Consider the following 1,112,715-nt stretch of genomic DNA (forward strand, 5'->3'; position numbering starts at 1 on the left):
TGGTGGGAGAGACTCATAGGAGGTCTGGCAGGGGCACACTTACACCCCTGTCTCTCCGACGCTGATTAAGAGGGGTGGTTATCTGCTTCTGTGGGCCTATATACAGGAGTAGTCCAATGTGCTAGGATTATCTATGTGGGAGGGCTCAGGATACAGTCCAATCCTATGCATGACCAAAGCCAGTTACACGTCCAATTCCTAAATGGCACATCTGCTTGCTCTGCATGATACAGTGCCTGATCCTTTGTGAATATCCAGCAGGCTTAGATGCCCCTCCTAAATGGGAGTCACTCAAATCCTCACTGCTGTGATTTATCTCTGTGCAATAATTTAAGGCCTCGATTTGCATGGAAGAGCTTGCTTGGAGCATTCTCTTCTCTCGCTCCCAACAGTTATAACTCTCCCTGCCTGTCACGCACTCCCTTGAGGGACTCTAGGGCTGACAATGATGCTCCACTGCGATGGCAGCCAAGACTCATCAAACATGCCTGCCTGAAGCAAAAAATGATGGGGCACGGAGTGGCTCTAGAGGGGAGGAGCAACAGTCCTTCCTTCCCTTCTCCCTCCCTCTCCTGTTGCAGAACTTAAGGGCCAGAAGCAGGAGACACACTTGACATGCAATGGGTGTTGAGGCAGGGGTTTTTGTTGTTGTTCACAACAGTTTAGGAACCAAAGGCAATTGATTCACCAGCTTCATTCGTTACTCTTCACTGGGATTTGTTTTTAACTTCTCTCTAGTAGGCCTTCTCTGTCCTTTTATCTCATGGAATCAAGGTGCTTGTCAAATGCATTTCTAAAAATTATTATTACAGGCTTAACTTTGCCTTGCATTTGTGTGGTTATTAAGCATCATCTCCTTGGGATATCGTCTTCTTTCTGAGCCTTTCAGAACTGATGAGCATAGTCACAGCTTTATATAGTCACACAGCCTTTTTAAACACCAATAATCAGAGAAGCACACAAATGGCCTCTCCAAATTCTACACTCTGTTTATAGGCAGAGAAATTGGTGCAGGTGAGGGAGATTTCACTGAATTTGGAAGGGCTGTGGCTTTGCATGCAGAAGGTCCCAGGTTCAAACACTGGTATCTCAAGGTACGTCTGGGAGAGAACCCCGTCTGAAATCCCAGAAAGCGGATGCCAATAATTATGTAGTTGAACTCTGGAATTCGCTCCCACAAAATGGAGGCTTTCCATGAAATGCAAATGGAAGCTTAAGAGAAGGCATTTTTGGTGGGAAGTGGGCAGGGAAAGAGTTAATGTCCTCCCTATCTCACCATGGTTTTGAGGGTTTGTGCCTATATAACAATGTTTATTGACAAGTGTACATACTGAGCACCTCGGTTATTAATTATTATTATATCAACTTACTGATATTTGCATACTGATCTGGGAGCCTTTGGGGGCTGCAGAGAGGTAAAAAATCATTTAGATAAATACCAAGGGTGCAGAAACAGGCACAGGCATTTAAATGCCTATTAGTGTCCATTACTCTCTCACATCAGTAGCCAAGCCTAGCGTAGTTATATCTATGCCTGACACATCCATCTACAACTGCATCATTTATAAAAGGGGGAGTTATCCCACCTTTCTCTTTCCGACTTAAAGTCAGTTAATGAACTAGCTAGAGCACTAGAAGCACAACCCACAAAATACCCCAAACAGCTCCCGCAAACAGCAATCAAGAGCAGGATATCTAAATTGAGGCACTCTAAAACCCCTGCCTAAATTAACCTTACATAGCCCTGGAATCGTCCTACACATTGTAGAAGTCTGCAAACCCTTCTAGGTCTCATTCTCATCATCTGGAAGATAAACCATCAGGCACGGCATGTGAAAATGCAGGTAACAAGACACCAGGCATAAGAATAGCCCCTCCAGTTCAGGCCAGAGGCCGATTTAGTCCACCATCCTGTTCTCTACAGTGGCCAACCAGATGCCTCTGGGAAGCCCACAAACAGGACGAACATGAGCACAATAGTCATCTCCCACCAGCCAGTGTTTGGAAACCGGGAAAAGAAAAGCAAGGTGCTATGTAGTGCCTGGAACCCGGGTTGTGGGGCGCTGGAACACCATTTCTAGTCGCCTTTGTGCCACGGTGCCCAGCACATCCCCCCAGCTCATGCAACACCAAAGGAGGCATATCTACGGCTGCTCCTAGCAGCGCCAGGGGACAGCGGGATGCGAGGGGTGCTGTGGAGCCAGGGGGCGGGGAAGAAGCTTTGCTGAGGAGAGAGAGGGGCGAGGCTTCGCTTCCCCACCTGGCCAGCTTCACCTGGCAGAGGGAGGGGACTAGGAGGAGGAGAAGGAAGAGTCAGCAGGATTGCTCCTGCTGCTGATGGTGCACACACAAAATCAACCATACCCAAAGCAATTATCTTGAAAATAATATTTGAGAGAATTTGCCCCCACCTCCATTTTCTCATGTTACCAAAGTCTGTCCCTGCTCCTGCTGTTGTACTCCAGAAGCTGGAGGTAGAATATAGTCATCAGACCTGGTCACTGGTAGCCTGTTCTTCCATCCCTCTCTTAAGGCCATCTACGTTGGTGGCAGTCATCACACCTTGTAGTAGTGAATTCTATAGCTTTACTAACTACCTATGCACTTTGTAAAGAAGGACATAAGCATCAGGCCTATCTAGTCCAGCATCCTGTTCTCTCAGCAGCCCACCAGATGTTTATGGGAAGCCTACAAGCCGTAACTGAGTGCATCAGCTTCCTCCCCCCTCAGCACCTGGTATATACAGGCCTGCTTCCTTCTGCCTTTCCAAATTCAGCTTCCATACCCTCCAACTTTACTCTTGACGAAAATCAGGACTTTCCTACCTACTCAGCTCAAGTAATTTGTACTTTACTGTTGCTTACATTTAATAAATATGATCTAGCCTTTCTTTTTTTGTGTGGAGTTAAAAACCTCACATTGCGTGTGTGTTTTGCACCCTCTTCTCATTAATAAGATTATTAAAAGGAGTCTGCTCAAATATGAATTCAAGCCTTAAACATGTTTTTAAAAGGAGAAGAAATAAGCCTCCGGTCGTTATCCCTCCTTTTAGAACAGAATTCATGAATTTTAACCAAATATTGCCATGTTGAGTATTAATATACAATTATGCAAAACCACTGTTATGTCTCTGACAAAAATTAGATTCCATTGCCCTTGCTATAATCAGTGATGGCATATTTGTTGTGGATATATATATATATATATAAAACGACTCATGACCTAAGATTTCTGTTGCTATGGCAATAGGACTGTTAAGGAGGAAGAAGCTAAAGGTAAGTATGAGCATGCATGTGGATCAAAGGGAGTGGGTGGGTGTTGGCTGCCTATCACGATTCCCTGGTGCAGTCCTCTCTCCTCTGCCTATTAGCAAACAATACGAACCTCCACTTTCCAGGACTGAAAGAATCCACACTCACAACCTGCTTCTGTATGGGAACGTAACAACACTGGCGAAAGGTGCCAAACTGACACCACCAGAAAACAAGGTACTACTCCACAAAGCACTTCTACAGAGGAGCAGTGTAAAAACTGAAAATGCCCGGCGTCACATTGGACATGATCACACACCTGTCTATTTCGCAGGAGAGAAAGCGAGACAGAGTCACATTTGATTAGCTAGAGATGGGCTTCATGCTTGTTCCCGCACATACATTTCTTGCAAAGTCTGACGTGGTCCTTCCACCTTTGATTTATTCACAGAACAAATTATTTGTCGTTCCCCTCATTGGGGCCAAAACCAACTGGTGGGAGGAGGATTTGAAGACTCCAAACATTTTCCATGCTGGACTGCCCCCTTGGAGCCAGCAGCCTATGAGTTGGCACCTATGTGTGCGAGTGTGATTGTTTCTATTGTCGCCCTGCTGTCCTGTATATACAATTCTCTGGGATTTGTTTTTGTCTTCATCATGCACCAACAGAGAAACTATTCATATAAAACTGGTCACGAAGTGTGTGTGTGTGTGTGTGTGTGTGTGTGTGTGTGTGTGTGTGTGTAAGTAAAAGAGAGGGAGGGAGGGAGAGAACAAATGACTGAGCTGGCCAAGTTAAATGCCAGCTTCCTGCAGTTCTATTGGCATTTCTTTCTGAGAAAACCACCCATAAACAAAAAATTGACCCTCAAAATGGGACAGTTCTATGAGTCATAGATGGATGCTCTCTACATGGTTTTTGATCCAGAAGAACAACTAACAAACTGGTGGTAGGTATAGTAGCGTAATGGGCTGGGCTGGGGGTTAAAGCCAGTTGTGAAATTGCATTAAAGTGGCAGAACAGATGGATTACACAAAAAGGCTATATGCTTTCTGGAACGGCACTCACAGAATCACTGCCACCAGCTAATTGAAGAAAGCAAATCCTAGTAGATAATTCCCTGTTAAGGCCAGAAGCTCGTGTCTGGCTATCAAACTGCCTGCCTCACCTGCTCATCCACTAACTATTCCGTCTTTCCTTTATAGATCATGAATATAATGGAAGGGTGAGACAGAAAGCAGCCTAGTTTGATCCTCCCATCCACCCCCAGCCCTCCGGTTCCTGCAGAGCCCTTTCCCCAATTATATTCTCCAGCACTTTGAACAGCCTACGGAGCCTGAGCTCTGTGGATTGCCCTAATTCCCCTTGAGGACTATTCTGTCACATTAGCAAATGCTTCCTGATCTATCTCCAGCCACATTTTCTCTTTGATTAATTTTGCCCACACCTCCTTCATGCCCATTATGCCCAAAAGGATGCTTCCCCTTGAGGTTTTTCATTGGTTTGTTTAGATTTCTAAACAAACCGTGCTTTTTATTTCAGGAGGTGTTTTTTTCCACACTGCCACAAAGGTTTAAATCCTTTTGGCTCAGGTGAGGAATGAATATTTGACAATTGCTTAACCCTGTTTTTTTATATGGGAGTGGGGGGAGAGAGAGAGAGAGAGAGAGAAACTAGGCAAGAATGTCATCTGAATCATTACTGTCTGGGCTCTATCCCAAAGGATCCATAAGAGAGGTAGGCCACAGGCTGTTTGCTGCCCTTAGCCTTACTGAATGCCTCCCCATCTCCTGTTCCTTCCCTTATTGAGGAAAGAGCAATTTAGCTGCCACCACTGACACAAGGAGAACCTCTCCAGCCGTTCTGGCTCATGTAACACATACCCTTCAACATTCTTCAGATGAAAATAGAGACGTTGCTCACTCCCCTCAAAACTGACCCTCCTCAACCCCCCATTTTTGGTGTCCCCCTCTCACAGAGCAATTCCTATCAGAAGAAAGGCGAGTGTCGCCACTACCACACAAATGGGACACAGCATACATGGCCTCCACTATCCTGAGAAAGTCCCTTAATCCTGATTTCATTTAACTCTATTCTTTGGTAGATTTACAAAAGGAACACCACACACCAATTAATAAATGTTTTAATGGGGCAAGATTGGATGTGGATGCACAAACCTTTTTATAAACAAGCAAAAAATAAATAAATATTCCTTGTGCTCCACTCTGCTCCCCCTTTTCTTTGTCCGCGGGGCTGCCCTGACCTCTGCCTGCCCCCCTCCCCCCAATAGTTTATTCAGGTTGGCACCTTTGGAGACAGGAGGATTCCTTTCCCCTTGTCCATAGGTAAAATTAACCCCCTCACAGCCCACACTATATATCAACCTGAACCACCAGTGCTGCTCCTCCTATCCTGCCTGGTTTGGCCCCGGCTGTCTCGGGAAAGAGGGAGTCTCAAAATTGTGTTATCACAATTGACATCTTCTTGCAGAAGATTTCTTGCTGGATTGTGAGGAAAAAATGCCCTTGGCTATGCTCATCCTTTATCACAGGAGCAATAGCGAGAGTTCAGGTTTCCCAAGTGAACTGTGCTTTCTTTGGCCCTCCCGACTGCAGCTGCGGAGACAAACGGCCAAGGGAAGGGCAATTTGTTTTGGAAACCCAATTTGTTCCTTCCCTTCGCAATGAAAGGATACAAGTTGCCACGGGGGGAATCTTCAACAAGAAATATGCAGTGAGAAAGGAACGTGGTATCTGGATTTTTTTGTTTGTACTAGAAGCAGCTAAGCAGAAGGCCATGCTGGTGCCCAGACTATTAATTCAGGTCTGTCATTTTCATTTGTGTTTTATGTGTGCAATTATACCACTCTTCCTTCTGCTATCAGCTCATGCTAACATTCATCCCAAAGGTCTTTCCATATATTTGATCTGATTCAGTCCTTAGTAGTAAATGTGCCCTAACTAATCCAGCACCAGTGTGCTAACTTTTGGGGAAGGCTTGTATCTCAGCAGGACAGAATCTGCTCTGCATGCAGAATGCCCCGTGTTCAGTCCCCAGAGACTCTAGGTCAAGCTGGGAGAGAACCCTGCTTGAAACCCGGTGTATGCAGTTTTGCTGCCATTTGAACCAGGGCTAGATGAGCCGCTCTTTAAATAGTGCTGGGTGAGCACAGGAGCATTGGAGCAGCACCGCAGGGATGCGTTACTGTGATCGTAATTGAAAACAAACCAGGCAGCTGTGTAAAGGAATAAGACTGTCACCACCAACCTGCTGCCCTCCAGCTCTGCTGGCTGAGGCTAAGGGGAGTTGAAACCCAAAACAGCTGGAGAACACCAGGTTGACACAGCCTGGCGTAGTGCATTGAAAAAACGCCAGACTGAAATGAATATAAAATGGTAAAGGGACCCCTGACCGTTAGGTCCAGTCGTGACCGACTCTGGGGTTGCGGTGCTCATCTCGCTTTACTGGCCGAGGGAGCCGGCGTACAGCTTCCGGGTCATGTGGCCAGCATGACTAAGCCGCTTCTGGTGAACCAGAGCAGCGCACAGAAAAGCCATTTACCTTCCCGCTGGAGCAGTACCTATTTATCTACTTGCAGTTTGACGTGCTTTTGAACTGCTAGGTGAGGAGAAGGGACCGAGCTAGGTGAGGAGAAGGGACCGAACAACGGGAGCTCACCCCGTCGCGGGGATTCGAACCGCCGACCTTCTGATCAGCAAGTCCTAGGCTCTGTGGTATATAGGTCCTTTTAAATTTGTTGGATAAAGCAGTCTCTTCTAGTGGCTGAAACTTACACTTTTATTGAACTGGGGGCGGCTCTATCTTTTTAAATTTATGTTTACCTTAAGTGGCTAGAAGTGGAATGATCTTATGTGAACAAAGAGGTTTACAACAACTCAAAGTATACATACCTTCTGCATGAAGTGGAAAATGAACACTGCACAAATGTAGCTAACCAATTAAAAAAACACACACACTGAAGAACCATGTTTCCCCTTCAAGAACAATAAAATAGAAAGTATGAGCCCACGTTTCCCATAATCTCAATGACTCAGACTTAATTATGCAATACTAATAATAAATCATGTTGTCCCAGTCTTAAATTCTGAAGAAGCACATTTCTGTACCACAACTTGATTGGACAAAGCTGTATATTTTTTAGTACCAAAGAAAATTTAAATCTACAATGCTAGTTTACTCAGCCTTCAAAGTCCTACAAAACTTGCTAGATCTGGTACCAAGGCAAGAAAGTTGTTATTCTACAAGCCAATTGGACAGAGAATAAGAGGTTAGCTGAAAGACCAATATTTTTAGGGACATCAATTATACAATGGTCTGCAATCCTACTGGTGCTGCACAATGCCACAGGAATTCATGCTTGAATGTTTGGTTTATTTGGTTTTGTTTCTTTCTAGCATTGCTACCTAAGCTGTTAACAAAATAACCAAGCTGACAGTACAATATATTCAGCCAGCCTTGATTCCAGGATATACTCCGCTACTACCTACAAATCCAATGTACACCAAGTGAAAAAGTTGGCATTATGATAATCATTTATTCTCATGTTAATCATGCTGTTCCAAACGTGCCTTTTATATTTGACTGCCTTTAGTAACATTTTCATTTTACATGTTTAAGTTTCTTGCAACCCAGACAGACAGGCAGGGTATAAATAAAAAATATTACCGTAATTATTAATTATTATTATTAACTTTGCTGCATTAAATGTGCATTCTGTTGTTGACCTCATTTGTAATGTTTCATTCCAAAATCTTTAAGATAATATTTTAGTTTCCTGTTAATACTGTTGCTTTGAATGTATACTTGACTTTCTACAGCAATGTTTTATTCTGGATTGTTTTATTTGATGTAAACCACTTTGAGGTTTTTTCTTAAGAATATAAAGTAACATAGAAAAGAAATGAATAATGATAATAATGATAATTATAGACGGTGTGTACAGCCAGCAGTTTCCCCTTTTTTAAAAAGGGGTCCTGTAGGTATTGTCATCCAACCTCCCTACCCCCTTACTGCCAGTCTTGCATGGTGTAACATTTGCAGTAGTCCCAAGTTACATCAATGGATAATAAGCATGTGCTGGGACACCCCACATACCAGGGATAGGGAACATGGATGACATACAGTGACCCAGCCAACATGTCCTGAACCCCTGGCCTACCTTGCCGCAAGTCAGGATGTCAAGTCCAAAGTTCAAAGACCAGGAGTCAATTCACACATCCAAAGTCCAGGAAACCCAGTCCAGAGTCAAAACCAAAGCACAGTCCCATAGAGGTCCAGGAACATCCAAGCCACAGTCCACCAACATGAGCAGTTCAGCAAACACAGCCCCTCTGCTCTGCTGCCCTTTTGTGCTTTGCCTGCTGATTGCAGCATCAGGGCTTGACGAGGTATATGACCCTCACCTGCTGCAAACCTCCTCCAGCTGAGGAAACACATACCTCTTCCCAGAGCTAACAAGACCCACCTGGCCAGCTAGGGAGCTGGGCTGTGGGCCCTTGCTTACCTCAGCCTTCTGGAGTGCCCAGCCTGCTGCTCACTACACCTCAGAGTCCTCTGTGTTCATGAAGAGAAGGGTGATGGGTCCTGCTGCTCCAGTGGTTCCTGTGCACTGACCTCCATCCTCTTGCCACCCTCCATCAACCTGTGAGTACTTCCTTCCCCATCCTCTGCTTGCCCCAGTGTGTCTCAGTCCTGGCTACACCCCTTGCTGGGGTCCTCTTCCTCCTCTTCCTCCTTCCTGTTGTCCTGCCAGTTCATAACAGAGCACTGGATTTAGGGCAGTTCCACCACACAGTGTGCTGTGCTGAGGGGGCACAAAATAACACCATCACCAACAACCTATATTTGCATAGGTACCTACTGATAAGATCCATAAAAGAGCAACTGTACCAAAAGGAATTATTGTGAAAATAAGAAATATTTGGGGGGACACCACATTTTGTCACCGGTCAGGGTGCTCTATTACCAAAGTCCACCCCTGCCCCAGCTCCCAAAATTGAGAGTGGCCTTTGAAGGAGTGCATATGTAGGGATTGTCACTTGCTCGTAGGCATTCTCCAGAGTCAGTTTATGACTGGGTCACAATGTGCCTCAGATCTTTAGGTCTGTGGGTGATGCTGCACTAATGAAAGTGGCAAGCCCCAGTTGCAATGCTAATGAAAAGCAAAGAGGATGTAGCCCACTGCAGTATGACTGGTCTTTGTGTGCTGCTTTCATTTAATTTCTAAATAGTGACTGGCGGTCAGTTGAACTGGCATTTGAGATTTACAATGTGTTCAGCTAATGAGGATTTTCTGATTGAACATTGCTTGGCTATATGAAATACAGCTTTCATCTATCAAACTGTGTGTGTGTGTGTGTGTGTGTGTGTGTGTGTGTGTACACGTGTATGTGTGTACATGCACCTTCTTTCCCCAGAATGCTCACTGTGCTCACACCAAATATTGTACAACTACAACATTGGGGAGACCTGCATTCCTACCATGTCAACAACGTGAGGAACTAATGTTTTATTGCCAAGTGTTCTGTGCCTTTCATACTCTCTTTTTTCACACTTGAAAGCAGGGTCAGGATAAAGAATAACCTCTACTCATGTTTAAACGTTTGGGAGAAAGTTTTCACTTCTAAATAAAATCTCTCGCTGCAAAAGGAAGAAAGGAAATTATGATCCATTTCCTGGGAAAGTTCTGCTTCTTCTGTGATTGGGTTCTAGTGACCCCTAATGGGCAACTTAAAACAGCAAGGCAAGTCTGCAGTGGGAATATGCCTGCCCTGACTCTGGCTGCCAATTAGATTTTGTGATGTGTGTGGGGACAAGCTAAGCCTTACAGTATCAGCCAATGTTTGAGATCAACAGATCATCTGAATGCATGTGAGCCCTCAGGTAACCTGGTTGGTTAATTCAGAGTTGGGGACAATCTTAAGTCACATTCCATCCCATTGTCTTATGGAAACTGGAGCATGCATGGGAAGGAGCTTACAGCAACTCAGTCTAAATAAGACATAATAAGGCTCAGTGGCAGGGAGAGGGCTAATGGCTCATGCCATTGTTATACTTCAGATCAAGAGTATAGCAACCCCACAAGCTACAGCCCTATTTCTCAGAGACCCACTCTTCTCTCTTCCAAACACAGGAGGGCATTTTCCCAACCCACCACCAGTTTCCCAGTTTCTTAGCGGTAGACCCTGCAGTTGGGCCCTCTCCAGGCCCAGAGTCCAGTGAATCTTATAATGTTTAATAGTAAGCAATGGGAATCATGGATTTTTATTTGTGACACTTCTTACCCGCCATTTGCCATAAGGACCCAGGGCAGATTGCAACAATATGTTAATTCGATGCTAGAAACAAGTAAAGCAATTCCAGACAAATGCAGCACAGTACACTGTAGGTTAAACAAAACTGAAGTGGCTGCTTCCCACTCAAATACCTTTGCTGTCCACGGCCAGGTTCAATAATCCTGTCTTCAGCGTATGGCAGAAGCTATGCAGCAGCAAAAGTGCTATTGTATGTATGTGTTGTTTGCCCATATTTTGGAAAGGGGTGTTTGCCCTTGCTGTCTATCATCTCGTTTGTATCCTGCCTTTCCTGCAAGGAGCTGCATGTGGACTTGCCTCATTTTAACAGCAGGTTAATGCATTTACAGTAGCGTAGCTACAGGCACATAAGTATATAGCACAGCTCTTTTTAATCATGAATTTCAAAAAAAGGTGTTTAGAAATACTCAGCATGGTTTAGTCAAGAGCAAGTCCTCATCCAGATTGCAGCGGGGGCTGCTATTTACTTTGAATACATCTCTTCTTTGACCCTCATTTGGCTGTACGCCAACAGGAGTCACGGAATCATCTGCCTTGGAGGTTTCGAACCAGAAAAAGGACAGACATCTTTCCTGGGGCCTTGAGGTCATCTTGTCTTAGGAAACTAAGACAAGAACAGATATCCTACTGCTCCCCTTCAATCTCTATGGATCTGTGATGGTGCGCAAGACAAGAGGGACAAGCCAGCATGCTCCCAGCCAATCCTGGAAATCACTATGAGGGAGAAGGAGAGATGAGGAAGGTTGTAGGACCAGGAGCTAGAGCAGTGAAAGAACAGTCCCTTAAATTGCATGTTATTTTTATTTGTTATGTTCTACTGCCTCTGTTAATACACTCGGATTTTGCTGGAGGGACAGTGCCTGTGAAGGTGGGCATGGTATAATCTGGAAACAAACGTGTTTCCACACATTTCCACACATGGTATAATCTGGAAACAAATGCTACAGAGGGATTTCTGTAGCAAAGCCTCATGGAATTATACAAGACAGACTCTGCCAGCATTTTCTTTTTATTTCATTATATTTATATCCTGTCTTTCCTCCAAGATAGCTTACATGTTTTTCTTCCTCCCAGTTTGATCAAATTAAGAGATCATGAATAGCCCTAGGTCACCTAGTCACCATCATGGTTGAGTAGAGGATATGAATCGCAGTCTCCCATGGCCTAGCCCAACCCTTTAATGGTACATTGCAGTACATTTGCTACCAGTTCCCTTTACCAGCCACAGAATATTCTGAAATCAAGTAATCCACACCTTTAATTCCATGGTACTATGGAATGGAAGGACCCACTGCTTTAAGACACATGTTGTGGAAACTAACATTCTGACTGCCTGATGATCAAACCCTGTAGAATCGCAGCTTCAGCCCCAGAGTGAGGGATGCTCAGCTGATACCTCGCATGACCTCTTCCCTCGGCTTTGTTTTCCAAATTCAAAGCCAAATCTTGCTGTTTACATGCTCCTTGCTGTTTTCCTCCTTTCCTATCTAACATTGTCAGTCACATCCATGGGAAGATTAAGTGAAACGGAAGGTCGATTGATCCAGGGCACAATTTAAGACTTTCCTGTTCCAGAAGAATAAGCTGCTGACAAGATAAACAGGGCCTGTCATGTTCAAACTGGGAACTCCTGTTTGCTCATTTGTCTGCCCCCCTGTTCTGAGTACTGGAAACATAGAAAACAGCGGGGGGTAGAGGCCATGGGGGGGGGGTTGCTGTTGTTTTTTAATCTCTGAGGCGGCAGGGCTTGCTAACTGCTAGTTGTTTGGGTGCTTCCTCAGTGAATCCTAAGTGCAATGGTGCAAGCTACTAGTATGCTCCACAGGATACCCAGAAAACAACAGAGATAGATCCATTAATTGCTTGTGCTTCTCTAGGCCCACTGGATCAAGTTTGGTTTATAGGAGAAGCATAACATGTATGAAACAATACACCAGTCATTCAAAATACTGAAACCTTGTAAGCTACAGGTTCTTCATCAGGTTCTCCTGCTCACAGTCTTTCTCACTATGGTGAGATGTATTTCTATTCAAATTTTAGTAATCATTTCCGAATTTGCATGTGCACATATCTGTGTTCTCTTTCGGTGATGCGTTTCCTCTTTTTGGTAGCCATTCCCATACTGTGTGTGGAACTCTTTACAGACCCATATAACCTGTACAGTCCTCATAGCAATGTGAGCTTGCCTGTTTGCTTTACAGGACTGAGTCAGGAGTACAAGGGTCAGTCTAGTGTGATCTGTGATGCATCCTCCAGCTGTGTCGTCCTCTGATTTTTCAGCAGCAGGAGAGACTAGACTAAACCTTGGTAAACAGGCTGCAATGACTCCACCATTTTTTCTTATTTTTCTTTTTTCTTTGTAAAAAAGCAAAGCCTTTTGTTCAGATCATCTGAGATAGAAAGGGCTCCTAGTACCTGCTTAATACCTTTTCCCTTCCTTTAATTGGCAAGGACCTATTATCTCTAGATCAGCTCCGCAAAGCAATGACTGGGGATTTATACTCTTTGATCCCAGTTGCTTTGATTCTAACAGCTTTTAACTTACCTTATTTATTCTGTAAAAGTGAATTCAAGCCAACATTATCTGCCCTGGGTTAAATCATAGCAAATGTGGAAATACTATATTTAAGAAAGCAAAAAGCAGGTGCAAAAACACAAAATGAGAAATAATGTGTTTGAGTGGCAGTTGGGGTGTGGCTGTATAATGTATTTTATAGCTTTATAAGATGCCACATATATATATATAGCAGTGGAAAAAAGGCTACTAAAAATAAATTAAAACCCCTATCATAATTAAAATTACAAAGTATACAAAAAAGTAATAAACAAAATGCTGTAAAAGACCAATAACATTATTATTATTATTTTATTATTATTTATTGAATTTATCTCTCACTCTTCCTCCCAAAGAAGTCCGGGGCATTTTTGTTTTAAACAAAACCAATGCAATAAAGTGGTCTACAAACAACAACAGCTAAAAGCATTCTAAAAGTGGTTAAAGCTAAAAACATTCCATCTAGTGATCTTGAGGTTCCTATGAACAGCCATTGAATTCCTGAGTAAACACAGATGTTTCAAAGCCCTCCTGAAAGTTAGTAATAATGGAGACAGATGCACTAGGCCATTTCACAACTAGACAGCTACCACTGAAAAGTCCCTGTCCTGGCTCAGTGCCAGCCAGGGAACCCGCAGAGTTGGCACCACAAATAAGACCTCACCTGCCAAAAGTAGGGTCCAAAATGGTTGTTACTGGGGAAGCTGCCCTTTTAGGTACTTGGGCCCCAGGCCCTTTATAGGTAAAGGTAAAGGGACCCCTGACCATTAGGTCCAGTCGTGACCGACTCTGGGGTTGCGGTGCTCATCTTGCTTTATTGGCCGAGGGAGCTGGCGTTTGTCTGCAGACAGCTTCCGGGTCATGTGGCCAGCATGACTAAGCCACTTCTGGCGAACCAGAGCAGCGCACGGAAACGCCGTTTACCTTCCCGCCGGAGCAGTACCTATTTATCTACTTTGATGTGCTTTCAAACTGCTAGGTTGGCAGGAGCCAGGCCCTTTATAGGCTGGTCCTAAATTGAAAAACACCCTAAACTGAGCCATGAAAGTAACATAATGAAACCCTAAGCCTAATGGTGGGGAAACTTAGTCCCTGTGGCCCGATGAGGCTCTCCAGGCCTCTCTCTGGCCCTCAGAATCATCCCCAGGCTACACCTCTTACAGGCCTGGCTTGGTAGCCATATGCACCTCAACCGTCCTGATTTGACTGGGACATCGTGAAATTACAGAAGCCATCTTGGCTTCTGACTGGATCCTGGGATGTCCCATTTTGGCTTCCGCAAGATCACAGCCCCAAAAGATGCCCATTTTGTGGGTGGGGGCAAGATCGTAGCCTCCAAAGACGCATATTTTGGGGGCACTCATAGAGGCAGTGTGGCAGCATAGGCACGGGGGGGGGGTAGCCCTTGACACCCTCTTTGTCCCCCCAGCCCTCATCCTTGGCCGTGGAGAGACAATAGTGTTTGAAAACCAGTTCATGTGGTCCCTGTGCTGCAGGCGTCTACATTATATTGTTTTTCATCTGCTGCTTCTTTCTGTATTGTGTTAAACTGTTTTTAGCTGTTATTATTGCATTTTGTACATTGCCTTGAGACATGCGTGGAAGTTAATTAATTAATTAATTACTAGCTTAACGATGTTGTTGCTGATGATGGCAGCAGCAGCAGCAGCAGCAGGAAAGGTGTGTCATTTCAACCAGGGAGCAGTGACATTCAAAATTATGCTCACGTGGTACATAAATTTCATCAAAAAGTGCACAGCTTTAAGATTATTTTGAAAATAGGTTATCTTCGAGCAAGCTTGTCTCTAGCATATGAGTAATTATTTCAATTGTCTGTTTTCACATGCCGTGGATTAAATGTCCTCTAGAAACATAGGGCAGTTGTCGCAGAAAGTATTATTTTCCCCTCAGTGAATTCCAGATCATTTTCAAATGCTATTTAACAGCAGCCTGGTGACTTTATGTCTCCACACCTGCTTGAATCAGGCATTTAGAGCACAGATTCAAAAAGTTTGGCTTTTCCGTGTTAATTGCATTTTATATTTTATTTCTCCCTTTTGGAATGTTGCACATCTCAGATGCCAGAGGCAAGGAAACATATTAAGCTAAAGGTCAAAGAACTGAATTTGTAACTCAACAAAAACGCAACAAAACATTTGGCCACGTTCCATCGCACTCTTTACTGTTGACATGACTCAAGGGCTTTGCAGATGCATGTTTGTGTGATTTAAAAGTGAGGCACTTTTTCATTTTCAAAGAAACATTTTGAATATACTTCACAGCACTTCAGAGACTCAGACTCAAAATCAGAAACATACTTGATGGTTTCGTGGGGAGGATTTTTCACTTTTTTAAATTTAGAGGTTCCAAGAAAAAGGTAGTTAAAGCTGCAGTTCTATGCTTCTTAACAGAGCGCCCCAACGGCCATAGGATTCCTCACATTTCCCTCTCTAAGGATGGGTGTGTTGTGCTTGGGCCATGTCTGGGCAGCATGATGTTTGAGCCATTCTCTTTGATCACCTGCTGCCAGATACTCACAAATTGCATTTCAAAACCCTGAGAATATACTCTGTCAATGACCAGATCAGTTATAAGATTACAAGTTGACTTTGGTCATCAACCTGGGTGCTTCTGACTGCCATTTTATCTCCACAGTCTAAAGATGAAACATGAGGGGAAAGGTTTTGAAGCAGAAATGACCCACAACCCAGCCCATGCCAAAGCCAGCTGTTTGGCATGTTTATCAAACTTTTTAAAAGAGTCAGTTGTGGTTGTGGCGGAATAAATCATTTGTTGTCAATACAGTATTTTCAAGGTGTTCAACAAAGCAGTGAAGGCTGATTCCTACATGTGTCCAAGGCTTTTGTCATCATTTTGGGGTCAGAATCAAACCGTGTTGCCTGGCTGATTCTCATACAGACAAGCAATGCTGATTAATTATTTGAGTCTGTTGGTGACCAACCAGAGTCATAGCAAGAAGAATCCATATTTGCTTTGGTTCAGTTCACTAAATGAAAGTGAACTTAGTTTCTGGCTGGGAACAAGTGGGCTAGTGTTGAGTGTTGGATCTTCATGAATTGGTATTATCTGCCCCATCTTAACCCGATGACAAGATGATGATGCACCAAGCAACCATGTGGTTTTGGGAGATGTGCAGCAATGTGAGGAGTGGCAATCAGGGTGTGCGGAGGAACAATCAAATTACCACTTTACATGTGATGTACAGCACTTGCTACTTCCTCAGCAACACACATGGCCACTGCACTGTGATGATGTAAATTAATCCTGAACATCTTTTGGAACATTTCCTTAGACCTTTGGGTGTCTACCAGCTTGCAATGTGGATGAGGTTAAGATCAGGTTCCCAGGAAGCCAAATCTTGCATTAGATTATGCAATGCAAAACAAGTCTGCGGATGTGAGCACTGAATGCTAATAACCGTGACAATTGTTATTTATTCAGCTTCAGAATTTATAAGCCACTCTGTATTTAATGAATATCTTAAATAAATTTACAGAGATAATTCCTGCAACCTGCTTCTAGAAAAAGGAGATGTTTACTAATGCCGTTTTGAAGTAGAAATGGATGTAGTCTCTCTTGTCCCTTTAGCCTACTTTCTCTGCATTGAGTAGAGTGAACAATTCTGCTTCATAACACAGTCTGCACATGTCCCCTTCTATAATGGCTTTACCTTTATAGGGAAATTGCTGAGCATTCTCGATGGATTCTCCCCACTTCCAGGGTCGCTTCTGGCAACCACCATTAGGGAGCTGTTTTCAAAGCTCAATTAGTCTAGCTGTTTGCCTCAAGACGTAAGTGGTAGTTGTTTGACATGCATGCTCAAGTGAGTTCAAGATAGGTAGGTAGGTAGGTAGGTAGGTAGATAGATAGATAGATAGATAGATAGATAGATAGATAGATAGACAGACATAATAATCTTCTCCCTTTCATGTCCGCAGTAAGAGGAAGAACAAGCAAGTGGTAGGTCCTCTGCATGGGGAACATGGAAAAATGCTATTGGATGACAGAGAAAAGGTGGAACTATTCAACACCTGGGATGTGGATGGTGCTGTGGGTTAAACCACAGAGCCTAGGACTTGCCGATCAGAAGGTCGACAGTTCAAATCCCCGTGACGGGGTGAGCTCCCGTTGCTCAGTCCCTGCTCCTGCCAACCTAGCAGTTTGAAAGCACGTCAAAGTGCAAGTAGATAAATAGGTACTGCTCCGATGGGAAAGTAAACGGCGTTTCCGTGCGCTGCTCTGGTTCACCAGAAGCGGCTTAGTCATGCTGGCCTCATGACCCGGAAGCTGTACGCAGGCTCCCTTGGCCAATAAAGTGAGATGAGCGCCGCAACCCCAGAGTCGGTCACGACCGGACCTAATGGTCAGGGGTCCCTTTACCTTACTCAACACCTACTTTGCCTCTGCCTTCACCCAAAAGGAAAGCAATGCCCAACCTGGTGATAACAGAATAAATGATGTAAGGAGGGAGCTGCAGCCCAAGATAGGAAAAGAGGTCTTAAGGGAACACCTAGCTACTTTAAATGAATTCAAATCTCCAGGGTCTGGTGAGCTGCATCCAAGGGTACCAAAGGAGCTCTCTTTTTAAACAGAGGTTGGATGGCCATCTGCCATGTTTTATCTAGTTGAGATTCCTGCATTGCACAGGGTTGAACTAGATGCATTGCACAGGGTTGACCCCCTTGGGGTCACTTCCAACTCTAGGATTCTATTATCCCTGTGACACCAGGAAAAGCTCCACTTTGTGTGCTTTCGGTTCTCCTTAGTCCAAAAGTAGATCACCAAATAAACACTTTAGAGCATGTGGGGAGAGGGTAGCTGGGGATTTTCTCACTATCTGTCACTAAATTAACCACACATGCAAGCAATTGCCAAATATCTTCCAGTTACTAGTACAATTCATCACACACTTTGTACTGCCTCTAAAACATTAATGAGAAGCCATGTTGTACACGCTGGAGGCAGATCTGCTGACTCAGGAGTTCTCTTTCTTAGGATATCCTTTTTCAAACCTAATGTTGCATTCAAAACTTTACAGGTTGTTTTTGTTGTTGTTGTTGTTTTGTTTTTTAGTACAGTAAGTGCACAATTTGTCCCCATATGCAGTATATCTACAAGTGCTCGGGAATTATTATAGCCCTGACCTGTTTTCTTAAGCTCTTGGGAGAAACAGACACAGAGATACACAATTTATTTCAACTTAAGGATGAAAGTTATTTCTTTCATCTTATCAAGTTGGCTCTTGCCTGCAAAAACATACATCACAATCAATGCATTGGTCTTTGATTCCACACGGGAAAAACCTATAGTCCTGCAGAGTTGTTCTATAAGGGCAACATGGAGATGAGGAAAGAGAAAACAAGAGAGCCATTGGTCTGGTTGTAAGGCGCATGTCAGACCAGGCTTGGCGGGGCAGCACCATCCTCCATTGATGATCAGGTGGGGTGGGGTCTGATGTGGCATTGCTTCTTGTAGAGCATTTTGTCAATGGAGCTGGGCTTTCAAGTCTCAATGAAAAATGGCATGCTTTTATACCATGTTTAATGTTGGAGCAGCTTTCTTGTAAAAGCACGTTTCGGTGCTTCTGCAATTTTAAATCTGTGCTATAGAATATAAATCCAAGAGCTGGGAGCTCAGGCTAGCATCTTGACATTTAATAGGCAACAAAACAGTTCTAACATTGTCGTAAATAATAATAGCAATAGCGTTACCATCAGAAAAATGCTAAATGAAAAGTTTTAAAATGCTATGCTCTGGCAGGGTTTCAGATTCTCAGCAGAAGTTTTTGAATGGCGCTAGGCGAAATAATTGAATGGGGGGAGGGGTTACCTACCTTTCAGGGGATCTGCCCACCCCAATAATTTACAACATAATAAATATGCTTTAAGAAAATCAAGTGATTAAAATAACAGTAAAGCATCATTAAAAATAGAAGCAGCAGTTGAAATAACTATTAAAACGCAGCACAATAATTAAGTTATTAACGGATGCAAAGGAAAGAGGAGGCTTTGCACTGCCGGACTTGAAACTATACTACGAAGCACCATGTCTTTGCTGGTTGAAAGAATGGATAAAATTAGAGAATAAGGAGTTATTAGATTTAGAAGGATTTGATAACAGATTTGGATGGCACGCGTATTTATGGTGTGAAAAGAATAAAATTCATAAAGGTTTTGGGAACCACATATTTCGGAGCTCATTAATAGAAATATGGGATAGGTACAAAAACCTATTAGAACCCAGAGTTCCACACTGGTTGTCTCCATTAGAGGTTATGAGTGTAAAGAAAATAAATATGAGAGGTAACTGGATTACATATGGTCAATTGATAATCAAAGAAGGAGGAAAATGGAAACTAAAGCCATACGAACAAGTTAGAGAACATGTTTATGACTGGTTGCATTACTTTCAGGTCAATGAAATGTTTAAAAAAGATATCAAAGAAAAGGGTTATGTAGAAAAAGATTCAAAGTTCCAGACAGAAGTGATAAATAATGATTCTAAAATTCTGTCAAAAATGTACAAAATATTGTTGGAATGGAATCTGAAAGATGAGGAAGTTAAATCGGTAATGGTACAATGGGCCAAAGATTTTGGTTATAATATAGAGTTTGAGGATTGGGAAAAACTGTGGAAGGAGAACTTAAGATTCAGTGCTTGTATGACACTAAAAGAAAATGTTATGAAAATGTTTTACAGATGGTATATCACACCGGTAAAATTAGCAAAAATGTATAAGATGTGTAATAAATGTTGGAAATGTGAAGGGATTTTGGGAGATGATATACAATGAAATGAAAAAGATGTTAAAATGTACATTTGCAAAGAAACCAGAGATGTTTCTTTTAGGGATTACAGGAAAGGAAATAAGAAGAAAGGACTTTAAACTTTTCCAGTAGGCAGTTACAGCAGCAAGAATCCTATTGGCCCAGAAATGGAAACAAGAGGAAATACCGACGGTAGAAGAATGGAGACTGAAGCTGACAGACTATGCAGAACTGGACAGACTAACTGGGAAAATCAGATATCTTCGAGACCAAAAGTTCATCGAGGACTGGGGGAAATTTGTTGAATATCTGAAAAGAACGTGTGATGTGCAAACAATGCTAGTGGGGTTCCAAGAAGCACTGTGAAAGTTGAGATATATTGTTTGAACAGAAACAGAAGTGGGAGGGAAGGTTAATGGCAATATAAACAGAAGAAATGTGTAACTGGGAGGCAAATATGGATGATTGTCAGAGAAGCTGAAGGAAGTCCAAAAAGAGTTAAATTTGTGGAAATTCTGATATGATTGTTTGTGTTGGAAAATTAATAAAAATTATTATGAAAAAAATAAATAAAACGCAGCACAATAAAAATCAAGGAAATGTCAACTGGAAGGCCAACACAGAGAACAACATATATGGGGGTGGGGTGCAGTGTAATTCAAATTGCAATGCGGCTACCACAGAGAACACCCTGTTCCTGGTCTTCTCTCCAACCTCTCTCCAGTGGACAGGCTGTGATTACCCCTGCCTGTGTTTTCTAGTAGGTCAGGCATGGGGAACCTTGGCCCACCTGATGTTGCTGAACTACAACTCCAATCATTCCTCGTTATTGGTCATGTTTTCTGGGGCTGAGGGGAGTTGTAGTTCAGCAACATCTGAAGGGTCAAAGGCATTGTTGCACACCATCCCAATCTCTAAGTGGTATCTTTAGGATACATGGTTTATTTACACATATATACAACCTAAGCCTATGATGGAGGTGCTCACAGCATTAACACCTCAAGTGTGTCTTGCTTCTCCCATAGCCACAGCCTTGGACCCCAGCAGAAATCAGCCAGTTGCTGCCTGCTTCTTTTGATGGAGTTGCTGCTGGATCATTTGCTTAAGCTGCTCCATCTGTTGCTTTGGAGCTTCTCATTCCTGGCTCATGCACATACACAATTTCTAACTCTGGCCTTTGTCTTTCTAACTAACATGCACAAAGCCACTTCCTTTGTTACCTTAATGGTCCATACTTCAGAAGCCATTATCAATAAACTTGCCTGGCTGTTCCAGCAATGTGAATCACTGCTGGATCCAGGAATTGGAAGGGACTCAAACATTAGTGCCTACCACCCCACCCCAAACCCCTCACAACAGTATCATGTTCACTTTATGACACCACATGATCTCTTCTGGGAAAATGTCACTTGTCTCTTATTGTTCCATAGGGTATTTATCAGACGGCATATACTGTACACTATTCATTGTAATCAGATGGTTTGACTTTCTTACTGGCATTTCCATTACTGTTTCCCATTGCAGGAACCTTTAAATCAATGAACATGGGTTACATTTTGTGCATTTTTGTCCTGTGGCCTTAAGAGCCGCCAGGTAGTTTTAATGAACTTGTGTTTGGCCCAAAGGGGTCCTGTGTGCACTGATCTATTGAGTACTTATTGCAAATATTGGTGACCTCCATTTTCATGTTTCATGGGTGGTATGGAATTTTAGGTATGCAGAGGCACTGAGGAATAAAGGGAAATATGGTCAGCATTTTCAGATAGTTACCTAACTGCTCTTTATTTCTGGGGCTAATGCTTTGTTTTTAGTGCTTAACTCAGATACGTTGGTTTCAAATATTCAATAAATCAAGCTGCAATTTTAAATAATGAAAATATTAACCACATTTAAAATACAAAGATGTAAACAACAATTTATTTTTCATAACAAGAATAACAGGTACACATTTGTGTGTGCACATATATAAAAACATCTCTTTAAATTAAAACATTACTTCAGCTCTAAACTATGAGATCTAGCGAATTATGTAAAGCTGATGAGTAAGGCAAGATACATAACAGATCCAAGGTTCCTTAATTAAGTTGCCGTTGTGAGTGCCAGGGTCAGCTTCAGCAGTCTGGGGGAGCTGCCAAGATTTTGCTCATATTTTGCATGGAAGCCACCATATTTGTCAACTCACTACTGATAGTATGCAGCTCCTTTGCCATACTGCAGAAGTCCCCTCTGAGTCCACAAACGGCGTTTTTAATCTCTTCCAAAAGGGTCATGGCTTTTTGTTCAGTGTTTGTACAAAGGAAGTGTGTACCAGGCAGATCAGCAGCAGGAGACTCAATTGCGGCAGCCGCAGGAGGTGTATCATGCACCACATTGTCTTCCCAGTTCTCAGAATAAGCGCGGCAAGTTCTACGCCTACAACTATCAATGTTTTTGACTGGACATTTTGAATTATCTGGAAGAAGACTTAAGATGTTAGCATTTTCAAATACATCAGGCCCTTGGCAGGGTGAAAAGGAATTTGCAATCCTTTCTTTGAGATCGTTAAAGAAAAGAGAAGGCAGTCCAGGTGGTGGTGTGAGCAAATAAGAAGGTCCACGGGAAGGAAAACAATGAGGCTGTGGGGTGTTGTTTGGAACGGCTGACTCAGGGGATGACATTGAGAAAGTGGAAAAGGAGGATGTTGTTCCCATTGAGCCGGCAGAGTCTGAAATGTACATGAAAGAAAAGTACGTAATGTTATACATTATTTGCCAAAGGTAGATATTCATTTTTAAGACCCCCTGGACCGTGCTAGCATCTTACTGAAAATAAATGGAAGTATCTTAACTTACAATGTGCCATGTTTAAAGAAACAACAAACAAACTGAAAGCAAAACATGGCATTCAATACACAATGGAATCTGGAGCTTAAGATAGTGAGATTTATTTATTTATTACCTGGATCAGCTGTTCATCCAGATGGGGCTTGTCCATTTACATTATTGGATATGCAAGTTCAAGGAACAGGTCTTAGGAACTTCCCCTGAAACAGCAGAATGCTGGCAATGGATATGCCTTAAAGTGATCAGGCCTTTTATCCCCATCTAATCAATACATGGAATGAGAGAAGGGCATTTATTCTTTCGCCTCAGGCAATATTACAGCTCCTGAATGGCAACACTCCACACAGCCAGACTGCATTTGTACTGTGTCCAGTGCGAGGGTCTGCTCAATAGTGTGGAACTTATGGCAACGGACACAAGAGGTGTTCCATGTGACTGATGTGGGAAGCCAGATCATTTGCAAGAGAAAGACTAGATTCAGTAATGCAGTGAAGTTTGTAGAGAGGTCTGTTGCGATGGCATTGGGTATGCTCTGGCCGCCTCCTGTGTTCCCCTGCCTCTTTCTCTCCCCAATCCCTTTTCATTTCTCCCCATAATCTCAGCATTCCTTTCTTCTTCATATCTCTTTAATCTCCTTTTCCTCACACTAAAGAAGTCGATTTTGTATTTTATTTTCAAGACTCATGAACAGGGCTGGTCCAATACAAATTGCTGCCTGAGGTGAAGGACAAAATGCCTCCCCTTCCTGTTCCATATAAAGAAGCTAAGAGGGGTAGCAGGTGAAACTTGCTTCAACACTGACTGCATACACTGTACTTTAAAAGCACATTCCCTCCACCCACCCCAAGAATCCTGAAAACTGTAGTTTGTAAGAATGTCAGGAATTGTAGCTCTATGAGAGGTGAACTACAATTCCCAGGATTCATGGGGAGTACTTGAAATGTATGGTGTGTATGCAGCCACTGGTGATGATGGGACAGTGTACTCCACTGTATCTGAGGGCAACAGAGCAGGTCATGTGGCACACACAATTCTGTCATCCAATACCTTGCCTCTGCTACTCACCCCCCCCACACACACAAATTACCACCTAAGGCGCCCCCCCCCCCAGTCTTCCCAACGGTAGAGCCAGCTCTGCCCATGAACACAAAATGCTTTGTGCATAACAATTCAGCTTTTTTCATGGCTTGACACCTGGAACTCCCAAATGTTTCAGTGAGTGAGGATGGCGGGGAAATGCTGGAAAACTTTAATTCCTTAGTTCTGACTCTTCATTTTGGGATATTCAGTAACTGTCACATATCTGAACAGACTATTACTGACATGTAGCATTTTCTGTATAGAATTTTACTCACGTGCAAAGAAAATAAATGGATACAATCTGTTCACGTGTCACAATTTTTAAAACTGTATGGTATAAAGGTCAGCATGTTAAAAGACTGGGGAAATTGATATGGTATTGCAAAAGATGACCACTAGTTTCAAATAAATAATAGTTTGGGCATAATTGTGCATGCAGTTAACATGCCTTGTTTTTATATAAAAATAATGGAAGGGAGAAATCATGACCCCATAGAGAGGGAGGGATGTTAAACCCTTCCCCCATATCATGATCACTGTGAAAGTTGTTGGGCCAGATCAGACAATATGGTAGTTTTAGAGGGGTGATTTTCACCCAAATAGCAGTGCAAGTGGAAAATGTTGCCCTGTTCCCTCTTTGCTGCATTCCCATTCTTGATAGGGTACCCTGCAACTGCTGTTATCAAAGTAAAAAACAAGACATGTTAAATGCATATGCACATTTCATGCATTGGCCCAAAATTTGTCCATCATCTTGCAAGCCAGCTATCCTTGACCTGTTTGAATTCAGTATGCGGGAATGGACTAGTTATACAAGTTCTTACAACAGCACTAAATTCATTAAGTTTCACCTTGGCTTCTGTTATTTAATATTTACTATGAAGCTTCAAAAAGGTGCCACTAAGGCTTTGTACACATTAGCAGCTTAAAATGCAGCAAGGTCGTTTTCTCCACTGCATTTCAAGTCTCATTTTTACAATGCTGTACACAGCAAAGAGGGGGTGCTGTTGTACTCAACCAAAGGCATCAAACAGCCGAATTTCTCAAGAAACTAAAGCCTACATATAGATTGTGGCTAATAGCATGTGTATTCAGCTTCAGACACCACTGGTGGTAGTCAGGGTTGGCTCACCCACGGGGCAAAGTGAGACAGGATCCACAGGGCCAGCAGATCTCACCTCCAAGAAGTGGAATCCTGTGGTGCAATCTTTGGAGACCAGAGCACACCTCTACAGTGGCCTCTTGGCAAACAGGAGGACTTGCTGGTCTCCTCCCAGCCCTAGGGAGGAAACCCCTTCTATTGTGACAGCCTTTGATTCCCACTTCAACCATCAGGTAAGGTTGGTTTGATTCCCCACCTCCTCTTGCTCCCAATCTAGATCTTTATCCCCCTGTTGTTCTTGATGTAAATCTTCACTCATCCCTTCTTCCTGGGGCGGGTTAGAGAGTGCAATTTTGTGGTGCACCTCAGGTGCCAAAATGTATTAGGCTGGCCTTCGTGGTAGTGCACTGGGCCCGGATGAGACAGTAATATGTATGCAGCCATGACCACTTCAAAATAATGTCCACTTGATGCCGCTTTTAAATATAATAAGAGTTTTATCTGCTGTGTAAAGAGAATGCTATAAAAGCAATTACTAGCATTATAGACATTCACTAACAGTGTCTTAACATCTAGAATCAATGGAACCCAACCCCCTGGGTATTTATTATTCACAAAAATAGTACAGTTTTGCAAAAACTATAGAAAAAGAATTTGGATGGTGAAGCAACAGGCATGTTTCTATGATGGACATGGAAGCCACAAGCTCACCTGGCCTTGGGGTTGGTTGGCTGCCTAAGCTGGCTGGCTGTACTGTGCTTGCCCTCAAGAAGCAGAAATTTTTCAGGCTAGATTCACTAGGTTCAAATAGTTGCTGAGAAGAAGCTGGAGTTGTGGTTTTCGTTATGCTGTTTCCCAAAGAATCAAATGTTTGAAAAGTTGGAGATTGGTAGAGGGTCTCAACAGAGGCTTCAGTCTGACAGCAAACAAAATCTGGTTTGGTGTTTTGTCTGTTGGTAGTGATAAACTCTTCTGGGCCCAATGACCAAAGATCAAGCAAAGTTTCTGCAACTTTGTGGCTGTATACACTGGACTGTGTCTTCGGAGGAGATTTAAGCATAGCTTTGGAAGTAATAGAACTCTTTGATTTCCTGCCTGAATCCCATTTTGGAAAAGTTAAAGGATTTCTTTCTGATGGATTCAAATAAGTACCTGCAAGGTAACAAAAGTTATGTCACAAAAAATAACATTATTTTTTGAATGGAAGTATATAGTTTCATTAGTATATTATATCTTACATTATTGCCAAGTGGCTTCAAGGTGAATACAGCTAAAAAGCAGAAATATAACAACAGAAAACTACAGTATAAAAGATCATACAAGCAGCAGATAAAAGCTGTAAGACCAGCAGATAAAATCCAGATAAAACATCAATAAAACAGCAGGGTATCCAGTACTGTTAAAACTCCTAATAGGGCAAGTACATTAAATATATAGAGGGAATGTAAGGGGGGAAGTATAATGCCTAGATAGTGTGCTATTATTTTTTCTTTATTATTCTTTATTAAATTTGTATAACACCCTCCATCCATAGATCTCAACACTTCACAACATTAAAATATCAAAAGTTTTTTTAAAAAAAACCCCACAAAATACACAACAGCACATACACTGCCACACCTCCAGATGTAAAGGAGAAGTAGAGCTGTGTGTCATCAGCATATTGCTGACAACATACCAGTACTCCAAACCTCTGGATAATCTGACTCAGTGGTTTCATGTAGATGTTAAATAGCATAGGGGATACAACTGAACCCTAAGGAATCCCACACTGAAGGCTCCACGGGGCCAAAGAACACTCCCCAAGCATCACCCTCTGGAAATGTCCATCCCTATTTCAAATGTTTGAAAGAGGGATGGACATTTCCTTATTTGAAATAGGGAATTCAAATAAGGAAATGTCCATCCCTCTTTCAAATATCAGCCATAAAACTATATTATGACTTGAATATGACCTGATGAAACCTTGTTATTTCAAGCCTGGTTTCATGTAGCTAATCTATGTTACTGCACTTAAATATCTGTAATTATGAGCTATAATAATATTGTATTCAAATTTGTCTTGCTCAAGCTGAATGCTGATTTAGTGACTATAATACAGCCCTTAATGGCTATGTGTCCTATTTAAATGCTAATCATCTAGAAGTAGTTTTCTTCCTAGGAATCTCCATACCAATTTTATTCAATTGCCTATTATACTGTACAAATTTCAGTAAGGCAAATGAATGATCAAGAGTGATAAGGAACTAGGCTATATGCAAGCACAGCAGGGAGGGGAGGACCAAGCGCTGGAAGTGCCTGACATTAAAGATCCATAAACCTGACCTCCCACCTGAACATCAAGTTCAGGAGAATGCTTCAAGCCAAGCATTTCATATGGGAGGCAAACAAGGGAGCCAGTAAAAGACTTGCGTCAAAAGGAAACCTGGTCATTCCCCACCAGATTCCTGACTCTGAGATAAGGAGAAAAATGCATGCACACTATTTGAATAGCAATGCCCATCAACTTTGGGGGGAGCCTGGCCCCCTCATATATTTTATGGGGGCCCTAGGAGTTGGCTTCTATACCTTTCAGTGAAAACCTCATATTCAGTCTTCACTGAGGCATTCTGCCTCAACATGACAAGCAGTGGGGAGTTTGCAGAGCTTGTAAAGCTTTCCCCTTTCTCAGTGTTCGGTACTGAAATCCACACTCATCAGCTCCTCTGACTTTCCTGAAGACTCCCAGGTGAAAGTAAAGACACTATGCTAATTTCATGTGTGCAAAATGGAAAGCTAATTTTCTGAGTGGGGGAGAAAAAGAGAACGAGTCAAGAATTATTGTTTCTGAGAAACTTGCTGGAATTCTCTGCTGTCCTAATCCATCCCACTTTCCTGCACAGATTAGCTGTTGATTATTTTATAGAATTATGTGCATCCCTATTTTCCTATGTGGCAAGTACTCTTTGGTGAGAGAACCCTAGCAAAGATTTAAAATCACAAAATACGCAGCAAAGTAAAATGTGGAAATATAGGCTTGAAAGCATTCCCTTCCAAGTTGCTGCCAAGTTTTCCTCTTCCCTTAGCATAAAAAGAGAAACCACATGTTTTACTTACAAATTCTTCAGAGGTAAAATTCATGTGCTTTTCCATACAGCAGTAAGAAAACACAGACAATAAAACTTATATTCCAAAGTAGGAAATGTTTTTAAATTATTTGTATAGAAACACAAAATTGGGCTTGTGTAAACCGTGCAGTCTGAGTCTTTTATTTCTAAAAATAAAACAAGTTACTCAACCTTAACTCCCCAGATGTTGTTAGACTACAATTCCCATACATCCCACCTTATTTGTACTCTTGCAATAAATATGCAACTTCATAGAAATTACTAGTTGCAAGGGTTCAGACTGGCATGAGAACAAAATGTTGTTCATTTCATTGTTTAAAAAAATCAGCAGATGGATAGTGGTTTGTGCTTACTACAATCTGCACTTACTCTACTCTTTATCCCTCTGTTCTACTATCTTTGTCAGTCTGCTTAACCTTTCAAAAAGATATTCCTGCTGACAAAATCAAGGATGTTTTCACAGTTTGAAACATAATGAATCTGAAAGTCTCTAGAGAGAAAGCTGATGACCCTCTTTGGAAAAATCAAATGTCATAAACTATTAGTATTATCTGACTTGTGCACATTATTTGTGGAAAGAAGCCACGTAAGGAATGAAAAGCCAGGGAAGTACTTTAGATTAAATCCAAGGCATTTTAATAACATAAAACTGTACCACTAGCATTAAGAGAAGGCAAGAGTACGTTCTCAGCAAAACAAATTAATTGAGATTTGACAGATTTGGATGTAACCCATGTTCAATTTTGTCAAATTTGTCTTTAGGAAGTCTATTCTTCAAAGTGAATCCCAACCCCTAAATTAGCTTTGGTGAAAATGGAATACAGTGGTACCTTTGGTTGTAAACCAAAACAGGTTGTAACCCAAGGCGTGCTTTCGCCAATGGGGCCTCCCCCAAAAAAGGGTTGTAATAAAAAAAATTGGGTTGTGATCCAAAAAAATGGGACACGCACTTCCAGGTTTGACGTGGTTTAATCCAAAACGGTAGCAAACCAAGGTACCACTGTATTTCACTATTATTATTATTTTAATAATTAATTCTTAAATTGAAATTAACTTAATTTTGAGTGGCTCTATTCCTCCAAATATCCCAACTTTATTTCAGTTTACAAGATGGCAAGGGATTATTATTTTCTGGCAAAATACAGAAAAAGAAGCACTTAAGACACTTCATTGTTACTGTAGGATACATTGACACTGTGTGTGTGTGTGTGTGTGTGTGTGTGTGTGTGTGTGTGTGTGTGTCTGTGTGGTTGTGTGCATTTCCCCCACCTACATAGTTTTAAAAGCAGAAATAGGTATGTTATGGAACACAATAATGAAAATTTGTGAGATCTTCCACAGCACAGTCGGCACCCCACCAAGGAGACAAGGCCCAGCATGAAAATAGAATCCTGGTTTCTTGAGTCCACCAGCTCCCACTGCTTACTTTTCTATCAATAATATCTAGCACCTGAGACCCTTTCTGTGTTCTTGTATGACATTGTTTGTCTCTATGGCAACAGTTTGTGAGGTTATAGAGAATGCACTAAACTGTGTTAGTCACAACATGTCATGGCAGTAAATTCTATTGTTAATTTATGTTCTGTAAAATACTTTATTTTGCCAGTCATGAACCAGCCGCCAACCCATGTACTTAGTTCATCTGAAGTTCTAGTACTGGGCCGTGAGGCAAAGGGATGTGACAGCCTCAGGCAGCAGAATCCACAGGGGCAGCAGATCTCAGCTCCCATGAACACAGGTGCTGCTGCCATAGTTGTAGCAATGTGCTCCTTGGAGCCATGGGTGTAGCCAGGGTTTATGTTAGTGGGGGCAAGACTTTGTGGGGGGAGAGGACTTTTGTTGGGGTGGCAGAACCGACGTGATTTGTTAGTTAAGTATTTCTATTGTTTTACGTGATCGGGTGGGGCAGCTGCCCCCCCTTGGCTACGCCCATGCTTGGAGCCCAAATCTGCCACCTGCTTGGTAGCCCCCCAGATGCCACCCCTACAGTGGCCTTTGGGTGAATAGGAGGTGCTGCTGGTCTTCTACCCCAGGGAGGAAATAGTGAGGGCCACCCTCTGGGATCTCCTGGGCTCTGCATCCACCTAGCATGAATCAAATTAGATGCCTCCCCCCCTGCCCCCCACACTCCAGCCTTTGATTCCCACTTCAACCATTGGGTAAGGTTGATTTGATTCCCCCCTTTGTTCCCAATGTAGATCTTCTCTCACTCCTTCTTCGCTGGTGGGAAGGGGTGGAGACACCATTTTGTGGTTTGTCTCAGGTGCCAGAATGTATTGGGCCAGGCCTGGAAAGAAGTGTACAATGGTTTAAGAATTTTTGTGACTAGAATTGAGACTCTTTTAAAAATAACACATTGTAAACTGCTCACATCTCTTTCTTTAGAAGAAGCAACTGCAGGGCCCCCCAATCTGGATTGGAGGGTTTTGGGTTTTTTAATCCCTTTCCATTCCTACACCATCTTCCTGATGAAAACTGCCTTTTCTCCCAGTTGCTGCTTCCTTCTGAAGGTGCAATTGAATGCAAATTCTGCCTTTGCTTTTAACCTACTTGCCTTCTACTTATTGTTTCCTACTTACTCGAATTCCAGGAGTTCCCAGCCGTTATCTTTGTATCTGTTGCCAATTCCTCTACAGTGACCTTAGTTGGAAATGTTGGTTGCACATCAGTAGTTGAGGACTCGTCATCACTAAAGATTATCAAGTCCTGACACACAAGAAAAACATGAAGCAATCAAGCAGAAACAGTTAATTATAAGCTACATTAAGAAAAATATTGTGTGGCATTTAACATCACAGGCAGCCAATGACAGGTGATCGATCCGCCATCGTCCCTCCACTGGCATAAGAAGAGGAGTGCGGGGGGAGCGTACCGCCCTGTTCCAGCAGCACGATCCTGGTGGGGTGCCATTGCGGCTGCTCCCCTGCCCGCGCTGGGCGCCATGACCCTGCAGGCAGCATGCCACGCCCCCAGGACGCGCGCCAGCCCCGCCTGCTCTCTGCCCCCAGTGCCAAAGCATGAAGCTCCACCACGGCGTCCCTCCCCCAGCTTCAAAGAGATTTTCTAATCACCCAGGCCTTTTACCTAACTCATGTGGTCTAGACTTCGCAGTTTTTAAACCAGTGGTTTAACTTGGGGGGTTCAGTGAGTTTTTGTATTTATATAGGATTTGATTTTTATGGTTTTATATATTATTGACATTTATGTTTTTGTTGTAATTTTCTCTCCTCAGAAATAAAAACATTTATAATTATATATCAGCTACTGAAAGATTACATTTTTTTTAAAAAAGAATTATTTTAAATAAAAATAACCATTATGGAATTAGGTTCACTTTAATTGAGACAATCATGCCAAACCATGATCATTTGAATAGTTTCCAGTTATCTGTAGCCTCCTTTATGTATTCTTTATAAGCAGTTCATAATTATTCACAAACAATAACTTCAGGTCCTCTGATAAATATATTATGAGACACTTAACTGTTTTTCAGAACATTTTAACCTATGTTTAGCTTAAAAAAAAAAAATCCAGCTTGGCTATTCCACCAAAGTGCAGACCAATTAATTCTAATTTGTTTCTATTAATTTTATATCCAGATACTGCACCAATTTGCTGAATAACCTCAGACAGTTCCCCCAACGATTTCACAGGGTTTTGACAGCTAATCATTATACCATCTGCATCTAGTTTGATCTTAATTTTGCTGCCTCCAATTCTCTCAGCAGTTTGGCTGCTGGAAGTAAATGTGAGGAGACTATACATCCCAAGGCTGTCAATAATTTAATTTATTTACATTACTTGAAGGTATCCGTGACCAATTATATTATGGCCATAGGCGCTAGTGGAGGAACAGGAGTGCGGAGGGAGCGGACCGCCCCCGGCACCACTATTCCGGTAGGGTGCCATTGCAACACCCCCTCCCTGGACACACGCCACGCACCCCCACACGCACCGGGCCCCACGGCCCCACAAGTGGCACATCACGCCCCCAGAACGCGTGCCATGCCCCTGCGGGTGGCATGCCAAACCCTCGTGGGTGGCATACCACGCCCCCGGGTGGCGCATCACACTCACGGGGGGGGGGGGGGTGCCATCCACGTCCCCTCATGCTCTCCACCCCCGGTAGCAGAGCATGCAGCTTCGCCACTGGCCATAGGCTCATCCATACCAGCTTCGGTTGGTAAGACAGATATGGCCATTCCTGGATCAGGATAGCTCGAATACAGTTGTCTATGCATTGGTAATCACATGGTTGAATTAAAATTCTGGCTTTAAAAAGCCATCTCTCTTAATCATAAACTGTGTCGTATTACAATATTTGCTGTGTTTCTGATGAGGTCTCTCACACACAAGTGCTAAAATTTAGAGATGATTTATTTTTTATTTTTTATTTTATTTATCTTTTTATTTTTATTTGGGGCTGGCCTTATCTGAGATACTTTCTAATATTGGTAGGAAAGCTTTAAAACCATGGAAGCTTAATGAACATAGTGCTGGAAGCGAACTCAACCTTTTCTACAACAGAAAAACAACTAAGCAGGTGTCAAGTGAAGTGCTAAAACTGGTACAGAAAACACTGTAACCACAGGTGTAGCTAACTGTATTCAGCACTGTTTAAACCACAGCTTTTGAAGCAATCCTAAGCATTGCTTGTTTTTGTTTTTGCCTGCAGTTAAATCAACCTGTTGCCAATGGTGTGTTTTTTAAAGGTATTTAATTCAAGTATTGTCACTTAAATTGTAGCTTGAATTTTTAAAGTAGTCCTGCTACTTTTGTTGTGTAAAATAATGCACAGGAGATTGGCATCACTTTTGATGCAGGTATAATTTTGATTTGACATATTGATGTCGATACTGAGTCAAAATGAAATACAAGTATATTATCTTCCAGGGCGTGTTTGAAGATGATTAATTTGGACACAAGGAAGTAGGACAGCATTTCACAAGAGAAAGCGAATGGAAGTTAAGAGCTGAAAGCCATAGAACCCAAAAACATGCGTGTAACTAACTCCTCTTAGAGGAACATTTCAAAGCTCTTCTTAGGATATGCTGACATATTTTATTATACCCATCATACAGCATTCACATATGTATTAAGTTCCAACCTTTACCAAAAGGTACACCCATTATTTTATATCAGGCCGTGCAACTCTGCTATGATTGTGACAGAATGTGTTTTGTTATTTTTAAAATTATTTTTATTAATTTTCCAAATTATTACAAATCAAGCCAAATTAAATTAATTTAATACAATTTCTTAAAATCAGGTTTCCCGCTCCAGTTCTGAACATATGAGCATCATCATTGCCTCACATTGCCACAGTTGACATCCTTCACTTGCCGCCAAACATTCTTCCAGCACCTCCGATACATCTTATAAATGAGTAATCCGTTCCACGTGTGTAGTCCTTCATATACGTTGCTATTCCAGACCCGGTGTGCTGGGAGAGTTAATTATTATCTTCCATTGTTCAGTTCTTTGCAGTGTTCATCTGGATGGTAAAAGGTCACATTCCATTCCTTCCGCTGTTTACCGACTAGCGCACAAGCTGCGGCCATAAATAACTCGCTGAGCGCATACCTAGTCTCCCGTCACTAAAATTCCGCTCTGTAATCCTTCCTTGGCACACAGTTGAAAACTAGATATTTTCTCAATTTCAGCCTCTTTGCCAGATCTGTTCAGCAGCCTTTCATTCTTTTATCACTGCACCAACAGCACTCCTAGTCCAGTCCAGGAATAATTGTAAATAAAGTCCATTCAACCTTGGTCGAGGTGCGAGGGCATAGTAAAACCTTGATAAATTCCTTGCTGAGCATCAACCAAAAGCCTCCCCCCTCTTTTCCAAGGTAACAAACAGAATAACATAACACTAGCTACACACATCTCTTTCATTTTGCAGGGGTGGACAAGAAGAAAGGAGGCCATTTGAAAACTATATGAAAGCACAAAGCACCTTGTGTCCCCCCCCCCCTCCTTCCCCGGCTGTGTAAGGATTCTCAAGCTTCAAAAAAACCATTCAAGTACCTTCAAAGAGCCAAGCCCAGTCCTTTCGGTAGCTGGCTGATTGCAGCCCTTTAGCACATGTCGGTCCAGGGGCGCCTCTTGATTAATACCAATTGTCCAAATTATGGAGGAACCAAATCATGCCAGAGACGGAGACTCATCCATGGCAGGGACACACTCCCAGGTCGCACCCGCTCTGCCTTTCAAGTTGGCAGACATGGGCTTGAGCGGCACAGCGGGATGCAGTGAGCTCCCCAGACCCCACTGGGGAACATTGCCAGGATTTTTGCCTCATGAATCCTGGCTTTCCCCTGCCTGAACTTCCTCGCTGACCACAGAGGGCAGTGAGGAATGACCACCATTGACTCATGACGAAGCCGGACACCAGAACCAAGTGTTTGTTAAAACTTTTCAGCAGAATCAGCTCAAACCAGCCTAAGAAAAATTAATTAGCCAATATGATGATGACTAGCTTTAACAAACATGGAAGGTAAATTATATTATGGTGTCATCAATAAGGAAACTAACCATTTCCAAATGAGCTGATAAATTAAGTTTCCTTTGAACAGCAATTGAATTGGAGCCTCACTTGCCAAGAAGTCTTGCTTGCATAATTATATAGTTCTAAGTTACACTTGTACTGCCTGTTCTGGAATTCTATTCCATGGAGCCTTGCTTAGATTCATGCAGCATTAAAATTTAATGCAACCATAACTTCAATAGCTTCTTTTTATCAAATGTGAATACTGCTGCAGAGTAGGTATAATATTGACAGGAAATACAGTATAATGAGCAATAAAAAGGAGACTAAAGTTTATAAAATGTATCTTACAGTGATATCAGCTTTCTTTTAAACAGTCCCGTGGAAGCCTTGTGAAATGACTAGGGAAAAGTAGTAAGTGTTCTAACAGAGAGTAGTGCTGAGTTGTTATTGTGCAAGATGTGTTCCTTTCTGTTTTATACCACTACATTAGTCTCCTGCTTTGACTTTCTTATCTTTTAGAATTTTCCCCTCTTCTTCTAGCATGAAGAAAGTATAGATAGATACAGAGATTTGGAACAATTATATATCTTCCTTGTTGTATGTTTGTGAACTCCCAGCTTATAAGTCACTTTTCACTTCTGTGAATCCAGTCTATCAGTCTCTACAACAAATTCTTCTGTCCCCATTCAAAATGATGGGAAACCAGGCTTTCCTGATATATAAATGAGCCCTGGTGAGCCTCAGACTCTTAGGCTTCCATCTCTCCACTCCGCTTCTTTTCAATTACCCGAGGGGAGAGGATTGGAAACATCTTCTTCCACTTTTGAACTAACAGAGTTTTCTACACTGCCTGAACTTGGAGAAGCATGGTTTGCTTAGGTCACAGAGCCTTTGGGGCCTGTGAGGGCATTTGCAAAGCGGAAAAACTGTTTGGGGTAGCATATGCACAACACAACCATGCACACATATGGGTATGACAACCAGAACCTCACAAACATCGCAACCACATGCACACACACCCAAACCTAATTATTTTGGGATGAGAGGGAATCTTCCTGAAGACTGAGTGCAGCTGGGGAGGCAACAGTTCCTTCCTTTCCCATCTGCAGTCTCCAGGAAGCCGCCCCCCTCCCCTGCTAAAAAAAGAAAAGGCTTGAAATAAGACATCTACTGAAGCCCAACTGCAGCATATTTGGGAGGGAGGCCACAGCTGGGGAAGAAAGGGGTAATCCTCCCTCAAAATCACTCCCTCCCCCCCCAAAAAAATGGACTGGGGAAAAAACCTATTATAGCCAATGGAGGGATTCTTGGAAGCCTAATTGTGTCACAGGAGGGAATCACAGTTGAGTAAAGGGAGGTTGATTCTTTCCTCCCAGTTTGTAAACCCACTCCATAACCCTACACCCTGGCTACAATAGAAGGCTTATTTCAAGCTTAATTTGAAGGGAGGAGGAATATGAGGAGACTGGACCCTGTGCAGAGCTGACCCACCAATAAGGTGGGGTGAAGAACCCGCCTCAGGTGGTGGAAGCCCCACCACTTTTGCTGCCTTGTGGAACACTCCTCCCCTCGCCAAGTTTGGAGAAAGGGGGGCAGGGGACACGCTCCCCTTTTGCCTTAGGTGGCAACACGGGATGAGCCACCCCTGGCCCTGTAAGTGCTCATGAAGCCTTCTGAAAGTGCATGTATGCCCACGGGTGCCACACTGCCAATCCATGGTTTAAACTATGGTTAGTGAGAGCAAGTCAGGATCAAACGATGGTAACAAAGCCTGCCTTGTTGTGAAACCACCTTTTGAACAAACCAACCAGAGTTCCCCAAGTTCAGAAATCACAGGGAACTATGGTTTGTTTAAATTTGGAAAGGAAAGCCTTGGTTTGCCTCCATGCAAGCACAAAAGAGAAGGAGAGAGGAGAGAGCACATATGAGCCCAAGGCTTGCTAGGGCTCAGTCACAGGGTGTAAAACTAAGATTTCCCATTACATTTGAACAGCGCCTTTAAAATGCAAGTAGTCCTAGATTAGTAGTGATTGGAAAGAAAGGTTAAGAAACGAATCAGAGTTAACTCTAGCAATAACACATTTTACACTTGAACAAAATACAATAAAAGTTGAGAATAATAAGTATAGTTACTTTCTCATTAGGTTAGAAGTAGTAGGAATACATTTACAAGGGGAAATTCATTTTTTGACAGAATATTAAAGTTTCCAGGTATTAGTATGGAGATTGGAAGATCAACACTGTGAAATTTGACTAGAGGGCTAGAGTTTTTGGAGGACCAACTTATTAGATTTAAGGGAAAACAAGGATTAACAGTGATAGATTCACTAGACTGAGAGAAGTATGTTTGGTATTTCACAGCAGATGGAATAAGAAAAGCAATTTTCTTCCCACCAGCATGACTTTGTTATTTATGCATCATGATGCCAGAAATTATTCCTAAAACCTGTTACTGAGTAATTCCTCAATAAAATATACTTTTGCATATAGGTAAGAAATTAAGGCTGCAGTGCTACATCCACTTACCTGAGAGCAGGCCCAACTGAGCTCAATGGGACTTAGTTTTGAGTAGACCTGTGCAGGATTGCACTGCCAATGACCTTTAATAGAAGGATAAATTCCTTCACAATACATGATTTCCTAATTTTCTGACTGAAGCTTCTATTAGGGTTTGAACTGTTCCCACAAAACAAAGAGAATCAATTACAGCCATGCGGAGAGGAATCAAAGACAGAAAAGATAGCTAGCTACCCAACTGGATTTGGTTACCAACATGTTTTGAGGAGGCTCTTTATCAAGGGGAATTTTTTTTACACTCAATGAAAACTGTTTGTGACCATTTTTACGCTGCAACACACCAAGGCAGACATCTATGAAGCAAGTGCATGCAGTTAGGCAGATAGAGATCTGTCCCAGCTCTCCTTTTTTAAATCCAAATTAGGTCTTTCTTTGTTCTCTCTGCCGCCAGGGATGATGACTGAAGCTGGATAAGACTGATGAAAGAATGTTCAGTAGATTTTCCAGTACTTGTTTCTACTAATGTTGTTAAGATTGACCAAAATTTTGGATTCAACATCAGATTGTGGTTAATTGAAATTGGAAACCACACAAGAGGAGGAGGATAGCTAAAGCAGTACAGTAGTCCAAGGCTTGTGCATGTAGCAGTAACCCATTTTTTCATAACGTTCAGACCAAACCACTGTGTTAATTCCTTATTTTTAAAACAGGAAATAAATGCATTTTCTCAAGCATCATGACACAGTACAATATCTGGGTCAATATTGACATAAATGGTGATTGAAGTGATCCTTAATTAGACGGCAGCAGTGACTTGAAACTGTGAGGCACTTCATACAAGTAAGAAGTATGATTAATTATGAACATTGAAAAGGGAGGAAAGAGCATAATGCTCAGAAATGAAATCTCTATTATGTGCATGGAAAACAAAACAAATTCAATTTGTTTATCTCTAGTTTTTCAAATTATAATATTGGCAGGCTTTGCCTATGCCAATTTTTGCAACATAGAGATTATATCTTTTCAACTCCCCAATGGGGCGCTATTATTTTCTTTGTCACATATCCAAGTCTCTTTCCAAAGCAGTCGCCATTTACAATAAAAAGTGTAAGATGAGAAAGTATTATACAGCAGCCATGTGTACTAATGCTTTAATGGGATTGTTTTATTATGGATGTTTTATATTTTTATATTTGTGTAACTTTTTATACTTTGTAAACCACTTAAAAGCCTATTTTCACACTGGGGTGTTGGCATCTGTCTGTCTCAAGAGACAATGGAGTGCCCCTCTGGGGGTGAAATCAAACCGCTGTGTTAGCAGCACAGAACTGACCTCCCTGGAGCAAAGTGTACCAGGTGCCATCCAAGCATCGTAGGGACTCCACTCCAAATTTGTGTAGGGTTTACTCCTTAGCCTTTTATTCTCCTGAAGATGTCCCACAAGGCAGCGGAGGTTTAGGATCAGAGTTTTCCTGATCTTAGATGGGCTACCTTCACAGGCTGAGGAGCCCCATCTGCCCCTCACTTCCCTTGAAAGCATGTGCAGGACCTGCCTTATTAACCGTTTCGTCTGCTCAAGCCACCAGAGCCTGCCTTTGCATGCAGGGCAAGTACCTAACCCACCATGGGTCTGAGACCTACTGGCTACCTTTACTTGGTTTAGCCAGCCAGTTGAAGCCATTTTCTGGAATTTGGCTGCTGTCATATAGTGACAGCTTATAGGAGCCACAGGGAAGAGCTGAATGCAGGGTGGAGACCAAAGGCAGACAGACCACCCCTGAAGGAGCATGGCATGGTATGTCCACCACCAGAAGTACTACCCCTTCTCTAACACCTCATACACTTCAACTTTCAGTAGTATATTAATTATTAATTCAAATAAATCATTTGGTGGTTGGAAGACAGAGTTGCATGCAACACAACCCATGTACCATTCCTTTTCCCCTGTGTGCTCCCCAAATCGTCTCTGCTCTAGAAAGTTCCCCAACTCTCAGGAGCAGATTTTGAGGGTGCGCAGGCAGTTGCAGAAGAGAGATGGGGAAGTTGCATTGTTCAGGTAGAGGCGGTCCTTGAGGTATTGCAGCCCTGAGCTGTTTAAGGCTGTATAGGTCAAAGCCAGCACTTTGAATTGGGCCTGGAAACTAACTGGCAACCAGTACAGTTGGACCAGAATCGGTATAATGTGCTCAGTCTTGCCCTGGTGAGCAGCCTTGCCACCGAATTCTGCACCAACTGAAGTTAACTACCATGGCTAACTGCCACTAACAAACCTATCCCTCCACAGCATTTCCTAACCCCTCATTTAAAGCCATCTGTGCTGCTGGCCTTCCAAACATCCCATGGCAGCATATTTCATGTTAATTTTTCTCTGTGTATACAAGTACTACCTTTGGACTGTTCTGAATGATTTCCAATTTTATTGGCTGATCCTGAGTTGTTTCATTATGACATGGGGGGGGGGCGGATGGACGGGATGGACTTCTCACTCTCTTCATAGCAATCACAATGTTTTAAACCATAAGAAAAACTTGCTGAGGGTCTATGTTAAGAAAAGAGCCACAGGTTGCTTCATAGAATGCAGTAAATCAACCCATTGACCTGTGGTCCTCTAGATGCTGTTTGACTCTATCACCTCTGACCATTAGCCACTCTGACTGAGGCTCATGGGGGTTCGAGTCCAACAAAATATGGAGGACCACAGGTCCGTCCCCCCTGCATTAAGTAATCATACACAGACTGTAAGGCTGCATGCAGGGATTTGTTGCCTTTTAATTACTTTTATATGGTACAGAGCTTTGCAGGTGTTTTTAAGCACTGAAGAAATAATAAATACTATTATGATAGTAACTTCAAGAGCTTCAGTTATGAGGCAGTCTATAATTTCAATCAATCAGCCAACCAACTAACTAAATATTAGCCATTCAAGAGACTGAGCTGTAGATATTAATAATTTAAACAAGAAGCAGGCAAAGGTAATTAGATTCTGGAATAATTACTAAGGAGCTTGGCAATTACCAACTACAATCAGGATCCCAAAATGCTGGAACTTGTGATATTGTAATTTGCATTCTTTAAATTTATTTTGTAATAAAATTAATGAAGGAATAATATTATTAAACAAAACTCTTGCTATTTCAGCTAGGCTACGACTACCTTTGCTTAGGAAAACACCACACTTTTTCACAGATGCAAATCCACAGATTGCTTATGTACTATAAACAGAAGTTAGGAATTAAATAATATTTATTGGACTTTCTTATTAGGATTTTGAGCCATAGTAAACTAAAGAACAGTTCGGCACTGACCTGAAATAGTTTTGCATAATGAGAGAAAGTCTATAGCCACTTCATTATCCATCTGTAATTAAGGACTTCACATTTTCCTATCTTGTCCTGTTTCTGAATCGAAACTGAATGGCTTGGCTGCCCATTCTAGTTTGTTCATATATGACTATTAACTATTAACTTCACGCTACCCAAAGCTTTAATACTCATTTCCTACACTGGTTTGATTGACTCCCAATTCAGTAGTTCAAGGCCACATGTCGATCTAGATTGTGCTATGATTTCTAAATTATATCTGTAAATTTAGAACTGCTCAGTGCCAGTGCACTTTATCTAAATTTAGGTAATGAAATTCACAAGTAATAACCTGTGTCTAGGAAAATCTACCATGGAAAGATGCCCCAGCACTCCCCAATCCCCATTTTTTCTTTATGCAGGCCTGGCACACAGGCACAAATTCCTGAGCAATATACTATAAGTCTCACAATCGTGGCCACAGTCAACATTACCACCAGCAGCAGGTAATGAAATTCCAGTTAAATGACTGCTTTTGACTTCAATCTGAACCTCATTTACCTGGCAGTAAGGCCTATTGGCTTCAGGCCCATTGGCAGATAAGCTCTGCATTACAAAGATGTCTGCAAACATGACATGAAGGCTGCCAACATCAACTCCGCCATGTGGGAACCCTTTGCAGATGACCACAATGGGCCTGGAGACAGACAGTCAGGTCATGTACCCATAGCAGTGATCAGAGGACTACTGGGAGGAACGCAGAGAGAAAAAAACTTCATGGTACATCTGGAGCAGCACAACCGGACATCTTCATCTGCCCCAGCTGCAACAACACATGTCTCTCTCCATGTCAGCCACAGCATGCGCTGAAACCTTCCAACAGTTTGACTTTATCCCCAAAGGCACATTCCTCCATTGTCTCCCAAGACAGATGGATGCCAACAACAACAAACTGTTGTTTTAGATTATATGTTTGTAATGTTCATATGTCACTACAATATGTTCTTTTTTAACAGGACCACAATTCATAAATCTTATATTTAAACAGTAATGTTCATTAGAAGTACACTTGTTGCAAGTGTTAATTGACCTGGGATTGCACAGAACAGTGGAGGTGGGGGGGGGTTGATATAGGAACTTAGTCTATATGGATAGACTAATGGACCCTGGGGTTGCTGACTTCCTTCCCAAGTTACATTATATAGAATTACCACCTAATGTTGCAATTCTGTACACACAGGAGTAAGCCCAACTGAATGTTGGAATTGGACTTGGCTCTTAGTTAACATCCATAGGATAGCTTTGTGAATTGCAACAGGAATGAAATACATCATAGGCACATTTGATTAAATGCCATATTCAACTATGCCTTCCCTTCAAATGCAGTGCATGATTTACCTCTGACAATACCTTGGCAACAGCATTAAGTGCTGTTGTATCTTGGACTATCTCTGCTTTGCCAGATGCCTGAACTGCCTGGCATAGTGCTCCTGCAGATGCCTTAGGGGGAACATCTGTCAAAGAAAAGTACTGTTTTAAAACATATTTTGGTAAAAAGAAAAAAAATAGACAGATGTTAAATTTCACAAAGTTAATTGGGCAAAAAAAAAAAAAGCCTCTCAAGTCTTGTTCAGTCCATTAGCTACAACACTGCCTGCCAGTGGTTGGATCGGAATGCTAAAAGCTTTTATAATTTTCCCCGATAAGCAACTAACCCAGACAGAATCCTGTTTACCTGCTAACTCTGCTTATATCCTCAGTGCGTGAAACATGTCTCATTTTTTTTCAAGAGGGACAAATTAACATAAAGAACAAACTGTTCTGGTTGTTTATGTGAAAATTATATGGAAGAAACTAGAAAATTAGGGCCAGTATCATCCCTTTCTCCCACCAAATATTCCAATTAGTATTTAAAAGGAGCATTATTACTGCAGCATGGCAAGCATGTGTTTCACATTATGAGAAGCTAGAAAGGGATTTAGAGACCATTTGAAAGATAATGGAAAAGTTTAAAGGCTGCAGTCCTACAGCAGGGATATTTTACGTGGAAACAAATGAAAATGGATAGCAATAAATGAATTGATGCTGCAGTTTCTGCATTAACTGCTGTTTCACGTTTAAGAGTTCTCTTGTACTCTATATCTTTTAATGGTTAACAAAGAATTGTTTAATATGATACATTTATCTGCTTGCCTAATGCTGCAGGTCCCTAGAAATTACTGTACTACAGAAGGCCATTTACATGTTACAGCTCAGCTCACATCTACCTCAGAGAGAGACATAGCTACTGTTATTCTTGCATTGCTCTGTTTTGCTTCCATCTTTGTACAAAGATGTGACTCATATGTATGTGCACATTGTTAGAAAGTAACATGAAGCAGCAGTAAGTAAAAAGATGTCTTCAAACCTGGCTCAGCAACATAGAGAAGCTCCCTTCTCAGGATCAGTTATGGTGTTTGGCTGACTGGCTTCATCTGTACATTCATTAATGACAATATGCAAACAGCATTGACTCTCACAGTAAAGAATCAGCTCCTTCCATGCCGTGTGTTTTAGGCAGAGTTGCCATTTTTTGTTCACTCCATTTTTACACAGAATCCTGATGATGTTGCCAGATTGCTGCATTTCAGTATTTTCTGGGTTGTATTCCCTTCTTTTTTTTAGACCTGGTTCATGGTGATTTTTAATTCTTGGCCATAGTGTAATTACATTTCCTGTCTAGTGTGAACTAGCAAAACACCACTAAAGCTTTTTAAGAGATATTGCCCCTTTAATTATAACTGTCTGGTGGTTTTTCTTTAATTAATTGCTTCCTGTTTCCTCATGGGTCAAGACATACCTGAACTCATTCATCATTAGACAGCTCCTGGTTCTTTGCTAGGGAGTTTAATTCCCACTTTCCACTTTGAACCAGAAACTGCTCATTATTTTTATTTTTATTTTATTTTTTATTAGCACAATTTTAGTTCTGCAATTGTGGTTGCGGGGGGAAACCCTATGAATTATAAATAATGTGCAACTGTTCTGGCTGCAAAGAGGGCAGAAAGAGACTTTAGCAGGTCAGAGAGATCAGGTTTGATGGGCTGAGTTGCAAGGGGAGACGTAATGTCAACTTGGATGGTGAAGGAGTTTATAGGAATCAGGGAGCTCACAAGTGAAGGTGGGGAGCTATGTGCTGGGTGGCTTAGCAATCGCTTAGCAGGTTCCCTCTGCAGTGCCCTCAGCTTCCAAACCAGCTACACGTCTGCTCTAAGGCTCCTCTGGACTGTGCCTGCCTGTGCTTGATAAGCCACAAAAATGACTGGAATTTGATGGAAGCAGCAAGAAGCCTCCCATCATTTGGGAACCACAGGAACTCCCCTTGCTCTAGATCTGTGGCAATTGTTGCCTCATCCAGCAAGTGCTTCTGCGCATCTTTGTGCAGAATAGAGGCATCTCTGGTCACAGCATCTCTGCAGTGAGACTACAATCCTAGGTTACCATTACCATGGTATAGGGACAGGTACTGTGGGATGTTAAGGAGCATATAGGGGAATATTAAGTGCCGTGTAGAACCATTATTATAATTGCATTTCCAGCTGATTGTAGAAGAGCCATGTTTCTGCAGTGCTAAAGGGTTCTAGCATGGAAAGGGCTATTACTGGCTTTGTGCAGCATTTTACTGAATGTGGTGGTAATAATGATAATAATAATAATCCTTATCAGGAGACACAATAAATTAAGAGTATAAAAGAGCCCCGTGGGATCAAACCAAAGAGCCAGCTCCCTCAGCATTCAGTTTCCCATGGCAAGCAGATGCCTCCTTGCTAAATCACCCAGTTGTTGGTTGGTTTGTGAAAGATGCTAACTGAGGCTAGGAGACAGGGATTTAACCAAGAATACCAAGTGGCTCTGAGGTCATGCTGGAATTTCAGTCACTAAAGCTCTGAAATGCAAATACTTGCTTTGCAATTTAAAGTAGTGCTGCTTACGTTGGATGTTCTCTGAAGGAGGGAATTCTGACACAGGATCCGAGATAGGCATTGATGGAAAGTAAGCTTTTTCAGTAACCGTTGTGGGGGAAAGCATTGCATAGGAAGTGCGCCGCCTAGTCCGACGTGCAATTTCACGTTCATTGTACAACAGTTGATCATCTTTTAATAAAACAAGGACTTGCTTAGCCTTCTCCCTCACATGATAACCTGTTGAAAAAGATTAAAGAAATGATTATTTTTTTAATGTACAGTTTAGTGTAATGCTGACTAGCTCTGTTGTAGAACTCTATAGATACAGAAGATGCTGAAATTTGTAATGATGGCATGAAGCTCTTGATACCTAGGATAATGAGCTGGACAAATATTCAACAGTTGGTACATATGTCTATATATTGTAAGTATTGTTTAAACTAAGACATTCTTCATGATCATATCAGAGCCCTTGTCCTCATTCAGAAAAAATAGAAATATATTTTCAATGAAACAATTGTTTTAATATCTGTTTGTTTGTTTTTAACCATCTATTATTTTAAATTGGCCATGCATGTGGAAATAAATACCAAAACATATATGCAAAATCACTTTACAGTACAAGCCTGGGTACATCTACTCATAAGGACGTCCCACTTTGTTGAATGGAATTTAGTCCCATATAGGGAATTTAGTCCCATATAGGGGTGGTAACCAACTAAGTTGTCCTCAGAGTAGGTCTATTGAAATGAATGAGCATGACTGTCTATTCTGAGTAAAACGTAGTTGAATACTACCCTATGTTTGCATCTTCAGTTCCCCATGTGGGAGAAAAAGTTTGATGCTATTCTGGCTCCCATCCGAAAACAGGCAAGTGGAGGACATTACTTGTAAGAAAGAGTTATTTATTCAGGCAAATAATGTTACAGGCTCATCAGCAAACATAAGACCCAGAAGTCATTGTTCAGGAGTTCGAGAACAGGGCAAGAAGTTCAGAATTAGACGGAAGCAACAAATATGTCCCAACAAGTTTTCACACCCTGCCCAAGCTTTTAAAGATGAGGTGTAACATGCTTGTTCATAAGACTTGCTCTTCTTGCAGTAATGTCTGGATTGTAAATACATGCTCCTTCAGGTTGGGTGTGCTCCTGTTTGCAAAGGTAGTGCCTAGTTCTAGACAACAAGACTGCACCTTCCTGTTCAGTTGGCGCTGCCTCTAATTCCACCTCCAAGCCCTCCGCATCCCAGCTCCACCACCCAGTGCAGCAGAAGTCAGAGTGGAGAGGGGAAATTCCCCTTCCTCGAACCCAGCTTCCCAATATTCAGCCCCCCACCCAGCCTTTATTCCTCTTCCTGAGTCTGTGTCTGGCAATCCAAGCCCAATCTTGACTGCTCCAGGGCTCGCGACAGATGCCATTACAGCTCAAGCAGACCTGCTTCTGCTGACTTGGCATGGTGCTTGCAGTCCAGAGGGGATGCAAACTTGACACATGATAGCCTATATATTGCATCCATTGTATATGGCTGTCCAAATATTGCAGATTATATTTTAGCCAATTTGTGGATATACTTTACCACAGTTTATGACTTTACCTACTGCATAGATTTATATAATTTAAACTCTGCTGCAAAGAAAGATTGTTTTTTAGTTGAAATAGCTATACACTAGGTATCACTGACATCGTGATTTATGTATCAGTTCCAAGTGTTATCAATCTGAAGCTAAACAGCCATTGTGTCTTGCAAAATAATGAAATTATTTATTATCAAGTCGCTCTGTCACTCATGTAAATAGGTGATGAAACAATACAATAACTTTGCTTCAGTATTTCAAAAGCCATGCTGCAATTCTCCTTCAATATACGATTTTCTCATCCTGGAGAACACATAAATAAAAATACTTGGCACATCTAAATCATTAAAGCACAAATTAGGTTTGTCACAGTTGGAATTTGTTTACATGCATCATATAGGGTTGTAATTCATCTGACAGCAGATATTCATAGAAAGACTCAGAGTTGATGGACTGTTTGCTTCATCTACCAGCTGCTGATATTCTCAGCAATTGCTGTTAATAATTTAATACATTTACTAGTGCAATACATTAATTATTCATGGCACTAACAGTTTTTCTAGCATTACTGGATTCATATATGAATTTACATAATTTTCTTTTAATCCAACATGTCACCTATTTAATCCATCCTGCTTGATGCCTGGCAAAAAAAAATGTTAGCATCTATATTCTTTTTCAAGCAATGGATGCTTTAATAATATTTATCCTTATATCACATTTTGTACAAAGGGCCTCATAATCCTTATTTGACTCATATCATCTAGGATCTCAGCTCTTTGCAGGGTATGAGATATTCAGCCACTTGCTCCTCCATGAGTCCGTTTTGATCTCCTATTGCAACTTTTGGTAATGTTCAAGCAGATTTTACTGCGCAATATGCAATGTCATTTCCGATCTCTTATTACCCTGTGCTTCAAATGGAGATGAGTGAATGTGAATCAGCAGTGTGTGCTGGTACTGAGCTATGGCCTCTGCCCATGTCTAAAGCGTCATAGCTTTTTAATCCCTCAGCAATTTGATAAATATGTAAATCATTTGGAGACCTTCAAATACAAGACAACACATAAGGTCATAATAAAACATAATAGTACCTTCTATGTTCCTAACCGCCAACACACACACACACACACACACACACACACACACACACACACTCACACAGACCACAACTTTATTTTAAGGGAATTCTGAAAGTACTTGGATATTTTTACCTTGATCCTTTCCTGCTTCATCTAAATGATGGAAGTCCTTCAACACCTGGATATTAAAGAAGGCCTCTTGACAATTCTGAATGACTTTCTTTGATCCATTCTTGAGGAGATAATCCAAAAGTGTGAGAGACTTGTACACATGCCTCCAGTTCTTTCCATGGTCGTTTAACCTATGCCATATCATGCTCATAATCTCAGAAAGAGAGACGGCATTAAAAGTCAAGTCACTTATCTCTAACATCAGAGAACTGGAGGGGCCCCAGGGGTCATTAGATGTTGCTTCTCTGACTTTTACCTCGGCTTCAGAATAATTCTTCACAAAGTTCTTTACATGCCTCCTGAGTGCCATGAATGCAGCGAATGGTTCCTTGGTTTAAAAAAAGGATGAGAAATGCTGGGAGTTTTTTCCTGTGATGTCACTCTCTTTCTCCATTCTCCTATCGAGTAAACTACTAAGATTCTGAAAAAACAGAAGAGCAGGAAGGAGATTGTATGAGAACATGCAAGTGTTTTGAGAGGAAATGAGTAGGTACAAAGAACTCAGAGCTGCCACTTCCTTAAAGAGACACTCTGCCAGAGCTGACCCAGAATATTTTGCTGCTTGATTATTATTATTATTTGAATTTATATACCACCCTATACCCGGAGGTCTCAGGGTGGTTCACAGAATAAAATCAAAATATAAAACCACAAAATACATAATCAAAATAAAAACAACAACCTGATAACCCCCCACAAACAAACAAAAACATTTTAAAAGGGCATAGGATGTCAATCAAATCAACCAAAGGCCTGTTAAAAAGGAACGTTTTTGCCTAATGCCTAAAGGTGTATAACGAAGGCGCCAAGCGAACTTCCCTGGGGAGACCATTCCACAGACAGGGAGCCACTGCAGAGAAGGCCCGTTCTCATGTTGCCACCCTCCAGACCTCTCCAGGAGGAGGCACATGAAAAAGGGCCCCAGCAGCAGAGGTGTAGGAAGGGGTGCAGTTCGCCCCAGGTGTCATCCAAGAGGGGGATGACAAAATCTCCCCGGGTGGATCGGCACCATGCCAATCACTCACCTGGGTGGATCGCCATGCCCCTGGGTGCACAGCATGTGTGCCACTCCAGGTGCCCGAGCGACTAGCTCCGCCACTGCCCAGAAGATGATCTCAGGCTCCAGGTAGGTTCATATGGAAAGAGGCGGTCCTTGAGGTATTGCAGTCCTGAGCCGTTTAAGGCTTTATAGGTCAAAACCAGCACTTTGAATAGGGTCCAGAAACTAATTGGTAACCAGTGCAGTCGCACCAGGATCAGTGCAATACGCTCAAACCGCCTTGCTCCGATGAGCAGCCTTGCCACTGAATTCTGCACTAGCTGAAGTTTCTGAACTGTCTTCAGAGGCAGCCCTATGTATAACGCATTGCAGTAATCTAACCTTGAGGTTACCAGAGCATAGACAACAGTAGTTAGGCTATCCCCATCCAGATAGGGACGTAGTTGGACCACCAGCCAAAGCTGATGGAAGGCACTCAGGGGCACTGAGGCCACTTGAGCCTCGAGCGAGAGCAAAGGATCCAAGAGAACCCCCAAGCTATGAACCTGCTCCTTCAGAGGAAGTGTAACCCCATCGACAGCAGGCAATCTCCCACCCATCCAGTCTAGGGAACCACCCACTAACAGCGCCTCAGTCTTATCTGGATTGAGATGTAGCAGCAAATGACACTCAGGCTGTGCTCCCAGTTGTGGTGCATAATCCCCAAGGCTGGTCAGGTTATTTTGCCACCCAAGGCAGAAAATCCCACAAGTGCCTTCCCCCCACCCTAACAGTAAAAATACAACAACAGTAAAGTAAATAGCCAACCATTTTTTGCTCTTTTGTGACATTCTAAATCAGCTATCTGAGGCAGCTGCTTCAGCCTCCCTTACAGTAGGGCTAATCCTGGGACCTGAAAGACAGACAGAAATACAGGTAGAGAAAGCAGCCTGTGGATTATTTTGTCTACTGTGCAGCAGTAAAAGACAAATAGCATCTCTCAAGAAAAAAGTGCTAATACAGAATAGGCTACTTACTGTAGATGAGGTTGATAGACTAGATAATACAAAATAATTATATCATTTCTCAGTAATCAGAAATTACCAATACTGTGATTATATTTGAAAACTTGAGGAAAACAATAATGAATATCTTTAGTAATCTGTAAAAGGGAAAGACACTACTGGAATGATATAATAATAATTTATTATTTATACCTTGCCCATCTAGCTGGGATGATGCTAATTCTAGTTCCAACTAGGATTCCTTGACACTAATTTAATAATCTTGGTCTATCAGAACAAAACCTTTATGTTGCTTTTTGTTCCCATCTGTATGTTAATAATAAATGCTTACCTTCTGAGCAAAGAACTGTGTGAACTAAAGTTGTGCAAATTTAAAATAATATTACAGCTTGTATTATTTAGTTTGGATAAGAGAGCACCCAAAACAGAAAGGCTCCATTAAAACTTTGCTTTTCCTGATCCTACAAACCACAGGATTATGGACATGCTCCTTCCTCCCCTCTTTCTCATAGACTTGCTCCTCCTTTTCCGAGACTTTGCCGCAACAACCAAAATATGGGTTAGCACTAGTCAGGATCGGCTCCAAATACTGGTTTGCAAACCTATTTCAAATCATGGTTTTGGAGACAATTCATGATTAACACTCACCCACAGGTGAGGATTCTGACACCAAAGGAAAACAGGAAAGGTGCATCAAGCATATTCATTGTGCAGCTTTCATCATATACTAAAGACAGATCTCTTTACCCTGGACTTTGACAGTTAAAGTATTTTGTTTTGTGGGAGGAGGGAGCATGCAACTTTGTAGCACATTCTCAATGGTTTGGCAGATCAGAATAATCATGTCTGAAATAAAACAAGAGAGTGCAAACAACTCTGCTCTATGTTAGGCAAATTATTAATCTGCACAGTAGGTTCTGCGGCATCAGAATAATTCATGGGTGCTGCTCTGGCTCTATGTAAGCAAGAGAGAGAGAGAGAGAGAGAGAGAGAGAGAGAGAGAGAGAGAGAGAACATTTAAGATCTAGGGCATGGCCAAACTTGGCCTTCCAGATGTTTTTGGGACTACAACTCCCATCAACACTAGCTAACAGGACCAGTGATCAGGGATGATGGGAGTTGTAGTCCCAAAACATCTGGAGGGCCAAGTTTGGCCATGCCAGCTAGGCGTTCTGTTGATCCTGATCTCACATCACCAAAGCAGAAATGTAGGAGCTTTTTATGCATCTGCAGAAAATGAACTAATCATTTCTTGTCATCTAACATCCTGAGTGACTCTAAAATTAAGAGGAAATGAAAAAAGGAAAGCCAAAGCCCATTGCCTTTGCTAAACTGTGGAACAGTGTTTCTGTGTACTGATTAGCTTGACTCTGTTGGGTTTCACAGCTGGCACTAGCAACTAGGAGTGCATTTAGGTTGCTGCAGTGAGGGCATAAAAAGAGTATGCAGCCTCCAAAGAGTATAAATCCTTGTGAATTGCTAGTTCACAGCTTTTATGAAATGTTCCTCCATCTCCCTTCCCTTCTTTTCATTAGTTGGCATCAGGGTGGGTAGGTCTCTGTGCAATTCCTGACTGAGTCACCAGAAAATATTGTCACAAACATGTATCAAATTGATTTCAAGCTCTGACATGCGCCCAGCCTCAGCCAGAGATACAATCTATAATCACATTTTACATGCGCAAATGGCAAAATATTAAAATTCATGACAAATGTGTTGTTTGTTTTTCATCTCGCATACAAGTGTATCCTAACAGCATTGTCCTTTCTGACCACTATTATAAGTTTCAATTAAGTGTGTTACCTGACCACTATTATAAGTTTCAATCCAAGGCTAAGTAGGATTTTGAAGTAAAAATGTTACCTTATTAATTTTCAAAAAAATACACAATGATAATTATCCTTTTGATCACAGAATACACAACCTCAAGTAAGCTAGACGGAAAATGTAGTGTTTTAATTAAGATTTGTTGGAAACAAAAAACAAAGATGCTAAGACACAGGAGAGAAAGGAATCTTTATTAGATGGGTACTATACATTCTACCACTTTCTCCTTGTTTGCACTTCAAATGTAGCCGATTTTATCTGCATTGCTCATGCAGAGAAAATTTTCATTTTATAATGTGTTTCAACGAATCTATTAAAAATTTCAATCAAAGGATTTGTTCTTTGGTTTGTATGTGTCACTCTTTCCTTTCAGGCAGAGATGCACTGTGACATTGGTTATCCAGCAGCAAATATTGATCTGTTTTTTCACAAGCCAAAGATAACTCTGTTGGAATCATAACTTGCTACAAAGGAACAGTTGACCCTACTGCTTTTTTGTGAGTCAATCCCAGCCTGTTTTGATTTTTATGAGACTACTTCTATAATTTGTTTTTACAGTGCTCTCCTGACCAACAAACGTAAGTCAATATATAGCATAATATTGTAACACAGTTGTTTGGCAACAGCATTCCAGGAGGCAGTAAAATTCAACCAATACACTACAATAAAATAAAATAAAAATAAAAAGAAGCATAAATAACAGTTGCAAATCCACAAGAAATTATCTGGGGGAAATTTTACCTTTCCCCCAAATACTTGCCAGCACATTATAATCTTAACTGAGCTCATGAAAACCAAAATCAAGTAAGTTTGCCTAACCTCTCTAGAAACAAAGCTTCATAAACTGGTTCACTTTGTAGAAAGGCCCTCTATGCATGCTCTGAGGCACACTACTCAAGGCGTCAACATATTAGAAAATAGGAGATGGCAATCCTTTTAACATCCCACACTCCTGGGTATATTTTTTCACATGACAAAAAATAAAACCTAGTACACGCAGAACGGTTTTATAGTTTCAATCCTCAGTATATAAAAACATATTTGTTATATTATCACATGGGTTATCTTATGCTACTTATATTAGATATTATATTAGTCTTATTGCCGATTTTTGTTTCAGCTGGGTGGAGTAAAAATGCTATAAATCCAACATAAATAAGACAGTTCGTTTTCAGTAGGCCACACAGTATATAGGGACACACCAAAAAAGAGAGTACAAATTGGGTTCCAAAAGGGAACTATTCCACCCTCTGCTGAGCTTTCTCCAAACTACCAATCACAGCCCATTCAGAGTATTTTTGCTCCACAAATTTTGTCCTACCTGGCAAAACAACTCAGCTGTGACAGTTAAGACATTTCCCCCATGTATTTGAAACTGCCATCAGTCATTTGCAGAGCCCACCCACTCCTACTCACCTTCCAATCAGAACGTTGATTCTAAAGCCCCTCCCATTTCCTTGTTTGCCATTTAGAGATTGGTTGGTCCACAGCTTCTGTCACTTGTCCTAGGCCCTACCTTCTACAATTCCCAATATCTGACAGATAGCATTTCCAGCAGCAGTCACCCAGTTCCGCAAGAACTGAGCAGTTTCCTTCCCAGGCTGAAAATAAGGAACAACTTGTGTGCAGAATTGTGCAGCCTGCTAATCACTGGCTAGCCTTGATAACAAGTGTACTGTGCTGATTTTTAAAATGAAAGATTGTTTGACCTAGGCCAGAACTACGTAGGTGTCTAGTTCACTCCTCTGGTTTGAGATTTGGTGTGAACTGACAAATGTATTTGCATGAGTGTTTCCTACTAACAAAGATTAAACTGCATCTAAATTTTTAGGATGGGAGATTGATATCTGCAGTACTGGGTAAAGATTTGGTTTTGATTCTATCATTTGGGAATTGAAACTGTGGTGCTGTTTGCCGTTCTCCACCTGGATGGTCACAGCTGGCCAAGTTTGGGCCAGATGGTAGATCTGTACATGACATAACAAATATGAATCTAACCACATGTCAGTTACTAGAAACATGGGAATATGCATATCTAGTACAGTATGTGAAACGCCCTATCTAGGATTCCTTGTAGGCTTTTAGCTACTAGTCCAAGTCAGCCCTGTGATGGAAATCTCCTGATTAGCTTCACCTTGTTGCTTCTGAAATGATTAATATTGATGCTACAAAGATTATGCTGATATGATTGACTCTACTAGGATTAATGCTGCTGCTGATTAGCCTTTGTAGAGTGTTTTTTAAATAATTTTAGTGTGTTGTTATATGATATATATAACTTTGATCTTAGTTGAAAGACAGATTTTAAATAAAGAAATGTGAGGAGTAGCTGAGAAGCTGCATAACTAGCAACCAGATGCAATCATGCATCTGCCTTGACATTGTCCATTGTTTGCACTGATAAATATGTGTACACAACTTTCCCAGCAGTACTGTGATTTATTAATCAGAACGTCAAATCACAACCTAGAGAGACGTTCCTTTTCGTGATTCTGACAGCTCCATCTCGTACTATCTGCTTTTCCACATTTAGGTTGACTTTCCTACCATGCTCCCACCAGAAGGTGGGATTGTTTGCTATGAAACACATATCACATTGACAAACATGTAAACAGAGATATTCTTTCAAAAGTATGAAAGCTATGGTGATTTTTTAAGGCAATGTTATGATAATCTGTCAAATTACCAGTGTGTGTGGATGCAGCCTTAATTTTAAGCATCCAGTATATAGCTCAGAAAATAAATCTAGAGGCCACAATTCAGCAGAAATTTAGGTTCTCAAACATTGTGATTTCATGTTTTTAGATATGTTGTAAGCTGCACAAAGTGGCTGGGGAAACCCAGCCAGAGGGGTGGAGTATAAATAACAAAATTATTATTATCATCATCATCATCATCATCATCAAGAACATAAGAAGATCCCTGGTGGATCAAATTGAGGGTCCATCTAGTATAATATTCTGTGCACAGTGGCCCATGGGAAGCCCATAAGTAGGGTGTGAGCGCTACAGAACTTTCCTCACTTATATTCCTAAACAAAGTTGGTGGCCATTACTAAAACTCACGGTAGCAAATTCTATCATTTTAGTGTGGGTTGCCAAATTAAGCATGACACTATATTGCATTAATGTGATTAATGTGTCTAGGTTTTGAGCCTTTGGGAGGCCTAACCCTTTCCTCACATGTTTCAATCCCAATGAAGATCATCCCTCATCCTATCCTTTCCAGTGAAGTGGCTATTATTCATTGGAGGGAAATGCAATGCTATTGCCAATTCAGTGTAGCAAATAGCATTCTTCAGTCCCTATAGAACAAACTAGATATTACACAGGAGATGCACAAATAGTTTCCCAACACTGGTGATTGCCGGCAGTAACAACCAGTGGCTTCGATTTGGAACAAATGGCCTTCCAAATGGTATTGGACTACTGTTCCCATGACCCTGACCGTTGGAATGCTGGCTGGGGCTAATGGGAATTGTGGTGTGACAACAGCTGGTGGGTCCCTGGCTTAGACAGAGATCATATATATTCATGTCAGATAGATTTTTTCAAGAGCTTTTAGCCATGATAGCTAAATGGAACTTCTGTGTTCAAAGGCAATGTGTTTCTTAATATTAGGGGTTCCCCCCCACACACAAGCAAGGAGCTCACCCACCACTCGTCCCCCCCCCCCATTTCTGAACTCTTGTCATGAATATATGCTGTTCTTCTTCACCCACCTAGAAAGATACTTTGCCCCTCTGTTCCCCACCACACCGCCCAAATTTCCCCGTTATGCCACTGATCATTTCCCATGCTCTGTGACGTTGTAAAATAAGAGGAAATCCAAATATACCAGAGATGTGGCAACCCCATGCACAGGGAAATTTCTGAGCTTCACGGAACTGCAAAACCATACATCACTTGACAGTGAGAAAAAATAATGAGAACCACAGCAGTTAACTAGCTCTTAGCCAACACCCAGCTTTCCGAGTTGTCACATCTGAGTTCCTCCATGGCTTGTGATTGTGGTTTCCTTCTTAATTGTGTGATTGGCTGAACCTCCTTGCAAGTGGGTAAAGGAGGGGGGAGTCGTAAGTGGTGAAAGCCTAGTGTGACAGTGAATGTCTTTGAAAAAAAATTACTTTGCAAGGGTCTAGTCTGAAGGAGAGAGTAAGGCTGGTCATGTGTCATGGAACTCCATCATAGTTTTACTTCGTAAATTCTGCAAGGACGAGATCTAGTAAAGAGGAGCAAGTCACCTCTTTTTTCCAGCCCAATCTGCTACCAGAGGTATGTGGTTAATGCTTGATTATGATTAATGAACATTAGGCAGAATGGGTAAGACCTGCAATAAAGGGCTGCAATACACCGTGATCCTGCCGAGTGCTCTAGCCAGTGGGAATGGGGGATAGATTCAAAATAGTTAGCATAACCTATATAATTCACACTTTCCAAAATAATATGTGGACCAAAACATCCTTAAAAATTTGCACTTTTCTGAATTTTGCACTGCTGTTCTCCAGTCAAGCAACAGGTACAAAATGCATATACTAGGGAAAATTGCATACAAATGCGTAAGTTAGGCTACATTCATGTTAAAATGCTGGTGAATCTTCATGCAGTCTTAAAAAAAAAATACAGATGTGGAAATGTGGAGAATTGAACTTAAGATTGGACAAATGAGAAACCGCTAGATATTGAAATTGACAGATTTGTCCATCTCTACTAGCCAGCCATGTTTTATTTCAGGATATTCCATTCCATTCTGCCTCTCCCACCAAAGTTTTCTATTTCTTTCTCCCCCACCCCCTGCATTCCCTGGGTGCTGAACATGCTCAGTCCTCACTGGGATGGTTTTTTGGGGGGAGGGGGTCCCCCTGGGTTTACATTTCCAAACAATTCCTGCCCCCACTTCTGCAAACCTTGGGGTTTGCATGTTGATAGCTGCCTGTTGTGTCCATTTTGGCAACATTCCTGTCATAATTCCACATCTGAGCGCACTGTTAGGGTCGAAGCAGATGTGATACTTGTCACATAGCTTATCGCTGCAAAGTTAGCTTTTATTTAACAAATAGCTGGTCTTAGGACAGGGTGAGGTTTGTGTGTGTTTGTGTGTGCACCATGACCCAGACCAGGACTATGAGTTGAGAGATGGGGGGGTGTAACTCTTTGTCGCTTCCACAGTCGTAATCAGAATCCTCCCCCCTCCCCCCCAGCAGCTGCTATGCTGCAAATGAGAGCTTCCACTTGTTGCAGATGACAGGTGCAATGGCTCCTGATTCAGAGTGAGACTATGGTGGCGCAAGGGTTAAAACGCTACTCCCCGCACAGTCTCAATCTGACACCCACCACTACTGCCAGCTGAACCTAAAAGCTAAGCCAGCAGCTTGTCCTTGTGCTGCAGTTTTGTTAAATAAAATAAAGCGAGACAGCAGCACAAGGACAAGCTACTGGTTCAGCCCTTAGGGTATAGGCAGGAAAATACATAGAAGAAAGTTAGGCAATGTAGAAGAGAATCCAGCTTCGAACCAGCACAAAGTAGCCTTAGCCCTGGAAAGCTTTTCAGCTGTACATGTGGGGATAGTTCGGTCTGGGTCATAAATTGACCAAATGACTTTGTATTTGCAGTTAGGGCAAAGGGAAGAGAAATGGGCTGTTGAGACTTGGTCCCCAAACAAACATAATCAGTTCTTTGAAAGTCATTCTTATGAGTCTTCTCAAATTTCAAAGGACATTATACCAAAGGGAGGCAACTGCACCAGGATGTGGCATGGTGTGAAAGTAGGTCAGGGGTGGCTCACCTGTGGCTCTCCAGGTGTTGTTGAACCCCAGTTCCCATCAGATCCAGCCAACATAGCCAATGGTCAGGGGTGACGGGGTGTGTGGTGTAGTTCAGCAATATCTGGAAGGCACAGGTTAGCCACTGCTGTAGCAGAGTATCTGCCGTGCAGAAACTTCATTCTAACCCCACCCCCTCGCCACCCTGCTGTATTCTGCTGGTTTTGCACAGTATGAGAAGGTGGGTTGGTTTTTTTTTATCTCCCCTTGTACAACAAACTGTTGCTCTTTCAATGGGAGAGCTATTCAAAGCAGATGAGGGGATCACTGTTACGTTTATAGTTCATCCCTTCTTGTTGTTGTACTTTGAACGGCTTTTTTCAACTTCTTGAATTGTCTGGAATGATTGCTGCATTGCATGGGGTTGGACTAGATTCCCCTTTGGGGTACCTTCCTTTTCTATGATTCTAAGTGAGATGAAAGATGCTGCACATACAATGTCATTTTTACACTAGTGTGATATTCCCAATATTATTGGGAGTGGAAATAACAGTTTGTGTTGGATTAGAGCGCCTTCAAATGGCCCACCTTCCTGCCTACATTCTCTTCACTCTTTATTTTTTTAAAAAGAAAAAAAAATCGGGGAGTGTGATTTTATTTTCCTGTGTATTTTTTATTTTTGCTGCTCTTCTAATTTAACTTCTTGAATCACCGGGTGGATCACTCTGTTACTTGTGTTCCATCTCTCTCCCCCCCCCCCCCGCCCCAATCTCCATTATCTTCAATTGGTTCAATTTACAGTTCTGGGTTATTACTATTTTTTGACAGAGTAAATTTAATCCTCTCCCATTCAGACCATTTTCTCCTTGTGGCAATGGGGCCATCCTAGAAATTAGCTAGCTGACTTAAGAGGCAGCAGAGTGCCATCAAACACAGGAAGCTGTAGCCAAAGCCCCATGATCCACCTGGAACAAAAAGGTCTGACGCAGTGTCAACTGCATGAGATTCCCATTCAGGCATTAATTTTCTCTTACTACCTTCAAAAATGCAATTTCCGGTGTAGGTAATTGCTGAAAGATGGCCTCGGTAATGCCAAGAGCTTTGGCTGTTCACTATTATTAGCTCTCATCAAATCTGCAGGGCACTAAGTTGTTACACCTGTTGTGATTATTGCTACTTCTCACCTTCCCCCTTCTGGGCTTCCTTTCAGTTTAAAATGCCCCCCCCCCCTTGTAGTAACCCAACTTTGACTGTCAATGCAGGTCATTGTCTGTCAATTCACCTGACTAGATGCCAACAAATGAGCTCACAGATGGCTTAAAGTCAGGAGTCCCCCAGCCTTTTGGGGCCTGCCAGGCACATTTGGAAATTGGTTGAGGGAATCGTGAAATACAGTGGTACTTCGGGTTACATACGCTTCAGGTTACAGACTCCGCTAACCCAGAAATAGTACCTCGGGTTAAGAACTTTGCTTCAGGATGAGAACAGAAATCATGCTCTGGCAGCGCAGCAGCAGCAGCAGGCCCCATTAGCTAAAGTGGTGTTTCAGGTTAAGAACAGTTTCAGGTTAAGTACAGACCTCCGGAACGAATTAAGTACTTAACCCGAGGTACCACTGTACCTTTTTTGCAGAAGAAAATCAAGCAATACTCAGAACACCCACACACACCCAAAGAAACAGACAAAACAACTATTGGCCCCAACAATTAAAACACAGACAAAAGCAGACAGCATCCCCCCCCAAAAGGCACACCCATCAAATAACAAAAAAAAACCTATTTAATTTTAAAAATGGGATGGCAGGTGCTAAGTGGGGGGGGGGTGCTTAAGGGCACTGTTGTTGTTGTTGTTTGAATTTATATACTGCCCTCTACCTGAAGGTTCACAGCACAAAATCAAAATATAAAACCACAAAATAAATAATGCACACAGGTGCCACATTGGGGACCCCAACCTTAAATGCCTGCCTCTTCCAGTCACTCAACAACACACACACTTTTATTTAGCATTTTTTCAAAGCCATTTAGAATTTAAATTACTTTTAAAAATGATACAAAATCAGAACAATAAAGGAAGACTTTTTAAAACATTCCTTGTGATTTGGTGTACTTTTCAGGATCACCCTTGCTTGGTCTTCTCTTCCCTAGTAATAGTTCACATAATTCCAGCAAAGGGAAGGAGGAAGCCTTTATTACTTCTGCTTTAATTGTCCATGAGCCCTGTAAACTTGCATTCTCATTATCATGATCCATTAGCCTGGGTGGATTAGAATGAATAAATAAGATGAATGTTGTTATTCTTCAGATGCGCATGTTGAGGCATTATTAAGAAGTGATATGACAGGGTCGTACAGCAGTGGTTCTCAAACGTTTTTCTCTGAGCCACACTTCCCAAATAAAAATTTCCTCCCTCAACACCCAATTTTTTATTGATAAATACATCGGAAAACAAAAAGAAACAACTCCAGCAATGCTTGATTTATAACATAGAACACAGCTACTTTATAATATGATCAGGGGACAGCCAGAAAGTATAAAACAATGTAGCTACGTAAGTACATGATTCATTTCCAAAATATAATTATAAACAAGCCTTTTACATACTATATGTGCTTTAAGTATTATACAAACTCAGTGAGAGGTGTGAGCTTGCTTTGCTGGGTAATCTCATTTATATTAGGTCTAATTTGAGAAAAAATCATCTCCTCAATAACACAAAGAAGCCTTTCTCTTTTCTGATCTTGAAAATCCCTGTTCACAACAATATGTCATTAAGAAATGTAGAAGTAGACAGTACTCTTGAAAAGAGGCATGGATACTGTTTCTGCTTGTATATCCAAAATGAGTTTCGTCACTAGGGCAGGCTTCCTCAACCTCGGCCCTCCAGATGTTTTTGGCCTACAACTCCCATGATCGCTAGCTAGCAGGACCAGTGTTCAGGGATGATGGGAATTGTAGTCTCAAAAACATCTGGAGGGCTGAGGCTGAGGAAGCCTGCACTAGAGGCTTAAACTGGGCTGCAATTGACTTCAAGCTGTTGTGGCCATTGGTTGATGAAGATCAGCTATTATTCCATATTCTGCAAATAAAATAAAAAAATATTATACTATACTATACTACAGTGAAATGTTTAAATATTTCTTTGGTTGACCTTGAATCTTCCTGTCACGCTTGTCATCCTCTCCTGCCACACCCTTTGAGAACCAGTGTCGTTCAGCAAAAAGGCTTGAGCATAAATTCCAGTCGATTTCAATCTGCCAGATAGTGCTGCTGTTGCTGTTTATGCATGTGCTACATATGTTGGCATCTTTCAAAACCAATCTGATATTATATGACCTTCTGACTTGACGAAGGATGGGGAAACTTTGGCCTCTTGAATGAGGTTGTTGGGGGAGTGGTGCTGCCCAGAAGACTTGCAATCTGCTCCCAGCCTCGTTTGTGGCTTCTTCCCCCTGGGATCCTGCTCTCACTTAGCATGCCCTCAAAATAAATGTAAAATTTTTTAAAAATGTCCAGTATCACCTTAGAGACCAACTAAGTTTGTTCTGGGTATAAGCTTTTGTGTGCATGCACACTTCTTCACAAAAGCTTATACCCAGAACTAACTTAGTTGGTCCCTAAAGTGCTACTGGACAATTTTTTATTTTTTAAATTAGTTTTATTTATTTATTTCGACTGCGTCAGGCGAACACGGCTACCTACCTGAATCTTTGCATGCCCTGCCCTTTTAATCTGCTCTCCCATCTTCCACACCGTAGCCATGACTGGGTCCTCTGATAACAAGGAGGCGTTTTGCCCCTCCACGCCCATCAGATCTGATGGGACTCTTGCTAGTTTGAAATAAAAGCATACAAACATAGGAAACTCTCTTATACTGAATCTGGCCACTAGTCCATATAGCTCAGTATCATCCATGCTGACATGCAGTGGCTCACCAGGGCTTCAGGCGAGGGATTCCTCATCCTTCCTGGAGATGCATCAGATTGGATCTGGGATCTTCTGTATGCAAGACAGTTTCTCTACCTCTGAGCTACATCCCTTCCCCAAACTGTACAGTGAAGTACAGTACAACACTGGTTGAAACTAGATAATAAAATAGTTGCAGTGGTTAATGGCTTTCAGCCTTCAGGATATTATCCCTGCAGTATAGGAAAGGATGTTATAGTGACTGTGTGGCCTTATTCAAATTCTTCCAGCATTGACTTCTGGCTAGATGAGCTACATGGAGCCTGCTAATTAAAGCAGCCATGGTTTTGTCCTTGTCATGGGAAAATGATCATTATCATCAAAGCTAGAGTCAGTGGAATACTGTTCTCCTGCAAAAAAAAAAAGTCAAATCTCTAAAGAAGCCATTGCCTTTGCATTTGAGCCCTCTTTGAAAATGTAATTGTTATCATCAGATTAGGCAGGCCTTTTCAGAACTATTTAAATATAGCAGCAGAAGAGATTAACTTCAGAGGCTTGTTGAGAAATATACATTATTACGCCTATGAGATCACAGGTCAGCTATACAGAAATAAGAAAACAGAGAGTATGTTAGCAGCCTGCCTCAATTCCAAAGCTAGCATTGGTGGTGTGAACAGGGAAACACCATTTATTCTCTTAGTGGCAAGCACACATTATTTGCAAATAACCTTTAACCTTTAACATTGCAGAAATGCTAACACCTAATAGTAAGACTAATAGCTGGATGCCACCTATTTCCCCACCTTTCCTGCTCTTGTTTCACAGTTGTCTAAATGTATTTACCGCCACAGCTTCATTTAAAATAAGACACAAGCAACTTGTCTTTGTTTTCAAATATACTTTGAATTCATTACCATTGTAGCAAAGTGTTCTTCCCGTAATTGTCAAACAGAAAAAGCAGAAGTTTAACAAGTGCAGCAGGAGACAAATTTGTTAATGCTGCCTGTATAAATCCTAACATACTTTGAGCAAATTGCTCATCGGGGGAATCCAATGGTTTTATACTTGTAAACACATTTTTCCTTGGAAGCATGTGCATGGTGTCTTCCAAAATCAGTATGCAATTGTTTTCCTGTGGAACTATCAACTGGTATTAGGCTTCAAGAAAAGAAAAGAAAAGAAAAGAAAAGAAAAGAAAAGAAAAGAAAAGAAAAGAAAAGAAAAGAAAAGAAAAGAAAAGAAAAGAAAAGAAAAGAAAAGAAAAGCTAAATGTCAAAACAGAACTCACAAATACCCTCTAGCTATTCAAAATTATATCTGTAAACAGCTTAGGTGTCTATCTTGGTATTAAGCAGTATATAGAATTATTATTACTATTAGTAGTAGTGTTGGTAGTAGTATCTTAAATTACCTGCCACAAAAAGTGTCACTATGCTACTTACTCCTACTGTGGTAACTACCCTTGATATTAACAAATGTGTCCTTTGTGCTTGAATTTCTGTGTTTTGGGTTTCCCTCGTACTTTGGTGCTGCTGCTATTATGGTGTGCTTTGTTGCATTTTTATTAAGGCCAGCATGAGCACTTGGCATTCTAGCGCAGCTGCCAGGCCCCAGGTCTATGGCACAGTCTAGCGCTAATACTTTCCCTGAGATCACCTTTAAAACAACATTTCCAGCTCCCACCCACTATTTTGATTTTCCTAAATGCCCTGAAATGGCCCTAGTGGTGGCTAGACTTGGCTGATTTGCACTGCCTTTCCTTCCTAGCACTTCCTGCCAATGTAGTAGTAGTAATAATAATAATAATAATAATAATAATAATAATAATAATAATAATAATTTATTATTTGTACCCCGCCCATCTGGCTGGGTTTCCCCAGCCACTCTGGGCGGCTTCCATAGAAACCAAAAATACAGTAAAATATCACAAATTAAAAACTTCCCTGAACAGGGCTGCCTTAAGATGTCTTCTAAATGTCAGGTAGTTATTTATCGCTTTGACATCTGATGGGAGGGCGTTCCACAGGGCAGGCGCCACTACCGAGAAGGCCCTCTGCCTGGTTCCCTGTAGCTTTGCTTCTCGCAATGAGGGAACAGCCAGAAGGCCCTCGGCGCTGGACCTCAGCGTCCGGGCAGAACGATGGGGGTGGAGACGCTCCTTCAGGTATACTGGGCCGAGGCCGTTTAGGGCTTTAAAGGTCAACACCAGCACTTTGAATTGTGCTCGGAAACGTACTGGGAGCCAATGTAGGTCTTTCAAGACCGGTGTTATGTGGTCTCGGCGGCCGCCCCCAGTCACCAGTCTAGCTGCCGCATTCTGGATTAGTTGTAGTTTCCGAGTCACCTTCAAAGGTAGCCCCACGTAGAGCGCATTGCAGTAGTCCAAGCGGGAGATAACTAGAGCATGCACCACTCTGGCGAGACAGTCCGCGGGCAGGTAGGGTCTCAGCCTGCGTACCAGGTGGAGTTGGTAGACAGCTGCCCTGGATACAGAATTGACCTGCGCCTCCATGGACAGCTGTGAGTCCAAAATGACTCCCAGGCTGCGCACCTGGTCCTTCAGGGGCACAGTTACCCTATTCAGGACCAATGAGTCCTCCACATCAGCCCGCCCCCTGTCCCCCAAAAACAGTACTTCTGTCTTGTCAGGATTCAACTTCAATCCATTAGCCGCCATCCATCCTCCAACCGCCTCCAGGCACTCACACAGGACCTTCACCGCCTTCACTGGTTCTGATTTGAAAGAGAGGTAGAGCTGGGTATCATCTGCATATTGATGGACACCCAGTCCAAACCCCCTGATGATCTCTCCCAGCGGCTTCATATAGATGTTAAATAGCATGGGGGAGAGGACAGAACCCTGAGGCACCCCACAAGTGAGTGCCCAGGGGTCTGAACACTCATCCCCCACCACCACTTTCTGAACACGGCTCAGGAGGAAGGAGCGAAACCACTGTATAACAGTGCCCCCAGCTCCCAGCCCCTCTAGACGGTCCAGAAGGATGTTATGGTTGATTGTATCAAAGGCCACTGAGAGATCCAGCAGAACCAGGAAACACCTCTCACCTTTGTCCCTAGCTCGCCCGGAGATCATCAACCAGCGCGACCAAGGCAGTTTCAGTCCCATGGTGAGGCCTGAATCCCGATTGGAAGGGATCCAAATGGTCCACATCCTCCAGGCGTGCCTGGAGTTGTTGAGCAACCACGCGCTCAATCACCTTGCCCAAGAATGGAAGATTTGAGACTGGGCAATAGTTGGCCATACTGGCCGGGTCGAAAGATGGTTTTTTAAGAAGCGGTTTAATGACTGCCTCTTTCAGCGAATCTGGGAATGTTCCCTCACAGAGGGAAGCATTCACCACCCCTCAGAGCCCATCGCCCAGCCCTTCCCGGCTTGCTTTTATTAGCCAGGATGGGCAAGGATCAAGGAGACAGGTAGTTGGTTTCACGCGTCCAAGCAGCCTGTCCACATCCTCGGGGGTAACGGATTGAAATTGATTCCGTGCAACTTGACCAGACAGAGCTCTAGCACTCTCCCGCCCCGGCCCTGCTCCCACGGTGGTGTCTAGCTCCTTCCGAATATGAGTGATTTTATCTGCAAAAAACTTAGCAAAATCATTGCAGGAGATCTTGGGGTCTTTACAAGGCCCCGGTGGTAAAGGTGGTTCCGTTAAATTGCGAACCACCTGAAAGAGTCTCCTGCTACTATTTTCTGCAGATGCAATAGAGGCGGTGAAGAAAGTCTTCTTCGCCGCCGCTATCGCCACTTGGTAGGCTCGACGCTGAGCTCTAACCTGTGTCCGGTCAGATTCGGAGTGAGTTTTCTGCCACCGACGCTCTAGCCATCTCAGCAATTGTTTCAGCACCCTCAGCTCCGAAGAAAACCACAGGGCTGTCCGGGCTCCATGCAATCGGAGAGGGCGCTTCGGAGCCAGACAGTCGATAGCCCTGGTTAACTCTGCATTCCAGCGGGCCACCAGGGAATCAGCTGAAAGGCCATCAACATGGGCTAAAGCATCCCCTACCACTCTCTGGAAACCATTTGGATCCATTAAGTGGCGGGGGCGGACCATCCGAATTGGTCCCACCTCCCTCCCTTCCTGGGAAGGACAGTGTGGTTGCTGATACCTTGTCTAGGATGTACCAATCTGTTAAGTGAAGTATTGATATGTATTTTGCCTGAATCCTCAGCTGGAAGGGTGCCAAGGTAAGGAAGGGTGTGGCAAGGTATCTTGCTTTATCCTTCTCTATGTCAGCTCCGATACCTTTGTAACTACTTATCATCACTTTACAGGTAACCAGCCAATGGCTTGTGAGGCAGTTCTCTGGAGGGTTGCCAGCATCCCCAGCTGAATGCCACTGTGTGGTGGAGGGTACCTAGCACTCCACCACATTGCAAAGCGCCATTTGAAGCACTATTGAATGTGTTCATCTTTCAAAGGATTAAATATGCCCATGCAAAACTTTGGGCGTTGTAGTTGTTTAACTTTTCCCCAAGACTGAATAACAGGGGGGGCACGGGGGGAGCTGCAGCCCTGCCAGCTGCTGAAGCTCAGGAGGGAACAATATTCCCACCAATATTCTCTGCACCAGCTTGTGCAGTTCAGGGGTTCACATTGGGCCCCTTTCTGGGAAAGAAGCAAGCTTTGGATTCAAAGTCTGCATCATCAACCCCCCTCTTCCCTTGTGACACCTCATTTTGGGGTCTTATAATTGTTCATTAGCACCAGAAGTGTGCCCCCCATTGCACTTTCAGCAGGCAGAGTAGGGATTTCTGCAGAGCGTGGCCAAGCATGGCAGAAGGAGCAGCAGCAGCATTGATCTGAGGTTGCAATTGTTCTGCTGTTTATTATACTGCTGTTTGGCATGAAGGGTTGATTGGATACTTACAAGGTGTTTATTTTGCAATGTTGTCCAGTTTCATTTTACATTTGCTGTCTTTTCTTTAGTATAGTGAGATTTTTCTACTATCCCCCCCCACACACCTTTTCAAAATGAATTCAGTACCCAGGCACTTTCTATACCTTATTATGGTTGCACATTATGTGAGCATGGAGGTTTTATATATTGTTGACATCATTACATCAAGTAATTTTAGGGATTCATTAATTTATTGGCCCGGATGAAGAGCACGTTGTTTAGTGTTTTGCAGCGGCACCTGCAGCTTTCACGTTCCTCTGTCAAATATGGCTAATGCATAAATTACCTTAGAAATTAGCGCTTGTTTTGATTACAACTTAGAAAGTTACTGTGGTGTGTGTGTCGGGTGTGGTGGTCCTTTTGAAAGCTTGGCCCACTTTTGTATCATAAAAAGGCTGCCTTCCCAAAAATATCTCAGCTGACAAAGAAAGTCAGAAGGGATTCATCTCTTCCCCAAAGTACAAGAGAAACAGAATGATAAAGGCTCGAAAAAATGACAGTGGGTTGAGAATAGCTAGGAGACCAATGAAGCAGCTACACCTTATTAGATGAAGCTTGTAGGTAATAATATAAAATATTTCAGAATGTTGAGGAGAAGGCAAAGTTCATCCAGGTTATTAGTTCCTGAGAGGGCAAGTCGCTCCCTAATTGGATGTGGAAAATGACTTGCATTTTAGATATTGGACTTCCAAGTCAGCCAAAAGGAAGGACAGCAGAAGTCCCCCAATTTTTCCATTTTCTGATATGAAAAGCCTGAAGAAAGAGATACCATCAGATGGAAACTGAATCTGAACCTTGTCCAAGTTCAGTGCCTAATCTTCTGTATCATTATTCTCTCTGTGTCCTATTAAGGACTATACTTTTCCAGGAAGCATAATTATTCTGCAGAATAGAAGCCCGGGCTGACATTATAGCCTTTTGTATTGCATAAGGCAGCACATTCCTCATAAGCTTTTATTGCACACACCTATACGAAAATCTAGCTTCTTCATTCAGTGCACGGGGGTTATGAAATCCACCATGTATTGGACCCTTTCAGAAAACCAGATCACCCTTGATTCCATTCACCCAATGACTGGGAATGCCAACATACAAAAAGGAAATTGTTGTCTTCCAGGCAAAGAATGAAAAGTGCCGGTGGAAAGCTTGGTTCCACTCCAGCAGTTTATTCTGGAATTGGCATTCCTTCCCGCCCCCCTCAGTTTTAGCAGAAAATCTAGATGACGTGCAGTCGCAGCACTAGCCTTACAGTGTCGACTGGCAAGGTGCTAATGAGACTTTCCTGGACAGAAAGTGTTTGTAGGATGTTGTACCTACCTGTTGTAAGATACTGTCCTCGTGGTTTTAAAAAATAATTGGCCCTCTGCTGCTGCTGAATATGGGCCACTGTTGGTCTCACAATAAATTATCTCAGCCTGGAAATGGCTGCCAGACCAAGTCAGATGTTAGCCCAGCCTTTGCCAGTTTGGCTCCTTCCAGATATTTTAGACAACTTCGCTGACTGGGACTGATGGGAGTTGAAGCCCAAAACATCTGGAGGGTGCCAGGTTGTCAATGACTCTGTTAGTCCTTCAGTGGGCAGGGCTTCCTCGCCAGGACTGATGTCCCCTGCAGCTCCTGGCTCCTTGGCGCAGACATAAGAAGCGCTGAGGGCAAAGGTGCTTACTTTATACTGATCTCAGTTGTTTCATTGCCCCCCCTGGTGTAAATACAGGGACAAATCATGCACATCCACCCACCACCATTTCCTTAAAGAGTCCTGCCTTCATATCTTATTACTGCTGACCAAGAAGCTGTTTTACATTATGCTGCATCTGAAAATAGTAAATGGTCGTCTGTTTTAAAATGATTTTTAAAAGTAGTTAAGCTTTTACCTATTATTCCAAAGCATTTCATATTGCATTAATAAAAGTAATTTTCATGGTAAGCCACACAGCTGGATCCTTTCTAATTAGTACTAGCTATGTAGCAAAGCAGAAAATGTACCTAGGGTGTGTGTGTGTGTTCTCCAAGATTCTGTATTGGGACTGCCATTATTTAATGCATTGATGAGCAATGTGAGCAGGAAGGTGAACTGCAAGCCAGTAACACTTGTAGGGTTTGCAAAATTAATGAAATAGTCAAGTCAGAAGCAGAGTATCATGAATTACTAGAGGGTTTTGCAAAACTAGGTGAGTGGGCAATAAAATGATGAAATTCAGTGTTGATGAGTGTAAAGTAATTTACATTAGGAAAAAGTAACTATACATATAAAATGCTGAGTCCTCAGTTTGCTGTTACCATCAAGCAAGAAACTGTAGGCCTCATTATAAATTGTTCACTGAAAATGTCAGCTCAGTGCACAGTGACATTAATGAAATAAGAGCAGGGAATGAACAGTATTAGGGAGTACTACAAAGTTGGCTGGAAAATATTACAACAAAAAATAACAGTGCTAATGCATCCACCCACCATGTACACATATTTGTAATACAATTCAGAATTCAACATTTTAACTTAGGATTTTGCCATTCAGATTTCCACATGAATAGTTTAATTTGGGAACAATGTCCAGGTGTCATCCATAGTGTGTGTAAAAATATATATAATTCCTCAAGCCTACGCCTTGTTCTTATCTTTTTATATGTCACGATGGTTCCCTGGTGTGTGTTCACTTTCATGACACCATTCGTGATCTTATTTTACTTCTTTTTCTCCAAGGACATCCCAACCACCATATTAAGGCAGACTGAGAGACAGTAATCTGACCATAGACACCTAGTGGCCTTCATAGCTGTGATAGGATCTGAAGCCTGGCTTCTCGTGTGCAAACCCCTAATAATCCAGCCAATGCATGGCAATTAGTCTCTTATATGTTCTAGCAAGTTCAGCAAGGGCACGTGTCATGTGTTCCATATGAAATCTGTAAAAGAGGGATCTGTCTATTCTCAGCCGAAACAATTAGGGCCATCTAAAGATGTTCTGCCATCCTATGTGGGATGCAGCACAAGGACATCCTTATGCAAACTGACACTGCAATGCTATGCACACTTATTGAGAGTAAATCCAGTTGAACTAAGTAGACGTGGATAGGCTTGCATTGTGAATGTGTCTGGTAACCATTGTGAATGCTTTAGGCACACCTACCCCGTACTGCATTTGTGTACACTCCCACAAATTACAAAAATGGCAGGAAATCAACTGGTATATGGCTATGTTCATATACTATGTTTGCAACCTGGTGCCCTCATAAGCTTTGGGTGACATCTCCCAGCATTCCCAGCAGCACAGCTATGCTGGCTGGGGTTTATGGGAGTTGTAATCCAAACTCATGCTGGCTGGAGATGATGGGAGTTGTAGTCCAAAACATCTGAAAGCCACCAGGTTGGCAAAGGTTGTCATAGGCAACATGAAGCCAGTGTGGCATAGTGGTTAGGGTGCTGGAGTCAAATCCTACTCCAGGGTTCAAATCCCTGCTCAGCCATGAAGCTAAGTCATTGCCTCTCAGCCTAACATACCTCACAGGGTTGTTGTTGTGTGGATAATAGGGAGAGCAGGAGAGCCATGGGCACTACCTTGAGTTCCTCGGAGGAAAAGTGGGATGTAAAAGCAAATAAATGAATGAATAGGGCCAAGTATCTGTATGCTCATTCTTACTGCTGCAGAGAAATGACCTGGTTAATTTTGACACCCTCACTCAAAATACATGCATGCAGGGCTGGCCCACACATTGAACAAACTGAGCATCTGTCCTTGGTATCAGCCATGGAGGGGACGCTTTTGGTTGTCCTTCACATGCTTCTTAGCAATCTATTATAACTCTGCGGTGGCACTTGAAAGCTAGCTGCGTAAAATTCTGCTTCTTATACCTTTGTGCTACTGCTACTACTACTACTACTACTACTACTACTACTACTACTACTACTTCTCCTCCTAACATCTATGTAACTAGTAACATATGAAGAGGAGGGTTGCTACTTATCCCTCCCCTTCTTTGGTCCTGGGGCTGAAGTGACAGCAGCTGGTCTAAGGTGGGATAGTGAGACAATAGGAGGGGCACAGAGTCACAGGGGAGGAAAGGAAGGGAAGATATGTAGAGACAAATCCTCATCCAGACCAGTTCAAGGTCTAGAGCTTGTCCTTTATGCTTGCAAGCACTTGCTCCCACATGTGCATAGCATCATGCTTTAACTAGCATCTCCTTGAATTTTTGCATCAATGCAGCAGGCAGAATAATTTCTTCCTACCGGCTGAAGGTATAAGCGTGGATAGTGTATTGAGATTAGAATTAAAGGTAACCACTGTCTCCAGTCAAGCTGAAAATGTCAGATGACTCATCATGCACTTTGCACAAAGTTCCAATTTTTGCCACACACATTCTAACAAAGAGGCTTGAAGACCTTGTGGTTCCCTGCTGCAGATCCTCATCAGATAAGATCGCAGAGAAGTGGTAGATTGCTGATTACTTTTGCAACGTGTGCCTTGGCTGCACAGTGAGGCTGCAGCTAACCTAAGCTGGTGAACAGGCTGCAACATCATTGTCTTCACTGTTGTCATGGGAATGAAAAACATGCCATGAATACTAAGAAAAGGGCATTTATGCTTATCTTCTTGGCTAACAAGAAACTGGGTAATTCATTGATTTTGTGGTTATGGCCACAATCTGTCATAAGCTAGTGGGTAGGGCTGCCATACATCCGGATTTCCCAGACATTACTGGGATTTCAAAGGCAGAAAGGGGAATTTCTGGAAGGCAGCAGTTTGCCCTGGATCTTCAGCAAGTAAACCAAAAAATTGCACTGCACTTTTGCTCTCATTCACCTTTCTGCGACTAGAAGCTGCTCTGAGAAACCTAACTGGGATTATCATGCAGAATTACAGGCTTTTAGGCACCAGTTACACCAAAAAATTCATGGGGTTTTTGGCATTATTGGGGTCTTCTTTTAAAAAAGCTCAACAGTTTTCAGGGTGTCCTCATTTTTACTTTTTGAAACAAGGCAACCCTATTAGTGGGTGACCTGGAGAGGAGCCCGCTGCTGTTCATACCACTGGTCCATTACCTAGCTATAGATTAAAAGCCGTGGTGCAGTTAAAGGAAAAGGAAAGAAGATACTCTCAATGGCAGGCATAAGAAACAGAAGTAGCAAACCAGATGACTGGATGTCTTTCTGAACAGAGTCAGTTGGAATCTAAGAGCATAGCAACAAGACTTCATGAGATGAAACCAAACAATGGAGCTAAACTCCTGCAAAGCCTGTTTTCATCCTGTATCACTGGATAGCTTTTGCAGTTCCTATACTTACCGTACTTCCCTGCTTTGCTCATCTGGATTTAAGGCCCAGAAACCATTACTCTTGCTCCAGAAACAATTAATTTAATATTGATAAAATTGCTTAGTCAGTAGATATTAAATCTCAGTGCATCTCCTCTGCCCAGAAGCTACTTTCACTAAGCTAGTTTAATTTGTTTTGGCACTAGAGTTCATTTAGGAAAAGAAAAAGTCCCCAAAGAGGGTCACGTTGTAGGCTTTCTATGATAACTGAAACAGCTACCCTACTTCCCTTTCCCCCCACCCACTCCCCCATCCTGCTAGCCGCTCAAGGCTCACCCAATGCCACTGCCGGCTGCAATCTGCACCGCTGCCCTGTTAAGCCTATGCACACACCCTCTGCTTCTGACTCCCAGCAGTGCCCTGGCAAATGACATCATCAAGCTGTGCCACCAAGTTTGGAGTTGGCCACCATGCTGCATAAAGCAGAGAGGCAGGATCCACAGCCAAGGTGGCCCTGGGGGGCGGAGACAAAACCTCAAAATCAGAACACCCCACTTTCAGATCAGCAACTGCGGTGGCTTTATCAATTCAGGGACTGTCCTGGCAGAATCAAGGCAGTTGAGGGGTAGTTTAAAGGAAGAAAAGAAAGACATTTTAAGCACATTTCTTATTTCAAATGATGCATTTTTCAGTTGCTGACTTTTAAGTAGCAAGTGTGAAGCAGAGTGGGGTCCACTACATAACAAATAGTTAATGTGAGGGAGCGTATTAACTCTGCACTCCACATAATAGATAAAAGGTTAATCTCAGTAATGCCAGAACCCAGATCATGGTAGATTAGTGGTGTATTGTTTGTCTTATGAAGAACATTAGAATAGATTTATCATGATTAATGCCACATGAGAGACAGAGATCAGCAGGTGGGGAGGGAAAAGGAATATCATCCTTTTCTGGTGCAAAGATGAAGGCTTAGCAGACACCACAGTCACAGACCACTCATCAGAGGGATAATTTACATTCTGGAAAAGAATGTTTGGTTGAGTGAATCAGGCTAGAATTGCAGAGCAGTAGCGAAAAGTCTCTCTATCTCCCTCCCTCTCCTGCCGACTAGCAGAAAAGAAAATCAGCCACCCATGCAGCACATTTTAATTTTGTTCTGGTGACTATGCTACCCCTGCTCAGTTTAACAACAGCTCAAACTGTTATCAGGGAATACTGAGAAGGCAGGATCGACCATTATCATTGTTGCTCAGGTCTATGGACCTGCCAGTGATAGGAATATCATGATTATTTTCATCTGCAAGCATTGATTTCCCCCTCACCTTGCAGCTGAATTTTCCTGTTTGTGAACATTTTCCTCCACCCTGTCCTGCAAAGAGAGTGATGCATGACTGACGGGTGGCCAGTTGTGTTACATTCCTTCTCTACTATCCATCCACTACTGGAATTTGGAATTTTATGTGCAATCCTTACTAAAGTCATCATACAATCCATATATAAATTCATGAAAGATCATTCTGTCAACAGCTATAAGCCACAATAGTTAAATGATACCTCCTTGCTCAGAGGCGATATAACTCTTATTACCACTAGTGATGGCCACCAACTTGGATGAGACGAATTCATGGAGATGGCTACTAGCTATGATGGCTGTGCTTTGACTCCACAGTGGGAGGCAGTAGTGCTTCAGAATACCAGTTGCTGGAAACCACAGGAGGAGAGAATATTCTTGTGCTCAGGTTCTGCTTGAGGGTTTCCCACAGGGGAAACAGACTAAAGGGGCCACTGGCTTGATCCAGAAGATGCTTCTTATGTTCTTAAGTTCTTACCAGTTGCTGGAGTGCAGGAGTGGGAAAATGGAAGAAAAGGCCTTTGTCTTCATGCCCTGCCTGTGGGCTTCCCTGAAGTACATGAAAACCAGCATACAGGCCATAGTTCCAAATAAACTCTTAATAAAGACTTGGATTGATGACTTTCTAAACCCCATAATAACCATAGCAATATTATCAACGCAGAAAGCACACAGTGCAAATAGATAAATAGGTACCACTCCAGCGGGAAGGTAAATGGCATTTCCATGCGCTGCTCTGGTTCACCAGAAGCGGCTTAGTCATGCTGGCCCCATGACCCGGAAGCTGTACGCCAGCTCCCTCGGCCAGTAAAGCAGGATGAGCACCGCAACCCCAGAGTCGTCCACAACTGGACCTAATGGTCAGGGGTCCCTTTACCCTTTACCTTTAATCCCATTTAATGATTTTAATACATAGTCACTCAGGGAGAAAGCTAAGTGTTCCTCTTGAGTAACAATCACCTAAGATCTGTAGCAGCAGCAGCAGCAACAACAACAACAACAACAACAACAACAACAACAACAACAACAACAACAACAATTTTATTATTTATATGCTGCCCATCTGACTAGGTTGCCTCAACCACTCTGGGTGGCTTCCAACAAAATATAAAAACACAACAAAATATCAAACATTAAAAACTTCCTTATACAGGGAAAATAAGAAGAAGAAGAAGAAGAAGAAGAAGAAGAAGAAGAAGAAGAAGAAGAAGAAGATAAATTCCATTCTTTATATACGAGAGGACTCCCCCACCACCTCCCTAAACGATTCCAATATTTCTATGGGGTTAAGGTCATTATTCTTTGAATTTTACAGAGGAGAAATTGAAGTGCATGAGCCAGCAATTAAATTAGCAGTCTGTATTTGGAGTGGGGTGGGCTAGGGTTAATAAGAAGCAGCCCATGGTGGAATCTGCTTACAGGTTTGCAATGAAGTGACTGGCACAAATGAATCCATTAGACCAGATGCGAGTAGGGCAGCCGAAGCATCACATTCCAAGATTTGAGGGCAGAATCCAGAAAGCAGGCGTTGCAGCCGGCCTTGACAAAGATATATTGGTAATGCTCTGCACAGACACACATGCCTGCCCTGTGTACTTGATCCTTCTCTGAAGCAATAACTGCCCATTAATGACTTGCCATTACACACGTCCTAAACCAGCTGTCCTTTGTCAGAGATGCTACAAGGAAGAGGATGAATTGCTGTATGTGGGACATATCTGAGTGTGGGACAGGAATAGATGGAAGATGAAGAAAAGCTGGACAGCTCCCATTCATAACCCTCCACTAGTTGTGAATTTGCAGTCCAACACTCTTTAATCCGTTGGCTGATGAATTGTATCTCGCTACAAAACATGACAACTGAAAATCCTCCCAGTTCCAAGATCGCACCTTCTCAGGCTTTGCCTCCTCACTTCTTGACAGTATTACTTTCCTGAGCCAAACTAATTAAGAAATGGCTGGGCCAGTTTAGATGTTAAAAAGAGAGCCTGAGGGCCAAATTCCAATTAACCTCAAATGTTAACTAAAGCAACCTGAGCTGGGGAAAACTTACACTCTTGTTCCTCTCAAAATTTACTTTATTTTTTTTATAGCTATTTTACATTTCAAGACAGAAAACCAAAAGGGTTAAAAAGATACACAAACAAACAAATGACTTTACCTCCTGACACAAAGAATTTGTCAAGAAATCAAAGACGGTAGAATCGTTACTCTGAAAGTGCTGCCTTAGTGAGATATTTCTATTCCTATTTTGTATATAATATTATTTTCTTTAAAAAAGAAACCCAGTTGTATAACGGGAGTCTCAACCATTTCAAAATGACGTGTGTGTGTGTGTTGAACTGACAGGATGGCAGGAAGGAGGAAGAGAAATCCTGCTAAAGGGTATAGCTGGGACTGGGACAACTGGGGCAAGCTGGGGATGGGGGAGGAGAGATTGGTGTAGGAAGTGCTCATAGGGTGACAGAGGGTGGTGAGGGGATGGGGGTCAATGCACAGGAACCAGAGCAGCTGGACCCAGAGCCAGAGGGGCCCCTGTCTCCACAAACATGATTGGTTCTGAGGCATAGAGAGCAGCAGGAGGGGCATTCTTGAAGCAGGCAAGGGCCTAGAGCCCAGTTCCCTAGCTAGCCAGGTGGGGCTTGTTAGCTTTGGGTGAAGGTATGCGATTCCTCAGCTGAAGTAGGCTCGGAACAGGTGAGGGTCACATACCTCGTCAAGCCCAGGTGTTGCAATCAGCAGGCAAAGTACAAAAGGGAAGCCCAGCAGAGGGGCTGTGCTTGCTCAACTGCCCAGGTTGATTGGACCATGGCTTGGCTGTTCCAGAGAGCTGTTTGGGGCTGTGTGTGTGCAGACCTGACCTCCAGGTGCCTAACCCTTGGATCATAGTTGTAGAGATGGGAATTTACCTGCTGGGGCTTTGGACCTGTTCGTCTGCAGGACTGTGTGCTACCATCTGCTATAGAATTGTGCACTCCAGCGGGACTTGCTGCCAGGTACCCTGTGGTTCAGGATGGTGTGTGTGTGTTGGAGTTCTGATTTCTGGGGATCTGAGCCAGCATTATGCTGTATTGGTAACAATCATCTGTGCAAGTCCTCTTTATCAGACTCAAGTCTGGATCTCATCTCCAAACATCTTTGGGTCTGTTTGTTTTTTAAAGTATAATCACGAAATGAAAGGCCTTGTAAATACTCATACATGTCTACTGGTTTAATTGTTTAATTTTGTTTGTTGAAATTCATCTGAGTAAGCCACTCTTAAATTCAAAAGTGTATGGCCATCCCTTGTTCTCAGTCGCATAAGTGTAAATTTGCTCCCCTTGTTAAACGAAAGTAGCTCAAGCACTAATTGGATGTGATGGTGGCAGATTCTGTACTAGGAGGCAGGTTGCTGGTGAATTTCTATAAAATCGGAAGGGTGTTAATACTTAATGCTGGAAGAAAGAGGGTACAGAATTCTTTCTCTGCCCTCACTTTCCCTTTGAAATCTCTTCCCCCATATGTTTTTTCTCCAGTGGGTTTCTGAGACTAGTAATCTAAGAGAAAGTAGACTTGGGGGGAGGTAGTTTGGGAGGAAAAGTACGGGTGCCTGTTGCATATTTGCTTTCAAACCCTCCCACCCTTAGGTTATAGAATTTCAACACAACCTAGATACTGACACGTTGTGCCACCATAAAGTGTAGCGAGTAATATAGTTGCAGGTGTGGTATAAAACTAATTTCTTACAACTGCACAAACCAATATGAAAGGTGAACTTAAAAATAATTTAAAAAATAGTGGGGGTTTGCCCACAATGCATTACTAGTTGTTTTCATTTGTATATATGAAACAGAAATCAATTTTGCTTCATGGATTGAATAAAGGGGGCTTTGTCATGAGATGGTGCTTGCAGTTGTATAGGAAATTATCCAGCTTATTACATTGCCAGATGGCTGGGCTAATGGGCAGTTCACAGTACCTCTCTCATTGAAATGCTCAGTAGGCAATAGATCCAATCACTGGAACCATACAGTAAAGAGCTCGTTTGGGTCTGGTAGGAGATGCTCTATTCCAGATAATTCCCAGGTCATGAAAATTAATGTAGCTTCAGACTGATAATACATTGAGAACATGTATCAAATTGACCTGGCAAAACGATGGTGCTTTTAATGATGTATAGAACAGCCCCTGACATGGCCTTTTGCTCTGTGCAATAGACTGGCTGGCATGGATGTCGGTTAACCGGATATGCAAGTATTTGGTGGTGCTATCTCTCAATTGACCTTTAAGACTCTGCTCCTTTTAATAAAACTTGGAATTTGTTTGGTTGCAACATATAGAATTTTGGGAAAGGTTGGACTCAGCCATGCAAAACATGGTTGCTCCCTCAGCTGGTGTAAAGCTACTGCTTTGTGGGAGGGGGGGGCAACAATTGCTTCATCAGTAGACCTTTACCTTGATATTGGACATTAGTATCACATCCTCCCATACATTTATGCCATAGCTGCCTTGCCAATACGCTTGTCCAGCTCAGTGTTGATGGAGAGGTTTGCTGGTTATGGTGGAGCCCAGGTAGACAAAATTGCCTACTACCTCAGGAGTGTGGGTCACCAATGCTGATGCATGGAGTACTGGTGATGTCCTGACCAAGGATGTTGGTCTTCATCAGGCTGATGGTAAGAACCAACTCCTTGGAATGTGGTGTCAAGGCTTCATCATCTGCAAGCAACATCTCTCAGATAAGGACCCACCACGCTTTTGTACAGGTATGGAGATGGCTAGATTGAACAGACCACCATCACTTCTTGGAAGACACTCTCTTCAATTGAGCTGAAGGCATAGAAGAGCAACAGGGAGGAGACTATGCCAAGGGGAATTAGGGTGAGAACATAGCCCTGTTTCACACCACTCTTTATAGGGAAGCCATCCAAGGATGACCTGTCATACTGGACAGCGCTAGGCATGTCCTCATGGAAGGACACTATCTTGTGGAGCTGAGGTGGGCATCCTATTTTATTGAGAATAATCCTTTTTGGCTGACAAGGTCAAAGGTCTTTGTCAGGTCTGTGAAGGGAATGTACAAGGGGCATATCAGCATTTCTCCTGCAGCTGGCACAGTGAGAAAATCATGTCAACTGTTGATCTCTGAGCTCTAAAGCCTCATTGTGACTCGGGATACACTGTCAGCGAGTGACTGTAATCTGTTGAGAACTACACAGGCAAAGGCTTTCCCCACAGTACTCAGCAGGGAGATAGGTAACTGACTATTGTAAACTATGGCTGGGTGTGTATAATAATAACAGCTTCCTTTACAGAGCTATATATTGCATAGAATTAAACAGTTAACTTTGATAGGTTGCAGAAATGTATGTGAGACTTAGCATAGGAAAAGGCAGGATTTCATTCACAGTGTGAAAGGGTCTTTGATACCGCCTTGGATAAAAGGTCCTTGAGGAACATAAGTAAAGACAAAAGCAAGCGGAAAGGAAACCTCACAAATGTCAGGGTGGAACTCTGTTGCATATGCAAAGAGAAGAACAAACCATTAGCCGGGGGGGGGGGGGTGTCAAAAAGAATCCAGTACTGCTCTTTGAGATCCACAAGGAAATATTTAGGGGTTGCTTTAAGTTCATTTGATGAAAAGTGTTATGCAGGTTTCAAAGGCAAAATTACTAGTCAGGAGCAGTGAAGTAAGCTGAAGAAGAGCTTTAGGTGCTGGTATTAGCACAATTTTTCCAGGTCAAGCTGAATAGCATATATGATATTTCAGCCACTTGTAAATCCAGTCCCTGGCAATAAAAAATAACAGCAACCACATTTAATCCATCTGTTCGGTTGTTTCAAGAGGGCTCTGTCTCAGTCTCTCACTGAAGCTGGAATCGGTGAAAATGAAAACAAGCAAGAATCGTCCTTTTACGCTTCCTAAATGCTGCTCCTTTTAAGGGATCCTGCCTCAGCTATCATTAGTATCTTTTGGGAGGTTGGAGTTTTAAACCATCTTTCCAAAATGCATCTTTAAAACCTGTAATCCCAATTGGGAGTTATTTTTCCAAACTTATTTTTATTCAAGAAGGGTTAGTTACTGCCACTAGGCTCTGCAAATAAAAGATTCTGCTTATGCTAATGCTGTGTTTTCATAGAATTGTAGAGTTGGAAGGGACCAACAAGGGTCATCTAGTCCAACCCCCCTGCAAGGCAAGAATCTTTCGCCCAAAGTGGGGCTGGAACCCCTGGCCCTGAGATTAAGAGTCTCATGCTGTTCACATTAATAACAGCTAGGTCATTCTTGTTCTCAATTGAAGGTGGTTTGGAAGAAAGCACATAAAAACACATTATTTTGCAAGAAATTGCAGGAAAGATGTGGATTGTGGCTAATGTTGCATGTAATGGCTTAAAATGCAGGAGGATGACTGCTCTTCCCCACTGTTTCAAGTCTTATCTGCAGTTGCTGTACACACCAGAGAGTGAGTGGGGATGTCTTCACCCAATGCACATTATCTGTTTGGTTTCTCTGCACCTGCAAACCCCCTCCCCCGCAAACCCGTATTCATGAAGCTGTCATCTGTGCATGTGCAATGGCTATCTCAAATGTACACACCTCAGCTTAACAGCAGCATATGTTTTCAAATCAAATGGAAATCGCTCTGAAGAAAGATCCATTGGCTAATATCATATGAGCAGGGCTTCAACCAACTTAGTGGGAGCACACACTGGAACGGGAAGGATTGTTAATGCATACATAGTTTTAGTTAAAGCCAGTCATCAGTACTTTTGCAATGTTACTGTCTCTGTCACAATGACCACCTTTCAAGCAAACAACTCATCCATGGGTATATATGCGCCTCATCTTCCCCTTGATCACTCGGAGAACGCTGCACATGATTTCATACACTCACATACACACATGCAAACAGAGTGTCCCAGTGCACCTGAAGAGCCAGTCATGATCAAAGAAATCACTAGACCAGGCATAGACAAACTCCGGCCCTCCAGATGTTTGGAACAACAGGGATGATGGGAATTGTAGTCCCAAATATCTGGAAGGCTGGAGTTTGCCTATGCCTGCACTAGACAATGGTGTTCTTGACTCATTCATCAGCCAGCAAGCCAACACACGCCTATCCTGAGAACTGCCTTTTCAACAAGCCTGCAAATGGTTTTTGAATATATAGCCAGCTCCTCAAGATGTAATAAAAATCCTTTCTTTCTGACTGTGTAATTGTCTTAAACTATAAGCCGTTGCACCGTTTTACAGGCAAGAGATGAAGAGGAAGGATAAATTACCAGAGAATTATTACTGACACATATCTTCATGGGAGTTTCCCATGTGCCTGTTTTGATGCCTTAGCACAACTTTCCTCCACCAGGCACCTTCCAGATGATTTGGACTATAACTCCCATCAGGTGTTGTAGTCCAATGCAACGGGAGACCCCCAGGATAGGGAAGGCTATCTTGGTATATTAGCTTCTTGATAGATAATGATTGATGTGACATGAGAAAGCCAGACAAGGGTGTTGCTTCTTCAAGCATATAGGTCTGTGGCCCATACATGCCCCCATCATCTCCTGTACCTGTGGTGCAAATATAGCCTCCAAGTGTCCCTATTTTCCTGGGACGTTCCTAATTTAGACAAGCCATCCCAGTTTCTGATTTGATCCTGAAATGTCCCGCTTTTCCTTAGGAGGTCCCTATTTTCATCTGAGAAATGTTGGAGGGTATGTAAATAGGAGGGCAGAGGCTGTAACCGTGCAGGGATAAACTTGTCTGCAGTGCAGTTTGCAGGGACCAGTAACATAACCATATATACAAGCACATGTGCATGAGCTACTGGTTTATAATTAGGCACAGAAAATAAGTATTGTACACAAAAAGTGCAGTTGTAGCAAGAAGGGGGGATGTAGATTTATATTCATACATTATTCGTTTCATTTAAGATACATCCATGCAAAGAGATTTCTCATAAAGCTGTAAATTTCCAATATGCTTTCTCTCTCATTAGGAATGTTACGAGCTTATGTGAAGATTCTCTAGCATTTTATTTATTCACCCCAGCAGGGAATTTAAGACCAGGATTTGGGGCTATCAGAAACCAGGATAGCCCATACCTATAAGAGATGCAGCATAAAGACAGTTAGCTATTTAGGGAGCCATCCAGCTCCCAAGGGGGACGAGGGTGGCACTGTGGTCTAAACCACAGAGCCTAGGGCTTGCCAATCAGAAGGTCGGCAGTTCGAATCCCCACGACGGGTTGAGCTCCCGTTGCTCGGTCCGTGCTCCTGCCAACCTAGCAGTTCGAAAGCACATCAAAATGCAAGTAGATAAATAGATACCACTCCGGCAGGAAGGTAAACGGCGTTTCCGTGCACTGCTCTGGTTCGCCAGAAGCAGCTTAGTCATGCTGGCCACACGACCAGGAAGCTGTCTGCGGCCAAACGCCATCTCCCTCGGCCAGTAAAGTGAGATGAGCGGCGCAGCCCCAGAGTCGTCCGCAACTGGATTTAACCGTCAGGGGCCCCTTTACCTTTACCTTTACCAAACCCCCATAGCCCAATGGGGCTTCACAGAGCAGGCAGGGCCACCACCACATCTGTGGGCCTGCTGGGCACAGTGGCTGAGGTGGAAGATTAGGGGGGCGGGCAAATTGATGCCAAACTGGAGCTGGCACAATGATTGAGCTTGGATTGTTCCTGATGCTGTCGTGTGATCACATCAGGGTTAGCTTGGGGTCCAGTGTATCCCAGGCCAGCTCAGACTTCTGCCTGATGTACGTGTGGTGGGCAGAAGGGAACTCTGTACCAATGCAGTGAACTGCACCCCTCTGAGGGAGACCAGCAGGGTCTTAGGGAGGCTAGAAGGGGCTGGGTGAAGGATACAAAAGCAGGTTGAATTGCTCCATTAATACTGTAGTGTCCAAAGGGCCGTCTTTAGCATATGCACTGCCAGGGTGCAAAGATCAGCCCAGTGCCTCCAAATTTAGTTTAGCCGCCCTCAGATTTTTTAGGGGAGGCAAACTCAAAGTTGTTGACATTTGGGGGAGGAGAATTGCTCACCTGTAACAACGACGCAGCGGAAATAACTGCTTTTGTTTCCTGACTCGGCGGGAATATTTGACGCATCAGAGTAACAGAATGACAGAAGAGGAGGGTGGGGACTTTCGCTCCATTGCTTTTCACTGCCGCGGATCAAAAGGGACCAGTTTACAGTAGGTATACATTTGGCGCCCCTCCCCCCGAATTTGGCGCCCAGGTGCACCACAGCCCTTGCACCCCCGGGTAAAGAAAGCCCTGAGTGTCCAACATGAAATTGTGGGATTATAATTTATCAGGAAGTTCAACTATGCAGCTATATACAGGGTGAGTCTTTTAAAAGAGGCCCTGTAGAACATGTGTACTCTGTATCTTCACCCTGTATTACTGTTTTCATGCTGCTGCAAGGCATTTTTGCCACACCAGATTAACACAGCTACTCTTCTGGAAATTGTTATTTAATGGAGAAAACTCTTAATGGTGGATTGTGGTAAGATACATCATTGCCAATTGTAAGCTATGTTTACATTTTCTGTACAAAATAAGTAAGTGTACTGGCATCCATGATGATATAAAAGTTTCCAGAATGATATAAAAACAGGTCCTATGCGTGGTATGATTCTAATCATTGACAGAATTTAATAAATCTCCATTTTGCGGATATAAAGTTTTAAAACTCCCAACCCTCCAAGCTTGTTGCCGCTTCTGTGTACAGTACTTCTTTTATTTGACTGATCGTAAATCAACATCTGTAACTACTTTATTCTGCATAGCTCTTAGCTTTCGAAGGCTCTCTCCAGTCTGCACTCTTTGCTGGCAGCGTTGGATTTCATGGGCTAATCGGGGAGGTAGCGAGGAAACTGGCAGTGACAGATGAAGCACTGGATTGAGCTAAATGGCCTCCCAACTCTCTGGATCTGCCTTACTGGCAAATTCTTAAGAGGCTGCAGGAGCTACTGCCACTCAAGGCAGACCAAGCTGTAAGGCTGTACAGTAACACGGCATGTACTTCCCAGGAACTGCAGCCTAAACAGAATGCTGGACAACAAGGTCACATTGTGCCAGCTAATCTGGGTGTCGGCTGCCAGACGGCTGGCCTCCATTCTGCCTGTCTCGTGTTCAGTCACATGAATTCAAATTCATCTAAAATAAGCAACAAGGAAACAGAAAGTGCCGAAAGACACCCAGGAGGAAGTGTGCGAAGAAGATCCTTTTTCTATTTAGGAATGACAGGTGATAACTCTCAGTGATGCGTCTCCAGTGGACCATTACCTTAAAAGTGATGAGGTCACCCCCCCCTTTCACATAACACTTGTGCCTTCCTCACTAGCATATTTTACTTCTGCTGTGAGAGGAACTTGTTGCCATGGGAGTAGCCAGCATTTATTGGCGGGGGGGGCAGGACACCTACCTGTCCTGTTCCAGAACCTGCGACGTGATAGGTCAGCTTGCGGAAGCCATGCCTGTCACTCAGTTGCGTTGTGTCACTAGAATGCACCACAACACCATCCAAGTGACCTCAGCAAGCATTTCAGTTTCAAATATTCTGATTGTTTCTACTTTTAGTTAAGTCTTTTTATTTATTTACTTAGGGGGGTGCAGCTGCCCCCCCTGGCTACGCCCTCACTTCTTGCTAAGGGACTTTGGGCTGGTTCATAAATGGCTTTGACATGTATCTTCTACATGTGGTAGAGCACAGGAGTATGCCTTTGACTCACGCATGGGGATGTGTCAGTGCACACACACAAATGCACACAAAGCAACTTTAATATGCTTTGAGGTCTACGAGTCCCACCCACTGACACCCTTTCTTCTCCGCAGATAGATCTCGTGAGTTGGGTTTATGGTGTTCATGTAATTTAGCAGCAGTTGGAGGGGGGCGCTCCTTGAGGTTTCTTTACTGTAAAAACAAAACTTCAAGGCAACTTATACGATGAAATAAGTAAAAAGCAAACAACCAGCAAGATGGGAGCAGAGCAGGAAGATAAAACAATGTAAGCCGAAGACAGAAGGATAAAAACAGCAGCTAATCCTAATGCAGTTTTCGCCATGTGTACTCAGAAGTAAGACCCATTGAGTTCAATGGGACTCACTCCAGGTAAGCATATATAGGACTGCACACTTAAAGGTGTTTTTGTTTTTGCAAATGTCATTTTATTGAAGTTTCCAGTAAATTGCATAATAAATATTCATCAAGCTACAACAGAACAAATACTGAGGTTCCTGTATGGTGCTCTCATCCTAGGTGAGTGTTCTGTTTTAATTCTAGTAAATATCTCCAGAATGGATGTCTTGGAGGCCCAGTATTTTCCATTCTTCTATTATGAATCACAAAAATGGGCACCAAACTTCTTCAAAATTGTCATGCCTCATCACACATGCACCTCACCTCACAAGCCTGCTATGGTGTTTTGTCTCATGCATGTTGGTTCTTATAATTTACAGCACATTATAAATGGCTGTCGACCCCTTCCAGTGTTCCCATATTTAGGTATGAGTCATGTATCCTAAGGCAAGCTGGTTCATCTGTATGTAAATTTTCCATGCTCTATCATGTTTAGAACCTACACAAGGGGGGTTGCACAGAGGAGTCAGATGGCAGAAAATGAACAAATGAATCCATGAATGATTTCCAGACTCTAATTATTCTCCTTCTGTAGATGATGTACAGGACTGGAAGTTGGGTGTAAAATTGTCAAGTTTGTGGCATATCAGTTACAATTTTATGCATTTGATAAGACTGTTTTAGAGCAGGGATGGCTAACATTTGTTCCTGTTCTTCTAATTATTTTATTTATTAATTGCTTTGCAAGAGGCATCCCAAAGCAATTTACAATATTTTTGGAATATTCTAACTTTATGGAAATGCTGTGTTTTTGGAATATGGTTTTTGGAAAATTTATATTACCCGGATCATTGGCCATTGTGACTCAGGCTGTTCAGAGTTGTAATCCAACATTTGGAGAATGAACACAATGCGCCAGTCATGTGTTCTTTCATTTCTTCTGACGGTACTCGTATATCTGTAGCATCATAAATATCTGGAAAACCAGCTTTATTATTTCTTCTTGTCAATGTAACATACCACGCCAACCTTGGCTTGGTTCGTTTTAGTTTTTATGTGTTTGTTTCATGAAGTTCTATTTTTAAAAAAGACAAAGTATGAGCACAATGCAATAACAAAGAATTATGGGTAATGAAGCATATTCTGTAGATTTTTGCAAGGGCTGTGTTACCTATTTCTCTGCTGCTGTTCATGGTACAGCCTCTTGCATGCACTATAAAGTGAGCCACTTCCTGCCTTGCTCTTGGCAGCTTGAGCAGGGAAGAGCAGCAGATTGAGGTAAAGGGACTGTTACATCGATAGTCCTTTCAGATCATATCACAACCCTGCTAGCAGGAAATGGTAAGAGGAGCTTTCCTGTCCTTTATCCTAGCATCATCACTTGCAAACGTAAAAACAAGCCTTTTTGTCTGCAGCACAATCAGACCCCAGTGCATTCATCTGAGGTACGTTCAAGTTCTGTATATTTGATCCATCTGAACGCAATATTAGAAGACAGAAACACAATGGTGTACAGTGATACCTTGGTTCTCAAATGCCTTGGTACTCAAACAACTTGGAACCCAAACACTGCAAACCCAGAAGTAAGTGTTCTGGTTTGCGAACTTTTTTCGGAAGCAGAACGTTCTCCATTTTGAGTGTTACGCTGACGATTTGAGTGTTAAGCTGACGATTTGAGTGCCACGCTTCCGTTTTGAGTGTTATGCTGAGGTCTGTCTGTTTTTGCTATTTATTTAGCATTTTTGTTTTTGAGGCTCTTTTTTGTGACTGTGTGGAACCCAGTTCAGCTACTGATGGATTGATTGTGTAACTGCAGTACATTGTTTATTGCTTTCATCTTATGGATTCAATGGTCTTGTTAGGTAGTAAAATTCATGTTGGATTGCTGATTTAGGGGTTGTTTTTAAAAGTCTGGAATGGATTAATCCATTTTGCATTACTTTCTATGGGAAAGCGCACCTTGGTTTTGGAACGCTTTGGTTTTGGAACAGACTTACAGAACGGATTAAGTTTGAGAACCAAGGTACCACTGTATTCATAATGGTGTCTTCTTCCACAGTGGAAACTCTGGGGAACTTCTGACCAGTCAGATATTGTTAGACACCAATTTCCATCTTTCCCAGTCAGCATTGTCAATGATCAGAGCTGATGGGAGATTGAGTCCAGCAACATCTGGAGCTCCACAGGTTCAACACCATTGCACTATGTAAATATCTCTATTTGGTGCCAAAATGGAGTTCTTGTAGAGCTCATGTGCACCTGCAGGTATTTTGACATCACTGCAGCAGGGATGGGAAACCTGTGATTCTCCAGACGTCATTGAACTATCATTCCTGACCATTGGCCATGCTGGCTGTGGAGGGTGGGAGTTGTAGTACAACATCATCTGCAGGGTCATAGGCTTTTCCATCTCTGATTCTGACATTTGTGAGAATTGATAACCTGCCCCTTGTCTTTATTTATATTTCTCAACAATTTTTTTAATCCCAGAGGATATCGAAGCCATTTTCACACTGTGGTCTGGGCTGCCTCTTTCTGGTTCAGCTGAAACCCCAGCTGATCCTTCTCTTGGAGACATGTGTTTTAAGCATGTACGGGCAACTTCACAACTAACCTATTGTAATGCATGGTTCAGAAAGCTGCTGCCCTTGAAGGCCATTCGTAAACTGCATCCTGCGCATTCTTATGGAAATTCTCGTGTGGAGGCACTGCTCCTTCAGCAAGCCTTAAACCCTCCTTTTGAGAAGCATATGGTTTCTACATATGCAACACTATGTACATAAGGAAGCACTGGTGTCTCTTTCTGGCCACTTGTTTGTGCATCTTGCAGAGGGTGTGTGTATTTGTATACTAGGCTGGAAGACGTAAATGGAATTATCTAGCCATTGGTGCATGTTGACTGATAGTGCCTTTCCTGCAGGGATGATGATGCCGTCCAAGATAATGATTGATTTTATGATGGGGAGGGCTGTGGGAATGTATTTTACTGTGACGATGCTTAGCTTTTCTGACTTTGGCCAATTGTACTATTGACCCTGTTGCAGGTTGAGTTGAATTTAGGATTGTAACTCGATTATGCTGGTGTCCGTAGTAGCATAACAGTCTAGTGAGACCTGTCCAAGTGGGGAAATACTTATGGAACAAGCTTGTCCAAAGATCCCCTGAGTAAAAGGGCCATAATAAGCTTTCCTGTGTTCAGTACAGTTCCACAAAACAGATATTAATACTATACTAAGCTTTACCATCGATCCCTTCACAGGAGGCAGTATGGAAGCTACGGCAAAATTTGACTTCAATGCAACAGGAGAGGATGAACTGAGTTTCCGGGCTGGGGATGTTCTGAAGGTAAGTGCAAACCAAGGTTTCACCCAAGTATTTTCTCTTTTAACACTGTAAGTTCTGCTCAATGCTTATGTGCTTGTATTAACCATCCATCCCATAAGCCAGCAAACCCACAACTGGCACCGGTAGATTAGTGGTTCACTGATAATTCCCAGGTTGCATAGTAAAAAGTAAATCCTTCTTAGTCCAAAATTTAATTCTGCATTTCAAAGATGAACAGGAAGAACAAAGACTCAAAGTAGCACCTTCTACAAGGTCATTAAGCAATCACAAACAATGGAAGAGTTATGCACAAGGAAATCATTTGGGACAATGTGGGTAGGGGGGGTATTGTTTACCAATGTTCTTCAAATCCTATGACTGCCTCCCCCAACCTGATGCCCTCCAAATGTTTTGTACTACAATTCCCATCCCCTCTGACCATTGCCAATGCTGGTTGGGGCTAATGGGATATATAATCCAACCAGGTTGTGGGAAGGCTGTCCTCCGGAACAGCAACCTAACTGTGAAGTATCTCTCTTTCACACAACATGTGCATACCAAGTATCAGGCTGTTTTTGAAAAGTGATATGGGTCATAGCCCTGATGTGGAGAAGATGAAAGAGGCAGGAAGTGTGAGGCCCACTGACAGGAGGAAACCTATCTCCTTACTTCAACCCCTTCTTTAGAAAATGATCAGAAGCCAGCCCTCCATGCACCAGGGAAATTGATTGCTCCAGATACCTCTTTCCAGGAAAGTAAGCATTAGACAGAGGTCGCCTTTAGTATTTTTACCATTTGAGCATTGGCCCATGGGAAGATAAACAGCTGCATTTATTTTAAGTGATATTTAGTTCAGCCCCTGGCATAGCTAATCTAGCTGGTTCCTAGCCACACATATTTTTGGTAGCTTGGCATGAGGTGCCATCACTAAGGTTCACCAGATGATTAGGTTGTGGTTATTTCTGTGAAGAGAAAAAATAAAGCGAGATTTTCTACAATGAATGCAGATATATTCATTTACTTATTTACAAAAAAATCTAGCCTGCTTAATGGTTCAAAAGTCTTTATGTGGTGTACACTATGTACAGTGCAGCACAACATAACAGGAATTATCCTCTGTTGTGTTCTACTGTCTAGGCATTTATACCCGTGTGTGTAAGGAAGTCAAAGTGCTACCAAATTCAGAAAAGGATTGATGCATGAAGAGGTATAGCCAAAACACAATGGCCACAATTCAATACAGACATTTAGACATTGAAATCAATGGACTTTAGTGCATTTCTCTACATTGACTTGAGCTTGGTAAATCCATGGGCAGTGGAAAACATTAAGGACATGTTTCTATTGCCTATAGTGGGCACAAGTTTACAATTCTTTGAATTCTTGTTGGTCTAACCAGCCTTTGGGACTTTTTTGCTTCCATGCCTCAGCTGCTTTAGTGCAAGGTCAGCACAAGTAAAGCTGCAATCTTGCACACACTTAACTTGGGGAGTAAGTCCCATTTAAGTCTGTGGGACGTCCTTCCACATAAACATCTATAGGATCTAATGCAAGCATTGCTCTATGGATCAGGGGGCTTTTTTGGGCCGCTCTCCACCCTGTTAGTTAAATGGAAGGATTTGTATTTTCCTCGTGCAGACCACTAAAAGCAAAGCAACCCATTAAAAAAACTCCCACACAGTTCCTTAAGCCCCCTGTAAGATCTTCAAAGCAGAACTCTTTCATCACAGACATATTAGAAATACACATCCAGATCCCTCCACCATCTGAACAAGGCTGCAGGAATTTGGGCAAAACTAACGAGCACTTCCTCTAATACCTCTGTGTCCTCCTCCTAGTTTTACTTCTTCCAAATGCATGTTTTGCTCCCACAGTGGCTGCTTTTCTGCAAGAGCCCTTGATACCTATCCGGTCTATGATTGTCCTTTCAAATTACTTGCTTTGTTTCCTTTTTTCTTGCGACTGCATTGCCTACCTTTGAAGTCTGGTTCATTTGCTACAGGGATGGATTAATTATTATGCTAACTACATTGCAGAGCAGGATACTACTTGCCAAGTGGGCGCCTTTGCAAAGTGGTTTTGCAGTGTGAGAAATGAACCTATGCTGCTGCGCTCTCTCTCTTTTATGCTTCCCTGCAGGCAGCAGCCAGTGACTAGGGAGTAGCTGTCCCCGCCCATCCACACACCTTCGTGGCAGCCTTAAAATCCCTGGGCCTGCACCACTTGCGGATCAGAAAATTCTGTCTGCTGTACTTTAGTGTGAAATTACCACTTCAGAACAGAGGAGGGTCGCTTGTCTCTGTGGCTGAGTGACCATATCTATGTGCAAGCTGAAAAAGCTGTGTTATCAGGCAAGACTGAAGTACCACTGTAATTAGTCACTAACAAACAGCAGCAACTGTTAAACAAGGAAACCAATTTACTGAGATAGCAAAGTCCAGAGCAGCTGATGAGTCTTGCAGAAGTCTTCCACGCTGGCCAAGTATCTGTTTGTGTTTGTGTGTTTGACTCCTGAAGATGTCTGTATTCTCCCAAGGCAAAGCATCGTTAAGGCATCAAATGAAGCATAAACTGAAAGTCCTACAAGTCTAAGACCCTATACATACCACTTTAAGGAGAGGGGTTATCGCCCCTTGAACCATTTTTTCAGCAATTAACCAATCAGTGTCTGGGAAAGGTTTCACAGCCTGTTTCCTAATTTGGATAGGTTCCAGCTAGGACATGTTTTGAGGACATGTCCTCAACAACCCTACTCTGCCTTTATTTGGGGCACCTTGCTTCTATTACTGGAGTTGCATCCTTGTATCTTGTGAGCACTTCAGCACCCTTCATACATTTTATTGTGTTGTACAAGGGGCAGCAGGGTTACACCATTGCTGCCACCACCATCCATGGACATCTGCAAGAGCAGAGCCTGAGCATTTATACCTCTACATGGGTAGGTTCCTGCAGGAGCCGGAATCCTGTGCAGTCAGGGTTCCATCTCCTAGGGAAGCCCAGGCATGTAGAGATCCAAGTGCATGGGCTTTCCACCTGCAGACATTCACACCAAATGTGTAAACACTGAGGATGGGAGATGTCATGCATCCTCTGCAGCAGGGACAATAGTGCATCTCCACTGTCCCTTGACTGCGTAGAGCACCCTTCACATGCAAACTGCATGAACTGGGCTCTCAGTTAGGCACAGTGGCTTTGCCATATCATTTCTATAAGGCAGGTATGGGGAACCTTTTGGTCCTTGGGTGCTGCTGAACTACAACTTCCATCAGCCTCAGCAAGCATAGCCATGAATGGTGTGAGTCGTAGTTCAGCAACACCTGGAGGGCCAGTTTCCCCACACCTGCTCTAAGGAGAGAAAATTGAGGTTTTCCCCATAGAACTGCTGAAGCTTGGTTCAGAACTGTTGACAAATGCCTAACAGTGGGGGGGGGTGCCAGGAGGGGGGTCATGGGACATTTAAAACCTGGGTAGAATAAGACCTATATGTCCTTTAAAGTAATACTGACTCTCCTTTTGGTGCACAGATTTTAAGCTCTAAGGAAGAGTGGTACAAGGCTGAGCTGAATGGTTATGAAGGATATGTCCCAAAGAATTTCATAGATTTTCACAGTCCCAGGTAAGTATGTCAACTCTTCTAGGTGTTTAACTGGAGCATGTCCTTGTACACTGCGGTCCTGATGAAAGTCAGGGGTGAGTGTGTTCCTAGAATTAACATTTTGAAATCTCCTGCTAGACACGCAATTAAAGCGATGTTTATTTTGATCTTCAGCCCTGTGCACCTGCTCCATTGTAAAAAGAGAATTTATTGTATGCATGAGGCAGAGAGGGACATCTCAGTCATTTGTTAAGTGCAGGATCCTGCTTTAGCAGTCCTTAAGTAAATCATGGTTTGCACCAAAGCTGCTAATTAAACCACGTTCACAGTGCCCAGGCATAAAGTTCTCAGCCTCTTGTGCTCATATGCTGTGGTACCATATGCAAGTTTATTATCCTTCTCTGCAGATTTAAAGACAACAGCGACAATCAAACTACTTTGCATCCTTTTTATATAAAAAGCTTTTTTCCCTTAAAGTACTGTGTTGTAGCAGAGAGTACACCTGGTGGCTTGACTTCAGTAGACTACATGCGTGGCAGTGCAGACTTCTAAATAATTACTGGCATATTATTAACCTGGAGCAGGTGTGTGAGGAACAATGTTTGTAGGCTCTGGGGGATTGTCATTGGCTTGTATGTGTTGCACCACTGGCCCCTGCTGGATGGAACCAAAAGGACCTTTTTGTATAGAGCAGTTTCATCAGCTGGCAGCTGCAGGGTGAGAACTCAAAAAACAAAATGCAGGCCTATATTTTATTTCATTTTTAGACAAAATTCATCCATTTTTCTCTTGCAAGTACCTGTGCCTTGGGTTGTACATTAGGTGATATAAGCTCAGTTCTATGAGCCTTCTGAACTGTGAGTCTCTACACATGAACCTAAGGTTCTGATATAGAGGGACATCCTACATATAGTCATGACATTAAACAATAGGAATGGCATACTTCCACTTTCTGAGCTTTGAAACACTGTGAATGTTGAAACCCTTGAATTAATGCCCCCCTTCCCCCTCTTTGGATGGTCATGTGTATAGCATATGCCAGCCCCACAACATGCAGGGGCCCACCTGCTCATTCTGGTGAGTGGGGCCCTGGACTTCTGCCCCCATGGCCTGGCCTGGTGTCATCACCACTTGAAAGAGGCTTTCTTGATCTTTGTGAAAGCAGCACATGCTGGAGTTTGGGGTTTCCAAAAGAGGGGTGCATTTACTTATTTTTACTCCGTTTTTCCTTTAGCAAATAGCTGGGTTGTTCTATTTCAGAATGAGTCATGTGGCATTTTCTACCATTGTACCCTCTTTTCTTTACCTGGCTCACTGTAAATTTTCTCTCCATTTTTTTCCCTTTATCACTTCTTTCTTTCTCTCTCTCTTTTTCACCACCTACATTCATCTCCATGAATGCAATCTGTTGTACTTTTCAGCTGGTTCCATGAAGACGTATCCCGCCACAAGGCAGAGAATATGCTCAGGGGCAACAAAGTGGGCTCCTTCATCGTCCGAGGTACTCAGAACCGTCCAGGTGACTTCTCCATCTCCGTCAGGTACTTGTGCTTTGTAGCCTTCTTACCTACCTTTTAGGAAAGACTGGTGTTTGGGACTCCGGCTGACATTTTTAAACAGGCCTGCTTTCGGTTTCTCTGTATGAAGAAGTTCTGTTTAATTACAAATCTGTTATCCTGCTATCTGCTTCCAACAAGGCCTGACAGAATAGCTTACAATATAAAAACACCAGCCAATAAAATATATAAACGATGCAATCCTATACTTTAGTATGTATTACATATTCAGAGAGCCAACCAGGGAGTCAGGCGACTAGTCTGGAGACCTCCAGTCCTGTGACTGAAATGTCTAGGTCCGAAGGTGTATCGGGGTCACTGGCAGTATGGTCTTCTGTTGGGGGTCCTGCTTCTTCTCTTCCTCTTCCTCCAAGGTAGCCCTGTTTCCAGACCTGAGAAGGACTGAACCACGACATGCAGCTGCCCACTGTAGCTCTAGTGCTCAAGCAGAGCTCAACCTATACCAGACCCACCCCTTATTTCCCCTCCTATTTTTGTAGCTGTTCTTACTTTTATGTTCACACAATGGCATCGGCATCAAAACAGCGGCTTGTATTCCCCACCCCCTTTAATACAGATTTACACTTTGCAGGGGAAATCCAGCAAATTAAAACTCCCGCTGCTAATGTTTGCGGAAATGAACCATTTGCAATATTACGACTTGATGGGGAAGTATCCTATATTTCTGAGAGAACTTAGTTGGATGGAGAAGGAGGCTCTCATGCTGGCTGCAAGTCATCTGTAGTTTGCTAAGGATGGTAGTAATTGCAGCTTAATGAGGGGTAAACTTTCCTTATTTTTACTATTGTTTAGTAAACTTGTATACTACCCTTCACCTGAAGATCACAGGGCAGTTCGCAAAATAAAATTACAAAATGAGAGCGCAGAATACACAATAAAGCATAAAACAAACAAACCACCACTGCAAGGCCATCTTGCCCTGAGAGGGAGAGAAGCTACAACAGCCTGGAGAGCTCTCCACCATCTAGCTCTCAGTAGTTTACCTGAGGTGGCCTCTCCCCCCCCCCCCAGGATTACCACAAAGCTGTCCAAGGAACCATCTTGCCCTAGGAGAAAGAGAGGTTTTGTGTTGGTTTGTTTTTCAAAAAAAAAAGAGCCCACCACAGCTCCCCAAGACACTTTGCCTTGGCTGTTTATATAGCTTTGAGTGATGCTTACTGTTTTACCTGTTCTACATAAACTGCTTTGTGAGATTTGCCTGCAAAGCAATATATAAATAAATGATAAATCAAAAAAGATCAGCAGCCTTCTTGCCCAGTATGGCCCTTATAGTCCTGGCTTGCATGCTGAAATGTTTTTTTCTCTCAGCCTCCCTCCCTCCTTCCCCACTCCACCACAGCCATCCTTTTGTAATTGAAAACAGAGCACAGCATCTCTCAAAAGTGGCTGTGTGATGCTTCCTCTTTCCCAGGTAGACCATTATTCCATCTTTTCAAATGTTTATGAGTTGCCTCTTTGCCAAAGCACACAACATGACTTCCAACAATAAAACCAAAACGAAATGAAACATAAAACAATAACAGGTAAATAGCAACCATCTCTACAGTAGCAGCACGAAGCCCTCTTTGAAATAACAGCCAATCAATCAAGCTAACGACATACAGGCTGAAATAAACGTAATGTTATTTCAGCCTGTACAACATACAAATATATAACAAGCTGGGACATGGAGCAGAACCACCCCATTAAATCAGAGGTGGGAACCTTGAGTCCCTCCAGACATTGTTGGGGTATGTACACATTACCATTTATTTTGGCTCCAGTGGGCTCCCACTGCCAGTGTGTGAAGCCGAGGCATGTGACACTAGCCCCAAGCCATCTGTAGATTTTTGAGAAATACAGTTCATTGTATCAAATGATCACTCTGAAAAAGAAGACTCCCATAGCCGTTGCCTTTGGACAAATTATTTTAGTTATTGTTTTACTGCATTTATTCATTTGTTCAAGGAGCTTAAGGCATCATGCTCCTCCATATGATGTTCACAGCAGCCTGTACGAAGTAGAGCCTGGATAGCTCAGTTGGTTAGAGCGTGGTGCTGATAACGCCAAGGTTGCAGGTTTGATCCCTGGATGGGACAGCTACATATTCTTGCATTGCAGGGGGTTGGACTAGATGGTCCTCAGAATCCCTTCTATGATATTTCTATGATTAAGTTGAGATATGGTGACTGACCCAAGGTCACCCACAAAGATTCATGGCTTAGAGGAGATTTAAACCCTGGTCTCCCGGATCCTAGTCCAGCACTCTTAACCATACTGGCTCAGACACTGTCAGGCAGCAACTTACAAGAGAAAGAAAGTGATGTGGGTGGGAACCTGACTTTGCCTGCTGACTTGCTGGAGGCAGGTAAACAAGCACAAGACAAAACTGGCAGCAATTCAAATGATAGGGAGCAGTTCAGTTGCTCCACTCACTCTTAGGCTACTCCTTCAGCTGCTTTAGCAACAGGCATTGAGAGAAGCTTAAAACAGGGAGGAGCCCAGAGTGGCGTCCCACTAACAGCAAAGTATGGGTAGCCGGTGGGTGGTCCTGCCCCGGGCACTTTCAAGCTGGGTTTGGCCTAACCTGCATGTGCTCTGCCACTGAGCTATGGTTCCTCCAAGTGACCCACCTTATTCTCAAATATGACCTAACCAAGGTAAGAGCAGGGACTTTCCTTCCTGTATTTGGCAATGCAGCAACCATGAAGATAGATTCCTTCTGCCCTGACCTTTTATAACAGGGGTGGGGAAGCTCCTCCCACCTCAAGGCCGCATTTGCTTCTGGACAACCTTCTGAGGGTCACATGCCAATGAGGAGGAGCACCAGAAGCATGAGTGGTTGAAGCAGCAAATGGAAAGTTTAGCTTTGTACAGTCAGCTAGTTTGTACATGCACACACTCTATCTCTATCCTCCATCCCAACAAGCAAGAGGCATTATCAGAGTTCAAGGAGACATTCCAGGCAGGCAAAAGCACTCAAGGAGGATATGAAGTAGGGGCCAGTGAAGGGTGTGGCCTGGGGGGAGAGTCCTGAGGGCCAAACAAATAGGGTGCAAGGCTGCATTATCCACTGAGCCTGAAGTTCCCCATCCCTGTTTAGCGAGTACCCTTACACAAAAAGGCTGTGGTTTATCCTTCATCCTTCTCTGTTGGGCCAGGTATCATACATGCTATTCATGGGAGCACTGATGCTTGTGTTAGTGGGCTTCATATTGGCCATTGGTTTAGACTGATTTGTATTACATTGGTTTAGCTATATTAGAACAACAGGTGCCTAGGAAGTTACTGCTCCGTCATGTCTCCTCTGGTGAGGGGTGTTAATTCAAAATTGCCTTGATGATTTGTGTGATTAAATATTTAGTAAGAGGGCCTGACTGACCATTTTCATTAATACAGCACCATTGCTCTTCATAAAGGCCTTTCACAGGACTCTAAATGCTAAGGATTTTAAGCATAGCTTTAGTGCTCTATCCCATGCTGGTTTCTGCCAGCGCTGGAAACATTTTCACAACTGCTCCAAAAACTGCTTTTCATCCAAAATGTTTCCTTTCTGAATGTCATCAACGTAGGATACAAAGCAAAACAAAACTATTCAAAAATTAAATGAGTGGGAATCCCAGACTGTTGTCAAATGTTTTGTTTTCTCCCTTTGGTACCCAGACATGAAGAGAACGTACAACACTTTAAAGTGATGAGGGACCCAAAGGGCAACTACTTTTTGTGGAGCGAAAAGTTCCTGTCGCTAAATAAACTTGTGGAATTCTACAAGACTTCTTCCATCTCCAGACACGCACAGATCTTCCTGCGGGATGAGACCCAGAAAGAACAGCAGGTATATCTCAAGGAGCTCTGTTTTTACCAAGCCAGGGTGAATGAGTACGTACATATGAAGCAGAAGCATGTACCGTAATTAGGACTTTTTCCATGAGACAAAATTGTGCCCAATCCCACCTTTTTTTTTCTTTGCTTTTTTTTTGGTTAGCTTTAATGTTATAAAAATCAGTTGATTTTTATGGAGACATTTATAAGTGAACCAGGAAGCGACCTTTCCAGACCAAGCAATGTAGTAAAATTCATGAAATTTGACAATGAGCATGACTGGGAATTGCCCCTCTGGGACGGCTTACCTAAAAATAAAGGTCTTCAATGGAATAGAAGGTGGGGGCTATGGTGGAACTATGGGAAGAGCATTCATGCTGGTTCATTGAAAGGATACACTTTTTGTTGAAGCTGAAAATCTCATTTCACTGCCGTCTTCTGTTTTGATTTATTTTACTCCTAACAGCAATCTACACAGAATGCAAAGGAGGCCTTGAGGTCGGAGACAAGAGGCATGGTTTAAGCATAGTGATAAAAAAAACAAACCCAGAATGAATGGAGCACTGAAAGGGGGAGAGAAATGTCACATCCACACCACACATTGAATCACACTTATACCACCTTAATAATCAAGGAGAATCCTAGTAACTAGTTTGCTAAGGGTGCTTAAAATGTATGGTGTGGGTGTGACCAGAGCGCAAAAGGTAACCCTGGGATGTAGGTAGATCCCACGTTGCTGGCAGCTTGTTTCAGTCTGTGCCAGAAGAACAAAGAAACGACAGGTCGCAGGTTGTAAACCATTACTCACAGTGCAGTACTGAGAAGGAGGAGGTACGGTAACTACAGTAACCAGAGAGCCCTGCTTAACCAGGATGTGGACTCTGATATTAAATTACCAGGATGTGAATGCTGAGGCAAAGCAGAAAATAGATTGTGCCCACAATAGCAAGGAAGTTTTGTAACCCACATTGTGCAAGGAGGAGCACTTCCTTATCCGCTTCAAAGAGAAGCAATGACATACCTGGCAGAGAGGATCATGTTGCCGACCTCTTTCCAGCCAGTTATATCCATTTTTAAAACACTGTCTTGGAAAGTAAAGAAGTGTGTTTGTGTGAAAGGACGGGTAAATGGCTTCAAGTATTTGCATCAGGGATTATTCAATTAGAAAAGAAGCATGAAAGCATCTGACTGTCTAAGTCAAGGATCTTCTTTGGCAATCACTCGTCAATGAGTAAGATTGTCTTCCATAAACACGGTTTTAACAATGAGTCTGTAAGTGACTGTGGAGGCCATCTCTGGATCTACATATCCTTCCACAGTGGGAACATTGGTTTCCAGGTGGGAGTTGATCATGGTGTGGATTTGCCAAGTGTGCCTCTTAGCACGTTTCTCCCTTGCGTCCTGAGTTTGAATGTCGGGACTCATCCCAGACCACACCCTGCACCTGCCCTGCTTTGCAGTCTCCTCAAGTGTCTTTGCTTGGCTAGAATACATCCTTGAACTTTGAGAATGCTTCTTATTTGCCAGGATGGAGGACAGCAAGGGGTGTGTGAGCGGAAACAATCCTGGTGTACAATCCTAGCTCTACCTCTCTTTTAAATCAGAACCAGTGAAGGTGGTGAATGTGCTGTGTGAGTGTATGGAGGCAGTTGGAGGATGGATGGCAGCGAACAGAGTGAGGTTGAATCCTGACAAGACAGAAGTACTGTTTTTGAAGGACAGGGGGCGGGCAGGTGTGGAGGACTCCCTGGTCCTGAATGGGGTAACTGTGCCCCCTGAATGACTAGGTGCACAGCCTGGGAGTCATTTTGGACTCACAGCTGTCCATGGAGGCACAGGTCGATTCTTTGTCCAGGGCAGCTATCTACCAGCTCCACCTGGTACACTGGCTGTGACCCTACCTGCCCGCAGACTGTCTCGCCAGAGTGGTGCATGCTCTGGTTAACTCCTGCTTGGACTACTGCAACACACTCTACATGGGGCTACCTTTGAAGGTGACTCAGAAACTACAATTAATCCAGAATGCGGCAGCTAGACTGGTAGACTGGGAATGTCCACCAAGACCATATAACACCATTTCTGAAAGACCTACATTGGCTCCCAGTACGTTTCTGAGCACAATTCAAAGTGTTGGTGCTGACCTTTAAAGCCCTAAACGGCCTCAGTCCAGTATACCTGAGGGAGTGTCTCCACCCCCATGATTTGGCCCGGACACTGAGGTCCTGCTCTGAGGGTCTTCTAGCGGTTCCCTCACTGCAAGAAGTGAGGTTACAGGAAACGAGGAAGAGGGCCTTCTCGGTAGCAGTGCCCGCCCTGTGGAACACCCTCCCATCAGATTTCAAGGAAATAAACAACTATCTGAGGTTTAAAAGACATCTGAAGGCAATCCTGTTTAGATAAATTTTTAATGTTTGATGTTTTATCGTGTTTTTAATATAATGTTGGGAGCAGCCCAGAGTACCTGGGCAAATCCAGCCAGATGAGCAGTGTATAAATAAATTGTTGTTGTTGTTATTTTGTTTGTTTGTTTGTTTGTTTTTAAAGGTAAAACTAACATTCATTGCTCTTCCCAGCACTGGCATGTGGCCCTCAGAAGGCTGGCCAGAAAGGAATATGGCCCTTGCTTACCCAGCTCTACATATAGCCAGTAAGAGACAGTGTTGGGGCTGAGGGATTTTTTCATACCAAGAATACTCTAAAATGGAAAGGGTATGAAAAAATCTTGATTGAGGGAGGGAAAAGTGTAGGAATACAGTGATTTGGGAGAGAATGTCATATGGACAACACAGGAAGCTTACTATCCACATTAGAGGATCTCTGTGCCTCCTTTTAGTACCTGGCAATCCCTCCTCTGCATTTGCCTTAAACCATTTTTGCTTCCTTCATTTTGTATTGCAAATAAAAAGCCTATGTGAATCTGAACTGCCAATTTGCATTACAAAAGCATCTTTATCCACTATCTCTTCTGCATTGGCAAGGATCCCTGGCTAGCAATAAGCAGAGCAAGAGAGGCTCAAAGGTGATTTAAACCTCAAGTGTGAAAACACCAGGAAGCAAAGCTGACAGCTGGCACAACCAACATATACATAAATTAAAGGATAGGGGTCTTTCTTTCTGACTCCCCTGTTGTATATGCTTGTTAGGATTGCAGGAGCTGTAGAAATATTGGCAGATCCAGTTGCAAAGACAAATTAAGCCTAAAAAGCTTAATTTTAAAACACAGTCAAATCACTAATGATTAAGATTAGACATTCCTGAAGCTCTCTCTGTGTGATTAAACCCTATGAAAAATGCTGGAGTTTTCCAAAGAGTTAAATATGCCACAACTTGCAAAAAAAAAAAAAGTTGAGTGCAAAAACTATTATTAAAAAATTAAATCTAACAATTGACCATGGCTTTGTGGTGAATTTCTGCCATGTCTTTAGAGAAATGAGTCTCCTTCGCACATGTTTATTACATAAACTGCCTGCCATGTAAAATATTAAGTTTTATATATACACACACATAAACATACATATACATATATGTTCATTGTATGTGTGTAGATTATTGGGGTTCTCCATCCAAGTTGCTGATCAGGTCTCCACCTCCTTAGCTTTAGTAAAGCAGTATTACCTATTGTTTCTAGTATCAAGGGGGCAGTAAAGGGTCTGAACATGTCAGATTTCTCCGCAAAAGGTCTCAGATAAGATGCAGCTATGAATGTTTTTGGACACTGTCTCATGCTCTAGACATGACTATAAATAAGGTGAGGGACAAAAACAACAGCAGCAGAATGAATACATTCCTTTGAGTGGTGCCCAGTGGTGTCAATAGTAACTGTCAGGATAGCGATGAATATCCATGCCTTAAGAAAATGGAATGTGTAGAAGCTAAGGTGCCAATCATGCGCAAAGGGGATGGGAATGGTTCTGAGTTATCCCTTTGTGATATGAAGCCCTTGTCTGGAAGCACTCTGGGAAAGAATACATAGAAGGACGAACAAAACGTAACCCTCTTTCTTTCCAGGAAGCCGCTGTATGGAACCTGGCCAAAAAGACACAGGAAGTGCTTCACCTGAATGGAGGACATGGCAAAGAAGCAGGAGCATCAGGGCATAACAAAGATGTGGATCAATCAGCATCTTGGCAGCATAAGCAGGTAACAGAAAGAGATGGACCTGAGTTGCTCTGTCCTGCTTGCAGACTTCCCATAGACATCTGGCTAGGCACTCCAAGGCTGCATATGCACCGTAACTTTCAAACATTCAAAACATATCCCCACTTCACAAACTAACCTGGGAACTGCAGTTTACCCATCACAGAACTACAACTCCCAGCACCCTTTAACAAATGACAGCTCCCATTATTCTTTTTTGGAGGGGAAATGCACTTCTTAAGTGCTTTAAAGCTATAGTGTTTACATAGCCTGAAAACAAGATGCTAGACTAAGCTAGACCTTTGGTCTGATCCAACAGGATTATTCTTATTTTATTGCATGTCTTCCTGTATGATCTTAAGATTACACTCGGTCGTGCTGAGGTGTGGTGGGAACTGATACACCTAGCCTCAAAATAAATTCCTTGCCAATCTTTTAGGCATAACTGTGCAGCTCAGAACATATAAAATATATTAAATAGTGTGTTTTCCCCCTGGCTCTTCTCCAGGTTGTCCATGTGGCAGCAATTAGGAGGATGCATGTAAAAGAAATATCTGAGAATCCTATCTGATCTGCGGGGAGGGGAGGAAAGTCACGTACTGGAGAAAGCTGGAAATACTGCAACTTAGAATGTTCCAAGGAAAGGGTGTTCTTATAACAGAGTAAACATGCCCTAAACTACGCTATGTGTACACAAGGCAAGAGTGGCCTCTATTAAAGGATGGAGGCTATATCTCATCAAAAACAACCGTGCTAACTATATATGAGTCATATGTCTGACATCAAGCAGAAACGTGAACTACACACACACACACCTGGTTTAAAGTCAAACTGATTTTGACTCACTCTTAACATCTCTAGTGGGGAACAATTGACATACATATCTGCACTGAGTCGCACTGACCTTTTGTGCTGGCTGACAGGCAGGTAAGACACCTTCAGGGGCAGTTTGAAATGTTACATTTAGTAAGAGGAAATTGGAAAATACTTCCAGTGCTACAAACAATAATCTTCGCAGTTCTAAAGGGCAGTAGTTATTTTATGGACAATAGAGCTTGCCTGCCTGCCTGCATGCCTGCCTTCAGTACAGCTTTCATCCACCTGGAGCCCCCCAGTTGTTTGGGGCTACAACTCCCATCAGCCACAGCCCAGCATAGTTGTGCTGGCTAGGGCTGATGGGAGTTATAGTCAAAAACATGTGGAAGGTGCTGGGTTGGTAAAAGCTGTTTCAGTGGATAGGTGTAAACAACAAACCTTCCTGGCAAAAGCTTTACTCCAAATTGGCCAATACATTTGACACAGTAATGGATTGTGCCACACCTCTGTTTGCCTCCCACACAGTGCAATAGTACAGGCATCTAATAAGTGGCATTTGATAAGGCTGATGTAAGACACTGCTCAGTCCTGGCCCATGACATTTTTCTGCCTAAGGCAAAAGCAAATTGCAGTGAACTGCAGTGTAGACAAGCATTTTGCACAGAGGTGGAAGTGTTTGCAGCCTCAAAGAAAAATAGGAACAGGATTTCCAGTTGTCCAGTTTAAAAATAAAATAAAATAACCAGGCACAAAAACTCAATGCCAGTCACTACATATATATTCCATTATGTGACAGAAATTGTAATAAATGCCTTGTACACATCACTGGTTACTCCAGTGCCCTCCCACTGCTGGTGTTTGAAGCTGAGTATGCATGACATTACGCATGACAGTGCGCATGACATTGGCCACAATTCATACGTACACTACAGTCTCTTGAGAAATTCTCCTGCTTCCATCCAATCTGAAAACACAAGACACATTCACTTTGAAATTAAGCTGAGGTGTGTACATTTGAGACAGCCATAGCACATGTGCAGATGACAGCTTCACAAAAGGAGTACATGGTGGGGGTAGGCAGTTGCAGATGCAGGGAAACCAAACAGGTAATGCACATTGGCTAAGGACTTCCTTTCCCTCTCTCTGGTGTGTGCAAAAAAGTGCTAATATGACTTGCAAAACAGCAGGAGGAAACAATCTCGCTGTGTTTTAAGCCACCAGTGTGTACATAGCCAAAGTGTTTCCTGTTCAGCAGGTAACTATGAAAGTATCAGATCCCCAATAGAACAGATTCATCATTATCTTATTCTCTTCACATTCTAGGACCGACGTGGCAGGAGTCTGGACATTAAAGATACGTCTCAGAGCCAAAGACACCATGGAGAAGGGAGTGGGCCATCTGTGTTCCGGAGACACACCGATCCAGCACAGCAACCACAGGTATGGCAGGTACCTGTCTTTCTTGAGAGGCAGAGTCTAGATCTAGGGGAATGTGAGGCACATTTCTATTCAAAGAGCAACACTACATGTATTATTCTGCATATGCCACTTCAAAATAAAAGTTATGCTAAACTTTTATGCAAGTTCAGGAACTTGGTTCTCTTGTTAGATCCTTGGTGGGAAAGGAGTAGTAACATCACTTTATTTTTAGATATAGCTGTGACATTTTAAATAGTTTACACTGTACAAAGTTCCTTACATTTTTTTTATTTTTATTTTTGTAAAAAGACGGTCTGAATCCATGGTCAACCAAGAAAAAAGGGGGAAACCATAAGAAATACAAAGGTATCGGGGAACTGATGGCTATCTAGGACAAGTGTCTTATTTTCCCCAAAACAAAATATTTCATTTGCTGGGTATGTCTATGCAACAGATGTGCAACCTTGAAAGAAGATGTGCACTCTGTTCAACAAATGAGACTCAACCACTCCCATACTTATTGTGCAAATATAGCTAGTTAGAAAGGCCATCAGTGGCTTGGTGGGGCATGTTATTCTACAGCTGACACTTTCTTTTTTCTTCCTCTGTTATTAGCGAACACAATGGGTCCGTGCCTTGTATGACTTTGAGGCAGTGGAGCAAGATGAGCTAGGTTTCTACGCTGGAGATGTCATTGAAGTCCTGGACAACTCTGATGCCTTCTGGTGGAAAGGCTCTTTACATGGAAAATCGGGTCTCTTTCCTGCCAACTATGTAGGGCCAATGTCCTGGTAAATTTACCTGGTTTGTGACTGTCTCTGTTTTAATGAGAATGCACCATCTTATCAATACCTTTCATGCGCAATCCTAGCACCAAATATTCAGCACTCAATATTAAAAGAGCTTATGCTCTTTTAATTTTTACTCTTAATGGTAGCAAGAGCCTTAGGTTGTCTAAAAGAGCTCACTTAACTTCCTATGAACTGTGTCTCATTTCACAGATCTAAGTTAACATGCATCTTTCTTTCAGTGGCTATTTCTTAGGCAATTCTTCAGAGAAAGTTTTGGTTTCACCTCAAGTACCCTCTGCGCCATCCCAACTTCATAGCTGTTTGACTGCCACAGCGGAAGTATGAAACTTGACATCAATTGGGTACAGTTCTATCTTCTAAGAATGCATACAGATGTACATAATTTGAGCTTTCTGTGTCACCATCTTGAGTTCAGAGACCAGTCAAACTTGTGTGTTTCATATGGAAAGTGTATCATGTACAACTCGGATTGTATCCTCCTTCGAACAGCTCTTCAGCTATTTTATAATTTATTGTTTGCTTTTAATCTTTAAAAAGTGGATGAAGGTATGTTTAACTGTATAAGTGTACATACAGTGCTTGAATTTTATTTAATTTTTTAACTTCAGACTGCTCACCTGAAACACAGGGAGAGGCCAGGCAAAAGGCTGAATTGGTGTTCAGTTCACAGATCAGTACACCTGTCATTTGCATTTCAAACTCAGGAAAAGGCATGCCCAGTGGGGGGAAATGCAGTGCAACTCCTGTTTTTGTTTTGTTCTGGGTATGTATTTACATACCCTGATTCCCCTTTATTGTAAGATTATAGAATTCCCAAGTAAGAAATTTTTGCATTATTGTTCTCTAGTTTGGTTGCCCTTTCAGACTGTTGCAAAGGTGTATATGCATGCTTACTTTCTTCAGCAATTCATCATCTGAGAACACTGCAGTTGTGTTGTCTTGGACTGGACTTGTGATTTGCTGTTGCTGTTTTGTGTTTAATTTGGATTGGGCTTGGGCAACCCTAGTACTAGCTAGAGAGCCAAAAAAAGCTCTTCTTCACAGAGCTCTTCTGCCGCAGTCAGCAGCAGGAGCCCCGTTTCTGTAGAGCAATTTGCATTGCGGCCATTTGGTTTAAGGCCACTTGATATACCACCATCATTGTGTGTGTCTAGTCTCAATAACCATGTGGAGCCACATAAAGACATAGGGCCATTCCATATGGCAAACATGTATCGGTTTTCTACCAAATGGTGGTGGCTTGATCCATTAGGGCTTCTCTTGGTTCATTTGTCATGCTAAGCCAAACCATGGTATGGTGCAAGCATGAGGGCTATGGGACATGATACTGTGGTTGCTTTGCTCTTGCCCAGAGATAAACCACAGCTTGGTTTTGCATGTTGTCCAAATCCATGTTTGTAGTTTAGTTCTCTCCAGACTAATCATGAGTTCTGACAAAGGTTTTTCTTTTCTGGGAGGACTCATGCCCATGGCTGTTTGGGTTAGAATGCTGTACAAGCAAGGCCATTGTCTTTAGCTGTTGCCTGTTAGGTGGGGTTGCCGTATTTTGAGGAGCAAAAAAGAGGATGCTATGATGGCCATTCAAAGCAAATAAATGCAATTCGTCTTGAATTTTACCCCTGAAAAAGAGGGTGTGTCCTGGAAAAAGAGGACACATGGCAACCCTACTTAGGTGACAATAATCCAACTACATCCCAGCATCCATAGCCCTGACTTTTTTTGTGAAGACAAACTATGTACTTGCTGTCAAAAAAGATTTTACTGCTATATTATTTCTATCTGTTGGAGTGCTCCAGAAGGGGCTACTCCGTAATCCTGAGAATGTATAAAGTTATACTCATTAAAAATACTGTATATTGTTTCTATTACTTTGAATAAAGATGGTTATTTAGCAGTATTGAAACAATGAGGCAAATATACAACCAAAGGGCAACTTGGGTTGTCATAAGTACAATAAAAAAAGAAGTTTAAAAATCCTAAAACCTGAAGTACAGTAATTGTGCATCTTAGCTGAAATTTAGCTAATTGTGTTCACCCAATCATATCATTCAGTTCAGGAAGTAATAATTAAGTGTTAAGCTATTATTTCATTTGGAATTAAAAAATCAGCTAGCAAAACCATGCCAGTTCCTAATGAAATTGACATACCCATTGTCAGTCTAAGCAAACAGAAGTAAAATCAGGTGATTCCCACCCCACACCCAGCACTCACAACTAAAGCTTAAATACATACTGCTATGGTCAGATTTGTAATGTGGCTTACCCTTCAGCAGCAAACATGAAAGAAATGTTTTGTTTAGAGAACTTTCCTCCAACAGCAATGACAGTATGTGAGCTATATAAAGTAGATATCTTCAACCTCATTATCCACGAGACTGAAGACCCACTTTAAACCCAAACATGCATTTCTGGACCTATTTCTCCATCTTTTACTTTATATTTACATGGTTGCAACCCACCTTGGCTCAGGCCAGACTCACTAGTGAGTCACAACCCACCAATTGAAGACCAGTGACACACAACATATAAGAGCTGAGGGAGTACATGGGAATGAAAGGGAAATTTCCTCACAGGAACAAGATGACAAAAGCTAGTAAGAAAGTGCTAATTCTTTTAATAGTAAGTGAAGGTTTGGTTAAAGCACAGGTTGTTAAGTATTGCTCTCAGCTGGCTTGTTCTTGAGACTACCTTTTTGCCCTTGGAATGATAGAAATCCATACTTTCATTTACAGGGTCCCTGTGGTTAATAAAAAGGAATTAAATGAAAGCTTTAATGTTAAAGGAGACTCCAACGCTATTGTGTGCTGTCAGTAGAGTAATACTTCTCTCACAGTCGGGCACAGGGGGGAAATGGAGTCCGTCTGCAGCTTGCTTGCGCTGCTACAGAGCCACAATGCAGGAATGCCAATTTAAATATAAAATATTGGGAGAGGGGAAGGTAGTGCCTTTTTTCTTTAAAAAAAATGTTTAGGGATTCTCTCATTTTGACTCAAGAAAATCACCATTTTATAGTTCAAATCGGGGGGAATAAAAACAGTAAATGGACAAAAGTACAAAGATTCACAAAATGTTTAGGGGTATGCGTACCCCTGCATCCCCCCCAGAAAAAAGCACTGGAGGTAGGTATGCCCTATCCCATATAAACAATTACAGGACACGGTGCACACATACACCAGTTGAATGGTAATGCCCATCAACTTTGGGGGGGGGGCAGCAGGCCCCCTCAAATACTTTATGGGGGTGGTGAGGGAACCTCAGCCCCTAGGAGTTGGCTCCTATGCCACAAACTTGGGTCCTGTGTGCACTATATATTTAAAGCAGTATCATCACGCTTTAAATAGTTATGGCTTCTCCCAAAGAATCCTGGTGCTGAGGGTTATTAGAAGGCCCCCATCACCCTTTACGGAGCTACAGTTCCCTGGGGAGAGGGATTGGTTGTAAAGAACTCTGAGAATGGAAGCTCTGTGAGGGGAATAGGGGTCCCCTAACAACTCTCAGCACCCTTAACAAACTACAGTTCCCAAGATTCTTTGGGGGAAGAAGCCATGACTGTTTAGAATGGGATAGTGCTGCTTTAAATGTGTAGTACAGATGGGGCCTAGGGCATGCCAGTTGTCTCTTCGTTCTGGGAGCTTTTCAATCTGAAGGACCTCATTACCTCAGGGGGGCAGAGATTATGGTGGGCAGGGTTGGAGCTAAACATGGATGGTTGCACATCTTTCTCTTACAGCCCCACCCTTTCTTGTTCTGCTACCCCTCCCCCCTCACACACACACACACCTGCTCACTTGGGGCTGAGGCTAAGGAGAAACATCTGGGCTAGTGAGAGGATCTTGTGTGCCACATGGGAATTCCTCCATGGGCCTCATCTGTCCTATAGTCCAGCAGTTCTCCCCCCACCTCTATGAAAGAACCTCTGGGCCCTTCCCGTTCCTCCTTGCTTCCTTGCTTACTTGCTCTGAGTAACTGAACCATGAGAGAAATTTACAGAAGGAGCAGTAACTGTAACATAACTTGTCCTATCTGTCTGGAAACTGGTGCAGTTTTGCACTTTTGCCCCAGAGGAATAATTAAGTGAAAGGGCAACGGCAACAGTGTTGGTGAGGAGCTCTCACTCAGAGAAGGTGGTGACCATCTTAACCAAGCCCCAGCCCCCCAATCTAACTTGGAACCAGCACACAATAGCGTGCTTGATTATTTACTACAAATACACATTTGTTGTGCCAGAAACTGTGTGTTTGCTCTGTATTGCCTGAATCCTTCCACCTATAATTCATTTTGCACAGATGTTCTGTGTTTCACCTGTGGCCCTCCATATTTTTGCAAAAGGAAACAGGTAGGGTATCACCATGTTATACAATATTTGTCAGAGTGGCAGAGCATTGCCAGCTACTTTCGCTTTCAGAGGAGTCTTTAATGTGACATTTTTTGTGAAGTGGGTTAATTTGCATGAAACATGAAAGATGCCATTTACAGAAATAGAACTGACAACCGGAAAGGGCTGTATATGTAGCTGTCAGCTACTAGTCTGTGGGAAATAGACAAGTGAAGCAATAACTCATGATGAACCCAGTGCAAAGGAAATGTTCAAAGCACATTGTATGTATTAGTGAGAAATCAAAGCCACAAATCTGACAAATAATGTACTAGAAAAGACGCATAAAGTATTGCAAAAGACAAGTCATGACAACTCTCTGCCTAGTAAACCTTCTATGGTGCCCATCTAAAAGAAAGGTGGAATTTTGCCAATATGAGACAAAAGAAGTGGAAGGAACAGGAGCTCTGATCCAGATATACCAGTGTTTTTTAAACACTGAGCAACCTCTTCTGAATTTATTCTACCTGTTGCTTCCTTCCAACCCAAGACCAACGGATGATTTTGAGAAGATTCTCATGAGCCGCTGTACACAGACAGATCTGCTATATGCAAGGATTTGTGGACTGAGGTACTACAAATCCAGTGTTTAAGGCCTAGTTGTTGGGGGGAGGTTGACACCATCTATCCGAGAATCTTTGTTGTTGTTTAGTCGTGTTCGACTCTTCGTGACCACATGGACCAGAGCACGCCAGGCACTCCTGTCTTCCACTGCCTCCCCGCAGTTTCGTCAAATTCATGTTGGTAGTTTCGAGAACATTGTCCAACCATCTCGTCCTCTGTCGCCCCTTCTCCTTGTGCCCTCCATCTTCCCCAACATCAGGGTCTTTTCCAGGGAGTCTTCTCTTCTCATGAGGTGGCCAAAGTATTGGAGCCTCAGCTTCACGATCTGTCCTTCCAATGAGCACTCAGGGCTGATTTCCTTAAGAATGGAGAGGTTTGATTTTCTTGCAGTCCATGGGACTCTCAAGAGTCTCCTCCAGCCCCATAATTCAAAAGCATCAATTCTTCAGCAATCAGCCTTCTTTATGGTCCAGCCGAGGATCTTACCCTTCCCTTAAACTCCCCCCCCCCTTCTTGTGCCCTGCTTGCATGCCACAAAGCAGGAGGGTGCTGCTCCATAGTTTGACAATTGCTTTTTTTTAAAAAAAAATTATTGGTTTTACAGATTTTTTAAACATAAACAAACACATAAAAACAAACAAACACGTATAATTTCATAACATTTTTTCATAAACTTCTTTTCCGGGACTCCCCCATACCCCCCCTTTCTGCATCCCAATGTCCAAAGTATTTTTTAGCAACTTCTAAGTATACCTTTCCAACCTCTGTCATCTTAGTTATCTCTATAATCTGACCTTATATCACTGTATCCTTTTGTTCCTGAAAACCACAACACTCTAACATTCATTAAGTTTATAATAGTCCTTAAGATAACTTTTGAATTTTCTCCATTCTTCTTCCACCGTCTCTTTTCCTTGGTCACGGATTCTGCCTGTCATAGTTTGACAATTGCTATGCTCTGTGTGCATATATGTGTGAAGCCATTATTCTGCCGGATCTGTGTGAAATATTATGCTTACTGTTGCAGTAAAGATAATAAACTGAATGCCAGCAACCTGTACATCCTGATGATTGGATACTGACAAGCTGGAATTAGTTTGAACTAATCCCATGATCGTGCAGTTAGCGGAATTTAGAAGGAACCATCAGGAAATGAGGGTATATGGTGCTGTGGGAGAGATGTTATCAGAGCCGTAGCTAGGTGATCTTGCGCCCCTGCAGAACCATCCAGACTGCGCACCCTAGCCACGAACAAATTAGCGCTTCTTTCCGCCTCTCCTCCAACCCCCCAACCCCCTGCACCCATTCAATTCACCCTCTATAACCATTCCTAATAAGGCAATAACTGATATTTATATTTATGGACATATTTTTAGCTGATTTTGCACCACCCCTATTGCCTGCACCCCTGATGGGGACCCACCTCACCACTCCGTAGCTACGGCCCTGGACATTATGGGGATAATGTTTGGGGGGCATTAGCACCAGGTGGCTTGGGGTTCTGCTAGAATATCAACTGAACCTGTGGCCTTTGTTTCATATTGTAGGGAGGCGTCTTTCGCACAGTTGTTTACAAAGACATTTATCCATATATCACATATCTCATGTAACAATTATAGCATTTAACTAAGCAGTAGCAAAAGTAGCACAAAATTAGAATAATCATTAATTATTTTTAGCAGTAAATGTCATCAATTATTTTTAGTAAGAAAAGGAGGTGGAAGGAACCTTGCATGAAGAGGAGGAGGCATAAAAAGTGGGGAAAGACAAAGGAAGAGTTAAGTGAGAACAATCTAACACAATTAGCTTCTGTGGTTTTGGTTTAAAATGAAGTAGAGAAGAAGAAGAGTTTTGGATTTGATATCCCGCCTTTCACTCCCCTTCAGGAGTCTCAAAGCGGCTAACAATCTCCTTTCCCTTCCTCCCCCACAACAAACACTCTGTGAGGTGAGTGGGGCTGAGAGACTTCAGAGAAGCATGACTAGCCCAAGGTCACCCAGCAGCTGCATGTGGAGGAGCGGAGATGCGAACCTGGTTCCCCAGATTACGAGACTACCGCTCTTAACCACTACACCACACTGGCTCTGTGATACTAATGACACCAAAAATAAACCACCCTTGATTCCAGTGTCATCTGTCTGTCCTATGGGGTGAGGTCTTTCCTGGTCTGACCAGAAGAGGTCTAGTCCTACCTGCCTCTCTCCCAACTGTCCAAACACTGCATTCAGCAGCAGAGGCCCTTTTGGTGGTGCTACTGGCTTCATGCACACCATACTTCAAAAGCACATGATGTCTCCCAAAGAATCCTATGAACTGTAGCTTGTTAAAGGAATTGTAGCTCCATAGGAGGGGTAAACTACACTTCCCATAATTATTTGGGGGGAAGTAATGTGTTCATATTATTTTTCAGCTAACGTGACCTTCACATAGCCCATTATTCTAGTTGCAGGTAGGTAGCCATGCTGGTCTGCCGTAGTCCAAACAAAATAAAAAAAAATCCTTCCAGTAGCACCTTAGAGACCAACTAAGTTTGTTATTGGTATGAGCTTTCGTGTGCATGCACACTTCTTCAGACACTTCTTTAGGTAACACACTCTCAGCATGGAGAAGGAAGATCCCTGCCTTCCCCTTCCCCTGGCCTATGCATTCTCTCCACCAGTGAACAGGGGAGGGGGATTGGCTGGTGCTATGTGCCTCCCCTCCACCTGCAAAATACCCCACCTAGAAATGTGGCTGCCCCATTTCTGATTGATCTACATAATAAAGAAGGCTGGCTACAGGGCTGGACCCCTGGATCAACCCAGTTAAAGCTTGCATCCTATTTAAAACAGAAAATCATCCGAGATTTGGGAGAAGAAACAATTGAGGAGGACTGGAAAAAATTTAAGGACTATTTGCAAAAAATTTATAAATTATATGAACTATAAAAATTCGCACGATTTGGAATGGTTAGCCCCAGCAACGAGAGTGGATGATATATGAAATTAGTTGGTTAATAAGTAATTTAAATTTAAAACGTAATGATTTGAAAGTACAAAAGAAACACATGAAACAAGGCTATAATTTGCTGATAAATTTATTGTTGAGAATGCATTGTGTGGGAGATCTGGGGAAGTCCGATAGAAGACTGAAATAAGCTCGGAAACAATTCTTTTTTCTTTTTTTTCTTTTTCTTTCTTGCTGTTCTTGTTTATTTGTATATCTGACTGGTTATCTTTATCTGGAAAAAGTGCAATAAAAATTTATTTAAAAAAAATAAAATAAAACAGAAAATCAATTGAAGTCCTTTCATTACATAAAATATGATTGCACTTGGAATCTAAAATGTATAGCTTCTGCATCTCCGTACCCTCCAAATTCAGTTTGCCCAAAAGGTTGCTTGTTTGGGGGTGGGAGAGGGAATTAACAAATGCTCATTAAGATTTTCTGATTGTGCTCCAAACTAGTTCAACCAGAAAGTCTTGTTGCTGATACCCTTTTGGGTTGGGCGCAGCAGCTATCTCTCCTGCTGATCAGTCGGCTAAACCCTCCAATGCTTACGCATCAAAGTCTTGAACATAGCATGAGCAGAATTGTAGCCGGAGCCTATCATCTGGAATCTGCATAGTTTTCATTATTCTAAAAGCATTGTTACAACAATGTTCTAATGCTGACTATGAACGTTTCACTATCACTTCTGATGTTAGGCCTCAAAAAACAAGTTGTCAGCTATGGCTGCTTTCTGTTTAGATAAACCATTGGCTCTTATGGGACAAGAAGTGAACACTTTCTACTTGAACTAGGAAAAAAGAGGCGGAGGGAATTAATCTGATGAAAGCAAGTAACTGCTGGCCTAGGAAGTAGGCACTTGAGCATTGTGCAAAAGCATTTTGTAGCATAAACTGATTTTATATATGTTCCTGCATTTCTATTGTTGATTATATAGTATTCACTTAATTGTGAGTGCATATGGGGAAGTGGGTGTGTTCAAAGAATTATTCAGTTGTGCCCTTGTACATTCCCCATCTGTTTAAAAAAAGTGGGATAATGATACTCAATTACCTTCCTTGCAGGGATGTTACACTGGCAAATTAATGATTTGCAGATGAAGAAGATTCGGTATAATACTGTGTAAATACTGTGGTGGGAAAGTTGTCTTGATTTCACTCTCTCAACATTTGAAATGTAGCCACTTGTCCAAAAGGGCTAGTGGCTCTTGAGAAACACACACACACACACACACCCCTAGTCCAATGTAAATAAAGACCGAGGGCGAGGGAATATCTGCTTGTTGGAAGAACAAGTTCTCCAACAGGTGCTGAGAAGATAATAGAGATTGCACCCATCTGATATGCAGTGAGAGGGTGTTCCAAAGGACATGTAGACAAGGGACAAAAGATGCCACACTACTCCAGGTGATGAGCCATAATCTCAATATGGGTCAAACACTTCAGGTGTGTCAACTGACAAGAACTATATTAACTCATGCTCAGCAAGTGTTCTCTGTTTCCCTGTTATGGTTATGCCATCAACCACATGCAGCAAAACCACATGCAGACCAATCCTGAACACCTAAAATGAGCATTTGTGTGTTTTAAAACCATTTGGAGTACAGTGGTCACACAGGGATGCATAGTGACTGACTCGTTTCACAAAAGTTGCTAAGAAGGGTACCTGCACATTTTGCTTAATAACTTTTTTTTAGGTGGGCTAGATGATTTGTTTATTTTTATTTTTTAAAGAAAGTTTATGGGGCCTGTGGCAACCTATACATTCTGTTGCTGATGCCTTTGTTGATAATTTGCTTTGGGATGTTTCATGGGAAGTGATTCAGAAAACAAATGCCTAGTTGTTCCACATGTAAGGAGCACAATTAGCATTGTTAGCTTAGGTCATGGTACGCCACAGCAAGAAGTGGTATTTCCTGGAGGGAGGATTAACAACAGGAAAGTCGCCTAGAGTTTGGATGGCATGCCAAGTCAAAGCTTTTGGTTTGGTTACAGCTCATGGTTAGTAAGGACAGAGCATAACCACAAATGCATATTGTTTTCCAGACAGGGTAGTCATTGATTGTTCTTTTGTGTTTTCCCCTCTTCCTCTACACACACACACACACACACACACACACACAACCTATTCGTTTGTGGGATTTTTTTTTTTTTTAGTTATTGTTCAGACTTAGGGTTGCCATATTTCAAAAAGTAAAAACCAGGACACCCCAAAATTGTTGAGCTTTTTTTATGAAAAAAGATCCAGGACAAACTGCCACATTCTGAAAATCCCCCCCTCCCAGACATCAGTTCCGCCTTTGAAATCCCAGTAATGTATGACAGCCCTAGACAACATGCTAATCAAAATCTTAGGTTAGTCCAGTGCAGTGTAGCACAAAGCATCAGTGAAGATCAAAGTGGATCTTCTCCAGAAGCCTTCGTATTTGCACAATTTGGCTCAGTATCTTGTATAAACCAGATCACCAGATCGGAATATAGAGTCCTCAAATACATGGTTTATTATATGAATATGTAAACAAAACACATGTGAAGCTAGACTGGCAATGAATGAATCAAAATCATAGAGGAAGCCTATGCCTTGGCAGACCAGGCAGGAGCAAATAACAGATGGGAAGTATATGAGATCAGGGCTTTCCTAGAGAAAATTGTCTTTTATTGAGAAAAATACAACGAATCAGCAATGAAACAGCTAACAAGGCAGCTTTTCAGATGGAGAGAAGGGTTGTTCCACAGGATGACCTTAGGCTACCAAGGAGTTGAAACAGAGAAAAGGGAGATTGCAGCATAAGTGGGGGGAAGAGGGCAAATGTAAGGTATGCATTTTTCAGTTAAATATATGGCACATGGCCAGGCTGCAGAGGTTGGTTGCTATTTGATGCGTGGTGCAGGCTTATAGGCTTCATACGAAATAAAAGAATGTTGTTTAGTCACTAGCTCAGCTCAGACAATGGAGCAGTGAATCAAGATGCAGGTACCAACTGCAATGCCAAAGTGTGTCCTCCCTAAAAGAGGGCACGTGTTGTGGTGAAACCTGGAGACCGACCTCCTGGTTGTGGGTGGGTCTATTGGATAGCCACAACACCCAAATTGGTAGCTCCCTCGTTGCTGGGTGTAATCTGACCATTGGGGTGAAGCCTAAACGATTCAAGGGACCTATTTAATCCCTTGCATGTGACCCAGAGATTCTCTTTTGGCTCGTGCAAACAGAACACCCGCCCACCTCTCCCTATATTTAGGGTATTTTGCAATTGACCTTGCTATGCCATTGTGTGTCGTCCTGTCATTGGGATAGGGGCACGGCAGGAATTTTCCCCACTTGGCTGGTTGGCTGTTGCCATTTGGGTTTCGCCTGCCGCGTAGCAAATCGTCACAACTTGTAAGGCTGCGGATAGGCACTGGTTCAGGTGATAGGGATGGGAGAACGGTCCCACCATCCCTATGTGGAGGGTATTCAACTTGGTTTGGTCAACCCCGAGAGGGGGTTGTGCCTGTGCCTGAGTCCAGGGAGCATCTGGGGGAGTGGACAGAGTCTGTCCCCTGGCTTTCCACCTACCTCAGGTGTTCACCCTTGCCTGACCTATGCTGGTACCCTGGGTCAGCGCTACCTGCAACTGTGTAGGGAGCTAGTCGAACCAGAGCCTATGCAACCACTCACTATTCTGTAATCAATAGAGTTGTGGCCTAAATTCTCCAAAAAACCAAAACTAAAATTTGAGTTAAATGTGTTTTTATTTAGGGGGGAGGTCTCTGGGTCTGAACATGCAAACAGGTCTGCTAGGAAAACTAACTTGTGGAGGCTGAAGAGAGACACAGGCGTGGAAGGAAACCCAATGGAGAGTATGAGGCAAGAATGGTGTTTCCATTCCAGGCGCACACATGCAACAGAGAGAGTTGTTCTCAGAATGACTGACAAGCTGGTGAGTGGCAGGTGGTTTTTTCCCCTTATCTTTTATTTGACAATGGCCTGTTTTTAGGGTGAGGCTTTTCCTCGTACAAACTAAAAGTGAAAGGAATGTAGATGACAGTGGTGAAATTTCCCTCTGCAGGCAATGAGTACAGAGTGCAAGAGGAGGTTGTGTGTACCTTTTGGGTGGAGTCTCCAAACCTGAATGGGTGTAAGTTCTTTTAATAGAAGCTGCCAGACAACTTGTTTATTGAGCATTTATTGTGACTGGTTTTCAGGGAGGCTACCTGACATTTATTTATTTCACAAAATTTATGTACCACTTGATGGCAATGAAATCTCAAAGTTGCTTACAAAGAAAACCACTTAACAATAAAATTATCAACAGAAAGTTTAAAAACAATAAAGTATTCAAAACATAATTTAAATCCACAATAAACTAAAAACCAGATTAAAACGTGTGTGTTTTTCTACTGGAGAGCTTCAATAGCACATTTCAATCCTATAAATGCTACTCCCTCCACATGCATACAATGTGGCTAGCATGTTTAAACAAAACAAGCAAAAGCCTTATGCTCTGGATTGCTGAAATAGCATCCACTGATTCTGAAAGAAAGAAAAACAGCACTGTGTACTACTATGTGTGACACATTCCTAGTATAATCATCATGCTATATTTGTTCTGCAGTTTATTCCTTAATAAAATGCTGGCTCATTCAGGTACTGGTGCCATTTGTTCCAATTTGCCTGTTGCACAAATGTAATTTGCTCTGTAAGCAATTCTGATTGAGGTCAAATAAAAGCCATGTGGCCTATTTAGTTCCCCAACAAATAAAGAGCTTAGGGGAAGAGGGCAAGGCATGCCACATGACTTCCTGAGGTTGAACACTGCATGAAACCCTGGTCCAGCAGGGCCAGGCCACCCAGGGGGCAAGGTGATCCCAGTGTTTATCTTTATCTCCCACCACCACCACCTTGTTCCTGATGTAGAATATGTACGGTGTTGGGATTGTACAGTTAAAGATATGCTGTATCCAGTTGATTAGAGGAGCAGACTTTAATCAGTGTTGCTGAGAGTTCATGTTATTTTGCTTCTGGGAAGTTAGAGCAATAGAAAATGAGAAAGGAAATGTTAATTAATGTGCATTTCCTCTGTCAGTGAGTGGTAGCTTTCCCTTACTAAATTATAAATCAACCTCATCCTTCAGTATCATAGAAGAGTACCCATATTGAGCTTTTTGATAAATCAGGGCAAATTAATTTAAATTTAATTGATTACAGCAATTAAAATGGCCATGAATGCATTATATGGGTGAAGAATTAGATTTTCCAGGTATAAGATAGTGAACTTTAATTGCTATGGAGACTGGGGAAGAGGATGAGGAAATCAAATATCTCTACTATAATAATTCCATCAACAGCAAGCCCTACAGGGTTGAGACATAACTAGCAGCTATAATCTACAAAAGTAAAATAACTGCTTTGCCCCTAAGGGACAATGGCACCATCTGTAGTATACATTTAAAGCAGTATCATACCACTTTAAAGAGTCATGGCGTCCCTCAAATAATTCCTGGAACTGTAGTTTAAGAGTGCCAAGAGTTGTTAGGTAACTCCTCTTCAGCTCATGGAGCAACAATTCTCAGAGAGATTGACTGTTAAACCACTCGGGAAGTTGTAAATCTGGGAGGGGAATAGGAGTCCCCTAACAACTTTCAGGGACGCGGGTGGCGCTGTGGGTTAAACCACAGAGCCTAGGACTTGCCAATCAGAAGGTGGGCGGTTTGAATCCCCATGACAGGGTTGCTCGGTCCCTGCTCCTGCCAACCTAGCAGTTTGAAAGCACGTCAAAGTGCAAGTAGATAAATAGGGAAGGTAAACAGCGTTCATCAGAAGCGGCTTAGTCATGCTGGCCACATGACCCGGAAGCTGTACGCCTGCTCCCTCGGTCAATAAAGTGAGATGAGCGCCGTAACCCCAGAGTCGGTCACGACTGGACCTAATGGTCAGGGGTCCCTTTACCTTTACCTAACAACTTTCAGCCCTCTGAACAAACTACAGTTCCCAGGATTCTTTGGAGGAAGCCATTATTATTTAAAGTTGTGTGATACTGCTCTAAATGTATAGCACACATGGGACCCCTGCCAGCATTTCTAAACTGTATAGTGCCAGTGTGTAGAGAGCCAGTGTGGTGTAGTGGTTAAGAGCAGTAGTCTCGTAATCTGGGGAACCAGGTTCGCGTCTCCGCTCCTCCACATGCAGCTGCTGGGTGACCTTGGGCCAGTCATACTTCTCTGAAGTCTCTCAGCCCCACTCACCTAACAGAGTGTTTGTTGTGGGGAAGGGAAAGGAGAATGTTAGCCGCTTTGAGACTCCTTAAAGGGAGTGAAAGGCGGGATATCAAATCCAAACTCTTCTTCTTCTTCTCCAACCAGGTGCCCTCCAGATGTTTTGGATTACAAATCTTATTAGCCCCAGGCATGTTAAGAAACATTCCCAAATGCCAACAGCTGATATATCTCACAGTTTAACAACAACTGAAACACTGCCATGAGGAAAATAATGAAGACTTTGTGAAATAAATGAAAAACAAATGTGAATTTAGTTATTAGTGCCATAAAGTAACAGTGATGCCCAGAGAAAAAAAGATCTTACCTTAATTACCTATACTGAAAATGCTAGAAGAACAAGCAAAAGACCACATACATTCAGACTTATTCCCTGTGGGCACTATCTCCAATTTAAGAACCTCCAAAAAAACATTTGGCTTGAAAGCCTTTTTTGTTCTTTCTTGTTCCCTTGTAGAGGACTCCCCAGTCGGATCCACAACTCACCCCTTTGCATAGGAACAGGAGGTGAAGAAAGGGATGAAAAACCTGGTTTTCCTGGGTCATAGACAGAAAGAGAGAGGTCATGTGAATACAGTGTGACTCAACTAGAGCAATTTTCCAAATCAGCAGTTTGCTTTTTCTGCCAGAGGCTGAACAGCAAGACAGGTAGAAAAACATCTGACACTTTTTCTTCCTTCAGTTAAGAACCTGTCAGCCTCTAGCTGTCTTGCCACATAACTATATCCCCTCCCCTTTTTGTTTAGATTAGACCTAGGAGTCTTGAGCTGGGGTGGTAGAACCTCAGGCTTGGTGAGGACTGAATATGGCCCTCCAAACCACTCTATCTGCCTTAGGGACTCTAGCCATGCTTCCTCCCCAGGCCACACCTCCTGCACATCCTCCTGGAGGGCTGTTGTCTGGCTGGGATGTTTTTATGCCTCTTACTTGCCTGAATGAAGGATAGAAGACTATAAAAGGAAACATTCTACTCATGTAAAAACACACTGATTCCTGGACTGTCCGCAGACCAGATATAGAAGGCGATTGGGCCACATCCAGCCCCCAGGCCTTAGGTTGCCTACCTTTGCTCAAAGATAAGGGCTCTGATATTACATCCACAAGCTCCTTTGGTACCCTTGGATGCAGCTCATCAGGCCCTGGAGATTTAAATTCATTTAAAGTAGGTGGTGTTCCCTTAAGCCCTCTTTTCCTATCTTGCACTGCAGCTCCCTCCTTACATCATTTATTCTGTTATCACCAAGTTGGGCATCACTTTCCTTTTGGGTGAAGGCAGAGGCAAAGTAGGTGTTGAGTAGTTCCGCTTTCTCTGTGTCACCCAATAGCATTTCCCCGACTTCTCCACACAGAGGACCTACCGCTTGTTTGTTCTCCCTCTTGCTTTGGACATAGCTGAAGACACATTTGGAATGGGATGTTAAAGCACAATTTCATCTATTAATGATTATATACAAGTTCTCTCATTTCATTGAGGGATTTGCTTTTAAAAACACTGCAGGCTATTGTGTAAACAGCTGTGAAACTTCACTAAATACTGCTGTAAATGTGCTGACTTTTCAGCTCTTGCATATGGAAAATCTTCTTAAGAGGCAGCTGCCATACAACCAGTTTAATATATAAGCATCTTTTCACTTTTGGACATAGCTAAGCACTTCAGTCTCTGTTGACCATTTAGCAGATCAAAGGCTTCATGCTGTAATAGGAATACCAACTAAGACTCAGTAATGTCTCCACTTATTGGTAATTGCATGCCTGATCCAAAAATTAGACCCGCAAACACCTGCCAGACAGTAATAAAATGGAGTTTCCCTAGGACCAACCAGGCAACAGACTTCCAATGCTCTTAGTTTTCAGCTTGTGCAATAAAATTGAAAATGTAGGAAAAGGGAGCAAAGTGAGTATCATGAGAAAAATACTGGCACCTTTGGTTCCCAAGACACACATTTTTAAATCTCTCAGTATACTAGAACAAGGGAACATAGAAGCAAAGCCATATAATAGCTATGTGTATTTTACATTCCTGACATAGGGTTGGTTGTGTATTAACATAATTAGTCTGTATAACCTAGGTTTAAGCTTTGCCATTATACTGGCAGCTCCCACATTGCAGAGTGAGCTATCAATTTCCCACCCCTCTTAATTAGTATAAACAAAATGTACAAAATTGCACTAGTGTGCTGACATGCATTCTTTCATCATTGACATGCAAAATAAAAGGGAGCTAAACAGCCGAAAACTATGGCTTTCTGCAATTCTTTGGTGGCTAAACTGAACATTCTGACATCTGATTTTGGGGAGCTGGATCTTGTGGTTGGCAACTGTGGGGAAACATGATGCAAAATTAGACAGGCTTCCCACAAATAATCATGAGAACTTCTTGACACTAAATCAACTACATGTTGATGCCTTTCAAGCAGGGCAGATTCTTTTTATGGTCTCTCAAGGTTAAATTAAACGTGTATAGGGTTGGCAGCAGTGCGTCAACTAATAGCTCCTTCATGGGCAGTTCATTTCCTCCCATCCACCTCACCTCACATGGAAGAAAATGACAAACCTTTTCCTTTGTTGTTCCAAGTTTGGCACAAGAAACTATAACATCCTTTCTTTCTCCTGTCATCTCTCTCCCTTTTTATCCATCATTTTAAGTGCCTGACAAGTGCACTTTGAATGTCATAATGCACAAAGTGGTCTGTCTTACTTGTGAGTCTGTCTCACTTGCAGGAGGCGAGATTAATGTTTGAGGGCAGTGGGTGGGGTCTGTTTAGGTTCAAGGCTGCTGTGGTTATGGGAGAAAGCAGAACCTCTTGGGGTATGAATGCTGTGGACCCCATCATTATAGGCTCAGGTTGCTTATGTGTGAATAAACCATTTATCATAAAGACACCACAGTCTTCGCTGTGCCTCATTTTCCAAAGGAAGCAGACCCTGGTTGGTAAGGCGCACTATGAACTCCCTGGAATCTCAAACCACTTGGAGACTGGGGGTGGCAGGTAACAATACTCTGTTGTTGCTTGAAGGGGTCAAACAATGCTGTCCGTTGGCAGAGCTTAAATGAGACGGGGACTTATTGGCAACTCTGATGGACTTGTCTAGACCCTTTGGGAAACAGGTGGTGAAAGAAATTGGGGAAAACTTGATATTGGTCCCCATGTAATGTTTGTTGTTGGTGTTTGAGAGGAAGAATGTATATTGTGAAGAAAGAGCTAGTAATTTAACTGTTGCAGCTCAATTGGTCATTTCACAGAGCTGGAAAGATTCCTCATAAGTTACTTTGAATACAGGGTATTCAAAGGCATGGTTATTGCCATTTTGGAAATGCTAACCCATCATTTAAAGACTCTCAGAGGCCAGGCACCCCCAGAGGATTTTGGAACAATTTGGTGTTTCCACACATGAACAAACAACCATTTTGGATTTTCATTCAATTAAAGTATGAGTTTATCTGGCCACTTTTGCCTGTCCTTCTTATCCTTGCCTCTGTTAGCTCAGTGGATACCCCTGTTATTATCAGATATACTGGAAGTATTTATTATGACAATTGTTTGGGTCACTCTCTATATATTTATCATATGCACATGCCTTTCTTTCGAAATTAAAAGGGAATAAAGAAAAGAAATATTTTTAAAAATAACATTTTTGAAATGAAATGAAACGAATGAAATGACAATTAAACATACAAAGAAAAAAGGAGCTACACACTGAGGTTGTTGATTGCATTCACAGTCCGTGGGAAGAATAATTATTATTGGTACTGGAGGGTAATAACAGTTTTTAAAAAGTGTTTGTTGTCAACCACATGGCAAACCATTATTATATATATATATGATGACAACAATGTTCAAATGCCTCTGGTGAAATATGCTACTATTTGGAATTCTTAGTAATTCTCCAGCTTCAAAGAGATGATATCACAAGACCTCAAGGGCAATACTGTGATACTCACAAAAAGCAGGGCTCTTATGTTCTTAACCACAACCAAACATCTGACCATAAACTTTTGGGTTACTGCCAAAACATGAGACCAAAGGTATGAACCTCACTGATCTTCAAGGTTTGCTAGAGATTTGTATCTCATCCTAATCACTATTCACTTTCCTTCTCAAAGCTCGCTTTTATTTGGCATATTGCACTAGTTGTTTTTAGCATGGAAACTGTTTATTGGTGCATTTGAAGTGGAGCGGGGAGCTAGCTGTTAAAGTGAAAAGGCAGCAAATGAGGATTTTGCATTTGAAGAACTGGGTATCAAAAGTTTTATAGCAAGAGTTTGTGACGGAAATTGCTACAAGGAGGAAAAGAAAAGCACCATTAGGGAATTTAACTAAGAATACATCATGAGGCAGGCTATTTAGGGACTAAAATTACACAGGAGAGACTGGCAAGGGACACATACACTAAAGACAAACACAGCTACAATTAAATGTTAAATATAAGGTGTCACGTCTTTTATCTAGTAGTACACAACCTGCAAGCCTCTGTAAAGTGAAGTAATTAGGGCCAAGTAACCAGAATATACGTGGGAGGCATTTGGCAGAGGAAGGTTCAAAGCTAAGTAATGAGAAGATTTCAATGAGAGGCCATATTTCTTGAAAGGACATTTTAGTAGCTTTGGGAAATTATCTGGAACCAGGCCAGGAACATAAGCATACAGCCAATAAGATTTGCCTGAGAGAAAACCAGCACATATAAAGGCATGAAATAGGCCTTCTTTTCTATTATTTACTCCATACATCTCCTGATCCCATTCCTGTTAAAGCCAATGTGATAAAAAGTAGATGGCATGTAAAGAAATGGATCCAATAAAAAATGTAGTAGGAGGGAACAGAATACATTATTTTGCACTTTTCGCATCTTCAGGTTTATTGCCTGCTGAAAAATAAGGTTTAGCTCCATCCCTGTACTGTATTAGATAACTCAGAACAGATGGGTAGAGCCTTCCACTGAACAGAGGGTAAAGTGGAATTGGAAGCATTTTTGCCCGTAAGACTTTAATGGCCACTTCGGAGCCTCTCTCTCACTACTTATGTGCAGCTTTTATTTATGTTAACATGGAATGGAGAGCAGAAGAGACATTTATAACTTACACGTGCATTCTTTTCCATGTATGTTTTACATTCAGATTACAAACTGATTTAGGCAAAAAAATGTTGAAGTCTCGTCCGTAAATGTTGAAGCGTAAAAAGCCTTGTGCCATGGGAACAGCTCTTCTTTCTTCTTGCCACAGCGTTGTTTGGTGGGACTTGGCAAGTTTCATTCACAAAGACCCCGTAAGTCCCAGACTGATTACTGAGATCATATATAGCTGTCTCCCATTAGAAATCAGGCAGGCACTATGGTTTTTCATGCGTGGTTAAAACAATTTTATTTCAGGAGGCTTTGGCACTATGAATGGTTTAATATTTTTATTTCCTGATATTTTGAACTACCGTATGTTGCAAATTTTGTATGCCCTGTATTTTTTTCTTGTAAGCCTCTTTGAGACTGTAGTCCTGTACAGTATGGCTCATGGGGAAATTGGGGATCAGAGACAGGCTTCCAATCATCCACAGCTCAGTAGGGAAGCACATGCTGCACATGCAGACGGTTTCCGTTTCAATCCCCGGCAACTCTGGTTGGAGTACCAGGGCTGGGGAAAACACCTGTCTCAAACCAGACATATAATACTGGACTAGACAGTCCAATGCAGCTTTAATATATGTTCAAGCTGCCACACATCTGAAGCTTAATGGGAATACTTTTACAAGAAGTGGGAACAGGACAGGTTTTGGCCTTCTGTCTCATTATTTGCATACAATTAATTTATGTGAACAATCCCTCTTAAGTCACTGGGTCTAATTACGTGCAGGCGGTGAAGCACACCTGTATGGAAGACAGAAGCTCAAGGTTTCTGTGAACTTCAAACAACAAAATAGTTAAATTAGTATTGTTACTCAGTCAGAAGGCTGCCATTTTGGTTGATCTCCATTTATTTTTGTTTTAAATTATTAGGGCTTAACCAGATGACTCATTTAAAACATGCTTCTGTGGCATCTTTATGGCCTTTATGGACAGTCCAGCAATCCTATATTACAGGGTGAGGTGCAATGTAGGGAGCAAGAAGCAGAGTGTGTTGAAATGCTAGAAAAGGGGAGGAGGAAAAGGCCTATAAAACTAAGCACGGGGAAATCATGGTGTATTGAAGGGTAGCTTCTCTGGTTTAGGCAATGGTACAGCAGTCATCCTCTAAAATTTAACAGGAAAACATAGGAAATAGACTATATAACTCACAAAATGTCATTAGACTTGGAGACAGGAAGAGTTGCATAGTTCATCACTAGTGACAGAGCAGGCATTAGCCAACCAGTGACCTGATACTTGTGCAACTACATTCCACAATGTATTCACAATCCAAACAAAATATATTTCCGTCACAAATGGGAAAGGGGGAAATGCATTTTAACAATGAGTTAAACAATGAGTCTGCCTTGGTTTAATTATTGGAAAAATGAGATTTCTGTTGTATGGAAGCCCCTAAGTCACCAAGGGTTTGAAGATTCATTGGCTACCCTCACCTGGTTTAGCTGGCAAGTCAAAGCTGTTTCCTGGGGTGTGGCCACTGTCGCACGTGTACAGCTTCTAGGAGCCACAGGTGAGAGCTGAGTGGAGGGTGGACAAAGGTGGACCCCTGGAGCACAGTATGTCCCCCACCAGAGGTACCACCCCTCATCTAACACCCCATCCAACACCACAATACATTATATTTCAAGTAGATGACAACACAAATGTTTGTTTCTTATTGGACAGTATAAAAGAAACTAGAACCATAAGAACAGTTAAAAGCAGCAGTTTTAAAGGCCTGGAGCACAAAAGTAAGGAACAAGATATTGATCTCACTGGCTTTAGTAGAAGCAAAAGCTGTTTAAATGCATGCCCCCCCCCCACCCTGTAGGTCCAATCCAGCATGGTTAAATTTGGAATTTCCCTTTTGTATTGGTACAGTCACATCTATTTTCTTTTAAAAGGCAGACATACAAAGTGATGCACTCTAGCGATCTTGCCATAAAAGTAGACTGTTAAGAGATGGCCTAAGTGTACAATGAATGCACACTGCAAATAAGCACACTGATGCACTAGTGCCACAGCAAACATATTTGACAAAGTACAAATCTGTACTATAAATTGATTTATCAAGCACATTTGCCGCCTTACCAACCTTTGCCATGCAATTCATCTACCTCTCGATTTTTCCTCTCTACTGAGCAGCCTGTCAGACAGCCCAGCCATCTAGGTTGTTAAAAATAAAACAAATAAATCCTGCAAGCCAAAATGTTTGCTATTTTCCTCTCTCAATTTTTCATCATCTTTTCCCAAGAAATATTACTTGTCCAACACATGCAATGAGCAGTTCAGCTCAGACTCCAGTCTGACATGATACTATCCCATCAGAGCATTTTACACTGTAAGATAAAGATAGAATACCTTTTACCCACCCATAGAGGGCAATTCCTCCCACTTCTAGCAACTGTAGTGCCATTAAAAATCACAGAGCACTTGGGGGGGGCAGAGTGCAATCCATCAGGAACTGAGCTCTCCCACACAGCAATACATGCATGGCACTGCTGTACCAGGCGGTACTATTGACACAAGTGACCAAATTGTTCCCTTGTAACTGCAGTGAGACTTACATAGAGAATCCTATAGAATGGCTGCCATAAAAATAACAGGGCAGACATTGATCTATTGGACTGGAGTACTTTTAATAGTAGTTTCTGCTGTTACGCATTTCTTTAAAGAAGTCATTAAAGGATGGAATCATAAACAAGAAAAGTGTAATAAATAGTAATTATATAGGAGGCGTTATTGTTTTCATTTGTTGTTACGGTATGTATTTTTGTGTTTTTATATTTTAAACCGCCCTGTGATCTTCGGATGAAGGGCACTATAGAAATGTAATAAATAAATAAATAAATAAATAATAAAATAAAGATACGCTTCTACACATGTCTACTCACAAATTACTTCAAATGATTGGGACTTACTCTTGGGTAGGTGGGTACAGGATTGCAGACTAAAGCAAACGCCAGAATATCACCGGCAAAAAGAATTTAAGTTGGGCCCTGGATTTGCTTTTCTCCCCTCCACATCCTTTTTTTCTTTCGTGCTGTGTCCTTTTGACTGCACTAACCCTGCAGGAAGGGACTGTCTTTGTTTAACGGATTGTATGCCAGTTGCTCTGGGTGCCTTTCTGGCTGGCAAGCAGGTTAAAAACACTCTCGGGTCGACAAGTAAATAAAAAAATATGAACTGCTTTCATGCATAACACACCCACCCACCTACCCACCCCACCTCTTAGGACAGAGCTCTCCTAAATTGGCTTAACACAGAACACGTACAAAAATAAAGTACAACTTCACATTACAAGAAAATCCTTTAAGAGAGCAGTAAAAGTAACAGGCCAGATAACAATTGAATATATGAATTAAATTTGGGTGGTGTGTGGATGTCAGCGTCCCTCTAGTCTTGGCCAAAATAAGAAGTCAGAAGGGGCGAAGTCAGGCTAAAAAAAGCCCTGGAGCGCAGCGGGGCGCGCTTGGCTTCTCCTTCCCTTTTTGGGTCTTCCCACGCGGAGCAGGAGACGCGCGCCTCAACCCGCGGCCCTTTGCTGACTTCGCAGCTCCCGCGCAGCGCGTTGCTGGAGGCGAGCGCCGGCCCAGGTGAGGCGAGGCGGGACATGCCGGCTCCTCCCCTCCTCGCCGGACTCCAGGTGTCGTTGGCAGCTCGGCAGTTGAAGGAGCCGTGGCTGCGGCGGCGGGGCGGCGGGAGAATGGCGGACTCTCAGCTGCTGTGCCTGGACGACGCTCACGTGAACGAGCGGGTCAGCGAGCACCACCCGCGCTACTACTACAGCGAGGAGCAGCGGAGGGCGCTGGAAGTCCTGCTGGCCAAGGGGGAGAAGGCGTACAAGGAGCGCCTGAAGAAGGACCAGCTGCGAGACTTCCTCTCCAGCCGGGAGCTGCAGGCCTTGCGGGGCGGTTGGCGCGCCTACGATGCCCACCTCGAGGGGGGCAAGCCGGTGGTCGGCCCTTCGGGGAAGCCCCTGTCCTTGGCTTACTGGCCCGAGAGGTCCGACACCGAGATCCCACCGCTGGACATGGGCTGGACCAACACTTTCTACCGGGGAGTCAGCCGCCTCGGGCTGTATACGCACCCGCGCAAGGAAGACAACGCGCCTCACGTCAAGCAAGTGGCGCGCGAAATGATCCAGCAGGCGCAGAAGGTGGGTATCTCGCCTGGGAGACCCTCGGAGGCCGCGAGGGGAAGGCGCGCCTCTTCGGAGGCCTCGACAGCCGCCTGCTTCGTGCCTTTAGAAGCGCGGATTAAGGGGGCCGCGTCACGTCTGAGTGTTTTTAGGTGAAAGGGGACTGAGGCGTCAAGAGGAAACTTCTTACTTAGGGCAACGTTCGTTTTCAGCTCCTCAGGGCCCAAGGCCGCTTCTCCTTCCGTAACAAACAAGCACTTGCGCCTTTCTTCTGCTAACAGGCAACTTTTTAGTTTATTTTAAAGGGTTGCCTTTCTCATAGAATTGTAGAGTTGGAAGGAACCCTGAGGGTCGTCTGGTCCAAGCCCCTGCAAGGCAACGCAGCCCAAGGGACCTCATAGATATGTCTTATTATGGAACGACCCAACTCCACAGGACAAGCCCCAACATGGTTTTGTAGTGTCCTGTATTTTGAGTTTTTCATCCAAGAAGTTCCTCCATTATGCAATGTGGATTTCTCCTGCAGAATATATGCTGCAATCACATGCCCTCTTCAGAGGAAGGGCACTTGATAATCATAAATCTACAATCTGTTGTGCTCTCCTCTTCAGGTCACGTTGAAATGAATTACAGGTGTACAAGTACTAACCAGTAGTAGATAGGTAGCCGTGTTGGTCTGCCATAGTCAAAAAAAAAAAAAAAAAATCCTTCCAGTAGCACCTTAAAGACCAACTAAGTTAGTTCTTGGTATGAGCTTTCGTGTGTATCTGAAGAAGTGTGCATGCACACGAAAGCTCATACCAAGAACTAACTTAGTTGGTCTTTAAGGTGCTACTGGAAGGAATTTTTTTTTATTATTATTTTAAGTACTAACCAGCCATTGTTGTGCCCTTCCTGCTTACTTTGTTTTATGGCACTTTTATCCCTTACTTCCTCTAATGGGTTTTCCCCATTTCCTTAATACCTCACAACACTTTGTTAGGGTGGGCCTAGAAGTGGCGAGTGGTTGAAGATTATTCAGTGCTCCTGGCTGCGTAGAGACTTGATATTAGGTCTTCTAAGTCCTCACATCCTCACCATACATTTAAAACACTCTTGACTATCAGACTATCACACAGTCATAGCTTTCCTGCAAAGAATCCTGGGAACTGTAGTTTATGGGTGCTGTGAAGTGTAGCTCTGTGAGGGGTAAAATATAGCTCCCAGGATTCTTTGGGGGAGAAACTGGATTATTTCGAGTAAATGATACACCAGCCAATACACCAAGGACTGCTGGGAAAAAGAAACAAATATTGGGTGAAAAAAATTGAAAATATAAAATCCAGCAGCTACTCACACATATCTCCACTGCTTTCTCTGTGTTTTAGGATTGTGGTGCATGTATGTCAAGGACTGCATACTTACTTGTTAGTCTTCTATTGGGCCACAGTCTTAGACACACTTAGGGTAAATAAACTGAGTTTAGTGGACTTTATTTTCTTGTAAATAGGCCTAGCCATGAGCAGACTAAGTCATAAGACATTGGTCATAAAAGGCATTTTTTTATATAGGGAAAATCCTGGAAGTTTTGAAGAGCACTGAAGTAAAAGACAGTCTGAGGAAGTGTGAAATATAAAATAGGTTCTAGACAGGAAAACTGGCTGAAACGTCCTCTTTAATAGAGGGCAACTACCAACTTTAAGGGCACCCTGCAAATTACTCAGAAGTAAATATTCCTAGACAATTTGCTTATAGTATGTTTAAGAACTTCCTAAAATTATAATAACTGGTACTTAGAGGAGCCAATTTTAATCATTATGACTTCATTTGAAGGCTCTAGATTCTGTTTTGACTTGTACGGCGTTAAAATACCACAAATGAACTTATTATTTCTACTACATTTGTAGTGGTGTTGTTGTTGTTGTTCAAAGTGTCATATGTGGTTCTCCCCACCACCTGATACTCTCACAAGAATCCCATGAACTCCACTAGACTGAGAGAGTAAGTCGGCAACCCTGTGCACACTTACTTCAGTAGATGCTGTTGAATACGATAACACATACTTCCTTCCCTAGAGACACCTGAGTAGAGACTACTGCATTCTGTCAGAGATACTGTACAGTAGTTGCAATATTCCTTCATTAAGCAAGGAATTGAACTTTCTGATCTCCAAGGTCCTTCTATTTATTACAATTCTATTCTAAACACAGGGGCGGGGTGGCGCTGTGGGTTAAACCACAGAGCCTAGGACTTGCCAATCAGAAGGTCGGCAGTTCGAATCCCCGCAACGGGGTGAGCTCCCGTTGCTCGGTCCCTGCTCCTGCCAACCTAGCAGTTCAAAAGCACATCCAAGTGCAAGTAGATAAATAGGTACCGCTCCAGCGGGAAGGTAAACGGCGTTTCCGTGCGTTGCTCTGATTCGCCAGAAGCGGCTTAGTCATGCTGGCCACATGACCCGGAAGCTGTACGCCGGCTCCCTTGGCCAAAAAAGCGAGATGAGCGCCGCAACCCCAGAGTTGGCCACGACTGGACCTAATGGTCAGGGGTCCCTTTACCTTTACCTTTTTATTCTAAACACATGAGTGGATTGCACTGGCCCAGGGTCACCCGTTGACATTGATGAGTCTGAGCAGGCATTCAAGTCCTGACCTTCTTGATACTAGGAACATAGGAAGCTGCCTTATACCAAGTCAGAACCATTGGACCATTTAGCCTGTACAGTATTGTCTATACTCACTGGCAGCTCCTCTGCCAAGATTTCAGGCAGGAGTCCTTCCAGCCCTACCTGGAGATGCCAGAGATTGAACCTGGGATGTTTTGTATGCAAGGCAGAGGTCTACCACTGAGCTAACCCAATATTCTAACCACTACACTACATTTGTGCTACTCATATAGTTAAAATTAAACTGTATTCCATAAAAGTATGAGTACTCTGATGTATGTGTTTTGTGGATAGCAGTCTTAGGCCTAAATACTGAGCATGCATTGCTTACTCAGCTTCACATAAGACAGAATAGTAACACCTCAGACATCCTTTTCCTGGAGACTGTCAGGATTGTGTAGTAAGTATTCTATTCTAATTACACAATTGTTAGTATAGAGTTCTAGATTAATTAATTCATATGAATTTTAAAGGTGTGATCCAATATGCAAGTGTATGTACAGTACATGAAAATTACTATTGTATCCACCCTTGGATGTGTAATCTTGTTTTAATTGGTTGGTAGCCAAGCCATATTCAGAGTAGACCCACTGAAATTAATGGACTCAATTTAATATAATTCCATTCCATTAATCTAATTCCATAACACAATAAGCAATGGAAGGAGAGAGTTGCAGCCCAAGATAGGAAAAGAGGTGGTAAGGAAACACCTAAGTACTTTAAAGGAATTCAAATCTCCAGGGCCTGATGGGCTGTACCCAAAGGTACTAAAGGAGCTTGCAGGTGTAATCTCAGAGCTTTTGTCTTTGAGAATTCTTGGAGAATTGGTAAGGTCCCTGCAGACTGGAGGCAGGCACATGTTGTTCCTATCTTCAAAAAGGAGAAAAGATTCCCTTTAGAAATATGTTCAAATGAAAGTATTATTCACCTGTGAGCTCCATCATTATTGAGAGTAAAGGTTCTATAAAGTCTTAGATGAGCTATACTTTTGCAGTCATTCAACCTCCAGCCTTTAGATACTTTTAGCTGATGTCAGGGAGGGCAATTTGCCAAACCTTCGAGTACCAACAATCCAAATGGGTAAGACTGGAGGTCTTACAGTATTTGGCAGTGGAGCCCCAGGCTTAAGAGATAACTTATTTGCTTTTCAAATCCTGCTGTTTCCATACACAGGTTCAAAAGTGCCAGGTGGAAAGATGGAGCAATAATTTGTTTAGTTATCAAAGAGATCTCAGCAAACACCTTATTCCAAAAATCAGCCAGCCCACATGTGCTTATATGTGCCAACTGCACAGCAGCCCCTCCAACACTATGAATATGTACCTGGGTGCACAAAGGAGAGCTGTCATTGAGTAAGGTACTAACCATGTACCAACCTGAAAGAGGGCTATTGAGTTTGAGACTACAAACTTCTGTATGTCCCAACTGGATTCCCACCATAACTTTTGACTCTGGGCCCCAAAAGAGACATTATTAAGGAATTTTATAAGTACAATATAGAGACCAATGCCTGTGTCATGTCTTTAACAGATTGTTCAAAAGGAGTTCATTACCTAGTGTCATCTCTTTTAGTAGTGGGACTGATGAGAAAGGACCTCAGTTGACAGCCCAGTAGCCAGGGAAAGGTTTTATCACCTCTGTATGGTTTCATATCAGCTATGATATGAAAGGGAACTGTTTCTGTAGAATAACTCGTTAAGCAACATAGTTTACAGGATTTCCATGACACAATATCCTATGATATCCCTTTGTTCCTAAAGACTTGATGATACTGTAGTGGTTTAAGCAAGGACAAGCCTGGTGCTAATTAATATCATTGCCCATTTAATCCAAACCTGAAAGGTCATTAGAGAAAACATGCTGGTTACCCATGTCAGGATCTAAATTTGTACAAACCTGGCAATGGATATACTATGATCATGACTACAGTGTATTATTAACTAATTAACTAAGGCCAAAGTGGTGGGACCACCATTGCATCTGCAGTCGTGCTGCTCATTGTGGCCATGGCAGAGGGTGGGGTCGGGACCCAATTGATGCACCAGCTCCTGGCTGGTGTGTGATGAGGCCTGGTGCCATTGAGTGGCAGCAGTAAGACAGTCTCAGGATCTAACAAACCCAAAGCCGGCTTAGCCCTGCCCCCTCCTCACTCTTGGAACATGACAGGGAGAACAGGGCTGGGAATTCTTAGTACCTTTCTCTCTGCCTCCTGATTATTTTGATCCTTATTCAATTTTCCTGGCTTCCTTCTCAAGTGTTGTTGGAGGCATTTCCAGAGAGCTTTCATTGTCAGGACCTGAGAGTATTGTTCCATACTTGTTTAGACAAGTGAGGTGCTTTTAACTCTTGCTTGTCTCTGCTGGGTCCATACAGTGGACTGGGGTCATTGTAGGCTGTGCCAGACATACTTTGGTTTCTCATGGGCCAGGAGAGTGGAGTTACTTTGCCTTTCCCTAGGACCCTGCATGCTTCCAGGGACCTTCTCTGATCTTATAATTGAGACTGAGTTCCGCTCTGAATGGAAATTCATTTATTGCAGCTAATGCAAAAATAAACAGTACGCCTCAGAAATTTTCAGAAGCCAGTAAATGCAAAGTAAAGTTCATGGAATGAGTTCTTTTCCATTAACTGTGCACTGATGAAGTTTAGTGTTATTAAACGGGTGCTCAGTGAAGCCTCTGTGTATCTCTTGCCACTCGAGATGCCTTACCATGTCACGTAAGTGGTCTATCTGGCTCAGTTTCCTCTGCACTGATTGGTAGTAGCTCTCCAGGGTTTGAGACCAGAAACTTTCCCTCCCCAACCCAGAAGTGCCAGGAGTTGAAGGTGGGACCTCATACATGCAAATCATGTACTTTACCACTGACATATTTCCCTTCATTGAACTCTGCCATTGCATCTTAAAAATCTGCTTTGTAGCCATAGATACATATATACATATACACTGCACATTGAGATCTTAATCAGAGGATTTCTTGGTGTGTCTGCTTTCGAGGTCTGTGAGGTGGGCATTCACAAGAGATAGGGCCTTTTTCAGGGCTGGCCCACCCATGAGGCAATGTGAGGCGACCACCTCAGGCAGCTGCATCCACAGGGGCAGCAGGCATAGCCTCCAATTGCCCGTTCCAGCTGCTGGTTGGATCTGTCATCTGTTCAGTAGCGCCCCCCCCCCCCATGCTGCCTCTACAGTGGCCTGTTGGTCAATAGGAGGTGCTGCTGGTCTTCTTCCATCCTTGTTCCTGATGTAGAACTTCACTTACTCCTTTTTCCCTGACTGAGAGGAGGTGGAACCACTTTGTGATTTGCTTCAGGTGCCAAAATGTCTTGGGCTGGCTCTGCCTTTTCTGCACTGGCTGCGTGCCTTTGGAACTCCCTTTCAGTAGAACTGCAGTGGGCAGCTATACTTCAGGTTTTAGGGGAGGCCTTAAAGACTCATGTGTTATCATAAGTAAACCCCACCTGCGATCACTGGATGGAGACTGGAATATTATGTCTGAGTCTGTTTCCACCTTCTGTGAATGCTGTTTTATTGTTGGCTTTAGTAAGAGTTTTTATATAGATGCTATGGAATTTTAAAATGGAACACATTAACTCTCAGTATACTCAAAGGTTTCCTCTTCAGATTTTTCAGTCTCAGGTCTGCTCATCTGATGCATGACCTTTTGGCTACACAAGTCTCCTGGGAAGCAGACCAGTGGCGAAAAAATGTATAGGATGTATACATGTATGTTACATGAATGTCAGGTGCAGCTAAATTTTTCATGGCTTTAAGAATGGATGATTTGTAGATTACAGTCTTAGTGAAGTACTTGCAAAGCATTGGGGAATTGCCTAGAGTCAACTTGGATACCAGGAAAGGCTGCATCCTTCCTTCAACTCTATAATTTTTCCAACTCTTCTCAATTTGCCTTCTGTTGGAAATGGGGCTTAATATTTTCCTCTGAATATACCCTGTCATTTGAAAACCAAGCCCTCTTTCCATCCCCATATTGTTTCTGTCTCTTTCTACCGCCTGCTCTCCCAGTGCTATATAATATCTACCACTGGAGTAATCATTCTTGCTTGAGCCATAGCAATGCTTTGCAAGACTGTATATTTCAGCCACTGATACACTGGTTTACAGTGTGTTCATTTTAATAATGTCAATATTTTTTGCTGGCTTTAAAAAACGGGAAACTCTCCACCCAGAAGTCTGAAGGTGGTTGCGTTTAAGAGAGTAATCGGCTTTCTTATTAGATTGGCATCTGTCTGTCTCGTGAGACAATGGAAGAGTGCGCCTTCAGAAGTGAGGTCAAGCTGTTGGAGAGTTACAGCGCCTGCTCTGGCTGTAGAGACTAATACAGAAGAGACCTGTTTTGTTACAGCTGGGGCAGATGAAGGCATCCAGTTGTGCTGATGCAGGAGTACTATGGCATTTCCTCTTTCTGCGCTCCTCCCAGCGTTTAAGAGAGCAATCAGCTTTTGTAATAACTGCTCATGTTACCACATCCTAAGGCTCTTCTTTACTCCTATAGAAGCGTTGAGATGTTCGCTGCCATTATCTGTGTTAAAGCGCGAGTCCTATGAGGAAAGTTTGGAGGAGTTGGGTGTGTTTAGCCTGGAGAAGAGATAATTAAGAGGTGATATGGTAGCTTTCTTCAAATTCATTTTCTGTTGCTCCAGAGGGTAGGAGCCAGCAGGTTCAAATTACAAGGGAATTTTAACTCAACATTAGGAAGAACTTCCTTAACAGTTTGAGCTGCCCTTTAGTGGAACAGATTGCCATAGAGAGAGGTGTTCTCTCCCTCGTTAGGGAATTTTAAACAGAGGTGTTGTAGCATTGAATTTCCTTCATTGGCAGGGGGTTATGCTAGATAACTTGTGAATCTCTTCTACCTCAATGGGTTGTAGCCAGTTCTGTGCAAGGGCATACAGAGTTTCACCAACCCCCTTGAGCTGATTTTGAGGAAGCGGGGAGGGGTTGGAGAGGATAGGACAGTAGTCTGTTTTGCATTGTTGGAATACAGTCCTATGATTATCTTAAGTACAAATGTTACATCACAGAGTTTGTGGAGATAAAATAACTTGGTCTACACTTGTAGGCATATGCAAGTAATTTTTAATCTGAGCTGTTTTTGGGAATTGAGGTATGTTAAGGAATACCATAACATCTGAATATCCTAAAAGAAAGCCTTGTTTTTACCTGCTGCCTTAAACTCACCACAAAAAGTCAGGCAGGTGAGACAGAGACCTCCATTCAGATAACCTTCAAAATAATGTTTTGGAGAATTGGGATTCCATTCCCTCTGATATAGTGCTAACATGCTGCAGAAGGGTACAGTTCTGCAGTGAAGAGGAAGCTGAGAGAGGGAGTGTTGGATTATTTTCATTTGAAATTTGTCTTCCTCCATTTGCTTTTGTTGATTTATCTTCCAGATTATCTGCCATCCTGTTAAACATACTGATTCTATTATACCTCTTATGAGAGGCATCACCTTTACAAAATGTGTGCTGTTCCACCACCAAGCTCTAGTTAGAGTTGCACATAATCTAGAAAGGCTAAGTAATTTAGCTATGGATGCAGAATAGTACATTGTTTCTCAGTCCTACGCCCAAATACATAAAAAGAGGTGGTGGCCTTTGTTGTAAGAATCCAGTGATGCAGGGTACATCAAAACCCCCAGAGCAAAGAAAGAGGGATCCTATTTAATAAGCAGTGTCTGGGCTCTATGACGCTTCCAAGTTCCAAGGTAATGCATTTCCTCAACAGGTAATGTATGTAGCAGTGCAGATTGGCCTCTAGGTCTGTAGAGCACCTCCCTGTTTCTCACTTGTTCTTGCTGGCCCTCTAGTCTGCTTGTATAGTCCTGTCTTCATTAAGGGGAGTATTTAACAAGTTCCAACCTTTCTGAAACCCAGTTGACCTCCATCAGGATTGGCAGCCCTGCAAGATTTGCACAGGCAAGACTTCCAAAGAAAATGCCTCTAATTTAGAAGGAGAACGCAGCTAATGGCAATCTGCCCCAAAGCAGGACTAATAAGTAGTGTTGCTAGTATTTGAGTTCAAACAGTTTTTGTAACACAAACCTGAACAATGTATTTTAGATATTAAGGATGGGCCAATATAGCAAAATAGATGCTCATTCAAATAAGTATTACTAATCCAAAAATAGTGTGGTCTGTCTGAAAAACAAGTGAGCTCATGTGCACTACACTTGGGTATAAGTCACACTGAATTCCACGGGACCTATGCACACTTGTATAAGAATCCTCTTAATGTTACGTATCACTATCCAAAGATAGGAAAGAAGCAATTTAAAAACCCTGGGGGGGGGGCATACTTTAAAATCTCTTTCCACTGCAATATGGAACCAGTGGTATTCATTTTTGAGGCCTCCACAGGAAGTTCAGACTATCTGTCCATCTAGCCCAGTATTGTTTGCTTTGATGAGTAGTGGCTCTCAGTCCAAGTTCTTTTGCATTACATACTACCTAATCCTAGAAATTGAACTTGGGATCTTCTACATGCCCAAGCATGTGCTCTACCACTCAGTTATGAACACCTGCATTGGTGGAGCTCATTATTACCATTAACTGCTAAAATGATCAATTGTAACATTCCACCTCATTGAGAGGGTGAGGACTGTTAAAAGGGGGGGGGGATATTTTGATTAAATCCTGCATTGGGGGTTGACTATGATTCCTATCAGGTGGATGAATACTAGATTGGGTTTTTGGGAGTGGGTGGTTACGTCACTTCTAGAAAACTGGTCAAATCATTGTGAGAAGTCAGGTCATGCAGTTTAGATGAGAGCAAATAGTGTTTTTCAGGCACTACTCAACATGGAACACTCAATGAAAACCCTAGGGTGGCTCTGAACAAGAACTAACAAGCTTGCTTGTCTGTTCAGGCTGTAAAAACCACGCTGTCAAATAATGTACTCCTGAATATGTTGAAGCATATGTTTTTCATAGCGTGTAGCGTGTCATGGGTGTATGTGATAAGCCCTGGTGGCATAAGGACAGAAATCTCTGCCTTATTGCAGTATTGCTTTTTAAAATAACTGCTTGTTCTCTTTCTGTTCATGGCCAGATCATTGCAGTAGTCATGGACCAGTTCACTGACAGGGACATCTTCCGGGATATCGTAGATGCATCATACAAGCGTCGGATCCCCGTTTATATAATCTTGGACGAAGAAGGCTCTAAATTTTTCCTGGAAATGTGCAAAGGCATGGAGCTGAGTGATTTCTATATCCGGGTGAGCTGATGATGTGCACTGTGATTAATGAGAATCCTAGCTGAGAGGTATCAAAGCACAGTTTTAATATAAATTTTGAGTAGTTTGAAGAATTATTGTATTGATAGAGGACTTGATTCTTTCTTCACCTTCTGTTGCCACTGATCACCTAGCCAGATGTCCCCTCCATCTTCTCTTTGTGCAGTTGGTTCTTCCTGTCTTAAGTGTAAAACCTTGCATTTGTCACTATTGGGATTCATTATTAGTTTCTCCAACTGTTAAGGTCATATTGAATCCCAATTCTGCCTTCTGTGGAATTAGCCATCCCTCCCAGTTTGGTGTCATCGGCAAATTGGATGAGCATCCCTTCAATTCCTTCATCCGAGTCATTTATAAAGATGCTCAATAACAACGGGCCCAGGACAGAAGCCTGTACTTCCCCACGTGTCACTTTTCCATGATGATGAGGAACTATTAATGAGCAATCTTTTTGTGTGGTTGTTTCACATTTCATGACTTTATGTACATCTTGTTGTTCATGAATTATTATTATTTATTATGGAATCAGTCAGTGATTTATTGTATGGTCACCCATTAAAATTATTATAAAATTGTTACGTGACTTACATTGTAAGCAGGGTTGAGCAAAAGTCACTTCTCCACCTTCGCTGGAACCTTTGTCCTCCAGTGAAGACGCAGGGTGAATTGCTGTAATCTTAATGGGACTCGAGCAAAGGTTGCAACGTTTTCAGATAGTGGAGTACCACTTTATGAGGCAGCCTTTCCACCTTTTCCTTTCCTTTTTAACATGAAAGAAAGGCAAGCTTCTATACTCAGCAGCAGCTGCCAGTTGCTTCTAAAATTGTTTCAGAATAGCACTGGGAACATTGCTAGATGATGGCAGAGTGTGGTTCCCAGCAATTTTGTATGAAAAGAAAGATGGAGGTCCATATGTGCATCAGGATTTATTATCACTGGCCCTTGCTTCTGAATAATTTTCCTCAGCATTGCTGCCTTAGCTGCAGTGCTCTGTAATGCTCTGGTATTTGCTTCATTCTCTCTGCAAAAAAAAGGGGTGCGGATTCTTTCTTTCTTCAGTTTAAACATTCTCTGTAGATTCCCACAAGTTTTATTGCATGAAGAGGTGCTCTTGCTTTCTTCTAAGACTGAATAGCATATTTGTTCACAGACTTTCACCTTTATAGATCTGGTCAGCCTTTTGCAATGCATGGTCTCTGATCCTCTGTTCCCCCCCAACTGTTACATTTGACTGTCCATTGTCTACTTTTGCAGAGCTGTTCAGAGGAATGAAGTAAGAACTGTCAAGCACTTTTTATATTCAGCATACTATGGAAATTATTATTGTTGATAATCATCACCACTTTTTTTCAGGTACAAAGAACCTTCCCTAAATTAGGGTGTTCCTAATCATGAAGGTTCTCATTCTTCACCAGACAACTACTTTTCAAGGCTCAAATAAGTTTACCTTTCTTTCTTTCTTTCTGAAGACGGTTAAGAAACTTCAGCTGGTGCAGAATTTGGCAGCCAGGTTGTTCACTGTTTGGCAAGATTGTTTGAGCATATTATACCAATCCTGGCCCAATTGCACTGGCTGCCAATTAGTTTCTGGGCCCAATTCAAAGTGCTGGTTTTGATCTATAAAACCTTAAAGGGCTCAGGACCAAAACACTCCAAGGGGCAGCTCTCGGCATATGAACCTACCCAGACCCTGAAATCATCATCTGAGTCCCTTCTTTGTGTGGCTCCTCCACAAAGAGCAGAGAGTGGCAACACATGAACAGGCTTTTTCTGCAGTGGCTCCCTTGTTGTGGAATGTGACTTCATAAAATATCTTTAGGCTCCAGGCAAAAACATTTATCTGTAACCAGGCCTTTGGCTGATTAACATTCTATGACCTTTTACATGTGTTTGTGGGAGGGGAGGTTATTGGTTTATTTTAATTTTATTATATATTTTGGGTTCTCATTTTGTCTTTGTGTGTTGTGAACTGCTCTGTGATCTTCAGATGAAGGGTACTATATAATAATAATACTAATAATACTGTGCTTTTTCTTTCTGTCAGAATATCCGTGTGCGTTGTGTGACTGGAGCTGGGTTCTACATGCCATCAGGGAAGATCCAAGGCAACTTGGCTACACGCTTCCTGATGGTGGATGGTGAAAAAGTTCTTACTGGATCATATAGGTCAGTTGCTAATTCAGGGTGGGCGTTCCTTTTACATATATAGCTACGCGTGTAACTTTCCCTCTGATAACTGGGACACAAAACGTGTCCTAATCGTTTTGTAACTTAGCTTAATCATTTGTTCCTAGTTTCACACATGAAGTCAGACCTTTGGTTCATCTAGCCCAGAATTGTTCTCATGTTGCCTATGTTTCTAAGTAGAAATGCACAAGATTGGGAAGAATGACGGCAAAGCGGGATGTAGAAGGAATAAGAAACACAGAACAAAGGTAGAAAGGAAGAGAAGTATGTGAGCAATATGAAGCAGGATTAAGAGGGGAAGAAGGGACGTAAGAGAAACGATATACACAGAAATGACAAAAATGTTTGACTGTCACCTGTTTATCTTCCCAGTACTTTCTCTGCTATGTGTGTCTACAAATTAACAAATGTACTTGGATAATAAATATGCTTCCTGATTACTACGACATGTTTTCCTAGATGTGAGAGGGTAACTGTTTCTGATTGCAGTGCTTTAACAACAATATCTCTTGTTTGATAGTTTCACATGGACCTCATCCCACATAGACAGAAACATGGTCTTGTACTTGAGCGGGCAGCATGTGGAGATGTTTGATATCGAATTCCGTGAACTCTATGCTATTTCGGAGGAGGTCAACCTCTACAAGGAGCTGAACCTTCCATGCCCTTTCCGCCAAGGTGTCGGGAGAATGGGATTTTCCTCCTCTACAGTGGCCCGGAAGGCCATCAGCCCAAAGTATGGACTGGTAGTGGCGGTTCCCCCAGGGGAAATGATGCGCTGGGCCTCCCGCCAGAGGCATGAGTCACAAGGGACTCAAGAAGCACAGGAAGAAGAAAGTGAGTCCAATAGGCGACTGCAAACTTTTCTGAATGACCTTATCACGGTGGAGCAAGTGCTGCCAGATATTGAGCCTCCACTTGAGGACCTGAACAGAGGAAACCGGAGTCCTCAGAAACTATTTTCCCTATTAAAATCCAAATCCAAATCCAGGGAGTCCATCCGTGACCTCAGGAAGGATGATGTAGCCAATGGGGAAGCTGGTTCCAAACCAGTCAAGAGGTTTGGCAGTGGATTTTTCAGACGGGCCAAGCGGCCACCACCCTTCAATGCTGATGCCAGTTCTATTGCCAGTGATATTGCTGAAGACTTTGTGGTTGTGAAGACAGGAAAGGAAAGCCAGGCTAGCCCTCGCCCTGTCAGCGTCCGTAGTAGTGGGGCTAATTCAGGTAAATAATCCTGGGGAAGACTCTTTATTTTTTGTTTTTACCAACAAAATAGTTACTCTTTCAGGATTTTTTTTTCAGAAAAGCTTGCCCTTCTCTATTCTGCTTTCAGATCCCCAAACTTCTATACTGGGTGACAGACCAGTCAGTGTATGGGCAGAGTAAAAGGAGGGCAGCTATATCAAGTATTAGTATAATCCTGAAGTCTGACACTAACCGCATCTGATAGCTTTGTTTCTAGATGAGTTTAATTTAGGGGGCTAATGGGATAAATTCACATTTCTCTCTCTTTCATAAATTAGGTTTGTGAATCAGGTATTTTGATTCCAAGAAGGAAGCAGATTGTCATTCTGTGTTGCGTGAGTGTAATGTAGGTTTATTAGCAAAACTGAGGTGCCTCATGCCACTTACCTTTATATGACTGGGAAGAAAGTTGCTGTGACAATCATGGAAGGTATTTGTATTCAAAATGCGCCCCTGGATGCACCAGCTGAGGCTTAAATAGACTCCTCTTATGTTGTTTGACTCTTTTATGAGACGCCTTGGTACATTTAATCTGCTTTCTTACACTCTGCAAGGCTGAAGGGTGAAATTCTGACGTCTTTGTTTTGTTAATAGCAAAATATTTTATCATGGGGTTAGGAATGAGACATGTCAGAGCAGACAGATCCACTCAGCATCTACCCCGTGTGTGTGTGTGTGTGTGTGTGTGTGTGTGTGTGTGTCCCCATGTGTCCCTATCCTCTGATGAACAGAACCCCAGTAGAACACACTTCCCTTCCCTGGAGCTCTCATTTGCAGTGTGGTTTGGAGAAGGAAACAAGTGTTAAAATGAGACTCCAGGTGGTGTTTTTTTCTGCATTTTTCATAACCTCGCATAAATGAGGCAGTATCCTGCCTGTCCCCTAAGCCCGCTGTGCATTCTAGAGGGGGGAATGCTAGCAACAACCATTAAAAGGGTCTCTTGTAATAAGCTAAGCCAGCATTTGTGGAATCTTTATATGAGGCCTTTTGGAATTCCCTTACAACAATTCTTTCTTGTTTATAATTACTGGCTACAGTATGGCTTGCAGGTGTTTAGTCTTCTTAACTTTGGGGGGGAGGGAACTAACCTGTGGCCCTTCAGATGTTGATGGACTCCGGTTCCCATCCGCTCCAACCAATAAGGCCCAATGGTCAGAGATGGTGGAAGTTGCAGTGCAACAATTTGACTGATGGTCAGTTTTGTAGCTTTTAATGACCGAAGTCCTGTAGCTATTAACTACTTCCTCTAAAACAGACATGGCTAGCCCATGGGCAGCATCTGTCCCTCAATACATTCTTGTGAGTCTCCTACTACCCCCGCTCCCCATCGTATGCCTGTTTGGGGATGGAACTGATTAGTCAAGTTTAAACAACAGCCTTGCTGTGTGTGCCAAGTTGATCAGGCTTGACCTGAAACACTCAGTTTGGGAATCTTTTTTTGCACAAGGAATGCAAGGATACCCAGTTGAACAAAACCCCACAACCTGGCCTATTCCTTTGCAACGGAATACAAAAACAAATAACCAGACAAAAAAAATTTCAAAGCTTTTATTGCCTAAAATCAGTACTATGCAGCTTGGGACATTTCTTCCCCTGTGAAGAAAATGTCTGGGAAGTGGAGGACTAGAGATTGAAGTGAATGAATTACCCTATTTTAATACACAAAGGAGGAGAAAAATATGTACACAAAAAGAGGATCCTGGCTAGGGAGCCTCAAAAATAGGAAAAACAGGAACGGTAGGAAAACAAAATGCCACCATCACATGTTGTCTTTTGAAATCACTGCTATTCAATACTTTCCCAATTTGTAATCCTTTTGTGAATTGGTTAATCTCTGCCTTGGCATTGGGGGCTTATCCACACTTACCGTATTTTTGCCCTGGTTTTTCCAGGCACATGTCTGCACTTTAAAGCTCTGTGTCCCAGGACCCCCCCTTCCTCCCCCACCCCACCCTGGAGCCTTCCCCATAATTTGGGTTTTCTGCAGATTGCTTTTTGCTCCAATTCAGCTTTGAAGAATGAATTTTTGCAGGGAAGGCTCTGGAGCAATAAAAAGTGTGCTGGAGCTTTAAAATGTGCACTGTGCTTGGAAAGCGCATAGCAAAAGTAAGTGTGGATAAAGCCATAAAAGTAAGATATTCTGTAGTCATATATCTCGAGAAGCAAAAGTTCTGTCCCATAGAATCCAGAAATTTGATTGGCTTGTGAAAACATTCTTCTCTGCAAAGATTCAGGTATGAATTGTCTCAGTAATGTTCTCTCCACATGCATGGGAACATCCTCCATTTGCGTGGGTACAAAAATTTCTCATAGTAAAATAGCAAAAGTCTGCTTTTTGCCACCTTGCATCACAGGCCCAACTTGATGGTCTTCATGCTTCCTGTTAGCAAAACCCATTTACACACAAACTTGATGCATGCCTGTGGTTTCCAAGCAACTACTAAAGCTTGTCTATTGTTCTTGAGAAGTAACTACAGCTTTAAGGCTGAACATCTTACAAAAGCTAAGCTTCAAACTAGGTTACAAACACAGCTTTGCTGATAATGAAAAGATAGCATTGAATTTGAGAGGTTTTACACATTTTAAAAAAGTATTATATGTAATAAAGAAAGAATATATCATAAGCATAAATGTCTAACCAGCATTAACTTCCTTGGTTACCAAATACACAAGTTGGCCCTAGTGCATCTGCTTGTTAGGGTTGCCAAGTTACTAAAACCATGTTTCAAGATGCATTTTAATCATGACACTCCTAATGAGTCATTTGTTTTTTAAGAAATGAGTTTAAAATTATTGTTGACTCCAGGGGGGTCTCCTGCTGTGATGGCATGATACCAGAAGGTTTTTTTGTGGGGGGCCCATATCCCCCTGAAATTTCCATTAAAATTAAATAATAGTCTTTTTAAATTAAATAAAAGATTTTCTGCCTGCTTCCATATAGTCTCCACAGGTGCTGCTTTGTTGAGTAAAATAATTTTTTTTTACTGAATATAGAACAATGAATGGTGATGAAATGATTTCAAATAATGTAGAATGGCTGATGGTAGTGCTTGGGAAGGCAGTTTTTGCCACGGCTATTTTGACCCTGGGTCAGTGTGGCCCTCATTCCAAAAAAGATTAGCTACCCCTGCTCTGAAGTTAAATCTGTTCACTGTCTAGCCTATCCTCTTAACAGTGGCTGTGTAGGATGAAATAGAAGGAGCTGCAGAACCAGCACAAACTGTGGAAGAGGGGAGAGCTGTGCAGTAGTCAGAAGTTTCTATACACGCCCCCCTCCACATCTCACAATCTTTCCAGGCAAACAAGAGGCACAGTCACAGTTCAAGTACCCATTCCAGCCACACTTGCCCTCCAGGCCTGAGCTTTCCTACCCCTGGATTAGAGACTTTGGTTTAATATTTGTATTCTGCTTTTCCAACAACAAATGTTGAGCTCAAAGCAGCTCACAATATTCACAGTAGCACTTAAAAAACAAGCATTGCAATCACTAACACCGCAGTATATAAATAAAGCAAACAACAAATTCATCAGAGCAATACAATTCAATAATTGGAATCCCAGAGGTGATACAGTATGTGAAGTTGTCTCAAAATACAATATACACTAAGCCGAACAATTTCAGATACTTCAGTAGGAAGGAACCCACTTAAGGCTGTCGAAACTACTAATCACCACAGTTCAGAATTTGCTCCACTTGCCTTTGCATAAATGTTTTATACTTGCAGCCAGTGCAAGAAAGCACTTTGTGTTTCACTACCAATGAAGTAATCTATGGCAGCCTGAGAGACCTATGGCATATAGCAAGCTATAGTGAGGAGCCAGCCACATATCATGTATAAAACATTAAGCTGGCCACCAGACCTGGATGGTATTTGAGAAGATGGGAAATTGGGTAACAGGGCATAAGCTGTGCTAATAGTTCTAGGTATTCAGGTACTGTCTTTTAACATCGAATTGTTATCACTCACAGTAACTAGAGTTTCCCCAACTGGAATATGCTTGGGGAGGTTCCCAGCTGTTGAGGAAAGGAAATAGGAAGATGAGGAAACTCTGGTTGGATATCTTGAGGTTTCTGTCATTTTAGCGTGGAAGCGATGGTCAGAAGCACCCCCCCCTTTTTTTTTTTTACTGGAGTATGAATTGTAACACAGAAAGTTTATTTACATTTCAGCTTAATACATTTTGAGACCCTTCTTGGAGATGGGCAGTCTGTTTCTTTTGCGTTGAAATCTACATAACACAAGACATGCACAGATTCGAACATTGTGTTTTAATTCACAGCAGAGAAAAAAATCATTTATCATTTGTAACATTTTATTAAAGTTGACCAGAGGGCATGCAGCAACCCCTAGTGATAAAACTAGAAAATAACAGAGGCCTGTATAGGTATATAATCCAAAGTGAAGGTTATTAAAGCTTTCTGTATGTTGAATTTTTTCATTCTGTGTTATGCAGTGAAAAAAGTTTTAGATTGTAGCAATTAGAGCACAAAAAGAACAGCTCAACTCAGGTGCCAAATGGGCAGGTTGATATAGTGTGTATGGAGGACCAGGGCTGAATCTAAAGCTTAAGTTTTGAACGTGGACCAGTGTCCTGGTACCTATCAACTAGTAATTTTACAGCAGACTATTCAAGTAAATAATGTCTAAATATAAGTCACATGAACAAAGTGGTACATGTGTGCGCATGCAATGCCTGGAGGAGAGCACTTCCTGGACTGGTTGCCTTTCTGCCTACTCACCCAGTTAGGGGATTCTCACTGGTATTGTCTGTGGCACACGGGGAGACGGACGGACGGACGGACTGGGGACTGCTTTTCCAGGGCACTAGCTAAAGAGGATGAGAATGGCAGGGGGAAGCTAGGTGGGAAAGCCAAGAGAGGCTACTTTCACCCTTAGCATCTGCTGCCTGAGGTGATTACCTCATTCTTCTTAACTACCCTTAGTGTAGTTTGCAATTATCTAAGTAATTTTACTTTGAAGAAGATGCATTTAAAAAAAGGTTTTGTTAATGTTGCGTTTAATAATCCTGAAAAAATGAATTGGCCTTTTCAATGGCCTTCATTTGATAACTGTATATATAATATGATGCTTAAATACTGAAGTTCTGCTTTATTTACAAGAACTGTTCAAATGCATACAAGTCTATAAAAGTATTAGTAATTAAACATGGTGCCTTGATGGTATCTGCACCTCTGTTAATAAGCTGAAAAGACCATATTTTGTGCCATAACAAAATTTGTAAATTAATTGGGAATAAACAATCGAAATAGTTTGAAAAATGCCTTCACTATGGAAACATTTCTGGAATATGTTTCCTGGGGCTGTAGGTGGGGATCATGAGTTGCAGAAGGGAAAAGGAAAAGTGAGAAGGTATGCCTGAATGTGTTGATTTTCTTTTTAAAAAGCACACTTGAAATCTTTTAATTAGAAACATTTGGTTCATTTTGTTTTTCTGATACAGAAAGAATGAGACCAAGCTCCCCTTCAGGGGACAGAGCCAAACAGTCCAACTGTGTGGTGTCATGATCTGAGGAGAACAGCGACGGGAAAACTGAGAACCCAAAGAGACAAGTGTGGCTGTGGAATATACAGCTGTGGGCTGATTTCAAACCTACAGTCCCAAGTTCCTCACAATGGTCTGTATCAACACTCTACTGTCAAGGTCGGAGCTGGTACATCCAGCTAAAGTGCACATGCAGAGTAAAACACATGACATGGAAGATTCCTATGTGGAGAGGTAGCAGCATGAATTAAATAACAGTGATAAGTGGAGTTTGGAGTTTAAATCTGTGCTGACATACATGTAGGGGTGCTTTCTATTTCTGTGTGTTGCTTCTTAAATTTGGTTACAGACTTAAGAAGAACACGGTTACATTGTTGATAATTATACCGTACTGCTGTTGATTTTGTGAGTCAGAAACACAAATCAGAGTTAAAAGGTAGAATCCAGAGAAGATGGTCAAAGCTGGGGATTTTGTATGTCTGAGGCAGCATTTCTCAAACATCCGAACATCTCCAATCATCTGCACACCTTTAACATTTACTAGATCTTCTGCACCTCCCATAACCTTTTCTGTAATCCTGATGCATGGATAGCCACCATGTGGCACCGGTGCTGGCAGTGACAAAGACAAGAAGGGGCTGTGGAATTGCTAGAGAAGGTCTGGGGGGCTCATGCTCCCGGCTATGGCACAGAGTTGGGCCTATGCTCCTGCTTCCTTTGGCTGAGCTGCACAACTCCCTACCTGGACTAAAACAGTTGTGCTAAGGACCCGGGAGCTGCATGTATATTGTACAGTGGCACTAGTTCAGAACCTCAGGTTCATGGCCCATATGCAACCCTTCAGGCCTCTCCATCTGGGCCAGACCCCTTCACCAGCCACACACCCTGCCAGACCTGCTTTGCCCCCTCCTTGAGTGTTTTTGTCTGGTTGGAATGATGTGTCATTGAAGCCTGCTGTAACAATCATAAAATTAACATTCATTGCTGAGCCCACCAGTGACATGTGGCCTCTGGAAAGTTGCCCAGGAGGTAACGTGTCCCCCTGCCCATCATTAATCTAATGGGACTTGCACACTTATAAAAATGCACTAAATTATATGGGCTGCCCCCACTTTCTCTGATGACTCCTGATTTCCATTGGGGGAGGGGTGGCCTAAGGATTTCTGTACGTGTTTGTTGCTCCTCTTCAGAAATCTATTGAGATTCCTCTAGGCAATGCAGAAAGAGTCAGTGAAATTGATATCCAATTCCTCTTCATTCCATATAGAACTTGACATTTAAGCAAATTTTATGCCCTGTAATGGTTATTTGGATGAAAGCATGGGTCATAATGTCAGGTGATGCTTATTAAGGTGTGCAGGTGAGATTCTACATGATCTCTATTAAAAAAAACACAACTTAAAAGATGCACTGATAAGAGTAGCAGGTGGAAAAACAATGCAAGATTGGTATAAATGAAATCATTTAATCTTCCCTTGCATCTCGTTACTTTTGTCCAGATTTATAATGACAAATGATTAAAAGTACCTAATTCAGTTCCTTATTCCAGCGCTTAAAAAGTCAAGGTTGTCAGTGCAGAGTCACACTACTTTATACAAGCCCAGTGGATTAATTCAATATACGGACATTTGTTTTCCAGACAGCTGTCCTATAGTCATTCTGTGGCTTTATGCTGCCTGAAACAGTAGCTTTCAAGCCCTACCAGAGGCTGTCTGCCTTTTTGTATCCAGCCTGTCTGTTACAGAATACTAATCAGCAGAGAGTGAGGTGCAGAGTTTGCCTTGTTTAACACACATGCTAGCTCTGTTTGAGAATGTTCAGTAAGAAATACATCCAAGAGAAAATGTCACACACACTGTGCTGTCGAATTGCCTGCTGTGTCAGCTTTTATAGCAAGGGGTCTTCTAGAAATTGGATTACATTTGGATGGCTGAGGGGTTACGGGTGGGGGAGCTCATGCCTAGCCAACCATCTATTTATTAGTGCTATTTAACATTGATTTAATGGTATGCGGGGCATGTGCTGTACTCTGCCTGGAAGCTGTTCATTACAGCGATTTCCCTTCCTCTGTACACATGGCTAGTTAAACTGGATTCCATGGAGATGAACGGTGTATTAAAACCGCAATGGTATTCACCCACTTCTCCATCTATATTCAGATGGCCAACTTTCAGCCAGACGTGGTATATGCACGCAATACATTTAACTTCCAAGTGGGATGATTGTACTTCAAAAATATATCAATGCAACCATTGTTGTAATAGTCACAGCCTCCGCCTTCACTCTGCTGAACATAAGCAGTTCACTTGTGTCAAAACTGCCTTGAATCCCTTGAAAAAGGTAGTCTGTTTTGATTTGGAGTAGCTCCAATTGAAAAATATGTACATATTAAAACATCCGGGAAAATTAATATTTAAAAGGTAATTTATTTTTAAAAACTAATTCTATATTTTAATTCCATGTGCACTTGCAAGTTTTTACAGGGCTTAATCATGCATTCCAATAACTATAAATCCAAGCAGGCTTTGTTTTTGTTTTTAGAACAAGTCCCATGAATTGTTTCCATCTATCCCCAGATACTTTTTTTGTGGCTCTTGTATTTGTTCATGATCTTAAAAAGCCACTTGATTTCAAAAGTGTTTCATGATTGTGGGTATGTGATGATACTTTTGTTGTTGTTGAAATGCAGAAACCACAAAATGAAATGAAACTAAATCTTGAACATCATGTTTTTCTAAAGCCACAGATAATTTGAAGGGACTGAATGATGTGTCTGAATGTTTTAACACCCAAATGAAATTAGAATTGATGTGGTACTGGAATTGTACTTTAGAATGATAGTAATGCCCATTGCATTGCAAAGCAATTCAAAATATGCTTAGGTGCATACAGATGTGCATGCAAACAAGGCCTGAATTGTTTCTATTTGACTGCTGAAGCCCAGTTTCCCCTATTTGAAATCAATTTCTGATCTAATAGTCCAGCGTTAGTCAACCCAGTGCCCTTCAAATGTTGGATTCCCCTCCCAGCATCACTGATTAGACATGTTGGCTGGAGCTGGTGGGAGTTGGAATCCAACATCAACTGTGAACCACCTTGTGATCTTATGATGAAGGGTGGTATATAAATCTAATAAACCATCTGGTTGGCACTACATAGCTACCGCTTCAATAGTCAGATCTTGGTTCCCATGTCCACCATTTTAAAATGTACATTTTTAAACTTTGAAATTGCTGCATGTACATGATCAATGTGTGTGTAAACATTGGCAAATTGTTTTGGGGGAGGGGGAGATGAGTTAGTGATGATACCTGTTTAGGGCCAATTAGTACTGTGCTTTTGCTGCAAACGCTAATGGTTTCCTCTGAACTTGACCCAGAAGATAAGTTAGTATATTTTAATAAAAACATGAGTGTGTTTTGATGATGGGTTTACCACTCAGGTTATGTTCATATGTGCACACCCTTCTTTATGGAAAGCTTCAACTGCAATTAAATTCTCCGACAATCAGATCTACACAAGGGGTTTGCACTTTGACAGCGGTATTGGGAACTAGAACTTTCATGAGGATGATGTACAAGCACATATTGCACAAAAAACCCCAATGCTACACAAATTGCATTTTGGGATCTGTACAGATAACCATTTCAGAACACATTCTACCAGAGATGTGTAGCAAAGTTCTCCTTAACACTAAGTCAACTAAACTATGCCTGGGGTGAACAAAGTAGCCTGTCATCAGGTATTCTTTTCTAGGGTGGTTTAGTTGGGTCACTCTGCCCGAGTCATAACACCCACCATGAACTTTTGGGAAGGGATTGTGACATGGTGTTGGGCTTTTGCACCCAGAAGGTCTCAGTTTCATTCCCTGGCATCACCAGTTAAAAGGATCTTCGGTAGCAAGTGATGAGATAGACCTCTGCCTGAGAAATTGTGGAGGTGCTGTCAGTCAGAGTGGACAATGCTTGGCTAGAGGAACAAATAGTGTGACTTCATGGAGCAATTTTCTCTGTGTGAGAGAGAGGGAAGGAGGGTCTGGCTGACTTGGTGACAGCACAGAACATCTACTTACTGAAGTTTTTAATGACATCTGAAGCTGATCTATATTATGCTAGCAAGCAGACCTTGTCATTGCTGAGGCTTTGATATATGCAGGTTATAAATCTACACGTAATAATACGCACCTAAGTTCCATTTAGGTTGGTGTGATTTAAGAGGGCATAAAAGAGATCAAGATTTCAGTGTGAGTTTGCAATTAATTGATGATCATCTTATAAACATTTTAGGACCCATTCGTTCTAGTCTCTCCCTGTAATCGTAGCATAGTGGAACTGAATGTTTAGTTATTTTATTTCTGCAGTATACTTCTTCTGTAGCTTATGCTAAAAGTGTTGTGTATATTTGGAATTTATTTCATTACATTGCACAGGATTGAAGATAAGTGGATCTGGTCATAATTCTAAAATAATGTCTTTGAAAATTCACCACTTTTCTTCAGTCCCTTGAAACTTTCTGTTTCTCCATGATGAACAGATTTTGATTAAAAACTGATCTCAGGAGTTTATTAGAAGATTCATCTCATAGCCTGTCGACTTATTGTATACCCATCTTCTGAGTAATTTTCATCAATATTTTTAAAGGTCTTCAATACTTCCTAGTTATCCAGAAATTATTTGCTGCATATTTCCCATTAAGGCTAGGCTTAAAAGGAAATCTTTCAGCTGACTTTCAGCTATTTAATTTAACCCTGTGCTCACATATAAAATTACTGAGTGCTTCCCTGATTATAAAACCTATTGGTCCACTTCATATACAGCATGAAAAAAGAATATGGATTATCAGATGCCTTTCTATGGGGGGGGGGACTAGTGCAGCCAATACCTATGGAGGGACACTTCTAATTAATTGGATATAGACATAGGTGGATCAATAGTTTGACGGTATAAAGCAGATTTGTAAGTTAATTTCAGAGGTGCAGTGTGGTCTGTTATGAAAGCACAAACCTGCACACATTGCTTACAAGCCTCAGTAAAATAGTTGCGCTGCAGCCTAGGTTCACCTTTTTCTTACACTGAGATTATCTACATGAAGGAAAAATATCATGTGGAAAGAGGACTGTACACTAGAGCAATTCCAACTGTGCAGATTTAACATGAAAATATGCTTTACTAGTCCTCCCCTCCCCCCCACTTCAGAATCTGCTCTTGAACCTCTTCCTAGAATGGATCCTTAGTGGATCTTGAAATTGGTTTCTCTGTGCCTAAGCTGCAGCATTTAATCTCAGATCTTATTACAGAGTGTTTAGCTTTTTAACATTCCTTTCTACACTTTATGGATTTTGTTTAACTTTCGCGACACTTGCTCTCTTATGCTCCAGTCATCTTTAATGCCAATTTTCTGCTTTGACAGCATCAGCTGAAACTTTTTTTGCTCGTGTTGAAAGCTTGGATTTACTTTTGACTTTCTAGTGTGAAGTTCAGGTCTTTGGAGCGTGTAGAAATTTATTGACACATTAAAATGGTGCTGGCAGCTTCCCTGAGACCAGGGATGGGCAACGGTGGTGGTGATGGAAATAATTATGATTTATTTTGGCCAGTGCCATTTATCGTGTATTAGCACTTGAGAAATAATGTGGCAATGGATGTATGGGGCATCTCCCATGCTAGCAAAGTACGGGAAAGGAAAACGTAAGCCTCAGGGTACATCAGGTCTGCACAGAACACTTGTGATGCTTCTTCCTGTGGGACTGTAGCACCAGGTTGGAGGCATGAAAAACAAGCATGGTATGGCACAAGCAAGCCCTCAGCCTGCTCAGATCATGGCAACTTCACATCCTCTGCTGGCTCTGGAAGCACTTTTCTGCAGTGCAAATAAGTGTGTATGTGGTGGTAGAGGAACATTCCAGGCTTGAAACTTTGATATATGTGACGGTCTGGTGTACATGACTCCTCAAAAGAAGCCCACCATGATGCAACATGTTGCATTCCCAGCATTAACTTGTTGAGTTGTGGCTTTTGCTCAGGGAAACTGTTTGAAGTGCCATTGGATAACAGTCCCTCCCCCCTTCTTCTTATATGCTTCCTTGGTGGAATAGACTGAGCACATTGCAAAGCAGCAATGTTGTTGACTTTCCATGGGCTAAGGAAGGGATCTGTAGTTCGTTAACCTCTTTCCCTTTTTTGGGCTCGCAGTGCCTGAGTTGATCATGCCTTGTAGCTATACAGACTAGAATAGTCTACACTGGCTGTTGCTGGCAACAGCAGACCCAGGTTTGGTGGGCAGCCTTTTGACAATATGCCATATTGTTGTGCGTAAACATACTTGTTTGGTGTGTACATGTGCCTTATTGTCATAACAAATGCATTTTATACAACAAATAAATTCAAAACTGTTTTAAGTAGCCTCGTGTTTATTGGCATGGTGTCATCTAACTGAATGTGACCAATTCTCTCTCTTTGATTTTGTAATGGATTACGGCCGAACAAGTGGGGCACCTCTTGAAAGATAGGTATTTTGGTGAGCGATACACAGCTCTGCTTACAAAGAAATCAAGGAAGGGCATCAGCCCTCGAGGGAAGCTCTCGAGAGGCCAGGCAGTGGCTGGGGATTAGCAACTGATTAAACTGACTAAAGTTAAGTATCCATACTTCATTATACATAATACTAATTGACACGGCACATTTCTACGAAAGAAAAAACCAAAACCAAAATAATTATATAACTACCACATATGTCAAGATTATTGTATATTATAATTTAATAAGATTTTTGAGTTTGGGAGGAGGCCTCAAGATTGTGGGCCCTCATGCACCACACCCCATATGACTGCCATTGTGGACAATAGTAAGGCTGCTCTGCACTGACTTTTTTTTTTACCATCAACCTTTAATCACAAGGAAAACAAAACTAAGATACAGGGGGAGATAATAAAGGGAATTTCACATTACTAAGGAAGTACATATTATAGAAAGGTGACCTTACTACTTGTTTAGCCTGCCTTAATTGCCAGGATAATTTTTAGCGCTGTTTTATCTTTCTGCTTTTCAGAGAAGAGGATGTAAAATGAGAGTGCAACATAGAGGTTATTTAAAATAAAAGAAATGGCCATTGAAGACCACCACCCTCTCTAAGGAAGTAATCTGCACATGCCCAAAGGCATTCATTATTAGTATTAGTATTTAGACCTATATACTTCTTATCCGAAGATCTCCAGGCAAAATACAACAATTTTTACAGCACTGGGACCTCCTGAAATTGTCCTAGGCGCAGGGGTCAGCAAACCTTTTCATCAGGGGGCCGGTCCACTGTCCCTCAGACCTTTTGGGGGGCCGGACTATATTTTTGGGGGGGGAATGAATGAATTCCTATGCCCCACAAATAACCCAGAGATGAATTTTAAATAAAAGCACACATTCTACTCATGTAAAAACACCAGGCAGGGCCCACAAATAACCCAGAGATGCATTTTAAATAAAAGGACACATTCTATTCATGTAAAAACCTCTGATTCCCAGACCGTCCACGGGCCGGATTTAGAAGGTGAGTAGGCTGCATCCGGCCCATGGGCCTTAGGTTGCCTACCCATGTCCTAGGGCTACCATCAAAAAGGATAGGCAACCTTTTGTGGGGGGAGAGACTTATTTGAGGCTTTCTACATGAATAGAGATTTTTATCTTCATGGAGGGAATATGTACTTTCCTATACGTTTGACAAGAAAATTGCCCAGTCTTCAAAAAATATTGGCTTAGCTGTTAAAATATTTGACACGCTCTTGAATTCAAGAGAAACAAGCACTTTGTTATCTCTAACCTGCCAGGAACTCTCTCCATCTGCCAACAATACTTGCACTGAGCACTTGCAATTGAAAGGCAGAGGTTTGGGGGGGGGGGAGAGCAAGTCTTAAAATGTGATCACTCTTAGCTGTCTTGCTAAGTATGCTGCATTTGTACAGAAAGATCAGTTCTGATTCAGCATGGACATTGTCGACATTGTACTGCTGCTTGAAAGAATGGGAAGATGGCTGTGCCTTAGTGCGCTGAGGGATAACTGCAACAATCATAGCAGAGGGGGAAAGCATGGAGGTCATCTTGTCCATTACTTTTCCCCAGTGCCATTATTCTCCTCAGTACATTTTCTGCCAATCTGTAAATGATTCAACCATTTGTATTTCTTAAAAGTCTGTTCCCGCTCTCTTGCCCTGTCAGAAAGTTACAAATAACATTGACTGAATTACTCGGTATGTAGAAGCTCTGATAGCTGAAGCAGTGAAAGAAAATGACTATTTCCCTCCTTCAGCTTACCAAAGTGTCTGCTTTTTATGTCTTCAAGATAGGAGCACACTAATAAATGCAGAGCAAGGGAAATGAATCCAGGCTAAGGAGCACTTCAACAAATCACAGGATTTCTAGGAAGAAAGGCTGGATATTTTTTCCTGGACTTTTCCAAACTTTAAATGGCGAAGTTTGGCCAAAATATATTCTTGCTTTCTATTTTTAAATGGACTTACATAAAGTTCTTGAATAAAGATAACATGCAGTTGCATACATGGGAGCATGGGAGCATATTTTCTCTCTCATACAAAAGGTACATGCATTTTCTTGTTGCAGGGGCCATAACTTGGAACAGGGCTCAAATTTGTATATAAATAACACTCTCTGATAGGGAAGCATCTTTTCCCCTGCATTCTTATCACTGATGTTTAGGAACTCTATAGCATAGTTAATTAGTAGTGAGATGAATTTATTTATTTAGGGTATTAATATCCCACCCTTCAATTAATTCTTCTGAGACAGGGAGCAGAGGAGGCGTTAGCTCCACAAGGAAAGAGATCCATAGGTAGGTCTGAGACCTCAACCCCCCCATGCCAATTTATCCTAAGAGCCGCTGGCATGTAGATATTCCCCCATCTCATTGCCCCTCATTTCTGTCTTTCAGCAGTCTTTGAATCCTTCAGCCATTACAGCTTGTGGTATGAGAATGATTTTTCTGTCTTTCCCAAAGCATGGAATTTAAAGACATGCCACTGTGTGGATGATGCCAATTTATGGATGTATTACTTGTATGTCTAGCCAACTTTTCACCAAAAGGTCCCAGGGAGAGTTATAAAAAAAACAAAATTAAAAAACAAATACAAATTACATTAAAATAACAACACACACACACCCCAACAGTAGCGGAAACCTCTTTGTTCCCTCTGAATCGGAAGAGGCGGCTGAGGTGCGAGACCAGTGTTTGCAGGCAGCGGTGGGCTGGATGTGGGACAAGAAACTGAAACTGAATCCTGAAAAGAGGTGGGAAACTGAAACATTATCCTTTAATTGTGGACTTTGTTTGACTTGTGTCCATTCTTCTTTTGTACGGAATTACTTGTTTGTCTTACGTAGACTGAAGAATGGCATTGTTGACAGGTGCTGTAAGAAATTATTTTTAAAATACTAAGCAGTTTAGAAAATGAATGTTCAAAATCTTAAGTGGTTTTTAAATGCTAGTAAATAAATAAAATGAGCACACTGAACAGACTCATGGTGCAGTCTTGGACATGTCTACTTATAAGTAATCTCCAGTGAATTCAGTAGTAATTAGTTGCCTAATGGAACAACTATCTACAGTACTAGTATAATAGTGACACACAGTGGCTAAAGGAGGCAATGCATTTTCTTCACTTTTAACTAAAAGTAACAGCAAATGGGACGCGGGTGGCGCTGTGGGTTAAACCACTGTGCCACATGGGCTTGTGATAGTCATGCTGGCCACATGACCCGGAAAAACTGTCTGCGGAAGCGGACAAACACCGGCTTCCTCGGCATTTAAAGCGAGATGAGCTCCGCAACCCCAGAGTCGTTCGCGACTGGACTTAATTGTCAGGGGTCCCTTTACCTTTAACAGCAAAGTTAATGAAACAACATTGGGAGTGGGGACATGTTCAGACTTACATAGGCAATTAAGAATACATCTTTCCACAATAATTACCTGATTTCTGATTTAAACTTTAAATATGATTTCAAGGGCAGACTTTGGTCTTTCAAATTTTAGCGGTGCCCTGTGCAAAGCCAAAATTTGTCATGCCCCTCACCTTCTATTCTCCTCAATTCACTACATCATAAATGAGACATCCTACGGCACCCCCTAAGCTCTGCGCCTAGTGTGGCAGAATCAATTGGCTGCCCTAAATCTGCCTCTGGTTATTTTTAATTTATGGTTTTATGTACAACTGTTGTAAACCACTCTGAATTTTTTAATGATTTGGAGATATATAAATATTTTCTATAAATAAACTACCACATGACTTCAGCTTATGACAAAATTATATTTCTCCTTCCTTTTTTGAAGATTTCTGTAGATATTTTTAAAAAATGTGAGCCTCAAATCTATTCATACCTTAATCAGTAGGAAGACCATATTTTTATTTTTCTTCCGTTGGATAGTGCACTAAACTCTCATATGTGAAATCGGAAATCATCAAAGTTGAGCAGTATACACCTCTGTTCCATTGCACTGAACAGTATTCAAATATTGCAATGGGTTGTGATCTGAGAAACTGGCTTGTACTGCACATGGGTATGGTTAGGGTGTTTCAGAATAGAGGAAAAGCAGGCACAATTAACACTAGCACCACAGAAGTTTTAAAAATAAAGTTACTATAAATGAACCAATACATAGGTTGCCAATGTGGCTACACATACACCCACAGAGGCCTTCCCTGGTGACTTCAGGTCACCTTCCTTTGCAGGTATTATGCTTGAACGAAGCACTCTGTTTTAGCCCATATAATTGGTTGTTGGCTATGTGTGGTGCCCACAACAGTTTCTCCCTAACCCAGTGGTTTTCAACTAGTGTGCTGTGGCACCCTGGGGTGCCTTGAATTATGGTCAGGGGTGCCACAGGCAACACTGGCCTCCACCCCTCTTTCCTTCCCTCCTTCTTCTGATGCCCTCTTGCGTTTCTGCCTCCCAAAGGCTTGCATAACTGTTTTTGGCAGCAGCCCTGGTTACAAGCTCCCCAAGCAAATGGTACCTCTGGGGCTGGCCAGGCTCCCATTTCTACCATGTAGGCCCATGGCGCCCACTGCTGCCTCCCAAGGTGAGTAACATGGTGGCGTCAGGTTCACCTTCGGCCAGTCTCCTTCGGGTTGCTAAGGCTGGGGCATCCTCTTCCAAGCCCTCTGTGGGACGGCATGAGGAAGCAGTTATTGGGGGGTTTCAGGGACTAGGGGTGGCTATGGCGGCTCCCTGGAGGGCTCCCAAGGAGAGGGGAGAGAAGAGGAAGCTGTGGGAACACAGGGAGGAGTGGGGCTGCCAGCTCTGCAGGCAAGGGGTAACATAACTGGGCTTCTGAGGCTTGGAGCGTGTTTTTCCACAGTGGGGGCTATAGAATGTGGTGGTCAAGGGAGCCATGGACTCAAAAAGGTTGAAAACCTCTGCCCTAATGCTTTGCTTTTCTCAGAGCATTTTTCTTACAAACTAGAGCCAAGCTGATGAGTCCAGCCTAATTCTTCCTGCCACTGTGAATGTATCTGACCCTCAGAACTCTCTCCAGCCCCCACCTCTCTCTCTTTCTCTCTCTCTCTCTCTCTCTCTCTCTCTCTCTCACACACACACACACACATACAAACTCCCCAGATCTCCCTCCTCACTGGCCCTGCTTCACATAAGTGCTTTAGCCTGCCTGGACTATGTCCTTCAACTCTGATAATGCTCCTTGCTTGTCTGTCTGGAGGATAGGAGAGGTGTGTGTGTACACATTAGTCTACTGTAAGAAGGTAAACTGTGCATTCATTGCTCTGCCCATTTTTGCCTCTAGCCTCTCCTACCATGGGTACATGTTGCTGTGAATGTTGCCCAGAAGTGGATGCAGCACAATCCACATCCCCGAACCATAACATCAGGGGGATAGGGTGGTCCACCCTTGAACAACTCCACCAGCTTTTGCTCACAGAGCTGTTGACACATAGCTTCCTGTTCGACCCACTGAAAGTGTGTGTGGAGAGAAGTATCACCTGTGGAACTGCCCCTTGCAGTATTATTATTATTTATTTAATGATTTGGTGATGAGCTTTCTTTCTTTCTTTCTTTCTTTCTTTCTTTCTTTCTTTCTTTCTTTCTTGGGACAAAAATACAGATAAAACCATTGTGAATGAACAGTGAAATGCACCTAAGCATACAGTTGGTGGAATATACAAATACCGTAATGTATAAGGTACAACATTTATTACAAAATTGTGAAGGGGGAAAATAACTATGACACATAATACAATAATAATAATTTATTATTTGCACCCCATCCACCTGGCTGGGTTTCCCCAGCCACTCTGGGCAGCTTCCAACAAAGATTAAAAATACATAAAAATCTCACACATTAAAAACTTCCCTGAACAGGGCTGCCTTCAGATGTCTTCTGAATGTCAGGTAGTTGTTTATTGCTTTGACATCTGCTGGAAGGGCGTTCCACAGGGCGGGCGCCACTACCGAGAAGGCCCTCTGCCTGGTTCCCTGTAGCTTTGCTTCTCGCAATGAGGGAACCGCCAGAAGGCCCTCGGCGCTGGACCTCAGTGTCTGGGCTGAACAATGGGGGTGGAGATGCTCCTTCAGGTATACTGGGCCGAGGCCGTAATATTAAAATGTATGCATGATTGTTTATTAAAAACATGGAAATAAATAAACCTATACAACCAGGGACTTTTTACAGCATGGGTAGGCAAACTAAGGCCTGGGGACTGGATCCGGCCCAGTTGTCTTCTATATCCGGCCCACGGACGGTCCGGGAATCAGCGTGTTTTTATGTGAGTAGAATGTGTCCTTTTATTTAAAATGCATTTCTGGGTTATTTATGGGGCATAAGAATTCGTTCATTCCCCCCCCCCAAAAAAATATAGTCTGGCCCCCCTCAAGGTCTGAGGGACAGTGGACCCGCTCCCTGCTGAAAAAGTTTGCTGACCCCTGTTTTACAGCATGTTAGATACAAATTGGCAAATGCCTGCCACCAACAATGAAAAGGAAAATGTCATTGGTATTTAACAGGTCCTTTAGCAGAGCGAATGAATGATACATTAATTAATAAGTGCCAACAATGTTCAATAGGACCTCAAAAGGGAAAAGAAATCTCCAGCTCTACTGGTATCTAGTAATTACCCTGTGTTTTGTTTATTCTCCAGGTGTTCGTTATGACAATTCAGCTGGCATCCCCTGAGTGCCCTATGCATGCTTTCAAACATTTCTTTGTTCCAGAAATATATTTGAATAAATCTGAAGCCCCATAGCTCCCCTCCAAGTGAACTTCATTCAGTTTTAGGGCAGGAGGGATGCTATACAATAATCAAGAGGACCTCTTTTTCTTATCTTTTTTTCCATGGTAGTACCATGAAGCACTGGAGCTGTGACGTTTAGATCAGGAGTGGGCAGAATATAAATCTGGGTTGGGTTTTCAGAAGTTTGGTTGATTTTCAGAAGATTAAACCAGTGGTTTAATAATAAAAGCAAGAAATGACATGCACCCCCCTTTAATAACACTGCTAAAGTAAAGAATGCTTGGGGGTAACCATGGATAGATTTTAATGTGGCAGCACTTGAAGCTCCATTCACTTCTGATATTTAAAAAGATATTCATGGGAATTCTTTTATTCTAATTTATGAGTTTAGCCTCTGGTTGGCGGAACTTGGGGGTTCTAGTAAAACAAGCACACACATGAAGTAGATCCTGCAAATCTGAAGTCTGCTCACCCAAATTAAATTGTGAGCCCACTGGGAAGAGAAATTGTTATTGTAAGGAGCCACTGGCCATGGGTGGGGATTGCCCCCACAACCACAACGCCCAGCTTTTTAAAGAGGAAGTTTCTTGCATTTGAAGCACTTGACATATGAACAAAACATACAGGCACTATTCTATTCTCAGAGAAAATAGCATGCTTCCTTTCGGTGCTTTACTGCCCTTTCAGAAAAAAACAACCCAACTTTATGGCAGCACTCCTGCCTGTCGTCTTGGTTCTCCATAAAGTGTCACATACTTTGATTGTTAATAAAATAATAATATACAAGCAAGTGTGCAGTGGTTTGTGTGTCGAACTAAGATTGGAGTGATTTATTGAGAGTCATAACCGATTAGTGGAACCTTCCTCCCAGGTTGCTACCAGGATAAAAAAATGAGGGAAGAACCACACGTGGCCTTCAGCTAACTTGAGGAAAGGCAAGATAAAAATGTAGTTAATAAACCAGGCCGGTTTTGGACACTGAGGTGTGATCCATCGTATATTTGGCTGGTTTATGTAAAACCACATTAGAGTTGTTTAGTGACAAATGTTGAATAAATAATTACAAATTAAAATATCACGAGGAATTTTACTTCCTCTCCCATCATCGTTCAGCATTCTTAATTGTTGTCGCTGCAGGTTATGTGCTAGTTTGGCAGGACTAAGTACTGTACTGCACTAAGTGAGGCTGTCCTATGGAGAGGGTGACCGGCACGTAGCTAGTCATCCGCGTGCCAAGGGAGAGCTCCACGGTTGGATACGGGGATTGAAAGGACCAAGCGGGCTGAGGCGCCTCAGAGATCCGCAGAAAGGCAGCGCGTCACCGTCACCCAAATGGTCGCCGGCTGTCACCGTCACGTGGAGGCAGCCCAAGGCCACGTGCGAACACCAGCCTCAAGGACTCACGTGGTACTCCAACTGCGCACAGCGCCGGGCACTGCGGCTGCGCAAACCTGGCTTGTTATTACAGTATTTGCCTCTAACCCCCCCCCCCAATTTATAAGAAGGCGGGGGCTGTTCTTGGCAATCTGAGGGACCGTGGCCTATTACCCAATCGCATGTCGCCTTCTGAGAAATTAGCCCCACCTCCGTCAAGCTGGTCACTAGGCGACCAATGACGTTTCCAGTCTTGAGGCCAGAGAGGTACGCGACTCGGCTGTACCGAAGGCTTCGCGATCTGCGATTAGCCGGTTTAAGATTGATTGACATCTTCAGGAGCGAAGACCAAGCGCACGCGCTTTGAAATATTTATTATTATTTTCGGCTCCGTTTTTACGGCGATGCGAATTCAGTGGCCATGATTGGCCGGCTGTAATGACGAAATATGTAGCCAATAGCCTTGCAGTAAGGAACAATATGGGTGGGACAAATACGTGACTTGACCAGACGAGCTGTGGTTTTGTCCAATTGGAAAAAAGCTAGGGCGGAGAAAGCAGAGGAGTGCAAGTTAAAACAGCATAGGTAGCTGGTTTCACCAATAAGGAGTCGGGTGGCTTTCACGCTGTCCAATTATTATCATAAACTTATGAGGCGGAGCTTTGCTTGATATGCAGCCACTGTGACTAATGCATCTTGAGATGGTTGAAGAGTCGCCCAATGGGAAATGAGGAGGGGGGATGGAAAAGGGGGCAGGTCGCCTTGAGACGGCCAGGTAACTTCGCCAATCAGTGTTAACATTATTGCGGAGCTAGCCAATGGGCGGCCATTGAGGGCGGGTCCCGATGTGTTTGGGTTCGTGCTCCTCCAGGGAGTGAGACGGCGGCGACGAGGAAAGTTTATTTTTTGGTGGCGGTTGACCCCCCCCTCCCCCCGCCATTTGTTTTGATCTCTGTATCTGGCGGCTGGATTTCCCCGGCGGGTAAAACGGGCGGGAAAAGCGGCTCCCGCAGCAGCGCCCGTGGAAAGGAGGTGGGCTCTCCGTGTGCACCGCTGCGGGCGAAGAGGCGACGGCTGCGGCTCCTCGTAGGTGAGTGGCGAGGCAGGCCTCGGGGGCCCGCTGCGCGCTTCTGCGAGGCTGTTGGAGCGGGTGAACGGCGAGGCCTCTTCGCTCTCCTCTCAGAAGACGCTGCAAATCCTCTCAGAGGGTCGAACGGCTCCTTCGGGCCCCTCCAGCTGTCTCTCAGCTCCGAGGGTGTCATTGTTGTTAGTATTATTATCATAATAACATGTGTGTTGAGGTAATGATGGTTCCTGGGGATACCTCTCTCGTTCCAGTTCGCGGCTGTAGCTGCAGGAGCTCCGTTGGGTAAATGAATTTGGGGCTGTTTAGGATCGGGGCGCCGGTGGGGGGGGCGGCGGGAGGAGAGGGTTTTCCATCGCTTTCACTTGCGCCTGCGCAGTGGCGCTTCCTTCTCTGAGGGCATCGGCGGTAGAGGAGCAGAAGGGGAGTTTAGTATACAGTATTTGGAGTGGGACGTGAAACTCGCTCCTCGGATAATGACGACCTGAAAGGGTAACGGGGCTTCAGAGTTTTTCTTTCTCTCCGACCCCAACCCGAGCTAATGGTGAGATTCTTCTCTCTCTTTTCTCTCCCCTCACACCGTCCAATAACTCGGGATGGAAACTCAGGTTCTGTGGTGGAACCAGTCACCAGTCAAGATCGGGTGGAAACAGCCAAGTACCCCGAGTGTTGCCGTAAAGGCTTATTTATAGCAGCGCTGGTTGTAGCAGGCCCAGCTCTACCCATGCAGGATGAAAAATGATCCTAAAAGATATAAATAAACACAGCCGACTGGCGGCCTCTTGCTTTCTGCTCTCCTTTGCTTCCGTGAGTGGGGCTCTCTTCCACCCAAGGGGCGATGACCACCTCGAGCGTAACTCGTTTGGCATAATAATATTTGAAGCGGATAAGAAATGTTAGAACTGTTGACTTGCGGTGTTGCCTAGGGTACAGTGGCGTAGCGTGGGTTGTCAGCACCCGAGGCAAGGCAAGTAATTTGCGCCCCCTAACCCGTGGATTTGCGCCCCCTAACCCGTGGATTTGCGCCCCCTAACCCTAACCCCCAGATGTTGCGCCCAGTGCGGCCGGCCCCCCCTGCACCCCCCACGCTACGCCACTGCTGGGGTGCCCACTCCTTAGCAGGGTCAGAGCCTTTTAATTGAGAGAGGCCCGTGGAAATAGTTTAACATACAAGGTACTATCAAGCTACATATTCTGAATTAACACTAGTGTGTAAATAGGTGGCAAGAGAAGGGGGTAGCAGAATCAGAAATGTTTGGGGGGTTTTGGTACTAAGTGTTGTGAGGACAGCTCTTTCTAAAGATGAAGGAACAGCTGATGTGATGCGCCTCTGAGAACCTCATTTCTGGTGCATAACATTTTGCTGTGTGTTTTGTGTTATGTACTGATCAGGACTGAATTGGAGCTACAGTGGTACCTCGGGTTACATACGCTTCAGGTTACAGATGCTTCAGGTTACAGACTCCGCTAAACCAGAAATAGTGCTTCAGGTTAAGAACTTTGCTTCAGAATGAGAACAGAAATCGGGCTCCGGCGGAGCGGCAGCAGCAGGAGGCCACATTAGCTAAAGCTGTGCTTCAGGTTAAGAACAGTTTCAGGTTAAGAAGGGACCTCCGGAACGAATTAAGTACTTAACCCGATGTACCACTGTACAAGGTACTGTGAAGCTACATATTCTGGATTAACACTAGTGTGTAAATAGGTGGCAAGAGAAGGGGATGGCAGAGTCAGAAATGGTGGTGGGTTTTGGGGGGGGGGTTGGTACTAAGTGTTGTGAGGACAGCTCTTTCTAAAGATGAAGGAACAGCTGGTGTAATGCACCTCTGAGAACCCCATTTCTGGTGCATAACATTTTGCTGTGTCTGTTGTGTTGTGTACTGATCAGGACTGAATTGGAGCTACTGGAAACTTGGAGGCAATGATCTGCTCTTGCCATACCTCACCTGCCTTTCCAATGCCATGGGTAGTAGAGTAAAACTGACATTTATTTGCTCTTGTGAAATAACATCAGTGATGGAACTTTGTTTCAAATCCACATTTCAGGGTAAAATCAGGCCATAACCTTTATTCAGTGAAGTTATCTAAACTCTTAAGAACATGTTGCTGTGGGCACAGAGTGGTATGGTAGTCTTATTCTCTGATTACCCCAAAGTAATGCTAATTATTTACATTGAGCTTTGTTAGATTCTGTGCAGCACTCTTGTCTTTCAGCTACTATATATTATTTCAAAAGTACTGTAGTGTTAAAAGGAAATGCCTATCCTAGTGTAATTGGTTTTCCTGCTCAATTTCCTTCAGAGTCCATATAGTTGCATACCCTTGGTGGGATCTTATTTTTTTTAATTAGGTGACCTAGGGATTTTATTATGAAGTAAAACCTTTTTATTTTTCTGTTCTGAATTGGGATAATACATTTGGGGTATTTTTTCTGAATATAAGGAGAGTTTTCTGCAGCATTTGTGCCTGCAATCCAAGTTTAACTTTATAAATAGTGCTTTCATCATGTTAAAAGGTAAAGGGACCCCTGACCATTAGGTCCAGTCGTGACCGACTCTGGGGTTGCGCTCTCATCTTGCTCTATAGGCCGAGGAAGCCGGCGTTTGTCCGCAGTTTCCGGGTCATGTGGCCAGCATGACTGAGCTGCTTCTGGCGAACCACACGAAAACGCCGTTTACCTTCCTGCCGGAGCGGTCCCTATTTATCTACTTGCACATGACATGCTTTCGAAATGCTAGGTTGGCAGGAGTTCATCATGTTACTTGTGCTCTAAAAATGACATTTCTACTATATGGAAACAAAATATATCATAGTTATTCATTTTAAAATTGTAATACAGTATTTATTACTTTGGTATATTATCAGCTACTTTGTAGACAATTTCCTCTAAGTGGAGTATAAATCCAATAATTTTTCTTTTTCACTTTTATATGTGTCATAATGCTACCAAAAAATCTTATTAGTTCAATTTTTTTTATTTGGATTGCTTGCAATGTACACTATAGGTTAGCCAAGAGCAGTGTCTTCTCTCACCCTGCTAATTCTGATATGGGGTGGGGAGTGGCAGAATTAGTGGAGGCTGGAAAGGTGTTAATATACCCCCAAACCTTCAGAATTTTCTTCTCCTGCATGTCCATAAAGGCCAGACCAGAATTTTGTGGCTAAGTAATATGGAGTTGATTAGTAAGTTGCTTTTTTCAGATAGTGATGTTGATGTTATCAAGTTCTCTTAATCACGGAATTCTTTTTTGTGAACAAACCACTTTCATTGCCTAGCATAAGTAGAGCATTGACTAACAACAATGCTGTGCCTGTCCATTCACAATGGAAGTGGGTTAGCCTCCTTAGTGTGAGGGTTAGCATCATATGTAAGGGGACGCAATTTGCACTGAGGATAGCTCATAGCATTCAGACGGGTCCTGTGAAATCAACATTGGTTAGTGTTAACCATGGTTACAATCTGTACCAAAACATTCCTTAATCATGGTAAAAGTTGGGGATGGACTTCTAGTTGACCTAAGTGCTTCATATTGCAGGTGGTAGGCTGGAGAAAGAGAAAAGATTGGATGTTCTTCATGTATCCACTTCTGGTGAGTGCACATAACCTCAGCTAAAAGCTGGTGTGGTATAGTAGTTAAAGTTCTAGATTAGGACTGGGAGACCAAGGTTGAGAACACCATAAAGCTCATTTGGGTGACCTTGGGCCAGTAACAAGGTTGCTGTGAAGATAAAAGGGAGAGGAAGTGAATCTTGAATGCTACATTGAGCCATTTGGAGAAAGGTAGGATATACAGTATAAATAAATACAGGATAAAACTAGCATGTGGATAATGCATAGCCCATAGGCCTCCATACTGTATGACTTTGTAAGAAAGGTGGTTGCCCGGTAGCCATTATATAGTACAGTACTTGATTCCCTGAACCAAAGTTCAGACTGATCAATTTGTCTGGGTTTGGATATAATGATAGAATCATAGAACTGTAGAGTTGGAAGGGATCCCAAGGGTCTTCTAGTTCAGCCCCCGGCAATGCAGGAATCTTCTGCCCAATGTGGGGCTCAAATCCACAACCCTGAGATTAAGAGTCTCACACTCTAGTGACTCAACTGTCCTTTCAACATAAACTGTGGTTAGTTTAAAAGCTTCCAATTTCCCTGTGACACTACCAGAGGAGAAGAGATAGTACTTGAGCCTGAGCTAATCAGACATTGTGGCTTCTACTCCAATTTCCCCTAATTGCTGGGGGGGGGGGAGTGAAAAGGTGACTGCAAGCCAGATGGGGTAGTCCTACCTATCAAATCAACCAGCAGACAAAGGATTCCCCACCACTTTTTAAAAAATATAATTTGACTTACTCAGGGGAGAGTGCATGATTTTTCATTTCTGGTGAGCATACCTAGTACTTCATATGGGGGTGAAAATACTCACCTTAGCTTATCTGTGTGGATTTGCTGAAGAGGAGACTCAGAAGGATGGTGTGTGTGTGTGTGTGGAAGGGGAGTAATGGTGTGTGATTGTTTTTGTCTGGCCTCATCATATGCTGAAATGCCGCTCCCAACACCTTTACAACATGGAAATGTAACTTTGGGTCTGAAAAAAGTTCCCCATCTTTGGTTTAAGTTTTAACCCCCTGTTACTTTGTATAAAAATAGTGGCTACCATGAGAGAGAGAGTACCATTTTTTGTCATCAGCTCCAGTTATTTTGCTGTTTTTAGAGCAGTCATTCCCAGCCTCTGTGTAAGTTCCTTAGGAAATGCAAAATTTGTTTTTAAATATGCAAATACTTATTTGCATGTATGTTAGTTGATAGAAGGCATTTTGCTGTTCTGAAACAAGTTGTCACCTTGGAAAATATAGTGGCATATACCATAAAATTGATTCTGCATTCATCTGTGGTAGTGACTACCTGTACAGGCTTGAAAACACTGGACAGTGCTGCAAGCACTCTAGTTGCCTTCACTTATCTTTATGCTCCAGTGGCCAGAGGCGTAGGAAGGGGTGTGTGGTGGGTGTGGTCCGCCCCAGGTGTCATGACAGGGGGGTGACAAAATGGCAGGTGAGTGGGCAGCACACCTTGTGCCCGGCGGCGGCAGCCCTCCTCAGCCATGGCGAGGCACACCCGGCGGCAGCAGCTCTGTTGCCAGGTCATGTTTGACCCAGCTGCAGAGAGCAGGAGGAGAGTGAGCAGCAGCTTCCCAGCCCCTCTCCTACCCTGAACTGTGGCACATGGGAGGGCACCTGCTGCGCCCCCTCAGGTATATGCTTTGCCACTGCCAGTGACTAACAAAATGCTGCTGTTGCATTGCATTAGGCAAGAGTATTTGTTTTCCAAACTTTTCTGCAATCATTATAGCTGAACAATTTGCTGTTCTTCGAAAATTAAAATGTTTTAACTCATATGCTATGTTAACATATACCACATGTGCTTGATATTAGTGTGAATCTCATAAAGAAACTATTGCTAGTATGTAATAATGTTAATCTATGTCTGAGCATAATATACAGGTGAGAACATTCACCTTGAAATAGATCTCCATTTTCATTTCATATTTAAAATCAGAAATCAAGCCACCCAAACCAGCACTGTGGTAGTATGCCTGCATTCTTTTTAATATGGGTTTAACTACACAGAAAGCTTGATTGATGGAAAATCTGAAATGCTTGTCAGCAGTAATCTGCAGCATCTTTGGTGTAGAGGTTTGAAGTGAGGTCTCTGAATATATATATTCTTTCCCCTGAAACATGTTAACGTTCTTTAATTTGTCATTTCCCTTAACTACAAGCTAACATGTTCCCTTATGCAAATATGTATTTAGTGCCAGTCCTCTTTGGAATCAAATGTATGTCAAGGTAACTTTTTGGGAAGAAAAATTTAAACTTACAACTTGATTGATGCTTTCCATTCATGTCAGGCTGCAGAACTGCATGTTAGTGGTTCCTACTATGACTTTCTGGTTACCATCTTTTGGTGATTAGGTGCTGCAGAGTATGATTTAGTACACTACTATGTGGAAATGTTTGATCTTAACAGCCACAATGCATTTTAGCCAGTTCCATTATTATACAAATTTGTAAGACAGTGTTGGAATGCAATATTTCTTTTCGATTATCAAGTCTAACTACAGACTTTGAATTTCCTGTCATCTTTACCAGGTGTAAAAAAATACCAACTGCAAAAAAAGCAACCAGGATTGCTTATGTTGCTTTGTTTCTTGAGAGGAATTTTTGTATGTCATGCTTATGTGCTTTGAATAATAGTATTTTTTTTTTTTTTTGCAGTGGTTTGACTTTTGCACTGAATGTAGCTGGGATGGGTCCTTTCGGGCTTCAGCAGCCCTGAGAAGCTGTCGAGGTAACTTCTGTTTAAAATACAAGTGTACTGTTAGTAGAAGGCAGAGGTGGGTAGAGAAGGTAAAGGTGTACAGAACAGTTGTTTGATCTTTGGACATACCATAAGTCATGAAATTGAGGGAATACACTCTCTCTTTTGCAGGGAATTATGATACATTGATTATGGTCTAGAGAAGTCACACAGAATGCCTATTATTAGAGAAGTGTTTTATGTTGTCCTGTTTCATGTGAAGTTTTGTATGTACAGTTTAAGCATGTCATGTTAAGATAAAAAAATTTTTTTATTTACTGCCAGTATAAACATGCTTTCAGTAATACAGTCATTGAGACTTCTGATAATTTTTTGTTCAGCTGAAAAGCTGTGGCATAACTGAATACTGGAGAGAGTTGTATGCATTTGGAGACTTCAGCACAGTAGGCATTAGAGATGGGCTCCTTATTCTCTAGTTCAGGGGTCTGCAACCCGCGGCTCCGGAGCCGCATGTGGCTCTTTTACATCTTTGCTGCGGCTCCGGGGTGGATACTAGCGAGGGGAGGAGGCGCATTGTGCGCCCCAACACTCCTCACTGTGGCGGGCGCTGTACTGGCTGTGATGTCGCATGGGGGCGGTGCGTGCATTAGTCACGCACCGTCCCGACGTCACCTTCCCGCCTGCTGTCAGATAGTGGCTCCGGAGATATATTTGTTTTAAATGTCGCAATGGTTTTGCGGCTCCCAGTTGTTGTTTTTTCTTCGGAAATGGGTCCAAGTGGCTCTTTTTGTCTTAAAGGTTGCAGACCCCTGCTCTAGTTCATGGATTGGCACTCTCCAGCATGGGGGCCTAGTTAGGCCTGGCATGAGTCCTAATTTGGCCTTTGAGGACATTTCCCCCAAACCTTGGCTACCTGTTCTTTCTTAAAACTATTTAATCTGAAATAGCCATATGATTGGCAGATGAGTGAATAACTACTAGCCTTTCCAAAGACTACATCTACCAACTCCAAACTACTTTTATGTGTGTGTTTCTCCCCACTTGCCTGTCTGGGCCCCTTGTGCCTTTACTCCTGAGACCTGATTGCAATCTGGGTGATATTTTTTTTTAATGGCCTAAGAATCCTCAGTATTTACAATGTGCAGTATTACTCATAAAATTTCAGATTCCAACTATTTTATTATAACATCCTTAATTTTATTTATTTTTAGGCAGAATTTCGTGTTTCAGCAGAGTTTTGCACAGATTCTGTTCCCATGCAAACTGATGAGGGAGAAATTTTGTCGGAAGCTGGTTCCAAGGTCAGTGAATTCACAGAATGAGACTAGGGTAAATGTTAATACGATTAACTATTACTGTGAATATGTAGGTTTGAAACATGTACATGGTATTTCCAGATATAATTCATTGTAATGATAAAGATTAAATACATACAAAGTCTTATTTTAGTCCAGTGCTGATATTAACAATACCATAAAATGTGGCAATTAATACAAGAATATTGTTTCCATGGGAATATTTATATCTTGGAGTCTTTCCTCATCTTTATGCAGCAATTATTCCTGATCAATATACACATTTCAAATGGGGATGTAAATAGTCACTCACCTGGTTGCTTGTGACAAGAAAATGTTGCCTTTAGGCAATTGGGCAGGGAAGATTTTGTAAACTGGAAAGAGCTGAGTGTTCCTTCTAGACCACTGATGAACTGTAAATACTATAGGGCTGTATAGACTAAACATATTTTATTGGTTAGTAATTTCTGTGGACTGGCTTAAATCAACCTTTTAAGAAGCTTATCTACTGAAGAAGTGTATACTGTATAACTCATTTGAACCAATTCATGTAACACTTAGGGTAACATAAAATATCTTTAGTTTAGCTAGTTTTAGCTAAGTTGCAAATGTCACAAATTATTACTGTTTTGTTGAACAAGTACTTGATGGAAAGTGTGTAAAACTCATTCATTACAGCTACTATTTGAATTGGTAACTGTAGCCCATCTTGAAAACGCAGCAGCATAAATCTGTATTCTGAATAAGCCTTTTCAGTCTAGATAAAGGTTGAAGAACAGTTCATATTAGGCTACCAACACAATCACAAAACACTGTTCCCTGATAATTAACAGTAAGTGTTATACTCCTGCTTACAAATTTTGCAGTGTTCACCTATGCTTCTCTGATAGCCCACTTGTTACCTGTGATTTGAAATTAAGTGTTGTGTGATAGTAGTTTTATTTAAGACTAGAGGAGGTGGAGCCTTCACACATTCTTCAGAGGTTTAAAGGCCAGAACACTGAGACCTGTTAGTGCAGCTGTCATGGTGCTGGTTCCCAGCTTGGCAAGCATAGTGCTCTGCTTGCAGCCTAGGCATGTGCAATTTGTTTGTGGTATTTACAAGTAATCCTTCTGCTCAAGAGTGTGAGGTGATATGCAAGCATTTATGTATGTGTACATAGCCACTTATCTGAGGATAACTGCTACTTGCTACAGATATCTAGCAAATTGCTTGGCTAAAATTAATATTGGAAGTATGGTATTGGCACTAAACATATGAATCTGCTTTTTATGGAGTCTGAGCACTCTTCCATTTGGGCCAGTACCATCCATTCTTGCTTTTACAGCTTTGTTACTTGATCTTATAACTGGAAGTGTTTGAGTACTGTAATTTGTGCAGTGTGTGTGCTATCACTGAGCTATGGCCTTTCCCACAATCAGATAAACACATTACTACCTTAATTTGGATAACACTGAATGGATTGTGGTACTGAAAGAGCGCAGTGATGGGATGTAGATACTACAGGAGCTAAGGAGTATGCACATGCAAACTCGTTCATCATCCAACCTTGTCCCTACTGTTTTTATATCTGAACAGGTACTTTTGCATTTCAGTACGCTTTGGAGCTTTACCTGAGTAATTGCTAATACTTGCTACAGAGACCCAGAGCAGTCAATTATGTTGAATGATTTTAGTATCAGTTGTGCACTCTAAATTATTGCTCAGCAATTTTCTTCAGATTCTTAGGCAAATTACATTGTGCCCCAGTAAAAGGTAAATTTTTATAATTGGTTATTGAGATGAATGAGGCATAGTTGTACACAGTACTGTTTTTTTAGAAAAAGCGGTGCCGGAACTCATCTCCCTTGTTCTCTTAGAATGGCAACGGTGCCCACATGAGAGGTGCCGGAACTTGTTCCGGTGAGTTCCTGCTGAAAAGAAGCCCTGGTTGTACAACATTTGTTAAAGTAAAAGTGTTGTAGTAATATTTGTTTGAAGTGATCCAATCCAGTTCTTATTTGATTTTATTTGATATACAGTGGTACCTTGGGTTACATACACTTCAGGTTACAGACTCCACTAACCCAGAAATAATACCTCGGGTCAAGAACTTTGCTTCAGGATGAGAACAGAAATCGTGCTCCAGCGGTGCGGCGGCAGCAGGAGGCCCCATTAGCTAAAGTGGTCTTCAGGTTAAGAACAGTTTCAGGTTAAAAACGGACCTTTGGAACGAATTAAGTACTTAACCCAAGGTACCACTGTATTCCAAGCTAGCTAACCTCTTGGAATCAGTTTTCAAGCTGGCCACTTTACGTTTGGGCTTTGTTTCCTCTGGGCTCACAAGGATGAGTTGTCTTGTGCTTCTTTTGCTCATGCTGGAAATTTTTTTTGTTTCTGTTAGTCTTGTGTTTGTAATGGGAGAAAAAGACAAACACTTTTATGAAACCCTTTAGCTATTAATGCTATTGTGGCTGGTGGAAAGGAAAGAAACTAGGTTGTAAATCCTCTCATTGTTAAAGCATCTCCAAAGATACTGACCAGAGTACATAGGAAACTGCTTTGCTTCACAACTTGGTTCACATTAACATGCTCCCCCCCAGAACTTTTATAACAGCTATCCCCCAAATTGGTCCCTCCAGATGTTTTGGGACCCAAAACATCTGGAGGGCTGAGTTTGGGGATGCCTGTTTTATAAGATCTGTTCTTATCAAACATAAAAAAAGACTTGGAGGATGCAGGTTCAAATCTCCAGTTGGCCATGAATCTCACTAGAGTGACCTTTGGCTAATGACACATGCACACACAGAGCTATTGTGAGGATAAAATGGATGGAGGGGAATGGAGAGGGAAGGGGGCCATGTGAACTACACTGAACTTGGGGAAAGGGTATGATAAAAACATAAACTAAAATATTGTAGGGTGATGATCTCACTATGTACTTGATAAAGCCTAGAGCAAAACATTTTAATTGTTTTAAAATGTTTTTATATTGCTGCACACAAGCAATTTATGAGAGGCTGATATATAAATATTTTTATAACGTAATAAATATAATTTCCTGCTCTTGGGGAAACCATTCTTATGTTATTTCTCTGCCAAATGTGTTGGAGTGGCTCTGTGACAAATCTGAAGCTCATTTTATGGCATACCCTTGGTTTGTATGATGTACTGGCCAGGCCTATTGTGCTTAGCAGTTGCCCCTGGACAAAGTGAGTGCACTGTTGAACTTGCCTAATATGCCCCCCCCCCCCACGTAATTGCATATTGGTAATAGTAAGCAAATTGCCCAGAAGCTATTCACCTATTATAGTCGTTCCTTGGAATTCGAACGGAATCCATTCCAGAAGTCCATTTGACTTCCACAATGTTCATGAACCAAGCTGCAACGGACATTCAGGTTTCAAAGAATGTTCGCAAACCGGAACAATCACTTTTGGGTTTGCGGCATTTGGGAGCCAAAACATTTGTCTCGCAAGGCGTTTGACTTCCGAGTTACGACTGTACTAATTTTCTCAGGAACCCTAGGCCTTTCTACCCCAATAGTCCACCTGAGACAAGTGAAAACGGGTATTTTTGGAAGGGAAGGAAAAGGTATAAGTTGTCTGTGAAAGAAGAATGGGAGAACAAATTATAAAAGATGGGTTGAGAGGCGTGTGGTTGTGGAAAGGGAAAATCTGCAAGAGCCTCTGGATCAGCATGTTTTGCCTAATATTTTGTCACAATACCTCCAGAGAAATGTTATGCTTAGCTTGAGTAAAGGTGAGCAGTGGAATTCCTTTCCATGAGGAAATGTGGCAAATAACTTTAGCAATTTCTAAAGATGGGCTAGATAGCAGGAGAAAGTGATGATGTTGGCGCCCTCCCATCAGATGTCAAGGAGATAAGGTTAGAAGACATCTGAAGGCAGCCCTGTATAGGGAAGTTTTTTTTTTTAATGTTGAATGTTTTATTATGTTTTTATATGTGTTGGAAGCCACTCAGAGTAGCTGGGACAACCCAGTCAGGTGGGCGGGATACTTACCACCACTACTACCACTACTATTAGTATTATTATTCCAAATTTTAACTCCATCCTTTTTGTGACTAGCAGCCTCTGACATTTTTTTCATTCCTCTTCCCTGGTTCTTTTACATTCACTTCTTCCTCCCATCATAGCTTTCCTCTTTTAACTCCCTTCCATTGTAGTTCCAGTTTGTTTTCTTATTTATTATTACATGTCAATGTTTATCTTATTTTCTTATTTCCTTTAACACCTCCTCTTTCCTTTTCCCCTCAGAGGAGGGATACCTTCCTTCCTTCCTTCCTTCCATCCCTCTCTCTGCCGGAACCTCTCTGTTTTCTGGTCACCAGCATGCAAGGACCTGCAGGCGGTGGCATTAGTCTGACTGTGGCAGAGCTAGGGGGCACTGAGCAGGCTATGACACTGAAGCCCACCTGAAAATGACCCAAGTTCTATTGTTCAAGAAACACTGGCCTAGGATGTCTCGAAAGATGGTAGTAACTAAATAAGACACATGCTTATTTGTGGGATTACATAACCATTGCTTAGGTTTTAAGTAGGACCAGTGGAATATCCTCATGGAACATTGTGGTCAAAAGTGGAGTCTCCTACAGTGGTCTGTGTAGATGTGCACATTCCTGAAGTAAATGAATACTATTCGTTGGATAGGAAAATTGAGTGAATACTGTACTTGCCCATGGCCTGTCATCTGATGCGTAGAGACTTTTAAAACTTGGTTGCACTTTATGGTTCTTTTCACATGTAAGGGAAGCCATAATTTCTGCCACTTAGTTGCCCAAGTGTTGGGTTTGTGCACTGTATCCTCTTGTGAGGGGGCAACCTAAGTACACATCTTTGCATAAATCATTGTATCTTAAACTGGGAAGACAATTTAACTGCAAACAGAACTGGAAGCCATAGTTTGAATGTAGATAAACTATGGCTTGCAGAACTCAAAACTTTGCCTGTTTCTACAAAGAAGTAAGTGAGTGAATTGAAGAATGCAAGGTGGGAGAAGAGTAATTAGCCAGACCATTTGCCATTAAAAGCATAAAGCAATGCAGTACTGGTGTACACAAAATAATTTATACCCATTTAAGTGAAGGGAAGTAGCCCATTTTGAAATTTTAGACTTCTTACTCTTTGGTGTTCAAAGCAACTTACACAGAAAATTAAAATACTTTTTAAAAGAAAAAGCTGATATGGTGTATTTCATATGCTGCATTACCCCTTGTGATAATAGTCATACAGCCACATTTGTACTCTTAATTTATTCTTTGACCTATGGCAGATTTCTTTCATCTTTATAATAAGTTTTTAAAGTGAATTCAGATAAATTGGATTCTAACATTTGTAAAGCAGCAAGTAATGACAGTCTTCCTATTGGTTATGCAAGACAGGAGTTTAAAATTGGCCATCTCATGTTGCACAACCAAACAGTGGATGTCTGGAGATGATAAGAGCTTATCTCTAAAGCCCAGCAAGGTGTTAGGCTCATACTTAAAGCAGAGGCTCCTGAGTTGTAAGAATTCTGGCAATGCCATTGGGCTGAAGCGGTTAGAGAAATATGGAGAGTAAATAGTTGGTGAAATTTTAAAAGGTAAGGGATTTGTAGAATTTATTAGTCTACTTGGATCAGAAAAGGAAGTGCCTATTATGAATCATGTATGGCTTGAAGACCAAGAAATGTTGTTAACCCTTATTTCCAGTAATTCTTTAGTTTTATTCTTTAATTGTATGCCCTCATGTACCCCATAACTGGTGACTTTTTTACCATGTATGTCTTAATTATAGAATCATAGAATTGTAGAGGTGGTAGGAACCCTGAGGGTCATTTAGTTCAACCCCCTGCAATGCAAGAATATTTTGCCCAATGTGGGGCTTGAACCCTGTGATTAAGAGTCAACTAAAGCATCCAAGACAGATGGCCATCCAACCTCTGCTTACAAACCTCCAAGGAAGGAGAGTCCACCACATTCCACTGTTGAACAGATCTTACTGTCAGAAAATTCTTCCTGATGTTATGTAGGAATCTCCTTTCTTGTACCTTGAAGCCATTGGTTTGCATTGTGCCCTCAGTAGCAGGAGAAAACAAGCTTGCTCTATCTTCCTGTGATATCCCTTTATATATTTGAAGATGGCCATCATACCTCCTTCTTTTTAAAAAAGTAATTCTGTAGCCTTCCTAGAAAGCAAGTTATGGGTAAAGTGATTTATTTGAAATGAGAGAGGTGTAGCTACCTTGTATATTTTTCCTGGTACTGAGTAATGCTCCCTGTTGTTATGCAGCAGCAGCATCTCTGTGTGTGTGTTCGTTCTCAGTATTCAGAACCAGCAGGACATGGAATAAAATTGTCAGGGATGGTTGTTTCTGTAATTTTGTGTTATAATATGCTCCCCATTGCAACCATTATGTGAATGGTCCCCCAACCCTCTAAAAATTCAGTGTACGCACTAGTGCAAAACATTTGGTGACCTCAAGAGTAAGAGTTTTTTCCCATTTGAAAGTCAGCCTAAATTTGCATCTAAGCATATAAATTAGCATAATACTTTATGCACATGAGTCATGGACCTGTACCCTTAGTCTTTTAAGTATCTGGCAACACCACTGTTAAGGTACTTCTGGACAGGGTAAAAAGCTGAAATATATGGCTCGGTTTGCTAGAGAACTGAATTTTGGAATTCTAATAACTTGTACAGGTGTATTGGACATCATACTACCCAGCCCTAGAGGCGGCACATGTAAATAGCTTCAGAAACAACCAAGAAGAAAAACACTTTAAATCTTTTAAGTCACTGGAGTAGCCAACATGATGCCCTCCAGATGTTGATGAGTACAATTTGTATCATACCATGCTGACTGGGGCTAATGGGAGTTGGAAGTCAAACAACATCTGCAGGACACCTCTTTGCCTATCCCTGCATCATGTCTATTCTGAAAGCAGACCCTATCAAATACTTAAGCACACAGTTACAAATCTGTGAACAAATACATGGTCCGGTGCAAGCGTAATGCTGCATAATCTCTTGTCCATAACCAGATGCACTGAAGCCAGTGCTAGTCATGATTAGTTGGAAGCCAGAGTTTACAATCTTAATTCTATTCATACTTAATAAGATTGCAGAACATGTAGCACTAACTGTGGAGGGTGAAAACATTGTGGGATGGAGACTCGGAATCAGAATTGGAAGGGACCTAGAGTCATCTAGGTTTCCTAACGGTTAAATTGAAACATTGTTTCTTAACCTGCAAAAACAAACTGATAGTCACACTCAAGTGATTGGTAATGTTCCAGTTTTTTTAGCTGCTGTACTGTATTTCAGCCATTTTTCATCTAATCTCTGGAATTTGGGTAGTATACACTCATCACCAAAGAGATGCTCCATGATTTAAAAAAAATAGTGATGTGACCAATCTCAGTTTTCATAAGGGAAAGATTTGGTAGTTTGCTAGAAAATGTGAAATGCCTTAATTATGCAGCTACTCCTGTAGCTCTATATAATGTTAGTGCTAAGGTTTCTAGCTAGTTTCTTACCCACAGGAAATTTTCTTTGTTTGGAGAAGCATTCAGTTATTTGAGTCTTTATTTGCAGTCTGAAGTGATGTACACCAGACACAGGTTTGCCATCTCAGTGAGAACTAGACATTGGATGCCAGGGCAGGATGTGGCCTTCAGCCACATCATAAGTTGTGGAAGTTCTGCGAATTATTTGCAAAAATAGTTTCAAAAATTCACGCTTTCACAAGAGAGCATTTCCACGTCCATATTTTTCTTTCCCCACTAGCTTCTCCTCACACTGTTGCCCAGCCTCTGCTTTCCCATATGTTTTCAGTCTCTGCCTGTGTCCCCAAATCAAGGTTTGTTAAACCCTCACTATTCATATTTGAGCATCTTCCTAATCTATGTATGAGGGGAGGGAATGACAGCAACATTTTAATCTCTCCTGGGGTGACACAGTACCTTGGCCATATCAGTGTGAATCAAATTTCCCGACCCCCACTGCTCCACCCATAATGACTGTTGCCACCGAGCATGCGTAATATAGATGTATAGAATGGGAGATGGAAAGTCCACAGCGGACTTTAAATTCTAAATGAAAGGCAAGCCTCAATAACACATTTAAAGTTTTGAAAGCATCAATCGCTTGGGCAGATGTTAAAGCCTTCTTAAAAGAAGATGGGTTATTCCTACAGGAAAGAATCCTTCTGTCCCCAACGTTTAAATGATACTCATCTGGCTATTGTGTCCAATTAAGTTTGGGAAATTCAGACTTTTCACTGAGGAGAATTCTCTATACCAAATTTAGAATGGTCGGACAAATGTTGATTTTTAATGAAGAAAAACGCATCTCATTGTATATAATCAACTTATACAACTTATGCAGAATAAAAATATGGAAGCCCTTATATGAAAAAGTAAAGAATCTAGGTCCCATATTTACTCATTTCATGTTTCAACATATAAAACTTTCTTCTTCATGTTTTGGCTTATTGTAACTATGAATGCTAACCATGATAGTGGCAATATGACCGTGGGGTGTGCATTTGTTAAACTTCAAATGGCAGTCTCTTGGTTAGAGCTAACAATGGAAACTGGTGATAAATTCTGATAGGGAAAAGGGCCACTTTGGACAAAATGTATTTTGCTCCATCAATGCTGACCTGCAATGCTTGCCTTCGCAGATGGAACATGAGGATTTTGTAATGGAAGGGCATGGCAAGACTCCACCTCCTGGTGAAGAAAACAAACAGTGAGTCATGTTTATTTAAAAAGGGCCTTAATCAGTAAATTATACAAAACATGCAGGATAAATGTGTCTGAAGCATTGCTTCATTTTTAACATATTCACAGTTTTGTTGTTTTACGATTAAATCTTAAGCACCTAAAATAAGGGTTGTAATCCTAAACACACTTACTAGGGAGTAAGCCCAATTGAACATAGTGTGCCAGGTTCAACTAATGAGCCACACTCATGGAAACCCAGACAAGGACCTGCTAGGGCAGTGTATATCCTCCTGCCCCCCCCCCATTGGCTTTGGTGTGTGTGTTGAAAGAACCCCCAGAATAGCACAGGGAAGAGAGGAGAAGAGGGATCGTTCTGTCTGGCAAGCTGAAATGCTTGGGCTGATGGAATGATTGTCATAGTGCTACATTAAATACCTCCCAGTAGAACTTACTTTTGAATTGACATGTGTAGGGTGGCCTTTCCTGGGGAACATAACATATTGCCAGTGGTGTGTGCAATCACTTTGTGGTGTACATCACTTTGCTAGAGAAATCACAGCAGTATGCAAGGTAGGGCCTCCCTATTAAGTTTATGATGTTTATCTTAGAAAGTATCCTTTTTCAAATGTGGGCCTTACCTTTCAAAGGTAAATTTGGATTTTTCACTTCTAATATGCCCAGACATTAACATGTATGGTAGCATAGTGAATTATTTTTGGCAGTGCGCTCTGATTTTACAGTTTCTGCAGGAGAAAATTGTTTACATGCTCAGTACCACAAGAAGGTATGTGGTTGCATTGATGGATGCATTAGCCTTTTATTCCTCCACCCATTGTTCTTCTGTCGCCTTCCAGCTACTCAACTTCTGTACCCTGTCTTCTTTTTCCTCCCTCGTAGGCATGCACATTGAACTTCCTATCCCTCAACCCTTTGAGCTGTCCTTGTCTCTGCACTCTACCCCTCCCAACAGTGCACAGCTGCCCTTTTCCCTCTCAGTGTTCCCCCCCCCTTCTTGTATGATATTTACTGTTCTATCTCTGTTCTATCCCTCCTCTACCACACTTTGAATGTTGTTCAGTATTACTGGTTCTCACCCCAAAAGAGAAGGTGTGTTTACAGGTAATAAACATATTCTTTTATATGCTTATGGATGGGTAACCTGTTCCAGTCAGAGGCCACATTCCCTCATGGACAACATCTCTAGGGCTTTGTGCCAGCAGTGAGGTGGGTCTGGCTCACGGATAAGGGAACCTGTTGGGCTCCAACTCCCGCCAGCACTAGCAGGCATGGGCAGTGGAAAAGGTTATCTCTATCTCACCAGCTCTATTTAATGATTAAAATGTATTCAGTTCATTTAAACCTTTTAAAAAGAATATCCTCTTCTCTCATGGTAATACGACTGAAACCTATGATTTCCTACACACTGCTGAAATTGAAACCAGACTCAATACAATATTTGCTTCTTGTGGTGTTACAGTTTTCTGATACATTTCCAAACAATGCTATCTGCAGTTCTACTTTTTCCCTCTATTTTCCAGCACCTTGAGTAAAATACATGCTGCTATTCATGGTGATATGATATGATATGATATGATATATTATATTATATTATATTATATTATATTATATTATATTATATTATATTATATTATATTATATTATATTATATTATATTATATTATATTATATTATATTATACACACACAATTTCACTAGTTAAGAACTGTGTGGGTACTGGAAAAAGAGCTGGGTATGAAAGCGTTGAATCCATACTCCTGATTTGCTTAAGACTTCTGTATCTCCTGCATTTTTATTTTTTTGTTTTAAGAGAACTCTGTTTTGGGCTACTTCTACTCGTGACAAAAAAAAAAAAATCTACTGGTGCCAGGGAAGGAAGAATCTGTGGTAGAAGATAATCCAAAGGCCTACTGATATTTGGCTAGCACAGACGTTGTGGGAAGATGGAGGGAAGACAAGGACACCAACCAGCTTTAGGACTGGCATTCTTTTCCATCCCAGGGGTGTGTTGGGGAATGGGAGGGCTTCCCATACAGACACCCTTTCCCTTTTACTGCTGTTGTGTGCTGGCTGCAGAGTTTCCACAGTCTCACTAAGAGACTCCCAAGAGTGGTCCTCCAAGAGTGGTCCTCCTCGGTGCAATACAATATCCTATGGCTCCCAGAGGCTATGGAATTGCACTCTCAGAAACCCTTGGGCTTTGAAATTGAGGATATTTTATAATAGACAAAACTTCAACTAGTATGTGTAACTTTATCTTTTAAGGTCTCCTACTTTTTGCTGATAGCGGTGGTGTTTTTTTACTATTTGCCATTAAGGTATGACAGTTGTTCTGTTTTTTTGGATAAAGTCTAAGGAGCAGGAACTTCTGGATGGGACATAAAGCACTCATTACAAATTTGGCAGAAAATAGTAAAATACACGCCTGTTTAAAAATGCCCTTAAATTTGATTGGTTGTCTGCAGTGGATTCCACTCTTACGTTGCAGCAGTCTAAAGTTGTGCAGGAATAACACAAATGTGCTTTTTTAAGGTTTCAGGAGAGTTAATAAATGTAATTCTTAGGATGTACATGACTATCTAACGTAGCCTTTTATAATTTTCTATCTCTCCTGCTTTCATAGTCATACTTTAAAATAGCACCTGGAATAATGAGGCAATGCGGAGGCTTGAGTACGCATGGCCTCCATCAGCCTTTCCCCATCCTTGTGCTCTTCATATGTTTTAGACTACAGCTCCTATCATCCATGACCATTGGCCATGCTGGCTTTGTCTGGTAGGAGTTGGGCGTCGTACCACTTGAAAGGCATCAGATTGGGAGAAAGCTGGTTATGTCATTAGTTTTGAACTGGAGGATTTCTCACCATTTCTGAGTCTTGGTGACTGAATTAAGTTGCATCAGCAGTTGCATTACTATTTTTGTTTCCTCAATTCCTACTCCTCCTTCTTGCAAAAAGAAAAAAAAGAACATGAGCAAAGATGACAGCCCTAAATCAAGATTTTTTACTTTTATTCTTAAAATTAAAAGGATATATATATATTGCATTGGAAGATGGGTTTTAAGTTTGGATTAGGAGAAGCTGGGGTCTGCACTGTTAATCATTTCTATAAGACTGGTTTATTTTGTATAATGAACTCTTTAATGACAGTGAAATTAACAAAACAAAAAAATTCCTTCCAGTAGCACCTTAAAGACCAACTAAGTTAGTTCTTGGTATGAGCTTTCGTGTGCAAGCACACTTCTTCAGATACACAGTGTATCTGAAGAAGTGTGCTTGCACACGAAAGCTCATACCAAGAACTAACTTAGTTGGTCTTTAAGGTGCTACTGGAAGGAATTTTTTTGTTTTGACTATGGCAGACCAACACGGCTACCTATCTGTAAGTGAAATTAACAATCCTTTTACATAAATTAGGCCACAGAATAAGTCTGTTTAGATGTTTGTTTTCCTCTGCTGGGGAAACAATGGTTTCAGTTTTCAGGGTTAGGAGTGACCTCTGTCCAATGGCTATGGTTTTGATGTTCACTTCTACATGTTGTGAGGGAACTGAGTGAGGAAGCATGTGAACTGCATGCATGTGTGGGGAGTAGCATCCAGCAACATCTTACTAACTTGCTCAAAGCTGTCATGTGAGTTATATGGTTAGACCAATTAGTACCTAGGACTTCCTTGTCCCACAGCTGAAGTGATACAGTGCAGGAAAATGTTGAGGTCATCACATGCTGACCCATGATTTGTCTCTGTGTGGAACTGCATTCTGTATCATACTGAGCTTTGAGGTAAGTAGAATAACAGCTCAGCATGGACGTAGTCTTTGTGCGCAATTATTGGACTGATTTCTCTTGGTATTTTTTAAAAGAATGAAAGACAATAATAATAATAATAATTTATTTGTACCCTGGGTGGCTTCCAACATACTGGGTTGACTGGGTTACTCTGGGTGGCTTCCAACATATGTTGTTGTTGTTTAGTCGTTTAGTCGTGTCCGACTCCTCGTGACCCCATGGACCAGAGCACGCCAGGCACTCCTGTCCTCCACTGCCTCCCGCAGTTTGATCAAGCTCATGCTAGTAGCTTCAAGAACACCATCCAACCATCTCATTCTCTGTCGTCCCCTTCTCCTTGTGCCTTCCATCTTTCCCAACATCAGGGTCTTTTCCAGGGAGTCTTCTCTTCTCATGAGGTGGCCAAAGTATTGGAGCCTCAGCTTCACGATCTGTCCTTCCAGTGAGCACTCAGGGCTGATTTCCTTCAGAATGGAGAGGTTTGATCTTCTTGCACTCCATGGGACTCTCAAGAGTCTCCTCCAGCACCATAATTCAAAAGCATCAATTCTTCGGCGATCAGCCTTCTTTATGGTCCAGCTCTCACTTCCATACATCACTACTGGGAAAACCATGGCTTTTACTATACGGACCTTTGTTGGCAAGGTGATGTCTCTGCTTTTTAAGATGTTGTCTAGGTTTGCCATCGCCTTTCTCCCAAGGAGCAGGCGTCTTTTAATTTCGTGACTGCTGTCACCATCTGCACTGATCATGGAGCCCAAGAAAGTAAAATCTCTCACTGCCTCCATTTCTTCCCCATCTATTTGCCAGGAGGTGATGGGCCCAGTGGCCATGATCTTCGTTTTTTTGATGTTGAGCTTCAGACCATATTTTGCGCTCTCCTCTTTCACCCTCATTAAAAGGTTCTTTAATTCCTCTTCACTTTCTGCCATCAAGGTTGTGTCATCTGCATATCTGAGGTTGTTGATATTTCTTCCGGCAATCTTAATTCCGGCTTGGGATTCATCCAGCCCAGCCTTTCGCATGATGAATTCTGCATATAAGTTAAATAAGCAGGGAGACAATATACAGCCTTGCCGTACTCCTTTCCCAATTTGGAACCAATCAGTTGTTCCATATCCAGTTCTAACTGTAGCTTCTTGTCCCACATAGAGATTTCGCAGGAGACAGATGAGGTGATCAGGCACTCCCATTGCTTTAAGAACTTGCCATAGTTTGCTGTGGTCAACACAGTCAAAGGCTTTTGCATAGTCAATGAAGCAGAAGTAGATGTCTTTCTGGAACTCTCTAGCTTTCTCCATAATCCAGCGCATGTTTGCAATTTGGTCTCTGGTTCCTCTGCCTCTTCTAAATCCAGCTTGCACTTCTGGGAGTTCTCGGTCCACATACTGCTTGAGCCTTCCTTGTAGAATTTTAAGCATAACCTTGCTAGCATGTGAAATGAGTGAAATTGTGCGGTAGTTGGAGCATTCTTTGGCACTGCCTTTCTTTGGGATTGGAATGTAGACTGATCTTCTCCAATCCTCTGGCCACTGCTGAGTTTTCCAAACTTGCTGGCATATTGAGTGTAGCACCTTAGCAGCAGCATCTTTTAAAATTTTAAACAGTTCAGCTGGAATACCATCACTTCCACTGGCCTTGTTATTTGCAGTGCTTTCTAAGGCCCATTTGACTTCACTCTCCAACATATATAAAAGCATAATAAAACATTGAACCTTAAAAAGCTTCCCTATGCAGGGCTCCCTTCAGATACTGGGGAAACCCAGCCAGATGGGTGGGGTATATTACTATTGCTATTACTATTACTGTTACTGTTACTGTTGTTGTTGTTAATACTGCTTTTGAGCTTTTCCATGTCATGCAGAAAGAGTACTGTATTTTACCTGAAATTCCATTTCCCATCAAAGCATTTGCTTTTGAAGTAAATGTGCAAATACAAGCTCTTGATTGTGACTGTACAAATGAAGTAGGCATTCAAATGATAGCCCCTTTATTTAGAAGCGGCAAAAGTCATTTACTAAAATAGTCCCTTCATGAGCTTTTGAAGCAGAAGAAAAAATAGGATTCATGATGTCCAGACCTTTTTATATAAGTTCACACAGGTGGTTATTCCTTCTGTCTCAATGGAGGCAAGAGATACATCACATAAACAGTAACTATTATAAGGAAGCTCATTAATCAGCTGTGATACCTCAGTACACTGTCAAGTGACCTGGTAACTGCCATGCCACACTAGTAAGAATCTGTGTGTAAATGTCTGGTTATTTAGAAGGCTAGTGTAGCTAAAGCAAATGAAAACAAAATTGGGGGCTTGCAATGGTATCTTGTGAAAACAATTAATGTAGCACACCCATGCATTGCTTTTATCATGTCCTTGAATTTAATACTAAAATGTTTTTTGTTCAAAACATGATAACGTCCATGCTGCACAGAACTCCTAATTAATTCTTGTTATCCCTTTTTGGGGGAGGGGTAATGTGTGTTGTTGATATAATGAGTGAAAGAGCCAAGGGTTTGGATGATGATGGTGTAGATGTAGATGTAGTCTGGTTAGAATGTTCTAATGGAAGAGGAATGGTTTAGTTTGGCTGGCACTGATGTGATGTACTTCCCTCAACTTACCAAAGTTCACTCATGCCCATACTTTCATTCTCACTTCTCTGGTGTAGTGCTTACTAAGGCATTACAGTGGTACCTTGGGTTACATACGCTTCAGGTTACAGACTCCACTAACCCAGAAATAGTACCTCGGGTTAAGAACTTTGCTTCAGGATGAGAACAGAAATTGCGCTCCGGCGGCAGCAGGAGGCCCCATTAGCTAAAGTGGTGCTTCAGGTTAAGAACAGCTTCAGGTTAAGAACGGACCTCCGGAACGAATTAAGTACTTAACCCGAGGTACCACTGTAGACATATTGAGCTGCAATGTGCTTTTCCTTTTGAGTCATATATGGCTAACAAAATCAGAAGTGCTGCAGGAAAGAGCCTTGGATTTTCCCCAGTTGTTGTTGTTGTTTAGTCGTTTCATCGTGTCCTACTAAAATAGGTAGTTCTGTTCTGTTTTTAGCCATTCTATTCCTCTCTGACCCTTATTCATTCTGTTCCTCTATGTACCATACTCTTGAGTTGGTTACTGCCAGCTGATGACCACTAGATAATTGCCTCGTATTTGGAATCAAAGCTTCATGCAATGAGTCATCAGTTCAAGAGGTTTAGGATGAATAGTTTCCAAGATGTATGCAGTTGTTTCACTTAATTAAAAATTGGTCTTCAGGTAGTAGTTGCTGTTTTGAGGTGGGTGGGGGTAGATCTAAGAACTTCCAAATGGCTACAAAATGATTCCAATCCCAATGCTAGGAAGGATTGTGTGTTGAAACTTGAAAAGAGGCTCTAGTTTTTAAGAAATAACTTTTTTTGTAAAATTTAAGCTCCCATTGTTTGGAGCCATCAGTGGTTTACAGCGGTAAAATACCATACATTCTTAGCTTCCATATATAATTTATTTCTGATAAAGTTCAGAGCTTGCATATACAAATTGATAAGAATTGGTTTATCGTTATTAGTTTTTTTGTTTATAGTTATTACAGATGATAAACCAGATTTAATGTCCCTAGTTATCTAAACTTGCAGTGGTGTTTGCTATACCTGGGACATGTACTGTTTGTTTTTATGGTATTTTTAATAAGGATTCCCAAAATAGTGGTTAGCGTAGAAGGAAGGCATCCCTCTCTCTATCTCACTTTCATTGATTAGAATGTGAAGGTTTGTCGGCATGAACTAAGTACCACAGTACTTTTTCATAATCTAAATCTGAATATCCATTGATTGAATTTTGACTGTTTAGGGCACCTGTAATGATCTTCAAACTTGCTAAGTTTGACATTGCTCCGATACAGTGGCGTAGCGTGGGGGGTGCAGGGGGGGCCGGCCACACCGGGCGCAACATCTGGGGGTTAGGGTTAGGGGGCGCAAATCCACGGGTTAGGGGGCGCAAATTACTTGCCTTGCCCCGGGTGCTGACAACCCATGCTACGCCACTGCTCCGATACTCATAACCAATAGTTTAGTTGCAAAGCTCCTCTGGCTCAGTTGCTTTAGGCCTGCTCAGGATTCTAATTAGACTTTCTAGAAGGAGCAGATAATAATACACAAACTAAAACAGATGCTTTATTTGCATAGCCACTTTCATCACAGAGCTGCCTTTTTTTGTGTGAAAGCAAATATCATGCAACTATTGTAGTTCTTGTAGTGGACAAGTGTTCCTTTTTGTCCTGAAATGCGGAATTGTGTGTGAACAACCCACAGTGTAAGTGCATCCTATAAATGATGAGGCAGAGTTTAGTTGTAAAGGTCTGCATACCGTACTGTTTACTCATAAGTAGCAAGCTTGGCCTACACAGTTACAACCCAAGCCAAAATCCATGGAAACTGACTCATAGAGGAGCATTCTGTGTTTATATGCTGCCCACACCAACCAATAACTAAACATTTGTTTTCAGTTTCTGTAAAAATGTGATGGTTTCATCTTTCCTTTGCTGTTCCTTGTCTCCTCCCTCCCCTGCCATTCTCACATTGGTGATAAGCTAATTGCCAGCTACAATTTAATTTAAACTGTTTCTTGTAACAGTACCCACACTTTGGAGATCCCTTCATAGATATATTTACTTTATTTTATTTTGGGTCACAACCTTTGAAATCTTCTCTTGTATTCTGATATGTTTCTTCAAGATTCTGTGGCTGTTCTAGTATTGTATTTATTGGTGCCTTATTTATTGGTGCCTAGACCATTGTTGTGTATTTTGTGTATTTTCACTTTGTAGGTTGCTTTTGGTACGTACATACATACATGCATACATACATACATATATACATACATAGAGAGAAAGAAAGATGTGGGAGAGGGAAGAATTTTAAGAGGGTGAAAATGCATTTATTTCTCTAAAGTTGGAGGAACTAAAATTTGAAAAGTGAAATGGTCCCTGTTAAAAACATATAGTGAAAGAAAGCTCCAAAGCAGCAACACTTATAGTTTCCCATGCTGGGCTGACACCACAGTGATCCCTGCCCATCCTGCTGGTGGTGCTGTGGCAGTTAGCCACCGTTTCTTATTTAGCTTTTGCAGTTTAGGGTTGGGTGTATATATCTGTAGGAATCACTCTGTGGCCCTAATTAGTGGTGAGACCTTTCTTTTTGGTCTAGCCAGGTTCAGATTTTTATGTGCCTCTTGACTGGGCTGAGCTAGATTACTACTGTATTTTATGTTTTTAATATATAAAAGCTATTTAATAGCCTTCTCTACAAATAGCCTGTAGTCTTTTGGGGTGTTGTAGTACAACAGATGCAGATCCATATTTAATCTATATGCTTCATCTTTGTAGCCTTATCTCAAAGTAGCCTCAACCAGCATAGAGATCATGGGGACTGTAGTGCAAAGCATTTGGAGGAACAGGCTTCTTCAGATTGATAATGATATGCTGCATATTTTTGCTTTGGAGCCTGTTGAAGGTTCAGATGACATAGAACTTGACAATAGACCTGCTAACTGTGATACGTTGCTGGAAACATATTAATACATTTCTAGTTGTCCTGGCACATTTCAAAGTGCTGGCTTTGATCTTTAATGCCCTAAGCTCCTGGGGTAGAAAGTATCTTGCAACAACTTCCTCCCCTGCATCTCCTACAAGTTTAATTTAGTACATTGAGCTGATTTTTAAATGACAAGTAACAATTATCTTTAATTTATACAGCCTGAAAAAGAGTTCTGATGAAGTGGAAAGCTTGCTCACTGCTTATTTAAATTGGTTCTAATGTTGCATTTGTATTTTTCCCAATTGGTCTTCAAACAGACCAACCACTATTTTGGAGTAAGGGGAGTGGAAAGCATTTCCTGAAGGTAGGTTTTAAAAAACAATACAGAAAATGTGTTATCCTTCTGGAGCTAAGAAAGGGTTTTTTTATGGAACAGGATTGTTAATGAACTATTTCACACTTTGAAGTAGTTGTCAATTTGTGGATATGGTACAAATTTAGAAGCATTTGCAGATATGTGTGGTGCATTGGGGGCATTTGGAAGAGTGAGAGCTGTTGGCCTAATAAGGAATTGAGCACTTACAAATGAGCATCTCCTACTCTTAAGTACTGTGTTCCTACCACTGTTAACTGTTGCACCTCTCTAGAAGATATTATATGTGAATAATTATTAGAATCAATGTTAAGTTCAGCTGAATAAATTATATTAGAAATAATAATAATAATAATAATAATAATAATAATAATAATAATTAATAATAGATTTTATTTATATCCCGCCCTCCCCAGCCGAAGCCAGGCTCAGAGCGGTTAACAACAGTAAAATGATAAAACATTCTAAAATCATTTCATTACAAATTCCAATCAGATTAATGGCAACCATTGGGCTAGAGTGTTGTGAGGATTGCCAGTCAGGCAGTGCCCTGGCCAAAGGCCTGGTGGAATAGCTCTGTCTTGCAGGCCCTTCGGAAAGACTATAATTGTATTGCATTTCCCACTTCCTCAGAAGGACTCGGACTACGTTTTGCTATTTACTAATAGAGCTTTCACACATACCATACAAAAGTCCTGTGGAATGGAATAGGCTTCAGATACTATCTGAAAGAGATAGGGAGGAGACCTTCAGGAGCACAGGTAAAAATGTGTTAGGGCAAATGTATTTCATAATAATTCTCAACTTTTTCTGTAAACCATTGTTGCAGCTTGCATTATTGTGGCAACAGTGGTTTACAAACTAGGTTGATAACTGTTATTCAGGAGTGCCTCCAAAGCAAGGTTTATGCTTAAACTTTTGGGGCTTATTGCTTTCCTGTGCACGTGGAAGGCTCCTCCTTATTTCTTCCTGTTGTTAGTTCCTTCCTGTTTGTCATAGGGCCAGGGGGAGAGGTAGTCCTGAGTTTCATGGCTGAAAAGGGATTTGAAGCTAAATCTTCTAGCCCATGTTCATTTGGTCCACCATATCATGGAGAGACGATAGCCTTCGTGGCTATTGAATTTTTATTCCATAAATTTGTCTAACCCTCTTTTAAAGCCATCCAAGTTGATGGCTTTCACTGCCTCCTGTAGATGCAAGTTCCATAGTTTAACTCAAGGGTCAGCAAACTTTTTCAGCAGGGGGCCGGTCCACTGGCCCTCAGAACTTGTGGGGGGCCAGACTATATTTTTTTTGGGGGGGGGGAATAAACGAATTCCTATGCCCTACAAATAACCCAGAGATGCATTTTAAACAAAAGCACACATTCTACTCATGTAAAAACACCAGGCAGCCCCCCCCCAATAACTCAGAAATGCATGTTAAATAAAAAGATACATTCTACTCATGTAAAAACACGCGGATTCCCGGACCATCCGTGGGCCGGATTTAGAAGGTGAATAGGCCGGATCCAGCCTCCGGGCCTTAGTTTGCATATGCATGGTAACTATATGCTGCATGAAGAAGTTCTTTCACCTTTCCTGAATCTTCCAATGTTCAGTGTTATTGATGTCCCTCATTTCTAGTGTCAGAGGGAGAAAACTCTTCTCTGTTTCTTTCATGCAATGCATAATTTTATAAACTTCTGTCATATCACATTTTCTCTAAATTAAAAGTCCCAAACACTGCAGCCTGTACTGATATGGGAGTTGCTGCATCCCCTTGATCATTTTTGTTACCCTTTTCCAGCTCTGAATATCCTTTTTGAGGCAAGGTGGCTGGACCTGCACACAGCATTCCAGATGCAGTCACACCAAAAATTTGTATACTGGCATTGTCATCTTGGCAATTGCATCTTCTATTCCTTTCCTAAACATGGGACAGGACCTTCACATTTGAGATCCTCTGCTTGTAGTTCTGTACTCTTATCTCTGAATACTACTTGCTGGAAATTGCAATGGGTGGAAGGACTGCTGTTACCCTCAAGACATGCATGCAGTCTTCCTGTAGGCATCTGGCTGTGCACTGGGAACAAAGTGCTGAACTAGAGGGGCCTTTGGCCTGATCCAGCAGGGCTCTTCTTATGCTCTTTCCCCCCAGGGAAGCTTGCTGGACACCCACTCTGTCATTTGAGTGTCTGATTAAAGATTCACATTTTCCCAGGCTTCTAACTTTTGAGATAGTTTAAGTTTGATTTTATATTTTGTATTATGACTTCACAGTTTTCATTTTTAATTTTGTAAACCACTCTTGAAATATTTATCCTGAAGGCTGGGTTCCATTAATTATCTCATGTTGTAAATGGAGAGCTTGCTTTTGACTTGAAACATAGACTCACTCCACCATGCAGCTCACTAGTGGCTTCTGGAAAGTCACTATATTTCAGCCTAGCCTATCACAGGGGAGTTGTGATGACTAATGAGCATTTCAAAAAAGTATTTTGTGCACTGAAATGGACTATAGAATATTCAGCCTTTATGGTTGGTAATAGCAATAAGTGTAAAGGCTACTGAACAATGGATAAAATGTATGTCCATTCATGTATATGCCACTTCCTTGCCAAAATGTCTTCTTAGACTATATTAGTAAAGGACACAATTTAAGTCATTTTGTGCAGCACTGTATAAAATTTTGCAGTATAGTGTGCCTTAATATATAAGTAGTTACTGAATATGCTGAATTATAAAAATACATATGAGTAAGGACTACATGGAGTAATATTGCAGTCACAGCGATTTGTATCGCAGTGCCATAAAGTATCTGATCCCTTTTTCCACACATTTGGAATCTGAAAATTGAATAGTGATTTTGATAAAAGTGTTGGTAATTTTAAATTGCAAAGAGTAACTTTGAGTTTGTTTGAAAAGCTGGATTTTTAGTCATTAACCACGCAGTTTGTTGCCTTTATTGATTGAGCAGCTGACAGAAATGATGGGGTACAAATTATAACAGTAACAATGTTATTTGGGGTGGTATTGCTGTTACCAGTTAATTGTATCGTGTGGATTTTTATATTTTTGGGTGTTGGTAAGCATTGGTGAGAAATGCAAAGTGAAATTGAGAAGCTTAAAATGATGTCTGTCTATCCATCCTCCGATGTGTTCTAGATGGCGGACGACAACGACTGCAGCTTTTTACGGGATTGTTATTTTAGAATGTGTAATACTGTTGATTATACACTTGAGGAATAGTAGAAAACGTGCGCTGTTGCAGCTTTCGCAAACGGGAGCGCGCGAGAGAATGAAAGAACTGCGTTTCCTTTAAGATGCTAGCTTTCCACCCTCCTTCCTGATTGACAGCGTGCGCGAGTCACATGGCCTGCCTCTATTTGAAGGTCACAAAAAGCTGCTTCCTTTATAGAGACGGAGGGGGAGAGCGAGGAAGAGGGAGTGTGTTGTGTGCGCGCGCGCGCGAGCGAGGGAGAGAGGGAGTTCAAGCCAAGATGGCCGACGGAGTCTCTGCTGGCTTTTGAACATTTCAAATTGAAATCATAGAAATATAGCAAAATCATTTTTGAGATCTCTTAACTTCCATTTTTACCCTGTATGCCTCAACTTGCTGGATTTAAGCACTGTTGCACTTTATGAGGTTAGTAGTAGTTCTATCTTTCTTTGTCGCGTATTGGTTTTTTCTTTTTTAGGGGGTGCGTTTAGTTTGACGGTTTCGTCTGATAATTGCAGCACGACGTTTGTCTCGCGTAAGCGTCTGTGAATCGCTTTGATCTTAGATCAAGTGCAGTTGCCAGGATTTAAAGAAAAATCTAAAAGAAATACGTGGCATATTTTGGGAGGTTTTAAATGCGTTTAAAATACCTTTGCATAGAAACCAGCTTTATGTGTTAAATCTTTCTTTTCATAAGGTTCTCAGAGTGCCGTCTACACACACTTGAGGCTTGTAAATCTGCTGCAAAAATTAGCATAAATTAAATTGTCTTGCATTCTTGTTGCTAGGATTGGCATATTATATAAACCTATAGTTCTTAAGAGATTCAGAGGGCAAAAATAATACAGCAATGTTTGCACGTTTCTTTAAAACACAGCTTTCGAATTAGTATTGAAGCAGTTTGAGATTTTTGAAGATGCCTACGTTCAAAATCTACCATGCATAATGTATAGGAGTGCACATTCTCTTGCGTGCGGGTGCACCCCCTCCCCCAGTGTGACTGCATCCCCTCCCCCTTTTCCGTTGCAACCAGATGCATTTTATTTGGATTGCAATTGGAACTAGATGGTCGCGCTCTGTAAACATAGCATGTAGAGTTCAGAAGAGGCAATCTTACTAGTTAATGTCAGTTGAGAAAATGGTCTCCTGCTTTAGAATCCTTTCCTTTAGCGGCTTTCCCCTCTTCTTTCTGGAAGTTTTAAATCTGGCAATATTGGCACCAATATTTTTTAAAAAACAACAGTGGAATGTGAAATAAGTACTTTGATTTTACATATTTAATGTGTTTGAAATGAGAACTCATGAGAAGAATAAAGATGATACAGTATCTTACATGGATTTAAAATTCTTTCCCTTTAAAACTAAGCCCTGTGTTTCACATCTCTCCAAAGGAAGCAGTTCAGCAATGGGGGATCATTGTAAATCTTGCTTTCTGTGGGCAAGCCCTTCCCCCTGCATTGTGTGAATGTGATGTAATGCACCTCTCTGTGGGGTAGAATTGAATAGGACAATGTGAAATTTGATTGTCATGTATTTTCTCCCTCTTTCTGAAAGGCCTTGTGTTCTGTTTGTATTATGTTTATTTCTATAGCAAGAGGATGGAGCTAGTCTGAATTTCAGTTCTTTAATTGATAAATTACAATAACATTTAGCTGACTTTATGGCCCTCGCTGACTTAATATGTTTCTTGCAGCACACAGCACAAGTCAAGTAAAACTTGAAGCATCTCAACAGTTTTTTAACCAGTTTACACAGCTTAATGACACAATTATCAGTATTTTAAGCAATGTTGTTTCAAGCCTAGTTCCATTGAGAGTCTGTTCCCTCCTTGAGCTTGTTATGTACTTGTGTGTGCGTGCACACATGTATGCAAGTGGGTGACCTACTTAAGACAAAGTAACCTTGGCTCAGTTTTGAGGGTTAACTTGATTAAGTATGCAATGCAGCTGGCATGCTTCTGTGTCACATATTTCTGTATCATGTAGAGAAGGGCATAGAATTAAACATTTAAAAAGAAAAAGAAACACTGTTTGTCTTTAGCAAAGATGTCAGCAAAGATGATGGATACTGTTTGAACCATGAAGGCCATCATACAGACTTGGTTAATATGAACTGTTTCCTGGGAGAGGGGTGCAGAAAGCTATGGCTAAGGTGACTGAATTTAAATCATCTAGAAGACTCTACCATTTTGAAATTCACATTTTCTAAACAAATGCTGGTTGCTATTACAAGTAAATTGCAAGAAAACAAAGACTTTATACAGTCTAAGAGCACAATCTAAAATCTCTGGTCATGCAGCCACATGCAGTGAGAATGATGTTTGCTTAGGAAATAAGGACTGGTATCTTTGTGTGGATCACTTCCTTGGATAGAAGCAGCAAACATATGGACATGGAATTCTGAATAAACATGTGTAAGGCCCTAGGTGTTTAGAACATTCCACATGCAATGGCTAGTGCTTACTGGGCAATGTATTTCTTAATGAGATGGAAGGTTAGATGTACATGCTATCTGGTTAATGGTAAATATTCATATCGTAGTTCTTGTAGTGAAGGGCAGAAAACAGGAGTACAGAATAAGAACATAGCCCTGCTTATTCAGTCCAGAAGCCTGTCTAGTCTAATGCATTGGGAAGACCATAAACATGGCGTTAAAGCAATAGCTCTCCTGCTGTCACCTACCCCCACAATTGGCATTCTGTTATGTACTGCCGCTGAACATGGGAGATAAAGGACCCCTGACCATTAGGTCCAGTCGTGGCCGACTCTGGGGTTGCACGCTCATTTTTGAGTCCACGGCTCCCTTAACCAACTACATCTTTCTGTGGAGCCCAGTTATGTCACCGCTTGCCTGCAAAGCTGGCAGTCTCTCACCCTTTTTTTTTTTTTTGAACCTACTCCCTTGTGGAGTGTTCCCCCAGCCTCCTCTCCCCTCTCCTTGGGAGTCCTCTGGCAGCCACTGCTGCTGCCCTGGTCTCGGAGCTGCCCCCCCCCCTGCCCCAAAGAGAGATGCCTCCCAGAGGCACCATTCACCTGTGGAGGTTATGGCCAGGGCTGCTGCAATAAACAGCTGTGCAAGCCTTTGGAGGCAGAGACGCAAGCGGGCATCGGAGGAGGGAGGTAAGGAAAGAGGGACAGTGGCCAGTGTTGCCCGCAGAACCCCTAACCATCAGTATTCAAAATTAGCAGGGCGCCAGGCACATTTTTGCACTTAAAGATTCTCCAAGCACCTCAGAAAGTCTGGGTGCCATTAATTCATGCTTATCAAAATAATAAATAAAAAGTGTTGCCTCCTCTCCCTTCCCCTCCCCTCCCGTGGTGACTAGACATTCTGTTTTGGCGCCCACAACCCAGGTCCCAGAAGTCATTTGGCTCCTAGCTGTTCTATCCCAGCTTCTAACACTGCTGACCATCATTCAAGGCACCCCAGAGTGCCACGGCACACTGGTTGAAAACCATTGGCCTATAGTGTAAAGCAACCTGTAACTGAGTTTTAAGAGGCTATAGCCCAAATCCTTGTGTTATTAGACTGTGGACAAATGTGCCCACATTCTCCTGCCTTTGCTTTGTGATCTGTAATGGGACTTTGGGGTTAGTTAAGCCATACTTTCCCATTGCTTAGGAAGTGGGAACCTGAATTAATCTTGAACTACAAATGGGGTCTGGTTTTAGAGCTTGGTTTGAAGTCCAAGTTTAAAATACAGTTTCCTGGTTCATATGTAATGAGAGAGAGAGGTTTACTAAACCACAGAAGTATTTTATTATGTTTTGTCAGAGAGCAGAATTTAGATCTTAATCAGTGTATAGGCTTTAACATATTTTGCTTTATATTGAATTGAGATTTCATTGCTCACCTGGTTTATTTTTAAATTTAAATGCATTTTAAAGTTTAGTCTCAATTAAAACTGTCCATCTTTATTTATAGCAGACAATGTATTCATTGGTCTTTGACTTCCCCTCATCCTATTAGTTCATCTCCTCGTTTTCACCTGGGTTGATTGGATGCAACTTTCCAACATGAAAAAGGATACGAAATTGAAAACTTCATTCTGTACTCCCACTGGAATGTACCCTGTAGAAATGTATAATGGGAGTAGTATTCAACATTAAGCAATTGAAATATAAACTGGTGTGTGTTTTGGTGCTATATTGAGTAATACTATGAATCCTGTTGGAAGAGTTGGTTAATAACCATTAAACGATCATCCTTGGGAGAATTGGCTTTTCTTTTTCTTTTTGCTCTGATGGCTGTTCCATTGAGAGTACATAATTGAAGGTGAACTGGATTTAGCTTTATGTGCTAAATAGTGAAAATGCTCTGTTACCTTTTCATGACTGGCATCATGCTCTTTGACACAAAAATTTGGAAGAACAAAGGTGTGTGGATTCTCCACAACTACTGCTTTTCATAGTACACCAGATCTCTTGGTTTTGTCCTTTACTATCATGGCTTTAAAATCTTCCTATCCCTGACATTTCATAATCTAGTCTGTGCCTTCTGTTTCTACTAAATGATGATGTTTCTATAGAGCAATTTATTGCTACTTTCCCTGCAGCATTCAATACTCCCTAAGGACTAGGCACATTTTGCAACTTGCTATGGTCCTATTGTGACCTATTTTAGATGTATGGGCACATGTATTGTGTCTAGGCGCTTTCCCTGCTTGGCGTACAAGCGCTGTCCTCCAAGCTCCTAGCAGCGTTGGAAATTAGCCAGTTGCCAGTCACATTTTGCAACTGGTAACCAGCCTTTTGTGTCTGGATGCAGGTGTCCAGGTGCCACCCTTGGCACCTAGCATCTCCACTGGTTGCAGTCAGCTGGTCTGCCAGGCACAGCAGCAGCAAAAGACATGCAACTTTTTCTGTAGTGCTACCCCCACCAAATGCCTTATTTGCCCAGCAACACAGTAGCAAAAGACACATCTCCACCCCCCCGCTGCGCTGCTGGTTGAATCAGGTGTTTGGTGGGGTAGAACATATCAAAAGACACGTCTTTTACTGTTGCGTTACCCTGCAGACCCCCTGGTCTGCCACCAGCAAAATAAAACAAAATTAAAAAATTTGCTCCTACGTTGGCTGGGTGAATCAGGTGTTTGGGTAGCAAAAGCCACTTTTTCCTACCACTCTATCCTTCAATGTAAGAGTGAATTGGTCAGACTATGAGTGTAATTCTATGCATGCAGTCTTAAAAAGGTAAAGGTACCCCTGCCCGTACGGGCCAGTCGTGTCCAACTCTAGGGTTGTGCGCCCATCTCACTTAAGAGGCCGGGGGCCAGCGCTGTCCGGAGACACTTCTGGGTCACGTGGCCAGCGTGATGAAGCTGCTCTGGCGAGCCAGCACCAGCGCAGCACACGGAAACACCGTTTACCTTCCCGCTATAAAGCGGTCCCTATTTATCTACTTGCACCCGGAGGTGCTTTCGAACTGCTAGGTGGGCAGGAGCTGAGACCGAAAGACGGGAGCTCACCCCGCCGCGGGGATGCATGCAGTCTTACTCAGCAGGAAATCCCGTTGAGCTCAGGTAAAACTTATTTTGAGGTGTGTTGCAAGATTATGGCCAAAACTACATTAAGTGTGAGTTGTTGTTGTTGTTGTTGTTGTTGTTGTTGCTACTGTTGTTAAATTTGTATATCCCCCTTCATCCAAAGATCCAATGGCAGTTTCATCATATTTTACAGTCTTGACTACTTTTGACTAAGAAAACATGTTAGATGTTTATACAGTGGTACCTCGCAAGACGAAAATAATCCGTTCCGCGAGTCTCTTCGTCTAGCGGTTTTTTCGTCTTGCGAAGCAACCCTATTAGCGCGTTTAGCGGTTTAGCGGCTATTAAAGGTTTAGCGGCTAAAAGGCTATTAGCAGCTTAGTGGCTTAGAAAACAGGGGGAGGGAGCGAAAAAAATCGCAAGACTCGCAAGACATTTTCGTCTTGCGAAGCAAGCCCATAGGGAAATTCGTCTTGCGAAGCGCATCAAAAAATGGAAAACCCTTTCGTCTAGCGGGTTTTTCGTCTTGCGAGGCATTCGTCTTGCAGGGCACCACTGTAGAGCATAAAAATTGCTACGTACCTTTTGTTCACTAAACATAAGGCAAATAAATATTCCAGGTCAGATTCTAAATTTGTTTAAAGCTTTGGGATACTTTTTTATGAATTCTGAAATTTTCTGCTCTTCATTTTTTAAAATGCTGCTTTCTGGATTTTTTAAGAATTGCTTCTTTTTCACTCCTATGACTAAACCAGACTAAGGCAACCTTGGGTGAACTGTAAATCCCAACAGTATGAGGGAACCTTTTTCCATTGTTCAATTGCTATAGTTAAAAATAACTTACATATGCTTTCTCTTTCATTGAATAGTTGTTCTCAAGCTCAGTGATGAGAGGGGTGTGGTTTCAAATGTTCTTAATAGCAACCATTGAAATTCTATCCTATCCTCCTCCTAGTCCCACTGCTCTACCTGCATGGGTGGTTGCTACGGAGGCGATAGTAGAATCAATCCTCATTCTCAAATGGGACTTAATAGGCATCTTTAAGATATGCTGCTGCCATATTCATAAATACCGGGACCCTATATCCTCTCCTGGTATAGTCTCCTTATTCATGGATGTCATGTTGCTGCTCTGTTTAAGGCATGAAACATTGGTTTGATAATCAAGTCCTCTTTCCCTTGTTTTCCAGATTGAGTCTGCTACTCTTGTCAAGAGAATAATATTTTTTTTTTCAGAATGGAGTGGTAATATGTGCAGGGCTAAAAGCATGGCCCTGGCTCTCCGTCAATACTGTTATGCCCTGCATGTGGGGTACACATGAGTACATCATAGTCTTCTAATAAATCTTTCTGTGTAATAATAAGGAATTTACTTAGTGCTTTCTGTTTTGAAATGTACAAAGTTCTTACAAATAGGGCACATGCAAATGGGTGCAGGAAATCTCCTATGCCAGCTCACACATTAATCTTCATAGCAGATTATAGGGTTAATATTGCAGGAAAGGGTCGACCTGCTATATTAAACTGCTTGTGACCTCTGTCTGTCTGCTTTATCTCTGCAGATTAGATGACCATTTCATAGAATAGTCAGGGACTTAACTATCCTGTCTGTTAGCTAAAGTACACTTCCTTCAGTGCCTTTAAAGAGCCCTACCATGTTTATTTACAAATTGCAAAATGACTGTGGTGATGAGTAGAAAGATTATGTTGCTTTCGGAAATTGTGGCCATAAGCGTTTCCAGCTAAGATGTAGTGAATGCATTTAGTCTGGCGATTTTTAACTTGCAATTTAGCAAAGAAGATCCTTAAAGTGGCTTACAAACAGATAACATCAGTAGGAAATGCATTCTAGATTAGAATAACAAAGCTAACTAATAGCAGTCAACATAGTCTATCACATGTCACCCCTCTCACTGCAGGACTGAGGAGGTGTTCAGAAGCTTGAGCTTTTGGTTAACTGAAGCTTCTTGTGTTGTCCGGACACAGAACTATTTTTTACATAAAATTAACCTTCAGTCAACAATAAGTCAACTTCAGAAACTGACAGTTTTGAAATAAATGCAATTTGTTGGCCTTGAGGCAAATGCTTCTCAGTCAGGGTGGGGTGGGGATGGAGAGTGTAAAGGGAGGGAACAGTAATATTTTATCAGATAATCCCTGCTAATAGTTTTTAAATTTAAAAAGTGGGGAGCGGGGTATTCTTTGGCAGGCTGTAAAATGACAACAAAGCAGATAAAATGCCAAGGGAGCATATTTCATAATTGGAGCACTATCACGGAGAAGACCCTTTCCTCGGTAGCCAGCTACAAAAGACAAAAGGCACCTAGTAGAAAGATCTTAATGTACAAGTGACACAGACAGACAGCCCTTTAAGTACCATGGTCATAAGCTGTAAACAACTAATTCAAGATCATCAGTGGGGAACTAATTAGGCCAACCAGCCCTCCTTATTTGGCCCATGAGGCTATTTTGGGCCAAGCCACAGCTACCTGCCCTGCACTTGATTCCATTTATGATGTCAGATGTGGAGCAGGAAAAGTCATGTTTTTGTAAAAAGGGTTTGCAGGCACCACTGTTAGCATCTGCAAAATGCTGTGCATAATGCCATGTGCACCTCTTTGCTAGTTCAGTGATCTGTTGATTGCTGATGTTTTGAAGCCCAGATTATCAGCTGATAGTTGGACACTGGAAAGGGCTCCCATTGTCTTGGCTTGCAGAGTAACACTTGAAGGTACAGCTTCAAAGCACTGTGCAGGCTTGTCTGCAAGCATTGATTAGCAGCTGATCATTAGAGCTGTCAGGGACCTTAACAAGCATTTTGTTGCCCTCACAATCAGGTGATAAGGCTTTAAAGTGCTGCTTTGAACTCCTGTAAGCACTGACAGTCAGCTGGTTATTGGAGGTTTAAAGCACCCCATACACAGGCCATTGTGATGTCTGGTGTTTGACAGTTTTGCCTACCTATCAAACTTGGCTCATGAGGAGATTGTTTAATGGCTATCAAATGCAAGCTAGATATTTTTTTTAAGAGGGCAGAAAACTGGGTGAGAGGAAGAATAGAGGGGCTAGAACATTTTGTTGGAGATCTCACTTTCTATACTCATAATGCCCAGTCCTATTTCGTAATCTAGCTGCTGCACTCACAACTAATTGCAGTTTTAAAACAATTTTGAAAGGCAGCTTCATGTAGAGCAGAGCTTTCCAAACTGTGTTGTGACATTATTTGTGTATCGCAACAGGTTGGTGTTTTGGCTGCAGTGTGTAGGTGTGTTGTATAAATGCTTTCCACGCTTCTCTTGGGGCTGAGAAGGAGTTTATTTAACCTTTGGTTTGCTAGTAAAACTGAATTACTGCGTTGCAAAATGATGCATGTCTTAAAAGTGTATCACCAGAATGAAAAGTTTGGAAAGCTCTGGTGCAGAGTATATTACAGTAGTCTAATGTGAAAATTAGAGCATGGATTAAATGAGTGGAATTAATAAGATGAGATTTTTTAGGGTTATTGTTTTGTTCACTTTCTTTGGAAAAGATGTGTTATATTAGCTTTTGAAACAAATCCATATAAATCTATGTGAAGGAACAAACAATAGGGACCTTGCTTGGTTATGCAGAAGCAAGCGCTAGTCAAGATGTTTGGTCTAGTGTTTCCCTGGAAACAAGAATAGACATTGAGCTTACATCCTCTGCTGTGCAATGGTTCAAATAGAAAAGCTGTTGGGACATGTTGACGAAACTAACTTCCTAACTGGCAGGATGCAGTGAATACTTAACTTTCTCCTTTGAGAGAAGTAGCGTCTCTACATATCGCTCATGCAGGCATAAGATTAACAAATAAGTGAATTTTTATTATTTTAGAATAAACCAATAACTTTCAGTGGGAAAACTATAATGATATTATGTTCTTGATATGCATGTTATTAGTCCCTGTAATTTTAATTGATCATACACTTGCTGCTTTTTAAGACTAATATGCACTTTTATGTTTAATGCATATTGTACAGTGCTTACCCTGAATTAACACACAATATATTTCCAGTGATCTTGTTTTGGAATGCTATTCAAGCTATAACAAATAAACAACTACTTGCTTTTTTTCTTTGTAAATGTTTCGTATATTGAAATTAATTTTTGAATTACTTTCTCAGGAAAACTGCTTCCCAGTGTTAGAAAAATTATACCCCCAAAAAACTGAATGGAAAGAAGATGTTCTAAGGTACAGCTCAATGATTAGATGCTAGACTCTGGAAGAAACACTGATAAATACCTTTACTACAAAGGACCTGAAAGGTTTAAATGGGGACTATGTTTATTGGATCGCAAATTGTCTGATCTTGCTGGATGAATAAAGTTCTTGTCAATCCTCTATTTCTTGTTTTGGAAGAGTAGAAGAAAGATCAATGGCCAAATAACACCCTTCCATTTTAGTTGTTGTCCCAGTTCTTAAGAAGTACTTGATTCATGTCTTGAATGTAGCTGACCACCAAATTGCAAGGAAAATATATTGTCATTGCATGTACAGTGGTACCTTGGGTTGCAGACGCCTCAGGTTACAGACGCTTCAGGTTACAGACTCCGCTAACCCAGAAATAGTACCTCAGGTTAAGAACTTTGCTTCAGGATGAGAACAGAAATTGCACAGCAGCAGCGCAGCCGCAGCAGGAGACCCCATTAGCTAACGTGGTGCTTCAGGTTAAGAACAGTTTCAGGTTAAGAACGGACCTCCAGAACGAATTAAGTTCTTAACCCGAGGTACCACTGTATCCTGAAAGAAAATACATGGATTCAAAAGTGGAACATCAAAACATTCCAGTAGGGAGCTGCAACTGTTGCAGTAGCACCCCATCCCTAAACAGCTGTAACATACATGGCCCTTTAGAGAAGTTAATAAAAGAACATAAATGGAAATGTTAAGGTCTGAGAAAGTACTTCTTCACACAGCACATATTTTAATACAGTCTGCGGATTTCGCTCCTACAGGAGGTAGTGATGGCCACCAACTTTGAGCGCTTTGAAAGAGGATCAGATAATTGTGGTGATTAAGGCTATTGGCTACTACTAGCCACAATATCTGTGTTTTTCCTCCACTGTCTGAGGCAGTATACCTCCGAATGCCTGTTGCTGGGAATCACCAGTGGGAAGAGTGGTGTTGCACTCTGGTTATGCTTGTAGGATTCCACTGGACATCTGGTTGGCCACTTTGAAAAAAGGATGCTGGACTAGATACTGGCCTAATCCAGAAAGGCACTTTGTGCTATCTTGTTGTGTTGAGTAGAACTTACTTTGTAGTTGAAGCATTAACACTAAAAGGTGGTATTCTCTTTCCCTGAGAACAAGAGCAGACCCACAGAACCACAATATTTAAATTCAAGAGACATTTGATAAGACTATACATACTAGCTGGCTACTGTAACAATTAAATACATCTTGTTTTGCCACTCAGATATCTAAGAAGAGATGGATTTCAGTTTGATTCTGTCCATGGAATAATACTAAGTAGGATCATTTACTTGAAGGCCGCTCATAACTGCTGATGATGTGTGCCTGGATCTAGTAGAAAACTTGTATAATAAATGCAGCACATAAATTAAACCATTGGTTTGCATTTGGTTTACAGCAGTGTTCAAAAGCTGAAACATGCCTGAGTAAGGCATGTGCATATCCCCAGTGACCTGTGGTTTAGTTGCTAATGCATGATACTGAAATAATAGGTGCTGCCCTCCTCCCTTGCTACTGGAAACCCCCCCAAACAAACCACGAGTGGTAAAACAAAGAACAAAATTTGGCTTCTGCTTAGGGTTTATTGTTTTCTCCACACAGTGAGCCCAACATGAGAAGCCAGACCATAGCCTTTCCCCCATCTGGACAGGGAGAGGAATGAAGTGCTTATTAGTCCAGCCACATTTATTAGCACATTACACCATAGTATACTTGAAGGCCACTCATAACTGCTGTTCTCATAACTCATAACGGTGTGTTCTGGTCCATGGGGTCACGAAGAGTCAGAAACGACTAAACGACTAAACAACAACAACCATAGTAATAAACTATAAAATATAGTTTAATACGATATGAGAACCAGGTCAGGGTGTCAATCAACCTCAGGCAGATATCCACCTTTAGCCTAATCTGTTTGGATGGCCATTATTCTGTTTTAAGTTAATACATGCAGACCTTACTATTGCCTGTATATAAATTTAGGTTTTATTTTAAACCAAGTTATTTTAAGAAACATTAATATAACTCTGATGGCAGAAGACAACCTGTTTTGTTGTTTCTTGATCACTGAGATTACTTCCCCATGAAAAAAGCAAACCTTTTGGATTAAGATATGTTCAAGAATTCAGACCCAATCCATCACTGTTAATTGCCTGACAGTAGTGCAGGCAACAGGAGGGTTCTTCAACCTTTGTGCCCAAGACGTTGTTGAACTTCAACTACCATAATCCCTAGCCTGCTTATCTGATGGTTGGGGATGATGGGAGTTGTAGTCCAACATCTGGGTACTGAAGTCTGAAGACAGCTGCATTAAAGGAATACAAGCATTCTGATTTGGGAGTGTAAGATTCCTTCCTGACCCTAATGTTGATGGCTTGAGACTAATAGAATTTGTCCACTAAGTCTTCCTGGGGAAACAAAGTCTGTATTTGTTTACATAAAGTTTTTTAGTGGGTTATTAAATCCTATCATATATATTTTTGCTCTTTGCTAGTTAGAGCTCTAAGGGAATGCTGTTTTTAAAAAGCTAAGCAAGGCTTAGCATGTCAGGTTGGGAGCAAGATCAGACTCTTACCTTAAAATATTTTGTTTTTTGTTTTTGAGAATGTCTGTGATTATTCCTGCTGACACTTTTGAAGAGAGATAGTATTGCAGCAAAAACAATGAAGAGTTTTGTGGTACATGTATAGGTAAGAGCCAGGTTCAGCAGCTGCAGTTCATCATATGCATCACCTAAGTACACATACACAACCTGAGTAAAAAGAAGAGGGAACATTCTCTTCTTTTCAAAATGAGACCAGGAGGTCAGGCTGTGTAAGAGATAGCAATAGTTGTGACAATACTATGCAAAGAATAAATTACTGTGGAATCCAATTCACATGGGTGTGATCAGCTAGTCAGAAATGGGCCACTGCCATATGTATGGGATCTTTCATTCATTTGATTGCATTTTCATTGTGTTGTTACACAAGGTACTATTGATATTGAACTACAGTGGTACCTCGGGTTAAGTACTTAATTTGTTCTGGAGGTCCATTCTTAACCTGAAACTGTTCTTAACCTGAAGCACCACTTTAGTTAATGGGGCCTCCTGCTTCCGCTGCGCCTCCAGAGCATGATTTCTGTTCTCATCCTGCAGCAAAGTTCTTAACCTGAGGTACTACTTCTGGGTTAGCGGAGTCTGTAATCTGAAGCGTATGTAACCTGAAGCGTATGTAACCCGAGGTACCACTGTATTGATATTTAATGATCCAAGGAATCATATATTTAGTTCTGTATGCGCAAGTTGGTTTTGAGCTTGTTTTTCTTTAGTAGCTTCCCATTCTGCATAGTGAACACCTTTAGAAATGGAGGGTTGCTTCTAAAGCAGCTGGTGTTGGGTGATATATAAAGGTTTGTTGCTCAATGAGGAAAGTCAGAAGTCCTGTGGGGTATGTCCCAAATGCTTGACTACACATAAAGTAGCTCTTTGCAGTCTATCTAGCATGTATGTAATATAACAGAAGACATCACCGAATCCTGTGATATTATTATTTCTTTTCTATTGAGAAAAGAGATGAGACAAAATTTTCACTGACCGAGAGTGGACATAATTACAGGGATAGAAAAGCTTTTCACAATTTTCCTGTGTATTTTTCATAAAGAGAATGTCCTTCTTGAGCACAAGGTGAAAATATTGGGAATCACAAAGTATTTCTCAAGGGAGAAATAACTGAAGTAAGAATATGCTCTTGCACATAAACTACATTTAGAGAGTTTTGGTGGTAGAAAAGATACACTCATGTTTTGCATAGCGCCTGAAATATTAGGTTAGTCCAGGGAGTGGTAAAGTCACATTTTACGAGCCACTTTGAAATGTGTGGTGGTGCTTCACCTCCTCAAGGGGTGCTCCCTGGATCCTGAGGTTTTGAGCAATTATCACCCAGTTGCCTGTATTCCTCTTTGGACAAGGTACTTGAGGGAGTTGTGGCCAGGCACTTTGGAGACACTTTGATGAAGCAGATTTCCTTGACCCGTTTCAATACAGCTTCAGGGCTTGGTTTGGCACTGAAATGGCTTTGGTCGTTGTGGTTGGTGATGTGTTTTTGAAGAGACACATCAGTGGTTCCCTGTGGTCACTCATTAATCTGTTAGCAGATTTGATCCTATTAACCATAGTATACATCTAGAGCAGCTGTATGGGTTGGTGACATGATGATACAGTGGTTCTGTTCCTGCTTGCAGGGCTGTTTTCAGAGAACCATAGAGTGACATGCTTGGATCTGTGGCAACTGTGCTGCAGGGTTCAATTCTGTCCCCAGTGCTATTTAACATCTACAGGCCACTGGGTGGAATCACTGGGAGTTTGGGACTGAGTTTTATTAACATAATATTCAGTGTTATGTTGATGTTGAGCTGGTGTTTAGCGGCAGTATTGGGCTGGATGAGAGCTAGTGAACAGAAGCTTAATTCGGACAAGACAGAGACATTGTTGGGTAGTTCTTGTGTTTGACCTGCTACAGATGGAGTAGCACTCCGCCTGAAAGAACAAGTTCATAGTCTGGAGATTCTCCTGGATCCATCTCTGCACTGTAGGCTTAGGTGGTTTCTGTGGCTAGGAGAGCCTAGTTCTAGCTATTGGCTGTTCTTCGACACAGATGGGTGATAGTTTAGAACACTCTGATAACCTTCTGTCTCAATTATTATAGTGTGTGCTATGCAGGGTTGCCCTTGAAGATGGTCCAGAAATTGTAGCTTGTGCAGAAAGCAGGTGCTAGAGCAGGGGTCAGCAACCTTTTTCAGCCGTGGGCCGGTCCACCGTCCCTCAGAGCATGTGGTGGGCCGGACTATATTTTTTTTGGGGGGGGGGGATGAACGAATTGCTATGTGCCATAAATAACTCAGATGCATTTTAAATAAAAGCACACATTCTACTCATTTAAAAACACCAGGCAGGCCCCACAAATAACCCAGAGATGCATTTTTAATAAAAGGACACATTCTACTCATGTAAAAACACGCTGATTCCCAGACCGTCCGCAGGCCAGATTGAGAAGGCGATTGGGCCCGAACCAGCCCCCGGGACTACCCATGTGCTAGAGTACTGGTAGTACTTAGGTGTTGCATAGCATCTCTCCATTCTTGCGGAACCTATTCTGCCTGCCTGTGCCCAGTGTTCAAAACTAACCAGGCACCAGACATGTTTTGCAATTTGTGTGGGTCTAATCGCGACCACGTGGAGATCTCCAGAGGCCAGGTTGGCAGTTGACGTCTTCATCTGACTGGCCCCTCCATCTTTCTTAAGCAGAATAGCTTATTTATTGCATTTATATCCCAACTTTTCTTCCAAGAAATATATGGTTTACCCCCACTTCACTTAATTCCTACAACGAACCTGTGAGGGTAGGTTCAGAGGCTGTGACTTGCCCAAGGTTACTCAGTGAGCTCATGACTGAGTGGGGATTTGAACCCTGGTTTCCCAGGTCCTAGTCCAACACTCTAACCGCTACACCACACTGGCTTCCTAGAGTACTTCTGCTATGGGGCAGCAGTATAAATAAAGTAGGTAAATAAATAAGGGGGAAGCAGGGAAAGATTATGCGTGCTCCACCGATGCGCAAGGTGACCCGGAATGTAACCCCCACACTGTTTGGGGGTTGCCTGTATATTTATTTTATTATTATAAATTTATATACTGTCCCTCATCCAAAGATATCGGGGCGGTTCACAAGATAAAAAGATACAGGACAAAAGCGTGCTGATGAAAAGTACGGGTACGTGAGTGCCTTGGCAGAGGGTGTGCTTTAATCTGTTGTAACCGTTGTAAGCTGAGAGAGATTCTCTATTTGTGGTTTCAAAGGAAATATTTAACTGCCGTAAGATATTAACTCATTCATTTTGGGTAAACAGAGTATTCTAGAGTATTCATTGTGGTGAAGTTTTCCATCTACATGGACATAATGGCAAGCTTGAGGACTTTTGGTGGCTGCAAATCCTTTCACCTCCTCCTCTTCATTATAAGGTAGCCATGCCGCCCCCACCCTTAAAAAAGTGCATAGAGCTGAAGGAAGAGTGGTGTGTTCACACCATTTTCTTTCAGATCTACAGGCTATTTCTAATTGTGTCACTCAGCTGGTGGTAAAGCTTCATTCAACAGAATGAGACGGAAGCACTGGATCTGTGAAGTGATTTTATATCTTCAGTCTATCCAATATTGGCTTTAATTTTCTGGTGGTACTGGGGCAACTCTTATGTAAAGTCATGAAAATTTAGGGGACTCTATTATTCTACTGGATCTGATTTTTACCCTTATCTCATGGGAAAGCTGTGTGTGTCTGTCTGTCTGCGTGTAGGGGCATGTGCATGCACTAGCACATTTTCTTTCTGTCTTTGGGGTGTGTGTGAAGCAGTTAGAGAGCATGATGCCAAGGGCACTCTCTCAAAATCCCAAATACACTCATTGATCCAAAGAGATTGGTGATCTCTCATTTGTATGTTGCATGCTATTGGGTTTTCTTGCCTAAACAATACCTGCATGGTGAACTTTGTGAATAACTAGGGAAAAAGAATGAAGCTTATATTAAAACTGGAGCTACCGCCTACAAAGTATGTTTAGAAATGTGTATTGTTTGGGGCTTCACTATTTACAAAGGGCTTTTTTCTAATTGTGCCACCCAGCAGGTGGTAAGGATTGATTCAGAAGAATGAGGGGAAAGCAGTGGTCACCTCTTCCCCTCTGCACCCCTGTATTCTGCTCTGGAGTCCCCCAACACTTCGGAACAGATTGCCAAAAATGGCATCCCTCCCAATTGTGCTGAAGGAAACCTTGTCATCTGACTGGTACCATTGGATACAAACCAGAGGGTTTTAAGTAGATGGAAATTCAGTACTTTATTTTTAACTATTGTGTTCTATATAAAATACTTAAAATGGATGTGAGTACTCTTTTTGACTCTTTAGGCACCACTGCGCTCACAGTAAAAATAAAAGTAAATCTCTCTTCCTTTTCTTTTTTAAAGACTAAGGTTCCAATCCTAAACATAGCACTTAGGATTTCACCACAGTGAGGCTTAGTTCTGAGTAAACAACATATGTTGAATTATGCTGTAAATGTACCTCCTTTTAGCCAAGAAGCTACCAGTATTTTTGTCACCGGAGGATAATGTGGAGCATGTTCTTTAATTAAAGTTTATTTTTAAAATTCCACAAGTCCTCAAAAGTCCCATTTTAATATTGTCTGGAATTGATTTTAGATTAAGAAATTTCTGATTTTACGTTCACCCAGTACTTTGGTTAGGAACAGTCTTATGGTTAGGAAAGAAGTTACTGAAGAATTCAGAAAGTTGCATTATCTATTGAAGACCTTAAGTGATTCTGACTTGTCAGGTCCTACTTTTTAAAATGAATTATAACATTCACAGATCATTTATTGCTCAAATTATGTTTATTTTAATCTTATGGAAACAAATTTTGTTCATACATACACCTCTAACAGTGAATATCCATTCCCTTAAACATCTATATTTATCCTAAGCATGGATGTTCAAGCCATTTGAGTAAACAAAGACAGCATTGTTGCATTAGTTAACTGCTTTTAAATGCATGGTGTTTTACTAAGAGTGCCATATCAGTTGTTCTAGATACACTATATAAAGAAGGCAGACTCCTTGCTGTGATGCTACTTCGGATTTCTGCCAAGAAACAACAAGCATTGCTTGTTGGTGAACAAATCTCTGCCTCTTAGAGTGATTGTTTTAAATTAGTTGGCAGTCCTGATTTAAACATAGCTCTGAAGGATCTTAATTTTCCCTTTGTACACTCTCTGTTACATCTCAGATTGCTTCTCAAATCTCAGAACTCTCATAACCTTAGGGAATTTTTAGCCGCAGAGTAGTGTTCATTTCATGTCTATCTCTCTTTACCCTGCAACACAAAGAACTAGGGAAGTATAAAGGGAGATGACCTATTTTAAAAGTATTTGTTTGCCATTATATTTTAGGGCCCCTGCTGTAATACATAGATCCCAAAGGGGCAGTTAGGGAGCTTTTTAGACGTTGAGGAATTCCAAGGAAAAACCCTGTGCGAAACATTAAAGTTATAAATCCTGGCCCTCCATAATTTTGATGTTCTTCAACAGTAGGTGAGATAAGTGAAGACTATGTGGAGAACTGACTGACAAGAGAGACGCAAGTTAAGTAGTTCCTAGCTCTGGAGGACTTATAGTGGTTGCCTTTTTTAAAAGGCTTAGTAATTGGCTCTTTATACAAAATCTTATCTTTAAACCATTACAGTATACAATTTTGTTGTTGTTAATGCTGAAACATTGTTTATTTTGTGGAGGTTATTTTTCAATCCATTATAGTTTCTCTCAAATCTATACATATTTGGTCTTTACCATATTGCACTATGAAATGGCATAACATTACCTTGTGCTTATGTAACATGAGAAATTGTCAACATAGATTCAGCTCATAAACCTTACATTCAGACTTTAGACTTCTTCCTTGCTCATCTAAAGTGTTGATCGTAGCAAAATGCACATAATGACTTGTATTATAGGAATTAATCATGGGAATTAAGCAATAAACAGTTTATTCCACAGTTTATTGTCTTATTGGAGGCAGTTCTTCTTTCCCATGTTGCTAGTTGAATATTTGTTTTATTTGTTTACTTAGGTCTAATGCCTCAGTTGTACCAGTGTATCTGGAAATTTGGTTATGTAGCTACTGTTGGTTAAAAGTGAAATGAGGTTATTCAGTTTTTGCACAGTAAACACAGGAGGGAGAATGGAGTAGAAATGCACAAGGATCTTTTAGCTCCATTTTAGGTGTTGGTTCACACAGTCATATTCATCACTAAGTGTACCTGCAGCATCAGTAGTCTGTTTGCCTGTGCGAATGAGTCATCTGATAGTGAAGTGAATGGCCCAGTGCTGACTAGTATGGCAATGAAATAGGCCTTTTCAAAGAGAAGTGGGTAGTTTCTGCATGCCCATAAAACAATCTGGGTATGCAGAAAAACAGTTAGAAAAAACAGAAGGTGGGAAGACTGATGACTCTGCATGCATGTATATTGCAAGCCATTTGTGTGCCCTGTGGCCATTAGGCCAAAGGAAAACACATGGCTTTCCAGTTTCCATTAAGAGCAGTGCAGGGGACATGATGGGCATCTGGCATTCTGCATATCAAAGTCATGAGGTAGAATAGTAGCTTCTCAGTACCAGTTTCTGGGAATGATCTTGGATCATTATTACTATGAGAGCATTAACAGCCAGAGGATTGTATGTGTGTACATGGTGGAGAACCATGCATATGGAATTTTCCTTTGAATTTTTGCCTGAGCAAAGAGGTAAACCAACTGTTAAGTTTAAAGATCAATTTGTATTTTGACTATCAGTAATGGTGAGGTGTAAGCTTAAAGGAAATCTGAAGTTCTGCAAATTCTCCTTCCAGTTTGCTTACAGTTTTTTGGATTTATGCTGGTATATTAAATAATTTGTGTGGGAATCTAACTCAAAAATTGGATCAAGCTTTGACTTTAGACCCAAAGCGGACAGCCTGCAATTGATGATCAGGATTTTTTATTGCATTCATTTAATGCAGTCTACAAAATGTCTGTAAGCAACTTACAAATATATAAAATGCTGAATAGCTTTGTCAGTAATTTAAAACCAAATATATAGAATAAAATACAATAGAACAAAAATGTATAAAGTTTTTTATTTAACAAGAATAAAAATGACATATCCTACCCCACCCCACTGAAAGAAGAACATCATGGATATAAATCATGCTACACTATGCTCAAAGACCAAAAGCCTGAGTGAGCAGGAAAGCAGACATTGTTGGTGTGATGTGTGTTTCCCTGGGGAGAATTTCCCACAAATGCGGAGCCTTTCTCTTTTTGCTACCCTCCATACCCTCCAGTGACAGGCTTCTGGTTGATTTATATGGGAGGGCTGACTCTTCAAGTTAGGTATTATATGGTGTTTTACACAGTATAGAGGTAGCCAGCATCTCTTTGCTATTGCAGAGGATTTGGCTTTTTTTGTATAAAGCATATATTTAGGAATAACTTTTTAATTTTAAACTTTTAACAGAGAGAAGGAGCAAGAAAAGGAAGAACAGTTAATGGAAGACAAGAGAAGAAAGAAAGAGGATAAGAAAAAGAAGGAATCTACTCAGAAGGTAAGCCAGGTATTTGTTTGATCATACTTTGTAAGGTCATCCATTTATAATAGTTGACCAGTGAGCATCAGGCACTATGATTACTGCAACTACTGTATTCTCACTCACCCACCCCAGCAATGCTGCATGTACATCTCAGCTCATCTTCTGTATTTTCTAGTTAGAATCCTTTTCCTTTAAAGCTAGAAGAGGATTTATCTTGAGGTTTGCATGCAGTCAGCCATGCCATATTAAACATAGATCAGCGTTGATCAAGCTGTAAAAGCAGCTGGTTTCCTCTGTGTCGTTTATAACTTGGGTGCTTGTCTGGCAACGATTGCTGCTTTCTCAGACATGCAGGTGAGTAGCAAATTATAAGATTGCTTTAAAGAAATCTATTTATGGATCCAAGAAGTGTTCCTAGGATGTATTTTACATCGGTAAGTGCGAGACCCTTTGTGCTTCTCTTAGCTTTCTTACTTGAGCACATGAATTGAAACTGCTTGGAGTGGTTCCCAAACTCCAGTGGCTGAGGTCCTGGGATTATTGACTCATACATTGCCTTCATTAAAGCACATGCAGAAACAGTGTTTTGTCTACAGCTCATGTTGGGGGGGTATTATTTTAATTTTTACACTTGTACCCCACATTTAAGAACATAGGAAGAGCCTTCTGGATCAGACTAGTGGTCCATATAGACCAGCATCCTTTTCTCACAGTGGACAAATCAATGCCTGTGGGTCCAGTGACATTCTCCCCCCCCCCCTTATGCTGCCCAAAACTGGTAGTCAGGTTTGCTGCCACCAGCAGTGGAGACAAAACATAATGGTCATCTTGGCTAGTAGCTTTTTATAGCTGTGTCCTCCAGGAATTTATCTAATCCTTTTTTTAAAGCCATCCAAGTTGGTGATCATCACTGCCTCCTATGGGAGCAGATTCCATGGCTTAACTATGCACTTGTGAACAAGTGCTGTCTTATTTTTGTTCCAAGTCTTCCAGCATTTGACTCCAATGGATGTTCACAAGTTCTAGTGTTATGAGAGAGAGAGAGAGAATTTTTTCCCCTATACTTTCTCTGCACCATGTATAATTTTATATACCTTTAAACAAAAAAACCCAAAATGCTGTCACCTTTCTTTATAGTAGAGGTGCCCTTTCCTGAACCATTTCCAACTCTATAATACCCTTTTGAGGTAAAATGACCCAGAATGGTACACAGTCCAGTGGTACCTCGGGTTACAAATGCTTCAGGTTTCAAACACTTTGGGTTATAAACTCTGCTAACCTGGAAGTAAGTACTTTGGATTGAGAATTTTGCCCCAGGATGAGAACGGAAAGCACGCGCCGGCAGCAGCAGGAGGCCCCATTAGCGAAAGCACACCTCAGGTTAAGAATGGTTTCGGGTTAAGAATGGACCTCCGGAACGAATTAAGTTCATAACCCGAGGTACCACTGTATTCGAAATGCAGTCACACTATAGAGTTGGATAATGATATTATGATATTGGCACTTTTGTTTTCAACCACTTTTCTGATGATTCCTAGCATAGAATTAACCATTTTCACAGCTGACACACACAGAATTAGCTTCTTTATCAAATTCTTCATTATGACCCATAGGTCTTGTTTCTGATCAGTCACCAACACTGCATGAACATACATGTGAAATTCATAATTTTTTTGCCCCAATATGCATCACTTTACACTTGCTTACATTGGAACGTATTTGCCATTTTACTGCCCATTCACCCATAACTTTTGGAGATCTTCACAATCCTTTTTGTTTTAATCACCTTCAACAATTTAGTATTACCAGCAAAAATGATTACCTCACTGCTTGTCCCTAGCTGTAGACTATGATCAAGTTAAATAACACATGTTTCAGTACTTATCCTTGGAGGACTCAATTTTCCACATTTCCATCTTTCTGCTTCATGTTTCTTGTCAGTTATTGATCCATAAGAGGACCTTGCTTCTCGTTCATGATTGCTAAACGTACCTGAAAGTATTTGTGAAGTACTTTGTCAAAAGCCTTTTGAAAGTCAAAGTTCATAATGTCAGCTGGATCACCTCTATCTATATACTAGTTAACAGTCTCAAATAACTATAAAAGGTTAGCGTGATGGAAGTTAACTTTGCATAAGCAGTTTCGGAAAGATTCTAGGGCACTTTCTTCCAAGAAGCTCAAGGCGGCATACACACTCTGCCGCCCCGCCCCCGCCTTAATTTTATCCTTACATTAACTCTGTGGGGTAAGTTAGGCTGGCCCAACATAATTTAGTGAATTTCATGGATGAGTGGTGATTTGAACACTCTCGTCACTCCCCCATGCTGTATTATTACTATTACTGTTTAAATTTGTATAGTATACGGTCCTTTATCTGAAGATCACAGGGTGCTTCATAACATAAAAATGCAAAATGAGAACACAAAATACATAAAAACCAAACAAACCAATAATTCCAAAGACACATTTAAAAGGCCATAGAATGTTTAATCAGCCAGAGGGCTGGTTTTAGAGAAACATTTCCACCTGGCGCCTAAAGATTTGTAATGAAGGTACCAGGTGAGTTTCCTTGGGGAACATATTCCACAAATGGGAAGCCACCCTAGAAAAGACCCATTCTTGTGCTGCTACCCTCCAGACCTCTTCTGGAGGGGGCACACAAAAAATGGGCCTTAGATGATTTATCTCTTCAAGCAGCAGCATCTAAAAATTGTTGAGGCTTTTTCTCCTCTTGTTGGTCTACTTCCCCAGGACCTGATATGTCAGAACAATAGAATCTTCAGCCTTAGAAAAGCACTCATAAAGATTTGTTGTGGCTAATGATGTATATTTGAACAGGGCCTCTTAAGTTCTGATGAGCAAAGACCTTTAAAGTAAAAATTGACGGCATTTTTACATCTTTTTATGTTGCTCTTTCTGGTTTACTGTACAAAAAACTAGCTCTTAATTCCTTAGACCTATTAAATGTGAAGTTTGACGTAGGCAGGAATATTCAATACTGCCTGAAAAACCACCCATCTTTTTGATCTAGATCTTCTTGATGAGCCAGGAGAGACAGAACATCGATTTAGCACCAACCCATTCTCTTTGAGATGACTGCAGAGACAGGAGGTGATTTCTAAGCACTGTCACCTGGAGGCACAGGCGGGGCAGGGTATTCCCATTATAGTGTAATAACAAACCATCTTTTTTGCTGCTCACTGGCCTTCTACATCAGTGCTTTATACTGTGGCTCTTTACAGATGTTAGCTTGCTGGTCCATAGGTACAGTACTCCATGTATGCAGTGTTGAAAATGGGCTATAGAAGCTTCATACCATTATTGCGTATTTATCGCGTGGTACCTTAAGTCTTCAGAGATAACAGATCGGAATCAGAGCTTCCATTATGGCAGCTGTCAAAGGCACCTTAAGTCATAGAAGTAATAGAAACTTTTCAGTAACTTAGTCACTTTCCTGAGTGTCTTGGTGCTACTGGATCATTCCCCCCAGCCCTACTCCCAATCCTATGAAAATACAACACAGAGGATACAGGTACTGATTCTGTTGTCAGCCTTGGGAAATGGCATCTTGATTCTTTATGTTGGATCTTCTTCACCAACCAAGTTTGCGCAGCTACTGGGGCGATGGAATAAAAGCTTTCCCACAATATCTTTGCTTATATTTATTTTTAAATAATAATCAAACAGCTTCAAAACACCCCTTCTCACCACCTTTCCTCAACAGTCCTTAACAGTATTCTATAACAGTATTCCTTAACAGTACACACTACACCATTTGATCAACTTAAATACAGGCTTCCCTCCTTCACCCCGCCCCCAAAAAACTGATTTTCAGGGTCATGACTGATAGCTTCCATATAATTTTCCTCTAGAAAGGGATTAGACAAATGCATGAAGACATCTAAGCCACTGGCCATCTCTACGTATTATGACAGTGAATTCCATGTAACCTGTACTTTGTGTAAAGCCCTTCTTATTGTCTGCCCATAATCTATTCCCAGTCAGTGGTAAGTAACCTCCCAAAATTAGTGTTATAAGAAAGATGACATTCTTTCCATTTTTCACTGTCTAGTTAATAATTTTATGAATGACAGTCATGTCCCCCCTTAGTCTCCCACCCTCCTTTTAAACCAACACCCCGTGGAATTGACGGGGGGATGGACAGGACAGTAGTGAGAGTCTTAACTCAGTAGTGGGGGGGGGGACCCTTGCCCCTTGTGCCTCCTGAGCCACTATGCCCTCAACCCAGGTTAAGAATCTGAACAAATCATACTCCCCTGGTAAGAACATGGCCACAGGATCAGGGTTAGCAGTGTTTGCCTGCCTACTCTTATCTGGGGTCTCCCTCTCTTCTGAAGTCCTCCCTCCTGAGTGAGTAGATGCCCTTACAGCCATCGTAATGTGAGCTTGCAGTCCCTCCTGCCTTGGGTAGGAAAGTGCAGGGAGGGTGCTGCTTGCCTGCATCCTCTTTAGGACAATTTCTCCCACTATTGGAGAGGAAAATGTGTTGGCTTCTCAGTTGGATTGGCACACTCTGCCCCAACCACTCTCCTGTGACTCTGTTAAATTAAAACAACAACAACATGCCAGCGTCTAGGGCAGGCACACACCAGTTACTGCTGCACAATTTCTTCCCACTGCTCTTGTCGCTCTCCTGATGTTACTGAGTTTTTCTCTTGACTGCTTGGCCCCTTAGGCCCTGTCTTGACTGAGGCCTTCCCACCCCCACTTTCCCGTTAAGCAAACACAGTTGGTGGGTTGGAGTTGGGGCAGCACAAAGATGTGAATGGGTTTCCAGTAAAAATAAATAAAATAAAAGCAAAAATAAAATACAGATTTATGCATCTGCCAAAACTGAGCGCTTTGTGAGCTCAGGAGAACCACGATTGTTCACTTGTGAGACAGGGCCAGTCTGGGGAGATCAGGATTGTTCCTCCTCCAGGGAGCATCTTAAAGCATCCTGCTTAACCCACCAGAGGGGAGGAGCCTTTGTCTTGAGCTATTTGAGGAGCGGTGACTGGAACCTGTGTGTTCTCTTCAATACTTGTGCTCAAATTGGCCTCTCAAAGGGTTTTTATTTCTGGATTTGGAGCTCATGTCTGCTTGCAGCCTTTTAGGGCCTGCTTCTTGAATGGTAAATAAACAGGAAGCACTCGTTAAAAAACGGGGTCCTATAGCCGTGATCTTTTGCTAACTCTTTTAAACCCCATTACTAACATAAATCAGGCAGAGTTGTTTGTGGGCAGTCCTGTATCAAATAATAAGGTGAATTATACTGTGTTTTTCTCAATTGGATTGATGGACATGAGAAAAGAGGTATTTTGCATGCACTGGTGGAGGAAGAGGGATGCGGGGGGAGCGCACTGCCCTGGCAGCCAGATCCTAGTGGGGTGCCACCCCAGCTCCCCCCCCCCCCCGCATACACATGCTGGGCACCACGCCCCCGCAGGCGGCACACCACACCTCGCGGGACGTGCACCAACCACCCCCCCACCTGCTCTCCACCCCCGATGCCGGAGCATGAAGCTCCGCCACTGTTTGCTTGTGTGCTTATTTTACAAGAGAGATTTGGCTAGGTTGGTGCAAACAATAAACTCGCATTGACCATTTTAATATTTGTATGCCTAAACAGGTTACGTTTAGGCATATACTGCAACACTGCACCAACCACAATTATTTTAAGAAGAGATAGTTAAAACTCAACGATTTTTTTTTTTACTTTGTTGTGTAAAGTGTTCTTTACCAAAAGGTTTGAAGTTTATAATAACACAGAGTTTAAGGAAACTTCCTAGTCGTAGAAATCTTGAATAATTGTATTCAGAGTCTTGTTTTCTAAGCATTTTATTCACATTGGTTTGACGTACTGAAAAGCTTTTAGTGGCATTGTGTTTACCCTAGTGAGACTTTCAGCACAGTTTGTCCCTGCAACATTTGTTGAGTTGTTAGAAATCTAATAGTGCTAGAATTCCAATGTTTTTTCACTTGTGACCATTCAGTGTTGGAAAGCCGTGGCGTATATGCTGCATTGAGGTAGCCCCTTCAGGTGTTATGTTGCCTTGTATAAGAATCTGTATCCTTGCTCATGTTTACTTACTTGAAATTTGTTAAAGCAGTGGTTCAGATAATCTATTACTGGGAAGAAAATAGGCTTGTGCTTTAAGATGCTCTGTTTCTTAGAATGGGGGAGGTGGGTGGAGCTGTGATCTAAACCACTGAGTCTCTTGGATTTGCCAATTGGGAAGTCGGCTCTTCGAATCCGCGTGTTGGGGTGAGCTTTGTCCCAGCTTCTGCCAACCTAGTAGTTCGAAAGCACACCAGTGCAAGTAGATAAATAGGTACCGCTGTGGAAGGAGGTAAATGGCGTTTCCGTGTGCCTTGGCTTCCGTCACTGTGTTCCGTTGCGCCAGAAGCGGTTTAGTAATGATGGCCACATGACCCGGAAAGCTGTCTGTGGACAAACACCCACTTCCTCGGCCTGAAGTGAGATGAGCGCCGCACTCCATAGTTGCCTTTGACTGGACTTAACCATCCAGGGGTCCTTTACCTTTACCCTTAGCTATTTCTTACAGTCCTGTTGAGCAAACACTTCAGTTGTTAGACAAAGTAAATTTTCTTGCCTATCTTGTGTCAAATATTCCTGTTATCTGGGTCTAGTACATACATTAGTATCAGTTTTCTTTTATCTGCTTACTTGCAAAATGAAAGAAATGCCTAGATATTTGAAAAGGAGGAAGAATCTTTTGCTAAACAAAATGTATAAATACTGAAAACAACAAGTTGTTTGACCATTTTAATATTTGTATGCCTAAACAGGTTACGTTTAGGCATATACAAATATGCCTAAACATAACACAGGCTTACCTTTACACAGGCTTAACTTAGTTAAGGTTAATAAGGCTATTTTTATTTATTCTTCTCATTTCACTTACAGGTCACAGATCAAAAAACCAAAGGTAAAAGACTTTTAATTTTTTCTAAAATTTACAATAAGTTTTTTTGGTCTTTGAGCAGATCATTTTCCACTTCTTTCTTAAAACAAAGTTCTTCTACCCATATTAGCTTCATAGGATCAGGGCATGAAGTATATTTTAATACTAAAAATGTTTTTTCATAAATAATTTTAAATATAGCCTTTCATATTGTTCAGCTTGCAAAACAATTCAGAACACCAATTTACATGTTTTGTTGTAGTGCCCGAAGCGACGAAACCAAGTTTAAGCCAACCAGTGACCGCCAGCCCAATTGGCAGCTCTCCATCGCCACCAGTCAATGGTGGCAACAATGCCAAAAGGGTGGCAGTGCCGAACGGTCAACCGCCAAGCGCCGCCCGCTACATGCCTCGGGAGGTGCCGCCGCGATTCCGTTGCCAGCAGGACCACAAAGTGTTACTGAAACGTGGGCAGCCCCCTCCGCCATCTTGTATGCTCCTTGGGAGTGGAGTAGGGCCACCTCCTTCTCCAGCACCTGGAGTAAATCCAAACAACGCACAACTAGTAACAACAGGAGTGCTGCTGCCATGTGACAGTGGGACTGCAACAGGTAGGAAAGCTTTTGTTATTTCCCTTTGGCTTTGAGTTCGACGTTACGTGATCCTAAACCTCTATTTTCTTGCCAAATATCTTCAAGAAAAGGCTAAGGAGTAAACCCTACACAAATCCAGAGTGGAGTTCCTAAGACTGTTGGGTGGTAAGCCTCCTGGCAACTCCAGCAGCCAAGCTGCTTTCCTTTAGACCACATCAGCAAGGCTGAGGGTGGGGGGTCTTGTTGTCTGGGCAGCCCAGGACCTCCATACACACTGCCCAGGCTTGCGCCCCGGGGAGGTCACTTCAGTGCTGATAACCCCCAGAGGCACACTCCATTGTCTGTTGAGATAGCCGGGTGCCAACAACAACAACATCCTCCTGAATTGTTTCAAGGCAGTTTTTGATTGTGTAGATAGGGAGGTAGCCCATCTTAAAAAGTGATGTTGTAGGAATAGAAAAAGGGAAATTAAAATCCTTAAACTCTGGGTACCTTCCTTATATGTGGATAGTCTAATGAATTTGGAGTCTAATGAAGACAAGTGTTACAATTTTTGACAAAACGATGAACGGTGACAAATATGTATAAAGTAATTTTTCTTTAATTATAATAGAAGTTTGTTTCTCCTGATTAAAATTGGTTTACCAGAACATTTAGGTCTGACAAAAGGAGGTACTTCAAAATAGAACATGCAATTAATTAGCATGGAATTCACAACTACAAGATGCTAGGTTCATAGCGTTCAGGTCTCAACAGGTGGTAGCCATGATAGCAAAAAGAAAAAGAAAAACATGTTCACAGTCTGCCTTAAATATCTTTTTATAATAGTTTGTTTAAAAAGCATTAGTAAAATTAAAATATATACACATTAAAGATCACATACAATAAAAACATCACAGCACTAGCCCTTTCCTTAAAAGTAAGTGGCACTAATAAAGAAGAAAGTTCCAAAGTGCAGATTGCAGCAAGATGCTGATTCTGAAGGTTGATCCTATCTGTACTTAAAAACAGTCATAAAAACAGGAAGAATAAAATTACAAGATAAAAAAAAATAGAAAGTCTAAAATAATGAATTACATAAATATATCTTCCGTATTTTTACCAAGCATATCAAATATTCATGAATGCTGCGAAATAAATGTGGTGCGACTGTGTCAACCATTAGGTTGTTTAGTCATATAAATCACAAACGGCCCCCAAGCAGAAGCAGTTTTTTCAGAAATGCACATGGCTTTTAAAATAATATGATGCACTCTTCCACCTTAAATATTGGATACTAGGAATAAACAAGGAAAGAGCAACATGTTTGCCCTTTGCTTCCCAGAGATAACTAGCTAATTCTAAAGGCACAGAAAGCTGGATGAGATGGATATTGGTTCTAGAAGGCAGTTACTGTACTGCTTTCAGATATGTATGGTAAACCTGGTTTTTCATTGCCGTTTTACCTGGAGAGAGGCTTGCATGCTCAAGACTTGAGAGGGCTGAAATTTCTCCCCAGAAGGTACCAAGTGAACAGATCCTCAGTGTGTTTAAAGGGTAACTGAAAATGTAAATGTTTTAAGGATTATTATTTTTATCTGCAAAAGATGTTATCTTTGGGGAACTCTAAACTAGTACTTTTATTTTGTTTTTTTTATCTAATTTGCACATCTCTCACAAGCTAACCTTAAAAGTTAATTGGTACAATTGATGATGGCCCAGTTATCAATTTGCAGGACTAGGAGGTATTTTGTTTGGCCTGATATGGTACTCTTCCTTACTGAGTATGGCACATAATGCATACAAAATTAAATGTGACATTGTTAAGAACATTAAAGTAGCCCTTCTTGATCAAGCCAAGGTCCATCTAGTTCAGCATTGGACTAGCTCCATGCCTCTGGAAAGCCTATAAGCAGGCCTGAAGACTGAAGCCTTCCCATTGTCTGTCCCTATCGATTGGAATTCAAAGCCATACTGCCTCTGAACATCCAGGTGCCATTTAGGCCATGGATTTGTTAAATTCTTTTAAAAAGTCATCTCAGTTAGATTTTGTGATTGTGAATGTCATACTTTAAAGTATAAATGATGGCTTGTAAATACTTTAAAATTCAGAATAATGCAAATAACTGGTATGTGCTGTTTATCGTTCTCCATGTGTTTATGTATAATTGTGAATAAGTTTCATTCTTTTAGATTCAACAACTGGAGGTGGTGCTTCTTCAAATTATGCAAATTCCACTTGGGGTCCTGGAGCCTCCTCCAACAGCACCAATGCCAACCCAACTCACGTCTGGGACGCGGTGATTGTAGACAGGTCTGACATGGAAGAGTGGCCTTGTATTGCCAGCAAAGATACTGAGTCTTCTTCCGAGAACACCACAGACAACAACAGTGCCTCGAACCCTGGCTTGGAGAAGAGCACTCTGCCAGGAAGCACCACTAGTAACAAAGGAAAAGGAAAAAACCAGTGCCAGTCTGGAAGCTCTGGTAACGAATGTAATCTTGGGGCCTGGAAATCTGACCCTAAAGCTAAATCTGTTCAATCTTCCAATCCTGCAGCAGAGAGTAATAGTGGTCTAGCAAGCTGGAGGAACTTGAGTGGGCAGGACAGAATTGGCCCCAGTTCTGGCTTCAGCAATTTCAACCCAAATAGCAACCCATCTGCTTGGCCAGCACTAATTCAGGAGGGCAATTCAAGGAAAGGGAATTCAGAATCTGATAATGGTGGCTCCAATGCACAGATTAGTACAGCAGGTCAGACATCTAGGGAACAGCAGTCAAAGATGGAAAATGCGGGTGTTAACTTTGTCTCTGGCAGAGAACAGGCTCAAATTCACAACACTGATGGACCAAAAAATGGAAACACTAACTCCTTGAACTTAAGTTCACCAAACCCAATGGAGAATAAGGGAATGTCCTTTGAAATGGGCTTTGGGAACCCCTCCAGGAACACTGATGCCCCTTCACAAAGCACTGGAGAGAGAAAGACTGGGAGTGTTGGGTCTTGGGGTACAGTTAGGGGGCCTTCTGGAATGGACAGTGTTTCTGGTCAAAGCAATTCTGGAAATCATGGGAACAATGGAAAGGATAGGGAGGACTCGTGGAAGGGAGCTTCTGTTCAAAAATCGAATGGGTCACGAAACGATTCTTGGGATAACAGTAACAGGTCTACGGGTGATGGGTCTTGGACCATTGGCCCTCAACACTCTAGTGAAAACAAATGGAGTGAAGGGAACAAAATGACATCAGGGGTGTCTCAGGGAGAATGGAAACAGCCGTCTGGGTCTGATGAATTGAAGATTGGAGAATGGAGTGGTCCAAACCAACCAAATTCTAGCACTGGAGCATGGGACAATCAAAAGGGCCACCCCCTTCCTGAAAACCAAGGCAATTCCCAGGCTCCCTGTTGGGGTAGATCTTCCAGCTCTACAGGAAGTGAGGTTGGAGGTCAAAGCACTGGAAGCAACCATAAAGCAGGAAGTAGTGACAGTCACAATTCTGGACGTCGATCCTATAGGCCTACACATCCTGATTGCCAAGCAGTCTTGCAAACTTTGTTGAGCAGGACTGATTTGGATCCCCGAGTGCTTTCAAATACTGGCTGGGGTCAAACTCAAATCAAGCAAGATACTGTTTGGGACATAGAAGAGATGCCAAGGGCAGAGGGAAAGACTGATAAAGGAACTGAGGGGTGGGAGAGTTCTGCCATTCAGACAAAGAGCTCAGGGGGCTGGGGAGATGCACCCAGCCAAAGCAATCAAATCAAGTCTGGATGGGGTGAACTCTCTACTCCGACAGAGTGGAAAGAGCCCAAAAACACTGGAGGATGGAATGATTTCAAGAACAATTGTTCTAATTGGGGAGGAGGAAGACAAGAAGAAAAGGTGACAACATCTTGGAATGAGAATTCCAACAAAGACCCAGGGTGGAATGGACGGCCACCTAATCAAGGGTGGTCTTCTGGAAAGAATGGCTGGGGAGAGGAAGTTGACCAAACAAAAAATAGTAACTGGGAAAGTTCAGGAAACAAGTCGATGTCAGGCTGGGGTGAAGCTGGTCAAAATGAGATTGGGACTTGGGGTAATGGTGCAAATACAAACTGTTCCTCAAAAGGAGGGTGGGATAATAATAAAAGAACTCCAGCATGGAATGATTCTGGTAGACAAGCCAATTCCTGGAATAATCAGCAACAGCAGCACCATCCGCAGTCAGAAGCACCTGGCTCCTGGGGCCCACCACCACCACAGCCTCCAGGAAATGGGAGGTCACCCAATCCTAACTGGAACAGTGGGCCACAGCCAACTGCCTCAAAGGATGAGGAACCCAGTGGCTGGGAAGAACCATCCCCCCAATCAATTAGTCGAAAAATGGATATTGATGATGGCACCTCAGCGTGGGGAGATCCCAGCAGTTACAACTACAAGAATGTGAACCTGTGGGACAAGAACCTACAAGGTGGACAAGCTTCACGAGAACAGAATCTGCCAACTCCAAGGCCCAGCAAAGTAGCACCCTCAGGTATTCCTTTTATTTGCCTTCTTCATTGTAATGCAAACTAGTAAATGCAGATCTAAATATGGTGAGAGGGTACCTGCATTCTGTAGCTAGGTCTGTGTCATTTGAAATTTTGGAGACACGACTTCATATATCAAAGACACGACTTCATATATCAAAGAGGTATCTGTTTAATTATGGCTTCATGTGAAATGTTCACTGTTCACAAGTAAGGCTGTTTGCTGTGTCAGGGAACTGGGAGAGGGGAGCCCCAATGTGTTTAACTTGGGAAAGGGGGAATAGTGTTAACACAGAACAATCTGCAGCCAGTGGTGCTTGAAACTTCATCTGTATGTCACCACAAGGATCCCATCCATGTGCAGTCTAGATCCTATTGCAAGCTGAATGTATGTGTATATGTGCAAATACACCTGCTGAAGCTATGCCCTAAAAGGGTGTTTTTGCAAGCTACCAGCTTATTGTCACTAAAATTTTGAATTAAGACATCCACTTGTGACTACCAAGGGGATCTGTGAACAGTAGAAGGCTTCTACAAGGTGAGTCCTTTAAAAGAGGACCTGTGGATACAGAGTACACAAGTTCCACAGGGCCTCTTGTAAAAGACTCAACCTGTATATGTGTATTTGCTGCTGAACCAGGAACTTTGTGCATGATTCCCATAGCTGGATCCCATTGTTTAACCTCCAGGACCACATGTACTATTTTAGTGCTGAATTGGGGCCTCATCCTGATCACTGTCTTGGGGAATGGTGGTGAAGGGTCTGTGGGTATTGAATTCAGCTCTCTTATCCAGCTGGTGATTGGTGCTTTCAAAGCTGACTGGTATATGCAGTCTGTTGCTGTACACTATTATCTTTGGATTGTGGGTAAGGGGACTCGTCTCTCAAGATGCATCATTACCAGTAATGGTGGTTTTTGTGAGTCAGTTTGCATCCTTGTTTCTTCAGTAGAAATATATAGCTTCATCTACAGGCAGCATTGGGCCAGCAGTTAATTTACGGTAGGGGTAGGGAATCTTTGGCCCGCATGCCAAATTTGACTTGCCCTATCTCTCCATTTGGCCCACCAGGATGGTTTACCCAAGCCATACCCAACTACCCCACCAGTGGGGCAGATAATTATGGGACTTTGTCAGAGGGGGCTGTTGCAAAGTGCTTGGGAAGCGGTGAACACAGACATTGCAAAACTCTTCACATAGCACTTCCAAAATATTCAATGATCACCTGGTTATGACATCAGATGATTTACCAGTGGATGGTCTTGCTTACCTGTCAAAGTTGGAATTGAGGGAGATCAAGATTTGGCCTGCCAGGGCAAACATATTCCCTACCTCTGTTTTAAAGTAACAAATAGGATTAGTTAATGATTCAAATTATCCAATTTTTCTTGAATTACTTTGCTTTCCCTAGAAGTGACAATGTAATTCAGCAGCATTATGTAAAAAGCCATTTTTTTGTTGAATGTTCAACTGAAGTTAGGTGCAGCAAAGCACCCAGACCCCCTTCTGTGTTGGGAAGGGTGATGTGCATCGAAAAAAGGGAGTGCTTATCCTTCCTTGCCAGTCACCTCCCCTCACCCAGTTTCTCTTACTTTCAACTACTGCAGACCCTAGCAAACTGCAGATGTCTGCATATGCAGTTTGTCACATTACAATGTAACATGATTTTCCTCTTATATTATCATTTTTCTGACCTCATTCAGGTATATTTTAAAAACATTTGCTTAAAGTCTTTGCCTTCGCATATAGAACATCTAATTATTGACAGAGCTTGTTTTGCGGATAGGATCAGACTCTCATTTTAGTACAATAATACTACATTATCACACTGTTTGTGTGCTTTTCTTTTACACTAAGAATCATGTGGTGTAAGAGTCAGAACAAACACTAAAGTATGACAGAATGGGGTCAGCAGTATAGAAATATGTAGATTTTTCTCAGTTGATGCTGTGCTAAATGTCAGAAAGCAACTTCAATTCATTAAAAGTGCATAATGAAAACTCTTTCTATATGAAGTCTGGAACAAAAGCACACCTCCTGCTCCAGATAATGGTACAGCTGCTTGGGGTGAACCAAATGAAACCAGCCCTGGATGGGGTGAAGCTGATGATACAGGGGCTTCTACAGGTTGGGGAAATGGACCCTCCACTGCACCAAATGCCATAAAACCTAGTGAGTACTTGCCAGTTGCCATTTCTGTAACAATTTTATGTACTTTTAGATAAAAAAAACAAATAGGTTTCTGAATGAGGGTATGGTGCTTCGCCCATGTCTGGTGTTTATTTCAGCCCTAGCATGGTAATAGAGGAAATTTTTACACACCTGATTGAATTAGTACTATATCTTGGGCAAAGATGGCATGGTAGGCAAGGAAGCAATGGAGGACCCCCCCCCCTTGTCAATCTAACACAAGGTAATTAGTCACTAATTGAAACTCCCTGGTCCCTTGTAAGGTAGATAACAGAGGTAAGGTAAAATATCAGTATTCATCAGAGTGGACTAGGCTGTTTGCGTCATTAAATGGTCAAGAAGCATGTAGTGCAGGGGTGGGAATCTCTGGACCTCCAGATTTCAGTTAGACTCCCATCAGCCCCAGCCATCATGATGACTAACATGTAGGTATTTTGATTAGTCCGTGACGTGCTAATTGATTTACTATCGGCAATTAGCTCTTTATGGCAGCTTCGGCAGGTCCGGCACACTTCCTCTGCGCGATTCTGCTCCTTCTTCTCCGTCACGCCCAGCAGAGTAAAACACAGCAGCAACTTGTCACTTAGTTTCCCACAAACACACAGAGCACAGTAATGTCCATTTACAGCTCTTTTATTGCATCATTTTCTCAGATATTTCCAGGACTTCTCGCAGCCATGGCAAACTCCCTCTCTCTCTCAACGATCGGAGAGGAACAGACAGGAAAGCTCCTCCCAGCTTCTAAAACTGACGTCAGAATGCTGAGGCATCATGGGAACAACTTAACCTCTTAAGTTCCAACTCCCATACCCCCTCTGCCACACATTCTGACAATACCTGTGGAACATCCACGTAACTCTCAGGTTCACACTGTGCGAAACTTACCAACGCACCTGTGGCTTGGTATCTTTCCGGTGGAACACCCTTCGTTGTGCGACTGGATCGCCTGGGCACAAACTCAGATGTTACCTCTGACTCACTGCCACCAGGAACTGTGTCCTCAGCATCATGGGATTCCCCCTCTGACTTAAAGCGTTTTCGAATCCTCTCCATTACACTCACAGGAGAACTGGGCTCACTCTTGGCCTCCCTTTTAACAACTTGTGGAGATGCCCCACCCTGCTCCAGACCTTGATCAGTGACCTGATCGTCATCAGCAGACTCAGCCGCTTCTTCCTCCCCCTCAGAACCTTCCTGTTCTGAATCAGAGAGACACTCTGAGAGAACATCACGCTTGACAGCAGCCTTTGACTTTTCATCCTGCTCATAGAACTCAGCGTGTTTGCTGATCAGCAGTTTACTCTGATCACCTGATGGGAACGCAAACCTCCATGCATGCGCTGCTGGCTCATACCCACAGAAGATCATTTTCCGGAACTTGGATCCATCTGGCCCCTGCAAAACTTTAGTCACTGGCACAGATGCTTCCGACCCAAACTTGCGCAAAAAATGAATCTGGGGTTTCCTGCCATGCAACAGGCCAAACGGTGTGTCACCTACCACTGAATTGTAGGTCCGATTCCAGGTGAAGCTCACATACCTGATTGCCTCCAGCCAAAACTTTGGTGGCAACCCAGACTCCTTCAGCAACACCTTTGCAGTCTGGACCAGAGCCTCACATCGGAGCTCTGCCTCCCCCCTCTGATTGGGTGAAGTCACTGTGTGACGTATCCCTTTCTTGTGAAAGAACCTCTGCAAAGCAGAACCTGTAAATTGAGCACCTCTGTCACTTGTGACAGCTTGCACTTTGGTGACAAACCTTTGTTCCACCTCCTCAATCCACCTTTTGATCAGCTGTGCTGCATCATCCCTGGATTTGAGACCATGGGTCCAGGAATTCTGCGTAAAATTATCCTGCATCGAGAGCAGAAACCTTGACCCTCCCAGACTTGGTTCCTTCACAGGACCCAACAGATCTATGTGTACTAGCTCAAAAGGTTTTTCGGTTACCCTATCCACTTTTGGGTAACTGCACCCTTTCACCTTTGCATGTCTGCATGCTTCGCAATCCATCGCACATCCACATTCTACAATGTGGCAACCGTTAGCGACCTCGGGTAGCGTCTGTAGTTCTTCTACAGAGCCATGAGCTGTCCTAGCATGCCAAGCGTGTACACATGCATCATGATTGGGAATTGTAGCACGCAGTGCTTGTGCTTTCTCAACCTTCCCCTCACCCTCCAGAGACGTTTCAAGAATGAAAAGATCATTCTGCCCCTTTTTAACCTTGGCAAGCATCCTCCCTCCTTTGGAGATTGTGCACACATCACCCTGAAAACAAACCGTAAATCCCATTTTCAGTAGATAAGGCACAGATAAAAGACAGTGGTTCATCCCAGGAACGGTACAACACTCCAGCGTTTCCTGTAAAATACGAAAATGCAGATTTACAACGTTAGTCAAATTTCCTTTCTGTCCATTTGCAAACAGTACAGATTTCCCGGCAGGAATTGCCTTGCAATTCCACCCCTCGACAGCAGGGGTCTCTGGAATCAAGTTGCGATTAGCTGCAGAGTCAATAACGAAACGAAACTTTGAGCCTTTCTCACAGTTGTTTTCAAACAACGCCAGACTCGCCGTGATCTCATACGTCTCTTCCTGGCACCTGGCACGTCCACTAGCCTCAGTCCCACGCCTGGTTGTTTTCCCAGACTTGTTGCCATGGAAACCCGACTGATTCCCATGAGAGTTGTCCTTGAAAACATCCTGCCTTGCCTCTCTGCTCCGGTGGGGGCAATTTCGACGCACGTGGTCAGCTGACTTGCAAATGTAGCAACGACGAACTTCAGTGGAAAAACACTGCCTGGGGCTCCTTTCAGCTGGCCTGGCCCTCCTTCTTCCGGAAAAGCACTCCTTGCCAGATCCGCCCCCTCTGAAATCCACTCCAGCAGGCACAGTGGAAAACTTTTCAAACTTGCCTTTGGAACTTTCCGCCCCCCCGACTTGCTCACTAGCACTCCTTGAGGCTAAATCATCAGGAACAGGGGCTCCAGCCATCTCTAGGCTTTCAGCTTTCATCTGCCCTTGGCCTCCTGCTGAGTCTTCACACAGACGTTTCAGCACTCGCCAAGCCTCACACGCAGATTTAACGCTTTCCAGGTGATGTTGCAATTTTGCATGCACACCTGCTCTCAACATGCAGATCTCAGCTCTCTCAGCTTTCTCTCTCTGCATCTTCTCCTCCAGAGAAACAGATTGCAGCTTCTCTGCATCTCTGTCCACCAGCCCTGCACTTTCAGCAGCAGCCGCTTCGCTTGTGGACGGCTCTTTCTTGCTTACGTCCCACAAGCCAGTTGCCCAAAACCAGGCTCCCACCCTTCTGACCCAGATTTCCCACGACTGGGTGGTGAGTTCTTCAAGCTGTTCAAACGGAGCTTGAAACACCTCCTGGCCATCTGCCATGATTTCCTGTTCTCCCCAGGGGCCCCCAAGCTGTACTCACAAAAACACCAGCTCTTCCGGCTCCTGCTGCATGGAGAAACGATTTCCGCTGTTCTCAGCTCTTGGCTCCACAGCACAGGCAAACCTTTGCGTCTTTCAGCTAGCTGCTTGCCTCAAATACAGACCTCCGCTTTCGCTAACTCCACTGCCATCCGAACGCAACTTCAAAGCATTCCAGCAGCCTCTAGTGACAAGTTTACAAGCGGTAATTTATGGTCCATAACCTGTAGGTATTTTGATTAGTCCGTGACGTGCTAATTGATTTACTATCGGCAATTAGCTCTTTATGGCAGCTTCGGCAGGTCCGGCACACTTCCTCTGCGCGATTCTGCTCCTTCTTCTCCGTCACGCCCAGCAGAGTAAAACACAGCAGCAACTTGTCACTTAGTTTCCCACAAACACACAGAGCACAGTAATGTCCATTTACAGCTCTTTTATTGCATCATTTTCTCAGATATTTCCAGGACTTCTCGCAGCCATGGCAAACTCCCTCTCTCTCTCAACGATCGGAGAGGAACAGACAGGAAAGCTCCTCCCAGCTTCTAAAACTGACGTCAGAATGCTGAGGCATCATGGGAACAACTTAACCTCTTAAGTTCCAACTCCCATATAACAGTCATTGATGATGGGAGTTGTAGTCTAGCAGTATCTGGAGGATCACAGATTCCCCATCTCTGATGTAGGCACTCTATTCTTCTGCTGTGAATCTTACATGTGTTTGATAATAATTACCATTCCGATATAACAAAGTCTAATATACTTACTCCATGTTAATGCTTCTATCTGCCTGGTCAGGTTATTGAAAATAGCACAGTAATAATTCTGTTGGAGGGTTATGTGGTTAGGAATTGGAAAATGGCAGTAATCCAGGTGTATCTCTAAACCAAAGCAACTACTTCGGATTACCATATTGGCCTGAATATAAGCCTCACTTTCCGCCCAAATTCTGACCGTGAAAAGTTAAATTGTGGCTTATATTCTCAACCTTATGGTATGCAGCCAGGAGCATGGGGCACCCAGCACCAGGGGCGCAGCAAAGCAGCATCCGCCCCGTGCATAGTCCCCTGTCCTCTCCCCCAAGGCTGGGAAGGGAGAGAGCAAGGAAGGGGAAGGGCCACCAGGAACGCAGCATAGCTCCCCCCCCCCCAAGTATGCAACCAGGAGAAGTGAGGAATGGAGCAGCTTATATTTGGCTATCCCCCCCCCCCCAATTATAAAGATGTGGCTTATTTTGGGTGCGGCTTATATTCAGACCAATACAGTAGTTATTAATATAGGTGGCCTCACTCCTACTAATTTATAGTGTACAGGTATAAAATTATTTACTACGTTAGAATTACTGGATTGAATTCAACGTAGCACTAAGGATATGGTTTCATTAACACAATCATTTTTGCCTGCCTGAAGGAACTGTCTCCCCTCCATGCTCAATGTTCTGGGGATTCGCCCAACCCTCCAGAGGCGGAATTGAAGGAGGCATGGGGAGGAGATGGGGGGGAAAGACCCTTTGCACTAGCAAGAGTCCTTGTGCTGGCTTCTGCTAGCATGGTGGGATAGTTGAAACCTATCATTCTAATGCACTTTGTTAGTGACCTTAGTGTACCAGCATTAGGGAAGGGGTAAAAAATATTTAGATCATTTCATTAGCAAACCAGTTGCAGAAAACGCATTTGGTTTAGAGTTGATACATTTACTTACCAGGAGGAGTGTTTGCATGTTTTTTACTATCTTAGATAAAAGTTCTACCTGGACAGTGGTAGGTCAGATTGAAACATGATTGACTATCTTCTTCCTTCAGTTCTAAAACTCCATCCTCTTCAACAACTAAAACTACAATCTTAACCCCAGGGAGAAACCCCTGTTGAATTAAATGGGACTTTTAGGCAACTAGAATTGCCGCCTAAATATGCTTTTCTACAAAATAGATAAACAGGAAGTCATATTGGTTGATAAAACAAAGTTTTCAACAAAATACAGATCTCGCTAAAACAGAGTCTAAAGGCTATATTGTATACTGTGTATCTGAAGAAGTGTGCATGCACACGAAAGCTCATACCAAGAACTAACTTAGTTGGTCTTTAAGGTGCTACTGGAAGGAATTTTTTTATTTTGGCTATATTGTTAAATGTGAGAAAGTGAGGGGAGCATGACAGCTACCCCTTTATGGTTTCTTGAAAAGTAATGCCCTTGGTGGTCAGAAGTTACAAATTTTATTTTGTGCATATATATAGGTGAGTTTTTCCAACTCTAGGAAGCTGAACTTTTAGTGTTACGTATCAGCTTAGTGTTGTATTTCAAGTATGCTGTTAAAGGGCATCTTACAGAATTTTGAATCCACATTAGTGCATTAAATGTAACACAAAAGTTTAAGCTTTAAGACAAGTGTAGTATAAAAGAAATCTCTAGTGGATGAAATTATTAATACAGTAATACTATTGGGGGCTTTTAAAAGTTACAGTGCCAGTATCGTACCCCTGTACTTGCATGACATTAAGCAGAATTAGACTGCAAATTAGCCATTACCTTGATACCTAGTCACTAGTAGTAAGGGCAGTTTTCTAGTGCAGATGCAGGCAACATGGTGCTGTTCAGATATTATTGGACTTCCCAGCAGTATCTGGAGGGAACCATGTTGTTCACCCCTGTTCTAGGGTTTCTATGTGGCTACTTGCCAGCTTCTGACCATTCTCCTTTCATGTAGTATTATAGGAATATTTTACTTGAAAAAAACAGCACAGTTTTTATAATTGCTGCTGTAGAATATGAACTGAAAACTATTTCTGTTCATTAACACCCAAACCTATGTCTTGTGATATTTGGTGTCTTTTTGTTCGTCTCCTTCATTCCAAATCAGAAAACATTAAGGCTATTACCCTATGCACATATCTTTGAATTAACTCGTTGAATACAAGGAGACTTAACTTCTCAGCAAATACTGAAGTAGGGGGAATAACTTTGCTGTCTCCATTGTGGCTCCCATGGGCTCACTAAGGCTGCCTGCCCTTCACAATCTTCTGATTTTTTTTGCCTTTTTTGAGGGCATTGCCTGTACGTTCATGTTTTGTTTTGTTTTGTGGTGTGTAGGTGTTCTTCCTATTTGGGGAGTAAGGTTCTGACCATTGTCATTTCTTCTTCTATAACATAGGCATTTTTTTGTGTTGACAGCAGTTTCTTAAACTTGCAGATGTGCCCCAGGGCCATAAAGGTTGAGGTTGTTTGCTGTAACCCCTTGATTTTGCCATGTGGTATAATAAAGTCAAGCGAGTTAATAATTGTGATTAGCTTTTGACAATGTTTTCCTCCCCATCGAAGGTTCCAAACCACCTCAAGATGGTTGGGGGGATAATGATGGGCCAGTATCAGGAACAAGGCATTCCAGCTGGGAAGAAGAGGAGGAAGGAGGAGTCTGGAACACAGCAGGCTCTCAGGGAAGCAGTTCCTCCCATAATTCAACAAGCTGGGGACAAGGAGGAAAGAAACCACAGATTAAGGTGAGAAAATGCTTATATGGTGCAATATTTCACTAGATACATGAAACATCAAACCTTTTAGCGTAACCGCTAGCAATAAATAATCTTAATTATGTGCATCTGTTGGTATTGAATGATGGCACGTGTAATGACTGCTTAACTTAAGAATAGCGCTGCTGAATCAAGTCATCTAGTTCAGCATCCTCTTCTCACAGTGGCTAAGCAGATGCTCTTGGGAAGCCCATAAGCAGGCTTTACTACTGAATGCAGTTTCACTGGTTTTACTGTTGAATACAACACATCATTGTTTGTATCTTTTGGGGTTTGCAAAAGTCTTCAGGCATGGATACTTTTCAATCAGTGAGCGCATTTTGGCAGAAAATGCCCTATGTTGTTTATTTCACTTGCTGACATCAGTCATGCAGCCATTTTTTTATTTTTTATTACCAAGGAAGGTGAAGTATATCTGGAGTAAGATGGGGAGTTAAGTTTGTTGACATCCTTAATGGGTTGCCCAACTAAAAACTGGTTTCGGTGCAGTACAGCCTTCTCTAGTCTAATACCTTCAGATGCTTGGAACTGCACCTCCCATCAGTGTCAACCACAAAGCCAGTGGTAAGGGGAATAGAGTTACAGTCCAAAGGATCTGGATGGCATCATGTTGGGGAAGGCTGGTATAGTATTAATTACATGCATCACCTGGGAACATTTGTTTCTTCGGCTGTAAGTAACTGAAAGCTTAAAATCAGAGATAATTTTAGTGGCAAAAACACTTTTATCACTTTTTAGCAAAAGCATAAAACAATGGACATATCAAGGACAAAAACTAGCCCAATTCTCCCCTGCATGTCTTAGTTCACTTTCAGAAGGTACGAGAAATAGACACCTACAAAGCTGAAAGAGTTACCTAACAACTTTTTAAAGTAAGAAAATATTGAAATTGTAGCTTTTTAAAGAAGATAAGCTGAATTTATTTTGAGTTTCTTCAAATGTGATGAATTTCCTACGTTAGGAAACATGTGGAAATTGCTGTAGGTAACTCTCCCTTTTTTTACTGCATGGAGATTGGAGATTGCAGTTGTTTCACTACACAAGTTAATACCCCAGGGCATGATCTGAGGGCACATTTTGCAGCCAGCTTGCTGAAACTTAAGCAGCTCTGTGTTTGGTCAGCTACTGAACCCCTTGTACACTGTATTCAGTTCCATGATGGTAGAAAGGCAGGATAAGTGTACTAAATAAATAAATCTATACATAAGAAATTTTATGTTGTTAGACAGATCTGTTCATCTTTGAATATGAGGGGTTGGATCCAATGCTGCAGCTCTACTTACGCCACAGACTTCTGTGTGCACAATTGTGCTTCTTTTTCCTCTCCTGTCCCTTCAGCCCCTCATGTGACCTCAAAATCAGCTCTGTAGGCTTGGGGGACCCTCAGTAGATTTTGATGATGTTGAAGAGAGGAAGCAGAAGTCCTGTTGTATGGGTGGAGTTGTGCTTGCACAGCATTGGATACAACCCTAAGTGTACTGTTCAGCTGATAGATGGTTTATGGGCCTGGCTAGTGTGATATTCTGTGTTTCAGTCCTAAAGGAATCATGGCCAACCAGTAAATGCAGGGATTGCTGTCTTTTTGTTTCCTTCCTTGGGGTTTTAAATTGTTCTAATCCTTTAAGTTTGTATTTCATGGAGTTATTTCTTAGTGAATTACTTCAAATAATGGGTTCGGATATTTCTTTGGCTCTGCTGACATTATGTTAACAGAATAAACCTGTTAAAGAGATTGAAGAGCTTGCAGCAATTTGTCATCTGCTCCATTTCCTAAATTATGTATACCTTAAGTTTCAAAGGAATAATAGTAACAGTATTTGGTAAATCTGCTTAGTATTTCAATAAACCTTCCTAACCAGCCCCCACTGTAAGGTAGGGTCTTGCACTAAAGAAAAGAGAACCAAGGCTTGAGCAGCATGTCTGAAGCTTAACTGGGTTTATTTATGACATTTGATACTTGAACCAGGGAATTGCTTTTTTAAGCTTTCATTCTTAGTCACTATATGGTGAAATAAAGTGATAAATTGTTTCTTTGCTTTAGTGTTCGTTAAAAGGAGGAAGCAGTGATTCGTGGATGAATTCTTTATCTGATCAGATGTCAAATATGGGATTGCTAGTAAGGCTTTTAAAATGTCATAATTATGTTTTACATAAACTGTTTACTAACCCGTATTTAACAGACTACAAACAGCTATCTGTCCTAGGCATCTCCATGAATAAGTATTGTCTACAGGTGACCAAGCTGGGAAGCTTTTGCCTTCTGGATGAGATACAGGGTGGAATTCAATAAAACACTAAGGAGATAGTTCTGTTGGGCAAGCAGAAATGCTTGCACTGATGGAGCAATATCTTTTCTCCACCTATGGGCTTCTCTGGGACATTGCCCAACTCTCCAGAAAGGATTTGTGGGAACCTTTGCACTGGCTTCCGCTAGTGAAAGCGGATAGTTAAATTTGGCCCGAGATCCTCAATTATTTATTTAGTTATTTAGATAGTGTTTTATAGGTGCAATCCAGTTGAAAGCAGTGTGTAATATAAATTTAGCTCAAACACTGAGTGTATTATGTATACATTCTAAACTACTGTAAGTGTCTGAGGAGAGCACAGTCAAGTTTCTGTGCTGGACTTTATGGGCGGGGGGGGAATTAGAGAACACACTGCTTGGCATATGGCATATTTTTTTTAATAGCCAATTAGGGGGGAAGCTATTGTAGTGCTGTGATAATGCTTACGTTACTCCTGAGAGTCACCCAGGGTTTGGTAGCAAATACCATGTCAATCCAAACTCCAGCTCACTGGGTTAAATAGTTGCACCTTTCCAGCGTTACGGGAACATCCTGTCCCATACTGCCAACACAAGAATTACTTGGCAGCACATTTTAAGACTAGATGCATCTTGAGGATGAAGTAACATTCTGGCTGCTGTTCTCAGAATATAATCCCTTGACCACAGAAATGTCAGGATAGAGAGGTTTGTGTCGAGAGCAGCTGTCCAGCTATTTTTCTCTCTGTTTTTCTGTGCTATTGGTTCATACATTTCTGGCTGTATTTTTGGACACACATCACCATCAGCATTTAGAAAAGGCTATGCTCAAGGTTAGTTCAGTATGCTATTTTTAAGCCTGCCAATTCACCTCTTTAATTTATAAAATGCATGCCCCACCCCAAAAAAATACTGAATTTTATATTGAACAACATAATACTTTCTAGTGTTTTTTCTCTTTCTTTTCCAGAATCAAACTGAAGACACTCCGGGCAGTAAAATGGACTTATCAGTAGGTGTGTACCTAATATGGCAATAAGAAAAACTGATTTGGTTCATGAGGCTGAAATGCTTGGCTTTGAAAACAGTATAATAAAGCAGTATGTGGCCTTTTGCAAAATGATTTTAGAACAGCTTAAGGACCTTTTATATAATTTGGTGTGTAGCTGATGACAATGAAAGAATGAAAGTTTGAGCTAGGATAATGGGAAGGGTCTAAGTCTGGTTACTGAGTGCATTAATAAACAGACCGTCCTTGCACAAAGTCCGTTTGTGATAACTGGGTTTCATTTTGTTGAATAGTACATAATGATTCATGGACTTCTAGAGAAAATGTCAAAGACCTACTGTGGAGAGAGAAAAACTGATTTGCTTAGTGGTAGTATGAAGGGAGGTTTTTTGGTGTGTGGTTTTTTTACAGTATTTATAGCCCACTCTTCATTGAATGTTTTCATTACCAGAGTGGTAAGCAAATGAAAATAAACAGAAAAACAATAAAAACAATTTGTATATAAATGGGACCCATAAACAACTAAAAAACTCTTATCTTAAGGTAAACAAGCAAAATTACAACAACATAAATTAATATTTCCCATTTAACAAATACAAGCCTCACAGTCAGCTGGGCTGTAAGGCAGTGATGTGCAGTTGGGTTTGCTGGCCTCCCCCATCTACCTTCTCTATACTAGCTAGCACAGACGGTATTCAGGGTCCTCCAGGGTCTTGGGAAGAGGGTCTGTGGCCTGAAAGGCAGTCAGTAAACCACAGCTGATGTTTCTCTCCTGCTGAGTACCAGCCTCAAGATCAGCAGGACTGCCAGGTAGTGATGCTTTTAGGATGTTGCTTGTGTGACTGGGTGGAATCATTGTCTTCTTTCTGTCAACAGCTAAACTAAATGAAGCTTCCCCTTCTTAGAGAAGATTGTCATGACAGAGCTCTGTAAAATTATAACCACTTGAAGGAGAAACAGACTGATAACTTACCTAAATTGTCAGAACTCATTCTAGAAAGTAGTTATGGAGGACTTATGCATAGCCCCATGCAGGCATTGGGGTCCTGCAAAGTTCCATCTTGTCCCTCATGTGCTTTAATGTCTATTTGTAGCCACTGGGGGACGTATTCAGAAAATGATGTTTCCCAGCATGATTGCAGTGTCAGCAGTATGCTGATGATATCCAGCTCTGTTTCTCATTATCATTTCAAGTCAGGTGAGGCTATGTGCTAGACCAGTGTCTAGAGGCAGCAATAGGGGAAAATAAAAGAAGGCTGAATCCTGACAAGATAGAAGCCCTGGTTCTTGGGTCTGGGAATTGGGTAGGTGAACGCACCTACAAACAGCAGGTACGTAGTTAGGTGTATGTGTATGTCAGGATTCAGGCTTCTTTTATTTGCCCCCATTGCTACTGGTCTAGTACATTTTGTTCCCCTCAAGTCCTTGGGCCTCCAGTGTGCGAGTGCCTTTTTTTACTCTTGCTGGTTTGCCAGCTATGTCTGTTTCTGGACAGATATCCTACCAGGGTTACCCACCCCTAGTAATATTCCATTTAGATTCTAATACGCTGTACATGGGCACACCTTTGAAGATGGTCTGGAAGTGACAGTAATGCAGAATACATTCTGTCAGAATGTTAGCTCATATCACATAAACTCTGATTCTGAAAGATCTGCATTGGCTGCCTGTATGCTTCCAGGTGGAATTTAAGGTACCATTATTCACCTACAAAGCCCTAAATGACTTGAGACCCAAATATCTGAAATGCCGTATTTACTTGATTCTAATAGCCATTGAATCTAATGTGCACCTCAATTTTCAAAACCTTGAAACCAAAAAAAGGATTTTCTGGCAAATGTAAATGTTCCATCAAATCTAATGTGCACCTTAATTATTGCAACGTAATTTGGCCAAAAAAAGTGAGCATTAGATTCGAGTAAATACAGTAATCATTGTCCCTTTATCTAGGAACTAGTTCCTCCCTGCACATCCCACCATCAGGACAAGTATATTCTTTGGGCCCGGCCCCCCCCCCCCGCCCCCGGTTATGGAATGCCATTGCCTTGGAAGTATAACTGGCACCAATATGTCTGGTGTTTCAGCAGCAGGTAAAGGCCTACTTGTTTGCCTGGGTCTTTGCAAAGACATAATCTGTGCTTACCTGCTCCTTTGATTTTATAGGAATTCTTATAGCTGAACATTAGATCATATGATGAAGGGTAGGCTAAAATGTATTTAATACATTTATAATAAGGCTGCTAAGGAATTTTTGTATTTATTGTAGTATATGAGTATAAGTGGAAAATACTTCATTTAGTAATTTATGAAGTATTGCTTCAAACTTGTAACAGCCACTCGTATGAATGCTTCCACTTTCCACTTTTTCCTTTCAGGTGGTCTCCAAGATAAGAAATTTGATGTGGATAAACGAGGGATGAATCTCGGGGATTTTAATGACATTATGAGAAAAAGTCGGCCAGGTTTTCGTCCTCCTAATTCCAAAGACATGGGAGCCCCAGATAGTGGGCCTTACTTTGAAAAGGTGAGACACATTTTGCTTGTAAAAATCTGCCGCTTATTCCAGATGCAATTTTAACATCCCATCAGATTTCAGCATTGCAACTTAAAGACATTGTTTTATTATGAGACTTTGAGGAGAAAAAAATGCTTGTTTGGGGCAAATGAGAAGAAATGGGGTGAACTGAACACATGGGTAATCTTTGGAGTAATTATTACTGTTCTGGAAAACCACTTCAGGAGATTCCTCACTCATGTGTTTGTATGAAAAAAACATTATTTTTTTATTCTGAATGTATCGTACATTTCCAACATTTGCCCCTAAAAGTTACTGGATGGTTTTGCTAAGACTTGAGTGCCAAATTAAAAAGTACAACCATGATGAGACAATACTTTTAATACACGCAAGAGCCCTTTCCTCAAAAAATAGTTGGTTCCCAAAGGCCTGTTGAAATAGAACTGTCTTCACCTGCCAGCAGAAGGACAGCAAGGGGGAAGTCAGCCTCACTTCTCTAGGAAGGGAGCTCAGGAGTCTGGGATAAGCGACTGAGAAGGCCCTTTCCTTCATTCCCACAAAGCATGCTTGTGAGGGTGACACGGGGCTGAAATCTTAATGGCGAGCCCCATCAAGTTCATATGAGGGAATATGGTCTTTCAGATAGCCTGAACCTAAGCTGCCAAACACTGAGTCAACCTCTTCATCCTGCTATCCACTATGATCCTAAGGTCTCATTCCTAGCCAGTCATTCCCATTTCAGACCCCAAGGGTGTGTATGTGAAATTAAGGTTTTCACCCAACATGCATCACTTTATACTTGTTAACACAGAATTGCATTTGCTTTTTTTACAATCCGTTCACTCAGCTCGTAGAGGTCCTTTTTGTCTTTTTAATGACCCTGAACAATTTAGTATCTTCTGCCAATGTGGCCACACCATTGATTACCCCTAACTCTAGATCATTTATGAACAGGGCAAAAAGCACAGGTCCCAATACTGATCCACTTCCTGCATTTCTTAATTTGAAGAACTGTCCATTTATTCCCATTCTGCTTCCTGCTACTTAAACAATTCCTGATCCAAATGAGGACCTCTCTTATTCCATGACTGCTAAGCTTAGGAGTCTTAGATGAGGTACCTTTTCGGGGTGAAATTGAAAGTCCAAGTTCACGGTCAGCTGGATCACCTCTGTCTATATGTTTGTTGACATGCTCAAAAAATTCTAATAGTTTTGTGAGAAAGGACTTGGCGTTCCAGAAACTATGCTTATTCAACTTCAACAAGACTTATTATTCCATATTCTTGATTATTTTATGTTTAACAATTCTTTCCACCAGTTTTTCTGGGACATAGTTAAGATAACTGGCCTGTAATTTCCAGGATTGGTGTTAAATTAGTTACTTTCCAGTCCTCTGGTATGAAAACTTATCTGAGGAATAAGTTACATATTTTTGTTAGAAGATCTGCAATTTCCCATTTGAGTTATTTGAGAACTCTCAGGTGGATGCCATGTGGACCCAGTGATTTGTCAGTTTTTATTTTGTCTATTAGGCCTACAATTTCATCTCTCATCACCACTATCTGCCTAAGTTCCTCAGACTTTCCTCCTGCAAAAGTTAGTTGCAGCACTGGACTCTGTCCTGTATCTTGCATTGTGAAGACAGATGCAAATAATTCATTTAACTTTGCCACAATATTCTCATCCTGCTTTTGCACACATTTGACTCTCTTGTCATCCAGGGGGCCAACCATCTCTTTAGATGATCTCCTGCTACTAATGTATTTAAAGAACTTATTGTTGTTTGTCTTTGTACTTTTAACATTGTGCTCCTCAAATTCTTTTTTACCATCTCTTTACTGTCTGTTTGCCAAAGTTTGTGTTCCTTTTTGTTCTCTACTTTTGGGTAAGACCTCCATTTTTTGAAGGCAGTCTTATCTTCTATAGTTCATGTTATGAGGAAGCAGATTCCACAGGACACATAAATCAGTAATCTGAAGATGATGGAGACAGCAGGTCAGGTAGAGTCCCAACCTGTGATCAAGATCTAAGAGCATAAACATTGGGAGGTAAAAGGCACTACAAGGCAGGCATTAAGCATACATGTAGATCAACAATAACAGCAATAAGATGCAGAGTTGTCAGGATCCTGCTCAAGTCACTGAGAGCTGATCGCTTGTTCTCATGGAGTCTCAGTTTTAACCAAGCCCTCACATATATATCCTGGCCCTGATTACCCCTCCCATGCACTACCTACTTGGCAGAGGACTGGAGAGCCTTATAGAGGCAGCCCTTGAGCGAAGCACCCCATCACCCCTCCATATGCTCCCATCAGATGTTCTGCTTGTGTTGGTCTGAAAGACTGGTTTTCAAACAGTGCGCCGTGGCACCCTGGGATGCCTCAAATGATGGTCAGGGGTGCCACGGGCAACACAGGCTTCTGTCCCTCTTTCCTTCCTTCCCTCCCTCCCTCCCTCCCTCCCTCTGAAGCCCTCTTGCATCTCTGCCTCCCAAAGGCTTGCACAGCTGTTTGTTGCAGCAGCCCTGGCTACAAGCATCCCAGGCAAATGGTGCCGCTGGGTTGGCCAGGGGGTGCTGGTTACCAGGAGCTGAAGTGCCTCACAGACCAGGGGTGGCTGCGGCTACCTGGAGGATTCCCAAGAAGAATGGAGAGCAGAGGAAGCTAAGAGAACACTCCACAAAGGAGGGTGTTTGAAAAAGGGTGAGAGGCTGCCAGCTCTTCAGGCAAGGGGTGACATAACTGCGTTCCTGAGCCCTATAGGGGTGACGCAGAAAGAATGTAGTTGGTCAAGGGAGCTGTAGACTCAAAAAGGTTGAAAACCTCTGGACTAAGGAGAATGAGTCAGGCCCTGGTTCCTCTGGGGACTGCAGCTTGGGGCTGCTCTTTCCATTTCCAGCTCAAGGACCTTGTATTCCAGAGTTTCCTGGCTGTCAGATTCAGGCTTGCCATTGAGATTTCAGCTCATTTCCTGTGCCACTAGTTTGCTCAACCTGGCTGGTACCTTTTATCTCTGTCAGAATTCTGACTGCTGTTCCAGGTCTAGGCCATGACCTCAACTATGGTTCCTTTGTCTGTTTTTACCCTGTTGGAATTCACAATGCAGTATACGCCTATTTCCTGGGACCCTGAACTTACTGAATTAGAGGAGAAACATATTCTCAAAGAAGTTCCATCCAAATTTCAGCTTCATTTTGGTGACAGATTTGAGGATCAGACACTCATTGCTACAACCATACCCTCAGTGTACAGTGGGTTAGAAAAAACACAGTATGGATTTATTTGGAACCTGGACTGCTGGTCAATATATTCCCCTAAAGATTCATTAGAATCATAGAATTGTAGAGTTGGAAGGGACCACAAGGGTCATCTAATCCAGCCTCCTGCAATGCAGGAATATTTTGCCCAACTTGGGGCTGAACCCATGACCCTATAAGAGTCTCACACTCTACAAACTGAGCCATCTCATACTGGGACAGAGTTAAACTTTAAAAAAGTCCTGCTTCCAATTCCTCTGAACTAAGACATGTGTCATTTGGAATCAAGAAACATACTTCTAGTCAACACAAGTAAGAAACTTCAGAGCCATCAAATTATTTCAGAACTTGGTTATTTTTGTAACCATTTGCAATGGACCCCCTCCACCCAAGGTATCTGCTCTGCTTTTTAATGCCAGAAGATGTATCTCATTTACTTAACACTTAATCACTTATGGGAGTGATTTCAAATTGGGTCATTTCTTAACACTACAAGAAATAATAAACCCAGCATTGTAATACACTTTTTACCAGTGCCAGATCCTCAAGTTGAGATGGTACCTAGTGTTGTTCTTTTCTGGCTTCTGGTAGGTTTGGTCCTGACATAACAAAACGATAATGTCCTCTGTTTAATTACTTAAAAGAAGAGAAGATCTCAGACCTCTGTTTCTTTGACATCACCTAAAGCTAGGAATTTACCCACAGAAAGAAGGTACCTGATCCATTTCCTTTTGATAGGATTCCAACCAAAATTGCAGTTGCCATAGAACCAAGTGTATCAGGTTATTAATGCTGAAGGACCCTTCAAAATTCTATCCCTATACAATCTTACACAAAATAAATTTGCTCAGAGTCATCCCTAAAGTCTTCTAGTGTGAGCAGGCAAGAATTTCAGTGTTCAAGTATTGCATTAGGTATACAACTTTAAAAACTTTGAGCACCCTTGTAGACTACTTTTCTTGGTTTTTGTCTGCTGTTTGGCCTGGTCTATGGCTGTTGAAATAGTGGGGGTTTTTTCTGTACCTAGCCGTGCTTGTAAAGAACACAGCCAAATTCAGAAGCCCTGTTTGTCACCACTAAGTTTCTGTATTATTTGTTTTTTGGAGAATGACAAAGCCAATGGCTATTATAGAGGTAGCTGAAGCAGAATATCTCAGAAATATAATTTCTAGAAATGAGGAGCATTCAGGGGACCCCCAGAGTTAGGTCTCAAAGAGGGGACTTTGATGGCTATTTCATATTTTTGCATTTACATAAATAGCACTTCCATGAAACAGAAGCTAAGTTAGCCCTAAGCTGTCTTAAATATGGCTTGATTCTCACATAGGCAGTAGCGAATTGTATTGTCCAGAGTAGCCAGTGTCAACCTCAAGCTGAAAACGACAGCGCTTCACCAAAACTGCCTCTATCTTCCTGGGCTGTCAGTCTTTCTCTTCTGATCAGGGAGTGAGGAATTTCAGCATTCTACACTGACCTTGCTGGCTGACACTGTGCACCAGAGACAGATAAGGACGTTAACCTGAGAAAATGAATCAGTCAGTGTTTATTTTTTGTGTTTGGTTCTAAAGAGCTTTTGGTAACAAAATACTCCATGCGAGGATGTTCATTCTCTTGCTTTGTAAGAAAGATGGACATACTAGTGTCAGTCGAGTAGTGCTTATAATAATGTACTGGATGGAAGATCTTTAAATTGCCCAAGAACCGAGATATTATTCTGATGAGATTTCTTTATTCTTCACCTGCCTGAATTCTTCTGCTTGCCTCATCTGCTCTAGGTGTTACTCAGTTGTAGATCTCCTGAAAAGAAATAAAATTTTGTCAGCAAATATAAATATTGCATCTCTTTTATTGAAGATTATCACTTCTACAAGCAGGGCAGCATTAGCTATGGGTAAAGGTTTTTAAGTATTGAATTGATTGTTCTGACTTGTCTCCTTTTAGTCCATATTTCCAAAGTAAGTAGTGTACTTTGTTGGAACATATCCTTTTAATGGTTAAAATCATACTAATTTTGCATAATCTTGGTCATTCATGGTCACTCTCTCTCTCTTCTTGCATTCTGTTGCTTCACTAACCAACTCCTGCTGATTGGCTACTTATTTCTTCAGCTGACTTTGCCTTTCTCCAATCAAGATGGGTGCCTTGGGGATGAGGCTCCCTGCTCTCCCTTCTCCCCTTCTCCCAACTACAAGCTTTCTCCCTCTGGTTCCACACTACCCATCTGCCTTGGGGCAATCGGATCAGGGCTCAACCCCCAAAACTTCGCTGCTAGACAAGTAAGGAGGTCACATTCTTGGTTATATTACTTCTTGGCTGCATCCTATAGTTAATCCTTGTCAGCTTGGTTTTTGCACCCATTTTTTAAATGTTTTTTTCATGGAAAATGTAGTAAGATAAATCTCAAATTCAGGAACCCACCAGTCTTTATTGTTTCCTTCCAGACATTCAATATGTTGCTTATGTCTGTTACTTTGATCCCTTACTAATACCTCACAACAGTCTGTGAGTTTACTTTCTCAAAGAAAGTAATTAAAAGTCGGGGAATAAACATTTTGGAACCCAGTGCAAGAATAAACACTTTCCCCCCTTGTTCTAAAAAACAAATTTGGCACTAAAACTTCATACTACATTTATGCAGTAGTTACTCTGTTTAAATTTGTATGTGTGTTTGCTCTTAACTTACCCTAGAGCAGTTTTGAAACCGAAGAAGAGACTAACAAGTCTATCCGTTTGGAAATCTCTAGGAATAACAACACAAGCTATAACCACATCTACAAATGTTTTTCTAAGGTTAATATGTATTGTGAATGTATCCCTGCAAAGGGACTAGGTCACTTCTACTGGAATTTGTTTTCAAATTGAATATGCAAGAGACACCTGGCACAAAATGTTGCAGTGTGCTGTGTTCCCTGTTCTGAATTCCAGACACCAGTCCACCCCACGCCTGTTTTAGAGTCGATTCCCCACACCTCCAAACAGTCTGCATTACACGGCCTCTGAGCATGCTCAGATCCCATTGGACTGTTTTGGGGTTTCCCTTCCCCTGAGTCTGCTGATACCTCTCTGTGATACCACAGTTTTGACTGTGTAAGCAGTGGCGCGTTCTCTCTTAGAATATTGGAATTGCTTTACTGTGTATGATTAAAGGCAGTTTGAGGACTGCTTAAGACCTTTGAGTAACTTTCCATATTAAATAAAGAAGCAGCTAAAAACAATGAAGTCCATCATATTAGGTAGTTCTTAATATTTTCTTCTGCTATATGTAATAAGTAATAAATACAGTGGTACCTCGCAAGACGAACGCCTCGCAAGACGGAAAACCCGCTAGACGAAAGGGTTTTCCGTTTTGGAGGCGCTTCGCAAGACAAATTTTCCTATGGGCTTGCTTCGCAAGACGACAGCCCATAGGGAAATCTCCGGGACAGCGGGGAAGCGCAGCGCGTCTTCCCCACTGTCCTCGGACCTCCTCCGAAGCCGGGCGGTGGGGCGGGAACACCTCCTCCCGCCGTCGCCGGGCTTCGGAACGATACTCCGAAGCCGGGCGGCGGGGAGGGAACACCTGCCCCCGCCGCCCGGCTTCGGAGCATCGTTCCGAAGCCGGGCGGTGGGGAGGGAACACCTTCTGAAGGCGGGCGGGGGGCGAAAGTCTTTGTTCCCCCCTGCCTGCCTTCCCGGGAGAGCGGAGAAACACAGCGCGTTTCTCCGCTGTCCCGGAGGGCTTTTGAAGGCAGGCGGGGGGGAGCAAAGACTTTCGCCCCCCACCCGCCTTCAGAAGAGGTCCTGGACCTCTTCTGAAGGCGGCCGGGGGGGGGGCGAAAGTCTTTGCTCCCCCCTGCCTGCCTGTCCCGGAGGGCTTTTGAAGGCAGGCGGGGGGGAGCAAAGACTTTCGCCCCCCGCCCGCCTTCAGAAGAGGTCCAGGACCTCTTCTGAAGGCTGGCGGGGGGCAAAAGTCTTTGTCCCCCCTGCCTGCCTTCCCAGGGGCTTTTAAATCGCCCCGGACAGCGGAGAAGTCCTCCGCTGTCCCGGGGCGATTTTAAAATGCCACCCGCCAGCATTTTAAGATCGCCCGGACAGCGGAGAAGTCCTCCGCTGTCCCGGGGTTTTTTAAAATGCTGGGGGTGGGAAGAAAAGCCCTTGCCCCCCCCCCCAGCCTTCAGAAGAGGTCCGGGGACAGACTGTCCCCGGACCTGGTCTGAAGGCGGTTTCCCTAGGAACGCATTAATTGATTTTCAATGCATTCCTATGGGAAACCGTGCATCGCAAGACGAAAAACTCGCAAGACGAAGAGACTTGCGGAACGAATTAATTTCGTCTTGCGAGGCACCACTGTACTGCTATCTACAGTATTCGAACACAAAAGACAAATCCCTTTAAATATAAACATTGCTTATCTTTTCTCTGCACCTTCTTTTCTCCTCTTTAAAATGTGTATGGCATACAATCAAACCTCTTAGAAGGGAATGTGTTTGAAAAAAATGCCAGGCAAATGACTCAAGATGAAATAAGGATGACTATCATTGGCATGTTACAAATTCTCATAGTTATATTAACCCCAGGCTCCAGCTAACATATATAAACAACTATACTCAACAACCTGATTTGACTTTCTTTCATTCATTCATTTTTAGGGTGGCAATCAAGGTCTGTTTGGAAACAGCACAGCACAATCGAGAGGAATGCACCCACCAGTGCAACCGCTAAACCCTTCACCTAATATCCGGGCACAAGTGCCTCCCCAGTTTCTTTCTCCCCAGGTAAACAATTTTTAAAATTTTCTTTGTAGATGGTTTGTTATAGTCTCTTCTGTTGTTCCACATATGGAGTTGGATTTGAGGACATCTGGTGGAGGGAAGAGGCTTTAGTCCGTTTCCCAAAGCTACATATTTTGTATGGCTCATCAGGAGCTAAAGAGCAGGTACAGTGTCTTTTTGCAGTCATCTTTCTAATAGCATAAGCTTTTTCTTCATCTGCATTCGTTGTTTTCTGCTGTTGACTTTTTGATGTTAGAAGTATTTGGTTTCAGTTTGAAACTTGTGACAAGGGAATCCAGATGTGCCATACAAGAGTGAAAGTGCCACCCACTTCCAGTTTGTTTTAATTGGTCTTTATGAGAGTGCAGTGGGGGCATGAGATTGATGGGTGCTCTTTGATGAGAGGGAGAAGTCCTTGTAGAGGGGATGTGTGACTTTGAACCTAAGTAAGGGAGAGCCTAGTTGGGTGTGGATTGCTATCTTAGAAAGTTTTCTAATAGGAGGGTAGGTGAGCTTTGTTTAATTATGGCTTTACACAAACAAGCAGTGTGCTGGTGCATGCTTCTCAAAGGTCTCTGCTTAGCTCCTCTCCTGCTTCATGTTGGGAGCAACAAACTATGATTGGTAGCCAAGATTTGGTTTTGGGGTACCACTTATAGTTCCCTTGAAGAAAACAAACCATGAGCCCAAGTCTGCATAACAACAAGCCAAAACATGCATTTTGTTATTTCTGATGCTGCTAATTCATGTTAAATCCATAGGTAAACATCAACTGTGTTTTAACATTATGTATACTGAACCAATGGTGCCCCCACTCCTTAGTTCATCCTAAAGTGTAAAAAGGATGTAGCTGAGGAGAAGAGGGGCTAGCAAGAACCTCACTCTGTCAGAGCTCTATATCATGTTGTTGCACATTCAGAAAAAGCTCATCTTCCTCAGAGGAACAAGTTGCTCCTTCCTCCTCCTCCTCCTTTGTGCATTGCAGTCTCTTCTCCTTGCACCCCATTTCAAATGGTGTGGGTGTGTGTGTACATATACATGCACACATTTCTGTATGATATACTGTTAAAGCTACTCATCCACCAGGGCCCTGCCACAAACTGAAATAGAATATGTTAACTCCAGAATCATGTTCCATATGTTCAAGCTCTTTTCTTTAAATGTACAAAATGTTTGTGCATTGTTCAAAATTTCAGCCAAACAAAAGCTAGCCAACTCAAGTAATTGATTCCTTTCTGTACTCACATATTGCTATATGTGTTTGTACCATATTCTTTATGTTCACTTTTCCTTTGTTGCATTCTTTGTTGATGTTCAATTTCATTATGATTAAGATCACACACTTTCTGTTTTCAACAGAGACATCTTGCTTTTGCACACAGACCTGCTACAAATGTCTTTGTTGTTCTGTCAGTTTCTGGTTTGACTTGTGTATGCCTTTGCACTTTTTATTAAGGTTTCTGCCTCCATGCTCAAGCAATTTCCTAACAGTGGTCTGAACCCAGGTCTTTTCAACATGAATCCCCAGCTTTCTCCTCAACAGATTGCTATGTTGAGCCAACTTCCGCAGATCCCCCAATTTCAGCTTGTAAGTAACTATCCTACTACAGTAGCTGACTGAATTTTGCATACCCCTGTGACTGTTTTTGCAGCTTTAATCTTTTTGGGAAAATGTTGTACTTCAGATCTGTGGAAATATATATTTAGTTGTTGAAAAGGCACATATAAGTCATATGCAGTTGTGGGGAGGGGACACTTTCTAGCAATGACTTGTACCTTTACAGTAAATCAAGCTTCATACTAGAAGTACTGGGCAGAGGCACGCCATACATTTAAACCACATGACTTTCCCAAAGTATCCTGGGAACTGTCATTTGTTTAGGGTGCTGGGGATCATAGCTCTGTGAGGGGAAAACTGCAGTTCCCAGGACTCTTTTGGCAGGTGAGTCATATGCATTAAATGTGCATTAGATGTCCTTTAAGTGCTTGGTGTGGATCATCCCACTATTTCTAATTAGATGTAAAAGGGAAGGCACTGCGCTCATCCATAGGCTAAAACGTTCATGGTAAGTTTCTTTTATTATAAAAAACTTACAGTGCTAGTCATATCTGCTGAACAGTGCTCATTTGCCAGCAGTTAATGCCTATAAATAAAGTCCTTCATTACCTCCTCTACTTGCCTTCCAGGCTTGTCAACTCATCCTCCAGCAACAGCAGCAGCAGCAACAACAACAACAGCAACAACTGTTACAGAGTCAAAGAAAGATTTCCCAAGTAGTACGACAGCAGCAAGAACAGCAGGTACAATATTTAATCAGCAATGTATGCATGAGGTGTACAATAAAGCCTAGCAATATACCAAGAAGATGTTATTAAAGCTTTATTATTGCTTGAAACTAATGCACTGTTCAAAATATAATCACTTGTTTGTACTACGATAAACAAATTCTTTTTTATTTCATTAACTGCAGATTGCCCGTATGGTGAATGCCTTTCAGCCACAACAGAGGCAGCCTGGCATGAAACATTCTCCATCCCATCCAGTTGGGCCTAAACATTTAGACAGCATAGTACCTGGTGGTCTGAATGTGAGTCTCTCAGATATACCAACCAAAGGGCAAATTCCTGGATATAGTTCAGGTAAGTACTGTAAATAGCTAAACCCTGTGATCTGCTTTGATTTCTTAAGCGCTAAGAATCTGTGTACCAAACGCAAAGACTGGATTTGTTGTTTGTGTCAGTTGAATTGCTGAATCAGTCTTGCTACATAGAACTCTAGCTTCCGTTCTTCTCTGCAGAGTGTACTTCAGCGTTATGTTGACTCACTAGCTTTATTTTCAAACAGCCTTGCTTATTGCAGGATATCATGTTACAAAAAGTATTTGTGCAAAAGCATAAGACAGCCTTGTAGTGATGAGCATGGTTTAAAAACATAATTATAAAATTAGCTTAAAGGAGGGGTGGGAAATCCTTGGCCCTCAAGTTGTCATTGGTTTTTCACAGGTTTTGGTTCGAGTGGCATGGATTATGGCATGGTAGGAGGGAAAGAAACTGGAACAGAATCTCGCTTTAAACAATGGACTTCTATGATGGATGGATTGCCATCTGTAGCTTCCCAAGATGCCAATATGCACAAAAATGGTGAGAGATTCCAGCTTACGTTGTCAAAAATGATTTTACAGGGTATATTTATATTGCCACTTTTTGCCTCTAGTGAAACACTAGGACAGCAGCTTCTCCTGCATTGTTGTTTTGCTGTGAGATTGTTGTATTTTAATTGTTCTAAGCCACTGTTAGCAATGCAAATGCCTTTGGAAAGGTAATATATAAATCTGAACAAATCATAATGAGTTTTTTGTTTTGGTAACCTTTTTTTAAAAAAAGGCCTCTAATTTTGTATCTTGTTTTTCTTACATTATATATATGCTATTTTCTCTCTTACTCTAGTGCAGGGGTTGCCAGTGTGGTGCCCTTGGGCACCAGTTTTCCCTTCAGTATTTCCTGTAGCACCCATGAAAGGTCTTGGTAAATATCCCCTCCAAATTCCACAATGCATGAGAGACTGTTCACTCAGTTCCTGTTTGCACTGGTGTGTCCTCCTATATGCCTCCATGGCAGCCATTTTGTCTTATGCCACACCTCCATAGCAGTCATTTTGTGACTGCCATCCACAACACTTTCACAAAATTCCAAACGTGCCCACTGGCCCTCAAAAGTTGGTGACTCTTGCTCTAGTGGCTTTATTGTTACAGTGAAACTGGTATGAATTGCCATTCTGCTTTTATATTAAGGTTTGAGCCCTGTTTCAGCTGCTACCATGATGTCCTTTTGTCAAAATAATATTTTTCCTCTTCTTTCCAGGGACGATTGTGCCCCCTGGAAAAGTACGAGGGGCATCGCCCTATAACCAATTTGATATAATCCCTGGCGACCCACTGGGCAGCCACACAGGTCCTGCTGGAGATAGTTGGTTACCTGCCAAATCTCCACCAACAAGTAAGATTGGAAGCAAATCCAGCAATGCCAGTTGGCCTCCAGGTAATTTCAGTGTCCTTGAAAACTGTTCATAAATGTTACATCCCAGCTTATAAAATAATATTTGTTACTGCTATCAATGTGTCACCGCTGTCAGTGGCTTTCCAAGCACAGCAGACTGGTGCTGTGCAAACATGCATTGTAAGATTTGTAAGATGCATTTCAGATTTTGGACCATTTGCCTGTATGAGGTTGTGTAAAACTTGTTTCAGAGGTGTAAACTCCATTTTAAAGAAACCAAACTTCTTTGGTCTGTATAAATGACATGAACTAAGCACTTTTTTATTTTGTGTAATTTATTTCTTGGGAAGGTTTAGGGTTAGGATAAAGTTGCTACACTGAACAGTAATGCCCTACTCTTGACCACTGGGAATGTTATACAGTAATACCTCTTATGAACGTCCGCCTTGTCTAGTGTCCATTCCGGCGAACGTCTGCGGCAAACCTGGAAGTACCGGAATGGGTTACTTCCAGGTTTGCCGCATGCGCAGAGGCGCAAACCGCTCCATACGCAGACGCAGCGCTTTGCCCTGTGTCCTTTCTGGCTAGCAGCCGGGGGTCTGGAATGGATCCCGGCTGCAAAACAATGTACGACTATACGGCAGTTTATTTATTTCTGAGACTTCACCAAGCATTGTCTCTCTCCCATTATTATTATTATTATTATTATTATTATTATCACCATCACCACCACCACCCTGAATTTTGAAAATAGGTGTGTTTTAAGCCTACTCTTGAATTGGCATCTTTATTTTTTGTGATTTATATTGTAATGGCAATTGGCTACAGACAATAAAAATGTGACTGATTGACTACATACACACATATAGTAGCAATATTAATTTGTATGCTTTTCAATCAGAATGTAGAATAACATTTTAATTACTATTTTTAAAAAGGTAGGAAGGAATGGAAGAGCTAATAAGGAACTAGGAAACAAATGTATGCCTTTACATTTGTAATTAGATTCCTCTAATAACATTATCTGCGCTCTCAAACTGATCTCCCAAGACCGCAGAACTAGAAACTTGGCACCACACATTCTTGGACACCTCATATTTGTTGGAAGAATTTAACAACTTTAAGTCTTGAATATTTCATTTGAAATACTGTATGATTATTGTTATGTTTCAGAGTTTCAGCCAGGAGTGCCATGGAAAGGTATTCCAAACATTGACCCTGAATCTGATCCCTATGTGACCCCAGGAAGTGTGCTGGGGGGTACAGCCACATCCCCCATTGTAGATACTGATCACCAACTTCTGCGGGACAACACCACAGGTTTATTTATTACATAATACAATTTCTGTTTACCTTGCAACTATTATAACTGGAATAACAAGTTGGATCAGCAAATACATGTTTGCTGATTATAAGTTGGGGCAGGGATACATTTGCAGGGGAGAATCAGTAAAATTGAGGGTAGTTAATCTCTCTACACAGCCAATTATTTTTCCTTATAACCTCTTCTGCCAGGCCCCTTTCCCCCCCAGCCAGTCTTAGTCGCAGTTTTAGACTTAGCTAGAGGGGAAAATGGGAAAATATCTATCTGGAGGGTAAGCATTGGTGAACCAAGAGAATGAATTAAAACCCTGTTTGCACTTAGCAATTTCCCCGTGGAAATGCCCCTGTCGTGTATTAATGGCAGTAGGCAAATAGAAACAACCGTATTCTGCTCTGTATTCTATTCTAAAGTTTGATGATGCAGATGTTACTATGGTTTAATTTATGTTAAGACTAAATACATGGATCTGCAATAGGTTTCTGTCATTCATTGTCATTGCTAGAAATGTCAGTTGTCACGTAAATTCTTTATTAATCTATAATATTTTTCTTTACCTTTCCTTATTATGCCATAGGGTCTAATTCTTCCCTCAACACCTCGCTGCCTTCACCTGGTGCCTGGCCCTACAGTGCCTCTGACAATTCCTTCACAAATGTTCATAGCACTTCAGGTATCTGGTTTCCATTCTCAATGCACCTATCTCACATTTTATATTGTAGATGGAAAACATTGAGCTATTTAAGCATATTTAGCAATGCTTTGTACAATAGATAGTTGCCTGGGTTTTTTCCTCAGTGTAACTTTTTTTTACGTATTAAATAACTCCCTGGTGAAGTTTTTTCAGATCCGTGTACTATATTGTCGCAAAAGCATGTAGCCTGGATCACATGCAAATATACTTCGACAGACTAAAATTATGATGATCTGTGTTATGTGTATTAACTTTCACTAATTTATTGCCTTTTCCTTTCCTCTGTTGTAGCAAAGTTCAGTGATTACAAATCAACATGGTCCCCAGATCCCATAGGACCCAATCCCCCTCATCTCTCCAACAAGTGGAGAAACAATATTTCCTCAAGAAACACTACAGGGCTACCCCGCCCACCTCCTGGTCTGAGTAATCCAAAACCATCCTCTCCCTGGAGCAGCACAGCACCCCGCTCACTCAGGGGGTGGGGGGCACAGGATTCAAGGCTTGCCTCTGGTGAGTAGAATTTCCTAGCATTCTTATTGCTTTGCCCATGAACAAGTTCCACAGCATTACTAGTCTGGATATGATAAGACCTTTAGGGGAGAGAATGTTATAATTGCTCAGTGAGAGAAAAGAGAATATTCTATTTCTCTCTCTTAAAAGGGCTATGGGCTGTTTGTCAGAAACTGCTGAGGAAACAGAGGGAAATACAGCTAGACCCTTCCTGTCAGAAGAGGTCCTTGAAAGTTGACAAGGAACATGTATTGAATAGTTTGTGGGTGGGGTCTCAAGAAGATACAGTTCTTCATGTTGTCTGTGCAGATCCACAGACTTCATCCTCACAAAGTAGCATCTAGCACTTTCTTGAAGGGGTTTAGGTGGAAAGCTAACCCCCCAACCCCAAGTGTGCACACTCAAAAAAGGTCCGTGTGGCTCCCATTTTTTCTGATCACTGCAGCAAGAGAAACTTTCACTTACCCCTGAGAGAGCATATGAGCTAGGCCCTTCTTTTCCTTCACTTCATCTTTTTCACCTTTTTTTCTCTACAGTGGATTTTAAAAAACAACAACAAATAACCTTTGTGCTAATTCTGCAACAGTGCATGCCTCACTCTCAAGCGGGTGCTTGTGGTGCGGTGCAACTGGCACTTTTTAAGAGGTGTTCAGTTTGTGGCAGCAGACTACCTCCTTAACTTGGTGAGGGACCTGTAATGCATATGGTTCCAGCTGTCTATGTTTCACTAGGCAGACACACAAAATCACTTGTTTCAGGCACAGGGAATGTTGTTAGAGCAGGCTGTCTTTGCCTTCAGTGCCAAGGTCAAAGTCTCCAGAGCAGCACAAGCTACACAACTTTGTTCCACTTCAGTTCTGCTCATGTTGTTGATGGCAGGGACGGTATCCTTGAACCGATAGGTCACTTGTGCTATGGAGGTCTTCCATAGCTTGCTTACTACACTGTCCTCTATGGGAACTGAATTGCCCTTTACATTGACCATGGCTGTTAACCTCTCCAGCCTTCACTTCTGCCTCTGATTCTGGACTGCTCTCTGCCACTCTTTCTTGCTCACTAAGCCCTGTTTCCTCTTCAGCTTCTGACACCTCCTTCCTGTCTGCTCCCTCTGACCACTCATCATCATCCCACCACCAATCCCTGGGCTCTGAGTCTTGGAGGCTCCCCAGCTGGTTCCTCCCAGTCCATGACACCCAAATGTGTTTTTCTTTTCTAAACTTCAGTCCCTTCTTTTAGAGGAAAATACTAAAATCATCCTCTGAAAAGAGATAAACTGGTACTCAGTACCTTGTGCATTTAGCATTTTTTTAAGCATTTCGCTATCCCCCAGAAGACTGAGGTCTTTGGCCACTTCTGGACCTTCAGGATGTGTCATAAGTCCAAAGACATGCAGGATGGTAACCCTTGTCAAATTCTTTTAAGGGAAAGCAAGCATCTTTCATGTCAGAGCTTGGTCCACATCCACAGATTTGGAAGATGCTTAGCCTTTCAGCCAAAACTTTGCTGTTTGCCCCACTTTGCTCTGAGTGACTGCAGCTTCTCTATAGGATTGCAAAGTTTTAGAGCTATTTAGAACTGTCATCATTGCACACTTCTGTCAGTAAGGGATTTTGATCTTCCCATAGATAGATGACTGCCTACTTATTGCATCCACTCAGACCAAGTTGCTTTTACACTTTGCGTTCACAGCATTGGGCTTCTGTATCAAAGTGGCAAAGTTTCCAATACATCACCCCATGTGCTCTTTTTGATTCTGGTAGAAGTTTATGAATCTCCTGTCCTCTGGCTGAGCTTGAAACCTTATTGCAGGATTGAGGCACCTCAGCCCCAGGGGTTGAATTCTGCACTCCAGGCCTTTCTGTCTTTCCCTTGGAACTTTCCCCAGGCAGTAACCTTCACTGGTTGTGCTTAACACCCCAAATGTTTTTGCCAGGCTGCAATGTGTCCTTGAACTCTGCTAATGTCACTTGAATTTCTGGAGGGAGGATAGACAGAATTGTGTGAGTGTGTGTAGAAACTAGCTCACTGTACAAAAGCTAAAAATTTGCATTTGTTGCTTCATCCACTTTTGCCTCTGGCTTCACCCCCACTGTCATGTGGCCCTTGGAAGATTTCAGAGAAGGAAATGTCCTCCTTTGACTGAAAAAGGTTCTCCACTCCTGCCTTATTTGGGTGGCTGCTGACACAGCAGTTCAACCTAGATTCTGGGGCCAATGGCCTTGAGAACTGTCATCCACCCATCTGAGAATGTGTCCTCTTTAGTGTTGATTTCTGTATGTGTTCCAGCCAGGAGTCAACTCCCAGGCAAAACGTCTCATCTTGTCTTCTCAGTTATGCATTCCTGTCATGGTTCGATCCTCAGCAGCTATAGTTCCACCTGATACTGTAACTGCAAATGTCATTTTGACCTGCTCTCCGTCTCATGTTTCTTTATATAGCTGCCGCAACAGGAAATTGTTGGGAAGGTAGAAGCCATATTCCTTTGAGTGTGCTCTTATCTTTTGAAAGTTCTGAATGTTACTTTGTGCAACTGCAGAATCCATATGTGTAGCTGCACCAGTGACCACTTGAACAACCCTGTCTTTCATGTTAAATGTGACAAGTGAAATGGTTTCTATAAAGCACAGAATTCATTCTGGTTTTCTGTTTAAGATCAATTTTGAAGTAGGTCTCATCCAAATGTATCCTGCTTACTGTTTAATCATTTGCAGCCTCTACCTGGAGTGATGGTGGATCTGTTCGTCCTAGCTACTGGCTGGTTCTTCACAATCTCACTCCGCAGGTATTTCTGTCTTCTGCTTCCTTTTTATTACTGAAACAAGACTATTCTGAATTGTTGATTGTTTTAAATAAATATTGTATTTATGTAGCAACACAAGCTAACTGGTATGACAGTGTGTTTAGGACATGAGAGACCTACTGTAAACCACATTTTCAGCTTTTTTTTTATTGGATTGTGAATTAATTGCAGTGCTTGTTTTGGTTAGTTAGTTAGTTAGTTAGTTAGTTAGTTAGTTAGGTAAGTAAGCAATTTTGTGAATGCAAAACATAGTGTTGTCGTTTTTTTACAAAACTCCCAGTCTTCAGGATGCTAGGCAGAATGGCTAGTTTTCTCTCTTATGTTTTCATAGCGAAACCACAGAATGTTTCCAGCACTGCTGCCAAAAACAAAGGCCTGTAAGGTTCCTTCAGCTTTTGTTTGTGTCTGCTGAGACACCATGCTTTCTCAGTACAGTCATACTTTGTGTTGCATTAGGTTCATGTTGCGTCTTTTCAGTTTGCGAACGCGGTAAACCCAGAAGCGTATACTTCTGGGTTTTGCCCCGCACGCGTGCACAGAAGCGTTCTGCACACTTAGTACATGTGCAGAAGCGGCGCTCTAGTTACAGACTTTTCAGGGTGTGAACGGCACCCCGGACCAGATCGAGTCCGTAACTAGAGGTACCACTGTATTTTGAGCTTAGTTTCTTTCTCTTGTGGCATTTACAGTAATTACCTGATATTTTTGGTTTGTATATTAACCATACTATTTCAGGTATATTTACAAATGAAAATACTTACCTCCCCCCCATAAACCTGCTGTTTGTCTTTGTTCTTCCAATCTGTTCTTCACAAGATCGATGGGTCAACTTTGAGGACCATCTGCATGCAGCATGGTCCACTGCTGACATTCCATCTCAACCTGACCCAAGGCACCGCCCTTATCCGATACAGCACCAAGCAGGAGGCAGCCAAGGCCCAGACTGCACTGCACATGTGAGTTACACCAACAACCTTTCCTGACCATTTGCAACCTCATTTTGTCAGTAGATGGAAGTCTTGTGTGCAAGAGGTAGCCCACCAATGTGTTTTGTTTGCCTAGTGCCCAGATTTGAAATGGCATTAAAGAGTTTTTTCCCCCAGGGGCTCCTGGAAGGGCAGCATTTACACTGGGATGGCTCCTCCCATCTGGCTGGACAGGCAGGGTCAGTTAAGGATCCTTGGCTGGGGGAGGCGCCATCCCCACTTTCACCAGACCTGCCTTGCCTCTTACGTTGGTCAGACAGGTCTCTAGTGCTGCAAGGCTCCTGACCCAGCACATTTTTCCATTCTCATTTATTTACTTTTAACTTACATTTTTCCATTTCATATTTAATTTCTTTTTCCTTGTAATTTTCGTTCTTTTAATGCCCTTCCCTCCTCTCTTTTTGCCTCCCTGGCCAAGGAGGCAGACTCGGCCAGCTCTGAGGAAGAGCTCTGTATTTTTCACTAGAAGGGTCTCTCCCAGAGCCCACAGGAAGGCACCCAGGCGGCTTCTGCTGCCCCAAAGAGCTCAGACGCTCTATGCAGTGAAATAGAACCTGGACAACTGATTTGCGCAGTAGTGCAACAGCAACAGTTCCCTGTTTCACAGTTGACTTGTGCCGCAGCAAAAGGAGCTTGTGTGTACCATTTCTGGCTGGCACTGGAGTTTCTCCTTTAGTCTTCACCTTTCCCTGGACAGGGGAGCCCAGGGGAGAAGCACGGACACCAAGTATGCTAGACTAGACGGTCCGTTCACTGATCCAACAGGGCTCTTACGCAGTATCTAGAAGGTAGAGGCATATTCTGTTATCTGGCTGAACTGTTCTCACCTCCAGGCAAAGTCCATTTTGTGGCCTTCCACTAGATTGAGAAACTAAAAAAGCAAACAAAAATATTTCAGGTAATGGTGTGCTAAATTAGTATTCTCTTTAAAAGCTTTTGAAATATTTCTGTTAACTTAAAATATTTTAATATGGATCTCAAAAGGATGTTCAATTATTATTCTCATTACTGTATCCAATTACATTTCAGTTTGGTTAACTATTTGAGTGAGAATAGAGAAGAGATTAGATAAGTCAAAGCTTTGATTATGACCTGATTGAGGCATGGCAAAGCATAGTTTGTTGTTACTTACTTGAACTACAGCAAGCCTCAGATTTATATGCTCCCTCTGCTCTTCCTTCTCTCTACTTTGAATGGGAAGGGGCAAGGGAAATTTAAAGCTCTGTCACTTTTTGCAAAAACTGCAGCTTCCTTTTTCATCTGAATACAGGAAATTGGTTTATTTAACCGTAGTTAATTAATTAATAAACTAGTATATCAAAGCACCATTTGATCCTGGTTTGATAAAATCAAATCTTAGTTTCCCATATGTAAATAAAAAGGGAAGCATTTGGAAGAGGCATGGTTGTAGTTTAGTTCAGTTACCCCAGGTGGATGAGATCTGGCTATACACCTCTGAAGTTTCACGTTTGCACTTCATCTATTCTGGGCAGACATGTTCTTTACTAGCTTTTCCTTGTCTTCTGTACTCTTTTGCCCTGTGCTCATGAATTTCAGCTTAATTTGTTTCTTCTCCCCTCACTCTGGGGAAGAGGGCTGTCTGCTGGGGTAGGGGCCACCACTGGCAGCTGGATGGTAACAGCTCAACAGGATGCTTGCGCTGCCTCTCCCCTCAGGGAGTTTTGAAGGATTATGTGAGAAGCATGAAATTTATGTTTCTTGCCTGTAAGTGGCTTTCTTAACCAAAAATTGTGGATGGTATATCCATGCTTGTATTCATCCTGAAAGAAGAAATATTTTTGGTGCATGTTTCATGACAGCATTTACATTTCCAGTTTTTTTTGTACACGAAGAACATGCAAATTTTGTTGCTGCCATAAGTTTGTGGGCTCTTGGGGAAAGCAGTGGACTTGCACATTTGTGAGGTGACCATGACTCTGCTTGCAATGGGCTACAAACTGGGTCTTACTTGCCTTGCAAAAGTACGCTAATATTTGGACAAATGTTAGGGCCCCAGTATGAATATTTGCGACTCTTACCACTATTCTCAGAAATCTCGTTTGTATATCAGCTTCCAAATTTGGAAAAACTTTTGCAAAAATATGCATACATGCTTAAACAATTTTTTTTCCTTTTAAAGTAAAAGAAAACAATATTAATTCTGGAAAACAAATGTAGTAAGGATGAGGGCACTATATAAATATTGTTCTGCCGCTCATACTAATTTTCTTTGTTGAACTGTATATTCTTTGCAATGTTAAACTGTGGATTTGGCTCATGTTTCTGGGATATATTTTCCTGTTAACTTTTGTTTCTGTTCATTCTACCCTATTTTTTTAGGTGTGTTTTGGGAAACACTACCATCTTGGCTGAGTTTGCCACAGACGAGGAGGTTAGTCGCTTTCTGGCACAAGCTCAGCCTTCTACACCTGCAGCAACACCCAGCACATCTGCAGCAGGCTGGCAGTCTCTAGAGACAGGACAGAATCAGACAGATCCAGTGGGACCTGCTTTGAATCTTTTTGGTGGGTCAACAGGGCTTGGGCAGTGGAGCAGCGGTGGCGGCAGCAGCAGTGGGGGTGACCTCGCTGGTGCTTCATTATGGGCCTCCCCAAATTACTCTTCAAGCTTGTGGGGGGTTCAGAGTGTAGAAGATCCTCACAGGATGGGAAGCCCTGCTCCCTTACTACCTGGAGACCTTCTAGGCGGAGGGTCGGATTCAATCTGAACTTAAAACTTTCAACTCTGACCTCGTGACCTTTTTTGGAACAGCAGCAGCACTAACTTGACCTTTTCTTTTTTTTCAACTTGCAATAAATACATTTTAAAAGGAAAAAAGAAAATGGAGAGAGAAAAAAAGGTGGGTCATTGACAGGACTGTCTGAGCACATAGTTGCCTCCCTTATAACTTCAGTTTTTTCGTTTGGAATATGAATCCAAAAAGAGAACATATCACTCTTGAAATACTTGAATCATGAACGCCAACTTAGAAAGACAATGTGAAGCAAGTACACATACCATTCAAATCTAAACACAAAAATTTAAAAAAATTAGTTTCTAGTTTTTCACTTTTTCATGTTATACGGAAGTTGTTGCTACGAAACATATATACTGAAAAATAGCTTTTTAACTTTGTTTGCACTGGGTGTGTTTCCGTCCTTAGGTCTACTATGTCGGGAAGGGGCAGGGTTCAAAAGAATTGGGGGTGGGGTGGGAGGGGAAGACTTGACGGAGCCTCACTTTAAAAAACAAAAAAAGGAAAAAAAAACACTTTGTGATTGGCTGGTTGATATATACCAGTATGTTCTGGCACATGTAACTGCCCCGTGTGTGTGTGTGTGTTTCTGTGAGAGCGTGTATGTGAGCATGATTGTGTGCGTGTGTGCGCATTTTTGTCTTGGAAAGCTGCATTGCTGTTGGTCAGCAACCTACCTGGCTAGACTCTTAAACTGAATAATGATGGTGCCTGTGACTGGTGCAAAATCAAATTGACCTGTGTTAAAATCTGTCGGTGGTATTTTTATTTTAGCAGGGTATTCAGCGCAGTACAGATCTTGTTCTGACCCTGTCATAGAGCAAAACACTGCCATATCCTAAGGATTTGGTGAGAGGGGTGCCAGTGTGGGAGTTCAGGGTTTTGAGGGTGGGGAGGGGGGTGATCTGTTTTGCCTAGAAGTGTATTTGTGTCTCTAATGAGACTTTTTGAGTGAACCCAAGCTTACTTTTTATGACAAGGCCTTTCACCTTTTGGGGGACACCAGGGGGTAATGGGCATCACATTTCTTTGTGACAAAGACCTATGTAATAGTTGAAGCTTCTGCAGTCCTTAAGAACCAAATCCTGTAGCTATTCCTCAAGTCTGCATACTAAGGTTCTTATCCTTTCATGGAAAATCCACCAAAATTCAGGCCTAACTGTATTTTCTTAAGTGGTCTGCTGTTTGTGACAAAACTAAAATGTCAGTAGTTTGCTGGCCTATCTTGTATTGTGAAAGCACATGCAGCAACTTTTGTTCTCCTTTCTCCACAGTGAGCGTTACCTGTGCCAGGCCTAGGTGTATTACAGCACCAGACCATCACTGACAGAAACGTTTACTTACGAATGTTCTTAAACCAGTGTGTACTTTGAGCATTTTTTCTCTGTGTATTTCCTGTGTATGTCTTGCTTAGGCTTTGCTTAGGCAGGCATATAACTAGCAAAGACTTCTTTTGTTTATAAAGTATTGCACCTTTATTATTTTTACTTTTCCCTGTACTGTTGCTTTTTATTGTCGGTATTTAAAGAAAGGTTGTATGTTGTTGATGTTGTTGTTGATGTTGTTGTTGTTTTATTTTTTTAAACAACAGTGTAGTAGTACTCTGGGCAGGATAGGGGAGACCTATACTTAATTCAGAAGATAGCCAGTGTGTGCACTGGGACAGAATTGCTTGTTGTGAAGAAAGCCGTAGCAAACATTGCCTTTTCACAAAGCAATTTTGAAGATGGGCAGACAGGATAAGAACAAGGAGAAGGAGGCATTATTCTTTGAAGTGCTAGAACTTAGCTCTGGATTTTTGCTAGCTCTGCATTATACTGAATAACAAAAGTGCTGCAATATTCTGTACCAGCAAATACCTACATAACTCCGGTACTTGGAAGTAGCAGATCATAATGTACAGGATCACAACAGAAGATTCTTTCTCCTTCAGCAGTTTCATTTTTTTTAAAAAAAAATCAGTGGTGTCTGCTATATAAGTATTGATAGCAAAATTAAAGCAAAAAATTTCCTCACATTTATGTAGAAAAGGAGGAGTTGTGAATTCTGTACATGAACTCGGTTTCACAGGAAGACTAAATAAGGGGATTACTGCATTTACATCTGCCTGTTATTTTGCTGTGAAGTTGCGTGGTAAACATAGACAGGTGTTGCGTATTTAACCTTCAGAATCTGCAGCATATGTGGATCTTTTAAGTGTTTCCCTATTTCTCCCTTTGTCATTGTATCTTGTAAGTTGAAGCAAAATGTTTCCCCCATTCCTGCCAGTTAAGTTTCCCTTGCAGCCCCTACACATGCCTGCTCCTAAAACAGCTGTATTTGTCTTTGGGGCCTCAGTGTTGAAAGCATGCAGGACAAACTATAATAAAAAAAAGCTCTGAGCTGGGAGGACATCGGAATACTGCACCTCATGGCCTAGAAAACAGCTATGTGCTCCAATATGTGACTTGACACACAAGCAGGTTCACTACTGTGTTATCACTCTCTCCCAACCTGCCCTACGGTCCCTTTGCCTGCACTTTGGATTTGTTGAGTTCATTACGATACTACGGTGAAAGCCGGGTGCTAGAGCCCCTCTTGTTTACAAGACATAATGAGGGATATGACATATTTAAAAAAATGAAAAGCTAAAATGTTCTTCCATCACAAGCTTAAAGGGAAAAAATTAAAAACTTTTTAAAAAAAGACCAAAAAGTGCGTGTGCATATATAAATATATATATATATATATATATAAGATGAAGACTAACTCTGGGAGCATTTAACAGTGTTTTTGTGTTTTAACATTTATTTTCCTGCTTTAAATTTGCAAGCATTCTCAGGAATTCTAGGGTAGGAAGCCAGTTTTCGAAGATGGTTTATTTAACCTTTACCTTATCCTAGATAGATGGTTGTTTCTTTCGTAAACTTTTACAAGTTCCTGAATCTTCAAAAAGTTTAAAAGTTTTTTTCTTTACAAAAAGCAAAAAATTTGAAAAACAAAATCTAACTAATACAAACTCCAATTGTCAGAACTGGGGATCAAAAAAATTTTAAAGTACAAATTGATTACAAAAGAATTCTCAGTAGCAGCAACACAAATTCATTGTATTCTTAAAAGTCCAAGTTGTGAAAAGATTTATACTTTTAGAGCTTAGTCTCAAGTGGAAGTGCGTGTGCAGATGAGTGGGGGAGAGGATTGCGTATGAATGAAAGTATAATCATCTACTTGTTTCACAGTGAACATAAAATCTTCCTCCAAGCACCTTTTTAAAATAAACAGTTAAAAAAGAGTAAAAAAATGCATTTTGATTTGACTAAATCCGTCAACCACAGTTAAGAAGAATTGCTGGGAGTACAGGATGGTGCTTCTTGAAACCACTTTTAGATTGACAGTGCTTCAGAGAAGCAGAATCTTTATTGTGACCCAGTAATGGAGCTGTTTTAACTTTTACTAATTTTAAAACAGAAAATAGGGAAAGAAGAATGTTGGAGAAATCAGTGAAGTGTACCTGGGAAAAATGGCTTGGTGTATTTTAATCATTTTGAAGATTTTTTTTTGTTTGCTTTTTCCATTTATCAACCAGAGATGTGTAAGTGAGAAATTTTGGGAAGTGGGTTGGAGGTAAGATATATTAACTGCTGCTGCCAGCTACTGGGACTCCCATTCTTAAGAACCAGTTTACTGCAGCTTTTTCCTGGGATGGATAGCTCAGAGCTTCCAGCACAAAGAGAGAAGGACTTAATGTGCTTGAAGCATTTTTGTTAGAATGAAAATAACAAGCCGCTTTAGTGCCTTTGTAATACATCCTTGCATCCTACAAAAAGACATATGCAGTCTAGTCACTCCAAGGAAACAAATGAACCCATTTTTCTAAAACAAAAAGCATTTCTCTGAGCATGCTGAATAGAAGCCTCAAAGGCCTGCCGTGCAAAGAGTTACATATAAAATAACGTACATGTAAACATTTTTCTTTGAAATCTAAGGGCAATTTTCATGCATTACTACTTTCTTGTTTTGAACTACTCTTCAAATAGAAGTGTGAAGTAATGCCTGGTTTCCTGTGACATCAGTTGTGTGTTCTCTAGTTGTGTGTTGCATTGTTTCCCAAATTGCACCTTGAAAAAAAATGCATCAACTGATTCCTAGTGTGATAGGCCAGTGAGAGGAGCCCCCTTTTGTTTTTTTAAAGGAAGTTATTTATCTGAACATTTTATCAGAGGCTTTGACTTATTTCCCCCTATAATTTTTTTTAAGTCGAAAATTACAAAAGCCTGTTACTCGGCTGACAACTGCTGAAGAAGGTAGAAAGGTAAATGTGTAACTCTGTCATATTTAAAGCATCCTTTACCTCTCAACATTTCAACCTATGCATATTGAAGTTTGTCATATTTTTGAAGAAGTAAACTAAAATATCAATCTTGGCAACCTTCCATCCCTGATGAATACCTGGAATGTTTAATCAGCCCTTTGGACCATAGCAATACAGGTTTCCAAACACCTTTTATGTTTTGAATCTGCTATGTTCTCTGGCCAGTGAGGATGATACTTTTGGGAACTAAGCACTAAACTATACTTGAGAAAATGTTTTCTGCAGCTGTTTTGTGGGTGGTGTTACTATATTTTCATGTATGTTCTACACACACACAAAGGCAATAGGTCTCATGGGGTGTTGGAGACCTCTTCAGATTGCCAGAGCACCCTGTGCAGTGTGAAGCCACGTGTCAATTTTTTTGTTTTCTCTTATAAAGTTGCTCCCTCCATGAAAAGGAGAAACAGTCCATATCAATGTTTTGTCCTCCTTTTTAGTTGTATATTTTAAATGCACATGCCCAACTTAAAAAATAGCCCTATTTTGGTTCTATTCACTCTTTTAATATATGGCCTATATGAACCTACTGCCAGAACCAGCATCTAATTGGATGGGTCTTGCGATAACACCTTTCCTATAATAGTACTATTCCCAGAAAGCTGCTTATTATGCCATGCTGAACCATTCTGGGAAGGTTACAGTCTTTTCCAGTGCACCCGTATAAAGTGGATAGAGTGAGCTTTTCCTTCACTCTTGGGTTCCCTTTGTAAAGGAATATGTTAAAAGCATGTTTTTACTCTGCCACTTAGCCAAAGCAAAACTCTTCACCTTACCTTTGAAAATTTTAAAAATAAATTAGTGAATATAAACAGACAGACATTTCCTGTTTGATTTTCAGTGCAGGCATTTGAACTGGCAAGTGTAACAAGTATTAACACCTCTTTCTATTCTGTCCTCCACTGCCATGGCAAATGTTACCCAATCTTCACTGTCATCCAAATAGTAGTGTTCAAATCACTCACCTTTATTTTTTTTTTATAGTATTGGCTAATTGAGATACTCTGTTCTCCCCTGAGATGGTTCTGTTTAGTTCAGCTGTATTGTTCCTTCATTATAAATATGCAACAGCAAAAACACTCTGCATATAATACAAATGCTACCCAAAATGCAGTTAAAATGATGCATTCTGAAATGAATACATGCTTTCCAAGGCATGCATTGATTGGAGCGATACTGACTGAAGGAAGATGGATAAAATCTATATTACTGGTTTCCCTAGTTTTCCACAAAGCTACAGCTGTTCATTTGAATGCTGATTAGTCTCCATGTTATGATATGCTAATGATATTGGGAGCATTATGTAGATGGATGATTTGGTAGTAACAGTTACACCTGTTGAATACAAGGCTTAATCAGCAAAGATGTAATGTTGTTTATTCTTTATTCCAATAATATTTTGCAGATTTTCCTACTGTAGCAATCCCTCTCAAAGGTTTAAAACTTTGCTGATTTTTTAAAAGTATATATTGACTCTGATCCATACAATTTGGTCATACAGTTTTGATCTGTTATGAATTAGTAAATTTGTAAGAAAATTCTGTAGTGCTCTTAAGGATGGGTGAAAGGAGTAAAATAAACAAATTTTGTGCTGAAGATAGCTTTTATCCTCCTTCAGAACATTGCTAAAATGTATACAAACAGTCGCCAAATTAAAAGGATTATTCCCCTCTTATGCTACAATAGGGAACAAAATTCTAACCTGATCTTCTGGCTGTCAGGCCTCATCAGATGCTAGCAGTTGTCAGACCAACCTAAGTGCCCTTTAACTGTTCTCCATGGCCATGTCAGATACAGATAAGCAGTTTCACATGGCTGAGAGGATATTTAACAGGCACCATAGACATTACCAAATGTGTGATATGGAACAGTGTCAACATACCTGCTTCTTAAGTTTGTGCAGTATGGCATATATTTACAAATTTCTCAGAGACATGGGCCATAGAAGGATCAAAAGAATCAACCTCAACTAAGAGCCAGTTTCTTCGTGTACTTGGCAGTGGTGATAGCTAGAGTTATATATACCCTTGTCTTTTTAAAAAATGCATTTTTTTTAGCCATAGAGTTTGAATGTGTTTTTACTTGAGCCTGACAACCATCCATTTAAACACAAATCCAGGTTATTGAAGTTAAAGCATTGTGCCAGGCAGCCTGTGGGTATATTTTGACATATGATTAGCTGTCCATGGAGCAAAATAAAATAAGAATAATGAGAAATGTTCCATGGATAAACAACACAGTTGGACAGTGTCGAGCAAGAAGTGTGTTTTTTTAAGCGCTTAGTGCCTCATCTTAGGTAATAGTATGCCAGTTAATGCATTCAAAGAACTAAAGTTCCTCATTTCTTACCATGTTTTAATCAGAGAAAATAAATGCATATTGTCTTTCTGTATTAGAAAATGCAGCGGTTAATTGAGTCCTCCTTATAAAGATTGCTTTGCTTGCTGGATAATAATTTTTGTGGCATGGTTGTGAATATCAAGTGCTTTTCTTCTCCTTCCTTATCCCAGCCAGACTGGCTCACCCTCCTTTTATATTAAGTGCTGAGTGCTTTGAAGTTTGGGTGGGAAGGGGCAGGGCATAAAGGAAATAAAGGGAGCCAAGTTAGAGCAGCCTTACTTTAGGGAGTAGCCTTACAACAGAGCTTTATAGTGAAGGTGTGCTGTATTCCAAATTGTGTAAGCCAAAAATGAAAAAAAAAACATTTATGCAAAAAGAGGCGTTAACTTCTTAACATAATATGTACCTTCTGAAGGTAGAATAGGGTCTCATGAAGTGATACATTGTGATGCTTCTTGCTGGGTCAGTAGGTATGGGATTTGGGATATAAGCGCTTAACATTCCCTTGTGGGGGTTTTTAGGGTTGTGTTTTGTTTTTAGTTTTGAACAAGCAGTAAGTTAAATGTGGTATCTCTGAATGTGCCTTTGTGAGTATGTGACTGTCAGTCCGAGAAGACTACTTGGGCTTGACAGGGGGAGATGATAGTCAGTTTATTCTCTCTAAAGGTCAAATGCAAAGATTCCAGCCTGCTGGTACCTTTTGACAAACAGTGTCTTTTGGGGCTGGTCTCTAAGCTGCGCAGTATGCAGTTGTGTGTGGCAGATGCATCCAGGTGTGGATGGGTTGTAATTCACATGTTGACATTTTTAGGCTAGTGCTCCGTTGCTGGTTGAATTCGTATATGTATTATGTACCTATTACATTTGTGTATGTGGCTTGCTTTAACTTTTTTTTTTTTTAAGCACTGGAAAATGAAACGCAGTGATGTTTGAGACACATTTATGCATGTAGAGAAGAAGGTATTTTGTAGCTTCTGCCATTCTTGGGTGTAGGCACACTTTTGCCCTCTATCAGTGTCCTGATAATAGAAAAAAAGAAATCTACCCTATAACTTCTAGCACACTTATTGTTGCCATTTAAATGAACAGGGTATTACACAAGAAAATAAGATGTTTTTGAAATGGTGAGGAAGAAGTGTTGTTTTTTAATCAAAAAGTAATTCTTTGTTTCTTTGAAGCTGTTTGTAGCTAAACATGGGAATCTGCAGTGTCTACTTTCATTTGTTGTTTTTTTCATATATATTCCACCTCTTCTTCTCCCCACCTCAAATGCAAGGTGTACAAAATCAAGAGCTGCTGTAGCACCTCTCAGCAACCTTCCCAAATGAAAGCTCTAGCAGGCTCTCTTCATCTCCATTCAGGAAGACAAAGGGAGGAGAGATGCTGCAGCTTTCTTGCTTCGCTCTCATTCCTCTCTAATGGCCTTGAAATGTATTATTATGCAAATGTGAATTTTGATACTGAACTTTAAGAAGAGGTTGTTTCTTTTTCAAACAAAAAAAGGTCCCATATGTGGTCAGCATTGCTTCTTTTTCTTGTAAGTGAATTGTAAACTATGCATTCAGCAAGAGATGGTTTGGGGGAGGAAAAGAGAGTCCTGCGAAACTGTTGAAAATGTTTCTGTGTCCATTGAATTCCAACACTGATGTAGGAGGAAAGAGGTTCATGTCATGGGAGGACTTAATGGAACCCATCTCTTCTGAGAAGTTGACTTATTTGATTGCCAGGCAGATTTGTTTTTGGAGGGAATTAAAATCAACTTCAGAAATGAAGTAATGTCTGCCTGTTTCACAGGACTGTGCTTTCTTGCCATGCAGTGTTAGACCAGGATCAGCAGCATGACACAAAACAGCCCAAGGAGAGAATTTATCTACATAGCACCTCCTCCATTTGTTCAACCTCAGGAAATGGCACCTCATGCACTGTCTTTAAGGATTTACTCTGCAACTTGTTCTCCTTTACAACTGCCCTTGTTCCTCAGGAGAATTACAATGTGGCTTTTCGTTGCATGCATTTCCAAAAACTCTGTCCTAAAAGTTTCTACCAATTCCCATCACAGATGAAACATAAAATAGCAATGCCAGCTTGGAACTGCTGTAGAATATATACTGCACTGGCATTAGTCAATTCCTTGTCTTCTAATGTTCATCAGAACTGTTCAAGGAAGACGGCATGCTAGTCACCATCTGTGACTTCTTTGAGCTAATACTACCACTAATAAAATGGAGGCGAGTGATAGAGACTAGAAGAGGAAATTTATATGGATTCTTTTGCTGGCAAGAAGCTTCTTTGAAAGGAGAAAGATTTCACTTCCTTTCCGAATGTAGAGGCCGCTTCCCATGTTAATGGAGGTGTGTTTCCTTTACAAGTCTCCCTTGGGTATTGTGAACTGTGGTATCTGCCTCATTTCACCTTGGCATCATCATAGCCAAGAAATTCTCCTACCTATAATTCAGTGTTTTTTTCTCACACAGCAATTTTTTGTTGGTGTTCACAGTACTGTAATGAATAATAAATAGCCTTGACCGTTCATTCTCACATGCATACTTGCCTTGCAGATGTGATCTTATCAGGATTCTTATCTGGTAGATTGCCTTTTTTGTTGTTGTTTGTTGAAGGGGAAAAGTTTCCAGCTCTTTGTCTCAGAATACCTCGTGGTGCATATTTACCTTTAGTGTAACTGGCCTTGTATATTCTCTTTCATACTTCGTGAGATTATACCGTTCCTACATTTGTCCTAGTGGTTTGAAGACTGGATCATGAGGCTGAAACTCCTGAGTTCTAATCCTGGCCTTTACTCTTCCCTCTTTTTGCCTTAGGCAAGAGTCATTTAACCTTTGCCTCAGTTTCCCCATCTGTAAAATGGGGATAATAATACTTACCTACCTCACAGGGGTTTTGTGAGGATTGACTACAGGTTTTTGTGAAGTGCTTCAAAGAAAAAGTACTTTTTATAAGTATTATTATATGGAGGTGTAACTAGCAGGCTACCTCCTTTCCCAGTCTTAGACGTACATCTCAGGGATGTGCAAAGAGGAAATAGGAGAGGAAACAGTGTATTTTATTTTTTACTTGTTAAGCCATCAAATACTTTAAACTACTTTTAACAAGAAGGAAGGAACTAAAGAGCTGAACTATTCACAAATCTCCCTTGAGTTCCACATATTGCATACAGAAAAGCCAGTCTTTTAACAGACACATTTTAAAAATGAAGTACACTTCCTCTTGAATTGGAATATGTAAAGTTTGCCATCTTTTGTATGTCCCCCTTTTAATTAGACATGGACTTCTTTGTTAGATTAACAATGGCAGCACATCTGCTGCATTTGGGAAAGGAGACATTGCTGTGTAGTTTATATGAGTTCTGTAAAATGACAATATTTGTCAAGTAGTTGGCTTAAAGATGGGGACACTATCCAAACTTGCTTTCCTGTTTGTGTGTTAAACATATGCTGCCTCATTCCCAATATACACAAGCCATTGTATGCCAATAAAACATGGAAACACAGTAATGTTCATTAATAAGAGCTGCTTGTGAATATGCCTTACAGCCTTCTCAAAATCTTTGGGAGCAGGGGTGGAATAAGAGGTTTGGGGTAAATTCCATAGTTAGGGAGTCTTTGCTGCTTCCTCCCTTTTCTGATCTATTATGGACACCATTCTCTCTTCAATCTTAGACGTGCATCTCAGGGATGTGCATATTGAGCCCAGCATTCGGATCTTGGAAAACCTAAGATTTGGTTCCATTCTATATTTGAAGTCTCCATATTGGACACTCCCTTAATCCTTTTCATCCTTTACTCCCCAAGGAGCAGCTCTGTCCACAACTGTTAGGTGATTAAAAGTTCTACAGTGATCAAATTCAACATGATGCAGGTGTATTTGTATCTGTAGCTCTCTGGTTTTTTTTGTGTGTAGATACATGCATACATATACGAATGCTCACTCACGATTCCACCTTCCACTAGTTGGGGCAAGAAAACTGAAGTGCAGATCACCTAACAAAAGCAAACAGCAGCTTTGCTCTGCTAATACATATGCACTGCTTCCTTTAAAACAACTTTTCTTTTTTTTCCTTTTTTTTTTTTTTTTTTTTTTTGAGGGAGGGATGAAAAAAGCAGTGGAGTTTAAAACTACTTTAGCATCCACTGGTTAGACAGAGACTTGAAATGCTGCTTTAATTTCAGAGCTCCTATGGGGCTATGTTTACAAAGAACTGATCAGGAAAATGACCAATTGTGGATATCCAACTTAGTGAATTATGCTTCATTTCTGGTGAGCAAGCCATGTAGTGGAAAATGTCTTAATGGAAAATGAAAGAAGTTTAACTCCACCTAGCCTTATTTGTGAAGTAAACAATATTTTATGTCCAAAACATCTTGATTAGAAAAGGCAGCTTTTCTACTTTGCACATAAATAGGTAATACGAAGGTACAGCTGAAATGCTATTGCCTGAAACACTGTCCCTTCCCCCAAGCAGGCATAATAGTGGATACATGTGTTGAGGCTCTTTGCAAAGATACCTATTAGTATTTTTCCTTATACTTGAAATAACGTACCCATCTCTATTTGTCAGTTGGGCATCCAAGAAGGGTGGAATAGTGGAAAATAGGAAAAGGCACAATGTGTTTTCATGCTAGAGTTTGCTTAGTTCTCTCCCCTCCCCCATAGTGCTTTTATTTCAGCTTACTTTCTATCCTAGGAATTCACATGGACACAGAAACACAGCACTTTATGTGCTCTTGCATGGCATGCTGCCCTCCCCTTCTCCCTCTCTTCTCTATTTTTATTTTAGTATAGTGGTACTTAAAATCACTGTTTCACTTAAAAAGACAATAAAATGTTTAAACTCTACTAATGTACAAATAAGCTGAAATGTTGCATTTATGTGTATTTTGCCATAGCAGGTACTGTATTTCTCATGCTGGATTTCAAACCAACAAAAGGGTGATGTTTTATTGGAGTGTGACAAGTTGAGAGTAATAAGGAATTAAGTCGTCGTCATTTCATTGAAATTGAGAGATGGTGTAATACATATTACGTTTTCTGAAGGTTTTTGTTTTTTTTGCTTTTAAGCAGCTTTTGTTTTTATTTTGTTTTTGTTTTTTAAGATATGATTGTATTATGTGCAACTCAGTTGCTTACATTATAACTACAAAATATTTTTGGGTTCCTGGAAAAAGAAAGACTAATAAATGTGTTTGGCTGCTAAGCATTTAATCCTGTGACTCCTTGTCAATTTATTTTTGTTTGTTGATTTGGTCTATAAAATGCAGTTGTTAACTATAATTTCTTGGCTGTGCATTTTCCCTTCAGGAATTCATACTCACTATTTACACAGTCTTGCAGCAATAAACTATTGATAGTTTATTATTTTTATCTTTAGTATCTCTTCAGTCATGTAAATAATTGTGCACACACATTTTTCCTAGGTTTGGAGGCAGCTATTTTTATTGAGAAATGGCATCTTGGCTTATCACAATAGCACATTGTTATTCTGGTATCAGAGAACATTCAAGGGTTCTAGAATCTGATTGAGCTTTACTGGTTACCAAGGAAACCAGACAGATGGACAGTTGTCAAACCTACTTGTCAACTCTCAGATATCTGTGCAGGCTGGGCAAACTACAAGCATTATTTAGCAGAAAGATGTGAATCCCTTGATACCTTTGTGTGTTATACATTGGAGGAGGAAAGCTCAAATCCATACTGGAATCCAAATGAACTGGGAATTCAGCAACGCCCAAAATAACTTACTTTAGCTATGTGAGAGTTCCCAAGGTGGCTAGGAAAGTCCCTTCTCCCCCTGTCCATGCCACCCACACTGAAGATATTTTTCTTGATGGTACATTATAGTATATTCAGGGTAGCATATGGGTTATCATCTTCCTTGTTCTTCAACACAATACACGTTGAACACGACAATGCTTGTTTCTTCTAACAAAGGGTTTGTATTTCAAAACACTGCTCCAAGCAAGCTATTATTCACCAGTGGGGGAAAGTATGCAAAGCTAGTGTGATGTAGTTGCTAGAGTCCAATATAAACCTGCACTCTGATGTGACACTCATTAGGTACTCCTGAGCAAGTCAGATCTGTGACAGCAAAAAATGTTGCTTTAATCTCCTTGGAGAAACAAAAGGTTACAAATCTGTTATGATGAATCTGCTGTTGACATAACAAGGTCATATAAGTGATGTCAGTTGTCAAGGAATGGCCACATCAGAAGACAAGTTATGAACAGCACACTTTCATAGCTCTGGAAACAAAATTACCTAAGATTCAGAATCCTAGATACTGTACTGAACTTGCTGAATCCTTGAAAATAACTGCCGTATAAAATCACTGGAATCAAAAGTGCAACAGATTTGCAAAGAGACTGATACACGATAATTATTTTCCTGCATCAGACAAAGGTCTGACTTGTCTGGGATTTGGTTTCCAGCAGCGACCAACCAGCTGCTTCTGGAAGCTTCCAAGCAAAGCGGGTGATGGGTCATATTTTGTATCTTGTACTCAGAAGTGTAGTGTGACCACTTACAGATACTTTCTGTATAGCTATAATGGCAAATAACTGATTTCACCTACACACAAATTGTCTCATTCTGCTCTTAAGCCATCTAAGCTAGTAAAGGTAAAGGACCCCTGACAGTTAAGTCCAGTCGCGGACAACTCTGGGGTTGCGGCGCTCATCTCGCTTTACTGGCCGAGGGACCCAATGTTTGTCCACAGACAGTTTTTCCGGGTCATGTGGCCAGCATGACTAAGCCGCTTCTGGCGAAACCAGAGCAGCGCATGGAAATGCCATTTACCTTCCTGCTGGAGCAGTACCCATTTATCTACTTGCACTTTGAGGTGCTTTCGAACTGCTAGGTTGACAGGAGCTGGGACTGAGCAACGGGATCTCACCCCATTGTTGGGATTCAAACCACCGACCTTCCGATCAGCAAGCCCTAGGCTCAGTGGTTTAGACCACTGCCCCCCGCGTCCCATCTAAGCTAGTAGTCCTCACCATAACTCATGGCAGTAAACTCCACAAGTTTATTTTGCTATGTGAAGTACTTCCTTTGGCCTTCTGTGAATTTAATGCAAATCTGTTCCTGCAAAGGAATGTCCAAGTTCTACTGTAACGACATTTCTGTTATCAGTCCGTCCACACTACATATGTTAATAAACATATGCAAAGGCAGCTCATACAGATACTACTTAAAATCTAATCTCTCGGGCCTTCGCTTACATGGAAGATTCTCTTATCTCTTGCTGATTTTAGCTACCCCCTTATAAATTATTATTTATTTGCAAATGTAACAAGGAAAGGAAAAAAAGATAAAAGCAAACAAGGTAAATTAAAGTTGAAGAAAGAAGAAGGAAAAAATAGTATACAAATAATACTAAAATCAACGGTAGATCACCATTGGTACACAAATCTTAAACATGCAAGTTAATACATAAGTGCTCCAGATATCCACACAAAGTTGGGGCAGTGAGATCTTAAGACCATTTTGTAATAGACCCATGTCTAATTCTTCCAACTCCATCATAAACTGGGGCAAGCAATATTCAAAGCAGGGCCACACCATACTTTATATTTTCTTTTAAAAAATATGGAAATGCCAGGCGTTCCCCACTAGCTTATATAAAGGAATCGATGCGTTCATTATTCCCAACCATCCCTAACACGGAATATGCGTCCCCTAACCCCACGGCAACAATGGAAGCTATTTTCAGTAAGAATTTTGCCGAGACCCCTCAAAACTTTTTCGGAGTTGCAGCCAATAGAGACAATAGTATACGTGGAGAGTTAAATCTGAGGGGAGCGAGGGCTGCAATGCAGCCTCCCAAGCAGCAGGGGCCGCTGCGACCCCGACCTTGCCCTAGTCCAGTCACGGGCGAATCGGAAGGGGGCAGGGGACGCCGGAGGTGAGGTTGAGTTGGGGGCGGGCCTGAGGGCGGGACATCTCCGCTCCCTTTATTACGGTCCTGAGGCAAGTGCCTCCCTTTCGCCTGCGGGTTGCAGCTGCTTCTCTCGAGGGTGTCGCTTCCCTGCGCGGGACCACGATGGCCGAGGAGGATCCTTTCTGCCGCTACCGCTCCCCTCTCGTCTCGCGCTACGCCAGCCCCGACATGGCTTTTAACTTCAGCGAGAGGAAGAAGTTCAGCACCTGGCGGCGCCTCTGGCTTTACTTGGCCAAGGCTGAGAAGGTGGGCGCGCGGGGGTTCGTGGCTGTGCCAGACAAGCCCATTAAGTGGAGAGGCCCCTGTCCACCCGCCACAATGCAATGGGGGTTGTGGCATTTGCAGTTTTACTGACCCTGCCACACACACACAGAGCTAACAGACCTCCTTCTGCGCAACAGGTGAAGGGGCAACATGCCTGTTCTGTTTGACGCCACTGTTTGCATACCCACATGTCCTTTATACTTCTCTCTCTCTGTGTGTGTGCACATCTGCCCAGTTTTGTTAATAATGCACTAGAACTGGAGAGTCATCCACTGAAGCTGAATGGTAGGCAGCCAAAATTAATCCCCACCCCCTGCCCCTACTCAGTACAGTGGCACCTTGGGTTACAGACGCTTCGGGTTACAGACTCCGCTAACTCAGAAGTAGTACCTCGGGTTAAGAACTTTGCTTCAGAATGAGAACAGAAATTGTGCTCTGGCGGGGTGGCGGCAGCGGGAGGCCCCATTAGCTAAAGTGGTACCTCAGGTTAAGAAAAGTCCTCCAGAACGAATTAAGTTCTTTACCCGAGGTAACCACTGTACTAGGGAATTTGCTGCCACAAGAAGGTAGTGATGGCTGCCACTTTAGGCGGCTTTAAAAGGGGGTTTTACCCATTGTTGAGTTTTACCCATTTACCCAGACATGGCTGTCTGTATATTCAGGTGATATTGGACGTATTGTGGCCTGAAGGATCCGATCAGATATAGCACAGCTTCGAATATTGATCCCCAGGAAACGAGAGTAAATGTGTTGTTATGCTCGCATCTTGTTTGTAGGCATCCCAAAGACATCAGGTTGGCTTCTCCAAATTGTCGTGTTTTGTTAATAACGCTTTATGTAAGTTTTTGATACTGTTGCACAGTTGTAAGGCTATATTGTGCTTAGCAGCAACAGTTGCTCAGAAGCAAAATAAAGGGAGCATCACCACTTAGAGAGAACTGTGATCAAGCAGTATACAAATTGCAGAAGTAAAATCGTTGCACTCGACTTCTAAATTTAATTTTTTTTTTTTACTTTTGTGCAACACTGTAATGTGTGGTACTTATGTCTAGTAAATGTGCTGTGGTTCTTCATTTCTCATCAGATTCTAGGATCCTATTCACCTGGAAAAGGTATTTGGCTGAGAATTCCAATGTAACTTTTTCATAGGCGTTTGCTCATATTGCAAGTGTCCATTGTTGCATCAGGATCCTTATGCAGAGTTACATTTTTGCTATTCTCATCTGATTACAACAATATGACAATGGACATTTGCTAAAATGGTTTCTAGAAATGTACTCAGAAACATACTGTCTCTGATCATGGAGGCAGAACATATTCATTGAGGCTAGCAGCTATTGATAGCCTTTACCTCTATGAATTTGTCTAATCCTCTTTTTAAAGCCACCAAAAGACTCTTCTCTTCTGATTACCATTCTCGAGGTCACTGCAGAGGTGGTATGTTGTAAGTGTGTGCATTTCAATGCAGTTTATCAGTCACCAAGGGGATGGAAGCAATATTCCGAACATGTTGGTTGCACAAACCTCTGTACGTCACTCTAAACCATACAGAAGATACAAGGTTGTTTGCTTAGCCGTAGGTAACATTTCATATGCCCCATCAGCCCAGAGGGGATTGACCCTGACTATCAAGCAATAGCACTTTATCTCATGTGTATTATACCTCACAAAGTGATTTTGTCAATCAAGAATAAACAAAGTGGATTTTAGCTTCTGATCCAAATGTTAAACTATTACAACTCTTAGTGGGATTCACTTACCCTCAAAAAATCTTTAAATGGTACCATGTGGTCCTTAAAGTATCCTGGATCCAAGTTTTTCGGAACTTTCTAGATTTTTTAAAATTTTTATTTATTTCTGACAACCCAAAAGAATTAGTAGCAGGGTGCTACATTGTACCATAAAGAAACAAACAAAGAACAGGAAATTGTAACACACCAGTATACATTGAGGCATCCATGTTTCCCAGGCTAGCATGGGTGGTGACTATTGCATGTACGTTCAAAGCATAAGAAATAAAATCCTGCCAAATGATGCAGAAGTGTTCTGGGTTCTCGCATTACTCTGGAGACACACAATAACCAAAAGTCCATAAGTTCTTATACCACAAAGACCAATGTAGATTTTTTCTAAGTTTTCTATAGCTAGATTATTGAAATCCTAGCACCAGCTAGGATCCATGTCAAAAATTCTTTAGTGTGACAAGCTTTCCTATTATCAGTCCACAAATTATTTAGTGACAGTTGTGGATAAGCCTGAGCAGATGATTTAATTATTTTAAGTATTTCTTTATAAACTTGGGATCAGAATTATGAGAGCAGAGGGCATTCCTGCCAAAGACAGAAAAATATTCCCCGGAGCCCACAGGCCTGCCAGCAATCCTGTATTGATTGCGGTATAATATGAGACATCTGCACAGGTGTACTATTCCATCTGTGCACAACCTTGAGCATTCCTTCACATATGATGGAACAGATTTGTGAGGCTTAGCTGACCACAGTGATTTCCATTCAAATTCCTCTTTTTGAACATTTAGATCTTTCTCCTAGTAAAGTATAAAGCGAACCAAGGGACAAGTGGTGTGCTCTGAAAGTTCTGCATAAATAATAGAGACCAATTCTTTATCTCTGATAATAGAGACCAGGACTTGTGTTGATATATAATCAGCACAATAACTTTGAACCTGGCCCAGGAACATGTGGGAAGCCAGTGCAGATGTTTTAACAAAGGTTGTCACTTGCTGAAGTACAAGATATAGTAGCTATGAAGTTAGGCCATATAAAGTTTTAGAGTGTGTGATTTACAACAAAGGGCTCATCTATGCTTCTCTCCACTTTTCTATTATTATTATTTTTTTAAATTATTAATTTTGTATACCACCCTTCATCTGTAGATCTCAGGATAGTTCACAACATAAATTATAATATAAAAGACACAAAATACATAATAAAAATAAGAACAAACCCCCCCCCAATATTCTTCCTTGCACAAAAAGAGCATTGGATTTCAAGGCAAAGTTCTCTTTCCAAGCGCTCCTCCCCCCATGCCACTTTCTCTGTGAAAACCAAATATTTATCGCTACATAAGAGCAAACGGCAAATGGGTGAGGGTCTCTAGATCCTTCATCTTATGATTATTTTATTATTTAGCAGTGTACATATTGCTTTACCAAGTCACATAAGCAAAAGATAGTTCTCCTATCTAAACAGAACCATGTTTTCGGAAGGCATGGCAGATGTTGTTGTAACATATCTTGTGCTTTAATGTGAGTTGGGGAGCCTGTTATTTTTATCCTTATGTTCACATTCCTGAGGAGTTACAACTCTGGCCTTGATCTTCATGTGGAAACGGAGAGACAGACACACAGCACCTGTTCGTTTCAACAGGGTTCTGTCAAACTGCTACTAACAATCCCCAATAGATCTCCCTTCAGTCCGACATGGGATGTGATTAGATTTATAGTTGTAGGGGATACAGTGTAGTGAAGAGTGTGTAACATTTATGTGTTGTTTGCCTTTGTTTTTATATAAGCAACATTCGTGCTTGTTTTTTAATTTAAATTGCATTCACTGGGAACAGCAGCAGAAGGTAAACGAGGCACCTAAGATTCTGCAGGCGGGTTAGGATAATAGATGTGATGCTACATACAATCATGGAAAGGCAAAGCACAACTTTATTTTTCCTCTGAAAAATTGAAAAAGGTGTTAAAAGACGGTTATGGAGACTTTAGTCAATTACAGTAAATTCTGGGTAGTGCTTTCAGAAAGTCTAGCAGAGTCAAGTACAATGGCTTCCTTTAGAACTCTAAAAAAATCCTTCATACTGTAGAGCATTGTAGTGCCTTTTCATACAACTGGGTTGACATTCAAGTTTGAGGCAACTCCAGTCTTTTTAGTCTGCTGTCTCTTTCCGTTTTTAAAGCTATTTGGGACACTTACTGTCAGAGACAAAACTGAAGTAACTGCTTGAATATAGAAAGTAGAAAATGAAATAAACTCTATAGTAAATCAGCCAAATTCAAAAAGAGAAATTACACACTTCTTTTACGTTTTTATTTAAATCAAATTGTTGTGATCTATAAGAATAACATATTTTCTAATATTAATTGCAATGAAGTGTTCCTTTTAAAATTAACTCATTCAGAACAGTAATAACCTTGGGACTTTGGATTTTAACCTCAGTAGTTAAAAGCTAATCTTGCATAAACTGGGCTTTGTGTCACCCTTCCCTGATTCTGAAAATTGCATAAGAATAAGATCCCAGTCGATTGTGTAAATTCAGTAATCTTACTAGTGGGGAGGTCCTTGAATAGGGGGTCATGTGTTGGTTAACTTCAGGTTTTTCCCTCCTTGTAGTCACTGGGTCTACCCATCACAGATGAGCAAATACAGGAAATGGAAGCAAAACTGGACAGCATAGATTTCAAGATGGCAGCTGCGGAGGAGAAGCGGTTACGTCATGATGTAATGGCCCATGTGCATACATTTGCCCACTGTTGTCCAAAGGCTGCAGGAATAATTCACCTTGGAGCAACTTCCTGCTACGTGGGAGATAATACGGTAAAACAGTGTTATGAAATTGTTCTCCATAAGCTGGACTAAATCACTATACAGTGGTACCTCGAGTTACAAACGCCTCAGGTTACAAATGCTTCAGGTTACAAACTCCGCTAACCTGGAAGAATTACCTCGAGTTGAGAATTTTGCCCCAGGATGAGAACAGAAATCGTGTGCCAGCATCAGAGCAGTAGCAAGAGACCCCATTTGCAAAAGCACAATTCTAGTTAAGAACAGTTTCAGGTTAAGAATGGACCTCCGGAACAAATTAAGTTCGTAACTAGAGGTACCACTGTAATGGTTCTTTTCTATCCCTGCATTAGTATCTGAAATACCAAGCCTCTAAAGTATTAGCAATTTTTTCTTTATTAAAAAGACGAAGATAACTATTGTATAGCTAAAAATTCAAAACCCAGTGAAGTTCTGAGTGAGATAACCACCCCCTCTCGTCTCTTCATTTTCACCCTCTTGGGTGGCACAGAAGTAATGCTGATCCCTTGAGGCACAAGTGAATTTTTGAGTGACCAAAATAAATGCTTGTGCACAGTAGACTACTTGATTCCTTGGTACACAAAGAGAATATTAGTTATACCCATTTGTCTTTATGGAAATTGCAAATTACCCTGAAAGGAGAGTGTAGATAAGCATGTGAGTGTTGAATAAAATTGTGACTGACTGATTGACTGTTTTATTCCTTTTTCTGTTAGGACTTGATAGTTCTCCGGGATGGATTCAACCTGCTTCTTCCCAAGGTAAGACACACAGTTTTTAAGAGGTGGGTGCTATTGATTCCAAGTGGATGTCTGCCAGAGTTAACTAGAAACAATTAGGAGCTGCCAAGACACTGAGAAAAAAGTAGTTATTTTACAAGGCACCTGATCAGTATTGGATTCCAGTTGTGTTCATACAGAGTTAATAATATAACATGAATTGATTTTATGTACTGTATATGCTGTTGTTTTAAACTTATATATATATATATTTAATTGTTTTCATGTATTCAGTTGTTCTAACTGTTTTATATATGCTCTGTTATAAACCCCTCACTCTGCAAGGGTCACACCTAAATGAAATAACTAATACTAGTAGCAGCAGCAGTAGTAGTAATAATATAGAGGCATCATATTAAGTTATATATTTTTCTCTCCAAGCATTTTACAATTCTTCTTGGAGAATGATTCAGACTTGACTGTCAGATTCTCTCTCTCTATGGAATAAAGAACCTTGTATTCTGCCCTACCCTTCTTGAAAGGAAAATTGGATAAAAATGTAAATAATTATTTTGTGACTTCCCTCGTGTTTTCCTTCTTTCATTCAATCTTGCTAGCTTGCCAGGGTGATCAGCCGTCTTGCAGACTTTGCTGAGAAGTATGCTGACTTGCCCACCTTGGGCTTCACTCACTACCAGTAAGTAATTCATACAAATACTCATTTAATTCTGTGGATGCTGCTCCCATTTCTACCCCATTTCTTTTATTCACCCTCAGATCAGCGGCCTTTAATTGCTACTGTGCAAGATTAAACTCCAGAAAACTAAATGAATCACGGCTATAAGATTCTGAAAGAAACTGTGATAGAAATGCTTGCAAAGCATCAAGTGCAAACACTGTATAGTAACATGAATGAAGCTGTACAGGCTTCTTCTTGAGTCATATTCTGTGTTCTTTCAGGCCTGCCCAGCTGACTACTGTGGGTAAACGCTGTTGTCTGTGGATCCAAGATCTCTGCATGGACCTCCACAATCTTGAGCGGGCACGAGATGAGTTGAGATTTCGTGGTGTGAAAGGCACCACTGGTACACAGGCCAGCTTCTTGCAGCTCTTTGAAGGAGATCATGATAAAGTACGTATCCCCAGCAAGTGTCAGTTTTGAATTGCAGTTAGTTTGGGAACACTTGACTGTTGTATTATGTAGTGGTAATCACAGGCTGCCATTCAACATAAACTTCCTGAGCAGTAGTGGAATAAACTATTGAAACAGCATCTAAAAACAACAAAATTCCACAGCAAAACCAGTAAAAAAATAGTTCTAGATCAGCAGTCAGAAAATACATATGGTGCACCTTATGCCCCAATCAAGAAATGAGCAAAGTTGCTTCCTGGGACATTTCACTCTAGGGCTTTTGCCAATATTAAATTTGCATGAGACCTACGGAAGAATTTTTATTTCTGTGGGAAGCAGACAGCAGATTGAGCATAGGGCAATATAGTGATTGCATCAGCAAAACACCTATAGTGCTCAGAATAGTGCAAGAGGCACAATCATTCCCACTTCAGCCACTGCATTCTGAGTGAGGTTCCTATCATATTTTTCCCCTGAGGTGGAGGAGCTGGACAGGCTGGTGACTGCAATGGCGGGATTTAAGCGGTATGTAAAAAAACAAAAAACCCTCTCCTTCCTTGCCTTTACTGCTTTAAGAACACAGAAATCTGCCTTTATACTGAGTCAGACCATTGGTGTTGTCTTACACTTAGTACTGTCATATCTGGACTAACTGACTGGCAGCATGGTTTTCCAGAGCTTCCTGTCTTACTTGGAGATATCATTGATTGAAGCTGTGATCTTATATGTGCAAAGCCTGCGATTAAACTGTGGCCCTTCCGCGTTCTTAAGATGAGCACCTCTGGACCTATGTATAAATTTGGATTCTGCTCTGCAATTAACATTCCCGCTGTTGCTGCTAACTGCTAGGACCTATTAGGGGAAAGGTTGTGCTTACATAATCTACTCCATGATGTAGGTTTGTAATGGAACTTCCTCCCATCTTAGTCCTTTGCAGTTTTGCTCTTCTCCATGTGAATGCGTGTCCCCCCTTTTTTTTTGTTGCTACCCTACTGCATGTTAAACTGAATCGTACAGTCACACAAAGAATTTCTCTAGATTGTTTCAAATGAATACTGTACCTTCACTGGATCAGGAAGCAGATATAAAATGAGGGACAAGGAACCAGTTGATGTTGTGTGATATTCATTCCTTGTTGCATGCTCTCTCAATCTCATTTATAGGCTCTGTTAAACTTCATGATGCTTTATCTTTGTGTTTGGTTTCAGCGCTTATATCGTCACAGGGCAGACATACAGTCGCAAAGTGGATATTGAAGTTCTTTCTGTTCTGGCCAGTCTAGGGGCATCTGTACATAAGGTAAGAACTACTTCAAATTCTATATTCAAAGGCACGATTGAGAATCGGGGCTCAATTGGATGCCTTCTTGAATTGCACAGCCACATAAATTATTTCTTTAGAGGTTTCAAGCTTTTAGAAACTGTGGTCACATTCTGATGTTTTGCTTTTCTCCTGTGTTTAACACAGATTTCTGTAGTATACCGGATATCTAGGAGATATCCTAGATCTATTGAATTATAGATGGCTGAAAAAGTGAAAGCGAGCCAGTCTACCATTCCTGCTACTGCGCCTGCACTTCCTTGCCTCTCTCTGCCAGTAAGCAGAAGCAATGCACAGTGTTCGGAAGTTGGGAGAGTGACTCAGGGGGGCAGACACCTGGGGAAAAAGACTTTGGCAATCCCACCCACCAGTGAACCCAATGTGTTTTCACTACATGTGATTTTGGCTTTATGCGCTATCCCCAGAATATAACCCCAGCATAAGTTGAGTGTCACTTGTATAATAGGCTTGAATTCAAATCTGTATGTTTTAGGCTGGGGAATATGTTTATATTCAGAATTTCTCCTATGTCCTTTAAAATAAGATGATGAATTTTTTTATACTATTTCTTTGTATCATAGACTCAGTGCTAATTATGAAATCTTGCATGTAGTAAGTCTGTGTCTGCATCTGAAATGAATTAATCTCTTTTTCTCCCCAGTGGTTAGTAAAATGAACCAGCTCCAAGATTTCTGATGGATACTAATGCTGCCCAGAAATAGTGTCTGAACTAATTAGAGTTGTTTTTCTCCAGATATGTACTGATATTCGCCTTCTGGCCAACCTCAAAGAATTAGAGGAACCTTTTGAGAAAGACCAGATTGGTAAGCAATGGCTGTAGAAACAGAATTTTGTTGTTTTTAAATTAACTTGTATTGATCACCCTTTTGAAGTTGAATGATTGAAATTAGAATAAAAATGGAGTATGTGTAAACATGTCTCAGAGTGGATCAGCTGGTACATTTACATCCCATTTTTATTTAAAAGACAGTTAAGGAGTACGTGCACGCATACAGTCTCCAGCAAATTAAATTTCTGAAGCTACTGCTTTGCTAGCTATCCAACAAGTTGCTGTAAGAAGTCTGAAACTGTGACTCCTCTGAGAAAGTGAGATAATGGGCTGCTTTAGATGTAATTCCAAACCATGCCCTAATGCTATGAAACTGAACAGTCGAGGAACCTTGGCCTCAAACACTACTCTCTGTCTTTGCATGCAGTGATTCCTCACTGCCTGTTCTGAGGCAAAGTGGAAATCTATATTTTACACTTGTGTTGCAAACAAATAATTAAAACCATAGTTTGATCCTGGTTTCCAGTCATGGTTTGCAGGCAAAGTACAAGCCACAGTTTGTCTCAAGACTTGCTCTCTGGAGGGCCCCAGACTGAAATACTAAGGTCTTTTCAATCCCTTACTGACTTTTCTTTTGCTTCCAATACAGCTTTTTTTTAAAAAAATGTGATTAATTTATGTAATATATGGTATAACTGATATATTTTTTCCCACTGGTTACCAGTGGCGTAGCGTGGGTTGTCAGCACCCGGGGCAAGGCAAGTAATTTGCGTCCCCTAACCCGTGGATTTGCGCCCCCTAACCCATGGATTTGCGCCCCCTAACCCCCAGATGTTGCACCCAGTGCGGCTGGCCCCCCCTGCACCCCCCACGCTACGCCACTGCTGGTTACTTTCAGTCTCCATCATGATTCTATCTAGTTTGACTGTGCTTTATTGCTTAATTTTTGCCTTGTTCTTGGTACTATTTTGTATCACTTTAATAAAAATCCCAATAAAAATTATTGCAACCTCCTCCCAGAAACTACTACTATTATTTTATTGAATTTATATACTGTCCTATACCTGGAGGTCTCAGGGTGGAAACTGGTTTATTCAAACCAAAATCAGTGTCAACAAGTCAGATTCAAATGATAGTTTCAGATCCCAATTTGCTTGTTAACCTTGGGTTGAACAAACCACATATAATGTGAAACCCTGGTTTGTTTTAAAGCGAGAGCGTACGTTTTCACTCTTTTCCCTTCTGTGCAAGAGGGGGTAGTGTGCAGGCCAAAAGCTCACTGCAACCTGTTCCCAGTCTAAATTGGGGTAGGGAACCTCTGGGCCCCATGATGTTGGTGGATTTCCATCTCCCACCACCCTTGGCCATGCTTAGGTTGATGGGAGTTGCCCAAAACATCTGGAGGACCATAGGCTCCCCATGCCTAGTCTTAAGGATAGTAATTTTGGTAGAAAAACAGCTGCTAAATTTAACTAAGCTTTAGAAGTAGCCTAGCTAAGTTGTGCTCTGCCCAACTCACCCCATGGGCCACTAACAGGTGGGAGGCCACCCCTTTTGTCATCTGATGTCACCATGAAGTTAGCCAACCTATTTTCCTTTGAACACCCGAATCTATACATTTTTGTGTGCAAGGTCTGCTATCTATTCAAAATTATTGTATACAGTGGTACCTCGGGTTACGAACTTAATTCGTTCCGGAAGTCCGTTCTTAACCCAAATCCGTTCTTAACCTGAGGCACGCTTTTGCTAATGGGGCCTCCCACTGCTGCTGCACCACCGGCATGCGATTTCCGTTCTCATCCTGGGGTAAAGTTACTACTTCTGGGTTAGCAGAGTTTGTAACCCGAAGTGTTTGTAACCCAAAGCGTTTGTAACCCGAGGTACCACTGTATCGTTGAGGATTATGTTTGCTGATAACCGGAGCAACTTTTGTAGACGGTGAGAGAACTTTAGAAAGGCACACTATGTTTAACATTCTTGTTTTTTATTCTTTCTCCTTCTCATTTGCACACTCTTCCTTCTCCTGTTGCCCATTGCTCTCCCCGCTCCCATTGTACAGGTTCAAGCGCTATGGCTTATAAACGGAATCCCATGCGTTCGGAGCGATGTTGCAGTTTAGCTCGTCATCTTATGATTCTGATCCAGGACCCCCTTCAGACAGCATCTGTGCAGTGGTTTGAGCGCACTTTAGATGATAGTGCAAACAGGTACATTCCTGATCTTGAAGCAGAGAGATTATTTCTTTGTTTTCAAAATACATTTAGAAACCAACAGATCTTTCTATGATATTGTGAATTGCACCCAAAATATTAAACATACTTACTTGGAAGTGAACTTCTGATTTCAGTGGAACCTAGTATAAAATGTACAAGGCCACCACTGAAGGATGTACCGTATTTTTTGCACCATAACACTCACTTTTTTCCTCCTAAAAAGTAAGGGGAAATGTCTGTGCGTGTTATGGAGGGAATGCCTACGGGTGGCATGCCTACGGATTTTCCTCCTCTAAAAACTACGTGCGTGTTATGGTCAGGTGCGTGTTATAGAGCGAAAAATACGGTAATTTCTGAAAGCTAAGCTGGAGGTGCAGATGATTCTTGCTCATTTTGCCCCCATTGGATTCATGTGTGTCTCAGAACTTTGATTTGTGGATTAAGACACATAATCAATGAACAAATCCATGCCTGCTTCTGTACTGTGCTTAGGAGTTTTAAAGTTTCTTTAAAACTTGACCAGCTACTTAGAGCAGCCAATATCTCCTCCAAGGCTACACAGTAAAGAATCTGTTTTAAAACGCTCCCAGAAAGCACCTGTATATCACAACATGCAGAATTGTACAAAGAAAAAGATGGCTGTTCCCATGCAATGGAGGAAGTGTTTGGTTCCCCAAGTAGCTGTAAAATGTTGACAAAAGGGGCAGCCCTTGGACCATCTCATAAGCAGTTCTTTCAGTAAAACAGGGCAGATTTTTTTAAAATTTAAAACATCTATCCATAAACTGGATGGCATGGAGTTAGTTTTGTGAATACACAAAACTGACACAGGACAGAACTGGGATGATCCATCCACCCCAGCAAAATGTTCCTTAAAACACTGCCTAGTGTGGAAAATAGGAAGAGTAAGCAAATTAATGAGGAAAGAAAAAATAGTACTGAACTGTTTAAAAAGTCCTTTCTGTGGGAATGCTGCAACTTCTCCCTCCCTCCAATTCTGGTACTCTTGTGACTTTTTCCACAGGCGCGTGTGTTTACCTGAAGCCTTCCTCACTGCTGACATAATACTTAGCACCCTGCAAAATATCTCTGAGGGTCTTGTGGTATATCCCAAGGTAAGAAGACTCAGAGGAAGTGAGCGGTCTCTTTCTCCTGTATTGGTGGTTTTCAGACTGTTTTCTGGGAAAAGCCTAGGGTCCCTTGGAAGCTTTTCAGGGTGTTGTCACCTGAAACACAGCTTGCTTCCTGTTATCAGTCTTCCCTTCACAGCCACTGTGAGTTGAATATGTATTTTTAATGCACACTCGGTTAACACAGGAGTGCTGACATGGACCAACAACCCTAGCCACAACTCCACACAACTAAGCATAGACACACACACACACACACACACACACACACAGCAGGACTTCCTTCGCAGACATGAGATTAGTACTTCAAGAACAGAAAATTTCAAAAACTCTGCCATAAATCAGCACCCACTTCCAGCCCTGGGCATGTATAAGGAAGGAAATAGCTCAGCTGGTAGAGCATGAGACTCATCTTAGGGTCGTGGGTTCGAGCCCCACGTTGGGCAAAAGTTTCCTGCATTGCAGGGGGTTGGACTCAATGGCCCTTGTGTTCCTTCCAATTCTACAGTTCTATGATTCTAAGCTTTTAAAAACAATCTGATTCATGTCAACTGTTAAATTCCATTTAGCTGCATAGTGGAGGTTTTACAGATGGGTAGGGCACAGTCACTACGAAGCAGATACCCAGTGCAGGTCCAATCTAATGAATGCTGGGCACAGTTAAGTATGGGAACCTCTATCCAAGGGATTAAGATAGCAGTTTCAGGAGTCTGCAGCAGGTTTCAACTGTGCACAGTTCCAGTGGACTAGCTTATATAAGAAGAACCCATCCCCTGAATAGTTTTTACTTCTCTTGTAATATTGAAGAAAAAAATCATTTAACACATAACTGTTTAAATTAATAAATGCATGCGTGGCATTTTAAAAAGTAAGAGCAGGCATACAGCTCCCTGAAGTATGGTGGTGAGACAAAACTGACAACTTGAAGCATTTTTTAAATTCATTCATTACTATGTTATTTTTACTGTGAACAAGAGAGGTAGCTGGCTTGCTCCACAGGAGTGCAGCGAAGTTGTTTAGACTTCCTGTTTTAACATTAAATCTGTGTAAGGAGGCAGTATTTTTTCTTCTTCAGTTTCAATTAGGAATGAGCTATTATTATTCATGAGGTGTAGCAGAGTCTGGAATGATATAAAATTTGAGGCTAATGAAGGACATGCCATCTAGCAGTAGAAACTGCTTTCTAAATGCTGAATCTATTTGTCCTTGTATCCCAGTCTTATCTCTTCTGACTGGCAACAAACAGTTCTTCAGGGACTTGGGCAGAGGTCCTTCTAACGTTCTACTAATCTGGGGCCTTCTCTATTCAAAGCATGTACTTTTATTGCCGAGCTGTTATCTCTCCCCTGAATAAATAAAATAATGACGAGTAACATAGAAACTGGATTTTCCAGTCCATTTTGTAAATACTGTACTTATATTTGATGTTTGATTTAGGTTATTGCGAGACGTATTCAGCAAGAGTTGCCTTTCATGTGTACAGAAAATATTATCATGGCTATGGTGAAAGCTGGGGGCAATCGCCAGGTATGTACCTAACTAGGCTCTCATTTACAGGCCCTTAAGGGGACTTTTCATGCCAGGAAGTAGAGGGGTTGGAAGAAAGTTGTGACACCAGTATCTTGAACTCTTTGCTGTTTCACAATCTAGCCCTGTTGTTATGCACATCCTCTTTCTCTCATCATGTTGCATATTTCTAAATTTTACAAGTTCAGCTACCAGGGAAGGCATTAGTTTTGTTTTATCACCAGTTTTAGTGTCACTATATTAGTATTTTAAGCAGAGATGGAACATTGCAATGTGCCTATCTTTTTCAAATTAATTATTATAATACTGAATGAGGATGCTTTTGGAAATAACTTATAAAATTCAGCACTAAGGTTGTTTAAACTGTGGTTCAGCACTAACTCATTCACTTCTTTACCCAAGATCCCTGCTGCCTCTAGATTTGTTTTCTTAGTATCATATGAATGTTAGCGATTAGACAAATTGTCACCCTACACATTTTTTTAAAGAGAAGTCTGAAATAATTTTTGTTTGTTGCATTGTTTGCTGCTACTTTTATCTTATTTCTGTACTTGTTATGCTCCCTTGATGCATCTAGAACTGAGAAGTTATTGAGACAATATTCTGCAGTGATCGGCTACACAAAATACTGAAAGTTTCAGAAGAGGATGGAATTTTGCTATTTCTTATTGCAGTTTGTGTGTAATTAAAAAGAGAACTATTATGAATGGACTGAATGATAAAAAGACCCACTGAAGAGAGAATTCAGGCATTGCAACAATTCTGTCACACACAGTTCAAATGTTGTTCATTTCCAGGTAGTCTAGCTCAGCCTCTTTTTGATGAGTTCCTGCACTCCATCTTAGGACCAAGACCAATTCAGATTTACTATGGCTTAAATACTAAGCCACTTCCCCCACTACACTCTTTTCCCTTTTCCTTCCTGACTATATTCTGACATTTTGGTTGGCCTAATAGATACAGCCCTACAATGGATTTTGGATTTTTTTATCGTGAGCCACAACTACATTAGCTTTTTGTAAATCCTGTATATGATACTTAGGATGTTTACCGTGTTTGCTGATGGTTTGTAATGTGATGTTGACTTCTTTTTCATAGGATTGTCATGAGAAGATAAGGGTTCTGTCCCAGCAGGCAGCTGCTGTTGTGAAGCAAGAAGGGGGTGATAATGACCTCATTGAGCGTATTCGTGCAGATCCTTATTTCAGCCCTATTCATGGAGAACTGGAATCTCTTTTGGAGCCCAAGTCCTTTACTGGACGTGCTTCCCAGCAGGTAAGAACAAGAAAGTTCTTATGAGGTTGCCGTGGACTCTAGTCCACCTAAAGCTTTATATTCTCTACCTGTGACTGTTTCTTTCTTTGTCTTTCTTTGTAACCTTTCTCACTCCATTTGAAAAAAATTCATCTATTACCCCTTGTTTTTGTTTCTTCTGCCATAAGCTCCCCTGTGAATGAACCACTTTCCCCCTCCTTATTCTATTTAGACATTCCCTTCATCCATTGCTACCCAACCTTCCTCTAACTACATATTCCTGCCTTTTTATTTAATTGCCTGCCCCACCCTGACTTACTGGTTCAGTGCAGATTGTAGTCCAGTAGCCTGTATCAGCCAGTTCTTCATTTACCAGTTAAGCAAAGCTAGGCTTTAACAGGAGCGGTTTGAGAAAGATTCTTGACATATCTCCCATATCTGGAAGAATTCACTTTCTGTACTTCTAACATTTCCTTTTCATTGTTAATGGTGTGCTTTGGGTGGGGACAAATCTAGTCTTTGCCTTATCCGGTTCCTGCATGTTCTGAGTTACAGGGAAGTGTGCAGAATAGAGTAATTGGTTAATATGCTAAGGCTAAACGAGTAGTTATTCTTTTAATGCCTTTTTCCTCCCTTCTTCCATAACAGGTAGCAAGATTCCTAAAAGAAGAGGTCCACCCCGTGCTTACCCCTTATAAGAGCAAGATGGATGTGACAATGGAGCTGTCTCTTTGAATTAGTATTCAATTAGTATTTCATTAGGGTATTTGTGGGGAAGATAATAAAATATATTTCAAAACAGACGTGATATGTGAACTGAGTCTTAGAGGTTTTTGTGGCAAGTCTAGGAAATCTTAAGGACACGTAACATTTCTGGGAGAAGGATATGCAGTTGAATTAAAGCTAAAACTTGTATTGCAATTGTCATGGGGTGTGGAGCTGGAATTTGCAAAAGCAATTGTTGGTTGAAGTGGGAGATCTGAAGGATAAAGTGTAGTGCTTCTGGGTGTACAGTGTCTTCAGCTTCCTGGCTATAAAACGGGAGTGGCTGACATACAAAGAGATGAAGCTATTTTATGGTTAGACCGAGCTGCTCTGAAATTATAGAGGTTGGTGCAACTTCAAAGAGTTCATGCACACAAACAAATATTGGACTCTTGTTATAAATCACTCATTTCATTCATGGTTGTTACATCGTTCCTGAGGCAGAAATGTTAGAAATTGTTTTAAGCACAGGGTTGGAATCAGAAAGCAAGGGGGCATTTTACTCCTAGGGTTGCATTGTTTAGTAGAAGAGGAATGAATGCCTCTTCTCTCTCAGATAGAAAGGAATTCCTGCTAGGATGTGCTATATGGTTCCCATCTCTCAAAGCAAGAAATAATTCATTTCCCCATGAGAACTGTTATTCATATAGGATTTTACACAGATTTAATCAATTGATCAGTTAAAAGTCACACAATTATGTATTTTACTGAGTTGGTTTTATAAGGGCCTGCAAGGGGCGCCAGAGTAGCCGGGAACTGCTGTAGGGAAAGGAACGTAGAAGAATGGAGGTGCAGAAAAGTAAATATAGTCTGTAACATTCTTTGTCAGCAAAGTATGAGAGTAACACGAGAGACTTATAGGAAGCTTAGAGAAAGAAACTAGTCACACTGCACAGCTGGTCTTGTTTATTTCCCTCTTTCTCCTTCATTTTACGCTTTTGGAGGAATAAAAGTATGTCACATTTTCCGGAGAGTCACGAGGTGTCTGTATTCATTTGAGCTCCGGCACTGGGCTTGGAAGGAGGTGGGGCCGAGGGCTCGGTTTAACCAGATTTAAGAACATAAAGAGAGCCCTGCTGGTTCAGACCAAAGACTTCTTTGGAACAGCATCATGCTTCCCTCACTGGCTGAGTAGTTGCCCCTGGGAAGCCCACAAGCAGGACATGAGCACAATAGTCCTCTTTCCTGCTCATGAGCCCCAGCAATTGGCAGGCAGACTAGATTCCTGCATTGTAAACAGATCCCCTCATCTTCAGATCCCATCACATGACACGAGAACTAAAGTTGTGGGAAACACTAGTATGCAATCTTGGACTATACAGGGCGTGGCTACATTGCAGGGCTGTTGTAAATCAGCAGGTCAGCCTCAGCTCCACCTCCAACTTGCTATTTTATGAGCATGCTGCATAACAGGGTGTGCTATGCCTCAGTTGCTGAGCTGCCCCAATTTGCAGCATGAGGATAAACAATAGTAGATCACATTGCAAGGGATGTGGAGAGCCACCCTCTCTCAGCAACCCACTTGCAATATAGGGATTTGCATTTTCAGCCCAGTCTTTTTTTAATCATAATAAAAAAGTTTAACACTGTTGTTGCTATTTATTTTTGAAATGCCTTTCATACGTGTGCATTTTACAACCATAAAGTAAAACAACTAAAATAGGTTTAATAACAATACAAATATCAACCTAAAGAAAAATTAACCCAGCTGGGAAAGCTTCTCCAACCAAGGGTGTCTTCCGTTGTTTCAGAAAACGAAAAGTAGCAGGCATGCTGCTACTTAGGGATGCTGTTTCAACAAGATGGGCAGCCGCACTCAAAAGCCCTGCTTTGGGGTGCAATGGAGCAGGCTTATAATTTAGGAAATCCAGGGAGAAGCAATAGCTGCTGTATTATTTTATCATATTAATTTCGGACAAAATAAGAACAGAATTGGAAAACAAAATGAACGCCGTTCTTGATTATATATTTTCTCCCTTTGGGTGGAGGGCACCGGACAGAATGAGCTGCACAGTCACAGTTTAAACGCTGATAGTTCTTTAAGGGCAGTCGTCACTTTTACTCCGCTGACAAGTAGTCCCGTTTTTAAAACAATAAAATCGGCTGCAATCCTAACCGCCTCTTCTCTGAACTAAATCCTGCTAAATCCAAGGAGTTGCTCCCAGGCAAGTGGGGCCAGGGTCAGGATTGCAGGCGGCAGCAGCAGCCTTCGTCCCCTTTGAATACCGATGCTTAGAGTCGAAGATTCTAGCGACTACGGTTCCCGTGATGCTCTGCGGCGTTGGCGTCACGGTCGCGGTGGGGCTTTGGTTGCTGCGCATGCGTCGTGGGTTCGGTAGGCGCTGACGGGAACTAGATGCGGGGAAGAAGTGGAGGAAGGCTGAAGCCGTGGACGAAGGTGAGCGCCTGGAGTCCGTATGGATGGGCGGGCGGGCGGGCAGGCAAGAGGGACGGGTTGCTGGTGGGTGGAGACAAGAGGGGAGCAGGCAAGGGGGTTTGTGTAGAGAGAGGAGGAGGAGGAAGCAGCAGCAGGCGGGGACCCCCGAGAACAGGCGTCCTGTTTGCGTGTGTGGATGGACGGAGTGGCTGAGGGTCAGGCCCCCCCCCGATGTGGGTGGCCGACTGAGGGCCGGAGCCTTAAAAGAATTGCCCCCCCCCCACGCCCAGGTGAAGGCAGGTGGAAGAGAGGTGGCCATAAATCAGGTGGGGGGGGCGCTGAAAGGGTCACATGACGTAGATCTGGTTTGGGGAGACGGTTAGGAATCCCCGCACCTTTCGCCTTTCCTCCCCCCCCCCCCTGCGAAATTAAGGTCTTGTTCTCGGGCTGGCCGTGAGGGAAACGCTGCCACTGTAGTAGGAGAGGCACTGTTTCGGTGAAGCAAAGCTGTTATGCCTGATAGCAGACCATCTGGTGTAAATGGAAGCCGGCAGAGAGGGTGTCAGCGTTGTATCTGCTTCTTCCTCTCCCAAAACTCAACAGGCTAAGAAGGTGGACACCAAGGTCTGGACTAGTTTATCCTTTATTGATGAGGCTCACATGTCTTGTCATGCCCTTGCGATGGCCAACTAAAATTCACAAAGTAGCCAGCAAGCTTTTGCATTCTCCAGAAAAAGTGTTCTTCAGGCTAGCTTTTACCCAAAGTGGACAAGGAAAACGGTGTGTGTGGGGGGGGGGGAGAGGTATTATTTTAAAAGCCCCCAAATCTGCAGTTTGTAAGATGGAGGGTCAGGAAGGGTTATGCATGTTTAATTAGATTAGAATGTGTTTTTCAGCTAGTATTTTCTAATCTAATTAAAGTCTGAATAATGTTATTAAACTACAATGGATTTTGGATTCCCCCTCCACAGATCAACAGAGCAATCCATAGGTAAGGGGTGGGGGGAAAGACAGTTGAATGTATGACCAGCTATAAATAGGTAACCCAATTTTCCTACCATTGACTTCTTATGTTATCAGTGTATTATACATGCTTCTCTTTTGCCTTGCTCCTTTAAATAAGTGTGTGCTAACTAGTTTGTATTATTGAGAATATTATGTAGAGGAGACTAGAGTGATATTTTGTATGGGATGCCTTTAAACAGAAATTGATTTTTAGCATTTCATAAGGGAAATATCTGCTGTTGTAAGAAGGGCACGTGTAACCTAGAATAATTCTATTGCATTCACACATGTCCCACTTGATGGCACTGTCAGGTGTCGCTTGACATAGAACATCCTGTGCAATGCTTTTCTCTTTCCTCTAATTATCTCTCCCCTGTTTCTGAAGCTTTTGTGTCCCTCTATTAATACTTTCCTTTTCTAACATGTTTATATCCTATCCAATTTTTCTAGAAGGGTGTATGGAGAAACAAGGTTTCAATGAATACAACAGTCCATAAAGCAAAATCTTCTATTCCTTTAGCACTGTACTGTGCGCAGGACTGTCCCAAATGCATATGGGGGTCAGTGTGTACTGGTGCTGTGAGGCAGGTTTGGTTTTGTCTGCCCCTCTCCCAACCAAATTCCTGTTTGTACATAACCACTTTGCTTGCCTAGGCTTTCCTCCCTTTTTGTGCCCTCCATTCACTATAATGACACTCTGGGATATCGCTAATCCTATTACAAGTATGTAGCTTGAGGTTTAGAACTTGCCAGAATTGTACCCACATTATGAATTCTAATCAGTCTACTGGAAGAAAAATAATCCAGATCAAGGATATTGAATCTCAGAAGCTATTGCTTCATCTGAGTTTCATTATCTTAAGTTACACTGATTACCTAAACTAATGCCAGGTGCTGTTGTAGATGGCAGTTTCATTTTATAAAAAGGGCATGCTCCATCTGGAGTGATACCAGTATTTTTTAATATTTCATTGAAAGATTAATTGTTGTGCTTTGATGACTCACAGGACCACACTGCAGTTTTCTGACTCATTTCCCCCTTCCCCCAAAGCATTCATGATTTGTTTGTTTGTTTCCTTGCATGTTCCCTGTTCATTTTTTGTTTCCCTTTCTTTCAACTTTTCTAGTTCTCAGTCCTGTAATGTGATCTGTTTTCTCCTTTGAAGTAGCTGATTGCTTGCAAGTGACCAAATCATGTGATCTTTCCGTTCTAACAGACCGACCCTATGCCTGTTTATCCAGTAATAAGTCCTAGTGAGTTCAGCTGGAGTTGCTGTTAAATTAACTGTATCATAACAGCTGTTCTTTATTCTGTGTGACTTACTTCCAAGTAAATGTAGACTTGCTATGCTACATGCAGTTAGGCTGCAGTCCTAATCCCACTTAAATGGGAGTGTGCCCTACTAAATTCAATTGTACTTACTTCTGAGTAGACCTGGTTAGGTTTGGGACTAAGCTCATAGAACCCAATAGGATTTATTTTTGAGTAACCATGCGTGGAAGTGTTCTGTGTTGATGTATTCCTTGCCTTAAGTGCTGCTTACGATAGAATCTAGTGTTGTGCACTCTCACAATGCAACTTGCCCGTCTTCTTTTCTCCACTGCGCCCCCTACACTAAACTGCTCTGGAGGGTTAGGGGATGCTCTTAAGCAGATTTGGAACTCATAGTGGACTGCAGGGGCAATGGGAGGAAGGGGAGGTGTCTCTTGGCACAAGTGAAGTTTGTTCCACTTGTAAATGCACACCATTGGGCTCAACTCTGTGCCTTGGATAAGGGTCAATTTCAGGGGTTCCTAGAATTAGAATAAACAAAGGCTTTTATAAAGGTCCTTAAGTAAGAAAACTAGAGAAGTGAAAATGCATTGGAGTCCGAGGGACACAAATGTCTGAGTTTATGTGAGAAAGTTCTTCTGAAGTGGTGTATTTTTGGTATTTCCAAAATACCAAGGGTAGTTGATTTTCAGCAATTGCTGTATTTTGATTACAGAATTACAGCTTTCTGTTTAATTATCCCATGTTTTGCTTTGCAACAGTCTATTGTAGTGATGTGTGAGGCAATATATTATTGTCCAGGTAACAAGGCAAAAAGTAATGTAATGTTTGGGACTGAACATCCGTGAGTCATTGAAGGTGCCAAAAGTCTCTCTGCAGGAGTTAGGGATGTTTGACTTTAAGCATTTCTCACTTGGGGACATGTTACACGTGGGATTCTGTAGAGTTAAATATGAAAACATGTTCAGCAATCCACATTGGTTGTGTCCCTTTAAAACTTCATACAAAATCCCTTATGCACTGTAAGTAGCATATTGCTTTAATAAACCCTCAGGAAAAAATATTCATTTAACAAATCAAACCACAACAGATATTCTCCTGATCCTACCCTTGCCTCTCTTATCTGTTACTGCCCTGTTGCAGGTGTGTATGCTTTACCTAGAATTGGCATTAATTCTTCAAGTTAATATTTGATTTCTGAATGGGGAGGAGCTCTTCTTAGCTTTACTAAACAATAGAGAAGTAGACATTCATGACAGATGGGATAAGAATAGGTGTAAGGAGTGGCCTTAACACTTCTTTCAGTTGACATAACCTTCCCTTTTTCACCATGCTACGTAGCTTGAGTTTTTACAAATTCCACGTGTCATGTTGAACAACTTTTATTGTTTGCATGGGCCTAGCTCACTCTAGGAAACGCCTAAAGACTGAGGGCTATTAAAATGTTACTCTATAGTGAATCAGTTGCTTGCCTCTCATGTCTATATTTTAATACCTTTTTAATATCTATTTTAAAGGAAATATTTCATTTTTTAAAAAAAGAAACTTACTATCCTTAAATCATCTTCTAAAAAACTAACTGGAAAATTACATAAAATGGCTACAAAATTTAAACAACCACCAGCTTTATAACATCAATAGTTTCTGCTTTCACAAGCATTGTTCCTGTTTTGGTATCCCTGGCATCAGCAAATCAGCTGTGACTTTATTTCTGTATTTATTCCTCTATTACTAATGTGTTTTAGTTGTTTGTCTTGGCCATTCTTTCACTAACATTTTTTGGTTACATTTACAAATGTTTGCAAGAATTTTGGATTCTGCTAATAAATTGTCAAGCGTTGCTCTTTAAAAAAAATAAAATTTCTTCAATTCTTCAGCAAAATAACCTCTATAGTGAACTCCAAAACATCTTATACATTCCTTGATAACTCCTGGAGGATATTTCCAATATATTGTATTACTTTGTCACCAAATATATAAGAATTCTGCATTGCTAGTATGCAGCACTAATTTTGTTGCCTTCCAGGATCTCCCCTCCCGCATTCTGAAAGTGTAGCAAGAATGAAAGAACTTAATATTTGGTAAGGTAAAGGTAAAGGTACCCCTGCCCGTACGGGCCAGTCTTGACAGACTCTAGGGTTGTGCGCCCATCTCACTTAAGAGGCCGGGGGCCAGCGCTGTCCGGAGACACTTCCGGGTCACGTGGCCAGCGTGACAAAGCTGCATCTGGGGAGCCAGCTCAGCACACGGAAACGCCGTTTACTTTCCCGCCAGTAAGCGGTCCCTATTTATCTACTTGCACCCAGGGGTGCTTTTGAACTGCTAGGTTGGCAGGCGCTGGGACTGAGCAACGGGAGCGCACCCCGCCGCGGGGATTCGAACCGCCGACCTTTCGATCGGCAAGCCCTAGGTGCTGAGGCTTTTACCCACAGCGTCACCCGCGTCCCTAATATTTGGTACTCTTTGCTTAAAATGTGTCTCAAAGTTCTCTTGATTGAAAGGTACTCATCACATGACAGGGCCTTGTCAGCAGTCTCTGTAGGCAGAGTCCTTGCTGGAGCTCTTATTATTCTTGTTATTCTTTGTTTAATAAACAAAGTTGGTTTACCTTGGGTTTACCTCTTGGTTAAATAATATGTTTATAGCAGTACTGCAGACTATGCTGCCAAACTATTTCAGATAATTATTAGTTGCCCTGGGCTCTTGTTCACCTGAATAAAATGTCATTGCAGAAGTGCATTTAGGTATGTGATGGCGCTTAAATAAGTAGGAACACATTAGGTAATAAATAACCAACTAAGTCATATTTAGGTAGACCTAAACTGAGTGATTATCACTAACATTGGATATCACCTGTTGACATTAATGTCCAGCTATGTGAAGGATTTTTAATGGAGTGACCTGATATTTATCTTTGTAGAGAGTTGAGATAGCATTAATGTTGTTCCCTTGTTTTTTCAGCTCTGAAAAGCAGCACTAAATATTTAATAGACTTATGAAAACCATCAATATTTTTTTTTACAGGTAGAAGCTTAATAGAACAGCTCTGCTTGAGAAAGGAGTTTAGTATAAGACTGACACCTTTATTCTATAAACCCTAGATGTCTGGCTTGGTTCCCATAACTTAGTGTCCTCCTTCCTTGCATCCCAATTTATGGCCCCTTTCTGGTCACCAGGTGTGATTCATCCATCCTCTTTTGCAACTTTCCTTTAGCAGTGCTGTGTTTGTCTGCATCTCTTCCTCTTTGTCAGGTCTTGAAAGCAGTTGCTAAGGAATGCTCCATAGCAACCAAAGGCAGGAAAAACCTGCCCACCTAGTTCAGTTTATTTAATATTCAGCTATTTATGAATAAGTTTAGTGAGCTGTGCAGGGGTGGGAGGGAATAGGTAGGAGGAGTGGGCTGGTGATCACGCAACGCATTAGACATGGCTGCCTATTATTTGAGAGGAGAAAGAAATTCTCATATAACTGCCTTTATTACTTTAGTCTGAAAAGGACCTTGACAATATGACTTTCTCCGATACATATTGTCTTTCACATTCCATATTGGAGTACTCTGATGGAGTACTCTTGTCTGTGACAATGGATTTGTTAGTCTGCAATCCTAACCCCACAAACCTGGGAGTAAGCCTCATTGAATTCTGTAAGACTTACTTCTGAGTAGACATCTGAGTATTGTATCTATTTAGATACACTATCCTTTGCAAAAGTCACAGGGCAGTTTATAACAGGCAAATTGATAACGCAATGCATAAAATCCATAAAATAAAACAATCCATATAAGCACATAACAAATCACTGTAGTGCAATTGCTAATAGCAGCAGCAATCAGGTCCTTCCCTCTTCAGGCACCTGCTAAAAAAGGTGCAGCTGAACTATCTGCCAAAGGTGAGGCCAAATGCACCTTGATAGGGAGGGAGCTCAACATAAAAGGAGCTGCCACTGCAAATGCCTTTTTCCACATACCTCATCCTGAGAAGAGAGCACCATGAGGACTCATCTGCTGATCTTGAAACATGGGCAAGCTATTATTCAAGAAGGCATTCTTGCAGATATCTGTGTCCCAAGCTGTTTAGAGCTTGCCTGGTGCCCTCATTACATATCTTTAGGTGCCAGGCGAAAACATTTCTCTATAACCAGGCCGTTGGCTGATTAACATTCCATGGCCTTTTAAATGTGTGTGTGGGATGGGGATTATGGATTTGTTGTTTGGTTTTTGTTTTATTATGTATTTTGCGCTCTCATTTTGTATTTCTATGCTATGATCTTCAGATGAAAGGCAGTAAACAAATTTTAGTAATAATGATGATAATAGATCTTCATAGGAGTGAAAAAGTGTCTCTGTATATGAATTAGGACTGAGCCAAAAATGTCCATCCAACATTGGTTTAATTTTCTGCAGGTTTTTAAAAAAACTTTTCAAATGATGTTTCCGACAGTCACCTCAAAACTTTAGATAGTTTTCTTCCATGTTGTAGATACTGCTGAGGAGCCAGGCAGGCAGCCCCAAAATGCAACAGAGCCAGGGATTAGTAGAATGCTGCAAAATTGATTTATGAACATGATAGTCTAGGCAGCCTTGGACTACCATATTATTTATAATAATTTATGTAGTTCTTTGAACATATAGGGTTCTCTAGAATTTTTTTCTCATTCTTTCCTTGGAATAGTTCCTTGAGATTTCCTGGTCTGAAAAATGGAAATCAAGCCCAAGAGTAACTAGGCCACCATACAAATCCCTTAGTGACCAAGAGGTCTTCCAGTGTAACAACATTTTGATAATGTATTCAAGTTGTGAGGAAATGCAACTTCTCAAGAAAGTTGTTTTCACTTCTTGCTGCTACTCAGAGTGAAAGTGACAGGTGAGAAAACTGTATCGAGAAAGTGTGTTCAAATATCAAGAAACTTGAACAGGTTTTCAAATTTAGAAACAAAAGAATTGTCACTGCTCATCTTTGTGAACGTCTGTTTGACTTGTTTCTTGCAGTAGCCTCCAACGTGGAGATTCTGAACCATTTCAGTCCCGGCAATGTCTGCTTTTGCTTGGGAAAAGCAACAGGCAGTGAACCTCTGAGGCCTACTGTGTCAGGTTTGTATTCATATTTGATAGTAAACACCAGTAATGGGGAACTGTTGGCCCCCCAGGTGATATAGGACTGCACCTCCCATAATTCCTAGCCATTGGTTGCAACTGTTGGGCGCTGAAGTCCAGCAGTGTATGGAGGGCCACAGGTTTCCACCCCTGGCATATACCAACTACTAGCTGTCAAGGGAAACCTGTGTAGGGAACACCATATATTATTTTTACAGAGACAGTCAATGGTGTTAACATTTCTCTGGAAAGGTTGGAGTTGAAAATCTGAAGTCTAATGTTTTACATTGTTTGTGTGCTGTAAGCTGCCCAGAATGGCTGGGGAGACCCAGACAGATGGGCCGGGTATAATGATGATGATGATGATGATGAAATGGACATAAAGTGTCATGATGACTCCCTTAGCTAGACTTGTGTAACTGAATCGTTAAATTAAATGCTACCATATCCTGCTTGTCAATACTTCCATCTTCATGCTTTAATTATAGGAAGCTATACTCATTCTGTTACTTTTAATTTAAAGCTTAACATTTAGACCTGCCCCATAATGCTGGAAAACTACACCAGCGGCAGTTTAAGTGCTAGGACAAACATAATGCAAGAGCAGACAAAATGTGTGCTAGGACAAACATATACATGCAGGCCTTGCTATCTGTACACTTACTATCTTAAAATTCACTTATCTACATATAAAGAATTATGCCCAAACTTCATTATATGCACTGCAGATTCAGATATCCGAACATTTGGTTTCCTTATTTCCTTGTTTGTGCTTTGCTGTCTGGAGGCAGCCGTTTTCAGACAGAAACAATGGACAGAGGGAGATGGGAGCAGGAGAGATTGGATAAATTTGTTTGTTTTTATTTGTCTCTCTTTTGCTGATGGACTGCAGCCATTTCAGGAAGAAACCATGGAGAAATGGGGAAAGGAGATCAGACACATCCTGCATTAGAAATATTTCCAAAAGAAATAATGTAAATCGTGGACTTGTTATGTGAACTCTCGCCTAACAAACGGTTTCCCGGGAACACATTGCCTTTGATAAGTAGGGCCTGCATGTATATATTACACTAACCAAGATGTAAACATACCCAGGGTTATTCTGTAAAGATAGCTGGGCAGACATTTGAAGTCCAATACTTCATCTCCTACACTTGAATGGATTCCTTTATGCGTTGACTTCTGACATAGAGTTACTCTTGGAACATAGAAATAAGTTTATTTGGTAGGGATTGATTTAACTAGTGTTGGTTCTGATTAGAGAGCAGCTAACTGTGAATAAACTATACTTGTTATGCATAGTTTGTTGGTCCCAAGATTAATTGCTTTATTCTTTCTGTGTTATGCCTGCATCTATGTTGTAACAGGGCAGTGACCTTCTGAAGAGTAAAATAGCCACCATTGCCCACGTTCCACTGCCACCATGTCAGGTAAGCCCTTAATCAATTATTAGTAATTTTGATACTTTATCAAAATCCTTCCAGTTTTAAGAAAAGACCAAGCCAACCATACCAGTGTTGTTAACTTTATTCCAGTTAGCTACATGTGTCATGTAGTGTTTTGAAACTTCAGAGAGGCTGCTCATCAGATTGGACACACAGAATCACAGGCATCTTTTCACTTACTTTTCTCTAGCTCTCAGACAGAAAACTCAGTTAACACTACCATATTTACAAGAACAGAATATGTAAATCACTGACTTGATCCAGATTTTTGAGTGGAAGGCCATTTGTTCCCACCTTTCCCTCCCTATTGCAGTCCCTTTTGCCCCCCAAAGCTGCTAAGGAGGGATGGAGTATGGGAGATTGCAGTAGATGGGGGAATGCACAATGAGGAAGAAGCTTGAATGTGTCAGTGGTTGGATTCTTGCAGTTTCTCCCCTCCCGCTGTGTTCTGTACTCCCTCCTGTGCCATTCTAAAGGTATCCCTAACCCTCCCAAGCAACTTTTGGGGATGGGTCGGAAAAGAAAGGGGAACAAAGGCCCCATAGTATGAGTAGCTTTTCTGCTTGCAGAAAGTCTGGGTCTGAGTAAAGATCTCTAGCAAGGCCATGACTGGTTTACAATGCCCCTAACTAATACATTAGGAATACTTTCCTGGTTGCCAATAAAAGAAGACAGTAAGAAGCTGTGCTGAAATAAGTGTATTTAGAATTTAGCACTTCAAAGGTTTGAGAAGAATTGGGCTTCACATGGTATATTCAGAGGAATTTTCCATCTGTTCCCCCCACCCCTTCTAGAACAATAGTTATTCCCATGCTTGTGAAAAATGAATTTAATCCTACATACATATCTGAGTTACTTGGGCTATCCTGCATAATTCAGTTGCTTTTCCATGTTTCCATGTGTCCACAGTTTGCTTATGGTGATTTCTGGACTTTTAATAGCACAAAACTGGGGACAGAGTCTCGTGAAGTGTTTTAGGACTGGCTAATCACAGAAGTGTTAGTGTGACTTTCCTGTCCCTTGTGTTCCATTGTTGTGTATGTTTGTAATGTTTTTACATATAGGAAGCTGTACCCCTACTGCTGGTGGGCCCTTCTCTGCTCTCACACCCAGCATATGGCCTCAGGAGATCTTGGCAAAATATGCCCAGGTACTACTATAAGACAAAGTGAAATAATAAATATTGCACCTAATTTCTCTTTCATTGTTGAATAGTAAATAGTAGTGTACATTATGAATGTTTGTATGTGTCTTCAAGTACCCTTCTAGGCATTTGTGGCAATTAATTGCTGGTTCAGCAGCTGCATTCATTCTAGCATGAATGGAGCTCCCAGGTAAATTGGCACTGCTGGCAAAATCTGATATAGAGACTGACTCTAATAGTTTATTAGCTGGTAACCTAAACACAAATTATGTCTGATCTTGCATTATGTCTTACATTTGGGTAAAGAAGCCAGGGTATAAAATACTTCTGGTGGCTGTGTATACCCTTTTAAAAAGACTGGGTAGTGGAAGCCACGCTCTTGAGACCTTGCCAAAGGTTTCACACATGAATAGCCTATAAATTTAATTAGAAGTGCATGTGCCTGGCACAACATATAAAATGAAAAATCAGCTGTGAAACATAGAGTCCATTGGGATAAAGGCTGCCAGGAAGGAACCCTTACACTGATAAAATAAATAAGACTCCAGCTGAGCAGCTGCTTGCATGATAGGCACTGTTATATGTACAACTGCTTGGTGATGCTCAAAACTCGTATTCAAAGGCAACAGGGTTAGGCTGACAAATGCTTTCTGGGGCCATCTGGATTAACAGCAATCCCCAGGTTGAATCAGGAATTCTGTGGTAGATCTTTACATCCAAAAGAAACTGGGACAGCTTTGGTACTAATCTTAGCATGTTAGACTTTGGGACAATATTGTGCTTAAGTGGTTTAAACAGTATAGAATTCGAAGTATTAATTGTGTCTAGACTATAAGAGTAGTTGTGAGAAGCATTGCTAAGGATGCACACACATGGAGAAGCATAAATGGGAGCAGTATTTCCTGTGCATACAGTATATGTACACATAGAATAATATGTAGACTGAGCCAATGAGTGACCAAATCATCAGTCTGTAGGATTTTGATGCCTTTTAAATAATGAGAAGGGGTTAAGGTTGGGAGAAGCAAGGCAAAAAATCTCCAGTGGAAGTTATTTATATAGGCTATAAGAGTACAGCACAAATGCATAGAGTGCTCCCATTTTTATTTTGGATGCCTGCAGTGTGTAAAAGTGTTGTACCACCTAGTGGCAAAGAATGGAAAGCAATTCTTTTCTTCGGTTTTCCAGAAAGAAGAATCTGTTGAACAGCCAGAGTTCCGGTATGATGAATTTGGTTTCCGAGTAGACAAAGAAGGCAAGGCCTTTTATTTCTGTGGTGTAACTTGTGACAAGATCTCCCTGGGGCTCTGCTTCAGAAGTCACTTATTCCCAGCAGTCCCTTTCCAACTCTTGATTCTGGTGGTGCTTTGAAAGCAGTTGACCTCTAAAGAAATTAACTTCAGGCTTTACTAACATGATAACATTCTTGGTAACGTGTCATTTAGGAACAGTGCACATGTATGTAAACAGCAGCTTTTCCTTCTTGAAAAGACATGGAGGTGACAACCAGGATAGGATCAGGGTGTTGCTCATATGTATTTTAAAGCTGTAATCCATCTACATGTTTGTCTGGGCTCAAGTTCTTGAAACCAGCAGAGTCTGAAACCCTGGACAGCTGCTGGAAGCCGCCCAGAGTAACTGGGGAAGCACAGCCAGATGGGCGGGGTATCAATAATAAAATTATTATTTGTGTACATTGTTTTCAGAAGATTTAGTGGTATAGAAATCTATATGCAGATAATAAATTTTAGGACAGCGAGCCACTTTAGGCATTTCATATGAGCCAGAATACAAATGTTCAAATGGAAAAGTAAACACCTTCATTTCCCTGTTTGAATTTCAACTGGCTGGTGCCCACATACCTCATAAGGGACTGTCAGAGTGGATTTTTCAACATCACCAACGGTGGTGGTCTGTGCATGCTTTGGGATCAGAATTGGAACTTGGTTATACACTTGCCCAAGCATGCACAACTGAATTCTTGACTCTCTAGATTGTAAAGTCCAGCTTTTCAAGGAATTATTATTTTTCAGATTTAGAAGGCTACTTGCTACTTTCTTCTCCACACCTAAAGCTGGTGTTCTTTGCTACAGATGGCGCGGAGCCAAACTCTAGCAAGCTCTTGGGGATCCCACTGGTTGAAGAGCCACAGCACAGGCTGAAATGGCAGGCCCACTTGGAATTCACACACAACCATGACGTGGGGGACCTCACCTGGGACAAGATAGAAGTCACACTTCCACGTTCCGACAAGCTGCGATCATTGGTGTTGGCTGGCATTCCTCATAGCATGAGGCCACAGGTGAAGCATTCCTGGTTAATCATGAAGGGGAGGAGAGCTTGCTGGTGAGGTTTCCTGTCTTAATTATAAAACCCTTTCTTTCCTTCCTTCCTTCATTCATTTCACCCAGCTGTGGATGAGACTGTCAGGTGCTCTGCAGAAGAAGCGAAATTCTGAAATGTCGTATCGGGAAATTGTGAAAAACAGCTCAAATGATGAAACCATTGCTGCCAAACAAGTGGGTACTTTGGTTAGTTCTTGGGGCTCAAGAAAGGGCACTCTTATCAGGTGGGTGGAAGAAAGGGAAGATTAAGAGCAGCGATTGAGAGGAGGGGGTTACCCACTCAGTTTCTCGGAGTTGGTAGTTCTCTTCTAGTGCTGAAAATGAGCTTAGAGGGATTGGCACACAACGTTCCTCCTGATATTGGCCAAGAAAGGATTTACTACCACACATCACCTCTGTGGATTTAAAGTTTATGTAGAACAAAGAGGGGTGGGAGTGTTGCACACTTGCTGCCATCATGCTAAAAGGAAAAGAATAAAATCTTCAATCGTTAGAAAGTAGGAAGTTTTGAGGTCTAGGTACAGAACTTTGTAAACCTCTCTCTCAGCCAGCACAAATCTTCTTGCCACTCAGCAGCAGCTAATTACCCTTTAGGTATAGAGTTTGCATAAAATATTATTCTGTTGATGCACTAACATGTATTCATGAGGCGCTTTGCTCAGACTCTTGCTATTGGATATAAACACTGAACAAAATGTGAAGAAGTAGTCTGGAGATTACTATACATGGTTGTGTGTCTTAAGCTCCAAATAGCACCACTGAGTCCTAACTTTTAATCCTCAGACTCTTAGGGCAGATTCACACCATACATTTAAAGTACATCCAACACGCATTTAATGCACATGACTTTCCCCAAAGAATCCTGCAAAGTGTAGTTTCCCCCTCATAGAGGCACGATTTCCAGCATCCCTAACAAACTATAGTTCCCATGAATGTTTGGGAAAAGCCATGTGTTTTAAACATGCATTAGATGTGCTTTAAATATATGAGGTCCATCTGCCCTTAGATTAATGAGTGATTCTCAGCCCATTAAGGACAAACACCAACAACCTAATGAAGGGGACAGGACTTTGTAAAACTAGTAGGGAAGACGAGGCAACTTTATAAATAAAGCAAAATGGGAGATGCCATTTATAGCGCTGTGAGTGCCTCCTTCAGATCTCATCATACCTTTTGCAAGGTGCATATAGGCCACTAAAGTTGAGCCTTCCTCCCCCCCCCCATTGTAACTAATTCTGTCACCAGTCGTTGGAAGGTACCGTATTTTTCGTCCCATAGGATGCTCCGTCCCATAGGACGCACCTAGTTTTTTGGGGGGGGGGGGATAAAGGTAAAATTTTTTCCCTTTATTTCCCCCCCAAAAGCAGGTCGAGGAAACAGAACCAGGTCAAGGAACAGCGGGATGGCGGCGCTGCGCCTCCCTGCTGTCCCCTGAGCTTGTGGGGGTGGCCGATGTCTACCTTGCGCGAGGAGCGCTCTGCATCAGGGCGCCCCCCCTGCGGGGCGGCAGGCTGCTATCCGCAGCATGGGGAGCCTTGCGGGGAACTCCTGCAAGGCTCCCCATGCTGCGGATGTCTGCCTGGTGCGGGGGCGCTCTGCTTCAGGGCGCCCCTCGCGCTGGGCAGCAGGCTGCTATCCGCAGCCTAGACATCCCTGCCGGACCTCCCGTAGGGCTGCCTAGGCTGCGGATGTGTTCCTGAAGCCTGGAGAGCGAGAGGGGTCGGAGCGCACCGACCCCTCTCGCTCTCCAAGCTTCAGCAAAAGCCTGCATTTGCCCCATAGGACGCACCCAGATTTCCCCTTCATTTTTGGAGGGGGAAAAATGCGTCCTATAGGGCGAAAAATACGGTAAATATTTTTTTGCTTCAAGTAGACAGGAAGAAAAAGAAGCATAGAGTAGAGGCATCCAAGACAGACTTTGGAACTTGGCAAGGCTTCTGAAGCAAAAGTCAACCCTTAAAGCAGGCTTTGGTAGCCTGGCATCGTCCAGATGTTTTGGACTGCAGCTCCTATCATCTCTAGCCATTCTGCTGGGAGCCGAAGTCCGATAACATCAGGAGAGCACCAGGTTGAGGAAGCCTGCTAATAGGCCCTCTCACAATGGCACCATTGATACTGTTTGTGGAAGTCAGGGTCTCATCCAGGCTGCTTTGGCGGGGGGACTGCTAGAATGTGCATTGGCACATAAAACCCAGTACTATTTGGTACATTTTTATCTTGAGCGTGCAGTAAGAGATGTGCTGCTTACTCACTTTGAGCAGTTCACTTCAGGTTGCAGGTGAGGCCTTATACTGAATGGATGGAAGTTTGCATGCTCTTTGTGAGGCTTCCATTCTGAGGTGAAATGGAAGCCTCAGACTACAGGCCTACTTTGTGAGGGTGCAAAGAATGTAAGGACAGCCCAGGGGACTAGAGAAAGAAAAAAGAAGATGGGGAAGATAATTGCTAACTGAGTCTAGAATGCTAATCTGTGATACTTGATTTCTGTTAGATTGAGAAAGATTTGCTCCGCACCATGCCCAGCAATGCCTGCTTTTCCAACATGAATAGTATTGGAGTGCCGCGACTACGCAGAATTCTCCGGGGCCTGGCATGGCTGTATCCCGAAATAGGCTATTGTCAAGGCACTGGCATGGTAAATAAACCTCTCCTATTGTTGTTATATGTGAGCTGTTATTGTTTCCCTTGGGAATCTGCTCACAGCAGGTGAGAGGAATTCACAGGTACCTGTACAGGCAGCAACATACTTTTTTTTATCCAGTAGAAATAATAAAATAAGTTTACTGCAGAGGTGATGACACCACTAAACATAATATATTACTCCGGCCAGGAGTAGGATGACCATGGTGAGTTTTTGCTAACACTCAGCTGTAAGCCATAAAGTAGCCTGTTTCAGGTATAGCCACTGTAACTTGGAGAACCTCCACATCCTCAGAAACAGCCACCAAGAATTGGAAGTAGGGAAATGGAGATTCCTGCAGTCATCTGTGCAGTTAGATATCCTATATGTTTCAGCAGGGGGAATGTGCCATTTTCAGCAACACCCCCCCTTTGCCCATGTAATATTCACTGCAGCTCGAGGTCTTTGTGATGGGGAGAAATGAAGGCCGTTTGAGTGGCAGGGCTCACCAAAGGCTCTTGAGCTACCTCTGACTAGCAAAGTTATTAGCACCATAGGTTAGAATCAAAGTTACTTTATGAACTTATGCTACATTGCTCCCTATTCATAACTCTGTTTAGAATTTATTTAAATCATATGTAAGCCAGCCTGCAGCACAAGCTCCCACCTTGGCTCACATTGAGAGAGTGGCCCACAGTTATGCAGTGGAAAACTGGCGGACAAGTCAGTCTACAGATACTAACCCTTTAGGAAGTGCAAGTAAGGGTGAACTGGAGGCGGTATCACTCTGTACACCTGAGGACATCCATTCCAACAAGCTAGAAATATCAAAAGCAGCAGACTGCTCTACAGAATTACCAGGCCCAAGGGTAATTTAATTCTGGGGATGCGTGATTGCCTGCCTGACAAAAATGCTCTGGTTGTTTAGGAGATGGAGAATTAAATCAAAAGCTGCATCCAATGAGGAAATGTAGTTACGAGTGACTTCAGTTATCCTCGCATAGGTTGAATCAGTGTGTGTTCCTGTAACAACAAAAAAGTACAATTACTAGATAGACTAAATGACTGTTCCCTCGAGCGGATGGTCATGGAGATGACCCTGCACTTAATTTTAAGTAGTATTCAGGGCCTGTTGTGACATATAAGTGTCGTTAAACTGCACTATAAAATTCAGCATATATATTCGGATGGACAATCGCCAAAAAAGTTTAGCACAGTCATGTTTGATTTTGTAGAGAAAACTTAGGGGCGGGGAATATAAGACTTCCTTCAGAAAATGGAAGTTTCGTATAAATGAGAACAAAATAAGCACAAACTTGGAAAAAGAAATGATAAGGGCAGCATTCCCTTCTGATCAACCTTCCAGGGGTGAAATGTCAATAGTGGACAACCAACTGTGCAGAGCAACGAATGTGCACTGTTCCTTTGTGTGGTAAGCTGCTTCCTAGACACACCCCTCTCTACCCAGGCAGGCAAGTATCATAGTTCAGGGACACATTCCAACCAAGCAAAGGGACTTGAGGAGGGTGCAAAGCAGGGCTGGTAGGGATGTGGTCTGGGGATTGGAGGGCCACAGTTGACCCTGAGCCCAAGGATCCTTCTCCCTCCTATAGAAGAACTTTGGCAATTACAGTGGTGCCCCGCAAGACAAACGCCTCGGAAGACGAAAAACTCACTAGACGAAGGAGTTTTTCGTTTTCTTAGCCGCTTCACAAGACGCATTTCCCCATGGGCTTGCTTCGCAAAACGAAGCTTGCCCCGCAAGCTCCGGGGATAGCGGGGAAGCGCAGCGTGTCTTCCCCGCTGTCCCCGGACCTCTTTTGAAGCAAGGGGCAGCGGGGAGAAGATTGCTTCTCCCCGTTGCCAGCCCCGCAATCTCCGGGGACAGAGGGGAAGGCGCGCGCGCCTTCCCCTCTCTCCCCGACCCCTTTTGAACCAAGGGGCGGCAACGGGGAGAAGCAATTCTCCCCGCTGCCCCTTCCCTTGCTTTAAAACAGGTCCGGGGACAGAGGGGAATGCACGCGCACCTTCCCCTTTGTCCCCGGAGATTGTGGGGCAGGCAACGGGGAGAAGCAATCTTCTCCCCTCCGCCCCTTGCTTCAAAAGAGGGGACAAGGGGAAGGCACACACGCGCCTTCCCCTCTCTCCCCGGACCCCTTTTGAACCAAGGGGCGGCAACGGGGAGAAGCAATTCTCCCCGCTGCCCCTTCCCTTGCTTTAAAACAGGTCCGGGGACAGAGGGGAATGCACGTGCACCTTCCCCTTTGTCCCCGGAGATTGTGGGGCAGGCAACGGGGAGAAGACCGCCCCTTGCTTTAAACAGGTCCGGGGACAGAGGGGAAGGCACGCGGCGCTTCCCCTCTGTCCCCGGACGGTCTCCATAGGAACGCATTGATTGATTTTCAATGCATTCCTATGGGAAACCATGCTTCGCAAGACGAAAAACTCGCAAGAAGAAAAAACTTGCGGAACGAATTAATTTCGTCTTGCGAGGCACCACTGTAAGCAGTATATTAATAGCTCAAATAAATAAGTTTTCCTGGAGTCACAGAGGTTTCCATTATCCCATTATTAACCTTTTACTGAAACTATGAGGCTGCTTTGCATCCTCCTCCTCATCTAATATCCTGTTCTCACCATGGCTAATTACTTTCTATCCCTAAAATTCTGCTGCTGTGAGGGAGGGCACCAGTAGGCTGTTATAGATGCTTTTCAGCTTATCTCCATGTTTTCCTCCCCTTCTAGGTAGTCGCTTCCTTACTTCTTTTCTTAGAAGAGGAAGATGCCTTCTGGATGATGTGTGCTATCATTGAGGACCTGGTGCCCGCCTCCTACTTCAACACTACTCTGATGGGCGTCCAGACTGACCAGCGCGTCTTGCGGCATCTCATTGTGCAGTACTTGCCACAGCTGGACAAACTACTCCAGGAGCATGACATTGGTGAGAGCCTCCCTTGGGCAGCTGAAGGTTTTGAGCTTCAGGGTCCAACTCTCTTCTGTGAGCCATATTGTTAACACACTGTGCATGTGGCTGCTAAGGGAATTTAGTAGTGCAAATGAGTCAAACATGCTTTTGAGCATGAGTCACTTTAGCTTGGTATTTGGGTTGAAATGGAAGGAAATATATGCTTGTGTGCACATAATCTCTTGTGCTATTTGAAAATTCTTGTTTCAAGCAGAAATATTATCAGGGGCCTCATTTGCTTGTTATTTGCTTGTTATGGTAAGCTATAGTTAATGGCTTGCTGTGAATGTGCCTATTTGGGCCATTTTCCTGCATACTAGTAGCAAGCAAACCACAGTCCTTTGCTTAGTATTCTGTCTGAACTAGGAACTAGGTTGTTTTGCTCCAAGCAAACCACAATCTGTAGGCAAGTTTCATCCTTGGTTTACTGATCATTGTTTATTTGGCTCTGGCTTGACATAGAGAAAAGGACTGAGAAGGGAGCTGTAATTGCCTGCACTGACATGGGTAGATTATTTGGAATAGATGTGAGTGTTCTCTGTTTTATGTTGGAAGTGGAAAGTGATTCTATGGAGGGCAGGAGTAGGATGGATTCTTCCTCGTGTGGGTGACTGGTAAGCTAGAATGATACACCTTCTTTACTGTCTCCATTCACAGAGCTCTCCTTGATCACCCTGCACTGGTTCCTCACATCATTTGCTAGTGTTGTGCATATCAAGCTGTTGCTACGAATTTGGGACCTCTTTTTCTACCAGGGCTCCATAGTTCTCTTCCAGGTCACACTGGGCATGCTCAGCATGAAGGTAACCAACACTCCTCCGCTTTCCCCTCATGGAATGAGTTTTTATATACAGGGACTGCTCTCCCGATTCCCCACCCCCACCCCACCCCCATCTTAGGTATTTGGGGAATCCTTTATGAGAGGTGTGTGTAAGGAAAGAAAAACAAAAAATGCCATATATCGTTCTTTCGAAATCTGGGTGTGCAGTAGCTCCTTTTGCCACTCGCTGTTGCCTTTGCTGCGTTTTTGTCTTCTGAATAATGTCAGCAAACTACTATATAGACTGGGATTGTTGACAATGATCTGTTTCAAGAAACACTTTGAGAAATAACCTCTGCTCTTCTGGTTCTGTGTTGGGCAAATTGATGTGTGGCTGAAATTCAGTGTAGCATTAAGGAATTCCTTTATAGGAAAATAATTGGGTGCAAAGGGAGATTAACGGAAGCATGCACTGATTGTTGTCCTGCATTCACCGTGCAAACTTTCATCATGGGAATAGAGTTAGATGCAGATAATGGGGCAGTGAGAATTGCAAGGGTATTCCAGAGCATAACATGCAGAACGCCTTGTTCCCATTAACGCAGGAAGATGAGTTGATTCAGTCAGAGAACTCTGCCTCCATCTTCAACACACTCTCGGACATCCCCTCTCAAATTGAAGATCCAGACGTGCTCCTGCAGGAAGCCATGCGTGTCGCTGGTTCCCTGACGGACGTGGCTGTGGAGACTCAGCGGTGCAAGCACCTGGCTTACCTCATTGCGGACCAAGGGCAGCTGCTCAATGCAGGGGCTTCTGTCAACTTATCAAAGGTTTGTTTCTAAAGCTCTTGGGAAGCACAAATTAAAAAAATATTTCCTTTCTCAGGCTTGGCTTCTGTTGCCTTTGTTGTTCATAGGTAATGGTAGTGATGTTGAGTCAGTCTTGGATGTATTATTGAAGACGTGCTGCCAGACTTCCTGCTACGTCCAGGATAGCTTTTCTGATCCCCCATACATCTCTTTTTCTATCCTCCTTGGGCTGGCATGTTGTTTGAGGGGGAGGTTGTTGCTGTTGGCTGTTTGTATCTTTATTTTAGATCTTGTTATTTATGTAGAAATTGTTCCGTTTGGTTGCGTATTCTTTGATGTTTTATTTATTGTTTATGACTACTTTCATTATGTTGCAGCTATGTATTATTTTTGTGTTGTAAGCTGCCTTGAGCATGATTTGAACTGTGGGAAGGTGGCATAGAAATAAAAATATGTATGTATGTACGTACGTATGTATATATGTACCGTATTTTTCGCCCCATAGGACGCACCGCCCCATAGGACGCACCTAATTTTTTGGGGGGGGGGGGGAATAAAGAAATTTTTTTTTCTCCCCAGGCATGGGGCAGGCGCGGGGGAAGCCCGAGCTTCCCCCGACCCCAGCCCCCAGAACAGCCTGCTATCTGCAAGCCTAGGGAGCCGCGCCGGTCTCCCCAGGCTTGCGGAGAGGTGCGCGAAGCCCGGGGGCGCTCTTCAGCTCGCAGCAGGCTTCGGAATGCAGGCAGCTCTGCGCTACCCTCCGGAGCCCCGCGTGGCTTCGCGCCAGGATCCAGAGGGTGGCGCAGAGCTGCAAGAAGCCCTGGAGCGCAGGCAGCTCCGCGCCACCCTCCGGAGCCCCGCGCGGCTTCGCGTCAGGATTGGGAGGGTGGCGCAGAGCTGCAGGAAGCCCGGGAAAGCCTGCATTCGCCCCATAGGACGCACACACATTTCCCCTTCATTTTTGGAGGGGAAAAAGTGCGTCCTATAAGGCGAAAAATACGGTATGTATGTTTGATGTAAGTGACCCACAGGATCTGTTTTACCATACTGAACATAATGTCACTATAGCGTTTTTACTATATTCTCTCTTTAATGAGTCTTGGTCTTCTGTCTCTCTCAGATTGTGCGACGCAGGACACAGCGCAGGAAGTCTGGCATCACCTCTCTGCTTTTTGGTAAGGAGAAATGCATGAGCATATTATTGTTGCCCTGCACAGGTTGGAACAATTGAAAGAGCAAACATGGTAAATGTAGAGGGCAAAACATAGTGGGTGTCTGCAAGATTGGCTGTGTGTTGGCACTTCACACTCAACCATATTTTTTTTATTTTTGGATGTGTAATGGAATGAGCCAAATAAATCCTCAAGCTTCCTTCCTCCCCACCCCCCACCCCGATGCAGAATAAGTGGCTGAGGGTGGGAAAAGGAGCACATGAGTCAGAGGCACATTCAGGTTCGTTCCAGCTTGTGCACATTGTGCTAAATTATGATTTAGTGCAAACATGGCCATAGATTGTCCTTGCGCTATTGTACACTGTACTAAGCACTCTGTCTGCCTTCAGGGTAAGTAAGGAGACACTTCTGTCTGCTGCCTAGATTCATCTTTTTAAAAATTAACCTCTTGGGAGTCGTGCACAAGCTGTTTATTCTGCTGTACGCAGGAGGGTTCCTCTTCAGTGGTTGTGTTGGAACCCCAGGTGAAGCCCGTGCTCTTTGTCCTCTTTAAAGGTCCAGAGAAAGAAAGTAATATGAGACACACAAGTAGTATTTACGAGGAGATAACTGTCCTCCTTACTTATTGATCATTTCTGAAAGGCTGCACTACTTTAGAAACTATTCACTAATAAAGGTCTGTCCCTGGGCAATCCGCTCTGCAGAAACAAACCTGTTTTTTAATCTGTGTAACTGTGCCATGAGGTTTATAAGCCTTTAAATCCCTCAATGAAGTTGCTTTGTAGGGAGCTCAAGGCAGTTAACTTAGTTTTAAGTTTACACTGTAGGTGTGCCCTTATTTTATTCTAGCTTAAGCACACTCTTAGGTTTTTTATGTAGCTTTTGAGGAGGCCTGAGAAACTGAACTAGGCTTCAGTCTCTCTCTTTTCTGCCAAGAGGCTGGTTATAAAACATATTTATGGGGCTTTGAGATGGGGCATAAGGCACATCTCCAGTCTTTCTCATTTCATGTCTTCATGTGGAACACAGAATGGATTTTTTAAAAGAGCTGTTGTAGTTAACATCAGTTCAGGAATAGAGCGGCACTAAAAAGTAAAAGGAAAAACACAATTGTTAGGAACTAGGTATGGGTGAAAATAAAGCAGCAAGTATTACATTGCCCATAACTCCTTGGAACACCCTTATGTAGAATAGTGTGTAGAGTTCTGTTGTCCTATCTTAAAAGAAATATCGTGCAGAAAGGCAACTAAAAGTATAAGACTTTAGGGAGGAAATATGACTAGTGGGAAAGTGGATATGATTGAGACATAAAATGATGGAAGAAATTCATCCTCTCTCGTTATATTAGAAGGGCAATAGCAATGGTCTTATTTGCTCCTTTGTTTAAACCAAGGATTTCTAACCTGTGGTAGCATGACCAGTGGCTAGGGAGTATGGGCTTTGTAGTCCAAACATCAGCATTGGACACAGGTTGGCCAACTTTAGACAATTGAATAGAAGGGAAGTCTGTTTTTTGCTATGAGAACAAAATGAAAACTCAGTGTGCAGAAGCAGTATGTTTCCAAATAGCAGATGCTTCAGATGAAGAGGGGAAGACTAAGAGAATGATGATGATGCTTTACTTCTTATACCCCACCCATCTGACTGGGTTGCCGCCTTGCTCTGTTTGAGTGATTTCCTTATCCTTCCTTTGTTTCTGCCTTCCTTCCAGGGGAAGATGACATGGAGGCACTGAAGGCCAAGAACATTAAGCAGACGGAGCTGGTTGCAGAGTTGCGTGAGGCCATCCTGCAAGTGGCACGGCATTTTCAGTGTGTGGATCCCAAGAGCTGCAGCATAGTGAGTAGGGGATCTCCCACAAGAAAACCTATGCTTTCTGCTACTCAGATGGTTACCACTGTACCCAATTTACTGAAGGAGGGGGCTTGTGCAGTGTTGGGTGAGAACTTGTCTCATGAGGGAATATGGGAAGATACAAAACTGGAAGAATGTCCTCATCCCTTGTTAATCTCTGCCTTCTGCTTGGCATGAATTCAGATTACTCTTGTTTGTCCCCCAACCAGGATTTGACTCCTGATTACACCATGGAAAGCCACCAGCGGGACCATGAAAGCTATGTGGCTTGTTGCCGGAACCATCGGCGACGGGCCAAGGCATTGCTGGATTTTGAGCGCCATGATGATGATGAACTGGGCTTCCGTAAGAATGATATCATCACGGTACGATGGTCGGGACCAACAGAATGGTAGCATCATGTAGGGGGGGTGGAGAAATCAGACATTATATGAATAAGGAACAACAAACAGAGTGAAGTTTGGTTTTTTCTGCAGTATACACTAAAAATAATTGGGGGCAACTTCCACTACGTGGGCATCTCAGCTCAGATTCCATATTTGCTCCCATACATTGCTTGCTGCTCCTCTTTTTCCTCCGTATGATCAAATCTCTTTCCCTCCTTTCAATTGCTGCAGATCATCTCTCAGAAGGATGAGCACTGTTGGGTGGGAGAGCTGAATGGCCTGAGAGGTAAGTGCAAATGGGATTTGTGAGGCGGGAATCTCTGCCCACCCCCAAACAATAATATTAAATCTATTGGGGGGGGAGGCTACCTTCACAGCCTGTGCCACAAATACTGTTTGCTTATATACAGGCTGATACCAAGACTAGATTCCTATCCTGATATTTCCCTGCTCTTTATAGGTTGGTTTCCTGCAAAGTTTGTGGAAGTTCTGGATGAACGGAGCAAAGAGGTAAAGTTTCCATATTAAATTTATGGTCCTGCTTCCTGCCATTAGTGTCTACTGTTCTCTGGATCCTTGTAAAGGACATGGTGGGGAAACAGACGCTGAGAAGCAGAGTTTGGGTCTGGGTGAGTGGGAATCACATGCTGGAAAAGTGCATATCTCTTAGTCACCCAATGACAATCTGAGTTACCGGAAGACAAAACCATTAAATATAATCTCATTCTGTGCAAGCTTTGTGCACTGTATGTTTCAGATTTGGGAAATAGGAGATACCGTTATTCCCCTACCCCAGTGGGAGAGGTAGAACATATAGGAATAAGGTGACAAATCCAAGCTGACTCAATAAATCCGTGGCAAAGCCAATAATTTATATTTGGGACGACTGAAGATAAAACCAGATTTGCCAGCAACCAGTTGGGAGGGGCAGTGAAAAGTTTAGCAAAGGGGATAGTCTAACAGCTTCATTCATATACTTGCTAGCCAGGTGACTGGAGGAGCTTGGTAATGCCAACTGTGAGCTTATTAAACTATTTTGTCATATGGACTTTGCGGTTGCCTGGGCATCCTCCTATGAAATAGCGGGGCGGGCATATGAAACAGCATTCACAAATAGTATCGTAAAGATCTACCATATGTGCCTTTCTGTTTGCTGTGGCTTCTCATCCATTAATGGAGGCTGTGCTCTTGTTTCTCCAAGTATTCCATTGCTGGAGATGACTCTGTCACTGAAGGTGTGACGGACTTGGTTCGAGGGACACTCTGCCCAGCCCTCAAAGCCATATTTGAACATGGGCTGAAGAGGCCATCTCTGCTGGGGGGCCCCTGCCACCCCTGGCTCTTCATTGAAGAGGTAAGAGAGGCACTTGGTGTCTGCAGGGTCTTTAGAAATAGTATGGCAAGTAAATGAGACCTCTGTGCAGCTGGCAAGTACAGAGGCTTCTGGGAGAGTGTAGGAATTGCGGGGGGGGGGGGACACACGTGTCGGTCTGTCACAATAAGAGACAGCCGTATCAATAACTGTGCTTGTGTGCTCTTCTCTATCTAGGCTGCTGGGCGAGAAGTGGAGCGTGACTTTGACTCTGTGTATTCTCGTCTTGTGCTCTGCAAGACCTACAGGTAAATGTTTCTCTCATCAGTCTAGTGAATTAGATGTTCCCTGTCCGTCATGTACCCTTCCTTCTGATACTTATTTTTCTTGTAATGTTTTCACATACTGCCTTGTCAAACAGATAAACAACTGTTTGACATTTAGAAGACCTAAGGTTCAGGGAAGTTTTCCACAGTCAATGTTTTATTGTGTTTTTATTATTTTGTTGGGAGCCACCCAGAGTGACTGAGGCAACCCAGTCAGATGGGTGGCATATAAATAATTCAATGGTGGTGGTTATAGGCCAGGTTATTGATGTAGGGTGGGCTAGCCAGTGTCTGCTGCAGAGATTACTTGCCAAATGAGGCTTTCTTCAGAGGGCTACAAGCTTTTAGTGGTGTAAGTTCCTAGCCAAGTGGCCTGTGTTGAAATTTGCAAGGACTACTGAGAACCTTCTTTGAAAGGAACTGTTGCTTCTATCCTGTGTGTGGCACTGGGTAGGGCAAACGTCTGACCCTCGCTTGTTTGGTATCAGCTGGATCTGTTAATTTACTGTTCTAGGTTGGATGAAGATGGGAAAGTGCTAACTCCAGAGGAGCTGCTTTATCGGGTAAGATGTTCTAGTGTTTTAATTGGCTGTGGTGATGTCATGAAGGTGTCTTTATGATGGGACAGTCTGTTTTCAGGGTCTAATGATGGGAACCTGTGATGAGCCCAGAGGGCTGTGTCTTCCAGCAGGTGGCAATCTAGAGTCCTTTCACTCTCATTGCCTCTAAGGCCCAAATGCTTTGGTTAGAATACAGTGGTGCCCCGCAAGACGAATGCCTCACAAGACGGAGCTAGACGAAAGAGTTTCCGTTTTGGAGGTGCTTGGCTTGCTTCGCAAGATGACAATGCCTTGCGAGTTCCTGCGGGGGTTTTTTCCCCTCCCCCACCCCTTTTTCTAAGCCGCTAAGCTGCTTATCAGCTCATCCGATCAGCAGATAAGCCGCTAAAAGCGCTAATAGCGCTAATCCGTCAATGGGCTTGCTTCGCAAGACGAAAAAACCGCTAGACGAAGAGAATCACAGAACGGATTCTTTTCATCTTGTGAGGCACCACTGTACCTTCTGCATGCAGTTTGAGCTTTTTGGCTCCCAGGAGAGAAAGGCTGCCGAGTAAGAATCCATATAACTCCCTTTTCCCCCTTTGCAGGCGGTGCAGTCTGTCAACATGTCCCATGATGCAGTACATGCCCAGATGGATGTGAAGCTTCGTTCTCTTATCTGCATTGGACTGAAGTGAGTCTTCCACTTCTTTTTCATACAAGGCTGCTTTTGCTAGCAGAGAACAGGAGCCTAATGGGTGGCTTAGATTGGGCTTCATCAGCAGGGGCTGTGAGCTGTCAGCCTAAGGTGTGATCTGCTCTACTGCTTCCGAGCCACAAGGTCTTCCACCTTTTATTTTCCCTGAGTTTCCTTATGCAGTGGCAATGGAACATGTGTGTGTGTGTGCTAGTAACTTTCCCTGTGCCTTGTTTTTCAGTGAGCAGGTGCTGCATTTGTGGCTTGAGGTGTTGTGCTCTAGCCTGCAGACTGTGGAGAAATGGTTCCATCTCTGGTCATTCTTGCGCAGTCCTGGCTGGGTGCAGATCAAGTGTGAGCTCAGGTGGGTGGAACCTCCTTTTCCCCACTTTATTTTACTGCCCAACTCCACCTCCTGGTAGCTGCAGCCTTATGTAAGTGAATGAAATCATACTTGGCTATGTCATACAGGGAGAGAGGGTATGCTAATTGCTTTCATTGCCCAATCTTAGCCTCCTTGGGAGGAATAGGTCTTTATGAGCAAGGTTAATGGGGGTACATTGTGATAAGCTCATCAGTCATTATCCTAGCAGAATAGGATTTGATCCCCCCCCCCGCCCTTGCCATCATACACCACCAAACCTCCTTGGTTGCCACAGCCAGCATCTCCAGAAAAATAGAAAATAACCAGTTGTCACAGCTCACATGAAGATGCATCAGCCAGGCTGGCTCATGGAAGAGTAAAATAAGGGCTCATCCACCCTTCTGCTTGCCCCGACACTTTCCCAATCCCTGTTTGCTGCTGGATTGGGTCAATCTGCTGAAAACCTGATGTTCCATTTCAGCGGCAAATGCGATTTTCCCAGGGGAAATCAGTGGGGCAAGCAGAAGTGTGGACAACTACTAAGAGGAAACTGCTCAGAGTTTCTACATTGGGAAGGCTTTTTGCCTTAGATGATCATGAATGAGAAGACATAAACACAGGGGAACGGGTACACTTGCACTTCAGCTGTAGTAGAGCCGAGTAGAAAGCAAACTACAAAGGAGTTAGTCTGTGTGCAGCAAAACTAGGAGAAAACGTATTGATTACTGAAGTACCTGAGTTTTGTATTTCATAAGGACAGTTAGACCTGGAAGCATGCTTATTCGGTTAGGTAAATCATACAACTTGTCTCCTATGTTCTTACACAGCCGTCAATTGTGACCGTGGCACTGCCAAGTGCTCTAAGTAAGGATGCTGGGAATCCTTTTTAAAGTGAAGTATTGTCTCTTAAATAGATGTGGCAGTATATGTTTCACATCAGCTGTGTTAAACAGTTCAGGTCTAGATTTTTCTCAAGTGTTTTTTAAAGAGCCACTTTTAAAAAACACCACCAAGCACCCACGCCTGTTTTCTTTCTTGCTTCTTCACTTCTTTAGAATGTCAAATGATTTGAAGACTTGATTTGTGGCAGTAGACAGATACAATGTTTTGCAGTTCTTGCACAATTTTTAACTGTAAGAACAGAATGAAATAAATGTGTCAGAACTTAATGTGGGTTTCAGTTTGATTACTTTGCCTATAGTGTTTGCATAGCCCTCCTTTTAAGCTCTCTTAATGGTTGATATGTTCTGTTGCAGAGTCCTCAGTAAATTTGCATTCAGCCTTTCTCAGGATTGGGAACTCCCTGTAAAAAGAGAGGTAAGCATGTGTCCCTTTAGTCAATCAACAGCCCATGCATTTGCATCAACCCCAGTTTAGGGTTAGACTGTGTTCTCTCTTATATTTGCATAGGGGGCTGAGGTACAGCAGGCTAATCTTTGCCCCAGCCTGGACCCTTTTGTTTTCCGGGATGGTATGGTGGTGGGCCCTGAAGCACACACACACACAGTACATACATATTAGCGACAATGTATGTGAAAAAACCCTTTGCCTTCCTTTTTTAGGAGAAGAAGAAACCACTGAAGGAAGGAGTCCAGGACATGCTTGTGAAGCACCATCTCTTTAGCTGGGACATAGATGGGTGATTCTTTGGCCTCAGTTTGGACTTCTCGGATGACATCAAACCATTGGCATATTCTCCTCCCTCGCAGCCTGTTCCCCCTTCAGTCTGTCCCTCTCACCAACAGTCTTTGCTTGTCAAGAGTTCTCTTGTGGACTGGAATCAGTTTGCTTAACAGGTGGGCAGTAGCATATTGAAGAGAGCAGGGGTTGTGCTGCATTGTTTGAAACTGTGGCTGTCTAGCTTCCCTCTCCCATGGTGTCACTAACTTGATTGTGCAGAGCATGTGCATATTATGGAAGTAATGTACCACTCAGGAGTCTGTGCCCCTTGGATACCAAGCCTGTTCAAGGCCTGCTGGTCTGGGCAAGAGGGAAGACAGTAATGTTAGACAGAAAGTTGTCTAGGTGTGGTGTACAGCAAGAGGGGATTCCCCCAAGGTTAACCAGTCTAGCTGTTAAGATTCATTTATGGCAGGGAGAGGAGACCAACAGATTCCAAGTTCCTCCAAGGCTCACTTTATTCATGATGGTTATTTTCTTACATACACTAACATGTGAAACACCCCTTATTAGTGTGTGTCTGAAAGAGAAACTGTGATTCATGACTAGTTTTCCCAGGTGCTACAGTGTATGAATGGCTGGGCTACTGCCACAAAGTGCCTAAAATGGCTAGCTGGTTTAAAACTGCCTTGGGTGGAGCAGCAGGAGCCTAGCCTTTAATTCTGGCTCTTAGCTGAACAGCATCAGTTCATTTTAGCCTGGAACTTTGTAAAAAGAGAGAGAGATTACCAAAAGATGTAAAATGTATCCAGAAATCTCTGTATATTTTGATGTAGCTTAGCAGGAAATGGATTCAGGACCGAGATGGCTCAGGGAGTCAACTGCAACCTACACTGATGATGATGGTAGAGGCTGCAAGACAGGAGCACAATCACTTGTCATTTTGGTTTCTAAGTAACTTGCACATCTTGTGACTAAGACAGTAATAGGGAAGTAGGACTGCTTTTCAGATGCCTTTAGCCTTATTTCTGTTCTCCTGAGTTATGTGGAAGTATTAGTAGTTGGAAGGAAAAATTGACACTTCTGCGAATGATTCTAGGATTTGAATGTTAAGTAAATCAGCCTTGAAATATTGTGTTTCTTATTCAGTGAATAGTACTGTTGCAGTCTGGTCAGCTAGAATATACTGACTGTGACCTGGATGAGAATAGATTGCAAGCCCCTTTCCCCATAGTTGCATTCTGTTCTACTACTGGATAATTTGCCACACTTCTTTCAAGGTGCTGTTTCTAGGAAGGAGAAACTGTCACAATAGTGTGAAATGGCTCTTCATCCCTCCACAAATGTTGAATGCCTTTGCTGTCTTTTCACCATGGCACGTATCAGTATCCATTATGCCATGACCAAAGATGAGATGTACAAAGATGTTACAACACAATTTTTTTTAATAAAATGGATTTTTCAAATAACTGAAAAAATAATTTGATTTATCCATAATATTCATTCCATACCCTTTTCCAGTTGCATGTTCACTCCAGGTCCAATACTATAGCACTGCTTAAGCCTCTTGCGGGTGCTGATAACCCCTTTCATTGATGCATAGTGGAATAAGTGTGCGTGCTAATCAAATACAAGCAGTGGTTATCAGCAGAAGAGTGCGTACATTCAAACCAAAGGAAGACCCTTAGACTCTTGTTTTACTTTGGGGATATAAAAGGAGAATTTAGGGAACTTATTTTATAAGCCATGTGTTTTTAGACACTGGCAAAAAAGCCCATCTTAATACCAGTCACTTTCTCGTTCCACAAAAGAGTAGTATTCCTAAAATGGGCTTAACCCATAGCACTTTTCTTCATAATTTTACACTAGACATGTTTACCCTTTCAAAACCAGGCAGCTGTTGGGGATAGCACTTTCAGCAAAAACCCACTGCTGCTGCTAAAGCAGCCCTGATCTGGCCAACAAGTACTTTCCAGTCTAAACTCATTAACTGCTCTTATTCTGAAAACAGGTAAGATGATACTACTGAACCAGATCCTCTCCCCACAATAAGTTGGCTTATTCTGCTTTTCTATACTGTGAACAATCCCAAGTCTAGATCCAACCTTCCCAATCAGTGATAGACTGAGTGACAATATTAGTAGTACGTCTTGAAGAGTATACAAGAAATACGCCACCTTCAGCAGCCATTAATCTAATTTCCAAAACAGTCATATTTTACTGAATGAAATAAGACTCACGTGCAGTTGGCAATTTCAGGATAATGGCTAATCACATAACTAATATTCTCTTCCATTCCATTCATCATAAAAGGGGGTGTTTACGATATGTTATGTAGACTTGATAAAATATAAGAGAAACAGAAGGGGCTCCTGGATCCTGTCAAATGACAGGACCCTCCTTCCTTCTGCTTTGGGGTGAAAGGCAGTGCCAGCAGACACATTTAACTACGTATTTTCTATGGGAGGGAAAGAGACTAATAGAAATACAATTTCCTTTGAGTGACATGTGCAATAAGGCTAAAGCTGGTAGTCTAAGGACCAAATCCTCTTTCCCACCAAACCACAGGCTAAAATACCAGCTCCCCAACAGTTTACCACACAGTAGGAGCTAAAGGGAAGTAACTACCCCCTAACCAGGTAGATAACTTCATCTGCTTTCCAAAAACAAAACAAGTTTTATAACGGCTATATACAGAAATTTTACCAGCTATAAATGAAACCAGGTATCAAGAGGCAAGACTGTGGTTTCTAACCATTATCTTAACCACACAGCAGCAGGGACTATGGCTACAGGAAAGTTCCTCTGTGCAATGAAAGACATGCAACTCCTTAGGCAAGCAGCACCAAAAACACTTGCCTCAGAGAGGAGGTTAGTGCTCATGCTCTCGGAGATCAGCTGAACTCTCCAAACGGAAGTGGAGCCACAACCCTTAACCTACAGCCAAGACCAGACATCCCCATGACACCAACCTCCACATCAGAGAAAGCTACACTTCATATGCAGGAAAACCCTTGGGATGAGTAGCTGAAATGAAACCCATGAACAGCATAAGCACTAAGAACAGGAGCATAGTGCAGCTCATCTGCTCCAGTGCTTATGTTTCCCAAAGGCCCAAACTTCACAGAGCGCCACCACTTTGAACAAGTAAGTTCTAGCCAACTAGGTTTCCTAGGCAGGGTTATTAAGAGGAGGTGGCAGAGCTATTAAAGGGGGCTAGGAGTATCATCCCCGATGCAGCTGTCTTGAATCATAACCAAATGAGTACCTGAGACAACAATGTCAGGTGAGATACAACAGCTAGGGCATACAGCCGCCTCTTAAGTTTTAGTGGAACAAGGGCTACATGCAGGAATTAGCAGGCCAAAGGAAGATGGCTATTATCTAAGCTGTGGCACATAACTTGGGCTTGGCTTTCTTGCCAGGCAGAAAGCACCTATACTATGGCATTGTTAGGGAAATGCTCTTGGAACAGGATCCTCATCCATATAAGCAGAAACCTCATTAGTCCTATACTCATCCTCCCACCTCCTCATCTCCAAAGATGGCCAAATTAACTTTTGCCAAGTTTTAAAAAAGCACAATTGCTTTCTAACAAGGCAGACTGAAGGTCAGGAAGAAAGCCTGGTTTCTCCAGTAAGTTCTTCCAAACTGCTTTTGATTCTTGGCTTCGAACTAAATCCTCAACCCCACCCAGAGGCAGCATTCCATTCTGAAAACCTCCAACAAGTCATACAACTGGTACGACCACTGAACATTTGAGGAAAGGACCATGCCTTAGTCCACCAATAGCTATGAGAAGTGTGGTAGCTTGCCTGAGGTTGAATCAGAAGACATCACTGGTACGTGCCCTTGGCTCTAGCTTCATGAAAGCTGGTCAAAATGCAGGGCTCTTAAGAAAGAGGCGACTTTCACTTAAGATCCCATCCATGTCCTACAACCCAGCTGTACTGCTCCCCTGAAGTCTGCATGCTCAGAGAGCTATAAGCAAGAATCCCAGTGCAGCTGTAAATCATGTCCATCAAGGAAATCTGTGGAGAAGAGGCTAGGTGTTGCAGTACTGAGGGGGGTGAGGCTCATCACTGGCCCTCCTGACAGCTCCAACCAATCCATACTGTCCAAGTTAGCCTCTCCCAGGTCCAAGCTTGGTTCCCCAGTAGACTCAGGGGCAAAGTGCAATTCTGATGTGTCCATAGGTGAAGATGGGTGGTCCAGGATAGCTGAACTGCTTAGCATCTCGCTGTAGAGGTCAATTAGGGACAGAGGCTCAGGTCCATCAGGGCCAGCTGTCAGCAAGGGGAGGCCAGTGCTGCTTACCAAGAAGTCTTCCAGCCTGCCTGCTGGGGTGGGATTAATAGAGCTGGTGTGGCTCATGGGCACTTGCAGGGGGAGCTCTGAGGAATGGTGGCTGTTGGACGGAGAAGGGCATCCTGGGGAAATAGTGGCGCCTTTCCTTCCTGGGGAAGATTGCTCCTTGAACTGAGCTGAAATCTCTGAGAGAGAAAAAAAGCACTTAAATCCATGGATGCTTGCAATATTTTTGCTGCTCCTAAACATGGCCACAAGTCTTAGGGCTGTGCAAGTGCTGCAAAGAACCCATGAGCACTGCTGCAGATTAAGCTGCTACATCCTTTTGAAATCTGCTAAGTGGCACAAATGTCTCTTTCAGCACCAAGTGTACACACAAACCTACAAAGGAAATTTGCCCCTTAAACTGGCTTCAAACAAAGGCTCATTAGTGTTCTCTTTCAGATGGCGAGCCTCACTGCTGCAGAAGCCACAGAAGTCCCTAACATAAATCCAAATTGTCTACTTACCTCCATGCTCAATTAAGATGTCAAACAGGTCATCCATTTGCTGACTGGAACACCCATTTTCCTGAAAAAGAAGGAACGGGTGCTTATTTAGACATTGCATTCACCAGCTATGCAGCAACACTTATCTTCCAATGATCTTCTGGCCAAACTGCACATTCACCAGACTGTCAGTGTCACTTAGCAAAAATGGCACAACCACAGCCTTGGTATGAAGGGTGGACACTTGCAATCTGTGTCCTACCGCAAATAAATGGAAGATGGCTCTAACCCTAGGGAGGCTGTTGCATATTTGATTCCTGAGAATTTCAGGACTGACAGACAAAGCGTGCACTATTTTTGCAAAACAGCACCAACACCAACATGCTTCTGATTTGTCAACACAAAGGAGCTACTCGCACCTCAAGGGGCTTTGGCTGCTGCTTCACGGCCTCTTCATAACCTGGTGGTTCTTTCATCAACACGGAAGAGGCAGGGAGAGGCAAAGGTGGTGGAGTACCAAAGAAGGATGAGTTCTGCTGCTCAAGATCCATTTGGGGTGGAGATGGAGGAGATGGAGATCCTGGCTGCGAGAGAAGCTGTGAAGAAAGAAGAAGAAAAGCAATGAACAATATTCCCAGATGGGCCATTTGCACGCATCCTCAGCATACAAACCTCCCTTCTCAGATAATTCACAGTGGAGCCTCTGATGTTACCTTTCCTGCTTCCCTCTTCATAGGCATCATAGCTACTTGCACCACGGTCAAGGGTATACAATGCATGACCTCATCTGATTCAACATTGACTTGCCTGGCTCAGGAAGTACTGCATTTCTGCAACACAGCAATTTTCCTGCAGGCCAGATCCAAGTCCTACATTTTGCAGAGCACAAAGTTTCTCATGAAACGTTCCCCACCAATCCACCCCTGCTTCAGTTCTGCCATTATTTGTCGGTTATGGGAGCAGGAGAGGTCAGGTCCCAGTGCCCAGGACAAGCAAGTACATGTATACATTTCCAAATACCTCCCCTAAACAAAAAGAGAATGTTGGAATGTTGGAAGCAGCATCATTTCAGTAGGACACACATTTCTAGAGGCCTGGCCTATGACATCTATTGCCTCATGTTCCCCAACATATTCATCTGAACTGGAGTGGGGCTTGTTGGCAGGGTACCTTTTGGGGCATGCTGGACTGGCCAGTTTTACCACTTGTTTTCATGGGTCCTTTGTGAAAGCCATTCACGAAGAAGGGCTGCAAGTTGGGGGGCGAAGAAAAAGACAAGACTGTTTGAGGCAGCTGCCCTGTGACCATCTGCAGGCCTGGCTTCTGAACCTATGGAGAGGCACAAGGGATAGGAAACAGAAGGGAAAAGTCAGACTCAGGCTGGTCCAAAGAGTAGTACCACATGCCAAGTGTATTCCCAAAGCACCCAGGCAAAGCTGGGCATAATCCTCAGCAAACATGAAGAAAAAAGATTCTATGCTAAAAGAAACATTCCAGATGAGAAGCATGGCATTAAGAGTCCCTCTGAAGGAGAAGGTACATAGCTTGGGGGTATGTCTGGACCCATTACTGTCATTTGAGGCTCAACTGGCATCAGGGGTACTGAGTGTCCTCTATCAGCTTCAACTGGAGGCTCAGCTATGTCCCTGACTTGTATTGTCTATGCTCTGGTAGCCTCTGGCTGGACTACTGCAGTGCACTATAAGTGGAGCTGCCTTTGAAGACAGCTTAGGTTATTTACCAAGGTGGGATGGTGTTTGTTTACGACATTTATATACCATCCTGATCTTTCAATGCAGCTCAAAGAGGTGTACATGGTTCTCCTCCCCATTTCATCCTCACAACAACTCTGCAAGGTAGGCTAGGCTAAGAGATGGTGACTGGCCCAAAATCACCCAATGAGCTTCATTATTTATTATATTATTTATAGAAATTATATACCGCCCTATACATGGAGGTCTCAGGGCAGCTCACAGAACAAAATTCATGGCTGAGTGGGGATTCAAACCCTGTTCTCCCAGGTCCTAGTCCAGCACTCTAATATATAACACCACTTCTGGCACAACTGCGCCGGATACTAATTAGTTTCCAGGCACAATTCAAAGTGCTACTTGCCCTAAAATGCAAGATGTTAGCTGACCACCTGTTTTGTTCCCTACCTTCTTAATGGGCTCCACTGGCGGTGGCTGCAGAGGCGACTGGGAGCTGCTTACAGGTTGTTGGATAGATGTTTTCACAGGTGGTGAGGACACTCTCTGAGAGAGAAGGATACACAACATTTTAGAGTTTTTTAACACACCCCACACCTGAAAAGTCAATCTTTAGATCTAGTTGCTGGAGACGCAAATTAAATATGAAATGACATTGTTGACAGAAGTCATGCGCAGGAGTGGAATTGTGAGTTCGGTTCCAGACCACTGCAATAAATTGAGTATTACAATAAAGCAAGTTACTTTTTTCTTTTAGTTTCTTAGTGCACATAAAAGTTAAGTTTACACTGTACTGTAGTCCAGCCTGCCTGCAGGGAGGGCCGGAGGGGGAAAAACCTGGCTCTAGCCTGTGGCCAGAAGAGGGATGGCAGTGGTGGGGGGCTTCCTTCAGGCAACTCAGTAATTGTAATCAACCGATCAATACATTGATGCTACTCCCAAAGAGAATTCCCAGCCATTCTTTGTAGAGATCATTTTGTGCTGACATGCCACTTCCATAATTACAAGCACAACTACAGGAATTAAGACTATTCAATTCTAAAGCAATGTGATTTGAGTCTGTTCATTGTTTGAAAGCCCTCCTCTGGTTAGATAGACAGCCTTCATTCAAGAATCATCACTGTATGTATACCTACCCTCAATGGCAAGGGACAGCTCCCCGCTTTTTCCTGAGGCGAGAGGCCCTGCCTCTCAGCATTCTGATTGGTCACGGTGAGAACTATGTGAGTGCCAGTGGAATCTGTGATGAGGGTGGGGGGAGGGGCTCCTTTGATGAGGTTACTGAAGCCTGCACCTTGCTGGCCAATGAAGAAGCTTGAGGTCTGGCTTGGCGGCTCAGTTTCGGCAGCTGGCACCTCTTGCTTCACCATCACTGCTTTCTTTGGCACTGAACTTTCATCTGAGGTGTCCATTTGGCTAGTGGTCTGTGTGGGTTTTGATTGGTCGGTTTGGCAGTTGGGCTGCCCTGAAGATTGGCAACTCAGAAAGCCCTTTTCACTCTTGACACGGATGCCAAAAGTCAGCGGCTCGGGGACTGTGGCTGTGCCCTCTTCTCCAACAGAGGTGGCAGGCAGGAGCTGCTGAGACCGCTTTTCTTTCTCCAGCTGCAGCTTCAGCATCTCCACCAGCTGCTGCTTCTGTTTCAACATGCGGGTGAGCTCCTCAATCTGCTTATCTTTCTCCTGCAACATCTGGTCTTTATCCTGGACCTCCATGTCTTGCTGACTGTTGTTGCAGCAGAGCTCTGCCTTGGATGATGAATTAAAGCTGCAAGTGGTGCCTTTGGAGCTCTCTTCCTTCACCAGAAATTGCACGGGAGATGCTTGCAAGGTAAGCTGAGTCAGGGGAGAGGTCACCATCTCCCCAAAGGCATCCCCACTGGTCGAATTCTCATCCCCGGCACTCATCAGGGAGCGCTCTGAGGGGGTGGGCGACACAGGAGGAGTCGAGCCTGTGCTACCAAACTTCATCACACCATTGCCAGTGACTGTGGCCACAACAACTTCGGCTGAAGTAATGCCAGCGCTGACCAGGGCAGGCCCTGTGCTCAGCCTGGCAGCTGGGAAGGCCACCACCACATCTGCAGCCTTGGGGAGAATTGCTGTATTGGGTTTTGGAGCGGCAGCTGCTCGGCCAGCTGCACCGTTCTGCTCCTGATAAGCCTTGAGCCGCTCAATTAGATCCATCTTGGTGCCTGACACAGGCAGCGCTCTTAGCTTCAACTCTTGCTTCAGCTCTGCCACCTAACATAAAACAGTTTGCAGTCAATCAAAAGCCATATCGGCTAGAACAATCTCGTTTACAACACCTACTTCAATTCGTATGCAGCAATGTATACAGTTCCAAAAGAATCTAAAATACTGTAAGAACAATACAAAATAGTAATTAAAATAACTAGCTCATCTTTTAAAAATTTAAATAACTGAATAGGCCTCAATAGGCATAATCATCCTATATTTAGCACAAAGATGGTGAACCTCTGGCCCTCCAGATGTTGAATTCCAGCTGCCATCATTCATGACTAAGGTGACCAATGCTCAGGGTTAACACAAGGAGGAGTTCAAGGATATCTTGAGGGTTACAGGTTCTCCATCTTTCATTTACCACTTGCTGCCAGGTCCACAACTATCAGTCCAAGAGTTTCATCACAAAAGCAGGAAGGCCACTTACTTATTCAACCATCTGGTCTGAATACCAATACTGACCATCAAGTTCAGTGCTAATAGCAGCAACAGCACTTATTTTAACAAATTTATATCCTACCTTTCTAAAAGAAAATATGTGCTCACTCTTTCTTGTAACATTTATACCCCCACTTTCTTCATCAACCACCAAGCTGGCCAATAGACGCTTTGTTTACCTTCATGTCATCGAGATTAACAGGGAGAGCTCCTGGTTTGCCCACTGGAGTGTTGCTGTTTTGCCGCATCAGTCCATTAGAACTGGAAGAAACAGAAGAGGTGCTGCTGACAGCAGTGGAGAGACTACGCATGGGTGGGGCACTACTGCTGCTCTGCTGCTCTCCTGGAGGCCTGAAGGGAGAGGAAAGCGGGAGCTGAACACTGGGCAGCGGAACTGATCACAACACTCTGTTCTTTGCTGCTACTACTGGGACATCCTTATGATCTCTTGAGAAGGTGGTCAATAGTCTGCCCTCAAGATACAGCGCTACATAAATGACCCTTCCTAGCTCCATGGTTGCTTGGAAATTCTATTTTGGCAGCCTCCGCGTGTGCTTGCCAACTGTTATTGACTGCCCTTTTTATTCTAATACAGCAGACATATCAGATATCTTGCTTCATTGCCTATATTCTGCTTGTTGTGAAAACAGCCAGATATACTTGCAAAATGAAACAACGGTGTATACTGAATTCATATCAAATAAATACTGGTGATCTGATACCGAGTCAATTCTATGCACAAGCTTCCATTTCAAGTTAGAGGTGATGGACAGGACTTAAAAGAACCTTACAAAGTCATACTGCCAACCACACCTGAAATGCTTATCTAAATGCTTTAAACACACTAAACTCTTGAAGAACTTCACAGCTTCTTGACTGTCCCAAGCACCTCTGCCACATGCACACAGCAAGCTAGTTCTGAAAGCTGCAAGCACTAACATGTTTGCAATACCTACATAGGCAAGCTACTCTGAGCATGAGGGGACAGTGGATGGTGTACAACTCCCGTTCTTGGGTGGGATTGTTTGGATGGAGAGACAGATGGATACTGCTAAAAGAGGACCGCCCATGATATGGGGGGGGGGGGAATAATAGCATGAAGCAACCCATACTTTGGTGGAGCTGGCAGAATGGTTTGATAGTTGTAGTGCTGCTGCTGCTGTTGATTAAGGATCTGAAGCTGCAAGAAAAGCTGTTGTTGCTGCAGGATTTTGGCATAAGATGAATCCATGGGAGGAGCTCCTTTGTCCTGTTTTTGGTCCGGCGGGATGTATTGGTGATATTTCAACTTCTTGACTTTCGGTTTCGGTTCCTTGGATTTTTTGCTGCGCTGAGACTTTTCGCATGAGGACTTGGACTGGCTTTGCTATTCAGAGTGAAAATACAGGTGAATCAAAGGGCAGGGCAGTAAGAATAAAGAGTGCAAATACAGAAACAGTTATTAGTATTTGCTGTCATGTTCCATATGGCTGGTTCAAGCTACCGGCCCTTTCCAGAATATGTAGAGCTACAAGCCACAGAAGGGGACACACAGTTAGCTTTTGCTGAATTAACTACAAATTCTTCGGGGGGGTGGGGCAGGGGCGGAATACATGCCCATTATGTAACAATACAACAGCAAATGGGAGGCTAAATCCCAACATGTGGGATAGGGCAGGGGTGCATTTATGGGCACAGCAGTTGGAAAGGACTTTTCTTTAAAAAGGTTCCCTGCTAGCAGTTTAGCATTACAGAAGAACAAGGCCAACAATTCCCACCCAATCTTAAGCACGCCCACAACCCATCAATTTAACCCCTTTATAGAAAGGTACCTTTATAAGGGTTGGGAGTGGTTTGGCAGCAGGAGCAACAACACCATTGGTGAGATTAGGAGGCACTGGAGGCGGCAGGGGTGGCAGGGGAGTTGGTGGCTGCTCAGACAGAAAAGGGGTCTCACTGGAATCTGCACTGATTTTCAACTGACACACGACCTGCAACAGTAAATCCAAGTATGAGATGCACATGCCCATATCTACACCTGAGCGCTTCCCGTTCCAAGATATGGAAGCAACTTATGGAGTCGAAATGTGTTGATTACATGCCACTCCCAGAGGAAAGGCAGACAAATTCCATTTTTGCAGATTTGTTGCTTCTCACTTGCAGCTGCATACAAAGAAACAGTACTGTGAATGGGCTCAATTCAGAGGAAGAGCTATAGCTCAGTAATATAGCATCTGTTTTGCACGCAGAAGGTCCCAAGTTCAATCCCTGGCATCTCCCAGGTAGGGCTGGGAATGTCTCTTCTGAAACCACTGCCAGTCAGTCTGGACAATACTGAATGAGATGGACCATTGGTCAGCTTCAGTGTAAGGCAATTTCCTATGCTCCCAGTATCAGCCCCACTGTAGAGCAAGGCCAGGGCCTTATTCCTCCCCCAAACAGGACACCCCTTTGGGTTCACATTCAACTATTTTCAGCCCTAAGTAAAGGAATATAGAAGCTTTCGTTAGCATAATTTCAGTATTCAGGTGTTTCTGCTCTAATCCACAAATGACTCCTTTGGAATCCACACCTTGCAGAGGACTTTTTTGTATCCTCCAGGAAAAGGCACCTATGTGACTGGTGCAGGCACCAAGGCACACAAGAGCCAAGGCTATGATAATCTCACCTGAGCAGGGGATGCTGTTGTGGGGGTGGGAAGTGACTCGCAAACTCGAGCTTCCATTGGGGATGGCACGGATCCCTGGGATTCATGGCTAGCTGGCTGTTCTGGAGACAGGGCATCACTGCTGTCCTCATCAAAGGAGGAGCTGTCTGCTACTATTGGGTAGTTCACTTGACCTACTGAAAATAATAAATTTACATTTATTCACTAAACAAATGGAAAGGGGTCAAGAATGATTAGCAGAAGATGGTTCCGGACATCACAAGAAATATGAGACAGTGAAAAACCAAACAAGCTTTGGACAATTTTTAAAAAAAATCAATGTCACAACCTGAGAAGAAATAGTTAACACCAGGATTAACAAGAATATCGTCTTCTGCCTCTCTGCAGAGACAGGTGTAAGGACAACTGGAGCAAGCTTTGTGTCATATCCTGCCTGCAGGTTGGAATGAACAGTTGAGATTATGAAAGCAAAAAGGAGCACTGGAGATAGATATTTTGCCAGTTGTCTTTTTTTTTTTTTTTTTTAAAGAGCATTAGAAGGAATAATCTGTGAGGCCTAACTGCTATAGACACTTGTGTTTATTTACGGTTTATATCCTTCACAAAAAATATTCCTGTATTTCTTAACAAGATTTTTTCTGTGAAAGGAGGTTGGGAGAAGAGAACCAAAAGCCCATTTTTATGGGTAGAACATGAGAAAAAGGAGAGTTATAAGACTGTATGACGGAGGAGAAAGGCAATCCAAACCTCTAGAGTTGCTTTATGTCAGGCTTATTTCTGCTACTCCCTAACACTTCCCAGAAGATTAACGTTTTCTCATTCAAAACTATTTCCCTTTTCTTCTCTGAAGGATGCTACAGCAAAATAGTCTACCTAAACTAACGATGAAGAGACCATACAATGGCGATTCCTCTGGCCAGAGGATGGCACTAGCAGACCACACAGCTGTTCATACTTGTTTTTAAGAAGACCAAACCTTCCAGCTTTCTCTTTTTCTCTTCTCAGCCCTCTCGCTTACCAAAGCAGGACCACTCAAATGAATGGCTGTAAACAAGTAGATAGTTTTTTAGGAAGAAAAGCAGAATGTGCAAGCTAAGAGAAGACAACCATCCTTCAGCAGCTTTTATAGGCATGGAGATCAACTAATGTTTTTAATACACTGGGGTTCTGCTTCAAGTCTGCCACATGCACTGGATAAGGTAACATGTGTACACTGCTTTCCTTGGTCCTGTGGCACAGTGAGAGGTGCTAGCAAACTGCCACAGGACCCAACACATACATGCAGGCCTCCACCTACCCCACCAACCTTACCAATGAGAGCTTCCTTCAGGCTTGATTCTACAGGCAGAATGTTCTTCTCCACCAATTCCATGGGACCTGGCCGCTGGGCAATCTTCTCATTGAGGTCATCGGCCAGTCTGGCCCGCTTCAACTTCAGCTGCTTGGCCTGAAGGGAAGGTTCAGCAGAGGTCTCTGCTCAGGGGAACAGCAAAAAATATGATCACCTCTCAAGTACATGACCTCGGTACAAAGTTGGCAGTTCACCGTCTGCATGGATACATGCCCTCCACTAAGAGCAGTTCTATTTGTTGGCAGCACACCCCCCTCCATCAAGAGCAAGCTGAATACAATGGAAGTTATGTTTGGTCTGCTCTTTTACTGTCAGGAGATTTATTTTTTTAAGTTAGTAGCTCACAGTAAATTCTCTATTTTTTTCTCAGAAAGAGCTCGAATTGGCCTGTAAAAAATCTAGCCCCCATTTATTGCAAGTCTCAAGCCCCCCACCAAAAGAAACCTGGGCAAATGATGCACAACGGTCAGTGATGTGTAAACAAAATACCTAAGTACGTTCTAATAATCCTGTTCCTGTGATTTATATTACCTGTTCTTAATTATGAATTTAGAATTTTTGTGACTTGCCCTGGGACCCATTGGTGAAGGGCAGGTATCAATGATGATGATGACAACAACAAACTGCCCAATCCTGTTCCAACAGCACACTAAACTTCTACTGCCATCCCTTAAAACATTTAGAAATAATTCTCTGGAGAATTTGCTAACCTGCCACCCATCACTTTTCCTTACTCACAACCATTTCTGTACATCCACATTCACTCAGGATTCCCCCCCCCCAAATAAAAGGTATCTTAAATGATATGCAGGGGTTGCACCATGCTCATAGATGCAATGGTGTCCTTGAAGTCTTCCCCTGGTGCCTATGATGTATCTGAGGCCCCAACCCTGCCCAAGTCACAAGGTGAGGAGGATGGTTAGCTTTTTCTTCCTTGAGAAGTACATGGGGCTCAAGGAGGAAGCTGGGACCCACAGCACTTGTTCAAAAACCTACAGCAATTCAAGAATACAGACAGTGTGCCTGGAGGACCTTGAGATCAAAGTACTTTGCTCAACGTTAAAGCACTGACCCACACCAACAGTACTGGCCCAACCCGCCAGCCAACCACCCCCAGCTGAGTAAGATTAACATACAAGAGCCATGAATGTAAAGTTGTATCTATAAAGGGTGAAAATTTACAAGCGAAGACTGCACGCCAAGAATCATACCTTCCAGAATGTGCATCCTCACTAACTCTGATCTCTCTGGCCGGGACCGGATCTTCCGTTTCAGGTAGTCCTCTGTCTGCAAAAAATATATATGGAAAACAGCATGCTGAAGCCAAGTAGGAAGACAGGACTGAGGCAAATAACGTGCATGATTTTTTAACAGGGAAATTATCTTGGATTTTTAAGCATATGACGAGGTATAACATTCCCACAGGTTTTTACTACCCCTGCCATTGCAGCAGGCTAATGATTCCAGAACATTTAAGCAGTATCAGAGAACCTCAAGCAGAATGGGTCACAGAACTTAAAGCACTAAGCACTTTGAGAGTCTTATGTTGTGGTATGTTAAATTCTCAGGTTGCTTGGGTATAGGGAGAAACACATCTATTGATCAGGAAACTTGGGGAAAGTCAGTTACTTATCTTGAATCATCAGTCACCTTACAAACTGTATAGCAAATCTGGAGTGATTTTACCCAGGCTCTAATTCTATTAACTTTAAACAAATGTTAAAGGAGAAAGAGGAAGAGAAGATAACAATTCAGCAGCCAGTGCATTCACTTCTCATCCAGCTAACAAGAGGCTCTTTTTGGGAATGAACTGAAATACGCCCAAAATGAGACACGGTGCCTGCATTCAGTTTCCTTATTTTTCAGTTTCCCACTTAGCTTCTGTATTATCAAGCTCTCAGCTAGAGAGAAAATCAAGCAAAGTCCAAGGTACCTGAAAGGTGCAGACATGTTTATAATTAAGAGAAACTATCACAGGTGGTGTGCAGAATGGAAACATGCAAGATGCTCAACAGAGAAGCACTTAGAAGAATATGCAAACAGTTTTGAAAATACATCACAAACACAGTAACTCTCTTGAAGCTAACTTGTGGCTTACCCTGGCCCGTTCCAAGCTCCTTCTCTGTTCATGAAATGCAGCTGGACTTTTCAGAGCTGTTGGAAAGATAACAATGAAGGAATTACAAGAGTTGGTCTCACACATTTCTAAACATGACCATGCTACTTAAGTGTCACCCAATTCAAAGTACAGGTGTTACAATTAAATAATACAAGATGCAGTTTCAACATGGATTTACTGTGTTGGCAACCACAATAAATCAGAAGCATCAGGGCCAATTTGACAACCGAGTCAGTCAATGCTTGTTAGAGAAATATATGCTTAGGATATATTCATTCTTTATTATATATAATGATTTCAAAACAGGTATCAAACTTCTTAATTCTGTTCAAGCCTTTCATAAAGTCAAGAGTCTAAAAATTTAGCATAATAAAGCCTTGGAGTTCCATTAGCAATAACCTTGGAGATAACTGTTCAAGTCTTAGCCATGTTCTTAGCAACCACATACCAGAAAAAGGTGTGTGTGTGTGTGTGTGTGTGTGTGTGTGTTTTGTTTATGGAGGCTAAGAACAAAGAAGCAGGGTTAAGACTAGAAGATGTGAGGTGTGACGATCAAGTTGGAATCATGATGCATGCAGTCTGGACTTTTGCTACTTACTCTTGGGCTATGTAATAAATATTCCTGTGCATGTGAAGAGGACAATATTGAGACAAACCAGGATTTTGGCAATGGGTGTGGGTTGCAATGCAACCTTATGACATTCTGGTTCCTGTGCAATGAGACTTGGTTTTCCATTGTATATAAAGACAGCTCTGTCTCAGTGCCAATTCAGAGAAGGCTACACAGCAAACCCCCAAAGAAGAAACACTTTGTCTGCAGGCATCTCCTTCCTGGACTTTTTCAGCATATGGACCAGATCTTCTATCAATTTAGGATGGTTTGAATCCACACAATGGAGTAAGCTCCCATCGCTCTGTCCTAGCTTCTGCCAACCTAGCAGTTCGAAAGCATCCCAGTGTGAGTAGATAAATAGGTACTGCTGCGACGGGAAGGTTAATGGCGTTTCTGTGCACACTGGTTTCTGTCACGTTGTTCTGCTGCGCCAGAAGTGGTTTAGTCATGCTGGCCACATGACCCAGAAGAGTGCCAAAAACCCCATAGTAGCCTTTGACTGGCCTTAACCATTCAGGGGTCCTTTACCTCTGTCATTTTAAATTCACACCCTGGTTGGTATGCTGTCAACCTAAGCCAGCTGAGGAAGTAGCCATTTTTACAAATTGCTTAGAGGCACTCTAGGTTTATATAAATCACTTAGATAAATGCAACCCCACACTGTTCGTCACAGAAGGCACACGGACAAGAAAGACTTAATGAAGGGATAATATGACTTCACCAAAGAAGTCTCAGTGTAGCTGAAAACTTCGGCACAAGTAGAACTGAGCATGCAAGATGCATGAAGTCTGACATGTCAACACCAACATTACACACAGCCTCATACATTAGGATCTGATCATTTACAGCAGGTCTGCGTGCAGACAGCAGCCAGGGAGACAGGTCAAGCACACTTGTCTACCAATCCAAAAGTGGTAGAGAATCTAAGGAGTAACATAAAGAATGAACACCTTCCCTGTCTTTTCTCACCACTGAAGAACTGCCAAGAGAGACCCTATTTTAGGACACTGATCAACTGCTGCTGAGCACTGTACAAGCCTTGGAAGAATCCTTTGGCAGGGCTTTTTCTCTGCCAGATTCCAGTAAGCTCATATTGGCTAGGACTAATAGGACTGCTGTCTGCCAACAAATCTTTTCTCAGCACATTGTGGTAGAGTGCTGGTTGCCAGCTGAGTACTTGTAATGTGGAATGGTAGCTTCAGTTGCATAGAATCCATGGGTCTATTACAGTGAGCAGAAAAATCTGGGACTTAGGTCCTCCAATCTACCACCAGAAGCCATTCAGCTCCAGGTTAGTGGTCATGCAAGAACCAATCACAGAAAATGATACCACACCATATCAATACTGCCTAAATAATGCATCTGTTAAAGGTGTGGTCCTTAATAGCTGTAATTTTCTGGCATTTTGGAGCTTGAGTGGTCATGGGAAGTCCTTAACACAACATGTCAAACCAAAAGGGTTTTTGTTAATTGAATTCTGTTCTTAAGGTGGTCCCTCTATTCTGATTTTGTGTGTGTGTACACACATGGAAGACTAAATAACTTTGTGTGGAGCACAGCAGACCTCTAGTAAAAACATTGTCAGCAAATGTAGACGCAGGATGCTTTTTACAGCACACACATCTTTGAGAGGCTTCTTAATAGTGCTGCAGCTAAGGATAGGGTAACTGAGAAAAGCTCCTAGAATCATAGAATCATAGAGTTGGAAGAGACCACAAGGGCCATCGAGTCCAACCCCCTGCCAAGCAGGAAACACCATCAGAGCACTCCTGACATATGGTTGTCAAGCCTCTGCTTAAAGACCTCCAAAGTAGGAGACTCCACCACACTCCTTGGCAGCAAATTCCACTGTCGAACAGCTCTTCCTGAAAGAATGCTTTCCACTATGTGCTCCCTCAGTCTCAAAGGTATTCAGAAATACAAGGTATAAGGGTAATTTGGTGGTGGCAACAGCAACCTGTTTAAAGAAAAGTCCGATCACCTACAGTAGAGTAGTAACCAGTGCCAAGATGCCTATGATACCTTTGTGATCCATAGCAAGACAACCAGTAAGAGGAGTTTTCCTGCTATTTATCTAGAAGTAGGTAAAGGGACCCCTTACCATTAGGTCCAGTTGTGGCCAACTCTGGGGTTGCGGCGCTCATCTTGCTTTATTGGCCAAGGGAACTGGCGTACAGCTTCTGGGTCATGTGACCAGCATGACTAAGCCGCTTCTGGTGAACCAGAACAGCACATGGAAACGCCGTTTACCTTCCCGCTGGAGTGGTACCTATTTATCTACTTGCACTCTGATGTGCTTTCGAACTGCTAGGTGGGCAGGAGCAGGGACCGAACAACGGGCGCTCACCCCGTCGCGGGGATTCGAACCGCCGACCTTCGAACCGCCGATCGGCAAGTCCTAGGCTCTGTGGTTTAACCCACAGCGCCACACCCCAACAAAAGTCTTTTTTAGTATTCTGAGTGATGAAATTCTATTGTTTATTATTATTGTTGTTGTTATTGTTATTATTATTATGAAAAGGAGTAACTAAGAAGCCTGTTATCTTTCAACTGAATCCCCCCAAAGGGAAATTCTCATTCTCACAGGTATTCTATGAAAAACACTTGGCTTGTGCTTCATCCCAATGCTGGCAGTAATGCAAAGAAAATAATTCCATTCTTGACCTCTGAAAATGCTGAAAGGAACAAGTCTCTACTTCTCCCACAAGATTCTCTTGGAAGAAACCAAAGATCACTGGTATAGTATGTATTATCAGACTCCATCCAAACTAACCAAACAGTGTACATTTTTCTTGGCTACATAAAAAGTACATAACAAATGGCCCAGAACTGTCAAACAACTCTACCATGTCAGTTAGGAGATCGACCTTTTCTAGCATGGCCTTAATATATTGTGTAGCTATAAGTAGCCAAGTTTATGAACTGCAGTAACCCACACTTTAGAGAAATAGACTGTCATTTTCAGCTTTTCATTTTTAAAAGACTTCCATCCCTCAGGATTGTGAAAAACATGGAAACATAAAAGAAATCATTGCTGAAAGCCGTAAGACTAATATCAAGATATGGTCCACAAGACAGCCTTTGCAGATCCAATTCAAAGCCCACCATTGTTCCAGGTTTATTCCATTCCACCCTACCTAATTCAATGCTTTGGGGTGGTATTCAACTACTACAGCTCATCAGTGCAAGGATTTCTGCTTGTACAACAGAATTTCCCCCTCTCCCACCCAAATCTGCTCCAGAGGGTTGCATGAACTCATGAAAAAGATATTTTGGTAGGGGGAGCGCACAGGGAAGGTGAAGAGGAGAACATTCCATGCTACATTGCTGAGAGAATGTTTACATAAACAGTACATTGAACACAACCCTTTATTTCCCAATATGGAGGAGAGAATCTGCCCCAAAATTATCAAAGCTTCATAAAAATAAGAGCAAGGGATATAGTACTGCCAATTAGGTAGACTATACATATTAAATGTGTGTGCACCCAGCTGTTCACTTCTTCTAGCCACTATCAAGGAGGAATGGAGCAAGACAGCACCCAGTCCCTCATGGACTGCAATGTAGAAAGAAAGCATTTAAAGAGGTTGCATAGCCCCCTCTGCAAACCCCTAGGTTCCATGTAACAATCTGTATATAGCCAGTCTTAGATGCGTAACTGCACAAGCACTGGGAACCTCACTCACTCCAACCTCTATGCATCAGCAACATGACACAGAAAAGTAGCCAAAGGCCAATATTCCTTTCCATACCCTACCTTTGCTATATTTTGAAGATTTCAAAGATCCTTAAAGGACATCCATTAAGGTGCTGGCAAGCAAACAGTCTGAAAATTGATTGTAACCCAGAGTAGTTGCCAAACCTAACCATACTATCACACTTATTGATAACCAAGATAATTAAAAACTTACTTGAAAAGGAACAGATTCTAACAGTAGGACTTAAAGTGGGGCCCTTTCAAGGAACATTGGTGCCATCACAAATGTATCCCTGTTTGATCTGATGAAGTGAGAAGGAGGTACAGTAGTACCTCTGATTACGTAAACTTCAGGATGCAAAAGCGGCAAACACGGAAGTATTTGATCGGGTTTCACCGCACGCACGTGCAGAAGCGGTCCTCAGGTTGCGGAAACCTTGGGATCCAACTGGACCTCTGGAACAGATCCCATTCGCAACCGGAGGTACCACTGTAGGCTCATGGCCCAGGCTGTGTTTTCAGAGGCAGTATGCCTCCAAATATCAGCTGCTGGGAATTGCAAGTGGGGAGAGTACTGTTGCCCTCTGATCCTGACTGTGGTCTTCCCATAGGTTGGCCACTGTGACAACAGGATGATGAACTAGATGGGCCACTAATCTGATCCAGCAGGGCTCTTCTGATATTCTATAGGGGGGAAACCCAAGATTTTTAGCTACACCTTAATTTAAGCCCAGTGTTAACAGCAGCAATTAAGACTATTCTCATTTAGAAACTGAAACACAACCAGGGCCACTACAGGTAAACCAACTCAGTTCCACTAGCTTTTACAAAGGAAGATGCTGGAAAGATAATCAGAATTATCTGCTCTTTTTAGGAGCTAAATCGGAAGAGATTTCATTCCTTGAGTATTATTATTTTAGCACTAGCTGAGAAACAATTCAAAGCCATGAAGCAAGTTGTATGTTTCTATTATGTTCTCTTTTCTTAAAAGATCCAGATGTCAGTATATTCAAGTGTTGTTCTAGGTAAAACAACAAGAATGAGACACACTAACCTCATAAGTTGAATATTTTAAAGAAACTTAATGGTATCACTACTCATGTAGATAAAAGCCCATCTATAGGAGCTTACAACAGCTTACAATGTGTTGCCCTGTAGATGTTGTTGAACTTCAACTCCCATCATCCCTAACCATTGGCCATGCTGGCTGGAGCTGATGGGATTTTTTGTTCAACCTTGGGGTTTCCCCCCACAAGTGTTTGGGTTCTCCCAAGTCTGCTGAAACCTTCCTCTTGTGCAATGGATGATGTCATTTTGTCTACAAAAGGATTGGTAGCCAGAACTGAGATCACTGTAAGTATACAATATGATAATGCTGTAAGGTTGCCATAGCCCTGTAGCCCCAGGCGACAGAGAGGGTTTACACTTGATTTATGGTAGGGTAAACGCACATGCTCATAAATCCAAAAATACTCTTACTGCTAAGCAGTTGGGCTGTATCTGAATAACAGACTCAGAACATTGTTTATTTTTCTAATAGAAAAGCTTTAGCTGCAAAAGAGTTTGTTTTTTCTTGTCATCAAGAGTTCCATTTCATTTTGCTTTGAGGAATATACACCATTTCTGAAAGCATGTTTAGCTTTAGTGTCATATGCAAATCTGTCCTCAGACAGCACACTGGATCCCAAACAATCAATGCCTTCCAAGGAGAAAATAAACATAGATCACTTTACTCAGCGCTTTGAAAACAGTGTGCATATACCTGTTTTGCAGCAAAGCATGGGAAATGCAGCATGGGAAATATTCCTCTGGAGACTCCTTGATGTAGGTGAAGATCTGCACTACAGTGAAACCAATCAAAGAGGCTGTCCATGAGCATGGGACAGGCTTGAAGAGTAAGTATTTGCCATAAAATGAACAGTAAATTATATTAAACACTGTAGATATTATAGTAGCTTGCCAGTATCCCCAGACCTGTGCCTTCTCTGTTTTTAAAATTAGGAGTGTTAGCTACAATCCAGAGAGTCGGTAAAATAAAGGCTTGCGTATACAGTATATCTCATAGCTTCTATTTGTGATGCACCATAAGGGCATGACATTGAAGTAACAACTTTTGAAGCTCTCCCAAATGTGCTTTAGATTTGCAACCTCTGAGTGAGAGAAGAGAGTAGATCAATTTATCTTAATGATGCTTTATAACTTCCCTTCCTTCCTCTGTATCCTTGTTCTTGCAGCACTCTCAGTCATCACAAATATGAAACTAACTCCCTGCAACTGTTGGCACATGCAACCCTGAGACATGGTGACTGAACCTGGAAGTACCATAGCTCAGTGGATGCAGAAGGTCCCAGGGTTCAATCCCCAATATCTCTAGGTAGGGCTGGGAATGTCTTCTGTTGGAAACACTAGAAAGATGCTGTCAGTTGGTGTAAACAATGTGGACCTAGATGGACCAATGGTCTGACTCCATAGAAGGCAGCTTCCTGTTCCACCAGAGCAAACTTGTATTAAAACAAATGTCTCTCTTTGCCAAAGATCCTGAAGTTCCCTGTATGTCAGGAACACATAGTTCATTAAGTCTGGCATAATTTGTTATGCAGGGTAGCTTTGTAGTTCACATTTAAAGTAAACTACAGTATCTTTCCCATCTAGTTCAAATGGTGAGGAAATGAAGCAGGGCAGAGAAATGTTCCTTTTTAGCAGATTAAAATTATGAGAAAAGGCAAAGCCATTTAGATAGCATTTCCTCATTTTTGCTACTTATTAACTGCTCTTGAAACACACACAGAACTTAGCTGAAAGCATGACCAACTAAATACCAGGAGCCATGGGAACAAATGGATTAGTTTATACATGAAATGTAGATAATACACTTCCAGAAAAAGTTAAAGCTGTTGATAGCTCTGTTTTGTGTTCTGCAAGGGTTTGGTTAAAGCGGACTACTGCATTCTGAACATAGCACCACTTTAAAAAAGCTTCATACAACCACAGAACACTTAATTCAACTGAATGCTGTATATTGCTGGTTCAGATTGTTCATCTTATTGACCACTATATTGGTTGCAAAAACAAGAAGTCATTTGCAATCATTCTAGCATCATGGACCAGAAAGTCAGCTTCAACTAGACTACAGCAATGTACCATTTACTCTCTCTCTCTCCAGTATATTTACTCTGAGCTCCCTTGACCTACCAGTCGATAACATTAACTAGTTGTAATCCTCTTTAAAATATGTTTTAAGTACTTGTACAATAGTTTTTCATAGTTATTAACTAATCCCAAAATAGAAACATTCCTTCCTATGTTAGACTTCTTACTAATCCCACAAATCAGAAGGAATTCTACTGAGCAAGCTTAATGATTAAAATACAAACTGGCTGCATTCAGGCAGAATACTTTTGCTTCCATTTTAGACTGACCACAGCTTGCCATTTCATTTCAGACCCAACAAACTTACCCGTAATTCTTAATTACAGATCTTAATTACAGTTTCTTAAAACAAGACATCTTCATAGTTTAAGAAGCTGGGTTTTTTCAACAAACCATAGTTAAGGGTTCAGACATAATGCTGAACTGTGGTTAATCTAACATGGAAGCTTCTGATCTCTTCCTTGTGGAAGGAGGGGAGAACACATGAGGCAAAGGTTTGCCGCAGTTCATCCTCATAATGATATATCATTGTTTGGTTTAATGTTACATGTGAATTGGGTCAGTGTATCTAGGTTTGGACATTGCAACAATCTGTGGTTAATTTAAAGGGAACCAAAAGCTTTCTACACTCTTCATCATGGCTCCTGAGAAGTGGTGAGAACTCACTGCAGCTCATTGCTATAACTCTGAACCATGATTTAGGATCATGTATGAAAGACAAGTCTATTATTTCTGCAATACCCCAAGCTGGTAACTTGAAAAAATATTGTCATTTGATGCCAGGGACAAATGTGAGTAAAGTTAAAAGATAGGTAATCTTTATAGATAGGTTACAAATAGGTGACAGCAGTCACGAAATTAAAAGACACCTGCTCCTTGGGAGAAAGGCGATGGCAAGCCTAGATAGGATCATTAAAAGCAGAGACATCACCTTACCAACAAAGGTCCATGTAGTTAAAGCCATGGTTTTCCCAGTAGTGATGTATGGAAGTGAGAGCTGGACCATAAAGAAGGCTGATCGCCGAAGAATTGATGCTATTGAATTATGGTGCTGGAGGAGACTCTTGAGAGTCCCATGGACTGCAAGAAGATCAAACGTATCCATTCTTAAGGAAATCAGCCCTGAGTGCTCAACTGGAAGGACAGAGCGTGAAGCTGAGGCTCCAATACTTTGGCCACCTCATGAGAAGAGAAGACTCCCTGGAAAAGACCCTGATGCTGGGAAAGATGGAGGGCACAAGGAGAAGGGGATGACAGAGGACAAGATGGTTGGACGGTGTTCTCGAAGCTACCAGCATGAGTTTGACCAATATGCGGTAGGTAGTGGAAGACAGGAGTGCCTGGCATGCTCTGGTCCATGGGGTCACAAAGAGTCGGACACGACTAAAACGACTAAACAACAACAACAAATCTTTATAGTCTTTTCAAATTCTTGTTGACAGGGTTCCATCAATGTCATTCCTACACTGATCACAAAGGGGCACTACAGAGCAGCACAAGGAGTCAAGGATCGGGTTCCTGCAGCAATGCCCTCTCCATCCTGCTTGTCTCACAACAAGGAGAGAGAGGCAGAGGTCTATGTAAAGCACTAACCACAAGACCACTGTGCTTGCAAGGCTATATTTTCACAATCAATTTCTGTGGATTTCCTTCCTGCTTGGTGGTTTGGAAGTGTTGACAGTATCCAACAACCTGCAAAATGCATAATGGAAGGCACAGGGCAGATGTCTCCTGTGGTTTCACCACATAATTTTATTAAACATGCGCTACAATATGGACATTTCTGTCTTGGAAGATAACTGCACTTGAAACATGTCCGGAGACTAGTAGTCTTTTTTTAGCCTTATATATAAAACTGTTGTGGAGGCCACTACACCTAATGTTTTTTGTAGAGGAGGCAGTGCTAGTCGTGGACACACAATTAAAGTATGGTACAATTCTAGTGATGGTTCTTCTCTGTATGGGTTCTGGGTGTCTTTTTCTCAACACTTAGGTAAGCCTCACAATTAGGGCATCAAGGTAAAACATAGTGCATGAAGTGGTAACCAGGGCAGGGGTGGAGAACTGAATCCAGCCAGCAGGCCAGATTCATATCCCTCCACTCTTGTGTGCCATGTAACAGGTGGGCAAGACCACACACACCACTCAATCCCCTAACATCACAATAGTACCAGGTGACCCATGTGGTACACAACATTTTGAAACATTGCAACGTCTTTCCAGATGGCGTCTGTGTGCAAACCCCTTTTTCAAGTCTAGGGACATGCCTGGTGTCATTCATTCATTTATTCATTCATTCATTCATTCATTTTCTATGCGGCCCTTCATCAGAGAGGATCACAAGGCGTTTTACAATATAAAAACGCAAAAATACATAAAAAGCCAAAGACTGTTTAATTAGCCAAAGGCCTAATTAATATGAGGGCAAGTGGATATGCCTTGCGGGCCAAATGATAAGGTCTGGAAGGCCTAACTGGGCCTTAGGGACAGATATTTCCCACTCCTGAGCTAGTGTTTAAAAGAAAAATGTATCAAGACAATGTTCCCACTGGAAAAAATTCTGGTATCTGCTCTATTCTACATTTAAAAGCATGAAGTGGCTAATAATGGTGTTGCAAAGTTTCTGTTTTGTAGCGTATATGCTATACTATTTTTTATTCCTCAAAAAACAACCCCAAACCCTTCTCAATGTGAGTTGTCAGCTAATTCTCACAACAACCCTATGAAGTAGGGTTGGGCTAAGAGACAGTGACTAGTCCAGTAAGCTACATTGCTGAATGGGGATTTGAACCCAGATTGGTCTGGTCTCATTAACTACTACATGACACTAGTTCTCTACCAAATGCATGTGAAAATTTCAAAATATGAAAGTAGGATGCCCAACAGTATCTAATATTTCTCTCTCAGCCTCCCTTTTTGCTGTCATTGGGAGCAGCTAGAAAACAGCTGTACCCTCTTGCACTTGTTCACATTCAAACTTCAGTGCAAATAAGTCTCTTTTCCACTTGCCAGAAGGCTCAAGGGAAAGGCTGATCTTCTTTCACTTCCTTTTAAGTCAGAGATTGTGAAGGAGTAGAGAAAGACTCCTATGGTTCCTCATTGTTCCCAAAATACCACAAAGGATGAGAATCCTGCCTTTCCCTCAAGCTCTCTTCAAGTATCAAGACTCAAGGGAAAGGCAAGGTCTACTCTAGTTTGACCAGGTGTTTGGATAATAGAAGTGTGGAAGAGGCCCCTCCCATTTCTTACTTTCTTCATAATGCAGCACAAATTAGAGAAACCCTTGTCTCTCCCACAAGCCTCCTTGTGCATGCCAGATAACTTAGAGGAGGAGATTGGCAGCAAGCACCAGCAGAAATTGGCCAGTAAACCTCAATGCAGATACAACAAATATAAAACTCTGTCGTACACTGATCAATCTATTCAGTATCTGTCTACAATTGGAAGGGGGGAGGAGAATCAGAACCAAGGGACCACTGTAACCCCCCTGATCTCTCTAGCCAATCCTTGAGACTCACCCTAGGACCCATCTCTTACCAGCCCAGTAGACACCTCTGATTTTCATGTAGCTGGAATGTAGACTGTCATGCTGTACAAATGGAAAAGTCCCAATTTTGCCCATGAAAACAGTGCAGCCCTTGGGCTGAAAAGGGTTTCCCATCCTTGAACTACAATGGCTGGTGGTAGAGGCTCTCCAGCATTTCAGACACAGCTTTTTCCAAGCCCTACATGGAGGTATTGGGAATAAGCCTGGGTGCCTGCATATAAAACACGTACCACTGAGCTATGGTTTTATCCTTGATATTCTAGTTGAGTTGTGTGTGGCATATACAGTGGTACCTCGGGTTACAGACGCTTCAGGTTACAGACGCTTCAGGTTACAGACTCCGCTAACCCAGAAATAGTACCTCGGGTTAAGAACTTTGCTTCAGGATGGGAAGAGAAATCACGCCGCCACAGTGCGGTGGCAGCAGGAGGCTCTACTAGCTAAAGTGGTACCTCAGGTTAAGAACAGTTTCAGGTTAAGAACGGACCTTCAGAACGAATTACGTTCTTAACCCGAGGTACCACTGTATGCTGGCCTTCAAGAAATGAAAATGTTAACTTCATCCAGAAATGGTGCTTTTAAGTTAGCTGCTTGAGATAGCCACAATGCATTAGGAAATGCTCAACTGTAGAGTATATGCAGGTTTACTAGCTCCCAGTCTGACAAAGCCCATCACGTTTTACAAGTTTACTCAGGGCAAAATAATATTTCACTATTAGCATACCAAGAAAGTTAATGAAGGCACACAATGTGGTTTTAATTCCACTAGTTTAAAAAGTATAAGAAGTAAAAGTACAGCCAACAGCTTGCATTATTCTAAAAGGAGATGGGTTGTTTTGAATGGGTATTTAAGCAAGCTTAAGTGTACTTGAGAAAAATAAATGTAAAAGCTTCCTATTTTTTTCTGCTCCAACCTCAAATGCAGATCTGTTTTGGAACAAACTGCTCTGACCTCAAATCTGTTCTAGGAAGAATGCCCAAAAATGCAAAGATAGGACCCATTTAAGTGAGTAAAATGGGACCTAGAAGGTCCTTGACTGCAATCCCTCTCCTCCCTAGGCATTTCACAAGTTGAGTAAGTTCATAAATGAACTATATATCTAGAATATGCAGCCCTCAGCCTTGCCTTAGACATACTGAACTGTTTAAATTAAGGAAGTTTAACAAAATACTCATATAATCTGAATGAATGGGATTGGAGGACACAACAAGCAGAAGCGTCTCGTCTTTTGTGGTTTCTCTAATTTGCAACACTGCCAAGTTAAAATGAACAACTTCTAGAATCTCTCTGAACTGCACACTGGCATTATGGTCAGGCCATACTATTAATAAGGCAAGATACCAGATCTCATAATGTAAATTCAGTCCTCTTCCTTCTCACTCTTGTGATTAAAGCCTTTATTGCTTGTTTATCATGTGCTTGTTTTATGTAAACAATTTTTGGAAGAGAAACCCAGAAGGATCAAGCATGGCTTCCCTCAAAAGCAAGGTCAAGGAGTGTCATTATAACATACCTGAATATACTTACACTGAACGTGCACAGAGGCAAGGATGGAGGACAATTTATGCATTTCTATTATTATGGCAGCCACTATTCTATACTAGTATCAGCAAAGGTGCCTTGATTCTAAATTTCTATTAAGATTAGCAATAGTCAATCTCTACGGTTTTATCACACCAAGATGCAGAATCAGGGCTGAACTATGCAAACATGGGCTAGTTCAGTTCTCCAATGCTTTCATTAGAACAAAGTATGTATGCATATATTTAAGCTATTTATATACCACTTAATCACTGAAGTTTCTAATCTGGTTTCACTCTGGAACATAACGGGGGGTAGGGGATAAAACCTGAACCTCATCCCTGTCACTGGAATCACTGTGACACTGGAACAAGCCAGGCCTCCATCTCAACTACCTCCTTGTGCCCCTATACTTTATCCCAAAATGGTTTCCAAAAATAAAGCACTGCACCAGGGGCCTAAACCAACCTGCTAACCATAACAACAGGAGGACTGGCCTCCATTAACAAGGCCCTCTGTATTATCAGAGTGATGGGCATTTAACTAATAATAGATTAAAAGTACAGTATGAAGTGTTTTATAGTTTGAATCACAGCATACTACACAGAATGCTTACTCTGTGTATCTACAACAATAATTGGAAAAATGTACACACACACACACACACACCCCAAAGAAAAATTATGGGGAATGACGGGAGTAGTAGTCCAACATCTGGAGGGCCACAAGGCCCCCCATTCCTGATCTATGCTACAGGTAAACCCTAGCAGCCAAGAGACCTGTGCCTGATAAAGTGTAGTCACAAAAGAATGCAAATAAGTAGGACTGAAATAAGAACTAACTAATGAACCCAAGTAGTCAATCAAAGTTTTTAATCAACCTCCACTCAACCATAAAGCTCACTGCATGACTGTGAGCCAGTTACACTTTCTCAGCCTATCCTACCTCAAAGGGTTGTGGTGAAGATAAATTTATGTATGTTGCTTTGAGCTCACTGAAGGAATGGTGGGATAAAATATAATTATTTTGAATGGATATGGCACTTCATTGATCTAGCAATGACTACATATCATAGGAAGGGTTGACAAGGGTTGTGTGGACTCCTGGCAGAGATCTAAAGCCAAGGTTTTGCTTGCTGTCATCAAGGTGGAAGGCACTGGTGATACTGCTGCCTGCTCCTCCAGTCAAAAGCCTGGCCAACCAGTAGGGAAGACCGGGTTGGGGGTGGGAGGCAGAAAAGGATGGGTACTGGGTTCCTAGAAGCCCCTCTTGCTGCTTCTCACTGAAGCACAATAGTCTGGGGAAGGGCAGGCGGGCAGGCTGTGGGACCCCAACAGCTCCACCCACTGCTAGAAAGGGAAATCCCCAGCACTTTGGAGTTGCTTCCTCACAGACATGGCCTGGGTCACCTTCATCTCTCAAATTTCAATATACAAAAAATAGCTGCACACTGACATTTAAAATGAAAATTAGATATATCTTATTAAAACACTATGAACTGAAACCTACTTCTTTTCTTCCACATCCCCTCTCTTCCATTTAAACACACACACACCTGATGCAACAATATAATTATTTGGTCTAGAACAAATATTTCTTCTGATCTATCCAATGTATCAGAGTTGTATGTGTTTTCCTTTTTTTAAAAAAAAAGAAATCCTGGAGAGTATGCCTGAACATTTAAAAGTGTCCATTAACATTCTAAATCTAGAATTTATTCATGTGCAAGCTTAACTTATCAATAAATAAAGTAAAACTGATGGTTAATTGACTGGAAGTGTTTTAAAATTGAATGGCAGGCCCACAAATGAGACATGAGGATGGCAGTAAAGAAAGCGAAAGGTGAGCTAACCCTAGTTCTGAAATAATACATTTTCAACTAATGGTATTCTATTTGCTATCAATCTATCCTTGACAAGTTTTTTAGACTCTCTCTGCACTAGAGGAATAACATTCACCAATCGGCTTGCCAAATATGTCTGTTTATACTGAAAAGATCAAGTTTTATATTAGTTTTCTGCTTATAATACACCTATTCAAAACACCTGATTGCTCTTAAATTTGTTTACATCTAGTGCCATTGCCCACAAAGCAAGCCAGCATGCATACAGAACCCAGACTCCTGCCTATTGGAATTACAGAGGCAGCAACGGAAATAGCCCAATTAGCTGCTGTAACACTTCAAAAGTATCCGAAAACTTATCAAATCCATTATAAAGAAAGTCACTTGGAAAACAGTCATTCAACATGCAATTGTTGCTGCACATTTTACTACGGTTGTCAATACTGAAATTAAAGATGCTGAACAGGTCAGCATGAGGCACTGGGGAGTCTGTTAGAGTCCCCTTACACTGGGTTCTGTTTGAAACCCCTTTGCTCACAAAAGGCACAAAGCAAGCAGAGAATCATGGAACATTTTTTTTAGAATTTGACAATTTTTATAAACATGCCAACTAAAATCATATGTCTCAACATGAAGAACAGAAACCAAAAGTGAACGGAATAATTTACTAGTATCGAGATATAGGAAAATATATGTGCAAGAAAGGACCCTCCAAACTCCTCTTTATTTGCTTTTCAGCTTTTAGAGAGCCAGGAACTTCCCCCAGAAACAACTGTGTACTTCCAACTAATCAACAGACAAAAATGTTTACAGGCCAGCTTCACATAAAGTCCCAGTTGTTATTGCAACAGCTAGGACTTGCAAAATAAAATGTTGATATATCTGGATGCTGCTTATAACAGAAACAAAGAAAATCCTTCTAACCCAAAATGAGTCGTCTAGTACTCTTGTAGCAAAACAGCAACATGATATTGGTACACTGAGCCGATGCTTGCACAATTCTTAGCAGAGCCAACACCTTTGTAAAGGCTTCAAGGCAAATACACTACAGAGCATGCAAAAATAATTCAACTGCTTTTCTACCAGCCCTCATGTTACTTCTCCTGATGTCTATTTGATCATAACTTTTCATACACTAAAAAGTTATTTTCAAAGCGTTCCTTAGCCCTGCATATATTTGTTTCATCACTGACTTGAGCCACGCCTAATGAACAAGCTATTGCAGCACTTGTCACCATGCAACAAAACCTGCTGTCTAAAGGTTACAGTGTAATTCTAAACAGTAGCAAATGCAGAAAAAAATCTTTGTTGCATGAACATTTTATAGCCAGGGTACTACTAAGCATGTGTGCAGCCACACTCCTAGCTCAATGGCAGGAAGCATGCTAAGAAAATGACTACCATGCACCCAGTGTTTCACATGTTTCTAGCATGGCAACATCTTCCCGTAAGTCCTTCTTTATCAAGTAATACAGTCACATCTTACTCTGTGCAGCAACCAACTTCCAGAAAATAGATGCTAGGGTACCAGTCCTAGAAATTAAAAATGGCACAAGGCTCCACACACCGTACATGGGGACTGAAGTGGAATGGATCTTGGAAGGGCAGATGTTTCAAAGATCTTTCTCATCTCAAAAAAAGTCATTGTATATTCAAAGAGAAAGAAGAAGTTTAAACAAGTTATACTTACGAGGCATGATCCCTTGGCTAACCAGCTCCTCACGTGTTCGTCGCTGCTGGAGCTTCAACTGTAGCACTGCAATGAGGCAGACAAAGAATTAAGTGCGGAACAGGTTACTGTGACATGCCACAATGCAGAGCATATTTTTCTCTTCATTTTCCTTTTTTTTAGCTCCAGAACATTAGTGTGTAGGAGAGAAGCCCTGTCATCCCCACCCAATTCTTAACTCTTGCAATTGCAGAAGTGGCCTCAGGCAGCAAGGTTTCCGTATTCTGCTGTAGACAGCGGGGAGAGGAAGTTACAATGCATTTTAGCAGGTTGATAAAAAAATCCACAGAGTATGAAAACAGGGCCTGTTGCTCAACAACTCCTGCAGCACCACAGTCCTTTGCAAATAATGAAAGCATAAAAACATGGGGACCACACAAACAGACTCTGATCCAGTAAAATGCAGAAATTCACATTTACCGACGTTTTCATTCACATACACCTAAATTTATCACTAACAACTATACTGTCAGTTGCATGGCTTGTCCCTATTTCTCACAACCAACAGATTGTACCAACACTGCTTCCAAAAAATGAGATTCCAAGAAAAAATCCTTTTAAGGATTTGAAGAATTCAGTGTAAACCGTTTATACTGAACACGTTTATACTGAACACGTTTATACGGAACACGTTTATACTGAACACGTTTATACTGAACACGTTTATACTGAAGTGCACATAACATGGATCAGTTTCTTCTGAATCTGAATGTACTTTAATTACCCTCACAATCCATAGAGTTAGTGACACAAGGTATATTTTACATACTCTCTCGATGTATGCTTACAAATCATAGTGTGGTATTAAAATATACTAGAAATTGTGAGAACAAAACAGAAATAAATTCTGAGTAGCATATCTGCAGGAAAAGGTATTATGTTATGTGTATCTTTAGACATTTTTCTATGGGGACAATGATAATGAAGCTGAGTATACCCATAGCTATGCATACACACAATATGAATATGATATATATGCAAATCATGTTGCAATTATGTGCTTATAGAAGGTGCTGATACAAGTTAGCTGCCCCATTTAGCTGAAAAATTATTCTTGATCTGGTCCTCCACGCTGTGTTAAGAGGCACCAACTAAAGCTGTTTGGGCTGTTAGGGTTTGAAATTAGCAGGGCACCAGGAACATTTTGCGCCTTAAGATTCTCCATTCATGAGCACCTTAAAAAGCCTGGGTGCCATTTTTTGCGTCTGGTTGACACTCAAGGATTAGTGAAACGTATGTGCTTTGAAGCCTCAAAGTATATGTTAAGAATAGACAATATGTTAAGGAGTTTAACAATAAATAGTGTTTTGAAAACACCAATTTAAACATGTAAAATGTTTAAAGTGTGATATCAACAATGTGTCACTTACATGAATTGCACATTAATTAAAGCTTATCAAAATAATAAAAAGTGTTTCTGACCCTCCACCCCCCCAGTGGTGACTACATTCTTTTGGCACCCACAACCCAGGTCCCAGAAGCCATTTGGCTTCTAGTTTTTCTATCCCAGTTTCTAACAGTGGTTAAGGTAATATAAAACCCAACTTTTGTGTAGCCTTTTTATGATTGTGAAAGTTTTGATTTCCTAAAGATTGAAAAAAGTGGAAGATAGAACTTTTTAAAAATTGCTTTCATAACTACAAGGCAATCATTTGTTAACTATTCAAGTGACACCAGTATTACACAAGTAAACTTAAAGTAATTCTGCAAGATGACAACATACAAGCATGTTTGTATCATATCCTGAGCACCAAAGTTTGCAAAAAGTTACAATATAAACTGGGATCAAGTCGCTTTAGAAGATGTTCAAACAACTTTGAACATCACAGACACATTCAGAAATAATTTCCAGAGAGGCAAGTTGTTTTAGTGTGTTGCAGAAAAAACAAAAGAATCTTCTGGTACTATGAAGATTAACACATTTATTATGGCATTAGCTTGTCTGGACTAGTCTACAAGTATATATCTTTGAGGTATTAAGTACACATTTCTATATTGCCTTCATTTTAGAAAAGCATTAAAAATAATCTTACTGCCAGAACAGTGCAGCAATCAAATGAAGCCACTGAAGGGTGGGTCAAATTAGTACTGCATGAACCGTTTGAATCGGAAGTGAAAACACCCATTGTAACCAGATGAAAGTATGCGAGAGGAACTTAAGGTATGCTGAAAGTAGTTACTCAAGAAGCCTGCTAGAATGTAATGCTGAAAGGCTGCTGTCAAGTATCATAGCTTTCATGTCGAAGAGAATGTAACAACTCATCTAAAATCGTTAAAGCTGAAACGAGTCTAATGCTAGCTTCCCAAAACCCACTTTCTTTTAAAACATTGTTTTAAAATATTTGCATTGTTGAAGTTTATAAACACTGCCCCAACTCAAAATTCTGTTTGTGCTCTGATATGTGTGTAAGCTGGTATGGGGCTACCAGTTCCTGCTACTTTAAGCTTCTAGGTAACAATCCATCTTGCATCCGGCCCACATCCCCACTTCCCACTCTTTCCAATCGCCTGCATCACCACCAGGCCACACAAGAGTTTATATCCTGCGCTGAGTGCTTTTGCATCTGATAGCAGGTCTGAACCATTTCCCTTTCACATCCTTTTCGGCAGCTAACTGAAAGCGTTTCTAAACTAAGCCTATAACCCCCGCCCCCACTTGGAACTCTCTCTATGTTTGATTAAGGTAGGCAGTGTCACTTCAGGCTTGTGGGGTGAACCTCAGAGTGAACCCTCTGGCCACCACTGCAGTGGGCGACCCCAACTCCTCTCTCCTGCTCTAAGGAAGCGTCAGTGGGCCTCTCCACAAATGACAGCAGAGAGGACGAGGAGGTGGCAGCCAAGGCAAATGCAGAGGAGGAGGAAGGAGCAGCAGCAGCAGCAGCACAAAGCAAGAAGCGACCCTCAGCATGTTAAATTAAGTAGGCACTGCCCTTTCGTGATCAAATTCTATTAAGGCTACAGTATTACCCATTCTGTTTATACACTGTGCAATTGTGATAATTTTATTTATGTTTTGTAAATTTGTAACATGTAAAATATAATAAATAAATGCAATGTTATTTCACCTCAAGAGGTAGCTGGGGCTCATCAAGCTGGGAAGGAAGCCCATCTAGGAGAAGAAAAACTGATCCTAAACCTCCACTGTTTTTCAGGAGAAGAAAAAGCTAAGGAGGAAACCCTACACAAATCCAGACTGGAGTCCCTAAGACAATTGGATGGTGCCTTATATGCTTCCTTATGGCAACTCCTGCAGCCAAGCTGGTGCCAAACATATTGCTCTGCTTTCTTTTGGACCACCATCAGCGAGGGCGGGGGGGGGGGTCTTGTTGTCTGGGCAGCCCAGGACCCCCATACACACTGCCCAGGCTTGCTCCCTAAGGTGGTCACTTGCTGCTGCTAACACAATGGTTTGACTTCACCCCCAGAGGCACACTCCATTATTTCTCAAGACAGATGGATGCTAACATCAATTTCAAATCAGCACTAACTGCTAAGCTACCAATGCAAATAAGCCATTTGAAGAGCTCAAAACCACCCTCCCATCCCCAATTAATCTGAACTTTATTTGAAAAGGTTATATTCCTTTCTTGCTATGGTGACCCTGACAGCTAGCAACCAACTCATATGAAATGTTCATATTCCCTTCTGAATCATGAGTGCTCACAAAACATACTCAGCATAGAAGGTGTTTGGTTCCAAGTGTGAGACCATTAAGAAATAAAAATTAAGGAGCTTACAGTGAAATTGCTGAAAGCTCAAAGTGCTAACCAGCTTTTAAATGGATTCATGAAATATCATTTGCCAGGTCCAAAAAGAGTAGAATGCGGCAGAGATCCAGAGTTATGCACTAAAACAACAACAATTTATTTATATGTCACTCATCTGACTGCCCCAGCCACTCTTGGCAGCTTCCACAAAAAACAGTAAAAACACAATACAACATCACACATTAAAAACTTCCCTGAATGCCAATGCTTTCTTGTAGCAAACATATGAGCTTCGATCTTAGATTGGAGGTGCTCACAAGCTTATTTAGAGCAGGCTTTTGCCTTGTACATGAAACATGATGCCATTCTAGAGAATAATACTTTAATCCACTGAAGGCTGAGGGGGAATGTGAACTGTCTATGCACTTTGGCAGATTATATAGTTCATAAACATTTAAGTGAAGCAGATTGTACACACCACCTAAAGAGTCATGGCTGTGTATTCCATCAGCGGGAAGAAGATCAGCAATAATTTGTATTACAGTGTATCAACTGGAATAAGGGGAAAGAACTGGCACTCATTTCAATTTTACAATGTATATTGCTCCTATGATGTGTATGAACTCTTGAAGAGCTCATCAATCTTAAGCATAGGACAAAACTTAGAGAAAACTGTTTGCTTTACTACATCTCACACTCCATTCCTGCTTTTACTTGAGTGCAGGGACAACTACTGCTGCAAAATGCCAGGCGTTTCTTTACAGCTTCCTTGGCAACCACAGTAAGAGGAGAACTTGCTGATTTACTCTGTAATATCTTTAGGAGACACTCGGGGCAAGACACCCTATTTATATTCATGTCAAGGGATTATACCAATGCAAAAATGCTGAGAAAAAATGAACTACTTCCCGTTGGGCTATAAAGGGGTGGCTTACAAAAGCAGATATGAAATGTAGAAAACAGAATCAGTTCCTTTAACTGCATTTTACTCAGTTCCAGTTGGTGGAAGGAAATCTTCTCCACCTCAAACCACGGTGATTTAATATTTGCATTTCCAAGCTCCCAGAAATCTTCCTAAGAAACAAAACAGTTTTTACTTCTGAAAGATTGCTAAGACAGCTGCCAGTAAGCAGACCAGGCATCTGTTCACATTCTTACAGTGCTGCTGAATACAACCACAGTCCCTTGCAAATAGACAAGAGACACACGCTTCAAAAGCATCAAGGAAAACAGATGCAGTTCAACAGCCTTCATACCAGATCCTTCTCCCCAATAACTTTTAGAATTTGAGAAAAATCTTGAATATATTTTCATCCATTTCCAACAGCCTATTTTGCGCTTTCCCTTGAAGCCGATCTAGTGATAAGGAACCCTTTTACTAAAGGTAAAACAAAAAAGATTCTAAAGAGGAGAACCTGGGAGAAAGTTCCCTAAAACTCAAGTTTTTGATCCTTATTATGTAGTCAAAACCATACTATCCACAAAAAAGAGGGGGATATCATCAAGCTTGAGTGAAAGTGCAAAAATACAAAAAGGTATTCTATTTTTTTAAAAAAATGTGGGTCCCACTTGCCTTATTCTATCTCCAAAGAAAATTATTCCCTTTGAAAGGGGAAAGGAATTCCAAAACTCAAGTCATTGGTGTGACTAATGAGTTATATGATCTTGTTGACTGTGTCATACTGAGTTTTAAAATGATAGATCAGGAATTATCAAGCTTTTTACCCTCAAGGCAAAACCTGAGATGGCTGGAAATTCCTGAGGTGCATCATCACACAATGGAAGAAGACTTTGGTACAATCAGCTGGCCGTTACTGACATCATGCTATCTAATCCATCTCTGGATATTGCTAAATTCTTTGCCGTGGCACTTTCCTTGTAGCAAGGAGTTCTATAGCTCAGCTTTCCTTAAGCTCAGAACAGACATCTGCCCTGGAGATAAGGTACAACCTCTACATTTGGGGCAAAGTTTGCCAATCCAAAGTCTGATTCAGAGTAGGAGAATGCTTTTTCTTTTGTCCCCCCCCCATCCCTACGTGCATCTCAAAGTATTTTACCCATCTCCTACAATTTCTTCTCCCATTCTCCTTTCAGACTCAACTTGTACCGTAACCCTACCCCCCCAAAAATTATCTGTTTGTTTCATCCAGTGGCACTGAGACCCACTGGCTGATCCTGGTCAACTGTTTCAGAAACACTGTTCTGGGTAATCCGTAGATTCTTCAGAACTTTATTTAGCACTGTGGTCTAGGATATTTGTTTATGCCAAGGGTAGGGAACCTTTTCCATTCAAAGGGCCACATTATGGCAAACATTCCAAGGGCCATGTGCCAGTGGTAGGCATGGCCACACACAAACATCAGTCTCCATCCTGGCCAGAAAGAGTTGTTTTCTCAGTTCAATGACACTTCCAGCAAAGAAAAATCACTAGAGGAGGGTGCGGAGAAGGACCAATGAGGGTGTTTGGCTAGGGTAGAGTCCCAAGAGCCAAGTCAAGAGGGATGCATTTGGCCCCTGGGCCCAAGATTCCATACACCTGAACTATACTGCTGCTAATATGGTTAAGTGGGTAAAATTCTGGACTAAGACTAGAAGTTAAGATTCAAATGCCCACTCGATCATGAAGCCTGTTGTAGGCCAGCTGCTCTCTCTCTCAGCCAAACCTACCTCACACAATTGTGAGGGAAAAAGTGGAGAGGGAAAAGAAGACCTTGCATGCCACCTTCAGCTCCTTGGGGAAAAGGCAGAATATAAATGTAAAACATGTAAGTTGGTTTTAGCTAAATGTACACTACCCCAAAATAAATAATACCTCTGTCTTGAAGAAATGCTTTGATCTATTTGAACTGACACTAATTAGTATAGCAAGAACACACTCAGTAGTTCAGCAACTTCAAGAGACATACAGTTCCTTTTGTTTTAATTTTGCAAGCCACCCAGAGGACACTGTCCTGGGGGTGCCCTAGAAATCTTTTTAAATAAATTAATATTTTTCTGCTGATCATTTGCATTTGATGTTGCTGCAATAACAGAATATGACAAAGCTTGAGGAAGTTAATAAATCTATTGTGAATGAAACAGAAACCTTACTTTTATACAAGGTTAGGCTTCAAGGTATCACTCTGAGCAGCAACTGTGAATCCTTAATTTGGGATTGCACACTTCTCAAATCATCAAGTCAAAGCTCAATGGTGTGCGCCTGCACCACATCATGTAATCAATTATGGGGGGGCGAAACTTACCTGCCCCTCCCTATTTTATTCAAGTTAGCTGACTGAAATGAAAAAAGCACTTATAATGAAATCTTTTCTAGTTTGACCTCTCCATCTGAAATGAATGCAATATTGCCAATACACACACACACACACACACACACACGCCTTGAACATCCCCATTAATACTGGGCCACTACACTGTAATCATGGTCAAGCATCCAAGAACATTCTCAGACACATTAATTGTTTTCTTGGTATGGAAGCAATAAAAGTGCAATAAAAGCACAATGGGCTATAATCAATGTTAGTCATATTCCTGAGTAGGCCTATTGATATTAACGGGCAAGACCTAAGTTAGTCTATAATTTTTAAATGGCTCTACTAAGAGAAGACAACTCCATTTGGCTGCCAAATTTCTAAATCTATAAATTCAATGACTATTTTAGAAAACAAACTTAGATCACAGTATGCAAAGCAAGTGTGCCTCAGACAGTTGCCACTAGGTCTAAGGCAGGCATGGCCAAACTTGGCCCTCCAGCTGTTTTGGGACTACAACTCCCATCATCCCTAGCTAACAGGACCAGTGGTCAGGGATGATGGGAATTATAGTCCCAAAACAGCTGGAAAGCCAAGTTTGGCCATGTCTGGTCTAAGGCAACAGCTGTGGCTCATAGGAGCAGTCTGGTAAACTAGGAGAGCAAACATGTAAAATGTATCCAAAAAGTCTGAACAGAAAGCAGCTGCTTCAGGTATCTATACTCTTCCAAACTTCCTTATCACCTAATTTCTTGTAACATCCTAAATCTACTATTCAGATGGAGCCTTTCTTCCTGTAATTCCACATCCAGCCCTTACGTGTTCATTAGTTTCAGTTTTCCTGTTTTAATATTTGGTATATTTATGGAATATGCTTTTAAACTGTGTCATAATGACCCTCATTTATAAAAGCTGAAATGTGCCATCTTTACTAAGGGCAAGGCAGACAACAAGAAAAGAAAACCACCTGATTAGTGCATGGTGCTTACTAGCTGAATGTATGTTCAAAATGAGCACACAGTGGCAGTGCCTTTCAGTCTGGCAGGGACCAGTAACCTGGGACTATACACTACAGAACAATAGTTACTTTCCTCTGAAAATCAGAATATTAGAGAAATTCTGAACAAAGCCCTTATACCTAGACATAATGCAACAGTAACAATTTGAAGTATGATACGCATCATAGCACAAATGGACCACTATGAAAGTAGCTCAGTGCTTGGGACTGGCCCTAAGAGTGCAGTAGAGGTTAGCAAATTATTCTAATTAATCAGAACCTATAAAGAAGAAGAAAAGGGTTCATTCAAGTTGTGGCCTCCACTATACATGGTAGCGATAACGGAATAATTATTTGCTTAGCTTCATCAGACAACACTTTCCCATTAAACCAAAATCTGAAATTTTGGTTTGAAATGAGTTTCCATTTCTGGGTTGGCGGGCAAGCACTAACCATTGTTTGCCATTTCAGCTGTCACAGCAAGACTAGAATGCTGACAAAATTCACAAACAAAAAGGCTTGCAATAGAGGTATTACAGTATGCAGGAGAGCTAGACTAAATCCTAACCACTAATATAGAATTCCACATGGCAGAAACCTAGATAGTGGGTGAGTCAGCTTCAAATAAAAAAAGGTAAGCTTAACTTTTAGATCAAACTCAATGTACGTAGATTTCAGTTTATATTAAATGAATTACACTTCATAGGTTAAAAAAAGGACCCAGCTGAAAGTTTCAGCCTTCAGTGAGAAGGATATCCCCGACAGCAGGCATGTCCAACCGGTCGATCGCGGGGGGGGGGGTGTCCCTGGTCGATCGCCATAGTGTTCCTACACACAACAAACATCTGGCAATGAGAATGGGTAGATCACAGCAAGTCTTTTTATAGTGTGAGCAGATCGCATTCTTGGGAGTTAGACATGCCTGTCCTAGAGGGAATACTAATAGTGGCTGGTTTGACAATTGGGGGCATGCATAGCTGGGTGTGTGATGCGTGTGCAGACTGCAGGCTGCCTTGTTCGCCCAACACAAAAAATGTGGGTGCTGCATACTGTCTAGATAGCCTGATAGTTTGTGGGAGGAGTTAGTGGCTGTGACACCAATGAAGTGAGGAAATGTAAACATGAGGTCCTGGAAGTGAAATTTAGGCTGTTAGGTAGGATGTTGAAAGCAAGGACCTTCTGTTTTCTCTGAAATGCTACTCATTCCAAGTGTAAGGCCAGCAAGACAGGCAGGCACAGGATGAGAGTCAGAAGGGGCACGTTATAGCAGTACAGAGAGGCTAAAGCATGATAGGCTAAAACACAAACACCAAATACATCTGAATAGAGGCACTATATGGAAGTGTTAATGCTAGAAGTCTATGAGCCAAGGTGGGCAAGCTGGAGGGCTTGGTCTTAGAGCATAGACATAGTAGCAGTAACTGCTAGAGCAGCATTTCCCAACCTTGGGCCTCCAGCTGTTTTTGGACTACAACTCCCATAATCCTCAGCTAGCAAGACCAGTGGTCAGGGATGATGGGAATTGTAGTTCGAAAACAGCTGGAGGCCCAAGGTTGGGAAACACTGTGCTAGAGTGCAGTGCAATGCATTTCCACAGAGCTCACAGCATCTGCCTTTGCAAATACATTACACAAGCACAGCTGGTATAATGGGATTGCAAGTTAAAACAAATAAGTCAAATGGCGTTGCAGCTGGACCATACTGGGCTTGAATAAATTCCAGAGTATATGCCTTGTCTGGGAGCTATCCAGAATTGGAGTGTAAGCTCAGGCAGGAATCCCACCCCATAAGGTCAGTCTTTCATGCTGATTCTTCAAAAACCTGACTGCAAGCTGCACTTCCACTTGCAATACCTCTTTTTTAGCTTCCTCTCCCCCCACCCCACCCCCCTGAGCCTTGCATTAGAGAAGGTTACTGGCTGCTGCTCAAGCCTGTTTCTGTGTGAATACTTTACTTTGTCAAAAGTATCCCAACTGCCTGTTACGGCTGAACCCTGCCTTTTGTCATGTCCAGCATCCTTCTGAGTATCCTAGAATTTTGGAACACTACACAAAAAGCAAATGACCCCATCAACAAATATTCAAAAAACATACTTGCTTTTACTTCCTTCAAGAACCAGTCACAACCTGATACCACACTTCTGCTACATATTTGCTCTCTGCAACTTGAACACAAATTCCAGCTCCCATTCCTGTTATGGTCTTTTCCCAAATCTTCTGCTTGCATCTCAAGGGGCTGGTAACTCACTGATTGCCTTGGCTGGCAATGTTTTGAATTTACCTACATGTCTCCAACAGATCCTGGCAATGTATACTTGCTTTATAGAAAGGATTCTGGACTTACATGTTTCCAAAAGAAGCAGCTTCACCAAACAGTAAGCATCTTTACACCCCTTTGTGCGGGAGTTGGGGGAAGTAAAAGATGCACTTACCCAACAAATCTGAATGACAGTTTCAAATGACAGTTTCACTTTGGAGAACAGTTAAGAGAGATGATTGGCAAAAATGTAAGCAGGCAGCCTTTTATCAGGTGGATTCAGATTATAAACTTAAGGTGTTGGTTGGTTCCAATCCATAAATCACCACAGGGATGTGTTCTAAGTCCCTACCTGTATTCATTGTATACATATGATTGTGTATCATCTGACCCATCTACTGCAATTATTAAGTTTGCAGATGACACCACCATAATGGGTTTAATAACAGGTGGAGACGAATCAGCGTATAGAGGGGAAGTCCAAAAAATATCTACATGGTGCCTAAGGAATAACTTGCACCTTAATATCAATCAGCAAGACAAAGGAGATGGTGTTGGACTTTCGGAGGAAGAGAGGAGAACTAGCCCCGCTGTACATCGGGCAGGGCTGTGTGGAGAGAGTCTCTTCCTTTAAATTCCTAGGAGTTTATGTCAGTGAAGACCTTACTTGAAAAATAAATACAACCCAGGTGATTAAGAAAGCCCAACAGAGACTCCATCTCCTCAGAGTATCGCAAAAGAATGATGTCAATCAACATTTGATGATCTCCTTCTACCGGTCAACAATAGAAAGTGTCCTTTCATACTGCATCACGGTGTGGTATGCTGGTTTGACATCAACTGATAGGAAGTGCCTACAGAAGGTGGTGAATACAGCACAATATTATGGGCTGTCCCATGAATCCGCTGGATGAAATAGTGGAAGAACGTTGCCTCAGGAGAGTGAGGAAAATTCTCAGGGATGATTCACACCCTGGCCAGCAATTTATTGATCTCCTGCCCTCAGGCAGAAGATATAGAAGCATGATTAGCCGCACCAACAGGGTAAAGAATAGCTTCTATCCGTGGGCTGTTAGGCTGCTGAATGAAAAGATAACAACAGGGCAACTGACTTTCGGGTTTGGTGGATGTGCGTCAGTAAACGAGGGGAATTAAGACTAAGAGAGCTGTGCTCATGTAATCTCACTGTGTACAAGTTGTACAAGTGACAATCAAATATTTCAATTCAATAAATGCCTGCACCAACTCAGAGGCATGTACATTTTTAAAAAATCTCTAGTTTACAACTGCCATGTGTGAAACATGTTCTCATTCATCTTGCTAGAGAAGATACACAATGCTCAGAGAAAGCAGACTTCCTTAAAGAAACTGATGCTCATTTTACATTTCAATTAGGTATTTTTTTCTAAGAACAAGCTCATATTTTAACATATGTGGTAAAGTAGTCTAAAATGATACCGGAAAATACCTAGTTTATAGTTTTTAAACTTTTGTGAATGTTGGAGATGCTTAAAGTACTGTTTCCTCATCTTAAACACAATTTCCTTATTCCAGGGCAGCAAATATGGTATTCTCCAGATGTTGTTGGAATTTCTCTTCTGTCGATCCCAGCCAGCACAGCCAATGGTCAGGGACCATGGGAGTTTTAATCCAACAACTGGAGGGGACTTCATTGGTTACACCTGCCCATAAATTCACCTTCAGCCTTTCCATATAATGGCATGCTAGACTTTATTACAGACACCTTCATTATTTCTGCTAACAGGAACCCTTCTGCTGACTGCCTCAATTTCCTCACATCTCCTTCCCTGCCCCAATACTGTCTGTTCTTCAAACAAATCTACAATCCCCCTGCTTACAATAATATTCATTTCTTGGATGTCTCATACCTTAATTCCCCCTGCCCAAATACCTGTTCAAGAACATGGATCAAATATTGATACTGCACTACATGAATATTCATAACCAATTTATATCCTTTTTCTGTCCCTCATAAGCACTCTGTACCACAACTACATGTGCTACTGAGGCCTGCTGAAGACTAAAGTCTCCCACATTTGCTGTAAAAACCAATTAAATTTCTAACAGAATGATTCATACCCTTGCTTACAAGAAACCTTCATAAAATGGAACAAGCAGCAGCTTCCAAGAGAAGCTGAAACACATCCAAGTAAGTAACACTACCAGCACAAACTAATTCATTGGAAAGATCTATGATATACTGGAAGACCATAAGAGATTCAATATGCAAACCATTAAGAACGGTCACAGGAAAATAGGAAAAGAGAAAGAGCTTACGAACCTTCCCGCAGGCTGTGGTAAGAATCCTGACTCAAGCTTACATTCTTTTGTTCCTTTGACACAATCTCTGCAAATGGCACAATCCCACCATAAGCAGGCTGGAGGGTTTTGGTTTTGTCCAACATGCTGAAGAAAATCCCAAGACCAAAATGTCCCTCAGGCCTCTGGAGAGCTGTATAATCCTCAGGAAGGGACTTGTCAGAATAGGTCGCACAAAGACGCTTGTGTAGCCTTACTCTCAGCTACCAGCCAGTTTCATTAACACTGGATTCAAAAAGAAAAAGGCCTACACTCCCCCAAGAAGGGGTGTATGTACATACACATTGTAAGGAGCTAGGGAGTACTGAGCCTCACTCACGGCTGTGCACATTGACAGATGGATGGATTCCTTCATGAAGCTGCTTGCAGCAACAGCTAACCTCATTCACCCAAAATAGTAAAGCAGTTGGTTTCTCTACTCAGACCTCAAACATTTGTCAGGCAAGCATCATCATGTAATTTAGTTCCTGCCCTCTCCTCCTCATCTCCACCGCTGAAGCTTAACTGCTGTGCTCACAAAGATATTTTTTTTGGAGGGGCGGGGATCTCTGGATCAGTAGGCACTGAGGCATCCATTTAACCACTACTCAATTATAGTATACACAGAAAAGGTGCTGATTAACACAAGAGAGAATTCTCTGTGCATTAAAGACCAAAATACAGTCATACCTCAGGTTGAAGTAGCTTCAGGATAAGTATTTTCGGGTTGCGCGCTGCGGCGACCCGGAAGTAACGGAGCGCATTACTTCCGGGTTTCGCCACTCGCACATGTGCAGATGGTCAAAATGACATCATGCGCATGCGCAGACGCGGCGAATCACGACCCGCGCAGACGCGGGTTGCGTTCGCTTCTGGATGCGAACGGGGCTCCAGAACGGATCCCGTTCGCAACCAGAGGTACCACTGTAACTGTATCACAAGGAGTGGTTTAGTTTAACCTGTCTGCTCCATTTCTGAAATGTCAGAATAAGGGCAAGACCTTATTCTGGTTTTCAATGGTTAACAACTGTTAAATACTACAGTACAGTGGAGCATTGTGTCAGAAAAACATTAAGAGAAAGCATCTCCATTTTATAAAAGACTATCATGAACCTCCAGCTGCTTGCTACCATTCACTGCAGAACTAGAACTTGCAATAATGAAGGAGAAAATATTTTTCAACTCTTAGCACTTCTTGATCAATTTGATTCTGCTTTCCTCAAGGAGGCGAGTATGTCCCCCCTAGGAACATTGAAGGCTTTCTTATACAGAGTCAGACACTGGTTCATCTAGTTATTTCTCTACGCTGGTTAGCAGAAGGTATCCAGGGTTTCAGACAGGAATCTCTACCTGGTTATGCTAGGACCTGAACCTAGCCTTTTTGCATGCAAAGCAAGTATTCTGCCATTGAGCCACAGCCCTTCCCCTCCCTCTTGCCACAGCTAGTGAAATCTGGCACAAGTTGAAAGAGAGCCATAGGGTCAGTTAAGTTAATTCTTGCTCTAATACTAGATACCCTAGATCTAAAGGACATATAATAATGCATCTTCTTGTCTTGAAAATATTCAAGGAAGATCCCTTCTCTTGGTTAGGTCTGATACAAAAACATTTCAATTTCTTTGCAAAGAAATGTTGCAACGAATAATTATTGCCTTATAGGGCAAAAACAGCTTAATATTTAAAATATTTCACAGATAAAAACATTACAACATGCAGTCCCACAGGAAAGAAAACTGGAATAGCACTCCTAGTCCTACTCCCTGTAGTGAAAGAATTGCACAATTTTCATCCTAGGAATTAAGAAGTCTCTTGGATGTTATTGCTGAGCAAGGACAAAGCTTCAAAAATCTAGAATGAAGTCCACAGAGAAATTCAAGACTTCTCCAAATGATTGCACCAAGATTACTATGGAACACAAAAGGGATTATAAATTCAAAGGCTTCACTCTAAATCTACCTTTACAGGGATTACATGATAGTTTAGAACAATTTGGTACACAGACAACCTAAACAAGGGGTGTTCCCAAGAAGCCACTTTGTGGCGACAATTACTTTCAGAGCGATTGAGCAAAACTTCAAAGTATGCAGCACATTGTACATGCTGCCCAGAGCGTAGAGCTTATCCTTCCAGGCAACTGGCTGCAGCTGCTCAAGCAGCTCAGGAGCTTCCTAGCCATGATGGACAGAGAAACTTCAGTTGCAGTTTCTCTCAGGCGCAGGGAGTCAGCCAGCCTGGGAATCTGGATCCCTGCCCAGCTGCTGAAAGGCCCCAAGGCAGTCCCTGCCCCCACAGTGGACCTGCATACACACAGGATATACTGCCACCCTCACTTTTGACAGAGTTTTAAAATAACATGAACTGTAGATGCAGCAGGAATAGCCGCTGCATGCTGGAAAACCTATCAGATGACGTCAAAGCACATTCTGAGCTCTTTCCACACCTCCAGACCTCCCCACTTCCTTTTCCATATCAGTCTCTCATTAACTCACAAATCCGAGGGCACTGCACTTTAAATATTTCAACTGCCAAACGGTACTCTAAGCACCAAGAACCAGATTACCATTCCCTTTCAACAAACATGAAAACGCATCCAAGATTTAGCTCTGCCTCTGTGGCAAAGTACATGTACTACATTTTTATGTTCCAAGTGTGTGTGCCAAGGCAACAAAACCCTTAGCAGATATAAAGACACAAACGTAATTTGAATGCTTCATTTACACAGAAGCAGAGACTACCCTCTTGCCTCCCCGGAGCCTCAATTGACTTATTTCTATAGAAGCCCAATACACACTCTGAACTATGCCAACGGTCTTGATTTAGCTATAAATTCAATACCCTCAAGAGAGGGGCTAAAAGGCCAGTTCAAAATTAGGCCCCACGTGGTGGTGCTGAAAAACCATTTCGGTATTGTAGCACAGGCCTTGTAGCATTTGAACTCTGTGGCTATGTGGCAGCCTGTCCATATGGAAACTGTCCATGTGGCAGCTCTATGAATTCCCAACAGTTGCTATCACCTGGAGAGTCACGTGGTTTTTTTAAAAATGATTTCAAAGTTACAGCTGCAGCAGCCATGCAGATGCCACATTTGGGGAGGGGGGGAAACATATCAGCCTTCACGTGAATCGACCCTAGCATTAGGGAGACGGTAAACGACTAAACAATAACAAATCTCCTGTTTAAAAATATATCACAAAACATGGAGTAAAGAGCTCTACCAATTTCAAAAGGAAATTTGTCCTCCCTCCCAAATTGCAGTAGAACACGGACAGGCGACCCTTTGGGGATCAAGTGCTACATTCTCCAGGGGTCTGCAACCCGCGGCTCCGGAGCCGCATGTGGCTCTTTTACACCTTTGCCGCGGCTCCTGGGTGGATACTAGCGAGGGGAGGAGGCGCATTGTGCGCCCTGACACTCCCCACTGTGGCGGGCGCTGTACTGGCTGTGACGTCGCATGGGGGCGGTGCGTGCGTTAGTCACGCACCGTCCCGACGTCACGTTCCTGCCCGCTGTCAGATCGCGGCTCCGGAGATATATTTGTTTTAAATGTCGCAATGGTTTTGCGGCTCCCAGGTTTTTTTTCTTCGGAAACGGGTCCAAGTGGCTCTTTTTGTCTTAAAGGTTGCAGACCCCTGCTGTAGTAGAAAGCAGTCTGGGACTGCATACTAGCAGCAGGTGGAGCTGGAGTCAAAGTGTGTGCGTTTTCTCTCTCTCTCTCTCTCTCTCACTCTCACTCTCTCTGTCACACACACACACACACACACACACTCCGTAATCAAGACCGCCCAGCACCCTCTCATTACCTTGTTCCCATCTGGCCTCCACTGAGCCCCAAACCTGCCCAGCCCTGTTTCTTCCATCCTGCCACTGAAAAGGAGGGAGATTGTTTCCTGCTAACATCAATGGGCTTCGGGCTTACAAATTCTCTTCCTTCTATTTCACATGTCAAAAGATGACCAAAACTTTGGCTTTGAATTTAAACCAACCATAGTTTTCTGTGACATCAATTTAAGAAACTGAAATTTGTTTAAACTACAGTTAATGGGAACAGTCCAGGTATCAAACTGTGGTTTCCATTCTTGTAGAAACAAACCACCATTTCTGAGTTTGGTTTGTTTAAAATCAAAAGCAGCAACTTTAGATAGCTTCCTCCTGTATGCAAAACTGGAGAAGGAGCACACAAGCTCCTTGCAGACTTGTTCATGTAGTGGGAAACCATGGATTTTCTTTACATATGAACCAGGCCAGCAGATTCATCTAAGAAAGCCATAATGACCCAGACTGGGCAGGAACTGAACCACAAATTGTACCAGAAATTGTTACCCACACATAGTGATGCTCTTTATGAAAGCATCATAAAGAAAATAAGCTTGACAAAAGAGAATTCCAGCATCAGACTCCATCTTTACTGAATTTACTGCTTTCAGGAAAGTTATAAAAGGTGGCAGTTGCATACAATAAATGTTTAAAACTAGTGGGCCAGTTTTAAGGATTTTGTGAAGTACCAACATTTTCTGGAGTACCACCAACATTTCACAGGCCTACAACATGGAACAAAGTAAACTATTTTGCCTCTGTCACTCAATGTCAATAGAAATTTCATCCAGCTAAGCTCCTGTTGATACAAGGACCTTAAAGAGCAGCCAAAGGATGAGGCATCTACAGATCACTGTGACAAGTTTAGTTTGTACTGTTCTACACTGATGAAATCATTCAAATATGATTCATCTTGAAAACTACGATTACTACTGCAGCCACACCAGAGGTATTAGAAGCAGCCAACTGTCATAGCAACTTGGATCAATTTAGTATTGTTTCTCTCAAGGATGTGGAAATAGTATTTGGGATTGTGAAAGATACTGTATGTTCTTTCAGATCCATGCCCATTACAACTTAAAAAGTAAGAGTGAGCTGCACAGAACTTCAGTTAAAGCTAACTTTGCTTTGTTGAATGAGAGAAGTTATTTACTGGGATGAGATAAGGCACTGCTGTGCTCTAGTTGGACTTTCAGACACGCTACTGAGAAGGTTGCCATATAGATAAAGAACATCTTCAGTGTTCAAGCCAATACCCAATATCTTAAACTGCTTTACTTTATACAACATTTTAAGTTGCACATCTTCCTCTACAGAATGTTCTATATCCTCCTTCGCTGTATTTCCCTTTTCTTCAAGAATGTTCTTCACTGCATAGTTCCGTAATCTTCAGCTTGATTCTCCTTTGGGTATTACCCACAAGTTTCCTAATTTTATATACCAATACACTTTCTCATTATGTATAGTGCCTTCTGCGGGAGCTCACTCCTTTGTGTGGATTCAAACCACCGACTTTCCGATTAGCAAGCCCAAGAGGCTCAGTGGTTTAGACCACAGCACCACCCACACTCTGTCCCAGCTTCTGCCAACCTAGCTGTTCAAAAGCATACTAGTGCAAGTAGAAAAATAGGTACCACTCCGGCAGGAAGGTAAACGGCATTTCCGTGTGCTCTGGCACTCATCAGAGTGTCCTGTTGCTCCAGAAGCAATATAGTCATGCTGGCCACATGACCCGGAAAGCTTTCTGTGGACAAACGCTGGCTCCCTCGGCCTGAAAAGTTAATGAGCACCACGCCCCATAGTTGCCTTTGACTGGACTTAACCATCCAGGGGTCCTTTACCATTACCTTACCTAGTGACTTCTGCATCTACTAGAGAAGCAGCTCAAGCTACTTGAATTTGAAAGAGATGACAAAACACGGATAACCAATATTGAGCAAATTCTTCCCTTAGTAGTAGCACTCTTCTTCAAATTAATTTTATGTTCCATGTGTAAATGTCTCTAAGTTGTTAGTCTTCAGAATCTTAACCATTTGGGCAACAGAGACCCCCACACAACATGCAGTGATCTGTCCACATCACCAGTATCAATCTTCTTCTACTATGCCATCACTGCAGTGGTACAAAACCAGGCTGAAGCCAGGTCTGTGTGCTAAAAAGGCTTGGTAGCAAGTTTTATTTGGTCTGTCACATTTTTACATCCTCCCACCAGTTACCTCACAGCTCAGTTGGAGTTACACAACGGATATTATTTTTATTTACTGAATTTGTTAGTCGTTTCATCTTGCCCAGGGCAACCCAAAACAAAACTGACAAAAAGTCCCACATAGAAACATTAAAACCAAGAGGGGGGGGGGAAACACCCTGGGCACTTCTAAAAGGTCTTGTCAGAGAGGAAAGTTTTTGCCTGGCACCTAAAGATTTATAATGCTAGGTGAGCTTTCTTGGAGAGAGCATTCCACAAATGGGAGCCACCACAGAAAAGGCTCCTCATGTTGCCACCCTCCAGACTTCTCATGGATACATGAACATGTTAAATAAGGGGTCCAAGAAAGCACAAAATAAAAAGACTGCCACTTCCCTACACATCTCTCCCACCTCCCTTAAAACATCCTCCCGAATCCATAGTCTTATCAATAGTCTTCTCACATAACCTGCAGCTGCCCCAACAGGTGGTAAAAAATGCCAAGATTCCCACTGAGGCCCTTTCATATTCAAACTAAAGGGTAAGTAGGCCAGCTTGACTAAGGAATGCTTTTAGACTGACTTGATTTCTAGCTTCACTACAAGGCCAAAAAGTCAAATGTTTCTCAGTGACGCAGGCTCCTTCTCCAAGAATCCCAAAGATTCTTCCAAGACTCTAAATCAAAGCATGAGGAAAACAAAAGTCACTACAAAAGATGGGGAGGAGTTTTACAGTGTTTCAGCTAGCAAATATCTGTGCATGAGAGTTAAAGTTTGAAAGGGAAGGAGTGTAAAAAGCTTAAACGCAACATTTTAGCTAAGAAATAAGCTTCTGCGGGAACAGCAAGGAGGGGGTTATTTAGGGCAAACCATTTTCCATTTAAGTGAAACATAATGCACTCGTTTTAACTTTAGGCCTCCGATGGATGAACAGTTGTGTTGCATGAAGACAGTCCTAGATTCAATCCTGGCATCTCTAAGCAGGGTTGGGAATATGCTCTGTCAAACCCTGGAGAGCCACTCCCAGTGAATGCAGGCAAAACTTCAGCTAGATGGACCAAAGGTCTGACTCAGTATAAAGGCATCTGCCCATGTTTCTTTTTCTAAACAGATGCTGCATTTTATGAAATGGTGATTATGCTGAAGCCAAGCAACCCTGAATGGCAACAAAGGTAAGGACTCCATCGGCTATCTAAATATCACTGGATATATTAGACATGGGGAACCTGCAGTCCCCAGATCAAATCAGACCCGTCAGGGGCCATTTTCTTTCAGTCAAGTCCACGTGTCCCAAACTTTTAATGTTGGTGACACACTTTTTAGATATAAATCATTTCATGACACAGTAATTCAGTTTTACTAGCAAACTGGAAGTTAAACTAACCCCTTTCCAGCCTTGGGAGGAGCACAGGGAGCGTTCACACGACATACTTACACACTGTCGCGACACAGAGTTTGGAAAGCTGTGCCATACATGATGTCATACGACATCAGGGATGAGGCAGGTAACATCAAAGCTCCTAAAGAACCACTGGAGCTCACTTCTTTTAAAATTTCACGTCAAATGCAAGCCTCACTGGAATTGGTTCCACATGGAAAATTGCATTCACCAGGAATCTTTGAAGCCATGGCATGAATTCAAGCAAGGGTTGCAAAGGAATAAAGAATTGAGAGCCTAAAGAGAAAGCAATTGCTTAGCCTACTATGATCCCACCGGAGAGATAAAAGAAATGCTCCTTGAGCAGGCAGAGGCTTATCTCATCACAGAACTAAGATCAGAGAAAAGTCTCTGCCTGCAGTCTTTTAACGAGTAAGCAGAGGTTTATTGCTGATCTTAAGATGTTAGTGCTGTGGTGCTTAGTGCCAAGACTGAAGATAAGAGATCAGTTGTCTGTTATCCTAGCACTCAGCTCAGATATCTCCATGTCCAATGAAATTTAAAGTCAGGTGACTTAACAGGTGAGCATGGCTGGTCTAAATTCAATTGTCTGCCTGGTTCCCCACCCATGGACTCAAGCGCTAAGGACATTTGAGTTCAAGTCTATACTCGGCCTTCGGCAAGTCACTGTCAGCTTTTTAAAAATGAGGTTTATTTGGGTATAAATGGGCTAAACCCGAGTACAATCTACTAAACTCCTTTGACAAAACATGGGATATAGCCAAGTTTAATGTTAGTAAACAATCAAATTTGTTTGTGCAAACATGGATTTCTAGACACTTCTAGATTTGTTCCAGGCATATCCTAAAAAGCAAGACAAACCTTACTATGGAAAAGACACACAGTACATTTGGCACAAATGACACTTTTAATAAAATAACATTAGAACAGCAGAGGGTGCTGTAGATCCAAGAGATTTGTATCAATGTAGCACCAGAAGTGTCAGGTAAGGCTATTCCTGACAAACTGATGGTTGTAAGGAGAGTTGCTACAGGGCAGAACTATAACCATCTCTTGGAAACTGGAAAAGTCAACCTAGTAGCTACCTCTGCTTTCAACAAATGGCTATTGTGAGACAAAACTGAGGGCTTGTGTGCTACCGGGTTAAATCAAAGTTATTAAGCCTATTAATGACTGATGCAGAAGGAGAAAGCTCTGACAAACCTATAGAGCCTTAGTCCCAGGTGAGAATCCTAAAGCTGCTTTTTTATTTAAAAGGTCAAAGATTGTAATGTGTATGGGTTGCTCGTGCGTAAGTTGCCGCCTCTCCAGTCTTTGTTGCCTTGCTAAACCTTTCAGTCTGGGCAACCCTTCACTTCGTGGCTGCCTCAGTCGCTAGCAGAATCCGTCAGTGGGCGTTTCTTAAATCTTTTCCAACATAAAAGTTGTTTGACACCCAGTCTCCTCCTACTCTCTCTGCGCGGAAGTCTTTTGCGCAGGGTGGGCGTGGGTAGCGGAGGACCCGTGCTCTCCCCGCTGGTGTCCGGTGAAGAGTCCTGGAGCCCTCTCGCCGATTCCCCCATCAGCCCCTCTATATCCCTGGTGTTGTGCTGATTTGCTTCCCCATCTGCGGAGCTGCCTCTCTCCCTGCTGGGCCCTTCTCCAGCATCATTCGAGAGCCTTCCCTCCACCTCTAGCTCTGATGTCAGTTCCCTGACAAAGATAAAATACTTCCCTTGATATTTTGAGCTTTTGGAAACAAAGCATTTTCAATTATTTTTATTGTACTGAAATAATTTATGAGTCTCCTCCTTTTCATTCATGATCCTGTGTAAGGTTAAGGAGCAGACTTACAAGGAAGCAACACCTCACACAGGAAATGTAAAAAAAATAATAATCCTGAAAATGGTAGGTTAACCAGTGGCTGCAAATGGCTTGTGAAACAAACTGGCTGCAAAAACTGTAAAGCAGGAGATGGGAACCTCAGGCTCTAGGCTCTCTCTATTTAGCTCCTACATCACTTTCCCCACCCTCCTGGAGTGTTTTTGCCTAGCTGGGCTATATTACTGAACTGTGATAATGGGCAATATCCAACTAAGCTATACTGAGAATAGACCTTCTGATTTATTATACAAAATCATTTTTCCTATCTGAATTTCTCCATCTTAGTTAGAGCCACTACACAGTACTAAAAGCCTAACATACTCCTGCATTATACTGAACTTGAAAAGAAGATGTGCAAAGTCAAATATTTTAGTGCCACTGATGCTAAACAGTGTTTGAAGGCTGTAGAGAAAATCTGCTCATATTGCACCCTGTTTTCCCTCTCCGAAGAAAATACAAAGGATGATAAAGGTTTGATGTAGATGACTCTCTCACACCGATATGGCACTCTAATATTCCTAAAAATAAATCTGATAGGCAATGGATGGAAATCTAATAAAGTTGTCAAAAACATAAATTTCACTGTTCAAGTACACTGTGTCCTGTGAAAATATCAGGCATTCAGTCAATAAGGACAGTTACTATACATTACAATAGCTCCAGATTCTTCCAAGAACATTTGGCAACATAAATGCTTACTAAGTAAAAGACACAAAAATATATGTGAAAGGGTAATTAAGATTGACCTTTATTTTAAAAAGCTTTACTTTAACGCTTTCTAAAAGAGTTTGGGGTAGTTTTGATCTGGGGATCTTCCACTTTGTCCAGTTAAGGTGGTATATACCTTAAGAGCAAAATGCAAAACCACACCCACAAAACAACTGGTAGCATGGTCGTCTACAAAAAATTAAGTTGTTATTATTAGTGTGCTATTCATTATTCTTGACAACCTGTTTCCTTTTAGACAGTTTTTTATCTCTTGGGGGTGAAGTAGAATGGAATACAAGCTTGCACATGTTCAAGTAACATATCCTCAAAAGTGCATCTAAGTGCCAAGAGAATTGCCTCCTACACATCAACTCACTAGATGGCTTCCAGCAAGCCTTGCTTCTCAGCCACATACACAACTAGGCACAACTAGGCAAATGGAAGGGTGGGAAAACTCTACCCTTGTGGGGAGGAGGAAAGTTAATCACCCCTCAAGGTACCACACTTAAGAACATAAAGAAGCCCTGCTGCATCAAACCAAAAGCTCACTTAATACAGCGCCCTGTTCTCACAGTGGCCAACCAGATACAAGTGGGAATTCCACAAGCAGGACTTCAGTGCAAAAGCATTCACCTTCTACTTGTTCATTCCCAGCAACTGGTATACAGAAGCATAGCGCCTCGAACAGTGAAGGCAGAACATAGTCATTGAGGCTAATAACTATTAATAGACATCCTTCATAAAAACTGGCCCTGGCAAGACACAAGATCTACCCACCAGGGAAGAATGGCAGATGAAGCTGATGGATTACATGGAATTGGCAGAAATGACTGGCAGAATCCGAGACCAGGGAGAAGAGTCGGTGGAAGAAGATTGGGAAAAATTTAAAGCATATTTACAAAAATATAGCAAAATTAATGAATGTTAGAAGGATGCTGGAATGAAGTTACATGGCTTTAGCAGAAATGTTATAAAGAATTAAGTAAAAATGGATTGTTAATGGGCCAAAGTGTAAAATTTAAGGTCAGATTAGGTTAAGGTAAATCATAGAACAAAAATTGAGTAAGATGGAAAGGATTTGCTGAAATAGCTAAATTGAATTAGAATACAAAAAAGGGAGGTGTGAGGAGGTCGATGAAACAAGTAAATGAAAGGTAAAGATATGGAATATTGGATGTGTGTTTTAGTGTTTTTGTTTCTTTTTGCTGTATTGTTGTATTGTCTTTTTATGTTTTTCTTTTTATGTATTGTAATGTATGTTCTGTTAATTTCTTTATTGTTGTCCTTTTTTCTTTTTTCTGTCATCTTTAAACTTTTAATAAATATAATTATTTAAAAAAATGGCCCTGGCTATGTTTTGTCAATGTGCATTTATTTCCCTTAACTGCCAATAAATAATAATAATAATAATAATAATAATAATAATAATAATAATAATAAATAATAATAATAATAATACCCCACCCATCTGGCTGGGCTTCCCCAGCCACTCTGGGTGGCTTCCAACAAAATACTAAAATACAGTAATCCATCAAACATTAAAAGCTTCCCTAAACAGTAAATACTTCCAATCAGCATGCTCACTTCCCACCATAGCTGCCTACTTTTCAGTCTCTCCAATAAAGAATTTGAGGGGGGCCAGCCCCCCCACCAAATTGATGGGCGTTACCATTCAAATGCTCTGCATGTGCTGCATCTTGTAATCAATTATGGAGGGTGGGGCTTACCTCCCCCCCCCCAAAAAAAAATATTTTATTCAAGTTGGCACCCCTGCTGACAGTACAGAGTACAGTGGTACCTCGGGTTACATACGCTTCAGGATACAGACTCCGCTAACCCAGAAATAGTGCTTCAGGTTAAGAACTTTGCTTCAGGATGAAAACAGAAATCGTGCTCCGGCAGCGCAGCAGCAGCAGGAGGCCCCATTAGCTAAAGTGGTGCTTCAGGTTAAGAACAGTTTCAAGTTAAGAATCGACCTCCGGAACGAATTAAGCACTTAACCCGAGGTACCACTGTACTCTATTCCAAACTTAAAAATGGAAAGTGTAATGCTCGTGGTCAACAAAAGTGGTTTAAAGACTCTCTCAAGGCAAATCTAAAATAAGGTAGGAAACACTAGGAAACACTGGCCTGCAATCGCTCCAATTAGAGAACAGCCTTTACCAAAGGTGTTGTGGACTTTGAAGACACTCGAACTCAGGACGAAAGGGAGAAAACATGCTAAGAGGAAGGCACGTTTGGCAAACCCTCACTGTGATCAACTCCCACCCGGGAACCTATGTCCCCACTGACTGTGGAAGGACGTGTGGATCCAGAACTGGCCTCTAGAGTCACTTACGGACTCACTGTTAAGACCGTGTTCAGGGAAGACAATCTTACTCTGCTACAAGTGATCGCCAAAGAAGAATAGGTGGGTAGCCCTGACCACTTGTCAAAGTGGCCCATGGGGTGTGGGAAACATCAGAATCCGGCCCGCCAGCCCGATCCAGTTCCCCACACCTGTTTTAAGCCATAACTCATATTGTGATTTTATGCCTATATAAACGCACACACTTCTTTTTTTAAGCAGCAGTGGCCTCATAAGCTACAATGGATGTTGAGTGTGCATCCCACACATCCTATTTTAGAATGCCATGGAAATCCCTCTTCACTATCAGCATTTGCTTTAATCTAAGACAGCTGGAACTGGTTTATGACATCAGCCAAACAGAGTTTGAAAGACAAATCTTAAGTAGTTCTTTTTCTGGGAACCAAGATACTTTAAAAAATAGATGCATCCCAAACACTGGACATGCTGGGAATGTTTTGAAGGGGGAAAACCTCAATTCCAGTTTATCTGCAGAGGAAGCTGCAAACTAGGACAGCACACTCACAAAATGAAAGGAAGTGAACTTAAGAAAAATCCGTGTGTGTGTGTGTGTAGAAGAATCTATTTAAATAACTGGAACTGGTTTCTTTAAAATAGAAAAAAGGAACCTGACACATATGATCACATGCAACAAGGTTTACGGATACTTATCTACTCATATAAACCGAACACTGACAGAGCTACAGCACTCAAGTTGTTTTTAGTAAAGGATTTTTTTAAAAAAAGCAAGTAGCTTTCAGCAAATATTTAATGCCAAATAATTTCATAAATTGTGTTTCATACACCATCCTATAATAGTGTGCATTAGACTTCAGTGCATTTCCAGTGGAAATGGTTGAGAGAGAGGAGGGCCAGATTCAAAAATTACTTTATATTCTTTTTAAAAATCACTAGTGTTACAGAATTTAAACACACATAGCTTCAAACTATAACTGTATGGCTCTCTTCAGGTTAATGAACCCTGATCAGACACTTGATTGCAAGCAGGAATTAAGCCATAGTTTCCTGGCTCAGGTTGGCCTAGTTAACACATCAAGCTAAGCCAAATTGTGCCTTATTACAATGTGTTAGCATGTGGTCATTTGAGAAGGGGATCACAGCCCCTTCATTCCATCATTCTGTTAAGCTGTCATTGCTTGGTGTGTCCAACAAACTGCAATTCATTGTTTACTTCTCTCCAGACTAGCCACAAGCCATATCCAATGTTGGTTCTTGGTTTACAGTTTTTGGTTATTCTGGAGTGAGCTAAACCATGAGGATAGGTTTGGACAACATGTTCAGACAAGCCACGGCTTAGTTTGGGATTGCCAGTGCACCCTCCAGTACATCCTGTGGCACATACAAAAGGTCTTGTTAAAAAATCCTTTAAAAATCCACAATGAATGACAGACTCTTTGCTATTCCTGCTCCAATCCCTCTCCTACATGCCCCAACAGGAGCCATCAATCCCAACACAGATCATCACAGTATATCACTCTCTAAAAATTGTCCTTTTGTTCCAAATTTCACTTCCTGTGTTTTAATACTGATCCATAAACATCTAGAAGGACTAGCCTGGCTGCAGACCCTAACAACTTTTTAGAAAGAACGAAGTAAAGAAAGCAATTCCCCACCCTACCCCGAGCAACTGGGACTTTTATAGTATTTCCACTCTCATCTTTTTTAAAAAAAAGAAAGTAGGAATTGTCCAGTTTGCAAGGGATAACAGCTTTCTTAAGGAGTTATCTGAACAAAACATTCCACTAGCACAGAGAGTTGATTCTCTGGACCTCTTGTAAACATGAGAAGACTGCATTGCCATTAGACAACACATTAGACAATCCCTAACTTTAAGAGGGCATGCACTCAATTTCCACTGCAAGTGTTTTTATAGGAGGAAGGTACTGTATATGTACATCCTTACTTTGTAAAGGTATCAAATCTCTTCATTTCACACAGTTTAATCATATGAGAGTGGATCTTTACAAGAATTTTTACTAACCATGCTGTCATACAATGAAGATAAGCGGAATTTGAAACGTAAGCAAAAAAACAATTTTTGTAGAAGCAAAATTCGATAAAAAGCAGAAGCAAATTCCCAAAGATTAGTCCAAGTGCTCCCTGCAGAACTCCTCAAAAGTTAAAACCTGTAGCCTGCATGCTCACAGCCAGTAATCAGGAGAGAAGTCTTTCCCAGTCAAATTTACTTCATTAAAGAACCTAAGGTTTGGCAGCTATTTGCTTGAAATTCAGAGAAGTGATCTCATTGTTCAAACATTTGAATTTATGGGGGAGGAAATCTCCAAGTTGAAATACATACAACCTTTTTTATTTTTTTTAAAAAACCCACCTCTGCATTCTATTCCACTCCCCAGATCCTGGTACTGCTTGCACATTAACATTGTTTAACTAAAGGGAAGTTACCTGATTGAACTGCCATTAATATTGTTTCTGGTTCCAGCAGAATCATACCAAATCCTTTTCTCAAGGGAAACTATGAAAATACAGGAAGGATTGCAGATTCAGACTCATCCGAGACTTTCTTTCTAAAAGCAAATCCTTATAGACTGTCACTAAGAAGTGATATTTTTCTGTGCATTTCCAAGGTTATCCACTCTACCGGTACAATGCAAAATCAAGCTACAGAAACTCCAAAAGATCCGAGCCGCAGCAAGCAAGGATCCCTTCAGAACTCCCTTCTGTGAACAGCTTCCTTGCACAATCCCTCTTGTTTGAGAAAGGAAGAGGAGGTTGCATGTGAACTCTTAAATTCCCCAGAGGACTATACCAATGAGGGAGTTCTCTTCCAGGAATTAGTACACCCACATGACCCTCTACACTGAAACATTCACATAGCTTGAAAATTGCAGCCCACAAGAAGTACAATAACTCTGACACATGTTGCATCCAACAATATTTACAGATGAGACAATCAGGCTGAGAAATGTAGTAATGGATTTCACTCCCATTTTACCTGGTCATTATTTCTTGTCTCCAGGATGAAATTTATTTTAAGTTTATTACAACAGCTAATTTAAACATTTAGTATAAAATAAATGTATTAAGGCAACTGCCCCCCCCCCTAGTTCTCCTAGACAAAGAAAGTTATGAACTTAGTAGGTTATAGTATAATACTAACTTTTTAAATGTGCTTTCTTTCTGGAGGAATTTATATCTCATGAATTTAATTTCTTGAAACCATGGATTGCTTTTTTAAAACGACACAAAAACCAAAGAGACATTTGAAACATTTCTAGCATTATGAATGCGTCTCAGAATATTCTGTGCTGTGCACAGCACTTAAAAGAATGCTGTTTTTCAAATAGTGTAGTTGTGATTACTCGATTGCTTTTGTTCCAAGATTCCCCCTCCTCAAACTGACTCTAATATAGACTGTTACTCTTTGCTAAAGTTAAATACAGAAATAATTTTAGCATAAATGTAATTCTAAAGCTATTACTACCTTCAGAATTGGGGGGCACTAACCAGAACAAACCAAAGAGATCCTGGAATAAATTTGCTATCACACAAGTGACTGCTGCACAATGATACACAGTATCTTGAAAAGGAATTATTGACACTGCACTTATTTATATCACATTTTTAGTTTGTTGCACATTTCATAACATTTGTATTCACCCTTATACAAATCTAACTTGCAAGCTGATATTACACCCATTTTAAATATAACAAATTGAGGCCAAGAGGTTGCAACTGGATCAAAAGCTGGCACAAGCACAGAAGCCAAGATGGGACTTGAGGCCAAGTTTCTCAGATACAAGGTTGAGTGCACCGGGACCAAAATAAGAGCCTCTTAATGGGTCTTCTTCTACACAGAGTGTGTATATTGTCATGGGAGAGCATGAAGCAAGTGTATTTTAACATAAATATAGATATCCAGAAGATACCTTATATTATTGTAGTATCACTTAATGAATCTAAAAGTCAATTAGGCATCAGTCAGATGAAGTTTTATTAAAAATTTGACCACTTAAAAATCTCTACAAAGTTTACATTAAAAATAAAACATTCAACAAATTTTCCTTTGAAACAAGATCAACAGAAAATGCAACTGTATTTCACAAATAACGCTGAGCAGCGCACACAAAAAAAGATTATTATGCCATTACTGTCTTCCTCTCATGAATTATTCAAAGCGGGCATTCCACGTTGGTCATGGAATGATGAGCAGGAGCTTCTCAGATCTTAAAAGATTGGCTTTGGCTGCACCAGGGAGAGGCAGTCTGCTAGGCTATCCTTTCTCATGGTGGAAACCAAACAAATGCTACCACAGAAGAGCTGCATTTCCTTCCAGTTCTGAAATCAACATGCTCCAGTTGCCCATTTGTTTATTCAAATATACAAACTAAATTTTGCTCAAGTTCTTATGCTTCTATGCACCCAGTGCTTTTTTTCTGGGGGGTACGAATACACCTAAACCTTTTGTGAATCTAAGTTTGGCCTCACTGAGGGGTAGTATTTCAATATGCGTAGGAAAATGAGAGTACCCCTAAACATTTTTAAAGAAAGAAAGCACAGTATATACCTCTGGATAGACCTCCAAATCTTTGTCAAATGTATTCATTGTCATTCTACCAGCACATTGTTTCATTTGCATAATGTGTCTGGGAAAGGCTGCATGGGCACAAAAAATGCAGGGCAAAGCTATGATCTAATTTCCTTTGGTCTGAACTGAAATGAGAGAGAAAAAACTTGATTTAGATCTGTTGACTTTTGGTGGTGCTGTGGCACAATTATCTGATGATTCAAGCTGAATCAAGGCAACTTCATTATTTGTCAGGCTTCCACAAAGATCCTTGTGGGTTTTTCCAGCATTAAATGCATACTGTTCACATCTGCAAGCAACATTCATCATGGATCTCTTGAAAACGAATAGCCTGGGGATCAAAGGCTGAAAAAACTATTAGGTATACTAAACACTGACCCTGCACTAGCTATGACAAGTTCCAGTTCCAGAACAATATGTCCAGAATTTCACAGCGTGTTTGAAAGAGCCCCAAACATTGTATAGCTGAGTGGAAACTCTCCATTACCTGAGGCATTAAGTTCATTTCATGAAGTGTCTCAAGACTGAAATTCCGTACATTCCCAACAGCTGAGTTTCTCCAGAATGGGCTCCTTTTCTACACAGTGAAAACTCCTAAGCTATGCATGTCAATGCAGATTAACAAGCTACTGCAAGTTCTACCCAGTCTCTTCTGATCAGTTATGTGACTAACAATGCACAATCTGGAGAGCCGAACAGCCAGGAATGTGAAAGAACCAACACAGACCCAGACTGATACAATCGCAAGCTTTATGGCCTCAGGACATATGAAAGATTACAACTTCTGTTGACTACGGCTATACAAGTGATGAAGCACAGGGAAATGGTGATGTGATCATTTGATTGCAAGTGAAAGCCAAAATTACGAAATAAAAAAATAGCATACAAGAATTATTTTTGAGAGCTGCATGAAAACATATTGCTACCAGGAAGCAAAATCGTTAAGGCTGCAGTCCAAACCAAGTCTACCTGAATTCAGCTGGATTAAAGCTCATTCATAGATGGCTTTCGACTTTGGTCCTGCCGAGTTATATAAATCAGAACCATTCTTTTATGTGTTAGAGAGGCTGCAAGGACAAAGGCACCTTATATCACTTATGGTGGACTTGTCCTAAGGTGGAAGGTTATTGCAGTGTTTCCCAACCTTTTTTGGGCAAAGGCACACTTGTTTCATGAAAAAAATCTCGAGGCACACCACCATGCCAGATGGGGAAAGGTCACTTTTTACTTATGTAAAAAAAATAAAAAAATAGTAACAGCATAGAAGGTAGAGAAGGTAGGACTCGAACCAGTGGATTCACGTTACAATAAAGATTTTGACTAAACATGGGAAAGAACTTTCTGCTGGTAAGGGCTGTTCAACAGGGGAATGGTCTCCCTCGGGAGGTTTTTCCCTTCTTGGAGGTTTTTAAGCAGAGGTGGGATGTCTGTCTGCCATGGATGCTATGGCTGAGATTCCTGCACTGCAGGGGTTGTACAGTACTGGATAGCCCTGGGGATCCCTTCCAACTCTACGATTCTATTAGGATCCCTTTTATAAAAGAGAGAACTTTAATGGCACGGCCATTATTTATTTCGGCTTCTCCCAACGGGGCCACGAAGGATCAGAAAAGCTGAAGAAGAGACCCTTCCTCAGAGGAGGCGGGAGACCACCGGACCCGCCGAGGAGGGGAATCCGGCCGCCTTTCCCTCCAGAGCTTCGCCTTTTGCCCCGGCCAAGTTGCGCCGAGGGCGCCTTGCGGGCTCTGCGTGGCTTCAGGCGGAGCCTAGGAGCCACTTCCCAGCCTGGAGGGCAGGCTGTGCGCGGACCCCGCCACTCTCGGGGCGCAACCCAGACCCGGCTGCCTTCCACGGCCAGCAGAGGTAGGCCGCCGGCTTCTAACCCGGCGGAACTGGGGCGTCCCGGGCGCAGCGCCGCGCTCCCCGCTCCTCCCGCCCCGCCCCCTTCTCCCGGGTGCCCCCTCCCTCCTTTGTTCTCCGGAGCCCCGCCTCCCCCTCTGCCCCAGCTCGCCTATTGGCTCACGCAGCCGCCACTCAGGTGGGGGCCCGCTTTGGCCCCGCTCCCCGGCCGCCGAGAGAGAGTGGGAGCGTGCGGGGCTGGGCTGGGCGGCCGGGCGTCTCCTTCCCTGCGCTGCTTCGGCCGCGTCTGCAGCCGCCGCGGGACCAGGCGGGAGGCCAGTCATGCCCAGACACTGCCAGCCGCTCGGAAGGAGCCGTTGCTCCGCCGGGCAGCGCCTGCCTGCGCGCCCCTCGCTCCCTGCGCCGAGGATGGCGGGGGCGCCGGGCGCAAGGCAGCGCCGGGGCTGCTGGGCAAGCGGCAGATGCTGATGCAGTTTGGGGAATTCCTGTCACAGGGAGCAAGGCAGAAGCGGATGACGGGGCACGTTCCCCGGGGGAGCGGGGCCGGAGGATTAGCCCGACTCGCCAGCCTCCCTCCCACGGCACACTAGGCAACGTCCGGCGGCACACTAGTGTGCCGCGGAACACCAGTTGGGAAACACTGGGTTATTGGGCATTGATTTTTACACATATTAAATTGTACAACAATCCTTAACAGGTGACCCTCTGCTTGCTTTCCTTGCTAATGATCCCTGGCATAGAATTTGTCTTTTTCAAAGCTACTGCATACAGGTTTGACATCTTCATTGAGCTATACAGTACTGACATTCCTGGAGCACAGCTTTCTTTTAGTAACCAAATATATTTTTGCCAATTTTGTTTGTAACACAGAGTTTTGAAATTATATGGTATTTATTCTCATTAACATATTGTATGTTTCCAGTCTTGAGGTATTGAACTTACAGCAATATATGATCATACTAGGTAACTAAGAAAATGGAGTTCATACATATTTGTGGAGCCAAGATTGTTCTTCAATTTGCAGAACTACCAGGCACATCAACATTACAAGGAGAACCACATTACAGACAAATGCAAATGTAATCATTTCAGACTTTGAGGTTGAAATGTATGCATTTCCTAGTAAAAGATTGTGTAAATACATTTTTTCTATAAAAACGTGTGCAATGTAAGGCACACTGAGGGTTAACCTCCTGGGAGGCTACTCAGCACATTAAGTAAACTCAATTCTGACTCAGCAGACTGTGTCTGGAGTTGAGAACAGAAGAATCCTTCAGAAGAATCCTTAACAACAATAACAGTTAACTTTTTCTGCCCCTTGTAATGACTACCTCATGCCACTGCTAGCATATCCTTTCCATTGCCCAGCATAAGAATTAGTCATACATTCAGCACCAGGTTTACTCCAGAGCCAATTTGATAAGGCTAGGCGTGTTTAAACAATGAACTGCAGCCCACTTACACTGCACTATCAGAGTTACAACTATGGTCAAAATGAGGAGGAAATGATCACACCTAGACAGCAAACATTCATGGCTAAACCTGTGTATGATGTGGCAAATTAAACATTTACCTGTACCTATGCTACTTTGCACATTCTGGTTTAAGAATTCAATAGGGAATTGTAATATAAAAGCACTAATTATCTATTCCTAATTATATAATTTCAGTAAAAATACACTGCTAATTATATATTCCTAAATCTGTAAAGCCAAATGCTTTTTTTAAAAGTAGTATTACATACAGCAGTTTTCATGCTAACTTTGTAACTACATTTTATTTTTATCATACATCCCAAATTACCTGTTGTACAACTGAAGATGAAGACAGATGTAAACTCTGGATATATTATCAGGTCAGTTTTCCCCAAACCAATAATGGCACAGGTGGGCAAACTACAGCCCTCAGGAGCTCTATGTGGCCCATAAAATTCATTTCTAAAGTTACTGCAAAATTGCTCCAGATACTAGGTTTCTAAAGATGTGCTTGTGAGATCACCTTCTGGGGTGGACCAACCCAATGGATCCCAACCTTGCAGGGGGAGTCAGTCACAGCCAAGCCAAATCTCACCAGATCATGATCCATTTATGAAAATCATGTGACACTCACCCCTTCAAACACTTGTTTACTTCCAATCTATTCTGTAGCAAAAACCAGATCTGCAAATACGCTGAGCCCATGATGTATTCAGACAGCCCACTCTATTCTAATGGCAAAGAAGTCCTGAGCCAGACTAGACAAGGCTGACCAAAGCTGGACATTCAAGTCCACCAGAACCCATTGTTCTTGTTCTCCAATACTACACCAAGACTGCCTCTACCAACTGAGAAAGGGAGGCAGCTGGGCAGCAAGTGGGTAAACACCCACAAGATCCCTATTTGTCTCTCTGACCCAACACCAGATACAAACCCTCACATCTGGCTGAGGTGGGTTGGTTCCTCTGTGAGGGAGAGGAATGGAATCCCTTGTCCCCAAACCCTTGAACCTATGCTGTTGCTGCACTGAGTACCAAGACAGGCAAGTAGAGCATGCCCACCCAAGACTGACCCCAGGTCAGTCACCTCCTCCACAATCATATTATGGTTGAGAAGTGTTTGATTTAGACTGACCAGATGTTCAGCAGCAGCAGCAGCAGCAGCAGCAAGTGAGAAGGCAAGTTGACATGGCTACTCAAGATCTGCTGACTGAATGGCAGCCCAGAGAGGGAAACAGCATGCAAATGATTCTTAGCTTTTCTCTTGGGATAACATGGTCCAGCCCTCACACTAAATAACCCTAATAATATTTGGCTTTTCTATAGCGCTTTGAATACTCCACCACGGCAACAACCCTGCCTTCGCAATAACAAAGCTCAGTGTTAGTACTAATGGCACTGGGTTTTATATCCCCATCAGATATGGATCTCCAATTACACAACTGCACATCAAAACTACTTGGAGAACTGCCACCATATGCAATTTTATGTTCCTTTGGGGTGAACTATGGAAGGCATTCCCAGTCAGGTTACTTCCAATCCCAATCAACTGCAGCTTGCAGAAAACTGCTGAGTGTAATACATATTACTAGTTTAAGAACTACCCTCTACTGCCCATTGAATAATTTATACAATTTATAGGCAAATTTGACTGTGATTCTTTTGCAGTGGTAAGAATTTAAGCTGCATCACTTCCAAAACCTGTACAAAAACAGCCTGCTTCAATATTTGTAAGACTGTCAGGGACGAAGCACAAAGCATGAACTGTTACTGTTCCACTTACCATTCTTCCTCTCACTTAGTGGAGGAAGGTTAGGGTTCCGGCCAGGATGGAGACCTAGGGTCAGCTCAGGCTGCAGGGACAGCTCCTGCAGCTCATTGGCAACAGCTTCACTCTGGGGGCTTGGTGCCGCCGAAAGAGACACCAACACTGCTTCATCTTCATTCTCGCCGGCCCCTCCTCCGTCCAGCCCATTTGCAGCAGCGACGGAAGGGGGCAGGCACAGCACTCCGGAGAAATCCACTTTGGCTTTCGTGATGGCAACCTGAAGACAGAACATATAAGAGTTGAACAATGGCATATATATATATTATTCTACCTTCCAAGAAGTAGGCCTCTTCTCTAGCTGTAGCTCTTTTGCAGGGTCCCCCACGTTGTTTCAAGTTCAAAATAAATAGGCACAAACAATCTGCATACAAAACCTATGAGCATCTACAGCTCAAAGCAGCTAGAAATGTCTTCCTTCTTCCATTTCATACCTCAGAAAAGTCACATTCATAAGAGTAATCTGGATACATTAACTTTGTTTAAAGGTGTAATATAATCAAATAAGCCTATATACACAACAAAAGAGGAAACAAGCTACTATTAACAACTAGGAACTGAATGAACTGCTGAGTTTGGCTCTGGAAAGGCTCAGCATATCCTGAAACAAGCTAATTTTGCCCTGCCGAAACTCCATGGCAAATTGCAAAATCCTTATAGAAAACTTTCAAGAGCTCAGAATAGCCTTCAGGCATGCATTACAAGACCTAGTGTAGCTGTGCTGGGCCTCTTCTTACAAACACAGCAGTCTCTGATGTACCGCAGGATCAATGACAATGTTGACCAACTGAGCACTAAAATTGCAAAGCAAGTCCCATCATAGCAGCCCTTACAGCTTAGGTTATTTCTAGACTGGAACCAGAGTCCACCAGCACTGGACAAGTGCTAGGTGACTGGGGTGAATTTTGGTACTATTCTTACTGGTTATCAATTTTATAATTCTAATTTATTAGTTTAATAGGGCTAATAAATTCCCTCAAAAAGCACTAGGAAACAGCCTGCACAAGACCAGGAAACAGCCCACTCTGGTCCCCTTCCCCCACGCCCACCAATTTACAAGATTAATGCTATTTCAGTGCTTTCTCAAACGTTATCACAATAATACTTCCTTTATGCCCATTTATCAGCTTGTATGGTCCCACAGCGAGATGTACGAGCAGGTAGTTCTTACTCGCATGTACTGTTCAGGTAGAAAGTCCCTTCCCTGCCTTGTTCATTGTTTCCTCCATCTCAGAGTTTGTACTAATGGCTCGTGGGTCTTTGCCAGGCTGAGCTTACTGCACTTTTGACTGCATGAGGGAAAAAGACAAATACAAAGATTTTCTTTCCTCTTTCTCTTGGAGCTGGGAGCAAAAGGGAAATGAGTGGAATGAGAGTTGAAGTCTAACTAATTTGGGGCTGAATCTGGGTGGGAATGAACTTGGAGAAAATTGATCTGGGGTGTTATGCATTACTGGCTATGATATTCAGTACCCATTACCCCTCTGTTCTTCATTTCAGATGTCCTCACACTTAGCAGCAATGCTTATAAGGCTATGGGGACACAGAGCAAGCCTATAATCATATGGCATGTTCTGTAATTTTCTATAAAGCTGAACTCTACACGTGTGTTTCTTACATTTTAAATACATTTCTAACAGGGACTATGCATGAAGAGTAATAACACTCCTGTGATTACTTGTCAGTAATAACTCCAGCTAATTTCAAGGTTTTATCTACAGGAATTAAAAAAGCATCCGCCCACAATGATGCCTTGAAACAGTGGAAAAACTAAGGCTGTCAACTGATGAAAAGAATTTTTCTTCATTAATCAGTTTATGCATTATAAAAATTAGAATATGGATATTCTTTGGAAACAATGAATCATAACATAGCTTGAATTAAGTTGTAAGATATCACTCATCTTTTGGGAGGGGATATATTTGATATTGTTTTGCTCAGTCAACGTAATAGGGACATGCTAGAACAAAAAAAAAAGCCTTTAAAATGTTGAATTCATAGCCCCCCATTTAAAACTGGATCACTGATTAAGGTTTGTGACCCCCATATAAACTGCATAATACTTTACAAGTCTGAGGATGCAGTTGCATTATAAAGCATACTGTCATTCTCCACATATCCCCAGCAATCAAAGTTTCTGTTGTTAGCAAATTATTTTAAGACAGAAAGGTGGGGAAGTAATTCCATTAGCAAACTTGCTATGGACGTTTCTCTCTATTCTTCGTTCCTTTAAGTCAGTTTCTATTTAGGAGTGGTTACCAGGGTAATGGCAATTTCCTACTCATTTAAGAATTGCTAAGCAACCTGCATCAACTAGCAGCAGCAGGTGGCATGCAGAAGTAGGCTATTTTGGGAAGCAGTAACTACTTTTCTTGCATTTAAAAAAAGCCATCTGTTACATGTCTCTGGCAACTGTGATCAGGAGGCCAAAAGAAAATCTAAAGTAATCTTTAGGCAGAGTGGTGTTAAGTGGATCAAGTTTTAAGCTAAACAGAGAAGGAAGAAGCAGTGGTGTTATAGCTGAGGACAACATTCTTTCTAGACAATCCTAATTCAGAAAAGTAGGAAACTGCACCATGTTGTTGATAGTCTACTAATAAGCAGAAAACAATCACCTAAAACTGGGTATTAGAAATATCAGTGCTCCAATCAGTTCTTCAGAGGTTCAGGCTCAAGTCTTTCCTTATCCCTGTTACTAATGACACTACACTTGGAAATTCTTAGGATTAAATCTAGGAACAAAATACATTAAAAAATATGCACTGCCTAGAGCCATGACAGGTCTTTCAGATAACTGAAAAATAAGGCCAGGAAAGTCCAATCAACATAGTTTTCTTTTATTCATTCATTCATTCATTCAATTCCATCTATCCTGCCCTTACTCCCAAAGGAACCCAGATGCATACTATAGACTGTGATCTGCATATTTAGGGAAGTTCTATTTTATAGAGGGACATCCACCCTGCTACCTGCTATGCTCTTTCTTGAATCTTCTCTATGCAGACAACTACCTGATTGTGGTCTTTTGAATGATTCTCCAAGTAAGGAACTAAAGTGTGCACTCATTTTCAGTGTACAAAGTGAATGGTATAAGAAGCCACTGCTTTCCCTATTATCCTGTCCCTCCCCAGCGGTGCAAGGAGGGAAACAGTACATCCAGTACTTCTACTGACAGTGCTGAAAATCAATGGTACAAGCACCTGTTTCACAAGGAACTTCTGCATCCCTATGGTTCTTTCCTTGTCAGATTAGATTAGAAATGCCACAGGGACAATAACTTGTCATTCCCCAACCAAGAGCAAACAGCACCAGTCTTAAGGCAAATTCATACCAACTATATTTAAGCACACTAATGTTTTATGTGGTTATGCAATGAAGTCATCTATCATATCTCCATCATATACACAGCACAAACAAAAAATGGGTTCCATACAACATAACTGAACAGTTCACAGAATTACTTGATTACAGCTACTTTACACCTATTTTGCCTTGTGGAAAGCTGTACATGCACTGGATTTCCTGCAGGGAAGGGCTAAATTTTGATTGTAGAACATAGAAACCTGCCAAACTCAACTGGGAAGGCTTCAAGGAAGTTGAGGTAAGTCCCAGTCTACAGAAAATTCAGCGCCTGTTCAGTCTTTAGGTACACACGGATACATAAAAATATGTATTTTAACTTAACAAGGCTTTCCTAGAAACTCTGGTTTAGTCTAACCACAGGTCCAGAGGATGGCACTATCTAGTCAATCAAGTACCAACAATGCAATCAAATATTGCTAATATTAAAGTTGTATAGCATACTAGCATAGCTAGATTGTATGACTGGTAATAATTATACTGTTGCTAGCATAGCTACTGTAGATTGTATGACTGGTAATAATTATACAGTTGCTCTTTAAAGTGCACAGTCCAGTAACAGAAGCAGAAGGCAAAAAGAAAATTTTTGTGTCTCTAAGTAACGCCTCCTTTATAGCATATTCAGTAAGTTAGGGGAGAGATAGCACAGAAATGTGGACACCTTGAAACTCCTTTTTCCGAGTTGCACAAATTTCCACTCCCAAGTTCTAAAAGCATGTGATCACAGAAATAATGTTAAGTGGAAATTGCAACACTGATGTTATTTTATCAGTCCTATAGCTTCTGTTTGTTGTAAGAAGCAACAGATGTTAACTATATATCCATTGATTGAGGAAGTATTCTGCAGGCCCTTGATTGAGAAAGACCAAAACAAGTTTTGCAATCCATGTAGACAGAGGAGCAAGTGTGATAAGGATTTGACAGATGGCATGCTGATGCAGGAAGGGGGTCTGCAACACTGGACCTTGCCTCTTCATTATTTTCAAAAGGAATAAATAAACAATATGCAATGATCACCTGAAATATCATTGCTGTAATAGGAAAGGATGAAGTAATAAAACAAGTTGTGCCCCTGCAAGAAAATCTGAAAAGGCTGTGATCCTATAAACACTTAAGCTTCATTTAAATGACTCGGATTTGGGTTCACCTGCACATATTAACAGTATTTATGTCAGCCTACTGTACCAAGTATGTGGACACATACCCAGGAGGGAGGAAATGCATTTATAACTGGAAGCACATTTCCAGATACCATTCCACTAAAAAGCAGTGGTTCCCACAATGGCCAGCCAGATCTCTACAGGAAACCCAAATGCAGGACATAATGACAATGGCCCTCTACAGATGGATCACATGGGTGTGGCTTCAGTGAGAAGTCCATGCAGCCACAGCAATTAGAGCTTCCAAAATTACCAGTGGTGCTTTTTTCCTTAAGCCCAATATAAAATGCTTTTTCTATACCCAGTCCAACCAAATCATAGGTCAGCATTTAGCAAATGATGTTCAGGCATCACTTGCTCAGCACTGATCCACGCCCTTCAGGAGCACAGCCAGCACAAAGCTGTTTGACTCACCACTGTATTTCAACAGGAAGTCTATTAACCTGTCATACTCAACCATCCAAAACTCTCCAACCTGCACACAGACTTGGATCTATGAATGAGTATTTTTTAAACATTTAAGGTTGTTCCCCCCCAAATTGTGGTAATTTGCTTATTAAGCAAAGGGGGGTGGGGTGGGAGAGACTTTAAAAAGATTTCCCAAGCTCTTAACAATCAACTCTTTCAGAATCTTGCTTAGCTTATCAACCCTCCCCTCCACAAAAAAAATATTCTTCTCCATACATCCTACTCCTCTTAAACTGCCATCTGTAGAAACACAGATGTTTTGTCATCTCCATAGGCAAGCTCACACTTTGTGCAGAAATGTTTGCTGACTCATGCTTTGCCATATACACATATAAAGTGTTAGGGACAAACGGGCATCTAACATTTTAACATGGAGCAGACGTGCACCAGGAAGCCATTTCTAATCAAGTACTTACTGCAGGTCCCAATGGGGTGATTTATTTAGAGCAGGGTTCGGGGACCTCTGGCTGACAGGTCAAATTGGGACCACAAGCTACAGATTTCCCAAACCTCACTCATCTGCCTTTCACCTGATATTATATGTGACATCAGGTGTGGCACAGAGATGCAGGGGGTTTGGCTACGCAACAGTTCCCTAAGGGGAACTTGATCACATATCCAATCCCTGAAGAAAGCAGCTTTGCCAACACTTTACTTGGCACTATGAAGCACTTCCCACATGCCAGCTGGCTGTAAGGCATTTGGGAAGCACTTTGCTTAAAAGATTTGCAAGACTTGTGCTCAGAGTTTCCCTAGTACTGAAGATAAGGCTTCCAAAGCTCCTTGCACTGAGGTTCCCAAGTGCCTGCCAACTAGGTCACTGTTGGGTGCCTGGAAAGTGCTGCACAAACGACTTTGACAGGTGAGTTGGCCTGCCCACCTGTTTAAGTTGGCCTGTGGGCTATAAAGATTCCCCACCCCGATCTACAGCTTAATGTGAACCTTTGGGCAGGTGGATGATTATGAGAACATGGAGCCCCTGAACTTGAGTTTTCTGGATTATCAGCATCAGTGCCTTTGTCAGGTGAGGCATGCATGTCTGTGATTCTTTCAAATCATGAGAGGTAGCAACTTAACAAACATATCAGTGATGTGGGATGAAGAATTTTCCACAGCTATGTTTTTCCATGGACCCAAGTCCATTTCTAAAGATGAGTTGTTCTGGGGAAGTATTAGTTTGAACACTATAATTAATTATGCAAAAAAAAAATCTAAGGCACAAAGAAATTTTCCAAAAAAATGTTTTCCTTAAAAAACTTTCTGATTCAAAATTTTCCAGGAAGTTCACATTGCCCATGAAAACCATGGGTTCTGAAATAGCTACCAGATTTTGTGTTTGGTATAAAAATACACAATAGTAATTAATTTTTTACACACAGATCCAAAAAGCTAGTATCAATAAGGTTCCCCTCAACCCCTCTCAAGTATAATATGTCAAAGCCAATCTCCTTTGCAGGAGGGCATGGTTGCGGGCTGGCCTCACACTTTCCCGCACTTAGTGGTGGCGTTTCGAGTCCCCCGCATCATCAGGGAGTCGTAGCCCGTGTCACGCCCGCAGCCAGCCAATCCAAGCTGGGAGCTCTTCCTTCTGCTTCCTGCTTCAGCGGATCTCCCGCCCTTTCTTCTTGCATTCGACAACTTAACCTTGCTATGGACCTTGGTTGGTCGCCTGTTGAAGGGGCCTGGTAGGAATTTTTCCACTTGGCAGATTGGCACCAGCCACTTGGTTTTCACCTACCTCGTAGCAAATTGTCACAACTTTGTAAGGTTTGGTGGTTAGGCATTGGAAAAGTTTGGTTGATGGGAGGAGAAGTTGTGGCCATCACCTGCCCCTCTCCCCTTTAAGGGTATTCCGTTAAAAGAATCCAGGGGTCGTGGTTCCTGTCCAAAGCCCAGGGAGAGGCTAGGGCCACGGTACGACCACACCGGTGACCCTGAGGGGAGATCCGAGTTGATGTACATCAACGGTGCTCCCCCTACTGGTGGTTAACCCTTGTGAGACTCCCTGCATGGCAGGCAGGAGCCAGATATAGTCGGTTTGGGTCCAATGCCTAAGCCAATACCATTCACATTCTGTAACCAATAATGTTGTGGCCTTTATTAGCCCATTAACCTAAGAGACTGGTGTCCACGTGTCTTATTCATCAAATGGGGGGGGTACAGGGCCTTGGCATGCAATTAATTTTAAAAGGAAGCAATGCAACTGGAAGATTACAAACCTTATAGTTCCCACAAATCAATCCAGTTCTGTTCCATGTCAGGTGCTCCAATCACTACAAAAGAAACAGAAATCACACAAATCAAATCTCTTCTACAAGGCTTAAGCCATGTTACCTACAGATAAAAAACAAAGCAGCTCCCATCTTGTTGCCACCAAATTTAAGTTGTTTGGCATCCCCTCTAAAGCAATGTCAGGATTCAGACAGTATTTGAAGGCTACATTCAGATGACATCTCCTCTGCCTGTGGTTTGGAGAATCACGAACAATACTCCTCCCTTCACAAGCACAATTTAATAAATTATTTCTTGGTTTAATCCAGTCCTGGTTTGTTTGCATATGCGGATCAAATCCCAGTTGAGACAATCTGTGATTCTTTTAACATCTTACTGGTTAATTTTGAGTGTACAATGTATACAGAAACAGTCTTTATTTACAAATAAAGTTTTTGTAAATTACAAAGTCTTTATTTACAAATACAGTAAATGATGCAGCATACTAAATGCAGCCTAAGCAAGTCTTAAGTGACACAAAGCAGCAACAGTTTTAGATGGGAGTATATACTTGAATATGTCTATGCAATAATGGGACTATCAGATTATCAGATTCTGCTAAGTGGCTACTGCAGCAACATATGGAGTAGTGCACAAATTTAGAATAGCAGTGCACTCTCCACATGCCTTATGCATGAGGAATTACAGTGGTACCTCGGGTTACATACGCTTCAGGTTACAGACTCCGCTAACCCAGAAATAGTGCTTCAGGTTAAGAACTTTGCTTCAGGATGAAAACAGAAATCGTGCTCCAGCGGCGCGGCAGCAATGGGAGGCCCCCATTAGCTAAAGTGGTGCTTCAGGTTAAGAACAGTTTCAGGTTAAGTACGGACCTCCGAAACGAATTAAGTACTTAACCTGAGGTACCACTGTACAATACAAGCCGCTTCATCTGAAAAAAGTATTACCAAAGAGAACTATACCTAAATTTCCTTAACCCTAGACATATCCCACTTTGAACATACCAATAGTGCACCAAATATAGATCATGAGCCAAGCCAGTCATACTCAGGAGTAGATTTGTTTAAATGAATGGCCTTTAGTAACTTAGGTATATTAATTTCAATCTACTCTGAGTAAAACCCCTGAGTAAAGGGACCCCTGACCATAAGGTCCAGCCACGGACGACTCTGGGGTTGCAGCACTCATCTCGCTTTACTGGCAGTGGGAGCCGGCGTACAGCTTCTGGGTCATGTGGCCAGCATGACTAAGCCACTTCTAGCGAACCAGAGCAGCACACGGAAACACCATTTACCTTGCCGCCGGAGCAGTACCTATTTATCTACTTGCACTTTGATGTGCTTTCAAACTGCTAGGTTGGCAGAAGAAGGGCCCGAGAAATGGGAGCTCACCCTATCACGGGGATTCGAACCACCAACCTTCTTTTTAAATTTTTTTTTAATTTTTCAATTTCTGTACCGCTTTATATTTTTAATAAAAACCTCAAAGTAGTGTATAGCGTATTAAATCAATAAAACAATGGCAGGCCGATGTTCCTCTGACCTCTTGAGGAGCTTCTTCAGTAGGGCTGGTTGAGTCTGGGCCTCGCCCCCTAGGCCAGGTGGAAAGGTTGTAAATATACAACCCCATATTTATCCTGTTAGCATTTATCTTTTCCAACCTCCATCATGTGGCAGCATTGGTACTCAGGTGACAGCCCAGGTTTTCATGAAAAATAAGGGTTTAAACTACTGTAAAGTTGGTAGAACCTGATGGTAATCACCACCAGAACATTTCAGTTTGAAATTTTCATTACATTAAGAATGCTTTAATCTTTGAAGAGCAAGAGCAAGAGCTCTCAACTGGAAGAAGCTGCCTGGGACATAATAATAGACTAAGTTTTACTTGCTTCTACAAGTGTGCATTAGCTACAAATCACAAGAATGATAAATTTAATGTGATTTTTGCTTCTGCATCTTCATATTCTAGAGCCAGAACTGAACAAATGAGAAAACACATTAAAAGAAAAAAGTATTTAAAGAATAGGTCTAACATTGAATTTTAATGCACACAACTGGATGTGGTCCCTGTACTTTGGTAACATTTTACCACATTTTAGCCTAAATGCCAGTAGCAATCTAAAATGACATGCTTTTTGAGCACCATTCCCTCCTGCCTCTTAACACAACTTAGTTTCTTTCAATAGCTCTAAGCAGTCACAAAAGGTGAAATAGAATCAAAGAATCGTAGAGCTGGAAGGGAGCCTGAGGATCATCTAGTTCAACCCCAATGCAATGCAGGAATATGCAGCTGCCCGTTACAAAGATCGTGCCTGCACTATGCTCTACCCAACTGAGCTATCTAACTTCTCACAATCTTCCAGACAAGGGCGTGCAGTGTACTGCCTCAACCATCAGATTTAATTGACTTCCCTACTGCCAAAGATCACTCAGTCAACTACCATGGAAGTTCCCAGGAATATCCAGAAAGGTGAGGGGTTATGACTACACTACGTACAACCACTTCCTTTATGCCTGTTGGGTAGTCCCACAACAGATAATTAGCAAGCCAGTTTGCCAAGAGGTGGACGTTAAAGGCCTCATGAGAAGATATGCTAAAGCACTTCTTTCCCAATACCTGCTTCTTTTCTGGCATAGACATCTATGCAGTAATACTTAGCAAGTCAATGGCATGCTGCAGCTTTAAAAATCTAGCTTGGGACTCTAACAGAAGGCAATGTAGGAGACACTTTACTGCAGTGAAGGCTTAGCCATTAGTCTTAGCTGCTAAGATAGCCCTTCTGTAAAGCATTTACCGGTATATAAAAGCTCCGTTTCCTTAACTCTCTTCTCCAAAATATGAGGGTCTTGAAATATTGTAAATAGAAATGAGAAATAAAAAAAGAAAAGGTAAAGCCCTCTAGACCACTTGGGCATACAATGGAAATGAGTAACAACTTAAGTTCCAAATTCCAACAGATCCCAACATATTTTCTGCTTCACCCCAGCTTACATGATTAGTCAATAAACATATGTAAGAAAGCAATTTTTAATCATCTCATGTATTTTATTTTTCTTAATAGTGCCATGTTATGTCCACAGCTCAACTACACAGCTGGTAACACTATGAAGTTTCCCCCCACCTCTTTTCCAGCTGTGTGGTATGACTGTACTGTAATAAAATAACTTTCACAAGTCCCCTTCCCTCCGAGAAAATAACGTCAACTGTAAGAGATGCAGAAGTCTTGTCTTGCTCATAAACTTATAATTCAGTGGAAAAGTTTATACACCATTGTTTACATGTTCCAGCTAAGCTGTTGGTATTCTAGCAATTACAATGGGTTATCTGCCTTTGCTAGTGGTGACTCAGAGTTTAGTAGTTGAACAACATGGAAATTCTCCAACTGGCATTAAGAAAGAGCCTCTGATCTGAATGCCACAACAGGGGTTTAATTTTCATATCCCTCTTTCTCCCACCAGTTACATATTTAAAAGCTCAAGTAGCTCTCCCTACAACCATCAAGAGTCTAGGATCCTTCATCTAAACTTAACAATCCCAAGTTTCTAATTATGATTTCTGTTGTCTATGTGGAAGGAAGGAAGAGTCCCTCCCTCTATTCCCCATTATGAAAACCACAAAGCAAAGTTATGAATTCCTGTACAGCAAGAATAATGAACCTCTAGTCCATAAGGCCTCCTTTTCCATCTCAAAGTCTCTGCTCTTGACCCCACCCCTACACTCCCACACTTTTTAAAAAAAGCCTGTCACATGGTAGGAACAGCTGGAAAGAAGTTAGCTTTCCCCTCCTAGTTAGGCAAGACACACACAGCAAGTAGGGCTTTTTGAAAGCTTCCAGGCACCCAAGTACTGTTTAACAAGGATTCTTTATTTAACAAGGATTCTTTATTTTCTCCAGTACTTGAGGAGCAAGCAAGAGGAAACATATTAGAAGTTATACTGCTATTTAAAATCAACACAACTTTCAGTACCACAAATGTGCGATGCAATCCTAGGTATGTCTACTCAGAAGTTATACTGAGCTGAATTGCTTTATTCCTAGGCAAGGCTGCAACCCAAAACAGTGAGTTAAAATATAAAGACAGTTCCAACTTATACATACAGCAAAACTAAGAACAAAGGTTGAATTCATCCCTATATTTTCATGTGATTTCTAAAGAGTGGAGATAAGGAAGAAGCAAAGAACAGATGTGATTAAAAGCCTAGGCAGGAAGACACAGCAAAGGACAGATAGCTGTTTGCATACTGACCCCTATGACCAAGTCCTTGTGCATGCAGAATGCTGTACTCACCAATATCAAATTCTGTATCATTCTGACATCTTGCACACAAGCACAGAAACACTATGGGAGGAATTCAACATTTTGCTAAAACAACTGTTTTGGCAGGGAAGCATTTGGGCTTGCCAGACCAAACCAAAGGATCCCCAACCGTCCCAGAGCCAATTTTGAGGAAGTGGATGGAGGAGAAAGGAAAAAGACCCATTGCACGCAGTAGTCCTTGTGCAGGGCTTCCACTGACTGGACTTAGTTGAATCCCGACCATTATGGTCTGGAATTGGCTGGTGTGTGCAGAGTATTCCTTTACTTAATTTCCCCATCCTCTTCCAATCTGCATGCTATTTCTATTTTAGTTAAAAACACATGTAAAAACAAAATATTCAGATGTAGAATGTCTCACTGAAATTCAAGCAATCTGGTTTTAACAGAATGATGAATTGAAAGAAACTGTAATATTCAACGATCATGAAATGCCAGTAGGACCTCACCAACACAAAGGAATTAAAGTTTCACTTTAAGTAAATTACAAAAATAGAGAAAAGGGAAATTTAAAAAATCAGTAATATCCCTCCGCATTTCTTCATAAGAAGTTTGAATATTTAGGTTAAAAAATATGTTCATGTCTGAGGCTCAATTTGATAAAGGTTTACAAAACTACTAACAGCAAGGAGAGGCAAATAAAAATTCTCAGTACAATTCAGCCAAGAGAACTTAAAGACAACAAACTTGTGGACCATGATGAGAAAATCCTTCACATAATGTAATAAAATTTATGGATTTCTTTGTCACAGGTTGTTGTGATGACCACTAGCAGACACAGATTTTTAAAACAATTCATCAAATTCAAAAAAGACAGTTTTTTACAGCAGCTGATGGTGGGCCAAGCAACAAAGGGCATTATCGCTACCATGCTTCACTTGAGAGTTGTGTGCATATCTGGACTTCACTGGTCTTTCCAAATTCCCAGCTATACGTAGGGCTATAAGTTCAGTGTTAGAGCATCTGCCTCACTTGCAGGTTCAATTCCCAGCTTCTCCAGGAAGGGCTGTAAAAAGCTCCTGTCAGAAGCCTTGGAAAGCTCTGCCAGTCAGTGTAATCAATACTGAGCTAGATGACTAAAGGTCTGACTCAGTACAGTGGTACCTCAGGTTAAGTACTTAATTTGTTCTGGAGGTCTGTTCTTAACCTGAAGTACCACTTTAGTTAATGGGGCCTCCTGCTGCCGCCGCGCCGCCAGAACACGATTTCTGTTCTCATTCTGAAGTAAAAATTCTTAACTCAAGGTAATATTTCTGGGTTAGCGGAGTCTAACCTGAAGCGTATGTAACCTGAAGCATATGTAACCCGAGGTACCACTGTATAAGGCAATTTACTAGATTCCTAGCACTACTATTAGTATTCAACATACTGCTAGCATAGCATGTGCTTACAATCTACCACCACCTTAGCTTCCATTTCTCCCTTTTAAGCTTTCATCATACATTGTATTAACTATTCTACCAACATGAAGGATTTCTTTAAGTGTCCCAATAGACCAAAAACCTGATGATTCATAAGGATAGATGTAAGAACTATCGACTTCAAACTCAACTAAAAATGAAACTCCCAAGTTATTCAGCTTTCATAATAACAACAGATGGGCAGTGCAAACTTCCAATAAGCAATATCCCTAAAAAAAATCATTCTGCAACCACTTCCTAGGCAACCACTTTAATTAGCAGAGCAAGTTTTTGCTAAACATATTTCTGTCATGTATGAAGTCAGCTATCCACAGAAAGCAGGAAACAGGCCTGGAAGCAATGTCATCAGTGAAATTTTATTTATTACACCAGTTCTACGCTACTTAATATATTTAAAAAAATCTATGCAGCATACAGAAAACTGAAACACTAAATATTACAAAAAAGTTAACATATAAAAATATTACAGTAATACAAATAAGCCGCCTCTCCACTCAGTTCTTTCTCCAGCCTCTGCTGGAGAAAGCTTCACTGTCCCATGATCAGGGCTTGCTTTTATGGGCAGGCACCAAAGTGGATGGAGCTTCGTCAGGCTGCCCACACACCTGTGTTCCATTAAGCCACTGTTGCTCAAACTTGTTCCCCAGCTGTAGTTGAACTACAATTCCCATAATCCGAAGCTAACAGGACCAGTGGTGAGGGATGATGTGAGGTGTAGTTCAACAACAGTTGGGGACCCAAGTTTGAGAAACACTACATTAAGCAGTCAGGTGCACTCTCCACACCCAGCACCAGGTGCAATATGCTTGGTGAGTTTCCCAGGGTATCCCAATGATAGAAAAAGGGCACCCTGCTGATCACAGTTCTTTCTCCATCCTCCAACCGCAAAAGGGCTTCAACTTTATGATCAGAAGCAAATGAAGAGTACAGTTTGCTATGTATCCATTAAAGAACTACTTCAGAGCATATTTTGTACCTAGAAGTTATTCATCCTTATATTCTATCTGTATACAATGACACCAAAACTGACATTCATTGGTTTTATATTGCATTTTTGTTTTAATTATATTGTTTGTTTCATACTGCACACCATTTAGAGCAATTTTTAAAATATCAAGCTGTTTATAAATGATTTTAATTAAAATCAATATTTATACACATACCAACTATTTTTCTACACACCTGAAATATCAATCTTCACTTTCTTTTCTGTGTGCCTTAAATAGAGATGCAAACTATGGAATGCAGTGGAAATTTTGGTGTAATTATTTCATCTTTGGATTAAAAATGCCTACCAAATCTTGATGGCTCATGCATTTTCTGCCCACCTATACTCACATACTGTACTTTTCATTTCACCAAGTTACACAATCCCATGCCATAATTTCATAACTACCATTTTCCCATACTATACTCCTCAAAGCTGGTGAACTGCACTCTTGAGATACTACCCTGGGAAACAAAAAGGGAGGCTCCTGCTCAAGACCTTCACTAGGTCAACAAGTATGCAAATCCCTTGCTACAGAATTAGCTAGGGCAATAAAGACTTACTAACACGGGACTGATCTGACAAGTCACTCCAGTGTTTGAAAACAAGAAGTGTACAAGAAAGCTTATGCCATAATAAACGTTTTCAGCCTAAGGGCCACAATGCCTTGCAGGCAACCTTCTAGATCTCGCCTACCAGACACGGCAACACCAGAGGGGAAAAAGTGGGCAAAGCAACAGATGCAATGCTTACATTTGTACATTCAAGCCACACAAAAACCAGAGGTTTCTCAACATTCAAACACACACCCCTCTTCATCCAGGCAAACAAGCATTACTACAGTTCAAGAACAAATTCTTGCCAAGCAAAGGCACTCAAGGAAGGCAAATGGCTGATAAGAGGTGTGGCTTGGGCAGAGCCCCAAGGACTGGCTAGAGAGGCCTAAAAGGATGCATTTGGAAACCACCACCACCCCAGGGCCTGAGGTTCCCTACCCCTGCCTTAAGGTATCATAAGCCTGCTTTTATTGCAACCAGTGAATACGCTCACTCTTCTGCAAGTTGCTACCATGTGATGTCCAGATGCTTTCAAAGTGGGAAACCCAAGAGGAGTCCCATGTCTTTATGCTGTTAAAGAGGATGCATCCTTGACTATGGATGAACTATAAGTGCCAGTGTGATTCTATTCACAAGCTCAGATCGTCGGATGTTAAGCAGCAGGGAAAGTACTAGCCAAGGATATTCTTGCTGGCCTCCAGCCCACAATGAGCCAGCCGCATTCAACCACCCTCCAGCACAGGATTATGGGAAGCATCAAATGATAATTCATCCTGAATCTATATGCTCAACGCAGATTCCTACATGTGCCAGTGGGTGGGTGTGATCAGCTCAGCCCATATTCTCAAAACAGTCTTCCACACAGATTGCAGATTGCAATTCTGAAACTGAATCAGGGACAATCTTGCATTCTTGAAATTACATAGAGAAGATCCAGTACATTTACATTTCCTTTGCAATTAAAATTTTCTGGGAGGAAAAGAGTCTCAAAGACACACAAACAAAAAAAACAACCCCAAGAATTTTTTGGTGGTGGTGGTGGTGATCCTGGAGGTTTATTCTTGTCGTCCAATAAAAACCCAATAGTTGAAAACAGTGGAAAGGGAGGGATGATAAATCCGTTCGGAAAACGGTGAATGACACAGCGGAGGGGGGGCGTTACGGGGAAAAGCAGAAGCCTGGCTGGCGGCCGATGGAGAAAAAGGATACCTTCGGTGGCTCTTAATTATTTGGGGGCTGGGGAGGCGGAACATTCGCCGTTTTACTCACGAGCGCATAGCAAAGGGGCGGGAGGGCCACGCCAGAGTCACGTAGCCCGAAGGAAAGGCCCGGTCGTGGGAAGGGGGCGCTGCAAAGAAGAACGGCGTGGGGCGACGGGGGGGGGGCTGCGTGGTTCGTGTGGGACGGGAGAAGGAGGGCGCGGTTCTCCCGCCAGCCTCCGCCGTGGGGCAAAGGAGGAGCGTGAGGCGAGCCAAGGCCAGGCTCTCCCAGCAACCGGGGCAGCCCCGCTTCGTGCTTCCCAGAGGGGCGGTTCCCTGCCCCATACATGGAGGGACATTCCCCCCCCCTCATCGGGCGGGCGGGGCGAGGAGTTGCCGGCACGCTCCCTCCCGAAGCCTCCCTCACACTCACCTGGTCACGACTCCATCCCAGCTGCCCGCACTTGGCCGCCTTCCCCTTCCGCAGCCTCCCACAGAAAACTTCCCCGAGCGCGCAAAAAAAAAGAACCCCGGCCCTCACCGCCGCCGGCTCAGCTCCTCTCAGCCGCGGAAGCTCCCGCCCACCAGAACGCAGAGCTACGGGACGAGCAGGCGGCGCGACCAATCCGAAGGCGCGGAGGCGACTGAATGACGCCAGCGCCCGTCAACGGGTGTCGAGTAACTCCGGGTGCTAACGGGCGAGAGGCGGGGTGGGGAAAGGGGCAGGCGGGGCAGAGAAAGGTGACTGAAGAAGGAAGCAGCCAATTAGAGGATAGGAATTATGTCATCGGCAGAAGGTGAGGCTGGCGTGCTCGAGCGCCGCGGAGGAGCCGCGAGGAAGGAGGGGGAGGAGCCCTTAAAGGGACAGTGCGCCAGCCTAGGCACGTAGCGGGCTGCTGCTCCTTTGCAGAGGCTTAAAATATCTGCCTCCCACCCCCACATAGGCCCGCCTGTCTCTGACCGTTAATAAATAAATCTTTCACAGGAGCATCCGAAGCACGTTGCTGAAAAGACAGAAATAAAGCATTCCCACCCACATTTACTTAGGAAGGAGCCCCTATTAAACTCAGGGGACTTCCTTCCAAATAAACATGCAAATCGTATATTTAAACACGAATTAACTTGCCAGTAAAAGGTTTGGAGGGGGGGGACCGGAAGCATTTTTAAAAACAAGTTCTATCAAGCATGCAAAATTTCTGAAACTTCTACCGCTGCTCAGTAGTAGGCCAGGTGCTTTCGCAGGTAAAAGGCCACAGGGTTCCATCCCTGCCTGACACCTCCAGACGGGGCTGGGGCAAACTCGATCCAGGAATGCCAAAAGGACTGAACAAGGTGGGGCCGAACTGACTTGATGTAAGACAGCTTCCCATGTTGAGGAGGAATCTAGCAAAAGGAACAGTTTCTACAGCTGCAAAGAAAACGTTTTGTGTGTTTTAAGTGCAATATGCAATGTGACACTAGATGGAAATGGTGAGCCTTATGGAAAATTCAATGTATTTTTAAAAAAACTTTTTTTTTAAAGGCATTTTCAGAACGGATTTTATATGTGTGTATCTACAACAAGATTAATTTTCCACCAGCTAAAGAGACAGTTTGCTTTTTGTGGACTATGTATTTCCCAACTCCTAGAAGAAACTACCTAATTTGGCTTTGGTTTTTTTTAACCTACTAGTACATCACCTAAAACTGATATTCAGCTTTGCTAATATAAAAAATATCTATGTTGTTGTTTACTTCTGCTCTGACCTGGAATTTAAGGCCGATCTGAGTAACTACAGGACTTTCATCCCCCCTGTTGCACTTACAAAATCCAACTCTACTTTTGACTTAAAACATTTGAATTTTATTTTAATGCTGAGATAACATCTCCTACCATACCTTGAGGTAGCATGCTAACTTAAGGGGTGCAGATCAGGTTAGGTTAGGAGGAGCAGTTGGTGGCTCTTGCCACCTCCAATATCTGCTGCCTACATCAAATGCAGGGGCAGACCTGGCTGCAGCATTAAGCCAATATGTTCTTGCTTCACCTTCTCCCTAAACTCTGGCTGTATGTAACATCCAGCCTGATGTTCAGAAAAACTCAAAAGCTTGCTCACTATTTTGTGGTACCTTGGTTAGTCCAAATAAATGTATTGCATAACTGTAGATTGCCAAAGGCAGCTTGTAACAGCCCCTCTATTCCCCAATACTAATACTACTTCAACTATCTAGCATCAGAGATTACTAAATAAAATTAGGGTGAATTCAGGACAGCCTATTGCTAAAAATATAAGCATTCATGTTAAGGGGCTGTAGAAACAGAGGTGCTGCCTGCTGTTTTCTCTCAGTTTGTAGTTCCAAAACAAATTATACTTCAAGGAATATGGTTCTCCAAGTGGTCTTCTTCCTGCTTTTCCAAATGGCTGAGGCCCCTTGTACAGTATAAAGAATTTTTACAGTGGAATTAAGGACATCTTTAGAAGAGGGTCGATTAGTTTTGATGCTTTCCCTAAGTGTCACAAGCTTGATCTGTCTCCCACATTTTGTAATTATTAAGGCATTTTGTTTAAGCTTTAGATACACCACATATTGTTGATCAATGGTACTAGAATGCTTCAGTGATATTCTGCTATTCAATATCTATATTATTTGGTTCCCTAGTTTCCTCTTGTGTAGACAAGATACTTACTCCATGCTTTATTTGCTTTTCCCGGTCTTAGGAAGTCTTCAACATTTTCTCTTTTTTTGACTCACTAATGCTACATAAAGCACAGATTAACACCCTTGTGCTCTATTTTTACTAATCCAAAATAACCACAATCCTGCAATAATGTTTTATCAATCATTGCCTAGTGCATAAGATTCCTTTTAATTCCCCAATCATTTGAAAGAATGGAAAAGTTCCCCACTTAACAATACTTTCTGTTTAAGGCCAACAGAGGTTAAACAGTGTAAGGAATAACACGCTTTCCATTAAATTATTGTAAGTATGCAGCCTAAGACCTACATTGAACACTTAAAATACCTAAGACTGCACATAGCATAATGTATTTCCTGGCATCCTATGACCTCTAGTGGCTGTACCATATAATAGCATTTCTATGTTAAACTTCTGTATACAGATCACTGGAACAAGTTACAGCAGTGGGAAATTGTTTTTAGATATGACTATAATTAACACCATTTGAATATTAAACTCTTTGCAATTTTATTCTGCCAGAATGTGGTGTGTGTTTACAATAGACTACGAACATAACAAAAATTTCCAACTGCATTTAAAGCAGAACGAATCTAGTGGCATAACTAGTTTATTGTAACACAGATAATCTTATTGGAATTGACACCAATTTAAAAAGCAAGTTTCTGATCTTACTAATAAATATACTAGTTTTCAGAAGCTTTAAAGCTCAATTAAAAACTCATTCTTGCCTCCCTTGTGTTGCTGCCCATGGTCCCAACACAATTAGCATCTGTGCATCTATTCTGGTACTTGGAGAGCACCTTGAAAACAACCAACTCTGCTGGATGCAGAGCTGAAATGTGAAAGATACTCTTCACACAACTTTTGCCTTATTGAAATCAATTGCTAAGTGCCATTATGCAGCTGAAAAACTGGGTGTCTGAAACCACTGCAACTCTATTAGCCAGTTATAGGTAGATTGTCTCGGTCAGTACCAACTGAGATGCGGAGGATGAACAATTGATTTCTCAAAAATGTTGCAGTAAGTTAAGTTGTAAGAAATAAAGACCAAGTCTGTGACCTGACAGTTATCACTTAACCTTTTCACACCTTTGTTCAATTATGAATGGTCAACTTGAAGCTGACAAGGACTCAGAATCAACACAAAGCATAATAGGGTTATAAATAACAGGAAATATGTTTGTGGAAAGTTATGGCAGACAAGGGGATAATGCAGAAAAAGACCCATTACTCTTTAAGTGTTTTTGCTGGTGGCAGCTAGGCTAGGGTTTCAAAACAGGAAAGTACGCAATGAGATTTCTCTGGACTCATGGTACCTCATGGTATGGAATGTCGCTCAGCTGGAAAAACTGGTGAACCAAGTCCACACACACAAAAGGACAAATGGACTCATGTAATGTAGCAAAGTTTTATTACCTACCTCAGCAAGGAAGATCCAGAGAAATGGCCTGCACAGATGCAGGGACAGATTTGGAAAGATAAGCTTGGTTGATGCGAGATATGTAATGAATCTGTAGTTAATAGCTTTCTGATGTGTGTTATGCAGGCCACAAGTTGGCTGAGATAAGTGGCCCAAATCTGAATTGAGCGGCTACCTTCCTTTTAATATAAATTTGTTTAAATAAAATAAAATGAAAGATAGATGTAGGTACTGGGTAGGATTAGGGAACATAATCTGTTTGAGGAGAAAGGGATTACCGTAATAGCAAAAGGTATTTGCCCCCCTTAATTGCATTGCCACATCTTTAGATCACTTCTGCCAAGCAAAACACCCACACAGTTTGAAGTTCTCACAGTTCAACCCAACATAACCAAAGACAAAAGGGTGTCATCATAAGCAGAAAGCTGGGATGAAGAAAGCATATGCGGATCAAACCATACCAAATAATGCAATCAATTGAGCCACATCACAGGCCAAATGAAACACACGTATATGTTCAGTACATTATTACAAAATACATTATTACAAAATAAAGCATTTACATATAGCATCTGTCCCATTTTATTGCTGAAGAATACAGAGGCAGTGTGAGATAACTGACTCTCACACACAGAAGTTGGTCTGCCCATTGCAGGCGTTCATAAAGTCTACCAATCTGGGCATATGTTTATAGCACAAGGTAATGGCTTTGGCTGGCTAGTTAAGTAGAGTGATTTCGAATATCCCAATAAGTTGTTCTGTGCCATAGAACAAATGGGTGGGCCCTTCACTTGCTCCACTTACTTAGCTGGTACATAGGAGAACAATAACCAGATGTGAAAGGTTGGAAGTGGCTGACAGAGACACATGTCTTGCCTGGTGCTGAGCCTAAGCTGGACCTTAGGGCTTCTCTGGAAACGTAGAGGTAGCAGACTCTATGGGGTTTTTTAAATGCTGTGAGCTCCCTCATTCTCAGATTGTATACTGGGAAAGTGTTTGGAACCCCTGGGATCTCTTTCTGCTCGGAGACTGGGGTAGCACACAACACAGGTGTAAGAAGTGGGATTTGGGTTTACTAGAGGAGGAACTTGAGTGAGGTGTGCTTGAGTTAGGAGAAATGGAGGAACAGCAGAACTCCAAAACAGATGAAGCTGATGTTCCAGCAGCAGACCCAACGGTCTGAAAAGGAATCGCAGCAGCTGCTGGCAGAAATACCAAAAAGCACTACTGCGTACTTTCCAGTTTTGCACTGCTTTGAATACAACAAGAGACTGCCAAATTACAAGCTACAGTAATATGGTTGGCGCTTGGTTTTTGTTTCGTCCAACTTTTCTCCTTCAAAATTCAGTTGCAGTTTTAAGTCTGTGTCATATTTACACTTATTAAGAAACAAAGCCAATTTCAGCCTAACAGTATACCATTGTTTGTCATGGAAGAATAAAGCATTGGCTCATGCGTTCCATTAACCTCTTCAGCAGCTTTCACTTTACATCTGAACCTTAAATTGTGGTGAAACTTAACTATGGTCTGTTAAAACAAGTCAGCTTCACTATTCTGCAGTGTGAAGTTAGCTTATTTCAAACAAACAACTATTGAGATTGTTTATTGGGGTGGTTTGTTGGCTTCAGATGAAACCAGCTACAGTTAGCGAAAAATGGAAGTAAATGTTGCTGCTCTCCTCGTGGCTCCACCTGCAAGAGAGGGAGGGGGAAATGTGAAAGCCCAAGGCTGAACATTACCTGTTCCTGTGTTATCAGGAAGCTTGAACCAGCTCACATAGTAATAATAATACCGAGTTGAAGCTGTCATATCCAAGATGGCCTTTCTGGTGGGTTGGAGGTAAGAAAGGGATAATCCACTCTATTTGATACTGACAGAAACTAGGTTTTAGCCAATGATTCATATTTTCAGAACCTCAGGTAAAGCATTTTTGAGACTCATGAAAACAAACTAGAGTACTAGGATATGAATCAGATGGTTTTGCAGTCTTCAGATTACTACCTGTATAAACTCCCAATTTTCCATTTCAGATTGATTATGTCACAGTGCAGAAGAGAATATAAGGAACTTTTCAATTTCTTAAACTTAAGGAATCTGAATCCGATAAGACCAGTTCTAGCAGGAATCTGATAGACTTTCATCACTGGTGTATGCTGAGCAGGTGAAACAACTGCCCCATGGGCCAGAATTAGCCTGCAAGGACCTTCTGTTTGCCCTGAAAGACACCTGCCATATTTGCTGTTGGAATTGGTGGTGGCAGCACTGATGAAACAAGTGGCTCCACTGCTAAACAAAATGAACAATGCAGCTGTGGGGTGAGAATAGTAATGGCAGTGGATGTTAGGATATAGTTCCGTTCCACCTTAAAAGGGAACAGGCTGTGTGTCACATGCCTGTTTACTTCCAGCACTCGCTGGGAACTTCCGTTGTATGTAGCTTTTGTGTTACTGCTGTTTTGCGGGACACGAAGGCAAGCAGACATGTTTTCCTTTGTTCCTAAGCTATGCTGAATAAAATGCTGTACATTTTTGCTTGCACACCTCTCTGTTCGCCTCTTCTGCTGTGAGGTGATTTACACACTCTGCTGACAGAGCGTGCACGGGTCTCTAAACGTATCTGAGGCTCGTGTCGCTGACTTGATGCTGTTCCACGGGAGACTGGTGATCGTCCGGAGCCAGCTGGGGTTCCTCTCACAACTTGAAAAATATAATCTTGGGAAGTGAGCTATTTGCATAGGAGCTGTTGGGCCACTGAACACTCCTAATGCCCCAATGGGAAATGTGAGAGGCAATGAGGAAGGTGATCTTCTAGTGATTCTGCTGGTGAAGTGCAAATGTGATTCTCTCGGCAAAAAGGTTACCAATTCTTGATATATATTAATAATTTTTACCACAATGGATGAGACAATGGGATACTAAACAAAGTTGAGCTTAAAGCAATGTATTTGCATAGACCTTAGTCTACTGTAGGCAGAAGACTCTACAGGACAGTTCTTTTAGGTCAACTGTGCAAATTAAAAGAAAGCTTATACTAAAAGAATAGTTATTTAATGAAGTCTTTTAATGGGCCAATAATCGATGAGGTTATACAATATCAAACCCGTGAAAAACACTGACAGCAAATGGAGAATGAATTATACACAGTGAGTAACTAAAGCTCTCCAATGAGTTTAGTAGGCTCCCTTTTCTCAATAGTGAAATTTTATTTTCCAGTTTGCTTCCTAATCAAAATAGCTGCAGAGAAAGATGGTCAAGCCATCATACGGTGACTGACAGTGCAGAGTTCCAGATTACTCTTCAAGCTTCCCCTTCAGGTACATTCTGAAACTCTGAGAGCAAGAACACAGCGGAAGAGTCCTGTAGCCTTTGAGAGGAAGCTTCCATGGCACCCAGTTGTGTCCCAGCTATTTGTGTCTTTCTTTCCCCGAGTTTAATGTGTTGTGGAGGCCCAGACTTCAGTTCCTAAGTGAACGTTTTAATCCCATGACTGTGAAAGTAGCAGCAGTAATTTTTTCATAGACCAGGAACATCAGTGCAGCAGTGAGGACTGTTTGGAGCAGCTTTGCTTCAAGGCCCTTGTAGAGACCTACTAATCCAAAACGCCTATCGAAAAAGCAGATTTAGCATATGGTAAGAAAGTACTTTCCAAATGTAGCAAAACGGCATACAATGCCAGGACATCATAAAGTATGTCTGTTCTTGCCTGCACCACCAATTGTTAAAGCTACCTAGGATTGAAACGTTCTCCCTCCAGGTGCTACTGCTCCTTTTTTCAAAAAGAGTGCCAGCGGGGGGAGCATGATTTTCAGGAGAAAAGTGTCTGGCAGAAGAATGCTTAACCCTTCTCTCATCTGCTGCTTGCCCCCAAATCTCAAACTACTGGTAAGTGAAAAGCCTGTTTATTTGTTTAAATTATTTATGTACTATCCCTCCTCAAAGCTTCTAGGGTGTTTTATATACCAGTATAATACATTTTATATACCAATATAATACAGTATCAGGTGAGCCTTTCTGTTGAAGGAATTCCACCAACAGGGGGCCACCAATGAGAAGCTCTATCTGTACCTCGGATGGTAAAATAGTCTCCAAAATGACCTCTGCTCTGGGTGAACTTCCCAAACAAATTTAGCGGGCCTGCTGGTGGGGGGGAGGCCTGTTGTGCAACTGGAAATCACTCTGCTCTTACAAGGATTTTCCTAGCACTACAATGAATACCCATCAACTTGATTTCATCATAAGGCTGCTCCAAGTTACATTGTAGTTTTATCATTATAAGCTGCCTAACATGCCTGTTGAGTGCAAATGCAGAGTAGGGGGAAATAGATAAATTAAGTGGTAAACTTAGCAGTGACTATTATATTTGGAAAATAATGACCCGGCTTGCTTAATATTTCCATCACACTAGATCAAAAAGTCTTCATAAAGAGGATTATTGATCTCGTATGACCCTTTTAGTGTTTTAAAGGTCAACGTTTTATTGAATAAAAATTATACAGCTATTTAGGGCAGATTATCAGGATGCTGATACAGTAGAGGACAATATTAAGATATATATGGATAAAGTAAAGACAAAGCTTACTTTATTCTCTGTCGAAGAAGGTAGATAACATTCTTAAGGCTGCCTAGTCTCCTGTTTTCTGGGTTCAGATGGTGACGTCCAAACTGAAAAGGAGACAATATGAATCAATGAGCAACTTTTCCTGCCTTATTTTCTTCTAATTTCTATTTACTATGCCTGATCTGAAATAAATGATCCAGCCCTATATTCAAATCATTCTCCCATATCCAGTTGTTCAGTGCTAAATACTACATTTCTTGCTCAGGTCAGAGCAGCTTGCAGTCTCCCCTCACCCCAAAATATGTTAAATATTGACCAAACAAAGCCATACGCATCAAAGTTATGCATTTTCATTATGGCTGGAGTGGTAGCAGTGGTATAATAAAGATGCCCTCTAAGCAAAAGAATATGGGGTTGTCAGACTCTTCCCACAGCTTAACAACACACGATGTCTATGTAGAGAGCCAACTGGGAAATCTAGCCCAAGTGCTAAGTAGTTATGTATTCTAAGAAGTAGGAAAAGTTGCCCAGAGCATCCAATATGGAGAGCATATGCTATGCAGTTAGAACACAAGACACTAAAACAGTTACAGTGGTACCTCGGGTTAAGTACTTAATTCGTTCCGGAGGTCCGTTCTTAACCTGAAACTGTTCTTAACCTGAAGCGCCACTTTAGCTAATGGGGCCTCCTGCTGCTGCTGCGCCGCTGGAGCACAATTTCTGTTCTCATTCTGAAGCACTATTTCTGAGTTAGCGGAGTCTGTAACCTGAAGCATATGTAACCTGAAGCGTATGTAACCCAAGGCACCACTGTACTCATTTCCCCCGAAAGAAATATACTTTTGTTTACAATCAGACGTGTAACCTCACATTTGTTGCAGTTTCTTGCCCATTCAGTTAGAGTGATTATGACTCAAGGAGCTTTCTAGACTTAGTTAAGAGAAGGTGTGCTCTTCAACCACAGCAACAAATTAAGATGGAATAGATGTTTGTCAATTTGAGTTCTGGAATACTGGCCAAAGGCAACTGTATAAAGAAACAGTAAAATGAAAGTGATCTGGTGCAATGGATACCCACCCGTAAGATGGACTGTACTGTCTGCATAGGGTAAGTGAGGGTAGTAGCGATCGCTTTGGCTATTGCTCCAATAACAAATGCATCTAGCGAAGAAAGCTGCAAGTGTAAATAAAGAAAAGGTTATATGACTGCAGAAAGAAATCTAGCAATATAGGAATTTAACAAAGTGAATAAAGGAAAAGGTTTCATTGGACCAACGTTTAAAGTCAGAGTTTAACTGAATTCTTTGCAGGCCTTGGAATCTCACCTGCAGTTGCCTCCTCAGAATCTTCCTCTTAAGTCCTTCATAGAACATGAACTGTATGGCAGGATTGAATACCAGGAGCAGCGAAGGAAAAGTACCATTCCACAAAGCTGAGATTCCTTCATCTCTTATTATCTGATGAAAGGCATCTAATGGGAAGGATAAAGAAGCAGCAGGAATCTTTTAAGAATATTTAAGATACAGGAATCTTAAATATTCAACAACAGTTTGCGCGCAGAGGAAGAAACAAATTGCATATTTTGCCTATCAACTTGTAACCCAGGGATGAGGAATATTTTTCTTCTCTTTTCTATTGGTCTCATTTATGTACCGGGGGGGGGGGGATCCATCAGGACCAAGATCTGACTATAACAAGGTCCTTTTGGGCAGTTTCTTCCCTGCCTTCCTTCCTCTGGGCTTCTCATCTCTTCCCCCCACAGGTCCTGCCAAAGCTTCACCATCTAGTGCCTGCAACAGTTATCCAATTCATTGTTACCTCTCTCTTCCCACTCTTCTCATACACGTATGTACAAGAAGGTAACACAGCTTGTCCTTTGGCACAAACCACCTGAAGAAAACACACATACACAGTCCATGTGCATTTAAATGCACTGCCTGCCTGGAGAGCCAAGAGTGGGTTCACTTCAAAAAAACTGTTTATATTTTGTTGTTTTTTACAACTATCTTGGTACAAAAAGCAAAGGATGTCCAATATAGTAAAGCAAATAAATATATCAAGCCACATGCACTGGACACTTACTTGGGTAAGTTCTGTTTTAATTAATTGTGACTTACATCAGAGTAAACGTGGTATTCTCTCTTCCCAATCACTTTCTGTACCAGAAGCTTGCAGCTGAACCCAATCTTGCAGCCTAAGCTATGTCATTTCACATATTCTGCTCGTCCTCTTAATCCATCCCAGTCCCCAAGATGTTGCTCTAATGTATTCTCACACAGTTATGGGGACTAAGTGAAATGATAGGATACTATGGTGAGCATTCTTATCACATGCAGCAATCACTTAGTTCACACAGAACATGTTTTGTAATGGAACGTGTTTTGTAATGTAATCATGGCAACCATACCTTCAAAAACTCTGAACACAACAACAGGTAATCTAGGAGTCCTGATTCCAATACTGACTGGCAGTTTCCCCACCAATAAAATACCACCAAGAAACCTCCCTCCCATTTCTAAGCTGTTTTGCAATTTAAACTATCAGGGTTGTATCCCGATTGCCCAGTTAGCACAAGGGCTTCTGCCTGTGCTAAAGGAAAGTCCACTCCCTCTCCTCTCCCCACACTCCTCCCCAAATCTTCTCCAGCAAGTTGGGGGAAACCCCAGGACTTATTTGGGGGCCTTAGACTGCATACACAGAGAAGATGAAGTCATTGTGCTACTGGGATCACATTGTTGGAAACCCACCCCATTTCATTTTTTAAAAAAAGTTGGGGACAGATGACTATTAAATGTATTAATATTCATGTGGCATTTTCTGATTTCATTTTTCAAAGGGGAGAGACTGGATTGAGCATAGGAGAACAGAAAAGAGTGATGGCTGAGTCAGTGTTGGATATGCTGGAACATGTTTAATTTCAGTTACTGTTAGACTCATCCCATCTCAGAGTAATACACTATAAACTTTCTTACTGTTATATGTATTTCCTGATTATCTAATACCTCACTGTTTTAAAAGGGGTTGAATCTACAAACTGAACAGCAAAAGAGCTGCCCATAGCATCCATTCTGTAAATGAAAGCCTTCAGTCCACAAATCTACTAAAAAGCAACAATGCAAACTAACAGAAATGACAACAAATGCCTACCTGCAACGCCTTTGTAGTTAGTCGGCACAATGTCTTCATTTCTGAATTTGGCCCCCTGGAGTTTCAGACGTGTATTCACTACCCAGAGTGGAGTAGTCAACAATACATTCACAATACCTAAGACAACACAAACAAAAAGTTGAGTAAAAAGAGCCCTAACATTTTAAAAAGCAGGTTGAATCTTCATGTACAAAAATGATCCAATGTACAAAATAATTAAGATATATAGAAAAGTACAATGCCCCACCACCCCCCAAAAAACCCCAGAAGACACACATTCTCAAATCTTATACTGAGGATTTTGCTATAATTTCTGCACCATACTAATAGCTGGCAGAATGCCTTGTGAGGATACACACAAATTGCTTAAGCAAGCAGGAAAAGCAAGTTTATTTTCATAACAGGTACACACCTTAGTGCTCACAAATAACTTCCCTGGATTGATGCAAGCCTCCCACATTCATCTAGGTCATGGAATCATGTACTTCTTAATGAAGATCAGAAATGCCGAATTATTTTTTAAAAGTAATGCTTCAAGAGGCTGTGCGTCAGGTTTAGATTTTACCTATGTTTTTCTATCCACTACAAGTTACATGCATTTGAGTAATATAAATTATAATAATAAGGTAGCATAGGTAGCATAAAAAGTGCATGCATGGAATGTAATAAACTGGTTCAACGCCTTGAAATCTTAGCAGATTTGTAGCACAACTGATAGGATTCTATTACCTGCAACCACCCCAAGAATCAAGTCTTTTCCTGTGGTTGAATGATGTCCTTTGACCCAAACAGCTTTTAAACTGTTAAATGTATAGAAATAGACGAAGTTGGAACAACAAAGGCTGGAGATGACAGGAAACCACCCTCGATACGGTGCCAGGCTAAGGAACAAGCAATAAAAGCAAAAAGTAACTATCATGAAATCACCAAATAAGCAAGAAATAAAGCAACAGCATCTGCAGCCTAATCCAGAACCTGGGAAGTCATAGTGTATGCCTACAAAATAAAATAAGTATTTATAAGCAGGTACAACGAAGTATATTTTAACAATCAGAATCCCACACAAACTTACTTGGGAATAACTCTAAATGAATTCAGTGCTACTTACTTCTGAATAAATGTGCAAATAACTAGAGACGTTTTACTGATGGACAGGATGGGAAGAAACAACAGTACCAGTGTCCCAAGGTTCCCTAGCAGAAATAGTTCCTTGTCATATTATGCATGCTTCTTAAACTGACAGTTACGACAACTGTTCCTTATAATAAATAAGAAGATTATCCAGTTCACACTGAGGGCCTTAAAGATGCCTGTATGTGTCTAGAAGCATCAGGCTGGTTGGGGGAACTGGTTCTGACAGGTGTTTCAGCCCTTTCCAAAGGATGGAACGGTATTGCAGAAGTATTTCCTACAACGGGAATAGTCGATCCCTTGTTTTTACAGTGTTTTGAATTACAATACAAATATGACATCAACTTGCTTGTACTGTACTTTCTAAGTAATTCCCATTTTTCAACCAGTCATTTTTATTAGATCACAAAAGGACAAGGACTGGACTCCCTCCTCCCACTTCCAAATTACAATCTGTGGCACCAAGTTTCTAATTAGTATTTGAAAGGACTGGTTTTCAAAAGCATGCCCTTGGTTTCTACACATTTTATGTGCAACAAGAGTTACAGAGGCTATAGAAAGGCCTGCTATTAATCACTGGACTCTCCCCTTTCTAATGAAGGAGTTTGCCTTAAGATGACCCAAAAAGACTTAAGCCTTTGTGACTAAAAAAGACTGCACTCTGTTTTTTTAAAGCTTCGTTGCAAACGAGCTCATGCATTTTAGTGTGAAACTCAATACCCCTCAAATATTGGGCAAATTAAGAAACTACAATATGTGAAGTAGAGGGACAAAGACGTGATGAATGCTCAACATTTGTGAATATTCACATATTGCTTGTTACAAGGTTCTATACTTACATGCCCTCTTCTTTTATTATCTCCAAGAGAACTTTGTGAGTTCTTTTAGATTTGCGTTTTTCATCAACTGGAAGACAATAATTATACACAAAGGGTAAACATAACATATATTTGAATATTAGGGCAATACATTGATTAGTGCAAGCAGAACATCACAAAATAGTGTGCAAACTTTTGAGTTCCTCAGAACTTTGTATCAGCAGATTGGCACTGAAAGTGCATCCTCAAAGGAGCTTGTTGCAATAGTAATCCATAATCCACTGACTGGCAATTACAGTAACCTCCTTGGAACTTTGACAGTGATGTCACCTGACATCATTATGCTCCCACCCACCCATCAAAAGGTGGCATGTATGGGGTGGGGAAGATCCAACTGTTCATCACTGGGTTAGATAGTCAATAGAGCACATGCGAGAGGGCAAACAAAGTTGGTTGTTGGTGAAGTCAAGGAGGATGCATCTGGTCAGTCTCAAGACGCTTTGAAGGTGCAATCTGAAACCTGCAGAGAACCTATCAGAGCTTCATCTGACTATCTGGTTTCTCATCCTACACATCATTTCAAGACTGACCAGACATAGATTCTATAAGCCAACTTCATTAGCTCCCTCCACTCCACTTTTACTATCTAGCCTGGTTAAAAGTTCTGAAGAAAAATTCCACACTATTATTGTTGACCTAATGAAGGCATTGTCCGAATATGGATTTTGACATTTTCTTATGGGCCCAGATGAATATCTTTACTTCTTAGATTACTTAGTACATCTTTGCTTACCTTGAAGTCTTAGTCTGGCTGTATCCAGGGGGAAAAACACAGTCATTGCAGTCATGCTACCCTAAAAAGTTTAAAAATAAAATTAACTTTACTGCACCACATGGTTTTGTTTTTTTACAAATCTGTAATAAAGCTAAGACAATGATTAACAAATATCAGAGCCTTGAAGTTTTTCTGTATTTGAATGAACTTCTTGTTAAAAACGCAGGTTTTTGCAAGATAAACAGTTGAAGTCTTTAAAAATTGACAAGGAAAAGAAAATTCCATTTGATAACTATGAGTTTTACTTTCACTTTGAATTACAATTCTCATCATCCCTGACCACTGGTCATGCTGGCCTGGAGTTGAATGGAGCCCAAAACATCTGGAGGGCACAGCCGGCTTTTCCCTGCACTTGGTTCTGAAAGTACCAGTAGCCTTAATGCAGGCAGTGGGACACATTTGTAAATGTGTTTTCTTTATTTGTTTAGGTTAGGCTCCATATGCATGTTATGACACCCCCAAGTTATATTCTTCAAAAATTCAGGCGCTTCTCATGTGGAAAGGACTTAGGGGCAGCCCCACCCCAACTAAGCAACACCAATTTGCATTTAACACATATCTAAGCAGCAGCTATTTGGAGCAGAAAGTACCCTAATTTCTTTATGAATTATCAAGACTTCTCAGACATGGTTAGGGAAGGGCTTGAAATTTGTGTTTTAAATCCTACAAAGTCTTTAAAGAAATTAAAATGTTGCTCTGAAAGCCTCATCAGTGGGCAAATAGAACAGCTCAACTTCACTCCAATTGCTGCTCCACCTTTACAAGTCTGAACAATGTATTAGTGGGATGGGTAGAGGAAGACTAGTAATGATTGACTGCACCTTCAACAAGTTACACAAACTAATTGATCCTCTCAGTACTAAGGCTGCAGGTATCAATGTAAAAGTATTAAGCTGTATATTGAGAGCAAGTCGTCCCACAAAGTTTATTATTTACAAATGTATCCTAACCCAGTGATAACAGAATGTTATGGACAAAGTACAGGGGGGAAATCTGCACAGTTCCAAGAACTACAGTATCTGGTTTTCAATAAAGAATCTGGTGTCTGCTAGAATCCTGAGGATCACATTTCTCAAAGAATGTATAGCCTTTGTGGCTGTGAAGATAATTTCAAGACAAGTAGCAATTTCTGCGAGAGACTTTTTAATCGGTTAAGTAGGAAGCAGCATGCAGGAATAAATTGCCAGTTCTCACAATGGAAAGATGTAAGAAATGGGGTCCCCCATCATGGGCGTAGCCAGGATTTATGGGGGGGGCAGGTTTTACGTTGGGGACAGGATTCAAAATTAGCAGGGTGCCAGGTGCATTTTGTGCCTAAAGAGTCTCCATTTGTGAGCACCTCAAGAAGTCTAGGTGCCATTTTTTTGTGCCTGGCTTACACTCAAGGATCACTGAAATGTATGTGTTTTGAAGCCACGAAGTATATGTTCAGGATAGACAATATGTTAAGGTGTTTAACAAGAGTAGAGTGCTTTGAAAACTGAAGTTTGGTACCAATATTTTTATTGTAAACACCAAATTAAACATGTATTAACAATTTCTGTTAAAAATGTGATATTAACAATGTGTCACTAATGTGAACTGTGTATTAGTTCATGCTTATCAAAATAATAAATAAAAAGTGTGGCCAACCCCCTCCACCCAAAATGGTGACTAGACATTCTGTTTTGGTGCCCTTAACCCAGGTCCCAAGAGCCATTTGGCTCCTAGCTTTTCTATCCCAGTTTCTAACATTGGTTGGGGAGCAGATCCAAGCTATCTGTGATGCAATTAGTCAGTTGGTTAAGTATTCTTATTTATTTACTTGATTGCAGGGCCAGCTGCCCCCCTGCCGTGCCCATGTCCCTCTTGTATCTGTATTGGGACCATTGCTTTATAACTTGTTTATATTTATGAATCTGTGATTTTTGTATCTTCTCTATCCTCCCCCCAAAGAGCACAGGACAGCAAACATAAAGCAGTGTGCCTACAAGCTGGATAAAGCCTGCTGCTGAGTGCGCCAACAATGCTGACCAAGGGGCTATCAGGCTGGGAGTGGGGGGATGTTTACATCTATCCCCAGCTTAGGCTCTAAGCACCATTCACTGAGAAGGTGACCTTGCATTGAGAGATGTGAGGGAGTGCAACCCTGCTCTTTTTTATTGGGCTTGGTGGCTTGCAACACCATTAATGACGGTGTTCTTTTGAAGTGGCTCAAGAAGGTGGGGGTGGGGGCTGGGGCACTGTACTTCAGTGATTCTGCCTCTATCTCCAGGCTATTTGCAGAAAGCAGTTGTGGGGGAATAACTTATGGAAGCTTTCTTGTGGTGTGCCCCAGGATCACATATTTTCCCCCATTCTATTTAACATTTATATGAACTGTCTTCAATAGTTTTGGAGTGAAATGTTACCCATATGCAGATGACACCCAGTTCTATCTCCTTGTTAACTCTGAATCAGTAGAGGTGGCCAAGGTACTAGATGGGTGTTTGGGGGCAGTGATGGGCTGAATGTGGGCCAACAAATCAACATTGACTCCAGAAAAAACAGAGGTATTATGTGTTTCAATTCTTAAGTCCAGGAGGTGAAAAGATGACCTGCTCTTGACAGGGTTGCACTCCTACGGAAGGAGGTTTGTAACCTGGGGGTACTCCTGGATTGTCAGTTGAGACCCAGGTGGCTAGGTGTGTCTACTTCCAGCTCCATCTTGTTTGCCAGCTATGGTCCCTTTTGAACAGAGATCACTTGGTCATGGCACTCCACACTCTGGCAACTTCCGCATGTGATTACTGGAATGCACTCTTTGTGGAGCAGTTTTTGGCAAATGTTAAAGGCACACCTTTTTACCTTGGGCTTTGTTACCAGAAGTGTATGTTTTCAGGACCCAACCTATTATTGCGTCAATATGGATAGATACAAAACAGACTATGAAATAACATGTAGCTGGAAATGTGGACAATAAGACCCATGAAGGGGATGGGAGGAAGTTGTGAGATTCAGAGAATTCTCATTTTATGGATATGTATTTGTAAAAAATTTTCATTTGTTTTATCTGTTTTTAATATTGAATTTTAAATTGTTGTAACCTGCCCTGATCTTGTATGAGAGATCTGTGCAGTTGACCTGAGTCAGGTTTGCCGGCTGCATCCAACAGCACTCCAGCCTCAAAGTCACTAGTATCAAAGAAAATATTTACCATTTACACAGTTGTGAAACAAGAAGCTGAAAAAGCAGGGAAGATAGAGGGAAAAAAGGATAATCCTGGCATCCCAATACAGCACAGAGTGATTGGGTATAAGCAACCTATTTCTAGGTTACTACAAATATTGATCTTGTAGCTGAGACTGAAACATAAAGGACAATTCCCCAACCCTTTTACACTTTCTGAACTACTGTCCCTCTTTGATTTTGCTTCTGCAGCTCAACAGCAAGTTCGGACACTTGATTGTCCCCAGACAGGTATTTTAATCCCAGGCAGAAAATCCTGGCAGGCGAGTATAGGCAATCAAAGTGATAGCTTAACAACAGAACGTGCACCCGATAGGACAGTTCACCTGTAGCATCTTATTCCAGGGGCGAGGAGAATTACCCCATAACCACACCATAACAGTAACGATCATAGCAATACACCCACCACAAAAACCGCGAGGGAGAGGAATACAGAAGCGGTAAAACCCTCCCAATCCTCATTTAGCAGGGCACCACCGACGACGACTATACTAACTGGGGGCAAGCAAAATCATACAGTGGCCGTTTGTATTCACTTGGAGCGGCATGGACTAGTTGAGAGGCACCCACTAAGAAAGAAACTGGTGCGAGTCGGGGGGGTCTCTGCCCCGAATACTCATCCCCAGGCGACCAGGTGCAGTTTAGCACCTAGCCTAGTATTGCGCGAGAGGCGAGTGAGCCCTGGAGCCCCCACTACCGCACCACCTCCGCTGCAGCAGTCAAACTCACCACAGCCCCCGCCACAGCGTGGACCAAGCTCTCGTAAGAGAACACCACGGCCATGGCTGAACCTCCGGCGCCGCGAGAGCCAAGGAAGCGCTGGGCAAAGAAGAGCGGGCGTCTCCGTCACCGCCCCACTCCATGACACTCGGCGTCACGTGGCTCCAGCGCCGCCGCGACGTTTCTGCCAGCTCCGCACCTATCAGGCGGCGGCTCGTAATACCTCCGCGCAGGTGGGAGGGCTCGCCCGTCAGGAGGAGCGCTATTCGCCGGCTGCCGCCCATCTCCACCCCCCCCCGCCGCAAGGCAGAAAGGGGCGTGTCCTCTTTACTCCCGGCTCAGGCGCGCGGGTTTCGGCTGACGGGGGTTACGGCTGTTTCGGTTGGCTGAAAACGGTTCTTCCGTCAACGGCTGGCGCGCAATGAGTGAGAGGGCGGGGAATACGTGAGAGGGGCAGAGCAGCTCGAAGCAGGCTGGTTTGCGGAGGGGCAGGCGCAGCCGCGTCAAAAGGGTGTACAGTGGTACCTCGGGTTACATACGCTTCAGGTTACAGACTCCGCTAACCCAGAAATAGTGCTTCAGGTTAAGAACTTTGCTTCAGGATGAGAACAGAAATCGGGCTCTGGCAGTGCGGCAGCAGCAGGAGGTCCCATTAGCTGAAGTGGTGCTTCAGGTTAAGAACAGTTTCAGGTTAAGAACGGACCTCCGGAACGAATTAAATACTTAACCTGAGGTACCACTGTACAGTGAGGGCGAGGGCAGGCAGTAAAACTGTGCCCAGCAAGTCCTGTCAGGCCCGCAGGAGAGAGTGAGCACCCGCAGAAAAGAAGCCTTGGCAGGGAAAGGCAAAAACCGAGGGCGCCGCAGTTTGGCCTTTATCTATTTTAAACTTCTGTGAGATGGCCTTGGGTGTGGCTGCTCGGCCGCTTCGATTGGCACACCTACAAGTGCCACACAATACCCAATCTGCATTTGTAGGAACAAGTGGGGAAAGTTGCGCTCAAGCGTCCCATGCTTTCAGGCTTCCCATGAGCCACTTATGTGAAAACTGGACGTTGGACCAGATGGGCCTTTGGGCTCATTCAGCAGGCTCTTGTATTCTGATTTACCTTAAATTTCCCCTCATTGACAGGATTCTAGACTGCTTCTAGACTGGTGAGATTGTAACTGCTGAGATAACTTAAAAAGAAGCTGCAGAATGAGAAGAATCTTTATTTGCATCAGCTACTAGCCATAGCACTAAAGGGATGACTCACGCCCTGGCCAGCACTTCTTTAATCTCCTACCTTCGGGCAGGAGATACAGAAGTATAGTCAGACGCACTAACAGGTTAAAGAACAGTTTTTATCTGTTGGCTGCTTCCGACAAGCACACAGAGTGCGAACAAGACTGAGTGTATGGGGGGGGGGGCTCGTTTGATTTCACTGCACACAGGTAGTGTGGTGACAATAAAGGTTTGTTGTTGTTATTATTATTACTACTGAAGATAGAGGTAAAAACTTAACTATAGAAAATACATTTTGGGGGGTTTACATCTTATTCTAATTGCCTCCGCTAAAAACATTGCAGTTTTTGCTGTCACCTGATCATCTTGATCTGCTAAAAGAAAAGACACAGTAGCAATGGTTGAGCAACCCAGCATGGACAATAATAGAGGGGTAATAACCCCTCCAACTTAAAATCTGGAATAGCTACCCATGAATTTGTTTTAAGGCATATATGAGCACCACTTATGCAATAATTAACAAAAAATATTATTCAAAACCAGTCTTTATTGTTTTTAAAGGCAACTAGAAGTAGTTTCAGAACTAATTCTTAAGCAAAAATGGATTCATATTTTTTCATTCAATGAGATTATTATTGTATGAAGAAGAAAAAAAACTTTCTGGAGTTTATTTTTAGAAGTGAGTTCCTAAATCTGTTCAGATTTAAACAAACAGAAAGCATACATCACTTATGGGTTTAGACAAAATTACAAGAGCACAGAACAGGAAACATTCAAAAGCCCTAGAAGAGACCAAGACGTAATTATAACAAGGTTTCCAACATTAAGAGCAGGAATCAAAATTTTAGTAGAGAGAAAATAACAGATTTAATTGTATTAGTTATCAATGAACATTTCAGCAAAGTGTCCAATGAATACACATGCTGTAATTATACTGAAGATTTGCCATTCCAACAAAGATCTTCCTTCTTTTCCTTTCAACTGAAGCTCCACAAGTATCAATGTGATAGTATGACAAACAACCCCCCACCCTATAAAAATCAGTATTTGATACTCTAACTAGGTTATATGGAAATAGGGAAGTACTCAGCTGCAAAAGATATGTAAGGTTCTGGCAAAAGATATGTAAGTTCATTAGAGCTTCCATGAAATGAGAATCCAGAACTTCACCAATCTTAAGATCTATGCTGTATATATTCATTCTGAATTATTTAAAGAATGAATACAACCAATTTGTTTTCCTCCTACAATATTAGGAAATTAAACCAAGAATAATGTTCAATAGTTACAGAAAGGCTCCTACCTTTTCAAGTTATTCAGCTGACTAATGTTAATAAAAACATTTGCCCCCTACACAACTTGACAGAGCCAATTAACAAGTTAATTGGCTCAACATTGATTGTATAAGTAGTCCAGCCTCAACAGCATTTGTACCAACATATTAAAAGCCTAACCCACTGCTGCAGGGATCTGATCTGTGAAGAATCTGATTGCAACCATTTAAGTCACCCTTGTGAATATATAAAAAAGAATATTAATTGTGTATTATTTCTTCCAGTTAAAATAAAAAATACTGATCCTCACTTATGTTAGAACTTAAGAATTGTTACAAGCTCTCACAAAGGAGTTCAGTTACTGGGAAGCAGAAACCCAATACTATTACTTAAAATAAAATAAAAACCACACGCCCCTCCGAAAATAGCCCCCCCCAACACATTTTGGTACAATCTACTGGAAGATTACAATTAATAAAAATTTAAAAGAAACGGCACTACTGTTGAGTAAGACAAACTCCTGGGCAAAGGTGCTGAGAGGGGGAAATGTATTTTTTTGAAATAAAACCTGAATACAATCAAAGTGACTGCCATTTCTGAAGCACGGAGGGAGGAGGAAAAGGGATTCTACCCAGAGCACCCTAATTCTCTTCTGAGAATTATAGGTACAATGGTTTGTGTTATTGCAACATCCCCCACCTCTTGCAATGGAAGGGGATTTTAGGGTTGATTTCCAAATTTGGCTGATAGTTTGCCAATGAGATTCATGACTTTGGGGTTATTCTGGTACTTTGACATGTTTGCTGGGTTCTGTGCAACATCCTGGAAAGCTGCCATGACTTCTGGATCCTGTAAAACAAAAAGGGGGGAAATGGCTTGTACTGTTGTATGAAATTAAGTGGGCTTTCATATCCATGTTAAGGCCACAATACAATATAAAATCAACTATATGCTAGTTGTTGTTGGCATCCATCTGTCTTGAGAGACAATGGAGTGCATCTCTGGGGGTGAAGTCAAACCTCTGTGTTAGCAGCACTGAAGTGACCTCACCGGGATGCAAACCTCAGCAGTGTATATGGAGGTCCTGGGCTGACAAGACCCCCTATCGGCCTTGAGAACAATTATATAATTATATAAAATTGTAAAAATATATATAAAATTAATATAAAATATTAAAACAATTATATAAAAATTAATATAAAATATATATAAATTGTATTCATAGGCTGTTTAGCCACATCAAGTGGTATTTCTTGCAGTTAAGATTCCTCTTGTTAAGAGGTGTCATTTGTTACAAAGGCCACATGTTACCCTGAGGGCATTTTTAAAGCAGAATAAAAATGACTGAAAATAAATGAATGTTGGAATAATCAACTATTTGGGGGAAGGTCCTTAGAGAACAAGCACAACTCATATGAATAATCAGGGCTCCATAAATCTCTCAATCATCATTATTTTACTTGTTCTATGTTCTCACCTGCATGGCTGCAAGAACTTCAGGGTCACTGAGAATTTCATTGAGACCAGGCATACCCCCCATTCCGGGCATGCCACCAGGCATGCCGCCAGGCATGCCACCAGGAAAATTACCTGAAAATGTAAAGCATAGACTTGGAGCAGAGATCAACAATCTTTCTGGACCAGAGGGCACATTTTGAGAAAGTGTTATGGATGCTAGTCACAAAATGGCTACCATAGGGCGTGTGGCATAATGCAAAATGGTTGTCATGAGGGGTGTAGCATAACAAAAAAAATTAGAGTGAGTTACAGTCATTGCTGCTTTCTCCCCAACCCCCTGGACAATCTCATGCTTACCATGGGAAGTCAGCTATGTCCTGCTAGATCTGATTGCACACTATACTGAATACCCATGCACAAACCAGTGATGTTGCTGTCTAGTAACGGGGAGCATTCCGCAGTTCGAGGAAAAATATACAAAGTGGTCACATCACACACACTTTTATGCACGTGCATGCACAGAGCACCCAAATAGACCACATATACACATAAATCTCTCTCATACACACATATGCCACGTACTCCCACTCAAACACAATTCTCTCCCTCTCTCTCTGTCCAAGTGCATCCATTCCTCTTTCTGAGACCACACATTCGTACTTCCTGCCCTCCCACCCTTACAGACTGCACCACATACATACCTCTGCTTCCTTCTCTGTCACACATACCTCTTCTCCATCTCCAAAGTGCATCTTAATCACACACACAGATGGAGCCCCTACATGGGGTGAACAAGCAACAAGTACCTGCTGCCAGTTCCACATAGCTGGTGGGCAACAAGCAAACAGGATGGGCCATCCCTGCCACTTCCTAACCCGCCACTCAAACATCCTGCCAAACCAAAGGAAGCAGCCTTTCCAGCTGAAGCAACTGCTCTGCCATTAAAAATCCTCTACAACCCGCCCCCCTGCCCCAATATCAAGGGAAACCAACCCAGCTCTCACAGGCAGCATGATGCCTGCAGGTGCCAATGAAGGCCTTTGGGGGCTCCTTGGCACCTGTGGGTACAAACCCTGCAGCAAAGCATACCCTGCTTTCATATGTGTGTTACATCCTTGCATATTACAATTCTTTGGAAGCCTCCTATAGCCAGGAGAGCAAAAGAACTAAAACTTTTCTTGAACAAAGGTCAAGACTTTATCCTGTGTTCCAATACCCACTCCAATACCCACTTAGTCTTCCGGGACCAAATATGGTAGCTTTCAGCTGGAGGCTACCTGTGAAATAGTTATGCTACCTCAAGGCTTTGTCTTATCATAAACAGAGGAATGTATTATCATGGCCTCTTTAGCAAATTGTATGTGAAGGATTACTGCAGCACAGCAAGTTGTACATACTCTGTACGATCTTACCAATAAAGCAAAACACAAGAGAGGAGGCTGTATGGGCAAGCAATTATGCAGTGTATGTGATTTCTAAGATTTGCTGTTAGGAAGTTTGTTTATCTACCACCCTTCATTAGATTTGGTTCCAGGGCGGTTCATAAAATTGAAGGATTAAGAAACAATCAACCACATAAAAAACAACCAGCAGTTTAAACACAGCAAGCAGTTAAGACTGTAAAATGCCTAAAATACAAAAAGAATAAAAAGAGGTTCTCTGGTCCCTAAAAGCAGTGAGGTGAGCCTTTCTGGGGATGTGCCTACAGATGGCTGCCATGTGCTTACAGATGGCATGCCATGTCCAGAAAGGCTTTCTCTTTGGTTGCAAAGAAGTGAGAGAGTGTGGGTGCAGGACGATATGGGTGAGGCTCTTCAGGTCTCAATAACATCTCCCTCTTTACCAGCCCCCAAGTCACTTTCATGATCTCCTAGGCTACTACAGAGAGTGTTTGTTCCTATGAGTAGTTATGTGTTCCCTTCACATACAGATATTCCCTTCCAACAGCTAAACAACTTTCCCTCTTGATTAGAAAAACCAAACTTACATAAGTACAGCTTTTCTTTTGCCCCAATAGCAAGTTAAACAAAATGCTATGACCCAGATCCATTAAGTTACCATCTCTCTGTTGCTATTCATGCTTTGAAATGAACACATACCTGGGAAGCCACCTGGGAAGCCACTAAACTGAGGTCCTCCCGTTTGTCGTCGAGCCTCTTCCTCCTGCAATCAAGAAATCATGAGAAAACTTCACATGCTCTGCAGCTAATCAATATTATATATAGAAAGCTGAGAAGGCTGTTACAACTGGATCCAAAGCCTACTATATAGACCCTACATGCTCTTAGGTTCTGCAATACTGCTTCACTCCAGGATAATACTGAATTTCTAGGCCCCTGGAAGAGTGAGTTTTGAAAAGAAAATAGTTGTGATATTTATTTTAATGCTCAAGTTTGTTGCTGCTCCCTCAGTGTTTATAGCACTGGGCTTCAAACTACAGGTAACTCGCATCTTACACAGCAGGGGTTATGTTCTCGGCCACTGCACATATAAGCAGCACAAAGCCAGAACGACCCCTAGAAAACTGTAAAAATAAATAAATCACTGCACTCATCAGTGGGTGACAAATAAGGCTCTTAGTCTTCCTCCTCTTCCTTGCTAAATGATGCTTTAGGGGATGATATGAGGTGTTGCCAGATAGCCAGAAGAAGTGCTTGGCTGTGGGGTGGATTGCATGGGCACAATTGCCACTATTGTCTCTTGAACTCATCAAACATTTCCTTGCATGGCCTCAGTGTCTGTAATCCCATGGATGATCTTGAGGCTGCGTTCCATGAAGGGGTTAAACTCTGCAATCAGATAAATTGTGTGCTCTATGACTTGGAAGATTTGAGAAAATTTCTGCAGGTTCCAACTTGCTCTCCATCCTCATCCTCACATTCTAAACTTGATCTGACCAGTTCCTCTCTAGCTATTGGCCCTCAATTAGTTCTTCTACTTCTTCCTGGATGAGGCCAACAAAGTCATCATCACCACCTACCTGCCTGGCCATCTGCACAATGCCCTCCACCTCAGTGACAGGGCTTGAAAATCTCTTGAAATTGTGCACACAACGCTGAAGGACATCCAGCATACCATGGAGTCAAGAGATGGATCAGCATCCATTGCATTGATAATCCAGGTGATGAGCTTCATGTGAGTAGTCTTGGAGTAGTGGAACACACCTTGATGCAGAGGCTGGATGAGGGATGTCCTATGCGGGGGGGGGGGGGGGGCGACATCTACCTTGCTGTGTGCGAAGCAAAGTCCTTCAATGCCCAGCATTGTCCATAAGCAGCATCATTTTAAACCACAGTTGTTTCTATCTGAGGAACTGCCTCACCTCTAGAAAGAAGCAGTTATGGAAGCAATCTAGAAATGATGATGTCACCCAGGCCTTTTCATTGGATTACCAAAATACAGGAAGTAGATTCTTCTCCTTGCCTTTTGCACAGCGGTTTTGAGACCTGTACAGCAAGCATGGCTGTATTAAGTGTCCAGCCACATAGCTACAGAGCAGCACAGCTACTCTATCCTTTCCAGCTTTGAAGCCAGGGGTTTGCTTTTCAGCTTTGGCAATGCAAGTCTGCTCAGGCATTTTCTTCCAGAGAAGTCCTGTCTCGTCTAAAGTGAAGACTTGCTCTGGAAGACAGGACTTGTCCAGCAGCTACTTTGTGCAGGGTATGTTTTCACAGTCTCTTTGTCTGCCGATGAAGCCTTCCCTATTGCCTGGACATTCTTCAGGTTGAAACAGATCTTAAAGCTCTTAAGGCAACCTGAGTTGGCTTTAAATTCCTTGCTGATTCCCAACTGCAGTGGAAAGTTTAAGTGGTCACAGAGGCTGAGAGATTTGTGGCACGAGAAGCTGCCATCCATAGCAACATGTTTCTGGTTCTTGTCTTCCAGCCACAAGCTCAGTGCCTTCTTTGTCTTCACCAAAGCCACGTCTTGCACTTGGCTGGTCACCTTTGCAGCCAGGGATGCACTTACTGCCACTTCTCCATGGACCTCATTTTCATGCACCTTGATGGCATGGATGCTGTACTCATTCTGGCCATATTTGTGTGCCAAAGTGCACACAGACATGCCAGGTCTCAAGCAGCTCAGCACAGCCAACTTCTTTTCCAGTGTGGGAACCATCCTTTACTACTTCTTTGGTTTCTCAGCAGCTGATGATAATGAGGATGCCTTGTGGCCACTCTGCAGCTCTCTCTAACCACCTCATCCACAATCCAGTCTCCTCCAATGTCTCTCCAAGCCCCTCCACAAGTCCTTCAGACCTCTTCCAACCTCCTCTTCCAAACTCCTGTGATATCTCTCCGACCTCCTTCAATCTCCCTCTCCAACTGCTTCCACACTCCAACCTCCCCCAATGTCTCTCCAAACTTTTCCACAAGTCTCTTTGGTCTCCACCAATCACCCACTCCAACTCTCTGCTACCTCCACTGCCTTCTCTTCACACTCTGCAGACTCTTCAACCAAACTCAAACGCTTTCACAAAGACTACTGGGATTGTTTGCAGTTTCTTCCTGCTCAGCCACCCCTGTCCACCCCGTGCACCACATTTTCATGGTATCTTTTTAAAAAAATTAAAAAGAAAACTGGTGGTGTGCATAAAGCTGTGATCATGTTAAGTATGTATAATAAGTGTAAGATGTGAGTTACCTGTACAAAAAATAGTTATCATTTTGAAGTTCTCTGCAACTAAATACAGACTCAGTTAAAGACAGACATTCTAAAATATAGGTTAGCATTTGAAACTGTAGAAGTGCCCCCTTTTTAGCCTATTTCCATGCACATTTTTTGGATAGAGTTATGCTGGGTTATTTTCCTGTTGTACATGCTTTATTAAGCTCTCACCCTTTGAGCTCTCTCATGTTCCTCTCGAGCTTTCTTTACTCTTTCCATCCTTTCCCTGATTTCTTTTTCTTCACGCTTTCGTTCATATTTTCTTCTGTGTTCCGCAATCTTCTGAGCCTGAGCACAGAGGGTGGGTAATGGTCATATGAATCCAGAGCATCTTTAAAATGTCATCTTAGCACTTTACCTACCTCAACTAGTTTTAATTGTTTTTGTACTCTGCCAATTCTTTTCTAGTACTGAAAATTATATATTTAAGACACATACACTCTCTTCAACAGGCAACTTAAGATTCAATATGTAGCTGGGTCCCACGGGATATGAAGTCAATATTTCACAAGAGGGCAAAACTTGCAGCCTGAAGCTGCTGATAGTATGAGTGAACATAGTGAAAACAATTATCCAGGCTTTAAAAGTCTGGAAACCTATCTAGGAGTTTATACTACAACTCATGTGTAAAAATCTTTTGAGAGGATTGCTTATAGTGTTCTGGCCAAGCCAAGCTAAAGGATGAAGACTGCCACTTAAAAAGTCTTAATCAATAATGGAGTGTCTTAACATTTTTCAGCCTCAGTGCCACATTGGGTTAGGATCCTCTCCTAACCCAGCATTGCGGTGGAAAGAATTGACCAACCTTCCTCTTTCTGCAGTGCTTGACCCCTTAGCAATAGAACCATGTTAACTGGTGAACAGGCACTCCTGTGGATGGAGGAGATAAGTCAATTTCCCCAAGGGGTGGTAGGTCACCAGAAATGGCTTGGCAGGCCAAGGCTAGCCTGCAAATTTGCCACCCTTGATCTAGACAACATAGCATATTTAGAAGCCAGAAATGCTAAAACCAATGTTCAAAATGTAAAATACCAGGGAGTATACGACACACTTGGCATACAAAACTTTAGGCTCTCGGGATATCACATTTTGGGTCAGTGGTATCAACTAGGCTTCTCAAAACATGATGTATTGAAAAAAAACATGCCTTCAGTTGTCATCAGTATTTGGCAGCAAAAGCTCCTAGTATCCATAACACTGCTACTTAAAGAAGCCATTACACTATTTTTCATAGGTTTCAGCTTCCAGATGCTTCTCCAGATATTATAAAGGACGCCTTTCTGCATCTTTTATCAAAAACTTTAAAGAGACTTTCAGTAGTAGGCTCCCAACTAGGTCAAGTCTCAACTATAGCCTAGTCAGCAGAGAATGAGACTCTTAATCTCAGGATCATGGGTTCAAGCCTGACTTTGGGCAAATGAGTCCTGCATTGAAGGCGGTTGGACTAGATGACCCTCGTGCTTCTAACTCTACAATTCTAGGATTCTAAGTCTGCCCTGGCTCAGCAGTGCTAGAAACTGAGATAGAAAAGCTAGGAGCCAAATTTTGGCAACACACTTTAGTTATTATTTTGATACACATGAACTAATACACAAATCACATAAGTGACACATTGTTAATATCACATTTTAACAGAAATTGTTAATACATGTTTCATTTGGTGCTTACAACAAAAATATTGGTACACCACACCCTACTCTTTACTGCTAAACTCCTTATTAACATTTTGGCTATCCCTGACATACCCTTCGAGGCTTCAAAGCATATACATTTCAGAAATCCTTGAGTATCAGCCAGGCACAAAAAATGGCACTTAGACCTTTTGAGCTTTTTGCAAATGGAGAATCTTTGGGCGTGAAATGCGCCTGGCACCCTGCTAATTTCAATCCCTGTGGCTGAGACTAGCCTATCTTACTTGGTCCTCTGTCTTGTGAAATTATACTGTTTCAATTAGTTGCTCATGTTTTTATTATCATTCTCTGTGCTGCAGTTTCAATGAGTGGGAGGAGGGAACTGCCCTAAGGCGCCTTCACAGGAGTTGGTCCTGCCCACCTAGCAACAACAGACATTTCCTAAACATCCCCACTCCTCTTCATGTGGCAAACAATAAAGCAATAGACATGGAGACTGTAACAATGAGTATGGACAGAGCAGAGGCGTTTCCTACAACTCTGAAATGCCTTCTCTTCTTTTCATCCATAAAAGCCATGGAAAAGGGGAGACATATGCCAGTCTTTAGGAGTTGTCAATGAAGTAAAAAGAGTATGTGGAAGACTCAGGCTTGTTGAATCAAATTTTCATTCTATCTGTGCGAAATAATACAGTGGAAAGAGCAGTTCCAGATACACAGTGGCAGGGAGAGGAAGCAGAAGCCAGGCTGTCACATCAAAGCTTCAGAAATGTTCAATTATACACATGATTATGAGATATCAAAATTTATGACCTACTTGATGGGTCTTCCTTTTGTACAAGGTTAAGATTTATCCTTTGCTAATGTCAATCCTAAACTTACAGTAGGAAGGTCAAACATTTGGCCCTATGGACACTGCTGAACTAAAACTTCCTTCACCCCTAGCAAGAATGGCCAATGGTCAGGAAGATGGGAGTTTAGTTCAAGATCTGGAGGGCCAAAGGTCTCCACATATGATCTACAGAATACCAGACCAGATGAAACAGTACAGTTAAATAAATATTCAAAAATATTCTTTGAATATATAGGCCAGCTTGCAAAAACAAGGAGTGATTCTCTAGAGACAAGGCTGAAGTTAAGAATTTTTTGAACTGCTTGTAACCACAGCTGACAGCACTCCCATGCGGCAATGCTGCAAATCAGTAAAATAATGAGTTCTAGCCAATACACTGATCTCGAATGATCCACATTTTATGCAGCAGATGTATCTACAGTTTTCCCACTGTTCCTTTCCCACAAATATTGGGAACACATGCCCATATCATACGCACATTTCCCCTTCAGATGTTATAGGAGCTTACTCAGAGACATGCAGTGGACACATGGCAAACTTGTCTACTTTCAGCAATCGTCTGGAAGCTAGAGGATGGAACCACAGCATCCTTAGTTTTGAACTATGAGGCCACGCATAATTCCAACAGACACCAATTTCTGAAATAAGTTCTGCCTAACACCACAGAAGACAAACCATGAACAAGGCAATAAATTATTGATGTCTCAAGGTACAGCCTGAAGGCACGTGAAGCCACCACTCTGTTCAAGCTAAGGAGCTCTGGGGAATCACATATACACTGTATTCAGGTCCACGAAAAAAGAAAGCCAGGATAGAAAATGTAAGAAAATATGTATTCCTGTTGTCACTCACTCTGGGCTGCACTTCCTTCAGCATGGCACTAGCATCTTCATCATAATCCAGTTTACAGGCTAATGCCAGGTCATGTGCAGACTCCTCCCAGTGACCCAACAGCCTGGCAATGACAAGATTCAAGACATTTTAAAATCAGATTTAACCCATGGCATAAAATAGGGGTGGGCATCCTTTAGTCCAACAACTTCTGAAAACCATAAATCCCACCATCCCTGAACACTGATCATGCTGGCTGGGGATTATGGGAGTTTTGAGTCCAAAAACATCCAGAATGTTCGTCATTCTTGGGCTAAAAGAAAACCCATAGATATGCACAGCTTGAAAACAGAAACTTTCCAATTCATTATTATGGTACAGTCATACCTCGGGTTAAAGTCGCTTCGGGTTAAATCTTTTCAGGTTGCGTCCTGCGGCGACCCGGAAATAACGGAATGGGTTACTTTCGGGGTTTGCCGCTCACGCATGCGCAAACGCTCAAAATGACGTGACGCACATGCGCAGAAGCGGCGAATCGCGACTCGCGCAGACACGGGTTGTGTTCTGCTCAGGATGCGAACACGGCTCCGGAACAGATCCCGTTCGCATCCAGAGGTACCACTGTACTTGTATTTTTGCAAATCCAAACTGTCCCTTAATTCCAAGTTTTACATTGAAGAAGCAAAGGAGAATTTACAGTGGTAACAGAACAGTACAAAAATGTGCATTTATATATGGTTCAGATTATCTTACCTGTCCTTCATAATAAGGTCTTGGGGCAGGTTGCAACAATTTACAATTATAAAAACAGACACTCACAAGTTAAATCAATTTAAGAAAAAATACCAGCTACACAACTGGATTATGTTTAACAGCAAACCAGACCGGAAAGTTTGTATCTTCATTAATCAGAGGAGTACAATGTAAAGAGAAATTAGTTTCTTTACCTGTGGGCTTTCCCTCGCCATTTGTAAGGCTGTGCTGAATCAGGGTTAATCTGAATGGCTCTATCACAATCTCTGATGGCAGCATTTGGCTTCTGCATTTTCACAAAGACACTGTCGACAACAAGGAAATCAAATATGTTTAAGGAACTATCAGCTGCACATTTTTGGGTACTCAGAATGGAGTCTAGAGATGCTACAAGTTACATGACAGTCATGCTGCCTAATCATATTTTTTCCCCTTCAACTGTCCCAAAAACTGCAAGCTGCTTCAGTAATTTGTATACATCCTCTTCTAACACGTATGCTGAGGTTTTAATGCTCATTTTAAAAATTTCAATAATAATGTTGTTTAATGGTTTATACACTTTTCTTTTTCTAAGATTGGTATTAATGGCATCAACCACCTACTGCTTCAATTTTTATCTGACAGAGACTTCTATGAAGCAACATTAAGCAGAATCTCAACCTCCAATTTAATTTAGCTAAGTCCTTTAATAAATGCACATACTTATTCTGCCTTACTCAAGACAAAAATCAAAATTAGGAATATGACATCTAAATTATGTCCGAGCGTGCTAAGAAAAATAAAAATGCTTGCTTTTTCATAAAGTCATTCTGTAATCTGATTTTATGTATACAGGTATGGTAGCATTAAGGACAAGGGAAAGAGAAGAGGTATATGGGAAGGAGAACATGGAACAGGGTCATTAGAAGAAAAGACAACCATGAGCACGTAGCAATTTAGAAAACTGACATTTACACTTATTATTCTACAGACCATCTGGTAAATATTTCCACAACCACCAACAGGACTTTTCAGGTGAATAACAGCACCTCAAAATGTCAAAGACTGTATGTTGGCTTGCAAAGGAGCTAATCAAAATAGATTTAACAAAGAAGCACAAGAAAATTAACAGTTTTTTTGCAGCCAGGTCAAGACATATTGTCACATTTTGTACAATATGTACATTTTACTAACAATTCATTTAGCAAGAGAATTCTGGAGTTAATTGGTCTAGACTAAGCTGTGTTTGGGTACACGTAGTTTGGCATCCTCTAATGCACTTGTTTTCAAATTTAAAGTCTCACCTGGCTCGTTTGGCATACAAGATAGCCAGTTGTGGATTCAACTTGATGGCTTCTGTGAACAAATCAATGGCTTTCTGAAGTTCACCTGGAAATATAAATAAAGCTTCAATTCTACCCCCAAAGAAGACATCTACATTATATACTTGTCTTAATTAGGAGTACTGGACATATGGAATAAAGGGAATGGTACATAGGGCCATCAGTCTTGTCTCATTGGCAAGTTGCAGACATCCTCTTTTGGGACAAGGCACTCAAGGCACTGCTGTGCAACCCCAAATATTTGTAGGGTTTTCTAGACAAATTTAACTTGGTTCCAAGTCCTGTTTTGTTGTAGAAACCACACTGGTCACCCTATGTGATAGCCAGTGCCAAGAGAAGAGGAATACAACCCTTTTGATATCCCTAGCTCTCTCAGCATCTTTTGATACTATCAACTGTGGTATCTCCATGGAATGACTATGTGAAATGTATATGGATTGCATTTAGGCAACGGAGCCCAACAACATGCACTTGTGTGTGAGAGTGAGGCAGACACACAGACACACCTTGGTAGGACCTGCATGGGAGGGGAGCCTGATGAGTGAGAGGCAATTTGCCTGGCCCTCCATTTTTTTTTTACCTGCAAGTCAGTGGCCCATAACATAAAGAAGATTTCTCTTTAACCTTGCTTTAAAGCCTTTTACAGTTTGAAACACTGGTCCCTTAAGGACTACTACTTCTCTGTCAACCTACATGGGAGCTGAGATCTTCCCATGCAGGTTGACAGAGAAGCCTTTCTCAGAGTTTCACCACCATGAGCAATCAAGTGGTAGGCAATGCTTCTGACATCCTGGTTACTGAATTCCTCTCCCCAGAAAGCTTGTCTAGTCAGCAGGGGTCAGCAAACTTTTTCAGCAGGGGGCCGGTCCACCGTCCCTCAGTCCTTATGTGGGGCCAGACTATATTTTGAAGGGGGGGGGATGAACGAATTCCTATACCCCACAAATAACCCAGAGATGCATTTTAAATAAAAGGACACATTCTACTCATGTAAAAACACGCTGATTCCCGGACCATCTGCGGGTGGAATTTAGAAGGCAATTGAGCCGGATCTGGCCCCCAGGCCTTAGTTTGCCTACCCATAGTCTAGTGGCTATAACATCATATTTTAGGTGTCAAGACAAGATGTTTAGTCTCAAGCATTTTAAATAAAATTATTCTTTTTCTGGATCAGATGGGAAATGAAATTACAGTGGTACCTCAGGTTACATACGCTTCAGGTTACAGACTCCGCTAACCCAGAAATAGTACCTTGGGTTAAGAACTTTGCTTCAGGATGAGAACAGAAATCGTACTCCAGCAGCACGGCGGCAGCAGGAGGTCCCATTAGCTAAAGTGGTGCTTCAGGTTAAGAACAGTTTCAGGTTAAGAACGGACCTCAGAACAAATTAAGTACTTAACCCGAGGTACCACTGTATTTTAAAGACAGTCATTCACTGCACTGTCTGAATCGAAGTTATGGTGAATTTTAACATACTTTTGTTTGAATTATGTACTTATTGAAAAGACCCAACTTCTGAATACTGTTCTCTTAACACTGTGGGAATTAAGAAACTCACAATCCACCCTATAAAATAGAAGTATACTAGATTACATACTTTGTTTACCCCTAAAAAGCTTGTCAGGCAATTAATTTTCCTTATAAAGAACTCACCTTCACCTAGTGCATTAATAGCTTCCATCTTTTTTTCATTCGCCTGGTCCATCATCTCTTCCGTTACCTAAAGGAGAGAGAAACAAAGTGACTCAAATTCACACGAAGTATTTGGAAAGCATTCTTAATTCTAGAAATTTTAAAAGGTCTAGAGCAGGGGTAGGCAACCTAAGGCCCATGGGCCAGATGCCGCCCAATCGCCTTCTCAATCCGGCCTGCGGACGGTCCGAGAATCAGTGTTTTTTTACATGAGTAGATTGTGTCCTTTTATTTAAAATGCATCTCTGGGTTTTTTGTGGGGCATAGAAATTTGTTCATTTTTTTTCTTCCGAAATATAGTCTGGCCCACCACATGGTCTGAGGGACTGTGGACCAGCCCACGGCTGAAAAGGGTTGCTGACCCCTGGTCTAGAGTATCAATATACGACTCAACCGAATCTCAGCAGAGGGATATGTGTTTCAAAACTACTTAAAGGCAATTAGGAAAATATCTATCAACAATAAATTTCTTCTTTTTAAAAAGCCACACAGAGTATGAAGGAGAGTTGAAATTGTCTTAACGTTTTATTTATTTTTCCATCCTTTAGATCAGTGACTATTTAGTTATGGTAGAACACATCTGGTGCACTGGCAGTCTGCTGGTCTGATCCAGCTCAGCAAGCTCTTCCTGCTAGCCCACTAGCTCCCTGTCTCCATTTCGCAAGCAACAGGACTGCTTTATTTCTTCTGCCTGGCGTATTGCACATGTATGTGATACAGAAGTGTATGTGCAGACATGAGATGGCCAGATCCACCTTTGTTTTGGCCACAACAATCTTTCTAAGATATCAGTTATTTTTCTTAACATTAAAAGGGTAATTTGAAATCCACGTTCTGCATTGGTTTCCTATATATTAGTACAGATTGCATCATGATGGATTTGTTTAGATAGCTCTTAAATATTGTAAAGCAATTTTCATGCTGTGCAATCCAGAAATGTTGATTGATTGATTGATTGATTGATCGAAAAAGCTACATGAGGTTTTACAAAGAGAGACAGTTCGAATCTCAATTAAGCTTATTACCTCAAGACTTTCATCTCCCATTTCTTGAGGTTCATCACTGTCTGGTTCAATCACTCCTTCATTATCAATTTCTGCAAACAAAACCACCACTAATTAGAAGAATCCTAGTTATTCCACATAAGAGGCTAAATAGGAAAAATGAAGCCAAAACGTTGCATCTACAACACAGAAACCATGCAATATAGTACTGAATAACTCACCCACATCACTCTCTTCACTCACAGGTTCTGATGGCTTTGGCGGTTCCTCTGGCTTCTTTTCTTCTGCTTTCGCCTAATGAAAAGGATATCAAATTATTGGCATGCTCATTTAAAGCTTTGCTTAGGGTGGTATTGTAGGATGTTCAGACAATTCTAGAATAAATTATTTTCAGGGACTGAATTGGAGAATTGTTGCACTGTTTTTCCAGCTGGAAAGTTTTAAATTTAAAAGGTGAATATCTCAAAAATGTAATTATGATATTTTGGTTATTTAAATTCTGCTTGCTACAGACTACTGGAAAATCTAGACTTTCTACTGTTCTACAATTCACCTGGGAATATCTGGAAACATATATAAGTAACACTGAAACATAGGGCAAGGGGCCCCATCAGAAAAGGAGCATATCTGACCAACGAAGTATTTGTTAGCAGAGTCTGACAGCAATCATCACCACCACTACTGCCAGTTGTCAGGATTCAAAGAACTATGCAACTACACACCCAAGGGAACTTTAGACTTCTGCTTTCCAAAGAACAGAAGCCTTTGCCACATGACAAACCACTTTGGAAGGCATAAAGACCTTTAAAAAGCCAACAAACATAATGGGGTGACCTCCTGTTTGGGGGATAGTTACTCCCAAAAAAGTAATGTGTATGACATGTGCAGGCTCTCCTGCTCTTACCCTTTCCTCTATGTTGGCTGACCCACAACTAGGGCTGGGCGATATCTGGTTTTCAACATCATAATATATCAGCAGCTAAATATCGTGATATAATGATTTATCATGGTGTCTGAAATGTATCTCAGCTGCTGACAGAGATTTATATAGAGCTTTTGTCCATAAATTGTTCAATTTATCTTCTTCAATGTTCATATCCCTGTTTAATTCCCAAATTTTGTTGCGGGTAAAATTGGTTTTCAACAAGGGTTTCGTATAAAAGGGAAATTAAACTCATAATCATTATACTATATCTTCCCAAATGATTTTTCTGTATTGGCTAATGGCCCTTTATGTACAGAAGCCTCAAAAAATGATAATCATTGAATCAACAAAGGATGTGGTATCCAACACGCATCTTTAGGTATGCGCAAAGAAAGCCTGAGTAATTACTAATAATCTTGTTGACACATGAAGGAGAGACGCACACTTGTGTCCAGGGCAGATGTCTATCAGCTCCATCTGGTAAGCCAGCTGAGACCCTACCTGCATGTACTATGTCTTGCCAGAGCAGTACATGCTCTGGTTATCTCCCACTTGGACTACAGGCAACTCCCCATTTGTGATTTATAAGACAGCATCCATACTATTGCACAAAGTTGAGATGCAGGTCAAATTGCACCCTACATTAGGAATTGTATGTACAAACATAAAAGCCATAATCCTAACAAGCGCCTCTCTCTTACCTCATGTGTTCCTTCTGCAGCTCCTTCTGCAGCTCCTTCCTCAGAAGTGTTGCATGGAGCTGGTGGTATTTTACCTCCCATACTTTTCAAAAAAAGAAAAAGATTGGTGAGATACAGAGTTTGACAACATTTGGTTTAAGATAAATGAAAAGTATAAACCACTAAGTAACAGTTGTCAATGAATATTTATTCATGACTAAAGAATAACTGAACAGAAGTTCTGTTACCTTAAAATTAGTCCCATTTGCTTTTCTGAATTGCTACTCAGGAATGCTTCAGCACAATTTTGTGTTATTAGGGTAGAACAACTGAAACCCCTTTAAGCATAGCAATGTCAATTAACTAGCATTTGCTGCCTTCTAATCCAGGAAATTTGGAAAGAAAGAAAAAGCTGTGGAAGGTTAAGCATTTCTAGATTTAACTTGTACTTCCACATGCCGCAGTATGATTCCACAACACTAAGGAAATTACCCTGAACAAAACACTCCATTTTTACCCATACTTTCAAGTCAGAACTGTGATTATGTACAAAGGTTACAAGCAATAACATTAGAAAAAGTATATCTGTAAAGAGGTGGAATGTAGATTATCCCCAGCAACTTTCCTAGAGCAAGGGGTGCAGGTGCTCAGGTTGTTCTACATTGTTCTGTACCTCTGATTCCCAAAGCATGTGCTTTGCACCACAACTGATTTCCCTAAAACTGGTTGATCCAACACATGACTTGAGGGCTACAAGGAGCCTTTGAGACCTTTTATGAGGGCCCACAACATCATCTTGGTACACCCCCCCTCCTTGCACTGCTTTCCCAAAACTGGGTAAACAAGGTGTGAGGCTTTGGGAAGGAGGCGTCAGGGCTGGGAAGGGCTCAAATTTTGGCCTCCCCCCACGGCAGGGTGTGGCCTGTGGGTTCCGTGTCAAGTACTCTTGCAGCCCACTTGGTCTGAAAGGTTGGACCTCCCTGCCCTAGAATGTACAGCAAAAGGTAGTGGTGGAAATCACACTTCCTGTTTCAATAAATTAATGGTGTGCTTTCCAGAAACATTTACAGCATCTGTCAAACACTTCTGAGATGAAAGGAGCATCTCTGACACACTCCTCTAGGAATAATATTAAATGTTAAATCTAACTGAAATAAAATTAACCCAGAAGAGTAACCACCAAATAAGAACTACTAATATTCTCTGGCCACCCTATCTGATTTACAGTTTCACTGCTCACTTTGTTAGGAAGACTTTACCATTCAAAAACTAACTGATACTTTTATAGCCCAATCGTAGTATGAGTTAGGCATACCTGAGTCCACTGATTACAATGCAAGCAAAGCCTCCTAATGCTACAAGACTGTGTTATTAAACAACTATTTGATTCAAAATAAAAACCATTTCACACACAAAGAGATTTCAAATGAACAAGCTCTACCACTACAGCAGAAAACCTGAACTCTTACTACCCAATAGATAGAGCTACAGGTTACCTTAGAGTAAACACAGCCATGTTTGTTTCTACACTCCTCCAAATCATAGCTCTTTCAGCCACAACTCTTTCTACACCCCTCCCTCCACAGCATGAAATGCAAGCTTTTGCACTGTCATGGAACAATACTTTAAGGTCTGCAGAAGCCAAAGCTAGACTGCTTTTCCTCACAGAATCATCAACATTATTACTTGAGGGTTTTTTCCTGGGCTATGAAACAGGACTCCATAATGGTTTTTAATTCATTTAGCTAGAATGTGGTTGGCTGCATAAATGGCACTCTTGGCAATGTAACACTGATTGCTTTCAAGCAGGATCTGAAATCATGGAGGGGATATTAGAGAACCATCTGGAAAATTTTAACAGCCAATTTTACTATTGTACAGATTTCAATAAGTAATCCAGTTAAATGTTTTTAACCATGCTTACAACAATATGAAAGCAGCTCTGTCTACCTTAGTTTTACATAAATTGAATACTAAATCTAAAAACAGTTACATATTGCTATGAGTTGGTGGGGAGAAAGTAGGCTCTATGTGGGATCCTTCTAATCTAACCCCTGGATCTAGCAAGTGTTAAAATATAAGCTAGGCTAGCTTCCTGTGTTGAGGTGAAAGTCTGGGTGATGAGGCATTAAGAGAAGGGGTTCTGTGTGAGAAGGCAAACGGCTGGGGGGGTGCCCCTCCCCCAGCTCTGTTAGTTAAAAGGACAAAACTGGAGTTTAGAGCTGAGTTGCAATGATGTGACCTAGAAGTAAAGCTGCAAGCTGGTGAGAGAGTCAGAGCACGGTTTGATTTCTGTTTGCATCCCCTCCATTGTAGGTTTAGGTTGCATATATGTGTAAACAAACCATATATCATAAAAACATATAAAAAATTGTCCAGTAGCACCTTAGAGACCAACTAAGTTTGTTCTTGGTCTAAGCTTTCGTGTGCATGCACACTTCTTCAGATGCATGCACATGAAAGCTTACACCAAGAACAAACTTAGTTGGTCTCTAAGGTGCTACTGGACCTTATATGTTTCGACTGTCAGACCAACACAGCTACCTGCCTGAATCATATATCATAAAGACACTAAAGTATCAGCTGTGCTTCATTCCAGAAGGAAACAAAACCCTGGGTAAGCGCTTGGAACCCCTGGAATCCCGCCCTGCTCCAAGATTGGAGTGGCATGCAACAATATATTTGCACAATCCAAGGTGCATTGTGGCTTGTGTTACACACACTTCCACAAAAAGTCGTTTGATAAATAGTCTTTTTTTCTAAAAGATGAAATAACAATCCTAAGCAACTCAGTTTAAGGCTACTCCAAAATGCATGCTTTTTTCAACAAAAAAGGAACTTCCAGGTGGAAAGAAAAGCATAGGCAAAAATGTGCTTGGCATGTAGATTATGATGTTTGTTTTTCACTAAATGTGCTCTGGTACAGTAAGTGGGGACAATATTCCAGCATCAAAATACATATAAGACGAATAAAGAAAGTGCAACACCTGAGTAATTATCATAATGATCTGAAAGCTTTCTCTTAACCTTTCCTCAGGCACGAAACGTTTTCTGTGCAGCAGAAATGTTCGTACACCGAGAGAGGATTAAAGAGCACATGTTAATTGTAACAGCCTGAAACCCTTTCCTTGCCGAGAAAGGTGGGGGATGGGGGGGAGTGGAGTAACTGGACGTGAGAAGAACAGGTTTCCAATGACACGGCTAGGCCTTCCGTCCACAAATCCGGCCATCCGTCCCTCAAACAGCCTCGGATTCCAGGGAAAGGACTGAAGAATCAAACCAAAGCAGGCACCTTTCGCAAGGCAAATAAATTATTCCGAAGAATTCCCCACCTTCCCAGCCCCATACAAGTCCCTGCAACTACTCCAGCTCCGCGCTTTTCAAGCCCGACCTCTCTCTTATTATCGAGGCCTGATCCAAGGTTCGCCGCCCACCAAACACCCCCCTCCCGCCAAAAACAAAAACCCAGCAGCAGCCCCCCCAAGCCCTACCGTCCGAAAACTGAGCACACTTTCATCACCTGAAAACGGGGGTGAGGGGGAGAGAGAGTAGAAGAAACGGGGATACGGAGGACCCCACTCCACCCCCACCCCCTGCTCCCCCTCCTCCAACGCCGCCCCATGAGGGGCTTCCCCCCCCCCCCCACTTACCCCTCCACCCAGTCGCGGAAGAAGCGCAGGTCGTCGCTGTGCAGGATGGCCGGGTTCTCCTTGCAGAGTTTGACGAAGGCCCGCAGCTCGCTCACCTTCCGCAGGTCCATGGCTCGCTCGCTTCCCTCCCGCGCGTCCCCCTCGCTGCTACTGCGGTGGTTGCCGCTGCCGCCGCTTGAGCTTCCCTCCAAGCGGAGTAACGAAAGTTCCCAGCCTCCCTCTTCTCTTCCCTCCCCTCCCGCTCGCTCGGGGGCCCCGCTGCCTGTCACGCGCAATTCAGTTCGGCGCCACGCGCACGCGCTCCCCGCCCCTCCTGCCCCGCCCCCCTGTCAGCTTTCCCTCGCTCGCTCGAGGCTGCCGCTGGCCGCCTTCCCCCTTTGCCCACGCCCGAGAGGCTCCTCCCACTGTGCCCTCGCGGACCCACCCGCCGTGGCCCTTCGAGCGACGCTCGCGCGGGGCGGACCGGAATTTTCCAGAAATGAAACCCGAGTCGCCCTAGGCGTTTGCCTCTTTTCGTTGTCCCCGCCCGCCCCCGCCATTCCCACTTGGAGAGCAACACCGAGTTATTTTACTCGCTAGAGGGCAATAGCTAAACCTAAACGGGCTCTCTACGCGCGAGTATGGGTCTCCCCGTGTTTGTTTTTACAAGCAGGCGTTTTACTTAGTCGCCTAAATAAAAAAAATCCCTAGTGAGCACCCGGAAGGAAGGAAGTGGGATGCAATCTCCGGTCGAAATGGGCGTAATGACGCCATCAAGCTTCGACTCAAAGCAGAGAAGACCCTCTCAACGTGCCTGTAGTCTATTTGAGCTTAGTTTAGGCTGGCATGCTAGGGAGTGGGGACTTGGGAAAGAGAGGAAGAGGGACGCCGGTTTCCCCTCAGAGATCGCCCTGTAGTGGTGGGTGCTGTCCTTGCAGGTTCAGCCATGGTGTTGTTCCTAGCACAGAGACTTATGCAGCCTGTAAGGGGCATGTGCAGCTTTTCAGGTCAGAGACTTTCTTTCCTTATAAAGATGAGCTTCCTTCGTTCTGGGGAGGGTGGAAGTTTCTTATGCTAGGCACTCGGTTCCACTGTGTGTGCACTTTAGTTTCCACTATGGACAACGGAAACCAGTTTATGTAACTGGGTTATTAATCCAGTTAAAATACATTTCTATGATGAGACACAAAATCTTCAGAAGGTCATATTAGGTTAATCGGAATACTTCATATAAAGACAAAAGACAAAGGTTCTCGGGTGTTTAGGGTCGCTAAAACTACACCAACTTATGAATTCAGAACTGAGGTCGTAAAAAGAGCATGGTTTTCAAACAATGAAGTTCATTAAAATCTCAAGATAGGACCAAAATATTATGTAGTAGAAATTCTCATTTAATTTGAAATTCGTTACCTTAATTCATTTCTGGCCATGAATTAGCTGAGTTATATACTCATTTAAGTCTCATTGTTCTTAGCTGGAGAAATGTGTTTTAACTCTTCCACACAGAGATTAGTGGACTTGTGTTTTGAAGTATGGCTGGATTTTAGTTTTATGTCTTTTGTGTAGTTTGTGAAACTACCTGGTATAGTTTCTCTTATACTTGCATTTGTTCAAAGCTCTTTATTTTGGCCCTTCTATTTGTACATTTCTGATATATTTGTGCAATTCTATAAAAGCAAATAAAAATATCCATTGTTTCAAAGTCTTTTGTTTATCTTACTAATTTTGAATTGTTGAACTGGAAAAAAAATAATAAGGTTAAGCTTCCTTGTCCACCTTTGAAACAATCTGTTACACGCTACAGATTAAAAGGACATACATTAAAGGTTTTTAACTGAGAAACTGAATGCTAAAGGTAACCTAGTTCTTTTATATTTTTCATATTATACTGTATGTCACCTTCCAAAATGTGTACAAAATGAAGATTTATATGATAGGAAAACCTTTATGATCACACTGAGTTTTAAAGAAAACTCAAAGGAAAATTAAATTTATTTTTAAAAACTTGTTATGCTTGAATTGCTAGTTTATGGTGTAAAATAGAGAGTCCAAACTCTCTGGGTAGCTGGATTCTATGCAATACAAGGTACACTTAACTTTATTGCCATCAGCAGGCTTAGGCATGCCCAACTCTGCATAAGATCAGGCTGCAATCCTCTGCAAACACTTATGGGAGAATTAAGTTCCATTGAATTCAGTGGGACCTCTGAGAATGCAATGACTGGATTGGGTGTTAAGTTTGTAGTCCTGAGCACCCTTTCTAGGAAGAAAGTTCTACGGAGCTCAGTAGTATTTGCACCTGGGGATGCTGCTGCAAAATGCAAGCGGTGAGGGAGGTTGTATTCCTCTGCATGTTTACCTGATGGTAGACCCTTTAAATTCTGTTAGATTTATTTCTACATGAAAATGTGGGCAGCCTATTCATACAGTACTTATATTGGAATACGTACTATTGCATTTCTGAGTAAACATGCAAAGTATAAAGCTGAAAAGTTGCATTCCTGAGCAGATTTATGAGGGGTAATAATTGGGTAATTCCTTCTAGTAGACAGCCATCACTCTAGTTTCCATTTACTTCAGTGAGTATATAGTCCAATCTCATGCATATTTACTTGGAAGCACCTATTGTGTGCAACTGGGCTTGCTCCTAAGGAAGTGTGTATAGGAGACCCTGAACCTATGCAGAGACTGGGTTCCACAGCTGCAGCCCTATGCAGAGTTTGGCACCCCCAACCCAACTTAATTCAATGGTTTTTATGCACAGGATTTCAACCTCAGCTACTACTGATTTTCTCTAGATTGTATTCTTGGTCTGTAATGACGTCTATTAGCAATTTTTATGTACCCACCTAGTTGCCCACTCTTGTGAATGTTAGCACTTTATTCAAATATAGTATTTTGGCACTTGAATGAAATACTTTGATACCCTCCCCTCTCAAATAAGTCTGATTCTCAATATTTTCAGTATATTCCAAGTGCATATGAATAAAATCTATATTGATAAGAGTGCATTAATAATTGGACAGGTGGTAAAATGTTTTTGTGTCATGTGGTAGTCCCTACTCAGTTCCAAGGAAGAGAAACATAAGCATTACAAGGTCTACCAGGGCAGAGGAGAGTTAGGACAGTGTCCTTACAAAACAAATACTGCTAAAAATACTGTGTTACACAGGAAGAGATAAAAGGAATACCAGAATGTAACTTGCAGTACAGTCACATTCTTACACACACACACACACACACACACACACACACACACACTTTAATCTCATTGTATAGTTTTGGAAGGATGGTTAGTTAATAGAAACATCACTACAATATTTTAGTTATATTGTAGAACGGGGCAAATTCATGCGGGTTCCAATGCATGTGCGTCTCTGCCCTTGTATGTCTAATAAGGTAGAATCTGTCACACACATTCTTCTATTTTGCGAATTTTATAGTGAAGAACGAGTTCAACTTATTTTACCGCTTCTATCAAAATTTATACCCCTTCAATATTATTTGGAATCCTCCCCTGAAATTCTTCGAAAATACCTCCTGGAAGATTCCTCAAGCTCAATATCATATGAGGTGGCTAAATTTTGCACTTTAGTAATTAGGAAGCGTAAATCTCTTCTGTTGAATGGCACACTGCGAAGTTTCCTTGTGTAACCTTTTTTCTTTTCTGAGGTTGTTGCTGATTTCTTGTTGTCTGATCTTGTGGTGTTTAGTGTCACTGGCTTTGGCCGCAATAAAACTTGACTTGACTTGATTGTAGAACAGGTGTGGGGAACCTGTGCCCTCCCTAGAAGTCATTGGATTGCAGCTCCCAGCATCCTTGATCATGGACCATACAGACTTGGGCTGATGGTAGCTAGAGAGCACCAATGTTTGGATAATCACAGGTTTCCTACCCCTCTAGTAGAAGAGTATCAGTTAACCTTACCCTGGTAAAAGGAGGGTAAGCGCCATGGCTAAGGTATTTGCAGCCTTTGAGATGGAAATAAATACTGAGGACAAACAAAAATCTTAAAAGTGATGTCCTTTCTGAAAGTTAAAGAGAATTTGTGCAATTCTGTTCTGTCACATTTGTAAGTAAATTGAAGATTTAAATCTTTTTGAATCTCCCATCCATAGCTACTTTTTGGAGTAAGTACTTGTGAATTCAGTGGGGCTTACATCTGAGTAGACATAGGCTTGCACTGCAGGTTATTCCATGTGGATTTGCCTTAGAAGAAAGGTGAAAAGAACAGTGCTTAAGAATGGCAAGCGTGTGACTTGACTGTATTACACCTAGAAAGGTCTTTCAGCTTGACACAATGCAGCTGTTTTCTTTTAGACTGCAAGTTCTGTTTCTTTCGGAATTTGTCCATCCAGCCTGTTGAGCAAAGGAAGATTCCAAACCGGTACCTAGGTCAACCTAGCCCTTTCACACATCCACATCTTCTGAAACCAGGTAAGGATCATTTCAGTACAGTCCTAAGCATATTTACTCAGCGGTAAGAAACACTGTATTCAGTGGGACTTACTCCCTGCCATGTTTGCATAGGATAGCATCCACGGACACTAGTTTCTAAGCTGTGTCATTAGATTCTTTTTATTTTGCATGAAGAGGAGGAAAATTGTACATCCTTAGTGGAATTCACATTCAGAAAGTATTTCCTAAAATTCCAAAGAGGTATCATCCCAGTGTGTGCATTTCTCAATCAGTTCAGAATCATTGCTTAAAATAATAGAGCATCCCAATATGAAATAAAACTTGAGATAAATACAGCAAAAGTTTTAAGTATAGAACAGTGAAATGGGAGAATGGAAAGTGTACATGTGTGAGCAAAGGCAACATGTAAACCAAGCAGGTATGGCAAACATATTTCCATGAGAGCAGCAGCAGGAAAAAAATTACACATACAGTGGTACCTCGGGTTACAGTCGCTTCAGGTTACAGACTCTGCTAACCCAGAAATAGTACCTCGGGTTAAGAACTTTGCTTCAGGATGAGAACAGAAATCATGTTCCGGTGGTGTGGCAGCAGCAGGAGGCCCCATTAGCTAAAGTGCTACCTCAGGTTAAGAACAGTTTCAGGTTAAGAACGGATCTCCGGAACAAATTAAGTTCTTACCCAAGGTACTACTGTAGTTCTTATGATTGACAGAACTTACCTCCTTCCCTAAGAACTTTTCTTAACACCAGTTCCATATTTTCCTACCTTCAGAGTTGCAGCAGGTGGGCAGAATGTCAGGTCCTTATCATAGCACTGAAAATCTGGAATACCTTCCCATGTCAGTCTGGGCCCATATTTATGGGTCTTCAAGTGGACAGGGAAGACAGTTTTGTTTCCAATAGGCCTTTAGGTCATTTTACTGATGTGCTTCTGACAGAAGAGTGGAATAAAAAAGTTTGTAAATAAAAAAAAAACCTCTGTCTGCCTGATTGACATTTGTAAAATTTAATTGTACAGTCATACCTTGGAAGTCGAACAGAATCCATTCTGGAAGTCCATTCGACTTCCAAAACGTTCAAAAGCAAAGTGCGGTTTCAGAAGCTGTGGGAGCCCCAACGGACGTTTGGCTTCCAAAAATCATTCAAAAACCGGAACACTCACTTCCAGGTTTCAATCGTTGGGGAGCCGATTTGTTCGGGAGCCAAGGCGTTCGAGATCCAAGGTACGACTGTATAGCTAGCAATCAATGTACCAGAAAAGGAATCATTCACCCACACTTGAAACTCATGGTTATTCAACCATGCTTTCTTCCAAAAGTGACAATCCTTTTCCTTTATCTCAAACACCTTTATTTTCCATTTGTATTCAATGATTTGCCCCTCTCTCTCCAAACATGTATCCTGTTGTCATGCATGTTTAAGTCCCACTGAGTTCAATCAAATTAGTATCGGAATGCACTTTGTGGTTATTTGTGTATTATTTTATACCCTGCCTTTCTACTAGTAAGTTAAAATTACATTACTATGGGCTGGTTCACGTGTCATTTTAAGTATGGTTTAAAGGTGAGCATATTCTTGCATGTGACTAAAATAACAACCAGTTTATTCCTTCTGCTCCACTCTTGCTGCTGCTGCTGCACTGCCAGAATCTAAGCTAGGCTTTGGCTTTGCATTATGTCTGAACCCAGGCTCATGCTGTGTATGGAAAGAGACAAACCATAAACCCAGGTTCAGATATGATGTGAAGCCAAAGCATGGCTTAGCTCCAAGTAGCATGGCAGTGGCCATGGTGAGGAAGGAGCGAAGCGTCCACAGTTATGGTCCCATATTTAGCACGTTGCAAGTATACTAAAGCTTAATTGTGGTTTCAAGTGATCTGCAAACTGGGACAAAATATTACTGGATTACTATAAAACTGAACCCTTATTCTTCCATTCCAATATAAGAGAGGCCCTAACGGAACATGTAGTCCAGCAATATGCTTCCCACAGCAACTGTCCAAATGTTTACAGGAAGCCTCCAAACACAACATGAAGAAAACAACCCTTCCCTACTGTTTTCCTACAGCAACTGGAATTCACTGGCATGTTGTCTCTGAGTGTACTTTTCAGCCTGCCCTTTACTTTCTTCATTATGGGTTTGATCCAGTGGAGGCACCTGTTAGTGGAAGTGGGAGGCATAATTTTCACCAGTTCTACCTCTTGCCTGCACCACCTCCCATGCTATTCCGGAGGGTCCTTCAGCAGAGGTGCAAAGGCTGGAACGAGCAGAGGTTGCCTCCACCCCCTTTCATTAGCAGGTGTTGGGAGTGACCTTTCTAGGAGTAGAATGCCACTCATGGGATCATTAGAGGCAACCCAGACTATTGTAAAGGAAAAAATTCTGAATGCAAGGTAGCCATATGAAACAGGTAGCATAAACATCTAGGCAAAGACCCAGCCTTTCTCAACCTGTGGGTCCCCAGATGTTGTTGAACTACAACTCCCATCACCCCTAGCTAGCAAGGCCAGAGCTCAGGGATGATGGGAGTTGTAGTCCAACAACATCTGGGAACCCACAGGTTGAGAACCTCATATAACTGCTTGCAGCATTAGCCGCCTATCAATTTCACTGCGACTTCCTTCCATGTAAGCTTGCTTAGGGATTGTAGCCTAAGGGTGCAGTTCTCACATAAAACGTCCCACTTAACTTCATTAACATGTACGAGTGCAGGATTGTGGTCATAGATTATGCCAAGAGTGTACCTCATTTGCAATCAGCAGCTCTTGTTTCCTCAGTCCAGTTGTGTTAAAAAGACTCTGTACTTTGCATTCTTTGCAGATAAAATGTGGTTGACAGATTAAATCTGCAGTTCCGAGAGAGAGAATTTTTCCTTGGAGCTATTAGGTACATAGCTTATAATACTAAAAATAGTCCAATGATTGTTCACTGTTAGAAACTTGATAATTTTTGGAGAAATTTTCGCTGGGCAATCTAATATCTCTTCTGACTTCACCTGAAAGGTTGCACTCAGCACTACCATTGCCTGTTCAATATCCAGAAGCTGAAAAAGTGTAGTATTTCAATTGGGTTAAAGTGCACCTATTTTCTTCCTCCATCATCACCTATTCTCCAATCTAAAAATTAATATCCTTATGTTAGTTTGTGGAATGCCTTGAGAATTAATGTTAGTTAATTTCAAATGGAGCTTTTTTTCCTTACACATGACTGTGAAATACGCTGAGAATGTTTACAGATTGGAGCAGGGCAGGGGTAGCCAACCTGTAGCCCTCCAGATGTTGCTGGACTGTAATTCCCATCACCCCAGCCATTGGTTAATCTGGCTGATGCTGATGGGAGCTGGAGTCCAGCAAGTTTCCCACCTTGGAGTAGGGAAAAGAATAGGGATGAGGAGAAAAGGGGGTGTGAGGTGGAAAGGAGAGTCAATTGAGAGGAGCAATGACATGCTAGAGGAGGAGAATTTGCTGCTTAGCAGCATAGCGCAGGAAATTAACAGCATGAAGAGGTGTTTTTGAAACAAGAATAGCTATTTTGATTTCTGTTCACAGGAGAAGTCACACCGGGGTTGTCGCAAGTGGAGTATGCTCTCCGTAGGCACAAGTTGATGGCTCAGATACACAGCGAGGTGCCAGGCATGGACCACACAGTGATTCTGCTATCCAATCCTACCTACTACATGAGCAATGATATTCCATACACCTTCCACCAGGACACTAACTTCCTGTATTTGTGCGGGTTCCAGGAGCCTGACAGCATCTTGGTGCTACAGACTGTGCCTGGCAAACCTTTGCCATCCCACAAAGCTCTATTGTTTGTCCCACGGCGGGATCCAAGCAGGGAGCTATGGGATGGACCACGGTCTGGTACAGATGGGGCAGTGGCTCTCACGGGCGTGGATGAAGCATATACCATAGAAGAGTTTAGGCACCTGGTGGCTAAATTGAAAGGTAAGAAGAAGAAGAAACATATAGGAGATGTGGATTGGTAGGAGTTTCGGCAGGGTGTACAAAGCCTTTGGGCAGGTTGCTCACAGGTGGAGAGCATAGTGGAAACATGCAAAGGAATTTTGTGCTCCCAGCTACCTGGTTGTAATTCCTTTAAAAATATTTGAGAAAAATTACATAATTAACATTTTAGATTCTCCTGCGGTTGTTGGATGGCCTGTGGCTCAGGGATCTTTACTAATATAGTAGAAAAATCACAGAAGTCTTCAGTACCGTGGCAAACATTTGCATTGTCCCTTCAGGATCCCTTTATTTGAACAATGACTATTAGGGAAGAATAATGTGTCTACTTGACAGGCTTGCTTCTTTCTGACATAAATCATCCAAAGGCCTGGTTTTCCATAAGATTAGATGACATATTTACATTGAGGGAAGTGGATATCCTATTTACACAGACAATTTTCTGCTGTGAAATATCTATAATTGTATCCTGCATTTTAGATCCTACATTGAGCCGGGGTGTGTGTGTGTGTGATGACCTCCAAGGTACCTTCCAACTCTGATTTTCTCAGCTTATAGTTAGCTGGAAGCCTCATACCCAGCATTGCTCAGGAATTATAAGTATTAAAATCAGTGCAGGTTTGAAAGGTTCAGTCTGCTACCTTGATTCAAAATTGTATTCAAACAGAGATGAAAACCTGCTGTTTGATCCCAGGAACCATCATGTAAAGCTTGGTGAAGGTACCTTAAGTGATGTCCTCAGATGCATGGAGAACAGGCAAACTTTCCAAAATATATAGTCGTACAGTTTTGTTTCTAAGTGGATGGTGCATTAGAATAAAAAGAATAGTTTCAGCAATAGTTCTTGCTAATTCCTTTCAGGCAGATTTTCAAAGTACTGATTTCCCCCAAGATATATATGGCTAATTAAACTAACATGTGTTTATATTCTGTTTCACAGATGAATCTAGCATGGTTTGGTATGATTTTGCTAAACCTGTGCATCCACAACTCCATTCTGATTACTTGCTACACCTGGCAGAAGTCAAAGCTAGAAGCAAGAATCGTATCCGAGCAATCAGGCACTTAGTGCAAAACCTACGACTGGTTAAATCTGCTGCAGAGATTGAGAGGATGAAGATTGCTGGCAAGGTGACATCACAGGTACGGGACAAGACAGTTGTGCCTAACAGGATGTTAACAGAAAATCTGGCATGGTGCAGAAACACTTTTCAAAGGGGAGATGGGATGTGGGGTTGCTTCTGGCTGGATGGTTCTGGGGACTGTTCTTTTATAAATGGGTAATCCCAAGGAAGATACATTCTTCAATTTTATGGGAAGGCATTTGTATACTAAGCTTTCCAATATGGCAGCACAACAATTTATTGGCTAACACAACAATTAATTTCTTACAAAGTAATTCAACAAAACACCAATCAGGTGGGAACCAAATGTACTTGATCTTCTTCGTTATTACTTAGTTTCACAATCTGAGCCAATTCCATCTTGGGTTGTGTATCTAATGACATCCCGTGGTTGGTCTTAGAATGCAGTGTTTTGAAATAAACTTTGAGGGGCATTTTTAAGAAGCAGAACTGGCCTTTACAAATCCATAATAATCCATTATGGAAATGATTTCTGATCTTGTGGGATAAGATCAATTTCAAATTAAATTTGAAAACATGCTGTTTGACTATAGATTTTTATAATGATATATTTAATGATAGTAATTCCTGGTCCGCCTTTTCCAAATAGGACTATTACTAAGAATAAAAAAGAGCCTTTTGGGATCAGACCAAAAGCCCATCAATTCTAGCACCCTGTTTGCACAGTTGCCAGTCAGGTGCCTATAGGAAGCATTCAAAGAGGATATCAATGCAACAGTCCTCCGACTTTTGTTTACCTAGCAACTAGTATTCAGAGGCATGGCACCTCAGACACTGCAGGTGGTACACAGCCAGCACAGCTATCAGCCATTGGTCATGTTATTCTCCATGAATTCTTTTAACCCCTTTTAAAGCTATCCAAATTGGTGTTCATAATTATGTATTGTAGTGGTGCATTCCATTTCTCTGTCCAGAATCTTCCAACATTCAGATTTCTTCTCTAGAACAGTGTTCACCAGCCTATGGGCTGGGACCCACAAGTGGGTACCAAAGCCTGTGAAAGTGGATCAGGGGCTTTATAAGTAAATCCAACACGATTATTGCTCTTAATCTTACAACTTTTTGTTTTGTTGGCATATACTGTGTTGCTGTGTTGACACTTGTTACCATAAATATTCATGTTGCTTTAGATAAGCTTTGCAACTTTATTTACTCATTAAGGACATTATTTTATTGCATTGTAAAAGAAAACAATGGTTTGGTGTCAAGTGACTGAGGATACAGGCTTAATTTGGGCATCACATTAAGCCATGATTACGTAAGATTAATGAAGGTTAAGCATGAATTTTCAAGTAAAGAATCACTACTTTAGATTAGAAAGCAAATCAGTATCAGAAACCATGGCTTGTGCTAACTGTGGCTTGGTTTGAATTGAATTGAGTAGTTATGGCTCTGCTTCCAGAGGCTGCTGTACCATAAAGGCAGAAATGACTGGTCTGGACAGATTGCCTTGAGATCTGTGTCTGGACAGATTGCCTTGAGATCTTGGTGCATGCAATGTGTTTTTCTCCCATGTTTGGCTACCTTGTTTAACTGGGTGTTAGATGTGGAGGACATACCTGACTAATGGTGGTTTTCCCAAAGCCAAGAAGAGATCCCAAGCATTTGGAATCTTGCCACCATATTTCTCTCCTCACCAGGATTAGAATGTATTTACAGCAGTCCTGGCAGATATACATCCAGACCCAGGTGGGCTTTATACCATGGAGGCAAGCTAACAACTGTGTGAGAAACTGAAAGATGCTGTACATAATTGACCAGGCTTTGTTTCAGACTTTCATGAACAAACCTCTGTCAGCTTTTGAGGGTAATGACAGAAACAGGTGTATGGTTTTGAAAATTTTTACAATCCTAATACAATGGTACCTCAGGTTACATACGCTTCAGGTTACAGTCTCTGCTAACCCAGAAATAGTGCTTCAGGTTAAGAACTTTGCTTCAGGATGAGAACAGAAATCGTGCTCCGGCGGCGCAGCGGCAGCAGGAGGCCCCATTAGCTAAAGTGGTGCTTCAGGTTAAGAACAGTTTCAGGTTAAGAACGGACCTCCAGAACGAATTAAGTACTTAACCCGAGGTACCACTGTACAAATATCTCCCTCTTTTGTGGTGCAAAAGCTAGCATGGGAAATGGGTGTGGGGATTTGGGGTCAGGTCATTGTCATAAAATGTGGCATGTGAAGTCTCTTACCTGCAGTCTCTGCTGATATTTAGGACAACTTTCTTAAGCTCGTACATTGGTGGTTTTATGTACCAGTTCAAGTGGCCATATTCAGAGTAGTGGTAATGCTCCGTGTTGGCTGTGAAATGCTGTGAAAGAGGCTATGAAATGCCTCTTTCACAGCAGTAAAAGCCTTCTGGGAAGAGCTGTAGAGATGAATGTCATCACAGGCCATAGATCGGTTTTGGGTCCTAAATTATGCTTATTCTATATTTGACTTTTTGACAGGCGTTTGTTGAGACAATGTTTGCAAGCAAATCTCCAGTGGATGAAGCATTTCTGTATGCTAAGGTATGTGCTTTGTAGTATCCGAGAAAGCATCATAATTCTTCATGCAGTTGGGATTGATTGATTGATTGATTGATTGATTGATTGAATTTATATACTGCCCTTCATAAGACCTCAGGGTTGTTCACAAGATAAAAATACAGGATAAAAGCACAGATAAATAGAACAAAAACAAAACAATAATATGCCCCCTCTTAGTATTGCATTGACCTCTTAGGCAGCAGTTCTATGCACACATACTTCATAGGGGACACTGCTGGCGCTGTGGTCTCATCTACTGAGCCTCTTGGGCTTGCCGATCAGAAGGTTGGTGGTTCAAATCTGTGCGGCGGGGTGAGCTCCTGTTACTCTATCCCAGCTTCTGCCAACCTAGCAGTTCGAAAGCATGCCAGTATGAGTAGATAAATAGTTACCACTGTGGCGGGAAGGTAAGCGGCATTTCTGTGCACTCTGGTTTCCATCTTGGTGTTCTGTTGTGCCAAAAGCAGTTTAGACATGCTTGGCCACATGACCCAGAAAGCTGTCTGCGGACAAATTTATGCTCCCTCGGCCTGAAACGAAAAGAGCGCCTCACCCCTTTGACTGGACTTAACTGTCCAGGGGTCCTTTACCTTACCTTATACTTCAGAATAAGTCCTATTGGCCTCACTAGAACTTGCTTCTGAGTAGACATGTGGAGGATTGCACTGTTAGTTTTCCTTCTAAAACAACAATGCGAGCTTAATATAGGCCTTTGCTCTGCCACAACTCATTATGCATCTTTCCCTAAACTTAATTCCTTTCAAAAGGATAACAGACATGGGAGTGAGGCTTCAGAGAAGTTTAGGAAAAACCTGACAAACCTTAAGAGGTGTTTACAATTTTGCATTTGTTAGTCAAACAACAAACATTTTTATTTCATATGCACTCATATGAGGGTTTTATACCTTCATATCCAAGAATGTGTATTTCTTTCACACGAGCATAATGACTTGAATATTTCTATATTGTGCATTGTACTGAGCTATAAGTCTTTCTTCCCTGCATAAGAAATGAATTGGCTAGGATATGGATTGAGCCTCCCACAGAGAATGTGCTTAATGGAATTAGAAGTGCCTCCTGGTTTTCCACATTTCTTTCAATCAGTTCATCCAATGAGCCCAAATCAGAAGCATCAAGAAGATAAATACAACAAATGGGAGAATTGTCTGAGGCAAAGGGAGTTGGGTAAATCTGTAATTGATTTAGCTACTTAAAAACTACCAGTGAATTCAAGCCCAGCATTGTATCCTCTACACCTCATTGGTTTGTTGTCTGATGCACAAACAGAAAAGGGCTCGGATGTGTACTGTGCAATCCTGAGCCAGAATTAATGGGTTTTCTTATTTCCAACTTAATTATTCCAGTTTGAATTTGAGTGCCGGGCTCGTGGTGCTGATATTTTGGCTTATCCTCCTGTGGTTGCAGGTGGCAACAGATCCAACACCTTGCATTATGTGAAAAACAACCAGCTCATCAAGGTAACCAAACGGATTCTGACACTTCTTACTGCAACCTACTGATAACTTCATCTCTCTGTAGCCTTGCAAAACTATTTGGAGTTTTATTCTGACCCATGTCTGCTGTTTTGTGCACCCCTCAGAGTTGTGGCCTCTGCTTCCTGGGTGTGTGTCCACGCCATCTCTTACCATAGTTAGCTTAACATGGAGGAGAGGGTGTGGTCAGGAGTATGCCTCAGCAAAGCCTGAGCTATGGAGTGACTCTGCAGTGCTTTTTCCTTGTTAGGTTTGCATATCTGACTTGAATCCGAGAAGCTGTAACATTTATCTTGGGTGTTGTCCTCACAGAGTTCACGTGGACTGGTTCCAAAACTACTGTTGTTTGGCAAATCTTCCCATTAAGATCTTCGGTTTCACAACTGAACCTTCACTGTTCAATGATAGTAATTGCCTTCAGAGGGTGTCTGCACATAAAGCGTTCTGAGTGTGTGTGTGTGTGTTTGTCTTAGTAAAGGAGGCTTGCATTCTGCAAGCAAAGAAAGGAGTGATGAAATCTCAGAAGTTGCCAAAACAAGATTTATTTGGCCCAATACCTTTTGAAATGTGCTGAACAGCAAGTCAGTCAGAAGCACTCCAAATTTAGTGTGCTTAATGAGCAAATAGTGTTTAGGTCAAATAAGCCTTGTTTCATAAGCCAATACAATATTTCATTCCCTGTCTTTTTTCTGTTAATTGTGATTTCTCTCCAATTTTTTTGCATTCAGCAAGCATCAGTTTTACCTGCTTGCTACTGGAAGCACCCCTTTCCCAAATGCAAATATTTGAAGAGACAGTGGAACTCCTGGTGCCCAACATTCAACCCCATGTACAGATTGGCTTATCCTGTGTTGGCATGTCTGGTCACTTTTATGCTTTAAACTTCATGTCTCAAGTTTTAACCGTTAAGAGGCAAATATGTCAGGTTTTCACACTTCAAAAATTGCTACGTGCTGAATTTTGATATGGTGGCTGAGTGATTTATTTAAGCTGAAGAGTGATTTATAAACAGCTCCATGTATGACAGGAGTGGGGCATCTGTGGCCCAACAGATGTTGCAGGGCTACATACAACTCTCATCAGCCGGTCCAGTCCATCAGGGGTGATGGCAGCTGTAATGTAGCATCTTCTCAAAAGCCAAAGATTTCCCTTCCCTGCTATATGACTACCTGTGTACTAAACTTAACCTTTCTTGCTAGTGTGGGAGCACATTGATTTTGGAGGTACAATTTGAGTCCCCCATTCTGAATGAGACCTATACAAACATCACCATTTCAGATTTTTCTAGTAATCAGCACACCGTGGAAGTGTCCTGCGAATCCAATGTGCCTATACTGTTCTAGAGTCTAGCTACAGCCTAACTGTCAGGGAACTGACATCAGAGCAAGAGGCGAAGGGGAGACTCCCAGATGATGCTGGTGAAGGACCCAGTAGCAGGGGGAGAAACAGCTCAGTAGAGGGGGAAGCCAATCAGCGCAACACCAGGGATAAAGGGGGGCAGACGGGGAAATTGGAGAGAGGGCTCCAGGACTCTTCACTGGACATCAGTGAGGAGAGCCCAGGTCCTCCGCTACCCACGCCTTCCCTGCGCAGAAGACTCGCGCGCAGTGAGAGGAGGAGGAGACTGGGTGTCAAACAACTTATATGTTGGAAGAGGTTCAAGAAACGCCCACTGACGGATTCTGCTAGCGACTGAGGCAGCCACGATGAGAAGGGGCTGTGCAGTCAGAAAGGTTTAACAAGGGAAATTAGCTGAGAAAGGCACCAGTTTACGCACGAGTAACTCATAGCCATTACACTAACCCATCCAGATGTTGTTGGACTGCAACTCTCATCATCCATGACCATTGACCTTGCTAGGTGAGGCTGATGGGAGTTGTAGCCCAAAACGCTTGCAGGGCATCTGGTTAAGGGAAGGTTGTTACATTATTTCCTACTGTGTACCAGTGTCATTGGTTGATTTGTGAAGGGTAGAAGAAAGATGCTGGAGGCAACGAAAATGTGTTTGAAGGCAAAGAGAGTCCTCCAGGGAGCAGAGCCAATTTCCAAGTCAGTGTAGAAAATATCTACCTTAGAGAATATTTTCAAACAGTCATCTTCTGTATCACCCTTTCTTCAACTCTGGTAATTGACTAGATACCTATTCGGATGTCATAAGCTTGGGAGGGTCCCATGTTTGCTGTAAGTTATTGTGGCTCGTATTGCATGAATCAACCCGACTGAATGGTCTGGCTGATGCCATCAACCATCAGGGTTGCTGGCATAGAAATAATCACACTGTCTGGCCCAGTTACACGGCTATTACTTGTATATATTAACCACCATGATGCCAAAGCCTCAAACTCAAGTGGTTTTGCAGCAGCGCCTGTCCTTGAGGGGCGTGTGATCATTGGCCCATTGAAGAGAGCAGTGAAGAAAGAGCAGGACTAAGACATCTTAAAAAGAAGACTACACAGTCCTGTTCCTGAATGGTTTATTGAGATACACATTACTAAAGTAAAACCAGCTCTACTCTGTCCCAGGGTACTTCTGCCTACCCTGTATCTAGAGACAGGGACTCCCTCTCGAGAAAGCCAAGCAAAGAACTTCTGGGACCTTCTCACACATCTAGATCAAATATGATGCTCCTTGTGGGGGGAATAATAAGGGACTATATTTCTGCACACAAAAACTGAACAGATGTAATGCATGTTCTCGTATCTGGATGGTCCCCGCAGAATTCCCCTAACACTGTTTCCCCCTTCTTAGTTTGAATGCAGTGTCACAGAGTCCAGGTCTTGATTATTCAGTCATTTAAGAAAAGTATTTCTTCAGAAGTAGATGTTCTCTTCCTTCCTTTCCTTACAAAGAAACTGGTGAATGGGGCCACATGATGCCTGCCAGTTCCCAATATTATGATGCTTTTTAACAGGTGACTAATAATTGCTGGGGGGAAGGGAGGCTTTGGCCTAAGGAAGGGATTTCACTGTTCTGATTACTTGGAGGGAGATTGTGGGGATATAGGAATGATAATGAACAGCTGAAGCGCCCAAGCACAGGGAGGCCCTCTTGTCGCAGGGCAGCAGGTGGACTCTTTCTAGAGTAGCATATTACTGGTGAGACTCAGTTCTTAAAACGAGGTCTTTTATCTCCACCGTTCCCTTCTGGAACTTAAGAACACTGATCACAGCTGCCCTGAAATGGATTTCGAGGTTTATCAGAACAACAGAATCTTTTGTACGCATTCCATCCAGTTGAGCTGAACTGTCACAGAGATCACAATAAGGTTTTAATATGCTTCCAGCATGTTATAAAATAATATTATATCAATCCTATTAAAATAAGTTAATGGTGTGGTTTTTTAAAGACAATGAGTGTGATGATTACGTCTGTCCCATTCAAGTCTCAGCAGTCAGGCCTCATACTGCAAGCGGTCTGTGATTTTAATAAGAACCCATCAAAATAGGGTGACCATTTACATTTAGAGGGACTTACATAAGGTAGAGAGCATGAAGTCGGCATCTATGACAAAGATTTTAGTTACTTCAGCTAAATCATGGGCAAGCAAAACATTTCAAACATATTCATTTACTGTTAGGTCACAGATGGGGAACCTGTGGCCCTCCATGTATGGTTCAACTGTCGCTCCCATAATCTCCAGATAGCATGGCCAATGCTCAAAGGAAGGTCACAGGTCTGCGTTCCTGCATTACCTGCAGTTGGCTTCATGGGTCATTGGAACAATCTGTAATTGTGCATAAACAGCTTTTCCTCTTTTATATAGCTAAGAATCACCCATCTGTTTAATCTGTTGGCTGGTAGAGTTCTGTGCAACTCAGAACTTTTCTTTAAAGCACTGCACTAGGAGAAGCTGATCTGATTAGAAGATGCTTATTTTGTATCTCATACTGTCTTGAGCAAACATGGCACCAACTTTTAAAAATTGCTTTGGTCTAACCTAGGCAGACAGGATGTTCAGGAAAGGGCAGGACTACAGCTGGAAAACAGCTTCCAACACCCTGGTCTTCTGTCTGATGAAAAAGTAGTAGTAGTTTATCCCACCCAGTATTATGCATAAATTCAAGTTCAAAGAGTTCTCTCTTATTTTCTGCCTCTGGTTGCGTGAATTGCTTTTTCTTCTGCCCCAGGATGGAGAAATGGTTTTACTGGATGGGGGATGCGAATACTCTGGTTATGTAAGCGACATCACCCGCACTTGGCCCATCAATGGCAGGTAGGTTCTGTTCCCAGCAGGAGAATAGCGCACTGTTTTTGAGGTCACGAGAGAGCTGCAGCTTGCAGCCTCCTGAGCATGCCTGCATCTTATCTGTTGGGGAGTTTTGGGAGGGTGTTGGGGAAATGAATCCAGGTACAATTTCAATAAACCTGTGGTAGCTTTGCTCTGCTGAGCTTCCTGAAAAGTGTCTCTGCTTCACCACTGTCCTTTCTCTAGTTGGTTGTGCTTCAGGGGATTTTCTGCCCTGCTTATACTTTCATGTTCTTGCTCAGTACACAACCATCAGCCTGCTTCACAAACTTCAGCATGAGGGTAATGGCTTATGGTTGTGGTGATGCAGAACTACTCTACTCCTTCAGATATTTCGCATGGTTCTGTTCCACTTCAGAATGCAGGTGGGGCTTCTGTTTGGATAGTTAGTTTGTATTCATATTTTGTGCATACTTTGTATGTTCTATCTGGAAAACACAGTAAAGGTTACTTTTAAAAAAGACCACAGACAGGGCACTCATTCCCCTTCCTGTGTGGAAAGCCAGCATTTTAAGCCTTGTCTTCTCCTTAACATACCAGATTTTGATGCTTAGAGCGTATTTAATAAGAGGCGAGTTTTTGAACGTGCACTTCTCCACCTGCATTCTGATGTGGAACAGTTTCGGTAGGGTCACCTCACATCATTATTTTGTAGCCTGGACAGGCTTTCCTTCCTGTTCAAACCCTGCTTGAAGTGGTTTGCATTTGTCTCTCATTCTCAGGTTCACCAGTCCCCAAGCAGAATTGTACCAGGCTGTACTGGAAGTCCAGAAGTCCTGCCTGAGGCTGTGTTCTCCAGGCGTGAGCCTAGAGAACATTTACAGTCTCATGCTGACCCTCACTGGACAGAAGCTAAAAGATTTGGGGATCCTACAGAAAAGCACCACTGAGAACCACCTCTTCAAGGTACTTTGAGTAGATAATGATGGAAGGAAGCAATCTGCTGCCTTTCTCCCTTTAAAAAAAAAAAGCAAACAGGCACTTCAAAACTGGCCATTGCAATTTTGAAGTGCCAACTTCCTGCCAATGTGGGCGTTTCTGGGATTTCTGGTATTGTTGCAGGTCCAGAAAGGATGTGTCTTGTAAAACCAAGGGTTGGTAGCAGTACCTTTCTCGTGCAGCAGATGGCAGAACATTCAGCTAAGTCAGGCATGCAATAGTTTAATTCCTGACAAGTGTCAGTTGAGTAGGGTGGGACTGTTCTAACTTGTCTGTGATATCATTAAACAGAACTGCCACAGGGGGCAGACGAGGAGAGGGAAATGCTTCATTTTGTGGCGGTGATGAGAGTTACGGGAGGTATGCTCACAGAGGGATTTTGTTCTCATAAAAAGTAGGAATCTGACCATTCTGGAAGTGTCTATTAACGAGTCACTTTGATTCTGCTTCGCTGGGTAATGCTGCACACAACAGGTGTGTTTTTCTTGCTTTGTTCTTTGATGGACAGATACAAGCACAAATAGTATTTCAGCATAGGTTATTTCCCTATTTTGATTGCCACTCCCTGGAATTATCTGAGGGAGATCAGATGTTCACCTCTATAGGAAGCTTTTAAAAAAAGTAAAATTCAATTCCCTTTCTATGATACATTGAAAGATGTTGCAAATTAGAGAGACCCTGTTCAAAGTACAAGCCAATCCTGTGACTTGGATCAGGCTGAATATATCCTTTTATAAATGCACACAGAGGATGAGCCATAAGTCAGCTGCATTCACATACTCCCTGGTTCAATCCCTGACATTGCCAGGTAGAAAAGAACCTGGAGAGTCACTGCAGCTCAGTGACAACAATACTGAGCTAGCACTGCTTTCAGTTTATGAAGGTGAGGCTGAGAATTTGATGTATTAAGAACTTCTTGATATTTCTTTTTTGTGGCAGCCAAACACATTGTACCTAGACATTGGAGGTACATTAAATTCCTTTGACAAATGGTAAAAACAGATTAGACCCTAGCCTTGATGGAGAAGTTAACAGAAAAATGTAAAGCGCTTAGAACTCAAACCACTAGTGAAGACCTTTATTCCACATGGCATTCTTTTTTATTTACTGTGCAAAACAATTATTGTCAGCCACCTGAGAACACGTTTATCGTGGAGGAAGATTTAGTGTTGGGGGGGAGGAATTACAGTATTTTATTTTTAAAAATTTATATTCCACTTGATTGTAACAAAATCTCTTAAGTGGTGTAAAAGAGATATTAAAACTAAATAAAAACAAGTAATGAAAGACATTTAAAAACAATGAAATGCAAATGAAAAAGAGATTTAAATGCATCAACATCTACATGTCTGGATTGGCTTGGCTAAACAAAAATGTTCTAAACTGGTGGCAAATAGAGTACAGTGGTACCTTGGGTTACAGACACTTCAGGTTACAGACGCTTCAGGTTACAGATTCCGCTAACCCAGAAATAGTATCTCTGGTTAAGAACTTTGCTTCAGGATGAGAACAGAAATCGCGAGGCGGCCGTGGGAGGCCCCATTAGCTAAAGTTGTACCTCAGGTTAAGAACAGTTTCAGGTTAAGAATGGACCTCCAGAATGAATTAAGTTCTTGACCTGAGGTACCACTGTACAGTGAAAGTGCTTGCGTGATATCAGTGTGCGGAGAGTTCCAAAGTATACGTGCTACAGTTTGGTTGGAAATCAGACATAGCAACTTTGTGGCAATACTTCTGAATTTGTCCTAGTTTTCTTCTGTTTATATGAAAAAGCAATTAAAATGTACAAAAACAAATAAACCAAAAAAATGCAGAATGCACTCCCCACACGCAACAAAAACAAACCCTGGGGACAACCTGCTAGAGAAAGGCACTTGTCTGCTCAAGATGGACAGCAGTCGCTTTGTGTCCCCTTATTCCCCTTCACTGGGAGAAGGCAAGTACTAGGAGCAATTCCAACCACTGCCCATGTTGGCTAGTGGAAGAAGGTGAAGATCCTGATTCTACACATTGCCCAGTTAAAAAGAGCATTTTGTGAATTAGCTGTTGGAAAATCTGAATTATTGTGGTGAGACAGACAAGTGATCCTTTTAGCTGCAGTACTCCTACCTTCCAGTGGTAGTCAGGGAGATGTTTCAGGGAGCTTCATGAGCACAGTTTAAGTGCACCTAAGAGGTCAGAGAAAAACTGTATCTCAAAATGGAGGTTGCATTTTTGGCTATTGAAGCTGATTCCTACTGATAGGTCTGCAATTTAATGCAAAACATTTGAAGGTCACTGAGCTAGTTGTAGTCACAACAATAAGTTCCTTATATTGTTTGTGTTAGAGGCTTCCTTTTTATCTTCAACCAGCTGCCTGTGAATTTGAACATTGGGACCAAAACATTTTTGTTTTGTGTGAGAGGCTCAGGAACAAGAAGGCAAATGAGAGGGATCAAATGATGCTAGTTGTACAGAAGCAAGAACTATGAATTAGTTGCATACTTCCCTTTCAATGTATGTTTCCACTCTCAGCGCTGAAGGAATGTGTGCATCCCTTCACATTTTGCTTGCTTTAGGAACATGACCTTGTCTTGTAGGCTGTTCGGAAATACTGCCCTCATCATGTAGGACATTATCTGGGAATGGATGTTCACGACACCCCCGATGTATCTCGATCGATCCCCCTCCAGCCAGGCATGGTGATCACCATTGAGCCAGGTAAAAATACACCTTCTCAACAATGCTGGAATAAAGTTTGCAGGACTGTGTGTGCATGTATAGACACTTGTGTATACAAATGCCTACACCTATAAACATGGGTTCACAGAACTGCCATTCGGTTGGCATATATGGTATTTTCTCCTAACTTGCCATCCTGAAAATCCTAGTTCTCACGTTTCTAAAGTTCTTACATTTCTAGCTTTTACAGCAACGATGAAAAGCTAGGAGACGTGTAGGCAGCATCTGGTAAAACCTAGGACAATAACCTGAAGGCTGAGCAAAACTTGAGAAAAGCTATTTCTCACAATCTTCTTGCTTGTTTAGAGTCCTTTCTCCAGTGCGAGCCCACATAGCCTTCCTCAGTCCTGTCATATATTTGTATCAGGGTTGAAGATGAGTGCAATTGCATTTCTTTATTAATACCAGAGAGGACTGGACAGTTGATTCCTTAATCTAAGAAAATGAAGCCTTTACAGTCATACCTTGGAAGTCAAACGGAATCCATTCTGGAAGTCCGTTCGACTTCAAAACATTTGGAAACCAAGGCGCTGCTTCCAATTGGTTTCTGATTGCACAGGCGTACTGGAAACAATAGCAGAAGCCACGCCGGATGTTCAGCTTCCAAAAAACCATTTGGAAATCTGAACACTCACTTCCAGTTTTCGTTTGACTCCCGAGGTGTTCAAGAGCTGAGGTACGACTGTATTCATGTATCCTGCCTTCTAAATTGTGTTAGTTTTTTGAAATATTAAGTGGTTTATAAATGTTTTAAAATAAATCATTAGTGACATGCTGCATATTTGTGACGTAGTTTTTAACCCAGGCCCTTTAGTTTTGGATTGCCACATTTATTTCCAGGCATCTACATCCCCGAGGATGATGTGAGTGCCCCTGAAAGATTTCGTGGCATTGGTATACGCATAGAAGATGATGTTGTAGTGACAGAGAACACACCATTAATCCTGTCTGCAGACTGCCCAAAGGAGATCTATGACATTGAGCAGGTTTGTGACTGCCGCCCTTGACTGTCCTTCACTGCCTTTGACACCTTGCTCAGGTACAGATCAAGAAATACGCTCTCCCAAACATTATGTAGTCCTTTATAGACTTTATAGTGTATTTATAGGATTTTTAGAGTGGTGCCGCTGGAAAAATGTTACCTGCAGGGAAATGTGTGTAAATATTCTTGGACAGCGTGAACAAAGTATTTAAGTGGGGAAAATGTAGTTCCATGACAAGTCGTTGACTTTGATGCAAATGTTAAAGCAAATCAGGCACAGAAGCTGGATTTCACATCCCACCATCTAGACTATTTATTGCCCCTGTGCAAATATTGTTTGTCACTTACAGTGATATATTGAATTGTGGCATGGTTGTTCCTTAGTTTCTCAGATTGGGTTGTGGGGGCAGAGCTGGATTTCGGCTTCTGATGAGATTGCCCTTAGTTTTAATTTCAAAAGCAGGAAAAGTGTGTTCTTTCCTTTTTCTCCCTTGCAAAAGGTGGTCTTTTGAAGGCAGCAGCGCAAATGCTCCAGCTGATGAATAAAAAACCGAGAGACAAAACATTTAAGTAACATTTCTTTCTTTGAAGGCAAAAGAAGAGCTTTAGCTTTAGGAAGTGGTGTCAAAGTCATTCTGTGAATAACAACTCACAACCCAATCCTATGAAAATGTGGTGTGCCTAAGAGCATTGATATAGTGAGCTTAAGCAGACCTAACTTTTAAATCAGTCAATACAAGGCATACAAATGAGAGTTTTAGGTGTATAAGCTAGTTTGGTGGGCTTGCATGTAGTTTCACTGAGGAAGCTTGCCATGGGGTTTGGGTTACTTTTTTCTATATGTTTTCTGCCTCTTTTTCCTTGGTTCTTTGAAGAGTCACTGGCAAGGACATTCTGGAACTGTTTGTATTTAGGGGTAGATAACCAAGTACATAATATGTGCATTTTGCATTCAGTATCTTAGAACCTTACTTTCCTTCCCTGAAAAGGGCAGAATTCATTCATGTTCACAGAATGAGATTTTCTGACTCCTTCTATTTATAGCCCACTGAATCCTCCAAAAATCTTCTCTTTAGGGTTGTGGGACTATTGGGAATGTTGTGGGTCATGATGCAGAGAGCTGCATTGGGAGTGGGGAATTTGCGGAAATCTCATCACCACCTTTAGAATATAAACCATGTCTAAGTTTCCTTGGCCAAATACAGAGAGATGGTGACCAGGCAATGATAAATTCTCCACTTCCATATTTTTTCCCTGAGAAATGCAGCAATTTAAATGTGACTGCATCATTCTGAACTAATGCAAGGTATCAGTATTTTGTATGTGGGTATTCATACCCAATGTAAGGCAGGATGCGATCCTTAGATAAATGTGATTTTTTTTTAAAGTTGTCTTGCCTGCACAGGATCAAAAAATGAAAACTAATGTGAATGAGATTAAAGCAAAGTTTTGTTTTAGTTAGATCAACAGAAATCTTTTACATTTGAATGTAAAGGAGAAAATGTTACAGAATTATCCAGCAACCAGACTTTGTCTGTGTAGCACTTTTTGGATCTCTGAATGAGATATTTTATATTTGTAAAGAGTATTATTATAATATATATATTTATATATAATGTACAGAATATTTTATTCTGATATGAACCAAAAAAAATTCTCTATCAGTAAAAGGTGTCGTTTAAAAACATTGCTTTAAAACTCTGATTATGTGATTGCCAGTCAGAAGGCATTGTGCCCATCAGTGCTCATCTTCTTGTGATAGCACTACTGAAATTGGGACTTTCTAGTTTTCTACCAATACCAGAAGGTATGTCCTCCTTTTTTAAATATTCTAGACTTAAATGACTATGTACAGCTATGTATTATTTTTTGAAAAGGACAACAGCATCTAAATTTAAGCATTAGGTTTTGTAAAAGAAAGGACTTAGGATGTACAATTTTTAGCTGCTCCTCTGTGAGGCTGCAGCACAGAAGACACATGCAAGAAGGCACACTTCAGGAATCTTATATGCTTCTGTTCCAGCCCCTGATGCTAGGCTGATCCTCCCTTAGGTAAAGGCAGCTCATGTTCCTTTTGCCATGATGACTTGTTCAACACCTGCCTGCCGACATGTTTACATTTCACTGGTTGCTGTCCACCTGTAGTGGGTGTGGGGCAGGTAGCAGTGAGGGGAAAAGTGAGCTTTACCCTCCTTTGAGAACTGGTGGTATAAAGAACTTGTAAAGAAGGTTGCTTGGCTGTGTCTCTTTTTGGCCCTTAGGGCATTAACCAGCTGGAGGATGAAGTTGGAAGTGTGTGTCTACACTACAGAACATCAGCAGTTAGGTGTGTGGGGGGGAAATCTTGGTGATAAGGCATTAAGAGGCCCTTTATAAAAATGATAAATTGGCTGGGCAAAATGTGAGGATATTGCCTAGTAGGGATAAAATAATTTATACAGAGAAAAAATATGTATCTGGAATCTACATTTTTCCTCTTAGTTCTCTTTGCCCAAAATATTGTATTACTCCTCTTTTGTTGCAAGGCCTTATACACAAGTTACTTTATCTATTGATACACTGACTAGAAAGCTAGACTAAACAGTTTAATTGTATTTGCTGCAGTTTTTACAGAACTGTGGTCAAAAGCTTGAAGTGGTGTTTTCTGTTTGTTGAAGGAAGTATTTAGCAAACTTTAGCCCTCTTATTGGACATTTTCATTTACCAATCTCTATTTCTACTATTCTCATTGTTTTAAAAGCTGTAAGACAGAATACAGATATAAAGTACTTACATTCTATTTTGTATGTAATGTTTGTAGAATGAATACAGCTTTCATGTAACTTAAATACTGTTACTTTTTGTCAAATACTAGCTGAAGTCCTTAGAGCTTAAAAGATATGTGCTACCAAATAAAAAAATGTTGTAATATCATATTGACTTTGTCAGTTTCTTCTAAAATGTGACGCAGCAGCAGTCAGGTCTCTAGTTATTAATTCATTTACATGCAATTAGTCTTAAGCTACACTTATATGCATTATACTGTAATATTTTAGTTAAGGTGGCCAAATAGAAATGGACAGAACTCCTGAAACATTTATAGCTGAATGGAAAGAGGGCATTTTAGCAGGTGTAGCTTAGAATCATGAGGTATCTGTAATATTTATTTGGCCTTGTGAACCTTGTTCCTCCACTGGTTCCCTCTCATACCTGGAGTATTAGCCTTATCTTCTATGATAACACTGATACTTTGGCAATCTAGAACTTTACACAAATTAATTATAATCTGGAAAGAGTTTTATTTATTTTAAATCTCCAATTTCCAAATCCCTGAGTGTTGTAGGGATTTATTTATTTTAACTATTCCACATTTTAGGCCAGGGCCCCACCAGATGGTTAACATGACCAATTTAAAAACATTCTTGGCTGTTGCAGAAACATTGCATTCTTCTTCCTGTTGTATAAAACTAGATCTACTAAAGTTAGATTTTACAATAATCTTTGCAGGTAAGTGTGTTGTGTACCCTAAAACTATGTACGTTTTAGACATGTTTTTGGTACTTGGAAAACAGCATCTTAAGTGTAAACACATGGCAAAGGAGAGTTCAAAAACAACTGTAGGAAGGGTTTGTTAGTACAGTCGTACCTTGGAGGTTGAACAGAAGTCTGTTCGACTTCCAAAACGTTCGGAAACCAAGGCATGGTTTCTGATTGGCTGCAAGAAGCTCCTGCAACCAATCAGAAGCTGTGCCGGACGTTCGGGTTCCAAAGAACGTTCGCAAACCAGAACATTCACTTCTGGGTCTGCGGCGTTCAGGAGCCAAAATGTTTGACTCGCAAGGCATTCAGGATCCAAGCTATGACTACAAGTTAGAATTCAAAATTCTCAACGAGTTTATACTGTACACTAAACAGCTTGCAATTTACAAAGAAAAGAGTCTTAAATGTTTTCTTTATTTCTAGTACAGTGGTACTTTGGGTTAAGTACTTAATTCATTCCGGAGGTCTGTACTTAACCTGAAACTGTTCTTAACCTGAAGCACCACTTTAGCCGGAGCACAATTTCTGTTCTCATCCTGAAGCAAAATTCTTAACCTGAAGCACTATTTCTGGGTTAGCGGAGTCTGTAACCTGAAGCCTATGTAACCTTGAAGCATATGTAACCCGAGGTGCCACCATATTGTGGTCCTGTTAGTGTCCACTGGGAAGAATGTACATTTTTTGCTGCGGCCAACCCGATTAGTCTGGTTCCAGGATTTGAAAAAGTCTCAGTTATGCTGCATATACGCTCCTGTGGACACTGGTAGTGCAGGAACAAATAAGATTAACCATGCAGGCCAATTGTATTTATATGTACCGGGAGAAATCCCACTCACTTCAATGGCACTCAATTTCAAGTAAGTGTACATCTTATTGTAGCATTTGGAGCATCAGTGTTAAGTGCGATGGTGGCGTTTTGTTGCACTCAGTCTCTCTTTTCCTCATGGGTTGTTGCCAGGGGCCTAGGGGACCTCACCTATTGCTCCCCCAGATATCAAGAGAAGGAAGACGCATATGGAGTATAAGAAGTGACTTATAATGCCTTGGTGCAACTTCTTTGAAGTTACCCTAGCTTGCGCAGATATTCCTGCGGGGAGAAGCTGCCCGTGGTGCCCTCACAGCCAAGCCATTTCAGGACTTCATTCAGCGTTAACGCTTTGCCTGGATAGACTGTGCAGAAACGACCATGGTTCAGACGCAAGACCCCTGGAGCTCCGCGGGTCTTTGCTTACAAGTATAAACATGCCCAGGACACATCTGTGTGCATGCTTCTTCTGCTCTCAAGCGCGGAGCTACTTGGAACCACCACCGCTCGCCTAAAGGGGGGCTTCCTTTCGAGCAGATCTGCTGCTCGAGGGCTTTCGAACGCGGCTGCTGCCCATAGGATCCGTCGCAGCCCCGATGCTGCAGAGTCGCGCGGGGGGACTCGAGCTGCATCTCCCTGCTAAAGACAAAAGCGCTGGGGTTGTGGGGGGGGGGCAGTGTTGTGGGGGTGGCGCTGTACACAATGCCGGAGGCTAATAATGGATTCTCGAGAGATCAGCTACGCCACTGGTTTAGCAAAGATTAGTCATCCTAATTAGGGCTGCGCGGCAGCAGAGCGGGCGGATGGATGGGCAGCGCCGGGAGGGGAGAGCGGGGCGCCCGGGGGGAGGCAGCGCAGAAACCCCCTCACGGGGCGAGAACCGATTAATGTGATTTTTCAGAGGCCAGAGACTCTCAGCTCCCCTCACTCGGCCTTGGCGCCGAATTCACGTCGGTTTTGGGGGCCCTCTCGGCTCCTGAGGAGCTGACATTGAGTAATTTGCGGGTATCCCTTTAAGCGAGCCTGCGCTTGGGCCCTTCCCCTCATCTCCTCCGCCTCCCCCCGCCCTTGGGTTGGGCAACTCGGCGATGAGCGAAGGCGAAGACGACGCCAGGCCCTGCATAACGGGCTCCGCCCTGGCGAGCGCCTTTAAGAGAGACGGGCGGCACGTGACCAGGCCCCTCCTCTCCCGCACACACACACACCTGTTTGTAGGAAGGAGGGAGGAGGAGGAGGAGGGAGGCGGCCACGGAGGGAGGCAGGGTTAAAAAAAAAAAAAAGCCAAAACAACGCAACGCAGAGGAGAAAATGCCGCGCGGCTTCGTTCCCAAGTCCCGCGCAGGCGCGCTGATAGCATTCTGCCGGGACTGGCTTATCCAAAATGGCTGCTGCGATGGATGTGGACACACCGAGTGGGACCAATAGTGGTGCCGGCAAGAAGCGCTTTGAAGTAAAGAAGGTGAGAGGGCTGTGACGGCCGCCGGGACTCGGGGCCGCGCCAACGGAGAGAGTATTGGTGGCAGGGGCTAGGCCTTATTCTCGCCCGAGACCGTTTTCTCTCCTTTCGTTTTAACGTACTGTATGGGGGGAAGGCGTGTGAGGGAGGCCCTGCGAGCGACGAGGGTCGTCTTTGGCACAAGGGCCGAAAGAGGGTTTGTAACAGAAGAAAGCGAGCGCAGGCAGTAAACAGGTGGGTTGTTATTATCACCTGGTGGCACAGGGAGGCCTAGTTTCCGTGATCTCTACTCGCAAGTCCCATTTGAGAGGGAGTTGTCGTTACTGACACTTCTGTTCTCTTTGACTTGAGCTACATGTAGTGGAGAAAGTCAGCCTTGTGGGGAGGGGGGTATGGCGGGATACGCATCTTTATTTTGAAGTTACCAGAGTCATGGAGGAAGTGATGAAAGCGTCAGAAAGCTGGCTCTTCTATAACTCAGTTATAGTTCAGGCCATTGAATAGTTAGCTACTTCCTAATGTCTTTAGAACTAGTTAGTGTAATTAAAAAGGTAATTATAACACTACTGGTTCATAAAAGTGGCAGGAGCAAGTTAAACTTGTCATTATGAAGTCTGGCTTGCTGTCACTTCACCCAGTTTTGGGATCTGCAGTTATATATGTGAAAGTACTATTCAGGAGGGAAACCCTGTCTCAGTTTTAGGGATTACCACACACAAAAAATCCTAGTGATTTTCCTAAAAATTGTTAATACTATAGGTTGAACTATAGTGTTCTTTTTCATGTCTTGATAGCCTTTCACTTGTGGCCCAGGTACAAGAAAGATTATCACTGTCAATACTCGGCCCTTGCAGGCCATTGATAGTGATTCTCTGACATGCTTGGGTACTTGCTTTGTTTTACTTGCATTCTATGAAAATAACAGGCTGTAAACTAGGCCATGATATTTCCTCTTTACAATTCAGGTGCATAAAGTGATTATTTTTTAAAAGTCTGTGCATAGAAAAGTTCACTACAGCATTGGATGAAGTTCAAAGCCATCTCTCTTAAGCAAACTGATCTGTCTATGTGATGAGCTCCTTGGTAGGCTATAAATGTTCATTGGTACTGGGGTTGAATAATTCTATTGCTAATTCTATGGATGAAAAGTTAATATTTGAATCAGGAGGAATGATTGCAAGGAATGGAGAAAGTCATTTCATTCAAAAATTATTGGTATGCATTTCAGGTAAATGTCTTTTATTCTTCTAGTGGAATGCAGTTGCACTCTGGGCTTGGGACATCGTGGTTGACAACTGTGCCATTTGCAGAAACCATATTATGGATCTGTGTAAGTACCTGTAGATAGAGGTAGGAGGTAAGCAGTATAACTATGTATGGGCAGGTTCATGGCAAAGTGAAGGGAAGTGATGGCGGAAATAACTTTGCAGCTGCCCCAGTGACTCTTGATGAATTGTGATGTTAGGTTACAGAGATGGAGTTAGGGCAGCAATTACAATTACAACTACATCTGCAATGTAAATTTAAACTAGTTGTACTTGTTTCGTCCTAGGAACCCTATTTATTGTGGTGTCATAGGCTTCAGAACTCTCTTCTTTATCCCCAGACCCTCACTGAACTGAACTTCCTTATGTAGTGGCAAAAACCATGACTTCAGAAAAGAAAATACGGTTATAAAATTAATTTAGTCTCTTAGATCTTATAGAAATATCATTCTTGTATGTTAACTGTTGAGTGGTATAGAAATTCCTATAAATAAATTATTAAATTTTAAATCAAGCTCTTCACCTGTTTGAATGGTCTTTGTATACTACAGTGCTTGATTTGATAACAAGTGGCTTCTGCGTCTAGGACAGGGGTCGGCAAAGTTTTTGTGGCTTGGGCCGGTTCACGGTCCTGCAGACGCTGCGGTGGGCCGGAGTGCACACGCGCGCATGCGCAAACACTATTTCCGGCGCTCCTTCTGGCACGAAGGAGGCGTGCGCAGCTTTCCATTGGCTGCAGGAGCTTTCTGCAGCCAATGGAAAGCTGGCCAGCGTCGCGGAAGGTGGTCCCCGCTCTGCTCCGCACCGGTTTAGTGCGGCGCACGGGATCCGACTAAGCGGGCAGCGGGGGTCCATGGGCCGGTTAAACGACCCCTAATGGACCTTAGTTTGCCAACCCCTGGTCTAGGAGAATCCTCTCTGTATCAGACTAAACGTTTCCCATAAACTTAAGAAGCAACCCAACATGGATGCTGATTTGTGAGGTGTGTCTATTCACTCCAGTGGGCTCATGCTGCATATGACTAATACTGGATACAACCCTGTGCCTCCAATAATGCTCAACTCAAGAATGTCATTTTAGACCCATCACAGCTAGTGAGGGTGAGAGCTCACAGTAGCCTAGTGGAGGACAACTTTATTCCCCAACCTGTGCTGAGCTCACAAGCCCATTCCAGTCCCAGCAGTTGTGGAGGAAGGGAATCTGTTCACCCCACTGTGGCGGACAGTGGGAAAACTTATATCACTTGCTGCATACTTTTATAAATTTGTCATGCTGCAGCCATTTCTGTCATGATATAACAAAGATGGAAATTCAAGAGTTTCTCTTAATGGACTTATGTACATTGAATGTTCTGTTGTAATTTGGATTGGATTGTATGTTTTCAATATTCTCTGATGAAACTGCATATTAACGTGTGCCTCCTTGGAAAGGCTTCAGTCTTGAAAGGTAGCCTAGAAATATTTGAATGAATAAAAAATGTGATACTGAACTTCCCTTGTCAATGCTGCCTCCTTTCTGATGTTCTAAAATACCCACATTTGACCGACAACTTACATTGTTTTTCATCTACTAGAGTCACTTGCTATGAATCATGTTAATTCATGTGCATAAATCTTGTTCTCACAGGCATAGAATGTCAAGCTAACCAAGCATCAGCTACCTCCGAAGAATGCACTGTTGCATGGGGTGTCTGCAATGTAAGGATTCTAGTCTTCAACTATAACAAAGGCTGACTCTATTCTACTTTCATAACAGTCTAGGAAACTACCTAGAAGTATATTTCATCAAGAAGTAAAGTTTATGGTATCAAAGTCATGGAGACTTTGAGAAAACAAGGGTCAAATGAAATACAAGGCTGAGATGTGAAACAGTAGTTAGGGATAGAAGGAAAATAAGAATATAAGAATGAAGAGGGCACATGCATCCGGTCCTCCTTAACTGTCTTTGCAGGAAGGTAATTGGCATTGCTTCTCAAGCAATTATGACCTGCAAATTGATCAATCATCACAAAATACATAATGGCTTACTTGATCCACTTAGATTGTATTTTTAATTTTCAGGAACGAGTTCCCACACTTACATAGACAAATTGGCAGCACCCATACATAAGAGGAAAGTATCAGCCAACTCAGTACAAGAGAACCATGAGGTTTGCAGAAGTACTGGAAATATTTAGAAGAAGGAACCAGTATAGTCCATTGAGGACTGGGCATGCTCAATGGGAATGGGATTATGGCTGAAAACAACAGAAAACAACTATGTCAGAGGAAGAATAGAATAGAGTCGCTGGAAAGGAGGAGGGAGTAAGGGACAGATATAAGAAGGGTGATGAGAACAGTCATTGCCTGGATAGGTAATTTCCTGGTTCACAGATGTCCCAGTGTATGGAAATGAAAGCTGCCAATAGAAATAAATGGTGAAAGCCAAGATTTTAAAGGAACCGGGATTGGGCACAAGTGTGTCTACACCACCACCACCTCCAAAATGCAAAAGTTAACAGCAAAGAGTTCCTGCTTTTTATAACTCAGTTCTTTTTTAGTATGAAACATTTTTAAAAATCCAAAGTCAATGTAGTTCATTGTGCTCATGTTACTGACTGGGATAACCTGTAGACAGGGGAAAGTGGTTTATAATGGCTCTGAAGTGTAATTCACATTGAATGCTACAGTTCAGTGACTTCCAGCAAGACTGCAATGGTACCCAGTCATATGGGACTCCTATTGCACATATAGTTTTACCCCCACAATATCCTCACATTACAGGATAGACTGAATATAGTATTCAGTGGCCCTGCTGTATCATACCTCTACTGCAGATCAGAAGGCTGTGCTTAAATAGGGTAGCTTTCCAAAGCTCTGCAATGTAATCTACTGTTACTATTGCAGGTCAGAGATGAAGCTGCACTGGTTTGAATTCCCAGAGGAAAAACCTTTTATCTACCAGCTTCCAGCAATGGCCAATCTGTTTAAGTGTTATCAGACCACTTATTTGCATGAAGAAGCCTTATGCTATTTTGACCTGTATGCAGACTGGTTGCACTTTAAAATTATTTATACTGTATATGAAGTTAGAGCAGGGAATCTTGTCCTTTGATGCTAGTTTTTGATTTTTTTTCACCCTCTTCCACGCACACGCACAAGACATTTTATTATGGGGCCCTACTTGTTATAAATTTCACATGGAAGAAGCCCAAATTATGTACATACATTGCAATTTTTTTAAGAACTTCAAAGTTTTTTGCAAGGCCATAATCTCCAAAGCAACTCTTAAAGAGTACATAAGGGAACCAGATGCTCAGATACAGCTTTCTTTATCATTTTCACTGCTGCTGTTTCAGTTATGAGGAAAGCAGATACCGTATTTTTCGCCCTATAGGACGCACCGTCCCATAAGGCGCACCTAGTTTTTTGGGGGGGAATAAAGGGAAAAAATTATTTTCCCCCCAGGCGCAGGGCTGGGGCAGCCCGAGCTTCCCCCGACCCCAGCCCCCAAGCAGGCAGCTCTCTGCAAGCCGTGGGAGCCCAGCGCTGGCTCCCGCTGCTTGCGGAGAGGTCCGCGAAGCCTGGACGCGCTGATTTCAGCGCGCGCAGGCTTCGGGATGCCGGCAGCTCTCCGCAAGCAGCGGGAGCGCTCCCGCTGCTTGTGGAGAGGTCTGCGAAGCCTGGAGAGCGAGGGGTCGGTGCGCACCGACCGCTCTCGCTCTCCAGGCTTCAGCGAAAGCCTGCATTCGCCCCATAGGACGCACAAACATTTCCCCTTCATTTTTGGAGGGGAAAAAGTGCGTCCTATAGGGCGAAAAATACAGTACTCTGTTTTAAAAGCAGCTTGCCTTGTTGACTGTGAAACCTGAAGCATTGAAAACTGCAAAGAAGGTTCTGTTTGTGCGTGTTCCCATACATATGCTGAAATATCTACTCTAGCTTACAGAAAAGCGGTGGTAAAACGTAAAAAGAATAGAATTAAAAGTAAGTAGATTCGTATGACGGAAGAAAAACTTATGACTATGAGGAGAGAAGGGTAGGTGTAATGTAGGTTACATTTTGTCTGTTTCACTGTGAAAGCCTCTCTCAGCCCCTTTCTGTTTCCCATCTTTTTTAAAGTCATTCTTTGTTGTTTTAAAGCTGCTTTAAGGTAGCCCAAAATTCTGTTGTGTTCAGCAAGCACAAGCTTGTACAGAAAACCAATGTAGTATTTTCCTTTGTGACTAGTTAACATTTATAAATTCCTCTGGTTATTTATATAGTTGTGCTCACAGAAACTGCTTCACATTCTACAATTCTGGATGTTGACTGTCTTCTGCTCTCTGCTGTTATCTCATCATTTCCTAATATAACTTACTAAATTGCAGTGCACCCAGGTTGCAGCATGCTGTTTGAGTAATTTGGGCTTTCTTTTTGCAGCATGCTTTCCACTTCCATTGTATCTCTCGTTGGCTTAAGACTCGGCAGGTGTGTCCATTAGACAACCGAGAATGGGAATTCCAGAAGTAAGTATCTTATGCCTTTTGTTAGCAAGGGGAGTAGAGTTAAACATCCACGCTATACCCCTTAATTCAAAACGGACATTCTCAATGTAGTTACAGCTCACCTTGAATCTGAAACAGGAACTTCTGCCTCCCACCACTGCATCTGCCTTTCAAAGATATAGATGAACAAGTGCAAGTTAGCATAGTTCTTAATATCCCTTTAGACAGCAGAGAAAAGTGGCATTGAGTGAAAGCATAGTTTACATCTCATTGCCTGAGTAGTTTGGGTTTTCAAATCCATTTAAATTGAGCTTCCCTTCTACCAAGGGATCTGTTCAGTGTTCCCTTTTTTTAAGACACACTGTTGTTGATCAAGTATATTTTAATGGAAAACTTGGCATGTTGAGCATTGATTTGCTATAAAGAACCAAAGAGCAGCATTAGATTACTGGTCTCTGTCTTAAAGTTCTGACTAGGTTAGCTGGACCTATTACTATTTCTGGCCATAAGCATGTTATATTAGGTGATATGTACAAGCTCACTGCTTGTAGTAAGAAGCATGTGGAATTTGTGTAATATCAGGAAATTGTCCACTTTGTCTATGTTATAGTTAATTATTATTTTTTGCATTACGCAAATACTAAGGTAGGCTTCCCCTATTAAACATTGCCCCCTAAGTACTTTGAGATATGAATTAATAAGACTGAATCATATCTTCACTCTGCAAAAGTAGCAGGTAAATATAGTTCTGGAGTAAAGAGTATTTGCTTAGTAGAGCTGTGGTGGCAAACCTATGGCCCTCTAGCAGTTGTACTCCAATTCCCATCAGCTCCAGCCAGTATGACTAATGGTCAAGGATGATGGAAGTTGTAGTCCAGCAATATATGGAAGATCAGAGGTTCCCTAACCATATGCTAGAGGATTTGTGTAGGTCTGCTACACATTTAAATTCTGAGATATGCCCTGTGCGTACACACACACACACACACACACACACCCTGATTATATGTTGGGTCAGTTGCAATAGACAATTACCAGATGTGATAGGGGTATGATGTCTGTTTCCTACTGATTCATTGCTTTTTAAATCTGATCACCATCTTTTTAATAGCAGAATAACCAGCCTGTACAGATTAAGTGAACTTAAAGGTGGAATTGGCACATCTCTGACATGTTATCTAGACCTGATGGTCTCCAGATTTGCAGATAGTGTTCCATAGATCCTACAGCTAGCCAACTTCAGAGTGTATTTAAAAGCTGATTATGTACTGATAACTGCTGCTGAGTTCTAAAACGAGAATAAATTTCTTTCTAGGTATGGGCACTAGTAGGAGAGAGAAGACCACCACATTTATTGTTCTGTCTTCAGATAAGCCTTTCGTCTTGCAAGCAGGTTGATGAAGTCTGTGTAACTTAATAGACACTTACCTTGCTTTTTGTTTTCACCTTAAAATAGTTATTGTGAATAGTAATAAACATGTTTGTCTCCTGTCTGATAATGTTATTCCTTGAGTTTACAAAGTCAAACTAAGAAAGTTCTCATAGTTACTTTCATGTTTTGATTTTTTTGAATTTACACATACATGTACCTTTATAAGATAGTAAAATTTACAATGCATTTTGGTAAAAAAATTGTTTGGGACATTCTCTTCAAAAGTAGTTGCCTTTATTGAGAAATTGTCTTGAGAAGTGCCCCTGAAGAAGACTTAACCAAAAAAGGTTGGGAATGTCACTATGTTATACAAATGTTTTATTATTTTGTAAAAAAGCATATCTATATATCATTTTGAAGCACTGGCGCTGCTTTTGCTTCAGCCAAAAATGACTGCATATACTTCCAGAGGTGGACTGTTCTAATTAAGAAAGTTATCTGAACTTTTGAACCCAGAAAGAAATTTCACTTTAAAGCTGCGTGAACGTTGGTTTTTCTTGTGCCTTTTTATTGATTATTTAACAGTGGCAGGGACATAACACTCTTTAGCACAGAAATAAAAGTTTTCTCTTGCATTTTTCAATCCCGCATTAGCAGGGATATTTCATTACTTCAACTTCCAGTTGAAGATGACAACAAGTAAGGCAGCTTGCCCTTGAGTTCTATGGTCTGCTTTCATTTGGTTTTATTTTGAATAGTTTTAAAGTCAGTTGGCTCAGCTGTCAATGTTAATTGCAACATAAAGGCAAGGAGCATATCTGTTTTATCTGTTTTAATTTTACTTTTACGTGGGCTTAAAAACCATATATTTTAATTGGACGACAGATGCTGGGAGAGAGCAGCTGTTTTGACTCAGCTGATAAGGAAAGACTAGAAGCTCATCTCCACCGAAGGAGAGACTCTGCAGTTTTAACAGTCTTAATACAGTTACCACATGAGCACAGTCCCATAGTATTTCAGATAAATTGTCTGGAATTCCACTTCAAAATTTAGGCCAGAAATCTGTGCTGGACTCTTGTCAGTCAGCAGCTGGAGCAAAGGATTATATGGGTAAAAATTGTAGGAGAGGGAAATAACAGTGACCTTACTGTGGGTGTCTGCTATAGACCTCCATACAGGCCTGAAGACTTGGATGATGCCTTCCTATAGCTGATTGCCAAACATTCAAAAAGGAGACCTACAGTAGTCGTGGGAGACTTCAACAACCCTGCTATCTGTTGGAACTCAAACTGCCAAGAATGCAAGGTCAAACAAATTCCTGCATTGCCCCGCTGACAATTTCCTTTCCCATAAGATAGAAGAAGCAACAAAGGGTTCATCTATCTTGCACCTGGTCCTCACCAGCAGGAAGGAACTGATCAACAAAGTGGAATTACTGGGTTTCATGATACAGAGGCAAGGGAAAGCTGAGTGTAGTCGGACATGCATTCTTTAAGAAGGCTGATTTCGAAAAGCTTAAGGAACTACTGGGTGAGATCCCATGGTCCTATTCTTCTTCTGAGCATGTTGACAGACTGGAGACCATACCTCTACTACTACGGCTGTATTTTGTCACAAACAAATTTCTAGTTAGTGGAGTTTGATTCCAAGCTGAAATACTGAAGGCAAACAGTTTAATCCCTTAGCTCCATAACAATACGGAGAGGTGCACCTTTTGAAAAATACTTCTATTGTGGTCACACTGTTAATTTTTTTTAAATATTGCCTGAGGTGGCCAGTCTATAATAGATGCTGCAGGGTTATGCACAATACTTTTCACTGAGAGGTGTTCAGATATCCACCTGCAGGTAAAACAGTTTGCTGTTCTATAATGAAAGGTTGTGATACAAGCATACAAGTTACACTTAGAATAAGAGAATCTCTATTTCCACCCCCTCCACTGCAGGAATATCAAGTAAAACATCCATGGCTGGTGGCCATCCAATATATTTGTAACCATATATACAAAAAACTAGAGGAACAAGCAGATACACAGAGGTGCTTAATAAGGTTTGATTCTAAGGGACTTTCAAGTTAACACTTGGGAATTTCAGTAGTGGGCATCAAACTATATTTATGAATATGCATACCAATACTGGTGCTATTTAGTACATAAGAATATCAAGTCCAGAAGGAAAATGGTTTTAGGTTCACTGCAGGCTGATTAATCAAGAAGGGACAAAAGCCTGTCTTTCCTACACTTCCTGTTCTTCAGGTGCCTGCTCTGTGCAGTACTTTCTTCCCCTACCCACTGGCAATGGCCCGGTTCCAAGGCCTTTGACTGTCTCCATCTTCAGCCTGATAGGTTGCATGCAATTTTACTGGTTGTTCCTGTAAGTCACAGTGAACTATGAATCATCCACTGAGCAGAGATTTAAATGGTCTTAATTTTCCTTGAACAATTGCATATCTGATCTTAAATTCAACCCTGAAAAACAAATTTACATATTCATTCTGTCACAATGTTAGAAAGCAGTGCTAAGCATACGCGCTGCATGAATTGAATAATGAAAATAGGTTGCAAATACAATACAAATGAACTCTTATGAATGGAACTCGGATAAGGAAAGAGAAGAGGGGGGAAATAAAAACACGTAGAGCTACTAAGTGACACAACCTGTCATACCGGTTGCTTTGTACAAAGAGATTATCTGTCATTGATTCACATGCCGGAGTTGTGGAGTGTTACTGTCTTGCCCTTTTTTATTTTCTTCCCTTCTATTCCCCAAATTACAATTTGAGATGAACAACTGGGTGTGAATGAAAATTAAGCATTTAAAAAACAAACAGTGAAGTAACAGTATTCACTCACGTTTATATGCTGCTTTTTATTATTAGTTCACAAAGTGGTGTACAATATAAAATTCCAATATAAAAATTAATAAACATGGCATGGATAACCAATTAAAATCAATACAAGCAGCAGAGCATTGTCTTAGGATGCTGCCTTATACTAAGCCAGCCCATAGGTCCAGCGCAGCGCTGGCCACACTGACTGGCAGTCTCTCTCCTGAGTTTCAGATAGAACATTCCCAGCCCTACCAGAAGATGCTAGGGACTGTAGCTGGGACTTTCTCCATCCTAGGTAGGTGCCCTTATCACTGAGCTATGGAAAACCAGTCAGCATAAGACAGCATTTTTTACCAAATAGGCCTCGAAAGCTAGAAAAAGGAAGAAAAAGGAAACTGATGAGGGGTGACTCTATTCTTGGGGCAACTATTTATTAGTTCTTGTTCCGAGTGGATACTAATCTGGCATTCAGAAAGAATACACTGAATAGGCCCTCTCTTGTAAATCGCAGGAGCAGCTGGAGAATAAATTCCTGAGCCATTTTCAGTCCCTGACCATGTAGAGCTTTAAAGGTCAGAAATCACACTTTTGAGTTGAACTGTGTTGTAGTCAATTCAGTTATGGTACAAATTGACAGAATATGTTCCTGCTGACTTCTTCCAGTCAAAAAAGTGTAGGCTGACAGTATTTTAAGGTCAAAGAAGTCTACATGCTTCAAGGGTGGTCACACAGAGTGCATCAGTTAATCTGGATGTCACCAAGGTATGGATTACAGTGGCTACATCCTCACGTTGCAATAGTGAGCATATGTAATGAACCAAACAAATATTAAGGCAACAAATGCCACAGCTATTTGGGGCTGTATAAGCAACACTGCCCAGAAGTGCCCCAAAACGGATTCTTCTGGAAGAGTACAATCCTACCCAAACAAGATATTCTCCAGCTAACCTGTACTGGGGTTTCTTGTCTAACAGCATAATCTGGACTGACTTTACGTTTATTTCAGACCATCTGTTCCTTCAATGATTCCAGGCACCTGTTCAGAGGTGTCACTGCTTCAGCCAGATCTATGAAAAGGCGAAATAGAGCTGGGTATCATGGCAAGTACTGATGACGATGTACTCCATATTTCCAGATTCCTTGTTGGGCTGAAGATGGTAGTTATATGGGTCATTCAAACATAATGTCAAACCATGCTCTTACAATACAAAACAAGAAGGGCTATGAACTTCAGGCTTGTTTATGCCATCTTTCTCACTTCTCTTGTACACAACAGTTAGTAACTTCTGATCCTTTGTAGCAAGCCATAGTTTGCCTAGGGTTAGACAGACAAAAGCCAGCTACAGTGGTACCTTGGTTTAAGAACAGCCCTGTTTACGAACGATTCGGTTTACAAACTCCGCAAAACCAAAAGCAGTGGCCGGTTTGCAAACTTTACCTCGGTCTAGGAATGGATGCCGAATGGTGGAAGGACACCAGTGGTGGGAGGTCTCATTAGGGAAAGCACACTTTGGTTTAAGAATGGTTTCGGTTTAAGAATGGACTTCCGGAACCGATTAGGTTCGTAAACTGAGGTACCACTGTATTTTGATTGCTGGGGAGAGACAAATAAGCTGGATGCTATCACGGCTTACTGTTGTAAGTGTTTGCCTTTGACCCCCAGAAAATACTCCTATCCAGAGTTAAAGGGGGAGCATAAAGGATCTGGTGGAAGTCTACTTGATAACTTTTGGCATGACTAGGCTACCCAGACTGGCACATGGTAGAAGGGACTGAGCCCATTTCTATTACACAAACCTCCTTGGTTGTTAAGATCAGCAGAGGGGGCTCTCTTGGTAGTTCTGCCACCCTCAAAAGTGTAGGGAATGGCAATTCAGGAGAGGGATTTCTCAGTGGAACTCCCTTTCCACAGAGGTGCTTCTAGCATCTTCAGTTGCTTCAATTATTTTATCATTGTATTTTATCCATTTCCATGATTGTATATTCTGTTGTTCTAACTCAGCCTGGGACCTTTTGGTGTTGGTACAGTTGCCAAGAATTTCAAACCACAGTTATTCAGAGCAGTCTTTAGAAGCAAAAACAAACAAACAAACAAAAAACCCAGTCTCTTCTGGCACTCTCTACTAAAAATATTCCTGTTGTCTAAGCTCATATGGGGCAGAGCCTTCTTCAGTAGATTGGTGAAATGTCACTAATGCTGCAGTCCTGTATAATAATAATAATAATAATAATAATAATAATAATAATAATAACAATAATAATAATAATAATACCCCACCCAACTGGCTGGATTGCCCCAGCCACTCTGGGCTACTTCCAGCAGAATATAAAAACATAATAAAGTGTCACTGATTAAAAACTTCCCAATACAGGGCTGCCTTCAGATGTTTTCTAAAAGTTGTGTAGTTCTTTATTTCCTTGACATCTGATGGGAGGGCGTTCCACAGGGAAGGCTCCACCACCAAGAAGGCCCTCTGTCTGGTTCCCTGTAACTTCACTTCTCACAATGAGGGAACCACCAGAAGACCCTCAGAGGTGGACCTCAGTGTCCGGGCTGAATGATGGGGAAGTAGGTACCATTAAACGGAATGGGACAACTTTTGAGTAAACATGCATAGGATTGTGTTGTTAAGGGAATAGATATACATAGAATAGAAGGATTTACTTTGTTTGCTTTTTGTTCTGCATGCAATGCTAAAATGTCCAAACAATGCAAGAAATGTCTGCATGTGTATCACAGTATTATGTAGATCACAACTGAATACATAATCCATTTGAATTACTGATGTTGTTGTGGTCCTCAGCTCCCTAGTTCTGAATACAAACCTAGACAATTCATAATGCTTGCCTCCAGTCTCAGGTGAGTGTTACAGCCCCATAGTTTTTGTCCAGCTTGGATTGTAATCTGACCCAGAGAAGAATTTATAACTGCCTCCTCCCCAGCTGCTCCAGTGGCAGCAGGGAGAATCTCATGAGAATTCAGACCCCCTAGCGCTCCCACTGATGTAACTGAAAGTGCAACAGGTTTTTAAAACGTTTGGAATTGGGCTTGAAACAACTGAGCTATTATCTGAGTTTTAAGAAAAATAGCTCAGTTACCTGAATCAAGTTAGGAAATTAGCCCAGGGAGTTTGCCTCTCACTAATTCAAATGAAAGCAAGATCCAGTCAGCCAGAATATAAAACATTCTTATCTAGTGGTCTCTAGGTGTTTAATAGGTATAGCAAGATCAATAATGCAAATGAACATGTAATGAGAAACAATTATTTTCTGTGGTAAGCTACTCCCACAATTCATTCAGACCACATTCCAAAGTGCAAGATTTGCTAATTCCAATTTGGCATATTTGTATTGGTGTTAAAGTTCTTACCAATTGTCCACAATCTCAAAAGCTCAAAGCACTCAAAAGCATGCTGCCTCTGACAGTGGGGGTCAAACATAGTCATCGTGGCCAGCACCCACTCAGAGCATTTACTGCCATGGATTCATCTATTCCTCTTTTAAAGCCATCCAAATCGGTGGTCATCACTACCACTTGTGCGATCAAGTGGTTTCCTGCTTGGCAGGGGGTTGGACTCGATGGCCCTTGTGGTCTCTTCCAACTCTATGATTCTATGATTCAAATGCCAGAGTTTAACTATGTGCTGTGTGAAGAAGTACTTTATTGTTTCTGTCTTGAATTTTCCAACATTCAATTTCAGTAGATGGTCCTGCAGTCTGTATTCTTAGGGTGAATACAGATGACCAGATGTGGGGAAGGTTGTTTGTATTTTAAATGTGTACATAAATGTGTACAGAAATGCAGCAAATCATTCCATGATTTCTGTTGCTCCATTCCACGTTACAGACTCTCTTTTTTACCACAAACTGAATATCTTCATTCTGCCTATCCCTCCATGCACTGCTGCAGAGTTTTACCACTTTCCGGGTGTTTCTTTACAAAAGGAGATTATTTATTCTGCTCCTACAGGCTTAAAAGCTAACATGCTCACAATGATGCTATATGCATTGGTTTCCAAATATGCATGTAATGTTTAATAATAGCATGGCTTTGTTTATTTTTTAATGAACTCTCCCTAGCTCACATATAAATATCCTTTGCAGAAAAAGGATTGAAGGGAGGGGGGGACAGAGAAAAGCAGAGAAAGCAAGTCATTCCTTAACTTAGGTCACAACCACATGATATATTTGAAGCACTCAGAGCTGTCATGGAGAATCTTGGGAACTGTAGTTTCTTAAGAGTGCTGGGAAATTAAGATTCTAGCCTATTTACAATGGCATCTGGCCATTAATGTATTTTTGTAGGATCTATCCCTTCTGTGTTAATCTATACTGTATTGTACTGCTTTTGAATAGAATTGTTTTGTTTTTATAATTGTATGTGAGCTGTTTTTACTTATCTGTTTTTAATTGTACAATTGTCTTGCTATAACCCAACCTGGGACGTTACAAGGGCAGGTAAGAAACTTAACAAATAAAACTATCAATTGAGGAAATATCTACCATATTCAATGTTAGCAGGAAGCCAGGAATAGCAGGAAGTCTCACCACAAAGACACCACTCTTTGCCACACAAGAATCAATGACTGTAAAATATTGTTTTGTAGTACTATAATGCAGATAACTAAGCAACCATGGGCTAGGATGCTCAGCTTACTGCAGTGGTGGGTTTTCAGTACTGGCTGTGCCATGTTAGAAAGAATCAGGTCCTTTAAAAGGCTCTTAATGACAGTGGGTCTGGGAGTCATTATTTTTTTCATCTACATAAGGTGGTCCAGCCAATGCTCTATTTTTGTTTTAATTTGGTTTTGGTAACTTAGTTATATTGGGGAATGTGAAAACAGAACACTGTCCTTTTTCCCTTTCAAATTAGGAATAGTTCTCAGCTACTCAGTTCACTGTTTGGAGGGTGAGGGTTGCTTCCATAGTAGGTTTGTCAACACTGGAGCAAAATGTGAATTTCCACCTGCCTGTCTCCCCAATAATGTAGGCCTGTTCATATGGCATCCTTCCCATCACTGTGTTGCCCTGGACCTTGTCACCTTTAAATGTGAGGTGGAAAGTGGAAAGGTGGAAATTATTGGAAAGTGTGAAGCTGCCAGATGAAAACCCCCACATTTAAAAGAAGGTAAGGTCCAGGCCAATACTGGGAAAAGGAAGATGTCACAGGGACACCTGCACATTAATGGGGAGACAAGCAGGCGCAAATCGATATTTTGCTCTGATGTGGACAAGCTCAGTAGTTCTTGAAGAGCAAAATTTGCAAAGCGTGCATTGAAAATTATTTTCTGGACAGCTTGCATGTAATCATCTACTTCTGTGTACAATAATCCTACATAACTTGATATAGGTAGTGTCTAGAAACCTATTTTAATGCCATTTAACAAATGATATATATGTAATCTTTTATCGGACTCTTATCTGACTACACTACTCTATATATACTCTATGTATACAAGCCCTAGATTGTGACGCTTTTCCCCCTCTCAGAAAGGCTGGAGAATTTTGCTCTTGAGCTCTAGAAGGCCAGAATTAAATGAATGCGAGCTTGCCTTCTATTTATTTCCAGGTTAATCTCTTCTTGACAAACAAGAAGCCATGGCTGAGGCAGGAGGTGATGTTTCTCGATTGCCAGAGAGAAGGAACACTAGGCGAAAAGGAACAGATCTTGGCATCCACTAACCTGCAATTAACCAGCTCCCTATGGGAGTTGAAGTGGAGCTTCAGGAATGAATTTGATTGGCCGAGACAGCCATCACCAGTTGTTCCACTGGCTGAGAGTAAAATTGCCTCTAACCTGATTGGCTATCGTCGCAAATGGTAAACTGCATTATCCTTTTCCTTCATGCCTTTCAGGAAGAAGGGGGGGGAGGCCCTGACTGAATAACAATCACATCTGCTCCCCCAGCCTAGCCAGAGTAGTCTCTGAAAGCCAGGGCTCCCGGTCATGGCACATGCATGCAGCACTTTGTGGGTGTACATTAATGTAGATAAGAAAGCTGGGCGAGCACGGTCTGAAGCGAGCTTTCTGATTCACTGGCTGACGAAGCCTCGCCCAGGCCTTCAGTGATTACATAAAAAAAAAGAAAGGGGGGGGGAGAGAAAGCTAGTCGATTTCTTAAAGGAGCCCTACCAAATGCTTCCTTCCAAATGCTACACGCTAGCATTTGCTTTTCCCATTTCCCGATTTTAAGTTTTTGCACAAAGCTTGCCCTCTCTTAACCAAGTGTCTTGGGATGTTTTGTCAAAGGTCAGCGAACCTCTCTCTTGCACATTCCCTTGCAACGGGGCAGAAGCAAAGTGACGCCACGGCGGACGCGAAAGTGGAAAGGCTCAGAAAACGAGAGCACATAATGGATAAAAGGACGACGACCTCTCTGCTACTGGGCCGTTTTCTGAAAGGGGCTGCTTATTGCGGAGGCATAAACGAGCAGAGGGGGCTGGCCCTCCCGTTACTCCGAAATGCGAGCACGAGAGAGAGGGCAGCCAGTCCGCCCGCAAAGTTGCCTCCTCTGTAGTGGAAGCCTTTTACTCGCACAATCCCGGAGGATCGGGAGCTGCCTATGGAGGGGGAAATGCACACCCGCCCGCCCGCTCAGGGCACACCGTCTATTGTTGCTTCACATATGACACGTTTGGCTGAGAGCTGGCAGGGAGCCAGGCTGTAGCATTCAGCCCAGGTGAGCTTTGGGCACGAGAGAAGCCTCGCTTGCCCCCGAGAAGCCTCTCTCTTCGCTGGCCCAGGATGCCTCAGCGTTGCGAGAAGCGCGGGGCGGGGTGAGGGCTGGAGTCAGAGCGGCTCCGACGCAGCTAGCTTCGCCACAAAACAATGTGCAGTTTTCAAAGACAGTGCCATTTTACTGCCTCGTTATTTCCTACGCTGATTTTTCTCTTATCAACACAAGCTCCAGTGTAGGAAAGAGAGAGTGTGTGTTCGCGCCCTTCCGTGTGAGAGAGATTTTTTACATTTTGCTTTAAGAGTAAAAAAAATGACTCAGGGCAGCATTCTGAAAGCTTTTGGGGTTACTCATGGAGTGGGTCAAAGGCCCAAATGTGTGTGTTCAGATACTAATTCTGTCACTGTTCCTCACGTTTCCCAACTGAATCCTGGCATTTAGAACTGTTTCCGGGACTGCCTTAAATAAAGCCCCTATGGTCACCTAGCCCCACACAAAACAACACAATCCTAGTCGTGTTTCCTCAGAAAAAAGGAGGGCCAAGGCATTAAGTGGGGCTTATTTGCAGGTACACATTCATAAGATCACAGCTTTAACACAGCAAGCACATTTGTGTATCACATATCACAAAGTGTTGTATTGGGCAGATGCTTTGGACAACATGCCAAGCATCATTAAAAGAAGGCAAATTTAAAGTTTTTACTTACCTACTAATTAGGATTTTTTATATTTTTGTACTTGGGGGGATTTGCATTTTTTGCCTCTTGTACAAAAATATCTGGCCCTTAAAAACTAACTAGCGTGTATTGGCACACGGCTACACATAAAGCTTGACTTGCTAGATCAGACCAAAGTCCATCTGGCTCAATCAGCAGTGACTGGACAGTCTGTGGGTGCTAAATGATCTTTTTTTCTTCTTTTTTTTTTTTGGTCATTAGACGTGTAGGTTAGCTTTCTACTTTTATGCTAGCTGCAACCCTACCTGGACAGCAATGTCCTGGCCTCAGTGATTGATACATGCTAATCTCCATATTAGACTGCTAGACCAGTGTTTCCCAACCTTTTTTGGGCAAAGGCACACTTGTTTCATGAAAAAAATCTCGAGGCACACCACCATTACAGCCCCGTGACGTTAGCGCGCAGCATCACGCCGGGAGGGACATGAATTGCTAGCAAATTACATAATCACCTCCTTGAGGGCTGGCTCATCTTCTCCGAAGGCAGAACCCCATTAATTAACAGCACAGACTCACACCATAGCCAAGACGAGGGGGGAAAACCTCAGTCATGCACAGTCATGCACATGTGGGGGCTAAATGAGGACGAAGACCGGGCAGAGAGCAGGGTTCAAATCACCCCACCTGGCCAGGACAATCCCTGGGTGCTCCCTTGGGCCACTCGCCTGACCCACCTCGCAGGGCTGTTGTTGCGAGGATAACACGGGGAGAACCACGCGCGCCCCCGGGAGCTCCTTGGAGGAGAAAGCGGGCGATGAATGCAATGCACGAAATATATGAGAGGCGACCAGGTTTTGCAGGTGAGGGGCCCCCGCCAGCCTCCGCTTCCAACACCCGGCGCAACGATGCCAAAGTTTCCCCCCGGGCTCGGCTCGGGGAGCAGCGCTGCTCCCCCCGGCTCCCCTTCGCCCTCCCGGCTCTCTCTGCCGCCCACTGGGGACCCCCCTCACCTGCCAAGTCCGGAGCGCCGGTGGAAGTTGCATGCATGCATGCAGGGCGCCGCGTTGCCATTGCATTGCACTGCACTCCATGCAACGCCTGCACGCATGCATTGCCTTACACGCCCGCCAAGGGGTCTCCCCGCGGTCCGATGCGTCCCCTCCGGCGCGGATGCAGCATTGCAAAAATAAACCCCTCCCCCCGACGCAGCCCTACCTGGGGGGCAGCCTCCGCCTCCGCCACTCCGCCTCCGTGGGGATCCCCGGGCTCCATCCTGCCGCCCGATCTCCGCGGGGGCGCAGGCAGGCTGCGTGGGGTCTGCGCGGAAGAGCCCCTGCCCGCCCGGCCGCCGCCGCTGCGCTCATTCCATGGCCGGGAGAAGAGCGCTTCAAACAAAACGCCCGGCCCGCCAGGCCACGCTGGGAAACGTAGTTCGCGCACCCCACGCGGGCGCGGAGCCCAAGGGCAAGGGGACTACGGATCCCGGCAGCCCCCGCGCCGGGGACGGAGGGGGAGAGGCCGGGTGCAGGGATGGAGGGACGGGTGGGCGAGCGAGTGAGTGAGTGGCAGCCGCCAAGCCTTGGCCGAGAGCCAGGAAGGGCCTCCCCAGAGGAGGAGGAGGAGGAGGGAGGCGCAGAGCGGGAGGGAGGGAACCCCAGGGGTCATCTAGTGACGGCGCTCCAATCGAAAATTTGATTTAAAAAAAAAACAACTTTCGAATTTTTTAATTTTTCCCGCGGCACACCAGGCAACATCTCGCGGCACACTAGTGTGCCACGGAACAGTGGTTGGGAAACACTGTGCTAGACTGTGGAACTGTCTTTGAATTGAGCATGGAGCTGAACTAGGAGCCAGTGCAGTTGGCAAAGCAAGGGCTTAATGTGGTCATAACCTCCAGTCACAGTTAACAACACCACAAATGTATTTTGGACTAATTGTTGTTTCCAAGCCATATTCAAAGTTCTGCCTTCAGTCTTTACAGCCCCTCATGGCATGAGACTGGAATATCTGCAGGACCACATGTCCACACATGTGCCTGCTTGTACTATAAGCCAGTGGTTCCCACAGATCATTTGAAAATTGCTTGAGGGTCTTGGAGAAGCCCTTCTTTTTCTGCCTGCTGTGGCAATTGTAATGTGTTGTGCTAGATACGATACAGTTTTTAATTGCATTTTGATTGCTTCTTTTATTATATTTTATTGAATTACAATTTGAAATCCATAGAATTCAAATTGTGCTTTTCACAGACACACCACAGACCTCCCAACTGAAGCTCACAGGCTTCATTTGAGGTGGTCCTCAGACCACAGTTTGGGAACGCTTGCTCTAAACTCTTTAATTGAGGCCCTTCTGAGCTACCTCCGCTACCCAAGGTATGTCAGGTGACAGTGGACTTACTTGGTGTGGCAACCTGAATGCAGAATTCTTGTCCCAGGGCGGCTGGGATTTTCCAGCATGGCTGTCTGAAATAAATTAGCAAATCATAGAAAGAAATTAGCAAATCATAGTATCTGAAGAAGTGTGCATGTACACGAAAGCTCATACCAATAACAAACTTAGTTGGTCTCTAAGGTGCTACCGGAAGGAATTTTTGTATTTTGTCTTGACACAGAATCAGAGTTGGAAGTGACCCAGAGAGTCAACTAGTCCAACCTCCCTGCAATGCAGGAATATCAACTACTAGATCATGCATGATAGATGGCATCCAACTTTTGCTTAAAAGCCTCCAAGGGAGGACAGTTAACCACCTCTCGTGGGAGTCTTGTTTGCTTGTATGTCACTTTGTGTTGCCCTCAGCAAGATAAGGTGGCAGACATATCAAACAAACAAACAGCACTGAAACTTAAAAACCTTTTGCCACCTCATCATAATGATAAATTCCTCACCCTATCAAAAGTTGCTGGCATTCATCCTCACCCAATGTTGAGGTAGCCTTCACCAGTTGTTTTCAACCTCCCTCCAAAAGCTAACTAAAGCAGCACAACTAATAATTCAACCTTGCTCTAATTTTCCAAGGCTTTTTAATCCTCTGTACAGCTTTTATGCCACTTGAGGTTCATTTATATTCTGCTGCCTGCTTTTCTAGTGCTCTTCTATATTGTGGTGTTTTATCAATTTATTTCGAATTTGTTTTCTTGTACTGTTAACATTTGATAAGCCATCCTGGGTACCCATTGAAGGGCAGGGCATTCATTGTGCAAATTAATAAAACTGCTGGTTTTAAAAGTTGTTTTCAAAATAGTAACTGTATTTTATTATGTTTTATATTTCTGATATAAGCTGCTTTGAGTTTCTTTCAGTAGAAAAGCGGTATATGCATTTAATAAATAAAATATAAATTCTTTTAAATAACACTTTTAACCCCTCCATCCCACACTAAAGCTGAAGAGTGGATAATAAATAAATGGGGTTCACGCCAAGGTAAGTGGATGTAGGATTGCAGCCTAACAGTGCAAGAGAGAGAGACAGTGAGAGATCTCCTCTGGGCCATGTTCTCATCCTAGACAACACTAACAGTAAATGTCAGAAGGCTTAGACAACTCTTGACAATTCCAAAACCATCCCAACAGGGGTGCCAACTTGAATAAAATATGGGGGGGCAGGTAAGCCCCACCCTGCATAATCAATCACATGACATGGGGGGCACACACACACACAAATGGGAATTCATCTCAGCTTGGGGGGGGGCCCTCAACTATTTTATTCGGGGGGGGCAAAGGAACCTTGGCCCCTAGGAGTTGGTTCCTATGCATCCTAATGAGTTTCTATAAGGGTTTTTACCCCATTCAGACCTTGAATGTGGGGGCTGCTCAAAGGAGGACCAGGGGCAGCAACATCTTCTGGTACCTCCAGAGACCCTGAGGAGCCAGTGGCTCCAGACATCCTTGACCCAGGACTGAGGGTCTCCACATCAGTTGCCTGAATTTTTGGTCAGCCCTCAGACGGACACCCACTGCCCCGTAACAGACAGGGGCGGAACTAGGCTTTATTTCACCCGGGTCAAAGACCCAGTTTGGCACACATGAGTACACAGACAAACAGGCTGGGAGCCTCAATGCTACCCCTCTGGGGGCTTCACCCGGGGCAAAAAACCTGGCTCGCCCCCTTCCCCAGTAACTATGGCACTAATACCAAGTATAAGATCACAGGGGCAGAGGAGAAGGCTAGCCAGGCAACACTTTCAGGGTGACTGGGAAGTGCCTGGCTAGCTGCAGGTGAGGCTACTCATGAGGAGGGGAAAGTACATGGCTGAGAGTGAAGAAAGGGTGCAGCCTTAAGCTCCTATCTAAGATCTTGGTCTGTACAGCTTTGCTGCTAAAGGAAGAGCTTCAAGTTTCAGTACAAAGCCTTTCAGAATTGGGAGAAATATGGCCTTTTTCAAATATTTCTCTTCCTCAGAGATTCCATTAAAAATGTGTCTCTGATAGCACAATATTTCACAGAGGATTATTTTTGTCAGGCTAACATTGCAAGGTGGTTTACGTGAACTAGATAGTTACCAGCCAGCAAATGATCGGTTTTTAAAAGAAAAGAAATAACATTCTGTCCTGTGCTTTACATACCTAACTGAATAGCAATAATGGAAATATGGAGAATCCAGAATAATGTCTACTTGAAATAGGTGGACCACAAACAGATTGTTAAAGCTGTGCTCAGTTGCCATAGCAACCAGACTTCCAAAGTGATGCAATGAAGAAATGGCATCAAAGAGTATAGCTAAGTGTACATGACAAAGTCAGAAGCAAAGGAGACCAACAGAGTGGAGAGCTCTGCGGGCTGCAGAGAACAAAACTGCATTGCCTGGCTTTGCAAGTTAGGTTGTGTACACGCTACCGGTTACTCCAGCTGGAGTGCGCTCCCACCGCTGGTGTCTGAAGCCACGTACAAGTGACGTTAGCTACAACCCCTATGTACCTTGTAGGTTCTTGAGAAATACTGCTCATTGGTGAGTTTCCCCTCAAACCAGCTTCCATTCAGTTTGAAAGTCTGAAGCATCAGTGAAGCAGACGTATGTACATTTGAGACAGCCATTGCGCCTGTGCAGATGACAGCTTAATTGAATAGAAGTTCATTGGGAAGCAAATCAGGGAATGTGCATCGGGTAGACATCCCTTCCTGTTCTCCGGTGTGTAGAAATATACAAAGGTGACTTGAAACAAAGGGAAGGGGAGAAACAACCCCTTCATGTTTCAATCCACTAATGTGTACATAGCATTAAATGGCCACAGGTGGGGGAGGAAGTCAGCCTGTCCTAGTGGCAAAGCAGAAGTTAATGGACAGATCACCCAGTTAAATGGGTGATCACTCTATTTTACAAGAGGGATTTAAGCACATTCCAGAACTTTAGGTTTGTGCAGTTAAAGTGGATTAAAGACCTCTATCAGACCCTCCAAATGTCCTTATTTTCCAGGGATAGTCCTGGATTTACAGAAGCCATCCCAGTTTCTGATCCGATCCTGGAATGTCCCAGCTTTCCCTAGGACGCCCCTATCTTTAATTGGAGAAATGTTGGAGGGTATGGAGTTATGCAGCCCCTGAGCCAAGGAGCTAAGTAGCTATACAACCTTTAGCAGACTTCTGAAGGCATCCCTGTATAGGGAAGTTTTAAAAAAAAAAAATTAAATTGTTTTTATATGTGTTGGAAGTTGCCCAGTGGTCAGGGCAACCCAGTCAGATGGGTGGGGTATAAGTATGATGATGATGATGATGATGATGATGGATGTCCCTGTTTTCATGGAGGAAATGTTGGAGGGCATGCTCTATCACCCTAGTGCAATAAATCCACATTAAAAAGAATCAGGCTTTTTGTAGTTAGGGAAGTGAGGCGGAGTGAACAAATACAGGAAGAGGTATAAATACCCCACAAGTAAATCAGGATGAATTATCACAGGGCTGAAGAAATGGAGCCAAAACCCCAGACCCCAGATCTGTGGAAGGCCCAGAGTTTTGGAGGCCTGGACTGTGATAAAAAACACTTTACAAAATTAATTTTGATAAATTCAACAGACTATAGTGTGGCTACAATGGCTGTTGCTACATCTCAGCATACACAAGATACATATTGTGGAAACATTCAGAAGTATGTATTCTGATAAATTTTGTCTTGGCTCTGTTCTGTATTATGTACACCCTCTGTATCCTGTAAGATGTGCAATAATAATATAATATCCTGGTGATTGACGTGTCCTTCTCTTTTATTTATTACAGCTTAAATAACAGTAATAGTCAAATTAATATTATTAATAAGCCCAAGTATATGCTGCAGCTAATACTCTCATTCGAACGTGAAGAAATGCAATTAACAGCAATCAATTGCCCATATCATTGCCATAGTTTATTCCCACCATTCCTGGCTATTGGCATGCTTGCCAGGGAGGATAGAAGTTGTAGTTCAGCAACATCTGAATCGAAGGGGGAAGAAAAGCAAATAAAGGCTTTAAATCACTCTTAACAGCCATACATGGCTAACTGGTGCAATAAACTTGCATGTCAGACAATGGATTTAAACAAGGATGTAAATATCTACCTGCTGCTTCTATGATTCTGTTATTCTGATAAATTCCACTGGGGAACGAACATAGGAGAAGCTGTTTCCCAGGAACTAGGTTGCAGATATGACTCCTACTGATATGGAAAGCTGTGCCTCCACCATCCACTGACACCACTCCAAAGAGACAAGAAACCTTACAACATACTTGCAATGTTTTGATGCTCAAAGGTTAGGGCCAGTGGGCCAGTATCACAATTCAATGCAGCCCTGAAATCAAACTTCATTAAGACTCCATGACAACCACCACTTGGTTAGTAATTCAGCCAGGCAGCAATTTGTATTGCACAACCAATGTCTGACTGAGCAACAGGACAGTCTCAAATTCAGCCTTTTAGATACATTTGCAAAATTTACAAAGCTAGGATTTATATTGATATTTTGCCTCTGCATATAAAACTGAGAGAAATGTTTAAATAAGTCCACTCTGCTCCACCTTTTAAAAGTTTATTTCATCAATCGAAAAACATTATTCTGGGCCTGCACCCCACACCCAGGATGCAGGTACAGAAGCAATAAATGGTATAGAGTGAGTTTTAAAAGATCACATTGTTATTGGTTATAGCATACGAACTACAGTATAGTGTGCCATGGGGTAAACATACCATTATCAAGTGGGCCAATGCCTGGATGATGATGCAGCTCAATACCCAGGCCGCCTGCTGAGGGTTGGTCTCCTTGCAGGCCCACATCAGTGTGGACTGGTCTGGTGGGCCCTTCCAGCAACCTGGGAGCACTGCAGCTCAACAGCCCCTGAGCCGCTGGGGTGGAATGCAGCACCCCAAGATTTCCTAAGGGGAACTGCCATTGACTCCCCAACAGTAGGCTTGCCCACACACCAATGTGGACAAGTGACACTCTTGCACCCACAAAAGTGGGCTGATCACTTACTACTGCCTGTGCAGGGGCACAAATTGCGGTCCTTTAACCTAATATATGCATCTTTGTAAACACTGTTTGGATGCAGAAGTGCTTCACAAAATTGAAGATAAGTGCCGATTTTGAAGGAGAGCTGTTTCAGTAAGTGTGAATTTGATAGGGTTGCTTTTTAAGGCAAACCGAATATAATTTCCCCCTCATCCCTAGCTACTAACCTACGCAGTGTGGGGTATGGCTTATTCCCGGTGCATTTTCAAGCTTCTGCTTTTTGCTTGTGTATTCCTGGAAATTAATAATGACAAAAGTACACCTGGGAAGGAAAAGCACTTCTTCATATCACTTTGGCCCGAAGGCTTTCCTAGTCACACCATTCTTGCAGTATGCAAACCCACAACTATGCTGCTCTCCATTTCAGGCTTGGTTGCTCACCAGGGGATTCCTCTTCCCCTGGAACACATGCTTTTGTTTAAATTACATTCTGTAAAACCATATTAATGGCATCTTTCATAAGATAGAAAAGTTGTAACAGAGTTTACATTCTCTGTTCACATAGTACAGTGGAAAGGAAATATCAGAGCAGATTTATGCATTACCATCATAGCTTCTTCACACACCAGTGTTCCAATTCTGTCTGCAGTCCATGATCACATGGAGAAGGTGGATCACAAGGGGAAGTTGTCCCATCAGACCTGGACTTGGGGGCAGAAGTCAAAGGCAGGGCTCTGGTTAGCTGAATGAGTGCAGAAGGGCTGCCAAATGAAACAGGACTGACTTTCCGCATTTTCCCTTACCATGTAAAGCAAGGTTGGGGAATATTTTCCAATCCAAGGGCCTCATTTCCCTTCTGGCTAACCTTCTGGGGGCCACAGGCTAGTGGAGGGAGGGGGCAGAGTCAAAGGTGAGCAGAGCCATGCATGTAAATATTACCTTTGTACAGTAGGCTAGCTTCTGCACACACTCAGACACCTTCTCTGTCCTCCATCCAGGAAAGCAGGAGTCATCAGAGTTCAAGGTCAAATGTCAGCCAGGCCCAAATAGGGTTTGGCCAAGAAGGGAGCACGACCTAGAGAGAGTCCTATGGGTCAAATAGAGAAGACTGGAGCGCTGTATGTGGCCTCTGGACCCGAGGTCCCTCGCTCCTGATCGAAAGAGAACCCTGCTGCACATGTAAGACTATTAAGACAGAGACTAAAAGTAACCACCTGCAAGTGTCTCTGTTTTCCAGGGACAGTCCTGAATTTACAGAAGCCATCTCAGATTCTGATTTGATTCCATGATGCCCTGCTTTTCCTTAGGACATCCCTATTTTCATTGGAGAAATGGAGTGTATGGAGTTATCCAACCCTGAGCCATCTGAAGGCAGCCCTGTGTAGGGAAGTTTAATGTTTTATTATGCTTTTATATGTTTTGGAAGCAGTCCAGAGAGGCTGGGTCAACCCAGTTAGTTTGGTGGGGTATAAATAGAAAAGTTGTTGTTGTTGTTGAATAGGATGTCTCTATTTTAATCAGAGAAATGTTGGAGGGTATGTAACTGCATCACTGACAAGTGATAACACCAAACCAGTGCTACAGCAATGGCATAGTTCCATCTCCTCTTTGCCGTCAACTTGTCCCTCACAATTACTGGACTTAGACTTAGAGGAGTAGAGAAAGAAACCATAGAGGAGTGACAACTGCCTCTGAAACAACATATCAATCAGCAATTGAATTTCTCTGAGACAAGCTAAATAACTAAGATTGTGTCAGTTTGAACATATAGGACATGTCACATCTTTGAGACTCTGTCTCTGTCTCTGTCCACATGATGCCCCAACCCTTCCTAACTCAGCGCATGTGGAAAGTGTTGAATCATCACTTCTGGTGGATATAAGTTGCCCACACGTCTCACTACACTGCTTTATAGTAGTGAGACATGGGCAACTTACAATGCACCTCAATGCCTTCCATATGTGCTGTATCTGGAAGATTTGGGGCGTCACATGACAGGAGACTGTCAAACAACTATATGCTCTCCCAAGCCCACATTCCCAGAATATTCACACTCCTGTCTCAGCAACGTCTATGCTGGCTTGGTAATGTTCACAGAATGGAAGGTGGCAGGATCCACAAGGCCATGCTCTACAGAGAGCTGGGTTCAGGCACCAGACTCTGTATTACAAAGATGTCTGCAAACATGACATGAAGGCTGGCAACATTAACCCTGCCATTTGGGAATCCCTTGCAGACGTCTGCAGTGCCTGGAGACAATCGGGTCGTGTATCCACAGCAGTGACCAAAGGAGGACCACTGGGAGGAGCACAGAGAGAAGCAACGATGTGGTGCATCTGCAGCAGTAAAACCAGACACTTTCATTTGCTCCAACTGCAACAAAACATGTCTCTCCTGTATTGGCCTCTACAGCCACAGTAGATGCTGTAACTTCCAACTTTTTGCCTTCACCCTCTCAAAAGTACACACTTCCAAGACAGATGGATGCCAACCAAGAATCAAATAATGACTGGAAATATGTAGTTAATTGGATGTTCTTCTTTACTTTATTGTAATCACTTACAGGGTATTTTATGGGTGAATGACTGCACTGTGCAAGTGAAACATTTGGTAATACAGTATCATGCTGCAGAGGTTTTGAATTAGAACGTGTACATCATAATCTAGTCCTGTGTTGAATTATGCTTTAAAATGTTGTGTGGGCTTTGTGTGTGTGTGTTTTATGTATGTATATATATTAGCCAAGAACACTGGCACTTTCAAAGGACTATAAACTCTGAGATGTAGATGCTGTTTTCAGTTATGCAACTAACAGACTTTGTTGTATCAAGGAATTTGCTCCTTCATCTTAAAAAGAAAAGAAGATGTGAGATGAGTATCTATCGCGCAGTTTCACAGTACAGAGGGTAATTTCTCTCTCTCTCTTTTTACTAGCAAGTAAATTATTTTACAAGTTTAAGTAAAACTAACCTTTTGTTTAGCACACACACACATTAGTACTAGTAAGAACTGGTAATTGAAGTTAAGGGGAATTAAGGCCTATTGCTACAGACTAGCAAGTAGAGGAGTAGAATTGTGGAGTTGGAAGGGACCCCAGGATCTTGTGGGAGGGTTACTCCTCCCCTGCAGTCATTCTGGCTGCCACACAACTCAGTCAGTGGCTTCACGGGCTCTCTGGGCTTTAAACTACCACTCTGCGTATTTGAGCTTGCATTGCTCACATGCCCTCTGATTTTACTGATTCTCATCTTTTACTGATTATCGTTCAAACAGGAACAATTTGTTACACAAAGGCAGATGGCTCGGTGCCTTTTTGCTGTTGAAATGGTAACTTACCCACGAAAATGTCAAACTGTCCACTTTTTTTCTATTCAGACCTTCTATCTCTTTATCAAACTGATGCAATGTTTGCTCATCAGTGAGATCTCATCGAACGTGCTTACCTCCCCAAAATCTGTGAGGGAAGAACAAAATTGCTTTAAATATAGGCATGCAGAGGGAACAAAACTGGGGCAAAATAGCAGCAGTTTTTAAAAGGTTTCGCAGCAAAAGCTACATGAGAATTAGTAAGGACCAGGCGATAAAAATAAAGTGCTAAGGGAAAATGATTTTTAATCCTGTTATTTGATACTGTCTGCATAGGAATTAATTGGGCTCTGAGCCTAGGTTAATTATTGACTTCTATCTGTGCAGATACTGAGCAGCCATGAAGATATGGATAAAGAGATAAGGAGCAATACAAACTACAGGCAATTGGTAAATCAAAATGACAGCACTACTTGCAGATGCTTCTCCACTTTGGATCAATGTCTGCCATGCAATACCATTGCATTGTTCTCCTGCAAGTCTTGAGGAAAATATGTTAATAACTCCCAGGACCTCAGAACATATGGACAATGTCAATTCCACCTGAATATCCAACAGGAGTAAGGTATAATACAGGTGTGGGAAACCTTTGGCCCACCAGATGTCACATGGCCAATGATCAGGGGTGATGAGAGTACAAGCCTATGCTTAAGACATGTGCATTTTGGACCTCTTTATATACATATGAAAACATTCTTGTGAATATTTATGAGACTTGCTGTTTCTCATCCCTCTCCCAGAAGAAGAAGGCCACTTTGCAGAATTTTATCCAAATACTCTCCACATTTCTTTCTTTCTTTCTTTCTTTCTTTCTTTCTTTCTTTCTTTCTTTCTTTCTTTCTTTCTTTCTTTCTTTCTTTTTTGTGGTGTCCCCCATCCTGGCTCCAAGCAGCACTCCATAACGATCCTACAGCAGCAAAACTCTCACAGGCACACAAGGGGAAAACAAACAAGCTGTGCTGCTGCCACTGCTATCGGCGAGGCTCGTTCATTGAGAAACTATTGGATAATTTCTTCTCCATCTAGATAAATCTGGCGAAATGGTATACCCCATTTTTTCTGCCTACAAATCAGGCGGATAATTTTGAGAGGGCATTTGGGCACAACTCTGTAATCAACATATCCATGTGTTTTTGCTCCTTAAACTGTTCTATGGTCATATGCTGCATACAAAGTGGATGTGGAGATTGGAGCTCCACTACTGAATGGGACATAATTGTGGGCAGCATGAGGGTGCTCCATCCATCCTGGTGCCTGCCCACAAATGAAAGCCCCTCCGTAGAATCATAAGAAAGCAGCTGGAGAAATGGGCAAAAAACGACAGAAAGAACTGTGTGTGGAGGAATGTTATTTTCTCCATCTTTGGAACTCACTGAGAAACTCATCAAAGCTGCCATAACCTGGGACTAGCTGTGGAGAGGGCAGCTAACTGTTGAATGGGACATAGGCTGAGGAAGCTCCATTCACCTTGGTGCCTGCCCATAAAAAAGTATGTCTAGAGTAAAAGATTAGTGTGATGTCAGCAGTTTTCAGAATCCTTCTTTTTGATATTTTGTGACTGAGTTCTGAGTTTGTTTGTGTCCTGGGTAAGAGCCAGGAGGCTGAGAGTGAAGATAGGTTAGAAAGGTTAGTAATTATAAATTCTACAGTTGTATATGTTATTATGCAATGCTTAAAAAATAATAATGAAAAAATGGTGCCGGTACTCACCATGAAGCTGTTACAGTAAGTGCCACACTTTTAACATTTTTTTAAAAATGTGCCTTTTGAGTACCCCCAGAAAAAAAGCACTGTTGCTATGTATTTTTGTAATACTTGTTGCTTTTATCTGTTAAGTGGTATATAAATGGTCTAAATAAAAGAAATTAATTCACTGGCATGACTGCTGATGTGGTACTATGAAGACCACATCCTACTATGATAGGAGAGGATTTAAATACAGTAAAAAAAGAGCAAGGTGAGGTGAATGGGTTCTTTGAGAGTTTGGTCCGCAGCATATATTTTGTCCATGGGGTGATTCCTGCTGCACTAAGTTATGTATTTGAGTGTTTATATTATATACTGTACAAAGGAAAATTGTGATAATTATGCTATGTGTGAGGAGGGGGAGCTTGAGTAGCACTCCTCTAGTCTTTAACAATAGGCCTGGACTTCTCTTAACTTCAATTTTATATGTTCTTGCTTGTACGTATAAGTGTACACACACACAAATGGTAGGTTTTATTTAAACTTATAAAATTAGTAACTTGTAAGTCAGATAAATTACCCTCTGTATTGAGGAATTTTAGCACAAATGCTCATCTCACTTTTTTTTTAAGGTTAAGGTACAAATTCCTTAGAACAATATCGGGGAAAATGCGAAGCCTCCCATATTAAATACCTTCTGGAGGATAGGTCAAATGATATTACACTGACCGTGGCAAAGTTTCTTTTGGAGGTCGTAACAAAAAAAGACCATCATGCTCTAGACATAACAAAACGACTACCTCGGTCTCTTTCGCCTGTTGTTTGGTTGTCTTAACTGTACAGTATCTTGTTTGTTTTGAAACTGTTTTGTGGGTCTATGGACCGCAATAAAGATAAAGGGGGGGGGGAGGAAAAATAACAATGAAGTCAGTAAGTAGCATAACTTAAAAAATAATACAGATCTCAGTTTATACCCCCATTAAAGTGTCAGTTTTCATGGGTAACATACAAAGATACATACATAAAACACATATTTAAGAAGGAACATAACATTTTAAAAGCATAATTCAACACAGGACTAGATTATGATGTATAATCTAATTCAAAATATCTGCAGCAGGATATTGTTCTACCAAATGTTTCTCTCCCACAATGCAGTCGTTAACCCATAAAATATACTGCAAGTAATTATAATAAAATGAATAATTAACAATTAACTACATATTTCCAGTCATTATTTGAGTCTGACATGCCATAGGGTCATACATGTTCAAACTGACTCTACTTTAGTTTTTCAACTTGTTTCTTGACTAGAGAAATCCAATTGCAGTTTTATATTTTGTGTCAGAGGGGCAGCTGTCCCTCCTCTATGACTTTTTTCACTACTCCCCTAGCAATGTCTAAGTCCAGCATTTGTGTGGGACAATCTGACTGGGGGAAGGGGAGATGGAGCCATGTCAGTGTTGCAGCACTGGTTTGGTGTTATCCCGTGATGTACTTCCTGACTTACCAAGGGGCTGCAATTTGTGCCCCTGTGCAGGCAGGAGTAAATGATCTCTCCCCTTTTGTGGGTGCAGGAGTGACACTTGGCCGCATTGGTGTGTGGGCAGGCCTACTATGCGGAAGCCAATGGCAATATCTCTTGGGAAATCTAAGGGTGCTGCATTCTGTCCATGGTCCCAGCAGCTGAGGGGGCTGTTGGGTCGCTGTGCTCCCAGGTTGCTGTAAGCAGACCAGTCCACACTGATGTGGGCCGTTAAGGAGACTGACTCACAGCAGATGGTTTGAGCATGGAGCCTTGTCCAGGAATTAGCGCACTGAATGATAGGATCTTTGCCCCGTGCCATACTATCATTGATGCCCACTAACCAATAAAGGTGTTGTCTTTTCAAAACACATGAGGGACTCTATGCCTTTTTTTATTGGTTTTGTTTCTGCACCTGCGCCCTGAACACACGAGGGTAGAGAATACTGTGTTTTGGTTGGTGAGAGAAACTTTTAAAAAAGTGGAGCAGGATAGGCTCCTTTAAACATTTTTCTTAGTTTTATATATAGAGGCAAAAAGATCAGTATAAATCCTATCTTAGTAAATTTTACAAATGTATCTGAAAGACTGAATTTGAGACTGTCCTGTTGCTCAGTCAGACATTGGTTGCGGGATCCAAAGTGCTGCCTGGCTGGATTACTAACCAAGTGGTGGTTGTCATGGAGTCTTAATGAAGTTTGATTTCAGGGCTGTATTGAATTGTGGTAGCGACACACTGTTCCTAGCTTTTGAGCACCCAAACATTGCAAGGATGTTTCTTGTCTCTTTGGAGTGGTGTCAGTGGATGGTGGAGGCACAGCTTTCCATTAGCAGCAGGAGTCAAATATGCAACTGGGTTCCTGGGAAACAGCTTCTCTTATGTCCTTTTCCTGTAGAATTTATCAGAAGGTAGATATGGGAATGGTTTTCCCTTGAAAGATTACACGTCTGTTACACAGCTGCCCAGTTGGTCTGACGTGCAGGTTCACAGGCTTGCAGTCTAATAGACATAACAAAAAATGTGAAGAGGATAAATCTCCCTTTAGCTAGATATCCACTTACGCAGGAATTGCTAAAATGTGGTCTTGAAAGGAACAGAGAAGATTAAGAGCAAAGTTAATGGGGTGCTTGGATGAAGAAGTTTAGCAGGACAGGCATATCCACAGCATTAAATATTCACATTGAGTTTAACTGTATTTTTAGCACTTCTTTTATTTATTATATTGGATTTTGTTTTATTACAAATTATAATACAATAACATACAATATAAGAATTAAAAGAAGCAGTAAAAATACATTAAAAAAATAAAACAGCATCTGTTAATTACAATTGCTACAAGAAGCAGGAGAGCCATTAAGTGGTCTACCAAGACCCTCAGTAATTTTCAAGTGGTCCATAGTGAGAAACGTTTGGGACCCACTGACATAGATGTTAAAAAACAAGGGAAACAAGATGGAACCCTGAAGTACAGTACCTAACATGCCAGAAGACATGGGATAGGCAAGCAATCTCCCAGCACCACCTTCTGCGACCCATTTTCCAGATAGGAATGAACCACTGGAGAGTAGTACCACATAGCTATAATCTCTAAATGAACACAATAATACACCAGTCTTTTAATTTTTTTCAAGAGATTCTACAGATTTCACTGGAAGCAGATTGATAGATACTGTTAAGATGATGCTTTAGAAGTATTGGAATAGATCAATGAAGAATAATGGACTGAAGGGGACCTCAAGGCCAAACTGTGCACAAGCAGGATTCTCTGCTCTACACTTGAACCTTCCCAACAAACTTTTGCCTCTTTTTAGATGTAGATTTCACTATTTCCTTCAAGTTGTTACCATTGGCAGGGTTGAGGTCAAACAAGCTGGAAGTCAGCACAGCAAAGCTTAAATGTAGCAGGTTGCAGCAAAAACAGAATTAGTCCCAACCAAATGACAGGCCGAAAAGCTAGATTATCAACCATAATCCACCTAGATTGGGAGCAAGATGCTGTATCTGGGTATATAAATTAGAACTGGGAGGGCAGGTAGATAGGCATAAGTGAGGTGGGACATAACTAAGCAAACATGGGTGGCACAGAGGCACTGCTGCAGAGAGAGATGGGTACCTCTAAACATTTTGGGAGAGTGCAATACTTTGGTAATAGAAGCTGCTCATTATAACATACACAGATTCCCCAAACCCTTCTTCCTAGTCAAAATAAAAAAAATCCTTCCAGTAGCACCTTAAAGACCAACTAAGTTAGTTCTTGGTATGAGCTTTCGTGTGCATGCACACTTCTTCAGATAAGTATCTACCATTCCATTCCTTCTTCCTAGTATCTACCATTCCATTGCCATTTTACCTTCTGGAGTTTATCCCAGGCCGGGGGGTGGGGGGACTGCAAGGGAGGCTGAGGAAAAACACACATTTAGACTGATTCAGTGTAGGGTTATTCAATAAATTCACATATTTTGTTCTGTTGCATGTATAAATTAAATGCATTTCCCTTTTAAGTAATGAATTAAAATATTGAATAGCACTAGGCCTGGTAAGACAGATTCTGCCCCCCCCCTGAAGTTTAACTGTGATTTATTAGTTCATAAATTTTACTTGAGGTGTGATGTTCCAGCCTATTCACTACACATAATTTATTATTTTTATTTATTTCATAAGATGTATACACTGCTTGATTGTAAGTAAAAAAAAAACCTTGAACATGAAAACCAAGAAAAAATTACCATCACACTCAAAAAACATTCAAAAGTTAAAATATTGTCGCACGCCACCCCAATCTCTGAGCACTACGAGATTCCAGGGGTTCCAGGCGCTTACCCAGGGTTCGTGTTTCATTTTGGTAGCAAGGAAAAGCAGAGACTATGGTGTCTTTATCATATATTTATATAACCTGAGCATGAGATGGAGGGGTTCACAGCATCGAAACCCCAAGAGGACCTTGCTTCCCCCATTGCCACAGCCTTGGATTCAAACAGAAATCCTGAGGCCCTCCAGACATTGCTGGTACAGCTTCCATTATCCTTGGATATTGGCCATGATAGTGACAACATCTGGAGGGCACTAGTTCCCCATCCCCACCCCAAGCCCAGGTATGGTAGTATTCTTTTACTGTGTCATAACGTACCACTGTTTTCCTGTCTAGTGTGCTAAAGCTTTGTGCAGTTTGGGTGAAGCAGACCAGGTATTATTTTTTTCCTAATGATGAGATCAGTTGAATGCTTCACAGACAGTGGATTACCAAGGGCGCAAATACTTTTTACAAAACTCTCTGATATCCCGACATTCTTCAGAAGAGCATAGGACTTTGGCAGGAGATATGTTTTCTCAAATCTTTCTATTTGGTACACCCACAAACACATTTCAGGAACTGCCTATGAAAGATGGACATTATTTTTTGCATGCAAAATAATTTGAGGAAGAATGGTTCATTTTCCCCTTATTTAAATTTGTTATGTTTTGTAATGAATTGTTTTAATGGTCTTTTCTGTTATCTGGTGCTTATTGTGAGCTGCTTTGGGCACAGTCCACTGTGGAAAAGCAGCAGATACATGAAACGAAACAGAAAATTTAGGAACTGCAAGCTGTACTAGGACTAGACTGAAAGGGAGTGATGTGTCAGTATTCTTCCTTGGGTTTGCTTCTGTATCTCCCCTCTTACTGAAGATGATTTCCTGGCTCCTGCTTGTGCTGCTCACACATCTCCATCAAAGTTTGAGAGCAACGTAAGTTAAGCTTCACTGAAAATAGGCTTGAGAGAAATAACTGGGATGGGGAAAGAAGCACAGACAAAAGGAGCAAGAGACAGCAGTGGTGTTCCACAATCCTGTTGTCCTTCGGTGTTCTGTGTAGCAGCACATACCCAAGGAGAGACGTACCGTCCTGTCCTTTCCAGCAACTAGGTCCGGGCCACAGTTGCCTGGATTTTACACCCCTTCTATGTCACCATATCGTAAGTAATCTTATGGATCACTTTCAGTAGTCCAGTCCACTACAAGTGTCATATAAAGACCAATTCACACAAGTGATGGAATGCTCTGATTTGCTCTGTCCTTTTAACCTTAATAAAACAATTATTGTGATGAACGGACTAACAGAACTGTCTGTCGCAAGCACAGACCAGAAAACCCTTGGAAAAGTGAACGTAGCAGGCATTCCATATTACAGTATGTGCGCTGCTCAGGTGAGGCGTTTCCTACAGGCACTTATAAAAAACCAAGCTAGAAGAAGCAAGCCATGTGTCCAGTGGTCTTGTGAACTGATTGTTCACCTCTCCTACGATGAGGGAAAGGAAAGAACACGGAACCCTCTCGCTTCTCTACGTTTTACAAAGGAATGAATATGTGAGGAAGGTGCTGTTTCTCCCGGGGGTCTGCAGAAAAAGGCTCATGTGTATACACACAACATACCGAACGACGGAAGGCTCTCCTAGTCTATACATTACTTTACTGTGATCCCCCCCCCACCCCATCCCTGCCTTAATTATGGATTCTTGTACGAAAGAGCGCGGTGGCAAATCACGATAAAAACATAGGCGTAGCGTTATAAACCAGACTCGCGGCATTACAGGGAATACGTATCAGTCCCAGCACAATGCTACCCCACGTCTTTTCGCGTAATAAAGCCCTCCCCCCGCAGTGAATTTTCCTTCTTTACGAGGAACAGACATGGATGTTGGCAGGAAAATGCAATTGTGCAAGATCGCTTGATAAAAAGACCTCTGCGCCTCCACTTTGAGGCTGTGTGATGATTTTGTTCTCATACTATCACAGGTTACGGTTCATGTCCTATGTCTATATGTGCACGTATACCCTGAGTCGTCGTCTTCATCACATCGGTGTGTGTGTGTGCCTGCACCGTACATGAGAAGCCAGAAGGCCGGCCAAACCCTGCTCTCTTCCGCCGCCCCCCACCAAACCACCCCTCGGCTGTGACTCTGGGCCGCTGTCTTTGCAGCAGCAAAGGAGGGAAGCGAGGAGCCAGGGCCTGTCTTCCTACGGAGGGCTTCCGATGCGTACCGTGGGCAATGCCAGGTCCAGAGTACACAAGCTCAGCGCGCCCCCCCCTTCCCCCATTACAATAGGCCTGTCCCAAGCAGCAACCTCGCGGTCTATTTTGGCCGACAGAAAACACAAGTAAAGGCGGAGGGAAGCGGGCGAGCAGCTTCTCCTTCCCCTTTAAGAGGCGGAGGCGAGAGAGTTTGCGGAAGGGATCGCTCCGGGAGCGCAAGGCGAGTGGCTGAGCAAGTCTCGTGACCGCAGCTGACCCCGCCTCGGGTTCTCCCCCTCCTCGGCCCTCCGCGTTCCATTGTGTGTGCGAGCTGCGTGCGTCCCCGCCTCTCCTTTTTCTGGCCACGCCCCTTTTTTCTCTTGGCTCATTTCCGGCCGCCGCCGCTCGCTTCCCTCTGAGGAATCGGGAGAGTGAAGAAACAACAGCCGCCATTTTGTTTGTGTGTGAGCGACTGAGGGGAGGGAGCGAACGAGAGGGACCGAGCTGGGCGGGTAGAGCCTGGGAGGTGGAAAAGCAACGACAGAGACCGACAGCCGCTCAGGGCCCCTGGCCGGCCAGACCTGAGGGAACCCGAAACCTCCGTGATACACCCCCTACACCAGCCTCGCAGCCAGTAGGGGAGTACGCACTCCCGGCTTCGGCTAGTGACTCGGGACCCCGGGTGGACCCCACCCACAGCCTCTCCTGGCGACTGAGCCCGTTCGCGGGGTCAGGAGGCCGCCTGGCTCCGGTTTGGAAAGCTGTTTCTTTTCTCTGCGCCCCCCCTTCCCTCTTCCCCAGGTCCTACATGGCGGACATGAGACGGAGCCGCTCCAGAAACGCCTGAGGCATCGCGTCTTCGGTTTCGAGGAGAGTCTTGTCCTCTCCGCAGACCAAGCGCTCGCAACCATCCTTATCCCCCCAGGGAGGGGGAAGAGGCAGAGAGAAGGGGGGGAGGGGCCGCCGCCGCCGCTGCTTTCTCCTCCTCCTGCTCTGGGATCGATCCCTCCATCTGACCAGAAGGGGGGCACCCTGCTACAGAGAAAGAAAGGAAGAAAAGGTGGGGGCGCGGGGTGCGAGTCCTGAAGCCCACCCTCTCCAGCCCCCATCCCGGGATCTCTGCTGCCTCCATCGGGACAACAACCCCTCCTCCGCCTCCTTGTTCCTGCACAACAAGATGTGAAGCGGAGACTCCTGGGACTTAGCTTCATCCTCCTCCTCCTCCTCCTCCTTACGGCTCCCCTTTCTGCAGCCATTAGTGACTGGCGAGAAAGGCGCAGGGGGAGTTGGGGACCCTCGACACGCTCCGTCTGTGACCCCCTTCCCTAGTCGCTTTTTCACTAGCAGTGGGCATTTCTCTCCCCCCCCCCCCCGCATTGCAAGCTGGTTTTTGGAAGGAGAGGGAAGGAACTGCGAGCAGAGGAGAGAGATTCTTTCTCCTTTTTTCCTCCTCTCCTCCTTCGCCCGCCTCCTTGTGGCGATGAGGAGGAGGAGGACGACGCCGAGGAGGAAGAGGTTGATGGCGGCGGCGAAGAGGCAGCAGGAGGAGGAGAAGACGACGACCCCCCGGAGGATGAAGATGGTGGTGTTGGCGGCGGCGAGGAAGCACCAGCAGCCCCACAGCCGGATTTAATTCGATTTGTAAACCCACCAACCCCGCATATTTGTGTTTGGAGAAGGGTTTGCCTGTTCTTTTCATCCTTGTTTTTCCCTGTGGGCCGGAGGAAAGACTGCTTCCACACCCTATTTCCCATCTCTGTTCCCCCTTACTCGCTGCTACCCAACAGAGATAGATCCCGAGGGGCAGAAAAAGAGGAACTTTGTCCCTTTCTTCTTCAGTTCCTTCTCTTACTGTTGTTCGGTTGATTCCGGATCCAAGAAGAAGGCTGACGACTTTGACGAACCCCATCTTTAATTTGGGCTCTGTTTGTCTAAAAAGAATTAAAAATGGCCGAGAATGTGGTGGAGTCGGGCCCGCCTTCAGCCAAGAGGCCTAAACTCTCCTCACCGGCGCTCTCTGTCTCTGCAAGCGATGGCACAGGTCAGTCTCTCTTGCTTTTACCTCACTGCATATGGGTCCCTTCCCTTCCTTTCCTCTTGAATGTCCCCATGTTTTGCACAGTCTGTTGTCTAGTACCCTTCTTATACTGTCTCTTTTTGCCTTTCTGTGTACCTACTTTTCTCTGCACCTTGCTGCATTAATCACATTGGGTGTTTAATTGCTGCTGCTGCCCTTTCATTGAAGGGGCTATAAGCATGTCTGTGTTACTTGCTTGCCCGTTTCACTGTTCTGCAGCAAATGAAACCTTTGTTAAAAAAACACCAACAATCCTAAACTCTAGTTATAGTGTAAATCATTACACAACTGTTATCTACATTTTTGTGCATGTAGAGTCCTGATTTTTGTAAAATCTAGCTTTTTAAAGATGAGGCATTCAGTCTTGAATTTTTATTTTTTTTTGCTCTGAGCAGTATTATGATGGATAGTTTGTTTCCTCCACCATTTCTTTCATAACCACAAAGCGTTCTTAAATGCCAACATTTCTGTTTGGTCAAGAGTCGTAATATTAATTGGCGAATAATGTTTGTATTGACATTTTGTTAAATAGTTCACCTGATTTGCCTTGAGAAACTATGGAGCCACCTTTTTCTTTTGCATCTTCTACTTCCTTGCTTTGAGACCAAAATGTCTGAAATTCCCATATAGTCTCTCTGCCTGTGTGAGGATGAGTACAACTATTCTTAACTCTTCTGTCTGTATTTTAATATGATATTTCTTGAGGTTCGTAAAAGCCAGCTAGTTAGAACTCTAGAACTCCTTAGAAATTATGGATGCAAGTTACAGGTGTTCATTTGGTAACAAACGTTTACTGGTTGTTTTAGAAGTTCAGGGAACTAAATCACTGTAGAATGCAACTGGCTATACAAGTACTGGTATTGCTTTTCTGAAGGTATAGGTATGGGGAGTAAGTGATCAAACAGTGCAGTAGTTCTTAACTAACTTTATTAGAGGAGAGGAGCTCTTCAGCCACATATCTGGGCATTGTGGTTACTGATGGTAGCCAGTTTTGTACATTGAACTTGTTAGCACTACTTCATATATGAAGTCAGGGGGGGAAATGGCTGATATTATTTGATGCATAACAAGTTGTTTTCATTTTCTTGTATTTTAGTTTGAATACTGGTTGGTTTAGCATAATTCAGAAAGCTGTTTTAAGCATTTGGTGCTGAGCAATGTTTTTTCTTGAATCCACTCTCCTTAAGAGCACTGTAGTAAGTTTAGGAACTGGATTTCAAATGAAGCAGCATTAATTACACCATTTATTGGGATATTGCACTTACCTGAAAATCAACAGGTTCCATTGTACTGGTAAGCAGAATTAGAAGCTCTGGCCAAAAAGCAAATACTACATAGGTAACACAGTATATACTCATTTCTTCATACTATGCTACAGAGTGGTATTTAGATTCATGTCAGGTCATTCTCTTAGACAGAACGAAGCTATGTACTTAAATCTTAAAGCCTGCAACCCTATGCACACTGTAAGAGTAGTTTTAATTTTTGAGTGGACATGCCTGTGCTTAAAAGTCAGTACAATCTTGCACATATTTACTCAGAAGTAAGTCCTATTTTGAGATTCCTAACTCAGAAGTCTTACTGAACTAAATGGAGTTTACTCCCAGATTACAGGGGTTAGGATTACAGTGAATATGCTCAAGATTGCATCCTTTATGTAGTTGTGTTCAGTGAATGATTCCTTTGCCTTTGAGAATTGCATTACTCTTAATATCCAGTAAGCATATTTTAGTTGTTTTGTTCTTTTATAATATTGGTAAGCTATCACATATCTTCCTACCTTATTTGAGAAGTATACTAGACAAATTTTAGTGTCTTGTAATGGTTACTTGGTTTGTTTACTAGGCTTGTTACCTCCTTTAAAAAGGTAATTATTGCCTCATGCTTTTGACTAGTAATAAATGATCTATAATGCCTATTTTGATTGAATCCTCAGTGAAATACTAGTCAACTGGAGATGTTAAGTGTAACGTTAATTTAGCCGTTGTTGGAGAAATGTTAAGTATATTCAGCATATTGCAACCAGGGCTAGTCAAATTTAATCTCCAGAAGTACTTTATCTAGAGGTTAGATTGTACAGATACATTACTTCATATTTAGAATGTGGAAATATGATAGTGACTCTTACTTTATGTGTTCAGAATATGGACATGCAGAGAAGTAATTTAAAATATACTAACATGTGGTATGGTAGTAAACCTCATTTTGGAAACAAACTAGTGGTCTTCCCCCTTATAATGCTGCGTCACAGTGCTGCATCTTTTTCTAGCTAATAGAAGCCCTAGCTGCCTTATTTCTGTGTTCTTGTTCTGATGCCTTAAAACATATTTAATACAAGTTTAAAAGCATATATAGTTGTAGAATACTTCATATCAATGCTGAAATCATTAGAGTATATGGAGATATTAATGTTGGAGAAAAAAGACTGTTGATAAATAGAAACATTTCTAGATATGTCATTGCCATAAGAATAAAGTTGGCAATTTGTGCAGCTTTTCTGTCTGTATGCTGAACAGCAGTATTATTGCTTAGAATTCCCACATTGCCTGTATTGACTGCTATCAGAACTCCGGAATACGGTGCTTCCCCCTTTCCTCAAACAAATGAGTTTTGCTATAGTATTATTAATAGCTTTCATATTGAGTGGAAGGAGATGTCTTTTCATTATTTGATTATAACAAAGTTGTGTGGTCCTGTATGAGCTCAGCTGAAAACACAGGTTAGAACACAACACAAGCATGTGCTGCATTGAGAGAGAACACAACTACTGTATGCCATATCCATAAAGTAGTGCATTGTGTTATGAAAGCTCTTATTAAACCTACAGTATATGTTTTAATTTAGTTGTGTTTTGTGAAATGAAATACACATTTGAGAATTTTAGTTAGTGTAAACCTATAAGGTTGCATTTCAGTTGTCTTTTTGAAGGTTAGGTATGTAAAGAACTCTTGAGTAAAAATTGGAATATCATCCAGATACATACAGTGCTGATGTTGGGAAATGAGGCAGAAAGTAGGTAACGGACCTGCATTTTAAACCTGCTTCTTCTGTTTGGTTTGCAACAGCAGGCGAAACTGTAAATGTGTGCAGTGTACATTCAGAATAGCTTTGCAGGTACACAGCTATTCAGATTCTATGTCAAGACTCAAATAGGTGCTTTAGGCATACTCAAAGGCTTCATGGATTTTTTTTACTGCACCTATGTGCTTTTGAACTGTCCCTCAGTTTCAAATCGATTTTGGAATGGAGTAGGATCTCCTGTTTGAAAAACACAGAAACCCCTTACCTTTGAGATGTATTAATTCCAGTATCATAAATCCTTGTTGTTAATCTCATTAGCCTTACTTTTCTGTTTTTGCATTAAACTTCTTGTTGTATGCTGATTTCTGTGTCTGTGTACCTAATTAGAATTATTATTCTGATCTTCAAAATGTATAGCATTATACTCGGTCATGTTCAAAGTTGTGTTTTTTTCCTGACAAATAAGCTTACTTTCAAATGACTGAAGTATGATTTGTATTTCAAACTTAAATTGGTGTATGTGTGCCTAATTTAGAACAAATCACTTCAATTATGCTTTTGATATCAGTTTGTTTCAGAGGTTATTGGAAACAGTATACCCCACCTGCAAAATCCATAAGAATGAGCTGGAAAAGGTAGAACAAAATGGGAAAGTTTAGATGACTGCAAAGTATAAGTTATTTAGTATACGTTTTAGCTTTCTCTGTGAAAGATGGGAATAGAAAGCTACTGTAAACTAATAGTTACTATTGTACCACTGGCAACACACACACACACACACACACACAAAATGGGCTATAGTCCATTTACCCACCTTGTGTATAAGGAATAGTTGTTCATCTTTTTCTTTCTCACGCCTTTGGCACCAATGCTGGTAGTTCCCTTCATGTCAGGAGAGTTAAGACTGCAGGTAAAGTGGATAGTGGATGAGACCAATCTCTGTACTCCTCTTTACTTCTCCTGTCGCTTTCACCACATAGCAGGAATACCTTGCTATTGTCCTTGGGATCAGGAGCACTGGGGAGAGGTGGCAGAGGATTCTTGTCTTTTTTCATAGCAAGCAGTTGAGCCTGGAGATCATTTCCCCAGTGGTGAATACCTTTGACCTGGGAGCCCAGCAGAAATGGTGGTAATAAGCTTTAGTTTCAGACTACAGACATTTGGCCATTGGAAATAGAGCAAGTAGTTCTGGCAGAATTATAATATTTTTATAAGCAATTTAATGTCCAATGTTCCTTACTGTTTTCTAATGTAGGCAGTTGAAAAATGTAAGCTAGTTTTATAGAGTGTAGCTCTTGATGTCCTTATTTCACTGTGCATGCATGTATCACTGGATTTTAGCAATTGTAAGGTAACTATTAAACAATACAGAAGAATACTAAGTTGCAATTCCTGAAAACTCACATATTGAAGTGCCAGTGAAATCAGTGGTGCCTTAATGCCAAGTAAATATGATTAAAATAGTGCTTCACAACAGTATTAAATTGTGGCACCGTAAATAGTGTATCTACTTCCAAATGGTGGAGTCCCAGTGTGTTTCAAACACTTAAGACTGCTTTTTAAAGCTTTTTACATCATTAGTATCAGTACTACCAATTCATCCAAACAGAAGCTAAACAGTTTACAGATGGGTGCAGACTAATTGTTAACAAGGCACTAGAAATAATATGTTTGACAGACTTTCCTAAACCAATCTCATTTATCACTGATCAATACTAATGCAAAAGTTTATACTAGACACTGTAGAAAACATATATTTCTAAGTATGTTGTAGGAATTGGAAACATTCAATACTCTAGGTGTATAAAATCAAACTAGTAGCTGCATAAATAATCAGAGCGATATGCATTGTAGGTGAAGCATCCCTCCAAATAAAATAAAACACTGAGTTTTGGATCACAATGACAATTCATCTGTAGTATGTGGATGATTGAAGAACAAGCTTCTACTTACTAAGTTATATTTAGTGTTAAAGCATTTGTTTTGCAAGGGGGCAGCAAAATTTACTTAGTTGTGGCACCTTAAAGACTAAAGTTGCAATAGACGTTCAGCACTACATCAGGTGCTGCTGGGCATTGTGATAAATGTTTAAATGGCTCAAACCACCAGGTAAGCTTGTTAGGCAGCCCACCAGAGCTGGTCCTGCTGTAATCCTGAACACATTTGACTGTAAGACATATAATTGCACAGTAAAACCTGTTGTCCCCTAGGCTTTTATATATCAGAGCCCACTTTATGAAATGCATGGTATTATCCTTAGTTGTCAGATATGTAGTAGCCCTAGAGATGTAAGAGTAAGACCAGGAATCTTATCAAATTTCCATGCTGAGTTGAATGTATATGCAAGAAGCTTGCTGATAAGTTAACAGCTTCCTGATTAGCCCTTCATTAGGAGCTTAGCAGTCAATTTATAGTTGATGTAAAAAAGAAGTTTTTTGGGGGGGAATCTAGAAAATACCAGTAACCTCTCATTGCTCTATGATTGGGGAACTTAAAAAAAAACTTGAGAGAGAAGCAATAGGTTTCTGCTTTGTTTTGGTGTAACTTCAGAGGAACATACTGAAAAATCATGTCATTTGCATAGGAGATGTTCGAATCTGGTTTCTGTTCATAGATCCTAAATGACCAAAGGCAAAACAGAACTTTCTGAGGTTTTGCTGTTGAACATCCATATCTTTCTCCCCTTAAAGAATAATGTGCAGGACTTTGCTTGAACTCATCCCAAGAACATGAGAAGTTATGGGTCATTTGTACTAGTTTCAATTCACCAGGTAATCATAAGCAGTCTTGTACAGCCTTTGAATAAGCCCCTTATAAAAGTAGTTTCCAGGCTATTTTCTCTTAAGGCAGCAGCAGCTACTGCAGGCAACTAGTTAGGGTTTGGTTCATAGCTTTCTCTGAGTCTCAGCCTCTTGTAAAGGGCAGTGTCTTTGGAAGGAGCTGCTATCTCCTGTTGATAAAGACTTGCATGCATGGACTGTCTGCAGACTAGTCACTTTCTTAATTTACTGGGACTTGATTTGCAAAAAAGGTATTGACTGCAGAGCTCTCTGCACAACAAAGCAGGAGTCATCTGGTCTAAAGTACTTGCTCTAACTTAGTTTGGTTAGCACTGAATTGAACATATCCAGTAGATTTAACTTTTAAAGGAATAAACTCATGCTGAGAAGTGTAATGAAAATTTTTGGTTCTGACTTGGCATCTAATCACTTGGAGGCAGATCCTAGTCACCACCAGTGGCAGTAACTCACTTTCTGATAACTGGTGTTCACTTGGGGCACATTTAGTGTCTCACATGAACCTGCCCTTTTCTGAGCTTCCCTGCTTTCTGAAATGAGGTTGGTGGCGATTAGGGAAAGGGGCATGTTTTATATGTGCACTACCATGTATATGCGCATCGCAGAATCCAGAAATGACCCGGAAACATCATAAAGATGTCATTAAAAGGGTGAGGTGGAATGGGTTGTTTGCAGGCTTTGTCAATAGGTTTCAGTTATACGCAATGTGTGCAGTGCCTCAGAATGTAACCCCCGCGTAAACAGTGGACTGCCTGTAAAGCAGTCAAAGTTGCAGGATGGTAATGAAACAGGAAAGTGACCCATAGTTATTAGTTGCATTCCATGGCCTTTTGGCGCTACTGTTCACAACTTTTCCTCTCTGGCAATTACATATAATTGGTATAATTGAGGATAGTGTTTCACAAATCTAATGACGTAGACTCTGGTTGTTGGTTGCAACTATGACAGCACTACCACGTAATAATAATAATAATAATAATAATAATAATAATAATAATAATAATAATAATAATAATAAATTATTTATACCCCACGCATCTGGCTGGAGGTCCTCAGCCACTCTGGGCGGCTTCCAACAAAATATTAAAATACAGTAACCAATCAAACATTAAAAGCTTCCTTAACAGGGCTCCCTTCAGATGTCTTCTAAAAGTCTGGTAGTTGTTCTCTTTGACATCTGGTGGGAGGGCGTTCCACAGGGTGGGTGCCATCACCGAGAAGGCCCTCTGCCTGGTTCCCTGTAACTTGGCTTCTCACAGTGAGGGAACCGCCAGAAGGCCCTCGGCGTTGGACCTCAGTTTCCGGGTAGAACGATGGGGGTGGAGACACTCCTTCAGGTATACTGGACCGAGGTCATTTAGGGCTTTAAAGTTCAGCACCAACACTTTGAATTGTGCTCGGAAACATACTGAGAGCCAATGTAGGCCTTTCAAGACTGGTGTTATGCGGTCTCGGTGGCCGCTCCCAGTCACCAGTCTAGCTGCCGCATTCTGGATTAGTTGTAGTTTCCGGGTCACCTTCAGAGGTAACCCTGCATAGAGCGCATTGCAGTAGTCCAAGCGAGAGATAACCAGAGCACGATCCACTCTGGCGAGACAGCCTGTGGGCAGATAGGGTCTCAGCCTGTGTACCAGATGGAGCTGGTAAACAACTGTCCTGGACACAGAATTGACCTGCTCCTCCATGGACAGCTGTGAGTCCAAAATGACTCCCAGGCTGTGCACCTGGTCCTTCAGGGGACACAGTTACCCCATTCAGGACCAGGGAGTCCTCCACACCTGCCTGCCTCCTGTCCCCCCAAAACAGTACTTCTGTCTTGTCAGGATTCAACCTCAATCTGTTAGCTGCCATCCATCCTCCAACCACCTCCAGACAAATACATGATTACAAAAGAAAGAATTATTGCATCCCCAAATGCTTGTGTGGGCTAAATGTAGATTCTGGGTCTGAAAAGATGGACGACTACTACCTAGTCAACATATGCTGCAATAGATTTTGTTTCGGTTATTTAGGAACTTTCTGCTATCTTACTTTTACTTTTCTGAAAACCAGCAGTCCTAAAGATTAACTTTTGTCTGTTAAAAAATAGGCTGAATATAAACAGCCTGAAAGGAAACTTTGGTCCACATTTTGAATTGCTTCTGCGCTTTAACCAGTTTGCTCCATACCATATTTTCTATCAAAAAGGTGACATTTCTTGGAAGAGATGTGTTGGATGGGTTCAGAGGTGGGAAATATTTCCTGAGAGCACTTCAACTTCTTGTTTGTCTAGCTTCTGTGATTTTTCTTTCATATGATTGTGTCCAAAATAGACCTTGGAAGTACTGTGAAACTGCTAAATACTGTATTTGAAAAGAAATGCAGAATTTTAACCCTTCTGCTTTGCTTGGAAACAGTTAGACTACAGAAATCTAAACTGAATATATTTTACTTTGTCATGCAACATAGCACAGGAATGGCTAGAATTTTGAAATGATATTCTTTTTGTTGTTTAAGTTCATTTTATTGAAATATAGAATGCTGGAAACAATAGCAAAACTGCAAAAAAAAAATATTTTCATGTGATCCTGTGTGTTGTATTGCATTGTAACTAATCAGACTTCATTCTGAAAATTAAGCTCCATTGACAACCATAGGACTTCCAAGTAAATATAATTAGGATTAGATTATTCTATCCTCAGTTGTGTAAGCAGCAACTAAATATTCTACCCAAATAACAAATCTGAATGATGTTCCAAATATATTTGCAATTTGTCCATTCCCTTATTCCAAGTTCAACCTGCACTCAGATACCTGAGGTGAATATTTCCTGGGAAATACAGTCGTACCTTGTTTTTTGAACAACTTAGTTCTTGAACGTTTTGGCTCCTGAATGCAAACTGTTCTGTTTGTGAACTCTTTTTGGAAGCCAAATGTTCGACGCGGCTTCCGATTGGCTGCAGGAGCTTCCTGCAGCCAATCAGAAGCCTCACTTTGGTTTCCGAATGTTTTGGAAGTTGAACGGAACAGAACTTTTTAACTTCTGGAACAGAACTTTTTAAATTGGCATTAAAACAGTTTGATTTATTCAGTGGTGGCTATCTGGTCTTTTATATATTTCATGTGTTTGGGTTATCAGTGTATTTGGATGACTTTAAAAAATAAAATACAAATCATATATACTTATGCCAATAAAGGCCAAGAACAACAAATAACAGCTAAATTTAGTGTTTAAAGTTAGTTGTTTAAGTTTTAGCTGATACTGAACTGAAGCCGGATGGAAATAGGACTGTAGTTTATTTCCAGTATGATGGTTTTTAGTATCGGGAAGCTCATGCTTTCCACCATTTCATGAATGAATGAAACACCCTAACCAATATGAGAGTGTTTTCTTCAAGTGTGTGTGAAGAGCCAAAGAAAGCTATTCATGTACATCAAGTATGGGGAACTGGATCCAGATGAATCTTTATCTCCTCTGCCCCTGTGGGTCAAGTTTGCTAGATGGGTGGGATCACCCATCCTTCAGTCACCTGACATCAGTGTCAGGTGACTTGCTTTTGCTATAGTTTGAAATTGAATCTAATGGATGTGGGTGCAGTGCTTTGTGTCAGTGATCAGCTAATCATCTGATGGCTTTGATCACTGGTGCTTGCAAAGTGCTCTGCATGGGGGTTTGCAGGCACTGCTGATAGGCACTGCTTGCACCCCCCTTCCACCACAGCTTGACCTTTACCTGTTCCAAACTTGAGTTCATATACAGCAACTGTGGCTTGACTGAAATGGTCTTGCTAGCCTGGGAGGCTTAACTTTGCCTTGGGTCAGTGGTTCCTCACCACAAGTACATTAAAGTAAAGAATGTTGACAACATCATTCATTGTGATTTAAAATTGCATTAATATTTTTGTGAAGAAGCAACACACCTCAGCAGGTTCTGATTATTTGAACCTCCATTAAAAAGCAACAACAACAGAACCCCCAAACCCTTGCTGTTCTTGCCTAGAACTAACATGTCCCTAAAAGAGGAAACCATAGCACTGGGATCTAATTGTTTTCAAAATAACTGTTGGCATATAATGGCAACCCTGTAAACTGCTGTCCTTAGTGTAGTTCAGTACTCATCTGGCCTGACAGAAACACACATTCTCCATTCTATTAGAGTGCATGTTTGATATGATCAGTTTAAGGTTAGTTCAACCTAAAAATTCCCAGAGTTTTAAAATCAGTTGTAAGGGGGGGGGAACCAAATCAGGTGAACCAAACATTCATATTGCAGTTTCAGAACACCTGGCAAGTAAATGATATGTTAAGAATATCATAGGACTCCTGGTTAATTGAATGCTAATGAAAGTGTTAAATCTCTAGAAAAAGGTATAACCGTTCCTTATTTTCTAATCCACATTTTATGGATTTTTTTTGTTTTTGTTTCTATAGTTCTAAACATGCTGAAAATGTACACTTTCCACTCAGAATGCTATGAGAAGGGCAGCCTCTGTTTATTGTAGTAAGAGGTTTTAAAAAGCCCTCATTGCATTGTGTTTTATAATAGAAGTTCGTATTAGCCTTTCTCTTTCTTCACTTCCAAAATAAATCAATTGTACTTTAGAGTGAGACATACCTTAGACTGCTGCCTTTAAAAAGTTGCATGGCATTGTTGTATTGCTTGCCTTGCAGTTTCTTTGGGTGTGGCAGATATCATTTGTGTTTTTCTTTATTTCTTCCTTGTTTGCTGAAGGATAGCATAATCCATGAGCTCCATAGTGAGATGTTGCTGCATGTGTGTATGCTGACTCCAAGGACTAGAACCCTTCCGATGTTGTTGAACTACAACTTCCATCAGCCAAGCAAGCATGGCCAATGGCCCAGGATAATGAGAGCTGTAGTTTGGCAACATTTGGAGGGCCCAACATCTCAATGCCACTGGCATTTGTATACTGCTCATAGGGGTTAGCACTTCGTATGGAAAACTCCATCAAGCACGGTCATGTCAAATCAGGCCACTATGTGGCAAATACGAGCCGTTTGCATTCCTCACAGGTGTTCCTGCTGTCTATGAACTGCCCTCTCAAGAAAGACTTGCACATGGGAGCAGGGAATGTAGATGAGAATGCTAAGCTAGCTTGGGCCTGGTTTGCAGATAATGCTAAGCCAAATTAACATAGTAAACAATACCATAATCACAGGTGTCCCCACAGATGATCGGGCAAACATTGGCTTGTTTCCCCCCTGCCTCCTTGCCTGCTTTGTGCTGTACCTGATATCCTGAGAAAATGTCTACTGGCATTGCCCAGCTGTGACACCATGCTTCCTTCCATTGGCTGGCTGGAGTGGAAATCTTACTCTATTAAAATCCTTGGCAGTGTAGTTGATTAACCTTTTCCTTCCACTGCTTTGCTTTATTCCCTACTCACCAGTCACCCATAGTGTTGCTCTGTCACATAATTCCGTTGCTCCTACCTTGGTTAGGACAAATCCTGCCCTCCTTCCTCAAGGAATGAAATTTATCTGAGTGAAAAGACAAAGTTTAACATTTTTGCAAACACTCTTGGACTGGAGTTAGAGAAGAGGGACTAATTTTCTTTCACAGGCAAGATTCCATGAACTGGACACTTGTCCTCTGGAAGGAAGAATAGGACTTTGTATGTGTGTTGGTGGGTTTTGGTCCAAAGGGAAATCATTGAGTTGCTGCTGCTGGCATTACTTCACCTATCTCATCCTTTCCAATGTAGCCTGAAGTGTCCCTCCTCCCTTTTTCCTGTTTAAAATTGGGACTTTTTGATATGCTTAGAATGTATCCAAGCTGTAAGCCCCACTAAACTTACTGGAGTTTACTTCTGAGTAGACATGTATAGTAATTTAGATAGGAAACCATAGAAGCAGAGAAGAAAGAAAATTAACTGGGGGAGGGGAAGAGTATCCATAAAATGGCTGCTCGTGGACAGAATCTTAAGATAAATCTTAAGATAAATTTATCTATTATTTATTAAATTTGTATACTGCCCTATACCCACAGGTCTCAGGGCGGTTCACAAGATAAAAGCAGAATATAACACCACAAAATGCATAATCAAAACAAAACTACCCAAGGGTAGTTTTCTATGGTAGTTTTTAAAAGCCCCACACTCACTCGTGCAGGCATGACTTTAGAATGTTAGTAACAGGCTTTTAAGCTTTGTAAACAGTAGACAATGAGTGAAGTGCGGAAAGCTGGTCGTAATGAGAAATAAACACTGTTTAAATTTTTATCTCCACTCCACAACTCTTCTGTGAAGTCATGGTGGGTCAGAGCAGACAAATTTATGTTAAGGAATGCAATTTTATTAATAGTTGCCATAACACAAGTTGCTTTAAAAAATCTGGAGGTGGAAGAATTGTTTGGGGGGAAAGGACCATGTTACCAGGGAGATCTAGCAGTGACATCATTTATACTCTTACTACTGTCTCTGTACCTTTATGTGGAACAAACAACCACACTTAAACCATAGTCAAAAAATTGTCCTGGTTCACATCTCTCAACTAGAGATGCAGAACTGGATGTGGCTGGCAGGTTGGCTCCTCAATTCTCCCACTTCTCACGTGTCAGCTTTGACAGGTAAGTGGGACCAGTTACAGCAAACCCTTTTGAAGTCCCATTTGCTGGCAAAGTTTGCATTCATACTGCATCTACACATGGACATTTCTCCTCTGGAGACATCAGGTGTGGTTTGAATCCAGGTATTTCTGCATATCTCTTGGGGCTGTCAGTGAGCCCCATTTGCAAAGGAACAATTGGAGCACATACTTTCCTTATACTGGACATAGCATATGATTTCAGTTGTGGGGCAGATAGACATGGTTAGGAGGAAATGGCGTAGAATCTGGACACACTGGGCCTAATCGGCTCATGGGCCAGAGATTTCTCATCCTTGCTCTAAAACATAGTTAATGTCAGGTGGCCAACCATGGCTTATTTTATTTGAGGAACTGGGTCAAGTTCACACATAATACTAAACTATGAACTAATATGTGTGAACCAAGTCATTCTCTCACAGAAATATGGAATATATTTTATAGTACATACTTTATTGAAATATCAAATTGCTGAAGAGTACAGTATGTTGGAACATTTGAATTTCATTTTGTATGAAGGTGCTCCAAAGGTGGAGCAGGTTCTTGCAGGCGCATTTTTAGTGGGTGTCTAGGGCTACTTTCTAGCTTGAGTTGGGTGAAACAGGTTTTGAAACTGAAAGTCCATAGTCAAAAAGATGCTGTAATTGCTTAGTTGTAGGCATTATCATTCATTTCCTTTGTTGTGTGTCCAAAATGGTTTTGCATAAATAGATGCACCAAGCCTAACATTTGGCAGTTGAGGCTTGTAGCATTTAAAACCTAGTCCCCCCCAAAAAACCCCCCCACTGATGTTTAAAAGGCTTTTGATCTTTCGATTAAAAAAAAAATCCAAGTATTTTTTCATGATGGAAGGTATGTATGTGTGTGGGCACATCCACCCACCCTTCATCATGAAAAAATACTAGGATTTTATTTTTTTTAATCGAAAGATACATGTGTACTTACAGGTGACCATTTTAGGTAAAGGTAAAGGGACTCCTGACAATTATGTCCAGTCGCGAACGATTCTGGGGTTGTGGCGCTCATCTCGCTTTACAGGCCAAGGGAGCCGGCGTTTGTCCGCAGACAGTTTTTCCCGGTCATGTGGCCAGCATGACTAAGCCGCTTCTGGCGAAACCAGAGTAGCGCACGGAAATGCCGTTTACCTTCCCACCGGAGCGGTACCTATTTATCTACTTGTACTGCATGCTTTCGAATTGCTAAGCTGGCAGGAGCTGGGACCGCACAACAGGTGCTCACCCCGTCACGGGGTTTCGAACCGCCAACCTTTCGATTGGTAAGCCCAAGTGGCACAGTGGTTTAACCCACAGCACCACCCGTGTCCTGGTGACTATTTTAGGCGTGTCCAAATGACATGTGATCACCAACACGTGGGTCCTTTGGTACCCAGAAGAAGGCAGAACAGAAGCAGTGTGGGGGGGCCAGGAATAGAACCAAGGTTTCCTGCCTGTATTTCTGTGCTTAAAGCTGTTTTAGGTTTAAGTAGATTGAGCTGATGCAAACTCAATATACTTGTGTGAACGATAGCGTGTTTAAGACCTTTAGTCCAGGCAATTCAGTTGCTGAATGAAAACCAAGAAGGAAGTATTCTTTATAGTGGCACATGAAGAAAACTGGTGTTCCACAGTAAGTTCCTGGTTCATTTCACTTCGGCTGTGAGCTTGCTAGGTGTCTTCATTAGCTACTGTTTTCTTGCCCCCATCTTCAGTATGGTGTAACTACAGACCTACTTTGCAAGGCTATTTGTAAGATTTACCAAATTCATATCTGGAGTGCTTTGAACTCTTGGCATATGGCATGGGTGTGAAACCTCTGGCTTGTGTACATTATTAGACCTAGCGTTTGACCTGCAAGGCTGGCTGCCATAGCCAGCTGCCTGACACCTGAAGTACTGTGTGATGTCATGGATAGGGTAGGCAAGGACGTGCTCCAAATGAGCTATTGGAAGCTTAAAGTGGGCTTCCAATTGTTTATTTGCAAGTGGGACATGCTGACAGTGTTGATCAGGTGATGTGCACTGACAGTGAGCCCCACTGGGATTAGCCAAGAAGGCACAGTGCTTTACAAGTGCCAACAATCAACTGATCATTGGTGCTTGAGAAATGTTGTGCCTTGCCTGCAGTGGCTTGATTTCAAACTGCATGGGCAAAAAGGAAAAGGAGCCATGTGATGTCAGATGATTGATAGATGGTCAGCACTGCCCATCTGTCAAAGCAAACCTCCTGAGGGGTTGCAGAATAGGGGAGGTAGGAATCTGGCCTTCCAGCTAGATCCAGTTCTTTCACCACAACCAATAGTTTACAAACACTATGTGACATTATTTTTATAATGAAAGCTTTTAACATGAGTTAGAATCTTGCAGGAGTAAAAGAAATTAAGCCTTGAATATATAAATATGAAGGAATGTGGTATAGTTGATATTTTATTTGATTTGCACAGGAGAGCCCTTGGTTTAAGCCATTGCTAAGCATTGTTCACCTTCGGTCAGTTACTATTGCTCAGCCTGACATATTCTGTAGGGTTGTGGAGGAAAAATGTGAATTTTTAAAAATGATTTTTAATTTCAAGTAACTAAACAAGGAATGCAGAGCTTAGTAGTTATGCAGATAAGAAAGAAAAATAGAGGCTGATGGTTGTAGTTTTAGATGTCCCAAGAAAGGCGATCAAATGAAAGTGTTTCTTCATAAGGTTCTATGAGTCGATTGTCTTAACAAAGTCAATAAAAGGATAACTTGTCATATAGAAGGTGTGAGTTTTCCTCCCCCCCCAGTCAATATTCCTTTTGTGAAATGGTTAATCTGACCAGAAGCACAATACCTGTGAAATCCAGGCTTCAAAAAGATTGGCATTTAAAGTTTTCCAATTTTTTTGCAGTCACTAATCTAGCTGCAGTTAATAAATGGAGAATCAGGTTTTTATTGGTTATGTTCTTAATCCGAGGAGAAAAATTATTGTAGGGCTGTAGCTATTGTCCCATCATTTGATTGTTTGAAAAACTTTTTCCCGAAAGGGAATAATTTTGGGGCAAAACCACACATGTGTACTAGAAACAGATAAATTGCATTCCTGCTAGCAAAGGTCGGGTGTGTTATGATTAATTCTCTATAATCTGGCTGGGCACATCTACTAGTGATGTGCTATCTTTAAAGCATTTTTTCAAGTTCTAATTGAGATTGATCCAAATGGCAGTTTATCACAAATGTGTTCCCAGAATTGTTCCTCTGTTCTCCAGAATCTTTTCCCCATTTTAGTCTTAATGAAGTGAGAAGAAGGGTAGCCAATTGTGTGAGGCTTTTATATAGTTGGAGAAATGTGAAATACTTTAAAAAAACAAACCTGTTTATGCTTCTTGGCTTGCTGCATAGTTAATTAGATAAGAAAAGTCATATTGTGCCAGCATTGAAAAGAGCTAACTTTTATATGAAATATATTCTCAGTGTTCTAAACCATTTCTTTTGTTTTTTCCTTTCCCTAGATTTTGGATCCCTGTTTGATCTGGAACATGACTTACCAGATGAACTGATCAGCTCCACAGAATTGGGACTTACCAATGGTGGTGACATTAATCAGCTGCAGACTAGTCTTGGTATGGCACAAGATGCTGCTTCAAAACACAAACAGTTGTCTGAACTGTTACGTGCTGGTAGCTCACCAAACCTTAATATGGGAGTTGGTGGGCCAGGTCAGGGCATGGCCAGCCAGCCCCAGCAGAACAATCCAGGAATGGGAATCTTAAACAGTATGGTCAAAAGCCCCATGGGACAGGCAGCATTGACATCTCCAAATTTGGGGATGGGTGCAAGTGGGCCAAATCAAGGTCAGTCTACTCAACCCACTGCAGGAATGATGCCAGCAGTGAACAATCCGGTAAATCAGCCTGGAATGGGAATGAATGCAGGAATAAATGCTGGCATGAATCCTGGTATGTTGGCTTCAGGAAATGGACAAGGCATGATGCAGGGGCAAGTTTTGAATGGTTCGATTGGAGCAGGAAGAGGACGTTCCAACATGTCATACTCGAACCCAGGAATGGGTAATGCTGGTAACTTGTTGGCTGAGACATTGCAGCAAGGTTCTCCGCAGATGGGAGGACAGACAGGCTTGAGGGGTCCACAGCCTGGAGCAATGGGCAAGGTAAGACAAAGTTTTTCTTGTGATCACAAATAAAGTTTTTGAAGTATAATATTTCAAAATACCTGAGCATTTCCAGAAAACAGGCTTGTTCACTGCAATTATGAATGATACTTGGGAATATTTAAGCATATTAATACATGATAAGGAGGCATGTAGCATTATATGAAAAGTTGTATTTCTAAAAAAAACTCATAGTCTTTGTGTCCAGTTACAGTATTGCCATTCAAAATGATGTACTGAGTTTATAGCTTTCAATAGTACCTATGATTGGTGTATTAGTTCTTCAATTGCAGAATAATCCTACAGGTGGTGTTGATACTGAAGATGAATTTTCCCCTAGTATTAAAACTACTGGGAAGGCTAATATTGCTATTCTTCAGTAAAACATTGCTATAACTGTGGGTGGGGTGGGAATATATGTGCATGCAATATTTTCCTTGATTTGTTAAGTAGTGGGTAGGTTTATCACAACTGTTACCCATGATTGATAACTTCAACCTCCAGGTGCAGCATTTCTGAGTACAGATGCTGGTGCCAAACAATGAAGGAGAGTTTGCATGGTGGTTGTAGATATTTTGTAGTCACTTTTACAAATTAGATGGTAGACCTCTAGGTTTGCTCCAGCAGGACTTCTCATATCTCAGTACTTGGGGAAAACAGTACTGTGAGTGTAATAAGGCACCAAGAACAGTATCTTCACTAATTAGAATGAATAACCTAGTGCTTTGTAAGTGGTGGAGCAGAAAAATGCTGTACATTTCATTACTAATCATGTAGCTTTGATGTAACCTCTGCATGTAGTTGTTTACTACTTCAGGGAAAAGGATAGGAAACATCTTTTCTCTTACTTATTTTAGTACAGTGTTTAGATTAAGCATCTAAAATGAGTCCTCAATAGGTACTTGCCGAGTAGGTGCTTGTCCTGTGGGAAATATGTAGCAAACTGCCAGGTTGCTCTCATTGAGTGGTAGCCAGTGAGAGTTAACACATGATTGTACAGAGCAGCAAATAGAGGACTTGGGTGCTTTATGTAAAATGGGTGAGGAACTATATCTAGCTGGTGGGCTGTACCCTGGTTTCTCCTGCCGATGGTGGGCCATTTTGACAGGTAGGTGAGCCTCAGCCCACCTGGAAATTACTCTATGTCACTGTGATGACAGTTGACACATTTTTACTTGGTAGTGCTACAAAGGAAATTCTAGTTCATTCAAGCCTGACTTGGAAGTTACCATCAAGCTGCTGATACAGGCCAACTTCATGCTCTACTTTGAGCAGGGATTTAGTGCATTATGGAGTACTGTATGAGGAACTCCATGGTTCAGCTGATCCCAGCAGGGCTGCTGTCACTGCCAAAACCAGCTGATCAGCAGTGATAGCAAGTCTCCCTTGCCAATGAACAATTGGGAGTATACTTTAAGGCTCCCGGTAGATCATGACTGCCATTGCACAATCTGCTCCATACCTGATATCACATGACATCAGTTGTGGGGTAGGTGGGTGTGGTTTTGGGAAAGTAGCCTCACAAGCCAAATTGGGAACAGTGCTAGGTCTAAGTAGGCCCACAAACCAGAGGGTCCTCATGCCTGGTGATAGATGTAGTCAGAAACGTATGAAGGGCACACGTTGGTGAGGATTTCTTTAGTAGAATGGATCTATGCAGTCTTTGCATATAATACCCTTTAACCTGTCTTTTGAAAACTCATTTGCTCTAACATAACAATGTGTTCAGTCTCCATAGCGTGGCCCTCACTGGCAGGTTTACTACTTAGATGCAGACTGGGTTTGCAAGTTGCTTGGCTGATGAGCTTGCTTGATCAGTCAACCTGCTTGCCTTACAGTTCCATCTTTTGAGCTGTTTAGCTTGTCAAAGAGTGAAGCTTGTAAAGGGGATATAGCAAATTCTGATCTTTGGTTCCTAAGGTCTGCAGAATCTCAGTTGATAGTTCAGACATAAGTCTTGTAAGCAGACTTTAAAGGCAATAACTAGCTCTAAAGTAACAAAGTAAAACAAAGATTTTAAAGTTTGGATGTATATAGGTGCAGTGACAAGATAAGAATAACATTTTATTTTTAGAAAGCTTGTTTTTTTATGGGGAGAATGGACTTCACACTGTCAGTAGCGAGGAAATGGAAGTGTGTGACCAAAAAATAGTGCATTATGGTGTTCTTTGTTTTTGTTTAACTCAGGCAGTGGGAAGGCATGAGAGGCTGGGCTTTAGCAATGAAATGTAACTACTGTTGTAGGTGCAGTTGGCTACACACATATTCAAGTGACAATATATGAATTTCAAATTATCAAAAGTAGTGCCAGATTTTATAGTGAGATGAAATCTGGAATTTCAGAAAAATATGTAGCATCACTGCTTAGCATAACTTGAAACAACACCGTCTTATAATATAAAATAAATTTGCCATTGTAAATGTAACACCCCCCTACAAAAATACTTAATGATCCATGTTTTATCAACATGTTTGATTTCTTGTATATTTGGCTGGTCAGTTGAACAGTGTCCTAACCCTGAAAGAGAATGCAAGTGTTTGATTCAGTCTGAGAACTTACTGGAATCTAAATTGAAGAGTAGATGGCCCCAGATGCAGGGAATTAATCAACATTTTTTGTAGTTGAATTCTTGAAGCAAAAACATTTTTTGCTTGACATGAGAGAGCTTGTTGCTATTGAGGAATGTTTTTGTGACAGGACTGCTACATTACTGTACTTCCATCGCTATTTCTGTGCTTGAGATGGCAGCTTTTTTAAAATAAAGTGAATGAGTTGGACACACCCACTGCAGAATGCTTCACTGCCAGTGACTACTGTAGGTACATGTTCACATTCGGAAGTTGGGGAAGTAGAATCACTTCAATTTTGTCTACTAGTGAATGTTTTGGTTTACATGGGAAATGATTTTAGCAAGGTATATGTGAATGAGGTGGACAGTGATGCTTGGAAAAGGGAAGTCTTGCAGTCATTGCTGATTTCGGTGACATCTTGATAGAAGTTGTGGAAGCACTATCTCAGAAACAGGGTTAACATGTGGAGTAAAGAACAAATATGACAGTGACAAGGCCCTACAATTTGCTGGCCATGCCCTCTCCCTAGCAAGCATCTTTCACCCCACGTCCTCACCTGGGCAGGGGAGCATGCATGCTTGGGAGCTGCAGCTCAAAGGAAGTGGCGTCCAACAACCTTCTTGGCTTCACTGATGTGGTCCAAAGGAAAGGAAAGTTTGGTTGCAGGAGTTGCTGGAAGGAGGTATACAGGGCACCATCCAACCGTCTTAGGGACTCCATTTTGGATTGTGTAGGGTTTACTCCTTAGCCTTTTCTTCACCTGAACATGTCCCACAAAGTAGCGGGTATGGATTTTTTCTCAGGGTTTACTGGTCAGTTCACCTCCTGTTATATGACTCAGGTTGGGAACAGGTTGTGTTCTATCTCTAAGAGCTACTGAAGTAAAGATACATTGTGCCACCTTCTGATCTCCACTATGATAACTCCCATTTAATATTACTACTTTGGGGAAGGGTTGCTATTTATGTATTGCCCTTAAAAATAACGTGAATTCTGTGGCCATATTTTCTTGTATTTAAAAAAAAAAACTAAAATATTTGAAACTATCAAGCTTGCTTAATATTTGCATTTGGCATCTTAATTTTTGCTAATGAACTTATAAAACAGAAAAATTTTCATGGAAAAATAAAGCTCTGAAAAGTTTTCTGCTCCACATTACTGCTGCACATTGTTGAGAACTCTTGTGCTTTGCATGGACATGAAACACATGAATAGTGGCTCTGGAGTGATGCAGTTTCCTTTTCTCAATCTGCGGGGCTTGTATGTTTTGGTTCCCAAAGCACCTAGAATTCTAAGTTGCAAACATTTTTATTTATTACCTGATTATATCAGGCCCTCAAGGTCTGAGCCAGCAGAAATTCTTACTTGCTCTTTCTTGGTGGCAGTTGTTTAACCCTAACCCTGGTTTGGGAAAGGTTTTGAATCTGAGAGCAAAACTGGTATGTTTACCTAAAGATGCTTACAGCCAATAAAAAATAAATATAGATTAACAACAAAGTTGCAAAGCAACAACACTGTCTTTCAAATGGATGCAAATATGTATTTGATCAACACAGTTATAGGTGGCAGTTTAGAATTTGATTTCATATGGTTGTATCCAATAGTAGCCTTGCTGTATTGAAAAGTGTTTCTGCTCTCAAAATAGGGAACATACCTTTCACTGATCCCACTACCTTCTGCAGACCTTAGTGCCATATTTCATAGAAGGGCTGGTCAAATAACTAGATTTAAACTGGCTAAACTTAAAGAAGAAGAAGAAGAAGAAGAGGAGGAGGAGGAGGAGTTTGGATTTGATATCCCGCCTTTCACTCCCTTTAAGGAGTCTCAAAGCGGCTAACAATCTCCTTTCCCTTCCTCCCCCACAACAAACACTCTGTGAGGTGAGTGGGCTGAGAGACTTCAGAGAAGTATGACTGGCCCAAAGTCACCCAGCAGCTGCATGTGGAGGAGCGGAGACACGAACCCGGTTCCCCAGATTACAAGACTACCGCTCTTAACCACTACACCACACTGGCTAAAGGTGCAAATATAATCCTCATTAATTTATTGATCACCTTCTTAAAAACCATCTCAAGGTGATGTATAATTAGAACAAGTTATAACACAAAAATAGCAGATTCATTTAAAACAAAAACGAAATCAAGCAATGTAGACAGTTATGATATAGACCAGTTAATGCTGCTGGGAAAACCTGTTGGTACAAACATGTCACTTATTTCAGGAAAGTACAGGTAGAGAGGGTGCCTGTTGTATCCTGACAGGAATTCTATTCCACAGAGTGGGGACAGCCACACACTGCTCCGAGTTACTGCAGAGTGGGCTTCTGAGATCTTTGGAACTTGCAGGAGAACTTAACTGCAGGCATTTTCAGATAGCCAAATAGCAGTTAGAAAGACAGTGACCCTGCTACCAGATCTAGCTTTGTGACTTTAAGCCCACAAAATGCAGTGCTACAACCTTTCATCAGCTGAAGAAGCTTCATAATTCTATAATGAGAATTTCAGTTCCTAAAGATTAGTTGGCTTATGTAAACAGATTTTTAGAAAACTATTTCTTTATTACCAAAAGTTCTTAAGAAAAACTGCAGGTGTCAGGCATAATTTGGGGGCATAGCTTTTTTCTTCAGAAAGGCAAATGTTCTTCTAGGATGGTGCCGCCTGTAACATAGGCACGAATAATCTGAACACTGAATGTCTTTCCCTTAAACAGTTTCATCCTATGCAAACGTTTACAGAGCTAAATTTTAATGCACTTTTACTCAAAATGTATTTTTTAGTATTGTGCGTTCTTACTCAAGCAAATCCACTGAACAAAGTAGGACTACTGATAAATGTACATATCATTGCAGGCTTAGTCTGTTGGCTATACCTCACAAGATTGATAAACTCTACTAAGATTTCTTTAATAGTCTGACAACTTTAATAATATAATAATACTTAACATGTGAAGATTCAGTTTAATGAGCAATTGGAGTATACTGTCTTCAAATCCTGAAATTTACTTGAGTGGTAATTGGAGAAGCAAAGAAGATTGTTTAACGTGAATTGTAGATATGGTTTTGCTCTGCTTCTGTCAGTTTTAGCAGAAAAGACACTCTTTTTGGCTTGGACACCCCCATTTGTAATGTATGTTCTTAAGCTAGCTGAAGAGCCTATTAGAGGGAAATCTGAAATGGAGGCTGAGACTCAAGAGCGTATTCAACTGGTTTGGCTGTTGGCAGAGAGCCCAAGTTTCACTTTTTGAGGTGGAGTTGGTACAAGCTGACAACAAGCATGCTTGATCTGTGTTGCTCTCCAACCAGCTGTTGTTGATACCCCACAACAGAGTCTAGAAAAGTAAACTGGGAACAGGAGGTTTTTGAGGGGTCTAAAAATGAAAAGTGTGAAAGTATTTTGTAGCCTACGTATAGCTGAGCTTCATCTTCAAATGAAATACTTGGCTTCTTTTGTATGGCAAAGCAAAATGGCATAGCTGTTGTGCATATCAGGACGAGCATTTTCTTCTACTTTCATGGGGTTATAATATATAGGTGCTTTATCTGCAGGAAACATTTTTGTCAACTAACACTTTGTTGTACAAAGGTTTGATACTTGTGCTTTCATAAAAGCCCTTATCCTGAATTCTAAATACAGTAGGTGGAAAGCAGTGGTGTGAATTTCCATTTTCTAAAATGGATCTAATTTTCCCCAATGCCCAGTTTAAATCAGCTTTACAAATCTGATTATGATACTTGTTGGACTTAGTCTATACTATATATAGCTGTCTCAAAACTCTATACCATATAGCACTGTGTACTATAGATGTGGTATAAATGTTAGTAAATCATATTCAAAGCTTTACTAAAAAAAAAATATTACTTGCAACTATTTTAAGACAATTTAGTGTTATGCACTTTGCTTAAATTTAAATGGGGGGGGGGGAGGAAGCACTGAAAATTGTTAACATATGCTAATTTTATCAAGCCCAAACAGCTGTAAATGAGAGAGAGAGAATGAACTGTGTTCATTTACGTTGAAGTGACTTAGTTAGATATAACTGACAGTAGTTTGGAATACTCTGGATTTATTTTTGTTTTACTTCTGTTCAGGTGTTCAGTGTTTTGTTTTTTAAAAGAGGTGTGTTTCCATCCATTCATATAAATTGGCCTGTTCTGGCTCTAATTGAGCACAGTACAATGATTCTACAATCTTCTGGTGTCGTTGAATATACTCTAGAACTCTTGCATTTGAGCTGTAATTTAATTTTATTATGTGTGTGAAAAGGTGAGTCACGTTTTCTTGAACAGCAGTTAAGAATTATGGATTAGTAGTTACTTGGCATATCATTGGTATACATGAGCTACAGTAAATATCATTGATGGGTGTAGAATAACCAGACCTTGATATCTGAACATTATGCAGTCCAAGTGGAATTAAGCAACAACTGCAGTACAAGATCTTGCAGGTAGAACTAGATGAAGTTGGGATGTAACTTGGTGGCAAATTTTTGTTTGTACTTTTATTTATTTTTGAATAATTTCAAAGAACAATTGTACAAGACATCCCCTAATAACATAAATATACAACCACATGTGAAAGGGAAATGTCAGGATGAAATTGGGATTAATCTCTGATTACTCACAATAGGAAGTGTGCACAGTTTGAACCTGGGACATCTTGTACACAACCCCTGGCATTTCTAGGTAGGGCTGGAAAAGGCTACTGTCTGAAATGTTGGAGAGCTGCTGCCAGTCAGACTGTAGACGATAAAGACGATAAAGACCTAGCAGCAGCAATGGTTTGACTTGGTCTAAGGCATTTTCCTATGTTGTTGTGCACCATATTAGCAACACCAAGGATGTAGAATGTGTTTCGTTTCAGATGTTGTTGAACTCCGATTCCCTTCAGGCCCAGCCAGCGTGGCCAGTGATCAGAGTGATCAGAGTTGGTAGGAGTTGGAAGCCCACATAGAGGGTCTCTGGTTCCCAATCCTTGTGTGGTATAAAGGATATGGTTCAAAACTTATATGTATGCAAGAACTGACAAAGTCATAATTGAATAGCATAGTTTCTGGGGCTTCAGTAAAAAAAGACATGATATACAGTGGTACCTCTGGATGCGAACGGGATCCATTCCGGAGCCCTGTTCGCATCCTGAGTAGAATGTAACACGCGTGTGCGTGGGTCACGTTTCACCACTTCCACAATGCGCGTGACAGCATTTTGAGCACATGCGCGAGTGGCGAAACCCGGAAGTAACTTGTTCCGTTACTTCCAGGTCGCCGCAGAGCATAACCTGAAAACACTCAACCTGAAGCATATTTAACCCGAGGTCTGACTGTATTTGGTACATAAATGAACTCCAAGAAAGGACACATTTTGATCCATTGATTTACATGTTGGCATTGTCTAACAAGTGTTTTGGCCACTTAAGGATTCAATATGCCACATATTAAAATGAACTGAAAGGTTTGGCTTTGCAATAATAAACCTCCTTAACTCTTGGTAAATACTGAATGTACCGTATTTTTCGCTCTATAACACGCACCCGACCATAACACGCATGTAGTTTTTAGAGGAGGAAAATCCGTAGGCATGCCACCCGTAGGCATTCCCTCCATAACACGCACAGACATTTCCCCTTACTTTTTAGGAGGAAAAAAGTGAGTGTTATGGTGCAAAAAATACGGTAATTCAAATGCTGTAATCTTATATGTCTGGGGAAAGTCCTTCTTATCTTCTCCTTTATTTTTTCTTGATGATGGTTCACATGTCTTTTCTTAGAGCAAACATGCTAGAATAGCTTGCAACAGTGTTTGAAATTAGCCAGGCACATTTTGCACCTGGCTATCAGCCACTTGTGACCAAGTAAAGAAGCCTAAGTGTGAGGATGGCGCCTGACATTTCCACCATCTGGAGGTGCATGCCTCAGGATCCCTGGATTTTGATTGTTTTCACACACTAATAAGACATCCTGTAGAATTCTATAAGTTTTATTTTATCTACAAAATCAGAATGAATTTCAGGAACCAACATGCTTTATCTGTGCAGCCTGAGCAGGAGCAGTGAACAATGTTATAGTTAATTGTTGTAGCTTCTCTTCACCTACCCCACTTACATTATGAATGGTCTGTGTCACCATTAAGAAAAAGAGGTAAGAATAGGCCTATATGTATGTGTGAAATGTCCCTGGATAAAGTGGCTATTCCTCCTTAAGTTCACAAAGTTCCTAGTTTCTAACACTGGTTTACAGTGGGAGTGTGGTCAGTTTGGGCTTTTAAAATGCACATGCTGCAGACTGAATTTAACAGGGGAGGCGGAGTAAATTGCATTATTGAAACAGAAGTTTCCAGTGCCATCTGCTCTGTTAGCATCTATAGAGAATTTTCCAAATTTGAGTATTTAGAGGATCAGTTTGCTGCCAAGAACGTGTGTCTGGAGAACCACCTCCTCCCAAATATAGGAGCTTCTACTACTCATTGTTATGTTTAATCGGTGAATGTGAATATTGTCAGTTCCCTGAGCAATGACTGAAGAACAAATACCACAAGTTTATTTTAATTGTTGTTGTTTATTAAATTGATATAGTTTTCTTCAACCAAAGATCACAGAGTGGTTCGCAACATAATATGGCCTTAACTGGGATTTAACAATCGGCCTGCTTATAGTACCCTGTAAGAGAGCCAGTGCATTGAACAGATCTACTCTTCACATCTCAGCCATATTACACTTAATAGTAGTCGGCTATGCTGGTGCAATGACATTGATAATTTAGTAAGTTAGAGGCTTGGAAGAATGGCTCATGAAGATAGTTTAGTTATGAATCCAAATGGGTACACTTTACAAACATTAAACTTAAAATCTGTTGATATTTTGGAATCGTAAGAGTTGCAAGGGACCTTGGTGGTCATAGCATTTATCTCTTGAGTTTTACTTGTGAATCTAGGGACTGCTGATAGTCCATAGTGAGTTTTCACATGAAATCATGAATGGAAGAGAATGCTAGAGGTTATTCCCAGACCAATCAGATATTAAAAAATAATAGGATTATAACAATTGTGCACAAGCTTTCTCAACTGGATAAATGGGTCTTTGCTGTATCTACTTTATATTATTTGAGTTTTGTTTTAAATGTGTCTGCTGTGTTTTGTGTTTTTAACCGTCTTTTCACTTTTCATTTTTATTATCTTGTGCATAACTTCAAGATGATTGTGCAGAAGGCTACTTAAAAATTAATGACAATAATAGTATAAATTGGCCACAAAGTTAACAGCCAGCCAAAAATAGTACTCAAAAGAGGGGCTGAATGGAAGATGGATAGAATATTTGTCAGCCCCTGCTCTGGGTAAAAAGCAGAGTGAATAATTCTACAGGCTAGAAACACAGTAGGCCCCAAGCCTTTTGTGTTCCTAAACAGTGGTACCTTGGTTTGCAACTGCTTTGGATTACAACCGTTTTGGATTACAAACACATCAAACCCGGAAGTGTGTGCCCCTTTTTTGGGATTCTAACCCATTTTTTGGGGGGGAGGCCCCATTTGCGAAAGCGCACCTTGGGTTACAAACTGTTTTGGTTCACAACCGGACCTCCGGAATGGATTATGGTTGTAAACCAAGGTACCACTGTACTTTATGTCTTGAAAATAAAGACTCGTTCTGCAAATCCAGCAAACAAAGCAAATGGACTAGTGGCAGAGGCATGAGTCACTCCACGCCTCCCTGTTCTTCCTTTTCCTACTTGTGTAGCATAGAGGTACTACAGGTTGGTGGCAGAGGAATGAAGTGCTTCTTTTCTGTGCCGCCAACTCTCTTGATTTCTAGAATGGACAGGTATTAGGGAGCTTGACCTCTAGAATCCAGTATGAAAATTCAGTGGGCTGGCAGTGGTGCGTTGAAATGTTTCATCTCTTTGCCAGCAGTCCACTTGATTCCTGTGCACAGCATACTGAGCACCTTCCCACCTCCTATGCTCTAGCAAATGAAAACTTTAAACATTCTTTAAAAAGCAATAATGAATCCACTGATGTAACCAAGCTTGTGTGTTCAGTTATTTTTCCATGCTTCTCTATGTTTGAGGCTAAGGAACACAGATTCCCCATTACTACTAGGCCCAAGACCGGTATGAGGAACAGGCTGCGATGTCTGCTTCACTCAGCGGTATTTCGCTGAGTGAAACAGCCATCCCACTTTGTTCTCATATGACAGAGAGGGAGAAACAAGCTGTATCTGTGAAGTGCATCTTTAAACTGCCCGACTGAGGAGTGTGCAGCTACTCTTGCATCAGTCGAGCAGTCAAAGGAGCCCCCAGCCCTGTGCTAGCTCCCGCAGGCTGGCGGCACTGTGAAACTGCTCAGCTGAGCATAGCGTGGTTACTGCTCCCCATAGCGAGCAGTTAAAGGAGCCCTGATGCTCTGCCCACTCACGGGCGTTCCCTCCCCCCAGCTGAGTGGCACAAAGCAGCTCCAATGCTATTGCTGCTCACACGAGAGAGCACCGGGGCTGTGAGAGCTGGGGCAGTTTCAGCTGGTGTCTTGCTGGCAGAGGCCAATTCATCTTGTTTTTTCAACATTATAGTATATCGCCAAACTTCGATGTTTGGCTGGCGATACACCACTATGTTGAAAAGCGGATGATGACGACGACGACAACAACAACAACAACAAATTTATTACCTGCCCATCTGGCTGAGTTTCCCCAGCCACTCTGGGCAGCTCCCGATCGAGTGTTAAAAACAATTACAGCATTAAATATTAAAAACTTCCCTAAACAGGGCTGCCTTTAGATGTCTTTTAAAAATAGGACAGCTGCTTATTTCCTTGACATCTGATGGGAGGGCGTTCCACAGGGCGGGCACCACTACCGAGAAGGCCCTCTGTCTAGTTCCCCGTAACTTTGCTTCTCGCAGTGAGGGAACCGCCAGAAGGCCCTTGGTGCTGGATCTCAGTGTCCAGGCTGAACGATGGGGGTGGAGATGCTCCTTCAGGTATCTCCCAGCCCTAATTACTACTACTATACTACAGAGTTATGTCTGTTTTATATCCACCTCAACTTACTAGCAGTGTGAGCTTTTTAGGGGGTGGCATCAGCTGTCTCTACTAGAGAACAGGGCACTGAGTTGTCTGTGTTGATGAGTATTAGATAATGTAAAAGATAATGATATCAGAAAGTTTTGGAAAGGAATTTCCAGTATGTTACAGTAGTGCATAGAATGGATTCTTCCACTGTAGCCATCTAGGTTTATTTAACTGCTGGTTTCTTAATTATGTTCGTACCTGCTACTTTGTCTAAACCACAGATTTCCTCTTTTAAAAACAATGTGCTTGTTTTCTCTGCAACTAAAATCTCTGTGTAAAATGGACTGTGGCCAGCAGAGGTTTCTTATAATTTCCAGTAGAGATTTCCTGCTATCTAGGAACTTTACTAGCAAAATAGTATTAAATGAACTTACTTGGACAAGTAGATAAGATCTGAGACATAGAAAATCTTCCTGTATAAAGAACCAATCATTGAAAATTACCTGCTCTGGTAGACCACACTTCTGAAAGAGGCACAGAGATTGTGTATTTTATTTATAATGGGCAGGGGTCCACCAGCTTGGAGCCAGGGAGAAGGGCAGAGCCTTGTTGCTTCAATTTCAACTGAAAACTCATGCATTTTTTTGATAACTGTTTAAAGATTGTCATGATTTAGACCAGTCCAACATTTTAAATAATAATAATAATAATAATAATAATAATAATAATAATACCACCATATGGAGGAATTCAGCTTCATGATGTAATGATTGTTCTGTCAATGCATGCATTTCTGCTTGTCAGGTTGAACTGTCCCTTCTCCTGCAATGTTCTAGGGATTCTCTTGACTCGCCAGAGTAGATTTGGTGGAGCAGGAGAAGCCCCATTGTGCTAGTGGGAGACAATTTGCTGGCTTCCACTAGCATGTTAGGTTAGGTGATTCTAGGGTGTAGTATCCACACATGTCAGGAGAACTGTTGGATTACTATTCAACCGCTAATAGTGAAAAAGTCAATAAATGTAGAAAACATCAGTTTAGGCAGCTGCCAGATTCAGCTGTGTTTTCCATATATACTCACGTGTTCTGCTTATTATTATTTTTTTGTGTGTGTGTGTATATATATATATGCGCCCATTTGACAGCTTCAGTCTGGAGCACTGACACTGTTACAGGTGATTCATAATACTCATTCTGCACTTGTAAAAATTTGACATTTAAGAACTATCAATAATTGTATTTTACATTTTTGTAATTTGCTTAGAGGTTTTCTTAGATCAAGTGATATATAATTCTTTGTTAAACAATTAATGGCTTGGGTGTTGCTTTGATATAAAATCTTTAATCTGCCAAACCATTGAGACATTCTTTCAAATCTTCAATTTCTTCATGACCTATGATCAGAATCAGGCTCAATATTCAGATTGTAAAATTGAAGGTGTGCCTTTGGATCATAAGCATTCAAGGATAAATTAACTTTTGAGGTACTCAGTCAATATAATTCAATATCTGGAGGAATATATATATGAAATGCTTGATTTAAAATGAAGGGAAAATGGAAAGTATTGAATGATAGCAAAATTTTATTAATTGTCAGTACAACCAATATTGAATTGGGGTTTGGAAAGAGATGGATAGTATTAAGAGAGTATATGTAGATCAGAATTTGTTAATACTTTACAGTTTGTTAATATTCCATTCCTTGAACCAAACAGTAGTTAACCATAGTGTATACCATGAAATGAACAGAAGAAAATGAAAATATTCCTTCATTGTCATTCTTTAATTTCTAGATGGGAATGATGAACAACCCCGGTCCTTATGTACCACCATACAGCCAGAATCCTGGACAACCAATTGGAGCCAGTGGACTTGGTCCCCAGATGCAAAATAAGCCTGTATTACCTAACAGTTTACCCCAGTTTCCAATGGACAAGAAGCCAGTGCCTGGTCCAGTAATGCCTAATATGGTAGGTAGTAACTTCTATTTCAAATTATTGTAGAGCTAGTTCAAGATATAGCAGTATTTTGTCTTAAAGGGTTCCATATTGTGTCAAATCATGAGAAATAAGGGTATTCAACCTAGAGGAAAAAGGCATTTTAGTTGAGTTTTAATTTCTTTTGAACGGCATTTCTACTTGAACCATATCTCCTTGTCTTTTGCATAATTCTCATACCTACCCTTTCATCATCTGAATTCTAGCCTTTTAGGGGGCAGACAGTACTATTTCCATCCATATATTGGAGAACATATAGAAATAACAGTCTGTGATGTATTCTGAAACTGTGTTCATGTGCTTGTTGATAGTATGGGTGGAAGGTTCAAGGGGAAATGGGATATAGGAAGAAATGGATGACATATAAAATTATTTTTTGTTGGGAACTGACTTTATGTGAGTTTACATAGGTGCATTGTCATAGCAGGATGTAAGATGTATTTGATGAGGAGTGATTGCATCAGTTCATCCATTTGCCAATCTATGCTTTGCAGCCATTGAGCCAACACATTCAGTGGAGCATTGCACCACAGATACACCTGAGCTCCCAATGAGCAGACAGTGTAATGTGCACACACTTAACTTGATTCTTGTTAATCCTGCCTTCCACAGTGCTGAGCTAGTGACACAGCAGTACAAGAGAATCTCTGTGTACATAGGGATTCCATTCCCAATAACTGTGCATGTCAGTGGGACACACACAAGTCCTTTCTGTCCTATTCTGCCCCCCTTTGGCACCAAAAATGATGCATTTGTCAGTGGTCGTGTGAGTGGGAAGGTGCCTGTACATGCTCATAAGGTTCTTAGCATCCCTATTCCCTTCCAGATGACGTGTGCCTTATTGGTACTTTTAACAGCAGGTTTTGGGAATGGTGGAGAGGTTGGAGGCAGGGGTATCAAGGAACATACTCTTCTTACTGGACAATACAGAGGTGGAGGAGGAGGCAGAATGTAGCTGGGTAAGATGTTGGAGGAGCCAGGCTGGTCAGAACATGGAGAGTGTGACACTTCCTTGGAGCTTCCAATGTCCCTTTCTCCTTGCTGTGAGCTGTGGTGAAGATGGGCAAACTGTGTTACTTGGATTGTGAGGTCTGCAAAGGCCATGCAGAGCTACCACCTCTCTCTCTGGTGGCCTGTATTGGCCTTTTTTAGCTTTCAGTGCTCCATTCTCTGGGAAGTCGGGGGGGGGGGGCCTGGGCGGTGGGCGATGAAGGTGTCACACTGAAAAGCAGGCTGGAGCTGGGGAGGGGAGCACTGAAGAGGCTGTGTAGAGCTGATTCCTGGGTTGTGTATAGCCTGTCTTAATTTCTCTACCACCCTTGTGGGGGATAGAATTGCAGGTATGCATGCAGTATTACTTATCTCACGTTGCATTATATGTGTGGCCTGAGTGCGTGCATGGAACCATGCTCTTAAAAAGTGGAAAGCTAAGAGTGTAAGTCAGACCCCCAAACATTCTTAGACTGCTGTTTCTGAATTGCTAGCTGTTGCCAGTAATCTTTGTAGCCAAGTGTTGCTCTGTAAAAAGTGGATTTTTAAAAATTTTCGTTCATCATCTTCATCTACTCTGAGCAGCATAGGTGTGTAGCTCTTCACTTATTTCAAGCTAATTCTGATTGCTGACTAAAAAGAATGTCTTATGCACCTTATGGTCAAATTGTACATCCCTAGATATTGGCATTTTAAAAGTGATATAACATTGTATAGATCTTAATAGAACTGTAATGAACTTTTGCCAAAAAAATACTGGGAACAAAGAAGATTAGGAGAAGTCAAAACATCTTACAGTGCTCCTCTTTGCTTGCTTCCATTATGTACTGTTCACATTAACTTTTAAACCATATCCAAACCAATTGGGAATCACATGGGCAGCATGTTGCGCTGCTCATCAGATCAGCATGCCAATAAGCAACAGTTGGTTTGGCTCTCAGATCTAATAGATTCCAATTGTGAACTAGTTCACACAATACATTAAACTAGAGTTTATTTTAAAGTATGTTTTAATGAGTATAGGCAGTATAGTCGTCTACTGCTGTAACAGTCATGTCAATGAATTAGAGCGAGGGCAGAAACATCGGCCTCCCTCTGCAGAGGCTTCCTGACACTGGCACATAATGAGAATTGACTAACCTAATAAATTCAAATGTGAGGTGAATTCTACTTACACTCCCTTGAATGGGTAAACATTTTTGCCTCTCTTACAGCGTTCGAAATTAGCCAGGCACCATGCTCATTTTGCACCTGGCTATCAGACACTTGCAACTAAGTGAAGATGCCTGGGCGCCAGGATGGCACCTGACATCTCCGCCACTGACAGCAGCATTGTTGGTTTTTTGCTGCCATGCTATGGCATGAGTCAGATTTTGGCTGGAGCTGACAGTATACAAAATTCATTTTTGGCTTTGTAATCATGGTTTTTTTTTGTTTTTTTGTTTTTAAAAGTGCTTAAACATTCCATTAGTGTGCCCGTAACCTAGGTTTAAGGGCCATATGACGAATAGCTTTAATATCTCTGTTTCTAACACTGCTCTTCATAGAACTGGTCAAACAGTTACCTCAATGAGAGAGGGGCAGGCACATGCAGGAGTAGGGAAGGAACAAATTATTGTTACTATTATTTATTAAGTTTATATACCACCCTTTATCCGAGGATCACAGCATGGTTTACAATACAAAAATACATAACATAGTAACAAGCAAAAACAATAACCCACACCCATTCACAGTTTAAAAGGCCATAGGGACTATGGAGTGGGCAGGAGCACACTTCTCATAGTTTAAAATAAACTATGGAATAATGTTATGTACAAATTGGGCCAGTGTAAACTTGTACACCATAATCCATATAGCACTGGCAAAGAGCACTTTAAAAGCTTCACTGTATGAATATAGATCATGCTAATTAGGTATGTTGTGTTACTCTTTATTACTCTAATAGAGAGTAAGTTTATTAGTTGTGATTGAAATCCAATTGGTATTGGGTACACCAATTAAATTGAAGAGAGTGAAGCTATCTGTGAGTGCCACAATCCTACCACCTGTATAGGGAAGTTCCATTCATGACAGTGGGGTTTTACTGTGAATCGCCATAATACCCATACATGTGAAGAGTCAAAGTTCTGGAATTTACAGCATTGCTAAAGGGTAATTCAATTGTAGTATTATGTTGTAGTCAGTTTGGGAAGGATGAAGCATGGTTCATGTGGATCAGTAATGCAGAGGAAAGCTCATTTCAGTTACTAGTGTAACTTTTGTTCAAACTGGAGTTAGCCTTTGCCTATGGTGCCCAGTTAGTTTCAAGCTGTGAAGCTCCAGTATACTTGAAAACAGGCTGAAAGTGAAGAAATCCCTTTACTACTGTATTTGGGTGAAGCTGACATGAAAACTGAATTTCTCCCATGGGTGGTACAATGTTAGTTGTGCTGAACTCTCATACCTTGACCCCTTGTTAAAAGAGAAAAACAATAATTATTCCTTCCCAGTTAATGAAGCAAGCCTGAAGATCCTTAAAACCAAATCAAGTCAAGCTCTCTGAAGTTGAATGAAAAGCAATATGGAATAATGCTTGCATTGCCACTTCCAAAGATCAGCCTCAGAAGTGGCATTGCAAGGTGGTTGCTAAGCAGAATAGGACATATATTTCTAATTATCAACCTCAGCAATATTAGTTTGCTGTGTTGCATTGGTAGTGGCTACAATAACTATGTCTCCTGTGCTTGATCCGTCCTTTGCATTGCTCCATATTTAGGGATGGTATGTTTATGTGTTGTCTGCTGGAGGTTAGAAAATATTGATTCATGAAATCATTCCTCATACTCATTATATTAGTAGGCTGTGTTGTATGGCTGCTTTCTTTAGGGACTATATGAGCATTAAGTTGCATTGTGGAACTTTGCTTGAGAATGGATTTTCTTCAAAGGAATAAGAGCTTTCTCTGAGAGAGAGGATTTATTAAGCTATCTTAAAGTAATTCATATAGCTGCTGCTTCTACAGGTTTAAGCAAACTTTCAAAAGACATGAATAACTTCTTTGTGTTTTGCTGACTTCTAGAGAACTGTCAGGGTTAGACTTCCATTTGTCTTCTTTATTTACCTTTGAAGGGTCAACAGCAGACACCTCCAGTTCAGCAGGCTGGAATGGTGTCAACTGCCCCCCAGGGCATGGGATCAGGAGCACCAACTGCAGACCCAGAAAAGCGCAAGCTCATTCAGCAGCAACTTGTTCTCCTCCTACATGCTCACAAATGTCAGCGGCGGGAACAAGCAAATGGTGAGGTGCGGCAGTGCAACCTCCCTCATTGTCGAACCATGAAGAATGTCCTCAACCACATGACACATTGCCAGGCTGGAAAATCTTGCCAGGGTAAGTATAAAGTTTTTCATCTCATAGAAATCTTTGGTCCTGTTCTTGTCAAGTCAAGTCAAGCCCCTCCGGAAATGTTACCATTGTGACAGTAGGAAGCTAATACTGTCTGAAAAACAATTTTGCAGTAATTTGTGCTCACAAGTTACAAGGTCAGGATGAGAGATACAGATGCTGAAGTTTTAGCAATCAACTTTGGCCTCCACTGTGCAATAAGTAATAAGAGATCCAGACTGGGTGACCTATTGCAAAGAGCAGAAAAGCCTTGATCTGTACTTGGGTAAGATAAGTTTCAATCAACTAAGATTTCCCTTGACCTATCAGTCAAAAGAAGACTTAAGGGGAAAGTTTTCAATTCTGGAGATACAGATATAGATATATGCAGTCCAATATACTCAGAAGCATGAGTCACACTGTACTCCAAGTAATTGTGCATAGATTCTGTGCATCAGTAGCACATGTATAGCTGGCTCAAAGAAATTTAAAGTTTTAAGTGTAAAATTGCTTTTTAACCCTCTTTTTAGTGGCTCACTGTGCATCTTCACGACAAATCATATCGCACTGGAAGAATTGTACACGGCATGACTGTCCTGTGTGTCTCCCTCTCAAGAATGCTGGGGACAAAAGAAATCAACAATGTAAGTAGTCACTAATTTATTTATTTTTAGGGCATTACAGATTTGCAGTATCACTCCATTTCTCATAATGTTTCTCCTAATACTATTAATGGCTGGTGTGAGAGACAGCTGCAGGATCAAGTTCCTACAGGACAAGCAGTGCTCCTGACAGCAGGGACCCTCGATATACATGGACCCTCTACTCAGGCCTCACTATCATATTGTGATGGCAGTCTTGTCTGCAAATACAGTAGGACGCAGCCATAGCTGCCCAAGTTGTGGTAGGCAGCAGCCTCCATGCTTATCAGGTCAGCAACAGACACAGTTTAATGCCACAAACCTTATTGATGTGTTACTAAGGACTTTATAAAAGGGTTGATGTATTTTATGTTCATTCTAGTCACTGTTTTTGATCGTTTTCATGTCTTCATTTTTTCTAGCATTATTAGGTGGTGCTGCAGTAGGACTTGGAAATTCTGGCTCTGTAGGGGTTGGTCAGCAGACAACCCCCAACATAAATACTGCTAACCAGATTGACCCCAGTTCGATTGAGAGGGCTTATGCTGCCCTTGGACTAACGTATCAAGGGAATCAGATGCAGACGCAGACACAAGCTCAAGTGAAGAGCCAGCAGCAAGGACAGTCACCGCAGGGACTTCGCCCCATGAATCCTACAAGTATGTTCTTAACTTCATTTTTAAAATGTATATCCCACCTTATTTCAGAAGGCAGCTAACAACTCCAAATCATAGCAACAACAATAAAATATGTAATTCCGCATTAAAACAAAAATATGACCATCAGCACCTAAGCTACAACTTATTCAAGTATTTTACTAAAGTTTTGTATCCATTGGGAGTTTTGTATCCATTGGGAGAATGGGTGATAGTGAGGTGAGGCTTTGTACATGGCAAAAGCAAGTTTTCAAGGTTTCATTGTTCTCTAGTATAACCAAAAAGTTGAACTCAGGGTAGTCTTAGTGAGGGGTTATCTCAGTGATTCCCATTGAGTTCATTTTTAATTTGATGAACAAATTAAACACGCTGCAATCTGTGACTCAGTTAAGGAAGCAAAATCTGCCTCTGCCATCATAAGTGCTCCCTCCCCCCTTGAGCTGCTCCTACACATTCATATGGAGGGAAAGAAGCCGTTTTGTAGTAGGGCCAAAATCTGTTTTGCAGCAATGATAGCAGCATGTGTACCCTAGAATATCTGGAAACAACTTAAGCACCCAAAGCAATTAATCTACAGTAGAGCATAGTTTAATTTTTTCTTTCTTTCTTTTGGTCTAGATGCTAATCCTATGGGAGTGAATGGAGGTGTTGGTGTTCAAGCCCAGAGTCTTCTACCAGAATCAATGTTGCATCCAGCTATGAATTCTCAAAAGTAAGTTTATTTTTAATTGTATAGAAAGCAACTTTCGGAATAACACATTGAGGAAAGAATTCACAAAAGTGGCAGAGCTACAAAATAGTAACTTTTAACAAGATGGTTTTTTACAAAAGGAAAATATTGTATATTTTAAAATTTTATCTGTGACCTCTGAATAAAGCTCAGAGATGGCATTTTTGTCTGCCTGATATAAATCTGTTGAGGTCAGCATACTGAGTTAGCATTGGGATACTCTGTTCTGCTATAGGGGCGCCACATTTACCTGAAAACTTTTTTTGTAAAGGTTATAGGTAAAGCAAAATACCTTGCAGTAGCTGCATTGCTTTCATAGTAGATATGCATGTGTCTCGTTACTGAATTCTATAGTGCTGCTACATGCTCTTAGATCGCCGGTTCTATATTGACTGGAAAGTGTTGGCATTTAAATGTTGTCAGTGAAGTAGTATAGCACATTCTGCTAGTGATACACATGCTATATAGCACAGGTTTTGAACTATGATATATAATATGAATATATATCATATACCGGGCTAAATAATTAATTCTGTTCCACAAAAAGGTACATGTTGTGATTGGTAGAGATAGTACAAATTAAAGTTGGTTATTGTGCATAATGTTGCTGCTGCTGCTCATTGCTTGGGACAGAGGTCAAGTGAGGACACTCCTGACCACTGTAAATTATTGTTGGTTAATAACAAGTACTCAGGACTTTCCAGAAGCAAGAAATGGCAGCTAATGTTCAGAATTGTATTTCTCCATCTATAAAGTGGAAAGTGAATGAATATTGGAACGCACCTTAATGTAGAACCTTGCTTAAAAGAAGAGTGCAATATCATTCATATGTATTTTAGCATCAATAGTGACTTGCTATTCCTTGGTCCCCAGGTATTAAGCCATTATTTATTTACAGTTGTCTCTTTACATAAAACAGTGTTTCAGAAGTTCATAAGTGCGTGCGTGTGTGCGCGCACGCACTCACACACACATACACACACAAAGAGAGAGAGAGGGAGAGAGAGAGAAATGTTTATCCACCTATGGCTGAGCAGGAATCTGAGCATGAGTAGGCCACTTTCATATACAATTACTTGTGATGTGTTTACATATAAAGAAAGTCTCACTTAATGAGGTTTATTGTGTCTTTGATAATCACCTCTTCCCCCTCCCCCTCTTTTTTTTTAGTACCATGATGAATGAAAATGCCAATGTTGCTAGTTTGGGGGCCATGCCAACAGCAACACATCCTTCTGGCATTGGAATTCGGAAACCATGGCATGAAGATATTACTCAGGACCTCAGAAATCACCTTGTTCATAAACTGTAAGTATTGATCACCAAATCTTCAAACTTCTAGATGAAATAATTGAAATAGTGCAATAAAAGTACTTAAACCTTCTAAATGTATCTGCTGCATTCCTTCCATAGGTGATGGATGTAACTATTCACTTTCTTACCTTGTTAACTTTACAGTTACTGGTATCCCTTGTATGGGAGTTGTGGGAGACTGAGCAGGAGTCTAAAGATCAGACAGAGTTATTAATGAAAGGAGAAAATCAGCCTTATGACCAAAGATGGCAATATTTCCAATTTGCTGCCTAGCTCATTTGGAATCTCTACATTGAACCAAATACCTAAAAGGGTGTTGTAGTTGGAATTCAGAGGAAACAGCCAGTGGGGGCCAAATAGTGTGATCTGGTTCTAGCATGTCATCCATGCTGTCTTGAGCTATCTTTTTTTGTCATTAGAGTTTATTTTCTCAGTAATTGTTTCCACACCCTGCTCCTGAAGACACAAGTCATTTCCAGGGCTAAATGGCAATTCTGTGCCTGATGTGATGGGTGTACAAACACACAGCATTGTAACTCTGCCCAAATAAATTATCCTAGGTTACGAGCCATTTTTCGGTACTTAGAACCTTCGCCACATAAACTCCCCCCCCCCAGGCATCCATAGGGGAATTGAAATGACTTCCAATAAACCAAAGAGAGATGATCTTGAACATGCCCAGACCATTTTTCTATACTGACTCAATAAGGAAGAAGAAATTATTACTGGTTTCGACCAGGAGACAGACTCATTGTGATAGATTTATTTGGAAGATTTTTATTTAACATTGCTGTTTTCCTCCAAAGAGCATACAGTGGTGCCTCGCAAGACGAAAAGAATTCGTTCCGCGAGTCTTTTCGTCTTGCGATGTTTTTCGTCTTGCGAAGCACGGTCCGTCGCAACTGCACCTCTTCAAGCGGCTTTAAAAAAAAAGCGCAAGACGTTTTCGTCTTGCGAAGCAAGCCCATAGGGAAATTCATCTAGCGAAGCAACGCAAAACTGAAAAACCCTTTCGTCTAGCGAGTTTTTCTTCTTGCGAGGCATTCATCTTGCGGGGCATCACTGTACTTGGTGTATTGTCCTCTATCCATCTCAGTTACAACAATGACAGTGGCCTAGTTTGCATATCACATTAAGCCATAGTTAAACAGTGCTTTAATATGCTGATGCACACCGCTCAAAACTTTCATGTTGCTTCTCCCTTGCTTCTGCTGTGCTAAAGATGAAGCAAATCAGACTCAAGCTTGTCTGGAACAAACCTTGGTTTCAGTCCATAGTCTGTTTGGACAAAACGATCCACAGGCTCGGGTTTGGCTGACAAGCCAGGTCGCTCTGGCTTATTTTGTCCACAGTGTAACATGAGTGTGTGTGGAAGGAGTGCCATGAGAACTTTCGAGCAGCATGTTTCTCTTTTACATTAAATTATAATTTGTTTTAAACTATGGTTCAATGTGATACACACCAGGTTAGTGAGAATTTGAATTTACCTCCCCAGGCTATATGCATTTTCCTTAGCACTGTTTCACTCAGGCTCTTATGCATCAGCTAATTGGAGTGTAATAAGCTGGAGGAGACTTCAGGCTTTAACCCCCCCCCCAAAAAAAAAAAAACACCCCAAGAACCTTAAGTTCTGCCAGCAAGAGCTAGAGGAACTATTGGGTGGATATACTTAAAATTCAGAATCTCTTGAGGCTGAACACATTATCAGGCTAAACACAATTTTAGTACCAAAAATTAGCTGACAACCCTTTCACAGAAAAATCAATTCCTGCTAACCCACTCCCTGCCCCCCAAGTTTTCTTTCATTTTTCTACTGATAAACTCTTTGGAGGCAAACCATTGTGGATCTTCAGCAAATCATCCAGAGATCTACTTTATGCTTACACATGGATTAAGGGGAATGTAATAAGTAGTCCATGTAATCTAGACCAGGCATAGGCAAACTCGGCCCTCCAGATGTTTTGGGACTACAACTCACATCATCCCTAGCTAACAGGACCAGTGGTCAGGGATGATGGGAATTGTAGTCCCAAAACATCTGGAGGGCCGAGTTTGCCTATACCTGATCTAGACCATTTCCATTTCTTCATGATGGGGAAAAACAGTTGAGTTGAAAAGAAAAAACCCAGGCCGTGTTTGCAATCATGCTTCAGGGGCTTGTTTAGTAATGCTGTATGTAACAGTGTTGCTCACACTGTTGAGTAAGGGACAGTTCTTAATCATAATTCACATACTGCACTGATTGGATGAGGATTGGTTTTGTTGTCTGTCTTCTGGCCCAGTCAAGACATGTTTTATTGAGACAATAGATGTTTCAGTGTGGCAAACTTTGGTTCTTATTCAGACATCATATTCAAAGAGCGTATGAGTGGAAAGTAGCCTTTTGTTAGGAATCCCTGGACCTAGAACTGAGAACTTTTGGATCTATGCTCTGCTGCCCCTTGTGGTAAGACACTTCATGTTACAGATTGAAAGGTTCAGAAGACTTATCATTTCCTCTGAGGCTGTAAGGTGATTCTACTGGATCAGTCGCATTCCCAGAAATAACAAGGTTATAAAAGCTTGTTTTGCCTGAGAAACAGTTATCATGACTCTCTCTTTCTTCCTACTGTACCAAGCTATACTCTGCTGGATTCTCTTCAATTTCTTATTCCAGAATTTGTTCTGCCTGTTCTGCTAGCATCACAGCAGCTAATTTCATATTTGTACTGAACACCTATTCCTAATTTAAGGCATCTTATGTTTTCTGGATGTTGCAAGCTTTCAGTTGAGTTGAATTAGACAATTTGTACCTCTTGGTCCAGTACAGCTACAGAATTCCCATCTATGATTGTTCTTGGCTTTTACCAGAAGTTGACAAAAATTAAGAACATCATAAACTCTAGCTGTGGGCATTAGATTTTTGGATCCAGAAGTTCAGGAGACAAATAGTTGGTTCAAGGTTTCCCTCTATATTCTTGCAGAGTACAAGCCATATTTCCAACTCCTGACCCTGCAGCACTAAAAGATAGGCGCATGGCAAATCTTGTTTCCTATGCTCGGAAAGTAGAAGGCGACATGTATGAATCAGCAAATAGCAGGGTAAGTTATTTTGTAATTTTCTGGTATCAAAGTACTAATTTATAAATTGATTTGTCTTTTTGTCATTTCTATAATTATGTTGATCAAAAGCCAGTCATGTTCTTTTCCATTGTATGTATATATAATAAGTATTTGGAAGGAATGCTTCAGTAATACTAATGAATCATCATTTGTAGCAAATTCCAATTTTCTCTGAAGCAAGTTCCAAGGATTCAAACATATTCTATTTTAGGAGTAGGAAACATTTTAGGCTTTGCAAGCCAGATCCCTAGTAGATGCTAGCTTTGTGTCTACCCTCCTGTCAGTCACTGGATGTCAGAATGGCATCATTGCAAAGAGCCCTGCACAGTGCTTTAAAGTGTTTGAAGCTTTAGCTTTGTAGAGGCAAAGTCTGCTTTCCCTGCCAGGACACAGTCAGTGGCACCCCTTCAGGCTCATAGTTGTGTATCAACAGCTGCATTGGCAGCTGCATCTCTACCTACCCCACACCTGATGTCATATGTGACATACTTTGGAGGGAACTGCTTTGCAGGCCAAATATGAAACTCTGGTTTGGACTGTGGGCCAGAGGTTCCCCACTGCTGCTATTTTCAACAAGAAACAAGCCAGATTGGGGTGACAAAGCCCTGGTTCTGAGTAGTTCCTGCTATACCTCATATAAATAGGATAGTATTTAGCAAATGTGAGGAATGAAACCTGCTCTGGCCAAGAAACTAGCCCCCATTTCAGTAGTTCTCCTGGTTATACTCCTTTGCTTTTGTCCATTTACTCCAGTAATGAAGTGCTGCAGTTGGGACAATGTTGCCTTATGGCCACACCTGCCCACCATGCCAGACACTAGGTATTTGCGTGCAAAGGACAGACTCTGAGACCTTGTATTCTGGGACCTAGTAGAGCACTGTCTGTCAGTTGAAGCAGGAGGCAGAGGCTGAGTTCCAAAGCTACAAACAAAGAATATTAGCAAAATATCATTCTGGTGTAGCCTCATTCCAGTTACCGTATTTTTCGCCCTATAGGACGCACTTTTTCCCCTCCAAAAATGAAGGGGAAATGTGTGTGCGTCCTATGGGGCGAATGCAGGCTTTCGCTGAAGCCTGGAGAGCGAGAGGGGTTGGTGCGCACCGACCCCTTTCGCTCTCCAGGCTTCAGGAAGCTATCCGTAAGTCTTGCAAGCCCGGCGGGATGTCCCGTGGGCTCGCAAGGCTTGCGGGCAGCAGCCTGCAGCCCAAAAGCTGGGGGACAGCGGGGAGGCGCAGCGCCGCCACCCCGCTATTCCCCGACCTGATCTGGAGGCTGGCGGGGGGGAGAAGCAAGCTTGCTTCTCCCCCCCGCCAGCCCCACAAGCTCGGGGGATAGTGGGGTGGCGGAGCGCCGCCACCCCGCTATTCCCCGACCTGATCTGGAGGCTGGGGGGGGGGGAGAAGCAAGCCTGTTTCTCCCCCCGCCAGCCCCACAAGCTCGCGGGATAGCGGGGCAAGCTGTCCCTGAAGGCAGAAGAGGGAGACGGAGCGCTCCGTCTCCCTCTTCTAGCTTGGGGATGGTTGCGCAAAGCCTCTGCAGGGCAGCGCAGTGCGCTGCCCCACAGAGGCTAGGGAGGCTGTCCCTGAAGGCAGAAGAGGGAGACGGAGCGCTCCGTCTCCCTCTTCTAGCTTGGAGATGGTTGCGCAAAGCCTCTGCAGGGCAGCGCAGCGCGCTGCCCCACAGAGGCTAGGGAGGCTGTCCCTGAAGGCAGAAGAGGGAGACGGAGCACTCCGTCTCCCTCTTCTAGCTTGGGGATGGCTGCGCAAACCTGGGGGGGAAATAAAAAAATTTCCCTTGATCCCCCCCCCCAAAAAAAACACAAAACTAGGTGCGTCCTATGGGCCGGTGTGTCCTATGGGGCGAAAAATACGGTACTTGGAATAAGGAGTAAACTTTTGAGGCTAGTATTTTATAGGGCCTGCTGACTAGATACTTGTATTTGTGGTCAGCTGACTGAATGCTCAGGCAACCTAGAACTGCAGCCTAGATGATGCCCTTGAATTACAGAACACAATCTGCCAGACTTGAAGTGTAAATTGAACAGTTTTGCCATAGGAAGTAAGGCACTGAATCTTGATTTCCTGGACTTACATGTACAAGACCACTCCCTGGTACTTCAAAGTATCCTGGCCTCTACTGATGGGGACCCCAGTCACATTCTCCCCATTCCCCCTTTCTAGGTCAGAACAGTATGAAGGGCAACCTTCTATGTGTGTATAGCATCCATCACAAGGATCAGCATTTTACTAGTATGGATTAAAATGAAATTCTAATGAGAATGTGGCCACTATTTTCTGTGCAGGAAAAAAAGATTACAACTTAATATGGTGTAGCTGGAGGATTCCTTCAGTCTCGTGTGGATTGTAAATATTTATATTGTAAGCTTTCCTTATGGATGCATCTCATATACTTTTCTCATTGCAGGCAGAGTACTACCACTTATTAGCAGAGAAAATTTATAAGATCCAGAAGGAACTGGAGGAAAAGAGGAGGACCAGGCTACAAAGGCAGAATATGATACCAAATGCCCCAGTCATGCCACCAGCTCCTATCAGTCAGGGGCCCATGGGGCAGCCACAACCCGTGATGACAGCAAGTAAGTGTTGTACCCTTACAAAGTTTGATTTAACAATAACAATGAATTTAACAACAACAATAGACATTTGAATCTATTTGATTCTTGGGCACTCAAGAATTACAGGGGTAGTTCTGTTTAAGGTTTCCTTTGTTCTGCTTGTGATACATAATCGTCAATTTCAGGGAGGATGCTTGGAGAACTGTGCATGCTTTCACGTTCTGTTGAAAGTACCTTCAGAATAATGCCCTTCATCCTGGCATTTCATTTCTAAAGATACATTTGGTTCTTGAAAATAGAACTTGGTTGATCAGCTGCTGAATTTTATAAAGATAGTGCTGCTGTTAGGTTTTTAACATCCTAGATGTAAAAGTTAATATTCCCCAAATGCTGAAATATGTCCAAGAATTTAAGAATTAAAGTTCCCCTTACCCTAAACTGACTTTTTTAAAATGAAAATGTCTGAATCCTTTAATTTTGGTTTCAACTACATTACAGACGGTCCTCTTCCCGATCCATCTATGATTCGTGCCAATGTGCCAAACCAGATGGTGAATCGAATGCAGACACCATCAGGTAAGAGTTCAGAAAAAGAGAGCTGAACAACTTGGCACTATAGTAGGGACTTTTCATTGTCTCTACCGCTTCCCATGCTAGCTCCAGCATGGTCCCCTACCTGACAGTGCTTCCACCCTATTCGGCTCCCACTTCGGTGCTGCCACAGCATGCCACCACCATCAGTTATTCACCTTCCTCCAGATATGTTTCCTACATGGCATGCTTTGGAATGGGTGCTGAGCTAGTGCTTAGCAGCTGCCTGCCAATGTAAATTGCCCCAAATGCTATGCTTGACATTGCCCATCATGCAGTGTCCAACATCATTCTAAAATGTCAAGCTACCACAAGCAGATCAGAGCTGAGCACTGAGTTGGCATAGATTCCAAAGTGCTGGCACATGTTGGGTCAGTATGTCCAGATGTGAGAGGCCGACAGCAGCATTGGGCAGGACATGGCAGTGGAATGGCAGGACACAGCAGCAGCAATGTCAGTTGCCAAAATCTTTCCACATACTTTACAGTGTCTCTAAGAGCCACCCTTTTCTTTTTATTGCAACAGGCCATGTCCATATGTAATCATTTTCCCCAAGCTGTGTTTACTTGATTTTTCTGCATTTCTGGTACATTTTCCTCTCTTGATTTGTTTCAGAATGTCTGTGCTGTAAGTGTCTCTTTCCAGTGCCATGATAAAGTTCCTGTTTGCCTTTGCTTCCTGTCTCTATTCATTTTAACTTCAAGCTTCACACTCCCTTGTGTCTCTTTATTCTCTTGCACACAGTCCTGATACTGGTTTGTCCCTGACATCTTCCTCCTTCTTTCTTGCCTATTTAAAAGATTCCCATCCTTCTCTGATTCTTACAAATTTAACTTTTTGTGTGGCATAGTATAAATATTCTGATGAACTCACCAATCTTGTTTAAACATGTAAACTTCCAGGAATGAATCAGTTTGGCCAGATGACCATGCAAATGCAGTCAGTTGGACCCCGGCAAACTCCTCCCCTTCAGCACCCTGGACAGCTAAGCCAGACGGGGACCATGAACCAGGTTGGTTGACTTTGCTTTCCATTGTTGGCTGCTGTGCCCAAACTATATAGGTGCTGTTTGACTCAAGTCCTGCTCAGAGTAGACCTGTTGAAATTAAGAGATCTAACTTGGTCATGTTTATTAATTTTGGTGGATCTACCTTGAATACCACCCTTTGTATTTAAATGTGTTGGTAGTCCACTCTCTAAATAGGGAGTACTGCTCATATTTTAACCAGTTATGTTAACTAAGTTAGACCTGCAACATGCTTCAAATAATGAATTTTATTGGGCTACTGGGCTGAGAATCCAGAGGCAGTACCATTTAAGTCTCTGGCCATGATCGTCCCTGGCAACTTATCTGATAAGAGGGTATCAATAAATTTGCTATGTTAATGTCTGGAAATACTATGTCATTCTTAACATTGACTATTAGCTTGATACAATGTTTTATTCATTCATAATAAATACTTTGTTACAGATGGGATTTTCCCCACGTATGCAACAAGGGGTGTCACAACCTTCCAATCAAAGTCAGTTCCTTCAGCAGACCCAATATCCTACATTGTCTCCTGGAATGAATCCAACAAGCACGCCTATGACTCAACCTGGCAATCAGACTCCCACGTCTCAAGTATGTTGAGAGAAGTTCTGTTGGCAGACTCTTTGTGGATTTGTTTGTGTGTGTGGTAGACCTGAATGAATGATAAAAAGGGAGCAAAATTATTAATTCAAGCCAGTTACTGGCACTACTGATTATCTCGTGAGGACCATCTTTCAGGCAAGCGTACTTAGTACTTATCCTTAAGTTCTCTGTGCACTGCCTTCCATTTTACATTCTCATTGGTTGGCAAGTAGTTCTACAGGAGTACCACTGAGTGGGAGAAGGAGGAGGATGGGCCAAAGCTCCATCCATTCTCCGATGTGAACTGCCTGCAAGTCACACCACTCCCTCCACATCCTTTTCTCCTTTGTGTTCCAAACTGAGGGAGCAGGAGCTGATGGAGACTAGATCTGACCCTGGGACTTTCAGTTGTTGATACCGAACATAGTTTATTCAGATACTGACAATTCTTTTTTTCAACAGGCACAAATGACCAGCTCTTCCTGTCCTGTGACTTCTCCAGTAGTGGCGCCAGGTTCTCAAGGGAGTCATATTCATTGCCCTCCTATTCCACAGTCTACTTTACATCGAAACTCTCCTTCTCCAGTACCAAGTCGTACTCCCACACCTCACCATACACCCCCAGGACTGGTATCCCAGCAGCAGCAGCAGCAGCAGCAGCAGCAGCAGCAGCAACAACCAGCACCACCACAGGCAACAATTGCGTCTGCTCCTGCCACTGTTCCTCAAGCGATGCCACCTGGACCACCGTCACAAACTATGCACCCCCCACAGAGGCAGACCCCAACACCTCCCCAGGCTCAGCTGACTCCGCAAGTGCAGCCTCCAGTTTCTGTTACCCCTTCTGCAGAGCAGCAGCTGCCACAGCAACCTCTTTCGCAACAGAGCACGACTGCATCTGTGCCCACCCCTACAGCAGCACTGCAGCCTCAGCATCCTACAACACCCGTAAGGAAGTTTAAGTTTTCTAGGGCTATTAAGAGTGAAAGTCCAACCTTGGGCAAAATCTTTTTAGGTTGTTCTATACAGTATCAAAGGCTAAATGGTTTCTGCTGTCTCAATATCATGCATTGCATGAAGGTATAGAACAGTATGCTGGACTTTGGAATGCATGCTGTCTTTTGTATAGCAGAGTTTCAAAGAATTAATTCAGCTACAGATGTCTGATAAAAATATGTGTGTGTGATTTCTGGGGAGGAAGGTGCAGAAAGTGGTATAGCTAGACATAATTCCGTGGTAGGCTAGTATTCAGATATTGGGTTTTTGTGTGTAGTGCCTCTTCTTATTGAGATGCACATGGCATAAGTTGCTTGAGATACCATCTAGCTTAGAAGCACAAAATAAAGCAAAGAATACAATTGCTGCAAAACTGTGTAGCACTACTTGACATGTAGCTTTACTAGTTTTGTTGCTTTCATTCTGTAGCTTTCACATCCAGGTGCAAACATTGATGGGCAAGTATCAAACCCACCATCTACCAACAGTGCAGATGTGAACTCTCAACAGGCTGCTCCTGAACAGCAGCAGCAGCAGCCTTTGCCTGAAATTAAAATGGAGATTAAAATGGAAGAGGAGGAGTCAGAACAAACAGATCTTCAAATGGAGGAGAAGCCAGAGGTGAGAGTGTGGCATGCACACTGGATATGCCTAGGAATTCATTCATTTGATCACATCTGGATCTTTTTCTTCCAAGAAGAACAGGAGGGATACGGGAAAGGGGGGCTGCAATATATCCACTCAACCCTATGAAGTAGATTAGGCTGAAAAGACAGTAAGTGGCTCAAGGTCGCCCTGTAAATGTCATGGATTTTAGCCCAGGTCTACCCAAATTGCTACTTTATCTACTATACCAGTCTGACTTGCTGATTAGGAAAGTCAATGCACTAATTTTTAAAACATTTCAGTTTTGTTTTTTTGATCCAGATCTCCTGTCTCTGTAGTCTCTGATGCATGATACAAGCGGGGTTAGAAGTTTTCTCTCAAGTGATGACCAAGCAGTTTAATTAGTAGCACTTGTGTGGGGAACAGTTTCTGGCCAACTGGTCAGATTCTGAATCACCCCCATCCTGTGGTCCATTTTAACAGGTGGGTGGGGTCACCTGATGTCTCATTGACACACACTCTTTTTGGTGCAAAAACTCATTGTGACGTCAGAAGACCCAGACTAAAAAAATTGTTTTATGGTTATAGTGCAAACCACACCTGCAGAGAACAATAATTTATCTGTGGCTTCTTTTCATTCTGGTGGTGAAATATTTGGCTTTCTGGAAGTGCTGATCCCAGTGGCCTTGCTGTAAATTCATCTGCACTATTAATTTGACAGCACTTGTGTGTGTTGTGAAGCACTCTCAGGATACTTTCCCTGCATGTTCCGCCTGGCCTTTGGTCTGACCCTTATGTTTCCCTCCCCTTATGGTCTTGATTTATCAGATATTTTAAAATGAGGCTGCATTTAAAATTTTATTTTAACCTGTATTTTAAATTTGTTCCCCCACTCTCTTTTTCCTCTATTATGTTTTTACTGTGGTTTTATTGGTGTTAGCTGCCCTGAGCCCGGGGAGAGCGGGGTATAAATAAAATTTATTATTATTATTATTATTATTATTATTATTATTATTATTATTATTTATTTATTTATTATTATATGTGGGGAAGTGTGTGTGTCTGTCTGTTTCTCTCTCTCTGCGGCCCCTTCGGCGCTTCTCTCCCGGGCATCGGAGAACAAGAGAAAAGCAGAGAGGAAACAGACAGACACAGACAGAGGACTCAGCGTGGGACTCGGGAAAACCCGGAGCTGGCTGACCGACCCATTCACCAGGGAAGCTGGAGTTGCTCTGTTGGGTTAGGCTTTGGGTGGGCAGGAAGGAGAACTGAGGCTCATTGGCTTCGCAGCGTGCAGGCAGCAAGGTCTCCTGTTGTGAGGTGTCTTCAAGGAGTAGCTTGCCTCCACCCCTTCACTTCTTCCAGCCCCTCTTCATGACATTCACTCCTTCTGCGCCTCGCCCGCCCTCTCACTGGCTCTCCCTCTTCCCCACCTGGTCCGTGCTCTCCAGCACAGGTGAAAGAGCAACCTCCTTCTGAGTTCAAAAAAAGGAGGAGGGAAAGGCAGGGAAATCAGGCTTATGCAAAAGCCAGGCAGAAGCATCCTGATGTGGCACATTGCAAAGCTGCCCCCTCTCCCGTGTGTGTGTTTTGCTTTGCACAAGCGTGGCCCACCGTAGCACTCCCCTCCCTGGTGTCAGAGGGCAGGCTCCTTCCCTGCCCTCACCCCGCTCTGCATCTTGGATCTTGAAAACAGCAGCACAGCCCGAGCCTGCTGTCCTCAAGGGTAAGAGACAGACCCTTCTGTTTATCGATGGCTAGCTGAGTTGTCACTCCCCGCTAAAATAAAAAATAAAAATCCAAACCCACACCATCACAACCCACTCTGGCACACGTGCCATAGGTTCTCCACCACTGCAATAGAGGGAGTACATACCGTGTCACCCAGCCACTTTCTTCATTATTATTCTTGAAGGTGTGGTAATTTATTATTATTTATTTTTTTGCTTTTTTGCTCATAAATGTCTTCCTGCTTTTCCAGGTTAAGGTAGAATCCATGTCTGAGGAATGCAAATCTGAATCAACAGAGCAAGAAGAGAAAAAACCAGAAGTGAAGCAAGAAGTGAAGGAAGAGGAGGAAAGACCTAGTACTCCAGGTACTCAGTCTTCACCAGCTTCAGGACAGTCAAAGAGGAAAAGTAAGTTTACTGTTTCTTTTCAGCTACATAGAGAAGCTGTGTAGTTTTCTTAAGTTTGAGACTTGAACTTCACATGTTAACATTTCGGTAATAGGACAGCCATAGAAGGATGTGCCTTGTCTAACGAAACACTGGTTAGGAGACAGGCCTATGAAATTTAACTATTAGCCAAACTTTACATTTACTGTGCACATTGGCTCTTGAGTAAAATATTTTTAATTCCTACTGTTGTTCCGTATCAAATTCCTGTTCTGACTATTGTAAATTAGTCAGTGCCTAACACTTCACCATTGGATAATGAGTGGGGAAACTGGAAATGAAGCATTGTCTTGATGTTAATCAGATTTCTAATTCTCTTGGTTAATTTTATGTTATGTGTCTCCTTTCACAAGTTTTCAAGCCAGAAGAGTTGAGGCAGGCACTTATGCCAACTTTGGAGGCACTTTACCGTCAGGACCCAGAGTCCCTTCCCTTCCGACAGCCTGTGGATCCCCAACTACTAGGAATTCCTGTAAGTGTATTGAAAAGAAACATTTCTCTCAATGCGTAACTACTTTTCCAGGGCTTTGGTGTGTAACAACAAAATCCTGTAGCTCCATCTTTTTCCTTTTTCTTTTTTTCAGATTAGTCTCCTTCAGAGCAAAGTTGTCTTCTGTATTGGGCATTTTTAAATTTGTCTGACCGAAAGCAAATGTCTTACCCATTACTTTCGGAGATGGGGTTTCAGGCTTTTGTAGATGAGATAAGCAAAGACATTCCAGGTCTGCACCCAAGGGTTCAGAATTCTTATTTATTTATTTTTCAGGATTACTTTGATATAGTAAAGAACCCCATGGATCTTTCTACAATCAAGAGGAAGCTTGACACAGGACAGTACCAGGAGCCCTGGCAGTATGTCGATGATATTTGGCTCATGTTCAACAATGCCTGGCTTTACAACCGCAAAACATCTAGAGTATATAAGTACTGTTCCAAGCTGGCAGAGGTGTTTGAGCAGGAAATTGATCCAGTTATGCAGAGCCTTGGCTATTGTTGTGGACGAAAGGTAAGGAGAGTCATCTTAAGCTGAATTTCAGGAAATTACCCAAACACTTCAATGTCTAATTTTAAGGATCCTTTAAGTCTGTTTTGAATGCTAATATAGAAATCAAGTATGGTGAACTATTTTAGGATTGTCTTAAATTGTGTTCAGTACTTACTCCAGAGTCTTAATGTTCATCATTAAATACAACATTCAGTTGTTTTCCTACTGCATGTAAGCAATAAAGCAGATGGTCCTCCAAGGCTAAGAAGTTTATTGTCCCTGGTCTACCCCTACATGTAGTTGTGTACAAAATATTTTGATGGCAAGGTTTTCTTTGGGGTAAACAGCATTCCAAATGGATAAAACTACTGCCTAATAAATGTTATGTTGTACAGGAATCATCATTAGCACCACAACATTTGTAGGTTGTGCTCTGATTCTAGGAGCTTGGGGAGGGGCGGACAGTGTTGATACTGAACTACCACCACTGATACTTCATGAATACTTATTCATGAATAATACTTCATGAATACTTATTCATGAATAATACTTCTTGAATACTTATAAACAAAAACCTGAGGTTTCTGTGCAATCCCAAGTATGGGCTTTCTGCCTCTTCAGGACAGTGTCTGGAACCTTCTATTAGGAAAATCTGGTGCCCAGCCTGCCCTCTGGAGATAGTGTGCATGCCCTCATTGGGTGGGATCTGTGCTTCTGCTGCTTTTGTAGCAGCTTTTGAAACTTTGCTTTAAAGTGTCTTATTTCTTGGATACCTGTAAGCAACCTGCGTTCCCCTCTCTTTTCAGTTGGAGTTTTCACCACAGACTTTATGTTGCTATGGCAAACAGTTATGCACAATCCCACGAGATGCTACATATTACAGTTACCAAAACAGGTAAGAAAATGCTTGGGCACAACATTGCACCTGCTGTGAAAAATTATATTACATATAGGCAGGCATGCAGTTATATTTATAGCATACTCAGCAGATTACTTCCCATGCAAGCCAAGTGCCTTGTTGCATCAATTGACTTTTTCTTCCTGTTTCAGAAATTAGGATGTTAATATAAACTCTCCATATGCTTTAGATAAGTTCAAAGCTTCTGCAGTAAAGCCATCATTTTTTCCTATGTATGAAACAGTGCACAGAAAAGCATGCATGTTTGCATCTTGAGTTCACTGCATTTAACATTCAGTCTTGTCCTAAGGGAGACATATTTCCTGTTTTAGATCACAGTTATTTCAACCAAAGCTGTAGTTGTAAAGCTGTGTTTTGTTTGAGCTGCGTGAAAAGCAGGGTGCCTGCAAGGTCAGAGAGGGGCTGACTTGACTCTGCCATGGCCTCTTACAGTCTCTCACTCTCAGCTAGAATTTCTATGCTAGTAGCACTCCTGTGTGTGTGCTTGGGATCTCTTAACTATTGAGGCATAACTGTCAAGTGTTCCTGAGTATGTACTTTTGTTTAAGAAGGTAAATCTTGCACTGCATCAGACCAAGATTTACCTGGTCCGGCATCTTTTATGGGAATTTCAATAAACCAGCAACTTCTCTGTACTCCACTGGACCTGCAGCCTTCAGTTTGTTCTCGATAGCCCTTTTCTGAAGTGGAAATTAACTGAGGAGTGAACTCTGGAGTTGTTTGATTAAATAAGCATCACCGTGCATCTTAATTTTACCACCTGCACCTGCATGATGATGGCAGTCTTTCTGAAGACTTGCTTTCTGTGATAGCACGGGTCTATGTTCTGCTTTGGGGTCGGAAAACATCTGATAGGAAAAACTGTGTTTGGAGCTCTTCTAAGGGAGGAAAGAAAACTGAGAACACAACTTTTTCACGTTTTTTGTCAGGAGTATTGCTGCAAATCATGCTTTGGGGGGGGGTTGCTGAAGTAGACAACTAGTTCTTTAACAAATCTAAAGCTAAGCTTTCTATAACTTTACAGCTTCATGCCATAAGTCATTTTTATCACAAATGCCAACTTGAGTAAAGAAATCTTCATATGTATACATATGAGCTGGGATCCAAAGAACTGCTGTAGGTGTGTACATGGGCTAGGGCATTGCTACTGGATTTTTTTACCTTTAATCAGCAGACTGTCATGCCATATCACAGCTTTTGAAATTAAGAGGAGTTTCAAAAACAATGTGGAATGGAAGGTTGCTGTCCAAAACATGCAAGGCAAAGCCCCCCCCCCAAGCAGATAACACTAAGTGGTTCTTTGGACACTGGTCTTTTGAATGTCCAAATCAATGTTTGTCATTGTATCAGTGTAATAAATAAACTAACCTGTTATAGATAGGAAACATAGGTGGTGAAGAAGTGATCCGTTCCTTAGCAATTACATTTCCTCTAGTGTTGGTTTTGCTTTGCTTTATAATACTGTCACAGTTTTGTTTTTTGTTTTTGTTTCTTTTTGTTGTATGTTTGCACTCAAATTAACTTGCTTAGCAATGGAAAGGCTGCAGTTTCTGTGCACTCTTGCGGGTAAAAAAACATCTTGAGTAAAGCATTCAACATTAATTTAGATGAAGATGGAATCCTTTTAATATGTCAATTATACATCAATTTGGAGGCATGGAACATCAGTACGTCACATATTAAGAACATACATATGCATGGCTGATTGTCAGATGCCTTAAAGCACCTGTCATTTTGGCAGATCATGAACAATTGCATAGAAATTGTTTTGGGGATGGTTACTGCTGCTTTAAACAGATGTTGCAAACAAAAAATGCTTTGAGGGGAAGGACTGGCCTGTCAACATTTGAGCATTCTCAAGATGGATTGTTTTCACCCCTTTCCAGCCCTCTCCTGGCAGATGTTCTTGTGAAAAGAGTTGCTACCCTGATGCAGATGTCAGAGCAGCAATTGCTCTTACCCTTTCTTCATTTTGATTCTCTGCTTTATTGTAGCATTGATTATTGAAATGAGGAGGGCATGGGCATACTAAAATGGAATACTCTTTTTATTTGCTATAATTTGCTGCTTGTGATCCCATTTGAGAGATTTAATGCTAATCTGTGCTTTGCCTTGGCTTTCTGCTTTGTGTTGTCCTGTCTTGCTTCTGTGTTTTTGTTTTTCGTCCTGCAAATCCCTATTTCTTTGTTCGTGTGTGTGTGTTGTTTTTTTATTTCTCCTTCATGCTTGTCGTTGTCTGCACTTGGCTTTGATTGCAAAAAAACCAACCCAAACAAAAAAACAAAACCAAACACAAACTCTGGGTCCCATAAATCTTCATCATTGAATGTCCCTGTCGCCGTTGATGACCTGCTCTCTGCTCCCGCCCCCCTCCTTGGCCTGCTGTGATTGGTGGCTCCGTTGCTTGGCTTGGGCTGTGTTGTGTGGACGGAACAGTTCACCCAAATATGGCCTTCTTGCCGACAGGTATCATTTCTGTGAGAAGTGCTTCAATGAAATCCAAGGAGAGAGCGTTTCTTTGGGGGACGACCCATCACAGCCTCAAACGTGAGTAGCTATCTCCTTTCTAATTATTTTTAAATTTCTTACAACATTTATCATAGCATTAGTCAATCTCATACTCTAAATACTATTAAACAATTTACATCAAATTTATGGTAAAATTCCTTATTTAATGCTGAGGCCTTGTGCAATTATGGGAGGAACAGAGGACAGGAATATTATTTGAAAACAAGACAAATCTTATGTTTCAGAATGAGCTTTAGCTTTTAAAACACTTTCATATTTTGGTGAGAATATGAAAAACCACTTTTGAAAAGTAGAAGCATTATTCCAGTTTATATGTTAGATTTAATAAAGACCTAATGTTTAAGAATTCCAGTCCCACCTGAGCCTGCAAATTTTTTTGTTGCTTCTGCTTGTAGAAAAGAGACTTCACAGCTTGCTTTAACTTTTAACTATTTTGTGCATGTGCACACACACACACACACACACACACACCATGACTAGCTTTAACCTGTTGAGCAGGAGATCCAGTAAAGAATTGTTCAGGCAGGTACCTAACTGAAAGCAGGCCTAAATTTGAAAACACGGGTGACAGATTTTCCTGCTCAAAATAGGGTTATGTTGGAGCAGAGTGTTCATAGGAATTGTTTGCTGGAGGTTGCAACCATGTTCTGACACTTAGAATATTTATGTGCCTTTACATATTGGCCATATTTGAACGCCACATCCTCTTCTCCTTAGGCACAGCTACAAGGATGAGATGAGAACTGCATGTTGTCCAAACCCTAAACTGTGACTAACCTTAACTATGGCTTGCAACAACTCAACTTCAAACCGTGTGTTATGAAGCATGCTTGTTTCAAACAACCCATAGTTAATGCTAGCCACAGTTTAAGTTACGTTCAGATGACATGATGTTGCAGTTAATCTAACCCAGAAGTGGAACCATTGGAACTCTCAGGAGGGGAGTGCAAAAGCTCAAGGCTTGTGGCTCACTCTTGTCATGCTGATGTGTGACTTGTCGTGAAATCTGGACTGGGTCAATGTGTAAGGCTCCCTTGCTTCAACTTCAATATTTGTAATGTTGTTCTGATAGTTCCATAATATATGAAATAGATTATTTAATTGTAGTAAGTTGGGGTCCTTTGCCTGATGGATTCTGATTCCTAATGCCGAGGATTAAACAAGAAGCGCCTGGAAGGAGACTTAGCTAAAAACTTAGTCTTCAGTCTTGTCCACCACTGATTTAACCTACAGGAGAAAATATGTAGTAGATTTTTGGAGAATAAGTGCCTAAAATGCTTTAAAATACATTTTTAATGCTAAAATACACAGGATCTCAAGAGACATAATTTTTAGTCTGGTTGGATTCTGAGGCAGCAGATGTCTTCCAGAAAAGGAAAGTTTCCTACCCTTTAAAAGGTGAAAGGGAACTAGCCAGGAAAAGCTTCTCTAGGCAACAATTTCATAACTGGAACATCACCACCAAGAACATCCTAGATGTTCAGATTTTTTTCCCCAGTCCAAGAGCACTCTTTGAAATCTGAGAAACTGCTATAGGCACTACAAAATATCCTTTCATATCCAGGCCAAGTTCAAGGCGTTACTATTGATATATTAATACAAAGCCCTCAACATCTTGGGATCCACTTACTTGTGAGATCACCTTACCTCATTATATGCACATTTGATCTTTGAACATTTTAAAGTACCTGTTTTAACTTTTTTTGTTGACATTACATTAACATTATGTCTTGTAAACCACTTAGAGATTTATTACAATCAAGCAGTATATAAACTTTGTTAAATAAACATCACAGAAGGTTAACAGGTAATGCTTAGATACACACACACTAAAGCAGGCAAAATATCTCTCCCCCACAAATAGTAATAATACAAAAATACAAACAATTGCCACTCCCCTGTCCTTCCCCAAACTTGACGTTTATTCATTTTGTATACTGCCCTTCATCCACAGATCTTAGGGCAGTTAGTTCACAACATTAAATTACAAGATAAAAACCACAAAATACATAGTAAAAAAGAACAACAACAACAACTTATAATGAAGGGGTTTGAGAAGTGGGGTCCCTAAGAATTTGGGTTAGTACTGGTGCTTTTTAATTTGTTCATAAATCACTTGAAATTAAGCACGAGCAGTGTATTAGCCAGTTTTACTGATGATACTGAATTGTTAAGGTGGTAAAACCAAAAGAGTATTGTGAGAAGCTCCAAAAGAATCCAAACTGGATGAATGGGCATTAAAATAGCAATCCTTACTTCACATATATCCTTATAGAGTCTGACCTGATGGTTACTCACCAGGAATGAAATCTTGAAGTCATCATTGATAGCACAGTGAAAATGTTGACCTCTTGTGTGGCAGCTGTGCAAAAGGCAAACTCCATGTTTGGGATCTTTGGTAAAGAGACTGGGGAAAACTCTAAATATCACAATGTGATTATACATATTTGTAGAGTGACCACAACTCCCCATTTAAAAGGGGGGCAGAGGGTCTTGGCTTGTACCAAGGTGGGTGCCTGGGGGCAATGTGATACTTTCAGGTGTCACACTGGGGACCCCAGCCTATATCTTACAGCTGCTGTCCATACCTCTTTGAGAGGATACAGTAATAGCACCACCTCCCAAAATTTCAGTTCCATATGGGGTACCTATGATATTCCTTCATGTTATGAGGGCCCAGATCAGGTAAGGCCTTAAAAGCTGAAACCAGAAATTTGAGTTTGTGGTTGGAAACAAACCAGTAATCAATCCTAGTAAGTGTAGCATAATTCTTATGGCCAGCAATAGTCTGCTACATTCTGGATCAACTTCTGAAAAAAAATCTAAAGCAGCTTTATAGACAGCACACTGCAGTAGTTCAGTGGTAGAAGTTACAAAAGCACGTGCTACAACAGTTATTAACAATAATTTCCTAACCTAATTTAATTAGTTTGCTATTGTTCTAAAAGGGTGCTTTTCAACAAAGCCTCTTTGGAATAGCTTACCATAGTAGAAAAGAATGAAACAGCTAGCAACATTGCGATAAACAAAATCATGTATCTGATAAAGTAAGCTCTAGTCCGTGAAAGCACATGCCATAATAAAATGTGTTGGTCTTTAAGATGCCACAAGGCCCTGTTAATTTTGCTGTAACAGACTAACATGGCTCCTACCTGTCTGGTAACAATAAACCCAAGTAAGCAGCAAGGGGGGGGAAATATGACAGTCACTAAAATAATAGATCAGATTGCAGCAGCAATTCAATTAAAAGCCTTGGTAAAAAGGAAATTGAGCTGAATCAAGGTAGAAGTAACTGCCATATTTATGTCTAGAGAGACTATTCAAATACAAAGCACCATCACTGAATAGAGGCTCTCACTAAAAGAGTTGAGGGCACCTGGAAAAGGGTGTTGGAAGGTGGGCTGGGGCATATAAGAAAAGATGGTTCTTCTTAAGTACTCTAGTGTCAAGCTGTTCAGGGCTTTAAAGGTATAAAAATGACATTTGCATTGAACTTGGAAATATTGGGTAACTTTGTAGAACTATTAATACTGCAGAGGTGCTGAAACTAGTGTGTCCTGCTTAACAGTTTATCGGTTGTGCTTGGAACCAGATGAAGTTTCTGAACCAATTTTAAAGGCAACCCCATATACAACATATAACAGTAGTCAAACTCTGAAATTTCCAGAGGGTAGAAAACTATGTCCAGGCTATCATAGTAAAAGCAACTATTACAGTTGAGAGAAGATAATGAGGTCTCACTAACCCAAAAGCTAGTCATAAGTTGTATATTAATAAATGTCAGTCTTTAAAGATGATGTGTTTTATAAAATGGGGTTTCATGATACGTCAAACTGTAGAATGTGTTTAAATAGTACGTTCTGTACTTCCTAGTAGCCTCTTTGTGCTTGTCTGCTCCCCCAATCTGTGGTGGAGGGTTGAATTTGGATGGTTATAAGCTGCATGGTGACTGCATGGTTCCTGTACCTAGTGAGGAAGAAATCATCTGTAGCTTCTGATGACACTGCTAAGCCCTAAGACTTTCTGGATTTTTAAGCATTTGCAGAGGGGGAGGAGTGCTTAAGTGTGTGGTCACAGGTTATGAATGGCAACTCTGGTGTCTTACAAGCTTTTAAGTAGCCACTACATTGCCCTAGATATTTGAATTCACCTGTAGTTTTCCTTCCTCTCAAAATTTTTAATTCTTAAGAAGCAGAATGCATATGGAGTTCTATTGGGCTGTGTAGCAGGGTTTCCTGTAGGTGCTAGGAAGATTTTTTATTATTATGAGCAGCTACTTATTTTTGTTACAACTGTGATTATCAATTTTTCTCCTCAGCACAATAAATAAAGACCAGTTTTCTAAAAGGAAAAATGATACACTGGACCCTGAACAGTAAGTCATGCTTGAGCAGCTCAAATCACTTGTCATTTTAAAAATGAAAGTTTTTTTCACCATTTATTCATTTATTTTTGCAGGGGGTGGGAGGGGTGAGTGGAAGGCTTTAGGATTATTCTCTTAGTTTATCACCTTCAATATTGATGGTGTGTTGTACCTTAAGAAAGCAAATATTTGCCTGCCTAAGTATAGCCACATAATCTGAGTTTGGGGTAGAAAAGCCTTTGATTACTTTAGTCAGTATTACAAATTTATATTGAATATATTTGTTTTGAAGTATAAAAAATTGACTTCACTTTTTCAAAAGCCTCCCAATCCTCTTTGTAAACATTTAACTGTGCTTTGTCATGTACCTAGTTCTGCCTTCAGACTTAGATGTACAGGAATCTTAGTTGCTGTGAATTCTTTTAGTAGTGGAATGTAAGAAAAGAGAAGCTATATAATGCATAACTAAAATCAATGTAGACCATATGGGGAGTAGTGGTTTGCATTTGGGCATAGTACACTAGACTGTTGCTGAGAAAAGATACATGTACAGCAGATCAACAGGTTTGAAATTGTACAGTTCTGAATATTTTGTACTTGGGCTACCTAATCTTCAGTTCCAACACATTTTTTCTAAATCAGTTATCTTCAACAACTTCCTGTGTTGCTTATACTTTGATTCTCTCTTCCAGGTTTGTTGAATGTATAGAATGTGGAAGAAAAATGCATCAGATTTGTGTGCTTCACAATGAGACAATCTGGCCATCTGGGTGGGTTGCTTCCTGCTTTTTCTTTCCTTTTTTCTTACAAAGATGGTAATTTGTTGATGATATGCTTTTTGTGTACAATTAAAAAAATGACAAAATGACTACAGTTCTATCTGGAAAGAGTGCTGGTGGTCTAATTTAAAACAGCAACCATGCCAGCTTAAAATTGTTTTTCTAAAACGCTTGCCATTAAGTTGCTATTTTCAAGTCAGTTGATAAACTTGCCCTCTTAATAGACATTTGTTAACATACTCCTATGTAATATCAATGCTGCCTTTAGAGGGACTTTCTACAACTCAGATCCCAGGAAGCTTGATTTTCTAGTTCCAATAACCTTACTACTGCTGCCACAGATCACAGAATGCACAGAGAGCATCATTTATATGGTCCATGATGCAGTATTTCAGAAGGCAGGCCAACATTCTCCACAGCATCCTCCATTCTGTCCATCCAGTATATTGTCCTAGTTGGGATTTATGCTCTCCTTTGAAGAAAGTGCTAAAGGGAAACGGCTGAAGTGGTAGTATAGTGTACATTAATCACTGGATCAACTTAAAATTAGTGCTCATCTTAAACCGGAAAAGGGAAGTTAATTGATAAAACATATTTTTGGCAATAAGACCTTTTAGTGATTTCCTAATTTATTGTTGATACATACTAAAACATTGATCAAATCCAATATGCTATCCTTTTTTTAAAAAAATAAATAATGGTTGAAATAAGTACTGGGTATTAGGATGTTAGAAAATATCAAAGGAATATTTTTGGGGAGATTATTCGCCTTTTTGTTAAGAATATATTTTGAATTTCTTTTTTCCCCATTTCTATTTCAGCTTTGTTTGTGATGGTTGCCTAAAGAAAACTGGGCGAACCCGGAGAGAAAATAAATTTTGTGCTCGAAGTAAGTGAAGATATTCCTTGTCTTCCTCAACCCTTTGGTAGCTTTATTTCAAGCATTTTAATCCTGCCTTTCCTTCAAGATGGCTAACAACAACATTAAAAATCAATACAATAGAGAATTTCAAGTACAACAAAAATAAAATAGCAAGTTAAAATATCAGTCCCAATTGCCCACATAACTTTTTAGCAAAATTAAACCTCTAAAGTCCTAGAGCCTTCATAAAAAGAAGAGTTTCCCTTGGCAGGGAGTTCCAGAGGCTGGACACAGAACCTGAGAAGGTCTCATGGACCCAACAAGATGCACTTCAGGGGTCAGAGCATCCACTTGATGCTCACTTAGCGATTAGGAAATAAATCTTACTAATTTCAGAAGATCCTATAGCTAAGTGATACGTTAAGAACTGTTGTTATTACATGCTGTTTTTTCACTAAGCCACAGAAATTAACTTGAGGTAGTCTATTGACCAGATCAGTTCCATTTGGGTACTGACAATATTCCTTTATCAGGAACATAATCCTAATGTTACTCTGCCTTTAAGGTGGAATTTTGAATCTTTGGTCATTTTTATAATAAGAAATTAGGCAAGTATAGAAGTCCTTGCCTATCAGTAACCGCCTGGTAACTTGCGCTGACAAGGTGCAATTAGGAGGCCCAGATCTCTGTACATCCTTGAAATATGGAAGACATTAACTTGCAGCCAAACACTTGGAGTTTTCCCCATTATCCTAAAATGGAAACCAAGCCACTATATGAGCCTGATACTTGAAGTCTCAACATCTGTTTGCTTTTCCCCCATAATTAAAGCTGCCTGGATTTATTGGGATCATTGCTTGAGAATTGGGGTGGGGGTGGGGATGTTGTATTGTGCATGCTATTTGATTTCCCTTTCCTAATCATTCCCAATACTGTTTGCCTTTTTTCTATGCTGCTGCATGCAGTGTTTTTAGTGAGCTATACACAGATAACTTTTTCCTAAGTAGTCCGTTCAGGAACTATCTTGCTAGTATGGTGAATAGTTTAAGATGTTGGAGATAGATCTTAAAAGAGCTCTAGTGCCCTGCTAGGGACATCCTGACAAGCATATGGCCAAAAAGTACTGGAATCATGTTTCTAGATGAATTCCATTTTCTTCATTTAGGCGATATATATGCCTGATGCTACCCTCTTTTCTTGGGGAGAACATTATGTAGATATTAATTACTAGCTTTATTGAAAACTGTTAGCAGGTTAGTCCAGGCAAGTCTACAGCATTCAGTTGGTAGATTAATAGGCAGAAGTTTTAGATTAACATCAAGGGCAAAAGCATGCAAATTTTAATCAGTGGGCCTCAAGGTAAAGCTATACCTATTTATATTAGGCGATTTTGGTGTTGATGTTTACTGTAATAGTATGCTGAGAGTTCTTTGTTTTATACAGGGTTACCAGCCACAAGACTTGGTACATTCTTAGAGAACAGAGTGAATGAGTTCCTGAGAAGACAGAATCACCCTGAGTCAGGCGAAGTCATAGTTAGGGTGGTTCATACTTCAGAGAAAACTGTAGAGGTAAAGCCAGGGATGAAAGCAAGGTATGTTTTTCCTCAAGTCTTTGAGTTATGTTTCCTTATGAATCCTCTAGTTGCACAGTTACTATGTGTGTTAAAGCAATGCATAATATATCATTTTCGTAATCAAAGAGCACTTGGCAATATCTTTGCCATCAATCGTATCTCGCATTTATGAGTTTCAAACTGTTATTTCTATGACTTTCCCATTATAACAGGTTTTTTTTTAAAGTAAGGTGAATTAATTCAAAAATGTTGATCATAGGGATTAAATAGAGTATTGGCTTTTCATAATTTATAGCTAAAAAATAAAATTTAAGGAGTAAAACATAATATTTCAGTAGGCTGTAGATACCCTGAACTGCTAAGTTTTCATTTGCAGGCTAAGGTGGTCAGATCTCTTCTAATGTTAAGATATTTCCTCGCTTCCCCACACTCCCCATGGAATGTCATAATGTGAAGTGTTTTTAATGCTGCTATTATAGTATGAATGATTATAACAATTAGGACATTCACTGTTGGTTGCATATGTTGTTACTTAGATTTCATACAATGAATTGTAAGGGTTAGGAGAAAAGGTATGTGGGAGATGTTGGGAAAGACTAGAAAATGAAGGGTAGTAAATTAATCACGTTAAGGAGACTGAACAGGCATCTCTTATTGTTAAATTCTAATCGGAGATGGCTCTAATTCTCTCCATAGTTACGGGTGTGCTCATTTAGGTTTTGTGTAGTTTATTAATTTGACACGCGGTTATGCTATCAAGACATTTAAAGCTGTTTTCATCATTAAGGTTAAACTACAACAGAACAAGGCAGTTAAAACAAATCCATTATAAAATAAATAGCAGTAGTTACAATTTTTTATTTGGGTACAATATCTGCATTTTTGAAACTGTACCACATGACTAGAATTTCTGTTACCTTCGTTCTGTTGTGCTTGTCTTCAAAGAATGCCTTTAAATTATGTCTTTACATTTTGCAGGTTTGTAGATAGTGGAGAGATGGCAGAACAGTTCCCTTATCGAACAAAAGCCCTCTTTGCTTTTGAGGAGATTGATGGTGTCGATTTGTGCTTTTTTGGTATGCATGTTCAGGAGTATGGATCAGATTGCCCTCAACCCAATCAGAGGTAAAGAACTACACTGATGAAGTTTTATTATTTTGATGGTAGTTATGTTTGGATTGTTGCTAGATATGCCATTTTGAAGGTTTAAGAGAGGTTAAATTATTTGCCCCAAAGCAAACTGCAAGATTCGTTGTAAATGTCTACAGTTACCCTCTACTCCTGCTCCATCTCTGACTTTCCTTTCTGATGGTTGATTTCCCCCCCCCCCCAAATGTGTTTACTTCATAGAAGCAACTGGAATGTTTTTATCTTTAAGCTTTTATGGTTTTTGGCTAGCTTTGCTAGCCAGGCCAAAAATTGTGGTTGCCAGGTTCGCTCTTCCCACCCTGTCCCATCCCCTCGTGGCTTGATGGAGGCAATCGCCTCCACTCAGCAGCAAAAGAAGTCCCGTGGGAAAGGCAGGCCAGGACCATTCTGGCTTCACCAGTGCTCAACAAAGGAGCTCAAAGTAATGGCCAAAGACTGCCCCCCTTCTATGGGAGAGAGGGAGTGTCACCACTGAGCAGACGCTGAAGAAGCCCCTAAAGCAGATCGGTGTTGGTTTTGAGCCCATATGTTCAAAGTGGGGGCTTTGAGCAATGAAGATGCTAACCAACCCACACCTTCTTCCTAACCTTAGAACTGGGGAGAGGGCAGGGATCATCAGAATGCTTCCAGGGGACAATCTCCACCCATCTTTGGAGCATCAGAGTTGGGCAGAAGACTCCCCATGGCACTCCCCATGGCAAGCATAATTGTTGAAGCTTGCTTATCTTTTATATGTAATAATAATAATAATAATAATAATAATAATAATAATAATAATAATAAGGTTTCCCCCTTAAATTCAGTATTTTCTACAGAATTAAATGAATAAGCTCATCTGCTCATATTGGTCTTCTACTTGGGGATGGATTGTTAAACTATTGCAATAATTGTTGGGAGATGTATCCTCAGACCATTGTGCTAGCCACATAATGTGCCCATATCTCTTGAATGGGGGAAAGTAGCCTATGAGTGACCTATTTATAGAGGTCAAGTAATGCCTAAAGTCTTAATGCAAGCTAAGTACTCGGTATTTGAGAGATGTTAATACTTCTTAGAAGTGGCACCATGTAAACCCAGTACCACATTTTTCTCTCCTGACATTATTTCTATTTATTATGCTGCATTGTTAATGAGACTATATATGTTTGTTACTGTAATAGACTTGCCTTACAAAACACTTGAGAACATCCAACGTTTGAGGCTTGCATGCCAGAGAGATGTCTAGCCCAACAAGTTTGCAGGACTGGTTTAAATATCAACTGTGACTTGATACTATAAGTACAAACCTTCAAGGAGCTTTTGACTTGCATGTGCACTTTTTGCCCTACATTGCACAGGACAGTTCCCTCTCTGATCTGAGGCAAGTCAGAGTTAGTCATTTGTCTGAACTGTCAAACTATGGTTAGTACTTCACCTGCGAGCCAGTGTTGGAAACAAAAGTTTTATCCCGTTTTCTGGCCAAAGACAAATCCTAGTTTTCCAGTTCACATAAAATCACAGCATGCAAGCCTAAAGCTTCTTGAAGGTTCATTCTAGTAGCACCAAACCTTGTGACTGAACCTTTCTGACATTAAAACTGTCATGGACACCCCAAGATATTCGTTTCAGAGAAGAAGAAAATAGTGATGCTCATAATACCCCCTCCCAACAGACAAAACACCTATACATCTCTGATAACAAATATTATATTAAAAAAGCAGTTAACATACCCTCTAAAATAGGCAATCTTCCCCAGAACAAATACAAGACAAGTAAGCCCCCCCAAAAGCTCATTTAAAAAAACAGAACTGAATGGCAAGGGGTATTGGTGGCCACTAAGGGGGTGTCTGAGGACACCATGGTGCCCACAGGTGCCATGTTGGTGACCCAAAGTATAGAATATTACATGGCAAATAGAGAAAAAGTTTGGGCAGGGAAATGACAATGTAATTGAGATAGCTATGTAAACAAAACAAAAATGTGAAGGAAGACAAATTACTCAAATGTTGAAAGTACCTCAATTCAAACACCAACAGACATTTTTCCTTAGTAATGGGGGGGAAATGGAATGGTGAGGTATTTGAATAATGTTTCTTGTTATGGCCTGGATTTATGAATGTTCTCTGTTCTTTATCTAGGAGAGTATACATATCTTACCTTGACAGTGTTCACTTCTTCCGCCCCAAATGCCTGAGGACTGCTGTATATCATGAAATCCTAATAGGATACCTCGAATATGTTAAAAAGTTGGGGTAAGCTTTCTGTTCTTCTGCAATAAACTCCATACTATCCCAAATGATTGAAAATGATAGATCTTCAGAAGTAAATTGTGGGTATAGATGTGCCCACAATTAGTAATTAACCTTAATGAGCAAGAATATACAGTTAGGTTGCTTGTGGCAACTGTACAGTACATTTTGAGTCCCTTCAATGTATGGGCAGAAGTCAGTATATAGAGAAGATCAGCTTCAGCCTGATCTGAGTGGTTTTAAAGGAGAACAATTCCTGCAATGCTGACTTACAAAAATAAAGATAGTCTTAAATGTTGTTGTCTTTTATTGTATTGATCAGTGATGTGACAGTCTCTTGTAATTGCTGTCAAATAACCCATGTATGGTGTAAAACTTCTTTTCCATCTCTACCTTTTCCCTGAATTATTTTCTTTAATGTCTCTTTTTTAAAGTTTGTATATCTGAGGGCAGAGCCTTTGTCTCATTTTATGTAGTGATAGTCACCAGCACTGAGTAGAAATTTTGATGCATGAGGTGCTTCAGGAGATAATGTGTCTGGAGGGGGGGGGGGGAGAAAAGTAACCAGGGTGGATTGATTGAAAATAAATAAAACCAGCATGATGTGAGAGGTCTCATTTAAGTAGATTAACCTGAATTAATTTAACCAAATTGTAGACAAAACTAAGTATATGACAAAGTGAAATAAGCCAGAGGAAGTGGGGTGGATTTGAAGAAAATGTAGAATAATTAGTGATATGCTTATAAAAAGAGGTCCCACAAATATCTCTGATGTGAAAAAGGTGTCTGATTATACAAATTTTGAAATCTAAGCAAAGGGACAGTTTAGGATCTGTATCAATGGGGTTTTGATGTTTCTCTCTGCTTTTTTTAATCATAGTTGCTACATAATTCTTGCCTGGGTAAAGTAACCCTTTTCTCTACTTAAATGTTCTTTGCTATCAAATGAAGCAGATAGAAGTTGGCTACCCAAAATAAACTGTCACAGATTTATAAGCTGCTGACCGCCACATATTGGTTGTTGAGAAGATAAGCTGTAGAAGACTGAGGAAAGGGTGCATTCTGCCATTAAATTGTAACCATAATGGTACAAATGGGCACACAAGCAAAAGCTAAAGTGGAAATTGGCTGATAAAGCAGCAGGAAATATTGGTCAAGTTGCTTCAAGGGGAAGAAGCATAAGTGGTAGATTCTGAACAACTTGACTTCAGGACCTAGCATTTCCTTGAGCACCCCAGAATCTCCTCCCATCTGGGGGAGTCATAAGTGTTGAAAGGGAGTGGTGCTGGCAGTGATTACCAGATAGTTCAGGTGCAATTGGTCTGCCTTACAAGGCTGTTGTGCAGCAGTTGCACAAGGAATTATAGATAAATGGAAGGGACAAAGAACTACCCAGCATCTGGTTGGGGAGGGTATATAGGGCAAAATAGTTTAGAAAGAATGGTGAGCATTCTAAATCTGACCTATTTTTCCATCCCCAAAGAAAAGGAGCCTAAATTCAATAAGACAGTATTAATAAAACCATTAAAAACTCAGATTTCTCCCAGCTTTGCAAGTATTATTGAGCATAGCCTGTAACAGTTTTCAAACAGAGATTGGGTGGGTTGAGTTGGACAATAAGCTCTTTCCATTGGCTACTGCATCAGGCTTCTGAATCCCTTAGAATAGTTTAAAGGTATATGAATCAGTTCTGCTTCTGAAACTAAGCAGTTTTGGGTCTGACCAGTTAACTTGGATGGAGAGGTCTTCTGCATCATTTATACATTGCTCCTTAGATGCAATATTTCTAGGCTGACCTTGGCTGTGCTTGGATGTTGTAAAAGAAACTCTTGCTCCTGAAAAGATGGATAAATGAAGTGGGCAACACAGTGAAACACTATAATGAATAACAGAACTAATGGTATTGACTTTTTCCTTTAATTCCTATTAGGTATACAACGGGACATATATGGGCTTGCCCACCTAGTGAAGGTGATGATTATATTTTCCATTGCCATCCTCCTGACCAAAAGATACCCAAACCCAAACGACTGCAAGAGTGGTACAAAAAGATGCTGGATAAATCTGTGTCAGAGCGCATAGTGCATGATTACAAGGTTGGTTGTGAATTAGTTTAAATATCACCTTTTGTTCTTGCCCCTTACATATACTGGAACAGGAATTTATTTTGAGAAAAATGTCGAAATATAGTAGAATATTGCTTAGCTAACAGTACTTAAAAGGTAATGTCCAAGAAACATTTGGATCTTATGAAGCATTTCAGATTTGGTGGGTAGAAAAAAACTTGCACCGTAAACACCAGCACTATTTTTTAAAAGAATCCTGGAAGAAAAACAACTTTGAAGAATTAAAGTGTCCCAGCATGGCTGGGGCAACCCAGTCAGATGGGCATGGTACAAATATTATTATTATTATTATTATTATTATTATTATTATTATTATTATTATTATTATTTATATTCTGCATGAGAATTTTTGCTTTTGCTGCTGTCATCAATGTGATGTGTACTGAGAAACATTTTGTGTTGCAGGATATTTTTAAGCAGGCAACAGAAGACCGTCTGACAAGTGCAAAAGAGCTGCCTTACTTTGAAGGGGACTTCTGGCCTAATGTTTTAGAAGAGAGCATTAAGGAGCTAGAGCAAGAGGAAGAGGAGCGAAAGAGAGAAGAGAACACTAGCAATGAGAGCACTGATGTAAGGAAGTCATGTTTTCCCAACAAATGTCATTCATCACTTTCTTTCCTAAAATCTACAAATGGCATATTAAACTGGACCCAGGATTCAGGAATCCCCTCTAGAATTAGTTATTAATTTCTAATAGGTTTGTTGGTGGAAAGGAATAAGGAACCAACCCCCAGCATTTTGTTTTCATTCAGGAATTACTTCTTAAAATTGCCTGAAGAACATTCTAGCTGCCATAGTTTTTGCCTCTTGTGTGAATAAGATCAAGACATGAATATGTGCCTTACCTGGCTTAAGTTGCCACCTTTGCTTTTGGGACTGATGGATAATTGATGTGTTGTAATGACTTCTTGGTGGTTGCATGTTTACTCTTGGGAACCAAATGTGTCTTGCCATTTTCAAATTAGACTCAATTCTCCATTCACATTGCAGGTCAGCAAAGGAGATAGCAAAAACGCCAAAAAGAAAAATAATAAGAAGACCAGTAAAAATAAGAGCAGCTTGAGTCGTGGTAATAAAAAGAAACCTGGAATGCCTAATGTCTCCAACGACCTTTCCCAGAAACTGTATGCCACTATGGAAAAGCATAAGGAGGTAAGAACAACATTTAAAGTGTCTGAATGGCTGCAGCATCTAAGTGCAAGTGAAATATATCCTTGGACTGTAGAAGTAGGGGGTTTATTACTTCCATGTTGACTGAGGGAACTTTATGACCAAATAATAATCTTCTTTTCATTTGCCACACAAGTTAGACGCTTGGTTAATTTAATCCAGTGGTCTGAGGCTTCTGACGGAATGTATTGAAATGAGCGGCAGGCTGCACACATACATTCTCTGTGGAACATTGTGGAAAGTAGTTGCATACATGTTTCTATTTGTGTTAAAAAGGTTTTTTAAAATCTTATTTCTCCTGGGTATTTAGATAATATACAAAAACAGAATCTTTTCGTATCTAATAAACCTATATAGATATTTTAAGGGCTGTATTGTAAATTGGAAAGTTGAGCATTTTTGCCAAATTCTAAGGCATACTGTAAACCTATGAGCATGTTATAAAGCACATGTGAGAGTAAGGGGAAACTGTGAAAGAAAACAAGTGATTTTTTTTCTAGAAAAATAGGCACCAGTACTCACCATGAAGTTGTTACAGTAAGTGCCACACTTTTTAACAACAACAAAAGAGGTGCTGGTACTGCATACCCTTGAGGACCCCCTGGAAAAAAAACACTGAAGAAAATGGGACATGCAGTCAGGCTGACATTGTTGAGGCACCATTGTGGCCAAGTGATTTTGGGTTGGTTTTGTTGTGGTAAATGAAGTTAAACATACAAATTGGAGCATTATAAACCAAATAATCTGAATTTGCTTTGTATAACACAAAGTATTATAACTAGGTGTTTTACTATTTCAGGTATCTTTTAGGGCAGGGGTGGAAAACGTTCTAGCCCAGAGAGCCAAATTGTTATCTCTCCAACTCCTTGTAGGCCAAGTTTGACAGCTAGTTGACAGCTGCTGGGCCTGGCCCCTGATATGTACAGCAGGGTGGGGCCCAGAGACACTGAGAATAAGGTTGATGGCACTTGTTGCCTAATGCCCAGCTCTTTTCTCTTTTCTTTGGGCCAAGGAAGTACAGGGGGGCTAGAGTTGGCACTGCTGCTGCTGCTGTTGCTGCTGTTGCTGCTCCCATCCTGCAATAAACTTGACAAAATACAGAACAGTTGTGGCTTGTTCCTGATGTTCGGAGCATGTTGACTACTTCAGACTCCACAATGAGACTGAAAGACAGAGAACAGAAGGCATTGTATAGTTAAGGGTGATGAATCAAACCTCTTGGAATAAAGCCTAAAATCCACTACTCTTTTTTTCAGGTATTCTTTGTGATTCGCCTCATTGCTGGTCCTCAAGCCAATTCCCTGCCTCCCATCATTGAACCTGACCCACTCATTCCGTGCGACTTAATGGATGGGCGTGATGCCTTCCTCACCCTTGCTAGAGACAAGCACCTTGAGTTTTCCTCACTACGAAGGGCAATGTGGTCAACCATGTGCATGCTGGTAGAGCTTCATACTCAGAGCCAGGATCGTTTTGTTTATACCTGCAATGAGTGCAAACACCACGTGGAAACAAGGTGGCACTGCACAGTCTGTGAGGTATGTCTCGCCACTGGTGAAATAATTTGTTATACAAATATTCAGAAGTTTATATCATGAAGAGGTTTTTGGAACTGAAGTGGAGGGTTTCATTAGTGTTGTCTACTGCAATATTAGGCTTTATTTTAGGACATTTTAAAAGTAAATATTCCTTGCTATCCTACTCCAGTGTCTTGATATTTATGTTGTGACTACCAAAATACTTTATAGCTTACGCTTCCATTTTAACATTGCTCTGCTTCAGAGTAAAGAGCTTTCTTAGGATATTACAGCCAAAAAAAGTGACGAAAATGTATTCTCCTTACGGCCCTTTTTTGTTAGGGTCCCTGTTTGCCTGAGGCAGGGATCATCAGCCATTTTGGAACAATGGACACATTTCAAATTTTGAGAGTGTTGTGGGTACCAGTGACAAAATGGCAGCCATGGGGGCATGTCATAACACAAGATTAGAGAAAGTACAGTAATTGTGAAGTTTCTTATAATTGTATTTCCTGATGAATTTCTGCCTGCCCATAAAGCTATTAAAGACACAATAGTGCTCCCTCGCCCCATTTTTCAACCCTAGACCAAAGCCTAGGCTGCCTTCCTATACCAACTTACCTGGGAGTAAAGCCTATTAAACACAAAGGGACTCAAACTTCTGACTCTGCCATTCTTAGTAGGTGCTTGTTCTTTAGCTCCTGCAAAGCAGAAGACATACTTAAGCCACTTTGCAAAGATTTCAGATTTTCCTTTTGGAGACGGGGATTCTTCAACATCTACCCACATTCATTGTGTAGTAGTATTTGAGAAAATAACTTTTAGGGATTACGTGATCTCAGATGAATTCACCATAGGAAAGATGCATTGTGGTTGCTAGGGAAAAAGAAATGGCAAATTACAGAGATTCCAAGGACTACTAGAAAATAAGCATGAAGAGTGCTCTGAGGGAGGGGGGAAACAACAGCTCTTCAGAACCCAAGTAGTTCTTGTTACCTAACTTACTAATCACAGCTGGCTTCACTTATTGGCTAAAAAATAAAAACATAAATAAATATATGAAAACTTAGGACCTTTTTATGGGGCTATCAGTCACTGGTTGGTGACTCCTGGCCTCTTTCAAGTCTGCATCTGTCTGAGATGGGAGCAACCTTTCACTTTTGTTGCTCACCATATCAGTCTTGCTGTTCTTCCCCTGAGAACTGACACTTGAGCCACTTTGGCTGATAGTCATTGCATAGTTTTCAGTGAATGCTTGTTTATGCCTTTCCAAGTTTCATGATTTTTTTTTCTTGGACAGGTCATCATTAGCATTTTGAGATTGCATTGTTAATTAAGACTATCTTTTATCAGCTATTTAATTTTTTAGAGATGTGTGCCTCTGTCAGGGAATAAGGCAAGTTATCTGACTGATCATTTCTGTTTTTAGGATTATGACTTATGTATCACCTGCTATAACTCTAAAAACCATGAGCACAAGATGGAGAAACTGGGCCTTGGTATTGACGATGAAAGCAACAACCAACAGACAGCCACTACGCAGAGTCCTGGTGATTCACGTCGCCTGAGCATCCAGCGCTGCATCCAGTCTTTGGTCCATGCCTGCCAGTGCCGCAATGCCAACTGCTCATTGCCGTCTTGTCAGAAGATGAAGAGGGTCGTCCAGCACACCAAAGGTTGCAAGCGCAAAACCAATGGAGGGTGCCCAATTTGCAAGCAGCTCATTGCTCTTTGCTGCTACCATGCTAAGCACTGCCAGGAGAACAAGTGCCCAGTGCCCTTTTGCCTCAACATCAAACACAAGCTTCGTCAGCAGCAGCTTCAGCACCGCCTGCAGCAGGCCCAGATGCTCCGGAGGAGGGTGGCAAGCATGCAGAGGACCGGCATAGTAGGCCAGCAGCAAGGGTTGCCCTCGCCAACACCAGCCACACCAACAACTCCGACAGGCCAGCAGCCACCAACTCCTCAGACCCCACAGCCGCAGCCTCCACCCCAGCATGCCTCGCAGCCACAACCCGTACCTCCCAATAACATGCCTCCATATAGCATGTCAAGAACTCAGCCTCCTGGTGCTGTCTCCCAAGGCAAGGCAGGTGGCCAGGTAACTCCTCCAACAACTCCTCAGGCTACTCAGCCACCTATGCCGGGGCCCCCTGCAGCTGCTGTGGAAATAGCCATGCAGATCCAGCGAGTAGCTGACCACCAGCGGCAGATGGCCCATCCAATTTTCCAGAGGCCAATTCAACACCAGATGCCCCAGATGAATCAAATACAGCCTATGAGTGTAACACCCCCTCAGATGGCCAGAGGTCCCGGGGGCCATATAGATCAAGGGATGGGACCATCAGGAATTCAGCAGCAGCCCGCATGGGCCCAGGGAGGCTTGCCTCAACCTCAGCAGCTGCAGCCAGGAATGCAGAGACCAATGATGTCAATGGGCCAGGCTGGGCAGCAGATGAGTATGTCACCGCAGCAGCCAGGAATGGGTCAGGTCCCTGGCGCTGCTCCGTCAAAGCAAAGCTCTGTGCCCCAGGCAGCCTTACAAAACCTGCTGCGGACTCTCAGGTCCCCCAGCTCTCCCATGCAGCAGCAGCAGGTGCTTAACATCCTGCACTCCAACCCTCAGCTGTTAGCTGCTTTCATCAAGCAGAGGGCTGCCAAGTATGTTGGGAACCAGAATCCACAGGGCATGCCGGGACAGCCCGGAATGCCTCAAGGGCAACCAGGGATGCAGCAGCAGGCCATGCCAGGACAGCAAGGTGTGCATCCCAATCAAGGCATGCAAAATATGAATCCGATGCAAGCAGGCGTCCAGAGGCCCAGCATGCCCCAGCAGTCGCCACCCCAGCAGCCACCACCCCAGCAGGCCATGGGCGGGATGAATCCTCAGGCACAGCAAATGAACATGAATCCTGCAGCAACCATGTCTCCCCAGTTTCGGGAAATCCTAATGAGACGGCAGCTGATGGAGCAGCAGCGTCAGGGAGCAGGACCAGGGCTGGGGCCTGGCATGGCCAACCATAATCAGTTCCAGCAGCCCCAGGGAGTTGGGTACTCTCAGCAGCAGCAGCAGCAGCAGCAACAACAACAACAGCAGCGGATGCAGCATCACATGCAGCAAATGCAACAAGGGAATATGGGACAAATGAGCCAGCTTCCACAAGCAATGAGTGCAGAGACGGGATCCAGTTTGCAGCAGGTGTTCCAGCAGAGGCTACTTCAGCAGCAGATGGGATCACCAGCTCAGCCCAATCCTATGAGTCCCCAACAGCACATGCTCCCTAGCCAGGCCCAGTCCCCACACTTACAAGGCCAGCAGATTCCGTCATCGCTCACCAATCAAGTGCGTTCTCCACAGCCTGTCCCTTCACCACGTCCCCAGTCCCAGCCACCCCACTCCAGTCCGTCCCCTAGGATGCAGCCACAACCTTCTCCACATCACGTCTCCCCGCAGACCAGCTCCCCTCATCCAGGACTGGTAGCTGCCCAGGCTAACCCCATGGATCAAGGGCACTTTGCCAGCCCGGACCAGAGTGCAATGCTTTCTCAGCTTGCTAGCAATCCAGGCATGGCAGGCCTCCATGGTGCAAGTGCCACAGAACTGGGACTCGGCTCAGATAATTCAGACTTGAATTCAAACCTTTCACAGAGTACACTAGACATACACTAAGACACACTGTAGCATTTTGGGAGCAAAAAAAAAACTTATTTTCTCAAGACTTTTTGTACTGAAGACAATTTTTTTTGAATCTTTCTTAGCAGAACATTTTTCCCTGGAATACATCTGAACTCTGCAGCAGTAGTTTGTGGTTTTAAAAATGAGAAACCAACAAAATGAACCTGAGGGACAATAGAATACAAAGAAAATATATTTTTGTTATGGCTGGGGTCATAACCAGTCCTTTTACTTGTTTTTGTTTTCCCTTCGCGTGCGTTGGGGAGGTGCTTGGGAGGGGATAGTTATTTGGCTGCTGACCAAATGGCTTCCTTCTCTAGCCTCCAATAGGTTTTATTTTTTTTTTAAATTAATGAAAATATGTAATATTGATAGTTATAATTTACTGAGGCAGATGGTTAACTTTTTTCCCTATTCTGGTTTTTCTCATGCCTACTGCAAAAAAGAAAAAAAGAAAAACAGAAAAAACAGAACATTTCCTAAAACTGGAGGACAAAAAGGGTGAATGTTGCTTTAAAATACAGTGCATATATATAAATATATAAAAATATATATTAAAGATAAATACCAATTTTTCCTCTTTGGTTGGAAAGATGTCAATTCTTTTAAAAACTGTAAAAATTATTAAGTAACCCAGTCTCCCTCCTGAAGTCTACTTTTGTCCTCCAAGAATTTTCTATACCAGAGTCTGAGCTTAAACTTCAAGTATTAAAATTTGTACATGTAGAGAGAAGACAACTTTTTGCAAATACACGGGGCAGCTGCCAAATGGATGTAGTATATATATTGTGGTTTTGTTTTCTTGAAAGAATTTTTTTCGTTATTTTTACATCTAACAAAGGAAAAAATAAAGAGGGTAAGAAACTATTCCAAGGGTATAATTTTAACCTGAGAGTAAATCCCTGGGGTTTCTTCTTTATGCTTGCTTTCTCTATCCCTCCCCTCCCATTTCCTCCTCTTCCATTTTCTGTAAAACTTGAAAATAGAAAGCAAAAAACCCTCAAATGTTGTAAATCATGCAATTAAAGTTGATTACTTATAAATATGAACTTTCGATCACTGTATAGACTGTTAATTGATTTCTTATTACCTATTGTTAAATAAACTGTGTGAGACAGACTGATTTTTTTATGCTTCCCTTCTTCTTTTCCCCTTCAATTGGTGCTTATTTTAAACTGGGGAAAGAAGATGGTATGCTTTTGCAAAACAAAAAACTACGGCGATCAATTTGATGTATAGTAACATACCATTATGTGTGTTTTTGAAACATGCGTATTTTGGGCTGTAATGAAGATGATCAATGTCCATTTTGCTGTGACACTATATTCGCTTCTACTTGTGCTATGGAAACTTTTCTTCATATCTAGGTGGGATGCTGTCTGCATATTTGATCTGGACAGCACTTGATCCTCAAAAGAACCTCCAGAGTCCAGAATACTGCCCAGGGTTTAACTATCGGAACAGAAGTGTCAAGACACCATTCCACAATTCAGTGGGTTGGCATGCAAGGCGACCTGAGGAATTTGTGGTGATTGCAGGCAAATTATAAGCATGGCAGTCTGCTCTGACACCAGCAGTTCTAATTTAATTAGATGAGTGCTGTGAAGACTGAGCCTCCCTCTATAAATGAGTGCCATCCAGGGGCAGCAATTTGGTGGTCCGATTTTGGTCATGCCCACAAGCTTAGATGGAGAAATAGTTAGCTACACATACAGTGTTTTGTGTAGTTAACATTTAACTACTGTAGATGCATCTTTGTTTCTGCTGAAGCGGATGGTCCTGAGAGTTTGAGGAAGGTTTTGCATTATTAAGTACTATAGAATTCCTGTCAGTTTGGTGCTTATCTGAGCTACTACATACAAGGTCTTCTAAATGTTTCTCCGCCTGTTATAGCCCTTTCTGGATTGGCTTAGTTTCAAAGTCAGGCTCTAGCCTTAGCCCTGACAAACTCTATTTTAGAACAGTAAATACACAGGGCAATGCAGGCTGGATGGAAAGTACAGTGAAAGAAGTAAAATTTAATACATATTATCACAGATGATAAAACTCCAGGGTAATGTACAATTATTTGTGTTGCAAAAATACAATAAAAGTGGCTCTTAGAAAATTGTTGTAGGTAATAACGTTGCCAGAGGCTTTAGTTTTAGGATGAACTCTGCATCTACAGTCCTATGAGTATTTAGAGTGTTTCCTGTCTGGGTGAAGGTGCAAAGTTGCAATGCGCTCAGTGTGATAAATTTGAAATTGTAGTTCTTCAGTAGATTTTGGAGATACAAAATTCCATTTTTAAATTGCAATTGTTGATGACACATCACCAGCTACAGCTTTTATTTTAATCTTCTATGAATTTTCATAATCATTGCGTTTTTGTACTGTCACTCTATGCATCATTCTTTGTCTCCTTGTTAGGTTGTTTTAAATTTATTAGCTTAAATCCTTTTCCCACAAGCATGCTCACACACATACATATATCGCACACATACATGTAAAATGAAATTGCTTTCCAGTTCTTGAGCCAAATGCTCATTCAAAACTGATGAATTAGAACTAACACTCACTTACAGCATTTATAACAGATGCTTGCAAACAAAATATTAAGTATAATGAAATCCAGCCAGGATTTTATAAAAACAGTGAGCAGATTTCTGCGTAAGAATTGAAGCGCAGAGTAAAATGACAGAGAAACACAGTGTCCCTAAAGCCATATAGCAGCTCCACAGTTCAGTGGATTGAAAAAGATCCCTCTTAATTTTAGGATAGAAATTACATCAAGTTTCTATAGACTGACTTGCCTCATCCTTTCTTTTAAAAAAAGGGGGTGAGTTAATCTGACACTCAGTGCATTCTTCGGTAGCGAACTTGCAGTGCCTTTACAGGAAATAAGAGCTTACAGCTCTGCAAATCAGTGGAGGTGTACTGCCATTAAAAGATACTTTGGGTCTAAATCTTATTAAAACAGAAAATTCTCATATCTATCTGGTATGCAGATGGGTCTAGCTTTCACAACATGCAGCTTGTCATGTTTTATTTGTAATCTGCAATGATAAACACTATCCCAGAATTTAAAATGTTGTGTCCTGTAGTTAGGCAGAATGAGGTTACTATCTCTTAGGCAGAAAAGGGTGAAGAAGTAGGAAGGTGATTACTAAATGTGAAGTTCTTTCTTGGGGGAAAACCTAAGCAAAGCCAGAAGCCCACTCCCTGTCTCCAGTGTGCACCTCTGACTGACTTCAGCTCTCTTCTTGCCATGCAGAAATATAAAGTGCATTTTCCTTCTCTTCTGCAATAATGTCAGGAATGCAACTTCCCTACCTCAGAAATGCATATGCTTCCACCATAGACATCATCTTGGTCTACAAGCCATTTGACCATACCAAGACTGTTCTTTTCTAATTTTATTTCCTTCAACTATTAGCCCCCACAAGTATGGCCAATGGGCAGGGATGATGGGAGCTGTAGTTTAGCAACAGCTGGAGGGCCAGAAGGTCCTTTCACCTAGGCTGCAAGCTTGGAAATCTTGAAATTATTCTGCAATGCCTCATCCATGACAGCAACACTCAGAGAAGCCATCATTAAAAGAAAAAAGGCAAACCTACATTGGAGATTGAACTATAGGTGGTTTCTGTAGCAATAACTTCAAATGTTAAAAATATATGAAACAGGCTTTTCCCTAACCATCCAGCCTGCCTTAATTCTCGTGCTTTTGCTAGTTACCATGAGCAAAATAACCACAGCTTCTAATCTTGAATTCTCATTGTGTACAAGAATGCAAAATCCATAATAGGGATATCATAAATTCTCATATGTATGAAAATTATTGATAGGTAGCCGTGTTGGTCTGCCATAGTCAAAATAAAAAAATTCCTTCCAGTAGCACCTTAAAGACCAACTAAGTTAGTTCTTGGTATGAGCTTTCGTGTGCATGGAAGGAATTTTTTTATTATGAAAATTATTGTACACCTGGGCTGCAGAGCAGGAGTACCACCTCCACCTGGTTTTCAAGGACTCCTTCAACCTTAACTATACCTACTCACGTGGGAATCTGTTTGACATGCAGAGCTGCCATTTTTTAACTTGTTGCAGTTTTCTTGTGATGGGGGGGTGTACATGTAACAAGAGGCATTCTTTGTATCAGGTTCTTAAAAGGTGAATGAGCAAGGGCAGTACAAAGATGGCAACAGTAGACAATCATGGTCATCACTTCAAAAGTTACCTCTGATTGTTGGTACAAAAAAAATCAGAATGCACTCATTCCTTCTGATAATAGAAGCTTGACATGCAGGAAATAACACAGGAACCTAGGAAGGTGCCTTAAACAGGGTCAGACCATTGTAGCATGAGTTCCAGGTGGGGTCCTCTCCCAGCCCTATCAGTAGATGTTGGGGATTGAAACTGCCTGCATACAAAATGAATGCTCCAATTGAGCTCTGATTCTTCCTAAAGAGCACAAGACAGGGCAGGTTTTTTTCTTTCACTGGGTCTGTTGATGATTGTAGGACTACAGTACAAAGTTATGACTGACCTGCTCAAGCTATGATACAATTGAGATACTTGGAGACAAAAGAGAGAATAGGATAAACAAACAAACAAACAAACAAAACAATGCTTAGTGGCCCTTAGGGGGGGAAATACCCTAATTTGGATTTAGGAATAACAGAGTACAAAACTGTGAAACTCACATTTTACAAGCTTTGCATTATATGCTCACTTATTTAAAAGTTAACCCTACTAATTGCATTGGGATCATTAAACATAACGGGGTGATTACATGTTACTTTCAGTGAGTGTATAATCTCTGTAAATAGCTGGGCGGCATGAATCAACGCAAACACTTGTACCTGTGTAGACAGACAACTTGTACCTGTGTTTAGAGTACTATGAATAACCTTAATGGGATCAAGTTTCAAAGGCATTCATTTATTGCAAACTTGCATTATAGCCAATGAGACCACTTAGCTGAAGAACCAGCTGTGTTTTGAACTTTAATGCTGCTTGGCAGAGCAATACTGTGCATGTCTTCTCAGTCATAAACTAAATGGGACCGGCAGGGAAGTATATATATGATTGTAGTCTTTGTGGATTACCTTGGAACTAATGGGGATTAAAACAAGGCAAGTAATGTGTAGCCAGAAATATATCATTTGGTTACGGTAATTTATATCCATGCATTTTGCATAATTTAAGCTGCAATCCCATACACATTTATTTACCTGCAACTGAACTTGGTGAGGCTTCTAAATTGACAAATTTAGGATTGTACTATTCTCACTGTTGCAGCTAGTAAAGTGGAGGGCCTGTCTTTTTTTATTTCATTTCATTTTCCCAAATCGGAACTGAAATAGTATTAACAAATGAAAATGTCCCTTTAAACTTGAATTGAGTGCCTCAGCCTCCCTCCTGTGAAAGGAACTGTTTTGTACCCCTCATTAGATGGGAGTGGAAGGGCACAAACAGCTTTCAGACAAAGGTGAGTTCCAGCATCTTTTATTTAGAAATTAATTATGGAATAATTAAATTAAGGCACATTTATTGGAACACATCCATTCAGTGCCAAAAATCAAAACCTTACATGCCAGGAAACACACTTCTCAAAACCAAGGATTGCTTTCAGCTTGGTTCTATTCAGAGCAGACTTGCTGAAATTGGTTAATATTGTTAATGTAGGTGCATTGATTTTAATGTCTTAAGTAGAAGCTGGAAACAACCTCAAGTCCCTTTCCTCCTATAAAACCCAAAAAGCTAATTATTTTAGCTCTATAGACAAAATATAGGAGTTTAAGAGAAAGCCCACCACATCTTAGCAGTGGAACCTATTTTCAACTCAATGGCTCAACCTCAGATATTTGAAGGGGGAAAAACAAAAAGTTAGACCATATGCACCAGAAAATAATTACAACCATCTCCACATATCTAAAATTAGGAATAATGTCTTCCAGATTTTGACACATCAGTCGATGTGACAGGCAAACCATTTTGAGACCCCACATTACATATTTTATAAATCCACTGACAAAATGGACCCTAAAACAGGATCACCGGCATTGCTAAGCAAGCTAAAAAGTCTACCTTGCTTGCCATCACTGCAAAAAAGAGTATGTTGAATCACTCCCTACTTGTATTTCCCAACCAGTGGGTCAGAAAACCTGTGGCATCTACACATCAGAGGCAAATTGTAATACTCAAAACAACAACTTGTATGAGCACCTTATGGTGAACCATCATCAGATCTACCACCAGAGTTGACTAATAGTTTAGCCCAGTGTTTCCCAACCGGTGTTCTGCGGCACACTAGTGTGCCGCGAGACGTTGCCTGGTGTGCCGTGGGAGGGAGGCGGGCGAGTCGGGCGGCGAGAGGCGGGGTGGCGGCGGCGAGGAGAGGCCGCCCAGCGCGGTGCTCTCGCCGTCTGCCTGCCTGGCTGCCTTCGTGGCGCTGACGTCACGGGGCTGTAACGTGCCCCACATAGGCACACGCGGGGCGGCGAGCGAGCTCCCTCCCACATCCCATCGCCGCTCGCTTCAGCCGGCCTACTGGGCTGTCGCAGGCGGAAGGCCTGCGCATGCGCGAGGTTTTCGCGCCTTCAGGATTCCCTTCATGCCTTCCTCCTCCCAGGTCCTTGAGAGCGCGGGAAGCGGCAGCGCGAGACCGGCGTTGAGCCTGGTAGGTATTGCGCTTGCCAAGGCAGTCATTTGGGAAATGAAAACTTGCAAAGCAAGCAACCAGTTCAATCTGAAGTACGTGTATGCTTAATATCCCGTATCTGAAACCTGTTCTGCCCCCTCCCCCGCACTTGGTGCCATTTTCATCTACACATGCAGCAGAGTAAGTTGACCCAGAATAGTACCAATTCAGATGGCAGATGGGAGAATGACAGTGCTGAATGCTTTCCCATGTAGAACAGTCCCTGCAAATAAAAACCTAGCATATTTGGAAGAGGGATGCTAGCCTAACCATTACCTTCTATGCTGTTACTATTTTTTATTTTTTTTTACATAAGTAAAAAGTGACCTTTCCCCATCTGGCATGGTGGTGTGCCTCGAGATTTTTTTCATGAAACAAGTGTGCCTTTGCCCAAAAAAGGTTGGGAAACACTGGTTTAGCCAAAGGTATTTGAGTTTGCTTAGCCAACATTTGTCCACAAATTGTCTGCTGAAGAATCAGAAGTGTGAATGTGTGTGAAACACATTTGCAACTGATATCACAAAGTTGTATTTAGCTGTGTAAATACTATACATTTAAGGCACATTTAAAGCACACACACTACCCCAAAGAATAATAGAAACTAGTTTTCTCCTCACAGAGCTATAATTCCCAGCAACCTTAACAAACTACAGTTACCGGGATTCTTTTTGTGAACATGCTTTAAATGTGCTTTAAAATTCTATGGTGTTTGCAGACACTGCAAAAAGGATAACTTCTTGAACTGTCATATGATAGGACACTCAACAATATTTTTTGGGAACTGAAATTAACTGGATGTTGGCTTCATATCACCAAATTACTCACTACAGTGGTACCTCGGGTTAAGTATTTAATTCGTTCCGGAGGTCCGTACTTAACCTGAAACTGTTCTTAACCTGAAGCACCACTTTAGCTAATGGGGCCTCCTGCTGCTGCTGCACCGCCGGAGCCCGATTTCTGTTCTCATCCTGAAGCAAAGTTCTTAACCTGAAGCACTATTTCTGGGTTAGCGGAGTCTGTAACCTGAAGCGTATGTAACCCAAGGTACCACTGTACTGAGTATCCTGAGCTTGCTAATGAAGCAGTACCGTTGCTGCTGCAATTTGGTAGCCGATACCTTTGCTGGAGGTTTTCATGCAATGACTGCTATGAAGATAAAATCTCAGATCCCACACTGAGTACACATTGGCAAAACACAAGCTTTAGGGATCCCACCAATACTTGCCAAAACAGACTTGACCATGAATGAAAAGATGACAAACTGAAAATTGTTAATAGTTTCATCTAACACCACTTTGGTATATTTATAGAATACATTTTTATGGCTTATGAAGCAATATTCTGAAGTCATGACTGGTGTTCTTACATTCTCATAAAAAAAAAACCTGATTGAATTTGTAAGTACTATAAATAGTTCAACAATTCCACATTAATGGGGGCATCAAGAACAATTTTTGCTTGGATGGTTATAAAGTCGGCAAAGCTTCACTTAAAATGCATAAAACTGATGGCTGCCAAAGAGCTAAGGTCCAAAATTCATGTGACAATAAATCACTGGGTCAGTAAATACAAAGTAAATTTGGACCTGTGGATCATACTAAAAAGGTTGAAAAGCACTACCCTACCTCATGCAGCTTTCTGGAAAACTTAAGGAAGCTGGCAAGATACTACTCCTGCTTCCCCCTTCCTTCACATTAATTCCATTGCAAGCTGATGCTGCTCCCTCAAGACACAGTTTAAATAAGAAATTGTAATTATTTTTAAGGAGCATACATAGGTTAGAAATTTATCTCAGTACTTTTCATTCAAGAAAGAGTGAGAGTTCGGCTGCTCAGACTACAAAAGAGAGCAGTATCCAAAAAGTACAAAGCCCTGTTATGCAATTCAAACACAGGCTGTTGGGAATGAGAGTCTGAATCAGCCAGAAGTTGGGAACCTTTGACTCTTCAGTTGATGTTGGACTCTGTCACCCATCATCCTTGATCATTAGCCATGGGAGTTGAAGTCTACAACATCTGGAAGGCCTCAGGGTCCCATAATTGAAATAAATCAGGTGGTGACCGTGATTCTTGGCTGCCTTTTATCGAGAATGGTGCTGGATAACAAGTTTGTCCTCATACAGTGAGATCTACTGAGCAAGCATTAGGTTGTTTTCTATCTGTGTTGTGGCAAGAAGCAAGCATTTCGCTATTTTTACAGGGGGAGGGAGGCGCTAACAGGCAACCATAGGCAGCTGCAATTCTAGGTGTAACGCTTTAACTGAGAGAAAACACCCCAATTATGTGGGGGAGGGATGTCTGGCTATCTTCCCAAAAATCGGAATTTGGGGGGAGGTGGAGAATGCAGCCTGAATCAGCTGCTGAATTTAGTTTAACTTGAGGTGTAGGCTACACCAGTGCTTTTTTCTAAAAAAAAAAAAAAAAGTTTAGGGGTTCTCTCATTTTGACTCAAGAAAAACACCATTTTATAGTTCAAATCATGAAAAATAAATACAGTAAATTGACAAAAGTACAAAGATTCACAAAATGTTTAGGGGGCATGCGTACCCCTGCATACCCCCAGAAAAAAAGCACTGGGAAAGAAAGAATGATTAAGATGACATAATTGTCTTTCAGAGTTCCTCAAACTAAACATTTTATTTGTTTAAAAGATAAATAATAAATGAGACCAAAAAACATACATTTAAAACACTTTTGATTCTGTAGTGCTCCACCCTTCTGTCAGTGAGCGGCTGCCCCAGCCCGCTTTTAGGGTTCTATTTTTCTAAATATTGTTTCTGCTTATGCAAACCTCCCAGTTTCCTCAGCCCTTATGTTAGGTCCTTGTGTGAGGATAATGCCATATTTTCTACATAAGGATTCACACTCAAGAGAATGAGTTCACTGTTAGTAATGTAAGTTAGTAATAGATATAGATATAGATGTATTAGTATAGTAATAGATATTAGTAATATATGTACAGTATATTTTATACTCTGAGCATTTTGCTAAAGCTATCAACAACAAGCGTCCTGTTATACCATTTAGATATTTGTGCAATATCTAATTTGTGCAAACTAGTGTGAGAGCTGTCATTTCTGAGCCCACAACCCAGGAATTTGTTCTGAGTGTAAGTATAGAACTGAACTCACAGTCCTTCTACACAAAACTCCAGGTTTTCCCCGCACACAGCTTTCTTATTTCAGTAGATATGTATGTATGTATTTTGGAGGGAGAGAGTAATTTTGTTGCTGCCATTGTTATCAACGAGTCAAAAACCCTTGCGACCTGCTTCAAATCACCCAGAGATCTATCAGTAAAATCCCGGTCCACTTTCTGCCTAGCTCTGTAGTCGAAGGTGGCCGCTTGCTTGCTTGCTTGCAGCCCTTAGGGGCATTTTCCAAATATTACTTAGCAAGCTCCACTGAATCCCCCTGGATAGACTGAGGAGGAGTTGCTGTCTGCTCTAGCAGTGATCAGCCCCACATTCAAAGGGCTGTGGGAGGCAATATAGAGGGCTACGTGCTCGCTACGTGCCAGAACGCGAGCGGTCGGGAATGCAAAATGCAGGCGGCGCTTCGCTTTTCAGGCACAATCCTTATAACGCAGGGCGAGCGTGGCCTTTACTAAGGATTGCCTGGCGGGCAGCTGCTGGCGCAGGAGAGCGGGTAGCGTCGAGCGCTCCTTTGCCAAATAATGTCAGCGGGTTGGAGGGCTTCCCTCAGGGACGGCTGCTGCCTGCAGGGCCGACTGACAATGGCCTGGGAGGCGGTGCCTTTTTCCCTGCAAGGAACGGACTGGGCACATGGTCTGCATTCTCTGCACAGTAAACACCCCACTGAGAACATGAAGAGAGTGTGTTGTCGTTTTTCTCCCCAACGGGTCTACAGCCTGAGTTAAACTTCGTCGCGCCCCATAAGAACTACAACTCCCAGAACCGCGCGCGCTGTGGAGCGAAGGCTGTTTACACGCCGCTCGCCTCCCTCTCTGGCTCTTCCGGCGCCGCGTCTTCTCTCTCTGCCCATTGGGCGCGGCGGGAGCGCGAACGATTCCATGCGCTTTGGAGGTGCGCGCGGAGGCGGCGCGGCTATTGGCGACTCGTGCGCTCGGTAGGGGGAAAGGGAGCGCGCGCCGCCCGGCCGCGTCTTGTCGCTGGTGGTGTTGCTCGGCGTCTGCATGGGCAAGAGGAGAGCCATGGAGCGGGAAGGAGGCCCGGTAAGTCGGTGGTGGTGGTGGTTGCTTTGCTCGGTTAGCGGCGCGGCGGCAGTGAGGAAGGGCTCCCAAGCTCCTTGCTGTGGTGCCGTAATAACGTCCCACCTGCCTGCCTTCCGCTTATGGCGAGGGGCGGGGAGGGGGTGTTCCATGTGAAAACGGAATACAGTATATTTCCCTCATAGATGGTGCGTGCCCCCTTCCCACTAAAAGGAGCTCGCCCCACAACCCGTGCCTCTCTTTCTCCACTGCCCTTCTTGCTGGACCCCTGTGTGCAACGAAAGGCACTTTTCTTTAGCCCTAAACGGTATCAAATAAGCTTCCTTGAAAGTTAACTCGCTTGTCTTTTTCTCTCTTTTACTTTCAAAGACAGTTGCTCCTAGTCTAGATAGATAGATAGATGGATAGATATGGATATTGGAAGCAATTCATTGAATACTTGTTACTTCCTCAATCAAAAGGTGGTTTTTGTAATGCTATGTCTATTTTTTTTACAAATCAGATTATATATAGTGTATTATATGAGTCGATACACAAGTGTATTTTAGGTTATAGAGGTTCTTTTTTCTAGGCGTTTTATATTTTCTTTATTGGTTATAATTATAAATAATAATAAATATAGGTTTTCCTTTAGGGAAAATATTTTTTTTGATGGGAGCCTTAATGTTACTTAAATATACTGTTATTTACCTTTTTAGAAAACCAACATGTGGGACAAAGCTCACTCCCTCCCCAAAATGCATTTTACTCCTTCTGTGCTCTCCTCAGTATGCCTTGTTTCCAGTATCAATGCTATATTTACTTTGTATTGCTGCCCTTGACAAAAAATAAAAATAGACTGAAATTTTTGAGTGTTGAAAGTGTTGCCCCCCCCCACTGAATCCATGTGACTGATGCTCCCAACTATATTATTATGTGAATGATCCTGCACACATGTAAGTTTCCTTTAAGTATTGAAAGATGTATGTGGGACAGCGCTAGCATATTGGCTAATTACCGTACCTCCTGGCTTTGCTTTGTGTGCAATTCGCTGCTTCTTGCTTATCAAACAGCTTATTAAATTTGTAACTGGCTGCTATTAAAACTAAATGACAGGTTTCAAAGTGAACAGTTAAATATCAGTAGAATAAGAGTAACATCCAGCTGCTGTTTACAGGTAGGTAGCCGTGTTTGTCTGCCGTAGTCGAAACAAAACAAAAAAAATTCCTTCCAGTAGCACCTTAGAGACCAACTAAGTTTGTTATTGGTATGAGCTTTCGTGTGCATGCATCCAGCTATTGATATTTGTTTGAGCACCATCAGTATGGTTCAGGAGTCACCAGTTTTGTGCCCATGGCTGGAGCGGGATAGGTCTTCCTTGGCCCCATCCTTCTGCTGAAATTACTGTAGTCAGTAGAATTAGTTTTGGTGTGTGCTTTGTTGCATGTTGCCCATTGACAGTTTCTCCAGATTGGGCCCAAAGGTTGGTGAGTTCACTAGTCCGCAATCCTGTGCAAATTTAAGAGCAAGTTCCCCTGAATACAGTGGGGCAACTTACAATTTAAATGTATTTTAGGATCTGATCACACAATAGATGGTAATAAGGATTGGATTTGCTAATGCAACATTGATTGGAAGATGCTAATTGGTTAGGAGTGTAGAACTGGAGATTCTTGGGATTAAAGGAATGCTTTGTGGAAGAGGGTGGAGCTCAGACAGGAAATGGAATTTGATATTTATGGTGTGGTGGTTCCAGCTGTAGGGCGCATTATGGCTGGATGAGTAGTCGTAGGCAAAGAACTTCATGAACTCAGTAGTGATTTGGTGGCTTGCTGGGTAAATGGACTTAATCAATACAGCATATTGCTTGATCCCTCACAACAAATATGCAAAAAATAATAATACATGTCCTTCCTGTTGAATAACTACTTAGTCTATAATAGCTATTTGCTGGGGTTTTATATTCAAAAGCTGTAGCTTAGATTATTTTTTTATTCTCCCATAAACATGCATTGAACATTAGGTGGGAAATGTCCTGATGGTTATACTTGCAAAAAGTGGTTAAAATTAGACTAGTCTGCTTGAAGTAATCTCTACTGGATGTGGCCAGATTTTTTTCACCCCAAATTGTAGTGGGCTACTATGGGTATCTGCTGCCTGCTTGACATTGCAATCTTCTTGAATTAGAAAGAAAAGCCAAGGTGGTAGGATGTTTGACTGCACTGGCTTCCTCAGTATGTTGCTAAACGCACAAAGGTACTTAACAACTCTTTCTTCTTCACTGTTTACCTCATGTCTTTACAGAGCTGGGCTATAGTCATGGCCACTTACCCCCAAAGTCTTCTTAACTCACTTGTTTGCTTTGCTGGGGTTCTCCACATACATTTCTGCCTACAGTGTCCTAACATTGCTTGAAACCAGCAAGTAGGAGGGGGAACTAGATGTACAGTTATCTCTCTCTCTCTCTTTTTGCCAACTGTGTTTAACATCCTGTCTGCTTTGCCCCTAAATTTCCGATGTGTAGAAGGATTGCACAAGTCAGTGGGTTTAAAAGCGTGTTCTGGCCCTCCAGGCAATTCTGGCAATCCTGAAAGGTAACATGTCTGCACTTATGGATTATCTCATATAATGCACTCCCAGTAACAGGAGAGAGGCAGGTGCAGGGCATGTTTCATGTGGTCAGTTGAGTCAGGGTGACGTCTAGGCCCAGTGGACCAGGGTATAGCTTCAAATGGACTTGAGACAAGCTATTGAGAATTCCCCAGAATCCTCTGCAATATGCAGAAATTCCACAGCAGATGCTCAGGAGTTCCCTGGAGAAGGTGCATCAACATAGACAGTGTTCCCTGAAAGAAAAAAAAAATGGAAAATGCTAGCAAAGATTGAAGTTATGAAACGTCAAAGAAGACTGAAATGATATACAGTTATATCACCCCCCCCATTATTCTAGCTTGATTTTGTGTACTCCTTAGGATGTACATCAGTTTTACTTTTTCTTCTTCTTTTTGTGCAATTGCCCACTACTACCACATCACTGTTTTCTGATTGTGCCTATTGTAATTTATGTGGTGCTCACTAAAGACCTCAAAAAGTCAATCCTATTCTGACCTTGGAAAAAAGCAATAAAAAATTATTATAAAAAAAAACAAAAAACAAAAAGTCAATCCTAAAATTTTGAGAGTTATCATGACTTCAGGATTAAACATTTTAAAGCACAGGATAAATGAACAGAGAAATTCCTTTGTAGTAAAACACCTACTTTGAGATCTTGTATAGAATGTCCTGGGAGATTGAAGTGTTCTCCTACTGGTTTCTCTATTTTGTGATTCTTGATGTCAGATTTATGTCCGTTTATTCTTTGGCGTAAGGTTTGGCCTGTTTGTCCAATATAGAGAGCTGAAGGACACTGTTGGCATTTGATGGCATACACAATACTATACTAGCTACTATGGACGTGGAATCTCTGTATACCAACATCCCACACAACGATGGTTTACAAGCTATAAGGAACACCATTTCAGATAAAACCACAGCAGACCTTGCCACCAAACTCTGCAAAGGAATTTCAGAAATAGACTGGAAAGAGAAGCTGCTGAATTGCAACTCATTACCAAACTTAAAACCATGGAGAGACCTGGTCTGAACAGAGACATTGGATTCTTATCTCATTATACATGACTAAGCCATTTCTCACCTTCTCACCCCTTGCCTTTTCCTGTAAGACCTATTACAGTCGTTAAGAGTCGTCAACAGGCTCATCTCAGCTATCTGCCAATCTCCCATTCCCACCACCCTTCTGAGTAATACCCCTCCCCACCTTCTCACTATATAGAAGGATCTGGCAACTTCTGTTTCAGTGTATCTGAAGAAGTGTGCATGCACACGAAAGCTCATACCAAGAACTAACTTAGTTGGTCTTTAAGGTGCTACTGGAAGGAATTTTTTTATTTAAATTGTTCTAGTTTGTTGTTGTTAGCTGCTTGGCTTAAAGGAAACAACACAGTATTTTAAATGAATATGTAATATTTTAAGGGGAGCATATTGAGGGAGTATGGGACCTCGTCATTAGTGGAAGTACCGACACTTCCTTGGCTAATAGCCTGCTCAAATGATGCTGCCTCTGATATATGTGAACTGAGTGCCTCTTTCCCACCAATCATGCCTGTGGGTGTTTCAAATATACTCGGTCTGTTTTGCTGTTAGTTGGAGTCTCCAGCCCATTGCAAGTCCTCATCCTTGGAGCAGAAGAATGAGGAGCAAGTGGATGATGACTTGGACCTCTTTGGGGGTTATGATAGCTGCCGGCGTTACAGCAGCAGTGGAGAGAGTGGCAGTACCTCCTTCCTGGAAGACTCTAGTGAGAATGAAGCAGCAGATCGAGAAGCTGGGGAACTGCCTACATTGCCTCCACAGGCCCAAAAACCTACCAGCCGATTGCCAGATGAAAGTGGTTCTGAGCCAGGTACTGGTGTTTTGTGGCAAAGGAAGGCTGTAAATGATTGAATACAAAGCAGCTTTATTCTTTCTAGAGTGGGGGGGGGGGTAGAGATAGTTGATGGAATACACTACATTTGGAGGATGAGCCAAAAATAAATATAATATCAGCTTTTTAATAGGGAGAGTGTGATATATTATCTCATACAGACATGGTGAGGGAGTATTGCATATACGGAGTATGCCTAGCCATATGGTATTGCATGAAAAAACAGTGGTGTGTAAAGATGGAAGAATTCAAAATTTCACTATCATGCAGTTCTGTCCACTTTTTAAATTTACAGGGGCCTTTCCCCCAAGAAAACAATTTCAAACAAGCTTTTTTTAAAAAAATAATAATGTTTGGTTAAAGATTTTGACATACATTTTCCATGAATTCAGTGCAGTTATGGAAACTTGTATGTAGAAATACTGTATGTTATAATTTGAACATAAAATTGTGTTTGAATTTTTACACTTGTTTTTAGTGGTAGCTTTAAAACAATACAGCCTGAAAATATATGTCTTATTAAAAAACATGAAATTAAACAATTCAGTTATTCTATACTGTTTCACAAGCAAAGCTTCTGCCCAGAAAAAAATCAAATTTTGTTCTCAAAATCCATTTGAGAAATAAACATTTTTTTTAAAAAACGTACAATCTTTATAATTTGTTCTTATCGTATTCCTGGTGTTAAGCTTCCTTAGTAAGAAGGTTTGTGTTGAGAGGAGACGTGTGCAGGGCCAGACTTGTACATTTGGGGGTAGTGTGTCTGAAAATCATGAAATAGGACCAGTGCAACTCCCACAAGGTGGGTTATATGTACACAGCTGAGTGTACCAGCCATATCTAGCAATTCCTCATGATGAGCTACAAACCTTTCTTGAAAATTGTGGAATGGTGATATCACAATGGAGCTAGATACAGTTAGGGTTACCAGCATGGTGCCCAAGGGTGCTGCTCTCTGCTCCTTTCATCATGAGGTGGCTTAGATGCTTTCTGGTTTCCCCTTTGAAAAGTACATAGAAGCAAAGGAGGAAGTTGAAAGAATGACAATCTTTTTCACTTTCTCTTTCTACTCTGTGCATTTCAAGGCTCAGGTTGACAAATGAGAAGCTGAACAGAAAGTAGAGTGGCCTACACAAAAATAAAACCCCTTATCATTTCTCTAAAATATCTGTTACTCAAATGAAGTTGCGAAAGGATACGATAAATAAAACTAAATAAATAACTCAGCAGAGGGGGAGTTGAGGGAGGTCCAGAGGAGGGGACGGAGAATAATTGTAAATAACATGATGAATGAGATTTGTATCATTAATTGTTATGAAATTCAATAAATATTTAAAAGAATTAGAAAGTAGAGTGACCAGGTGGGTAGGAAGGAAGGGGAAGTGAGCTATGGGGCTGTGCTTGTAGTAAAACGGAATGGCCAGGAGAGAAAGTGGGGTGCCCCAGGAGAGAGAGAGAAGATGGTGGCAGAGAGAGAGAGGGGGGGAGAGAAAGAGAATGTGTGTGTGTGTGTGTGTGTGCGCGCGCGTATACCCAGAGGACCCAAAAGCTAGCCATCCTTTGTGTCCAAAATGAGAGGGTGGAGTAGAGGCTCTTTCCAGTCCATTAGGTTGCAGCTTTTGTGGTGGAATTTATTTAAGTTAACAGATTCTGGCTTCAAGAAAAAACTGCAATCAGGAGTCTATCTGCATTGTAACACATTTCCTATGTTGGAGCACTGCCATACAGAGGTGCTTTTGGGCAGCCTCATAGGGTGTGCTTGTGTGATGTTTGGGTCAACCCATGCAATTGCTATTGGAGGTACAGGTTCCCTCTTGAGCGCCATGCCCCCAGCTAATGGAAGTAGTTTATCTCTCAGCTTTATAGTCAATACTATGCAATGCAATGCAGTACTGTCAGCTTTGTGCTTTTTATCCAACTTGGTTGATGCTCCTAGTGGCCAGTGCAATAACTGGCACTCTCTAACTCCTTCAGGTGTCTCTCTTTGGGATCCTAAAGCCCACTATGGGCTCTGCTCTCTCCTTCTGATCCGCTAGTTGAAATGCCAGAATGAGCAGTTTGCGTCAGTAGCAACAAGTAACCCTTTACTTCCCCCTTTGTTGCTACCTACCCTTCTTATATGCCAGCTGGCTTTAGAATTCCCCCTAGGTTCACCCCTTGTTTTGGGGGTGGGTGAGACATAAACAATTCCTCCTGGCTTGGAGGAGGAGGTGGCCCCCAGTCAACCTAAGTTTAATCATTCCCGTTGGTAGCCCTGGGCTTTTCTGGTGGAACTGAATTGCTTCCTGCTGCTGAGGCCTATTGTATTTGTGCCCCCTCAGCTGTCTGTGAGATGTGTGGGATTGTGGGCACAAAAGATGCCTTCTTCTCCAAGACCAAACGTTTCTGCAGTGTCTCCTGCTCCAGAAGCTACTCTTCAAATTCCAAGAAGGCCAGCATCCTGGCAAGGCTGCAGGTGAGCAAGGCCCACTTAACGAGACTGCTGTTTGCTAAACGAGGCATGAAAATAACAGTAAGCAGTGCTGGATGCCTGCCAGGGATATTCAAAAAGCCATTCTCCCATGAAGCAGGGACTTCAGGTGCTAGGAGGCACCTAGCAGACAGCCACACTTGATAACTCATTATTTGGAAGCAGCTTTTGGCAGGGGAGGGGAGAGTTGAGGTTGGAAAAGCCATGCTTTCCCCATAGAATTGCACACCCACATGCACCAGCATATTAAAGATCACTTAGCACAGAACAGTTGCCCTTGTAACTGCTGTTTCATATTTGCAAACAGGTTACTGAAGAGGCCCTTTCCAATGCTTGCTTTTGTGGAGTGTGATTTAAAAAGCAAACATTGTCAATGATTGTAATGAAAATAACCACAGAGTGGTGGTTATTCCAGATTGACTAATCTCTCAAAAACACACAATCTTGTATAAGTAAGCCTTATTTGGAATCTAATATTGTACAATTAAGAAATTGTGAATATGACACCAGGAGTGGTGGTTTATTTCAAATTTAGAATAAAAAGAGTGTGATCTTTTGCGTTGCATTTCCTGTATGAGAGGAGGCACCAGAAGGGAGAAAAAGGACAGCTCCACTAGTTGACAGGACACAGCATAGTTCAAAGATAAGGGAGTGAGTTGGAGGAGAAGAGGGATTCCTCAAAAGAAAATGAAGGAATTGGGTAGGTTTTAGGAAATAAGTTAGTTCTTTCTGTTCTTGATATCATTTCCTTCTCCATAACTTGGAGTGAGCCTTTCAGGGACAGAGTTCCATATTTTCCAATCATGTCAACCACTCTGAGCATGTGTATAAAAGGCAAGGGAAAGATTAATAGTTGTTTTTGTCATCATCTTGTGAAAGTAGCAGAAAGTTCTGCATTGCGCTCCTTTTCTGTTTGAATGGCAAAAAGAATTCTCTGGCACCTTTGGAAAACTGCAAAACATACAGCTAGGAGTAATTTTGTCAGATACATCTGATGAGAGAAGCAACAGTCTTTGAAATATCATGCCACATCTCTTCAGATACAGATAACAAAGTTACTTCTTATTTAGGAAAGCTACTTGTAAGCTGTTTCGCTGCCACAAAACTTTCTTGTACTCGTTAAAGCTGCCCTTCTGGTTTGATCCATTTAACCTGCAAACCCATCACAGGCAGCAAGATTTGTCTGTCCCTTGTGTCACTGGAAGGCTATTGGGAATTAACATCTCCTTATCGTTTTGTTTTGTCTTGTCACACTTTCACAGGGCAAACCACCTACGAAAAAAGCCAAAGTCTTGCACAAGGCAGCCTGGTCTGCAAAAATCGGGGCTTTTCTCCATACGCAGGGGACAGGGCAACTGGCAGATGGAACGCCAACTGGCCAGGATGGTAAGTGCTGGCAAGTGGGCAGAGGAAGTAAGAGGCTGTTGCTTGCTTCAAACCTCAAGGCGAATAGAAAGTTCATCAGAACCATGCACAAAAGTATTTCTGGTTGAATAGAATATGCCAGCTGAAAGAGAAGAATAAATGTATAACCACTATAGATGTGGATGCAAGGTGAAGGAGTGCCTGCATGGCAGAGAGAGAGAGAGAGAGAGATTTCCTGGTTTTTGGCGATGTGTTTCAGACTTGTTGGCCTTGTAAACTAGTCTCTGTTTTTGGATAAGTCTAAAAACGTCTAGACTGTTCTGCGCTCTTTATAATAGATCTAGCTATTTTCTCCTTTCTGCTGGATAAAGATGTCTGAGCTCTTCGGAAACTCCCAGTGTCTTACACCAAGAGGAAGATGCTCCAATAGAAGATGTCCCCATATCTGCCCTTGTCCTGTTGTGGTGAATCTGTTTGCCAACCTTGAACCTTCTGTGTTGAGATGGTCTCTTGTGTCCCCTCCCAGCTCTCATCGTTGGCTTTGACTGGGGAGCGTACCTGCAGGACCATGGATGCAAGGCTGCGCCTGTTGGCAGTTTCAAACATGTGAGCACTCCCTACTTTCCATCAAGCCCATATGTGTTGTCTTGCAACAGAACCTAGGCTCCTGATAAGATAAGAAGGGTCCCCAGGAAAGTGCTCAGGGTAGCTTAAATTTTGTTTTTAAACAAGGATATCAAATCAAGATGACTTTGAATATCCATATTGTAAACTGTGTGCTATGATTTCCAAATGATAAAAATCTTAATAGTATCCTGCAAATGGGATGCGGGTAGTGCTGTGGGTTAAACCACAGAGCCTAGGGCTTGCCGATCAGAAGGTCGGTGGTTTGAATCCCCGCAACAGGATAAGCTCCCGTTGTTGGGTCCCAGCTCCTGCCAACCTAGCAGTTCGAAAGCACGTCAAAGTGCAAGTAGATAAATAGGTACCGCTCCAGCGGGAAGGTAAACGGCGTTTCCGTGTGCTGCTCTGGTTCACCAGAAGCGGCTTAGTCATGCTGGCCACATGACCTGGAAGCTGTACGTCGGCTCCCTCGGCCAATAAAGCGAGATGAGCGCCGCAGCCCCAGAGTCGGCCACGACTAGACCTAATGGTCAGGGGTCCCTTTACCTTTATCCTGCAAATGGATCCCAATTAGATTTGGCAATCAGCTTAAAAATATGTGAACAATTAAATTTAGTGTTGCTAGAAAGGAGAACATTTAAACAAATTGTTAGCTAACATTAAAACTAGTGCAAACTGCTATGTCCGTAAAATAAGTATAAGCTGTTCTACAATAATGAGAAACCTACACTGTATGATTAACAATGCTCTATTCATGGCTGTGAAGATGAACAGGAGAACTTCAGACTCTCCATCTGGTGTTGGAGGTAATTCCCCTTTTCTCCCACAATCACATTTTTACCTAGAATGGTGCTAGAGAAACGGATGCTAACAGAGTTAAGGGCACAAAGCTCTTTGTTAAAAGCAATTCCCTCACCTGCTCATCACACGTGTGCACAATAGCACATCCATACACACACACACACAAGCAAATATAAATTATTCTGACATTTTGCTATTCTTTCTGTGCCTCCATGTTTTTCTGCTTCAATCTGTTCTCCACTCCGTCATCAGGTGCCTCTTTATGATCAATGGGAAGATGTGATAAAAGGGATGAAGGTAGAAGTGTTAAACAGTGATGCTGTGCTCCCCAGTCGTGTGTATTGGATTGCCTCTGTTGTTAAGATTGCAGGTGGGTCTCTTGAGGGGGATAACAGAAAAGAGTAATTTACTTTCCTTATTGTTATTTGAATGTACATCTGCTTCCATCTGGAGACTTGAGGCAGGCAACATATTTAAAAGGGAATAAAAGCAACACCATTATAAAACGTTATGTACAGTACTTACTTTTTAACACTGATATGCAGCTATTCAAACAGGTTTCAGATCTATTGCGCAAAAAAATTGAAAACTTACATTAAAAGCATTATTGATAAAAGCAGCCCAAGAGAAGTAACAGAACAGAGAATTAGCAACACAGCAAAAGCTCTCTTTTCCTTTTCAAAAGGGGAGGTTTTAGCTTGTCTTTTAAAAGGACAGCAGAGAGGAGGCTGCATGCACCTCTTGTGGGAGAGCATTCCAAAGAATTGAGGCTGCAACAGAGAAGGCCCTGCTTATTGTAGAGAGTAAGCTCACCTCCACAGTAGTTGGAATCTGTACCAAGGCCTTATTAGTAGATCTCAGTTTGCTAGGGAAGTTCATTTGGCAGTGCAAGAGCTAGAGCAGTGGTTTCCCAACCTTTTTGGTATGGCAACTCACAAGCCCAAATTTACCTGGCATGGTAGGTGACCCATTGATTTATTGTCAAATGAATTTTGGACCTCAGGTCTTCGGCAGCCATCAGTTTCATGCATTTTAACTGCATGTTTGCCTATTTTATTACCACTGCTTAAGACAGGCATAGGCAAACTCGGCCCTCCAGATGTTTTAAGACTACAATTCCCATCATTCCTGACCACTGGTCCTGTTAGCTACGGATGATGGGAGTTGTAATCCCAAAACATCTGGAGGGCCGAGTTTGCCTGTGCCTGGCTTAAGACATCCCAGAAAAAATAATAAAGCCTGTGACTCACTTGCAGGTCATAACCCACAGTTTGAGAAGCATTCTGCTAGAGCACTGGTGGAATAGGCTTCCAGACTTGCCATGCTGTGCTGTGTCCCAACCCGGGGTTCCAGATGGGCCTTGAGAGCATTATTGGTAACAGGGCATAACTGTAAAAGATTTGGGGAGCTGAATTAGGACACTTGGCTATCTTTCCAGCTGGCAAAGTTATTCAGGCTGTAGAGCAGCTTTCTAAAACAAGTGGTAGAAGCCCTGTGGTTGGGGGCATCCAGTGGTCCATACGCTGAGAACAGAGTTTGTCTTGAAGGAACTTAGTGCTATAGTTATCAGAAAAGGAGGGTGACAGTGTTCGAGACGTAATAAAATGTTCTCTTGTTTTCCTTTTCTGTCTCCAAAAATCCATCCTTGCAGGATACAAGGCACTGTTACGTTATGAAGGCTTTGAGAATGACTCTAGCAGTGACTTTTGGGTCAACTTGGGTACTGTGGACGTTCACCCTATTGGCTGGTGTGCTGTTAACAGCAAAATCCTGGTGCCTCCCCAGTGTAAGTGTCTTTGAGTCTTGCCCAGCTTTGGGGGTTTATTTAACTCACAGTTTGCATCATTGCCTTTTCTCAAGTTGGATCATGCCCATTAATCCTAAATGCTGCAGGTTGGAATACATTGGGAACATTAGCAAAAAGTTATCAAATTACATGTATACTTGTAAATTTGAGAGTTCTTACAATATGACAATTTTTGTTTAGGGGACTGAGAAAGCAGAGATGAACGAGAAACAGGTGTATTGGGGAGCGGGGCTTTCTAGGCCAAAAAGTACAACCCCTTGTTCTAGATGACTGTCCCACTAGGATGTGTCATTTTAGGGGGTAAATTTTTTTGCAAAAGAAAGCAGTCTTAAAAATATGTTTTTGAGTGTGAGGAATTCAAATCTGCTATTATTTTTGTGATTGGACAACATTTAGCTTGGTGTGTATGTTTGATGAAAAAACACATAAACTGCTTTTAAGAAAACCTTCTGAATTTTACCTTCTGAAAGTGTGAGGTAATGCCTAATAATAATGATGATGACAATAAAAAATATTAACGTATAACCACAAGTACTGGGCAATCATTTTAAATTACCTCTGTGCAATTTTATACACATTCTATGTACCATGCAAAACTAAATTATATTAATTTAACCAAAATGTCTTTTGAATTACCAAGTCATGTTACAACTTTTTAGCACCCCTCATTTTTGAAAAGTTGGGTGGCCATTTGTCGTGGGTGCTTTTGTTGAAATTCCTGCATTGCGGGGGGTTGGACTAGATGACGGTGAGGATCCCTTCCAACTTTACAATTCTATGATTCTATGACCTTTAAAGCCCTTTATGGCTCAGGACCGCAATGCCTCAAGGACCATTTCTCCCCATATGAAGCAGCCTGGACCCTACAAACTTTTGAGACATTTTACTGTAAAAGCAACTGGTAAATGAAATAAATAAAAATAAGTAGTTATTGCAGGTCGGATAATTTAACGGCTTGTAGTGCAGAACTTTCCCTTCAAAATGTAAAGAAATTTACTGCGCTTCAAGGTGATCTGTAGTCGCCTCTAAAGTTTCCATCAAAAATCTAGAGCCTGTTCAGGGTGGTAGTATGTTGAGACTTAGATGTTGCTGATGCTTTTGTTGAGAGACTACAGTGTTTTGAAGGAGCAAAGCAAGTTGCTGCAGGTAATTTTTGGGGTGAGTGTAAACTGAAAGGAGGCTTTAAGTTTAACCAGAGAAGAAGAAAAATGAGGAAATCCCTGCTTTTCATTCTTCTGCAGGAATGAAAGGCGTGCTGAGTTTATTTTTTAATTATATGAAGATCATTATCCCAGCCTTCAACCACATATGTAATGCTGAGGGCAATTTATAGCGGTTAAAAATCACACTTTCATAATAAAACAACAGTACAGATACAACCAAGACAGTCATAATGGATAAAAACAAAATTCTCAGATAAAAGTATTATTTACCTGGGCAATCTTATACCTCTTTGTACAGCCATCCATTCAAAGTACACCGACTGGAAGGGGTACCTCATGAAAAAGCTTGTGGGAGCCAGGACTATCCCTGTGGATTTTCATATAAAGGTGAGGGAACAAATCTTTCTCCCCACCCCCACCCCCCTGCACACAGAGGAAAGAATCAAGGCCTTTCTGCTTATCCATTCTTCCAGTAGCCCAACCTGGTGCCCTCACCATGTCTAGAAATACACCACCCATCATCCTTGACCATTGCTCATGCTGGCTGGGGCGGATGTGAATTGTAGTCCAAACATCCAGAGAACACAGTCAGAGGCCACAGTAGCCCATTCAGATTTAATATGGGCTGCAAGCCATGCTGGAGCTCACCTCTGTCTGGAAGGCCTGGTGATAAGGGAAACCCTTCTACAAGTTCCACACCATACATTTATAGCACTCTTATAGCATTTCAACACTCACGGCTTCCCCCACAGAATTTGGGTGCTGAGAGTTGTTAGGATATTTACCCCTCACAGAGCTACAACTCCCAGACCCCTTAACAAACAACAGTTCCCATGAACCCCTGGGAGAAGTTACTGTTAAAGTGGTATGACAGTGCTTTAAATGCATAGTGTGGATGTGAATGCAGTGCATTGAAACACACAATGTGTTTCAGGACTGAGCCGTGTCTGGGATAAGCAGCATAGCATAAAGTTGGTAGAATTTTCTTCAGAGTGTTTGGGTTCTGCCCAGTGCATTGTTTGATAGACATGAACAGAATGCGTTAGCTGTAATCTCCCACATTCGTGACATGATGTCCTTCAGTTTAAAAGACTAAATAAAGAGCAATTAAAACCCTGCTGTTTGGTCTGTTGCCTTCACTAGCTCACCTAAAAACTCAGTTTAGCTGTATTTGCTGCTGGAGGGAGAGGGGCGCCCCCTGCTGGCACATTATAGAAAGGGATCTTTGGCCAGACGGGATTTTTCTTCATAATCTGTGCCTCTGAATAGTGAGATGGCGGATTGAGGAAGAGCTTTTGCAGTTTTAGCTTCCACATTTAAACAGGCAAACAGGCACGAACCAGTGATACAGGGTTGGAATCACTAAGCAGTGTTGATTAGTCTCTTCAGAATGTTCATTGTGAGAGGGTAATTAGTGTTATACTTCATTATGCCTTCTTCTCCCTCCCCCTTTTACAAGGCTGCCTTGGCTAGAGATGGTATATTAGGCTGTTAGGGGCAAGGAGACTTCCTTTTTGGGGGAGACCCAGTGAGTTACCGCTTCTAGGTGATATCAAGGTGGCAATTATTTGCACCTGTGTTTCTACTGCAGTCTGTTGGATCTGCTTTGAATAAATATGGGTAGGATCAGGCAGAAGGTCATTGTTTAATAATAATTCTTTTCATATATTTTTTCCCTCTAGAGCTTTTTTAAAGTTCAGAGTACTTCTCATATATTATCTCAGTAATCTTTACAACAAATAATACCGAATGTTAGCCATGTTCAGAGGAGAGCCACTGAAAACAATGGACTTAGGTCCATTTGTTTCAGTAGGTCCACTCTGGGTATGAGTTAGTTGGGTATTCCCCCCCAGTCACATTGTATTTTTATTATTAAATGATTTTATTAATTTTCAAGAAGCCAGTAGCATTGTAAAGTAGGTCAGTTATACAGTGGTACCTCTGGATACGAACGGGATCCGTTCTGGAGCCCCGTTTGCATCCTGAAGTAAACGCAACCCGGGTCTGTACGTGTGGGTCACGATTTGTCGCTTCTGCGCATGACGTCATTTTGACCGTCTGCGCGAGCAGCGAAACCCGGAAGTAACACGTTCCATTACTTCCGGGTCACCACGGAGCGCAACCCAAAAGCGCTCAACCTGAAGCAACTTCAACCCGAGGTGTGACTGTATCCACATATGGCAGATTTGTGCAGGGGACACGAGAGTCTGGTTTGCCAGAGTTCATGCCAGAGTTGCGATTTTATTATTTATTTATTTATACCCCGCCCATCTGGCTGGGCTTCCCCAGCCACTCTGGGCGGCTTCCAACAAAATATTAAAATACAGTAATGCATCAAACATTAAAAGTTTCCCTAAACAGGGCTGCCTTCAGGTGTCTTCCTGGTTCATAGCTCCACCTCCTGGTTTACAGCACTTCATTGGCTAAATCTGCTTCTGCCAGAGATGTGGGGCATGAGCCCTTAACACAGAATATGAACCCAAGGAAGGTTCTGGAATTTTGACTGAGACTCTCCCCACAACAAATCAGTCAGTGTGGTATTAGGGTACCTTGGGCAAGCCTCTCTCTCTCTCTGTCAGCCTAGCCTGCCTCATTGGGTGGTTGTGAGGATAAAGGGAGGAAGAACCATGTATGCTGCCCTGAGCTTCTTGAAGAAAGGGCAGGATACAAATGTAATAAATCAGGTTAGATTGTGGTTTTATTTATCTAAATGCTCTGGGTGACACAAAAGTGGCAATGGCAGCATTCACATTTCATGGTAAATAATAGTTAATGGTTTAGCATGAATGCAGAGAAGGCGCCTGCTTTACTGCTTCTTGAGCAGGGCCAACAAACCCTGGCCCCTGGCTTAATACTGCATCGGAACTGGGGATTCAATCAAATTAGTCCAGAAGCCAAAATTTATTCAGATGTATTACTAAACCAAGGCCAATGGTTCATGACTCCCACTCGAGCTAGAGAAGGAGTGAAGTGGGAGCCATGTCTGCAGTCATGCTAAACCAGTAACTATGGGTGTATGACCTGGGCTACTGAAAGTGTTTGGAAAAAAATCCAATCTGAATGGATGGCCGAACGCTTTTTTGTTGACATGGAGGCATCAGCAATTGGGTTGTTTTTTTTTTGGATTCATGCGGCATCCCATGTTTAAGAAAAACTGCAAGGCTGCACTCTAGAGGAGGAAGCGTAAAAGTGCAGAGAGTTGCGCAATCTCTGTGGTGGAGAGTCGCAGACATGGAAGACAGCAGAGCATCTCTCTTCTTGTTTACTCAGATGACTGAGAACATGAAGTATCCCTTCCGCCAAGGCATGAGACTGGAAGTGGTGGACAAGACCCGTGTTTCTCGGATACGTGTGGCTGTCGTGGACACCGTGATTGGTGGCCGCCTGAGGCTTCTCTATGAAGACGGGGACAGCGTTGATGATTTCTGGTGCCACATGTGGAGCCCCTTAATCCACCCTGTTGGCTGGTCTAGAAGGGTTGGCCATAGCATAAAGAGAACGGGTGAGGATTTACATAGGAGAAAAACTACTCTTCTTCTTGAAGTATATATTTTAACCTTTCAAATTGTTGCAGATATAATGTATTCCTTCCTTTTAATGAGATTGGTTATTTGACGGTTTTTAAGATGATGAGAATGTTTGAAATGTATGCTGTGGCAAATAAACTATTTTTAAATGGAAGAAGAAGAAGAATTTTCCTTGCCAAAAGATGACCGCTAACTAGCAAATTTGAGTTGTCTTGTTTCACTCTTTCTTACTTTCAATATCCTTTTATGTCTTTGCTGGAAGAAAAATCTAATGACATGGCACACCACCCTACCTTCCGGAAGATCTACTGTGATGCTGTTCCATATCTCTTCAAGAAGGTGGGAAAGGTTTATGGTCTCTTTCTTTTCTTTGGTCTCCAAGTGAGATGGGATTTGCACCATTTGGGGGATTGTAGTTTATGGAGCTCTTGAAATCTCTCTCCTGCCTTGCAAGGGACTAGCTGTTGTAGCGCCCAAGGAGCTCAGTGTTGAATCAACCAGTCAGGGGTGGCTCTCCATAGAATCACTTTGTCCTGGAACCGAGACTGGCACCAGTACTGTTGGTGTTTCAGCACCTTCTGAAGTACCTCTTCCCAGGCTGATGTTTAGTTCTTTATATATAGTTTAGTTCTGTATACCTGCAGGAGCATCTTCACCCCCATTGTTCATCCCAGACATTGAGGTCCAGCTCTGAGGGCCTTCTGGTGGTTCCCTCACTGCAAGAAGTGAAGTTACAAGGAACCTAGCAGAGGGGCTTCTTGGTAGTGGCACCCACCCTGTGGAATTCCCTCTTGTCAGAGGTCAAGGAAATAAACAGGCACCATGTATAGGGAAGTTTTTAATGCTTGGTGTTTTACTGTGGTTTTATAATTTGTTGGAAGTCGCCCAGAGTGGCTGGGGCAACCCAGTCAGATGGGCAGCAAATAAATAAAGTATTAGTAGTAGTAGTGGAGGTATTATTGTTAATTTGCCCTCAATTGCTGCTGCATTTTATTTTTCAAAGATTTAACACTGTTTTACTTTAATGGATTGCTGTCTTTTTTCTGTTGTGCTTTGAGATGCTCTTTAAAAGACAATACATAAACAAATCACAATGTTGAGCTATTGGGGATAGGATACAGGACCTACGTGAGTTGAAAGCAAAACAGGGATGGCTTGCAGCAAGAATATGGGGAAGACTTTCTGTGGTTGGAAAGAGTCATTCCACTATTGAAGGACTAGACCTTGGAGGAAGCTTAAGCGATGGGAGATGTTGTCTTTCCCTTTATCGTGCTTATCCTACTTGGCCTTGCAACCATGCTGTGACGTAGGTCACTGCTGTTCTCGTGTATCAGATAATTAACTGAGAACAAGAGTGCTGCTTCCTCAAGGCCAGCCAGCAAAGCTGGAAAGCAATTTGAACTCCTACGCCCCAATCACCAAGGTCAGTCTTTCTAGTTACCCACACATGTCCTTGCATGTGTTTTATTTCTTTATCACCAACTTCTTTCTCATCCGTAATCTGTTCCAGGTGCGCGCTGTCTACCCAGAAGGTCGCTGGTTTGAGGAAGGCATGAAACTGGAAGCCATTGACCCTTTGAATATGGGCAACATTTGTGTGGCTACTGTCCGTAAGGTATGCCAGTCTGAAAAGAGGGAGCGGCTGCTTCAGCCAAGCACAGCGCTTTCAAGGAATTGGGAGTTAGGCTTTGAAGGAAGAAAGGAACTGCTTTAGGGTTGTTGTTTTTTTACAAGGAAGCGGTGTATAAATTTTTACGAAATAAAAAAAAAGCCTCTAGAGCCAACTGATTTGGGCCAGTGGGCAGATTTCGAATTTTGAGAAAACGTTGGAGGCAACAGTCACAAAATAGCGGCTATGTGCTATGAGTCTGCTTTTTAAAAAATCTAGTAATGCTTGTACAGTGTTGATGGGATGTTCAAATCACACACATGTGAGTGCAGATCTTGGTTTTTGAAAGAAAAGCAAGTTATAAATATTTTAGAAATAAATGAGTGAGAAAATTAAGAGGCAAGTATGTTATATTTAGGCACTTAACACCATAGAGTGCTCCAGCTCTTCTCTCTGTTGAGTTTAGAAGCTGCTATTATGAAATACTTTAGAACAACCTTCAGGTTCGCTTTCTCACCCCTGGCCTGTCTTTCAGGTCCTTTTAGATGGCTATCTCATGATCGGCATTGATGGTGCAGCCTCTGAGGATGGTTCTGATTGGTTCTGCTACCATGCTTCCTTGCACTCCATTTTCCCTGTCAATTTCTGTAAGCAGAACAACATTGAACTGACGCCTCCGAAAGGTGAGGACCCCAAGCTCTCCTTCTCTTTGCTTGCTTCCGTGGCAGATTGAGCTCCTTCCCTGCAAAATAGAATGCTAAGAAAGCCTTGCTTATGTTAGACTATAAGTGTGAAACCGACATACTCTGTTTCTTTTTTGCCACTGAGATGGCGATCTCTCTTGTTGTTCCTGCCCAAGAAAATTGGGAGTTTGGCTGGAATTCAGTTTCTGCCTTGCTATCCTCCTGCGTTTGCTCTGAATAGAATGCCTGCCTCTGAATCTTGCCGTTTCCATGCTTCTCTTTTGGGGGCATCGGAGGGCTATACAAAAGCTGGTGTTCATCCTTTCCTGCCTCTGCACTCTTCTGGAAACAAGAACCACTTGGTTTTCTGAATAGCTATTGCATTGTGTTCTGTCTGATCTCCACTCTGGAAAGCAAACTTTGTTTTTGCTTTGCCCCACTGTAGTTGGCATTGGCTGCTTCTTGGGCAAATATGTGCGAGGGGATAGACCATAACTTGCATGCTTCTCCTGCTACTTCTGGTTGTGGTGTTTATGAAGGAGGTGTTTCATTCGAGTAACATCCCCCCCCCAACTTCATACTTCAGGGCATGATGCCAAGACCTTCAGTTGGACAAGCTATCTAGAAAAGACCAAGTCAAAGGCTGCACCAGCACATCTGTTCAACGTGGTGAGTAGCATGTGGAAGGGCAAGTTCACAAAGGCACCAGCGTCACCCCAAACTAGTGGCTCTGTTGTTGAGAAGCAAATGGCCTTATGAGAAATGCCATTATATACAGTGCAGATGCAAGCATACTTACGAAATATTGTGTAAAGTGTTTCCCTGAAGCTACAGAAAATGGCAATCAGATTTATCAAGGGTTGTGAATGGCTTCCCTAAGTGGAAAGGTCCAAGTGTCTGGGATATTTTAGTCATGATAGGGAAGTAAGTTTCTTTTCGTACGTAGAATTTCAATGATCACCCTTGACAGTGTGCTTTGCTGAAAAGAGATCAAGAAGACTGCACTCTGCAGCAGAGTCAAATCTCTCATTTATAACCTTGGCATTGGTACTGCTAACTTAAATGTGTAGGGCTGCCCCCCCCCCCGGTTTAAATTCCTTCCTTACCTCATTACAAATATCATTTCTGGACACTCTTACTGTCCCTCAACTTGAACTGCTAAGCTTCCCCAGTAGAATTAGCTATTTATTTATTAAAATATTTATTTAATAAAAAAAATTACAGCTCTGTGTGTGTGCGCGTGTGTGTGCGCGTGCGTGCATACACTTAAAAAATTTAAATCGGAGAGCAGCATGCAGAATTTGGATTTCTGAGAACAAGAACGTTGAGTGCCTTCAATAAATAAATGGAAGGAAGGAAGGAAGCCCTCATGGATGTATATTATTATTTGAGGTTGGGTATATCGTGCTGCTCCTTTTCCCAGGATTGCCCAAACCATGGCTTCAAGATGGGTGCCAAACTAGAAGCAGTAGACTTGATGGAGCCCAGGCTTATCTGTGTGGCCACAGTGAAGCGAGTGGTACATCGGCTCCTCAGGATACACTTTGATGGTTGGGACAGCGAATATGACCAGTGGGTGGACTGTGAGTCCCCAGATATCTATCCTGTGGGCTGGTGTGAGCTGATAGGCTACCAGCTACAGCCCCCAGTAGCACCAGGTAAGAGAATGTATCTTCTTTTCATCCAGCATCACCAGTTTCACTCAAGGTGTGTTGGTGGCAATCTGACCTATTGCTCTTCTTTTTACTTCTCTTACGAGAAAGAGGTACCTTCCACATGACCCACACTATGTCTTAATTGCATAGCAAACCTGGACATGTTAAAGGCTGGGAACCAGAATGGGCAGGTTCAGTAGCTGATGAGGAGCTGAAGCTGAAATCAAAACAACAGGAGCCCCCTATTTTGAGGGAGGGAGGATGTTTTCAAGCAGAAATGGTCGTTAAACTGATTCTGCTCTCAATACCAGCTCCATATACATGCAGCTCATTCAGTGAGGACTAGAGCAGCCTTTTGGCTTTGTTCCTCTACCTTTGAATTACCTTACTCTGAGCCACTGACGTTCTTTACAAGATGAAATCATTGTGAGGACTCAGAATAAAATGTACAAAGGTAGCAAACTTGGGGGCTTGTGGGAGACTAGACAGAAAACTGTCCTTCTCTGTCGTCTCTACCTTTTTATACAAAGTATTCTGAGCCTCTTAAACTGGGAACTAATCATGAACCCTCCTGCTTGGAAACCTTATGCAGCTGTGTCTACTGCTTAACGTCTCCTGTGTCCTGTGTAGCTTCTGATTGTAGATCTATTTCCTCGGTGGCAGAGCCTATGTCACCAGTGCCAACTAAGGAGGTGCCAAAGAAGAAGCGAAAGCCATATGGAAGGAAAAGTGAGTGGCAATTGGAACAACCTTGTCTCTGTGATTCATCTTAGTAACAAAGAAAATATTGCAAGGTTTGATACTAAGGCATAAGCCTGCTGCAGATAGTATGCTGCCCAGAACTACCAGTGCACATGCAAGGAACATTAAGGTACAGAAGATGAGGGTGGAACATTTGCCTGGACTATCTTCTGTGAGGATGGCATCGCAAAATGGAGTAGCTTGAAATGTGGATGGTGGGACTGTCTGACAGGGCATGAAATGGACTTCCTCATCATTAGCTTGTGCCTTGGTCCCATGCATTCTTGTGAATCACTGTAAGCTGTCACTATTGGAATTGGGATTCTTGATTGGATGGACCACATATATGACTTGGCTCTATGACAGGGATGATGAACCTGTGATTCTTCCAATTTTGTTGCACTACAATTCCCACCATCCCTTTTATCATCCCATTGTCCTTCTGTCACCCAACCTGAGCCTTAAAGGAGCATGCCTTTCTTATGCTGCCGGTGAGGTTGGCTTGCTGTGAGGTAACGCCGAATAGGGCCCTTCTCTGTAATACCAAAGATCATTCTACGAGGAGGTGCTAGGTGACCGAATCTGGGACCTTGTTTGTGCAGAACATGAGCTATGGCTCTTCAAGAATTGTGGCTACAACAATTGTGTTTGAAACCCTGAACATCTCTTACTAAAAGGGCCTCTGTTAACATGGTGGGAAATGAGCTCTGGCTGAATATCAGGTGACTGTAGTGGGCTAATTGAACCATTGGCCTGATGGCCAACGCCAGCTAAATATACTAAACATATGAGAGCCAGTGTGGTGTAATGGTTAGAGTGCTGAACTAAGATCTAGGAGACCGGGGTTCAAATCCTCACTCAGCTGTAAAGCTCACCTTGTAGTTTAAACTAAACAAAAATGACGATCAGTAGCACTTGTGTCAGTGTTGTAACGGTGTGTTTAGAGAATTTTTTGATTGTTCAGCATCCTGCTCGGTTCACTGAGTGCCCTAACCTATCTTGCGAGATTCCTATGAGTCTTAATTCTAGCTCTCTTTGAAGTAGTCAGCCAGTGTCTTGAGTAATTTCAGCTCCACTGAGAGCTCACTTGACTGAATGCTGCTGCCATACCAAAATAACAACAACACACAAAACAACCCTTCACAACAAGATGTTAATATAAAAAGCAAAACAGTCCACAAAGGTGGGTTTTCTTCTAACTTCCTCTCTTCTGTATACAAAGGGAAGAAGATGACTGCTAAAGCCCGTTCCATCAAGCAAGCAGCAAAGAAGACGGCTGCCCCCGAAGTAAAGAAGAAAGCACAGGCTGCCAAGAAAAGGGCTGCCCCTAAAGCAAAGGAGGGCACACAAACTGCAAGCAAGACCTCACTGAAACCAGCTTCTGATGAAAGTAAGTTAAAAGGGGTGTCACTTATTCCTACTTTTTTGCTGTCCCCCCTTATGTGGGATTGGAGATGGGAAGGTGGTGGTTGTGTAAATTAGCTATTTTCCTGCTCACCATTTCCAGTGCAGAATCTGCTTGCTGTTGTAGGAAACTCCAGTCACAGGTCTCCCAGCCTTGGTACATACATATGGATGCAATTTACCACAAGCTTTTGCTATTGCTTATTTCTTACATGTGTATGTGCATGCTCTGAGGATTGTGTCCTGCGATGTAAATGGAGCCCCTCTCTCTGTTTCTTGCAGTTGTTGCTGTGGAGGTGAAAGAAGAAATTCTTGACGATTCAGCAATGGAACTTGAAGCCCCACTGCTACCAGTCCCAATCAGCTGCTTAAAGGATGAAGATATGGACACAGAATCCCCACTGAGTCCTATGCCGGGCGGCCGCTTAAAGGATAAGGAGATTGAACCAGAAGCTCCAGCAAGCTCTGTGTTGCTCAGCTGCTTAAAGGATGAAGTCATGGAACCAGAAGCTCCAGCAAGCCCAGTATTGATCAGTTGCTTGAAGGATGAAGATGTAGACTAAAGCTTCATGAGACAAAGTGACTTGATGTTCTTTTGCCACAGTCCTTGAAGAAATCAGGAAAATGCTGGCCTCATTTGCGGGGGCATGGACCACAGTTAATAAAGCTGTAGTTTTTTCATAGTTGATGGATCACCTCAAAATAAAAAAGGAAAAGCTCTCAAAACAAATTCCACTTAATTATGTAAAAAGGCAAGCCCACTATTCCTTTCTGACTGGCATGGCAGGAGCCAAGGATAAACTTCTCCATCTCTGTAGGGAGGTGCTTCCAAGTCATTCTAAACTTGCATCAATTGAGCCAGAATCTAGATAAGTGCCAATCCAGTAGAGAACCACATCCATTACATGGTACAGTGGTACCTCAGGTTACAGACACTTCAGGTTACAGTAGTAGATAGGTAGCCGTGTTGGTCTGCCATAGTCAAAATAAAAAATTCCTTCCAGTAGCACCTTAAAGACCAACTAAGTTAGTTCTTGGTATGAGCTTTCGTGTGCATGCACACTTCTTCAGATAGTGTGCATGCACACGAAAGCTCATACCAAGAACTAACTTAGTTGGTCTTTAAGGTGCTACTGGAAGGAATTTTTTATTTTGACTTCAGGTTACAGACTCCGCTAACCCAGAAATAGTACCTTGGGTTAAGAACTTTGCTTCAGGATGAGAACAGAAATTGAGTGGTGCGGCAGCAGCGGGAGGCCCCATTAGCTAAAGTGGTGCTTCAGGTTAAGAACAGTTTTAGGTTAAGAACAGACCTCCAGAACGAATTAAGTTCTTAACCTGAGGTACTACTGTATTGGGAACTGCTCTCCCAAATTATCTCTGTCTTCCTCTGTGCTGCATTGTTTCTTCCTGCCATTTTGCCATTTTGGCCACAGAGTCTAAGAAGGCACAGGACACATGAAATTACATGTGAGCCCAATGCACTTTGGAGCATCACATTTTCCTCTGTGAGGAGTAGGAGTATGCACTTGCCCCCCCCCCTTTGTACTATGAACAGAATGAATCAATTCTTTGACAATAATGAGAGGAGAAAAATGTATTGCAACCCTTTCTGTAAATAAAACTTCATGTGTTTATTTTGCCCTTTTGTTGAATAAACTCAGTCAGAATACCTTGTGTTTGGAGTCTTTTCTGGTCTTCTCTGGTCAAGAAAATAGGGGTACCAAGGGCATACAGAAGCAACTTGTGCATGGTTTGCTGGTTCTAAAGTACATCTGTCTGCAAGGGGGATTGTTTTGCCTTTTGTCTTCTCAGACAGGTCATAACCACAACACCAAAAGTATAATCCTTTTTCACTTTTATAATACTATATATTAGAGAAAGTGTTTCCAAACCAGAACACGCAAATCTTTTTAGACATATGCACTATAGACATGTGCTAGGAACATAATGCATGGAATGACATTTAGTTTTCCTTTTCTGACTCAACTCCTCTTTCTCTGCTGCCATTGCCCCCAAATTGTGTTTCTTCCATCCTTCCCCTTTCCTATTTGCATTTATTCCCAAACTACCTAAAGTGTGACAGCTGGAATCTAAAGGGATTGGAATGTGCTATTATGGCATGTTGCATTTCTAAAGCAGGGTGGGTAGACTTACGGCTTGTCGGTTGTGCTGAGCCTTTTTCTTTCTGTTAGCTAGAACTCAAAAGACCTAACAACCATAGCCAGGTGCAAATGACAGATAGGAAGAATTAAAGAATAAGGTCCCTTTGAGCACATTTTGAGACTAGGAATGTGACCAGAACTGGGCTGAGCTCTTTACAGAAGCTTAATTTAGGTAGAAAAATTCATTTTGTTGTTGCCATTGTTAAACAATTGGGAGTCAGAATTCCATGTCAGTCTTCTGCAAATCAGCCAGAGATCTGTCTGTGGATTCTGATCTAACTTTTGCATTGCCCTAATGTAAACCATCTTTATCAAGCATCCTTGTCACTCTTCTGACTGGACATTTTGATGGGCCCCAAAGTCAGCGTGTTTCTCCCACCTTGGCCAGAAATGAAAGAAGGCTGTTGGGTGGGGACTTGAAATAGTCCAGAAGTGTGGACCATCCCTGTCGGCCTCCTCATTCCCAAGCTTCTGGTGAGGTGGTTTTTCATTTCTTTCCACAACAATAAATGTGTAGACTGTACGGGAAGAGTCCTGATCTAAGCGTATGTTTTTGTACAGACTCTACCCATCTTCTACCAACTTTCTCCTTGCAGAAAGTAAGTCTGTGCTTTTTAACATCAGGAATGAAAGTAAATCTCATTTTTATAAATGTAAAAAAGAATAAAAGTAAATCTACACACGCTAGAGCTGTAACTGAAGTGTTTATATTTTAGCTTTATTGTTTATGATACTTATATAGCCATATAAAAAGAGCTTGCTTCTAATTGTATTTCACATACAAATAATTATTTGTGCATTTAATTACATGTAGGAAACAGCCCTGAAGCTATGGGGGAGTTTTCGTTTCGATTTCAATGTCATTAAGCTGTGGTACCTCCTGTTATTCTTTACTAGAGTGACATTTAAGATTTGTCTCTTACATTGCACTGGCAATGCACTTCCGTCTAAGAATATGAATTCCTTCCTTGTTTTGTTGCTGTAGCTGCCAGCATCCCTGACCATACAGATGACAGCCATAGTCCAGCACTGGTCCCTGGTGAGGTTAAAAGTGGCCTAAGCCTGTGAGAATCTATTCTGAGAAGTGAAGCAACAACTACCCGATTTACATTCACAGGAGCAGCCACATTGCCACTATGAACCAGTCTTAAAATTCTCACCACGAGAGCAGATGGGCCGTGGTATATCTCCAGAAGAGGGTTGCCATTTGATAAAATATTAATAATGACGCTTTTAATCCTGCTAAGCTGTTACCTTGTGAAATAATGGTTGGAATAAATACTGGCCAGCCCCTGCAATGGCAGCTTCCTGGGATTTAAATCATGCCCATTACTTAAGCGTGTGTTTCCATCATCCTGGTGTTTTGAAAAGCTCCTAGGAGGAAATCTCACTACTTCCCTGGGCAACTTGTTCCATTGTCTGATGCTTCTTACAGTGAAAAGGTGCTTCCTGATATGCGGCTTTCAGCTGCTAACTTTAGCATGGACGCTTAGAAAGAAGTCATTTTGCAAGCAAAGGAACTTGCTTTTGAAAAAAGCATGGTTGGGATAAGGCTGTAAATCTGCTGTGCTACAACTTGCCCCCACGGCTGCTTTTGTTTCCTGCTGTGAAACGCTTGATTTCATTTTTGTTTGGAGACATCTTGGTTCTTTGGAACAGTCTTATCCCATGGTTCTTTCAATGCACATTCTTTTGCTATTGCGTCAAATCCCCCATATTTTGTCTCTTGTAGAATGTTTGTCGCCTCCAGAGATAACTCCAGAACACACCAGAGATAAGAGGCAGTTTAACCTTGGGAAGAGCATTGGTTGCTTACAGATGGTGAGCTCCTAGCACTACCCAATTATTGCTCTTCTGTGGTAAGCTATGCTAGAATTCACAACAAATTCCTCAATTCTGAATTGCAAAATTCTGTAAATGGTGCCAAAAGCTATTGGCATGTAGAACATCAATGCGTAAATTTGGCAAACTGAATACAATGAGTAGCAGAAGACAAAGACTTAGCCAAATTGTAGCTTAGCCCAAATATTTCAATGTTTAGAAAAAGCATCATAAGAGCATTGACTTTAATAACTAATATACTTCACAAAGTCAACTTTCTAACTATCTCCTCTAACAGAAACTGCTGTTTCTACTTCAACAAAATGCTCCTGGTTGAGACTGTGGGTTCTTTTACAATTTAGCAAAGATGCAGAAACAGCACACAGTTCAGCTGTGGGCAAAAAATTCAGCAACCTTGAGAAAGCTTTACATTACGTATGTATGTATGGCAAGCTCTTAATACTTTTTAAGCCCTTGTTAAATACAAACAGACTGGAAAGTGTGCAGGACATGTCTGGCTAAATCATGGTGACAAGAGGAGCACTCGGTACCTGCCACTACTTCCAGACTAGCAGAATAAACTATAGAATATTTAAGTGTGCACATTTGCCTATACAGTACAAGCATCTTGGAGATTTCAACCATGCTCAGTGCATGATTGTACAGGCAGACAGCTATAGCATACCGCTCCGCTTGCCTGCCTCTTTAACATCCAAGATTGACTTTTAGTATAATTATCAAGTATTCCTTTGAAAATGCACCTTTTGTAGTATGGAGGGATTTACAGGCCATAAAAATGTGCCCCCCCCCTCAAGCCTTTCTCCCCCTATTAATGGAGAAGCGCATTTTCAGCAACTTGCTTTTCCTGCTTCTGCTTTTCCTGCTTTTCTTGACTCGTATATTCCCAGCTTGCTGCTGCCTCTTCTTACTGGAGCTCCTTCCAGCCTTGGCTTTGGCTTTAGTGGAACTGGTTCTTTTTGTCTTCTTGGTATTCCAGCCTGGGCAGCTTTGGAAGATAGTGACGAGCTTCACCTTCTGGCCACGTACCTCTGCTGGGGAGCCACAGGTGGCTCCTACTCTCAGATTCAGCTTGTCAAGCCACCTGAAAAGGAGGAAGAAGCGAGGCAATATAATCAGCCTAAGTACTAAGCCTTTGTATCTTCACAGTCACACACTTTCCTACATTTCTGAAAGCTTGCTTCTTGATACAAGAGGATCTTCAGTTATTGTGAAACACAGAGGAGGAGAAAGGAAGGTATGGAGACTTGATGATTTCATTAATTTAATGAATTAATTTAAATTTTAAAAAAAATTCTAAGTCAGCCTAGGCAGCTATGGAGCTCAGCTTATCAGCTTGATGCGTAAACGAATGACCCACCTTTTCAAATTGTGTTGGGCTGCCTATCTCTTACCTAGCTTTAGTCTAGATACACTGCAGCATTTGAGTCAGCTTAAAGCATATTGGCTTGAAAGCAGATGCAATAGCATTTGAAGTGAGTTGGTATAATGAAAGAGTTGCTTCGTATTTGCTGCTCTTGGGCCTTCCCCATCCCTTACTTGGTTTATTGGCAATAAAGAGGAACATGTTGAATTACTGTACAATTTTGTGACTAGGCAACAGAAACTAGAACAGTGCCCATAATCACTTTGCTGAGATGGCTGGCAAGAGTGCTAGTCTGAGCATGTTAATAGGATGCGTTTGAAGCCCTGCCAAAGAAGAAAGAGAGACAAACGTTCTCCCCAAACTGCTGTTCTACAAGCCCTTGTGCAGTAGTGGGAACTAGCAGCTCACTTGCGTAGCGGGAGAAGTTGGCAGTCGCAAGAGAAAGGAACATCACTCAGGCTGATGACCTCCAGAGCTGTAAAGCTGTGTAAGTTCGGCAGACTGCGCACTTTGTTTTTCTCAAGATACAGGCTTCGTATCTGTGGGCCCAAGCCAGTGAAGGCACCAGAGGAAATCTGCAAACACAGAACGAGTTTGGCTGTCAGACGCTTAATGACATCAGCAGCAAATTCTACGTTAGCCAGTTATCTGAAACTTCTGGTGACCTTGACCCACTTGGCGTGTCCCACCAGAACCCTTTGGAAGGTCTCTTCTACTTATCCAGGCACTTTAGCTTCCACATCCCACCCCAGACTGATCAAATTATGGTCGTTCCATATTACTTTAAGGAAAAAAACTTGGATGGGGAAATGGAATTGCTCTACCAGATCTGAGCATCTTCAACCTATAGCTATAAGGGTGCCGGAATAAAGGAAATAATAGTTCTAGCTTTTAAATTTGCTCATCTGCCATGGTTTCAGGCTTTGTACCTTCTCCCAGCCCCTTTGAAAAGTATCCAATTGATGGCAGCTTTTAAGCAAAGGAAAAACAGCAATAACCCCCGAGATCATATTTATACATTGTGCAGGTAGTTTGGATGCAAGCTGTTTAAAAAACTGACACAGTGAGTCAGACCCCTGGTTCATTTAGCTGCGCTCTGGGGTTTTATTCAGGCAGGCGTCTTTCCCAGTCATAGCAAGAGATGTCAAGTAATGAACCTGGGACCTTTTTGCATAAGAAGCCTGTGTCCTGATAACTGGGCAATGGCCATTCCCTTGGCCTGCAGGAGCCATGAGATGAAATGGAACAGCTGTGCAGCAGAGAGAGTTTGAGTAGGGATAGCCTCTCCTGTGGCCACTGCAATGTGTGGGAAAGCCACACCTGCTAGAAATTGTATTGCATATCTCTGTTAAAGGCCTAAGAGCAGATTTTGTGGTCCGGGGGGGGGGGGGGGAGGTCATTAGCTCAGAGGCAGGCACCTGACAGTAAGAGCTGTTCGACAGAGGAATTTGCTGCCAAGGAGTGTGGTGGAGTCTCCTTCTTTGGAGGTCTTTAAGCAGAGGCTTGACAACCATATGTCAGGAGTGCTCTGATGGTGTTTCCTGCTTGGCAGGGGTTGGACTCGATGGCCCTTGTGGTCTCTTCCAACTCTATGATTCTATGATTCTACCTTCCTTGCATGCAGAAAGCCCTGCACTTAATGCCTGGCATTGTCAGGTGGGGCTGGGGAAAACCCCTGTCTGAAACCCTTGAGAGCTGCTGTCAATTGGTTACTGAGCTAGATGAACCAATGCAAGTCTGACTTGATTAAGTTTATCCCCTTCAGGTGAAGCTTGTACTGTATTTGGGGAAGGTGGCAAGATAGGGCCTACAGCTTGGATAGGGCCTCCTAACACATTTGTACAATTTCCCAAATTCTTCTTATGACACCTGAGAACTTGGTATTTAACAAAATTAAGCAAAGAAACATTTGCAAAGGGGTGTTATTGGGACTATGATGGCAAGAAAAGGCAGGTCTTAATTTCCAGCCTTCCTACCCCTGCTTACCTGTTCCAGCCCCATATCATCCAAATACAGGTGCTGCAGAGATCTTGCCACTGGCAGGAAGGCGCCATCCCCAATGTACTTTATGGGATTCTTGGACAACTTCAGTTCACTAAGCGTGGGCAGCCCTCTGAGAGACTTGGTGGGCACTTCCTGCAAATGATTCTCGTCTAGATGCAGCTTCTCCAGCAGCTTGGCATGTCCCAGAGCCTTGGGAGACATGTGAGTGATGCGGTTCCCTGTTAAGTATAACCAGCGTAGCTTCTCCAGCCCAGCCAGATCATTATCAGTCAGCTGACTGATGGAGTTGTGTTGCAAGTGGAGGGCAAAGAGGTTTGGCAAGAGGGTGAAGGAGCTTTTGGATATTTGGTTGAATCCATTGTGGTCCAGGTAGAGATATGCAAGCTGGGCAGGCCCTTTGAAAACATCAGCATCTACAGAATCTATGTTGTTGTTAGACAGGTAAAGGTAGACGAGGTTTTTCAAGTCTTGGAAAGCACCAGGCTCCAGCCTTGCAATCTTGCAGTTCTGCAGATGGAGTGAGGTCAGGTTTCTCAAGCCAGGGAAGGAGTCTTGAGGTACCGAGTGGAACTCATTATGGCGCAAGTCCAGAAGTTGGGTGTTGCTTGGAAAGCCTTTGGGAATACTCTGGAGGTTTCTCCTGACACAGTTTGCATGCTGGGAATCTGGTGAACAAGTACATCCTTGTGGACATCTTACAGCATCCTTCTCTGGTTCCCTGGTGACCGTGGCCAGGCTAGGCAGCAGCTCCTCACCCAATGCGTGACTTCTGCACTTCATATCTGTTGCCCTCAGGGATTCCAGGTGCTCTCCCCTGACGGCAGCAGGACCAGCACATACCACATCGGCGTGTATTCTTGCTTTCGCAGCCCATTCCTTGAAGGGGCGCATTTCACAAGTGCAAAGGACAGGGTTCCCTGTTAGGTCAATTTTTTTGAGGTGGGCCATCTCCGTCTGTGGCTGCAACACGGACAGCTGGTTGTTATGCAGGTCAAGAGTGTGCAGCAGGGGGCTCTTGACAAAAGCTCTGTGTGAGACTTCCTGAAGGGCCATGTTGTCCAAGAAGAGCTGTTTCAGGGATGCCATCTCAATGGCCTCCTCACCAATATAAGTGATGGGATTATGTCCGAGGTCTAGCTGGGCTGTGCCAGACAATCTAGAGAGCGCCTCGTGAGGAAGGAACTGAAGTTCATTGTGATCTAGGCTTAGCCTCCTAAGGGTTGATAATCCACCAAAGGCCTCGTTGGCAAGCACATTGAGTGAGTTGTGGGACAAATTAATCCACTTGATCAACTGAAGTCCCTGGAAGACCATATCTGGTAGGTAAACCAAGGAGTTTCTGGCCAGGTTAAGAAAGGTGAGGAAGCCCAGTTGACTAAAAGCCCCTGGCTTTATTTCCTCAATGCTATTATTTTCTAGGATAAGCTGCTGGAGGGAGGAGAGGCCATCTAGAGACTCTTGATAGATGAATGCTATATTGTTGGAAGCTAAATTGAGGTAGACAAGCCGTCCTAATCCCCTGAAAGCCCCTTCCTCTATGCTTTCCACCTTGCATCTCTGAAGTTTCATGTGGGTGAGGTATGGAATAGGCAAGAAAGTTCCTGCAGAGATGACTTTGATTTCATTACCCCGGAGGTCAAGTCTTTGAGTGACCTGTTGATTACACAGATAAACATTAGCTTTATCCTCAACTAATTGTCTTGCTCACACTCTTTTGGAACAATGTTGCCTCTGGATTAAAAGTCAATTCCCCACTCCCTTGTGTCTTTGTTATAATTGAGAATTAGCATATTATTAACTATTCCATACTTGGAGTAGATATAGAAAATGACTTTTCCCCATAGGTCTCACCTTTTGAATCCACAACAACAGACTTCAATTTCAATCCCAGAAAAGATTGAGAGACCTTTTTAGATGGGAAAAGCATAAATGTATAGTTGCATGGACCTGATACCAAATGGGAATTTGTCTACTTGAGACCAGAGTTTTGGAAGTCTCAGGTCTGGGTAGCCACAGGGCATTAGGAGCTTCAAATAAAGCAGTTTGTACAAAAAGGAGCAGGTAATATTTTCAGGCCGCATCAAGCAACATGTTTGAGAAGGTGGTTATAGAATACACTTTAATAAAGGGGGTGCTTTCTCAGTTGTATAGTCTGTGATATGATTTTGACTATTATAAAATACCTTGGAACAGAGACTTGGGTTCTTGGATTTCTGAAAGTGCTTGGTCTGTCATAACAATATGATGACTTCTTTGGCTTGTTATGATTTAGGAGCATAAGAAGCTGCCTTATGCTGAGTCAGGCCAACGGTCCATCTAGCTCAGTATTGCTTACACTGACTGGCAGATGCTCTCTGGGGTTTCAGGCAGGAAGCTTCTCCCAGCTTGTACATGGGTGAGGTATACAGGTTTTGGATGTAGATAGGACCAATCCTAGGTGCTAATGCTATCGTAATTAATCATCTCACTGTCTTAACAGTGTAGGTATCAAATGTATGTGTATTATTTTGACCTGTTTGTAATTGCTGAGATTGTTCTTTCCAGTAGTGCAAGGCTCAAGGTATATGATTGATTAAGGAATGTCTGATAAAATCCTTAGATATGATGTAAATGGATGAACTGACATATTATTAATATTAGAAATTTGTTAGAGGCAGCAGCTGTTCTTAAAAAAAAAAGTCTCTGGGTCAGAGAGACCTTAGATGGCTTCACTAGAACTTTTAAAGAAACTGGAGCTGTTTCATAGACTCATAGAGTTGGAAGGGAATCTCAAGGCTCATCAACTCCAACCCACTGCTAATGCAGGAAACCCATGAAACATCTCTGATAGGTAGCATTCCAGCCTTGGCTGAATAATAAAGGAGCATCCACCACTTTACAAGGCAATTTCCCCCCAAAACTCTTTCCAGTTTGAACTTTGCCAGTAGGATGTCGGAGGAAAGGGCCCTATGGATGCTTCATAGAAGTGCACTTGCGCAAACCTTGTGTTGCACGTCCCTCACTGCTTCCCACAAACTGACCTGAGGGATGTTAATGGGCACCTTGGTGAGGTTCTTGTTCAAGCACATGACTTGATGCTTGATGCTGTCACAGAGGCAGATTTGTGGGCAGCGTTCAGCAACCGTCTTTCCAGTGAGTAGGGTTGACAACAGAAGAATGCGCACAGAGGTCCACATCTTGGGGAAGCGGCTGAGTAGGGAATATGCAAGAAAGCCAAGTCGTAAGGCAATATTAAACTTTCTGCTGCTGTCGTGGACTGGCTGGAGGCAGAGGAGCGGTGGGAGGCTGGATGGGTAAATGGTTTGAATAACGTAGCATCCTAAAATGTGTTAGAAAACACAAGGCAAATCCTCAGCATGTGTTCCCACCATACTTATTTAGTAACAGGTAAACAAATGGACTTGTGCACTGGGTGAATGCACAAAACCACTTACAGTGGTACCTCGGGTTACAGACGCTTCAGGTTACAGATGCTTCAGGTTACAGACTCCGCTAACCCGGAAGTAGTACCTCAGGTTAAGAACTTTGCTTCAGGATGAGAACAGAAATCGTGTGGCGGTGGCACAGCGGCAGCGGGAGGCCCCGTTAGCTAAAGTGGTACCTCAGGTTAAGAACAGTTTCAGGTTAAGAATTGACCTCCAGAACGAATTAAGTTCTTAAGCAGAGGTACCACTGTATTTTTAAAAAAACGTTCTACACGGATGACCTTAATATTGTCACTGTGATGTAATAAAAAGGAGTATAAACTGAGCAAGTGATCTTAAGATACACTGCCTCCCCCTCCCCGCCAATCCAAACCTTAATATATCCAAGACAGGCAATTTCTATACCAGAAACCTTCATTCTTCCTCATTTGCAATGTTACTCCTGGACTGGAAGCAAATCACAGTTCTTGCGAATTAAGACAAATTAAAGCAATCTGATGTTGAGAATACAACTTTAATAAATTTAGCTCTTTAATACTGCTGCTTCCTGCTTTTTTTCCACTGCTCTTCACTTTGTGTATTTTTTAATGGCTTTTTTTAAAAGACAAATGTTAAGGCTCCCGTTGTTAGAAGTGAATCTGACCTACCTTAGGGAGGCCTCTCAGCCAAAGTAAAGAGAACAGCAGGGGCTTTGGAGAGAGACCAAGAGAGAGAAGGAAATGGAGGAGGGGTGTGTGCAATTGGAATCACAAATCAACATAGTTTAGACAAAATTAAAATGGAGGAAGAAATCCCTGAAGATTTAGAAACATACATAAACTGGGCACAAAAGCCCAAAGCAAAAATCAGTAATTTTTCATTTACAGGGCAATAAAATTGATTTATACTGTATATAGCCCTCTCTTCTGCCCACCCCACCTCAACTGATGTTGAGGTTATTTTACATAATGCAACAAAATGAAACCATCACTTGATGCCAAGAGTCAAAATAAAAAAATTCCTTCCAGTAGCACCTTAAAGACCAACTAAGTTAGTTCTTGGTATGAGCTTTCGTGTGCATGCACACTTCTTCAGATACACATGTGTATCTGAAGAAGTGTGCATGCACACGAAAGCTCATACCAAGAACTAACTTAGTTGGTCTTTAAGGTGCTACTGGAAGGATTTTTTTTATTTTGACTATGGCAGACCAACACGGCTACCTATCTACTATTGATGCCAAGAGGTTCATTTCTTTGCTTTCCCTTCATTCACCTTCTTTTTGCGCGACCTTCTTTGTGAATTTTCATTTTTCTTTGCCTGTTCTCTCAAATCTGCATGTTTTGGTTATTTTCTGTGCCTGTCAATTTTCCTCTATTGCCAAGGTTAAGATTTCACTCCTCCCTGAAGACCCCTTTCTCTTTAGAATACAAGAGTCTTTACATACATACACCACTTCATTCATTAATTCATTCCACACCTCACCCATTACAAGTAATAATACAAAAAAATAGATTTCCTAAGGGATAGTCTTGCTTAGTGGAAATATAAAATATTTCTCCTTACTTCCTCTCAGTAAACTGTCCAGTTACAATACACTCTTCACACATAAAATAAACAGAATGTTTAATACCAGTGATGAACACAACTGTATCCTGGGAGTGTTATGAATTGCATTTTATTTTTTTTAAGAGAGAAAGAAGCTCCTGTACTTTAAGCGAAAGCGACTAATTACAATGAAAGTGGAGTTTACAAAGGTGTATGGTACTGTTTTAAGTGTTGCATTTTTTATGGACGGTTCCAAACCTGGCTGATTCCACAGCCATCCCTGTCAGAGGAGCACAGTATGATTCAGATGTCCTTGGTATCTAACTCCCATCATCCCTCACCACTAACCTTGCTGGCTCGGGCTGATGGCAACTGGAGTCCAGCAACATAGGGAGGGACATAGATATGCCATCCCTACCCCAGACCAAGTCTAAGAAGCCTTGTCTTCTAATCCATCTCTCTCTTTATTCCTTCTGTGCCAGCAGGCAGCCTGATACAAACCTGGCTGCAATATTTATACCCTTCTTTTACTTCAAAGAGATCAAAGCAGCTGAGGTCAGGCTAACGTTCCCCCAATTCTCTGGAATGTGTGCTAAGCTTGAGTCTCATGTCCTTGGTGGTATTGGGTCTCAATATCTCCATTTCCTGAGTCACATGTTTACTATGACCGGTTTGTCTGTCTGTCTCTGCAGTGCAGCTGGCTAGACACAAAGCATCCCAAATTATTCATCAAATGTTGAAATACTTAAAGACTAAAAATACATCACCCACCCCATTGCACAATGCTGACTTAAAACATCTGCTTCTAAGTTTATTAGACTTAGGAACAGATTTTACATCTTGAACTGTACAACTAATTCATACACAGTGGTGCCTCGCAAGACGAAAAGAATCCGTTCTGAGAGTCTCTTCGTCTAGCGGTTTTTCGTCTAGCGGCTTCGTCTAGCCCATTGACGGATTAGTGGATTAGCGCTATTAGCGGCTTTTAGCGGCTTATCGGATCAGCTGATAAGCGGCTTAGCGGCTTAGAAAAGGGGGGAGGGAAGGGAAAAAACCCCGCAGGAACTCACAAGACATTTTCATCTTGCGAAGCAAACCCATAGGAGATTTGTTTTGCGAAGCACCTCCAAAACGGAAAACTCTTTCGTCTAGCGAGTTTTCCGTCTTGCGAGGCATTCGTCTTGCGGGGCACCACTGCAGTCATGTTGTGGAGAAATACCCACTTAGGAATGAACTGTCCCTATTCCTTTAACCAGAAAGCTTCCTATTATTTGGCAGCAAAAGGGTGTTGTAAACAAAAACTGCTCCCTTTCCCTTATGGGGTACACAAGAGCCCTTACAGAGTCCTTTGTAGGTTCTCCATCAGTAGGAGAAAATAACAGCGGCCAACCAGAGAATATTGAGAAGCAAAGCAGCTAGTAAGCCTGATCTTTATTAAAGCTGTTGCAACAGGGTGTTCCCTCCACATGCAGGAGAGAGGAGGAGGACCCAGGACAAAGGTGTGCAAGCCCTTATATAGACTTTTGAACTGCCCACCCTAGAGCCCAAGACCACCCCTCCATACATCATACATACATCAGAGAAGGGGCGGACTACAACAGAAATCTGAGTGCGTTGTTTTTATCCTGTCTGCCAGGTTACCTGACTGGATTACCTGGGCATCCTGGCCACTCTTTTGTTATGATAACTACTCAGTTTCTGAATCCAGGTCACAGGTCACAGATTCATATCTTAAATGTGCCCTTAAGGCAGGACTTGTGAACAAAGAGACAATGGAGAGACTTCCCATTTCCTTTGACCTTGCAGAGAAATATTTGAGGTCATTTGGGAGAGACAAAATGGTTTTAGGACTTTTTTCTGTGGGGTTTCAGACATGTGGTTTATACATTTATGTATGTGCTTGCTTGGTACATTTATGAACAATATATATATATATATATATATATGTGTGTGTGTGTGTGTGTGACCTTAAAATTCTTATAACAAGGGCTTTATAATTATCCCCGACTACAACTGACAAAATGCTTTCCCTTCCCCAAGGTGCCCACTAACTTCCCTAGTTCCTTACCTGGATAAGGTTACATAAAGTTGGGAAGAATAAAAGAAATATTGGTGTGAAAACTATCAGAACCTTGTAAACGTTCCTGGTATCTGCATTTGCAGTGAAAAGAGCTGATTGAGCTCTTGTTCAATAGTGGTGTGTGTGCGCTCTCTTGCTCTCTCTCAAACACACACACACACACACACACACACACACACACACGGAGGGTGGAAGCAGGGAAAGCAGCAGCAAAAAGGAATACCTGCAATTACGGTACCTTTAATTTATCAGTTGCTACCTATAAATCTAGGAGTCAGCTGAGGAGTTTTCTATGTACACCAATAAAATAGCATGCAGAATAATTTGAAAGCACATCCACATGTCTCTTGAGTACCTTCACAGAGTACCTTTTAAATTTTTACATTTAAAAATTGTACTTCTGTTTAGGAATTAATATGAAACCAGCATATGGATTGCAAACTCAATATGTTTATTTATCGTGTGTATAGGTATCCCCCTTGAGCACACTGGGTAAGAACTGTGTGTAAAGTAGTTGTTGTAATTAATTCACGTCCCACACATGTTGCAAGGCGTTTTGTAGTCACATTAATTCTTAGATGCAAGAGTCTTCCATGTAGGAATTGTGTCATATATGCAATGGCACTTATTTAGGAGAGTGTTTCAGTGCATTTACTCTACATAATCTCAGGGCATATTTTAGACTATTTTAGGCTAACCCTCAGTCTGAGAGCCTGATCTGTCCCTCCTAGCAAATTTTTCTGGGCCCCTAAGACCCCACCAATTTTGGCAACAAAAACAAAAAACAAGGTAAACCTCTTGTTGGGTTTAAAACCTCTCTGCTCACCCCAGCAGTCTGGTGGGAATGAGAATGGACTTGTCAGCTGATCAATTATCACATTGCACCCCCTTTTGAGGGGGTTGCCCCGGCAATATTTATCTGCCTGATGAAGGCCTTGCTTTACCGCTCATAAGGTAGATTTGGAAATAACAGTTCCTTCATTTATTTCAAACTACTCAAGTAACTCCATGTACATGAGGTAATTTGTTTTCTGTGTATAATTTCCTTTGCTGCTTATGGTGCACTGGAAAGCTAGAATTTTCCACAAAGTTTGGGAAACTGCCTTATGGAAGGTTGTGGGACTGAAGGGAGAATGTTGGTTTATTTGCCATAGGGTTGAAATGATCACACACACACCCGTTGGGAATGCCTGTAAAGCTGCCATACTGTTGCTTTGAATGTCAAAAAAATAAGGGACACATCTCATGAATGCTTCCGCCAACGGAAGCCCTGTATTCAGAATGTCCTTTGAAAATGTCAGGGAGAATTTATTATCAACACAAAAGTGACCCAAAGTGACTTACATTAAAGCCAATTAAAATAAGCACAACCAATAAAAACCTAAAAACACACCTATACAGATAAAAGACAGGTCTTACAGGTCCTAACCCTCTAATAGAGGCTATAAATGCCTGAAAGCCCAATATATAATGCACTGCAGTCATCCAGCCTACAGCCGATAAAAGACAACAGAAGTTACAGTAGTTAAGACTGTCCTTGTCTAGATATGAGCACAGCTGGGCCACCATTCAAAGCCAGTGGAAGGCACTCTGCACCGTCAAGGCCACTTGAGCCTTAGGTGACAAAAGCGAATCTGGAATTACCCGTAAGCTACATACCTTCAGAGGGAGTGAAAACCATCCAGGATTCTCATGCAAGCTAATCAGTCCTCTTTTTTCTGCCTGCCATTGCAGTGGCTGGTAATGGAAACACACATCAAGAACTGTTCATCCTTGCATTAACACTGGACTCTTTGTAATACCTTTAGACTTGGGCAAGCTGCAGCCCTTCCACAGACGGAAACAAGGAAGCTCATGGAGCAGAATTGCAGAGCGCCGCTTCCCCCCTTCAAGCTGTCAAATAGGCCAACCTGTATTACACAGCCTCTCATTTATGAAGGCGACGAAGTCCTTGCTCTGCAAGCAGTTTCTCAGTGTGTGTGTGTGCGCACGCATATATGCACACACAGCAAGTTAAATTGCCAAATATCCTTATTGATTTGAATGATTTGCTCCAGTACATTAAATGCAAATTAAAACAAAGGAAAAACCTGTTGGATTCCAGGGTTTTGTAAACAAAAATTGCCCTTTTCCCTTATGGGGTATCCAAGAGCCCATATACAGTGGTGCCTCGCAAGACGAAAAGAATCCGTTCTGTGATTCTCTTCGTCTAGCGGTTTCTTCGTCTTGCGAAGCAAGCCCATTGACGGATTAGCGGATTAGCGCTTTTAGCGGCTTATCTGCTGATCGGATCAGCTGATAAGCGGCTTAGCGGCTTAGAAAAAAGGACGGGAAAGGAAAAAAAACCCAGCAGGAACTCGCAAGACATTGTCGTCTTGCGAAGCAAGCCCATAGGAGATTCGTTTTGCGAAGCACCTCCAAAACGGAAAACTCTTTCGTCTAGCGAGTTTTCCGTCTTGCGAGGCATTCGTCTTGCGGGGCACCACTGTAAAGTCCTTACATAGGTTTCCTATTGGTAGGAGAGAATAACAGAGGCCAACCAGAGAATACTGAGAAGCAAAACAGCTAGTAAGCTTGATCTTTATTGATCTGTTGCAACAGGGTGCTCCCCTCACCCGCAGGAGAGAGGAGGGACCCCGAAAAATGGCGTGCAAGGCCTTATAAAGACTTTAGAAATTGCCACCCTGTGGATCAAGACCACCCCCAGAAACATCATACATACATCACAGGAGTGGTGTAACCTAAGACCACCCCTCAGATACATCACACCTACATCACAGAAAAGGCGGTCTAAAACAGAAATTTGAATATTGTTTTTCTCCTGTCCTTGTTTATCTTCTGTCTGGCAGGTTACTTGATTGGATTGCCTGGGGAGCCCGCCATTCTTTTGTAGTGATACTTAGTTCCTGGGCCAGGTCACAGGTTCACATCCTATTCATAACTTAAATGTGTCCTTAAGACAGGATTTGTGAGGAAAGAGACAATGGGGAGGTTTCCCATTTTGACCTTGCAGAGAAAACATTTGGTCAGTTTAGGAATCAAAATGGTTCCAGGTTGGCTTTCCTGTGCTGATCTATGTATGTACTTGGTTGGTACACTTATGAACATTTAACATATATCTAAGACCTCAAAATTCCTATCACAGTTTATTATTATTAGCCATCTCAAATTTCTGTCTGGGACTCACTTCTAGCATGTTCCTGGACCACAATGTGTCAAAAACCAAATTTTAGTTCCTCAACTTTTAGGTAACATGATATGTTGTTGTTGTAGTGTTGAAAACTATATAAAATATATATTTTTAAAAAACAAAACCAACCAGATTTTAGTTTATTTGTTTGACCTTAAGAATTTGCCAGTGGACACTCCAGATTTCAAGGGCCCAATCCAGCAAAAGTTAGTTGCAACTACACTTGACTGACATTTTCTAAACAGGATAATTAAATCAGCTTCAAATACTTAATTAGTTGAACTGTATAATTATTTCTTTCCATGCAGGGCTAAAACATGGGCCTGGATCATCAAATTCATCTACAGTGGTACCTCAGGTTAAGTATTTAATTCGTTCCGGAGGTCCGTTCTTAACCTGAAACTGTTCTTAACCTGAAGCACCACTTTAGCTAATGGGGCCTCCTGCTGCTGCTGCGCCGCCGCTGTACAATTTCTGTTCTCATCCTGAAGCAAAGTTCTTAGCCCGAGGTAATATTTCTGGGTTAGCGGAGTCTGTAACCTGAAGCATATATAACCTGAAGCGTATGTAACCTGAGGTACCACTGTATTTTATTCGAGAATTGATATTTTGTTCTTCAGCCAGAACAGGCTCTCAATAGAGATTTAGTGTGACTCTTTTCTGTTTGTCAGCTATGTTATAGTAAATATAAAAAATAGGTTTATTAGCATAAGGGTGCTTAATGATTTCTTTAGTGAATTAATCTGGAGGGGCGAATGGCACACACTGCCTTCTGGATACTGTTGTCACAATCACAGTGAAAGTTAGAACAAATCTTCCATAGTTTAAACATAGCATTTAGATTATTAAAAGCATAGTAAAAGCCTTGTGTTTATGAAACATACATATGTTTTATTTATTTACTCACATTTATATTCCATCTCTCCTCCCACTCAGGGTGCTTCCAAATGAGTATTTATTGTGAGGTGTTTTTTGCTTTATTTTTTGCAGTGCTCACATGTCATTGGTAGCCCAAATTTTTCGCTCTCTGAACCCAGATGTACTATTTGTGGAGGAAATCCAGGAAATTAATAGTTAAATAGAACCATTGTGAATAAACAAATCAGAACTTTCTCATTTATAATGTGATCCTTGGCTGTTCTCCTGTAGTCTTCAGTGTTTAGTTCAGTTCATGACTCTTTTCTGTTACACAGCCTTTGTCAACTACTTTATAGCAAATATAAAAAATATAATTTCTTAGCATAACAGTGCTTCCAGGTAGTTTGTATTGTAAATGGGGAGGGGGTCATTCAGGTATTGAAAATGGGTTATTGACAACAGTTTTTCATTTATCATACTTCCCCCAGAAAGGGTAAATCAAGATTAAGGGCTTCCAGATTGAATCCTACCCATAAAATTGAGTCAAACACATACCAGCAAAATTCAGATGGCAGTTTAAAAGGATTTGGCACTCTACTGCAATAAAGCTACTTTCCCCACAAAAATCAGACTTTTGTGGTAAGCAAATGCACTGAAAATGATGGGATAAGCCTGGTTTGATGCAATGTGATATAACTTGCCTCTTAACAAATCAGAATGAACGCTCAATACACAACCCAGGCTCCCAGGCTGTGAAAACGAATCAGGTTAAATGCTCAATATGGAAGTAGGCTAAAAACAACAGGCTAACATGCCAAGATTGGGTGCGTGTTGCAAAAATGTGCATACATGAGGTGCATTCATTCCACAATATACACCCACCTGGAAGCACCCTACCACTCTGGATGATTCCAGACTGCCATTTGTGGATGGGATTCAGTCTCGTTTTGACGGCAAATTTAAGTTGTGCAAGGAAAGTTGATTCGTCTCCCTTGCCCGATCAGACTTATTGCGATAAGGAAAACGACAGGGACAATATGCACTGGGGAGTGGGCGATACCGTTTACTTGAGGCAATGTCATATAACAAATCAGGAGGAATGCTAGTAAAGAGGTCACCTGGAAGTGGCCTCTATGTTCAGGGTAGCAAAAAGAGCTTTTCCACGCTAAGCCCCATGCTTAAAAAGAAAAGCCAGCAGAGGTGACCGGCACACCCCGACTCTCAGCTTTAAGGTTGTGGCCCTGTTATGCGCATTTACCATTACACCTCACTGGATCTTAATTCTCTCCCCACTTCTCTTTATTCACACTGCACTTTCCTCAAATAATTACGAGCCTTCTCTCGCAAATAGTATTTTTATTCGTGCATCAAATGCATATTTACAGTGAACGGAGCTGATATGAATATATACTGTACAAATCTGCTCCTGCACGCATGCACAGACTTCTCTGAGCGACTTCCCAGGCAGAAGCGAAGGCAATTTTTCCTTGAACAAATGACCTCATTCATATTCTCGTCCCCGCCCCATTTCTGTAACTATCACCGGAGGTTTGAGCATGCGCAGTGGCGATCGTTAACCGGCAGCCTTCGGGACAAGTGCAGACGTCACGTGAAAGCAGAGCCGGCTCGGAGGCGAAGGCGGCCTGCTTAATTTGCATATCCCATCATACATTGCGCGGAAGGCCATAGATGATAAATTTTAAATACTTTTATTAATGTTTTTGTTTCGAACCCGATTATTAAACTGGCCTTGTCACCTTGGAAATCTAGTGTTTACTCAAGGGATTACTTTGGACAGGTCCGTTAGGTATTCGCCCTCACCTGCGAGGCTGTTGACTGATCTCCGGTAGAGGCGCCCGACGGTCTTTCAGTATACTCTGGTTTCTCTTCAGATCGTATAAATCTTTCGCCTTTTACTAAAGATTTCCGTGGAGAGGAACATTTATGAGTTTACAACTAATTTTTTGAGGCTCTGTTTCGGCAGAGCTGTCTTATTCGGTTTCAAAAAGTAGAATGAGCTGTTTCTGTGTTGAGTGGGTGTTTGCTGTTGTACTTCTAGTTTAATATTACTTATTTTTGTGTTCTTGAGGCTGTAAGATGGGTGACAGATCTGTGGTTTTTCTATTCCGTAGGAAAGTGCGGGGTTAGACATGAGATGTGTTTCCGTTGGTGTACCACTTGGAGAAGGGCTATTATAAGCAGTTTGGGGGTTTCTTTACTGCTTTCTGGGACGCGGGTGGCGCTGTGGGTTAAACCACAGAGCCTAGGACTTGCTGATCAGAAGGTCCCTGCCAACCTGGCAGTTTGAAAGCACGTCAAAGTGCAAGTAGATAAGTAGGTACTGCTCCAGCGGGAAGGTAAACTGCTTTTCCGTGCGCTGCTCTGGTTCGCCAGAAGTGGCTTAGTCATGCTGGCCACATGACCCGGAAGCTGTCTGCGGAAAAAACCCCAGCTCCCTTGGCCAATAAAGCGAGATGAGCGCCGCAACCCCAGAGTCGGTCATGACTGGACCTAACGGTCAGGGGTCCTTTACCCTTACTTCTTTCTACATTGCTCTTCCTTTTGGGGTTCTGTCGAGTTGCATGATCTTAAAAGATATGAATTATGTTACTTCTTATCTCCATGTTAACGCTATGTTTGACCCTACTCTAAAATCTAAAAATAAATAGTATATCACTTAAACAACAATGGGATGACCATGTATTTATTAATCAAAAGCACCCAGCAACACTCACATTTCTGTTCTTAAATTTCCTGAGCAAATTAATTATTCCCAGTGTTGTAGCACATTTGTCTTGCTTCTGTTATTATGGATAGAGTCCCTGGTCAAGGCAGTTCAAGACATGTGAATCCCAAGATGGCACAATGTACAAACACAAAATGTCATGGTACTGCAGTGTTTGTTAGAGTTGATGTTTGTTATGGTTATACAGTAGAATGTTTGCCTTGTAAGTGATCAATAGTGGAAAAATAATTTAAAAACAAAAGCACAAAGCACAAAGCAAACAGTAGATTATTCCCAAAATCTGAACATTCATGTTTAATACCATATACTTAAATAACCATATGACTATAATAACTGGTTGCAGGCATGTATCTGGGTGTATGGTAAGTTTCATGGAACTCAATAGGACTTCCTTCTGAGTAGACTAACATAAAGGTGTTCTTGAATCATTCTCCCAGTATCTTCCTTTGCATCTTTCACCACATCTCAGTATTTTTTATAATATCCAGTTCTGGTAATAATGTTTGTCACAGGGGTTTATGTAATACGTGAATTGAAGGTAATATTGGTGTGGGAAGTGAGTGTAATATTGGTGGTAGAATCAATGATTAATATTAGTTTTACTCATGATGTACATAGCTTGGGTCATGGAATAACATGCAGACATAGCATTTTGTGATGCAAGTAATGTACAGCGTTACTAGAACCCTTGTTTTTTCCTCCCTTTTTTAAAATTAACAAACAATAAGAAGTAGTATTTCTATTTCTATTTTTTTTCCATTCTGATGGTAACACATGTGAAATGTTGGAATCCTATTTCATAAACATTTGCCTTTTTTCAGAAACTGAAAAAGAGAAATAAAGAAATATTGATTCCACTCTGCCACTTCCCTTTTACTGCCTTATCTACTGGTGTTTTAAGACAGTATCTGGTGCACTGGGTCACTTTTTAATAGGGTGGGGGGCTGCAGGACCATTTTCACTAGAAACAATAGAAGGAAACACTTGTTCAACCCAGTTTCCTATATCAGACTTTGTGGTTGAAGGGAAGCGTATGAAAGAGCAGTGAGAGAAGCCAGCTACTTGGCTGTACAATCCAAAAGCAGCTCCAAGACAGCTTAGCAAGAAGCAACGCAGCAGGTAAGGGAGATTCATGGCTCAAATTGATGAGGAGGCAGGTGCCACACAACAGGGAGCAGCACATGAGAATGATAAAAGCCTGAACCCAGTTTGTGCCCCTAAAGAGATACTTGTTTTAGCAAAGGGGTTTCCTTATCACAGACTATAAAATTTAAGTGGGTTTTGGGGTGTTTTGCAGGCTAGTGGCAGTGAGGATTGTTGAAGGCTATGTAGCATAGCAAAAATGGGAAAAAGTATCCAGATTTAATTGTGAAACCGATATGTATGTTCCAAATAGGTACAACCATCCCCTGATGAATGAGAGACTCTGATTGTATAATGCAGTGAATAGACTGTTTTTACTTTGAAGGATCTCAGGTCTTTACATTGGCACACTTGCCTTGCATTTCCCAGCAATTGAGACCACAGTATTAGTGTGGTAACCCACACTGAAGGGTGGGTGAGAAAGAAATAACAGTAGTGAGTTTTCCTCCCAGAAAGTGCATGATGCTGTATTTGAATTATTTTCAGGTTGACATTTGATGATGGTGTGCGCACAAGGACCATCTGCCCAAAAGATATGTGTACCGTGTGTTGTGGTTGTGCAAATGTCATTAGCATGTATTGATTAATGTTCATTACATCACTAATGAAAAATGACCCAGCTCTCTCCATTCATACTGGGCCGTTTTGTATTTATGTTATTTTTATGTCTTTAATGACAGGACACTCTCATAATTTCTTTTAGGGGTTTTTAATCTCACTTAAAATATATTATGAAACATATGAACAATGGAATCACTCTGAAAAATGGTTGCTCCCCCCTTCCAGTGATTGAATACAAATCTAGAACTATGTAAAAGGATAACCTGGCTATCACTTTGCTACAATTAATCAAAATTCACCATTTTTGTTAATTCAGGTGCTTGCTGGACTGAAACAGTCTTCCTGGTATTCCTAATAGTGGTGTCTGGTGCCCATTGGAACTGATAGGGTGGAAGGCATAAAGGTCAGCACTAGGTAGAACCAGAGCCAATGGCAGAGCCAACTAATTCTCATTTTGCCCCCATCCTCCTGCCTGTCCTGCAAGAGGCCACACTGAGACTGAGGAAGAGGAGGAAACGGCCTCCTTCTGGTCTGGGTGTAAGAAAGAAGGCTGGCAGGCAGGAGCTGGCTGAGGGCGGACTAAGGTTGGTGGGGCAGTGACCCATTTGCCATAATAGACCAACCTCCACTGATTCCTAACAGTGCAGCCCTGTGCACAGTAACCTGAAAGCAAGTCACGGTGTGAGCTTACTCACTAGTAAATGCATTGAGGATTTCAAGACCAGAACTGCCACTGATGTGAGTTTCAGCTGCAGAAATCCCTACCCCGGTTCTGAGAGCTTAACTAGCATGGATGAACATTAATTAAGTGGAAATTAGGTACTGCCTGCAGGTTCTTGATCAAAGTTAGTGCTAATGTGGTACCGAGAGTTAAAAGCTATTTGCTTTTCCATCACTGAAAAGCCCCTTAACCTGTGGCTCTCAATCTGAAGCTGGACTCCAACGAGGTCCGAAAGCTCAGCAACCTCACAAAGGCCACCAGTTCTCTTCTAGAAAATGTTCAGATCCATATAAAACCACCTAATGGGCATCACTGCTGTTGTCATTATGTAGACGGGATGTGGCCGTTTCATGTATTGTAGAGTCAGATAGCAAATATAACATGTTAGACAGGAGAATCTTGGGCAATTTATACATCAATTATAGAGCATGCCTGGGGACTTTCCCGGTTCTTCTCCCTATAGCTTTTCCATGTGTGGATTTATATTTTACTCACATCCATAAAATCACAATTTGCATATGGTTTTATTTGAGTGGAACAGTATGTTTCAGTTGTGTTTTATTTTTGCATATTGGCTGCCTTTGGAAGGCTTGGCCTGAAAGCTAGCGTAGACAAAGGTATTTTAAAAATGAGTAAGAACCACTTATCTGATGCAGAATGTCACATCCCAAGAATCGCCATTTTAATTTATAAGCTAGAGCAAGTTTCTACTCCGCTCTCTCAAATAAATCTATTTTTCAGGGCAAAAAACAAACCCCCAGTCTCACAACTTCCTGTGTTTCTTGGCCACATGGACTGAAGTCACAGAGCCCATTCATCTCATGCCCATGTAGAGAATAGTAGCTTATGCTCAAATTGCCACAACACTCATCAGAGATAATTTAAAAGCAGACACTTTTCAAATACCACCAGAGGGAGGGAAATCAAGGGCAAAGAGGTCTTATGCCAGTGTTTCCTGCTTTCCAGATTGCTGAATCAGTATATTTTTAGCTGTAAATTATACCCCTGACTGAAACAAAGGGAGGAAGCCCCAACACCCTCACTGTTTGCTTCCAGAGAGGCCAGTGAACTACTTTCTAGAGGGGTAGCTGCGCCTAGGACTCTGGTAAGAAGGAATTGGAGAGTGTGTCAGTTAGTGCTAATGTGGTAGGGGAGGGCCACGGAAGGCCAAGTGACTCTTGCTCTCCCTTGCCTTGAAAAGCTCGGTGATTCCACAAGGGATTGCCAGCAAAGAGACAGCAAGGATGATGGCTAGAGAGCAACCGGGGGAAAGTGTGATGATCAGTCTCAGAGTCTGCCTGAAGGCCTATTCAAGTGACAGTGTCAACTGCAGAGAAATCTGGTTGTTCTACTATACAGTAAAAGCTTTTCTGGGTTGTGAAGGGGTGAAGAGATTTGCTCCTTTCTTGTCCTGTCGGTCTAGGACATGGGAAGTTAACATGGTGCCCTCCATAAGTATTACAACTCCCATCTGGCCCTGCCAGCATGGTCAATGATCAGGGATGATGGGAGTTGTAGTCTGCTCCGCCCCTGCCCCCCACAAACAACCCCACACAATCTGGAGGGCACCACATTGACCACCCCTGGTCTAGGGCTCAGACAATTGCCAGAACGGCACAAGGAAGTCTATTTTAACCTTAAGTATGAAGACTGAACAGCATTAAGTTGACTTCACACATCTTTGCCAAAGCCACTTAGTGCCCAGCGATGTAAGCTTTTGGGCTGGGGAGACGTGGTGGGATGCATGTATAATTCTGACACATCTGCATCATGCAATTGATCAGAAAAGGCTCTGGCTGAGCAGAGCTGCATCCCAGACTACCTGCTGGTTTCTGAAGTGTATTTAATTATTTCAGTCTGCTTTAAATTACAGCATTATGGCTCAGCGCTGGTGTGTGGCCTTTACTCTGTCACTACTGTGGATCACTGCCAGCCCAGAGCTCCTGGACCGTTCCCAGTGCCCCATCGGTTGCAGCTGCTCTTTCACGGACTGGTTTATTCGGTGCTCCAATGCCAGCCTCTCTTCTCTGCCCACTGGCATCCCACAAGCCACAGTGGAGCTTGATCTGCAGTTCAATCAGCTTGGCAGCCTGCTGGCAGCCTCTTTCCCAGATTTGCCTGAGCTCACCACACTTTTCCTTGGGAGCAACCAAGTGCGCCAGATTGAAGCAGGAACCTTTCTCGGTGTGAAGAATTTATACCACCTCCACTTGGACAACAATCTCCTCGAAGAGATCCCAGAAGGGGCATTTGAAAACCTGACCAATCTAGTCTTTCTGCACCTGGAACACAATCGGATTGCTTACCTTTCGCCAGGTATTTATAGATGGGTGTGATAGATAAGGTAGTGATTATCCCTCTCACTTTCATTCCCAACAGTTTTAGGGTATGAATTGTAGGGAAAGGATGCATTTGGGATGAATGAGTGGACACATAAGACTTAGATATATACCAGCAGCTGACCAATTTAGAAGCTGAGCACAAAGCTGATGTGGAGTAACTTCACTGAAATTGGCTAGTTCAAGCGCGCTATGAATTACCGTATGACGCCCCTTATTTTTGGGGAATCAGATTTAAGAAAATGGGGGGAGATGGCATCATGTATAAGACGCCCCCTAATTTTTGACATTTTAAAGGAAAAAACCCTAGTCTTATACAGCACACGGAAAAATATGGTATTTCAGCATAAATTCAATATGCTGCCTTCAGTTGAGGCAAACATCTCCTTTCAACAGCAATAAAGTAGGCCCATGGTATTACTGCTACTGATAATGAATTGCTCATTTTTGTGTGTGTAATAGGCTAGATTCTGGTGGCCTATAGCCTATTCTGGTGCCCTTCCTGTTGCCTTTTGTATTCCTTATGGCACAAAAGAAGAGTATTATTTTCCTCTTGGTGTGGAAGAAGGGAGAGAGCTCTTGACATTCTCTGCAAATTTTATAAAATTAAATTCTAACACAAACAAGGATGAAGTCCTGTAATTTTGGACTCAGCCCTTAATGGTTACCTTCTTTAGTTTGTTGCTTCAAAATGCATTTGGGGTTCTTGCTGCTCATTCTGCTGAGTTGGGCCTGAAAGTCCTGTGCTGATGACACCACTGAGCACAAGACCACATTCAGTGCCACAATATTGCAGGAGGGACCAAGAGGTTAAATCTGAATATCTCTAGAGATTACACACACACACACGCACACACACACACCACACACCGTAAACCAGAATATTAGCAAACTAGTGCAACTTGCCCACGAGGAAAGACAAGTTAACCTGGCATCATCCCGAGGTGTCAGGTGGGGGGAGACTTGGGAACAAACTAGATATCATCAGACACAAATGTGCACCATGAAAAGCAGAAACAGACCAGTAATATTCCTTTTATTTATTAATTAAAATAGTTATATGCTGCCTCTCAAGTCACAGTTCTGCAAGGACCAAATGGTTGGCTAGTTTCTGTTGTGCCTTGTTCAAATCCCACTGCTAGCACCATGTGATGTCTGGTTCTCAAAAGTTCTGTGAAACACACTCCCATATAGGCCTCCCATATAGCAACAGCTTTATTCATTAATCTGAGCACAAGCAAGTATAAACACACACCCAGAGAAGGAACCCTAGAGCTAAGCACTTGGTTGTTTAAGCACTTTTCACCCGTGCTGGAAAGCAGTTCACAGATGTGCCCTGCACATCATTACCACCCTGGGGAGGGCAGAAGTGGGATGGAGTTATTAGCTCTCAGCTCAAGGCAGCTCTTACTTCCACTCTCTCTTTTGCCTAGGTGCATTCTCCTCTTTGAAGCAACTGAGTCTGCTAGACTTGAGTCATAACCTGTTGACTGAACTTTCAGACCAGGCCCTTGGTGGTCTCCAGCAACTACGCAAACTTCACCTCAGTGCTAACCTTATTGCCAACATGTCAGCCAGAGCTCTCCCGGGCAACATGCGCATCCTCTACCTCGACTGGAACAGGCTGAAAAGTGTGCCGCTTGCCGTCCGCACCTCTGCCACTCTCTCCAGCCTTTATCTCAGTGGCAACCCAATCCAGGCGCTGACATCTCTCTCATTTGGGAGGAAGCTCAGCTCTCTGAGGCAGCTGTTCTTAGAAAACCTGTGCTTGGGGAACATTACCAGCTCCACGTTCAAACGGCTACGCAGACTCGAGGTCTTGAGCCTGAGGAACAATAGTTTGGAGTCGCTGTCACCTCTGTCGTCACTGAAGTATCTCTCGACTTTGTATCTGACTGGGAACAAGTGGCGCTGTGACTGCAACTTAATCTGGCTTCGCACCTGGCAGAAGCAAGTGGTAAGAAAAGATCGCAGCCCAGTGGAATGCAGTTCCCCGGAAGCCCTTCAGGGACAACAACTGGCAAATGTAGAGGTAATGAACAATCTGAATCACACTGACAGACCCCAGAAACACCTTGCAAATAGAACTGTCGAAGAAAGAGGGGTGGGAACAGACACCCTTCTCCATCTGCCATCCAGGGGAGCAAGGGACATTCTTACACTTACACATTTCCCCAGAGTTGAAAGTGGTATGAAACAGGAACACTTGCTTGGGGTGTGTCCACTAGTCTCTGGCAAACAGGTTTTGTAGGTTTTTATAATGCTTCAAGAATATGCAAAGCCTGTTAGCTAGAGGCACACAACAATGGGGCAGAATAAATGAGTGTGTACATCACAGGCAATGTTGTCATCCTACCACATTCATTTCTCTTTAAGCATTGTCTGTCTGGAGCAAAACGGGTCACTGAAGGAAGTAGTGGCAATGCTAAATTCAACTCTGAAGTCATAAGAGCTTTCTTAGGAAGCTGTAACATTCTGTACGTTGCACTTAATTGTCATGTACTAAAACGAAGAGCCTTCATTTAGACATTATAAAGGGGAGAGCAAGCGTGACACACATTATAGTTGATACTGGAAGATGACTTCTCTCCTGTCTTCTTTTCCCCTCCAGTTACAGAAATTGACTTGTCCACCTTTTCAAACCGATTCAGCCACCACCAGCTCCTCTACAAATGCCATGCCTGCGGTAGCTACTCTACCCGGTGAACGACTTTTGCTACAAGCTGCTACGACCCTTCCGATCCCTGTTTTCACTACTTTCATTACCAGTAGGATGTTCTCTGTCGCAGGAACAACTACACAAAATAATCTCACTTCAAGACCAACCACTCATGAGACCCATTACATACTGGAGAAATATGACCCTTGCCTCTCTGACCATATTAGTAGCATTCACACAAGAACAAAAGACCACGCTGCCCTGGTGGTTACTTGGTCTTTCTCTGGGGATCATGACCAGTTTGAAGTGCGCTACACGTCTTCTGTGGATCAGCACATACTGCGAGTGATTGGACGTTTAACTGAGATTGAACTTCACCATCTGCAACCAGGGACCGATTACAGGGTTTGCGTTATTCCCCAGAACGAGAACCTCCTGGAGTGTGTGGCTCCTACAGCCCAGCAATGCGCTACAGGGCGCACTGAAGCCCAAGTTCCAGCTCAGCACAACTTAGCTCTGGGAATTGGCATCACCACCGCACTTTTAGCACTGATGGCCCTGGCTCTCTTTGCCTTCTACAAGTGGCGGATCCGACCCTTCCAGTTCCAGCGCTACTATGATGAAGATGGGCTGCTTTCCCAACGCGAAGGCACTGCCCAGTCCAAGCTGACCACAGAGCCAGTCTATGAGAACTTAGAAGAGGACAACCAGCATGTTTATATGACAGCTGCCAGCCAATGGCCTCAAGAGAAGATAGACTGCACTCCTGTTGTCCCATCCAGATTTTCATCCACACCAGCCTATGCAAGCCTCTGATATTTACAGAATATTAGTTATTTGTTAAAATGACCAGGTGTCGTGAATGGCATCCAAACCCTTCACAGCTGTGGACGAAAACGTTTCTTACATGACCACAAAGAAATGCTGAATCCGATGGAAGAAATCTTTTCTAACCTGTCTCCTCCTTTGTGAAGATTTTTTCAAAGAAATGAAGTCACCTGTTATTAACTTTTACAACAATACCAGGAAAGAAATATTATTTGGGTAGTCATGTTAGCGTAAACTAGTAGCTTTGTTGGCTGAACCTGAAAGGGGACCCATCTATATCACTTATTATGAAAGAGATTCCTATTTTTCTGAAGACCAGAGGGGGAAAGCACACAATGATGCCATCATAGCTGCTGCCTGACTATCTGGAATATGCTCCACACAACTGCCATCTTTAGAAATTTTTCATATATATTAATGAATTAGTATTTGTGAAGAAACCCCTGCCTATAGCTCATGACACAATTGCTCTTTTGATAATCAACAGTGCATGGATAGATGTTATTCGCTTTATTTTTTAATGATTCAAGCTTGGCTTCAAGGTAATGTGTTTTAAAATAAATAACCTGGACAACAAAATCGAACTAAAAAGTAATTAAAAATGGCAGTATTGTTGAATTATATGAAGGGTTGCTTATTTCCATTTCTGCACCGTCCAATGAGTCGAATTTCTGCTTCTAACAATCCAAACACAATCACTTTCTTTACTCAAGGTATAAGGCAAAATATGAACAGAATGATTCCGAGGAGAGTCAATATTGATTTTTCTTATACTGAACCAAACCTATTTTAATTGAGAGCGTTTATGCTTAGAAATATTACTAGCAGTTTTCTTGCAGGCCACCAGAATCAGTCATTTCAATGAGAAACATCAGTGACTAATGGGGAAGGCTCACTCATGATGATCCAACAACCAATGAAATACCCCCAATTAGGAATATATGTCACGGTCCACCCAATATAATAACCTAAATTTCTGGGAAACAGCAAAAATAGTGACATTGCTTTATACCTGGTGCTGGCCTAGAGCTGGAAGAATTGCTCCCCCAAAGCTCATAGGACAGTACAGTAAAAAAGTTAGCGTCCAGATTTTCTGTTACCCCATGAGAGGTGGTCCTCTGACAAACAGTCCCATTTAAGCCATTTAGTGAGTCCAAAGCCCTGAATTTGGAAACAGAAGTTTCAGCTAAACAAAATGCAGAAAAGCTGAGGGAAGACTAACCTCATAGAAAGGGGAATGGGGGAAAACAACAAAGTATTTACACTGGGAAAGGCAGAGTTCACTTTGGAAAAAAGAGAGCTTAAAAACACACAGCCCCCTCAAAAAAACCACAAACACGTTTGTTTTAAAAAAGCACATGGCAGACTTCCTCAAAGCTTTAGGTAGCAGTAGGTGGCCAGACATCCTGGTGTCAAGAGAGGCAGAATGTTTTGTCCATAAGTCCCGTTGTCTTTATCTGTTCTCCGTCTCAAGCACTCTGATGGCAGTCCTATAACGCGAGGGAAACAGCTTCCTGTGTATTACAGCTGGTGGAGGGTTTGTAAGAGCAAGTGGCGGGCAAAGGAACAGGAATCCAAAGCATGATTGGGTCTGCAAAGATAAAATGGAAATAGGAGAAGGGATCAATGTTAATGAACTTGTACTCGGATCAACAGATATTCTCAAAAGGGACAAAGAGTTCAGTTACGTAGCCCTGGAATCTGCCATAGGCAGCTGGAATCGCTAGGTGCTTTAAAAAATACTCAAGATTTCCCACAATGCAACAGTCAGATACACTTGTATGTGTCCCATGTACATATAGGCCCCATGGTCTAAAACGGGAGGCGGGGGCTAACTGGCTGCCCAGATGTTGTTGGACTCCCAGCATCCTAGCTATGGTCCATGCAGGATGATGGGAGATGCAGTCTAACAACATCTGGAAGGCCGCAGGTTAGCCACCCCTGACCTATCAGGATTATTCTGGTGTAACTATGGAGTACAGAGCAAAGTGTATCGCGGGAAAATGGGGTTGTGGGGCAGAAACAGGATTCAATCTGTAGCAAGAGTGAGGCATAGAACAAAGAAGTTCTGCACTGACGGGAGTCTATCCAGGACAATATATATTCTCTCTCTCTCTCTCTCTCTCTCTCTCACACACACACACACACACACACACACACACACACTATCATTCACACTTCATTATTTAATATGACTTCAATTCTGCCACAATGTGGTCAACCACTAGGTGGTGCTGCAACAGCATGGGGATAATTGCCAAGAAAAGGAGAGTGCAACTTTATTGAATATTTGTATTACTGCTCACACTGGGGCATGGTCTGAGACCGCCTGACTGCCAATACCCGCTTGCATGATCTTATAAGGTTCAGTGGAAGACCAAAGAGCAACATGGATACAACTGTACTGCTCATATGGATGAGAACAGAAACTAAAGTCTCTTGGGGTCAGATGAAGCAGACACCAAGCATCAATGAAATTAAAGCCTTGTAGCACTTTGGCAAAAGGACTTGGCTTGCATTTTCATTTTAGAAGATGTGGAACCCCTTCTATCCATGTGAACATCACAAATCCTATTTAAATCACCATTTAACATTATTGCACCTTCTTGAAAAGACATCAGTTTAGAACAGAATTGTAGAGTTGAAAGGGACCCCGAGGATCATCTCCAACCCCCTGCAATGCAGGAATATGCAGCTGCCCCACATGGGAATGAACCTGCAACCTTGGCATGATCAGCACCACATTCTAACCAACTGAGCTATCCAGGCTGAGTAAAGGGGTATTTTTGAAAGGGTATTTTTAGGAAGGGATGGTAAACAGAAGCTATAGTTAAGGTAGTAGAATTAAGTTCCCCTTTGGCAAAAACAAATCTGCTAGCATTGTCCATGCCATTTACAGTTAAGGAGTAAAATTTGAGCCCTTCAGAACTCCCCGTGGGAGGCTCTGTTAATGAAAAGTTCTCATGTCATTCTGCTCTTTGAAAGGCAGACCTCAAGGGGATTATTGAGACCTTATGATAAAATATGAGTTTTGATTAACCACAGTATTGTAACAATCGTTAGAACACTTAACATTAAAACATCTGAACAAGGTTGTACCGTGAATGGCTCTGGAAAAGAGATCCTCTCTCTCAGGTCCCTCAGGCCATTCACATAGGCAACAAATGGAGGGGCATTAATAAATCAAGCATAATGAATGAATAACCCCTCTCCAGATGAGTGTGTGATTCCAAGGCTGGATACCTATCACCCTTAAAAAAACCAGCCAGCCAACCAACCAAAAAAGGCTTTTCAGCAAAAAAGTAAGCTGTCATTACAGTTTATGGCTGACGTTTAAGCCCTTTGCAATATCATGTGTTGTGCTGAGAGGTTTCTGCTGGATCCAGCAATATGACGTGTCTCTGTTCTCTGGGAGCAGCTAGTGTTCCTAATTTTTCTTATGGAGAAAGGCGCAATACTCACTTTGTAACAAAGGCCAAAAGAACTGGCACAAGAGATTTAGGGAAATAATCCTGCTGGACCATGTGGTTCAGAGTCATCAAAGGGCCATAAAGGCTTGGTACAGCCTTGATCTTCTCTTCGCTCTGGAAGGTACAAGCAGACATGAATGAGATACAAATGAGTATCTGGGATCGTTCAGAGACCACCAAGAGGCGGCTGATTTTTACAATTAAGGAGTATATTTAAATTGTGTTGAATATATAAATTGGCTGAGATGGTGCAGTTCAGATACCAGTGTCCCCCGTTTCTCTCCCATCCCTTCGTGGCTGCCTACCCTAGGGCCTTTCAGAGCCCAGACAATTTCTTTTTGGCCTGAGAAATGAAAGCATGTGCCCAGTGTCCCTCCTGGCCTTATAGGACATCCAGCTGCCATATCATTTATACCCTTTTTAAAGGGCAGAAAAAGCCCTCAAACGGATGCATTTGGGATAGACGGGTGAGGAGAAGGTAAAATTTCACACTTAGCTGTTGCTTGAGCACAATAGGTACTTGATCAAGGCCCTGTCTATGCAAGTGTATTATTTGCTTTCCATTCCTACCACATGCCTTCCATTTGCCAAGAGCAGAAATGGGTACTTCCATTTTAGAATATCTGGTATTGAGAACAGATTTCTGTTATCGCTTATCACCATATATGCATAGAAGCCTTATATAAGCACAGAGAAACAACATCTTCCACAAGCAGCTATCTTGGTCTTCTAAATCTCTCTGATTTTTGGAACAAGGGTGCGGTTTGCTTATACAGACCACACCTCACAGTTGCCATTTGCTTCTCCTCTCACCTTGAGCAAACCCATGTGAATCAGGAGGCTGGTAATGAAAGCATCAGAATTGAAGGTAGCTGATGAAAAAGCTTCTCTCATCATGGCATCTGAAAAAAGAGAACGGCAGGTTTCAATTTTTCAGGGAAAGAGGCTCTCAAGCTTTACAGTCCTGAAGGCAGGTGGCCAAAAGAAAGACACTAAGAACCTGGTGGGTCACAGAACTTAGCTGGTATCTTCATATGGTGGCTAATCTGCAGCTGCATATAGCTCTTCCTATAGCATTTTTGTGTCCCCCACAATATCCCTCACCCAAAAAATTGGTCATTATAAAAAAATACTTAATTTTTACTGACTGCTCCCATAGGCTCCCTGCTGTGATACCAAAAAGGTTTTTATGACCACCTCAAGACCCCCAAAATGTGTCTTTTCTTACCAAAACTAATAATTAAAAATTGGTCATGCCCTCTTGAACCCTGTAGTCAATGCAACTGACCATTGGCCAATGCAGCCCTTCAGCTAAAAAAAAAAGGTTAGCCACCCCGGCCATAGCGACTGAGCCTGATAGCCTGCTCTTTGCCATCATTCTATTGGCCAAAGTTCCCAGGCTCACCTGTTGTTTCATTCACTGCTGATTTTACTGTTGGCTCATCTTTGAACACAGAAGATATCTTCAGAAAAACCGTAACAACTTTCTCTGTGTCAGATGTGTCTGTCTAGAAGAAACGTAATTCCAGAATCAAAAAATGCAGAATCAAGGGCAAGGTATTTTTGCTGCTTGAAAGAACAACTAGTCCATGGCCATTATGCCTGGAATTGCAGCCCATGCATGGCACCTGCATCCCCAGCTATTTCAACAAGTAGCAAGCAGGGGAAACACAGCCAGATGGGTGGGGTATAAATATTATTATGATGATTTTCAGGGGGAAGAATACAGATAAGTCTAATTATACTCAAGCATATTTTGTAGCCTTCCTGAAGTTATGTAAGTATTTGTACTCTGAATCCTCTGAAACACCTAATAAAGACCAATCTCAAATTGTAGCTTTGCAAAAACAACAACCCCCCACGACTCATGAAAAACAGCTGTGACTTACCTGCTGCGCTATTAAGGTGGAGCATTTAGGGCCTAGTCGCAACAGTTTCTCTGGAGATGGAAAAGCAAGAAAAGTGCCAACATCCACAGGAGGGAGAGAAGGAGAAACCACTGGAGTAGAATCCTGGAAGAGACGGCCCTGAAAATTAGTGTGCCCTAGTAATTCCCCAGAAAATTCACAATCGCCAGAACTCTAGTGCTGTAGATGAGAAGTGGAGGGAAAGGCAGGTCCCAAAAAAGAGTTGCGGCAACAGGGAAGGTCGTCATAAATAAATTAGTGGAGAAGAGCCTAATGCTATATTACAACACCCTAAATCAGCCCTGCTGAGCCTTTCCATCGAACGTACTAAGGCCACAGCAAAAATATCTTCCTATCACTGAAGTCTTGTGCCTCAGGAAAAATGAGGGTCAAAGAAACCTTTCTCTGTTACAAGCCACTGCCTCAAGGCAACTGGAACGCCTGGATGCAGTGAAACCTACAAGGGCAGCTCCCTCTTTACCACTGCTCAGTTGTGGGGGAGAATTGTGGGAAAGCAAGGAAAAACTATGGGGTTTCCTCCACAAACCGCTCTGTTGTTTGGGATGAAGAGGGAGCTGCTTCAGTTGTTCCTGAATTATCCCTTCCAATGGACAAAAAAGGGATGGCGCACAGGGAAGAAATAAAGTGAGAGAAAAAGAAAGAGAAAGGGGTAGAGAGCTCTCTCTCTGTGTGTGTACTGTTTGTGCATCTGTCCAAGAGTGTGGGATGGTGCCACTCACTGACAGTCCTAGCCCTCGGAAGGCATGTGGTCCCTGGAGAGTTAGTCCTCAGACTAGCGTCTGATTTAGCATTTCTGCTTTAAATTTAGTAGGCTAACTTTTGTTAGCCCCATTCACATTAAACCACAATTTAACACTATAGTTTAATGTGAACAAGCAGAATACTGATGCATACTGCTCAAATGTTCCTGCGGTGCTCCTCTCCTGCCATGGCTGAAACAAACCAGAGTCTGGCTTGATTTATCATCTGAAGCTGGGCTTCTGATTAGGCTGGAAGACAGTGATACAGCAGCAACTTTAGAGCAGTCCATTTCAGCATGCTACTTGCTCACATTAAACCACAATTTGTTTTAACCTGTGGTTTAACGTGACCTGTGAATCAGGGCTGTAGTGCTTCAAGTTTGTAAAAACAAATCGAAAGTTTTTCCAGTAGCTAAAAATATTTGAATCGAAATTCTTGCTTAGCAGCCCAATTTGACTTGTATTCACTCGATACATTTTAATTAATTTTATGCAACGCTGCATTTGGAAATGGAAAAATTACAATGAAAAATATGGCAGGGGAAATCTTACAGAACACTTTCCCACCCCATATCACTTCATCCACAGCTATTTTTTTATAAAAATAATATTTATTAAGAGTTTAAGAATTACAAAACAATAAAGAAAAAGAAAAAGGAGGGAGGTGTGAGGAGGTCGATGAAACAAGTTAATGAAAGATAAAGATATGGAAATATTGGAGGTGTTTTTTTAATTGTTTTTGCTTTTGTTTTTGTTCGGATGTATTGTGTTTTTTTTGTCTTTTGTCTTTTTTCTTTTCTTTCTTTTTTTCTCTTTTTATACGTATTGTAATGTTTTGATTTGTATTCACTTCATCCACAGCTATTTTCCCTCTACAGTGGTGCCTCGCAAGACGAAAAGAATCCGTTCTGTGATTCTCTTTGTCTAGTGGTTTTTTCGTTTTGCGAAGCAAGCCCATTGACGGATTAGCGCTATTAGCGGCTTATCTGCTTATCGGATCAGCTGATAAGCGGCTTAGCAGCTTAGAAAATTGGGGGGCGGGGGGAGGAAAAAAACCCCGCAGGAACTCGCAAGACATTTTCGTCTTGCGAAGCAAGCCCATAGGAGATTTGTTTTGCGAAGCACCTCCAAAACGGAAAACTCTTTTGTCTAGCGAGTTTTCCGTCTTGCGAGGCATTCGTCTTGCGGGGCACCACTGTATGTGAAAGTAACGGGATCTGTTCATACTTACATGTGCCTCCAAGATTTTTTTAGGCGTCAGTGATTCTTGCTCTCCCTGGCCTCTCTCCTGCAACTGAGTTGGCTCTTCTTCTTCCTCCTCTTCCTCCTCCTCCTCCTCTTCCTCCTCCTCTTCATCGTCGTCATCTTCATCATCGTCGTCATCTTCTCCATCATCATCACTAGGTGGACAAGTGTGAGAGAGAATGTTATGAATATAGCTGCTTCATGCCAGATACAAGCATTTTATTGCCAGTCAGTTTGTAACAATCAACACTAAATAATCCTAAACACAAATAAGAGGAAGATCTAGTGGCAAAGATGGAAGGACGCACACTTGTAGGAGTGGCTATTCTCCCTAGTGGTCCATTCAAGGAACAGCAGTTGGATCTCAGGAGTGGATATCATCCATCACTGTATTGTTCTTATGCTATTTTATGTTTTATTCTATTTTTACACATTTCTGTACACCACCTTGATGTGCTATATGAGTGGGTGGTTTATAAATAATAAATTGTTTCCCCAGAGCCTTCATCAGTGACTGAATTTGATTGTTTTCCAGTTCCTACCCCATCCCCTTTTCCTTTTGTTTTGTGAATGTTAGACTGTTACCTCGTGGACAGAGATGCATTTGACATTTAATCTTTGTACAGCTCCTAGAAAACTGGTGGTATACGATCCAATCATACTCAGAGTGGACTCACGGAGATCAATGGATTTGAATTAGTTATGTCAACTGATTTCATTAGTCTACTCTGACTTAGTGGAATACAACCTAAACTTATCATCATATTTTTCTTGCCTCATTTAGAAAACTGTAGTCACAAAGCAAGTTTTGTATCTTTACACATGCAAAAACCAAGTAAAATGGCTTATAAAATCTTTTTCTTAAAGGAGCTCAGAAAGGCAGAGCACAAACCCCTAAGCCACCAAAAAGAGCAGCAACAAGTGCTACCCAAAAAATATTTTCACACTCGGGAATAGATGCTATGCATCCTGGCAATGGTTAACTAGCCAATCATGACTAACTAACATAAGGAACGAGCCATTTCCAAAGAGGGTCCATACAATTTAAGTTTTAAGGAACGAAAAACTCAGGCCAACCGATCAAGAGATGGGCATGTCCAGGGCCCCCGAGTCAGATTTATCCCGCTGTAACACTCCTAGAATGGTTGTTATAAAAACAGCAAAACCAGTTAGGAGCCCGAGCTTAACTACTGTTGGAGAAATGGCCATTTCACAAGCAGCACAGCTTGCATGCAGCTTCACTAGAGAAAGAGTTCCTCGATTACCACAGCTTCTTCATATATCTTACCTCAGAGATCCAAGCACTTCTGCCATGTTGAAGCCTTCGAGGATCTCTTGGAGCTGCTCACAACCCTCCTCTCCAAAACAATTCCCTGTGGCAAGACAGACATCAGCAAAGACTGTAATCCCCACAATGCACCTGCAGCCATCCTGTGACTCTCTCATACGTGTTACCGGGCAGATTTGGCAAGTAATTTTGTGTAGAAAAGGGCAAAACTCTGTGGGTCGTGGGAGGAGATTTCAGGAACTGCTGAAGGCTATCTGTTGGGACTACGGATTTAAGGGAAGACTTTGAAGGTGTCTGAGGAAGAAGTTGGAAAATTGCCAGACTTCAGAACTCAGAGAACCCTATCAGTTGCAGGACTTTGCAGCAACCAAGCTTAGGACTTGGCTGTGGACTTTGACACAGCAATGACTTTGAAACAAAGAATCCTCTCTGGGTTGAGAGGGAGAAAGCTACTTGTACCGTCTGTGTGTGTATGTAAAGGGGTGTATGTTGGTGTTGGCCCCATAAAGACCACTCTGCTAAACAGCTGTTTTCTGTTGTGAGCTTAACTACTTGACTGAGCTTCTTGTGCCACATGCACCCAACAAAAATTCTACAGCTGCCATAAAGGCATTTGTCTAGCAATATAAACTGCTGGGAATGAAACGGTTATTGCTTCAGTATTATCTTTATATGAACAACTTGAATATTTAAATGCCCAATCATGGGACGTGCTCTGAAGGAAATGCCACTTCAGTTGGGTTTGCTGGGTCTATGTGGAAGAGTGTTTAAAAAGCAAGTCTATTGTACTTTGGTAGTGAAGTCTCTGACACAAAATGGCTAAATTGTGGTGGTGATATAGAATATTCATGAACTTTATATATGTTAGGATTCTTGCTCCATGTTTGCAGTCATGGGATTGTTGTCTATCACATGACGGTGTATGTTTTCATTCCACAGTGTGGGAAGTGGCGGAGACAGGGTGTTTTGTGTTACTGTGTTCCGTGATGTGGGACTATTGTCCTTTGTTCTCTCTCTTTGCTGTCTGGTGAGAAAGAGGAAGGAGCTAAGTCAGAAGGCTCTGAGTGTATTATATGTAAATAAAGTAGATTAGCCAAAATGCTGTGCTACTGAGTTCTGTTACGTAAACTGCTAACACTCTGCAGGATCCTAAAGCGTGCTAATGCCTTTTGGTATCAGTCGCTGTGATGTTCAGGCTGGAGAAAGCTTTTGAAGCTCCTGAATGACCGACCAGGAGGGAGAGAACATGCCAGTCAAGCATGTGACTCTGCCAGGGTCCTACAAGCGAGTAGGACGATCCTAACAATATATGCTCAGAGAACAATATGTCAGAATGTTTCCTATCCATCTTCTGGAAGAGAAAATCACTTTGGCTAGGACTAAGACCCTGCACAGGCTCTAGGAACTACAATAGCATTGCACGGCCAACTGATATGAGATTCAATTACGGTAGTTAGGGAAGCTAAAGGACAGGAATCTCAGAGACAGAATTGGAGAAGTAAGTGTCTGGGGTGGGCAATGGACCGAGAACCTATGGAAAGGTTGGGTTAAACAGAAGGTTGGGGAAAAGAGGGAACTGAGGCACACAGTATTCACATGCTGACCTGAATGAGCCAGGCAATTATCCAGCTACAGAGTTCTAGTAAAAGATTTTTGACACTGACATCCTAAGCCTCATACCATTGAGATCCAGCTTCTGTAGCTCCGACTTGTCCTCAGTAGCCTCAGCAATAACTAGAGCAGCATCTCGCTTGATTTCACAGAAAGACAAGTTGAGTTCCTAAACAGACAGAAGCTATGGTTTTAGAGAATTTTTTTTTTTTAATTAGACATATATTTTGCATGTTCAAGCCAGGTATGTCTACAATTCACATTACAAAGTACCAAATCAGGAATCCAAAAAAAAGCTTCCTTAAAAAGGTAGTGATGAGGTTAGGGGAGAAATGACTGAATTATGAATAACCTTGTTTAAGAGATTGCAAATAGTGCTTGGTTTTCTTTTTAAGAACCACAGAAATAAATCCTAGAAGAAAGTTTATGTTGACTCTTTGTAGTTTTAGATTCAGTACACTACCTCTAAGCCAAATTTCATATCAAATGGATGCAAAATACTTATTTTGTTTGAGAGAAATATAAGTGTTTTGCACTTATGTCGTTCTTCCATCACGCCAAGTGGCTTGTAATATATTCATGCTTAGTGGCTATGTCAGGGGTCTGCAACCCGCGGCTCCGGAGCCGCATGTGGCTCTTTTACATCTTTGCTGCGGCTCCGGGGCAGATACTAGCGAGGGGAGGAGGCGCATTGTGCGCCCTGACACTCCTCACTGTGGCGGGCGCTGTACTGGCTGTGACGTCGCATGGGGGCGGTGCGTGCGTTAGTCACGCACCGTCCCGACGTCACCTTCCCACCCGCTGTCAGATCGTGGCTCCGGAGATATATTTGTTTTAAATGTCGCAATGGTTTTGCGGCTCCCAGTTGTTGTTTTTTCTTTGGAAACGGGTCCAAGTGGCTCTTTTTGTCTTAAAGGTTGCAGACCCCTGGGCTATGTTTTGACATCAGTTCATAATGGTGCCTTTAGCTTTAAGATGGATCTCAGCCATAGGCATGAAAATGAGTCGTCATGTATTTTGTCAATCCCTATTTCAGGGTTTTTGAATTAAACGGTATGGGGAGATGGACAAAAGAAAAGGGGGAAAAAGTATTTCCTATTTGAAATCTCACTTAATCACTCAGATTTCTCCCAAGCAGCTTAACAAAATACAGTATCTTGAAAGATTTAAGTTGTAGCCAATACCTTCAATTTATGGAGTCCTTCATTCACAGCTTCAGCAATGGCAACAGCACCCTTGGAACGTACTAGGCAGTCACCAAAGTTGATCACTTCCACTTGTCTGAGTTTCTTGAGGGTCTGAATGGAATAGAGAACATTATTACACTCACTATTCTACTTGACCGTGCAAGACCACACGAGACCAACTGAATCCTAAGGAAAGTGTTTCCCCCGCTACACTTTCTCAGGATTTCCTGGCCCAAGTCACTGTTAGAATCAAGGGGGATTAATTTTAAGTGAAAAGAGCTCACCTCTGCCATAGCCACAGCTCCCTTCTCTGTAAAAGTGTTATCGTTCAGGTTGATCACCCTCAGCAAGGGATTGACAGCAAAAGCCTCAGCTAAGGCTGTAATTCCTGGATGGTTGATTCCATTTTGTGGCATATGAACTTCTTCCAGAGTCCCAATAGCCTGAAGGGGCAAAAACAGAATGGAAAGCAAATAAAGTTCGTGTCATAGGTGATAATTCTAGGAGAGTGGTGTTCTCAGATCCTCTTCTCTCCATCTTCCACAATTGTTTTGGGGTATTCTGTCTGAACCCTTTGTATACTATTTAGCGATCAAAAGTGATTGGCTAATTTGAATAATGAAGAGCCTAAGCGCATTCCTGATTCCAGAATGTTGAGACCCAGAACAACTTTCCTTTCTTGTCTCATTGCTTACTCATCCTGCTTTATTTACTTTTAAAAATATTAGTTTTTGTCTCTCTTTCTAGTTTAGTTCAATGCCTCCTCTTGCTCTTTTTCTTCAGAGTGAAATCATCTCTCTTTCCTCCACACTTCTTCTCCCAACCACTTTTACTCTGCATGTGGCGAGTTTCTGGTGCTGGCATTGGTCCAACAAAAATTCTGCAGCACAGCCGGAATGCAGGGTGGGTGAGTAAGAAGAACTGAGGCCCACCTAAAAGTGGAATGCAGTCCTCTAGTAGTCCCTGGCCCACCAACTGAGAAATACTGCAGGTGAGTTGCTGTTGCTTACCAGGAGGGAGGGCCAATGGAGCAGGGAGGTCAATGTGGTGCAAAAGCACCAGCAGGAACCCTAGATTGATTCTGCCAGTGTGTTTGCTCCGCATCAACCTCCTTTCCACTCTGCCCCTCCTGATAAGCAAGAGCACCCATTTCCTGGCAAGCTAGCACAGTGGTGCCACTCTACCTGGCAAGCCGCTTCTTGCAACAGTATCAACAGAGGTGACTTAGGCTGCCTCAAATGGCCTTTTCTGATGCTGCAACGAACTTGACCACTACTAATACCATTCAATGCAGGAGATAGTAGCATTGTAGCAAAAGGAATTCGTTTTTTAAAGGGCACCACAACACACTTTGGAGGAAGAATATGCATGTTCATTAACACCAATGGCTAAGAGCATCTGTTCCCATGCAACAAATGTCAGGGCAAACTTCCTGTCTCAAAGTCCTGCTTTTTGTACTTACACTGAATGCCTCAGCAAGAGCAGTTGCACCATCATTTTCCAGGCGGTTCCTGCCAGCCACAAATACTTTCAGAGCCAAAGGCTTGCCTTGAACACTTGATTTCCTGTGACACTCTTTCAAAGCTGCAGCCAAGATCTAAAATAATAATAATACCAGACTGTTTATGCTACTATAATGTCATTTTGGCCTGAGAGATTCCATTCCTATAAGGCACACATTTAAGCTACCACTTCCTATACATACAAACAAACAAACAAACAATCAAACAATCAAACATATATACATAATGCAGGCACTCTGCAGAAAATATTACACACCACTGAAGGCTATTCCCAGCAATAATATCATGAGGGGAATGTAGGTTAGTAAGATGCAATGACTCTGTTGTGTGTCTTCAACTCAGATTTCCATGTGTGTGAGATAAGGACACAGGTCCCCAAATTAGGGTCTTGGCTCTCCTATCCCTCTCAAAAAAAACCCCATTCTATGGCAGGCAGAGGAATGCTTTAGATATATTTAAAAATATCCGTCAAACATTAGACTTTTTTTTACTAGAGAAAGAGAAGCCTGCCCACCCTGTTCAGCTTGTAGAGATTTTAATACAGACAACAATCTGAAGCAATAAAAAACTTGTTGGCAAACAGAAGCCCTTCTGGAACCGGTTCTACTCAAGAGCGCTAAATCAAAGCTTCTGAATAGTCAACACTTGTCAGAAATAGGGTTTGAAGACAGTGTCAATCAACTGACAGGAAGTGACTTCACACAACCCCGCTGGGATCTTCCCTTTGCAGTACCAGTTGAATTCAAGTTTCCACTTTAAGGGGGAAATGTGACATCATGGTGACATCACGTGATGGATAGGCAGGAAGCCCCAATAGTGGGGGTTTCAGGTTTCACCCTGCTGTGAAGACTGGATTCCCCACCCAGGAAATGCCCTTACCTTGCCACCACCAATGCCCATGCCACAATTGTTTAGCTTGAGCTCCTGTAGGGTGAAACAGGCAGGGCTTTTCAGAAGTGCCTCAAACCCACGCACTCCATCTGGTCCAAAGGCATTGTCACTCAGATCCAGCTCTGTAAGCTGGCAGCCAGCAGAAACAATGGCCTCTCCAAGTGCGATCTGAAAGATAACAAAAGGTAAATTTGACACAATGTCCCCGTCCACTACAGAGGACAGAGATCTGCCCTGCAGCCATTTCTTGCCGTCTCTTTTCACTCATCACCCGCTAGCAGCCTTGAGAGGCTCCTTCTCGTTCATAAAATGGAGAAGTTGCAGGCAGGCAGCTGCCCTGTTTCGTGTCCTATGTGCCATGCCTGTGCCAAGGAGGGGCAACACAAGTCACACCCATCTATCTGGATGCTGTGTTCCTGTTCCCTCCTGGCCTTTTCTCCAGCAACAGATATGTTGTGACACCGAGCAAAGAGGACTGAGGAAACAGCCACTGATGACACTCTGCCCTCCTTATAATACCCTAATGTTTTATTAAACTGTTACCATTAAAATACTGATTCCAACATTACTCAATTTCTGCCCAACAGAGATCTCTCTTGGCAGTTAATCTACGACAACCAATTTCAAAGCTTAAAATTACAACTCTTCTTAACCTTCCTTTTGGTCATTCATTAATCACATCCCTGTCTCTACCTGAAGCAGGGGTGGGGAACCTAAGACCCTCGAAGTTCTCCTCAGGCCACACTCCTGACTGGCTCTGCTTTGCAGCCCAAGTGGTTTTGCCTGGAATGAGTGTGTCCTTGAACTCTGACAGTGCCTCTTGGATGCATGGATAGAGGATAGCAAGGTGTGCATGACTGTGTGCAGAAACTAGCCTACTGTACAAAGGTAATTTCTAACTTTATTGCCCCACCCACTTTTGCCTCTGCCTCTACCTACCACTGGCATGTGGCCCTCGGAAAGTTACCCAGAAAGGGTAAAAAAGCTTGGGCTGAAAAAGCTTCCCCACCTTTGCCATAAAGTCCCTGTAACAGAAACAGTATATTGCTCCCACTGTTGATCATCAAGCTCAGAAAGCCATTCCTACACTTTAGCCTCAGAAAAATATCATGATAAGAGCATGGAATAAGAAATAATGAAAATGGCATTTGGTAATATTAGTGACCTAGTCTTACACTTACCAGAGCAGGAGGAATTTCAGATCGTAGTCTCCCGGTGAACATATCACTCCAATGACATCTCTAAAATAAGACATATATATATTATATACATGCTTAAAAATAAAAGTACATTGTAATCTACCATGATTAGTCAAAGTATTTGTACTCACTCACTCGGTGTGCATAATGGAGAGCTACATTGGCTTTATATCGAATGTTTTTTGCTCAAGAGTAGTTTTTTATAATAACAGGTTTTTGACAGCACATAGCAATAATACATACAGATTAGAAATTTGGTAAACTAATCCTTATTGTTGGTTTTAATTATTCATTAAATGTTTAAAACATTTGTCTTCAACTGTTTTTTTACTGGTAGTTTCATTGCTTTATTCCTCTGGGAAACTGCTTTGAGGGTTGTTGTTGCATGCAATCAAGTGGTATTTAAATTTTGTGAAATAAATAAAATCACCAAAGGAGGCATGCAGAGTGGCATTTGGAATTGAATTTGCTCAAATATCCAGTATAATCTTGCACACTAATTTAAAAATATTACCGCATACACACACAAGCTTAGTAATTACAGCCGAAGCAGTGCTACTTCAGAGTTCATAAAGAAGGCAGGAAGAAATGTCTTTTTAAAAATAGGGTCTATCTATGCAATCACCACCCCACCCAAAAAATAGTCAGACGTTTGTTTTGTACTCAGAGGGTTGAGGGCAGGAGAGAGAATGGCTGAAGAATTCATAACTGCTACTGTAAGACCTAGCATATTTCATTTTCTTCCCCGCAAAAATAGTAAACTTTGCTTGAACAATGGTTTCAACCAGTATTTGCTCCACCAATTCAAACTTTTCCTTAAATCAAGAGTGGGGAGTCTGTGTCCCTCCAAATCATGGCAGAATGCAGCTCCCAGCATCCCTGAGCGCTGGCTAGGCTGGCTGGGGATGATGGGAGTCCAACATCTGGAGGCCCACAGGTTCACTTAACCAACAGAGTCAATCACAGGAAGCACAGTGGTGAATGCCACTTATAATTTAAAATTGCTAAAGCAGTTTTGATTTTTTTTCTTATGTTTGTGAATGTCACAGATCTCCCTGGGCCTGTTTTATCTGCTAGTCAAGCAGTCAATGAATTTAAGCTGCAAGATAATGAGTTTTCCACTGTCCATCATCCACTGAAATGCTCACCTTGAGCTGAGATTTCTTCTCCAGAGCCTTGGCAATGACCTTTGCTGCCTCCACCCCCACAGTGTTGCCTTCGAGGCGTAGTGCTTCCAGGCCATCGAACTCCTCAATCTCTTTAATCACCTCTTCGGCTGCACAGAATAAGCAGAATATTACTTTTTCCCCCAAACTGAGATCTAACAGTGCTAACAGTACCAGTTGTGCAATTTATAAAAAAAAGAAATACTCTGGAGAAAGGGGTGTGTGTGCAGCCTAGGTATGTACTAAGGGTGGTTGGAGAATCTCTCTTGAATCATTCTCCTTGTTTGGGTCTCTAGAGGAACCACCAGAAAGAATTTGCCTGTGAAGCACAGATACACATTCATCCTGCAATTCAGAATCCAAAATCAAGGAAGGATTGGGCTTCCTGCAAATCTGCCATTTTAGAAAGATTAAGGGGACGGGGACGGGAAACACACACATATATTTGATCAGGCCAGACTTTTCCAGGATCTAATGCTGGGAAAACATTCAAAGCAGTGCTATTCCTCTTACCATCTTCTGCGGTATTGAGTTTCAGACTCTTGCCTTTGAAGCTCAGCTGCCCTCCGCCCACCTGAGTTTTAGCTAAGGACTCTGCCAGCTTAGAAATGTCTTCTGATGCCATTTTTTTGGATTGTGTCAACCTTTACTGATTACCAGTTGGGAAGGGTGCTGAAAAAGAGGAGAGAAAGCATATACCATCAATGGGGTGAAAACGTGCTGTTCAATTATATGTAGAATTTATTGTTTGATAGATAACTACTTTCAAGGCTTAACCCCTTAAGTGCTCGTGGAGAAAAGGAAACAGTCAAGAGAAGGGAGCAAAGGGTTAAACCACCACACAACCTCCTGCAAAACAACTATTTCAGTAGACTAATAATCTTTGCCTACCTTATATTATATGCCGCGAGAAAAGAGGTCAGAACAGGCTAACACTGGGGTGAAAACTGCCTGCGAGGATAGCAAACAGGCCCTGTCACATGCAGGCGAAAATAAAAGAACAATAATTTACCCAAGTCACCCCATGCCAGTTCTAAGAGCTGCGGATTAGGAAACAGCTATTGAAAAGAGGCTACAAAGCATGGTTTGCTAGTGTGTACCGCCATGCTTCTGCTAAGTTCCACATAAATAATGCAGTTTGGTTTAATATTCAGCATCAGCACATTTCAGGAGAGGATTATTTGCATGAGGCTGATGATAAACTGGGGCAAGCATGTCAAACTCAAATTAGTAGAAGGGCAATATTCATCACCTAGCAGAACCTAAGCAGCCATATCCATAATTTTAAAAAATCAGCTCCACACTCATTCACAAAAGGTTGATTTCCTGAAGTCCTGTTACTGATTTCTGCGCACCTAGCAAAGCCTGAGCGAGGAAAAGCTCCAATGGGGAAGTTGGGGAAAAGACAAGTTTGAAATATAGGCAATCAGATTCCTCATTATAACACCTGCCTACGCTTTCTCTCATTAGCAGTATCTGGAGGAGGGAGGAAGCATTTCTCTGACCACATACTCTGCCGGGTTCAATCCCAGCCACTAACAAGGAACTCTGATACGGCCCAAATGTTACATACACAGCTTGACGATTCAACACTATGAATTTTAATGGAAATGAAAAGGAGCCAAAGCTAGATGACACAGATTAGCAGCTATTCCCAAGTTTGTTTCTCCCTCCTTAAGGGCACTGGTTTCCTATCATCATTATTTGTCACATTTTTGCACTAAGGTGTCTCAAAGTGACTTACAACAATAAAAACAGTGTCTATGTAGAATGTGGCATGGGCAACGAAGGCTACATTGGAGACACACATCTCATAGTTCAGGACCATCAATGGTATACACAGTTTACTGTAAGATACAAGCCCCTGCAAGTCAGCAAGAACCACGGAAGCTGGGCTCCCAGAATCAACATCCAACTGACACCATGTTACAATGTGTGCTACCTGGACTTTCATGTGGACCACCAGCATTCATGTATGTTCATATACACACTGCTGAGAGGTTTAGGATCTTTTGCTGGAGTTACGAGGTGTGCTTGTCATGGATGTGTGTTAACCCTTAGTCTTATGCCTACCAGCAGCTCTTACACAAAGAAATAAAAGAAGCTTGGTTTATTATGTAACACAGGGGTGACAGAATATATAAAAATGCTGCTTTTAGACGGTAAAGTTACAGTCTAAGCAGGTAGCAAATGACAATATGTATACACTTTGATGAAAGAGTAAGATTCCCTAACTATTCTAAAGGCCTACAAAAGCATGGGCATGGCAATTTTGCCTTAAACCCACACTGGGGGGGGGGGGAAGAGGAAAGTATACATGCCCTTAAAGTGAAGCAGACGTATGCAGAGTCCTAGGGATCGCTGGGTCAAGTGCTGTCCTGATGGAGCTGTGAGAGCTAACTAATCTTTGCATCTAATGGTTTTTTAATACCCTTTTTGCCAAGGCATGCCAGTGGAGAAGGGAGGGGGTTGTGAAATGAGTGGTTTCTATAATTTCTATAGTTACTTCTGGAATTTCCTGCCTAGTTCTCATCTTTGGTCATCCTGTTCCTGTCTGTTTAACAAAAAGGTGAAAGATTTGTGACAGTGAGCAATTACCTGAACCTTTACATCACCTTATCATTGTGCCGATGGATCTCACTGAGGAGCTGAGTATCCTGCACTTGACAGCTAAATTTGCCTGTGTTAATCCTTAAAATCAGATATGTGTGCGTGAACTCAGGATATTCCTGATTTCAGGATGCTGGAGTAAGGCTTGTGCCAGGTTACCATGGAGTTCATCATGGAGGGTCTCATTTCAATCTTATACTTAGGACATGATCTACAGAGATAAACCATATCATAAACTCAGATTCACACACACTTCCTTCAAGTACTGTGAAACTCCCAACTACATAATAAAATCACTTGTTGCTGTTTCCTGGCAATTTGACCATGTTGGGTAATTTCAAAAGTCCACTTTATCATGGAGCAGGGAGGGAAGTTACCCTAAAATAATTTATTTTATATTCATTTCTAAGCACAGCTGTAGAAATTGGCACCAAAGATGACATGGTCTGCAACAGTTAGAATTGTGCGAGCCACAAAACCAGAAAATGTGGAATGTGTGGTCTATCGGTCCAAAGTAAGCAAAGCAAACCTATTACTGTTCTGTATTAATATCACTTTTTTTAGATAGGAAGGAATAGCCACTTGTTTCTTAACTCAGCACCAGAACTCATGTCCACAGCACTGCATCTGTTTGCCACCTTCTAAAATGAAGATTACCTTCATGCTATTTTTAAACAAGAGGTGTCACATTTATCTACAGGCCTAATTATATCTCTTGGAATTAATATTTTGTTAACTGCCCCCCCCGATTTCAATCCAAATTCTTATTTAAAATGTTGCTTGAGAATGCTTTTTCAATTTTAAATTGAGTCAGCATGCCACATAACACACTGAATGCCAATTGTTAAAAGGCTGATCCAGCGCACAAATCTTCCAGTATTCTTAAATAATATACTAAGCATCTGTCATAATCAACATTCATTCCTAGGTAAGTCTCTCCATCTCCTTGATCATTCTGGTTGCCCTTTTCTGACCCTTTTCCAAATCTACAATATCCTTTTTGAGGTGAGGCAACCAGAACCAAATATGGTTAAACCATAGGTTTGTATAATGGTGTTATGATATTGGCAGTTTTCTTTTAATCCCCTTCCTAATTTTTCCTAGCGTTGAAATCACCTTTTTCATAGCCACTGCACACTAGGTTGACATTTTCATTGCACTATCTACCGGTACTTTCACCCCAGGGCCTTTTTCTTGGTCCCTCAAGAGTTCCACAAGGCTTCATCTTATGACCCATGCTATTCAACTCTGACATAAACCAGTGGGAGAGAAGCTCCAGAGATCTGGAATGTGGTGTTAGTACAACCACTTTGAGGTGGGCTTTTATATTTTCACAATCAAGTGGTGTATAAATTTTATGAAATAAATAAAAATAAACAAACAAACCAATAAGCATGGTAAGGACACCCAATTTTCTCTTTCCCATTTGATTCTAGAGAGGTTGCATGAGATCTTGAATCACTGCTTGAATTTAAGGAGGGACTGGATGTGGGCTAATAAATTCAGATTCAATTCAGATAAGACAGAAGTGCTGTTGATCAGGAGACCCAATCCAGGGTTAGGTGTAAAGTCTGTTCTGGACAAGGTTCAACTCTTCATAAAGGAGCAGGTTCACAATTTGGGAGCTCTTCTGGATCCAACTTTGCTCTTGGAGATCCATTTCGTAGCAGTGGACAGGACGGCTTTGTGCTGCTTCAGCTTGATGCACTAGCTGTACCCTTACCAGGAGAAAACAGCTCTCCTCACTGTCATGCCTTTTTCACTTCTAGGCAAAGTTAACATAAGGCACTTTACGTCAACCATCTCTGAAAACTGTTTGAAAACTTCAACTGGTACAAAACGCTGCAGCTAGAGTTTTGGCCAGGGCCTATCTTCCACCTCAAAAAGGATATTGTAGGACTGGAAAATATTCTGTAACGGGCAACCAAATGGTCAATAGACTGCAGTAACTCCTCTCTGAGGAAAGAGACTCTTTAGTTTAGGAGGAGGAAAAGGTGAAAGGGGACGTGATGGTATAGATTGGGGGGGCATCCCTCTAAACCATAGGAATGAATAAATTGAATGAAATGAGGAAACTCTTGGGCTGGCTTATGCAAACCTGGCTGGCCAAGCCAGGGCAACTGGCAGGAGAACTCCCCCTCCCAGGTGTGAACAGAGACAGGGGTCTGATTTGAAGGGTTGTCAAGCTGATGGGGTGTGCTTTTGAGCAGAGGTTTCTGGGAGGAATGAGCAGGAAGAGCGGGAGAGAGATCCATCTTGGCCAGGGAGAGAGGAAAGGTTGCCTACAATGCCGTTGGCCATGCTGTAAGACAGGCATCCCCAAACTCATCCCTGGCTAACAGGACCAGTGGTCAGGGATGATGGAAATTGTAGTCCCAAAACAGCTGGAGGGACGAGTTTGTGGATGCCTGCTGTAAGATCTGGACTCCCACCACGCAGTCTGAAGGTGCAAATAAACCATATTTTTTAAAGCACAACAGTATCTGCCGTGTCTTCTATTCTCCAAAGGGACAAAGACACTCTGTGTCCCTGTGACCCCATGGGCTCTTGCCACCGCTTGGCAGTGAGAGAGGCAGGCACTGGACTTTTGTAACAATATACCGGTATAAAATTACGCATAGCATGGATTTATTTAGTGGGTGGAGTCTGTCGTCCTTTTCTTTAGAACCTAGGATCATCCAAAGAAGCTGAATGATGGGAAATTCAGGACAGGCCAAAGGAAGTACTTCTTCAAACGCATCATAGCTAAACTATGGATTCACTATGTAGTGACTGATGCCAATTTGTTTGACTTTGAAAGGTATTACATAAATACATTGAAGATAAGGTTACCAGTGGCTACTTGTCACAATAGCAATATTCTGTCTCCAGTACTGAAGAAAGTATGCTTGTGAATATGCTAGGGAAAAGGAATGGCAGTGTGTTGTTGTGCTTATGTCCAACCTATGGGCTTCTCATCACGGGTTTCCAGTTCAGTTCTGCACTGTTTGAGACCATGATATTTAAAAAGATCACTCCCTCCCCCATCCACTGAGTTATCAACAGAGGCTTGGCTTCACATTTCACCACTATCAAAAGTGTAGTTGGGGTGGGGAGAAAGTTAGCTTTTTGGCAATGGCTCCATGAATATCAAGCTTTCTAACTCATTTTTTCTGGTCATACTTAGCTTGATTTCCCCATTAATGATACTGTATTGCTAGTTCTCTGTTGCAGAAAACAAAACATTTTAAAAAAAATACATAAAATGTATTTAATTTTCCACTCCTGTTTTGATAAACATTTTAGTGACTATCAGTGCTGCTAAAGGCACATTATTACCAGCTCTTCAGTTCCAAAACGCTTCAATATTATTAACTAGTGGTTTGTTACACAGGTCAAGAGACTGTCAACTTGTTTCCACTAGAATAATCAATTCCCAAACAAAAGTCCTATTTAATACCTTTTGTTTTTCTGCCTTTATCACCCTACTCCTGAAGCAAAAGGAAAATGCGTGAAGCTGACGTATTTCCTCATGTTGCAAGCTATTTCAGTCATCGAGCGTTGCTCAGCCAATCTAGACACACCGCTCGCCTTCATTGACTCAGTTCCGTCTGCTTCCTCGCTATTCTACGTAAGCAGCCTCCCATGCAGATGCTCACTTTAAAAAAGTAAGTGGAACTGAGAGAAGGTGAGCAAAGAGGTGACTCGAGCCCCTCGCTCCGTAATGCACGGGCTTCGCACAAACGCAACAGCACAACAAAATTACACAACAGGCTCACCCGAGTGGGCCCTAAAACTGCCAACGAGGGCGTGACGTCATACAGGGAAGGGACCGAGAGTTTTGGGCTGGTGAAAAAGGCACTCCTAGTGGGGAGGTTTGGGTCCACGTCTCCGCCGGGCGAACCGAGCACGGTGTATGTCCCGTGGGAACATACGGACACGTGTATCTCGAGGGACAACGCGCAAGTGCCTCCTCCTTTCCCACCACGCGCCGCGCCTGGCATGGCCGGGGCGGAAAGCGGGGAGGCGGCGCTAACAAACCCACCCGGCGCCCTCTCACCGGCGAGCCTGCCTAATAGACCCAGCCCGCCAACTCCCGCCCCTCCTCGCGCGAGACCACCCCGCCGCCGCTTACCTGCGAAAGCGCCGGGTTCCAGCCTGTCACGTTGCAGCCGCTACCGCAGCCCCAAGCCTACGAAGACGATGGCGTTAGTGGGAGGCGGAGGATTTGAAAGCCGGCAGTTTTGTTTCCTACGCTGTGATTCGCTCTTCGCCTTCCCGGTCTTCCGCGCCTGCGCAGGAAGGGGCTTTCACGGCCTGCCTGCCTCCTCCCCTTTGCCCCCTCCTTCCTCCTAAAGGCGCCCAGGCAATTGTTAGTGCGAGAGCCGAAACGGAGGGGAGAGGTCACAATTTCGCGTCGCACGACGCGGCTCCCCCTTTGCCGCAAAGCATCCTGGGAGCTGTAGTTTTTTTACTAGAAGTGTCCTCGAGCTCCCCCTTTAAAAAACAAAACTTTGCGGTGGAGTGAAAGAGGCTGAGTTCCCTACTATTTTGTTGCTTGGAGCGGCGGGTCAGACGTGTGTAACGGGTTTGGATACGATTATATGGTTCTGTTTTGTTTTTAGTACGACTGCTACCTATTTTCTTGAAGAATTCCTGTGCCTTTAAGAACTACCTTTAAGAAACTGTTTTATGAGAAAAAATTACAACGTTTGAAGTTTTTTAGTTTAGAAAAAGGTGGGGGGGGGGAGAATTTGTTCTGAAAATCCTCTGGTCTAGTAGACCCCCCCCAAGTGTCCCTATTTTCCAGGGACGTTCCTGATTTAGAGAAGCCATCCTGATTTCTGATTTGATCCTGGAATGTCCCACTTTCCCTTAGGATGTCCCTATTATCATTGGAGAAATGTTGGAGGGTTTCGGGTTATCCAACCTCTGAGCCACCTGAAGGCAATCCTGTATAGAGAAGGTTTTTTTAAATGTTTTATTATGTTTTATACATTTGGAAGCCGCCCAGAATGGCTGGGGCAACCCAGTGAGACATGTAAAAGTAAAATTATCATTATGGAATGGGACGTCCCAATTTTCATCGGAGAAATGTTGGAGGGTATAGTTTAGACTTTTACAAAACAACACTATTGCTTCAGTGTGTTGTGAACTAGGCCCAATCTGAGCTATACACTTAAAACCGTATCATATCACTTTAAACAGTCAGGGTGTTGCAGAGTTTTCCCCTGTCAATAAAGACAGACATGGATTCTCCGAGGAAGGTCAGAATTTATTTGGTCCACCTGTGGAGAGAAGACAGAGCAGAGGCTAACATTTGCACTTCCTGAGTCAATTGCTTACCTAAAAGAATCCAGGGAAATGTCATTTATGAAGGGTGCTGATACAGATATGTACCACATATGCAGCCCACCAGTTTTAACAGGGCTTTCTATTTCATTCGTCACAGTTTATTGCCTTATTAAAATAATTTATTAGTTGCCTTTCAATCACTCAAGATACCCTAGAGTGAGACAGAGCAAAACTAAGCAGAGCAAACTCAACAGCCCACAAAACTGGGGGGGAACCGATCATCAGCAAGAAAAAGTATTGCTTGTTGATTTTCCTTCTGATTTGGGGGACAACTTGATCAACAACATCCCCAGTTATTATGTTGACTAGCTTCACACGTTCTTGTTTTTCATGAATTTACCTCTTTTTCCTCTCTCAAACGTACTTCCAGTACGTTTCCGAGCACAATTCAAAGTGTTGGTGCTGACCTTTAAAGCCCTAAACGGCCTTGGTCCAGTATATCTGAAGGAGCGTCTCCACCCCCATCGTTCTGCCCAGACACTGAGGTCCAGCTCCGAGGGCCTTCTGGCGGTTCCCTCACTGCGAGAGGCCAAGTTACAGGGAACCAGGCAGAGGGCCTTCTCGGTAGTGGCGCCCGCCCTGTGGAACGCCCTCCCATCAGATGTGAAAGCGATAAACAACTACCTGACATTCAGAAGACATCTGAAGGCAGCCCTGTTCAGGGAAGTTTTTAATATGTGACATTTTAGTGTATTTTTCATCTTTGTTGGAAGCCGCCCAGAGTGGCTGGGGAAACCCAGCCAGATGGGCGGGGTACAAATAAATTATTATTATTATTATTATTATTATTATTATTATTATTATTATTATCATTATCATCATCATCTCAATTTCAGTGTTGACTAACTCTGTGGTCAACTCTGTAAAAGAGAGGATAAAAAATTTTCTCATTAAAATTGATAAATATATGTTCAATTTGATACCTTCCTCATCAGTTGCTGGACTGGTTAAACATTTATTCCCTAATCATTTTTAAGTATCCTTTGTTTTATACTCACTCCTAAAATTGGTTGTCTTTACTTATTGGGACGCTATCAAGTTTGACTTCTATTTATATACTCTGATTTTTTATCTATCATCATCTATCTATCTATTTATCTATCACTGCAAGTAATCACCTTTTACAGGTGACTTAGTTATTATATTACTCTGGTAATTATTCATACACATTTATAGATGAATAAAGTAGTTTACAGTACAGTCCTATACATGTCTACCCAAGTAAGCGGGTCTAGAACTGTAGCCTTAGTCTGGTACTATCTGTTGATAAATTGCCTGGAATATTCTTTACTGAAATGCCAGTTTTTGGTTGGACAAGCACCTACTCCCTTGCATGAGTAGTGCAAAGGCATGTATAGGAGTTGGACAAAGAGAGAGGGAAGACTGTGCTATGCACAGCTAGAAAGGAGGAAAGGATCAAAAGAAGAAAAAGACAATGGATAGAGTGGCTAATACCTCAAAGGCCCAGTCCCTATGGTTGATGGTCCTGAAAGCTGCTGAAAGGTCTTGCGAAACCTGCTCTCTCCATCTCCATCCCCTACCATGGCATGAAAGGTGGAATTAATTGTTATATCCTCTAAATTTGACTCAAACTAATTCCACAGCCTTGGGCATTGGGAATAGCATATTAGCATATTGCTTATCTATAACTAATAGCCAATGGGGCTATTTTCTGTATTTTGTCATAATAAAAAACTGCATTGTTTTTGCCTCTCAATTACCTAGTACCCTGTATAATCAAGTGAATCTGAACACTTACAACAGATTAACAGAATAATAATTAGGGAGAGAAATAAGGGGGAAATGCACGGGTAGATTAAGCATTTAACTGTGTATTTGCAAATATAATAATAATAAATAACAATAATAAGAATAATATTTTGTTGGTTTATTTCCTTCGCTCATTTATTATTACAGTGGTACCTTGGGTTACATACACTTCAGGTTACAGATGCTTCAGGTTACAGACTCCGCTAACCCAGAAATAGTACCTCGGGTTAAGAACTTTGCTTCAGAATGAGAACAGAAATCGTGTTCCAGTGGCGTGGCGGCAGCTGGAGGCCTCATTAGCTAAAGTGGTGCTTCAGGTTAAGAACAGTTTCAAGTTAAGAACAGACCTCCGGAATGAATTAAGTACTTAACCCAAGTACCACTGTAAACATCCTTGCTCAGATGTTTATCATCATAGATTGCAATGCAGTTATAACCATATCTACTCAGAAGGAAGCCATATGGAATTCAATGGGGTTTATTCTCAGGTAAATGAGATTAGGATTGCAGCCTAAATCGCAGCTAGGAAGGCTGGTGTTGGTGGTGTCGATGAAACAGTGGACTGTAGGACCTGGAGGGATCCCAAGGAAGCATTTTGCCTTGCTGGTGAGACTGAGCTGGAGAGACCTGGAAATGAAAGTAAAAAAGACCAAGAGGCACATGGAGGGAGCTGTATCGGCAGCAGCTCTAGGAACAGAATGCTGCTTTCTGTAATTAAATAGCAATTACTAGTATTATTACTAACTGTAATAATGCTCTAATAATATCTCTAGTAATATCATAGCATTTATCAAGGCGGGGTGTAGGGGGAATCCCCAAGCAGAGGAGGTGAGTTGGTTATTTTGTTGTTTTTCTGTGAAGGAAGGAAGCTAGGAAGGAGGAGGGTGGCTGGGTTGGGGGTATGAAGATGGGCCAAAATACCCCTGAAGCAATATTGCTCAGTTTTGCAGATGAGTAACGGAAATATTTCTCACTGCATATGTTGCTTAATCCCAACCAGAATTAAATAGGACGCGAAAGTCACACTACTACCGTCTCTCCGGGTCGAATTCTTAAAAGATAAATGTCTTCTTCCTCCCTGTGCTCCTTCTTTTGAGGTTGGGAAGTTTTTTTGGGAGGAACTAGCGGGTGCTCGGAACTGAATGGCGATCCCAGAAACCTTTTGACTTCTCTCACGATTTCATTTCGGCTCTGCGGTTCTAGAATTTTTATTTTATTTTATTGCTTTCTTGCTCAAAAGCACTGACACAGTGAAGAGAATCTTTGCAGAAACGCTGATCTTGGGCGAGGGGGAGTTGAGTAAAAAAAAAAAAAAAGGTTTGGCTGTTGCCTCATTTGGCATTTTATAATCTGACTTGTAAAAGTTACGTTGCTTAGCAGAACGGAAATGTTTCATTTAAAATCATTTTTGGGCGGTTTTCTTTTAGTCTGGAACCCCCCGTGACAGTTTGTTGTGAGCTTAGCAGCACCAAGTTGTGTGTCGTGGCTTCCGAAGGCAGAAGGCAGGCGGCTCTTCCTTGTCTGTTTCCGCGTTCGAGGCACAGCTATAGCCGGTTACTTTTGCTAACCGAGGCCGGGGATTTGGAGGCCTTGGATTGGTGGGAATGGGGTCAATTCTAGAGGAATTAAACCAGAAAAATGTGCATGTGTGTTTCAGGGCTGTTAATGGGGGTTGGGGGGCAATGAAAAGGAGGACCGTATTTGAAGGAGCAGAGCAATAGAAGCAAACCAACAAGACGGAAGATGCCGCCAATGCGCATAAACAGGGTACAATCCACATCGAAAAGGCTTACTAATGTCTGTTATACGCCTGTTGCATTATAGTATGATAGCTAACCAAAATATGTTGAAAACTGGGAGAATGAACACTAGGGGAATGGGAAACGTGTTGAAACCGTTGCTGAAAAAGCCAATCTGTTCCCTCCCTCCTTTTCCCTGCATATTGCAGAGGTCTTTACGGTGCATGTAAATATTTTGGGAGACAAGCGCTAGGGAGATGTGTGCTGTAAAAGTAATCTTACATTTGGGTTTGCAGCTCAATGCTACCCTGTTAATGTGCGATATTGAGGGCTGCAACTAAGCCTCACAGCTTTCTTTATGCAAAGCAAAACATCACAATTTGCATGAATGCAACGAACCTGTTGTGATTCTGCCAACCCATTTGTACATTTTCTCGGTAGAATCTCCTTATCGCATAATCGGTGAAACGTTCCAAACATATGGGATTATAAAAGCTTTGTATTACTAACTCCCAAGGTTCAGGGTTGGAGGGGAGTCTAGAAAACATGAGATTTGAAACCATGATAATAAATGTGTCCCTTTTCATTTGTTTCATTTCTCATTTTAAGCTTTTAGTGCATGTTATAGCAGTTTTAAGCTTTTACTCTACAATATACCATCTCTGAGCAGTTTGTAGATCCAGTCTAAAATACAAAAACAATCCAAAGTTTAAACAGTAAAAACAATGAAAACCAACAATAATAATTCAGAACTGGAAATAAAATAAAAGAAATCTAAAGAACAGTATACACAGCAGCAAAATAAAAATTAAAACCAGCTAGAGGAATAATTAGGTGGATCTTAAAACCCCATAAAATGACTATCCATTGTACACAGTAACATAGGAAGCGGCCTTATACTGAGTTAGACCATTGGCAAAATCATTCTGCACCATGTAGTTTAAACTGTAGGCATGTCATGAGCAGCTATTGGCTAGTGCCTGTAACATCATATTAAAAGTGAAACATTTGTTTCCTGCTCCCTATTATGTTACCCCATTTGAGAACTTTTAAAAACCCTAAGAAGCAAAATACTACCAGGTGCACTACTCCAGCAGAAGTACTCAAGATGATTTTAAATATTTGTGCAAAAAATAAAAACCAACCTCAGACTTCTTCCCACCCCTCACAGCAGTGTTGTTGTGTTGCTTTTCCCCGCTTTCTAAAAATTAAGGCAGTTTAAAGGGATTGACAGACAAATAATGATATAACCAACCAATATTAATACCATGGTTACAAAATATATTTTATAGTTAAACAATCCCATGATGTTTTAAAGTCTGCTTAAATTTAACAATAAATTGTTACTCCTTTGAGAAGGAGCTTTACAAAAATGCATTTCCAGACAAGGACATCAGCATATTTAGATGACAGTTCTGTGGTGCATATGTGGGCAAAGTTATATGTAAGATGCATTAACTTTTGTATCACCTGCCATATAAGAATCCCAAATACAGTTTTTTTTATTTGGAAATTTATGTAGAGTTATGACTTCTGATAGGATTATGTATAATAATAGTATAATAATAGTAAACTTATGAATAATCTCTTACATTATCACAAAAACGGCTTTAAAAAGTTTTGAAAAGAGTAATAACCTTTCACAAACACAAACAGTACAAAATGAACAGAGACCTTTTCACCCAGCTGGAAAAGCTTATTGAAATAACAAAATCTTCAATTGTTTCTGGAGAGTACAGATAGTAGACGCCTGTCGTATCTAAACTTGAATGCTGTTCTGCAAAACAGGGGTAACCACATTGAAAGCCCTGCTCCAAGTCACTTTGGAACACGTCTCTGCTATTTTGGGCACTTGAAGGAGAAACACTCTTGCAGAACACAGAGACCCACTGTGTGTATAAGGGATAAAGCGGTCACTTAAGCAGCCTAGTCCTAAGTTGTATGTGCTAGTACCGAAACCTTGAATTTGGCCCAGTAGTAGATTGGCAGCCCATGCAAATCCTGCAAACAAAGTGCTATATGCTGCTGGTGGTTTATCCCCACAAGCAACCTAGAACTGCATCGTACATTACCTGCAGTCTCAGGGCCAGCTTCAAGAGTAGCCCCCACATAGAGTTCATTGCACTAATCGAACCTTGAAGTACCAATGCATGGACAGTAGTGGTTAGGCTCTCATCATAGACATCTGCATCTCTAGGGATAGAGCTACAGTGGTGCCTCGCAAGACGAAATTAATCCGTTCCGCGAGTCTCTTCGTCTAGCGGTTTCTTCGTTTTGCGAAGCAACCCTATTAGCGGATTAGCGCTATTAGCAGTTTAGCGGCTATTAAAGGCTTAGCGGCTATTAAAGGCTTAGCGGATTAGCGGCTAAAAGGCTATTAGCGGCTTAGAAAAAGGGGGGGAAAGCAAAAAAAAAATCGGAACACTCGCAAGACGTTTTCGTCTTGCAAAGCAAGCCCATAGGGAAAATCGTCTTGCGAAGCAGCTCAAAAATGGAAAACCCTTTCGTCTAGCGGGTTTTCCGTCTTGCGAGGCATTCATCTTGCGGGGCACCACTGTATATCTAGAAGCACTCCACACTTTGCAGCTCCTCTTTCAGGAAGAGTTTGGCCCCATCCTGGATCGGGACACATTCTCACTGAACCTAGGAACCCAACACCCACACACTGTCTTGCCTGGATTCAGACTCGGTTTATTAGCCCTCATCCAGCCCACCACTGCTTCCAGACACTGGCCAGTGGCCTGCTCAGCCATTTCCAATTCAGATATTACAGATACTGTAAAATGTTTTGGGTATCACCAGAGTACTGATGACTCTTCATCTTCTAATGGCTACTCCCAGTGGCTTCATATATATGTTAAATAGCATTGGAGACACTATAATGCCCTGTAGCAGCCCATAACTCAAGAGGCAGGGGGGCTGAGAATCACATATTCAGTGTTAACTTCTGGAAGCATCCCTGGAGATAAGCCCAAAGTCACTGCAGAACAGTGCACCAATATCCATCTCCCATAGATGGTCCAAGAGGATTTCATGGCTGACGATACTGAAACCTGTAATCAGGTGTTTAAGCAGGAGCAGCAGGGTCACATTCCTCCTGTCCCTCCCCTGATAGAGGTAATCTTTCAGAGTGACCATGGCCGATTGAGTCCTGAACCCAGATCCGAACACAATTTGGAAGGCATAACAGTTTCCTCCTAGAATGCCTGCGATTGCACTGCCGCAATTCTCATGAGTACCTTGCTACTGGGATGTATTTGTAGGTACCACTTCCTCGTGCAAAGGAGTGTTCACTGGACCCACCCAGTCACACCCACCCTGCAGCTAGCTTTAATCAGTTTTGAAAAGCAATGGTCGAGACAGCGCTGGAGGCATAGTCACAAATAACTTGTCAAACTCCTCAGGCTGCCAGAACTGATCCCACAAAGTAAGGCTTGATGGAGCATTGCAAACTTCACTCAGAGCTTAGTCTTAATTTGTGTTGTACGTTATGGGATGTGCTGAATCTCACTTGGACTTTCCCCCCTGTGTGGAACTTTCTCCTTTCTGCGATGACATTTTGGTTTCAGCAGATAAAAATACCCGGTTTCCAGCAATTTGGAATACTAATTCTGCTGCAGATTCAGCACATCTTGTGTTGCACCTGACCAACTGAAAAATACTTTAAAGTTTGCCTAGCACAGCTAAAGATAGCCGAGAACAAATTTTCCTGTTTTGTATTTTTAATATGAAATGTCAGAACAGCGCACTGAATCATGACATAATTTTTGTGCTCTGAATTTTTCTCCTGAACTGAGTTGGTTGCTTGGTTTCATCTTCATCTTTCATGTTCCTAGTTGTACCACCATAAATAATTCACAGCCTTCATTTTGGTTTGCATCTTCAAAATTGGAAACACCTAGTGTAGCTAGATGGGTCTTAGAATCTGTGTTGCCATGAATTGTGTAAACATCTGTGTGCATAAGATGGTATGCATAGTTTCTATGGTATCCTGGAAATCAAAGCCTGCCTTTCAAGTTTGCTTTCTAAAAAGTGGACACTTGGGGATGTATGAGAATGTAATGTTGAAAAGGTAATGCATACATCTATCTGGAAGAAAATGTGTCAACAGAAAGCAGGATTTTGTTCCTCTGTACAGACCCCAGTCCACTGATGTTCATTGGGGCTGGAATAGTAGCAGATCAGCTGAGGCCATTTTGGGGCAGTGTGGATCAAGCAGACTTTATCCTTGCTTTAAAAAAGGGGGGTGGCTACTGTAATATGCGCTTACATGTAGTTATATTTAATAACAGTATTTGCACTCACCTATTGGTCCCTAGGCCCATTTGAGGGTGGGAACTGTTCTCTATACAATTCTAAATGGGTTTAACCCACCACATTTGAAGCAGCAGCTGTGAGAGACCATTCCTCAGTGTTGGAATGCATGCTTTCGTAGCAGAGATGAGCGACTTGTGGGCCTCCAAATGTTGTTGGACTTCTAACTGTCATCAACCACACCCAGTGCTGAGGAAACATTGGAGGATTCATACAACATCTGGACAACCACAGGTTTCCCATCCCTTCTTTACCTGTACAGTCCCAGGTACCTCTAGTTAAAACTACCTATGTTATTGTTAAAGTTGTATCGTGGGGTACGCTCAAACTCTAAAGGTTTAATATATGCTTTTCCCCACTGCAGTGACTGTAATGGAGAGACAAAAACGTAAAGAAGAGATAGAGAAGGGACTACAGTTCATCCAGTAAGTGAACAAGTTTGGAGACTGTGTTGTTTCTATTCTCATTAATCTGTGAAATCGAGCAATCCTTACTTTAATATATTTATTTTTCAATATATATAATTTATTTCCCCTTCAAATGAAGACCAAAACAGCTCACACAATAAAGCATAACTTTCATAAATAGCAGCAGAAACATGCTGACATAAAAATACCTAATTTAAGAAAAACTTATAAGGAATCAAACCACAATTCTTGTACAGCTTCCAAAATTGTGGCACCACTATAACATAAGTAACACTTGTTGCATGGAAACGTATACTTGGCCTTGAGTTGAGTGTACTGTGATTTTTACCTTTGTAAGGGAGAACTGTGAAATACAGTGGTACCTTGGAACGCGAATGTAATCCATTCCAGAAGACCGTTTGACTTCTGAAACGTTCGAGTTCTGAGGTGTGGCTTCCGATTGGCCGACAGCTAGGTTTTTGCACAGTTGAAGTCGTGCCGGACATTTGTGTTCCGAGGAACGTTTGAAAACCGGGGCACTTCCGGGTTTTTGGCATTCAGGAGCCGAAACGAGCAGTCCGAGTTCCAAGGTACCACTGTACCAGAATTTTGCAGTCTTAACTTTCTAGAGTAAGGCTGCAGATTGGAAGGCTCCTACTTTAATAAGACTATTCTAGAGTAAATGGATTGTCATGCCAACTGTCTATGGTTATAGGGTTAAGACTTGCACTCCAGTCGATAGTCACTTCTGGTTCATACAACTGTACAATAGTACAATTATAAGTGATAGAGGAGCCAAATTCCCTTCAAATCTGTGGCGCACACCCAGCTTTTTCACATACGTAGCAGCCCATGGAAACTAGATACACTTGGGAACCTAGGCAAAACCTTTTCCATTTGTATATTGAAGAATGTTGATTCATTCTATTGAAGGAAAATACTTGACAGACATAATTTATTGAACTGGACACTATGCCTGTGATGTGAAAAACAAGTAGTGTTATCATTTCCTAGACAGAGAAACCAAAGTGTGTGTTTGGGTTGTTATCTGGCTGTGGAGAAAGTATTGCCTCCATGAGGCCACCTAGCAATGCAGGGGACATTTTATCAACACAGGAAACATTGGACTTTTGGATGGCAATAGCCCAATTGCCACCCAAGCGAGTTGAAACAATTTATTTGTTTCCCTCTATTTAAGTTCCCATCTATGATAGTTCAGGAATGATGTTGTGCTGGCTAATACCATAGTTGGTAGCGCGTTACCCAGAGGGCTTTGTTTTCCTGTGTTAGCCACTTTCACTGCCTTGAAAGTCAAAAGAAATATAAACCGATACCGAAGCACAGCCAATTTTTTTATTATCTTGTCTTAGTAGCTTTCTGTTTGCTGTTACTTTAAGCCTGCTTTCTTGCCCAAAGAATGATTGTGTGTGTGTGTTATACACACACACACACACACACACACACACACTCAATCAAATAACGTGGATTTTTGTGCAAAAGGTTTTTGTGCGTGTGTGTGTATATATAAACATAAGCAAAGTATTCTTCAGCAACAGGTAAATTTGTCTGCAACGGCTGAAGCCAAAGGGATAATACAGTACACATAGTTTAAAGTACAGGCCATGAGAAACTTAAGTGCATTCTGCAAACTCATCTCTGAAAAGTGAGCATACGAATGCCCACAGGTAAAAAAGAAGAGGTTCCCTATTTCTACTTATATTATGCATTTATACTGCTTCACATATTAGAGTGATGTATATATATGTATATTTCTGTACTTCAGAAGCCCTTTGTCTTTGTTTAGGTCCACGTTACCCCTAAGCCAAGAAGATTATGAGGTAATTTTAAGAGTTTCTTTTTTAAAAAAAGAAGTACCAAATGTTATCTTGACAAATTAGTCCTTGTGACTGAGGTGGTGATGGCAGGGAGGGAAAGGGAAGTAGTTGCTTCTTGCTGCTGGATGGGCAGAGTTGCTCAGAGAACAGGGATAGGGAGGCTTTTTCAGCCTGAGGTCCATCCAAGGTCCATATTTCCTTCTGGGCAAGTTTTTGAGGGCCACATGCTGGTGATGGATGTGGCTAGGATTCAGGAGATGCCATTCTAAATCGCATTGAGATTATCAGCTGGGTTTGTGTGGGTGATTTTTATACTTACAATTTTATATCCTCCTGCTGCTGAGATCTCCAATTGGTTCAGTTCTCAAAATATGAGTATGTAAAAAACTATCAACAACGTGGGCATTTACTTTCCAATAATATTTTTGTTGTTTGACTAAGTTACTTAAATACGTTGACTTCAGTGGGTCTGAGTAGAGCTTAGCTTTGATACTGCCAAATTTGCTTTAATTGAACAAGCATGCTATACATACTTGCCCGAGATATATATTTATTTTAAAATGGGAAGCTTGAATTTACTCAAGCCCATTTACTTACTGAGTTGTTGCCTGGCTCTTAAGACTCCTCATTTGAGTTCTGCAGCCTCTGGCAGGGCACCTGCCCTAAAACCTTTGACAGATGTCCCCTCTCCAACCATAGCTATGAGTCTAGGGATCTAGGGATCTCCTTTGCTCTAAAAATGTACTGTGACTGGTCTAGGTCCTATTTTTCTTGTCAAGTCCTGTCCACACTGTGTTGTGACATTGGCACACTGCATAGCAGGTGCATAGCAGACAGAAATATTGTGAAGCACAATATCATTGAGATTATATGAAGAAAAAGCAGGTGAGAGCTGCGTTCACACATCATGCTAAACCATAAACCATGGCTTAATGTGCATGAGTGAATCTTGTCCAGCTGACACTACGAGAAAACAACTGGCTTGGATAGACACATTCACTGTACCATGCCACGATGAAGCTTTCAAACCAAGGAACACTGTTTCTCTCAGCAGACAAGCTTTTTCTCATAAACCTGTCCACAGGGAATTGTGACTTTCTAGGATTATTCGAATTATGTGCCTCCTTTATATTCTGAGAGAACGTATATAGTGATTTTGATGCCTTTTTGGCACTGTAGCAAGGACACTACGGGATGGCATAGTGTTTTTTCTTCGTTTCTTATTCCTATAGGCTTTTTTGCAAAAGCTGGTGAGAAACTTATTTGCAGAGGGCAATGATTTGTTCAGAGAGAAGGATTTCAAGCTAGCGCTGGTTCAGTATGTCGAAGGGCTGAATGTGGCGGAATATGCAGCTTCAGATGAGGTGGCCATTCCGGTGGATCTCTTATGCAAGCTGCATGTCAATCGGGCTGCCTGCTACTTTGCCATGGTGAGTAGTCTTGGGGCTAGTTTGTGCACGTATGTGCTTTATTTGATCTCTCCATCAAACCTGCATATAAGCAGGTTTAAACGGCATTAAAGTAATTTTGGTTAAAATAAAATTTAAAAATTCAATATATGTCATGGCTCACTTGCCTTTATTTGATGTTGCAGTCATCAGATGATGATCATACAGTGGTGCCTCGCAAGACGAAATTAATCCGTTCCGCAAGTCTCTTCGTCTTGCAGTTTTTTCGTCTTGCGAAGCACGGCTATTAGCGGCTGTTAACGGCTTAGCGGCTATTAACGGCTTAGCGGCTTTAAGAAAAAGGAAACAAACTCGCAAGAACTCGCAAGACGTTCGTCTTGCGAAGCAAGCCCATAGGGAAATTCGTCTTGCGGAACGACTCAAAAAACGGAAAACTCTTTCGTCTTGCGCGTTTTTAGTCTTGTGAGGCATTCGTCTTGCGAGGTACCACTGTACTTGTGCAATTCATTCCACATGCCATTGCCTTTAGGAGGTGAGGGTAGGGATCTGACTACAGGCACTATACACCAAGGGGAAGAATTATCCATTGTTGTGGGTATTAACCTGACACACTGTTCTTTTGCTCCCCCTTTCTTTTCTGTACAAGCAGAGCTTAAGAGCAGTGAGTTAGGTTGGACAGATCTTGCATGGAAGGAGAGGTGTAGGATCTGTTTATATCAAGCTTCTTATGGTTATGATAGTCTCGTTTTCCTAAAGGGCCTGCATGAGAAAGCTCTGGAAGACAGTGAGAAGGCTCTGGGATTCAACAAGGAGAACATCCGTGCGCTATTCCGGAAAGCCCGCTGCTTGAATGAGCTAGGGAGGCACAAGGAAGCATATGAATGTAACAGCCGCTGCTTGCTCTCCCTCCCGCATGTAAGTAGTGGCTTGCACATTTACAGTCATTGACTTTTTAATGGAAAGTGCATAAATGTGTTAAAATAAATTACAATCAAACTCGAGATTTCCATTCCCCTCTTCTATCATTGGCTCTCTCATCTTTTGTTTTGATCCAAAGAGCAATAAAAAGGAATCTACAAATCTTCCAAGCATTGAGCAAACTAATAAATAGAGCATGCAGTTTCCAGCACAAATATGAAAGCTTATTATTATCTTTAGCACTTAGATTTGCAAATATATTTTTATTTATGACAGCTTTTGGGGGAAAGCACCTGCTCTCTCTTACTGCAAGTGCTGCTTCTCCCCCCCCCCCCAGCTTCCCTGCCATTATGTCCCCTCTTGCAGAAACACTGTCCCTTGTTCTGCTCATATCTCACCTCTAAATATTTTGGTCTGGATTGGAGAGACGGCAGAAGAGAGAGCTTGGGAGCAGGGAACAATAGGCATTTAGAGGATTCATGCAATTTTACTTATGAAATTTACACAATTACACTTATATGACGGGCCTGGAATGTAACCCCACATAAGGGGGGGGGGCTATATTTGCAAAGAATTGAGTGGAACACTTTGTACACCTACAAATGTGCTCATTGTCTTCTCCTTGAAGGATGAAAGTGTAGCACAACTCGGCCAGGAGCTTGCACAGAAACTGGGATTAAGGGTCCGGAAAGCCTATAAGAGGCCCCAGGTATAGTATTCATGTCCCACGTTAATTTCAGTTGGCATATATAGGGCTATGTGATTGCATCCTCCCAACAATCCTTTGGGATACATTTGACTGAGAGTGACTTGCCTAAAGCTAGCTAGTGAGCATCAAGATGGTTGTGCAGGGATGTGAACTTGGGGTTCCAGCATCCAAATCCAGCACTCTAGCCCAAGGCTGCACAGCATGTGATTCAGCTCACCAACAAGGTGTGGTAACCTCTGAAGTGCTTGGTAGCCTCCCATGTTTATGCAGTCCTCAAAAGAGAAAACAGAAATAGGAAGTGTTGAGTTCTGGTGAAGCGCCATTTATGGCCAGTGCCCAGAATTGGGCTTGGTGCAGTTGAGCAGGTCTAGTTTGGGGTCCTGTGTGGCCCTCCTGATGTTTACATGACTCCATCTTTCATTACTCCCAGACTTCATGGCCAAAGGTCAGGGATTATGGAAGTTGTTGTCCATCAGCATCTGAAGGGCCTCCATGTGGTTTTTTTTTGGGGGGGGAGTACTAATTGGTGTGTACAGTTGCGTGTAAATGTGTGTATAAAAGGCTTATGGCAAACCAGAAGCTTGGAATGGTGAGTACAGTGGTACCTCGATTTCCGAACGTAATCAGTTCCAGAAGACTGTTCAACTTCCGAAACTTTCAAAAACCGAAGCATTTACTTCCGGAAAACTCTATACAGAAGCCGTGTGGCACGTTTGACTTCCGAAAAGCGTTCAGAAACTGAAACAGTTACTTCTGGGTTTTGGGCGTTCAAAAACTGAAACGTTCTACTTCCAAGACGTTCGAAAAACCGAAGTACCACTGTATTCTATTTTAAGAGTACCTGCCACTATTATAAATGGTATTTAATTAGAAATGACATTTAATTCAGCTAGCCAGCTCAGAACAGAATCATACTGTCTGGCTACCTATGAAGACCTTAGAGAGCGTGACTACCTACCTCCTCTCCTGTCAAAACTTAGCACTATTAGTTTCACCCAGGATAAAATCCAGAATAAGACTATCCACTTGCAAATGATGTGATATTCCAAACACAGTACTGTAGTCAATTTTTGTTGGGAACAGCATGCAACCTGCAAGTAGATTGTCCAATTTGACTTTTATATAAGCATGCCTTGTACTGAATGTAGAAAACTGGGAAGTGAGGTTTAGCTGCAATTTCTGGTCTGTGTACAGGGTGCATGTACAGTGCAATACATATATATATACACACTGTCAGTGCCATCTTGTATGTTTACCTGCTCCTTAATATGGAAGTGACTTTGTGTCAGAATCTTGTAGATTACCACTGTTCTCTCTTCCTTGCAGCAGGAATTGGAAACGTTTTCTCTACTTAGTAATGGCCTGTCTTCTGCCTTACCAAATCAGGTAGCCTTTATTGATAAAATAGTGCAAGTGAGACCTGAAACAACATTTTGCAGTGTCAAGTGCTGCTGTTCAGCATGCCAGCCAGCCAGGACCTCTTCGTGAAACTTCATTTCATTCCCTGTCCCCATTTCCCGCTTAAAGAGTTTTATTGTTCTTCTAACCCTGGGATTCCACCAAGTATGCCAATATCTCCCTCATGTTTCTCAGTGATCCTGCTTGGCTAGAGTACTATTGGCACTCACTGGCTAAGTCCAGTGTTGCAAGAAATGATGCCTCCTAGAAATGTTTAATTTTAAGTGCAGTTGATTGCATTCCAGAATTTTAGCAGAATCTGAAAAACTGTAGAGAGTGCTGACTGGCTAGCTAATGGCCCTTGTGACAGTCATGAAGTCAGTCAGTTGTGTAGAGCACTGGTTGTCGGTCCAACTAGTCACATAACTCACAGGGCCTGAGCAGTATTTCAAGGTGTTTTTTTTTAAAAAAAATAAACCCAACGGGAAAGGGATCCAAAGAAAATTTAACCAGATGAACATATGCCCAAGTTTTTTGTGCTTTTTAATAGTTGAAAGCTTGCCTGAAGTCTGGCGGGAAGGGTGAAAGAGAGGAAATTAGTGCTAGTTTCAAAGACCAGTATGTGTGTCAGTAAAGTGAATAAACACTTTGCAAGAGGAAAAAACTGCAAACTCCTGTAGTTAGGTACATCACTGTGTGCCCTGAAATAACTCTTTGTGAAAGCTGGAGAAAAGATTTGAATGCTGAGAGTAGCAACTCCCCCCACCCTGCCAGAGGGATGACAATAGTATATTCTTTCTCTTTGCAGACTGTTTCTAATGGATTGGGCTCTGTAGATGACATTGAAACAGGTGATTAGTTTTATGTTCCTTTGGCTCATAGCAATTTTTGTCTCTTTGGTTTGCCACTAAGGACTATAACTTGAGTGACAGAAAATGTTCTGGTAGAGGGGAGGGCGGAAGTAAGTTCCTACTCTTGCAACTTCCCTCCCTGAGCCAGCTTTGGGAACGTTGCACTGGGTTTGCAGCTGTTCCCCTGAACTGTGTGGCTCGACAGAAAAACCAATGTATGCTGAAGCTCCCAGCACGTGTAAATGAAATCCCCTGCAGGAGATACCCTTTTCCCATGATACACAGGGCACCCCCATTCTATAAAATCTGAAGAAACTTTTAGAAATATGACTTTAGATTGTACTCTGACAGATACTGAAAGACATATTTTGAAGATGGGAGACACAGTATAGTACAGGCTTTGAGTGCAGAAGGTCTGTGGTTCAATTCCTGGTGTTTCTGTCTGTTTATGTAAGGATCACATAGTGGGTGATGGGGGGGGGGAGACCTCTGCCTGAGACCCTGAACAGCCACTGCCCCCTAGAGTGTACAATATTGGGCTAGTTGGACAAACGTCCTGGGCTGGCATACGGTAGCTTCCTATAGTTCAGAGAGCAAGAGTCTCTGAGCTTCAATTTTTGCTACTGGATTGGGATCTGTGTGTGTGCTGCCATCTGGATGTGATCAAGTAATTTGCCTTGCAGACAGCTCTCTCGGTCTCCAGTGCGTCACCCCTCCCAATGTCTCTGTGAGTGAGGACCCTGCCTTTCCATCAACTGACTTGGATACGAAAGGCACACCAACTTCACTGCCTGCCGCCACCCTGCTCCCTTCTACTGATGCTGCATCCATGCCAGGGTCTGAGGGTGCTGATGACTTCACTGAAGGAGGAGTTCTTGGGCATGAACTGGACTCCATTCTGGATTCTATTGCAGATGGGTCACAATACCCTCTGGTAAGAGTGGATTTCCTAGGTCTACCTATCCATCTACATCTCTGCTTTCAGTCACTCCTTTCTGACTTTCCCTCACTCTTCTCCTCATGCACTGGAGGGTTCTGTGTCTTTCTCCCTCCTCCTTTTGGTTTCTCTTCCCTACCCACAAACTCCTCCTTTTGGTTTCTAAGTATCTGATGAGATCTGAGCCAACGGGAGACCTGAGTATATTATACATTTCCATGTGGCATTGTTTATCACCTTGGGAACAGAAAGGGTGTGTGCACATCTAAAACTCCCAACTGTATAGCTGTGGTTAAGTAATTGGAAGCAGAGTTCTGGTCTCCCTGTCCACACACGTTGGCCTTTGGGAGTGCAAATTGTTCTCTACTAGTCTTACATGCAATTAAGTGATATAGTGACATTGATGCTGACAGTGGCTGAAGTTGTCCGGGGTTTCCTCCCCAACATCCGTTTCAAATCATGGCTAAGAGAAAACTCTGATATCAGGAATGGGGAAGTCCATAGCTTAATGGCAGAGCATGTGTTGTGTACAGTATGCAGGAAATCCAGGGTTCAATCCCTGACACTTCAACCTGAAAGGATCCTGTATTATAATAATAATATAATAATAATTTATTATTTATATGCCGCCCATCTGGCTGGGCCTCCCCAGCCACTCTGGGCGGCTTCCATAAAAACCAGAAATACAGTAAAATATCACACGTTAAAAACTTCCCTGAACAGGGCTGCCTTAAGATGTCTTCTGAATGTCAGGTAGTTGTTTATCGCTTTGACATCTGCTGGAAGGGCGTTCCACAGGGCGGGTGCCACTACCGAGAAGGCCCTCTGCCTGGTTCCCTGTAGCTTTGCTTCTCGCAATGAGGGAACCGCCAGAAGGCCCTCGGCACTGGACCTCAGCGTCCGGGCAGAATGATGGGGGTGGAGATGCTCCTTCAGGTATACTGGACTGAGGCCGTTTAGGGCTTTAAAGGTCAGCACCAACACTTTGAATTGTGCTCGGAAACGTACTGGGAGCCAATGTAGGTCTTTCAAGACCGGTATTAGGAAAGTATTAGGCATGTACTGGGAAAGACCAGTTGTCCGTGTTAGACAGCAACTGCTAATCAGAGTAGGTGGTTCTTTCCTAGATATACCAATGCTCTGGGTCAACATTGGGCACATTCTCCTTCTCTGAAGCTCCCTGAAGCTTCTTTCTGGTATCCTACTGGATGTGTTCACCTGTTGCATTCTTCCTCCCTGCTCCCTCAATCCAGTTAATGCCACTTATGCTTCTGACACCTGGTTAGTCTTGATGCCTATGTAATGCTGAACTGCAGTGGGGGAGTCAGGAGTTGCTCCCCAAAAGAGAGGAGGGTCTGTGTGAATAAAAGTGTTGGTGCTGACCTTTAAAGCCCTAAATGGCCTCGGTCCAGTATACCTGAAGGAGTGTCTCCACCCCCATCATTCTTCCCGGACACTGAGGTCCAGTGCCGAGAGCCTTCTGGCGGTTCCCTCACTGTGTGAAGCCAAGTTACAGGGAACCAGGCAGAGGGCCTTCTCGGTAGTGGCACCCGCCCTGTGGAACGCCCTCCCATCAGATGTCAAAGAGAACAACAGCTACCAGACTTTTAGAAGACATCTGAAGGCAGCCCTGTTTAGGGAAGCTTTTAATGTTTGATGGATTACTGTACAATATTTTAATATTTTGTTGGAAGCCGCCCAGAGTGGCTGGGGAAGCCCAGCCAGAAGGGGGGGTATAAATAATAAATTATTATTATTATTATTATTATTATTATTATTATTATTATTATTACCCAGATACTGGTTGATAATGGTGCTGCATTGGAGAATGTAACTGTAAACTAGTCTTCAATTCTGTCTGTCATAGTGCCCTGTGCTACCTACCTTGTATATCTGGTGTATTTCATCTCTTCCCCTCTAACTGTATCATGTTTTCTCTCTCTTGCTGAAGTCCCTGGTCCAAGGTGCCATCCCTGCCAACCTGTCTAGTGAGATGCCCCAGCTGATTCCCGTGTTTCCAGGTGGCACTCCTCTGCTCCCTCCCGTGGTGACTGCCAGCATTCCAGTCTCCACACCTCTCCCTCCTGCTTCCTTTGGCCTTGTGATGGATGCCACTAAGCAGCTCTCCTCCTCATCTGTCCTGGATGCCTTTGAATCGCCTGTGGGTGGCAGTGGCAGCTCCCCTTTGGACTCACTGGATTCGCTGGACTTGCTCCCATACACAGAGTCCCGCCTCGATGTGTTGGATGCTTTTGGAACCAATAGGGGATCACTAGATGCGCTGGATTCCTTTACTGTTGGTAGGTGTGGGGCCTGTTAGAGTCACATTATCTTGTGAGAAAGGAAGAGCAATGCTACATCAAAACTCCATATAATTTTTAGGCATATCTCTGTGAAGCATCAACTGCCCTAGGCTCATGTTACATGCTCCTCCACTGCCATCTAACTCTCTCCTTCTCACCACTCATATCAGTTCCTGGCCTATGTCCCAGCCTTGTATTGTCACTTTTAAATGGCAAATGTTTCTTTTTTCTAACTAGGCTGGGTATAATAAATAAGCAAATGGATAAATGTGTTGGTTTGTATAGTGCCCATCATGTGGTTCGTACCAAACAGCAGCAGTATTAGTTCATTGCTGCATTATAGATTAAGGGAAACTTAAAGAATTACTTGACTGAATAACAAGATTAACATGTAAGAGGATGAAGGAGCAGGAGGTATGTTTCTGTATGATCCAGAGCAAATTTGAAGAAAAGAGTCTTTTTCTAGCTAGTGATATCTAAACCACTAGAAAACAATTTTCCTCTTGGTGAGAACTGCCTCCTTGGAGTAATTTGAAACTAACACTGGAGAGAGAACCCCCTGGGATATTTTCCTGTGCAGACCTCATGGTAATGACCTGGGTGGCAGGGCTGTGCAAGAGCATTACTATGATTTTCTTTCTTAAATCTAGGGGGTTTTTTAATTATTGAAACTATCTGCCTCAAGTGCTAAAAGAATGTGGAACTTGGTTTCTGTTGCCTCTTGGGAACTTAAGAAAAGAGAAGGTTGTTGAATGTGGTAGTGCTCGCTAGTTGGCAATCATGCTTGTAACACTGGCCAGCTGCCTTCATTTCTCTTGTGATTTTTCTCTCCTTGTTCAGAGGAAACCAGCACACAAGAACCACGGCAACCTGCTGGTATCCAGAAACCACCACCCTTGGTGAGTAGTAGTTGTTCTCTTTTTCTCTGGATTGGGAGATGGAATAATCTGTGGGCCAAGAGCTGAAAATGGACCCTTTAGCATCATGTAAGGTGGCAAAACTTCACTAGGATTTTTTGAAAGGTGTATATCTTGGTTGCATTTTCATGTGATAGCCCGTTCTGGCAGGTTGCTTGAGCTCTTTATGCTGTCATTAAGATGGCTGGTGCCACCTTTTCTAATTTAAGATACAATGTCAACAAAGTATGTGATTTAAAATGTTAAAACTGTGTTGGAAAGCTAATGAAATCTGTTACAAAAAACTAATTTCACTATTTTTCACAATTACCATGATACAGCTGTGTATAAGAAAAAAAGTTATTTTTCCCCTCCTGAGCTATATATGACACTTTAGCTGAACCACATAGGCAACTAAAGTGTATTGGACAATTGTAGGATACTCTTTGACCTTTCCAATAAGCTTTCAAATAAGAAGGAAATATCTTTTCAGGTGCACCTTCAGTGTAACAGTCAGTAATATAATTGATACCCAGATGTCATCCAGTCTATTCCACTAATGGCACAATAGGGCAACACTTTGACAGTTCTTCTTTGCAACGCTGCCTAGAATTCATGGGAATGCTCAATATTGTATTTTGGATTAACCACGGAAGTCAGAGTAATTCTCCTTGCATGTAGAGTAGAGTCATCAATGAGAAGGGCTTTAGTCTGCCGACTTTGGTTTGTTCTTTCTGAAATGCAGGTTGACCTAAAGAACTTCAGGAGAGGGCTTCAATTACTGTTTCAATTTCTCCCCTCCCCTCTCTCCAGGCAAACCACAGTGGACCAAGTCACCCAACGGTACCCAAAGTGGTAGAGTTGCTGATGTGTCAGCCAGAGTCAGTGATGCCCAACACAGCTCTGCTTGTGAAGAATCCGCTGGCATCCACTCACATCTTCAAACAAGCCTGTCGCATCTGCTATCCCAAAACAGGTTATTTGCTTGTGGTGACTTGGACGAATTGCTATAGGAAAAACTGGGCTCTTGTTAATCTTGTCTCCCCTTTTGTAGGACCCAAGGCTGGCGATTATACCTATCGAGAAGGTCTGGAACACAAGTGCAAGCGGGATATACTGCTGGGCCGGCGCTGCAACTCGGAAGATAAAACCTGGAAGAGAATCCGACCACGGCCAACCAAGACAAACTTTGTGGGATCTTATTATCTGTGCAAAGGTGAATTGAAGGGAAAGGGTGCATGGGGGGGACGGGGGGATGGGACTGCTTCATACAGAAGGAGGGTTCTGTGAAATATGGCATGGGGGGAGAGAGGCTGCTTTCTGTAGCCATGACCTGTTTCCTACTGACCGACCCTCCCCTTCATGAATGTATACAGACTTTAATTGTTATAGGGATTTCTACCTTTGCCTTCAATCGATTCCCCAGCATGGTGGCTTACAAAATTTTCAAAGTTCAGTAATAAAACAAGATAAAAGATATACAAAAGCACACCCAAAGCAGCAAGATTTAAAAGGGCAGCGTAAAAACACAATTGCCATCAGCCAAGAAAAGATGATTAAATTAACATCCTAAGAAAATCAAATTGTCTGACTTACGCCAAAATGGGCAGGTGTCAGGCAGGTCTCCTTGGGGAGATTAAGTTAATCATTAGTAAAGATGACAGGGGCTTGAGTTATTATGATGACTAATTGCAACCTTGTCCAATGTGGTACTCTCCAGGTGTTGTTGTTGTTCTACTGCAACTCCCATGAGCCACAGCCAGTGTGTCCAGTGGTCCAGGGTGATGTGAGTTGTAGTCCCAACAGCATCCAGAGGGTACCAGGTTGGGGAAGGTTGGGCTACACCAAGATGTGACATTTTGAACTCATTGGTTTATTTTTAACTGTTTGTGATCTTGGGGTTGGGTGGGAGGGAAGAGAAGGAAACAGAAGAAGGGGTAGCAAGAGAGCTTGGTTCTGATTCCAGCCTCCATTCCTTGTGTGGTGGTGTGATGTCTGTTGCTTTGTAGATATGCTTAACAAGCAGGACTGTAAGTACGGGGATAACTGCACCTTCGCGTACCACCAGGAGGAGATCGACGTGTGGACAGAGGAGCGGAAGGGGACTCTCAATCGTGACCTCCTCTTTGACCCGCTGGGCGGAGTCAAGCGGGGCAGCCTGACCATTGCCAGGATCTTGAAGGAACACCAGGGCATATTCACCTTTCTCTGTGAGGTATGGAGTAGAAGGCAGGCAAGATGTCCTTCCACTGCATCTTTCTCCTTGTCTAGTTACATAACTGGGCCATTGAGCCTTTCACCCAGAATACTGTCCAGTGCTGACATTTATCAGTTTTGGTTTTGCATTAAAACACCAAAATTCTGCTTACCCTTTCTCTCTCACACTCCAGTCTGGGTTGCAGCTCTGTTTTAAAGTGACGGAAAATGGCGCCTCTCTGGAATTTACTGCCTAGTTGCTATGTGGCTAGCCTTGAGCTGGCCTCCAGAAACCCCCAGTACTGCTGAGAAACATGAATTGGAAACATCACTGTGTGGTTGTGGCTTGATTACAATAAGCATCCTGTTGTCTCGCTAAATAACTTAGCAGAAAGCCACTGTGTTCTAGTCAATGGAGCGTTAGGCTGGGTCCTGGAAGATCGGGACTTATTGAGTGGGCAAGTTGCAACCTCCTAGCCTTAATTCCTCGTCTATAATAATAATTACCTATAATCACAAGTTGCCAGGAGCATGATAAAGGAACCCAAGAAGCTGTCTTGCACTGAATCAGACCATTGGACCATCTTGCCCAGTATTGTCGATACTGAATGTCAGGGGCTCTCCAGGGTTCCATTTGGGAACCATTCAGATTTCAGCCCTTGTTAGGCAAATATTACAGTGCACTGGAAGTGCTTTAGAAATGATTGTTTAAATCAATTTCTAGGGACTTAAGAGTCTGAAACCCTTTTCTAATGGTGTGCTTGCAGATCTGCTTTGACAGCAAACCCCGGATAATCAGCAAAGGGACCAAGGACTCGCCAGCAGTGTGCTCCAACCTAGCTGCGAAACATAGCTTTTATGATAACAAGTAAGTGGGCTGGGCTTCGTCATAGGAAGTTGCCTTGTACTAAGTCAAACCTTTAACTAGCTCGGTATTGACTCTACACAGACTGACAGACTGCTCTCCAGGGTTTCACACTAGAGTGTCTCTACCTGGAGATGCTGGGGATGAAAAGCAGTTGCTCAACAATGAGCTGTGGCTGATGGTCTCGCTAGTAATGCCCTACCCACAACCCGTTTGAGTCTAGGAATACTCCTGGCTTATCCTGTATTATTATAAGGATCATTAAATCCATATTCATACATTACCTTTATCAGCATGGAAACAGTTGACATGTGGTTGTGCTCTTGCTGCTGCAGTCATCTAGCAGATCGTTCAAAGCAGCATTCCTCACCGTGATGCCATCCTGTTAACCACCACACATAAGCACCTCAGTTGTGGAACCAGCCTTTTCCCAAAGTGGCTTATAATGAAAATCCACAAAAGGTGCAAATAATTAGGGACTGGTGGGCATGTTTTATGGCAGTCTCTTGACAGGCTAACATTGCAGTCCATATTTGAGGTTCTTCTCTGTAGAATCAGGGGGCAGAAGGTGCTGCAAATGGATGGGCTGGCTCAGGCTGAGCAGTATTTTTCTATATCACTGCTGTTTTAAAACAAGCATCTTTATGAATAAACATTCCTCTCCTCAATGCAGGTGTCTAGTTCACATTGTTCGTTCCACCTCACTAAAATACTCCAAGATCCGCCAGTTCCAGGAGCACTTTCAGTTTGATGTGTGCCGGCATGAGGTGCGTTACGGCTGCCTGCGTGAAGACAGCTGCCATTTTGCTCACAGCTTCATAGAGCTCAAAGTTTGGCTGCTACAGCAGTACTCCGGTAAGTGTACCACTTGGCTCATCCTGAGGATGGAAATCTGCAGTACCTATGGTTCCTGAGATGCCTTTCTAGGGACCATAGGATTGTACCTTTAGTATATTAAAATCTTACATACATGAATTATAAGAGTTGAGGGAATGATTTGTGGTGTTAGGTTTTAATATTCTACACTTTGCAGAAAAGAAAAGTTCTAGAGTGGATCAGTGGATGTAACTGTCAACTTGGCAAGAGTGGTTGGAAATTGGAGGCAGCCAATTTCAAGAACTCTTAAATTTTATGCCCTTTTATTGCTATATTTCTGCTGCACTTGTAGAGTATTATACACACACACACACACACACACACACACACACATATGAAGGGTGGGGTGTGTGTATGTGTGTGTACCCACCCACCACCCTTCATCAGAGATCTCAGGGTTGTTCACAATGAAATTACTTGAATCTCCCAGTCTGTTGGTCCATTGGCTTTTTGAAGCACTACAAGTAAAACCATTGTTTTAAAAAATCTGAAAAGATTCTGGAAGTTGGAAGCTCTTAATAGAAGACTTTATTATAATTCCAGGGATGACCCATGAAGATATTGTACAGGAATCCAAGAAGTTCTGGCAACAGATGGAGGCACATGCCAGCAAGACTAACAGCAATATGGTAAGGAACTTCAAAGATCCAATGCCAATGGCTGTGTTTCATGAGAACACACATTCATTGATCAAAGGTAGACAGCATTAGGAACTTCCAGTTCCAGGAGGTGTACTTTACTTCTGTACTTGTGTACATAAAATGTACACGAGCATTCCCTAATTTTTCCGCCAACACAGAAATTCCCAGAGAACATTGTGCATAGATAAACTCTGGCATTCACTAGCCTAAGATATGGTGGTGGTCACCAACTTGGCTCTAAAGGGAAACGGACAGTTTTGTGGTAGATATGGCTAACAGTTGCTTCTAGTCTTGATGACTATGTTGCCTTCAGTATCGGTTGCTGAGGATAGGGCTGTTGTTCTCATGTCTTCTTTGTGGGCTTCCCAGAGGCATATTATTCGCTACCATGAAGAATAGGAAGGATGCTTGACCTACCAGAACTCTCTCTGTATTCTTTTGTGTGCCTTTGAGACAATAAGCAGTGACTCTCTCTGTATAGTGGCCCCCCAGGAGAGGGGTGAGATTGGCTGCTACTCCAGTATATTTGTATTATTAAATGGTTTATGTATTTCTTCCCCTTCCTTGCTTTAAACCTCTCTCTCTCTCTCTCTCTCTCTCTCTCTCTCTCTCTCTCTCTCTCTCATTTGGAATATCATAGGGGTTGAAGGAGCTTCTTAAATGGAAATAATTGTTTTGCGAAAATAGCTCAAGGGTTGTTCTGTGTGTAAGACCACATTCCTAAACACATTTAGTGGCCAACAAGAGCCATTAGGCACAGTGGCACTAACTTCTCAGCAAGGATGAATTGGAATATGTTGCACATGTCCAAAATAGGATCCAGAATGGAGCCGTTGGACCTTGAGGCAGCTTTCAAGGAAGGGAGGAGGATGTTTATGGGCTGTATGAGCGAGTGGCTCTTCATACTGCAGTGCAGCCCATGGGGGGTGGGCTTATTTTGGGTGGAGATCATCACGAGGTTTGCTGCAACTATTACTCTGACTTCTCTCCTTCCCACTCGGTTCCTTCAGCTGATCATGCCTGCCGGCATCTAGCATGACACTGTTAGAGGCAGCGCTATCTCATTTGTTCTTTGTGGTTGTTAAAAGTAACAGAAAAGAAATTATGCCCAGAAAGCCCCCCTGCCCTGGGACAAAATCAAAGCACAGAAGCAAAATCCAGAAGCCATGGACCTTAGAAAAAATATAGTAATGAGTAGCTAAGAGCTTTGACCAAACTGCGGGAGGCAGTGGAAGACAGAAGTGCCTGGCGTGCTCTGGTCCATGGGGTCACGAAGAGTCGGACACGACTAAACGACTAAACAACAACAACAGCTAAGAGCACTCTTTTGAACCATGAACGGGGATCAGATTTGATTCTTGGAAGATTATGGCTCGTGGGAGGGCTGTTGTTCTATAGGATGAGGTTCAAAAGCCAAGTGGCAGCTTTTTATTTTTTTAGTTTTTATAATTTTCATTTATATAAATTACAACAATTATTCAATCATAATTTTAACATTTAAAACTCTGACTCCCTTCCTCCTCTTTCTATGGTTCTTTACATTTCTTTTCATCTTCCTACATACTCCAAATTATCTCAACATATTATTTCATATATCTACAGTGGTACCTCGGGTTAAGTACTTAATTCGTTCCGGGGGTCCGTACTTAACCTGAAACAGTTCTTAACCTGAAGCACCACTTTAGCTAAAGGGGCCTCCTGCTGCGTCGCTGGAGCACAATTTCTGTTCTTATCCTGAAGCAAAGTTCTTAGCCCGAGGTAATATTTCTGGGTTAGCGGAGTCTGTAACCTGAAGCGTATGTAACCTGAAGCGTATGTAACCCGAGGTACCACTGTATTCCCATATATATCCCATATATATCCCATATATATAGAGAGAGAGAGAGATTACAGGTTTTTACATTAATCCTGCCAATGTCTTAATCTGTTTACAGTTTGTTTGTAAATACTCAGTAAACCATTTCCATTCCTTTCTTTAAAAAATTGTTAAATTGCTATCTTGATTTCTTATTCTCCCAGCAAGTTTTGCCATTTCTGCCTAGTCCCATTAACTTCTATATCCATTCTTCTCTCGTTGGGACCTCTTCTTCCTTCCATTTTTGGACAAATAACTTTCTTGCAGCTGTGGTTGCATACATAAATCAATTTCTATACTGTTTAGGTAGTTCTGATCCCATAATTCCCAAAAGAATAGCTTCTGGTTTCCAAGTGGCAGCTTTGAAAGTACTATTGTGCGATAATAACCTGCTACCCTCCTCCTGGGTTTCATTTTGGAGTCCTGGAGAAGTGCCTAGCTGATGAGTAACAAAAGGAGCCCAGCCCTGGCATTGGATTAAAACGGCTCTTGAACTAGAACACTAAGTTTTTTGACCTTTAATGACTTTCAGAAGGTGTGGTTAGTAAGAAGAGAAAGGGAGGGGAGGGGAGACCCATCATTTAGAAGTTGTTAGATTAAAATGCTAAATAATATTTCCTACCACTTGGTGTCTCTTATTCCTTCTGTCAGTCAGTTTCAGCATAGAAGGGACATGTTATGGCTTGTCCAGCACATACAGGATTGTGGCTTCATGCTACTATAACAATGGGGTCAATAACCAAACTGCGCAGCTACATCATACTTTTCAGAGAAGAGCCACGGGTGGAAGGATTGAGGCAGTACAGATGCAAGGAAGGATCAGGCAAGAGCTGGGGAAGAGGGCAGTTGGGGTGTTGTGGTAGCCGATGAAACAAATTAAACTCTGGATGCTCTTCCACCACCATTTACTTCCATGGTGGTTTAAGCTGGCACACATGTAGCCATTAAGGAAATGAATGGTCTGCATTGTCCAGTCTCATGATGTGGGGCTGGGAGTTTTCTTCCCTTTTGCTTTTTTAAACACATCTCTGTTTCTGATTTAGAAAATTGCACGCACACAAAACCATTTTCTTTACGGTGTGCTTCATGCTCATCCTGGCAATTATCCGTGCATTGGGGAAGAAGCAAGCTTGAGGACCAGAGGGATGGGAAGGAGCTGTCTGGTAGAAGGTGTTGACCAGACCTAGAGCCTGTTTTGGTTTGGGGAAAGGAGGGAGGTGTTGCTGTTTCAGCATTCGAGCTTTGATTCATACCCTCCGACATGCCATAGAGGAAAATTGGGATGCACATCTTTTGGTGACTCGTGCGAGAGCACCCCCCCAAAAAAATGTGTCTTTCGGGGCTGCGCTCTCGCTTAGCCAAAACGGGACATCCCAGGATCCAATCAGAAGCCAGGATGGCTTCTGTAATTCTGGGATGTCCCTGGGACAGTTGAGGGGTGTGATGATGCCCAGGTACTTCCATGCTGGAGGTGGAGGGGACATGTTCCCAATGAGAAGAGAAAGAACAAGTAGGAGTAGTAAATTATTAAGTGCCATGGTGGAGGAATGCAGCAGAAGCAGAATTGGGACAGTGAAGGCATAGCCTAGTATCAGCTAGAGCAGACAGGGAGGAGCGGCCTTTTCCTCTGACAAGAGAAACAGCCTATCTCCATGTCGTGGGGGAGGCATTCAGAAAGCATGAGGAACACATGCAGCTTATGAGACCATTTTGGAGGCTGGGCTAAGAGTCCCCCACCCCCCATGGCTGGGTATGCAAGGGAGAAGGTGGCCTTGGGCAACTCACACATTACTTCTCTGAGGCTGCAGCCTTCCAGACCTGGATCCCTTCATTTCTAATATCTGCGGACATGTAATATTTGGGGGTACATTCAAGCCAAGGATGCTGAAGAAGTGCTGGACTGTTTTTCTGAATCTCGCCATCCCTTTGTGAAATAAAACATTCAATCCATCTTCCATGATGGGAGTTGGAAGTCCAGTAGCATCTGGAGGGTCAAAATTCCACCATCTCAGAGCCTAGTGGGTGTCTTGAACTATGTCAGAAATGTTCAGTTAGTAAGAAATGCTGCTGTGAAAAGCACAGCTGATAGCAATGAAGATTTTTAAAAAATGTTTGTGTGGGCATGTTCAAAACATGCTTGTTGCTGATACCCTGCTAATTAAACAGGGCTCTGCATGACACTGATGTATAGCATGCTTGTAGCTTTTGAAATGGAAGGGGATTTCAAATATAACTAACCAGTCCCAGATGGGTTCACTGTGGTTTTGTCCAAGCCGAGGAAACCATCCTACCAGCTTTTAGCTAATTCTCAAAGAAAGTAGCAACAGTTCAGTGGTGCAGAGGGCTAAGCAACCAACAGTGGAAAGTTTGTTTTTGCCTTTCTTTTTCTCCAGTCTAAGCAGGTTAATTTGGCATAATGCTTATTCAGCTGTGCTTCCAGCTAAATAACTCTTGCATGGAGAGGGAGTGGGGGAACTTCTGTGGGGAGAGGGATGATGCAGAGTCACATTAGGGGGGTGGGTTCTGTCTCCCCAGAATTCCCTTATTTGTGTGCACTCTGCTCTTGTGCTAAGGTGACTTTGGTTCAGAAAAACTAAATAACAGGATGACATGCTGTCTTGCTACTTTCACAGATTGCAAAATCACCTGACATTTTCTAAGCTGTGAAGTTGTCTGGAAACTAATTGCACAATGCCTGAATGCTTTCATTTTTGGATATACCTGGAACAGCCATTCTGTATAGCCAGCTTCACTCTGGATTGCCAGTAAATAGTGCCGGGCTGAGTTGCTTTTTTTGGCAACTAAATATGTGTGAATAATTGGGAACAGCTGGAGAAGAGTTAACAGAGTTAGGGAAAGGTTACGAGAGAATAATACTCTTGCATATCTAAGTGAAATCAGACCCATCCCACATTTCTAGAATTGGCCTTCAACCATTGTTCTATCTAGCTCAGTACTGTTTACACGGACTGGCAGCAACTCTCCAAAGTTTCCATTGGGGGGCATTCCCAGTCTTCCCTAGAGATGCCAGGGATTGAAATTGGGACTTTCTGCAGGCAGAACGGATGTCCTGCTACTGAGCTACAGATATTTCCCCAAAGCATACTCAGTGACTACTCGGAGATGGTAGAAGAATGAAAACTAGAGGGAGGGAGAAATGGAATGGAATATCCTGAAAGAAATCATAGCTGGCTGGCTGGAATTCTGAAAGAAGCTCACCCTACTTCAATATTTTGTTGGTGATCTTATTTGCATGCTCTACCACTGATCCACTGCTCTCTTTCTCGTTGTGGCATGCCTTCTGCCTTATTTGGAATAACAAATCAATGCATTGCTGTGCCAAAGCTTTTAATCATGTGGCTGGTATGGTTTAGTTGCCAACTAGATCTTGTAATGTTGGCCCCATAACAATGCAGCTGTTAATCTGAAGCCAGTTGGGCTGAGTTAATTCATGGCATGCTTAGGAACCTCTAATTTCCATGCAACATTGACTAATTTATTAGCAATCTGTCAGGTATGTGTCTTGCTGTTACAAATACAGTCATGCACAGTTGATGCTTCGGCTTCTTCTTTTAGTTCCTTTTACCTTTGCAAAGATGTATTTACCTGGCAAGGATGCATATGCTTCTCAGCTTTGGGCTACTCACCTGAAAAGACCTGTTCAGTTTGTGCTTGCCTCATGTTCTTGGAAGCTTCTAATGTTTAGAAGGAGCTTTTCAAAGCCTTTGATGAGGGTGTGAAAAGACTGGAGGCAGCGATTATTAGATAGATACCTAAGGGATGAATTCCATCTGCAACAATGACTTATATGGATTTATTTGGTGGGAGGGCCTTGATGGCAGCTTTCCACATGGCTAAGTAACACTGTAGAAATAGGTGTCTAGTAGGCTTGGCTAATAGGGATAGCTGTTTTTGTTCCAGGAGTTTGTGTTTTCTCATAGTTACTCTTTCTGCACCATACCTCCTGCACTAATCTGGATTAGCCCTGCTTTTCCATTTGTTCTTGCAGTGATCAGCATGGCGATTGGTACAATCTGTACTTATGTGACTTGTGACACCAGCCTGGTGCGTTTACCCAGGGCCCCTGAGTCTTTAGAAACTCTCTCCAGAATTACACACATGTAAAACTCTAAACCCTCCTTCTAGGCTTGGTCTAAGGCAGGGTCCACTCTCTGTGGAGATTGCCTTGGCCTCAGTTGGTGTGCTCTGTCTACCTGATTCAGGTGGCTATCCTTATCTGAGAGTAAAGACTCAGTGGAGCTTGTTTTGAGTTGATGCTGCATAATCCTACACAAAACAGTGTGGCTGAACAAATTGCTCGATATCAGCATTCTTTGCGTTTTGCACTCCTAAAACACTTGGCACCCCGAGTGACTCATTTGTCCTAGACCCCTGATGTGTGTATGTGTGTGTGTTTTATTTTAATTTAGGTTCCATGAGTTTGTTTATAAAGAAAAGCAGCAATTTTTCCCCTAACATTGCAGTTAAAGGAATGAGGATTGTATGTGCGTATTGTGTTCAGTGTTATTTTTTCCTATAGAGGTAGCAAGAACCATAACAATGTGAACCCTCTTTTCTTCCTCCTCCCCCAACCAACACACATTTTCTAAATTACCACCACCAGTTGCATGAATCTGTGATCTCCTGTCCTGGGAGAACCATCTCTCCATATATCTCAGCCTCTGACTTCTCCCTCCTGCCACTGTTTCTTTCCAAATTCTAAGTTGGCACAAATTGTCTTTAAATTATTAGCAGCTCTTTTCTCTTCTACTCAAATTGTTAGTCATTCAGAGCTGAAGATGGTAACATTAATATGTTGCTCAGGCAGAGAATGCCATCAAGTAATATTTTATGCCCTCAATGTTGTAAAAGATGATATAGTTTATATATGCACATTAAACTGCCTAACAGCGTCCATGTCACCCACGAGACCACAGCTGTAGAGATAAGAAAAGAAGAGTTGTTCCGTTGTCTGAAGAGGTCCCTTCCTGGTTCACATGGAGAAGCCATTTTCAACAGACCTCACCAATGGAAGTGTACAGCTGTATTGAGGCAGCACTGGGTGTTGGAATTTTGCACCCGCTAACAATTTTGTGTCCAGGGCAACCGCCACTGCAGGCTCCCCCCCCCCCCAAAATCCTATGCCATTGCTATGTTTCTCAGGGACACAGGTGGCCTCTTGGGCTTGCCAATCGGAAGGTCCTGCCAACCTAGGGCTTGCCAATCGGAAGCTCCTGCCAACCTAGCAGTTTGAAAGCATGCCAGTACAAGTAGATAAATAGGTACTGCTGCGGCAGGAAGGTAAACAGCGTTTACGTGCGCTCTGGTTTCCGTAACAGTGTTCCATTGCACCAGAAGCCACACAACCCGGAAAGCTGTCTGTGGACAAACACCAGCTCCCTCGGCCTGAAAGTGAGATGAGTGCCACAACCCCATAGACACCTTTGACTGGACTTAACCGCCCAGGAGTCCTTATGTTCCTCAGGGTTACTTTGTGTATTTATGTTCATTTTAGACTGGGTGTGTCATGTGCAATGTTTGCAACCCCTGCAGGAAGTGAAGTGAGTCCAAGCCCAGGACTGTAAAGATCATATAGGCCCAATTTATGCCCTTAGAGCCCAATCTATTGATTAGGAACTGTGCTGAACCAGTGGCCAATACTGGTAAAAAAACAAACCCGTTCCTGTAGGAATGCAATTGTAAATTCAGCAGCATGGATCATAAAAAGAGTTGTTTTTTTACTGTGAGTTTTTTATTGTGCCATTTCATTATCTCCAACACCACATCCCACAATACTAGAAAACAGAAGTAGGTGGCTTATTGGCTTCTTCAATAGCATGAAACAGAGTCTGTGGAGAGAGAGAAAGAAGAGAGCGCTTTATCTTTATCTTCAGTCCTTTACATATGATATCCTTTACCTTTTCAAATAACGGGATTTTTGTCTGTAAATTAGCAGCAAAGGCTATTTACTTATATATCACTATCCATTCTAATGTAATTTTATCTTACTGTTAGGATCTGTTTTTGCAGTCTTGTTTGGTCGCTTGCTTTATTCTGCAGTTCTCATAAAAGAACATACATGTAAAAATGTGTATTGTCTTAGTAAATCTAGCTTGTCCAATTTTGTGAATGCAGCAACTCCCTCCACCAACTTTGTTCCTTCCTCCTTCCCAATATCAGGCTTCTGCGAGGACTCCCACGTCAAGCACTTTCGACCTTCAAATGAAATTTGTTTGTGGCCAGTGCTGGAGGAATGGGCAGGTGGTAGAACCAGACAAGGACCTCAAGTACTGTAGTGCCAAAGCTCGCCACTGGTAGGTGCCCTTACCTATTCTACTGCCTGTAGAATGTTTTCCTACCATAGATTTTGTGGCGTGCTTTTATTTAAATAATTGCTGTGGTTTTCTAGGCTTTTGTTTTTATTCCTTGTAGACTATAAAATGTATTTGTGGTCATTTTTGAACTGAGTCAGTGCCAGGCATACCTACTCTTGTGGAGGAAGCTGTGTGGAGAAAAAACATGGGGAAAAGGGAGATTAAAAATGATGCAGAGTTTATGGGCCAATTACTTATGGGTCTGTATTGTTTTAATACAGTGTTTCCCAAAGTTTTGATAATGGGACAGGTGCCACCCCCATTTTCAAAATGGAGGTATACTGAGGCGTTCCCAAAGTAAAGGAAGGATTGAACTCTGATTAATAAGAATACACACAGAGGCTTGAACCAGCAAGACTCTGGGAAGGGTGCGTATAATAATCTCTCTCCCTCTACCCCACGGCCCAGGTTGTTTTATTCACAAAAGAACTTTTTACAGAGTGTTCATAAGAACGAATCAGACTTCTTCTGAGCATTTCAATAAACCCCAAGTTGGGAAAATTTAAACTACCAAAACTAATTAAGCACGCATATTGCGATCATTATCACCTTCAGCTGAGATCTGTTTCCTGGCCCTAAGATTAACATCCTAAGAAAAGCTACATCAAAAGAAGCTGCCCACTATCTTTGATGACCCAGGATGCCTGCCTGCAGGACATGACTTGTCAAGAAAGAGAAATGGAACAGGGATGCAGAGGTGTGGATTGATCAAGAATCATATCAAAATAGTTTAAACCCAGTCAACGCAATGCTTTCATTGCTGACACAGATGGCTTACTCTATATTTATAATTCCTCATAGCAATTCCACCTGATCACTACAGTATACTTCAGCTTTGCACTAAAAAAGATTAATATAAATGCTTGATTAACTTGTAAAGCGATGGGCAGGGAGTTTGAAGCCAGCCCATTTTGATTCTGCTTCCCAATGTCTTACCCTTTCCTTTGCATAGGAAGCACGGTTGCTTCCCTAAGTAGGCAGTGTGTCAGGGATTCCCCCATGCCTGACAGCTCTAGCACAGGTTGCATCTGGGGAATCCTTGTGCATTATTAGTCCTTCCTTCAGGGTTATGTCAGTGATCATATTCTGGCAAAAAGGTGGAAACGGGTGCTGTCTGCTGCCTCCCCACTCAGAAGGTATGCACAGTGCCTGCACACACCTTCAATAAGCCTTCTAAAATCTTTATCCTAGTTGGTGCCTGTCCTGGCCCTGAATAGATTGCGTGTATTTGTTGTTGTTTTCAACTGCTTTTATATTTATAGTGGTTTTTCAAAATTGTTTACATACACAATTGCTTTTTAAATTGTTTTTATATACAGTCGTACCTTGGAAGTTGAATGGAATCCGTTCCAGAAGTCTGTTCGACTTCCAAAGTGTGGCTTCTGATTGGCTGGAGGAAGCTCCTGCAACCAGTCGGAAGCTCCATCGGTTGTTCAGTTTCCAAAAACAGTATGCAAACTGGAACAGTCACTTCCAGATTTGCAGTTTTTGGGAGCCAAAACATTCGAGAACTTAGCTGTTCAAAAACCAAGGTATGACTGTAGCCAAGTTTTATATTTGTTGTTATAGTGTAAATCATTTTGAGATGCCTCTTGAGGAGTAGCAAGGGTAAACAAATAAGGATATAGTGAGATAGATTGCCACCAATGATTATTTAGATATTAGATTTATATCCCATCTTTCCTCTGTGGCGCTTAAGAGATAGTCTCCCTCCCATTCAGGCATTACTACTCTGCTTTAGGAAGGTGCCTTCACACACTGCCACAGACCTGGACATAGTAGCTGCTCAAGTTTTCAAGGCCTAATTCTCTCTCTCTCTAATGGCACACTAGTGTGCCCTGACACACTGTTCTGAAAACTCTTCCTTAGTCTATAAATCATACAATCTATGTGATACAGGACCAGAAAGCCTCGTAAGGCTTTCTTATCTGCTACTGCTTCACACAGTTTAATTTGGCGATCAGTTGTTGTGTGTTGTCCTCCCCACCCTGCCCACGTGGTTTGTGGCACAGAGCTTTCCTTCTTTCTAGCAGGGAATTTGGGATTCATTAGCTCAGTCTGTACAGTGGCACCTCAGGTTAAGTACTTAATTCGTTCCGGAGGTCCATTCTTAACCTGAAACTGTTCTTAACCTGAAGCACCACTTTAGCTAATGGGGCCTCCTGCTGCCGCCGCACCGCCGGAGCACAATTTGTGTTCTCATCCTGAAGCAAAGTTCTTAACCTGAAGCACTATTTCTGGGTTAGCGGAGTCTGTAACCTGAAGCGTATGTAACCTGAAGTGTATGTAACCCGAGGTACCACTGTACACCAGTTGTCATGAAAGCCAGACTCTGCTCATAATGGAACATTTTCTGAGCATCCTTTTTGGCTCCCCCTCCCCTGGTAGTTGGACCAAGGAGCGCCGTGTCCTGCTTGTGATGTCCAAAGCAAAGAAGAAGTGGGTGTCTGTCCGACCATTGCCTTCCATCCGCAACTTCCCTCAGCAATACGATGTGAGTAGCACTGTTGTTTTGCAGATGGCGCTTAACATAACAACATCATCGGAGCCTGCAGGATCAGGCACAACTAGTCCAGCACTCTGTTCTTACAGTGGCCGGTCAGTTGCCTATTGGAAGCCTCAAGCAGAACTTGAGCATAATAGCATTTTCTCCACTTGTGTTTCCCAGGAACTGGTATACATAGGCAAACTGCTTCTGGCAGCAGTGGTAGACCATCACCATCCTGCTTATTAGTTGTTGATTGCCTTATCCTCCATGAACTTCTCTAATCCTCTTTTGAAGCCAGCCAAGCTTATGGCCACCAGTGGCGTAGCGTGGGGGGTGCAGGGGGGGCCGGCCGCACCGGGCGCAACATCTGGGGGTTAGGGTTAGGGGGCGCAAATCCACGGGTTAGGGGGCGCAAATCCACGGGTTAGGGGGCGCAAATTACTTGCCTTGCCCCGGGTGCTGACAACCCACGCTACGCCACTGATGGCCACCACTGCTTTTTGTATGCGTGAATTCCCTAGTTGCTTTATTATTATTATTATTATTATTATTATTATTATTATTATTACACATACTACTACTCCTCAGCTCAGGGCAGTTCACAGAATAAAGTAAAGGATAAAAACAAGAAAACAATTTAGACAAAACAGCAAAACAATACCCCCCCTTCCCACAGACACATTTAAAAGGCTGTAGAATATTAATCAGCCAAAGGCCTGGTTAAAGAGGAAGGTTTTCAGCTGGTGCCTAAAAATATATAATGAAAGTGCCAGGTGAACTAAGTGCTGTGTGAAGAAATGCCCTTTTTTGGCTGCCCAGAAACTTGGATGCCTCTTGAGTTATTATGAGAGAGGGAGAAAACTTTTCTCTGTCCACTTTCTGACTGTGCATCATTCTTTATATCTGTCGTGTATCTTACTCGCCTTTTCTCTAAGAAGCCCCTTGAGCTCTGTATGGAGTGAGAAGGGAGCCAGAATACAGAAGCCAAAGGAGGAAGAGAAAGTTATTGTTAGACAAAAAACAGGTGCTGGTTGAAGGCCAAGATTAGTCAGTGGTGCAATAATGAAAGAATATTTTGACACCCGTTGAAATCACCCATGCAAATTTGGTGGTTTTAATTAAAATCCTTGTTCCAGGAAAGACTGGTTGGCTCTGGAATCGGGTATAGCATTTCACCTTGGGTTACCCTCCTCTAATTCAGAGTGCTGTGTGTGTGAAAAGAAGCTGGTGACATTCCTCAATTTGTTTACTGCCAGAGAAGGTGTGGCACTAGCTCCTGGGCTTGAAGATGAAGTGACTTCAAGTCAATTCAAGGATTTGGAAAGCACTGCTCATTCAAAAAAGAAGAAAACTATCAAGAGGAGCTCTTAATGTTAAACCCAGTTGTGGGTGAACATGTTGCAAAACTTTTTTGTATCCCTTTTTCCTAAGGGGAGGGAAGACTCCAAACGACCAACAATATTTGGTAAATAATGAGCAAGCAATACATGCATGTGTGTATATTCGCACATGAATGTTCATATCTAGGCTTTTCATGTGCCCCTAGAGTCAAATGCCTCCTTGCTTTAGGAGAGTTTTCTATAAAAATCATCCAATCCCTTTTTTAAAAGACTTGTATTCTGTTGCAAAAGGAAATAACTGTGCTTCAAAAACGGTTGCTACAAGGAAGTGAATAATTTTACTGCTGTACTTCTGTTGATTGCTAAGTGCATGGATGGGGAACCGCTGGCCCACCAGTCATCATTGGAATCCAACTCCCGGCCAATGGACTCCAACTCTTGGCCAGTGGTCAGGGGATGATGGGATTTGTAGTCCAACAACATCTGGAGACCACAAGTTCCCCACCCCTGGCTAAGGGAATAGTTTTTGTTTGCTTTGTTGGAATTGTTCATTAAATCTGTTTCTAATCCGAGTGTCTGTTGTCTATTTCCTTTGAGCACAAAGCCAACATCTTCTGTTTCCATGAGTGAGTAAGGATGAGGAAGAGACGTTAAAAACAATTGCTTTGGAAATCATTCTCCTAGAGCATAGCATGATTTTCACTGTGGGTGAGGAATGGGCAGCTCTGCCGTAGCCTCCTCAGGTTGTGGTCTTTTCAAGAACTGAAGAGGCTTTGTGGTAGAAACAAAAACTGAAAAGTGAGATATGAGGGAAAGGGAAAACGTTAGCAGTATGTCTTTGGAGGAGAAGCTTTTCTTCAGTTCTCCTCCTATATTTATATTTTAGTGTTTTCTATTCAACTCTGCAATCTAGGAGGTTCTTGGAGAGGTATTCAAGAAATCCGGCCTTGATTTGTCTCCATTTCCAGAAACGGAGAGAGGATGTGGTCCAGAGTAACTTTCTGATACGTTGGTATGGCAGGCAGGTCTCAGACTCTCCTCTCTGTGAGCTTCACTGTGATGCCATGCTCTTGCTTGAAAGCATGCTTGAATGTAGCATATTGAAGGTGTACTATTCTTAATTCCGTGATGCAGCCTTCCATTTCAAAGTAGATCTCTGTGTAGCTCCATGTGCTAGAATGCACCTGCAGTTCTTGGGAGCGCTTGTCCAACACAAGGACAGACATAAGGGCTCTGAGAGAGAAAGTGGACTTAAAGAGTAGTAGGTTTTCCTTTGTACCCTGTGTCAAGGGGAAAGATGGCAGTGTCTGAAGACCTTGCTTAAATGGCAAGTGTGAGACAAGTGGTGTGTGGCCATGGCAGGACTTGCAGAAAGCAAGTCTGTGGTACTGATACTCTGGAATAAGAGGCAGGTGGGGAGGAGCCCATGACTTCAACCCCTGTGACACAGCAACTAGCAGTGTTCTGCACAACAGCTGCTTTTTGAGTGAGGGGAGAAACTATGCCACCACCACCCTAATCCTGCTATAGATCACACAACGATTCTGAATTGATCCATAAGAAGAAATTGCTGCAGTCTGTATGGCTTATTGATAACCAGGTGCACTGATTGGCAGTGCACCTGAAACTCAGAAGGCCTTCATCCAGAAGTGCTGCAGCTATTGCTAGCCTCAGGAGGGCCTGGAAAATTGGCAGGAAGCACAGGAACAATTCCACAGCAGTCTTTGCAGAATAACAGTGGGTTGTTGAATAACCTCCATAAGCCCCCAGTATATCAGTCTTCTTCTTCTTCTTTGCTTGTCATCTTTCAGGTGTATGTGTGGAGGTGGGTTCTGTCACCACAGAGTCCTTAATGGCATTCAACATATATATATAGTGATAAAAACCAGAATAAACTTGTACCGAAAAAACAATAATTGCAAATTTAAATCCTACAGATCTCAGGGCTTATCCACACTTAAAAACTTTAAAACTCTGTGTCTGAGCGTGGGTTTTTGGTTTTGGTTTTGTTGCAGTGAATACCTGCTCTTTAGCACTCAATTGGAGCAAACGTCTGTTCAGATTTTCCAGAGATTGCTGTTCGCTCTGATTGAGCTTTAAAGAACAGGTGTTTGTTGCCAGGGTGGGGTGGGGGTCAACTACCTTAATGCTGGAAGGCTATCACCTGTCAAGCTGGAGAGACAAATTTGTATGTTGTTATCAGTGCCTAGTCACAGATTTGCAGATACAGCCTGAAGCAGAATTAATTCGCAAAGCTTGCTTGTCCCCCTTTTGTTTGACTTGGCACCATTCTTGGCTACTTCATCCTTTTTTCTTTTGAGGGTGGAGGGTTTTTTTCTTCCTTTTTAAGGTTGGTGTTTGTGTGTTTTCTATCTCTTTGCAGCTATGCATTCATGCCCAAAATGGCAGAAAGTGTCAGTATGTTGGAAACTGCTCTTTTGCCCACAGCCCTGAAGAGAGAGAGATGTGGACTTTCATGAAAGAAAATAAGAGTGAGTGGAATGTATGTTTGGGAGCAGGGGGAAATCTCTCTTCCATTCTAGTTCCCCATACCCCCGTTTTTAGGAAAGCTACCCTGAGAGTGATGGACACACTGTGGCTCCCTGAAAAGCATAGTTTCCAGACCAAGAGCTGGTCTTGTGAAACTTGCTCCTTCCTTCCCCTCTCCAGAGCAATTTCCCCTTCCTTCTCTGTGCTAATTGAAGTACTGCATTATGAGGACACCAATGTATAAAATAATTGGGAATCTTGTCTCTTTCCCCAGTTTAGGAAGGTGAGTTTGGAGCTCTGAGGGAGCTAAGAATGAGAGCTTATATAGCAGCGGGAGACTCCATTCCTGCCTGGCTTTCTCTGCCAGGCCCTGTTTTCAGGCACTTACCTGCCTCCTGAATAGCCAAACATGCTGTTAGCCAAGCATGTTCTTGCCTTGTTTCTGTCTCCTCTATTATTGGAGCTCCAGGGGTGATGATTGGTGGAGGGATGGAATCCAAGAATTATTCAGGAATCTAGGCTACTGGTGTTATGAGCTCTGGTCCTGGGGCCAGGAGTTCTGAATCTGGCAGGGTTGCTGGCAGTGAAATCTGCTAGGGTGCTCTGCTCCTCTATGAAGAGGTTCCAGGTCTGAGTAGGGCTAAACATGGATAGGATTAAAGCCGTGGCTTGAAATTGGTTTACAAACCATAGTTCCCTAAAACTATGGTTAATGTCAGGAAGGGGGTGCAGATGACTCCAGAGAGCAGAGGAGGGAGGAGTGCCAATCCACCAATACCCGCAGTTTACAGAAGTCTGCTTTAAATAGGAACCGCACCATTGTGGGCTGGAATTGTATTCCAAAATGTCACACGCATGTATAGCTATCTTCTTCTCTGCCGGCTGAAACAGTGTCCTGCACCTTGTGCTATTTTATTTTTATTTTGTTTATTTATTGCATTTATATCTCACCTTCTGGGCAGCCTTCCAGGGGCCACATTCCAGTAATGAGCAGGGCCAGAGGCAAAAGTGGCTTTTAACTTTGTACAGTAGTCTAGTTTCTACACTCAGACACCTACCCCTCTCTATTCTTCATCTAGACAAAGGAGAGCTATTATCAGAGTCCAAGGACAAATTCCACCCATCCAAAAGCACCCAGGGGGTGTTGAAGCTGGGTTGAGGGGGTAGCCTAGGGGTGTGGAGTGGAGAGAGTCCCAGGGCCCAGATAGAGAACCTTGGAAGTTCACATTTAGCCCCCATGCCTGAAGTTCCTCACGCCTGCCTTAAAAGAAAAAAGTATTTTTGTAAGTCCTTTCAGCTGTGGTGGGCTTTGGCTCAGTGGCAGAGCACGTCTTTTGCATGTGGCAGGTCCCAGGTTCAAATCCAGGCATCTCTAGGTAGGGCTTCTAGAGAGACCCCCGTCTGAAATGCTGAAGAGCTGAGCTACAAGAATGCTACGATAATACCAAACTAGATGGACTCTTGCTCTGACTGGTATAAAGCAGCTTCCTTGGTAAAGCTTTCCTCTTGGAGATATTGTGCTTGCTATGATGGAAAGGAGGCTCCTCAAACTGATATTTCATTGCAGTTTTGGATATGCAGCAGACCTACGACATGTGGCTGAAAAAACACAATCCTGGGAAGCCGGGTGAGGGGACACCTCTGACATCGCGGGAAGGGGAGAAGCAGATCCAGATGCCCACTGATTATGCTGACATGGTAACATCTTTCTCTTGCGCAATCTGTCGCTTGCCATCCATAAGCTGGTTGATGGCCCATTGGGTGGAATGTTGCTGCTCCTGAAGATTTTGCTGTCTTTATGCTGGGTTTCTTCATGGGTTGTTGGAATGATTTTTATTGAGAGGTATTGTTTTGTACGTTACGCCGTTGCTCTTAGCAGCAAGCATTTAAGTCAAACAAATAATAAATATTGAACTTTTTATGAAGACAATGTACCATTTTAAAAAAAGAAATGGAGGGCCACTTCATTAATTGCATGTATTTTGCTGGAATGACATGAAGTCTTGGGAAGACCCAATCCTTGTATGAGTAGTGAAATATATGAAGGATTTAATGTTGACTCTATTTTATTACACCCCCACACACCCCTGTGCCCCTGCTCACTGTTTCACTTATCAGTCCCCCTGCCATTCTCCTCACATTAATCCCCAAGAGCTTCTCCTTCCCATCCCATGCAACTACAAAGGCTGCTTTTCACTTTCCCAGCCCCATTTCTGAAGTTACTTTTCTGTTCTGTTCTGCAGCCCCATTTTGCACCTGTTTTCACCATCCTCATTGCCATCCCTCCTACTCCCTCTCTTTTGCAGCCCCTTGCACCCAACTTTTCACATGCACCCCCTTTTTTCCTCCCCCTCTTCCTTTTCTCTCCACCACTCCCCCCACAAAACCCAGAAGATCTTTGGCACTTGCAAAACATTTTGGAAAGTGGATAGTAAAGGAAAATCTAGTTGGCGATCAAACTGTGAAACACATTGAACAATGGATTTCTTTTTATATTATCTGAGCTATTTCTATACAGCTTAATTAGTGGAAATGTTTAAGTCATGGGCAAATTGGTTTTATTGAACGCTAGGCATGGAGGTGGTTGGAGGAGCCCTTTCTAACCCTTTTATGGAGCAGTTGTTCAGTGAAACAGCAGGAAGTTAAAGAACTGTGTTCTCCTGTTATCTGATGGCTAGATGGGCTACCATTGCTGGCTTTGTGGGAAGAACAGCAACAGCAAGAAGCAATGGCAGCAACACATTCAGTCAGAGAAGCATAAAGAAAAAGTCTTCACATCGGAGAACGACTCCAGCTGCTGGAACTACCGTTTCCCAATGGGGGAGTTCCGGCTGTGTGAAAGGTACTGTGCACAAAACTACCTTCTTCTCATCTGGTTACATACGCAGACAATACGCAACTCCAGATTAATAAAGAGAACAGTCCTTTGCTTCAGCTCTTCCTCACCCCATTGCCCTCTAGCCTTACGAAGAGTTCTGAAGGACTCAGAAGCTTATGTACTGTTTTGTCACGTTTTGGTTGGCCTGGTAGAGTTATTGCCCTAATATTGATTTGGAATTTTCTAATGGGGCAGCACAGCTACTATTTACTTTTCCAGGTTAAATGTTTATTAGTAATAGGTGGAGAGGCGCATCTATTTATTTATTTTTAATAGGCGGAGAGCCAGCTTTTATTTACCGCTGCCAATTCACTTTCTAACTGCTGCCACCAGATGTCTGTACTACATTGTTTACCAACATCTTTAACTATATCTCAAAGGCTGGTGAAATTCAGACATGGTACAAAACTGGCCAGACACACTTTCATAATAAAAGTAAGGTAAATGTAAAGGGACCCCTGACCATTAGGTCCAGTTGTGACCGACTCTGGGGTTGTGGCGCTCATCTCGCTTTATTGGCCGAGGGAGCCGGCATACAGCTTCCGGGTCACGTGGCCAGCATGACTAAGCCACTTCTGGTGAACCAGAGCAGCTCATGGAAACGCCGTTTACCTTCCCGCCAGAGCGGTACCTATTTATCTACTTGCACTTTGACATGCTTTCGAGCTGCTAGGTTGGCAGGAGATAATAAAAGTAACAATATATAATTTACTATAAACTATAAACGCATGATAAGTTTGCTGTTGTTTCTTCAAGACTTACTTATTTTTTCTTTAATAAGGTTATCATATCTTTAAACAACAGTTACAGTTCAGATGTTGCTCAGCTCCAGCTCCCATCATACCTGACAATTGACCCGGCTGGCTTGTTTGCCAAAAAAGTATCCCTCTTTTGCCTTGGGCCCTTGCTATGTTTAGTAGAAAAAACCCTCTGTAGTTTGAAATTAGTTTTCTGGTGTCAGATACTGAAGAACTGAGGGAAATGGTTAAAAATGAAAAAAAAAACTAAAGTCTCTTAAGCCATATGTTGTCCTCCTGCAGATTCCAGAAGACAAAATCCTGCCCTGAAGGGGAGAAGTGTCGCTCTGCTCATGGCCAGGATGAACTGACCGAGTGGCTGGATCGGAGGGAAGTCATGAAGCAGAAGCTGGCCAAAGCCCGCAAGGATATGCTGTTGTGCCCCAGAGATGACGACTTTGGCAAATACAGCTTCCTATTACGGGATAGCATATAATTTACTGAGGGTGGTGAGAAAACAGGCAGGTTGTCAGAACCAGAGATGTGGGAAGGGAAGGAGCAGGGCAGTGACAAAGAGACTGGTAGTTGTTCCACAAACCTTTCTTTGATTGTAAGATAATCAAGATGATTTACTGATGTTGAATGGGATTTTGAATTGATTCATCTATAGCCAGGGAACATGATGCTCCTAGACTTTTGTTCTATCTCCCCTGCTCCCTTTTTAAACATAATTTTTCAATCTACCACTTTTCAACTTAAAAAAAAAAAGATACTGTTTTGCGGTGTTTGGTAAGTAAGAGGGAGGGGGCTTCTCACTTTGGTTCCCAAGCTCCTGGATCCTTTATTTGGGGTGCCTGATTGCTGGAATAGTGCAGCATTGTGGACATGAGCATAGAGCGATAGTGGAGAAATGATGAGCAAGTGGGGTTTTGTTCAGTGTTGGTGACTGTGCAGTGCTGTGTGCGTCTTCTCCACAGACACCCAAACCATGGTGTAGAAGAATAAGGAAGTAACTTAAAACAAGCCCAGTTCAACCTATCTTTAAAGTTTTGAGGTGACTCCGGTGGTTGCTGTAGGCAATAGTAAAAAATAAGATCATATTTTTTCTCTGTGTATTCTAAGATTAAAACTTACCTCCTCCTTTCTGCCCATTCCAATCCCTCTCAGGTGAGGGAGGACAATGCATTTCTAGTCCAGCTAGAAAGATTATCACCACATTGCCTTTGGAGATGGAGGCAACAGTATATTCCCTGCCTTCCCATATAGCTTATTCTGTTACCCAAAAAGCAAATTGATAACAGATTGTTGTGTTGGACCTTTCTTAAGCATAACTGTGAAGATTCTTCCTCCTACAGTTGGAGCAATTGCACAATGCAGTCTTTACCTCTCCGTAGAGACACCTAAAACCAAGATGCTCTTTTGAGGATTGACATATGCTTAAGAAAAATTAATGTTTGCAGGTTGTGCAGAGAGCCTGCTTGGTTGTTACTGAAAGTGTGTCAGTTCCACCTTAGTGGTGCCCCCCGCTCCCCGTATTGGATAGATGTGTGTGTCTGCAAAGACCAAAAAGCAATGATAGCAGAAATGGACAGAAATTATGTAAAAGGAATCCAGTCGTTTAGATTAAAAATGTTTGCCATATAAAAAGCAGAGTCAGGTTGGAAACCCTTTTTTTTTTGTCATGTAAAATATGTGGTGCCACTCAGATAATAAAAAAATGTAACTATACTTGAAATCAAAGATAGAATTAAATGCAAAGAGAGAAGTTAAAAATGTTTCCACAAGAGAAACTGGTTAAACCAAGGTCTCAAAGAAGGAGAATAAAACCTTCCTTGCATATGAATGTTTCATTTCCAAAACTAATAGATTATCTACAAATAGCCTCCAGCAACAAGAACACATTAAATCAGCTTTCTGTCCCCTCGTTGACAGTGGACAAGGTTCCTAGAAGACAATATGATCTCGTCTTTATCAGTACTATTTAATACACCTTTTAAAGTGAGCTTCCAGAGGCTATCATCCAAAGCATGCTTTCTATGAGTCAAGTTCCATTGAACGCCATGGGGGCTGCTTTTGGGGTAAGCATGTTCAGCACTGGGCTGTAAACGTCTGCAAAAAATGATGGGAACATTAAACAAAACGTTCTGTGAAATAGGGGTTGAAGAAGGGGGGGAAAGTGCTTTCATTTTATGACACTTGGCATGATGTGTGTGTTGGACACATCTGTTCTGGATAAGAATGCAGGTGATCTAAAATGTGCACAACTTATATTTTTGCAAGCTAAAATGCTCAGCACTTGTGACTGAACAAGTTGGCGCAATTCTATTTTTGGGTCTAAGAGGAAATGCACTAATATGTGTATTAAAAATTAGTATGCAGTATTGGAATATTTGCTTTATGTTTTTCAAGCAGATGATGTGTGATCTGAATGAGGAGGTTTCATGCTGAGATGTATCTATCTAGGACCTGCAGTCTTGGTTATACTATCTATTTTATGAAATTGTCCAACTAAGAGTTTTTGATATTTAATCAAATTTTATAACCCTTTCCTACTTAAATAATATTAATTAAGATAATATAAGCTATCCCTATAGACATGAAGAGGCCCAAATAATTGTGATAAGGAAGGGGAAGTAGAGTGAGCAGGGGAACATAAGATCACTAGGTTAGGGTTCTCTGAAACCTTTTGTTGCTTTATTTTCTTTCTAACTGATGATCAGATGCCCCATTACTCATTTTTGTCAGTATCTGGCCTTCACACTTATTAACCCACTTGTACCTATCGTAAAACCAATTTAAAGATATTTGCTCTTTTTATAAGCAAAACCAGCTACTTGTTTTCAAATAGGCATATTTTGTTAGACGAAAAACTCATATTCCTAAAGAGATGATGTAGGTACTTTTCATTGCTATCTTCTAGGAGAAGGTTATAGCTTTTTGTGTGTTTGACTCCCAATGAATGGTAGTCATGTACCCTGACCACCACCATTCCATGGAATAATCCACACATACTTTTCTTGAAAGCTATGATTCCCTTTTATTGATTTGATTATTCTAGAATTTGAAACAAAACCACTCATATCATGTTATGTGTCTTCCATTGGCCTAGATTTTGATAAAAAGGGAGTTGGCATTTTCTGCTGTCTTGCCAGTTTAGTAGTCTTAATTAATTTGACACTGGATTAAGCAAAGCCACAGAAATGCAACTGCAACTGAATGAGCCAAATCATTCCCCTTCCCACACATAAGCATTCTGTGTATTTGCTTGTTGTCTGCTTGGCCATTATGCTTTCAGTCTGTTGGTCCTATTTCTCAAAATACTGATGAGAGCAATTGACCAGCTTCTGGAGTTGAAATGTTAACCTATTTGGAACAGACAGAGGAAAACACACATAAGAAAATGGATGTTTAAAATTCTTAAACTATCTGCATCTAGAAATGTAACTATATAAGTGTATGCTCTACCATGAGTAATAATATGTGAATTTATTTAGATTATGGGGTGGGAAATGTTTCCTTTCCTCTTTAATTAAAAAATAAACTGCTTTGCAGCCTTTTTTACTCCAATCAATACTACTTTGATGGGGGAGAAAAGGGCTTTTGTGGTTTATGGAAGCAGAGTTTATAGGGGTGGGGACACATATTCCTGGGCATTGCAGTGAGAATCAACTTTTGTTTTTTCCCTGATATGATAACCTGATATGTGGTGTTGCAGTATTTTGTCACTGGACTTGTTCTAGTGTGTATATATGTAACCCTTCCATAAAACATATATACACAGGTATTAAATATATCACTCTATATAATATTATATATGTATGTGGTATTGAAGGAATCTTTTTTTATTGAGGGTTAAGGAAAAGGACTCTAGCTAGGGAAATGCAGCATCTCTTATTGAAACAAAATGATGTTGGGGGGAGGAATAGTTCTGTTGCATTGAAAAAGAATTATTTATGCTGACAGGGGATCATTACTCCAATTAGTGGTGAACTCACCCTTGTAAATATCTGCCCATTCCATGGAAAGAAATGTTCATCTAATAAATAAGGTGCTAAAGAAAGCCTTTTGATTATTTTCTTAAGAAAATGGACGTTGTCAAGAGCAGGGGGTGGTACTTTGTCCTCTGTTTATCTTTTCCCCTTTGTCTTTATATAAATAGGATGGGATTATTTTTTGTGCTATAGCATCTCACTGTATCCATAGCACTAGCAGTTCTTCAGCAATCAAGGGTGTCAGCCCACTGCTCCAGAACAACTGAATAAAAGAAATAAGCATTTGGATAACTACCATAAATGACCTATCAAGGGAAAGATTTTCAGGAGGGCAGACACATCTGAGAATTATAATGAAATTAGGTCACTGGTTATGTTTTTTAATACTGAACAAACTGTTCTACAAAGAGCTTGGCAATGCCCCTTTCTTAACATAAAATAAAGTTATTGGTTCAGTCACTGTATTATAAAATGCTCCAAAAAAGGAGGTAGGACTCCTTTCCCAGATCCTCAAAGTTGAGGGAAGGGTAGGTTTGAATGGGATAGTGATTAACCAGGCCTTCAACCAGGCCATCCCTAAGAAATTGAGTGATAGGGGAAAGCCAGTGAAGGGAGATGCTATATTTCTAAGCTGATCTTGTAATAAGTTGGAGAGTCCTTCAAAATGTCTTTGTATTACTATATTTTAAGAATACCACGCTTTACTATTACAAAGAAATCCATAGTACCTTTCAGAAGGTCTAGTATCCAAGATAATAATGTAGATGTTCTAACAACTTTCTTGTTCCTAATGAGACAGATTTGCTTCTTTTAGCCTTTGTAATAGAAAATAAAAGTGTGCACTTTAAACCCTCACCGTGTGTGCTGTATTATTCCTTGGAACGAGAATGGCAAGGTGGCTCATCTGTTTCTTCATGCGTGGGCAACATGGCTGGTATGAAACATGATCAAAAAGTGATTCATTTGTGGCCTAGGATAGATCTTTCTGTTTTAGCTACCTGTCATTTAGAATGAAGTACCATGTCTCATGTCACACAGTTCCCATGATGTCACTACTCTCATTACTTACGTACTTCAGATGTGGGGAACCTCCAGATGCTGCTGAATTACAGCTCTTATCATCCCTGGCAATTGGCCATGCTTGCTGGGACGGTTGGGAGTTGTAGTTCAGCAACATGTAGAAGGCCAAAGTTTCCCTACCCTTGATGTCCTTGGTCAGCACTCCTGATCAAATGACTGTTGATCCATCCCACTTGTACGTACCACAATGACATTGGCATTGCTTACTGAAAAACAGAGTGGCAAGAATTTTCTTCTACACCACTGGTTTGTTACCCAGGTGAGGGTACACCTGAAATAAAAACATGGAACTAAGAGAATAAAAGCAAGTGCAATGGATCCAAGTTAGGGACCTAGTTTATTAACTGCTGCACATGAGGACAGAACAACTTAATAATAATACATTTTATTTATATCCCGCCCTCCCCAGCCGAAGCCGGGCTCAGGGCGGCTAACAACACTAAAATAATACAACATTCTAAAATCATTTCATTATAAAATTAATTCAAATCAAATTGATGGCAACCATTGGGCTAGAGTTCTGTGAAGATTGCCAAAGGAGGGAGTCAGGCTGTGCCCTGGCCAAACTTAGCAGGGTTGTTCTTGCCAAACTGCCAGTTAAGAGAGTCTGCCCAGAGGCAAATCAGAACAAAGCTTATACAGTATAGTAGTTCAAGCACAACACTCTTAAAGAGTAATAAAACATCAAACCTTCTACTTACATCTACCCCAGCCAATAAGGCCAGTGGCCAGGGATGGAGGGAATTGTAGTCCAAAAGCATTTGGAGGGCCACAGGTTTACCAACTGTAGTATAGACTGGCTAAATATGCAGATCATGCTTGATTTTTTTTTTAATGATAATCAGCAGGAGAGAAGTCCAGAGGAAGATCTTCTGAAACTGTAATTCTGCCTACATGCAGTAAAGTGTGTGTGAGAGAGAAGGTGTATGTAAACCATTAAACTTGCTGCATGGTTCACATTCATGTAAATCCTGCCTAATCTGAGAGGCGGTGCCTCTGCCATGCAAGAAGGTGGTTATGTACTTTATAAGCACATTGACAGTTCTTGTTGCTATTTAGAGATGTTAGCACATGGCCCATACATTCATGGGGCTTGTGGCCTTATTACAAAGAGTTGTGTACAGTTAGCTTGGTGTACTTCACTATGCCTCAGGTTAATCAGCTCTTCAGCCTCCCAAGCTTCTATGGTAGCAAATTACCACAAAGCAAATTGCTGTTTGAAGATGTCCATAATCACAATTTAGGGTTATAAATACATGTAACTGTGATTGGCGCTTTTGGCCATATAGTATTGTAGTGCAACGTCATCTGAGACAATATTTCAAATATGTGACTTAAAGCATTTTCCCCCCACCTGCTGATGATATGCAGGTATAAAAGACGAAGAAACAACAACCCTGGAGTGAAAGTTCACAAAACAGCTTGCTGATGCCTTGTGGAGGGATGGAAGAGGCCTGTTACTTTGTGGTGTTTTTTTTTAAAATCAAAACTGGTGTCAGATGATTATACCAGCCATTGCTGATCAAAGTGAGGGGAAGTACACAGACACTGAAGAGTCTTAACTTTGAGAGGAAAAGGAGAAATGGAAGTCCATGGGATGGTGTGGGCCACAGGAAGTGCTTATTTTAGGATGTCACATGTACTGTTTACTAATAATTGGGACATTCATGCCACCAGACACTGATTGGCATGAGGACTACTGAGGTCAGGCAAAGGACGTCAGAAGAGCCCTGCCTGATCTCACTGTGGCCAGTCAGAAACCTGGGGGGAGCCACAAACAGGACATGAGCACAAACGGTACTCTGCCCTCGGTCTGGATTCAGTCACTGGCTAGAAGCTCCAGAGGCTTTTCTCCCTCATAATATTAAAGCTGGGGAAGATGGCAATGAAGCTGAATGTTAGAAGCACAAAGCATAAAGGAAAGGAGGTACTTCTTTACACAGCACATAGTTAAACTACAGAATACGCTCCAGTAAGATGTAGTGATGTCCACCAAGTTAAATGACTTTAAAAGGATTGACAAACTCATGGAAAATAAAGCTAAGTCCTACCTCTGCCTTCAGAGGTAGCATTCTGTGTACAGTGGTACCTCGGGTTAAGTACTTAATTCATTCTGGAGGTTCGTACTTAACCTGAAACTGTTCTTAACCTGAAGCACCACTTTATCTAATGGGGCCTCCCGCTGCTGCAGCGCCGCCGGGGCACGATTTCTGTTCTCATCCTGAAGCAAAGTTCTTAACCTGAGGCACTATTTCTGGGTTAGCGGAGTCTGTAACCTGAAGCGTATGTAACCTGAGGTACCACTGTATCAGTTTCCAGGAAGTGCAAGTGGGGCCAATGCCATTGCACCCAGGTCCTCCTTATGGAAAAGAATACTGGGCTAGATCCAGCTTGCGTTCTCTTAGGGCTGCAAGGGACAGGGTTCTACAGGCCCTCTCCCATCCAAATAAAAGGCTGCTTGGCTGTCATAAGAACGTAAGAGGCTGCTGGATCAGGCCAGTGGCCTATCTTGTCCGGCATCCTGTTCCCACTGTGGCCAACCAGATGCCTGTGGGAAATCCCCAAGCAGGTTCTGAGCACAGGAGCCCTCTCCCCTCCTGTGGTTTCCAGCAACTTGTATTCAGAAGCTTTGCTGCCTCTGACTGTGGAGGCGTGGTCATTGTGGCTACTAACTACTCATGGCCTTCCCCAAGGATCGCCTTGTCAGTTGCCCCGAAACTGTAGGTAGGTGAAAGAAAAAACATACCGGCTGCAGTCATTGGTTAGTGGCTTAAGAACAGGTGGGAGGTTGCCCATCCCTCAGAGCAAGAGCAGACATAACAGCTACCATCTGCTCTCAGAGTCACTGCCATGCGGGGAGGGTGACATTGCAAGAGTTAGGAAAAATCCAATTATATTTTTTAAAACAATTCTTTACAAAATATTTGTACAAGTTGCTGAGAGCCTTAAGTGGCATGGGACATAAATTGAATAAATACATAACCGTTTGAAACTGTTGGGAAACTTTCTCAGTTTTTTGTTTTGTTTTCAATTTGTGATTAAGTGCTTTGCCATGTTTGGCTATGTATTCCTAACATGATCCAAATGCATTAGGCAGCTATGAATGATCAGGTTTGGCAAAGCGCTGGAAGAATGCTTCCAAGTCTCTGTTAATTAACTTCAGTTTTTACTGGTTTTAGTTTCTTCATCCAAACACATAGTTTTCTAGATGGGATTCAACCACCTGGTCACCATCTGGTAATTCTGATATACTTTTTTTCTTTTAAGTGTAGCATCACCATCATTCTATCTGGAATTTTATTTTCTTCCCCAAAGGCAGCTGTTTCAGCTATTGGTGTATCATATCCACTGTGCCCAAGAGAACTGGCAACCAATCTGATACATTGAAGAGAACATTTGGCTGTGAACATGTTGGAGACTTGGGTTCAAATTCTCACTCAGCTATGGAGGTCTATTCTACAGATCTGGTGGGACACAGTGGTACCTTGGTTCTCAAACTTAATCTGTTCCGGAAGTCCGTTCCAAAACCAAAGCGTTCCAAAACCAAGGCATGCTTCCCCACAAAAACTAATGCAAAATGGATTAATCCATTCCAGACTTTTAAAAACAACCCCCAAAACAGCAATTTAACATGAATTTTCCTATCTAACGAGACCATTGATCCATAAAATGAACGCAATAAACAATGTACTGCAGTCACACAATCAATCAGTAGCTGAACTGGGTTCCACATGGTCACACACACAAAAAAAGAGCCACATAAACACAAAATAAATAGCAAAAAGAGACAGACCTCAGCGTAACTCTCCAAACGAAAGTGTGGCACTCAAAACAAGTGTGACACTCAAATTGTCAGCGTAACACTCCAAACAAAAGTGTGGCACTCCAAACAGAAGTGTGGCACTCAAAATGGAAGTGTAACACTCAAAACGGAACACGTTCTACTTCCGAAAAAAGTTCGCAAACCAGAACACTTACTTCCAGGTTTGCAGTGTTTAGGTTCCAGGTTGTTTGAGAACCAAGGCATTTGAGGACCAAGGTACCACTATATTTGGTCTATTCTCTTGTGGTGACAGCGGTATTCAGCTTTCAGGCTGCTAGGCTAATTAGGCTTGGCACACCCACAACTGTGACGGGTGTGTGTGTGTGTGTGTGTGTGTGTGTGTTTTGCAGGCATTTCAGTTCCTCGCACTAGGCAAGGATCTTGCAGGTAAGGCCTCCAGGCTGAAAGCAGTGTGTGGGAGGGACTTGTGTAAGGGGTGCCAGGGAAGAGCTGAGGCTTGTTAACATTGCTTCTGGGCAACTTGTCTAGGTGTGAAGCGTGACTGGGGGATGGGATAGCTGACTGCACCCATTGGAATCATCACAGTTTTAAGCAGGCTTTGCAACACCTATCGCTACTGGACTGAGATGCTGACATCTCAGTTTGAATCTGATTCAAAATGGTACCAGTCTGTCTCTTTGTATAAAACAGGCTGCATACACTCCATCCAAAGAACCCTGGGAACTGTAGTTTGTTAAAGGTGCTGGGAACTGTAGCTTTGTGAAGGGTTAACTACAGTTCACAGGATTTAGGGGACGTTGCCTTAAAGTATGTTATGTTCACAGTGTGGTAAAGTATTTGAACATAATTAGGAACATGATGCCTAATAAAGTATGACTTAAAACTGATGGCAAAAGTAAGATTAACTGGCAGCTTTGGATGATCCCTCTCAGTATCAAGCTATATAGCATTAGGAATTAGAGTTATACTTGAGACCAGAAGGGCTCTAAACTTGCCCTGTGGGCCTCTAGATATTGCTGCACCTCTATTCTCACCATCCCTGGCCACTGGCCTTGCTGGGTGGAGCTGAATGCGTCAGTCTAGAATCTAGTCCAGAATAGCCAGAGCATGTTTAACAAAACTCAGAGTCTGCTTTATTCAGATAGTGTTGCAGCTAATGAACTAGCCTAAGCAGTTAAAAGGTACCTCGAGCCACCAACGACATTTGTGCCCCAAATATAGCACCACCCCCAGACTATGTATAAGGTCACTGCCCTATTTTAGTTTTGTATAAATATGGCTTTTAAATAATAATAAATAATAATAATAATAATAATAATAATAATAATAATAATAATAATAATTTATTTATACCCCGCCCATCTGGCTGGGCCTCCCCAGCCACTCTGGGCGGCTTCCAGATAAACAGTATAGAAAGGTTCCTGGAAATCTTGCAACAGATTTTCTGCTGATGCCATAGAAGTAGAAACTAGATTACAAGTAGGGTGTTTTCCACACCCACTAACTCTGAAACTCAAAGCAGCAGCATGGTGTATCATTTTACTCCATGAGAAACAGGATGAATGAAAGTGACCCATAATTCTACCGTCTTAGCTACATTGGTAGCATATGCTATAACTTTGGCAGAGCGTATTTGACATCACATGTGCACCCAGCAGCAAAAGCAAAGCAGTATCTCTTTAAACACCACAAACTAAAACAGCTCAAACAAGTTCCCTGCCACCTGCATTGAATGCCACAAATTCCCACCAATCATAGATGAGTATGCCCATGGCATCTTCAAATTAGCCATATGCAGAATGTGGATCTACACACGGCAATTAATTTTCCCTATGATTCCTTTACCCCACACCCAGGCCAGATTAAAGGACCCCACAACGCAATTCACACACACCATCAATCACTCCAAGAATTGTGTGCGATGAACCACTTGAACTGCAGGTGGTCATCTTCTTTGTGAACAATGGGAGCACAGAATTAAGTAGTTTGTGGGCAGCAGGGTTGGTTTGTGGGCAGCAGTTGTGATTCCACCTGAAAGACTGCTTTGTTGCAAACAGAAGCAAGCAAACAAACTCTACCGCTTCTGCCTTGCAGCTTCTATTGCCAGGTCATATATTAGGTAACTGAATTAGGTACCATGGGGTTTTATCCAAGAGATAGAATTGTGATTATACTACTTAAGGTTTATCTAACTTAAGACTAAGAACTTTGATCCTATGGGTCATGACCCCACACAAGACACTGAGTAGCATATGAGAAATAAATATAGAATGTTGCCTACAGTATTCTGATGGAGAAATCAGAAATACTGGCTAAGAGGTGGCAGCTTCCAGGGTCACGCTGCGAACCCCTTCCTAAGAAGACGGATGCTTTGCAAAGCCGCTACACAGTCTGAAAACAAAACAACACCAGGAGGAACTACGGTAACTAATGCATTTATTCTGCCTGATCCAGAGAGCAACTTATGATTTACTGGCCTGAGGTTGGCATTGTACTTTATGGTTGTGATAGACTGTCAGAATCCTCCTTTGATTTCTTGCCCGTTTGTTCACACTTGAGATTTAAGCCTTTCCTGCGACCGAGCCCATTTCCTCTCGCAAGTTAGGTAACCGGCCCAGTTCTTTGGGGCCTGATTGGCTGCAGCGGGCCCTGTAAACCAGCCCTGGCAGACCGGCCCGGCCCTGTTTGCCATTGGCCAGCGGGAAGTGGGCGGAGCGAGCTGAAGAGTTCTGGGCTGCGCCCGTCTCTGATTGGCTGTTCCTCTGGCAGCCTCCCCCTGCCAGGAGTTGTTGAGCAATATCGCTCCGGGCTCCTCTTGTGACTTTTGCTGAAAGCCCGTTCTCTGCGCTCAGACACGCGGCCGGCCCTTCTCTTGGGAAGAAGAAACGGGATCGTCCTTCCCCAGCCCAAGGCGGGAAATGTCCAGCTGCAGCAGACTCGGAGCCCCTCCTGCCATGGATTTTCCTGAAGTGCTGAAGTCTCTTCTGGAGTACTCGGTGCCCTGGACGGGATCTCTGAAAGGTAGGGCGTGCTCCTTTTGCCCCCAAGCCAGATTGGGAGAGGGAGGGGTGGCGGCATACAATATATTGGCTTTGGCTCTTCTTTAATGCGACCTAAGCCACAAGCATCGGGAAAGTCGAGAGGAGCCACACGTGCTGAGAGCCACACTTTTCTGGTGCTGCATTAGGTGTGGGTCGGGGAGGGGCGGCCGGAGACTTCGGAAGAAGCTGTCAGATACGTGGTGGGTGTCTTGTGTGGATGGTCCGGTTTGATCTCTCAGCTCAAGCAACTACTGCTGCTGCTGGAGGCTTTCTACCTGGGCATCAAAAACTCCCAGGATTTCCATACCTTTTAATTCCGCGAGCTCAGCTCCGGCGGATCATGACCACAACAACTATATGACTTTTAGAAGACATCTGAAAGCAGCCCTGTTTAGGGAAGTTTTTAATGTTTGATGTTTTGTCGTGTTTTTAATATTCTGTTGGGAGCCGCCCAGAGTGGCTGGGGAAACCCCGCCAGATGGGCGGGGTATAAATAATAAATTGCTACTACTACTACAACAACGTCAAAGGGCTTCCAATGAGAGCAAGTCGACGATCCCACAGGTTTAAATCAGTGTCACGTCGTTTTATGGCGCTGTTTCTGAGGCATAAGTTGCTGCTTCTCCCTCCACCTCCCAAATGAAATCGAGCCATCCGGGAGTAGGATGCCTTAACAAGTGCTCCGACGGGCTTTGGGAACCGTTGGCTAATGCTTTCTCTTTCCCGTTATGTAGGCGTTTGTTTGGGGGTTGTTTTTAAGTCGCTCGCTGCATTTCTGGCTATTGGCCAGGAACTCATCTAAATGCTGTGGTGCCTATTTTAGATATGGTCCTGCTTACTATAACACAAGCTGGTGGCCGTTTCAGGGTCCCAAACATGTGCAATAAGGCAGATTTTTGTGGGGCAATGTAGTGAGTTGATGCAGTGGGGAAAGCCTGCTGAAAGAAATTGCCTGCTATGTGAACTGACTGCGGCAACAGGAGAGAGATGATGGCCAAAGTTTAGTTGGAGTGTTGTGCCGTGATGAAAAAGGGAGTAAAGGAGAATACATGTTTCTCATTTTTTAGGTCCCTCTAGCATCTTCCTTTTGTCATTGTCTTGTTCGTCCTCTACTTCTTCCTTTTAGAAACCTTTGCAACAAACCACTGGTATAAAAACGGAGCCAGATGTCTGTTCTGTGACATCCACCCCCCAGAACTATTTGATATTACTGTAAAAGATCATTGGAAACAGGAGGTCCAATTTAGCTCTGGCAAAATAATTAGAACTGCACCCAAGAGGAAAAATTATGCAGACCAGACAGTTAATCCAGAATCAAATAGTATGTAATTGTTCTGATAGGTGGTTGTTTTGACAGTTTATATACAGTACCACCTACTTATAAATGTATCCAAATGGTTTACATCAAGTTCAACAAATAACAATACAGATTAAATCAGTTAAAAACTGTTAAATCAGAAATTACTTAAAATATCTACTGGAATAAAGAAAAGGCTTCGGGTTCAACAGGGAGTGGGGGGATGCTGGATATTAGTTAGGAGAGAGTTCCACAAAATTGGGTCCACAATTCTGAATGCACAGCTCCTGATGGATATGAATTGTGCTTCCAAGACATTCTGTACCGAAGGACTGAAACTACCTAGCAGATTTTAGATAAACAACATGTGAAGAACAGAGGCGCGCAACGTGCAGTCTTCCAGATGTTGTGATACCACTCCAACTCCCATCAGCCCCAACCAGGATGGTTGATGGGCAGGGATGCTGGCAGCTGCAGCCCAGTAACATTTGGAGGTTACAGGTTGTCTGTCTCTGGTTTTGTATGAACATACAAAGGAAACCAAACAGATCTTTGAGGGTGATGATTTACTTTTCACTGGATGTGGTTTATCTTGGCTACTCAGAAGCTGAATTCTTAGATTATGCTATCTTTGAAACGTTGTCAAGGGAACCTCCCTCTCCCTTAAGCAAACAACTTTCCATTTTTACTTGCTATGTTCTTTGTAACTTAAATAAAGCAAATGCACATGAACACACACAAAAAGAGAGGTTGCTACTCATTCCTCTAAAACAGGAGTGGGTATCTTTCCTCCCGCCCAATGGCCTCCTTCACCTTGGATCACCTTTCTGGGGTTCACAAGCTAGCAGTGGGTGTGGCCATCCACACACACTCACACACATTCTTGGAACGTACAAGTTCACAGTATCCTTCTTCGGTTGATCCATGTGGTTCAGCTATGAAGGGGGCTGTCACCCACTCTCCACACATCACATGATTTAAGTTGATGAACAGGGAGGGACCACCCCAATGAGGGTGCTTAGCTCTACCTGCCTCAGTGATGCCTGTTTTATTTTATTTTATCTGCTGCTACCCAAATCAGTGTGATCTTGCAGAATTTTTGTAGAGGAGGGCTAGATCAGACCCCCAAGAAGCAGGGCTCCCAAACGTGCCTTTATTTATTTATTTATTTATTTATTTATTTATTTATATTTTTTAAATTTATAGACCACCCCTCATCATAAGATTTCAGGGCAGATCCCAGACTTACATTGTATTCTATTATGTTTTGCTGTACCTGCCTATTTTGTTGTTCACTGTCTTTTTTAAAAAATAATGTTTTTCATTTATTCTTTATGGTACAGAAGATACATTTTGAGAAAACGACTGTTACAACAGTAAACAACAAATAACTTGTCATGATAAAATTACAGGCTTTTGTCATGCTGTGTAATAAAGTTTCATTTGATTACTCTAAAAGATCACATCACATTTTCCCGTGAGTGTTGGCTGGATTTCTGCCAGTCTGAAGTATTTATGTATTCAATAAACATTTGCCATAAGTTATAAAGGAAACAGGGGTTGTGTTTGCCCTTTGCTGCTCTGACCTGACATGTTAGTTCATGTGCCAATGCTATTGACCGTACTTTGTTATACCAAGAATCAATGTTCAGCCCAGTGCCAGTTTTCCAACATCTGGCTATCTCCATACAGGCACCAGTCAATAGAAAGCAAAGAGGTCATCATTTGCTGTACACTGCATTGATATTTTGGAAGATGGAGCCAGCTATACATATTTTAGTATACAGTATAAATGAGAACTGATTTTCCAATGGCCTGAATGGCTCCATATTTCCCCCTCAGACCCAATCATCCTGTTATTTGTCTTCCTTTTAAATCAGCATTGACCTTTCCCATATCTAATATAAAATAAAATTTTCTCAGACATTTAATTGTGGGCCAGTTATGAGTCTCACTGAATTCTCTGCTTTTTTTCTTTTATTGCCTATGGCTAGTACCAAAAAGGGACTGAGTCTGAAGTTGTTAGACTTTAAGCAAACCAAGAAGGTGCAGCTGGTAGTCTAGGGTGCCGCATTTATTCTGCTTGGCAGTCAGAACAACTAATTCCAAAAGAACTGTAAGTAAAAAAGCATAGTCCAGCAAATCTGCAAAATCAGTTCCTATGCATTATGTTCCTAAATAATAGCTCACATAGATCCTAAATAATGTATGTGAAACTCCACTATGTGCCACACCATGGGCCAGCAGTATGACACAATATGGATACTAGTTCAGAATATCAACCCTATGGATGTTTCTGCTATGCCAGAAGGCGACTCTTTCATTTGGTGAACTGAAGCCTGATTTAAATAAGTTGCCAGGCAAGAACGACCCTGTGAAGCGTCTCATGCACCTGGTGTCTTTTTTAAACTAGGTTGGTCTGCCTTGAGGTACAGTGATAGCATGCCAGTGAGTGGACACCTCACTGGAGCACACTAGTATTGCATGCATAGAGGCTGGTGGTGTTAAAACAAGAGGTTGGATATGTGGAATGCCAGCTGCACAGGTAAATTCCTCTTGCTCTGGGCATAAAGGTGCTATTTTTGGCTTGTGTGCATTGTGGGCCTTCTCAGTAGTTGCACCTCCCTTATGGAATGCCTTCCCATCAGATGTCAAGGGAATAAACATCTATCTGAATTTTAGAAGACACCTGAAGGCAGCTGCTACAGAGAGGTTTTTAATGTTTCAGATTTTTTGTGTTTTAATATTTTGTTGGAAATCACTCAGAGTGGCTGGGGCAACCCAGTAGATGGGCAGCATATAAATGCAAGAACAACAACAATTATTACTGACTTCTATTGGATAAATATAATATATATATTTTTACTGTTCAGAGCTTCAAGTAAAGTTTTGGAGATAGATTAAGGTCTAGGCAAATTGCCTAGGGGACACTGCTGGAGAGAAGCTTTAGTCTCATAAGTACTGTAAAGTTTGGCTAAATTCAGTTTTATTTACATTTGGGGCAGCTTCTATATGCATTTGCATGTTCTCTGTTAATAATAATATGATTTGTTTGGACCAGGCTTGCCCAAAATAAGGTCTATGATTACAGCTCCTTCAGTGTGAACTCACTTGGAATATTTGTGCAGGTTTAATACATAGATTGGAAGCTGAACTGAGCACTGAATACTTGCTGGAGAAGCACACTTTGCTCTTGATTATAATCACACTGATACTGAGTTTAGGAAATTAAGAAAGCTAACTTTATTAAAGGGAAAACATACCTGATAGGAAATATCCTTTCTTTTATCTAACTAAGATGGAGATACAAAGAACCATGCCTGCTCTTTGTTCCCAGCAGGAGAGACATACAAAGATGTCTCTTCTCCGAAGGTGAAGAAGAAAATGAGGAAAGCAAGCCTGAGAGTATCAGTCTAACACCTGATGGAAGGTCAGAACAGTTAAAAGAACAGCTCTATGAGGTTTGGAGGTTCCTCTCTATATGTTTTCTCCTATGAAGACCCACTAGTCTTCCATACAAGCTGAGTTTCATTCTAAAACTTCCCACACGATTGAACACTTTTTGTCTGTCAGCCCATTCCCATTCTCTTTGTGTGATCTCCACAGCCCCCTCAATAATGGGGTTGGGAGAATGTTGCTTGTCCTTTTCCTGGATTCAGAGGAACATCCTGTGCAAGTGGTACTTGTTTTTCTTCCCAAGCTGTTGCAGTTAGCCTGCCATTCAAGGATCACTAGAAAACACGAAGACCAACAAAATACACATTAGAAGCAGGAAACTGGCTAGAAAAGAATAATGGGGAGCAAGGTGTGCTAAGGGAGGAAAATGAATGAATTATTTGCATCTATTTTCATGGTGGAAGATGTAGGGCAGATCTGATCACCTGAACCAACTATAGCAGGATGAGAGTCTGAGGAACTGAAGCAAATAGTCTAACAAGAAATGAAGTTCTATGCCATATGGACAATTTAAAATTCACAAATTGCCGGGTGCAGATGGTATCCACCTGAGAGTTCTTTAAAAACTCAAATATGAATTGCTGATCTTCTAACAAAAACATATACTTTGCTCCTAACATCAGCCTCCATACCTGAGGACTGAAAAGTGGGCAATATGACACAATTTTTAAAAATGGGAACCAAGGGGATTCTGGTAATCACAAGATAGCTAGCTTAACATCTGTTTGGAGAAAGCTTTATTAAAGCTAAAATTAAAGCTAAAATATGGAAGAACAGTTCTTGCTGAAGCAGAGGTGGCATGGCTTCTGCAAGGGTAAGAAGTCCTGTCTCATTAAGGAGTATGACGAAACATATAGAGATGATCCAATCAGCATTATATACTTAGACCAGTGGTTCTCAAAGGCTGTGATGCGCCACACTGGTGTGGCAGGAGAGGATGGCAATATGGCAGGAAGATTCAAGGATAATCAGTATTTTATTTAGGAAATGATTCGTGTTCTTAGCTGCATTGTTTTATACTTTCTGGATGTCCCATGATCATATTATAAACTAGTTGTGTTCTATGTCATAAATCAAGCACTGCTATGAGGTGTCTCTCCCCATGTATTTCTTACACACACAAAAATCGGTGGTGAGAACAAATTTTTATTCTGAAAGTATGGCCCAGAGAAAAAAGTTTCAGAACCCCTGTGCTATGGAATTCATTCCCACGAGATGTGATGACTTGAGTGACTTTAAAGGAGAATAATGGCTAGTGGCCTGGATGTCTATGTTCTTCTACCTTTGCTGAGGTGGCCGATCTAGCACCACCTTTCTCACTTCTGAAGATAAGGGAGCTCAGAAGAGCATCTGAGGAAGACCTTAATATCTGGGCAGGTTCATGCAGCCCTTCTGGTATCCCAGTGCTAAGCTGTTTAAGGGCTATAAACATAAAAGCCATGTGCTTGGCAATTGTTAACTAGTTCAGTTGTTTTGAGACTGCTGGGATGTGATCCATTCAACCAGCCAATTACGAATCTTGATGTAGTATTTTGTACTAACTTAAGTTTCTAAGTATTCGGCAAAGGCAGAACCACATATGGTGCATTACAGTAGTCAAACCTGGATGTTTCCATAACATAACTATGGCTAGAAGTCATTTGGGTCTCTAAATATAAGACCAAATCTATCGGCACTGCAGATTTTAGTCTGAGTACAACCCTGCCAAGAAAAGGCTAAAGAACACCATACAAGCTAGATGAACTGCCTACCAACAGAAACTGCACCTGAGTTTCAGTTTATTGGCCTTTATCCAGTCCATGGCTATCTCCAAATACCAGCTTACCGCTTTTGCAGCCTCACCTGATCTCTGATGAAAACGATAAACTGATCTGGGTGTCGTCTGCAGAGTGATGACGCACCTTGTCGCAAATCTCCAGATGACATGTGCCCTGGTTATGATGTTGTCCTTGTGCACTAGAATATGCTAGGTGCTGATGTTGTGTAGAAATCTTATTACCACTAATCCTATTAGTCTGAACTCCAGATTTCATGTTGAGGGATAATTCCTCTCCCAACCGTTTTGTAAACAGTTGAAAACAGCAAGCCTTCAGTGGGATTTCAATGTCACCAGTCCCAGCAAGGATGATGTCCAGCTGGACCTTCCAAATAGAATGCAGAAGTGGCTGATGGTGGAACAGATCACTGGAGGAAACTGATGCAGGAGAAAATCATGGTCTAACTTTAGGGACCATGGTTTCTTTCATAGCAATGTACCTTAGGACATGGATTCTCAAGCTTTCTACTCCCAGGCCTTACTTGAGTTGGCTGAAAATCACTGAGGCCCACAAACTACAACATGGTGATGCAGGAGCCAAGCAAAATCCAAAATAGTGGCAGGTGTAGGTAAAGTTTGGCATAATCAACTGGCAATTACTATTACTTTCTACTGATATCTAATCCATTTTTTTGAAATTACTAAATTCTTTGCCTTAGCTTTTTCCTTGTGGCAAGGAGTTCCACAATTCAGCTTTCCTCAAGCTAAGTAAGGACAGTTGCCATGGATATATTGTGACTCAGCCACTCCATATTAGGAAGAATTTGCTGATCCAGTGGCTTTAAGTGAAAAGGGTTTTTCCACACTCAACTTGTACCTTATCCCACCAGACTTCAAAATGTTCAGTGTCCTTCGCCCCTTCTCACTGATCCTTTTGCATTCACCTCTTCCTCCTCTAACAGCTCCCCTCTCTTACCACCTTCCATTCTAATCCCAGGCCGGTGAGGAGGCACTGGACAGGCTGTGGCACTAAGGGCCACCTGAAAGTGGCCCTTGACTCATTGCTGGGTCCCAGCCTAGTGTGAGAAACACACCACTCAAGGAAATTCGCCTGTCTCAAGCTGCCTCAAACTACCCTAGAAGCTTTACTAGCCATAAATATAATAAAACAGTTTCTATGTTTGACTGTAATTAGGTAGACTGAGAGCAAGGCAATATTGTGACTCCTGTTGCTGACCAATATAAGCCATACTGTACATGAACCAAACAGTACCCATTTGTAAAAGTAGCAAAATAACATATTTTTCTGTTTATAAGATGCCCCCATGTATAAGACGCCTCCTATTTTGGGGGACTCCGATTTAAGAAAATGGGGGGAGATGTATCCGTGTACAAGATGCCCCCCCAATTTTTGACAATACTTTTTAGGGGGGGACCTAGTCTTATACACAGAAAAATACGGTACATGTCCTTTTTTATGAATTCATTATTATTTACATTTATGGTGGCGTCGGGGTGGTTACATGCAATCCTGCTTTTAGTATTGCCCTGCAAAAGCATCTGGTTGGACATAATGCAATATAGTGGGCAAAAATACATAAACATTACATATATTAGAAAACAAACTCACTTAAAAATGCTGGTCAATTTTCATGAGGACTTTTTTGTATGTGAATGTAGTGAACCAAAGTTAATACTCAAAAAATGAGAAACAGGTTACATGCATGTAAAAAGTAGAAATTTAAAACATATTTTTAGAAGGATTTTCAGTTAATCTCCAGTTTGCTTCTGCCCACTGGAAGAAGAGAGGCCTGCAACTATGAAAATAAAGGTCTACTCTTGACTTTATATACCTCTGCTTGCTTGCTTCTATCGCAAGCAGCAGGTGGTTTTAGACTGTACTCTGCTCTATTGTTTCTGAAAAGTCGCCAGGAAGCGAGTAGGGACACTTATGGCTGCAATTCTATACTCACTTTGGAGTAAATTCCACTGACCTCAGTCAGACTTACTTCTGAATAGGCATAGTCTTTCACTGTAAATTATTTTTAAAACATTTTTTCTGCCAAACAGCACTTGAACTGATTTACAGAAAGCAAATAATACAAACTAACAATAAATATACCGTAATACATACACATAAAGCAAATGCATATATAAAACACTAGGTACACACTAATAGCCACATAGTAGTTCTGAACCCAAAAGCTTGATGAAGAGAGGTTTGCTGTAAAACCTCAGGTGATTTGGCCTGTCACATCTTTTTGGCAGGAAAGTGCCATAACACTTAATGCCACTAGTGGGACCTAAATTCAAGACCTTAATTCCCAAAGGGATGGACACAAAGGAAGGCATTCCCAGCTCTAGAAATTTAGGTTCGCAGACTTTTAGGCATGGTCTGAGATGAATTTTACAAGCACATTTGATTCTAGTGTGTCTTCCAAGATTCTAGTACGGTTCAGAACTTCTAGATTATATTAATTTGTTTATTCCAACAATGGGTGAATTAAATCTTTCATTCACGATTCATTCTTATGTGAACTGAATTGTAATTATAAGAATTGTTTATTGTTTCCAACTGTCAATATGTACCTATTATTGCTTACTTTGGCTCTAGTGAACTCCTACCCAGTGGAGGCTGGGGTCCACCGGGATTTGCAGGGCGAAAGGCAAGGAGGCCAACAGTATATAGAGCCAGAAACTTTGGCAGGCAGAAGCAGAGCCAGTAATAGGTGAAGGCAACTAATACTGGTTTCTGTCTGCAACCTCCTCCCTGTTAAATTCTACACAGGCAACGGGACTAAGGAGCAGAAGTCTGACAAGCACTGCCACCCCCTGGTCTGGTTGTAAATGGACTAGCCTCCAATGTTCCCACCACTGGTGTTTAAAGCCAGGTGCATATAAAAGGTAAAGGTAAAGGACCCCTGAACATTAAGTCCAGTCGCGAACGACTCTGGGGTTACGGTGTTCATCTCGCTTTACAGGCAGAGGGAACTGGCATTTGTCCACAGACAGTTTTTCCAGGTCATGTGGCCAGCATGACTAAGCCGCTTCTGGTGAAACAAGAGCAGCGCATGGAAATGCCATTTACCTTCCCGCCAGAGCGGTACCTATTTATCTACTTGCACTTTTATGTGCTTTCGAACTGCTAGGTTGGCAGGAGCTAGGACTGAGCAACGGGACCTCACCCCGTCGCGGGGATTCAAACCGCCCACCTTCCGTTTGGCAAGCCCTAGGCTCAGTGGTTTAGACCAGTGCCACCCGTGCATATGGCATTACCTAAATCCAGTCTGTTGAGAAATACTCCTGTTTGATACGCTTTCCTTCCTTGAACAGGAGTTCAGAGAATTCCAGGGACAAAGAAAATTACGTAATGTGCATTGGGTGTAGACACTCTGGCCCCGTCTCTAATGTGTGCAGCGAACCCCACTTGAAACACAGTGGGGAGAGAAACGACCCTTTTGCCTTTTTAAGCCATGGGGGGCATACCTACCCTATTTTAAAAGGTTTTATTTAAATGGATTTCTGTATCGCTGTACTTTTACAAAATATTTCAAGCTCTTTTGCAGGTAACTGCCTCAAAAAGTGGGGAATAAATTATTTAAATATGACAGAAACTTCCCATTGACAACCTTCCTTGGATGGCTATCTGCCATGGATGCTTTAGCTGAGATGCTTGCATTGCACGGGGTTGGACTAGATGACCCTCGGGGTCCCTTCCAACTTTACGATTCTCTGACGATGGGTGGATGCTATTTTTAAACGTGGTTCAGAGGCGTATGGGTGTGTATGGTAGGTGAAATAACAAGCTGTGCGTGTTCGTGCTTTCCTGCAGAGGGTGTGAGGGGCTCCCTTTTGGAAGCCTCGTTGCTGCTGCTGTTCCTCCTGTGAATGCGCTTGCTGGCCTCCAATTCCGCGAGCTTTCTGACCTCTAAAGACGCCAAGCTCCTCTATCCGGGGCTGCCCCGCTGGGCCCCCTCCGCCGTCCTGGCACCTCTTTGGTCCCCTCATCTTCCACTCCCCCTCCTTCCCACGCAGGTGAAAAGGGCTCCGCCGCTTCCCTCTGCTGGTTACCCTGGCACGCACCCTTCGCTGCAAGGCTCACTTAAGGTCAGAGCCGCGGGTGCGCGTCGCGCGCAAAGCAATAGGGCGTCTCGGCGGCATACCCGCCAGTGCGTAGGGCGGGGCCCCCATGCTAATGAGAAACTCACCCTTCAGCTGCACGTGCCTGGCGGCCAGCCCCGCCTTCCCGGAGACCCTAGCCAATCGCAGGGCGCAGAACGTGAGGGTGGCGACGCTGGGCTCATGAATAGTTAAAGCGCCTCGGGGCCCCCCGGAGAAGCCGCCGTCCGGAGCGGCGCACGCGCAGGCGTCGGCGTCGAGTGGTGGCGGGTCGGCCCCTCCCTCTCGCTTCGCGGGTGCCCCCCTCAGCTGGCCTCGTTCGCCGCCGCTCGCCCCTCTCAGGGCCTTCACGAGGAGAGTGGGGGTGTCTCGGAAGCCGCCGCCGCTCGCCGCCCGCTTGGTTATAGTATGTCCAGCCGTGCCGCGCACCAGGAAGCGGCGGCGGGGACCGCGGGAGCCGCGCAGCAGGAGCGGGGCCTGGCGGGCGCCTTCCCCTTGGTGCTGAAGAAGCTGATGGAAAACCCGCCGCGGGACACGCGCCTCGGTGAGGGCGGCGGCGGGAGCGCGGGGGGGCTCCGGGGAGGGCGGCCGCAGCGGAGCGAGCCGGAGGGTTGGAGGGGAACGGCGCGCGCAGAGTCGCATCCATTTTGCGGCGCTCTGGCGCCCCGGTTTGTCCTTCGCCTGCCATGATCCGGGCGGCTTGTTTACGCGCCTGAGATGAGCAGCACCAGCCCCTCCTGCACGCTTACGAGGGAGCAAGCCTCGCCGTGCAAACGTGCCTCGGGTGGCACCGCAAGGGGTCGTGGCGGAGGAGGCAAAACAACGGCTCCTTCCGCAGCGTTGAGGGGCCGATTTGATCTCCCGTTTCCCCATAACCACAGCGGCAGCGTGGCTGCCAAAACTACACACGGAAAGGCCAGGCGCTCTCTTCGCTGCGCCGCCCTTCCCGATCCAGAGAAACGATCTGGAGACAACAGATGGGGATTTCATCAGGGCTTCAAGCGAATACTCTTTGCAAATATTCAAGGTTGAGTTGCGTGGGGGGAAGTGAGGGGGAGGCATTTGCCCTGGTTGTTTTGATGCTTCGTGGTATTCCAGAGATGGAGGTGCTCCTGATTAACGTAAGCATGCATACGTGTTCTGGAGCCGCCCTTCCCAAGTGACACACCTGCATGCACATTTCTCCATCGACATTCCAAGATGGATGTGAATGTAAATCTCGTTTTGTAGATGTGGCAAGGATGGCTGACTTGCATTTGTCTCTTGCAATTCACCTGGTTCCACAACACCTGTCTGAATCTGGATGGATGGTAGATTTTTACTCATGGTAGATAAGAAGAAAATCTATAATGGACAGTTTGCTAACCTCAGTAGTAAATGTTAGCCTTCCTCCAGTTTTGGATGTTCACTGGAGCCTTGTTTGTATTTTCTCAAAGCTCCCTGGTTTCTAGTCTAGGTGATAAAATTCCTTCCCTGTGCGGAAGGTCTGGAGTGCTGTAGATCTGACACTCAAAATAATGGACTCCCAAAAGTATGTGATCTTGTGTATTGGGTGAAGCATGCAGTGTGGCTTGGTTTAAAATTTTATGGGAAGGTAGTTCTTTTATTACTTGAAATACTTAATGCAAAGTAGATGCTCCAGCATTGTGCCTGCTGCAGCCCTTTCCTAATTCTTGCCATTTGTTTTCTATTACTGTAATAAAACTTTTTACATCTACATATGTTTTCAGAAGTCAACTGATTTTTTCCTAAGTTTTTTCTTTTCTTTTTTAATCATTTCAGTTAAAGCAAAGGAGAAAAGCATAAAAACAAGTATCATGCATACATACTGTTACAGACTAAATATGGTAGCATAAGTGGCTGACAACATTTGAGCAGAATTATTAAAATTCTACTTAATGCAAACCCTCTTCTCCCCTTTCACCACCACTTCAGCCAGCCAAACAAGCTTTTTTTAATAGGTTGTCCAGAGAGGGGCATTATTTTGCAAATGGGTTGTTTCAGACCTAATGTTTGTGTGTGCACAGTTGCTATATAAGAGTCCACACACTGGGTTTTTTCAGTCATCATATTAATTATTGTTGCACGTCTTGATGTCCACACCAGTGGGAAAAGTTTGGCAAAAAATATCCTGGGTTAGTTTGAGAACGACTGTATTATATATCCTAGAGCTGTCTTCCAGGTTTTCACAATTTCCCGTATGGCCACCACTAATAAAAAAATGATAAGATCCATGTACAGAGCCTCTCTCCATGTCACTAAACATTGACAAATGTTTCTCCCCCTTTCATTGTTTTTGGACTGCAATTCTATATATTGAAAGTAGGTCCCATTTAACACATTGAGGCTTATTTCTGAGTAAACATGCAAACAATTGCACTGTCAAAGAAACACGTTAAAATGCTTTGCCATATGTTGATCACATATAAACTTCTAAAATGTAACATGGCAGTAGTAGCTGGGAAGTTAGAATGTTTATCTTCATGTGATTTACTAACACTATGTGGACATGTCTTCCCTTTTAGGACAGGTACACTTTTACAGCTTATCTGCCACATCCTCACTGGTGACTGGATGTAAACATATAAAAGGGAAATGTATGTCTCCAAACATGCAGTGGATATGAGTCAGCCAGTTGTGGCTTCTTAGTGCATGTTTACCATAGCATCAAAGACAGGCAAAGTAAACACTCACTTTGGTGAAACTATAGTACACTACTTAGAATCCAGGGTTTTAACGGACTTGCTGTGAGTTGAGGGGCTAGAGTTTGGCTGTGAACATAGATGTTTATAGTTATGTGCTGAGTGTGCACACCAACGTTCATTCTAATAGCTTAGTCTCAAAGTCCAGTGTTGCATTTTGTGCATAATTGCTACCCCCATTTGAAAAGGGATGTTTCTAATCTTAAATGGTTCTGTTCTGGCACCTAGCATGTGCCTTCTGATAAGTGTATTGGACCATGATATTGTTGAGTAATTGAGTGGTGTATATGTTTGTACCATGATTATAATTCTCCATAAGATTAAAACCATCGCTTCATTTTACATTTAGATAAAGAGAAGAAGGAAAAACTTGAGGAAGATGAAGCGGCAGCTGCTAGTACAATGGCAGTCTCTGCCTCCCTCATGCCTCCCATCTGGGACAAAACAATTCCTTATGATGGGGAGTCTTTCCACCTGGAGTACATGGATCTGGATGAGTTCCTGTTGGAGAATGGAATCCCTTCCAGTCCTACTCACCTGGATCTGAACCAGAACCCACTGCTGCCTGTGGCTGAGCTGGAAGGAAAAGAACCTGCCAGTGTTTCTGCTGCTACCACCCCACTCTCATCATCTTCCACAGTGGTTTTCCAGCCATCAGAAACTACCACAAGTGCAGGTATGTGTAATGATGCCAATCTGAATATTTCCTAATCTCAAAATCAATATAATATATTTGCCTGTTGTGCTTTAATGCTTTTTCATTTAAAGTGGAGATGGATGGTTAAAACAGCTGTAGCAAGTCAGCTTAAACTTGTCTGTGTAACTTGCATTGCTTCTGCAGTATAGCTCATTATCACTGCTAGTGCATTGCTTTTACACTACATCAACTACAGAGGCCCTGCCCAAGTGACTTTTTGCCCCCCCCCCCCATGAATGAAAGTAACGTTAGAACTAGACCTCCACTGCATTAATTGTGTTTCTGGAACCTTTGCACAGAGACATACCCTAACGTTGGGATAGTAGTGTAAGTCTGTTCTAAGCTTCAAGAGGGCTGTACTTTCAGATAGAGCATGCTCTTTTACAAAGCCTATGTGTGTTTGTGTTTCTTAACACAACAGGTAGCTTAATAAATGGTTGCTGGGAGATGTATGTGAAATATGGAACTATTATCTGAAAATCTGCAGAGTCCCAGTCGTGATTGCTACACCCAAACATCTTCTGACCAGTAGACCTATCTTTTCACAAGTCCGAGTTCTCCTCTTCGTAGATTACCAGCCAGACAGCGAAGAATAGCAAAATGTTATCCTTCACATGACGAAATAGAGCACATTAATACCCTGCATGTCTGGCTATCTGCTTTGGCAGACGTGATGTTGAGGGGAATTGTTTTTCTTGAAAGCATGAATTTGTTAGCTGTTTTCATATGCAATTAATCTTATTTGACAGATGAACAAGAGATATATATATATATATATATATATGCTTTCGTAGATTTTCACGGGTACAGGAATGCAGGTTTTGGTGTCTTCGGGTGTCTTCCCGTGTAAGAGTTGGGGTGTCTAGGCGACGTTTCGACGAGGTCACACTCGTCATCATATATATATGCTTTCGTAGATTTTCACGGGTACAGGAATGCAGGTTTTGGTGTCTTCGGGTGTCTTCCCGTGCCTAGACACCCCAACTCTTACACGGGAAGACACCCGAAGACACCAAAACCTGCATATATATATATATATATAGTCATCTGTCAAATAACAGGATTGTCTTTACACTCTTCTTGTAGGTATTACTGCATACAAGCTGGTACACAGTTTGTGGTAGTTAACACAAGAAGACTGCAGATGCTGGCTTCTGGGAATGATCCCATCTATCCCGGATTCAGAACAAATTCTTAATGGATTGTTAATAGGATGTTAGTTGGGATTAATAGCCTCCTCCGCACTCACTCACAGGCACACTCATACCTGTCTTTTGCTGGGGCAGTCCTGTGGCTTGACATTAAAAGAAGGAATGTACTTTTTTGTTTTGCTGCCACCTTTCAATTTGCTGCTGTCCAGGTTTCCTTGCATATCTTAGGTGTATTTCCGAAATACCATGGATTGATGTGGTTATTTTTTTGGTGAGTTAAATTAGCTAGGTGACCTGTTAACTGACCTTAAATTGATTGTATCCCAGCTCCTGCTGCAAGTATCAGGGTGTTTTGGTGGGATGAAATGGGTGCACTAACTCCTGTCACAACAGCACAGCCTTAAGGCTGCTTTATAGTGATTTTATCCCTGTGGTCTTTTAATTACCCTCCTGTAACTAAGGTCAAAGGTATGTAACTAAAATCACACATTCTTCCCTTGCCTTCTTCATTCCTCTCCCATGGGTGTCGCCTTTGTGTCTAGAGTTAGACCAGAAGTCCCTTGGGGTGAGGACATGTCATATCCTCCTTTGTAAAGTGCCATGTACATGGGGGTGTTAAATAAAGGGGGGCTGCTTTTAACCCTTTGGTTTCCTTGCTGATATTTTCCTCACACTGACTTCCGATTTCATTTTTTTTCTTTGCCAGAATCCTCACCAGATAACGAGAGACTGACTCCCAGCCCTGTTGATCCAGAGTGTGTTGAGGTTGATGTGAATTTCAACCCTGACCCTGCTGATTTAGTGCTCTCCAGTGTTCCAGGAGGTGAGCTCTTCAACCCTAGAAAGCATAAGTTTGCTGAAGAGGACCTGAAACCACAACCCATGATTAAAAAAGCCAAGAAAGTCTTTGTCCCGGAAGACCAAAAGGTAACACCTGGTTTTTATCACAGTGTTAGAATGTGAGTTAGAGAGCAGTGTTCATGTGTTATTTTTTAGAATGAGTTATTGCATAGATGGGAGGTAATAATGAAAAGGGTTTTGGAAGCTGGTTTGTTCACTACTTTGCTGTTCTGGTTCATAGTACTGGTATTTCCTACAGCTTCCCCCCCTCTTTTTTGGTAAATCAGCTGACCCCTTTTGACCCATTGTATTGTTTGTTTGGTACAGAGGTATGAACAATATGAAAATGCCTTCATCCTTCTCTAGCAACTACCGTGTGTGTGTGTGTGTGTGTGTGTGCGTGTGCATGTGCATGTGTATGTATGTGTGTGTGTGAATATACACATATACATGCTATATGTGTATATATATATTTATATACGTATTTTTAAAGGTCACCAGCATTTGGTCAAGCATATTTCTATATTTCAACAGAAGTATAGTGTCTTGATCAAAGGAAGTAATAGAATTATTCAATTTTGCCTTGGTCAGACCACATCTTGAGTACTGTGTCCAGTTCTGGGTGCTACAATTTAAGAAGGATACAGTATTGACAAGCTGGAACTTAAGCAAAGGAGGGCAATTAAGATTATCGGGGGTATGGAAACCAAGTCTTATGAGGAAGGGTTGAGGGAACTGGATATGTTTAGCCTGGATAAGAGGAAATGTGAGAGGAGATATGACAGCTATCTTCAAATATCTTAAGCGCTGTCATAGGAAGAAGGAGCAAGCTTGTTTTCTCCTGTACTGGAGGGTAGAACCCAAACCAATGGATTCAAGTTACAAGAAAGGAGATTCCAACTAAACAGTAGGAAGAACTTTCTGACAGTAAGAGCTGTTTGACAGTGGAACAGACTCCCTCAGAAGGTGGTGGACTCTTCTTCCTTGGAGGTTTTTAAGCAGAGGTTGGGTGGTCATACGTCACGGATACTTTAGTTGAGATTTTTGCATTGCAGGGGGTTGGACTAGATGACCCTCGGGGTCCCTTCCAACTCTACAGTTCTATGACTCTATGATCGAATAAAGCAAAATTACAGTATGTCCTACTAAATCCTGTAATATAAGTAAACCCAGCTGTGAAGTGGATGGTAACCACTGTAGCTGTTTTAAGATGTGTTCTGTCTGTTGATCAGGACTGATCAATCTAGCAGATTCTTTCCTGTGCCAGATTTCTGAGTAGTCCCTACATATGAGACACAGAAATTATTCTGGAAGTTACTAGGGCATAGATAACTCTTGCTAAGCTGGGTTGCATAGCTGGTCATAAGAAGAGGCCAAATGGTAGGTACTTTTTGGCTTTTTGATATCTGAAGTATTTAACTATTGAACTGATTATTTTCTCTCTAGGATGAAAAATATTGGACTAGGCGGAAGAAGAATAATGTGGCAGCCAAACGATCTCGTGATGCTCGTCGCCTGAAAGAGAACCAGATCACAGTCCGAGCTGCCTTTCTGGAGAAGGAGAATACAGCTCTGAGGACCGAGGTGGCAGAGCTGCGGAAGGAAATGGGAAAATGCAAGAACATTGTCTCTAAATATGAGAGCAGATATGGACCCTTGTAAGCAAACCCTTTTCCCTTACTTTGTTCCTTGGCTTGCTCTGTTTCAATAGAGACTAATGTTTGTAGCTCAGTTGTTCTGTAACCCTGAACAGGATCCACTTCTTCTGACACAACTTGGTCAGGCGCTTTCTGATCCTTGTGTTGCAATATGCCAATTTTTAATATTTTAAAAAACAAATTTAACACATTTTAAAGAATTTGGTGTTTCTAATCAAATAACACTAATTTGATGACTTGAGGAATAAATCTGTCTATGTTGCTAGACTGGCAGGTGTTTTACTGCTGTCATGTCTGGAATGGAAGGCAAATGGTTCGAAAGTATTTTCCTTTAAAACAAATTATATAATGTGGAAGGAATCATGCTGAAATAATTTTGTAATTGCTCCCTTTTCCAAGTTATACATATAAAATAATATGATGTGCAGGACTGATAGTTTTCTCTTACTTTGAGAACAAGTATGAATCTTCTTTTCAGTTCTGGGCCTTTTGATTCTTTTGGGCAGAAATGAGGCTTTGGCTTCAATCCTAACCGTGACTACTCAGAAGTAAGTCCTCTTGAATGCAATTGGACTTACAAATAAGGGGGGTTTAGATTGCAACCTTATCAGATGTGTATCTGTCCAAACAACACTGCTGTGGGTGTATTACTTCTGAAAAAAATTATAAATTCCTTTGCATATTGTAAAATGGAAGCATTTCCTCTTAATTGATTTGGATTTTTTTACTTTCATTTAAGCAATTTATCTCCAAATCACTTGCATTAGTTTTTTTAACTAATATGAGTGGCTGAAAATGAAAATAACCATATTCACTTAAATTACAGGTTCAGTTCATTATAGTAAATTCCTGCACTTAATTCTTCAAAGGAGTATATTCTTATTTTTACTAAAAAGCAATGAGCCACAATATTTGTGACCTAGAGTTGTAGGGTAATATTGGTCCTGGGAGAGCTTGCTTTAGACCCATTAATTTGATGCTTTGCTACAGTGTTGGTTCTGACCTGACCAATGTAAGAGGTGGGTGGGGCACATTACCTTGCTGCAAGCTATTTAATTTATTCATCCTTTTGGGTGCCTTGCATATGGTTTCCCTGACAGCTGCATGTCGTGCCTCAAGCATATTTTAGTGCTTATCTTGAAAAGAACGCACAAGGCTTTCCCCATAGCTGCTATTAGCTGCTAATAACCTCCTCCAGCTAAAGCAGCATACATTGGTGTAATCCTGGAGACCTTCTTCAAGGCCATTGGTTGCAAGGATACATAAGAATGTCAGTAATACAGAAGTAAATGGGTACCTTGAATTTTAGCAGAGCCAGTTCAGGTGCACACATCCCCTTGTGGCAAATTTTTTCAGCATGTAATACTCTTTCTTAACGATCAAGTAGAGAAAAATGCCTGAATGCTGAACTAGCTTTCAGGCAGAATGGAGGTTTTTCTTAAAGGCAATGTTTGGGACATTGCTGCTGTTTTAGGATGATATAATCTAGATGTGCTGCAGCCAGTAACAGTCCTCTGTTGTGCCCACCCACCCACTTTTTAAAGGGAGGTCACGTTAGTAGTGTTAAAAAACACCAGGTATTGGGTATGGATCAACAGTTGGACAAGCTCTACTATGGCTCATTGATAGAAATGGGAAGCAGTTTAATTTTGTGCAGTTAAAATACATTTCCTAGAATTGTTGTTTACATTTCCTAGAATTGTTGTTCCCTCTCGTGATACCTTGACTCAGCGGAGTGGTTTTAGCGCTTGTGTAATGCTCCCCAAGTAGTCTGTTTCCTTTATAATGGGGAATTGGTAACATCCCTGAGAGTGAATGTAACAATATGCTGTTTTATAAATAGTCATATTCTTGCTTTGCTTTGTTTAAAGTGACTTATCCGATTCCGAGTGATGCAACTTTAAAGACTCTTAAAATCACAAAGAACCTAAAAACTACACATGAAACCACCTGCCATCAGAATGAATAGTGAAAGATGTGAGGTGTTCCACAACTGATGATGACCCTGCTTGCCTGCAAGTACCTCCCTCTGAACTACCCAAGGGCTGAGCATGATGAAAAGACCAAGGTCTCTAAGGGTACATTTCTGTTGTACTGCTATTTTTCCTTGTACCCACAATATGCAGTACAGTTATTAACTCTTTTCAATGACACTTGGTGCTCGTGTCCTTGAGTTCAGTTTGAATAATTAGTGGTGATCCTTTACTGGGAGGAAGGGGCAAGTATTAAGGGAATATAACTATAATTATTCAAGATTTCCTTCTGTGTTTCTTTTTCATATCTGTTCTGTGCTTTAGAATGGATATCAATATTGCAGCTAAATTCTGTTAATCTATTGTATCTTGTACTATTGGAACAGAAACAGCATATGTGGAAAACAGATTAAAAAGAAATGGTTTTGGTACACTATACAACCAACATATCAATTAAAATAGAAGTAATGGAAAATAACACGTACCCCAAGATGCACTATATCTTAACAAATGCTAGAAAGTTAGATGCACCTTATTTTCTCGGCTGATTAAAGCTGACACTCACTTTCTGAAATTAGCACTTTTTCTTAAGCTTGCTGACTCTAACAATAGAATGATTGTGATGGCATGCTGATGCATTTTCACAATCTACTCCTTGTAATAATCCTAAGAGATTTCTATTTCCTTACTTTCATAAACCTAGATGTGTAATGAAGAGGGAGCAGTATAATAAAAGGACAGGTTGCGAAAGTAGGGTGACTTCAGTTATTCACTCAGTTACTCATTTTATCTGCTGTTGCCTATCTTCTAGAAGATGCAAGTTCAACATCTAGTTTACTTTTTCTTGCTGAACAAATTGCCCCAAGTCCCTTATCAAAATTGGGGTGGCCTTCTGATTGCCCCAACTGAATAATTACGGAATAATTGCTGATTTTCACTTCTACCTGGTCCTGTACATGTTAGAAATAAAATAAGCAACGTTTATGCTGTTTTCCCCTACTATTTTTCCCTTAAAGATCTCTGAATTTCACTTGAGTGCCTGAACATAGTATGATGAGCATTGGACTCATTAATCTGAAGCATCAGACATAGCACAGTTGGAATATCCCATCAGATACATGCCTATGTGGTAGCAGAACCTGTTGCTTAGACCCTAGGGACAGCAAAATAGCTTGTGAAAATAGGGCATTTCAATTTTGTAGAAGTTACACCCTGAGTATGAGCTACATGAAACTTGAAATGTGTCAAGAATAGATATATTTCAAAACTGGATAAAACCCACACCAATTTGTCATAGGACTAATGGCTGGGTTAGCAGGCTTCCATCAGTTGATTAATGGAAAGCATAGCACAGAGGTTGCCAACTTTTTTTGGCTTGTGGGCACATTTGGAATTTTGGACAAGTGCACCATCCCTTCTGGCCACTTCCCTCAGCCAGGTCAGCCTCCCCACAGAAAGAAGATCACTTTTCCAAGTGATCTTATCCAGAATAATTAATCTGGGCCTTGCAAAGGACATGGAGCTAAAAGAGAAAGTGGAAATAAGCATCATGCTTCCAATTTCCTCATTCAGCTCTATGCATTCCCCCCTCGCCAGCTCATTAAAAGGGCAGAAAGTAAGAGGGGATCATTTGGCCTGTCGGAACCATAGGAAGACCTAAGGGGCACTATTGTGCCTACAGTTCAATGCTGACAATATTTTTATAACATACTGTTTCAAAATTCATAAACAGAAAACATGTGCATGGACAATGTGCATGGATGTTCCATTTATTCAATTCTTATTAATTTGTGACTCCATGCACATATGTTTTCTGTTTATGAATTTTGAAACAGTATAATGTTATAAAAATATTGTCAGTACATTATTAGCCAACGTGTTGCTTGTTGTTGTTTAGCGTGTTCTGTTTGCAACACGGGATTTTTTGGGTGTACAGTTCAATGCTGGCAATCCCTGCTTAGCAAAAGAGGTTTCAAGATTGCTATTTCAGATTCAGAAGTTGGACTTGACAGGAAAGTCCCAACACAACTATGCTACTAGATTACATTTTGCAAAACACTGATTTTCTGCTGTTTTCAAAGCGTAATCCCCACAAAATTAAGAAATTGCCTGTACTCTTTTAATTGTTTGCAGTTAATGCACCAGTGTGCATATTACGTAGTAAAATTGACTGTGGGCTGTTTATAGAATCTCTCAAAAGTTGGAGAAGATTGGTATAATGATTAAATACACACAGAAAGAAAATATTATCAGAATTGTAGTACTAATCCAAATGATGTGCTGCATCCCCTTATAACTTGCAGTTGGAGCCAGCTTTCCAATACCTGTGTGTGTTACATAAGAAATATAATATATGGCTCTTCATGATAGCTGTTAATAATTTTAGTTCTCCAGCCATTTTATAGCACAAAACAACTGAAATAGAATATGAATTCCCACATTTAATGTGCTTTGGTTAGTCACTTGGAAGATTTGCATGTGTTGTACAACACAATGCAAAGGTTATGTGTGTAACTTTATGTGTACCTTTGTGTAGGAAGATGAAGTAGTTGTAATACTCTTCCCAGGAAAAACAAATGAGACACAGTAAACATCATGTGACTTTACAACTTTGTTTCTTTAAAATGCATTATTTCTTTGGTATGGGAGGTAGATAATATATCATTAGCATAACCAGGTCTTCCACCTTCCTCTTCATCTTGGTAACCAATTTATAGTGATAACAGTAGAGAATAATGTTCTTAATTTGCACTAACGTTTAACATTAATTTGTCCAAAAAAATAGTGCAGGATGCCTGCTATAAGTATGCAAACTCTTCTACATACTGCTATTTAATTATATAATGGAATGAGCAGAGTGTGATCTGTAGGATTACAGACCTTGCTGGGAACAGTTTGAGGGGAACAGTAATCTCTTCATGGTTACCCAGTTACTATCAACATGCCACTGAAGATCCAAGGGTTAACAACTTTTAATTTTTTAATAAATATTGTGAACAAGAAAGAAAATCTTCAAAAGCAAATAATCTATATAATAGAGAATTTTGTTATGGTAATCTTAATGTACATGATCATCCCCTTGAGAGAGATTGAAATAAAATATCCCCCTAACTGAATTTCATCCATAGATGAAATTAATTGAATAATAATAATAATTTCTAAATAATAATTTAGAAGCTGATCTTCCTTTTCTTAAAGATTTCATTTCATTGTACAGGCTTAACATAGGCATTTAACTCTGTTTATTGGTTTTTAATCATTCTTTAATAGTCATGTGAGATTTCTACTTTGCAACTAAAGCAGTGATTTAGGTTTAAGGGATAATTTGTGGTTCTTTGTGATCAATCTCTGTGCAGGTTTCATGTGAAATTTTGGTGGAGTTTTCCCTTATTCATTACTTTTGTATCATTCATTCAAGAAGTAATGGAGGCATATATTTAGTGCTGTGGGTGCTGAAGCCTTTATAAGTTTTTATATTAAACCTATGATATTAATCTTGGTTGCTGTTTTGTATAAATTCCCAATGTCTTTGGAGGTGGGTTTTTTTTAAAAAAAATATTGATTGGCACTTTCCCTTTCTGTGCTGTGTTGTGCTGTATTGTGCCGAATAACCAAGTATTCTAGATGTAGAGCTTGCTTCTAGTACTCCCTAGTGGGCAGTCCTTCTGTCAGGTATCAAGATAACAGGTGCAGTAAAAGAGAACCAGCGCTAAAGCTTAACAGAGATACTGTAAAATTGTTAAGAGCAAATATATTTTGAATAGTTAAGACATACTAGAATCTCTATGGTGTTGTTTTTTTACAGAATTCCTAAACACCTCTGGGCCATAAGCATCTAGTTCAATTTTTTTACCCCCACCCCAAAAACACACAAAAAAACCCAGAATTTGGGGATGTTTTAACACAGATACTCATGTTGAGGCTGATTCACCCACTAAAGGCAGCTATACAAAACTGAATTGTTTCAACTTATAGAGTAACAGAAATCTTTCAAATCTGAACCTTTGCTAAGGAAAAAAAGGCGCATTATCTATCTTTTTGTATATGCACCTCTGCTTTCCTGGAAAAATGTGTGTACTGATTCACTAGTATTCATATACTCTTCAGCTAAATATCTACTTCATGTATTACTGTGTGCACCCTTTTAGATCTGCCTTTTTAAATGCTCACCTAAATATTGTGAGTGTGATAACCATGTGTTTGCAAACATACATCATGCAGACACACTTAAAATATAATTTTATATCCTGCGTATACATAATAATAATTAGAATAATTTTATTATTTATCCCCCACCCATCTAGCTGGGTTGCCCCCAATAGTCTCCCATCCAAATAATTGATCAGGTCCACACCTGCTTGGCTTCACCTGCAATGCTGGAGCCTCAGGCATCCACGGACACATCTCCAGGCAGCCTTGATTAACTGCACCTCATTATGGAGCACACAGTCTGTGACAGATCTGAGGTTTGCCTCTGTGCAATGTGCATAGCCGTGAGGCAATGCTGGCAATCAAAAATTCTTAACTGATTACTGTCCCTTTTTCAGTTTGAAAACCAGTTAGAGAGAAAAGACAGATGTGACCTGTATAGAGCAGTGAGATTTGTTTGGAAGAAGCTTCATCTTGTTCAAACATGTTCTTTAAAAACAAACAAAATAAAAAAATCAAAAAACTGTTTTGCAAGTTTGCAGCCCAAGCCAGGTGTACATGTGGCCAGGGGCGGAGGAAGGGAGGTGCGATGGGGGCAGGCTGCCCCAGGTGTCTTCGCTTGGGGGGGTGACATTCAGTGTGCTGCCCAAGCCTACCCCAAGCCATCGGGGGAAGGGGGGAGCTGCGCCACTTTGCTGGTAGCATTCCCCCCTCCCCCCTTCGTTTTGACAACTGGGGGGGTGGGGGCGAATGTCCGCCCTCAGTGGCTCCCTCCACCCCCAGCTGCAGGGCGTGTGCACCACTCTGTGCACCCGAGTGGCTATCCTGCACCTGGGAGGGCACCCTCTGTGCCCCACCCTGCTCAGGAGCGCGTTCTGCCCCCCTCAGGAGCACGCCCACCCTGGGCAGCGCAGGCATATGCTCCGCCGCTGCATGTGGCATTGATAGGAGGGCAACTACAACAATACACACACACAGTTTTCCGCTTTAAAAAACACTTTTGTCCTTTTTTCATTAACAGAATAAGGCAAGGCTGATTTCTGAGCCAGCATTGAATTCACTGGTATGCAGATCTCATTAAGCTAAGAAGCAGGGAAGAATTCACTGGATGTTTTACTCAACTAAGCTACGCAACTATGTTTTACTCAAAATAGACCCATTGAAACTAACGAACCTGACTTAAATTAGGTCCAGTAATTTCACTGGGTGTAGTCTGAATAAAACACCCTCTCTCCCCCTGTGGCTCCAAAACATACTCTATATATTACATCTGTTTTTCCCAAATTTGTCACAGAACCTATAAAAATACTTAATGGCAACTACATTCCCTCACAATGGCAATGCCTTGCTAAACATCTTTCTTATGAAAACAACACAAGTTTATGCTGTCCTGGCTGAATGATGCCCAGCAAGGAAGATGCAACATTGTAAGAGACAAGGCATTGCTGAGTTCAAAGTCATTCTCATTGTGAACTTTAGATACTAATTCTCTTCATTTGAGTTAATTTATAATGAGAATTGCTTTTGATGTGAAAGCTTGTCAACTTGATTATCTTTCTGGTGAACTTGTACTATCTAATTATAATGAAAAGAAGGTGAGGCTGAGGAGGGAATGTAATAATTCTATTTTTCAGACTCTTAATAATACATCTTTCCCCACACACATAACCTCCCCCACTGCTCCATTAAAGCACATGGTTCTTACTTGTGGTTCCTAGTAGTGCTTTCTTGTGAACTTTATCTGAATTAATCAGCAAGGTAGCCTCCTAATACAAAACTGAGGCTGAGGTGTTCTTTGTATTGTTTTGCTGAACTAGGATAACAATTAACTTGTGCTTTGAAGCATCAACTGGCAAGGTGTTTAGTTGGGTCCAGAATAGCAGAAGTGTAGTGTTTTTCCATTTGTGTCTGAAACACAGTAATAACATGATTATTGGAATACTGTATTTTGTACGACAAAATATGTAAATACACTTTAATATTAATCTCAGTCCTCATGGAGTAATAAGTGCTTTCATTGTAACCTCTGCAAACTCATTAAGATATTTTAATGTAGCATGGTTTGAGGATTTTGTTTCTTAAAAAACTGCAGAAATCAAGCGAAATTAAATTATTGTAGAGCTTTGGTTTGTGATGCTTTCTATTTACAAAATGTTTAATAAACCACAAAAAGTAGAGACACTGAGAATTGGCATGGGAGCTATTTCTGTGGTCACTGAGTTTATTCATAATCACACTCAACTGGTTTTGTTTGGAGGCAAGCCTATCTTGCCAGTTAGCAGTATCCTCATGCATTAATTCCTGTTGACAAAAAGCACACGATGATTTCAGAAATGCAAACTACTCTGAATGTTGTGTTCATACGTGCTCTTTGCACCAGCCTGGTGTGAATTGTCATTCAGCACACTATACATTAGGTTTATGGTAGCTTAGCCATAAAAAAAGGTAGATGAATTTAGAAATATTTTTTTTTTTTGTCAGTATTCTACATTGGCATCTGCTGCATGCAACATACTTCCCTTAGCATTTCTCCAGCTTAATGACATTATTTCTGCTGTTAAAACTCCATTATCATTGGCATGGAAAGCTTGATCTGCTTATAACATAGCTGGATACAGTGTCCCTTTAAAAATATGTTCTCAGATAATCCTGCAGCATAGCTATGTTATTTTTCCATAGTTAGAGAGATTAACTACTCAGGAGTTTCATTGTCTTTACTCCATTCTGTTCATTTGGAGCAGCAGGTGAGTGTTTAGCTCCATTTGTCATTAAACAGGGGAAATGTGACTGCAATATAAAATGTGACCTTTTTTGGTCAAAACTACTCTTTGTTTTTGCTGTATAACATTTGCATTTCTCTTTGATGTGTTCCAGTATGTACTGAATGAAAGTGTGTAGATTAGTATATAAAATGCTTTTCAGTCATAGATTTTAAGGCACTACATTGTAGGATCGTTACCATTTATAAAAACATCAGGGTAAAAATGTCTATCCCTACCCATTCCCCCCCCCCCCCCGTACACACAAATGAATAATGGATGACTGTCGAAAGGACTTAAAAATGATAATCCTGGTAAGAAAAAAAAACATTTTCATATTCAAAGCCTACCTGGTATTCATTTTTATGACACTTTCTAAATGATAGAAATAAGGATATGAGCTCTCTGATGGTGGATTGTCTGGGTATGTAAGTCTCTCTGCTAAGTGTCTTTTTAAAAAGAATGCTTTTGTTTTAAAAATGTAAAGTTTTGACTGTATTGAATTGTTGGATTTTCCCCCCTTAAAAAAATAAAGTGTATATTCTACTAAGTACAAGATATAGTCACTGCAGTATATTGTTTGCAAACTGTCACCAGAACATAAAGATGTGGTGCAGATCCTTCAGCTGTCTCTGATATCTGTCTGTAGGAGTTGGTGTCAATAATCACTTTCAGAAGTCAGGCTGTACCCTTGCTTCCTATATTTACAAGCTAGTTCTAGCCACGAATGAACACAAAAGTTTATTTTATTTATATTTATTTATCCTCAAGTTTTTACCTTGTGAGTGTATAAGAAATACAGGCATACCTCAGAGATATTCCAGACCACCATATTAAAACAAATATCACAATAAAGGGAGTCAAACTTCTTTCTTTTCTTTCCCAGTGCATATAAAAGCGTTGTTTATACTTTAATGCAGTCTTTTAAGCCAGACCCCCTGGCTGCAGGAGTGAGAGGGGAAAACCCAGCTCCAGCCCTAGCCCCCACCACTCCAGCACCCAGAAGAGAAGCAGCAGCGTCAGGGAGCGAGTTTTCCCTGGAAGCAGCCCGGCTTGCTGCAACTACAGCCAGTATCTGTGGAGCGCAATAAAGCTGAACAGGGTTGCTTCTCCTGAGAAAGAAAAGCAAGCGCCACGTACTGCGCTTCTTAAAATGTGTGTGGGCAAAGTCACATCCTGAGTAATCCCTCCTGAAGCACTTAACACTCCTAATGTTTATGGAATCCACCTATTTCACAAATGGTCTCCCGCAGCCTTTTGTTGAAAATCTTGAAACAAAAGGCAAAAAATTAGTCTGTTCCTATGTACTGGAACTGCCTTAAAAGGGGAGTGGGGATGGGACCTTTTGTAGGAATTAAAACTTCACATGCCGTGAAGAATCTATCGACTGTCTCCGAAGCACCACTAATCAATAGTAAGTTAATCTTCTTAAGCACCAGAAAGGATTGCTTAAAAGAGTACTAAAAGCTCTCCCTAGAGCATAAGTACTGAAGTTAGATGCCAATCATGCAAGTCAAATTACATCCTATGCAGATGGAAAGAGAACATTAAATTGCCTACTGGAGCTAGTCATGCCACAAGTCACTTACTGCTTCCTTAGCAATGAAGTCAGTTTCCAGTAGGGTAAGAACAGGGGTCAGCAAACTTTCAGCAGGGGGCCGGTCCACTGTCCCTCAAGACCTTGGGGGGGGGGGAGATTATATTTTGAAGGGAGGGAAATGAACAAATTCCTATGCCCCACAAATAACCCAGAGATTCATTTTAAATAAAAGGACACATTCTACTCATGTAAAAACATGCTGGTTTCCGAACCACCCGTGGGCCAGATTTAGAAGGCGATTGGGCCAGCTCCAGCTCTCAGGCCTTAGTTTGCCTACCCATGGGTAAGAAGATGTGGCAAACATGAAAAAAGAGACCAAAAAAAATCCCCACTTGGTAGAGTTTGCACAACATGATACCTAGACTGCCCCCCCCACCCTTGCCGGATACCTGCCTCTTGCCCTCTGAATGCTGATGGGCAGTAGGAGTTTTGTGGTAGTGTTTGGCATTAAGATAGCAACTATTGATCATAAATGTTCTCGGGTTTTTGTTTTTGACAAATGGGGTTTGGATATGGAGGTAGAAAGACAGAAGATTCAAACTTGGCTATCTTCGTGCAACTTCAGCTAAATATGGCTTTTAAATGACAAAGTGTAGAAATCTTTGGGACTCGGAAGTCTGAGGATGATAAGCAGTGCTATGCCTCAAAAAACTAGAATTAATAAAAATTATTCATTAAAAAACTGGTGATATCTAAGGTTGGTCAAACTCTTGAGTGGATAAATTGAAATCACTGGAATTGCGTCCATTGATTTTGATGACTTGCACACATCAGCCACAAGAACTGGGTTAGACTGTCTCCTTTCTGACAAGAGTGCTATAAATGTTTCCAAAGGGACCTTTGCAGAAATCTTGGGTCAGATTAAAAAATGCTTTTTTCAAAGAATTGAAGGTGGTTTGAAAGATAGATTGCTGCCGTGGGGGGGGCGTGGCGTTGTGTGTGTGTATACACACACACACACACACACACACACACACACACACACTATCCTCCTTTTGACTCTGCTTAAACAGGTTTTACAGGATTTTGTATTGGTTGCAAAAAACCTGCTTGATAAGAGGCAACAATGGAATCAATGAAATATCTGTCTTTCTTGGAAACAATTTCTCCAACCACTTCCAGCTTTTAAACTACGTATTGTCTTTCTCCAACCTTGGAAATCAGTCTCTATTTTCCACTTTCTTTCATCTGACATTTGGTTGTAATGAGACACCATGGTGATACATTTCAGCTCTTCACAGTTGTCCCCTTGCAACTGAAGGAGCTGTCTTCTACATCAACCCCAGTCATACCACTGGCCCTTCCTCCAAACCAAATAGTTTTATTTAAATTGTGTTTATTTATTTGATCTATTTGTATGCTGGCTTTAAGAGTCAAACCCTGTTAAGTTGGCTTCTGTTAAATAATACAAATACAATATCATCAAAAAATTACAGACATTTAATAAGCCAGTAGCAATAAACATCCACCCCCCCACACCCCTATCACACATATATAGCCAAAATCAACTGCAGCAAGAAAAAATTAATTCAAGGAAAGGCCAGTGTGAGCAGGTAAGTTTTCAACCCTTTCCTAAAGTCCTGAAATGTTGTGGCCTGAAGGAGCCCAGCTGAAAAAGAGCTATGGTGACAATACAGAGAATGCCCTTTTATACTCATCAGTTTAATTGCTCTGGGTGTCAGGCAGGTGAGAATGACTTAAAGGTGTGGGCAGGCTGGAATGGAAGCAAGGAATGATAGAGTTTCATTAAAATTTAATTGTGTGATGAGAAAATGTATTCCAGAGGATGTGCTTCAGAACTTTTGTATTCTGGAAAGGGGCAGTTGCCTATTATCTGTGTGCAACATGGTTCATGTTTTTTGTTTTGCATCTCACCTGTCAAATCTCTTTTTTGGTGGATATACATCTCACCTGCCCCATTTTTGCTGTTTCCCAGTTATTCCGATACTATGTGGTGTCCCTCCATGAGTCTGTTGGGAGACTTCCATGTAGTATTTAAAAGTTTGTACCTCACATCTTGAAAAGTTTAGTGCTTTGTTATTTTCATGCCTTCCTAAAATTGGAAGGATTTTTTTTAAAAAATTGCTGCCTCATTGGGAGATGAGAGAGAGAGAGAGAGAGAGAGAGAGAGAGAGTTCTAAGCAGTGGTTGTTTGGATCAAAAAACTGCATCTGAACTATCTTCTGCAAAAGGGGGAGTGACACGGAAAGAGCTAAGATTGGTGGAAGTGAGTGGGCAGCTGGAAGTAGCAAGGCTTTAGAGCAAAAGTACTGGCAGTACTCCAGGCATTGCAATAGGTGACCTTATGTACGATTTACCTGGGATACACTTGGAGTTACACTGCTGGAGGTAACACTGATTTTCTGGTTTTGAACTTTGCTTTGGGAGAGGAGAGCACAGTCAGCAAGACTGACCTGAAAGCAGCTTCCCTCACCAGTGGGGCCACTGAAGTTCAGGGTTACTGAACAACTTCCATCCCTTCTGATTTTGAGGGAAGGGGTTTAGATTTTGTTTTCTGCTCTGCTTTGACCCTCTCTGTTCTCTATTCACTTTTCTAGCCCTTGTGTCCAACTGAGCTTCTTAGTCTGAACAACTTACCAAGTAACCATGCAATCTCTCTCTCCTTGTCTCATGTTTTCAACCTTATAATACTTCTGGCCATTATGAACCTTGGCTGCTTGCCCCTGCATTGGGCTCTTCACATGAGGCCTTGTTAGATCCTGGCCAAGGCCTGACAGTGGGGCAAAGGAGTCCAGGGAAATCAGGGGAGAAAGGATTCATCATCCCTCTGCATGCAGGTCCCCCCACATTTATACATGTGCCCTCATCACGTTCATCTTACCCCTTCTCCAATCTTCTAATTTGGTTAAGAAACGTTCTGCTTTTCTAATGACTCGCCACCAGATGGCGTTGTTGCAGCATAGCAAGTGCTGTGACCTTGTCCCTTTAAAAATAAATAACCCTCCCGATGGGATTGCACAAGAAACTAAAGGTTATTGATATGAAATGAAAGAGAGAGAGAGAAGCATACTGTTTTGACACTAATCCAGCCAAAGCTTTGCAACCAGCTGTCTTGGAATGGTTTTTATTTTCTTTAACTGAAAGGCAGTAAAAAAATGATTGTAAATAAATAAACCTTGCATTAGCAAACAATCACACTTTCTTTCCTTTTATTTGCCAGTTGAACCAGCATGATGGATGATCAGGCTAGAGTCTTAAGACTCTACATTCTGGTCCACTTCTCCTCGAGTTTGTTTAGTATGGATGACTGAGCAGTTTCAAGGATAATGAATTATAGAAAAAAGTCTTTGTGCCACAAGTGAAAAGGATTGCAACCCCAGGGACTGCCATTCTGGATAAGAAGGATCTAGGCTTGTCAAAACCAATCTGTATGGGGAGCAAAATATTTTTTTCAGAGAGATATGTAGCAGCAACCATGGGCGTAGCCAGGATTTTTGTTGGGGGGGTAGGCCTTTTGTGGGGGGGGGCAGAATTTAAGTTAGCTGTGTGTTTTCATTTATTTTTATTGATGGGGGGGACAGCTGCCCCCCGCTCCCCCCCCCGGCTACGCCCATGGTGGCAACTGCAAACTGCATTGGCAAAGGATCTACTTCCCTGCCCAAAAGGAGATTAATCTGCACTCTCCCATGCAGAAAGTGTTCTGCATTTAGCCCAAATTATATAAATGAGTGTTTTGACAGATAGTACTAAGTCACAGAAGCTTAAGTGCTCTTTTCTCCTGTATTGTGTGTTCATTTAAAGTGCAGTGAAAGGGACCTTTATCCAATTTATCACACTTGTAGCCCTATAAAAAGAAGGAAAATCGTTCCAAGGCTATCCCTTTCCTCTGCAGCAGAGATGGGCAACCTGTGGTTTGCCATATGTTGGTGCTAGTTTATGATTGATTTAAAGAAAAGAATGCCAGATTCCTAGATCCAAACACGGGGTAGAATACTTTCTGGAAAGAGAGAGCCTCAGCAGAGATTTTAAAATGCAAAACACACAGCAAAGTGAAGCATGGAAATATAGGCTCTTAGACATTTTAAATATCTCATTCTAAGTTGCTTACGGCGACTTTCCCTTTCTACCCTCTTAGCATTGAATAGATTACACAGTTTGGTAAGTTTAAAAGAAGTGTACTTACAAAATCATCAACAGTCATATTCATGTGTTTTTCCATACAGCAGGAAAGAAAGCCAGGTTACAAAATAATGGCAAAAGTTTCTGAACATGCATTCAGGACTTGGAGCAATCCACTCACACATCCTGTCTAGTTGGATTCATATGGTGGAAGAGAATGAACAGCAGAAAGAAGGCAAACAAAATAAAATAACTTTCCTAACTACCTTTACCTTTACCTTTACCTTTACCTAAGCCTATGGCATTTTAAAAATTCAATACAAACTAAAAGATGAGGATTAGAGCCACAGTCTTGGGGTGCTACTTAATTCAGCTTTGTTACTGGAGGCCTTCATGATGTGCTTTGCAGTGTCTTTTCACCACCTGGTGTTGCCATGCCAGCCGTGGCCTTTTTGGACAGAGACAGTTTAGCCACAGTGATCCAGCTCTGGTCATTTCCAGATGAGATCACTGCAACATGTTTGGTGTGTAGATTACACACCTGCGTTACCTGTGTATATACAATATGTGTGAATATGTTGCAGACTTCTCAAACTTCATTTGGTTTGGAATATTATCATTATATATATTTATTAAATTCCTATCCTGCCCTGCCTCCCAAAGGAACCCAAAGTGGAAAACAACAAAGTAGTAAAACAAAAGAATTAAAAATTACAGTGGTACCTCTGGTTACAAATTTAATTCGTTCCGGAAATCTGTTCTTAAACTGAAACACTTCTTATCCTGAGGCGCGTTTTCGCTAATGGGGCCTCCCACTGTGCGCGCCTCCAGCACGTAATTTCCGTTCGCATCCTGGGGCAAAGTTCACAACCAGGAGCAGCTACTTTCGGGTGGAGCTTGTAACCTGAAGCGTTCGTAAACAGAGGTACCACTGTAAATAAAAGTACATCATAAAGTCACCAACTGGCACCAGGCCTAGCAAACATATCATGACTGCCTGTTTCCAAGCATAATTGCAAGTGCTAATACTTGTTGTTTAATGATCTATGGGGCTTTAGGTCTGGTTACCTCTAGAGCTGCCTTTTCTCACATCTACCAGCTGATGTGTTAAGATCTTTGTAAACAGCTTTCTCCAGGTGTCTCTGCTACCTGAGGTGCATCAGGGGACATGGGAGTGACCTGTTCAACTGTAACAACTCTACTTTCCCCAGGAAACGTAGCCTGGCACTCTGTGTCTTTTAGTGCTTCATGAACCCTTCTTATTTTCCTTAGACGTTTAAAAATACTGTATTGTGTTTGATCAACCTCTTGTGCTGATCAACATGCTGCTGCTGTTACCATTGTTGTGTTTTTAGTGCATGCGCTTCCTTTTTATAGTCAGATTGTTTTCAAAGTGTTGTAACAGCTGCCCTGGGATTATTTTGTGCTGAAAGTGTAGGATATAAATACAAATAAATAATGAAAATGCCTGCCTGCCATTAGCTACAAACCCTAAAATCTGGTATCCTCTCAAAACCTCAGTCAGTTTTGTACCACAAACTCCATTTTTTGGCCACCGCCTCTTAAGTGTTTGCCTGACATTTTGAGTCATTAACACTAAAAAAGCAAGTATTAACTACTTGGCACCGGCCTCATGCTTTAAATGTATTATGTGAACGCATCCAAAGGTGTGACTTCCCCATGTGAACCTGATTTTTAAATTATTTTTATACCTTGATTTATGTTTAAATGCCATTAATCTCGTAGATCTAAGGTGCTTTGCATTCCAGGGTCATGGCTGCTACTATGTGATTTTAACATTGTTTTGTTGAGCTTTCAACCAATCAGTTGAGGCTGTAAGCTAAACTGCTAATGAATGTAACTGAAGTACCTTTACTGGACAGCACTTCCAACCGTGAGGGACCAATTTTATAGCAAGGAAATGGAAACTGTTAACAATGCAACATCAGACTGCATCTGAAATGGAGCTAGGTTAGGACTGAGGAGCAATTCTCATTGATTGTGCTACTTAAGCAGTGGTCATCAACATTTTTGGAATTTTGAGAGAATGTTGAAGCCACCAGTCACAAAATGGCTGCCACAAGGCACCGTGGCTTGATGCAAAATGGCTGTCATGAGGGCATGGCTTGAAACAAAACTGGGAATACTCTTATTCCTATGTAGCAAAGCATCAACTAACTGATTGGTTGACTTGAGAAATGAAGGTTTCAATTCCTACTCAGTGATGAAGTTCGCTGGGCAATTTTCAGCCAGCCATTCTCTCAGCCCAACCTATGAGGATATAATGACGTGCAGGAAGAACTATGTATAGCACCTTGAGCTGCATGGAGGATATTATTATTATTATTATTATTATTATTATTATTATTATTATTATTATTATTACACTAAAAAATAAATATGCCCTTCTGGGCAGAAAAGAAATGAGACAAGCCTTAAGGCAAGTGGGGATGGCATCCCCTTTGCCTCTTCCTCCCCAACACTTGATCAAAATACAAGACAAAGGGAAGCCAACCCTCTCCCCTCTTCTTTCCACCCCATCAAAATGTCCTCCAGAACGAGGAAAAGAAGGAAGGTAGAGCCATCCCTGCTTCACTTCCCACCCCATGCCATCCAGGGCAAGAAAAGGGGGGGGGGAGAGCACCTTCACCATGTACAGTGGTACCTTGGATTACAAACACCTCAGGTTACAAACACTTTGGGTTACAGACTCCGCTAACTCGGAAGTAGTACCTCAGGTTAAGAACTTTACCTCAGGATGAGAGCAGAAATTGCGTGGCGGCAGTGGGAGGCCCCATTAGCTAAAGTGGTATCTCAGGTTAAGAACGGTTTCAGGTTAAGAACGGACTTCCGGAATGAATTAAGTTTGTAACCAGAGGTACCACTGTATTTCCCTCTCCACAAATAAAAATGATCTCCGGTGCTAGAAAAACAAGGAAAGTAAACCAAGAGGCCAGTAGGAAACCAACCATGCCACTTATCTGTCCCCCAGAGAAGGAGTTCACTGCCCTACCAAGTGGAGTGAAAAGGGAGGCCCTTTCTACTTCCAGAACTGCTTGGCATGCAGAACAATACCTATAGTTTCCCAGAGCGTTACTGGATGCCCCAAATCTCTTTCATTTTGCACAGAAAGCCAGTAAATTAATATATACTGTAGTTCTATTTTTGAAGCGTCCCCCTCCCCTAAAACATGACTCCCTTGGGAATTAAGTGAAATTAAGATTTATGCCTAAACCTGCACCCAGCACAGTGGCAGGATGTTCTGAACTTTTGTCAAAATTTCTACTTCAGACATTAGGCTGTTTGATTACTGTAGACCACTTTTGGTGTTTAGGAGGCGTCTCTGATGACAATGAAAAGTCCCCTGCCCTCTTCTGCATCTGGTTGATCTGCAGACAGGAGCTAGAGCTATTTGCCTTGGTGCTGGTTGATTCAGCAACAGCCAGCCCAGGGAGTGGAGTGGATGAGCAGGGCTTTTGAGAGAAAGCTGGTCACATGTAGCCTCTTTACGCAGGCCTTCTCTTGCTCCTGACCATCTGTCTCTCCCTCTCTGTTCAGCTGATGGGGCAATTCCAGGGGTGTTAGATTCCCTATTCACTATGGTGCAGTTTCCACCGACATCCTGCTCTGGTCGCCCTGGGTGGGAATGGCAGTGGAGTGACCTTTCTAATATTACTACGAGAGAGAGGGACTGCCACTACTGCGGGGAATGGGGATTAAGGAGACACACCAAAGTCAGGAAAGGGGGATGGGTGGTGGCTGAAATGAGGTGTACAACCTTCGGTGTTTGAGGAAAAATCTTCCCCAGCAGAGATAAGTGCCAGCTCAGGCGACCATACTTGCTGCTAGGATGATGAGGCACCTCCAGAGTCTGACCTGGACGTCAGAATCTTCAGGTTTACCTCATCTTTTTAGTGTTGCTGGTGAAGGAATTACCTCAGCTTTTTAGTGTTACAGTGAAGGAATTCTTGTACTCCTTTCAACAAAACTTTGCAATATCTTATTCTTCTGCTTGGCACTATGAGAAGAGCTAGAGGAGAAGGGGGGCGGCGGCAAGAGATGAGCTATAAAAATAGCTTTGTCCGATGGCTGCGGCTGTTCCACTCACTGCCTGTAATCCACCCTGTGGCATCCTGGCTCCCACGTGCACTGTGTGTTACATAATGGGAGACACTCGGGCATCACTTCAGCCTCAGAAAAGGGAAAGGGAAAGAGTGATGTGACATTTACACTGCTTGCGCTTCCCAATATGTTCCTCCAGCTGGGCTTTCCAAAGCATGTCAATGCTGAGCTGCTTTCAGAGGGGTTGATAGGCACCCAGAGAGCGTGAAAATAAAGCATTTCCATTTTGCACCAGAGGGCAGCAGCGGTTGACGTGGGTAGGGGCAGTAGAATGCCTTGCTCGAGAATGAATATAATTTGAGGGAGCAGGAAGAGAGTCAAAGAAAAGAAAAAGCTCTAAGGTGTCCTGTTAGGAGTATTTGCTGTGGAAAGATTAAGCCATTGGCAAGTGTCCAGGGACTAGGTTGCTTTGAATGAACAAGCCATTTTATAGTCTATAAAATATAATACCAACTGTCACATGCTCAAAATAGGTTTCAGTGTTTGGAAAGGGAGGGCTTAGTTAGAATAATACATGGGGATTTGCTCGTGTGGGGAGGTTTGCGTGCAGCCCCAAAGGAGTTAGGGCTGTGTACATACCATACATTTAAAGCACACGACTTCCCCCTGAGATACCAGAGAACTGTGGTTTGTTGAGGGTGCTGTGAATTATAGCTCTGTAAGGAGTATAGTTCCTAGGATTTCGGAGTGAGTGTGTGTTTTAAATGTGTGGTGTAAAAAAAAACTTCTCAATAAATATCTTAAAAAATAAATAAATAAAAATAAATCTGTGGTGTAAAATTGGGCCTTTCCTGGCCAGTGACCTGCAGAGAGTCCTGTCTTACACACTCACTCAAACACGCACACACAAATACACACACTCTCACAGCCCAAGCCTTCTGTCTCCTCACATTTTGCCATATGGTTTTCAGCTGAGTGGAGTACCAAAAAAGAAAAAGAAAAAATACTGCTTCTCAGCTTCACTTTTGGCTGCTATTGCCTCCCAATGTCAAGCAGCACAAACTTCTGTGAGGCTTCCTGCCAGGAATACTCAGCTGCAGCAAAAGGGGTTCCCTCTTCTGTGTTTCTCTCCTGGAAGTTTTTATTGAGCCACTCGTCCTAATTCATCCTTTGAAGAAGGATCTGGAACTGGTAAGTGCTGAGTAAAAAACAGGCCAATAAGGAAGTTCCAGAAGTCCATATGGGGTGGAGAGAAGGGGTTGAGTCCAGAAACTGTCCAACCATGGATCATGGAATATTTGGTACCATACCAGAGTAGTATGGAAAGGGCAATTGGTGAGCACTCCAATATTCACAGTAGGGCAATTCATTTATTAGGAACAACCCAAATGACCTGCTAAACACCGGCCTCTTCCCTTGCAGTTGCAACTAATGTTTTGTTGGCAAAAAGTAATCCAGTTTGGGTTGCACGTAAATGTCTACGGCCAGACTCTCTTGGGCCTGCAGTGATGAATCATTTTATTTTAAAATTTAATATGCATGTGTTTGAACAACATCTGTGGAATCAGACCCGCACGCATACTATACAAGGAGAAACAGCAGGGCTCTGTCGATGGCAATCAAAGGACCAAATGCTGAGTGTTTACTTTGTCCTGTCTGCCTTGTCACTCAACAGTGACTGTAGATTTTCTCCTTGTTCCATTGGAATAATATATATTGATTAGTCAACAGAAGTGAGTCCAGTGCGCATATAGTTCAAGTGTTTTTGTTCATTTCATTTAAATCCTCTGGTAGTGGTGGGTGGGAAGCGAAAACACAATTTGCAAGTAGGCCAGTCTTGGTTGCAGTCTTTTTATCCCAGAATTGATCATTTACATTAGTGGGGAGGTGAAGACAGCCTTTTCAGGACTGGGGCCACCTTTAGGCCACACATACCTCATGGGGCCCACTTCTTAATAGCTTAATATATATTTGTATGGTGGTTGTGTTGTTTTTGCAAGCCGTGTAGTTCAAGCTGTGACCCAGTAGTGGGTTCCAAACCTGCAGCAATTACCTAATGATGTTAGGTAATTGGGTTGGAGTTGCAGCCCTAGCTTCTGAAATAGGTAAGAGGAACCTATGGCCTTCCGGTTGTTGTTGGACTGCATCCCTGTCCATTGGCCATGCTGGCTGTGGATGATGGGGAGCTGCAGAGTCTGACAACATCTGGAGGGTCGTAGCTTTCCCGCCTCTGCTCTAGAAGGCTTAAAGGATGAGGACTGGTGACTCTATAAGGATGTTTCAGCCCTTCTAAAGTAAATATTATTTAGTGACATAGTTAAATTACCCTGGTGTAGTGCTTTACAGGAACCTTTGCTCTGCTCTCTTCTCATTGGTTATGACAAGGAGAGGCTCACATGACTGGAGAAACTTTCCTGAGCAAGTTGGATTATGAGCAGCTACTTAAGTTTTCTTATGTTCAAATATTGCTTTACAGAAACAGCTGCCTCTGAGAGGACTTTGATGAGGCCCCAGAGAAGGGAAGTGGGGGGTGATGTAGGATGGTTTGTCCCTCCTGAATATTGTTGCCTCATTGGATTTATAAATAACATTCTCAATACCTTGGTTGCTAATTGTTTGTTAAGTATTTCCAGAAAGAATGAAGCAATTTCCAAGAACTATCATCATTGGCAAGGGAGATAGTTTGCTATGGAAGCCTTTTCTCCTTCCACATGCCCATTGTTCTCTACATTTCCAGTAATTTTTATTAATTGTCCAAGATCCTCTCTCTGTGCCTAAGAAGAAAAATAGGCATTTAGAATCTTAAGTAGTGCCATGGATATGATATGAGGTGCTCCTCATAGGTAGTTTCAAATGCTTGGGAACAGTGACCCCAATCAGCAACTGTGCATGGCAGAGAGGCTGCAGTTACTCTAATGTCTCCAGGAAAGAAGGGTAGTAAGATATGGCATTGGGGTGTCAAATGCAACAGTCAACCTGGCAATTCCCCATTAATTCAGCAGTGAGGTTGCCAGCCTCTTTTTCCAGCAAGGTTTTTCAGCCTTTATCAGATGCATTAAAGGCATAAATTCAACATTTCAGCCTTTTCCTAGTATGGAGATACAGTATTAGGAAATCTCCTCCTCCTCCTTTTTCCTCCAGGTTAATGTTTTATTATTAATTCAATAAATATGTTAAGAGCCAGTGGCTTAAAAACTTCAGCACATAACAAAGATACCAACAAGTCTCAATATCTGTAGACCCACCTGTCCTCCAGTTATCTGTTCCCTTCCCATGCTCCAGTAACAACACGATTGAAGTTATGCACAAGCCACCCTATGCTGTGCTATTCAAGAGAAACCAACATGAGAATAAAAGCAAGCTAAAATAGAGGGGTTGGAAGTAAAAAGAAGCTCTATTTTCGTTAGCTACTCCTCAAATGTTTAAGGAAAGACTAACATGTACAGTGGTACCTCGGGTTAAGTACTTAATTCGTTCCAGAGGTCCGTTCTTAATCTGAAACTGTTCTTAATCTGAGGTACCACTTTAGCTAATGGGGCCTCCCACTGCTGCCGTGCCGCCGGAACACGATTTCTGTTCTCATCCTGAAGCAAAGTTCTTAACCCGTGGTACTATTTCTGGGTTAGCAGAGTCTGTAACCTGAAGCGTCTGTAAGCTGAAGTGTATGTAACTCGAGGTACCACTGTATTACTAAAGCTTAGCAGACTGCTGTTTTTGATAGGTCTCCCATTCTTTTACTGCTTGGCTCTCTCTGCCTCTGGGGTGGGGGGAGATCAGCAGGAAAGCTGAGCAGCTCTGCCACCACAGAAGCATCCCTTACCTGGATTGCTTCTCCAGCAGTGGTGAGAGTAATGGGGCAGGTGGAGCACCAGTGGGGGCACCGCCTCTTGTGTTTCCGCTGCCGGAGGCGGCTCCTTCACCTTGCCTCATGGGTGGGCTGGCTCTGGTTTCAAATGTGATTTAAAGGTGTAGTGTGAATGCAGCGTGTTTCATACATGTTTTACTTCCTAGGCGGCAGTCTGTGCTAGCTGTGGCTTTGTTGTGGTCCTTGGATGACCCAGTAAGATGGGTCTATCCAGATTTCCAAGAAGGCTGAGCTGCCTCTCTGGACAGGGATCAAGTAAGGGTAGAAACACAAAACAGATGACATGCAGGGAATGAGTTCTTTCAAGTACGTGCTGCGCACAATCCTGTTATGAGTTCTTCCAAACTACTTTTTCTTTTTTCTTTTGCATAATCTGTTACAGATAATCTCATGATGGCTCTTTCAGACTGCATCTGGTGAACTGTTGCTGCTTAATACTCTAGATTTTTTTTTCTTCCTTACCTGCCCCGCCTTGTTCACAAAACGTGCACCTCAGTTAGGATACTCCTGTAACATCAATAGTAGTTGTATAGAAGACATTTTGGCAGGAGACAGCTTTCATCTTGGGTTGGGGGCAGGTGGAAAGGGTGAACTTGATGGCATTTATTCTCCTATAAAAGGAGCCCTGGCCAACTTTGGACCTGGTCACATTTGCATCATTAGTTACAAACCTTCCTATTGCCTTTCCCCATCCACAAACCCACCCACCTAAATAGCAAGAATCTTGAAGTGCCTTTGAGTGACTGCTCCTCTTACTGTGCAATCTTAGGCGTGCTTACCTTAGAACCAAAGGCCCTCTTGGAGCCAGAAAGATGGGCATTGAATTGCAACCTTAATGTAAAACAGGTGGATTTCTTATTCCCTTGATGAATTGTATGTTCTTTGGCATCCTGGCTAGCTAATGTTTCAAACTGGAAAAGAGAAAACAGCATCTCTTCTATGTGGCAAAAGTAGTTTCGCTTGGGAATCCACGGGCTGTTTTTAATTTGAACACATTGTCTTGCTTCTATTACATGAAACACTTCTGCTGAGGAATTGCCTTTATCCATTATGTGTGACCCTCTTAAAAAGCTTTTGAATGGTCTTCTTTTTGGGGGGGAGGGGGCAGGAGAGCAGGTGGGGGAAGAGGCAGAAGAAGTAAATCTGCTGCTAAATCTTCACCTCTGTAAGCTAACATGACCTTTCAGTTGGCCAAGTGTGCAGAATAGAGGCCACAGGACTCAGCCAATATTCGGGCAAAATGACACCAGTCGAATCTGATCCATTGGGCAGGTATGTATTCTAGAGATTCAAACCGTGGCCACGAAATATCTCTCTGTTGAGAAGACGACAGGTGAAGGGTTAACTTGCAGCAGCAGCCACACACAGCAAAGGGCTCTCCTCTCTCCGCCTGCCAGCTCCTGGAGACTAGCAGAGAGTTAAGGAGCTGGGAGTCTGACGTCAAGAGGGCCAGAATAGAAGACTCTATTTATAGGGCTGTTCCAAAGGGAATGGGAGACGCACAGACAGAGAGATTGTTCACTGGCTTGTGCTTGCAGGGTTGTTTTCTCTGTTCTTAACAGTGCAGGCAGCTGCCCCACTAGCTGGCACAGCTGCCTTGTTGGGAGGGAAATGGGCTCTCTCCACTGGCCACATTTGGTCTGTATGTCCTCCCCATTCCTTTCCTACACAACCTCATAGAACGGTTACACATCCTCCTAATATAATTCATTTAGTGTCCAAATGCAGTACTGGTACTTTCAGTATATGATAAATCTTTTTCAGTGAATAATTCCTAGCATTTTATCCTGTGACCTACAAGTCTTTAACCCTTTCCCCAAATGCATGGGGACTGGCAGTGGTGAAAGAAAGGTACTCTGTTTGGAATCCGAGGTGTTCTTTACATGTTCTGAGGCTGTGATCTGGTACTGAAAACAAATACTTGCAGGTAAATCCATCCCGGTCTTGATTCATGTCAATATTTGCTCATATTCCCAGGAAAGAATTGCAAATTCTTTTGGGAACTTAAATTACCTGATTCAATGTTGTTGCCATGTTATCTGTTTCCTTGTCTCCATGGGAAAGGATTGCTAAAAAAGGAAAGAAAAAATAGGGGCGGAGGAGCCCTCAGGCATAACATCTGTGCAACCAGTCCTCTCTCCAGGTTATAAGATTTATGCAAAAGCAAAACACAGAGTCCTGTGCCCTGTGATACCACTGTTGCCATTTACTTCCAAGCTTTCAGTCCTATCGTGGAGGATGGCACAACTGCAAAATGCCCTAGCTTGAACACAATGCTCCTTTGATATTTCCCCCCACAAAGTTCCAATCCTAAAGATGTATTTACTTCTCTAATCTAGGAATAATCACTGTGCTACTTTCAGTCTCTCCTCTGCAGCATTTTGAGTATGCATAATCATTGCGGAGTTCTGTTGTTGCATTCCCTTTTGTGCTTTTTGGCAATGGAACAAAGAAGTCTTTCTTCTCTCCTAGTTATCTGACGTATGAAGCAGAAATGTGTGTTGTGATCTTCATTTCCACCTAGAGATTGTAGTATCTTTTAACTGGAACATAGCATGTCTAGCCTTTACACACACACACACACACACACACACACAGGAGTTTATAATCTCTGCAGCAATCTGTAATACCAGCATCTGGGGCTGGATTTGGGGCACATGCAGCAGCATTTGTGATGTCAATCTAATTTCTGAATGAGCGTAAAATGGTTGCAAAACCATGAATCCTATAGGCGCCCTTGTCAATCAGTCATGGTTGATGGCAGCTCCCTTTACTTCCTGCAGTACAGTCATTACACATTACAAAACTCAAACTGACACCAAAACCAGCATCCCCCTAATTTTCAGCTTAGCCAGGGTCCAATGTCATCACAATGTGTGAATACCCACCTCATTAGATCACATCACTGGATGGTGGGGACAGGAAATGCACACTGTAATGAAGCCCATCCATGTTGGCCAATGGGCAAGGGTGATGGGTGTTGCAGTGCAACTTTTGAAGGAACACAGGTTCCACACCTCTTCCTCAAGGACTAACAAATTTATAAAGACATTATGCCAAACAATTATTTGTTAGCTTTCCTGCAAATCCTCCTAAAAGAATGAGGAGTACACAATAGACCGGAGACAAAGCTCAGAGGTAATCAGAAAAATATGTAAGAGATCCATTCTTCTAGTTGCTCCCTAAAATTCACAAGGAAAGCTTCTCTTTGCTAAAATAAAAAATTCCTTCCAGTAGCACCTTAAAGACCAACTAAGTTAGTTCTTGGTATGAGCTTTCGTGTGCATGCACACTTCTTCAGATACACTTCTTCAGATACATGTGTATCTGAAGAAGTGTGCATGCACACGAAAGCTCATACCAAGAACTAACTTAGTTGGTCTTTAAGGTGCTACTGGAAGGAATTTTTTATTTTGACTATGGCAGACCAACACGGCTACCTATCTCTTTGCTAAGTACACCTGTTGTGTCAAAATCAGGATCTATTTGGGGGCTATTTTGTAGCCTTTCTTGATTCCTTTCTACAAGATTTTATGCAGTAGAGCCCATCATTTATTTAAGATACAAAACATTTTATCAAGGCAGTGGATTGTATGCCTCCACTTACATACTGATCTGAACACTGCTGCTGCATGCATTTGGCATTGTGATGTGATGGCACCAGCAAGCTGAGACAGATTCCTGTGGGTTGTGCATCCTCTGCCTCCTGCATAAGAGAAATTTGACTTTCCTTGGAACTCTGGAGACACATCTTGTAGATGGCAGTCAGAGGCCACATGCACACCACATATTTGTAGTGATATTATGCCACTTTAAACAGTCATGGCTTCCCGCAAACAAAGAATCCTGAGAAGTGCAGTTTGTTAAGGGTGCAAAGAGTCATCAGAAGAGCCACATTACCCCCACAGAGCTACCATTCCCTGAGAAGGGAAGGACTGATTGTGCTGTAGGGAATTGTGATGCTGAAAGACTACATGGCAGCAGTCTACACGCATCGTTCCAATCATTAACCAAAAGAATTGGAACAACCCAGCAGCTTCTATCCCATTTGTGGTTGTGTTTGCTGAGCACAAGTTAAACGTAATAGTATTGCTTGCTGGGATATAAAGCACTTCTCCTACTCATGATTTATGGATTGAAGTTTTAAATATTAACACAACATAAATAGGCCAAATAGCTTTTATCTTCACTGACTCAAAGGCTCTTCTTTAAATGAACATAAAATCCTTCCTTTTGTAGATAAAGATGCCCATCTGTATTGCTCGTGAATCAAGTTTCATTTACTTTGAAAAACTTAAATCACGTTTGCCGTGCCGGGAGGACAGTAACAAGCAATGATACTTTTTCTGGAGTCAGATACAGAAACCTGAAGGTTGAATTGAACTTTGCTTATTATCTCTTGTTTTGTCTCTCCGGCCGCACACTTCCCATTCTGTCATTTGTTGATCTCGGGGGGGGGGGGGGGCGCAAAGTTTGGCCTTTTAAAATTAACGGTTATATCCCACCATTCCTCCAAGGAGCTCAAGGCAGAATACATGATTTCTCTTACCTGTCACCCCCACAGTCGATTTTAGCCTTGCAACCACTCTGTGCTGTAGGTCAGGCTGAGAGACCACCAGCCCTAGTGTTTCACGACCAAGTAAGGATTTGAACCAAGTTCAGCATCAGTGGACTGTCCTAGTCCTAGTCCAGCATCATAACCATTACACCACAAGAAAAGCCCGCTGGGCCAGAGCAGTGTCCCACCTAGTTCTGTATTGTGTTCTCAGTGTGGACAACCTATGGGCAGCCTGCAAGCGGGTTTTGAGTGCAGCTCCTGCAGTTTCCAGCAACTGGGTATTCAGAAACATACCGCCTCTGGCAGTGGAAGTAGAGCATAGACATCAGGGTTAGTGGCAACTGGTGGCCAGCTTTATTCTCCATAAGTGTGTCTAGCCCTCTTCAAAAGCCGTCCACGTTGGTGGCCATCAACTGCCTCTTGTGGGAGCAAACACACTGGCTCTTGCTAAAAACAGGGGGCTTTATGGAAGCAGGCCTTAATGAGAACATTACTCTTTGGACATGAGTACCCCATCCTCACGTAGGGACGCGGGTGGCGCTGTGGGTAAAACCTCAGTGCCTAGGACTTGCCGATCGCATGGTTGGCGGTTCAAATCCCCGCAGCGAGGTGAGCTCCCGTCTTTCGGTCCCAGCTCCTGCCCACCTAGCAGTTTGAAAGCACCCCTAAGTGCAAGTAGATAAATAGGTACCGCTTTATAGCGGGAAGGTAAATGGCGTTTCCATGTGCTGCGCTGGCGCTGGCTCGCCAAAGCAGCTTCGTCACGCTGGCCACGTGACCCGGAAGTGTCTCCGGACAGCGCTGGCCCCCGGCCTCTTAAGTGAGATGGGCGCACAACCCTAGAGTTGGACCGGCAGGGGTATCTTTACCTTTACCCCATCCTCACAGGACGTGGGTAGTGCTGTGGGTTAAACCATAAAGCCTAGGGCTTGCCGATCAGAAGGTTGGCGGTTCGAATCCCCACGATCGGGTGAGCTCCCATTGCTTGGTCCGTGCTCCTGCCAACCTAGCAGTTCGAAAGCATGTCAAAGTGCAAGTAGATAAATAGGTACCACTCTGGCGGGAAGGTAAACAGCATTTCCATGCACTGCTCTGGTTCGCCAGAAGTGGCTTAGTCATGCTGGCCACGTGACCTGGAAGCTGTACACTGGCTCCCTCGGTCAATAAAGCGAGATGAGCGCCGCAACCCCAGAGTCGTCCGCGACTGGACCTAATGGTCAGGGGTCCCTTTACCTTTACCCCATCCTCACAATGCTGGGATAAAGAAAAATAGAACCTTGCTGCAACTGTGTTACATCAGTGACATAATTTCACATGGTTCCTAAAGCTAAAGTAGAGCAAGCCATCTCAGCAAAGGAACACATTGGCCTGCTTTTCAAATATGCTGATCCTTTCAAAGGCAATGAGCCCTGCAAGTGACTCTGTGCACTTGCAAATAATAATCAGCAATTTTTTAAACGTGCAATTGCCCCTGAACCTACAGCTGAGTGTTTTTCCCTTATTTACAGCCCAGGTTTTGTTCTCACTGGGAATGACTGCAATATTAATTAATGCTAGCCATTCATTACGGAAGTCAATGAAGTTAAAGGAGAGAGAAAAACTAGACGAAATTGTTTCTGATAAGCACAAAAGGTTGTCTAAGGTGACCACACTGTGAGGTCAGCACAGCAGAGGTGGGGAGGAGCAGGAGGCCTGGAAGCGTAACCCCTCCAGCGAATTAGTGGAGGGGTCAGGGTGAACGAGACTCATTCAGCTTAAGTTGGAGGGCAGCCAGAAAAGCAGAGGTAAGAGCACAGACAGGCACTTAAGGTTTTAAGGCTGGCTATCCTTGGCCCAGGCCTTTCCTACTTGCCTGTGTTTTTGTTGGCAGACTTAACATCCCCCCCCCCCCCGCAAACCTGCATTGTAGGGTATAGAATTATCACACTCCTGAGCAAGAAACATAATGTACAGTGGGGAAGAGGAAGGATGTTATGGAACTTATCTTGTTAACTGTTCATTTATACAAGAGTCATGCAATGTGTGCATTAGCCTGAACCATAACCCTTGAAGGTGGGGCCTGATTCAGAGGGACCATGTGTATTCTGCCACTTATCCAGCCTATGACATGCCATGGCATTCAGGAAAGACAAAACTAACCTAGAGGTGCCAGGAGACCAGCTCTGCCACAGGGAAAGGGAAAAAGGAACATTAAATCAGCATCCCAGCATGTAGCCTGAATTGGTTGGGGGTCTTGCACATCTAGCAAGCCTGCTTTTCCCCCTGTTAATTGTTCTGCCTTTGCCCACTCCATACTTCCAACAAGTCCAGCCAGCAAAGTTGGCATTGGTACATTCTGAATTGGAGAAATGCAAAGGTTTACACTTTGTGGAAGCCACATCACCTTTCTAGTGCCTGCCTGCTGTTTCAATGATGTAAAGGGAGGGATCAGTCCGATTCTGATCTGTGTCAGTTTCACATACGCAACTCTGTTCCACCCTGTTTTTGCATTAGAATGCAAATTATGAAACTGTACCAATTCATATTTAAGTATACATACTTGACTGTGTTTTCTACACAATAGGTGAATTTCTAAATGCATCTTCCCTAAAAAATATTTCATTTTCTTATATTTGGATTCCACCATGACGTACATGAAATTCTCAGAAAGCCATGTTGTCTATCAATGAAGCCTGTAGGAAAGCATTCTAAATGGCTGCTTTACAGTTGCAAAAACTCCACATTGTGGAAGCTCAAAGTTAAAACCTGAGCCTCTTCCTTAACAGTGTAACTGACATTTTTACTCTGGTTTTTTAATTAGTAGTAGCTAACTTGGAATTTGGTATGGATCTTGTTATGTTTTGTAAATTGAAAGTTTTAACATGACTGATACTGCTAATATGTACACAAACTCTGAACTGATAATGTAAAAGCCAGCAAACTTAAAAAGTAAAAGCAGTAGATAGCCTTATTACTATTTCTCTGGGTTTTTTACACCAGCCCCTGTACTGTTTGGGAACAGCTCAAAAATCTTAAGACATATCGCCACATCAAACTCTTCTAGCTACAATGGATTATTTAGCAAAATCTGGGCTTGCAGTGCTGTAGAATGCAAGGCCCTCTGTGAAGCTGTGATTTTCCAGCTGCTACGGTGTGTGGGAAGCATGTATCTCCTATTTAAATCCAATAATCTAAATAATTGAGGCTTCAGCAGTCCTACGTTCCAATCCACTTTCTCCAGGCCTGTTGCTCTGTCTTCACATCTTAAGCATTGCAAGATCAGCCTTCTTTTCAGTTCTCCGACAGCCCTCCCTTGCCCTTCATGGATGACTCATGCTGTAAGTTGTTGTTGCCCTAAGAGGGAATGACAGCAAGCAGAAATACCAGTGCTGTTGACATTATAACCCATGTTCAGGTAGGATCCCTCCCTCTCAAATGACTCAATATTTCAAATTCTCTTAACATGGGAGTCCCCTGTGATGAATGTCTAACCACCACCCCACACCCTAGCTTGGGAGAAACTATCCAGGAGTTTCTGGAGACATGTTAGAACTTGGTGCTCTGGCTAGGCTACCAAAGCACTATTGTGACCAAACTTGGTATAGTTTGTTACTTAGAGGAAGGCGCTTAACTTGAAGGAAACACTTTTCCTTTTTTAGGTGCTCATAATAGTGGCTCCTGCCAACCTAGCAGTTCAAAAGCACGTCAAAGTGCAAGTAAATAGGTACCGATCCGGCGGAAAGGTAAACAACATTTCCGTGTGCTGCTCTGGTTCGCCAGAAGCGGCTTAGTCATGCTGGCCACATGACCCGGAAGCTGTATGCCGGCTCCCTCGGTCAGTAAAGCGAGATGAGCGCCACAACCCCAGAGTCGGCCACGACTAGACCTAATGGTCAGGGGTCCCTTTACCTTTTAATGGTGGCTTCTTAAGTGCTGCATGACAAATACTGTACATTCTTTACAAAATACTGGTTTTCTAACCATTGCATGCAGCTACAATCAACACTCAAGCAACATTGAAACCATCATAATACACTTTGCACACGTCAGAACAACAAATCCTGAAGCACTGGGCCAACTGAACACTTAAAACAGTCTGCCACAAGAAGCCCCTAGTGATGATTGCTACTGCTACCGAAAAAACCAGTTTTGTTTAATCCAGGAATAAGGGCAGTGTTGCGGATCCTAGTTGATTTCTGGACATGTCTCACCTTACAGGCTAGCAGGGGTAGTAGTATTACAAAACTCCAGTGCAACATTATTTTCTGAGTTCTTGGTTGGCATAGCATTATGTAGTAAAATGCTTTCATTTTATTCATATAATTAGGGCACTTTTTGTAATTTTGTTACGGTTAACTTTGCATGCTCCGGTAATCACTAGCACTTGTCATGCTGCCATGTTTTAAATGCTATTTGGAAGCAAAGCGAGTATTTTCGCAAACCCCTCCAATTGCATTTACCAATAGCATTTGGAATAACCAATACACTTAAGGGTTTTCTTATATAAGGCAGAAATTTTAGAAAATGTTGGTATCCTTTAAGATAGGTGTTGCCTCATACACCCGACTTACTTCTAATACACAAATGTTAAGTCAAATTTCACTGAATTCAGTCAAATTTACTTCCACATAGAAACATTGTGGTAGAAACGTAGTCCAATTAAAGATGTAATAGCCAGGAAAAGATCATGGTGCTAAACAGCATTTTCTGCTTTATATACGGCTTCCAGTGGCTTCCAACCATACTTTGGGAGATTTCATTGTTGCAACATTTCCAGTTGTCATCCAGGTGGCTTTCAGCAGGTATCAGTCACGTCTGGTCTGTGCTGTTTCTGCAGTGAGCTCCTCACTCACCCTGGGGATGTCTCAAAAGAGCTGAGCCTGTCTTCAGGACATTTACTTTCTGGCTTTACACTACTGCACCCATCTGGAGAAATGTCCCTCCCAATCCCCCCAAAATCTATTTCCCACCCTTACAAACCCTTAGTGCCCTTGCACAAACAACAGGGACAAGAGGCTATTATATATCATGCTTTTAATACAAACTTAAAAAAATCTGGAACAATAGAAACTGTACAGATTTGATCAACCTTTGTTTTTTTTTAACTAAATCTCTAGACACGCCAATGTCCTGTTCCAAAATATTGCACAACATTCTGAATACAAAACTCTGATTGTATTCCTCCTTCGCTAGAGAAAAAAGAAAGAAAAATAATGAAAACCCCCTCTGGATCCCTACTCAATGGCCCCCTGCATGTAAGAACCAAAAAACCAAACAAGAACAGCATGGACCTCTGCATTAAAAAACATACATAATTCTGTCCTCTTTGTGTCCATCCATACTCCAAGATCACACGTTGCTGATTCGCTCTTCAAAAAGGGTCAGGAAGGAGGGAAGCGAGGGGAGAAAAGGAGCTTTCACTGCTGCTTTTTTAAAATTTTCCTGAAAAAATATTTTTTTCTCTCTCCTCTAAGAAAAAATCTTGAAAAGAAAAAAGTTCAATTTTTTTTACGTTAGAAATATACATATATTATATATACCTCTTACATTTTACAAATGTAGCAAATTATTCAATATAAACGGACAACAAAAAAATTAACACAAACCCATAAAAATAAAAGTTAAAAAAAATCTCTTTTTCTTCCTAAGAAACCAGGTAAATTAGTGCAGGTTTTAAAAATAAAATTGAAGCTGAACGTCTAACTCTTGAGACAACAAGACCAAAAAAGAGGCCGTGAGTTTCATTGTCGCCAGCACTGGAAATGCTTCTGAAGCACGGTATGTGTTCCTTTAGGAAATACAGAGGTTGGTCCTTCCCCTTTTCCTCCTTATGAACGCAGACTTCTTTTCAAAAAGCAGTTAACAGGATAAAGCAGTGTGAAACATCACATGTTGCAGGTGCTAGTGAGGTTCTCTCCCTCCCTTCAATATACTTAAGCCTGAGAAGGGTACATAACCCCACCCAAGGCAGTGGCTCAGGGCAGCTTTCTGCTGCATGTGGAAGTTCTCGGCGGAGATTATGCTGGGCAGATAGGGAGCCAGCAGCTCTCCTAGGGAGGAAGTCCAGTGTAAAAGCATGGCAGTCTACAGTACATGTTGAGGGGAAAGAAGTGGGTGGCAGTGGTAATGTTGGGAGTGGGGGTGGGGGGAAGACAAACAAACGTGTTTACTGAAGAGGTCTAACGTGTCTTGTTCAGGTTTAGGACTTCTAGCTTCATGAAACTTCACCCATCACATTACTGCCCAATAGTATCTTCCCTCCTCAACCCCTTAGTGGCTCACAGAAAACAGGCAGAATGCAAATAAGTTTTTTCTTTTTTAGTGTCCTTTTCCTCAGCCCAGCAAAGAGGCAGGGGTAAGAAGGGGTACAAAGAAACAAAAAGGGGCTCAACTTGGGGATACCTAGAGAAGATCTCATGCATAAGCCACATCACTGTGGCCTGGGCAGGAGACATTTCCCATCAATTTCACCGAATGATCTCTAGTGCATCAGAGTTAGGCATCCTTCACAGGAGGACAGATGCTTGTAGCAGTTAAGGCTCATATACAGTCCTACAGGGAATCCTCAGTTTAGCTTAAGTGGAAACGCAAGTCTCCAGGTCAAGTCACTGGAGAGCTCTAGAATTGTAGCTTATTTATTCAATATGACTTTGCCAGAGAAGGTGCAAAAGCAACACTTTATACACGCTCCAAACCATGCTGTTTGGGGGTGGGGAGCAGATAGTGATGGTAGAGAGAATATGCCTAGAGTATGTAATCCACAGCCACATCTATGTTATCTCCCCTGAAGCACTCTCTCACCCCTTATCGCCATAGAGAAGTAAACTTTTGGACTCCGTAATTATCTCACAAGGCATAGATGGGGAAAGGTTTGCCAATCATCTGCCAAAAGAAAAGAAAAACTCACTCTTGAAGGCCACTACTGTCCCTGTCTTCCAGGCTGTCCTCTCATGACAGAAAAGGGAGATGCAGGGAATACCATTAGGATTCCTAGTTCAATAGCAACAATAAGGAAGGAGAGACTCTACATTCTTATCAGAGAACACTTTCTTCTCACCACATGTTGAGCAACATTCTACAGCAAGCCCACTTCATTCCTCATGCAGAGTCTCGAAATGGAACAAGTCCAGACTGGACCTGATATGTGGGGCGCTCTTCCGTACAGGAATGCCTGCTTCCTTTCAAATGAAAAATCATAAGGTTTTTGGTCAGAAGTCTTAAGAGACATGAGATTCAAAGTGCAAACCCTCATGCTATTCATCCAGAAAGCAGTCTGCACTGTAACTCCCTCTTCCCTGCCAAAAAGTAGTGCTATCATAGTCAAGAGCAGGAAACCATTCTTTCCATGAGAATTAGTAACCAAATGCTCGGCTGTCAACAGAAGAGCTCAGAACCCCATAAACCAAGGCAATTGGTCCAGAGGAACATCAATGGGGGCTGCTCAGGCACAAAAAAACCCTGGAAGGCCAGCTCTCACTCCTACCCTTGAAAGAGAGTGCAATATACATGGATCAATTTTTCTCACAAGTCAGAAGTGTTTGCATCTAGAGTCCTATTTATACATCGTAGCATTAGCAGCTGACACGGGATCTAAGCTTCCCAAAAGAGTACATCTAACTCCAGACTCTTAAGGGGGCTAAGGGGAGAGGAGGTGCTTACAATGGAAAACTGTAAGGGGGGGGGGGAACCTGTCCCAGATGCTACAATGCTGCCCCTTCCAGCATTCCCCTGAAGCTAGAGGGGCTAAGGCCTTGCCATCACCAGTTAGCGCAGGAAGAAACAGAAGCTGAGAACTTTGTTCTACTCCCATTTTGCAATAGGAATACAAAAACTGAGTTATGAGAAATGAATACATTTGCTCCACTGTCTGGGCCTCTCATCACACATTGAGAAGCCCAGGCCTACCCTAGGAAGTGCTTGAGACTTCACACATCCAGAAGCCGTCTAAATCATCCCCCATCACTCCAAAACAGGGAGGGGGGGAATCAAGGTATCTGGCTGTGAGGGACATGACAGTACCCTGAAAAATGCCATCCTTGCAGTAAGAATATTTGAGAACCAGTTCCAAGAAGCAGCATGGGACATAATATAAAGTGGCTCTGGCTCCCACCACTGCTGGGCTGGAACAATAACCTTCCTCATTAAGTGTACAACAACGGATAGGAAAGAGCACAGGAAACAAGTTTAAAAAAATAATCAGTGCTTCAGCAGCGCTTCCTGGCATGACACAACGAATCAGGATTTGTCTCTTTCCAAGAAGCTATATTTATAAGATTTCAAATATTTCTAATTATTTTTTCTCTTTTTTTGGAAGTTATTTTCCCCAGAATACTCTCAAGGTGGTCAGTTGGCCAAAACCACTGGCTGGAACGACTGGCTGGGATACTGCATGGCGTTCAGATTGTAGCTGAGTCCTTCCACGAAGGGTGTCTTCTCCAGAAAGAGGCTGTTGGTGCTGCCCCCAAAGACCTGAGCCATGTCAAAATTGCCGCTGCCGCCACTGGCACTGAATTGGGATGCAGGAGGCATGCCGCCGGCCTGGTTTTCGGTGGCTACACCATCAAAGAAGAGGCTGCTAGCTCCTGGCGATCCACCATTGTAAACAAACTCCTTGGCATTGGGGGAGAGCTGAGATTGAGGGGCCGAACTGCCCCCGATGAAGTTCAGAGAATGCATAGACAGGGAGAGACCTTTGTGCTTCAGCAGGCCATTGGTGGGCGACCTGGCTAGGCGCTGCTGCTGCTGTGGTGGAACCCCTGTGCCACTGGTGGCTGCTCCAGCTCCTCCGCCTTTCTTCATCTTGGTTGAGCCAAACTTAGTGGCAGCAAAAGTGGCAGTGGTGAAGGTAATGGGCTGGGCAGAGCGAGGGATGAACGTGGGGCTGGGTGACTGGCCAAACGATGGGGATGGAGAATTGGACAAGGAGTTGTCCTGGCTGCCAATGGGGACGAACACCTGAGCGTCAGGATTGAAGCTGCTCTTGATCTCCTTGTCCAACTCGGCTGCACTGCAGCCCTCACTGTCATCTAGATATAGAACCTTGACAGACCCTTTCTCACCAATCTGGTAGGAGACCTCAAATGGGTCAATCCAGACACTCAGTTCTTCAGGAACATTGGCCCGCACATCCTCTACAGCCAGCCCACTCCGCTTGGCTGCCATCTCGACTACGGGGTCCACCGTCTCCCCAATGTGAACACAGCGGTAGCCAGAACCCTTCAGGGGCTTCTCTGGGTACCAATGGCCTTCATATTTTTTCTTCAGCAGCCGCTCTAGCTCTTCACCAAACAAGTCGGCCCGCCTCCGTGGAAGCTTGTTGTACAGATATGAGATGATGAAGTTCAGAGCAACTTTGATCTCCAGATGCATACTCCCTTCACAGCAAGCAAGGTAGGGCAGTATATTAAAAATAGACAGCGGACACAAACATAGACGGATTTTGGCTCCAAACAATTCTGAAAAAGACAAAGAGAAATGAAATGTAAGGTGGAAATGTTGTATCTTTAATACTGTTGCAGCACAATAGTTATACTTTTAGTTGCAGAAACCGATTCCTGAGAATTCAACATCTTAACTGGCAATAATAAATAAAAGACTGTGCAAAGTGCATTTGCACCTTGACGATTGTAAAGAAGAATATCCCTTTATGCGTTTAACACATACACATTTCTCTGGTTCATTTCTCTGGTTCTCTGTCAAACATTATTATTTATTAGTTTATCTCTAGACCACTCACCAGCCAAAAATTGCAAGGTGATATACAACATAAACAGCTGTAAAACTACACAATAAAAAATATGATAGATCCTTTTAAAAATCACATTAAGTTAAATGTTATAAAGTAAATCAAACCAGCAAAATATACACCCTTGGAGTGCCTGAACTTCCTTCAAGAGCCTCAATAAATAAATAAATATGTATTTTTTAAAGTGCCTAAAATTGCTAAGGAGATCAACTGCACCTCCAATGGGAAGGATTTTCATAACTGGGGTGCCACTAAAGAGAGGTGTTGCTATCTGGACAATGCCATTGATAGCACCACTAGCAGAGCTTTCATGTAGTTGCTACTGTCTTAATGAGTCAAAGTTTCATTTTAAGACACTGTGCAAAGCAGATCAATACATTTCAAAAGACAGAAACTAGTTTAGTGGTGATTCATCCCATTGTAACACCAGCGATCCTTGACACTGTAATATTAAATATATAACAAAAAGCTGAAAAGGTGTTTCTTCTGAAAATAGCTTCAGAAGGTCAACTCAGATAAACAGAAGATAATCCTGGATGGAACTAGCAGTAGCTTCTGATCCCAAGTGATATAAAAACAAGGCATACGTTCATCAGGAAGACTCAGGAAGGTTAGTACTATGTGGCCTGGAAGAGAACTTTAGGTCAGGCTTTCCCAACGTGCTGACCTCTAATGTTTTGGTGTACAACTCCCATCCATCACTGACCACTGGCCAGTGATGAAGCCCAAAACACCTGAAGGACAATAGATTATGGAAGACTGACTTAGGTTCGCAAACACCAACTTTTCTTCTTTATCCCCCAGGTTTTTTTTACTAACATTCTAGGAGACCTCCAATCATCACTCATTCTATTAAATACAACTCTAAATGCCCCAGAAAAAAATAACAGAAAATGAAGGATATTTAAAAAGAAAGCTGTATGTATTATCTTGGCAGCTTAGCAGGATAGAGACTAGCTTTTTGCTTCCTTAGGATCACCTATAACATGTGCCTACTAAAAAGCAAGGGCAAAGGATACACTCCAAACTTCTGGCATATATGTCAAACTGCTTCTTCTGGTGTGGTGTTTGGAGCTAAGAAGAAATCCTAGCTTATCCTGAAGAAGGGACAAAGAAGGAACTAACTACAGCATTAGGAACAACCAAGGAAGCTACTGGATAAGTTTCCATCTTACGTGCCATTTCTGAACATTTGTGTCAGCTTATCTGCCTACAATGTTTGAAACTGCCCTGGTGTATGAACAGCTGGAATTAGACAAAATTGTGTGAAAGAAGGAATTAGCACACAATGACTGTACAAACTGTACACAGGTAATATACTGAATTTTCTACCAGAAGATGTAGTGATTATAGGTGGTGATTCCTTAAAACCAGGGTTGCAGTCGCCAAAAAGAATGCCTGGTTGCCATTTTGGGGCCAAACAGCTTGAAAGTTGTGTTTTTCAAAATGATTTTTTGGTTCCTGAAATTCATTTTGATTGTGCAAATAAAATATAATGGATAGAATTCTACAGGATGTGTTGCAAGTGTGTGAAAACATTCAAGACCCAAGGATTCCCAGGCATGCATCTCCAGATGAAGATGGCAGGCACCATCCTGGCGCCCGGGCATCTTCACCTGGCTGCAAGTGGCTGATAGCCAGCTGCAAAATGCACCTGGCAAATTTCAAACACTGGCCACCACCAGTATTTGAGAGAGTAGACAGATTCATGGAAAGCAGCCCCATCAATGGCTACTAGTCATGATGGCTGTATGCTGTTCTCCAGGATTAGAAGCAACATGCTTCTGAAAGTTGCTGGGGAACAAGAGCAGACTATTGGACTTATGCTGTATTTGTTCCCATAAGCATCTGGTTGGCCACTTTAGGAAACAAACTGGATTTGATGGGTCTTTGGTTTGAACCAGCAGGACTTTGTGTTATTGTGTTTCACTAAAGCGTTAAAAAACAAAACTCTGCATTAAGTATGTCCACAGAAACCTGCCGATTCTATGCCTGCTATATTATCAAGTTGCAGCAAATAACAGAAGAGCTCTCTTTAAAAATTCCTCTGAATAGTTGACCATGGCCTGACCGCTAACAGCACAGCCCAAGACCTTGGAGCTTGTTTTTCAGGAGTTACTAAACCGTGAGAAGTTTTATCACAGCTATTTGAATGTGCTTCTTAAAATGGAAATTGCCACAGGAGAAATTTGAGTAAGGCAAATTTCTGAAAGGTCAACTAGAAGCAGAACATTTTCAAGCTAGGCAGTCAAACAAACTCTTTAAGATGGAGCCTTCCAATGGATTTCTGGCTAAAGAACTATTGTTAAAGCAATGATCCTCAAATTTCTCCCCCCCCCCCAGAGCCCCTGCGGGTCTTGGCAAACCCCTAAATTCTGTTTATGCCTCTTGCAGCAATTATAATTATTTTTAATTTTATTATTACATTTGCATACTACTATTTGTCCAAAGATCACAGGGCAGTTCACAACAGAATGCACTGTGCTAAATACTGTATGATTTTTAATTGTATTTTTATTGCTTCTTCTTTTCTTATATTGTTATTTTGTTGTACTACAATTTGAATTTCATAGGATTCTATAGAATTCCGTCACCAGCATGCTGTGGAACACCTGAATGATATTCAGTTTGGGAACCCCTACCATAAATCACACAATCAGCTTGGAACAGAAGCTCATGTGCAAGTTCAACCCACACCACCCTCAGTAAACAAATAGGCTTACTTCTGCGTTTATTCCACATATAGCAAAGTTTCAGTCTGCTGTACTGAAAGCTTAGCAAACTTGAGAGGGTAATACATGACTGGCATTAAGAGACCTTATATTTCTATAAGGATGCCACATTTTGGAAACTAGCTACTATAATTCAGATCTGATTGTATTTCTTTCTTTCTAAAGGGACGCAAGTATGTTTTCAGGAAATAAACTGTTTTTGCTTATGTACATGCTGGATGCCTTGGTCAGAATATTAAGTTACGGCTCACTTCAGAGTAATTATGCACAGGAGTAAATACCACCAAGTTGAAAGGGACATACTTGCAGTTAAGTGTACAAAGGATTGCAACCTTCAGACCTAAATACCACTGTCCTGATTGAGGGGTGCTCTTTCATAGTATAGCTTTAAGACAGGCATCTACAGCTGGAGAATGGAAAGACAGGCGCTCTTTCTCTCTCAGGGAAATGAAAGGAATGTATTACTTTTCTTCAAGCAGAACTTTGATGGTTGTCAGTCTTCAAAGATAGTACGAAAAACTACAGATATCTAATCTATATCTTTGGATATACCATGCTGCATTTATCACTACAATGATAAATTAAACGTTTGTGTTATAGCATCTATACAAATAACAATAATCAAACACTAGCTGACCCACATAATTTAGCACAACAGTCTAAATTATTTTAGAAAAAAGGTCCACCAAGGAATATAAATCTAGCTTACATGTCAACAAAATAAGCTTTATATCCATCAGGATTCAGTAATCCCTAGGCTGTTAATATGGCAACCTACACAGGGGACGACTGCAGGTGGCAAAGCATAACAGTCAATACGGAATCCCTTGTTTTCTCTGCAGAACTTCATCAATAAAGGTGCACGTTACCTCAGGACTATGGTTCTGAAAATGTCAGAGGCAAGTAGCAATTTATTTTGCACGAGACAATTACAAGCACATGACACAATGTGGAATAATGAGCTACACGACATTTGCCTATGATTCGATGCAAGAACAATCTCTGGCATTAGGGCATAATGTCTCAGTAATACAGGCATTGTCAAGGTCCATCACTTGCACATGAGGAAATTCTACAGTGGTCCAGTCATATTGAGTAAATACTTTAAATAATGACCTTGTTAGCTAGGTTTCTGACCCTTACACAAAATACGGCAATTATTGGGGGGAGGAAAGCGGTACGACGCTGGCTTCATAAAGCCATCATTGCTTTATCCCCAATATAAATCAGAATCTTATAATAGTCTCCTAACATTTGATTGCAAGCCACACCCAAGCAAAAGAGCAACCTTCGATTCAGTTGACCCCACCTCACCAATGCACCCAATTGCAGAGGATAATCTGAATTAAGTACAGATGCAATACAAATCGACGGTGCCTGGGGAGGGGCAAGCCCGAGGAAGACACGTTCTCGATCCACGATTGCACAACCCACTCCCTCTTCTGCCAAAACCTCCTGCGTCTGTGGGCGTTATTTGCACCGGGCACCTCCCTCCCAGGCCTCCTCGCGAACGCAAAACTGGCATTACCGTCCCGCACGGGGACCTGCTCTCCGCCCGCCTCCTGCCCCACAACTTCAATAATCGCCTGTGCCAAGGGATGAATGACCCAGCCAAGGAAGCCTCAACACCCATTAAGGTTGGCCCCCTCCCCTCGCTCTGCCTCGACTGGAGTGTCCCGGGAGTTGTACTACGTAGCGAGCCCTGCTGCTCTCCTACACAAGATGCAGCGCCTGGGCGAGTGACCTACTTTGCCTTTTAACTACCCTTCTCAATATGCTTTGCGCCAAAGCTGGCCCAGACAGCGAGCGCCTGCTCAGTGGAGCACGGCACAAAATTTTCCAAGGCGCATGCGCTCTCTGTGCTCGATTGCTCAACGCTTCTCCCCCCCCTCCATCCCCCCCCCGGCCTCAACATGCCATCTTGCATTGTTGGATTTCTATGTGGAATAACTAATTTCTCGGCCTCTTTCTCCCCCGCGCGGGGAGGCGGCTTGCGGGGCGGGAGATGGATTAAGCGGAGGAAATTTCAATCAGGGCTTATTGTTACGGTTGCAACTCACATCTGCTCCTGCTGGGTAGCTCAGAAGTAGACAACATTCCCCCCCCCAAAAAAAGACACACCAACACACACACACAGGCAGAGCTGCTAGGCCTACGAAACGGAGACTTGGCCAGGCGTCCTTGCAATACTCGAAAGTAAATCCCCCGCTAGTTCAAGTGCGCTTTGAAACTGACAGCCAAGGCACCAAGCCGGGAGATGCGGCCCGCACTGGGGGGCGAGGAGGAGGAAAGGCCGCTTCCCCTGTTCCCTCCCCAGCCACCAGCCGGCCTCCGCCTCCCCTCCCCGAGGGATGCACGCACCAAAGAACCGCTTGCAGCCTCCTCTTCCTACAGGGAGCCCCCCCACAATATGGGCGGAGGCCGAGGAGAAGAGTAGGCCGAGTGAAGGTGATCTGGCCCTGACCTTTACCTCCAGGCTCTGGGCTCTCCCTTCAGGGCCGCCCAAGCTTCTGGGTCACAGGCGCCCCCGCCCCATAGCCGAGAGCTTTTCCTCCCGAAATCCCCCTTCTCAATAATGGGGGGCGCGGAGGTGACACCCCAAAATTAATTTCGAGGGCAGTGCACAAATGTGGCTTTGGGCTCCAAGCCGCCCCAGGCCCGCACCTGCAGGGCCCTCCGAGGCAGATCCCTGGGCCTAATTTACCTCACAGGGTGGCTGTCACGATGAATGAGAGGAAGGAGACGGCCAAAGGCCCTTCCCACACCGAAAGCTGCTCCCAAAACCGAGTCCAGTGCTGCCGTTTTGTTTTCCTGAGCCTCCCCGCCTCCATCCCATTATTAAATCACTGCGGGAAGGAGAACAAGTTCATCATCCCACTTAAGCTGTGGGGCTGCGGGAGGCTGGATTTCTCCCCCCCCCTCCCCTTTACTCCACACTATAATATAAATATATCTGTATTTGCTTTGGTTTAGGTCTGCGTTTGTGACATAAGAAATCCTAAAGAGGCCCCCGGGGCTCTATTCCGAGGAGGGAGGGGGAAAGAAAGTTCGAGCACAAAACGGGCTGGAACCATCTTTTTTCCTGACAAAAGCCGAGCTTTTGAGTATTGATCCGGATTGAGCGAAACAGAAACCATCTTCTTTCTCGCTTTCTCGGGTCCCAAAGATCCCCCACGGCCACCCCTTTCGGTCCAGCCCTGTTGGTCTTCTTGTTGTTGTTGTTGTTACCTCCACCACCGTTTACATTCTTAAAAAGGATCGAAATTTTCTCCCCTAATTCACCCGAACCCGGGAGGAAGGCAGAGAGGAGGGTTTTTTGCACGATAGGTGGTCCAAGGACTCGATCCTCGCGAATTACCTGAGGGATCTGGGGTGGCTGTTGTTGTTTGTTTTTAATCCACTCCGGTAAAATGAGTAGAAACAAAATGGTGAACCGGGGACATTTTTCAATCGTTCAACCCAAATGACTTTCAACCTCCCTTCACCACGAAATGAAAAACATTAATATCTTTTGGAGTGGGGGGGGGGGGGAGAGTGCCGTGTAAGAGACACAGCGCTATTAAGACTAAGGCAGGGATTCATTTTTTTCCTCCTTTCTTTTAAAGGGGCAGAGCAGATCTGCCTACGATGATTTGAGTAGAAGCCAGCCCTTCTCTCCTTGAGAGAACCAGAAGCGGAGTTGGAAGACTGGCGGCTTCTGAAAATCTTATTAGCACAATGCGATTAATTCGTTCCTTAAAGGAATATACGAGGCGCAAGCAGAACCCCAACGAGATAAGCCGGCGTGCGGAAGAAAAACATCGTTCAAGAAAATATTTAAATTGTGTGACTATGGAAATCGTTCCTCTTCCTTTGCCCTCATCACCCCTCAATTCTAGCAATAAGCCATCACTTACTTCTTTTTTTCAGCACCAGGTGAGATGGTTTGGTGGCTTCTTTTTCTTTCCAGGGTGTTTCTTGGGAGTTCCTCTCTCACAAAGTGCTGATATGGTGGTGGGCGTTCGATTTTTTTTATATAAAAAAATTAAATGGATGCTGTTTTAGATAACTTCTCCCCCTTCTACAGGCCCAAACAGAAGCGGGGTGGGGGGATGTTGACTGGGGCGCCCCCTACTTCCTTCCTTCCCTCCCTGCGCAGGGAACCTGAAGCCACCCTCTCCCTGGCCCAAAGTGAGCAAAGTAAATGAAAAGTTTCACCCTTAGCAACCCTGCGCATGGATATTCCCTTCCACACCCAGGGTGACGCGTCCTGCAAAGGACAAGGAAGGGGAGGGGAAGGAGGGCAGGCTGGAACTACTTTCCCAAACACTGGTTTTAAATTAACCCGTTCTGCGCCGGGCGCGTTATATTATTGTTTCAGATGCTTGGAAACGCCTCCCGTAAAGAAACTCCGTCATTTGCCACGGATATTTATTTATTTATTTTGGTACGTTTTAATGAATTTCCCCTCTTCATTCTGTGACAGGCAACAACTTGTATTCAACCCTTCAGAGAACCCTCCTGAGAACAAACCAAGGAAATTTTAAATAGATTGGACCCCCTTTACTTACTTCCGAGTAAACCTACATAGGCTTAGGCTGCATGAGAGATCAAGCTTTTATACTGAAGACTTTGCCCCTTGTAATCTGAGTTAATTAATCTGCAATAACTACCAACAAGCTTTCTTCCATACACATAATCATTTATGGAGACAGAAATGCTCCCCGCCCCTAAGGATGTGCTGAAGGTGGGAAAATTCCACATTTCCCACCCTTAAGCCTCACTAATGGTGTGAGTGGGTGGTTAGCACCTTTCACCACCAATTAGTCAATGTGAATATAGAGACAAGGGTTGGTAATTATATTTGATTCTACTCTGCTATCTTCAGTTAGGGCTGAGAAAGATTTCAGACTAAAGCCCTGGAGAGCTGCCAGGCAGTGTGGATAATACTGAGCTAGATGGACACATAGTCTGATTGGATATAAGGCAGCTTCCTGCCTCTGACAAATGAAGCAAGAAATATTGTATAGCCTGGTGGTATCTATGCATGTTTATTTGGAAGAAAAACCCATGATATTCAGCAGTGCTTACTTCTCCAGTAAGAACCGTAGCTTTGAAAAAATATACACCTATTCTGTACCTCCTACTTTACTCCATTAAATGCTGAAAATGTTTGTATGTCATCATACCAATGAAGGATATTTGAATTAGACTGAAACTGAACAATCTCTCCCCTTCCCACTGAACATTTTGGTTCACCCAGTCCTGTAACCCTCCTGTCTGGTGCTGTCAGATGCCAACTCCAGCCTCAGACGGCACAGCCAACAGACAGGGGTGATAAGTGATATAGTCCAGCATTAGAAAAATGCTCACTGCAGGGTCAGGCCAAGACATTTTGCAGCCTGAGGTGCAGCACAAGATGGTGCACTTCCATTTGATATACACAATGCAACTGGACTGGTAGCTGGATTTTTTTTCATCACAGGCCAGGGGGCAGTGGCGTCCGCCACACCTGTGGGAACCAGGTTCATTTAGGGCGGCCAGGCCATGTGGCAGGCAGAGCTCTGGCATCCAACAGCGAAGAGTGGATCTTGGAGCCAGGAGGAATGCCTGTGAGGCTGGCTCTGCTGCTTCCTAGCATCTGCTGCCTCATATGGCTAGTGGTAAGTGTAGGCCCTGTACAAAAAATGGGTTCTGTGCTTAGATTTTTAAAAAATAAACATGCTGCAGAAATTACATTTTATAAAATGACAAGCTAAACATGTTTAGGATGGATTTGTAGATTAGGGCAACAGCGCTTGTACCACGGAGTAGGACCACTATTTGTAAACACATTATTCAGTTTGGTTAAGAACTGCTTAATGTAGGTTAATTCTTATTATAAAATATGTACATAATTTTAGTCCACTAAATCAAAATTGTGTTGCTTTCCTCATTTTCATAAGTGATGGGCTTTTTTCAACCAGGACAATGATGATAGTAGCAGCTGGCTTAATTATGCCATAAAAGTGTTTCTGTGAGCTGATTCAGTGAATGGAGGATTATAGTCGAAATTTTGTTCTTTTCGACTCAATTGGCTCTTAGTACCTGTTTATATTACATTTACCTCTCAGGAAAAATCCACCTGCACTTTAAACATACAATATTTTGACAGGTGAAATTGACACTCTATAATACTTGTCTCTGTAAATCAAATTAAATACTCTGCACTGCAGATTTCACTCATCCTTTTCCATGCATTGTTCCCAAACATTAAGTGGGTGTAAGTGGGGTAAGCTTTTAAATTCCTTGTGGCCATCCTAAGGAGAAACCACTCTGAGGAGGCTGGGAGAGCAATTTCAAGCCATCTTTTTAAGCCATCTTAATTATGAAGTTCCTCTCAAACCTCTGCATGGCAAGAATCTTCTTTAAAGAACAGTAAGATAATTTCCTGCCCCATTGCTTTTGAGGGTGTTCTACAGAATAGGCTTACCAAGAGAGAAACCCTATACATCGTGTGTACTCAAAAGCAAGCCCCATTAAGTTCGATGGGACTTACTCAAAAGTAGCGTTTTCCAGACAAGTAGCTATGTTAGCTGGTTCCTGCAAAAACATCGAAGAACCCTGTGGCACATTAAAGGTAAACACATTTATTATGGCATGAGCTTTCGTGAAAGAGAATCCGTTTCATTAGATGTAAGAGTCCACTCCTTTGGTGTGCAACCGATAACTTGTCTATATCTAGCATTGGCAAAGTGGTGTTGGTGTGGAATCGGAGACAAAAACCTATTTGGCTGTTGTTCCTGTAGCTCTTTCACGGAGTCATGCCCTGCTAAAATAGTCTTGTCATAGCAGGAAATTGGATCCCCGACCATAGGATCTTTCAAAAAATGGCAGCTGTTAGTTTCTTTAAAAGGGAGAGAGAGAAGGGAGGGTTTGCCCTTGCCTGGAAACCGTGGGCTAAGACTTCACAGCTCTGTGGGAAGCTTAAAACTATCTGCTTTTTGAGTGCATGAACTTTCTTAAGAGCTCACTTAAAATGCGTGAGGTAGTCTTGACCCCTTCCCCTTCAATCTATGGAGAGGGCACTCAGAGGCACATTGCGCAGTCCCAGGATACGCTCTCGCTGCACAACAACCCAGACCTTTTGCTGGCACGGAAAACAGATCCTGGGGCTGAGGGATCTCTGCGATCCATTCCCCAAATACCGTCCCCCCCCCCAATTTTCTTGGGAGTTATCCCCGTGGTTAAACCAGACTATTGAGATCTGCGTGTGCGCGAGCGTGTCCTATTCGTCGATCGACAAACCCAATTTTATTTTTTTTTCGTTGGAATCCGAGCGTAGAATATACGTATTTATTTGTAACACGGTGGCATAAGGGGTTGGCGTGCGCCATCAGATCTCCCCACTGGCTGCCTTGCGTTAAGGCACGCGAACTGCAGGCTGCACAGAAGCGCACCTCTATTTCCCTGTTTATTTTCATCCTTCAAATGCCGGAGGGTATGCAAATCAGCTCACAGCCCCTAAACAAAACCCCACAAGGCACGGATGTCAGATGGCATTTTAACTATTCATGGAGCACGTTTCCCCGCTCTCAATTGCAGGTGCTACTCCGCATGATTCAGGGACTACTTTTTCAGCACTGCGCCTGTGCATTTGCTTTCGTCGACGTAACTTCAGACGCAAGCACTGAGATAGGCAGAACAACCTGCAAGGTGTAGGAGCGCAGGCTGTTCTAAAAATAACAGCACCATGCTAGCAACAGCCTTCCCATTGGCTGGAGTCGTTAGGGAGTTTGGCCCATTGGTCTGCTGCGTTAACCAGTAGGCTAAAAGCAGGGTGGGGTCGGCTAGGTTTGTGTGTAAAACTGGAAAGGCAACAAGGTTGCTGGGAAGTGTAGTTTTTGCCCGTAGGTTCTCTAGGCCTGAAGTTGCCAAACGAAGGTTAAAAACAAGACTTAAGGAACAATGTGAAGCTGTGCTGTTCAAAATAAGGGATGTGTTGTATTTTATCTGCTCCCATGGACAAATATGCTGCTTAGTTTGTGTCTCCATAGAGCATTTCATTGGTTGTTTATAGGGAGGTGTAGAGACACATTCTGTGCATCTAAACCCCTATTAGCTATGGAAATTATTCTATGTTTTTCTTTTTCCTGTCTGTATAGCACACAAGCAGGAAAGCAGGACAGGTTTAGACTGCCCTGTATGAACCATTTAGGTCTTATAGTAGATAAAGTGTCTCTCTACTCCTTATTCCTCCTATTCACAGTTAAGCATGCGAGAGCTGCATTTACTACTTACAACAAAAGCCAGGGGCTTTGGCATAGTCCTAAAGCCAGCAGAAATATCTTCTACAGCATTCATGTTACTGATTTTTATTGTATGTTAATATTTATTTATTACACCTCTACTAGAAGCTCCAGAGATGTAAACAAGCATATAAGTACAATTTTGGCAGTCACATAACGAGTGTAATCCTAACTGCGCTTACTCGAAAGTCCACATTTCAATGTGGCTTGTTTACTCAAAAGCACAGTTCAGTATTGAGCTGTAAGGCTGCATTCTTAAATATACATGCTTGGAAGTAAACCTCACTGAAATTAATGCACCTGCTAGGGGCATACCATGGATGATTAATTAATATGAAATGAAATATTACTTGTATCAATAGGATAATTTGCCCTATATTATTAAAAATAAATTTGACATGTTTTAAACCTGGATTACTATTCCTGTTCTTCATTGTGCTGCTCATCTCCATTCCACTCAGTGGGACGTTTGTAGTTTCCTATCCATAGTAGGAAAACTTGGTGGATTGTGCCCACAGTGAACATAACAGCTCCACCAGTTAAAATAACAATGCATTTGTCCAACAGGATGTTAGCAAACCTGCTAATCCAGACAACAGAAAAGTAGGACAGAATTTATATACAGTTATACCAATTTGACTTAAATGAGACTAAATATTATGTCCCTATCCTAAACACACTTAATGCAAGTCTTTTTAAGTTCAAATCTCATTGTCCAGAAGACTAAATGGAGCGCTCAAAAGGATATGTTTTTCAGATTTCATATAATCAACTCAATCTACATCTAGTAAAATGAAATTACAGCAGCATTTCTATACACATTTACCTGGAAGTGTCTTATTGAATTCAGTGGGACCTCATTTGTTCCATAAAAGTAAATGGACCTTAAGCTCATTTACAGCACAGTTCTATTAGAACTACTGTATCTTAAATCCTGGAAGCTCATATAATTAGAATGTAATAAATGTACAGCCCAGTATGCAATCTAGCATAACAGGTTATGTTCTATATGTAGGCTATATGATCATCATAATCGTTATGTATATTAATAGCAAACTCAGTTGCTGAGTTACGACGGCTATGTAGCCAAAATGGGGCTACTGAAAAGACAAGAAGTAAAAATATAAACATGCTTGAGAGAACCTGAAAATAAGCAAAAGTAGGGAAAAATAATTATATAAACTGTAATAACATTTTGTTGCAGGCCCCACTTGTAATATCATATTCTTTTGCCAGCATATTTGGTTGTTTATTGGGAAGACAATGTTCCAAATATTTAAATAAAGGCAATGACACCCAGAACTGTCCACTGACATACTATGTAGAGATGCCTCAAGCATTAATTTTTCCATGGTTCATGTGCTCTTTTTACAAAGGTGAAATATAATATTCCAGTCATCTATGCTATACTTGAAGGAATACATGCACCCTGAACCACCATGCATGTTTATGAAAAAACAGATCCTTGTATATTCAGTAAGGCTTGCTCCACAATACATTGAAATGCAGCACACACGTCTATTCTCAGATATATCCGTCAATTATTGCATCTATATTTCCATGATCTTTTCATCATTCGTATCCATTTGGAACCAGTCAGGGAGAATTAGGAAGACAAACTGAAATAGAAAACATTTTCAGCAAAGACACACAATTTATTATTAAATCCAGCTATTCCTTATTTTGCTTCTAGTAAACCAGCCTTACATTAGACTGACCAGTCCAGTTTCAAACTGACACTGCAATTTATGTAGCTTTTCTAACAGTGCAATATCCTATACATGTCTACTCAGAAGTAAACTTCACTGACTTCCGTGGAACTTATTCCTAGGCGAGTATAGGATTGCAGCCTAAGATTACATTTTAATTGATTTTAAATTGGATTAAATTGTTTTGCACTTTTTAAAAATTTCCCAGGCACATGGGCAGCCCTAATGGTATTTTATTATATTATTAAATCAGTTTTTACTATTTAGTAATTTTATTATTGTATTTTTTATCTGTAAATTGCTTTGGAACTTTTTAGTGGAAACCAACACACACATTTAATACACTTTAAAAATAATCCAGAAAACATAGTTAATATTGCTGCCAATGACTGAATAAATCCTATTCATAGGAGAGGAAAAACATTCCTTCCACCATACTAGCTTTGCTGTGAGTTTTTAATACCAAGAAAGACCAGTCAGTCTATAATTAGGTGTAATGAGCACTTACTCATTGCCCAGCATTCTTTACCTTTACATCACCTGACACTTACAACCCAAGGAAATTAGTTCTTTCCTGCCTTTCAAATGAAGAAACAGTTTGACAAGGAGCAGTTACTCACCATGAAGGTGCAAAACACAATATATACTACAAAGTCAGACTTATTCATCTCAAATCATCCTCCAATTTAGTTCTCTTTATCTTAAGACTGAAAGGTGAGAGGTGTGGACTTTTGTGAGGGGAGGAACAAGTCATTCTCCTCCACCCTCTTCTTGATTAATGGCATTAATAGGGCACCTGTGGCCATCCAGATATTATTGGACTACAAATTCCATCCCTCCTGATGATTGATCGTGCTCACTGGGGATGATGGGATGTAGGCATCCAACACCATAGATTCCTCATCCCTCCTTTATGTCTATTTCCCTGAGCTGACTTACCAAGCTGGAAATCATGGGGCCAACTCTGTTTTTCAGTGTCTTTATGCCTTCCCTCAAGTGCTCACCTGACTTGGGAAAACTTGACCAGGTAAGATAATTGCTTCCTTGACAAGGATAGTTGGGATGGCAAAGTCTGAGAAGCCATGAGACAGAAAACTACTGAGTTGATCACACCCATTTTAAGATGGTTACATGTAAGACTCAGGAAGATGATCAGGCATGTGATACACATGATTAAAGCATATTACTAACGGGCTATTATGGGCCACTCCAGGTCTCCTCACATGAGCAAATTTCAGCTTAGTAGGTATGACTCCTTTCTTGGCCTAAACAAAACATTGCAAGGTTTATTTTCATAGAACTTGGCCAGCTGTGCATCTAATGGGACACAAAGGCATAGATGTGAACATAACAATGCATTTTAAGCAGGGCTAGCTGAAAGGTACATAATATATTCTCAACACCAGAGAGCACAATTTACACAGACCTTCATACAAGTTTTGTTGTGTGTGGGGTTTTTTTGTTTTTACAAATTGTATTATTGTAGGACCAACATGAGTTCAGCATCCATACCATAAATATTTGCTTCATTCTTTCTATACAATAATCTCACAAGGCAGGCTTTGGGCTCCATTTTCAGAGGAAAAGCCAGGCTGAAATATAGTGACTGGATTTAGGATTGGTAAATGCAGGCTTGAAAAAGCTATTCTCCATAGAGGTTGCACTGGTTTTTAAATCTTTTAAAAACACTCTTTAAACTTTGTAACTGAAAGATAAGGAGCCTATGCTATTAGTGACTACACATCATGTGGTACAAGCTTTTGAGTGCCAAGGTCGCTAAAAGTAGTGCACACTGTATCTTGGTAACATTGGTTTCCCTGGAGATTTACTAATGCAGGCCTGTATAATTTGTAATTCCTCAAGTTGAAAATAGCCCACCAGCCACATTATTGTGGCATGCCAAGCACTCCCCCATTCCAATTTTGCAGGTCCAGGAAGGAAGTAAAATCAAGTTTATTGAGCCCCTAGATGGCTGCCACATGCGGCTAGTGGAATTCATCCAGCTTGGTGATAAGACAAGATGTTTAGTCTCATAACAAAAAGTTGCAAAGAAATCAGAATAAATTTCTTATCTGAGCAGCCTGCTTTACATTGTCACTTTTGTTGGATTTTTAGGCATTAAACCAAGTCTCTCAAACCTGGGTCCCCAGATGTTGTTGATACCAGGATCAGTGGTCAGGGATGATGGGGGTCGTAGTCCAACAAGTTTGAGAAAGGCACAAACACGTATCAAATTTGAGATATCTGTGCCAAGTAGAAGCAAAACTCCTCATTAACAAGACAATAAAGGTAAAGGTAAAGTGACCCCTAACCATTAGGTCCAGTCGCGGACGACTCTGGGGTTGCAGTGCTCATCTCGCTTTATTGGCCAATGGAGCCGGTGTACAGCTCATGTGACCAGCATGACTAAGCCACTTCTGGCGAACCAGAGCAGTGCACGGAAACGCCGTTTACCTTCCTGCCACAGCAGTTCCTATTTATCTACTTGCACTTTGACGTGCTTTCGAACTGCTAGGCTGGCACGAGCAGGGACCAAGCAATGGAAGTTCACCCCGTCGCGGGGATTCAAGACAGTAGCTCACATTAAACAAGACAGTAGCTCACATTAAAAGGAATGTCACTTCTCTTTGTATCAAATATTTTAGTCTATAACATAAACAGTAGACCAAGACAAGAAATCCACAAATCATGTCACAAGTCATGTTCTGAACACTTTTCATGCTTTTCCACATCATCTTCTTTTTCTTGCCATTTTCAGCCATTCCACATCATATACCCAATGTGGGGAACCTATGGTCCACCAGTCCTCTCCATTTGGCCCATTAGATCATTTGGGCTAAGCCATGCCTACCTGCTTTATACCTGATATGATGTCTGATGTAGGACAGATGAAGACATGGCCGTGCCAAACTGGGGTTGTAAGCACTACCAATCTAGAGTACAGTCTTCATTTTGAGAATTAATTTCTCATAGAAGCATAGAATTGTAGAGTTGGAAGGGACTTCAGGAGTGCCTGGCGTGCTCTGGTCCATGGGGTCACGAAGAGTCAGACACGACTAAACAACAACAACAAGGGACTTCAAGGGTCATCTAGTCCAGCCCCTGCAATGCAGGAATCCTGCCCACAGCCATCCCTGGGAGGGCTCAAACCACCAACCTTCTGGTTAACAGCCAGACACACTGACCCATTGTGGCACTGGTGGCTACATGACTGGATAGATTTGCAATAGTTTGCATCTTGAGTCTTTCCATTCTGGTCCCATCCTCCCATCCAATTGCTCCCCAAAGGTAAAATATCTTATTGGTCCCCAGCACTAGCTCAGTAACAGCCTCTAGAGCCATTACCATTTTTTGTAAAAAGAAGAAAAAGCTTCACCCGCATTAAAAAAATAGGAAAGGCAAGCAATATTACGAAACCATCTATAAAAATCAAAATTCCAAAAGTATGCTTTTGGAGCTAGTACAGAGTACAGTGGTACCTCGGGTTAAGTACTTAATTCATTCCAGAGGTCCGTTCTTAACCTGAAACTGTTAACCTGAAGCACCACTTTAGCTAATGGGGCCTCCTGCTGCCACCGCACTGCTGAAGCACGATTTCTGTTCTCATCCTGAAGCAAAGTTCTTAACCTGAAGCACTATTTCTGGGTTAGCGGAATCTGTAACCTGAAGAGTATGTAACCTGAAGTGTATGTAACCTGAGGTACCACTGTATACTGAAACCTGTTCCAGTTATAGCATTTGATAAACAATGTTATTCATGGCTATGCTGTAGTGGTGTGTTAATATGCTTTGCCTAACAGGCACAGTGGACTATAGAATTGAATAAGGTCACTTAAGAGTGACCTGTTTTCAGAAACCCTGGAAGCAAAGGCTGAGGTCCAGGGTTGCGAGTATGTAGAAAGCTTGCTGCTTCTCTTGCCAAACCTGTTCTGTGGAGAGTAGCTTTCTACCATGTAGAGGCACCTTGGTGCTTAGAAGTACAAGTTTATTACCACACCTTTTACCACACCAACTATTTCCCTTCAGAGACGACAACTTGTGCACAATGTCTGGCTGTGATTTGGAATCTGGTAATCACAGCTCATAACAATGCCATTTATGGGATGGAAGAATAATCTGGGCAGGGCAACACCCATCTTTTTATAGTCTGCTTCTCATGGGTCTTTTGTCTGTAGCAGCAGTAGGATGTCATTTTCCTGCTGCTGAACTAGTTCTATGTGGATAATTGCACTAGAACAAAACTGGGTAAATCTCAAATGGCAACTAGACTTTTTCAACAGTAGGCAAGAATGGCGGTTTTACAGCATAAGCATTTCACACTGATGCAAGACACACGTTAAGACAATATGAACTGCTGTTCTTTAAAGCCTTTCAGTGCTCTGGACTTCAAACTTGCCACTGTTGGAGGATATCATCTTATACATATCTAACAACAGGAGCCAAGAAAGAACAATATGGAGAGATTCAGAGACAGGACCCTCCATTAGAAGACTACTATAAAACTTTATTGATGCATAATTCACAAAGATGATGTGCCTTGGCTTACTTCAGGGAAAATATAGGCACAGTCATAACACTAAGTGAAAGGATCCAGTCAACAGAAATTTAGGTTGCTTATCTATAAAGGGGTAGATTGGAAGTCACAGGGGCTGAAATGTAAATCTCTTTCCTCTGAGACACAGATGCAATAAAGATGCTCAACTCCCTTGGTAACATTAGGGACCACTGAGGAATGGCAGGGAAGACAGCAACCTCCAAATTTAGTTTTACATACTAGTTTCTGCAACAAATTTTAAGGACTAAGAACAAATGAGCTGCTTTCCAGTAAGATGGCAGTCCTTTTTTTTTTAAAAAAAAGAATCCTTGCAGTCTCCAGCAAATGTACCATGGTGGAGATGGGATCACCTTTTCTTAAAGCCATACTTCTTTCGCTCATAGAAGAGATCTGTTTTTGAGCTGCCCAGATTGACAATCTTGGGACAGCCATCTCTCTGAAAAGGAACAGAAAAGGGATATAGTTAGAGCAAGGGTAATGCTAATAAATGTATCATACAAGTTACTTCACAGTTCAGATAGGGTGTGCAAGAAAAACACACTCAACACTAGACCCGATTCTGATACACATACTGGCTACAGATAGTTATGCCAACCTTTCATTTGAAGTCCAACAGAGATTCTGCCTTCAGGTTACAGACTCCACTAACCCAGAAATATTACCTCAGGTTAAGAACTTTGCTTCAGGATGAGAACAGAAATCGTGCTCCGGCGGCACACCGGCAGCAGGAGGCCTCATTAGCTAAAGTGGTGTTTCAGGTTAAGAACAATTTCATGTTAAGAACAGACCTCCAGAACGAATTAAGTTCTTAACCCAAGGTACCACTGCACACTATTTTAGGATAGTGCTGCAATTCAATTTTATCTACCAGGGGCGTATGAATTCTACATCCAGAATAAGTTGCACAAAGCTCCTTTATTTAATCTGGCCTTGGTGTTTGGGGCTTTGCAGAATTTGGAGTGTTTTTGCAAAGACAGAGGGATTAAAAGATCCAAAGTCATACTCGGCAGACCCATGAAAATCAAGATTTAAGTTAGTGATGGCTGACTTACTGTAAGTCCATTGATTTAATTGGTCTACTCCAAGTATGACATGGCTACCCAAAAAAAGCAGGCATGGACAGTGAGAAATATTAAGAGCTGTACAGAACAAGAATATTAAGCACTTTGCAAGCCCAACTCAAAAACTTTGCTTCAGCTTTCTGCAGATACACCAGCATATTTTCAGATTTATCTAAACCACCATAAGAGCTAGAAAATGAAAAAGCAATTGAAAGCCAATATGTGAGCTCCTCAAGAAGTCAAATAGCATGCTGCTGTTCAACTTTACAGAATTTGATGGCTTGAGGTAGTTCCTGAAGAAAGAACTGTTCTGAAATGCACTGAGCTGTAATGAATCTCAGTTGGCACTTTTGAGAAGCTTCTCCATTTTGCATTCTTTCTCATTTCTGTGGCACCTTACAGACTGCTACTGGCATGCAGTTTTCGAAACTCCCATTGTGACAGGGAATTTCCTTAGCGCGAGCAGTTTCTGAGCTCTGGGTGCAGTACTGCGCCTAAGATTTCAGACTAAAAATTGCAGAGTGGAAGGAAAGGAGGACCCTTTTCTGCCTCCCCACTTCCAGCTACTCTCTGAAGACTGGAGAAGAGACCGTCTGAAAAATATTAGGAGGGTTGGCAGGGGAAGGAGTAGAGCACGTGAAAAATGAACATAATATCTTAGCTGCAGTTCATTCATTTTCAGCTTTGTATGCTTGTTATAAAAAAAGCGCACCTAGACATTCTGTTGCTGCACCCATAACATAGGTTCAAGGTGCCATTTGGCTCCTATCTTCCATATCTCAGTTTCTAACACTACTGGCATGGCAGCTAAAGGGTTAGGCAGGTAGAAGATCATTTGCTGTTGAATATGCCAGGGTAGTTTGGATTCAGGGTAGGCAAGGACTGCTTATTGTTCCAAGAGCTGCTGTGAAGGGATGAAGGAACAGAGCGTGGTACAGTTACAGCTGGAGGAACCCACCTTACAGATAATTTTCAGTTACATTTAAGCTGATAGATCTGTGAACTTTTTGCAGGGTACTGGATTCTCTTCACCAACCTACCCGCTCAGCAGATGCAATATTTTCCTCAGTTTACACTTTCACACAGGAAATCAATAAATACCTCCCCAGTCTGAAGTGACACATTTTGTGCGTGCCCTATGCCACGTTTTCTGGAGGGCCACTTTCATTACTGTGCGATCAGTTGCAAACAGTTGCAGACAGGGCGCCCACACAACTCTTAAAGGTGAAGGAGCCCTGGCCTCTTTTTCACTTGGCTACCCTATTGTATTCACTGACAAACTTCCCACAAGTATAGAAATAGCTTTAAAACCAGTTCCAACTGCACTTCATGGCCTCGCCATTTTAGCATCTGTCTGATTTGGAGAGGATCCTCTTCATAGAATTCCATCTTAACCTGGGTGCAGCAGTACTTTATGCTAAAAGAACCCATTGTTACTGACCCATTTTCTTCATATTGTCTAGCAGCCCTAGTGCCTTCTTTTCTGTCTACAGCTGAGACGAGTTTATGCACACATTCAACATGCACTCAACTGTAGAATCCAATGTCGACTTACTCATAAAGCATCTATCACACCATAGATGGCCCTAATGTCACAGCATCTCAAACAGTACTTTTAAATGGAGGTAGTCAATACACATTCAACTGCAAATCATCAAGTAATGTATATGCAAATTCAAAAAGCCTTTCCTTTTTAAAAAACCCCTCCTCCCAAGCTCTTCCTACACAGTTAGTATCAGACAGAATGAAGCTAATTGTCAGCTACTCCATTTTCAAGAGCCATGCTCTCTACTTCTGCTGATTTTTCAACTCAAATGTGAGATGGCTGGGTAGGAACAAGGTCACTTCTATTGTCCCTGCGTAGCAACCAGCAAAACAGGTGCATTTCACTTTATAGATAATTGCATTTCTGTGGTACAATTGGAGCAGCAAGGTGAAAAAAGAGAGCACAGGAGCTCCTGCACCTTTAAAAGATGTACCTTCCCTCTTCTCTACAACTATTAAAGATGCATGAGCCCTGACCTATTTTTCACAAGGCCACTTTAGAGTCAAGGCATTTTTCCCTGTACTCATTCATTGTTAAAACAGTCTGAATCTGCTCTTACTGTAAGGGTTTCTGGTACAGAAGAACACCAGCTCTACTGTGGCAACATTGTAATACCCACCCTCAGACAAAAATATAAGGTGTCCCAAATTCATAGAAGGGACCCTGAGGGTCATCTAGTCTAACCCCCTGCAACGGAGGAATCTCAACAAGTGACATTACAAAGGAATTTGTAGGACTGGCGACAAAATCTGATACCATTGCTACTTACAAACCACCCCACCCCAAGACTGCTAACCCAGATTGCTGTTTAGAATATTACTACACTACAACGGCTAGTAGTTGATACTATAATTTTATATTAAAGGTTCAACTGCCAATGCTGATTTTTATTTTTTAAACCCCTGTCCTTGATCTCTTGTAATCTAAGGCATGAATGAAATCTGTCTACTGGTTTGCAGCCATAAGTTATTTTAGAAGAGTTTGAAATTATAAATTATGTTTGTTTTAGGGCCCTTTTGAAAGAGACAAGTATGAATAGGCCTTTATTGAAGGTAGTGGACATGAGAGCATATAGATATTAGAATATAAGCATCCCAGGCTTCAGATGTTTACCAACACATGGGCCAACGATAATATTTAAGAACAAACAATTGCAACTTAGAGAGCGGAAAAATGCAAACCCCTGTAACAATCTTACATCTTTCTCCTGGATGGTGCATTCTTTACAGTAGTATGCATCAGAGACACCAGGACCTCCACATATCACACAGCGCCCTTGATAAGACCCATAGTTGCACTCATCACATATGCGCACCAGTGTGCAGGGCCGCACATAAGAGTCACAAATAACACACTTGCCATCACCTGCAAAATAAGTACACGTATTTCAAGTGAAAGAAAAGATGCAGACAAGCCACCCACAGAAAGAATATACACAGCTTATTAGATTACCCACAGAACATGCTACAAAAGCAAGGCGTTAACTGGGTTTGCTTCCAGGCAGATGTGTTTAAGGTGGAGTTGCCACACCCCAAATACAATGGCTTGAGTTGTTTACAGATAAAAGCCCAAAGCAATTGGCATTTGATTGAACTTCTCCATAAACCAGTCTGCCACATTTTTTGAATTTTTTTAATCATAGGTAACACCAAATCAGCATCTCTGTGCACGGATGAACACAGAATGCTGCATCACAGATACATCAATCATATAATGCCCATGCAATCTTCTACACTTGAAAGGTATATTCAGTCATCTTCTTTTCTTAATTTGGCTTTAGGAAAGGCTGAACGGGGAAGTGCACACATACATAATTGAAGCCATTATTGTTGTAGATAGCTCTTGAGGTATGGAACCAAAGTTAGCAAGTAAGTAAATAGCCAACAGATGGCAATGACAAGCACTGCCAGCCTGGACCATATCCAAGCAAATGACTTAAAGACGAAGAGCTTCATATCCCATTACCCTCGTCCATCTAATCTTTATTCCTACTAAGGACTTGTTTAACTTGCTCTTTCTTTCGGAAGGTGAACAAATTCTTTTTAAGAATGCTGCTGATAATCTCCTGGGTAACAGCTACAGTAGACCATCTTATAGTTTCCCCCCAGTACTGCTGTATTTCTAGTTTCGAGGATGGGGCAGGAGTAGGGAGTCATTTCATTTGTGTGGCAAGTAGCCCTGGGAAGCACCCAAGTGCAGCACCTTCTACTCTCTTACTCTGCATCCCTGGGCTGAAAAAGCATCTCTTTCCTGTCTGCAATAGCTTGTGTTGTTATCCTGTCCTTTTATGACCAGGAGAGACAGCATATGTTACCCCAATAGCGATATTAGGAAAAGCCATAATCTGCCCATAACTTCATCCTTTCTGACATCCTTTTATTCCTTCTGACATCTTTTACTTCTGCCTAGTTTCACCTCAAAATGCACACTAGCTAGCCTGGTCATTATGTGGCCTGAAGTTTTGCTTTCACTTTACAGGTACCTGTGCTTTTTAAGGACCAGAGGAACAGGTGCAATAGTGCTTTGGAGACTCCGGAGTGCAGGTGTTTTTTCAACACAAGGGCTGCATTCTTTTCTGGGCAGCCTTCCTGGAGCTACATGCCAATGGTGGGTAGGGTGAGGTGGGGCAAAAGTGGGCATGGCACCAAATTTAAATTTTACCTTTGTAAAATAGCCTAGTTTCTATGCACACTCAATCAACCCTCTCTATCTTCCATCCATGAGTACAAGAGGAATTATCAGAGTTCAAGGACACATTCCAGCCAGGCAAGAGCTCCTGGGGTGTGAAGCATGGTCAGTGAGGTGTGTACTGGCGTGAGTTCCAGGGGCCAGGCAGAAAGGCCTGGAATTTGGCCCTTGAGCCTGAATTTCGCTGCCCCTGATTAGCACACATGCTAATGCATGTGTGACTGTTACGTCTTAAAATGCCAGTAAAGACAGCTGCAGAATATCAGGAATGCTAAGAGTGTTTTCTGTGGGCTGGATTGGACAAAAGTCCAAAGCATGATGTGGTGCATCAAGAAGCCTGTGGCTGGTGCACACCTTCCTTCTTTTCACAGGTGCCTTGCTTTCCTGGTCTGCTTCCTTGAAGTCTTAAGTTGCCAGTGCCAAACTATGGTTTAACGTTACATCTGAAACAGCCCATGGTCTCTTCAGACATTCTAAGTTTGAGAAAAATGTAGCTACAGTAGTACTGGAGCAACACAGACATCCCTGCTTAACATTGCAAAGCTCTTAGGAAGCATGAAGTTAAAGGGGGACTGGAGGGAATGGCTGCCATGTTTTGATACATTTTTCAACCCTTTCCTTTCTTCTCTTAAACTCTTACCAACTTTTTTCACCCCTTACAATCTATATAGCATTGATCCACCATGACTACTTTATTTTTAAATTATCTAAAGTAAACATATAGGTATGTTGCCAATTTGTATATTCCTTCTCTTGGGTTTAGATTAGAAAATGTTTCAGACAGGTTTAGGTGAAAAGCTGAAGTTTCTCAAGTCTATGGCAAGTCTTGAACATCCAAGCTGCAGTTATATACTAATTTGCCTGGGAGTACGTTTCAGTGAACATACTGTAGTGGGAAAATTCTGAATATGCAAATACAGGATTATACTACATGTGTAACTAGAATTTTAAACTTAAAATGGCATCATACTCAGTGCTTGTTTTCAGGGGGTACTCAAGAGTATGCACTAGCAACACCTCTTTTTGTTGTTAAAAAGTGTGGCACTTACTGTAACAACTTCATGGTGAGTATTGGCACCTATTTTTCTAGAAAAAAATGCACTGGTTATACCTATAAGTGTAATTACATTTTAGAAGACAGACTTTACTCAGCTTGGAAGAAATCCTGATTCACAATATTGGGCTCTAAATCACAGAAGACACACAGTATGTAAAAAGCTATACTCACATTTTTCACATAGTCGTCCAATAGCTGCAATAAAAATGGAGAAAAATGAATAACATTCATTTGGAAATTCTGAAAGTTCCACATTATTTCTAGAATCTGTACAGTGGTACCTCGGGTTATAGACGCTTCAGGTTACAGACTCCGCTAACCCAGAAATAGTACCTCGGGTTAAGAACTTTGCTTCAGGATGAGAACAGAAATTGTGTTCCAGCAGCACGGCGGCAGCAGGAGGCCCCATTAGCTAAAGTGGTCTTCAGGTTAAGAACAGTTTCAAGTTAAGAACGGACCTCCAGAATGAATTAAGTTCTTAACCTGAGGTACCACTGTACTACTCTTCAAGATTAACCTTATATTCAGGTGGGGATGGGTGAACTATGAGAGAATAATAGGTTTTAAAGGCAATTAACTAAAATGTTTAATAAAAACTTTTGGTATTCTGTGAGAAGATCCTATCCAGACTGATATTCGGGGCTGGTCCTATCCATGCTTAGTCAAAGGTAAACTGAACGAACTTTAATCAGTGAGTAGCTAGATACAGTGCAGTGGCAGAAAGGCCACATGGCACAAAGTACGAGAGTATATTTTAAGAAACAGCCTTTATATTTTCCCTTCAGTTTCAAACATTGGGACCTGTTTCCAGGCACGTGTTTTTAGGAATGCAACCGTAGGCTTTCACTGTTAATACGTTATTGGCAGGACTAAACTTAAAGCAAACATAATCTTTCCTCACTCTGCCTAATGTGTTTTGCCAAGATTAGAGCTTGTCATTTTCAAAACAGCAGTAAGAATGTAATACTCATAGGGAATGAAGGCAAAGAATGCGCTATTTTGATGAAAATACAAATAGCAAAGCCTTATGTCTTATGTACGTCACAGGCCGAGAGTGATGCAGCATCATGTAAACTTACAACTTCCAGAGGTAAATGAGAGGGCTGGAGGCCCAAAACCTGTAGTTGTATGGTAGGAAAATCTTGTAGCAAGTATGATTAAAAAAAATTAAAAATCCTTGCTGCTAAGAAGCAGTTAATAAAATATCAGTTAAAAGCAGGAGGGGACAGAAATGTAGGACATTAGATATGACTATGTGACTCATGTAAAACTGTTGTAACTGATACAACATTCATTCCACTTTAAGCAAGTACTGTATTTGGTTGCAAGAAGATCTCCTCTTTTGCAGCCCAGCTAGCTGAAATCCTTTTAATTAGATGCTAGTGATTGATCAGAACTTAAGTGTGCAAATCATGTTCCAATATTATACAGCAGGACCTAAATGCTTCCATCTACAAGCCACAATGATGCAGCAGATATACAGTACTTGTTTTTCCATCTAGGTCTGCTTATGACAGCTGCAGGGTTGGCATACGAACACTGCACTGTGTTAAGGAATATCTGACGGGGGCGGGAGAGAGAGGAACAGTGATGGGCTCCAGAGATGCATATGCATGCAATATAAACCATCCTAGGGGCCAGTTGGCAACTTGAGGATAGGAGAGCCATTAAGGAGCAACTACTTTATGCAGAACTTATGCTCTGAATTCAGCTATCACGGCTAACGGTTAAACGGACTAGACCTCGGCTGATTTAAAGCTCCTTCTAAAGCCACCTAAGCCTGCGACTATCACTGCATCTGAGGGCACGGAATCCCCCGAGTTCACTGCCGCTTGCGAGATGATGAGAATGAGGTTTCGCCAGTCCATTTCTGAATCTCCCGCCGATCCGATTTCATTGGGCGGCTCCGACTTCAGCCACAACGAGTGAGGCCCAAGCGCGCCGGTTCGCAATTCCGTTTCAGACGTGAGGCCTCGCCGCGTTTTGCCGTTTGGACCAGGGCAGAAGTCAGTCGAGCCTCGGAGACCCGGACGGTGGGGCCTTCCCGGCCGCTGCTCTCCGCCCGCCTCCCGCCGCGCGCGCAGCCCAGGCACCCCGAGGCTCCCGGTCCGAGAGAAAAGGGAAAGGAAGGGGGGCCTCACCCACGCCCGCCTGCTTGCGGCAGAAGATCAAATCCGGGTGGTGCTTGGCCATCCCTGAACCCCTTCGCCTCGCGCCGCTGTCGTTACTGGCCTTTCACCTTTGACCCCTTCAGGTCCTGGGGAAAGCGGAGGTCCTACACACTCGCCCACCTCCACACAAACCGGCTTTTAATTCCCTTTCGCGCGCTACCGCGCCGGATTACCACACTCGAATATCCCGCAAATAAATAACCTGTTTCTTCGTAGCCCTTATAATATCTTTAGAAGAGGGGAAATGTCGGCAATTTACAACTCTCTCTCTCTCTCTCTCTCTCAGGACCTTGCAGAATACCGCCCTCTCGACTGACGTCATTAGCACGCTAGAGTTTGGACCCATTTTTCAGACGGGCAGCGTAGAGTTAGACTTGAAACGCTTACAGAGGCCTCAACTTTCGTTTGCTTTCCCTCTCTAAGGGCGGAAGTGAGAGTTGCTCATAGAAATTTGGGGAGGAATTTACGATGCTAGCGTAGCAACCCGAGGCAGAAATAAGATAATACTCCTAATGTTGCTACTTTTTTTTTCCTGGGTGAACACGCTGCTCCTCCTCAGTCAGCTATGCTAAGCTAATAGACTTCCCCATTGATTTGTACAGGCAGCCTTATTTTCGGTACTATTGTAGTTGGACAGGTTATACGTATGCCAACGTAAGCCCGGAAATTTCCATTTTTTTAAAAGGTGGACTTCTCTGCATTTTCTTATCACTATGTACTATTCTTGACGAGGAAACCGGTTTCCTGTGGAGAAGTCACGCCTCCGGAAGTACTTTGTTTCCACGTGCCCGCTTCTATTTAAAAGAAGACTTGATGGGCGCGGCTTAGGCCCCGCCTACGAGGCACGTCCTTTAAAACCCCCGTGTGACGCTATCGCGCGGCGACTTCATCTTTGTCAGTGAACAAAATGGCGCCGTACTGTGTCCTAGTCAGTCGGTTACAGGTGAGTCTGGTACCCGTAGACTCGGTTATGGGCAGAGCAAGCGGTAGAAGCTGAGTGTAGCTGGCGGAGTCGGCAGTGGGGGTCGAGGCCTGCGCGCCCCTCGCTGCTCTTCGGGCTCGGCATTCCGCTTCCTCGCTGTAGGTCAATGTGTCCCCCATGCCGGTCCCGCCTGTGACTCCCTGCAAGCAAGGAGGGATGTTTGCTTGGCAGTACCATAGAAAGGCCTGGCATGCCAACCCATGAACACTAGCGAAGGCTTCGTGCTGTCTCCGGGGTGGTGCGCTGTCTGGTGGGGCCCCGCTCACGAACTCAAGGTGAGGGCAAGGTTACTGGGGTTCTGCGCCGCCGCTGGCTTCCATCCACACTCGGCATTTATAAGCGACGCATTGTACCGTTATGCATGCAGTCGTATTGATAGATGGATTTTTATAACCTGCACACGGTAGGTGGCATAGGAATTCACTTTTCAGCAATAGGCCTCTTCCCTGTGGCTTGTTTCACACAAATAGTTCCCCAAATTTTACGCTACAAATTATGCACAGAACTTCTTTTGGTTAACCTCTCTAGCCCTACAATCCTGTATACACTCTTATTTGGGTGAGCCACTCAATAGGGTTTCCTTCTGAGTAAAAATGTAGAAATTTTTCTGTAAAACCTATGCACCAAATAGTCAAGCTGTAAATGTTAGATGTATTGTTACTTTTAGAAACAGGTCAGGCTTAGGCATGAGATGGACATGCATAACTTTGTATGCTGCCTTTCCGTAGTTCAAACCATGCTCAGGACAGTTTGCAACATAAAAAATACATAATTACACACATAACAAAAGTAGACACAAACAATAAATACCAAAAGTTCACAAATTAAACAATTTCCACATAAATAATAATATTTAAAATAAAGATACCAAAAAAAAAAATGATTACAGCAGCAACCCCACTCAACAAAACCCCCTAAAAAGTACCCCAGTCCAAGAGTCTGTTCAGCATCCTTAACTTTTGTAGCTGGTATCAATCAGGATCCTGCCCGCCCAGGCCAGGTGGGTAAAAGCCTGCAGGGCAGGGAGCAGGTCTTCCAGGACTCTCAGCCAAGATGGACACCAACACTGCAGACAGGATGAACTTGAAGCTAAGATTGTTGGTTTATGAAAGAGATACCATGTGCATAAGGGAATACAGTGGTACCTTGGGTTAAGTACTTAATTCGTTCTGGAGGTCCGTTCTTAACCTGAAACTGTTCTTAACCTGAAACACCACTTTAGCTAATGTGGCCTCCTGCTGCTGCCGCATCGCCGGAACACGATTTCTGTTCTCATCCTGAAGCAAAGTTCTTAACCTGAGGTACTATTTCTGGGTTAGTGGAGTATGTAACCTGAAGCGTATGTAACCCAAGGTACCACTTTAATACTTACATTGGGGCCTCAATGGTGCTTGTTAATGGGTTCTGAAGACTCAAGAGATACTGTTGCTGATACCAGCCTGTAGATACCAGCTTTCATTTCCCCCAAGTGGGACAAATTGATTTCTCGGCACCCCTACTTCATATAGCCCTCTTCATTCTCTCTACTTGTTGAAAAGTCTGCTTGCTTGACCATAATAAAGAACGTTGCCCAATCCACATATTCAACATTCATTTTCCCTGAAACAGTATCTTCCAATATCTTCCATTGATATAAAGTCAGGTCATATTAGGGACACTGAAGATCCAGTATGCAGCATACTGAAAACAGTTATTTTCTTTACCAAAACTAGCTCCCTGCACAGTGATGTTTTGTTTCCCCCCACTCCATTTATCCCTTAGTCACTTACATTGAGTAAGAGTGTATGGAGGGGACACACTCTGTGATTATTTCTACTCGAGGGCTTGCATGCTACTTCTGAACAGTCAGCCCTGAGGGAGGAATTTGTGCTGGATCTTCTAGCTGTTTGGTCCATCAGCTGCCAATCAAGTATAAACCCTGCTGCTGAAGGTGGTAGATCATCAATAAGCACACTCTTATACTGTTAATGGATACAGGTGGTGACCATTTCACATGGGAGTTCAATTCCGAGAATCCATGCACATCGGCGGAGCATGTATAAGCTCAAAAGAACCCATGTCTCAGTGATCGTGCATCAATTGGACATTTCTAAAATGGTTGCCGCCTGTACAGAGTTCCCTTTAAAAGTACTGGGAAGCTGCTAGAAGCTTAGCTGTATTGTGACTATACTACACAGTCAGAACTATACCGTATATAGTAGCAGTGTGAGGGAAAGCAGTTCTGTTCTGGACAGTTCCAGTTTTATTTAAGAAGCAAGATACTGTGGAGGTGGCAAGCAGAGAATAGAATTGGAAAAGTAACAGCTGTGTTAGAGTTTTGAGAGGTATATGCTAACTTCAGGTAGAAGGAGAGATTGCACACCAATAAGCTGACAATGGAATGAGGCTTTCAAGACCAACTCTGAAAGACTGCTGTGGGGACTGAAAATTCAGTGAAGTTTGGGATTGCATCTTAAGATTTGAAACAGTATTTAGAGTAAGGGTGGCTAACCTTTGGCCTTCTAGATGCTGATAGACCACAATTCCACTTATCCCTGACTTATTGGACATGTTGACTGGAGCTGATATGAGTTGGAGTTCAACAATATCTGGAGGTTAGCCACCCCTATTTTAGGAGGCTTTATGTACAACTAGGGGAAAAGTTTGAAGAGGAAAAGTAGAACACATACTTGTGGGGGTGTAATGTTGACATGTTTACAAAAATGCCATTGTGGTTGGCCAAGGACCTATGACTGAACTGAGACTTAATCCTGTGACCAGTGGTAATGGTGCTGCTTAAACACCTCTTTCCCTTCATAATTACCGTAAGCTATCTACCTGGAATGTCTCATGTGCAAATTCTGTTAACATGAATGTCACACTAATTTCAGTGGGATTGCGCAAGAGGCATTCCTCATGTATTGTACTTTTAGTCATGATGGCTTTGAGGTAACATGTGAACCGCTCACTCAAAATGTCAATAGGAGCAGAAAAATGAGTGAAATCACAAACAATGTTGCCTAGATTTGTATTTTGGGTTATGAAGTGAACAGTTTTCCAATTGTAGTTCCATTTAACTAAAGCAATAGGCAGAAAATCTAAAGCAGAGTCAGTGTTTTTAATATTCCGCACAAAGTGATGAATCTCAGAGAAGTCAAATTGAGGATTGGAGTCTTGAGTCACTTCCTTTCTCAGTAGAATTTTGTACTAAGATTTTTCAGGACAGATTTATGCAAGAAATTGTGAAGGTGGCTGACCATTACTTGATCAGATTTTAAACTGAAAGCTGTTTTAAGATCTGCTGACTTCTTCAGTCATACAAGGACATAAAGACAGCTTTGGCTACAATCCTAAGTACCTTTACTAGGGAGTACCATTTGACTAAATAGGATTTACTCCTGAATAAGCATTATTAAGATTGCAGTATTGTGTTTGTCAGTCTCATATTAAAAATATCTCTTAAAATTTGAAAGCTGGAAGCTTGCTCAGGGATAGTGACAGCAACTGACAATGGTGCTAAATCTTTGCTTGACAAATAAAGTTTGTCTATTAAATACATGCAGTGGTTGCCTAATGTCGAGAATCCAGCTCGACATCAGTAAGAAAATCAGTAAGAAATCAGTCTCACACCAAGATGACTTGAAGAAAAAGCTTTGGCTTCAGCCACAATGTTTATTGTGTGCAGTAAAAAATAAATCATCCTCTCTCCTCCAGCACTGCGCTTGCTCTGCCTGGTACTCAAAGGTACCAAATCAAAGGAATGTAACCTTGCTTTTGCCCACAGACAAAGTGAGTGTTATGCTACGTGAGCCAATCATTAGTCTAGCATGAGGTGTTCACGTGCTCATCATGCTCTTAGCAATATCTCGTGCTGTAAAATCACTCTGCAATAATAAGAACTCTGCTCATGCTCTTATGTACAAGCAATCATTTTCCCACAGCCTATCTGTTATTAGTACATTAATATCTTACTTGTGTGCATGGTGCTGTTGCAATCAAAATTCTGACACTTCTTTGCTGTGAACAGTGTTTCTAGATCTCCAGTTCAATCAATTAACTTTTCCCTGAAATCATCTCCCCTCACAATTTTATAATTGTTCTGTTTTATATTTGTATGTGCATTTTCACCTCACTGTGACCCTGTAAGGTAGGTTAGTTTGCAAGAGAACTAACTAAAAGCTGGCAGCTTAGCTATATATTCTGCCTGAACATTCATGATTTCAGCGTGGGCTATCTACACATGCAGCAGAAGATGATAGTAGTAGTGCTTTAAAATGGATTGTACTACTTCAGATTGGAGATGAGGATCATATTTTTTAATGCTTCCCCATGTTAGGGGTGGGAGAAACACTCCCCACAAGTAGAAAACTAGGCTATGAGTATTTCTTCTCCTGATTTACCAGTTTTTCTTTTTGCTGGGACATTTTTTGTTTTTTTGCTATTCTGCCACTTCTCACTCCTACCTCTCTCCTATCAGCCTTTGCTGCAAACTTTGAAGTGTGGGCTTCTGGCAAGGATTGGCACTGGGTTGGTCAGTGCTGTTTGGAAAACTGGAGAGGTGCTGTTAAGAGTGTGCAGAGGTGTACTTACTGCAAGCTTGAGATATTTAGGGAGTGGCTTAGCATATTGGGCCTTGAAAAAAGAAATTATTCGCAAAGTGGTACTTCTAGTCACCTTGTAGCTGCAGGTGCTCCCTAATCTCCAGAATCCCATTTGGAAGCAGCCAGTATCCTGTTGGCGGTAGCTGGTGAAAGCTGCTGGAGTTATCTTGCATTTGACATTCTGTGGCTTCCAAGTATTTCTCATTGTAAGGTCTACATTTCATTGATGGTGACAGCTAAGCACTCCCTTGTCTGTTTATTTCAGCAAGCCTTGAGTAAAGGTGTTCGGAGGTACCATGCCTCTCGTGTCCTGTGCCAGAGGGCCAAAGTGGCCATGAGTCAGTTTGAACCCAGTGAATTTGTGAACTATGAAAAGCTTGAGAAAAACATCAACATTGTCCGGAAAAGGTAAGAGTTGAGCTTGAAAAATTTCTTATTAAATGGCTGGGAGGAAAACAGTTATTACAAAAATAATTTGTATGCAAGATCTTGTAGTGGTAGTGGAATACGGAATATTTCTGAACAGCTTTCATGTATTGAGGCTTGAATGCATGTGGTGGCAAAAATTTTTTATTTCAGTTTCTTTCCCCTTTTCCTTAAAACTGGTTCAGTTCAAAATATCAGAAAAGATTTAGACTTAAAATAGTCTTAATTGCACAGGTTATTTTTAAAAGTGCTTGCTTATTTCTATTACTTCATTTTAAATGCTGCCATTTTAACTGAGCACTCAAGTGTTGAGTGAATTTGTGGAATTCTGTTCTGGGGGGCATATATTTAAAAATATAAAGCTTCTAGAAATATTTTCTGTTATGGATAGTCATTTTTGCATCTTCCAAGTTTTTGGTAACCAATCTGAGTATGAAAATAATTGCATTAACTGGTTCCTCATGAGTAGTCCTGGCTGCGTAGCTTTTAGAATCAAAGCAAAAATGACCATTAAGCGCTCTCGCCTTCAGAGCTGTGAGGTAATTATCGCCATAGATCGCATAAGTAATTTCACCCTACCTGTAGCATCTAGGAAACCTAATCAATTCATGCAAGCTGTTATCATGTAACTAGTTGAGATTTTAACCCAAAATAAAAGGTGAATACGTGAGTGAAAAACTGCTTCAAAAGTCATACAAATTATATTTATTTTACAAAAGGGGAGACATCTCAAATGAGAATTAGAGAAGCTAAATAGAACAGTTAGGAGTCAGTTCTGGTATAACATTCCTGCTTTTTAAATCCTGGTTGAGCAGGCAGTTGTGTGCCACAGGATTCTCTGCTTTCTGTTATGCCCTGAATCTTCTGGAGCACAATTTTCCCTTGTTAGCTCTAACATTAGAGTGTATGTAGCATCAGGATCAACTATTTCTAGCCATTAGCTCCTGAAGCTCTTTCCTCTAGTGACACACTTGCGTGTAGAACCTGACAGTGAGCCTTCACCTGTGATGGAACTGGGATAAAGTAATGGGCTACAATAGGGGTGGAGAACTTTTGGCCCTCAAGAAGTTGTTGGGACTACAACTCACATCATCTTTTACAATTGACAACACTGGCTAGGACTAATGGAATCCAACCTGTCTGGAGGGCCGTAGTTTCCCTACCCTGGCGCTGCAGACAGGACCTTTATGAGTCTCATGTTAACATTATGAAAGATGTGACGTGGTTAAAATGAAGGAGCTGAAGACATAAAGTTCCCTGTTTCCTTCCCAACAGATTGGACCGTCCCCTTACCCTGTCAGAGAAGATTGTATATGGCCACTTAGACGATCCTGCGAAGCAGGATATTGAGAGGGGCAAGACATATCTGCGTCTGCGGCCAGACCGTGTAGCCATGCAGGATGCCACTGCCCAGATGGCCATGTTGCAGTTCATCAGCAGCGGGTTGCCCAGAGTGGCAGTGCCCTCCACCATCCACTGTGATCACCTTATTGAAGCTCAGTTGGGTGGCGAGAAAGATCTCCGAAGAGCAAAGGTCATTTATTTATATTGTTCACCAGCGTTTTATTTACTGGAAGCTTGCAGCCAAATAATTGGCTTGTTTAAATCAATATGTGAAATTTCAGAACACCCCTCTTCCTTTTTGACCTATGGGTCACAATGCTGCTTATTAGCAGTCACTGGCAGAATTCCCGTTTCAGACCTAGCAACCACTTTACATGAGGTTGCATCTAAAATGGAAGTTGGGACTAAACGGATGTAGTGGTACAGAGCAAGAGCCTCTAAACTACCATTAAACTAATGAAAGGTAAGCCTGCTAAATACAGGGGAAACCTTCCTAGACCCCAGCAAGCCATGAGGATCCTGCATATTTTAATATTTTCCAGTCTTGCCCTTTAAAATAACTTTCCATCTTGTCACTTCTGCCTTTGAAATGTTTACCTTAGTTTCCAAAACAGTAAGACTTAGAGCAATACTGCTGTAGTAGACACTGCTGTAGTTACGATAAAGGTATCTCATGTGATTTCTTGGGTTTGAAATGTTCCAGCTCAAGAATCTTTTTGCTCGTTAAGTCCGCAAAGTAATATCTGGAGAGTAACCAAAAAAGCATGGGAAAGAAGTGATTTTTTTTTATTTGTTCTGCATTTGGACTGTTGCATGTCAGGTTGAATAATGTAACAAATGTGCCCTCTTGATTCATAGAAACAAATCACTGCAGCATTTACAAAGAAAATCATCCTTCATGCATTATAATCTTTGGCATTGTTTTTATTTTTAATTGGCTCAGTCTATTACATTGGTGAGATCAGACACAGCATCTCATTTTGCATGTGTCTCAGAAGAATGTACATACATATATATGTGTATTCTACAGGAAGAGCATGCAGTATTTGAAAAAGAGTCAGTTTTTATGCAATTGTTTATATATGTCCTTAGCCATAACAAAAAAGAAAAGAAAAGAAAACTGAATATATTTGTATGCAACTCATGCAAGCTCTACAATTAATCTCTGGATGCAGACTTTTTTTTTAGAACACAACAGACAAGTTTTGGTTATTTATCCTGCCTGTCAACATATGCCTAGGAAAATTATAACTTATTGTAAGTTGCAACCAGCAGATTAAATAAAGACCTGCTTGGTATCTGACTGGGATGTCATTCTCAAAATAAAATCTCTGTACAGAGTAAAATCAAGGAATTAAGGTGAGGAGTGGGGTGGGTGGCCTCTTAACTATTTGGGGTAGAAACCATACCAAGATCTTTACAGATGCACTTCATTTTTGTCTGTGTATAAACAGGACATTAATCAAGAAGTATACAACTTCCTAGCCACAGCAGCTGCCAAGTATGGAGTGGGTTTCTGGAAACCTGGATCAGGAATCATTCACCAGGTAAACTCTTTCTTCCTTAGCAGCAAGAACAGAACTTTAGTACATATGGCTTAGGAACATAGGAGGTGGACTTGCATTGTTTTAGGCCGTTGGTCTGTCCGGCTCAATATTGGCCACCTTGACTGGCAGTGACTCTCCAGGGGTTCAGACAGAGGTATTTTCCTGCTCTACCTGGAGGTGCTTAGGCATAGCCCATCCTCTCCTTCTTGAGAAATAACTCTCTGTACTTTGTGACATCCTTTGTGTGGGTGATTTTCAGTCTTTCATATGAGAAGAACTTGCAACTTCTTTTTTTTGGGGGGGGCGCATGTGGTCCTGCAGGGTGACTAATGTGTGCCACTCTGAACAGATTTTCCAGCTGTCCATTCAAGGTCATGCTGATCAGAGTGTAATTTGATATTTTGTTTTTTAGAACACCATTGGAAGGGTGTGTGGGGTTGTTTTTTTTTTGGGGGGGGGTCTCCAAAATCCAGTGTTTCTTCCTTTGTAGTCGCAAATTTAAGAGAAAGTTGACAGGTTAGAATTGCAGAGTTGGACACTGCACCATGTCACTTGCATGTTTTTTTCCTGCTGAAATTCATTTTTGAAAGCAGGGACTTGAGAAGGGGCAGCAATGGATTTGTGCTCTCCACAATTAAACTGTGGCATTTTCTGTGCCAGAACTCACTCACTCTTTTAATGTAACATTAGTTTTCCATGGCCTGGTAGAAAGGCCTTTAATATATCCCATTAGATTTGACCTTGAGGTTAACTGGTCACAGTATTTTTTGAGCTATTTGTATTCTTATAATTAACTATGAATTTTTAGAGAGCAGGAGTTCAAGGGGAAACTTAGGAGATGGAAGCTTTTAAATTCATATGATGGTGTCAGCAAGCTCCTCGTGTCCCTTACTGATGGCTTCTTTCTTCCCTACCCTGAAGAGCATGACTCATAGCCAGCCCAAACTGATTGACCCTTCTGAATCTGCTTTAGTACTAGAAAAGTTTCCAAACCAATTTGGTAGTTATTACATCACCTTAGAGTCCTGCTGAGTTTGTCTACATAAATCTCTCCTTTTTTCTCAGATCATCCTGGAGAACTATTCCTATCCTGGTGCTATGCTTATTGGCACAGATTCCCATACCCCCAATGGTGGTGGCTTGGGTGCAATCTGCATTGGAGTTGGTGGAGCTGATGCAGTTGATGTCATGGCGGGAATCCCCTGGGAGCTCAAATGCCCAAAGGTGAGACAGTGGAGCATATAAACGTTGCCTCCATGCAGACAGTTGGGATAGGTGAACAAGAGGGTTCTTTCTAAAGGAAAAAGGGGGGGATTTTACAATATCAAAATATGCTGGTGTAAATGTACCGTATTTTTCGCTCTATAGGACACACCGGACCATAGGACGCAGTGGACCATAGGAGGGGGAGAACAGGGGAAATTTTTTTTTCCCCTTGTTCTCCCCCTCTAAAACAAGGTGCGTTCAAGGTGCATTCACCTGAGAGTGTGGGGCTGGCGGTGGGGGGAAGAGCTGCTCAGCCTCAAAGATCCCTGAAGCCTTTGGAGCGCAGCGCCCTGCTGCCCTGCAGAGGCTTTGCGCGCAGCCGTCCCCAAGCTAGAAGAGCGAGACGGACCCCTCTGGCTTGGGAACAGTCTTGCTAGCCTCTGCAGGAGAGCGGGGTGAAGGCACCCCGCTGCCCTGGAGAGGCTTTGCGCGGAGCCGTCCCCAAGCTAGAACAGCAAGATGGAGCCCTCCGCAGCGCTCCGTCTCCCTGTTCTGCCTTTCGGCTTAGCAGCGCAGCCTGCATTCGCTCTATAGGACGCACACACATTTCCCCTTAATTTTTGGAGGGGAAAAAGTGCGTCCTATAGAGCGAAAAATACGGTATATCTATTGCTTGCAAGTGGAAACTCTGAATTTCCACTCTTCCCTTTTTCTTATTCTTGTAGCTTGGAAGATACGCTGATGCCACTAACTTTAGTTAAGCATACCTGAGCTTAATAGCAGATAAGGAATGTGAATCTCTGCTCCAAGAATCTCTCTTATATTTGCAATAAGGATATTAGGAAACAGCTATTTGAGAAACTGTATCTGCATACTTATTTTTGGAAGTGACTCTTTCTGCTAACTCATTTTATTTGGTTCTTCAGGTAATTGGTGTAAAACTGACAGGTTCGCTGTCTGGCTGGAGCTCTCCTAAAGATGTGATCCTGAAAGTGGCTGGCATACTTACTGTGAAAGGTGGCACAGGAGCTATTATAGAGTATCATGGGCCTGGCGTTGACTCCATCTCTTGCACAGGTAGGAAAAAAGCACCTTATATCTAGAAAATTTTGGACCATGAGGGTTTGGGAGCTGGTGGTAATGGTCAGATCAGTGACTGAGGATGGAAAGAAATTGTTGATCCTTGGGAGTGGAATTGGAACACGACAAGCAGCCATTGGCTAAGTAGATCAGCAGTGTGATGCAGAAGAATCTGTGTATTAATCCCTAATTTAAACATTAAACATTATCGGTACAGTAGTACTATAAAATAGCAGTTGTAACAATATGCTAAAGGTAAGTAAACATTTATCAGTTTCAGAATTAGACCCATAAGTAGTAGCAGTTGTCAGGACATTGCCATGTTCACCTCTACATAGCTCCAGGAATCGATTATTTCAGATACTGTATCGTGATCTATTGAAAGATTGCGGTGTTTAGCTGTGATATATCGCGATGCTGAAAACCAGATATCACCCGGCCCTAACCAGGAGTGGCAGTTTCATAGGTCTGATGGCTCCAAGTGGCTCAAGTGAGGCTTGCTTTTCTGTAAATTCATGTCGTCATGCCAAAGAGGTGCTATCTAGAAGCGGTACACAGGTGGTTGTGTTTGGTCACTACCTGGGTCCTGTACTAAAAATACATGTAAATCTATAGAATAATTTTTTAAAAAAGTTATTGGTAGTAAAATGTGACTTCTTTTCTTGGAAAAGACAGTACTGCTGCTATTAGAAGGGGAAAGGATTGCAGTACAAGTAGTGTATTAATCAAACTATCTAGTTTTTTTAACTGCATACCAAACCTCTGCTTTTAAGAGAGATTTTCTTATCTAACAAGCAGTAATATCTGGCTCTTGGCTGTTTATAAACTCATAAGTAAAATGGTGGACTGTAACAGGTCAGTATACTGACTTGCGAATGGCTTTAACTACTTGGGTTTGAATCTCACTTGTTGTATGGATCACTTATTTCAACCACAGGAATGGCAACTATCTGCAATATGGGAGCAGAGATTGGTGCCACCACTTCGGTCTTCCCTTACAATAACCGGATGAAAACATACTTGTCCAAGACTGGCCGAGCAGGTAAGAACTTGTGGAAAGACGTCAAGGGGTCATACAAAACGGAAGGCATTTTTTCCTTTTCTTCACTGTTCTGCCTTGTGTGAAATTACGTCTTTCGTTTGCGGGCTGTTTGTCTCTTATTCTAATTAAATGGATTTTAATTTCCAACATATTGCAAAGCCAAGAGGACTTCTGGGAAATACCTAAGGAAATGAAGCTGTAGAAGACATTTCATTTCATGAGTTAATGGGATAAAGCAAATCATGAATTCAAAGGGCTGCTCCCTTAAATTGTTTAACTGAACAGAGATGGTAGGCTATTAAGAATGGGGTGGGGAGAAGGAGAATTGAACTGCGTCATGTCGTTTAACCTGGTGCAGAGTTGCAGCTTGTGTCCTTTCCTCAGTTCATGTTTGTTTTAGGCAAACATCAACTGGTCAGGGCTCTTGTAGAAGGTAACTTATGCTATGCAGTTGCAATCCTCTTAAGTAAATGTAGCTAGAATGAATTAACTTTATTGTTGATTAAAACATAACTGTGCCAGTTTTATAAACCACAAGTCAGAGCTACATTCTCCAACCTGATGCCCTCCAGCTGTTGGTGAACTAAATCTCCCACCAGTCCCAGCCAGCATGAACAATGATCAGGGATGATGGAAATTGTAGTCCAACAACATCTGGAGGGCACCAGGTTGGAAAAGTCAGGTTCAGATTATTGGAAATAAGCCATAACACATACCTGGTTTGTGTGCTTCCTCTGGCATGAGGAGAATGGAAATGTCCTTGTCCCCAACCCTTTTGGGCCTGGAGGCACATTTTACAGAAGGAAAATGCTTAGAATCCCCTCCCCCCAAACAAGCACAACATCTACAGTCCCCTAAACAGATTAAAAAAGGGGGAAACATTCTCCCAAAATAGGCAACCCTCTCCCAACCAAATAGCTCCAGAAAAGCCCACAACTTAAATTTAAAAAAGAAAATGGGAAGGACAGGCGGTCTTGTTGGCTACTGAGAGGTGTGTACAAGGGTTGCAACCACATGGGGGACCTCAGATCAAACTATAGTTCCATGTTGTGGAAAAGCTCCATGAAGCTTGTTTCATTCAAGGTACCCAAAACAAGGAAATACAAATCCCAACTCAAATGATGAACCAAAATACAAAATTGGGTACGAGCATATAAATTTCCAAATTAATATGCAATGTGTATAAATGTATATAACTTTAATCACTTTACATAAGTTTAATGTACAAAATATGGTGAATGTTTAATATCAGTCCAGTCCTGGAGAGCCCAGTCTAGGGACCTGTTCTTTACTGCTGACTGCCTTTTGGTTTATCTCCTCTTGACCTTTGCGTTCAGCTTTCTCCCTCTCTGATTTCAGCGATTGCTAGTTTGGCAGATGAATTCCAAGAGCACTTGAAGCCGGATCCTGGATGTCCTTATGACCAGTTGATTGAAATTAACCTCAATGAGGTAGGATACGCTTGCTATTTTTAAAGAAACAGTTCATGTAGGAGACCTAACGAGGGCATTTTAGATGATATATTCAAATGACATTGCTCAAGAGATTTGACATAATTCCTTTCTAAAGTTTAGTCTATATATCAGTAGGGAATATTGACTTGGAAAGAAGACAAGTTATTGTAGCAACTTGAAATAAGGAAACTGCATATCTTGCTGACCTTTTCACTCCTAAAATCTAACCTAGACTTAATTTTTTCATATATTCTGCTCTTCCTGGTCCATTCTTCCTAGACTGAGATTTCTCAACTAAAAGTGCCTATTTAAGAACAAACATTTTAAAGTGCTGCTTCTTCATGAAAAATTCCTGTCTTGCCATTGTGTATAAAAATCATGTTCTTGCAATGTAGTGGTGATTATTCAGAACTTTCTCAACTACTTGTGACATTTCCCCCCCCTTCCTCAAGCTGAAGCCCCTTATCAATGGGCCCTTCACTCCAGATCTGGCACACACTGTAGAAGAAGTTGGTGCTGTGGCAGAAAAGAAGGGCTGGCCAGTAGATATCAGAGTTGGTGAGTAGCACTTTTCCCTTGCTGATGATTCTCCAGGTAGCTTTTCTCTCCACCTTGAAAACTGAGGTAACGTTATTTCAGCTGCCTCTAAGCGTGCTCTTCATAACTATCAAGCCGGTTCCTGGAAGGAATGCTCCATCTATCAAGTATACAGGTAGCTCCAGTCTTGCATGTTGGGACTACAACAGAGTTTGAAGGTCCTCATTGGCTGTGGTCTAGAATATGCAGAACCCTCTTGCGACAAACCTGTTCTGTAAGCATGAACATTCAGTATCCCACTAGGAGTCTTTATCCTTTCTTCCTTTAAGGAACATGCTTGAGCTATTTCACTCTCAAATTTAATTCCAAGGGGAAGCCGGCTGTTTTTCTCTTTAAGTGTTGCTCTAAGATACTAGAGGTTAAGCAGAGAGCCTAGCTTGGAAATCTCTGGCAAAATAAGTACTGATACGTTACACGCTTCTTTAATTTCTTTCTTTCTTTTAACAGGACTTGTGGGTGAGGTTAAACATTTGGAGGTCTGTTACTGACTTTTCCATCTCATGTGCACAGGTCTGATTGGTAGCTGCACCAACTCTAGCTATGAGGACATGGGGCGCTCTGCCGCTGTGGCAAAGCAAGCGCTTGCTCACGGGGTGAAGTGCAAGTCTCAGTTCACCATCACACCTGGGTCCGAGCAGATCCGGGCCACCATTGAGAGGGATGGCTATGTGAGTACTCTTGCGATGGCACATCGTGGCCAGTATGTGCCTCCTGAAGAGTTAAGATGAAGACCGCCACGTAGTTTTCTATTGGCTAATTCTGTTCTTTACCTTCTTCAGTCGAAAATCCTGCGTGACGTTGGTGGAGTGGTTCTTGCCAATGCTTGCGGGCCTTGCATAGGCCAGTGGGACAGGTAAGAGGGAATGCATTAAACTGATTTACCATAAGAAACGAATCCTTTTACATTGGAAATGAAATGAATGCAGATAAAGCAAAAACTTGCAAGCAGAGATTGTTCTCCCAGATCTCAAATGAACTGGTTAGCGGGAAGAAGAGGTTTTAAATTGTTTTTCAGCACAGCTTTGGGAACGCTGGTTGCAGAGCAATACAAAACTTTGCACATGGACAGTGAACAGCTAGCTATTCATAGCTTCAGGTCTCACATTTTCTGTAGATCTTGACAAGCCTTTCTCTTTTGCTTGACTTTGCAGAAAGGATACGAAAAAGGGAGAAAAGAATACAATCGTTACCTCCTACAACAGAAATTTCACTGGTCGCAATGATGCCAACCCAGAAACACATGCCTTTGTAACTTCACCAGAGGTATAGTATGCATCAGGTTTATTCTACAAGGGGAGAGGGAGGCATCAGAAATGACCTGCTGCATTTCCTTTGGGAAAAGGATAAGTGGGCCTTTGAAAGCTCCAGAGCTCAAGTGGGGGAAGTATAAGAATTGTGGATAGCTTCCTTGTGCTTTAAAACCTAGTGGCCCACAAGTCTTTTCGAAATGAGACTACAAATACCGGTAGTTGTTCACTTGAAATTAAGCTGAGGAGATTGTGCAGTCAGGGTTGGTTTCAATCTTGAGCAGATAAGTCTTCCTTGTACCCTCACAATTCATGCTAATAGTAGGCTTTCCCTAACAAGTATTTCCTTGTGAGACGTCTGAATTATGGTAAAAAAAATTAGATTGGAATTTTTAGAGTGACAGAATAGATTGAAATTTAGGAAATGGGCTTCTCTCTCACCCATAACAGATACTTTTTTCAGATTGTAACAGCCCTATCACTCGCCGGCACCCTGAAATTTAACCCAGAGGTAGACTTCCTGACAGGTTCTGATGGAAAGAAGTTCAAACTTGAGCCACCTGATGCTGACGAGCTGCCCAAACTGGTAATCTTCCCACTTCTTGTCAAACTTGCTTCCCATCTTACATCACCAGTTGGTAGGAATATTATTAAAGGATGATGCATTGGAAACAATGTTTTTGCCTCAGTATAGCTGTTTAAATATGAAAATGCTCTTAAGGTGGTGTGTAGAACATGAGTAGTAATCCCACTGGACAGAGACCGTTGTCTTATCTGAGTGAGATAGATGTGGGAGGTGGGAGCTGGCAGTCAACAGCGATGGCAGAAAAGAGTTGAAACTAGGGAAGATCACATGATTCAAGGAACACCTGAAGATGGCCGAGCAGAGAGATGACTGATGGGGGAATTCCTTGAGATACCCTTTCTTTGTGATCCTGAAATACAAAATATGTGGTCTTGTATGAATACTATGAATTTGGGTTTTTTCCTTTTCTGGATAAGGTTGGCTTCCTCCTTACATCCCTTTGCTTTTTAATAATAATTTCCTTCAGGAATTTGATCCAGGACAGGACACCTATCAGCATCCCCCCAAGGATGGCAGCAGCCAGCATGTGGATGTGAGCCCCACTAGTCAACGCTTGCAGCTCCTTGAGCCCTTTGACAAGTGGAACGGCAAGGACCTTGAAGACATGTTAATTCTCATAAAAGTAAGGAGGGGAGGGAGCCTGGGTAGGGATGGGAACTATTAGTTGTCCACTCACAGCTGGAATTGGGAATGCCTGCTTCCAAGGGTCCAGTGTCACACACTTCAGGGATGTTCTGAGGTATTCTTGTGCCGGAGGTCTTCTCATCTGGGCAACCCGGGGAGGTCACTTCAGTGCTGCTAATGCAGCGGGTTGGCTTCACCCCGGAGGCATACACCTTTGTCTCTCGGGACAGACAGATGCCAACAATGTGTGATGCCTAAATTTCCCACCAGCGGAATCAGTCTTCAGGGTAGATTTAAACAGTAGAGCTTTTATTGGAAGATTTTTTAAAAATGTAATTGTGTTACATATCCAAATGTTCCTGGCAACTCGCACCCCGTAATTTATAAGGTGGGTTCTTGAACTTTATATCACAAGCACTATGACCCCTAACCACAGTGTTCAAGGGTAAGTTCCACTGATAATTTTCAGCTAATCTCTTGTGATTATGAGGTTTAACCGTTTGCCAATTCAGTAGCTTTTAATGGAAGATCTAGGCAAAAGTTGGGTATGGACGGGATTAAACATATGGAATCTCCACATTGGCATGAAAATCAAAGGATGCCAAGAATACTAAATTGGGGAACTGGAAACTCCAAAGCTTGCAGTGGTTCTCTATATAACTTATAACAAATTGGAATAAAAAAGCATATCTCCCTTTGATCATATAGGGTTGTATCCAGTGTTAGTTCTACTCAGAGTTGAACCATTGAAAATAATGACCATGAATTAGGTCCCTTAATTTCAATGAGTCTGTTCCAATTAGAACTTAGTTGGATACTACCACAGAAGGCAGCAGCCAGACTGCTGACAGGAGCAGGCTGCTTGGCAACATGTCGTTTGATGCTGAGATAGCTGCACTGGTTACCAATTTGCAGCCAGGCCAGGTTCAAGGTTCTTGTGTTAACCCTAAACAACTTTGCCTTCAAATACCTTAAAGGACCGCCTGGTTTCTGATGGTGACCAAGGTCTTCCGATGGGGCAATTTGGTGGTCCCACATACCCCTGAAGTTCAGCTAGCCTCTGCTGGGGACCAAACCTATAGTGCAGCTCACCCTGTCCTGTGGAACCCCCTAGCAGTAGAGGTTCAGTGAGAGTCATCCTTGCTTTCAGGCATCTTCTGAAAGCTTATTATTCAGGCACACCTTTCAAATGTGAGATTCTTTGCCAATCTGCTTGTACTGATGTGTTTTTTATTGTCTCATTCTGCTCTTAAGTTGCATGCCACCTTCCAATATCTTATATGAAAGTGCAGTTTTAAAATATTTAAGTAATATGATTCACAATTGCTTTAGATCTCGGGTTGGAGGTTGAATTTTGCACATTTCATAAATAACACAAAGGGTGATGAGAATCCAGGCATTGAGAGAGTTTTGCTGCAGAGTGAAGTCAGTAAGTACTACAAGCCAAAAGCTCTGCCTCACATTTGCACCTGACTCCATCTTAGAAATTCTGCATCATTAAGGTGTTTTACTTCTAATCCTATAAACTTTAAATATGCTACTTCTTGATCCAGGATTTACGTTTGCAGGGATCAAAGCCCACCGGCAGCAGATCTAGACTGCTTTTACAGTACGGTTGCTGCCATGTAGCCTTCTCTTGTCTCATAGGGTGGAGGGGTGCCTGTTTAAGACTGAAGGATATATACAGATAGTAACTTATCAGTAAACAGTCCAGAAAGCGGATGGGTTGGAACAGCCTCTTCACATTTCTGATTGGACTTCAAGCCCAGAGTTCTGTGCTTGTATATAGAGAAACAATGGGCTCCCCACCAGAAGAAAACTGTAAGGTGTTAATGTCATTCATTACATATAAAAATTTTGAAGCCCTTGAAACTGAAACATGCCTCATGTTGTCAAAATGCTCGTCCTTTATACCAAGTTTCTCTTAACTTGTATTCCAGGTGAAAGGTAAATGCACCACTGACCACATTTCAGCAGCAGGCCCCTGGCTCAAATTCCGTGGCCACCTGGACAATATTTCAAACAACCTGCTGATTGGAGCCATAAATATTGAGAATGATAAGGCCAACACAGTGAGGAACGCATTAACCCAGGAGTTTGGACCTGTTCCTGACACAGCCCGTTACTACAAGGTGAGACTGCTCTAAGCACCACAGGGGGGGTATGAAGGTGAATAGTTCCTAGCCACATTCTCACAAATAGCATTGCTTCCTTCTCAAAACTCATTTCTGCACTTTAAACACCATAAAGCAGGAATAAAATCTCCTCTCGACTGTCCTGCAATTGTATAAAAGCCACCATATACAGTGGTGCCCCGCAAGACGAATGCCTCACAAGACGAAAAACTCGCTAGACGAAAGGGTTTTTCGGTTTTGCGTTGCTTCGCTAGACGAATTTCCCTATGGGCTTGCTTCGCAAGACGAAAACGTCTTGCGCTTTTTTCTTAAAGCCGCTTGAAGAGGCGCAGTTGCGACGGACCGTGCTTCGCAAGACGAAAAACATCGCAAGACGAAAAGACTCGCAGAACGAATTATTTTCGTCTTGCGAGGCACCACTGTACTGTAGCTACTGTGCTTCAGGCACGATGTCCTGCAAAAAAGGCTGCTGTTCCACTTCTGGACACTAGAGGATGCTCTGGAGCCAAGGACTCCAGCCAGTTTGGTCAGAACTAAGACAGTCCTACAGTTATATCAACTGTTCTGTAAGAAGGATCCCATGAAAGGAAGGAGAGGAGTCTCAGGAATGTAAGTAATAATAAAGATTGCAGCTGGACTGTCCCCTTGACAGGACTATCTGCTACTTGCTGCCCTGTGTGATGGCTCCATATGGCTTGTCACATGTTGGTTTTACTCATTTTGGTGGTGTTTAATGTACTGAAATTATTTGTACGTTTTATTGGAAGCATTGTACCCTGAAAAGTGGGCTATTAAAATAAGAACCTGAGAAGAGTTCTGCTTGGATCAGACCAGAGTCCCACCTAGTTCAGCATCCTGTTCTCAGTGGCCACCTAGATTCATGTCGGCAGCCTGCAAGCAAGACATGAGTGCAACAGTATTCTTTAATGAAATATTGTTTGTTATAATTGAACTAATTAACTATAGTAGAATAAATTAACCAAACTAAATAAATGCAACATAGGGAAAGGTCTGGGTAGGAAGAGGGGTTACAAGTCCTTAGATGCCCACAGTTTTAACCACAAGAACTAAGGAAGCATGTTTAGCTCTTCCCTTCTTTCTTACGTGCAAAATAAACTTAACTCTGTCCAGTAGTTACCTATTCTGATTGCCTTCTTGTGACTTGCTGCTACAATTCATGGCCTTCAGTCTTCTTTTCCTTCAAAAGGTTACATGACATCTTCTTCTTATTCCCTGGCGATCACTCATAGCAGAATAAGATTGTCTTCCATGAACATGGTCTTAACAGTGAGCCTGTAAGTGACTGTGGAGGCCACATGTCCTTCCACAGTGGGGACATAGGTTTCCAGGCAGGAGTTGATCATGGTGAGGGCTTGCCAAACGTGCCTTCCTCTTAGCACGTTTCTCCCTTTTGTCCTGAGTTTGAGTGTCTGATAAGCCCTGGGATAAACCTTCATTCCTGCTTTGCCACAGCAGTCTTTCTTTCGGAGTACTAAATGTTTTGTGTGTATTGCATCTGCTTTGTTCACAGAAAGAAGGTATTAACTGGGTAGTGGTTGGGGATGAAAACTATGGTGAAGGCTCAAGTCGGGAGCATGCAGCACTGGAACCACGACATCTTGGAGGAAGAGCCATCATTGTCAAGAGCTTTGCCAGGATTCATGGTGAGAACCCCACTTTTTATAGAGCCAACTGAAGTGATACGGAGGTTATGCGTACAGTTGGGTTTTTGTCCAAATCCAAACATTTGCTCCCTTAAGAACTTGTGGGTGCATACATGCTTAGATCCACAGCTATGCACTAGTGGTTTTCTGTAAATGTGTATCACCTCTGTTGTACTCAAGATCCTTCCACCATATATATCAAAACTTACATGTCCAAAGTGGAGAGTAATCAGCTTAGTTTTTGTGCTTGAGTTACATCAGGACAGTTCAGAGGGATTCCCTGAAGTAGAGCTGGTGTCACTGTGAACAGCCAGCTGTGGAAACCCTGGCGCATGTAGTGTGGCATCTCTGTCTTTGTAGTTGCCCTAAACAAAATTTAATAGCAAAGTGGTTGGGGGAGAAAGGGACTGTGAGGATAGGATGTACTGGACTTCTTGCTGGCAAACCAGACCCATAGGATTATGTATGATCTAGCTAGATTCTTGAGTTAAATTATAAGTAGTAGCATTTTACCTCTTTTGCAGCTTATTGTAGTTTATTATTACAGTTGAAGTGCAAAATGTTGGATGCTGCAACATAGTGTGATTCTGTTTTAATCATGCTCTGAGTCATCTACTTTTTATGGAATTTGGTAACAGATTTAGACCTGTAAATGCTTATATCCAAATGGCTAATGGTACCGTCTGTGTTCACTGATCACATGTATGGAATCCAACACTATAGAAGTTAATGTTACTATCTTCTCTCTAGTTTGTTGAACTCTCATTGCAGATAATTGTGTACACGTATTAAGGGAAAGAGGACCCTTCCATGATTATTTTGTTGTAAAGAAATGGTCCCCAATTCAGGGAGTTCCTTATTCTGGTGTAAACTCCTCAAACTATAATCCTAGGCCTTTAGACTTAAATTCCTTCTATATACTTTCTCCCTGAAAAACTGCTCATGTGTTCAGTGGCATGTTAAAGTAACAAAACTATTTCTATTGGCTGCACATTTAGAAAGCTGCAGTAGTGCATGCAAGCGGGTTAACAGTTCCAGTTGAAAATCTTAAATGATTTGCCTTTGGGATATAGATACTTGCTTCCCTTTGTTTCTTCAGTCACATTTACTAATTTTGCTTGCTAGGATATCTGTTACTGCTTCTGTAGATGAAAGATAGACTACATTGAAAAACCATTCAGTTACTTCTTGCAACAGGCTGCTAGAATGTGTCTTAAAAGTGTTCTGCTGACTGTTTTAAGTCCGATGTTCTTAACAGAAACCAATCTGAAGAAGCAAGGCCTCCTGCCACTAACCTTTGCTGATCCGGCTGATTACGACAAGATCCACCCTGTGGACAAGCTCAGTATTATGGGTCTGAAAGATTTTGCTCCTGGAAAGGTAATGGCCACAGTTTCTCAGCAATAGTCCTTCCTCTCCCTGCTTTTCTGCTACATATTTGTAGTATACAGCTGTATATATCAGGGCTATTGTTCCACTTGAGTAGATCAATTTCTAAAGAACTTCTATTTTTTTTAAAAAAAAATGCAGTTCAGATATTCTGGATTTCTCAGAGGTCCTGAACAAGCAATATACAGTAATATCTTCGCTAACGTCCGCCTTGTCTAGCATCCATTCTGGCGAACGTCTGTGGCAAACCCAGAAGTACCGGAACAGGTTACTTCCGGGTTTGCCGCTCATGCATGCACAGAAGCGCAAACCGCTCCACATGCGTGCACAGACACGGCACTTTGCCCTGCGTCCTTTTCGTCTAGCAGCTGGGGCTCCGGAACGGATCCTGGCCACAACCCAAGGTACGACTGTATTAGAAATCTAGAATCTTGGCTAGATTGAATGGATGAACTTCTTTACTTTGTACAGTATTCAAGTGCTTTTCTGTGCTTATGGTTCCAGCTTCTTCTTTTCCCATAAAATGGTGCAAATATTTTGCTGCAGATCAAAGTGTAAAATCTTGTAAAGGCAGACCTTTTTGCCCAGACTTTCTCTGACCCATAAGACTGGGCCCTTATATTACCGAATTCTGTATTTATAATGCTATGTTTGCTGTTTTGCTTTTTGTTTTATTGACACTGTTTTACTATTGTAGTTTCGTATGCCACTTAGAGATTTGAAATATCCAGTAGTTCATAAATGCTTTAAAATTATCTGGAAATTATCTGCATAATTTATTTTGGGACAGATTTTTGGGTCTTTTGCATAGAATTCTTGCATTTGAGCTCTGATCTTTACCCACAACATCTAGCTAACGTTAACTGGATACATGATCTGCAATACAGTGGTACCTTGGGTTACATACATTTCAGGTTACAGACTCCGCTAACCCAGAAACAGTACCTTGGGTTAAGAACTTTGCTTCAGGATGAGGACAGAAATCGTGCAGTGGCAGCACAGCAGCAGCAGGAGGCCCCCGTTAACTAAAGTGGTGCTTCAGGTTAAGAACAGTTTCAGGTGAAGAACAGACCTCCAGAACGAATTAAGTTCTTAACCCGAGGTTCCACTGTACAGATAAGTAGGCAAGTCATGTTTTATGTAGACAGTTGTGAATTATGTTAACTAAATGGATAGTCCTTTAAAACAAAATATCTGGGTATCTCACCTCTTAGACTCAATTCGGCTTGCAAAAAAACTGGAAGAAAAATCAAATGCATTTTTTGACCAGGGTAACTGATAAATGATGCCTTTAGCTGTCTGACGGAACAAGCTGAGATGCTTAACCTAGTCCTAGACTTCTAATTTCTCTCCTTTCCTTCATAGCCCCTGAAATGCATCATTAAGCATCCTAACGGGAGCCAAGAAACAATTGTTCTGAACCACACCTTCAACGAGACTCAGATTGAGTGGTTCCAAGCTGGTAGCGCACTCAACAGAATGAAAGAGCTGCAGAAGCACTGAACCTAGACAAGTACACACATCCAGTGGACCTGATGACTGTCTCTATAAAAGTGCAATTCCACTATGATTCTTGACAATTAATGTCTGTGATCAAATGTTAACTTAGCTTCCCCTTTATTACAGTACTCACTTGCTGACATTAATAAGAGTACTCATTTTTGCATTATCAGGTTCTGGCTTCCATAGCTGCCTATGTTTGGCGCATTTCAGTTGTCCCATATTGCTTTGTATTTATATTTACTGATGATTTTTCTGCCCGATCATTTCAGTGATGGCAAAAGGATAAAACATTAGAAGATTATTGTTCTTGTGGAAAACAAAATAAAGATTGTGACTGACTCATCTAGTCTTCATTTAGTATTCCTACTAGCACTCTGCTCAGCTTTGTACTGGATATAGGCTGTAATATGTGGTTGAGGAGTCCATCAGGCAGCATACTATAAATCCTAGAATGTGGCCTCTATGTAGAATCAAGTAGCTTTTGGGGAATCTTCATTTTAGTTAGAATTTTGTTTGTCTTAAAGGTTTCAGTAAATATCTTGATATAGAATGCAGCACCTGTTGCACTATTGAACCAATACAGTATTAAGATTTCCCAATTGCAGGAGATTTTACTCACATTTGGCAAGAATTTCCATACCTATCCTTGTTCTACATATCTCTCTGCTCCTCTGCATGCTTTCTTATTTTGATACTTTCTTCAATGTCTGGTTTTAAAAGGGATAAACAATTGTACAAAATTCCAACATAATATAGCACACTAGATGAACCTGCTATTGGAGTTTCCCCCCGGCTACAACTATTCAAAAAGGGGAATGAATCCCCCTAGGTTAGAAATCTAACATACTTGCTAGACCTCTGCTGGAACACCCATTGGATATTGTAATATCTTGGCTTTGGGATAACTGTACATTGGGGTGGCTGTAATTTCCCATTGAGAAAATAATGAGTTTGCAAAAAATCCCCACTGACAGCTAAGGATGATACCCCTCCCAATTCTTCCTTCAACTGCAGTTAAATGTTTTAAAATGTAATGCAATTTTGAATTACTGCACAGAAAATGACAAGATTATAAGACCAGTACTGTGACTAAATCATCTCTGAGGTCCCCCATGACCTGGGTTTAAGCCATCAAAAGCTTATTCATGTACAACAGCAAAAACTCGGGCTTCCTCCAACTCGGCCCTCCAGATGTTTTGAGACTACAATTCCCATCATCCCTGACCACTGGTCATGCTAGCTAGGGATCATGGGAGTTGTAGGCCAAAAACATCTGGAGGGCCGAGTTGGAGGAAGCCTGCTCTAACAGATCCAAAGACTATTCTGGAGTGACCCATGTAGTTGTCATATTCAGAATTGCTCTATGGCAGCTACATTAAAATCGGCCAGCTTTCACAATAGCTGCCACAACCTTGCTCCTTCTGTAGCCAAATAGAAATAGTTCCAGGGTGTACATAGATAACTAAATTTTAATTGATGCAGTGCACATTTCTTGAGTGACTTCCTCACATTTCTCTATACTCTCCTATGATCTGGGAATACTAGTTAGAATGCTATTATGGCTTTCTGATACGCAGGACTTATATGCTCCGTGCTTTTGATCAATCTCACAGTCAGTTGTTGCAAAACCACAAAGATTAAGCTGCCTAACTACTATATTATTCTTTTCCTGAGTTCTCAGAGGCCTGCGATAATGTGCCCAACTAATGGAGTAGGGATTCTCCCCCCCCCCCCACTGCAGCACTTAAATACAAATTACTGTATTCACTGCCATGTTAAAAACAAAATGGTGAGCGTGAATGAGTCAATACTCACTGTGCACTTCTAAGAATGGGTTTCCCTGCTTAACTAAAATGGACCTGTTCCTTGCTTCATGGATGGAGGATTAGTACCCCTCCAGATATTTACAGGGCTGCACCTCCCATCATTTCTGACAATGAGCAATGATGGCTGGGACTGATGGAAACAGCAGTCTAGCACTGGGGGGGGGGCACAGGTTCCCCACCTCTACAGCAAGGTTCCTTCCACTCACTTGTCAGTCAGATACACTGCTACTCTTCTGCATCTGGAACAGAAGAAGAATCCTAGATCAGGTCAAAGGTCCATCTAGTTCAGCATCCGGTTCTCACAGTGGCCAGCCAAATGTCGATGGGAAGTCCACAAGTAAGGTGAGTGCAATGGCATTCTCCCTTGTGATTCCCAGCAACTGGTATTTATGTGGAGTTGCTGCACTAGTCCACTGGAGATAAATGTGGTTGGGACATAATTGTTAGTTTTAAATTGATATTCTGCCCTTCATCTGAGGATCTTTCTTTGGCGATCACTCATAGCAGAGTAAGATTGTCTTCCATGATCACATTCTTAACAGTGAGTCTGTAAGTGACTGTGGAGGCCAATTCTGGATCCCCATGTCCTTCCACAGTGGGGACATAGGTTTCCAGGCAGGAGTTGAAGGCCAAATGTGCCTTCCTCTTAGCATTTCTCCTTTTCACCTTGAGTTCATGCTTCTTCAAAGTCCTTGACACCTTTGGTAAAGGCTGTTCTCCATCTGGAGTGCTCACAGCTAGTGTTTCCCAGTTATCCGTGCTTATGTTACCATTTTTTAGATTTGCCTTGAGAGCCTCTTTAAACCTCTTCTGTTGTCCACCGGTATTTTGCTTTCCATTTTTGAGTTGAATTTTGCACCAGATTGTTTTGTTCAGAACTGATCTTCAGTCTCTGAGTAGCACTTCCAGGTGCCTTCAGAATTTTTTGTGACCTTGCACTGCCTTTATTCATGCTGCATGTGCAGAAACGCCAAATGTACACTCAAGTGCTATAAAGTCACTAATGTTGCTGTTCTCACTTCAGGTCAGCAGAATTGTAGCCTTCTAATGTTGCAGTAGCAATCTTGCCCATATAGCTGGTGCAAGAGCCTCATATTGTACTTCATTCCAGTCTTGTATACAGTATATATGAATTGAAAAAGGGTGACACTATTTCCTGGATTTGCCACTGGAGAGCAGGAAAAAACATGGCTACATATTCTAGGCTTTCTGTACATAAATGCAGCACCCAAAGAGGGATAGATAAGGCTTTTTCGACAGGAAGATTGGAACGATTGCTGCCTAATACAGGAAGCAGTCATGGTTATATAAATTCCTCCATTATATCTAGCTCTCGTGGATAGTCTGGATTTCTGAAGTGCTCCAGTCTTATTTAGATGTGTGACTGTGCCCTTCCAGTATATTTCAATGGGACTTGGCCTATTTTGCACAGCAGAATATAGCCCACCCACCTCACCAAACTGAGAATAATAGCAGCCATTTTCTTTCTCAGGAACATAGTAAAGGATTAAGGAAGGGCAGCTCAATTAATTCCTGTTGCACTGTAACCATTCCAACCTTCTTGCAAACTGCAATCTGGAGACCATTTGGACAGCACAAGGCCCATTCATTTGGTCAGGACTTGTGCCAATAGCACTTTCATGTGGCTGCCTGTTTGTACAACACAGTTCCAGACCAGACCAAAGGGAGATTGACAGCATTATGAAGAAGGGCCGAATCCCTCTTCCTGTCACAGCTTTCTTTATTGGCATTTCCAAGACTAAAAAACCAGATTGTTGCTTTTCCAGACTGCTAATCCAGTGTGTCAGAAGTGCCTCCATCTACTTTACATGCTAAGGTAGAAATGGTGCCTGCAATACTGGATAAAATGGCTGCTTGCTTTCATAGTATGTCCCTCCATGTTCCTCTTCTCACAAAATGCTTCTCAGGTTCTACATGAAGAAAACACAATGCACCTCAAGTGGCACCAGGAAGGAATCTTCCCCAAACTTTGAATTATCGGAAGGGGGTCTAGCTTGAAAAAATTGGAGGAGTGATTACCTGGTTGGGAAAAAAATAATGCATTTTTGCATTCCAAAAGGAGATAAACTGACAGCTTTCAAATCAGCCACCATGAACATCCCAGTTCTTTTGTCTGAAAAAACAATGAAGAACATTACCCCAAAAAAGTTAATTGTGTATTCTGACTGAACATAGAATTGATATACGATTGCTTGGCAGGGGGTTGGACTCGATGGCCCTTGTGGTCTCTTCCAACTCTATGATTCTATGATTCTACTGTATATGGAAGGAAACCTTCCAAGAGCAAAACACACACATTCACATGTGTCAGAGCTGCCCGAGGTCCCAGCTCGCAAAGGACCAACGCCGGTTCGTTGTTATATACAAAAGTCTTTATTGAAGTTCAATTTCACTTTCACAGCCGCAGCGCGCAGCTCTACGTCTGAAACTCTAGACCGCTGAAGCTCCGTCTGAATCTCCTCCCCCCAGACACCAGTTTAAGACTCTAGCCTTGCTCCACCTCTTCCTTTGCTCTTTCCTCCTCTGGTTCCGCCTGTCAGCTGGGGTCTCGCCCTTCCTAGACTCTTCTGACGCTGAGTCCCCTGAGTCTTCCCCCTGCCTCCGGCGGGCTTTAGGACCTGGTTCCCAATCCGGGTTTTCTGCTGTCCCACGCGCCTGTACATTCGAACTTGGCGCGCGCGCCCAGCCGGCAACCTTCCTCCTGACCGTTACACTGCTCCTGTCACTGCTTCCCCCTTCGGGGGGGCTAGCTGGACCTGACCTCCCCTCCGTTCCCCCACTCTCCGATAGAGGCGTGGTCAGCCCTGACTCATCTTCTCTCCCTGCTGGAGGAGACGCTGGCCCTGACACATGGGACTCTTCCCCCCCACTACGCTCTGGTGGGGAACCTGGTCCTGATCTCCCACTGCTGCTTTGGGAGTCCCCGCTGGCCCCTTGTTTCTGGTGTGTCCCCCCTGGGACCCCCCTTGCCCTGACCATCGGCGCCTCCTTCTGGGAATCTTCCGATTCGCTGGAGAAGCTCATGGAATCTCTCGGGTCACTGTCATACTCCCCTACGCTGCCCTCAGATTCTTCCCCTTCGCTCTCCATTTCCTCTCTCCCCTGTGCCTCTGTTCCTGAGCCCCTGACAACATGTTTTTTAGCTTCCTAGGGGGTCTCCAAAGGAATTCACAATCATACCCTGCTCTGCATATTTCTCAGGAATATTTCCACTGATACTTTCTTGTTTCCTTCAGAATAAGGTTACCAGACGTCCCAGTTTCCCAGGGACAGTCCCTGGATTTACAAATCAGTCCCCGTACAAAATCAATTGAAGTTGAAAAGTGTCCCTGGATTCATTGAAAAAAATCTGGTAATCTTACTTCAGAACCCCTCTTCCAAAACACAGTAGACCCTTGTTCATGTCCATGTTCCTTCATTCTCCCCTTTCACCCATCCTCATTATTTCCGCTGTCCTTTAATCATTCTCTTCAGGGCATCTCCTGCCTCTCTTCCCCTCCTCCTCCTCCACCTTGTCCGTGTTAAATATCCCCCTCATGATATCCTTTCCCCAAACTCCATTTGGCATGTCAACCCTCCCTCACATTTCCCTCAGAACTTCCTCACCAATTCTCATTCTCTTTTTCAGTCCCTCCCCAGTCATTACCCCCAATACCCCCTTTATTGTATCCCATTATTCTCCTCAGGAGCCCCTTTTCCAGGTCCTGAGAGCTCCATACTACCTCCTTGTTCTCCCTGTTATTTCCCTCAGGAGATTCAAGACCCCTTTCTTTTCTTTCAGGTTCTCTTCTGCCCCCATCAATTTAGCCACTCCCTTTATTATTTTTTTGCAAGAGACATTCACTCGCACTTTACCCTTCCTTCCTTCCTTCCTTCCTTCCTTCCTTCCTTCCTTCCTTCCTTCCTTCCTTCTCTCCTCGCCTTGCTTCAAATGGGTACTTTTGTTGCCCTGTTTGATCTCCCCTGCCTGTCCCTCTACTGCCCATTTTTTACTTAACAAATTCTAAATAAGCTTTCCCTGTTAAAAGGATTTGTGGCTGGTTGCCTGCTCTTCATGCTGGGCCATAGAACTATAATGGTGAGAACATGTTGTTATAAATTTATTGGTGTCCCCCTTCCCACATCCTGGTTTTAAAAGAGGAAGCAGCTACATTATAAAAAAAATAAAAATTCCAGCACTCTTGAGCTGCTCAGATGATACAGCTTGACTGACTAGCTATCTCAGGGATCCTGGATGAGTTATGATGTCAACTCCAACTCCAACTCAAAACTGAGATAAATAATTTTGGTATAAAATGCATGTTACCAAAGGTCTTTAAGCAGAGGCTTGACAACCATATGTCAGGAGTGCTCTGATGGTGTTTCCTGCTTGGCAGGGGGTTGGACTTGATGGCCCTTGTGGTCTTTTCCAACTCTATGATTCTATGATTCTATGAAATATTTCTTGTGATACAGCAGGGAGTCTGAAAATATGAAAGCCTGCCCAAGACTCTTGGGAAGTATTGTCAGTCAGATTAAGCAGTACTTGGCCATATGGACCAATAGTCTGACTCAGTATAAGACCTTATGTGTTTATAAAACCCATCAAGGAATTGTTTCTGCTAACATGGTATCCTAGAGTCAGTTAAACGTATCACAGTGATTTCGCTCAATTTTATTTACAGACGCCTCACAAAGAGATTGCCAGTGACTGCAAATTCTGAGATTTCCTATTACCTTGGGTTAGAAAGCAAAATCCCAAAGCTATTAAGAAAAAAAGCCTCGAGCCTATCTAAAATCAGTAGCTGAGTCACTCAACTCCCAAAAATGGTTCCACTCTATCATAGTGGCCCAGTATAGCAGTAAACACATTCCATAGGCATTAAATTAATCATTAATTCTACACACACTCTCTGGTTTTGTATTTATTTACATTGGGAACTTGCTTTCACCTTTTTACAATGCCTAATTGTATTAGGCAGTTTTACAAACATTTCACGATAATGATGGTCATTATAATAACAACAATCAGGGTAACGCATGGGAATTAAGTCTTTGTTCTCTGGTTCCTAAATTTGACTAACAAAATGGCTTCCCTTTGGGATCCACTCTGTTGGTTCCCCTCATACAATGTGCTGTGCTGTTCTCTACACTCACAACTAGCCGTCTAGAGACCTTCAGCTTCTGTGGCTGGCCGTGGCTGCCTCAAAAGCACCCGTCTCCTTTCTCAAAATTAAATTATTTATCATTAATTCCTTTCAGACTGAAGCTTTTTATCTCACCAAGCAGAATCTCCGTCAGCAAGGGTGAAATGCAATGTACCAGAAAAGCACTCAAAAGGAACAACAACTATCAGCATCATACTTGGAAAAGTCCCATCTCCCTCCCACAATTACATTTTTAAAAAACAAAATAAATCAAAGAATGCAGCAATCCCATTAACAGCATTCTCCAGAAAACAGCATACTGCGTCATCAGCTCCCAAAATGAATATTTCTGTTTGAAAGCACTGTGACATATTTTCGCATGACTGGAACACATAAGTATATAAGTTTATGGCTTTGCAGAGGTGGGGGTTAGAAATCTGCATGGCTCTGATCACCTGGGACATGCATGGCCCATGGTGTTGCAGAATCTGGCAGCTGAACTAGGATCCAAAGAAACAGAATTTATCAGCAAAGTTTCTCTCGTTTGCACAGCTGATTATGCAAAACATAAAAGCATCCAGTTCTAAGCAGCTGAGTGGTTGTTGTTGTTTTAAAAAAAACATTCTGCAAGCTGGACAGACCAGAAATAGATTTCTTTTTATCTATAATCAGAGCAGATAGGAGAGCGCTAGGAAAACTACAGGGGAAATGAAGGTTGAGTGCAAACAGCATCACTTGATTATTGTCTCGGTTAAATGTTAGATGTGTATATTTTAAAAAATGAACACATCAAATATATGCAAAGGAAAGACATGCCTTATTTACAATATTTATATTCCATCCCCATGGAACTGACACAGTTAGAGGTTCCACAAAATATTTGTTCTGCAGTTGTACAAAACCAGTCTTTCAGTTTGGCAGCTCCCACACTTTGAAGCTCCCTGCCTATCAACATCAGGTAAGTGCCTTTGAAGGGCTCTTTTTGATGCCTGCTAAAAACAATTTTCTTAGGGGTACTCTCATTTTCCTACTCATATTGAAATACAGTCCCTCAATGAGGCCAAACTTAGATTCACAAAATGGTTAAGGGTATGCGTACCCCCAGAAAAATCACTGCATAAATATATTAAAAATACCTGTTTTCAGCATTGTCTTTTATTGACAATTTTATTGATTATTATTATTTTTAGGTTCTATTTTAGGGCTGCCATATATCCAGGAATCGCTCAGAAAAATGGCGTCCGGGTGGAAAACCTGGATGTATGGCAAGTTGGGCTACTTTTATAAAGAATTTCTTCAAAAATCTAAGAAAAGCACCAACATTTGATTCCCACCCCCCACCCCAGAAAAGCTCAGCAACTCTTCACTTTGGGGAATATGGCAGCCCTATATATTTACAACCAAGTGGTATATAAATGTTCTTAAATAAATGAAAGATCCCCCCCCCCAAAAAAGCCCAGATCTGCTTACAGAGGGTTCTCAGGGTGGTTTCCTTTCAGATACCAGCCAAGCTTAGGCTGGTTTAGCTTCAGATCACACCACTGTCTCCTGGACAGAAATAGTCTGGCCAGTTATTCATGCTCTAGTAGTGTCCCATTTAGATAACATTAATGCATTTTGCATTAGGCTGCCTTTGAAAACTGTTTAGGAAATTCAGCTGGCACAAAACACAGCAGCTAGCCTAGAGAACTGACTACGACTGGGTATTTGGAACACATCTTGCCAGTTTTTAAGCAACTGTACTGGTTCCCAATCTATTTCCAAGCACAGATCAAAATGCTAATTTTGACCTTTAAAGCTCTATGTAACTTAGTGATGGTGTGCACATCCTGGACTGCTTACTCCCAGATGACTGTCTGGAACTTGAGGTCATTTTCACAGGAAGTTTTTTGGAATTCCTTACCTTCAGAGGTAAGCTGACGGATGGAGATCCAAGAGATAAAGATTTCACTGGCAGCACCTGCCTCTGGAAGTTTTGTGTGGTGCCAAACCTGGTGCCCTTTTGGTGCCAGGTTAACACCTTTTTATTTGCTCAGGGCTTTTATATGTCTTTCTAAAATCTCTGCTTAGCTCTGGATTTATCTTATTTTAACATCAGTTTTGTTGTTCTGATGTTTTTAGTTTTGTTATAGCATTTCTATTTTTATCTGAACTGTTTTAATTATTGTTTTCACCATTAGTCGCTCTGGGAATCCTAAAGGTAAATGTAAAGGGACCCCTGACCATTAGGTCCAGTCGTGACTGACTCTGGGGTTGCAGCGCTCATCTCGCTTTATTGGCCGAGGGAGCCAGTGTACAGCTTCCGGGTCATGTGGCCAGGATGACTAAGCCACTTCTGGTGAACCAGAGCAGCACACAAAAACGCTGTTTACCTTCCCGCCAGAGCGGTACCTATTTATCTACTTGCACTTTGACGTGCTTTCGAACTGCTAGGTTGGCAGGAGCAGGGACCGAGAAACGGGAGCTCACCCCATTGCGGGGATTCAAACCACCAACCTTCTGATCAGCAAGTCCTAGGCTCTGTGGTGTGGTGGACGCCACCCGCATCCCTCTGGGAATCCTAAGGGGTTGCAAAATGGGCTAAAAACGTTCCAGACAAACCAATGAACAAGACCTTAGGAATTTTCTGGGGTAAACAAAAATACATGTAGGCATTCTTGAATTTTTAATTTGGGGCTATGTATGTCCTTTCATTTCTGAAAAGTAGCGTTTATATCTGCAATTATGTACCTAATCATTTTGCACAAACTAGATTTAGCTCTGGAGTAGATCTGAACCCAATTCACAAAGAAGCCATGGTTAGGTTTATTTGGCTCTTTATTTATTTAGTACTTATTCTGACTCATAAAAGCATGTTATTTGGACAGATCCCTGTGGCATACGCCGATGCCCACCATGAAATAAACACCAGCATTTAATATTACAGAAATATGCCACCTTATTAATGACACCTGGGAAGGATTTGAGCTCCCCATGACTGGCATTTGTTTCTCATTGACTATGCATCAAATGTAGAAGTGAAGGAGAGGGGGCAGCTCTTCAGCCATACAAAAGAAGGAATGGGCTGATTCTCTTTGGTAGCGGATTCACCCACTGGGTCTAAAACAGCATCTCCCCCACCTTCAATGGAGAACATTTGCATTCAGGTCTCAGCTCCAGTCCCTTGTGAGTGTGAACTTCCTGGCATCAGGACCAGCCTTCCTTTGTGTATGTGGTGCCTAGCAATCTCCCCTAATTGGAGCTTCTGTGAGAAACTGCAATAACAGATGCAAACAAAACACACTGCTGAGGGCAAGCAATTGTGAGGGTGTACTGCCAAACGGAAGCCTCAGAGATCAGCTCCACACAGGATATGGCTTGTCTTTGAGAACAAAGTAACAGAGATGCATCAGGGGTGCCAGGTTGCAACCTAGAGAACCTGTCTGTTGGCTTAAAGTTTCCCATGCAGTGAGAGGAGAGACTGTCTCTCTGAAGGGCCACGGCTCAGTTTGATATTTTGCATGCAGAAGGTTCCAACTTCACTGCTATCTAAAGTTTGAAAAAATCATTATGTTGAGAAGACTTCTGACTGGAACCTTGGGGAACTGCCACACCAGAGTAGACAATACTAGATGGCAGGGGCGTAGCAAGGGGAGTGCGGTAGGTGCGGTCCACCCCGTGTGTCCCCACTGCTGGGGGTGATAAAATGGCGGGCAGCACTCACTGCGGGGCCTGCAACATGCCCAAGACACGAGTCTCTCCTGGGAGTGACATGGTGGTTTGAGTGCCCACAGCCTCTGCGCTGTTCCAAACTGTCTGCCCGTTGCCTCCCCCTCAGCTGTAGGGTGGCTGAGTGGGAGGAGGCAGGCAGACTCCTTAGAGCAGCCTTTCTCAACATTTGGGTCCCCAGATGTTGTTTAAGTACAACTCCCATCACCCCTAGCTAGCAAGGCCAGAGCTCAGGGATGATGGGAGTTGTAGTCCAACAACATCTGGGGACCCATAGGTTAAGAATCGCTGCCTTAGAGGCCCCGCGGTGCCCCTGCGGCTGGCCCAGCACCCCCAGGCCCCCAATCGGCTTGCTCCGCTGCTGCTAGATGGACCAATATTGTATAAGGTAACATAATCTATTAATACACACACAGCCCTGTCGTCTGCCTTCTGTCTGCTTTCATATGCAACATTATGTACCAGGAGTCATGGGGAGACAGATGACAGGACTTTTAGTGCCCATAGCAGACAAATTTAAAGCGCTACATAACCTTAAGCTCCAAAGATGGCCTGAGTTGCCCACCCAATGGACATTGCTCCATAGTGAGCCAACAACATCCCTGTTCAGGTGATTTTCCTGAGCATGACTGTCCAACTCATCTAAGAGATAAGCCTCACTCCAAACATCCCCTTGGGCTTTTTAGTTTAGATAAAAGGCAAGTAAGCAGTCACATGGCAAAAATGTATAAAATTAGGCACTGCAAGGAGAAAGTGGATAGATAAAAAGGTTTTCTCCCTCTCGCATAACACTGGAACTCATGGACATCCAATGAAGCTGAGTGTTGGAAGATTCAGAACAGATTTTTAAAAATGCTTCTTCGCACAGAACATAGTTAAACTGTGGACCAGGAGGCAGTGATGGCCATGAACTTGGATGGCTTTAAATGGGGATCAAACAAATCAATGGAGGATAAAGCTATCAGTGGCTACTAGCTATGATGGCTACACCCTGCCTGCGTGGCCAGAGGCAGTATCTGTCTGGATGCCAATTGCTGGAAATCCCAGGAGGGGAGCGTTGGTTCAAGAAAAAACATAGGCATATCATAGAATTGAAGAGTTGGAAGGTACCTTAAAGGTCATCTAGTCCAACTCCCTGCAATTCAGGAACTTTTACTCATATTAGATCCACTAAACTTAAGGGACCTAAGTTATTAATAGCCATTAATCTCCTTGAATAAAAGTTAGTTGAATACAAGCCCATCACAGCTATGTAGGATCCCAGACATGACTATTGCATAGATGAAAAGCAGACTGGGCTCCTACACCTTTAATAATTGTGTAGAAAGAGGGAACCTCAGCCGGTGTAGTTTGTCATGCAAGGTTGAGAGCAAGTTCTGGCTAGGGTGGTCAGATGCAACAGAGCTCCTGCACCTTTAATTGTTGCAAAGAAGCGGGAATTGCAGAAGCTGTAGCTTTCTATGCAAACCACACCTGCTGACATTCCCTCTTCTATGCAACAATTAAAGGTGCAAGACCCCTGTGTGCTGTTGCATCTGGCCATGCTAGTCTTGGCTGACCCACTGAGATCAATGAAAGTTAGAGCCTAGCTTCTATCGGCTCTGCTTCACATCTGCAGTAGCTCAGGCCTCTGTCACACCAGTCTTTGATTAACATATCTGTGTGGCAACCAGAGTACTTATACAGGTGCAGCGTATCTCAATTCTGCAAGTCAAGTTGACCTGCCAAAAACCCTGTACAGTTATTAAAGGTGCAAGCACCTCCATTCTTCTTTGTCCTTGGTAACGTGTTGGTCCATAAGGGGGGGAAACCAGCCCCAACTACAGCAAGGCAAGATCTTTATTGGGAAGAACCAAAGTTTCGCAGAAATGTGGCAAGCTTTTGAATTCTCCAGAACTCTTCGTCAGGCAAGATATTACACAAAGTGGGGCGATGACGACAAAGAGTACAAAAACCAGGCTGACGTAATAATAGCCATGAGATCAACTGTTCAAGCTGTCTGCAAAGAAGGTGGGACTGTCTGGTGTGACAGGCAATGAAAGCTCCTGGGTGTTTCATGAAACTGGACTTCTGAAAGCCATGACTAAGAGACTGCTCTATGAAACAGGAAGCCCCTGGACTCAGAACTAAATCCCAGAGAGGGTGCAAAATGCATCTTTTCAGGCAGCTAGTATTTGATTTAATTAGATGATCACTTGCCTGGGGTGTTACATGTTACCGTTTTTGCAGGGCAGCTTTTTGGGTGCGAGTGTATTGTTCCGTTTGCTTTTGTGTGCTGCCTTTGAGTGTGTGAAAAGGTGGCTGGCAGTATAAACAACAAAGGAATATGCTGTAGGACGGAGGATCCTATGGTGACCAGCTACAAAGCAAAACAGGGTGGCCTTGAGCCAGTCTCTTAGCTGAACCTACCTCATAAGGTTGTTGTGAGGATAAAACGGGGAGGAGGAGAACTGTATGCACCACCTCGAGTTCCTTGGAGGGAAGGTGGGATACAAATTTAAAAATAAATGGAAACAGAGTTCTCCCTACCCCTCTTAAGAGCCATGTATTAGCTAGTGCAGCTTGCTATCCATGCACGACAAGACTCTTCATATTAACGCGCTCTCTCTCTCCTGTACAAAAAGGATTACCTCTGACAGATATTTCCTTCGGGAGTGACAGGGTCAGGGCACCGCTGGATCTGGATGGACAATTAGTATTGCACCCTTAGCTGGTTCCTATGTGGGTGCCCCCTCCAAAAAACCAAGAAAGAAGTCTTGCACCCTTCGGTACCACGGTGGAGACATTTTCACACGGACCCCCAGACATGGCGGTTCCTCGTCGGTGCCTGCGTTGCGAACCAGCGTCCATTGCGGATAACCCAGTTTCCTTTCCCCCTCCGCGTCTCTTTAAAGCGCGGAGCAGAAGTTCCCCCTCCGAATCCCTCCCACCTGCCTCCCTCGCTGCTCTCCCATCATCGCCCTGACGTCAGGAGGAGGGAGGCGTGTGGGTGCCACGGCCTCCCCCGTGTTTAAAATTCGCCAGAAGGCTGCCAGTGAAGAGGGAGGAGGGGAACGAGCAGAAGCCTGGCAGCAGAAGGAGCGCCGCTGGCCGCAAGGTAACTTCCTCCGCGGGCGCGCAGGGATGCTTTGTGAATTGGCGCCGGAGCGGGAGGAAGGTGATGGAGCCGGCTGCCGAATGGTCTCGCGTGGGGTGGCTCGCTTAACTCTTTTGTGTCGGGTCTCCCGGGTGGGGAGAGAAGGTCCTCTGGCGCTGGGAGCGGAGAGGCGTGTCCCCTCTGTGCGCGCCGGGCGATTTCAGCTGGGGGCGAATGGCTGTGGGGAAGGGTGTTTTCCGCGCAGGTGGTGATGGCGAATAGCTGCCTGCCTGTATGGTAGCTTTACTTTGCAACCGAAGGCTGGGGTCGCCTTGCTCGTCTGCTATTCCAAGGGGTGAGGGATCTGGTCAGGAAGACGTGTGTGTGTGTGTGTGTGTGTGTGTGTGTGTGTGTGTGTGTGTGTGTTTAAATCTGCTTTGGCACCTAACAAGTTATAATGGACACGGCAGCAAAGTCAAAGAAAGGACTCATGTGAAAGCAATAATTGAAGCTTAGTGATAGTCCTATAAAAACAACACCACCTAAAGTAGTATTTGGTTTGCATGGCTTTTGATGAAGCCACCAGAAGGTGCTATGGTGGTTTGGAGTCCCCACCCCTTTTTTGGTCCTGCCTTTCTCGCTGGCTGCCTTTCTTCTTTTCTCTCTCTCCCACCCCCACCCAAATATCTTGTTTCCCAGTTCCAAGGATGCTTCTGTATTCAGATCATAAAGATGGCACTTGAATCTCATTGGATAATCGGCCTCTTGTATATGTGACTGCTTAACCAGAGCTCCACCAGAGGGATGAGACGGACTGTCTTTAGATAAGGGGATTGAGGCCTTAAAGAATGTAACCCAGGGTTTTTTTTATTAGTTATTTAAAATTTCTTTCTTGTTGTAGTTCTTTTTCACCAAAGAGGTGTCTGTCTGGAAATGAATGAGTTGATTAATGTTCTCAATTGCATGACATTATCATCATCAGTCTTGGAAGGAAATAGGCTTTTATGAGCATTGGCTAGATAGCCTTTGTATGTTTTTTTTAAAACCCTGCTAGATACAAGTCTACGGAGAACAGTATAAGAGAGAGAATAAATGTAATCTGTAACCTGGAGGAAAGGATTCAAACCCTCTTTATGAATGTGGTTTATTTAAGTATTTCTGGCTGCTTGTAGTCTGTTAAGAATAATTATCAATATGTTATAACAAACCTCTTGGGCGGTGTGCTTTTAAGATGGGCATCTTAAAAATGGTACTGTGTTTAATTCTATAACTATGGGCCTAATAAACTAGTTGTGGTACAAAATCACGTTTACTAGTTCATGTGTTTGGCCCCAGTGCATGTACAAACTGCATGTGTGGTCAGGGACTATACTTTGTTTCTAGGATGGGGCATACACAACCTTTTGGATGTTGGAGTGCAAGTCCTATCATCCCTGGCTGTGGTGAATGGGAGTTAAGAGACCAGCAATCTCTCAAGGCCACAGGTTCATCTTCCCTCTTTTGGGGTTTGGGGTTCCATGTACATCTGTATATCCATAGGGATTGTATGGTCTAGTACATGAAAATTGGGAGTGGGCATTGACGCCACAATCCGGCGGCTCCTTTTGTGCCCATTTGCTGTCTGCACAGTGATCCTGTGAAAAGCCTTCTGGCCTGCCTGGTGAGTCCATGGCAAAAGCAAGAACATGGGAACTTCCTGTTCTGGAGCTCAGCATGTGCATACATTGACCGCTTACTCCAGCTCGCTCCCACTGCTGTTGTTTGAAGCAGAGTACACATGTAATTAGTCACAATCCATAGGTATCCTGTAGCTTCTTGAAAAATACTCCTGTTTGACGTGCTCTCTCTCAAACCAGCTTCCAGTCAATTAGAAAATGGAAGTTGTGGTTAGACTGAGGAGTTGTATATTTCAGGCAGCTGTTGAGCACGTGACAGCATCCAGGAACTGGAGTTAGGTGCAGGGAAGACAAAATCAGGTGATGCACATTGGGTGAAGAAGGCATCCTCACCTTTTTCTCGGGAGTGAAAAGCAACATTAAAAAATGACTTGAAAAGTGGGGGGGGGGGCATGACCTTGATGAGTTTCAAGCTGCTAATGTGGACATGGGCAGGGGGGCTGTCTGCCCCCCAATTAATAAAAATACATAGCTGAGGTTCTGCCCCCTTAACAAAAGACTTGCCCCCCCCCAAATCCTGGCTACATCCACAATAGCCTCAGTCTCTTAGCCTCTGGCCCTGCCCAGATCTATAACCACAATTTAAATTGCAATCCTGTCTGAGTAGGACAGAGCAACACTGTCTGCCTACATAAGTTTGGGGTCAGTCTATTTCTGGAGGCTTACAAGCCAGAAAGCGTATTTTGTTTTCTATCTCCTTTATGGGCTCTCTCTAAAGTTTTAGGTGTGGCTATATATGGGAAGGTGCTAAGAATAAGTATGTGTGTTTATTTGGTGGAAAGGGAGAAGCTTCCACAAACCCCCTGCATAAATGAACACTCAGTTCTTGCCTTAAGAAAAATAGCAAATTTATGATGTCTTGCATAGAATACTGAGGACACTTGATGGATACCAAGAGCCTAATGTGTATCTCCGAAGGGGGCAGACACTGGAAAGACTTCAATAAATTTCCACTTAAAAATGCAATGAGGATAACTAGTTTAGGATGCAATGCTGGAAGTAAGTTCAGAAGGAACACCACAGTGGGGTTGCATCTGAATACTGTAGATGTGTATAGCAGGGGTGAGCAATCTGTGGCCTTTGGTCTAATTTAATGTGGCCCTTAGTCTAATTTAATAGTAGCAAGGAGGAGAAGATGAAGAAAGGAGTGATAGAGACACACACAATGGGTGGGAGGAGCTCTGGCCCCTTTCACTTTTTGTTCCAGCCCTCCCAGCTTCTGGCACTGTGTGAGTATATGTATACACACTTGTCTCAAAAGAATGTATGCATTGATACACCACTCTTGCACCTTAGTATTAGATCGGGGGTCAGGGGTTGTTCTGAGCAACGAAACTTGAGTGTGCTTTCTGGCAATTGGATTCCCTTCAGTCTGACAAGATATTTCAGGTATGTAAAAAGGAGAATTATGGGATTTAAAGATGAGGGGCCTGAGAGGAAAGAAGAGATTGGTCTGCGGGACAGCTTATGTTAATCAAATGTGTATGTAGTAGCTTAGCGAAAAGTGCCATCTGAGAGATTTGCTGTGCCTGCTGCAGTGGTGGCAGGGCTGGAGAGAGTCTGGGGCTGTTCTCTATGTAAGGCACTTCCACTGGGACTAAGGAGGAGGAGGAGGAGGAAGAGCAGTGTTAGAAACTGAGATAGAAAAACTAGGAGCCAAATGGCTTCTGGGACCTGGGTTGTTGGGTGCCAAAACAGAATGTCTAGTTGCCAAACTAGGGAGGGGGGTTGGCAATACTTTTTATTTATTATTTTGATAAGCATGAATTAATACACAATTCACATAAGTTACACATTATTCACACCACATTTTTAGCAGAAATTGTTAATACATGTTTAATTTGGTGTTTACAATATTGCCTATGTTAACAAACACTTCGAGGCTTCAGATCACATGTTGTTGTTTAGTCGTGTCCTACTCTTCGTGACCCCATGGACCAGAGCATGCCAGGCACTTCTGACTTCCACCGCCTCCCGCAGTTTGGTCAGGCTCATGTTTGTAGCTTCGAGTACATACATTTCAGTAATTCTTGAGTGTCAGCCAGGCGCAAAAAATGGCATCCAGACTTTTTGAGGTGCTCACAAATGGAGAATCTTTAGGAGCAAAATGCACCTAGCACCCTGCTAATTTTGAACCTGGAGGAGAAGGAGGAGGTTGTCGGCTGCTGCCACCCAGTGGACTGGTTGTAAGTAAGAAGATTGGGGCACTGGCTTGAGAGCAGGCTGAGGTGGGCAGGGCAATGCCCAACTTGCCCTAATGGACGAATCTCTAATACTAGCTATCCTGTCCTGTGGGCTGGGAAGCATCTTGCAGAGTTCAGCAGCCTCTCTTCAGCCTGAGCATTACTGCTTTGGAATGCTGAATTGAAAGTACAGTGGTACCTCGCAAGACGAATGCCTCGCAAGACAAAAAACTCGCTAGACGAAAGGTTTTTCCGTTTTCGATTTGCCTCGCAAGACGAATTTCCCTATGGGCTTGCTTCGCAAGACGAAAACGTCTCGCGACTTTGTTTCCTTTGTCTAAAAACAAAGACATGTTTTGTTTATAAAGTTAATTTATTTTCCCTTCAATTTTTGAACTGCTCTTTACAGTATGTGTGACTTTAAAGAGCAGTTAATAAACTGTTGTTGTACCAAATTTGGCTTTGTTTGGACTTTTTTTGACCATAGGAACGCATTAATTGATTTTCAATGCATTCCTATGGGATTTCGTGATTCGCAAGACGAAAAATTCGCTAGACGACAAAACTTGCAGAACGAATTAATTTCGTCTTGTGGGGCACCACTGTAAAGTAAAATAAACCCAATAAATCAAATTGCATTTAAGAATAAGCTGAAAATTATGCTTTATTATTTATTATGGCAAAAGCTTTTGTAGACCACAGTCCTGTATATCAGGTACATGAAGAGTTGCAATCCTATAGGCACAGGGCTAGGGGATTTAAAAAAATAGTTGTTAACACCGACATCCAGGCATTGGTAAGCCAATTATGTGCAGTGTAGCTAGAAAAACCTTTGTCTTGATTAAACCTCAAGTTGTAGCACAGAATGTTTTATTAGCAGTTTTACACGCAGTCTCCCTTCTGAAGTTCCTTTGTTCCAGTATGGCCACCTTAAGGTCAGGTACAGAGTGTCCTGACAGGATGAAGCTTTCCTCCCACTGATTTTATTTATTTATTGCCATTTCTGATGTTAGATTTGTGTCCATTCCTTTGTGCAGAGACTGGCTTGTTTTGCTATGCATCGTCGGCAGGAGGGCATTGTCTGCAGACGATGGTATATATCTAATGGGAAGATAAGCAAGAGAATGAGCCTGATGTCGTTGTGGATGGCTTCAGTAGGTTTGGCCATAGTGTGGCTAGGTAGACAATGGGACAGAGCTGGCATCTGGGTCTGCTGTTCCTATAAAATGATACAACAAAAAATCACCTTCACAGAACATTTCGTGTTTTGAAGTGTAAGCTGTTGAACAGCTGATGCAGAATGCTGCAGTTCTGTGCTGCCTTTTGGATGGCTTGTTGCATCTATTTTCTCCAAGGCCATTGATTGCCAAGGGCATAACTTCTGCAGTTTGTTTTCGTGAAGTGGTTTGTAGCTGGATTGCAGTCACGATGCAGAAATCTGCTTCACCATATTTGAAATCTGATATCCAGAATAGGAGTAGAACCTGTGACTTTGGCTTTCATTTTGAGTAATGGACTAGAATCCCCTTTCTTGGCCTGCTTGTGCCATATCACAGGCCTCTGCTGCCATGTCCTATTCTTACTTTTCACCTTTTATTAATTGTGAAAGCTGAAAAAGCTCAGGAGGCCTTGCATAGTTAGCAGGACTCGTCTTGAAACAGACATTTTTTTGGGTAGAATCTGTGGTGGTTTCATGATGGATTTCAGATGGTGACTTCCATACGCAATGATGAAGACTGGTAATGCATGTGGTGTCTCTAGGCTTTTATAGCTGGTTGCCATCATGCCTTATCTGTGAGTTTCCCAGAGCATCTGGTTGAGGGACAGAATGCTAGATTATGTAGACCAGGCCTCTGTGTGGTCCTCCAGGTGTTGCTGCACTACAGCTTCCATTAGCCCTTGCCAGCATGGCCAACGGTCAGGGATGATGGAAGTTGTAGTCCATCAACATCTAGAGGGCTACAGGTTCTCCACCTTGAGGTACTCCTTTGTTCCACCCACAATGGTGGTTCTTGTCATCTTGGCACCCTGGAAAGAGCTGCTATAAAATGTATTTTGCTAGCAGTAGTTCAAGGGTTTTTGAACAGGGAAATGAAGTTTGGTATGGGACAAAACGAAAATATATTATTTGGACGCCAGAGTTTGATCTTCTACATTCTTTTACCTCCTCTCTCATTTCTTCTGAATTTCCTATTATAGTAGGCCTGTTAGCAGACTTACTGCAAGACAGCGTGATTTCAAGGGATTAATGAAATAGTTCTGCTGCTTTCTAAAGCTGCAAAGTACTGTAGTTATTGATGCCAAGTGTTACTTCTTTTCATCCTGCTAGCCTGCCGTTTAATCCATTGGCTGTAAATATACAGAGGGTGAAATCACACCCACAGAACATAATGATGGATATCTCTTCAGGGATGACTTCTGACTACCTGCCAGGCCCCTCTGTTCCAGCAGGGCTACAGTATATGGGCCTACAACATCCACTTGGATAGCAGTGGAAAGCCATTCCACTTCCTGTGAACCAGAAAATGGCTAGTGACCATATACAGTGGTACCTTGGGTTACAGATGCTTCAGGTCACAGACGCTTCAGGTCACAGACTCCGCTAACCCAGAAATAGTACCTCGGGTTAAGAACTTTGCTTCAGAATGAGAACAGAAATTGCGCAGCGGCGGTGCAGCGGCAGCAGGAGGCCCCATTAGCTAAAGTGGTGCTTCAGGTTAAGAACAGTTTCAGATTAAGAATGGACCTCCGGAACGAATTAAGTACTTAACCCGAGGTACCACTGTACATCCAGTTCCTAGGTATCCACCGCACTCGTCCTTTCTTCCGAAAAAGGACTAGTGGGTCTAAAGTGGAGTTGGGACGACTCTTCTTAAAGACAAAACACAGCTTCTGTCATCCTTTCTGTCGTCCCTGCTAAGCAGAGACCAAGCCTCTTACACTGCACTCGCTAGTTCCTGATGGGTAGGTCTACCCACCTGTCAGTCCTTTTATGTCCAGTGATGTCAAGTGACTTGATTTCACATGAAGGATTGAGAGGAGTACACTCCAGATGCACTCTGATTCTCCTTTCCAGCTACTGATAGATTTTGGTACTTTTTGAATCTGCCACCTTTCTCTGTTGTCAAATTCAAATATAGTGCTTAACTCTACCAGCAGCTAGAAAGGAAATTCTTCCTCTGCAGCTTGACCCTGTGGGTTTATCTGTTCTGTGCTTGATTCCTTATGACATCAGGTGATAGACAGGTGGATAGAATGGGTATAGTTTAGGCCCAGGGTTTTCAAACATGGATCTCCAGCTGTTTTTGGACTCCATTTCCCATTGTTCCTGACTACTGGTCCTTCTAGCTAAGGATGATGGGAGTTGTAGTCCAAAAACAGCTGAAGACCCTATTTTGGGAAACCCTGGTTAGGCTAAATAGGGAAGCTTGGTGAGCCTAATTATGTTTGCAGACTGGAGGTTATCTGGCCTTAGGCCTGTGTTTGGCACTGAAATACCCTTGGTCACCATGATGGATGACGTATGGCAGAAGGACTGGGCAGAGGTGGCTTTAGGGTACTGTGACTGGTTTGGCTGCACTGGTTGCTAGCACTGCAACAGCGATGTAGAATGGAGGGCGAGAGGCAGGGGTGGGTGGGTTTGTGCCGAATTTGAGCATCACACAGGACGCTACTGAAATTTGAGAGCCCAAAGTCTGCCACTGAACAGGAGAGTGTGACCTTGCTGATTCTACTGGATCTCTTAGTGACTTTGATACCACTATCCATGGTATCATTCTAGGTAAGCTGTCCATGGTGGTGGTGGTGGGGTGGCATTCCTTTGCAGTGGTTGTGCTCCGATAGATAATTCCAGAAGACTGGGCTCGGGAACAGGCCTGGCAGTTATACCATGGGGTCCCACAGGGTTTCAACTTCCATGCTATTTAACATTTCTTATGAAGCTAGTGAGTGAGGTCATCTAGATATTCCTAGTGAGGTGCCATCAATATTTCAGTGGCATCCATTTCTTTTTCTCCTTTTCATCTGACTCAGGTGCTGAATCAGTGCTTGGGAACAGTAATGGTCTGGATGAGGGCCAACAGATTGAAGCTCAGTCCTGACACTCTGGCTTGGAAGTGCAGCTAATTCTACTTCACTTCTGTTCCATGCCCTGTGCTTACCTAAATATAAAGTATAACTCTGCAACTGATCAGATATTCTTCTGAGACAAAACTGATAAACAGAGCAGCATAAAGAATTGGTCAAAGGCAACCATAATTTTAATTTTAATTTATGTTTTACATTTTTAATATGGAATACTTTGTCATTGTAATCTGCTTTGAGACCTAGATGGTGAAAGGACCTGGATATAATCTTTAATAAATAAATAAAACCAGTTAATAATTTACAAGTGAGAAACATGGAGGCTGATAAGAAATTAGCACAATGCCATCTTATCACAGAACATTTCTGGACTTGCGATTTTACTTCCTCATTTAAACTATTGAGTGTTGGAAGCCCTTGCACTGCAAATTGCCCTCAGCTCTATTCCTAGATGTTAGAGGGCTTCCCCTCCTTGCCATTGGCCCTGCAGCTAGTCTTAAACTGTGTGGTTAAATACTTAAGGACAGTGGGAAAGCATTTTGCTCTAAAATCTGTATTTGGTTCTGGACTTAAGCAGGCTTAAAATGCATATACTGTATGTTCTGGGCTTTCAGTGTCACGCCGCAGGTTAATGATTGAGTGCAGTGGCGTAGCGTGGGTTGTCAGCACCCGGGGCAAGGCAAGTAATTTGCGCCCCCTAACCCGTGGAGCGCGGCCCCCCAGATGTTGCGCCCGGTGTGGCCGGCCCAGCCTGCACCCCCCACGCTACGCCACTGTAGCACAGAACACCATCCCTAATCCTGCAACTGCAAAAAGTTCTGCAACACAGCACAACAGACTGTGCAAAAGGATCGTTGTTGATGCTTTTATTAAAAAAATGTAAACAACAGCCATCTTTATTTACACCATGAGCTAACTGTCTTAGATGGGTAAAACCAATCCCAAAGGGCCCTTACAAACAGTAGATTATGCTACATTTTCCTTGTTTAAATCCACAATGTTTTGGTTTTTTTAAATGCACTCTACCTCCCCACCCTTATACCCTTTCCACCCAAGACGTACACCTGATGCCTTTGTCACACATTACATGCACCCAACCCCTTCTCTGCAGTCAGCTAGATTTCCCTCGCAATAAACGTGGGTGGGTGAGAAGGGAAACCTGAAAAGAGGAAGTGGCTGCTTTCCTGCATTCTGCCTCAGGGTCTTACTGCCCACCCTGCTCTGTTTCGTTGCTGTGTTTGCTCAAACGGAACAAAGAGCAGGGAAAGCCCCTCCCCTCCAGGCAGAGAGAGAGAGAGAGAGAGAGAGAGAGAGAGAGAGAGAGAGAGAGAGGTGCCCTCCACGAGTTGTCGAGCTTGGGCAACGGCTGCGCCGCCGACGGCGAGGTGCTAAGGCGCCGGCTCCCGAGGCTGCAGCGCTTGCCCAGGCGCTGCGCTTGCATGCCTGGCCGCGCCCAGCTCGCCTCAGCGCAGCGGAAAACAGAAGCAGTGGCGGAGACGACGACCCCCCACCCCAACCAAGCCTTGATTGCTTGTCCCTTCCCTCTGGACTCGCGCCCCCCCAGGTGTTGCGCCCGGTGCGGCTGGCACCCCTGGCACCCCCCACGCTACGCCACTGATTGAGTGGTACTGGAGAGTTTGAATTTGAAACATGTGCTTGAATTCTATATAATTTTAATATCCCATCCTTTTCCCAAAGAGCTCAAGGCCTCAGACACAACTCTTTCCCAACCCCAGTTTTATCATCTCAACATTATAGTATGGAGGGTGAGGTTAGGCCCAAGAGTAGAGTTTCATGGCTGTGTTGGCATTTGAATATGGGTTTCCTGGTCCTAGTTCAACATATTAACTGCTACACTATGCTAGTTGGCCATATCAAGCGGGGGTCAGTCTTGAATATATGCATAGAAATGAATTAACATATACACAAGCAATTACCATTTGTCGGAGAGCCTACACTGATGAGAGTTGTAGTCCATCAAGGCATTGGAATGGAGGCAGCTGGCCTAGAGCACTTAAAAAACACACTACCACTGACATGCATATTTAAGGTCATTACATCCCAGTTATCTGTATCCCCTTATTGCTCTTGCCTTCTTCCCCTATTGCTATAGGGACTAGTTTTTGAGTTGGCCAAGAGGCATTCCGGTGAATCTGTTGTCTTTTGCTGCCCTAATTTAGTCCTGATCCCTGGTTAGGAAGCTTGCATGATTTCTCTGTGTTCTACTATGGCATTATGTAAACACCCATTTTGGAGAGTGAGAAGGAATGCAACTAAATAGGCGCCTGCTGCTAACCAAATAGCTGAGCGCTTAAATCCCCCGTTCTTTTGGCTTAGTGACAGGTCTGTGCTCTTTGAGTCAGCTGGTTTTCCTCTGTGTCTCATGCACACCCCTATACCTACCTAGTTACCTTTCTTTTCCTGGCCACGTATTGCTGTTACTGTAGCATCACAGTGCCTGCAGCATCCTTCCGTTTTTCACAGCAGGGTGGACTGGGGGACCACAGGGGAGCACGGGAAGAGTAGACGATTTGGGCTTGTGAGATCACTTGCAGAAATAATTCCTTTAGCCTTGAAGTGACAGCTCACGTAGCAAAAGGAGAGAAAGCAAATGATGTTATAATTCCCACCAAAGATTAGCAAGCTAGATATTTGGAGGATAATACTGGAGCCATAGACGTCATGCAGCCACCTTTTAATTATCTGCACAGTTCTGGGTGGATAATTCATATGGTTAAATAAGCCTGAAGCATCTGTGTTGCAACTGCATCTGAAGGGGGGGGGGGCTGGCTTTTCTTTTCTTTTGCAGTGTGGTGGTCAAAAGAGACAAACCCGAAATGTCATAGGAAGTGCCGAAAGGTATCATTGTGTGATGAAATGTAATTATCCAAACTGAGCTGCAGCATTTTTATCTCTTTTAGAAGTGATGTTAAAATGGTCTCTGAGGTTGGGCTGATCTGATCTCAAGGCTAGGAAGAGGAAAGTGGTGTGTGTGTCTTCATCATTGCAGGCTTTCTACCAGGAGTAGCTGATATGGTCCCACCAGACATAGCTGGACTCCAGCTCCCATTCTCCTGACTCGTTGACCATGCTTGCTGGGGTTGATGGAGTTGGGAGTCCAACACACACTGGCTACCCCTCCATTAGGCAGTTGGTTATGATTCCAGAAGCTCCATCCAGCTGCCTTTTCAGCCCCAGCCTGCACAGTTCCTCCGTCAACTAGTTAGAACTATTTATTCCACTCTGGGCTAATGACAACATGTACACAAGTTTTTAAGTACCCTGGAATGCTGCTGTGGAAGTCTCCATAGACCATTGTCTTGAAGCCCACAGACATGCTATTGGCACCACTGTCAATCAGCTTTTCCATTACTTAGGACTCTTCTTTTTCTGTTCGCATGACAGGTTGATCCCAAAGGCTGAGAGTCGTTGATCACCTCTTTCCTGTTGACATACCAGAGGACAGCCACACCATGGCATCCGACCAGACTTCTCAGTCCACTGTGCCACCTCTCCACTCTCCAAAGTCACCTGTGTGGCCAATTTTCCCTTTTAACAGAGAGGGAAGCCGGATCTGTGAGAGAGGTGCACACCTTCTTCGGGACTTACCCAGCCCACTTCCCACAAAAAGAACCAGGACATACTCTGCGTAAGTAACCAGACTGTGCCACTAAGTTAGGAATCACCTAAACTTCCATTCTAAAATTGGTTAACAATTAGACTTTGACAATGTGGAATATGCCAGGGCAAGGGGGCTTGGGAAGAGGAGGAATTGGGTTTTTTCTGATTTGTACTCATTATTTGATTGTGGTCGATCTCTGAAAGAGTTCTTTCAGACTTTGATGGAAAGTGGTAGTGTGATAAGACCACGATGACACTATTTTCTGATAACTTCGGTTAATTCCATGTCAAATAGTCCTATTGAATCATTTTATATTCATACCCCAGAGTCTTCTGAGCAGTCCTTGGCACAAGCTATGAATCTTGCAGTTCAGGAGCAATGCTACTCTTTTTAGGACCCCATCAATTGTACGACCTGTGAGGCTTTGAGGAACCTTACTCATCTTGACTAGAGTTTAAACATTTTGGGGGGTGGGGGAGAACTCTAAAGCAAAGTATGAGTTTCCTTACCAACAATTCACTCTTCTAATTCAAACTTCTTCCGATGTTCCTAGCTATGGTGGTTGTTGAATTGAGAGATGTTAAATTGTGCAAGTTGCTTTTTAATGTAAGTTTTTAAAAAAATGATATCCTCTGTCAGATTTCAAAAAAGTTTTTGAGGCTTTGCTAAATTGGTATAAAATTTTGTTCCAGTTATAGTCTGGACTGGGGGGGGGGGGGAATGGGAGCCTTGAAACCGTGAGGTTGTGTAGAAAGGTAACACATGAACATTTTCCTGGCTGGAAATGCCAATGTGGTTTAGACTGAGTCTCAAACCTCTTTCTTCTTCCTAGGACGGCTCGTGCTTCTGCTGGTCCTGTCTACAAGGGTGTATGTAAGCAGTTTTCACGCTCCCAAGGCCACGGCTTCATCACCCCAGAGAGTGGCACAGAGGACATATTTGTACATGTGTCTGAGTAAGTTCCATGTCTGCAGAGCCTTTAGCATCTTATGTTATGATGCCAGTATCTCATGTCTGAACAGTCACTGCTCCTTTCTCTCTCCCAAACCCTACTTGTGTCAACAGTATCATTGTAAGGACACATTTATGAAGGAGCCCTGGATGTTGATAGATTTATTAATAATAGCGATGATGAATTAAACAGAAAATTAAGAAACTGCTTAAATGTTGTTTACTTTTTATTTTTCAGCATCGAGGGGGAATATGTTCCAGTAGAAGGAGATGAGGTCACATACAAAATCTGCCCTATCCCACCAAAGAACCAGAAGTTCCAGGCTGTGGAGGTGGTGCTTACCCATTTAGCTCCACACACAAAGCATGAAACGTGGTCTGGCCAAATCATTGGATCGTAAACTTCTTTTTGAGCCTGCAGGACAACCCCACCAAGGAGGTGGGGTTGAATGGTGTGGTGGGTGGTGGAACTGCTGGAGCAATGGCAGAGAGCCCAGGCTGGCAATTCTTGTTTGCAGTGTGACATGTTGGCATTTATGTTGTCTTTTCTAAGATTTACCTTTTGGTTTGTAGCTGTGCTTTTTTTTCCAAAATGGCAAGCAGGAAGTGGAAAAGGGTTGCTGGGTGGATTTTCTCCTATGTCTCGTGAGCTCATAATTGTACCAGAAATAGACAAACAAAGAGCTCTCGAGTTTTTTGGGGTGTGTGTCTTTATCCAGAAAGGCAGACTTTTATTTGTCTCGCTGCTACCCTAAATGCATTAACAAAAGTCTTATGTATTGTCCTGCTCCGTTTAACAAATGATCCCATTGCTTTTTCAACGGGCTGGTCCAGGCAGTCCACCCAGGGGAGTTTGCATTAAGCTCTCTTGTTCTTCTCAGCCAGAGTAGGTATTAAGAGATGCAGTAATATTTTGTAGGGGGAGACGATTGTACATTGCCTGAAGACAGTGTCTCCCAGAGCCCCACACAGATTGTGCCATCTTCAGAGACACTTGTAGGCATGTGCTTTTTGTCCCATCTTGTCCCCCTCCCCATCCACCTTGCCCTGTGTAAGGGAGGGACCACATGACTTGCACTCCTCTCCCTAAGTCCACTGATGTCACTGTTGTTGTCTGTTGAGATCAGTGGTTTGGCTACCACAGCTAGGCAAACTGTGGCAACTGGATTACTGGTTTGGTGACAGATGCTGCTTCTCCCCCACCCCCCAACACCACCCCTGCACACATAATTGCACGTTGGATGTCTAGTATCTCAAGGATGTTGTGTAGAGGGCAAGTAGAATGCATCACTGAAGAAGCAGTTTCTGAAAACTATCAAGATCCATGATGCCCCTCTATTGAGTGGTATTCACAACTGAATTTGTCAGATCTTTCTCATATGGCATAAATAAATTACTTTTCTTACTCAGTCCCCTGACTGAACCAGGAGACAAGAATTCAGGGGTTGGGGATTTGCGATTAACTGGGCACTGGACATGATCATTAAGGTGAACTTGCGATCATAAGCTGTCTTGGAAATGTCAGATCCTGTGCTGCTTCTATCTGTCCAAGGCATGATGTGAGTTACTTTGTGGCAGAAGCGCTGAGTATTAAATTCTTTGGTATTATGCAGCAGTTTAGGTACTTAATCCTTCAGTTAAATGATGAATACACAATATTGTGAAAACTGCTGGTCTGTTCTCCATGCCATTGATACCAGTTTACTTCAAAAGCAGATCATTCTGAATGCTATGTTTGCAAGGAGACTTTATTCATTTACATTCCTGTTGAAATATTCCCCCCTTTAGCAGGTTCTTTCCAGTGGCTTTTTATAAGAGCAGAAATCAGGAGAGGGGGAGCCAGGAAAGAGAATATATATATATATATATATATATATATATATATATATATATATATGAACACTAGAACAGGTTTTCTCAAGGTAAGGTGATCATTTGCTTGGAAGAGAAGTACACAATAGGGTGCCCTTCAGTTGTTGTGGACTACCACTCTCATTAGCCTCGGCTAGCAAGGCCAATGACCAGGGCTGATGTGAGTTGTGGTTCAGAACACCTGGAGGCACTGTGCTAGTTATCCCTGCCTTAGGCATAGCCAGTTAACGGACGGCTAGACATCCATTTCAGTGTTGCAAAACTTATTCCTACAAAGTCTAAGAATGGAATCTTCCTGCATTGGATTACACAAGCCAATTGAAAATCTGCAAATAATACTTGACCTGTCACTATAAGTTCTTCCATTCTAATTGGACTCTGTACTCTCCTACACATAGCAGTGGTTTGTTCCAGAAGGCCCCAGTTGTGGCAGTATCTCGTTCCCAGCTTGTTTCACTTTCCAGATTTCTTGATAGCAGTGATGCGGTGGTAAGGAGTGTGTGGTACAGACATACAAGCCCTGCTCAGACATCGTCATGGTCTTCCTGCCTTAACTACTGAGATTCTCTCTCTGCCCCCATCCCCCATCCTGTTACTCCTAAAGTAAATGCAGCTGCACTCTCTGATGGCAGTTCAGTGTCTTAATTTGCAACATAATGCAATGCCAGAAGAATCAATACATGTATCATTTTCCCATTGGTTTCAAACAGAAGGTAATAAGTTGGGAGAGGCTGACTTTGAAGTCTTCGCTATTAGACTATTACCCTGCTGGCATTACATTTCCCACATATATTAAAATGTAAGTCCCCCCCCCCCCCAGGACATTTGTCTTGCTTAAAAATAATGCAATTTAAAAAATACTGCAGATGAAGGCATTTTTGCTAGAAAAATAATCTATTTTAACATTTGAAACGGAATAGAGCCTATGCGATGCATCTGTTTTATGGTCTTGGGCAATGTATGGTGGTTCCTGGCTGTGGATATTTGCTTTGAGAATAGCATTTTGATTTTCTGCATCTCCAGAGATGTAGGCTTTAGTATTGTCTGCATGTGTTTGCGTTTCTGAATGTTGCAGATCATGTTTCCTCAAGATGGATGTTTGGACGTTCTCCTACTTTTCCTACTATTATCCTAACCTGTACATTTTGATGGCCCTCTGTGTCCCTAGTTCTGTAGTTAATGAGGGTCATGTGCACAAGAGATGGAGGAATTGTGTATCAATGACAAGATTCATGGGCCAGTAATTGATAATGGGCTCTAGTGGCATTGTATCTAGTTATGTTTTGGTTCTTGTCCAGCCTTCCCCAACTTTTACTTCTCTCCCCAGGATATACAGGGTCATGTCTAAAGCACAAACCTGATTTCTAATAGATGTTCTGAGTAGAAAAAAATTTCCCAGGATAGGGTGTGCATGTTAGGAATTTGCATGGTGTCAATCAGTTGCTAACCTCATTTTGAACAGTAGATTGACAAGTCTAAAGCTTCTTGGGCAATATCATATCGGATGTTGCTTGACCTTGCAGAGGGGCTGAACATGCATCGTAAAACTTTTGTATGATGCACTAGAAGTGTACACACCACTGTTGTAGGAGCTAAGAGGGGTGATTAAGTGGCAAGTATGCACGTGAGTGGCTTAATTTGAGAGTTGGAAGGAGCTTGGTAGATAGAGCCCAAAGTATGCTGGAATCGTGAGAATGAGACTGGTGTCTTCAGAGTCGTTCTTTTTGTACTTGCAGTGCATCTTCAGAGGCTTTCATGTGGTGGTGTGTGGCTGTTTACCGCACACCTGTCCTCTGTGGTTCACATCTCTGGGACTTCAGTTGGTCCTCTATAGCAGCGTTCCCCAACCTTGTGGTCCAAAAACAGCCGGAGACCCACAGTTGGGAAACAGTTGCACTACAGTATAGAGCAGACCTGAGGAACCTTTGGTCCTCCAGATGTTGCAGAACTACAACTCCCTTCAGCCCTAGCAAGCATGGTGAAGGACAGGGGGGAGCTGTAGTTCAGCAACATCTGGAGGGCCAAAGGTTTCCCACAGGGGTGCAGAATTTGCATAGTTGTGTGCTGGAGTGCGACTGTGCAGCCAGCATAGACCACATACTCTGCAAGAAACAGGTGTATAATGGCAGCCTGGTGTTCTCTAGCATTATAACATCATGCTTTTTTCTTTCTTTCCAGGAGCACTTTTCATGTTTTCAGTTTAGCACTACAGTGTCAAACTATGATCACAGGAAAGTCTGTGCAAAGATGCCCAGAGGGGGAGTATTTCCCTCCATGTGTGCTGACAATGCTGGAAGATTAAATGTAGTCCTGTTAGAACACTGGAGTTATATCCACACCATACACTTAAAAGCACATGGCTTCCCTCAAAGAACCCTGAGAAGTGTAGTTTGTTAAGGGTACTTGGCATTATAGTTCTGTGAGGGGAAAACTGCATTTCCCAGGATTCCTTGGAGGAAAGTGTATGGTGTAGATGTGACCTGAGTAGCTTCCAGTTAAGTATGTGGGCTTTGGTTTCTAAATGAAATGAGGACTGGCCCTCCAGAAGGAGCACATGGTCAGATGGATATGTCTAGAATGTTACAGATAGGTAGCCGTGTTGGTCTGCCATAGTCAAAATAAAAAAATTCCTTCCAGTAGCACCTTAAAGACCAACTAAGTTAGTTCTTGGTATGAGCTTTCGTGTGCATGCACACTTCTTCAGATACACTGTATCTGAAGAAGTGTGCATGCACACGAAAGCTCATACCAAGAACTAACTTAGTTGGTCTTTAAGGTGCTACTGGAAGGAATTTTTTTATTATGTCTAGAATGGTTTTGGGTTCATCTACAGGTTAAACGAAATCATGAGTCTTTCTGGAACAGACTGAGCATTGCAGGTATATTTTTGAATATACACCCTACATCTAGAAAAGAGCGCATTGTTGAGAGATTCTGACCCAACCTGCCCCTGATGTGCTATTTTCCACATACAGGGAACGATGACACCACCTCCTTGTACCTACTTTGTTGAAGGAACAACCTGGAAACTCTGACAATGTGAATTTTCTAAATCTGTAGCATACTATTGCGGACACAACCATGTGGTGTTGAAATAGTACTACTCAAAATGGCTGCCCAACTACATTCTAGGGAGGGTGTTGGTTTTCTCTTGCTTCTGAGACTAGTTCTTTCCAAGTTCTAATCTGTTTGGTTATAGAAACATTCTGTGTCCTTCTTGGACTAAAAGGACAACATCCAAAACTGTGTGTCTTGGAGCCAAATTGTACAGAGGGGCTTCCCCTCTCTGTATTCGAGATAAAATGAGAGTAGTGAGGTGTTTATTTTAAAGGCCTTTAAAACTCAGATGCATATACTCTTGACATAGGCATAGACATTGGGGAAGGAACATGCTTTAGTCTTTCCCTCCCAAGGTGAACAAACAGTCCAATGGAGGAACGAAGCAGGAAAAGGAAGCAATTTACCATGGTGCATCCAGACCCCCTTGTGTGACCTGCTTCCTGTGACAGCCAGAGGGACTTCCTGCTGCTGTTCTGCTTACATTAAACACCAGCAGCTCCTTGCCTCTGCCCCTCCCCTTGAAGGTGCAATAGCAGTGGAAGTGCCACAAAATGGCATCTTCTCTCTGGGAAAGCTTTTGATTCTTTCTGAAATAATCTTTGTTACCTATGGTGTGTCTGTGTTTTTACAACTTTTGGTGTGGTCCTTGCCTGTCTGACCCCGTGTTGACCTTTGTAACACCGGCAATAAACCATTAAAGTGACTTTCCCACAAGTCTCTCCTGTTTTTTGCGTTCTTCTTTTATAGGGCGGTTCTTTGGTACAGGAGATAATACCAGAATGACGTCATAAAATCTGGATCTAGGGAATTGGGTGGCTAGTCTTCAGGTGTCTGACTGTTCTGTTCAAGACAGACAGAAAGACTGACCACCATGGGCCATATACTCTGCCCAAATGGCACCTTAGGAAAGATGTAAGGACTCACCTCGCATCTAAAGTCCTTCAGGCACTGATGTCTAAGCACGTAGGAGGTGTGGGGCTGTTCCATGGCTGACCACCTCCTGTTTGGTGGAAGATCTAATTGGGATTGTAAATACACTCCACTAAAGGCACTCACAAGCCTCTATTTGTGTAGGGTTCCCACACTCCCTTTGCTGACCTCCCTGCTCAAGCAGAAACTCTAGTGTTGGAGGGGATGAGGGCAGCATGTGTGCACCTGCCCCTCCTGCAGTTAGGCCACATTCACACCATACACGTAAAGCACAATATCACTTGAAACATTCACCGCTTCCCCCAAAGAGTTCTGGAAGCTGTAGTGCCACAATCCCTCTCCAAAGGAACTCTGGGAATTTTATAGGGAAGATGGGCCTCCCAACAACTCTCAGCACCCTTAGCAAACTGCAGCTCCCATAATTCTTTGGGGGAAGCTGTGACTCTTTAAAGTGGTAGCAGCACTTTAAATGTATGGTGTCAATATGGTCTAAGGCAGGCTTCCTCAAACTCTGCCCTCCAGATGTTTTTGGCCTACAACTCCCATGATCCCTAGCTAGCAGGACCAGTGGTCAGGGATGATGGGAATTGTAGTCTCAAAACATCTGAAGGGCCGAGGTTGAGGAAGCCTGGTCTAAGGCATCTATAATGCTTTACGAGGACAACAGCCATACATGTAATCATCTAGCACGGGACGGGCTGTTCTGAATGACAGCAGCTTTTCAAAGTTTCAGGCAAATGTGTTTCTCTCCCTCCCATCACAAGCTTTTATGTGGAAGTGTTAGGGCAACTTCCCCCAAGCTGGTGTCCTCTAGATGTTTTAGACTGCAATACCATTATCCTTGGCAATTGGCCATAAGGATTGGGGCTGACTGAAGCCCAGCATAATCCAGGCTGGAGAAGGCTCTGTGAGGGAATTGTATCTGTGACCTTCACAGATACTGTAGGTGGTCGGTCAAAATAAGTTACCAAGTTGTTACTGTTTGTGCTTTCTATCTGTTTGAATTTGAGCACATGCAAATTACCCAGAAATAACAAAAACAAATAGTATTGATTTCCTGTGCCTTCATTATTATTATTATTTAGTTCCACATTGTTACAATATTGAACTACAAAGCATAGAAGCCTGCGTGTAGGAGCTCCGCTGCCTGTTTGTGATGCATTAAAAAGCATATATATATATATATATTTCTAGTATATATATAAAACAGCTGCCTGTGAACAAAAACCCACAAATTGGTCAGTAATAGACATCTGGTTTTCACATAAAATTTAAATAAGGATACATTTATCATTAACTGAACATTCCTTTTTTTTTTTGGTCCATTCTAAAAAAACCCAGTCGCTCTGTGTCGGAATCAGTTCCTTCCTGTGAAAGTCATTCAAATATCTCCTGCTGAAAAGAGGTGGTGGGTAAAGGGGAAAGGAAGAGTAATCTCTTCAAAACAGAAATACAGCAGCACAGGAGTTAAACCAGGTGCAAGTGAAGATGCAGACATGAAGACACAGTACTAGGTGAAAACATCATTGATGCAACTTTTCAAACCTGACTTCTCCAGCCTGGTGTCCTCTGTTTTAGACTGCAGTGTCCATCCATCAGCTACATTGGACTTCGGGAGCTTGCAAGGCTGTCAGTCCTGGAGGGCACCCGTTTGGGAACGGCAGTAACAATTACCTAAGATAAATCCCCTCCTTGCTACCCTTTATTTTCAAATATCCATTCATGCAGGTAGCAAGCTGCCATCCTACACTAGTGTGGTGTATATAAACAAACCTTGTGTTCATGTTCATATGAAAGCAGCTGGAAGCATTCATTGCAGATGACGGATGATATGAGCTACGTAATATGAACATTCACTTTGGAGAGGTCCATGTTCCACTGAGTAGGGGAGGGAATAGGGCAGTCTTATTTTCTACTCATAAGAGGCTGCGCTGCCCTGACTACTACAGCTGTCACTTTTTTTCCTGGAGTTTCAGTTGAACTGTATAAGTTCTGATCTGTGCCATACAAAGCCTTTGAGGCAGAGGGTGGGAGTACAGACACCGTTTATGAGACCTATGGAGTGTAGACAGCTATCTTCTACTGAGTATATAATAAAAGGGTCGTGCCCTTTATTAATGTTTTTTGTGCTTTCCTTCTTTCAGGAATCTTGGAGGGGACAGCCTTGTAGGACAGCAGGTATCCTGAATTTATTTACCTGTTGTTTAAAGGGCACATACACTCTACCTGTGTCCTCCTTACGCCCTGCTCAAATGTGCTATGGCCTGGGTGTCCTGCATGGCGGAAAGAACCTCTTCCCCTTGAGATACTGCTGGACTCTCAGTGTCCAAAGCTGAGGTGGTCATTGGTGATGGGAATTATAGTCAAGTCACAGCTTCTGTACCCTTGATCTGTTGGCACTGACAAAAACAATGCTCATCTTCATCAGCATAAACCTGTAAATATGCAAATTGTCAACCCATAACTGGCTCCGAGTGAAATATATTGTTGGCTTATTGGAAAATATTGAGATATTTTTTGACTGGGGTGAAAGAATGATGAGGACAAGTGTAGAAGGGAATAGGATACAAAGGGCAGACAAGACAATGACCAGAGAGGGAACTTAACAGATACAAAGGAAAGTTGAGTCATAGCATCCAGTTCTGTGTTCTTTTACTGCTTGGAAGGCTTTGCTTCCAAATTCACAACACTGTGCATGAAACCATGAGAGCTAAGAACTGGGGTTGTTTTTCTTTGTTTGTTTGTTTAATGAAAAGTAAGCAGCATGAAGCAACTCTATCTTAGTGTGGCACAGTATGTGGAATGCATATATTAGAGCCGGGCGATAATCTGGTTTTCAACATCGTGATATAGCCACAGCTAAACATCGTGATACACCAATATATCACAATGTCTGAAATAAGGATGGAGCTATGTAGAGGCGTTGGTTGGCTTCACAGTTTTTCTTGCATCGTGATTTTGGCCAGCGACTGCTATTGTGATTTGCTGCTCCCTGCAGGAGGCAGTGAAGAGCTGAGCCGACAAGAGTTAACATCATGATTTTTGCATAGCAACATACATACATACATACACACATTATGATTTATGATATTTTGCCAGGTCAAAAATTATGAACCCCATACCATGAAATGGACTTCAAACCAGTTTTGGATGATATATCGTCCAGTCTGAACACACACCATGATTTGTGATTTATGAAACTGATATCACCATATGGTCTTCAAACAGGTTTTGGACAATATATTGATATATTGCCCAGCCTTAGCATATATAATTGTACTCTGACAGTATCTCATGGGAAGTCACCAACCAGAGGAAGAACCTTTTGCAATTAACCATCACTATTTTTATCTAAAGGCAGAAATAGGCAAATATTTAGTCTTTTTGTTTTCGCTGCAGTAGACTAACACCATTACCCCTCTGGAAACTAAAGAAAATAGTTCTGTGTTAAATATAAAAATCTAGGGTTTGGAGACTACAGTAACGAAGGCTGCTGCTCTGTCTGCACTGAAGGTAATTTAAAATAGAATATATACTTATGGAAACAATAAACAGTAGCAATGTTTGCTACAGTTTGGCTAGTCTCAGTAGTTTATAGCTAATTTCACATTCAAACATTTAGTAAATCTGAACTTGAGATTCTTAATCAGACAAGTCTAGAAGGAAATCTACATCGCAATCTGATGACTAATCAGGAATGATATTAAAGCTACAGCTGTAAACATTTCCTCATTCATAAACCTGGTTTAATTCATCTGGATTTATGAATGTGTGAATGCATTAGAACTTAGTCCTTCCGTTGCCCTATGCTCAAACCACCGTTCTCCTTATTTTCAGTGCGAGTGCCATTGTTTATGTAGACAAAACACCACATATACAGAAGAGGGAGATAGCTGCAGGTTTGGGAAGAGCTCAAGAAGAACAGAGGATATTTAAGGGAAACAACCACCACCCAAAATAACTGCTGAAGCCTGAAGGTGCTCAGGGGCAACAGAATGCTTTCTGAGGATGGAATGGAATATCCGGGGGGAGGGCACTGAACAGGAACTCTCCACACTGCAACATTTTGTTGAAGGGCCCCACTTGTCTTTTATATTCTTTACTTTGGGGGCCAAATGAACATGTTGCCTTTTTTACAAAGTCCTTTACAACAGCCCAATCCCTAGCATTGCTCAAAGGTCATCCAACTAACATAGCTGAAATCTGTTTAAAGATGCACAATTCAGCACTGTTGTTCAGCCTGATCGAGTGATGGAGATCTGCATGCAGCAGAAAGTTTCTGTACAGGTATCACTTGCCAGATCAGGAAGCACAGGCAGAAATGAGATGTGCATCTCAGTGTGGATGCCAGCATCCATACTGCATTGCTTTCAATGGGAGTGAAGTGCATATCCCATCCACATTCTGGCACAATAGCCATGTGTCAATGTCTAAAAAACAAAACAAAACATTACTACTGCTAGGAGGGGCCATTATTTATCGTTCAGGTTACGCTCTCGTTTCACACATTAAAAAGGCTCTCAAAAAATAATTTGCCAACCACGTTGATGGTTCAATAATATGAAAATACTTGACAGGTCTTGTACTCGTAACACTACAGGCCCTGCTTCCTTTTAAATATAACTTTAGTGTCTTTCTGAGATTCATCTCAAAAATATCGCCTTGGCATTTCTTCTAGAAATGGAAGGGGGTATATAAATTATTTCAATCATTATAATCACCATCTCAAAAATAGGTTCATTTGGGTGAATCTGTGGGGATTATTAGCTTCCAAATAAGAAAGGAAAAAAGCCTTAACTAGGATACAGGTTTCACTTTAAACATAAACAACAACACTTTACCTCGTTTGGTGGGAATGAGGGTATGGCAATTGGGGTTCTGCAGTTCCCCAGTAGCAAGATGATGGCGCAACTGATGAACAGCTTTCATCATCTCCCTCCCTTTCTGACACTCCGGCTCCCGTTTCCAAAGTGCATTTTGACCTTGGGCCTCAGCAAGTCCTGAAAGGATCCAAAAGGTGCTTTCCTAAGGTGAGTGAGGGTCTCATCCGAGTGATTGAGAGCAGCAGGGACACCACGAGTCAAGATTCATTCACTGTCTCTGGAAAGAAGATCTCCTGGCACCTCCGGACTGTGTCTTGGGGAGACTGGATGCTGTGCCCCACCGTGCGAGGGTCGTCATAGATTTCATAATCATTCCCACCCTAAGGATAAGAAGAATCTTTACTATTGGCCGCTTAGAATTAAGGTGCTGGACGTGGTGGTTAAAATGAGCAGGCAAGTATAGAAAAGCGTAAGCCCACAACCTGGGTGTATTTAACATGTGCGCATTCAAGCTCAACATGCTTGGCATAAAAAAAAAGAATAAAAAGGGGGCAGAAAGGGGAAAAAGTGTCCAGGAAAAAAGACTTTGGCAATCCCACCTGCCATTGAACCCAATGTGTTTGGACAATACACAATTTTGGTTTTAGGTGTATTCCCTCTGTAAATTGCAGCCTTACTATACTTGAAAAACACAGACTTGTTTCCGAGCACAATTCAAAGTGCTGGTGCTGACCTTTAAAGCCCTAAACGGCCTCGGCCCAGTATACCTGAAGGAGCGTCTCCACCCCCATCGTTCAACTCAGACTCTGAGGTCCAGCGCCAAGGGCCTTCTGGCGGTTCCCTCACTGCAAGAAGTGAGGTTGCAGGGAACCAGGCAGAGGGCCTTCTCAGTAGTGGTGCCCACCCTGTGGAACGCCCTCCCATCAGATGTCAAGGAAATAAACAACTATCTTACTTTTAGAAGACATCTGAAAGCAGCCCTGTTTGGGGAAGTTTTTAATGTTTGATGTTTTATCGTGTTTTTAATATTCTGTTGGGAGCTGCCCAGAGTGCCTGGGGAAACCCAGCTAGATGGGCAGGGTATAAATAATTATTATTATTACCATCATCATCATCACCATCCAATTTCCACCCCCCCCCTTAAGGCAGAATATGAGTCCCCCTGCCAGACGTCAGATTTATTTATTTACTTCAAGGCATATATGCCACACCTTCACCCCAAAATGGATGGCTTTATACCAGTTGCTGGGAATCACAAGTGAGCAGAATGTTGTTGCACTCAGGCCCCACTTCCCTTAGACATCTGATTGGCCACAATGAAAATGCAATGATGGACTAGATATTTTTGCACTACAGTCCTCATCGCCTGTGACCAGTGACCACCGGCCAACTGGGGCCAATGAGAGCTGGATTTCAGCAACATCTGGAGAGTCTCAGGATCCTCACCCTTGCTGTACAGTGTATGTGCCAGGAGGCTCAAGCCATCTGAAACTGGCAAGGAATTGAAAATAATGCAGAGGGTGGGCAGTGAGACACAAAAATCACTGCTTCTGGAAAACACTGGATTTATTGAGCCCTGGAAAGAATATCTTCCCCCCTCTCCTGCTCCCTTCTAATCCTGAACTTGGGTTGTGTCGTGCCTATCGGATCAGAAGGTTGTTTCTGCATACCCAAGGGACTGCGTACCCCAGTTATGCGGAATTTGTAAATTAAAGTATTTCTTGTGGGACCTGACTTCATGTAAAACCTAATCTGAAGTGATGCTGCTGCTCATGGTATTGATTTCCCCCTGTCATGCATCAGTAGTCATGACCTCACATGCTGACAGGGAGGGAGGAGAGCCAATAAACCACACTATTTCAGGGATGTTTTATATAAGTGTATCCATGTGTAGGTTGTGTTGGTTTTTTAAAAAAGAGGGTTGGGTGTGCTTAACTGGTAAATCCAATCTCTGCAGAGCACCCACACCAGATAATCAGAATGTGTCCACAATGCACCTGAAAGCAATTACGCAAGGGCTGAAGTGTGGGCTGCGTTGTCTGCTCTGTAAGATTCACGATGAGCATGTGAGACAAAAGCTGCCCACTTCCTTTTCTCCTTCCTCGCAAAGCTTCTGTGCAGACAGGTACACGTAAAGATAAAGGACCCCTGGACAGTTAAGTCCAGTCAAAGGCAACTATGGGGTGCGGCGCTCATCTCGTTTTCAGGCTGAGGAAGGTGGTGTTTGTCCACAGACAGCTTTCCAGGTCATGTGGCCAGCATGACTAAACCGCTTCTGGCGCAACGGAACACCGTAAGGAAAACCAGAGTGTGCACGGAAACACTGTTTACCTTCCCGCCACAGCGGTACAGTGGTGCCTCGCAAGACGAAATTAATTCGTTCCGCAAGTTTTTTCCTCTTGCGAGTTTTTCGTCTTGCGATGCACGGTTTCCCATAGGAATGCATTGAAAATCAATTAATGCGTTCCTAGGGAAACCGACTTCAGACCAGGTCCGGGGACAGTCTGTCCCCCGACCTCTTCTGAAGGCTGGGGGGGGGGACAAGGGCTTTTCTTCCCACCCCCAGCATTTTAAAAAACCCCGGGACAGCGGAGGGCTTCTCCGCTGTCCGGGGCGATCTTAAAATGCTGGCGGGCGGCATTTTAAAATCGCCCCGGGACAGCGGAGGACTTCTCCGCTGTCCGGGGCGATTTAAAAGCCCCTGGGAAGGCAGGCAGGGGGGACAAAGACTTTTGCCCCCCGCCAGCCTTCAGAAGAGGTCCTGGACCTCTTCTGAAGGCTGGCGGGGGCGAAAGTCTTTGCTCCCCCCCGCCTGCCTTCAAAAGCTGTCCGGCCAAGGCTTCGCGGACCTCTCTGCAAGCAGCGGCAGCGCTGCCGCTGCTGGCGGAGAGTTGCCGGCATGCCGAAGCCTGCGTGCGCTGAGATCAGCGCGCCCAGGCTTCGCGGACCTCTCCTGCCTTCAAAAGCCGTCCGGGATAGCGGGAAGCGCTTCCCTGCTATCCCAGACTGCTTTTAAAATGCTGGCGCTGGGGAGCAAAGCCTTTCGGCTCCCGCCAGCCTTCCTGGACCTCTTCTGAAGGCCGGAGGGGGGGGAAAGGCTTTGCTCCCCACCGCTAGCATTTAAAAGAGGTCCCCGGAGATTTCCCTATGGGCTTTCGTCTTGCGAAGCAAGCCCATAGGGAAATTCGTTTTGCGAAGCGCCTCCAAAACGGAAAACCCTTTCGTCTAGCGGGTTTTCCGTCTTGCGAGGCGTTCGTCTTGCGGGGTACCACTGTACCTTTTTATCTACTTGCACTGTTCCAACATTGTGACACCAGATGGTGCTGCTGAGCTGAAATAGTTTCCTATGAAATTTTCCATTGTGAGCTTTAAAATGGTTATTTTCAGAGCATTTTCAGAGTCTTTTTTTAAAGCTGTGTAAGGTAAAGGTAAAAGACCCCTGGACGGTTATGGGATGACTATGGGGTGCGGCACTCATTTTGCTTTCAGGCCAAAGGAGCTGACCTTTGTCCACAGACAGCTTTATGGGTCATGTGGCCAGCATGACTAAACTGCTTCTGGCACAACGGAACAGCGTGACGGAAACCAGAGTGTGCATGGAAACGCCATTTACCTTCCTACCGCAGTGGTACCTATTTATCTACTTGTACTGGCATGCTTTTGAACTGCTAGGTTGGCAGAAGCTGGGACAGAGCAACGGGAGCTCACCCTGTCACAGGGATTTGAACCACCAACCTTCTGCACTGTCTGCACTGTAAGATTCATTGTGTTCATGTAATACAAAAGTTGCCCACTTCTTTTTCTCCTTCCTCGCAAAGCTTCTGCGCAGACAAATCCCTTTAGAGATGTTGAAATGAAATGGCACCTTAACAGATGTCTTTGCATTTTCCAGTCACCAGAAGAGGGCACTCTTAGCTTATACTTGCTTTCATGCAGTCCAGGTACCAACTTGTAAGGCTGGGAAATGGGAACGAGAGCCACTTCAAACCTTACAGCAAATGCTCCCATCACACATCAGTTGTGTCTTTTCTGAAACATCCAAAGGGCATTTGCACATCTGAAAACAGGCTTTCAGCCATGGTCCCCAGGTTTATGTACCAAATGTTTTGAAATATTGCCCTTTAAACACTGTAGAAAAGACACAGTTGAGCCACGGTGGAAATGGGAGTCTGCTGGTTATTTTAATGCAATGTACAGTGGTGCCTCGCAAGATGACATTAATTCGTTCCGCGAGTTTTTTCGTCTAGCGAATTTTTCGTCTTGCAAAGCACGGTGTCGGAAAAGTTTTGGAAAAGCTTCAAAAATCACCAAAAACCTCAAAAAAGGCTACCACAAAGGCTATGAGTTGCTCCTCGCAGTCAAGTCGCAACTGTATTAACGGTGTTAAGAAAAAGGAAACAAACTTGCAAAAAACGCAAGACGTTTTCGTCTTGCGAAGCAGCTCAAAAACCGCAAAACCCTTTCGTCTAGCGAGTTTTTCATCTTGCGAGGCATTTGTCTTGCGGGGCACCACTGTAGCTCTGTGGAGAGCCTGCCAGTTTAGATATGGACAGCTTTATCTTCCTCGATCCCACACAGGACTTGGCCCCTTGTCAAAGAACAGGGCTTTGGTCAGATTTACTTACTGGACTTGTCTCATTCCCAAAGAAATGGATGGTGTCGAATCTCTCATCCTCAAGGATATCGAGGCAATAGCGCTTGTCCCAGCCCTCAGGGAAGACGTCAAAGCTGATCATCCCACCTGCCAGAGGGGGAAAGCGTGATGGAATTAAGGGAAACAGACTGAAGGGGGAGGCTTGCAGGAAAAAGATCTCCCCTCAACACCTCAGGTGCAAATGGCTTTTGTAGAATAAATTGTTCCGTGATAGATGGTCATGCACCATGGCTGCCAGCCTGCCTGCTTCTCTGACACATGAATTCAGTAGCTGCCGTTTCTATGGCAATGGGACGGAATGGCGTCAGCAAGGCCCCATCAGCCAAAGGCACAAACAAGAAACAGTTGGCTGGGGAAGTGTGAGGAGCAGGAGCTAATGACTTCTCAGAAAAAATATCTATAAGGGGGAAGGGTGGCTCTCAAGCATTTTGGCTGGCGGGCTGGCAGGGAACCCTATTCTAAAGTGTTCTTATCTTCTAAGTATGGCTGGGCAGGGAAAGGAGAGTCTGTTAACTGTGGGACGAATGTAAAATGCAGATTGGTCCTAGCATTGGATCACTGCAGGGCAGAGCAAAGGACTTTTGCCATGAGACCTCATTCGCTGTCAGTTTGGCAGTACTACAGCTGTAGTCCAGATAAATTATTCTGGCATGCTGGTGGCAACAGCTCCAATAGCAACTGCCCCCACCACAAATAAAGGAAATATGGCCACCTGCCAGCCCCCTAATAAGGGACAAAGACCCCACTATTGCCAGCACTGTCAAATGTTAGCCACATGAAGGATGTACAAATGATTAGGCCCACGATTTCAGGTTTAAGAGTACAGCCATTTCCCCCTTCAGTCTCCTGCTGAATGTGTAGAGGTCAGAGGGGTGGCGTGGCAGTGAAAGGGGCACACATACTTGGGATGGGGGGGGGGCAGGAGCACAGAGGGCTAACAAATGGATAGGGTTGCACCCAAAACAGAGCATTGCTGCCAGACCACTGGAGTATTAGGCAGAGCGCTGCTAGCCACAGACCATGCTCTGATCCTGGCAATTCTTGGCAAAGAAAGTGATCCCTCTGTTAAAACAGCAGTCCTTCCAAGAACGCTAACTTGGACATATATTTCACTCAATTAAATGGGGGTTATGTCTAAAAAGTTTGAGGGTTTTAGAATAGTATGGAAAAGAAACTCATTGCAGACAGGGATCACCACAGGGAAACCTCTTTTAAGTCCTGTAACGAAGCACTTACCCAGTTTTTTTAAACATAAACCATGCTAGGTATTTTGCTTTTCTAAGACCCCAAAACTAATTGTACCAAGTACCCAAACTCACTTTAAAAAAATCTTTTTTATTGTCAGTTTCTAGCACAAGAATAATGAACTTGTGTGCACAAAAGCACAACACAGCCAAAACAAGAATATATCCATATTCTTCTTGAATACAAAATCAATTGTTTTTCCTATCCATTCCTCCCAAAATCACAGAGAGGACTAAGAAAACTCTCACCTCGGGAAAACCGCAGGCCTTTGCCAGCAAACTCCCTCTGTAAGGCAGCTACAAACTTCTCTCGAATCCTCTCTTTCTGTAAAGGAGATGAAGAGAAAACAAATGAGAGAGAACTGAAGAGGGATAAGGAAACATCCCCCTCAATTACTTTGATCCTTGTCAGATCCCACTTTCCCCCATGAAACACAGTATTTTGTGTTTGTGCCTTGCAATTTCTTTCAAGAACTGTGACCAGTCAGAATAATATTCCTGTTTCACTCCAGCTTATAGGCAAGGTACCCTAGCAACAGGCTTAATACTTAGAAAACACACACACACACACAACACAACACCCTGGGGTTCTAACAGGCTCCAGTGTGCCACAAATACATTTGGAGCCTAATGCTCATGATTTACCTTGTCCAGTTCTGAAAATTCTATTCGTTCTTCCAAAGTGCAGCTTCGACCAATAGGAGAGATGTTCAACATCCCATTGCGAAATTCAATAAACGTCCCCCTGAGAATATATTTTTTTAAGGGGAAGAGAGAAGGAGAAACTTGAGTATGTGGTTGTAAAAGAAAAAGACAGTTCTGTTGCACAGCCTCATTATTTCTTTAACATGAAGTCAAGCAGAATCTTCCCGCCGTGATACAACACAAAGTCAAACTAATCGCAAGAAGAGGGACCTCTACCTTGCTTATGGTGTGTGGCATGCAACTTTTCCTAAGAGAGCTGATCATAGATTCCTCATGGCCCTTACCTATCGCATCTTACTTTTTCCAGGGTAATTTTTCCCCTACGAGAGCTGGAGCTATTAGAAGTAAATGCCTAGAATACCACTCTTTAATGTTTCATTTATTCATGATGCAAAATTCCCATGGACAATGTTGGGCACAGCATTATAGTATAGCAAAATAACATAAACTGAGTCGAGGTTAACTTGTTTTTTTAGAAAGTGGTACTCACAAGACACAACATCTGTGAAGGCTAAGTTAAATCAGCTGCGCACAGATTTGCTTTTCTTCTGTTCTAAACACTGACTACTTAAAAATATATAGAAGGATATTGGAAAAAGTGGGGAAACAATAGCAACTAGTTAGAAAGCATAGTGAATACAGGGCAATGAGTTTAAACTCCAGAAAGGATGGAATTTCTTCTTAACATGTTACCCAACTCTAAGAACAGTTATGCAATGAAATCAAGTGCTGAATGAAATTGTGGAATATTTCCCTTTCAGGTATTCAATAAAACAGTGGAAAGGTTTCTGTTGGATATTATTTGAAGATTAAGGTTCTTTGTTTTAGTTGGGCGGGCAGGATTATCAACTTTGTGGTTCTAAACACTCACATAGTATCTGGAAAATAAAAAGAGAGACCTGAATCCTTTGATAAGTTAACTTAAGGAAGGAAAGCCCCTCCCCAAGCTCGAAGTGACACGCTTGTCCTAAAAAGCCTCTCTGGAGAAGCTGGGGCACTTCCTGAACAATGGGACTGGGACACTTCCTTAAGGAGACAAGCCAGAGTCCACATGCCCTGGAATAAGAAAGGACCATTACCGTTTCTTGGGCAGCTTTAGAAGTGCCATGTAGTTGAGGCAGAAGTTGATCAGATCCTGCAGAAGTTCTTCCCCAAGGTGGTTCTGGATAGCCTGTTAAAAAAAAGCCAAAGGTCACACTGAGGCAACAGAGTGCAATTCTCTTACCAAATACACCCACATTGTGAACATCAGAACAGGTTGTTTTATTATATGTTGAATGGAACAAAAATGATAAGATAGGGGCAGCACCAAAAGGACCAGTAAATCAAGGAAAAAAGGAAGTGAAGATTCAAAATGCTGCTTGAGAATTTTATTTTGTGCTGTAATGTGCTCAACATGTTTTTGACATATCATCTCGCACTAAAGGAAATCACAACAAGGATTAGATGTCCACATTCCTGCACTGCAGGGGGTTGGACTGGATGACCCTTGGGGTTCCTTCCAAGTCTACATGCATTTATCTAAGGCATGGGGAGGGGCTTTCCTGTTGTGGGAAGAGCCAGGAGCAACAGATTATCCAGTTGCTCCTGTGAGGAGATACTGTGTCCTCTCAGGGACTAAAACAACGGGGACGCCATAGCCCTAAGTTATACAGTACTATATATAATATATATATGAAAAGTACTGAATATTAATATCCTTATAAATGATACCCATACAAATACCTTACATATTTGATATAAAGTGTATATCTTTACGTTAAGATTATTAGCTTTGATATTGAGTACTCTTTAACATAATCTTTATTGTCATTTCTGAGTGCCCCTGAAGATGCCAGAAAGATGTTGGGCATATTACTTCATGAATTAAAATTGTTCAAGCATTACTTCAAAGTTTTGCCTCCTTTTTTGGAGGGGGGGGAGGGAAACCCTTCCTCAATAAAATACTGACTTATCAGATAACTGTATGGAGCCAGATAACCTGAGAGACTTTGGATACCATCATCTCTCTCTGAGAGATTTGGCAGAGAAGGAGGGTGCGAGGAGGAGGAAATTTGCAGCCTTGGTGGCAGAGCACAAAGTGGCTGGGCCTACCTGCTTGGAGACCAGTTGCCCATTCTTGTACTGCACGGTGCCATTTTCTGCAAAGACGTAATCAAACTTGTCGATAACTGTGGGGAATAGATTTGTAGGGGCAAAAAGGATGTTGAGGAGAAGAAGTGAAGGAAGGGAAATGAAGGTGAGAGAGAAATATCAATCAGTCAGATGGATAGGGGCTGCAAGGGAAGTGGATGCTGAATCGCAGGATCTCTGTGGTTTTATTCTGACACTTCAGCAAAATTTGATTTGAGGTGCCCTGAAAATAGTGAGGCTCGTGAATGCCGGTAGTGATGCTCCCATTTTACAGATGAAGGTGTGCAAGTTGCTGAGTGAGAACTCAATCATCTGACAGACACAGCAACAAAGCGGAATTGTGCCTGCCCATGCTCTCTTTGTCTGGCCTCCCCCACTTTTCCATTTGGAACGTCTCAGTAACTCAGAGTGCAACCCTGAGCTTGTTTACTCAGAAGCACGTGTCTCTGTGCTCAGTGAAGCTTACTTGCAAGCAAATGTGCACAGATCTGCAGCTACAGGTTATTTCACACTGGCCTTTCCCAGCAGTGATAAAAAGGCCAATGCTGAATCAGCAGTTCACTTTCTGTTTAAGGGAACATTAGGTTATCTCTAGTCTAGAAGGAAGGTTTTAGAATCTGATATTATTCTTTGTCACTGGGGGAAGGGGCAATGGAGGGGAATGCAAAGGCATGGAACAACCGTTCTGCTTTATTGCTTTACTTCTGCGAAAGGATGCAAGTCTTGCACTTAGGACCACAGGCTCAGAGGAACCCCACCAACTAAGTCTGGAAACATGGGCTGTGAATGAACTCATGATGCCATTTACTGTAGGATGCCCTGCAACCTTATTAGGCTTATTGCAGGCCAGATAGGATTGACTGTTTGCAGTATAAATTCAGCTGGTGGCTTCCTTCTCTGCTTTTCTGGAAGCTGCTTCTATTCCATATGGCGCTGCGTTGCAAGTGCCTGCAGTTTTCTGGATCCCTGTTTCTATGTTTGTACCAAACAAATATACCATGATGCCCTTGGCTCTGTCCCCATCTCCGCCTTTCCCCATCACCTCAGTACCTCCCTCTTTGCTGTGCTCCTGTTCCTGCTTTCTCTGCTGGGACCTTCATCTGTCTTCCCTCGTGATGTACCTGCATCGGAATAAGTCAGGCACACAGCTCTTGTTGGACCTGATCAAGAGGATCCCGAAACTGCATTGGGTCAATTTAAATCCACCCCTTATAGATTGGGGATATAATGAGATGTCTTGGAAATCCTGAACTGAAAGTGCAGTGGGTAATGCTGCAGATATAGGGAGTAGGACAGAGAGAAGCCACAGGTCTCTGTCTTGTCCATGTGGCTCGGGAGGCCAGTTAACCTACTTTCGAAGGCCAGAGCTGATTCCACTTCCCACCAGTCCGAAGCCACAGGAGAACATGCTGAGCTTCCAAGGACTATTTGGAACCTTCCAATACTGAGTTTGGCTTTGTGGATCTGCAGTACAGTTATGTTACAGTAGCACAGAAATGCTACGACTGTCTTGGGTTTGATCCAATATGCAGAAACAACCCATGGATATTCCTTCCCAGGCTGTACAACTTCAGAGTGGTAGAGAATCACACATTTGAATGCCTCTGCACATAAAACAAAACTCTTCAGATGGGGCCTGTTTGGGTGAAGTTTAGGCCCAAACCTCTCCCCACACTAGCTTTCCTTGAAAAAGGATGGAGGTATGGAGGTGCATGGAGTTACATGATCCCCACCCCTGCAGTCTGAAATGGTGCAGTCCACAGCAGCCATACCATGTGCTTTCCTCTGCATGTGTCAATTTGCACACCCTTTTGTTCACCAATATGACTGCTACGATTGCTTGATTTTGCAATCCATTAAACAAAAGCACCATTAAACAAAAGCATTAAACAAAATGCTTCCATTAAACAAAAGCACCTAGAAAGCAGAAGTATGTATTGCTCACCTTCATCTCCTTCACCCAGCTGCTCAGCTATCTTGGAGTAGTCTGAGCCACCCACTACCCCAATTAACACTCTCGTACGCAGCTCTTGAAGAAACTCGTCTACTTCAGGCTTAATTTTCTGGAGGGAAAAGGAGAAAGAGTGGTAGTTATTGGCATGCCAGCAGGAAACAAAAACTACTGAGAGACCTGTGTTGCCTTAGAGCAGCCTTCCTCAACCTGGTGTCCTACATATGTTGTGCACTACAACTCCCATCTGATCAGCACTGGGTGGGGCAATGGGAAGTCATAGTGCCAAACATCTGGACAGCGTCATGTTGCAGAAGGCTGCCTAGAGATTAACAAACTCATTGCAGCAGAATGAGCATTTGTAACCTGGAACAACAGAGAAATGCCAGGAGAGCTGGTGGATTTATGCCATAGAAGTGGAAGGCTCTTGCACAGCAAAGCTGAACAATCAACAAAATGAAGAGACCGAATACTCTATTCTTTTTCTTCCTAGTTGTGCTTTGATATCATAAAGCAGGTGTGGGGAACCTCAGGACTTCCAGGTGTTGATGAACTACAATTCCTACTCCTGTGGCTAAAAGTATTAACTGAATGGTCAAAGTGGTTAATCAATTACCATATTTTTCGCTCTATAAGACGCACCAGACCACAAGACGCACCTAGTTTTTGGAGGAGGAAAACAAGAAAAAAAATATTCTGAATCCCAGAAGCCAGAACAGCAAGAGTGATCTCTGCATAGCGAAAGCAGCGATCCCTCTTGCTGTTCTGGCTTCTGGGGTAGCTGCGCAGCCTGCATTCACTCCATAAGACGCACACACATTTCCCCTTACTTTTTAGGAGGGAAAAAGTGAGTCTTATACAGCAAAAAATACGGTAATTGTTTAATACGTGATTTTGAAAAAGATTTAGCTGGAGTGGAAACAGTACTGTATGTTAAAAATAATGTGACAATTTAGATCTGATTCCAAACACATATTGAAGTTCGCTACACCCCATCTCATCCCCCAAACAATTGAGATTTCGCTGTTATTTGTCAAAAGGAACAGTTGTATTTTCATTGTAAAGGGCTAACATCTCAGCAGCTGGCATCCTTGGACAGTTGCCAGGGCCCCAGCACCACAACAAGGTCCACTGTTGATGGCTGACCTGCCTTGCCCCCTCTTTTGAACTGGCACTGAGTGCCAGGTGGTTGGATACAACCATCTTTTTAAGTTCCCACAATGCCCCAGACCTGGGAGGCACTGTGGGAAACAGAAAATGTTGCTAGATACAGTTGCCCACTGCTACTTGAAGCACTGGCACCATAGGCAGATAAGCCCACCAGGACCCACTGACAAGAGGAGGGGGCCTGCCAAAGGACACTTTTGCCCACAGTCCCCTCTCAAACCTGGAGCCAGCCCTGCTACTGTCTATCATCAGAAGCACTTGTGAACTGAACTGTAACTTTTATTTACACTGGTGAAAATTCACCCATCACTTCAAAGCAAAAAAGCAAGGAACCTCCTAGTGATCCAACCTCTGGCTGTTGGGAACAAAACCATATATTCTTCAGCAACCTACAAGAGTCAATTTAAAACACACACACACACACTTCATCTAGCATGTTTTGCAAATGAGTTTAGCTACGGCAGTAGCAGACTTTAAAAAACACCATCTGCACCTAATTTATGTCTCTCACTTTGCAAAATCCACACAGCACCAGCACCCTGCCACAATTAAAATATTAGATGGTTAAATGAACAACCAAACACTTAAGGGACAGGCTGGTCTAATTCAAAGGCACCGTCAACAGAGCAATGGGAGCTCACATGATCTGCATGCAAAGGAAGCCACTCTGCCAACCCTTCAGAGTTGCTTGGACATACTCTCTCATCCACAGCGAAGCAAACCGCCTGTAGTGCGCCAAATCCAACACTTCTGGACATGCCCTATGCCCCTCCAAGAGAGATAAGACTAGTATCTGAGTAAATCAACATTGTGATCACAAGGCAAATCATATTTAGGTTGTCTCCTTGGTTGTTTTCCCACTAGGATTTTATCACCTAGTGAATCTAAAAATAAATAAATTCGAAGGGTGGAGTGAATGGACACAGCCAAGGCTTTGCCATGCAGCAGAATGTAGGGACCTTCTTCAAGCAGCATTATGAAGGAACAGATGAAGGCAGCAACTGATGTCCCAAACCTGCAGCAAGACTTAAAGCAGCGTTCGGGGACCTTAGGATCTCCAGATGTTGTAGCCAGTGATCAGGGATGACTCGAGTTTGAGTCAAACAACATCTGGAGGGCTACAGGTTTATCCTTAGTGGGTAGGGCACCATTTGCACTCCAGGCAGCCAAATGGTTTGGGCTGACAGTGGTTATAGCATCATATATTCATGAATGGTTAGTGGCAACAGCTGTCTAACTGTGCTCTGGAGTTGCCTTGAGAGCTTATTAGTTCTCCAATGAGAATATTAATAATGGCAAGCTTCTTTGACTGACTGCTTGCCTGATATTATCAGTATTTCCCTGCAATGTGCAGCATCAGGTGAATCCTGTGGAACTTCCAGGTTGTTGTGATACAGAACCACCCCACACAATTTCTTTAGCTGTCCAAGTGGACCAGTTAGGTCCTTCCTGAACCTTGGCGTACATGCAATCTGAGCCCTCCTCTGAGATGTCCTGTAGGTCAGGAACATCCCATGAACTTAGCACCTCAACCACCCATCTCCCAATTTCCAAAAAGTGTTAAGCTTGCTTTCTTGTGTATGTGCAATGCCAATCACAGCCCACCTGGTCCTGGACTCCATAAATACTAAATTTGGTGCCTCCAGGGCCAATCAGAGGTGGAGGGGATGATGCCAGGAGGGTCATTTGGCCTGAGCCTCAAGCTCAAAGGGGGCCTGAGTTTTAGACACCTTAAATTTTTTGCAGTGGATGAGTTTTTCAGCTTGTTTCTATACACATTGGACCAAAATGTGACATGTTCTCTCAGCTCAGTTCAGCAAATTTGGGCATATCAGTGCAGTTTAATGCATTATTTTGCTGAAAATTTAATGGAATGCATCAAATATTTTTATTTGATGTGTTGAAAGTGTCTTCTGCTCAAGGAAGTACTACTTTACCCTTTGAGCTAGAATATTGTGAAACAGACATGAAACAATCTGACACATAGGCAAGAGGTTGCATAAGAGCTTAAGGACTGCTATTCCACCCACCAATCTGGCATTGCACATGTGTTCTTGGAACAACACTAGCAGCTCTTTTACTTCCATGTGCAGTACTTTGGATCCAGCCCAGTGGTTAATACTTTGAGGTGGTTTTCTTTTAATTTTTTTCATCCTTCCAAAGAACACTAACAATTAAAGTTGATTAAATCTAATTGCCTGACACATCCACCTTGCAGTTTGAGGAGGTGGGAAGGCTTAAAACTGAAGACTAGTCTCTACATTGGACATAATCAACTGCTAAGGCTTTTTCCTGCACTTGTGTGCAACTATAGTCTGAACCTATGTACTGGGCTCCAAGCCAGCAGGGACCCAAAACTCTTAGCTTTTGTTTTTTTTAAAAAAATAGTCAACCAGACATCTATTTAAAAAAGTTAGAAAGCAAACTGTGGAGTCAACACTGTAAGCCTTATTAGGAAAATAAACAGCTGTTGCTAAAGTCTTTTAATCACTTTTGTTAAGTAACCAGAGGAAGAAAAGCTGATATAGGACTTGGAAAGGGAGCCTCCCAGAGCATCAGGAGAAAAAAAAGAGAGAAGCTTGCTATTGTTGCTGCCAGTCTGACACTGGATGGAGGAGAAGAATCTGCTTTTTTTTTTTTTTTACTACTAATACTACTACTTTCTTTCTTTCTTTTTCTTATGAAATTTTGCACCCCTAAGAATTTTGCATCCAGGGCAATCGCCCCTGTTATGTCACTGCGATTATGCTATGCCACTGCGGTTAAGAAGCAGTTCTTGCCAATGCAAGGACCCAACCCACATACAGCTTACAGGACCCAGGAAATCCTGTTGGCATCCCTGCCTCCAAGTTCCAGATCCTAGGACCAAGAAGTAAGTAATCAGATAGTTCCATTCTGCCTTGCTTGTGAGCTTCCTAGAGTTTGCACCTAGCTGACCAGTTTGTGGAAACCAATAGCTCAAGCCTATGTTTGCTCAAAAGTTGCTCCCAGCCTGTCCAGCGGCGCTAAGACTGCTGTCCTCGCTCCGACACTCTTGCTAGGAAGCAAACCCCACTGAACACAGCGAGACTTCCTTCCGAAGAGACCTGCAGAGGATCGCGCTGTTAAGTGCTGCAATATTGCAGATGCACGTCGGCGGTCCGGTCCAATGCGCACTATTCTTACGTAACCGTCTAGCGGAGATGCCCCGCAGCGAAGCCCAGACCTGACCCGGCAGCCTGCCTGCATCCTGACGGACCTCTTGGCCCGCGGTTGAACTCTTTCGTAACCGGTTGCAGGAAGGAGAAGAAGAGGTGGGGTGGGCGAGGAGGAGCGTCGCTCTTGCCTTCCCTTCTGCCGGGCTTGGGCGAGCTGGGTCCGGACTCCGATCCAGACAGCAGCTCTAGCGCCAGAACCCGAGCGCTACTCCGGCGTGGGGTCTCCATTCATTCCAAAGATCGCCCAAGGGCGACCCGGGCGCGCCGTCGAAGCAGGGGTGGGGGATCGGGGTGGGGGGGTCCGCTACCTGGCGAGGCGGGGTGAGGGTCCCATCCACGTCGAAGAGGCACAGGATCCGCTCCCGGCTCCCGGTGGCAGCCATTGCAGCCGCGGGACTCCTTCCCTCCCTCCCTCCTCGGCGGCGGCTCCTTCGCAGGGACGAGGCTGCAGTTGGCAGGGAGGCGGGAAGGAGGCGGGAGGGAGGCGGCGGCCCGAAGGCGACCCAACTGCGGCGCGAAGGGCCGCCCATGTGACTTGTGTAAACCGGCCTGGCAACACGTACACCCGCCGGGGGGCGGAGGGGACTCGGCGCCAAGCGCAGGCCGGTCGGCTGGCTCGCTCGCTTGGCGGGACCCCGGCGCGGCTCCTTCGGCTGCGCTTGCCTCGTCCTTCCCGAGGAAAACGACGCAGAGCCGGGCAAAGATTCCCGCCGTTCCCCTCCGGCGGCGGCGGCGTAAGGGACGGCCGCGGTACTTCTCTTAACGTGTTGCCATAGTCGTCTTGGTTTTCCCGCCATCACGTTTTAGCCAGGAGAAGAAACCGACGCGGAACAAAAACACTTCCACGAGGAATTCTATGTTTTCAGCAGTAAGCCGCCTCGAGTCCCTGTCAGGGGAAAAGGCGGGATATAAAAATACATGTAGTAGTACAGTGGTACCTCGGGTTACATACGCTTCAGGTTACAGACTCTGCTAACCCAGAAATAGTGCTTCAGGTTAAGAACTTTGCTTCAGGATGAGAACAGAAATCGGGCTCCGGTGGCGCGGCGGCAGCAAGAGGCCCCATTAGTTAAAGTGGTGCTTCAGGTTAAGAACAGTTTCAGGTTAAGTACGGACCTCCGGAACGAATTAAGTACTTAACCCGAGGTACCACTGTACTAGTAGTAGTAGTAGTAGTAATAATAATAAGAAGAAGAAGAAGAAGAAGAAGAAGAAGAAGAAGAAGTTGTATGTGAAACTCCATAGTACCAGGTAGACAAAAGGATGTCAGAAAAACTGCAGTAGGTCAGAGGCACCGGCTAAGCAAGTGAGCTGTAAATGGGGAATTAGAAACAGGAATACAGTATAAGAATCAAGTCTATGGCAGCCTTCTCCTCCAACTCTGTGCTCTCCAGATTTTTGGGCTACAACTCCCTCCAATCCCAGTTCCACTTACTCTACTAGCCTCTTCTTTGTTATTCTGGAAATACTGAATTTTTAAAAAGTATATATTTTATTCCTTGGTTGCCTAGCCCCTTCTCCCCAAAAAAGTCCTAAACTGACCCACACAGTAGAAAAAACAACAACCCATGTAATACAATTCAAACAAAGGTAACATTAAAATCAGTAACAGCAAAACTAAAATTTTATAACATAAATAATATCTCCCTTCACAGCACCAACATCTTAGTTAAAATAGCTGCAAAGATCATAATGGCATTATCACTTAAATGCCTGTTAGAATAGCAAGGCACCGAAAAGAAGTTGGAGTTAATGAAGCAGTAATGCCTCAGGTTGCAATAAAGTGTTTTATATACCTTTTGATTCAGTTGCACTAGACAGAGGCTACTTTTGCTATGTTCAGAAAGTCTCAGTAAAGAGGTACAATATTGTCAAAGGCAGGAATAGGATCTACAGTGGTACCTCAGGTTTCATACGCTTCAGGTTACAGAGGCTTCAGGTTACAGACTCTGCTAACCCAGAAATAGTACCTCGGGTTAAGAACTTTGCTTCAGGATGAGAACAGAAATTGTGCTCCAGCGGCACGGCGGCAGTGGGAGGCCCCATTAGCTAAAGTGGTGCTTCAGGTTAAGAACGAACCTCGAGAACAAGTTAAATACTTAACCCGAGGTACCACTGTATAATGCAAGTACCTGTAAACTGAAAGTTTATTGTAGTCTTTCCCCAATCTTGTTTACATTATAAACCATGTATTTATATCAGTTTACCACGTTTGTACATGACCTTTATCCTATCCACCCATCCAACCAACCATATTTGATAAAAACTATCAGCTTCCACATTAATGCTACTTACTTTAGCATTGTCATGAAATAACAAACAGCACCTTCCCTTTCTTTCTTTGTTTGTTTATTTATTGCATTAGTCATCTTAGGTGGCTGCTGGAAGGTTACACATTAATATTTCACCCTGATGTAATTAGAAACATGATCAGAGCTGGCCCTGAACATTTTGCTGCCTGAAGCAAAGAACAAATGGGCTTCCTTTAGTCCATGTACACGTGTTGGCCGGTTGAATCTTCATTCAACTGGTTCTTTGATCAAAGTACTGTATCAGACGATATATTTTTACCAGCCACCCCAATCTCTTTTTGGAATATGGTTTCTTTACACATATTTACACCTGAGTTTGGATGTAGAGAGGGTTCTGTGCATCACATCTCAAGAGGGGCTTGCTCCCCACAGCAGCACAGCTTTGGATTCAAAAGTAACCAGAATGCCGTATCTATGTCTCCGCCACACAGATTGTCCATCAGCTTGCATGGCATCTGGCCCCACCCTTTTAGTTCACCAAAACCAGGCTTCTTCAACTTTGGCCCTCCAGATGTTTTTGGCCTACAACTCCCATGATCCCTAGCTAGCAGGACCAGTGGTCAGGGATGATGGGAACTGTAGTCTCAAAACATCTGGAGGGCTGAGGCTGAGGAAGCCTGACCAAAACCCTTGCTAAAAGGCAACCCAAGTCTCATGCAAAAGGGGCACTTTTTCCTGTGGTGACAGCATGCCTCCTGTAACTCTGGCAACTGCCCCTCCCAACTCTGCTGTTGTCTTTTGCTAATTAACACATCGCTGGGTGCCTTTTGTCAGGGTAATGACTTTCCCACCACCTGTTTTGTTATTTGATGGCACTTCTCACAGCCAATCTCCTGAGGAAGTTGGCTTGATTTATTTTTTGTTGTTGTTTTGTTTAGTCGTTAAGTCATGTCCGACTCTTCGTGACCCCATGGACGCCAGGCACTCCTGTCCTGACTTATTTTTTAGGTGTTGCTAAATCCATTGATCAAACCCCACATTTACTAATTTCAGAAATTATGGGGAGAACATGGCACCCAGGAATTTTAGGGGATCTTCCCCTACCGACTGCAAACCCATAACAATATACCACAGGGATGGGGAGCAAAACTTCCAAAATTCTAGTATTTTAGAACAGCATTCCAATCTGCACTAACATCTAAATAATGAGGGGAAAACAGGTAGACTGATAGAGCAATCTGAAAGCTATCAAACTGAAGTAGGTCCAGCCGATTTCAAATAGAGGTATAGAAATCTAACCAAAATGATGTTGAAATGCTTTCTGCCTTCAGGGCTGGGCATATTGTTTGCAAGAATAGTTAATTCATGCTGATAGAACTGGTGAAATCATAGGAAAGATATGACAGTTTACTCTCTCAGATAACAATGAAGTCATCTGTCTATGACTGAAAGCTGTATGGCATGATTACATTTGTTAATTTGTCCTGAATGCTGGGATGAGCCTGAAGCCATCAATCATCGCATTTGGATGCAAATGATAAATCAAAGATTACTGTGCCGGAGATGTGGCAACAAATTGCTCAAACAGAACAGTTGTCACGAGTGCTAGCCTTGCTCAATGCAGGCATTATTATAATGTACTCATCCTTCTCCCAGACCTGGCAAAATATTTGGCCTTAGAAGGCAGCTGCGGCAGCTCCTTGAAATTATGGCGAGCTATAATTTAAAGACCGCTTCATGGATCACTGCCTTGCTGTGGCGAAGGGGCTTGAATAACTCAGAGAAGCTATGAGCCATGCTGTGCAGGGCCACCCAAGATGGACAGGTCATAGTGGAGAGTTTTGACCAAATGTGATCCACCTGGAGCAGGGACCGGCAGGCCACTCCAGTATCCCTGCCAAGAAAACTCCATGGACAAAGACAAAGGGCATATAAAAGTTATGACGCTGGAAGATGAGCCCCTCAGGTCGAAAGGCGTCCAACATGCTACTGAGGAAGAGCGGAGGACAAGTACAAGTAGATTCAGAGCTGATGAAGCGGCTGGGCCAAAGCTGAAAGGACGCTCAGTTGCGGATATGCCTGGAAGTGAAAGGAAAGTCCAATGCTGTAAAGAAAAATATTGCATAGGAACCTGGAATGTAAGAACCATGAACCTTGGTAAGTTGGATGTGGTCAAAAATGAGATGGCAAGAATAAATATTGACATCCTGGGCATCAGTGAACTAAAATGGATGGGAATGGGCAAATTCAGTTCGGGTGACCATCATATCTACTACTGTGGGCAAGAATCCCGTAAAAGAAATGGAGTGGCCCTCATAGTCAACAAAAGAGTGGCAAAAGCTGTATTGGGATGCAATCTCAAAAATGATAGAATAATCTCGATACGAATCCAAGGCAGACCTTTTAACATCAAGTAATCCAAGTTTATGCACCAACCACTGGTGCTGAAGAAACTGAAATTGACCAATTCTATGAAGACTTACAACACCTTATAGAATTGACACCAAAGAAGGATGTTATTCTCATTATAGGGGATTGGAATGCTAAAGTAGGGAGTCAAGAGATAAAAGGAACAACTGGCAAGTTTGGCCTTGGAGTTCAAAATGAAGCAGGGCAAAGGCTAATAGAGTTCTGCCAAGAGAACAAGCTGGTCATCACAAACATTCTTTTCCAACAAGACAAGAGACGACTCTACACATGGACATCACCAGATGGGCAGCATTGAAATCAGATTGATTATATTCTCTGCAGCCAAAGATGGAGAAGCTCTATACAGTCAGCAAAAACAAGACCTGGAGCAGACTGTGGCTCAGATCATCAGCTTCTTATAGCAAAATTCAAGCTTAAACTGAAGAAAGCAGGAAAAACCACTGAGCTGGTAAGATACAATCTAAGTCAAATCACTTATGAATACACAGTGGAAGTGAGGAACAGGTTTAAGGATTTAGATTTGGTGGACAGAGTGCCTGAAGAACTATGGATGGAGGCTCGCAACATTATACAGGAGGCAGCAACGAAAACCATCCCAATGAAAAGGAAATGCAAGAAAGCAAAGTGGCTATCCAACGAGGCCTTACAAATAGTGGAGGAGAGAAGGCAAGCAAAATACGAGGGAGATAGTGAAAGATACAGGAAATTGAATGCAGATTTCCAAAAAATAGCAAGGAGAGACAAGAAGGCCTTCTTAAACGAGCAATGCAAAGAAATAGAGGAAAACAACAGAATGGGAAGAACCAGAGATCTGTTCAAGAAAAATGGAGATATGAAAGGGACATTTCGTACAAAGATTACCATAATAAAGGACAAAAGTGGTAAGGACCTAACAGAAGCAGAAGACATAAAGAAGAGGTGTCAAGAATACACAGAGGAATTATACCAGAAAGATATGGATGGCTCGTACACCCCAGGTAGTGTGGTTGCTGACCTTGAGCCAGACATCCTGGAGAGTGAAGTCAAATGGGCCTTAGAAAGCACTGCAAATAACAAGGCCAGTGGAAGTGATGGTATTCCAGCTGAACTACTTGAAATTTTAAAAGATGATGCTGTTAAGGTGCTACACTCAATATGCCAGCAAGTTTGGAAAACTCAGCAGTGGCCAGAGGATTGGAGAAGATCTACATCCCAATCCCAAAGAAGGGCAGTGCCAAAGAATGCTCCAACTACCGAACAATTGCACTCATTTCACACGTTAGCAAGGTTATGCTTAAAATTCTACAAGGAAGGCTCAAGCAGTATGTGGACCGAGAACTCCCAGAAGTGCAAGCTGGATTTAGAAGAGGCAGAGGAACTAGAGACCAAATTGCAAACATGCGCTGAATTATGGAGAAAGCTAGAGAGTTCTAGAAAGACATCTAATTTTGCTTCATTGACTATGCAAAAGCCTTCGACTGTGTCAACCACAGCAAACTATGGCAGGTTCTTAAAGAAATGGGAGTGCCTGATCACCTCATCTGTCTCCTGCGAAATCTCTATGTGGGACAAGAAGCTACAGTTAGAACTGGATATGGAACAACTGATTGGTTCAAAATTGGGAAAGGAGTACGGCAAGGCTGCATATTGTCTCCCTGCTTATTTAACTTATATGCAGAATTCATCATGCGAAAGGCTGGGCTGGATGAATCCCAAGCCGGAATTAAGATTGCCGGAAGAAATATCAACAACCTCAGATATGCAGATGACACAACCTTGATGGCAGAAAGTGAGGAGGAATTAAAGAACCTTTTAATGAGGGTGAAAGAGGAGAGTGCAAAATATGGTCTGAAGCTCAGCATCAAAAAAAACGAAGATCATGGCCACTGGGCCCATCACCTCCTGGCAAATAGAAGGGGAAGAAATGGAGGCAGTGAGAGATTTTACTTTCTTGGGCTCCATGATCACTGCAGATGGTGACAGCAGTCACGAAATTAAAAGATGCCTGCTTCTTGGGAGAAAGGCGATGGCAATCCTAGAGAGCATCTTAAAAAGCAGAGACATCACCTTGCCAACAAAGGTCCGTATAGTTAAAGCCATGGTTTCCCCAGTAGTGATGTATGGAAGTGAGAGCTGGACCATAAAGAAGGCTGACCACTGAAGAATTGATGCTTTTGAATTATGGTGCTGGAGGAGACTCTTGAGAGTCCCATGGACTGCAAGAAGATCAAACACATCCATTCTTAAGGAAATCAGCCCTGAGTGCTCACTGGAAGGACAGATTGTGAAGCTGAGGCTCCAATACTTTGGCCACCTCATGAGAAGAGAAGACTCCCTGGAAAAGACCCTGATGTTGGGAAAGATTGAGGGCACAAGGAGAAGGGGACGACAGAGGACGAGATGGTTGGACAGTGTTCTCGAAGCTACAAACATGAGTCTGACCAAACTGCGGGAGGCAGTGGAAGACAGGAGTGCCTGGCGTCTCTGGTCCATGGGGTCACGAAGAGTCGGACACGACTAAACAACAACAACAACAAATAATTTAAAGAACTTGTTAAAGATTAAATAGCACTGATGTATTATAGAACATATATACATTTTCCTCCTGAATAATAATTGCTGGAGAAGTAATGTTAGCCATGCAACAGAAAGCACTATCTTTTGGATGCCCTGAGATTAAGTTAAAAAGGTAAATGGGCCCCTGACCATTAGGTCCAGTCGTGACTGACTCTGGGGTTGCGGCGCACATCTTGCTTTATTGGCCAAGGGAGCCGGCGTACAGCTTCTGGGTCATGTGGCCAGCATGACTAAGCCACTTCTGGCGAACCAGAGCAGTGCATGGAAACACCGTTTACCGGAGCAGTACCTGTTTATCTACTTGCACTTTGATGTGCTTTCGAACTGCTAGGTTGGCAGGAGCAGGGACCGAGCAATGGGAGCTCACCCCGTCATGGGGATTCAAACCGCTGACCTTCTGATCGGCAAGTCCTAGGCTCTGTGGTTTAACCCACAACGCCACCCGCGTCCCTACGATTAAGTTATTGGGACATTATTTTGAAACTTTTTGAAAAGCATGAATGGTCATCATATTCCCTTTTGGATCCCAACAGGGCTATAATATTGGTTCGGATGTGGAATGGGGCACAGGGCACAATGCCTCGAGAGGAGGCACAAAGCTCAGTACCAGCCATGATTTCCAAGTGCTCAGGCTAGTGTGATATCTTTCACCTGTCATCGCTCTTCTGTGTTATGGTCTTGGAAGTGGCCAGAGAAGGCACAGAATGTTTAGCTGCATGCATAGCTCTAGGATCATTCCAGGGTTACATGCAACTTCAGAGGGTTGGAGTCCACCTCTTGGCTGGGTGAGGCACATCATTTTCTGCAATGTTGCAATGTATTCTGGAGCATGCCTTTATGATTGCAAGCTCCTTCACTGCTGCATTTAAAATAAAATGTTGCGGTGCCCAAGCAGTTGGGATAGGCCGAGCTGTGAATTGCAGCAGGGTTTCTAAACAGGTGTTAGTCCACAAAAACTTTTTGTTAACTACTTTGAGGTTTTCTACAATCAAGCAGTATATCAGTTTTATGAAATAAATAAAAACAGGTCCCCCTTTATCTGTTTCTGCTACATACCTTTTAGTGCTGCTCTGTATGGTTGTTGTTTTTTTTTAAATACTAGATTGGCTAAGCTCAGTTTTATCTTTCCCATTTATTTTACAGAAGGGAATTGAGGCTTGACTTGCTTCCAACTGGTGGCCTGACCAAAGGCAGCCACTCAGTCTGCAGTGCTGCAAGTGGGAAGTTCTTAGAATGATTATAGCGCAAAGGCATCCCATGTGTGGGTGCAGGAACAGAATTACTAAAAATTCAAAATTAAGCAGACATTTCAGTTCAAAGATCTAGTGATAGCACTTCATCAGGAAACTGTGTCCATTAAGGAACTATTTAAAATTTATCTGAAGTATGTGTGTTAAGAAAATACCAAATTTGAATAAATAAGAGAATTTTTTAAAACAAGTATGGGCCATAGGCAAAACTGGACCACTAGGCATTGTGAACCATCTATTTTAAGCAGCAGACCTTGAGTTTCATGAGAGGCCAGCAAATTGTTAGCTCTTTACTTTTATTCTATTTTTATTGCCAGGCCATATACGCAGCATAAAGTTAAAGTACTGTGATACCACTTTAACAATTTTGTCTTCCCTCAAAGAATCCTAGGAACTGTACTTTGTTATGGGTGCTGAAAGTTTTTGGGATACCCCTATTTTTCCCCACATAACTTTTTTTTTTTTTTTTTGCCTAAGGAATCTCACTCTGACAGATATCTGAGAAACGAAGGCTGAGCACTAAGGAACCAAGTTCAGAGTTACTAAATATGGAAAGGGTGCAGCATGGCCATTATAACTCTCTCTGTGGATATTTGCTATAGCTCCTTAATGAAGCTGAGCTTGGCAAAAAGCCAGCCACAGTCCCGGGTGATTCTGAATGCGTCAACACTATACAGGCGCTTAGTGAGAAAGTCAGGCTCCCTTTGCTCCTCTGTAACCTAGGAGAGAGAAATGCACACCCATTTTACCACCTTTACCAAGGCTGAACTTGTGCAAGGATGTATGAAGGCGATACGGTTTTCGTCCTGCTTTTGATCACAACCATAATTCTCTGATGTTCAAGAGAGAACAGAAGCTGAGAGGTGAGTTTGATATTTGATTTGCACCTCCTGCTGAGACCAGAGATCATAATATGGGCTGGTATTATCTGGGAGAAGCTAACTTTAGGCAATACAAATGCCAGTGGCAGTGGAAATGAGCTTTGGGCTTCAGAGGAAAAGCAACAAGCTAATACCGCTTGAGGGAAGCAGTAGCCCCACCATTCCTTTAAAAAACCTCTCTAACCTTGAGGAAGTTAATAATTATCACAAATTATGGTCACTAATACCCCCCTTTTTGGGTGTTGACCATATATGATTCTAGGACTCTTGGAGGAAACTGATTTTAGACTTATTTCAAGCAGGTTTCAGGTCTGGTTTTCCTGATAATCCCTATTCAGGGAGAGAGACAGAGGGAATGCAATTGTTGATTCTGCTGAACTTCTCAGTGGGTTTAGATTTCATTTATCATTGTATCCTCCTGAAGTAGCCATATGAATTAGCAGTAGGAGGCACAATGGTGCAGTGTTTCTGTTTCCATTTGTGTCTGGTACCAAAAGGCAGTTCTGGGGAACTGCATAGCATTTTGCTGTGGGCCTCACAAGATTCTGTGCTATTTAAAAATCTATATGAAGCCACTGAGAAAGAACATCAATATGCAGGTGATGTTCAGTTCTGTCTGCCTAAAGTATGTACGGTGGGTAAATTTAGTTTGATTAGATTAAACCATTTGAGGGACCAGTCCTTCTAGTCTCTTGCCTACAAGCAGGACAGAAATGGAATCAGCGGCCCAGTGGGATGGGAAACTTTTGGCCCTCCAAAGCTTGTTAAACTCCCATTAGCTCCAGCTAGCATGTCAGGGATGATGTGAGTTGTAGCCCAATGTGAGTCGGGGGTTCACACATTAGCTACTTCTGGTGTAAGCAGATAGTAGGCTGGAGGGTGTTGTGGCAGTAGGAAAAGGGCATCTGTGGAAAGGTTTAACCACCCACCAGGTGTGCCGGGTTCTGCCCGACATTGGGGGAGCCCAGTGCGTGTGTGTGACATCATGTGTGTGGTGCACGTGATGTCACATGGTGGGAGGAGGCCCAATGGGGCCTGGCGCACCCTCCGAAAGGGCTGATGGGGCCTAGTTGCAGCCATGGGAGGGCCCGACAAAGCCCGTTGCAGCTGTGGGAGGGCCCAATGGGGCCTGACTGCGGAATATTGAGGGGGCCCGGCCCCCTCATTGAATTTTTTGGGGGGCCTCGCTCCCCATAGATGGCGTGCCAGCCACCCACACTCCTTGTCCACTGAAAATCATTCCCTTCTGAAGCTACTTTTCCTAATTAAAAGTAGGAATAAAGTATGTTCCCATGCAAACATGTGTAACTTCTAGTTTAAGGCCCAATACAGTGGTACCTCGGGTTACATACACTTCAGGTTACATACGCTTCAGGTTACAGACTCCGCTAACCCAGAAATAATACCTCGGGTTAAGAACTTTGCTTCAGGATGAGAACAGAAATTGTGCTCCGGCGGTGCGGCGGCAGCAGGAGGCCCCATTAGCTAAAGTGGTGTTTCAGGTTAAGAACAGTTTCAGGTTAAGTACGGACCTCCGGAACGAATTAAGTACTTAACCCGAGGTACCACTGTATGTTAAAGGTCTGAAGAACTAAGAACAGTCACCTGCTAGTGCCACCTAATGGTAATGTATTGTAAGAAATGAGTTGACATTCTACCTAGCTGGGGTTTTATAAGCCGTCATAGTTGTGACAATTTTATTGCTAATATTACCTTCATCTCCTGGTCAGTCATAATCTTAATTCATTCTAATAATTCATTCTAATTGTTCCTCTTCTGCGAATGATGGGAAATGATTAGGAGCTATAGCTACCTTCTGAGTCGTGGAATTTTTTTCTACCTCAGGCTTCTGAGGCCCCCTTTCCAGACAAGCATCTTCCTATTAAGAAGGCCTAGATAATCTCATCAGTCCCAGATGGTATGTCCAATGGCCAGGGATGACAGGAGTAGTAGACTCTACCCCTGCTCTTTTCCCTAAACTGTTCGTTTGATTTGTTTTTAATGATGTTTTTAATACAGCAACCCACCCTGGGACCTCAGGGTGACGGGGTTTAATAATTAATAATATAATAAATGCTATGACTTGTATAATACAGTACCATTCCAGACTATTATCTATCAAGGTAAACAAGAACAGTGATGATAAAACAAAAAAACGAAAGAGACCACACTCATTTCTGGCAAAGGCTTTATTTTAATTATAAAATGGCAAAACGGAATCCCCAGAAATGACAGATCCATCACTTGGACCAAGACTCTGCTCTCATACAAGAGCGGATTCAGGTTCCCCTGCCCACTGTCAGCCAGTTTAGGCTGCAAGTGTATCTATCCATTTACACACATATACATGTTTCATTTTTTATAAATACATGGGACTGAGTGGAATGCTGCGTGTGAACATGGCTGTCCTGTCTAATCGTTTTAAAACAAGCCCTTGACTATGGAATATCCATACTCAGCCATGTTAACTGGTAGGGGGTAGAAGATACAACTGGATAATTTATGTCCTAAAATGCAGCTTCTTCTAGAACTTCCCTAGATGCAGAGGCTCTAATCATTATTGCACACAAGTGAAGAAAGAGCCCACACACATTACAGAACAGAAACAGGCTCATCTCTTTACTGGAAACAGCAGCGGGGGACAAATTAGGTTCCATAATGCAAGAGGCATCAACTACTTTCGGTCCCAGTGTAGATGTCCAAAGCTGCAATCCTATATGTACTTGCTTGGGAGTAAGGCCCATTGAAATCAGTGGGACTTACTTCTGAGTAAACATACACCAGATCACACTGCACATTCCTGAAATTGTGGGAAGGAAAGTGCTTGGAAGAGTGGTCAAGTAAGTTCCAGGACTTATTCCACTTCTCCATCTGGCCAGATGCACCAGTCAGCTGGAGAAAGGCATGTAGGAAGGAATAGAATAGAAGGAATGCTTATGATACACAAAGGTAAAAACGAACTGCTGGCATTTCTCAAGGTGAAAACCTAAAACATGCTTACTACAAAGTATGTTCCATTGAACTCTATGGACTCAAGTAGGAAATAAATAAGCTTTGGTTGTGGTTGTAGAAATGGAAGAAAAAAACTTAAGCATAGAGTTGTTCAGTGCTCTGGCAACCTTCAGCAGGATGGTTTTTTAATGGTTACTAGACTTGCTGTTCTTCTCTCCTACCACAAACCCCCATCCACTGCAATAAATGAGGGGAGACAAGTGTGTTTTTACAAGCAGAAGATGATCTATTGAAAGAACATTCAGGACCAAATTTACTGCTACCCTACTTCACACATAGAAATGGCCATCAAAACGGGTTTTAAATGCTACCAGCAGAAAACATGAGGTTGCCAGGTGGCAATCTGGAGATCTTGTCCAAAGGTTCTGAAGCAGCAGAGGAGGTTACCCAATTCCTTCACCACTCTCTTCATCCCTTCCTTTACTGCCTGCCATTGGAAGAATTTCATACCAGAGAAGAGATGAATGGTGGTGGCATGGGGCAAGAGAGTAGCCTTTCCTGCTGCCTCAACCTAAAGGCATACACACCATCTTCCCAAATGGTAATCTAGCTGCTTGTTTAGGGTTGTATTTTAGATTAACAAATTATTGAATACTGCTGTATTTTAGGGTACATGTGAATATTATGACTGAGCATTAACAGAGTCCCCCTGTTCCTGCCATGTATGAACAGAAAATTATAGCTTTCCACTGTGCATCTTTCAGGAGCATTAATTTATGGGGGGGGGGGAATCAGCCTATTGTTTAAAAAAGGACATAGCCCTTTCAGAGTTAATTGGTATTCAATAATGAATTGATCATGCTGAATTTGGAGAAGGCCTTTATTAGGCAGACAGGGCATTTTCAAATGGTAGCAGCTATTGTTCCATAATGCTTCCTTGAAAATGCTCTTGAGAGGGAAGAGAAAAGGAGGGGAAAGAATGATCCTTTTGCTTCTGTTCCTGAATAGATGACCCTCCAAATATAATCTTTAAAAAATCTGGAAGACATGATGTTTTGGACTATATGTGACTTTTAAGCAGATGGTTCAGAAATGTACTTAGACCGACTGTGTCTCTTTGTTTGCAAAAGCAGCTGCAGGGACTCCTGATCCAGATTGAGACCATGGTGTGGGAAAAGTTCCTAACCACTGAACAAACATGACATGGTCAGTCCAAGCAAATATTTTTCAATCATGTTCTTAAGACATGTCTAGTTTGAGAACCAAGCTCTCTCTTCCTTAAATAGTGGGTGATAATACTGGTTTTGGACTTCATTCCAGAGCAGCTATTATTTAGCAATTAACAGCCTGTGTCTTACCTTAAAGAAATAATTGTGATAGAAGGTATGTAATCAAACAGACTTTTCTGTTTACATACTTTTCTGTTTAACATGGGCAGACTGCTGAGGAGGTGAGATCCCAATTCTAACACATTTTTCTTCACATAGGGCTAAAAACGATCTCACCTGACAGTGGAAAGAACATACACAGTCTCCAGTCAAGTTTAGGTATTGCAAGACTTGAATGTCTTGCAGTCACTCCTACCCAGAATTAGAAATCCATTCAGTAGTTTACCGTAGAGATTACTGCCATAAAGGAACTAACCTATATTAGCAAATTAAGACAGAAATTAGTTTACAATGACTGTTTTTAGCTTATCCCCTCCTACAAAAGAATTAAAAGAACATTCAAGCTTAGCACTGAGTATTAGGAACTTCAGTGTTGCAAGACTCACACCTTTTGGGTTATTTCTGCCAGAAATACACTGTAACAAGGGTAATGAAAATAAGCAAGTCTTGCGAGGAATGGCTTAGACTAGCATACTCGGTGCCACTCGCATTACTTAAGTTGTGCAATGGGTTTCCTAATCTCCACTTTCTCAGCAAGGGATATTTCAAACGCACCCAAACATAACCAAGACAAAAACAAATTTAGTAAGTAAATATGCTATTTGACTTTATGACCATTTTTCCCCGGTAGCATTGTATCACATGCAATCCAGTAAATGCTCTCCCTGGAAAGTCTGGCGCACCATCTTGCTGTTAACGCTGGCATGAATGATAAGATAGGAATCTGGTAGACTGGAGTTTAAAAAGTAAATGCCGTGGTGAATTGAGGCACTTTCCACCAGGTATGCTAGCTCTGTCCATTATGCCTGCTGAAATTATTTCCTCCAGGTGGCTGGATCTGAATAGAGTCGAGGAGAGGCCGTAGAGCTTGTCCAAAAGGTCTGAAGCCACAAGAAAAACATAAGGGATGGTTGGTGAAGAGAGAATTTAAGTTTTCCAAGCACTCTGAACACAAACGGGTTCTCAACTAAAATTAAAAACAAAGCTGCTTATAGAGAAGAATGAAGGCAAACTACTAAGGATGTTCCTATAAAACGATACATGAGCTGAGCCGAGCCCATGCCACTATTTCATCCATCGGCAAAGCAGATGGAGTGTAAAGGAGATCAGCACAGGTCTCACCTGTAACACCTAGAAGTACAGCGGCACAGAAGCAAATCTTTGTCAAGTCCACCTTTAGGGCAGGGGGTGGACCATCTGTGCCTCTTGGTTGTAGCGGCAGAAATGTCTGGGTTGGTGTGCATTACTCAAAAACATGTTGCCATCCCAAACTGCAGAGCCCCAGGGTTGCTTGCAGTGTAGTATTGGCTGTTGAAGCATAGAACATAAGCTGCATGTTGCTGTGGTGTCAGGTGCCTGTGAGCCTAAAGTTATGCCCCAGTCTCCACTGCAATAGGTATGGGGTGTTGCACCTCTCCATTTAGGCCACAGCTGGCAATGTAATATGCTGAGAATTGTGTTCCAGCATTCTCCCATATTGCAAGCCATATTGTGGAATATTTGTTTCAAACTGCATGCTGCATCTACTTTCCATGGCTATGTTTTAGATGAGCCTAGATACATAACGGGGACGCGGGTGGCGCTGTGGGTTAAACCACAGAGCCTAGGACTTGCCGATCAGAAGGTTGGTGGTTTGAATCCCCGCAACGGGGTGAGCTCCCGTTGCTCAGTCCCTGCTCCTGCCAACCTAGCAGTTCAAAAGCACGTCAAAGTGCAAGTAGATAAATAGGTACCACTCTGGCGGGAAGGTAAATGGCGTTTCCGTGCACTGCTCTGGTTCGCCAGAAGCGGCTTAGTCATGCTGGCCACATGACCCGGAAGCTGTATGCCGGCTCCCTCAGCCAATAAAGTGAGACGAGCACCGCAACCCCAGAGTCGGTCATGACTGGACCTAATGGTCAGGGGTCCCTTTACCTTTTTTTAGACACATAGCAGGGTGCGTAACCCACTGAACCCTCTACAGATATACTTTTCAAAGCAATGCAATGCTTGTAATGCTCGTGAGCTAGTCCAGCCCAAAGATAGACAGTACTGAAAACTGACAATACTCTTAACTAATGCAACTAACAACCACATGTTCCAACAAGTTTCATGTCCAAAGAAGTCCAAGGTTCATCTCCAGCCACCGCTATGTTTCCACAGCTTTTTGAGTAAGTCACTTCAAAAATAACTTTGGTAAGATCTCCTACTATTGTTTCTCTGCCACCTGCCCCCACAACTTGTTTGTTTTATAAAGTAGCCAAAGTCCTAAAAGTTGTGATGGCTCTTTAGAGAATTACATTAACTGAGATGAAACAGTACCCCTTTTAGGCTTAAACAACATGTTACAATAAACATGCTTTTTAGAAGCATGCTTAAACCAGCCACTTTTATTTTGATGAAAAAGCAGCCACAAGGACCTCAACCAGATTAGGGCCCTGCCCTGGTTTCCTGTGACAAATAACCGTCCCTGAAAGTGCTGTTTATTGCAAACATCACCTCCAGGGGCAAATAGAAGCCATGGAGGAAACCAACACAGACCCCCAATATTGATCGGGAACATGTTCTGGAATGGGGCCCTGCATAACTGCTATCAGTTGCAGACTACTTTTTTGGAAAATGGTGTTTATCATAGTTTAGATCTTAGTGTCATTTGGTTGCAAGTCAGTCTGAAAGGTATATCTGTATTCCAAGTTAGTAAAATCTGTGCCATGTCCTCAGTATTCCTGAAAAGCCATGGCTGTTAAATTTGGCATCAATAATATGGATGTAATAAAAAAGAGGACTCTACTTACGTTGCAAGAACTTCAGATGGAAGGTCAGTGATGTAGGAAGGGATCTTCCTCCCTGTCAAGAATTGTGCCACTTCATTGCTGAATGTATTGCAGTTATGGTCAAAAAGGTTATAAGCCTCTCCTCTGTGACCCCAAGAAAAAGAAGTTCAGAAAGAATAATAATAATGAATGAATATAGCAAGACTGACCTCTTTCAGAGGGATTACAGGAATGTGTGTGTGTGTGTGTGTGTGTGTGTGTGTGTGTGTGTGTAAAGCTAATTCACCCCATAACACTCAGACCTGTGTTAAGAGCAGCTATGCAGGGGGAATGTCAAATGGAAAAGCTAGAGGTGATATTTAACTTGTTTCCTGCTTGCAACTTCACACGAAATTGGCCTCTCTTCATTTGCTTCCAAATGTAGGTAAAGGTTCCCCTGCCCGTATGGGCCAGTCTTGACAGACTCTAGGGTTGTGCGCTCATCTCACTCTAGAGGCCGGGAGCCAGCGCTGTCCGCAGACACTTCCGGGTCACATGGCCAGCGTGACGAAGCTGCTCTGGCGAACCGGCACCAGAGCAGCACACGGAAACGCCGTTTACCTTCCCGCTATAAAGCGGTACCTATTTATCTACTTGCACTTAAGGGTGCTTTCGAACTGCTAGGTGGGCAGGAGCTGGGACCGAATGACGGGAGCTCACCCCGCCGTGGGGATTTGAACCGCCGACCATGTGATCGGCAAGTCCTAGGCGCTGAGGGTTTACCCACAGCGCCACAGCGCTTCCAAATGTATATTTGCCTATTTGGGAATCTGGAATGGAAAGGCTACAAGCAGGAAATGAGTTAAGCGTTCCATCCCCCAACTGCTTCTCCACTAAAAATCCTTTCTTCTCCAAATCACGTTTTAATACACAAAGAGTGTTGGGACTTCAATCTACATGCAGTTGTGTATTGAAGTACATCTCAGTTGTGTATTGAAGTACAGAAACTATTTAGAACTCGCTTACCATTCTAAGATTATGACACAATTCTATATTAATCTAACCATAACTCAATAGTGAAGCAGCTTGGCAGGAAGTGGCATGGGCATCCCTATCAACAGGAATTACATGCAGTCACCAGAATATTAGAATAGAAACAAAGCAGCATTCTCTCACCGGAATATAGATTCACCCAATGAGGACAAATATTCCAAGAACAGCTCTTCTGAAACTTCTGAGCATCCCAGGTCTACAATAGAGTCTGGGGGCCCAAGCAGAGTCCCACCCTGTGAAGTGTATATGCAGGAAGATATTCAGACACCAAGTACAATTTACCAGCCTCCTATGGGGAATATATAATGCTGAAATATTTCTGCATTTCCCCCCCAATTGCATACATCAATTACCATATTTCCCAAAACACTAGTAAGAGCTTATAGCAGTCAAGTTCCAGTAGGACTCTTGTACATACTCAGTTGGGAGGTGGTGAACAGAAGGAAAAAGATAAACCAAATTTGATTCCTACTCTGTTGCCTACAAATCAGCTTTAAAAATTGTGGATTAAGGGGAACTTAGGACCTCAGTATCAGCTATGCAAGGAAAGCATTTCAGTTTTACTATACATTAAAATTACACCAAGTTTGATTGAATAAATGGTTTAGAGCGGGGGTAGGGAACTGGATCCTGCTAATGGCCTAGATACTTATCTTCCCCCAATCATGGACCAACTTTAATAGGTGGGTTGGGACATCTACCTGTCAATCACCTGACATAATAAAGACTTCAGGTGACTGACACATGTCAAAGTTAAAAAAGTTGCTGTAAAAAATGATTAGCTGATCAACGGTTAGAACAGCCTCTTTTCAATATATCTCTTCAGTGCCAATGATTGGCACTGGGAGCACCTTGAAATAAGCTCCTTCTAACTAACAGTCAGCTGATTTTTGATTAGAGGGAGTCCCTTTGAAGTCTCTGCAGAGAGGGAAATGCTCCTAAAACTGGACCATCTCCTCTGCAGCAAAGGCTGTTTGAAGTGCTTTGAATACAACTTCCTTTGGAAATAAAATAAATGCTCCTTTTAAAAATGGCGCATTTATTTTTTCTTTCCAAAGGAAGCTTGTGCTGCCCCTTGTGGAGTGATTTCCATGTGCTAAGTACTGGGCTTGCAAAGTACCTTGAACCACATTTCTGAAGTTCTGCCAATCAACTGACTGTTGGACGCCTGGGAAGCGCTGTGAAAAAGGTTGTTCAGCAGTGCCTGCTAGTCCCTTTTGTTGAAGCCCCATCTTTACCTACCCAACACCTGACGTCCTATATGACCAGGTGTTTGGCAAGTGGGTGTGTCTTGGCTGAAATTGCATCTCAGGCCAACTGAGGAGCCTGTGAGCTAGAGCTTCCCCACCCCTGCTTTAGAGCATGATGTACTGGATGTTCGAGAGCTGGCCATAATGCACTAAATATTCCAGTTACTTGCTATTTTTCTGAATGGGATACAGAAACAGATCAACAAAAGAAAAATATGGGAAAAATAAGAGAGGAAAAAGTAGGTATAGAAAAGAAGTTCCAAGACTTACAGGTGGACAACTGGCGATCCCACCACTACCATAGAAGAACTCATCCCTGTGAACAACTATGGAAGTGTGCCTGAAGGGGGTGGCAAACAAGACAGGTAGAAACATTTATGTAGTGAGATACACCAGAGATTAAACATAACCAAGACTAAAAGTTACCTGCAGCCTCTAGCCTCATATAGTCCTATATCAATCTGTTTAGGAAGACTACTGAAAAACAAAAAAAACAGATCCTTACCTAATTTCAGACAGCATTTTCTATCCTTACAAATTGTGAAAATAATTAATGAGTCTCTAATCAAAATGCCTAGAAAGCATGTGAATGAGCCCTTACTCCAAAAAGTGAGGCACCACCATCCAGCATTGAAAGGACCATGCAAAGCACCTAATAACACGGCCTAATTTGGTGTTGCTACTTTCCCGAACACTCATGAAATAGTTTGTGAAGTACATAATTGTGGAAATGTTTTATGCTATGAAAACATCAATTAATTTTAAGTCTAGCTACTCACCAAATGCCATCCAACTGCTTACCTGCATATAAAAAGAAAAGCACCATCAGCAACTCAGTTTGCATGCTGCAATCTGTTACTCGCCTTCCATGGCTATCAATTCACATTTCCCTAGAATACACTCACACGTAAACTCATAACAGTGCCTTTCTAAAAGAAAAAGCAGGAAAAATAGTGTTCTCTCCCACCCTAAAGTTGGTATTTGATGGAATTAGGAATAGTTTGTGCCCTAATCCTTGGGTTTTATGATTACAGGGGAAGAATTCAGACTTTCTGAATAGGACAAAGTGCTAATTTTTGAAAGCAACATGTTTTACTTTACAAACAGCTCAGAAGATGAGACATAATGCAAAAGGTCCTATATCTAATGTATTGGACTACAGATTTGCCAGGCTTGCAAACAGTTACTGGCCTGCAGTGCATATGAATGTCCAGATAACCAGGCAGAGCAACTTTTTGTAAACTTCTGAAAGGTGGTTCTTCTCACTTCCATTTAGAATGACAATTACTAGAGAAATGGGTGGGACCTGGGTAGGCTGTGAAGTATAATGCGTAAAACTCTATCATGATGATTTATTATAAATGTCAACCTTTCTTATAGTACAAATCATGTAAGTCGACAAAGTATTTATTCCTCTCTTTTTTGTATTCACTTCTGACCATGCAGTTTGGAGTTTCTGTATCTTTAATATTAACCTTCAAAATACATCAGGTTTGAATATAACAGTGAAAGTACATTTTTAAAAAATTCTAACCTGAGAAAATCCTAGTAATATTCCCCCCTGCCCAATTCCCTACATATTGCTGAGGCTTCAATCCTGTGCCTGTGCACTTCATAGTAAGCGTCAACACACATGAGGCTGCCAATTTAGATTTAGGATACTTGTACTGGCTTGATGGTAGAGACAGAGATAGCTGAAACCAGTATAAATTAAATTGGAATCACTTATCTGTGTGAATCAGTTCTCATTCAGTTACCTAGTGGCTCCTTTTAATCTAGATTTATTGGAAAAAGGAATTAGTGTATTTATCACATACAAATATACTTCCCCTGTTTCTTGGGAAAGAATGCAGAATAACTTGCCTAAGTCTGCAGTATAAAAGCAAAAGCCCAGCCTTAAGTAGAATAGAGTTCAGTGTGGGAGGTACTTATATTCCATGCAGGCTAAATCTGTTGTGAAACTTTCCTTGCTCATAGTGACAGTGCAAACTCAGATGTAGAGATTTCCTTCAATGAGCTTCATTAAGTTAACTCATTTTAGGATGCAAACTATTATTCTAAACTTCTAGTCTGTATGTATAAATGAAAAGCTTTTATCTCTGTAATGTTGTCCTTTAACTCCTCTGTCTCTCATAACTCATGACAGACCTATTGTCGAACAGAACTTTTGCAGTGAAATATACCGGTAAATTTTGTAATGGAATTGCAGGACAATGTTATGTTCAGAAAAGTATAAAATACGTATGTTGCTTTTTGTATGTGAGCCTTCCTCTGCATACAGGCACATGTCTGAAGGAGTAATTTCTGGTAACTTTGCATACCCCTACTTTAATATCAAAAAGCAATCATACTCTACTTTCAGGTTGTGTGATATTCCTCAGGTTGTTCCTGAAAGTGTCCAGGAATTCTCTCTAGAAATGTTGGACACTTGTGTCTGGGTAGTGTTGGGGGTCAATAAACCGAGGCTGAATCATGATAAGATGGAGGTACTGTGGGGTGAGTGGTTTCTGTCTCCAAAAACTAGGTGGACAACTAGTTCTGTGAGGGGCTGCACTCTCCCTGAAGGCACAAGTTCATAGCCTGGGAGAACTCCTGGACTCTTAACTTGTCACTGGAGTCTCAAGTGGCTTCTTTGTCTATGAATGCATATGCCCAGTTGGTTCACAAGTTATGGCTGTTCCTGGATAGCCTGGATTCAGTTGTCCATGCTCTGCTGACTTCCTGCAATGTGGGGCTGCCCTTGAAGATGGTGCTGCCTTGTTGGGAATGACCCATGACACAGCCTTTTGGGTGGGTGTTTCCCCTTTATGAAATGCCCTCCCTGATGTGTTTTGCCTGTTTCCCTCACTGCTAACATTCAGGAGGACTTTAAAACCATTCCTGTTTACTCAGGCATTTGATGGCTTAAAAATACTGTTCTTTGTAACTTTGCAATTACTAGCCGTGTAGGTATGCTTTACATGTTTCTAAGTGTTTTAAATATGTTTTTAGTTTATTTTTAACTATTGTTTTACTGCTTTGGTGTTTGGTGCCCTGGACAACTATCAGAGATAGAAATTTAAGGAAAAAATAGAAGGGAGAGCTAAGAATGTGATAAAAGAAGTATATTCTCAAACACTATATAACCCAGTCCAATGCTTTGCTCCTATATTCTTTTCTTAGTTAAACTATATAAAAAGCACTACTTATAGCAAAGTAGTTAAAGTACTCTAGGCTTGTTAGATCTGTTATGACTAAGCATCTAGAACTACTTAATACCAGGAAGTAAATGATTTAGACCAGCAGCCCTTTCATCCAGACACAAACTCCTAACTGTTCTGTGCAATACTAAGAATAGTCCTTACTTCCTCTGCTAGCTTTCTCCTCCATGAATTAAGACAAAAATGTGCATGGATAGTACTTCTGCAACAAAAGGTTTCCATGCTTATGGACCTAATGAATATTCAGACAGTTACTATGTTGGGGAAACAAATACCGTATACCAATTCTTTAGCCTAGAGGCAGGGCAGACTTTGTCTCCACTACCGCACACGGACAAGACAAGTGTGATTCGTACTACTGGGGGCGGGGAGTGTACGCTGGAAGTGAGTGCAGATCCTGTACAGCATATCATCCCTGATACGTTGAAAGGGTATAGTTGCTGCTGTTCCTTAACGTAACCCCTGTCTACCCTCCACCTTTGAGTTGTGCATCCAGCCCTCTACCTCCCCTTTGGGACGAGAAAACAGAGAAAGTTGTTCGGATTGCGAACAGGTACTGTAAAATTACCACTTTCCCTGTTCCTTCGGGTCACCCTCCAAGCCCCGAAGAAGCCTCTTACGTAACCTATGTGTGCGGGGGGCGGGGGAGGAGGAGGAGGGCGCCCGTTAATGTACATAACACAGACGGCGGTTAAGGATCAAAACCCACATCAACTTCCTCCCCACTCCCCGGCTGTAGGACCCCTGCCCGTCCCCTCCCCCCTCCCATTTGAGCCACCCCCTTCCCCAATAATACGAGGGCAAAGGCTTCCTCTCCCCCCACCCCAGGCATCATTTGACAGATACCGAGGCGACGGACGGGGTCGTCTCTCCATCCCCCCCGGGGCTCCTCTCACCGAGCATGATGGGGCTGAGGCGTCGAGCCATGCCCTTGGACAGGTCGTAAACGTAGAGCTTCACCGGGTGCAGCATCGGGGGCGAGTCCATGGCATTGGCGGAGGGCGACAGAAAGAGGACGGAGGGGGCGACGGGGATGGAAGCTCTTGACCGAGGCCAGTGGTAACGGTGGTTAGTGGGCGGGGGGCCGGGAAAGCGGGGAGCCCAGCCGGCCCGGCTCCTGCTCCTGCGGCGGGTGACAGCCAACTGACAGAAGGGGACAGAGGAGATGGGAGGAGGGCAGCGGGGAAGGGAACGTTCGCCGCACGCATGCGCCGCCCCCACAAGGCGAATCCAGGTTGCCAGTCACGGCGCCTCTGTGAGGGAAGGGCGCTAGGCAGCCGGGGGCGGGGCCAGGGGGCGAGCGTGGTTTGGTTCCATGTGGGCGGGCATCGACGAGGACAATGTGACCAGAGTTCTTCGGGGCGATTGGGTAGGAGGCGGGGAGAAGGGCGGAGCGTATAGCCATTCCCGAGCAGTAACAGGTTGCATAGTGACTGGTGGGCGGGGTTATTCAACGCAGGAGTGGGCAGGGGGCATGACTTGAATATGTAACTGAGTCGTAAAGGACCTCCGAGCGAACTTGAGGCTGCCAACCGTTCCATAGAAATAGGAAAGATGAGAGTATCGAATTCCATTGTCTGAACAAGGATATTCCTGGTTCCTTTAGGCTCTTTTCCCCTCTCCCCAGGAGCACAGTCCACGGAAAACAATGAATAAGTGTAGGATTCCTGTTCTTTCTCATTTATTTCGTATTACGATGTGGTGTTGTTGCTTTTTAGAGTTAATTGCCAAGTAGGCCGTTACATTTCATGTTGCATATTGGGAGGGCCCGCTGGGTCTGGAAGAGTGGTTTGTGGCCCTTCACTGCTTGCTATTCTTCCTTTCTTTACAGATAAATTATACCCCAGCTTTTCACCATCAGGTCTCCAAGCGGCTTAAGTTAAAGCAATATACAGCGGACAAAATCTAAAAACAAAAACCGTCAGGATTATTGCAAGTTAGCGGATTTTAGAAGGCTTAGTTTTTCATTCAGAAAATTCTCATGCAAGACACCTTTCAAGCTACAGGAAGAGTAAGTTTTGCCCTTTCAGCTCAAATTCGGCGCTCAAGTTGCACTAGAAGCCTTGCACGCTGCAAGCATTGCGTTTTAAAATGTTTTAAAACTTTTAGGCTGCAATCTGATGCACACTTACCCGCGAGTAGGTCCCACTGAACTCAATAGGACTTAACCGTGGGTAGATAGGGATAGGATCCCGCTCCTAAGAGACATATTGGAAAGGGCAGGACACTCGCCTTTGCTGCTACTTTTGGTTTTGTGGGTGGTTCGCTGCTTCCCAGTCTCAGCTAAGCGAAACTCCCCGAAACAATCATTTTATTTTGAATGACTATATGCAATCTTAAGTAGGTGGGGGGAGGGGGAGGAGAACAAGCTGTAAAGGAGCCCGAAGTTGAGAAGTCAGTGTGAATCTCTACTTTTTAAAGTCTATGGTGAGTATTGATCGCAGGGCTATGGCGGGCACGTTTGGGATAAGGCGCAGCCTGCTTTCCCCTCCCCATTGGACAACTGCGCTGTTAGGGGTGGGGATTAAGCGTGACTGACAGATTCCGGGTTTAGTAAGGTGTCGGGGACGAAAACAGGCGCTCGGGGGAACTCAGGTAACTGCAGTTTTCGCGCCTGCTGGCTGCTGCTGCGGTGCAGCCTTTCCACGTCTGAGGGGGGCGCCGCCCCCGAGCTGGTACACTTAGTGGCCGTGGGTTGGGAACGGACTGCTTTGCGGGAGCTAAGGAAGCTCCTTATTCTCTGATTTCTGCCTACAGTAGGGCCCCAGGTCTTGTTCACACACACACGTGCATATTGCCACGTGTTTGGGGATGCCAGATTTCCCTAAATTCCTGGATCCAGTAGGTGTCCGATTTTAATCTAGCCTCCTGAACTCCTGGATCCAGCAAGGATTGAAATAGAAGGCAGGCCAGCTTCCTCCTGAGGAAATTGCCTGGGTGAAGGGCTGTTAAGAGAACAAAGGAAAGGTGATGAGCCATTAAGAAAGCAATGGAGAGGAGGCTCTGTGCCAGAGGCCAAATGGGTGGGGGAGCTTCCTCCAGCTCTCAGTGAGTTAGAAGGACAAAAGCCAGAGTTGGGAGTTGGCTGTGTTGTGACCTAGAGGAAAAAAAGGTTGCAGGATGGAAAAGGCAGGGAGAAAGCCATTGCTGATTTCTGCTAGAAACCAAGGATATAGTTATGGGAGAAACAATAACCTCTGGGGGTGTTAATGCAGTGAACCCCTCCATTGTAGGCTCTGGTTATACAGTGGTACCTCGGGTTACATACGCTTCATGTTACAGACTCCGCTAACCCAGAAATAGTACCTCGGGTTAAGAACTTTGCTTCAGGATGAGAACAGAAATTGTGCTCCAGAGGCGCAGCGGCAGCGGGAGGCCCCATTAGCTAAAGTGGTGCTTCAGGTTAAGAACAGTTTCAGGTTAAGAACGGACCTCCGGAACAAATTAAGTGCTTAACCCGAGGTACCACCAAATGGCTTGGCTCCCGAACAAATCGGCTCGCAAACCTTGCAAACCCGGAAGTAAGTGTTCCGGTTTGTGAATGTTTTTTGGAAGCTGAATGATCACTTCGGCTGTCAGCATTATTTCTGGGGCCAATCAGCCAATCAGAAGCTGTGCCTTGGTTTGCGAACGGTTTGGAAGTCAAACGTACTTCCAGAATGGATTGAGTTTGGGAACCAAGGTACCACTGTATATATGTGTAAATAAAGCATATATCATAAAGACACCACAATCTCCTCTGTGCCTCATTTCCAAAAGGAAACATTAACCCTGAGCATAGCATCTGAAACCACTGGGATCTCACTCTGCTTGGAGATTGGAGTAGTGTGCAACAATATGTTTCTCCTGAGTCCCCCTCCCCACAACTGTCATTGTATTTAACAATGTGAAGAGTCTAAAACTGCCTTAAAATAATAGTTGTGATTCTTCACACATGTCTGATTTATTTTCAATATGCCAGTTTCTTACCATGCCACTGTAAAGATTAATGTGCTGGCTAAATGAATACAACAGAGCTTACTTGAATTTTCTTCCTTTTCTCTCTCTCTATGGCAGACCACTTATTTACTGATAGGTAAGTGACATTTTTCAAGCTTCAAATTACCTCCCTGCTGTAGTGCTGTTATGTAGTGTTGTATTTTAACTGTAAATTTGACACAGATGTAATCATACTCCATTCGTAGCTCATTTTATTCCATGGGCTGCTGTTGAGAGAGCCATTGTGGTACGAGATGGGGTTTGGGGATGCCAGACAGGGCCAAAGTGTTATGTGTGGGAAATACATGAACAGCCTGCGGACTTTTTTTGTGTTTGCTGAAAAGCAGCTGTGTAAGACTGCCAACTTGAAAAAAGCAACAGCATTCCTCTTCTCCCACCTACTGTTTATCCTTTCAAAGTCATGATTTTAGGGGATGCCTGGAAGAACATGTAATATAGTATATATACCTTCTTTGTTCATTCTCCTTAGCACAACGTGAAAGCCATGGCAGACTGGCTATCATACTACAAAAATGAGGAAGGTGAAGAAGAAGAGGAACAAAATGAAGATGTTGAAACAATTGGTAAGAATTGGTCTAAAGCAGTGGTTCCCAACCTTTTTTTGGCCATGCCCCACCTACGCATCTGTAAAATCCTGATCCCAGCCCCTGTGAAATATAATTCTTATTATTTAAAAAGTGAATTCCTATTCACGTGGAGGAAGCCTAAAAGGCCATTCACTGTTAATAACTCATTCTCGAATTGCCCTCCTTAAAAATCAAATTGCCCCCCTGTGGGGCGTGTATTGGGAACCATGGGTCTATAGGCTTGTGTGGGCTAATTATTTATTATAGATGAGTTAAAGCTATTTTAGCTTGCAGCTAATCTAGCACATCAATATCTGGAAACCAGTACAGCTGAGCCAGTAGTTTAACTGGCATTTATATATGTGAAACACTTTGTGGCATACTTATAACATTTTGCTACCGGTGCAGGATGCTAAGAAACCCGGGTTGGTTTTGCTTTTTTAAGAAGGCAAGTGCTTAGCCCAGGGGTCTGCAACCTTTAAGACAAAAAGAGCCACTTGGACCCGTTTCCGAAGAAAAAAACAACTGGGAGCCGCAAAACCATTGCAACATTTAAAACAAATATAACACTGCATATATTGTTTCTTACCTTAATGTCCGATCTGACAGCGGGCGGGAAGGTGACTAACGCACGCACCGCCCCCATGCGACATCACAGCCAGTACAGCGCCCGCCACAGTGGGGAGTGTCGGGGTGCACAATGCGCCTCCTCCCCTCGCTAGTATCCGCCCCGGAGCCGCAGCAAAGGTGTAAAAGAGCCACATGCGGCTCCGGAGCCGCGGGTTGCAGACCCCTGGCTTAGCCTTTGTGATACAGAGGTAGGTGAAAGCATGAGAGCACTGTCTGCAAAAGGCTGGTGTCACTTTACATGCTCTTAGAGTGGGCTGCTTTATGCAGTTTCTTGGTAAGACAAACACACTGACCACTGCAATACCAGTGAAAGGCATGATGAGTCGTGGTGCAGGCAGCCTATTGAGAAAAAGCAGTCTTCTCTTAGCCCATCATGGCTGTACAAATGCATACCCTTTCTTCTACATAAGACCAAGTTTAATTGTGCATAGTCTAAAGAATGTGTGAGTTGTAATAAGGCAACATAATGAAGTACAAGAATTGAGTGAAATGAGAATGATTTGCATACAGGGTTTGACATTTTTTTCTCCGTAGGAGAATATAAATATTCAGGTCGGGATACCTTGGTTTTCTTAGTGGATGCCTCAAAAGCCATGTTTGATTCCTATGATAATGGTGATTTGACTCCTTTTGATATGACAATGGAGGTAAGATGACCCTTCAGAAATTTAATATTACATATTGTATGTTTTGAAAGTTCCTTAAATGTGTTGTTTGTAGTATAACCTGATAGAACTAGCTGTCAGTTCTGTTTTATGTTTTGGCAGTTGCCATATTATTCCAATTTTCTTAGGATAATGAAAGGTATTTTATGCAGAGAGAACAAAGTAATGCTGAGTTCTACTTTTCTCTTAAATTCTTTTCAGTTTATAGAAATTTAGATGAAAGTTGTGTTCTTAAAATTAAAAACCAAATCTGGGAGCAGAGCAACATTCTCTGGAAATGGTTGTCTTCTGTCTTCATCTATGGGAGAGTTTAAACACTTGAAAAGCAGGCAGTTGCATTGTCCCATGCTATGCTACAATAAAAAAATACATACTTTAGTCTAAGCATAGTTCCTGAGTTCTGTATGTAGTGGTACTGGGGCACTTTCCTGAGTGCTATTTGGCACAATTTTACGCAGTTTTGAAAACCCCTCTCCATTCCTGAGTTTGCAAAAGAAACACTTCTAGAAGTTGCTGATTCTCCCCTTTCCTACTGTCTTTGCCAGTTTATTATACATTCTAAATGTTAGTTGCTGCTGTGTTCGCCAAAACCCCCAACAATTCTGGTGGTAGTGGCAAAAGGGGGAAAAATAAATAAAGTAGAACAGTTCTAGGATGAGCAGAGAGGATTCAAACTCTGCCCAGCCTAGTGCTCTGATGGAGGATGCAAACCACCCACTCCCCATGAATCAGAATGATTATTTCAACAGTGCAGAGGGAATTATACCCCGCCTCCTTTTAGCTGATCTGCAGTGATCAGCTGAGGTGTGGACTATGAGTTTGCAGTTGTGAGAATGTGGATGGCTACACCCACTACTGGTAAGCAGCTCTCTGGAGGGTTGACTGTGGATGAATGCAGCCCTTAGGCCCAAACAGTTTAGCCAGCCCTGCTTAAAAAATGGATGGACCTTGGTTCTGCAAAAATCAAAGTGTGAGACCAAAAAAATGAAAAGAAATGAAATCTTGCATGTATTGCTTCAGGAGTGAGGCCCACCTGTGTCCAGTTGCCTTGCTTCCATGTAAGTGTGTGTAGGATTACAGTCCAGCACAATTCTGAGAATACCAACAAGATAGAATGAAGCGGAAGGCCATTGCTCAGTGGTGGAACACATGCTTTGCATCTAAAAGGGCCACAGCTAAATTTATGGCACCTCCCGGAAGTGCTGAGAAAGACTGCTATGAAACTTTGGAGAGTCACTACCAGTCAGTGTAGACAGCACTGTGCTAGATGGGCTAATTCAGTGTTGAACATCTAGATTCTCTCATCTATAAATGTCCTGTGGAGTTAGGGGGTAAATGTCTTAAAGCACTGTGGCAGTCTTGGAAGTATTTCTATATGTTTTAATACCATCTTTGATGTGTAAATGCTGTTTTCTTCAATGGTCCTTTTCCTCTCTTTTCCCATCTCACTTGAACTTTTTTTTACCAGTGCATTAAGAATGTGTACAAAAACAAGATCATCAGCCATGACCGGGACCTTCTTGGTGTTGTGTTTTATGGTACTGAGCAACATAAGAATTCTGTGGATTTTAAACACATTTATGTTCTTCAGGATTTGGACAATCCAGGTAAACATATAATAATATGAGGTGTAAATGTGAAACAAGAATACAGGAATGAGGCATGGTACTTTGAGTAGCAGAGGTGGCCCACTGTTTTATTTTGCACAATGCTTAGGGTTGATGCTTTTAAAATACTTAAATTCTGCCAGTGTTGATGCTTTGTAAATACTTGATAATAGCCACAACTTGATAAATGTCACAACTGGAGGAAAACCTCTTCCCTATGGCAATCTAAGGTACTGTCCATTTCAGAGTTCAGTCTGTAGTGAAGTCATTGTGTTGTAGTATTTTGTTCTTTCTTCCAAAATACTCAATTTTTTGTGTGTGGATAAGTTCTATCACCAAATGTTGAAGTTAGATACTTCATTCATCTCTGATGCTCCTCAGGCTTCACTTAGCCAAACTTGCAGTTTCAGGCCTGTTCCAGTTTTGAGCCAAGTTTCATTAGCAACTAAGAAAAGGCAGTAGTCCTTGTTGCACACAGAACTGCTCTACAGAACATTTGATCTCATAAGTTGAACGAGAAACATCGTAGACAAACTACTGAAAGATTTGCAAATTCTGGCATATGATGGCTTAAAAGAGTAGTGCTCTTTGTGTTTTGTAGGACAACACTGAACTGTCATCATTCATTTTCTGTTCTTTTTTTTTTTAGGGGCAAAACGAGTGTTAGAGCTGGCCAAGTACATTGGAGAGCAAGGGAGAGCGCTCTTCCACAAATCCTTTGGCCATAATGCTGACTACTCACTAGGTGAGGCATTCTGGGTTTGCTCGAATCTCTTCAGTGATGTCCGCCTCAAGATGAGCCACAAAAGGATCATGCTGTTCACCAATGAAGATAACCCTCATGGTCAAGACAGTGTGAATGCCAAATTTGCTAGGACCAAAGCCGCTGACCTCCGAGAGACAGGTCAGTACTTCAAACTAAAATGGTGCTGCCTCTTAGCGAACTAAATAGTGTTCGCAAAACTGGTTCCCAATGCTATTTGTTATAAGTAATCTTAGGGCACAATCATTTATTACATTTTTCTCCCACTTTTCTTTCAAGAAATTGATGGAGGCATGTGTGGTTCTGTCCCACCCTCCTGTATTCTTACAACTCTGTGAGTTAGGTTAGTCTGACTCTTAAGAGATAGTGACTAGGCCAAAGTCACCCATTTGAAAGCTTTATGGCATGAGTGGGTATTGGAACTTGCTTGTGCACTCAAACTTCTTTTAAGCTGTTTAGCATAGTGCAGAACGTGATTGGTGGCTGAATTTGAAAGCAGGCTAATGGAGAACGTTGGTGTACATTAACCCTTGCTAGTATGAACTCCATACTCTTTGCTTTATGCCCTGGGTGCCAAGTATGTGGAGCTGTGAGGACCAAGGGCCCCTCAAATCCCAAATCAGAGGGGTGCTCCCCCTCCATATTTTTTGGGTGGTCAACATCATGTGCACACACCGCAGAGTACAATGATGTCACGTGCATGGCACACTGATGTCACGCAGCCAGGGCCCTCTCAATCAAGGCGGCACACATGCTTCTTGTTCCTTCCCTGACCCCTGTGCTTCGTTCTGGGGCTGTTTAAACTCTTTTGCAAAATGAAAACCTTTAACATTCTAGGAAATTGGTAATCTATATTGCTCCAATTCTGTTTTCACTCCAGGTATCTACCTTGACTTAATGCACTTGAAGAAGCCTGGGGGGTTTGATATCTCCTTGTTCTACAGGGATATAATTAATACAGCAGAAGATGAGGACTTGGGAGTCCATTTTGATGAGTCTGGAAAGCTAGAAGACCTCAGGAAGAAAGTACGAGCAAAAGAGACCAGGAAGCGAGCTTTAGCCAGGTGTGTATTGAGAAAAAAATTAAATTCTCCTCCTCTTGTGGGGTAGTGGTCAAGAGAGATTTTGGAGAAAATACTTCCTCTCAATAAATGCCAGTCACTTAACAGTTATGTTAAAGTACATAATGCTAAGTTGTGGAAAGTTTCCTTTGTGTTGTTTTGGGATGAGAATCTTTTCATATGCTTTTATCTCTTTAAATACAATACAGGATCTAGAAAGCTTCAATCTGTATTTCTTGATTCTTGGCAGGCTGAATTTGTATCTGGGAAAAGATGTGGCTCTTTCTGTTGGCATTTTCAACTTAGTGCAGAAAGCTTTCAAGCAGCCACCAGTGAGACTTTACAGAGAAACCAATGAGCCAGTGAAAACAAAAACTCGAACCTTTAACCGACAGACGGGTAGTTTGCTTCTGCCAAGTGACACCAAGAGGGCTCAGGTAAGGTACTTTGAGAATTATTTCCTCAGTCTCCTCTCCCCCATTTTCCCTTGACAGAATTTGCAAGCCCATTTTAAAAAATGGAAGAAACCATCCAGACACACCATAGCACCTGTTGTGATGAGCAAGCCCTAACAACCTGGCCCTGTGTTCTATTGTGACACATAAGGTCTCTTTAATATTTATATGCCAAAGATTATATATGTACTGATTTTTCTTCCCTTTCCCCAACAGACTTCTGGGTTGAGCTACAAGTAGAGGAATAATTTTATAAATAATTATTTGCAAATAATTGGGCCCTGTTGTGTCACACACTGGCAATTGTTTTAAGCATTTTCTCTAATTTTCCATTTTCTTCGAGCAATGTCTTTTGGCAGTTAGTTCTCACTAATTTCCAAGGTCTTTAAAGGACAGTCAACTAGGTTCTTTAAAAAAATGGAAGTAGCCTGCAAATAAATGACCTCCACAAGGAATAAAGCTAAGGCTCTATGTTGCAGGTCAGGTGGCTAATGTTGCAAAAACGTTTTTGGCAAGCATTTAACAAAAGTGTGTTCATATGAATGGTTTTGCTGCATGACTGCTTTCGTTTATATTGTGGTTCTAGTTCCAAGGACCTTGGAGGTCCTTTGCGTCATGGACAACCTCTGGCTCTCCTCTTGAGCTTGGAACTGTGCAGGAGAACCAGGGATTGTCCCCAGGCTGCTGCTTTTTGAAAGTGATTTAAGCCTGAGGCTCCCTCTAGTTGAGCATCAGCTGGGAGAATGTTGGGGAAGGGTCAAAATTTTGGCTGACTACCAAAGGCAGCCTAAATTTGTGGACCCCTGGAATAGCTATTCCCACCCTGTGGTGCAAAGAGAGGGAACCCACTGCAAGTGGGAGCTTTTGAAATAGGAGTGACTAACCTGTTCTTCTCCAGATATTGTTTGAGTGCATCTTCCATCAGCCCCAGCCAGCATGGCCAGGAGTTAGGGATGATGGAGGTTGTAGTAGTTCAGCAACACCTGGAGATTAAGAGGTTAGCCAGCCCTGATTTACAGTATGTGGATAAAAACAGGAGTAGCTGTCTGATAAAATTACTCTTAGCGAGTGAGACAAGAATGATTTCACCCAGAGGCTTGCCATAGATCTCTTTGCTGACTTTTTACAGTGTAATTTCAGATTTGCTAGACTCTATAGGCATGATTATGTTTCCACTAACACTAGACCTATATTTTACTTCACTTGGGCCCGAGGCTTGTTATTTTTCTAGCTACTTTTCTTCCTCCTGCTCCCTTTTTGTAGATCTATGGGAACCGTCAGATTGTGCTGGAGAAAGAGGAGACGGAAGAAGCAAAAAGGTTTGAGCCACAAGGCTTGTATCTGATTGGCTTCAAGCCCCTGGTAATGTTGAAACAACACCATCACATCAGGCCTGCCCAGTTCATCTATCCTGAAGAGTCTTTGATTAGTGGTAAGCATATTGTGGGAAGGATAGTCTGCTTTGTAACTTGACAGTGAAATTTCATTCTGCAGAGCAGGATTTCAAACATGAAAATAGGGGATGATGATATGAGGTCAACTTTTTGGACCCATACCAGTCAGGGTACAGAGCAGGATTAGGCTCAGTGCCATGATTAGCTTACTGATAAGGTTGCATTCCTTATCAATTCCAAACATCATATATATGTTAAAATCACTCAGGATGAAACCTTGTGGCTGCACAGGTTAAATCCCATGGTGTAGGACAACAGTCATCTAACAGCAAGTAGCTTGGTCAACTCCCAACATCCACCCTGGAGGGCGGATAAGAAATCAAATACATCATTATATTGATTTGATTTGTTGCCCTTCACCACAAGGTCCCAGGGTGGGTTACAGCGATTTAAAAGTAGAATATTAAAATGATTTCAAAACAAAAACCATTACAATAATAGGGTGGGGAAAGAGGTGTGTTTTCAGCATGCAAAGGACACTACGTAATGAAGGCGCCAGGCACACCTCTGTTGAGGAAATTCCAAAACTTAAAGAGGTTGCCATGGAGATTGCCCTCTCTCGGGCTTCTGCCCGCCCCCCAACTAAACTTTTGAGCTGCTGATTATTGCTACCCTCTAGAAAAGAAGCACATTTACAAAAAAACAGAAACTATACTTTTCTGTCCCAAAACCATGGTAACCAGCCACACACAGATACAGTTGCATATAGTCCTCTGCAGAAGCTTGATATAGTTATTTCAGATGTGTTTTGAGCCACCAGAGTTGTTTCATTAAAGTAACAAGCATGGATTTTTGCTTTTAGGAAGCACCACATTATTTAATGCCCTGCTGACAAAGTGTCTGGAGAAAGGGGTGATGGCCGTATGCAGGTACACACCCCGTCGGAACACTCCTCCTCGGTTTATAGGCCTGGTTCCTCAGGAAGAAGAGTTGGATGAGCAGAATGTGCAGGTGGCCCCCTCAGGTAACTGGAGTTGCTGGGATTTCTGTCGTACAGATGGTTAGTGTGGTGTTGTTCTACCACTGTCAGAAGTTTTTTCTGCCATCTAATTTAAGGAGCGGAGGTTTATACTTCGATGAGCAGCATGGAGTGGCTATAGATTTATCCCCCATCTTGTATAATATTAGCATTACTTTTTATGCACTGGTGTCTTATATAGTTTCCAGTGTATGGTTTGGATTACTTTGGCTGCTTCTGATGAATTCATTAAGGGTATCTCATCTCCTACAGATAGGTAATCAGTAACACACAAGATAATTTTGGGGTTCATTTCAATATCCCACTATTTAATTGCATAGGTTAGTTCCTCTAGACTTAACAAGACTGGACCCAGAGATGCCTTAGTGAGAATATTTCTGCTTTTGTAAGGTAATCCAAATACCACCAATTTCTACGCTCAGTGCACAGAGTCCTGCCTGCCACCTAATACCACCCTATTCGGAAGTTACTCTTAACTCTCAAAAACAGATTTTTGGGCCAGGCAAAGATCCTAGTCAGCCTCCAGTGTTTCCTTTTCCCAAACTGCTTCAAAGTCTCCATGTTTTGTGTGTGGGATCTTGGCTCTGCCTGTTTCACCTTGCAAACTTCCATAAGCTATATCTTAGAAGCTGTTGAGATCTTCTTCCTAGCCTATGTGATGTTTCTCAGAACAGGAATTTCTATCTTCAAGCTGAGATGATTGCATCTCTATCATGAGATACTGTTATTTGTGGACTAGTTTTAGAGCAAAACCAGAATGCAGACCAGAAATGTTTATCAATAACGGTAAAAAAAAAATTCCTTAATTGCTTGTGGGGTGAAATACATTTTACTCTTGGGTTAAGTAGGATATCATAATATTTTTCCTGGCTTATTGCTCTCACTATGGGTATTAAAAGATGACTTATTCTGAGTTGTTTCTAATAAAATAAATTAAGACATGCTGTGGCTTTTTTCTGGTCTGCATCTGTTAATATCTTTTGCACATTACCGTATGTCCCTATCTGTCAAATTATTCTGTTGTCTTCAAAACGTTCCCATTCACTGACACTCAAAACAACTAGTTCACAACTGGTAGTTTTAGTTAGTAATCAAGCATTCACATGTTGATTTCAATCTAAGTGGCAACCCTAACGATAATGTGACTTCAGATCTGGAGATCATTTGTCAGAGATCTGAGCATTTGGGAACATTTTTGAGTATCTAATTTCTTTCATGTATATATTCGTTCCTTCTATTTAGGGTTTCATCTAATTTTCCTACCTTATGCGGACGACAAACGGAAAGTTGACTTTACAGAGAAGCTCCAAGCTAATCAAGAACAAGTAAGCAAAATGATGGAAATAGTCCACAAGCTTCGGTTCAAGTACAGGTGAGTAGAGATGGGAGGAAGGCAGGATCAATGCCCATGTGCAAACAGTTCTTGGACAACCCAGTGGCACTGGCGCTCATTGATACTTTAACCCGGGATTTCAACAGGAGTGAGAGCTTTGAGAATCCGGTTTTACAGCAGCACTATATGAACCTGGAGGCCTTGGCCCTGGACTTACTGGAACCTGAAAAAGCTGAAGATCTGACAGGTAAGACTAATTTAGTGAGTGTAGTTTGACATTTCCCCCCTGTTGCAGTCCTTGGAATTTCCCACAAGCAACAAACTGTTTAATCCAATGGTATGTTTGCACATCATACAAAAAAATTGCAGGTTTTAGACTAAAGTGAGTTGCAGCTGAAGCAAATGTGGGTACCCTGTGGCTCACATGAGACCCTGGGGAGCCCTAATCATTTTGTCACCACTGCCTGACAGATTAACCACCAACTGTATTGTGAGGGAAAGAGAGGTGCTCCCGTCCTGCAGGTGTGTGGCATCTTTGGTCCTCCAGAAATGGCTGAGCCACAACTTCCATCATCCAACTTCCATTGGCCATGCTCTCTGGAGCTGATGGAAGTTGCACGTCAGCAACACCTGGAGGCCAAAGGTTCCCCCCACCTTCTGTGCTGATGAACAACACATGGATATAGCAGTTTTGACTGCATTGGGATTGCTGTGAAGGGGAGGGTAACCGGCTATCCCCAACACTCTCCATGCAGCTAAGATACTGGCTCATGCCTCTGTTAGCCCAAAGCAGTATTGGGACCATAGCTGTCAACGTTTTCCTTTTTTTTAAGGGAAATTCCCTTATTCCGAATAGGATTCCTCGCAAGAAGAGGGAAAAGTTGGTATCTATGATTGGGACTGGATGCATTTTGGATCATTGGGATGGGTAGGGAGAGGTTGAAACCTCTACTCTCCAGTAATCCCGATGCAGCCAAGTTTGCTGTCAAGCTCTGAGGGAATCTGGAGTGCTGGGGACGTTGAAATGCATGGGCATGTGAGAGAGAGGGGTGGGTGGGGAGAGATGTGTGTCAGCTGTGTTATTATTATTATTATTATTAATAATAATAGTAGTGAGTGGGGAAGGTTGTGGGCCTGTGTGTGTTGGGGAAAGAATTTGTGAGTGAGAATACATTTGAATGAGTGTACAGTGGTACCTCGGGTTACATACGCTTCAGGTTACATACACTTCAGGTTACAGACTCCGCTAACCCAGAAATAGTGCTTCAGGTTAAGAACTTTGCTTCAGGATGAGAACAGAAATTGTGCTCCAGCAGCGCGGCAGCAGCGGGAGGCCCCATTAGCTAAAGTGGTGCTTCAGGTTAAGAACAGTTTCAGGTTAAGTACGGACCTCCGGAACGAATTAAGTACTTAACCCGAGGTACCACTCTATAAATGTGAGGGGGGGTGGACATTAGCTCTGGCACTACCCACTGCCTCAATTCACCCTTGGGGGTAAAGACTACATAAGAACAACAATGTGCCTTTCATGTCATAAACTGATAGCCAAAATTCAGTTTTGAATCTTATTTTTGACCGCATGAAATAATCAGGATCTCATAAAAAGGGCCTTAGACCTCCTGTTTTCTTGAGGTTTTAGAAACAATGGAGCTCAGTTGGTAGAGCATGAGACTCTTAATCTCAAGGCCATGGGTTTGAGCCCCACATTGAGCGAAAGATTCCTGCATTGCAGGGAGTTGGACTAGATGATCCTTGTGGGACCCTTACAACTCTATCCTGTGATCTATGGTTCCTTCTTTATCAGTGTAATCATCATTTTTGCTAACGGACCCGATTGTTAGTTCATGAAGACTGAAGCAAAAATTAAGCTCTTCATTCTTTCCAGTATATTCTAGCTTTTTGCTTCCCCATTTCATTGTGGCTCACTTTTGTCTTAGATACGCCATTTTCCAAATTAAAATGGTTTTATAATTTGTATTTATTTCAGTTGTGCTTTTGAACTATCTACCTTAAAGCTCAGTGTTTTGTATGTTTCCTCTGTAGAACCATCATTTCTGTATATTTGAATATTTTTGCTGTTTTGAGGTGTGTTATGCACATTTTCTCCCTATTCTCCAGTGCCCAAGGTTGAGGTGATGGATTGCAGAATGGGTAATCTTGCAGAAGAGTTCAAACAACTAGTTTACCCACCAGGCTATGATCCGGATGGCAAAACCACAAAGCGTAAACAAGGTAAGATTGCAACAGAACCCAAAGAGAGAGGTAGTTACATCCTCCAAGTTCATTTTCTGCTCTATCACACCAGATTGTGGTTGGATTATCATGGGCTAGGTAGGAGTCTATCTTGACACTGTGTCAGTGTACTGTTGCAGGATATTTTGTAATGGCTGTATAAGATATATTTTATTTATAACAAGGTATTGGAAACACACAATTAATCCAAAAATCTCTTTCCAGTAGGGGATGGTACCATACCACTAGAAAAGAAAGCAAAGATCGAAATCTCTGAAGACGACCTGAGGAATCATGTTCAAAAAGGCACTTTGGGTAAACTGACTGTGCCGGTTTTAAAGGAAGTGTGCAGGAATTACAAGCTGACAGCAGGAACGAAGAAGCAAGAACTCTTAGATGCTGTGACTGAATACTTCAGTAGGCACTGAGAGTTCTATGCTCACTCTCCTCCCTAAGATTTTGACAAGGAAAAGGGGAGCAGCATCTTTATAGCCATAGATCAAAGGGAACAGGGACTTTTTTTTCTTGAGAGTTTAAGACTATGTAATAATGAGGATTAATGGGGAAATGCTTCATTTTCCCCATCTGTTTCTAGACTTAATGAAAATGTGTCTTAATAAATGAGCTTGTTATGTATATCTGTCCCTGCTTTTCTTCTTGTTTCTTTTGCTGTTTCCTAAACATATTGAGCACAGAGTTGCTTGTATTCATGCAGAACTTGATGCTGCAGATTCAGTGAAGTGTCCACAGCACAAATTATATGGGATTAGTTTCAGTTGTTGTGGCCCAAGGAGGCTGACATGATGCTTAGAAAGGTCTGACCGACCGTGCATGTCCCTCAGCCCTTGCCTTTATGGCAGTTATTATCATTATTATGATCATCATCATACTTTCCACTGTGGACTCACCTACCAGTGGCACATGGCTCTCAGCTGAGAAGGGAATGCAGCCCTGGAGCTGAAAAAGGTTCCCCATCCCCGGTCTGTTTGAAGCTGCTGGGGATTGTTTTCACAAAGAAGAATTTATCCAGGTCACTACCACCTGATGAATTATTTATTCCCTCTTGCAGAAGATGCAAACATTGATAGCTTATATTCATAAAAACTTGGTCCCATATAAAACATAGTGACTAAGGCTTTAGTCATCCTGTTATATTCGGGCCATCCAGCAAATATTTTAAACCACGCAAAAGACTGAGATCACACAACATACAAACATAATTGTGTTTTTAATATATATAAAAAGTTAAAGCCACTGCCTTTGACAATATTATTTCATCTGCCCTTTATTTCTAACAGTGTTCTATCAAGTTGTATTAGGACTAGTATTTGAAAGATGGACACCCTCAATGGGTGAACATCATATTGACCAGAACAAGGTCATATGTTTTGTATTTACAAATCTTCAGCCTAATCTTCTGCAACTGAAGTTTGTTTATTGCCGAAAAGGATAGCCTAACTAAAATTCCACTGGGGAGAGTTGCATCAGAATAAAGAATTTAAAACAAAAGACTGGACATCCTCTTGTTAAACATCTAAATGGCAAGTGTAATGGAGGCAGGCAGAAGGGAGATCTGGTAGAAAACAAAAACAGTAGTAAACATTGTACAAGTGACAAGACTCGTCTTTCAGAGTTATTTTAGTTTAGTAAGTGAGTGGTCTGACAAGATTTAGACCAATAGTCTCTCGATAGCTTGTTGGACAGACTGAATCTGTGGCTTTAGCTGTGAGCCTTCTTTGATAGTAATTGAACAGGCAATGACAGGCCGAGAAACACCACATGCCCGCCCCAGGGCCTGCTTGGAGCGCACAAACACGTAGGGCACATTCTTGTCCTCACAAAGCAGTGGGAGGTGAAGGATGATCTCAAGGGGCTCCGCATCTGCAGCCATCACAATGAATTCAGCAATGCCTCTGTTCAAAGTTTTAGTAGCTGTGGAAAAGAAATTGGTACAATGAAAACTCCATTTCCTCACTCTGCCAGGACTCACTCAGTAAAATCAAACAAGCAGCTAGTTGCAACATTAAGAGGGCAAATCCAATGTAAAAGGTTTTATGTACCTATCTATTGGATAATTGCTTGGCTACTACAAAAAATTAAGTTTCCGTTACTTGTTAAAGACAAGCTTAGGGATTCAAAGAACTTTTGGGTGGATCCTAAAACTTCCATTTGCCCACTGGAATTTTTGGCCATGAACAAAACAATCTCCCCAACTAAGATTGCTTATTTGTGATAACCTTCCTGCTACTGCCCCAAATTTACAGAACTGGAATAGTGAGTAAGAAAAGTCAGGGTGTCTGGACTGATAGTAGCACCAAGATCAGGATGACAACCACAGAATAGGCAGAGGTGTTTGGGGGCATATTTAGGCAAAGTACGAACTACTTTTTCCACAAGAGACAATGCAAACCTAATACTCTACAAGAATGGGCAATTAATGGTACAAGCTCAACCCAATCTCACCTTCATTGGCTCCTTTGCGTAGCTGTTTGTAATTACAGGACTGCTGTACAAGATCAAGCAGTGTCTTGGTGAGCTGAGCATCAGCTAGTGGATAAGCTTTAGGATTCACTTCTGCCTCAGTCTATAGAAGGAAACAAAGAATCAAGGTATAGGCAACAATTTCTCTTCTTCTAAGCATTTGCTGTCACAGCTACCTCTTTCTGTGTAACCTAAGATAGTTCTGTAAGTCTGTGAGTTCCTACAACGGCTAGGTCAATGTGAGAAGGGCCACATCTGGTTCAAAAGAGACTTCCCACTGTTCAGGTATTCCGTTTTTCCAGCTTCTCTCAAGCCAATGAGGAAAAAAGGCAAAATACATACTGGCCACAGAACCTGGGCAGAGTCTAAGTAGTTATTCAGCCATGAAACTAGCTTACAATCCTTGGGTTAGCCACATGCAATCTGCCTAACCCAGAGGTTTTCAACCTTTTCGAGTCCCTTACCCAACTACATCCTTCTGTGGCACCCCAGTGGGGCTCAGGAGCCCAATTATGTCACCCCTTGCCTGCAGAGCTGGCAGCCTCTCACCCTTTTTTGAGCACCCTCCCTTATGGAGTGTTCCCTCAGCCTCCTCTTCTTATGAGTCCTTTGGGCAGCTGCCGCCTCTGGTCTTTGAGCTGCAACCCCACCCCAAAGAGAGGTGCCTCCCTGAGGCACCATTTGCCTGCGGAGCTCGTAGCCAGCTGTGCAGGCCTTTGGGAGGCAGAGACGCAAGAGGGCATCGGAGAAGGGAGGGAAGAGGGTCAGGGGCCAGTATTGTCCACGGCACCCCTGATCATAATTCAAGGCCCAGGGTGCCACAGCACACTGGTTGAAAACCACTGTCCTAACCTCACTCGGGGCTCCTATGGGGGAGGGGGGGTAAAGGCTTGATTCTTATGTGCATGATCATGAGATGGTTGGTGGTGGGGAGCGGCGAAATAAAAAGAGCGGAAGTGAACCGGAGAAACGAGGCAGTAGGAGCACGTGGGTGCCAAGATGAAGCCCTGGCCTCCCTAACGTGCCTACAAAGGCGCTTCTAAGCGGCACGAGTGACGGCGAAGTTTCTCCAATAAATCAGAGCTGCTTAAAAACTTGAACATTAAAAGAAGCAGCCGCCTTGTGAGTGACGCCGAGGCTTCTTTCCTTCGCACGTGGCAGCCCCCCCTTCACAGGAAAGGGGCAGGCCATGCCGGGGAAGCCTCTCCCTCGTTCCCCACGTGTGACATTCCCACGGACCACCCCCTCGCCCCCTTCCCCCGCCGCCAGTACAGCCAGCTCGGCGTCCTCGCCTGCGCTGCGACCCCCAGCGCAGACGGAAAGCGGGCTCCTCGCCTGCTCCGCCCGCCTCGCCCCGAGTCCACTCACCATTGCTGCGAAGCAGAAGAACCACTCGAAGCGCCTGGCTCTGGATCGATCCTCTCGGCCCGAAAGCTTCACGGAGGAAGAGCCTCGCAACGCTCTCGAACGCAAGGCAGACGCGCGCGCTCTTGGAAGTGACGTCGAGGGGGAAAGGGCAGGAAACACCGCACAGGCCTTCCCTTAGGGAGAGAAAATGAACCCCCACAACCTCGCCATTGCGACCTCTAGCGTTGGCGGACTAGGAAAGAAACTCTCAGGAACTGGACCGGACCTCAGAGGGGATGCGGCAATCTTATTTACCAGGGAGTAAATCCCATGGAGCTAGCGGGATCGCCTCCTCCATAAAGGCGTTTAATGAAATTGATCCGGTGGTTATTTTGAGCCAGCCAGCCAAGAGTACAACTATGTAGTGCCTGGTCCATCCACAGTATGCCGCATCCACAATGTGCTTTGATTCAAATTTAGGATTTACCTGTTCCCGACTCCTGTGCAGCTGGCAGCGGCGAGACGGAAATTAAATCAGGTGTGACTCTCGTCCTCAACATTACATCAGCTTGCCAGGAATAGTTTAACCTGAATTTACAGACCACAAGGCCGGTGGAAGCAGCCTTATGCTAAATTAGATCATCGGTCCACCTAAGCCCAGGATTGCTTACACCGAGTGGCGTCGAGTTTCCAGAAGGATAATTCGATATAGAGGTGCCCGAGATTGAACCTGGGACTCCCTGCCTACAAAGCAGGTACTTAACCACTCAGCTAGTCCTTTCGGGGAAATCTAGAGGAATAGTCTAGAATCCTGCCTGGATGCGCACATGTGGATGCAATCCTTAAGGTCCAATTCACTTGACAGTGCAATTCTACGCAGCTTGTATGAAGAAAGACCCGCTGAGTGCAGTGGGGTTTCCACTCCTTAAGTGGTCATTAGGGAATAAAGCACAATGCGCTCCTTGGGAATTCTGAGAAGGCATGCTTAGGATCGCGCCTTTGTTTCAGGTGCATTTTATCGGCGCGCAGGATTTAGACGCCACGTTTTTCGAAGCATAAGAATTTCTAAGCAGTTTTCAACACAGAGAATTGTACTAAAAAACCGAAGGGAAACCCCCAAACTTTTAAGAAAATGATCAACCTGTGCTGCAAATAATCATTCCATTCCGCAGGATGACTCCGTCGGTGGGCTCTACATCCGCGAAGCCACCAGACAGCAGCCTCGGAAGCGCTACAGATTCCGCAGCAGGCGCTGCTCCTTCGGACGGCGCTGCGCGGCAGGCATTGCGCCTGCGCAAACGTTTGCCGCCAAATCTCTCGCTCTTGCCTTATCCGAGAGAGGGAGCGAGAGCGGGGAAGGGATGGAGGCGGCGATGGCGGAGCTCCTCGTCTGCGAGCGGTTCCACCCGCGGCACGACCCCCGCTGGCTCCTGGAGCTGCCACCTTCGCCGCTTTGCTTGGCGTGCGCCATTGAGACGCTCCAGGATGGCGGGGCCTCGGTGGGTGCGCCCGGCTCTGAGGCACCCAGCCAGCAGCACCCATTCTCCCTTGCCTCACCTTCCCGGTGGTCTGTGTGCCCTGTACAGTATTTTGGGCCTCTGACCTATCCGCAATGCAAGGCCTCTTGTTTACTCTTGACATTTGTTACAGTAATGATGGTGCCATGTACATAAAATAGGCTTTACAAAGAGGCTTACAATTAAGTAAGAAAGCAGGGCGTAGCAGGTAGTGGAGCTGGATGAGTGGATTGTGGAGGACCCAAGAAGGGATCTATAACTGGGTGATGGAGGTAAAAGGCACAGGGAGTTTTATATCCTGTGTTCCATTCTAGGAGGAAATTAAGAGTGAATTTGAAAACTTCCAGTACAGGTTGGCACGAGGCTTTAAGCTTTGCTTATTTTTCTCAATAAATAACTGATACAGTTTTGCTTTTCTAATATTTAGCTAGTACGCAAGAAACATGTGCTTTCCTGCCTTCGGGATGTTCTGATTCGGCATGCAACCCTGGTCATGCCATTGCTTGCACAAGACGAAAGAGTGTGTGCTCATTTCATAGCAACTTTGTTTGGTAAGAGAAAAGCATACTAACTTGGTGAATGTAACAGGTATAGAAGTATTACTCATGGCTTTTCTGGGATAGAAGATTGGAAGCAAGTATTTTATTCCACTATGGTGTACCATAGAGACTAAGCTGATGGAAAGGCCAAACTAGAATGTTAAATGTGTGATTGTGTTTAACATGTCTATTCTTTTCCTCTGCCCCTGGTAAATAACAACTGTTGGTCTAACTGTTAATCACAATTATTTTCCAAGTGCATTCCAATCACAGGGATTTGGGGAAGGATGTTGAAGTTTAGAGGGACACATTTTCTCCCTGTGAATTTCATCTACTTGCATAATAAGAAAAAAAAATTATAGCCATTTTTGGATTTCCCATTAGAGTCAACAGGGGTGAAACAGAGCTTTGGATTTAACAGATCAGATTTGCACCTTAATAATGAAGCAAATTGGAACAATACATGTGCTAGTAAATATTGTGGTTTCTGTACACCCCTGGTTATACTCATTCGTGAGAATGGCTTTGGGAGTAATCCCTGAGGAAAAATCCATCCCCACTGCCTTGAGGGATGTCTCTGGGAGAAGAAAAGTCTATGGAGTAAACACTACACAAATCTGGAGTGGAGTCCCTAAGATAATTGGATGGCGCCTTGTAAGCTGGTGCCAAATATATTCATTTCCTTACATCAGTGAGGCCAGAAGCCATAGGCACAGCCACTTCTCCTTTCTTCAGCAGCAGCAGCAGCAGCAGCAGTTGATCTGTTGGATGGTTGGATCTGCTGCCCCTGTGGATCTTGTCAGCTGAAACAGAACTGTTTTATATTGCCTCATTAAAAGGCTGACCCTGGGTGCAATTCTAACCCCCAGATATACCACATTCTAAACTCTCCCAGCTGATTTATCTTGTTTCCTGCTACTCAAGAGCTGTGACTCTCCTGACCAGAAGCCCAGGTTCATGACACCTAGAATAGGGTTACCAAAAGGGGAAATGTGATAATGCTGGAAGAACGTATCTTTCTCCTCTGCCCCTATGATCTTCATAAAAAATTCTAAGCCCTGCAGCACAATCCTGTGTATGATTACTTAGAAGGAAGTTCAATTTTTCAATTACTTAGAAGGAAGTTCAATTTTGTTACAGATGGGAGCCCCAGTATAGATTACAAAAAATAATTGTGATTAATCTGTGGGTTGATCTTAACAGAGATATTGCAAACTGTGGAAGATGGCAGTGTACTGGATTTACTCATTGAAGGTGAGAAGCAAATGGTGAATTGCTGTTTGGTAAGGGAAGCAATGGGCGTGGGTGGCGCTATGGGTTAAACCATAGAGCCTAGGACTTGACGATCCGAAGGTCGGTGGTTCGAATCCCCGCAACAGGGTGAGCCCCCATTGCTCGCTCCCTGCTCCTGCCAACCTAGCAGTTCAAAAGCACGTCAAAGTGCAAGTAGATAAATAGGTACCGCTCCGGTGGGAAGGTAAACTGTTTCTGTGTGCTGCTCTGGTTCACCAGAAGCGGCTTAGTCATACTGGCCACATGTCCCAGAAGCTCCCTCGGCCAATAAAGAGAGATGAGCACCGCAACCCCAGAGTCGGTCACGATTGGACCTAAGGGAAGCGACTGGACCTTTACCTTTAAGGGAAGCAATTACTGTACTATTTTTAGGTCAAAATTGCATTAGCATTTTTATCAGTGTAAAAAGCTCCAATCCAAATGAAATGAGAAATTTCATAAAGGTTGCAATCCTAAACTCACTTTCTTCAGAGTAAATTTTATCAAACAGTGTTTGTTAATCTGAGTAAACACACTTAAGGTTGCACTGTGTAGAGAGTATCTCAGCTTTTAAGATTTTCATACATTCTTAATGAGAAAATACATATGGAAATTAAATATTTCTGTAGTAGTAGCTATGGTTAATGCAGAGTTTACACATCAGGACCCCTTCCAACTCTGCAATTCTATGATACAGATTTCAGTAGAAAACGACTCAGTACAGATATTGTCATGACCCTTGAACCCACCAGCCCAATCCATTCTTGAACTGGGTTGGAGTTCAAATTGTTATATCAAGTGAATTGGCATCAAATAAGTAACTGGAGCAAACTCTTAAGTGGCTTTCTTCTCTCAAGCCATATTATTTTCAAATACTTCCCTAGTTTTTAAGGAGCTGTGTAGTTTAGCAAGGAACCTAAGGAGGTTGACTCTATAGGTCTCAGCTACTGGAATTCAAAGAACACACCCAATTCTTGAATCAAAATTACATTAATACTATTTATGCAAACTAGGAAAATGATTTACCAGCTTCACATGAACCATCTGCTGCACTCTTCTTAACAAAGCCAAGGTTTTCCATGAGTTTATTTTTTGGTAGAACAGATTGAATAGGATCACTGTGCAGTGATTATGAGCCAAGAAAATACGTCTCAGTTGGTGGGTGTTGAGGAACTCAAACACTTATGATATGAATACCTGACAAATTAATTTATGTTTTCTGAGTTGTATTTCTCTCTGTGTGTCCTGCTCCGATATGTGGAGGAGAGAGCCTAGAGTATATTTATGAGAAAACAATTTTCCCTTCACCTAAGCCTGAAAAATCATTCTCTTGAAAGATTTGCTGACATCAGGACCTATTGCTCTGGTTGTGTGTAGGGATTTGCTATTTCTTGATTTCTCTTCATTATAAATATGACACATCGCTGTTGACTTCCTTTCTGTTATCATGTATAACCTTATGATGTAGTGCTTGAGTTAAAGGGAAAGAGCAAGATGCCCTTTTCTCTGATAAGGAGGCCACATTTCCCCCCCAACTCCTTTCAGACAAATGCTCTGTAGGGAAGAGCTGCACTGGAAAGGCTGGTGAGGCAGGTGGGGTTCAATATTTTATTATGTAATAATGCCAGCTGTAGGGCTCATCCACACTTCCATTTGCCCCTCTGGAAAACCCGCGGTTTAGCGCTGAATCGGAACCAATGACAATTGGGTTTTCCGTGGATTGCAATTTGTTCCAATTTAGTGGTAAAGAGTGGGTTTCTCAGGGGAAAGCAGAAGGACAGAGACAAAACTGCTGGGACCCGTGCCTTCTAGGCATGGGATAAGTGGAAGTGTATGAGAGACAGTAGTCACAGCAAAACCTATTAAAAGCAAGTGAGAAATAATAATAAATAATAATTCAGAAAACTGGGCTCAGGGCGGCTAACAACAAATTTAAAACAATTGATGCAACAAAAAACAGCATAAAATACAGTATAAAGCGTGAATAACAATAAATTCAGAATTCAAAAATCAATTTAGGGGGGAAATGTGTTGTGTCTAACCTTCCCCTCCTTGTGTTCAGTTTTGGTACTGCTGGTAGTAGGACTGAAGTTGGAGCGGTACCTGCACTATCTATTGGATGAATGTCAGAAAGAGGTTGGTATAGATTATTTCTTTGCTGCTTCAAATGTACAGATTTCCACTCCTACTTATGCACACTCAGTATGGCTCTCACTCTCAGGCTTCTTGCCTCCTTCCAGTTCAGCTCACATGCAAAACTCTGGCATTTGTCTTTCTCACTACTAGCCAGGCAAGGGAAGGAGCCCACCCAATTGTCCTTTGGCACAGAACAGCTTCCTTTGTTATACTAATGGCTAGACTTAGGTGACAACTTGTGGGATGCAGGTGGTGCTGTGGTCTCAACCACTGAACCTCTTGGGCTCACTGATTGCAAGGTCAGCAGTTTGAATCCACATGACGAGGTGAGCTCTCATTGCTGTGTCCCAGCTCCTGCAAACCTAGCAGTTCGAAAGCATACCAGCGTGAGTAGATAAATAGGTACCACTGTGGCAGGAAGATAAACAGCATTTCCATGCGCTCCGGCTTCTGTTACGGTGTTCTGTTGCACCAGAAGCACTTTAGTCATGCTGACAACGTGAAAAGCTGTTTACAGACAAATGCTGGCTCCCTAGGCCTGAAAGCAAGATGACCGCTGCACCCATAGTCGAATTCAATTGGACTTAACTGTCCGGGGGTTGTCACTTAGGTGACAACTACATCCCTTGCTTGGCTAATTCAACAATGGAATCCTTCATTGGATTTTAACCCTGCTGAATGCAGGACCTCAGGAATCACAAGGGACAGACATCACACCTATTAACCCTCCCTCCAACACGCATCAGTATTACTCTCCTGCAATAGAATTGTAAATTCTTTTATCCTAAGCTTTCATCTCTTGTCTGTTGCTAATTCAGATGTCTTTGGTTGCTAATTGGTTGCTGATTAGTATAAGTGAATGCAAAGTGTCATTTGCTCTGTGCTTTGCCACTTGACTCTGACCAAACTTCTGTGTTTCCTGTACACAAATGTTTCCCCAACATATGCGCTTGAAGATAAGTGATAACAAACTTTTATCAGTTCACTATGGTGTGAGGGCACTTCCTTCTGAATAGCAAGTTCAAAGCATACTAGGGAAAGCAGAACTATATGGACCCTGCCATGCAAGTTGCAGTGTGACTGTATCTGTGAGGTGAAGGGCATTTTCAAAAAGATAGTCCGCTGAATTGTCTGGTTTGGTTTTTTTTAATGTAAGGACATTTTCTCACTGCTTTGGTTTTTCACTTGTTTGCCCCCACTATAGTTATGCAAGGTAGCTGCCACAAGAAGCAGCTTGCCCATGTTTATTCTTCTTGGAAAACTGGCAGACTCCATCCCAATTTTTGCTGATGTATGGGTGGTTGAACACAGTAAGTATTACAAGTACAGTGGTACCTCGGGTTACAGACACTTCAGGTTACAGACTCTGCTAACCCAGAAATAGTACCTCAGGTTAAGAACTTTGCTTCAGGATAAGAACAGATATCGTGCGGCGGCAGCAGAAGGCTCCATTAGCTAAAGTGGTGTCTCAGGTTAAGAACAGTTTCAGGTTAAGAACGGACCTCCAGAACAAATTAAGTTCTTAACCCGAGGTACCACTGTAAATGCAGTGTTGGAACTAAGAACTCCTGTGAAGGTGAGAGATTTTGTCTTTTTAAATGCTCCTAAAAATTTTTGTGGCAGCAAACAAGGAGACTAAAATGTAATCTTGGCAAAGCTCATGAAAGACATTCACAAGACTACCTGTTCTTTTTTGGAGAGGTGGTGGTCAGCCTTGTAAATCTAACTAAGTGGAAATGAGTGTTTAGTCTCTAAGGGGCATATCTTTAAGGGGCATAAAACATTTTGTGCTTTAATAGGAAGCCTTTCCATATAGCTAATGGTGACTCATTCAACAAATTCCAAAAATATTTTCAATTTCCCTATATGAGGAAAAACCACAAGCTTATGTCAAGATCCACAAATATGGTGTATTGAAACTGGACATGAGCAGTCTTTGTGAGACTGGATTAGTAGATCAGCCTGCTTCAAGTTTGAATAAGTATCCAAATGAACAAATCCAGACAATGTTTTGGTGAAGGAGAATGTTTTTTCATGCCTATATGTGCAAACATTGGGTGAACTAGAGAAGGAGAGGCACACAAGTGGGACGTGATAAGCAGTAGCAACACCAAGCTGCTGGGACACAACAACTGGAAACATGGCAAAACTCTAAACTGAGAGTGGTTAGCTAGGTTGGCTTACAGGTCTCTGTATGCAGAGGCAATAAAAAGATCCAGGTAGAAATGAAAAGAATGGAAGCAGCACAACTGTGGGATGACCTTACATCAAGGATGACTTGGAGATGATTAGGGTTTTTGTCACCTGCTATTTGGAAATAGCTGAGTTTTGGCTCTTGTAAGACTACCATTTCACAAGCCAGTAGGGTCCCCATTTGTGTATGGAGGAAAGATTCAATAAGGTGCAAGGTTAAATTGTTAAAAAAACCCAGAAGTTAAACATACATACATACATTGTATTTATTTTGATATCTCATATTAGCTATATTATCAGTTATCAAGAACCAAATTGTAGTTTGTGTGTTTTTTAAGTAAAGGAATTTGTACCTTGATGTGCAGATGTAGTATGTAGGCTCAGTTAACTTTTTTAAAGAATCAGTTTGCTCAGCATACAGAACCAATGAGCTTTCTGGGGATAAGGGTGCTCATGAGGAATAATTGCATGAAACATGAGGGTGACTGTATCCTCTGTCTCCCTTAAATGATGCCCCTGTTGGCCAGCCCACAATTGACAAAGTTATCAGTGTTTTCTCTCTTTACAATTGCCTTTTCTGTTCTCTCTGCATGTAACATGATGGAGCATCTGGCTGCAGGTTTGATGTACCCAAATGAGAGCATAAAGGCTGCTGTATGTTATCTTTATGGCAAGCTGTACTCTGTCCCCAGTGCTGCAGAGAGGCTGTTTGTTCATTTCACAGAGAGGCTGTGTGGCCTCTTTCTGACTACTCTAAAGAATTCACAGACCAAGGAGCTGCAAGTTAACTGTTTGGGTAAGGTGCTCAATCAGTGGAATAGGAGGGGAAGAGCTTGGGATGTATTCTCAAATGCTGCTAGTAATTCCTTTCATTCTGGAATGCTTTGGAATAGAAAGTGGAAGAAAGCAATTTTAAAATTCAATCTCTTTTATCATGCACATAAGGATTTAATTTGCCTTTCAGATTCTGAACCCATGTGTAGGCGTGTTGCTAGTTTTTTTTCAAAACCAAAAACAGCCCCCCTCCCCAAAAAAAACCCCTCAAGGCTGGGCACCTAACACAAATTTGGATATGCTATGCTGTACTCTTATCGTCAAATTTTAATCAACAAAAGTTGAGTTGATTGATTTTTATATGTATATATGCAAATTTAGATCTATGGCATATTAAGTTGGTGAATGGCTGGGTTCTTGCTGGCCCTGCACTTTGTAGAATGCCCAGCTGCTCTGTTAGCAAAATAAAAAAGTTGTTTTTTTTAAAAGTGGGGAAGGGACAGGAGATTTGGAAATTGGAAGCGTAACTCCTTAATAGCTAACCATCTGTTCCAGGCAATATCAGGAGTCAGTTTGACTTTACAGAGCCAGAAAAAAAAAGTTGAGGGACAATGGCTTTTTGCTTTTCTGATGGAAAATTCGAAAATAAAAAAAATCTGATGTAGATATCTGTATAGATAATACAATATTGCTTATAGAGTGGTCAAAATATTGTTTGGTAGTAGAGCAACAATAGAATCGGAATCATAAAGACGTTTCAGAACCCAATGATGTGATGTTTAAATATCTCTTGTTTTGTTAGTTTCTAATTTTCTTTCCCCTTGCTCTATTGCAGGTTTGCTAAAGCAGCTACTGAAATATGATAAGTTTGTTTCAGTTATTATGAGTAATTCAGGAAAAGGAGCAGATTCTGCAAGCCCAGAGTTGTTTGAGCGAGAAAGTCCATTACCTTTAATGATCAAGAAGGTAATTGCCAAAAAGATTTAACCCATCCTCCTAACATCTGGTGCTAGATTTGTTGTTATACTGAGTCGACACATTAATGGTGAATGCTGAACTTGCTTAATGGCAAGTTTTTGTTACGTATTCACTAAATATAGGTATTAGTGAATACCTTGTGTTGTAGAAGAAAATTAAAGGTGCTATGCTACATCTAAATGTATTCTGCGAGAATGGGTGGGAATGCTTTTTCCTGGTTGCACATGGGGTCATTTTCATAATACCGTTATGAGTTTGTGGGTGCAAGACACCCATAACTCTTGGATTTAGTAAGTGTTGGAGTTTAATCAGTGCTTGGAGTATTAAGATGGGCTGCCAGATGCTGAATTTATCCGTGTCAAAATACAGGCCAAACCAGTTTTTCTGTGCTTGAGAGATGGGCCATCAACAGAGAACAAAGATAGGGAGGTGGGCCATCATCAAAGCAAAGACTGTGCAAGCCAACAAATGGGGGGAGCCCCTCTCTGAGCTCTGAGATTGTTAGCCAGAAGACAGTGCCAGTTTTCTAGGAAGTTTTCTAGGGTTTCAGTTCCTTGTGGCAGGAAAAAGGGGTCAGCCTTTGAAGCTGGGGGGTGGGCAGGGCAGTCAAAGCATAATGTGGGCTGACAGTTTGAATCCAAGGTGTCAGCAATGGGAGAAATCATGGAGTGTAATGCTGGAAGCCCCTCCATTGTAGGCTTAGGTTGTATATATCTGTAAATAAACCACATATCATAAAGACACCACAGTCTCTGTTGTGCCTCATTTCCAAAGGAGACACAAACCCAGGGTAAGTGCCTGGACCCCTAGAACCTCGCACTGCACAAAGATTGGGGTAGTGTGTAACAATACAATGGATGATGCCCATTATGATTACTAGATGCAGCATAGACAGCTGTTTGATGTATTTGCCCATAGTTTTGTGATTATTCTAACACTATTTTCTATTTAGAAATAAAATGTATTCAGATGGCTTGGTTTGCATGCCAGAGTAAGCCTAACCATGGTTTAGCGTAAATGCATGAGTGTGGGGGCTCCTAGAGAGGAGTTTGTGGTTGGCTTGCTTTCCCCCAGTTGTCTTGCTGCTGTGTTGTAATGATCTAAGCCATGGTCCAAATTCGGGCTTGTGGTTTAGCTTGCTAGATTAACCATGAATTTGTAACCAAGGTCTGTCATTATTTTTATTTTTTTACTTGTAGTGAGTCTGGGAGAACTAAGCCAAGAGCTCTAGTTTGCAGCAGCAAAATGACCCCAAGAGTTTTCAGTGAAGCAGCTGCTAAAATGTATAAGAAACCCTCTTCATTTTAGCAGCATCTTCCAGTTTATGAGGTGATGTCAGATGATTGACAGGTAGGTGGTCCTACCTCGTGTCAAATTTGGCCCATGAGGCACAACCTGATCAAGATCTGGCCTGCAGAGCCAAAAAAATTGTCCACCCCATGCGTAGTGTGACATGCGAACCAAGACATCTGAATTGTTAAAAATAATTCTTTAAATAAATATTTGAATGCTAAACCATGGTTTAGCTTAGTGTGGCTCTATGACAATAGCATTTCTTTTTAGTTTAAATAAAAAAATTCCTTCCAGTAGCACCTTAAAGACCAACTAAGTTAGTTCTTGGTATGAGCTTTCGTGTGCATGCACACGAAAGCTCATACCAAGAACTAACTTAGTTGGTCTTTAAGGTGCTACTGGAAGGAATTTTTTTATTTTGACTATGGCAGACCAACACGGCTACCTATCTACTTTTTAGTTTAAATTATTATTCTTCTGATTTGCATTTGGTCAACACATTTTTTCTAACGCTGCAGTAATTTAGTGTAACAATGGCTCTTTAATACCTAGTCTTATGTCTTTCACAGCTGTTATTGTCTAGAGATGAGGTATTACAGGTAGCAAGTGCTCAGTGTATGGCTGCTGTACTGGTGCATTCTCCAGCAACATATGCTCCTGCCTTTATCAATGCCGATATCCCAGGTAACAAAAAGAATGTGCTGTTGTTTATTGTTTGCCACTTTGCAGGTTATCATGGTACTTGATTGCAAAGCTATGTTTGGAAAAGTTGCAGCTATTGCAGCACTGTTAACCAATAATACTTCAGAGTGACGTAAACTAGAAATTGTAAGTACAGTATAAGGAGAATTTTATGCCCCACGAATAACACTTTGCAGTAATCTAACCTAGAGGTTACTAGAGCAAACAAACAACAACAAGAACTGCCCCCCTTCCCCAATTACAAACAGTTAAAATAATTGTAGCAGCAGAGTTGCAACTTGCACAGCAGCCAGGTCAGTAACAATCTTTTTTCGCCTTTCATTTTCCTTCGCAGGCAGATGGCAGGGTTCAGCACTCACCTCCCCCCCTGGTAGTTTCAAGATGTGTCAGAGTTTTAAGTTAACGTTTACTTCTTTTGTGTTTTTCTTTATTTCCCCTCCTTTTGGGAGTAGTTGTGTTGGGCTCAACTGATGCTAGAATACATTTATTTTTGTTTTTGTTTGCAGAGTTCCTGTTTGAGTGTCTCTTCTGCATGAGCGAAATTCTCACCTGGTCAATTTATTGCTGCCTGCTGCTGCTGACAGAGGAACAGCTTTTCTTTTCCAAGTGTCACACTGTCTATGGTAAATCACCATTCTTCGCAGCCTGATGCAGTTGCTGCCATGTCATTCAACATTTCCACACTAGCCATTTTGTCTGCAATTGCTATCGATTGTTATCTCATCATTCTTTGTTCATTAACTTTTCAGAGAATCCAGATGATGACATTGCCCAATCATTGCATTCTAGGGTTTTGTTCGTTGTCCTTCCATGAGTTTTTGAACTTTATTTGTGGCTGTTGTTCTGTAGTGCAATACAACTGCAACTCCACAAGTACTACTAAGGCTTTTAAAAAGCTGCAGTGTCTTTAATCAAAAGCTACCTGTTCTGATCATTTATTGTGTCCAGTTCGGCATGACTGGGAGACAGGTGATGAATTGCCTCTTAATTGCTCAGCTTTTGTTCCCCGTGGCTTTCCTTTCATTATTTTCTTTTCACTTTTATAGCAAGATAATGCCGCTTCTCTGTAAAAGGATGGGGGGGGGGCAGATTGAGAAAAGCAATGAGTAATTAAAGTTTCCATCCCCTGCAAAATGGGGAACTGAAACTGACTGAGAGCACGACCTTGGGAATCCTGCCATCTTCCATTCTGTGGACATGACCAAGGCAGCTTAGACATCATTGAGACAGGATGGTGAACATGTTGGGAATGTGGGCTTGGGAGAACACATCTTTGTTTGAAATTCTGTCCTGCCATGTGCTACCCCAAATCCTTGTGATGCAGTTCATGTGGAAGGTGTTCAGGCATTGCTCCTGATGGTTATAAGTTGCCCTCGACTCACATCTATAAAGCAGCATGCTCAAAGTACTTCACATATGTGGTGATGGGCTAAAGTGAGTCCAAACAGCCTCTATCACTTGATGTTCAGGAAATAAGTTGCCCAAATCTTTCCGCCTTTCTACTTCACTATTGGAACCCCTTTCATGGATTGGGGCCTGCTTAAATATTTTTGACTTTATTCCAGGCATTGAACCCATTTTAAGGAGCCTGAAAGAAATCTTGCATCTCAATAATGTGGAATTGCAAAAGCAGGGACTTCTACTTTTCACTGAAATTTTAAAATGGTAAGAGATTTCAAAGTTCCAGGTTGCCTTTAATATGCAAAATGTGTGTGGGAGCACCTTTCATGGATGATTTTGGTGGGTTTTTTTGTTGGGGGGGGGGAGGTTTTAGGTGAAAGGGATATATCCAGGGTATATTCTCATAAGCGATAACACACTGTCCACTAGCTTGCTTGTGAAATAAAATTTTGAAAATTAAGTGGAGATTTTTATCCTGGACTCCATTTGTATTAGACATGAAATTATATACAGTATATACATGCACAAATATTTATTGTTGCTGTTTATTGTTAAATTGTTTTATGCAAAGCAATTCAATAAATAAATAAATAAATGTGCAATTTTGGCAATGAACTCACAATGTAACTGTTTGTTCCTGTAGGTATTTTGTAGCGAAAGCCTTCATGTTGTTCATACAAAGCATGCTTAGGGTTATTATTGAGAAACTGTTACCAATAATATAATTTAAAGCTTCAGACCAAATCCCAACTGAGCAGTAACCGATAAGAATTTATTCCTATACTGGTGTGCATGTGACAGTCTTTCAATAGGAGGCTATGATTTAAAGATTTGATCTGCATTTCTTCTTTTTCAGGCAGCCAGCAGAAATCAAATTATTTACAAATACCTCTGTCTTTAAAGATGCAGTTAGTGTTCTTCTAGAAGCTTTAAACTGTCCTATTCTTGAAGTAGCAGCTGAAGCTGTGAAAGCTGTTGCTGCAATACTGAGGTAAGTAGGAAACAATTTGGTGAACTTTTTCTTTGTAGCTGGACACCCAGGTTAGTCCTTTCTTGCACTCTTGGTTTTGCTGACATCTGGACCACCATGAATTTCTGTCTCCCCTGAGGTTTGCTTCCAAGTTAATTGCCTTTCTTGTCTTACTCTTTTCGCTTCAGAAAGGATCATGTGACCATCCCTCCCGTACTTTACAGAGAGTTACAGAAGCTGGTCGAAGGTGTATTAAAACGATGTAGTGATCTTCCACTGCCAATTCTTAATAGGAGGCTCATGGTTAGTCATTCAGTGTTGTGTTTTTATTCTGATTGGCAGGTAATGTGGGCCAGATGTGTGACGAAGTCCTCTCTTCGTGCTCCCACCCTCAAATAGTGGTGGGATTCTGGCAGTCCTTTCCACGAAAAACCCTCCTCTCATGTTAGCAGACTTGTTGCTAAGTTTGAGATAGTTGATCTGCCTCACTCCTTTCCGAAGGGTGTTCTCTGAATCTTTTTTATATTTGGGACTGAATTTTCCACTTGGATTTCCTCATCTTGGATTTCCTCAGGAGCCAGTGTGGTGTAGTGGTTAAGAGCGGTAGTCACGTAATCTGGGAAACCGGGTTCGCGTCTCCGCTCCTCCACATGCAGCTGCTGGGTGACCTTGGGCCAGTCACACTTCTGTGAAGTCTCTCAGCCCCACTCACCTCACAGAGTGGTTGTTGTGGGGGAGGAAGGGAAAGGAGAATGTTAGCCGCTTTGAGACTCCTGAAGGGGAGTGAAAGGCGGGATATCAAATCCAAACTCTTCTCATGGGACTAACCCAGTAACATGCTTGCAAACAGCAGGGTTTTAAAAGAAAGCTGGTCCAAATAATGGAACAGCAAAACATACATTTTCAACAAAGTTTAAAATATAGAAATATAGAAATGAATAAATGTTTGCATGTTGATGCTAAGCCTTATAGTGTAGCCCAAAGTCAGGAGTACTATACTGGGGATTGCAGAGATGGTTACAAAGTGTCTTGATGGAGAAGAAACGAATTCTTGTCATTCCAAAATACAAGAATGAGTGACACCCTCTGCACATGCACCTGATGTTTACCTGCTTTCCAGAACATTGTGAGCATGTGCAGCCAAATCCTATTTGAAGAAGAAGAAGAAGAAGAGTTTGGATTTGATATCCCGCCTTTCACTCCCTTTAAGGAGTCTCAAAGCGGCTAACATTCTCCTTTCCCTTCCTCCCCCACAACAAACACTCTGTGAGGTGAGTGGGGCTGAGAGACTTCAAAGAAGTGTGACTGGCCCAAGGTCACCCAGCAGCTGCATGTGGAGGAGCGGAGACGCGAACCCGGTTCCCCAGATTACAAGACTACCGCTCTTAACCACTACACCACACTGGCTCTCAATATTTGACCATCTTTGTATTTGACCAGTATTTGTATTTACTTGGAAGTATGTTTTACTGAGCTCAGTTGGAGTTCCTCTACAGTAGATGTGTAAGTATTGCAATCTTAATTGCAATACCACACATGTAGGATGAGCAATTTCACAAAATATGACTTTTATGTGCATGTTCCAGAGACATTACACAAGTATTGCAAGTATATGTGCAGTGCAGGGGCACATTTTCAGAATCAAGGGATCAGTTTGCAGTGACTTTAAAACAGAAAGAGGCTAATCTCTAGGAGAACTTAGTTTTATTCTCTCCTGTTTTTATAGTGTGACAGAATTACTACTTTTATCTATAACGTGCTGTAACCCAAACGCATGGGAGTTACGAAAACTTCTATTGCTATTTATTGCTCACTAGAAAAGAGGGAAATTCTCTTCTGCCTTTTTCAGTACAAAAAGCTAGTGTGCATGTGCTGAACAAGAATTAACAGTGGCTCATGATAGCAAAAGAGAAGAAATGGATGAGCAGCCTTAGTGTTTCAAACAATTAGAGGGCTTTTCAAGCTAACGTTTGGTGACTGCAATTGTTAATTTAACGTGATATTCTGGTGGCATGAAGTAGAAGGTCATAAGAAAGTCTTTTTCTCTCATCTCAATGTCATAGGGTCAACCAGGCAGCAGACATCAGAACAAAACAGTTTCACAGCAGGGACAGTTCCTGCAGAGTGCTTTAGAAAGCTTCAGAAATGCTTGCAGGTGAGGAAGTTCTGTCTGTCTTTAGCCTAAGAACATTTAAGAGAGATCAGATAGCAATTTGTTCACAGCTTTCTGAAATTGTAGGGGAGATGCGCAAAGCTTGCATCTGTGTCTGAGGATATGATTAAAGGGGTATGAACCAGGGTTTCCTGCTTTGCTCCTCTACATTCAAGTGGCTCAATAGCTGATGACCTGGAGATTTACTCTTTGTATGTGCTAAAAATACCAGTAAACCACCTTTGTGCAGCGGATAAGGTTGTGCTCTGGCCGGGAGCCAAGTTGGCTTTGGGATGGGTTGGGGGGCCGCTGTTCTGGCTCTCACCAGCCCCAGGGACAAAGCCAACCCAAAGTTTTAGCAGGCTCTGGTGGGAGGTGGGGAGTGAAACCCAGTGGGGCCTTTTAAAGTAGGCTCCCCCACACAAAGTAGCACCATTTATTGGTTGTGCTGCGTTTACACTCTACCCATCTTCCCAAAAGTTCATAGCAGTATCCTTAAGATTATCTTTGTAACAACTCTGGAATTTAGGCACGGTTGAGTGCTTGGAGTCATACTCACCTCTTCAAAGTGCATGGAAAGTAAAGCAGGAACATGCCTGGTGGCCCTGTCCTTTACATGTTCAGTGGAAGGTGCTTACAAATATATATGCCTGATGTACAACTGTGTGTCTGTAGAGCTCTATCATCTTCTGCTGAATGTGTGGAGCTTGGGAGGGGACAGTAGGCACAGTCTTGGTTTCTTTCCCCTTTCATGAGTTTGATGAACACATTTTGAAGATGTGAAAAGGGTTCTGCTGACATAAAGCTCTCTGACAGGCCATTAATACCATAGAGGAGATTGAACACATTCAAACTCAACATTCTGGTCACGGAGTTGAGGTCCGGCCAGGATGCTGTAGAAACATGATGCAATAGTTTCTGTCCATCTGACAGTTCTGTGTGTCTTTCTAGATTAGCTGTGGAATCACAAAACGACCCTGTGGCTCAGGAGAATTCTTTCACTGCTCCCAACTCAGAGAATGAAGATACACTGAAAAGCTTTTCTGAGTTTCTGCTGAGGATCTCTGACTCTCTTTGCATTCCCATAGTCATGGTAGGGTTTCCTTTTACCCCACCCAAGCATCAAGTGGTTCACATAATGTTTATACAGAAGCAAGGAACACCTAGTCTAGCGTCCTGTTCTCACAGTGAGTAAACCAGCACTAGGAAAGTGAGCATGACAGAGTTTGTGCCCCATGCAGAAGAGATTGGCTGGTGGAGGCAGTGATGCTGTGCCCTTCCCTCTACTTCCTCCCCCAATTATTAGGTATGTGGGGAATAAAGAGGAGCACCCAAAGTTTAAACAGGTAAAGGTAAAGGACCCCTGACAGTTAAGTCCAGTTGCAGACGACTCTGGGATTGCAGCGCTCATCTCACTTTACAGGCCGAGGGACCCCGCGTTTGTCCTCAGACAGTTTTTCCGGGTCATGTGGCCAGCATGACTAAGCTGCTTCTGGCACAACGGAACACCAAAACCAGAGCAGTGCACGGAAACACCATTTACCTTCCTGCCGGAGCCGTACCTATTTATCTACTTGCACTTTTTGGCGTGCTTTCGAACTGCTAGGTTGACAGAAGCTGGGACCGAGCAACAGGAGCTCACCCCCATCGTGGGGATTCAAACTGCTGACCTTCTGATCAGCAAGCCCAAGAGGCTCTGGTTTAGACCACAGCGCCACCCGCATCCCTTTCCAAAGATTAAATTAAGGCTATTGTCAGAAGTCATTGTAGATCTAGATTCTTGTTACAAGCTGTTTTTGGACAGGAGCTTTCTATTAGACCATACCCTGTGGTTCAGAGTTATCAAACTTGTCAGGCCCATTAAAAAGATTTCCTCATGTCTTATCTGAGTTGCATGTTATTTCTTTCTGTAACAGTGAAAGTATATTTGCCCCCTTTCCCTGCAGAAATATTCTGAAAGAGCTGTCCACCCAGCTCTCATGGAAGTCTTAATTTCAACCCTCAACATCTTATTCAGTGTTATGCCAGACTCAAGTAAGAGATTCTCCATGAAGCTGGGTAAGGAAAACTGGAAGAGGCTATTTTCTATATTTCTTTCAGAAGCATATTATTAAACTGTAGAATTTGTTGCTGCTGAATGTTAATGCGTCATAAAGCTCAGTAAGAACCCCTAACATTAACAAAGCATCTATTAGAGTAGATGTGTTTTTGAAATGTTTCATTCTGCAATCAAAATGGAAGTGTTCTGTACCTAGAGTGCCTGCAGGCTAGTGGCTCAGTTCTCCCCAATTATTGCTCTTCTGCTGTAAGCTACATGCAGAATTAAAATTTAACTATCACACTTCAGGGGATATAGCACTTTGTATGTGTGTGTACATACTGCTTTGTTTCATCCACATTAGTGAATTTGACATAGCCGTGAAAGAAAGGATGGGAAATTGAGTTAAAAATTATAGCCATTTTTAATATTCTGTTTAATTTGTACAAATACACTTTTTTTCTTTAAGCGTTCTTGCATGATTTATTTAATCACTTTTTAAAGAGGCAGACTTAAACTTATAATACCATGATGCTAAAATTGTGCCCTCTGGAAGGGCATCGTGTTTTTAAACCTTTTTAAAAGATGTGATAAAATGTCTCTTTATTTAAGCACTATTTGCACAAACAAATTTTTAAAAATCTGTTAAGAATGATTTGATTAAAGGCTCATCCACACGTCTGCTTGCCCCGTGAGTAGAAAGCAGGGGTCCAATAGGTTTTCTGCTTGTCCCGTGCTTTCCAGGCATGGGCACAAGCTGTTTTCCATTTGTCCCACCACTTTCCCCAGGAAAACCTACTCTATACCACTGAGTTGGAGTAAACATCAATCGGCAGAAAACCCAGCTGATGTTTGTTTCAATTCAGCAGAAAAAAAGTTGGTTCCTTGAGGGAAATGGCAGGAAAAGTAGAAGTGTAGACAAGCCCTCAATGGGGCCAGTTGGAAAGGTAACAATGAAGACAAGCCAAAATGTAGATGCATGTTGATAGCCTCACCTGAATATGTCACTGTGCACTTCAGAACCAGACCTTTAAAAAGACAGAGGAGTACCTGTACCTGCAGAGACTACGGTACTGTTTGGCTCTACCATAAATTTGGATTATCCATGATCTGAGGAAGAAACGAGGAGCACGAGGAAAATGCAGAAGGACAACAATTTGATGACAATATCATGTAAATGCCCCATAAAAAGCAAATAATTCCATAGTGGCAACTCTGGAATCATCTCTAATGACGCTTGGAAATGTCAGCGAGACATCGTGAGACATGCAATCATGTTTAGTATGTAGAGAATCCTTTAGAATATTCAGAACCTTGAAATTATTGTTGCCTTGGCTTGAGTAAGGCTTGGCTAGGTACTCTGCAGATTCTCTTAAGTTTGTATAATTGAAAATCCTAACTCAAACATTTTGTGTGAGCACAGTTTTCCTTCCCTCCAGCATCTTCCTCTTTCATCCAACTGAACCTGGAGCTGAAGGCCAAATTCTGCACTGCACAAAGGTATTAAATTGGGATAGTAAAACTAATTCTCACGCTCATCTCTCTTGAAACATTTCTCTTCATTTCCCGTGTTAACCTCTAGACATTCTAATAGATTTGTAACGTTGACCCTTAGACATGAGATTTATGATTTTCATAGAGCACCAGGTTAATTTTGGATGTTCTGGAAATGGCAAATAAAGCCTACAATTAACTACTGCCTTAAGGCTTGGTGACTTCAAAGCTAATGATATTAATAAACTAGAGATGGTGTCTTGACCAAGTCTGCACCTCCAGTTTCTCATTTTGCATAATTTATTTTCTCTTTCAAGTAACCCTGGTTTGAATCATGCTTGTTCAAGTTTCCTGCATAGCATATGCCTCAATCTTCATTCATCCTCAAAGAAGCCGGAGGATTCTTCCCAAGAGGGCAAGTTTGATAAAGTGATTGGTGTGTGATGTGTCTTTGAACCTGGCAGCATACAGCTGGGTCTGGGAACAGAAATAGTGGCAAAAGGTTTGGGGAAGATACGCTCTTTGAGTTGGCTGCCTACAGTGACATTAGCATGTTGGCAATATAAAATGATTTAAGCTGTGTATACATTACTAGCTTAAAGTGCAGCTAGGTCATTCTTTTTCTCCATTTGGATTGAAACTAGTTTGGAGGAAAACACATCAAAATGCAGTATTTCTTAAGAACCAACAGGATAGATACAGGACAGATATGGGATTGCGACCAAAGCCCATCGCTTCCCAAACCAATGATGGGCTCATATTCAATGCAGAGTAAACAGGGTGTGTGTGTGTACACAGCCTTGTATTGTGAGTAGAGGCTCTTGCAACACCTGCATGGCCCATCCCCCCCCAAAAAAAAACACCTTTAAAACAATTGAATGTAATCACTTTCTGGTCAGCGGTCTCATATAAGATAGCATGAGCTATGGAGCATATTTTATGTTCCTGTCTCTTTTGTGGAGTAAGGTGGAATAGAAGGGCAATATGAGAGAAGCATGGACTATTACAGTGGTACCTCGGGTTACAAACACCTCGGGTTACAAACACTTCAGGTTACAGACTCCACAACCCAGAAATAGTACCTCGGGTTAAGAACTTTATCTCAGGATGAGAATAGAAATCGTGCTCCGGTGGCGTGGCGGCAGCTGGATGCCCCATTAGCTAAAGTGGTAGCTCAGGTTAAGAACAGTTTCAGGTTAAGAACGGACCTCCTGAACGAATTAAGTTTGTAACCAGAGATACCAGTGTATTCAATATTTCTTTTTGGGGGAGGGGGGTAAACAGACATTGGGGTTCTTTGCCCCCAGCTTTTTATTTTGTGTTTGTGTGCTGCTGACATTTTCATGCCATTTTCTGATTGCCTTTCTTTTTAGTGCATGACCTATCAGAACTTTTGCAAAAGAGTCTGCCACAGTTGAACTTCGGGATACAGGAAAGCCTCAGCCTCTTATCTGAGACCCCAGAATCTTTCTGTTTAGATGAAACTCTTCGTAGTCACCAGTATAGTCTCCTGCTTCTTTTCTACTTTGCTTTTAGTCAGGGAGACAAGTAAGTGAAGTGCCTGGAACCAGGGGGGGGGGGCAGTAGGTGAGATCAATCCGCTTAACTTAAAAAACAAACAAAAAACAAACCCTCTTGCTCTCAGATTTGTTCCAGAAACAGAGCTTTTCTCAGCTATAAGAAGTTTTCTTCTGTCAATCCAAGACCAAGGAGACTGTCCACCCCCATATGTCTTCAAAGCTGTTTTGTACCTTCTGGCAATCTGTCAAGACAAGACTGAAGCTTTAGACTTGGTAATCACTGCTTCCAAGAGCAGCTTTTAAAATCTACACTGTCATATTTCTGAAAGTTTGTTATTGATGTTCCTTTCGAGACAATTAAAAGTCACTGTTTTGTTCCCTTAGTACTAGTATCCAGGATACAACACCAGCAGCACAATATCTCATCTACTTTCTCATGAGAAAGTAGCCTTGCTATAGGAGAATAGCCATCATTCATTTTCTGGTTTTGCGTAGTGTTGTAGTGTAGGACCCATCTAGCAAGGAGAAAACTCCTCCTGAATAAGTTTGTGGAATAGTGAGACAGTACAGGAACACTGGATGTCTGCAGTTTTAGATGCCTGTTCCAGTGCTGTAGTAACACACTCGGAAGTGAGAGTGGAAAAGAGTGTACAGGAGGCACCAAGAACACTAAAAGAAACGAGGCAGGCCTTTGGAAAAAAGATAGTGAGAGGATTGTCCCCACCCACAAGTGCTGTCATAAATTGTATCCAGAATGTGCCATTTACATTTGGAAAATACATAGCTGTTTAATTTTGTTCTAGTATTCAAAGTGTTACAGGGTGCAGTTTTTAATTTTTAAAGAAATGTTGTGCATGTGATGACAAATGGTAATGTCTGCTTGTGAAATTGTTGACTTCAATATGCTTTCATAGTACTATTCCCCTTGTATAGATGGATATAATGCTGAAATTCTTCCTGTTCTTCCTTTTAGGAGGATTATGTTCCTCATAAGAGAGACTATAAATGTACCAGTCCCTAAAGAGGTTGTTTTGACTTTTCTGATTTCCCCTTCCAACTCTCCAAATCCAGGCTTCACTCTCTGCTATAAGGAGGATCCTGGATAGTATATCTGATCTGAGCCTGGTGTATGTCCATCATCCTCTGCTCCTCAATTTTTTTTTACGCTATCCTGAATTTATGGGAAGATTTGGTCACGGCATCCTTCATCTATGGCTTTCCTGTGAAGACTACAGCCACACTGAATCTGAAGATACTGACAAAAGACTCTCTGCTGGCTTTTCTGACTCCTTAAACAACTTCAACAGTTTGCTTTGCATGCTGAAGGGCAATCCCAGTGCTTTGCTTGTCTTGCTGGTATGCAATATTTTTTTAAAAAATCAGTACAAGATCACCTTATAGAAATATTTAGATTGCCTACCTAGATTCCATGTGCTGCAAAATCTGTTTGTTTTCATCATCACCATCAGCAGCATTAAATATCACACACATTTAAAGAGGAAAAGTAGCATGCCTCAGATTTGTTTTCTTAGAATGACGATCATTGGAGACGGTGGTGTCTTTGTGTTGTATGGTTTTATTTGTACATACAGGCTGAACATAAGATGGAAGGGTTTGCAGCGTTAACACTCTTAACAGATCTAGCCATAACTGTTTTTCTTCTTAAAAAAAACAATGCCATACCAAAATACTTACAAATATTGATGCACAGTGTTATAAAACCTTTCATACATACAATATTATCCATATTTATTAGAATATATTATTCCATAAATTTAATTAATATTCCTCAAACTCGAATTCCTCTGATATCTACAAAAAAAACCCCCTTTTAATTCTTCTTCCTTGTCTTTCTCCATCCTTAGTCCAGTAAATTAACTTAACCAGTTTAATCAATGCTCAACTTTCCAAGCTATCATTTGGGGGACTTCCTCCTTTTTTCCAATTATAGGCTACTCATATTTTAGCTGACATGAATAGAATATAAATCAGTCCTTTTTCCTTCATAAAAACCTAATAACACTTATGAGATAAAATCATAGAATTGTAGATTTGGAAGGGACCTTGGGGTGTGTGTGTCATTTATTCCAACCCCCTGGAATGTAGAAATACTGCCCACAACCGTCCCTGGGTGCCTCCCATCACTCCTCTTCAGCCAGCCAGGCCCTTGTTTGTGCTACTGGGTTTAATAACAGTCAAGAAACATTCTAATGACCTTAATTGTGCATTACACAAACACACAAATAATTTTGATCTTAATGGTTTTAAAACGTGTCGCTAATTTGACTGCATTGCAGCAGAGCCACCCAGTTTTCTCTTGGTGGGTGGGGGCTGTGCTTGACTGCACCTTGGCTTTTATTTTAAATAATTAGGCTACAAGAATTATTTTAGTAATTCAGACTTTAATTGTAACGCAGCCTGTTGATGAAAAAAGTACTTCATTTGAATATCTACATTGCTGTGATGTCTCATGCATCCAGGTTAGTATGATAACTTGACGATTTTGGAATTTGGCTTCTAGGTAGGGGTCCAGATAAGTCGCTGTGCTATAACCATAGAGAGCAGCAGCAGCAGCAATATTTGCTTAAACTGGGCCTGATCTGCTTTTCTTCTCAGGATCTAGTCTGTGTTGGCACCGGTGAAGTAGCCCACAAAGTCCTCATTACCCTGAAGGCCTTCCTGAAAATAGATGAGAATGCCCATGTCTGTGACCTTCTTCGAAGCCAATTTCTACAGATTCTGCAGAATCTTCTGGTAGAAAACAATTCCAGCGTTTTGCAAGGTGAGTGACAGACCTGCCTTAAGTGCAGGAAGCTGTGGTTGGGTACCAAATCCCCTCAAGTAATTTAAATACTGCCCACAGGAGCTCTTGGGCCAAGTATTTCCCTGTCCCTATGTGTCAGAGCAAGACAATATTTTGGGGAAATTTAACAGAGGAATTTTTCAAACATAACTGCAAGTTTAACCCTTAGCTATGACTGCTAATGTAATCTGTCTCTTCCCCTGATTTGCTTATTTGGTGGGTTTCTCTCTCTGAGAAAATCCTACTATTTGCCATGCAGCGGGTTAATAAATGGTGCCCCTGGACATGATATCATCATCCCTGCTTTGAAATAAGTGGTGGTTCTTCATACTTCCTCCATTATGCTACTTGATTCTTCCTTCTTGATTGGGATAGAAATTGTCAGATATGTGATGAATTAGCACTGACACAGTTTTTTATCAAACGAACATGTTTTACACCCATCAATTGGGCCTGCACTATGTTTGATTCAGGGCAGACATTGAAGTCTTTACTAAGAGCACATCTGTTTGCAGAGCAAATCATGTTGATCACTGTGCATCCTTGCTCATCTGATATGCAGCATGCCATCTGTTAGTTGTATATCAGTGTCCTTCTGATGCAAAATCAGCTGACCCTCTGCTGTAATGCAACACAGCCTTAGAGTCAATCTCACGTTCTGATTTGAAATGGTACGTGTTGTTTAGGACAGCCCACAGCAGCCTGTCACTTTAATTATAGCTTTTCACTGCTTCTAACAGGACATAATGACTCTTTAGCTCTCCAGATTTAAAAAAATTGGTTCTGACAATGTACACAGAAGATAGTTCCTGCAGCACCTGTTTGTTTTCTCAGTTTTTGTAGTCTAGAGGCCAATAAGTAATTTTCTTTCATGCTTCTTTTTAGTCAACCAGGCCCAGCCCCTTTTATTGAACCTCCTCTTCCTGGTTCAACTCAGGCATGCGACTGAAAGAGAGCTGGACAGCACGGATTTCAGATTGCTTCATCTGGGTGAGCTTCTGAATTTGTTCAGGCTGGATCTTTGGTTTAGAGATGAGAATATTTTATCTGGGGCATCTTACTTGACGGGCCTAATAGAAACAGTGTGGTGTTGTGGCTAGAGTGCCAGATAAGGGTAAAAGAAATTCAGGTTCAAATTCCCATTCAGGAACTGAACTCACTGGGTGACATTGGGTGAGACGTTTATCTGTTTGCCTAATCTCAGATTAGGGGATGAATAACTCCACTCTGAGCTCCCTGGAAGAGTTATAGATTTATTTATTACTGCATTTATTTCCCACTTTTTTCTCCAAGGAGCTCAAAGGGGCATACATGGTTCTCCCTGCTGGTTTCACAGATCCTAGTCCAACATCCTAACCACTAGGCCACTCTGGCTATGTGTCAGCTTTCCCCAGGTTTTCTACATTCCCTGTAATATGTTTCTGATGGTAGCAACAGTATCCTGCTTTAACCTCCAAAATGTATGCTGGTGAGGAGTTGTAACATACCTCCTAATTATGATGCACAGCTGTGGCAATATTTATTTCAGGATTTCTTGTGCTCTGCTTTGAAGCCAGATGGATTTTGTCAGTGTCTGTGAATTGCATCGCACGCTGATTTGATTAGCGGTCTGAGCAGGTGTAGCTGTTTTCGTATCGAGCCTTTCCCCCCAAATATTTAGCATATTGGAATCTGAAAAAAGATGAAAATTATATTGAGTATTTCTATCACACAGTCAGCAATTTGTCTGGAAAATGCAGCCCAACAGACCATGAAATTCTGCATCCGTCCCTCAACTACCTGTATTGGAGCCTTCAGCAGACAACCCCAGCCAGCCAGAAAACAGGTAAAAAGTGATAAATGGATTCTAACTGCCCACTCCCCCTTCAACCTTATTATTAATTAAATTTGTGTACTGCCCTATACCCGCAGGTCTCAGGGCAGTTTGCTACAAGGGGCCTGCCCCTACTGGAGCACTGTTGCTGTGTGAATCCATATTTTCCCCATTTGAATTCAGCCACTGTAGTATATGCATGTGCAAAATGAGTTTGTCCCCCTTGTCTGAAATCACAGTTTCTCTGGCCCATACTAGTAGGTGTTGGAGCTGTTATGTACTGAAGTTCTCACCCTGGGCCAGCAGGGGATACTGTAGATAGTTTTCACATATGCAAATAAGGGATTGAAAGTGACGTTCAGTGATTGGATAGTTACAGAAAGTTGTTACAGTTGCGTTGTAGTGGAGCTCTATATAAGCAGGCTGGCTGAACCCTTCAGTTCAGTTCTGTTCTGGCCTGTGAATAAACAAGAGCTGTTTGAAGAATCGTTGTGTCGTCTGAAATGTTCACCCACAACTTAACAGGAGCCATGTGCAGAGAAGAAAGGAGAAGGCGCCAGGGCTCCATCTTGTTAAAGACTGAGGGAAACTGAAGGAGTGGGAAGTTCCTGGAGTCGTCCCCCCCCATTCCCTGCCAGTGACAGGGGTGGGAGGAGAGAGAAGAAAGGGAAGGGCATCGCACTTTCAGGAACCCCCTCCCAAAAGCCCCCACACAATGAGGAGCATCTTCCATATGGCCAAATACATGGCAGGGGCGCTGGGAGGCCTGCAGCCTCTCATGAGATGATTTAGCCAAGTCGCTGCAGTTTAGCAGGAAAGTATGGAAGCCACCGAAGGTCCAGTCACACACCAAACTTCCCACCCAGCATAAATCCCTCCCACAAAATGAAGAAGTAGAAAGAATATGCTGTAGGCAGCCGGTTGTGATGGGAAGGCAGGAGGAGAAAATCCTTCTTGGAGGCTGTGTCTGGAGCCTTTCTTTGAATCCAGTGCAGATGCCAGAACCTCCCTCTTTCAACATCTGACTATGAGGACTGCTAAAGACATGGCATGACAGGAGAAAAGGCTATTTAAAAAGGCCTCTCTCCTACTTGTTCATTCTGCACATATATCTCATTAAGTTACTTTCTATTTAAAATAGGTATAGAGCACAAACTTAATTGTGATTTTCCACTACATGATGCAAATCTACAGGAGCCCTTGCAGGGGGCACGGGGAGGACATTGAACATCAATTTTCTGACATGCTGGGGCATTTGTTCCTTCACTGGCTTTAAAAATTCTGAATATTTTGTCTGCCTATCGTGCAAAAGAAGGGAGGACAGTCACATTTATCTATCTATCTATCTATCATCTATCTATCTATCTATCTATCTATCTATCATCTATCTATCTATCTATCTATCTATCTATCTATCTATCTATCTATCATCTATCTATCATAAAGAGCCTACTTGTACTTAACAAGCATTGTTCAGTATTACATTGCTTAGTAACAGTATCATGCATGTAGTTAAAATATATTATTTGATAGTCCAAGAATCTTGGAGTCGTGGTGGACTTGGGGCAGAAAAGGATGGTGCCCCTTAATTTCAGTAGCTGCTCATGACTGGTCCTTCCTGGTGCTCTTGGCAGCTGCTGCCTTTCTGCTATGCCAGTTGCACATGGCTTGTTAGACCCTTTCTTCCTTTACAGTGGTGGCTATGTTATTTTCCAACACACCTTTGCTAGAGCTGCTTGAGAAAATTATCCACCTCACTTGGTTGCCTGCCTGTTCTTCTGAACCTGCTTTGCCCTCATCCAGTGAAGCACTTCTCTGCTCTGCTTGGCTGCTGATTTCTTCTCTCTTGACTCAACAACACATTTACAATACAGAGGTTAGAAATACTGTAAAACTTTTGCATTAGAAAGTCCAGATAAAAATTACTGCTTTTATTCATAGGCACAATGCACAAAGTTTAAGCATTATTAACTTTTTTATTATTGGTTCCCTAAATCTATTGCATTAATTAACTGTAATCCCAGTCTGAAAGTTCATATTGGTTTATTAAGATGAGATAATAGTTAGTCTTTTGTCTGCATAGGCAGCCCTTTGCTCCCCTCTTTGCAATTTGATCAATCAAACCAGGAGGTCTCTAATTAGCCATTGTTTTCTTTTCCATCGAAAATGATTGTTGTGAGCTTTGGAGGTACTCAGGTCTTAAACTAACTTCAAATTAAGGTTTAGGATTAATAGTTTCCCAGTTCAAATGAAACAGGAAACCATGGTTAATTGGAGACTCAAGAATGTAAGATGAGTATTGCTGGATGAGACCAGAGATCTATCTGGTCCAACTTTCTGTTCCCACAGTGGCAAACCAAATACCCACAGACATGATATGTATGTAACAGCACTCATGCTGGTTTTATTGTTTACGTTGTGAAGGGACTGGTATGTGGCAAAGATCTGGTTCCTATCTTGGCTTAATAATGAACACAGACATAGTTTATCATACCCCAGCCTAGGAATAATTTAGCCCAACGGCAAAATCAGCATTTCAAGTCCCAAACCATGTTATTCCATAAGATAGATAGGTATTATATGTAAACGAGGCATTACATGAATGGCTTAGAAACAGGTGATATAAGGTCACTGTATTGATATCATATTCAGAAATTGAACTTTAGTTTATCCTGTGTGTGAATTAGGATAATTCATGATGGTCTCCTGTTGTTTGATGTTGTTCCCTCAGTTTTGGCAAGCACAAAATGTTCAGAATGGGTAGATGGATGCGTCTAAAGCTCATGAATGTGAGCTAATGTTGTGCTGTTCCCTAATCCTCTGAAGGGGAAACAGCAGTTTAGTAAATGATTAGCCTCATTCATTTTACCAGAGTGTTAATAATGAGGATGAATAAAAAGCAGATTTGCATAGCTGACTGCCTGTGTTCCCTCATTCTGTCTCTAATCCCTTAGAAGTCATGGAAGCTCTATTTAATTCCATAAGTGAATAATACTGGGAATACATTTAATGAGCTGCAGATCCAGTGTCTTTTGAGGGGTTGGTAATAGACGGCTGGACAAAGAAAATTAGCAGCCCGGCTGCTTCCTTCACTCCAATCGCTCCCGTCACCAAACATTTTCTGATTCATTTCTGAAAGGTTGATCATATCATCTGCCTTGATGTGGACCAGGTCTTCAGCGCACTTGCCTTCAAGAGGAAGAAACCCACCCTGTTCTTTGGTAGGCTGCATATTTGCCAGCATCAGCTAAGAGAGCACTAAAGGCTGCTTCACATGTTATAAAAACGGAAGTCACTTTTGCTAAGAAATGGCATAAATCTGGCCTAATGTAGAAATCCCTGGGAAGCTGCAGTCCTTTGTGGTTTCCCAGTTCATTTATGTGTGCAGGATCAGGGCATCTTATCTATATGCAGGGCTTGCTCAATTCCTACATGAAACTATATTATTATTATTAAATTTATTGTTTTAATATAATGGTGAACGTTCATAAGTAAATATGGAACATTCCCCCCCCCTCTCAAACATGAAACTGTATATTATTAAGCAAAAAATGGGGGGAGGCTTGAATTTCCCTCCCCTTTGACCTGTTCTTCTGTTTTAACAGCTCATACTGTTCTCAGTGGTGTCTGCCTGAGCACTGACCAAATCTACACACACTTCAACAGTGCTGCATCATCAAATGCTCCCAGGCCATTCACTGGGCCCCAAGTGGCTTGAAGATCATAGCAGCATTTGAATACATTATAGATTACTATATAAAAGATGGGGGGGGGACTTGCAAACTTTCAAGCATTAGTTTTTATTTTCTGAGAAGGCTAATCATTAAAATGGGTTTTATGTCTTTTTCAGATGCATTTTTAATCAAGTCATATTGAATAAAAGTACTTGAAATTAACACTGCATATAAATAAGTCAGCTAATCCATTTTCTTTCCCAAAACAAAACGAAAAGATTAATCCAGGCATTAACATACAGAGGCCTGATAGGCCAGAGAACAGTAGATTCAAACAGAAGTATAAAATATGTTTAGGACAGGAAAGAGACTGTATGTCTTTGAGATTTGGGGGGAATTTTTTCTTTTTCTTTTTACATGTTCCTTGGGAAGGCTGTGCTGCTGTAGACTTAGTGTACCAGCCTCTGCTAAACATGCACTGCACATGTAGGATGGGACAATGCAGGTTGCTTAGAGCTACCTGTAAGAAAGGTAACTAGCAAATACAATTGTCATCATCATGCTAGAATAGTAAATCATTGTTGCTAAAGTACGAATGTCAAGTACTAATAGATGGTTTTATACCCAGTCAGCATCCTTCAGTTTATGAGAGCCTTCTTTAGGCAGAACCTCTGCTCATCCTTTGTGAAGTTTGCTGTCCGGTCTACAGATGAACATGGGAATGAACTTCCACAGTCAGAAGGGGATGCCTCTCTCTGTCCAGTAGCCATGCGGCATGTAGTGTCCTTGGTTATCCGTCTACAGAACCTCCTGCTCCAGGTAGAAGTCTAGTGATAATAACTGAAACCATTTTGCCATCAGCAACACTGTTGATCTATTTCAAACACAGGAGAAGGTGTAGTGGTTAAGAGTGGTAGTCTCGTAATCTGGGGAACCGGGTTCGCGTCTCCGCTCCTCCACATGCAGCTGCTGGGTGACCTTGGGCTAGTCACACTTCTTTGAAGTCTCTCAGCCCCACTCACCTCACAGAGTGTTTGTTGTGGGGGAGGAAGGGAAAGGAGAATGTTAGCCGCTTTGAGACTCCTGAAGGGGAGTGAAAGGCGGGATATCAAATCCAAACTCTTCTTCTTCTTCATACAGTCCACTGCCGTCTTGCAAACTTTCCTTGTTTCTAGAACTGAACTGTTTCACTACTGAGAGGCTTTTGGATTATTATTTAATTTCCAGTGCAGAATGAATATAGATCCCAGGACTTTGTCCATGACAAGTCTTTTTTTAAGTACTGTACTGTAGCTTCCTACAGCTTAAGTCCCTCACTAGCAGCAGCTCACTTCTGCTACCTTACTAAAGAGGCTGCCATGCAATCTTAAGAGTTTTCTGAGCAACATTTTGCATTCTTTCGAAAGTGGAATGGGGGTGGGGAGCCACTTCTACATCAGTTCTAACCTAATAAAGTAGTTTTGTTGTGGGATTTGGTGGCAATGATTCATGCCCTCACCCTTTCCCTTATATTTGCAGAAGGACCTTTTGCTGTCTCAAACTGTTATTGGCTGTCTTGAAGTTTTGTTGGAATACCTGTATTCGAGGAACCCGATCACTGGTACTCCTTTCAGCATCCTTATATGTGTTCACTTGATTCACTGTGATTGTCTGCATCGGTGGGCACAGTATCTTCACCAGTTGCAGGACAGATTTTTAGTAGCAGGGGAGGGAAGAAGCTGCCCTCTCATTTTTCGGAGTGTTTCTTGCTTTGCATCAGGGTGGTAGGTGGTTGAGAATGCGCTCTACGTAATGGAAAAGCAAAAAAGTTTCCAGTTCTAAGAATCTCATTCAGTTCCCAAGAAAACATTGCAAACTCTCTTGCCTATACGGCAATCTTGGTCAGAGCCAACAGGATACGTTCTGGTCATCCTTTACCAAGCAAAAAGGTGCATTACTAGGAGAGAGAGTGTTTGGTAAATTATACCATGGATTAATGGTAACCAGCAGCGTAAGGGTGTCTCTGACAATTGCCTTAGAAAAGCACCTGGGCACAATCTGCACCAAAGCCCCTATCCCAAGATATTCCTGTACTTTTTGCAAATGCCGTTGTTGCTCAGTGATCACAGTGTAGTTCCTTATCACTCAATTCCGAGACATACATCACTGTAATTAGTTTTAATTGCACAAGGAAGTGGGTGGTATTTGAAAGATGTTTTCGTTTCACGCAGGTAAAGTGCACGTGCACCTGTACAGACAGTCATTTATGCTTAAAATGTGATGCCTCCTTGAAGGCAAACACATGCACCTCTCTGCATGCCTATTAAATAACTACAGGTAGAGAGATGTGTCATGTGACCCACCAGAAGCAAGCAAAAAGTGGCAATCCTGCAAAATAATGCTGATATGGATAGTACCCTGGTGTAGGGAAGAGTTTTATGGAAGGTTTCATTTAGATGGATTTGAAATGGTGTGTCAATGACCACTGTGAAAAAGCTTTTTCAGTATTAAGGTGGGGTCATGTGGCGTTTATAATGGTATATTCAGCAGTGAGGTAGTAGTAGCCTTATTGAACAACTTTCATACTATATTTCACATAAAGTAGATAATATTCCAGTGGTCTAAGCTCAATTATGATAACACAGTCACTTTCCTAGACCTTGCCTTCCCTGAAATTATTATTTCTTTTCTCTGCTTCACTACTCCAGTACATTTTTGTTGTGAATGAATGAATTAGGTAAGAGTTTAAATTATTACCAGCAATATTTTTTGCAGGGGGAGGGGCAGGGAGGTGCAATAGTAAATTTTATCTCTGGAAATTCTTTTTGATGACTTCAAGGAAGTTTCATTCCATATGAGTAAGTCTCTTTAGCTAGAATGTTTTCCACTCGGTTGGTTTTTAAAAAGCTAACTGTGATTGCTTTCTACATTTCTAGCATCCCATATTGTCTCACAACCATGGAATAAATTCCTGCTGATCTCTCTCCTAGATAGTGTCGATAATTCATTTCTTCACCCAGAAATTCTAAGACTAGTTGCTTTGGTGAGTATGGGGGCTATACAGTGGTGCCCCGCAAGACGAATGCCTCGCAAGATGGAAAACCTGCTAGGGTTTTCCGTTTTTGAGCTGCTTCGCAAGACGATTTTCCCTATGGGCTTGCTTTGCAAGACGAAAACGTCTTGCGAGTGTTCCGATTTCCCCCCCGCTTCCCCCCTTTTTCTAAGCCGCTAAGCCACTAATAGCCTTTTAGCCGCTAATCCGCTAAGCCTTTAATAGCCGCTAAACCGCTAATAGCGCTAAGCCGCTAATAGGGTTGCTTCGCAAGACGAAAAAACCGCTAGACGAAGAGACTTGTGGAACGGATTAATTTCGTCTTGCGAGGCACCACTGTATATTGTTAAAGAACACAGTGTATCTGCAGCTATTTATGCTGTGTACATTAAAAATGGGCAACATACAGTGTTTGTTAGGGCCAAAACAGTTATAAATAATTGAATTTCCTGATTTTAAAATAAAACAAAAACAATCAAATATAGTTGTTGTTAGCTCTTATTCTGATCAGAGCCGTGGCACTGCAGAGAAGTTACTTGTCCCTTTATCCTGCACTATTTCCTTGATCAAAATCTTCCCCCGCCAGCTCTGTATAGTGTGTCTTCCACTCCAGAAAGGCAACAGCAGCTTCACTGTGCAAGTGGCGTTTTCCATCAGGGAAATGTTGGAGTAGGCAGGATTAAGTGCTGCTTCCCCAATGCTCTTGCTCAAGTCAAAATTGGAGACCCACTTAAATAAAAAACTTTTTTTTTAAAGTTGGGGATTTTGTGAACAGTAGGGAAAGATACCCCTCCCCCAGGGACCAGGGTTAAGGAACCTGTGACCCTACAGATGTTTCTGGACTCAAATCCCCATCATCCCTGACCACTGTCCATGCTAGCTGAGGCTTATGGGAGTTCAACAAGACCTGAAGGGTCACAGCCAGTTCTTCATCCCTGACATCTCAAGGTCAGCAAGTTCTGCCTAAAAAATGGGGAAGTTGTTTTATGATACCTCTGGAGCATAGGAGCCAATTCCTAGGAGCCGTGGGGCTTCAGCTCCCACAATAAAATCACAAAGTTGATGGGCATTCCCATTCAAATGCTGTGTGTGTGCACTTCATCATGTGATCAGTTATGCAGGTGGGGTTTACCTGGGCCCCCACAATATTTTATTTAAGTTGGCACCCCTGCTGTGGAGCCAGTGTTTGTATCGTACCTGAGGAAAGCTGAACTATGGAACTCCATGCCACAAGAAAATAAATTAACTTTAATTACTATGTTTTAAAGTTTATAAGGTATCAGAACACTAGAATTATTTCTCCAATTGAAATTGGCCGCATACTTGAAGAAGCAGCTAGTACTAAATTGCCAGAACTTTCTGATGTCACAATCAGTGCACTTCACTCCTTTCTTGTTCAGGTGAGCCCTTTGGAAATGATCTCGTAACAGTAAGCAGTAACTTGAGAGTGATGTCATAAGAATGGTTGTTATGGGTTGTTGTTGTTGTTGTTGCCATCATCATCTTCATCATCATCATCATTAATGGAAGTTCATTTCACCTTACAGCACTGATTTTGCAGCCTCGAGTGGCGGTTTCAGGCCTTGGGCGGAATCCTTTAGTCTATCTTCCTAAATGTGTGTGGAGGGGAGTGAAGCGGCGACCCACACCTCCCTTGTGGCGGTGATCCCAGGGTTCCCCGTTAAAGGGGTCTTGAGGGGAGGCATTGGCCATACGCCGAGAGGTTGTCATTGCTCTCCCCTGTGACGGTGGCGAAATGGGGGGTGGGCTCTCTGCTGGAACATATTTCTCCAGAGCCGGCCCAATTCCCACACATTCTGGATAACCCTGATGTCTCCCAGATCCCCAGCTGGGGACTGGGAAGGATAAACACCCAGTGTCTAAGCCAAGGTCTCCCTACATCTGAAACTTAATAAAGTTGTGGCCAATTTTAATCCCATGGCACGTTGTCTTGAGTCATTCCACTCAGGGGTCGCCTGCAAGCAGGTTAAAACATTAGCAGGATTTTAACCACATTTGTAAAGTAATAGAATGTATGGATAATTTAGAAGGATCAAAAATTTGGGTAAGTATTGCTATGTAGTTGTAAATAATATATTTAGGACCCATGGAAGGGATGGGGGGAAGTCAGGAGATTCAGAGCAATCTCGATATTTGGATTCGTAACTGTTTTTTGTTGTATCTTTATACTTTTAAAAATCAAATTAAAATATTAATTTTTTTAAAAAAAGATAACAGCAGTTTTTTAACTGGGATTGTAAACTGCCTTAGGATATTTATTATGAAGGTAATAATAAATACCTTAAATAAGATGCAGTGATTCCTCAATGAGAGTAACCTCCATGGAGATTCTGAAATGGTTCTAACAACTTTAGCAAAAGCCACTTGCTTCAGGAAACAGATTGCAGAGGGGTTGGTAACTTAAGTCCATGAATTTCATTGGTTTCCTCTGAGTATGACTAAATGTTAGATTCCATCTACAGTTACTTATTCCTTAATTTACAGAGAAGCACTCTTTCCACGTGCCCTTTGTTCCTCTGGTTCAGTACTACAGCACTAAGCCAGCATGGAAAGCTGACATATGGCTATGCCTTTGGTTTTTATTGCTATGGTAGGAAATGAAGGAAAGGGAGATAGGAAGAAACAAACCTGTTAATTATTTCTGTAATTCCTTTCACTTTGATGTAAGCTTCAAAGGGGAAAATGTCAGGTGGATTCAACTCAAGCAGCATCTGTTCAGACCTTGCTGGAGAGCCTCCCGGCAACAAGCAGGAGTCAGCCGACCTTTCCAGGCATGATGTATCCTTTTGGCAGGATGCGTGCGAAGTTACTGGAGTAAGGTACAGGCCGCCATCTGTGTAGGTCTGAGGTTGAGACTAGACTGCCTATTTTGTGACATCCACTGGGAAGAGTATGAATATAGTTTCAAAAAGGTAAAAAGAAAACCCTGTCAAAGTGCTTTTTGCCTTTTCATCACTTGCACTCAGACAACGTAAAGCAGTCAACATTAGATATAAAGGGCCCTAGTTTACAATAATTAAAGGTAAAGGTACCCCTGCCCGTTCGGGCCAGTCTTGCCAGATTCTAGGGTTGTGCGCCCATCTCACTTAAGAGGCCGGGAGCCATCGCTGTCCGCAGACACTTCCGGGTCACGTGGCCAGCGTGACGAAGCTGCTCTGGCGAGCCAGCGCAGCACACGGAACGCCGTTTACCTTCCCGCTGGTAAGTGGTCCCTATTTATCTACTTGCACCCGGAGGTGCTTTCGAACTGCTAGGTTGGCAGGCGCTGGGACCGAACGACGGGAGTGCACCCCGCCGCGGGGATTCGAACCGCCGACCATGCGATCGGCAAGTCCTAGGCGCTGAGGTTTTACCCGCAGCGCCACCCGCGTCCCTTTACAATAATTACTTAAGTCCTAAATAAAGTAAAAAGTCCTGTTTTGAAAAAGGCAACTCGGAAGGCATCCAAAGGCTTGCTTGTTTGCCTTCCTCATTGTTCCATTAATATTTTTCATTGTTCATATTAGATTGCAAACAAAGCAGTGCTTAAACTAGTAATGTTTGCAATGAAGAACAGGGAGTCGGTTTTGTGGCATTTTGCGGAATGTCCCTGGGTGCCTTCAGATTACTTTTTTGCATGAGCAATTGAAGTGCATACTGGAACTTTGCGTTTGTGCAGTTTAAATGGGTTAATGGGTTCTGTTGCCTTGGCACAGGCATGACCAAACTTGGCCCTCCAGATGTTTTGGGACTACAATTCCCATCATCCCTGACCACTGGGCCTGTTAGCTAGGGATGATGGGAGTTGTAGTCCCAAAACATCTGGAGGGCCAAGTTTGGCCATGCCTGCCTTAGCACAACCAAGGCGCTTGGAAAATACACAGGGAAGAACATCATGCTATGTTCAGTCAGGGCAGGCTTGTCAGCTTGCCAGATGCAACCATCCCCTCTCTCTTCACCTCGCACAGCTGTTCCAGGGGTTCTCCTGACACACACACACACACACACACACACTCCAAGCCAAGTTTATTTGGGGAGAGAAGACCTGTTGTGCAAGTGGAAGTTCTTTCTTGTGCCAGCTTCCACTTTCAGGACTTATTAGTTGACTCTAGCCCATGCCGTTTTTTTGTGCTTTGCAAAGTTATGGGGGAAAGTATAAAATAGAATGCGGGTGGGTATGGAGTGTAAACACTCCATGTGTTTTCTAGACATCAAAGTACTGTGTGTATAGGATAAATTTAGATGCTGACAGTCAAAACTTCTGAGCAACTTATATTTTCTGCTCTCTTGCCAACATGTGTTCATATGGCAAATATTTCAGAGTTTTCGGGAAAAGAATAAACGAATACATTTTCTAAGCAGCGTATTATCCTTTCAATACTTTATTCTTTCACTCAAGCCTTTGAATTCAGATGTCTTGGAGGAGTGGCAGTTTCCCTCTCACATATCAGAGACTGAAATGAGGAGGCAAACAATACTGAACAGAGAACATAATGAATAAAGCAACTTGCCTTTATAATTTCTTACCAGCCAAAGGCTTAAAGGAATATAATACAAGTGATTAAAGCCTACAGAAGTGATTTTGTAATCTAGTCTGTAGTTTATGTTTAAACTTGTAAATTAAAAACTTTAAATCTGTTTTTTGTCTGCCTTGGAAATGTGTTAAGCGAAGCATGCATTTCAGAGTTGTTTTCAGCACTGATAAAGAAAAGAATTTGCAGGCACTTCTGATAAATTCCCTAAGTGCTTGACCTCAGTAAATAATCTATTTTGCTACTTTACGCATCACCTTCTTAATATTCAGGTGCCATGAATCATTGTTTTGGTTAATGCAAAATGATACCATGTTAAGAGAAAGCTTTTGTGGATCAAGGGTTTTACTATATCTAGCCAAATTCAAAGTCAGCACTCATTTGTTTTTTACACACACACACACACACACACACACACACACACACACACACACACGGTTGGCAATAGCAACAGTAACAGTGCTCTCAACCCTTTTGGTACAATAGCTGAGCATTCTCTGAAATCTTCCCTCCAAGGGCTGATTCTCAAATGTGACTACTGGGAAAATCTATAGTGATAGATCGTAATAGGATGCACCCACATTGTGTTGCTCAAATTGTAGTCATTGTAGCATTTTTTAATATGTTGAAAGGATGTTCTGCCTTTCATTTAACAAAATATTATTGCCTGATGCTTCAGGAGTTATATAGGTTACCTGTATGTATAAAATCTCTAAAACCACTATACAAAAAAGGCAGGAGTGAAACAGCCACTGCCCCATATGTTTACAATACAACCAAAGGCTTACAACCTAATCAAAGACAAGACACACTGCAAGGAAAGGGAGGTAATATAAAAGAAAGGATGATTAGGAGAGGCATGCCTGCTGCTAAGCGGAAGGGCACTTTCACAGCACAGAGCGGCAAGAGAAAGGCCCCAGGTGCAACTCAAAGGGTAATCTTAGGTGTAACAAAGAGACTGGTCAAGTGAAAACTAGAGAATTAGGCAGTATCAAGGAGTGAAACAATCTGAATGGCAAGTGGGAAATACAACAGATAACAGCAGAAGAGGGCTAAGAATAGAAGCAGGAAGCCAACAAGAAAGATACAAGAGTAGTCTATCAAGGAAATAAAATTAACCAGAATGTCGGGGGTGACTGTAGAGGAATGTGAATCCTAGCTGTACTGATCAACTGAAAATGGCGGGTTCAGCAAGAAGGACATGAATATCTAGAAGAAAGGCCTGTAGCTCATTGGTAGAGGATCTCCTTTGCATGCCGAAGGTCCAAGGTTCAACCTCTGGCATCTTCAGGTAGGGCTAGGAGAGACCTGTCTGAGCCCCTGGACAGCTGTTGCAAGTCAGGTTGTAAAGTCTGGTGCCCCTCATAATGTTGGACTACAATTCCCATCATCCCTCACTAATGGCTATGTTTGCTGGGGCTGAGGGGAAATGGAGTCTAGCGGCATCTGGAGGGCATCTGGTTGCTGAGTTAGATCGTCCAATGGTCTGACGACGTAAGGCAGAATTAGCATAAGAAAAATCTTTTGAAAAGAATCAAACAGTTATTTGTCTTCCATGCTTCCGAACTTGAGATGATCAACATTATCAAGAATGAGAAAGTGTTTTTTTGAAAAAATGGGGGCTGATCCATTGAGAGAAGTGTATGACTACTGCAGCAGTGCACATAAATTAAAGGCCCATTGTGACAAATACAAAAAGGGGAGCATTTACACTACAAGATTTCATACTTGAATAAACTTACTTGCTGGAATGGTTGCCCCTTAATGTATTTTTACAATCCTGTCAAATCTTAATGATTTTAATTAAATCATTTATATTTAATTGCATTTGCTTGTTTTAGATAATGTACGATTCCATAGACAAAAATCTTCACTAATTATTGGAAAAGGCCATCTTATTTTCATTATCATCTTCCCTACTACATTAGCACGCCAAAACAAAAGTAGCCTCAAAAAATTATGAAGTATGCCTGTAACTTCTATGCCCAAATAATTAAAATAAGCCCTGCCAAATATTCAGTAAAACTGATTATCTTGATTAATCTACTGATTAAAGAAATTACTGAGATAAGGAATTTGCATGTGGGATAACGTTTCACAGTTTGATCCAATTTTCTGCTATGTAGTTAGCACTCTGCTCAGGTTCTAAACCAATTATAAAATATGTTTATAAAAGGAATAAAGGGTTGTGTTAATGTATCACTTGCGATGCCACGGGCACTAGCCCAATGGGTGCATGTAAGATGTAGCGCTGAGACATGTAATGCACAGTAATTTGAAGCACAATGGATGCATTGGAGATGAACAAAAATGACCTAAGTGCTCTGGGAACAAGATATTGCTGGTTTGTTTCCTTGAGACAGTCAAGAAAGCTTCGAGAAAGTTACTTAGGTAAGTGTGCTAATTGCATTTTCCAAAGTGCTGGCTTTGACCTCTTAAAGTCTTACACCGCTCAAGATTCCAGTATCTCAAGGACTACCTCTCTTTGTATGAACCTACCTAAAACCTACAATGGTCATTTGAGACCATTTCCCATGTGCAGCTCCTAGGAGTGCTCAGAGGGTGGTAGACCCGTTAGTGCAAAGCATTGCTTGCTTTTTGCATTTGGTAATAGGACATTCCTCTTCACTCAGGCAGCTGGTCTTAGCTATGATTGGGCATTGTGGTTTTGGTGCTCATCTTGTGGTTGAGTGAAACATAATCACTTCCAAGTCTCTAATTTAAAAAAGCAACAAATAAAATTTAATAATTTATTGCTCATAAGTGACTGGAAAGGCTGGAAATCCTATTCTCACTCACCTAAGGGTAAATCCCAGTGACCTCAACATGTCTTACTTTGGGAGTAACGTCCAGCAATGCACTTTTTTTTGCCTGCTGTGATCATGCAATTGTTGGGTCTTGTAAAGCGAGGCACCTCTCATGTCCCAGCCTAGCCAGATGGATATTGGTAGAAGCGTCCTTCATATTTATAACAGAGACAGAGTACCTGTGCTTGCTAATTATTATTGCAACTGATTAAACAGCAAGCAGGTGTTCTCATTAATCACTAATTGCTTCCTTGCGCTCACCCCGCTTCTCCCAGACCAAACTTGCGCGCAGTCTAAAGAACTCCTCTAATTGCCTTTCAATGCTTATTATGATTTACACGCTGCTTCTCCCAGTATGTGCAGTACAGTAATTGCTTCCGAAATTCTGTGTGTGGGTTTCTGGTTTTTTTAAAATTCACCACCCACCATGCAAATCAGCACCTGGCATTCCCCCTATTAGTAAACGTGGCTGTTTCCCCTGCTTACAGCTTTGTAAACGTGGTGATGGGGAGAGATCTACCCATTGGAAGAACTACAACACAGAGGCCTCTGGGAAGCGCACGGAGGAAATGACGCGCCCGTGCAGGGCATGCTGGTTTGCTTAGCAAGCGAGGCCAGTCCGCTGGGGAAAGCTGCCGGGAAAAGGAAGAGCGGCTCCAGCATGACAGCCTCGCCAGAGTGAGCTGCTGCTGCTGCTGCTCGGGCGACTGGAGACGCCGCGTGCCCTTTTCCGGGCAATGCAGGTGAGGTTCCTTCCCAGGGGCTCGAGAGCGAGGAAGCGGGCAGCTTCCACCCCGTGCGATCCCAAGCTGCTTCTCGACGGGCGGGTTGGGTTTACCGAGCCCCAGATCGCGCTGCCTGCAAACTGCCAGGCTGGCAGCAAACTGCTCCGTACTGTAGTTCTGAGCGCCTCCGATCCTGCAAATGCAGCCGAGGGAGAAGGAGGAGGAGGAGGGCGAGAATGGAAACGCCGAAGCCCTTCGGGAGAGCCAGGCCCCGAGGAAGCGGGAGGTCCCGGGAGCCCCAGTGCATCGACCAGGGAGGGGGGCGGCGGCGGCAGCAGGTGGCGGGGATCGGACTTCTGCTGCAGCCCCGGATCCGCGGGAGAGCGCGCGCTTGGGCGGTCCGCTGCCTGAAATCGGGAAGGAAGGACCGCGCGGCTGCGGGGAGCGAGTGCGGATCGCCCTCGCTTTCTTCGCTGCTCGCGTAGGCAGGCTGAGCGAGGCGGCCGAGAACTTGTCTCTGCAAACTTGGGGGAGCGCGCGGGGGGTTGCCGGCGTCGCGCCCTTGGGGGAGCGAGGTCCTCCGGCGTGTTAAACTAGACTACGGAGATGTATTTAATCACTACGTAGCTCATGCTGTCCGCTGGTGAGACGCCCCTCGCAAGAAATAGCTGCGGAATGATCGTGATCGATGCCACAAAGAAAGAGGATCCTGTCACAGCAGTCATTCTAAACTAATGGAGGAAGGTGCTCTGGTCTACACCGTAGTAATGATGATTTTGGTGGTGAATTAAGGTGCAAAGCTCTCCTCCGCGCGGTGTCTGTTCGGGTCTTTTGCACTTTTCGTCTTCCCTGATCAGCAGGCCCGCATTTCGTTCAGCTTTATAAAAGGGTTCTTGAGGTCGGGTACCTAGTACCCATCGCATCCTGAGTCCCAGGACTAAGCAGCAAAAGGGTTTTCACCTTGATCTTGATTTTATATAGACGCACAAAATGCAAAATGAATTATTTTCTGTGTTGGTAAGAGAGAGAAAAAATATTTTGCCCGTTTTTTAGTTAGCACCACAAACTCTTCTCATGTTATCTAGTAGCTGCTATACAAGTTCAGTCCTGCAACATTTTATATATTAATTTTTGGGATTATCTGAAACAATTTTTCAAAAAAAGGTTTAAGAGCTCTACACATATTTGTCACATATTCTGAAAAGCTCTGTTTGCAGATATTTGGGGAAACTGGAATAGTATGCACCTAAATTTTACTCAAGAGCCAACCCATTGAAATTAATTAACTAAGGTTCATTTTAGTGGATCTACTCTGAGTCCAAGTTAGCTGAATACCAACCCCAGTAGTTGCAAATTTAGGTTGTTGGGGGGGTTTTTTTTGGTCAAGTTGAGCATATAACAAACAATACCCTAGGAGGGCCTAGAATAGAAAGGCCCTGAATCTAGACATACCCTTGTTTCTCTCTGGAATCCAATACCATTTATCACAGATGCCAGAGGGGGAATATCTGGATGTTGTTTTTGAAAGCAGGTCACTTGCATGGATAAAGGGTTGAGGTTGGTTTTGACAGCTTCGTTAGCATGCATGTTTAAAAACATACCTTTCTACAGAAGTAAATTGAGGCATGAAGAAGCTCAGTTACTACTGCCATCACTATGACAAGCTCCAGGGTTAGGGGCCTTGTTTGATACTGTGTTAGATGATTTTGGAACATGAGGTTGCCTGCAGATTAAGTTTTTGGGGTGGATGAATCTGCAAAGCCCCCGAATCGGTTGCTGTAACTGCTGTGCTCTCTCTCACACACCTCCTTGCACTACATTAATGACTTTTCCTATGGCATATTGCATTAAACTAGTTTTTTTCCAAATTTGTCAACTTAAACCATAGTGTCTCTTTTAGTTCTCTGATAGTGACTATAGTGTGGCATTTGTTTTGATCCTGTTATTTACTTGCAATGGAGCTGGCTTCCAGGGTTTGTAGGATTGCAGCCTTAAACCCTTAATTATACTTGTAACTCCATTAAACATTTACTTCCCATGAAATTTATGTTCAAGGCACTCTTGCTGTTCTTTACTGTTGAACTTGAACGTGACCTTTGCAACTCTCTTTATTACTTGTAGGTATGTCATTTGACTCTTGAAGCCAACACCAGTGATTCCATGTGGATCCTCTTACAGATTAACTATTGGATTTACTATTATTTAGGATTTGATAATCGCCCCGTAACACTGGTCTCTGGACAATGTGCAACAAAAAGTTACAAAATAATAAAATACAAATAATTCAATATACATGCAACACATTCCCAAACTGCACAGATTGTTTATATCTAATAACCATTACACTCAAATTCACCTTGTCACATGGAGAGCAGAAACCACCTCGAAAGAGCTAAAAACATAAGAGCAAAGAGCAAGACAACCCCAATGAATGTAGATGTATACTAATAATATTAATTAAGAATGAGAGAATGTTGAAAAACCTGGGAGAATAGAAGTTGTTTTCCTTGGCACTGAAAGGCCATCAACATATGTGCCAGATGCGCCTCTTCTAGGCATAGTGTTTCATAATAGGGGGCCACCACTGAGAAGGCTCTTTTCATCATCGTAATCTTGCACACTTCCGTTTGCATTGGTGATTGTAGAAAGGCCTTCAGTAATGATCTTTGGGCATGGGCTTGTATGTATGGGAAACGGCATTCATTTAGATCTGAAGGTTCTATGCTGTGCAGAATTTCAAAGGTCAAACCCAGCACTTTGAATTAAGCCTGGAAGCGGATTGTCCTACCCTCTGTTGAGGAAACTATACCTCTTACTGCCTTGTTATATTTGCCTCCACTCTTTATTCTTTTCTGCTTCATGTCTTGTCTACATGGCTGCACAACGAATGGAACTTGCTTCTGACACTGAGCTTCTTCACCTGGTGCTACTTTGATCACATATTATAAGAACACAATATTATAAGAGAAGAATGTTTTGGACTACAATTCCCATCATCCCTGACCACTGGTCCTGCTAGCTAGGGATCATGGGAGTTGTAGGCCAAAACATCTGGAGGGTCTCAGGTTGGCGATGCCTGCCTTATCCCAATCTCTAGACTAAGGCTGTGGTCTAATAAACACTCACCTAGGAGTAAGTCCCATTCAAACTCAATGGAGATTACTTATGAGAAGACATATACAAGATTGCAATGTGATAATGATGTATTCACTATGCCACCTTCCTGCCTATTTTGGGCAGTATATCCAGAGATATCCAGTACTGTGGACTCAGTCTTTTCTTAGACTGTTGCTCTCATCAGCCAGAGCCAGCACAGCCAAAGGTGAATTATGATGGGGACTGGAGCCCAACAATATTTGGAGGGCATCATATTATTTACCTTCATGTAGCTAAGCCCTTTGGAGGGTTTTGATTTTGATCTTTGGCTTTTGTGTGTAGCTGCATCTGCCATGTTGCTAATATGCTTATGATGTTATATTATATTCTGCCTCTCATCCTGGATATATGGTATGCTGCTAATATAGAATAGCATGCCTGGATCCTACCAGTGGCTGCCTGCTGAATACTGCAGAAAGAAGCAGAATCCAAAGTGATTTTTTTTACAGTGCTTCAGTTTAATGTTTGCAAATGACGAGATATTTTGTTACAGATATGATTCTGGATTTGCTCCAGTAAATGAATTCTCAGACATATTTTTCAGTGTGTGAAGCAGATTGTTCTTATAAAACATGCTGCTGCTTCTGTAGTGGATATTAAATCTTGTATACAATTGCTGTGTCTTGATCTCCTCCTCACATATATTCCCCTCCCAGGGCACCCTTTCCAGATCTGCAAGGAACACTGAGCATTTAATGCACCCCAAAAGGATACTCCCACGGTGCTCATCTTTGCTTCTCTTGTGTTCTTTGCATTTGTGTTGGGAAAGGAGGCTGCAAAAGATAAGGGCACTTGATGGTGCTTTCTCAAATCCTTCGTAACCTATATTCTGACAGGTTTATGTCCTACTTTTGTGTTGCTCATCGCTTCCTAATTGATAGAATAGCAGTGTGCAGATGACAGTCCGATAGCTGAGCTTTTGAGAATGCCCCCGGGGGTAAACGCAAATAAATTGGATGTTTACCCTCTGAGAACTGGGAAGCGGTGACTCTTCTCTCCTCCACCCCCAGATTGTTGAAATAGAAGCTTTTCTCTTCTAGCTCTGCCCAACCCAACTTGTGAAAGGTTCTGTGGAAACCTTCAGGTGCACAGAGTGCTCCGCAAATTCTTAATTTATCTTCAGAACAACTCTTTGCTATCATTTTTTAGCCTCAGAGAAAGTGCTTATGCCCAAGGCTGCCCAATAAGCTTCATGGCGAAGTGGGCATTTGAACCTACATCTCCCCAGATCCAAACCTGGTAGGGGTTGCTGAGTCAATCTCCACCTGAGATCCAGCTTGTCTCCTGGGAAAACCTCAGCAGTGCCAAGAGAGCCTCTGCTGTTCCACAAGTTACTTTGAGCATCAGGTCGCCTGCCTGCTGTAGCAAATGGAATTCTAGTATTGTCCTGCAGTGCACAGGAGAAGCGAGTAGGCGAAGACATGGATTGCAGCAGGGAGCTTAGGTGGGAGGCATAATGGCCACCAGAACTTGCTAACACTGGCTTTTGAGCTTTCAAAATGAAGGTGTATAAGCCTTATAAAACAAAGGCCAGCTAATCGGCAGCACCACATTTTTGCATTGGCATGGCCTAGCATTAGCACAATACATAGCCTTAATATTTAGGTTGCTGGGTTCAGACTTGTCCCACTGAATAGGGCGGGACTCAGTTCTGAGTAAATATTCATAGGATCGTGATGCACAGTCAGGATTCTGAAGCACTGTTTGCATTGTGCGATGGAAATTGCGAACGCCAAGCAAAGCAAATAGACTTGAATATCTCGTTCATTGTTCCTGGCATCCTTGATGGCATCTTGTTCATTGTGCAGGCAGAACTTGAAGAGGTCAATTGAACAAAAGGTTTTTTGGCTAAGATGCTGAATAGAGAGGTCTAGTACCTGATGGTTCCCCATTTAGTCAGTTTTGTATGAACATGTACACTGGTAAACAGCATTTCCATGCGCTGCTCTGGTTTGCCAGAAGCGGCTTAGTCATGCTGGCCACATGACCTGGAAAAACTGTCTGCGGACAAACACTGGCTCCCTCGGCCTATAGAGCGAGATGAGCGCGCAACCCCAGAGTTGTCCGCGACTGGACCTAATGGTCAGCGGTACCTTTACCTTTTACCTTGTATTACACACTTGAATCCATTACAGTCAGAGGAATTATTGGAATGCTTAAGATTTAAACACATATGCATTTTCTCCGCAACATTTGGGTCAATGCATGATGACACTGGGCTGGTAATTCAATTTTCTGCTCTTAATGATGCAGCTATAGTTCACCTGCCTCCTTTAAAAGTATTTTCAGTTCTTCTTAAGAAGTTTAAATTATATTGGAATTAGGTTTTATTCTCCTTTATTTGTTAAAACCGGCTAAGAGAAGCCAATGTTCTTGGAGGAGCCCCCCTTCTGCCGCCGTCCCTGTATGTGGAATTATGAGAAGTGGAAAAAAGGACAAGGCTTTATTGGAGCAGGGTTATATGTAAATGTTGAAAGCTTCAAGATGAAAGGCTGGTGTGTCTTTCTCTTTCAGCCCTGTTTTATTTTGTACGGATAATGGTTAGGAAGCCATAGGAAAATTGGTGAACCAGAAAGCCTGGCAGCAAACTGCAATTCCTCTAACCCTCCAATTAAGAGCAGCAAGCTGCTCTGATTTCCATTAGCCCCTCTCGTGGAGCGGGTCTAACTTCTCTGTATGTAGTCATTTGCTGTCTTGTTAGCTGAGGCAGGACTGAGCATGGCTCTCTAGTGGAATATTTATGTGTCACATTTAACCTGTGCTGCAGAGTAAAGATGATATAGTGGTGGTTGTGGTGGTCGAAGTAGTACTGTCAATTGCCACCACTTCATTTTCCTCATGGTTTAAGTCTTGGCAGATATCTTCTATTATATCACCTTTCCTTCTGTCTCATGGAAGCTACTGGTGGCATGTACATCTGTCGCTGTATACAACATTTTCAGTTTCTGCTCTCATAAAGGAAAATAGCTCTGCTGGTAAATGCCACAGTCCCACCCCAAATTAGAAAGGTATCTGATCATCTTCAGCGTTGCACAGATAACATGACTGGAAAATATCTGTGAATGGGCCGCAGCTGTGCTGTGATAGACTGAAATAGGTTGGATTTCTGAAACAGAAGTACTGAACCAAAGTAAATAGGGGAGATCAGAAAAGGATCAGAAAAGGAAATAGCAATCAGTAATCGTAACATCTGGAAAACAAAACTGGATAACAAAAACATTTTAAGAGCTTGCTTCCTTGGAACCAAGTCCCTTTGTGTTCAGTAGCCCTTGCTCCTAGGAAAGTATTAATAGGAGTGCACTTTCTATTATTTTCTGTTAGTTGAATAATTGTATGACTTCAATTGTTGATTTTTTAATATATTTTTTTGGGGTATTGAATCTTACTGTATTCTGTATATACTATTCAGGGTCACTGAAACAAAGAGAGATTGTGAAGAGCTCCAAAATGACCTTGTCAAACTGAGTGAAGTGGGAGATAATAGCAAATGCAATTCATAGAATGGTAGAGTTGGACAGGACTTGCTTTATTCCAGCAGGCCTTTTAATGGTAGTTTAATTTTATAGCTTTCTTCACTGATTCTCATCAGTTGTATTGTATCTTTGTAAACAACTTAGTCTGTTGTAGCTAAATGGTATGTAAATTGTTTTAGTAAACCAGAAATAAAGTTTATAAAATGCGTGGCACGGAGAAAAGCTTTTCTCCCTCTGTTCCCAACACTCGAACTCGTGGCCATCCGATAAAGCTGAACGTTGGAAGATTCAGGAACGATAAATGAAGGCACTACTACAACTAATACTACTTCATAGCTGAACTTTGGAATGTGCTCCCACCGGAGGAGATGATGGCCACCAACTTGCAAAATACAAATTTATGGAGGAGAGGGCTATTGGTGATGGCTATTAGCTAGGATGACTATCTTCCGCCTCTGTGGTTGGAGGCAGTAATGCTTTTGAGTTCCAGTTGCTGGAAACCACAAGAGGGTAGAGTGCTCTTGTGCTCATGTCCCATTTGTGGGATTCCCATAGGCTAGCCACTGTGAGAACAGGATACTGGATTAACTGGGCCAATTGCCCTGATCCAGGAAGCTCTTCTTATACAGTTGTGTACTGCCCTGAAAACTTCGTTGATCATCATCTTCTTCTTCCTTGGAAATATTGCCTCTGACAGCTGAGACAGAACATAGCCATCAAGCCTAGTAGCCATTGGTTGCCGTAAGGCTATCCTAAATTCCTGACAATGTCAAGAATACTGGTGCGTCTTTGCATTACTTTACCAAACATGCTCTCTTGGAGGTAAAAACAAAATAAAAATAGGAGCATGCTCTTATCTATGTCAAGTACCTGAGGTAAGCTTGTGCCACAGAATGCTCTTTACAGTATTTAATGCCGCTTAATGGATTTTTTGCCCCATCCGTGTGTGTAGCTTTCAGCCACTACAACTTGCTTTGATATTGCTCATGGAATAAAACCTATTATTTTCTCATTGTGAAAGTCCTTTTATGCACAGTGTAATTGGTACTTAACATTCACTTCACAGTCTGGACTGTAAGCTCCCAGTGGACCAACCGATCTCTCACTAGCCAGCTCCATCTGTTTCCAAATTTGTTTTGGAATCCCAGGAACAGACAGGAGGCGTCTTCCACCACTGCGGGTGCTTACTTGGGAAAATATCTCAAATTCCTGGGAGCCACATATAATATAACTTTATAAATCAAGAGCTTTTCCAAATTCTAGCACCAACTGTTTAAGTATCTAAATGACCAGATGTTTACAGTTCCAGTCTGAATGGTTTTCATCTGCATTTGCCTCTTTGCTTGCATAATACCTGTTTGTTGCATTTCTTTATGTCTTTATTGCATTTACAGCGGTGCCCCGCAAGACGAATGCCTCGCAAGATGGAAAACCTGCTAGATGAAAGGGTTTTCCATTTTTGAGCTGCTTCGCAAGACGATTTTTCCTATGGGCTTGCTTTGCAAGACGAAAACGTCTTGCAAGTGTTCTGATTTTTTTTCGCTCCCCCCCCTTTGCTAAGCCACTAAGCCGCTAATAGCCTTTTAGCCGCTAATCCACTAAGCCTTTAATAGCCGCTAAGCCTTTAATAGCCGCTAAGCCGCTAATAGGGTTGCTTCGCAAGACGAAAAAACTGCTAGACGAAGAGACTCGCAGAACGGATTAATTTCGTCTTGCGAGGCACCACTGTATATCCCATCTTCCCTCCAAGGAGCTCAGGGTGGTGTACGTACCTTTCCTCATTCCTATTTTATCCTCACAAAATTGTTTAAATGTGAGTTGTAAAACTAGTTCTAACATTAGAAATTACAGTTTATGGAGAATATTCTCCAGAGAATTTTCTAGCAGAGTATATTTTCTAGAATATTCTAGAATATGTCTACTGTAAAAGGTTGATGAGACTGGACTTTCTCGTGAAATCCATCAATGTAGATTTTTATTGCTGAAGCAGAAACTGTTACCCAAAGTTTCAGTTTCTGGGATGTGGAAGTGAAGGGATCCCATGTCACTAAATTTAGGTGGGCCCCACAGGTTTTAATATATTTGAGCTTGTGTGTGGTAAAGTTTGCCTTTAGGGAAAACATTGGTATTGATAGGTGGGCTTTTCCTCAACAATTTTAATTTTTGTTGCAGATAAACTCAACTGAGAAGAACACAATTGTGATGTTGCTGAAGAAGATTCATAGAAAAAATTTCTGGATGATCACTGACTGACGGCTTTGCCTGATGTGGTTTAGTGAGCATCACAATAGCCAGAACAAGTTGTTCTACATTCCTTTATTTGAATTACCAGGTAGAGGTCTTTGTTTGTTTTTGTCCTTAAATTAAGCTGTGCTCTGAGATGTGCTTGTAGCTAAAGTAGATTTATAACCAGTAATAAAAGTCTGCTGTTGTCATACTCCCAGTTTCTTTTATAGTAAATCTTTTAAAAAGATAACTATAAGTCTATATTACTCTGGGCAAACACTCTTTCTGTATAATGGTAGGGTATACCTAATATAATTTTCTCAATAGTAATTGCATGGGTGGAACCAATCTTAAATATCTTGAATAAATTTACATAGGAAAAATGTCTACAGATAATGAAAACATGTTCTCTGTAGGCGCACCTGTCTCCTGAGGTATAAGCTCTTTATACTCCAAAGCATGTTGTGTTCAAAACACACAACTTAATTAGGATTCTTACTGCAGTCTATAATTCCCTCTTTGTCAGTGCAGGAGGCAACTGTTTTGTGGACAAGTCAAAGCCTATTTAGATTTATTTCGATGAATAGGTAACTGTGATCCCCATATAACTGATGAAACTGTAGCATTCCATGTAATTGGAAATCTTGCCATTTTTCAAGCAATAAAGGCATATTGCCTTGCTGGTATCTACATGTAGGAACCATTTTCCTTAATGTTATTGGGCAGGGGTGGCCAAATTCATAAGCCCGGAAGGAGAGGGTGAGAGTTCTGGAAGTGTGTTTTAACTGAGTCTCTTTGTGCCTGCCATCCACCCCTCCAATTCCCCTTCCTCGCCCACCTCCTTCCTGTCTGGCTTGCTCTCCTGATTTGCCAGCCACCACCTCTGCTCCTAGGGGAATCTCCTTCCCCAGGGATGGGGTCAGGACATCCTTGACACCCCCTCCCTCTCTGTGAGGTCAGGTGGCCCCAGAGCGGCTTTGGGTGAGGACCCCCCTCAAAATCACTGCTTGGACTATTCTCATCCCTCAAATTGAGACTGGGGCCCAGTGGCAGTATATCAGGCTCCTCCTTTACATCATGGCCCAAACTGCTGCTACCTCCCATCCTGGGGTCATCATCTTCTTCCTCCTCTTGACACACTCTGCCAATCACACCCCGCCCCCAGCTGAGTCATGGAGATCACAACACTTGGTAGCAGGTTTAGTACTTAGGCAGTAATGTGGAAACACACGGCCCTACTTCAAGTGGGGCCAATTCACATTAGGAAATAAATCCTATTGATATCTTATATATCACATTTTTTGTCCTTTTCTGTTCTGACTAAATGTTTCTGAGATAACCCCTCAACCATGTTTTGGTGTGTTATTTTAATCTGAATGTAGGAACCATCAAAGATTTAAAAAGGTGGTTAGAGATGGAGTCATTGCACCATTTTTTGACTTCATTTCAGACCACTTTGATTTGCGTTCGTCACAACATTCAACATGTCATGGAACCGTCTAGACACAGTGCGGCACATTTCTGTAATGTACATTATGTACTGGATTATCTTTTCAGTTAGGGAATAGCACTGCACTCTCATAGCCTAGTCTTCCATTAACATTCATCTGGCAGCAATTCCTGCTCACTTTGTTCCTGTTGAAAGCTAATCAGGTTTCTCTTATTGCATGAAGCAACTTACAGAATTGACTCAGGCTTCTTCCTGTTCAGACTTCCTGACCTAAGAGGATGCTTCATGTTCTGTCACCGTTGATGACTAAACAGTCTGAACCAGTAGCAACACGTTTAATGGATTATCTCACCATCAAGGTTGCGGTTTTGAAGACAATCATTTCAGTGAGAAAAGTGTATGGAAATGATTGTGCTTCATTGTGGTCTGCGATTCTTGATGGTGCATAAGGACTGCCTTGCATTAAGGCCTATTTTGGAATTACTACCATATTCATTTCACATTAAGCAAACCACAGTTTTGTCAATCATCTTTTCAAATCCTTCAGATGAGCAGAAGTGTGAATTGCATTCATTAGATGTCCATACAGCCATTTGATTTTTACTTGCATTGCACTTGTGAGTTTAGAAAAAGAGGTGCTAAATTTCATTGACTGTTCAAGAAGGAGTAGAGTTTTTTGAGCTTCTTCCCAGACCCTTGCTAGGTTTATTATTTCTGGAGATTCACACATCCTCCACAAAAAGCTCAGCCATCTTCAGCACTGCAGACATGTGTCTCAGTTGCAGCTGTCTGGATGCCAGCAAAGTGGAAGTAGCAGAATGCAATGGCCATTGAGGGCAGAAATTAAACCAGGGTTGGAAGAGTAGTGTTGCAGGGTGATGGACTTCTATTCCCTCTGCTCAGTAGGGAACGCTATAGTCCCCCCATTTGTGGGATTGCATGCTTACTGGGAAACTGCTGTTGTGCAGTCACTTAGCCAGCCCACCCTCCTGGTTTAAAGGCTGCAGATACCATTGATGCACACCTGCAGCATTAGGAAGAAGCTGAACAGGTTTTTTGGCAGGCGAGCTTGGTGGACAAAATGCCAGTTAAAGGGAGGGATGGGAGAGCCTCATGCTCAAAGTTCTAGGCATCTCTGAAATTTGGCCTGTGTTCGTATGGGATTTGGCCAAAGAACAGCAGTTACTGGTAATCGCAATTTCTGTTTTACTATATTGAGCCACTCATGGACTGGAAATTTCAAGCCTGTTTTTGTATATTGATCAGATTGTGGATGTGAGACCTGTGGTTTGGATTTGCACACAATGATGTTTGTGGTGATGCTGAAGCACAAGTAAATATCCTCATTGCCAGGGAAAACAGTAACTTCCAGATTGGCTGCAAGGCTGGTAAAGAAGTGGGTGGATTGGAGCATGTAGCTAAAGTCAGGATGTGGCCTGTGAAATGAGTACAGAGGTAGCCAATGTGGTGCCCACTCAATGTAGTTGGGCGCCCACCTGTATGCTGAAGCTCAGTCTTGAAACTTTGCCTTTGAGAGAGAGGTTTACTGTCCATTTACTGCCAGTGGTGTCTGTTGCTTTATTTCTTTGCTGTCTTCTCCTACACATGGGGAGTTGCTTATGTTAATGAATATAAATCAGGTAGTGGGAGTGGAGAGGTTTCTGTGCTTTAACCTCAATCATTAGAATGATTAAAGTATTCTCCCTCCCCTTTCCCCTCTTCTTTCCATTCCAGGATTTTAAGGATGGATTATTTTCGAGCCTTCACTTTTCTCTTTATGCTGATATTATCCAGAGGCGTCACGGCAGACACAGAGACGAAAACCCCTGATTCAGGATTAGAAATCTGTATCCTTTCATTGCCTTGATTTTTGTCTGTGAAAGTGGGGTGTAACTGAGAGAGTGTTGCTTGTTAGGCGGCCCTTTTGTGCTTAGCAAGGGTGGAGAAAGGGAGTGGATTTGTAAGCCTTGGGAAAACATGTAGATTTGTACATGTGCATGTAAAAGTATATAAACTGCAAAAGGGTACGCATACATACCACAAGGGGCATTCTGAAGCACTAGGCTGGGGAAAGCTCATCTGAAAGGCCCATGTGAATTAAAATGTCTCTGCCTGGTGCCAAACGGACATCAGTCACTGCCAGGTGAACCTCCTGGGAAGAGCATTCCAATGTTGACGCTCCACCGCTGCAAAGTCCTCTCTTGCATCCACAGCTGTCTAACTTCCAGACCTTTTCAGCTGCTAAGATAGGCAGAGGGGACCCTCTTGGTAGTTCCTCCACCTTCAGAGACTTGGGGATGGGGGTGGCATGGCGGATAAGACATTCTCTGTGGCAGCCCCTAAGTTGTGGAACTCCTACCCCAAAGAGGTGTGTCTGGCACCTTCATTTTGCTAGTGAAGTCTCCAAAGACAGAGCCAAAGAGGCCACAAGTCAGGCATGCCTTTTATTCTAAATGTCCCGTCTTGCCCAAATACTCTTAAAGGAATTACCAACCATTTCGCCCTTGGGCCTGGTGTATTTTTCTCAGATATGCAGTGTTGTACTGTGTGAGAAGTATAACGACCTTGTCCTTCCCAAATAAGCTATGTACCCCAATAACAACACTCTTAAAAGAGAGAGAGAGAGAGAGAGAGAGAGAGAGAGAGAGAGAGAGAGAGAGAGATCTTATCCTGGCTCAGTAATGTCAAATAGGCTTCACTTCCTTCCTAGCTCACTCAACTTTTCCCTCCATACTCTCCGTATGAAAGCCATTCTTCACATGATCTTCATCAAGTTGGAAAACACCACTGTGAAATAGATGGATTCTTTATGCTGACACAGTGAATGCAGCATGGCATGTCACATGGTTCTTCCTCTGGGCAAAACGTTTCTCTGCTCTTTCTGTTTCAGGAGGGGTTGTATTTTTCTCTCTCCTTGACTCTCCCTTGCTTTTAATTGGTAATGTGAACCCTTGTCATTTGTATTTCCCTCTGGATTTATGCTGTCATCCTCCATAGATTCTAGTTTACAGCTGCCAGGCCACCGAGAGCAGATATTCTTTGCAGTCTCCGTAAACTTTATTTATTGTCATTGGCTTTCCCTGAAAGAAACTGGGTGCAGTAGTTAAAAGAAGCCTGATCCCTTGTAAGGGCTACTTTGATGGAGTGGGCCCCAGATCTCCTATTGCCTTCCCTCTCTGTTCTTAAACTTAAAACTTTTTAAAAAATGGTTCAGAGCCATCATCCATACATAGAAATTAGCATATACACATTTTATGCAAAGTCCCCAAGTCTTTTTATATACCTAACAATGCCCCAGGGTGAAGGGCAAAAAAGACGCTGGGATTGTGCTGTGGGTTGTGGGGAGGGGAACATGGGGCAAGAGTTTGGATGTTCTGTAGCGCATGGTATCCTTGACCAAGTTACAGATAAGAAGCTGTTCGAAGTGAAACGCAAAGACCAGATGAATGCGTTGAAGAACCTGATTGAGCTCAACGATGTGAACCAACAATACAAGATCATAGACATCATGCTCAAGGGTCTTTTCAAAGTGAGCCTTGCCTAACAGAGCGCAGGATTTATTTATTTTTAGTTATGGAATGTTAGATAATCTTAAAAGCAGTGTGTGGGGCCTAAGAAGAAGAGTGTAGTGTCTTCGTCAACAATGCTTCTTTACTGGAAAAGGTTGAGGTGGTGGTGGGGAAGAGACTTGGCACTATGACCACCTCACAATTCCAGTGAATTGCTGGTGAATGTGGTGGCTGCCACTCATTCCAGACACAGATGGTTGTGAGGGGAGGGGAGATGGTACCTCTTAGGGTCTGCTGGTTTTAAATCTACTGTGGGAAGATAGCCTAGGATGGTCTAGGCCTTACCTTAGGCACCCTCACCAAGTGCTTTCTTACACTTCCATCTGCAGAGTAATAATAATAATAATAATAATAATAATAATTTTATTTATACCCCGCCCTCCCCAGCCAAGACCAGGCTCAGGGCGGCTAACAACCAATAAGAAAAACAAGTTGATTAAAATACAACTTAAAAACAAGATTTAAATACAACATTAAAACATTAAGATGCAGCCTCTTCACAGGAGGAGAAAGGAAAAAAGAAAGAAGGAGAGGGAATCAAATTGATTCTAAGCCAAAGGCCAGGCGGAACAACTCTGTCTTACAGGCCCTGCGGAAAGAAATCAGATCCTGCAGGGCCCTGGTCTCATGAGGAAGAGCGTTCCACCAGGCCGGAGCCAGTGTTGAAAAGGTCCTGGCTCTGGTTGAGGCTAATCTAACTTCCTTAGGGCCTGCGACCTCTAGGGTGTTGCTATTTATAGACCTTAAGGTCCTCCATGGGGCATACCGGGAGATGCGTTCCCGTAGGTACGAGGGTCCTAGGCAGGTAGTGACCATTTTAGGTGTGTCCAATTGATGCACAACTGCCAATGCATGGGCCCTTTTCGACCCAGAAAAGGATGGAATGGAGGCAGAACGGGCTTATGCGCACCTCTGCTGATGTGCATGGCAGCGAGGAATGGAACCCCATGCAAAATGGTCACCGCCTGTATGTATGTAGAAGAGCACTTTCAGCACCTGCTCCATAAAAATAGATTGCCTTACACTGGAGATTTGCCCAATGCATGGGTCTGCACATTCAGGACCAGCATGAGATCTTAGTTGTTCTTCTGGGCTGGTATTTGGTTGGGTTTAAATGAATAGCTGAGGTATTATATTAGACTAGGTACTTGAGAAGTGATTTGCAGCTTATCGATGGTAGCATCACATCGCATGGAGAAGGCGGTTGTGGCTTCATACAGTTGCTGTTTGTGGCCCCCACCTGCTTGGCCAACAAGCTCCATTTTGTGCTGTGTGATGTAACCGTGTCGCAGCACCAATGTTCCTGTGTGTGTTGTGCTTGCTACCGCCAAGCCTGTTGAAACCAGACTCGGTCCAGGAACTGCAGCTGTTGGTTCCTCCGCAAATAATGTGAGGTGTTTTGAAGGGCTGGGATATTCATTCTCATAATTTGGTTTCCTGGCTTTTGAAGTTGTTATTTCCCCCAAGTTTCCTCGTCTGTCAGGGCTGTGTCAGATGGGCATTTGTAGCAGAGCAGAAGAGGTGGGGGTGTGCGGCTGAGAAGAGGCTGTTGCTGGCAGCACAGGTGTGGGAAAGAGATGTTTTTGGCAGGAGGTGATATCAACCATGTCCGCTTTCTGTTGTGATGTGCAGGTTCTCGAAGACTCGCGGGCTGTACTTATAGCAGCAGATGTCCCTCCAGATGGGCCGTTCCCTCAGGATGAGAAGCTAAAGGATGGTGGGAGCTCTTTGCTTTATAATCCCGATTTCTCCATCCATCATTCTGTAGCCATTAAGTTTGTAACAATGAGCTGTTCTGGCATTACAGCTCTCGTTGCCATTTTGGCGACTCTTGCTTAGCCACCCCTGTCACTTCTGTTCTTGTGTGTCATCATTTCTGACATTTGCAAAGGTCCTGGGATGGGAACAGAGCCAAATGAGGCTACATAGCATATGGTACATGAAGCAGAACAGAATCTTATTATTTCGCCTGTGCATATAATGGAAAGTTAACACTCGTAAGGCTGGTCAGTATCATTAAACAGGGACGTGTGGCTTCATTCAGATTGATAGCCAGTTTCTCCCCACCCCCGGTCGGATTCTGCAACTGGAACCCTTGGTTTTGTGACTGGACTAAATGTATGCAGATTTGCATTGTCTACAGAGAGGTACATGAATTTACAATTTGAGACTGGCCGGTTATGTTTCCGGTCACTTTTAAAAAATGTTTGTTGAGCAAAGAAAAATTAAGAGAGTGGAAAAGGAAGGGCAATTGAACCTATGAGGGCAGCCAGGATTTAAGCTATTGCAGCATGAAAATGGTAGGTACTTGTAGAGAAGGAGAGATTCCAGTTCTTTTGTCCAAGGTACTGATTTAGTATATTAAGGTATCCTACCTTGTGCTTTTGGCTGGTGTTTTTTGGCCATGCAGATTTCCAGAATTAAATCCTCATTTAAACTGTTGATGCCAGCCACCTAGACAATGAGCAGCAGTAGCCTCCCCCCAGCAATGCTACTGCCATCAATATCTGTAATGAAGGGAAGGATATAGTTTTAATAGTTTTCCTTTGCACTGATCACAGGTAGCCTGAACCCACCTGGAATTCATTCTCTTATTATAATTTTGAAAATACTATGCGACTTCTGTTTCCTTTGAATAGCTGTAGGAAAAATTATGTCAGATTGAATGACACACTACTTTGGGTTCCTTGCCAGATTTGTGGGCTGCTAGCTTGCTTTCTGGATTTCTGAAGTTCACAGATTTGGATGTGAGCATATTAATCTGTCCCACCAATATTTTATTTTCAAATGCTGTGTACGTAAGGTTGAGCCCTCTTTTTCTGTATTCATAAACTTGGAATAAAATATAAACCCTTTTCTGTACAGTCACTAACATAGATTAAATGTAAAGGTACCCCTGACCGTTAGGTCCAATCGCGGACGACTCTGGGGTTGCAGCGCTCATCTCGCTCTATAGGCCAAGGGAGCTGGCATTTGTCCGCAGACAGCTTCCGGGTCATGTGGCCAGCATGACTAAGCCGCTTCTGGCGAACCAGAGCAGCGCACGGAAACACTGTTTACCTTCCCGCCAGAGCGGTACCTATTTATCTACTTGCACTTTTGACGTGCTTTTGAACTGCTAGGTTGGCAGGAGCTGGGACCGAACAACGGGAGCTCACCCCATCGCAGGGATACGAACCGCCAACCTTCCGTTCGGCAAGCCCTAGGCTCTGTGGTTCTATTCTATTCTATTCTCCCCTCCCTTCTCCTCACTCACATAAGCAATAGGAATGGTTAGAGTGTGTTGAGGTGGTACGCACCCTGCATTTGGATTCTATGTTTATTCTCATGGAACTTGTCTGATCTCTACCAGCGGTAAAACTCCTGATTTCTCATTTGTGGCTCTTTACCTCTAGCATATTCCCATGTGGTGGAGAACACTGCATTTTTTGGTGATGTAGTCCTGCGTTTTCCCAAGATAGTACACCATTACTTTGACCGCAACTCCAACTGGAACAACCTGATTCGCTGGGGAATTGGCTTCTGCAATCAGACAGGTGTATTTGACCAAGGTCCGCACTCACAAGTCCTCGGATTGGTAAGACTTCTGGTTTGACTTCTGCTCTGATGTTGTTGGCCTCTGATAATGGCCAACAATGGGTTGGCAATGTGGGATAAAGGAATATGAGTTGAGGGAAAACCAATAATCTAAGGGTTGCTTCAGTCGTTTCAGTATCTGTATATGGAGGGTGCTTTTGTGTAGGAACTAGCATGAAGCTTGCATAAAGATGGTAATATGCAACTTATATGTGCATTTCACACTATGTGTGCACACTGAGTAGTAATGACTTTTGCTTCTCAGCAATAGTATAATCCAGTGGCATAGCGTGGGGGGTGCAGGGGGGGCCGGCCGCACCGGGCGCAACATCTGAGGGGGGGGCGCTAATTTAGTGGAAGAGACTCAAGTGCTAAAATCCACGGGTTAGGGGGCGCAAATTACTTGCCTTGCCCCGGATGCTGACAACCCACGCTACCCCACTGGTATAATCCATTCATACATGTGTTGTTGTTTCTTTCTTTCTTTCTTTCTTGGGTTTTATAAACAAGAATAATGGTATACAAATAAGTATACCAAGTTTTCTCATGCCATTTGTATATCACAAAAACAGCATAATAAATGTGGAAAAATATCTACATGTTTCATTATTAGTGGTCAGTAGATAAGTTCTTGATTCATGAACTGGTTTAAAGCAGCCATAGGCAAACTTGGCCCTCCAGATGTTTTGGGACTACAACTCCCATGATCCCTGGCTAACAGGACCAGTGGTCAGGGATGATGGGAATTGTAGTCCCAAAACACCTGGAGGGCCAAGTTTGCCTATATCTGCTTTAAACAATTAGGAAGAAAAGAGGGGGAGGGGGGAATGATGAGTGGGGTGGGGTGGTTATACTTCTATTCTTCTACTTTGTGTGGGTTTAGGGTTAGAGTCACTTGTTGTATTTCCTTGGTGGTGCATTCAACCGTATGGCTGCACATTTCTGCATCTTGGTCTCTGATAGGCTGCTTTAGCTCACAGCAACCCTTTAAGCCATGCTACCTTTGTGTGCAGCCTATGCGGTTTCCTGATAATTTACACAGCAAGTGAATGAATTGCAATATCAGTGGTTCAGCCCATAAGGGGCATCAAAACTTCTTGCATTAATTTGGGAGGGATAGTTTTTTCACATTTGGGGGAATTTGCACTGAACTACCAAATGAGGCTGGGAAGCTTCAGTGGCGGGTGATGTAGTTGCAGGAACTGAGAAGCAGGCAGCAGAGTGAGAAGATTACAAGACATGTGAATGAAGCTGATCTCCACTATTTTTCTTCTGCAGATGGCTCAAGAGCTTGGAATAAGTGAGAAATCTCCAGAATACCGGAACCCCTTTAAAACAGACAATTCTGAAGTAAGATAATAAAGCTATTAGTGAACCCTGCCTGTTTTTACCTGTCCTGGCCATTGGGTTGCTGACACCTTTCTGGGGCTTGGCAAGGGAAGAAATGGGCAGCACTGCTTCATGACGGATATGTGGTGATCCCTAGGCACGACTAGCTGGTAATAGTGACTCTGTTCTCCGCAGCAACTTCCAGTGTGGAAATCTTGTGCAGCCAGCAAAATGCACACTTGGTTGCATGTTTGGCTGACAGTTCATATTGTTACCTCCAAAGGGAAATTGAAAAAGGAAGCCAGCGCATCTGCACAACCTGTAGAAGTTCCCCTTCTGATGTGACAACCCAGCACTGCAGCTGGATGCAGGCAGTGACCATGCGCTCAGCTTGCCACACAGAAATCTCATCTGGAGCTGCCCACAGTGGCCATGCTCAATTGCATTTGGTACTTGATGCATGTCGCATCAAAGGCAGCTGCAGATGCCTATTTCTTTCCTCTGTCTCTTTCATATCTGGACCGATTTAGCTGCTTTGCAACGCAGATTGCCCCTGGAAATAGGTTTTTGAGTAGAATCATTATCATAGCTCAGGACATGGGAGCTGCACCTATTGAGACCTTTCCTAGTTTTTTGTTCCTACTAACGCAGATTTGCAAATAATGCCATACATGTTATTAGCTAACAAAAGTGTTTGTTGACATAGATATGTGTGACATAGTTGTGTTGTTGTTTTTTAGAGTGCCAGAATTTATTCGTTTTATTTTATATTCCACTTTTCCTCCAAGGATCTCAAAGTATTGTACATGGTTTCCCCGCCCCCCCAACCTCATGTCATCCTCACAAAAGCCCTGTTAGGTCAGTTAAGTTGTGAATGAGAGACTGGTCTATGGTCACCCAGTGAACCCTGATCTCCCAGGTCCTAGTCCAACACTACAGCACAAAGCCTCTTTATCTTTCTTTTATTCACAGAAGTGACTGAGGCACTTGACTAGGGTTCTCCATGACATAATCAAGAGTTGACTTTGGAATCCTAATAAGTTCTCTGTTCCGGTGATTATTGGGACCCCCCTTTTCCATAGAGATGCCATTTCCAACGCACAGCAGTAGTGCAGATCCAAGAAGACTATCCCCAATCCATTATTTGTGGATGGGATTATATAATCTAAAGCCAAATTCATGTCTCCTGAATCCAAGTCATTGAAACTACAGATATGAAAAACAGGTGCAAGTGGCAGGAGGAGGTGTAATTGGCTAACTGTGAGGCTTGTGCGCAGAACTGTCTCTTTGTTCCCACGTGGCTGAGCTCATCCTGTTCCCTGTCAGTTTTTCCCCAGTGCGGACACATTCCAGAAGGCTCTCCGGGAGGAAGAGAAGCGAAGGAAGAAAGAGGAGAAGCGGAAGGAGATCCGCAAGGGGCCTCGCATCTCCCGCTCACAGTCGGAGTTGTAATGCCGCCACCTGCTCCTGTCACCGTGACTTGCCCTGAGTGGGAGATGGAAGCTGCTGGGAAAGGCGCATCCCAGTCCCTTGGTGACCTCAGGAAAACGCCAGGATGTTGCGGTTTTGTTTTGTAAGGTTTTGGAAGTTTGTTTCTTCTTTCAGCAAGACGTTGGCTAACGACTGGATTGAGCTGTGGGAAGCGCCCCAGGCAGAGATTGCGGTCTTTGAGCACATCTTCCCTTATGGGAAGGCTTTTTCGAGTAACTGGAATGTACAGAGTTTGTCAGAGGCTGTTCCTCATGTCTCTGTGTATTTTTGTTTCATGTGGCTTTTGCCAGTTTGTAACGCTTAGGGAGAGGGGCGGCGAAAGGGAGGTTCTCTGGCTCATGCCACCTCTGCAGTTCATAACACCAGAGGTTGTGAATTGTTGTGCAGTCAGAATGGTAAGGTAACACAGAGTTGCAAGATTAACTTGATCGGGCAGCAGAATCACCTTCAAAAAGTTAAGGGTTCTAAGAGTTATGGGTTAAGGACATAGATTCCTTGGGATTATTTACGCACTGACAGAGTACTCCTTTTGAATGTACCTAGGATACGTCAAAGAGGTGCTGTTATTAAAATGCCGTAATAATCCACACTCATTTCTGGTTCTATGGTGTCAAAGTCTTCCTCTTTTTTCCACAAGGCTGTTAAACCATTTTTTCTCATAAAAGAGGAGGAGGACGGGAATTAATGTGGTTAATTTTGGCTTGAGAAGATGAACAGCACGGTCGGGTCGTCATCAATGAGCATTTGCACTTGACAGTTTTGCCATATTGTACTGGTCTGTTGTAACAAAAAGCACAAAGACTTTTGTGGCACTTTCAAGACTTAACACATTTATTATTTGTCATCAACGGTGCCACTACTGCACAATGGGAAATTACTGAAACATTCAAGGAGATGGGAGATTTCATTCCCCTTCTTTATGGTGAAGGGAACTTATCTGCTCATCTTTGTGAGGGACTAGAAGAGCTAGAGAGAAGTGATTATGTAAATTTCTTCAGCTTCTATTGTCCAGTGGGTACAGAGTGGAACTGCTGTGTCCATAATTGCTGACTCTTGACTGTTTCAGTACATCCCCATCCCTCAGTTAATGGTGCCGTCGCAATCTTGGTGATGACCTTTAATTTGAAATGTCAAGATGAGATACTCACTTGCCACTGTTCTTACTCCGCGGAAAAGCAGACAGTCTGACAGTGTAGATTTTGTTCTCTCAGTTCTTCTTCTCTGCTTGCCTATCGATTGTGTCTTTATTACATGGTCAGTGAAATTCTGAGGGAATTGTCCTTCCCACCCAGTCTACTGCCTTATTGCTCCACAGGAACAAGCTGCCTTTTCTCTTGACTTTTTCAAGCATTCCATTTAGGTTTGGACCTGGAGCTAAGTTCGTTTTGGATTCCAGCTGTACTGTACTTGCTCTCATAGTAAAGGCCAGCCAGCCTTGCCCACAGTATGGTCGGTGGTCCCTTTTAAATCCTGCTACCGATTTCTCCCTAGCCTGCTGACTTGTAGGCCTGTATACTGCAGGCATTCAACATGAAGCCACTGTGCAGTTTGCCACAATGGGTAGCTCTTGTTCAAGACTGGGATAGATTTACACCAGCAAGATTATCTCCAAACACTGATTAACTGGAGTATTGTATTTCCCCTAAGTGTGATGGCCCCTCACTGTCATGAGTAGCGCTATAACTTGGCACACTACTTGTCAAGGTTGGTTTGGGCCAATCTTGCCAGTGGCGGATTGTTTTGTGGGAAAGGAGGGTTTTTAGGGGACATTTCAGTTTGACTTGCTGCCTTTGGGCTGTTTTACAAGGTTAGAGATGGTGACGACTTTTATTATCAAAATTACATTTGCTTTGGTTTTGGATATGTATTTAAATGGACTTTGCTTTTCTTGAATAAAACAGAAAATTGTAAAAAAAAAATGCAAACATTTGTCACTGGCTTGTGAGGCATGGTTCTTGATAGCATGGGAAATACTTTTTACGATTGTCAATGAAGACATTCAAACTCAGGACGTAAGGGAGAAACGTGCTAAGAGGAAGGCATGCTTGGCAAATCCACACCATGATCAACTCCCTCCCAGAAACCAATGTCCCCACTGTGGAAGGACGTGTGGATCCAGAACTGGCCTCCACAGTCACTTACGGACTCATTGTTAAAACTGTGTTTGTGGAAGACAATCTTACTCGGCTATGAGTGATCGCCAGAGAAGAAAAGACAGACTCTCTTTAATGTGTGACGTAAAAGTAGAAGGACTGTTTCAATGTTGTTTTCTTGGCTGGAGATGAAGCAGCAGGTTTTTCAGTTCCAAATACATGTAGCATTTTTAGAGATGGTTTTCTAATCAGTTTGCAACATCAAACACCTGCAACAAATACCCAAAGCTGATCATTTCTCTCTAACAGTGCCCAGTCCTAAAGTTTACAGAAAGCCGCTTTATACCATCTAGCTCAGTATTGATTACACTGACTGGAAACAGCTTTGTAGGATTTCAGGCAGGGAGTCTCTCCCAGTCCTGCCTGAAGATGCTGTGGATTGAACACAGAACATAAGAATATAAGGGGTGTGTGTGTGTGTGTGTGTGTGTGTGTGTGTGTCTGTCCGTGTCCACCAAAAATGCCCTCGGATTACACTGTAAACTTTACATCATATGAAACAAGGAGGAAACTAAAGATATTTTGCATGGAAATTTACCCTAGGACATAGAATAGTGACAGAACTTCTAATTTAGGGAAACTTTCTTCAGTTAGTCACCTTTTTGTTTTTATCTTTGCTCACTAATATATTAACTGAACACTCAAAACTTGTGGTAAGTGTTCTTGAATTCCATCTTGCCCACTTCCTTTAATCTGAAAGGCCAAGGATGCCGTCCAAAACACATGAGCTTTAATGTTGTGTAATATATGGGGATGGAACATCCATGAATTAATCATTCAAGGGTATTAGATATGGCCAGTATCCTTGGTATTTTATCTTCAGTATGGCTCTGTGCCGCTGCTCCTTACATCAAACACAACTTTTTGTATCCTGTTGACTCTGTAAAACTGATGCAGCAGTGCTAAGCAGATACAAGAAGAAACTTAATCCACTGGTGCTTGGCAAAGTGTTGGCATCAACTTTTCTTCTTGAAGCACATCTGAGAATGTGAACATGCTCCATTTATTACTTTCAATCCCTATTTAAACCTGCACTGCCACCTCTTGAATAATCCAGTGAAAGTATGGCACTATTTATTTGGATAATTGATTGCGAAGCAATGGTGGAAGTGGGAGAGAAGCAACAGATGCTGGACCACAGAATAAGATTTCATGCATTGTAGGACTTAACACTTATCTTTGAGTTCTAGAAAAAACAGGCAATCCCCTCCTATCACTGCTGACAGGAAAGGTCAGGAGCTGTTTTCACAGTGACACTCCTCAGCTGCTTCCTGTAACCTTGGAGAAACACACAATCATGGATCATTTCTGGATAATGCATGTATTTTGTGATGTTTGTTTTAAAAGTGTTTGCATAGGAAGAACACTGTATTCCTGGCCTTGGCACAGAAAGCTATAACTCTTGATATGCATATATAAACAACTGAAAGAGACCATGCCATTGACAAATATAACATGTGAAGTGTCTTTGAATGGAGGCTTAAATAAGATTTAAGTCCTTAGAATACTGAGGAAAAAATGAGATGAAAATATTAGGTTCCATACGAAATACCTTGCTCAAGATGCTCCTTTTTTAAAAATGGGCTGGGAAAGTGCACATATAAACATTTGGCGATCATTCGTAGCCAAGTAAGATTGCCTTCCATGAACACAGTGTTAACAGTGAGTCCGTAAGTGACTGTGGAGACCAATTCTGGATCCACACGTCCTTCCACAGTGGGGACATGGGTTTCTGAGCAGGAGTTGATCACGGTGAGGGTTTGCCAAATGTGCCTTCCTCTTAGCTCATTTCTCCCTTGTGTCCTGAGTTCGTGCTTCTTCAAAGTCCATGACATCTTTGGTAAAGGCACAGTGTCTAATAGCATCAGCTATAGTAGCGAGCAATTTGTCATATCTAACAAATAGAGCACCCAGTATGGAATTGCATCCCCATCATGGTCTAGAAAGACTTGACTTCTCTTCTCAAGCTGAAACCTGTGGTGAAGTTGATTTTATTACTTATGCATAATTCTATTTGGAAAAGTAAGCCTAGAGCCACTTGACCAAACCTGTCAATGCTCAATCCTGAGGGTTGAGTTTTGACTGCCACGATTTGTTCAAAAAGTTTGTGCAAAGGAGGTAAGTAAATCATCCATTTCGAACTGCAATGATCAAATGCAGACTTCCCGCCCCACTACACCCAGACCGACGAAGGGACCTGGATAACTCGAAAGCTTGCTCCTTATTTTGGCATTTTGACCGTTCATTATACAGTGAAGGTATTGCCTGATGTTAGGACTTCCCGCTACGGGACCAACACACTTCGTTTTTGGCTTGCTCGTGCGGCGCACGGTGTCACAGTCTAGTACGGCGGCGATTCCGTTCCTCTGCTGGAGGGACGGAGGGGCGCCCTGTCACTTTCAAGTTCAAACCCGAACACGGGTTAGATCTCCGCCTCCTTATGCATATTCAAATCCAGCGAGGCGGGCCGCCCGGGAGGGGATTGCCCGGCCGCACGCTAACGAAAGCTGCTGATCGCTGACGCGCCATCACACCACGAGCCGCTCTGCCCGCTGATTGGCCGGCGGGGACCTGGTCTCATTGACAACAAGCCCAGGCCGCAGCGGTGGCTCCTCGCAGGTGGATGGGCGGAGTAGGCGGAGGCTGGGCCAAGATGGCGCCGCCGCGCGGGGCCGGGAGCCTCGGGAGCCTGAGCTGAGGCAGCGCCGCCCGGCCAGGAAGGGGTTAACGCGCTGGGTGTCACCCCGGCCGCTCCCTGGGACGGGCTGCTGACTCGCGGGCGGCGGCGGCGGAGGAGCCGGTTGCGCCTCGCCGGCGATGGAGAGCAGCGAGCTGAGCAGCATGGAGACCATGGAGACCCTGACGGAGCTCGGCGACGAGCTGACGCTGGGCGACATCGACGGTGAGTGCGCGCGGGGAGGGGAAGGAAGGCGCGCCCGGCCTGCGCTGGGGCCGAGGCGCCGCCACCGCCGCCCGTGGATGCCCCCTTGCCGCGGGGAAAGAGGGCTGTCGCCACCCCTTCACCGCGAAGTGCCCCTGGAGGACGGGATAAGCCTGGCCGGATGGGCTGGCAGGTGTCGCACAAGATGCGTGGCGACAGCCATGGTTGTTTTCAAGCTCCTCAGCCCCCTATGGCTCTCCTCCCTCCTCCCCAAATTCACTGTTCAAGAGAGGGCGAAAGGTTCCTCAGAGGGATGCGCGCGCTGTAGACTTTTGACAGGATTCCCGTGGGACACCCCTCCCCCCCCCCGTGCGGTGCTTCCTCGCGAGCAAGGCCCGCTATGCAAGCGCTGCTAAGTTCGGGATTGCAGCCCAGTGTGCACAGCTACCTGGGATCCTAAGCATCCTTGAGTTTAGGTGGTGGGGAGGGGGGCTTATTTCTGAGTACAGTTACCCAGCCTGTGCCAGCAGAGTGAATTGAGTGAGTGTTACCTGCATATTGGAATTCATTATACTTAAGGTGTGGTCCGGGTCAGGGCTGGGCAGAAGATAGATATGGTTCTAACTGGTAGGTTCTCTCAGCGATTGGAACAAATCCCAGGTCTCAGAATTCTTTTGTATCTGGCTCTAGTTGGTTGGGACTTGGGGCTGTAGTAAAAACAACAACAAAGTGGACCCAGCAAGTCTGAAGACCGCCGGTCCCTCATCGCAGTGTCTGGATGCCCCTGATCTGAAGCCCCTGCCCCTATTCATACATATCACTGAAATCTGGAAGGTGCTGATTTAAGTTCATTCATGTGCCTTACTTGGCAGGTGGTTTTCACATCTATGTAAATTATCAGTATAGCCAGTGGATATGTGGCAAAAGATTGTGTGTAGGTGCCTGGGGCTGGAGAGTGTTAAGGAAAAGGAAGTTATATGGAGGCATCATTTTTTCCCCTGTAGGTTTGTCATTTTGGAGACAAACACTTTGCAGTGTGAGCTGGATCATGGTGAAGCTTGCCTTAATTTGGTATAGGAGGTGTGTGACAAATAGGAAGCAGTTTCTGTCTCTTGGTTTCACTTGGTAGTTGCTATCTGTAATGTTTTGAGTTTATAGCTCAGTGTATGATGATGGCATTTGCCATTCTGATCCGAAACATTTACTTACCTCACCCATGAGGCAAGATGAGGTGACTGCTTTAGGCGGCAGGATCCACAGGGTCAGCAGATCCCTATGCCAGTCTTCTCCCCATGTTCCTGATGTCCCCCTTCCTGCCAGGGAAAATCTACATCATTTAGGGGTCCTGCTCAGGTGCCAAAATATATGGGGGCTGGTCCTGACAAAAACCCATTAAAACTTAATTATCCACCTCATGGAAGAGGAAGAAATTTAAAAATATTCTGTAGCCAGATTCACAGGAATTTACTGTATGTTCAGCAACTATGAAAGCTGTAGAAAGTTCTGATAGTACAATTCTTGTTGTCAGAAGATTGTCAGCACCCTAATGCCCTCTGGGTGCTATATCCAGGTCAGAAACTGAACTGGCAAGGACACAGCAAAATGATAGAAGAATGACCATCTGCTCAAGTATCTTGTCAAGAAAGAGGGGAGTAATAGTGGAGTAGGTAGTTGGTGTGAAGACAGGTTTATTGAGTCAAATGGCCATAGTTTTCCATGAATCATGAACCTACTGTCTGCAATAGTGAGAAGCTAGTGTTCTGCAGGTATTTTTCAGCTGAGTAGTCTAGTACTTCCCTAAAATGTAAATAAAGGGATGCTATTTAAAAGCTACTGGACACTACAGATTTGCAGAATGTCTGCATCAAAAGTATTCTGCTATTTGTACTATTTACAGCTGCTTAAGAGCTTCAAAAAGTAGAAGTAGCTGTGTTGGCATGTGTGAAAAAAATCCTAAATATTTACCCGCAAAGGATACTGTACTCTTCTTCATTGCAATATGACACTGAGGAATAGTAACCATTATTCTAAGTAATGCTGCCTCCAGGCTTATCAAAATATTAGGTTCCACTTCTCCTGCTTTGCTGTTGTAGTGCACAGTTGGAAGCATAAGAAGGGGGCACAGTTCAGAGGAGAATACATGCTTTGCATGCAGAAGGTCATTTATTTATTCCCCCAAAGTATTGCTAGGAGAACCCCTTGCCTGAGACCTTGGAGACTTGCTGCTATTTGGAATACTGGTTTGAGACAGTATGGCAGTGTTATTTTCAAGTGTCCTGTAGGAAAGTAGGTAACTTTCACCTTAGGAAGCACTGCAATTGGAAAATGGACTGCATGGCCCTCAGGTGGTCTCTCATGCTGGTTCTGCCACCTCTTCTGACTGGCAAGGACTTTGTGTGTGTGTGGAAGCATCCTGAATATAAAGACTGTTGATTGGAATGTAGCTTCCTGGAATGAGAACCAGATGGAAATGTCTTTGGCCTGTGATTCAGGCATCTCATTTGAATTTGACTGTCAATGTATTTGCCTGCTAGGTTTCTACTTTTTATACCTGACGTTTTTCCAGCAACGTTCTCGATTTAATGCATACTAAAAATAGCTGTCTTAAAAGTTGGGGAACTTACTGCAAAGTCCTTCCTGCCCCACCTTTTAAAAGTCAATACGGTTTCTTTTTCCTCTCTATTTTTAGCATGACTCAAAATAATTAGCCTTTCAACATATTCCTTGTAAGGTTACTTTGTATAGTACCTCACTATTGGGAAACATTGCTCAGTGTTTTAAATTACATGTACCCACTTGATTCACCTTTGCACATTTCCGGCACTCCTAACTTCATGTATTTATCCAGATTGGGAAAATATTTTGTTTGCCAGGAAAAAATTGCTTGACTTGAGGTGTAGCTCTTAAGAATCAGAGTGCTTGAAATAACTATCTGAAAAGAAGTGTGTTAAAGAAAAAAAACTAGAATTCTTATAACAAGTGGAAAATAGAAACCTGATATTTTCAGTAGCAGATAACATCAGACGTTACTCTTAACATTGCACAATGTGTTCTACAAGCTGCTGAGATCAGGAAAGAATTTGTAAATTATAGGTTATTAAACAACAAGGGTGACAAATTGGTTTCATTACTGTTTTCTTGTAAAGCTTTGTATCAGGTATTTAAATTGAGATGGTTTTGGTTGTACAAGACAATTTGACCGAAGAAGCAGATTTTTCATTATTGTCTGGTACGATTGTATTCTGTTACAACCAACCCATAATTGTTACTTTTGCCTTGCTTAGGTAGTGTGAGAGTAGCTTAATGCTTTACACGGCAAACATTGTTGTGTATTTACAAGTGTAATTTACAAGTGTAAATACACAATCTACAAGTGTAAAAACACAATCAGTTGAACATATACCGTTGTGTGCATGCTCTTATACATGTCCATGTGGGAACTCTGATTGGGCCAGGATTGCCACGTCTGTGAGTGTGGATGTTTAAAGATGCATGTGGGTATTTTTCTTTCACACTTATGTAACTCTGGTGTACTGGCAGAAACCATATTTGCTACATAAAGTATGAACTGCCCTTTAGTCCTGTTATCTTACTGGCAAGTTTCTCTCTCCCTTTGCACATAATGCTTCTTGTGCAGCCGTGTTCCAGCAACAACTGTAAGCAATCTGGTTACTGGTTCTGCAAGGCAGTCATGGGCTGTCTTATCCACACAGTAGCAGTCAGCCTCTGGGGAAACCTTTGAGGAAAGACATGGAAAAACAAGAAGATTCAGAAGAGAGGTGTACGAAGAAACCTGTTCTAGAAAAAAATCAAATTCCCAGCATACCACTTCACATTTTTAGGTGCTAACCTCTGTTCTTGTAAATTCCTAGATGTTGATAATTGATCCTTGTCCTTTCTTGTGCCCGAGATGTTTTCAACTCTGGTATAGCCCTTGGAAATGAAGAGAGATGTTTAAGAGATAATTGCTGTCCACAGCTTCTCAGGGAAGTGCTGTTGTTGGCATTTACAGCTGTGTTAGCCTACCAAAGTGACCTGCTGGAGCACAAGCTTGGGCGGTGTGTTTGTGTGTGTGTGTGTGGGGGGGGTGTCCTGAGCTGCCCAGACAACAGGAACCCCCCTTGGCCTCGCTGACGTGGTCCAAAGGAAAGCAGAGCCAGAAATTTGGCATCAGCTTGGCTGCAGGAGTTGCTGGAAGGAGGCATACAAGGCACCATTCAACTGTCTTAGGGATTCCCCTTTGTGTAGGGTTTACTCCTTAGCCTTTTTGTCCCCCAAAGAATAGGCAGTGGAGGTTTAGGATCAGAGTTTTCCTTCTCCTAGATGGGCTACCTTCCCAGGTAGATGAGCCCCATCTGCCCCTCACTTCCCTCTACACAGCATGTGCAGAAACAGCCTTCTTGACTGTTGGACCCACTATTGGTTTTATCTGCTCAATTAAGAAATCAGCTGTATATCCCGTGAAACAGTTTTGCTTGAAATAGTATCAGAATGTAATACAAACAAGCACATTTAAGAGATAACTCTAGTATATACCCATCTCTCTCATACATAAGTTTAAGCCTGTTTTTTCTATGTAAATAAATGGAGGGGGACGGACATTGACATCATAAATTTGACAGAGCAGGTTGCGATTTATCAGTGTTCAAAATATGAATGCTTACAGCCAGACATGAATGTTTAAACGTGTCTGTTCTTCCCCTATTTTTCTTTTATGGTTGGTTCACATGAGATGCCAAACCGTGGTTTGATCTATCGTATTTTTTGCACCCTAACACTCACTTTTTTCCTCCTAGAAAGTAAGGGGAAATGTCTGTGCGTGTTATGGAGCGAATGCCTATGGGTGGCGGGGGGGATCTACTGCAGTCGTGAGCAGAGGATCCATGGTTCCCCTTCCTTCCCTCCTCCGTGGCTCGCTTTGAAAGAGCAAAGCGGGAGAAGAGCCGCTGAGTGGGGAGGAGAGAGGGACAGAGAGCCTGCTTGCTTTAAAGGAGCAAAGCTCCTTCTTTAAAGGAGTAAGCGGCTCCTGTCCGGTTGGTTCCTTTAAAGCAAGCAGGCTCTCTGTCCCTCTCTCCTCCCCACTCAGCTCGCTACATAGCAGCAAAGTTTTTCAGCTCGCTAAGCCTGGGATGAGCGGGGAGGAGAGAGAAAAGCAGAGCCTGCTTGCTTTAAAAGAGCAAAGTGGGAGAGGAGAGGAGCCTTCTCCCCTTATACCCCTCTTCTTTATTATTAGCAGCATCCTTCTCCACCCACCCCACGCGTGCTCCTTGTCCCTTGAGTGCTTTTCCTTCCCTCCCCACTTAAAACGTGGTTACAAAGCATGGATCCACATGGATCCTCAGGATGTTTGCATTGGGCTACCTCAAACTCACTGTCAGATCACATGTCTGTGGCCACAGCATGAACCACAAAAATCATACATCCACTGTTTCGTTTAGAATATGTTTTTCCCTTGTTTTCCTCCTCTAAAAACTATGTGCGTGTTATGGTCGGGTGCGTGTTATAGAGCGAAAAATACGGTAATATTATGAGCCCAGTGATTGCATAGTCTCTCCTTGCCCTTTTCTCGTGTGCTGTGCTTTAATGAATTTCTTTCATAGAAAATATTGTTTTCTGTTTCATCCAAACTAGGGCTTGCACAAACCTCTCAAATCAGGATTGCAAACCAGAATTCAAGCATATACATCTTAATTTGTAGGGCTTGTGCAAACCATAGCTTGCTGGTTTGCACATGGTGGAAAACTATTATTTCCACAAAAGCAAAAGGAAGTCAGTAAAGCAGCATGTGTAGAGGAAGTGGGAGAGTGAGTGCGGTAGCTTATGACAAATATGTGCAACACCTGGTTTGGCATTACATGGCAACTACCCCAAAGTCCTGACTTTTAAAAAACATAGGATAGTTTGAAATTCAGGATACATTTGACTATCTCTTGGCTATGGTTGTATGTTAAGATTTCTCTCTCTCTTAGTTTAAAACAAGTATTTCCAGTTGTAAATAATTTGGCTTCCTATCTGTGTCACCAGTCTCTGTTTATCAGCTGTATAGTGGTTTCACAGTAGTAGTAACAGGAAGGAGTATAGCAGGGGGTTGTGAATATGTTGATTTCTTTCTAAAAGGGAAGGAGATGTGATGAAATATGAGGAAGTCTCCTATCTCATTTTGTAGCCCCATTCTGTCCATCAGGAAGGGCAATGGCTCCCTAAGGTTACAGGCACACATATTTTCCATGCCAGTAATTTCATGTGGGTCTTTCTATGCTAAGCATATGCATGACCCCTGAAATATATACAGTAGCAAAATGTTGTGATTGTTTAATTTTCCAAGGGCCTCAGGGCCAAACTGCACATGTTTAAATAAGTGTGTTTCACCTAGCCAATTTTATTGTGGGGGGGGGGAGCAGTCATGGCACCCCAATAGGAAATAGGCTATTGACCAGAGCAGGGGCTCATACTGCTGAAAAACATTACATACTTGGCTTCTTTCATGCATGTGAGGAAGACAACCAAAGTGGTGACAATTTTCAGCAGAAAATCCAAGTGTTTTCTGAATCCCTAATCAAATAACATTCCAAAACAGGGGTCCCATGTCTCTCTCCCCCCTCAATAGAAAAAGCCAAATTAAGCATTTAGATACCAGGTTATAATTATTGTATGTAATTTTAAAATAATACACCTGCAGCTTTCTTTTTACACAGGAGGTCCAATATCAAGAGTAGGAGTTATGGGGTAGGGTTGAAATGTTAGCCATTTATACTATCAACTTCAATGGGGTAACTTTTCAGATTTGTATTCTACTTGTTATTCAAGGGATGCGGGTGGCGCAGTGGTCTAAACCACTGAGCTTCTTGGGCTCGCTGATTGAAAAGTCAGTGGTTTGAATCCACATGACAGGGTGAGCTCCCGTTGCTCTGTCCAAGCTCTTGCCAACCTAGCAGTTCAAAAGCACACCAGTGCAAGTAGATAAATAGGTACTGTTGCAGCAGGAAGGTAAACGCCATTTCCATGCATTCTGGCTCCTGTCACGGTGCCCTGTTGCGCCAGAAGTGTTTTAGTCATGCTGGCCACATGACCTGGAAAGCTGTTTGTGGACAAACACCGGCTCCCTCGGCCAGAAAAGCGATATGAGAGCCGCACCCCATAGTCACCTTTGACTGGACTTAACCATCCACGGGTCCTTTACCTTATCTTTTTTACCTTTACCTTCTACTTGTTATAAATGCCAATTACTGGATATTTCTAAAGTTGGTTGATGAGTTCCCAATTGCAATTTGCAGAATAGCTCTGACAAATAAAGGGATCATAGGCTGATATCATCATGTCTGCCTCGTGTAGTCAAAAGAAAATGGCTTGGGGATAGAGAGAGTAGCAACAATTAGGGCTTAATTGTGGCCCAAGGGCTGTGTGGTAGAAATTGTAACCTGTCATATGGCCTCCCTTAGGCACCTGCCTCTGTAGGGCTTCCATGCCTGGGCTAGTTACATCTCCCAGCAAGGTAGCTTAGTAGCTCTGAGATCATTATACTATATTTGCTCTTGCTGAAGTTTGAAAAATTGGTTGGACCAGAAAATCTGTGGCGTTATTTGAACAACATTGTCAATTATATATGATAGACTGGCAGAGACAGTGGCTGTGCTGACTGGGGGTGATCAGAATTGCTGTCCAAAATATCTGGAGGCTAATGAAGGTTGTTGTAGAGGTTTTTCTTAATGGAGATTGGTTGCATCAGGAATAGGCAAACTCAGCCCTCCAGATGTTTTGAGACTACAATTTCCATCATCCCTGACCACTGGTCCTGTTAGCTAGGGATGATGGGAGTTGTAGTCCCAAAACATTTGGAGGGCTGAGTTTGCCTATGCCTGGGTTACATAGTCAGATTGATCTCCGTAAGAGGCATAGGAAGCTGTCAGGGAAGACACAAACTTTTTGTTGATCTCTTCTAGTGATAACTTTTATTTTGGGAGCGTTTCAACCCATTGCTACTTTCTCCCTGCTGGAATTGCATTCCTGATTGCACCATAGATTATAAATGAGGGTTCATATCTTCACTTTCCTAAACTTGCACCCTTTTTGTTCGCCAAAAGAATCACTAAAGCATGTGGGTGGGTATATGCGGTCTTGGCTCCCTTTCCTTTCCTTTTATCCCTTCACCTCTCAGCTGAACTCTGTCAGGTGAATAGTCTTCCCTTGCTTCTTTGTAAGCCTGACCAATATTCCTTGCCTAACAGGTTTCCATATGTATCAAGTCCTGTTTCCCAGCGCTGATCAATTACTACCCACAATAGCCCAGGTCCTGGGAGTGGCTCATTTGCTACTAACTTGGCGGAGCTTGCAGAATAAAGAGGAAACAAAGGAGGTTGTGGCATGAACAGAACTGCTTATTTGTACTCTGAATGGTTGTTCTTAGTTGCTTCCACAGGCTTCTGGGTTTGATTACTTAGTGACTTCTGCAGTTACAAGATCTGCTTCCTACTTGGGAAATTGGCAGGTAGCTTTGTCTAGTTTTTGTGATCTCTGTACAATTAGGGACATTCGATCCACAATTTTTGGCAGGCTGACCTGCTCCCAATCTGGGAAGAGATCTTTGCACATGTTAAGAATGGTGCCCTCATTAACAGTATGTGGTTGCCAAGATGTGGTGTGGGTACACTTTGGCTGACATGCCTGTATGTGCTGGGAGAACAGCAGCATGCTCATAAATTGCACACGTTGTCTGACTCTGTTCTGTTCTAAGAACCTGTTCTCAGCTACTTCAATAACATAACAGCAACTGTAATGTTATCCTGGCTACAGCTTTCCTTGAAAGCAACACTTGTCAGCCAAGACAAATGTATCCACCGAAGATTTGTATTGTAATGGCAACTTCCACTTCAGCTGATTCAATTGACTATGAAACACAATTGGTATATGGAGCTTGGCAGAAGGACACTCCAGCACCAAGTCACAGTTTACTACTTAGTGAATGAATGCAGGTAGCTATGCTGGTCCTTTAGAAGCAATCTAAAAGTGACAGCATGGCAATATCCTTTATTGGGGTCACCTAAACTGTCACCTAAATTGTCCTATTGCTGCAGTAATAAAACTGCTAGCACATTTGCAAAGCTAAGCAGGGTCCAGTAAGGTTTCAAATTGGATGGGGGATTGCTTGTTGAAATTCCCGCATTGCAGGGGGTTGGACTAGATGGCTTCCAGGGTCCCTTCCAACTCTTCAGCTCTATGGTTCTAAAAACAAACAAACCCAGTAGCAGGTTCCCCCTAATAAACAGAACTCTCTGCTGTTAATGAAGTGAACCATGGCTTCCTCTCTTAAATCTTAGAATGAAATTACCAGCATACTTTGAATGTGCCTTGCTCTAAACTTGCACTAGTAATGTCTGAAAGGTTGCACATACATTGTGTGCCATTAGGCCATGTGTACATGTTCTGGGCACTTGTTAAATCTGTAGGAGGGAATGCTAGTAAGTACATGTAGCCGTTGGCAAAGTTGCAGCTTTATTACTGCTTCCATTCTTAATGTTTTAATGCCACCACTTTGCAGCTGGTAACCGAACGTGCTTACTGAGTTTCTATCCAGATTGCTGATTTTTGTTTCCTTAGCTAATTTATTTAGCTAATCCACATTTCTGATATGAATGGTAGAACTGGTTATAAATGATTGTGATGCAAGGAGACGCTGAAGCAGACTCCTCCTGTGGAACCTTTGCAGCCTGATCCTGTGCTTGTTTACTTGGTGCTGTTGTTCAGGATCAAACTGCATGCCGTGCAGAAAAACATTGCTATCCTATCATCCATTAAACCTGAGCAAGGCAAGCACATACTCTAACCCAGTTCCGAATCCAGAAGCCTAGGAAAGGTTCTGTCTGGCACTAAGAGTGAGCAATCCCAGTGGCCATTTCCTCCAAGCAATATAGTCATACCTCGGGTTAAATATGCTTCCGGTTGAGCGTTTTCAGGTTACGCTCCACAGCGACCCGGAAGTAACAGAACATGTTACTTCAAGGTTTCGCCGCTCGCGCATGCGCAGACGCTCAAAATGACGTCACGTGCATGAGCGGAAGCGGCGAAACGCGACCCGCGCATGCGCAGACGCACAGTTGTGTGTTACGCTCTACTCAGGATGCGAACAGGGCTTCGGAACGGATCCCGTTCGCATCCAGAGGTACCACTGTAACCATCTTTGCCTGCCCCAGTGGGTGTCTGTATCTCTCCAACTGTATCCAAGTGCCACCCGAGTTATCTGCCAAAAGTGACATTCTTTGAAAAGAGCCGAATGTCATTCAGACACACATGGGTGGGAAAAAGGGTCTGGGGAAATTGTTCCTTTGTCCCTTCCCTTCGGGTCTATCATTCACCATCAGAAAATGCTGCAACTAACCACCTATGCTATGTTGGTTTGTAAGTGAGTTCTCTCCCTTCTACTCGTAATTAAAATCTAATTTGGCTGTTGGGGTCTGAAGTGTGTGTTTGCCGATCTTCAGGTTCGGGTAAACTTGCCTGGCTGTAGTTCATATGCTGCTAGGGTGAAAGAGTTGGTTTCATGGGGAAAAGAGCAGCCTATGCCAAATCTAAGGCTGGGAGAATCAGTTTGATACTAGTCCCATTGTCCAGAAGAGATATTGCTGGGAAGCACAGGACACCTTGTCTTAGAATCCTGGATATTTTCTTGAGCACCCCAGAATTCTGTCCCATCTGGGGGCTGTGACAAGAAGGAGTGGTGGCAGCAGTGATTACTGGATAGTTAAGATGCAACTGGCTTACCTTACAAGGCTGTTGTGCAGCAGTTGCACAAGGAAGGGCATAAACAGCCCTCTCCTAGCTTTCCCCTTCTGTTACACATGCTACACAAGGTTGTCCAACATTCTTATTTTGTATTGAAATCTCAGTTGATCAGCCCTCCTGGGGAGAGCAGATGTTGAGCCCACCCCTAGTGCTGTTGTCCCAATAAACACCTCCCTGCTCCTGCCCCGCAAGCTACCGTTCTGCCCATTGAAGGAAAAGAATACAATTAACCACATTTTTCTTCCCACCATGAAGCAAATAAGACCAGATGTGTGTGTGTGTGTGTGTTTTATAGCAGAAGGTGGGGTGGGAGGGGGAAAGGGTTCAACTGCTGTGATCAAATTGTAGCAGTGCTCCCCCCATCATGACTGCATTTCATTAAAAAAGAAAATACTGATGTCCTGTGGAGCATGTAGTTTAGTCCTTAGTTCCGTGAGGCTTATTTCCAAATACATATGTGTAAGATCATTACTTAATATATCTCTGGCTTATGCTTTATTGAGGCTAAAATACCACTGTTATATGGGCTCTGGCAGGTTGACCAACTATTTGTCTTTAAAATATTTATATTTATTGACCCTGTCAGGTTCTCAAGGCAGCATACAAGATAACAAAACAAACAATGTTATAAAAGCAGCACACATAGAATGCAAACAACTGAAGAATTCAAATAGCAGCAAAAACAAGAAATACCACCCAGGCATCAAGAACAAATAACATTATGGGTTGCATACAGTACTAGTCCTACTCAGAGTAGGCTCATGGAAATTAGCATCAATGGCTGAGTTCAGTCCATTAGTTTAAGTGGGTCGACTCTGAGTAAAACGTAGCTGAACACAACCCAATATATTTCAAATCTTAATCACTGGGTGGCAAATGCTTGACTGAAAGTAAAAGGCAAAAATGTAAATGTAAAAGCCACGTGGTAAATGTAGGTTGGAGTGATTGAAGAGTTTCAAAGTATGGGTATGTCACAGCAGACAAGGCTCTGTTTCAAGTAACCAGCCATGTCACTTATTTAGGGGGAATCCTGAAGTGGGACCTCTGTTCATATAGGACAGGGGTCAGCAAACTTTTTCAGCAGGGGGCCGGTCCACTGTCCCTCAGACCTTGTGGGGGGCCGGACAATATTTTGAAGGGGGGAAAAAGAACGAATTCCTATTGCCCACAAATAACCCAGAGATGCATTTTAAATAAAAGGACACATTTTACTCATGTAAAAACACACTGATTCCCAGACCATCCGCAGGCCAGATTTAGAAGGCAATTGGGACGGATCCAGCCCTCGGGCCTTAGTTTGCCTACCCATGTTATAGGAGCTTCAAGTACTGTGACCTCAGACTGCCTGAGGCTATAAAGTTTAAAATAAGCACTTTGCATTGTGTTTGGATAGTAGCTGGTGGAGGTCTTGGTTATTTGGCATATTTATGCTCTGCCTGCTAACTAAAGCTTAAAGCTATATATTTAAAATACAAAGAGTTACAATGGAAGAGCAAAGATGTCCTAAGGTTTTGCTTTCAGATGTTCCAGCTGTTACTCTGCTTCTAAATCTCTGGGCTATCTTGGAGGAAATTGGTTTTTTAGCAGTCTCATGCAGGGTAGGGCATCCTTATCTGGCCACTTCTGCTGATGTCACTTGTAGTTTTGGCATCTGCTTTTAAGCGCTGGATTGAATATGATCAAATTTTCAAGCCCAGGTTAACAACCAGACAGCCATGTTTTGAGCCCATTGAAGTTTGCAAGCAATTGTAAAATACAGCCAAACATATAGCTCATTGCAGTAATAATGGGAATGTGACCAAAGCATTATGGGAAGGTTTGGTTTGGTCAGGAACAGCTGACGCTGGCCGACAACCAAAGCTAACAAAATACGCTTTGGACCACAGGCATCATTTGGGTGTCCAGCTATAAGACTCAATGTAAAAGTATCCCCAAGCCAAGGACCTGATTTATTCAGGAGGGAATTTGTTCCCATCTCAAACAGACAAATGTGCATAGTATATATTTTGTTCCTGGGATTACATCTGGTGACGCTTTCATCAGTCTCCTTGGTATCAATAGTCCATCATATCATTTCACTGTTTTCCTTTCTTTTTAATTTATTTTTTTATAGAGATGCTCCAATTCGTCAGCAACCAAGCTGGAGAATTTCCAGATCTGTTTTCTGAACAGTTGTGTGGCTCCTTCCAGAGCAACAGCGTATGTAATGGTGGTGGAACCTCGGATCCCTCGTCACAGAGGCCCTACAGCCAGGGGCAGCTACAGACCTTCTCGCCTAGTGCAGCTTCTCCCCAGCTTCAGACCGTGCAAGTGAAGGTGTCTCAGACAACCGCTGCAACACCTGTTCCACAGCGGACAGCACCTGCTCTTCAGCCTCGTCCCCAGGTTCAGCCTCAGCTCCAGCAGCAGACTGTGATGATTACTCCAGCTTTCAGCTCTGCTCCCCAGACCCGGTTCATTCAGCAGCCTGTAATATACCAAAATGCAGCCACAAGTTTTCAAGGTAACTTGCAAAGTCTTTGTAGTAACAAGTAGTCCTATGTTGTAGGTAGCTCTTAAATGTCTTGCCCTAATCTTCCAGCAGAGCAAAAGGTATCAGAGCAGCATTTACAGCCACCATTCCTGATTTCATATCTGTGAGAAGTTTCTAATATTGCTTGAAATGTTTCTAAATAGGTGCACGTTTTCTAGGATCTCACAGGCAAATTAGAGAAGCTTGGCATTTGGGGTGAAGAAGGGCATTGGAGACCAAGACCAGGGAGTTGGGGAGTGGCCTTAAATATTGTGCAGTAAAGCATAGGTAGCACTCAAAAGTAACTCTGTGAATGGTATCACTGCAAGTAACATACAATTACACTATACGTCATGCACCTTTATCACTCTAACTCTCCTCAGGTGTTGGAAATAAAGAAAGCTAACATATGGGGGAGGCAGTAGGGGCAAGTGGGCTAGCTCCACCATCAGGGCCCCACTCATATTTCAGGGTTCTAAAATAAAGTGGGGGGGGGGGCTCCATGAATATAAAAGGTCTCTGTGCTTCAGATAGTCACCTGTGAGTTGGAGGTTGACAAACTATGAGGAGGTCAAGGGGGAAGTAGGGCTCTTGTCCCCAGTGTTTACTTTCCTAGATTTATAACAACTGAAGAAGGCTTATAAATGGTCCCTGTACTCTTCTGTAAGAGCATGACACTTTCTCATTCTTGGCTGTCTCTCCAGTATCCGAATCTTCCACTACTTCTGATTGTATAGAATCTACTGTTTTCTAACCTTTTTTAATGATGTGTTGGGTTCAGACTTTACATATGTAGAACTCATCTTGAGGGATGCTTTGTGGTAATTTTTGCCAGTTCCTCCTTTCCCTTGCAGACCCTTGTGTCCCATGGAAATATTCTCTGGAGGGTTGGGGGGACCCCTGGTACAGCAGAGGATGTTGTACTGAGGGGTATGGGGGGGAGGGGAACTGGCAAATATTGACTCTCCCTTCCTCCCCCTTTCTCAGCAGTAGCCACAGAAGGGCATGTCTTGATCTAAGTCTATACTGTATGTTTAAAACATCACAAACTAGAATAGAAAAACTTAAACTCCTAGCAGCTGTAGAAATCTTCAGTGAGAAAATATTCAGTAAGACTTCTGTCTAGTCTCTGTAACAGAATCATCTTGACTAACTTCTCGAAGACCAACACCCTCAGAAATGCTCTGACTCTTGTGCCACCCAGCCTTATTTGAGGCAATGCCTGTGCTCTTAGTAGGGGTATGTCTCATCTCCCCAATACATGGGAAAACTTGTACAAGAGACATTCTCCGAAACTACCCTTAGAAAAAGCAACAACTAGGAAACACATGCTAGGAATATGAGAAGCACCTCTGAGCCATGTGGACTTGCTCATGGCAGCATTGTTGGTTTTTTGGTTTTTTTTTAAAAAAGGGAGCTGGTCCAGATAAATGTGACTAGAGCTAGACAATCTTTCTTTATCTGTTTTCCTGACTTCAATATTTGCTGCTGGTTTTTAAATTCTTCATAGATTGCTTTGCTGGCTCTAATGCTGCTAGGAAGAGGAATCAGGAGAAACACCCCTCCCCCCAATAGCTGACTGAACACTGGCCATTCCTGAGAGGGCATGGATTGCAGCTTAGCTTCATAATGAAAGCTGTAGTCTTCCGTCAGCACCAGCTCATTCAGGCAGTTTCTCAGATTGCTCTTGTTTTCCTTTTAGTGCTGCAACCCCAGGTTCAGAGCCTGGTGACTTCCTCGCACGTTCAACCAGTCACTATCCAGCAGCAAGTGCAAACGATGCAAGCTCAGAGGGTTTTGACACAAACAGCCAACGGCACCATCCAGACACTGACCCCGGCCACAGTCCAGGCAGTAGCTGCCCCTCAAGTCCAGCAGGTTCCAGTGAGTAGTTTTGTGTTGTAATATTATGCGGGAAGGTTTAGTTTTCTGCACTTCCGAGGCGTGTATATTTATGCAGGCGGTTTCCTTTCTGTTCAAAGTCAGGAAGTGGCTTCACTGCTTGGAGACCAAACTATCCTCAGCAGTAAAGTTCCTTAGGCTTAGATCACTGATGGACTGAATTGTAGGATAGCTTAGCCATAGAAAAATGGACAGCAGTGGTCCAATATCAGAAGAAGGTCAGTAGAGACTTTGGAGAGGGTTTTTTGTGGGAGAGAGAGAGAGCCAACTTTTCCAAACTACTAGATGTAGAGCTCTATATATAGCATATTGGGGTTTAATATTTAGTAACGTGCCAGCTGCAGTATTGTTAAATGGAAGGGAAAATAATCAGAGACAATAGAGTATTCCTTGTTTCACTGCTGAAAGCTTTTAGCAGTTGGATACAACACGTTTTAGAACTGCCTTCATAACTACAAAGGCTTAGAACTTGTTCTTCGTACAGAAGGATCAAATTGTCTTCAGTGGCAGTCAGACTCCATACTGACAGCACAGTTCTTACTATATTGAGGGTCTTCCATACACCCAACAGGTTGGCTCATTGGCAAGTTCTTATTGGCCTTTGGCATTTGCAGGAAGGAGCATGGGGTGAACATACAATGAAGCAGATATATATTGAAACTTGCATACTTGAACTCCATGCAGTCACACAGAAATCCGTTATAAAAAAGGTTGCCCAGCTTCTGCAGTGTTTGCAGTATTGAGCTTTGTGTTGTTGTGCTAAACCTTTTAACTGCCTCTTCTCCTTCTAGGTCCTTGTCCAGCCACAGATAATCAAGACTGATTCTCTTGTCTTAACAACACTGAAAGCTGATGGCAGCCCTGTTATGACTGCTGTTCAGAATCCAGCCCTCACAGCACTGACCACGCCTATTCAGACAACAGCCTTGCAGGTACTGTAGGGCATCTTGCTTTCCCTTCCCCAATATGCACCTTCTCCCTCTTGCCAGCCAGTTTAGTGTTTTAAGAATCTGTTAAGTGGGACAGGCAGAAGGGGATCATTTAACAACTGAGCATCTAAAGCCTGTACCAGCTGCAGCTTCTTCAAGAGTAACTCCATGTGGAGCTCTTTGCTGTAATCAGGTCATGAAGTTATTAGAGCGTGGACACTTGAGCTTAGGCTATCCTGGCCCAGTAATGGCTGCTGCTGGAAAACAGGCTGGAATTGGGCATAGGCCACTGAGAGCACACTCAGATCACCTGTATCTCTAGTGGCAGCTTCAAATTGAGGAGAACCCCTTAGCTGCATACCCATCCAGAACATGCCTCCCTATTTCCTGGGCTTGGGAAACACCCATAGTACCTTCAAGCATCTATCCAGCATCTGCACAATCTCTTCTGATTCAGATGGATGGAGAGGTATGAACTGACTCTCGTCGGCATACTGACAGCACTATGTCCCAAATCCCTGGATGACAGCTCCCAAGGACTTCCTATAGATAGTGAACAGCATGAGGGACCAAATGCCAAGGGGCCAAGCAGGAGTCCCCCAGAGCTGATCTCATGTAGCAACCGCAAGTAGGAGCAGAACCACTATAACACAGAGGCCCCAGCTCCCAACCCACCGAACAAATTAATCTTTAACTGGGTCACTGTTGTCTTTTTTAAAGACTTTGGTTGGTGGCAATGGTACCATCTTGACCACAATGCCCATGGTGATGGGAGGGCAGGAGAAGATGCCCATCAAGCAGGTGCCTGGTGGTGCCAAGCAACCAGAACCACCAAAGGAAGGAGAGAGGCGGACAACCCATAATATAATTGAGAAGCGGTACCGATCATCTATAAATGACAAGATCATAGAATTGAAGGACCTAGTCATGGGAACAGATGCAAAGGTATGAGTTGCTTTGTGGCTGAAAGCAAAAAGGCTGCTGTGATTTCAAACCCAGTTGACAATATGCTTGCAAGTCATATTCTCTGCTCCTTTTTTATTTTCTTCATTTGAAAGTTAGAAAAATACATAATTATATGTGCACTAAACATGGTGAGACATAAATAAGAGATAAAAAGATATCTTGTGGTATTAATACGCCTAGATTCTCTGCTTCTTACTGAGATTATCAGTCTTTGCTCAGTCAATATGGAGTTTTGGTCTCCCATGATAGATGCTAAATGTATTTGATTTGAATCCATTTCTTATTCTTCCCTGTGATTGGGAAAGTCATTGCAGTTTTAGTGTAGAAGCTTGTGCTAAAAGAGCATTTGGTGGCATTATTGCTAAAAATTACTGTTCATTCTCTTTAATGTATGCACATTATTTGCAGATGCACAAGTCAGGGGTACTGAGAAAGGCCATTGACTACATTAAGTACCTACAGCAGGTTAACCATAAGCTGCGTCAAGAGAACATGGTCCTGAAGCTTGCTAATCAGAAAAACAGTAAGTGTTGGGTGGCTATTTAAGTGCCTTTGACCTCCTACTTCACTGTTTGATGACGTATATTATTGGTTGCCCAGTTTAGTGTGGGCAGGTTAAGCAAGGGAAGCAAGGGAAAGCATGAAGGGGAAAGAAAACTGAATTGTGAATGTGAGTAGTTAATCTGTGCAATCTCTGGTCTTTTCAGAGCTGTTGAAGGGGTTTGACCTAAGCAGTTTGGTGGACAATGATGTGGATCTGAAGATAGATGACTTCAACCAAAATGCTCTGTTGATGTCTCCTCCAGCCTCTGACACAGGGTCACAAGCAGGCTTTTCCCCTTATTCTATTGATTCAGAACCAGGAAGCCCACTGCTGGATGATGCAAAGGTAGTCAACATCCTAAAACATTCTACAGAGGGAAGCGTGCATAAGGGTTGCCTGTTACTTGTAGACATGGGTGATGTGTGCTGGATGAGCTGGAGATCTTGTGCTTGGCATTAAAGGCTGTAATGAACTATGGTTCTAGAGGAAGATGTGACTCAGAATACAAAGGTTAATCAGTTCCATGACATTATCATCCCTGGCTAGTTTAGGCTGTCATTGTGTGAAGTCCTGTACCCAAAGCCTAATAATACAATATTTCGTCCCACAGACCTTTTAATAAAAAGGTTGACGTAACTCTGCTGTCTCCCCTTCTTCTCTTGCCTCTTAACAGGAGTGAGAATAGGAAGAAGAAATGTTGTGCAGAATTTATAGATATAAATTGATTGGCTGCAACAATAACACTAGCTCTCCTTCTGATTCAGCACACTCAGAAACGTGTTGAGGCATGATAGCGGAGATTGTTCTTATAGCCATGTTTGAAATGCTATGATAAATTGTGAACATCAGTCAATTCTTACACATTCTCAGTAGGCCGGGAACAATTAATTATCTTCACTGTTTCACAATTCTCTTGCTCTCTAACAAATCGTCCTCTACCACTATGGTCTAGGTTAAAGATGAACCTGACTCTCCAGCTGCCGCTCTTGGAATGGTTGACCGCTCACGGATGCTGCTTTGTGCTCTTACGTTCCTCTGTCTCTCCTTCAACCCTCTAACATCCCTCCTGGAGGGCCAAAGGACAGCTGACCCTGATGGTTCTGTACATCATAGCTCAGGGAGGAGTATTCTGTCAATAAATTCAGGTACTGTCAGAAATCCAGTCTTTCAGTATACTTCAGTATACATCTCCATGCTGCTTGTTTGGTGTTTGGAGTTCTTTAGGGATCACATATACAGTAGCTGAACACAGACAGTAATAGTGACACAGGGGAAATGGGGTGTTATTTATTTGCTTTTAAAAATATATATATATTAAAGGATGTTATTTATTTATATGCCCCCTTTCCATAGTTAAACCATACTCAAGGTTGCTTACATCAAAACATGTACACCATTCATTAATATATCAGCACTGGCCACTTCATTGCTTGGATATTGAGAAACCCCTGCATTGTATATTAAAGTAATGATTTGACCCTTGCTACAATATTCTGTAAAGAATTGTGCAGGGCACTCCTTTGCATGTTTACTGAGAAGTAAGCTGCATTGTGTTCAGGGAAACTCACTCCTAAGAAAACTTGTATAGGGTTGCAGCCTTCATCTGTTCTGAGTTTTACTAGTTCATTTTAAAACCCCATCCTCATAGCACTTCTGCAAGACATGGGAGTTATTAAGTAAGATTCTTACAAGAATCACATCGTCTAGTTACACTGAGAAATAATTTTTATCTGTTTGAGTAAAATTCAGCATTTGTAGAGCCAATACGGATTGTGTTGCACATTTTGAACATATTTATATATATGTAACGCACACACACAAATCTGTAATCCCAACTTTAGCAATGCAGTTTATTTGGGACTCAGAGCTAATAAACCCTATTGCCTGAGCCCCCACCTCCTTATATGCACAGCTTTTTTACATAATTAAAATTCATCCCAGACTTGTTATTTTAATATGTTACCTCATCCATCTCCCCTCTGGCCCCCCTTCATATCTCTTCTGTTATCTTTCCTTGTAGGCTCTGGTGGCTGGTTTGGCTGGATGATGCCCACTCTGATCCTGTGGCTTGTGAATGGTGTTATTGTCCTGAGTGTGTTCATAAAACTCCTAGTACATGGAGAGCCTGTGACCCGACTGCACTCCCGGTCATCGGTTACTTTCTGGCGGCATCGGAAACAAGCAGACCTGGATTTAGCTAAGGTAGGTCAAGTTCTTGCTTCAGAAAACAAATTTTGTTTCTTTCCCAGTTTGTCTTCTGGAGCAGTACTGAACAGGCAGCACCTCAAAGTGCAGATCAACTCTCCAGAGAGGCTTTTGCACTTGGGATTGCAAGCATTTGTCCTACTTCTGAAACACTTGTATGGTAAAAGACTCTGGAGCTCTTTAGTTCTCCACTTGTCTCCTTTCAGAAAGCCCCCCCAAATATTTTTGAATTGCCACCCTCAGCTTTAGCTGTGTAAAGCAATCTTTGTTTTTGCCATGGGCCTGGGGTAAATTTGAATTTTGCAACTGAAGCTAATTGTAAAAGTGGCCAGATTGTCACAGTTGCTTAATATGCCTGAAGGTTTAAGGTAGTATCTCCAATAAAAGTATTACAGAACATCAGTTGCTATTTCAATCTTTCTTTATATACTGTTAGCATATTTGAATAAGATAGAGAAAAAAGGCAGTTTGAAAGTTACTATTGGTTGGCAAAACTGCTTTTTTGTAAACCACTTAGAGATTTTCTCATCAAGCAGTATATACATTGTGTTACATAAATAAACGTAGAAATAGATTTAAGTGGAGATAAATAGAAGAGACCAAAAATGCAGCCTTAGGGTCAAAGATGCTGCATCTTTCAAGGCTAGGCTAAAGGTGATTATGCTTGATTGTGCAAGTTTCCACATGCCATCTCAGAGAGTCTCTGAAGTCACTGGACTCTCACAAGTCTTTGCTGCACCTCCAGCTTTTCTGTTTTTGTTCTGTGCCTGCAGGAAGATTTTACTGCTGCTGCATCAAACTTACAGACTTGTCTGTCTGCCCTGGGCCGAGCACTGCCTGCCTCTCGTTTAGACTTGGCCTGCGGCCTGTCCTGGAACGTTATCCGCTACAGTCTCCAAAAATTGGGGTTGGTGCGTTGGTTGCTAAAGAGGACATCTCGGCAGAGACGAGCAACAGAAGCCCCTGCAGGTTTTGAGGATGAAGCCAAAACTAGTGCGCGTGATGCAGCTCTAGCCTATCATAAGCTCCATCAGCTCCATATCACAGGTAAGTGGAAAAGGGAGAAGGTGGACACTTCTGTGAGTGTCTAGTGTGATGACCTAGACTTATCTACATACTTTGACTGTGTTCAATAGAACATTTAAAAAACCTAGGTCTGCAGAGAGTGCTTCATTCTAGCTTGATGATACAAGTAGTGCCGTACTCTTCTTTTGCAGGTGTGTGTCTTGCTAGATTTATTCTTACCTGAAAATCAATAGAATAACCAGCTGAGATGATTCAGGTAGTAAAATGAAGGATGGTCTTCTATTTGGCCTGTATGAAAGAGCTTGATATACATAGCTTGGGTTTTGTTTGGTTGATTCCCAAAGTTACAATCTTACAAAGATAAGATTGTAGATAGATATAAACCAAGGCTTTGCAAGGCAGGACATTACTACGCTTTAAGGTTTGAATGCAACAGAATCTCAGTAGCTCAAAGGGCTTTCCCAAATCAAACCATGTGAGGCACTAATTGTACTGGGAAAGTCTCACATGGCGTGAGTTTAAAAAAGTGATGTGTATATGTACCTGCAACTCAGGATAGTACTCGGTGCATCTGGTGAAGTAGACTGCAGCCCACAAAATCTTGTGACATAATTAATTTGTCCAGTGATGCTGAATGTTAGAAGATTCAGAAAGAAAATATTCCAAGGAAATACCCCTTCATACAGCTATATTTGAGCTTCTGCATGACTGTCTTTGGTGCAAGAGTCTATCTTGGCTGCCCCTCTGTAAATTATTTTAAAGGAGATGACTCTTTCTCCTCTGGTTTCTGATGCAGGTAAGCTACCATCCAGCTCTGCCTACTCAGGATTGCACATGGCTCTGTGTGCTGTGAATCTGGCTGAATGTGCAGAAGAGAAGATTTCACCAAGCACACTTGCAGAAATTCATCTGACTGCTGCAGTTGGCTTGAAGACCCGCTGTGGTGGCAAGCTGGGCTTCCTGGCGGTGAGTAAATCTCTTTCAAGCCTCCCAACAGAATTTAGAACAAGTATGTATTGTGGCATATTTCAACTGACCACGGTTTTGCATGTGAATGGAAGTGGCTTTTAAGTTGATCTGTATAATTAACTTTACGCAGAATTACTATCCTTGAGTCAGAGGCATGCATAGCTTTCCTTCAGCACCATATCTTACCATGGCACTTTTTCTTTCTTACCAGAGTTATTTCTTAAGTCAAGCCCAGAGCTTGTGTAGTTCTGAGCGCAGTGCCATCCCTGACTCTTTGCGTTGGTTGTGTCACCCATTGGGGCAAAAGTTTTTTGTGGAGCGGAACTGGACAGTGAAAACAGCTGCCAAGGAGAGTCTATATTGCACTCAGAGGAACCCAGGTGAGACCCAGCAGGCTTGTGAATGCGTTGCCCTAAGTCTGCCATCCAAGTTATAAGACAGCATTATGCATGTGTATGCTCACTTTCTCTAGCCAATTCTTGCTTGAAAGCTTTTGGTGCTGTAATAGATTGTGGAACACTGACTGAGCAATCAAATGGACAGTTTCCCAAATGATGGAGTTCTTTCTGCAAACACTTTCTCTGCCCAAACAGATTTTTATTTATTATTTCATTTATATTCCAGCTTCACTCCAACCAGCTCAAGGTGGTATTCTCACAGCAACCCTGTGAGGTTTGTTAAGCTGAGAGCTGGTGACTGGCCTAAGATCGCCCAGTGAGCTTCATGACCAAGTGGGGTTTTGATCCCAGGTCCTAGTACAATATTTCAAATCCTGCATAACATGGCAAGGGTTTGCACCTGATTATTTTTGAGGGATACCTGCATATTACTAGGGAAGCAGCCCTGAATCTTTTGTAACTTATTGAGAAAAGGAAATAAAAGGAAATAAAGCTGATTGTTTTTTCATCTACAGCTGATCCCATTGCACAGGTGCACCAGGCATTCTGTGAGAACCTCCTAGAGAGAGCGGTTGAATCCCTTGTGAAACCTCAGGTTCCAAAGGGGGCTGCAGGACATGATGATGAAGAGCCTTGGTAAGCTGCAGTTCTGTCTCTACCCTATTGGCATTTTTTCTCAGGTTGAGTAGCCGATTCTGACTGCCTGCTCTGTCAGTTCCTGTAGCTGAGCAGGTGGGATGAAGGGTAGCAGCACAGATTTCATCTCTTTGGTTAGGAGCAATGTGGTAGGGCCAACAGAATAAAATTCCTGACATAATCAGACACTTGAATCAAATTCATCTGCCATACCTATTGCCTGTGTGGCAAAGGACAGTTTCTCCCAGCAATTTGTAACTGAATTGCAGATAATGGATTAGTGGCGCATGCAGTTTTAAGGGCAACCCTCAAGCTCAACAAGGTTCATCAGTAAATTATTTCTGTTTTGGAGACAGAAGCACAGAGAAGTGCTTAGTATGCTGCTGGATTGTTGAGAGTTCCATGATAAAAGAAAGTTCCCCAACAGAACTGGAATAATAGCAATTTGCAGAGCAAGGAGAGAGCTGTTAACCAGCCAGGACGCAGGTGGTGCTGTGGTCTAAACCACTGAGTCTCTTGGGCTTTGCCGATCAGAAGGTTGGCAGTTTGAATCCCCGCGACTGGGTGAGCTCCCGTTGCTCTGTCCCAGCTCCTGCCAACCTAGCAGTTCAAAAGCACGGCAGTGTAAGTTGATAAACGTAGAAGGTAAATGGTGTTTTTGTGCGCTCTGGTTTCTGTCACAGTGTTCTGTTGCACCAGAAGCAGTTTAGTCATGCTGGCAACATGACCCAGAAAGTTGTGTGTGAGCAAACGCCGGCTCCTTTGGCCTGCAAGCTAGATGGGCACTGCAACCCCATAGTCACCTTTGACTGGACATACCCATCCAGAGGTCCTTTACCTTACCTTACTAAGTATACTAAGTTGCACACGTTAAACTGATGCACTGTAGAAATGTGTTGCATTGTCTTTACTGGTAAAAGTCTGATTTCTGCTTGTGCTTGTAGTGAATTCTCTAATGCTTTGGAATACCTGAAGTTACTCAATTCTTTTGTGGACTCTTTGGGAATTGGAACACCACCTTTCACTGGAAATTCTGTGTTGAGGTCTGCACTGGGTAAGTGTGAAGAATGCCCAGGTTGCTCAGTGTCCCATATTTCTCAGCTTCATGCTGGAGATCTGCAAGCATTCACTGCTGAGTTAGTGTTCTAAACTTGATTCAGCTGCAACATTAATTAATGTTGCCCAGTTGATCAAAAGTGTATCTTAAGTCAATGATATTTCCTTTAAATCCATAAAGGCCAAAATTGTCATTTTTTTGAAATTTCAAACTCTCATAACTAAAAAACCTGGGGTGAGATAAACTTTAGATTTAAACTTAGTTTTGATAATTCAACAAGTGTACAAAATATTAAGAAAATTGGATGGCATGAGGTAAAAAATTGGACCCCTTGATATGGAATGACCATATCTTCAATCTTCCATGTGACAGCTCTTTAAATATTTGAATATGGCTATCCTATCTCATCCCAGTCTAAACATAGCCAGTTCTCTCAACCATTCCTCATATATGAGGAAGACACCTGCTGATTCAAAGAAATATGAAATTGAGCAGGTAGAATTTTCCTGATATCCCATGATAAATTTGTTTTAGATGTAGTGCAGTTTCTGCTTTTTAAGACAAGCAAGTGTCCAGTCACATGTCAGTGATAGTATTCTACATTGATCATGGTGAGATTTGATCAGCAGCTGAGTGGAGACCTCTAGAGGAGAGTTCAGTAAATATGTAGATCTAATTTTTTTCTGCAGAGAGCAGTACTTACGGCCTTCTCAGCTGAGATCTGAAAGTAAATACTTTTGACCACTTAATGGTTTTGTGGAACACACTATGAGAGCTGGTAACTCAGCCAAGAGGTTAATGAGTCTTGTAAATTCTGGTTAGTGACTCCATTCCCAAGGCAGAAGCATTTTAAATGAGATGCATATGTTGGCAGGGCAGTACCGAGCTGCTTGTCTCTGGTTGCTGTTGTTGTTCCCTTCTGCTGAAGCAGTAAGATGAAGGGGGGAATGTCTGGCAAGATGCTTGACTTTGTACCAGCCTGTGTGTCAGTGGCAGCAGCAGCAGGTGGATGGTACCCTACTCTGCAGGATGGCATTCACTAATGTGCCCTGACTTCAGCAACAAAGGGAGTTGAATCAGTTTTCTTGTCCCAAGCCTAGCACACCTTGCCTGCCCCAAATGTCCATTTTGGCTCTCTCTCCCACAATTTATCCCAGTGACCTGCTCTTGTACACGTTCAACATCACAATCTGGAATTTTTTTTGGACCCTGGGAAGGTTTAGTTCAAGGAAGGGCTCACCCAGAAGCATTACTGTGATGGTATCATGCTGCTAACCCCTTGTCCCTGCCCGCTTTCCCAAATCAGGCCCTGGGCATTTCAAAGCAGCTGCTTAAATGAGATCTGAGCAGGTCTTGCCAGAAACTGACCTTTTCAGCATTGTCCTCCTTGTAAGGGTCCTCCTACCAGCAAGCAACCTCACACTATTCTAGTTCCTGGTAAGTTCATTTTCATTACACAGAAATATGTGTAACTGGGACCCAATGCCATTCTTCAAAATGAAAAGCAGATCCAAGATGGAAATTTAGAACAGAGAAGTGTGGGGGTATGGGTGTGACTTTTCCCTGCCTACCATTTTCTTACTCCAAATTGCCTTCCTCCCATGGCTGGCTCCCCTTCCCAGGAGCAAGGTTTCAGTGTGTTTGAATGCACTTTTGTAGGTTTACAGGGGGAAGGAGCTTGAAGTAAGGAAACAGTGGATGGGGAAAAGATTCCCGTCTCCTGAAGCCATTTTTCATTAAAACAAAACCTGTTGGGATTTGCATTGGTGAGAGTGTCTCATATTTATTGTTCTTTTGTCTCTGCATACCTAGGCCCTGATGTGGTGTGCAGGTGGTGGTCATCCGCAATCACAATGACAATCAGCTGGCTCAGGGGTGATGATGCAGCCGTGAGATCCCAGTTTACCAACGTGGAGCGAATTCCTAAATGTTTGGAGATGATGGAGTGTGTGGCCTTTTTGCATTACTCTCACAATTGCCTTTTGTCACTTTAAATAGTTTCCAAACTAAGCTGCAGTATTTTGAGATTGTATTAACTGAAAATACCAGCTATCAGGCACTGGGGTGGTGGATGCAAAGACTTTTCTAAGTGTTAGATGCAGGGGGGAGTTGGTCTCATTCAGCTGTGGCCATCTGGGTACTCAGTGCAGCATTAGGCCAGACTTGAGCGTCGGGTCGGGGGAGTTGCTCTGGTCTATAGAGAGATTCTCTCTCTCTCCCTTCAGGCTCTCTATCCAGTTGGGTGGAGGATCTGGAGTGTGTGTTCCTAGCACTGGGAATCAGAACAGATTAGAGATTCTGCTGGTTTACTGCCCACCTCACTGCCCAGCAGTCTTTCTCCCTGAGCTGGCAGATCTGGTCTTAGAGGTGGTGTTGAGGATTCCCATTCTGCTGGTGAGGCCTTTCTTCATGTGCCGCCTCAAGAAGTCTAGAGAAGGGGCAACATGAGGATGAGCCTTTTCTGTGTTGGCTCCCTGTTTGTGGAAAGCTTTCCCCAGAGAGGCTCACCTGGCACCTTCATTATACACCTTTAGGTGCCAGACAAAATTATTCCTCTTCTCCTAGGCCCTTGGCTAATTAAGCAATCTATGGCCTTTTTAACTGTGTGTGTGTTGGGGAGGTTGTTTTTGTTTGTTATTATGTTATGATGAGTGGTATAGAAATTTAATAACATTATTATTTATTATGGCAACTGAGTAAGTGAGGGGCTTATGGAGGTGGTTGGTCCACGACCACAATACCTTAAAGGCACTGACCTTGTTCCTGGCTTGGGATCTTTCTCTTCTCTCTTCCCTCCTTTCTAGGAATGCCCTTGTGAAAGCTGTCTTTCATGTGTGCAAAGCCATGAACGCCTCCTTGTCAAGCAAGGCAGATGGGCAGCAGAGCTCCTTTGGCCACTGTGAAAGAGCCAGCACTCACCTTTGGAATAGCCTCAACATGAGCAGTGGGGTCTCAAGCACGGGTCTCAATAACGTAAGTATCCTCATCCTCATCACAATCATTTACAACTGGCTGTACATGTACAACTGCCTTCTCCATCCTTTCCTGAGCCAAGGCTTGTGGGCAAATGTTTAGTCATCATTCCATGTGTCTCTGAGGTCAAATATCCTGGAGCTGAAGAAGCAGCAGCTAACATTTTTTTCTTCATGATTGGAGAGACAGAGAACGTTCCCTCTCCTCTTGCCCTTTTGTGTGTGTTGACTAGAGCTGCAGTGTTCCCTTTCCCACAGTAGTGCTTGAGGAGTGCATTTGTTTCCAGTGTGTTGGCTTCCAGTGCACTGCCAGAATTAGCAGGCTGAGCTCTTGTTTGGTTCTGTCCTTGTTGCTTTTAATTATGCCTCCTGGGTGAATTGTTCCCACAGAAGGCACTACATGTCTAGTCTCCTGTGGGCAAGAACAGTGTGAAGTCCTTGTATCAGGGTGTCAGCTTCACCTTCATTTCCTTGTTTCTCTGAGAAGCTGGGGCTTTCCAACTTTTGGCACTGTACAAGAATCGGAGCTGTTCATCACTGCTGGGTGGCAGCTGTCGTGCATTGTAGTTGCATTGCATGTTCTGGCAGTACTCGTGCAATGTTTCCGCAGTGCAGCACAGAGGTGCACCCATTTCTCCTCTGCAGGTGGGAATCTCCTCAGCTTGCCTGGATTGAATGCTGTTCTTTCCGATTCAGTGATTTAAGTGATGTGGTAGAAACTTCCTAGGAACTTTACATCTGAATTGGAAGGGGCCAAGAGGCCATCTGTACAATCCAGACTGCATTGTACTGCAAGCAGAAAGAAAGCATGAGAGATGAAAGTGGAGCACATGGGTTGAAAAGGCCGAGAAAAGTTATATGTGGCAGTGAAAAGGCAAATGAAGTGCCCATCGTGACCTCTATTTTACTTAGCTGATTTATTTTTGGGGCATGGCCTAGATGAAGCAGCAGCTGTGGCAGCCATGGCAATCTGCTGCCCAGTGGCCCTTCGCCTGAACAAGGGCCACAAGGTGACTAAGAATGGGGCAAAGTCATGCCAATGCCATGGACACCTGACCAAGCACACCAAGTTTGTGTAAGACATGATCCAGGAGGCATACTGCCTCGTCTCCAAAAAGATATGTGTGATGGTGCTGTTCAAGATCTCCAAAGACAAATGAGCTGTGCAGTTCAACAAGAAAAGGGTGGGGACTTCATCCAAGCCAAGAAGAAGCAGGAGGAACTGAACAGTACCCTGGAAACAATGAGGAAAGCAGCAGCCCAGAAGGACTAGAAGCTCCCTGGCCTCCTCCCAAAGCCTCCGCAATAAAGCTTGTTTTGAAAACCCGGTAAAAACAACACTTCTGTTTTCCTTAGGTATTTTTGAATGAACCAGAATGAGTCCTTCAAAATGCAGTTCAAACTGATATTAAAGATACTTTTTTTTGCCACCGGAGGGCGTACCAAAATACTATTCTTTAGAAGATGTTGATTGGTTTTGCAGTTTTTTTATCCCAAGGGTACCTTCTCAAGATCATACTGCTTCATTTTACTTCTGGCTAATTGTTGGAACCTTTGGGACACATTTTCAAGGACACTTTCTTAGAATCCCACTGTTCGTCCTGTTCCACAGGAGCGTTGAGATTTGCAGGAAAAGCAGGTAGCATCTGGTCGTGGCAGGCAAATTGTTAGTGTGCAAGGTCAGGTTAAGCAGGTAAAGTCCAGTCAAGGCAAAGTCATGATTTTTCTATCTTGTGACTCCTGCAAGGCTAGAGAGATGGGAATATTGCAGGGGACACGTTCTCTGAGTCCATAGATGGTGGCAGGGCTGTGGGAGATAGCTGAATAAGGTACTAATCGTCTCCCAGAAGTCGTTTGAGCCTTAGGCTCATTCATCTGTCACCACTCTCCGAAAGGTCCTAAGGCCAGAGATCATATCAGTCATGGTGGCTAAAATAAAAATGAATGTACACCCCCACTGCCCATCTTTTGGACAGTCTTCTGTCAGTGGATCTTCAGTTCCACATTAAAACAGTGTGGTGGTCTCAGTATTTCTTCATTTGGCTTAATCTTTCATCTTTTGGTGGTAGGTAGAATTCACATAAAACACACAGGAAACAAAAAACAAATAAAGCATTTGTACGGTTAACCAATTTTTGTTAGGTAATTCTTTGAATATTCACTGTGATGGATGCTGTGGGAACAATGATTTGTGCTGGGAGCCCACTGCACCCTGATTTTGTGTTGACATGTTTTCAGAACACAGTTATAGGTGCTGATTTTGGCCTACAAAGGGGCACAGGATACTTCAGGGGTAGCCAGCCCTTTACCTTCCACATGTTATTGGACCACTGCTCCCATCAGCCTCAGCAGCATTGCTCTTGGTCAAGTATGATGGGAATTGTGGTCTAACAACACCTGAAGGGTACCACATTGGCTACCTTTGGATAACCTGGTTGCTTCCTCCATGTTATCTTGTGGTCATGTCCTTTGATGATAATATTTGGACAACAAAAAATTCAGAATGCTCATGCTGGATCACTTTTTGAGAAGAAAGGGAATTTGGCCAGAGAGCTGTCAGTTGATAGCATCTCATCTTTAAGATAAAAACACTATGTATCATTCTGCTAGTATTTTTAGATATGTGTGAGAAGCTTTTGTCCCTCTGAAGGCTGCTGCATCCAGCTGATGATGCTGGAATGTCTTGATACTCCTGTCACTGAATGGGTCTGTCTCCTTGCAGATGATCCAGCTGCTAGCTTGCGACCTACTGCTGTCTCTCCGCACCACTTTGTGGCAGAAACAGATGAGCTCCAGCCAGGCCTTGGGAGAGGCCTACCATGCTTCTGCTTCTGAGCTGACAGGATTCCAGCGCGACCTCGGCAGCCTGAGAAAACTGGCCCATAGTTTCAGACCTGCTTATCGAAAGGTAAGATCCTGCCACTTGTAATGAGTGAGGAGATGATGACCTGTCCCTTGAGTTCCTGCATGCTGTTATAAGCCAAAGGGGCAAATGGTCCACGAACTAGGCCAGGACTGGTTTTGCTTTGAATTTCCAGCAGTGTGTTTGCAGTGGTGGCTTCCTGCTGGATATGTCCTTACTGTTGTAGACTTTGCCCTTAAGTAGCATTCATTGGGTGTGGGTGGGTGTTGCGGTTTCCCCTGGATTTAAACTAATGTGACACTTCCTGAATGTTCTAAACTCTATGTAAATTATCTCAATAATCCTTAAAACAGCCCTGTGATGTTTGCCATTCCTATTATCCACATGTCACCCATGTGAGCTGTGAGGATGAGAGAATACGGGGTTGCCTAATGCCAGGTAGCTTTTATGGTGGCTGCGAGATGTGAACTGGGGATTTCTAGCCTGGCAGGCTTAATCACTGCTCTCCACTGGTTTGTACGCACAAACAGCACAGATGGTTCTGTGGTAGAGTGTGGACCACTGCTGGTCAGAAATAGTTGGGTAGCATGCCCCTCTTTTAAAGGGCACATTCCCTGTACACTCTTGCTCAGCAGAAAGGAGTTAGGGAAGGAAAAGTGGCTGAGAGGATTAGCATCAGAAGGTGCAAGCTTATCTGATTAAGGCGCATGCCCAAATCTACAGCACCACAAGGTGATGGAAGGTTGCTAAAATGTAGACGCTACCCATTGTCTTCTGCTTTTCCCCTCCTTCCAGGTGTTCCTGCATGAGGCCACCGTGCGTTTGATGGCAGGGGCCAGTCCCACACGCACTCATCAGCTGCTGGAGCACAGTCTCAGGCGTCGGACACCCCAGAGTACCAAGCAAGGTCAGGAAGCTCTGGTGCCCTTTCTTGTCCATCTCTGCCCTGAACTGGGTCACCACCATCCCACCCTGCACTATCTATCTATAAAATGCTTGCAAGCAATGCCAAACCGTATATGACAAATGCCACAGTTAGTTTAGTCCCCTGGTGTGCAGTTCTAGAGACCTTTGGAACCCTAATTAACCTGAAATGGTGGCAAAGGTGGTTTTGCTGTGATGAGGAATTGCCCAGAATTGGGAGGGAGAGGGGAAACGTCCCCCTCCCTTCGGTGAGCTGCTTTTTTCTTCATAAATTGTAGGATCCAAGCCAGAGTGTTTAAAATGTTTTAAGAAGCGGTGGCACAAAGATGTTCACTAGCTGATATCTGAGGCTGCTAATTTGAGCAAAAGAAAGGCCTGTCACGGAGAGGGTGGGCCTCGCCCACCTGTGCAAATGTCATCTCTGTTACCAGGACAAGGCTGCTAAGTCTGGGCTGCCGGCCAGGACTCAGCTTGGGGCATCCGAGCCTCTAGAATAAATTACTGCCTAGAGTTTCAGTGGGAGTTGGTTGACTGCTTCTTGCACTCTGTTGGGTAGCACCCATTGTGAAGCAATCTTTTGCTCACCCTAGTGTAGTCTTAAACAAATTGACTCCCGTGGTGCACTTATTGCCCCCACAAGCGTGGCATTCCTTGTGATGACTCTTTTCCCCCATACCTAGGTGAACTGGACGCCCTTCCTGGGCAGAGAGAGAGAGCTACAGCAATTCTCTTAGCCTGCCGCCACCTTCCCCTCTCCTTCCTGTCGTCCCCGGGCCAGCGAGCCGTCCTGCTGGCGGAAGCAGCCCGCACACTGGAGAAAGTTGGAGACAAGCGTTCCTGCAATGATTGTCAGCAGATGATTGTGAAGCTGAGTGGCGGCACAGCAATTGCGGCTTCCTAACCGTGGAGGATTGCAGCCTCGTCGCTCATTGAACGGGATTCTTGCCCCTTCCTACCCTCCTCCTCCTCCTCCCTTTTTGAACACTGTTCCAGGTTAGGACCATGAAAGTTGTGATACGCTGGCCAGGGTAGGGTCTTCTTGCAAACCAGCTTTTGTTGCTAGTATATGCCTTCTAGTACAAAGGGTGCCCACACTGGAGATAGAGAGTGTTCGCATTTTCGCACACTGAGAGAAGAATTTGGAATAGTGATGAAGAAGGGTGGGTTCTGAAAGGTTGGTCCCCCACCTCTTTACAAAACAATCTATCTTTTGAGGAGGGGTTTTCTAGAAAGTAAGAAGAGCTGCCCTCAGCCCTTTTCCTGGCATCTGCGGTGGCCCTTGATCTGCACATCAGGTGCCATATGCTTTTGGCAGACCCAGAGAGGAGATCTGGCTCCTTGGTCCTCAGTGGGTTGCATAGAAGCTTTTCTATAGATTCTGCATTCTCTGAGAGCCTTTGGAGGTTCTCCTAAGGAAGGGCATCACAGTTTTTAATGCAATTTGGGGTTTTTATAGCATTTTATGGCTTTATAAGCACTATGGACAACATCTAGGTTTCTCTTCCATCTTCTGTGTCCTCCCTTCCACTTCTTACTCATGTATCTGCCACCTGGCAGCCGATGGAGCCATACTGTCGTTATCTTTGGAGTTGTATTTCCATGCCCTAAAAGAGGGGACAAGGATGGACTTAGTGGTGAACCAGAAGCAGATTTAAGCTTGTGATTCAAAAAGCATGCATAGACAAACCACTGCTCTTTGTTTATGTTTTTTTTTTTAAAAAAATAATACCTGCAGACCCCCACTCCTCCCCAAAATCTGGATTAGGATCACAGGGAGGGGATTGCGCATTACTTTTAGAAGTTTGTTGCTGCTGGTTTTTTTTGGGGGGGGGAACCCCAAGACAAACTACAGCTTGGAGAAGATTTTCAGCAGGAAAAATAGCACAGAGGAAAGGTTAAAAACCCCTCCTGATCAGCGCTCCTACTGTTTCTTTTGTAAATAAAGAGACACTGTAAGTCTAAGTGCATTTTTTGAATCACACACTTAAGTCAGCATTGAGTTTTACCTTAACAAAAAAGCAAACTAGGGGCTGAATTCATTGTTCTCTGTCTACTAGTGCGAGACCAGAGCTTAAAGGTTTGGGCCACAAAGAAATCCAATGCAATAGTTGTGCTAGCCAAAGCTTGTTGTGCAACAATTTTAGGCAATGCATTTGTGCTTTTTTTGCACAAAAGTGTTTTGCCAGTGCAACAAGTTTACCGCTAAGTGACTTTAACTTTGCGCTACGTTGGATACAACCCTAGGAATCCTTTTTTCTGATGTTTGATTTCTTTGGTAGCTGCATCTAGATGAGTATGTTTAGGATAACAGTCTTAGGACTTGTCCACACTACCAACAGCTGTCTCCTTTGGAGTAGCTTTGACGGTCAAACAGGTTTATAAAATGGTTTACATATGTAGTGTAGATGTAGTTCTAGAACTTGGAGAAAGAGGAGTGGTTGCAACTAGGCCTCCTTGTTGGAATAATAGGTTCTAAGAAAAGAGATTTTATATTTCATAGAGCTCAGAGTCTCACAGATCACTTTTGCCTTCTCCCGTTGCCTGTGCACCATCTCTGTTCTTGCTTATCCTCTCTTATTTCATCTTCCAAATCTGTCCGAATCAAACACACAAGCACCAAACAAATGAATTTGGGGGCACATAATTCTTTGGGGAGGCCCACACAACTGTACATTGCAGTGGTTCTTGCAGCTAGTGTGCCTTCCATGCGTAACAGCTGAACACTGCTGCAGAACTAAGACCCTCCATTAAAAAAAGAAAAGAATTTCCACCTTAAGCCTCTCATTGACAATTTTAAATTCAAATGAAGCTCTGTGTGTCCCAAAACACATGAAATCCTGGGGGAGGGCCTTTCCAAACACTGAAACAATTACATAATTAAAGGAACATGGTCTGAATCGCACAGTTAAGAGATTCATATCACATTGATATCAAATTTTTAAAACTTTCCATAGAGTAAACCAAAAGACGATCCCACAATAAAGCTTTGGCTAACTTTAGTTATTTTGAAGACCAATTCTCAATCTTCCTGAATATATTGGAACTAACAAGAGGTGTAATTTCATGAACATTCCAAATTTCCCGTTGGTATACGTGAGTGGATGTGTCTGAAAGGTTGCACTTGCGAAAGGTATCAAAATACACAGTGAAAGTGAACCTTGGAAGTTGCTTTGCCAGGACTAGTTTGTTTAGTTCCATATCTCACATCACATGGATGATCTTGGTTGCTTATCTTACAAACATGGGTAGCAACCATAGTCTATACTCGTGCCTTGGATTTAGCACTGCAGATCCATGGGCAGTTGTTTAAATAAGGCAGGCTGGAAGGCGAGGACCGTTCTCTTAAGGGTGCTTCCCGACAGCCGTTTTCCCAGTGATGGTAGCGACAAAACAGAAAGGGTAACAAACTACCTCAACGAAAAGGTACATTCTAGCAGGATGCCTGGGGTGTTTGGTGCTACCATTGCTGGTTTCCTTCCACAGTTGTTCTGCCACTCGCGCAGATTGTTCCAGTCTGCTTGGAGTTAGCAGCCATCCATCCGGGATTAGCACAAGGACCTGCGTGAATTGTGAGTGTTCGGCGAAGTGATTTAGCATGCCCGACGCTTAGAAAGAAACCTTTCCCATCTAGAAGCTCTCATAGCAAATAATTCTGCGCAGTTAAGTTTTGAAGTGTCTGGATTAGTTGATGTGCATCAGAATATCATCTCCTATTGACACTGTGTACCGCAGGACATTTCACAGTTCTATGGATTTGAGGCTGTGAAAGCCATTTATACTGTCAAGCAGGAGGGAATACTACGGCTGAGAATGGGCATTGCAGTCGAGGGTAGAAGCCTCATGTTGTACAGCAGGAAGAGGCATTGAGGGTGGTACTGCTAGCTTGTGGAATTATGCTTGTGTAGATGGGACCTCCACAAGGGAATCGCCCTGTCTTTCCATGTACATCAACCATTTTTTTAAAAGAAGACACCTCATTTATTTATGGGTTTGTTGTCACCCAGGCTATCTCTATATTATTTTTGTGTATATAATGTAACTTTTTTGTGCTTTTATATATGATGTGAAAAGTGTATTTATCCCAATGAAATTAGGAATAAGGATTCTTTGCTATAAGAAAACGTAGCTGGCAATGATGTGAGTGGGTGAGCGTTTCTGGTATATGTCCTGATTGTGACCCTCTCCTGGGGTTCATTGCGCGACTTGTCTAATAAAAATCAAATTGTACGCAAAGTCTGATACTCAAAAGAAGCTTCATTAAGAAGAGTGCGTTTTGTTGGGTGGGGGTGTATGGAAAATGTTTAAAACGTTCTCCCGCAAAGTATGCTTGCACACCAGTGGTAGTACAATAATAATAACTGATAATGGTAGTGGCTAAATAGGATTGTCAGAATGCTGCAGTGTTCAGTGGCCTAATTGAATTGATTAGGTTTTGTTAAAGTTAAATCACCAGCGTTTCCTTTGTCACACAAGGTCCATAAATATAAGCTACAGTAATTCACGAGGAGTGCAGAATAGATCAGAGCAAGCTGTTAAGTATTAGGATTAATCTGCCAATCTTCCCAGCAATCTGTAGGACTTGGAACAGAAAACCTACACTGATGATACATATGCCACAGGTTTGAAAGAGCTATGAGGAATGGTGTATATAATCGATAACATATCTCTTTTAGGGAGAATCCACAGTCTTAACAACATTTGAAGGCCACAAATTCCACATCTCTAGATAGACGAGTCCCATAAATCTTTCCTATTACTTTAGCTTTCTCATTGCTGGCTCATATTTCTGTTACTGTGTTTGAGACCAAGCTCTAGTTTCCTTGTCATGGATAGTGGAATTTGCGGCTATCCCTGGGCTTGCTGAATATACCCTGGAAGCTAAGAAGAAGCCTTTTCTCCTCTTGGTGCCCTTCTACGACATGTCCAGGAGGTAGGTGGCTCCCTGTCATAAGAGCCTGTTGCACCCCAACATCGCTGAAGAGACAAATCAACAGGCGAGTCCAAATTTCTGCACTTAACAGCAGAGACAGGCTGTTTGGCCTTTTATTTTTCTATTGTCCAGCAGAGGGCAGAAGTAACTTAGTAAAGGAGTAATTCTAACAACTCTGCTGACCTTTATTTCAGCATTCTGGAGTCCTTGGAGGTAGGTAGGTTGGGTTTTCATAACACCTCAATTTGAATATGTGCCACTAATTTGTAGTCTGAAAATCGTCCTGTATGGAATACAGAACTCTACTTTGTGCAGGCTTGCATTTCTGCACAGATTACAACCCTGGCCGCAGTTTCTATTTTTCATTTTCTTCCATCTCCTGGTACTCTCTTTCTTCCATTCCCCACATATATATGCATTTTCCTCCTCCCTCAATATGTTCTTTGGATAGATTAATGAAAACACAAAGACATACCCAGGATATGTGTGTTCTCCACAAAAGGTTCTGGAGTGAAACACACTTTCCACACACCTACCTAAAAGCAAAGGCAGGTTGGCAGAGACTCACACTGTTTGGCGGACCTGTTTCGGTTCAGCTATTAAAGATTAATCCTCCTGTGGGATTTCCAACGTAAGATTTTAGAATGAGGCCATTGTGCTCTGGGCAGTAGCTTTCTCTTCTCATGGTGCCTGTGTTTTATGTGAAGGCAGGAATCGTTTTGCTCCTTCCGAGTCTCGGAAAGTGGCAACAAAGGGAGCACTTCTGAGGAACAAAGTGGAACAAGGAACTGATACTGCCTTTAAGGCAACCTCTGCTGCTACTGATGCTAAGTGTGTGTGTGTGTGTGTGTGTGTGTGTGTGTGTGTGTGTGTAGGGGGTGAGCAAGAAAATGAAGATCAGAGCTCTGCCAATGGAGTGATGTGTCAGTACATCTGACTTATCTGGGCAGTGCCTGGCAGTACTAGATTAAAAGATACGAGGAACTTGCTACAAAATGTCTTCGGGACTCTGATTGAAAAAGTTGTTAAGAAGCCACTATTTTCTCAAGCCAAATTGCTTTCACTTTCCTTAGCTCCTCCGTAAGCTGGGTCCAAGAAATTCTCTTTTCACAAATGTGGCAGGAAGTTTTCCACATTTGCCCTAGCAGCAGAAGGCAGACATTGCCGCCCCTGCCAGGCACTGGAAACCTCTGTGTGAGGCATGTGAGTGAACCTTCCAGCCGAGGTGTATAAAATTATGTATGATGTGGGCAAAGTGTAGGGTGGTCCGTCTCATAACATCATGCCAGAATCCAATAAAGCACTGAATATTGGGAGATTCAGGAAAGACGAAAGGTGCTGCTCCTTCCCACAATTCCTACTTAAACTATGGGTATCGACTTCCGACTCTACAATTCTATGATTCTACGAACAAGGGGCAGAAGCTGTACATCTCATGAGGGAAAGAAGATCCAGTGATGTCTGCCAACTTGGATGGTTTTAAAGAGGGTTTAGACAAATTCATGGGACTCTCATTGGAGAACTACGTGGTGCGAGCCACACCCCACATTTAAAGCACACCGTTTCCCTGAAAGAATCCTGGGAACTGTAGCTTGTTAAGGGTGCTGAGAGAATGGTGGCTGTGAGGAGTAAACTACACCTCCCAGGATTCTATGGGGGAAGCCATTTGCTTAAGTGCATGGTGTGGATGTGATGGTCAGGTTCATTGGGCTCCTGATTGCTCTTCTGGGCAGGGTTTCTGATGGGGTTGTTCCCAACCTGGACACACCAGGGATTGAACATGGAACCTTCTGCATGAAAAACACGTACTCTACTACTGAGATCAGAACAGAACTCAGTCAGTTATACTCAGCTGGTGGAGGCAACCCCTCTTTTTTGTTTCTGAAACACTGCTGGGGAATCCCAAGAGAGGAAACAAAATAGACAGTTTGCAGGGGGCAGGTTAGCAGGGATCACTTTTCTTGATGGGCACAACACCTCAAGTTTTCATTGCATAGAGCATCCTATGTCCTTGAGCGATGCCTAGGCTGACGCAACATTTTACTTCCATCTTGAACAGGAAGACTGGATAAGCGGGGAAGGGACAACTTGAGTTAATATTAAACTGGCTGAAGCTGTTCTCCCCCCCCCCTTCCCTTGGCTACCATCTCCCCAACTATTTGCCCAACAGTCTGTAAAGAGCTTGCTGGCAAGAGTGATTAAAATGGATCAAGATGCCTTCTAGCTGTGTGCGCTCCATTTATTACAAGTCACCACAGAACAGACCTGCCTTTTGAAGAAGCTGACAAATGGTCCAGGCTATCAAAGGAGAACCCCAAAATGAGACCTCTCAGTTGGTGAGCACGCCTAGTATCATCCAGTTGATGCTGCAGGCAGCATTTCACATATATTGCTTCACCGGTGCCTTGTTTCGGGGTGGTACCCTCTTTTGAAACCCATCTGGTTCTGTCTGAAGACTGCATTGCAGAATCATTTGCAAATAAACTTAACTCCTGGTAAGGGGGAAATGGGTGAATGGGAGTGGGTAGCAATCTATGCTATAGGTGAAAAGCTAAGGCATTCAGTTGCGAAACTGGATAGGTAGAAGCACATGTGATTTAGTGACAAATAATGTTATTTATTTGGAACTTGTAGCTTGCCTTTTATATCATAAGAGTTTGCCATCCATGGTGACTAACAATAAACAAGATGAAATAAGAATTAATGTGATTGTGACCTGTTGCCAACTCATATTTATTTTATTTTTAAATATTTTTACTTACAGTTTGCCTTTAACTGAACTATCTCAGGGATGGCTGTCCACTTGGTCACTGAATATCCCCACTGAAGCCTCAGTAGATGACATTCCCTCACCATTTGCACTGGTCTTCCCTGCGGTGCTGTTCTAGGTCTTGCCAGGATAACGTGGACAAAGAGTTTTGGAATCTGCTAAAGCATACATATTTATTCATAGGTCATTGTGTGTCCTTCACCTCTTGTTGGGTGATGTGAATCATATTACGATGTGCCTTCAAAGAGAGTTCTATGAAAGCAGCCTCAAAAGAGCTTGAAATGTGAGGAAGGAAATACAGCGTGTTTTGTATATGCCAAGAACGGCATTTTGCCAAGCTCCATTCATGTTGGGACACCTGGTGTTTTATTATATAAATTTCCATAGCCCAGATTTGAATAAAAGTGAAGTTTTTCAAAATGTATGTGCCTATCTATTAAAAATGAAAATGCCAATTCCTCCGAGGTTGAATTCTGAGGAGAGGAGGCTTCATGAACACATAGGTCCTCAGACATGCATATACCCAGACAATGAGATCTCCTAGGAAATTTTATTATTTAACGAAGGACAAAAAAGTACAGACCAAATGCACTTGGGGTTCCTTAGGCATGTGCATCCCATGTTCTCATAAGGCCTACACCTCTTTCACCTGTATAATCCCCAACCTAATAAATTTATGCCTGTACACAGTTGTTATAGCAGGAACCCAATAAAGGTACCAACCATATTTCCAGAAGGGCAGCCATCTTTGTTTGCTGCAGTCCAAAACAATGAAGCGTTCTTGTAGCATCTTAAAGACGAAACAGTTTATTGTGGCATTTGCTTTCCTGGTACTAAAATTCACTTCAGATTTCTCAAGCCCAAATGAAACAAAAGCAACATTTCATAGAACAGATGTGCCTATCTATCTAAAATAAATCTGGCCAATTCCTGACACAACTGAAGTGTGAGGGGAAGAGGCTAATCCAGGAAAGCAAAGACTTAAAGACTTTTTAGACTTTTAAGGTGTGTAAAGGAAATGAACTGCTCTGTTGTATTGTACAATAATACAAAATCTTGATTTGAGGATTAGGAGGTTAACTTGTTAAGCCTAAACTGTCCAGAAATCCAATTGGAAGGAAAATAATCATTGAGAATGTAGTGCTTTGCTGTTGGGAAGAAGGTGCAGTACTTTTTTGAGGTTTCATGGATTGGGATAGGCAGGAATTAATGTAGCTCTAGGCTGTATCTGCCAGTGACATGCTTTGAGAGTTAGATCAAGGTGGCATCTGAGAATGGAAGAATAAATAACATATAGTCAGCCTGGAGGCTGTATGCATGACTATCACACAATTTTGTAATCTTAGGGCCTATATCAAGATAGGAAAAGTAGATTTGTATTTAATCCTTTGCTTATTTGGTCTTCTGCTCCAAGTGGGAGGCAAGCTGTGTATGCTGTTCCTATATTAAATCTTTTTCCTAAGTACGTACATAAAAAAAAAATCTTAGTAAACTGTTAATCTAAATTCATAACTTGTAGTCTCAATTCTTTTCACCACTTCATGCTTAAGCCTAGTTCCACAATGCTTTGAAGTGTCTTTGAGGGCATTTTAGGCTGTTTGGTGAGAGACAAATTATTTCACCTGGTGGCAGTGGAAAGAAGCAACACGTGCAATTACTTCACTGGATAAAATCTCCTGTGAAAGGTCCAGAGGGAAATCATAGAACTGTAGAGTTGGAAAGGATCCCAGGGGTCATTTAATCCAACCCTTGCACTGCAGGAATCCCTGGCAGATGACCATCTAACCTCTTTTTAAAAACCAGTGAAGAAGAGTCTACCACCTTCTGAGGGAGCCAGTTCCACTTTAGAACAGCTCTTACTGTCAGAAAGTTCTTCCTAATGTTTAGTCAGAAGCTCCTTTCTTGCCATTTGAATCCATTGGCTCAGGTCCTATCCTCTAAAATACTTCAGCTGTCTCTGCAGCTGAATGCTGGTCCCACCTCCTCTCTTGCCCCATAATTGCACCACCCACAATCCTTCAGATGAGGTAAAGAGCTTGCTCTGTGATCCAGCCACCGCCACCGCTTCTGCAGGTTAAATTATTTGACAAAAGGTTCCCCAGGGCCTTGCTGCCATGCACTCCCAAAAGAGAACGCGCTGATTTCCTGGATGGGATCCATTCATTCCCCTACAAAGCCACACACTGTGTGAACCTGGCTTTGTTAATTCCTGTGTCATTATCTATGCACTTGTAAGGTTGTGTTTTGTTTGGAAACAAGAGTGGGGATGCGTGATGATAAATTTCTGTGTTGGGCAATCTCCTGCTGCGAGGGTTGAAGCGAGAAGCCTAGCAACAGCGGAGCCTGTTTGTTATGGGAGCATCAGGAACGGCATCAGGCTGTGCAGAACAGAGAACAAGCAGTGGCCCAGTTCAAATTCACAACCTGGTGCTTCCTCCAGTTTGCCTCTGAAGTAAGCACCTTCCTGGTTGCTTCTGTGGTAGCACCATATGAAAAGTCAGCATTTGTATATGCCAGCCTTCCCCAACCTTGCACCCTCCAGATGTCCTGGACAACATCTCCCTTTGCTGGCTGTGGGTTGTCATCCAAAACAGCTGGAGGAGGCCAACTTGGGAATGGTAAACAGCTAGGGCTAGGTTTGTACCAAAAAAGGGAGATTTCGGTCCATTGTGAGATAAGATGCACCAGAGGTTGACTCCAATTCCAGTCATACCAAGCAGAGGAACATGTTGTGTCCAGTCTTTGTTGGATCAAAGCATCATAAGCTGCATTTGCACGTAACAACAAGTCAGACTTATTGTAGTTTATTAATGAATGAGCAATAAGCTGGTGCACACTCTCTAATCTCTCCCACTTTGCTTTTTCCTTTGTGTGAGTTGGGGTAGACAAGCCAGGAAGATTTGACTTCCCAATTTCTTTGAATCAGGAATTGTGGCTTGTTCAATCCATCAATCAATTCTTTATTGCTGCCCAAAAGACCCAATAGACAAAATTCAGTGCATATAAAATACATTAAAAAGTACACAAACTACTTGGACAAATCATTAAGACTATGCTTTTTTCAGACTTTTGTCTAATGCAAATTTATCTCTGATCCTGACCACCTCAGAAAGAAATTTGACAATGGCCAAAGTCACACTGGGAATTTTAATGTCTAGTAGGAACTTGGCATAGAATTGGCAGGTTTTCTGGGTAGATTTGCCATTAGTGGATTAATCAAATGTTGTTGGACCTGGTTATATATTCTACAGGACAGGAGAATGTGCTTCAGGCATTCTACTTCCTGGTTAGTACAAGGACATAATCATGTGAAATAAGGGACACCAGCAAATCTACCTCGGAACATTTCAGAGGGAAGCACATTAAGTCTGGCCTTAGTAAAAAGTCTACCATAATTGGTGACTGGCAAATTCTTTAAATTTTCAACTGTGTAAAATGACCTGACATACTGTATACTCACAGCACTTGGTGAGCAGGATGAGAATGAGGGGGCCCACAGATCACAGAAGGCAAAATCCCACAGTCTTTGTTTTACTGATTTTAGGGCATATGTAAGAGAAGGTCTGAAGACAAACCAATTGAAGCAGCTTTTTTGGGCAACGAGCTTGGACCAACAGCTTAAGTACTAATCCTGAGAAAAATGAAGGAGTAACCCTGTGCCCAATTTAAAAACACTGAACTTATGCCAATATTTGAAGCCTGACCACCAGGCCCTTGTCAGCAGAGGGCATCCCCCAGTTTCTAACAGTATGACTGAATTTGGAACACAAGCTCCTTAACAAGACATGATTGCCAGGTGATTTGTTGTTGGCTTGCTGGCTATGACTTATTAGGGAGCAACACATCGCAATCCCTAGTTTGGGTGTAATAGGAAACCAAGGTTTCCTGGCTTGTTTGTTCCCCTTGCGCTGGAGAGGAGCAAAGAGGGAGAGAGAAATGGTGGCACAGCAAACAGTGGTTTGATAGAGAAGGACAACATGCTGCTTGCTGACTGTAAACCATGACAAATCAGAAAGTCTGGCTTATGTTATGAGTCTATACACATATTTCCTACTCAGTGTTGTGAAATGAAGGCCATCTCTTGCTATTGTGGTGAACCACCGACTCCAGTCACACTGGTTCCTTTTTGGTTTGCTAGATCAAACCTTAAATAAGAAAGCTGATTTTCCAACCTATGGCTGACATTTCTACAAGGCTCCATGGGCAATGCCACTAAGAAGGTGCACGAGTCACACTCTCCCCTGACACATAATCACACTCTTCCACACTCTTCACAGCACGGTTCTTCCTGTACCTTCATGATAGGCAGCACTACCCTTTCTCAGAGTTTGGTGGGAAATATCCCCTAGAAAGCAATGCCCCTCCTTTTTCAATCCCCGTTAAGGATCCATGATAGTGAGTCTCTGACGAGTGGCAGGCAAAAAAACGTGTCAGCAGTATATAGGTTTTATATGCGACAAGAAATATTAACAAATGGCCTTAAACCGAAAGGTTTGCTAGAGAAGGACAAGAATCAAGTGAAGAACAAAGGGAACTGTGTAAAAATTTCTTCCAGCCCTTGGCAGTTCCCCTTTTGAACAGTTTATTACTGCTTTCATTGTTGTATTCCCATTTATTTTTATTTTTTGCATTTGTTTAACCACCAGGAAAGGCAGAAGAGGAATGTTATATTGGGCAAATGTTCAAACACAATGTTCTGGTTAATTATTGCAGCAGTTTGTCTTGTCCTTTGACTTGGCCTTTCCTGGCGAGGGGAAAAGAATGATATATTTTATTTACCACCCCGCCAACTTTCCCTTTGATGCATCTCCATGCAGAACGGTAGTGGAGTCCTCAGGTTTCCGGTGGATGCTGACCATTCTGGGATGTGCGATGTGATGAAGACGTGAGCTACAAACAAGAGTCGTGCATCGAATTGTGGAGCGACATGCATGCCGGTTTCACCACGCATGCTGGCCGAGTTCTGTCAGGGTGCAGAAAACAGAGGGCCACAGCAAATGGGCAAGTTCTGTCAGGAGCTGCAGACGATCCCTCAGCTCCGGTGGCCAAGCTTCCTTCCAAATTCCCTCGCTCTCTCACAGAACCCAGCAGTGCCAGCCGAGAGGAGGGGGTTGCTCTGCCAAGTCAACACTAGGAGCTCCAGCTTGACAAGGCAGGCCGCACCTCACAGGCTGCTTGAATATTTCAAAGGGAGGGGAGATTGAGGAGGAGGTCTGCTCTAGACAGTGACTTCCGTCTTGCTGTTGGTGGAGAAGGGCCGCTGCTGCTGGGCATAGTGGGTGGGCGTCTGGCTGAAGACCTCTGGGAGCTTCTCGATGCTGAACTGGCGCTTGGTGGTGTAGGCCTGCCGTCGAAGGTCAGGGTGGTTGGGATCCCACCCTGGTTTGAAGGCCGGGCTGCCTGCCAGTGTGTGGGCACTGGCTTTCATCACTTTGGCCTTCTGTCCTGGTGTTGCCAAGCCAATCAGAGCACAGCCATCCTGAAAGGGAGAAACGTCTTTCTGGTGTAGCGTCAAGGGAGGGAAGGACAGCGTGGCTGATGGCGGCATGTCCACCACAGGAAACCGCTTGTAGAATTCCTCAGGAGCACTTTCTGGAAGGGAATATATGGAACAGAGCAGAAAACGAAGGGCAAAACGTTTTTAAGGTTGTGATGGCTCTCCTGACAGCTCTGTAACCATCTAACCATCCTGCTTGTGAGTATCACTAGAGGGTTAGGGATGTTAAATGTTAACTAATTCCATCTGTACATAAGCAGGAGAAGGTTAATGTCAGGTCTGCTGAAAGCTTTAGGCACACGCAGTCTTGGTTTGTGTGTCAGGCTAAGCCAAACCACACATTAATGCAGGATTGTGCAGGTTCCCAGAGTCATTCTGCTGTGCTCAGCTAAGCCATGGTTTGGCTTGGCAAGTTGTCTGAATCCAAGCTTGTAGTTTATCTCTGCTGAACAAGCCACAAGCTGTGAACCATAGGACAAACCTTGGTTACAAATTGTGGTTAGTCTAGAGACGGCTGAACCGTGAGCCCAGATTCAAAGGATATGCTAAGCCAACCCATGGCATAGCACAGCAGCAGAATGAACAAGGAGGAGCAAAGCAGTCACTACCTCCTCTCCTAGAGCTCAGAGGTTTGTGCAAAGCGATGGTTTGGCTTAACATGACAGGCAAGTCAAACCATAGTCAACAAAATGGTAGATTTCAACAATTTAGATAAGAATGATACAAAGTCTAATATATAATTACATCAAAGAGCAAACATGCAGGTATTTTGATATTGGCAGGAAAAGCCATCATTGTTTTGAGTACAGCTAGATAGGCTTTGGCATTCTGCATAGGCCTTTATTTTAAATAACTTTGTTTGTGGTTACCATAACAACGAGGCCTTCTTGAATAGGTTAAAAGCTGAAGAAATGGCACAGAGTGATGGAGGTGCTCACCCCTTCTCTATGTCATAGGGTGGTCAATGGAGGCTCTCCAGCTGTTGCCTGTTGGTAGAATCCATCACCATGCCTTAATCCAGCCTTTGCCAACCTGGTGTCCCCCAAATGTTTTGAACTACAGTTCCCATCCACCCCTAGCGTTACACAGCTATGCTGACTGAAGCTGCTGTAGATCAAAACACCTGAAGGGCACCATGCCGTCAAAGGCTGTCTTAAGGCCTTAAAAACTCTTCCAAAGTGTGAGGAATAATAATTGTATAAAGGGGTGATTAATATTTGTTAAAGGGCAACTAATCCACGTTAAATTATTTTTGTCACCAGCTCTTAGTCATCTGCTCTGTATTCAACACCCCCACTGTAGTTGGGCCATGAGACTCATTCTGTTTGCCCTCAGCTCATGACTTATTCATCTCTCCAAAACAGCTCCCTTTTCTGTCTTAGCTCATGTTTTTCTTCCCCTGCAATCACTTTCCTTTCTTTCCCACCTCATTCAATCTTCCTCCGGCATTAGTGAAATCCAGCATTTACTACGAGCGATGGGCGAATCTGTGAATTTTGGTTTCTCTCAGTTTCTCATGTTTCACTTCTCCACATTTTCACATCAACTTGTATTTTTAAAACAACAACAACAACAACCAAAGTCCTCGTTAATATGCATCAGCATTTACATATGAACTGCTAATATGCACGTTTTCATATGCATTTTGCCTAAACACATTTTTCACAACACAATTTCCCATAATATAATGCATAATTTTATCCACTAATATATGCTTTTTATGCACATGTCCCCCTCGTATATGAACTTTTGTCACATTGCACAGCTGGAAAACTGCACTGCAAAATTGGAAAAAGCATGAGTTTCAAAAGGTGGCAGCATTCCAGTTCATGTGTTGTTTTGGAAAGTGGAATGAGGTTTATCTTTAAATGCGACCTGAATCCAGTTTCTCCCCATTCTCCAGCTACTATCCAGCAAAATGGAAGGCCAGCAACATGGTGGGGAAAACTTGGTCCAGCCCAATGGTCCCACTTCCTTGTGGACCTTACAACTCCCCCCCCCCCCGCTTCATACATGTCAGAGGCCATCTCACTTCTGCACAGAAGGCTACATTCTGTCAGAGGTTCCTAGGCACACCCCATGCAAACATCTTTCCATCAAGGCAAGCGAGAGACATTGCAACAGTTCAAGAACACATTGCAGCAGGGCAAAAACACCTGAGGAGGGTGTGAAGCCTGCCTAGGGAAGGGGCATGGTCTGGACTATGGCCAGATGGAAAAGCCTGACCCATGTTTTGGCTCCCAGGCCTGAGGTTCCCCACCCCTAGTCAACAAAGACACAATGATGATGTCACCCCGTACACAGCAATGGGCAGATAGGCCTGAGTACATGGAGATATATCATACCACACTGGGGCAACCAGCTCTCACAGCCTTCCTCCAGCAAATGCCAGCCTTACTTTGCCCGGCAGGAGACGCAGTGCCGCAATACCTACCTACAGCCTTGAGAGTTGCATACTTGGCATAGTCGGGCGCTTGGTGTGGCAGCGTGCTTGCCATTTGCAGCCGGTTGTTGTGTGAATGTGACAGCCCAATCTGTGAGATGCTGGAGGGGTTAACCACAGCGTTGTTCAAGTGGTTCTTGTCTGGAAGCAGAAGGAGGTGGCAAGGTAAGGCTTCAGCACAATCCGCTCAGTGTCCTAGGCCCTCCCAAGTGCGAGGAGAATTGCAAATTCTGTTTCCCAAGAAAGTGGACCTCGTGCCAGGCAGAGAGACAGTGAGGCACAGCAGACAGACTTCTGGAGGTAACAGCAGTTGATGGAGAAGGACAAAGACCTACCACCCACCTCCAATGCCAGGTCACCACCTAGAAATTTCATCGCAGGAGGTTGGAGTAGATGACCCTTAGGGTCCCTTCAAACTCTACAATTCTACAATTCAACAGATGAATTCTCAAATATGTGACAAGAAAAGATGTAAACCCTAGTGGCTGGATGAAGTTGTCTGACTATGTCTGTGTGAATGAATTGGCATTAGTAGCTATATGGCAAGGGAGGTTGAAGGCAAAGCTCTGTTAGGAAGAGAAACAGAATTTGTTGCTCTCTCCACCTCTTTCTTTCTTTGGCTGGGTTTCTACCTTTACCATTCTTCTGACAGGCAGAAATTCAGCAGGTGGGGAAGATGTGAGTCATTGGAATTAATGTGCATCACTAACTTATATCCATAAATTTCATTGGGTCTACTCTATGAGTATGACCAGCATTGGAAACAACCCATTGTAATGGATTGCTTTGTGGTCATTTCATTCTGCACCAGGTAAAGTATTTTTTAGCCCCCCAATCCCCCTCCCCCCACGACTTGTCCCAAAGGTGGCAACCTAGGCTAGGGGCTTCCCTGGAAACCTAGTGGGGAAGCAAGATCTGTTGGAAGGGTTAATGCTGTGAACCCCTCCATCTTATGCTTAGGCTGTATACATGTGTAAATAAGACTATATATGCTAAAGAAGCCACAGTCTCCACTGGCCTTCAATCCAAGGAAACTGAACCCTGGGTAAGCACAGGAATCTCTGAAGCCTCTTGCCACTCAGAGATTGGGATGAGCAGAACAGTAACACAACAAACAGCCTTTGAAACACAGGAGGAGGCTTTCCATAGCCTATTGATTTGCTTGCGTTCTGTAATTCTTTTCTCACCTCACCACCTGCTGCCGGTTAATCTTGTGACAGCAAAACCTTTCGGGCAGAGTTTGTGCCTTTTGCAAAGCATGTCGGGGATAATGGATCCCAGCCTTAATTAAGGATTTGGGGGCCCGGCAGTATTAGGCGATGGCGATTATGACGACGATCTGAATGATACCCCTGGCAGTGGCTGCCAATGTGGTTATCGCTCAGATTTCATTCTTCAGGGCCTCAAGCGAGTGACACTCGTCAGTTCTCACTTCAGTTAACCAATGTTCAAAGGTGATAGGGAGGGAGGCAGGGAGAGGAGGGAGGAAATCTGTATTTAAACTGGGACAAGTGTCATGGGCAAACAAGAGAGGAGGAGGCAGAACGCTCTCTCGGCCCCAGGCAGAACTGAGTCACAACACAAAGAGAAGCAGCAGCAAACCATCCCCCTCCATCAGCTGGATGTAAATCGGAGCAGAGATAGCCCCTTGCCTGCCAGCCCCCCCCCTCCCCACTGCAAGAATTAGCAAGGAAGAGATTGTATGTGTAAAATGTTTGGGGGAAGTGTGCATGTGGGGGAATCCTGCCCTCATCTAGTCACTGGTGCGCTCAGATGGTTTTCACCCTGGCAACTGTTCACCTTGCAAAATGTGGGGGCTGACATTGCCAGAGGTCACACATCCCCCCCCCCATGATGACCAGCTGCATTTCTCCGCAGGGGTATCCCACCCCCACCCCCCGCTCAAGAGCAGCAGAGGCTGAAAAGATACAGGGAAAGGATTACTGCCAATTGTTCCCTTTACAAAATGCTCATGAAAGCTATCTGTTCCAATATTAGTATTCTTATTCTTATTATTTAACAATATTTCTATACTGGCCAGTAACTATTATCTGTCTCAACCAGTGAAGTCAGTGAAGGTCCTGTGTGAGTGTCTGGAGGCGGTTGGAGGATGGATGGCAGCTAACAAACTGAGGTTGAATCCTGACAAGACAGAAGTACTATTTTGGGGGACAGGGGGCGGGTGGGTGTGGGGGACTCCCTGGTCCTGAATGGGGCAACTGTGTCCCTGAAGGACCAGGTGCGCAGCCTGGGAGTCATTTTGGACTTTTGGACATTTTGAAGGCACAGGTCAATTCTGTGTCCAGGGCAGCTGTCTATCAGCTCCATCTGGTACATAGGCTGAGACCCACAGACTGTCTTGCCAGAGTGGTGCATGCTCTAGTTATCTCCCGCTTGGACTACTGCAATGCACTCTATGTGGTGCTACCTTTGCAGGTGACCCAGAAACTACAACTAATTCAGAATGCAGAAGCTAGACTGGTGACTGGGAGTGGCCACTGGGACCATGTAACACCAGTCCTAAAGGATCTTCATTGGCTCCTAGTGTGTTTCCGAGCACAATTCAAAGTGTTGGTGCTGACCTTTAAAGCCCTAAATGGCCTTGGCCCCATAGACCTGAAGGAGCGTCTCCTCCCCCATCGCTCTGCCCGGACACTGAGGTCCTCCAAGAATCTTCTGCTGGTTCCCTCACTGCGAGAAACGAGATTACAGGGAGCCAGGCAGAGGGCCTTCTTGGTAGTGGTGCCTGCCCTGTGGAACACCTTCCCATCAGATGTCACGGAAATAAGCAACTATCTGACTTTTAGAAGACATCTGAAGGCAGCCATGTTTGATGTTTTAGTATGTTCTGATATATGCTGTGAGCCGCCCAGAGTGGCTGGGGAAACCCGGCTAGTTGGGCGGAGTATAAAAAATAAAACTATTGTCGTCATCATTATCATCCCTCCCTGCCCAGGGTTCCTAGGTGCTTCCAAAAATAAGTGGAACAGGTAGAAGTCCAACGAGTACAGCTTCTCCCCCACCCCACCCATGGAGGCAGCGTAGCAGAAACGCTTTAAGTTTCTGCCTCTTACACATATGCTCTGCTGGAAACATTTAATGGGGCAGCAGTACTGGATTACTGTTTGTATACATTTGCATACATTATGTAGGCATTTATGGGCTTGGTAAGTTTGTTCTACAGTTGATACTGATGCGGATGAATGGATTGCATTTGTGTCCCCACCCCCTTAGGTGCCTTGGGCTGCCTTTGGGGAGGAAAGGTAGGCTATAAATATGGAATGGCATGCAACATTCAACAAAAAGAGAGGGAGAATATATTTTCTTCCTTTACTGATACCAAGTAGTGCTTAGACTAAAGGTTTTCTGAGGGCAGCTTGGCATATTGAGGGTTGAGGATAGGCATTATATAGGTCATGCAAGGACGTGAGGTGGGGGGGAGGGGCTGTCTCTAGGTTTCTATGGACTCTAGGTATCTATCCCTGCCATGTTGAAAGGGAAGAAGCCTTAGGTGTTTCCTTGGACATCCAGTGCGTAGAAGTCCTCTTTTGGGTTGTTTCACTCAGGTCAGGTGATGCCCTCCCCCAAACTGGTTGTGTGAATTGTCACCAAACCCTCTAGAAGAAGAAGAAGAGGAGGAGGAGGAGGAGTTTGGATTTGATATCCCGCTTTATCACTACCCTAAGGAGTCTCAAAGCGGCTAACAATCTCCTTTCCCTCCCACCCCCACAACAAACACTCTGTGAGGTGAGTGAGGCTGGGAGACTTCAGAGAAGTGTGACGGAGGAGCGGAGACACAAACCCGGTTCACCAGATTATGAGTCTACCACTCTTAACCACTACACTGCACTGGATGAGCAACTTGTGAACCTGGGATATTCTGTATACAAAGAAAGTTTTCTCCTACACAGGCTGCATACAATACCACACATTTAAAGCACATGCCTCCCCCCAAAGAATCATGGGAACTGTAGTTTGCCCCCACTCTACTGTGCCCTTAACAAATTGCAGTTCCTGGATTTTTGGCTGGGAGAAGGAGAACGGTCTAGCTGTGTTTTGAGCTGTTAATATGCACACAGCTGAGGACTTTGTGATTATCTTACCTGTGCTATTCCTGGGAGATCGAGAAAACCCATCGCTAATCTGGACCTGCACACTGCCAATGTGGCTCTCTGGCAAGATGTCAGATGGTCCATGTCCTCCTGGCTGTTTCAGGAGATCTGTGAGCGTCCTAGAAAAGGTATGGAGGGAAATTAAGCAGCGCCATCATAAGTAAAGATCCTAAGCAGTTGTTACTGTGAGTATAATTCTGACACTTTTTTCACGTGTCGTTTCGGTTCACCCGTTGCTTACCCTTTGCACCTGCTTGCCTTTCCAGACATTCACAGCAAGGTATGTGCCCTTGCTGTTCATTTCTTGCATAAGCCTCCCTGCTCAGAATGGAACAGGCTTCTGTTTGATGGGTGCCTCCTTTTCTCAGCGCTTAAAACTGCAAGGGGAAACAGCTTTGTTCTTTCATCTGCTGATAGAGCTCAGTTTTTCTTGAATGGGGCTGAACAATTTTCATGGTTATATAGTCTGTGAGTTGCATCATGAACACCAGTGTTGGGGACCAGCTCCGGTGTCCCCAACATCATTTTTAAAAAATCTCAGTTGGACTTGCAGCTTTGCTGAACCTGATAAGGGGCTTTGGTCTAGCACCAAGAGGAAACCAAACCAACAAGAAGAATTTATTCACGTTCTATAAGGGGGGGGGGGAAGAGGGCAAAGAGAATATCTTATCATTTGTTTTCGAATCAGAATTTTGGGGGCTGTCCACCAAAACGTACAATGTGGATGTGTTTTGGTAGTCTGGATCATGCTTCTTGTCAGCTGCCCTTCATTTCATTTCATTTCATTTGGAAAAACATCCATCCCACTTTTTAGGTAAAAGCCCATTGAAACACAACTGAAACTCAAAACCAACAATAGATACATAACTATTGGCAATGGAGAAACAATTAAGCCATATTATAAGTGGGCTACTGTGTGGGCTACTGTGTTGGCATCTGGGCTGTTGCCAACATGGCACTGTTGCTATTATTTCCATTTTTCTGGGCTTCCAGGGTATTTCTTTTTTATGTATTCATTTCCCACATAACTGACCTATGGGGAATTTATCTGTTGTTCTCCATTGCATAATGTATAATCTTTCCTTATGAGAACTGATCCAGGGCTTGCCAGGCTCTTTGTGGACATATCCTCTGGGTGTGGATTAAAAACTTGCCTTGCACCAAGGCAGGCGACTGGCCCATCTGTTTCAGAGTGGGACACTGTGACTGGCGTCAACTCTCCTCCAGCCTCACTACTTTAATTGGGGATATCAGTGACTGGGCCTGAGGCCTTAGCTGCCAAGGGTGGCAAGCCTTTTTTTCACTTGGGGGCCGCATTTCGTCCTGGATAGTCTTACAGGATCCCTGCAGCAATGGTGGGCAGGGTGAGAGTAGGAGGGGGCAAAGCTGTTGAGCTTTTCAGGCTAAATTGCAAAAAAAGTAAAAATGACGTTTTCGAGGTATTTCTATGTGAAGTCAGCCAAAACGCACTGCTGCCATGGGCTGCCATTTGTCCGAATTTTCACCAATTTCCAAGCAGACACTGCTGCCGGCTGCAGTGGTCCGGATATGCACAGGAGATCCCGGATGTATTGCAACCCTAGGCTGAGAGGGAAAATGTAGGTGGGTCCAAATGTGGGCAGTGCAAGAGGTATAATTCTTTGTATCCAGGTAAGCAAGAGGCATTATGACAGTTCAACATACACTCCAACATGTTGAGTCCCAAAACCAGGGCGCATGTCTTACTGGTCATGCTCTTGTGTGAGTCACATGACCCGTGTAAGATCACGGAGCCCAAAATGGCTGCCGTGCTCTCGCAGGGAAAAACAGGATGTCCTGTTTTTTCAGGGACGTTTGTGGGGGATGGTTCAAGGGCACACTCCAGATGGACAGGCGCACTTTAAGGAAGGGTGCACAGCAAGACAAGAGGAGAGGGCCATGGCCTGGAGAGATATGGCAGGGGCAGGGAGTGTAGCTTATAAGAGTCATGAGGGCTAGTGAGAGAGGCCTAGAGGCTACAACTCTGCTTATCCAGAAGTTTGGACCCCAGGCCTGAGGTTCCCGAATGCAGCCTGTTATACATGTAAAAGCACATCTGCTTTCTTAACAGGAAAATATAATCAGCTGCAAAAAACCCCACAAAAACCTCCCCAGAAAAATTATGGCAACTTGCATGATAACTTTTAAAATAATAATAAGACAAAAGCCCTAGAGAATAGCCCAAACCCAGCAGTTCTTGCATTCTCATACCTTTTCACAATGGCTTTCATAACTTCAGCATGAAGTGCCAAATTACTTGACGTAAGGAACATCTATAATTTGTGTCACATTTGCATTTGAAACACTAGGAGCCTTTCCTGCAATTCCCAGGGGCTCCTGGGCCAAGGCATGTGCACTTACGATAGTGTGGCTCCAGAGTCCGTTATACCAAATGGTTCTTTCTTCATGCAAATTGACACAGAAGCAAACTGGGTGGCAGCAGATTCCTGGCAGGAGATTCTTAAGTGAAGATCGCAACTGCATGCATTTTTCTTGACACAGATTACTGTGAAATGTGAAGCTAGAGCAATCAAGGACTCGTTTATCTGCCATTTCAAGCAAAATGATGGTTAATGGATAACCTTTCTGTGGTATTCTTTGGTTCTGGCTGAAGAATAGTTCTCATTCTCATGCTAGGTGATATGCTTGTGATATGCTTTCCTAAAAAAGCCATGAGCTCTTGCTACCAAGTTCCACTGAGCCTTTGCTTAAAACAAACTTCACCTTGATGGGCTAAAGCACACGCTGAGAGGAGGACCTCAGGAGGACTATGGGTTTTCCATTCCGGAATTAAAGGATGCTTACAGTGGCCCGTTCCTCAGAAACCTATATATTTTGTAAAGAGTTCCTGCATCTGATTTAGGAACAAGATCTGACACTGACCACTAAGGTACTTTGTAGTAGAATAGCAGCAGCAACAACAGTTGTATTATTTATTATGGGAATAATCAAAGCTATTCTTTTCATTGATATAATGGAGGATCAGTATGGCAAAGTGTTAAAAAGGATTGTGGTGCATTGATCCATGCAGTTTGGGGTTGGAATCTTGCAACCCCTGTGTGATAGCTCAGTCAGTAGAGCAGGAGACTATTAATATCAAGGTTGTTTGTTGGAGCCCCATATCAGGCAAAAATATTGCCGAACTGCAGGGAGTTGGACTAGATGACCCTTGTGAACCCTTCCAACTCTACAATTCCATGATTCTAACCCCAAATGTCATACACAACAGAAACCTCATTGCCAGCAGGAGGGGATTTCAAACATAAATGCTAGAGGGGGGATGGAGTTCCTGGAGATAGCAGCTGGCTATATATATGAAATACTGTATGCCAGGATCCAAGTTTGGGGCAAAAACTCTTTGGTGAGATAACCCTAGCAGAGATTTAAAGTCACAAAATATGCAGTAAAGTGTGGAAATATAGGCTGTTAGACCTTTAAAATATGCCCTTCCAAGTGAGTTCCAAAATTTCGCTCTTCCACCCCAGCACAGGAAAAAACCACACGTTTGGTAAGTTAAAAAACTCTTCAAAGTTTTGTTTTATGTGCTTTTCCATACACCAGCAGAAAATTTGCACAGCTAGTAAAACTTAGTTTAGTTACAAAGTGGTAAAGTTCCTAAATTATTGGTACAGGACCACAAGAGTGGCTGGTGAGAGCCATGCAGTTGAGCTGGAGCAACCAGCTCAAACCTTATTCACACAATGAATTCAAAGGTAGATTGGGGGGACGGACAATAGACTTGATTACCTATTTCCTCCTAAGGTAAGGGAAGTGATATAGCTAAGCCTGGCAGGACAGCTTAGTCTATGGTATTAACTCCTTCATGCATTAATAAGATTTAAGCATGCTGGTTATCCTACATTTGCGGGATGGTGTTTGCAGTGCATGGGACAGGGAGAGTTAACCCCCCCCCTTTTCCAAGCTGTGACACCCCAACCACAAAGCATCATCACACTGCAATTAGGCTTTCCCCCAAACTAACTGCAGGAGGAGTGATGTGATGGAGGGAGGATGCAGGGCACATGGGGGCAAATGGGAAGGAGCTATTTCCCACCCCAATTTACACACATAATACAGGTTGAATATAGGTGGAAATTCACAGCATGAACACCTCGGCAGATACTGATTCCCCACCCCAAGATGCTTCTAGGGCTTGATTTTTACTCTCTGACCTGCAGCCTGACTTGTGTCTGAGTTCCCTCCCAATGACTTTCTTTGCACAGACCAAATTAGCACATTCTTAGCTAGAGAAAGGGAAAGGTTTGTTTCCCTCTTCCCGGAAGGCTCTCCACTTCCAGAAGTGTTTATATTTTCATGTTTTAATGAGATTGTGTCACTGTGCATTTTAATTATAGATGTTTATATTTTAATGCTTGTGTAATTGGTTTTTATACTTGTAAATAGTTTTGAAGCCTATTCTGGTATTAAGCAGGATATACATATTTATGTTGTTGTTTGTGGTTTAGTCATTTAGTCGTGTTCGACTCTTCGTGACCCCATGGACCAGAGCACGCCAGGCACGCCTGTCTTCCACTGCCTCCCACAGTTTGGTCAGACTCATGTTTGTAGCTTCGAGAACACTGTCCAACCATCTCGTCCTCTGTCGTCCCCTTCTCCTTGTGCCCTCCATCTTTCCCAACATCAGGATCTTTTCCAGGGAGTCTTCTCTTCTCATGAGGTGGCCAAAGTATTGGAGCCTCAGCTTCACGATCTGTCCTTCCAGTGGGCACTCAGGGCTGATTTCCTTAAGAATGGATATGTTTGATCTTCTTGCAGTCCATGGGACTCTCAAGAGTCTCCTCCAGCACCATAATTCAAAAGCATCAATTCTTTGGCGATCAGCCTTCTTTATGGTCCAGCTCTCACTTCCATACATCACTACTGGGAAAACCATGGCTTTAACTATACGGACCTTTGTTGGTAAGGTCATGTCTCTGCTTTTTAAGATGCTGTCTAGGTTTGTCATTGCCTTTCTCCCAAGGAGCAGGCATCTTTTAATTTTGTGACTGCTGTCACCATCTGCAGTGATCATGGAGCCCAAGAAAGTAAAATCTCTCACTGCCTCCATTTCTTCCCCTTCTGTTTGCCAGGAGGTGATGGGCCCAGTGGCCATGATCTTCGTTTTTTTGATGTTGAGCTTCAGACCATATTTTGTGCTCTCCTCTTTCAACCTCATTAAAAGGTTCTTTAATTCTTCCTCACTTTCTGCCATCAAGGTTGTGTCATCTGCATATCTGAGGTTGTTGATATTTCTTCCGGCGATCTTAATTGGGATTCATCCAGCCCTGCCTTTCGCATGATGATTTCTGCATATAAGTTAAATAAGCAGGGAGACAATATACAGCATTGCCGTACTCCTTTCCCAATTTTGAACCAGTCAGTTGTTCCATATCCAGTTCAAAAAGAAAAGTTCTTCATCCTATTTATGAAACTGGCCCCGCCTCCCAACAGTGCTGATAGGTTAACTGGGGTTTGGCGGGACAGCAGCTTGAGCAACCCCCTCCCCCCAGTTGTCTTTTGCCCACTGATAAAGATTTTTGCTTGTTAAGGTAGTTTTACAAAAATAATCTTCCGTTCACTCTTCTGGTTGCTTTTCAAAGGATATTTAATGTTATGTTTTTTATTTGTTATTTCTTTCATTACATCCTTTGCATTTCAGTCCACTTATTGCATTGTGATTCTAAATTGTTGTAAGCCACCCTTAGTGGCACACGTGCATTAGGAGGACGTGATTAGGGTTGCCATATTTCAAAAAGTGAAAATCCAGACACAAAAGTTGTTGAGCTCTTTTTGGCAAAATCACAAAAAATGCCGACATAGGTTGCCATACCTACGGATTTTCCTGGACATTTTGCAGTATTCCAGGTATGTCTGGGAAATTCCAGATGTATGCCAACCCTAGACATTGATAGAAATATTGATACCAACTGACCTCCTAAAATGAAACAGAAGCTTTCCTAAAACTCAGTTGATGCCAGCTTATTACCCGCAAGTAGGCACTCCAGCCAACATCAGCAAAGGCTCGTCATCGTGGACAGATTAAGCTCCTCGTTAGGAGCTCTGGAAAAAACCATAAATGAGCCAGTGAGTACCGGCGAAGGGCCAAACGCTTTCAAGCATCTCTTCAAGGGGAAGCTGGTGTGAGCATTCCGGTGCTGGCTTACAAGCCCGGGAAAGCAAGCCAGGACGTGTACAGCTCAATGCTTGTACAGGGCCCCGCAGAGAAAATGCAGCCTGGCAGTCGCAGTCACGGGCCTGAAGCCCAGGAGCAAAGGCGAAAGAAGGGACCCATGATGTTAGTCAAGAAGGATTATACTTAAGGGAACCTGAAGAGTCAAAGGGAGCCCACCCCCCCATAGCCTGTAACCCTGCTGCTGCGTTTCAGGGCAAGCTGGCGTTTTCGCACCAGTGTTGCCAATGCTCAGTAAATTTTAAAGTCAAGGAGAGATAGAGAGAGAGAGAGAGAGAGAGAGAGAGAGAGAGAGAAAGAAAGAAAGAAAGAAAGAAAGAAAGAAAGAAAGAGAAACTCCCCCCCCCCTCTGTGTGTGTCCATATGCCTATTTTTCAATTGTACAGTGCCGATCAGAAGGTCGGCGGTTCGAATCCCCTCGACGGGGTGAGCTCCCATTGCTCGGTCCCTGCTCCTGCCAACCTAGCAGTTCAAAAGCACGTCAAAGTGCAAGTAGATAAATAGGTACCGCTCTGGCGGGAAGGTAAACGGTGTTTCCATGCGCTGCTCTGCTTCGCCAGAAGCGACTTAGTCATGCTGGCCACATGACCCGGAAGCTGTACGCCGGCTCCCTCAGCCAATAAAGCGAGATGAGCGCCGCAACCCCAGAGTCGGTCTTGACTGGATCTAATGGTCAGGGGTCCCTTTACCTTTACCTTTTTACCTTGGGTTACAGACGCTTCAGGTTACAGACGCTTCAGGTTACAGACTCCGCTAACCCAGAAATAGTACCTTGGGTTAAGAACTTTGCTTCAGGATGAGAACAGAAATCGTGCTCCGGCGGCGCGGTGGCAGTGGGAGGCCCCATTAGCTAAAGTGGTACCTCAGGTTAAGAACGGTTTCAGGTTAAGAACGGACCTCCAGAACAAATTAAGTTCTTAACCCGAGGTACCACTGTACATGCAAGCAAAAGGGCCAACTAAAGCTTACTCTTCACAGCGTGTGTGTGTTTGTGTCTGTAATATAAACTCTGCTTCCCTCGCTTCCCTCCTTCCCTTGCCATACTAATAGGTGCCAGAGCTGAGTTCTGGTGAGTTCTGAATGGAAAAAAAGCCCTCTGCTCTAGTCTCAGTGATTTGTGCCACAAGGTTCTTGCCTCCCTGTTCTGACCCGACAGGAGTAGAGGGGGCTTCTCCTTTCACATGCAAGGAGGGAAGAGGAAGGAGACGGGAAGTGGGTTTTAGAGGGCAAGTGGAGGGCATGCAGACAGGGCACCTGCCTTTGCTGTGCCATCTGTTGAAAAGAAAACTTCTTGGTTTCAGGGAGGGGTTCACTCACCTCCTACACCTCAGCTGAGAGCTGATCTATATGTGTTACATGGAATGAAGGTGACATAGAAATATGCAGGTGAGAGACTGAGAGGGCACATTTTGAAAGCTTCCCAACCATACTCTTTCCTCCCCTACAGCATGTGGTAAATAAACGTAACTGATACCGGGCACTGCTCTCCTTTAGATATATTGTTTTACTACGCCACACACAAGGGCTGCTGACAAAAAGTGGAGGAGTATTCAAAGTATTTATTTTTTCCTCCATATACTGCCTTTCTGCCAATGCAGTTAAGGTGGCTTGCTGTTTACACACACAAAAAAGCACTCCAACACATCTGCTTGTCCCATTGCTTCCCCCCAGGAAAATTCACTGAATTGGACTAACATCAACTGCGTTTCCGCAGACTGACATTTGCTCTAATTCACTGGTAAATTCGGTGTCCCGGGAAAAGCAGGGAAGCAAGCAGAACACCTCTTGGACCCCCGCTTTCTAGACACAGGACAAGCAAAGTGTCGGGATGCAAAAGGAGAACAGGAAGGAAAAAAGAGCAATTCTATGTACCAGTTGCATAATCAATAATGATCACACACACACTGGCATTCTGAAGAGCATATCTGCTTCATTTTGCTCAATGGGTCAGATCAGCTCTGGAGGGGGGTTTGGCCTCCATGCTGGATTTCTGGGCAGAGTGATGAGCTGCAATCCCAGCTAGTCCAGACCATGTTGATTTAGAGCCCAACATGTGTCCGAACAGCTCAGATGTATCGCTGGAAAGAATGACAGAAACTGGGTGAGGATAAATAGGGTCCACAGTGTGGCTTTGCAAGGGAAAAGACCAGTCGATAAGTAACAGCAGGGGGTGGCATTCTCCTGAGCAGGAATCATGTGACTTCATGTTTAGAGGTGAAGCTGGTCATAGGCTGCCGAGAAATCCTTGCCAGAGGAGTGGAGGGGCTGTTGGTAGGGAAGGGTACAATGAAGGGCACAGTCAGGGCTGTAACAAAGTAGTACACAACCCATATTGGGGTTTCTCACACAATGGCATTTCGATTGTTGACTTTGATAGTATGCTGAATGTAGGAGTGTGGTGTGGAGGACTAGAGAGGGTGGAAAAAAACCACAGCACCAAATTCCGAGGTGCCAGTCAACATCTTTTCAGAACCATCTTAATTTGTTACGGCACCAGCCCTACCACAAGGCTGAATAATTTTACATTTCAAAATCCTTATACATCACTGCTTTTCTAGCCCTGAGCTAATAATACTTAGCTAATCAGTGTCTACTAAAACAAGTGTCACAAAATTCTTGTTTGCCCCACCAACATTTACACTCAGTCCCAGTTTTAACTGCCAAGACTACTCGCGACACGTTCGTCTGGTCACACCGAACAAACTACTTTTGGGATGTGAGCCAGTGAGAAAGAGAAGCAATGTTTGGGGTTCCCACGACAGAATGATGGAGGGAGAGGGAGAGGGCTGCTGCTTCCAGGCTGTGGTTACTTTGCAGGTGGTATTCAATCACTAAGCAGCAAATTCAGGAATTCAGCTAGATTGGTAAAGAAAAAGTGTTTTATATGCGATATAACACTGCGACACCAGATGGTGCTGTGGAGTCCCAACTTTCCCTACTGGATTTCCCTGTATGAGTTTACAATGCATTTAACTGAATTGCTTCTTTGACATGTCTAGATCCAGCCAAGGTTGCACAGTGAACGCTGGATTTGGCACTCTTGCACAAAGAAACCTGTTTTAGGGTTTAAAACCCCCCACAGATTTCTTGGCCAGGAAAGCAATGGGGAAGTGCACCAGACAGTAAGTGATAACTGAAGTCATATAACCTTCCCACAAGCAAATCAGGATGAATGCTCAATAAACAGGCTGTCTGCAAGTGACCATAAAGTAAGGGTGAGATGGAAAGAGGTGTAAAGAAAACATGCAGAAAAATTCAGGACTGACAGTTATTTCTGCATTGCAGGGAATTGGACTAGATTACCCACTGGGTGCCTTCCAACTCTACAGTTCTATGACACCAGATGCTTCCACACTGCAGTTTATTGTCGGGGTTGCTCTTGTCTGCAAGTTTTTCATAGCATTCACACAACAAAGTCCTCATCAAAATGACACCACACATTATTTCCCTATTGAACACAGACTTGCTGTTTCTGTGGATTTTTCTAAACTTGCTGAATTTCGTGCACAAATAAGAAATTTGGATGAAATGGGGCGGGGGGAGGGATATGGCAAGGATGATCTCATGCGGATGCCACACAAAACATGCGTGTGTGAGCGGCCCTGAGTCCTCCACAAACTGCTGTGTGGAAGTGCCCACTGTCTGTACAGCTGAACGATGCCATGAGTGATTAGCAGGGCCAGCCCTATCATTAGCCAGAGTGAGGCACCCACTTCTGGCAGAACGTTTTGGCCGACACGAAAAGGCAACAAATTGTCAGTTATTTAATTATTCCATCTTTACTACCAGGAAATGCACTTGTGAGACTTTCTCCCTCAGGTTGCCAAAATAACCTTGCTGGCCTTTGGAGGGGTGTGTGCAGTTCTGGATTTGTTCCTGGTGTTTAGTGCACCTTTGGTTCTGTTTGTAGAAGGGCACCCGCTTCCTCCCCTCTGGCTTGAGCCAGCACCACAGTCGGAAGGAGTAAGTTTGGCAGCAGCCAGGGATGGAAGGAGCTCTCAGTTTTGGTTCTCTCCATTTCTCATTTCCCCAATCTTAAATTCAGTTCTCTGCACTTTGCAGCCATTTGCGGGTTTGTTACCTCATCAAAATTCATCAACATTTCAGGGCAAATGTCTCCTAATAAACACACATTCATATGCAGTTTTGACTAATTCAAGTGTGATCTGCTTGTAGACTTTGTGTGGATTCTTTAGGGCAGGCGTGAGGAAATGACCCTGCAGATGTTGCTGGACTACAGCTCCCCAGACCATCGGCTGCACAAACGGGCTAAAATGGGAGCTGCGTGCCCCACAACATCTCAAGTCCCACAGGTCCCTAGTCCTGCTTTAGCACAACCATTTCCCGCGCTCCTGATCAGATCACCAAACTGACCTGCTTTCCCTATGTATTTACCTAATTATACCTTTTAAAGGCTGAATTCTTTTCTGAGGGGAAAGACAGTTATTTTCTGCATCTTTACAGCACCAAGCCTGATGGGTTGCTTTCTCCTACCTCAGCTCTATGGGGCTTTAAATATTTACGGTGTCCCCTTATGTGGAACCTTGTTTCCCAACCTGTGGCCCTCCCAACAGGCTGGGAACCTCTTCTTAGGAGAGCCAGCTCTTCTCTAATAGACATCACTCCACCAGCCAATCAGGCCTGTTCCCTGGGGCAACTGTATGTTCAGCTTACATGCAAGCAAGACATTAGGACAGATAAAAGGAGACAAGATGAAAATTAGCTCTCATTAGTGAGTTGGGGGAAGGGCACTTCGTGCTCCCTCGCAGGTTCCTTTCTCAAGCGTAGCACTGTTATCTTCATTCCCACTGTGGGTGATAAGAGTACAGTGGTACCTCGGGTTACAGACACTTCAGTTTACAGACACTTCAGGTTACAGACTCCACTAACCCAGAAATATTACCTTGGGTTAAGAACTTTGCTTCAGGATGAGAACAGAAATCATATGGCAGAGGCGCAGTGGCAGCAGGGGGGCCCATTAGCTAAAGTGGTACCTCAGGTTAAGAACAGTTTCAGGTTAAGAACAGACCTCCAGAATGAATTAAGTTCTTAACCCGAGGTACCACTGTACATTCATTTTAAGCATGCACGTACCTGCTATGGGTAGTGCCTCCACAGAAATGTGTTAAGGATCAAAATGCTAGTCAATCACATAGAGTATTAACATTCAACGTGCTTCATAGAATTGTAGAGTTTTGGAAGGGACCACAAGGGTTATCTCAATCCAACCCCCTGCAATGCAGGGATCTTTTTGCCCAACGTGGGGCTTGAACCCGCAACCTTGAGATTAAGAGTCTCGTGCTCTGCCAACGAAGCTATTTCAGTGCTAGTAAGTTCCACTCAAATCAGACACACTTGCTTCCAACTCCAAGTAAATAAATTCAGAATCATGATTTTTTTCAGTGCACACACAAAAAAACGACAAAAACACAAGTAGACTTCTACCCTTTCATCCTTCCACCAGTCCAAGACATTTGCACTGATATATCGGCCCGAAATCCACTATCAGAATCTCTGCAGTGATAGTATTTTGTCCGCATAACAAATTCAAGCCAATATAACTGTCAGGGGTTATTCTAAACTGCTTCCATGGGGAAGCTGTCATCTCCTGCACACACACACACACACACACACACACACACACACACACACCCCAGAACCGCCACTGCCCATAATTCACAACTACAATAGGCAGGCAACTCTGGCCAGAATATGTTTTCCAACACTTCTCCTCCTCCTTCCACAAACTCTGTAGATTCAGCTCCAGTTTGGCCTATGCTTCTTTTACCTCATAGCTCTTCCTGAAGCCTGAGAGGCCCAGGACATCGGAGAACCTGGAGGGAGCAGTGGGTTGCATCGGATGAGGCCATGGACCAAAATAAGGAGATGGATCCAGTTTCCCCTCTCTATTCGTCATGGTCTTCATAATCAGTACTCAAAAGCTGCTATTCCTCACCCAGCCCAAACCACAAATGTGCTGTCACCCACTGTTCAAATATATTACAGTCGACTTCATAGCCCTGCCATCTTTTTGGGAACAGGTTATTATCCATGCCACCTTCTGCTGCTGGGGCTCTTGGCATGGCAGTATGAGACCATCTGGCTTAATCCTGGCTGCATTACAGCTTCTCTGTCCTTATGAGAACATTGTTATGAGACACCCCCCACTTCTGCCTCTCAGCACCAGAATCCAGCACATTTCCAGGTGAGGGCACAATGTCTGCTCCCCGACACTAGCCTGTTTTAAAAGGTTTCTTTCCTCCATATCTGAAGGAGGAATCTTAACAAAACAACCCATTTGTTAATGTTCAGTGGTTAATTTCTAAAATGAGACCTGTGGGGAACCTTTGGCCCTCCAGCTGTTACTCCTGTCAGCCCCACAAGCCTGGTCAATGGCAAGGGATGATGGGAGTTGTAGTTCAGCAACATCTGGAGGGCCAGAGGTTGTCCACACCTGGCCACTGGCGGAGGCAGAGGCGTGCAGGGGGAGTGCACCGCCTACAGCAGTGCAATTCCGGCAGGGTGCCATTGCGGCTGCCCCCTGCCCGCGCTGGGCACCACGCCCCTGTGGGCAGCGCACCACGCCCCCAAGATGCGCATCAGCCCCATCCTCACCTGCTCCCCGCCTCCCGGAGAATGAAGCTCCGCCCCTACACCTGGTTCAGGAGTTCTAAATTTAGAAGAGTGTGTTTCAGTTATTCGGTGCTGGTAAACCTCTGCCCATGCTCACTGGCATTCCAAAATGGCACTTTTTTGTCGTTGACATAACATCAAAATATAGACTTCTTGGGCAGGATGTACATTTTGCGAGCCAACATTTCTACACTGAGCCTTAAGTGTAAATTGAGATCTCAGTTAATTGATAAACTTCCTAATGAAGTGCCGCTTCTAGTCTTAACACCAGAAATTGCGCGAACAGCACCAGAGAAGTGTTACATGTCCACTGGGGCCAATTCACACAACCTGTTTCCTCAGCATATGGTCCTTTTTGCAATTACTGTAATCAACGGGTTATTTTAAAATGCTTTCCCAGAGCCAGTACTTTGCCTGCCTCTTTTTAAGAAAATAAATAGAAATCCCTTTGTTCACATTTTCTTCACTTTCTCCTCTTGCTTTTTGTGCCCCTGTCTGATACCACCAAAAACTCCCTTCCTTCCCATTTAATTATTTCTAATAGCCCCTGGTTGTACTCTTACCAAACAAAGAATAATTTTTACAAGTCTTTATTCTTGGTCTATATTTCCTACATACATTAGTTATTGCAATGGCCCAATACATATATACATCTTTGTGTTATAGGGTGACACCCCATGCTGTGCAAGCAGAGAGGACCTCCCTTTCAATTCCCCCCCCCCCGCAGCCCTCTCCCACCTCCCCCATCTGATCTGGAGGAATCTCCAACCTGCCAGAGCAGATTTTGGAGGAACAAGGGATTAGGGGAATAGTAATCAGTTCCACCATTTGTGCCCATTCTGCTGATGGGTGATGGGCAGGATAGACGCCTTTGGATTTCACCCTAAGTTATTTCCAATAATTATGCAGAATTATTCTTGCTGATGGCCCAGGGAACAGGCTGGAATGAGCATGGCTGACCTCTTTTCAGTTTGCTGTGGGTGGAAATCAACATCTTATTATTTTATTTTAATGCATTTCAATTATTTTAACAGCTTATTCCACTTTTCTCCATCAAAGATGGGCCAAAAGCAGCTCACAAAGTTAAATAAACCAAAACGCCATGTTTAAAATTAGTATGAATATTGTCTCATGTAATTGTTTGCTCACTTATACTATATAGGTTTAGGCACTAAATAAGAGCCGATTCATATGCACAAGCCCCACTTCTTTTCTTCACGCCATATATTGGCTGTGTGACTCACAGTACATCCTAGCCATGTCTACTCATAAGTAAATCCTATCGAGTTTAGTGGGCTTTATTCCCAGGGAATATATCCACCACTCAGTTTCATAAACTGTGTCCAAGCATGTGGAGGCCAAGCCCCAAACATAAATTTAAGTTGTCCATGCTGTAATTTGCGGCAGTTTCCTAGATCAGTCTCTTTGCCCTAATAAACAATTTCTTGTAGCTTTTTTATTTCATTCAGTTCACCCTCAAGTCCCTACTTACCCACAAATATAACATGGATTTATTGCCAGACTTGTTTCCCTAGCAGACAATCTGCAGACTAGAGCAGGCACCTCACTGATCAGACACTCACAGAGGCAATAAGTTACCAAATTTTCAGAGCTTTTACATTTCCTGTCCATTCCAGCAGCCTTATTAGTTTCTTTGAGAGCTGCTGGGGAGGGACTCAGGGGCAGAGCAATTTTTCTGGGGCAGGGAACCTCAGGCTCAAGGGCCAAGTTGGGGCCCTCTGGACTTCTCCATCTGCCCCTCAAAACTCTCCTCAAGCTACACTTCCTCTTACCAGGCCACACCCTCACCACCTGGCTTTGTACCAGCCTTGAGTGTTTTAGCCTGGCTGGAATGTGCCCATGAACTCTGATAATGCCTCTTGTTTGTCTGCAGGGAGGACAGAGAGAATTGTGTGTGAGTGAGTGGCTGTAGAAACTAATCTACTGTACAAAGGTAACAGGGGCGCCGACTTATAAAAAATATTGGGGGGGCCCATACCGGGGTCCTGCCCCGGGAAGTTTTCTAAGTTCCAATGTCAGCGGCGCCCGGCAGAGCAGCCCTCTCGGCCACGGCAGCCTGGCTCTCCCAGCCCCCGGGGGCCGCCCTCCTCCCTCGTGCACCCGCAGCGTTCCCGCCCGGGGAGGCGGCACCCCCAAGGACTCAGGTTCGGTTGTACCTGAGAAGCCGAGCACCTTGGCTCCCAAACAAATCGGCTTCTGAACAATCGAAACCCGGAAGTGAGTGTTCTGGTTTTCAAATGATTTTTGGAGGGCGAACATCCGGTGCGGCTTCCGATTGGCTGCAGGGGGCTCCTCTGGCAGAAGCCGCACTCTGGTTTTCAAATGGTTCCAGGAGTCCAATGGACTCCCGGAACGCATTCTGTTCGAGAACCAAGGTACAGTGGACGCTCGGGTTGCGAACGTGATCCATGTGGGAGGCACGTTCGCAACCCGCAGTGTTCGCAACTCACATTGCTGCGTCTGCGCACACACAGGTTGTGATTTAGCGCTTCTGCTCATGCACAAGTGCCGAAACCTGGAAGTAACCCATTCCGGTACTTCTGGGTTTCAGTGCATCCATAACCTGAAAATGCTTAAGCTGAAGCATCTGTAACCCGAGGTATGACTGTATGTACCAGTCCTAAGGAACTGGCCAAGTAAGGCAATCAGCATCTGCAGGTCCCTTGACAGACAGGAGAGAAGCCACACTCTTGGATTTCTGTTGGTAGATGCCTCTTCCTGAGATGCTTGTATTATGCTAATCATAGAATCATAGAGACAGAAGGGACCCCAAGGTCATCTAGTCCAGCCCCCTGCAATGCAGGAATCTTAGCTCAAGCATCCCTGACAGATGGCCACCTAGCCTCTCCCAGGGAGCAGAGACCGTCTGAACAGCTCTTATTGTCAGAAAGCTCTTCCTGATGTTGAGCCGGAAAAGTCTTTCAAAGCTGCTGCACACCTTTGTTTGGGGTCCTCCCCTCCTTGCAAATGTCAGTGGGAAGGAGGGCTCTGTTTCAACAGAAAAATAAAGATTCCCCCTTTCTTCCAGCTTCCACTCATTCGTCTCCGACTGATAATGGACTTGGGAGGCTTTGAGCCCCTTGGGGAGCTGAGCTGTAAAGGACAACCTCCAATTTTCATGCATCAGAAGGAGCCCAGGAGCCCCATCGGGGCTTACCCTGTGCAGGCTGGTTCCCCCCCCCCACACAAACACACACACTGGGTTGCAATTTTGTGGGTCAGCTTTGGCTGGGAGAGGCAGCCCCCGTTAAGTCTCTGCCAGCCCAATAGCACAGCCCCCCCCCCCGCCAAGTCCATGGCAGGAGACAGGCAGCAGCACCCAGACCCCAGAGGCTGCCCTTGGGACTGGCGTTCCCACACTGCCGCCTCCGCAACAAAGGCCAGCGGCCAAGTCCCCCCCCCCCCCAGCCGCTTCCTTGGTCCCACAGGAAAGCCAGGCAGGGGCTGCACATCCTGCCCTCCGCCTCTTCCTGCTGCCCCCAACAGACAACCAGGCCTGCAAGCTTCCTCTTCTGACATCGCCCAGGCCCCCACGCAGCCCCCCACCAGCAAAACACCCAGGAGTTTGAAGGGACCCGAGGGCCACGCAGCCAAGGGGTCTAACTCTGCAGGGAAAAGCTTCCTGTCTTTCCTCTGCCCCCTCCCCACCGGAAAGGGATGGTGGCTGCAGGCTCTGCCCCCCCCCCTTAACATCTGCAAAATGATTAAGGCTGATACATTGTGTTACAGGATTTTATCTAGGTAACTTCCCTGAGCTGTCAAGTTGAAAGGGTACATTCAGGCATAATATTTGCAACATTTAACAACTTTAAAGATGTCCCCCCCCCCTGTAATTTCCATAACAGTTGGAAGGACAAAAATATAACCTCCTATGACAACTCCTGCAACCCATGAGCTTTCAGACAAAGATCATGCATGGACAAATGTAAAGATCTTTGGAAAGTATTGATCGAAACCACAGTAACAAACAAATCAATGTATCTTCAAGGGAAAGAATAAGTAGATCCATTTGCATATATAGCTCTGTAGGCTTAATGAGATTCCCACAAAACATTAGGAAGGCCTTTCTGGTGGTGAGAGCAGTCAGACAGGGGAAGGGGCTTTTAGGGAGAGGTCGGGGGGGGGGCATCTGCCAGGGATGCTTTAGCTGTGAGTCCTGAATTGCTGGGGGTTGGACTGGATGACCTTTGGGTCCCTTCCACCTCTATGATTCCATGACCTTTAAGGGAAGTCACCTCCATCTTCGTCTCAGAGCAGATGCCCACAAGCCCTGGGCGGGAAGAGCCCGAGAGAGAGAGCCCGAGAGAGAGAGAGAGAGAGAGAGAGAGCGCGAGAAAGAGAGAGAGAGCGAGAGAGAGAGAGAGACCGAGAGAGAGAGAGAGAGAGACACCGAGAGAGAGAGAAAGCCCGAGAGAGAGAGAGAGAGAGAGAGAGACCGAGAGAGAGCCCGAGAGAGAGAGAGAGAGACACCGAGAGAGAGAGAGAGAGACCGAGAGAGAGAGAGAGAGAGAGAGAGAGAGAGAGAGACACCGAGAGAGAGAGAGCCCGAGAGAGAGAGAGCGCAGCCAAGCCCCCTTCACCGCCTGCCCCCCCCCCGCCAGCCCCCTCTCCCCTCCTCCCTAGGCGGCAGCTCCGCCATGACCACAAACGGCCGCGGCAGCAGCAGCCGCGCGCAGCCCGGGCTCCCCTCGCCGGCCGCGGGAGCCAAGGCGCGCGATAATTTGCTTAAATTATGTCAGCGGCGCCCGGCAGAGCAGCCCTCTCGGCCACGGCAGCCCGGCTCTCCCAGCCCCCGGGGGCCGCCCTCCTCCCTCGCGCAACCGCAGCGTTCCCGCCCGGGGAGGCGGCGCCCCCAGGAGAGGCGGCAGCAGCAGCCGCGCGCGGCCCGGGCTCCCCTCGCCGGCCGCGGGAGCCAAGGCGCGCGACGAGGGAGCCAAGGCGCGCGATAATTTTTTAAATTATTGGGGGGGCTGAGCCCCCCCAATAAAATTTTTGAGGGGGCTCGGGCCCCCTCAGGCCCCATGGGGTCGGCGCCTATGAAAGGTAAAATTTACACCCATTGCTCCACCCACTTTGGCCTGTGGCTCCCAGAATGGAATGTGGCTCTCAAGGTGAAAAAGACTCCTTTCCCCTGTCTTGTATGAAGGAGGTCTCAGGTTCAGTCTTTGGCATTGCCAGAGGAAATGATCAGATGGCAGGTGATGAAAAGATGCCTGCTTTAGGCCCTGGAGAGCTGTTCGCTGTCTGAGATCATATCAGAAGCTGGGGTGGCTTTCATAATTTTGTGAATGTCCCTGGAAAATTGGTGCACTTGGAGGGCATGGGGAACATCCTTATTTCCTCTACTAGTGCAGCTGCTGCCAAGCTTGGGGAGGAGGATGAGCCAGTGCCTGTCCTGAGCAGCTGTGAGGGAGCGTCCTGTTGCCTCTCTGTGGCCTCTCCAGGGCTGCCTTCAGGTGTAAAAGTTGTATAGCTACTAATCTCCTTGTCATCTGATGGGAGGGTATTCCACAGGGTGGGTGCCACTGCTGAGAAGGCCCTCTGCCTGGTTCCCTGTAGCTTTACTTCTCACAATGAGGGAACCACCAGAAGACCCATGGACTAGGACCTCAGTGTCCAGGCTGAATGATGGGGGGTGGAGACACTCCTTCAGGTATACAGGGCCAAGGCCATTTAGGGCTCTAAAGGTCAGGGCCAACACTTTCAATTGTGCTCAGAAGTGCAATGGGAGCCAGTGTAGATCCTTTAGGACCAGTGTTGCTCCCAGGTACCCATCAAGCAAAGTTAGTCAAGTGATAAAGTGCTGCCTGTACAATCGCTGTACTATGGAGGATAGACTGATTATCAAAGGTCAGGAAAGATGCAAAACGGGGGCTGGATATTTAGGAAGGTTGCATAGGACTGATTTCCAAACGTTCTCTCTCTAGCAGGAATGATTAACACCTTGCTCCAGGAAATATTGCCGTGCACACATTTGACTTGATGAAATAGTAAAACAAGAGCATTAACTTAAGCAAGATGAAACAGTGACACCTGTGTTGACTGTGATGGTGCTATTTCTGTGCTCTTTTCTCCTGCCACCTCTGCCAGCACACCTGGCCTCTAGGCAGGCTTCATCCCTAGCATCTGTCTCTATAGATACCAAAATCTGTCTCTTCCTCTTCTGATTATGACTTCCCTAGTTTTGGCAACACATTTTGTTCCAGTTCACAGTTCCTGCAATGACCTCCGTAGATTCCAGAAGCAGCTTGATGGGAGCATCCATAGTTTCCTTTGGGCGAGAGGACAAGTGCCCATTTAAACATCCCTTGTTCTGTTTCCCTTACTCCAGAGTGAGTTGCAGGGTCACCTGCCTCATTAGTGATTGATGAACTTATGCATGCATTTACGTATGACTTAGATTTATAACCCACCCTGCAAATACATTGGCTTACAATAATCTTAAAATAAAAATACAGTAAGTATCATGTTAATGAAAGTGAGGGACACGAATGAGTTGCATCCCAAAGCACCCATGGTCAGGAGAAGATCAGCCTGGTTCTAGCCATGGGGCAGAGAAGGAGGTGCAGCTAAAAAGAGGAAAAGCACAAGAGACGTTTGAGCAAAGCAATTGCTTCTTGGGCACAGGTTGGCTGACCCCTTTAATCTAAAGTTCCTCTTGTCAGCCGAACAAACAGAAATTTGCACAGCAGTGGCTGCTCAGCAAAGATCCCAATTTTCAGTCATATTTACCTGCATTCAAAATAGAGGAACCATATCCAAAATCAATGCTTTTTATTTGCTATCAAGGGCACAGCGGAACAATTGCCTCAAGATGCAATAATTTTGCCAAGCATAGAAAGATTTCTTTTTTCTTTTTAATTCCCAAGTTTGGCTGTTCATCCAAAGCAGAACTAACTTGACTTTGGCTATAATTTAACATTAAGTTACACATGCTAATTTAAACTATTGAAATCAAGGCCTGTTTGCAATAACTATATAGGCCCACCACCGCAAAAACTTATATAGCCAAACAGAGCTGGACTAGTAAATTGCAATTCACTGTGTTTGTTTTGTCCTAAGAAAATGAAAAACCAGTTGCTTTTGGTGGTCTACTGTATATGCTAGAAGTTTGCATTGTGGCCCTTCTAGTTTAACACTACAGGCTCGTCCACCCTTCTGCTTGCCCCATGCTTAGAAAGCCTTGGTCTCAGCGGTTTCCCCCTTGACCCATGATTTCTAGGCACAGGGACAAGCAGCTTTCCCCTTGCTCTACTCCTTTCCAATGGAAAACCCTCTCTTTAGCAAACACCAATCTGGAGAAAACTCAATTACTAAAGATCAGGTTTCTCTCTGGGGGAAAGTGGTGGGGCAAAGGGAAGTCTGGATGAGCCCTATTTTAGTTCTATTCTCCCTTGCTCCCAAACAATCATTTGTTGCTCGCAAGAGGAAGGCTAGAAAAAATAGGTGAAAATTTGCAGGGAAGCAGATTTTGGCTAAACGTTAGAAGACACTTCCTTGCAGGGAGGACAGTGGAACAGAATGCCTTGGGAGGTGGTGGGCAGAAGATGTTTAAGCAGAGGCCGAACAGCCAAATTCACAAGGATGCTGCAGTTGTACCCTGCATTGCAGATCCTGTTTTTATTTTATTTTCTTAATGAAATTTTATTTTCTTTTATTTACTTAGTACTGCTTTATTAACCACATTTCCCAAAGCTGCTTATTCATGTAGCAGATGGGTTTGTGCTATTGTGCCAGTAATGTGCGTCATTACCAGATGTGGTATGTTGGTGAGTTTCAAAGCTGTTGCGCAGCGTAGCAATAGGAGAGGAGGTGAATCGGGGAGACAACACACTTACAACCATAAAGGCACTTTGGCCATCACAGAACCAACCACTGCTAGCAAAACCCCAGACCCTATTGAAGCAAGCCATTATGCTGGCATTGCAGTTGACAGGCATCACAACACAGCTATGCCCGATCAGCCATGTATATGATGCCACTTGGAACCACGTCACTGTGCTGTCATTGAGAAGAGCATTGATGGGATGATTTAAAGTGGGCATAAAGTATTTGGATGTGTTCATGCACACATACAACCATATTTAGTTAAAGGGTCAAATTGTTAGAACAGGGAAGAATTTAATCTCTCCCCTATTTCTTCTTTTTAGATCTGTAAAATGTGTCACATAACCATCCTATGAAACACTTGAACTTTGGAACGGCATTACCAAATTTCAGTCTTGCTGAAGTTATAGCAAGTTAAGGCATCCATGGTTTCAAACGTGAAATGTGATGGAAAGGATAAGGAGGATGTGGACACCCCTACATTAATAGGGAGGGAACTATCTCTCTATGGCTGTTAGACATTGTATGGTGGAACCTCCATGGTCAGAGGCAATACTAAAATCTAGGGACAGAAGGGGGCAGGCCATTGCCTTGGGGAGTTGCTTGTAAGCTTCCCAGAAATGTCTGGCTGTCCACTGCTGGAAACAGAACAGATAGACTTGGGCCTGATTCCGTCGGCCTGTTAGGTTGTTTACATACTTCTGGTGTCATTAGAAACACTTCAATATTTTGCACTGCCAGAAACAAAGAGAAGCCTGGGGAAATGACATTTGTGTGATAGAATTTGGTATCCCCACCCTGCTCTGCAAATCTGGCATGAAACCCAAATTTCAGCTTCCTGAATCCTTGACTACATCATTCTAGAACTTGATCCTTTCCATGGGCTACAGCAGGTGGGGGATCTTGCCACCAGAGTCACATAGCTGCCTGGAAATAGTTCACAGCATGGCAATTAGAAAAGTCCATTTGGCTGCTTTTGTGATCGTGCCTCATGCAGGCTGTTGGGTGCCCCTGAACTGAGACCGTTTCTGTGGCACTACACTGGATGGGCATTCATCCCTGGCAGCCTCCCATACACAGAGGTGGAGACCTTCATCAGATCCTTGATTCTGGTGCGGTGCTCAGCCTTGGACTTTGCCTCCCTTGCTGCCCAGTGGGAGTCAGAGGAGCAGCTGATCAGTGGATTTGGGCTGAGAGAGATGCTCCAGGGCCATTTGTCCGGGATGCTTATTATGCCCATGAGAAGGGGACACACCGTTGCCTCGACACCTCCCTCGATCCCAAGCGCAAGGAGAGAGTCGCTGACTGGGCAGATAGCCCCTTGGGCTGCCCATCTTCTTTGCTGTTGCTACCCATCAGGTAAAAAGATTGCAGTCCTGGCACAGAAGCAGATCAAGCGCTAGCATTACAAAGAGCTGGCACCCAGCGTGGCACTGCTTGCCTGCCCCCTTCCTCCCCTCCCCGGCTCTTCCACGCTGTATGTCATCATCCCTGAGCCCCCACATTCCCTTCCCACAACAACTGACAAAACGACCGCGCATGTTGCTATGTGTGTTGTAGGAGCCATGACTCGTGACCTACAAGTGCTACATAGCCTGGGGAGGAACAACTTCGCCTCTGACAAGAGACTTAATCCTTCTTCCCCTATTGCTTCTGGGGGACGGGTGGGTGGGAGAGAGAGAGAGAGAGAGGCCCCTGGCAGAAAGGGCTGACAGGGAAATCAAGGGAGCGGGGAGGCACAGAAGTTGAGGGGAACGGAAAAGAGGACAGTTCACAACTGGGCTTGTAACACAGGGAGAGAATGAACCCGAAGGAAGGGAAGCTCAACGAAAGAAAGAAGCGAAGGAGAGCAAAACAATGGAATGCACACTATGGGAGAATGCTTGTGTGCGCGCGCAAGAGATGCAGATAGGAAACGCCACCAGACAACCTACAATTAATTGCCGAGTTCAGTTGCTTTGCTTTAGAGATGGCAGCTGCAAAGTGAGAGGAGGCAAAGGGTTGGTCCCAGCAGGAGACGCTTAACCGCCAATACCCGCTTCCAATCTCCACCGACCCCCCCCCCCCCGCTTTGAACTTGTTTTCATCGCACATACCGCAGCAGCAGCAGCATTCCGGGCTGCTTTTCCTTGAGCAGTAGCAAAGTTGGAGAGGTGTCGCTTTTGAATATCGTAGCTTTTTACAGTGTTGCGCGCCACTTGCCTTTTAATCCCTCTGCACTGTGCTGGCAAGGGGTGCAAGGGGCAGCTGCAAGCATGTGTCTGCTTGCTAGGCACCAGTGTTCATCACCCCCTCCTCAAACACACGCGCAAACACAAACAGAAAACTGCATATAAAGTTCCACAAAGTTCCACAGCCTTGCTTTAAAAACAGGGTCGCTGGGGAAAAGAAATAATATATCCTGAGGTACTGAGGTCCATTATGCCCTCTCTTTCTTTCTCTCTCAACACATGAAGATATCACCAACTTTACTTTCAGCCTTGCTTCAGCCAAGCATGAAGTGTACCTGCCTGCCCGGGCTAATCTTAACACCCTTATTATCCTCTTCACAGTATATCTCTCTCCCTCCCTCCCACTCTCCACATTTTATAACAACTTACATTTTCTTTTGAAATTAGCCTCTTAGGTTTCAGCCTCTTAAGTAAAATTAACAGTTCCCACTCTCAAGAAACATTCTTTGCTAAGCTTCACCTACTTGAACTTCTCATTCCCACCCATTTGCACAATTCCTTTATGATTCACCAGAGCCATATCATCCCCTCTTTGTCTTCTGAGGACTTAGACCTAAAGACAAAGAAGGTTGTATGTGTGGGGCAGAGTGAGGAGATGAGAAGAGGAAAAGATGTTGGTTGACTTTGTAGACCTCAGTGTCAGCCTCAAAGGAGGTGACAGAGCTACAGGAGGCAGTTGGACATGTTGTTTATCGAAATTCACTGCAAAGAAAAAGTCAAAAGGAGACACAGAAGGGATAAAAGACAGAGATATGGTTTTTTTTGGGGGGGGGTCTTACCTGGACATGGTCATTTCTGCTTGAGGGCTCTGTGATTTCTCCAGTCCCAACTTTGTAAAGATGCCTACCAGCACCATGATGGCCACCACACCACAGATGATGTATACAATCATGTTGGTCTTGTCCCGTGTGGGGTTCTCGGGGGTCTCGTCCACCTGAGGTGGTGGTTGGCCTGTGTTGATCCATTCTGGCCTGTCATAATTGGTGCAGCCACTTTGGTCCAGTCGCCCAGTTGTGAACTGGCAACAAAAGCGATACCCACAGGTCCCGCAACAAAACTTGTAGATCCCAGAATTGCAGTTAAAGGGTGGGTCCCACTGACCCATGACATCGTAATAGCCAAGGCACCGATCGCCCCCAAGTATGGCCTCAGTGGTGGCCACAGCAGTGTCCTCCAAAGTGGGGCCAAAGCTGGTGTTGCTGTTGACTTCAATTTGCGCTTCTGGCTCAGGTTTCTGGGTGCTGGGATTCCCAGTCCAAACCTGTCCTGGATCCAAAAGAACTAGGCAACAGAATCCAAAAATATAACCCCGTTCCATCTGCAATCCACCCCAGCTCATCATGGAAACGGTCTCGTCTCTCTTATTCTCTGACTGACTTCCCCAAAGGAGAAAAATCTTCTTTTGTCCAGACAGACAATCCAAAGAAGGGAATTCAAAAATTCCCAGTTAAAAGCTCAAGTAACCAGCGCAAATCGTCGTCTACCACTTCCAGCAGAGAAGAGATACTTCAGCCCCTCCTCACTAGTTTTCTCCGGCGCAAACCCCACAGTCAAAGCAAAACCCTCTAGCCCAGAGAAGGGTGTGGGATGGGGGGAAATAAAGATGGGTGTTGGAAGTTAAAAGAAGGGAGGGAGAGAGGGGGATGAGGCTAAGGAGAAATATCAAAACAATGTGCAGCACTGACTAAGTGAAAAGACAACCTCACAATTTCCTGTGCGATCCCAGGAGGTGGGGAGATGTACAATTCTCTTCTTTCTTCTTCTTTCGTAGCAAATATTCTACGCTTCTAGTTTCGTCTGAGAAGCTGCGCTGTGAAATACCACAGACTACATTCCCATCTTCGCTCAAGCAGAATCCTAGAAGCAGCCTGTCCCTCTCTCGCTTTCGCTCCCTCTTCCTCAGAGACACTGCTTTCTGGAAAAAAAAGAAATCCTTTGCACCACTGAGAAAGGGAGGGATTGTCAGGAGGGAAAGAAAGAAAAGGGGAGGGAAGGAGAGGGAGCATAGGAGGAGTGAGAGTGGTCCTTATTTCTTCTTAAAGCCAGATCCACAATTGCCTGACAGTTTCCAAAGCAGACCAGAGAAGAAGCTTCGCCAACTCCTCCAATGCGCTCCGTGTCCTCTGTGCAAAGTCCTGGCTCGCTGCCAGAGGTTGTCATTAGGCCAGAGGGGATGCAAAAGGACACCAGCAGCTCCTTATTGACCATGTCCACAGGGCCGCCTGCACAAGTGGCATGAGGGAAACAAGCATGCTACTTGCAAGGAAGAGGAGGAAATTGGATGTACGCTGGATTCTTTGCTCTCCTTTTTCACATGTGCAGCTCTGCAGAGAACTAGAGCTGCTTCTTAGCAAACACACACAGACAGATATAACTTCAGTCTGGCAGTATTACAACTGCAATGTTATGTTTGAGAGCACGACTGTGAAATGATGGTCATAGAGCATTGTTGTTGCTGTTGCTGCTGTGTAAAAACAACAGCAACAACAAGAGCAACTACAGCTACTACCAGCCCCAGTCTAGATATCTGTTTGAGGTCAAACATAGCTTGGGATATCTTTTAAAGACACGTGCTACGGTTGGGTGGGGGGCAAAGAGACTAATGAGGTACAGAATATGAACACTTGCAGAAAACATAGCTGTTTTACTAATTTTCTGCCCCCCCCTTCAAATCTGACAAAAGAAAGCTAAACACAAGCTGCAGCCTGCAGAACCTCTACAGTGATTGGCTGTAAGGACATTGGCTTCTGTTCTTGAAATGAGTCCCCAGTCTTAGTCATTGGCTCAGCGGCTGAAGTGTCACGGAATGTTTATGAACATTCGCACGACTCATGTGTTTACTTGGTCAGCCCACAGAGTCTAGAGACAGATGGGGCACTGCGCTGTTTGTGGGAAGGGTTTCGGCAGAAAAAGAGTGTAGGCAACAAGAATGAAGTGTTGGTAAGCAGACGGTGCAAAATACTACTTGTTTATGAGAGCTATGCTGAATGGTGTGCGAGAGAAGGGCGTATATGGATATGAGCGGCATGAATACATATGTGAAAGAGCGAAAGGGGAAGGGACAAAGAGAAGTTATCACATGCACACAGAGACACGCACACCCTCCCCTCTCCATCTGTGAACTTTATGCAAGTCCCCACCTGTTTATGGGTTGACTAAATAGGAAAGCTCTGTGGCAGAGGCTGACGTTGTGACAGGAGGAGCTGCTTTTATTGAATTTTTCCCCAAAGCATTTAGCTATGAATTTAAATTATTTCTAGGCCACTTTTCCAACTTCAAAGCAGCATTAAAGCTACTCTTTCAGATTGGGAGATGAAAATTCTAGCCCCCCTGTGCCTTTAGGGAATGATTCGAGGTGTCCAAATCTAGAAAAACATACACGGAGAAGCTCATCGTATTTCTGAAAGGGCACAGGCTAATCCTTACTCTTATTCTCTTTCAGCCAGAGAACTTTTTCCAGGACACTTGAGAGAAAAATAAACCAAGTCTGAGGAGAAATGTCCAGGGCTTTGTACTGTCATACTTATTTTGGCAAGACTGCCTATTAATTTTAGAAAGGAAGCTTTGCCTGCATACAGAATGAAGGACAAGTTAGAACCAGGAACAAAGGCTCGGGGCAAACCAGATGAAAACACTTATTCGCACAACAAATAATTAACTTACACAATTAATTGCCACAAGATGTTGTGATGGCTCTAGGAAAGGCATGCAGGACCATCAGGAGGGAGGTTCAATTACACTCCTGGCCTGTCACACTGACAGGCCCTTAGCTAGTGTTAAAATATGCAGCTAAAAATAATTCCACTTGTTTTTCATCAGTGGGAAGCTTAACTGCGAAAATGCCCCCTAAACAACCTCTTTATCGTGGAAGAGAAGCCAGATTGACTGACTGCTTGCAAAATACTCACTTTAGTGGTAATATCACATTACCTTTTAACGAAAAGAAGGAACCCGGGGCAAGGAGTAGGATCAGGCTGAGAAAACTGTTGAGACAGTCACCTCCCTAATCTCCCCTGGAGCCATTTAAGGAAGGTGTGTGTGTGTGTGTGTGTGTGTGTGTGTGTGTACACCCATACCCACATACCTGGAAGGAAGAAACACAGGCCATCAGGTTATGAAGGAGCCATGGTTTGCCCTCTGTTCTATATTTTTCATTGATTGCTTTCACCGTTCAAAACCGCAAATTGCCTTGGGCTCCTTCCAACAAAGGCGGCTTATTAAAATTCAATGATTTCATAAATGTAGGGTTTGATAATATTTTCCGTTCTTCAAGATTCAGCATCAGGCACCATCCAACTTCCTCCCCAGGGGATAACAGAAATCAATACCAAAGAACTAGCCTAAACTGAAGTGACCGAGTGAACAAATATTCAGCACCTGGGAAGCACATTTGACAGCAAAATTTCAAATCTAAAACTGCGGCAGATTTCCTAACAAGGGAACTGTCCAGCTTCTGAACGCCAGAGTGGCTTCTTCCTTGAGATAACCCTTTTCAAAGCCTGCTCATCAGTACCACTCGCCCTCTAAGCGATAAGATATTTTATTAAGAGTTATTTGCCTGTGGCCTTTACATGTGCAAGTTTAGGGGAATGTCTACATGACACCATGCTTAACTTAATGGTTTCCCCACTTATCAAGGAAAATCTTATTTGACTGTTGAATCCAAAATTAAAGCGTTCTCTCCAGCCATCGATTCTGATGTCTTGCTGAGATGTGTCCTCCTTTGGTATTCCTCCTCCTTGCTTACTAGGACATACCTGTACCATTACTTGCTCCTTCCTAACCATGGTTTGTCATGGTGAACAAAGAATCTTCTTTCAGTGGTTGCAATGGTTGTGGAATCTCCTGGTGATCCCCAGAGACCTCACATCCCTTGGACATTTGGGAGGAGCAAAAATCCCAGGAAGGTCTAAGAAGCAGCCACGGAAGTATCATAGTGCTGAGGAGATGGGCGCTTGGGGCTGCAAGCTCAGGTGACTGAACAACCAGAAGGCTTCTCCAAAGACTGCTTGCAGCTCTATTTTCCAAGTCGAATATTACACAGATATGTGGAGAGGAATGCCTAGGAGCCCCAGCAAAAAGTGATGAATTATCCATAATCTGGCAGGAGAATTTGAAATCTGCTCCTCAATTCTCCACTCAGCCCATGTTTGTGAGCAGAAAAGAGTGGGGAAGCAACAGAATTGAATCCTCACATGTCAGATGGTGCAGCGTGTCTCAAGTGCTATGAACTTGGTCCCGCTCCCTCTTTTTCGACCTCTCAAGGAGTCCCTGTTTCAACCATCGACTTAATGGCAGGGGGCCACCGCTGTGCTGAGGAACACAAATCAACAACAGAAGACAACATAGCATGCCTTTGAGATACCCCTTTTCCTGGCAGCCCCCAAAATAAATAAGCACCCCCTCTTTTTCTTACATGAGATGGGGAAAAGGAGAGAAGGAATATCAGCAGAGACTGTGTTGTTACAGTCTCCACTTCCCCAAACAAGTGAGAAATTCCAAGAGCAACACAAAATATTTGGGTTGACATAACTTTGGAGACTTAATGGTGTCTTGGCAATATTTTCCCTGTTTGCAAGCAGAGCGAAAACTATACTATACTATACGCCCCGCCCCCACTATGAGCTGGAGAGCTCTTGGAGCCTAGAACACCCTGGCCAGGCTGCCGCCTCCCAGTTTAAGCTAATTAGAAATAAAAACCAGATCTCTCATTACACCCTCAATTCCAACTGTAATCAGTAGTTTTTACACATACACACCCTTTTCAATTCATTATATATCATTTCCCAGTAAGCTTTAACCCTATTACAAGACCACCACATATGATGAAAAGAACCATCTTTTATTTTAACATTTCCAACACTTATTTGATTTAGATTTAAACATTTTTGCCAATTTACTCAGTGTTAGATACCATCAATATATCATTTTCATATAATTTTCTCTTAGACCATAACAGGCTGTAAGTTTTATATCCATATTCCACAATCGTCCCCATGCTTTCATCTCTACATTATGCCCAATATCTATTGCCCAACGTGTCATTGAGGATTTTACTTGCTCATCCTTTGTCTCCCATTCCAATAATATTTTAGACACTGAAAAGTGCTGAGTAAAAGTGCACACACGCAAACACACACACACACACACACACACACACACACACACACACTGCCAAGCGCTTATACTAAACCCCACTCCTGCAAGTGAATTGCCAATTCAGTTGAATGTCGGCAGCTGTTAAAAGGAACATTAACATTCATTTATCAAATAGTGTATTATAAGAAGTCAATATTTTAAGGCAAAACCCATCATCATAGGCCAATTCAGAAAAAGCAGATAGCAAGCTCACAACAGGGTGAAGTACAAAAGAGACAAAGAGCAGTTTGCCGTGTGCAGGAGCAGAATTCACTCTCCCTCCCCCAACGCAGCGCAACCCCCCTGCAATTTAGACCCGTCCCAAGAAGGGAGGCTTCCTGGGGCTCTCATGCTCTCACCAGTGCTGTGGAGAGATTGCCATGGCATTGCTGGCTTGCGCCTAGCATAGCTTTTCATTTCTATCACAAAGAAAACAAGTTATGCCCAGAAGAGCCCTCAGTTTATACAAGTAGTCAGGGAGTAAGATTTTTCTTACATATCGCCCACATCCAGGCTTCAGAGTGACAAGAGTGTGTTTGCAAGTTTCCCTGTTGTTGAGGTAGCTCTCCCTGCAAACAGAAATTTAGCATGTCAGGGTGAAGGGGTCAGCCTCACCTTCTCCTTGTATGCTGTTCGTTTATGTGCAGGGAAAGTGTGTGCGTACGCAAGACAGCCCAACCTGCATTCTCTTCCTTACAACCTAAAGCTTAATGTGGTAAAGTTCTGGGGAAAGCCTTGTTTCTGTTCTGACTGTGTAAACGGGCCACAAGCCCATCCTAGAGCTGCAGCAAAACAAGCCTTGTAGGAGGGCAGTTTCTTACTTGCATGGCCTGGCAAGTTTCACCCACACCCGTACACAGTGTGGCCAGGCCAGGAATCAGAGGGCAAAAGGAGATTTCTCCTAAAAGTTTTCTCCTCTGCCCTGGAAACTTCAGTACAAAAGAAGTCCATTTGGCTTGAACCTCTCTGACCGGAGAAAGTTGAGTAGCTGTCCTTCAACCCTGGGGACTCCAGCTCAGAAGTCCCAGTGCCATCATGCTAATGTTGCAGCCAATGACTGAGACAGCAGCTCAGGCCCTCCGAACAAAGAGGCTCGGCTTATGGGATGGCGGTGATGGATGGAGCCACCCAGATGGTGCTGCAACTATATTTAAGGCTCAGTCTGGTTTTGCTTGCTGTTGAAGCAACATTATTGGATGCTTCTGCCTGAGCGTGCCATATGGAGCTATCTAGGATGCTATTGCTTTGCCAGGGCCCCTCCAGACAAGGTTGTTGTTTTTTGGTGGTGGGGGGTATAATCTGCAGCCTGTTGTTAATGCAATAAAAGTACATTATTGATGGGTTTATACTGAACTGTCCACACATCATTGTGTAATGCTAGTTGTTCTGCGATGCCTCCAAATGCCACCTGGAGGGGCACAATAAAAGCAGAACAACACACCTCCCGTGAAACATTTGTGGTATGGAATTTAGCAGGAAATGATAGGGCATGCACCTATTGCAAACCAAGCAGTGTCACCGCCCTGAAACTTTTACAGATGGCAATGGTCTTGAAAGCAGAATTGCAGGTAACCACCCCAGTAAATGATGGTAAATGCTCAACTGAAAGGATGTCAGGAGATTCCCTTTTGCATGTAACAACCCCAATAAATGCCCTTTCATGGTCTCTGCTTTGCCAGACTTGCTTTGGGTACCCCTAGACTATCACTATTTGTGGAAGGGAATCAATCGCACACCGCAAATTTAGGTTTGCGCAATTGAAGTGGATTAAAGTGTTCTGTCGCCCTAGTGTAACAAAGACTTTTTGCAGTTAGGAAAGTGATGGGAAATGCCCTGAAATCTGGGATGGAAGGGCAATTAATACAAAGACAGGTAAATACCTGCAAACAAATCAGGATGAATGCTCATTTTGTTTTATGACAGTCCCATAAACAAATCAGAATTAAGGCTCAACTAAAGACCATAAATTATCTAACAACTACAAAAATTTGGGTGAGGAAATCAGGATGAATGCTGAATAAACAAATCATCTGAAGGGGCCCTTTATTGGAACGTGATTCTTGCCTTGCTTGCTTGTGCCTTGTTTGCTGTACAAGAACCACCTGCCTGGTTCATGGCTTATGGCAGAAATCACCTTTCCCTTGTAGGTGTCTCACATTACATTGTTTTTATTTTAATCTACCTTTTTAAAAAACAAAATGCATGAGTTATCTCTTTGCTCAAAGTCACCTTAGGCAAAATGAACAGTGAAACCCAGCGGTCCAATTTAAACAATACAATCATTAAATCTCACTTGTTGTATTATTATAGAAGCACAGGACACAGCTGGAAGACTCAAGACTTTGTGAACTGCACCATTATTTCTAACCAGGAAGAGAAGACAATTTCCCCTAATTTAAATTTAACATGCCCCTGCTCCCCTATACCTCACACCAGTTTATAGCTGAATATACTTAGGGGACAAATTCTGAAAGCTAAATTTAAAGCTAGCCCCATCCAAAATGTATTATCATTTCCTTTTTGATGATAATGGTGAGGTCCACTCTCTCCATCTATTGCAGAAGGACCTTTCTAACTGCTTGCATGTCATGCTAAGCTAAACCATGGCTTAGCAAGGATGTTCTGGCTCCCAAGGAGGAGACTGCAGTTGCTGAGTTTTTCTGGCCAGTGAGGCACAGCAACTAAACCAAGGTTTGCCACATTCTTGTCTTCTGAATCCAGCATCATGGTTAAGGTTTCTCCTCCTTAGCTACAATCTGTAGTCAATGTTTGTCCTATGGTTACAGGTTGTGATTAAGGAGAAGAGACTTTAATCACCATCCTGGGTTTGGATGGATGCCGTACTAAACCACCCTAAGCTGCTACCCTACACTGCCCAAAAGAAACCTGGGGAGCAGCAAAGTTTGGGCAAGCGCCTTTCTAGGATCTAGAACAACTGCATGGTCATGATAAGCCGTGTTGTGGCATATCCAGGTGTGTAAATCTGGCTAGTATCTCTCTTGAGTGATACATGTTTCCGCTGATTGCTTAGATCAGCCTTTCTCAATCTGTGGGCCCCCAAATGTTGTTGAACTACAACTCCCATCACTCCTAGCTAGCAAGGCCAGAGCTCAGGGATGATGGGAATTGTAGTCCAATATCTGAGGAACCACAGGCTGAGAACTGCTGGCTTAGCTAAATAAATTATATATCTCAACATTTGATTTTACGCTCTAATCCTCTAAGACTAGCACATGGATAGATGCTCTTTTTGCCCTGTATAGGAAATGGATAGACTACTCAGCAGCAGAGTGACAGCCACCCAGGGCAAACAATTACCAGGCTGTGTAGATTTTCAAGCAGCAGTCAGTACATCTGGCACAATTATTGAATCGATGATTCTATGTTTTACTACAAAGATTAAGATCTGAGAGACCTGAAATGCAAAATTAAGCACCTTTTCTGGGAGAACAGATTCAGGTCTGCGATACTTCCATGCCACAAGAAAGCAGCCCCAGCGGAATCATAAAAATTGCTCTGGATTTACATCGCTGTGTGTCAGATCAGAATTCTGCTTCAGTAGCCACCTCAACTAACACTGGAAATGTAGGACCACATCTTGCCTGCAGATACATCTCTCTGCAGCTCCACAGTTGGAATTTATTGTGCTGATTCCAGAAGGCAGAATGTGACTTGCTGCGCACTGACTTAATCTTTAATGGCACAATCAGAATCCTAAATATTTCAAAGGTGCCACATACACAAGGCAGGAGAGGACCAGGGACATTCTGGTGTTAAGCAGGACACCCTTTGCGGGGGAAGCAAACCCAGAGGGCTACCTTCTCATTCACTGATCACCAAACTGCCGTGTGTGTGTGTGTGTGTGTGTGTGTGTGTGTGCGTGCGTGCACCCCCCCTTTTATAGTCACTAGAGAAGGATGGGCATTTGTGAGGTCTGAACACACAGGCAGATGAATGCAAATGGGTTCACAGTTTTGGGCAGTGACCTTTATGCTCATGCTGCAGTGGCACACCAGCACCTAAGGGTGAGTTGCAGAAGCACGGCTCTTCCTCACACCACTCTCACTGGTTGGAACAGTATCCTGGTGTTCAAATGCCAGCAAACAGATTGTTGCAACCCAGCTTTTGCTTATGAATGCTAGTTAAGTCAGTATTCATTTTTTTCTTCTTTCTTTCTTTCTTTCTTTCTTTCTTTCTTTCTTTCTTTCTTTCTTTCTTTCTTTCTAGCTTTATTACAAAAGAATACTGTGGGCACAAATAGAAGACCGCCCGTCACAGAATATATTTCCTTAAAATGGCATAACAACAGAATAAAAACAAAAGGCAACTATACTATAAATGAAATGCAGTATACCTTACGTACCAAGATAGAGGCATAAAACAGGTAAATAAAATCCAGTTGAGGCTGGATAGCTCAGTTGGCAGAGCATGAGATTCATAATCTCAGGGTTGTGGGTTCGAGCCCCATGGGGTGTGAAAGATTCCTGCTTTGCAAGGGGTTAGACTAGATGACCCTCATGCCCCCTTCCAACTCTACAATTCTATGATTCTAAGTGTCACGTAAGACAGATACAGGCAAGGCTCTGAGTTGAAGACTAAGTAAAATATATCCATGTTAAGAATAACTAATAGGCTCGGGGGGGGGGGGGTTGACAGATGATCCATACGGTATAGATAAAGAGGAAAGGGGGGGGGAGTTACGTTACCCATATCATTTTATATGCTGGTATCAGAGATGGTGCATTCTTGTCTTCTATTTGCTATCCACTCTTCCTCCTGTCCCACTGCTCCCCCCCAGGGAAAAGCACTTTTTAGCGCTCAATCAGCGCAAACAGCAACGAGGGTTTTCTCTGGATTGACGCTTGCTCTGATTTAGCATTAAAGAGTGGATTTTCCCCAAGAAAGGAGCGGGGCAAAGGAAAAATCTCTTGGACCCATGCCTAGAAAGCAGAAAAGATCTTGGACCTTTCTAGCCATGGGACATGGGAAGTGTAGAGGAACCCTGGGCCTTGCATTTAGGGTGCTAGATAATTCCCTCCCCCCCCAAAGGCATCATGGAGTCAAATAAACTCTGGACATAATTTTATAGTATCAAAAGCATTCTAATGTCTGTCAAAAGCAGCACGACTGAGGCCAATGTTTTGCTCTATTGCCTCATATGAACTGGATGCTCATGTTTGCCATTCCATTCTGCTCTGAGTCCCTCCAGATCTGGTTGAACCTTGTACCTTTAGGGTTTGGTTAAAAACATGATCACTGGCTAAGGGTGCTGTTCAGAAGTCTTTAAAGTCCTCTGACAATGCGGGGTGTTCTGAGACACTTAGTGCTCCAGGGCAAAGTAGTTAACAGAGGTTTGAATTACAAATATTGCCAGCTTGCAGCTGATGGGAGGGTGTGTACTTCCCACAGATCAGGAAAGGGGAGGAATTCATCGCTTCCCCAATCAGTTGATTTAAGGCATGGATTCATCAGCCCATTTTCCCCAAAGAGAAAATGTTTCCCACCTATTCTAAGCCTAGAGTTATACCAGGCAGTCTATTTAACATACGCATAGGAATCAAACAAAAGGGACGCGGGTGGCGCTGTGGGTTAAACCACAGAGCCTAGGGCTTGCTGATCGGAAGGTCGGCAGTTCGAATCCCCACGACGGGGTGAGCTCCTGTTGATCGGTCCCTGGTCCTGCCAACCTAGCAGTTCGAAAGCACGTCAAAGTGCAAGTAGATAAATAGGTACCGCTCCGGCAGGAAGGTAAACGGCATTTCTGTGTGCTGCTCTGGTTTGCCAGAAGCGGCTTAGTCATGCTGGCCACATGACCCGGAAGCTGTACGCTGGCTCCCTCGGCCAGTAAAGTGAGATGAGCGCCGCAATCTCAGTCATCCACGACTGGACCTAATGGTCAGGGGTACCTTTACCCTTTACCTTTTAGGAATCAAACCCCTATTTTTGTGCCAACTGCTTCCACATCCCATGAACTCTTGTCACAGTCAGCAAATTTATAGCACATTTAACGCTGACCATCCACTTGATGGAGCAAGAGAACAGGATCCAAAGGCAGCTCACAGGGTAGTGGCTGGAGCCAGTGGTGACTGGCTTCCAGCACATAACCTTTATGGTACATTTCCACACCAGGAAAAGCGAAGCCACCTTCTGGAGTTGGCAGAAGCGAAAACCTTGGGAAAGCTTTGTGTGTATATATGTGTGTGTATTTTGTGCCTTGTAGGGAGAACCTGGCTGCACCATACCTTTAGAGCAGGCATAGGCAAACTCGGCCCTCCAGATGTTTTGGGACTACAACTCCCATAATCCCTAGCTAACAGGACCAGTGATCGGGGATGATGGGAATTGTGGTCTCAAAACATCTGGAGGGCCGAGTTTGCCTATGCCTGTTTTAGATCATGTTTAAAGCACTTCCCCTGCCCCCAATCCTGGGAACTGTAGTTTGTTAAGGGTGCTGGTAAATGTAACTCCATGAGGAGTAAACTACAATTCCCATGATTCCTTGCAGAGTGCATATGTGCTTTCAATGTAGGTGTATACACAGCCCTGGAATTCTCATATGTGTACAAGAATTCTCACACAGTTGGCAACTCTGATCTCTATGGGACTGCCACGGCCCTGCAGAAAACGTGGCATGTTTCTGGAGGGTCACTCCATGTGAAGTAATACACCTATTGGGACCTCCTGCCATTTGGGAGCTTCTGGCCTGGGGTCCCTGTTACTCCACTCTTGCCTTCTCTGCTTGCATCCTTAAAAAAAAAAAAAAAGCTGAGCAAACCAGTACTTTCAATTAAGCAATAAGGAGAAATGCCACTCACCGTCTCTTTAAATTCTACTTATCTGCATAGCAAGGCAAGGCAGAAGAAAACTCTGCTTGTCATTACCAACCTCTTGCTACTCTCCACAATAAATCAAATGGAATGGAAATGGTAAGGCACTATACCGGAAGCATTGCTGTGGAATTCCATGTTTGCCCTGTTTCACAAAGGCTTTCTCTGTCTGGCTAGCAAGGAAAAGAATGGCTGGACTCTGCTCTCCATTAAGCAGTGGAAATCAAGGTTTTAAAATATTTTTCAGACTGGTAGAGTCATTTCACGTTGGAACTGGTGGAGAATAAGTTCCACCTCTGAGCCTGTGTATTTATGTTACTCCTCTTGGATCAAAAAGATATCCAAAACCCAGTTAGGGGTGAATGGATTTTGTTTGTCCTGTGAAGGTTTGCAGAAGGCATCTCCTGTCACATCTATCTAAATGGGTGAATGGTATTTCCTCAAAGGTTCTGGGAAATAAATCACTTTTGGAAAATAAAAGTAAAAATCTATTGGGGGTGGGGGTGGGGAAGAGACACCTGCAGACACCTGCAAGTCTGTGAATGAGGGAGGTTTATAAAGATGGGAAATGGTGAACTAAAAGTGCACCTTTAAAGTTTTAAGGAGCAGAATAGAATAGCAGAAGAACATTAGGCCTAGGACCCACGTACCTATGGGACAGCCTCTCCTGGTATGCCCCGCAGAAGTCCTTACAGTCCACAAATAACAACACTTTGGAGGTCTTGAGCCTCAAGGAGATTAGATTGGTTTCAACTAGGGCCAGGGCCTTTTCAGCACTGGCCCCGACGTGGTGGAATGCTCTGTCACAAGAGACTAGGGCCCTGCAGGACTTGACATCTTTCTGCAGGGCCTGCAAGACAGAGCTGTTCTGCCTGGCCTTTGGTTTGGACTCGGTCTGATCCTTATGTTTCCCTCCCCTTATGGGCTACTTTTAAAATGAGGCTGCATTTTAAATTGCATTTTAACCTGTATTTTAAATTGGTTTTTCCCCCCCTTTTCCTGTTATGTTTTTACTGTAATTTTACTGGTGTTAGCCACCCTGAGCCCGGCTCTGGCCAGGGAGGGCGGGGTATAAATAAAAGTTATTATTATTATTATTAGAATGCCTCACTGCATCCACTCATTGGTGTCTGTGGAGGTATTCTGAGTGTACATTGTGATTCTCACTGAGTGGTGGTGTATCCCGCCAACTGACCACTGACTTTGCAGGGTTGCTGTTAGGATTAAAGCTAGATAACAGATGTGATGTACTGTACTTTTGGCTAACTGACAACAGTATACAAATGTGACAATGGGAAGTGATATTATTGCTGCATAAGTACAACTACTTACACGAGAACCAACAGGAACATCTCAATATAATCTGGTGTCCTTCTAGATTCCCCCCCCCCCCCTTTTCGTCACCATGTTATCCCTGTTGCCCCTAGCAGCTTCGGTAGGTCTTGGCATTTCAATATATGTGCCCCTTGCTCATGATCTGGAAACTCTTCACTTTAGGATCACAGTTCTTTTAGGCTGAAGAACCCAAATGCCTAGGGTCATGCCGTGAAGCCACAATTTACAGGATTAACATGTTCCTGAAAGGAAGAAAAAGTTTTGAAAGACATTTGAGTCAATAAGGGGATTAATGTCTGCTATCCATGAATAATGACCCAATTTGTTTCTGAAGAAGTATGAAACACAATACAATCATGGTGATCTCGTCAATTGCTATCTACATTACTTGGAGAACTTACTGTTTTATATGCAATGGCCATAGCCTGGATATTTTGTGATTCTGTATTCTGTACACATATACTTGAATGTGTTTATATTCATGTTAGACACAGGATGGTTACAGTATAACTGGGTTTATTTTGTGGAGTACAGCAGATTAATTTAACAGACTTCAGCCAGGCAAAGATTGCACCAAGTTCCCTCATCTAGCTATATGATGAGTCTATGTCGCTAAAGGCTCTCTGCCTGGGAGTTGACCTTAAAGCAAAAATACCAATATGCTTTGGCTTTAATTCTTGATTTTCGTCTTACTCTAGGCATAATACACATGATCTTACTATCATGTGGTGGCTGCTAATAAACTTACCATGGGGCACATGGAAGCCCGTGAGGAGCCATCTGGTCACCTGATGGCCGTGTTTTAAGGCAGCATTTACTTACCTGAACACACTTCCTACCTGCAAGAGTAGAGAGGAAGTGCTTCGCTCCCCCCAGAAGCACCTATTTCTGCAGAAAGTGCTAAAATGCTTCTGTGAATCTCAGCAGTTACCGCAGCTAAGAAACACTGAATAATGTAGAGCAAGAGAATTCAACACGAGAGTTTAGAGAAGAAATTCATTGCTTCACCTCAAGTCCCAGGAGAGCGGAAGAAGTAGAGGAGGAAGAGGAATGGTATTTACTGCAGCATTCTGTTGCTGCTGGACACTGGCTGGCCTCCCCAAGATGCCTTCTCTTCTGTAAGCCTGTATGATGGCCCTATTCAGAGTTTGAGGAATTCTGCGTTTGGCTCAGTAAAGGTAAAGGGACCCCTGGCCATTAGGTCCAGTCGTGGCCGACTCTGGGGTTGCGGCGTTCATCTCGCTTTATTGGCCGAGGGAGCCGGCGTACAGCTTCCGGGTCATGTGGCCAGCATGACTAAGCCGCTTCTGGTGAACCAGAGCAGCACACAGAAACACCGTTTACCTTCCCGCCAGAGCAGTACCTATTTATCTACTTGCACTTTGATGTGCTTTCGAACTGCTAGGTTGGCAGGAGCAGGGACTGAGCAACGGGAGCTCACCCCGTTGCAGGGATTCAAACCACTGACCTTCTGATCGGCAAATCCTAGGCTCTGTGGTTTAACCCACAGCGCCACCCGCGTCCTCCGTTTGGCTCAGTAGAGAGGTGCAAGCCAGAGACTAGTGAACCCACCCCAAGGCTAGAAGAACATATGGCTTTTAACTTCCACTAGGAAATCTCCCCTTGCTACAGATAATGTGCAGTACTATTGTTCACAAGCTAAGTATGCTTTTTCCATTTTCAGATGTCACTAGACTACCTGCAAGAGGTGGTGGAGCAGACATCACTCACCCCCACGTACATATTTCAGATGATACTACCCTGCAACTCAGTTTGGATGTATCTCACAGGCATATTTCTTACCTGCCTTCACTCCCGCACCTTGCTCTCTGGTGAGAAGGATAAAGTCAGGGAAGGAACAAATGTCAGTTTCACCAGTGTTGCCAGTGACAATGCACACCATACATCCTTTTGAAGGGAAGCAAAAGTAAAAATTCCTCCTCCCCTCTTTGGATCAGAATCAGCAACTGAGGAAGAGAGCAGTAGGTGCTTCCAAACGAGTGTTGTGCTCTTCATGTAGGAATTTTTTTTGGTGTGCCGTTCACACAATGTTCATCAAAATGTCTTTCTGTGCCGCTCCCAAATTAATCCAGGTTTACCGGGGGGGGGGGGGTTCGGGGCGGAGGAATCCAATAATATTTAAAAAACCATACAAACTCACAACCACCCCTGGCCAATTCACAATATCTCAGTTTGTTTATGATATTAAGCTCCTCCTGGAAGCCCCTCAAAAAGAAGGAATGTCATTTTCTCCACACCAATGGAACTGATAGGAATTTCCTTCAACCATTAGCTTCAACAAAACAAGGTTTCCCCGCCATTTCTGTAAGGGGCATTCGGGAGGTTAAATTGTGAAAAAAGGCCTGCACACATGCCTATGATGACCCCAGAAAATGGAATCCCAGAAAATGGGATTCAGTAGAATATATATGTTCACAGGTGATACCAAACATGCATGAAATTGAAATGGGATTGTAAATCCATCTTCCTGCATGACCAAAAGAGGAGTTTCAGTCCTCTAACCCAGAAGTTTTCAACCTTTTTGAGCCCACGGTTCCCTTGACCAACTACATTCTTTCTGTGGTGCTCAGGAGCCCAGCTATGGCACCCCTTGCCTGCAGAGCTGGCAGCTTCTCATGCTTTTCTGAACACCTTCCCTTGTGGAGTGCTCCCTTAGCCTCCTCTCCACTCCCCTCTCTTTGGGGGTCCTCTGGGCAGCTGCTGCTGCTGCCCCTGGTCTCTGAGCTGCCCCCTCCAAAGAGAGGTGCCTCCTGACACTGCCCCACAGGGGCCTGGGAAGCACCCCCTGGCCAGCCCCAAAGGCACCATTCACACAGAGAGCTTGTAGACAGAGCTGCTGTAACAAACAGCTGTGCAAGCCTTCGAGAGGCAGAGATGCAAGAGGGCATCAGAAGAGGGAGGGAAGGAAAGAGGGATGGAGACCAGGGTTGCCTGAAGCACCCCTGACCATCATTCAAGGCACCCCAGGGTGCCGCAGCACACTGGTTGAAAACCACTGCTCTAATCAATCATTTTAAGACCTGATACTAGCACATTTAAAATTGCATTTCTGTTTTTCACATATGTACACCAAAAGCAGAAGAAATACTCAAGAGAGCTGTAAGTGGCAGGCATGAATTCAGTCTTACTCAGCTGTTTTCTACAATTCTGCTTGCTTTCAGTTAAAACATTTATTGCATTTATTTTTCCTTCAAGAGGCAGCCAATATATTTGCACCATTATTTTGACTTCTGAGTGAAGTCATGTAGAGCTTTCTTGCTGCCTGTCGCTTTTTCTGGGCAAACCAATAAAACAATTTCTTCCTTCTTCCTCTTCATACCATCATCATCATCACTATCACCGTCATGCATGTGTGTGTGCGTGTCGCTTTCCCACACAAATGTATCTAAAGCTCCTCACAGTTGAAGAAATAAGGATACAACTACACTATTACAATAACCAACCCAAGGATGATGACGAGGTAGCAGGAAGAACTGATACGCAGTTAAACGGTCACCTGCACATGTGCAAAAACTGTCTCGGATGTACACCCCCTCAGCTTAACCACGGCTTACATTTTCAAATCAGGTGGAAACTGTTTTGAGGGAAAACAAATCAATCAGCAGCATTTCTCAAGAAAGTACAGGATACAGATGGATTGCAGGTAATGTCATGTGTCCTCAGCTTCAAGTGCCAGCGGTGAGACTGCATTGGAGTAAACAGAGTTGCTTACGCAGGCTAAGAATCACCCACTGCAATTCATTTCATAACAATGCCATAGGAACAGAAATTGATTGAAAGATTGGCAGTCTCAAATCAACCTAGTGTGAAAGCAGTTCTTGTACCTTTCCCCACAAACAAAGCATGCAGATCATTCACTTCCAAAGCCCACTTTTTCAAATATGTTCTTAATAGCCCAAGAACATGCTGGGCAACCATCTGAGAGCCAGTGTGGTGTAGTGGTTAAGAGTGGTAGTCTCGTAATCTGGTGAACCGGGTTCGCATCTCCGCTCCTCCACATGCAGCTGCTGGGTGACCTTGGGCCAGTCACATTTCTTTGAAGTCTCTCAGCCCCACTCACCTCACAGAGTGTTTGTTGTGGGGGAGGAAGGGAAAGGAGAATGTTAGCCGCTTTGAGACTCCTTCGGGTAGTGATAAAGCGGGATATCAAATCCAAATCCAAACTCTTTCAAATGTGATTGGTAGCTCATTAATGGTAGCTCTGTTGTGATTGGTAGCTCATTACGTGTTCTCCCACCCCACAAGGATATACATGCCCTTCCACATGCCCTTGCCAGATTCCAGTGGGACCATTAAAATATAAGGCCGGCAGTGGATCTGTGGATCAATGGCCCATTGGTTTTGTTATCCTGCCTCTATCCATAGCTTGTTCCTGAAGGCTCAATGGAAGGCTTCTCATCCTACATTTCGCTGTACAATACTACACTACAGGGGCACATTTCTCTCTGATTCCAGCTGGTAATCAGTCTATATACCCTGAAGCATGGGGATTAATAGCTCTTGTTTCATTACATTCTGCTGACCTAACATTCCCCAGCCAGTTTCAAGATGTCATTCTTCACTTCCACTTCTTAGGAAAGCTGCAATGTAGCACTGGTGGTGCAATGCAGAATATTGGTTGATGAATATTCCTACTAATCTATATGTTATGCCAAGATCAGCTCAGATTTCTCAGTTTAGTGATATTGTCTTCATTTCTCAAATCTTGTTCTCAAAAACTTGGGAGTTAGCTAGATAAATTTGGCAGACTGAAGTTTCCTCTGCATGTTCCTCTTCTTCGCTCCGCAGACCCCAGAGTTACTTACATAGCATATCGGCAAAGGGAATTTGTGCGTTTCCCTCTTCTAGTTCCCTTAAGGCTGACTTGTCAAGCTTTAATTTATTTGGGTAAAAACACTGTATGACTATGTGAACCTGTTTTCTTCTTCTTCATCAGTTATTTAGCCCAACAATAGGATTTTGGTAGGATCACACGACTGCTAATTCTAACATTAGTTTTTTTTTTAAAAAAAGTTTCCCTTCTAGAGACATTTTAACATTCACATTTTTGCTTTTTTGCAGAGTGTTGTTTGTTAAATCTTTCTATTAAAGAAGTGAAAATAGCATGCTTCCTCACCCCCACACCTCAAAACTCTTAGCAGTTAAGTCAGAATATTTTGCCATTCCCAAATAAGGAACATTTGGGCATCATTTACCCAGACATTTGAGTGTCTGACATTTTAATATTTTGCTCCATTTTGGAACAGAAATTAAAGGCAAAATATTGGCAGCTTCTATGAAATGAACATCCAGTTGTCCAAACAATAATTAAGAGGGCTGTCAGCTTTAATTGGCTTAACTGGGTTGCTTAATCAGCTCGGGGGAATAATTGGTGAAGGACTATTTTAATCACTCAGGGCAAATTTAAAAAACAAGGGCTGGAAGTTAAAGGCACACTTTATTATTATTTTGCTCAGTTCTAGTTCTGGTGTGCTACCATAAAATGGAACGGAAGCCAAACACTAGAACAGAGTTTTCCTTCTAACAATGAGTAACAGATTTTGTTTACTTTGCTGTAAGTTATCTCATGCCTACTTTCTTATCAGTAAAATGTGTGTATATTGAGGTTTTTGGTATTATGAAAATATGATTAAACCAATCAACTTTTTAATTAGTTAAAAAGCAGCTAGTTAATCAATCTTTAATCAGTGGGTAGTATTAGTAATTAAAAATAATAAGGTTCTCTCCTGCCCTGGGGTAGTAAGAGAAAGCGAGAAAGCCCGTATACTTCAAATGAAAAAAATTTACTCTGAGAGCATCTCACTCTGCTTTTATCCCAAATCTGTGGATGATTCTCTGTTCTTGTGTATAAGGATCACTTGTTAACAATAGGGAGTATTTGTGGTGGGTTTGTTTATTACTACTAACCTGGAAATGTCTAGGCCACACATACGGCATTCTCGGGCTTTGGGATTGGCAAAGTTTAGCGTGTGTGCTTATTAGAAATGTCTATGCAACCTCTTGTTTTGCTGAATAGGGCTGTTCAGAGAGGGACATATGTTTGGAACAGTAGGTAGCCTGCCTTCCCTATGGCAGGCCGGCAGCAGCTAGAACAGCCTCTCTTCAGGAGAAGAGGCTGTGCCAAAGACATCTGTGATGGCGTGTTCATATGGTCACACTTCCATGGACTTGCATAGCAGTGAAAAGGCCATGGAACAAGGCGGTTCTCTAGCTCCCTTCATTATTTTTGCATGCAGAGATGTACAACAAGCAAGATAAGAGGAGGAATTTACTTGTTGCTTTGTTCAGTCCCAATACATTTTGGCACCTAAGGCAAGCTACCTGATGTGGTCGCCTCACCTTCCCTCATAGGTGGGCCAATCGTGGCTTCATTGATGGAATGGAATGAAAGGTAGGGGAGACGTTGACTCATAAGCTCTATCCATCCATGTAGCATTCTCAAAACAGGAGCCATACTCTCCAACATTTTTTCCAGTGAAGATAGGGACGTCAATGATAATGATGATGATGATGATGATGATGATGATGATAATAATAATAATAATAATATCCCACCCATCTGACTGGGTTGTCCCAGCCACTCAGCACCTTGAATTGATGGATTTCCCCTCAAACCAGTTTTGATCCAAACTGGGAAAACGAATGGCCTGGCTTCATTTTAAGCTGGTAATCTGTATGCAGCCTGATTACATTACATGTGAAATACAGTTCTAAGCAAGAACCCAGTTGTTTGGTGTCTCAAAAGCCCAATGGCACTATTTGCAAGTAGAACATCATTAGCACCAGTGTTCCAGCCAAATTCCAATTTGGGGGGAATCTATTAAGGCCTTTTAAAGTCTCCCTGCAGTTCTAATTGGAGGCAGCAGTCTTCTTCTGTTCCAGCATCTCAAGCTGCTATTGTGCATTGTTTGCTCGCAGTATATTAACCAGTAAGTGTCTGTGTGAGGTTAGGATTACTATTCTGAACATGTTCTCTACTGGACTAAAGTCCATCAGACTCATAAAGCCAGCTCAGGCATAATGAACTTGGCTAGTTTCCTATCATCATTCGTAAGCCATGGTTAATTAAACCACAGTTTTGTGGCTCACGTGTAACAGGAAACTGTGATATAAACAAAACGTGATTCAAATGCAGAAGCTGGTACACAGTAGAAGGAGGGGCAAGGGAGGAGAGCATGCACATGTTTCTTAAATTGAGTTCAGGATATGCCTGAATCTATGTCTTTATAGAATTTAGAATCTTGGAGATCAAAAATAATTTTAGGCAGCAAAAGCTCTACAACTGATCAAATGGATTCAAGTTCAAACCTAAAGCAAACAAAAATAGCTATTGACACAATATGACACTTAATAGTACTTATTGCTACAAAAGTATACAAGAGTACACATTGAGCAAAACAGAACTCGATTTCTTCTGTTGGGTAAATGAAGGGCACAGATGACATGAGGTGCACTATGTACTGTATTGGTCTCAGTATAAGCTGCCAGGGAATATAGGCCACATTCCTAATATGAAATCTGTCTCCAGCACCGCCCAGGACTTTTTACAATCATATATATAATTTCCCACATTTATTGCCCTCCCTGCCCTCCCTTGGAACTACCCACTAATGTTTCGCCAGGCTGACACACAGCCATGCGCACATGCTCACACCCTTCCCCTTCTTCCTGTCTCTTGCTTCCTTTTCTTCTTCTTGTCCTGTATACTTCTTGATCTTCCTACTTATCTGATTGAAAACAGAAGAACGGATATTCAGTCATTCTACACAGGCCCAGGGACACCGTTTAATTATTTAAAGCCTTCTTTTCTTCCTGATAGCAATGGCCTCTATCCCAGTGGAGTGGTATAACTATTCCTCCCCTGCCCCAAGAAACATTAACATTTTAATCTATTTTTAGTTAGAATTCTTTCTCTTTAATTCTGTTGTTTTAGTTGCTGTTATATGTATTCAAAATTTTTTGTAAGACTTTTTCGTCAATCATGCATTTAAAGGGTTGGAGTCAGTGTGTCCAGCTGATAAACAGTCCAGTCTCAATCCACTAAAAGTGTGAGTCACTAAAAGTCTATTCAATAGTCCTATTGAGTTCAATGGGACTTCCTCTCAGGTGTATGCAGTGTGGCACATTGGGGAACTGAAATGGGTATGCTTTTTACAGGTTTGATGGAATATGGTTAAAGCCCAGATTGCATGGTCCTTGGCTGTAGCCTGGTCTTCACAAGGAGGACACTGGAACAGGCATCCATGAAGAAGACATTCGCATCTCAACCACTGAATGTTGTAGCTATAGCTACAGTCCATGGACACCCTGTGCATATGTGGTCTTAACAGCCTTCCAGTAGGTAGCACATTATTAGTCAGACACTGTGATATCAGCAGTAAAGCTTGGAGTGGCTCATACAGACTTTCCCAGCAATGGACACTGCCAGGTGCGGTCAATGCCAAAAAATAAGTATATTGACTTAAATTTGGCTGGGCTTTTGGCCAGAATAACCCACTCTATGTACAATTCTAGGTCATGTAGCTAATCAAGTATATATATCAAAGAATCATAGAATTGTAGGGTCCAACCTCCCCCAATACAAGAATCACAGTTCTATATTTCAGTTGCATTCAAGTGACAACTTGGAAGAAAGACTGAAGAACCAAAGTTGCAAATGCTCAAGGTAATATAGGAGTGAGAATGCACTGTATACACAGTGGCTACTAAAACAATATTGCTACAGAGAAATAATTTATTTATTACATGTATTTCCCAGCTTTCCTCCAAAGAGCTCAAGGCAGTGTTTATGGTTCTTCCCCGCACCCTTTCTGTGGGGAGAAAAAATAAATAAGACAGATCACATGTGTGGGGTAATTAAGAAAAGAATTGGCTGGATCCCTAGATCCAAAGTGCAAGGCTAAACAGACAGTCCAGCAAGAGAAAGCCCTCAGCAGAGTATTAAAATAGCAGAATAATGTAGCGCAGTGAAGAACTAGGAATATAGGTTGTTAGACCTCTTTAATATCCCATTTGGTCTGCTTACAGTGCTTCCCTGTTTCTACCCCTCTTGCAATGAACAGACCACACCATTTAGTAAGTTTACATGCATTACTTACAAACTTCAAAGGTCAGATTCATGTGTTATTCCATGCAGCAGCAAGAAGGACACAGGAAGAAAATTCTTGGGGTACAAAATACAGAAAAATACTTCTGAGCACATAATCTGGGCTTGAAGCAGTCCAGACATGCCTAGTTGATTTCACATTGTGGAAGAGAGTGAACAAAGAAGCTTTATTCCCTTCTTTGCTGGAGGTGAGGTGATGTGACCTGAGTCTAGTCTAGGAATACAATGTTGTGGTCTTAACCCCTTCATGCATTAACTAGCCCCATGCTTGCTAGTTATAGTTGACTGCAATTTCCCACACTTTCTCCTTATGAGGCAGGCTAAGCGGAACGATAGTCAAGGGTCCAAGGTCACCCAGTCCTGTTGCTTCCACCACCCAGCGCTGAAGGTGTGAGTGGTGTGTGTGGCAAGCATAGCATCTAAGCTCAGATCACACCCTATGTAGTCAAGTGATCCAGCAAATCCCAGGCTATCTCAGCCCCTTGCCACCCCCAGAAGGCCCCCTATCTAGGCTTTGATGAGTTACTGCTGCTAGGAAGGCCACTGGCAACACTTCTGCCAATCTGCACCTTTGGTGAGTGGAACAGGGAGCTCAGCACCCTAAATTGGGATTTAATCTCTCCCCTTCCACTGGTTATAGTCCAACACTCTGCTCACTGGATCTCAAATATAAATACTTTAGCACACCTTGAGCAAACATGTGGCCAGTATATGCAGCTGTCAAAATCACTGCATCAGAGAAGATGGATGTTCAAGACAGCGAACAGTGAACTACTGAAAATAAATGTCAATGGCAGCATTTTTAAAAAGTTAGCTGCTCTTGTAGCAATTTGGTATGGCTTATTATTTAGTCCATGTGCATAGGAAATTTTTGTATATGTGCAGAATGTGATAGGCCCTTGTGCACACACACATTTTTGTACACCCTCTACAGTCTTGCCATGTGGTGCTGGCAGCCTGTGGAGCTCTGTCCATCTCCCCCCCCCCACGACACCCCCCTGCTCAGTCCCCTTCCAGCTGCTGCCGCTGCCCTAGAGAAGCTTGAGAGAGTGGCTTATGTAACAAAGATTAAAACACTGAACTACACAGATAATAAGTAATGCCAACTAAAGGGGGATATCGCAGTCTACAAATATCTGCAGGATGCAAACATCAACAAAGGAACATGATTCTTTAATGTCCTACTTGTGGGTATAATTAAGAGGAATTGGTAAATTATCCAAGGAATATTAGAGGAAGAATAGGCACAAACATTTCCTGACAATGAGATAAATGTGGGCTTTAGAATACTTTGAAATTAGGCTCCAAATCGGGCTCAGTAAGCAGTGCAAGAGTGTAGATGGCTTATGCATCCTCTCTGTGAGCCCATGGGAAACAGGGAAGCCAGGTTTTTGGTTTTTTTGCTTGTTCCTCCCCTGTGAGTTTAACAACAGCTCAACTTGCAGAAGTTAAGCAGCTGAAGCATACTTTGGCATGGAAATAAAGCGATGGGGCGATTTCTGTGCCGGCCTGCTGTTAACGGCTCAAAACAGAGTGAGTGAACCACTGTGGGAGAAGTAATGGTCTGAAGCAAATGTTTGGTTCACCAGTAGCCAGGTGGAGCTGAAGTGAATGGCCTAAAACAGCCTCTCCGCCCTGCTCCCTTTACAGTACTGCATCTGTACTGGAGACAACTAGCAGTTTCCCCTCATTCTGTTGTGTTTAATGTATACTAAAAACAGGGTTATTTTCACTTTTTCATAAGTAGATACCTGCAAACATGCTCGACAGAAGTCCCAGAATGATTTACCCTCCTAAATCTATCATATCCATCATTAATTTTGATTTTATTTAGTATTTGTTTGTCAATCTGTGATGCGTATGATGAATGGAATATGATCTTTGGTGAAGGGTGAAAACTAATGATCGCTCATCAACTGAGGATTGTTAACCAATAAATCAAAATTTCTATCTATCCGTATCCGCCCCCCCCCCCAAGATCCGGACATGATTGAAGGATTTAGCTGACTGAAAGTTTTTGGGTTTGTTTTTTTTAAAAAAGGACCTTTCGTATGGATGTTGGCAAAATGATTTCCGCCCCCGTGGCAATATAAAATGTACCAAGTAGAAATTAATATTCTTTCAGTAATTGCTCTGAGGCAACCCTGCCTATTTGACTCTTCCAAAAAAGAGACAGACATATATACAATGGGATATATGCAATCCTATGCCTGTTTTTGTGGGCTTTAGTTCTGTATTTATTAGAACCTACTCTTAAAGGTAAGTGTGCAATACATTGCAACTTTAGCGAGCCCATTGATTCTTCTTGCAGAATTGTAGCAAATAACCGGCAGTCCTACTACATGACAGTACTGATTAAAAAACAATGCTGAACTTGCTTACTTGAGTCCGGCATTACTCACACCCACAATGGGTGCCATAATTGCCAAGGCAATACAATACAACAATCAGGGCTCTAAGTCTAGACTGCCGCTTTTAGCACTGTGTAAATTTGCATTAATTTACACACGTTTAACAAAACACATGTTATATGATTTAAGGGTTGTCCCCCCATAAGTCTTTTTATTTTATTTTTACAATGCAGCCTTTTATAACAGCACAACCAGTTTCTGCCTATGCACAGACAGCATCTCGCTGCATAAGACAAAGCTGAACTGTCAGTCCCCTTTTTGAAAGTATTTCTCCCTAGAGCTTTAAATGTTAGCCTTAAATATAAATCTAAGGGATGCTTCCAGCATCACATTTCTCTACAAGAGTTTTAAAAAGGTTCAGACAGGAGTTTGAAATCAGCACGCTTATGGTAACCCAATTACATCAAGAGCTCATTCACCTGCACACTTAGGATTGCAATAAACTTTCCCGGGTTTACTCCAGACAAAACAAGATACTGCTGCTGATTTATTAGATTTCTTACCTGCCTTTCACCATAAGGTCCCAGGCTGAGTTACGACAATGTAAAAATACAACATGAAAATCAGTTAGAAATAATTTTGAATCAGAAGAATAGTGTGAGCCTGAAAAATATGTAGGTTTCAAAGACCAGGGTAAAGAGGTGTATCTTCTGCATATGATGAAAGCCGCACTCACAGCATGAAATTTATATACCGCTTGATTGTAAAACCCCACCAAAGTTGTTTACAAAAAGAATAAAACAATAAAATTACTGGGAAAACAAGTGAAACAACTGTATTAAAAATAAATAAAAAATAGAACCAACGAAAAACACAACAGCATTCTATGTATCTGGGGAGGCTTGTTTAACCAAAAAATGGTTTTCAGCAGGTACAGTGAAGGTACCTGTCTGGTATCAGTAGACAAGTTATTCCAAAGTATAGAGGCAGCCACACTAAAAGATGGGTTTGTGACAAGAGCAGAATGGGTATTATGGGACACCTGTAACAGTGTCAGTTCCACAGATTGAAGCGGTCAAGTGGGCACATGTGGCCTAAAGCGATCCGGCAGGTGAAGTGGTCTCAAGTTGTTAAGGACTTTGTACAGTAATAGGAACACTTTGAACCTGGCCCAATAGCAAATCAGCAGCCAGTGCAGGTCTCTGAGCACAGGTATTCTCTGCTGACAAGCTCTCACTTCCCTCAGCAATTGTGCTGCAGCATTCTGCGCTAACTGCAGCTTCTGAATCAAGCGCAAGGCAAGCCCCACATAGAACATGTTGCAGGGATCCAGCCTTGAAGTAACCAAGACATTAACTGCCGTGGCCAAGCTTTCCTGGTCCAGGAACGATTGCAGTTGTCGTTTCAATTTCATTTGGTGAAAGGTGCTTCAAGCTGCTGAGGCTACCTGAGTTTCTAGTGATAGAAGTGGATCCAGAAGCATCCCCAAGCTATGAGCCTGCTCCTTCATGAGGAGTGCAAGTCCATCCAGGGTGTAGGCCTTCAGCTTCTGGGAGGAAAGCCAGGATAAAAAATAAAATAGGCCAAGCAGAAAAAAATGACAGTACAGTATCTTTTGTTTTGCGTCTTAATTCTCAGATGAAACTCTTCTCACACAAGCAGGCCTTGGGAGGAAGGTTTGTTCATGCTTAGGCCACCTCATACCCCAGCTTGAACCAGCTGTTAGTGGGTAGGCTCTGAGCCCACAAGTGCCCCAGAATGACTTATGGGGCTCCAGCCTTAATACAGCTTATTCCAGGCAGAAAAAAACCCTGCTTTGATGATAGATAATCTCACACATCTTTGGCTTTCTGGTCCTGTGAGCCATCATGGAGCATTTATGTATGTGCCTTGTTCTGGGAGCTGCTACGCACCACAGCACTGACTTGATGTATGGAGATGTGAATACGAAATGTATTATGTGTGCTCTTATATAATGCTGGTTAACATTAGTATTAACCGAGGGATGGGAAACCATAGTACTTCACGTTGCAAAAAAAGCATCTGTGGGTTAAATCAGGACTGGTCCCTACAATGCAGAAAACCATTCCTTTGTTCACTGAAGCATTGGGTTTTGTTCCTTTGGGAGACAGCCTTCCACAGTCTAATAAACCTCTCACTCTGGAAATGTTCCTGATGTTCAGACTGAGTTTCACCCCATTACTCCTAATTACCTCCTATTGGACCCTCCTGAACCAACTCTTCTCCATTTTACTAGTGTGTATCCTGCAGATATGAAGTGAAAGTCACGTGCCCTCTTCTGTGGCTAGGAGTTGCTTATGGTAAGAATCCCCCCCCAGAAAAAAACACCCAGCTTTGTGGGGGTTAAGGCATGTTAGTAGTTGAACAAGAAGCAGACTCTTAATTGAACAGCATTGCCTCCACAGTCCATGGAGGCAGAGCATGGCCTCTGCTATGGCTAGTAGCCATCGCTGGTCTTCTCCTCCATAAATTTGTCTAATGCTCTTTTAAAGCCATCTAGTGTGGTGGCCATCACTGCCTCCTGGGGCGGGGGGGGGGGAAGTCCCATAGTTTAATTATGTGCTGTGTGAAGAAGTACTTTCTTTTCTCTGTCCTAAATCTTCCGAGATTCCGCTTCATTGGATTTGCATGAGTTCCAAAGTTATGAGAGAGGGAGGAAAACTCTTATCTATCCACTTTCTCTATGCCAGGCATAATTTTATAAACTTCAGTCATGTCACCACTTACTTGCCATTTTGCTCAACTAAGGGTCCCAAATGCTGCAATCTTTCCTCATAGGGGAGTTCCCAGAGGTAGCCATCTTGTTTTGCTGCCTGAGGTGAAACGGTGAGGTGCCGCCCTGTTCTGCTGCACCACCCTTGCCAAAACCACCCTTACCTGGGTTGGCATCAATGAAGCAGCAGTGACAACAGCAGGTTTTGGTGAGATTTCACCAGAAGCCAGCACTGCTGCCAGTGCCAATTTTTCGCCACCTCTTGGGCTTATGCTGCCTGAGGCAACTGCCTCAACCTGCCTCATGGACGGGATGGCCTTGGTTGCTCCACCCCCTTGATCATCTTTGTTGCCTTTTTCTGATCCTTTTCCAACTCTACAATATCCCTTTAAAAGATAAGGTGATCAGAACTATATATAGTATTCCAAATAAGGCCACACAATATATTTGTATAAAGGCCCAATATATTTGTATAAAGTTATATTTGTATAACTGCAGTTTAGCAGTTATATAGTGAACTAACTGCAGCCTTCAGGGGCAGCCCCATGTGTAATGCATTACAGTAGTCTAACTAGGTTACCAGAATTGGTGACCAGTGGTGGATTATGAGCTTTAAAATTTCTTCAGTGCCCTGTGCAACACCTTCCATTGTTCGTCATTGTTGCGGTGCCTCCCGCAGTGCCCTCTCAGCTCAGCACCCAGTACGGGCGAACCAGTCTCAGTCCACTGCTCTGTTGGCAACACACATGCACAAATCTCCTTGCCAAAGTGAGTGGCCTGGCCAAGGCCCAATGGAGTTGGCAGACACTTCGTGACTGAAAAACATAACTTGTCCTCAGGGGAATAGTTTGTATCAGTCCTTAGGTAATTGCCTAAAGTTGGTATCTAACTTTCCAGTGATAAACTAGGGCACAAACCACCCTTAACTGCATCATATTTGTAATACTGACAGTTTAGACTATATTGAGTCATTACACGAAATTCAAGCAATCTTTAGTTTGCCAATTTTTTTGAGGGTAGAGAGAGCATCACAGAAAGTTGTAGACTAGACACTTTGGCTGTAGGTGGGCTAAGACATTCCTGTGTAGCTGCCTGCTTTGGCTAACATGCTCAAAAGCTGGGCAGAAACTGGTAGGTAAAGAGGAAGCCCTGTGCAAGTGCAGGGGTCTTGAGAGAAGAGGATAAGGCATACTAGCCACAATGTCTATGTTCTGCCTCTGCAATCTGAGGCAGTATATTTCTGAATACCAGCTACTAGAAAAAGGATGCTCTTGTCCCCAGGTCTTGCCTGTGGGTTTTCCACAGGCACCTGGTTGGCCCCATGAGAACAAGATGCTGGACTTAGATGGCCCATGGGCCTGATTCAGCAGTGCAATTCTTCGGTTCACAAAGATTTGTGATACATTGCGGGGCTGGCGGATGGTAGTGCTGAGGGGAGCATCACACTCCAGTGAGCAGAATCAAGTCCTCGGCTGCCTTAGCAAAGGGGCTGGGGAGGGAATATAAAAATATATAGTAACACCTGACCTGCCTCTCTGCCATTTTCCACATCATTGCAGGAGACATTTTCTCATTTCGTTCCTCTCCCAATTCTTTCACCTCAGGGGGAATGAGGCAGCAGATGCAGTGAACTCTTTCTAATACAGGCCCCCTCCCCTCCTGCTCTGTCCTTCCTTCTCCCACCTCCTACTCACTCTGTGCAACAGAATCTGGGACAATTGAGCTATTGGCTGAATCAACTGGAATTACTCCATGGTTCTGGGGTACTTTCCTCAATCCTGTGTGAAACAAGCACCTAGAACCAGAGTTTTTCAGACTCCATATATCTGCACACATTTTGTATTATTCTAGTACAGGCACACCCCCCCACTTATGCAGGAGTTATGTTCTGGGCCCCAGTGTGCATAAGTGAAATCACAGTGGGGAGCACCACCTAAAAAGCCTCTAGATCCCTATTTTGCTCTAGTCACCAGGTCTCTCCTCTGCCCTCTCTCGAATCCAGACCAAAATATCTAGAGTTGAAGTTCTGGGGCTGGTAGGAGGCTGGAGGATGTGCAGGAAAGCTGCTCCTGCTGTGCTACTCCTCATGCCAGCTGTTAGGTGGAGAGGCTGAGCAGCCGAAATAAAGTCCTGCTGTGTCTCCAGTCTTTTTGGGGTTTCCTCTGCCCTCACTGATGTCTTCTTTAGCGTCGGGGTGTGTGTGTCTCCTTGCAAACCACTAGGACTCTCCAACATCCGGGTTCGAATCAAATAATTTGTCCATTTCCCAGTGCTGGGCATATATGCAGCTGTGTGTGTCGATCTCATGTAAGTGTATGTGTGGTGTGGGGTGTGTGGGACGTCTATATAGAATAACAAAGCCCAACCACACAGGTGTTAAATACTTACAGGCAGAATTTCCCAGCATACAATAGGTTAGAAAGAAAGGCCTGTGCTGGGCAACAGCGGAGGTAAATAGGATCTGCAACCCAATGTTGTAGTGTGGACGAGTCCTGTTCAGGGTTTCGGCCAGTTGTGAACTTTTCAAGGACACTCCATTCCAGTCCGTTCCCCCCCCCCCTTTTCATTTCTGCTCTCCTCATCAGCAGCTCAGTCCTCATTGAGCAAACAATCCCCAAGATTCAGGTAGGTAGCCGTGTTGGTCTGATGCAGTAGAGATATATCAAAAATTTTAAAAAATTATCCCGTAGCACCTTAGAGACCAGCTAAGTTTGTTCTTGGCATGAGTTTTCGTGTGCATGGTATCTGAAGAAGTGTGCATGCACATGAAAGCTCATACCAAGAACAAACTTAGTTGGTCTCTAAGGTGCTACTGGACAATCCCCAAGATTGTTTGTAAACCTTGCAGTTTCCCATTGCCCCGTTGATAGTCTCTCTCTCATGTGTGGGTGTTGCTGTTTTGGCAACATGAGGCTCAACACTGATGAGCATATGCAACACAACTGCCCATGAGCTGTAGCCAAGAGGAGGGAGCCTTGTTGTAAACATACTGATGGCAATCTTTCTCCTTGTCTTTTGAGTGACTGATGATACGACAGGTATGAGGCTACCAATCAGGCTACTAGGAACATGAAAGAGTGGGTGAGAAAGGGGTGAACTCACAGATGAACTCCTCAGCCTCCAGCACAAGCGGCATAATGTCAGAAGAGGGGCTAAAAGTCTGGCCAGCCTCATTTTACCTTTTCCCATGAACAACCACTGCAGAGGGCTTTTGAGCCTCCACCACCAGCTTCTGCTCACAGAAACACCCTGAAATGCCACACTCACGTGGAGCAGACAGGAACTTTTGGTTCTCAAGGTTATGTGGACTATGATTGTGTAGTCAAGCTCCTCAGATAGCAGGAGCGGCAAACTCCCAACCCACAGGCTGGCGCTATTGGACAGCTCTCATAGAGCCATTGTTAGGAGGACTTACCGTCCAGGAGACAGGAAGTAGGTGCTCCTTCCTGTTTCCAGAGTGCCAGGACCTCCTAGCGATGGTGCTATGATAGAGGGAGAAGAAGTGACCTTGGAAGGTAAGCAGATGGGGCTTTCCTCTTCATTGCAGCGCTGTGATGGTAAGGAAAAATGATCCCTAAAGGGCAGGGATTGTGGTTTTGCTCCTAGCAGGGCTAGGAGAAGAGAAACTTCTTCCAGCATAGTGCTAATCAGCTTTAAAAGGTGCAAAAATGTTCACCACCTCTGTCATGCAGCCTCATCTGGTCCCACACTCCTCAGCAGCAATCACATGGGAATACCAGTGAAGTTGATAGTGGGGCTCACAGATGCCAGGGTCTCTAGACCCTTCTCCACACAGAGTGAGATAACAAATAGTTTATTGTTCAGAAAGGCCTAGAAGGACCTTAAGGGATACTTAGTATGCAAGGAGCAAGAGCTGGGAGACTGATCATGGTTCCTTCCCGTCTCGCCTTCCCCAGCAGGATAGAACTGCTGTGCGGGTTTTAAATTCCCATAATCACTTTTTAAAGAATAATCTTTCCACGGTGGTTAGAAGCAGCTTGAGCCATGTAATTAACCTGCAAATTAACTCACAAAGCCTACTGCTCTAAATTATTCCAAAGATGTGCTCCTGTATAACGTACCATATCACACATTTCTTCTTTCAGTTTTAGCAGCAAAGTTATTTTCCCACAGAACACAGACAGGCGAAAAAAGGGAAGTGAGAGAGCTCAGTGGAGAAAAGAAACCACTTCTCTCTCTCTCTGTCTCTGTCTGGCTTTGCACCAAAACCCAGATTCAGATCTTAGGTTGCACCCGGCTAATCGCTGCTGCTGTTTTTCTGTTCTATCTTGCATCAAAGAGTTGAAATATTTGCAAGGATTCAAAGTTTTCTAAAATTTTGAATTCGGTCTTTTAAAGTGCTGGATGTGGAGTTTGAAACTTGGGTGGCATATACACTAACCTATTCATAGCAGAAAAAGATGGTTTTTCTCCGTCAGGAATTGTTCATGTTCACCCTCAGCACACTGCTTTCAATCAAGATTAGATCCTGATGCTTCTCTTTCCCTTCAGTTCGTTTTCTGCCAAATACTACGTTGTTTGTCTCACTGTCTGCTATTTAATGTAACTCATGACTGTTTCCATAACTTACATTCATTTCAAGGTAAAGCAAACATCAAAACAATATTTTAAAACACCATTCCTTTTTATTGTTTGAGGACTTAAAAGCAACAACAATGATGTTAACAAATACTGTTCCAATTCTTTTGATTGATTTCCATCCCTGACCATGAAAGAATGTGCAAACTGCAACAATTCGGGCTTTCTTTCCCGCTTTTGTCAGGGTTCTCTGAGATCCCTAGATTGACTTATGAATCACCCCTCAGGTTGATCCTCTAAGAAATGTGAGGTTGGGAGAGAAATCCATTTTCTTTGGAAGCCGGCATGCTTTCTCAGGACTTGTTATCTTCTACCTGCAACCGAGGAGATGAATCCATTGTGACACCGTCAGCCGAGAACAAGAGAAAGTACACCGGGAACATGAGTTACCCCACAGCAGATGTCAGGCCTGGCTGACTCCCCATTGCTGCCTTGTCCAAGAGTTTTATTTTTAACAGCGGAACCATCCAGAGGAAGTCACTTCCAATGTGTGTGGGGTTCAGAAGCCCAGGAAGCATGAATGACGCTATTCCAAGGTGCATGTAAATCTGTACCCTGAACTCAGTGGATCCTGCTTCTGTTTAAGGCCAGACTATACAATTGCATTTACCTTATGGCGACAACTACAAAATGCTAAGCCTCTGGCAGTGGAATCCTGCTGCTGCTGCTGCTGCTGCTGCTGTATATACGGTAGCTCTGCAGTGGAAAGAACAGTTAATTTTTATAAATGTTGTTTCAAAGAAGGACAGGGATTTGGGGAGTCATATTATGGGTTTTCTTTCCTGAACTGTAGTATACATGCAGACATGTTGTGTCTCCAGTGGATGAGCATAATTTCCATGCCGTTTCTGTGTCACTTCTCAATGCAGAGCTCCTCTTGTAGACATCTCCCAACCAGCCAATCCAGTCTCAACTTCTTTTCCCTGGGGCATCAGTACCGCTGTCTGACATGAAAACACAACATTGGGGGCAATTTATGGAGACAAGATGAGCATGAACTCTCTTTAATCTGGAGGGGGAGGCCTGCCAAGTAATGCACCCCCCCTTCCACTCTCTACCACCCTCAGTTTGCCCCTCTGCTCTTTTGCTGCTTATTTCTTCTCCCGGGGCAGGAAATGTCATGATTATTACCGACCAACTTTCCTTTTGACCTCTGCAGCCCTCCCTCTGGTCTCTCAAGGTCATTCTTTTGTTTGCCTTTGTTCCCTCCAAATCTGGGTGTCATCTGCAAGATGGATCGCAGCTGAGGAATGGTAGACAAAGGCTGATCCTCATGGGGGCAGCAAGGGGGGGGGAGATGTTATTTTTAGCCTGCATAACCCTAAATATATCTGAGTTGGGGTAACAAATGATGGCATTGCCAATGCCTGAAGGACAAACTGAAACTTCGGGTGTCGAATAGGGAACTTGTCAAAGCGAAACAAGGAAGGGCAGGAAGCCGTTCAAGCAACGCAGGCTGGTCCATCGCTCAACGGTGAGTCTTTATGGAATTCTGTAATGCTGGTCAGAATTGAGAAGACGGGCCAGGACTGACAGAAAGGACAGCTGGTGGCCTCTGAATCTCTTGTGATCACCCACATGAGGAAGGGCATGAGAAGAAGGGAACTTCCACGCAGCAGATGACTGTGGAGTTGGAGGGATAGTGGTGTAATTCAGTTTTGTTTGCATTTTAATGTGAAGCTACCTAATTCTCACTGCTTGAGACAATATGCAAACTGAAACACCGCTCTCATTCAAAATTTCTGCTTCTCTGAATTTTGCGATGCAGTTCCGGCAACCAATGTGCATGAACAATGCATGTTTGGGGCGGAAGTGAGCATGAAAATGCATACATTAGTGAAAATAACACACAAAAATGGATTAAATTAGGGGAACTTGCTTTGCAAAAGACCATTTATTAGTCAGAACAGCATTAAAGTGTCTTTATTAGGAGAAATCTAAAATGCAGATGAATTTTCATTAGAATCTTATCTTTAAAAAAATCATAAATTGCTATGGAAATGTGGAAAAATGAGAAACTGAGGGCCTGAAATCGACACATTTGTCCACCTCTAGTGCTCTTTAAGCAAAATGCTGCCACTGTTTATTTCCTCATTTAATCCAGATTTACAATTTCTGCAGAAAATCTGATTAAAAATGAAGAAAAAAACCAGGAAGGGGAAAAAAAGGTAAATCATGATTCATTTGTTAGAGTGGACAGGATATGGAATATCATTTTGATGATGTTGTGTAGATGCTGCAAAAGCATGATCAGGTCTTTTTAAGTTGGACCAGACCTTGAGTGTCTGGGATTGATTGATCTAATGGGAGGATGGGATATTTGAATATCTTATAACAGGAGAATAGCGGTAATCCCTTTGACTTTCCAAGATGGAAGGATGCAGCTAACTTAGCTTGGACTGGTGGTGAACATGACTAGGGACAGACAAGCATGGAGTCCTGGCAAACTGTTTCACCCACATTCCTCATGGAGCTTAAAGTACTAGCAAAAATAATACAGGACTCCTGGCAAAACCTGTAATCCACCTGCAATCTTTGGCTGGGTTCTGCTTTCTTTTCATGGCCAGTCCCCTTCCTTCTTTCACAGCTGTTGCAGGAGACTGAATGCTCTGCCGTGAAGTTTGACACCTCTGCATCCTGGGCTGCCTACAGATTGAACGTTCAATGAGAATTTAATTGCCACTGACACTACCCAACCAAGGGGGATGCTTGTTAAGCATATAAGGCTTCGGATCCTTGTAGCAGTAGTAGAACAAACGACAAAGCAAAATAGGAGCTAAAAAAGGTCAATACTTTTGGTCGTGAGTAGTGCATAAAGATGATATATATGCCAATATGGGCCTTTGGGCATAGCTGATCCCTGGACCCCCTATGCACTCCTTGTGCAACTAAGCCAGGCCCACACTGGCCCCTGCCTGACTTCATGCATTGGTCTTTAACTTGCCAGAGCAAACAGCTCTGATTGAGCTTTAAAAAGCAGGTTTTCATGGGGAAAGCTCTGGGGCAAACAAGGGAGGTGGTCAGACACAGATCTTTAAAGCGTGGATCATGCCCGGAGGCAGCGGCGTAGCGTGAGTTCTCAGCACCCGGGGCAACGCAAGTAATTTGCGCCCCCTAACCCGGGGCAAGGCAGGTAATTTGCGCCCCCCCTAACCCGCGAGTTGCCGCTGGCGCTGCCGCCCAAACGACGCCGCTTGCCCGGAGGAGGAGGGGGGCAGAGAGGCGAGGAAAATGCAACTGCCCAGCAGCTGCAGCTGCAGCAGCACCGGCGGAGGCGGGGCTGTGAAGAGGGGCTGCCTGGCGCGTCCTCCGCGGCGAGCGCTGAGAGCCGCTGCCTGCCGGGCGCCTTCAGCCCGGACGCGCGCACAGCTCGGCGGTTCCGCGAGACATGCGGCTCCGCTACAGCCTGCGCCCGAGGCTCTTCGGCGACTCCGGAGGCAGCGAGCGCGCCCCCCCCCAGATGTTGCGCCCGGTGCGGCTGGCACCCCTGGCACCCCCCACGCTACGCCACTGCCCGGAGGAAGGGTATGTGTAGATAAGCCTTGAACTATACCAGGACCCCAAAGTCACAGTTCACACCCTGTGAGCATATACAGTAGTACCTTGGCTCTTGAATTCAATCCGTTCCAGGAGTCTGTTTGACTCCCAAAACCATTCAAAAACCAAGGAATAGCTTCCGATTGGCTGCAGGAGCTTCCTCCACCCAATCGGAAGCCGCGGAAGCCACGTCGGATGTTCGGCTTACGAAAAACGTTCACAAACCGGAACACTTACTTCCGGGTTTGTGGTGTTTGGGAGCCAGTTAGTTTGACAACTAAGCCATTCGAGAACCAAGGTACCACTGTATGTGAAATTAAGATTTTTGGCCCCAATATGCATCACTTTACACAAGGATTTTAATGGAAACCCAGGGATTCTATAGGGAATAGGTTGAGCTCATCTGCTCACTCCTTGCATTCAGGGAACATCTTGGTTCAGCTGTTCTATCAGAGAACCTTTCCTGTGAGTACTCCTAGATCTTGCCTTCTGCTATCATTGGCTATGTGTGTCTGGATAAATTGTGCACTTCTTCCCCACTTCTGCCTTTATTTTCCTTATAATAAGGGGATATTCTTTTATATCAAAGCTGAAATCCTGCACATTAGTACAGGAAACTTATCATGCATGTTCTTGTGAATTGATCGCTCCTTTGGACCAATTTAGGTTTTATTAGTTACCATGGTGTGTTAGGTTGTTATAAATACCTAAGGCAGGCAATTATTTCCTGAAGGGTGTAATAACATACTTGCCATTTCAGGAGTACCCCAAGCCCCCTAAGGCACCAAGCTTATAAAGCAGGGTAGCAAGCACAATAATTTCTTTTATCTCTTTAACAGGCAGGGAACTAAAGCTCAAAGTTGGACAAATGCACCCAAGGCCAAAGGGTGATTTTCTGGAAGAATGAGGATTACAACAACATGAGAGTTATCCTGCCTACTATCAGCTCAATAGACACTGGCGCCTCTAGGGCCAGCCCAACCGTGGGGCAAATGGAGCATTTGTTGGCTTTCAGTCCTGAAGTAGGGATGTAACAAGCAGCCTCTATATTATTGCATGCCACCCCAATCTCTGAGTGGTGCAAGATTTCAGAGGTTCCAGTTGCTTCCACAAGGTCCATGTTTCCTTTTGAAAATGAGGCACAGCGGAGACTGTGGTGTCTTTATATGTGGTTTATTAACACATACAGTTGTACCTTGGAACCCGAACGCCTTGCAAGTCGAATGTTTTGGCTCCCAAACACCGCAAACCCAGAAGTGAGCCAGTTTGCAAATGTTCTTTTGGAACCCGAACGTCCGACACAGCTTCCGATTGGCTGCAGGAACTTCCTGAAGCCAATTGGAAGCCACACCTTGGTTTCTGAACGTTTTGGAAATCACATGGACTTCTGGAACAGATTCCATTCGACTTCTGAGGTACCACTGTATATGCAACCTGAGCCTATGATGAAGGGGTTCTCAGAATTAATGCCCCCAAAGAGTATTGTTTCTCCCATAGCAACAGCCTTGGATTCAAGCAGAAATCAGCCATGGCTCCCTTTCTTCCTTTCCTGGCTGCAGCTTTTCTCTCTTGGTCACATTACAGCAAACTATCCCCTCAAATTCAGTCTTTGTCCTTCTAGGACTACCTGAGAGCTGGAGGAGGGGCCCCACCCATTTTTCTTCTGGCACAGAACCCCCTTTCCTTTTTTCCCTTTAATTGCCCATCACCCAGGCAGCTACCTCCTCAGGAAGCTTGTCTGGCTTGATTAGCTTGCTAGGATTGTGTCTGGCACCCACAAACTCATAACACTATAATGTTACCATGGCTGGGCATGGAAAGAAAGTCAGAAGCTTTTTGGGGGGACCCACCCGGGAAGAATGGCAGATGAAGTTGATGGACTATATGGAACTGGCGGAAATGACTGGCAGAATCCGAGACCAGGGAGAAGAGTCGGTGGAAGAAGACTGGAAAAAGTTTAAAGACTATTTACAGAAATACTGTAAAATTAATGAATGTTAGAAAAATGTTGGAATGAAGTTATATGGCTTTAGTAGAAATGTTATAAGGAACTAAGTATAAATAGATTAATAGAGTATTAAAGGAAAAAATAAGGTTAGAATGTGAAAAGATAATTATAGGATAGAAAACAGAGGAAGATGGAAAGGAATTGCTGAAACAATTAACAGAAGTGGAATACAAAAAGGGAGGTGTGAGGAGGTCATTGAAATAAGTGAATGAAAGATAAGATATTGAAATTGTTTGATGTGTTTTAAACGGTTTTGTTTTGTTTTGTTAGTTTAATGTGTAAGTGTTATGTAGTGTCTTTGTATTGTATTGTCTTTTTTGTGTTTAAATTGTTGGAAAAGAAATAAATATTATTTTTTTAAAAAGAGAAGCTTTTTTGGGGGGTGGGGGGAGACGGCTGCACAGCAGGGGCACAGAACTGGACTTGGACATATCCATAGCCACAGCAAAAATCAAAAGGGCACATGGATCCTTTTTAACACTAACAACAGAGATGTAACATGGAGCAAAGAGAATGAAATGACAGTAGAATCTGGTGCCCCAAACAATTGTTTCCTGTTGACTTATGGTAGCTTCTTTGTGCTGATACACCTTCCAAGATGTTCCTGTGCTTACTGCCAACCTAACTCATTTCTCATTCCAATGGAAGCTACTTAGTTTAAGAAGGTAAGAAGAGTCCAGGCAGATCAGTCCAAAGGCTCAGCAAGCCTAGAATATTGTAGTCAAACGAGGGCTACAGTTTCCCCATCCCTGACCTAGACTAATGTCATAAGAAGAGGCTGCCGGGTCAAGCCAGTGGCTCATCTAGTTGAGCATCCTCTTCTCGCAGTGGCCAGCCAGCCCAACCATGAGGCAAGGCAAGGCAACCGCCTCAGGTGGCAGGAACCACAGGAGCAGCAGAACTGGCCTCTAGGGAATGTGCATCACTCATGCCACCTCTGCTGCCATAGTAGCAGTGTGGCTGTGGCATGCTCTTTGGAGGCCGGATCTGCTGTCTCCTCAGCAGCCCCGTCAATGCTGCCTTTACAGTGGCCTCTTGGTGAATAGGAGGAGCTGCTGGTCTCCTCCCACCCTTGTCCCCAGTGTAGATCTTTATTCCACCCTTGTTCTTAATGTACACCTTTATTCACCCCTTCTTCCCTGGCTGGAGTGTCTGTGCGCACCATTTTGTGCTTCACCTCAGATGCCAAAACGTATTGGGCCAACCCTGGCCATAGTCCCCGAAGTTGCCGAGACAATATTATATGGTCTGGCACAAAGGATTGCTCGGAAGACACACTTTGTCTTGCCCCCTATAAAGCCAATACTTTATGGATGGGGCACCTAAGGAAAAGGGATAGAGTGGCTCCGACTTTCTCATTGGCTGCTGTGACCCCGCTGCTGTTACTAAGCAACCGGATGTCTCTTCTAAGTGAGCTGTCATAGCCAGTTAGGTGCAGGCGGAAAGCCAGAGTTTCTTGAGGGGGGCTTTTTTCTACTTGCCATTTTGGATCTTGAGTCTGCTCCTTGTTTGGACAAGAACTTGGGCAGGCAGGCCGGAGAGAATTAAGGAGGAGAGGCTGAAGGAGCCAAGGCAGAGCTGCTGCCTGGCTCCCTAAGAAATCCTCCCAGAGGGTGTGGGGCTTCTTTCCAAGCCACTGGAGACCATTTACGACATCGCCTCTGGCAGGAGGGGCCTGCGCACGGAGCCTGTGTGCATATAAGCCACAGACCCAGTCCATAAGCATGTGGAAGGGCATGAGGGTGGAATCAAGGAAGGAAGGAAGGAAGGAAGGAAGGAAGGAAGGAAGGAAGGAAGGAAAGCTCCTGCTCATTAATATATATAAGGGTCAAGCTACACATTATGTTAATCATGTCACGAGTCTTTCTGATTTAACACAATAGGTGCAGAATCTCCGGTTTTCATCAGGACAATATTGTGCCAAGGAGAGGTTTAACTCTTCCCATCCCAGCTGCCATCCTGGTGAAAATCCCCCCTCCCCTAGTGTGGCAATTAGCCTTACTGGGGAAGTCTTCCATGGACTGCTAGCAATGGCTGCTACCCATGATGGCTATGTTGTACAGTCAGAAGCACTTTCTATATCTGTTGGAAGCCACCCAGTGTGGCTGGGGCAACCTAGTCAGATGGGCAGGGTAGAAATAAAACAACAACAGCAGCAGCAGCAACAACGGTACCTAGCAGACTTCACAATAAAACAGCTGGAAAGGCATCAAATCCGAGGCTTTTGATGCCTGTTCACTAATGTTCAGAGCATAAGAAATCAGCAAGGTGAGCTTGAACTTCTAGCATGGGAAGTAAATATGTCTCCTGTGATTGGAATGTAACAAGTGAAGGATGTAAGTTGTTCAAAAAGAATGATGCAAGAGGAAGTGAAGGGGAGAGGCATTCTGTGTCAAAGATGTGCACACTTGCACGGAAATTCAAGAGAATGGATGGCGTAGCCCCATGGAGAACATCTAGGGGAAATATAGTGACAGAAATAAAAACTGTAGTGGCTGGAGTCTACTGTTGATCACCATCACTAGGAAAGGCTGTAGATGATGCTTTCCTGAAACAAACTGCAGTTGCTTCAAGGAAGCAAGAATTTGTAATAATGGAACTTCAGTTGGACTACCTGGTCTACAAGAACCCTTCTCTTTCTACAGGTCTGTGGTTATGCCTTTCTTATCAGTGATTCCCCTTCAGCTGATCATGCCATGCCAGGAGATATGAACAACTATGCATGGGTGTCTTCTTAACCTCTGCAAATTCCAAATAATCCTGCAGAACCAGGGGAGGAGGGCAATTGTGGCCAGATGTTTCTGCATTCAAACTCCCAACAGCCCAGGAAAAATGCCCCTTAGCCAGTGGTTAAGGGATAGCAGCATCCATAGGGCCACAGCTTCCCCATCCCTGCTGAAGAAGGACCCACAGTTTATCAACCCCAGCCTGTCTTCCAGTGTGTCATCCTTTGCCTCACGGCTTCCAGAGTTGATGCAAGATGATGTGCTGCCCAAGCCAGGTTGCTCTGCAACCCTCTGTGCCACAGCATCCATATTTTGCTGCTGCATATGCAGTGATGGCACTGGCAGTCCCCTCACCTGTCCCCTCTTCTCTGCACTACTAACTTGAAACTGATTTTAAATGAGAGTTTCTAGCTATTGCAGAAGAGTGGCAGTGGTATGGGCACTCTTCTAGACCCCCTTGTCCAGAATGCCTTGCTTTGAAGAAGGACCCATTTCTTCCGTGTGAGAAATGGGGCAGTTGCTCTGGAGAGCCCTGCAAGAGCTGGGTGGGTGACATTGGCACTTGGGTGGGTGAGCTGATCTGCAGGGGGTGCCATTCTGCTGCCCCTGCCTCCCCCTCTAGAGGCCATTGCCTCGGTTTGTTTTAATGTATGCACCAACCCACGTTGCACCACATCATAAAAGGTGGCCACTATACTCAGGTTAATATGCTGGATACCTGGTTCATACGTGTCCTCTCCCTCATTTGTTCTTTTTTACAGCTGTGGATTTGGAGCATAAAGAATGAATTTGCAGCAGCCTCACTGCAGCCTGAATTATTCTCTCCTACCAATTTCCCTCCCATCTTCCCACTCCACTGTTGCTGTTATTCTTTTGTACTTTTTCTAAGAACAATGCAAAATCGATTGTGATGCCCTCATTCTCCTTTCCAAGTTCACACACAGATCCTGGCAGCCTCCTACTCCATGCCTTGTTACTGAAAGCAAGGCTTTGCCCAAGGCATTGATTGGTGCTTAAAATAACTTCAGGGATTCGAGAGCATCCATTCAATGGCTGCTAGTAAACACTGGAGCCAGCAGGAGCAGGCCATCCCCTTGCTGCCAGTATGAAGGACACTGACTGCTATCTCCTACTTAAAGTGGGTTTTGCCTTTTCATACAGCAGGATTTTGTGCCATAAACATATGCAAATGATATTCATTTACTGCATAGGGCGCCGCGTTGCCCTTCAAGGTAGGGCTTTTGTTGCAAGAACTTCACATGTTTCCTGCACGAGTGTAATAAAGTGTAAATGCTGGTTAGAATATCATTTCATAAGTCCTACGAGCTCCTATTGGATAGTACCTGTGACATCACGAGTGATGAGGGTCTCAACTTCTACCGCCAGTGGCATAGTTAGGTAATTTAGAACAATTTTATTTCAGCACTTTGTTGCCCTAGTGTGAGAAATCCACTTTTTTGTAGTTAGGATTGATGGGAAAATGAAAAGTGGTTAACTGAAAGATGTGCAACATCCCACAAGCAAATCAGGAGGAATACTCTAAGTCAGGGGTCTGCAACCTTTAAGACAAAAAGAGCCACTTGGACCCGTTTCCGAAGAAAAAACAACAACTGGGAGCCGCAAAACCATTGTGACATTTAAAACAAATATATCTCCGGAGCCACGATCTGACAGCGGGCGGGAAGGTGACGTCGGGACGGTGCGTGACTAACGCACGCATCGCCCCCATGCGACATCACAGCCAGTACAGCGCCCGCCACAGTGAGGAGTGTCAGGGCGCACAATGCGCTTCCTCCCCTCGCTAGTATCTGCCCCGGAGCCGCAGCAAAGATGTAAAAGAGCCACATGCGGCTCCGGAGCCGCAGGTTGCAGACCCCTGCTCTAAGTCATATAACATCACTGCAAACAATTCAGAATGAATGCTGAATAAGCAGGTTGTCTGGAGGATGCCTGGGTGATTCTTTTAGATCTCCTTTAAGCTACACAAAAGTATTGTAATCCAAATAGATTATCCCTGTGAAGCAGCCAATAACAAGACATTCCTTCCTGCAGCAAATTCCTGCTTCAGGTGGAAGGATTTTAATCAGAACTGGGATGCAAAGAAGGCTAGGGGATTCCTTCTGAGTGTTGCAGGGGCATTTCTGATAAGGGCTTCTTGGCACCTGCTGTTTCTTTTGAGATGCATGAAGTGTGATTACGCATTTCTCATATCTTCTCATTTTTGCCCTGGTGTAAATACTAAGGACTCAGCTACATTCGTAAAGCACTTTATATGCATCATGACACTGTGACACCAGATGGCGCTGTAGAGTCTCATCTTTCGCCAATGGGATTTCCCTATAGGAAGTTTACAGTGTGTTTAACTGAATCACTTTTTTGATACGTCTAGATTCAGACTAAGCCCCTGCATAATTTTATAAGCCCAACTCCCTTGGGCAAAACTTAAATGGTGTTAATATTGTCAAAGACATGCTTATTTAAACACAAGGTGTAAAGTGCTCAAACTGAAAAGGATCAAACACACTTTGAGAATATCTCAGCTTCTGGCCCTTCTGTTCCAGACAAATTAATTTCTATAATTTATAAAATACTAATTGATATTTCTTTTCTTTTCTTAAAATTTTTTTAAAAATTTTATAACAATTAATGATACAAATCTCATTCTCCATGTTATTTACAATTATTCTCCCTCCCCTCCTCTGGACTTCCCTCAACTCCCCCTCTGCTGAATTATTTAGTTTCATTTATCGTATCCTGCTTTTTCTACAAAAAATAAAATCCCTTATTATTTCTCTAAAATATCTGTTACTCAAATGAAGTTGTGAAAGTTTATTCAAATCCTGCCAGTGAATCCAGTCCATTCTGTTGTTTCTGCAAATAAACTGTAAATGGTTCCCAGACTCTTTCGAAGTCCTTTTTGTCCTTCTCTCATAGTTTGTCTGTTAGCTTAGCCATTTTTGCATAGTTCATCAGCTTTTCTTGCCATTGTTCCTTTGATGGTATTTCTTCCATCTTCCAAGATCACTCAGTTCACACACACCAGTTCACATAGTTCAAAATAAACTATGGTTAGTATGCATGAATGCTTTGCCCCTCCCTTGGTTCTGACCAGAGTCTCTCTTTTGTTGTGATATGCAAACCTGGGCTTGTGGGTTGTTTCTTCCCAAACAAATCATGAGCAGGAAACCAAGGTCTGTTCTTTGCTTACGGTTTGTGGTTTTTTGCTAATTGCAGTCAAAATCCAACTGACGGAACATAGGGACATATGAGCAGTGTTTCAAATACATAGCAGCAGAAAACGATTTTTTAAAAGTGATTAAAGAGACCGGGTAATAATGCATTATGAACATAAAAAGTAGGATATCACGTGTCCATCTATGTTATCAAAACAATTCCTTAACCATTCCTTAACATTAAAAACCATGAGTGTACATCCCCCCTTTTTTGCCTTCTGCAGGGTGCTTCTAGGAGGGTAGGGGGAAATGTCAATTAGGGTGATGGTGGCAAAAGTTTTTATTAGATCATGAGTACTATGTTCCTCTTTTTAGAAATAACCCTAGTCTGCATGTACAGGATCACCCCGACTCTTTTTCTGCATCCCCAGGCCCAGTTGTGTTTTTTTAATGTATAAACATAGTAACTGCTGTGCTGAAAGAGACCAATGGTGTTTACTGCCTAGTGACTTGCCTCCTGGTCTAGCCCAGTATTCTGTCACCCAGGGTAGGGACCTCCAGCCCTGAGACTCCAAGTGTGTCATCCATCGACAAACAGATCAATCTTGCCTGTTCTAAATGAGAAGGGAAAGGGGGGACCATTTTATCATCAACAGCAGCATACATAAAGAGCTGATTTCACTACTCCTGGGCAACAGTCCAAGATGCCCCAGGTGGGAAAGGGTCAGTCCCTTGTCAACAGGATGCACTGACACCAGCCCAGACACACTCCCGCTGCAATCTGCCTGTCGCCTTCGCTCTGCTCAGGAGTCAGGAAACATTTGTGTCACTCTAAAAAGCGCCCCCTTACCCCTGCATCCAGTCTGATTTCTACCGCATCCCACAAGGTGACAGACTCTGTTCTCACAGTGCAAAAAAGAAAGATGGGGAAAGGAGGGGGGAGTCAGGAGACGGTTGCAGAAGGCACTCACAAAGACAGTGCTGTGCTTCATAAGTGACCTGAAGAAGGAGTGTTCTTTAGAACATTTTAGACCAATAAAATCTGTGTATCTTTCACCTCCTTTCCTTTATTCCTCTTTGCGGTGCCTTTTCTCCTTTGTTGTTTTGTATAAGCACACATAAATGGTCTGCTTTTTCTTCAGGGGGTCATTAATTGATTGCTTGAATACACGGGGAGGGGATCCCCTTGCTGAATTTCTCTCGCCATGGAATATAGTGTCTTGCCAGAAACAACAAACATGGGCGGCAATAAATTGCACTAATGCTGGAATATATTATTATTATTATTATTATTATTATTATTATTATTATTAAGCCAGTCATTACACCAATCACAATTTATGGATCTGTAGAACAGCAGCGTCTGTAGAACCAGGAAAACCAAAAGGTAGCTGTGATCCAAAGAATTCTGCCATAAATAGGGATATTTGTACCTCTGATTGCTTCCATGTTATCTTGGTCCTGCAGACTACTGAACATTTTTGTTCCGCAGGCATTCGGCTCAAAGTTTCCCTTTGCTACTTTTTTTTGTCCTTTGCTCTGTCTTTTTCTTAACATGTATTTCTGGACATCCTGAAGGATGTCCCATTCTTTTTTTCAAAACCATTTATCCCTTCAAGACGTTCCAGCTTTGTGATCCTCCCACCGCCACATGAACCCTTTCTCTTCATTTACTCCAGGCAAAGCAGCCTCCAACACTTAGCTCTTTTCATCTCTCCTCTCCAGTCACTCCTAGACAGCCAATTAAGGGACTCTTTCTTCCAGCCTCAATGATCCTATAATTAGTTCTCACTCCTTTGTTCACTGTCTGCTTAAATTCAGCCTTCTCTCCCCCACTCTCTTGGCAGCTGGGACTCTGCTCTCCCAGAACTTTCACTGTCACTTAGAACAATGCCCCACAGATCTTCCTTCCAATGGGACCCGTCCTGGAAAGAGGCACTTTTCACCTTTGATTCTGCCAGACGCTGCTTCTCTTGTCATCACTACAGCAGCACTGTGGTGGGAAAAGAGTCAATGTAATGCATTGTTCTTCAACCTTGGATTTTGTGAGACTACAGCTCCCATCATCCCTGACCACTGACTAAGCCAACTGGGGATCACGGGAGTTGCAGTTAAACAACACCTAGAAATCCGGGGTTGAAGAACACTGGGGTAGTGGTTACAGTGTTGGATTAGGACCAGAGACCAGGAATTAAATTCCCACTCAGTCCTGAGGCTCACTGGGTGTCCTTGAACCAGTCATGGACCAGGTTGCATTTAAAGGTGAAGTTGCTGAATTTCCACTTTCCGAAACAATACCTGAACCAAAACACAGCCCTGCTTTGAAATTCACACTTCCTTGAATTTTGCAGTGCAGTTTTCCAGCTAAGCAACGTGTACAACAACGCATATACTAGGATAAAATGTGTATATTTGATGCATTTATTGGCAAACATAACATATGAAAATTATTAATTTAGGGGAAATTTCATTTGCAAAAATGAGTATTAGGAAAATTGCAAAGAAAATGTGCATATTAGGAGAAATTTGCACTGAAACAGTTCTTGAGGACTTAGCTCCCCACCCTGCAAAAAACAAAACAAAACCCTGATGTGGATACGTGGAGAATCAAACCTAAGAGGGGGGAAATGAGGAACTGAGAGAAAACAATATTGATATATTCAACAATTCCTAGTCCTGCACTGATCTAAAAAGCCCAGGAGTAGCAAAGCAGCTGTGAGCAAGTTCACGTGGTAAAGGTGTGTGCAAACCAGGCCACTGTCTCTCAGTCTAACCTACCTTGTGGAGTTTTTGTGATGATAAAATACAGAAGAGAAAGGGGAGAACCATGTACACCTTGAGCTTCTTTGGAGAAAGGTAGGATAGACATGAAATAAATACACAAGAACCTACCTACCTAAATATTACACCAGACAAAATGGACCCTTCTCTGCAATAGATTGTATGAGCTCCATCAGAGTTTGGATATGGCAACTCTACCTGGCTGCTTCTCAACAGTCATTGACTGGGTGTTGTCTCTAACTATCTGTTTATATCTCTTCTGATGCATAAATGGCTTGTAGGCTTGGGCTGACAGAAAGAGCGACATAGTGGAACTATGAATTGTAAGAAATAAAGGACTGTTAATCATCAACCATGGACCCGATTTGGGTTGGTTAAACAATGACACCGATTTATTGAAAACGTTTCGTTGCAACTGGTAGACTCTTTCAGAAGTCTTCCTTGCTACCAGGTGTAGTAGACCTGCTGGTGGTATTTCTTAAGAGGAATCTTACTTGGGCTTGATCTAGACACATCAAAAAAATGGTTTCAGGAATCCGTGTTGTAAACCTGATAATGGGAAATCACATTGGTGAAAGATGGAACTCCACAGCGCCATCTGGTGCCACAGTGTTTATAACATGTTTAAAATGCTTTTTCTTTACTAATGTACCTGAGTGCTTGGTCAGGACTGAGAAGCAGGAGATGCGGTGATGGACAAACTGCCAAATTCAAAGCCCAGGCAAAATATATACCCCCCCCCCCCCAAATAATGGTCACAAGGATGGTTTGACTTTCAGCATAATTTTCACCACAATTCACATCCTGCACTAACCGTTATGGAGAAATCCAAACATCAAAATAAGATGCAGATCTGTAATTTGGCAAACTGTCCTGAACAGGGAATATTTCGTTATGGCATCTTATTACAACAGACTCCCACATCAAATCCTTCTGAGGGCTCCGGAAAGCATGCCAGTTCCTGCTGACTGTCGTACGACAATGCCTACAGTAGAAACTGTGTTCAGCAGCCTCTTCTGACCCAGATGTACTGGGAACATCTGAAATTCCATCCTTTATCTTAATGTTTCCAGACAGGCAATTTCATCCACAGTGTGTTGGATCTCAAAGGCAATGGATTCTCTCCATAAAAGAGGTTTGGTTCAGTCTTTCTCAGGAGGAGGGCAGCTGAGGCTAACAGAGGCTATGGATCTTAGAACACATTCCAGGCCAGATACCCAAATCCAGTGCTATGGTTGTCCATCTGAGGCATGAGAGCATTAAGCTCGATTCTTCCCAATGACCTTTCAAAACAGCTTTCTCATTTGCTGTTACTATTTCTAGTTCAATTACAGAACTAATTACATGAAACTGAGCATTAATATAAGATAGCATTTGCTCAATGCCTTTCACCTAAAGAAGAAATTTCCTCATAATTTCCCTGTCAATAAGCAGTGTGTAGATAACCTCTCCTAAGAGTGATTTTCTTCTTCAATGGCCAAATTTGCTGAAGGAGATTCATTTGTATTATCCAACAGATCTGAACCCTTGCCTTGTTCAGTTTGCAGTTCTAAGAGAGAATCAAATTAGGATAACGCTGGATCAATGAGCCAATTACCCTCTCTATCTGACGGAACCATTTCCGAGGAGGATTTGAATTAAATGTTTGTTTAATAGTAGAAAGAAATCCTTTTCACCTGAACCTTCAGTTCTTACCCTTCCTTTTCTCTTAATGAGAACAGTTTTCTCCCTTTTATGTCAGTAGTCAAAATACATACATGATAAAACCAAGAAGTTATAACGTGACAGATTTAAGGTACAATGGTACCTCGGGTTAAGTACTTAATTCGTTCTGGAAGTCTGTTCTTAACCTGAAACTGTTCTTAACCTAAGGTACCACTTTACCTAATGGGGCCTCCCGCTGCCACCATGCAATTTCTGTTCTCATCCTGATGCAAAGTTCTTAACCCGAGGTACTATTTCTGGGTTAGCGGAGTCTGTAACCTGAAGCGTCAGTAACATGAGGTAACACTGTATTTGAATACTGCAGCCTCACCCCAGCTCTTCTGTGTTGTGTGACTTTAAAGTTCTGGTGCCAAGGTGTACACTTCAGACGCACACTACTCTCTGATTGGGTGTCCAGAGTTCCCAGTGCCATAAGACAGAGAGCGAGCCAAGCCTCTGCTCTTCTTTCAGGTTGTCAGTTTCAAGACTGCCCCCCACCCCACAGAAACTTTGATCCCAGGCAGGAGGGGGTTGAGTAGTCCTTCCAGTAGTCACTGGCGGAGGAAGAGGGGGCGGGGGGAGCACACCGCCCCCGGCACCACGATCCTGGTGGGGTGCCATCGTGGCTGCCCCCCCTGCTGGGCACCACGCCCCCACAGGTCATGCCCCCAGGACATGCGCTCCTCCACTGCCAGTAAGATCTCCAGGTAATTCATTTCTGTAATAACAACGCCTGCATTTAGCCATCACTTTTGTTCTGCAACCTGCCAGGCTTAGTTTGCCCACCTGATGGGACCTCTTTAGCAGTTCCTTTTAACAACTAAAGGGACAGAGTTCGGCTTGAGGTCCACGAAAACCCATTTAGTTCAAGTCTGGGGTTGTGGCTGAGGGAGCGTCGGTTACACCAGCCTTGCAAAGCAACCTTGTCTTCATATGCCTTAAAGGGATCAAACCTGCAACCTTAGCATTATCAGTACCAGGCTCTAACCAACTGAGCTATCCTGGTGTGTTCTTTCTTAAAAAGCAGGGAACGCAATACGGGGTGTGGAGCATAAGCGCCAAATCCTAGGGGCCAAGGGGGCTTCAGCCCCCCAATAAAATATTTGAGGGGGCCTGACCAGCCAAAGTTGATGGGCATTGCCATTCAAATGGTGTGCATGTGATCAGTTATGTGGGCAGGGCTTACCTCCCCCCTCCATATTTTATTCAAGTTGGGGAGGAAGCCAGCAAGATTGATTACAGCAACAGTGCAATGAATGAAGGGCTGGAGAAGATGAAGGGGGCCTGGGAAATAAAGTTGCCAGGTTGGGAACATCCTAGACCATGAGATTTCAGGGTGCAAACTTGAGATATAGGGATTACCCCCTGCTGATGTCATAGGGGTGGGCCCTAGAGTTGGAGGTTAACTGGGAGAGGGGAATGGAGGGCGGACCCTGCCACCAAGCATCTATGCTAGAATTTGTAGCCAGCTGCTGCCAGACTGACGCACACAGCCTTCTTAATTCTTGCGTTATTGTTCTTAAAGGCCGCCTTGCCCACCTGGAGATTCAGGCCTGCCACCTGCCACCTGGATACTTCAGGTCAGTCCTGGAGGTCTGGCAACCCTACCGGGAAAGAATTGTGAGTGGGAATACAAAGATAAACAGCAGATGAGAAACAAGAGAAGGGTAGATCTACAATACCAGTTTCTCAGATGCCAGAGCTATCCAAGCCTCATAGTCACCAGGTCTTCCGAAAATGGAAGATCAGTTTTCTGAAGTTCTTTGATGTTAGTTGTGTGCATATGTATGTGTATTTATTTGAACTGTTTACAACCCCCCATTTCCGCCCCCAGCCGGTGAATACCTGTTGTTTTGATGCACAATACAATATTTCCACCTTGTTCTGTGTGGATATGCTCCAAGATTCAAGGGAGATGGGCTGGCAGGCCAGCCGCCATACACTTACCTGCCTTTTGCCATGCAGTAGATTTGGTGCACTGAGTGACTGACCAATTGGCTGGAAGCAGCCAAAGGGTTTCCAAAACCAGATCAAAGTTGGTTTGTAGCTGGAGCCTCGAAGAGCCTCCTTGCAGCCAAGCAGCAGCACAATACCCACTCTGCTGCCAACTGTACATGATAAAGCAGCCAATTGCACTCTCTTGTCCTCACCTTTTGTATAGCGGCCAGGGGTCAGCAAACTTTTTCAGCAATGGGCCGGTCCACTGTCCCTCGGACCTTGGGGGGGGGCAGACTATATTTTGAAAAAATATATGAACAAATACCTATGCCCCACAAACAACCTAGAGATGCATTTTAAATGAAAGCACACATTCTATTATGTAAAAACACCAGGCAGACCCCACAAATAACCCAGAGATGCATTTTAAATAAAAGGGCACATTCTACTCATGTAAAAACACACTGATTCCTGGACAGTCTGTGGGCCAGATTGAGAAGGCAATTGGGCCGCATCCGGCCCCTGGGCCTTAGTTCGCCTACCCATGGTATAGCCCAATCACATCAACATGGCGGCTTGAGTTGCATGCCGTGCCATAGTTCCCCGACAACAATTTCCTGAGTAATAACTGAGTAAGGAGCAGCCTTTTCTTACACAGGAGTCAAATGACACAGCCAGTTAATTATGGGTCTTGGGTGACAGTCTAGCTCCACCCATCCCAGGGAACCAGCCAACCACTCTCTCCCTCGCCTCTCTCCGCTATTGTTCTCTAGGTCTCTTTTAATATCTCGCAAGTTTCAGACGTGGTAAGTAGGCAAGATATTTATATCCCAGAGTTTTAGAGAAAGAGAGATGATCAATTCCAAATTCCCTTGAGAACTGAGGAAAGTGTATTGAACAAAGGCAAAGAAGGGGAAAGACTGTAGCTCAGGGATGGAGCATCTGCTTTGTGTGCAAACTCCCATGACCATTGTCCAGGCTTGCTGGGGCTGATGAAAGTTGTAGTTCAGCAACAGCTGAGGACCAAAGGTTGTCCACACCTGGATAGCTCAGCTGGTTAGAGTGTGGTGCTGATAACACCGAGGTTGCAGGTTCAATCCCCATAAGGAACAGCTGCATATTCCTGCATTGCAGGGTGTTGAACTAACCGATCCTCAGGGTCCCTTCCAAATCTAAGATTCTAAACTGGGATGTTTGATGTTCACATTGCAGCCATTTCCCATGATTCAGCCACAAGAGGGAGGATGGTGGAATAGTGGGAAATGGTTTTATGTTCACCTGCAGCAGGTTACAGATAGAAGAGCTAGTGTGGATGCCTAGGAAGTGTTATTAGCATGGGTATTCAACAAGGGAAGAACAAGGAGCAGGGAATTATGGACTAGTTCTGCCTCTGACACCCACACTTCCTAGGCATCCACACTTAAAGCACAAAAGTCTGTAAGAAGGGGGATTTCCCCAAGATCTGGAGTCCTGAACAAAGAGGTGGTAGCTCCAGGGGAGTCTTTGCATATACAACTACAATGGTACCTCAGGTTACATTCGCTTCAGGTTACATACGCTTCAGGTTACAGACTCCGCTAACCCAGAAATATTACCTCGGGTTAAGAACTTTGCTTCAGGATAAGAACAGAAATCGTGTTCCGGTGGCGCATCGGCAGCTGGAGGCCCCATTAGCTAAAGTGGTGCTTCAGGTTAAGAACAGTTTCAGATTAAGAACAGACCTCTGGAACTAATTAAGTACTTAACCCGAGATACCACTGTACATGCACAATTGTCTTGTTTTGTGAATACCCCCTACCCTAGGGTGTGCTTTGGTCCAAATGTCTTGCATTAAACCAACTCAAATGTATCTGTCCAGGGAAAAGGAAAAAAAAAACCCTCCACTTTGCCTCATATACATGTGTTAATACATTTCAATATATTAATGTGTAAATACATAATAATCCCTCTGAATATAGCATGGAAAAATAAGGCCGTTGTTTCAGCATCCCAGGGATATTGAAATTTATTGGGTTGTAAATTAAAACAAACCTATCATGTAAAACAAAAACAGGAAAACAGGCCAACAGTGAGCCATAGAATTTTGGAAGGAAGTTGGAGGGAGAGGAAAATTAAGTAAAGCAAGACAGGACATTGGTCTGTTTCAGCACCTTAGATTTCTTAACAACCTGGAAGGGATTGTGGTTTGGGATTAGCTCCCTCCCCTCTTCTTGGGAAGATTTTTTTGGAGGGGAGGTGTTTCCCTTTTCCAACTTTCCAGAAACATCTCTCTGATAATACTGGCAACAAATAAGGCACTCAGGTTCAGGGTGGGCAATGTGTTCCAGGGGAAAGGGAATATTCCCATTAGAATCTGCAATATTTCTTCAGAGGGCGGGGGCTTGGTGTTATGCAAACACAGGAAACCGGGAATAGTGAAGCAACAGGCTGAAGTTGGACTCAATGATCCTTCACGTATTCCTTTCAGTGCCATGACTCTAATTATAAGAGGTTCTGAGTCAGTGGGAGCAAAGGGTATTGGAAAGCCATTTGGTAAGCTCTTCGCCCAAACATGTCCTTGTGTTAGTGATGGTTGTCACCTCAAACTTCTACCACCTTCGTGAATAGACCAAGAAGGAAAGCAGGAAGATGATTCACCTTTTGGTCCCCCATCTGGTTAGGGAGAGGAGACTGGGGAAAGGACACAGAGAGCTGAGACTCTCTGTAAAAAAAATCTGATTGTTCCCCTAGAAATCTAGAAGTGAGCAGCAAACTGTGGGACAACTGTTGGGGCATTTGATGCTGTGAGTCACCTCTGCTCAACCTGTATATTTATAAATAAATGCAAATATTACAAAATGTCATGAGACCTTTCAAAGGTAACTGAACCTGTATACACTCTTCACTCCAGTTCTCACTGCCTGGAGAATTGGAGCATGTGTAGAATAATATTGATGGCTTATATTACATTAGCTGCTCAGTGTTAGTTAACTACAGGTGCCTGGGGGAAAGAATGTGTCGTGCTTCCCATGCCTTTATGTCCTGCCCCACCTGAGCCTACGAACTGCTAACTCAGCACAGGGGCCCATAGGAATGGGCTGTGTGATAATCAGCCACGTTGTGGGTGTTTATTAGATTTCTGCATCAATCGGACATGCTGGTGTGCTGGTCTGCAGAATCTGCCAAGTCCTTTTGTACTCTCTCTACGACCAAACCAATTGTGACACTAAATAAAAGAAATGAAAGCTGATTTAACGAGATGAGATAATCTTTTTTCCTCCCCCCCCCTCCAATCCTTCCTTAAGTGCAAACACCATCTGGCTCCCCTAAACTCTGTCAGCTCTTCCAGTCCTGAGGCATTTTTGCTCTTCCTAATTACTGTCATTACACAGTGGGTAGTGATTACGGACGGATGCTGATGAGAGATACCAGGAAGGCCTTGTCCCCCTATAGACTCAGCACGCGGAACCAGCCAGCCTCTTCCCTGAAGTCATTTAAGAGGGGAAAAGAGGGGAGGAGGACTAGAGACAGCAATTTAAAAATTATGAATTCTTGGGAATTTTTTTAATATCAGGGATGGTGGAGACCAGGTAAGCAAGGCAAGAAAAGCTGGAAGTTCAGGGAATGAAATCAGTGAAGACACAATTTCATCTTTAAAAGTAGGGGGGAAACAAGCCACCACTGGCTTTTAAATTTACGGTTACACTGGTAAGGATAAGAGGGAACAAACTGAAACGCTTAACATTTCCAAGTAATTAGAAGCTTAGAATTAATTGAGAGAGTCGTATAGCCACACACAGGGAAGGTGAGAGAATTATTTCTAGGAATGAAGTCATCTGCCCCCAAATTGCATGACACTGAATAAAATGTGCATCCTTTACAAGCTAAAAAAGAGAGAGGGGGAAATAGCAGAAAATTCATGATTCAATTTCTTTAATGGTGCTTTACAAGCTTGCTATTTAAGGAGCCCAGTAAGGAGCACATGATTCTGAGGCTGTGATCCTGAGCTCACGCTAATACACAGGCAGTTGGCCCTTGCTAATACATGTAACCAATTCCTATAGACCGTTTCTTCCAAAGGTAGCACTGAACTTCATGAGATTTACTTCTGCATTAATATAGACTGGATTAAACAATAAAAGTTGAAGCAACCCGATATCACATTCACTCCCCTCCCCAAATAACATCTGTGGTGAATTAATACCCCAAGTTGGTATTATTAGTAACTACTCAGGAGCTATAGGGATTAATCACGGTGATAATTAAGTAACTACTCAGGAGCTATAGGGATTAATCATGGTAATAATTAAGCCCACTAGCTGCAAATAAATATATAGCATCAGCTTTATCTCAGCTCTGCTATATTAGGGTCTTTGTGCAGGGGTGCCAAAAAGAAAGCACTTAATGACCTCTGCTAATACTTATTGGATAGTCAGTCAGTAAATG

At 42.6% G+C, this 1,112,715-nt stretch overlaps 31 protein-coding genes and 10 long non-coding RNA genes across 103 annotated transcripts; 20 read left to right on the forward strand and 21 right to left on the reverse strand.

Annotated features, from left to right (window-relative positions):
• Positions 1-21,816: 21,816 nt before the first annotated feature.
• On the reverse strand, positions 21,817-52,358 carry ENTHD1 (ENTH domain containing 1). Of its 3 annotated transcripts, XM_083462330.1 has the most exons (9): positions 52,268-52,333; positions 51,766-51,933; positions 48,923-49,007; positions 47,077-47,536; positions 44,317-44,526; positions 41,744-41,859; positions 30,619-30,745; positions 25,644-26,084; positions 21,817-22,632 (listed from the first exon to the last, which is right to left on the reverse strand). In XM_083462330.1, exons 4-9 carry the CDS (start codon positions 47,423-47,425, stop codon positions 22,040-22,042), a joined length of 1,836 nt encoding a protein of 611 aa, XP_083318456.1. In that variant the 5' UTR covers positions 47,426-47,536; positions 48,923-49,007; positions 51,766-51,933; positions 52,268-52,333; the 3' UTR covers positions 21,817-22,039. The 3 variants fall into 3 exon arrangements, with proteins under 3 accessions (XP_083318456.1, XP_083318457.1, XP_083318455.1); XM_083462331.1 differs by lacking the exon at positions 51,766-51,933 and having other exon boundaries at positions 41,756-41,859; positions 52,268-52,358; XM_083462329.1 differs by lacking the exon at positions 51,766-51,933 and having other exon boundaries at positions 52,268-52,358.
• A 2,610-nt stretch (positions 52,359-54,968) lies between these two features.
• Positions 54,969-104,669, forward strand: GRAP2 (GRB2 related adaptor protein 2). 3 transcript variants are annotated; one of them, XM_083462400.1, is made up of 8 exons: positions 54,969-55,220; positions 86,466-86,551; positions 90,055-90,146; positions 91,547-91,666; positions 95,345-95,516; positions 99,512-99,643; positions 101,780-101,896; positions 102,491-104,669. In XM_083462400.1, exons 2-8 carry the CDS (start codon positions 86,474-86,476, stop codon positions 102,668-102,670), a joined length of 891 nt encoding a protein of 296 aa, XP_083318526.1. In that variant the 5' UTR covers positions 54,969-55,220; positions 86,466-86,473; the 3' UTR covers positions 102,671-104,669. The 3 variants fall into 3 exon arrangements, with proteins under 3 accessions (XP_083318526.1, XP_083318525.1, XP_083318527.1); XM_083462399.1 differs by lacking the exon at positions 54,969-55,220 and adding an exon at positions 83,059-83,239; XM_083462401.1 differs by lacking the exon at positions 54,969-55,220 and adding an exon at positions 84,629-84,651.
• An 18,150-nt stretch (positions 104,670-122,819) lies between these two features.
• FAM83F (family with sequence similarity 83 member F) lies at positions 122,820-151,339 on the forward strand. The gene is made up of 5 exons (XM_083462477.1): positions 122,820-126,121; positions 135,817-135,984; positions 138,047-138,168; positions 138,710-139,416; positions 144,901-151,339. Exons 1-5 carry the CDS (start codon positions 125,576-125,578, stop codon positions 144,963-144,965), a joined length of 1,608 nt encoding a protein of 535 aa, XP_083318603.1. The 5' UTR covers positions 122,820-125,575; the 3' UTR covers positions 144,966-151,339.
• LOC310687423 lies at positions 125,453-131,441 on the reverse strand. Its single transcript, XR_014516419.1, has 3 exons — positions 128,644-131,441; positions 126,974-128,277; positions 125,453-126,747 (listed from the first exon to the last, which is right to left on the reverse strand). It is a non-coding gene; the product is annotated as an uncharacterized lncRNA (long non-coding RNA).
• An 8,465-nt stretch (positions 151,340-159,804) lies between the features above and the next one.
• TNRC6B (trinucleotide repeat containing adaptor 6B) lies at positions 159,805-269,653 on the forward strand. 22 transcript variants are annotated; one of them, XM_083462280.1, is made up of 28 exons: positions 159,805-160,027; positions 164,177-164,230; positions 166,920-166,992; positions 168,174-168,263; positions 176,925-176,992; positions 199,502-199,569; positions 209,650-209,737; positions 216,654-216,675; positions 216,914-217,261; positions 219,416-221,740; positions 223,752-223,907; positions 230,679-230,857; positions 232,929-233,003; positions 234,121-234,166; positions 236,535-236,683; positions 242,038-242,205; positions 244,558-244,683; positions 246,137-246,268; positions 246,868-246,981; positions 247,152-247,320; positions 247,684-247,821; positions 248,542-248,718; positions 249,850-249,996; positions 250,575-250,670; positions 250,983-251,204; positions 253,916-253,986; positions 254,821-254,960; positions 257,331-269,653. In XM_083462280.1, exons 7-28 carry the CDS (start codon positions 209,681-209,683, stop codon positions 257,716-257,718), a joined length of 5,445 nt encoding a protein of 1,814 aa, XP_083318406.1. In that variant the 5' UTR covers positions 159,805-160,027; positions 164,177-164,230; positions 166,920-166,992; positions 168,174-168,263; positions 176,925-176,992; positions 199,502-199,569; positions 209,650-209,680; the 3' UTR covers positions 257,719-269,653. The 22 variants fall into 22 exon arrangements, with proteins under 22 accessions (XP_083318406.1, XP_083318401.1, XP_083318407.1 ...); XM_083462275.1 differs by lacking the exons at positions 159,805-160,027; positions 176,925-176,992 and adding an exon at positions 160,090-160,649; XM_083462260.1 differs by lacking the exons at positions 159,805-160,027; positions 199,502-199,569 and adding an exon at positions 160,091-160,649.
• A 2,707-nt stretch (positions 269,654-272,360) lies between these two features.
• On the forward strand, positions 272,361-288,086 carry ADSL (adenylosuccinate lyase). Its single transcript, XM_083462352.1, has 13 exons — positions 272,361-272,633; positions 277,007-277,210; positions 277,915-277,959; positions 278,535-278,614; positions 278,878-279,049; positions 279,528-279,574; positions 280,258-280,348; positions 281,124-281,193; positions 283,219-283,366; positions 284,397-284,487; positions 285,940-286,029; positions 287,128-287,304; positions 287,932-288,086. Exons 1-13 carry the CDS (start codon positions 272,490-272,492, stop codon positions 288,016-288,018), a joined length of 1,446 nt encoding a protein of 481 aa, XP_083318478.1. The 5' UTR covers positions 272,361-272,489; the 3' UTR covers positions 288,019-288,086.
• Positions 288,087-290,337: 2,251 nt separating this feature from the next.
• On the forward strand, positions 290,338-319,632 carry SGSM3 (small G protein signaling modulator 3). 2 transcript variants are annotated; one of them, XM_083462310.1, is made up of 23 exons: positions 290,338-290,446; positions 297,692-297,793; positions 299,164-299,226; positions 300,306-300,391; positions 301,574-301,640; positions 302,479-302,687; positions 302,797-302,904; positions 305,222-305,365; positions 308,096-308,291; positions 308,973-309,118; positions 309,681-309,905; positions 311,005-311,059; positions 312,768-312,895; positions 313,120-313,275; positions 313,528-313,582; positions 313,757-313,806; positions 314,498-314,650; positions 314,846-314,916; positions 315,449-315,497; positions 316,082-316,167; positions 316,412-316,534; positions 317,791-317,851; positions 318,097-319,632. In XM_083462310.1, the coding sequence occupies exons 3-23, from the start codon at positions 299,220-299,222 to the stop codon at positions 318,175-318,177; spliced, it is 2,256 nt and encodes a 751-aa protein (XP_083318436.1). In that variant the 5' UTR covers positions 290,338-290,446; positions 297,692-297,793; positions 299,164-299,219; the 3' UTR covers positions 318,178-319,632. The 2 variants fall into 2 exon arrangements, with proteins under 2 accessions (XP_083318436.1, XP_083318437.1); XM_083462311.1 differs by lacking the exon at positions 316,412-316,534.
• MRTFA (myocardin related transcription factor A) lies at positions 319,582-400,515 on the reverse strand. Of its 3 annotated transcripts, none has more exons than XM_083462286.1 (17): positions 400,263-400,515; positions 391,336-391,389; positions 384,087-384,348; positions 349,520-349,585; positions 333,437-333,492; positions 332,550-332,625; positions 331,299-331,460; positions 329,988-330,163; positions 329,152-329,310; positions 328,453-328,706; positions 327,520-327,601; positions 325,796-326,902; positions 325,110-325,205; positions 324,121-324,279; positions 323,370-323,546; positions 322,972-323,032; positions 319,582-322,647 (listed from the first exon to the last, which is right to left on the reverse strand). In XM_083462286.1, the coding sequence occupies exons 4-17, from the start codon at positions 349,524-349,526 to the stop codon at positions 322,136-322,138; spliced, it is 3,084 nt and encodes a 1,027-aa protein (XP_083318412.1). In that variant the 5' UTR covers positions 349,527-349,585; positions 384,087-384,348; positions 391,336-391,389; positions 400,263-400,515; the 3' UTR covers positions 319,582-322,135. The 3 variants fall into 3 exon arrangements, with proteins under 3 accessions (XP_083318412.1, XP_083318410.1, XP_083318411.1); XM_083462284.1 differs by having other exon boundaries at positions 327,520-327,691; positions 400,263-400,505; XM_083462285.1 differs by lacking the exon at positions 391,336-391,389 and having other exon boundaries at positions 327,520-327,691; positions 400,263-400,355.
• Positions 400,516-406,968: 6,453 nt separating this feature from the next.
• On the reverse strand, positions 406,969-418,641 carry SLC25A17 (solute carrier family 25 member 17). 2 transcript variants are annotated; one of them, XM_083462397.1, is made up of 9 exons: positions 418,353-418,641; positions 414,375-414,435; positions 413,603-413,669; positions 412,362-412,513; positions 411,633-411,749; positions 409,811-409,956; positions 409,564-409,659; positions 408,508-408,590; positions 406,969-407,531 (listed from the first exon to the last, which is right to left on the reverse strand). In XM_083462397.1, the coding sequence occupies exons 1-9, from the start codon at positions 418,404-418,406 to the stop codon at positions 407,384-407,386; spliced, it is 924 nt and encodes a 307-aa protein (XP_083318523.1). In that variant the 5' UTR covers positions 418,407-418,641; the 3' UTR covers positions 406,969-407,383. The 2 variants fall into 2 exon arrangements, with proteins under 2 accessions (XP_083318523.1, XP_083318524.1); XM_083462398.1 differs by having other exon boundaries at positions 418,567-418,589.
• Positions 418,642-420,097: 1,456 nt separating this feature from the next.
• ST13 (ST13 Hsp70 interacting protein) lies at positions 420,098-440,791 on the reverse strand. The gene is made up of 12 exons (XM_083462391.1): positions 440,310-440,791; positions 436,681-436,762; positions 435,276-435,348; positions 435,076-435,146; positions 434,012-434,078; positions 432,319-432,403; positions 431,230-431,340; positions 430,304-430,406; positions 427,140-427,256; positions 424,400-424,463; positions 422,320-422,432; positions 420,098-421,691 (listed from the first exon to the last, which is right to left on the reverse strand). Exons 1-12 carry the CDS (start codon positions 440,417-440,419, stop codon positions 421,563-421,565), a joined length of 1,125 nt encoding a protein of 374 aa, XP_083318517.1. The 5' UTR covers positions 440,420-440,791; the 3' UTR covers positions 420,098-421,562.
• A 274-nt stretch (positions 440,792-441,065) lies between these two features.
• On the forward strand, positions 441,066-465,641 carry XPNPEP3 (X-prolyl aminopeptidase 3). Of its 2 annotated transcripts, none has more exons than XM_083462347.1 (10): positions 441,066-441,295; positions 444,610-444,726; positions 448,259-448,657; positions 449,616-449,818; positions 452,267-452,329; positions 453,712-453,825; positions 457,968-458,053; positions 458,809-458,992; positions 461,605-461,725; positions 462,587-465,641. In XM_083462347.1, exons 1-10 carry the CDS (start codon positions 441,235-441,237, stop codon positions 462,751-462,753), a joined length of 1,515 nt encoding a protein of 504 aa, XP_083318473.1. In that variant the 5' UTR covers positions 441,066-441,234; the 3' UTR covers positions 462,754-465,641. The 2 variants fall into 2 exon arrangements, with proteins under 2 accessions (XP_083318473.1, XP_083318474.1); XM_083462348.1 differs by lacking the exon at positions 441,066-441,295 and adding an exon at positions 447,531-447,596.
• LOC310687384 lies at positions 463,017-468,340 on the reverse strand. The gene is made up of 3 exons (XR_014516392.1): positions 468,258-468,340; positions 467,315-467,691; positions 463,017-463,263 (listed from the first exon to the last, which is right to left on the reverse strand). It is a non-coding gene; the product is annotated as an uncharacterized lncRNA (long non-coding RNA).
• A 30-nt stretch (positions 468,341-468,370) lies between these two features.
• Positions 468,371-475,732, forward strand: RBX1 (ring-box 1; the record flags this gene model as incomplete). 3 transcript variants are annotated; one of them, XR_014516391.1, is made up of 5 exons in its annotated part: positions 468,371-468,511; positions 469,760-469,838; positions 471,401-473,131; positions 473,580-474,260; positions 475,555-475,732. XR_014516391.1 is itself a non-coding variant. In XM_083462440.1 (5 exons), exons 1-5 carry the CDS (start codon positions 468,434-468,436, stop codon positions 475,565-475,567), a joined length of 327 nt encoding a protein of 108 aa, XP_083318566.1. In that variant the 5' UTR covers positions 468,371-468,433. The 3 variants fall into 3 exon arrangements, 2 of the variants coding, with proteins under 2 accessions (XP_083318566.1, XP_083318567.1); XM_083462440.1 differs by having other exon boundaries at positions 471,401-471,471; positions 474,175-474,260; XM_083462441.1 differs by lacking the exon at positions 475,555-475,732 and having other exon boundaries at positions 471,401-471,471; positions 474,175-474,264.
• Positions 475,733-491,825: 16,093 nt separating this feature from the next.
• LOC310687511 lies at positions 491,826-494,240 on the reverse strand. The gene is made up of 3 exons (XR_014516453.1): positions 494,148-494,240; positions 493,814-493,909; positions 491,826-492,195 (listed from the first exon to the last, which is right to left on the reverse strand). It is a non-coding gene; the product is annotated as an uncharacterized lncRNA (long non-coding RNA).
• A 4,957-nt stretch (positions 494,241-499,197) lies between these two features.
• Positions 499,198-505,698, reverse strand: LOC310687509. Its single transcript, XR_014516451.1, has 2 exons — positions 505,584-505,698; positions 499,198-500,785 (listed from the first exon to the last, which is right to left on the reverse strand). It is a non-coding gene; the product is annotated as an uncharacterized lncRNA (long non-coding RNA).
• Positions 502,685-581,308, forward strand: EP300 (EP300 lysine acetyltransferase). The gene is made up of 31 exons (XM_083462576.1): positions 502,685-506,816; positions 522,732-523,390; positions 536,743-536,919; positions 541,048-541,309; positions 541,834-541,947; positions 542,367-542,603; positions 543,219-543,312; positions 544,501-544,638; positions 547,608-547,725; positions 550,171-550,342; positions 550,820-550,897; positions 551,815-551,924; positions 552,384-552,536; positions 552,990-553,475; positions 553,953-554,144; positions 556,111-556,267; positions 556,660-556,778; positions 557,073-557,312; positions 558,098-558,186; positions 560,677-560,757; positions 565,058-565,114; positions 565,795-565,872; positions 566,703-566,770; positions 568,187-568,337; positions 569,298-569,444; positions 571,586-571,699; positions 573,627-573,792; positions 574,228-574,392; positions 574,813-574,974; positions 576,249-576,530; positions 577,939-581,308. The coding sequence occupies exons 1-31, from the start codon at positions 506,723-506,725 to the stop codon at positions 580,177-580,179; spliced, it is 7,401 nt and encodes a 2,466-aa protein (XP_083318702.1). The 5' UTR covers positions 502,685-506,722; the 3' UTR covers positions 580,180-581,308.
• Positions 581,309-584,234: 2,926 nt separating this feature from the next.
• Positions 584,235-590,730, reverse strand: LOC310687510. Its single transcript, XR_014516452.1, has 3 exons — positions 589,545-590,730; positions 588,490-588,587; positions 584,235-584,735 (listed from the first exon to the last, which is right to left on the reverse strand). It is a non-coding gene; the product is annotated as an uncharacterized lncRNA (long non-coding RNA).
• Positions 590,731-590,866: 136 nt separating this feature from the next.
• On the forward strand, positions 590,867-615,037 carry L3MBTL2 (L3MBTL histone methyl-lysine binding protein 2). 2 transcript variants are annotated; one of them, XM_083462587.1, is made up of 18 exons: positions 590,867-591,057; positions 595,237-595,495; positions 597,838-597,971; positions 599,249-599,372; positions 599,878-599,957; positions 601,029-601,146; positions 602,428-602,562; positions 604,045-604,133; positions 607,017-607,248; positions 607,536-607,612; positions 608,784-608,888; positions 609,418-609,565; positions 610,152-610,234; positions 610,989-611,223; positions 611,851-611,949; positions 613,184-613,351; positions 613,648-614,306; positions 614,528-615,037. In XM_083462587.1, the coding sequence occupies exons 1-17, from the start codon at positions 591,019-591,021 to the stop codon at positions 613,926-613,928; spliced, it is 2,406 nt and encodes an 801-aa protein (XP_083318713.1). In that variant the 5' UTR covers positions 590,867-591,018; the 3' UTR covers positions 613,929-614,306; positions 614,528-615,037. The 2 variants fall into 2 exon arrangements, with proteins under 2 accessions (XP_083318713.1, XP_083318714.1); XM_083462588.1 differs by having other exon boundaries at positions 590,882-591,057; positions 611,884-611,949.
• A 1,183-nt stretch (positions 615,038-616,220) lies between these two features.
• Positions 616,221-633,257, reverse strand: CHADL (chondroadherin like). 4 transcript variants are annotated; one of them, XM_083462590.1, is made up of 5 exons: positions 632,702-633,257; positions 623,760-623,928; positions 620,722-622,392; positions 619,144-619,310; positions 616,221-618,453 (listed from the first exon to the last, which is right to left on the reverse strand). In XM_083462590.1, exons 2-5 carry the CDS (start codon positions 623,913-623,915, stop codon positions 618,162-618,164), a joined length of 2,286 nt encoding a protein of 761 aa, XP_083318716.1. In that variant the 5' UTR covers positions 623,916-623,928; positions 632,702-633,257; the 3' UTR covers positions 616,221-618,161. The 4 variants fall into 4 exon arrangements, with proteins under 4 accessions (XP_083318716.1, XP_083318719.1, XP_083318718.1 ...); XM_083462593.1 differs by lacking the exon at positions 632,702-633,257 and adding an exon at positions 631,869-631,999; XM_083462592.1 differs by lacking the exon at positions 632,702-633,257 and adding an exon at positions 629,431-629,505.
• LOC310687492 (leucine-rich repeat transmembrane protein FLRT3-like) lies at positions 619,124-643,439 on the forward strand. 4 transcript variants are annotated; one of them, XM_083462596.1, is made up of 4 exons: positions 619,124-619,222; positions 638,864-639,306; positions 640,763-641,361; positions 641,941-643,439. In XM_083462596.1, exons 2-4 carry the CDS (start codon positions 638,868-638,870, stop codon positions 642,802-642,804), a joined length of 1,902 nt encoding a protein of 633 aa, XP_083318722.1. In that variant the 5' UTR covers positions 619,124-619,222; positions 638,864-638,867; the 3' UTR covers positions 642,805-643,439. The 4 variants fall into 4 exon arrangements, with proteins under 4 accessions (XP_083318722.1, XP_083318723.1, XP_083318721.1 ...); XM_083462597.1 differs by lacking the exon at positions 619,124-619,222 and adding an exon at positions 627,177-627,190; XM_083462595.1 differs by lacking the exon at positions 619,124-619,222 and adding an exon at positions 635,424-635,684 and having other exon boundaries at positions 638,847-639,306.
• RANGAP1 (Ran GTPase activating protein 1) lies at positions 643,312-666,084 on the reverse strand. Of its 3 annotated transcripts, none has more exons than XM_083462602.1 (16): positions 665,789-666,084; positions 659,578-659,736; positions 659,047-659,174; positions 657,881-657,940; positions 656,688-656,867; positions 655,748-655,882; positions 654,570-654,728; positions 654,283-654,396; positions 653,168-653,267; positions 651,488-651,572; positions 650,186-650,354; positions 648,176-648,298; positions 647,692-647,794; positions 647,100-647,188; positions 646,279-646,400; positions 643,312-644,407 (listed from the first exon to the last, which is right to left on the reverse strand). In XM_083462602.1, exons 2-16 carry the CDS (start codon positions 659,687-659,689, stop codon positions 644,338-644,340), a joined length of 1,749 nt encoding a protein of 582 aa, XP_083318728.1. In that variant the 5' UTR covers positions 659,690-659,736; positions 665,789-666,084; the 3' UTR covers positions 643,312-644,337. The 3 variants fall into 3 exon arrangements, with proteins under 3 accessions (XP_083318728.1, XP_083318729.1, XP_083318730.1); XM_083462603.1 differs by lacking the exon at positions 665,789-666,084 and adding an exon at positions 665,433-665,725; XM_083462604.1 differs by lacking the exon at positions 665,789-666,084 and adding an exon at positions 659,956-660,010.
• Positions 666,085-666,166: 82 nt separating this feature from the next.
• On the forward strand, positions 666,167-714,081 carry ZC3H7B (zinc finger CCCH-type containing 7B). 6 transcript variants are annotated; one of them, XM_083462583.1, is made up of 23 exons: positions 666,167-666,230; positions 675,196-675,256; positions 677,043-677,076; positions 678,306-678,503; positions 679,239-679,397; positions 680,029-680,109; positions 681,436-681,495; positions 682,316-682,358; positions 683,042-683,292; positions 685,247-685,595; positions 686,439-686,497; positions 687,308-687,470; positions 687,549-687,710; positions 688,504-688,709; positions 689,458-689,558; positions 690,229-690,410; positions 690,975-691,060; positions 699,108-699,241; positions 701,690-701,795; positions 705,513-705,621; positions 707,187-707,317; positions 708,298-708,461; positions 709,538-714,081. In XM_083462583.1, exons 2-23 carry the CDS (start codon positions 675,204-675,206, stop codon positions 709,728-709,730), a joined length of 3,024 nt encoding a protein of 1,007 aa, XP_083318709.1. In that variant the 5' UTR covers positions 666,167-666,230; positions 675,196-675,203; the 3' UTR covers positions 709,731-714,081. The 6 variants fall into 6 exon arrangements, 5 of the variants coding, with proteins under 5 accessions (XP_083318709.1, XP_083318712.1, XP_083318711.1 ...); XM_083462586.1 differs by having other exon boundaries at positions 681,439-681,495; XM_083462585.1 differs by lacking the exon at positions 666,167-666,230 and adding an exon at positions 669,386-669,606 and having other exon boundaries at positions 681,439-681,495.
• A 6,762-nt stretch (positions 714,082-720,843) lies between these two features.
• TEF (TEF transcription factor, PAR bZIP family member) lies at positions 720,844-748,244 on the forward strand. Of its 4 annotated transcripts, none has more exons than XM_083462613.1 (6): positions 720,844-721,111; positions 734,811-735,137; positions 737,016-737,236; positions 738,596-738,807; positions 740,679-742,098; positions 742,513-748,244. In XM_083462613.1, exons 1-5 carry the CDS (start codon positions 721,009-721,011, stop codon positions 740,698-740,700), a joined length of 885 nt encoding a protein of 294 aa, XP_083318739.1. In that variant the 5' UTR covers positions 720,844-721,008; the 3' UTR covers positions 740,701-742,098; positions 742,513-748,244. The 4 variants fall into 4 exon arrangements, with proteins under 4 accessions (XP_083318739.1, XP_083318738.1, XP_083318737.1 ...); XM_083462611.1 differs by lacking the exon at positions 720,844-721,111 and adding an exon at positions 731,968-732,303; XM_083462612.1 differs by having other exon boundaries at positions 740,679-748,244.
• On the reverse strand, positions 725,598-729,035 carry LOC310687507. Its single transcript, XR_014516449.1, has 2 exons — positions 727,727-729,035; positions 725,598-726,159 (listed from the first exon to the last, which is right to left on the reverse strand). It is a non-coding gene; the product is annotated as an uncharacterized lncRNA (long non-coding RNA).
• Positions 747,944-755,998, reverse strand: LOC310687505. Its single transcript, XR_014516447.1, has 2 exons — positions 755,239-755,998; positions 747,944-754,517 (listed from the first exon to the last, which is right to left on the reverse strand). It is a non-coding gene; the product is annotated as an uncharacterized lncRNA (long non-coding RNA).
• A 14,851-nt stretch (positions 755,999-770,849) lies between these two features.
• On the reverse strand, positions 770,850-782,550 carry TOB2 (transducer of ERBB2, 2). Of its 3 annotated transcripts, none has more exons than XM_083462607.1 (2): positions 782,206-782,550; positions 770,850-775,287 (listed from the first exon to the last, which is right to left on the reverse strand). In XM_083462607.1, exon 2 carries the CDS (start codon positions 775,199-775,201, stop codon positions 774,176-774,178), a length of 1,026 nt encoding a protein of 341 aa, XP_083318733.1. In that variant the 5' UTR covers positions 775,202-775,287; positions 782,206-782,550; the 3' UTR covers positions 770,850-774,175. The 3 variants fall into 3 exon arrangements, with proteins under 3 accessions (XP_083318733.1, XP_083318735.1, XP_083318734.1); XM_083462609.1 differs by lacking the exon at positions 782,206-782,550 and adding an exon at positions 781,668-782,098; XM_083462608.1 differs by lacking the exon at positions 782,206-782,550 and adding an exon at positions 781,014-781,137.
• An 8,433-nt stretch (positions 782,551-790,983) lies between these two features.
• Positions 790,984-791,885, reverse strand: LOC310687506. The gene is made up of 2 exons (XR_014516448.1): positions 791,364-791,885; positions 790,984-791,286 (listed from the first exon to the last, which is right to left on the reverse strand). It is a non-coding gene; the product is annotated as an uncharacterized lncRNA (long non-coding RNA).
• Positions 791,886-792,768: 883 nt separating this feature from the next.
• On the reverse strand, positions 792,769-801,564 carry PHF5A (PHD finger protein 5A). Its single transcript, XM_083462624.1, has 4 exons — positions 801,334-801,564; positions 799,364-799,387; positions 796,646-796,812; positions 792,769-793,276 (listed from the first exon to the last, which is right to left on the reverse strand). Exons 1-4 carry the CDS (start codon positions 801,383-801,385, stop codon positions 793,187-793,189), a joined length of 333 nt encoding a protein of 110 aa, XP_083318750.1. The 5' UTR covers positions 801,386-801,564; the 3' UTR covers positions 792,769-793,186.
• Positions 801,565-801,682: 118 nt separating this feature from the next.
• ACO2 (aconitase 2) lies at positions 801,683-825,111 on the forward strand. Its single transcript, XM_083462589.1, has 18 exons — positions 801,683-802,306; positions 807,191-807,333; positions 808,627-808,885; positions 810,150-810,242; positions 811,308-811,466; positions 812,375-812,525; positions 813,466-813,570; positions 814,930-815,021; positions 815,477-815,582; positions 816,132-816,289; positions 816,401-816,474; positions 816,773-816,884; positions 817,332-817,454; positions 817,921-818,076; positions 820,019-820,210; positions 821,745-821,877; positions 823,136-823,257; positions 824,632-825,111. The coding sequence occupies exons 1-18, from the start codon at positions 802,271-802,273 to the stop codon at positions 824,767-824,769; spliced, it is 2,352 nt and encodes a 783-aa protein (XP_083318715.1). The 5' UTR covers positions 801,683-802,270; the 3' UTR covers positions 824,770-825,111.
• A 13,265-nt stretch (positions 825,112-838,376) lies between these two features.
• CSDC2 (cold shock domain containing C2) lies at positions 838,377-856,687 on the forward strand. The gene is made up of 5 exons (XM_083462623.1): positions 838,377-838,547; positions 849,874-850,117; positions 850,923-851,045; positions 851,280-855,492; positions 855,724-856,687. The coding sequence occupies exons 2-4, from the start codon at positions 849,942-849,944 to the stop codon at positions 851,440-851,442; spliced, it is 462 nt and encodes a 153-aa protein (XP_083318749.1). The 5' UTR covers positions 838,377-838,547; positions 849,874-849,941; the 3' UTR covers positions 851,443-855,492; positions 855,724-856,687.
• Positions 856,688-857,952: 1,265 nt separating this feature from the next.
• On the reverse strand, positions 857,953-878,587 carry PMM1 (phosphomannomutase 1). The gene is made up of 9 exons (XM_083462606.1): positions 878,026-878,587; positions 877,086-877,663; positions 872,408-872,525; positions 870,424-870,500; positions 869,409-869,500; positions 868,270-868,369; positions 867,874-867,949; positions 866,352-866,467; positions 857,953-862,106 (listed from the first exon to the last, which is right to left on the reverse strand). Exons 2-9 carry the CDS (start codon positions 877,572-877,574, stop codon positions 861,984-861,986), a joined length of 1,191 nt encoding a protein of 396 aa, XP_083318732.1. The 5' UTR covers positions 877,575-877,663; positions 878,026-878,587; the 3' UTR covers positions 857,953-861,983.
• A 7,390-nt stretch (positions 878,588-885,977) lies between these two features.
• XRCC6 (X-ray repair cross complementing 6) lies at positions 885,978-915,101 on the forward strand. 4 transcript variants are annotated; one of them, XM_083462599.1, is made up of 13 exons: positions 885,978-886,128; positions 903,190-903,283; positions 904,451-904,563; positions 906,050-906,188; positions 906,838-907,092; positions 907,832-908,015; positions 908,263-908,449; positions 909,731-909,899; positions 910,724-910,885; positions 912,143-912,272; positions 912,380-912,480; positions 914,352-914,465; positions 914,691-915,101. In XM_083462599.1, exons 2-13 carry the CDS (start codon positions 903,205-903,207, stop codon positions 914,891-914,893), a joined length of 1,836 nt encoding a protein of 611 aa, XP_083318725.1. In that variant the 5' UTR covers positions 885,978-886,128; positions 903,190-903,204; the 3' UTR covers positions 914,894-915,101. The 4 variants fall into 4 exon arrangements, with proteins under 4 accessions (XP_083318725.1, XP_083318726.1, XP_083318724.1 ...); XM_083462600.1 differs by lacking the exon at positions 885,978-886,128 and adding an exon at positions 901,184-901,316; XM_083462598.1 differs by lacking the exon at positions 885,978-886,128 and adding an exon at positions 902,778-902,796.
• Positions 888,321-899,750, reverse strand: DESI1 (desumoylating isopeptidase 1). Of its 2 annotated transcripts, none has more exons than XM_083462622.1 (6): positions 899,618-899,750; positions 896,301-897,296; positions 895,792-895,861; positions 894,395-894,504; positions 893,261-893,383; positions 888,321-891,367 (listed from the first exon to the last, which is right to left on the reverse strand). In XM_083462622.1, the coding sequence occupies exons 2-6, from the start codon at positions 896,363-896,365 to the stop codon at positions 891,274-891,276; spliced, it is 462 nt and encodes a 153-aa protein (XP_083318748.1). In that variant the 5' UTR covers positions 896,366-897,296; positions 899,618-899,750; the 3' UTR covers positions 888,321-891,273. The 2 variants fall into 2 exon arrangements, with proteins under 2 accessions (XP_083318748.1, XP_083318747.1); XM_083462621.1 differs by having other exon boundaries at positions 896,301-896,322; positions 899,618-899,739.
• A 573-nt stretch (positions 915,102-915,674) lies between the features above and the next one.
• On the reverse strand, positions 915,675-919,468 carry SNU13 (small nuclear ribonucleoprotein 13). Its single transcript, XM_083462618.1, has 4 exons — positions 919,435-919,468; positions 918,315-918,487; positions 916,929-917,049; positions 915,675-916,397 (listed from the first exon to the last, which is right to left on the reverse strand). The coding sequence occupies exons 1-4, from the start codon at positions 919,451-919,453 to the stop codon at positions 916,135-916,137; spliced, it is 576 nt and encodes a 191-aa protein (XP_083318744.1). The 5' UTR covers positions 919,454-919,468; the 3' UTR covers positions 915,675-916,134.
• A 106-nt stretch (positions 919,469-919,574) lies between these two features.
• On the forward strand, positions 919,575-925,971 carry LOC310687501 (meiosis inhibitor protein 1-like). Of its 2 annotated transcripts, XM_083462619.1 has the most exons (5): positions 919,577-919,792; positions 920,238-920,361; positions 921,553-921,603; positions 923,684-923,757; positions 924,962-925,971. In XM_083462619.1, exons 1-5 carry the CDS (start codon positions 919,655-919,657, stop codon positions 925,139-925,141), a joined length of 567 nt encoding a protein of 188 aa, XP_083318745.1. In that variant the 5' UTR covers positions 919,577-919,654; the 3' UTR covers positions 925,142-925,971. The 2 variants fall into 2 exon arrangements, with proteins under 2 accessions (XP_083318746.1, XP_083318745.1); XM_083462620.1 differs by lacking the exon at positions 921,553-921,603 and having other exon boundaries at positions 919,575-919,792.
• Positions 925,972-925,982: 11 nt separating this feature from the next.
• LOC310687486 (meiosis inhibitor protein 1-like) lies at positions 925,983-955,231 on the forward strand. 4 transcript variants are annotated; one of them, XM_083462578.1, is made up of 26 exons: positions 925,983-926,746; positions 927,560-927,690; positions 929,565-929,679; positions 930,204-930,320; positions 931,263-931,362; positions 931,955-932,089; positions 932,257-932,371; positions 934,132-934,223; positions 935,172-935,313; positions 936,167-936,278; positions 937,698-937,758; positions 938,070-938,167; positions 939,126-939,300; positions 939,398-939,545; positions 940,344-940,628; positions 941,889-942,054; positions 942,961-943,065; positions 943,790-943,900; positions 945,583-945,764; positions 947,028-947,109; positions 948,191-948,381; positions 949,081-949,162; positions 950,478-950,584; positions 951,862-951,993; positions 953,283-953,392; positions 954,993-955,231. In XM_083462578.1, the coding sequence occupies exons 1-26, from the start codon at positions 926,458-926,460 to the stop codon at positions 954,997-954,999; spliced, it is 3,390 nt and encodes a 1,129-aa protein (XP_083318704.1). In that variant the 5' UTR covers positions 925,983-926,457; the 3' UTR covers positions 955,000-955,231. The 4 variants fall into 4 exon arrangements, with proteins under 4 accessions (XP_083318704.1, XP_083318703.1, XP_083318705.1 ...); XM_083462577.1 differs by having other exon boundaries at positions 955,006-955,231; XM_083462579.1 differs by having other exon boundaries at positions 950,532-950,584; positions 955,006-955,231.
• Positions 955,232-955,337: 106 nt separating this feature from the next.
• Positions 955,338-980,846, forward strand: CCDC134 (coiled-coil domain containing 134). Of its 4 annotated transcripts, none has more exons than XM_083462616.1 (9): positions 955,338-958,675; positions 967,459-967,618; positions 968,963-969,035; positions 970,697-970,809; positions 972,370-972,491; positions 974,164-974,248; positions 975,927-976,108; positions 977,386-977,457; positions 978,763-980,846. In XM_083462616.1, exons 4-9 carry the CDS (start codon positions 970,707-970,709, stop codon positions 978,886-978,888), a joined length of 690 nt encoding a protein of 229 aa, XP_083318742.1. In that variant the 5' UTR covers positions 955,338-958,675; positions 967,459-967,618; positions 968,963-969,035; positions 970,697-970,706; the 3' UTR covers positions 978,889-980,846. The 4 variants fall into 4 exon arrangements, with proteins under 4 accessions (XP_083318742.1, XP_083318740.1, XP_083318741.1 ...); XM_083462615.1 differs by lacking the exon at positions 968,963-969,035 and having other exon boundaries at positions 955,536-957,516; positions 958,421-958,675; XM_083462614.1 differs by lacking the exon at positions 968,963-969,035.
• A 2,708-nt stretch (positions 980,847-983,554) lies between these two features.
• Positions 983,555-1,018,873, forward strand: SREBF2 (sterol regulatory element binding transcription factor 2). Its single transcript, XM_083462581.1, has 19 exons — positions 983,555-983,982; positions 996,851-997,240; positions 998,952-999,133; positions 999,943-1,000,083; positions 1,000,801-1,001,025; positions 1,001,455-1,001,569; positions 1,001,754-1,001,935; positions 1,002,543-1,002,735; positions 1,003,611-1,003,792; positions 1,004,569-1,004,842; positions 1,005,618-1,005,787; positions 1,006,002-1,006,170; positions 1,006,704-1,006,824; positions 1,007,769-1,007,878; positions 1,009,694-1,009,826; positions 1,010,686-1,010,854; positions 1,013,576-1,013,761; positions 1,014,512-1,014,623; positions 1,015,321-1,018,873. The coding sequence occupies exons 1-19, from the start codon at positions 983,898-983,900 to the stop codon at positions 1,015,539-1,015,541; spliced, it is 3,360 nt and encodes a 1,119-aa protein (XP_083318707.1). The 5' UTR covers positions 983,555-983,897; the 3' UTR covers positions 1,015,542-1,018,873.
• Positions 1,018,874-1,020,096: 1,223 nt separating this feature from the next.
• On the forward strand, positions 1,020,097-1,023,852 carry LOC310687508. The gene is made up of 2 exons (XR_014516450.1): positions 1,020,097-1,022,065; positions 1,022,335-1,023,852. It is a non-coding gene; the product is annotated as an uncharacterized lncRNA (long non-coding RNA).
• A 2,920-nt stretch (positions 1,023,853-1,026,772) lies between these two features.
• SHISA8 (shisa family member 8) lies at positions 1,026,773-1,059,896 on the reverse strand. The gene is made up of 4 exons (XM_083462605.1): positions 1,058,092-1,059,896; positions 1,034,384-1,034,511; positions 1,030,272-1,030,421; positions 1,026,773-1,027,932 (listed from the first exon to the last, which is right to left on the reverse strand). Exons 1-4 carry the CDS (start codon positions 1,058,652-1,058,654, stop codon positions 1,027,559-1,027,561), a joined length of 1,215 nt encoding a protein of 404 aa, XP_083318731.1. The 5' UTR covers positions 1,058,655-1,059,896; the 3' UTR covers positions 1,026,773-1,027,558.
• Positions 1,059,897-1,079,265: 19,369 nt separating this feature from the next.
• LOC310687262 lies at positions 1,079,266-1,087,413 on the reverse strand. Its single transcript, XR_014516344.1, has 3 exons — positions 1,087,352-1,087,413; positions 1,080,379-1,080,443; positions 1,079,266-1,079,360 (listed from the first exon to the last, which is right to left on the reverse strand). It is a non-coding gene; the product is annotated as an uncharacterized lncRNA (long non-coding RNA).
• Positions 1,087,414-1,112,715: the final 25,302 nt, after the last annotated feature.

This window comes from Podarcis liolepis (genome assembly GCF_965112155.1).
Source record: "Podarcis liolepis genome assembly, chromosome: 10".
In the NCBI taxonomy this organism is placed as follows: domain Eukaryota; kingdom Metazoa; phylum Chordata; class Lepidosauria; order Squamata; family Lacertidae; genus Podarcis; species Podarcis liolepis.

Coding starts and splice junctions, on each gene's coding strand:
- ENTHD1 (XM_083462329.1), bottom strand. CDS start 47,425: ATGGCACTCAGGAGGCATGTAAAGAACTTTGTGAAGAATTATTCTGAA. Junction 30,746..41,743: donor TTGCCAAGGTATTGTCAGAG/GTAAATCATGCA, acceptor CTTGTGTGTCAG/GACTTGATAATCTTTAGTGA. Junction 26,085..30,618: donor TGGGAACTCCTGGAATTCGA/GTAAGTAGGAAA, acceptor GTTACCTTGCAG/GTACTTATTTGAATCCATCA.
- GRAP2 (XM_083462399.1), top strand. Junction 86,552..90,054: donor GGGCTGGGGATGTTCTGAAG/GTAAGTGCAAAC, acceptor TTTGGTGCACAG/ATTTTAAGCTCTAAGGAAGA. Junction 99,644..101,779: donor CATCTTGGCAGCATAAGCAG/GTAACAGAAAGA, acceptor TTCACATTCTAG/GACCGACGTGGCAGGAGTCT.
- FAM83F (XM_083462477.1), top strand. CDS start 125,576: ATGCCGGCTCCTCCCCTCCTCGCCGGACTCCAGGTGTCGTTGGCAGCT. Junction 135,985..138,046: donor TGAGTGATTTCTATATCCGG/GTGAGCTGATGA, acceptor TCTTTCTGTCAG/AATATCCGTGTGCGTTGTGT. Junction 138,169..138,709: donor GTTCTTACTGGATCATATAG/GTCAGTTGCTAA, acceptor CTTGTTTGATAG/TTTCACATGGACCTCATCCC.
- TNRC6B (XM_083462275.1), top strand. CDS start 168,219: ATGCAAACTGATGAGGGAGAAATTTTGTCGGAAGCTGGTTCCAAG. Junction 234,167..236,534: donor TAAAATGGACTTATCAGTAG/GTGTGTACCTAA, acceptor TTTTCCTTTCAG/GTGGTCTCCAAGATAAGAAA. Junction 246,269..246,867: donor AGATCCCCCAATTTCAGCTT/GTAAGTAACTAT, acceptor CTTGCCTTCCAG/GCTTGTCAACTCATCCTCCA.
- ADSL (XM_083462352.1), top strand. CDS start 272,490: ATGGCCGAGGAGGATCCTTTCTGCCGCTACCGCTCCCCTCTCGTCTCG. Junction 277,211..277,914: donor GCTACGTGGGAGATAATACG/GTAAAACAGTGT, acceptor TTTTTCTGTTAG/GACTTGATAGTTCTCCGGGA. Junction 280,349..281,123: donor TAGGGGCATCTGTACATAAG/GTAAGAACTACT, acceptor GTTTTTCTCCAG/ATATGTACTGATATTCGCCT.
- SGSM3 (XM_083462310.1), top strand. Junction 300,392..301,573: donor TCTTGGCAAAATATGCCCAG/GTACTACTATAA, acceptor TCGGTTTTCCAG/AAAGAAGAATCTGTTGAACA. Junction 302,905..305,221: donor AAACCATTGCTGCCAAACAA/GTGGGTACTTTG, acceptor GATTTCTGTTAG/ATTGAGAAAGATTTGCTCCG.
- MRTFA (XM_083462284.1), bottom strand. Junction 330,164..331,298: donor CCTGAAGGAAGCTCTCATTG/GTAAGGTTGGTG, acceptor TATTATTTTCAG/TAGGTCAAGTGAACTACCCA. Junction 324,280..325,109: donor CAGTGGAGCCCATTAAGAAG/GTAGGGAACAAA, acceptor GCCTCTCCATAG/GTTCAGAAGCCAGGCCTGCA.
- SLC25A17 (XM_083462397.1), bottom strand. CDS start 418,406: ATGGCCGTGGTGTTCTCTTACGAGAGCTTGGTCCACGCTGTGGCGGGG. Junction 409,660..409,810: donor TTCTGAGGAGGCAACTGCAG/GTGAGATTCCAA, acceptor TTACACTTGCAG/CTTTCTTCGCTAGATGCATT. Junction 407,532..408,507: donor CTTCTTCGACAGAGAATAAA/GTAAGCTTTGTC, acceptor CTTTTTCGATAG/GCGTTTTGGATTAGTAGGTC.
- ST13 (XM_083462391.1), bottom strand. CDS start 440,419: ATGGACCTGCGGAAGGTGAGCGAGCTGCGGGCCTTCGTCAAACTCTGC. Junction 434,079..435,075: donor TGGGAGATGAAAGTCTTGAG/GTAATAAGCTTA, acceptor TCTCTCCTTTAG/GTAACGGAAGAGATGATGGA. Junction 432,404..434,011: donor TATTAATGCACTAGGTGAAG/GTGAGTTCTTTA, acceptor TTATATTTCCAG/GTGAACTTCAGAAAGCCATT.
- XPNPEP3 (XM_083462347.1), top strand. CDS start 441,235: ATGGTGTTGTTCCTAGCACAGAGACTTATGCAGCCTGTAAGGGGCATG. Junction 441,296..444,609: donor GGGCATGTGCAGCTTTTCAG/GTCAGAGACTTT, acceptor GTTTTCTTTTAG/ACTGCAAGTTCTGTTTCTTT. Junction 448,658..449,615: donor CCTGGTGGCTAAATTGAAAG/GTAAGAAGAAGA, acceptor TCTGTTTCACAG/ATGAATCTAGCATGGTTTGG.
- EP300 (XM_083462576.1), top strand. CDS start 506,723: ATGGCCGAGAATGTGGTGGAGTCGGGCCCGCCTTCAGCCAAGAGGCCT. Junction 536,920..541,047: donor GTCCAGTAATGCCTAATATG/GTAGGTAGTAAC, acceptor TTACCTTTGAAG/GGTCAACAGCAGACACCTCC. Junction 541,310..541,833: donor GGCTGGAAAATCTTGCCAGG/GTAAGTATAAAG, acceptor CCCTCTTTTTAG/TGGCTCACTGTGCATCTTCA.
- L3MBTL2 (XM_083462587.1), top strand. CDS start 591,019: ATGGGCAAGAGGAGAGCCATGGAGCGGGAAGGAGGCCCG. Junction 601,147..602,427: donor CTCTGTTGTTAAGATTGCAG/GTGGGTCTCTTG, acceptor CCATCCTTGCAG/GATACAAGGCACTGTTACGT. Junction 610,235..610,988: donor CAGCACATCTGTTCAACGTG/GTGAGTAGCATG, acceptor TCCTTTTCCCAG/GATTGCCCAAACCATGGCTT.
- CHADL (XM_083462590.1), bottom strand. CDS start 623,915: ATGTGGACCTCTGTGCGCATTCTTCTGTTGTCAACCCTACTCACTGGA. Junction 622,393..623,759: donor TGCCCATTAACATCCCTCAG/GTCAGTTTGTGG, acceptor TGTAATCAACAG/GTCACTCAAAGACTTGACCT. Junction 619,311..620,721: donor ATGATATGGGGCTGGAACAG/GTAAGCAGGGGT, acceptor CTGTGTTTGCAG/ATTTCCTCTGGTGCCTTCAC.
- LOC310687492 (XM_083462596.1), top strand. CDS start 638,868: ATGGCTCAGCGCTGGTGTGTGGCCTTTACTCTGTCACTACTGTGGATC. Junction 639,307..640,762: donor GATTGCTTACCTTTCGCCAG/GTATTTATAGAT, acceptor TCTTTTGCCTAG/GTGCATTCTCCTCTTTGAAG. Junction 641,362..641,940: donor AACAACTGGCAAATGTAGAG/GTAATGAACAAT, acceptor TTTCCCCTCCAG/TTACAGAAATTGACTTGTCC.
- RANGAP1 (XM_083462602.1), bottom strand. CDS start 659,689: ATGGCATCAGAAGACATTTCTAAGCTGGCAGAGTCCTTAGCTAAAACT. Junction 659,175..659,577: donor ACTCAATACCGCAGAAGATG/GTAAGAGGAATA, acceptor TATTCTGTGCAG/CCGAAGAGGTGATTAAAGAG. Junction 656,868..657,880: donor CTGAAATTCCTCCTGCTCTG/GTAAGTGTAAGA, acceptor GTTATCTTTCAG/ATCGCACTTGGAGAGGCCAT.
- ZC3H7B (XM_083462583.1), top strand. CDS start 675,204: ATGGAGAGACAAAAACGTAAAGAAGAGATAGAGAAGGGACTACAGTTC. Junction 689,559..690,228: donor CATAGCTTTTATGATAACAA/GTAAGTGGGCTG, acceptor TCCTCAATGCAG/GTGTCTAGTTCACATTGTTC. Junction 699,242..701,689: donor AGTGCCAAAGCTCGCCACTG/GTAGGTGCCCTT, acceptor CTCCCCTGGTAG/TTGGACCAAGGAGCGCCGTG.
- TEF (XM_083462611.1), top strand. CDS start 732,168: ATGTCCAGCCGTGCCGCGCACCAGGAAGCGGCGGCGGGGACCGCGGGA. Junction 735,138..737,015: donor AGAAACTACCACAAGTGCAG/GTATGTGTAATG, acceptor TTTCTTTGCCAG/AATCCTCACCAGATAACGAG. Junction 737,237..738,595: donor TTGTCCCGGAAGACCAAAAG/GTAACACCTGGT, acceptor TTTTCTCTCTAG/GATGAAAAATATTGGACTAG.
- TOB2 (XM_083462607.1), bottom strand. CDS start 775,201: ATGCATCTGGAGATCAAAGTTGCTCTGAACTTCATCATCTCATATCTG.
- PHF5A (XM_083462624.1), bottom strand. CDS start 801,385: ATGGCCAAGCACCACCCGGATTTGATCTTCTGCCGCAAGCAGGCGGGC. Junction 796,813..799,363: donor TGGACGACTATGTGAAAAAT/GTGAGTATAGCT, acceptor CTTATTTTGCAG/GTGATGGCAAGTGTGTTATT. Junction 793,277..796,645: donor GCACCATCCAGGAGAAAGAT/GTAAGATTGTTA, acceptor GTTCCTTTTCAG/AGAGATGGCTGTCCCAAGAT.
- ACO2 (XM_083462589.1), top strand. CDS start 802,271: ATGGCGCCGTACTGTGTCCTAGTCAGTCGGTTACAG. Junction 807,334..808,626: donor ATCAACATTGTCCGGAAAAG/GTAAGAGTTGAG, acceptor CCTTCCCAACAG/ATTGGACCGTCCCCTTACCC. Junction 808,886..810,149: donor AAGATCTCCGAAGAGCAAAG/GTCATTTATTTA, acceptor GTGTATAAACAG/GACATTAATCAAGAAGTATA.
- CSDC2 (XM_083462623.1), top strand. CDS start 849,942: ATGGCATCCGACCAGACTTCTCAGTCCACTGTGCCACCTCTCCACTCT. Junction 850,118..850,922: donor AGAACCAGGACATACTCTGC/GTAAGTAACCAG, acceptor TCTTCTTCCTAG/GACGGCTCGTGCTTCTGCTG. Junction 851,046..851,279: donor ATATTTGTACATGTGTCTGA/GTAAGTTCCATG, acceptor TTTATTTTTCAG/CATCGAGGGGGAATATGTTC.
- PMM1 (XM_083462606.1), bottom strand. CDS start 877,574: ATGGCGGGAAAACCAAGACGACTATGGCAACACGTTAAGAGAAGTACC. Junction 869,501..870,423: donor GGCAACTGGTCTCCAAGCAG/GTAGGCCCAGCC, acceptor TTTTTTTAACAG/GCTATCCAGAACCACCTTGG. Junction 862,107..866,351: donor TTGGGAATGAGACAAGTCCA/GTAAGTAAATCT, acceptor TCTTATCCTTAG/GGTGGGAATGATTATGAAAT.
- DESI1 (XM_083462621.1), bottom strand. CDS start 899,708: ATGGACTCGCCCCCGATGCTGCACCCGGTGAAGCTCTACGTTTACGAC. Junction 895,862..896,300: donor AAGCAGTTGGATGGCATTTG/GTGAGTAGCTAG, acceptor CACCCCCTTCAG/GCACACTTCCATAGTTGTTC. Junction 893,384..894,394: donor TTGGGTGAATCTATATTCCG/GTGAGAGAATGC, acceptor TTGGGGTCACAG/AGGAGAGGCTTATAACCTTT.
- XRCC6 (XM_083462599.1), top strand. CDS start 903,205: ATGGCAGACTGGCTATCATACTACAAAAATGAGGAAGGTGAAGAAGAA. Junction 910,886..912,142: donor TGTGCAGGTGGCCCCCTCAG/GTAACTGGAGTT, acceptor CCTTCTATTTAG/GGTTTCATCTAATTTTCCTA. Junction 914,466..914,690: donor AACCACAAAGCGTAAACAAG/GTAAGATTGCAA, acceptor ATCTCTTTCCAG/TAGGGGATGGTACCATACCA.
- SNU13 (XM_083462618.1), bottom strand. Junction 917,050..918,314: donor TCTTCTGCTTCGCAGCAATG/GTGAGTGGACTC, acceptor TTCCTTCTATAG/ACTGAGGCAGAAGTGAATCC. Junction 916,398..916,928: donor ACGCAAAGGAGCCAATGAAG/GTGAGATTGGGT, acceptor TCTTTTCCACAG/CTACTAAAACTTTGAACAGA.
- LOC310687501 (XM_083462619.1), top strand. CDS start 919,655: ATGGAGGCGGCGATGGCGGAGCTCCTCGTCTGCGAGCGGTTCCACCCG. Junction 919,793..920,237: donor TCCAGGATGGCGGGGCCTCG/GTGGGTGCGCCC, acceptor TCTAATATTTAG/CTAGTACGCAAGAAACATGT. Junction 921,604..923,683: donor ACTGGATTTACTCATTGAAG/GTGAGAAGCAAA, acceptor CCTTGTGTTCAG/TTTTGGTACTGCTGGTAGTA.
- LOC310687486 (XM_083462577.1), top strand. CDS start 926,458: ATGATGCCCCTGTTGGCCAGCCCACAATTGACAAAGTTATCAGTGTTT. Junction 932,372..934,131: donor TTCTTAATAGGAGGCTCATG/GTTAGTCATTCA, acceptor TCAATGTCATAG/GGTCAACCAGGCAGCAGACA. Junction 947,110..948,190: donor GAAACCCACCCTGTTCTTTG/GTAGGCTGCATA, acceptor TTTTATACCCAG/TCAGCATCCTTCAGTTTATG.
- CCDC134 (XM_083462616.1), top strand. CDS start 970,707: ATGGATTATTTTCGAGCCTTCACTTTTCTCTTTATGCTGATATTATCC. Junction 972,492..974,163: donor TGCTCAAGGGTCTTTTCAAA/GTGAGCCTTGCC, acceptor TGTGATGTGCAG/GTTCTCGAAGACTCGCGGGC. Junction 977,458..978,762: donor TTAAAACAGACAATTCTGAA/GTAAGATAATAA, acceptor GTTCCCTGTCAG/TTTTTCCCCAGTGCGGACAC.
- SREBF2 (XM_083462581.1), top strand. CDS start 983,898: ATGGAGAGCAGCGAGCTGAGCAGCATGGAGACCATGGAGACCCTGACG. Junction 1,006,825..1,007,768: donor CATGATGATGAAGAGCCTTG/GTAAGCTGCAGT, acceptor TTGTGCTTGTAG/TGAATTCTCTAATGCTTTGG. Junction 1,013,762..1,014,511: donor TCAGACCTGCTTATCGAAAG/GTAAGATCCTGC, acceptor CCCTCCTTCCAG/GTGTTCCTGCATGAGGCCAC.
- SHISA8 (XM_083462605.1), bottom strand. CDS start 1,058,654: ATGATGAGCTGGGGTGGATTGCAGATGGAACGGGGTTATATTTTTGGA. Junction 1,034,512..1,058,091: donor GCAGAAATGACCATGTCCAG/GTAAGACCCCCC, acceptor TACCTTTTCTAG/GACGCTCACAGATCTCCTGA. Junction 1,027,933..1,030,271: donor TGCAACTCTCAAGGCTGTAG/GTAGGTATTGCG, acceptor ATTCCCTTCCAG/AAAGTGCTCCTGAGGAATTC.